The sequence below is a fragment of the Rhipicephalus microplus genome, chromosome X (assembly GCF_043290135.1).
Source record: "Rhipicephalus microplus isolate Deutch F79 chromosome X, USDA_Rmic, whole genome shotgun sequence".
Lineage (NCBI taxonomy): Eukaryota > Metazoa > Arthropoda > Arachnida > Ixodida > Ixodidae > Rhipicephalus > Rhipicephalus microplus.
In genome coordinates this window covers 60913433-61931290 of record NC_134710.1, presented here as the reverse complement: position 1 = coordinate 61931290, position 1017858 = coordinate 60913433, and the positions used below count along the sequence as shown (strand labels likewise).

The window sequence follows — 1017858 nt, the reverse complement described above, 5'->3', positions numbered from 1 at the left end:
GCTAAACGCGACCCTTTCAACAACGTTATCGTTTTCGAGCAGCCCGCACTAATGTGCAAATCTCTCTCTTTGCTCATAGTTTATCTATTAAAAGAACGCTTCAACTGAATTTTTCTCATATTTTTTTCCTACGCGTGCGATTCCGCACTGTGCAGTTTGATCCTATATATGCATATTATATAAGGCTGAGCCAGCATGTCATGCGGCCCATTTGTAGCAGGTGCATCCAATTCGTTTCTTATTCAGAAATTGATGCAGGGCTGTGAAATAATGCGGAAATTTCTATGTAGTAAAGATCAAGTAACAAAAAGTGCCGCCGTGCTTGTCGGTGTTATATATACTACGGAATTTGAGTCGCGCGGAAGACAGACGAAAATTAAAGAATACATTTTTTCCTTCTCGTCCTTCGTGGCTGCTGCAATATTAAACGCTCGACCACGTATTCAAAGCTACTCGCTCTCCGCGTGACAAATTCAACAGAGGTATCGCAAAAAAAAAAAAAGAAAGCGCTTGATGTTGCGTTGTCTTCGCGTCCTATTACATATATGCTACGCGGTGTTGCATTGACGAGAGTTCAAAGACAATTCAAATCGCAAGGAACCAGCTGCCACGGCTAATAAGTAAGTGTGCATGGCGTAAAGGAGTATTTCTGGAAATTAATTTGCGCTTAGAAAGCCTTGTTAGCAAGATGTTTTGATGTACTTCGAGCTCTCTACGAGGCCGTTGGAAATTAATTTTCCTACAAATCTACAGGCGCGTAAAGGTGTTAACTGAAAGTGGATGCACACGAGGGTCTCCTTATAAAGCTCTGTCCTTTAAGACAGTCGGTGTAAAAAATTTTAGAGCTGTCAAAATGACTGACGTAGACTAAGACACACATAAAAATCGCTGTTAGCCAGCGCGCTATCGAGAATCGGCTTAATAGAACGTACGAGCAACACGCAAATAATATGGCACTCTTTCTGATATCGCTCCCCGTGGGAAAAAAATTTAAGAGGGGCGGGTCGATTGTAGAACTGACGAATATCGCAAAACTAGCGCAGTCTTTGGTTATCTGAACTCAATTATACTGCCGAAGCAGTTGTGACTTTCTATCTCCTAGTTGTTGATGCCTTCCAGCCCGCTTCCCAGCGCGCTCCTTGGCACTCCCAAAGGAAACGAACGCATTCGCTTCTGCGCTCTTCCTTTTCCGGGTTTTGCCATTTAAGCGCCGGATAAAGCTTGCATTTGGCAACGTGCATGATTATCGCTGTATAGGCTGCTGAGTTAATTGCTTGATACAGAAATGTTAGACTTCGTACAAAAAGGAAAACCCCGACTGTGAAACGGTTATATAGTTTTTATTTGGCGTTCAGTTTGTACAAACGGCCATCTGTTTACTTTTACTCGAGAAAGGAGAGCCTTTGCAAACAGAGTACCATGCCCTTCCTTTCCCAATTGGAAAAAAAGACAAGCTTTACTCTTGCGCACGTCGTATCTAGACAACGGATCACTAACACAAACAAAATATTTCTACAAAAGGGTTTTTTTTTTTACATCCCAGAGTAGGCGCAAACTATGGCAAGCAAAGAACTGCGTTTGTTGGGGCTGATTTTTTACTACACGTGGGTATCACCCTCGAGTGTTACGAGTGCATCTTTTTTACCTTTACAATATTAGAATTCCTTTCAATCACATCACACAATTTTTAGCCCTGAAATCTCCCCCTCTTCGTTTCAATGGCATTTCCAGGTATTCTTCTAGATCATCACTTTATCTGTATAGTTACTTGCAGCCCGTTCTAGAGGTAACGACTTCTTTAATATATATGACTCATAACTGGTATATTTTGAATGCCTTTTTTCTGTCTTGTTTTTGCAATTAATAATGCCAAAGTTCCTGACCATACTTGTATCCATGAAAAGGTTGTTATCCTTCCAGAAAGCAAGGAGGATTGAAGGATACACTATTACAACGTTTTCTGTAAACACATTTGATTAATTATGTAATAAATAAATTAATTAAGCAGTGCCGAAGAACAGCTCAATCCTTTATTTAAAGTACGTTTTTACCACCCGAAGAACGGGAAAAGGGGACGAAATGCAAAGGCCGAGCAAACAGTGGTACAGGCTGTAGACAAAAAAGAGCAATCGGTGACAGAAATCAGACATAGCAATTACAAGGTCTAAAACGGCCAAAATCACGAGGCAAGATATTTAAGTGTGTTCATATACGTATAGGAAGTCAGTCAATATTCTAAACTCAACCTCCAGCTCGGTCACTTTGATGATATCAATTTGAATAGATTTTTTGGGGGGGCTTGTTTATATGTATAGAACGTGTATTGATGCGCGCAAAACATAGACATTGAAGGAACACAATGACACACACTGAGTTTCTTATGTGTGTCACTGTGTGTCTGAGGACCAGAAAACCGCATAAGCAACTCACTATATGTGCATGACAACTTGACGTAAAGACCACACATTGAGCATTCAACAGGGCATGTCGCTGGAGCCAATGTTTGGACAGGTAAACTTGTCGTTGTCAAAGTAGCAACTTTTAGCAATACACAGAGCAACATGGCGAAACAGTGAAGACGACGTGCTACTATATCAGCAGGCGATCGAATATAGAGCAAAAAATCGGAAGGCTCTGCAAGAAGTTAGAAACGGTGAATGCGGAGAGTGTGCACAACGTTCTTCGCAAGTTTAAATTGACAATTCCTGACGCAGCAACGCGCGCGAAGATAACGAGGTGCAGTGAAGCTGACCGAAGTAAGTGCTTCGTGCTGCCGACGTAGTTAGTAAGTGGGTGACTACGATGCACAATACGGGAGCCGACCCGTAGGCTGGATATTCAATTCCTTCGACATCCTTGAGCAAGCTCCCTATAGTTAGTCTTGGGAGGGAGCAGTGCCATGATAGGGAAGGATTAAAATAAGCACAGCATTCGTTATCTCTGTTGCTAAATTTTTCAGCAAGCTTGCCGTACTGCTGCTCATAAAACCTTCGCGACAATGGCGAGCACATATGATTTTCTATGCCTTGAACGCCGCCACCTGAAATATGTCGGCCATTTCGCTTCTCATAGATACATTAGGAATGCCTTTCTTCGCACTAACACTCCTGTTGTTTTGATGCCGGTAAATTGACGGCACTTTTATCCTAACCACTTTTTTCGCATTAATAGTTAACAAATCGGGATTAAGGATATCATAGTTGAAATCGAAAAGAAGAAATGGACATGAGCCGGGCATGTAGTGCGCCGGCAGAATAACTGCTGACCATTAAAAGAAACTGACCGGATTCCCTGGGAAGAAAATTCACAGAGAAGAAACGGGATTCCCAGAGCAGAAAAGGGAGACAGAAAATTAGGTGGGCAGATAGATAAGGAAGTTTGTTGGTATAAAGCAGCAGCAGCATGCACAGGACCGAGTTGACTGGCGGAACATGCGAGAGGCCTTTGTCCTGCAGTAGACGTAATCAGGATGATGATGATGATGATGATGATGAAGAAGAAGAAGAAGAAGATGGTGATGATGATGTTCTCTGAAGAATCTCTCCATTATTTTTACGTCGTACATACATTCCAAAATGAGGCGCTAGATTTTTCACTTCTGCGATCTTCGATTGAAACGTTCTATGCTCAGACATAAGGCCAATGTCGATATTCTCTCAAAGAAGCTCGTGCATGGCATGATATTTACGACCTTCGTACTTCCCCTACACGAAAGTGGCCATGTGTAACGGCAGCAAATACGAATCGTGCACGTTTCATTTGCTGACTACTAAGATGAAGCCCCAGATTATATATAGTTTGGTTTCGTATGGGACGAGAGGCGTGCATATACAATATATTCATATGGTCGATAGTCTCGTCTTTTGTGACGTGCCCGTTCCATCGTTTTGCAAGGAGGTTCAATAGCGGCGAAAAATTGTTCTCTCTTTAGCACTGCTTCGTTGGACATGCTAATGAAGCAGTCAATCAAAAAGAATACAAAATACAAAAAAGGAAAAACGTTTGCAGACAACCTAGCTTGTAATAGCGCGGCACATATGAAAAGAAAAAGAAAGGTAGGCGCTAGTTTTAAGTGCCTGCTTTTCCAAATGTCCTGTCATCTTTCCCCGTTTTCTTTTCATATCAAGGTGCCGCGCTATTACAAGCTAAGTTCATGGATAACCAACTCGCCCAAGCCACAGCAATTTTCAACAGTTCTTAGACAAATCAACCCATTTCGACAGTCACACTCGAACACCCTTTTGTATTTTCCCATGTAATGCGGTCGCTCATGACATCGTCGACAACCCTTGCGGTCATCTTTGCAAGCAGATTATTTTACTAACGCCTTACGCCGAGTCGTTGCTGTGGAGGACATGAGAAGTACCCTTGGATGCTGGTATTATCATCAGTCACAACAGTAACAGAAAGATATGACATAACTTATATCCTTCTGCTAGTGGTATTCAGCCTGGATACCCGCATAAAATATAGGGTAGATCTTTTTAATCGGAAAGCTTGTCGGAGTGTCCTCCTTTCGACTGCACAACCGAATATAATGGAATATATTGCTTTCTGAAACTCGAAGTTCGGAAATACTTTTACACTTCATGTTTAAAAGACACGGTAATATAGTAGTTAGGTGTATACGTAATTCAATTTTAAATGTATGGAGTTCATCTCCATTGTAACAAGAAAGAAACTGTGTATTCGACAAATGCGTAGTTTTATATTACCACAAGACCGAATATGCATGCCTAATGGTTCAAGTTTGGCATATCAGTAGTACTGGAAATGCATATGAGATCGAACCTCCGATTAGCTTTTATGAAAAAGAGATTTAATTCCTAAAGAGTTCTTTCACATAGATCCAAATTTGTGCCTGATTGATGGGTGGCACTGCCAATCCCGGTCATGTGCTGATCAGTCTTTTCTTTTCCTTTTATTCCACCAGACTTTACTACGCCACATCGTCAGTCATTGCCATTCGGCATCAAAAGGCATTCACGAATGACACAGACCAGTTCAACGTGGCCAGAGAGCACTAACGAGGATATTAAGCGGCTCTAATTAGGAACTCAACCTTTTGTAAATAAATGAAACAGGCACTGAAACCAAAAGAAGGTCACCCTACGAATCATAATTTATTATTCGTGTGAAACCACGGGCTAAATTCTGGCAGCAGTTGCTGCATTTTGATGTGCACGGCTCGTGCGGTTGAACCTTAACGAAACTCAGTTGGTGAAAGCTATTTCGTAGCTCCCAACTACAGTGAGGCTAATGAACATATCATGGGCTCGTGACATAAAGCACCGTTAGTTATCTTTCGCTGACAAAGCCATCCCCAACACACGCTGCTGCTGTCCTTAGCGGAAATACGGTCCAAATTGTTAATATTGAGCGGGAAATTCCAACCTATCACCAGGAGTCAACGGCAGCATGTGGAAGGAACAACGACCAGTACACCAGTGACATCTGTCGGTTGTATCCGAAGGCACCAATGGCGTTGGCGCGAAAGCCAGCTGAGCGCACCGTCTGTTCGGACAAAAGGCTATCTCCTTGCCGAGCAGCATAAGAACAATAGCTAACGCTTCTTTCATTCATTTTAAAAACAAATTTACCATGCTTCTGCGACCTCGCACACTTGAAAAAATGCACAGAAATTTTGGGCAGAATAGTGAGAAAAAGGGAGAGAAAACGATCAGGAATAAGATAGTGAACATGATTTGCAAAAAGCGTGTCTGGAAACGAGCCAAAAGGAGCCAATGATGGTGGGACGCGGTCAGGGCAAGAAACGATGCACTCGGAGTACACTAAATGATTTGTAAAGCACATAATTGCAAGTACAGTTCGTATTAGTACGTTATTTACGGTGTCTTGTCGTGAGACGGCAATAACTCTTAACCTAACAAGTCCCAACTCATTTCCCATACCATAATAGTTACCCATGTACTTCCTAATCATCTTTAATGAATCACATAAACGGCCATATTCCTATACAGCGGCATCACCAAGCCGTATCGGCCCAACAGCACGATCCGCGTAAGGCGAACAAGCGCGGGCCGATTGCCCACAAAAACCCGCTCCCACTCATGTATGAGACGCACACAGCCTGCAAACCCGCCTACAAGAAGGTTTAGAAGCAAATTTCGCAGGACAAATTCCTCAGGTTATGCCAGGGACTTTAGTGCATCTTTATTAGTCTAAACAATGTCTCTCCGAAGTAACAGAAAAATGGCAATTTTGTTGAGTGACACTTTTGCTTTTTTGCATGTGCCTGTAGCTCAGTTTGTTGGTGGAATTGAAAAAAAGTTTCATAATTAACTTCTATGTCGTTGAATTAAAAATTATATGGCAATAACCCTCTTAAAAAACAAAGCCTTGTTGAGTATTTCAGGGCACTTTCGGTACCTTAGCAGCCATCATTTTTGCAGAAGTCTGTTGCAGTAGTTATCAGCAATGGATGTTTCGGGGACTCCTTGTAGACGGGTGGAAGTGATTGGGGCCTTTCGCAGTGAGATGAAAGGGGGAGAGGGCCCTCACAAATTAACACAAAATGCAGCGTGGAATACACATATCTGCCATTTGTTTCACCGTGGCAAAGAATGCTCACAAAAAGTGTCATGCCAACTCGATTTCAACAGCTCTTACTTACATTGTGTGGTATGCAGCCAGACTAGCTCTTACTAGCTGTGCTTGCTTTTCACTTATGCAAGCTTGGAAAAAGCGTATGTTGAAAAAAATGTGGAAAAAAAAACTCCGCAGTCATTTCACGAAGAAGGGAAAGCATAAGTCAGCCCCGCTGCAGTGCAAATACTTTATGCAGAAAAGCATACCAAAAATTACAAGGGGCCGCCATCGCTGAACATAGCAATACTTCGAAAAATAAGTTTTCTTGTTGTCTTTTTGTTTTCGTTTGAGAATGGTTTTCGCGGACCCACACTTGAGAACGACTGCTGTATAGAGTATTGCGTGCTTTGCTCCCGATGACGCCTAGCATTAACTAAGCTTTCCAGAGATCCCTGCAAAGTATTGTGAGGTGGCACATGCACAACTTCTCTTGTTTTCGGGTTATCACTCGGATAATGCAGAACCTCTGAAGAGGAGGTACTTGCATGAGCGCCGAAACACTTCTGCTGTTTGGCGAGCATGGCATTCATTTTTCATAAAGTTTGCAATTCCCTAATTATCAAAATGGCCAGTGTTGGCTTGACGCTTTGATATAGAGAGGGCTTTGCTCTATCAAGTGCACTATTCTCAGTATTTTGCAGCGGCTGAAGCATGATGTAAACTTTTTAGACAAACGGATTTGATTCACAACGTCTTGGCGGCTGTCTACCTCGATGAAACAGTGACTAAGGTACTCGGCTGCTGACCCGAAGGCTGCTTATTCGGTACAGGCCGTGATGATGATGATGACGACGATGATGACGATGACGATGATGATGCTGATGATGATATATGGGGTTTAACGTCCCAAAACCACCACAAGATTATGAAAGACGCCACAGTGGAGGACTCCGGAAATTTCGTCCACCTGGGGTTCTTCAACGTGCACCCAAATCTGAGCACACGGGCCAACAACATTTCCGCCTCCATTTACGGCGGCCATCCGCATTCATCCGCCTCCATTTACTGCGGCCATCCGCCTGAATTTGCGCCTCTATCTACGGCCGCTCGTTCTCCAGACGACAACAAGCGGCCGTAGTCCTCAGGAGCGGTGAACGCTGATGACTCAGTGCGGGATGGATAACGGTCCGTGCGTCCATCCATGCATCCGTCCGTCTGTACGTGCGTCCATCCATCTGTACGTCCACGCGTCCGTCCACCTGTCCATCCTTCTTCTAGTCTGTCTGTCAGTCCGTCCGTGCGTCCATCTAGTGAACACTCTAAGTACTGCCATCTCGCATCTCGTTTCCCCATTGCACATACCAGTTCCGTGCATCCATCCATCCGTCCATCGAAAATGCAGTCGCCGCAGCCGGAATTCGATCCTGCGACCTGTGGGTAAGCAGCCGAGTACCTTAGCCAATAGACCACCGCGGCGGGGTGATCCCGGCCGTGGCGGTCGCATTTTGACGCAGGCGAAATGGCTTAGACCAGTGTACTGTGCGATTTCAGTGCACGTTATGTATGCATAAAACTAAAGCAGTGTGCAAAAGTCTCGAAACAAAAGAGCACTTTGCGATAGGTGAAGAGACGCTGGAAGTTGTAAAGGAATATGTCTACTTAGGGCAGGTAGTAACCGCGGAGCCTAACTATGTGAGTGAAGTAACTAAAAGAATAAAAATGGGGTGGATCACATTCGGCAAGCAGTCTCAAATCATGATTGGTAATTTACCGCTAACCCTCAAGAGGAAGGTATATAACAGCTGCATCTTGCCGGTACTTACCTATGCAGCAGAAGCCTGGAGGCTTACAAAGAGGGTTCAGCTTAAATTGAGGACCACGCTGCGAGCGATGGAAAGGAAAATGATAGGTGTAAACTTGAGAGACAAGACGACAGCAGAGTGGGCCAGGAAAGAAACCTGAATTAAGGATGTGATATAGCTGAAGTCAAGAAGAAATGGGCATGGGCTGGGTACGTAGGCTGGAGAACTGCTGGTCATTAAGTATTCCCAGGCACGGCAGACGAGTGAGGGGAAATAGAAAGTTTGTTGTGCCAATGAGATTTTAAAAAGCACAGCATATACACGGAGTGAATGATGATGAGTAGGGTGAAGCATCCGTCAGCCCGTTTGTGCTTCCATTCGTCCGTCCGTTCTTTCTTGCTTCCGTCCGTCCGCGCGACCATCCGCGCGTCCATCCGTCCATGCGTCCGTCTGTTCGTACGTCCATCCATTCGTACGTCCATGTGTCCGTCCACATGTCCATCCTTCTCCTAGTCTGTCTGTCAGTCTGTCCGTGCGTCCATCTTATGAACACTCCAAGTACTGCCATCTCGCATCTCGCTTCCCCATGGCACATACCAGCTCCGCGCATCCGTCCATCCGTCCATCCGCCTGCTAGTCTGTCTGTCTGTCCGTCCATCCATGCGTCCATCCGTGCGTCCATCTAGAGAACACTCCAAGTACCGCCATCTCCCATCTCGCATCCCGGTGGCTACGTACGACAACCACGGAGGATGGAGAGACCCAGGCCCTAAGGAGCTTCACCCCTAAACGTTCGCAGGTATAACATGGCAGCAGAAAGCACAAGACCGGGTCGATGTGGATCATGGGAGAGGCCTTTGCCCTGCAGTGAGCGTAGTCAGGCAATGATGAAAGAATACCAGATAGTCCATATTTCCAGGGCGCTCTACTATACTGCGTCTCTCAGAGCGAAAGCTTCGACCTGTGAATCCCACAGCGAACAAAGTTTGGCTACGGACATGCCTTGTGAGAGCACCTGACTTGTGAAGCCGAAATTTACAACGGGCTACCAGGTTCTATTAGCCGTGATGCTGAGAGCCGTATATGGAACAGCAACAGACTGCGCGAGGAGCAAGTCGGGAGGGGGCGCAACGTGGTATGCGCCATCTGGCACAGATGGGGAACGTAGCATGTTGACATATGCACCAGTCTTCGGGGCTAGAATAATAAAGTCGCTGTGAGTCATCGGAACGAAGATTGGCATGAGGGGTCACTGCGTTGGGGTCAAGGCGGAGCACACCGGTGGAACAATCAATGAGCGTGGAGTTGGTGGCGAGAAAATTCAGTGCAAGGATGAGGTTGGGAGGGCATGTGGCAAGAACAGTAAACCGGACCACCACTTAATGACCTGCAACAGGAACTTGTGCAGTACACATCCTTACGACAGGCACTATACCTCCGTCAACGACTTTTAGCACACTGGTCAAGGGTGGCCTAAGGATATTCTTCGTGCAGCGAAAAAATCTGCACTCATAACAGACGTGAGCACCCGTGTCGATTAAACTTCGGACAGCAGTGCCGTCAACATAAACTTCAACGGTGTTCCAGAGTAGACGCAAGGGAAAAGAGAATTTTTACCTAAGACCAACCATGCAGCTTCACCTCTATGCAGCAGCTGCGAATCCTAGTTTTTCGAGAACATGCAGCGGTTAATGGGCGGTTAATGGCGGCCACATTTGGTGGAAAGAGACGGATGGTTCGGAGTTGGTGGGAACGAGAACGAGCGGCAGTAGTCCTCCGGAGCGGTGAAGGCTGATGACTCAGTGCGGGACGGATAACGGTGCTGCATTTGGTGGAAGGAGCCATTGTAAGTGGAATACGGGATAAAAGGCGAAGAGGGCGACTGACTGCGATAGTAGCGAGCAATGTGGCCTGCCCGACCACATCGGAAGCAGATCGACTAATCATTTGGTTTACGTCATTCGAATGGGTTTCTGGAACGAGGGGGGTATTGACGGTGGCTTGTTGGTTTTATAGAGGCTACGGATGCATCATTATTGTTCATGACACAAACGGTGGAACGCAGACCCATATTAGCAAAATCCTGGAGGACGATGGCCTGGACAAGCACACAGTGGGCACCGGTGTCTCGGTAAACGTTCGTTGGTTGGCAGCCGGGCTCACGGTCACAAATTCGTGTCGGACGTCAGACGATGCGTGTCACATATTCAGATGTGGATGACTGACGAGGAGTTTTTTCGCAAGACGACGTGGAAGAGGTGTTGGGAAGACGATAGAACTGCTGTGGAATGCGCCGACTCATCGCTTGCTCGAGGTGGCGACACTCCTTAATTATAACGTCGACGGTGGTTAAGCTGGAAAAGACGAGCAGGTTGACGCATGATCATCGATACTTTTAAAAATGTGCGAGATCTTGTGATCCCCGGACATGTTTTGATATTACGTCTGGCACCAGGCTATAGCACGTCTCGCATATATGTGAAGCTTTGATTGACGGCTGAGTGCGTATGGCCAACTGTTTCCGGACAGCAAGCTGATTTCCATATGGGTTGCCAAAAATTTCAAGGATCTTCTTTGTGAACATGTACCAGGTCATAACCTCGCGTTCGTGCGTCTCAAACACGACTCGAGGAGTTTGGTCAAGGTAGATTATGACGTTTTCCAACATGATGGTTGGGTCCCAGCCATATTGCGTGCTTACGCACTCGTACATGCTGTACTACTTATCCGTATCGATGTTGCTCCAATCCAGAAATGGTACCGGGATCATGGGTTGCGTTATGGCAACGTCCAGAGTGGTTGTTGGGGATGTTGCTGACATAGTTGGCGAAGGCGCATCTTCACATATAGCCATGGTAGTAGATTGCAAGAGGCGTCCACTGCGGAGATTCGTCATCAAAGAAAGGTACCCCGCTCCTCTACCAAAAGTGTTACGTGACGATAACACTGTCAGTCACAAGCCATAGTTTAGCACAGTCAACTTCAACTTCCTACTAAGTGCTTTTTAGGATGTGTTCCACTATATACTGATAGTGTGAGTGAAAAAACGCAACAATATTGTGGTTTTGGGACGTTCAGCCTAGATAATAATAATAATAATAATAATAATAATAATAATAATAATAATAATAATAATAATAATAATAATAATAATAATAATAATAATAATAATAAATGTATTATTATTATAATATTACTATTATTATGAAAATGAGGCATTTTAGAGCGGCACTTTTTTATACAACAGGAAAGCGGTCACGACAAGTGGTAATGGCGGAACCAGCCCGTGTACCCAGCCAACCAGTCGTCGTCTTCTTCACAGACTGAGTGATGCCCCCTGCCTATCTGAGTAGCACTCATCTTCTTAACTACATTTTCCTCCACTCCGGAAAAGAGCCATCCTGGCGACTCCTGGGCAGGAGACAATAGAGGGATCGTAATACGGTTTTAGGCAGTCTATGTGGACGGTCTCACGTCCATGGCGTTGTTGATCATGGGGCTGCTCAAGCGGCTCCACGATGTAATTGACGGGTGAAGTTTGTTTAGCCACACGGTAAGGAGACCTGGGCTGATTGAAGGAATGCGAAGCCAGAAAAGGTCATCCGATGCATAAGAAGCCGGAAGCGTTGGGCTATCGCGGTGGTGTTTCTGGCGTTGCTGTTCAGCACTTGTGAGGGAGCGGGCAAGGGACGACACTCTTCCACGTATTTAGCAGCTTGTGACATCGTCGTCGACTCTGCAACATCCAGGCGGTTAGGAAGGATGGTGTCTAGCGTGCAAGAGGGTTCGCAACCACAAAGGAGGAAGTATGGAAAGAAACCAGTGGTTGTCTGGACAGCAGTATTATGCCCGTATGTTACAAACGAGAGAACACGATTTATCATTGGAATAAACTACCAAGTGATGTAACTATGCGTGATCACGACACGTTTGTCCACAGATTAATGGATATGTGGATTTTAGAACCATAACATTTTGTGGCTTTCTTTCGTTTAGTGTAGTGCCAATATTACATCAGTTATCGCGCACATCGTTTCATGCCATATTGAGTGCTACGTTACTATGTCTTCTTTGGTGCAAAGTTTGTTCCTGCATTTACCTTTTTATTATTTTTTTCGTGTTCTGTGTAAATATTTCTGTTTTGCACATGACCCTGCTGTATTGTAACTACCCCCCACCCCGCCTATGTAATGCCCAAATGGGCCTTACGGTATATGAATAAAAACACTGTCCCAGTTGGAGTGATCGGTTGCGACGTACATTGACAGCATATCTCGTAACGTACGGTTAAATCGTTCTGTAATGCCATTAGTTTGAGGATGATACGCGATGGTGGTGCGATAAATGACTTGGCATTCCTTGAGAAGCAATTCGACGGCGTCCGACAAAAACACACGCTCTCGGTCACCCAGGAGTTCACGTGGTGCACCGTGACGTAAAATGATCTGATGCAATATGAAACAACCGACGTCACTCGCTGACGCAGAAGAGAGTGGTGACGTTTCTGCGTAGCGCGTAAGGGAATCGAGAGCGACGATTACCTTGCGATTTACAGCTGGTGTAATCGGAAGAGGTCCATACAGATCAATACCAACAAGGTCAAACGGTCGGGCAGGACAAAGTATGGGCTGTAGTGGAGCTGGAGAACTGTGAGTGGGATTCTTTCGGCGCTGGCAAGCGAGACAGGAACGTACATAGCGACGAACGAAGTGATACATTCCACACCAGTAGTAGCGGTGGGACAGGCGGGTGTAGGTGTTTAACATTCCAGCATGGGCGCATTGTGGGTCGGCATGAAAGGAGGCGCATATGTCTGAGTGGAGACGTCTGGGAATGACTAGGAGCCATTGGCGTTCTTTGGAGAGATAATTCCGTCTGTATAGCAAACCGTATCTGATAACAAAGTGCTGTATTTGACGGCGCGTACCACTAGGGATATTTTGCGAGAGAGTTCGACTCAACAAGTTGATAAGTGAAGCGATCCAAGTATCTTTTCGTTGCTCCTGTAGCATGTCGCTGATACTAAGTGCAGATATGTCGGGGGCAGGCGAAGACGGCGACTTGTCACTACATCGTAGAGGTAATCCGGACAAAGCGTCTGCGTCGGAATGTTTTCGCCCAGATCGGTAAACGACGTGAATGTCGTACTCTTGTAGCCGAAGCGCCCAACGGGTGAGCCGGCCGGTGGGATCTTTTAACGAGGAGAGTCAACATAATGCATGATGATCTGTAACCACGCTGAATGGGCGCCCGTAAAGATAGGGTCGAAACTTGCCTATGGCCCAAATGATGGCTAGACACTCTTTTTCGGTGAATGAATAGTTGGCTTCTGCTTTTGTGAGTGCACGGCTGGCGTACGTCACAGGAAAGCGGAACTAGGGCGGATGAGAACGGGGGTATCAAATCCGGGTTTACGCTGGGCGAGCACAGCACCGAGACCAACTCCGCTAGCATCCGTGTATATTTTCGTCGGGGCAAGATGATCAAAATGTCGCAGTATAAGAGGTGACGTAAGAAGGTGGCGGAGTGGGGCGAATATGTCGTCACAAGCAGACGACCAACTAGAAAGGTCGCTGTTGCCGGCAAGAAGGTCAGTCAAGGGCGACTATGATGGAGGCGAAGTTGCGAATAAAACGACGAAAATATGAACATAAACCGGGGAAGCTGCGAAGTTTTTTAAGGTGTTCGGCTTAGGAAATTCGGCAACGGCACGGAGTTTTGTTGGATCCGGAAGAATGCCATCTCTAGATACAACATGGCTCAAAATTAGGAGTTTTCGAGCGCCAAAGCAGCACTTCTTCAAGTTGAGCTGTAGACCAGCGGAGGTGAGGCAAGTAAGCACTGTCTCGAGGCACTGAAGATGCGTTAAAAATATCGCGACATCGTCTAAATAACACAGATATGTCTGCCATTTCAGGCCACGGAGGATGTTGTCGATCATGCGCTAGAAAGTGGTAGGCGCATTTCAGAGCCCGAATGGCATGACGTTTTATTCGCATAAGCCATCGGGGGTAACGAAAGCCGTCTTGGGGCGAGCAGCCTCAGCCATGGGAACCTGCCAATAACCTGAGCGCAGATGCAGGGACGAGAACTTGGCAGTGACAACGGAACTGTGAACGTCGTAATAAGCAATCTGCTTTCTGTACAGGCTGACGCACGTTTTTCACCGGTGATACCCAACCCTGGAAGGAAAAGTACCGTGGTCCCTGGCTGCATAGTTACGCTGCTGCGTGCTTCATTTGTGCGCCTGCGTGCTGCCGTGTCCTGCGCGGTGCAGCTTCGTCCACGTCATCAAATTCACCCTACAAGAAGAGCGCTCAGGTCGCCGGCTGCATCACTTGGCAGTGACAACGGAACTGTGAACGTCGTAATAAGCAATCTGCTTTCTGTACAGGCTGACGCACGTTTTTCACCGGTGATACCCAACCCTGGAAGGAAAAGTACCGTGGTCCCTGGCTGCATAGTTACGCTGCTGCGTGCTTCATTTGTGCGCCTGCGTGCTGCCGTGTCCTGCGCGGTGCAGCTTCGTCCACGTCATCAAATTCACCCTACAAGAAGAGCGCTCAGGTCGCCGGCTGCATCACTTGGCAGTGACAACGGAACTGTGAACGTCGTAATAAGCAATCTGCTTTCTGTACAGGTCAGTGACCAAGTATACTGAGCTGCTTATAGCTTTTTTGTGTGTTCCGTCGTCACTGCCAAATTGTTTTGAATTATCTGTGGTGCTTTCTTGCTTCTTTCGTAAATCATTAAGATTTGTTATGGCTAAATTGAAGGAGGAAATGAAGACTGAATGTTTGAAGTTAAAGGAGGAGGTGCAGCAGGAACTTAAGATGTTCCGTGACTCTGTGGTAAGGGATTTCAGGAATGAAATTCGAGACATGAAAACAGAACAAAGGAACATGACTAAAAGCATTGACTACGCTCACGACAGTATTGAGGAGTTGAAGAAAAAATTAGAAGAAGCTGTCGCTGAAAGTGCTCGCCTTAAAAGTGATAATGCTTCTCTACGCCTAGAAAACGCGTCCTTGAAAACCTCTGTATTTGAATTGGAGCATCGATTGACCGGCTGTGAACAGTACTCTAGGAATGTCAATATAGAAATACAAGGCGTTGTGAAAAGGGAGACTGAATCGGTCAGTGACTTACTTTGTACGCTAGGCACGATTATCGGAGAGCCGCTTAGCAAGGATGACATAGAGGCGTGTCACCGTGTGCCGAGTAGAACGGAAAACAAGAGCAACATCGTTGTTCAATTTAAGTCCCGCGTCAAACGGGACAGGGTGCTAAAGAAGGCAAAAAAAGCGCGCCTTACAAATGCTGATTTGGGCATTGGCAACTCAACTTCCTTTTCACCGCCTGTGTATGTGAATGAACATCTCTGCCCGACGTTGAAAAAACTGCTCGCGACCGCTGTAAAAAAGAAGTACGAAATGAAATGGAAATCTGTATGGTCTTACAACGGGAAGATATACGCTAAACAGACTGACGAAACACCTGCTGTACACATACCCAGCGAGCGTGATATCGACAGGATTTTTGGAGGGCAAAATAGTTCTGTGTCTGCATAATGTCAGTTGATGTGCTTGCTTGAAACTTTGAAATAGCATTTATTCGCTATGGATTACCTAGAGCTTGCTTTTCCTCGCGATATCTGCTTACACAATCAAACAGGCAACTCAGTTCTGCATATTAACACGAGGTCACTTAACCATAAAAGGGACGACGTTGCACTCTTTTTAGAGCAATTCCAATTAAAATTTGACCTCATTATGATGACTGAAACTTGGGGTACAAATGATGAACCAACTTTTACTCTGGATGGCTACAATACATTCTATCTTAATCGGACGCATAAGCGAGGGGGAGGGGTTGCTTTGCTTGTTACGACAAAAAAGAGTTGCCACATCGTCCCTGAATTCAGTAAGATAACAGATGAATATGAAATACTTACAGTCCAGTTTAAAGATGAGCTTATCTCGGTAATCTACCGACCGCCAAATGGAAGCATGGCAAGTTTCATGCAATTTTACGAGAACTTCTTGGAGTATGCTTGTTGTAATAATTTCCTCCTTATTTCTGCAGGAGATTTTAATATTAACCTACTGGAGGAAAACTGTGTCACCCGCGAGCTAAATAACCTTTTGCTCTCGAGTGGTTTTAAAAATCTAATTAATACGCCAACACGAATTACATGCTCCACTTCATCAGCACTGGATCTTGTCATTACCAATATTGACACAGTAATTTATAGCGCAGGCACAATAACATCTGATATTAGTGACCACTGTCCCGTGTTTATGAGCTATTTTTGCAAACCTCTTGATAAAGGGACGCGGCGGGTGCTGCCTACCATACAGCATATCACATCTCGAAGTCTTGAAGCTTTTACGCTCGATATATCCAAACAAAACTGGTCATCTGTATTTAAGGAGAAAAATGCCGATAACGCATATGATGCATTCATCCAAACTTTTCGACGCATTTACGCAAAACATTTTCCATTCAAAACATTAAAATCTGCAAGAAAGGCTAGGAAACCCTGGGTCACTCGCGAGCATTTGAGTATGATAAAGCGTAAAAACATCTGCTATCACACTTTTCTACGTACGCGCTCTGCTGAAACTTTGAAAGAATTTAAAAAGCTTCGCAATAGATTAAACGCTGAACTTCAACGTGCCAAGAAAGCCTACTATCAGCGTATCTTTGTACATGCCAATCGGCAACGTTCAAGTGCTACGTGGAAGCTAATTAATACCATACTCGGTCGTGATAATAAAAATGCTTTGCCTGAGTCTATAACCTTCGGGGGTAAAGATTTTAGAGGTGCAGCACTCGCAGATCATTTTAATAACTACTTCATAAATGCAGTAGCGTTGTGCAATGATAACGCGGATTTTGTCGCCGGATGCAGTAACGTGAGCCAAAGTATCTTTCTTGACCCAACAAACGAAAGTGAAGTATGCGAAATCTTCAAGCATCTAAATAGTACTAAATCTCTTGATGCCGATGACCTGCAGATCACACCAATAAAACACGTTTTATATTTACTTAGTAGTGTACTAACCTATATATATAACTTAGTTCTTGAACATGGTGTTTTTCCAGAAGCCATGAAGAAAGCTCGTGTATCAGTCATTTTTAAGGGTGGTGACCGCAGCAGTGAAAGTAACTACAGGCCTATATCGGTCCTTCCTGTTTTCTCTAAATGTTTAGAAAAAATTATTCATGTCCGCATAACGAATTTTTTTAATAAACACAATGTGTTAACAGATGCGCAGTTTGGCTTTATAAGCGGCAAGTCCACTGAAACTGCATTGTTGACATTAAAGGAAGCTATACTTCATAACTTTGAACAAAATAAATTCACACTCAGCATATTTCTAGATTTCAGTAAGGCATTTGACTCGCTTCATCATAATATATTGTTAGACAAATTAGAATCAAATGGCATTCGGGGTGTTGCCAAATCTTTAATTCGATCATATCTTAGCAATAGGTGCCAAAGTGTTTACATTAATGAAAATAGCTCGTCATTCTTGCCCCTCATTCGTGGTGTGCCGCAAGGCAGTATACTTGGTCCGCTGATGTTCAATGTTTACATTAATGACATTGTTCAACTGGACACAACAGTTAAATACGTCATATATGCGGACGATTCAACAATAATCCTTGATGGCGTTAACTTAGATGACATTGTAAGCAAAGCAAATGATATACTTTCAAGAATTTCGTCATGGTCCAGAATGAACCAGCTTAAAATTAATCCAAATAAAACCAAAGCCATTGTTTTTCGTGCCAAAAATAAAGTACTCGCTACCCATCAACCTTTAGTTCTTGAATCAGTGCCGATTGATATTGTTGATAGCTACAAAATACTCGGAGTTTATTTTTTCTTCCAATCTAGGCTGGGATACACATGTAAATTTTGTTTGTAAAAAGCTTTCTTCGGTAACAGGAGTGATGTCTCGTTGCCGGAACATTTTGCCGCTCAAAGTGAAACTTCAGATATATTATGCGCTATTTAATTCACATCTAATGTATTGCAGCCTTGTATGGGCCACGACAAGCAAAGCAAACATCAATAAAGTCATTACTTTGCAAAAAAAAATAGTCCGCCAGATTGGAAATATTGAACCGTTCGGAACGACGCGTGGAGCTTTCCAAGAATTTAATATAATACGAGCTGACAACCTTTACACATTTCGCTTATTGCACACACTTTATTTCTCGAATAAGGAGTTCTCCAACTTCATTAGATTACTGTCATGCCTACAGCGTCGTGTCATTACGTTTCCTACAAGAAATACAGATATTTGGTTCGTACCGCGTTTCCGCACTACATATAGACACCAAGCCTTGGCCTACAACGTTCCCACAACACTTAACACGCACGAAAGTACAATCTCCTGCAACAAAAAACAACTACACTCACATTTCTGCTCTCTGGCTCCATAGGAACATTCCTAGTCCAGTCCAGTGTAAATAAATTGTATCATGTTATATCTCGTTATCTTGCGTTGTATTAGCGATATGAATGTATGTGTTTTCACATAAATGTATATATGTTTCTTTTTAGGTTGATAAGTGTCAATGTATACGATTTGTCTGTGCATGGTGTATTTTGCTTATTGAAAACCCTTTTTTACACATTTTATAACAGGTATTGTAAAATAATCAGTTAAAAAATCATTTTTGAATTGTGTATTGTTCATATTTTTTTTTTATTGTACTTGCATGTTATGTACTTGTAATCATTTCCGCACTACTGCCATGTGTATATTCAGGTCACCAGGGCCTTTGTCAAGCCGTTTCTCACGGCTTTTAGCCTTGGCGACCTTCCAGTTTGGTCTGGTAAATAAATAAAGAAATTGAAAAAAAAAAAAATTGAACTCCGCGCCTTGTAAGGAGTCAAGGGCATCGTCTATGCGAGGTAGCGGGCAAACATCTTTGCGTGTGATCTTATTCAACCGGCGGTAGTCGACGCAGAATCTTATTGAGCCATCCTTTTTCTTGACTAGAATAACTGGGGAGGCCCAGGGGCTGTTAGAGGGCTCAATAACACCGCGCTTCAACATGTCGTTAACTTGTTCCGCGATTATACGATGCTCAGATGCCGATACCCGATACGGACGCTGACGTAAAGGAGCGTGAAGGCCAGTGTCGATTTAATGAGATACTGTGGAAGCACGGCCCAAAGTCAGTTGCTGGTGATCAAAGCTGGCGTGGAAGCGCTCGATGAGGGCGATGATGTTGACGCGCTGCTGGGCCGTAAGGTTGGTGTCAATGCAGCACGAAATTGCGCCGGTGAATGATGGGGAAGAGGGCGACGTGCAGCAATCAACAGCGCCAATAGGTAGCGTTGTCGAGTGGTCAGGATCTGCACGTGCACTCGAGGGATCAAGAGAGAGAGAAATAAATAAAAGGAAGAGACAGGGAGGTTAACCTAGACGAACTGGTTTGCTACCCTGTATTGGGGTGGGGAAAAGGGTCGGAAAGAGGATAAAAATAGAGAGATAAAAATAAATTAGAAAAAAAAACACATGCGCACACATTCAGGGAGTTCCGATCACAGTCGTTTGGACAGGCCGGTTGAACGCAAGAAGCGCAGGAGCGCCTTCACAGGCTTCTTCAGCGACATAAAGTCCTATCGGCAGCGCAGGACTCTTTCTTCCAAAAGAGGCTGGTTGTCCAGTTCATTTAGTGCATTGCAGAGTGACTGTCTCTGCGAGCAGTATTGTGGGCATTCACACAGAATATGCCAAGTTGTTTCATCACTGCCACAATGGTCGCATGCAGCAGTGTCAGGGGCGAATATGCGGAACGCGTACGCGTTGGTAAATGCGACGCCCAACCATAATCTGCACAGCATAGTAGCGTCCCGTCGGCGTAATTCCGGAGGAATTCGAAGACTAAGAGTTGGGTCCAAAGTACCTAACCATGCATGGATGAAATGTGACTCGTTCTATTGTGACGAGGTGCGCTTGCGAGCAAGCATGCGGAGTTTCTTCGCAGCGTCTGTTCTGGAGAGTGGAATTGATATTTCATCGCTTTCAGTATGGGCAGAACGGGCAGCTCGATCGGCCCGTTCATTGCCAATTATTCCACAATAACTTGGGAGCCATTGAAAGGCTATTTCATGTCCTTCCTCAATGAGTTGGTGAGTCTTTTCTGCAATCTCGAATACCAGCTGTTCGTACGGGCCGTGGCGTAAAGGTGATAGAAGGGATTGCAGTGCCGCCTTTGAGTCACTGAAAAAATTCCATTTTTGTGGCTGTTGGTCGTTAATGCATTGCAATGCGGCACGAAGAGCTGTGAGCTCTGCTCCCGTTGATGTCGTAAGGTGGGAGGTCTTGAATTTTCTTGTCGTGTCTTTTATCGGTATAACAAATGATGCCGTCGAACTCTTCTGTAAAACAGAGCCGTAGGTGTATACGTGTATACAGCCTTGATACGTCTCGTATAACAAGAGCAGAGCAAGCTGTTTAAGAGCAGGTGACGACATATCTGCTTTTTTCTGAATGCCAGGTATAGTTAGCCTCATGTTAGCCTGAGTCAGGCACCAGGGAGGAGTCGAAGGCCTGGCGGCGGGTGTCAAGCATGTTGGCAAAGAATCGCGATATGTGGTGACCGTTTGCCAAAATGACGATCGTGGTCTGTCTGCTGGTAAAGAGGCTAGGTGGTGGCAGGGTGTCCGAGCAATATGCCTTATATGTGTCCTGAGTGCCTCAACGTCGATATGTGTCGTGATGAGGTGCTCACCAGCGATAGCTATAGTAGCCATTGTCGACGCACCACGAGGCAAGCCGAGGCAAATCCGGAGTGCCTGGGACTGAACACTCTGTAGCGTTCGAAGGCTTGTTTTGCTTGCATTGGTCAATGCCGCTAAACTGTACCGCAGAAAACCGAGAAAAAGTACTCTGTACAGCTGTAGCATTGCACTGGGAGACATTCCCCAAGTCTTCCCTGCAGAAAGCTTCACTATATTACAGATGTCCATTAACCGTTTCTTCATCTACGAAACGTGATCGCTCCAGGAGAGATTCCTGTCAATAATGACGCCCAAAAACTTGTGCGATCGAACGTATGGTACAGTTTGACCATTGATGCTTATAGTGTACTTATCCATAGGCTTTCGTGTAAAAGCTACGAGGGCGCATTTCTCGGAAGAAATTTCTAAGCCTCGATTTCGTAGGCAGCGTAATGTTTCAGTGGCAGCTTTTTGAATTCTCCCTCGTAACTGCAGGCGTGCTACAGCCGATGCCCCAACGCAGATATCATCTGCGTACATTGATAGCCTGACCGTGCTTGGCGATGCTCAGTGAGAGCAATTAACCTAAGATTGAACAGCACAGGGCTGAGTACGCCACCCTAGGGGACGCCACGGTGGCGGTAATGTGGAGAGGATGGACCGTCTTCAGTGCTGACAAAGAAGAATCGCATTGACAAATAACTACGTATCCAGCGATACATCCGGCCACCTACTCCTATATCTTCGAGAGCAGTGAGAACAGCTTCATGCGTAACGTTGTCATACGCCCCTTTAACGTCTAGGAACAAAGATGCGCAGAGACGCTTACGGCCTTTCTCGTGTTGGACGTAAGTGACCAGGTCGACTACGTTGTCAATCGATGTTCGACCACGCCAAAAACCTGCCATGGCATCTGGGTAGATGTTGTTACACTCTAAGAACCACTCCAGGCGTCCCAGGATCATCCTCTTCATAACTTTGCCTACACAACTAGCCAATGCGGTCGGACGATAAGATGAGAGCTCCAACGGTGACTTGCCTGGTTTCAGAAGTGGAACTAGGCGACTTGTCTTCCAGCTTGTCGGGAGCGTTCCATCTTGCCAGGATTTGTTGTACAACTCCAAAAGGAGGATTCTCGCGCGTTCACCCAGATGACACAAGGCCCTATAAGAAATTCTATCGGGCCCTGGTGCCGACGTGCGTCCACACAAAGCTAGTGCTGCTCTGAGCTCCCCGATTGAAAAAGGCATATCCATGCGGGAATCCAGTGTTTGTGGAGAGTTAGTCGAGGGCAATAGGCTATTGGGCACTGCGAATGGCCCAGATACTCTGGCACAGAAGTCGTCTGCCACGTCAATGCCGCGTCTCTGCTCAGAAAGTGCGAGAGCCCTGAATGGTGACCACTGAGTGGGTTTTGTGTGGAGACCTCGTACCGCATTCCACAATTGGGATAAAGGTTTTCGTGGGTCAAGTGACTTACAAAAAACAGTCCAACGTTGTGACTCGGGTTTAATTATCCGGCGCTGAATCTTCTTTTGTATACGTCGAGCAATCCGTAAGTCTTCTATTGCCTCCATGCGTCGGTATGTTCGTTCAGCACGCCGTCGCATTGCTCGAAGTCGTTCTAGCTCAATGTCAAATTTTGTTACATTGGGAGAGCTGGTGAGGGTACACGTAGTATCGTGTATTGTGCTTTTAATTATCTCCTCTATGTCGAGGGATATCTTTGCATCACATTTCTCTTCCATTCGAGACTGGAATTTCAACCAGTCCACTCTCTGAACACTATCGCGTACCTTAGCATGGGACAATCCTGCGATTTTGACGTAAGTGGGAATGTGGTCACTTCCATGCGTTTCTATGTTTGGAAACCACTCAGCATGCCTGCGTAGGCCTCGTGAGACAAAGGCCAGGTCAAGGCAGCTGCTATACCTTGAACCACGTAGGAACGTTGGACTGTCATCATTTAGCAAGAAAAGTTGGTTGTCGGGGGCGAAGGACACCAACTTTCTCCCTTTAACATTGGTCTTCGAACTTCCCCAGATTGTATGACGGGCGTTGAAGTTGCCAATTATAATGCATGGGTGAGAAGTTGCTTACAGGATACCTTGTAGTCTTGTATGGTCGAAACGGCTTGACGGAGAGAGGTAGGCACCCACAACTGTGATGGTAGGTCTCCTTTTCACTGTTATACTTATATATTGATTGTCGTCATGGCGTGACACCGGATGATGGATGTAGGTGAGGTCGCGGCGAATAAACATCAGAACTTTGCTATTGTCCGCAGTTGTAGACGACATGAATGACTCATAACCAGAAAGTCTGATTTCTTTCTGTAAATTTGGCTCGCAGATGACAATGATGGGGAACTTATTGGCGTACACGAACCCAAGGAAATCGGCGATGCGTGACCTCAGTCCCCGGACATTCCATTGATTAATCGCTGCCTTTCGGACCTCTTCTCTGAAAGACAGTGGCTGGTGAGCCATTATTTACTCAAGCGCTGCGAGTACTGGACTCAAAGCGTCCAGTAATTGCGATGCACTTCTTGCTGACGGTGTGTGCATGTTTCTTAACAACAAGCGAATGGCGTTAATTAAGGGTCGCAAAAGAGCTATCACTTGCTGATCTGTGTTCCGCAAGTCCTCCATTGCAGCAGCTTGCTCTGAAGAAGACGGCTTCTGCTGCGGCTCTTCTGAGCGTTGAGTACGCGTAAGTGGAGGCCACTCTTCTGTAGAGACTTGCCTGCCCCTTTGCTCTTTTCCAACGTCTGTGTTTGCCGTGCTGGAAACTGCAGCTGTCGATCTTTCCTGATGCGTCGACTTATTACCTGAAGTTGGCGCTCTCCGACGTGAAGACCTTCGACGGCGACGTCGTCTTTGCCGGATTTTCTCGGCAGATTCTTTGTGGGTTGAGCTGTCTCGTACCATTTGCTTCAGAATAGAAAATTCTTTATGTGCGGACATTCTTTCGAAGAAGCCTTGAGAGCACCCTGACAGTTAACACACTTCCGTGTGGTAGCGCTACAGTTGTCTTCCGCGTGTGGTTCGGCGCACCGGGGGCACGCTTTGGAGTTCTTTACATGGCCGATCTTCTGACAATTGAAGCATTGCACGGGTTTAGGAATAAACGGTCGAACTTGTTGACGAAATTGGCCAACCTTCACGTATGCGGGAAGACAGTCACCTTTGAACGTTACTCTCACACATCGTGTGTTACCAAGCCGTCCAACACTGACAATGACGTTGTCTTGACTCGCTGGTTTTATAAGTATTGGAAGGCCTGCGTTTGGGATTTCTGTGTAAATGTCGTAAATGACTCCTAATGTGGTCACACCATCGGCTGGTATGATGGACCTAACTGCAATGTTTCCCAGTTGTGTTACTTGTTGCAGTGTGCTCAGCGCACTCGGGTGCACCACATCGACAGCCAGGATGTTTCTTCTTGTATTAAGCCGTACTTCTTTAATCTCCTTCGGCAAAGTGTTCTCGAAGTAGAGCGAAAGCGCTTGCCTGTTCGAAGCACGCAGGCTTTCGGTAGCGTTCTTTGGCACGAACAGGATGGAATGGGGCCATCGCTGGGGCGCCGTTTTCACGGTGGCTGTACTTGACACCGGCGATGGATTGATGATCCGTCGCTTGGCCTTGTGGTGCAGGACAGGTTGAAAGCCATCGTCTGAGGACTCGTCGCAAGATGCGGAGTACAGCTCAGTGTCATCGCCCTCACTGGATGTGTTTCCTCGCTTCCTCGAGGTAGTGGCCGCGGTCGAACCGGAGTCGGACGTCACCTCGCGAGGTTATACATCTATTACCGCAACGTACGGGGCAAATACCCCACAACTGCAGCGAAAAGTCCAGAAAAGCACTGAGGCGAGCGAGGTGTGTTCTACAAAGAATCACTTCGTCTTTCTCCTCCTCGAGGGATCAATGTGATCGGCAAAGCCCAGGCACTCTCAGCACGTAACTTGCAAGGCGAGGGAAACGGATTTGAAACATAAATTGCACTTGATTCATCGTGAGTGTTCAGAACGGCAAAAGGGATCAGGAAGCACTTGCAGCGAACAGCGGTTTCAGAAGGCGTAAAAATACCAGTTGAGTCACTAGATACGTCACAGGAAAGCGGAACTAGGGCGGATGAGAACGGGGGTATCGAAGTGTCGGTGGCAACGAAAAATTTTGCTGGTGAAAGGGCCGAGTCAAGTGAAGCAGCATCGCATAACGGCACGAACTCCACTTCGGCGCGAGCACAGTCGATGACGGCATGATGAGTGCAGAGAAAGTCCCAGCCTATTATAATATCATGGGAACACTGTGGGACCAGTACAAACTCGACGACATAAATATCGTTAGCAATATCGACACGTGCTGTGCATGCAGCAAAAGGGCGAATTCGTTGCTCGCTCGCAGTGCTCAAAATGAAGTCGTGAAGAGGCATTGTCACTTTTTGTAGTCGACAGCAAAGCTTTTCAGTCATTACAGACATTGCGGTGCTAGTATCGACCAATGTGAAAACAGGTATACCTTCAATGGACACAGCAACGACTATGGCGAAAAACAAGATCTTGTGGAGTTCGATAAATCCGCAGTTCTTGCCCCCGGAACGGTGGCTCCTAGTTTTCCTCAGGGACAGGGTGAGGTCGACCCAGCATAGGGGAAAGGGAACGGCGTTGAGGGGAAGACGACCGGTGTCTGTTGAAGTTTCGGCGAGGTGAAAATGTGTCCATGGTGGCAGGCTCGGCAGATAAATAGGCTCAGGTCATGGTGGGAAACCATAATTGTTCGGCCGGACGTCGTCACGCAGAAAAAACTCACGCCGTCGACAAAATCGCGCCACGTGACCCGCAATTCCACAGGCGAAGCATATGGGGCGGTTGTCTTGAGTGCGCCAAGGGTTCTGAAAGCGTGGTGGTGGTGGTCGGGAGAAAGTATGGGTAGCCTGGTACATAGGCTCAGTCGGTACGACAAAGGGGCACGTGGACGTAGGCGTTCGCGACAAAGAAGCGTGGGCATTCGCGACAGGCGGTCGTCGGGTTCCATTCAGTGCTTCGACATAGGTCAGTGGAGCCGCCACAAGTGGTGCGTGAGCTGTTGGTAGCGCCTCGGACACTTGCTCCTGAACTATTCGCTGTATTGATGGAGCTAAAGTAGATGGGGCACCTTCGGAGGTATAATGCATGAGGGACAACTGCCGTGCGATCTTCTCTCGTACCAATTGCTTGATCTCGAGAAGCAAAGTTGTGTGGTCTATAGCAGTGCCAGCCGACGTTAACGCGGAGATTGTTGCACATGGCGCGCTGGCACGACGAGTGGTGTGAAGCTGTTTCCAGAGCTCGTCACAGCTCTGACAAAGTTGGATCACTTCCGCTACTGTTTGCGGGCTCTTGGCGGCAAGCATCTGAACTGCGTCTTCAGTCACGCCTTTCAAGATGTGTTTGATCTCGGCTTCTGTCATGGCCGAGTTGACACGCCAGCAAAGGTCAACCACATCTTCGCTATAACTGGTGCATATCTCACCATTCTGCTGAGCCCTAGTACGTAAGCACTGTTCGGTCCGTAGTTTGCGAAGCGCTGGACAGCAAAACAATTCCGCAAACGCCGTTCGGAAGGCCGACCAGGTGGGGAGGTCTTTCTCATTATTACGGTACCACATACTGGCGACGTCGGTCAAATAAAATTGGACGACAGTAAGCTTGTGCGCATCGTCCCACTTGTTGTGCTTGCTCACCCGGTCGTATTCGTCGAGCCAGTCTTCCACGTCCTTGTCATCGGTTCCACTGAAGGTAGGCGGATCGCGTTACCGAAAGGAGCCGAGACAGACAGGAGCTGCAGTAGTTGGAGCATAGGCGGCCGCCTGCTGATCGTCGTCCGTGGACATCGTAGCAACTGGAGGCCACGTACTGTTCCGTAATTCCAGGATCATGTGTTACCCAGCCCCTCCACCAATTAAAATGAGGCGTTTTAGAGCGGCACTCTTTTATAAAAGAGGATAGCGGTCACGACAAGTCAAGTGGTAATGTCGGAACCAGCCTCTGTACCCAACCACCAGACGTCGTCTTCTTCACAGACTGAGTGATAATTCCTACCTATCTGAGTAGCACTCATCTTCTTCACATTATTATTATTATTATTATTATTATTATTATTATTATTGTAGTGGAGCATACGCACCTACGCGTATGCACTTTCGGAAGATAACGAAAAGCCCCGTGCTCTGATTGCGCGAGAGCCTGTGCCACCTTTGCCAGACTTGCCGTACGGCCATTTTTTTGTTGCAACCTCGTTGCGACTTCTCTGCTCGAATAAACATCATCACATTTAGTGGAGGCTGCTGAGATCCCCAAGCAGACCTGGAACTCCGCTCTCGCAAGTTGGCCGAGAGACCACCATGAAACATGACTGACGCAGTCACCAACCAGGCCATCCCAGCCCAGCCAGCACCATCGGCTGCCCCGTCTACCTGCCCCGGCGCTACCCGCCAACGGGACCCACCAATCTTCAGCGGCAGTGGTGAGCAAGATGTCGAAGACTGGCTCTCCTTGTACGAATGCGTAATTGCCAGCAACAAGTGGGACGACGACTCTAAGCTCGCCTACGTTATCTTTTACTTGGCAGATGTAGCTAAGCTTTTGTATACCAACCGCGAAACCGCCATCGCCAACTGGTCCTCCTTTAAGACACTCGTGACTGAAGCGTTCGGCCGACCAGAGGTCCGCAAGCTCCGCGCTGACCAGCGTCTACGCTACCGAGCCCAGCAGCCTGGCGAGACGTTTACTAGTTACATTGAGGATGGGCTCGACCTCTGCAGGCGTGTTAACCCATCTATTCCTGAAGAAGAGAAAATTCGGCAGATTCTCAAGGGTATTGAGGATGGCGCCTTCCAGATGTTACTAGCAAAAAGCCCGACCACGGTGGCAATCCTCGTAAGCCTGTGCCAGAGCTTCGATGAATTGCGCCATCAGCGTTCCATCGCCCGACAGAGTGTTCCACCACCAGATTCGATCTCGGCCGTCGCACTCGCAAATGCCGACGTTCGCCAAGAAAGTTTGTCCAACCAGATCAAAGACTTCATCAGAGAGGAAGTCGCCCGACAGCTCTCCCTGCTGCCGCATAGCGACGCGCCCACCGCAAGCCTGCCTTCGGCACTTCAGCAGGCCATATGCACTGAAATTTCCGATGTCCTCCCTGCAGTGCTGGTGCCTTACCCACGCACATCAGTAGCACCTGATCTCTCAACTGTCAACTGCGCACCACCTGCACCACCTACACCTCTCAGCTATGCAGCTGTGGTCGCTCGGCCCACACCGCTCCAGTCTCCTCGGCTCCACCTCATCCGGCCTTGCCTCTGGTTTACAGACCCCCACCTCGCTTTTTCCGTCGACCTAATGAGTGGCGCACCCATGACAACCGTCCCATCTGCTTCGCGTGTGGCATCGCTGGCCATGTTGCACACTTCTGCCGCCACCGTCCCACACCTGCGTACGCCTCCTTTGGAACTCCTACTTACGCGTCGCAGCAGGCCACCACGTCTGCATATGAACAGAGGCACTCCGACTCGGATCGTCGCCCATCAACTGCTCGTTTTCCATCCCCCCGTTGCCGATCACCATCGCCTGTGCATCGTCGACCACCTCTTGAGGAGGGAAACTAATCAGTGCAGTTCCGGAGGCAAGAACTGCAACTTCTGCGCAATCATCAAGGCCTCCGTTTTCGCCGCAAAATGTTGTTGATGTCGACGTTGAGGGAGTCGCCACACTAGCGTTAATTGATACTGGGGCCGCCGTTTCTGTGGTGAACGCAAAATTTTGTCGCAAACTGAAGAAAGTGACCACATCTCTCTGTGGCATGGTGCTGTCCCCGGCTAGCGCGCAACGCATTTATCCCTCGGCTGTGTGTACGGCGCGCGTCATCATCCCAGACGTTTTGTACATCGTCCAATTTTTCGTTCGACCATCTTGCTCACATGACATCATCCTGTGTTGGGATTTCTTATCAGGTCATGAAGCTTTCATCGATTGTTCCCGTGCGGAAGTGTCCCTAGTGCCAATATGTGAATTTCCATCGCCCAACCGTTCTCCTCTGCTCTGCAAACTCATCGCTGACGACGACATCACCTTGCCTCCGGAAGCTTCAGTCCCTATTAGCCTTTCATGTGTAGCGCAACCTGACGCCACGGTGGTGTTCACGCCATCTCCGGTTTTTAGTGAACGCAAGGGTATCGTTCTCCTATTTGCCGTTCTTACAATTGCGTCTGGTTTAACCGTAATGCTAGTTACCAACCACTGCTACTACCCCATTGGCTTACTCCGAGGTGAAACCTTGGGACATGTACAACCTGTCGACCATATCGATAATATTATTCTTCCCGACGAAACCCCATGTCACATTGCCACAATCACTCATGCGTCTGAGCCATCAAGTTCGTTAGCCTTTGACAAGGCTATTGACGCAGACCTTCCCTCCTCGCATCGCCGCCAACTTGTTGCTCTCCTTAACAAGTTTCGCTCTTCTTTCGACTTACAAGAACCTGCTTTGGGCCACACCATGACTGTCACTCATACTATTGACACCGGCTCACATTCACCTCTGCGACAGCGTCCTCACCGCGTTTCCACCGAAGAGCGCCGCGTCATTACGGAGCAAGTAGATGACATGCTTAAACGTGGAGTCATACAGCCTTCTCAAAGCGTTTGGTCATCACCTGTGGTTCTGGTAAAGAAAAAAGATGGCACCGTTCAATTTTGCGTGGACTATCGCCGCTTCAACAAGATTACGAAGAAAGATGTCTACCCGCTACCACGAATAGACGATGCTCTTGACTGTTTACAAGGCACCGAGTACTTTACATCCTTGGATCTGCGTTCTGGGTATTGGCAGGTGCCAATGGCTGAATGTGATCGCCCTAAAACAGCCTTTGTAACGCCGGATGGCCTACATGAGTTGATAGTCATGCCATTTGGGCTCTACAACGCACCTGCGACATTTTACCGCAAGATCGATACCATCTTGCGTGCCCACAACTGGAAATCTTGCTTGTGTTACCTGGATGACATCGTAGTCTTCTCAGCTGATTTCCCAACACATCTTCGTCGTCTCCACGAGATTCTGACGTGTGTAACTTCTGAAGGCCTACAACTTAACACCAAGAAGTTCCACTTCGCAGCATGAAAGCTAACCATCTTGGGACATGTCATCACAAGAGACGGTGTTCTTTCGGGTCCCGATAAGCTTCGAGCTGTCACTGACTTCCCAAAGCCCACATCACTGAAAGCCCTAAGAAATTTCGTCAGCCTCTGCTCCTACTCTCGTCGCTTCGTGCGCAACTTCGCGTCCATCATCGCACCTCTGACGAGTCTGCTTTCCAACAGCAAAGGTATGTCTGCATGGTCACCTGCATGTGACGACGCATTTCGCCAGCTGCGCCGCCTGCTGACCTCACCACCTATTCTTCGCCACTACGACCACACTGCTGCCACAGAAATTCACACCGATGCAAGTGGCGTCGGTCTTGGGGCAGTTTTGGCACAGCGGAAAGGCACCCAAACCGAATACGTAGTCGCTTATGCAAGTCACGCTCTCAAGAAGGCTGTATTGAATTACTCCGTGACAGAGAAGGAGTGTTTGGCCATAATCTGGGCGCTGCCGAAGTTTCGCCCGTACCTTTACGGCCGTCCTTTCGACGTGGTCACAGACCATCACACTCTATGTAGGCTGTCTACCTTGAAAGACCCGTCCGGACGCCTGGGGCGTTGGGCACTTCGATTGCAGGAATACGACATCCGTGTCGTATATCGTTCCGGTCGCAAGCATGCGGACGCCGATGCATTTTCCCGATCGCCATTAACACCAAATGTCGTTTCTCTGTCACACCTTTTTACCACCTTGTCACCACTCGACACAACTGACATGCTTTCGGAGCAGCGTAAAACCCATACCTTGCCTTGTTAGTCGACTACCTTACCGATCCGTCTGCTGTCCCTTCTACGAGAGCGCTACGCCGGCAAGCAGCCCACTTTTCCTTACGAGACAACATTCTGTACCGCCGCAACTACATGCCTGGTGGTCGGAAGTGGCTCCTCGCTGTCACAACTCATATGCGCTCAGACATCTGCATGAATTTCCATGCAGATCCCCAAAGTGCTCACGCAGGTGTCCTGGAAACCCACGAAAGGCTGCGCCAACGATAATATTGGCGAGGAATGTATCGCTTTGTGCAGAAATACGTTCAGTCTTGCGCCACTTATCAACAAAACAAGACACCTCCTCGGCACCTTACTGGCATGTTACAGCCGAGCCCCTGCCCGGCTCGCCCCATTCGACCGCGTGGGTATTGACCTCTATGGCCCCCTCCTATATAGTGGCTCTGGAAACCGGTGGATTATTGTCGGCGTCGATCATCTGACACGCTACGCTGAGACTGCAGCTCTACCGGCAGCGACCGCCCACGAAGTTGCACTCTTCATTCTCCGCAGCTTCATTCTACGCCATGGTGCTCCGCGGGAATTACTCAGTGATAGGGGTCGAGTGTTTCTGTCGGAGGTCATCCAAGCTATCCTCGCTGAATGCAACATCATCCACCGGAAATCTACCGCATACCATCCACAAACAAATGGTCTCACTGAGCGCTTCAACCGAACACTTGGCGACATGCTAACGATGTACACCTCCTCCGACCACACTAACTGGGACGCTGTATTACCTTTTGTTGCATTCGCTTATAACACGGCGACGCAAGCGACTACCGGTTTTTCCCCGTTCTTTCTGTTGTACGGCCGCGAACCTTCCCACCCTCTCGACACTATACTCCCGTACCGCCCTAATGCACCTGAGTGCTCCCCGCTTTCGGAAGTCGCCAGATACGCTGAAGACTACCGTCAGTTGGCTCGGTCTCTGACAAGTGAGGCTCAAGGTCTACAAAAAACTCGACATGACGACGGTCACCACATGGCTCCTACATTTCGTGCTGGCTCTCTTGTGTGGCTTTGGGTGCCCCCGCACGTTCCTGGCCTGTCTTCTAAACTTCTGGCCCGGTACTATGGTCCGTACCGTGTCATTGACGCAACCTCCCCGGTGAATTACATCATCGAGCCACTAACACAATCACCAGATTTGCGCCGTCGAGAACGCGAGACCGTCCCTGAGTTGCCAGGATGGCTACTCTTCACCCCGGGGGTATTGTAGTGGAGCATACGCACCAACGCGTATGCGCCTTCGGAAGAGAACAAAAAGCCCCGTGCTCTGCTTGCGCGAGAGCCTGTGCCACCTTTGCCAGACTTGCCATACGGCCATTTTTTTGTTGAAACCTCGTTGCGACTTCTCTGCTCGAATAAACATCATGACAATATTATTAATAATATTATTATTATTCATTATCTTGATAGCTCTGACATTATTTTTTAAGAACAGACAGAATCTAACAATGTTCTGAGTTCTGAATGTTCTGAATCTAACAATGTTCTGAGGAGACAAAAAGGTAGAAGCTCGTGTACTGTGCGATAACAGTGCACGTTAAAGAACACCAGGTGGTCAGAACTTCTGGAGCCCTCCACTCTCTCATAATCATATCCTGGTTTTAGGGCGTGAAACGTCAGATACTATGACCATGTAGTCATTCAGGAATCGTTCCTATGCAAACGTCTCCCGCAAGCTAACAAAAATGCAAACTCCTTACAAAAAAGATGATTATCAAAGTACAAGCAGAAAACTTACTGAATCCTGGCATTCTTTATCAGTTAGCTTCTCGATACGTTCCGTTGAAACGTTTTGGTCCCTTTTTAAAACAGAAATGATAATGCTTGTGAAAACAGTACATTCCCACAGTTTGCGTAAAGGAGCGTGCATCATCATCCTGGTTTAACTGCAAAAAGGCTGAAGAATATAGAATATAGGCATTTCAAGCAAGCGAGAACTTATGATGACTCGCGTGCATGGTAAAAATATCACATACGGCTAAGGTATACGACGCTATACCCTAGCTGAGAGCGAGTGCTATTTTTTCAATTTCATACTGCCGCAATCATTGCTAACTAACCTGAAACAACTTTGTAAAATTATCAATCTTGAATAGAATAAATTGTCTGTGCATCTCGAAGACGACACTGGTCAAGCCGTTCCCATATCTCAGTAGTAGATCTATGGCAAACCGGATGAGCGTCTGGTTGGCCTCCCTGCCTATCATCGCGCCCCCTCCTTCTCCTCCGATTCTGACAATCAATGCTTTCGAACCACAATGTGGTGTTGAGCATAATTGGGTGATTCGAGAGCGGAAATAGGCGTAGGTAATCATGAACATTTTTGATAAAAATAGAAGAAACCATTGAAGTTAGCGTGCACGCCACCGGGACGCAACTTCTGTGCCACCTGTGGTTAGGAGTAGCTTTCACGAAGGTGTATTCTCTTCACATAGGAATGGCAGATAGCTCCAGATGTGACTCGTACGATTGTGACAAGACAACAAAACATCTACTGTGTTCTTCTGATTGTTTTGCGAGCGGACACAACCTGCTCAGTGACGCGAAGCGCAGAACAAACTGGACGATATGCCTTTTTTTGAAGAGAAGATCCTCAGTTCGTGGCTCTACACGTCGCAGCCAAGCAAAGCGACACGGGCAATGCTGGGTTTCTTAAAATTGGCTGGATTAAACGGCCGCTTGTAAGCGCACAATGAACCATTACACATGGACCCTAACGGTGCTTCCTTGTCGGAATAATTGATTCACTAAAGCTACCTTCATCTGGTGGACCCTATGCTCAATGTTGTCTCATCTTTTCAACAGTCATTGCCATGCAGCACCCTGCCTCGAGCTTGAAAGTTAGGTGAGATTGTTACAGTTCTTAAGAAGGCCTCTCGAGCTACCTCCCGACATCACTAACTAATGAATACTCTAAAATAATGAAAAATGTCATTTGTATACATGCCCTCAACTTTCGCAATCCCGTAAACATTTTGGATCCAAGTCAAAAAGGGTTTCATTTTTTTTATTCCTGCGAAAACTTTTTCTATTTCTCCACGATATTCATGTTAGCCATAATCGAAACCACCATGATCTTCACCATGATCAAAACATACTTGTAGACACCCTTCTAGTCGAATAAAAAAAAGGCTTTCGACACAGTATCGCATAAGCGTTTGCTATTAAAACATTCGCCGGTTAACCTGCATCCGCCTGACTTGATTTGAATTAAGGAGTTATTATGGAATTGTAAAACTGTGCATGCAGATAACACTTCATCAGCTTCATCTCCTGTTTCATTCGGCGGGCCACACCAAGCACTGCACTGGGTTCACTCCTTTTCCCTATTTAAGTCGATGACCTGCCCCAGTATAACACTTCTTTAAAATTATACTTGTTCGCTGACGACTGCGTCATTTAACGCCCGATCGTCGACGTAAGCGATGACAGAGCACACCATAACTATTTATATTAAAGATATACCAATATTGCGGTGACTGACTAATGCTGGTAAATGGTAACTATACCCTTGCTTTCATTGAATACACGTCGTGACTATACCCGCTGTTCAAATACACCCTTAACGACAGCATCATCTCCTCAAACCTAGAGCTAAGTACATAGGCATTACTCTCTGTAACGACCTGGCATGGGCAATGCGCATAGCCCCTAATAATAACGATGCTAACCCTACTTTAGGCTACCTCATGCGAAATCTAACGTAACCATTTACTGCTGTAAAAGTACTGGCTTACAAAAAAAAACGAATCCAATAGAGTTTGTCTAATTGTTCTCTTGTGGATTCTTTTGAACGCGCGTTTTAAACGATCTAATCGAATCAACACAAGACCGAGCTGTTTATTTATTTATTCGGATAACTCTACCTTAATAACCTAACTGATCTAAAGGAAAACGCAGGCCTGCTGAATGTTCTGATGCGCCACAAAATTACAACACTTTACCGTAACTTTTTCACGTTTTCTATATGTGTTTTCCCATCAGTCCAGGTCATGGTATCCCTCAAAGTGCCATCCATGAGCAAGCCGTATACTCTCGCGCCCGCACCACCCCGCATTTACAATACTTTTTGTGAAGACTGCCATCGATTGGGGTAATCTTCACTCAGACGTCTTCTTTCAAGTCGACCATGTCACTTCATAAACGCCATTAAGTCATACTTTGTAAAAAAAACTGACTTGTTTCTCCCACACCCCATGTAAAACACTCTCCACAAGGTCTTTGAGGTATTTTCAATAAATAAATAAGTATGGATGACAAGAAGACCACGCCGATGCAGAAGAAAGCATCTATAGTTTCCATTGTAAGTTCCTCACCACGTGGCTTTGTTCACAAGGACTTTAGCGCCTAGTCGCATTTGAGGTAACATTTTTTTCGCAATTTACTTCATTCTTATTGCCTGTTGTTTACCCGGGAAGTAAACCGCATCACTGATCAGCCAAGCATACCCTTTGATTAACTATCCGATTGTACACAACCTTAACGTCCTTGTCGCGAACTGAGTTCCACCCGAGATGGCATATCTTATGAGTTTATTGCGACACATTGTGCTAGGTGCTTTAACTCAGGGGCGTATAGCTAGAAATTTTGTTGGAGGGAGGGGCAGTTACACCATACTTCAAGTATGACTGTGCTTGTGCTTTCGTTTGTAAACACACACACACACACACACACACACACACACACACACACACACACACACACACACACACACACACACACACACACACACACACACACACAGACACAGACACAGACACAGACACAGACACAGACACACACACACACACACACACGCACACACACACGCACACGCACACACCAACTGACCGACCGACCGACCTTTCTTCCTTCCCAATTCCCCCCTCGACGCTTCTTGGCTATCCGCCAGGCCTTCCAATAACTGTCGAATTCTTCGGCGATGACAAGCCTGTTTATTTTTGAATGGAACTCTGAAGGGTTATCCGGGCGCTTCTTTGCGCGCGTTCGTGTATATATTATCAGTTGCGGTACGACGAGCAAATCCAGGAAGACGTGGAAGGTATATGCTTTCTGCGGCTTCCAACAATTGTTCGTCATCCCTCAGGTTATAACATGGCCGGTAATACACCGAAAGCAGAGAACATGTGCTTTGCGTTATGATATGAAAAGGAAAAGCGCAGCGCCCTTGGGAGCCACACCTGCCTTTCACAAGCAAGCGCCCCGCTGGTTTGTTCCGGCTCAGAGGTGAGCAGCTGGACGACGTCCGTTCGACCAGCGACACGTCGTATATAGCTCGGGTCTGTGTCAACAGAAGCTCGCACCGTACCTTGTATAATGTCAACAACAAACCCAGACACTCCCGAGTTAACTAAGATTGGACGTTCGTGTACGTAGGTCACACGTGGCAACAGGATATGAGATTACGCCGGATCGACATGTCAGTTTGATCCAGCGTGCCGAATGTTTAACAATGGAATGAAGTGTACTATACCGACTCAAGTTCTTGCAGCTTCGGACAGCCGGAAACCTTTTCTGTGCATGGTGCAAAATTTTATTGTGCTCATGTTGACGAAAAAATTTTGAATGTGTATACAGCTTGGCCGTGTTTGGTCGCAGGAAAAAGCATAGGCGCAGAGAGAACTTGGAACAGCAAGTAACTATTTAAAACTGCCTAAACAACTGCGCAAATAAATTCGTAATTATCATCAAAAACGGCCTTACGCTTGAGTCATCTTCGACTTACCCTTTCATTACACTCGAAAAGCACAAATGCTTTCACAAGGCAGCTGCTGAATTACTTTACATAAGTCTCATTTTGGCGACTCCTTCTTGTTGTAAAATGTTTCCACGAGTTTTCTTGTCTTCTGATCATAGTGTAATTAAATGGGTGAATTGCGCTCATTTGTAAACAATAAGAACACTATAAATTTGGGTGTATATTAAACGAGTGTGTTGTGAAGCACAGGAACACTTTTGTTCCCTGTGCATTGGTGTATATCGCGTATCTACATTTGGTATGTTTAAATATTCTGTATACTCCAAGAAATGGTAACTTGGGAGTCGACAGTTGTCTTCCGTTACTGCCTTCACCCCGTCTGTTTGTGCGATGTATCTATCCGATTGGACATAGAAATTGCTCCTACTTGTGAACCATTCCGATTGCAAAAATGTTACGGTAGTCTGACAGCGCTGGTTCAGACTCCCAGCGGTATACTCGCGTACACATACGGCAATACCCGAGAAGACACATCGATGCAGTGAATGCATGTTGCTCATACAAGAATCGAGGAATCGAAAGAAAATGCGGCTAATCACACGTACTTTGGGAATCGATGTTGTGCGAAGCGTGCTTATAGAAGGTGATTATTTTGTACTTTTTTATTCAGCGAGACAGCACGAAGTGGCGTTAATAATATTGATACGCAACAGCCGGCACAGCCTGTCCGGAAGAAAGAGAAAGACGACGTTGGTGGCTGATTGTTCATGAACTGTCGCCATCTTGTTCGCCGAGCACAGTGCATCGTATTTAATTTATTAAATAAGTTACCCGTAACATTATTGGTGGAGGTGGACGACTCCCGTACCTCGATGGAGACGCGCAGCGGTCGCAACACCGGGGACTCTTCGGCTACCCAAGCCACTTCTGACCACCAGTTGTCCTCAACATTTGATTTTGGTTCCCCTATGCCGACCACATCCTCTGATTCTGCCGCACCTCTGACGAGACCTCGGTACGCCCGCTCACCATCCCCTGCTCGCTGTCAATCTCGTTCGCCCCCACAACGCCGTCCTGCCTCTCCGACCTATTCGCAGCGCCCCCGACCGGAAAACTAGGCAGTGCAGCTTCTGGAGGTGAAGCTGCATTGACGACGACCTCTGCAAGAAATCCTCGTGTAAGATTACCGACCACCCGGAATCTGTTGAACGTTACTTTAGACAATGTACCTGTGCGCGCGTTGATCGATACCGGCGTGCATGTGTCCATAATGAGTGCTGCTCTTCGTCGCCGCCTAAAGAAAGTTGTCACACCCGCCTTGAACCGAGCCGTTCGAGTCGCCGACGGGGGAACTGCCGCGATTATTGGCATGTGCTCTGCCCGTGTGACTATCGCCGATAGAAGCACTGCTGCTCTTTTCACCGTTATAGAAAATTGTCCTCATGAAGTAATTCTAGGCATGGATTTTCTAATCGCTCACTCGGCCCTTATAGATTGTTCAGCCGGCTGTCTTGACCTTGAAATGCCTCTACTTTCTGATCTGACCCACCCACCCCAAGGTCGCCTTTGCTGCATTGATTTCGCACGCCTTCCGCCTAATTGTGTCACACATATCGACCTCTTCTCTACACCACCTGTACCTGACGGCGATTACATGGTGGCACCAATTCATGCCGTGATGCTTACGCATGGCGTCGCTGTTCCGCACATCATTTTGACAATCGTTGAAAACCGCACATGCCTTCCTATTGTCAATTTTGCCCTCACTGCCCAAATTCTTCCACAAGGTATCTCCGTGGCCGAAATTACTGCTCTACAAGACCATACGGTTGAACCCTTCAGAGTGGATGATTGCTGCACCTCAGACAATGAACCAACTCTAACACGTTCATCGGGCGTCGACGTTGATCACATGGTACCATCAGACCTCGCTCCTGATCAAGCGGAAGCCCTTCGTCACGTCCTGGAGTCCTATAGTGACATTTTCGACTTCGCCAGCACGGCTTTAAGCCGAACGAGTGTTGTTACTCATCGCATCAATACCGGTGACGCGAGTCCCATTCACCGACGTCCATACCGTGTTTCCGCGTCCGAGCGCACAGTCATACAACAGGAAGTCGAAAAGATGCTTGCAAAAGACATAATCGAACCCTCTTGTAGCCCCTGGGCTTCTCCTGTCGTCCTGATCAGAAAGAAGGATGGAACATGGCGCTTTTGTGTAGATTATAGGCATCTCAACAAAATTACGAAGAAATATGTTTATCCGTTGCCTAGAATCGACGATGCCTTAGACTGCCTTTACGGTGCTACGTATTTTTCCACTATCGACCTTCGATCTGGCTATTGGCAGATCGCTGTGGATGAGATGGACCGTGAGAAGACCGCATTCGTCACCCCTGACGGGCTTTATGACTTCAAAGTTATGCCCTTTGGTCTCTGTAATGCACCGGCCACATTCGAAAGAGTGATGGACTCGTTGCTCCAAGGGTTTAAATGGTCAACCTGCTTATGTTATTTAGACGACGTTATCGGTTTATCGCCCACATTCGACTCCCATCTCAAGCGTTTATGGGCGATTCTTGAAGTTTTTCGTCGAGCCGGACTTCAACTAAACTCGTCGAAATGCCACTTTGCTCGTCGTCAAATAACCGTACTTGGCCACATCGTCGATGCCGCAGGAGTCCGCCCGGATCCCGAGAAAATTCGCGCCGTCACGGACTTTCCTGTTCCGAAGTCAACAAAGGACGTTCGCAGTTTTGTGGGCTTGTGCTCCTACTTTCGACGGTTTGTTAATGACTTCGCAATCATTGCACGCCCACTCACAAACCTCCTGAAGAAGGACACCCCGTTTTTTTGGGGCGCTGATCAAGCCTCATCTTTTTCCCAGCTCACGACGCTCCTTACAACACCGCCGATTTTAGCCCATTTCGATCCATCAGCTCCAACCGAGGTTCGCACTGACGCTAGTGGGCATGGCATCGGGGCAATGCTAATGCAACATCAACGCGGACATGACCGTGTTATAGCATATGCAAGCCGCCTGCTATCTACAGCCGAGCGCAACTATTCAATCATGGAACGTGAGTGTCTCGCTCTCGTGTGGGCAGTCGCCAAGTTTCGCCCATACTTATACGGGCGTCCATTCCGGGTAGTCACCGACCATCACGCGCTCTGCTGGCTGGCCTCACTCAAGGATCCCACAGGACGCCTCGCTCGTTGGTCCCTACGATTACAAGAATACACGTTCACCGTAACGTACAAAACAGGGCGGTCACACCAAGATGCTGATTGCTTATCACGCTACCCCGTGGAAGAGGCTGCCCATACTGACACCTTTCCAGACCTTCTGTCTGTGACGCAGCTACTCAACCTTGGGCACGAACAACGCCTGGATGCTTCCCTGCGAACCATCATTGGCAAACTTGAGTCAAGGCCTCGCGACGCATCTCTACAAATGTTCCTGGTAAAAGACGGCATCCTGTATCGCCGTAACCTCGATCCATATGGCCATGACTTGCTCCCCGTCATACCAGCACATCTTCGTGCGACTGTTCTCAACCAACTTCATGACGCCCCTTTGGCGGGCCACTTGGGCGTCTCTCGCACATACGACCGTGTACGTCGTCGTTTCTTTTGGCCTGGTCTTGCCCGCTCTGTTCGACGCTACGTCGCCGCTTGTGAACCCTGCCAGCGCCGCAAAAAGCCATCTTCCCTACCAGCTGGATTCCTTCAGCCGATCGACATTCCCATTGAACCTTTTTTTCGAGTTGGCCTCGACCTGCTTGGCCCATTCCCGATCTCCAGCTCAGGCAACAAATGGATCGCTGTCGCCACTGACTATGCGACACGGTACGCTATCACACGAGCACTTCCGACGAGTTGCGCAACCGATGTGGCGGACTTTCTGGTATATGATATTATTTTAGCACACGGAGCTCCACGCCAACTTCTCACTGACCGGGGCCGCACCTTCCTATCAGCTGTCGTTGATGAAATCCTGCGCTCTTGCTCTGCCAAGCACAAGTTTGCTACTTCGTACCATCCGCAAACGAACGGTCTTACGGAGCGCCTCAACCGCACCATAACCGACATGCTTTCTAAATACGTAGCGGCCGACCACCAGGACTGGGACGTTCATTTGCCATTTGTGACGTTCGCATATAATTCGTCACGTCACGACACTGCCGGCTATTCACCATTCTATCTTCTATACGGCCGAGAACCCGCCCTACCATTTGACACCTTGCTGCCCTCGGTCACGGAGTATGCCGGCGAAGCCATCGCGCGACTGACCACGCACGCCAACTCGCCCGCAGCCGCCTGCAGGCTTCACAGGAGCACCAAAGACAGCTCTACGATTCCCATCATCGAAACGTGCACTTTTCACCGGGTTCCCTTGTCCTCCTCTGGTCCCCCACTTGGCGTGTAGGGCTTTCTGAAAAATTGCTGTCACGCTACACTGGACCATACCGCGTCGTTCGCCAGGTGACTGACGTTACATACGAGATCCTTCAAGCTGATTTAACGTCATCATCGTCACCTTCGAGTGACATCGTGCACATAGCTCGACTCAAGCCCTATCACCCTCCTTCTACCGCATCCGAGTTGCTCAAGCACCGAGACGGTGCTTCTACCGCCGGGGGGTTATGATACGCAACAGCCGGCACAGCCTGCCTGGAAGAAAGAAAAAGACGACGTTGGTGGCTGATTGTTCATGAACTGTCGCCATCTTGTTCGCCGAGCACCGTGCATCGTATTTAATTTATTAAATAAGCTACCCGTAACATTATGTACAAGTGCACACTATGACATACGTTAAACAGCCGCATATGCTTTATACAACTACTTGTTAACAGTTGCGTAACGATGCCAGCAGAATTATGGATATTAGCAACACCAGAAGCGATGAAGCGATATAAGTGTTGGTGCTCACGACGATGAAGCTCTCGACACTGCTACATAATTTAGCTTCAGCGGATGACACCTAACTACAGTTGACGTTAACCCAACGTGACGGCTGTATTGTAGTATAAATAAATAAATAAATAAATATATATATATATATATATATATATATATATATATATTATCTTTTCACCCACTTATCTTTCTTCTCATTTACATTACAATTGGCCTAATAACTTCCCATATACCTTCCTTGGCATTAAAGTCTGTTAGATCTCATTAATATTCTGTAAAAACACAAAAAAACGAACCCTTAGGTATACACTTGTTTCCCTTATATATATATATATATATATATATATATATATATATATATATATATATATATATATATATATATATATATATATATATATATTTATATATATATATATATGAAATTAGGAGGCCTTAAAGCTTTGCCTTTAAGAGCTGGACGCGATAGCAATATCCTGTTCCTAGTGTAGTGCGTACCTCAAACACTTAGTGCATAAAATCTTTTCGAACTTTCAAGATGTTTCATTTATTTCGACGTGCTGCAACTGCAGAAACTCAAGTGAGCATCGCATGACATCAAGTTGGAGGCAAGCACTCCGACGTGCGTTCTGCGAAGCCTAAATGCGTTAAACTTGGGCATGCACATTATGCCCAAGCGATGAAGGGCACACACGAGAAATCTATGCAATCAATGGTACGACGCTTCCTTTATCCCGCACGAATGTCCCTGGTGATTTTCGCTTTGCAGTTGCATTCTCCATCGATTTCTCACTTGGAGTGCATTGAACTGTTTTATTACGCATGCTTGAAGGCTGTGTTGACGGTTCTCTTCCGTTTGTTTAGACTGGAAGTGGGGATACATGCGTGTCCACTTTCTCAATGTGCAACGAAAGGCAAAACCAATGCCTCCGATGTAACTCCGGTAATCGCGGAGACCAACGGCAGAAAAAAAAACAAAAAAAAACAAAACAAAAAGAAACCTTTTGTCGTCGCGATCACTTTGCGATTTACCTCTATGACGCACGCGTTCGCATTTTCTAGTTGAAGCCCGTACTTAGAGCCTTAAAAGCCCTACATGCGTAAAGCTGTGTGGTGGCGACAACTTCAGATAATCGGTGGTCGCGGCGTGCGCGATGTTTATCGCGGGCGTCACGTGTCTACTGTTGCACGTCCCGTACCGGGGTCAGGGGTCTGTTAAGCCTCACAATCAAACTTACCACGGTTGTCTATCAAGGCTACTCAAAATAATAACAGAATACCTACATTATCACACTTTCTCATGTGACTGCACTATAAAAACTGCCGAGGGTATCGCAGGAGTAAAACGGCCAAGTCACTCTTCAAAGTGTTCTTCTACTCTCGCAAAACATCACATCGAGTGAAATTCAATTCCACTCTGTATGAAACGAGAGAGTGAAAGAGCTTTCTGCTCTTTCTTTTTTCGAGAGACTGAAATGTCCATGTACTCTTCAAGCACGAGAGAGTAAAACGTGGTTGTACTCTTGCTCTTCATTACTTTTAAATGCGTCGACACACCGCGAATGATTAGCGCTACCTAATAGCCACAGATATATGCAGTAAAACGTACTGTATTTATCTGTTGAGAAGATAGAGCCGATTAACAAAAGAACAGCGTTTCGAGCGCGTGCCAGAGAATTTCGGCGCACTGGAAGGCACTTGAAGCTTTTGATATCCACGTTTTTAGCTTTAGATATGTGTAGTGGAATAAGCGAATACTATCTCATTCAATATGTCATGATCAAAACTCAACGCAAACGGCCATGACATTCTCCTTATAATAATATTTATGTTTTTCGCTACGACCATCGCACATGGGCGATGGTGCCGTAAGCCTAACGTACGCTATGGCTGCAGTGAAGTATGGTGGCTTTAGTCGTAAAAGGTGAACAAGAATGACCGAAAATATATCGAAGGGGGTAAGATAAAAGCTAAATTGTTTAGTGTACACTACAGAAGTGCGACGTTTCGTACGCAGAGTTGACTAACCACTTAGCCAGTCAGTGAAAATGACGTTCATATAATCGCGGTTGCGCTAATCTTCCTTTTTCTACTGTGAAAAACGTGTCGGGCAGATGTTCTGATCTCACGAAGCACAAAACAAACACAGTGAACACGTTAGCTACAGTCCGGCTGGTTTTGAGAAGCTCGGAGACACTCAAATTTATGCGCTTGAACAAGAAAATTCAAACTTGTCACCAAAAGTACTTATGACTTAAAAGAAAATAAACAACCATTCACCGTCTGTCAGTGTGGTGTAGTGGTTAACGTGGTGGGCTAGCAAACTAAACTACGTCTAGAAGTTGAAGGTTCGAATCGCAGTGTTGTTTTTCTAACATTTTTTGTCGTATAGTGTTCGTATTTAGTTATCCTTACAATCTGCGCGCGCGGAGATCCGTGAAAAACAATTAAAAAGCACAATTTCGGCTTAAGTTCTGCTATTTTTTTTATTAGGTGCACATGTTGCTCTTTTCGGTGAGGTTATGCTACTCTACTTCGGGCACCGTTATATTACTCGGTTGAGGTGGAGTTTTCACCCGTTCGGGGAAATCACTGAACTCTGCCTCAACAAGAAATGATTTATTCTGGAAAAGAGAGTGAAATATGGGACAAGAAAGTACTCTCACAAAAAGAGTGCCCAGCCCTCCCTTAGTTTTTATAGTGCGGCTTTAGAGAACACGAGTGATTCGCTTACTGAACACAATCGCAACAGCCCGTATCTACCACTCTCGCCGTTCTGCTTCGCGAAAGCTGCGGAAATTGGCAAAACTGAAGTCATTTACGTCCATGGCAATTCACAACGCAGCAGTACTGCGGACTGGGGTCTTTTTTTTTTTTCGTTGTGTGTTCCGCAGAGCTGTTGCGTCTGCTCTTGCTTTCGCCGTCATTGAGGCGAGTGAACAAGCAAGCACTTCACGGTGGTTCGGTGACGCGTCCGACTAGCGAAGAGAGATGCATAGCTTTTTGTCTGAGTGTTCAATTTGCAAATACACCTAATATTTAGCTCAATCTTTTCGTACGCTGTAGTTGCACCTGGTTGCGCAGCAAACTGTGCATGGGAGTCGGGCTTTGCACTACTAGAAACTGCGTCAATAGATGACGCTGCTTGTCCGCAAAACTCCAGAGTCTGACGTTTACACGTGGCCTCAAGGGAATAGGCGCAGTAGCGTGTGAGCCTTTTCTAGGGGGTGACCAGTGTCACAAACGAGTGCTCGAGAAAGAGCACGCCGCCGAATGCTAGCGACGGCGACAACACCAGGCACCAGATTGTCTTGGCAGAAACCGGCGAATTGAAGAAAACGGGTATCAAAAAGACGCCGCCCGTGCGCATTCTCTCAACATCGAAGGCGCCGTCACCAGCCGACCAGCCTCCTCGCATCCATCGCCAAGCAACCTCATGAATCACCGAGAAGGAAAGCGCGAGTCATTCCTTAGTTGCGCCACGTGTCGCGGATTGTTCTCGAAAAGGCTCGTCCTTTCCTTGGCTTTGGCTGTGCAACGCTTCGACGAAGCTTGACGAACCTAGAGTGAACGTATTTAAGCGAACAGCGGTTGGCGGTGAGTAGGAGATGAAGGAAGTCTGTGCCATTGTGCGTAGGGTATACGGGATGAGAGTTTTCCGCCATCGGGTGAAGGCTTATGTCTTCAGTGGCAAAGCAGGGTATGAGAGGTTTTCCACCTGCGGGTGAATGCCTGTGCTGCAAGCAGAAGAAAGGTGTGTGTGTTTACCGCAAACGGGCGAAGACGCGTTCTACTGTCGCAGCACGTGAGTGGCTGATGTGTTACCGGCCAAGAGCTCTTGGTATCGGAGTCCGGACATTTGACGGCGCGATTTTTCCTAGAACAGAAACTTCAGGGGCAGCGCAACAACAGCAGCACTGAACTTTGAGTGAGTGGTTCCTGGAAGAAAATCATTCAAACTTTGTTTCAAGAACTTCGGACTGAATAAGTTTCAGGAACTTTTTAGTTTAAGTGTCTTGGTTAGTGCATAACATTGCGTTGTAGTGCGTGTTGTTGTTTGTGCCCGTTGTTTCGAGTATATTTTGCTGTGTTGTGTACTTATCGTTAGAGTACCTTGAGAGTGGAGACGTTTTGTATTGGATTATTGCCAACAGTGCATATTTGTGTATTGCCCCGCCGTGGTGGTCTAGTGGCTAAGGTACTCAGCTGCTGACCCGCTGGTCCCGGGATCAAATCCCGGCTGCGGCGGTTGCATTTTTGATGAAGGCGGAAATGTTGTAGGCCTGTGTGCTCAGATTTGGTGCACTTTAAAGAACCACGGGTGGCCAGAATTTCCGGAGCCCTCCACTACGGCGTCTCTCATAATCAAATGGTGATTTTGGGATGTTAAACCCCACACATCATCATATTTGTGTATTGTTTGATCCACCGTATCTGAGAACATATTTGTGTTTGTTATAAACTCTCGGCTCTGACTCGTTCTGTGGACCACAGCCGGCATTCGCTGGTATGCCAAATAGGACCACATCTATATTGTCCGTGCTTTTGTTGTGCAGTTAGGGGGGCTGATACGTCGGCCCTAGGAATTAGCCCGGCGATAACCTACATAATTAACGGGACTAGTGACAACCAGCTTTAAACCATGATGTCATCATGATAATCACATTTTCCTAGGCCTGATGACAATGCGCGCTTGTACCACGCATTATTACTGCAATCTTTTATGTTGTATTGTGAACCATGTATACAAGACGCTTGTGTTTTTCAAGCATGAAAGTTACTTTTACTGCATTTGCAAGCAGAGCAAGTTATTTTCCCTTTATTCGCAAGCAGACGCGGGGATGTGTGGTAGAAAATCCGCTTGCAACGCAAATGACCCGGGTTCAATTCCTACTCCAAACCAGGTTTTTATCATTTATTTCACTTGCATCATTCTTTATTTTTCAGTCATGCATAAGATGATAATTGGGTCACAGCCAACGACGCTCATGCCAACACTGACGACGACGCCGGAATTCCTGCGAAACAAGCTTTTTAACGCTATAGCGTTAAAATTGAATAGCCAGCATTCTAACCAGAATTGACGTTTCATGAACATTAGGGTTTATTAAAAAAAGTACATAGTTCCGAGACCTGGCGTGGATCTGTGGCAAAATACATGATTAACACGCAGAATGCTGGGGTTTGATTCCTCCTGGGAACCTGACATTTATTATTTGCATTTTGCGGGTCAACGCTGTGAGTGCCAGCTTTTTCTTAACGCTCACGCGTTAAGATTTCCCACGTGTGTTTTCGCCGTTCTAGGTGTATATGTGTCCAGTGGCTCCAGAACAGCGAGAGGGAAGTGGGGGCTGTCGCCCTCACAGGTTACAAACCAAAGAAGCATGTCCCCCCCCCACACACTGAAAGCTGCTACGACCACTACCCTCCTTTTTTTCTAGCCTTAGCAAAAACTGATATGTAGCAACGCCCCTATTATATATATATAGCTGCCCACAAACGTAGCCACCACATTTCAGGCATACTTCCGGAGCCCCTGTATGTGTCCATCACCAGTGGCCCCTACCCGCATACCAGTGGCACATACCCGCACGCGGGTATGTGCTACTGTCTGGGATGGGAGAAAGTGTTTGATGACTTATGCGGCAGAATTGTGACTTATCCATGTCATAAGCAGCGGTTCGTACTCGTCAAACCATCTCACCCTCGCATACTAATTTTGCTTTACACCAAGTTAAGGGGGTGATCGCGAGAGAGCACCCAGACGTAGGTGGATAGATAGATAGATAGATAGATAGATAGATAGATAGATAGATGGATAGATAGATAGATAGATAGATAGATAGATAGATAGATAGATAGATAGATAGATAGATAGATAGATAGATAGATAGATAGATAGATAGATAGATAGATAGAAATGTGCTTGCAGTACGCGAAGAAATGCTTCGCATTTTAAATAGGCGCAGAATAACGAATAGCAACCGCAGCGTGCTTTAACACCGCACTCGCTCCGTTGAGTGCCTTCACTGCTTTGCGCTGACCGGTGGCTGTGCTTCGTTGCAACAATGTGCGTGCGTCCGATTCGCTTGGCAGAGGTGAAGCTATGCCTCCTGCCAGTGCGGTGCATGTCTCACCAGGCTCATTCGGTGGTCATTAACACAAATAAGGCCAAGCAGCTCAGCGGTCATTTGTTTCGACGATCGATGACACTGCGGGTGACAATGCTTGGAATGGTAGATAGGCAACCCTGGGGCAGACCTCGTTGGCTCGAATGAGTGGCTCGCTGATTAACCTGACACCGACGACCGTAGCTCCGTAATCGCCAGTCCTGTCAACTAAGGTTAAGCAGTGCGTGTGCGAAATGCCGCGTTAATGGTGTGCTGGTGCATTGCTCGTTTGAACAGTCCACTAGTGCACATCATTAATTTCACGAGCTTTCCCCAAACTTACTATTATCTTCCAGAAGCCGGTGTCCTTGCTAATTAAACAATGGACAATAATTACGTTCGAACGACTCGGGTTGCTTATATAGAGGTGGCCAGCCTAACTCTACATATCATCAGCATCATCATCAGCCTGACTACGTCCACTGCAGGACAAAGGCCTCTCCTATGTTCCGCCAGTTAACCCGGTCCTGTACTTGCTGCTGCCAATTTATACACGCAAACTTCTTAATCTCATCTGCCCACCTAACCTTCTGTCTCCCCCTAACCCGCTTCCCTTCTCTGGGAATCCAGTCAGTTACCCTTAATGACCAGCGGTTATCCTGTCTACGCGCTACATGCCCTGCCCATGTTCATTTCTTCTTCTTGATTTCAGCTATGATATCCTCAACCCCTGTTTGTTCCCTAACCCACTCTGCTCTCTTCTTGTCTCTTAAAGTTACACCTACCATTTTTCTTTCCATTGCTCGCTGCGTCGTCCTCAATTTAAGCTGAACCCTCTTTGTAAGTCTCCAGGTTTCTGCTCCGTAGCTAAGTAGCGGCAAGATACAGCTGTTATATACCTTCCTCTTGAGGGATAGTGGCAATCTACCTGTTATAATTTGAGAGTGCTTGCCGAATGTGCTCCACCCCATTCTTATTCTTCTAGTTACTTCAATCTCGTGGTTAGGCTCTGCGGTTATTTCCTGCCCTAAGTAGACATAGTCTTTTACAACTTCAAGTGCACTATTACCTATCTCGAAGCGCTGCTCCTTGCCGAGGTTGTTGTACATTACTTTCGTTTTCTGCAGATTAATTTTAAGACCCACCTTTCTGCTCTCCTTGTCTAACTCCGTAATCATGAGTTGCAATTCGTCCCCCGAGTTACTCCGCAATGCAATGTCATCGGCGAAGCGCAGGTTACTAAGGTATTCTCCATTGACTCTTATCCCTAACTGTTCCCATTCTAGGCTTCTGAAAACCTCCTGTAAGCACGCGGTAAATAGCATTGGGGAAATTGTGTCCCCCTGCCTTACACCCTTCTTGATTGGTATTCTGTTGCTTTCTTTATGAAGCACTAAGGTAGCAGTTGATCCCCTGTAGATTTCTTTCAGAATGTTTATATATACCTCATCTACGCCCTGATTCCGCAGTGTTTGCATGGCGGATGATATTTCTACTGAATCAAACGCCTTCTCGTAATCTATGAAGGCTATGTATAGAGGTTGGTTATACTCTGAGCATTTCTCTATTACCTGATTGATAGTATGAATGTGGTCAATTGTTGAGTAGCCTGTTCAAAATTCTGCTTGTTCCTTTGGTTGATAGAATTCTAATGTTTTCTTTACTCTGTTAGCAATTACCTTTGTAAATAGCTTGTATACTACAGAGAGCAAGCTGATCGGCCTTTAATTCTTCAAGTCCTTGTCATCTCCTTTCTTATGTATTAAGATGATATTAGCGTTCTTCCAAGACTCTGGTACTCTTCCCGTCAGGAGACACCTCGTAAACAGGGTGGCTAGTTTTTCTAACACAATCTGTTCTCCATCTTTTAGCAGATCTGATGTTACCTGATCCTCACCAGCAGCTTTGCCCCTTTGCATGCTCTCCAAAGCTTTTCTGACTTCTTCTATCATTACTGGTGGGGTGTAATCTTGGTTACTGCTAGTTCTTATAGTATTAAGGTCGTGGTTGTCTCGGCTACTGTACAGATCTCTGTAAAACTCCTCCGCTATTTCAACTATCCTATCCATATTGGTAGTTATTTTGCTTCTTTGTCCCTTAGTGCATACATCCGACTTTTGCCTATCCCATGTTTCCTCTTCAATGCTTTGACACTTCCTCCGTTTTTCAAAGAGCGTGTTCAATTCTCTCCATGTTATACCTTCTTACATCGCATACCTTACGTCTATTAATCAACTTCGAAAGCTCTGCCAGTTCTATTTTGTCTGTTGTACTTGACACTTTCATGATTTGACGCTTCTTAATAAGGTTCTTCGTTTCCTGGGAAAGCTTGCTGGTGTCCTGTCTAACTACCCTGCCTCCAACTTCCACTGCACACTCCGTAATTATACTCGCCAGATTATCATTCATTGTATCTACGCTAAGGTTGGTTTCCTCACTAAGAGCCGAGTACCTGTTCTGCAGCGACACTCTGAATTCCTGTACTTTCCCTCTCAGTGCTAGCTGATTGATTGGCCTCTTGCGTATCAGTTTCTGTCGTTCCTTCTTCAAGTCTAGGCGAATTCGAGACCATACCATTCTATGGTCACTGCATCGTACCTTGCCAATCACTTCCACATCCTGCACGATTCCAGGATGTGCACTCATTATAAAGTCTATTTCGTTCTTATTTTCGCCATTAGGGCTCCTCCATGTCCACTTGCGGTTTTCTCGTTTTCGGTAGAAGGTATTCAAAATCCGTAAATTATTGCGTTCTGCGAATTCTACTAGCAGCTCTCCTCTGGCGTTTCTAGTACCGATGCCATAATCTCCTACTGCCTGGTCTCCAGCCTGCTTCTTCCCTACCTTTGCATTAAAGTCGCCCATCACTATAGTATACAGTGTTTTTATCTTACTCATTGCCGATTCCACGTCTTCATAGAAGCTTTCAACTGAAGCGTCATCATGGCTGGATGTAGGCGCGTAAGCCTGTACTACCTTCATTTTGTATCTTTTATTCAGTTTAATTACAATACCTACCACCCTTTCATTAATGCTATAGTATTCCTCTATGTTGCCAGCTATGTTTCTGTGAATTAGGAACCCCACTTCCAATTCTCTTCTGTCTGCCAAGCCCCTGTAGCAAAGGACGTGCCTATTCTGTAGCACCGTATAGGCCTCATCTGTCCTCATAACCTCACTGAGCCCCATTATATCCCATTTAACACCCTCTAGCTTCTCGAATAGTACAGCTAGACTTCCCTCACTAGATAAGGTTCTAGCGTTAAACGTTGCCAAGTTCAGGTTCCAATGGCGGCCTGTCCGGATCCTGTGATTCTTAGCACCCTCTGCTGCGTTGCAGATCTGACCGCCGCCGTGGTCAGTTGCTTGCAGCTGCTGGGGACTGAGGGCCGTGAGTTATTTGACGTAAGCATGTGGGAGGTAGTGGCCAGATACTGCACCAGGGTGGCCAATCCTTCTCTGGTGAGGGAGTGCGTTCTCGGCGGTGTTTTGCCGGTGAGGCCGCACCCCAGGCCTTTTAATGCAGTTCCATCAACACGCGGATTTTTTTTTTGCGGCGATGGCGCAAAAGCTGCGGCGATGGCGTAGTGGTTAGAGCATGCGCTTCGCATGCAAGAGGTCCGTGGTTCAAATCCCGGTACCGCGCAGTTCCCTTCTCTTCACCCTATCGCAACTCCTTGGCCTTCTCTCGCAAATCTGTCCTCCTCTCCGGATAATGACTTCTTCGCCCGTCTCCACCGCCCCGCGATGCCAGCCACGCCGCTTCGAATTCAAAAGTTTCTTTTTCGGACTAGAAATCGGCCCAGAGCGGTACTACGCGTTCTGGCATGTGTGTCGCATGCGCGCGTCTTTCTCACTCTTGGTGTGCGCGCATGTGGTCAGGATGGCGGGCGGGAGGCCTTGCTTGCTTTTTCCTGCCGCTGAACAAAACGCCGAAAGTGGGACCGGTTGAATTAGGTGCCGCGTTGCCGAGCGCTTGACCACCTGGCAGTCAACTTGCCGCTTCGGACGTCCCGGTATTCAGCTGTGGAGATGGAGACTACTGTATTTACTCGATTCTACCGCTCCCTTGATTGTAACGCGCACCCGGTTTCCACGACGAAAAAAAAAGTAAGACATCGATTGCAATGCGCACCCATTTTTCTCGTTGGCCCCCACGATCACACCAGTCGGGAAAACGACTCCTTTAGTCGTTTCCCGACTGGTGTCGGGAAATGACTAAAGGCTAGAGGAACGTCTTCCGTTCTACATATACACGCTTTCATATATGTGGAAGCTGGGTTCCAGCAGCTGAGAGGACGCCGGCTGACTGTAAAGAGTCTTATGAGCACGTTGAGGTGCGGTAGGCAAACCATACATGCCGAGCGTAGCTTCTAATTCTTATGCTATATATATGTTGTCAGAAAAGTGATGCGTCAAGGCACCATAGAGAAACAAAATACTGGAGAAGAAAAGACAGGCAGGTTAATTAGTTGAGGACAGCTGGTTTGCAGCCCTGCACATGGGAACAGCGTAATAGAGACGGAAAAATGGAGAGTAGAGAGATAAGCAGCATGAAACTAGTGCTCCATCATATTGAATAAAGCATCAGATGAACACTCGCCTGTAAACTTTTAACAGCAAAGCTGTTATAGCGAGGCATAAGGTGTTGTGACCCAGTAGAGGCAGCACACGCTCTCATCGTCCTCTTCTGCTTTCGCAATGCACAACCGTGGCTGTGCTGCAGTACGGATGAATTGATTCCGGATGTACAACGAATCCGCTTGCTGAAGGTCAATGCCCCTTACAGATGTGAGGCATGGCCTGTAGTTGGCCGGAATATAAACGTGAATTATCTCCACTTTAATGTACAAAATCTGCAACTACGAGAAAGCCACATCTACTATACACAAGTTCAAATAAGCATGTATATTAGAAGAGAAAGCACATGCAACGTCTACCTGTTTTCACCAAATGGGTGCAAATGTGTGGAAGTAAGAAGGAATGGCTTCTTACGGTAACAAAATGCGCCAAAGTTGGAGTGGTTCTTACAGCCAAAGCTGTATAAAGCTAAGAGAAACGAAAAAAAAATTGCAGCATATCCATGAAGTGAATGTTGATGGGTGGGGTGAAGCGTCGGTCAGTCGGTCCACGCTTTCATCCATCTGTTAGTTCTTGCTTCCGTCCATGCGTCCATCCATCTATCCGTCCGAGCATTCGCTCATGCGTCCATTCATGTGCTCGTCTGCGCATTCGTCCGCGCATCCGTCCCTGCGTTTGTGCCTGCGTCCGTGCGTTAAACCACGCATTCATCCGTGCGTCAAGCAGACAGACAGACAGACGGCACACGGACGCGGCCAGCGGATGATTGGCGGTTTGCCGATGAAACCCTCTTAAGCTTCGCCCCACTCAACATCATTCACTCCGTGGATATGCTGTGAGGTGGTTACTTCATGCATGGATACATACAGATGATAACCGACCCACGCCTTAGAGAGCTTTGCCCCTAAAACTGTTCAGCAGCAGTTTCACGAGTTATTTTCATTGGTTGTACTACTAGTTACGTCGTTCTCTGCGTTCTCTACGTGATTAGGTTGCTGCTCCGGGACGGCCTAGCACGCTTGAGCCTTGCTTCAATTCCCCTACTTCTTCCCTCTTTATGCCGGATGGACAATAAAGTTGTTTCACTCACTCATTCTGCGTCATACCCAAGCAGGCGCGCCATTGGCAGTGTTGTGAGTGACGTCGTTCATCACGTCGCAGCTAGGGAGCCGAGCACGATACTCGTCAGAAGATGTTTTTTTTTTCCAACGACATTGTTGGTCGTCATTTAGGCGAAAAGTTGCGTCATACACCTAGAATGTACTTAAAAGCCCTCACATGGCAGCAGTAACAATAACATGGCAGCAGTAACAGGGGAAGGGGGGGGGGGGACTAGCACTATCAGCAAGCTGGTGCAGTGAGTGCGTGGCGACTCTCAGAAAATAAGGGGGTGTACGCTCGATCGCGTGCCCTTATCTTGCAGTGGGGAGAATCGTACGTCTTCGCTAGCCTTTGAGTTTCGTCGGAACGATTCTGTTGTAGTTACCGGATTCACAAAGGTCAGTGCAATCGTTGCACAGCCTCCGTTTGCGAAATGGGCGCGCTTTTCAGACACAGTGAAGTAACAACTGAGATGCTTATTCGCATTAATCTGTACCTGTCAGTACGTTTCGTGCGTCCTTTGCGCGTGAGAAACGCGGGGCACGTTTCTATCTGCTTGCTGTTTTGCACATGACCTTCTAATTTGTTGCTATCGCGTTCATTGCTTCGCCTCTGCGGCAATGCTGTGACTTTTTTTTTTCGAGATGCCTATTGGGACAACTTCTTGAGTTTTGATGTCACGTTTGAAGTACTTTGGATGGCCAGATCAAGATGACACTTTAGTCACATATTTCTTAACATAGGAAGAGAGCAATTTGCTTCAAAGCATGATATCATTTATATAATGGTTATAAAACAGCACTTATTATGGACTGAGCATTTAAAACTTTTCACATTGCATGTTTTCTTGTTCATTTCAAAGTATTATACACAATTTTGAGTGGTATTTGCATTTTACAGTTAATGTGGAGAAATATGAGTTTAATAACTTCTAATTATAGGTTTTAAGTGACAGAAAAACTCTTTCCACAAAGAGAAATATTTTACACATTGTCATGGTACAAAACTAAGACTATACACTCCAAGGCAAAATCACCCGAAAAAGTAGTAGCAGAGCCCAATAGGCGCACGCGATGAATGGGTAGACCATTGAGGAGCAACCACAGAGGGAAGCGTGCCGCGCGAAACCACTCCAAACACGCTCCAAAGGAATGAACCGCCCGGGGATTGCAGGCAGCGCGAAAAGCGTTGCCAAGGTGACCAGCCCTCATTCTCCTTCTCTGCTGGCTCAGTCTTTCCCCATATTTTGCCGTCGATGGTTCACGTTGCGTCGCACTCGGAATGCTCGACCACGGCCGCCTGGATTCGACAATCTAAGAATTACGACGGGGTGCTTGTGTGTACGCTTGGATGAGCGTGGGCTGCTGCTTTTGCGTTTCGCTACACCCAAAAAGTCTGGAGCAAGTCTCAACACGTCACCACGCCGCGCTGTATATCTCTGGCTTCAAGATAGTCACGACCAACGCACGACAGCAACAGTTGAGAAGGCCAATATGGCGTCCGAGAAGACAACAGGCCTATCGGATACGTTACTTCAGTCCGACTCGGAGCAGAAATCAGGGCTGGATTCTAAGGCAAGTAGGTTATTATTCTTTATTCTACTCTACTTGTCGCGTGTGTGATACGGATCGCGCTTGCCGGCAACGGGCTTGGTCGTGTTGTATATCGCACGCACGAAATGCGTCGCGAAGGTCAGCTTCGGCGTCTGCAGTTCACCTGTGCTTTGCGACCGCCAGGAAATTGGCCGCCATTGCCGTCGGCCTCCCATACGCTCGCTCATCGAGTGCTCGCCTGTTTTCGCCGCCGCGATGAGCTCCGGGCTGACAATATTGGGCTGAGACCTCATCGCTGTGTTGGGAATCGTCGGAAACACGTTGAGGGTTCTCGTAAAGAGCTTGGTTGTAGTATGTCGCGCGCTGTAAGTGCACCAGCACGAGCTGACGGGGCTTTCGCTAGTGTCGGAACTCACTGAAAATTGGTCGCCATTACAGTTGGCTTTCCCGTCAGTCGGTCGCAAGCAGCTCGGCGCCATCCGTTGGCCGCGGCGGCGGACACGCGTTAGCGCGCTGCACTCGCTTGAGTTTGTGAAAAAGGGCCGCATTGCCGTCGATTTCTTCGACGCTAGCTCCAAACCAGCTGGGCGCTGTTCGTGGCGGCGGGCAAGCGTACGCTCGCTCTACTGTTTGAAGTTCGCTGGCGGCAGACACTCCGCGTGCAGCGCCGTGCTTGGTCTCGCATTCGCTTGCTCGAGCTGAACGACGTCGCTCGCTTAGGACTCGCCGACTTGTTAGCGGCATGGTGGTTCGCGGAGTTGTGGCTGCGGCCGCCGCTCCTAAGCTGCTGCGCTATGGGGATCGAAATGAGTCTTTGACGATGTGTGGCATCACGGTGAATTTATTTTATTAGCATGTCATATCTCACGTATGTTTTCATTTCACCTTGCACGTATTTCTCATATGCATTTGCATTCATCCTCTGTCACGTGTGACTCACTATCTTACAAACTTATTGTGCAGCCGTGGGCACACACCGTGGTGAAGATGTGTGCGCTGGCGTCGGCGATGCCTGTCATCCATCTCTTTCGTCAGAGCAGCTTCAGAAGGACTGTGCGATATGTGAAGGTAAAGTTATTTGTATGTCATATTTTAACGCTTGTTTTTATATTAACGTACACGTACTTGTCATATGCGTGCATCTTCATCTTCTGTCTCATGTGCCTAACTACTTTTACTATATTATTGTACGTGCAGCCGTGGGAACACAACAGGCAGAAGGCTGCGTGCGCTGGCGTCTCCAATGCATGTCATCTATCGCTTCTGTCGGAGGAGCTCCACAAGAAGTGAACAAGAACAAAAGTATTGTTGTTTTCAATGCTGAAATTTAGTGTTCAATTTTTTTTCTGACCTGCAGGCTGCTGGAGACGAGCGTACCTCGTTCCGCTGCAAAGGCAGATCGCCGAACTTCCTTCGCGAAATGCTCCATTTACTTTAGTTTTGGTAGGGGTCGCCGTGTGACACGGACCGCATCTTCCTTACCGTAAAGACAAGGGTGATAAACTGTGTTCGCGGGTGCCCAGGTCACAGGTTTATAACACATAGCACCCTCCTCCAGGTACCAATTTTAATCACACAGCGGGTTACCTTTGGTTCATGGGCATTGTGAGCAGCTAGCAGTAAGCGAAAAAAAAAAGAGGTGGTGGGCCACGCTATGTGCAGGACAAACAACCGACGGTCAGTTAGATCAACGTAATACATACCGAAGGTTGAGAAGAGACAGGGAAACAGAGTTATTAGCGTAAGGCTGCTTGGCTACTGGATTCTTTAGGTGAAGCCACTCTTCCAAGGCCCCACAGCATATTTCAGCTCGCAAAGCATGACCAAGTTTAGTCCTGTGAGTTGTGCCCCCCACCCCCACTTGATGAGTCTCTTGTCAGTTAGCGGTGAGAGGACATCTATCGGACGCTGCTTTCGCTGATATTGTGTGTTCGAATGTCGGGGCGGATTAGCGCCACGGACATTTGAGCTTTGTTCTTTGGCAATATCTTTGGGAAGTCTGTTGTGGGAAGGTGTTTGGGGTGAGCTAGGGCTTTAGATCACCTTTAACACAGCTGAAGGCGGCAGCAAGTCAGGTGTAATGACGAAATCGCAAAGTTCGTTAAAATAAAAAAAATCAGCTTGCACAAGAGGAGGTAACTCAGAGATCATTGGGAAAAAACTTCGTCCTCATCACAATCATCACAATACAAAATACAAACCTAAAGGAGGAGCACGAAAACAAAAAAGTGCAGGACTCAAGCGCTAATGACGAGCACCTTCTTGTGTTTCCGCGTTCTTTTTTTTTCGCTGATTGTAATGAGTATGTTCCAACTATCACGATTCGCTTCAAAGCGTCCTCCACCAGAGACATAAAATAGGATGAGGACGATGATGTGGCGGCGAGCAAGTGTTGTTCGTACTAATCCGGTACCTGTAGCGTCGCTATACTCTCCCGTGCCGACAGTAAAAGGGACTTAACATTCAACCTGGGCGAACAGCACTCCCTCATAGATTCTGTTATATTATTAGGTCTCGCTACAGCTCTTCACATGTGTATGCTCATTGGTTAAAGGAAATAACGAGAGTTAAAGACCGCACTTCTTCGCATTGCCAGTGAAGCATTAATATCCTGCTTCGTGCCTAATACATGCTTATTTGTAAATGATCGTGTAAAATATTCTACCACCACCATTTCAATCACTCGTATGCAAATAAAAAATCACCTTTTAATATAATCTTTCTTTGTATCTTTTCTTTTGGCTATGCTTGTCTGGTAGAGGAGAACGGTGTGGAACGCACAACGAGTATATAGAGGGACAAGAACACACACTTTCTTGTGTAAAGCGCCGTTTCGCACTATGCACCGGCTTCTGCTTCGCCAGAAAGGCCAACGGTGTCCGTAGTATTTACAGAGTTCTCCAATAACACATAACAACACGTAATAAAACAGGAACAACACGCACAAGACAACACGAGGTTCGCGCCACCACTGAATGCTCCACTTCTGCTCCTTGAGAAATCGTTCCTGCGACTGCTCAAACCCTGTTTCTTGCAGCGAGCGGGCACTTAACTGCCAGTGGCACTTGACTCACGCGGGAACACACTAAAATGACTCGTCTAGTAGATTATTCGCGCCGTGCACTTTTCGGAGAATACCGGCGCCCGCTAGAGGTGTACAGAGTACGCCCGGTCACACGCTACAGGAGTGCTTTGCGAGGCCGGCGCCAGCTCGGAAGCCACGCTCTTTATTCCGTTTCGCCGTGGATCTGTGTTAAGCGGCTTCCACGTCGGCGTCAACTCGGACATCACCGGTGCTGGCGCATGATGCTGTGACACCGACGGCGACACCTCTTGTACGGTGAGCACGATTTCGGCGCTCCGCGTGTCACCACCGCCGCTTTTGACCGGCGACGGAGACGCGAATGCAGAGGGCTTCGCCTTGCTGTCGGCAGCTAGCGCCACCGGTGCTGCAGGCGTAGATGCTATTGGTGCTGTCGGCGCGGTGCCTGCTTGCGGAGCTGCGGCGTCCTTTTTCTTCTGGGATGCCTTTTTTTTCGTTGCGGCCTTCAGCTTTTCTTCGGTAACGCAACACGCGTAGATGAACACGAAGACACCAATAACAATAAAAACGACAATAATGGCGATGACAAAAGCCGTCTCGCTGTCGACACCTTTTCGACCTGCAAAGAGCGGTGAAGAAAGCGTTAGTAAATCATGTGTAAAATGCGCGCACTTTCTACAATGCCCGATCGTCTCACCCCATTCCGCAACTATAGGTGTTCCATTTACACGACAACATATGCAATGCATGAAACTCATAAGTCTGTAATGCGTACAGTATACAGGAAACAGAGTAACACATATAACTTACGCTTGTTACTTTCCGTAAAATGAACTTCAAGCGTTAACCTCTTCGTTATAGTATTGAAGTAATTAAGCTCTGATTCGGAACATGTGACAGGGCCTTGTCAATGAAGCCTCGGCTGAAACTTTTCATTTGCGCGGAGTTTGATGCAAAGCAGGGGCGTAGGGGGGATGAGCCCAAACCCCTTCAATTTTTTCTTAAAGTTTTGCTCGCGTATATGTACACGCACACAAACACAGGCACGAATATAAATAATGTATAATTACCCCCCCCCCCCGCCGCCCACAAAAATTCTGGCTACGCCCCTGAAGTCAAAGGGCCTTTTGGAAGCCAAGGTCGCAACCCTGCCCACACGTAGACAGGTGCGAGGCCGGGGGGGGGGGGGCGTTATAATCTTTATTCCGAAATTTTTCGATTTGGCACGTGTATATGTGCACACGCATATATAAAATACAACTCTAAATTTTATATACATAACTATCCTAAATACTTAACTGGAGGGTGGCTGAACCCCTGCCACCCTTTTCCCCAAAACAATTTCTGGCTTCGCTCCTGCATCCCTGTGCTAGCCTACGCCGTCATGAAAACACCTCCCAGCACTGTTTTTTAAAGAGCGAAGCTCTTAAAGGAGCACTGACATCAAATTTCAAAATCGAGATGTGCCCTTCATTCGATCACTTGGTGTGCATAGGTCTTCTTGGCCAAATTTGAACGGCATCCGTCGCGTGGAAGTTATTTTAATTCGATATGAAACTCCATAGAAAAGCTAAGGAGAAAAAACGAAAAATAGACTGCCCTGCGACATCGACACTAGTGTTACGTGTTCAGTGTGATACATTCCACAAATACCATCCTGAGTGACGATGCCCTAGTAGCGATGACGTGTACAATACGAGTGTTCTTATCATGGCGCCGACTGGCGTCGAAGTGCAGAAACGCACTCGCTCGTCCACGGCCGGGCTAAGGCCGGGCTAGCACTCGCAGGTGCAGTATAGCCCGGCCGTGGTTCGTCGCGTCTGATCTTCATCGCACCGGTTTGAATGATTTCGTGAAATCATCAAGATAAAAACCACCTTCAATAGAATGGCAAAAGAAAAGAGTATGATTAAACTTGTGCTTGTCGGTCAGCATGTCGGGGAATTATTGTGAGTTGCAGATGAGTTGCAGTCGTCTAGTTCGAAGCACGTAAAAAGTGCATTGAGGGTGTCTTTTCATATCACGTATGTGTTACACATCAACACGACCACAAGCTATCAAAACTGGTAGAGCGTGTTGTCACATATCATCGCTAACAAGTAACATGCAGGTATCATTGAATTTTAGTTCATCTGTCGACTTTGCGTTCACGTAAAAGTGGTAATACCGTGTTAACCGTGAGAGGCTGGATAGGTGGGGCCATGTGGAGGCGCAAAAAAGAACCTGACAAGAAGGAAACGTTTTCTATTGCTCCGCTGATGCTCATTCACGGTAGCTATATTGCATTGACCCCTCTCTGCTTTGCACGCCAAACACACCAATATAGCTGAGACACACGAGCGAACATGCCTGAAGCGTGCATCCTCGAGCACCTCTGCAGTGCTGCTTGGAACGGCGTCCCTTTCGGAATCACTGTACTAGAAAATGTCGATCGAAGCAAAAACAATTCGCGACGTCGCGAATCGCGGGGATTCCAAGCTCCAGACTATCGTATTGAACCCGAGTCGACACTTTGTACGGCGACGACAGCAATGCAGGTGACAAGGCATGACTGAATGTGTCCACCTAGCAGACGAAATGTTTGCGGAGTAACTGAGCCTGACGTCACTCGTTTTGTGGAAAAGTGGTCAGCTGTGGCGCGATCTGGAGGGGACTGCGAGGTAGCGCCACTGCTGGTGCTCCCAGTGCTAAACGTGGCGGTATTGCCAGCCGTTTTTGAATAGTGCTAGATCCCAGTAATATAAATCAATAAAAGTGATAGTTATTCATTTCTTAGCTGCGTTTTAGGTCGCGAATTGCTGCTACGGGGTCTATAGCTACTCGCTGACGCAAACATCTTGGCATGAGTAAATTTGATGTCAGTGCTCCTTTAAGGCCCGCACTCCGCCGTCGCCGTCGAAATCTCTATCACCGGGCAAGCGCGTCGAGCAATTAAAAGTTCAAAAGAACAAGTGCGCGCTCCCGGCGAGCGCAGGCGCCGCACACTCACCAGCCACCAAGCACAGCAGCAAACGGTCTCCCCACCCTACCGCTTTCATGAAAGCCAGCAGCAAGATCAGCCGTGTGGTCGTTGGGATCCCATTTCTAAGAAGCTTCTCTCATCAGTTGGCTTCGTACACGGAATAGGAGCTAGCTTTCTATCTATTTTCTGCAAGTAGGGTAGGAGGCTAGAGGATATTACTTTAGGTCGACCTCCCTGCTCCAGACATTGTGTGAGTTTCTTTCATCTTTTTTTATTCTTTTTTCCTCTCAGACTTTTCATGCGGTATATTCAGGAACATTTTTTCATAGTTATTGTCCGGGTTGTTCTTGGGCCGGACGATAAGCGACTCTCCCTGCTTTCGGCGCACGTTGCAGAACATCCTGGTGTTAGACGCCCGCACCTCAAGCGTTTCCCGCAGCTACTTTACTCACCTGAGAACATTCAAACCATCAGTATCACGCCAATGCTTATTATTTTTCGCTGAACTTTGCCGCATATAAGATTGTCATTTCTCAAATTTATGTTATTTCATTGGCTGCTGCTGAGCACTTGCTAATTTCGAACCCTGGATTTGAACCCGGCAGGAGTCACGTCTGAAAACTTTTAAACCTTCTTGACAACCATGTTCCAGTGAGTTTGTCCTGTGAGCAGTAAGGCTGTGAATGATGTCATGGCCACCGCGGTTTAGTTCCAAGATAAAGACATAACTCTACCTTATAAGTTTAACGTCCTCTGCCACTGAAAACCTTTCCGCACACAACATTTAACAGTTTTAATATAAGTGATATGTGAGGCTGGGTACGGTGAACTTGGATGAAAACTGGAGCCTTTTGCATGTTATTTTGCATCTTATGTAAGAAGCAAAACGTTGCATCTTATTTCGGTATTCTCGTTTGATCACGTTCGAACCACGGGATATCTATAGCGCTTGGTTTCTCAGATCAACAAGCTTAGTATGCGGCATGCTGCGCCAAAACGGCGATATATGTGATGTAAAATTGAGTGAACTATTGACATAACGCGCTTTCGCGCTCCAGATTCTTCCACTTCCACTAAGAAGGCAAATTGTTGTCCATCCTGAATGATATACTTTCCGAAAGGGAACGGCTTGGAAAAGAGCCCATGGCAGCTGTCATCAAGTCGGACCCAAGTAACTGGTTGCTTTCCAAGAGCTGTTTCCTTCGCACCTTTACTTCCGGGAGGAAAGGTAGGTAGGAGAGGACGCTGCAGCTAACTTGGTTCCTCCTTAACTATGCAGATTATGAGGGTGGCGATTTGGGCTTGTTGGTATGGTAGCATGATAATATATAGTAGCGCAGTCAAAGAACATGGACAAGAGAAGGCACATTAAAGACAACACAGCACTGTGTTGTCTTGAATGTGTCTTTTCTTGTCCGCGTCCTTTGACTGCGCTATCATATATTATCATGGTAAATGCAGAACCCTACACGCCCATATACAGCCAATATGGATATGAAGCTTAGGTGCCGCACGCGAAAAACAATGCCGAAGTAGCAGGCTTGTTTCCCACCGACAGCCGGTTGTTTTTCCTCTACTCTCATTTCCTATTATTTCACAGTAATTACATATTATAAATGCGAATATTAGAGTACGGGGCGTTATTAAACGCGCCCCACGTTAGATTCCTCTTCTTTCGCTGAAGCGAAGTAATGAACGCACGACCTCCTCTTAGGATCGATCGCAGCTATTATTGTTGCTCCAAGCATGCAGTGCACGTCAACACTGGTCGAACGAGGAACGTCTCGAGGATGTAAGCAACGTTTCCACAACGGTATTTGCCTTGGTCAAGGTGAGGGCAAATCACCCTATCGAAACGCTGATTCGAGCTTGAGACACCCCTGTGCTTGATCACTGTTGATCCTTCATTTATAATAGGTCTTCCTTTCAATCAATGTCTCATTGAGATTTGATCAGACATATGTGCTTCGTTTTGATATCCTCGGCGTGTCAGCACGTGCAGCTTTACTCCAGTTGTAACGTCCGCAGACACTACAGTCTTTCCCGCGTTTTGAGCACTCATTAAAAGCTCGTCAAACACATTGCTTGTATGTCTATTAAACCTCGCTTCCGTCTACTTTTATTACGATAGCAATTATACGAATAGTCTCAGTTGGTTTTTGCCGTTGCCACCACCACTGCCACCGTCATTCACGTATATGTATATGTATGTATATATATACGCGGAAGCATGCGCTAGCTTGCTCTTTCTGCGGAGCGAACATCGCCTTTCCTGTCGGGCTCGGCGGCGCGTGCGCTTATCTCGCCAGTGAACAAGGGGGGGGGGGGGGTGCTTAAGTTTTAACCGAATGCACGCGATTTTCTAGTGACAGCGACAAGCGGCAGTGACAAACTTGCTGAATCGCGCCGTCGCGTCATGACGGCTGCAACGGCATGTCGGAGACAAAGTGTAATTGTTGCTTGACTGAAAACTATTGCGTGTGTACTCACAAACCGCAAATAAAAATTTAAAAGTTAGTCAATGACAACATGCCAAATTTATTAGTGTCTGGTGTGACATAAAAAAGCCACAAAAGCTTTTCACAACCTTCTTTTTTCGCAATCTTTCGTTTACCCACGGCAGGCTACCCAGAAGCGTACGCTACAACGGCTATGACGCACTTCGAACGACGATTTCGCATTGTAGCAAACGACCAAATCGCCGCTGGCTACAATGTGTCGAGACATCAAAACAAATCTCCGATAAAGAGATTTAAAATGAAACACGACCGCTCTCTCACTCTCCGCGTGAGATTAGAATGTAAAAAAAGGTAGTTGATACCTTGCATTTCATGGAGTACGCGCGGATAACAAGCACCGAGAGCAAATCGCAACTGAAGCGGATACTAGGGGCACAGCCATGTTGCCGGAAATCTCCACGCTGGCTTTCGGGCGACAAGCGATCTTTTTTTAGTTTTCCAGAAACGCGCGACGCGACGAAGGTTGGGCCTCCACGTCAACAGATCTTGTCGATCGTCGCTGTCTTTTGACGCTGTCGCGACGCTTGCATGCGGTTAAGCTCTCATGGTTGCCGTGCTATCGCGGCAAGGATCAGCGCGCGCCTTGTGCCGCCCCCCCCCCCCCCCTCCAGCAGGCGGGAGCTTCTACGGGCTGCGATCTCAACACGAAAAAAAAAAAAAACGGTGCCAAAAGTCTACCTGGAGCGGCCGTGTTCTCTCACACCAGCGTTTTATAGAGTTACGTGAGATGGGATCTAAATGAGTTGACTGCCAGCCTCCTTTGGTGTATCAACGCTGTCACTAGGTACGAGCCTTGTTGTGGTCATCTACTTTCGCCGCGCCGCAAAAAACTTGGTTACTTAGTGGGCGCATGCTTACTACAATTAATATTGCTTCTAAATATGCTAGCCTTTATTCGCAAAACATTGGAATATGTTGCTATCGCATTTATTGCTTCCCCCTTTTGGCGAAACTGTGACTTTTTTGTTAGTCATAAAATTAGTAACGCTGATTGCTGTTTCGGGTAGATTACAATGCATGTGCAGCCTTCGTGTATGTGCGATGCGCTCAAATGATGCGTGAAGTGACTCGGTGAAAACCATACATCGTATACAAACGCAACATTCGAGACTTGATTTCATGATTAGCTTTATCATCCCATGTCGGCCGCTCTACAGTGTCGAAAAACCAACATAATATACTTTAAGAAGCATTTAGGTTAGTTTTGCTCGCAGAGGCGGTTGCATACTTGAGCCATCCCAATCAGCGGCGGCATGTTGTTCTAAACATGCAATGCAATGCTGGTGTGCACCCTCCACGAACAAACAAATAAACTTTTCGATGACAACCGTGCCAGATTTAGTTTGTGTGCAGTCGGTGTCCAAAGTTTAGAGGCCAATGTAGTTTTGAGAAAACTTGGAATCACTCAGAAATTTCTGTATTCGTTAGAACTTTACAATGGGCTGGAAATCTAAATTTTTTTTTATATGGTGTTTAACGTCCCAAAACCACTATATGATTATGAGAGATGCCGTAGTGGAGGGCTCCGGAAATTTAGACCACCTGGGGTTCTTTAACGTGCACCCAAATCTGAGCACACGGGCCTACAACATTTCCGCCTCCATCGGAAATGCAGCCGCCGCAGCCGGGATTCGAACCCGCGCCCTGCGGCTCAGCAGCCGAGTACCTTAGCCACTAGACCACCGCGGCGGGGCGAAATATAAATTCGAGGCTGCCTATACAGAAGCAGCACGGTTCACACGGTCCTTAAACTTCTGATGCCGGCTGTATACATCAATCTTCATGCGCAGCTAAGTCACCTTGACTATACAGTTAAAGCTCGTTAATTCAGTACTCAGCAATTCGGAATATTGGACGTGTTCTCTGGTCGCGGCGAGTACTGCATGGTAAATTGCGACCCCGAGCAAAACCCAACATTTTGACTTTGCTTGCCTCTGTACTCAATACAAAGGTAATTTTTTGTTTATGTTTTCCAGTGATAAGTGCTGGTCCTTAACCAAATTTTCATGTGTAAAAGTTGATGATTTCTCACAGCGTTTGCACGGCGAAAATTGCATGGCTTGTGTCAGTGTGTTCGTGACCCGTCAAAAAGGGCAAAATTTTGCTCGGACAAGTTTTCGGATCTGCGCATGAAGCTAGTCATGCGTCTGTACAGCAACATGAATATTTATTTCGTTTGTTTACTTTACGAGGTACAGAACACTAAAAGTTTAGTTTGTTTGGGGCCCGGGGACAAAGCGGATCTTTCTTTTATTCTGGCATGTGAGAGGAGGAAATGCGCGAACAAGGGGCATCCAATAGTCTTAAAATGTGCCCTATTAAACTTACACTCATTATATATTATACCTCCTTGTTTTGGAGGGTTCGCACATACAAAATAATATATTATAAAGTTTTCTGGAAGGAAAACGACTGGAAAAAGCACTGATTGAATTTCAAGACATGACTCCCTTCATTCACACTGCATCGAGGTTTTCGTGTTTACAAGTATGCTCTCAAGGGACGCATAAAAATTGCGGAATCTCCAAGTCAAGTCATTCACATACACGTCTTGAGATCGAGTTTTAACTACGTCCTTCCAGTGGCCTAATTGAAAAAAACAAGCGCTAGGAAATTTGAATTTAGCACTGTTTCAAATTCAATGCATCACGAAGGCCTGCGGAAGAAGCCATGAACCACCCGAACAGTTCAGAACAAAAGTAGCACAACGAAGTGAAAAATATACGTCAGAACATATCTAGCCTCCAATTGTTGGATAATGCAGTAAGGTGCAGCTGTTTCACAAAAGACAACATTAGCACACAGAAAGCCTGGCGGTGTTTGAGCAGCAAGGAGTTTCGGAGCAACACAACACCACGTTCTGTCTAGATTCAGTACGTGGAGTCCAAAGACTGCAGGATCCTTGAGACTGCGTAATAGCTCACAGAGTGAATTTCGAGTCTTTCTATATACTGCAAAAACTTAAGGAATTGTTTTTTTTTTCACACTGTCTCCTTATGCCCCACGCAGAGTCTCGTTTAGCCGCGCAAGTTGGGGCAAAATGAGACATCTGGAGCATATTTTTATTTATGTTTAAAATAATGTTTCGAACACTGACAACGTAGCATTCTTTATGTAGCACATACCTTGCACCCAAATAAAAGTTTCTGCATTGGTGTTTAATGTTAATGAGTGAAATAAAATAAATATTCACTATTTTAAAATTTCTGTCGCATTTATTCCACCCTACCCTATATGCATTCTTTGAAGGCATCAAACTATTTTCGATTCTTTAATTCGGTCACATTTTGCCTCAATCCAGTTCATTCGGACGATTCTCGGAGCGCGCGAAGCAACGCAAATGTCCGACGCAAATGGTCGAAGACGGCATTCGCGCACAGCCAGAGCGTAGCCAGGGGGTGGCACACTGCGCATGTGCCTTATAATTTTTTTTTTGCCATGGCATGGAGAGCAAAAAATGGCTATTTTAAAGGGCCTCTCACAATTAAAATACTGCCCGCCCCCGGAAAAAAAATTCTGGTTACGTGCCTGCGTACAACCGAAACAACCGCGGGTGGTGCATAATGAGGATCACACCATGCTTAGTTATTAAACATGGGGGTTATTAAACATGGGGGGGGGGGGGTTCTAGAACAGCGCTGACGTCATTTATTTATTATTTATTTATTATACCCTCAAGGCCATGGGCATTGAAGAGGGGAGTGGGAGTAACAAAATGTACAAAACAGAAAAAACAGAGCATGTGTTTAAATAGAAAAAACATAGATTATCCTGATTATACAATATTAGCTAATGCTTGATGAAACAGGTGATTAACGCGTATGGAAACAACTACGGCGGGAAGGTGGTTCCACTCTCGGGATGTTTTTGGAATGAAAGACTCAGCAAAATATTTAGTGTTAGATGAAACAACTCCAACTTTATGATTATGGTCAATTCGACATGATATGTACTGAGGTTGTGAAAGCAGTTCAGCATGGAGAGAAGCATGGTAATAAACCTTATGAAATAAAGTTAGGCGAAAAATGCGACGTCGTGATGCTAAAGATGGGAGGTCAATACTACTTTTCATTGCCGTTACACTTGCCGTTCTATTGTAATTTGATAGAATGAAACGGGCTGAATTATTCTGAACAAGTTCAAGTGCGGTGAGTAAGTTGTCGTGGCAAGGATCCCATACTGGTGTTGCGTACTCTAGTTTTGATCTGATTAGTGTTTTGTATAGAAGAAGTTTTAAAGAAGACGGGGCTGAAAAAAAGTTTCGACGTAAATAACCTAGCATGCGGTTTGCCTTGTTAATAATGTATCCGATGTGTTTCGTACAAGTTAAATTGTTGGTAATATGAACACCTAAGTACTTGTAAGAGGAAACGATTTCAAGTGGTGTATTGTTCAGGTAATATATAGGCATACAACTAGTAGTTCTCGATACACGCATTACTTTACATTTAGTGACATTAAGTTCCATTAACCATTCTTTGCACCAGTTGCTTACACTAGTTAGATCTGATTGGAGAGAGTAGGAGTCGTTGTCAGCATTTATTTCCCGAAAAATTACGCAGTCGTCGGCAAACAAATGAACATTAGAGGATATAAGAGAAGGCAGATCGTTAATGTAAATAAGAAACAAAAGAGGTCCAAGAACAGATCCCTGGGGGACACCAGAGGAAACCTGGCTGAGTGAAGAGTTATCATTATTAGCTGAAACAAATTGCGAGCGATATTTAAGGAAACATACAATCCACTTCATTATGGTGTTATCAAGTTGGAGTTTGCTTAGTTTGAGTAGTAGCAGCTTGTGGCATACCTTGTCAAAGGCTTTGGAAAAGTCTAAATACAGTCAGCTTTTGATGATTGGTCTAAAATGCGATGTAGCTTGTGAGTAAAAGATATTAAATGTGTTTCGCATGAGAGCGATTTGCGAAAACCGTGCTGTGCAGATGTAAAAAACGAATTTGATTCAAGGAAATTGACTAGATGTGAGAATATGATATGTTCCAGTAATTTACAGCAGGTACTAGTTAAAGATATAGGGCGGTAATTTGCAGGGGATGTTTTTTGGCCAGATTTGAAGAGTGGAACCACCTTACCTATTTTCCATTGTATGGGTAGCGTAGATGTGTCAAGTGATTGCTGGAATATTTTTGTTAAAATAATAGAACTAAATGAACTTGTATTCTTCAAAAACTTCGAGTCTATTAAATCGTAACCTGGTGAAGAATGAACGAAGTCGCAAAAGAAGAAAATTACTATTCTTGTGCTGCTCGTGTATATGTAAAAAATACTGAGTTTTTGTAATCGCGAAAATACTAAACGTGCTTAAAGGAATATATATTTATTTATTGTCGCCTTGGGGGCTTTCGATAATTCGGCATTCGGTTAATTCGGACAGTTTTCTTAATACCATGAATAAGGAATTAACGAGTCTTTGCTATACCGTGTGTGCGTATGCGTGTGTTTGTGTTTGTGTGTGTGTTTGTCATACAGAGCTCTCAGGTATAGTTAAAGGGTGGTAGCACTGGATTCGGCCCCTATAATTTTGGCGTAATTGCCATTACCGTGTTAAAAACATGTGATTAAGCACATGTAACAAAATCTAACACGTCTATCGCACTTTCAAAACCGTAAATCAAGTGCCTTTCTGTGCTATATGCGGGTCAAATTAATTACGCTCATTTCAATCTTGCTTCAGTAGTATTTTTGTTGTTTGGCTCAATATTGGCACAATAAATGCGCTTTGTGAACTTCTCATAAATGCTGAAATCTTAGTTAAATGCTCACTTTGCCTTTAAGATTACGCGGTGAATAGCCATTCACTTGCTATTCTATAATTGACGACACCGACAAGCCATGGCAAGCGAATAAAATTTTCAAACTGCAGGTGGCATTAATGAACAGGCTTTCATTACACTGATGATCTATCTAAATTTTGCCTAATATTTTGAAGCCTGAATATGGTCACACGAAATTAACACTGATGATGAAATATACCACAAAGTGACGCGGTACTGTATCTAAGAAACCTTGCGTCTGCTACAAAAATAACATTGCCATGAAATACTGTGAGTGTGACTTTTGCACAACTTAATGTCGTTGCACTAGAATGTGGTAGCTAATAGATATGAATCGTGAAAATATGCCATTCAGTTATTACTAATTTCACCTGTTAAAGTAACTATATGCACACAAGGAGAAAACTGGGGATGGGAAACGTTTCTTCTCTGTAGGAAGAAAACTCCCGCACAGATGCCGGAAGTTCACAGGGTCTGTTCCCAAAGTTCCCGGGATTTTCCTTTTATAGCTTGTTTGTTCAATATCGCCTTACAATCTTTCAAAACATTTGAAAGTACTCTCCTCCGGTTTGATGCACCGTTGCAGACTCCTCAACCAATAATTAAATGCGCTTTGGAAGCTATCAAGGTAGCATCTTTCAAAATGAGTACGTCGCAGATGCTTTCACAGTCTCCAGCACCCTGTGCCGAATCCCCTTCAGTGTTCGTTTGATTAATGGAAGCAAAAATAAGTCCAGTGGTGTCAGATCGAGGCTGCACAGTGGCCACGTGGCCACACCCATTTTGGCCAGCAACCAGCAGAAAACTAGTGTGGTGTGTCTTTTCCTTCATCTGACTGGTGAGCACGTTTCACGACATTTTCACGCAGACTTCTCTTATTTGAAGATCTTCCGTCAAAACACCATGAACGGTTTTCTTGGGTATTCAACTCTCTTCTTGGATCATCCGAACACTTTACCGCCGGTCCTTGTCCAAAATTTGACCCACTTTTTGCGCCGAGTTGTCCATTTAGGATTTACATTGTCATCCCGAGCGGTCGTCGCCGTCGACAGACTTCTGACCTTTGCGAAACTTTCGTGCCACATATATGTTTCACATTGTTTTATCGCGCCATCACAGCAAGATTTCTGAATCATTTCAAGCACCCCCGTCTCGTTTTTAGTAAATTTCACGCAAAATTTGATTGTATAAAGTGGTTTGAAAAACCGGTCTATTTTTTTTCTCAACGAGGCTGTAGTTGTATACCACTGCAACAACTTGTCTCAGCAACTGTTCACAGGCAATCGAAAGTGGCAACCGAAAACATACGTTTTGAAGCCTCGTATATCCTCCACATATCCACTCGAAGCGCCGCCCCACCTGGTGGCGTTGTTGACTACCGAAAAATTTTCGGGAAGTTCTAGTAGAGACCCTGTGCATACACTGCTCACCAGTAAATGAGTTTCCAGAACTTTCCTGAAATGCTCACTCAAAGCCAAATATGTTAGCCAAATATGTGAGGTGCCCAAGCAGCCAAATTCGAGATAGCCCAGCTCTCAAGTTTTCCTTCGTGTTAAGAAAAGTCACAGCTTTGCCGCAAAGGCTAAGCAATGAATGCATAGCGAAATATTAGAACGTCACGCGAAAAATGGCAAGCAGATCAAAACGTTCCCCGCGTTTCTCACGCACAAATGACGCACGAAACGTACTCACCAGTACAGATGAACGCGAATAAGTGTTTCAGTGCTTACTTCGCTGTGTCTGAAAAGCGTGGCCTTTTCGCAAACGGAGACTGTGCAGCGAGTGTGGTAATCTTTGTGTGCCTGGTAACTACAACAGTATCATTCTGGTGAAAGCCCAAGGCGTACGATTCTTCTTACCGCGACATAAGCGCGCGCACGCGTAATCGTCTGCCCCCCCCCCCCCCCCTTTTTCACCCTCCGCGGTGGAAAATACGCGTGGGAGATGAACGCATGAGCGCAATGCACATTTGTCTAGTCTACGACCCAGTCATTGTTTCGATTAGCGCAGTGCTTTGTGCATGAGTACAAAGTAATTGTCCCGAACACAAGAGCAGCATAGCTTTTTCAAAGATGCATCAACTGATGGCGTGCATAGCCTCATATTTGTAAGATTTATTGACGTGTGTTTTAACTGTAAATTCTAACATTGAAAAAAGAAACTAATAAAACTAATGACTGAAAACGTGGTCACAATGGGCCAAGCAATCCTGCCACAAAAGCACTGTTAGTGTTTTTGGGAATACTCGACCTAAACAAAGTTTACGAATGACCCTTGAGTGTATATGAGCGTGTTTGGGGCTGCACGTACTATTGGTGTGTATATGTGATAGTTGCATAAATCGCAGTGAACACCCGACACATAAAGTATCAAACTAGGCGATAAACCAGGCTAACCCCTCCGGGAATTCCTTTGATTATTATTATCTCTCTCTGTCATTTCTTTTTTTTTTTTGGGGGGGGGCTGCAAGAGCCTGTGGCATAGCATTAACAACGGAGCAATATCAGAGGCTGAAGCAAATATTTAGAAGGCGACTATTTATCACCTCCAAGTCACCCTTTTATTTCTGCCCCTACTCCCAAGGCCACGAGGCACTTTTATGCCCTGTATGTGATGACCGCTTTGTTTGCTTGAAAACGTGCACGTGCTGCGAGAAGCGAGCAGGCAGCGTTTACCTTGCATACGGCGCGTAAATTAGCCCTCCTATAGTCAGTGCGCCGGTATACGTCCAAACTCATCGCCCCGCCACACCGTTCGTTAGCGCATTTCACGAGGAGAGCGCTTTCGGCGGCAGCACACGCTCTCCCGGCGGATGTTTTCTGCCAGCTGAGAGTCGAGGTGTGCGACGGCGCCTGGGTGCCGGACGTACTACATCTCGCTCTCGGAGCCAGCAAGGTGTGTCGCCTGCGCGGGATCCCCGGGCCACCAAAGCGATCACGTCACTCTTACGTGCGCACACAAAGCGCTGCGGTAATTGTGGCGCGAATTTCGAAGCTTCACCCCAACGCCTTCGCCGCGAGCGCGCGCACAACGAGAAAGCATGCATATAGCGAAGCGGTAGAATCTTGACTAGTGGGCCTTAGCAGCCTCTGTTAAACCGAGAGGATCAGAACATCTATAGGCTGACGAGGCTCAGTATCGCGATTCATAGAACGCAGCTTGTGAAGATTGAGGATGAAAGTTTCATTCTCGATCTTTTCCATTCTGCGTTTTCCAGACTACATGCTGGTGCAATATAGAGGCCATGAAGCATTATGAACACATTAGCCCGGCGGGTAGTTTCTAGTGGACAACTGATTAATCACTACCCTAGATAACTTAGCAGTGAAGCATTACAGTGATGCTTATGCCTTGAGCAATAAATGCCAGGAGAGGGAGCATGAGTACGTGTGAGAGGGTCCAAGAAACACCGAGACGTTGTTCCAAGATCTCCTTACACATTCATGCTTCTACGCTGTCACCTAGGCATTTTATATTATGAAGTACTATACATGAATTATGCCTCTCATGTTATTATTGAATAGCGAGCATGGGAATGACATGTTCTTGAGCACATGCAGCAACTGTTGCATTGCGAATATTCCCACTTTGAGAGTGATGCTGAGAGCATATGTTACACACCTTGCTACGACAGAATAATCAATTGTGCAGCAGTTGAAACGTACAATGAAGTTGACGTTTCAAGGATTGATTATGTTCAGCTCAAGGCTGGCTAAACGGTGCCACAACGTCACCTCTCCCGGTTTCGCCCTTTCTCTGCTCCCCCTTACCCTTTGTCCTTGTCATTGCTGCACCTACATCCTTATCGTACTACTTATGGACACTACTAATACTGTATTATTATGCAATAGAACATGCACTTTGTAAAGATTGCGCGTTTCGGGCAAAAGCTAACGGAGTCTTTTGCCAAGGTTATTCACAATGATGAGCTTGGAAGGTTTTGCTCAATCAACGCAAAAATAGCCATTCAGGCAAGGAAGTGTTGGACTTGATGCCACTTCAACGAATAGGCTAAAACATGCTCTACTGCACTTGAGAAGGCACTCTGAAGAAAAATGACAAAATTATTCTTATGTAATCCAATGCAAAGATGCAATGTGTCCTACAGTTGGAACCAAGCACATACTTGCACCAATACCATAAGGTCGCATTAACTTTCACCGGAGTGGTATTTTTATATGCACTGCACTGAGCGCTCCATTGCGCGGTGCAATCAAGGCTTCTTGCAGTGCACGCTCTGCAGCAGCCGAAGGTGCCTCACCTGGGTGCATGGTGACTGAGTCCTGCGCCGGAGCGGCCACTCGGAGACCAGGCGTGCGGCACGGCGCGCATGCTGCGTGTGCGACCGCGCCAAGCAGGGCTGCACTGCGTCCACGGTGTGACGCGTGCACTAGCCTAGGCGTGACGTCAGCGGATACGGGGGCGGCGACGATCCATGCCTGGTTTGCTTTCGGCAGCTCTGTTGTCAAAATTCCCGCACGCAGCGTGATGGCTTCCTCAGTCCTTCACCCGCTTTCGCTTCCGGCTCGTCCGACGCGGCGCCGCTGATGCGCCGCGCGCACCTCCCTGGCGGCGGACAGACGACGCCGAGTAATGTGACGCTTGCCATTGAACGGGCCCATTTCGAAGTTCGCAGCCACGCAGTCAGTGATGGCGCGCAGCCGCGTCTAATGACAGCCCTGGGCCAGACGGTTCGGGGAAACCTCGGGCACTGACGTGGCCGGCCATGGCCCCGCTCGGGGACAGCCGGCGCCGCCGCGGGACCCTCCGTGCCCCAGCGTCATTATCGGAGCACATTCCACGCATTCTCGGCCGCAATCGGCACGGAAGGGTGCATCGACAGCTTGGCTGGTTTAGGCAACCCCCTAGTCAACCTCCGCGCCGGACCGCAGGGGACCACTGTCCGGTCACGCCCCGAAGGTCACCGAGACCCTTTCGAGAGCGCATCACTCAACCCATAGCAGAAATGTTCAGAAACAACAATGGTTTCGACAATGGTGCATGGCACCCGGTAGTAGGCACTCCTGCAAAAGTTAATGCAATCTGACCGTTATTCCAACGACCAGGTAGCTCTCAAGAATGTTGCTCGTGTATACATTGATGGCTTCTTCGATAGGCGCATAATATACTTTTGAAACTTTGAAGCTGGTGTGAATATTACATATTTTTAATTGGCTCCTACGAGTACAAATAAATTTAGGCCCCATTATATTGGGTGCTCTCCATAGAATCAGATAAGGATTGTACAAAATACTTCGTTTAAAATGAAGTTTTACCGATAGGACGCAATGCATTCGTGCAACCAGGCGGTTTTTCGCCAATGCGCTATCTATCTATCTATCTATCTATCTATCTATCTATCTATCTATCTATCTATCTATCTATCTATCTATCTATCTATCTATCTATCTATCTATCTATCTATCTATCTATCTATCTATCTATCTATCTATCTATCTATCTATCTATCTATCTATCTGTCTGTCTGTCTGTCTGTCTGTCTGTCTGTCTGTCTGTCTGTCTGTCTGTCTGTCTGTCTATCTATCTATCTATCTATCTATCTATCTATCTATCTATCTATCTATCTATCTATCTATCTATCTATCTATCTATCTATCTATCTATCTATCTATCTATCTATCTATCTATCTATCTATCTATCTATCTATCTATCTATCTATCTATCTATCTATCTATCTATCTTAATATACTGGAATGTACTTGTTGCATTTCTCCTTAACAGCGTCCTTTATTAAAGCCTCACAGATTGACCATACAATCAAACACTGTCTACGTTAATGCATTCATATGTATAACTGATGCTATTTAACAATAGGCCACTACTCATATGAACAAGACGTGCAATAATTTTGTGGTGAATAATTATGCAGGAAAACTGTTTATGAAAGTTATCGCCAATGCTGCATGACTACACGTGAAAAAAAACGTCGAAATTGCGCAAGTCACAAAGCAATCACATTGAAAACAAAATCATGCTCAACACAATTATTCTTTTACGTGCTTACCGAAGTGTGCACCCACTTGAGTTGTGTTTTTTTTTCTTATGTATCATGCCCCCTTTTCTACAACAGCCTCAGATGTGAAGCTAGCAGTATCTTCAAATATAGTACTCTTTGTTCTAGAACTTCGCTGAACACCCCTGATTAGGCAAGCTAAACTGAAAATATTCACGAAATTTCAGTTCACTTACAAAGTGATGTCAAATTGACGCATCTGAGACCGATAAAAGTAACATCGGTGCTTCTCTCTGCAGTGCGAAGCGTTGCAGCTAGGTATTAATATACACAGAAGAGAAAAAAAAAGACTAAAATGCCCATGACCGGCAGCGTAGCGATTAGTGTAATTGCAGTCGCAGCTCCTTTCAACAATTTCGGTAAAATAGGCAAAACGAAAAGAAAGCGGAGATGGTGCAAGGTTGTCTCCGTAACTGCCGTAGATGTCCTCGGGTGCAGTGACATCTTCAGCACCCCTGCGTGAATCCACGCCCTTCTTCACCCTTCTACTTAATACCAGTAATCATGCGCTTCCATTGCCATCACTCTTCTGTACTTCCTCGTGGGAGTCTTTTAAGGTACCGTTAACCACAGGCATTGCCGACTCGGGGGGATTTGTAATGTTCTAACCACGTTCATTATCAAGCCGAGCTTATAGCCTTGTGGGGGGGACGAAATGGTTATCTCGGTCTGCTAGCTCATTTATCAAAATGTCTTTCGTATACAACAAGGCCAAGGTAGTTTCCCGGAATCTGCCCGTCAATGGCCATTTTGCCAGCAGTGTATTCTCGCGCTCACCGCAGCAGTCCACATTGTCCAGAAGCCTGGAGAGGGCAGACGCCCAAAGTGGTTATTCGCCTTCGCGGGGAAGGCCCCAATAATGATGTCCCGGCGTCCTGGTGAGGTGTTTGAGAACGACAAAACGCTAATAATATGAGTAAGAAAAACGAAAACAAACAACACAAAAACAAAAGCACTGAATAAACAGCAATGATAACACCTAGAAGAAAACGAAACAGTAGGTTTTTTCTTCTAGGTTTTTTCTTTGTTGTTTTCTTCTAGGCTTTTTCATTGCTGTTTTTCAGTGCTGTTGTTTTTGTGTTGTTTGTTTTTGTTTTTCTTAGTCATGTTTTGCTCTTTGTGTTATATGGTTTTTATCACATGGTTACTGTCTCCTCTATATATTTTCGTGCTCTGCTAATAATAACCACACATTGGCGCGCGTTTTGATAAAAGGTAGCTGAAGCTACATATTTCCGAAAGCTCAGGCCTGACTGATGCTGTTAGAAGAAAAAGTGTGAATAAAGGAGCATTCCACATTCGAAGGACTGCATTGACTCCATAATTACACAGTGGGGGAAGCGTAGAATTGCACCTTTGAATATCGGTGGTTGATAGAAGAAAAATAAAGGGAACCTTTTAAGCCAAACAAACTTAAGCTAACGTTACGCGCAAGTCAGAAAAGTGAGACGGCATATAAAAACTCACAACGTCATCATCGGCTTCTACGTGCGTACACTGACGTGGTAACTGGACATGTGCAATGGTATTGGTGGTAACTTTGTGGGGTATACGCATGATTTCTTGAGCAAACATTCCTTGAGAGCCTTTTGTTCTCAAAGTTTAAAGCCGCAGAAAAAAAGTCCAGCATTGAAAATTATCAAAACGCATTTCTTTCTTCACGCATATTTTTCTGCTTTATGGCTTTCAATATTTGTCCTAAGTTTCATTTTTTCTAACAAATGCTCGCACTCAGTTTTAAAATAATTTTTATGCTTTTTTTGTGTTTTACTCTCTGCTTTGCTAGCTGTATGCGTAGTTAAAGCCCAGTTTACTAGTTCTGCAGAAAGCAAGTTTTTTTTCTTCTTTAATAGACTTCAACCCTTATTTCAACTCTTGGTGCTGATGTGCAATCCTGCATATGCTTCAACCTATCAGATGTGTGAATGCTAAGCTAGCTACGACGTCTTTATACGAGGGTAGTAAAAAAGAACGCATACTTTTTAGAAGCTTCAGCGCTCATGTTATGATAAAGAGCGACAACTCCCATATATCAGGAAGGTACCTGAAGAATGCATTGTAATAAGGAAAGTGAGCTCCTCTGACCGCCCAAATTTTGTGTACTACATGATGTGCTGTCTCCCAAACATTTGCGATCTGGTCAAATTTTCATAATTTCTTCTACATAAGAAAATGACTTTTGTTTTCTGCGTATAAAAACGAGCTCTGCCGGAGTCATCAAAGTCACAATATTGTGCATAGACAAGTACAAAAAAAAAAAGGTATGTCGAGTGCGTTATTTTTCACAGTTGTGGTATACCAGGGCTGCGCTAAGATACTGAAAAAAAGTGTATTCCGAACTACATGCACCGGTGCCCTAAAATACTTATACTGAGATACATTTGCTTTTGACGTAACAGGATATTCACGAAAGACTTTTTCAAAATAAGAAGAAAGGTATTCCAGAACAGATACAGAAATAGAGATACAAGGATAGAAATACTGGAACACATTTTGATTTCGGGAATCTTGATGCTTCGCGAACAGTTAATTAGGAGCAGGATAATATATTGAATAACGTTTCAACGCATTGAAGTTTTCAAATTGAACGTATCGCTAAAATTATGAAGGAACGCCGTTGAATTAAGAAAAGTAAATCTTAATGCTAGACGCAAGATCTGCTGAAGTGGTTCTTGCGTTAACTTAAGCAGCCACACCTTCTTAAAGAGGCTCTCATTTAGAAAACCTCGATTTATTCTCGATAGGAGATTCGCGAAATGACTTTCCTCCCGAAGAAAATTAGGGGTGCGGCACCTAGCTTTGGAGACAGCTCTCACGGGAGGAGCATGAGAGTACTGCGTCCACGATTCTGAGGCCATGTCAATGGCACACGGGACCATTCAGTGCATGTGGGCAACTATTCGCCACCCCCACAAAGTTGATGACTTGTGTCCTGTCATTGTTTGGCTTAACAAAAAAAAATTATTTCTTCTTATTTGAAAACTCATCAGCGCATTTCCTGCAAAAAAAAAAGCTAACGAGGATACCCGTGTCCACCACAGTATCGCGATACAGTTGCCACATAGCAAAAGATTACACTACTGCTATGCAGAGAAAATTTTCGAATGTATCTCGATACATACATACAGATGCTCAAAAGTATCACTCATATCGAGATTCTTATGTAACATGATAGTGTCTAGCCCCGCGGTATACTCCACGCACGGGCTTTGACTGCTTGTCTTTTAGATGTGTTGCTGCCAATATATTATTATTATTATTATTATTATTATTATTATTATAAATACAACGCAAATGGAAATGCTTCAACGTGAGTTTCGTAGTCATGAGGCAACGTAAGGGTATCGCTTTTCACCTGCTGATGGCAAATCAACACTCGTGGCTGTAACGCGTGGCATATGGAGAGACTGAGCTCTAAACAAAACAATCGTGTTCATGGGAAAGCAATCGCAATGACATAATCGTCATCGGGGCAATAACGAGGCTGTCTTTGCATGTAAAAGTACAACGAGTTTACAAAACGGGATAGAACTCTAATCTTCTCTAGAAAAGTAAAACGTATACCTAGAACGCTGAAGCAAAAGTAAATAAAAACTATGGACCATCTCCCCGAAGAGAACCCTGATGGGACGCGAAGCAGGAGCGGTGCGCACGGCGTAGACCCAGTTGAAGCGGGCGTCGACGCTGCTGCTGGAAGAACAGCTTGAAGCAAAACTCGGTGTAGCGTTTACTCGAGTAAACGTTTGTTTGAAACGCAAAGACACGGAAGGCGAAACGCGTTAAAGACGCTTGCGCTCGGCTTCCTTGCCACGCGTCTCATCGGTGTCACCCGAGCGCCGTCTGTATTCTCAAACGCAATCGGTATTCTTGACTCACACCTCGTCGGCGTCGCTGGTCTTCCATTGCCGACGCTTGCCTTCAGCTTCCCTGTCTCGCACCTCGTCGGTGTTGACGTCGCCATTCGCGAAAAAAATCTGCTTCGCTAACCCTCGAAACGCCGGAAACAGCCGGGAAGGGTGCGCGTACCCTAGCGGGAAGCATGCCGCGATGGCATCCCACCCGTTGGGGCGATCACGCGGCAAGCAGCGGCACGCTGTCCACATTGTCGGCGCCGTGAGATTCTCGAGGGGCGCCGAGCACGCGCATTTGCCGGCTCGCGGCTTCTTCTGGCCGACAGATGGAGAGAAGTGGCACGGGTGAGATGATGCACACGTGAGGAGTGCGCTTGGGCGTTGCGAGTGGCGGAGAGGGTGAAGCGAGAGAGAGTTGACACGTTGGGTCCGCATGGCAGGCGAGGGAGAAAGATTTCTGCGCACCCTGATAGGAGGACGTGAACTACTTGGGACCGCTCCAACACCTACGGCGAGGGCAGTGGTGCGAATGGAGGGATAGCGTTACACATGCTACTCAAAGAGCTGCGTTGCATCTAAAAAGCTGAACAAAATAAAGAGTGAGTTCCCCAGGGGGAACGATGTGGTCAAGTTCCGGGTAAGGGCTCAACGGCTCAACGACACAGAGTGAGGGCACTCGATCATGGGTAACCCGGTAGTTTAGCTTCCAGCCGCGGTCAGCAACGCAGCTAACAGCCAGGGTTGTTGACCTTGAACGCGCATGGCTCCTGCCATGCTGATTACGAATGCTGGCTGAGGCTCGCTGCGGTAGACGCCGGGCTCGCCTGATGGGAACGTCCGGGTGAGGTTTCAACCACGCCAGGCCCGAGGTGGTCGGCTGGCTTGTTTGGTCCCAAGCGCATCGATGGCCGGTGTGGCCCGAAGATCCGCAATCTGACAGGTCTCTGCTCCCGCTCTCTGGTTCTCCAATCGCCAGCCACGATGATGATGATGATGACGCCTTAAATATGACTGGTATCCGCTCAGTGGGATCGGCCAAAAACTAATGAGTTCCGTTTTAATAATTGAATATTTATGAGAAAAATAAAGTACATAAAATGAAAAGAGAGAAATAAATGTTGTATTCTCGTTCAGACCCGACAGAATATTCATTACATTGACTATAACTGAACGTGCTTTAAAATAATGCACACTAATAATCATAGTAAAAAAGATATCTCTTTCAAAGATAAATCACAGTAAAAACATAACGTCTGCCTATCTTATTCTCTTTCTCCTCTGGTGTCGTACCACCATGTCTCACACCCCCGCAAGCCCTGATTCCACGGCCTCGTCTTCTTCGATTGTCTCGATTGCGCGCATTCCAAATATGTTATCGAAACGTCGCTTTTCAATTCACACTTTCAGCGCGATCATTTATCACAATGGTCGATCTGGTGCGGCCTCAAGGTATCCCTCCACAACTTCCTCTCTGCACTAAACTTTGAATTATCACCTTTATCGTGGCGATGACGATTATCTTCGTCATCGTAATCATCATCATCGCCACCACCATCATCATGATGTCCCCTACAGAGCAAAATCCTACGATGACTTCACTTCTGCCTTCATCAGATGGAATCTTTACACGCCTACGAATTTTATGATATGCTCACTCCATATTATCACATACGAAGCTTTTCTAAACTTCGCTCCAGTTCTGCTCATTGCCCCGCCGCGGTGGTCTAGTGGCTGAAGTACTCGGCTGCTGAACCGCAGGTCGCGGAATAGAATGCCGGTTGCAGCGGCTGCATTTTCCGTGTAGGCGGGAATGCTGTAGGCCCTTGTGTTAAGATTTGGGTGCACGTTAAAGAATCTCAGCTGGTCAAAATTTCCGGAGCCCTCCACTACGGCGTCTCTCATAATCATATGGTGGTTTTCGGACAATACACTTCAAGGTGTATTGCAAGTAGTAAACAAGCATTGTGTGTGCGTTCTTCTTGCTGTACCTCCTTGTGGATGTTAGGCCGAGCAGAAAAACCTTCAGCATGATGTATCCAATTATGTATATTCATGATGTATCCAATGAACCCGATTAATTGGCAACGCCGGTTCTTTCCGTTAATGGCTGTATTTATGACGTGTAGAGAAAAATTGCAGTTTGTCTATTCGCACAACGTTTGATGTTCTAGAAGCGGTGCGGTGCGCATTGAGTGCCATTCGTTCTCTCTCTCTCTCTTCCTAATCTAGCCAGGCTATACCCGTTTATATATATATATATATATATATATATATATATATATATATATATATATATATATATATATATATATATATATATATATATATATAAGGGAAAGAAGTGTATACCTAAGGGCTCGTTTTTCCGTGTTTTTAACACAATAATAATGAGATATAACAGACAGTAATGCCAAGGAATGTACAGGGGAAGTTATTAACATTAATGGAATGTAAATAAGAAGAAAGAAAAGTGGATGAAAAAATTACCAACTGTAAGCAGGAATCGAACCTACGACCTTCGAATATATATATATATATATATATATATATGGTGTCCCACGTAATTTTAGCCGAAGTTTCAAAATATGCCAGAACACATAATTACGACGTGACCAAATGAATGTTACTCACAGTTGCCTGGAGTTAAACGTTAAACTATTTTTCGTGTTCTCTGATATTGTTTAAATAAATTTGTTGAATTAACTTACTTTTCAAGAAACAAAGATAGATAAGAAATTCAATAAGAAAGTTGTAGATCAGTTCGCAAAACCTCCGATTAGACAGTTTTGAACTTTATATCTGTTAGGTATTAGTGTTTTTCTGCTAATATCAAATACCCGTGAAAAACAAGAAATACCACGTGACAAACCGCTCACGCGTCTGTGCAAACGATGATTCTAGTGCACCCTAACGTTCCGCGTACAAACGACATGCTTCTCTCGCAACGGCTCATGACAGCGATAAGCAGTCACGGTGGTTATCATTTCTATGGCCGATAGCAAAACGTGTTCATCATAAAGCCACCACCATTGTTGTGGCCCTCCAAAGGCAGCACAATGGGGCAAAGGCTATGGTCGTTCGTACTCGGAACGTTAAAGAGCACTAGAATCATTGCGCGCACTGGTGCACGAGCGGGTTTTGTCACGTGGCATTTTTTGTATTTCGCGGGCATTTGTAATTAGTAGAAAAACGCTACTATTTAACAGATATAAAGTTCATAGCTGTCTAATCGGACGTTTTGCGAAACTGTCTACAAATTTTTCATTGAATTTTTTATCTATCTTCGTTTCCTAAAAAGTTAGTTATTAAGCATATCTAATTAAACAATATTTGAGTACACGAAAATTAGCCTTACTAACTTGAGGCAACGGTGAGCAACAAGCATTTGGTAGAGTCGTGATTACATGTTTGTTCGGGCATATTTTTAAACTCTGGCTAAATTTACGAAGGACACCCTGCATATATATTGCACTGGAACCGAAGGCTGATATATATATATATATATATATATATATATATATATATATATATATATTTATATATATATATATATATATATATACTCTTCAATTTTTTTGAAACTTGATTTCATCTCAGCAAGAAGAAAGGGGCCTTCGGAAAAAAGCTGCCTCACTACACCTTGACTAAGCCCAGCTCCCTTGTGTTACAGTTTAACTGAATGCAGCACTTACTCTAGGTACATGGCATGCTAACAAAAGCCAAGACACTTTGCACAAGTAGAAATACAATAGCATAGATGCGCATAAAGTCAGCTGACTCTCTTTTTTCATAAATTCAGCAAATCTACGCCACGATATCAACGCGATATGCAGAAAATAATCTTGAAACGAATATGTGTGTCAAAAACCAGCGCCCAACAAAGCGCGCGCCTTCCAATTCTAGCAGCGGCAACAATCTCGGGCACCCTTCGGACCCGACAGACCCCGGCGCAACGAAGAAACACACAATAAAGGAACACTAAAGCCAAATAACAGTTTACATCAGAGTGAAGGTTTAATGTATGACAACATCTAAAACGACAATATTATCAACAACAGTGTCATACTTACTAAGAAATTAAGGTAAATGCACAAGAACTCAAGCGCCGCAGTAGGACATTTTCAAAATGACCCCGATGACATCAGACGGACCGCCTAGAGTTAATCACTAGTAGTCGATCTAATTGCATCGAAAGAAAACCTTCCGTGCATCAAGAGACGGAATAAAATGCTGCTTGTTTGTTTCTGTTTGATTCATAAAAAAAAACTGGACGTTACTAAGGGGAATGGCGCGAGTGGTTAAAATATTCCATTTTTGCATGGTTACACAAAACAGGTGGTGCCATCTCGCAGGCCGCAGTTGAAGCAGAAGCGTCTGCAACCTCGAAGCCAATGGCAGGAAATTGATCATGGCCGTTGTTGCTGCTGTGGCTCCCGCTGCTTTCGGTCTGATGCTACTAGCGCAGTAAAGCCGGGAAACATTGTGCATGGCAACAGTGATGTTAGTCGGTCCGGTCGGTCCGCTTTTCGAGGTGGGTAATTTAAAGTGTGCTAACCTAATGCGGAGCACTAAAACGTGATTTTATTTTAACATAGGCCGTTCCTTGGTACAAAAGTAACACTACAAGGTTTCTGGACCGCCATTTCAACAATCAAGTTTCACTTAATAGTTTACTAGTGTCCCTTTAAAAAAACCGCGCGCTCCTTCCGTCCTTTCATAGGCGCCGCCGCTACACCGACCAACCTATCGCATTCTCACCGAGCGATCTCTGGAAAAATCTCGAAGAAAAGGGGCGTGGTGATACAGAGTAGCGTAACGTAACGTACCAAAGAGGTCACGCCCTTTCCACAGCCTTGACTGTGCGGCGCGCCGACGAAATGTTTCGACGTTTCGGGAACCCATCGGCTAGTGCATGCAAACCAATGTTGATATAAACCAGCAGCGAAAGGAGTTGCAGGAGGATATGAAGAGGTTTTCTACCTGTGGGTGAAAACTTTTGTTACAAACAACAGAAAAGTGTGTGCTTACCGCCCGTATAGTTGAAGACGTGATCTGCAGTCACAGAGCGTGAGTGGCCGACGTGTTACCGGCGAAGAAGTTTTGTTATTGAAGTGCGGACATTGGACGACTTGATGTTTCTTCGAAGAGAAACTTCGGGAACAGAGGAACGACAACCGACGCTGGACATGAAAAGAGTGTTTCCTTGAAAAGAAGCATTCAAGATTTGTTCCTAAAACTTTAAACTGAATTAGTTTGACGGACATTTTAATCTATAAGTGTCTTGGTTAGTTAATGCATGAGATTGCATTGTAGTGCATGTTGTTTGTGTCCGTTGTTTTGTGTATCTTGTGATTAGTGACGTATTGTATTGGATTATTGCCGAGTGTGCATGTGGCCCCGACGCGGTGGTCTAGTGGCTAAGGTACTCGGCTGCTGACCCGCAGGTCGCGGGATCGAATCCCAGCTACGGTGGCTGCATTTCTGATGGAGGCGGAAATGTTGCAGGCCCGTGTGCTCGTATTTGGGTGCACTTTAAAGAACCCCAGGTGGTCAAAATTTCCGGAGCCCTCCACTGCGGCGTCTCTCATAAACATATGGTGGTTTTGGGACGTTAAACCTCAGATATCAATCAATCAATTCAGTGTGCATGTGTGTGTGTTATTCGTTCTGCCGTACTTAAGAATACAATTTTGTTTTGTTATCGACTCTCGGCTCTGCCTCGTTCTTTGGACCACAGGTGACGTTTGCTGGCGCACTAAAAGGGACCAATTCTAAATTTTCCGTGTTTGCGTGGAGCGTTTTGGGGGGCCGAGACGTCTGCCCTTGGAATCAGCCTGGCAATTGCCTCCATAATTACGGAGTTAGTGACGTATATTCTGACGTCCATGACAGGATCTTTTAGGTGCACAGTGTGTCCAAAGTAGGCAGAATGAAACTCGAGTCGTTCGTAGTGCTACCACAACCAGTTTTTGTGCATAGTGTGTCCAAAGAAGGGTCAAAAAGCCTCGAGTCGTTGGTAGTGCTTCCGTAACAAATTTTTGTGTTGAACGTTGTTCTCGCTAACGAGTGTGCAGGAAGTTTTGATAGCCAGAGTGAGACGGAAATTTCGTGCACGCAGTAAGGTTTTATTTGAGGGGCACCATAGATCTGAAGAAGTTAGTCAAAATCGATTTGAATTTGGGTCTCTTTGGTGCCGAACTACGTACGGGGTACAGTGTACCAGAAGGGGGCAGTGGGCTCACTGTCCTGTGTCTGCGCTGCGCTGCCATCACCCTCCCCGCGTCGACAGATTGGGCGCCCACTAGAGGTGCTGCCACCAGTTTATCATGAGTAGTAAGTGATTCCTAAATGAAAAAGATAAAATTGAGCCCCGTAACTGTCTCTCAGGGAGAGGACACCTCCACAGTAGCTCACGAGAGACCGGAGAAGGAGGGTATCAGAGGATAGGATTAAAAGGTATAGAAATAAAGAGAGAGGGAAGGAGAGAGTGAGGCGCAGAGACAGCGACATCCAGAAGTAAGGTGAAGATAGGAAAGACGGACACGGTCACAGCAGTCCGAGGACGGGCCACCACTGGGCAAGAGCCCTTGTAACAGCATTTCTTGCTGTGTTAAGCGCGTTCGCGCGTCCTCGGGGTTTCGACGGTTAAACTGCAGCTTGGGGGTATTAAACACGGGGTTGAAGGGGGGAGAGGGCCTCTACAATGAGGCAAGAGATAAATATGTGCATTCACATAGAGAAGGGGTCAGGGGTCTTGAATTAATTATTTTTTAAACTGGTCCAAGTAGTTGCAGTATATATTCGTGTGCGCCCAGCTGCAGTACATCCCCATCATCATCATCCGCAGCCTGACTACGTCCACTGCAAGACAAAGGCCTCAACCATTTTCCGCCAGTTAACTCGGTCTTGTGCTTGCTGCTGCCAATTTATACCCGCAAGCTTCTTAATCTCACCTGCCCACCTAACCTTCTGTCTCCCCCTAAACCGCTTGCCTTCTCTGGAAATCCAGTTAGTTACCCTTAATGACCAGCGGTTATTCTGTCTACGCGCTACATGCCCGGCCCATGTCCATTTCCTCTTCTTCATTTCATCCATGATATCCTTAACCCACGTTTGTCCCCTAATCCACTCTGGCCTCTTCTTGTCTCTCAAGGTTGCACCTACCATTTTTTTCCATTGTTTGCTGCGTCGTCCTCAATTTAAACTGAACCCTCTTTGTAAGTCTCCAGCTTTCTGCTCCGCAGCTAAGTACCGGCAAGATACAGCTGTTATATACCTTCCTCTTGAGGGATAGTGGCAATCTACCTGTCATAATTTGAGAGTGCTTGCCAAATGTGCTCCAACCCATTTTTATTCTTCTAGTTACTTCAATCTCGTGGTTCGTCTCCATGGTTATTACCTGCCCTAAGTAGACACAGTCTTTTACAGCTTCAAGTGGACTATTACCTATCTCGAAGCGCTGCTCTCTTCCGAGGTTGTTGTACAATACTTTCGTTTTCTGCAGATTAAATTTAAGGCCCACCTTAATTCTCTCCTTGTCTAACTTCGTAATCCGGAGTTGCAATTCGTGTCCTGAGTTACTCAGCAATGCAATGTCATCGGCGAAGCGCAGGTTAATAAAGTACTCTCCATTAACTCTTATCCCTAACTGTTCCCAATCTAGGCCTCTGAAAACCTCCTGTAAGCACGTGGTAAATAGCCTTGGGAAGATTGAGTCCCCCGGCCTTACACCCTTCTGGATTGGTATTCTGTTGCTTTCTTTACGGAGCACTATAGCAGCAGTTGATTCCCTGCAGATTTGTTAGAGGGTGTTTATATATACTTCATCTACGCCCTGATTCCGCAGTGTCTGCATGACGGCTGATATTTCTACTGAATCAAACGCCTTGTCGTAATCTATGAAGGCTATGTATAGTGGTTGGTTATATTCTGAGCATTTCTCTATTACCTGATTGATAGTATGAATGTGGTCGATTGTTGAGTAACCCGTTCGAAATCCTGCTTGTTCCTTTGGTTGATTTAATTCTAATGCTTTCTTTACAATGTTAGCAATTACCTTTGTAAATAGCTTGTATACTACAGAGAGCAAGCTGATCGGCCTGTAATTCTTCAAGCTCTTGTCATCTCCTTTCTTATGTACTAGGATGATGTTAGCATTCTTCCAAGACTCTGGTACTCTTCCCGTCATGAGACACCTCGTAAACAGGATGGCTAGTTTTTCTAACACAATCTGTCCTCTATCTTTCAGCAGATCTGATGTTACCTGATCCTCACCAGCAGCTTTGCCTGATTGCATGCTCTCCAAAGCTTTTCTGACTTGAAGGTTGGTTGGTTTCCTCACTAAGAGCCGAGTACCTGTTCTGAAGCGAGATTCAGAATTCCCGTACTTTCCCTCTCAGTGCTAGCTCATCGATTGGCTTCTTGCGTATCAGTTTCTGTCGTTCCTTCTTCAAGTCTAGGCGAATTCGAGACCGTGCCATTCTATGGTCAATGCATCGTACCTTGCCAACCACTTCCACATTCTGCACGATGCCTGGGTGTCCACTCTTTATAAAGTCTATGTCGTTCTTATTTTCGCCATTAGGGCTCCTCCATGTCCACTTGCGGTTTCCTCGTTTTTGGTAGATGGAATACAAAGTCCGTAAATTATTGCGTTCTGCGAAATCTACTCGTAGCTTTCCTCTGGCGTTTCTAGTACCAACGCCATAATCTCCTACTGCCTGGTCTCCAGCCTGCTTCTTCCCTACCTTCGCATTAAAGTCTCGCATCAGTATACTATACTGTGTTTTTCCCTTACTCATTGCCGATTACCCGTCTTCATAGAAGCTTTCAGCTTAAGCGTGATAATGGCTGGATGTAGGCGCGTAAGTCTGTACCACTTTCATCTTCTATTTCTTATTCAGTTTAATTACAATACCTACCACCCTTTCACTAATGCTATACTGTTCCTCTATGTTGCCAGCTATGTTTCTGTGAATTTGGAATCCCACTCTCAGTTCTCTTCTGTCAGCCAAGCCCTGATAGCAAAGAACGTGCTCATTCTTTAGCACCGTATAGGCCTCATCTGTCCTCCTAACCTCAGTGAGCCCTATTATATCCCATTTACCACCCTCTTGTTCCTCGAATAGTACAGCTAGACTTCCCTCACTAGATAAGGCTCTAGCGTTAAACGTTGCCAAATTCAGGTTCCAATGGCGGCCTTCCGGATCCAGAGATTTTCAGCACCCTCTGCTGCGTTGCAGGTCTGACCGCCGCCGTGACCGGTGAGATGCTTCGCAGCTGCTGGGCACTGCGGGCCGCGAGGTAATTGACGTATGCATGTGGGAGGTAGTGGCCAGATACTGCAGCAGGGTGGCAAATCCTTCTCTGGCGAGGAAGTGCTTTACCGGCGGTGGTTGCCGGTGACCCGCACCCCAGGCCCCTTACTGCAGTTTCATCACCACGCGGATTTTTTAAAATCCGGTTGGGAGCTGTGCGGCACCGGGGTTCGAGCCACGGACCTTTTGCATGCGAGGCGGATGCTCTAACCACTACGCCTTCGCCGCCAGCCCCGCCGTTTGTTCTCTACCAGATCTCTAAATAAAGCTGACCGATCCCTTGATACAAATCTTAGTGGTACACTTAATTACAAAATACTCTCCTAAAATAGGCACGCATCAAACAATATACAATGAGTGGCTTCTAATTAATGTGCATTTTATCGCTAATTAGCACCACCTGCACTAAGTGAGGTGCCAAAGAATAAAAATGTTACTGGCCTGCGCAGGGATTGAATGTACGACCTTCGCGATTTAGCACGACGCTCTAACCGACTGAGCTAGCAGGCCGAAGTAGCGAGTGCGGCTTCTAAAACTGGCCATACGCCTTCGGTACACATTCGGTCATCATCAATAAATTGGTCTTTAGATTGTCTAGCTACACACCCGACACCAGGTGACGGCCAGTAAAACACATTAAAATACTGACCTGTGCAGGGATCGAACCTACGACCTTCGCGTTGTTAGCACGATGCTTTATACTGAGCTAGCAGGCCGCAGTAGTGAGCGCGGCTTTTAACACTGGGCATACGCCTTCGGTACACATTCGGTCATCATCATTAAATTGGTCTTTAAATTGTCTAGATACACACCCGACACCAGGTGACGGCCAGTAAAACACATTAAAATACTGACCTGTGCAGGGATCGAACCTACGACCTTCGCGTTGTTAGCACGATGCTTTAATACTGAGCTAGCAGGCCGCAGTAGTGAGCGCGGCTTTTAACACTGGGCATACGCCTTCGGTACACATTCGGTCATCATCAATAAATTGGTCTTTAGATTGTCTAGCTACACACCCGACACCAGGTGACGGCCAGTAAAACACATTAAAATACTGACCTGTGCAGGGATCGAACCTACGACCTTCGCGTTGTTAGCACGATGCTCTAATACTGAGCTAGCAGGCCGCAGTAGTGAGCGCGGCTTTTAACATGGGCATACGCCTTCGGTACACATTCGGTCATCAATAATAAATTGGTTTTTAAAATTGCCTAGCTAATCACCCGACACCAGGTGACGGCCAGTAGAACACAATAAAAAGTACTGGCCTGCGCAGGGATCGAACCTATGACCTTCACGTTATTAACACGACGCTCTAACCGACTGAGCTAGCAGGCCGAAGTAGCGAGTGCGGCTTCTAACACTGGACATACGCCTTCGGTACACATTCGGTCATCATCAATAAATTGGTCTTTAAATTGTCTAGCTACACACCTGACACCAGGTGACGGCCTGTGGAACACAATAAAAAGTACTGGCCTGCGCAGGGATCGAACCTACGACCTTCGCGTTATTAGCACGACGCTCTAACCGACTGAGCTAGCAGGCCGGAGTAGCGAGTGCGGCTTCTAACACTCGGCATACGCCTTCGGTACACATTCGGTCATCATCAATAAATTGGTCTTTAAATTGTCTAGATACACAACCGACACCAGGTGACGGCCAGTAGAACAAAATAAAAAATACTGGCCTGCGCAGGGATCGAACCTAAGACCTTCGCGTTATTAGCACGACGCTCTAACCGACTGAGCTAGCAGGCCGCAGTAGCGAGTGCGGCTTCTAACACTGGGCATACGCCTTCGGTACACATTCGGTCATCATCAATAAATTGGTCTCTAAATTGTCTAGCTGCACAACCGACACCAGGTGACGGCCAGTAGAACACAATAAAAAGTACTGGCCTGCGCAGGGACCTAACCTACGACCTTCGCGTTATTAGCACGACGCTCTAACCGACTGAGCTAGCAGGCCGCAGTAGCGAGTGCGGCTTCTAACACTGGGCATACGCCTTCGGTACACATTCGGTCATCAATAAATTGGTCTTTAAATTGTCTAGCTACACACCTGACACCAGGTGACGGCCAGTAGAACAAAATAAAAAGTACTGGCCTGCCCAGGAATCGAACTTACGACCTTCACGTTATTAGCACGACGCTCTAACCGACTGAGCTAGCAGGCCGAATTAGCGAGTGCGGCTTCTAACACTGGGCATACGCCTTCGGAACACATTCGGTCATCACCAATAAATTGGTTTTTAATTTTCTAGCTACACACCTGACACCAGGTGACGGCCAGTAGAACACAATAAAAAGTACTGGCCTGCGCAGGAATCGAACCTACGACCTTCGCGTTATTAGCACGACGCTCTAACCGACTGAGCTAGCAGGCCGGAGTAGCGAGTGCGGCTTCTAACACTGGGCATACACCTTCGGTACACATTCGGTCATCATCATTAAATTGGTCTTTAAATTGTCTAGATACACACCAGACACCAGGTGACGGCCAGTAGAACACAATAAAAAATACTGGCCTGCGCAGGGATCGAACCTAAGACCTTCGCGTTATTAGCACGACGCTCTAACCGACTAAGCTAGCAGGCCGCAGTAGCGAGTGCGGCTTCTAACACTGGGCATACGCCTTCGGTACACATTCGGTCATCATCAATAAATTGGTCTTTAAATTGTCTAGCTGCACACCCGACACCAGGTGATGGCCAGTAGAACACAATAAAAAATACTGGCCTGCGCAGGGATCGAACATACGACCTTCGCGTTATTTGCACGACGCTTCAACTGACTGAGCTAGCAGGCCGCAGTAGCGAGCGCGGCTTCTAACACTGGGCATACACCTCGGTACACATTCGGTCATCATCAATAAATTGGTCTTTAAGTTGTCTAGCTACACACCTGACACCAGGTGACGGCCTGTAGAACACAATAAAAAGTACTGGCCTGCGCAGGGATCGAACCTACGACCTTCGCGTTATTAGCACGACGCTCTAACCGACTGAGCTAGCAGGCCGGAGTTACCAGTGCGGCTTCTAACACTGGGCATACGCCTTCGGTACACATTCGGTCGTCATCAATAAATTGGTCTTTAAAAATTCTAGCTGCACAGCCGAAACCAGGTGACGGCCATTAGAACACAATAAATGTAGTGGCCTGCGCAGGCATCGAACCTACGACCTTCGCATTATTAGCACGACGCTCTATCCGACTGAGCTAGCAGGCCGGATTAGAGAGTGCGGCTTCTAACACTGGGCATACACCTTCGGTACACATGCGGTCATCATCATTAAATTGGTCTTTAAATTGTCTGGCTACACACCTGACACCACGTGACGGCCAGTAGAACACAATAAAAAGTACTGGCCTGCGCAGGGATCAAACCTACGACATTCGCGTTATTACCACGACGCTCTAACCAACTGAGCTAGCAGGCCGCAGTAGCGAGTGCGGCTTCTAACACTGGGCATACGCCTTCGGTACATATTCGGTCATCATCAATAAATTGGTCTTTAAATTGTCTAGCTGAACACCCGACACCAGGTGACGGCCAGTAGAACACAATAAAAAGTACTGGCCTGCGCAGGGATCGAACCTACGACCTTCGCATTATTAGCACGACGCTCTAACCGACTGAGCAAGCAGGCCGCAGTAGCGAGTGCGGCTTCTAACACTGGGCATACGCCTTCGGTACACATTCGGGCATCATCAATAAATTGGTCTTTAAAAATTCTAGCTACACACGCGTTACCAGGTGACGGCCAGTAGAACACAATAAAAAGTACTGGCCTGCGCAGGGATCGAACCTACGACCTTCGCGTTGTTAGCACGATGCTCTAACCGACTGAGCTAGCAGGCCGGAGTAGCGAGTGCGGCTTCTAACACTGGGCATACGCCTCGGTACACATTCGGTCATCATCAATAAATTGGTCTTTAAATTGTCTAGATACACACCCGACACCAGGTGACGGCCAGTAGAACACAATAAAAACACTGGCCTGCGCAGGGATCGAACCTACGACCTTCGCGTTCTTAGCACGACGCTGTAACCGACTGAGCTAGCAGGCCGGAGTAGCGAGTGCAGCTTCTAACACTGGGCATACGCCTCGGTACACATTCGGTCATCATCAATAAATTGGTCTTTAAATTGTCTGGCTACACACCTGACACCACGTGACGGCCAGTAGAACACAATAAAAAGTACTGGCCTGCGCAGGGATCAAACCTACGACCTTCGCGTTATTAGCACGACGCTCTAACCGACTGAGCTAGCAGGCCGCAGTAGCGAGTGCGGCTTCTAACACTGGGCATACGCCTTCGGTACATATTCAGGCATCATCAATAAATTGGTCTTTAAATTGTCTAGCTGAACACCCGACACCAGGTGACGGCCAGTAGAACACAATAAAAAATACTGGCCTGCGCAGGGATCGAACCTACGACCTTCGCGTTATTTGCACGATGCTTCAACTGACTGAGCTAGCAGGCCGCAGTAGCGAGCGCGGCTTCTAACACTGGGCATACGCCTCGGTACACATTCGGTTATCATCAATAAATTGGTCTTGAAATTGTCTAGCTGAACACCCGACACCAGGTGACGGCCAGTAGAACACAATAAAAAATACAGACCTGCGCAGGGATTGAACCTACGATCTTCGCGTTATTAGCATGACGCTCCAACTGACTGAGCTAGCAGGCCGGAGTAGCGAGTGCAGCTTCTAACACTGGGCATACACCTTCGGTACACATTCGGTCATCATCATTAAATTGGTCTTTAAATTGTCTAGATACACACCCGACACCAGATGACGGCCAGTAGAACACAATAAAAATACTTTTCTGTGCAGGGATCGAACCTAAGACCTTCGCGTTATTAGCACGACGCTCTAACCGACTGAGCTAGCAGGCCGCAGTAGCGAGTGCGGCTTCTAACACTGGGCATACGCCTTCGGTACATATTCGGTCATCATCAATAAATTGGTCTTTAAATTGTCTAGCTGAACACCCGACACCAGGCGACGGCCAGTAGAACACAATAAAATATACTGGCCTGCACAGGGATCGAACCTACGACCTTCGCGTTATTTGCACGACGCTTCAACTGACTGAGCTAGCAGGCCGCAGTAGCGAGCGCGGCTTCTAACACTGGGCATACGCCTCGGTACACATTCGGTTATCATCAATAAATTGGTCTTGAAATTGTCTAGCTGAACACCCGACAACAGGTGACGGCCAGTAGAACACAATAAAAACACTGGCCTGCGCAGGGATCGAACCTACGACCTTCGCGTTATTTGCACGACGCTTCATCTGACTGAGCTAGCAGGCCGCAGTAGCGAGCGCGGCTTCTAACACTGGGCATACGCCTCGGTACACATTCGGTCATCATCAATAAATTGGTCTTTAAATTGTCTAGCTACACACCTGACACCAGGTGACGGCCAGTAGAACAAAATAAGAAGTACTGGCCTGCGCAGGGATCGAACTTACGACCTTCACGTTATTAGCACGACGCTCTAACCGACTGAGCTAGCAGGCCGAATTAGCGCGTGCGGCTTCTAACACTGGGCATACGCCTTCGGTACTCATTCGGTCATCATCAATAAATTGGTCTTTAAATTGTCTAGCTACACACCCGACACCAGGTGACGGCCAGTAGAACACAATAAAAAATACTGGCCTGCGCAGGGATCGAACCTACGCCCTTCGCGTTATTAGCACGACGCTCTAACCGACTGAGCTAGCAGGCCGGAGTAGCGAGTGCAGCTTCTAACACTGGGCATACACCTTCCGTACACATTCGGTCATCATCATTAAATTGGTCTTTAAATTGTCTAGATACACACCCGACACCAGATGACGGCCAGTAGAACACAATAAAAATACTTTTCTGTGCAGGGATCGAACCTAAGACCTTCGCGTTATTAGCACGACGCTCTAACCGACTGAGCTAGCAGGCCGCAGTAGCGAGTGCGGCTTCTAACACTGGGCATACGCCTTCGGTACATATTCGGTCATCATCAATAAATTGGTCTTTAAATTGTCTAGCTGAACACCCGACACCAGGTGACGGCCAGTAGAACACAATAAAAAATACTGGCCTGCGCAGGGATCGAACCTACGACCTTCGCGTTATTTGCTCGAGCTTCAACTGACTGAGCTAGCAGGCCGCAGTAGCGAGCGCGGCTTCTAACACTTGGCATACGCCTCGGTACACATTCGGTTATCATCAATAAATTGGTCTTGAAATTGTCTAGCTGAACACCCGACACCAGGTGACGGCCAGTAGAACACAATAAAAAGTACTGGCCTGCGCAGGGACCTAACCTACGACCTTCGCGTTATTAGCACGACGCTCTAACCGACTGAGCTAGCAGGCCGCAGTAGCGAGTGCGGCTTCTAACACTGGGCATACGCCTTCGGTACACATTCGGTCATCAATAAATTGGTCTTTAAATTGTCTAGCTACACACCTGACACCAGGTGACGGCCAGTAGAACAAAATAAAAAGTACTGGCCTGCCCAGGAATCGAACTTACGACCTTCACGTTATTAGCACGACGCTCTAACCGACTGAGCTAGCAGGCCGAATTAGCGAGTGCGGCTTCTAACACTGGGCATACGCCTTCGGAACACATTCGGTCATCACCAATAAATTGGTTTTTAAATTGTCTGGCTACACACCTGACACCACGTGACGGCCAGTAGAACACAATAAAAAGTACTGGCCTGCGCAGGGATCAAACCTACGACATTCGCGTTATTACCACGACGCTCTAACCAACTGAGCTAGCAGGCCGCAGTAGCGAGTGCGGCTTCTAACACTGGGCATACGCCTTCGGTACATATTCGGTCATCATCAATAAATTGGTCTTTAAATTGTCTAGCTGAACACCCGACACCAGGTGACGGCCAGTAGAACACAATAAAAAATACTGGCCTGCGCAGGGATCGAACCTAAGACCTTCGCGTTATTAGCACGACGCTCTAACCGACTAAGCTAGCAGGCCGCAGTAGCGAGTGCGGCTTCTAACACTGGGCATACGCCTTCGGTACACATTCGGTCATCATCAATAAATTGGTCTTTAAATTGTCTAGCTGCACACCCGACACCAGGTGATGGCCAGTAGAACACAATAAAAAATACTGGCCTGCGCAGGGATCGAACCTACGACCTTCGCGTTATTTGCACGACGCTTCAACTGACTGAGCTAGCAGGCCGCAGTAGCGAGCGCGGCTTCTAACACTGGGCATACACCTCGGTACACATTCGGTCATCATCAATAAATTGGTCTTTAAGTTGTCTAGCTACACACCTGACACCAGGTGACGGCCTGTAGAACACAATAAAAAGTACTGGCCTGCGCAGGGATCGAACCTACGACCTTCGCGTTATTAGCACGACGCTCTAACCGACTGAGCTAGCAGGCCGGAGTTACCAGTGCGGCTTCTAACACTGGGCATACGCCTTCGGTACACATTCGGTCGTCATCAATAAATTGGTCTTTAAAAATTCTAGCTGCACAGCCGAAACCAGGTGACGGCCATTAGAACACAATAAATGTAGTGGCCTGCGCAGGCATCGAACCTACGACCTTCGCATTATTAGCACGACGCTCTATCCGACTGAGCTAGCAGGCCGGATTAGAGAGTGCGGCTTCTAACACTGGGCATACACCTTCGGTACACATGCGGTCATCATCATTAAATTGGTCTTTAAATTGTCTGGCTACACACCTGACACCACGTGACGGCCAGTAGAACACAATAAAAAGTACTGGCCTGCGCAGGGATCAAACCTACGACATTCGCGTTATTACCACGACGCTCTAACCAACTGAGCTAGCAGGCCGCAGTAGCGAGTGCGGCTTCTAACACTGGGCATACGCCTTCGGTACATATTCGGTCATCATCAATAAATTGGTCTTTAAATTGTCTAGCTGAACACCCGACACCAGGTGACGGCCAGTAGAACACAATAAAAAGTACTGGCCTGCGCAGGGATCGAACCTACGACCTTCGCATTATTAGCACGACGCTCTAACCGACTGAGCAAGCAGGCCGCAGTAGCGAGTGCGGCTTCTAACACTGGGCATACGCCTTCGGTACACATTCGGGCATCATCAATAAATTGGTCTTTAAAAATTCTAGCTACACACGCGTTACCAGGTGACGGCCAGTAGAACACAATAAAAAGTACTGGCCTGCGCAGGGATCGAACCTACGACCTTCGCGTTGTTAGCACGATGCTCTAACCGACTGAGCTAGCAGGCCGGAGTAGCGAGTGCGGCTTCTAACACTGGGCATACGCCTCGGTACACATTCGGTCATCATCAATAAATTGGTCTTTAAATTGTCTAGATACACACCCGACACCAGGTGACGGCCAGTAGAACACAATAAAAACACTGGCCTGCGCAGGGATCGAACCTACGACCTTCGCGTTCTTAGCACGACGCTGTAACCGACTGAGCTAGCAGGCCGGAGTAGCGAGTGCAGCTTCTAACACTGGGCATACGCCTCGGTACACATTCGGTCATCATCAATAAATTGGTCTTTAAATTGTCTGGCTACACACCTGACACCACGTGACGGCCAGTAGAACACAATAAAAAGTACTGGCCTGCGCAGGGATCAAACCTACGACCTTCGCGTTATTAGCACGACGCTCTAACCGACTGAGCTAGCAGGCCGCAGTAGCGAGTGCGGCTTCTAACACTGGGCATACGCCTTCGGTACATATTCAGGCATCATCAATAAATTGGTCTTTAAATTGTCTAGCTGAACACCCGACACCAGGTGACGGCCAGTAGAACACAATAAAAAATACTGGCCTGCGCAGGGATCGAACCTACGACCTTCGCGTTATTTGCACGATGCTTCAACTGACTGAGCTAGCAGGCCGCAGTAGCGAGCGCGGCTTCTAACACTGGGCATACGCCTCGGTACACATTCGGTTATCATCAATAAATTGGTCTTGAAATTGTCTAGCTGAACACCCGACACCAGGTGACGGCCAGTAGAACACAATAAAAAATACAGACCTGCGCAGGGATTGAACCTACGATCTTCGCGTTATTAGCATGACGCTCCAACTGACTGAGCTAGCAGGCCGGAGTAGCGAGTGCAGCTTCTAACACTGGGCATACACCTTCGGTACACATTCGGTCATCATCATTAAATTGGTCTTTAAATTGTCTAGATACACACCCGACACCAGATGACGGCCAGTAGAACACAATAAAAATACTTTTCTGTGCAGGGATCGAACCTAAGACCTTCGCGTTATTAGCACGACGCTCTAACCGACTGAGCTAGCAGGCCGCAGTAGCGAGTGCGGCTTCTAACACTGGGCATACGCCTTCGGTACATATTCGGTCATCATCAATAAATTGGTCTTTAAATTGTCTAGCTGAACACCCGACACCAGGCGACGGCCAGTAGAACACAATAAAATATACTGGCCTGCACAGGGATCGAACCTACGACCTTCGCGTTATTTGCACGACGCTTCAACTGACTGAGCTAGCAGGCCGCAGTAGCGAGCGCGGCTTCTAACACTGGGCATACGCCTCGGTACACATTCGGTTATCATCAATAAATTGGTCTTGAAATTGTCTAGCTGAACACCCGACAACAGGTGACGGCCAGTAGAACACAATAAAAACACTGGCCTGCGCAGGGATCGAACCTACGACCTTCGCGTTATTTGCACGACGCTTCATCTGACTGAGCTAGCAGGCCGCAGTAGCGAGCGCGGCTTCTAACACTGGGCATACGCCTCGGTACACATTCGGTCATCATCAATAAATTGGTCTTTAAATTGTCTAGCTACACACCTGACACCAGGTGACGGCCAGTAGAACAAAATAAGAAGTACTGGCCTGCGCAGGGATCGAACTTACGACCTTCACGTTATTAGCACGACGCTCTAACCGACTGAGCTAGCAGGCCGAATTAGCGCGTGCGGCTTCTAACACTGGGCATACGCCTTCGGTACTCATTCGGTCATCATCAATAAATTGGTCTTTAAATTGTCTAGCTACACACCCGACACCAGGTGACGGCCAGTAGAACACAATAAAAAATACTGGCCTGCGCAGGGATCGAACCTACGCCCTTCGCGTTATTAGCACGACGCTCTAACCGACTGAGCTAGCAGGCCGGAGTAGCGAGTGCAGCTTCTAACACTGGGCATACACCTTCCGTACACATTCGGTCATCATCATTAAATTGGTCTTTAAATTGTCTAGATACACACCCGACACCAGATGACGGCCAGTAGAACACAATAAAAATACTTTTCTGTGCAGGGATCGAACCTAAGACCTTCGCGTTATTAGCACGACGCTCTAACCGACTGAGCTAGCAGGCCGCAGTAGCGAGTGCGGCTTCTAACACTGGGCATACGCCTTCGGTACATATTCGGTCATCATCAATAAATTGGTCTTTAAATTGTCTAGCTGAACACCCGACACCAGGTGACGGCCAGTAGAACACAATAAAAAATACTGGCCTGCGCAGGGATCGAACCTACGACCTTCGCGTTATTTGCTCGAGCTTCAACTGACTGAGCTAGCAGGCCGCAGTAGCGAGCGCGGCTTCTAACACTTGGCATACGCCTCGGTACACATTCGGTTATCATCAATAAATTGGTCTTGAAATTGTCTAGCTGAACACCCGACACCAGGTGACGGCCAGTAGAACACAATAAAAAATACAGACCTGCGCAGGGATTGAACCTACGACATTCGCGTTATTAGCACGACGCTCCAACTGACTGAGCTAGCAGGCCGCAGTAGCGAGTGCAGCTTCTAACACTGGGCGTACGCCTCGGTACACATTCGGTCATCATCAATAAATTGGTCTTTAAATTGTCTAGCTACACTCCTGACACCAGGTGACGGCTAGTAGAACACAATAAAAAGTACTGGCCTGCGCAGGGATCGAACCTACGACCTTCGCTTTATTTGCACGACGCTCCAACTTACTGAGCTAGCAGGCTGCAGTAGCGAGCGCGGCTTCTAACACTGGGCATACGCCTTCGGTACACATTCGGTCATCATCATTAAATTGGTCTTTAAATTGTCTAGATACACACCCGACACCAGGTGACGGCCAGTAGAACACAATAAAAAATACTGCCCTGCACAGGGATCGAACCTACGACCTTCGCTTTATTTGCACGACGCTCCAACTTACTGAGCTAGCAGGCTGCAGTAGCGAGCGCGGCTTCTAACACTGGGCATACGCCTTCGGTACACATTCGGTCATCATCAATAAATTGGTCTTTAAATTGTCTAGATACACACCCGACACCAGGTGACGGCCAGTAGAACACAATAAAAAATACTGCCCTGCACAGGGATCGAACCTACGACCTTCGCTTTATTTGCTCGACGCTCCAACTTACTGAGCTAGCAGGCCGCAGTAGCGAGTGCGGCTTCTAACACTGGGCGTACGCCTCGGTACACATTCGGTCATCATAACTAAATTGGTGTTTAAATTGTCTAGCTACACACCTGACACCAGGTGACGGCTAGTAGAACACAATAAAAAGTACTGGCCTGCGCAGGGATCGAACCTACGACCTTCGCGTTATTAGCACGACGCTCTAACCGACTGAGCTAGCAGGCCGGAGTAGCGAGTGCAGCTTCTAACACTGGGCATACACCTTCGGTACACATTCGGTCATCATCATTAAATTGGTCTTTAAATTGTCTAGATACACACCCGACACCAGATGACGGCCAGTAGAACACAATAAAAATACTTTTCTGTGCAGGGATCGAACCTAAGACCTTCGCGTTATTAGCACGACGCTCTAACCGACTGAGCTAGCAGGCCGCAGTAGCGAGTGCGGCTTCTAACACTGGGCATACGCCTTCGGTACATATTCGGTCATCATCAATAAATTGGTCTTTAAATTGTCTAGCTGAACACCCGACACCAGGTGACGGCCAGTAGAACACAATAAAAATACTGGCCTGCGCAGAGATCGAACCTACGACCTTCGCGTTATTTGCTCGAGCTTCAACTGACTGAGCTAGCAGGCCGCAGTAGCGAGCGCGGCTTCTAACACTTGGCATACGCCTCGGTACACATTCGGTTATCATCAATAAATTGGTCTTGAAATTGTCTAGCTGAACACCCGACACCAGGTGACGGCCAGTAGAACACAATAAAAAATACAGACCTGCGCAGGGATTGAACCTACGACATTCGCGTTATTAGCACGACGCTCCAACTGACTGAGCTAGCAGGCCGCAGTAGCGAGTGCAGCTTCTAACACTGGGCGTACGCCTCGGTACACATTCGGTCATCATCAATAAATTGGTCTTTAAATTGTCTAGCTACACTCCTGACACCAGGTGACGGCCAGTAGAACAAAATAAAAAGTACTGGCCTGCCCAGGAATCGAACTTACGACCTTCACGTTATTAGCACGACGCTCTAACCGACTGAGCTAGCAGGCCGAATTAGCGAGTGCGGCTTCTAACACTGGGCATACGCCTTCGGAACACATTCGGTCATCACCAATAAATTGGTTTTTAATTTTCTAGCTACACACCTGACACCAGGTGACGGCCAGTAGAACACAATAAAAAGTACTGGCCTGCGCAGGAATCGAACCTACGACCTTCGCGTTATTAGCACGACGCTCTAACCGACTGAGCTAGCAGGCCGGAGTAGCGAGTGCGGCTTCTAACACTGGGCATACACCTTCGGTACACATTCGGTCATCATCATTAAATTGGTCTTTAAATTGTCTAGATACACACCAGACACCAGGTGACGGCCAGTAGAACACAATAAAAAATACAGACCTGCGCAGGGATTGAACCTACGACATTCGCGTTATTAGCACGACGCTCCAACTGACTGAGCTAGCAGGCCGCAGTAGCGAGTGCAGCTTCTAACACTGGGCGTACGCCTCGGTACACATTCGGTCATCATCAATAAATTGGTCTTTAAATTGTCTAGCTACACTCCTGACACCAGGTGACGGCTAGTAGAACACAATAAAAAGTACTGGCCTGCGCAGGGATCGAACCTACGACCTTCGCTTTATTTGCACGACGCTCCAACTTACTGAGCTAGCAGGCTGCAGTAGCGAGCGCGGCTTCTAACACTGGGCATACGCCTTCGGTACACATTCGGTCATCATCATTAAATTGGTCTTTAAATTGTCTAGATACACACCCGACACCAGGTGACGGCCAGTAGAACACAATAAAAAATACTGCCCTGCACAGGGATCGAACCTACGACCTTCGCTTTATTTGCACGACGCTCCAACTTACTGAGCTAGCAGGCTGCAGTAGCGAGCGCGGCTTCTAACACTGGGCATACGCCTTCGGTACACATTCGGTCATCATCAATAAATTGGTCTTTAAATTGTCTAGATACACACCCGACACCAGGTGACGGCCAGTAGAACACAATAAAAAATACTGCCCTGCACAGGGATCGAACCTACGACCTTCGCTTTATTTGCACGACGCTCCAACTTACTGAGCTAGCAGGCCGCAGTAGCGAGTGCGGCTTCTAACACTGGGCGTACGCCTCGGTACACATTCGGTCATCATAACTAAATTGGTCTTTAAATTGTCTAGCTACACACCTGACACCAGGTGACGGCTAGTAGAACACAATAAAAAGTACTGGCCTGCGCAGGGATCGAACCTACGACCTTCGCGTTATTAGCACGACGCTCTAACCGACTGAGCTAGCAGGCCGGAGTAGCGAGTGCAGCTTCTAACACTGGGCATACACCTTCGGTACACATTCGGTCATCATCATTAAATTGGTCTTTAAATTGTCTAGATACACACCCGACACCAGATGACGGCCAGTAGAACACAATAAAAATACTTTTCTGTGCAGGGATCGAACCTAAGACCTTCGCGTTATTAGCACGACGCTCTAACCGACTGAGCTAGCAGGCCGCAGTAGCGAGTGCGGCTTCTAACACTGGGCATACGCCTTCGGTACATATTCGGTCATCATCAATAAATTGGTCTTTAAATTGTCTAGCTGAACACCCGACACCAGGTGACGGCCAGTAGAACACAATAAAAATACTGGCCTGCGCAGAGATCGAACCTACGACCTTCGCGTTATTTGCTCGAGCTTCAACTGACTGAGCTAGCAGGCCGCAGTAGCGAGCGCGGCTTCTAACACTTGGCATACGCCTCGGTACACATTCGGTTATCATCAATAAATTGGTCTTGAAATTGTCTAGCTGAACACCCGACACCAGGTGACGGCCAGTAGAACACAATAAAAAATACAGACCTGCGCAGGGATTGAACCTACGACATTCGCGTTATTAGCACGACGCTCCAACTGACTGAGCTAGCAGGCCGCAGTAGCGAGTGCAGCTTCTAACACTGGGCGTACGCCTCGGTACACATTCGGTCATCATCAATAAATTGGTCTTTAAATTGTCTAGCTACACTCCTGACACCAGGTGACGGCTAGTAGAACACAATAAAAAGTGCTGGCCTGCGCAGGGATCGAACCTACGACCTTCGCTTTATTTGCACGACGCTCCAACTTACTGAGCTAGCAGGCTGCAGTAGCGAGCGCGGCTTCTAACACTGGGCATACGCCTTCGGTACACATTCGGTCATCATCATTAAATTGGTCTTTAAATTGTCTAGATACACACCCGACACCAGGTGACGGCCAGTAGAACACAATAAAAAATACTGCCCTGCACAGGGATCGAACCTACGACCTTCGCTTTATTTGCACGACGCTCCAACTTACTGAGCTAGCAGGCTGCAGTAGCGAGCGCGGCTTCTAACACTGGGCATACGCCTTCGGTACACATTCGGTCATCATCAATAAATTGGTCTTTAAATTGTCTAGATACACACCCGACACCAGGTGACGGCCAGTAGAACACAATAAAAAATACTGCCCTGCACAGGGATCGAACCTACGACCTTCGCTTTATTTGCACGACGCTCCAACTTACTGAGCTAGCAGGCCGCAGTAGCGAGTGCGGCTTCTAACACTGGGCGTACGCCTCGGTACACATTCGGTCATCATAACTAAATTGGTCTTTAAATTGTCTAGCTACACACCTGACACCAGGTGACGGCTAGTAGAACACAATAAAAAGTACTGGCCTGCGCAGGGATCGAACCTACGACCTTCGCGTTATTAGCACGACGCTCTTACCGACTGAGCTAGCAGGCCGAATTAGCGAGTGCGGCTTCTAACACTTGGCATACGCCTTCGGTACACTTTCGGTCATCATCAATAAATTGGTCGTTAAATTGTCTAGCTGAACACCCGACACGAGGTGACGGCCAGTAGAACAAAATAAGAAGTACTGGCCTGCGCAGGGATCGAACTTACGACCTTCACGTTATTAGCACGACGCTCTAACCGACTGAGCTAGCAGTCCGAATTAGCGCGTGCGGCTTCTAACACTGGGCATACGCCTTCGGTGCACATTCGGTCATCATCAATAAATTGGTCTTTAAATTGTCTAGCTACACACCCGACACCAGGTGATGGCCAGTAGAACACAATAAAAAATACTGGCCTGCGCAGGGATCGAACCTACGACCTTCGCGTTATTAGCACGACGCTCTAACCGACTGAGCTAGCAGGCCGGAGTAGCGAGTGCAGCTTCTAACACTGGGCATACACCTTCGGTACACATTCGGTCATCATCATTAAATTGGTCTTTAAATTGTCTAGATACACAACCGACACCAGATGACGGCCAGTAGAACACAATAAAAATACTTTTCTGTGCAGGGATCGAACCTAAGACCTTCGCGTTATTAGCACGACGCTCTAACCGACTGAGCTAGCAGGCCGCAGTAGCGAGTGCGGCTTCTAACACTGGGCATACGCCTTCGGTACATATTCGGTGATCATCAATAAATTGGTCTTTAAATTTTCTAGCTGAACACCCGACACCAGGTGACGGCCAGTAGAACACAATAAAAAATACTGGCCTGCACAGGGATCGAACCTACCACCTTCGCGTTATTTGCACGACGCTTCAACTGACTGAGCTAGCAGGCCGCAGTAGCGAGCGCGGCTTCTAACACTGGGCATACGCCTCGGTACACATTCGGTTATCATCAATAAATTGGTCTTGAAATTGTCTAGCTGAACACCCGACAACAGGTGACGGCCAGTAGAACACAATAAAAAATACTGGCCTGCGCAGGGATCGAACCTACGACCTTCGCGTTATTAGCACGACGCTCCAACTGACTGAGCTAGCAGGCCGCAGTAGCGAGTGCGGCTTCTAACACTTGGCATACGCCTTCGGTACACATTCGGTCATCATCAATAAATTGGTCTTTAAATTGTCTAGCTACACACCTGACACCAGGTGACGGCCAGTAGAACACAATAAAAAGTACTGGCCTGCGCAGGGATCGAACCTACGACCTTAGCGTTATTAGCACGACGCTCTAACTGACTGAGCTAGCAGGCCGGAGTAGCGAGTGCGGCTTCTAACACTGGGCATACACCTTCGGTACACATTCGGTCATCATTATTAAATTGGTCTTTAAATTGTATAGATACACACCCGACACCAGGTGACGGCCAGTAGAACACAATAAAAATACTGGCCGGCGCAGGGATCGAACCTACGACCTTCGCTTTATTTGCACGACGCTCCAACTTACTGAGCTAGCAGGCTGCAGTAGCGAGCGCGGCTTCTAACACTGGGCATACGCCTCGGTACACATTCGGTCATCATCAATAAATTGGTCTTTAAATTGTCTAGCTGAACACCCGACACCAGGTGACGGCCAGTAGAACACAATAAAAAGTACTGGCCTGCGCAGGGATCGAACCTTCGACCTTCGCGTTATTAGCACGACGCTCTAACCGACTGAGCTAGCCGGCCGGAGTAGCGAGTGCGGCTTCTTACACTGGGCATACGCCTTCGGTAGACATTCGGTCATCATCATTAAATTGGTCTTTAAATTGTCTAGATACACACCCGACACCAGGTGACGGCCAGTAGAACACAATAAAAACCACTGGCCTGCGCAGGGATCGAACCTACGACCTTCGCGTTATTAGCACGACGCTCTAACCGACTGAGCTAGCAGGCCGAATTAGCGAGTACGGCTTCTAACACTCGGCATACGCCTTCGGTACACATTCGGTCATCATCAATAAATTGGTCTTTAAGTTGTCTAGCTACACACGCGACACCAGGTGACGGCCAGTAGAACACAATAAAAAGTACTGGCCTGCGCAGGGATTTAACCTACGACCTTCGCGTTATTAGCACGACGCGCTAACCGACTGAGCTAGCACGCCGGAGTAGAGAGTGCGGCTTCTAACACTGGGCATACGCCTTCGGTACACATTCGGTCATCATCATTAAATTGGTCTTTAAATTGTCTAGATACACACCCGACACCAGGTGACGGCCAGTAGAACACAATAAAAAATACTGGCCTGCGCAGGGATCGAACCTACGACCTTCGCGTTATTAGCACGACGCTCTCACCGACTGAGCTAGCAGGCCGTAGTAGCGAGTGCAGCTTCTAACACTGGGCATACACCTTCGGTACACATTCGGTCATCATCATTAAATTGGTCTTTAAATTGTCTAGATACACACCCGACACCAAGTGACGGCCAGTAGAACACAATAAAAAATACTGGCCTGCGCAGGGATCGAACCTACGACCTTCGCGTTATTAGCACGACGCTCTAACCGACTGAGCTAGCCGGCCGGAGTAGCGAGTGCGGCTACTAACACTGGGCATACACCTTCGGTACACATTCGGTCATCATCATTAAATTGGTCTTTAAATTGTCTAGATACACACCCGACACCAGATGACGGCCAGTAGAACACAATAAAAAATACTTGCCTTTGCAGGGATCGAACCTAAGACCTTCGCGTAATTAGCACGACGCTCTAACCGACTGAGCTAGCAGGCCGTAGTAGCGAGTGCAGCTTCTAACACTGGGCGTACGCCTCGGTACACATTCGGTCATCATCAATAAATTGGTCTTTAAATTGTCTAGCTACACACCTGACACCAGGTGACGGCCAGTAGAACACAATAAAAAATACTTGCCTTTGCAGGGATCGAACCTAAGACCTTCGCGTAATTAGCACGACGCTCTAACCGACTGAGCTAGCAGGCCGTAGTAGCGAGTGCAGCTTCTAACACTGGGCGTACGCCTCGGTACACATTCGGTCATCATCAATAAATTGGTCTTTAAATTGTCTAGCTACACACCTGACACCAGGTGACGGCCAGTAGAACACAATAAAAAATACTGGCCTGCGCAGGGATCGAACCTACGACCTTCGCGTTATTAGCACAACGCTCTAACCGACTGAGCTAGCAGGCCGCAGTAGCGAGTGCGGCTTCTAACACTGGGCATACGCCTTCGGTACACATTCGGTCATCATCAATAAATTGGTCTTTAAATTGTCTAGCTACGCACGCGTTACCAGGTGACGGCCAGTAGAACACAATAAAAAGTACTGGCCTGCGCAGGGATCGAACCTATGACCTTCGCGTTATTAGCACGATGCTCTAACCGACTGAGCTAGCACGCCGGATTAGAGAGTGTGGCTTCTAACACTGGGCATACACCTTCGGTACACATTCGGTCATCATCATTAAATTGGTCTTTAAATTGTCTAGATACACACCCGACACCAGGTGACGGCCAGTAGAACACAATAAAAAATACTGGCCTGCGCAGGGATCGAACCTACGACCTTCGCGTTATTTGCACGACGCTCTAACCGACTGAGCTAGCAGGCCGTAGTAGCGAGTGCAGCTTCTAACACTGGGCATACACCTTCGGTACACATTCGGTCATCATCATTAAATTGGTCTTTAAATTGTCTAGATACACACCCGACACCAAGTGACGGCCAGTAGAACACAATAAAAAATACTGGCCTGCGCTGGGATCGAACCTACGACCTTCGCGTTATTAGCACGACGCTCTAACCGACTGAGCTAGCCGGCCGGAGTAGCGAGTGCGGCTACTAACACTGGGCATACACCTTCGGTACACATTCGGTCATCATCATTAAATTGGTCTTTAAATTGTCTAGATACACACCCGACACCAGATGACGGCCAGTAGAACACAATAAAAAATACTTGCCTTTGCAGGGATCGAACCTAAGACCTTCGCGTAATTAGCACGATGCTCTAACCGACTGAGCTAGCAGGCCGTAGTAGCGAGTGCAGCTTCTAACACTGGGCGTACGCCTCGGTACACATTCGGTCATCATCAATAAATTGGTCTTTAAATTGTCTAGCTACACACCTGACACCAGGTGACGGCCAGTAGAACACAATAAGAAATACTGGCCTGCGCAGGGAACGAACCTACGACCTTCGCGTTATTAGCACGACGCTCTAACCGACTGAGCTAGCAGGCCGGAGCAGCGAGTGCGGCTTCTAACACTGGGCATACGCCTTCGGTACTCATTCGGTCATCATCAATAAATTGGTCTTTAAATTGTCTAGCTACACACCCGACACCAGGTGACGGCCAGTAGAACACAATAAAAAATACTGGCCTGCGCAGGGATCGAACCTACGCCCTTCGCGTTATTAGCACGACGCTCTAACCGACTGAGCTAGCAGGCCGCAGTAGCGAGTGCGGCTTCTAACACTGGGCATACGCCTTCGGTACATATTCAGTCATCATCAATAAATTGGTCTTTAAATTGTCTAGCTGAACACCCGACACCAGGTGACGGCCAGTAGAACACAATAAAAAATACTGGCCTGCGCAGGGATCGAACCTACGACCTTCGCGTTATTTGCACGAGCTTCAACTGACTGAGCTAGCAGGCCGCAGTAGCGAGCGCGGCTTCTAACACTTGGCATACGCCTCGGTACACATTCGGTTATCATCAATAAATTGGTCTTGAAATTGTCTAGCTGAACACCCGACACCAGGTGACGGCCAGTAGAACACAATAAAAAATACAGACCTGCGCAGGGATTGAACCTACGACATTCGCGTTATTAGCACGACGCTCCAACTGACTGAGCTAGCAGGCCGCAGTAGCGAGTGCAGCTTCTAACACTGGGCGTACGCCTCGGTACACATTCGGTCATCATCAATAAATTGGTCTTTAAATTGTCTAGCTACACTCCTGACACCAGGTGACGGCTAGTAGAACACAATAAAAAGTACTGGCCTGCGCAGGGATCGAACCTACGACCTTCGCTTTATTTGCACGACGCTCCAACTTACTGAGCTAGCAGGCTGCAGTAGCGAGCGCGGCTTCTAACACTGGGCATACGCCTTCGGTACACATTCGGTCATCATCATTAAATTGGTCTTTAAATTGTCTAGATACACACCCGACACCAGGTGACGGCCAGTAGAACACAATAAAAAATACTGCCCTGCAAAGGGATCGAACCTACGACCTTCGCTTTATTTGCACGACGCTCCAACTTACTGAGCTAGCAGGCTGCAGTAGCGAGCGCGGCTTCTAACACTGGGCATACGCCTTCGGTACACATTCGGTCTTCATCAATAAATTGGTCTTTAAATTGTCTAGATACACACCCGACACCAGGTGACGGCCAGTAGAACACAATAAAAAATACTGCCCTGCACCGGGATCGAACCTACGACCTTCGCTTTATTTGCACGACGCTCCAACTTACTGAGCTAGCAGGCCGCAGTAGCGAGTGCGGCTTCTAACACTGGGCGTACGCCTCGGTACACATTCGGTCATCATAAATAAATTGGTCTTTAAATTGTCTAGCTACACACCTGACACCAGGTGACGGCTAGTAGAACGCAATAAAAAGTACTGGCCTGCGCAGGGATCGAACCTACGACCTTCGCGTTATTAGGACGACGCTCTTACCGACTGAGCTAGCAGGCCGGAGTAGCGAGTGCAGCTTCTAACACTGGGCATACACCTTCGGTACACATTCGGTCCTCATCATTAAATTGGTCTTTAAATTGTCTAGATACACAACCGACACCAGATGACGGCCAGTAGAACACAATAAAAATACTTTTCTGTGCAGGGATCGAACCTAAGACCTTCGCGTTATTAGCACGACGCTCTAACCGACTGAGCTAGCAGGCCGCAGTAGCGAGTGCGGCTTCTAACACTGGGCATACGCCTTCGGTACATATTCGGTCATCATCAATAAATTGGTCTTTAAATTGTCTAGCTGAACACCCGACACCAGGTGACGGCCAGTAGAACACAATAAAAAATACTGGCCTGCACAGGGATCGAACCTACCACCTTCGCGTTATTTGTACGACGCTTCAACTGACTGAGCTAGCAGGCCGCAGTAGCGAGCGCGGCTTCTAACACTGGGCATACGCCTCGGTACACATTCGGTTATCATCAATAAATTGGTCTTGAAATTGTCTAGCTGAACACCCGACAACAGGTGACGGCCAGTAGAACACAATAAAAAATACTGGCCTGCGCAGGGATCGAACCTACGACCTTCGCGTTATTAGCACGACGCTCCAACTGACTGAGCTAGCAGGCCGCAGTAGCGAGTGCGGCTTCTAACACTTGGCATACGCCTTCGGTACACATTCGGTCATCATCAATAAATTGGTCTTTAAATTGTCTAGCTACACACCTGACACCAGGTGACGGCCAGTAGAACACAATAAAAAGTACTGGCCTGCGCAGGGATCGAACCTACGACCTTAGCGTTATTAGCACGACGCTCTAACTGACTGAGCTAGCAGGCCGGAGTAGCGAGTGCGGCTTCTAACACTGGGCATACACCTTCGGTACACATTCGGTCATCATTATTAAATTGGTCTTTAAATTGTATAGATACACACCCGACACCAGGTGACGGCCAGTAGAACACAATAAAAATACTGGCCGGCGCAGGGATCGAACCTACGACCTTCGCTTTATTTGCACGACGCTCCAACTTACTGAGCTAGCAGGCTGCAGTAGCGAGCGCGGCTTCTAACACTGGGCATACGCCTCGGTACACATTCGGTCATCATCAATAAATTGGTCTTTAAATTGTCTAGCTGAACACCCGACACCAGGTGACGGCCAGTAGAACACAATAAAAAGTACTGGCCTGCGCAGGGATCGAACCTTCGACCTTCGCGTTATTAGCACGACGCTCTAACCGACTGAGCTAGCCGGCCGGAGTAGCGAGTGCGGCTTCTAACACTGGGCATACGCCTTCGGTACACATTCGGTCATCATCATTAAATTGGTCTTTAAATTGTCTAGATACACACCCGACACCAGGTGACGGCCAGTAGAACACAATAAAAACCACTGGCCTGCGCAGGGATCGAACCTACGACCTTCGCGTTATTAGCACGACGCTCTAACCGACTGAGCTAGCAGGCCGAATTAGCGAGTACGGCTTCTAACACTCGGCATACGCCTTCGGTACACATTCGGTCATCATCAATAAATTGGTCTTTAAGTTGTCTAGCTACACACGCGACACCAGGTGACGGCCAGTAGAACACAATAAAAAGTACTGGCCTGCGCAGGGATTTAACCTACGACCTTCGCGTTATTAGCACGACGCGCTAACCGACTGAGCTAGCACGCCGGAGTAGAGAGTGCGGCTTCTAACACTGGGCATACGCCTTCGGTACACATTCGGTCATCATCATTAAATTGGTCTTTAAATTGTCTAGATACACACCCGACACCAGGTGACGGCCAGTAGAACACAATAAAAAATACTGGCCTGCGCAGGGATCGAACCTACGACCTTCGCGTTATTAGCACGACGCTCTCACCGACTGAGCTAGCAGGCCGTAGTAGCGAGTGCAGCTTCTAACACTGGGCGTACGCCTCGGTACACATTCGGTCATCATTAATAAATTGGTCTTTAAATTGTCTAGCTACACACCTGACACCAGGTGACGGCCAGTAGAACACAATAAAAAATACTTGCCTTTGCAGGGATCGAACCTAAGACCTTCGCGTAATTAGCACGACGCTCTAACCGACTGAGCTAGCAGGCCGTAGTAGCGAGTGCAGCTTCTAACACTGGGCGTACGCCTCGGTACACATTCGGTCATCATCAATAAATTGGTCTTTAAATTGTCTAGCTACACACCTGACACCAGGTGACGGCCAGTAGAACACAATAAAAAATACTGGCCTGCGCAGGGATCGAACCTACGACCTTCGCGTTATTAGCACAACGCTCTACCCGACTGAGCTAGCAGGCCGCAGTAGCGAGTGCGGCTTCTAACACTGGGCATACGCCTTCGGTACACATTCGGTCATCAATAAATTGGTCTTTAAATTGTCTAGCTACGCACGCGTTACCAGGTGACGGCCAGTAGAACACAATAAAAAGTACTGGCCTGCGCAGGGATCGAACCTACGACCTTCGCGTTATTAGCACGATGCTCTAACCGACTGAGCTATCACGCCGGATTAGAGAGTGCGGCTTCTAACACTGGGCATACACCTTCGGTACACATTCGGTCATCATCATTAAATTGGTCTTTAAATTGTATAGATACACACCCGACACCAGGTGACGGCCAGTAGAACACAATAAAAATACTGGCCGGCGCAGGGATCGAACCTACGACCTTCGCTTTATTTGCACGACGCTCCAACTTACTGAGCTAGCAGGCTGCAGTAGCGAGCGCGGCTTCTAACACTGGGCATACGCCTCGGTACACATTCTGTCATCATCAATAAATTGGTCTTTAAATTGTCTAGCTGAACACCCGACACCAGGTGACGGCCAGTAGAACACAATAAAAAGTACTGGCCTGCGCAGGGATCGAACCTTCAACCTTCGCGTTATTAGCACGACGCTCTAACCGACTGAGCTAGCCGGCCGGAGTAGCGAGTGCGGCTTCTTACACTGGGCATACGCCTTCGGTACACATTCGGTCATCATCATTAAATTGGTCTTTAAATTGTCTAGATACACACCCGACACCAGGTGACGGCCAGTAGAACACAATAAAAACCACTGGCCTGCGCAGGGATCGAACCTACGACCTTCGCGTTATTAGCACGACGCTCTAACCGACTGAGCTAGCAGGCCGAATTAGCGAGTACGGCTTCTAACACTCGGCATACGCCTTCGGTACACATTCGGTCATCATCAATAAATTGGTCTTTAAGTTGTCTAGCTACACACGCGACACCAGGTGACGGCCAGTAGAACACAATAAAAAGTACTGGCCTGCGCAGGGATTTAACCTACGACCTTCGCGTTATTAGCACGACGCGCTAACCGACTGAGCTAGCACGCCGGAGTAGAGAGTGCGGCTTCTAACACTGGGCATACGCCTTCGGTACACATTCGGTCATCATCATTAAATTGGTCTTTAAATTGTCTAGATACACACCCGACACCAGGTGACGGCCAGTAGAACACAATAAAAAATACTGGCCTGCGCAGGGATCGAACCTACGACCTTCGCGTTATTAGCACGACGCTCTCACCGACTGAGCTAGCAGGCCGTTTTTTTTTTTTTTTTTCTTTATTGCCGGCTTCGCACAAAAGAAATACAATTTACGATCACATTTAAACAAGTTTAAAAAACACCAGCCTGGCTGTGACTGGTTTCATTTAAAACTGCTTCATTGTAGCCAACACATTCAACAACGACACCCATTCGGGTCTTTCTTCTCTGGAAGATAACACGTCTCTTATGTATACAATACTTTCCGTGAAGTATTCATGCGCACATCGGGCATCTTTATCTACGTGTCTTACTGCCATTCTAGTTCGCCACACGCTGTGAAGCACAAGCAACATAAACATATCATAAGGCACACCATCCTCATTTTCTACAGCCAAGAATCTAATACCGTGTGGTGTGATAGGCAAGTCCTTTTTCAAAGTACGCTGCAGAATGTCCCACAGAAAAACAGCATCCCAGCAATCAAGAAAAATGTGGTTGACAGTCTCGGGTTTCTTACAGATAAGGCAGTCCATCGACCACGGAACAAAGAAACCCTTTTCTTGTAACCATGGTTTTACGGGCAATGTTCCGCTGTGCAGCTGAAAAAAAAATGTCTTTGCACTTGCGCGTACGGTCATCATTTTCACTCTCTTCAATACGTCACGTTCAGCACCAACCTGGTATACTGATCTGTAGATAGGCTGAGGCAGCATTACGTCACGTAAATCTCTGTAAAGACGTTTTCTCTTTACAACAGATAAATATTCCATTGAAAATCTCACTCTCAGTATTTCATATGCCATTATAACTTCTCTTAAATATCCGCGTAGGTTACATTTCACAGACATACTTGATACCACATAATCAGGAATCTTATTAGAAAGTACAATTTGTAGAAATGTTCTCACAAACGGGTTACATTGGTCGCGTAAAAAAATATATCTAGACACAATTTGCTTGAGGAAGAGGTGAGCCAATCCTAAACCGCCATTTCTTAGTGAATGAAATAAGTTTGTTCGACTCGTACGCTCCCAAACCGACCCCCAAACAAACACAGCTAAGACTCGATGCAATTTCTGCACATTTGCTCTCGACATAAATAGGAACTGCAGAACATACCATACTTTGCAAACAATAAACCAATTGCATGCAGTCGCTCTAGAAAACATAGAAAGTTCCCTACCACCCCAGTTTCTTGTCTTCTCACGAGTGCTCTCACATATCTCTTTCCAGTAATCATCCGTGTTTTTGTAATGCTGGAGGGGTACTCCGAGATACTTCGTCGGTACAAGTGACCAGTTCATATTTGCAAAGTTTTGTGGGGTGGTCTCCCAAGAACCATGCCACAAGCCTAGGCATTTGTCCCAGTTTACTGCACTGCCTGTCATCTTGCAAAAAAAGGCCACATGACGTATCACTTCACTGACACTTTCCTTATCGCTACAAAACACGGCGATATCGTCGGCATATGTTAGCATTTTAACTTCACTGTTCATTAGCTGGTACCCTTTTATTGTTTCATTGCTAATAATCTTCATGCAGAAAGGTTCCATATATATTGCAAATAATAAAGCCGAAATGGGATCACCTTGCCGCACACCGTTTGTCACTTGAAAGCTTTCAGTAAGTCGCCCATTAATTACAATACTCGTAAAGCACTCTCTATAGGCCATTTTTACCCCGTCCAAAATGACAGACCCTACATTAACATATTCTAATATCAAAAAAAGGATATCATGATTTACACGGTCAAAGGCTTTTTCCAGATCTAATTGCAACATTGCAACCTTGCTACCAAACACATCGCAACTCTCCAGCACGCTTCTCGCTACATGAACATTTGTATTTATTGTGCGTCCTTTTATACCACAAGTCTGGTGTGGTCCAACTAGTATTTTCATCATCCTTTGCAACCTGCCTGCAAGAACCTTCATAAACACTTTATAGTCTGTGTTGGCTAAACTGATTGGTCGGTACGACTTGACGGACAATAATTTTTTGGGGTCGTCAGTTTTCGGTATGAGTATTACGTGCGTCTTTTTAAATGAGCCGGGCAGAACCTTTAATCTTATAGCCTCCGTGAAGACACGATGTAAGGCAACAGAAATAACACCTTTAAAAGTCTTGTACAATGCGGCACCAAATCCATCAGGTCCCGGTGCTTTGCCAGCCGCTAGGTCATCAATAGCCTTTTCTATTTCGGACACTTCAATCGCTATCTCCAGCTGCTCTCTCTCGTTATCAGAGAGCTTTGGTATCAAATGCAGAAACTGAGCCTCAAACCCTTCCTCTGCCTTCACTTTTCGGCCAAGTATGCCTCGGAAATATTCGACAAATACTTGCTCAATTGCTGTCTCTTCACGTACAATACCGCTATCAGTTGCAATCGCTTTGATTTCATTTCGCTTGGCGTATCTTTTTTCATCCCCAAGTGCACGCTTTGTTGGTGTTTCGCCGAGAGATAATTTTTCTGCACGTGCCCTTATCACCGCCCCTCTATATTTTTCAATGTCAATTGCCTCCAATTGGTTTTTAATCTGCCTTATTTCCTTTTGTGTACTTTCCTGGCATTTTACTTTCTAGACTCAATGCGAAGTCTAACTGACATTGCAAATCTTTTTCTTTTTCCTTTTTGGCTCTATGTAACACACCGGATCTTTCTATGGCTTTCATCTTTGTTACCTCCTTAAAACGCTCCCAGGCTTCAATCACGTTCGCTTGAGGCTCAGCTAACATTTTGTTAATGGAATCCTGCACAGCTTCAACGAACAATTCATCTTTTAATAATAAGTCGTTTAATTTCCACACATCCCAGTTAAAGCGTGTCTTCTTCTGTTTATACCCTATAGTGAACATTACTAAACTGTGGTCACTGAAAGACACACTTTTTACTTCATAATTCGAACATACTCGCATTAACTCTACTGACACATAGGCTCTGTCTAGCCTCGCATGGCTTTCGTTCTGAAAGTGTGTGAAGTGCTCTTCTGCAGAGAGCACATCACCAACATCTTCGAGATGACAATCTTGTACAATAGTGCAGAGTAGCGTTGCACTTTGGTCTTTTATGGCTGCTTTTTTTGCTCTGTCCTGAGGGTTGCAAACACAATTAAAGTCGCCGAGCATAATGACAATCCTGCCACAGCTAAGAAAAGTCTGTAAATTCTCAAACAATAATTTACGTTCAACTTCTTTGTTCGGTGCGTAAACACAGACAACTCGCCATTTTTTATTATTATATGTAAAATCGCAAACTATGAATCTCCCAGTACTAGACACAGTTACAGTCTCCTCAACTATACCAATAGAATTTTTAAGGAACAGTGCACAACCCGCCGACATTCCAACGGCATGAGACACACACACATCGTACCGGGCTCTAAAAGGGGACACCATTCGGTCAGTCTGATCTTGCCCTTCAACTTTTGTTTCCTGAATGGCAATAACATCGAGATCACGTTCAAGCATCAAACGACTTAATTGATACTGCCTTCGTCGAGCGGCAAGTCCCCTGACATTGAGAGTCGCAACTCTCAATTCTGCTTCGACGCTCGTAGCCATTAGGACGTGAATGGCCGTCCCGGCCACATGGTTCTCACCTCTGATACTCCTTTATCACCATCAGGTCCAAGGTTCGATATGGTCTGATAGGTCCCCTCTCTTTTGATCACAAAAGTAGAGCGCCGCGCACGTTTCACGCAGCACATTATGCACACTTCACCACTGCGCTCCATTTGTTGGTGCTTCCGCCGGGTCAATACTTGTGTCACTTAATCCCGACCCCCACCTTACGGGGGCTTTTGATCTGAAGGGGGCCCCGCTGAAGGCCCCTTCTGTTGATGATCTGTCAGTCGCTGATGCAACGTCTGCTGATTCGGCACTGGTTGCTGCTGCGGCGGTTGTGTCTGTTGCACCTGGGTTGGTGGGAGGTTCTCGGCTATTCGACGTTCGCTGAGGATGTTAGGTGCCGGTCTACGGCGCACGTTCATCGCCTTGGCCGGTGGTTCCTCCACTTCTTTCGTTGTAGCTGCCTTCTGGCCTTCCGCCTCTTCCCTGGGCCTTTTACATGTATTTGACGTGTCCATGTTTTCCGACATTTCTTCCTGTGCTGCAAGCGCCGTTATATCTTGTGTGTTCCTCGTGGATTGCACGTCTTTTGTAGAACCCTTGTCTTTGTTAAACGTCGTCTCAGCACCTGTGGGGCGTGGCGTAAGGGGCGTCAACTTGGGTTTCGGTTCCTCCCGACGCGCCCCTATCAGCTCTTCTGCTTCAGCCTCGTCCATGTGATGCTCGGAAAGTTCTTCGCCTCCCGCGGGCCCTGCTACACTTGCATATGTTCTCATACAGCCGCTCTCATTATGCCCAAAACGCCGACACACTGTACAACGTGGGGCTCGGCAATCCCTCCTAATATGACCTGTTCCGCGGCAACGCAGGCATAGCGGTGCTCTTCCCGCGACGACAACTAGCGTGAGGTCTCCGGCAATCCGCAACTGATGTGGGAGGTCATCCACCGTGAGGCCAGCTTTGAGCCTGATGCTCACCACTCGCGTCGAAGAGCCTTTGTCGGTGCATCCATACACGCGCCAGCGCTCTCGCACTATTTCGTTCACCTTGCCATAAGGAGCCAACGCTGCCCTCACCTCGTCGTCAGGAACGTTAAACAATAGCCAGTGTATCTTCAGCTTCGTATCCTGGTGGTTAGGGTCGATAGTGATACAGCGCTGGTTCTTCACCACAATGTCCCCAGCAGCGAGTATTCTCTTCTTGCCCTCCTCGTCCTTGAAAGTGATGGCCCAAACATGATTCATTTGGTACGCCCCCAAGGCAGCAACCTCGGGAAGCAAAGCCAAACGAATAAGAGCGTCCCTGAAATCCTCAACGCGATACGGCCGCGCCTTGATATCAGCGTGCAAAAAGACAGTATGCAGCGTTGAATCATTTGATGGCAGTCGGGGCAAAATAATCTGATAATCCTGTGACGATTCGTCCATGTTCCTGGTACCACGACCGAGCTGGGCCGTTGATGCCGCTCCGATATCGCCGGAGCTCATGCCGCCACGTCCGTACACTACGGTGGCCGGAAGTGGAATCCGAGCTAGCAGGCCGTAGTAGCGAGTGCAGCTTCTAACACTGGGCATACACCTTCGGTACACATTCGGTCATCATCATTAAATTGGTCTTTAAATTGTCTAGATACACACCCGACACCAAGTGACGGCCAGTAGAACACAATAAAAAATACTGGCCTGCGCAGGGATCGAACCTACGACCTTCGCGTTATTAGCACGACGCTCTAACCGACTGAGCTAGCCGGCCGGAGTAGCGAGTGCGGCTACTAACACTGGGCATACACCTTCGGTACACATTCGGTCATCATCATTAAATTGGTCTTTAAATTGTCTAGATACACACCCGACACCAGATGACGGCCAGTAGAACACAATAAAAAATACTTGCCTTTGCAGGGATCGAACCTAAGACCTTCGCGTAATTAGCACGACGCTCTAACCGACTGAGCTAGCAGGCCGTAGTAGCGAGTGCAGCTTCTAACACTGGGCATACACCTTCGGTACACATTCGGTCATCATCATTAAATTGGTCTTTAAATTGTATAGATACACACCCGACACCAGGTGACGGCCAGTAGAACACAATAAAAATACTGGCCGGCGCAGGGATCGAACCTACGACCTTCGCTTTATTTGCACGACGCTCCAACTTACTGAGCTAGCAGGCTGCAGTAGCGAGCGCGGCTTCTAACACTGGGCATACGCCTCGGTACACATTCTGTCATCATCAATAAATTGGTCTTTAAATTGTCTAGCTGAACACCCGACACCAGGTGACGGCCAGTAGAACACAATAAAAAGTACTGGCCTGCGCAGGGATCGAACCTTCAACCTTCGCGTTATTAGCACGACGCTCTAACCGACTGAGCTAGCCGGCCGGAGTAGCGAGTGCGGCTTCTTACACTGGGCATACGCCTTCGGTACACATTCGGTCATCATCATTAAATTGGTCTTTAAATTGTCTAGATACACACCCGACACCAGGTGACGGCCAGTAGAACACAATAAAAACCACTGGCCTGCGCAGGGATCGAACCTACGACCTTCGCGTTATTAGCACGACGCTCTAACCGACTGAGCTAGCAGGCCGAATTAGCGAGTACGGCTTCTAACACTCGGCATACGCCTTCGGTACACATTCGGTCATCATCAATAAATTGGTCTTTAAGTTGTCTAGCTACACACGCGACACCAGGTGACGGCCAGTAGAACACAATAAAAAGTACTGGCCTGCGCAGGGATTTAACCTACGACCTTCGCGTTATTAGCACGACGCGCTAACCGACTGAGCTAGCACGCCGGAGTAGAGAGTGCGGCTTCTAACACTGGGCATACGCCTTCGGTACACATTCGGTCATCATCATTAAATTGGTCTTTAAATTGTCTAGATACACACCCGACACCAGGTGACGGCCAGTAGAACACAATAAAAAATACTGGCCTGCGCAGGGATCGAACCTACGACCTTCGCGTTATTAGCACGACGCTCTCACCGACTGAGCTAGCAGGCCGTTTTTTTTTTTTTTTTTCTTTATTGCCGGCTTCGCACAAAAGAAATACAATTTACGATCACATTTAAACAAGTTTAAAAAACACCAGCCTGGCTGTGACTGGTTTCATTTAAAACTGCTTCATTGTAGCCAACACATTCAACAACGACACCCATTCGGGTCTTTCTTCTCTGGAAGATAACACGTCTCTTATGTATACAATACTTTCCGTGAAGTATTCATGCGCACATCGGGCATCTTTATCTACGTGTCTTACTGCCATTCTAGTTCGCCACACGCTGTGAAGCACAAGCAACATAAACATATCATAAGGCACACCATCCTCATTTTCTACAGCCAAGAATCTAATACCGTGTGGTGTGATAGGCAAGTCCTTTTTCAAAGTACGCTGCAGAATGTCCCACAGAAAAACAGCATCCCAGCAATCAAGAAAAATGTGGTTGACAGTCTCGGGTTTCTTACAGATAAGGCAGTCCATCGACCACGGAACAAAGAAACCCTTTTCTTGTAACCATGGTTTTACGGGCAATGTTCCGCTGTGCAGCTGAAAAAAAAATGTCTTTGCACTTGCGCGTACGGTCATCATTTTCACTCTCTTCAATACGTCACGTTCAGCACCAACCTGGTATACTGATCTGTAGATAGGCTGAGGCAGCATTACGTCACGTAAATCTCTGTAAAGACGTTTTCTCTTTACAACAGATAAATATTCCATTGAAAATCTCACTCTCAGTATTTCATATGCCATTATAACTTCTCTTAAATATCCGCGTAGGTTACATTTCACAGACATACTTGATACCACATAATCAGGAATCTTATTAGAAAGTACAATTTGTAGAAATGTTCTCACAAACGGGTTACATTGGTCGCGTAAAAAAATATATCTAGACACAATTTGCTTGAGGAAGAGGTGAGCCAATCCTAAACCGCCATTTCTTAGTGAATGAAATAAGTTTGTTCGACTCGTACGCTCCCAAACCGACCCCCAAACAAACACAGCTAAGACTCGATGCAATTTCTGCACATTTGCTCTCGACATAAATAGGAACTGCAGAACATACCATACTTTGCAAACAATAAACCAATTGCATGCAGTCGCTCTAGAAAACATAGAAAGTTCCCTACCACCCCAGTTTCTTGTCTTCTCACGAGTGCTCTCACATATCTCTTTCCAGTAATCATCCGTGTTTTTGTAATGCTGGAGGGGTACTCCGAGATACTTCGTCGGTACAAGTGACCAGTTCATATTTGCAAAGTTTTGTGGGGTGGTCTCCCAAGAACCATGCCACAAGCCTAGGCATTTGTCCCAGTTTACTGCACTGCCTGTCATCTTGCAAAAAAAGGCCACATGACGTATCACTTCACTGACACTTTCCTTATCGCTACAAAACACGGCGATATCGTCGGCATATGTTAGCATTTTAACTTCACTGTTCATTAGCTGGTACCCTTTTATTGTTTCATTGCTAATAATCTTCATGCAGAAAGGTTCCATATATATTGCAAATAATAAAGCCGAAATGGGATCACCTTGCCGCACACCGTTTGTCACTTGAAAGCTTTCAGTAAGTCGCCCATTAATTACAATACTCGTAAAGCACTCTCTATAGGCCATTTTTACCCCGTCCAAAATGACAGACCCTACATTAACATATTCTAATATCAAAAAAAGGATATCATGATTTACACGGTCAAAGGCTTTTTCCAGATCTAATTGCAACATTGCAACCTTGCTACCAAACACATCGCAACTCTCCAGCACGCTTCTCGCTACATGAACATTTGTATTTATTGTGCGTCCTTTTATACCACAAGTCTGGTGTGGTCCAACTAGTATTTTCATCATCCTTTGCAACCTGCCTGCAAGAACCTTCATAAACACTTTATAGTCTGTGTTGGCTAAACTGATTGGTCGGTACGACTTGACGGACAATAATTTTTTGGGGTCGTCAGTTTTCGGTATGAGTATTACGTGCGTCTTTTTAAATGAGCCGGGCAGAACCTTTAATCTTATAGCCTCCGTGAAGACACGATGTAAGGCAACAGAAATAACACCTTTAAAAGTCTTGTACAATGCGGCACCAAATCCATCAGGTCCCGGTGCTTTGCCAGCCGCTAGGTCATCAATAGCCTTTTCTATTTCGGACACTTCAATCGCTATCTCCAGCTGCTCTCTCTCGTTATCAGAGAGCTTTGGTATCAAATGCAGAAACTGAGCCTCAAACCCTTCCTCTGCCTTCACTTTTCGGCCAAGTATGCCTCGGAAATATTCGACAAATACTTGCTCAATTGCTGTCTCTTCACGTACAATACCGCTATCAGTTGCAATCGCTTTGATTTCATTTCGCTTGGCGTATCTTTTTTCATCCCCAAGTGCACGCTTTGTTGGTGTTTCGCCGAGAGATAATTTTTCTGCACGTGCCCTTATCACCGCCCCTCTATATTTTTCAATGTCAATTGCCTCCAATTGGTTTTTAATCTGCCTTATTTCCTTTTGTGTACTTTCCTGGCATTTTACTTTCTAGACTCAATGCGAAGTCTAACTGACATTGCAAATCTTTTTCTTTTTCCTTTTTGGCTCTATGTAACACACCGGATCTTTCTATGGCTTTCATCTTTGTTACCTCCTTAAAACGCTCCCAGGCTTCAATCACGTTCGCTTGAGGCTCAGCTAACATTTTGTTAATGGAATCCTGCACAGCTTCAACGAACAATTCATCTTTTAATAATAAGTCGTTTAATTTCCACACATCCCAGTTAAAGCGTGTCTTCTTCTGTTTATACCCTATAGTGAACATTACTAAACTGTGGTCACTGAAAGACACACTTTTTACTTCATAATTCGAACATACTCGCATTAACTCTACTGACACATAGGCTCTGTCTAGCCTCGCATGGCTTTCGTTCTGAAAGTGTGTGAAGTGCTCTTCTGCAGAGAGCACATCACCAACATCTTCGAGATGACAATCTTGTACAATAGTGCAGAGTAGCGTTGCACTTTGGTCTTTTATGGCTGCTTTTTTTGCTCTGTCCTGAGGGTTGCAAACACAATTAAAGTCGCCGAGCATAATGACAATCCTGCCACAGCTAAGAAAAGTCTGTAAATTCTCAAACAATAATTTACGTTCAACTTCTTTGTTCGGTGCGTAAACACAGACAACTCGCCATTTTTTATTATTATATGTAAAATCGCAAACTATGAATCTCCCAGTACTAGACACAGTTACAGTCTCCTCAACTATACCAATAGAATTTTTAAGGAACAGTGCACAACCCGCCGACATTCCAACGGCATGAGACACACACACATCGTACCGGGCTCTAAAAGGGGACACCATTCGGTCAGTCTGATCTTGCCCTTCAACTTTTGTTTCCTGAATGGCAATAACATCGAGATCACGTTCAAGCATCAAACGACTTAATTGATACTGCCTTCGTCGAGCGGCAAGTCCCCTGACATTGAGAGTCGCAACTCTCAATTCTGCTTCGACGCTCGTAGCCATTAGGACGTGAATGGCCGTCCCGGCCACATGGTTCTCACCTCTGATACTCCTTTATCACCATCAGGTCCAAGGTTCGATATGGTCTGATAGGTCCCCTCTCTTTTGATCACAAAAGTAGAGCGCCGCGCACGTTTCACGCAGCACATTATGCACACTTCACCACTGCGCTCCATTTGTTGGTGCTTCCGCCGGGTCAATACTTGTGTCACTTAATCCCGACCCCCACCTTACGGGGGCTTTTGATCTGAAGGGGGCCCCGCTGAAGGCCCCTTCTGTTGATGATCTGTCAGTCGCTGATGCAACGTCTGCTGATTCGGCACTGGTTGCTGCTGCGGCGGTTGTGTCTGTTGCACCTGGGTTGGTGGGAGGTTCTCGGCTATTCGACGTTCGCTGAGGATGTTAGGTGCCGGTCTACGGCGCACGTTCATCGCCTTGGCCGGTGGTTCCTCCACTTCTTTCGTTGTAGCTGCCTTCTGGCCTTCCGCCTCTTCCCTGGGCCTTTTACATGTATTTGACGTGTCCATGTTTTCCGACATTTCTTCCTGTGCTGCAAGCGCCGTTATATCTTGTGTGTTCCTCGTGGATTGCACGTCTTTTGTAGAACCCTTGTCTTTGTTAAACGTCGTCTCAGCACCTGTGGGGCGTGGCGTAAGGGGCGTCAACTTGGGTTTCGGTTCCTCCCGACGCGCCCCTATCAGCTCTTCTGCTTCAGCCTCGTCCATGTGATGCTCGGAAAGTTCTTCGCCTCCCGCGGGCCCTGCTACACTTGCATATGTTCTCATACAGCCGCTCTCATTATGCCCAAAACGCCGACACACTGTACAACGTGGGGCTCGGCAATCCCTCCTAATATGACCTGTTCCGCGGCAACGCAGGCATAGCGGTGCTCTTCCCGCGACGACAACTAGCGTGAGGTCTCCGGCAATCCGCAACTGATGTGGGAGGTCATCCACCGTGAGGCCAGCTTTGAGCCTGATGCTCACCACTCGCGTCGAAGAGCCTTTGTCGGTGCATCCATACACGCGCCAGCGCTCTCGCACTATTTCGTTCACCTTGCCATAAGGAGCCAACGCTGCCCTCACCTCGTCGTCAGGAACGTTAAACAATAGCCAGTGTATCTTCAGCTTCGTATCCTGGTGGTTAGGGTCGATAGTGATACAGCGCTGGTTCTTCACCACAATGTCCCCAGCAGCGAGTATTCTCTTCTTGCCCTCCTCGTCCTTGAAAGTGATGGCCCAAACATGATTCATTTGGTACGCCCCCAAGGCAGCAACCTCGGGAAGCAAAGCCAAACGAATAAGAGCGTCCCTGAAATCCTCAACGCGATACGGCCGCGCCTTGATATCAGCGTGCAAAAAGACAGTATGCAGCGTTGAATCATTTGATGGCAGTCGGGGCAAAATAATCTGATAATCCTGTGACGATTCGTCCATGTTCCTGGTACCACGACCGAGCTGGGCCGTTGATGCCGCTCCGATATCGCCGGAGCTCATGCCGCCACGTCCGTACACTACGGTGGCCGGAAGTGGAATCCGAGCTAGCAGGCCGTAGTAGCGAGTGCAGCTTCTAACACTGGGCATACACCTTCGGTACACATTCGGTCATCATCATTAAATTGGTCTTTAAATTGTCTAGATACACACCCGACACCAAGTGACGGCCAGTAGAACACAATAAAAAATACTGGCCTGCGCAGGGATCGAACCTACGACCTTCGCGTTATTAGCACGACGCTCTAACCGACTGAGCTAGCCGGCCGGAGTAGCGAGTGCGGCTACTAACACTGGGCATACACCTTCGGTACACATTCGGTCATCATCATTAAATTGGTCTTTAAATTGTCTAGATACACACCCGACACCAGATGACGGCCAGTAGAACACAATAAAAAATACTTGCCTTTGCAGGGATCGAACCTAAGACCTTCGCGTAATTAGCACGACGCTCTAACCGACTGAGCTAGCAGGCCGTAGTAGCGAGTGCAGCTTCTAACACTGGGCGTACGCCTCGGTACACATTCGGTCATCATCAATAAATTGGTCTTTAAATTGTCTAGCTACACACCTGACACCAGGTGACGGCCAGTAGAACACAATAAAAAATACTTGCCTTTGCAGGGATCGAACCTAAGACCTTCGCGTAATTAGCACGACGCTCTAACCGACTGAGCTAGCAGGCCGTAGTAGCGAGTGCAGCTTCTAACACTGGGCGTACGCCTCGGTACACATTCGGTCATCATCAATAAATTGGTCTTTAAATTGTCTAGCTACACACCTGACACCAGGTGACGGCCAGTAGAACACAATAAAAAATACTGGCCTGCGCTGGGATCGAACCTACGACCTTCGCGTTATTAGCACGACGCTCTAACCGACTGAGCTAGCCGGCCGGAGTAGCGAGTGCGGCTACTAACACTGGGCATACACCTTCGGTACACATTCGGTCATCATCATTAAATTGGTCTTTAAATTGTCTAGATACACACCCGACACCAGATGACGGCCAGTAGAACACAATAAAAAATACTTGCCTTTGCAGGGATCGAACCTAAGACCTTCGCGTAATTAGCACGACGCTCTAACCGACTGAGCTAGCAGGCCGTAGTAGCGAGTGCAGCTTCTAACACTGGGCGTACGCCTTGGTACACATTCGGTCATCATCAATAAATTGGTCTTTAAATTGTCTAGCTACACACCTGACACCAGGTGACGGCCAGTAGAACACAATAAGAAATACTGGCCTGCGCAGGGAACGAACCTACGACCTTCGCGTTATTAGCACGACGCTCTAACCGACTGAGCTAGCAGGCCGGAGTAGCGAGTGCAGCTTCTAACACTGGGCATACACCTTCGGTACACATTCGGTCATCATCATTAAATTGGTCTTTAAATTGTCTAGATACACACCCGACACCAGATGACGGCCAGTAGAACACAATAAAAAATACTTTTCTGTGCAGGGATCGAACCTAAGACCTTCGCGTTATTAGCACGACGCTCTAACCGACTGAGCTAGCAGGCCGCAGTAGCGAGCGCGGCTTCTAACACTGGGCATACGCCTCGGTACACATTCGGTTATCATCAATAAATTGGTCTTGAAATTGTCTAGCTGAACACCCGACAACAGGTGACGGCCAGTAGAACACAATAAAAAATACTGGCCTGCGCAGGGAACGAACCTACGACCTTCGCTTTATTTGCACGACGCTCCAACTTACTGAGCTAGCAGGCTACAGTAGCGAGCGCGGCTTCTAACACTGGGCATACGCCTCGGTACACATTCGGTCATCATCAATAAATTGGTCTTTAAATTGTCTAGCTACGCACGCGTTACCAGGTGACGGCCAGTAGAACACAATAAAAAGTACTGGCCTGCGCAGGGATCAAACCTACGACCTTCGCGTTATTAGCACGATGCTCTAACCGACTGAGCTAGCAGGCCGTAGTAGCGAGTGCAGCTTCTAACACTGGGCATACGCCTTCGGTACACATTCGGTCATCATCAATAAATTGGTCTTTAAATTGTCTAGCTACGCACGCGTTACCAGGTGACGGCCAGTAGAACACAATAAAAAGTACTGGCCTGCGCAGGGATCGAACCTACGACCTTCGCGTTATTAGCACGATGCTCTAACCGACTGAGCTAGCAGGCCGTAGTAGCGAGTGCAGCTTTTAACACTGGGCATACACCTTCGGTACACATTCGGTCATCATCATTAAATTGGTCTTTAAATTGTCTAGATACACACCCGACACCAAGTGACGGCCAGTAGAAGACAATAAAAAATACTGGCCTGCGCAGGGATCGAACCTACGACCTTCGCGTTATTAGCACGACGCTCTAACCGACTGAGCTAGCAGGCCGTAGTAGCGAGTGCAGCTTCTAACACTGGGCATACACCTTCGGTACACATTCGGTCATCATCATTAAATTGGTCTTTAAATTGTCTAGATACACACCCGACACCAGGTGACGGCCAGTAGAACACAATAAAAAGCACTGGCCTGCGCAGGGATCGAACCTACGACCTTCGCGTTATTAGCACGACGCTCTAACCGACTGAGCTAGAAGGCCGAATTAGCGAGTACGGCTTCTAACACTCGGAATACGCCTTCGGTACACATTCGGTCATCATCAATAAATTGGTCTTTAAGTTGTCTAGCTACACACGCGACACCAGGTGACGGCCAGTAGAACACAATAAAAAGTACTGGCCTGCGCAGGGATTTAACCTACGACCTTCGCGTTATTAGCACGACGCGCTAACCGACTGAGCTAGCACGCCGGAGTAGAGAGTGCGGCTTCTAACACTGGGCATACGCCTTCGGTACACATTCGGTCATCATCATTAAATTGGTCTTTAAATTGTCTAGATACACACCCGACACCAGGTGACGGCCAGTAGAACACAATAAAAAATACTGGCCTGCGTAGGGATCGAACCTACGACCTTCGCGTTATTAGCACGACGCTCTAACCGACTGAGCTAGCAGGCCGTAGTAGCGAGTGCAGCTTCTAACACTGGGCATACACCTTCGGTACACATTCGGTCATCATCATTAAATTGGTCTTTAAATTGTCTAGATACACACCCGACACCAAGTGACGGCCAGTAGAACACAATAAAAAATACTGGCCTGCGCAGGGATCGAACCTACGACCTTCGCGTTATTAGCACGACGCTCTAACCGACTGAGCTAGCCGGCCGGAATAGCGAGTGCGGCTACTAACACTGGGCATACACCTTCGGTACACATTCGGTCATCATCATTAAATTGGTCTTTAAATTGTCTAGATACACACCCGACACCAGATGACGGCCAGTAGAACACAATAAAAAATACTTGCCTTTGCAGGGATCGAACCTAAGACCTTCGCGTAATTAGCACGACGCTCTAACCGACTGAGCTAGCAGGCCGTAGTAGCGAGTGCAGCTTCTAACACTGGGCGTACGCCTCGGTACACATTCGGTCATCATCAATAAATTGGTCTTTAAATTGTCTAGCTACACACCTGACACCAGGTGACGGCCAGTAGAACACAATAAAAAATACTTGCCTTTGCAGGGAACCAACCCCAAGACCTTCGCGTAATTAGCACGACGCTCTAACCGACTGAGCTAGCAGGCCGTAGTAGCGAGTGCAGCTTCTAACACTGGGCGTACGCCTCGGTACACATTCGGTCATCATCAATAAATTGGTCTTTAAATTGTCTAGCTACACACCTGACACCAGGTGACGGCCAGTAGAACACAATAAAAAATACTGGCCTGCGCAGGGATCGAACCTACGACCTTCGCGTTATTAGCACAACGCTCTAACCGACTGAGCTAGCAGGCCGCAGTAGCGAGTGCGGCTTCTAACACTGGGCATACGCCTTCGGTACACATTCGGTCATCATCAATAAATTGGTCTTTAAATTGTCTAGCTACGCACGCGTTACCAGGTGACGGCCAGTAGAACACAATAAAAAATACTTTTCTGTGCAGGGATCGAACCTAAGACCTTCGCGTTATTAGCACGACGCTCTAACCGACTGAGCTAGCAGGCCGCAGTAGCGAGCGCGGCTTCTAACACTGGGCATACGCCTTCGGTACACATTCGGTCATCATCAATAAATTGGTCTTTGAATTGTCTAGCTACACATGACACCAGGTGACGGCCAGTAGAACACAATAAAAAGTACTGGCCTGCGCAGGGATCGAACCTACAACCTTCGCGTTATTAGCACGATGCTCTAACCGACTGAGCTAGCAGGCCGTAGTAGCGAGTGCAGCTTCTAACACTGGGCATACGCCTTCGGTACACATTCGGTCATCATCAATAAATTGGTCTTTAAATTGTCTAGATACACACCCGACACCAGGTGACGGCCAGTAGAACACAATAAAAAGCACTGGCCTGCGTAGGGATCGAACCTACGACCTTCGCGTTATTAGCACGACGCTCTAACCGACTGAGCTAGAAGGCCGAATTAGCGAGTACGGCTTCTAACACTCGGAATACGCCTTCGGTACACATTCGGTCATCATCAATAAATTGGTCTTTAAGTTGTCTAGCTACACACCCGACACCAAGTGACGGCCAGTAGAACACAATAAAAAATACTGGCCTGCGCAGGGATCGAACCTACGACCTTCGCGTTATTAGCACGACGCTCTAACCGACTGAGCTAGCCGGCCGGAGTAGCGAGTGCGGCTACTAACACTGGGCATACACCTTCGGTACACATTCGGTCATCATCATTAAATTGGTCTTTAAATTGTCTAGATACACACCCGACACCAGATGACGGCCAGTAGAACACAATAAAAAATACTTTTCTGTGCAGGGATCGAACCTAAGACCTTTGCGTTATTAGCACGACGCTCTAACCGACTGAGCTAGCAGGCCGCAGTAGCGAGCGCGGCTTCTAACACTGGGCATACGCCTCGGTACACATTCGGTTATCATCAATAAATTGGTCTTGAAATTGTCTAGCTGAACACCCGACAACAGGTGACGGCCAGTAGAACACAATAAAAAATACTGGCCTGCGCAGGGAACGAACCTACGACCTTCGCTTTATTTGCACGACGCTCCAACTTACTGAGCTAGCAGGCTACAGTAGCGAGCGCGGCTTCTAACACTGGGCATACGCCTCGGTACACATTCGGTCATCATCAATAAATTGGTCTTTAAATTGTCTAGCTACGCACGCGTTACCAGGTGACGGCCAGTAGAACACAATAAAAAGTACTGGCCTGCGCAGGGATCAAACCTACGACCTTCGCGTTATTAGCACGATGCTCTAACCGACTGAGCTAGCAGGCCGTAGTAGCGAGTGCAGCTTCTAACACTGGGCATACGCCTTCGGTACACATTCGGTCATCATCAATAAATTGGTCTTTAAATTGTCTAGCTACGCACGCGTTACCAGGTGACGGCCAGTAGAACACAATAAAAAGTACTGGCCTGCGCAGGGATCGAACCTACGACCTTCGCGTTATTAGCACGATGCTCTAACCGACTGAGCTAGCAGGCCGTAGTAGCGAGTGCAGCTTTTAACACTGGGCATACACCTTCGGTACACATTCGGTCATCATCATTAAATTGGTCTTTAAATTGTCTAGATACACACCCGACACCAAGTGACGGCCAGTAGAAGACAATAAAAAATACTGGCCTGCGCAGGGATCGAACCTACGACCTTCGCGTTATTAGCACGACGCTCTAACCGACTGAGCTAGCAGGCCGTAGTAGCGAGTGCAGCTTCTAACACTGGGCATACACCTTCGGTACACATTCGGTCATCATCATTAAATTGGTCTTTAAATTGTCTAGATACACACCCGACACCAGGTGACGGCCAGTAGAACACAATAAAAAGCACTGGCCTGCGCAGGGATCGAACCTACGACCTTCGCGTTATTAGCACGACGCTCTAACCGACTGAGCTAGAAGGCCGAATTAGCGAGTACGGCTTCTAACACTCGGAATACGCCTTCGGTACACATTCGGTCATCATCAATAAATTGGTCTTTAAGTTGTCTAGCTACACACGCGACACCAGGTGACGGCCAGTAGAACACAATAAAAAGTACTGGCCTGCGCAGGGATTTAACCTACGACCTTCGCGTTATTAGCACGACGCGCTAACCGACTGAGCTAGCACGCCGGAGTAGAGAGTGCGGCTTCTAACACTGGGCATACGCCTTCGGTACACATTCGGTCATCATCATTAAATTGGTCTTTAAATTGTCTAGATACACACCCGACACCAGGTGACGGCCAGTAGAACACAATAAAAAATACTGGCCTGCGTAGGGATCGAACCTACGACCTTCGCGTTATTAGCACGACGCTCTAACCGACTGAGCTAGCAGGGCGTAGTAGCGAGTGCAGCTTCTAACACTGGGCATACACCTTCGGTACACATTCGGTCATCATCATTAAATTGGTCTTTAAATTGTCTAGATACACACCCGACACCAAGTGACGGCCAGTAGAACACAATAAAAAATACTGGCCTGCGCAGGGATCGAACCTACGACCTTCGCGTTATTAGCACGACGCTCTAACCGACCGAGCTAGCCGGCCGGAGTAGCGAGTGCGGCTACTAACACTGGGCATACACCTTCGGTACACATTCGGTCATCATCATTAAATTGGTCTTTAAATTGTCTAGATACACACCCGACACCAGATGACGGCCAGTAGAACACAATAAAAAATACTTGCCTTTGCAGGGATCGAACCTAAGACCTTCGCGTAATTAGCACGACGCTCTAACCGACTGAGCTAGCAGGCCGTAGTAGCGAGTGCAGCTTCTAACACTGGGCGTACGCCTCGGTACACATTCGGTCATCATCAATAAATTGGTCTTTAAATTGTCTAGCTACACACCTGACACCAGGTGACGGCCAGTAGAACACAATAAAAAATACTTGCCTTTGCAGGGAACCAACCCCAAGACCTTCGCGTAATTAGCACGACGCTCTAACCGACTGAGCTAGCAGGCCGTAGTAGCGAGTGCAGCTTCTAACACTGGGCGTACGCCTCGGTACACATTCGGTCATCATCAATAAATTGGTCTTTAAATTGTCTAGCTACACACCTGACACCAGGTGACGGCCAGTAGAACACAATAAAAAATACTGGCCTGCGCAGGGATCGAACCTACGACCTTCGCGTTATTAGCACAACGCTCTAACCGACTGAGCTAGCAGGCCGCAGTAGCGAGTGCGGCTTCTAACACTGGGCATACGCCTTCGGTACACATTCGGTCATCATCAATAAATTGGTCTTTAAATTGTCTAGCAACGCACGCGTTACCAGGTGACGGCCAGTAGAACACAATAAAAAATACTTTTCTGTGCAGGGATCGAACCTAAGACCTTCGCGTTATTAGCACGACGCTCTAACCGACTGAGCTAGCAGGCCGCAGTAGCGAGCGCGGCTTCTAACACTGGGCATACGCCTTCGGTACACATTCGGTCATCATCAATAAATTGGTCTTTGAATTGTCTAGCTACACATGACACCAGGTGACGGCCAGTAGAACACAATAAAAAGTACTGGCCTGCGCAGGGATCGAACCTACAACCTTCGCGTTATTAGCACGATGCTCTAACCGACTGAGCTAGCAGGCCGTAGTAGCGAGTGCAGCTTCTAACACTGGGCATACGCCTTCGGTACACATTCGGTCATCATCAATAAATTGGTCTTTAAATTGTCTAGATACACACCCGACACCAGGTGACGGCCAGTAGAACACAATAAAAAGCACTGGCCTGCGCAGGGATCGAACCTACGACCTTCGCGTTATTAGCACGACGCTCTAACCGACTGAGCTAGAAGGCCGAATTAGCGAGTACGGCTTCTAACACTCGGAATACGCCTTCGGTACACATTCGGTCATCATCAATAAATTGGTCTTTAAGTTGTCTAGCTACACACCCGACACCAAGTGACGGCCAGTAGAACACAATAAAAAATACTGGCCTGCGCAGGGATCGAACCTACGACCTTCGCGTTATTAGCACGACGCTCTAACCGACTGAGCTAGCCGGCCGGAGTAGCGAGTGCGGCTACTAACACTGGGCATACACCTTCGGTACACATTCGGTCATCATCATTAAATTGGTCTTTAAATTGTCTAGATACACACCCGACACCAGATGACGGCCAGTAGAACACAATAAAAAGTACTTTTCTGTGCAGGGATCGAACCTAAGACCTTTGCGTTATTAGCACGACGCTCTAACCGACTGAGCTAGCAGGCCGCAGTAGCGAGCGCGGCTTCTAACACTGGGCATACGCCTTCGGTACACATTCGGTCATCATCAATAAATTGGTCTTTAAATTGTCTAGCTACGCACGCGTTACCAGGTGACAGCCAGTAGAACACAATAAAAAGTACTGGCCTGCACAGGGATTGAACCTACGACCTTCGCGTTATTAGCACGATGCTCTAACCGACTGAGCTAGCACGCCGGATTAGAGAGTGCGGCTTCTAACACTGGGCATACACCTTCGGTACACATTCGGTCATCATCATTAAATTGGTCTTTAAATTGTCTAGATACACACCCGACACCAGATGACGGCCAGTAGAACACAATAAAAAATACTTGCCTTTGCAGGGATCGAACCTAAGACCTTCGCGTAATTAGCACGACGCTCTAACCGACTGAGCTAGCAGGCCGTAGTAGCGAGTGCAGCTTCTAACACTGGGCGTACGCCTCGGTACACATTCGTGCATCATCAATAAATTGGTCTTTAAATTGTCTAGCTACACACCTGACACCAGGTGACGGCCAGTAGAACACAATAAGAAATACTGGCCTGCGCAGGGAACGAACCTACGACCTTCGCGTTATTAGCACGACGCTCTAACCGACTGAGCTAGCAGGCCGGAGTAGCGAGTGCAGCTTCTAACACTGGGCATACACCTTCGGTACACATTCGGTCATCATCAATAAATTGGTCTTTAAAAGATCTAGCTACGCACGCGTTACCAGGTGACGGCCAGTAGAACACAATAAAAAGTACTGGCCTGCGCAGGGATCGAACCTACGACCTTCCCGTTATTAGCACGATGCTCTAACCGACTGAGCTAGCAGGCCGGAGTAGCGAGTGCAGCTTCTAACACTGGGCATACACCTTCGGTACACATTCGGTCATCATCATTAAATTGGTCTTTAAATTGTCTAGATACACACCCGACACCAGATGACGGCCAGTAGAACACAATAAAAAATACTTTTCTGTGCAGGGATCGAACCTAAGACCTTCGCGTTATTAGCACGACGCTCTAACCGACTGAGCTAGCAGGCCGCAGTAGCGAGCGCGGCTTCTAACACTGGGCATACGCCTTCGGTACACATTCGGTCATCATCAATAAATTGGTCTTTGAATTGTCTAGCTACACATGACACCAGGTGACGGCCAGTAGAACACAATAAAAAGTACTGGCCTGCGCAGGGATCGAACCTACAACCTTCGCGTTATTAGCACGATGCTCTAACCGACTGAGCTAGCAGGCCGTAGTAGCGAGTGCAGCTTCTAACACTGGGCATACGCCTTCGGTACACATTCGGTCATCATCAATAAATTGGTCTTTAAATTGTCTAGCTACGCACGCGTTACCAGGTGACGGCCAGTAGAACACAATAAAAAGTACTGGCCTGCGCAGGGATCGAACCTACGACCTTCGCGTTATTAGCACGATGCTCTAACCGACTGAGCTAGCAGGCCGTAGTAGCGAGTGCAGCTTCTAACACTGGGCATACACCTTCGGTACACATTCGGTCATCATCATTAAATTGGTCTTTAAATTGTCTAGATACACACCCGACACCAAGTGACGGCCAGTAGAAGACAATAAAAAATACTGGCCTGCGCAGGGATCGAACCTACGACCTTCGCGTTATTAGCACGACGCTCCAACTGACTGAGCTAGCAGGCCGCAGTAGCGAGTGCGGCTTCTAACACTGGGCGTACGCCTCGGTACACATTCGGTCATCATCAATAAATTGGTCTTTAAATTGTCTAGCTACGCACGCGTTACCAGGTGACGGCCAGTAGAACACAATAAAAAGTACTGGCCTGCGCAGGGATCGAACCTACGACCTTCGCGTTATTAGCACGATGCTCTAACCGACTGAGCTAGCAGGCCGTAGTAGCGAGTGCAGCTTCTAACACTGGGCATACACCTTCGGTACACATTCGGTCATCATCATTAAATTGGTCTTTAAATTGTCTAGATACACACCCGACACCAAGTGACGGCCAGTAGAAGACAATAAAAAATACTGGCCTGCGCAGGGATCGAACCTACGACCTTCGCGTTATTAGCACGACGCTCCAACTGACTGAGCTAGCAGGCCGCAGTAGCGAGTGCGGCTTCTAACACTGGGCGTACGCCTCGGTACACATTCGGTCATCATCAATAAATTGCTCTTTAAATTGGCTAGCTACACATGACACCAGGTGACGGCCAGTAGAACACAATAAAAAGTACTGGCCTGCGCAGGGATCGAACCTACAACCTTCGCGTAATTAGCACGACGCTCTAAGCGACTGAGCTAGCAGGCCGGAGTAGCGAGTGCGGCTTCGAACACTGGGAATACACCTTCGGTACACATTCGGTCATCATCATTAAATTGGTCTTTAAATTGTCTAGATACACACCCGACACCAGGTGACGGCCAGTAGAACACAATAAAAATACTGGCCTGCGCAGGGATCGAACCTACGACCTTCGCTTTATTTGCACGACGCTCCAACTTACTGAGCTAGCAGGCTGCAGTAGCGAGCCCGGCTTCTAACACTGGGCATACGCCTCGGTACACATTCGGTCATCATCAATAAATTGGTCTTTAAATTGTCTAGCTGAACACCCGACACCAGGTGACGGCCAGTAGAACACAATAAAAAGTACTGGCCTGCGCAAGGATCGAACCTACGACCTTCGCGTTATTAGCACAACGCTCTAACCGACTGAGCTAGCAGGCCGCAGTAGCGAGTGCGGTTTCTAACACTGGGCATACGCCTTCGGTACACATTCGGTCATCATCAATAAATTGGTCTTTAAAAGATCTAGCTACGCACGCGTTACCAGGTGACGGCCAGTAGAACACAATAAAAAGTACTGGCCTGCGCAGGGATCGAACCTACGACCTTCCCGTTATTAGCACGATGCTCTAACCGACTGAGCTAGCACGCCGGAGTAGAGAGTGCGGCTTCTAACACGGGGCATACGCCTTCGGTACACATTCGGTCATCATCTATAAATTGGTCTATAAATTGTCTAGATACACACCCGACACCAGGTGACGGCCAGTAGAACACAATAAAAAATACTGGCCTGCGCAGAGATCGAACCTACGACCTTCGCGTTATTAGCACGACGCTCTAACCGACTGAGCTAGCAGGCCGTAGTAGCGAGTGCTGCTACTAACACTGGGCATACACCTTCGGTACACATTCGGTCATCATCATTAAATTGGTCTTTAAATTGTCTAGATACACACCCGACACCAGATGACGGCCAGTAGAACACAATAAAAAATACTTGCCTTTGCAGGGATCGAACCTAAGACCTTCGCGTAATTAGCACGACGCTCTAACCGACTGAGCTAGCAGGCCGTAGTAGCGAGTGCAGCTTCTAACACTGGGCGTACGCCTCGGTACACATTCGGTCATCATATAAATTGGTCTTTAAATTGTCTAGCTACACACCTGACACCAGGTGACGGCCAGTAGAACACAATAAAAAATACTTTTCTGTGCAGGGATCGAACCTAAGACCTTCGCGTTATTAGCACGACGCTCTAACCGACTGAGCTAGCAGGCCGCAGTAGCGAGCGCGGCTTCTAACACTGGGCATACGCCTCGGTACACATTCGGTTATCATCAATAAATTGGTCTTGAAATTGTCTAGCTGAACACCCGACAACAGGTGACGGCCAGTGGAACACAATAAAAAATACTGGCCTGCGCAGGGATCGAACCTACGACCTTCGCTTTATTTGCACGACGCTCCAATTACTGAGCTAGCAGGCTACAGTAGCGAGCGCGGCTTCTAACACTGGGCATACGCCTCGGTACACATTCCGTCATCATCAATAAATTGGTCTTTAAATTGTCTAGCTGAACACCCGACACCAGGTGACGGCCAGTAGAACACAATAAAAAGTACTGGCCTGCGCAAGGATCGAACCTACGACCTTCGCGTTATTAGCACAACGCTCTAACCGACTGAGCTAGCAGGCCGCAGTAGCGAGTGCAGCTTCTAACACTGGGCATACGCCTTCGGTACACATTCGGTCATCATCAATAAATTGGTCTTTAAATTGTCTAGCTACGCACGCGTTACCAGGTGACGGCCAGTAGAACACAATAAAAAGTACTGGCCTGCGCAGGGATCGAACCTACGACCTTCGCGTTATTAGCACGATGCTCTAACCGACTGAGCTAGCACGCCGGATTAGAGAGTGCGGCTTCTAACACTGGGCATACACCTTCGGTACACATTCAGTCATCATCATTAAATTGGTCTTTAAATTGTCTAGATACACACCCGACACCAGGTGACGGCCAGTAGAACACAATAAAAAATACTGGCCTGCGCAGGGATCGAACCTACGACCTTCGCGTTATTAGCACGACGCTCTAACCGACTGAGCTAGCAGGCCGTAGTAGCGAGTGCAGCTTCTAACACTGGGCATACACCTTCGGTACACATTCGGTCATCATCAATAAATTGGTCTTTAAATTGTCTAGATACACACCCGACACCAGGTGACGGCCAGTAGAACACAATAAAAAATACTGGCCTGCGCATGGATCGAACCTACGACCTTCGCGTTATTAGCACGACGCTCTAACCGACTGAGCTAGCCGGCCGGAGTAGCGAGTGCGGCTTCTAACACTGGGCATACACCTTCGGTACACATTCGGTCATCATCATTAAATTGGTCTTTAAATTGTCTAGATACACACCCGACACCAGATGACGGCCAGTAGAACACAATAAAAAATACTTGCCTTTGCAGGGATCGAACCTAAGACCTTCGCGTAATTAGCACGACGCTCTAACCGACTGAGCTAGCAGGCCGAATTAGCGAGTGCGGCTTCTAACACTTGGCATACGCCTTCGGTACACATTCGGTCATCAATAAATTGGTCTTTAAATTGTCTAGCTACACACCTGACACCAGGTGACGGCCAGTAGAACACAATAAAAAGTACTGGCCTGCGCAGGGATCGAACCTACGACCTTCGCGTTATTAGCACGACGCTCCAACCGACTGAGCTAGCAGGCCGCAGTAGCGAGTGCGGCTTCTAACACTGGGCGTACGCCTCGGTACACATTCAGTCATCATCATTAAATTGGTCTTGAAATTGTCTAGATACACACCCGACACCAAGTGACGGCCAGTAGAAGACAATAAAAAATACTGGCCTGCGCAGGGATCGAACCTACGACCTTCGCGTTATTAGCACGACGCTCCAACTGACTGAGCTAGCAGGCCGCAGTAGCGAGTGCGGCTTCTAACACTGGGCGTACGCCTCGGTACACTTTCGGTCATCATCAATAAATTGCTCTTTAAATTGGCTAGCTACACACCTGACACAGGTGACGGCCAGTAGAACACAATAAAAAGTACTGGCCTGCGCAGGGATCGAACCTACGACCTTCGTGTTATTAGCACGACGCTCTTACCGACTGAGCTAGCAGGCCGAATTAGCGAGGGCGGCTTCTAACACTTGGCATACGCCTTCGGTACACATTCGGTCATCATCAATAAATTGGTCTTTGAATTGTCTAGCTACACATGACACCTGGTGACGGCCAGTAGAACACAATAAAAAGTACTGGCCTGCGCAGGGATCGAACCTACGACCTTCGCGTTATTAGCACGACGCTCTAACCGACTGAGCTAGCAGGCCGGAGTAGCAAGTGCGGCTTCGAACACTGGGCATACACCTTCGGTACACATTCGGTCATCATCATTAAATTGGTCTTTAAATTGTCTAGATACACACCCGACACCAGGTGACGGCCAGTAGAATACAATAAAAATACTGGCCTGCGCAGGGATCGAACCTACGACCTTCGCTTTATTTGCACGACGCTCCAACTTACTGAGCTAGCAGGCTGCAGTAGCGAGCGCGGCTTCTAACACTGGGCATACGCCTCGGTACACATTCGGTCATCATCAATAAATTGGTCTTTAAATTGTCTAGCTGAACACCCGACACCAGGTGATGGCCAGTAGAACACAATAAAAAGTACTGGCCTGCGCAAGGATCGAACCTACGACCTTCGCGTTATTAGCACAACGCTCTAACCGACTGAGCTAGCAGGCCGCAGTAGCGAGTGCGGCTTCTAACACTGGGCATACGCCTTCGGTACACATTCGGTCATCATCAATAAATTGGTCTTTAAAAGATCTAGCTACGCACGCGTTACCAGGTGACGGCCAGTAGAACACAATAAAAAGTACTGGCCTGCGCAGGGATCGAACCTACGACCTTCCCGTTATTAGCACGATGCTCTAACCGACTGAGCTAGCACGCCGGAGTAGAGAGTGCGGCTTCTAACACTGGGCATACGCCTTCGGTACACATTCGGTCATCATCATTAAATTGGTCTTTAAATTGTCTAGATACACACCCGACACCAGGTGACGGCCAGTAGAACACAATAAAAAATACTGGCCTGCGCAGGGATCGAACCTACGACCTTCGCGTTATTAGCACGACGCTCTAACCGACTGAGCTAGCAGGCCGTAGTAGCGAGTGCAGCTTCTAACACTGGGCATACACCTTCGGTACACATTCGGTCATCATCATTAAATTGGTCTTTAAATTGTCTAGATACACACCCAACACCAAGTGACGGCCAGTAGAACACAATAAAAAATACTGGCCTGCGCAGGGATCGAACCTACGACCTTCGCGTTATTAGCACGACGCTCTAACCGACTGAGCTAGCCGGCCGGAGTAGCGAGTGCGGCTACTAACACTGGGCATACACCTTCGGTACACATTCGGTCATCATCATTAAATTGGTCTTTAAATTGTCTAGATACACACCCGACACCAGATGACGGCCAGTAGAACACAATAAAAAATACTTGCCTTTGCAGAGATCGAACCTAAGACCTTCGCGTAATTAGCACGACGCTCTAACCGACTGAGCTAGCAGGCCGTAGTAGCGAGTGCAGCTTCTAACACTGGGCGTACGCCTCGGTACACATTCGGTCATCATCAATAAATTGGTCTTTAAATTGTCTAGCTACACACCTGACACCAGGTGACGGCCAGTAGAACACAATAAAAAATACTGGCCTGCGCAGGGAACGAACCTACGACCTTCGCGTTATTAGCACGACGCTCTAACCGACTGAGCTAGCAGGCCGAAGTAGCGAGTGCAGCTTCTAACACTGGGCATACACCTTCGGTACACATTCGGTCATCATCATTAAATTGGTCTTTAAATTGTCTAGATACACACCCGACACCAGATGACGGCCAGTAGAACACAATAAAAAATACTTTTCTGTGCAGGGATCGAACCTAAGACCTTCGCGTTATTAGCACGACGCTCTAACCGACTGAGCTAGCACGCCGCAGTAGCGAGCGCGGCTTCTAACACTGGGCATACGCCTCGGTACACATTCGGTTATCATCATTAAATTGGTCTTGAAATTGTCTAGCTGAACACCCGACAACAGGTGACGGCCAGTAGAACACAATAAAAAATACTGGCCTGCGCAGGGATCGAACCTACGACCTTCGCTTTGTTTGCACGACGCTCCAACTTACTGAGCTAGCAGGCTACAGTAGCGAGCGCGGCTTCTAACACTGGGCATACGCCTCGGTACACATTCGGTCATCATCAATAAATTGGTCTTTAAATTGTCTAGCTGAACACCCGACACCAGGTGACGGCCAGTAGAACACAATAAAAAGTACTGGCCTGCGCAAGGATCGAACCTACGACCTTCGCGTTATTAGCACAACGCTCTAACCGACTGAGCTAGCAGGCCGCAGTAGCGAGTGCGGCTTCTAACACTGGGCATACGCCTTCGGTACACATTCGGTCATCATCAATAAATTGGTCTTGAAATTGTCTAGCTGAACAACCGACACCAGGTGACGGCCAGTAGAACACAATAAAAAATACTGGCCTGCGCAGGAATCGAACCTACGCCCTTCGCGTTATTAGCACGACGCTCCAACTGACTGAGCTAGCAGGCCGCAGTAGCGAGTGCGGCTTCTAACACTGGGCGTACGCCTCGGTACACATTCGGTCATCATCAATAAATTGGTCTTTAAATTGTGTAGCTACACACCTGACACCAGGTGACGGCCAGCAGAACGCAATAAAAAGTACTGGCCTGCGCAGGGATCGAACCTACGACCTTCGCGTTATTAGCACAACGCTCTAACCAACTGAGCTAGCAGGCCGAATTAGCGAGTGCGACTTCTAACACTGGGCATATGCCTTCGGTACACATTCGGTCATCATCAATATATTGGTCTTTAAATTGTCTAGCTACACACCTGACACCAGGTGACGGCCAGTAGAACACAATAAAAAGTACTGGCCTGCGCAGGGATCGAACCTACGACCTTCGCGTTATTAGCACGACGCTCTAACCGACTGACCTAGCAGGCTGCAGTAGCGAGCGCGGCTTCTAACACTGGGCATACGCCTCGGTACACATTCGGTCATCATCAATAAATTGGTCTTTAAATTGTCTAGCTGAACACCCGACACCAGGTGACGGCCAGTAGAACACAATAAAAAGTGCTGGCCTGCGCAAGGATCGAACCTACGACCTTCGCGTTATTAGCACAACGCTCTAACCGACTGAGCTAGCAGGCCGCAGTAGCGAGTGCGGTTTCTAACACTGGGCATACGCCTTCGGTACACATTCGGTCATCATCAATAAATTGGTCTTTAAAAGATCTAGCTACGCACGCGTTACCAGGTGACGGCCAGTAGAACACAATAAAAAGTACTGGCCTGCGCAGGGATCGAACCTACGACCTTCGCTTTATTTGCACGACGCTCCAACTTACTGAGCTAGCAGGCTGCAGTAGCGAGCGCGGCTTCTAACACTGGGCATACGCCTCGGTACACATTCGGTCATCATCAATAAATTGGTCTTTAAATTGTCTAGCTGAACACCCGACACCAGGTGACGGCCAGTAGAACACAATAAAAAGTACTGGCCTGCGCAAGGATCGAACCTACGACCTTCGCGTTATTAGCACAACGCTCTAACCGAATGAGCTAGCAGGCCGCAGTAGCGAGTGCGGTTTCTAACACTGGGCATACGCCTTCGGTACACATTCGGTCATCATCAATAAATTGGTCTTTAAAAGATCTAGCTACGCACGCGTTACCAGGTGACGGCCAGTAGAACACAATAAAAAGTACTGGCCTGCGCAGGGATCGAACCTACGACCTTCCCGTTATTAGCACGATGCTCTAACCGACTGAGCTAGCAGGCCGGAGTAGCGAGTGCAGCTTCTAACCCTGGGCATACACCTTCGGTACACATTCGGTCATCATCATTAAATTGGTCTTTAAATTGTCTAGATACACACCCGACACCAGATGACGGCCAGTAGAACACAATAAAAAATACTTTTCTGTGCAGGGATCGAACCTAAGACCTTCGCGTTATTAGCACGACGCTCTAACCGACTGAGCTAGCAGGCCGCAGTAGCGAGCGCGGCTTCTAACACTGGGCATACGCCTTCGGTACACATTCGGTCATCATCAATAAATTGGTCTTTAAAAGATCTAGCTACGCACGCGTTACCAGGTGACGGCCAGTAGAACACAATAAAAAGTACTGGCCTGCGCAGGGATCGAACCTACGACCTTCGCTTTATTTGCACGACGCTCCAACTTACTGAGCTAGCAGGCTGCAGTAGCGAGCGCGGCTTCTAACACTGGGCATACGCCTCGGTACACATTCGGTCATCATCAATAAATTGGTCTTTAAATTGTCTAGCTGAACACCCGACACCAGGTGACGGCCAGTAGAACACAATAAAAAGTACTGGCCTGCGCAAGGATCGAACCTACGACCTTCGCGTTATTAGCACAACGCTCTAACCGACTGAGCTAGCAGGCCGCAGTAGCGAGTGCGGTTTCTAACACTGGGCATACGCCTTCGGTACACATTCGGTCATCATCAATAAATTGGTCTTTAAAAGATCTAGCTACGCACGCGTTACCAGGTGACGGCCAGTAGAACACAATAAAAAGTACTGGCCTGCGCAGGGATCGAACCTACGACCTTCCCGTTATTAGCACGATGCTCTAACCGACTGAGCTAGCAGGCCGGAGTAGCGAGTGCAGCTTCTAACACTGGGCATACACCTTCGGTACACATTCGGTCATCATCATTAAATTGGTCTTTAAATTGTCTAGATACACACCCGACACCAGATGACGGCCAGCAGAACACAATAAAAAATACTTTTCTGTGCAGGGATCGAACCTAAGACCTTCGCGTTATTAGCACGACGCTCTAACCGACTGAGCTAGCAGGCCGCAGTAGCGAGCGCGGCTTCTAACACTGGGCATACGCCTTCGGTACACATTCGGTCATCATCAATAAATTGGTCTTTGAATTGTCTAGCTACACATGACACCAGGTGACGGCCAGTAGAACGCAATAAAAAGTACTGGCCTGCGCAGGGATCGAACCTACAACCTTCGCGTTATTAGCACGATGCTCTAACCGACTGAGCTAGCAGGCCGTATTAGCGAGTGCAGCGTCTAACACTGGGCATACGCCTTCGGTACACATTCGGTCATCATCAATAAATTGGTCTTTAAATTGTGTAGCTACACACCTGACACCAGGTGACGGCCAGCAGAACGCAATAAAAAGTACTGGCCTGCGCAGGGATCGAACCTACGACCTTCGCGTTATTAGCACAACGCTCTAACCGACTGAGCTAGCAGGCCGAATTAGCGAGTGCGACTTCTAACACTGGGCATATGCCTTCGGTACACATTCGGTCATCATCAATATATTGGTCTTTAAATTGTCTAGCTACACACCTGACACCAGGTGACGGCCAGTAGAACACAATAAAAAATACTGGCCTTTGCAGGGATCGAACCTAAGACCTTCGCGTAATTAGCACGACGCTCTAACCGACTGAGCTAGCAGGCCGAATTAGCCAGTGCGGCTTCTAACACTTGGCATACGCCTTCGGTACACATTCGGTCATCAATAAATTGGTCTTTAAATTGTCTAGCTACACACCTGACACCAGGTGACGGCCAGTAGAACACAATAAAAAGTACTGGCCTGCGCAGGGATCGAACCTACGACCTTCGCGTTATTAGCACGACGCTCCAACCGACTGAGCTAGCAGGCCGCAGTAGCGAGTGCGGCTTCTAACACTGGGCGTACGCCTCGGTACACATTCGGTCATCATCATTAAATTGGTCTTTAAATTGTCTAGATACACACCCAACACCAAGTGACGGCCAGTAGAACACAATAAAAAATACTGGCCTGCGCAGGGATCGAACCTACGACCTTCGCGTTATTAGCACGACGCTCTAACCGACTGAGCTAGCCGGCCGGAGTAGCGAGTGCGGCTACTAACACTGGGCATACACCTTCGGTACACATTCGGTCATCATCATTAAATTGGTCTTTAAATTGTCTAGATACACACCCGACACCAGATGACGGCCAGTAGAACACAATAAAAAATACTTGCCTTTGCAGAGATCGAACCTAAGACCTTCGCGTAATTAGCACGACGCTCTAACCGACTGAGCTAGCAGGCCGTAGTAGCGAGTGCAGCTTCTAACACTGGGCGTACGCCTCGGTACACATTCGGTCATCATCAATAAATTGGTCTTTAAATTGTCTAGCTACACACCTGACACCAGGTGACGGCCAGTAGAACACAATAAAAAATACTGGCCTGCGCAGGGAACGAACCTACGACCTTCGCGTTATTAGCACGACGCTCTAACCGACTGAGCTAGCAGGCCGAAGTAGCGAGTGCAGCTTCTAACACTGGGCATACACCTTCGGTACACATTCGGTCATCATCATTAAATTGGTCTTTAAATTGTCTAGATACACACCCGACACCAGATGACGGCCAGTAGAACACAATAAAAAATACTTTTCTGTGCAGGGATCGAACCTAAGACCTTCGCGTTATTAGCACGACGCTCTAACCGACTGAGCTAGCACGCCGCAGTAGCGAGCGCGGCTTCTAACACTGGGCATACGCCTCGGTACACATTCGGTTATCATCATTAAATTGGTCTTGAAATTGTCTAGCTGAACACCCGACAACAGGTGACGGCCAGTAGAACACAATAAAAAATACTGGCCTGCGCAGGGATCGAACCTACGACCTTCGCTTTGTTTGCACGACGCTCCAACTTACTGAGCTAGCAGGCTACAGTAGCGAGCGCGGCTTCTAACACTGGGCATACGCCTCGGTACACATTCGGTCATCATCAATAAATTGGTCTTTAAATTGTCTAGCTGAACACCCGACACCAGGTGACGGCCAGTAGAACACAATAAAAAGTACTGGCCTGCGCAAGGATCGAACCTACGACCTTCGCGTTATTAGCACAACGCTCTAACCGACTGAGCTAGCAGGCCGCAGTAGCGAGTGCGGCTTCTAACACTGGGCATACGCCTTCGGTACACATTCGGTCATCATCAATAAATTGGTCTTGAAATTGTCTAGCTGAACAACCGACACCAAGTGACGGCCAGTAGAACACAATAAAAAATACTGGCCTGCGCAGGAATCGAACCTACGCCCTTCGCGTTATTAGCACGACGCTCCAACTGACTGAGCTAGCAGGCCGCAGTAGCGAGTGCGGCTTCTAACACTGGGCGTACGCCTCGGTACACATTCGGTCATCATCAATAAATTGGTCTTTAAATTGTGTAGCTACACACCTGACACCAGGTGACGGCCAGTAGAACGCAATAAAAAGTACTGGCCTGCGCAGGGATCGAACCTACGACCTTCGCGTTATTAGCACAACGCTCTAACCAACTGAGCTAGCAGGCCGAATTAGCGAGTGCGACTTCTAACACTGGGCATATGCCTTCGGTACACATTCGGTCATCATCAATATATTGGTCTTTAAATTGTCTAGCTACACACCTGACACCAGGTGACGGCCAGTAGAACACAATAAAAAGTACTGGCCTGCGCAGGGATCGAACCTACGACCTTCGCGTTATTAGCACGACGCTCTAACCGACTGACCTAGCAGGCTGCAGTAGCGAGCGCGGCTTCTAACACTGGGCATACGCCTCGGTACACATTCGGTCATCATCAATAAATTGGTCTTTAAATTGTCTAGCTGAACACCCGACACCAGGTGACGGCCAGTAGAACACAATAAAAAGTGCTGGCCTGCGCAAGGATCGAACCTACGACCTTCGCGTTATTAGCACAACGCTCTAACCGACTGAGCTAGCAGGCCGCAGTAGCGAGTGCGGTTTCTAACACTGGGCATACGCCTTCGGTACACATTCGGTCATCATCAATAAATTGGTCTTTAAAAGATCTAGCTACGCACGCGTTACCAGGTGACGGCCAGTAGAACACAATAAAAAGTACTGGCCTGCGCAGGGATCGAACCTACGACCTTCGCTTTATTTGCACGACGCTCCAACTTACTGAGCTAGCAGGCTGCAGTAGCGAGCGCGGCTTCTAACACTGGGCATACGCCTCGGTACACATTCGGTCATCATCAATAAATTGGTCTTTAAATTGTCTAGCTGAACACCCGACACCAGGTGACGGCCAGTAGAACACAATAAAAAGTACTGGCCTGCGCAAGGATCGAACCTACGACCTTCGCGTTATTAGCACAACGCTCTAACCGACTGAGCTAGCAGGCCGCAGTAGCGAGTGCGGTTTCTAACACTGGGCATACGCCTTCGGTACACATTCGGTCATCATCAATAAATTGGTCTTTAAAAGATCTAGCTACGCACGCGTTACCAGGTGACGGCCAGTAGAACACAATAAAAAGTACTGGCCTGCGCAGGGATCGAACCTACGACCTTCCCGTTATTAGCACGATGCTCTAACCGACTGAGCTAGCAGGCCGGAGTAGCGAGTGCAGCTTCTAACACTGGGCATACACCTTCGGTACACATTCGGTCATCATCATTAAATTGGTCTTTAAATTGTCTAGATACACACCCGACACCAGATGACGGCCAGCAGAACACAATAAAAAATACTTTTCTGTGCAGGGATCGAACCTAAGACCTTCGCGTTATTAGCACGACGCTCTAACCGACTGAGCTAGCAGGCCGCAGTAGCGAGCGCGGCTTCTAACACTGGGCATACGCCTTCGGTACACATTCGGTCATCATCAATAAATTGGTCTTTGAATTGTCTAGCTACACATGACACCAGGTGACGGCCAGTAGAACACAATAAAAAGTACTGGCCTGCGCAGGGATCGAACCTACAACCTTCGCGTTATTAGCACGATGCTCTAACCGACTGAGCTAGCAGGCCGTATTAGCGAGTGCAGCGTCTAACACTGGGCATACGCCTTCGGTACACATTCGGTCATCATCAATAAATTGGTCTTTAAATTGTGTAGCTACACACCTGACACCAGGTGACGGCCAGCAGAACGCAATAAAAAGTACTGGCCTGCGCAGGGATCGAACCTACGACCTTCGCGTTATTAGCACAACGCTCTAACCGACTGAGCTAGCAGGCCGAATTAGCGAGTGCGACTTCTAACACTGGGCATATGCCTTCGGTACACATTCGGTCATCATCAATATATTGGTCTTTAAATTGTCTAGCTACACACCTGACACCAGGTGACGGCCAGTAGAACACAATAAAAAATACTGGCCTTTGCAGGGATCGAACCTAAGACCTTCGCGTAATTAGCACGACGCTCTAACCGACTGAGCTAGCAGGCCGAATTAGCCAGTGCGGCTTCTAACACTTGGCATACGCCTTCGGTACACATTCGGTCATCAATAAATTGGTCTTTAAATTGTCTAGCTACACACCTGACACCAGGTGACGGCCAGTAGAACACAATAAAAAGTACTGGCCTGCGCAGGGATCGAACCTACGACCTTCGCGTTATTAGCACGACGCTCCAACCGACTGAGCTAGCAGGCCGCAGTAGCGAGTGCGGCTTCTAACACTGGGCGTACGCCTCGGTACACATTCGGTCATCATCATTAAATTGGTCTTGAAATTGTCTAGATACACACCCGACACCAAGTGACGGCCAGTAGAAGACAATAAAAAATACTGGCCTGCGCAGGGATCGAACCTACGACCTTCGCGTTATTAGCACGACGCTCCAACTGACTGAGCTAGCAGGCCGCAGTAGCGAGTGCGGCTTCTAACACTGGGCGTACGCCTCGGTACACTTTCGGTCATCATCAATAAATTGCTCTTTAAATTGGCTAGCTACACACCTGACACAGGTGACGGCCAGTAGAACACAATAAAAAGTACTGGCCTGCGCAGGGATCGAACCTACGACCTTCGTGTTATTAGCACGACGCTCTTACCGACTGAGCTAGCAGGCCGAATTAGCGAGGGCGGCTTCTAACACTTGGCATACGCCTTCGGTACACATTCGGTCATCATCAATAAATTGGTCTTTGAATTGTCTAGCTACACATGACACCTGGTGACGGCCAGTAGAACACAATAAAAAGTACTGGCCTGCGCAGGGATCGAACCTACGACCTTCGCGTTATTAGCACGACGCTCTAACCGACTGAGCTAGCAGGCCGTAGTAGCGAGTGCAGCTTCTAACACTGGGCATACACCTTCGGTACACATTCGGTCATCATCATTAAATTGGTCTTTAAATTGTCTAGATACACACCCGACACCAGATGACGGCCAGTAGAACACAATAAAAAAATACTTTTCTGTGCAGGGATCGAACCTAAGACCTTCGCGTTATTAGCACGACGCTCTAACCGACTGAGCTAGCACGCCGCAGTAGCGAGCGCGGCTTCTAACACTGGGCATACGCCTCGGTACACATTCGGTTATCATCAATAAATTGGTCTTGAAATTGTCTAGCTGAACACCCGACAACAGGTGACGGCCAGTAGAACACAATAAAAAATACTGGCCTGCGCAGGGATCGAACCTACGACCTTCGCTTTGTTTGCACGACGCTCCAACTTACTGAGCTAGCAGGCTACAGTAGCGAGCGCGGCTTCTAACACTGGGCATACGCCTCGGTACACATTCGGTCATCATCAATAAATTGGTCTTTAAATTGTCTAGCTGAACACCCGACACCAGGTGACGGCCAGTAGAACACAATAAAAAGTACTGGCCTGCGCAAGGATCGAACCTACGACCTTCGCGTTATTAGCACAACGCTCTAACCGACTGAGCTAGCAGGCCGCAGTAGCGAGTGCGGCTTCTAACACTGGGCATACGCCTTCGGTACACATTCGGTCATCATCAATAAATTGGTCTTGAAATTGTCTAGCTGAACAACCGACACCAGGTGACGGCCAGTAGAACACAATAAAAAATACTGGCCTGCGCAGGAATCGAACCTACGCCCTTCGCGTTATTAGCACGACGCTCCAACTGACTGAGCTAGCAGGCCGCAGTAGCGAGTGCGGCTTCTAACACTGGGCGTACGCCTCGGTACACATTCGGTCATCATCAATAAATTGGTCTTTAAATTGTGTAGCTACACACCTGACACCAGGTGACGGCCAGCAGAACGCAATAAAAAGTACTGGCCTGCGCAGGGATCGAACCTACGACCTTCGCGTTATTAGCACAACGCTCTAACCAACTGAGCTAGCAGGCCGAATTAGCGAGTGCGACTTCTAACACTGGGCATATGCCTTCGGTACACATTCGGTCATCATCAATATATTGGTCTTTAAATTGTCTAGCTACACACCTGACACCAGGTGACGGCCAGTAGAACACAATAAAAAGTACTGGCCTGCGCAGGGATCGAACCTACGACCTTCGCGTTATTAGCACGACGCTCTAACCGACTGACCTAGCAGGCCGTAGTAGCGAGTGCAGCTTCTCACACTGGGCATACACCTTCGGTACACATTCGGTCATCATCATTAAATTGGTCTTTAAATTGTCTAGATACACACCCGACACCAGGTGACGGCCAGTAAAACACAATAAAAAATATTGGCCTGCGCAGGGATCGAACCTACGACCTTCGCGTTATTAGCACGACGCTCTAACTGACTGAGCTAGCCGGCCAGAGTAGCGAGTGCGGCTTCTAACACTGGGCATACACCTTCGGTACACATTCGGTCATCATCATTAAATTGGTCTTTAAATTGTCTAGATACACACCCGACACCAGATGACGGCCAGTAGAACACAATAAAAAATACTTGCCTTTGCAGGGATCGAACCTACGACCTTCGCGTTATTAGCACGACGCTGTAACTGACTGAGCTAGCCGGCCGGAGTAGCGAGTGCAGCTTCTAACACTGGGCATACACCTTCGGTACACATTCGGTCATCATCATTAAATTGGTCTTTAAATTGTCTAGATACACACCCGACACCAGGTGACGGCCAGTAGAACATAATAAAAAATACTGGCCTGCGCAGGGATCGAACCTACGACCTTCGCGTTATTAGCACGACGCTCTAACTGACTGAGCTAGCCGGCCGGAGTAGCGAGTGCGGCTTCTAACATTGGGCATACACCTTCGGTACACATTCGGTCATCATCATTAAATTGGTCTTTAAATTGTCTAGATACACACCCGACACCAGATGACGGCCAGTAGAACACAATAAAAAATACTTGCCTTTGCAGGGATCGAACCTAAGACCTTCGCGTAATTAGCACGACGCTCTAACCGACTGAGCTAGCAGGCCGCAGTAGCGAGTGCGGCTTCTAACACTGGGCATACGCTTTCGGTACACATTCGGTCATCATCAATAAATTGGTCTTAAATTGTCTAGCTGAACACCCGACACCAGGTGACGGCCAGTAGAACACAATAAAAAATACTGGCCTGCGCAGGGATCGAACCTACGACCTTCGCGTTATTTGCACGATGCTTCAACTGACTGAGCTAGCAGGCCGCAGTAGCGAGCGCGGCTTGTAACACTGGGCATACGCCTCGGTACACATTCGGTTATCATCAATAAATTGGTCTTGAAATTGTCTAGCTGAACAACCGACACCAGGTGACGGCGAGTAAAACACAATAAAAAATACTGGCCTGCGCAGGAATCTAACCTACGACCTTCGCGTTATTAGCACGACGCTCCAACTGACTGAGCTAGCAGGCCGCAGTAGCGAGTGCGGCTTCTAACACTGGGCGTACGCCTCGGTACACATTCGGTCATCATTAATAAATTGGTCTTTAAATTGTGTAGCTACACACCTGACACCAGGTGACGGCCAGCAGAACACAATAAAAAGTACTGGCCTGCGCAGGGATCGAACCTACGACCTTCGCGTTATTAGCACGACGCTTTAACCAACTGAGCTAGCAGGCTGAATTAGCGAGTGCGGCTTCTAACACTGGGCATACGCCTTCGGTACACATTCGGTCATCATCAATATATTGGTCTTTAAATTGTCTAGCTACACACCTGACACCAGGTGACGGCCAGTAGAACACAATAAAAAGTACTGGCCTGCGCAGGGATCGAACCTACGACCTTCGCGTTATGAGCACGACGCTCTAACCGACTGAGCTAGCAGGCCGGAGTAGAGAGTGCGGCTTCTAACACTGGGCATACGCCTTCGGTACACATTCGGTCATCATCATTAAATTGGTCTTTAAATTGTCTAGATACACACCCGACACCAGGTGACGGCCAGTAGAACACAATAAAAAATACTGGCCTGCGCAGGGATCGAACCTACGACCTTCGCGTTATTAGCACGACGCTCTAACCGACTGAGCTAGCAGGCCGTAGTAGCGAGTGCAGCTTCTAACACTGGGCATACACCTTCGGTACACATTCGGTCATCATCATTAAATTGGTCTTTAAATTGTCTAGATACACACCCAACACCAAGTGACGGCCAGTAGAACACAATAAAAAATACTGGCCTGTGCAGGGATCGAACCTACGACCTTCGCGTTATTAGCACGACGCTCTAACCGACTGAGCTAGCCGGCCGGAGTAGCGAGTGCGGCTACTAACACTGGGCATACACCTTCGGTACACATTCGGTCATCATCATTAAATTGGTCTTTAAATTGTCTAGATACACACCCGACACCAGATGACGGCCAGTAGAACACAATAAAAAGTACTGGCCAGCGCAGGGATCGAACCTACGACCTTCGCGTTATTAGCACGACGCTCCAACTGACTGAGCTAGCAGGCCGCAGTAGCGAGTGCGGCTTCTAACACTGGGCGTACACCTCGGTACACATTCGGTCATCATCAATAAATTGGTCTTTAAATTGTGTAGCTACACACCTTACACCAGGTGACGGCCAGCAGAACACAATAAAAAGTACTGGCCTGCGCAGGGATCGAACCTACGACCTTCGCGTTATTAGCACGACGCTCAAACGAACTGAGCTAGCAGGCCGAATTAGCGAGTGCGGCTTCTAACACTGGGCATACGCCTTCGGTACACATTCGGTCATCATCAATATATTGGTCTTTAAATTGTCTAGCTACACACCTGACACCAGGTGACGACCAGTAGAACACAATAAAAAGTACTGGCGTGCGCAGGGATCGAACCTACGACCTTCGCGTTATTAGCACGACGCTCTAACCGACTGAGCTAGCAGGCCGCTGTAGCGAGCGCGGCTTCTAACACTGGGCATACGCCTCGGTACACATTCGGTTATCATCAATAAATTGGTCTTGAAATTGTCTAGCTGAACACCCGACAACTGGTGACGGCCAGTAGAACACAATAAGAAATACTGGCCTGCGCAGGGATCGAACCTACGACCTTCGCGTTATTAGCACGACGCTCCAACTGACTGAGCTAGCCGGCCGCAGTAGCGAGTGCGGCTTCTAACACTGGGCGTAGGCCTCGGTACACATTCGGTCATCATCAATAAATTGGTCTTTAAATTGTCTAGCTACACACCTGACACCAGGTGACGGCCAGTAGAACACAATAAAAAACACTGGCCTGCGCAGGGATCGAACCTACGACCTTCGCGTTATTAGCACGACGCTCTAACCGACTGAGCTAGCAGGCCGAATTAGCGAGTGCGGCTTCTAACACTTGGCATACGCCTTCGGTACACATTCGGTCATCATCAATAAATTGGTCTTTAAATTGTCTAGCTACACACCTTACACCAGGTGACGGCCAGTAGAACACAATAAAAAGTACTGGCCTGCGCAGGGATCGAACCTACGACCTTCGCGTTATTAGCACGACGCTCTAACCGACTGAGCTAGCAGGCCGGAGTAGCGAGCGCAGCTTCTAACACTGGGCATACGCCTCGGTACACATTCGGTCATCATCGATAAATTGGTCTTTAAATTGTCTAGCTACACACCTGACACCAGGTGACGGCCAGTAGAACACAATAAAAAGTACTGGCCTGCGCAGGGATCGAACCTACGACCTTCGCGTTATTAGCACGACGCTCCAACTGACTGAGCTAGCCGGCCGCAGTAGCGAGTGCGGCTTCTAACACTGGGCGTACGCCTCGGTACACATTCGGTCATCATCGATAAATTGGTCTTTAAATTGTCTAGCTACACACCTGACACCAGGTGACGGCCAGTAGAACACAATAAAAAGTACTGGCCTGCGCAGGGATCGAACCTACGACCTTCGCGTTATTAGCACGACGCTCTAACCGACTGAGCTAGCAGGCCGGAGTAGTGAGCGCAGCTTCTAACACTGGGCATACGCCTCGGTACACATTCGGTCATCATCGATAAATTGGTCTTTAAATTGTCTAGCTACACACCTTACACCAGGTGACGGCCAGTAGAACACAATAAAAAGTACTGGCCTGCGCAGGGATCGAACCTACGACCTTCGCGTTATTAGCACGACGCTCTAACCGACTGAGCTAGCAGGCCGAAGTAGCGAGCGCAGCTTCTAACACTGGGCATACGCCTCGGTACACATTCGGTTATCATCAATAAATTGGTCTTGAAATTGTCTAGCTGAACACCCGACAACAGGTGGCGGCCAGTAGAACACAATAAAAAATACTGGCCTGCGCAGGGATCGAACCTACGACCTTCGCGTTATTAGCACGACGCTCCAACTGACTGAGCTAGCCGGCCGCAGTAGCGAGTGCGGCTTCTAACACTGGGCGTACGCCTCAGTACACATTCGGTCATCATCGATAAATTGGTCTTTAAATTGTCTAGCTACACACCTGACACCAGGTGACGGCCAGTAGAACACAATAAAAAGTACTGGCCTGCGCAGGGATCGAACCTACGACCTTCGCGTTATTAGCATGACGCTCAAACCGACTGAGCTAGCAGGCCGAATTAGCGAGTGCGGCTTCTAACACTTGGCATACGCCTTCGGTACACATTCGGTCATCATCAATAAATTGGTCTTTAAATTGTCTAGCTACACACCTGACACCAGGTGACGGCCAGTAGAACACAATAAAAATACTGGCCTGCGCAGGGATCGAACCTACGACCTTCGCTTTATTTGCACGATGCTCCAACTTACTGAGCTAGCAGGCTGCAGTAGCGAGCGCGGCTTCTAACACTGGGCATACACCTTCAGTACACATTCGGTCATCATCATTAAATTGGTCTTTAAACTGTCTAGATACACACCCGACACCAGGTGACGGCCAGTAGAACACAATAAAAAGTACTGGCCTGCGCAGGGATCGAACCTACGACCTTCGCGTTATTAGCACGACGCTCTAACCGACTGACCTAGCAGGCCGTAGTAGCGAGTGCAGCTTCTCACACTGGGCATACACCTTCGGTACACATTCGGTCATCATCATTAAATTGGTCTTTAAATTGTCTAGATACACACCCGACACCAGGTGACGGCCAGTAGAACACAATAAAAAATACTGGCCTGCGCAGGGATCGAACCTACGACCTTCGCGTTATTAGCACGACGCTCTAACCGACTGAGCTAGCCGGCCGGAGTAGCGAGTGCGGCTTCTAACACTGGGCATACATCTTCGGTACACATTCGGTCATCATCATTAAATTGGTCTTTAAATTGTCTAGATACACACCCGACACCAGATGACGGCCAGTAGAACACAATAAAAAATACTTGCCTTTGCAGGGATCGAACCTAAGACCTTCGCGAATTAGCACGACGCTCTAACCGACTGAGCTAGCAGGCCGTAGTAGCGAGTGCAGCTTCTAACACTGGGCATACACCTTCGGTACACATTCGGTCATCATCATTAAATTGGTCTTTAAATTGTCTAGATACACACCCGACACCAGGTGACGGCCAGTAGAACACAATAAAAAATACTGGCCTGCGCAGGGATCGAACCTACGACCTTCGCGTTATTAGCACGACGCTCTAACTGACTGAGCTAGCCGGCCGGAGTAGCGAGTGCGGCTTCTAACACTGGGCATACACCTTCGGTACACATTCGGTCATCATCATTAAATTGGTCTTTAAATTGTCTAGATACACACCCGACACCAGATGACGGCCAGTAGAACACAATAAAAAATACTTGCCTTTGCAGGGATCGAACCTAAGACCTTCGCGTAATTAGCACGACGCTCTAACCGACTGAGCTAGCAGGCCGCAGTAGTGAGTGCGGCTTCTAACACTGGGCATACGCTTTCGGTACACATTCGGTCATCATCAATAAATTGGTCTTAAATTGTCTAGCTGAACACCCGACACCAGGTGACGGCCAGTAGAACACAATAAAAAATACTGGCCTGCGCAGGGATCGAACCTACGACCTTCGCGTTATTTGCACGATGCTTCAACTGACTGAGCTAGCAGGCCGCAGTAGCGAGCGCTGCTTGTAACACTGGGCATACGCCTCGGTACACATTCGGTTATCATCAATAAATTGGTCTTGAAATTGTCTAGCTGAACAACCGACACCAGGTGACGGCCAGTAGACCACAATAAAAAATACTGGCCTGCGCAGGGATCGAACCTACGACCTTCGCGTTATTAGCACGACGCTGCAACTGACTGAGCTAGCAGGCCGCAGTAGCGAGTGCGGCTTCTAACACTGGGCGTACGCCTCGGTACGCATTCGGTCATCATCAATAAATTGGTCTTTAAATTGTGTAGCTACACACCTGACACCAGGTGATGGCCAGTAGAACACAATAAAAAGTACTGGCCTGCGCAGGGATCGAACCTACGACCTTCGCGTTATTAGCACGATGCTCTAACCGACTGAGCTAGCAGGCCGGAGTAGCGAGTGCGGCTTGTAACACTGGGCATACACCTTCGGTACACATTCGGTCATCATTATTATATTGGTCTTTAAATTGTCCAGATACACACCCGACACCAGGTGACGGCCAGTAGAACACAATAAAAAATACTGGCCTGCGCAGGGATCGAACCTAAGACCTTCGCGTTATTTGCACGATGCTTCAACTGACTTAGCTAGCAGGCCGCAGTAGCGAGCGCGGCTAGTAACACTGGGCATACGCCTCGGTACACATTCGGTTATCATCAATAAATTGGTCTTGAAATTGTCTAGCTGAACAACCGACACCAGGTGACGGCCAGTAGACCACAATAAAAAATACTGGCCTGCGCAGGGATCGAACCTACGACCTTCGCGTTATTAGCACGACGCTGCAACTGACTGAGCTAGCAGGCCGCAGTAGCGAGTGCGGCTTCTAACACTGGGCGTACGCCTCGGTACGCATTCGGTCATCATCAATAAATTGGTCTTTAAATTGTGTAGCTACACACCTGACACCAGGTGACGGCCAGCAGAACGCAATACAAAGTACTGGCCTGCGCAGGGATCGAACCTACGACCTTCGCGTTATTAGCACGACGCTCTAACCAACTGAGCTAGCAGGCCGAATTAGCGAGTGCGGCTTCTAACACTGGGCATATGCCTTCGGTACACATTCGGTCATCATCAATATATTGGTCTTTAAATTGTCTAGCTACACACCTGACACCAGGTGACGGCCAGTAGAACACAATAAAAAGTACTGGCCTGCGCAGGGATCGAACCTACGACCTTCGCGTTATTAGCACGACGCTCTAACCGACTGACCTAGCAGGCCGTAGTAGCGAGTGCAGCTTCTCACACTGGGCATACACCTTCGGTACACATTCGGTCATCATCATTAAATTGGTCTTTAAATTGTCTAGATACACACCCGACACCAGATGACGGCCAGTAGAACACAATAAAAAATACTTGCCTTTGCAGGGATCGAACCTAAGAACTTCGCGTAATTAGCACGACGCTCTAACCGACTGAGCTAGCAGGCCGTAGTAGCGAGTGCAGCTTCTAACACTGGGCATACACCTTCGGTACACATTCGGTCATCATCATTAAATTGGTCTTTAAATTGTCTAGATACACACCCGACACCAGGTGACGGCCAGTAGAACACAATAAAAAATACTTGCCTTTGCAGGGATCGAACCTAAGACCTTCACGTAATTAGCACGACGCTCTAACCGACTGAGCTAGCAGGCCGCTGTAGCGAGTGCGGCTTCTAACACTGGGCATACGCTTTCGGTACACATTTGGTCATCATCAATAAATAGGTCTTAAATTGTCTAGCTGAACACCCGACACCAGGTGACGGCCAGTAGAACACAATAAAAAATACTGGCCTGCGCAGGGATCGAACCTACGACCTTCGCGTTATTTGCACGATGCTTCAACTGACTGAGCTAGCAGGCCGCAGTAGCGAGCGCGGCTTGTAACACTGGGCATACGCCTCGGTACACATTCGGTTATCATCAATAAATTGGTCTTGAAATTGTCTAGCTGAACAACCGACACCAGGTGACGGCCAGTAGAACACAATAAAAAATACTGGCCTGCGCAGGAATCGAACCTACGACCTTCGCGTTATTAGCACGACGCTCCAACTGACTGAGCTAGCAGGCCGCAGTAGCGAGTGCGGCTTCTAACACTGGGCGTACGCCTCGGTACACATTCGGTCATCATTAATAAATTGGTCTTTAAATTGTGTAGCTACACACCTGACACCAGGTGACGGCCAGCAGAACACAATAAAAAGTACTGGCCTGCGCAGGGATCGAACCTATGACCTTCGCGTTATTAGCACGACGCTCTAACCAACTGAGCTAGCAGGCCGAATTAGCGAGTGCGGCTTCTAACACTGGGCATACGCCTTCGGTACACATTCGGTCATCATCAATATATTGGTCTTTAAATTGTCTAGCTACACACCTGACACCAGGTGACGGCCAGTAGAACACAATAAAAAGTACTGGCCTGCGTAGGGATCGAACCTACGACCTTCGCGTTATTAGCACGACGCTCTAACCGACTGAGCTAGCAGGCCGGAGTAGCGAGTGCGGCTTGTAACACTGGGCATACACCTTCGGTACACATTCGGTCATCATCATTAAATTGGTCTTTAAATTGTCTAGATACACACCCGACACCAGATGACGGCCAGTAGAACACAATAAAAAATACTTGCCTTTGCAGGGATCGAACCTAAGACCTTCGCGTAATTAGCACGACGCTCTAACCGACTGAGCTAGCAGGCCGCAGTAGCGAGTGCGGCTTCTAACACTGGGCATACGCTTTCGGTACACATTCGGTCATCATCAATAAATTGGTCTTAAATTGTCTAGCTGAACACCCGACACCAGGTGACGGCCAGTAGAACACAATAAAAAATACTGGCCTGCGCAGGGATCGAACCTACGACCTTCGCGTTATTTGCACGATGCTTCAACTGACTGAGCTAGCAGGCCGCAGTAGCGAGCGCGGCTTGTAACACTGGGCATACGCCTCGGTACACATTCGGTTATCATCAATAAATTGGTCTTGAAATTGTCTAGCTGAACAACCGACACCAGGTGACGGCCAGTAGAACACAATAAAAAGTACTGGCCTGCGCAGGGATCTAACCTACGACCTTCGCGTTATTAGCACGACGCTCTAACCGACTGAGCTAGAAGGCCGGAGTAGCGAGTGCGGCTTCTAACACTGGGCATACGCCTCGGTACACATTCGGTCATCATCAATAAATTGGTATTTAAATTGTCTAGCGACACACCTGACACCACGTGACGGCCAGTAGAACACAATAAAAAGTACTGGCCTGCGCAGGGATCGAACCTACGACCTTCGCGTTATTAGCACGACGCTCTAAACGACTGAGCTAGCAGGCCGAATTAGCAAGTGCGGCTTCTAACACTGGGCATACGCCTTCGGTACACATTCGGTCATCATCAATAAATTGGTCTTTAAATTGTCTAGATACACAAGCGTTACCAGGTGACGGCCAGTAGAACACAATAAAAATTACTGGCCTGCGCAGGGATTCAACCTACGACCTTCGCGTTATTAGCACGACGCTCTAACCGACTGAGCTAGCAGGCCGGAGTAGCGAGTGCGGCTTCTAACACTGGGCATACACCTTCGGTACACATTCGGTCATCATAATAAATTGGTCTTTAAATTGTCTAGCTACACACCCGACACCAGGTGACGGCCAATAGAACACATTAACAAATTCTGGCCTGCGCGGGGATCGAACCTACGACCTTCGAGTTATTAGCACGACGCTCTAACCGACTGAGCTAGCAGGCCGGAGTTGCCAGGGCGGCTTCTAACACTGGGCATACGCCTTCGGTACACATTCGGTCATCATCAATAAATTGGTCTTTAAAAATTCTAGCTGCACACCCGACACCAGGTGACGGCCAGTAGAACACAATAAATGTACTGGCCTGCGCAGGCATCGAACCTACGACCTTCGTATTATTAGCACGACGCTCTAACCGACTGAGCTAGCAGGTCGGAGTAACGAGTGCGGCTGCTAACACTGGGCATACGCCTAGGGTACACATTCGGTCATCATCAATAAATTGGCCTTTAAATTGTCTAGCTGAACACCCGGCACCAGGTGACGGCCAGTAGAACACAATAAAAAATACTGGCCTGCACAGGGATCGAACCTACGACCTTCGCGTTATTAGCACGACGCTCTAACCGACTGAGCTAGCAGGCCGGAGTAGCGAGTGCGGCTTGTAACACTGGGCATACACCTTCGGTACACATTCGGTCATCATCATTATATTGGTCTTTAAATTGTCCAGATACACACCCGACACCAGATGACGGCCAGTAGAACACAATAAAAAGTACTGGCCTGCGCAGGGTTCGAACCTACGACCTTCGCGTTATTAGCACGACGCTCTAACCGACTGAGCTAGCAGGCCGCAGTAGCGAGTGCGGCTTCTAACACTGGGCATACGCCTTCGGTACACATTGGGTCATCATCAATAAATTGGTCTTTAAATTGTCTAGCTACACACCCGACACCAGGTGAGGGCCAGTAGAACACAATAAAAAGTACTGTCCTGCGCAGAGATCGAACCTACGACCTTCGCGTTATTAGCACGACGCTCTAACCGACTCAGCTAGCAGGCCGGAGTAGCGAGTGCAGCTTCTAACACTGGGCATACACCTTCGGTACACATTCGGTCATCATCAATAAATTGGTCTTTAAATTGTCTAGATACACACCCGACACCAGATGACGGCCAGTAGAACACAATAAAAAATACTTGCCTTTGCAGGGATCGAACCTAAGACCTTCGCGTAATTAGCACGACGCTCTAACCGACTGAGCTAGCAGGCCGCAGTAGTGAGTGCGGCTTCTAACACTGGGCATACGCTTTCGGTACACATTCGGTCATCATCAATAAATTGGTCTTAAATTGTCTAGCTGAACACCCGACACCAAGTGACGGCCAGTAGAACACAATAAAAAATACTGGCCTGCGCAGGGATCGAACCTACGACCTTCGCGTTATTTGCACGATGCTTCAACTGACTGAGCTAGCAGGCCGCAGTAGCGAGCGCGGCTTGTAACACTGGGCATACGCCTCGGTACACATTCGGTTATCATCAATAAATTGGTCTTGAAATTGTCTAGCTGAACAACCGACACCAGGTGACGGCCAGTAGAACACAATAAAAAATACTGGCCTGCGCAGGGATCGAACCTACGACCTTCGCGTTATTAGCACGACGCTCCAACTGACTGAGCTAGCAGGCCGCAGTAGCGAGTGCGTCTTCTAACACTGGGCGTACGCCTCGGTACACATTCGGTCATCATCAATAAATTGGTCTTTAAATTGTGTAGCTACACACCTGACACCAGGTGACGGCCAGCAGAACACAATAAAAAGTACTGGCCTGCGCAGGGATCGAACCTACGACCTTCGCGTTATTAGCACGACGCTCTAACCAACTGAGCTAGCAGGCCGGAGTAGCGAGTGCGGCTTGTAACACTGGGAATACACCTTCGGTACACATTCGGTCATCATCATTATATTGGTCTTTAAATTATATTCGGTCATCATCATTATGTCATTCGGTCATCATCATTATATTGGTCTTCAACTTACCGCACATAGATTGGTGCTCGATGTCATCAGGGGGCACTGATACAAAGAACTCTGAAATCCTTCTAGATACTTTATTAGCTTACAACCTTACACAGACAGTACTATATCCAACACGGGTGACTAGCACTGCTTCCTCCATTCTAGATTTAATTTTGTGTTCAGCCAGCTTTACTGATCATACCACAGAAATTCACGAGGGAGTCTCGGACCACAAGCTCGTATATTTTTCCTGCAAGCTTCCAAACCGAATCAAGTTAAACAACGCTAAATTTGTAAAAGTAAAAGACTACAACGCAGCAGATAACCCATACATTGCCCACCATTTAGAAGAAGCATTACTGACATTTCACGATGACGATGTTAACGTCGTATGGGCAAAGTTTAAGTCATGCTGCAATTATTGCATCAATAAGTTTATTCCAGATAAAATGAAAAAAATCAACAAAGCCAATCCTTGGATAACCAGAGATATTATACATTTAAAACGTAAACTAAAACGGTACCGAAAAAGGAAGAACAAGGATGCCGCCCTCCTTTTTAAGCTAAGTTCTAAGTTGAAATCTAAACTACGAGAAGCTAAAGAGCACTTCTATTCAACCACCCTTGGGCGCTTTGCTACTGAATCCCCTCACAAATTCTGGCAATTTTTATCAAACAAGGACTCAAGAAGCGTAGATCAAATAGCTGTTGGTGCTCGCATTGTTACAGATAAAAAAGAAATTGCTGATACGTTCAATTCCTATTTCCAGAGCGTATTCTCAAGGCCAGCCACGCAGGGTAACACGCCTTACGTCAACGATAGCAACCAATATATCCATATTACTGTCGAAGGTGTTACTGAGCTGCTCTTACGATTAGATCCTAAAAAATCCGCAGGACCTGATAACATTCCCACCGCATTTCTCAAAAGATATGCAGAGCTCCTAGCTAGATTCTTGGTACAGTTGTATTCTAAGTCTCTTGAAACTTCTTGCCTCCCACTTGAATGGTTGGTTGCCCGAGTGAAACCAATTTTTAAAAAAGGCTCTGTCACCGATTATTGTAATTACCGACCCATATCTCTCACTTGCACAGTTTGTAAAGTTCTCGAACACGTAATTGCTAAACACCTAAATGATTTTCTTGACAACAATAATCTTCTTACTAACGTACAGCACGGTTTTCGAAGAGGTTTTTCAACTGCAACTCAATTAGTAGTTACCGTTCATGAGATGGCACAGGTACTTGACGAGGGCGGACAGATTGACGCAGTTCTAATAGACTTCTCAAAAGCGTTCGATAGAGTTCCACACTCGAAACTAATAACAAAAATGAAAAACTTAGGCATTCCATCACAAGTCGTCAATTGGGTCATTTCATACCTAACTGGCCGCAAACAGTATGTTGAAATTGACGGTGCCTGTTCTCGTTTTCTTGATGTTTTTTCTGGCGTCCCACAGGGTTCGGTCTTGGCACCGGTTCTATTTAACATTTATATTAATGATCTTGGCCAAATTGTGAAGCCCCCTCTACGCCTTAAGCTGTTTGCAGACGATTGCATCATCTTTAGCCACATAGTGTCTGTCACTGACCAGCACGTTCTTAACCGTGCTTTGCATGCAATAACGGAATGGTGCAATAAATGGGATATGATTATAAATCTCGACAAGACAGTTTGGCATTTTTTCATCATATTCAAGTTTATTCAACAACGATGTCAGTTTACAGCAAAGTGCGTACAGGATTGGTAATACACACAAGGAGCCCCAAAGTTGGAAACTGTCAGGGGGGCTCCCATACATGATGTTAACGGGAGAAGAAACAAAATATACAACATTCAGTTGTTACGGTATCTTCAGTAAGAAAAAAAAGCACAGTGCGAAAAAACGAAAGTAGAAAATACATATATGTTTAGCAAGGCAAAAAAGAAAACTCTGAAGAACAAACAAGCGCAAGTTATAATACAAAACGTAAGGACAATATAACATGTAGCAATTGTTATCGCTACATTAAAAAGCAGTTGCTAAGATGAAGACAACTGTTGCAAAAAATATTTCTTTACTTGGTTTTTGAATGCATGTTCTGTGGTTGATGATTTTATTACGTAAGGAAGGGAATTCCACAGCTTGATTCCCGTAAATGTGGTAGTGAACTTGCCGTAGTTTGTGCGAACTTTAGGCAGAAGGCGGTTATCAAGCTCAGAAAACCTAGTAATATTATTATTTACAAGGCCTTCCAAGACAATGCCATCTATATGCACATTACCGCGAAAAAGCCTATACATCACAACTGATAACTTCAGCTGAAAGAGGTGATAAAGAGGATGTATATTTAAATTCTGATAAAGTGGCGTTGCATTGGTTAAGAAATGGCTGAAAGTCATGAGTCGAAGTGCTTGATTCTGTAGGCGTTGTAGTTGGTTGAGGTGGGTCAAATATGTGTTACCCCAGGCTGATATGCAATAAGATAAATGGCTGTGAATATGTGCGTGATAAAGGGAGTGGATTATGTGTGGCTGAAAATATGAACGAGTTTTGATTATGGCGCGTATTCCAAAGGTTATCTTGCGAATGAGTGATTGCGCATGAAGATTGAATTTCATATGCCGGTCAAGAACTACACCGAGAAACGTTGTACTGTCGGACATGGGAATTAAATTATCGTCCAGACGCACAGATATAGATTTTGAAAGTACAGTCGGGAAGGAATGAAAAACTATAAAAACGGTTTTTGATGGATTAATTCTTAACATGTTCATTCGACACCAGGAACTTATATTATGTAGATCCACGTTAATGTTTCGTTGTAGCTCATCGACATTGTTAGCATAAGTAAAAATGGTCGTGTCATCTGCATATAAGATACAATCTGTAGCGGTCAAAACATTAGGTAGATCATTAATAAATAGCAAAAAGAGCAGCGGGCCAAGGATCGAGCCCTGAGGAACACCTTGATTTACTTTCTTAGCTGCTGAAACTTTACCGTCAATCTGAACAACTTGAGTGCGATTGCAGAGATAACTAGATATAAATTGAAGTGCAGGGCCAGTTATGCCATACGATTCAAGTTTATGTATAAGAATTTTGTGATTAATTGTGTCAAAAGCTTTCGTTAAATCTATGAATACGCCACCAACTACGAAGCCTTGGTCGATTGCCCCTTTTATTTTATCGGTGAGGGTTAGAAGCGCAAGCTCAGTGGAATAACCAGGCCGAAAGCCGTACTGTTTAGATGTCAACAGATTAAACTTTGTCAGGTAGGATATTAATCTTGTATGCATAAGACGCTCGATTATTTTGCTGAAAAATGGAAGAATACAAATGGGCCTATAATTACTCAGAAGTTCGCGATCACCTTTTTTGTGAACAGGTGTTATTCTACCAACTTTTAGGGAATCGGGAAATATGCCTGCTTTAAACATCTTGTTAACAAAATCTGCAATGACAGGAGATAGCTCACTAGAGACTAACTTGATGTGGGATGGATGAACAGAGTCAAGACCAGGTCCCGTGGACCTGAGCGAAGTTATAACACGAAGAACTTCCTCTGCACTCGTTGGTCGCAAGAAGAAAGAATAAGGCTGGCGAGGTAATGTTGGTAATGGGGGATTTCTCAGAGATTCACAGGTACTGCTAAAATACTCACTGAACGCATTGGCGATATCAGTTGGATGGCTGTATGTTTCTGCTTCAGTTCTAATTTTCGTTATCTGCTCACGACATTTATTATTTAAGAATTCGTTTATGACCTGCCAGTTGCGCCTCGTATCATTGCCATTATCCAAAATTTTTTTCTGAAAGTATTCTCGTTTTGCACATTTAAGTGCGGCTGCAAGCGTGTTGGAATATTTCTTGAAACGAATTTTAAGTTCAGAGTTAAATGGCTCACAAGACACTCTTTTGTGAAGTTGGTTTTTCTTCAAGATACAACGAAGTAGCGCCCTTGTAACCCAAGGTTTTCTGGGATTACTGAAATGACGAGCTGTGATGTGTACCGTCGTGCATTCGTTAATGCATTGTGTAACTGTAGTCAAAAATAGCTGATAAGCCTTTTCAGCGCAGGATTCACTTATTACGATGGTCCAGTCAATTGATTGTACCATAGATACGAATTTTTGAGAATTAAAAGATATCCTCTCTTTGTTTTCCTTACACTTGTAATTTTCTGTGCCCAAAGTCAGGAATATAGGGTAATGATCCGTTATGCTGTGCTCAATGACTCCTTCTGTATTGTCTGTAGCAAAATTGGTTAATATGTGGTCAATTAACGTACTAGATCCTGCTATGTCACATCTGGTGGGAGTGGTTATTAAAGATTCAAAACCGTAGCCATGTAAACACCCGAGATAATCAGAACATGACTGATTAGTAGGGTCGATAATGTTGACGTTGATGTCTCCGCAGATGATGATATTTTTGTTTTCGTTCGTAATAGTGTGCAACAACTTATCGAACTGTAAACAGAACTCAGACTGTGAAGATGCTGGCGAACGATAAATGCACCCTAATACTGTGTTCCGGCCATCGACTGAGAAAACACTCTTGTCAAATTCTATCCATACAGATTCACAGAACATATTACAAAACGCAAGGTCATTGCGGCGTTTGTATGACAATGACGATTTAATAAAAACGGCGGATCCACCGCCCCGTGGTGTAGCACGATAGCAGTACTCTGCATTGTATCCTGGTAGCGCATACAAGTTTCTGTCGTCCGGCGACAACCACGTCTCAGACAAACAAATAAATGAGAAATTGTGATTAATTAAAGAAAGAAATGCAATGAGACTGTTGTGGTTTTTACGTAGGCTGCGAATATTCAAATGTATCAGTGATAGTTTTGGGTTTTTATCACTGAAATGTTTTTTCAGAGCTTGACAAGAAAACATTGTTGCGTAGGTTTAAAATACGAAGCAGTAAATAGCAATACTGGTAGGCTAGGCCAACACAGCAAGGTCACCCGCACTAGAGATACGGTAGACGCGGCTGTCGTCCGTCTTTCTGGCCTTAATCATGCAGTGATCAGTCCAGAGATGTTTCCAGCCTTTAGCTTTTTTCAGTTCAAGTGCCTGTGCGAACAGCCGTTTCCTTTCTTGTGTGAGATGATCATTTGCATATAAGGGCTTCTGATTGTTTTGGGAAAACCCAAGGGCCGCAGTCGTCAAGCGGGCCTTGCGTACTTTTTTCAAGAACTCAGTCTTTTTTTCTCGGGAGCAGAAGCGCGCGATAATGTTCGTATCTTTTTTGGCTGGCACACGATGCACAGTATCAAGATCCTCAGGTGCAATCTTGCACCCTACAGCATCACCCATGGACTGAACAACTGCCAGACAGCTTTCACCTTTTGTTGCAGGGACGCCTTTTATTTCTACATTATTTAGTCGGGAGTACTGTTCAAGTTCAGAAACCCTTCGTGTCAGTTGCTTATTTTCATCTTTCAAAGCCTTGTTTTCAGTAGCGAGGTCGGAATTCTGCTTCTTAACACTCTCGACAAGCTCGTTGAACATACTAAGGCTGTCACGCATCGCCGCGACCTCAGTGCGTAAACACTCAATTTCTTTTGCCAACTCAGCGTTCGTCGGCATTCTGTACAACAGCACACGATTGGGCAGCAGCGGCAAGGGTATTCACGGAACAAAAGAAGTATGGTTGGGTGGAGAAATAAGACCAACCTGTGACGAAAGTAGCAGTAGATTAGCGACTTGTTTGCGACCGCAACCGCTGCTGCCAATTGTGACTCGGCGCCAGCGATGCTTGCTTATATGCGGGAACTTGGCCGGTAGAGGGCAGACGCAGCACACCATGTGCATCTCCAATAAGAATAAATCTCACTTCATGTATAGTCTTGGCAATTATCAGATTAAACAAGTGGAGGAACATAAGTACCTGGGGTTAACCTTGACGTCCAGACTTAACTGGTCAACACATATAAATAACATATGTTCCCCCGCGAGAAAAAAGTTAGGATTTCTGAAGCATAAATTAGGTGATGCCCCCTCATCGCATAGACTCATTGCATATAAATCCATTGTAAGACCCACCCTAGAATACGGAAGCATTGTATGGGATCCCCATACTATCACTAATAAAGAAAACCTTGAAAAAAATCAGAGATTGGCAGCTCGCTTTATTTATAAACGTTTTAGACGTCGCGACTCCACTTCAGCTATGTTGGAGCTCGCACACCTAGAGCCATTGGCCAACAGACGTAAAAATGCCCGCCTAAACTTTCTACACCAGCTATATTTTAATAAATTGGGAATCCAGTCGCAAGATTACATAGCTTATAACCCTAGTCGAGCGTCTCGTCACAAACATAGCCGAAGTATTACACCGTTCTTTGCCCGTACAGACCAATACAAATATTCATTTTTTCCCAGAACTGTTTCCGATTGGAATGTTTTGCCAGAGTGTTCACCCTTGCTGTCATCCAATGTATAATGATTGTATACTTACCTGTTGATTATGTACCCTCACATTCATGTGTCGATCTTGCATCCATACGCATGTCTGCTGGATATGTACATCCCTCTCCTGCTTGGACCTTTCAAGGTTCGCAGTATTGTCCAAATAAACAAAATAAAATAAATAAATAAAATTGTCTAGATACACACCCGACACCAGGTGACGGCCAGTAGAACACAATAAAAAATACTGGCCTGCGCAGGGATCGAACCTAAGACCTTCGCGTTATTAGCACGACGGTCTAACCGACTGAGCTAGCAGGCCGCAGTAGCGAGTGCGGCTTCTAACACTGGGCATACGCCTTCGGTACACATTCGGTCATCATCAATAAATTGGTCTTTAAATTGTCTAGCTGCACACCCGACACCAGGTGACGGCCAGTAGAACACAATAAAAAGTACTGGTCTGCGCAGGGATCTAACCTACGACATTCGCGTTATTAGCACGACGCTCTAACCGACTGAGCTAGCAGGCCGGAGTAGCGAGTGCGGCTTCTAACACTGGGCATACACCTTCGGTACACATTCGGTCATCATCATTAAATTGGTCTTTAAATTGTCTAGATACACACCCGACACCAGGCGACGGCCAGTAGAACACAATAAAAAATACTGGCCTGCGCGGGGATCGAACCTACGACCTTCGCGTTATTAGCACGACGCTCTAACCGACTGAGCTAGCAGGCCGGAGTTGCCAGGGCGACTTCTAACACTGGGCATACGCCTTCGATACACATTCGGTCATCATCAATAAATTGGTCTTTAAAAATTCTAGCTGCACACCCGACACCAGGTGACGGCCAGTAGAACACAATAAAAAGTACTGGCCTGCGCGGGGATCGAACCTACGACCTTCGCGTTATTAGCACGACGCTCTAACCGACTGAGCTAGCAGGCCGGAGTTGCCAGAGCGGCTTCTAACACTGGGCATACGCCTTCGGTAAAGATTCGGTCATCATTAATAAATTGGTCTTTAAAAATTCTCGCTGCACACCCGACACCAGGTGACGGCCAGTAGAACACAATAAAAAGTACTGGCCTGCGCAGGGATCGAACCTACGACCTTCGCGTTATTTGCACGACGCTCTAACCGACTGAGCTAGCAGGCCGCAGTAGCGAGTGCGGCTTCTAACACTGGGCATACGCCTTCCGTACACATTCGGTCATCATCAATAAATTGGTCTTTAAATTGTCTTGCTACACACCCGACACCAGGTGACGGCCAGTAGAACACAACGAAAAGTACTGTCCTGCGCAGGGATCGAACCTACGACCTTGGCGTTAATAGCACGACGCTCTAACCGACTGAGCTATCAGGCCGGAGTAGCGAGTGTGGCTTCTAACACTGGGCTTACGCCTTCGGTACACATTCGGTCATCATCAATATATTGGTCTTTAAATTGTCTAGCTACACACCGGACACCACGTGACGGCCAGTAGAACACAATAAAAAGTACTGTCCTGCGCAGGAATCGAACCTACTACCTTCGCGTTATTAGCACGACGCTCTAACCGACTGAGCTAACAGGCCGGAGTAGCGAGTGCGGCTTCTAACACTGGGCATACGCTTTCGGTACACATTCGGTCATCATCAATAAATTGGTCTTAAATTGTCTAGCTGAACACCCGACACCAGGTGACGGCCAGTAGAACACAATAAAAAATACTGGCCTGCGCAGGGATCGAACCTACGACCTTCGCGTTATTTGCACGATGCTTCAACTGACTGAGCTAGCAGGCCGCAGTAGCGAGCGCGGCTTGTAACACTGGGCATACGCCTCGGTACACATTCGGTTATCAATAAATTGGTCTTGAAATTGTCTAGCTGAACAACCGACACCAAGTGACGGCCAGTAGAACACAATAAAAATACTGGCCTGCGCAGGGATCGAACCTACGACCTTCGCGTTATTTGCACGATGCTTCAACTGACTGAGCTAGCAGGCCGCAGTAGCGAGCGCGGCTTGTAACACTGGGCATACGCCTCGGTACACATTCGGTTATCATCAATAAATTGGTCTTGAAATCGTCTAGCTGAACAACCGACACCAGGTGACGGCCAGTAGAACACAATAAAAAATACTGGCCTGCGCAGGGATCGAACCTACGACGCTCTAACCGACTGAGCTAGCAGGCCGCAGTAGCGAGTGCGGCTTCTAACACTGGGCATACGCTTTCGGTACACATTCGGTCATCATCAATAAATTGGTCTTAAATTGTCTAGCTGAACACCTGACACCAGGTGACGGCCAGTAGAACACAATAAAAAATACTGGCCTGCGCAGGGATCGAACCTACGACCTTCGCGTTATTAGCACGACGCTCCAACTGACTGTGCTAGCAGGCCGCAGTAGCGACTGCGGCTTCTAACACTGGGCGTACGCCTCGGTACACATTCGGTCATCATCAATAAATTGGTCTTTAAATTGTGTAGCTACACACCTGACACCAGGTGACGGCCAGCAGAACACAATAAAAAGTAGTGGCCTGCGCAGGGATCGAACCTACGACCTTCGCGTTATTAGCACGACGCTCTAACCAACTGAGCTAGCAGGCCGAATTAGCGAGTGCGGCTTCTAACACTGGGCATACGCCTTCGGTACACATTCGGTCATCATCAATATATTGGTCTTTAAATTGTCTAGCTACACACCTGACACCAGGTGACGGCCAGTAGAACACAATAAAAAGTACTGGCCTGCGCAGGGATCGAACCTACGACCTTCGCGTTATTAGTACGACGCTCTAACCGACTGAGCTAACAGGCCGGAGTAGCGAGTGCGGCTTCTAACACTGGGCATACGCTTTCCGTACACATTCGGTCATCATCAATAAATTGGTCTTAAATTGTCTAGCTGAACACCCGACACCAGATGACGGCCAGTAGAACACAATAAAAAATACTTGCCTTTGCAGGGATCGAACCTAAGACGTTCGCGTAATTAGCACGACGCTCTAACCGACTGAGCTAGCAGGCCGCAGTAGCGAGTGCGGCTTCTAACACTGGGCATACCCTTTCGGTACACATTCGGTCATCATCAATAAATTGGTCTTAAATTGTCTAGCTGAACACCTGACACCAGGTGACGGCCAGTAGAACACAATAAAAAATACTGGCCTGCGCAGGGATCGAACCTACGACCTTCGCGTTATTTGCACGATGCTTCAACTGACTGAGCTAGCAGGCCGCAGTAGTGAGCGCGGCTTCTAACACTGGGCATACGCCTTCGGTACACATTCGGTCATCATCAATATATTGGTCTTTAAATTGTCCAGCTACACACCTGACACCAGGTGACGGCCAGTAGAACACAATAAAAAGTACTGGCCTGCGCAGGGATCGAACCTACGACCTTCGCGTTATTAGCACGACGCTCTAACCGACTCAGCTAGCAGGCCGGAGTAGCGAGTGCAGCTTCTAACACTGGGCATACACCTTCGGTACACATTCGGTCATCATCAATAAATTGGTCTTTAAATTGTCTAGCTGAACACCCGACACCAGGTGACGGCCAGTAGAACACAATAAAAAATACTGGCCTGCGTAGGGATCGAACCTACGACCTTCGCGTTATTAGCACGACGCTCTAACCGACTGAGCTAGCCAGCCGCAGTAGCGAGTGCGGCTTCTAACACTGGGCATACGCCTTCGGTACACATTGGGTCATCACCAATAAATTGGTCTTTAAATTGTCTAGCTACACACCCGACACCAGGTGAGGGCCAGTAGAACACAATAAAAAGTACTGTCCTGCGCAGAGATCGAACCTACGACCTTCGCGTTATTAGCACGACGCTCTAACCGACTGAGCTAGCAGGCCGAATGAGCGAGTGCGGCTTCTAACACTGGGCATACGCCTTCGGTACACATTCGGTCATCATCAATAAATTGGTCTTTAAATTGTCTAGCTACACACGCGTTACCAGGTGGCGGCCAGTAGAACACAATAAAAATTACTGGCCTGCGCAGGGATTTAACCTACGACCTTCGGGTTATTAGCACGACGCTCTAACCGACTGAGCTAGAAGGCCGGAGTAGCGAGTGCGGCTTCTAACACTGGGCATACGCCTTCGATACACATTCGGTCATCATCAATAAATTGGTCTTTAAAAATTCTAGCTGCACACCCGACACCAGGTGACGGCCAGTAGAACACAATAAAAAGTACTGGCCTGCGCGGGGATCGAACCTACGACCTTCGCGTTATTAGCACGACGCTCTAACCGACTGAGCTAGCAGGCCGGAGTTGCCAGAGCGGCTTCTAACAATGGGCATACGCCTTCGGTACACATTCGGTCATCATCAATAAATTGGTCTTTAAAAATTCTCGCTGCACACCCGACACCAGGTGACGGCCAGTAGAACACAATAAATGTACTGGCCTGCGCAGACATCGAACCTAAGACTTTCGCGTTATTAGCACGACGCTCTAAGTGACTGAGCTAGCAGGCTTTTTTTTTTTTTTTTTTTTTTTATTGCCTGGCATGGACATTGTACAGGGCAATCATTGCACACACATATATTACAATACAAAGAAAAAGAAAAAAAAAAAACAAGCATTGCCATCAGTCCCATTTGTACTGATGTTGTCCTCTTAAAAATACTTAAGGTTTGCCAGGGGTTCAAACCTTGACAACCATTCTGGCTCGATATCCTCTATTTTGCTACACTCAATGAATGCAGACATGCTTTGCCTGAAATAAATTACTGCTGGTTTTGCGTCCGGGTCGAAATGGTATCCGGCCATTCGTGCACGCCATATACAGTGGAGACCGGTCAACATCACTACATCGAATGGGACCCCATCATCATTTGTTACTGCGAGGTACCTTATTCCGTGTGGGTCTAGTGGAAAATCCTTCTTTATTGTCCTCTGTAATATGTCCCAAAAATGTACCCCTTCCCAACAATGCAAAAAAACATGGTCTATTGTTTCTGGTTTCTTACATATCAAGCAGTGTGACCCCCATAGTGTAAAAAAACCCCGTTCCTCTGTGAAAGTCTTTACTGATAGTGTTCCTGTGTGTAACTTGAAGAAAAAAGTTTTCACCCCTGTAGGTACCTGCATGTTTCTCACCCGCTTCAGTACGTTTTGTCCCGGTCTTCCACTGTATATGGCCCTGTACAATGGTACTGGCAAAACCATAGCACATACATCTCTGTACAATTCTTTTCTTCTAACACATGCTAGATAATCTATCGAAAAGCGTACAGATAAAAAACGTACACTGTCTACCACTTCCTTGAGATACCCACGCAACGTCACGGGCCGGCTATCCGTAGTAACAACAAAATCTGGTAAGGCACTGCCTAACCTGAGCTGGCATACCGTACGTAAAAACGGATCCCTGACGTCACGGAAAAACAAAAATCTATTTACTACTTGTCTCACAAATAGGTGCGCCAAACCAAGACCTCCGTCCTTCACGCGCCTGAACAAGTTGGTCCATCTGCACCTTTCCCATTTCGAGCCCCATATAAAAACTGCGAACACTCTGTGCAGCCTTTGCACGTTGATCCTTGAACAATGTAACACCTGCATCACATACCACAGTTTAGCGATAAAAAACATGTTGCACACAGTAGCCCTAGCGAAAACAGACAGGTTCATGCCTTTCCACCTGTCTGCTTTTTCCTTCGTCTCTTTTGTTTGACGCGACCAATACTCCTCGCTGCCGTTATAACATTCCAGGGGAACACCGAGGTACCTTGTCGGTGTTTCCGTCCAGTGCACATTCGCAAAAAGGTCCGGCTTTGAAGGCCACCTTCCGTGCCAAAGCCCAAGAGATTTCGCCCAGTTTACGCGGCTTCCTGTGACGCTACAAAAATGTTTCACAACACTTATCGTTTCCTCTACACTTTCTTTGTTCGTACAACACACCGCAATGTCGTCTGCATATGCCAGCAGCTTAACTTCCACTGCCGCCAAGCTGAAGCCACGAATTTTTTCATTTTCATTTATCGCTAAGCACATCGCTTCGATGTAAATACAAAACAAAAGTGGACTGAGGGGGCAGCCCTGACGCACAGAACGCATTAGGTGAATGGGGGCCCCCAAAGACTTGTTAACAATTAAACGTGTTGTGCAGTTCTGGTACGCCAAGGCCACTCCCTCCTTGATGATGGAACCGACATTAATATGATCTAAGATGACAAACAAAATATCATGCGCAACACAATCAAAAGCTTTCTCCAGGTCTATCTGGAGCACAGCAACGCCAAGTGAATCTTCGTCACAACACTCTAGCACACACCGCATCTTGTGAATGTTTGAGCTAATGGTTCTGCCTTTGATTCCACAAGTTTGGTGCTCTCCAACAATTTCTTTAATGACACCTTGAAGTCGCGCTGCCAGAACCTTCATAAAAATCTTGTAGTCGACATTGGTCAGCGATATGGGCCTATACGATGTCACCAGTTTAAGTTTTTCCCCTTCGTCCGTTTTAGGAATTAATATCGTATGCGCTTTGCTGAAGGAGGGCGGCAGAGTTTTCCGTTCGTACGCCTCATTGAACAGCTCAGCTAACCCCGGGGACAGTTCTATTCTAAACGTCTTATACCATGCTGCGGTTAGGCCATCGGGTCCCGGTGACTTTCCGGGGTTCAGATGACCAATCGCGCGTTCCACTTCACCTTCCGTTATTCTGCCTTCTAAAAGCTTTTTTGTGTCGTCACTAAGCCGCGGCAAGCGCTTGAGAAACTCTTCTTTAAAACCATGTACATTCGCTTTTCGAATTGCAAAAAGTGACTGATAATACGCAACAAAGGCCCGTTCGATGCTTTCATTGTCGCTCGCGAGAGTCCCGTTGCAATAGACCTTATCGATGTGGTTTCGGCGTCCTTGCGCTTTTTCGAGACCAAGCGCCCTTTTTGTGGGCGTCTCACCCGCGGCAAGATCATTTGCGCGCGCGCGAACCCAGGCGCCTCGATAACGCTCTCTGTCATGCAGTTCTAATTTTTCCTTGACACTGCGCACCTCGTCTTTGCAAGTCCCAGGCTCCCGACTTTCTAGGGCTATCAGCTGCTGCAGTGTTTTCTTAAGACTTCTTTCTTTTATTTGCGCTTCGAATTTTAGCGTGCTCGATCTGTCAAGCGCTTTCATTTTCACCTTCTGCTTTAAACACTCCCATTTCTCTGCTACTGTTTCCGTTTTTTCCATAAGCACTTCATTAATGGTCTCGTGCACTGCTTCTAAAAATGGTTCATCTTTTAGTAACAATGCGTTCAGTTTCCATAAATCCCAGTTGAAAACCTTACGCTGTTTCTTCATGCCTATGCGACACACAACCAAACAGTGATCTGAAAACGACACTGGCTCAACCGAAAAATCAAGAGCTAGCAGGCCGCAGTAGCGAGTGCGGCTTCTAACACTGGGCATACGCCTGGGTACACATTCGGTCATCATCAATAAATTGGTCTTTAAATTGTCTAGCTGAACACCCGACACCAGATGACGGCCAGTAGAACACAATAAAAAGTACTGGCCTGCGCAGGGATCGAACCTACGACCTTCGCGTTATTAACACGACGCTCTAACCGACTGAGCTAGCAGGCCGCAGTAGCGAGTGTGGCTTCTAACACTGGGCATGCGCCTTCGGTACACATTGGGTCATCATCAATAAATTGGTCTTTAAATTGTCTAGCTACACACCCGACACCAGGTGAGGGCCAGTAGAACACAATAAAAAGTACTGTCCTGCGCAGGGATCGAACCTACTACCTTCGCGTTATTAGCACGACGCTATAACCGACTGAGCTAACAGGCCGGAGTAGCGAGCGCGGCTTCTAACACTGGGCATACATCTTTGGTACACATTCGGTCATCATCAATAAATTGGTCTTTAAATTGTCTAGCTACACACCCGAGACCAGGTGACGGCCAGTAGAACACAACAAAAAGTACTGTCCTGCGCAGGGATCGAACCTACGACCTTGGCGTTAATAGCACGACGCTCTAACCGACTGAGCTATCAGGCCGGAGTAGCGAGTGCGGCTTCTAACACTGGGCTTACGCCTTCGGTACACATTCGGTCATCATCAATATATTGGTCTTTAAATAATCTAGCTACACACCCGACACCACGTGACGGCCAGTAGAACACAATAAAAAGTACTGTCCTGCGCAGGAATCGAACCTACTACCTTCGCGTTATTAGCACGACGCTCTAACCGACTGAGCTAACAGGCCGGAGTAGCGAGCGCGGCTTCTAACACTGGGCATACATCTTCGGTACACATTCGGTCATCATCAATAAATTGGTCTTTGAATTGTCTAGCTACACACCCGACACCACGTGACGGCCAGTAGAACACAATAAAAAGTACTGTCCTGCGCAGAGATCGAACCTACGACCTTCGCGTTATTAGCACGACGCTCTAACTGACTGAGCTATCAGGCCGGAGTAGCGAGTGCGGCTTCTAACACTGGGCTTACGCCTTCGGTACACATTCGGTCATCATCAATAAATTGGTCCTTAAATTGTCTAGCTACACACCCGACACCAGGTGACGGCCAGTAAAACATAATAAAAAATACTGGCCTGCGCAGGGATCGAACCTACGACCTTCGCGTTATTAGCACGACGCTCTAACCGACTGAGTTATCAGGCCGGAGTAGCGAGTGAAGCTTCTGACACTGGGCTTACGCCTTCGGTACACATTCGATCATCATCATAAATTGGTCTTTAAATTGTCTAGCTACACACCCGACACCAGGTGACGGCCAGTAGAACACAATAAAAAAATACTGGCCTGCGCAGGGATCGAACCTACGACCTTCGCGTTATTAGCACGAACGCTCTAACCTACTGAGCTAGCTGGCCGGAGTAGCAAGTCCGGCTTCTAACACTGGGCATACGCCTTCGGTACACATTCGGTCATCATCAAAAAAATGGTCTTTAAATTGTCTAGCTACACACCCGACACCAGGTGACGGCCAGTAGAACATAATAAAAAAAATACTGGATTGCGCAGGGATCGAACCTACGACCTTCGCGTTATTAGCACGATGCTCAAACCGACTGAGCTAGCATGCCGGAGTAGCGAGTGTGGCTTCTAACATTGAGCATACGCCTTCGCTACACATTCGGTCATCATGAATAAATAGGTCTTTAAATTTACTAGCTATACACCCGACACCAGGTGACGGCCAGAAGAACACAATAAAAAATACTGGCCTGCGCAGGGATCGAACCTATGACCTTCGCGTTATTTGCACGATGCTTCAACTGACTGAGCTAGCAGGCCGCAGTAGCGAGCGCGGCTTGTAACACTGGGCATACGCCTCGGTACACATTCGGTTATCATCAATAAATTGGTCTTGAAATCGTCTAGCTGAACAACCGACACCAGGTGACGGCCAGTAGAACACAATAAAAAATACTGGCCTGCGCAGGGATCGAACCTACGACGCTCTAACCGACTGAGCTAGCAGGCCGCAGTAGCGAGTGCGGCTTCTAACACTGGGCATACGCTTTCGGTACACATTCGGTCATCATCAATAAATTGGTCTTAAATTGTCTAGCTGAACACCTGACACCAGGTGACGGCCAGTAGAACACAATAAAAAATACTGGCCTGCGCAGGGATCGAACCTACGACCTTCGCGTTATTAGCATGACGCTCCAACTGACTGTGCTAGCAGGCCGCAGTAGCGACTGCGGCTTCTAACACTGGGCGTACGCCTCGGTACACATTCGGTCATCATCAATAAATTGGTCTTTAAATTGTGTAGCTACACACCTGACACCAGGTGACGGCCAGCAGAACACAATAAAAAGTAGTGGCCTGCGCAGGGATCGAACCTACGACCTTCGCGTTATTAGCACGACGCTCTAACCAACTGAGCTAGCAGGCCGAATTAGCGAGTGCGGCTTCTAACACTGGGCATACGCCTTCGGTACACATTCGGTCATCATCAATATATTGGTCTTTAAATTGTCTAGCTACACACCTGACACCAGGTGACGGCCAGTAGAACACAATAAAAAGTACTGGCCTGCGCAGGGATCGAACCTACGACCTTCGCGTTATTAGTACGACGCTCTAACCGACTGAGCTAACAGGCCGGAGTAGCGAGTGCGGCTTCTAACACTGGGCATACGCTTTCCGTACACATTCGGTCATCATCAATAAATTGGTCTTAAATTGTCTAGCTGAACACCCGACACCAGATGACGGCCAGTAGAACACAATAAAAAATACTTGCCTTTGCAGGGATCGAACCTAAGACGTTCGCGTAATTAGCACGACGCTCTAACCGACTGAGCTAGCAGGCCGCAGTAGCGAGTGCGGCTTCTAACACTGGGCATACCCTTTCGGTACACATTCGGTCATCATCAATAAATTGGTCTTAAATTGTCTAGCTGAACACCTGACACCAGGTGACGGCCAGTAGAACACAATAAAAAATACTGGCCTGCGCAGGGATCGAACCTACGACCTTCGCGTTATTTGCACGATGCTTCAACTGACTGAGCTAGCAGGCCGCAGTAGTGAGCGCGGCTTCTAACACTGGGCATACGCCTTCGGTACACATTCGGTCATCATCAATATATTGGTCTTTAAATTGTGCAGCTACACACCTGACACCAGGTGACGGCCAGTAGAACACAATAAAAAGTACTGGCCTGCGCAGGGATCGAACCTACGACCTTCGCGTTATTAGCACGACGCTCTAACCGACTCAGCTAGCAGGCCGGAGTAGCGAGTGCAGCTTCTAACACTGGGCATACACCTTCGGTACACATTCGGTCATCATCAATAAATTGGTCTTTAAATTGTCTAGCTGAACACCCGACACCAGGTGACGGCCAGTAGAACACAATAAAAAATACTGGCCTGCGTAGGGATCGAACCTACGACCTTCGCGTTATTAGCACGACGCTCTAACCGACTGAGCTAGCCAGCCGCAGTAGCGAGTGCGGCTTCTAACACTGGGCATACGCCTTCGGTACACATTGGGTCATCACCAATAAATTGGTCTTTAAATTGTCTAGCTACACACCCGACACCAGGTGAGGGCCAGTAGAACACAATAAAAAGTACTGTCCTGCGCAGAGATCGAACCTACGACCTTCGCGTTATTAGCACGACGCTCTAACCGACTGAGCTAGCAGGCCGAATGAGCGAGTGCGGCTTCTAACACTGGGCATACGCCTTCGGTACACATTCGGTCATCATCAATAAATTGGTCTTTAAATTGTCTAGCTACACACGCGTTACCAGGTGGCGGCCAGTAGAACACAATAAAAATTACTGGCCTGCGCAGGGATTTAACCTACGACCTTCGGGTTATTAGCACGACGCTCTAACCGACTGAGCTAGAAGGCCGGAGTAGCGAGTGCGGCTTCTAACACTGGGCATACGCCTTCGATACACATTCGGTCATCATCAATAAATTGGTCTTTAAAAATTCTAGCTGCACACCCGACACCAGGTGACGGCCAGTAGAACACAATAAAAAGTACTGGCCTGCGCGGGGATCGAACCTACGACCTTCGCGTTATTAGCACGACGCTCTAACCGACTGAGCTAGCAGGCCGGAGTTGCCAGAGCGGCTTCTATCAATGGGCATACGCCTTCGGTACACATTCGGTCATCATCAATAAATTGGTCTTTAAAAATTCTCGCTGCACACCCGACACCAGGTGACGGCCAGTAGAACACAATAAATGTACTGGCCTGCGCAGACATCGAACCTAAGACTTTCGCGTTATTAGCACGACGCTCTAAGTGACTGAGCTAGCAGGCCGCAGTAGCGAGTGCGGCTTCTAACACTGGGCATACGCCTGGGTACACATTCGGTCATCATCAATAAATTGGTCTTTAAATTGTCTAGCTGAACACCCGACACCAGATGACGGCCAGTAGAACACAATAAAAAGTACTGGCCTGCGCAGGGATCGAACCTACGACCTTCGCGTTATTAACACGACGCTCTAACCGACTGAGCTAGCAGGCCGCAGTAGCGAGTGTGGCTTCTAACACTGGGCATGCGCCTTCGGTACACATTGGGTCATCATCAATAAATTGGTCTTTAAATTGTCTAGCTACACACCCGACACCAGGTGAGGGCCAGTAGAACACAATAAAAAGTACTGTCCTGCGCAGGGATCGAACCTACTACCTTCGCGTTATTAGCACGACGCTATAACCGACTGAGCTAACAGGCCGGAGTAGCGAGCGCGGCTTCTAACACTGGGCATACATCTTTGGTACACATTCGGTCATCATCAATAAATTGGTCTTTAAATTGTCTAGCTACACACCCGAGACCAGGTGACGGCCAGTAGAACACAACAAAAAGTACTGTCCTGCGCAGGGATCGAACCTACGACCTTGGCGTTAATAGCACGACGCTCTAACCGACTGAGCTATCAGGCCGGAGTAGCGAGTGCGGCTTCTAACACTGGGCTTACGCCTTCGGTACACATTCGGTCATCATCAATATATTGGTCTTTAAATAATCTAGCTACACACCCGACACCACGTGACGGCCAGTAGAACACAATAAAAAGTACTGTCCTGCGCAGGAATCGAACCTACTACCTTCGCGTTATTAGCACGACGCTCTAACCGACTGAGCTAACAGGCCGGAGTAGCGAGCGCGGCTTCTAACACTGGGCATACATCTTCGGTACACATTCGGTCATCATCAATAAATTGGTCTTTGAATTGTCTAGCTACACACCCGACACCAGGTGAGGGCCAGTAGAACACAATAAAGAGTACTGTCCTGCGCAGAGATCGAACCTACGACCTTCGCGTTATTAGCACGACGCTCTAACTGACTGAGCTATCAGGCCGGAGTAGCGAGTGCGGCTTCTAACACTGGGCTTACGCCTTCGGTACACATTCGGTCATCATCAATAAATTGGTCCTTAAATTGTCTAGCTACACACCCGACACCAGGTGACGGCCAGTAAAACATAATAAAAAATACTGGCCTGCGCAGGGATCGAACCTACGACCTTCGCGTTATTAGCACGACGCTCTAACCGACTGAGTTATCAGGCCGGAGTAGCGAGTGAAGCTTCTGACACTGGGCTTACGCCTTCGGTACACATTCGATCATCATCATAAATTGGTCTTTAAATTGTCTAGCTACACACCCGACACCAGGTGACGGCCAGTAGAACACAATAAAAAAATACTGGCCTGCGCAGGGATCGAAAATAAGACATTCGCGTTATTAGCACGACGCTCTAACCGACTGAACTAGCAGGCCGCAGTGGCGCGTGCGGCTTCTAACACTGGGCATACGCCTTCCGAACACATTCGGTCATCATCAATAAATTGGTCTTTAAATTGTCTAGCTACACACCCGACACCAGGTGACGGCCAGTAGAACACAATAAAAAGTACTGGCCTGCACAGGGATCGAACCTACGACCTTCGCGTTATTAGCACGACGCTCTGACCGACTGAGCTAGCAGGCCGGAGTAGCGACTGCGGCTTCTAACACTGGGCATACACCTTCGGTACACATCCGGTCATCATCAATAAATTGGTCTTTAAATTGTTTAGCTACACACACGACACCAGGTGACGGCCAGTAGAACACAATAAAAAGTACTGTCCTGCGCAAGGATCGAACCTACTACCTTCGCGTTATTAGCACGACGCTCTAACCGACTGAGCTAACAGGCCGGAGTAGCGAGCGCGGCTTCTAACACTGGGCATACACCTTCGGTACACATTCGGTCATCATCAATAAATTGGTCTTTAAATTGTCTAGATACACACCCGACACCAGGTGACGGCCAGTAGAACACAATAAAAAATACTGGCCTGCGCAGGGATCGAACCTAAGACCTTCGCGTTATTAGCACAACGCTCTAACCGACTGAGCTAGCAGGCCGCAGTAGCGAGTGCGGCTTCTAACACTGGGCATACGCCTTCGGTACACATTCGGTCATCATCAATAAATTGGTCTTTAAAATGTCTAGCTGCACACCCGACACCAGGTGACGGCCAGTAGAACACAATAAAAAGTACTGGCCTGCGCAGGGATCTAACCTACGACCTTCGCGTTATTAGCACGACGCTCTAACCGACTGAGCTAGAAGGCCGGAGTAGCGAGTGCGGCTTCTAACACTGGGCATACGCCTCGGTACACATTCGGTCATCATCAATAAATTGATCTTTAAATTGTCTAGCGACACACCTGACACCACGTGACGGCCAGTAGAACACAATAAAAAGTACTGGCCTGCGGGGGGATCGAACCTACGACCTTCGCGTTATTAGCACGACGCTCTAACCGACTGAGCTAGCAGGCCGGAGTTGCCAGTGCGGCTTCTAACACTGGGCATACGCCTTCGGTACACATTCGGTCATCATCAATAAATTGGTCTTTAAAAATTCTCGCTACACACCCGACACCAGGTGACGGCCAGTAGAACACAATAAATGTACTGGCCTGCGCAGGCATCGAACCTAAGACTTTCGCGTTATTAGCACGATGCTCTAACCGACTGAGCTAGCAGGCCGCAGTAGCGAGTGCGGCTTCTAACACTGGGCATACGCCTTCCGTACACTATCGGTCATCATCAATAAATTGGTCTTTATATTGTCTAGCTGAACACCCGACACCAGGTGACGGCCAGTAGAACACAATAAAAAATACTGGCCTGCGCAGGGATCAAACCTACGACCTTCGCGTTATTTGCACGACGCGACAACTTACTGAGCTAGCAGGCTGCAGTAGCGAGCGAGGCTTCTAACACTGGGCATACGCCTGGGTACACATTGGGTCATCATCAATAAATTGGTCTTTAAATTGTCTAGCTGAACACCCGACACCAGGTGACGGCCAGTAGAACACAATAAAAAGTACTGGCCTGCGCAGGGATCGAACCTACGAGCTTCGCGTTATTAGCACGACGCTCCAACTGACGGAGCTAGCAGGCCGCAGTAGCGACTGCGGCTTCTAACACTGGGCGTACGCCTCGGTACACATTCGGTCATCATCAATAAATTGGTCTTTAAATTGTGTAGCTACACACCTGACACCAGGTGACGGCCAGCAGAACACAATAAAAAGTAGTGGCCTGCGCAGGGATCGAACCTACGACCTTCGCGTTATTAGCACGACGCTCTAACCAACTGAGCTAGCAGGCCGAATTAGCGAGTGCGGCTTCTAACACTGGGCATACGCCTTCGGTACACATTCGGTCATCATCAATATATTGGTCTTTAAATTGTCTAGCTACACACCTGACACCAGGTGACGGCCAGTAGAACACAATAAAAAGTGCTGGCCTGCGCAGGGATCGAACCTACGACCTTCGCGTTATTAGTACGACGCTCTAACCGACTGAGCTAACAGGCCGGAGTAGCGAGTGCGGCTTCTAACACTGGGCATACGCTTTCCGTACACATTCGGTCATCATCAATAAATTGGTCTTAAATTGTCTAGCTGAACACCCCACACCAGATGACGGCCAGTAGAACACAATAAAAAATACTTGCCTTTGCAGGGATCGAACCTAAGACGTTCGCGTAATTAGCACGACGCTCTAACCGACTGAGCTAGCAGGCCGCAGTAGCGAGTGCGGCTTCTAACACTGGGCATACGCTTTCGGTACACATTCGGTCATCATCAATAAATTGGTCTTAAATTGTCTAGCTGAACACCTGACACCAGGTGACGGCCAGTAGAACACAATAAAAAATACTGGCCTGCGCAGGGATCGAACCTACGACCTTCGCGTTATTTGCACGATGCTTCAACTGACTGAGCTAGCAGGCCGCAGTAGCGAGTGCGGCTTCTAACACTGGGCATACGCCTTCGGTACACATTGGGTCATCACCAATAAATTGGTCTTTAAATTGTCTAGCTACACACCCGACACCAGGTGAGGGCCAGTAGAACACAATAAAAAGTACTGTCCTGCGCAGAGATCGAACCTACGACCTTCGCGTTATTAGCACGACGCTCTAACCGACTGAGCTAGCAGGCCGAATGAGCGAGTGCGGCTTCTAACACTGGGCATACGCCTTCGGTACACATTCGGTCATCATCAATAAATTGGTCTTTAAATTGTCTAGCTACACACGCGTTACCAGGTGACGGCCAGTAGAACACAAAAAAAATTACTGGCCTGCGCAGGGATTTAACCTACGACCTTCGGGTTATTAGCACGACGCTCTAACCGACTGAGCTAGAAGGCCGGAGTAGCGAGTGCGGCTTCTAACACTGGGCATACGCCTTCGATACACATTCGGTCATCATCAATAAATTGGTCTTTAAAAATTCTAGCTGCACACCTGACACCAGGTGACGGCCAGTAGAACACAATAAAAAGTACTGGCCTGCGCGGGGATTGAACCTACGACCTTCGCGTTATTAGCACGACGCTCTAACCGACTGAGCTAGCAGGCCGGAGTTGCCAGAGCGGCTTCTAACAATGGGCATACGCCTTCGGTACACATTCGGTCATCATCAATAAATTGGTCTTTAAAAATTCTCGCTGCACACCCGACACCAGGTGACGGCCAGTAGAACACAATAAATGTACTGGCCTGCGCAGACATCGAACCTACGACCTTCGCGTTATTAGCACGACGCTCTAACGGACTGAGCTAGCAGGCCGCAGTAGCGAGTGTGGCTTCTAACACTGGGCATGCGCCTTCGGTACACATTGGGTCATCATCAATAAATTGGTCTTTAAATTGTCTAGCTACACACCCGACACCAGGTGAGGGCCAGTAGAACACAATAAAAAGTACTGTCCTGCGCAGGGATCGAACCTACTACCTTCGCGTTATTAGCACGACGCTATAACCGACTGAGCTAACAGGCCGGAGTAGCGAGCGCGGCTTCTAACACTGGGCATACATCTTCGGTACACATTCGGTCATCATCAATAAATTGGTCTTTAAATTGTCTAGCTACACACCCGAGACCAGGTGACGGCCAGTAGAACACAACAAAAAGTACTGTCCTGCGCAGGGATCGAACCTACGACCTTGGCGTTAATAGCACGACGCTCTAACCGACTGAGCTATCAGGCCGGAGTAGCGAGTGCGGCTTCTAACACTGGGCTTACGCCTTCGGTACACATTCGGTCATCATCAATATATTGGTCTTTAAATAATCTAGCTACACACCCGACACCACGTGACGGCCAGTAGAACACAATAAAAAGTACTGTCCTGCGCAGGAATCGAACCTACTACCTTCGCGTTATTAGCACGACGCTCTAACCGACTGAGCTAACAGGCCGGAGTAGCGAGCGCGGCTTCTAACACTGGGCATACATCTTTGGTACACATTCGGTCATCATCAATAAATTGGTCTTTAAATTGTCTAGCTACACACCCGACACCAGGTGAGGGCCAGTAGAACACAATAAAAAGTACTGTCCTGCGCAGGGATCGAACCTACTACCTTCGCGTTATTAGCACGACGCTATAACCGACTGAGCTAACAGGCCGGAGTAGCGAGCGCGGCTTCTAACACTGGGCATACATCTTTGGTACACATTCGGTCATCATCAATAAATTGGTCTTTAAATTGTCTAGCTACACACCCGAGACCAGGTGACGGCCAGTAGAACACAACAAAAAGTACTGTCCTGCGCAGGGATCGAACCTACGACCTTGGCGTTAATAGCACGACGCTCTAACCGACTGAGCTATCAGGCCGGAGTAGCGAGTGCGGCTTCTAACACTGGGCTTACGCCTTCGGTACACATTCGGTCATCATCAATATATTGGTCTTTAAATAATCTAGCTACACACCCGACACCACGTGACGGCCAGTAGAACACAATAAAAAGTACTGTCCTGCGCAGGAATCGAACCTACTACCTTCGCGTTATTAGCACGACGCTCTAACCGACTGAGCTAACAGGCCGGAGTAGCGAGCGCGGCTTCTAACACTGGGCATACATCTTCGGTACACATTCGGTCATCATCAATAAATTGGTCTTTGAATTGTCTAGCTACACACCCGACACCAGGTGAGGGCCAGTAGAACACAATAAAGAGTACTGTCCTGCGCAGAGATCGAACCTACGACCTTCGCGTTATTAGCACGACGCTCTAACTGACTGAGCTATCAGGCCGGAGTAGCGAGTGCGGCTTCTAACACTGGGCTTACGCCTTCGGTACACATTCGGTCATCATCAATAAATTGGTCCTTAAATTGTCTAGCTACACACCCGACACCAGGTGACGGCCAGTAAAACATAATAAAAAATACTGGCCTGCGCAGGGATCGAACCTACGACCTTCGCGTTATTAGCACGACGCTCTAACCGACTGAGTTATCAGGCCGGAGTAGCGAGTGAAGCTTCTGACACTGGGCTTACGCCTTCGGTACACATTCGATCATCATCATAAATTGGTCTTTAAATTGTCTAGCTACACACCCGACACCAGGTGACGGCCAGTAGAACACAATAAAAAAATACTGGCCTGCGCAGGGATCGAAAATAAGACATTCGCGTTATTAGCACGACGCTCTAACCGACTGAACTAGCAGGCCGCAGTGGCGCGTGCGGCTTCTAACACTGGGCATACGCCTTCCGAACACATTCGGTCATCATCAATAAATTGGTCTTTAAATTGTCTAGCTACACACCCGACACCAGGTGACGGCCAGTAGAACACAATAAAAAGTACTGGCCTGCACAGGGATCGAACCTACGACCTTCGCGTTATTAGCACGACGCTCTGACCGACTGAGCTAGCAGGCCGGAGTAGCGACTGCGGCTTCTAACACTGGGCATACACCTTCGGTACACATCCGGTCATCATCAATAAATTGGTCTTTAAATTGTTTAGCTACACACACGACACCAGGTGACGGCCAGTAGAACACAATAAAAAGTACTGTCCTGCGCAAGGATCGAACCTACTACCTTCGCGTTATTAGCACGACGCTCTAACCGACTGAGCTAACAGGCCGGAGTAGCGAGCGCGGCTTCTAACACTGGGCATACACCTTCGGTACACATTCGGTCATCATCAATAAATTGGTCTTTAAATTGTCTAGATACACACCCGACACCAGGTGACGGCCAGTAGAACACAATAAAAAATACTGGCCTGCGCAGGGATCGAACCTAAGACCTTCGCGTTATTAGCACAACGCTCTAACCGACTGAGCTAGCAGGCCGCAGTAGCGAGTGCGGCTTCTAACACTGGGCATACGCCTTCGGTACACATTCGGTCATCATCAATAAATTGGTCTTTAAAATGTCTAGCTGCACACCCGACACCAGGTGACGGCCAGTAGAACACAATAAAAAGTACTGGCCTGCGCAGGGATCTAACCTACGACCTTCGCGTTATTAGCACGACGCTCTAACCGACTGAGCTAGAAGGCCGGAGTAGCGAGTGCGGCTTCTAACACTGGGCATACGCCTCGGTACACATTCGGTCATCATCAATAAATTGATCTTTAAATTGTCTAGCGACACACCTGACACCACGTGACGGCCAGTAGAACACAATAAAAAGTACTGGCCTGCGGGGGGATCGAACCTACGACCTTCGCGTTATTAGCACGACGCTCTAACCGACTGAGCTAGCAGGCCGGAGTTGCCAGTGCGGCTTCTAACACTGGGCATACGCCTTCGGTACACATTCGGTCATCATCAATAAATTGGTCTTTAAAAATTCTCGCTACACACCCGACACCAGGTGACGGCCAGTAGAACACAATAAATGTACTGGCCTGCGCAGGCATCGAACCTAAGACTTTCGCGTTATTAGCACGATGCTCTAACCGACTGAGCTAGCAGGCCGCAGTAGCGAGTGCGGCTTCTAACACTGGGCATACGCCTTCCGTACACTATCGGTCATCATCAATAAATTGGTCTTTATATTGTCTAGCTGAACACCCGACACCAGGTGACGGCCAGTAGAACACAATAAAAAATACTGGCCTGCGCAGGGATCAAACCTACGACCTTCGCGTTATTTGCACGACGCGACAACTTACTGAGCTAGCAGGCTGCAGTAGCGAGCGAGGCTTCTAACACTGGGCATACGCCTGGGTACACATTGGGTCATCATCAATAAATTGGTCTTTAAATTGTCTAGCTGAACACCCGACACCAGGTGACGGCCAGTAGAACACAATAAAAAGTACTGGCCTGCGCAGGGATCGAACCTACGAGCTTCGCGTTATTAGCACGACGCTCCAACTGACTGAGCTAGCAGGCCGCAGTAGCGACTGCGGCTTCTAACACTGGGCGTACGCCTCGGTACACATTCGGTCATCATCAATAAATTGGTCTTTAAATTGTGTAGCTACACACCTGACACCAGGTGACGGCCAGCAGAACACAATAAAAAGTAGTGGCCTGCGCAGGGATCGAACCTACGACCTTCGCGTTATTAGCACGACGCTCTAACCAACTGAGCTAGCAGGCCGAATTAGCGAGTGCGGCTTCTAACACTGGGCATACGCCTTCGGTACACATTCGGTCATCATCAATATATTGGTCTTTAAATTGTCTAGCTACACACCTGACACCAGGTGACGGCCAGTAGAACACAATAAAAAGTGCTGGCCTGCGCAGGGATCGAACCTACGACCTTCGCGTTATTAGTACGACGCTCTAACCGACTGAGCTAACAGGCCGGAGTAGCGAGTGCGGCTTCTAACACTGGGCATACGCTTTCCGTACACATTCGGTCATCATCAATAAATTGGTCTTAAATTGTCTAGCTGAACACCCCACACCAGATGACGGCCAGTAGAACACAATAAAAAATACTTGCCTTTGCAGGGATCGAACCTAAGACGTTCGCGTAATTAGCACGACGCTCTAACCGACTGAGCTAGCAGGCCGCAGTAGCGAGTGCGGCTTCTAACACTGGGCATACGCTTTCGGTACACATTCGGTCATCATCAATAAATTGGTCTTAAATTGTCTAGCTGAACACCTGACACCAGGTGACGGCCAGTAGAACACAATAAAAAATACTGGCCTGCGCAGGGATCGAACCTACGACCTTCGCGTTATTTGCACGATGCTTCAACTGACTGAGCTAGCAGGCCGCAGTAGCGAGTGCGGCTTCTAACACTGGGCATACGCCTTCGGTACACATTGGGTCATCACCAATAAATTGGTCTTTAAATTGTCTAGCTACACACCCGACACCAGGTGAGGGCCAGTAGAACACAATAAAAAGTACTGTCCTGCGCAGAGATCGAACCTACGACCTTCGCGTTATTAGCACGACGCTCTAACCGACTGAGCTAGCAGGCCGAATGAGCGAGTGCGGCTTCTAACACTGGGCATACGCCTTCGGTACACATTCGGTCATCATCAATAAATTGGTCTTTAAATTGTCTAGCTACACACGCGTTACCAGGTGACGGCCAGTAGAACACAAAAAAAATTACTGGCCTGCGCAGGGATTTAACCTACGACCTTCGGGTTATTAGCACGACGCTCTAACCGACTGAGCTAGAAGGCCGGAGTAGCGAGTGCGGCTTCTAACACTGGGCATACGCCTTCGATACACATTCGGTCATCATCAATAAATTGGTCTTTAAAAATTCTAGCTGCACACCTGACACCAGGTGACGGCCAGTAGAACACAATAAAAAGTACTGGCCTGCGCGGGGATCGAACCTACGACCTTCGCGTTATTAGCACGACGCTCTAACCGACTGAGCTAGCAGGCCGGAGTTGCCAGAGCGGCTTCTAACAATGGGCATACGCCTTCGGTACACATTCGGTCATCATCAATAAATTGGTCTTTAAATTGTCTAGCTACACACCCGACACCAGGTGAGGGCCAGTAGAACACAATAAAAAGTACTGTCCTGCGCAGGGATCGAACCTACTACCTTCGCGTTATTAGCACGACGCTATAACCGACTGAGCTAACAGGCCGGAGTAGCGAGCGCGGCTTCTAACACTGGGCATACATCTTCGGTACACATTCGGTCATCATCAATAAATTGGTCTTTAAATTGTCTAGCTACACACCCGAGACCAGGTGACGGCCAGTAGAACACAACAAAAAGTACTGTCCTGCGCAGGGATCGAACCTACGACCTTGGCGTTAATAGCACGACGCTCTAACCGACTGAGCTATCAGGCCGGAGTAGCGAGTGCGGCTTCTAACACTGGGCTTACGCCTTCGGTACACATTCGGTCATCATCAATATATTGGTCTTTAAATAATCTAGCTACACACCCGACACCACGTGACGGCCAGTAGAACACAATAAAAAGTACTGTCCTGCGCAGGAATCGAACCTACTACCTTCGCGTTATTAGCACGACGCTCTAACCGACTGAGCTAACAGGCCGGAGTAGCGAGCGCGGCTTCTAACACTGGGCATACATCTTCGGTACACATTCGGTCATCATCAATAAATTGGTCTTTGAATTGTCTAGCTACACACCCGACACCAGGTGAGGGCCAGTAGAACACAATAAAAAGTACTGTCCTGCGCAAAGATCGAACCTACGACCTTCGCGTTATTAGCACGAAGCTCTAACTGACTGAGCTATCAGGCCGGAGTAGCGAGTGCGGCTTCTAACACTGGGCTTACGCCTTCGGTACACATTCGGTCATCATCAATAAATTGGTCCTTAAATTGTCTAGCTACACACCCGACACCAGGTGACGGCCAGTAAAACATAATAAAAAATACTGGCCTGCGCAGGGATCGAACCTACGACCTTCGCGTTATTAGCACGACGCTCTAACCGACTGAGTTATCAGGCCGGAGTAGCGAGTGAAGCTTCTGACACTGGGCTTACGCCTTCGGTACACATTCGATCATCATCATAAATTGGTCTTTAAATTGTCTAGCTACACACCCGACACCAGGTGACGGCCAGTAGAACACAATAAAAAAATACTGGCCTGCGCAGGGATCGAACCTAAGACATTCGCGTTATTAGCACGACGCTCTAACCGACTGAGCTAGCAGGCCGCAGTGGCGCGTGCGGCTTCTAACACTGGGCATACGCCTTCCGAACACATTCGGTCATCATCAATAAATTGGTCTTTAAATTGTCTAGCTACACACCCGACACCAGGTGACGGCCAGTAGAACACAATAAAAAGTACTGGCCTGCACAGGGATCGAACCTACGACCTTCGCGTTATTAGCACGACGCTCTGACCGACTGAGCTAGCAGGCCGGAGTAGCGACTGCGGCTTCTAACACTGGGCATACACCTTCGGTACACATCCGGTCATCATCAATAAATTGGTCTTTAAATTGTTTAGCTACACACACGACACCAGGTGACGGCCAGTAGAACACAATAAAAAGTACTGTCCTGCGCAAGGATCGAACCTACTACCTTCGCGTTATTAGCACGACGCTCTAACCGACTGAGCTAACAGGCCGGAGTAGCGAGCGCGGCTTCTAACACTGGGCATACACCTTCGGTACACATTCGGTGATCATCATTAAATTGGTCTTTAAATTGTCTAGATACACACCCGACACCAGGTGACGGCCAGTAGAACACAATAAAGATTACTGGCCTGCGCAGGGATCGAACCTAAGACCTTCGCGTTATTAGCACGACGCTCTAACCGACTGAGCTAGCAGGCCGCAGTAGCGAGTGCGGCTTCTAACACTGGGCATACGCCTTCGGTACACATTAGGTCATCATCAATAAATTGGTCTTTAAAATGTCTAGCTGCACACCCGACACCAGGTGACGTCCAGTAGAACACAATAAAAAGTACTGGCCTGCGCAGGGATCTAACCTACGACCTTCGCGTTATTAGCACGACGCTCTAACCGACTGAGCTAGAAGGCCGGAGTAGCGAGTGCGGCTTCTAACACTGGGCATACGCCTCGGTACACGTTCGGTCATCATCAATAAATTGGTCTTTAAATTGTCTAGCGAAACACCTGACACCATGTGACGGCCAGTAGAACACAATAAAAAGTACTGGCCTGCGGGGGGATCGAACCTACGACTTTCGCGTTATTAGCACGACGCTCTATCCGACTGAGCTAGCAGGCCGGAGTTGCCAGTGCGGCTTCTAACACTGGGCATACGCCTTCGGTACACATTCGGTCATCATCAATAAATTGGTCTTTAAAAATTCTCGCTACACACCCGACACCAGGTGACGGCCAGTAGAACACAATAAATGTACTGGCCTGCGCAGGCATCGAACCTAAGACTTTCACGTTATTAGCACGATGCTCTAACCGACTGAGCTAGCAGGCCGCAGTAGCGAGTGCGGCTTCTAACACTGGGCATACGCCTTCCGTACACATTCGGTCATCATCAATAAATTGGTCTTTAAATTGTCTAGCTACACACCCGACACCAGGTGACGGCCAGTAGAACACAATAAAAAGTACTGTCCTGCGCAGGGATCGAACCTACTACCTTCGCGTTATTAGCACGACGCTATAACCGACTGAGCTAACAGGCCGGAGTAGCGAGCGCGGCTTCTAACACTGGGCATACATCTTCGGTACACATTCGGTCATCATCAATAAATTGGTCTTTAAATTGTCTAGATACACACCCGACACCAGGTGACGGCCAGTAGAACACAATAAAAAATACTGGCCTGCGCAGGGGTCGAACCTAAGACCTTCGCGTTATTAGCACAACGCTCTAACCGACTGAGCTAGCAGGCCGCAGTAGCGAGTGCGGCTTCTAACACTGGGCATACGCCTTCGGTACACATTCGGTCATCATCAATAAATTGGTCTTTAAAATGTCTAGCTGCACACCCGACACCAGGTGACGGCCAGTAGAACACAATAAAAAGTACTGGCCTGCGCAGGGATCTAACCTACGACCTTCGCGTTATTAGCACGACGCTCTAACCGACTGAGCTAGAAGGCCGGAGTAGCGAGTGCGGCTTCTAACACTGGGCATACGCCTCGGTACACATTCGGTCATCATCAATAAATTGGTCTTTAAATTGTCTAGCGACACACCTGACACCACGTGACGGCCAGTAGAACACAATAAAAAGTACTGGCCTGCGGGGGGATCGAACCTACGACCTTCGCGTTATTAGCACGACGCTCTAACCGACTGAGCTATCAGGCCGGAGTAGCGAGTGCGGCTTCTAACACTGGGCATACGCCTCGGTACACATTCGGTCATCATCAATATATTGGTCTTTAAATTGTCTAGCTACACACCCGACACCACGTGACGGCCAGTAGAACACAATAAAAAGTACTGTCCTGCGCAGGAATCGAACCTACTACCTTCGCGTTATTAGCACGACGCTCTAACCGACTGAGCTAACAGGCCGGAGTAGCGAGCGCGGCTTCTAACACTGGGCATACATCTTCGGTACACATTCGGTCATCATCAATAAATTGGTCTTTGAATTGTCTAGCTACACATCAGACACCAGGTGAGGGCCAGTAGAACACAATAAAAAGTACTGTACTGCGCAGAGATCGAACCTACGACCTTCGCGTTATTAGCACGACGCTCTAACCGACTGAGCTATCAGGCCGGAGTAGCGAGTGCGGCTTCTAACACTGGGCTTACGCCTTCGGTACACATTCGGTCATCATCAATAAATTGGTCCTTAAATTGTCTAGCTACACACCCGACACCAGGTGACGGCCAGTAGAACATAATAAAAAATACTGGCCTGCGCAGGGATCGAACCTACGACCTTCGCGTTATTAGCACGACGCTCTAACCGACTAAGTTATCAGGCCGGAGTAGCGAGTGAAGCTTCTAACACTGGGCTTACGCCTTCGGTACACATTCGATCATCATCATAAATTGGTCTTTAAATTGTCTGGCTACACACCCGACACCAGGTGACGGCCAGTAGAACACAATAAAAAAATACTGGCTTACGCAGGGATCGAACCTAAGACCTTCGCGTTATTAGCACGACGCTCTAACCGACTGAGCTAGCAGGCCGCAGTGGCGAGTGCGGCTTCTAACACTGGGCATACGCCTTCCGAACACATTCGGTCATCATCAATAAATTGGTCTTTAAATTGTCTAGCTACACACCCGACACCAGGTGACGGCCAGTAGAACACAATAAAAAGTACTGCCCTGCACAGGGATCGAACCTAAGACGTTCGCGTAATTAGCACGACGCTCTAACCGACTGAGCTAGCAGGCCGCAGTAGCGAGTGCGGCTTCTAACACTGGGCATACGCTTTCGGTACACATTCGGTCATCATCAATAAATTGGTCTTAAATTGTCTAGCTGAACACCTGACACCAGGTGACGGCCAGTAGAACACAATAAAAAATACTGGCCTGCGCAGGGATCGAACCTACGACCTTCGCGTTATTTGCACGATGCTTCAACTGACTGAGCTAGCAGGCCGCAGTAGCGAGTGCGGCTTCTAACACTGGGCATACGCCTTCGGTACACATTGGGTCATCACCAATAAATTGGTCTTTAAATTGTCTAGCTACACACCCGACACCAGGTGAGGGCCAGTAGAACACAATAAAAAGTACTGTCCTGCGCAGAGATCGAACCTACGACCTTCGCGTTATTAGCACGACGCTCTAACCGACTGAGCTAGCAGGCCGAATGAGCGAGTGCGGCTTCTAACACTGGGCATACGCCTTCGGTACACATTCGGTCATCATCAATAAATTGGTCTTTAAATTGTCTAGCTACACACGCGTTACCAGGTGACGGCCAGTAGAACACAAAAAAAATTACTGGCCTGCGCAGGGATTTAACCTACGACCTTCGGGTTATTAGCACGACGCTCTAACCGACTGAGCTAGAAGGCCGGAGTAGCGAGTGCGGCTTCTAACACTGGGCATACGCCTTCGATACACATTCGGTCATCATCAATAAATTGGTCTTTAAAAATTCTAGCTGCACACCCGACACCAGGTGACGGCCAGTAGAACACAATAAAAAGTACTGGCCTGCGCGGGGATCGAACCTACGACCTTCGCGTTATTAGCACGACGCTCTAACCGACTGAGCTAGCAGGCCGGAGTTGCCAGAGCGGCTTCTAACAATGGGCATACGCCTTCGGTACACATTCGGTCATCATCAATAAATTGGTCTTTAAAAATTCTCGCTGCACACCCGACACCAGGTGACGGCCAGTAGAACACAATAAATGTACTGGCCTGCGCAGACATCGAACCTAAGACTTTCGCGTTATTAGCACGACGCTCTAAGTGACTGAGCTAGCAGGCCGCAGTAGCGAGTGCGGCTTCTAACACTGGGCATACGCCTGGGTACACATTCGGTCATCATCAATAAATTGGTCTTTAAATTGTCTAGCTGAACACCCGACACCAGATGACGGCCAGTAGAACACAATAAAAAGTACTGGCCTGCGCAGGGATCGAACCTACGACCTTCGCGTTATTAGCACGACGCTCTAACCGACTGAGCTAGCAGGCCGCAGTAGCGAGTGTGGCTTCTAACACTGGGCATGCGCCTTCGGTACACATTGGGTCATCATCAATAAATTGGTCTTTAAATTGTCTAGCTACACACCCGACACCAGGTGAGGGCCAGTAGAACACAATAAAAAGTACTGTCCTGCGCAGGGATCGAACCTACTACCTTCGCGTTATTAGCACGACGCTATAACCGACTGAGCTAACAGGCCGGAGTAGCGAGCGCGGCTTCTAACACTGGGCATACATCTTCGGTACACATTCGGTCATCATCAATAAATTGGTCTTTAAATTGTCTAGCTACACACCCGAGACCAGGTGACGGCCAGTAGAACACAACAAAAAGTACTGTCCTGCGCAGGGATCGAACCTACGACCTTGGCGTTAATAGCACGACGCTCTAACCGACTGAGCTATCAGGCCGGAGTAGCGAGTGCGGCTTCTAACACTGGGCTTACGCCTTCGGTACACATTCGGTCATCATCAATATATTGGTCTTTAAATAATCTAGCTACACACCCGACACCACGTGACGGCCAGTAGAACACAATAAAAAGTACTGTCCTGCGCAGGAATCGAACCTACTACCTTCGCGTTATTAGCACGACGCTCTAACCGACTGAGCTAACAGGCCGGAGTAGCGAGCGCGGCTTCTAACACTGGGCATACATCTTCGGTACACATTCGGTCATCATCAATAAATTGGTCTTTGAATTGTCTAGCTACACACCCGACACCAGGTGAGGGCCAGTAGAACACAATAAAAAGTACTGTCCTGCGCAGAGATCGAACCTACGACCTTCGCGTTATTAGCACGACGCTCTAACTGACTGAGCTATCAGGCCGGAGTAGCGAGTGCGGCTTCTAACACTGGGCTTACGCCTTCGGTACACATTCGGTCATCATCAATAAATTGGTCCTTAAATTGTCTAGCTACACACCCGACACCAGGTGACGGCCAGTAAAACATAATAAAAAATACTGGCCTGCGCAGGGATCGAACCTACGACCTTCGCGTTATTAGCACGACGCTCTAACCGACTGAGTTATCAGGCCGGAGTAGCGAGTGAAGCTTCTGACACTGGGCTTACGCCTTCGGTACACATTCGATCATCATCATAAATTGGTCTTTAAATTGTCTAGCTACACACCCGACACCAGGTGACGGCCAGTAGAACACAATAAAAAAATACTGGCCTGCGCAGGGATCGAACCTAAGACATTCGCGTTATTAGCACGACGCTCTAACCGACTGAGCTAGCAGGCCGCAGTGGCGCGTGCGGCTTCTAACACTGGGCATACGCCTTCCGAACACATTCGGTCATCATCAATAAATTGGTCTTTAAATTGTCTAGCTACACACCCGACACCAGGTGACGGCCAGTAGAACACAATAAAAAGTACTGGCCTGCACAGGGATCGAACCTACGACCTTCGCGTTATTAGCACGACGCTCTGACCGACTGAGCTAGCAGGCCGGAGTAGCGACTGCGGCTTCTAACACTGGGCATACACCTTCGGTACACATCCGGTCATCATCAATAAATTGGTCTTTAAATTGTTTAGCTACACACACGACACCAGGTGACGGCCAGTAGAACACAATAAAAAGTACTGTCCTGCGCAAGGATCGAACCTACTACCTTCGCGTTATTAGCACGACGCTCTAACCGACTGAGCTAACAGGCCGGAGTAGCGAGCGCGGCTTCTAACACTGGGCATACACCTTCGGTACACATTCGGTCATCATCATTAAATTGGTCTTTAAGTTGTCTAGATACACACCCGACACCAGGTGACGGCCAGTAGAACACAATAAAGATTACTGGCCTGCGCAGGGATCGAACCTAAGACCTTCGCGTTATTAGCACGACGCTCTAACCGACTGAGCTAGCAGGCCGCAGTAGCGAGTGCGGCTTCTAACACTGGGCATACGCCTTCGGTACACATTCGGTCATCATCAATAAATTGGTCTTTAAAATGTCTAGCTGCACACCCGACACCAGGTGACGTCCAGTAGAACACAATAAAAAGTACTGGCCTGCTCAGGGATCTAACCTACGACCTTCGCGTTATTAGCACGACGCTCTAACCGACTGAGCTAGAAGGCCGGAGTAGCGAGTGCGGCTTCTAACACTGGGCATACGCCTCGGTACACGTTCGGTCATCATCAATAAATTGGTCTTTAAATTGTCTAGCGAAACACCTGACACCATGTGACGGCCAGTAGAACACAATAAAAAGTACTGGCCTGCGGGGGGATCGAACCTACGACTTTCGCGTTATTAGCACGACGCTCTAACCGACTGAGCTAGCAGGCCGGAGTTGCCAGTGCGGCTTCTAACACTGGGCATACGCCTTCGGTACACATTCGGTCATCATCAATAAATTGGTCTTTAAAAATTCTCGCTACACACCCGACACCAGGTGACGGCCAGTAGAACACAATAAATGTACTGGCCTGCGCAGGCATCGAACCTAAGACTTTCACGTTATTAGCACGATGCTCTAACCGACTGAGCTAGCAGGCCGCAGTAGCGAGTGCGGCTTCTAACACTGGGCATACGCCTTCCGTACACATTCGGTCATCATCAATAAATTGGTCTTTAAATTGTCTAGCTACACACCCGACACCAGGTGACGGCCAGTAGAACACAATAAAAAGTACTGTCCTGCGCAGGGATCGAACCTACTACCTTCGCGTTATTAGCACGACGCTATAACCGACTGAGCTAACAGGCCGGAGTAGCGAGCGCGGCTTCTAACACTGGGCATACATCTTCGGTACACATTCGGTCATCATCAATAAATTGGTCTTTAAATTGTCTAGATACACACCCGACACCAGGTGACGGCCAGTAGAACACAATAAAAAGTACTGGCCTGCGCAGGGATCGAACCTAAGACCTTCGCGTTATTAGCACAACGCTCTAACCGACTGAGCTAGCAGGCCGCAGTAGCGAGTGCGGCTTCTAACACTGGCCATACGCCTTCGGTACACATTCGGTCATCATCAATAAATTGGTCTTTAAAATGTCTAGCTGCACACCCGACACCAGGTGACGGCCAGTAGAACACAATAAAAAGTACTGGCCTGCGCAGGGATCTAACCTACGACCTTCGCGTTATTAGCACGACGCTCTAACCGACTGAGCTAGAAGGCCGGAGTAGCGAGTGCGGCTTCTAACACTGGGCATACGCCTCGGTACACATTCGGTCATCATCAATAAATTGGTCTTTAAATTGTCTAGCGACACACCTGACACCACGTGACGGCCAGTAGAACACAATAAAAAGTACTGGCCTGCGGGGGGATCGAACCTACGACCTTTGCGTTATTAGCACGACGCTCTAACCGACTGAGCTATCAGGCCGGAGTAGCGAGTGCGGCTTCTAACACTGGGCATACGCCTCGCTACACATTCGGTCATCATCAATATATTGGTCTTTAAATTGTCTAGCTACACACCCGACACCACGTGACGGCCAGTAGAACACAATAAAAAGTACTGTCCTGCGCAGGAATCGAACCTACTACCTTCGCGTTATTAGCACGACGCTCTAACCGACTGAGCTAACAGGCCGGAGTAGCGAGCGCGGCTTCTAACACTGGGCATACATCTTCGGTACACATTCGGTCATCATCAATAAATTGGTCTTTGAATTGTCTAGCTACACACCAGACACCAGGTGAGGGCCAGTAGAACACAATAAAAAGTACTGTACTGCGCAGAGATCGAACCTACGACCTTCGCGTTATTAGCACGACGCTCTAACCGACTGAGCTATCAGGCCGGAGTAGCGAGTGCGGCTTCTAACACTGGGCTTACGCCTTCGGTACACATTCGGTCATCATCAATAAATTGGTCCTTAAATTGTCTAGCTACACACCCGACACCAGGTGACGGCCAGTAGAACATAATAAAAAATACTGGCCTGCGCAGGGATCGAACCTACGACCTTCGCGTTATTAGCACGACGCTCTAACCGACTAAGTTATCAGGCCGGAGTAGCGAGTGAAGCTTCTAACACTGGGCTTACGCCTTCGGTACACATTCGATCATCATCATAAATTGGTCTTTAAATTGTCTGGCTACACACCCGACACCAGGTGACGGCCAGTAGAACACAATAAAAAAATACTGGCTTACGCAGGGATCGAACCTAAGACCTTCGCGTTATTAGCACGACGCTCTAACCGACTGAGCTAGCAGGCCGCAGTGGCGAGTGCGGCTTCTAACACTGGGCATACGCCTTCCGAACACATTCGGTCATCATCAATAAATTGGTCTTTAAATTGTCTAGCTACACACCCGACACCAGGTGACGGCCAGTAGAACACAATAAAAAGTACTGCCCTGCACAGGGATCGAACCTACGACCTTCGCGTTATTAGCACGACGCTCTGACCGACTGAGCTAGCAGGCCGGAGTAGCGACTGCGGCTTCTAACACTGGGCATACACCTTCGGTACACATCCGGTCATCATCAATAAATTGGTCTTTAAATTGTCTAGCTACACACACGACACCAGGTGACGGCCAGTAGAACACAATAAAAAGTACTGTCCAACTGCAAGGATCGAACCTACTACCTTCGCGTTATTAGCACGACGCTCTAACCGACTGAGCTAACAGGCCGGAGTAGCGAGCGCGGCTTCTAACACTGGGCATATACCTTCGGTACACATTCGGTCATCATCATTAAATTGGTCTTTAAATTGTCTAGATACACACCCGACACCAGGTGACGGCCAGTAGAACACAATAAAAAATACTGGCCTGCGCAGGGATCGAACCTAAGACCTTCGCGTTATTAGCACGACGCTCTAACCGACTGAGCTAGCAGGCCGAAGTAGCGAGTGCGGCTTCTAACACTGGGCATACGCCTTCGGTACACATTCGGTCATCATCAATAAATTGGTCTTTAAGATGTCTAGCTGCACACCCGACACCAGGTGACGGCCAGTAGAACACAATAAAAAGTACTGGCCTGCGCAGGGATCTAACCTACGACCTTCGCGTTATTAGCACGACGCTCTAACCGACTGAGCTAGAAGGCCGGAGTAGCGAGTGCGGCTTCTAACACTGGGCATACGCCTCGGTACACGTTCGGTCATCATCAATAAATTGGTCTTTAAATTGTCTAGCGACACACCTGACACCACGTGACGGCCAGTAGAACACAATAAAAAGTACTGGCCTGCGGGGGGATCGAACCTACGACCTTCGCGTTATTAGCACCACGCTCTAACCGACTGAGCTAGCAGGCCGGAGTTCCCAGTGCGGCTTCTAACACTGGGCATACGCCTTCGGTACACATTCGGTCATCATCAATAAATTGGTCTTTAAAAATTCTCGCTACACACCCCACACCAGGTGACGGACAGTAGAACACAATAAATGTACTGGCCTGCGCAGGCATCGAACCTAAGACTTTCGCGTTATTAGCACGATGCTCTAACCGACTGAGCTAGCAGGCCGCAGTAGCGAGTGCGGCTTCTAACACTGGGCTTACGCCTTCCGTACACATTCGGTCATCATCAATAAATTGGTCTTTAAATTGTCTAGCTACACACCCGACACCAGGTGACGGCCAGTAGAACACAATAAAAAGTACTGTCCTGCGCAGGGATCGAACCTACTACCTTCGCGTTATTAGCACGACGCTATAACCGACTGAGCTAACAGGCCGGAGTAGCGAGCGCGGCTTCTAACACTGGGCATACATCTTCGGTACACATTCGGTCATCATCAATAAATTGGTCTTTAAATTGTCTAGATACACACCCGACACCAGGTGACGGCCAGTAGAACACAATAAAAAATACTGGCCTGCGCAGGGATCGAACCTAAGACCTTCGCGTTATTAGCACGACGCTCTAACCGACTGAGCTAGCAGGCCGCAGTAGCGAGTGCGGCTTCTAACACTGGGCATACGCCTTCGGTACACATTCGGTCATCATCAATAAATTGGTCTTTAAAATGGCTAGCTGCACACCCGACACCAGGTGACGGCCAGTAGAACACAATAAAAAGTACTGGCCTGCGCAGGGATCTAACCTACGACCTTCGCGTTATTAGCACGACGCTCTAACCGACTGAGCTAGAAGGCCGGAGTAGCGAGTGCGGCTTCTAACACTGGGCATACGCCTCGGTACACATTCGGTCATCATCAATAAATTGGTCTTTAAATTGTCTAGCGACACACCTGACACCACGTGACGGCCAGTAGAACACAACAAAAAGTACTGGCCTGCGGGGGGATCGAACCTACGACCTTCGCGTTATTAGCACGACGCTCTACCCGACTGAGCTAGCAGGCCGGAGTTGCCAGTGCGGCTTCTAACACTGGGCATACGCCTTCGGTACACATTCGGTCATCATCAATAAATTGGTCTTTGAAAATTCTCGCTACACACCCGACACCAGGTGACGGCCAGTAGAACACAATAAATGTACTGGCCTGCGCAGGCATCGAACCTAAGACTTTCGTGTTATTAGCACGATGCTCTAACCGACTGAGCTAGCAGGCCGCAGTAGCGAGTGCGGCTTCTAACACTGGGCATACGCCTTCCGTACACATTCGGTCATCATCAATAAATTGGTCTTTAAATTGTCTAGCTACACACCCGACACCAGGTGACGGCCAGTAGAACACAATAAAAAGTACTGTCCTGCGCAGGGATCGAACCTACTACCTTCGCGTTATTAGCACGACGCTCTAACCGACTGAGCTAGCAGGCCGCAGTAGCGAGTGCGGCTTCTAACACTGGGCATACGCCTTCCGTACACATTCGGTCATCATCAATAAATTGGTCTTTTAATTGTCTTGCTACACACCCGACACCAGGTGACGGCCAGTAGAACACAATAAAAAAATACTGGCCTGCGCAGGGATCGAACCTAAGACCTTCGCGTTATTAGCACGACGCTCTAACCGACTGAGCTAGCAGGCCGCAGTGGCGAGTGCGGCTTCTAACACTGGGCATACGCCTTCCGAACACATTCGGTCATCATCAATAAATTGGTCTTTAAATTGTCTAGCTACACACACGACACCAGGTGACGGCCAGTAGAACACAATAAAAAGTACTGTCCTGCGCAAGGATCGAACCCACTACCTTCGCGTTATTAGCACGACGCTCTAACCGACTGAGCTAACAGGCCGGAGTAGCGAGCGCGGCTTCTAACACTGGGCATACACCTTCGGTACACATTCGGTCATCATCATTAAATTGGTCTTTAAATTGTCTAGATACACACCCGACACCAGGTGATGGCCAGTAGAACACAATAAAAAATACTGGCCTGCGCAGGGATCGAACCTAAGACCTTCGCGTTATTAGCACGATGCTCTAACCGACTGAGCTAGCAGGCCGCAGTAGCGAGTTCGGCTTCTAACACTGGGAATACGCCTTCCGTACACATTCGGTCATCATCAATAAATTGGTCTTTAAATTGTCTAGCTGAACACCCGACACCAGGTGACGGCCAGTAGAACACAATAAAAAATACTGACCTGCGCAGGGATCAAACCTACGACCTTCGCGTTATTTGCACGACGCTGCAACTTACTGAGCTAGCAGGCTGCAGTAGCGAGCGAGGCTTCTAACACTGGGCATACGCCTGGGTACACATTAGGTCATCATCAATAAATTGGTCTTTAAATTGCCTAGCGACACACCTGACACCACGTGACGGCCAGTAGAACACAATAAAAAGTACTGGCCTGCGCGGGGATTGAACCTACGACCTTCGCGTTATTAGCACGACGCTCTAACCGACTGAGCTAGCAGGCCGGAGTTGCCAGAGCGGCTTCTAACAATGGGCATACGCCTTCGGTACACATTCGGTCATCATCAATAAATTGGTCTTTAAAAATTCTCGCTGCACACCCGACACCAGGTGACGGCCAGTAGAACACAAAAAATGTACTGGCCTGCGCAGGCATCGAACCTAAGACTTTCGCGTTATTAGCACGACGCTCTAACTGACTGAGCTAGCAGGCCGCAGTAGCGAGTGCGGCTTCTAACACTGGGCATACGCCTTCCGTACACATTCGGTCATCATCAATAAATTGGTCTTTAAATTGTCTAGCTACACACCCGACACCAGGTGACGGCCAGTAGAACACAATAAAAAGTACTGTCCTGCGCAGGGATCGAACCTACTACCTTCGCGTTATTAGCACGACGCTCTAACCGACAGAGCTAGCAGGCTGCAGTAGCGAGTGCGGCTTCTAACACTGGGCATACGCCTTCCGTACACATTCGGTCATCATCAATAAATTGGTCTTTTAATTGTCTTGCTACACACCCGACACCAGGTGACGGCCAGTAGAACACAATAAAAAGTACTGTCCAGCGCAGGGATCGAACCTACTACCTTCGCGTTATTAGCACGACGCTATAACCGACTGAGCTAACAGGCCGGAGTAGCGAGCGCGGCTTCTAACACTGGGCATACATCTTCGGTACACATTCGGTCATCATCAATAAATTGGTCTTTAAATTGTCTAGCTACACACCCGACACCACGTGACGGCCAGTAGAACACAATAAAAAGTACTGTCCTGCGCAGGAATCGAACCTACTACCTTCGCGTTATTAGCACGACGCTCTAACCGACTGAGCTAACAGGCCGGAGTAGCGAGCGCGGCTTCTAACACTGGGCATACATCTTCGGTACACATTCGGTCATCATCAATAAATTGGTCTTTAAAAATTCTCGCTGCACACCCGACACCAGGTGACGGCCAGTAGAACACAAAAAATGTACTGGCCTGCGCAGGCATCGAACCTAAGACTTTCGCGTTATTAGCACGACGCTCTAACTGACTGAGCTAGCAGGCCGCAGTACCGAGTGCGGCTTCTAACACTGGGCATACGCCTTCCGTACACATTCGGTCATCATCAATAAATTGGTCTTTAAATTGTCTAGCTACACACCCGACACCAGGTGACGGCCAGTAGAACACATGAAAAAGTACTGTCCTGCGCAGGGATCGAACCTACTACCTTCGCGTTATTAGCACGACGCTCTAACCGACTGAGCTAGCAGGCCGCAGTAGCGAGTGCGGCTTCTAACACTGGGCATACGCCTTCCGTACACATTCGGTCATCATCAATAAATTGGTCTTTTAATTGTCTTGCTACACACCCGACACCAGGTGACGGCCAGTAGAACACAATAAAAAGTACTGTCCAGCGCAGGGATCGAACCTACTACCTTCGCGTTATTAGCACGACGCTATAACCGACTGAGCTAACAGGCCGGAGTAGCGAGCGCGGCTTCTAACACTGGGCATACATCTTCGGTACACATTCGGTCATCCTCTATAAATTGGTCTTTAAATTGTTTAGCTACACACCCGAGACCAGGTGACGGCCAGTAGAACACAACAAAAAGTACTGTTCTGCGCAGGGATCGAACCTACGACCTTGGCGTTAATAGCACGACGCTCTAACCGACTGAGCTATCAGGCCGGAGTAGCGAGTGCGGCTTCTAACACTGGGCTTACGCCTTCGGTACACATTCGGTCATCATCAATATATTGGTCTTTAAATTGTCTAGCTACACACCCGACACCACGTGACGGCCAGTAGAACACAATAAAAAGTACTGTCCTGCGCAGGAATCGAACCTACTACCTTCGCGTTATTAGCACGACGCTCTAACCGACTGAGCTAACAGGCCGGAGTAGCGAGCGCGGCTTCTAACACTGGGCATACATCTTCGGTACACATTCGGTCATCATCAATAAATTGGTCTTTAAATTGTCTAGCTACACACGCGTTACCAGGTGACGGCCAGTAGAAAACATTAAAAATTACTGGCCTGCGCAGGGATTTAACCTACGACCTTCGGGTTATTAGCACGACGCTCTAACCGACTGAGCTAGAAGGCCGGAGTAGCGAGTGCGGCTTCTAACACTGGGCATACGCCTCGGTACACATTAGGTCATGATCAATAAATTGGTCTTTAAATTGTCTAGCGACACACCTGACACCACGTGACGGCCAGTAGAACACAATAAAAAGTACTGGCCTGCGCGGGGATCGAACCTACTACCTTCGCGTTATTAGCACGACGCTATAACCGACTGAGCTAACAGGCCGGAGTAGCGAGCGCGGCTTCTAACACTGGGCATACATCTTCGGTACACATTCGGTCATCATCAATAAATTGGTCTTTAAATTGTCTAGATACACACCCGACACCAGGTGACGGCCAGTAGAACATAATAAAAAATACTGGCCTGCGCAGGGATCGAACCTAAGACCTTCGCGTTATTAGCACGACGCTCTAACCGACTGAGCTAGCAGGCCGCAGTAGCGAGTGCGGCTTCTAACACTGGGCATACGCCTTCGGTACACATTCGGTCATCATCAATAAATTGGTCTTTAAAATGGCTAGCTGCACACCCGACACCAGGTGACGGCCAGTAGAACACAATAAAAAGTACTGGCCTGCGCAGGGATCTAACCTACGACCTTCGCGTTATTAGCACGACGCTCTAACCGACTGAGCTAGAAGGCCGGAGTAGCGAGTGCGGCTTCTAACACTGGGCATACGCCTCGGTACACATTCGGTCATCATCAATAAATTGGTCTTTAAATTGTCTAGCGACACACCTGACACCACGTGACGGCCAGTAGAACACAACAAAAAGTACTGGCCTGCGGGGGGATCGAACCTACGACCTTCGCGTTATTAGCACGACGCTCTAACCGACTGAGCTAGCAGGCCGGAGTTGCCAGTGCGGCTTCTAACACTGGGCATACGCCTTCGGTACACATTCGGTGATCATCAATAAATTGGTCTTTGAAAATTCTCGCTACACACCCGACACCAGGTGACGGCCAGTAGAACACAATAAATGTACTGGCCTGCGCAGGCATCGAACCTAAGACTTTCGTGTTATTAGCACGATGCTCTAACCGACTGAGCTAGCAGGCCGCAGTAGCGAGTGCGGCTTCTAACACTGGGCATACGCCTTCCGTACACATTCGGTCATCATCAATAAATTGATCTTTAAATTGTCTAGCTGAACACCCGACACCAGGTGACGGCCAGTAGAACACAATAAAAAATACTGGCCTGCGCAGGGATCAAACCTACGACCTCCGCGTTATTTGCACGACGCTGCAACTTACTGAGCTAGCAGGCTGCAGTAGCGAGCGAGGCTTCTAACACTGGGCATACGCCTGGGTACACATTAGGTCATCATCAATAAATTGGTCTTTAAATTGTCTAGCGACACACCTGACACCACGTGACGGCCAGTAGAACACAATAAAAAGTACTGGCCTGCGCGGGGATCGAACCTACGACCTTCGCGTTATTAGCACGACGCTCTAACCGACTGAGCTAGCAGGCCGGAGTTGCCAGAGCAGCTTCTAACAATGGGCATACGCCTTCGGTACACATTCGGTCATCATCAATAAATTGGTCTTTAAAAATTCTCGCTGCACACCCGACACCAGGTGACGGCCAGTAGAACACAAAAAATGTACTGGCCTGCGCAGGCATCGAACCTAAGACTTTCGCGTTATTAGCACGACGCTCTAACTGACTGAGCTAGCAGGCCGCAGTAGCGAGTGCGGCTTCTAACACTGGGCATACATCTTCAGTACACATTCGGTCATCATCAATAAATTGGTCTTTAAATTGTCTAGCTACACACCCGAGACCAGGTGACGGCCAGTAGAACACAACAAAAAGTACTGTCCTGCGCAGGGATCGAACCTACGACCTTGGCGTTAATAGCACGACGCTCTAACCGACTGAGCTATCAGGGCGGAGTAGCGAGTGCGGCTTCTAACACTGGGCTTACGCCTTCGGTACACATTCGGTCATCATCAATATATTGGTCTTTAAATTGTCTAGCTACACACCCGACACCACGTGACGGCCAGTAGAACACAATAAAAAGTACTGTCCTGCGCAGGAATCGAACCTACTACCTTCGCGTTATTAGCACGACGCTCTAACCGACTGAGCTAACAGGCCGGAGTAGCGAGCGCGGCTTCTAACACTGGGCATACATCTTCGGTACACATTCGGTCATCATCAATAAATTGGTCTTTAAAAATTCTCGCTGCACACCCGACACCAGGTGACGGCCAGTAGAACACAAAAAATGTACTGGCCTGCGCAGGCATCGAACCTAAGACTTTCGCGTTATTAGCACGACGCTCTAACTGACTGAGCTAGCAGGCCGCAGTAGCGAGTGCGGCTTCTAACACTGGGCATACGCCTTCCGTACACATTCGGTCATCATCAATAAATTGGTCTTTAAATTGTCTAGCTACACACCCGACACCAGGTGACGGCCAGTAGAACACAATAAAAAGTACTGTCCTGCGCAGGGATCGAACCTACTACCTTCGCGTTATTAGCACGACGCTCTAACCGACTGAGCTAGCAGGCCGCAGTAGCGAGTGCGGCTTCTAACACTGGGCATACGCCTTCCGTACACATTCGGTCATCATCAATAAATTGGTCTTTTAATTGTCTTGCTACACACCCGACACCAGGTGACGGCCAGTAGAACACAATAAAAAAATACTGGCCTGCGCAGGGATCGAACCTAAGACCTTCGCGTTATTAGCACGACGCTCTAACCGACTGAGCTAGCAGGCCGCAGTGGCGAGTGCGGCTTCTAACACTGGGCATACGCCTTCCGAACACATTCGGTCATCATCAATAAATTGGTCTTTAAATTGTCTAGCTACACACACGACACCAGGTGACGGCCAGTAGAACACAATAAAAAGTACTGTCCTGCGCAAGGATCGAACCCACTACCTTCGCGTTATTAGCACGACGCTCTAACTGACTGAGCTAACAGGCCGGAGTAGCGAGCGCGGCTTCTAACACTGGGCATACACCTTCGGTACACATTCGGTCATCATCATTAAATTGGTCTTTAAATTGTCTAGATACACACCCGACACCAGGTGATGGCCAGTAGAACACAATAAAAAATACTGGCCTGCGCAGGGATCGAACCTAAGACCTTCGCGTTATTAGCACGATGCTCTAACCGACTGAGCTAGCAGGCCGCAGTAGCGAGTTCGGCTTCTAACACTGGGAATACGCCTTCCGTACACATTCGGTCATCATCAATAAATTGGTCTTTAAATTGTCTAGCTGAACACCCGACACCAGGTGACGGCCAGTAGAACACAATAAAAAATACTGGCCTGCGCAGGGATCAAACCTACGACCTTCGCGTTATTTGCACGACGCTGCAACTTACTGAGCTAGCAGGCTGCAGTAGCGAGCGAGGCTTCTAACACTGGGCATACGCCTGGGTACACATTAGGTCATCATCAATAAATTGGTCTTTAAATTGTCTAGCGACACACCTGACACCACGTGACGGCCAGTAGAACACAATAAAAAGTACTGGCCTGCGCGGGGATTGAACCTACGACCTTCGCGTTATTAGCACGACGCTCTAACCGACTGAGCTAGCAGGCCGGAGTTGCCAGAGCGGCTTCTAACAATGGGCATACGCCTTCGGTACACATTCGGTCATCATCAATAAATTGGTCTTTAAAAATTCTCGCTGCACACCCGACACCAGGTGACGGCCAGTAGAACACAAAAAATGTACTGGCCTGCGCAGGCATCGAACCTAAGACTTTCGCGTTATTAGCACGACGCTCTAACTGACTGAGCTAGCAGGCCGCAGTAGCGAGTGCGGCTTCTAACACTGGGCATACGCCTTCCGTACACATTCGGTCATCATCAATAAATTGGTCTTTAAATTGTCTAGCTACACACCCGACACCAGGTGACGGCCAGTAGAACACAATAAAAAGTACTGTCCTGCGCAGGGATCGAACCTACTACCTTCGCGTTATTAGCACGACGCTCTAACCGACAGAGCTAGCAGGCTGCAGTAGCGAGTGCGGCTTCTAACACTGGGCATACGCCTTCCGTACACATTCGGTCATCATCAATAAATTGGTCTTTTAATTGTCTTGCTACACACCCGACACCAGGTGACGGCCAGTAGAACACAATAAAAAGTACTGTCCAGCGCAGGGATCGAACCTACTACCTTCGCGTTATTAGCACGACGCTATAACCGACTGAGCTAACAGGCCGGAGTAGCGAGCGCGGCTTCTAACACTGGGCATACATCTTCGGTACACATTCGGTCATCATCAATAAATTGGTCTTTAAATTGTCTAGCTACACACCCGAGACCAGGTGACGGCCAGTAGAACACAACAAAAAGTACTGTCCTGCGCAGGGATCGAACCTACGACCTTGGCGTTAATAGCACGACGCTCTAACCGACTGAGCTATCAGGCCGGAGTAGCGAGTGCGGCTTCTAACACTGGGCTTACGCCTTCGGTACACATTCGGTCATCATCAATATATTGGTCTTTAAATTGTCTAGCTACACACCCGACACCACGTGACGGCCAGTAGAACACAATAAAAAGTACTGTCCTGCGCAGGAATCGAACCTACTACCTTCGCGTTATTAGCACGACGCTCTAACCGACTGAGCTAACAGGCCGGAGTAGCGAGCGCGGCTTCTAACACTGGGCATACATCTTCGGTACACATTCGGTCATCATCAATAAATTGGTCTTTAAAAATTCTCGCTGCACACCCGACACCAGGTGACGGCCAGTAGAACACAAAAAATGTACTGGCCTGCGCAGGCATCGAACCTAAGACTTTCGCGTTATTAGCACGACGCTCTAACTGACTGAGCTAGCAGGCCGCAGTACCGAGTGCGGCTTCTAACACTGGGCATACGCCTTCCGTACACATTCGGTCATCATCAATAAATTGGTCTTTAAATTGTCTAGCTACACACCCGACACCAGGTGACGGCCAGTAGAACACATTAAAAAGTACTGTCCTGCGCAGGGATCGAACCTACTACCTTCGCGTTATTAGCACGACGCTCTAACCGACTGAGCTAGCAGGCCGCAGTAGCGAGTGCGGCTTCTAACACTGGGCATACGCCTTCCGTACACATTCGGTCATCATCAATAAATTGGTCTTTTAATTGTCTTGCTACACACCCGACACCAGGTGACGGCCAGTAGAACACAATAAAAAGTACTGTCCAGCGCAGGGATCGAACCTACTACCTTCGCGTTATTAGCACGACGCTATAACCGACTGAGCTAACAGGCCGGAGTAGCGAGCGCGGCTTCTAACACTGGGCATACATCTTCGGTACACATTCGGTCATCCTCTATAAATTGGTCTTTAAATTGTTTAGCTACACACCCGAGACCAGGTGACGGCCAGTAGAACACAACAAAAAGTACTGTTCTGCGCAGGGATCGAACCTACGACCTTGGCGTTAATAGCACGACGCTCTAACCGACTGAGCTATCAGGCCGGAGTAGCGAGTGCGGCTTCTAACACTGGGCTTACGCCTTCGGTACACATTCGGTCATCATCAATATATTGGTCTTTAAATTGTCTAGCTACACACCCGACACCACGTGACGGCCAGTAGAACACAATAAAAAGTACTGTCCTGCGCAGGAATCGAACCTACTACCTTCGCGTTATTAGCACGACGCTCTAACCGACTGAGCTAACAGGCCGGAGTAGCGAGCGCGGCTTCTAACACTGGGCATACATCTTCGGTACACATTCGGTCATCATCAATAAATTGGTCTTTAAATTGTCTAGCTACACACGCGTTACCAGGTGACGGCCAGTAGAAAACATTAAAAATTACTGGCCTGCGCAGGGATTTAACCTACGACCTTCGGGTTATTAGCACGACGCTCTAACCGACTGAGCTAGAAGGCCGGAGTAGCGAGTGCGGCTTCTAACACTGGGCATACGCCTCGGTACACATTAGGTCATGATCAATAAATTGGTCTTTAAATTGTCTAGCGACACACCTGACACCACGTGACGGCCAGTAGAACACAATAAAAAGTACTGGCCTGCGCGGGGATCGAACCTACGACCTTCGCGTTATTAGCACGACGCTCTAACCGACTGAGCTAGCAGGCCGGAGTTGCCAGAGCGGCTTCTAACAATGGGCATACGCCTTCGGTACACATTCGGTCATCATCAATAAATTGGTCTTTAAAAATTCTCGCTGCACACCCGACACCAGGTGACGGCCAGTAGAACAGAAAAAATGTACTGGCCTGCGCAGGCATCGAACCTAAGACTTTCGCGTTATTAGCACGACGCTCTAACTGACTGAGCTAGCAGGCCGCAGTAGCGAGTGCGTCTTCTAACACTGGGCATACGCCTTCCGTACACATTCGGTCATCATCAATAAATTGGTCTCTAAATTGTCTAGCTACACACCCGACACCAGGTGACGGCCAGTAGAACACAATAAAAAGTACTGTCCTGCGCAGGGATCGAACCTACTACCTTCGCGTTATTAGCACGACGCTCTAACCGACTGAGCTAGCAGGCCGCAGTAGCGAGTGCGGCTTCTAACACTGGGCATACGCCTTCCGTACACATTCGGTCATCATCAATAAATTGGTCTTTTAATTGTCTTGCTACACACCCGACACCAGGTGACGGCCAGTAGAACACAATAAAAAGTACTGTCCAGCGCAGGGATCGAACCTACTACCTTCGCGTTATTAGCACGACGCTATAACCGACTGAGCTAACAGGCCGGAGTAGCGAGCGCGGCTTCTAACACTGGGCATACATCTTCGGTACACATTCGGTCATCATCAATAAATTGGTCTTTAAATTGTCTAGCTACACACGCGTTACCAGGTGACGGCCAGTAGAACACAATAAAAATTACTGGCCTGCGCAGGGATTTAACCTACGACCTTCGGGTTATTAGCACGACGCTCTAACCGACTGAGCTAGAAGGCCGGAGTAGCGAGTGCGGCTTCTAACACTGGGCATACGCCTCGGTACACATTAGGTCATCATCAATAAATTGGTCTTTAAATTGTCTAGCGACACACCTGACACCACGTGACGGCCAGTAGAACACAATAAAAAGTACTGGCCTGCGCGGGGATCGAACCTACGACCTTCGCGTTATTAGCACGACGCTCTAACCGACTGAGCTAGCAGGCCGGAGTTGCCAGAGCGGCTTCTAACAATGGGCATACGCCTTCGGTACACATTCGGTCATCATCAATAAATTGGTCTTTAAAAATTCTCGCTGCACACCCGACACCAGGTGACGGCCAGTAGAACACAAAAAATGTACTGGCCTGCGCAGGCATCGAACCTAAGACTTTCGCGTTATTAGCACGACGCTCTAACTGACTGAGCTAGCAGGCCGCAGTAGCGAGTGCGGCTTCTAACACTGGGCATACGCCTTCCGTACACATTCGGTCATCATCAATAAATTGGTCTTTAAATTGTCTAGCTACACACCCGACACCAGGTGACGGCCAGTAGAACACAATAAAAAGTACTGTCCTGCGCAGGGATCGAACCTACAACCTTCGCGTTATTAGCACGACGCTCTAACCGACTGAGCTAGCAGGCCGCAGTAGCGAGTGCGGCTTCTAACACTGGGCATACGCCTTCCGTACACATTCGGTCATCATCAATAAATTGATCTTTTAATTGTCTTGCTACACACCCGACACCAGGTGACGGCCAGTAGAACACAATAAAAAGTACTGTCCAGCGCAGGGATCAAACCTACTACCTTCGCGTTATTAGCACGACGCTATAACCGACTGAGCTAACAGGCCGGAGTAGCGAGCGCGGCTTCTAACACTGGGCATACATCTTCGGTACACATTCGGTCATCATCAATAAATTGGTCTTTAAATTGTCTAGATACACACCCGAGACCAGGTGACGGCCAGTAGAACACAACAAAAAGTACTGTCCTGCGCAGGGATCGAACCTACGACCTTGGCGTTAATAGCACGACGCTCTAACCGACTGAGCTATCAGGCCAGAGTAGCGAGTGCGGCTTCTAACACTGGGCTTACGCCTTCGGTACACATTCGGTCATCATCAATATATTGGTCTTTAAATTGTCTAGCTACACACCCGACACCACGTGACGGCCAGTAGAACACAATAAAAAACACTGTCCTGCGCAGGAATCGAACCTACTACCTTCGCGTTATTAGCACGACGCTCTAATCGACTGAGCTAACAGGCCGGAGTAGCGAGCGCGGCTTCTAACACTGGGCATACATCTTCGGTACACATTCGGTCATCATCAATAAATTGGTCTTTGAATTGTCTAGCTACACACCCGACACCAGGTGAGGGCCAGTAGAACACAATAAAAAGTACTGTACAGCGCAGAGATCGAACGTACGACCTTCGCGTTATTAGCACGACGCTCTAACCGACTGAGCTATCAGGCCGGAGTAGCGAGTGCGGCTTCTAACACTGGGCTTACGCCTTCGGTACAAATTCCGTCATCATCAATAAATTGGTCCTTAAATTGTCTAGCTACACACCCGACACCAGGTGACGGCCAGTAGAACATAATAAAAAATACTGGCCTGCGCAGGGATCGAACCTACGACCTTCGCGTTATTAGCACGACGCTCTAACCGACTGAGTTATCAGGCCGGAGTAGCGAGTGAAGCTTCTAACACTGGGCTTACGCCTTCGGTACACATTCGATCATCATCATAAATTGGTCTTTAAATGGTCTAGCTACACACGCGTTACCAGGTGACGGCCAGTAGAACACAATAAAAATTACTGGCCTGCGCAGGGATTTAACCTACGACCTTCGGGTTATTAGCACGACGCTCTAACCGACAGAGCTAGAAGGCCGGAGTAGCGAGTGCGGCTTCTAACAATGGGCATACGCCTTCGGTACACATTCGGTCATCATCAATAAATTGGTCTTTAAAAATTCTCGCTACACACCCGACACCAGGTGACGGCCAGTAGAACACAATAAATGTACTGGCCTGCGCAGGCATCGAACCTAAGACTTTCGCGTTATTAGCACGATGCTCTAACCGACTGAGCTAGCAGGCCGCAGTAGCGAGTGCGGCTTCTAACACTGGGCATACGCCTTCCGTACACATTCGGTCATCATCAATAAATTGGTCTTTAAATTGTCTAGCTGAACACCCGACACCAGGTGACGGCCAGTAGGACACAATAAAAAATACTGGCCTGCGCAGGGATCAAACCTACGACCTTCGCGTTATTTGCACGACGCTGCAACTTACTGAGCTAGCAGGCTGCAGTAGCGAGCGAGGCTTCTAACACTGGGCATACGCCTGGGTACACATTGGGTCATCATCAATAAATTGGTCTTTAAATTGTCTAGCTGAACACCCGACACCAGGTGACGGCCAGTAGAACACAAAAGATGTACTGGCCTGCGCAGGCATCGAACCTAAGACTTTCGCGTTATTAGCACGTCGCTCTAACTGACTGAGCTAGCAGGCCGCAGTAGCGAGTGCGGCTTCTAACACTGGGCATACGCCTTCCGTACACATTCGGTCATCATCAATAAATTGGTCTTTAAATTGTCTAGCTACACACCCGACACCAGGTGACGGCCAGTAGAACACAATAAAAAGTACTGTCCAGCGCAGGGATCGAACCTACTACCTTCGCGTTATTAGCACGACGCTATAACCGACTGAGCTAACAGGCCGGAGTAGCGAGCGCGGCTTCTAACACTGGGCTTACGCCTTCGGTACACATTCGGTCATCATCAATATATTGGTCTTTAAATTGTCTAGCTACACACCCAACACCGCGTGACGGCCAGTAGAACACAATAAAAAGTACTGTCCTGCGCAGGAATCGAACCTACTACCTTCGCGTTATTAGCACGACGCTCTAACCGACTGAGCTAACAGGCCGGAGTAGCGAGCGCGGCTTCTAACACTGGGCATACATCTTCGGTACACATTCGGTCATCATCAATAAATTGGTCTTTAAATTGTCTAGCTACGCACCCGACACCAGGTGACGGCCAGTAGAACACAATAAAAAATACTGGCCTGCGCAGGGACCGAACCTAAGACCTTCGCGTTATTAGCACGACGCTCTAACCGACTGAGCTAGCAGGCCGCAGTAGCGAGTGCGGCTTCTAACACTGGGCATACGCCTCGGTACACATTAGGTCATCATCAATAAATTGGTCTTTAAATTGTCTAGCGACACACCTGACACCACGTGACGGCCAGTAGAACACAATAAAAAGTACTCGCCTGCGCGGGGATCGAACCTACGACCTTCGCGTTATCAGCACGACGCTCTAACCGACTGAGCTAGCAGGCCGGAGTTGCCAGAGCGGCTTCTAACAATGGGCATACGCCTTCGGTACACATTCGGTCATCATCAATAAATTGGTCTTTAAAAATTCTCGCTGCACACCCGACACCAGGTGACGGCCAGTAGAACACAAAAGATGTACTGGCCTGCGCAGGCATCGAACCTAAGACTTTCGCGTTATTAGCACGACGCTCTAACTGACTGAGCTAGCAGGCCGCAGTAGCGAGTGCGGCTTCTAACACTGGGCATACGCCTTCCGTACACATTCGGTCATCATCAATAAATTGGTCTTTAAATTGTCTAGCTACACACCCGACACCAGGTGACGGCCAGTAGAACACAATAAAAAGTACTGTCCAGCGCAGGGATCGAACCTACTACCTTCGCGTTATTAGCACGACGCTATAACCGACTGAGCTAAGAGGCCGGAGTAGCGAGCGCGGCTTCTAACACTGGGCATACATCTTCGGTACACATTCGGTCATCATCAATAAATTGGTCTTTAAATTGTCTAGCTACACACCCGAGACCAGGTGACGGCCAGTAGAACACAACAAAAAGTACTGTCCAACGCAGGGATCGAACCTACGACCTTGGCGTTAATAGCACGACGCTCTAACCGACTGCGCTATCAGGCCGGAGTAGCGCGTGCGGCTTCTAACACTGGGCTTACGCCTTCGGTACACATTCGGTCATCATCAATATATTGGTCTTTAAATTGTCTAGCTACACACCCGACACCACGTGACGGCCAGTCGAACACAATAAAAAGTACTGTCCTGCGCAGGAATCGAACCTACTACCTTCGCGTTATTAGCACGACGCTATAACCGACTGAGCTAACAGGCCGGAGTAGCGAGCGCGGCTTCTAACACTGGGCATACATCTTCGGTACACATTCGGTCATCATCAATAAATTGGTCTTTGAATTGTCTAGCTACACACCCGACACCAGGTGAGGGCCAGTAGAACACAATAAAAAGTACTGTACTGCGCAGAGATCGAACCTACGACCTTCGCGTTATTAGCACGACGCTCTAACCGACTGAGCTATCAGGCCGGAGTAGCGAGTGCGGCTTCTAACATTGGGCTTACGCCTTCGGTACAAATTCCGTCATCATCAATAAATTGGTCCTTAAATTGTCTAGCTACACACCCGACACCAGGTGACGGCCAGTAGAACATAATAAAAAATACTGGCCTGCGCAGGGATCGAACCTACGACCTTCGCGTTATTAGCACGACGCTCTAACCGACTGAGTTATCAGGCCGGAGTAGCGAGTGAAGCTTCTAACACTGGGCTTACGCCTTCGGTACACATTCGATCATCATCATAAATTGGTCTTTAAATGGTCTAGCTACACACGCGTTACCAGGTGACGGCCAGTAGAACACAATAAAAATTACTGGCCTGCGCAGGGATTTAACCTACGACCTTCGGGTTATTAGCACGACGCTCTAACCGACAGAGCTAGAAGGCCGGAGTAGCGAGTGCGGCTTCTAACAATGGGCATACGCCTTCGGTACACATTCGGTCATCATCAATAAATTGGTCTTTAAAAATTCTCGCTACACACCCGACACCAGGTGACGGCCAGTAGAACACAATAAATGTACTGGCCTGCGCAGGCATCGAACCTAAGACTTTCGCGTTATTAGCACGATGCTCTAACCGACTGAGCTAGCAGGCCGCAGTAGCGAGTGCGGCTTCTAACACTGGGCATACGCCTTCCGTACACATTCGGTCATCATCAATGAATTGGTCTTTAAATTGTCTAGCTGAACACCCGACACCAGGTGACGGCCAGTAGGACACAATAAAAAATACTGGCCTGCGCAGGGATCAAACCTACGACCTTCGCGTTATTTGCACGACGCTGCAACTTACTGAGCTAGCAGGCTGCAGTAGCGAGCGAGGCTTCTAACACTGGGCATACGCCTGGGTACACATTGGGTCATCATCAATAAATTGGTCTTTAAATTGTCTAGCTGAACACCCGACACCAGGTGACGGCCAGTAGAACACAAAAGATGTACTGGCCTGCGCAGGCATCGAACCTAAGACTTTCGCGTTATTAGCACGACGCTCTAACTGACTGAGCTAGCAGGCCGCAGTAGCGAGTGCGGCTTCTAACACTGGGCATACGCCTTCCGTACACATTCGGTCATCATCAATAAATTGGTCTTTAAATTGTCTAGCTACACACCCGACACCAGGTGACGGCCAGTAGAACACAATAAAAAGTACTGTCCAGCGCAGGGATCGAACCTACTACCTTCGCGTTATTAGCACGATGCTATAACCGACTGAGCTAACAGGCCGGAGTAGCGAGCGCGGCTTCTAACACTGGGCTTACGCCTTCGGTACACATTCGGTCATCATCAATATATTGGTCTTTAAATTGTCTAGCTACACACCCAACACCGCGTGACGGCCAGTAGAACACAATAAAAAGTACTGTCCTGCGCAGGAATCGAACCTACTACCTTCGCGTTATTAGCACGACGCTCTAACCGACTGAGCTAACAGGCCGGAGTAGCGAGCGCGGCTTCTAACACTGGGCATACATCTTCGGTACACATTCGGTCATCATCAATAAATTGGTCTTTAAATTGTCTAGCTACGCACCCGACACCAGGTGACGGCCAGTAGAACACAATAAAAAATACTGGCCTGCGCAGGGACCGAACCTAAGACCTTCGCGTTATTAGCACGACGCTCTAACCGACTGAGCTAGCAGGCCGCAGTAGCGAGTGCGGCTTCTAACACTGGGCATACGCCTCGGTACACATTAGGTCATCATCAATGAATTGGTCTTTAAATTGTCTAGCGACACACCTGACACCACGTGACGGCCAGTAGAACACAATAAAAAGTACTCGCCTGCGCGGGGATCGAACCTACGACCTTCGCGTTATTAGCACGACGCTCTAACCGACTGAGCTAGCAGGCCGGAGTTGCCAGAGCGGCTTCTAACAATGGGCATACGCCTTCGGTACACATTCGGTCATCATCAATAAATTGGTCTTTAAAAATTCTCGCTGCACACCCGACACCAGGTGACGGCCAGTAGAACACAAAAGATGTACTGGCCTGCGCAGGCATCGAACCTAAGACTTTCGCGTTATTAGCACGACGCTCTAACTGACTGAGCTAGCAGGCCGCAGTAGCGAGTGCGGCTTCTAACACTGGGCATACGCCTTCCGTACACATTCGGTCATCATCAATAAATTGGTCTTTAAATTGTCTAGCTACACACCCGACACCAGGTGACGGCCAGTAGAACACAATAAAAAGTACTGTCCAGCGCAGGGATCGAACCTACTACCTTCGCGTTATTAGCACGACGCTATAACCGACTGAGCTAAGAGGCCGGAGTAGCGAGCGCGGCTTCTAACACTGGGCATACATCTTCGGTACACATTCGGTCATCATCAATAAATTGGTCTTTAAATTGTCTAGCTACACACCCGAGACCAGGTGACGGCCAGTAGAACACAACAAAAAGTACTGTCCTGCGCAGGGATCGAACCTACGACCTTGGCGTTAATAGCACGACGCTCTAACCGACTGCGCTATCAGGCCGGAGTAGCGAGTGCGGCTTCTAACACTGGGCTTACGCCTTCGGTACACATTCGGTCATCATCAATATATTGGTCTTTAAATTGTCTAGCTACACACCCGACACCACGTGACGGCCAGTCGAACACAATAAAAAGTACTGTCCTGCGCAGGAATCGAACCTACTACCTTCGCGTTATTAGCACGACGCTATAACCGACTGAGCTAACAGGCCGGAGTAGCGAGCGCGGCTTCTAACACTGGGCATACATCTTCGGTACACATTCGGTCATCATCAATAAATTGGTCTTTGAATTGTCTAGCTACACACCCGACACCAGGTGAGGGCCAGTAGAACACAATAAAAAGTACTGTACTGCGCAGAGATCGAACCTACGACCTTCGCGTTATTAGCACGACGCTCTAACCGACTGAGCTATCAGGCCGGAGTAGCGAGTGCGGCTTCTAACACTGGGCTTACGCCTTCGGTACACATTCGGTCATCATCAATAAATTGGTCCTTAAATTGTCTAGCTACACACCCGACACCAGGTGACGGCCAGTAGAACATAATAAAAAATACTGGCCTGCGCAGGGATCGAACCTACGACCTTCGCGTTATTAGCACGACGCTCTAACCGACTGAGTTATCAGGCCGGAATAGCGAGTGAAGCTTCTAACACTGGGCTTACGCCTTCGGTACACATTCGATCATCATCATAAATTGGTCTTTAAATTGTCTGGCTACACACCCGACACCAGGTGACGGCCAGTAGAACACAATAAAAATACTGGCCTGCGCAGGGATCGAACCTAAGACCTTCGCGTTATTAGCACGACGCTCTAACCGACTGAGCTAGCAGGCCGCAGTGGCGAGTGCGGCTTCTAACACTGGGCATACGCCTTCCGAACACATTCGGTCATCATCAATAAATTGGTCTTCAAATTGTCTAGCTACACACCCGACACCAGGTGACGGCCAGTAGAACACAATAAAAAGTACTGCCCTGCACAGGGATCGAACCTACGACCTTCGCGTTATTAGCACGACGCTCTGACCGACTGAGCTAGCAGGCCGGAGTAGCGACTGCGGCTTCTAACACTGGGCATACACCTTCGGTACACATCCGGTCATCATCAATAAATTGGTCTTTAAATTGTCTAGCTACACACACGACACCAGGTGACGGCCAGTAGAACACAATAAAAAGTACTGTCCTGCGCAAGGATCGAACCTACTACCTTCGCGTTATTAGCACGACGCTCTAACCGACTGAGCTAACAGGCCGGAGTAGCGAGCGCGGCTTCTAACACTGGGCATACACTTTCGGTACACATTCGGTCATCATCATTAAATTGGTCTTTAAATTGTCTAGATACACACCCGACACCAGGTGACGGCCAGTAGAACACAATAAAAAATACTCGCCTGCGCAGGGATTGAACCTAAGACCTTCGCGTCATTAGCACGACGCTCTAACCGACTGAGCTAGCAGGCCGCAGTAGCGAGTGCGGCTTCTAACACTGGGCATACGCCTTCGGTACACATTCGGTCATCATCAATAAAATGGTCTTTAAAATGTCTAGCTGCACACCCGACACCAGGTGACGGCCAGTAGAACACAATAAAAAGTACTGGCCTGCGCAGGGATCTAACCTACGACCTTCGCGTTATTAGCACGACGCTCTAACCGACTGAGCTAGAAGGCCGGAGTAGCGAGTGCGGCTTCTAACACTGGGCATACGCCTCGGTACACGTTCGGTCATCATCAATAAATTGGTCTTTAAATTGTCTAGCGACACACCTGACACCACGTGACGGCCAGTAGAACACAATAAAAAGTACTGGCCTGCGGGGGGATTGAACCTACGACCTTCGCGTTATTAGCACGACGCTCTAACCGACTGAGCTAGCAGGCCGGAGTTGCCAGTGCGGCTTCTAACACTGGGCATACGCCTTCGGTACACATTCGGTCTTCATCAATAAATTGGTCTTTAAAAATTCTCGCTACACACCCGACACCAGGTGACGGCCAGTAGAACACAATAAATGTACTGGCCTGCGCAGGCATCGAACCTAAGACTTTCGCGTTATTAGCACGATGCTCTAACCGACTGAGCTAGCAGGCCGCAGTAGCGAGTGCGGCTTCTAACACTGGGCTTACGCCTTCCGTACACATTCGGTCATCATCAATAAATTGGTCTTTAAATTGTCTAGCTACACACCCGACACCAGGTGACGGCCAGTAGAACACAATAAAAAGTACTGTCCTGCGCAGGGATCGAACCTACTACCTTCGCGTTATTAGCACGACGCTATAACCGACTGAGCTAACAGGCCGGAGTAGCGAGCGCGGCTTCTAACACTGGGCATACATCTTCGGTACACATTCGGTCATCATCAATAAATTGGTCTTTAAATTGTCTAGATACACACCCGACACCAGGTGACGGCCAGTAGAACACAATAAAAAATACTGGCCTGCACAGGGATCGAACCTAAGACCTTCGCGTTATTAGCACGACGCTCTAACCGACTGAGCTAGCAGGCCGCAGTAGCGAGTGCGGCTTCTAACACTGGGCATACGCCTTCGGTACACATTCGGTCATCATCAATAAATTGGTCTTTAAAATGTCTAGCTGCACACCCGACACCAGGTGACGGCCAGTAGAACACAATAAAAAGTACTGGCCTGCTCAGGGATCTAACCTACGACCTTCGCGTTATTAGCACGACGCTCTAACCGACTGAGCTAGTAGGCCGGAGTAGCGAGTGCGGCTTCTAACACTGGGCATACGCCTCGGTACACATTCGGTCATCATCAATAAATTGGTCTTTAAATTGTCTAGCGACACACCTGACAACACGTGACGGCCAGTAGAACACAATAAAAAGTACTGGCCTGCAGGGGGATCGAACCTACGACCTTCGCGTTATTAGCACGACGCTCTAACCGACTGAGCTAGCAGGCCGGAGTTGCCAGTGCGGCTTCTAACACTGGGCATACGCCTTCGGTACACATTCGGTCATCATCAATAAATTGGTCTTTAAAAATTCTCGCTACACACCCGACACCAGGTGACGGAAAGTAGAACACAATAAATGTACTGGCCTGCGCAGGCATCGAACCTAAGACTTTCGCGTTATTAGCACGATGCTCTAACCGACTGAGCTAGCAGGCCGCAGTAGCGAGTGCGGCTTCTAACACTGGGCATACGCCTTCCGTACACATTCGGTCATCATCAATAAATTGGTCTTTAAATTGTCTAGCTACACACCCGACACCAGGTGACGGCCAGTAGAACACAATAAAAAGTACTGTCCTGCGCAGGGATCGAACCTACTACCTTCGCGTTATTAGCACGACGGTATAACCGACTGAGCTAACAGGCCGGAGTAGCGAGCGCGGCTTCTAACACTGGGCATACATCTTCGGTACACATTCGGTCATCATCAATAAATTGATCTTTAAATTATCTAGCTACACACCCGACACCAGGTGACGGCCAGTAGAACACAATTAAAAGTACTGTCCTGCGCAGGGATCGAACCTACGACCTTGGCGTTATTAGCACGACGCTCTAACCGACTGAGCTATCAGGCAGGAGTAGCGAGTGTGGCTTCTAACACTGGGCTTACGCCTTCGGTACACATTCGGTCACCATCAATAAATTGGTCTTTAAATTGTCTATCTACACACCTGACACCAGGTGACGGCCAGTAGAACACAATAAAAAGTACTGTCCTGCGCAGGGATCGAACCTACGACCTTGGCGTTAATAGCACGACGCTCTAACCGACTGAGCTATCAGGCCGGAGTAGCGAGTGCGGCTTCTAACACTGGGCTTACGCCTTCGGTACACATTCGGTCATCATCAATATATTGGTCTTTAAATTGTCTAGCTACACACCCGACACCGCGTGACGGCCAGTGGAACACAATAAAAAGTACTGTCCTGCGCAGGAATCGAACCCACTACCTTCGCGTTATTAGCACGACGCTCTAACCGACTGAGCTATCAGGCCGGAGTAGCGAGTGCAGCTTCTAACACTGGGCATACATCTTCGGTACACATTCGGTCATCATCAATAAATTGGTCTTTAAATTGTCTAGCTACACACCCGACACCAGGTGACGGCCAGTAGAACACAATAAAAAGTACTGTCCTGCGCAGAGATCGAACCTACGACCTTCGCGTTATTAGCACGACGCTCTAACCGACTGAGCTATCAGGCCGGAGTAGCGAGTGCGGCTTCTAACACTGGGGTTACGCCTTCGGTACACATTCGGTCATCATCAATAGATTGGTCCTTAAATTGTCTAGCTTCACACCCGACACCAGGTGACGGCCAGTAGAACATAATAAAAAATACTGGCCTGCGCAGGGATCGAACCTACGACCTTCGCGTTGTTAGCACGACGCTCTAACCGACTGAGTTATCAGGCCGGAGTAGCGAGTGCAGCTTCTAACACTGGGCTTAAGCCTTCGGTACACATTCGATCATCATCATAAATTGGTCTTTAAATTGTCTAGCTACACACCCGACACCAGGTGACGGCCAGTAGAACACAATAAAAAATACTGGCCTGCGCAGGGATCGAACCTAATACCTTCGCGTTATTAGCACGACGCTCTAACCGACTGAGCTAGCAGGCCGCAGTAGCGAATGTGGCTTCTAACACTGGGCATACGCCTTCCGAACACATTCAGTCATCATCAATAAATTGGTCTTTAAATTGTCTAGCTACACACCCGACACCAGGTGACGGCCAGTAGAACACAATAAAAAGTACTGGCCTGCGCAGGGATCGAACCTACGACCTTCGCGTTATTAGCACGACGCTCTGACCGACTGAGCTAGCAGGCCGGAGTAGCGACTGCGGCTTCTAACACTGGGCATACACCTTCGGTACACATTCGGTCATCATCAATAAATTGGTCTTTAAATTGTCTAGCTACACACGCGTTACCAGGTGACGGCCAGTAGAAAACATTAAAAATTACTGGCCTGCGCAGGGATTTAACCTACGACCTTCGGGTTATTAGCACGACGCTCTAACCGACTGAGCTAGAAGGCCGGAGTAGCGAGTGCGGCTTCTAACACTGGGCATACGCCTCGGTACACATTAGGTCATGATCAATAAATTGGTCTTTAAATTGTCTAGCGACACACCTGACACCACGTGACGGCCAGTAGAACACAATAAAAAGTACTGGCCTGCGCGGGGATCGAACCTACTACCTTCGCGTTATTAGCACGACGCTATAACCGACTGAGCTAACAGGCCGGAGTAGCGAGCGCGGCTTCTAACACTGGGCATACATCTTCGGTACACATTCGGTCATCATCAATAAATTGGTCTTTAAATTGTCTAGATACACACCCGACACCAGGTGACGGCCAGTAGAACACAATAAAAAATACTGGCCTGCGCAGGGATCGAACCTAAGACCTTCGCGTTATTAGCACGACGCTCTAACCGACTGAGCTAGCAGGCCGCAGTAGCGAGTGCGGCTTCTAACACTGGGCATACGCCTTCGGTACACATTCGGTCATCATCAATAAATTGGTCTTTAAAATGGCTAGCTGCACACCCGACACCAGGTGACGGCCAGTAGAACACAATAAAAAGTACTGGCCTGCGCAGGGATCTAACCTACGACCTTCGCGTTATTAGCACGACGCTCTAACCGACTGAGCTAGAAGGCCGGAGTAGCGAGTGCGGCTTCTAACACTGGGCATACGCCTCGGTACACATTCGGTCATCATCAATAAATTGGTCTTTAAATTGTCTAGCGACACACCTGACACCACGTGACGGCCAGTAGAACACAACAAAAAGTACTGGCCTGCGGGGGGATCGAACCTACGACCTTCGCGTTATTAGCACGACGCTCTAACCGACTGAGCTAGCAGGCCGGAGTTGCCAGTGCGGCTTCTAACACTGGGCATACGCCTTCGGTACACATTCGGTGATCATCAATAAATTGGTCTTTGAAAATTCTCGCTACACACCCGACACCAGGTGACGGCCAGTAGAACACAATAAATGTACTGGCCTGCGCAGGCATCGAACCTAAGACTTTCGTGTTATTAGCACGATGCTCTAACCGACTGAGCTAGCAGGCCGCAGTAGCGAGTGCGGCTTCTAACACTGGGCATACGCCTTCCGTACACATTCGGTCATCATCAATAAATTGATCTTTAAATTGTCTAGCTGAACACCCGACACCAGGTGACGGCCAGTAGAACACAATAAAAAGTACTGGCCTGCGCAGGGATCGAACCTAAGACCTTCGCGTTATTAGCACAACGCTCTAACCGACTGAGCTAGCAGGCCGCAGTAGCGAGTGCGGCTTCTAACACTGGGCATACGCCTTCGGTACACATTCGGTCATCATCAATAAATTGGTCTTTAAAATGTCTAGCTGCACACCCGACACCAGGTGACGGCCAGTAGAACACAATAAAAAGTACTGGCCTGCGCAGGGATCTAACCTACGACCTTCGCGTTATTAGCACGACGCTCTAACCGACTGAGCTAGAAGGCCGGAGTAGCGAGTGCGGCTTCTAACACTGGGCATACGCCTCGGTACACATTCGGTCATCATCAATAAATTGGTCTTTAAATTGTCTAGCGACACACCTGACACCACGTGACGGCCAGTAGAACACAATAAAAAGTACTGGCCTGCGGGGGGATCGAACCTACGACCTTTGCGTTATTAGCACGACGCTCTAACCGACTGAGCTATCAGGCCGGAGTAGCGAGTGCGGCTTCTAACACTGGGCATACGCCTCGCTACACATTCGGTCATCATCAATATATTGGTCTTTAAATTGTCTAGCTACACACCCGACACCACGTGACGGCCAGTAGAACACAATAAAAAGTACTGTCCTGCGCAGGAATCGAACCTACTACCTTCGCGTTATTAGCACGACGCTCTAACCGACTGAGCTAACAGGCCGGAGTAGCGAGTGCGGCTTCTAACACTGGGCTTACGCCTTCGGTACACATTCGGTCATCATCAATATATTGGTCTTTAAATTGTCTAGCTACACACCCGACACCACGTGACGGCCAGTAGAACACAATAAAAAGTACTGTCCTGCGCAGGAATCGAACCTACTACCTTCGCGTTATTAGCACGACGCTCTAACCGACTGAGCTAACAGGCCGGAGTAGCGAGCGCGGCTTCTAACACTGGGCATACATCTTCGGTACACATTCGGTCATCATCAATAAATTGGTCTTTAAAAATTCTCGCTGCACACCCGACACCAGGTGACGGCCAGTAGAACACAAAAAATGTACTGGCCTGCGCAGGCATCGAACCTAAGACTTTCGCGTTATTAGCACGACGCTCTAACTGACTGAGCTAGCAGGCCGCAGTAGCGAGTGCGGCTTCTAACACTGGGCATACGCCTTCCGTACACATTCGGTCATCATCAATAAATTGGTCTTTAAATTGTCTAGCTACACACCCGACACCAGGTGACGGCCAGTAGAACACAATAAAAAAATGCTGGCCTGCGCAGGGATCGAACCTAAGACCTTCGCGTTATTAGCACGACGCTCTAACCGACTGAGCTAGCAGGCCGCAGTGGCGAGTGCGGCTTCTAACACTGGGCATACGCCTTCCGAACACATTCGGTCATCATCAATAAATTGGTCTTTAAATTGTCTAGCTACACACACGACACCAGGTGACGGCCAGTAGAACACAATAAAAAGTACTGTCCTGCGCAAGGATCGAACCCACTACCTTCGCGTTATTAGCACGACGCTCTAACTGACTGAGCTAACAGGCCGGAGTAGCGAGCGCGGCTTCTAACACTGGGCATACACCTTCCGTACACATTCGGTCATCATCAATAAATTGGTCTTTAAATTGTCTAGCTACACACCCGACACCAGGTGACGGCCAGTAGAACACAATAAAAAGTACTGTCCTGCGCAGGGATCGAACCTACTACCTTCGCGTTATTAGCACGACGGTATAACCGACTGAGCTAACAGGCCGGAGTAGCGAGCGCGGCTTCTAACACTGGGCATACATCTTCGGTACACATTCGGTCATCATCAATAAATTGATCTTTAAATTATCTAGCTACACACCCGACACCAGGTGACGGCCAGTAGAACACAATTAAAAGTACTGTCCTGCGCAGGGATCGAACCTACGACCTTGGCGTTATTAGCACGACGCTCTAACCGACTGAGCTATCAGGCAGGAGTAGCGAGTGTGGCTTCTAACACTGGGCTTACGCCTTCGGTACACATTCGGTCACCATCAATAAATTGGTCTTTAAATTGTCTAGCTACACACCCGACACCAGGTGACGGCCAGTAGAACACAATAAAAAGTACTGTCCTGCGCAGGGATCGAACCTACTACCTTCGCGTTATTAGCACGACGGTATAACCGACTGAGCTAACAGGCCGGAGTAGCGAGCGCGGCTTCTAACACTGGGCATACATCTTCGGTACACATTCGGTCATCATCAATAAATTGATCTTTAAATTATCTAGCTACACACCCGACACCAGGTGACGGCCAGTAGAACACAATTAAAAGTACTGTCCTGCGCAGGGATCGAACCTACGACCTTGGCGTTATTAGCACGACGCTCTAACCGACTGAGCTATCAGGCAGGAGTAGCGAGTGTGGCTTCTAACACTGGGCTTACGCCTTCGGTACACATTCGGTCACCATCAATAAATTGGTCTTTAAATTGTCTATCTACACACCTGACACCAGGTGACGGCCAGTAGAACACAATAAAAAGTACTGTCCTGCGCAGGGATCGAACCTACGACCTTGGCGGTAATAGCACGACGCTCTAACCGACTGAGCTATCAGGCCGGAGTAGCGAGTGCGGCTTCTAACACTGGGCTTACGCCTTCGGTACACATTCGGTCATCATCAATATATTGGTCTTTAAATTGTCTAGCTACACACCCGACACCGCGTGACGGCCAGTAGAACACAATAAAAAGTACTGTCCTGCGCAGGAATCGAACCCACTACCTTCGCGTTATTAGCACGACGCTCTAACCGACTGAGCTATCAGGCCGGAGTAGCGAGTGCAGCTTCTAACACTGGGCATACATCTTCGGTACACATTCGGTCATCATCAATAAATTGGTCTTTAAATTGTCTAGCTACACACCCGACACCAGGTGACGGCCAGTAGAACACAATAAAAAGTACTGTCCTGCGCAGAGATCGAACCTACGACCTTCGCGTTATTAGCACGACGCTCTAACCGACTGAGCTATCAGGCCGGAGTAGCGAGTGCGGCTTCTAACACTGGGGTTACGCCTTCGGTACACATTCGGTCATCATCAATAGATTGGTCCTTAAATTGTCTAGCTTCACACCCGACACCAGGTGACGGCCAGTAGAACATAATAAAAAATACTGGCCTGCGCAGGGATCGAACCTACGACCTTCGCGTTGTTAGCACGACGCTCTAACCGACTGAGTTATCAGGCCGGAGTAGCGAGTGCAGCTTCTAACACTGGGCTTAAGCCTTCGGTACACATTCGATCATCATCATAAATTGGTCTTTAAATTGTCTAGCTACACACCCGACACCAGGTGACGGCCAGTAGAACACAATAAAAAATACTGGCCTGCGCAGGGATCGAACCTAATACCTTCGCGTTATTAGCACGACGCTCTAACCGACTGAGCTAGCAGGCCGCAGTAGCGAATGTGGCTTCTAACACTGGGCATACGCCTTCCGAACACATTCAGTCATCATCAATAAATTGGTCTTTAAATTGTCTAGCTACACACCCGACACCAGGTGACGGCCAGTAGAACACAATAAAAAGTACTGGCCTGCGCAGGGATCGAACCTACGACCTTCGCGTTATTAGCACGACGCTCTGACCGACTGAGCTAGCAGGCCGGAGTAGCGACTGCGGCTTCTAACACTGGGCATACACCTTCGGTACACATTCGGTCATCATCAATAAATTGGTCTTTAAATTGTCTAGCTACACACGCGTTACCAGGTGACGGCCAGTAGAAAACATTAAAAATTACTGGCCTGCGCAGGGATTTAACCTACGACCTTCGGGTTATTAGCACGACGCTCTAACCGACTGAGCTAGAAGGCCGGAGTAGCGAGTGCGGCTTCTAACACTGGGCATACGCCTCGGTACACATTAGGTCATGATCAATAAATTGGTCTTTAAATTGTCTAGCGACACACCTGACACCACGTGACGGCCAGTAGAACACAATAAAAAGTACTGGCCTGCGCGGGGATCGAACCTACTACCTTCGCGTTATTAGCACGACGCTATAACCGACTGAGCTAACAGGCCGGAGTAGCGAGCGCGGCTTCTAACACTGGGCATACATCTTCGGTACACATTCGGTCATCATCAATAAATTGGTCTTTAAATTGTCTAGATACACACCCGACACCAGGTGACGGCCAGTAGAACACAATAAAAAATACTGGCCTGCGCAGGGATCGAACCTAAGACCTTCGCGTTATTAGCACGACGCTCTAACCGACTGAGCTAGCAGGCCGCAGTAGCGAGTGCGGCTTCTAACACTGGGCATACGCCTTCGGTACACATTCGGTCATCATCAATAAATTGGTCTTTAAAATGGCTAGCTGCACACCCGACACCAGGTGACGGCCAGTAGAACACAATAAAAAGTACTGGCCTGCGCAGGGATCTAACCTACGACCTTCGCGTTATTAGCACGACGCTCTAACCGACTGAGCTAGAAGGCCGGAGTAGCGAGTGCGGCTTCTAACACTGGGCATACGCCTCGGTACACATTCGGTCATCATCAATAAATTGGTCTTTAAATTGTCTAGCGACACACCTGACACCACGTGACGGCCAGTAGAACACAACAAAAAGTACTGGCCTGCGGGGGGATCGAACCTACGACCTTCGCGTTATTAGCACGACGCTCTAACCGACTGAGCTAGCAGGCCGGAGTTGCCAGTGCGGCTTCTAACACTGGGCATACGCCTTCGGTACACATTCGGTGATCATCAATAAATTGGTCTTTGAAAATTCTCGCTACACACCCGACACCAGGTGACGGCCAGTAGAACACAATAAATGTACTGGCCTGCGCAGGCATCGAACCTAAGACTTTCGTGTTATTAGCACGATGCTCTAACCGACTGAGCTAGCAGGCCGCAGTAGCGAGTGCGGCTTCTAACACTGGGCATACGCCTTCCGTACACATTCGGTCATCATCAATAAATTGATCTTTAAATTGTCTAGCTGAACACCCGACACCAGGTGACGGCCAGTAGAACACAATAAAAAATACTGGCCTGCGCAGGGATCAAACCTACGACCTCCGCGTTATTTGCACGACGCTGCAACTTACTGAGCTAGCAGGCTGCAGTAGCGAGCGAGGCTTCTAACACTGGGCATACGCCTGGGTACACATTAGGTCATCATCAATAAATTGGTCTTTAAATTGTCTAGCGACACACCTGACACCACGTGACGGCCAGTAGAACACAATAAAAAGTACTGGCCTGCGCGGGGATCGAACCTACGACCTTCGCGTTATTAGCACGACGCTCTAACCGACTGAGCTAGCAGGCCGGAGTTGCCAGAGCAGCTTCTAACAATGGGCATACGCCTTCGGTACACATTCGGTCATCATCAATAAATTGGTCTTTAAAAATTCTCGCTGCACACCCGACACCAGGTGACGGCCAGTAGAACACAAAAAATGTACTGGCCTGCGCAGGCATCGAACCTAAGACTTTCGCGTTATTAGCACGACGCTCTAACTGACTGAGCTAGCAGGCCGCAGTAGCGAGTGCGGCTTCTAACACTGGGCATACATCTTCAGTACACATTCGGTCATCATCAATAAATTGGTCTTTAAATTGTCTAGCTACACACCCGAGACCAGGTGACGGCCAGTAGAACACAACAAAAAGTACTGTCCTGCGCAGGGATCGAACCTACGACCTTGGCGTTAATAGCACGACGCTCTAACCGACTGAGCTATCAGGGCGGAGTAGCGAGTGCGGCTTCTAACACTGGGCTTACGCCTTCGGTACACATTCGGTCATCATCAATATATTGGTCTTTAAATTGTCTAGCTACACACCCGACACCACGTGACGGCCAGTAGAACACAATAAAAAGTACTGTCCTGCGCAGGAATCGAACCTACTACCTTCGCGTTATTAGCACGACGCTCTAACCGACTGAGCTAACAGGCCGGAGTAGCGAGCGCGGCTTCTAACACTGGGCATACATCTTCGGTACACATTCGGTCATCATCAATAAATTGGTCTTTAAAAATTCTCGCTGCACACCCGACACCAGGTGACGGCCAGTAGAACACAAAAAATGTACTGGCCTGCGCAGGCATCGAACCTAAGACTTTCGCGTTATTAGCACGACGCTCTAACTGACTGAGCTAGCAGGCCGCAGTAGCGAGTGCGGCTTCTAACACTGGGCATACGCCTTCCGTACACATTCGGTCATCATCAATAAATTGGTCTTTAAATTGTCTAGCTACACACCCGACACCAGGTGACGGCCAGTAGAACACAATAAAAAGTACTGTCCTGCGCAGGGATCGAACCTACTACCTTCGCGTTATTAGCACGACGCTCTAACCGACTGAGCTAGCAGGCCGCAGTAGCGAGTGCGGCTTCTAACACTGGGCATACGCCTTCCGTACACATTCGGTCATCATCAATAAATTGGTCTTTTAATTGTCTTGCTACACACCCGACACCAGGTGACGGCCAGTAGAACACAATAAAAAAATACTGGCCTGCGCAGGGATCGAACCTAAGACCTTCGCGTTATTAGCACGACGCTCTAACCGACTGAGCTAGCAGGCCGCAGTGGCGAGTGCGGCTTCTAACACTGGGCATACGCCTTCCGAACACATTCGGTCATCATCAATAAATTGGTCTTTAAATTGTCTAGCTACACACACGACACCAGGTGACGGCCAGTAGAACACAATAAAAAGTACTGTCCTGCGCAAGGATCGAACCCACTACCTTCGCGTTATTAGCACGACGCTCTAACTGACTGAGCTAACAGGCCGGAGTAGCGAGCGCGGCTTCTAACACTGGGCATACACCTTCGGTACACATTCGGTCATCATCATTAAATTGGTCTTTAAATTGTCTAGATACACACCCGACACCAGGTGATGGCCAGTAGAACACAATAAAAAATACTGGCCTGCGCAGGGATCGAACCTAAGACCTTCGCGTTATTAGCACGATGCTCTAACCGACTGAGCTAGCAGGCCGCAGTAGCGAGTTCGGCTTCTAACACTGGGAATACGCCTTCCGTACACATTCGGTCATCATCAATAAATTGGTCTTTAAATTGTCTAGCTGAACACCCGACACCAGGTGACGGCCAGTAGAACACAATAAAAAATACTGGCCTGCGCAGGGATCAAACCTACGACCTTCGCGTTATTTGCACGACGCTGCAACTTACTGAGCTAGCAGGCTGCAGTAGCGAGCGAGGCTTCTAACACTGGGCATACGCCTGGGTACACATTAGGTCATCATCAATAAATTGGTCTTTAAATTGTCTAGCGACACACCTGACACCACGTGACGGCCAGTAGAACACAATAAAAAGTACTGGCCTGCGCGGGGATTGAACCTACGACCTTCGCGTTATTAGCACGACGCTCTAACCGACTGAGCTAGCAGGCCGGAGTTGCCAGAGCGGCTTCTAACAATGGGCATACGCCTTCGGTACACATTCGGTCATCATCAATAAATTGGTCTTTAAAAATTCTCGCTGCACACCCGACACCAGGTGACGGCCAGTAGAACACAAAAAATGTACTGGCCTGCGCAGGCATCGAACCTAAGACTTTCGCGTTATTAGCACGACGCTCTAACTGACTGAGCTAGCAGGCCGCAGTAGCGAGTGCGGCTTCTAACACTGGGCATACGCCTTCCGTACACATTCGGTCATCATCAATAAATTGGTCTTTAAATTGTCTAGCTACACACCCGACACCAGGTGACGGCCAGTAGAACACAATAAAAAGTACTGTCCTGCGCAGGGATCGAACCTACTACCTTCGCGTTATTAGCACGACGCTCTAACCGACAGAGCTAGCAGGCTGCAGTAGCGAGTGCGGCTTCTAACACTGGGCATACGCCTTCCGTACACATTCGGTCATCATCAATAAATTGGTCTTTTAATTGTCTTGCTACACACCCGACACCAGGTGACGGCCAGTAGAACACAATAAAAAGTACTGTCCAGCGCAGGGATCGAACCTACTACCTTCGCGTTATTAGCACGACGCTATAACCGACTGAGCTAACAGGCCGGAGTAGCGAGCGCGGCTTCTAACACTGGGCATACATCTTCGGTACACATTCGGTCATCATCAATAAATTGGTCTTTAAATTGTCTAGCTACACACCCGAGACCAGGTGACGGCCAGTAGAACACAACAAAAAGTACTGTCCTGCGCAGGGATCGAACCTACGACCTTGGCGTTAATAGCACGACGCTCTAACCGACTGAGCTATCAGGCCGGAGTAGCGAGTGCGGCTTCTAACACTGGGCTTACGCCTTCGGTACACATTCGGTCATCATCAATATATTGGTCTTTAAATTGTCTAGCTACACACCCGACACCACGTGACGGCCAGTAGAACACAATAAAAAGTACTGTCCTGCGCAGGAATCGAACCTACTACCTTCGCGTTATTAGCACGACGCTCTAACCGACTGAGCTAACAGGCCGGAGTAGCGAGCGCGGCTTCTAACACTGGGCATACATCTTCGGTACACATTCGGTCATCATCAATAAATTGGTCTTTAAAAATTCTCGCTGCACACCCGACACCAGGTGACGGCCAGTAGAACACAAAAAATGTACTGGCCTGCGCAGGCATCGAACCTAAGACTTTCGCGTTATTAGCACGACGCTCTAACTGACTGAGCTAGCAGGCCGCAGTACCGAGTGCGGCTTCTAACACTGGGCATACGCCTTCCGTACACATTCGGTCATCATCAATAAATTGGTCTTTAAATTGTCTAGCTACACACCCGACACCAGGTGACGGCCAGTAGAACACATTAAAAAGTACTGTCCTGCGCAGGGATCGAACCTACTACCATCGCGTTATTAGCACGACGCTCTAACCGACTGAGCTAGCAGGCCGCAGTAGCGAGTGCGGCTTCTAACACTGGGCATACGCCTTCCGTACACATTCGGTCATCATCAATAAATTGGTCTTTTAATTGTCTTGCTACACACCCGACACCAGGTGACGGCCAGTAGAACACAATAAAAAGTACTGTCCAGCGCAGGGATCGAACCTACTACCTTCGCGTTATTAGCACGACGCTATAACCGACTGAGCTAACAGGCCGGAGTAGCGAGCGCGGCTTCTAACACTGGGCATACATCTTCGGTACACATTCGGTCATCCTCTATAAATTGGTCTTTAAATTGTTTAGCTACACACCCGAGACCAGGTGACGGCCAGTAGAACACAACAAAAAGTACTGTTCTGCGCAGGGATCGAACCTACGACCTTGGCGTTAATAGCACGACGCTCTAACCGACTGAGCTATCAGGCCGGAGTAGCGAGTGCGGCTTCTAACACTGGGCTTACGCCTTCGGTACACATTCGGTCATCATCAATATATTGGTCTTTAAATTGTCTAGCTACACACCCGACACCACGTGACGGCCAGTAGAACACAATAAAAAGTACTGTCCTGCGCAGGAATCGAACCTACTACCTTCGCGTTATTAGCACGACGCTCTAACCGACTGAGCTAACAGGCCGGAGTAGCGAGCGCGGCTTCTAACACTGGGCATACATCTTCGGTACACATTCGGTCATCATCAATAAATTGGTCTTTAAATTGTCTAGCTACACACGCGTTACCAGGTGACGGCCAGTAGAAAACATTAAAAATTACTGGCCTGCGCAGGGATTTAACCTACGACCTTCGGGTTATTAGCACGACGCTCTAACCGACTGAGCTAGAAGGCCGGAGTAGCGAGTGCGGCTTCTAACACTGGGCATACGCCTCGGTACACATTAGGTCATGATCAATAAATTGGTCTTTAAATTGTCTAGCGACACACCTGACACCACGTGACGGCCAGTAGAACACAATAAAAAGTACTGGCCTGCGCGGGGATCGAACCTACGACCTTCGCGTTATTAGCACGACGCTCTAACCGACTGAGCTAGCAGGCCGGAGTTGCCAGAGCGGCTTCTAACAATGGGCATACGCCTTCGGTACACATTCGGTCATCATCAATAAATTGGTCTTTAAAAATTCTCGCTGCACACCCGACACCAGGTGACGGCCAGTAGAACAGAAAAAATGTACTGGCCTGCGCAGGCATCGAACCTAAGACTTTCGCGTTATTAGCACGACGCTCTAACTGACTGAGCTAGCAGGCCGCAGTAGCGAGTGCGTCTTCTAACACTGGGCATACGCCTTCCGTACACATTCGGTCATCATCAATAAATTGGTCTCTAAATTGTCTAGCTACACACCCGACACCAGGTGACGGCCAGTAGAACACAATAAAAAGTACTGTCCTGCGCAGGGATCGAACCTACTACCTTCGCGTTATTAGCACGACGCTCTAACCGACTGAGCTAGCAGGCCGCAGTAGCGAGTGCGGCTTCTAACACTGGGCATACGCCTTCCGTACACATTCGGTCATCATCAATAAATTGGTCTTTTAATTGTCTTGCTACACACCCGACACCAGGTGACGGCCAGTAGAACACAATAAAAAGTACTGTCCAGCGCAGGGATCGAACCTACTACCTTCGCGTTATTAGCACGACGCTATAACCGACTGAGCTAACAGGCCGGAGTAGCGAGCGCGGCTTCTAACACTGGGCATACATCTTCGGTACACATTCGGTCATCATCAATAAATTGGTCTTTAAATTGTCTAGCTACACACGCGTTACCAGGTGACGGCCAGTAGAACACAATAAAAATTACTGGCCTGCGCAGGGATTTAACCTACGACCTTCGGGTTATTAGCACGACGCTCTAACCGACTGAGCTAGAAGGCCGGAGTAGCGAGTGCGGCTTCTAACACTGGGCATACGCCTCGGTACACATTAGGTCATCATCAATAAATTGGTCTTTAAATTGTCTAGCGACACACCTGACACCACGTGACGGCCAGTAGAACACAATAAAAAGTACTGGCCTGCGCGGGGATCGAACCTACGACCTTCGCGTTATTAGCACGACGCTCTAACCGACTGAGCTAGCAGGCCGGAGTTGCCAGAGCGGCTTCTAACAATGGGCATACGCCTTCGGTACACATTCGGTCATCATCAATAAATTGGTCTTTAAAAATTCTCGCTGCACACCCGACACCAGGTGACGGCCAGTAGAACACAAAAAATGTACTGGCCTGCGCAGGCATCGAACCTAAGACTTTCGCGTTATTAGCACGACGCTCTAACTGACTGAGCTAGCAGGCCGCAGTAGCGAGTGCGGCTTCTAACACTGGGCATACGCCTTCCGTACACATTCGGTCATCATCAATAAATTGGTCTTTAAATTGTCTAGCTACACACCCGACACCAGGTGACGGCCAGTAGAACACAATAAAAAGTACTGTCCTGCGCAGGGATCGAACCTACAACCTTCGCGTTATTAGCACGACGCTCTAACCGACTGAGCTAGCAGGCCGCAGTAGCGAGTGCGGCTTCTAACACTGGGCATACGCCTTCCGTACACATTCGGTCATCATCAATAAATTGATCTTTTAATTGTCTTGCTACACACCCGACACCAGGTGACGGCCAGTAGAACACAATAAAAAGTACTGTCCAGCGCAGGGATCAAACCTACTACCTTCGCGTTATTAGCACGACGCTATAACCGACTGAGCTAACAGGCCGGAGTAGCGAGCGCGGCTTCTAACACTGGGCATACATCTTCGGTACACATTCGGTCATCATCAATAAATTGGTCTTTAAATTGTCTAGATACACACCCGAGACCAGGTGACGGCCAGTAGAACACAACAAAAAGTACTGTCCTGCGCAGGGATCGAACCTACGACCTTGGCGTTAATAGCACGACGCTCTAACCGACTGAGCTATCAGGCCAGAGTAGCGAGTGCGGCTTCTAACACTGGGCTTACGCCTTCGGTACACATTCGGTCATCATCAATATATTGGTCTTTAAATTGTCTAGCTACACACCCGACACCACGTGACGGCCAGTAGAACACAATAAAAAACACTGTCCTGCGCAGGAATCGAACCTACTACCTTCGCGTTATTAGCACGACGCTCTAATCGACTGAGCTAACAGGCCGGAGTAGCGAGCGCGGCTTCTAACACTGGGCATACATCTTCGGTACACATTCGGTCATCATCAATAAATTGGTCTTTGAATTGTCTAGCTACACACCCGACACCAGGTGAGGGCCAGTAGAACACAATAAAAAGTACTGTACAGCGCAGAGATCGAACGTACGACCTTCGCGTTATTAGCACGACGCTCTAACCGACTGAGCTATCAGGCCGGAGTAGCGAGTGCGGCTTCTAACACTGGGCTTACGCCTTCGGTACAAATTCCGTCATCATCAATAAATTGGTCCTTAAATTGTCTAGCTACACACCCGACACCAGGTGACGGCCAGTAGAACATAATAAAAAATACTGGCCTGCGCAGGGATCGAACCTACGACCTTCGCGTTATTAGCACGACGCTCTAACCGACTGAGTTATCAGGCCGGAGTAGCGAGTGAAGCTTCTAACACTGGGCTTACGCCTTCGGTACACATTCGATCATCATCATAAATTGGTCTTTAAATGGTCTAGCTACACACGCGTTACCAGGTGACGGCCAGTAGAACACAATAAAAATTACTGGCCTGCGCAGGGATTTAACCTACGACCTTCGGGTTATTAGCACGACGCTCTAACCGACAGAGCTAGAAGGCCGGAGTAGCGAGTGCGGCTTCTAACAATGGGCATACGCCTTCGGTACACATTCGGTCATCATCAATAAATTGGTCTTTAAAAATTCTCGCTACACACCCGACACCAGGTGACGGCCAGTAGAACACAATAAATGTACTGGCCTGCGCAGGCATCGAACCTAAGACTTTCGCGTTATTAGCACGATGCTCTAACCGACTGAGCTAGCAGGCCGCAGTAGCGAGTGCGGCTTCTAACACTGGGCATACGCCTTCCGTACACATTCGGTCATCATCAATAAATTGGTCTTTAAATTGTCTAGCTGAACACCCGACACCAGGTGACGGCCAGTAGGACACAATAAAAAATACTGGCCTGCGCAGGGATCAAACCTACGACCTTCGCGTTATTTGCACGACGCTGCAACTTACTGAGCTAGCAGGCTGCAGTAGCGAGCGAGGCTTCTAACACTGGGCATACGCCTGGGTACACATTGGGTCATCATCAATAAATTGGTCTTTAAATTGTCTAGCTGAACACCCGACACCAGGTGACGGCCAGTAGAACACAAAAGATGTACTGGCCTGCGCAGGCATCGAACCTAAGACTTTCGCGTTATTAGCACGTCGCTCTAACTGACTGAGCTAGCAGGCCGCAGTAGCGAGTGCGGCTTCTAACACTGGGCATACGCCTTCCGTACACATTCGGTCATCATCAATAAATTGGTCTTTAAATTGTCTAGCTACACACCCGACACCAGGTGACGGCCAGTAGAACACAATAAAAAGTACTGTCCAGCGCAGGGATCGAACCTACTACCTTCGCGTTATTAGCACGACGCTATAACCGACTGAGCTAACAGGCCGGAGTAGCGAGCGCGGCTTCTAACACTGGGCTTACGCCTTCGGTACACATTCGGTCATCATCAATATATTGGTCTTTAAATTGTCTAGCTACACACCCAACACCGCGTGACGGCCAGTAGAACACAATAAAAAGTACTGTCCTGCGCAGGAATCGAACCTACTACCTTCGCGTTATTAGCACGACGCTCTAACCGACTGAGCTAACAGGCCGGAGTAGCGAGCGCGGCTTCTAACACTGGGCATACATCTTCGGTACACATTCGGTCATCATCAATAAATTGGTCTTTAAATTGTCTAGCTACGCACCCGACACCAGGTGACGGCCAGTAGAACACAATAAAAAATACTGGCCTGCGCAGGGACCGAACCTAAGACCTTCGCGTTATTAGCACGACGCTCTAACCGACTGAGCTAGCAGGCCGCAGTAGCGAGTGCGGCTTCTAACACTGGGCATACGCCTCGGTACACATTAGGTCATCATCAATAAATTGGTCTTTAAATTGTCTAGCGACACACCTGACACCACGTGACGGCCAGTAGAACACAATAAAAAGTACTCGCCTGCGCGGGGATCGAACCTACGACCTTCGCGTTATTAGCACGACGCTCTAACCGACTGAGCTAGCAGGCCGGAGTTGCCAGAGCGGCTTCTAACAATGGGCATACGCCTTCGGTACACATTCGGTCATCATCAATAAATTGGTCTTTAAAAATTCTCGCTGCACACCCGACACCAGGTGACGGCCAGTAGAACACAAAAGATGTACTGGCCTGCGCAGGCATCGAACCTAAGACTTTCGCGTTATTAGCACGACGCTCTAACTGACTGAGCTAGCAGGCCGCAGTAGCGAGTGCGGCTTCTAACACTGGGCATACGCCTTCCGTACACATTCGGTCATCATCAATAAATTGGTCTTTAAATTGTCTAGCTACACACCCGACACCAGGTGACGGCCAGTAGAACACAATAAAAAGTACTGTCCAGCGCAGGGATCGAACCTACTACCTTCGCGTTATTAGCACGACGCTATAACCGACTGAGCTAAGAGGCCGGAGTAGCGAGCGCGGCTTCTAACACTGGGCATACATCTTCGGTACACATTCGGTCATCATCAATAAATTGGTCTTTAAATTGTCTAGCTACACACCCGAGACCAGGTGACGGCCAGTAGAACACAACAAAAAGTACTGTCCAACGCAGGGATCGAACCTACGACCTTGGCGTTAATAGCACGACGCTCTAACCGACTGCGCTATCAGGCCGGAGTAGCGAGTGCGGCTTCTAACACTGGGCTTACGCCTTCGGTACACATTCGGTCATCATCAATATATTGGTGTTTAAATTGTCTAGCTACACACCCGACACCACGTGACGGCCAGTCGAACACAATAAAAAGTACTGTCCTGCGCAGGAATCGAACCTACTACCTTCGCGTTATTAGCACGACGCTATAACCGACTGAGCTAACAGGCCGGAGTAGCGAGCGCGGCTTCTAACACTGGGCATACATCTTCGGTACACATTCGGTCATCATCAATAAATTGGTCTTTGAATTGTCTAGCTACACACCCGACACCAGGTGAGGGCCAGTAGAACACAATAAAAAGTACTGTACTGCGCAGAGATCGAACCTACGACCTTCGCGTTATTAGCACGACGCTCTAACCGACTGAGCTATCAGGCCGGAGTAGCGAGTGCGGCTTCTAACACTGGGCTTACGCCTTCGGTACAAATTCCGTCATCATCAATAAATTGGTCCTTAAATTGTCTAGCTACACACCCGACACCAGGTGACGGCCAGTAGAACATAATAAAAAATACTGGCCTGCGCAGGGATCGAACCTACGACCTTCGCGTTATTAGCACGACGCTCTAACCGACTGAGTTATCAGGCCGGAGTAGCGAGTGAAGCTTCTAACACTGGGCTTACGCCTTCGGTACACATTCGATCATCATCATAAATTGGTCTTTAAATGGTCTAGCTACACACGCGTTACCAGGTGACGGCCAGTAGAACACAATAAAAATTACTGGCCTGCGCAGGGATTTAACCTACGACCTTCGGGTTATTAGCACGACGCTCTAACCGACAGAGCTAGAAGGCCGGAGTAGCGAGTGCGGCTTCTAACAATGGGCATACGCCTTCGGTACACATTCGGTCATCATCAATAAATTGGTCTTTAAAAATTCTCGCTACACACCCGACACCAGGTGACGGCCAGTAGAACACAATAAATGTACTGGCCTGCGCAGGCATCGAACCTAAGACTTTCGCGTTATTAGCACGATGCTCTAACCGACTGAGCTAGCAGGCCGCAGTAGCGAGTGCGGCTTCTAACACTGGGCATACGCCTTCCGTACACATTCGGTCATCATCAATAAATTGGTCTTTAAATTGTCTAGCTGAACACCCGACACCAGGTGACGGCCAGTAGGACACAATAAAAAATACTGGCCTGCGCAGGGATCAAACCTACGACCTTCGCGTTATTTGCACGACGCTGCAACTTACTGAGCTAGCAGGCTGCAGTAGCGAGCGAGGCTTCTAACACTGGGCATACGCCTGGGTACACATTGGGTCATCATCAATAAATTGGTCTTTAAATTGTCTAGCTGAACACCCGACACCAGGTGACGGCCAGTAGAACACAAAAGATGTACTGGCCTGCGCAGGCATCGAACCTAAGACTTTCGCGTTATTAGCACGACGCTCTAACTGACTGAGCTAGCAGGCCGCAGTAGCGAGTGCGGCTTCTAACACTGGGCATACGCCTTCCGTACACATTCGGTCATCATCAATAAATTGGTCTTTAAATTGTCTAGCTACACACCCGACACCAGGTGACGGCCAGTAGAACACAATAAAAAGTACTGTCCAGCGCAGGGATCGAACCTACTACCTTCGCGTTATTAGCACGATGCTATAACCGACTGAGCTAACAGGCCGGAGTAGCGAGCGCGGCTTCTAACACTGGGCTTACGCCTTCGGTACACATTCGGTCATCATCAATATATTGGTCTTTAAATTGTCTAGCTACACACCCAACACCGCGTGACGGCCAGTAGAACACAATAAAAAGTACTGTCCTGCGCAGGAATCGAACCTACTACCTTCGCGTTATTAGCACGACGCTCTAACCGACTGAGCTAACAGGCCGGAGTAGCGAGCGCGGCTTCTAACACTGGGCATACATCTTCGGTACACATTCGGTCATCATCAATAAATTGGTCTTTAAATTGTCTAGCTACGCACCCGACACCAGGTGACGGCCAGTAGAACACAATAAAAAATACTGGCCTGCGCAGGGACCGAACCTAAGACCTTCGCGTTATTAGCACGACGCTCTAACCGACTGAGCTAGCAGGCCGCAGTAGCGAGTGCGGCTTCTAACACTGGGCATACGCCTCGGTACACATTAGGTCATCATCAATGAATTGGTCTTTAAATTGTCTAGCGACACACCTGACACCACGTGACGGCCAGTAGAACACAATAAAAAGTTCTCGCCTGCGCGGGGATCGAACCTACGACCTTCGCGTTATTAGCACGACGCTCTAACCGACTGAGCTAGCAGGCCGGAGTTGCCAGAGCGGCTTCTAACAATGGGCATACGCCTTCGGTACACATTCGGTCATCATCAATAAATTGGTCTTTAAAAATTCTCGCTGCACACCCGACACCAGGTGACGGCCAGTAGAACACAAAAGATGTACTGGCCTGCGCAGGCATCGAACCTAAGACTTTCGCGTTATTAGCACGACGCTCTAACTGACTGAGCTAGCAGGCCGCAGTAGCGAGTGCGGCTTCTAACACTGGGCATACGCCTTCCGTACACATTCGGTCATCATCAATAAATTGGTCTTTAAATTGTCTAGCTACACACCCGACACCAGGTGACGGCCAGTAGAACACAATAAAAAGTACTGTCCAGCGCAGGGATCGAACCTACTACCTTCGCGTTATTAGCACGACGCTATAACCGACTGAGCTAAGAGGCCGGAGTAGCGAGCGCGGCTTCTAACACTGGGCATACATCTTCGGTACACATTCGGTCATCATCAATAAATTGGTCTTTAAATTGTCTAGCTACACACCCGAGACCAGGTGACGGCCAGTAGAACACAACAAAAAGTACTGTCCTGCGCAGGGATCGAACCTACGACCTTGGCGTTAATAGCACGACGCTCTAACCGACTGCGCTATCAGGCCGGAGTAGCGAGTGCGGCTTCTAACACTGGGCTTACGCCTTCGGTACACATTCGGTCATCATCAATATATTGGTCTTTAAATTGTCTAGCTACACACCCGACACCACGTGACGGCCAGTCGAACACAATAAAAAGTACTGTCCTGCGCAGGAATCGAACCTACTACCTTCGCGTTATTAGCACGACGCTATAACCGACTGAGCTAACAGGCCGGAGTAGCGAGCGCGGCTTCTAACACTGGGCATACATCTTCGGTACACATTCGGTCATCATCAATAAATTGGTCTTTGAATTGTCTAGCTACACACCCGACACCAGGTGAGGGCCAGTAGAACACAATAAAAAGTACTGTACTGCGCAGAGATCGAACCTACGACCTTCGCGTTATTAGCACGACGCTCTAACCGACTGAGCTATCAGGCCGGAGTAGCGAGTGCGGCTTCTAACACTGGGCTTACGCCTTCGGTACACATTCGGTCATCATCAATAAATTGGTCCTTAAATTGTCTAGCTACACACCCGACACCAGGTGACGGCCAGTAGAACATAATAAAAAATACTGGCCTGCGCAGGGATCGAACCTACGACCTTCGCGTTATTAGCACGACGCTCTAACCGACTGAGTTATCAGGCCGGAATAGCGAGTGAAGCTTCTAACACTGGGCTTACGCCTTCGGTACACATTCGATCATCATCATAAATTGGTCTTTAAATTGTCTGGCTACACACCCGACACCAGGTGACGGCCAGTAGAACACAATAAAAATACTGGCCTGCGCAGGGATCGAACCTAAGACCTTCGCGTTATTAGCACGACGCTCTAACCGACTGAGCTAGCAGGCCGCAGTGGCGAGTGCGGCTTCTAACACTGGGCATACGCCTTCCGAACACATTCGGTCATCATCAATAAATTGGTCTTCAAATTGTCTAGCTACACACCCGACACCAGGTGACGGCCAGTAGAACACAATAAAAAGTACTGCCCTGCACAGGGATCGAACCTACGACCTTCGCGTTATTAGCACGACGCTCTGACCGACTGAGCTAGCAGGCCGGAGTAGCGACTGCGGCTTCTAACACTGGGCATACACCTTCGGTACACATCCGGTCATCATCAATAAATTGGTCTTTAAATTGTCTAGCTACACACACGACACCAGGTGACGGCCAGTAGAACACAATAAAAAGTACTGTCCTGCGCAAGGATCGAACCTACTACCTTCGCGTTATTAGCACGACGCTCTAACCGACTGAGCTAACAGGCCGGAGTAGCGAGCGCGGCTTCTAACACTGGGCATACACTTTCGGTACACATTCGGTCATCATCATTAAATTGGTCTTTAAATTGTCTAGATACACACCCGACACCAGGTGACGGCCAGTAGAACACAATAAAAAATACTCGCCTGCGCAGGGATTGAACCTAAGACCTTCGCGTCATTAGCACGACGCTCTAACCGACTGAGCTAGCAGGCCGCAGTAGCGAGTGCGGCTTCTAACACTGGGCATACGCCTTCGGTACACATTCGGTCATCATCAATAAAATGGTCTTTAAAATGTCTAGCTGCACACCCGACACCAGGTGACGGCCAGTAGAACACAATAAAAAGTACTGGCCTGCGCAGGGATCTAACCTACGACCTTCGCGTTATTAGCACGACGCTCTAACCGACTGAGCTAGAAGGCCGGAGTAGCGAGTGCGGCTTCTAACACTGGGCATACGCCTCGGTACACGTTCGGTCATCATCAATAAATTGGTCTTTAAATTGTCTAGCGACACACCTGACACCACGTGACGGCCAGTAGAACACAATAAAAAGTACTGGCCTGCGGGGGGATTGAACCTACGACCTTCGCGTTATTAGCACGACGCTCTAACCGACTGAGCTAGCAGGCCGGAGTTGCCAGTGCGGCTTCTAACACTGGGCATACGCCTTCGGTACACATTCGGTCTTCATCAATAAATTGGTCTTTAAAAATTCTCGCTACACACCCGACACCAGGTGACGGCCAGTAGAACACAATAAATGTACTGGCCTGCGCAGGCATCGAACCTAAGACTTTCGCGTTATTAGCACGATGCTCTAACCGACTGAGCTAGCAGGCCGCAGTAGCGAGTGCGGCTTCTAACACTGGGCTTACGCCTTCCGTACACATTCGGTCATCATCAATAAATTGGTCTTTAAATTGTCTAGCTACACACCCGACACCAGGTGACGGCCAGTAGAACACAATAAAAAGTACTGTCCTGCGCAGGGATCGAACCTACTACCTTCGCGTTATTAGCACGACGCTATAACCGACTGAGCTAACAGGCCGGAGTAGCGAGCGCGGCTTCTAACACTGGGCATACATCTTCGGTACACATTCGGTCATCATCAATAAATTGGTCTTTAAATTGTCTAGATACACACCCGACACCAGGTGACGGCCAGTAGAACACAATAAAAAATACTGGCCTGCACAGGGATCGAACCTAAGACCTTCGCGTTATTAGCACGACGCTCTAACCGACTGAGCTAGCAGGCCGCAGTAGCGAGTGCGGCTTCTAACACTGGGCATACGCCTTCGGTACACATTCGGTCATCATCAATAAATTGGTCTTTAAAATGTCTAGCTGCACACCCGACACCAGGTGACGGCCAGTAGAACACAATAAAAAGTACTGGCCTGCTCAGGGATCTAACCTACGACCTTCGCGTTATTAGCACGACGCTCTAACCGACTGAGCTAGTAGGCCGGAGTAGCGAGTGCGGCTTCTAACACTGGGCATACGCCTCGGTACACATTCGGTCATCATCAATAAATTGGTCTTTAAATTGTCTAGCGACACACCTGACAACACGTGACGGCCAGTAGAACACAATAAAAAGTACTGGCCTGCAGGGGGATCGAACCTACGACCTTCGCGTTATTAGCACGACGCTCTAACCGACTGAGCTAGCAGGCCGGAGTTGCCAGTGCGGCTTCTAACACTGGGCATACGCCTTCGGTACACATTCGGTCATCATCAATAAATTGGTCTTTAAAAATTCTCGCTACACACCCGACACCAGGTGACGGAAAGTAGAACACAATAAATGTACTGGCCTGCGCAGGCATCGAACCTAAGACTTTCGCGTTATTAGCACGATGCTCTAACCGACTGAGCTAGCAGGCCGCAGTAGCGAGTGCGGCTTCTAACACTGGGCATACGCCTTCCGTACACATTCGGTCATCATCAATAAATTGGTCTTTAAATTGTCTAGCTACACACCCGACACCAGGTGACGGCCAGTAGAACACAATAAAAAGTACTGTCCTGCGCAGGGATCGAACCTACTACCTTCGCGTTATTAGCACGACGGTATAACCGACTGAGCTAACAGGCCGGAGTAGCGAGCGCGGCTTCTAACACTGGGCATACATCTTCGGTACACATTCGGTCATCATCAATAAATTGATCTTTAAATTATCTAGCTACACACCCGACACCAGGTGACGGCCAGTAGAACACAATTAAAAGTACTGTCCTGCGCAGGGATCGAACCTACGACCTTGGCGTTATTAGCACGACGCTCTAACCGACTGAGCTATCAGGCAGGAGTAGCGAGTGTGGCTTCTAACACTGGGCTTACGCCTTCGGTACACATTCGGTCACCATCAATAAATTGGTCTTTAAATTGTCTATCTACACACCTGACACCAGGTGACGGCCAGTAGAACACAATAAAAAGTACTGTCCTGCGCAGGGATCGAACCTACGACCTTGGCGTTAATAGCACGACGCTCTAACCGACTGAGCTATCAGGCCGGAGTAGCGAGTGCGGCTTCTAACACTGGGCTTACGCCTTCGGTACACATTCGGTCATCATCAATATATTGGTCTTTAAATTGTCTAGCTACACACCCGACACCGCGTGACGGCCAGTAGAACACAATAAAAAGTACTGTCCTGCGCAGGAATCGAACCCACTACCTTCGCGTTATTAGCACGACGCTCTAACCGACTGAGCTATCAGGCCGGAGTAGCGAGTGCAGCTTCTAACACTGGGCATACATCTTCGGTACACATTCGGTCATCATCAATAAATTGGTCTTTAAATTGTCTAGCTACACACCCGACACCAGGTGACGGCCAGTAGAACACAATAAAAAGTACTGTCCTGCGCAGAGATCGAACCTACGACCTTCGCGTTATTAGCACGACGCTCTAACCGACTGAGCTATCAGGCTGGAGTAGCGAGTGCGGCTTCTAACACTGGGGTTACGCCTTCGGTACACATTCGGTCATCATCAATAGATTGGTCCTTAAATTGTCTAGCTTCACACCCGACACCAGGTGACGGCCAGTAGAACATAATAAAAAATACTGGCCTGCGCAGGGATCGAACCTACGACCTTCGCGTTGTTAGCACGACGCTCTAACCGACTGAGTTATCAGGCCGGAGTAGCGAGTGCAGCTTCTAACACTGGGCTTAAGCCTTCGGTACACATTCGATCATCATCATAAATTGGTCTTTAAATTGTCTAGCTACACACCCGACACCAGGTGACGGCCAGTAGAACACAATAAAAAATACTGGCCTGCGCAGGGATCGAACCTAATACCTTCGCGTTATTAGCACGACGCTCTAACCGACTGAGCTAGCAGGCCGCAGTAGCGAATGTGGCTTCTAACACTGGGCATACGCCTTCCGAACACATTCAGTCATCATCAATAAATTGGTCTTTAAATTGTCTAGCTACACACCCGACACCAGGTGACGGCCAGTAGAACACAATAAAAAGTACTGGCCTGCGCAGGGATCGAACCTACGACCTTCGCGTTATTAGCACGACGCTCTGACCGACTGAGCTAGCAGGCCGGAGTAGCGACTGCGGCTTCTAACACTGGGCATACACCTTCGGTACACATCCGGTCATCATCAATAAATTGGTCTTTAATTTGTCTAGCTACCCACACGACACCAGGTGACGGCCAGTAGAACACAATAAAAAGTACTGTCCTGCGCAAGGATCGAACCTACTACCTTCGCGTTACTAGCACGACGCTCTAACCGACTGAGCTAAAAGGCCGGAGTAGCGTGCGCGGCTTCTAACACTGGGCATACACCTTCGGTACACATTCGGTCATCATCAATAAATTGGTCTTTAAATTGTCTAGATACACACCCGACACCAAGTGACGGCCAGTAGAACACAATAAAAAATACTGGCCTGCGCAGGGATCGAACCTAAGACCTTCGCGTTATTAGCACGACGCTCTAACCGACTGAGCTAGCAGGCCGCAGTAGCGAGTGCGGCTTCTAACACTGGGCTTACGCCTTCGGTACACATTCGGTCATCATCAATAAATTGGTCCTTAAATTGTCTAGCTACACACCCGACACCAGGTGACGGCCAGTAGAACACAAAAGATGTACTGGCCTGCGCAGGCATCGAACCTAAGACTTTCGCGTTATTAGCACGACGCTCTAACTGACTGAGCTAGCAGGCCGCAGTAGCGAGTGCGGCTTCTAACACTGGGCATACGCCTTCCGTACACATTCGGTCATCATCAATAAATTGGTCTTTAAATTGTCTAGCTACACACCCGACACCAGGTGACGGCCAGTAGAACACAATAAAAAGTACTGTCCAGCGCAGGGATCGAACCTACTACCTTCGCGTTATTAGCACGACGCTATAACCGACTGAGCTAACAGGCCGGAGTAGCGAGCGCGGCTTCTAACACTGGGCATACATCTTCGGTACACATTCGGTCATCATCAATAAATTGGTCTTTAAATTGTCTAGCTACACATCCGAGACCAGGTGACGGCCAGTAGAACACAACAAAAAGTACTGTCCTGCGCAGGGATCGAACCTACGACCTTGGCGTTAATAGCACGACGCTCTAACCGACTGCGCTATCAGGCCGGAGTAGCGAGTGCGGCTTCTAACACTGGGCTTACGCCTTCGGTACACATTCGGTCATCATCAATATATTGGTCTTTAAATTGTCTAGCTACACACCCGACACCACGTGACGGCCAGTCGAACACAATAAAAAGTACTGTCCTGCGCAGGAATCGAACCTACTACCTTCGCGTTATTAGCACGACGCTATAACCGACTGAGCTAACAGGCCGGAGTAGCGAGCGCGGCTTCTAACACTGGGCATACATCTTCGGTACACATTCGGTCATCATCAATAAATTGGTCTTTGAATTGTCTAGCTACACACCCGACACCAGGTGAGGGCCAGTAGAACACAATAAAAAGTACTGTACTGCGCAGAGATCGAACCTACGACTTTCGCGTTATTAGCACGACGCTCTAACCGACTGAGCTAGCAGGCCGCAGTGGCGAGTGCGGCTTCTAACACTGGGCATACGCCTTCCGAACACATTCGGTCATCATCAATAAATTGGTCTTCAAATTGTCTAGCTACACACCCGACACCAGGTGACGGCCAGTAGAACACAATAAAAAGTACTGCCCTGCACAGGGATCGAACCTACGACCTTCGCGTTATTAGCACGACGCTCTAACCGACTGAGCTAGCAGGCCGCAGTGGCGAGTGCGGCTTCTAACACAGGGCTTACGCCTTCGGTACACATTCGGTCACCATCAATAAATTGGTCTTTAAATTGTCTATCTACACACCTGACACCAGGTGACGGCCAGTAGAACACAATAAAAAGTACTGTCCTGCGCAGGGATCGAACCTACGACCTTGGCGTTAATAGCACGACGCTCTAACCGACTGAGCTATCAGGCCGGATTAGCGAGAGCGGCTTCTAACACTGGGCTTACGCCTTCGGTACACATTCGGTCATCATCAATAAATTGGTCCTTAAATTGTCTAGCTACACACCCGACACCAGGTGACGGCCAGTAGAACATAATAAAAAATACTGGCCTGCGCAGGGATCGAACCTACGACCTTCGCGTTATTAGCACGACGCTCTAACCGACTGAGTTATCAGGCCGGAATAGCGAGTGAAGCTTCTAACACTGGGCTTACGCCTTCGGTACACATTCGATCATCATCATAAATTGGACTTTAAATTGTCTGGCTACACACCCGACACCAGGTGACGGCCAGTAGAACACAATAAAAATACTGGCCTGGGCAGGGATCGAACCTAAGACCTTCGCGTTATTAGCACGACGCTCTAACTGACTGAGCTAGCAGGCCGCAGTGGCGAGTGCGGCTTCTAACACTGGGCATACGCCTTCCGAACACATTCGGTCATCATCAATAAATTGGTCTTCAAATTGTCTAGCTACACACCCGACACCAGGTGACGGCCAGTAGAACACAATAAAAAGTACTGCCCTGCACAGGGATCGAACCTACGACCTTCGCGTTATTAGCACGACGCTCTGACCGACTGAGCTAGCAGGCCGGAGTAGCGACTGCGGCTTCTAACACTGGGCATACACCTTCGGTACACATCCGGTCATCATCAATAAATTGGTCTTTAAATTGTCTAGCTACACACACGACACCAGGTGACGGCCAGTAGAACACAATAAAAAGTACTGTCCTGCGCAAGGATCGAACCTACTACCTTCGCGTTATTAGCACGACGCTCTAACCGACTGAGCTAACAGGCCGGAGTAGCGAGCGCGGCTTCTAACACTGGGCATACACTTTCGGTACACATTCGGTCATCATCATTAAATTGGTCTTTAAATTGTCTAGATACACACCCGACACCAGGTGACGGCCAGTAGAACACAATAAAAAATACTCGCCTGCGCAGGGATCGAACCTAAGCCCTTCGCGTCATTAGCACGACGCTCTAACCGACTGAGCTAGCAGGCCGCTGTAGCGAGTGCGGCTTCTAACACTGGGCATACGCCTTCGGTACACATTCGGTCATCATCAATAAATTGGTCTTTAAAATGTCTAGCTGCACACCCGACACCAGGTGACGGCCAGTAGAACACAATAAAAAGTACTGGCCTGCGCAGGGATCTAACCTACGACCTTCGCGTTATTAGCACGACGCTCTAACCGACTGAGCTAGAAGGCCGGAGTAGCGAGTGCGGCTTCTAACACTGGGCATACGCCTCGGTACACGTTCGGTCATCATCAATAAATTGGTCTTTAAATTGTCTAGCGACACACCTGACACCACGTGACGGCCAGTAGAACACAATAAAAAGTACTGGCCTGCGGGGGGATCGAACCTACGACCTTCGCGTTATTAGCACGACGCTCTAACCGACTGAGCTAGCAGGCCGGAGTTGCCAGTGCGGCTTCTAACACTGGGCATACGCCTTCGGTAAACATTCGGTCATTATCAATAAATTGGTCTTTAAAAATTCTCGCTACACACCCGACACCAGGTGACGGCCAGTAGAACACAATAAATGTACTGGCCTGCGCAGGCATCGAACCTAAGACTTTCGCGTTATTAGCACGATGCTCTAACCGACTGAGCTAGCAGGCCGCAGTAGCGAGTGCGGCTTCTAACACTGGGCTTACGCCTTCCGTACACATTCGGTCATCATCAATAAATTGGTCTTTAAATTGTCTAGCTACACACCCGACACCAGGTGACGGCCAGTAGAACACAATAAAAAGTACTGTCCTGCGCAGGGATCGAACCTACTGCCTTCGCGTTATTAGCACGACGCTATAACCGACTGAGCTAACAGGCCGGAGTAGCGAGCGCGGCTTCTAACACTGGGCATACATCTTCGGTACACATTCGGTCATCATCAATAAATTGGTCTTTAAATTGTCTAGATACACACCCGACACCAGGTGACGGCCAGTAGAACACAATAAAAAATACTGGCCTGCACAGGGATCGAACCTAAGACCTTCGCGTTATTCGCACGACGCTCTAACCGACTGAGCTAGCAGGCCGCAGTAGCGAGTGCGGCTTCTAACACTGGGCATACGCCTTCGGTACACATTCGGTCATCATCAATAAATTGGTCTTTAAAATGTCTAGCTGCACACCCGACACCAGGTGACGGCCAGTAGAACACAATAAAAAGTACTGGCCTGCGCAGGGATCTAACCTACGACCTTCGCGTTATTAGCACGACGCTCTAACCGACTGAGCTAGTAGGCCGGAGTAGCGAGTGCGGCTTCTAACACTGGGCATACGCCTCGGTACACATTCGGTCATCATCAATAAATTGGTCTTTAAATTGTCTAGCGACACACCTGACACCACGTGACGGCCAGTAGAACACAATAAAAAGTACTGGCCTGCGGGGGGATCGAACCTACGACCTTCGCGTTATTAGCACGACACTCTAACCGGCTGAGCTAGCAGGCCGGAGTTGCCAGTGCGGCTTCTAACACTGGGCATACGCCTTCGGTACACATTCGGTCATCATCAATAAATTGGTCTTTAAAAATTCTCGCTACACACCCGACACCAGGTGACGGAAAGTAGAACACAATAAATGTACTGGCCTGCGCAGGCATCGAACCTAAGACTTTCGCGTTATTAGCACGATGCTCTAACCGACTGAGCTAGCAGGCCGCAGAAGCGAGTGCGGCTTCTAACACTGGGCATACGCCTTCCGTACACATTCGGTCATCATCAATAAATTGGTCTTTAAATTGTCTAGCTACACACCCGACACCAGGTGACGGCCAGTAGAACACAATAAAAAGTACTGTCCTGCGCAGGGATCGAACCTACTACCTTCGCGTTATTAGCACGACGGTATAACCGACTGAGCTAACAGGCCGGAGTAGCGAGCGCGGCTTCTAACACTGGGCATACATCTTCGGTACACATTCGGTCATCATCAATAAATTGATCTTTACATTATCTAGCTACACACCCGACACCAGGTGACGGCCAGTAGAACACAATAAAAAGTTCTGTCCTGCGCAGGGATCGAACCTACGACCTTGGCGTTATTAGCACGACGCTCTAACCGACTGAGCTATCAGGCCAGAGTAGCGAGTGTGGCTTCTAACACTGGGCTTACGCCTTCGGTACACATTCGGTCACCATCAATAAATTGGTCTTTAAATTGTCTATCTACACACCTGACACCAGGTGACGGCCAGTAGAACACAATAAAAAGTACTGTCCTGCGCAGGGATCGAACCTACGACCTTGGCGTTAATAGCACGACGCTCTAACCGACTGAGCTATCAGGCCGGAGTAGCGAGTGCGGCTTCTAACACTGGGCTTACGCCTTCGGTACACATTCGGTCATCATCAATATATTGGTCTTTAAATTGTCTAGCTACACACCCGACACCGCGTGACGGCCAGTAGAACACAATAAAAAGTACTGTCCTGCGCAGGAATCGAACCCACTACCTTCGCGTTATTAGCACGACGCTCTAACCGACTGAGCTATCAGGCCGGAGTAGCGAGTGCAGCTTCTAACACTGGGCATACATCTTCGGTACACATTCGGTCATCATCAATAAATTGGTCTTTAAATTGTCTAGCTACACACCCGACACCAGGTGACGGCCAGTAGAACACAATAAAAAGTACTGTCCTGCGCAGAGATCGAACCTACGACCTTCGCGTTATTAGCACGACGCTCTAACCGACTGAGCTATCAGGCCGGAGTAGCGAGTGCGGCTTCTAACACTGGGCTTACGCCTTCGGTACACATTCGGTCATCATCAATAGATTGGTCCTTAAATTGTCTAGCTTCACACCCGACACCAGGTGACGGCCAGTAGAACATAATAAAAAATACTGGCCTGCGCAGGGATCGAACCTACGACCTTCGCGTTATTAGCACGACGCTCTAACCGACTGAGTTATCAGGCCGGAGTAGCGAGTGCAGCTTCTAACACTGGGCTTACGCCTTCGGTACACATTCGATCATCATCATAAATTGGTCTTTAAATTGTCTAGCTACACACCCGACACCAGGTGACGGCCAGTAGAACACAATAAAAAATACTGGCCTGCGCAGGGATCGAACCTAATACCTTCGCGTTATTAGCACGACGCTCTAACCGACTGAGCTAGCAGGCCGCAGTAGCGAGTGCGGCTTCTAACACTGGGCATACGCCTTCCGAACACATTCAGTCATCATCAATAAATTGGTCTTTAAATTGTCTAGCTACACACCCGACACCAGGTGACGGCCAGTAGCACACAATAAAAAGTACTGGCCTGCGCAGGGATCGAACCTACGACCTTCGCGTTATTAGCACGACGCTCTGACCGACTGAGCTAGCAGGCCGGAGTAGCGACTGCGGCTTCTAACACTGGGCATACACCTTCGGTACACATCCGGTCATCATCAATAAATTGGTCTTTAATTTGTCTAGCTACCCACACGACACCAGGTGACGGCCAGTAGAACACAATAAAAAGTACTGTCCTGCGCAAGGATCGAACCTACTACCTTCGCGTTACTAGCACGACGCTCTAACCGACTGAGCTAAAAGGCCGGAGTAGCGTGCGCGGCTTCTAACACTGGGCATACACCTTCGGTACACATTCGGTCATCATCAATAAATTGGTCTTTAAATTGTCTAGATACACACCCGACACCAAGTGACGGCCAGTAGAACACAATAAAAAATACTGGCCTGCGCAGGGATCGAACCTAAGACCTTCGCGTTATTAGCACGACGCTCTAACCGACTGAGCTAGCAGGCCGCAGTAGCGAGTGCGGCTTCTAACACTGGGCATACGCCTTCGGTACACATTCGGTCATCATCAATAAATTGGTCTTTAAAATGTCTAGCTGCACACCCGACACCAGGTGACGGCCAGTAGAACACAATAAAAAGTACTGGCCTGCGCAGGGATCTAACCTAGGACCTTCGCGTTATTAGCACGACGCTCTAACCGACTGAGCTAGAAGGCTGGAGTAGCGAGTGCTGCTTCTAACACTGGGCATACGCCTCGGTACACATTCGGTCATCATCAATAAATTGGTCTTTAAATTGTCTAGCTACACACGAGACACCAGGTAACGGCCAGTAGAACACAATGAAAAGTACTGGCCTGCGGGGGGATCGAACCTACGACCTTCGCGTTATTAGCACGACGCTCTAACCTTTTGAGCTAGCAGGCCGGAGTTGCCAGTGCGGCTTCTAACACTGGGCATACGCCTTCGGTACACATTCGGTCATCATCAATAAATTGGTCTTTAAAAGTTCTCGCTACACACCCGACACCAGGTGACGGCCAGTAGAACACAATAAATGTACTGGCCTGCGCAGGCATCGAACCTAAGACTTTCGCGTTATTAGCACGATGCTCTAACCGACTGAGCTAGCAGGCCGCAGTAGCGAGTGCAGCTTCTAACACTGGGCATACGCCTTCCGTACACATTCGGTCATCATCAATAAATTGGTCTTTAAATTGTCTGGCTACACACCCGACACCAGGTGACGGCCAGTAGAACACAATAAAAAGTACTGTCCTGCGCAGGAATCGAACCTACTACCTTCGCGTTATTAGCACGACGCTATAACCGACTGAGCTAACAGGCCGGAGTAGCGAGCGCGGCTTCTAACACTGGGCATACATCTTCGGTACACATTCGGTCATCATCAATAAATTGATCTTTAAATTGTCTAGCTACACACCCGACACCAGGTGACGGCCAGTAGAACACAATAAAAAGTACTGTCCTGCGCAGGGATCGAACCTACGACCTTCGCGTTATTAGCACGACGCTCTAACCGACTGAGCTATCAGGCCGGAGTAGCGAGTGCGGCTTCTAACACTGGGGTTACGCCTTCGGTACACATTCGGTCATCATCAATAGATTGGTCCTTAAATTGTCTAGCTTCACACCCGACACCAGGTGACGGCCAGTAGAACATAATAAAAAATACTGGCCTGCGCAGGGATCGAACCTACGACCTTCGCGTTGTTAGCACGACGCTCTAACCGACTGAGTTATCAGGCCGGAGTAGCGAGTGCAGCTTCTAACACTGGGCTTACGCCTTCGGTACACATTCGATCATCATCATAAATTGGTCTTTAAATTGTCTAGCTACACACCCGACACCAGGTGACGGCCAGTAGAACACAATAAAAAATACTGGCCTGCGCAGGGATCGAACCTAATACCTTCGCGTTATTAGCACGACGCTCTAACCGACTGAGCTAGCAGGCCGCAGTAGCGAATGCGGCTTCTAACACTGGGCATACGCCTTCCGAACACATTCAGTCATCATCAATAAATTGGTCTTTAAATTGTCTAGCTACACACCCGACACCAGGTGACGGCCAGTAGAACACAATAAAAAGTACTGGCCTGCGCAGGGATCGAACCTACGACCTTCGCGTTATTAGCACGACGCTCTGACCGACTGAGCTAGCAGGCCGGAGTAGCGACTGCGGCTTCTAACACTGGGCATACACCTTCGGTACACATCCGGTCATCATCAATAAATTGGTCTTTAATTTGTCTAGCTACCCACACGACACCAGGTGACGGCCAGTAGAACACAATAAAAAGTACTGTCCTGCGCAAGGATCGAACCTACTACCTTCGCGTTACTAGCACGACGCTCTAACCGACTGAGCTAAAAGGCCGAAGTAGCGTGCGCGGCTTCTAACACTGGGCATACACCTTCGGTACACATTCGGTCATCATCAATAAATTGGTCTTTAAATTGTCTAGATACACACCCGACACCAAGTGACGGCCAGTAGAACACAATAAAAAATACTGGCCTGCGCAGGGATCGAACCTAAGACCTTCGCGTTATTAGCACGACGCTCTAACCGACTGAGCTAGCAGGCCGCAGTAGCGAGTGCGGCTTCTAACACTGGGCTTACGCCTTCGGTACACATTCGGTCATCATCAATAAATTGGTCCTTAAATTGTCTAGCTACACACCCGACACCAGGTGACGGCCAGTAGAACACAAAAGATGTACTGGCCTGCGCAGGCATCGAACCTAAGACTTTCGCGTTATTAGCACAACGCTCTAACTGACTGAGCTAGCAGGCCGCAGTAGCGAGTGCGGCTTCTAACACTGGGCATACGCCTTCCGTACACATTCGGTCATCATCAATAAATTGGTCTTTAAATTGTCTAGCTACACACCCGACACCAGGTGACGGCCAGTAGAACACAATAAAAAGTACTGTCCAGCGCAGGGATCGAACCTACTACCTTCGCGTTATTAGCACGACGCTATAACCGACTGAGCTAACAGGCCGGAGTAGCGAGCGCGGCTTCTAACACTGGGCATACATCTTCGGTACACATTCGGTCATCATCAATAAATTGGTCTTTAAATTGTCTAGCTACACATCCGAGACCAGGTGACGGCCAGTAGAACACAACAAAAAGTACTGTCCTGCGCAGGGATCGAACCTACGACCTTGGCGTTAATAGCACGACGCTCTAACCGACTGCGCTATCAGGCCGGAGTAGCGAGTGCGGCTTCTAACACTGGGCATACGCCTTCCGAACACATTCGGTCATCATCAATAAATTGGTCTTCAAATTGTCTAGCTACACACCCGACACCAGGTGACGGCCAGTAGAACACAATAAAAAGTACTGCCCTGCACAGGGATCGAACCTACGACCTTCGCGTTATTAGCACGACGCTCTAACCGACTGAGCTAGCAGGCCGCAGTGGCGAGTGCGGCTTCTAACACTGGGCTTACGCCTTCGGTACACATTCGGTCACCATCAATAAATTGGTCTTTAAATTGTCTATCTACACACCTGACACCAGGTGACGGCCAGTAGAACACAATAAAAAGTACTGTCCTGCGCAGGGATCGAACCTACGACCTTGGCGTTAATAGCACGACGCTCTAACCGACTGAGCTATCAGGCCGGATTAGCGAGAGCGGCTTCTAACACTGGGCTTACGCCTTCGGTACACATTCGGTCATCATCAATAAATTGGTCCTTAAATTGTCTAGCTACACACCCGACACCAGGTGACGGCCAGTAGAACATAATAAAAAATACTGGCCTGCGCAGGGATCGAACCTACGACCTTCGCGTTATTAGCACGACGCTCTAACCGACTGAGTTATCAGGCCGGAATAGCGAGTGAAGCTTCTAACACTGGGCTTACGCCTTCGGTACACATTCGATCATCATCATAAATTGGACTTTAAATTGTCTGGCTACACACCCGACACCAGGTGACGGCCAGTAGCACACAATAAAAAGTACTGGCCTGCGCAGGGATCGAACCTACGACCTTCGCGTTATTAGCACGACGCTCTGACCGACTGAGCTAGCAGGCCGGAGTAGCGACTGCGGCTTCTAACACTGGGCATACACCTTCGGTACACATCCGGTCATCATCAATAAATTGGTCTTTAATTTGTCTAGCTACCCACACGACACCAGGTGACGGCCAGTAGAACACAATAAAAAGTACTGTCCTGCGCAAGGATCGAACCTACTACCTTCGCGTTACTAGCACGACGCTCTAACCGACTGAGCTAAAAGGCCGGAGTAGCGTGCGCGGCTTCTAACACTGGGCATACACCTTCGGTACACATTCGGTCATCATCAATAAATTGGTCTTTAAATTGTCTAGATACACACCCGACACCAAGTGACGGCCAGTAGAACACAATAAAAAATACTGGCCTGCGCAGGGATCGAACCTAAGACCTTCGCGTTATTAGCACGACGCTCTAACCGACTGAGCTAGCAGGCCGCAGTAGCGAGTGCGGCTTCTAACACTGGGCATACGCCTTCGGTACACATTCGGTCATCATCAATAAATTGGTCTTTAAAATGTCTAGCTGCACACCCGACACCAGGTGACGGCCAGTAGAACACAATAAAAAGTACTGGCCTGCGCAGGGATCTAACCTAGGACCTTCGCGTTATTAGCACGACGCTCTAACCGACTGAGCTAGAAGGCTGGAGTAGCGAGTGCTGCTTCTAACACTGGGCATACGCCTCGGTACACATTCGGTCATCATCAATAAATTGGTCTTTAAATTGTCTAGCTACACACGAGACACCAGGTAACGGCCAGTAGAACACAATGAAAAGTACTGGCCTGCGGGGGGATCGAACCTACGACCTTCGCGTTATTAGCACGACGCTCTAACCTTTTGAGCTAGCAGGCCGGAGTTGCCAGTGCGGCTTCTAACACTGGGCATACGCCTTCGGTACACATTCGGTCATCATCAATAAATTGGTCTTTAAAAGTTCTCGCTACACACCCGACACCAGGTGACGGCCAGTAGAACACAATAAATGTACTGGCCTGCGCAGGCATCGAACCTAAGACTTTCGCGTTATTAGCACGATGCTCTAACCGACTGAGCTAGCAGGCCGCAGTAGCGAGTGCAGCTTCTTACACTGGGCATACGCCTTCCGTACACATTCGGTCATCATCAATAAATTGGTCTTTAAATTGTCTGGCTACACACCCGACACCAGGTGACGGCCAGTAGAACACAATAAAAAGTACTGTCCTGCGCAGGAATCGAACCTACTACCTTCGCGTTATTAGCACGACGCTATAACCGACTGAGCTAACAGGCCGGAGTAGCGAGCGCGGCTTCTAACACTGGGCATACATCTTCGGTACACATTCGGTCATCATCAATAAATTGATCTTTAAATTGTCTAGCTACACACCCGACACCAGGTGACGGCCAGTAGAACACAATAAAAAGTACTGTCCTGCGCAGGGATCGAACCTACGACCTTGGCGTTATTAGCACGACGCTCTAACCGACTGAGCAATCAGGCCAGAGTAGCGAGTGTGGCTTCTAACACTGGGCTTACGCCTTCGGTACACATTCGGTCATCATCAATATATTTGTCTTTAAATATTCTAGCTACACACCCGACACCACGTGACGGCCAGTAGAACACAATAAAAAGGACTGTCCTGCGCAGGAATCGAACCTACCACCTTCGCGTTATTAGCACGACGCTCTAACCGACTGAGCTAACAGGCCGGAGTAGCGAGCGCGGCTTCTAACACTGGGCATACATCTTCGGTAACTTTCGGTCATCATCAATAAATTGGTCTTTAAATTGTCTAGATACACACCCGACACCAAGTGACGGCCAGTAGAACACAATAAAAAGTACTGTCCTGCGCAGAGATCGAACCTACGACCTTCGCGTTATTAGCACGACGCTCTAACCGACTGAGCTATCAGGCCGGAGTAGCGAGTGCAGCTTCTAACACTGGGCTTACGCCTTCGGTACACATTCGATCATCATCATAAATTGGTCTTTAAATTGTCTAGCTACACACCCGACACCAGGTGACGGCCAGTAGAACACAATAAAAAATACTGGCCTGCGCAGGGATCGAACCTAATACCTTCGCGTTATTAGCACGACGCTCTAACCGACTGCGCTATCAGGCCGGAGTAGCGAGTGCGGCTTCTAACACTGGGCTTACGCCTTCGGTACACATTCGGTCATCATCAATATATTGGTCTTTAAATTGTCTAGCTACACACCCGACACCACGTGACGGCCAGTCGAACACAATAAAAAGTACTGTCCTGAGCAGGAATCGAACCTACTACCTTCGCGTTATTAGCACGACGCTATAACCGACTGAGCTAACAGGCCGGAGTAGCGAGCGCGGCTTCTAACACTGGGCATACATCTTCGGTACACATTCGGTCATCATCAATAAATTGGTCTTTGAATTGTCTAGCTACACACCCGACACCAGGTGAGGGCCAGTAGAACACAATAAAAAGTACTGTACTGCGCAGAGATCGAACCTACGACTTTCGCGTTATTAGCACGACGCTCTAACCGACTGAGCTAGCAGGCCGCAGTGGCGAGTGCGGCTTCTAACACTGGGCATACGCCTTCCGAACACATTCGGTCATCATCAATAAATTGGTCTTCAAATTGTCTAGCTACACACCCGACACCAGGTGACGGCCAGAACACAATAAAAAGTACTGCCCTGCACAGGGATCGAACCTACGACCTTCGCGTTATTAGCACGACGCTCTAACCGACTGAGCTAGCAGGCCGCAGTGGCGAGTGCGGCTTCTAACACTGGGCTTACGCCTTCGGTACACATTCGGTCACCATCAATAAATTGGTCTTTAAATTGTCTATCTACACACCTGACACCAGGTGACGGCCAGTAGAACACAATAAAAAGTACTGTCCTGCGCAGGGATCGAACCTACGACCTTGGCGTTAATAGCACGACGCTCTAACCGACTGAGCTATCAGGCCGGATTAGCGAGAGCGGCTTCTAACACTGGGCTTACGCCTTCGGTACACATTCGGTCATCATCAATAAATTGGTCCTTAAATTGTCTAGCTACACACCCGACACCAGGTGACGGCCAGTAGAACATAATAAAAAATACTGGCCTGCGCAGGGATCGAACCTACGACCTTCGCGTTATTAGCACGACGCTCTAACCGACTGAGTTATCAGGCCGGAATAGCGAGTGAAGCTTCTAACACTGGGCTTACGCCTTCGGTACACATTCGATCATCATCATAAATTGGACTTTAAATTGTCTGGCTACACACCCGACACCAGGTGACGGCCAGTAGAACACAATAAAAATACTGGCCTGGGCAGGGATCGAACCTAAGACCTTCGCGTTCTTAGCACGACGCTCTAACCGACTGAGCTAGCAGGCCGCAGTGGCGAGTGCGGCTTCTAACACTGGGCATACGCCTTCCGAACACATTCGGTCATCATCAATAAATTGGTCTTCAAATTGTCTAGCTACACACCCGACACCAGGTGACGGCCAGTAGAACACAATAAAAAGTACTGCCCTGCACAGGGATCGAACCTACGACCTTCGCGTTATTAGCACGACGCTCTGACCGACTGAGCTAGCAGGCCGGAGTAGCGACTGCGGCTTCTAACACTGGGCATACACCTTCGGTACACATCCGGTCATCATCAATAAATTGGTCTTTAAATTGTCTAGCTACACACACGACACCAGGTGACGGCCAGTAGAACACAATAAAAAGTACTGTCCTGCGCAAGGATCGAACCTACTACCTTCGCGTTATTAGCACGACGCTCTAACCGACTGAGCTAACAGGCCGGAGTAGCGAGCGCGGCTTCTAACACTGGGCATACACTTTCGGTACACATTCGGTCATCATCATTAAATTGGTCTTTAAATTGTCTAGATACACACCCGACACCAGGTGACGGCCAGTAGAACACAATAAAAAATACTCGCCTGCGCAGGGATCGAACCTAAGCCCTTCGCGTCATTAGCACGACGCTCTAACCGACTGAGCTAGCAGGCCGCTGTAGCGAGTGCGGCTTCTAACACTGGGCATACGCCTTCGGTACACATTCGGTCATCATCAATAAATTGGTCTTTAAAATGTCTAGCTGCACACCCGACACCAGGTGACGGCCAGTAGAACACAATAAAAAGTACTGGCCTGCGCAGGGATCTAACCTACGACCTTCGCGTTATTAGCACGACGCTCTAACCGACTGAGCTAGAAGGCCGGAGTAGCGAGTGCGGCTTCTAACACTGGGCATACGCCTCGGTACACGTTCGGTCATCATCAATAAATTGGTCTTTAAATTGTCTAGCGACACACCTGACACCACGTGACGGCCAGTAGAACACAATAAAAAGTACTGGCCTGCGGGGGGATCGAACCTACGACCTTCGCGTTATTAGCACGACGCTCTAACCGACTGAGCTAGCAGGCCGGAGTTGCCAGTGCGGCTTCTAACACTGGGCATACGCCTTCGGTAAACATTCGGTCATTATCAATAAATTGGTCTTTAAAAATTCTCGCTACACACCCGACACCAGGTGACGGCCAGTAGAACACAATAAATGTACTGGCCTGCGCAGGCATCGAACCTAAGACTTTCGCGTTATTAGCACGATGCTCTAACCGACTGAGCTAGCAGGCCGCAGTAGCGAGTGCGGCTTCTAACACTGGGCTTACGCCTTCCGTACACATTCGGTCATCATCAATAAATTGGTCTTTAAATTGTCTAGCTACACACCCGACACCAGGTGACGGCCAGTAGAACACAATAAAAAGTACTGTCCTGCGCAGGGATCGAACCTACTACCTTCGCGTTATTAGCACGACGCTATAACCGACTGAGCTAACAGGCCGGAGTAGCGAGCGCGGCTTCTAACACTGGGCATACATCTTCGGTACACATTCGGTCATCATCAATAAATTGGTCTTTGAATTGTCTAGCTACACACCCGACACCAGGTGAGGGCCAGTAGAACACAATAAAAAGTACTGTACTGCGCAGAGATCGAACCTACGACCTTGGCGTTATTAGCACGACGCTCTAACCGACTGAGCAATCAGGCCAGAGTAGCGAGTGTGGCTTCTAACACTGGGCTTACGCCTTCGGTACACATTCGGTCATCATCAATATATTTGTCTTTAAATATTCTAGCTACACACCCGACACCACGTGACGGCCAGTAGAACACAATAAAAAGGACTGTCCTGCGCAGGAATCGAACCTACTACCTTCGCGTTATTAGCACGACGCTCTAACCGACTGAGCTAACAGGCCGGAGTAGCGAGCGCGGCTTCTAACACTGGGCATACATCTTCGGTAACTTTCGGTCATCATCAATAAATTGGTCTTTAAATTGTCTAGATACACACCCGACACCAAGTGACGGCCAGTAGAACACAATAAAAAGTACTGTCCTGCGCAGAGATCGAACCTACGACCTTCGCGTTATTAGCACGACGCTCTAACCGACTGAGCTATCAGGCCGGAGTAGCGAGTGCGGCTTCTAACACTGGGGTTACGCCTTCGGTACACATTCGGTCATCATCAATAGATTGGTCCTTAAATTGTCTAGCTTCACACCCGACACCAGGTGACGGCCAGTAGAACATAATAAAAAATACTGGCCTGCGCAGGGATCGAACCTACGACCTTCGCGTTGTTAGCACGACGCTCTAACCGACTGAGTTATCAGGCCGGAGTAGCGAGTGCAGCTTCTAACACTGGGCTTACGCCTTCGGTACACATTCGATCATCATCATAAATTGGTCTTTAAATTGTCTAGCTACACACCCGACACCAGGTGACGGCCAGTAGAACACAATAAAAAATACTGGCCTGCGCAGGGATCGAACCTAATACCTTCGCGTTATTAGCACGACGCTCTAACCGACTGAGCTAGCAGGCCGCAGTAGCGAATGCGGCTTCTAACACTGGGCATACGCCTTCCGAACACATTCAGTCATCATCAATAAATTGGTCTTTAAATTGTCTAGCTACACACCCGACACCAGGTGACGGCCAGTAGAACACAATAAAAAGTACTGGCCTGCGCAGGGATCGAACCTACGACCTTCGCGTTATTAGCACGACGCTCTGACCGACTGAGCTAGCAGGCCGGAGTAGCGACTGCGGCTTCTAACACTGGGCATACACCTTCGGTACACATCCGGTCATCATCAATAAATTGGTCTTTAATTTGTCTAGCTACCCACACGACACCAGGTGACGGCCAGTAGAACACAATAAAAAGTACTGTCCTGCGCAAGGATCGAACCTACTACCTTCGCGTTACTAGCACGACGCTCTAACCGACTGAGCTAAAAGGCCGGAGTAGCGTGCGCGGCTTCTAACACTGGGCATACACCTTCGGTACACATTCGGTCATCATCAATAAATTGGTCTTTAAATTGTCTAGATACACACCCGACACCAAGTGACGGCCAGTAGAACACAATAAAAAATACTGGCCTGCGCAGGGATCGAACCTAAGACCTTCGCGTTATTAGCACGACGCTCTAACCGACTGAGCTAGCAGGCCGCAGTAGCGAGTGCGGCTTCTAACACTGGGCTTACGCCTTCGGTACACATTCGGTCATCATCAATAAATTGGTCCTTAAATTGTCTAGCTACACACCCGACACCAGGTGACGGCCAGTAGAACACAAAAGATGTACTGGCCTGCGCAGGCATCGAACCTAAGACTTTCGCGTTATTAGCACGACGCTCTAACTGACTGAGCTAGCAGGCCGCAGTAGCGAGTGCGGCTTCTAACACTGGGCATACGCCTTCCGTACACATTCGGTCATCATCAATAAATTGGTCTTTAAATTGTCTAGCTACACACCCGACACCAGGTGACGGCCAGTAGAACACAATAAAAAGTACTGTCCAGCGCAGGGATCGAACCTACTACCTTCGCGTTATTAGCACGACGCTATAACCGACTGAGCTAACAGGCCGGAGTAGCGAGCGCGGCTTCTAACACTGGGCATACATCTTCGGTACACATTCGGTCATCATCAATAAATTGGTCTTTAAATTGTCTAGCTACACATCCGAGACCAGGTGACGGCCAGTAGAACACAACAAAAAGTACTGTCCTGCGCAGGGATCGAACCTACGACCTTGGCGTTAATAGCACGACGCTCTAACCGACTGCGCTATCAGGCCGGAGTAGCGAGTGCGGCTTCTAACACTGGGCTTACGCCTTCGGTACACATTCGGTCATCATCAATATATTGGTCTTTAAATTGTCTAGCTACACACCCGACACCACGTGACGGCCAGTCGAACACAATAAAAAGTACTGTCCTGCGCAGGAATCGAACCTACTACCTTCGCGTTATTAGCACGACGCTATAACCGACTGAGCTAACAGGCCGGAGTAGCGAGCGCGGCTTCTAACACTGGGCATACATCTTCGGTACACATTCGGTCATCATCAATAAATTGGTCTTTGAATTGTCTAGCTACACACCCGACACCAGGTGAGGGCCAGTAGAACACAATAAAAAGTACTGTACTGCGCAGAGATCGAACCTACGACTTTCGCGTTATTAGCACGACGCTCTAACCGACTGAGCTAGCAGGCCGCAGTGGCGAGTGCGGCTTCTAACACTGGGCATACGCCTTCCGAACACATTCGGTCATCATCAATAAATTGGTCTTCAAATTGTCTAGCTACACACCCGACACCAGGTGACGGCCAGTAGAACACAATAAAAAGTACTGCCCTGCACAGGGATCGAACCTACGACCTTCGCGTTATTAGCACGACGCTCTAACCGACTGAGCTAGCAGGCCGCAGTGGCGAGTGCGGCTTCTAACACTGGGCTTACGCCTTCGGTACACATTCGGTCACCATCAATAAATTGGTCTTTAAATTGTCTATCTACACACCTGACACCAGGTGACGGCCAGTAGAACACAATAAAAAGTACTGTCCTGCGCAGGGATCGAACCTACGACCTTGGCGTTAATAGCACGACGCTCTAACCGACTGAGCTATCAGGCCGGATTAGCGAGAGCGGCTTCTAACACTGGGCTTACGCCTTCGGTACACATTCGGTCATCATCAATAAATTGGTCCTTAAATTGTCTAGCTACACACCCGACACCAGGTGACGGCCAGTAGAACATAATAAAAAATACTGGCCTGCGCAGGGATCGAACCTACGACCTTCGCGTTATTAGCACGACGCTCTAACCGACTGAGTTATCAGGCCGGAATAGCGAGTGAAGCTTCTAACACTGGGCTTACGCCTTCGGTACACATTCGATCATCATCATAAATTGGACTTTAAATTGTCTGGCTACACACCCGACACCAGGTGACGGCCAGTAGCACACAATAAAAAGTACTGGCCTGCGCAGGGATCGAACCTACGACCTTCGCGTTATTAGCACGACGCTCTGACCGACTGAGCTAGCAGGCCGGAGTAGCGACTGCGGCTTCTAACACTGGGCATACACCTTCGGTACACATCCGGTCATCATCAATAAATTGGTCTTTAATTTGTCTAGCTACCCACACGACACCAGGTGACGGCCAGTAGAACACAATAAAAAGTACTGTCCTGCGCAAGGATCGAACCTACTACCTTCGCGTTACTAGCACGACGCTCTAACCGACTGAGCTAAAAGGCCGGAGTAGCGTGCGCGGCTTCTAACACTGGGCATACACCTTCGGTACACATTCGGTCATCATCAATAAATTGGTCTTTAAATTGTCTAGATACACACCCGACACCAAGTGACGGCCAGTAGAACACAATAAAAAATACTGGCCTGCGCAGGGATCGAACCTAAGACCTTCGCGTTATTAGCACGACGCTCTAACCGACTGAGCTAGCAGGCCGCAGTAGCGAGTGCGGCTTCTAACACTGGGCATACGCCTTCGGTACACATTCGGTCATCATCAATAAATTGGTCTTTAAAATGTCTAGCTGCACACCCGACACCAGGTGACGGCCAGTAGAACACAATAAAAAGTACTGGCCTGCGCAGGGATCTAACCTAGGACCTTCGCGTTATTAGCACGACGCTCTAACCGACTGAGCTAGAAGGCTGGAGTAGCGAGTGCTGCTTCTAACACTGGGCATACGCCTCGGTACACATTCGGTCATCATCAATAAATTGGTCTTTAAATTGTCTAGCTACACACGAGACACCAGGTAACGGCCAGTAGAACACAATGAAAAGTACTGGCCTGCGGGGGGATCGAACCTACGACCTTCGCGTTATTAGCACGACGCTCTAACCTTTTGAGCTAGCAGGCCGGAGTTGCCAGTGCGGCTTCTAACACTGGGCATACGCCTTCGGTACACATTCGGTCATCATCAATAAATTGGTCTTTAAAAGTTCTCGCTACACACCCGACACCAGGTGACGGCCAGTAGAACACAATAAATGTACTGGCCTGCGCAGGCATCGAACCTAAGACTTTCGCGTTATTAGCACGATGCTCTAACCGACTGAGCTAGCAGGCCGCAGTAGCGAGTGCAGCTTCTAACACTGGGCATACGCCTTCCGTACACATTCGGTCATCATCAATAAATTGGTCTTTAAATTGTCTGGCTACACACCCGACACCAGGTGACGGCCAGTAGAACACAATAAAAAGTACTGTCCTGCGCAGGAATCGAACCTACTACCTTCGCGTTATTAGCACGACGCTATAACCGACTGAGCTAACAGGCCGGAGTAGCGAGCGCGGCTTCTAACACTGGGCATACATCTTCGGTACACATTCGGTCATCATCAATAAATTGATCTTTAAATTGTCTAGCTACACACCCGACACCAGGTGACGGCCAGTAGAACACAATAAAAAGTACTGTCCTGCGCAGGGATCGAACCTACGACCTTGGCGTTATTAGCACGACGCTCTAACCGACTGAGCAATCAGGCCAGAGTAGCGAGTGTGGCTTCTAACACTGGGCTTACGCCTTCGGTACACATTCGGTCATCATCAATATATTTGTCTTTAAATATTCTAGCTACACACCCGACACCACGTGACGGCCAGTAGAACACAATAAAAAGGACTGTCCTGCGCAGGAATCGAACCTACCACCTTCGCGTTATTAGCACGACGCTCTAACCGACTGAGCTAACAGGCCGGAGTAGCGAGCGCGGCTTCTAACACTGGGCATACATCTTCGGTAACTTTCGGTCATCATCAATAAATTGGTCTTTAAATTGTCTAGATACACACCCGACACCAAGTGACGGCCAGTAGAACACAATAAAAAGTACTGTCCTGCGCAGAGATCGAACCTACGACCTTCGCGTTATTAGCACGACGCTCTAACCGACTGAGCTATCAGGCCGGAGTAGCGAGTGCGGCTTCTAACACTGGGGTTACGCCTTCGGTACACATTCGGTCATCATCAATAGATTGGTCCTTAAATTGTCTAGCTTCACACCCGACACCAGGTGACGGCCAGTAGAACATAATAAAAAATACTGGCCTGCGCAGGGATCGAACCTACGACCTTCGCGTTGTTAGCACGACGCTCTAACCGACTGAGTTATCAGGCCGGAGTAGCGAGTGCAGCTTCTAACACTGGGCTTACGCCTTCGGTACACATTCGATCATCATCATAAATTGGTCTTTAAATTGTCTAGCTACACACCCGACACCAGGTGACGGCCAGTAGAACACAATAAAAAATACTGGCCTGCGCAGGGATCGAACCTAATACCTTCGCGTTATTAGCACGACGCTCTAACCGACTGAGCTAGCAGGCCGCAGTAGCGAATGCGGCTTCTAACACTGGGCATACGCCTTCCGAACACATTCAGTCATCATCAATAAATTGGTCTTTAAATTGTCTAGCTACACACCCGACACCAGGTGATGGCCAGTAGAACACAATAAAAAGTACTGGCCTGCGCAGGGATCGAACCTACGACCTTCGCGTTATTAGCACGACGCTCTGACCGACTGAGCTAGCAGGCCGGAGTAGCGACTGCGGCTTCTAACACTGGGCATACACCTTCGGTACACATCCGGTCATCATCAATAAATTGGTCTTTAATTTGTCTAGCTACCCACACGACACCAGGTGACGGCCAGTAGAACACAATAAAAAGTACTGTCCTGCGCAAGGATCGAACCTACTACCTTCGCGTTACTAGCACGACGCTCTAACCGACTGAGCTAAAAGGCCGGAGTAGCGTGCGCGGCTTCTAACACTGGGCATACACCTTCGGTACACATTCGGTCATCATCAATAAATTGGTCTTTAAATTGTCTAGATACACACCCGACACCAAGTGACGGCCAGTAGAACACAATAAAAAATACTGGCCTGCGCAGGGATCGAACCTAAGACCTTCGCGTTATTAGCACGACGCTCTAACCGACTGAGCTAGCAGGCCGCAGTAGCGAGTGCGGCTTCTAACACTGGGCTTACGCCTTCGGTACACATTCGGTCATCATCAATAAATTGGTCCTTAAATTGTCTAGCTACACACCCGACACCAGGTGACGGCCAGTAGAACACAAAAGATGTACTGGCCTGCGCAGGCATCGAACCTAAGACTTTCGCGTTATTAGCACGACGCTCTAACTGACTGAGCTAGCAGGCCGCAGTAGCGAGTGCGGCTTCTAACACTGGGCATACGCCTTCCGTACACATTCGGTCATCATCAATAAATTGGTCTTTAAATTGTCTAGCTACACACCCGACACCAGGTGACGGCCAGTAGAACACAATAAAAAGTACTGTCCAGCGCAGGGATCGAACCTACTACCTTCGCGTTATTAGCACGACGCTATAACCGACTGAGCTAACAGGCCGGAGTAGCGAGCGCGGCTTCTAACACTGGGCATACATCTTCGGTACACATTCGGTCATCATCAATAAATTGGTCTTTAAATTGTCTAGCTACACATCCGAGACCAGGTGACGGCCAGTAGAACACAACAAAAAGTACTGTCCTGCGCAGGGATCGAACCTACGACCTTGGCGTTAATAGCACGACGCTCTAACCGACTGCGCTATCAGGCCGGAGTAGCGAGTGCGGCTTCTAACACTGGGCTTACGCCTTCGGTACACATTCGGTCATCATCAATATATTGGTCTTTAAATTGTCTAGCTACACACCCGACACCACGTGACGGCCAGTCGAACACAATAAAAAGTACTGTCCTGAGCAGGAATCGAACCTACTACCTTCGCGTTATTAGCACGACGCTATAACCGACTGAGCTAACAGGCCGGAGTAGCGAGCGCGGCTTCTAACACTGGGCATACATCTTCGGTACACATTCGGTCATCATCAATAAATTGGTCTTTGAATTGTCTGGCTACACACCCGACACCAGGTGAGGGCCAGTAGAACACAATAAAAAGTACTGTACTGCGCAGAGATCGAACCTACGACTTTCGCGTTATTAGCACGACGCTCTAACCGACTGAGCTAGCAGGCCGCAGTGGCGAGTGCGGCTTCTAACACTGGGCATACGCCTTCCGAACACATTCGGTCATCATCAATAAATTGGTCTTCAAATTGTCTAGCTACACACCCGACACCAGGTGACGGCCAGTAGAACACAATAAAAAGTACTGCCCTGCACAGGGATCGAACCTACGACCTTCGCGTTATTAGCACGACGCTCTAACCGACTGAGCTAGCAGGCCGCAGTGGCGAGTGCGGCTTCTAACACTGGGCTTACGCCTTCGGTACACATTCGGTCACCATCAATAAATTGGTCTTTAAATTGTCTATCTACACACCTGACACCAGGTGACGGCCAGTAGAACACAATAAAAAGTACTGTCCTGCGCAGGGATCGAACCTACGACCTTGGCGTTAATAGCACGACGCTCTAACCGACTGAGCTATCAGGCCGGATTAGCGAGAGCGGCTTCTAACACTGGGCTTACGCCTTCGGTACACATTCGGTCATCATCAATAAATTGGTCCTTAAATTGTCTAGCTACACACCCGACACCAGGTGACGGCCAGTAGAACATAATAAAAAATACTGGCCTGCGCAGGGATCGAACCTACGACCTTCGCGTTATTAGCACGACGCTCTAACCGACTGAGTTATCAGGCCGGAATAGCTAGTGAAGCTTCTAACACTGGGCTTACGCCTTCGGTACACATTCGATCATCATCATAAATTGGACTTTAAATTGTCTGGTTACACACCCGACACCAGGTGACGGCCAGTAGAACACAATAAAAATACTGGCCTGGGCAGGGATCGAACCTAAGACCTTCGCGTTATTAGCACGACGCTCTAACCGACTGAGCTAGCAGGCCGCAGTGGCGAGTGCGGCTTCTAACACTGGGCATACGCCTTCCGAACACATTCGGTCATCATCAATAAATTGGTCTTCAAATTGTCTAGCTACACACCCGACACCAGGTGACGGCCAGTAGAACACAATAAAAAGTACTGCCCTGCACAGGGATCGAACCTACGACCTTCGCGTTATTAGCACGACGCTCTGACCGACTGAGCTAGCAGGCCGGAGTAGCGACTGCGGCTTCTAACACTGGGCATACACCTTCGGTACACATCCGGTCATCATCAATAAATTGGTCTTTAAATTGTCTAGCTACACACACGACACCAGGTGACGGCCAGTAGAACACAATAAAAAGTACTGTCCTGCGCAAGGATCGAACCTACTACCTTCGCGTTATTAGCACGACGCTCTAACCGACTGAGCTAACAGGCCGGAGTAGCGAGCGCGGCTTCTAACACTGGGCATACACTTTCGGTACACATTCGGTCATCATCATTAAATTGGTCTTTAAATTGTCTAGCTGCACACCCGACACCAGGTGACGGCCAGTAGAACACAATAAAAAGTACTGGCCTGCGCAGGGATCTAACCTACGACCTTCGCGTTATTAGCACGACGCTCTAACCGACTGAGCTAGAAGGCCGGAGTAGCGAGTGCGGCTTCTAACACTGGGCATACGCCTCGGTACACGTTCGGTCATCATCAATAAATTGGTCTTTAAATTGTCTAGCGACACACCTGACACCACGTGACGGCCAGTAGAACACAATAAAAAGTACTGGCCTGCGGGGGGATCGAACCTACGACCTTCGCGTTATTAGCACGACGCTCTAACCGACTGAGCTAGCAGGCCGGAGTTGCCAGTGCGGCTTCTAACACTGGGCATACGCCTTCGGTAAACATTCGGTCATTATCAATAAATTGGTCTTTAAAAATTCTCGCTACACACCCGACACCAGGTGACGGCCAGTAGAACACAATAAATGTACTGGCCTGCGCAGGCATCGAACCTAAGACTTTCGCGTTATTAGCACGATGCTCTAACCGACTGAGCTAGCAGGCCGCAGTAGCGAGTGCGGCTTCTAACACTGGGCTTACGCCTTCCGTACACATTCGGTCATCATCAATAAATTGGTCTTTAAATTGTCTAGCTACACACCCGACACCAGGTGACGGCCAGTAGAACACAATAAAAAGTACTGTCCTGCGCAGGGATCGAACCTACTACCTTCGCGTTATTAGCACGACGCTATAACCGACTGAGCTAACAGGCCGGAGTAGCGAGCGCGGCTTCTAACACTGGGCATACATCTTCGGTACACATTCGGTCATCATCAATAAATTGGTCTTTAAATTGTCTAGATACACACCCGACACCAGGTGACGGCCAGTAGAACACAATAAAAAATACTGGCCTGCACAGGGATCGAACCTAAGACCTTCGCGTTATTCGCACGACGCTCTAACCGACTGAGCTAGCAGGCCGCAGTAGCGAGTGCGGCTTCTAACACTGGGCATACGCCTTCGGTACACATTCGGTCATCATCAATAAATTGGTCTTTAAAATGTCTAGCTGCACACCCGACACCAGGTGACGGCCAGTAGAACACAATAAAAAGTACTGTCCTGCGCAAGGATCGAACCTACTACCTTCGCGTTATTAGCACGACGCTCTAACCGACTGAGCTAACAGGCCGGAGTAGCGAGCGCGGCTTCTAACACTGGGCATACACTTTCGGTACACATTCGGTCATCATCATTAAATTGGTCTTTAAATTGTCTAGATACACACCCGACACCAGGTGACGGCCAGTAGAACACAATAAAAAATACTCGCCTGCGCAGGGATCGAACCTAAGCCCTTCGCGTCATTAGCACGACGCTCTAACCGACTGAGCTAGCAGGCCGCTGTAGCGAGTGCGGCTTCTAACACTGGGCATACGCCTTCGGTACACATTCGGTCATCATCAATAAATTGGTCTTTAAAATGTCTAGCTGCACACCCGACACCAGGTGACGGCCAGTAGAACACAATAAAAAGTACTGGCCTGCGCAGGGATCTAACCTACGACCTTCGCGTTATTAGCACGACGCTCTAACCGACTGAGCTAGAAGGCCGGAGTAGCGAGTGCGGCTTCTAACACTGGGCATACGCCTCGGTACACGTTCGGTCATCATCAATAAATTGGTCTTTAAATTGTCTAGCGACACACCTGACACCACGTGACGGCCAGTAGAACACAATAAAAAGTACTGGCCTGCGGGGGGATCGAACCTACGACCTTCGCGTTATTAGCACGACGCTCTAACCGACTGAGCTAGCAGGCCGGAGTTGCCAGTGCGGCTTCTAACACTGGGCATACGCCTTCGGTAAACATTCGGTCATTATCAATAAATTGGTCTTTAAAAATTCTCGCTACACACCCGACACCAGGTGACGGCCAGTAGAACACAATAAATGTACTGGCCTGCGCAGGCATCGAACCTAAGACTTTCGCGTTATTAGCACGATGCTCTAACCGACTGAGCTAGCAGGCCGCAGTAGCGAGTGCGGCTTCTAACACTGGGCTTACGCCTTCCGTACACATTCGGTCATCATCAATAAATTGGTCTTTAAATTGTCTAGCTACACACCCGACACCAGGTGACGGCCAGTAGAACACAATAAAAAGTACTGTCCTGCGCAGGGATCGAACCTACTACCTTCGCGTTATTAGCACGACGCTATAACCGACTGAGCTAACAGGCCGGAGTAGCGAGCGCGGCTTCTAACACTGGGCATACATCTTCGGTACACATTCGGTCATCATCAATAAATTGGTCTTTGAATTGTCTAGCTACACACCCGACACCAGGTGAGGGCCAGTAGAACACAATAAAAAGTACTGTACTGCGCAGAGATCGAACCTACGACCTTGGCGTTATTAGCACGACGCTCTAACCGACTGAGCAATCAGGCCAGAGTAGCGAGTGTGGCTTCTAACACTGGGCTTACGCCTTCGGTACACATTCGGTCATCATCAATATATTTGTCTTTAAATATTCTAGCTACACACCCGACACCACGTGACGGCCAGTAGAACACAATAAAAAGGACTGTCCTGCGCAGGAATCGAACCTACTACCTTCGCGTTATTAGCACGACGCTCTAACCGACTGAGCTAACAGGCCGGAGTAGCGAGCGCGGCTTCTAACACTGGGCATACATCTTCGGTAACTTTCGGTCATCATCAATAAATTGGTCTTTAAATTGTCTAGATACACACCCGACACCAAGTGACGGCCAGTAGAACACAATAAAAAGTACTGTCCTGCGCAGAGATCGAACCTACGACCTTCGCGTTATTAGCACGACGCTCTAACCGACTGAGCTATCAGGCCGGAGTAGCGAGTGCGGCTTCTAACACTGGGGTTACGCCTTCGGTACACATTCGGTCATCATCAATAGATTGGTCCTTAAATTGTCTAGCTTCACACCCGACACCAGGTGACGGCCAGTAGAACATAATAAAAAATACTGGCCTGCGCAGGGATCGAACCTACGACCTTCGCGTTGTTAGCACGACGCTCTAACCGACTGAGTTATCAGGCCGGAGTAGCGAGTGCAGCTTCTAACACTGGGCTTACGCCTTCGGTACACATTCGATCATCATCATAAATTGGTCTTTAAATTGTCTAGCTACACACCCGACACCAGGTGACGGCCAGTAGAACACAATAAAAAATACTGGCCTGCGCAGGGATCGAACCTAATACCTTCGCGTTATTAGCACGACGCTCTAACCGACTGAGCTAGCAGGCCGCAGTAGCGAATGCGGCTTCTAACACTGGGCATACGCCTTCCGAACACATTCAGTCATCATCAATAAATTGGTCTTTAAATTGTCTAGCTACACACCCGACACCAGGTGACGGCCAGTAGAACACAATAAAAAGTACTGGCCTGCGCAGGGATCGAACCTACGACCTTCGCGTTATTAGCACGACGCTCTGACCGACTGAGCTAGCAGGCCGGAGTAGCGACTGCGGCTTCTAACACTAGGCATACACCTTCGGTACACATCCGGTCATCATCAATAAATTGGTCTTTAATTTGTCTAGCTACCCACACGACACCAGGTGACGGCCAGTAGAACACAATAAAAAGTACTGTCCTGCGCAAGGATCGAACCTACTACCTTCGCGTTACTAGCACGACGCTCTAACCGACTGAGCTAAAAGGCCGGAGTAGCGTGCGCGGCTTCTAACACTGGGCATACACCTTCGGTACACATTCGGTCATCATCAATAAATTGGTCTTTAAATTGTCTAGATACACACCCGACACCAAGTGACGGCCAGTAGAACACAATAAAAAATACTGGCCTGCGCAGGAATCGAACCTAAGACCTTCGCGTTATTAGCACGACGCTCTAACCGACTGAGCTAGCAGGCCGCAGTAGCGAGTGCGGCTTCTAACACTGGGCTTACGCCTTCGGTACACATTCGGTCATCATCAATAAATTGGTCCTTAAATTGTCTAGCTACACACCCGACACCAGGTGACGGCCAGTAGAACACAAAAGATGTACTGGCCTGCGCAGGCATCGAACCTAAGACTTTCGCGTTATTAGCACGACGCTCTAACTGACTGAGCTAGCAGGCCGCAGTAGCGAGTGCGGCTTCTAACACTGGGCATACGCCTTCCGTACACATTCGGTCATCATCAAAAAATTGGTCTTTAAATTGTCTAGCTACACACCCGACACCAGGTGACGGCCAGTAGAACACAATAAAAAGTACTGTCCAGCGCAGGGATCGAACCTACTACCTTCGCGTTATTAGCACGACGCTATAACCGACTGAGCTAACAGGCCGGAGTAGCGAGCGCGGCTTCTAACACTGGGCATACATCTTCGGTACACATTCGGTCATCATCAATAAATTGGTCTTTAAATTGTCTAGCTACACATCCGAGACCAGGTGACGGCCAGTAGAACACAACAAAAAGTACTGTCCTGCGCAGGGATCGAACCTACGACCTTGGCGTTAATAGCACGACGCTCTAACCGACTGCGCTATCAGGCCGGAGTAGCGAGTGCGGCTTCTAACACTGGGCTTACGCCTTCGGTACACATTCGGTCATCATCAATATATTGGTCTTTAAATTGTCTAGCTACACACCCGACACCACGTGACGGCCAGTCGAACACAATAAAAAGTACTGTCCTGCGCAGGAATCGAACCTACTACCTTCGCGTTATTAGCACGACGCTATAACCGACTGAGCTAACAGGCCGGAGTAGCGAGCGCGGCTTCTAACACTGGGCATACATCTTCGGTACACATTCGGTCATCATCAATAAATTGGTCTTTGAATTGTCTAGCTACACACCCGACACCAGGTGAGGGCCAGTAGAACACAATAAAAAGTACTGTACTGCGCAGAGATCGAACCTACGACTTTCGCGTTATTAGCACGACGCTCTAACCGACTGAGCTAGCAGGCCGCAGTGGCGAGTGCGGCTTCTAACACTGGGCATACGCCTTCCGAACACATTCGGTCATCATCAATAAATTGGTCTTCAAATTGTCTAGCTACACACCCGACACCAGGTGACGGCCAGTAGAACACAATAAAAAGTACTGCCCTGCACAGGGATCGAACCTACGACCTTCGCGTTATTAGCACGACGCTCTAACCGACTGAGCTAGCAGGCCGCAGTGGCGAGTGCGGCTTCTAACACTGGGCTTACGCCTTCGGTACACATTCGGTCACCATCAATAAATTGGTCTTTAAATTGTCTATCTACACACCTGACACCAGGTGACGGCCAGTAGAACACAATAAAAAGTACTGTCCTGCGCAGGGATCGAACCTACGACCTTGGCGTTAATAGCACGACGCTCTAACCGACTGAGCTATCAGGCCGGATTAGCGAGAGCGGCTTCTAACACTGGGCTTACGCCTTCGGTACACATTCGGTCATCATCAATAAATTGGTCCTTAAATTGTCTAGCTACACACCCGACACCAGGTGACGGCCAGTAGAACATAATAAAAAATACTGGCCTGCGCAGGGATCGAACCTACGACCTTCGCGTTATTAGCACGACGCTCTAACCGACTGAGTTATCAGGCCGGAATAGCGAGTGAAGCTTCTAACACTGGGCTTACGCCTTCGGTACACATTCGATCATCATCATAAATTGGACTTTAAATTGTCTGGCTACACACCCGACACCAGGTGACGGCCAGTAGCACACAATAAAAAGTACTGGCCTGCGCAGGGATCGAACCTACGACCTTCGCGTTATTAGCACGACGCTCTGACCGACTGAGCTAGCAGGCCGGAGTAGCGACTGCGGCTTCTAACACTGGGCATACACCTTCGGTACACATCCGGTCATCATCAATAAATTGGTCTTTAATTTGTCTAGCTACCCACACGACACCAGGTGACGGCCAGTAGAACACAATAAAAAGTACTGTCCTGCGCAAGGATCGAACCTACTACCTTCGCGTTACTAGCACGACGCTCTAACCGACTGAGCTAAAAGGCCGGAGTAGCGTGCGCGGCTTCTAACACTGGGCATACACCTTCGGTACACATTCGGTCATCATCAATAAATTGGTCTTTAAATTGTCTAGATACACACCCGACACCAAGTGACGGCCAGTAGAACACAATAAAAAATACTGGCCTGCGCAGGGATCGAACCTAAGACCTTCGCGTTATTAGCACGACGCTCTAACCGACTGAGCTAGCAGGCCGCAGTAGCGAGTGCGGCTTCTAACACTGGGCATACGCCTTCGGTACACATTCGGTCATCATCAATAAATTGGTCTTTAAAATGTCTAGCTGCACACCCGACACCAGGTGACGGCCAGTAGAACACAATAAAAAGTACTGGCCTGCGCAGGGATCTAACCTAGGACCTTCGCGTTATTAGCACGACGCTCTAACCGACTGAGCTAGAAGGCTGGAGTAGCGAGTGCTGCTTCTAACACTGGGCATACGCCTCGGTACACATTCGGTCATCATCAATAAATTGGTCTTTAAATTGTCTAGCTACACACGAGACACCAGGTAACGGCCAGTAGAACACAATGAAAAGTACTGGCCTGCGGGGGGATCGAACCTACGACCTTCGCGTTATTAGCACGACGCTCTAACCTTTTGAGCTAGCAGGCCGGAGTTGCCAGTGCGGCTTCTAACACTGGGCATACGCCTTCGGTACACATTCGGTCATCATCAATAAATTGGTCTTTAAAAGTTCTCGCTACACACCCGACACCAGGTGACGGCCAGTAGAACACAATAAATGTACTGGCCTGCGCAGGCATCGAACCTAAGACTTTCGCGTTATTAGCACGATGCTCTAACCGACTGAGCTAGCAGGCCGCAGTAGCGAGTGCAGCTTCTAACACTGGGCATACGCCTTCCGTACACATTCGGTCATCATCAATAAATTGGTCTTTAAATTGTCTGGCTACACACCCGACACCAGGTGACGGCCAGTAGAACACAATAAAAAGTACTGTCCTGCGCAGGAATCGAACCTACTACCTTCGCGTTATTAGCACGACGCTATAACCGACTGAGCTAACAGGCCGGAGTAGCGAGCGCGGCTTCTAACACTGGGCATACATCTTCGGTACACATTCGGTCATCATCAATAAATTGATCTTTAAATTGTCTAGCTACACACCCGACACCAGGTGACGGCCAGTAGAACACAATAAAAAGTACTGTCCTGCGCAGGGATCGAACCTACGACCTTGGCGTTATTAGCACGACGCTCTAACCGACTGAGCAATCAGGCCAGAGTAGCGAGTGTGGCTTCTAACACTGGGCTTACGCCTTCGGTACACATTCGGTCATCATCAATATATTTGTCTTTAAATATTCTAGCTACACACCCGACACCACGTGACGGCCAGTAGAACACAATAAAAAGGACTGTCCTGCGCAGGAATCGAACCTACCACCTTCGCGTTATTAGCACGACGCTCTAACCGACTGAGCTAACAGGCCGGAGTAGCGAGCGCGGCTTCTAACACTGGGCATACATCTTCGGTAACTTTCGGTCATCATCAATAAATTGGTCTTTAAATTGTCTAGATACACACCCGACACCAAGTGACGGCCAGTAGAACACAATAAAAAGTACTGGCCTGCGCAGGGATCGAACCTACGACCTTCGCGTTGTTAGCACGACGCTCTAACCGACTGAGTTATCAGGCCGGAGTAGCGAGTGCAGCTTCTAACACTGGGCTTACGCCTTCGGTACACATTCGATCATCATCATAAATTGGTCTTTAAATTGTCTAGCTACACACCCGACACCAGGTGACGGCCAGTAGAACACAATAAAAAATACTGGCCTGCGCAGGGATCGAACCTAATACCTTCGCGTTATTAGCACGACGCTCTAACCGACTGAGCTAGCAGGCCGCAGTAGCGAATGTGGCTTCTAACACTGGGCATACGCCTTCCGAACACATTCAGTCATCATCAATAAATTGGTCTTTAAATTGTCTAGCTACACACCCGACACCAGGTGACGGCCAGTAGAACACAATAAAAAGTACTGGCCTGCGCAGGGATCGAACCTACGACCTTCGCGTTATTAGCACGACGCTCTGACCGACTGAGCTAGCAGGCCGGAGTAGCGACTGCGGCTTCTAACACTGGGCATACACCTTCGGTACACATCCGGTCATCATCAATAAATTGGTCTTTAATTTGTCTAGCTACCCACACGACACCAGGTGACGGCCAGTAGAACACAATAAAAAGTACTGTCCTGCGCAAGGATCGAACCTACTACCTTCGCGTTACTAGCACGACGCTCTAACCGACTGAGCTAAAAGGCCGGAGTAGCGTGCGCGGCTTCTAACACTGGGCATACACCTTCGGTACACATTCGGTCATCATCAATAAATTGGTCTTTAAATTGTCTAGATACACACCCGACACCAAGTGACGGCCAGTAGAACACAATAAAAAATACTGGCCTGCGCAGGGATCGAACCTAAGACCTTCGCGTTATTAGCACGACGCTCTAACCGACTGAGCTAGCAGGCCGCAGTAGCGAGTGCGGCTTCTAACACTGGGCTTACGCCTTCGGTACACATTCGGTCATCATCAATAAATTGGTCCTTAAATTGTCTAGCTACACACCCGACACCAGGTGACGGCCAGTAGAACACAAAAGATGTACTGGCCTGCGCAGGCATCGAACCTAAGACTTTCGCGTTATTAGCACGACGCTCTAACTGACTGAGCTAGCAGGCCGCAGTAGCGAGTGCGGCTTCTAACACTGGGCATACGCCTTCCGTACACATTCGGTCATCATCAATAAATTGGTCTTTAAATTGTCTAGCTACACACCCGACACCAGGTGACGGCCAGTAGAACACAATAAAAAGTACTGTCCAGCGCAGGGATCGAACCTACTACCTTCGCGTTATTAGCACGACGCTATAACCGACTGAGCTAACAGGCCGGAGTAGCGAGCGCGGCTTCTAACACTGGGCATACATCTTCGGTACACATTCGGTCATCATCAATAAATTGGTCTTTAAATTGTCTAGCTACACATCCGAGACCAGGTGACGGCCAGTAGAACACAACAAAAAGTACTGTCCTGCGCAGGGATCGAACCTACGACCTTGGCGTTAATAGCACGACGCTCTAACCGACTGCGCTATCAGGCCGGAGTAGCGAGTGCGGCTTCTAACACTGGGCTTACGCCTTCGGTACACATTCGGTCATCATCAATATATTGGTCTTTAAATTGTCTAGCTACACACCCGACACCACGTGACGGCCAGTCGAACACAATAAAAAGTACTGTCCTGAGCAGGAATCGAACCTACTACCTTCGCGTTATTAGCACGACGCTATAACCGACTGAGCTAACAGGCCGGAGTAGCGAGCGCGGCTTCTAACACTGGGCATACATCTTCGGTACACATTCGGTCATCATCAATAAATTGGTCTTTGAATTGTCTAGCTACACACCCGACACCAGGTGAGGGCCAGTAGAACACAATAAAAAGTACTGTACTGCGCAGAGATCGAACCTACGACTTTCGCGTTATTAGCACGACGCTCTAACCGACTGAGCTAGCAGGCCGCAGTGGCGAGTGCGGCTTCTAACACTGGGCATACGCCTTCCGAACACATTCGGTCATCATCAATAAATTGGTCTTCAAATTGTCTAGCTACACACCCGACACCAGGTGACGGCCAGTAGAACACAATAAAAAGTACTGCCCTGCACAGGGATCGAACCTACGACCTTCGCGTTATTAGCACGACGCTCTAACCGACTGAGCTAGCAGGCCGCAGTGGCGAGTGCGGCTTCTAACACTGGGCTTACGCCTTCGGTACACATTCGGTCACCATCAATAAATTGGTCTTTAAATTGTCTATCTACACACCTGACACCAGGTGACGGCCAGTAGAACACAATAAAAAGTACTGTCCTGCGCAGGGATCGAACCTACGACCTTGGCGTTAATAGCACGACGCTCTAACCGACTGAGCTATCAGGCCGGATTAGCGAGAGCGGCTTCTAACACTGGGCTTACGCCTTCGGTACACATTCGGTCATCATCAATAAATTGGTCCTTAAATTGTCTAGCTACACACCCGACACCAGGTGACGGCCAGTAGAACATAATAAAAAATACTGGCCTGCGCAGGGATCGAACCTACGACCTTCGCGTTATTAGCACGACGCTCTAACCGACTGAGTTATCAGGCCGGAATAGCGAGTGAAGCTTCTAACACTGGGCTTACGCCTTCGGTACACATTCGATCATCATCATAAATTGGACTTTAAATTGTCTGGCTACACACCCGACACCAGGTGACGGCCAGTAGAACACAATAAAAATACTGGCCTGGGCAGGGATCGAACCTAAGACCTTCGCGTTATTAGCACGACGCTCTAACCGACTGAGCTAGCAGGCCGCAGTGGCGAGTGCGGCTTCTAACACTGGGCATACGCCTTCCGAACACATTCGGTCATCATCAATAAATTGGTCTTCAAATTGTCTAGCTACACACCCGACACCAGGTGACGGCCAGTAGAACACAATAAAAAGTACTGCCCTGCACAGGGATCGAACCTACGACCTTCGCGTTATTAGCACGACGCTCTAACCGACTGAGCTAGCAGGCCGCAGTGGCGAGTGCGGCTTCTAACACTGGGCTTACGCCTTCGGTACACATTCGGTCACCATCAATAAATTGGTCTTTAAATTGTCTATCTACACACCTGACACCAGGTGACGGCCAGTAGAACACAATAAAAAGTACTGTCCTGCGCAGGGATCGAACCTACGACCTTGGCGTTAATAGCACGACGCTCTAACCGACTGAGCTATCAGGCCGGATTAGCGAGAGCGGCTTCTAACACTGGGCTTACGCCTTCGGTACACATTCGGTCATCATCAATAAATTGGTCCTTAAATTGTCTAGCTACACACCCGACACCAGGTGACGGCCAGTAGAACATAATAAAAAATACTGGCCTGCGCAGGGATCGAACCTACGACCTTCGCGTTATTAGCACGACGCTCTAACCGACTGAGTTATCAGGCCGGAATAGCGAGTGAAGCTTCTAACACTGGGCTTACGCCTTCGGTACACATTCGATCATCATCATAAATTGGACTTTAAATTGTCTGGCTACACACCCGACACCAGGTGACGGCCAGTAGAACACAATAAAAATACTGGCCTGGGCAGGGATCGAACCTAAGACCTTCGCGTTATTAGCACGACGCTCTAACCGACTGAGCTAGCAGGCCGCAGTGGCGAGTGCGGCTTCTAACACTGGGCATACGCCTTCCGAACACATTCGGTCATCATCAATAAATTGGTCTTCAAATTGTCTAGCTACACACCCGACACCAGGTGACGGCCAGTAGAACACAATAAAAAGTACTGCCCTGCACAGGGATCGAACCTACGACCTTCGCGTTATTAGCACGACGCTCTGACCGACTGAGCTAGCAGGCCGGAGTAGCGACTGCGGCTTCTAACACTGGGCATACACCTTCGGTACACATCCGGTCATCATCAATAAATTGGTCTTTAAATTGTCTAGCTACACACACGACACCAGGTGACGGCCAGTAGAACACAATAAAAAGTACTGTCCTGCGCAAGGATCGAACCTACTACCTTCGCGTTATTAGCACGACGCTCTAACCGACTGAGCTAACAGGCCGGAGTAGCGAGCGTGGCTTCTACCACTGGGCATACACTTTCGGTACACATTCGGTCATCATCAATAAATTGGTCTTTAAATTGTCTAGATACACACCCGACACCAGGTGACGGCCAGTAGAACACAATAAAAAATACTGGCCTGCACAGGGATCGAACCTAAGACCTTCGCGTTATTCGCACGACGCTCTAACCGACTGAGCTAGCAGGCCGCAGTAGCGAGTGCGGCTTCTAACACTGGGCATACGCCTTCGGTACACATTCGGTCATCATCAATAAATTGGTCTTTAAAATGTCTAGCTGCACACCCGACACCAGGTGACGGCCAGTAGAACACAATAAAAAGTACTGGCCTGCGCAGGGATCTAACCTACGACCTTCGCGTTATTAGCACGACGCTCTAACCGACTGAGCTAGTAGGCCGGAGTAGCGAGTGCAGCTTCTAACACTGGGCATACGCCTCGGTACACATTCGGTCATCATCAATAAATTGGTCTTTAAATTGTCTAGCGACACACCTGACACCACGTGACGGCCAGTAGAACACAATAAAAAGTACTGGCCTGCGGGGGGATCGAACCTACGACCTTCGCGTTATTAGCACGACACTCTAACCGACTGAGCTAGCAGGCCGGAGTTGCCAGTGCGGCTTCTAACACTGGGCATACGCCTTCGGTACACATTCGGTCATCATCAATAAATTGGTCTTTAAAAATTCTCGCTACACACCCGACACCAGGTGACGGAAAGTAGAACACAATAAATGTACTGGCCTGCGCAGGCATCGAACCTAAGACTTTCGCGTTATTAGCACGATGCTCTAACCGACTGAGCTAGCAGGCCGCAGTAGCGAGTGCGGCTTCTAACACTGGGCATACGCCTTCCGTACACATTCGGTCATCATCAATAAATTGGTCTTTAAATTGTCTAGCTACACACCCGACACCAGGTGACGGCCAGTAGAACACAATAAAAAGTACTGTTCTGCGCAGGGATCGAACCTACTACCTTCGCGTTATTAGCACGACGGTATAACCGACTGAGCTAACAGGCCGGAGTAGCGAGCGCGGCTTCTAACACTGGGCATACATCTTCGGTACACATTCGGTCATCATCAATAAATTGATCTTTACATTATCTAGCTACACACCCGACACCAGGTGACGGCCAGTAGAACACAATAAAAAGTTCTGTCCTGCGCAGGGATCGAACCTACGACCTTGGCGTTATTAGCACGACGCTCTAACCGACTGAGCTATCAGGCCAGAGTAGCGAGTGTGGCTTCTAACACTGGGCTTACGCCTTCGGTACACATTCGGTCACCATCAATAAATTGGTCTTTAAATTGTCTATCTACACACCTGACACCAGGTGACGGCCAGTAGAACACAATAAAAAGTACTGTCCTGCGCAGGGATCGAACCTACGACCTTGGCGTTAATAGCACGACGCTCTAACCGACTGAGCTATCAGGCCGGAGTAGCGAGTGCGGCTTCTAACACTGGGCTTACGCCTTCGGTACACATTCGGTCATCATCAATATATTGGTCTTTAAATTGTCTAGCTACACACCCGACACCGCGTGACGGCCAGTAGAACACAATAAAAAGTACTGTCCTGCGCAGGAATCGAACCCACTACCTTCGCGTTATTAGCACGACGCTCTAACCGACTGAGCTATCAGGCCGGAGTAGCGAGTGCAGCTTCTAACACTGGGCATACATCTTCGGTACACATTCGGTCATCATCAATAAATTGGTCTTTAAATTGTCTAGCTACACACCCGACACCAGGTGACGGCCAGTAGAACACAATAAAAAGTACTGTCCTGCGCAGAGATCGAACCTACGACCTTCGCGATATTAGCACGACGCTCTAACCGACTGAGCTATCAGGCCGGAGTAGCGAGTGCGGCTTCTAACACTGGGCTTACGCCTTCGGTACACATTCGGTCATCATCAATAGATTGGTCCTTAAATTGTCTAGCTTCACACCCGACACCAGGTGACGGCCAGTAGAACATAATAAAAAATACTGGCCTGCGCAGGGATCGAACCTACGACCTTCGCGTTATTAGCACGACGCTCTAACCTTTTGAGCTAGCAGGCCGGAGTTGCCAGTGCGGCTTCTAACACTGGGCATACGCCTTCGGTACACATTCGGTCATCATCAATAAATTGGTCTTTAAAAGTTCTCGCTACACACCCGACACCAGGTGACGGCCAGTAGAACACAATAAATGTACTGGCCTGCGCAGGCATCGAACCTAAGACTTTCGCGTTATTAGCACGATGCTCTAACCGACTGAGCAAGCAGGCCGCAGTAGCGAGTGCAGCTTCTAACACTGGGCATACGCCTTCCGTACACATTCGGTCATCATCAATAAATTGGTCTTTAAATTGTCTGGCTACACACCCGACACCAGGTGACGGCCAGTAGAACACAATAAAAAGTACTGTCCTGCGCAGGAATCGAACCTACTACCTTCGCGTTATTAGCACGACGCTATAACCGACTGAGCTAACAGGCCGGAGTAGCGAGCGCGGCTTCTAACACTGGGCATACATCTTCGGTACACATTCGGTCATCATCAATAAATTGATCTTTAAATTGTCTAGCTACACACCCGACACCAGGTGACGGCCAGTAGAACACAATAAAAAGTACTGTCCTGCGCAGGGATCGAACCTACGACCTTGGCGTTATTAGCACGACGCTCTAACCGACTGAGCAATCAGGCCAGAGTAGCGAGTGTGGCTTCTAACACTGGGCTTACGCCTTCGGTACACATTCGGTCATCATCAATATATTTGTCTTTAAATATTCTAGCTACACACCCGACACCACGTGACGGCCAGTAGAACACAATAAAAAGGACTGTCCTGCGCAGGAATCGAAACTACTACCTTCGCGTTATTAGCACGACGCTCTAACCGACTGAGCTAACAGGCCGGAGTAGCGAGCGCGGCTTCTAACACTGGGCATACATCTTCGGTAACTTTCGGTCATCATCAATAAATTGGTCTTTAAATTGTCTAGATACACACCCGACACCAAGTGACGGAAAGTAAAACACAATAAAAAATACTGGCCTGCGCAGGAATCGAACCTAAGACCTTCGCGTTATTAGCACGACGCTCTAACCGACTGAGCTAGCAGGCCGCAGTAGCGAGTGCGGCTTCTAACACTGGGCATACGCCTTCGGTACACATTCGGTCAATTTCAATAAATTGGTCTTTAAAATGTCTAGCTGCACACCCGACACCAGGTGACGGCCAGTAGAACACAATAAAAAGTACTGGCCTGCGCAGGGATCTAACCTACGACCTTCGCGTTATTAGCACGACGCTCTAACCGACTGAGCTAGAAGGCTGGAGTAGCGAGTGCTGCTTCTAACACTGGGCATACGCCTCGGTACACATTCGGTCATCATCAATAAATTGGTCTTTAAATTGTCTAGCTACACACGAGACACCAGGTAACGGCCAGTAGAACACAATGAAAAGTACTGGCCTGCGGGGGGATCGAACCTACGACCTTCGCGTTATTAGCACGACGCTCTAACCTTTTGAGCTAGCAGGCCGGAGTTGCCAGTGCGGCTTCTAACACTGGGCATACGCCTTCGGTACACATTCGGTCATCATCAATAAATTGGTCTTTAAAAGTTCTCGCTACACACCCGACACCAGGTGACGGCCAGTAGAACACAATAAATGTACTGGCCTGCGCAGGCATCGAACCTAAGACTTTCGCGTTATTAGCACGATGCTCTAACCGACTGAGCTAGCAGGCCGCAGTAGCGAGTGCAGCTTCTAACACTGGGCATACGCCTTCCGTACACATTCGGTCATCATCAATAAATTGGTCTTTAAATTGTCTAGCTACACACCCGACACCAGGTGACGGCCAGTAGAAAACAATAAAAAGTACTGTCCTGCGCAGGAATCGAACCTACTACCTTCGCGTTATTAGCACGACGCTATAACCGACTGAGCTAACAGGCCGGAGTAGCGAGCGCGGCTTCTAACACTGGGCATACATCTTCGGTACACATTCGGTCATCATCAATAAATTGATCTTTAAATTGTCTAGCTACACACCCGACACCAGGTGACGGCCAGTAGAACACAATAAAAAGTACTGTCCTGCGCAGGGATCGAACCTACGACCTTGGCGTTATTAGCACGACGCTCTAACCGACTGAGCAATCAGGCCAGAGTAGCGAGTGTGGCTTCTAACACTGGGATTACGCCTTCGGTACACATTCGGTCATCATCAATATATTGGTCTTAAATATTCTAGCTACACACCCGACACCACGTGACGGCCAGTAGAACACAATAAAAAGGACTGTCCTGCGCAGGAATCGAACCTACTACCTTCGCGTTATTAGCACGACGCTCTAACCGACTGAGCTAACAGGCCGGAGTAGCGAGCGCGGCTTCTAACACTGGGCATACATCTTCGGTAACTTTCGGTCATCATCAATAAATTGGTCTTTAAATTGTCTAGCTACACACCCGACACCAGGTGACGGCCAGTAGAACACAATAAAAAAGTACTGTCCTGCGCAGAGATCGAACCTACGACCTTCGCCTTATTAGCACGACGCTCTAACCGACTGAGCTAACAGGCCGGAGTAGCGAGCGCGGCTTCTAACACTGGGCATACATCTTCGGTACACATTCGGTCATCATCAATAAATTGATCTTTAAATTGTCTAGCTACACACCCGACAGCTGGTGACGGCCAGTAGAACACAATAAAAATACTGGCCTGCGCAGCGATTGAACCTACGACCTTCGCGTTATTAGCACGAACGCTCTAACCTACTGAGCTAGCTGGCCGGAGTAGCAAGTCCGGCTTCTAACACTGGGCATACGCCTTCGGTACACATTCGGTCATCATCAAAAAAAATGGTCTTTAAATTGTCTAGCTACACACCCGACACCAGGTGACGGCCAGTAGAACATAATAAAAAAAATACTGGATTGCGCAGGGATCGAACCTACGACCTTCGCGTTATCAGCACGATGCTCAAACCGACTGAGCTAGCATGCCGGAGTAGCGAGTGTGGCTTCTAACATTGAGCATACGCCTTCGCTACACATTCGGTCATCATGAATAAATAGGTCTTTAAATTTGCTAGCTATACACCCGACACCAGGTGACGGCCAGAAGAACACAATAAAAAATACTGGCCTGCGCAGGGATCGAACCTACGACCTTCGCGTTATTAGCACGATGCTCTAACCCACTGAGCTAGCAGGCCGGAGTAGCGAGTGCGGCTTCTAACACTGGGAATACATCTTCGGTACACATTGGGTCATCATCAATAAATTGGTCTTTAAATTGTCTAGCTACACAGCCGACACCAGGTGACGGCCAGTAGAACACAACAAAAAGTACTGGCCTGCGCAGCGATCGAACCTACGACCTTCGCGTTATCAGGACGAACGCTCTAACTGACTGAGCTAGCTGGCCAGAGTAGCAACTCCGGCTTCTAACACTGGCCATACGCCTTCGGTACACATTCGGTCATCATCAATAAATTGGTCTTTAAATTGTCTAGCTACACACGCGACACCAGGTGACGGCCAGTAGAACACAATAAAAAGTACTGGCCTTCGCAGCGAACGAACCTACGACCTTCGCGTTATTAGCACGACGCTCTAACCGACTGAGCTAGCTGGCCGGAGTAGCAAGTCCGGCTTCTAACACTGGGCATACCAGCCTTCGGTACACATTCGGTCATCATCATAAATTGGTCTTTAAATTGTCTAGCTACACACCCGACACCTGGTGACGGCCAGTAGAACACAATAAAAATACTGGCTTGCGCAGGGATCGAACCTACGACCCTCGCGTTATTAGCACGACGCTCTAACCGACTGAGCTAGCAGTCCGGAGTAGCGAGTGTGGCTTCTAACACTGGGCATACGCCTTTGGTGCATATTCGGTCATCATCAATAAATTGGTCTTTAAATTTACTAGCTACACACGCGACACCTGGTGACGGCCAGTAGAACACAATAAAAAGTACTGGCCTTCGCAGTGATCGAACCTATGACCTTCGCGTTATTAGCACGACGCTCTAACCGACTGAGCTAGCTGGCCGGAGTAGCAGGTCCGGCTTCTAACACTGGGCTTACCAGCCTTCGGTACAAATTAGGTCATCATCATAAATTGGTCTTTAAATTGTCTAGCTACACACCCGAAACCTGGTGACGGCCAGTAGAACACAATAAAAAATACTGGCTTGCGCAGGGATCGAACCTACGACCTTCGCGTTATTAGCACGACGCTCTAACCGACTGAGCTAGCAGGCCGGAGTAGCGAGTGTGGCTTCTAACACTGGGCATACGCCTTCGGTGCATATTCGGTCATCATCAATAAATTGGTCTTTAAATTTACTAGCAATACACCCGACACCAGAAGACGGCCAGTAGAACACAACAAAAAGTACTGGCCTGCGCAGCAATCGAACCTACGACCTTCGCGTTATTAGCACGACGCTCTATCCGACTGAGCTAGCTGGCCGGAGTAGCAAGTCTGGCTTCTAACACTGGGCATACGCCTTCGGTACACATTCTGTCATCTTCAATAAATTGGTCTTTAAATTGTCTAGCTACACACGCAACACCAGGTGACGGCCAGTAGAACACAATAAAAAACACTGGCCTTCGCAGTGATCGAACCTATGACCTTCGCGTTATTAGCACGACGCTCTAACCGACTGAGCTAGCTGGCCGGAGTAGCAAGTCTGGCTTCTAACACTGGGAATACATCTTCGGTACACATTCGGTTGTCATCAATAAATCGGTCTTTAAATTGTCTAGCTACACACCCGACACCAAGTGACGGCCAGTAGAACACAATAAAAAGTACTGGCCTGCGGGGGGATCGAACCTACGACCTTCGCGTTATTAGCACGACACTCTAACCGACTGAGCTAGCAGGCCGGAGTTGCCAGTGCGGCTTCTAACACTGGGCATACGCCTTCGGTACACATTCGGTCATCATCAATAAATTGGTCTTTAAAAATTCTCGCTACACACCCGACACCAGGTGACGGAAAGTAGAACACAATAAATGTACTGGCCTGCGCAGGCATCGAACCTAAGACTTTCGCGTTATTAGCACGATGCTCTAACCGACTGAGCTAGCAGGCCGCAGTAGCGAGTGCGGCTTCTAACACTGGGCATACGCCTTCCGTACACATTCGGTCATCATCAATAAATTGGTCTTTAAATTGTCTAGCTACACACCCGACACCAGGTGACGGCCAGTAGAACACAATAAAAAGTACTGTCCTGCGCAGGGATCGAACCTACTACCTTCGCGTTATTAGCACGACGGTATAACCGACTGAGCTAGCAGGCCGCAGTAGCGAGTGCAGCTTCTAACACTGGGCATACGCCTTCCGTACACATTCGGTCATCATCAATAAATTGGTCTTTAAATTGTCTGGCTACACACCCGACACCAGGTGACGGCCAGTAGAACACAATAAAAAGTACTGTCCTGCGCAGGATTCGAACCTACTACCTTCGCGTTATTAGCACGACGCTATAACCGACTGAGCTAACAGGCCGGAGTAGCGAGCGCGGCTTCTAACACTGGGCATACATCTTCGGTACACATTCGGTCATCATCAATAAATTGATCTTTAAATTGTCTAGCTACACACCCGACACCAGGTGACGGCCAGTAGAACACAATAAAAAGTACTGTCCTGCGCAGGGATCGAACCTACGACCTTGGCGTTATTAGCACGACGCTCTAACCGACTGAGCAATCAGGCCAGAGTAGCGAGTGTGGCTTCTAACACTGGGCTTACGCCTTCGGTACACATTCGGTCATCATCAATATATTTGTCTTTAAATATTCTAGCTACACACCCGACTCCACGTGACGGCCAGTAGAACACAATAAAAAGGACTGTCCTGCGCAGGAATCGAACCTACTACCTTCGCGTTATTAGCACGACGCTCTAACCGACTGAGCTAACAGGCCGGAGTAGCGAGCGCGGCTTCTAACACTGGGCATACATCTTCGGTAACTTTCGGTCATCATCAATAAATTGGTCTTTAAATTGTCTAGATACACACCCGACACCAAGTGACGGCCAGTAAAACACAATAAAAAATACTGGCCTGCGCAGGAATCGAACCTAAGACCTTCGCGTTATTAGCACGACGCTCTAACCGACTGAGCTAGCTGGCCGCAGTAGCGAGTGCGGCTTCTAACACTGGGCATACGCCTTCGGTACACATTCGGTCATTATCAATAAATTGGTCTTTAAAATGTCTAGCTGCACACCCGACACCAGGTGACGGCCAGTAGAACACAATAAAAAGTACTGGCCTGCGCAGGGATCTAACCTACGACCTTCGCGTTATTAGCACGACGCTCTAACCGACTGAGCTAGAAGGCTGGAGTAGCGAGTGCTGCTTCTAACACTGGGCATACGCCTCGGTACACATTCGGTCATCATCAATAAATTGGTCTTTAAATTGTCTAGCTACACACGAGACACCAGGTAACGGCCAGTAGAACACAATGAAAAGTACTGGCCTGCGGGGGGATCGAACCTACGACCTTCGCGTTATTAGCACGACGCTCTAACCTTTTGAGTTAGCAGGCCGGAGTTGCCAGTGCGGCTTCTAACACTGGGCATACGCCTTCGGTACACATTCGGTCATCATCAATAAATTGGTCTTTAAAAGTTCTCGCTACACACCCGACACCAGGTGACGGCCAGTAGAACACAATAAATGTACTGGCCTGCGCAGGCATCGAACCTAAGACTTTCGCGTTATTAGCACGATGCTCTAACCGACTGAGCTAGCAGGCCGCAGTAGCGAGTGCAGCTTCTAACACTGGGCATACGCCTTCCGTACACATTCGGTCATCATCAATAAATTGGTCTTTAAATTGTCTAGCTACACACCCGACACCAGGTGACGGCCAGTAGAAAACAATAAAAAGTACTGTCCTGCGCAGGAATCGAACCTACTACCTTCGCGTTATTAGCACGACGCTATAACCGACTGAGCTAACAGGCCGGAGTAGCGAGCGCGGCTTCTAACACTGGGCATACATCTTCGGTACACATTCGGTCATCATCAATAAATTGATCTTTAAATTGTCTAGCTACACACCCGACACCAGGTGACGGCCAGTAGAACACAATAAAAAGTACTGTCCTGCGCAGGGATCGAACCTACGACCTTGGCGTTATTAGCACGACGCTCTAACCGACTGAGCAATCAGGCCAGAGTAGCGAGTGTGGCTTCTAACACTGGGATTACGCCTTCGGTACACATTCGGTCATCATCAATATATTGGTCTTAAATATTCTAGCTACACACCCGACACCACGTGACGGCCAGTAGAACACAATAAAAAGGACTGTCCTGCGCAGGAATCGAACCTACTACCTTCGCGTTATTAGCACGACGCTCTAACCGACTGAGCTAACAGGCCGGAGTAGCGAGCGCGGCTTCTAACACTGGGCATAAATCTTCGGTAACTTTCGGTCATCATCAATAAATTGGTCTTTAAATTGTCTAGCTACACACCCGACACCAGGTGACGGCCAGTAGAACACAATAAAAAAGTACTGTCCTGCGCAGAGATCGAACCTACGACCTTCGCCTTATTAGCACGACGCTCTAACCGACTGAGCTAACAGGCCGGAGTAGCGAGCGCGGCTTCTAACACTGGGCATACATCTTCGGTACACATTCGGTCATCATCAATAAATTGATCTTTAAATTGTCTAGCTACACACCCGACAGCTGGTGACGGCCAGTAGAACACAATAAAAATACTGGCCTGCGCAGCGATTGAACCTACGACCTTCGCGTTATTAGCACGAACGCTCTAACCTACTGAGCTAGCTGGCCGGAGTAGCAAGTCCGGCTTCTAACACTGGGCATACGCCTTCGGTACACATTCGGTCATCATCAAAAAAATGGTCTTTAAATTGTCTAGCTACACACCCGACACCAGGTGACGGCCAGTAGAACATAATAAAAAAAATACTGGATTGCGCAGGGATCGAACCTACGACCTTCGCGTTATTAGCACGATGCTCAAACCGACTGAGCTAGCATGCCGGAGTAGCGAGTGTGGCTTCTAACATTGAGCATACGCCTTCGCTACACATTCGGTCATCATGAATAAATAGGTCTTTAAATTTACTAGCTATACACCCGACACCAGGTGACGGCCAGAAGAACACAATAAAAAATACTGGCCTGCGCAGGGATCGAACCTACGACCTTCGCGTTATTAGCACGATGCTCTAACCCACTGAGCTAGCAGGCCGGAGTAGCGAGTGCGGCTTCTAACACTGGGAATACATCTTCGGTACACATTGGGTCATCATCAATAAATTGGTCTTTAAATTGTCTAGCTACACAGCCGACACCAGGTGACGGCCAGTAGAACACAACAAAAAGTACTGGCCTGCGCAGTGATCGAACCTACGACCTTCGCGTTATCAGCACGAACGCTCTAACTGACTGAGCTAGCTGGCCAGAGTAGCAACTCCGGCTTCTAACACTGGCCATACGCCTTCGGTACACATTCGGTCATCATCAATAAATTGGTCTTTAAATTGTCTAGCTACACACGCGACACCAGGTGACGGCCAGTAGAACACAATAAAAAGTACTGGCCTTCGCAGCGAACGAACCTACGACCTTCGCGTTATTAGCACGACGCTCTAACCGAATGAGCTAGCTGGCCGGAGTAGCAAGTCCGGCTTCTAACACTGGGCATACCAGCCTTCGGTACACATTCGGTCATCATCATAAATTGGTCTTTAAATTGTCTAGCTACACACCCGACACCTGGTGACGGCCAGTAGAACACAATAAAAATACTGGCTTGCGCAGGGATCGAACCTACGACCCTCGCGTTATTAGCACGACGCTCTAACCGACTGAGCTAGCAGTCCGGAGTAGCGAGTGTGGCTTCTAACACTGGGCATACGCCTTTGGTGCATATTCGGTCATCATCAATAAATTGGTCTTTAAATTTACTAGCTACACACGCGACACCTGGTGACGGCCAGTAGAACACAATAAAAAGTACTGGCCTTCGCAGTGATCGAACCTACGACCTTCGCGTTATTAGCACGACGCTCTAACCGACTGAGCTAGCTGGCCGGAGTAGCAGGTCCGGCTTCTAACACTGGGCTTACCAGCCTTCGGTACAAATTAGGTCATCATCATAAATTGGTCTTTAAATTGTCTAGCTACACACCCGAAACCTGGTGACGGCCAGTAGAACACAATAAAAAATACTGGCTTGCGCAGGGATCGAACCTACGACCTTCGCGTTATTAGCACGACGCTCTAACCGACTGAGCTAGCAGGCCGGAGTAGCGAGTGTGGCTTCTAACACTGGGCATACGCCTTCAGTGCATATTCGGTCATCATCAATAAATTGGTCTTTAAATTTACTAGCAATACACCCGACACCAGAAGACGGCCAGTAGAACACAACAAAAAGTACTGGCCTGCGCAGCAATCGAACCTACGACCTTCGCGTTATTAGCACGACGCTCTATCCGACTGAGCTAGCTGGCCGGAGTAGCAAGTCTGGCTTCTAACACTGGGCATACGCCTTCGGTACACATTCTGTCATCTTCAATAAATTGGTCTTTAAATTGTCTAGCTACACACGCGACACCAGGTGACGGCCAGTAGAACACAATAAAAAACACTGGCCTTCGCAGTGATCGAACCTATGACCTTCGCGTTATTAGCACGACGCTCTAACCGACTGAGCTAGCTGGCCGGAGTAGCAAGTCTGGCTTCTAACACTGGGAATACATCTTCGGTACACATTCGGTTGTCATCAATAAATCGGTCTTTAAATTGTCTAGCTACACACCCGACACCAAGTGACGGCCAGTAGAACATAATAAAAAAATAATGGCCTGCGCAGGGATCGAACCTACGACCTTCGCGTTATTAGCACGACGCTCTAACCGACTGAGCTAGCAGGCCGGAGTAGCGAGTGCGGCTTCTGACACTGGGAATACATCTTCGGTACACATTCGGTTGTCATCAATAAATCGGTCTTTAAATTGTCTAGCTACACACCCGACACCAGATGACGGCTAGTAAAACACAACAAAAAGTACTGGCCTGCGCAGGGATCGCACCTACGACCTTCGCGTTATTAGCACGACGCTCTAACCGACTGAGCTAGCAGGCCAGAGTAGCGAGTGCGGCTTCTAACACTGGCCATACGCCTTTGATGCATATTCGGTCATCATCAATAAATTGGTCTTTAAATTTACTAGCTACACACGCGACACCTGGTGACGGCCAGTAGAACACAATAAAAAGTACTGGCCTTCGCAGTGATCGAACCTACGACCTTCGCGTTATTAGCACGATGCTCTAACCGACTGAGCTAGCTGGCCGGAGTAGCAGGTCCGGCTTCTAACACTGGGCTTACCAGCCTTCGGTACAAATTAGGTCATCATCATAAATTGGTGTTTAAATTGTCTAGCTACACACCCGACACCTGGTGACGGCCAGTAGAACACAATAAAAAAATACTGGCTTGCGCACGGATCGAACCTACGACCTTCGCGTTATTAGCACGACGCTCTAACCGACTGAGCTAGCAGGCCAGAGTAGCGAGTGCGGCTTCTAACACTGGCCATACGCCTTCCGTACACATATTGTCACCATCAATAAATTGGTATTTAAATTGTCTAGCTACACACGCGACACCAGGTGACGGCCAGTAGAACACAACAAAAAGTACTGGCCTGCTCAGCGATCGAACCTACGACCTTCGCGTTATTAGCACGACGCTCTAACCGACTGAGCTAGCAGGCCGCAGTAGCGAGTGCGGCTTCTAACACTGGGCATACGCCTTCGGTACACATTCGGTCATCATCAATAAATTGGTCTTTAAAATGTCTAGCTGCACACCCGACACCAGGTGACGGCCAGTAGAACACAATAAAAAGTACTGGCCTGCGCAGGGATCTAACCTACTACCTTCGCGTTATTAGCACGACGCTATAACCGACTGAGCTAACAGGCCGGAGTAGCGAGCGCGGCTTCTAACACTGGGCATACATCTTCGGTACACATTCGGTCATCATCAATAAATTGATCTTTAAATTGTCTAGCTACACACCCGACACCAGGTGACGGCCAGTAGAACACAATAAAAAGTACTGTCCTGCGCAGGGATCGAACCTACGACCTTGGCGTTATTAGCACGACGCTCTAACCGACTGAGCAATCAGGCCAGAGTAGCGAGTGTGGCTTCTAACACTGGGATCACGCCTTCGGTACACATTCGGTCATCATCAATATATTGGTCTTTAAATATTCTAGCTACACACCCGACACCACGTGACGGCCAGTAGAACACAATAAAAAGGACTGTCCTGCGCAGGAATCGAACCTACTACCTTCGCGTTATTAGCACGACGCTCTAACCGACTGAGCTAACCGGCCGGAGTAGCGAGCGCGGCTTCTAACACTGGGCATACATCTTCGGTAACTTTCGGTCATCATCAATAAATTGGTCTTTAAATTGTCTAGCTACACACCCGACACCAGGTGACGGCCAGTAGAACACAATAAAAAGTACTGTCCTGCGCAGAGATCGAACCTACGACCTTCGCCTTATTAGCACGACGCTCTAACCGACTGAGCTATCAGGCCGGAGTAGCGAGTGCGGCTTCTAACGCTTGGCTTACGCCTTCGGTACACACTCGGTCATCATCAATAAATTGGTCTTTAAATTGTCTAGCTACACACCCGACAGCTGGTGACGGCCAGTAGAACACAATAAAAATACTGGCCTGCGCAGCGATTGAACCTACGACCTTCGCGTTATTAGCACGAACGCTCTAACCTACTGAGCTAGCTGGCCGGAGTAGCAAGTCCGGCTTCTAACACTGGGCATACGCCTTGGGTACACATTCGGTCATCATCAATAAATTGGTCTTTAAATTGTCTAGCTACACACCCGACACCATCTGACGGGCAGTAGAACACAACAAAAGCACTGGTCTGCGCAGCGATCGAACCTACGACCTTCGCGTTATAAGCACGGACGCTCTAACCGACTGAGCTAGCTGGCCGGAGTAGAAAGTCCGGCTTCTAACACTGGGCATACGCCTTCGGTACACATTCGGTCATCATCAATAAATTGGTCTTTAAATTGTCTAGCTACACACCCGACACCAGGTGACGGCCAGTAGAACATAATAAAAAAAATACTGGATTGCGCAGGGATCGAACCTACGACCTTCGCGTTATTAGCACGATGCTCAAACCGACTGAGCTAGCATGCCGGAGTAGCGAGTGTGGCTTCTAACATTGAGCATACGCCTTCGGTACACATTCGGTCATCATGAATAAATAGGTCTTCAAATTTACTAGCTATACACCCGACACCAGGTGACGGCCAGTAGAACACAATAAAAAATACTGGCCTGCGCAGGGATCGAACCTACGACCTTCGCGTTATTAGCACGACGCTCTAACCGACTGAGCTAGCAGGCCGGAGTAGCGAGTGCGGCTTCTAACACTGGGAATACATCTTCGGTACACATTCGGTCATCATCAATAAATTGGTCTTTAAATTGTCTAGCTACACACCCGACACCTGGTGGCGGCCAGTAGAACACAATAAAAAATACTGGCTTGCGCAGGGATCGAACCTACGACCTTCGCGTTATTAGAACGACGCTCTAACCGACTGAGCTAGCAGGCCGGAGTAGCGAGTGTGGCTTCTAACACTGGGAATACATCTTCGGTACACATTCGGTTGTCATCAATAAATCGGTCTTTAAATTGTCTAGCTACACACCCGACACCAGGTGACGGCCAGTAGAACATAATAAAAAAATAATGGCCTGCGCAGAGATCGAACCTACGACCTTCGCGTTATTAGCACGACGCTCTAACCGACTGAGCTAGCAGGCCGGAGTAGCGAGTGCGGCTTCTGACACTGGGAATACATCTTCGGTACACATTCGGTTGTCATCAATAAATCGGTCTTTAAATTGTCTAGCTACACACCCGACACCAGATGACGGCTAGTAAAACACAACAAAAAGTACTGGCCTGCGCAGCGATCGAACCTACGACCTTCGCGTTATTAGCACGAACGCTCTAACCGACTGAGCTAGCTGGCCGGAGTAGGAAGTCCGGCTTCTAACACTGGGCCTATGCCTTTGGTGCATATTCGGTCATCATCAATAAATTGGTCTTTAAATTTACTAGCTACACACGCGACACCTGGTGACGGCCAGTAGAACACAATAAAAAGTACTGGCCTTCGCATGATCGAACCTACGACCTTCGCGTTATTAGCACGACGCTCTAACCGACTGAGCTAGCTGGCCGGAGTAGCAGGTCCGGCTTCTAACACTGGGCTTACCAGCCTTCGGTACAAATTAGGTCATCATCATAAATTGGTCTTTAAATTGTCTAGCTACACACCCGAAACCTGGTGACGGCCAGTAGAACACAATAAAAAATACTGGCTTGCGCAGGGATCGAACCTACGACCTTCGCGTTATCAGCACGAGCGCTCTAACTGACTGAGCTAGCTGGCCGGAGTAGCAAGTCCGGCTTCTAACACTGGCCATACGCCTTCGGTACACATTCGGTCATCATCAATAAATTGGTCTTTGAATTGTCTAGCTACACACGCGACACCAGGTGACGGCCAGTAGAACACAATAAAAAGTACTGGCCTTCGCAGTGAACGAACCTACGACCTTCGCGTTATTAGCACGACGCTCTAACCGACTGAGCTAGCTGGCCGGAGTAGCAAGTCCGGCTTCTAACACTGGGCATACCAGCCTTCGGTACACATTCGGTCATCATCATAAATTGGTCTTTAAATTGTCTAGCTACACACCCGACACCTGGTGACGGCCAGTAGAACACAATAAAAATACTGGCTTGCGCAGGGATCGAACCTACGACCCTCGCGTTATTAGCACGACGCTCTAACCGACTGAGCTAGCAGTCCGGAGTAGCGAGTGTGGCTTCTAACACTGGGCATACGCCTTTGGTGCATATTCGGTCATCATCAATAAATTGGTCTTTAAATTTACTAGCAATACACCCGACACCAGAAGACGGCCAGTAGAACACAACAAAAAGTACTGGCCTGCGCAGCAATCGAACCTACGACCTTCGCGTTATTAGCACGACGCTCTATCCGACTGAGCTAGCTGGCCGGAGTACAAGTCTGGCTTCTAACACTGGGCATACGCCTTCGGTACACATTCTGTCATCTTCAATAAATTGGTCTTTAAATTGTCTATACACACGCGACACCAGGTGACGGCCAGTAGAACACAATAAAAAGTACTGGCCTTCGCAGTGATCGAACCTATGACCTTCGCGTTATTAGCACGACGCTCTAACCGACTGAGCTAGCTGGCCGGAGTAGCAAGTCTGGCTTCTAACACTGGGAATACATCTTCGGTACACATTCGGTTGTCATCAATAAATCGGTCTTTAAATTGTCTAGCTACACACCCGACACCAGGTGACGGCCAGTAGTCATCATCAATAAATTGGTCTTTAAATTGTCTAGATACACACCCGACACCAAGTGACGGCCAGTAAAACACAATAAAAAATACTGGCCTGCGCAGGAATCGAACCTAAGACCTTCGCGTTATTAGCACGACGCTCTAACCGACTGAGCTAGCTGGCCGCAGTAGCGAGTGCGGCTTCTAACACTGGGCATACGCCTTCGGTACACATTCGGTCATTATCAATAAATTGGTCTTTAAAATGTCTAGCTGCACACCCGACACCAGGTGACGGCCAGTAGAACACAATAAAAAGTACTGGCCTGCGCAGGGATCTAACCTACGACCTTCGCGTTATTAGCACGACGCTCTAACCGACTGAGCTAGAAGGCTGGAGTAGCGAGTGCTGCTTCTAACACTGGGCATACGCCTCGGTACACATTCGGTCATCATCAATAAATTGGTCTTTAAATTGTCTAGCTACACACGAGACACCAGGTAACGGCCAGTAGAACACAATGAAAAGTACTGGCCTGCGGGGGGATCGAACCTACGACCTTCGCGTTATTAGCACGACGCTCTAACCTTTTGAGTTAGCAGGCCGGAGTTGCCAGTGCGGCTTCTAACACTGGGCATACGCCTTCGGTACACATTCGGTCATCATCAATAAATTGGTCTTTAAAAGTTCTCGCTACACACCCGACACCAGGTGACGGAGTAGAACACAATAAATGTACTGGCCTGCGCAGGCATCGAACCTAAGACTTTCGCGTTATTAGCACGATGCTCTAACCGACTGAGCTAGCAGGCCGCAGTAGCGAGTGCAGCTTCTAACACTGGGCATACGCCTTCCGTACACATTCGGTCATCATCAATAAATTGGTCTTTAAATTGTCTAGCTACACACCCGACACCAGGTGACGGCCAGTAGAAAACAATAAAAAGTACTGTCCTGCGCAGGAATCGAACCTACTACCTTCGCGTTATTAGCACGACGCTATAACCGACTGAGCTAACAGGCCGGAGTAGCGAGCGCGGCTTCTAACACTGGGCATACATCTTCGGTACACATTCGGTCATCATCAATAAATTGATCTTTAAATTGTCTAGCTACACACCCGACACCAGGTGACGGCCAGTAGAACACAATAAAAAGTACTGTCCTGCGCAGGGATCGAACCTACGACCTTGGCGTTATTAGCACGACGCTCTAACCGACTGAGCAATCAGGCCAGAGTAGCGAGTGTGGCTTCTAACACTGGGATTACGCCTTCGGTACACATTCGGTCATCATCAATATATTGGTCTTAAATATTCTAGCTACACACCCGACACCACGTGACGGCCAGTAGAACACAATAAAAAGGACTGTCCTGCGCAGGAATCGAACCTACTACCTTCGCGTTATTAGCACGACGCTCTAACCGACTGAGCTAACAGGCCGGAGTAGCGAGCGCGGCTTCTAACACTGGGCATAAATCTTCGGTAACTTTCGGTCATCATCAATAAATTGGTCTTTAAATTGTCTAGCTACACACCCGACACCAGGTGACGGCCAGTAGAACACAATAAAAAAGTACTGTCCTGCGCAGAGATCGAACCTACGACCTTCGCCTTATTAGCACGACGCTCTAACCGACTGAGCTAACAGGCCGGAGTAGCGAGCGCGGCTTCTAACACTGGGCATACATCTTCGGTACACATTCGGTCATCATCAATAAATTGATCTTTAAATTGTCTAGCTACACACCCGACAGCTGGTGACGGCCAGTAGAACACAATAAAAATACTGGCCTGCGCAGCGATTGAACCTACGACCTTCGCGTTATTAGCACGAACGCTCTAACCTACTGAGCTAGCTGGCCGGAGTAGCAAGTCCGGCTTCTAACACTGGGCATACGCCTTCGGTACACATTCGGTCATCATCAAAAAAATGGTCTTTAAATTGTCTAGCTACACACCCGACACCAGGTGACGGCCAGTAGAACATAATAAAAAAAATACTGGATTGCGCAGGGATCGAACCTACGACCTTCGCGTTATTAGCACGATGCTCAAACCGACTGAGCTAGCATGCCGGAGTAGCGAGTGTGGCTTCTAACATTGAGCATACGCCTTCGCTACACATTCGGTCATCATGAATAAATAGGTCTTTAAATTTACTAGCTATACACCCGACACCAGGTGACGGCCAGAAGAACACAATAAAAAATACTGGCCTGCGCAGGGATCGAACCTACGACCTTCGCGTTATTAGCACGATGCTCTAACCCACTGAGCTAGCAGGCCGGAGTAGCGAGTGCGGCTTCTAACACTGGGAATACATCTTCGGTACACATTGGGTCATCATCAATAAATTGGTCTTTAAATTGTCTAGCTACACAGCCGACACCAGGTGACGGCCAGTAGAACACAACAAAAAGTACTGGCCTGCGCAGTGATCGAACCTACGACCTTCGCGTTATCAGCACGAACGCTCTAACTGACTGAGCTAGCTGGCCAGAGTAGCAACTCCGGCTTCTAACACTGGCCATACGCCTTCGGTACACATTCGGTCATCATCAATAAATTGGTCTTTAAATTGTCTAGCTACACACGCGACACCAGGTGACGGCCAGTAGAACACAATAAAAAGTACTGGCCTTCGCAGCGAACGAACCTACGACCTTCGCGTTATTAGCACGACGCTCTAACCGACTGAGCTAGCTGGCCGGAGTAGCAAGTCCGGCTTCTAACACTGGGCATACCAGCCTTCGGTACACATTCGGTCATCATCATAAATTGGTCTTTAAATTGTCTAGCTACACACCCGACACCTGGTGACGGCCAGTAGAACACAATAAAAATACTGGCTTGCGCAGGGATCGAACCTACGACCCTCGCGTTATTAGCACGACGCTCTAACCGACTGAGCTAGCAGTCCGGAGTAGCGAGTGTGGCTTCTAACACTGGGCATACGCCTTTGGTGCATATTCGGTCATCATCAATAAATTGGTCTTTAAATTTACTAGCTACACACGCGACACCTGGTGACGGCCAGTAGAACACAATAAAAAGTACTGGCCTTCGCAGTGATCGAACCTACGACCTTCGCGTTATTAGCACGACGCTCTAACCGACTGAGCTAGCTGGCCGGAGTAGCAGGTCCGGCTTCTAACACTGGGCTTACCAGCCTTCGGTACAAATTAGGTCATCATCATAAATTGGTCTTTAAATTGTCTAGCTACACACCCGAAACCTGGTGACGGCCAGTAGAACACAATAAAAAATACTGGCTTGCGCAGGGATCGAACCTACGACCTTCGCGTTATTAGCACGACGCTCTAACCGACTGAGCTAGCAGGCCGGAGTAGCGAGTGTGGCTTCTAACACTGGGCATACGCCTTCAGTGCATATTCGGTCATCATCAATAAATTGGTCTTTAAATTTACTAGCAATACACCCGACACCAGAAGACGGCCAGTAGAACACAACAAAAAGTACTGGCCTGCGCAGCAATCGAACCTACGACCTTCGCGTTATTAGCACGACGCTCTATCCGACTGAGCTAGCTGGCCGGAGTAGCAAGTCTGGCTTCTAACACTGGGCATACGCCTTCGGTACACATTCTGTCATCTTCAATAAATTGGTCTTTAAATTGTCTAGCTACACACGCGACACCAGGTGACGGCCAGTAGAACACAATAAAAAACACTGGCCTTCGCAGTGATCGAACCTATGACCTTCGCGTTATTAGCACGACGCTCTAACCGACTGAGCTAGCTGGCCGGAGTAGCAAGTCTGGCTTCTAACACTGGGAATACATCTTCGGTACACATTCGGTTGTCATCAATAAATCGGTCTTTAAATTGTCTAGCTACACACCCGACACCAAGTGACGGCCAGTAGAACATAATAAAAAAATAATGGCCTGCGCAGGGATCGAACCTACGACCTTCGCGTTATTAGCACGACGCTCTAACCGACTGAGCTAGCAGGCCGGAGTAGCGAGTGCGGCTTCTGACACTGGGAATACATCTTCGGTACACATTCGGTTGTCATCAATAAATCGGTCTTTAAATTGTCTAGCTACACACCCGACACCAGATGACGGCTAGTAAAACACAACAAAAAGTACTGGCCTGCGCAGCGATCGAACCTACGACCTTCGCGTTATTAGCACGAACGCTCTAACCGACTGAGCTAGCTGGCCGGAGTAGGAAGTCCGGCTTCTAACACTGGGCCTACGCCTTCGGTACACATTCGGTCATCATCAATAAATTGGTCTTTAAATTGTCTAGCTACACATCCGACACCAGGTGACGGCCAGTAGAACATAATAAAAAAATACTGGCCTGCACAGGGATCGAACCTACGACATTCGCGTCATTAGCACGAGGCTCTAACCGACTGAGCTAGCAGGCCGGAGTAGCGAGTGCGGCTTTTAATCTGGGCATTCGCCTTCGGTACAGATTCGGTCATCATCATAAATTGGTCTTTAAATTGTGTAGCTACACACCCGACACCAGGTGACGGCCAGTAGAACACATTAAAAAAATACTAGCCTGCGCAGGGATCGCACCTACGACCTTCGCGTTAATAGCACGAACGCTCTAACCGACCGAGCTAGCTGGCCGGAGTAGGAAGTCCGGCTTCTAACACTGGGCATACGCCTTCGGTACACATTCGGTCATCATCAATAAATTGGTCTTTAAATTGTCTAGCTACACACCCGACACCAGGTGACGGCCAGTAGAACATAATAAAAAAAATACTGGCCTGCGCAGGGATCGAACCTACGACCTTCGCGTTATTAGCACGACGCTCTAACCGACTGAGCTAGCAGGCCAGAGTAGCGAGTGCGGCTTCTAACACTGGCCATACGCCTTCCGTACACATATTGTCACCATCAATAAATTGGTATTTAAATTGTCTAGCTACACACGCGACACCAGGTGACGGCCAGTAGAACACAACAAAAAGTATTGGCCTGCGCAGCGATAGAACCTACGACCTTCGCGTTATCAGCACGAACGCTCTACCCGACTGAGCTAGCTGGCCGGAGTAGCAAGATCGGCTTCTAACACTGGCCATACGCCTTCGGTACACATTCGGTCATCATCAATAAATTGGTCTTTAATTTGTCTAGCTACACACCCGACACCAGGTGACGGCCAGTAGAACACAATAAAAATACTGGCCTGCGCAGGGATCGCACCTACGACCTTCGCGTTATTAGCACGACGCTCTAACCGACTGAGCTAGCAGGCCAGAGTAGCGAGTGCGGCTTCTAACACTGGCCATACGCCTTTGATGCATATTCGGTCATCATCAATAAATTGGTCTTTAAATTTACTAGCTACACACGCGACACCTGGTGACGGCCAGTAGAACACAATAAAAAGTACTGGCCTTCGCAGTGATCGAACCTACGACCTTCGCGTTATTAGCACGATGCTCTAACCGACTGAGCTAGCTGGCCGGAGTAGCAGGTCCGGCTTCTAACACTGGGCTTACCAGCCTTCGGTACAAATTAGGTCATCATCATAAATTGGTGTTTAAATTGTCTAGCTACACACCCGACACCTGGTGACGGCCAGTAGAACACAATAAAAAAATACTGGCTTGCGCACGGATCGAACCTACGACCTTCGCGTTATTAGCACGACGCTCTAACCGACTGAGCTAGCAGGCCAGAGTAGCGAGTGCGGCTTCTAACACTGGCCATACGCCTTCCGTACACATATTGTCACCATCAATAAATTGGTATTTAAATTGTCTAGCTACACACGCGACACCAGGTGACGGCCAGTAGAACACAACAAAAAGTACTGGCCTGCTCAGCGATCGAACCTACGACCTTCGCGTTATTAGCACGACGCTCTAACCGACTGAGCTAGCAGGCCGCAGTAGCGAGTGCGGCTTCTAACACTGGGCATACGCCTTCGGTACACATTCGGTCATCATCAATAAATTGGTCTTTAAAATGTCTAGCTGCACACCCGACACCAGGTGACGGCCAGTAGAACACAATAAAAAGTACTGGCCTGCGCAGGGATCTAACCTACTACCTTCGCGTTATTAGCACGACGCTATAACCGACTGAGCTAACAGGCCGGAGTAGCGAGCGCGGCTTCTAACACTGGGCATACATCTTCGGTACACATTCGGTCATCATCAATAAATTGATCTTTAAATTGTCTAGCTACACACCCGACACCAGGTGACGGCCAGTAGAACACAATAAAAAGTACTGTCCTGCGCAGGGATCGAACCTACGACCTTGGCGTTATTAGCACGACGCTCTAACCGACTGAGCAATCAGGCCAGAGTAGCGAGTGTGGCTTCTAACACTGGGATTACGCCTTCGGTACACATTCGGTCATCATCAATATATTGGTCTTTAAATATTCTAGCTACACACCCGACACCACGTGACGGCCAGTAGAACACAATAAAAAGGACTGTCCTGCGCAGGAATCGAACCTACTACCTTCGCGTTATTAGCACGACGCTCTAACCGACTGAGCTAACCGGCCGGAGTAGCGAGCGCGGCTTCTAACACTGGGCATACATCTTCGGTAACTTTCGGTCATCATCAATAAATTGGTCTTTAAATTGTCTAGCTACACACCCGACACCAGGTGACGGCCAGTAGAACACAATAAAAAGTACTGTCCTGCGCAGAGATCGAACCTACGACCTTCGCCTTATTAGCACGACGCTCTAACCGACTGAGCTATCAGGCCGGAGTAGCGAGTGCGGCTTCTAACGCTTGGCTTACGCCTTCGGTACACACTCGGTCATCATCAATAAATTGGTCTTTAAATTGTCTAGCTACACACCCGACAGCTGGTGACGGCCAGTAGAACACAATAAAAATACTGGCCTGCGCAGCGATTGAACCTACGACCTTCGCGTTATTAGCACGAACGCTCTAACCTACTGAGCTAGCTGGCCGGAGTAGCAAGTCCGGCTTCTAACACTGGGCATACGCCTTGGGTACACATTCGGTCATCATCAATAAATTGGTCTTTAAATTGTCTAGCTACACACCCGACACCATCTGACGGGCAGTAGAACACAACAAAAGCACTGGTCTGCGCAGCGATCGAACCTACGACCTTCGCGTTATAAGCACGGACGCTCTAACCGACTGAGCTAGCTGGCCGGAGTAGAAAGTCCGGCTTCTAACACTGGGCATACGCCTTCGGTACACATTCGGTCATCATCAATAAATTGGTCTTTAAATTGTCTAGCTACACACCCGACACCAGGTGACGGCCAGTAGAACATAATAAAAAAAATACTGGATTGCGCAGGGATCGAACCTACGACCTTCGCGTTATTAGCACGATGCTCAAACCGACTGAGCTAGCATGCCGGAGTAGCGAGTGTGGCTTCTAACATTGAGCATACGCCTTCGGTACACATTCGGTCATCATGAATAAATAGGTCTTCAAATTTACTAGCTATACACCCGACACCAGGTGACGGCCAGTAGAACACAATAAAAAATACTGGCCTGCGCAGGGATCGAACCTACGACCTTCGCGTTATTAGCACGACGCTCTAACCGACTGAGCTAGCAGGCCGGAGTAGCGAGTGCGGCTTCTAACACTGGGAATACATCTTCGGTACACATTCGGTCATCATCAATAAATTGGTCTTTAAATTGTCTAGCTACACACCCGACACCTGGTGGCGGCCAGTAGAACACAATAAAAAATACTGGCTTGCGCAGGGATCGAACCTACGACCTTCGCGTTATTAGAACGACGCTCTAACCGACTGAGCTAGCAGGCCGGAGTAGCGAGTGTGGCTTCTAACACTGGGAATACATCTTCGGTACACATTCGGTTGTCATCAATAAATCGGTCTTTAAATTGTCTAGCTACACACCCGACACCAGGTGACGGCCAGTAGAACATAATAAAAAAATAATGGCCTGCGCAGAGATCGAACCTACGACCTTCGCGTTATTAGCACGACGCTCTAACCGACTGAGCTAGCAGGCCGGAGTAGCGAGTGCGGCTTCTGACACTGGGAATACATCTTCGGTACACATTCGGTTGTCATCAATAAATCGGTCTTTAAATTGTCTAGCTACACACCCGACACCAGATGACGGCTAGTAAAACACAACAAAAAGTACTGGCCTGCGCAGCGATCGAACCTACGACCTTCGCGTTATTAGCACGAACGCTCTAACCGACTGAGCTAGCTGGCCGGAGTAGGAAGTCCGGCTTCTAACACTGGGCCTATGCCTTTGGTGCATATTCGGTCATCATCAATAAATTGGTCTTTAAATTTACTAGCTACACACGCGACACCTGGTGACGGCCAGTAGAACACAATAAAAAGTACTGGCCTTCGCATGATCGAACCTACGACCTTCGCGTTATTAGCACGACGCTCTAACCGACTGAGCTAGCTGGCCGGAGTAGCAGGTCCGGCTTCTAACACTGGGCTTACCAGCCTTCGGTACAAATTAGGTCATCATCATAAATTGGTCTTTAAATTGTCTAGCTACACACCCGAAACCTGGTGACGGCCAGTAGAACACAATAAAAAATACTGGCTTGCGCAGGGATCGAACCTACGACCTTCGCGTTATCAGCACGAGCGCTCTAACTGACTGAGCTAGCTGGCCGGAGTAGCAAGTCCGGCTTCTAACACTGGCCATACGCCTTCGGTACACATTCGGTCATCATCAATAAATTGGTCTTTGAATTGTCTAGCTACACACGCGACACCAGGTGACGGCCAGTAGAACACAATAAAAAGTACTGGCCTTCGCAGTGAACGAACCTACGACCTTCGCGTTATTAGCACGACGCTCTAACCGACTGAGCTAGCTGGCCGGAGTAGCAAGTCCGGCTTCTAACACTGGGCATACCAGCCTTCGGTACACATTCGGTCATCATCATAAATTGGTCTTTAAATTGTCTAGCTACACACCCGACACCTGGTGACGGCCAGTAGAACACAATAAAAATACTGGCTTGCGCAGGGATCGAACCTACGACCCTCGCGTTATTAGCACGACGCTCTAACCGACTGAGCTAGCAGTCCGGAGTAGCGAGTGTGGCTTCTAACACTGGGCATACGCCTTTGGTGCATATTCGGTCATCATCAATAAATTGGTCTTTAAATTTACTAGCAATACACCCGACACCAGAAGACGGCCAGTAGAACACAACAAAAAGTACTGGCCTGCGCAGCAATCGAACCTACGACCTTCGCGTTATTAGCACGACGCTCTATCCGACTGAGCTAGCTGGCCGGAGTACAAGTCTGGCTTCTAACACTGGGCATACGCCTTCGGTACACATTCTGTCATCTTCAATAAATTGGTCTTTAAATTGTCTATACACACGCGACACCAGGTGACGGCCAGTAGAACACAATAAAAAGTACTGGCCTTCGCAGTGATCGAACCTATGACCCTCGCGTTATTAGCACGACGCTCTAACCGACTGAGCTAGCTGGCCGGAGTAGCAAGTCTGGCTTCTAACACTGGGAATACATCTTCGGTACACATTCGGTTGTCATCAATAAATCGGTCTTTAAATTGTCTAGCTACACACCCGACACCAGGTGACGGCCAGTAGAACATAATAAAAAAATAATGGCCTGCGCAGAGATCGAACCTACGACCTTCGCGTTATTAGCACGACGCTCTAACCGACTGAGCTAGCAGGCCGGAGTAGCGAGTGCGGCTTCTGACACTGGGAATACATCTTCGGTACACATTCGGTTGTCATCAATAAATCGGTCTTTAAATTGTCTAGCTACACACCCGACACCAGATGACGGCTAGTAAAACACAACAAAAAGTACTGGCCTGCGCAGCGATCGAACCTACGACCTTCGCGTTATTAGCACGAACGCTCTAACCGACTGAGCTAGCTGGCCGGAGTAGGAAGTCCGGCTTCTAACACTGGGCCTACGCCTTCGGTACACATTCGGTCATCATCAATAAATTGGTCTTTAAAATGTCTAGCTGCACACCCGACACCAGGTGACGGCCAGTAGAACACAATAAAAAGTACTGGCCTGCGCAGGGATCTAACCTACTACCTTCGCGTTATTAGCACGACGCTATAACCGACTGAGCTAACAGGCCGGAGTAGCGAGCGCGGCTTCTAACACTGGGCATACATCTTCGGTACACATTCGGTCATCATCAATAAATTGATCTTTAAATTGTCTAGCTACACACCCGACACCAGGTGACGGCCAGTAGAACACAATAAAAAGTACTGTCCTGCGCAGGGATCGAACCTACGACCTTGGCGTTATTAGCACGACGCTCTAACCGACTGAGCAATCAGGCCAGAGTAGCGAGTGTGGCTTCTAACACTGGGATTACGCCTTCGGTACACATTCGGTCATCATCAATATATTGGTCTTTAAATATTCTAGCTACACACCCGACACCACGTGACGGCCAGTAGAACACAATAAAAAGGACTGTCCTGCGCAGGAATCGAACCTACTACCTTCGCGTTATTAGCACGACGCTCTAACCGACTGAGCTAACCGGCCGGAGTAGCGAGCGCGGCTTCTAACACTGGGCATACATCTTCGGTAACTTTCGGTCATCATCAATAAATTGGTCTTTAAATTGTCTAGCTACACACCCGACACCAGGTGACGGCCAGTAGAACACAATAAAAAGTACTGTCCTGCGCAGAGATCGAACCTACGACCTTCGCCTTATTAGCACGACGCTCTAACCGACTGAGCTATCAGGCCGGAGTAGCGAGTGCGGCTTCTAACGCTTGGCTTACGCCTTCGGTACACACTCGGTCATCATCAATAAATTGGTCTTTAAATTGTCTAGCTACACACCCGACAGCTGGTGACGGCCAGTAGAACACAATAAAAATACTGGCCTGCGCAGCGATTGAACCTACGACCTTCGCGTTATTAGCACGAACGCTCTAACCTACTGAGCTAGCTGGCCGGAGTAGCAAGTCCGGCTTCTAACACTGGGCATACGCCTTGGGTACACATTCGGTCATCATCAATAAATTGGTCTTTAAATTGTCTAGCTACACACCCGACACCATCTGACGGGCAGTAGAACACAACAAAAGCACTGGTCTGCGCAGCGATCGAACCTACGACCTTCGCGTTATAAGCACGGACGCTCTAACCGACTGAGCTAGCTGGCCGGAGTAGAAAGTCCGGCTTCTAACACTGGGCATACGCCTTCGGTACACATTCGGTCATCATCAATAAATTGGTCTTTAAATTGTCTAGCTACACACCCGACACCAGGTGACGGCCAGTAGAACATAATAAAAAAAATACTGGATTGCGCAGGGATCGAACCTACGACCTTCGCGTTATTAGCACGATGCTCAAACCGACTGAGCTAGCATGCCGGAGTAGCGAGTGTGGCTTCTAACATTGAGCATACGCCTTCGGTACACATTCGGTCATCATGAATAAATAGGTCTTCAAATTTACTAGCTATACACCCGACACCAGGTGACGGCCAGTAGAACACAATAAAAAATACTGGCCTGCGCAGGGATCGAACCTACGACCTTCGCGTTATTAGCACGACGCTCTAACCGACTGAGCTAGCAGGCCGGAGTAGCGAGTGCGGCTTCTAACACTGGGAATACATCTTCGGTACACATTCGGTCATCATCAATAAATTGGTCTTTAAATTGTCTAGCTACACACCCGACACCTGGTGGCGGCCAGTAGAACACAATAAAAAATACTGGCTTGCGCAGGGATCGAACCTACGACCTTCGCGTTATTAGAACGACGCTCTAACCGACTGAGCTAGCAGGCCGGAGTAGCGAGTGTGGCTTCTAACACTGGGAATACATCTTCGGTACACATTCGGTTGTCATCAATAAATCGGTCTTTAAATTGTCTAGCTACACACCCGACACCAGGTGACGGCCAGTAGAACATAATAAAAAAATAATGGCCTGCGCAGAGATCGAACCTACGACCTTCGCGTTATTAGCACGACGCTCTAACCGACTGAGCTAGCAGGCCGGAGTAGCGAGTGCGGCTTCTGACACTGGGAATACATCTTCGGTACACATTCGGTTGTCATCAATAAATCGGTCTTTAAATTGTCTAGCTACACACCCGACACCAGATGACGGCTAGTAAAACACAACAAAAAGTACTGGCCTGCGCAGCGATCGAACCTACGACCTTCGCGTTATTAGCACGAACGCTCTAACCGACTGAGCTAGCTGGCCGGAGTAGGAAGTCCGGCTTCTAACACTGGGCCTATGCCTTTGGTGCATATTCGGTCATCATCAATAAATTGGTCTTTAAATTTACTAGCTACACACGCGACACCTGGTGACGGCCAGTAGAACACAATAAAAAGTACTGGCCTTCGCATAATCGAACCTACGACCTTCGCGTTATTAGCACGACGCTCTAACCGACTGAGCTAGCTGGCCGGAGTAGCAGGTCCGGCTTCTAACACTGGGCTTACCAGCCTTCGGTACAAATTAGGTCATCATCATAAATTGGTCTTTAAATTGTCTAGCTACACACCCGAAACCTGGTGACGGCCAGTAGAACACAATAAAAAATACTGGCTTGCGCAGGGATCGAACCTACGACCTTCGCGTTATCAGCACGAGCGCTCTAACTGACTGAGCTAGCTGGCCGGAGTAGCAAGTCCGGCTTCTAACACTGGCCATACGCCTTCGGTACACATTCGGTCATCATCAATAAATTGGTCTTTGAATTGTCTAGCTACACACGCGACACCAGGTGACGGCCAGTAGAACACAATAAAAAGTACTGGCCTTCGCAGTGAACGAACCTACGACCTTCGCGTTATTAGCACGACGCTCTAACCGACTGAGCTAGCTGGCCGGAGTAGCAAGTCCGGCTTCTAACACTGGGCATACCAGCCTTCGGTACACATTCGGTCATCATCATAAATTGGTCTTTAAATTGTCTAGCTACACACCCGACACCTGGTGACGGCCAGTAGAACACAATAAAAATACTGGCTTGCGCAGGGATCGAACCTACGACCCTCGCGTTATTAGCACGACGCTCTAACCGACTGAGCTAGCAGTCCGGAGTAGCGAGTGTGGCTTCTAACACTGGGCATACGCCTTTGGTGCATATTCGGTCATCATCAATAAATTGGTCTTTAAATTTACTAGCAATACACCCGACACCAGAAGACGGCCAGTAGAACACAACAAAAAGTACTGGCCTGCGCAGCAATCGAACCTACGACCTTCGCGTTATTAGCACGACGCTCTATCCGACTGAGCTAGCTGGCCGGAGTACAAGTCAGGCTTCTAACACTGGGCATACGCCTTCGGTACACATTCTGTCATCTTCAATAAATTGGTCTTTAAATTGTCTATACACACGCGACACCAGGTGACGGCCAGTAGAACACAATAAAAAGTACTGGCCTTCGCAGTGATCGAACCTATGACCCTCGCGTTATTAGCACGACGCTCTAACCGACTGAGCTAGCTGGCCGGAGTAGCAAGTCTGGCTTCTAACACTGGGAATACATCTTCGGTACACATTCGGTTGTCATCAATAAATCGGTCTTTAAATTGTCTAGCTACACACCCGACACCAGGTGACGGCCAGTAGAACATAATAAAAAAATAATGGCCTGCGCAGAGATCGAACCTACGACCTTCGCGTTATTAGCACGACGCTCTAACCGACTGAGCTAGCAGGCCGGAGTAGCGAGTGCGGCTTCTGACACTGGGAATACATCTTCGGTACACATTCGGTTGTCATCAATAAATCGGTCTTTAAATTGTCTAGCTACACACCCGACACCAGATGACGGCTAGTAAAACACAACAAAATGTACTGGCCTGCGCAGCGATCGAACCTACGACCTTCGCGTTATTAGCACGAACGCTCTAACCGACTGAGCTAGCTGGCCGGAGTAGGAAGTCCGGCTTCTAACACTGGGCCTACGCCTTCGGTACACATTCGGTCATCATCAATAAATTGGTCTTTAAATTGTCTAGCTACACATCCGACACCAGGTGACGGCCAGTAGAACATAATAAAAAATACTGGCCTGCACAGGGATCGAACCTACGACATTCGCGTCATTAGCACGACGCTCTAACCGACTGAGCTAGCAGGCCGGAGTAGCGAGTGCGGCTTCTAAATCTGGGCATTCGCCTTCGGTACAGATTCGGTCATCATCATAAATTGGTCTTTAAATTGTGTAGCTACACACCCGACACCAGGTGACGGCCAGTAGAACACAATAAAAAAATACTGGCCTGCGCAGGGATCGCACCTACGACCTTCGCGTTAATAGCACGAACGCTCTAACCGACCGAGCTAGCTGGCCGGAGTAGGAAGTCCGGCTTCTAACACTGGGCATACGCCTTCGGTACACATTCGGTCATCATCAATAAATTGGTCTTTAAATTGTCTAGCTACACACCCGACACCAGGTGACGGCCAGTAGAACATAATAAAAAAAATACTGGCCTGCGCAGGGATCGAACCTACGACCTTCGCGTTATTAGCACGACGCTCTAACCGACTGAGCTAGCAGGCCAGAGTAGCGAGTGCGGCTTCTAACACTGGCCATACGCCTTCCGTACAGATATTGTCACCATCAATAAATTGGTATTTAAATTGTCTAGCTACACACGCGACACCAGGTGACGGCCAGTAGAACACAACAAAAAGTACTGGCCTGCGCAGCGATCGAACCTACGACCTTCGCGTTATCAGCACGAACGCTCTACCCGACTGAGCTAGCTGGCCGGAGTAGCAAGATCGGCTTCTAACACTGGCCATACGCCTTCGGTACACATTCGGTCATCATCAATAAATTGGTCTTTAAATTGTCTAGCTACACACCCGACACCAGGTGACGGCCAGTAGAACACAATAAAAATACTGGCCTGCGCAGGGATCGCACCTACGACCTTCGCGTTATTAGCACGACGCTCTAACCGACTGAGCTAGCAGGCCAGAGTAGCGAGTGCGGCTTCTAACACTGGCCATACGCCTTCCGTACACATATTGTCACCATCAATAAATTGGTATTTAAATTGTCTAGCTACACACGCGACACTAGGTGACGGCCAGTAGAACACAACAAAAAGTACTGGCCTGCGCAGCGATCGAACCTACGACCTTCGCGTTATCAGCACGAACGCTCTACCCGACTGAGCTAGCTGGCCTGAGTAGCAAGATCGACTTCTAACACTGGCCATACGCCTTCGGTACACATTCGGTCATCATCAATAAATTGGTCTTTAAATTGTCTAGCTACACACCCGACACCAGGTGACGGCCAGTAGAACACAATAAAAATACTGTCCTGCGCAGGGATCGAACCTACGACCTTCGCGTTATTAGCACGACGCTCTAACCGACTGAGCTAGCAGTCCGGAGTAGCGAGTGTGGCTTCTAACACTGGGAATACATCTTCGGTACACATTCGGTTGTCATCAATAAATCGGTCTTTAAATTGTCTAGCTACACACCCGACACCAGGTGACGGCCAGTAGAACATAATAAAAAAATAATGGCCTGCGCAGGGATCGAACCTACGACCTTCGCGTTATTAGCACGACGCTCTAACCGACTGAGCTAGCAGGCCGGAGTAGCGAGTGCGGCTTCTGACACTGGGAATACATCTTCGGTACACATTCGGTTGTCATCAATCAATCGGTCTTTAAATTGTCTAGCAACACACCCGACACCAGATGACGGCTAGTAAAACACAACAAAAAGTACTGGCCTGCGCAGCGATCGAACCTATGACCTTCGCGTTATTAGCATGAACGCTCTAACCGACTGAGCTAGCTGGCCGGAGTAGGAAGTCCGGCTTCTAACACAGGGCCTACGCCTTCGGTACACATTCGGTCATCATCAATAAATTGGTCTTTAAATTGTCTAGGTGCACATCCGACACCAGGTGACGGCCAGTAGAACATAATAAAAAAATACTGGCCTGCGCAGGGATCGAACCTACGACATTCGCGTTATTAGCGCGACGCTCTAACCGACTGAGCTAGCAGGCCGGAGTAGCGAGTGCGGCTTCTAAATCTGGGCATTCGCCTTCGGTACAGATTCGGTCATCATCATAAATTGGTCTTTAAATTGTCTAGCTACACACCCGACACCAGGTGACGGCCAGTAGAACACAATAAAAAAATACTAGCCTGCGCAGGGATCGCACCTACGACCTTCGCGTTAATAGCACGAATGCTCTAACCGACTGAGCTAGCTGGCCGGAGTAGCGAGTGCGGCTTCTAAATCTGGGCATTCGCCTTCGGTACAGATTCGGTCATCATCATAAATTGGTCTTTAAATTGTCTAGCTACACACCCGACACCAGGTGACGGCCAGTAGAACACAATAAAAAAATACTAGCCTGCGCAGGGATCGCACCTACGACCTTCGCGTTATTAGCACGAACGCTCTAACCGACTGAGCTAGCTGGCCGGATTAGGAAGTCCGGCTTCTAACACTGGCCATACGCCTTCGGTACACATTCGGTCATCATCAATAAATTGGTCTTTAAATTGTCTAGCTACACACCCAACACCAGGTGACGGCCAGTAGAACACAATAAAAATCCTGGCCTGCGCAGGGATCGCACCTACGACCTTCGCGTTATTAGCACGACGCTCTAACCGACTGAGCTAGCAGGCCAGAGTAGCGAGTGCGGCTTCTAACACTGGCCATACGCCTTCCGTACACATATTGTCACCATCAATAAATTGGTATTTAAATTGTCTAGCTACACACGCGACACCAGGTGACGGCCAGTAGAACACAACAAAAAGTACTGGCCTGCGCAGCGATCGAACCTACGACCTTCGCGTTATCAGCACGAACGCTCTACCCGACTGAGCTAGCTGGCCGGAGTAGCAAGATCGGCTTCTAACACTGGCCATACGCCTTCGGTACACATTCGGTCATCATCAATAAATTGTTCTTTAAATTGTCTAGCTACACACCCGACACCAGGTGACGGCCAGTAGAACACAATAAAAATACTGGCCTGCGCAGGGATCGCACCTACGACCTTCGCGTTATCAGCACGAACGCTCTAACCGACTGAGCTAGCTGGCCGGAGTAGGAAGTCCGGCTTCTAACACTGGGCATACGCCTTCGGTACACATTCAGTCATCATCATAAATTGGTCTTTAAATTGTCTAGCTACACACCCGACACCAGGTGACGGCCAGTAGAACACAATAAAAAATACTGGCCTGCGCAGGGATCGAACCTACGACATTCGCGTTATTAGCACGACGCTCTAACCGACTGAGCTAGCAGGCCGGAGTAGCGCGTGCGGCTTCTAAATCTGGGCATTCGCCTTCGGTACAGATTCGGTCATCATCATAAATTGGTCTTTAAATTGTCTAGCTACACACCCGACACAAGGTGACGGCCAGTAGAACACAATAAAAAAATACTAGCCTGCGCAGGGATCGCACCTACGACCTTCGCGTTATTAGCACGAACGCTCTAACCGACTGAGCTAGCTGGCCGGATTAGGAAGTCCGGCTTCTAACACTGGGCATACTCCTTCGGTACACATTCGGTCATCATCAATAAATTGGTCTTTAAATTGTCTAGCTACACACCCGACAGTAGGTGACGGCCAGTAGAACATAATAAAAAAAATACTGGCCTGCGCAGGGATCGAACCTACGACCTTCGCGTTATTAGCACGACGCTCTAACCGACTGAGCTAGCAGGCCCCAGTAGTGAGCGTGGCTTCTAACACTGGGCATACGCCTTCCGTACACATTCTGTTATCATCAATAAATTGGTCTTTAAATTGTCTAGCTACACATCCGACACCAGGTGACGGCCAGTAGAACATAATAAAAAAAATACTGCCCTGCGCAGTGATCGAACCTACGACCTTCGCGTTATTAGCGCGACGCTCTAACCGACTGAGCTAGCTGGCCGGAGTAGCAAGACCGGCTTCTAACACTAGGCTTACCAGCCTTCGGTACACATTCGGTCATCATCATAAATTGGTCTTTAAATTGTCTAGCTACACACCCGACACCTGGTGACGGCCAGTAGAACACAATAGAAAATACTGGCTTGCACAGGGATCGAACCTACGACCTTCGCGTTATTAGGACGACGCTCTAACCGACTGAGCTAGCAGGTCGGAGTAGGGAGTGTGGCTTCTAACACTGGGCATACGCCTTCGGTGCATATTCGGTCATCATCAATAAATTGGTCTTTATATTTACTAGCAATACACCCCACACCAGAAGACGGCCAGTAGACCACAACAAAAAGTACTGGCCTGCGCAGCGATCGAACCTACGACCTTCGCGTTATTAGCACGAACACTCTATCCGACTGAGCTAGCTGGCCGGAGTAGCAAGTCTGGCTTCTAACACTGGGCATACGCCTTCGGTACACATTCGGTCATCATTAATAAATTGGTCTTTAAATTGTCTATCTACACACCCGACACCAGGTGACGGCCAGTGAAACACAATAAAGAATACTGGCCTGCGCAGGGATCAAACCTACGACCTTCGCGTTATTAGCACGACGCTCTAACCGACTGAGCTAGCAGGCCGGAGTAGCGAGTGCGGCTTCTAACACTGGGAATACATCTTCGGTACACATTCAGTCATCATCATAAATTGGTCTTTAAATTGTCTAGCTACACACCCGACACCAGGTGACAGCCAGTAGAACACAATAAAAAATACTGGCCTGCGCAGGGATCGCACCTACGACCTTCGCGTTATTAGCACGACGCTCTAACCGACTGAGCTAGCAGGCTGGAGTAGCCAGTGTGGCTTCTAACACTGGCCATACGCCTTCCGTACACATATTGTCACCATCAATAAATTGGTATTTAAATTGTCTAGCTACACACGCGACACCAGGTGACGGCCAGTAGAACACAACAAAAAGTACTGGCCTGCGCAGCGATCGAACCTACGACCTTCGCGTTATCAGCACGAACGCTCTACCCGACTGAGCTAGCTGGCCGGAGTAGCAAGATCGGCTTCTAACAGTGGCCATACGCCTTCGGTACACATTCGGTCATCATCAATAAATTGGTCTTTAAATTGTCTAGCTACACACCCGACACCAGGTGACGGCCAGTAGAACACAATAAAAATACTGGCCTGCGCAGCGATCGAACCTACAACCTTCGCGTTATTAGCACAACGCTCTAACCGACTGAGCTAGCAGGCCGGAGTAGCGAGTGCGGTTTCTAACACTGGCCATACGCCTTCGGTACACATTGGGTCATCATCAATAAATTGGTCTTTAAATTGTCTAGCTACACAGCCGACACCAGGTGACGGCCAGTAGAACACAACAAAAAGTACTGGCCTGCGCAGCGATCGAACCTACGACATTCGCGTTATCAGCACGAACGCTCTGACTGAGCTAGCTGGCCGGAGTAGCAAGTCCGGCTTCTAACAGTGGCCATACGCCTTCGGTACACATTCGGTCATCATCAATAAATTGGTCTTTAAATTGTCTAGCTACACACGCGACACCAGGTGACGGCCAGTAGAACACAATAAAAAGTACTGGCCTTCGCAGTGATCGAACCTACGACCTTCGCGTTATTAGCACGACGCTCTAACCGACTGAGCTAGCAGGCCGCAGTAGTGAGCGTGGCTTCTAACACTGGGCATACGCCTTCCGTACACATTCTGTCATCATCAATAAATTGGTCTTTAAATTGTCTAGCTACACATCCGACACCAGGTGACGGCCAGTAGAACATAATAAAAAAATACTGCCCTGCGCAGTGATCGAACCTACGACCTTCGCGTTATTAGCACGACGCTCTAACCGACTGAGCTAGCTGGCCGGAGTAGCAAGACCGGCTTCTAACACTGGGCTTACCAGCCTTCGGTACACATTCGGTCATCATCATAAATTGGTCTTTAAATTGTCTAGCTACACACCCGACACCTGGTGACGGCCAGTAGAACACAATAAAAAATACTGGCTTGCGCAGGGATCGAACCTACGACCTTCGCGTTATTAGGACGACGCTCTAACCGACTGAGCTAGCAGGCCAGAGTAGGGAGTGTGGCTTCTAACACTGGGCATACGCCTTCGGTGCATATTCGGTCATCATCAATAAATTGGTCTTTAAATTTACTAGCAATACACCTGACACCAGAAGACGGCCAGTAGACCACAACAAAAAGTACTGGCCTGCGCAGCGATCGAACCTACGACCTTCGCGTTATTAGCACGAACGCTCTATCCGACTGAGCTAGCTGGCCGGAGTAGCAAGTCTGGCTTCTAACACTGGGCATACGCCTTCGGTACACATTCGGTCATCATTAATAAATTGGTCTTTAAATTGTCTATCTACACACCCGACACCAGGTGACGGCCAGTGAAACACAATAAAAAATACTGGCCTGCGCAGGGATCGAACCTACGACCTTCGCGTTATTAGCACGACGCTCTAACCGACTGAGCTAGCAGGCCGGAGTAGCGAGTGCGGCTTCTAACACTGGGAATACATCTTCGGTACACATTCGGTCATCATCAATAAATTGGTCTTTAAATTGTCTAGCTACACAGCTGACACCAGGTGAAGGCAAGTAGAACACAATAAAAAATACTGGCCAGCGCAGGGATCGCACCTACGACCTTCGCGTTATTAGCACGAACGCTCTAACCGACTGAGCTAGCTGGCCGGAGTAGGAAGTCCGGCTTCTAACACTGGGCATACGCCTTCGGTACACATTCGGTTATCATCAATAAATTGGTCTTTAAATTGTCTAGCTACACACCCGACACCAGGTGATGGCCAGTAGAACATAATAAAAAAAATACTGGCCTGCGCAGGGATCGAACTTACGACCTTCGCGTTATTAGCACGACGCTCGGCTTCTAACACTGGGCATATGCCTTCGGTACACATTCGGTCATCATCATAAATTGGTCTTTAAATTGTCTAGCTACACACCCGACACCAGGTGACGGCCAGTAGAACACAATAAAAAATACTGGCCTGCGCAGGGATCGAACCTACGACCTTCGCGTTATTAGCACGATGCTCAAACCGACTGAGCTAGCATGCCGGAGTAGCGAGTGTGGCTTCTAACATTGAGCATACGCCTTCGGTACACATTTGGTCATCATGAATAAATAGGTCTTTAAATTTACTAGCTATACACCCGACACCAGGTGACGGCCAGTAGAACACAATAAAAAATACTGGCCTGCGCAGGGATTGAACCTACGACCTTCGCGTTATTAGCACGACGCTCTAACCGACTGAGCTAGCAGGCCGGAGTAGCGAGTGCGGCTTCTAACACTGGGAATACATCTTCGGTACACATTCGGTCATCATCAATAAATTGGTCTTTAAATTGTCTAGCTACACAGCCGACACCAGGTGACGGCCAGTAGAACACAACAAAAAGTACTGGCCTGCGCAGCGATCAAACCTACGACCTTCGCGTTATCAGCACGAACGCTCTAACTGACTGAGCTAGCTGGCCGGAGTAGCAAGTCCGGCTTCTAACTCTGGCCATACGCCTTCGCTACACATTCGGTCATCATCAATAAATTGGTCTTTAAATTGTCTAGCTACACACCCGACCTCAGGTGACGGCCAGTAGAACACAATAAAAAATACTTGCCTGCGCAGGGATCGAACCTACGACCTTCGCGTTATTAGCACGACGCTCTTACCGACTGAGCTAGCAGGCCGGAGTAGCGAGTGCGGCTTCTAACACTGGGAATACATCTTCGGTACACATTGGGTCATCATCAATAAATTGGTCTTTAAATTGTCTAGCTACACAGCCGACACCAGGTGACGGCCAGTAGAACACAACAAAAAGTACTGGCCTGCGCAGCGATCGAACCTACGACCTTCGCGTTATCAGGACGAATGCTCTAACTGACTGAGCTAGCTGGCCGGAGTAGCAAGTCCGGCTTCTAACACTGGCCATATGCCTTCGGTACACATTCGGTCATCATCAATAAATTGGTCTTTAAATTGTATAGCTACACACGCGACACCAGGTGACGGCCAGTAGAACACAATAAAAAGTACTGGCCTTCGCAGTGATTGAACCTACGACCTTCGCGTTATTAGCACGACGCTCTAACCGACTGAGCTAGCTGGCCGGAGTAGCAAGTCCGGCTTCTAACACTGGGCATACCAGCCTTCGGTACACATTCGGTCATCATCATAAATTGGTCTTTAAATTGTCTAGCTACACACCCGACCCCTGGTGACGGCCAGTAGAACACAATAAAAAATACTGGCTTGCGCAGGGATCGAACCTACGACCTTCGCGTTATTAGCACGACGCTCTAACCGACTGAGCTAGCAGTCCAGAGTAGCGAGTGCGGCTTCTAACACTGGGCATACGCCTTTGGTGCATATTCGGTCATCATCAATAAATTGGTCTTTAAATTTACTAGCTACACACCCGACACCTGGTGACGGCCAGTAGAACACAATAAAAAGTACTGGCCTTCGCAGTGATCGAACCTACGACCTTCGCGTTATTAGCACGACGCTCTAACCGACTGAGCTAGCTGGCCGGAGTAGCAGGTCCGGCTTCTAACACTGGGCTTACCAGCCTTAGGTACAAATTAGGTCATCATCATAAATTGGTATTTAAATTGTCTAGCTACACACCCGACACCTGGTGACGGCCAGTAGAACACAATAAAAAATACTGGCTTGCGCAGGGATTGAACCTACGACCTTCGCGTTATTAGCACGACGCTCTAACCGACTGAGCTAGCAGGCCGGAGTAGCGAGTGTGGCTTCTAACACTGGGCATACGCCTTCGGTGCATATTCGGTCATCATCAATAAATTGGTCTTTAAATTTACTGGCAATACACCCGACACCAGAAGACGGCCAGTAGAACACAACAAAAAGTACTGGCCTGCGCAGCAATCGAACCTACGACCTTCGCGTTATTAGCACGACGCTCTATCCGACTGAGCTAGCTGGCCGGAGTAGCAAGTCTGGCTTCTAACACTGGGCATACGCCTTCGGTACACATTCTGTCATCTTCAATAAATTGGTCTTTAAATTGTCTAGCTACACACGCGACACCAGGTGACGGCCAGTAGAACACAATAAAAAGTACTGGCCTTCGCAGTGATCGAACCTACGACCTTCGCGTTATTATCACGACGCTCTAACCGACTAAGCTAGCTGGCCGGAATAGCAAGTCCGGCTTCTAACACTGGGCATACCAGCCTTCGGTACACATTCGGTCATCATCATAAATTGGTCTTTAAATTGTCTAGCTACACACCCGACACCAGGTGACAACCAGTAGAACACAATAAAAAAATACTGGCTTGCGCAGGGATCGCACCTACGACCTTCGCGTTATTAGCACGAACGCTCTAACCGACTGAGCTAGCTGGCCGGAGTAGGAAGTCCGGCTTCTAACACTGGGTATACGCCTTCGGTACACATTCGGTCATCATCAATAAATTGGTCTTTAAATTGTCTAGCTACACACCCGACAGTAGGTGACGGCCAGTAGAACATAATAAAAAAAATACTGGCCTGCGCAGGGATCGAACCTACGACCTTCGCGTTATTAGCACGACGCTCTAACCGACTGAGCTAGCAGGCCGCAGTAGTGAGCATGGCTTCTAACACTGGGCATACGCCTTCCGTACACATTCTGTCATCATCAATAAATTGGTCTTTAAATTGTCTAGCTACACATCCGACACCAGGTGACGGCCAGTAGAACATAATAAAAAAATACTGCCCTGCGCAGTGATCGAACCTACGACCTTCGCGTTATTAGCACGACGCTCTAACCGACTGAGCTAGCTGGCCGGAGTAGCAAGACCGGCTTCTAACACTGGGCTTACCAGCCTTCGGTACACATTCGGTCATCATCATAAATTGGTCTTTAAATTGTCTAGCTACACACCCGACACCTGGTGACGGCCAGTAGAACACAATAAAAAATACCGGCTTGCGCAGGGATCGAACCTACGACCTTCGCGTTATTAGGACGACGCTCTAACCGACTGAGCTAGCAGGCCAGAGTAGGGAGTGTGGCTTCTAACACTGGGCATACGCCTTCGGTGCATATTCGGTCATCATCAATAAATTGGTCTTTAAATTTACTAGCAATACACCCGACACCAGAAGACGGCCAGTAGACCACAACAAAAAGTACTGGCCTGCGCAGCGATCGAACCTACGACCTTCGCGTTATTAGCACGAACGCTCTATCCGACTGAGCTAGCTGGCCGGAGTAGCGAGTGCGGCTTCTAACACTGGGAATACATCTTCGGTACACATTCGGTCATCATCAATAAATTGGTCTTTAAATTGTCTAGCTACACAGCTGACACCAGGTGAAGGCAAGTAGAACACAATAAAAAATACTGGCCTGCGCAGGGATCGCACCTACGACCTTCGCGTTATTAGCACGAACGCTCTAACCGACTGAGCTAGCTGGCCGGAGTAGGAAGTCCGGCTTCTAACACTGGGCATACGCCTTCGGTACACATTCGGTTATCATCAATAAATTGGTCTTTAAATTGTCTAGCTACACACCCGACACCAGGTGATGGCCAGTAGAACATAATAAAAAAAATACTGACCTGCGCAGGGATCGAACTTACGACCTTCGCGTTATTAGCACGACGCTCGGCTTCTAACACTGGGCATATGCCTTCGGTACACATTCGGTCATCATCATAAATTGGTCTTTAAATTGTTTAGCTACACACCCGACACCAGGTGACGGCCAGTAGAACACAATAAAAAATACTGGCCTGCGCAGGGATCGAACCTACGACCTTCGCGTTATTAGCACGATGCTCAAACCGACTGAGCTAGCATGCCGGAGTAGCGAGTGTGGCTTCTAACATTGAGCATACGCCTTCGGTACACATTCGGTCATCATGAATAAATAGGTCTTTAAATTTACTAGCTATACACCCGACACCAGGTGACGGCCAGTAGAACACAATAAAAAATACTGGCCTGCGCAGGGATTGAACCTACGACCTTCGCGTTATTAGCACGACGCTCTAACCGACTGAGCTAGCAGGCCGGAGTAGCGAGTGCGGCTTCTAACACTGGGAATACATCTTCGGTACACATTCGGTCATCATCAATAAATTGGTCTTTAAATTGTCTAGCTACACAGCCGACACCAGGTGACGGCCAGTAGAACACAACAAAAAGTACTGGCCTGCGCAGCGATCAAACCTACGACCTTCGCGTTATCAGCACGAACGCTCTAACTGACTGAGCTAGCTGGCCGGAGTAGCAAGTCCGGCTTCTAACTCTGGCCATACGCCTTCGCTACACATTAGGTCATCATCAATAAATTGGTCTTTAAATTGTCTAGCCACACACTCGACACCAGGTGACGGCCAGTAGAACACAATAAAAAATACTGGCCTGCGCAGGGATCGAACCTACGACCTTCGCGTTATTAGCACGACGCTCTTACCGACTGAGCTAGCAGGCCGGAGTAGCGAGTGCGGCTTCTAACACTGGGAATACATCTTCGGTACACATTGGGTCATCATCAATAAATTGGTCTTTAAATTGTCTAGCTACACAGCCGACACCAGGTGACGGCCAGTAGAACACAACAAAAAGTACTGGCCTGCGCAGCGATCGAACCTACGACCTTCGCGTTATCAGGACGAACGCTCTAACTGACTGAGCTAGCTGGCCGGAGTAGCAAGTCCGGCTTCTAACACTGGCCATATGCCTTCGGTACACATTCGGTCATCATCAATAAATTGGTCTTTAAATTGTCTAGCTACACACGCGACACCAGGTTACGGCCAGTAGAACACAATAAAAAGTACTGGCCTTCGCAGTGATTGAACCTACGACCTTCGCGTTATTAGCACGACGCTCTAACCGACTGAGCTAGCTGGCCGGAGTAGCAAGTGCGGCTTCTAACACTGGGCATACCAGCCTTCGGTACACATTCGGTCATCATCATAAATTGGTCTTTAAATTGTCTAGCTACACACCCGACACCTGGTGACGGCCAGTAGAACACAATAAAAAATACTGGCTTGCGCAGGGATCGAACCTACGACCTTCGCGTTATTAGCACGACGCTCTATCCGACTGAGCTAGCAGTCCGGAGTAGCGAGTGTGGCTTCTAACACTGGGCATACGCCTTTGGTGCATATTCGGTCATCATCAATAAATTGGTCTTTGAATTTACTAGCTACACACCCGACACCTGGTGACGGCCAGTAGAACACAATAAAAAGTACTGGCCTTCGCAGTGATCGAACCTACGACCTTCGCGTTATTAGCACGACGCTCTAACCGACTGAGCTAGCTGGCCGGAGTAGCAGGTCCGGCTTCTAACACTGGGCTTACCAGCCTTCGGTACAAATTAGGTCATCATCATAAATTGGTCTTTAAATTGTCTAGCTACACACCCGACACCTGGTGACGGCCAGTAGAACACAATAAAAAATACTGGCTTGCGCAGGGATTGAACCTACGACCTTCGCGTTATTAGCACGACGCTCTAACCGACTGAGCTAGCAGGCCGGAGTAGCGAGTGTGGCTTCTAACACTGGGCATACGCCTTCGGTGCATATTCGGTCATCATCAATAAATTGGTCTTTAAATTTACTAGCAATACACCCGACACCAGAAGACGGCCAGTAGAACACAACAAAAAGTACTGGCCTGCGCAGCAATCGAACCTACGACCTTCGCGTTATTAGCACGACGCTCTATCCGACTGAGCTAGCTGGCCGGAGTAGCAAGTCTGGCTTCTAACACTGGGCATACGCCTTCGGTACACATTCTGTCATCTTCAATAAATTGGTCTTTAAATTGTCTAGCTACACACCCGACACCAGGTGATGGCCAGTAGAACATAATAAAAAAAATACTGGCCTGCGCAGGGATCGAACTTACGACCTTCGCGTTATTAGCACGACGCTCGGCTTCTAACACTGGGCATATGCCTTCGGTACACATTCGGTCATCATCATAAATTGGTCTTTAAATTGTTTAGCTACACACCCGACACCAGGTGACGGCCAGTAGAACACAATAAAAAATACTGGCCTGCGCAGGGATCGAACCTACGACCTTCGCGTTATTAGCACGATGATCAAACCGACTGAGCTAGCATGCCGGAGTAGCGAGTGTGGCTTCTAACATTGAGCATACGCCTTCGGTACACATTCGGTCATCATGAATAAATAGGTCTTTAAATTTACTAGCTATACACCCGACACCAGGTGACGGCCAGTAGAACACAATAAAAAATACTGGCCTGCGCAGGGATTGAACCTACGACCTTCACGTTATTAGCACGACGCTCTAACCGACTGAGCTAGCAGGCCGGAGTAGCGAGTGCGGCTTCTAACACTGGGAATACATCTTCGGTACACATTCGGTCATCATCAATAAATTGGTCTTTAAATTGTCTAGCTACACAGCCGACACCAGGTGACGGCCAGTAGAACACAACAAAAAGTACTGGCCTGCGCAGCGATCAAACCTACGACCTTCGCGTTATCAGCACGAACGCTCTAACTGACTGAGCTAGCTGGCCGGAGTAGCAAGTCCGGCTTCTAACTCTGGCCATACGCCTTCGCTACACATTAGGTCATCATCAATAAATTGGTCTTTAAATTGTCTAGCCACACACCCGACACCAGGTGACGGCCAGTAGAACACAATAAAAAATACTGGCCTGCGCAGGGATCGAACCTACGACCTTCGCGTTATTAGCACGACGCTCTTACCGACTGAGCTAGCAGGCCGGAGTAGCGAGTGCGGCTTCTAACACTGGGAATACATCTTCGGTACACATTGGCTCATCATCAATAAATTGGTCTTTAAATTGTCTAGCTACACAGCCGACACCAGGTGACGGCCAGTAGAACACAACAAAAAGTACTGGCCTGCGCAGCGATCGAACCTACGACCTTCGCGTTATCAGGACGAACGCTCTAACTGACTGAGCTAGCTGGCCGGAGTAGCAAGTCCGCCTTCTAACACTGGCCATATGCCTTCGGTACACATTCGGTCATCATCAATAAATTGGTCTTTAAATTGTCTAGCTACACACGCGACACCAGGTGACGGCCAGTAGAACACAATAAAAAGTACTGGCCTTCGCAGTGATTGAACCTACGACCTTCGCGTTATTAGCACGACGCTCTAACCGACTGAGCTAGCTGGCCGGAGTAGCAAGTCCGGCTTCTAACACTGGGCATACCAGCCTTCGGTACACATTCGGTCATCATCATAAATTGGTCTTTAAATTGTCTAGCTACACACCCGACACCTGGTGACGGCCAGTAGAACACAATAAAAAATACTGGCTTGCGCAGGGATCGAACCTACGACCTTCGCGTTATTAGCACGACGCTCTAACCGACTGAGCTAGCAGTCCGGAGTAGCGAGTGTGGCTTCTAACACTGGGCATACGCCTTTGGTGCATATTCGGTCATCATCAATAAATTGGTCTTTAAATTTACTAGCTACACACCCGACACCTGGTGACGGCCAGTAGAACACAATAAAAAGTACTGGCCTTCGCAGTGATCGAACCTACGACCTTCGCGTTATTAGCATGACGCTCTAACCGACGGAGCTAGCTGGCCGGAGTAGCAGGTCTGGCTTCTAACACTGGGCTTACCAGCCTTCGGTACAAATTAGGTCATCATCATAAATTGGTCTTTAAATTGTCTAGCTACACACCCGACACCTGGTGACGGCCAGTAGAACACAATAAAAAATACTGGCTTGCGCAGGGATTGAACCAACGACCTTCGCGTTATTAGCACGACGCTCTAACCGACTGAGCTAGCAGGCCGGAGTAGCGAGTGTGGCTTCTAACACTGGGCATACGCCTTCGGTGCATATTCGGTCATCATCAATAAATTGGTCTTTAAATTTACTAGCAATACACCCGACACCAGAAGACGGCCAGTAGAACACAACAAAAAGTACTGGCCTGCGCAGCAATCGAACCTACGACCTTCGCGTTATTAGCACGACGCTCTATCCGACTGAGCTAGCTGGCCGGAGTAGCAAGTCTGGCTTCTAACACTGGGCATACGCCTTCGGTACACATTCTGTCATCTTCAATAAATTGGTCTTTAAATTGTCTAGCTACACACGCGACACCAGGTGACGGCCAGTAGAACACAATAAAAAGTACTGGCCTTCGCAGTGATCGAACCTATGACCTTCGCGTTATTAGCACGACGCTCTAACCGACTGAGCTAGCTGGCCGGAGTAGCAAGTCCGGCTTCTAACACTGGGAATACATCTTCGGTACACATTCGGTTGTCATCAATAAATCGGTCTTTAAATTGTCTAGCTACACACCCGACACCAGATGACGGCTAGTAAAACACAACAAAAAGTACTGGCCTGCGCAGCGATCGAACCTACGACCTTCGCGTTATTAGCACGAACGCTCTAACCGACTGAGCTAGCTGGCCGGAGTAGGAAGTCCGGCTTCTAACACTGGGCCTACGCCTTCGGTACACATTCGGTCATCATCAATAAATTGGTCTTTAAATTGTCTAGCTACACATCCGACACCAGGTGACGGCCAGTAGAACATAATAAAAAAATACTGGCCTGCGCAGGGATCGAACCTACGACATTCGCGTTATTAGCACGACGCTCTAACCGACTGAGCTAGCAGGCCGGAGTAGCGAGTGCGGCTTCTAAATCTGGGCATTCGCCATCGGTACAGATTCGGTCATCATCATAAATTGGTCTTTAAATTGTCTAGCTACACACCCGACACCAGGTGACGGCCAGTAGAACATAATAAAAAAAATACTGGCCTGCGCAGGGATCGAACCTACGACCTTCGCGTTATTAGCACGACGCTCTAACCGACTGAGCTAGCAGGCCAGAGTAGCGAGTGCGGCTTCTAACACTGGGCATACGCCTTCGGTACACATTCGGTCATCATCATAAATTGGTCTTTAAATTGTCTAGCTACATACCCGACACCAGGTGACGGCCAGTAGAACACAATAAAAAATACTGGCCTGCGCAGGGATCGCCCCTACGACCTTCGCGTTATTAGCACGACGCTCTACCCGACTGAGCTAGCAGGCCGGAGTAGCGAGTGTGGCTTCTAACACTGGCCATACGCCTTCCGTACACATATTGTCACCATCAATAAATTGGTATTTAAATTGTCTAGCTACACACGCGACACCAGGTGACGGCCAGTAGAACACAACAAAAAGTACTGGCCTGCGCAGCGATCGAACCTACGACCTTCGTGTTATCAGCACGAACGCTCTACCCGACTGAGCTAGCTGGCCGGAGTAGCAAGATCGGCTTCTAACACTGGCCATACGCCTTCGGTACAGATTCGGTCATCATCAATAAATTGGTCTTTAAATTGTCTAGCTACACATCCCACAGCTGGTGACGGCCAGTAGAACACAATAAAGATACTGGCCTGCGCAGCGATTGAACCTACGACCTTCGCGTTATTAGCACGAACGCTCTAACCGACTGAGCTAGCTGGCCGGAGTAGCAAGTCCGGCTTCTAACACTGGGCATACGCCTTCGGTACACATTCGGTCATCATCAATAAATTGGTCTTTAAATTGTCTAGCTACACACCCGACACCAGCTGACGGGCAGTAGAACACAACAAAAAGTACTGGCCTGCGCAGCGATCGAACCTACGACCTTCGCGTTATTAGCACGAACGCTCTAACCGACTGAGCTAGCTGGCCGGAGTAGCAAGTCCGGCTTCTAACACTGGGCATACGCCTTCGGTACACATTCGGTCATTATCAATAAATTGGTCTTTAAATTGTCTAGCTACACACCCGACACCAGGTGACGGCCAGTGGAACACAATAAAAAAAATACTTGCCTGTGCAGGGATCGAACCTACGACCTTCGCGTTATTAGCACGACGCTCTAACCGACTGAGCTAGCAGGCCTTTTTTTTCCTTTATTGCCTGTTTTCGGCTCACGTAAACAATACACATATTAACTGATAATTACACAACACAATCCAAAACATTGTAAAAACCGTGGCTCAAACGATATGGCCACGCATTTGTTAAAATGTTTTTATCGTCGATAGTAATTCGACGCGCGGCAACCATTCTGGGGGGATTTCCTGCAACTTTGGTTCATCCACAAAATTTCTTATATACTCTTTGAAGTACTGGGTGGGTGCTCGTGCATCTACATCAAAGTGAATGGCTGCCATCCTGGATTTCCAAATGCTATGAAGAGCCATAAGCATTATCATATCATATGGGGTACCATCGTCACTTTGTATTTGCAAATAGCGGATGCCATATGCATCAATGGGGAAGTCTTTTTTGATCGTGCGCTGGAGCACGTCCCAAAGAAAGATAGCATCCCAGCAGTCAATGAATACATGCTCAATTGTCTCCTCCTTACTGCATATTATGCAAAGCGTGCCCCAAGGAACGTAGAACCCCTTTGCAGCCATCCAGGTTTTGACGGTCAGCGTACCGGTATGTAATTTAAAAAAAAATTCTTAGCACCTGGCGATATTTTCATCGCCTTGACGCGCTTTAGTACAGTGTGGCCATGGCATACATTGTAAAGGGACCGATACAAAGGCACTGGTAAAAACACATCACATAGACCTTGTACAACTTTTTTCGTCCGACTTGACTCAAGTATTCAAGTGAAAACCGCACTGACAGAAACCTACAAGAAAGTACAACTTCGCGGAGAAAGCCATAAACACCACCAGGTACGCTGCAGGTTGATACAACCATGTTAGGCAAGTGTTGCCCCAGGCGAAGTTGAAAGACAGTGCGAAGGAATGGGTTGTCGACGTGTCTAAAGAAACAAAATCGATTGACTACCTGTCTTAAAAACAAATGCGACAAGCCGAGTCCTCCATTTCGCACTCGAAGAAATAAATTGGTCCGACTCGATCTTTCCCAAGACGATTCCCACACAAAGACCGCGAACACACGGTGAAATTTTTGGATGTTTACCCTTGAACAATGTAAGACTTGTAAGATATACCAAATTTTACTCACTAAGAATATGTTGCAAATTGTGGCTTTAGAAAACATAGACCAATTCCAGCCATTCCACTTGTTCACTCTTTCCCGCAGGTTATCCACTTGGCTCCTCCAGTACGAGTCGCTGTCTTTGTAGCATTCGAGGGGGGCACCCAAGTATTTCACCGGTGTCGTAACAAACCTTATGCTGGCAAAACTGTCTGGGGTTTCTGCCCAGTCACCGTGCCAAAAGCCAAGGCATTTTCCCCAGTTTACAGCGCTGCCACTTGCAGCACAGAAGTTAGTAACGCATTTGACAGCATCTGCTATGCTGTCAGAGTCCGCGCAAAAAATGGCAATATCGTCCGCATAAGCCAACAGTCGGACTTCAAACTCGTGCAGCTTAAACCCACGGACACAGTCATTCTCTATGACACTTAAACAAAAGGACTCTATGTACAAACAAAACAATAGTGGTGAGAGAGGACAACCCTGACGGACCGAACGCTTGACAGGGATGCGCTTCCCCACCACCTTGTTAACGATTAGCCGCGTTGAGCAGTCTCGGTACGCCATGACAACCCCCTCTTTGATTATTTTCCCTAAATTCACATAATCTAGGATGCACAGCAGAATTTCATGAGGCACCCTGTCAAAAGCCTTCTCGAGGTCGATTTGCAGCATTGCGACTCGCGCACCTATAGCGTCGCAACATTCGAGGATGCTCCGGGCTGCGTGTATATTCGTGAGGATAGTTCGACCTTTAATGCCGCACGTCTGATGCGGCCCCACGAGCTCCGTAATGACTGTTTGCAACCTTTTAGCTAGGATTTTCATGAATATCTTGTAATCTCCATTAGTGAGGCAGATTGGGCGGTAAGAATTTACTTTGCGCAGTGCAACGGGGTCTTCCGAATTTGGTACAAGAACAGTGTGAGATGATGAAAAGGACGGGGGTAATATTTTCAGCTCGAATGCCTCATTATAAACGTCGGCTAAGACTGGTGTTATTTCAAACTTGAAACACTTATAAAAGGCAGAAGTCAGACCATCAGGGCCAGGCGATGTCCCGGGATGCATACTTTCAATAGCACTGTTACCTTCCTCTTCCGAAATGGGTTCCTCCAATAATTCTCTTGCATTGTTGTCAAGCTTTCGCATCAGCGGTAAAAAATCTTTTTTAAAACGATCGACATCAACTGAGCTGGCGGCGAATAAACCATTGAAGTGCTCAAAGAAAGCACGCTCGATAACATCTGCGACATCGCTGACTTCACCCTCGTGTTCAATTTCTGTTATCTGATTACGACGCGCATGCCACTTTTCTGAGCCCAACGCCCTTTTTGACGGTGCTTCTGCCGTTATCAGTCGCTCGGCTCTTGCCCGAACCATAGCACCGCGGTATCTTTCGACATCGAACCGCTCAATTTTACTTTTCAACGCGCGAATATCTTCAAGAAACATGCCGGGCATTCTACATTCTTCGAAGAGCAATTTTTCCAGGTTTCTGCGCATGAGCTTTTCTTCTGCTCCCTTTTCTCTGCTTATAGCGCTCGAGCGTTCCAAAGCCTTCAATTTAACGACCTGCTTGAAGTTCTCCCATTTTTCTCTAAACGTCTTTTTACTGCGAACTTTCATTTTTTCAACTTCCATCATTACTTCCTCCATAAATTTTTCATCACTCAGCAGATTCGAATTCAATTTCCATAGTTGCCACTCGAAGGCCCTTTTCGTTTCTTTCGTGCTAGCTACTACAAAGCTAACCAAGCAGTGGTCACTAAATGAAACGGCGTTAACACGGTATGCCTTGCAAAGCGGTACCAATTCAACACTCACGTACGCCCTATCTAGTCGGGCATGGCTGGCTGCCTGAAAGTGGGTGTACTGCATAGTCCGGCCACCACCGAGACATTCAGCCACATCCTCCAAACCATGTTCTCTTACTATATCGCTTAAGACAGCCGTACTTGCATCCCTGTAATGTCGTTCCCTAGTTTTGTCTTTGGCTGAAAGGACGCAGTTGAAATCGCCAATAATGATTAGGAGCCTATTACAATTGGTATACTGCTTTAGTTGTTCGAAAAATATGCGTCTTTCGTCAGTGACAGTCGGTGCGTACAAGCATATTACGCGCCATTCCAATCCCGAAAACAAAAGATCGCAAACAATGAGCCGACCAGACGGACATGACGTTGAGGCTTCTACTTTAGCACCCAGACTCTGTCTGACGAACAAAACGCAACCGGAAGAAGTCCCTATGGCATGGCTAACTATAACAGAATACCGCGGCAAGAATTGGCGCACCATGCCCCCAGTTTCATCGTCGCCATGGACTTTAGTCTCTTGGACTGCCAGTATGTCAAGGTCGAGGTCGCGTACTAGCCGATAAAGTTGACATTGTTTTCTCCGTGAGGCCAGGCCACGCACATTTAGAGTGGCCACACGGATTGAATTTTCTATTTGCACCATTGTAAGGCTACGAAAAACCCAGGGGCATGGCGCTTACCTTACAACTGCAATTCCTTCCTGAACGCCTTGTCCCAGTACAGTCCTTAAGTTGGCGAAGGCGGCGTTTCCGCCGTCTTGTGCTCCGACGAAATGTTTGGCCGTGGCCGGATGGTAAGCCGCCGAGCGGGCGTCGTTTTGGCGGGTGGTTCGTCCGGCGAGGCAGCAGTGGTGCCCTTGTCTTTTTTCCCTTCGTCACGGGGACGCTTCCCCGTCACAGCGCCACTGTCGCTTTCAATCCCAGTCATTGGTTCAGCCTCGGAGGGGGTCTCGTCTGCTGAGCCAAGACACGTGTCGCCGGTGCTGCTTGCATCCACCTTTTCACTACTTTCGCCTACGCCTTGGTATGGAAGCCCGGCGTCGGGCTTACCTGGTGCTTCACACACGCCCTCTTCTTGACGGCATGACGACCCATCTTCCACAGCAGAGTTCGGGTTAACTCCTGCTGTTTCTTCCGAGTCTGCTTCGTCCATGAGGTGCTCCAGTGCATCACTTTCCTGCGCTGGTCCGGTCACACTGGCATATGTCTTCGCGCAGTCCGCGTCATCGTGGCCGAAGCGGCGACAACGACTGCAGCGGGGTACTCGGCAGTCGCGACGTATTTGACCGGTACTCTTGCACCGTAGGCACAACGGTGCACGGCCTGGAACGACAACGAGAGTCAGCTCTCCGGCAATCTTGAGCTGGTGCGGAATGTCATCCACCTTGATGTCGGAGTGCAGCTTTAGTCCCACAGACCGCGTCGTTGAGCCCTTTTCTGTGATGCCCGGTGCTCGCCACTTCTCCCGTTTCACTTCGAACACTTTCCCATAGGGAGTCAAGGCAACACGCACGTCTTCGACGGTCACGCCGTGCAGCAACCAGTGAAGCTTCAAGCGAACCTCGCGGTTATTTGGGTCAATGAGCAAACATGGGCGATCCTTTACCTTCACATCGATGGCGGAGAGCAACTTCCGAGCAGCCTCAGCACTCGTCAGTGTCACAGCCCATACGTGGTTCACTTGATACGCCCCCAACGCCAGAACGTCGTCGAGCGCACCAAGCTTGGCCAAAGTGTCCCTGTATTCTTCGACGCGGTAAGGCCGGGCTCTCGGATCACCATGCATGAAAAAGGTATTCGCAGCGATGCGTCCGGAAGGCAGATTGGGCAGAATCACCTGATAATCGTCGGCGCTAGGCGCAAAAACCCTGTTACCGCAGCCCGGTCGGGCCGCTGATACCGCTCCATCGGAGCCGAACATTCCGCGACCGTATCGCTCGAAAGCCGGAAGTGGAATGACTGAGCTAGCAGGCCGCAGTAGTGAGCGTGGCTTCTAACTCTGGGCATACGCCTTCCGTACACATTCTGTCATCATCAATAAATTGGTCTTTAAATTGTCTAGCTACACACGCGACACCAGGTGATGGCCAGTAGAACACAATAAAAAGTACTGGCCTTCGCAGTGATCGAACCTACGACCTTCGCGTTATTAGCATGACGCTCTAACCGACTGAGCTAGCTGGCCGGAGTAGCAAGTCCGGCTTCTAACACTGGGCATACCAGCCTTCGATACACATTCGGTCATCATCATAAATTGGTCTTTAAATTGTCTAGCTACACACCCGACAACTGGTGACGGCCAGTAGAACACAATAAAAAATACTGGCTTGCGCAGGGATCGAACCTACGACCTTCGCGTTATTAGCACGACGCTCTAACTGACTGAGCTAGCTGGCCGGAGTAGCAAGTCCGGCTTCTAACACTGGGCATACCAGCATTCGGTACACATTCGGTCATCATCATAAAATTGTCTTTAAATTGTCTAGCTACACACCCGACACCTGGTGACGGCCAGTAGAACACAATAAAAAATACTGGCTTGCGCAGGGATCCAACCTACGACCTTCGCGTTATTAAAACGACGCTCTAACCGACTGAGCTAGCAGGCCGGAGTAGCGAGTGTGGCTTCTAACACTGGGCATACGCCTTCGGTGCATATTCGCTGATGATCAATAAATTGGTCTTTAAATTTACTAGCAATACACCCGACACCAGAAGACGGCCAGTAGAACACAACAAAAAGTACTGGCCTGCGCAGCGATCGAACCTACGACCTTCGCGTTATTAGCACGAGCGCTCTATCCGACTGAGCTAGCTGGCCGGAGTAGCAAGTCTGGCTTCTAACACTGGGCATACGCCTTCGGTACACATTCGGTCATCATTAATAAATTGGTCTTTAAATTGTCTAGCTACACTCCCGACACCAGGTGACGGCCAGTAGAACACAACAAAAAGTACTGGCCTGCGCAGCGATCGAACCTACGACCTTCGCGTTATTAGCACGAGCGCTCTATCCGACTGAGCTAGCTGGCCGGAGTAGCAAGTCTGGCTTCTAACACTGGGCATACGCCTTCGGTACACATTCGGTCATCATTAATAAATTGGTCTTTAAATTGTCTAGCTACACACCCGACACCAGGTGACGGCCAGTAGAACACAATAAAAAATACTGGCCTGCGCAGGGATCGAACCTACGACCTTCGCGTTATTAGCACGACGCTCTAACCGACTGAGCTAGCAGGCCGGAGTAGCGAGTGCGGCTTCTAACACTGGGAATACATTTTCGGTACACATTCGGTCATCATCAATAAATTGGTCTTTAAATTGTCTAGCTACACACCCGACAGCTGGTGACGGCCAGTAGAACACAATAAAAATTCTGGCCTGCGCAGCGATTGAACCTATGACCTTCGCGTTATTAGCACGAACGCTCTAACCGACTGAGCTAGCTGGCCGGAGTAGCAAGTCCGGCTTCTAACACTGGGCATACGCCTTGGGTACACATTCGGTCATCATACATAAATTGGTCTTTATAATGTCTAGCTACACACCCGACACCAGCTGACGGGCAGTAGAACACAACAAAAAGTACTGGCCTGCGCAGCGATCGAACCTACGACCTTCGCGTTATTAGCACGAACGCTCTAACCGACTGAGCTAGCTGGCCGGAGTAGCAAGTCCGGCTTCTAACACTGGGCATACGCCTTCGGTACACATTCGGTCATCATCAATAAATTGGTCTTTAAATTGTCTAGCTACACACCCGACACCAGGTGACGGCCAGTAGAACATAATACAAAAATACTGGATTGCGCAGGAATCGAACCTACGACCTTTGCGTTATTAGCACGATGCTCAAACCGACTGAGCTAGCATGCCGGAGTAGCGAGTGTGGCTTCTAATATTGAGCATACGCCTTCGGTACACATTCGGTCATCATGAATAAATTGGTCTTTAAATTTACTAGCTATACACCCCACACCAGGTGACGAGCAGTAGAACACAACAAAAAATACTGGCCTGCACAGGGATCAAACCTACGACCTTCGCATTATTAGCACGACGCTCTAACCGACTGAGCTAGCAGGCCGGAGTAGCGAGTGCGGCTTCTAACACTGGCCATACGCCTTCGGTACACATTCGGTCATCATCAATGAATTGGTCTTTAAATTGTCTAGCTACACACCCGACACCAGGTGACGGCCAGTAGAACACAATAAAAAGTACTGGCCTTCGCAGCGGTCGAACTTACGACCTTCGCGTTATCAGCACGGACGCTCTAACCGACTGAGCTAGCTTGCCGGAGTAGCAAGTTCGGCTTCTAACACTGGCCTTCGGTACAGATTCGGTCATCATCAATAAATTGGTCTTTAAATTGTCTAGCTACACACCCGACAGCTGGTGACGGCCAGTAGAACACAATAAAGATACTGGCCTGCGCAGCGATTGAACCTACGACATTCGCGTTATTAGCACGAACGCTCTAACCGACTCAGCTAGCTGGCCGGAGTAGCAAGTCCGGCTTCTAACACTGGGCATACGCCTTGGGTACACATTCGGTCATCATCAATAAATTGGTCTTTAAATTGTCTAGCTACACACCCGACACCAGGTGACGGCCAGTAGAACATAATAAAAAAACTACTGGATTGCGCAGTGATCGAACCTACGACCTTCGCGTTATTAGCACGACGCTCTAAACGACTGAGCTAGCTGGCCGGAGTAGCAAGTCCGGCTTCTAACACTGGGCATACGCCTTGGGTACACATTCGGTCATCATCAATAAATTGGCCTTTAAATTGTCTAGCTACACACCCGACACCAGGTGACGGCCAGTAGAACACAATAAAAAATACTGGCTTGCGCAGGGATCCAACCTACGACCTTCGCGTTATTAGAACGACGCTCTAACCGACTGAGCTAGCAGGCCGGAGTAGCGAGTGTGGCTTCTAACACTGGGCATACGCCTTCGGTGCATATTCGGTGATGATCAATAAATTGGTCTTTAAATTTACTAGCAATACACCCGACACCAGAAGACGGCCAGTAGAACACAACAAAAAGTACTGGCCTGCGCAGGGATCGAACCAACGACCTTCGCGTTATTAGCACGACGCTCTAACCGACTGAGCTAGCAGGCCGGAGTAGCGAGTGCGGCTTCTAACACTGGGCATACCAGCCTTCGGTACACATTCGGTCATCATCATAAATTGGTCTTTAAATTGTCTAGCTACACACCCGACACCTGGTGACGGCCAGTAGAACACAATAAAAAATACTGGCTTGCGCAGGGATCGAACCTACGACCTTCGCGTTTAGAACGACGCTCTAACCGACTGTGCTAGCAGGCCGGAGTAGCGAGTGTGGCTTCTAACACTGGGCATACGCCATCGGTGCATATTCGGTCATCATCAATAAATTGGTCTTTGAATTTACTAGCAATACACCGGACACCAGAAGACGGCCAGTAGAACACAACAAAAAGTACTGGCCTGCGCAGCGATCAAACCTACGACCTTCACGTTATTAGCACGAACGCTCTATCCGACTGAGCTAGCTGGCCGGAGTAGCAAGTCTGGCTTCTAACACTGGGAATACATCTTCGGTACACATTCGTTCATCATCAATAAATTGGTCTTTAAAATGCCTAGCTACACAGCCGACACCAGGTGACGGCCAGTAGAACACAACAAAAAGTACTGGCCTGCGCAGCGATCGAACCTACGACCTTCGCGTTATGAGCAAGAACGCTCTAACTGACTGAGCTAGCTGGCCGGAGTAGCAAGTCCGGCTTCTAACACTGGCCATACGCCTTCGGTACACATTCGGTCATCATCAATAAATTGGTCTTTAAATTGTCTAGCTACACACCCGACAGCTGGTGACGGCCAGTAGAACACAATAAAAATACTGGCCTGCGCAGCGATTGAACCTATGACCTTCGCGTTATTAGCACGAACGCTCTAACCGACTGAGCTAGCTGGCCGGAGTAGCAAGTCCGGCTTCTAACACTGGGCATACGCCTTGGGTACACATTCGGTCATCATACATAAATTGGTCTTTAAATTGTCTAGCTACATACCCGACATCAGCTTACGGGCAGTAGAACACAACAAAAAGTACTGGCCTGCGCAGCGATCGAACCTACGACCTTCGCGTTATTAGCACGAACGCTCTAACCGACTGAGCTAGCTGGCCGGAGTAGCAAGTCCGGCTTCTAACACTGGGCATACGCCTTCGGTACACATTCGGTCATCATCAATAAATTGGTCTTTAAATTGTCTAGCTACACACCCGACACCAGGTGACGGCCAGTAGAACATAATAAAAAAATACTGGATTGCGCAGGGATCGAACCTACGACCTTCGCGTTATTAGCACGATGCTCAAACCGACTGAGCTAGCATGCCGGAGTAGCGAGTGTGGCTTCTAACATTGAGCATACGCCTTCGGTACACATTCGGTCATCATGAATAAATTGGTCTTTAAATTTACTAGCTATACACCCGACACCAGGTGACGGCCAGTAGAACACAACAAAAAGTACTGGCCTGCGCAGCGATCGAACCTACGACCTTCGCGTTATTAGCACGAACGCTCTAACCGACTGAGCTAGCAGGCCGGAGTAGCGAGTGCGGCTTCTAACACTGGCCATACGCCCTCGGTACACATTCGGTCATCATCAATAAATTGGTCTTTAAATTGTCTAGCTACACACCCGACACCAGGTGACGGCCAGTAGAACACAATAAAAAATACTGGCTTGCGCAGGGATCGAACCTACGACCTTCGCGTTTAGAACGACGCTCTAACCGACTGTGCTAGCAGGCCGGAGTAGCGAGTGTGGCTTCTAACACTGGCCATACGCCTTCGGTACAGATTCGGTCATCATCAATAAATTGGTCTTTAAATTGTCTAGCTACACACCCGACACCTGGTGACGGCCAGTAGAACACAACAAAAAGTACTGGCCTGCGCAGCGATCAAACCTACGACCTTCACGTTATTAGCACGAACGCTCTATCCGACTGAGCTAGCTGGCCGGAGTAGCAAGTCTGGCTTCTAACACTGGGAATACATCTTCGGTACACATTCGTTCATCATCAATCAATTGGTCTTTAAAATGCCTAGCTACACAGCCGACACCAGGTGACGGCCAGTAGAACACAACAAAAAGTACTGGCCTGCGCAGCGATCGAACCTACGACCTTCGCGTTATGAGCAAGAACGCTATAACTGACTGAGCTAGCTGGCCGGAGTAGCAAGTCCGGCTTCTAACACTGGCCATACGCCTTCGGTACACATTCGGTCATCATCAATAAATTGGTCTTTAAATTGTCTAGCTACACACCCGACAGCTGGTGACGGCCAGTAGAACACAATAAAAATACTGGCCTGCGCAGCGATTGAACCTATGACCTTCGCGTTATTAGCACGAACGCTCTAACCGACTGAGCTAGCTGGCCGGAGTAGCAAGTCCGGCTTCTAACACTGGGCATACGCCTTGGGTACACATTCGGTCATCATACATAAATTGGTCTTTAAATTGTCTAGCTACACACCCGACACCAGCTGACGGGCAGTAGAACACAACAAAAAGTACTGGCCTGCGCAGCGATCGAACCTACGACCTTCGCGTTATTAGCACGAACGCTCTAACCGACTGAGCTAGCTGGCCGGAGTAGCAAGTCCGGCTTCTAACACTGGGCATACGCCTTCGGTACACATTCGGTCATCATCAATAAATTGGTCTTTAAATTGTCTAGCTACACACCCGACACCAGGTGACGGCCAGTAGAACATAATAAAAAAATACTGGATTGCGCAGGGATCGAACCTACGACCTTCGCGTTATTAGCACGATGCTCAAACCGACTGAGCTAGCATGCCGGAGTAGCGAGTGTGGCTTCTAACATTGAGCATACGCCTTCGGTACACATTCGGTCATCATGAATAAATTGGTCTTTAAATTTACTAGCTATACACCCGACACCAGCTGACGGGCAGTAGAACACAACAAAAAGTACTGGCCTGCGCAGCGATCGAACCTACGACCTTCGCGTTATTAGCACGAACGCTCTAACCGACTGAGCTAGCTGGCCGGAGTAGCGAGTGCGGCTTCTAACACTGGCCATACGCCCTCGGTACACATTCGGTCATCATCAATAAATTGGTCTTTAAATTGTCTAGCTACACACCCGACACCAGGTGACGGCCAGTAGAACACAATAAAAAGTACTGGCCTTCGCAGTGGTCGAACTTACGACCTTCGCGTTATCAGCACGGACGCTCTAACCGACTGAGCTAGCTTGCTGGAGTAGCAAGTTCGGCTTCTAACACTGGCCATACGCCTTCGGTACAGATTCGGTCATCATCAATAAATTGGTCTTTAAATTGTCTAGCTACACACCCGACACCTGGTGACGGCCAGTAGAACACAATAAAGATACTGGCCTGCGCAGCGATTGAACCTACGACATTCGCGTTATTAACACGAACGCTCTAACCGACTCAGCTAGCTGGCCGGAGTAGCAAGTCCGGCTTCTAACACTGGGCATACGCCTTGGGTACACAATCCGTCATCATCAATAAATTGGTCTTTAAATTGTCTAGCTACACACCCGACAACAGGTGACGGCCAGTAGAACATAATAAAAAAACTACTGGATTGCGCAGTGATCGAACCTACGACCTTCGCGTTATTAGCACGACGCTCTAACCGACTGAGCTAGCAGGCCGGAGTAGCGAGTGTGGCTTCTAACACTGGGCATACGCCTTCGGTGCATATTCGGTGATGATCAATAAATTGGTCTTTAAATTTACTAGCAATACACCCGACACCAGAAGACGGCCAGTAGAACACAACAAAAAGTACTGGCCTGCGCAGCGATCGAACCTACGACCTTCGCGTTATTAGCACGAGCACTCTATCCGACTGAGCTAGCTGGCCGGAGTAGCAAGTCTGGCTTCTAACACTGGGCATACGCCTTCGGTACACATTCGGTCATCATTAATAAATTGGTCTTTAAATTGTCTAGCTACACACCCGACACCAGGTGACGGCCAGTAGAACACAATAAAAAATACTGGCCTGCGCAGGGATCGAACCTACGACCTTCGCGTTATTAGCACGACGCTCTAACCGACTGATCTAGCATGCCGGAGTAGCGAGTACGGCTTCTAACACTGGGAATACATCTTCGGTACACATTCGGTCATCATCAATAAATTGGTCTTTAAATTGTCTAGCTACACAGCCGACACCAGGTGACGGCCAGTAGAACACAACAAAAAGTACTGGCCTGCGCAGCGATCGAACCTACGACCTTCGCGTTATCAGCACGAACGCTCTAACTGACTTAGCTAGCTGGCCGGAGTAGGAAGTCCGGCTTCTAACACTGGGAGTACAACTTCGGTACACATTCGTTTGTCATCAATAAATCGGTCTTTCAATTGTCTGGCTACACACCCGACACCAGGTGACGGCCAGTAGAACACAATAAAAAATACTGGCCTGCGCAGGGATCGAACCAACGACCTTCGCGTTATTAGCACGACGCTCTAACCGACTGAGCTAGCAGGCCGGAGTAGCGAGTGCGGCTTCTAACACTGGGAATACATCTTCGGTACACATTCGGTTGTCATCAATAAATCGGCCTTTAAATTGTCTAGCTACACACCCGACACCAGGTGACGGCCAGTAGAACATAATAAAAAAAATACTGGCCTGCGCAGGGATCGAACCTACGACCTTCGCGTTATTAGCACGACGCTCTAACCGACTGAGCTAGCAGGCCGGAGTAGCGAGTGCGGCTTCCGACACTGGGCATACGCCTTCGGTACACATTCGGTCATCATCATAAAATGGTCTTTAAATTGTGTAGCTACACACCTGACACCAGGTGACGGCCAGTAGAACACAATAAAAAAATACTGGCCTGCGCAGGGATCGCACCTACGACCTTCGCGTTATTAGCACGAATGCTCTAACCGACTGAGCTAGCTGGCTGGAGTAGGAAGTCCGGCTTCTAACACTGGGCATACGCCTTCGGTACACATTCGGTCATCATCAATAAATTGGTCTCTAAATTGTCTAGCTACACACCCGACAGCTGGTGACGGCCAGTAGAACACAATAAAAAGTACTGGCCTTCGCAGTGGTCGAACTTACGACCTTCGCGTTATCAGCACGGACGCTCTAACCGACTGAGCTAGCTTGCCGGAGTAGCAAGTTCGGCTTCTAACACTGGCCATACGCCTTCGGTACAGATTCGGTCATCATCAATAAATTGGTCTTTAAATTGTCTAGCTACACACCCGACAGCTGGTGACGGCCAGTAGAACACAATAAAGATACTGGCCTGCGCAGCGATTGAACCTACGACATTCGCGTTATTAGCACGAACGCTCTAACCGACTCAGCCAGCTGGCCGGAGTAGCAAGTCCGGCTTCTAACACTGGGCATACGCCTTGGGTACACATTCGGTCATCATCAATAAATTGGTCTTTGAATTGTCTAGCTACACACCCGACACCAGGTGACGGCCAGTAGAACATAATAAAAAAACTACTGGATTGCGCAGTGATCGAACCTACGACCTTCGCGTTATTAGCACGACGCTCTAACCGACTGAGCTAGCTGGCCGGAGTAGCAAGTCCGGCTTCTAACAATGGGCATACCAGCCTTCGGTACACATTCGGTCATCATCATAAATTTGTCTCTAAATTGTCTAGCTACACACCCGACACCTGGTGACGGCCAGTAGAACACAATAAAAAATACTGGCTTGCGCAGGGATCGAACCTACGACCTTCGCGTTATTAGAACGACGCTCTAACCGACTGAGCTAGCAGGCCGGAGTAGCGAGTGTGGCTTCTAACACTGGGCATACGCCTTCAGTGCATATTCGGTGATGATCAATAAATTGGTCTCTAAATTTACTAGCTACACACCTGACACCAGGTGACGGCCAGTAGAACACAATAAAAAAATACTGGCCTGCGCAGAGATCGCACCTACGACCTTCGCGTTATTAGCACGAATGCTCTAACCGACTGAGCTAGCTGGCTGGAGTAGGAAGTCCGGCTTCTCACACTGGGCATACGCCTTCGGTACACATTCGGTTATCATCAATAAATTGGTCTCTAAATTGTCTAGCTACACACCCGACAGCTGGTGACGGCCAGTAGAACACAATAAAAATACTGGCCTGCGCAGCGATTGAACCTACGACCTTCGCGTTATTAGCACGAACGCTCTAACCGACTGAGCTAGCTGGCCGGAGTAGTAAGCGTGGCTTCTAACACTGGGAGTACATCTTCGGTACACATTCGGTTGTCATCAATAAATCGATCTTTAAATTGTCTAGCTACACACCCGACACCAGGTGACGGCCAGTAGAACACAATAAAAAATTCTGGCCTGCGCAGGGATCGAACCAACGACCTTCGCGTTATTAGCACGACGCTCTAACCGACTGAGCTAGCAGGCCGGAGTAGCGAGTGCGGCTTCTAACACTGGGAATACATCTTCGGTACACATTCGGTTGTCATCAATAAATCGGTCTTTAAATTGTCTAGCTACACACCCGACACCAGGTGACGGCCAGTAGAACACAACAAAAAGTACTGGCCTGCGCAGCGATCGAACCTACGACCTTCGCGTTATTAGCACGAACGCTCTAACCGACTGAGCTAGCTGGCCGAAGTAGCGAGTGCGGCTTCTAACACTGGGAATACATCTTCGGTACACATTCGGTTGTCATCAATAAATCGGTCTTTAAATTGTCTAGCTACACACCCGACACCAAGTGACGGCCAGTAGAACACAATAAAAAATACTGGCCTGCGCAGGGTTCGAACCAACGACCTTCGCGTTATTAGCACGACGCTCTAACCGACTGAGCTAGCAGGCCGGAGTAGCGAGTGCGGCTTCTAACACTGGGAATACATCTTCGGTACACATTCGGTTGTCATCAATAAATCGGTCTTTAAATTGTCTAGCTACATACCCGACACCAGGTGACGGCCAGTAGAACACAACAAAAAGTACTGGCCTGCGCAGCGATCGAACCTACGACCTTCGCGTTATTAGCACGAACGCTCTAACCGACTGAGCTAGCTGGCCGGAGTAGCAAGTCCGGCTTCTAACACTGGGCATACCAGCCTTCGGTACACATTCGGTCATCATCATAAAATTGTCTTTAAATTGTCTAGCTACACACCCGACACCTGGTGCGGCCAGTAGAACACAATAAAAAATACTGGCTTGCGCAGGGATCGAACCTACGACTTTCGCGTTATTAGAACGACGCTCTAACCGACTGAGCTAGCAGGCCGGAGTAGCGAGTGTGGCGTCTAACACTGGGCATACGCCTTCGGTGCATATTCGGTGATGATCAATAAATTGGTCTTTATATTTACTAGCAATAATCCCGACACCAGAAGACGGCCAGTAGAACACAACAAAAAGTACTGGCCTGCGCAGCGATCGAACCTACGACCTTCGCGTTATTAGCACGAGCGCTCTATCCGACTGAGCTAGCTGGCCGGAGTAGCAAGTCTGGCTTCTAACACTGGGCATACGCCTTCGGTACACATTTGGTCATCATTAATAAATTGGTCTTTAAATTGTCTAGCTACACACCCGACACCAGGTGACGGCCAGTAAAACACAATAAAAATACTGGCCTGCGCAGGGATCGAACCTACGACCTTCGCGTTATTAGCACGACGCTCTAATCGACTGAGCTAGCAGGCCGGTGTAGCGAGTGCGGCTTCTAACACTGGGAATACATCTTCGGTACACATTCGGTCATCATCAATAAATTGGTCTTTAAATTGTCTAGCTACACAGCCGACACCAGGTGACGGCCAGTAGAACACAACAAAAAGTACTGGCCTGCGCAGCGATCGAACCTACGACCTTCGCGTTATCAGAACGAACGCTCTAACTGACTTAGCTAGCTGGCCGGAGTAGGAAGTCCGGCTTCTAACACTGGGAGTACAACTTCGGTACACATTCGGTTGTCATGAATAAATCGGTCTTTCAATTGTCTAGCAACACACCCGACACCAGGTGACGGCCAGTAGAACACAATAAAAAATACTGGCCTGCGCAGGGATCGTACCAACGACCTTCGCGTTATTAGCACGACGCTCTAACCGACTGAGCTAGCAGGCCGGAGTAGCGAGTGCGGCTTCTAACACTGGGAATACATCTTCGGTACACATTCGGTTGTCATCAATAAATCGGTCTTTAAATTGTCTAGCTACACACCCGACACCAGGTGACGGCCAGTAGAACACAACAAAAAGTACTGGCCTGCGCAGCGATCGAACCTACAACCTTCGCGTTATTAGCACGAACGCTCTAACCGACTGAGCTAGCTGGCCGGAGTAGGAAGTCCGGCTTCTAACACTGGGCATACGCCTTCGGTACCCATTCGGTCATCATCAATAAATTGGTCTTTAAATTGTCTAGCTACACACCCGACACCAGGTGACGGCCAGTAGAACATAATAAAAAAAGTACTGGCCTGCGCAGGGATCGAACCTACGACCTTCGCGTTATTAGCACGACGCTCTAACCGACTGAGCTAGCAGGCCGGAGTAGCGAGTGCGGCTTCTAACACTGGGCGTACGCCTTCGGTACACATTCGGTCATCATCATAAATTGGTCTTTAAATTATGTAGCTACACACCTAACACCAGGTGACGGCCAGTAGAACACAATAAAAAAATACTGGCCTGCGCAGGGATCGCACCTACGACCTTCGCGTTATTAGCACGAATGCTCTAACCGACTGAGCAAGCTGGCTGGAGTAGGAAGTCCGGCTTCTAACACTTGGCATACGCCTTCGGTACACATTCGGTCATCATCAATAAATTGGTCTTTAAATTGTCTAGCTACACACCCGACAGCTGGTGACGGCCAGTAGAACACAATAAAAATACTGGCCTGCGCAGCGATTGAACCTATGACCTTCGCGTTATTAGCACGAACGCTCTAACCGACTGAGCTAGCTGGCCGGAGTAGCAAGTCCGGCTTCTAACACTGGGCATACGCCTTGGGTACACATTCGGTCATCATACATAAATTGGTCTTTAAATTGTCTAGCTACACACCCGACACCAGCTGACGGGCAGTAGAACACAACAAAAAGTACTGGCCTGCGCAGCGATCGAACCTACGACCTTCGCGTTATTAGCACGAACGCTCTAACCGACTGAGCTAGCTGGCCGGAGTAGCAAGTCCGGCTTCTAACACTGGGCATACGCCTTCGGTACACATTCGGTCATCATCAATAAATTGGTCTTTAAATTGTCTAGCTACACACCCGACACCAGGTGACGGCCAGTAGAACATAATAAAAAAATACTGGATTGCGCAGGGATCGAACCTACGACCTTCGCGTTATTAGCACGATGCTCAAACCGACTGAGCTAGCATGCCGGAGTAGCGAGTGTGGCTTCTAACATTGAGCATACGCCTTCGGTACACATTCGGTCATCATGAATAAATTGGTCTTTAAATTTACTAGCTATACACCCGACACCAGCTGACGGGCAGTAGAACACAACAAAAAGTACTGGCCTGCACAGCGATCGAACCTACGACCTTCGCGTTATTAGCACGAACGCTCTAACCGACTGAGCTAGCAGGCCGGAGTAGCGAGTGCGGCTTCTAACACTGGCCATACGCCTTCGGTACACATTAGGTCATCATCAATAAATTGGTCTTTAAATTGTCTAGCTACACACCCGACACCAGGTGACGGCCAGTAGAACACAATAAAGAGTACTGGCCTTCGCAGTGGTCGAACTTACGACCTTCGCGTTATCAGCACGGACGCTCTAACCGACTGAGCTAGCTTTCCGGAGTAGCAAGTTCGGCTTCTAACACTGGCCATACGCCTTCGGTACAGATTCGGTCATCATCAATAAATTGGTCTTTAAATTGTCTAGCTACACACCCGACACCTGGTGACGGCCAGTAGAACACAATAAAGATACTGGCCTGCGCAGCGATTGAACCCACGACATTCGCGTTATTAGCACGAACGCTCTAACCGACTCAGCTAGCTGGCCGGAGTAGCAAGTCCGGCTTCTAACACTGGGCATACGCCTTGGGTACACATTCGGTTATCATCAATAAATTGGTCTTTAAATTGTCTAGCTACACACCCGACAACAGGTGACGGCCAGTAGAACATAATAAAAAAACTACTGGATTGCGCAGTGATCGAACCTACGACCTTCGCGTTATTAGCACGACGCTCTAACCGACTGAGCTAGCTGGCCGGAGAAGCAAGTCCGGCTTCTAACACTGGGCATACCAGCCTTCGGTACACATTCGGTCATCATCATAAATTTGATTTTAAATTGTCTAGCTACACACCCGACAACTGGTGACGGCCAGTAGAACACAATAAAAAATACTGGCTTGCACAGGGATCGAACCTACGACCTTCGCGTTATTCGAACGATGCTCTAACCGACTGAGCTAGCAGGCCGGAGTAGCGAGTGTGGCTTCTAACACTGGGCATACGCCTTCGGTGCATATTCGGTGATGATCAATAAATTGGTCTTTAAATTTACTAGCAATACACCCGACACCAGAAGACGGCCAGTAGAACACAACAAAAAGTACTGGCCTGCGCAGCGATCGAACCTACGACCTTCGCGTTATTAGCACGAGCAATCTATCCGACTGAGCTAGCTGGCCGGAGTAGCAAGTCTGGCTTCTAACACTGGGCATACGCCTTCGGTACACATTCGGTCATCATTAATAAATTGGTCTTTAAATTGTCTAGCTACACACCCGACACCAGGTGACGGCCAGTAGAACACAATAAAAAATACTGGCCTGCGCAGGGATCGAACCTACGACCTTCGCGTTATTAGCACGACGCTCTAACCGACTGAGCTAGCAGGTCGGAGTAGCGAGTGCGGCTTCTAACACTGGGAATACATCTTCGGTACACATTCGGTCATCATCAATAAATTGGTCTTTAAATTGTCTAGCTACACAGCCGACACCAGGTGACGGCCAGTAGAACACAACAAAAAGTACTGGCCTGCGCAGCGATCGAACCTACGACCTTCGCGTTATCAGCACGAACGCTCTAACTGACTTAGCTAGCTGGCCGGAGTAGGAAGTCCGGCTTCTAACACTGGGAGTACAACTTCGGTACACATTCGGTTGTCATCAATAAATCGGTCTTTCAATTGTCTAGCTACACACCCGACACCAGGTGACGGCCAGTAGAACACAATAAAAAATACTGGCCTGCGCAGGGATCGAACCTACGACCTTCGCGTTATTAGCACGACGCTCTAACCGACTGAGCTAGCAGGCTGGAGTAGCGAGTGCGGCTTCCAACACTGGGCATACGCCTTCGGTACACATTCGGTAATCATCATAAATTGGTCTTTAAATTGTGTAGCTACACACCTGACACCAGGTGACGGCCAGTAGAACACAATAAAAAAATACTGGCCTGCGCAGGGATCGCACCTACGACCTTCGCGTTATTAGCACGAATGCTCTAACCGACTGAGCTAGCTGGCTGGAGTAGGAAGTCCGGCTTCTAACACTGGGCATACGCCTTCGGTACACATTCGGTCATCATCAATAAATTGGTCTCTAAATTGTCTAGCTACACACCCGACAGCTGGTGACGGCCAGTAGAACACAATAAAAAGTACTGGCCTTCGCAGTGGTCGAACTTACGACCTTCGCGTTATCAGCACGGACGCTCTAACCGACTGAGCTAGCTTGCCGGAGTAGCAAGTTCGGCTTCTAACACTGGCCATACGCCTTCGGTACAGATTCGGTCATCATCAATAAATTGGTCTTTAAATTGTCTAGCTACACACCCGACAGCTGGTGACGGCCAGTAGAACACAATAAAGATACTGGCCTGCGCAGCGATTGAACCTACGACATTCGCGTTATTAGCACGAACGCTCTAACCGACTCAGCCAGCTGGCCGGAGTAGCAAGTCCGGCTTCTAACACTGGGCATACGCCTTGGGTACACATTCGGTCATCATCAATAAATTGGTCTTTAAATTGTCTAGCTACACACCCGACACCAGGTGACGGCCAGTAGAACATAATAAAAAAACTACTGGATTGCGCAGTGATCGAACCTACGACCTTCGCGTTATTAGCACGACGCTCTAACCGACTGAGCTAGCTGGCCGGAGTAGCAAGTCCGGCTTCTAACACTGGGCATACCAGCCTTCGGTACACATTCGGTCATCATCATAAATTTGTCTTTAAATTGTCTAGCTACACACCCAACACCTGGTGACGGCCAGTAGAACACAATAAAAAATACTGGCTTGCGCAGGGATCGAACCTACGACCTTCGCGTTATTAGAACGACGCTCTAACCGACTGAGCTAGCAGGCCGGAGTAGCGAGTGTGGCTTCTAACACTGGGCATACGCCTTCAGTGCATATTCGGTGATGATCAATAAATTGGTCTTTAAATTTACTAGCTACACACCTGACACCAGGTGACGGCCAGTAGAACACAATAAAAAAATACTGGCCTGCGCAGAGATCGCACCTACGACCTTCGCGTTATTAGCACGAATGCTCTAACCGACTGAGCTAGCTGGCTGGAGTAGGAAGTCCGGCTTCTAACACTGGGCATACGCCTTCGGTACACATTCGGTCATCATCAATAAATTGGTCTCTAAATTGTCTAGCTACACACCCGACAGCTGGTGACGGCCAGTAGAACACAATAAAAATACTGGCCTGCGCAGCGATTGAACCTACGACCTTCGCGTTATTAGCACGAACGCTCTAACCGACTGAGCTAGCTGGCCGGAGTAGTAAGCGTGGCTTCTAACACTGGGAGTACATCTTCGGTACACATTCGGTTGTCATCAATAAATCGATCTTTAAATTGTCTAGCTACACACCCGACACCAGGTGACGGCCAGTAGAACACAATAAAAAATACTGGCCTGCGCAGGGATCGAACCAACGACCTTCGCGTTATTAGCACGACGCTCTAACCGACTGAGCTAGCAGGCCGGAGTAGCGAGTGCGGCTTCTAACACTGGGAATACATCTTCGGTACACATTCGGTTGTCATAAATAAATCGGTCTTTAAATTGTCTAGCTACACACCCGACACCAGGTGACGGCCAGTAGAACACAACAAAAAGTACGGGCCTGCGCAGCGATCGAACCTACGACCTTCGCGTTATTAGCACCAACGCTCTAACCGACTGAGCTAGCTGGCCGAAGTAGCGAGTGCGGCTTCTAACACTGGGAATACATCTTCGGTACACATTCGGTTGTCATCAATAAATCGGTCTTTAAATTGTCTAGCTACACACCCGACACCAAGTGACGGCCAGTAGAACACAATAAAAAATACTGGCTTGCGCAGGGATCGAACCTACGACTTTCGCGTTATTAGAACGACGCTCTAACCGACTGAGCTAGCAGGCCGGAGTAGCGAGTGTGGCTTCTAACACTGGGCATACGCCTTCGGTGCATATTCGGTGATGATCAATAAATTGGTCTTTAAATTTACTAGCAATAATCCCGACACCAGAAGACGGCCAGTAGAACACAACAAAAAGTACTGGCCTGCGCAGCGATCGAACCTACGACCTTCGCGTTATTAGCACGAGCGCTCTATCCGACTGAGCTAGCTGGCCGGAGTAGCAAGTCTGGCTTCTAACACTGGGCATACGCCTTCGGTACACATTTGGTCATCATTAATAAATTGGTCTTTAAATTGTCTAGCTACACACCCGACACCAGGTGACGGCCAGTAGAACACAATAAAAAATACTGGCCTGCGCAGGGATCGAACCTACGACCTTCGCGTTATTAGCACGACGCTCTAACCGACTGAGCTAGCAGGCCGGAGTAGCGAGTGCGGCTTCTAACACTGGGAATACATCTTCGGTACACATTCGGTCATCATCAATAAATTGGTCTTTCAATTGTCTAGCAACACACCCGACACCAGGTGACGGCCAGTAGAACACAATAAAAAATACTGGCCTGCGCAGGGATCGAACCAACGACCTTCGCGTTATTAGCACGACGCTCTAACCGACTGAGCTAGCAGGCCGGAGTAGCGAGTGCGGCTTCTAACACTGGGAATACATCTTCGGTACACATTCGGTTGTCATCAATAAATCGGTCTTTAAATTGTCTAGCTACACACCCGACACCAGGTGACGGCCAGTAGAACACAACAAAAAGTACTGGCCTGCGCAGCGATCGAACCTACGACCTTCGCGTTATTAGCACGAACGCTCTAACCGACTGAGCTAGCTGGCCGGAGTAGGAAGTCCGGCTTCTAACACTGGGCATACGCCTTCGGTACCCATTCGGTCATCATCATAAATTGGTCTTTAAATTGTGTAGCTACACACCTGACACCAGGTGACGGCCAGTAGAACACAATAAAAAAATACTGGCCTGCGCAGGGATCGCACCTACGACCTTCGCGTTATTAGCACGAATGCTCTAACCGACTGAGCAAGCTGGCTGGAGTAGGAAGTCCGGCTTCTAACACTTGGCATACGCCTTCGGTACACATTCGGTCATCATCAATAAATTGGTCTTTAAATTGTCTAGCTACACACCCGACAGCTGGTGACGGCCAGTAGAACACAATAAAAATACTGGCCTGCGCAGCGATTGAACCTACGACCTTCGCGTTATTAGCACGAACGCTCTAACCGACTGAGCTAGCTGGCCGGAGTAGTGAGCGTGGCTTCTAACACTGGGAGTACTTCTTCGGTACACATTCGGTTGTCATCAATAAATCGGTCTTTAAATTGTCTAGCTACACACCCGACACCAGGTGACGGCCAGTAGAACACAATAAAAAATACTGGCCTGCGCAGGGATCGAACCAACGACCTTCGCGTTTAGAACGACGCTCTAACCGACTGTGCTAGCAGGCCGGAGTAGCGAGTGTGGCTTCTAACACTGGGCATACGCCATTGGTGCATATTCGGTCATCATCAATAAATTGGTCTTTGAATTTACTAGCTACACACCCGACAGCTGGTGACGGCCAGTAGAACACAATAAAAATACTGGCCTGCGCAGCGATTGAACCTTTGACCTTCGCGTTATTAGCACGAACGCTCTAACCGACTGAGCTAGCAGGCCGGAGTAGCGAGTGCGGCTTCTAACACTGGGAATACATCTTCGGTACACATTCGGTTGTCATCAATAAATCGGTCTTTAAATTGTCTAGCTACACACCCGACACCAGGTGACGGCCAGTAGAACACAATAAAAAGTACTGGCCTTCGCAGTGGTCGAACTTACGACCTTCGCGTTATCAGCACGGACGCTCTAACCGACTGAGCTAGCTTGCCGGAGTAGCAAGTTCGGCTTCTAACACTGGCCATACGCCTTCGGTACAGATTCGGTCATCATCAATAAAGTGGTCTTTAAATTGTCTAGCTACACACCCGACAGCTGGTGACGGCCAGTAGAACACAATAAAGATACTGGCCTGCGCAGCGATTGAACCTACGACATTCGCGTTATTAGCACGAACGCTCTAACCGACTCAGCTAGCTGGCCGGAGTAGCAAGTCCGGCTTCTAACACTGGGCATACGCCTTGGGTACACATTCGGTCATCATCAATAAATCGGTCTTTAAATTGTCTAGCTACACACCCGACACCAGGTGACGGCCAGTAGAACATAATAAAAAAACTACTGGATTGCGCAGTGATCGAACCTACGACCTTCGCGTTATTAGCACGACGCTCTAACCGACTGAGCTAGCTGGCCGGAGTAGCAAGTCCGGCTTCTAACACTGGACATACCAGCCTTCGGTACACATTCGGTCATCATCATAAATTTGTCTTTAAATTGTCTAGCTACACACCCGACACCTGGTGACGGCCAGTAGAACACAATAAAAAATACTGGCTTGCGCAGTGATCGAACCTACGACCTTCGCGTTATTAGCACGATGCTCTAACCGACTGAACTAGCTGGCCGGAGTAGCAAGTCCGGCTTCTAACACTGGGCATACCAGCCTTCGGTACACATTCGGTGATGATCAATAAATTGGTCTTTATATTTACTAGCAACACACCCGACCCAGGTGACGGCCAGTAGAACACAATAAAAAAATACTGGCCTGCGCAGGGATCGAACCAACGACCTTCGCGTTATTAGCACGACGCTCTAACCGACTAAGCTAGCTGGCTGGAGTAGGAAGTCCGGCTTCTAACACTGGGCATACGCCTTCGGTACCCATTCGGTCATCATCAATAAATTGGTCTTTAAATTGTCTAGCTACACACCCGACACCAGGTGACGGCCAGTAGAACATAATAAAAAGTACTGGCCTGCGCAGGGATCGAACCTACGACCTTCGCGTTATTAGCACGACGCTCTAACCGACTGAGCTAGCAGGCCGGAGTAGCGAGTGCGGCTTCCAACACTGGGCGTACGCCTTCGGTACACATTCGGTCATCATCATAAATTGGTCTTTAAATTGTGTAGCTACACACCTGACACCAGGTGACGGCCAGTAGAACACAATAAAAAAATACTGGCCTGCGCAGGGATCGCACCTACGACCTTCGCGTTATTAGCACGAATGCTCTAACCGACTGAGCAAGCTGGCTGAAGTAGGAAGTCCAGCTTCTAACACTTGGCATACGCCTTCGGTACACATTCGGTCATCATCAATAAATTGGTCTTTAAATTGTCTAGCTACACACCCGACAGCTGGTGACGGCCAGTAGAACACAATAAAAATACTGGCCTGCGCAGCGATTGAACCTACGACCTTCGCGTTATTAGCACGAACGCTCTAACCGACTGAGCTAGCTGGCCGGAGTAGTGAGCGTGGCTTCTAACACTGGGAGTACATCTTCGGTACACATTCGGTTGTCATCAATAAATCGGTCTTTAAATTGTCTAGCTACACACCCGACATCAGGTGACGGCCAGTTGAACACAATAAAAAATACTGGCCTGCGCAGGGATCGAACCAACGACCTTCGCGTTTAGAACGACGATCTAACCGACTGTGCTAGCAGGCCGGAGTAGCGAGTGTGGCTTCTAACACTGGGCATACGCCATTGGTGCATATTCGGTCATCATCAATAAATTGGTCTTTGAATTTACTAGCTACACACCCGACAGCTGGTGACGGCCAGTAGAACACAATAAAAATACTGGCCTGCGCAGCGATTGAACCTTTGACCTTCGCGTTATTAGCACGAACGCTCTAACCGACTGAGCTAGCTGGCCGGAGTAGCAAGTCCGGCTTCTAACACTGGGCATACGCCTTGGGTACACATTCGGTCATCATACATAAATTGGTCTTTAAATTGTCTAGCTACACACCCGACACCAGCTGACGGGCAGTAGAACACAACAAAAAGTACTGGCCTGCGCAGCGATCGAACCTACGACCTTCGCGTTATTAGCACGAACGCTCTAACCGACTGAGCTAGCAGGCCGGAGTAGCGAGTGCGGCTTCTGACACTGGCCATACGCCTTCGGTACACATTCGGTCATCATCAATAAATTGGTCTTTAAATTGTCTAGCTACACACCCGACACCAGGTGACGGCCAGTAGAACACAATAAAAAGTACTGGCCTTCGCAGTGGTCGAACTTACGACCTTCGCGTTATCAGCACGGACGCTCTAACCGACTGAGCTAGCTTGCCGGAGTAGCAAGTTCGGCTTCTAACACTGGCCATACGCCTTCGGTACAGATTCGGTCATCATCAATAAAGTGGTCTTTAAATTGTCTAGCTACACACCCGACAGCTGGTGACGGCCAGTAGAACACAATAAAGATACTGGCCTGCGCAGCGATTGAACCTACGACATTCGCGTTATTAGCACGAACGCTCTAACCGACTCAGCTAGCTGGCCGGAGTAGCAAGTCCGGCTTCTAACACTGGGCATACGCCTTGGGTACACATTCGGTCATCATCAATAAATTGGTCTTTAAATTGTCTAGCTACACACCCGACACCAGGTGACGGCCAGTAGAACATAATAAAAAAACTTAGGATTGCGCAGTGATCGAACCTACGACCTTCGCGTTATTAGCACGACGCTCTAACCGACTGAGCCAGCTGGCCGGAGTAGCAAGTCCGGCTTCTAACACTGGACATACCAGCCTTCGGTACACATTCGGTCATCATCATAAATTTGTCTTTAAATTGTCTAGCTACACACCCGACACCTGGTGACGGCCAGTAGAACAAAATAAAAAATACTGGCTTGCGCAGTGATCGAACCTACGACCTTCGCGTTATTAGCACGACGCTCTAACCGACTGAGCTAGCTGGCCGGAGTAGCAAGTCCGGCTTCTAACACTGGGCATACCAGCCTTCGGTACACATTCGGTCATCATCATAAATTTGTCTTTAAATTGTCTAGCTACACACCCGACACCTGCTGACGGCCAGTAGAACACAATAAAAAATACTGGCTTGCGCAGGGATCGAACCTACGACCTTCGCGTTATTAGAACGACGCTCTAACCGACTGAGCTAGCAGGCCGGAGTAGCGAGTGTGGCTTCTAACACTGGGCATACGCCTTCAGTGCATATTCGGTGATGATCAATAAATTGGTCTTTAAATTTACTAGCTACACACCTGACACCAGGTGACGGCCAGTAGAACACAATAAAAAAATACTGGCCTGCGCAGGGATCGCACCTACGACCTTCGCGTTATTAGCACGAATGCTCTAACCGACTGAGCTAGCTGGCTGGAGTAGGAAGTCCGGCTTCTAACACTGGGCATACGCCTTCGGTACACATTCGGTCATCATCAATAAATTGGTCTCTAAATTGTCTAGCTACACACCCGACAGCTGGTGACGGCCAGTAGAACACAATAAAAATATTGGCCTGCGCAGCGATTGAACCTACGACCTTCGCGTTATTAGCACGAACGCTCTAACCGACTGAGCTAGCAGGCCGGAGTAGCGAGTGCGGCTTCTAACACTGGGAATACATCTTCGGTACACATTCGGTTGTCATCAATAAATCGGTCTTTAAATTGTCTAGCTACACACCCGACACCAGGTGACGGCCAGTAGAACACAACAAAAAGTACTGGCCTGCGCAGCGATCGAACCTACGACCTTCGCGTTATTAGCACGAACGCTCTAACCGACTGAGCTAGCTGGCCGAAGTAGCGAGTGCGGCTTCTAACACTGGGAATACATCTTCGGTACACATTCGGTCATCATCAATAAATCGGTCTTTAAATTATCTAGCTACACACCCGACACCAGGTGACGGCCAGTAGAACACAACAAAAAGTACTGGCCTGCGCAGCGATCGAACCTACGACCTTCGCGTTATTAGCACGAACGCTCTAACCGACTGAGCTAGCTGGCCGAAGTAGCGAGTGCGGCTTCTAACACTGGGAATACATCTTCGGTACACATTCGGTCATCATCAATAAATTGGTCTCTAAATTGTCTAGCTACACACCCGACAGCTGGTGACGGCCAGTAGAACACAATAAAAATACTGGCCTGCGCAGGGATCGAACCTACGACCTTCGCGTTATTCGAACGACGCTCTAACCGACTGAGCTAGCAGGCCGGAGTAGCGAGTGTGGTTTCTAACACTGGGCATACGCCTTCGGTGCATATTCGGTGATGATCAATAAATTGGTCTTTATATTTACTAGCAATACACCCGACACCAGAAGACGGCCAGTAGAACACAACAAAAAGTACTGGCCTGCGCAGCGATCGAACCTACGACCTTCGCGTTATTAGCACGAACGCTCTAACCGACTGAGCTAGCTGGCCGGAGTAGTAAGCGTGGCTTCTAACACTGGGAGTACATCTTCGGTACACATTCGGTTGTCATCAATAAATCGATCTTTAAATTGTCTAGCTACACACCCGACAGCTGGTGACTGCCAGTAGAACACAATAAATACACTGGCCTCCGCAGGGATCGAACCTACGACCTTCGCGTTATTCGAACGACGCTCTAACCGACTTAGCTAGCAGGCCGGAGTAGCGAGTGTGGCTTCTAACACTGGGCATACGCCTTCGGTGCATATTCGGTGATGATCAATAAATTGGTCTTTAAATTTACTAGCAATACACCCGACACCAGAAGACGGCCAGTAGAACACAACAAAAAGTACTGGCCTGCGCAGCGATCGAACCTACGACCTTCGCGTTATTAGCACGAGCGCTCTACCCGACTGAGCTAGCTGGCCGGAGTAGCAAGTCTGGCTTCTAACACTGGGCATACGCCTTCGGTACACATTCGGTCATTAATAAATTGGTCTTTAAATTGTCTAGCTACACACCCGACACCAGGTGACGGCCAGTAGAACAAAATAAAAAATACTGGCCTGCGCAGGGATCGAACCTACGACCTTCGCGTTATTAGCACGACGCTCTAACCGACTGAGCTAGCAGGCCGGAGTAGCGAGTGCGGCTTCTAACACTGGGAATACATCTTCGGTACACATTCGGTCATCATCAATAAATTGGTCTTTAAATTGTCTAGCTACACAGCCGACACCAGGTGACGGCCAGTAGAACACAACAAAAAGTACTGGCCTGCACAGCGATCGAACCTACGACCTTCGCGTTATCAGCACGAACGCTCTAACTGACTTAGCTAGCTGGCCGGAGTAGGAAGTCCGGCTTCTAACACTGGGAATACATCTTCGGTACACATTCGGTTGTCATCAATAAATCGATCTTTAAATTGTCTAGCTACACACCCGACACCAGGTGACGGCCAGTAGAACACAATAAAAAATACTGGCTTGCGCAGGGATCGAACCTACGACCTTCGCGTTATTAGAACGACGCTCTAACCGACTGAGCTAGCAGGCCGGAGTAGCGAGTGTGGCTTCTAACACTGGGCATACGCCTTCAGTGCATATTCGGTGATGATCAATAAATTGGTCTTTAAATTTACTAGCTACACACCTGACACCAGGTGACGGCCAGTAGAACACAATAAAAAAATACTGGCCTGCGCAGGGATCGCACCTACGACCTTCGCGTTATTAGCACGAATGCTCTAACCGACTGAGCTAGCTGGCCGGAGTAGCAAGTCTGGCTTCTAACACTGGGCATACGCCTTCGGTACACATTCGGTCATTAATAAATTGGTCTTTAAATTGTCTAGCTACACACCCGACACCAGGTGACGGCCAGTAGAACACAATAAAAAATACTGGCTAGCGCAGGGATCGAACCTACGACCTTCGCGTATTAGAACGACGCTCTAACCGACTGAGCTAGCAGGCCGGAGTAGCGAGTGTGGCTTCTAACACTGGGCATACGCCTTCAGTGCATATTCGGTGATGATCAATAAATTGGTCTTTAAATTTACTAGCTACACACCTGACACCAGGTGACGGCCAGTAGAACACAATAAAAAAATACTGGCCTGCGCAGGGATCGCACCTACGACCTTCGCGTTATTAGCACGAATGCTCTAACCGACTGAGCTAGCTGGCTGGAGTAGGAAGTCCGGCTTCTAACACTGGGCATACGCCTTCGGTACACATTCGGTCATCATCAATAAATTGGTCTCCAAATTGTCTAGCTACACACCCGACAGCTGGTGACGGCCAGTAGAACACAATAAATATACTGGCCTGCGCAGGGATCGAACCTACGACCTTCGCGTTATTCGAACGACGCTCTAACCGACTGAGCTAGCAGGCCGGAGTAGCGAGTGTGGCTTCTAACACTGGGCATACGCCTTCGGTGCATATTCGGTGATGATCAATAAATTGGTCTTTAAATTTACTAGCAATACACCCGACACCAGAAGACGGCCAGTAGAACACAACAAAAAGTACTGGCCTGCGCAGCGATCGAACCTACGACCTTCGCGTTATTAGCACGAGCGCTCTACCCGACTGAGCTAGCTGGCCGGAGTAGCAAGTCTGGCTTCTAACACTGGGCATACGCCTTCGGTACACATTCGGTCATTAATAAATTGGTCTTTAAATTGTCTAGCTACACACCCGACACCAGGTGACGGCCAGTAGAACAAAATAAAAAATACTGGCCTGCGCAGGGATCGAACCTACGACCTTCGCGTTATTAGCACGACGCTCTAACCGACTGAGCTAGCAGGCCGGAGTAGCGAGTGCGGCTTCTAACACTGGGAATACATCTTCGGTACACATTCGGTCATCATCAATAAATTGGTCTTTAAATTGTCTAGCTACACAGCCGACACCAGGTGACGGCCAGTAGAACACAACAAAAAGTACTGGCCTGCACAGCGATCGAACCTACGACCTTCGCGTTATCAGCACGAACGCTCTAACTGACTTAGCTAGCTGGCCGGAGTAGGAAGTCCGGCTTCTAACACTGGGAGTACAACTTCGGTACACATTCGGTTGTCATCAATAAATCGGTCTTTCAATTGTCTAGCTACACACCCGACACCAGGTGACGGCCAGTAGAACACAATAAAAAATACTGGCCTGCGCAGGGATCGAACCAACGACCTTCGCGTTGTTGGCACGACGCTCTAACCGACTGAGCTAGCAGGCCGGAGTAGCGAGTGCGGCTTCTAACACTGGGAATACATCTTCGGTACACATTCGGTTGTCATCGATAAATCGGTCTTTAAAATGTCTAGCTACACACCCGACACCAGGTGACGGCCAGTAGAACACAACAAAAAGTACTGGCCTGCGCAGTGGTCGAACTTACGACCTTCGCGTTATCAGCACGGACGCTCTAACCGACTGAGCTAGCTTGCCGGAGTAGCAAGTTCGCCTTCTAACACTGGCCATACGCCTTCGGTACAGATTCGGTCATCATCAATAAATTGGTCTTTAAATTGTCTAGCTACACACCCGACAGCTGGTGACGGCCAGTAGAACACAATAAAGATACTGGCCTGCGCAGCGATTGAACCTACGACATTCGCGTTATTAGCACGAACGCTCTAACCGACTCAGCCAGCTGGCCGGAGTAGCAAGTCCGGCTTCTAACACTGGGCATACGCCTTGGGTACACATTCGGTCATCATCAATAAATTGGTCTTTAAATTGTCTAGCTACACACCCGACACCAGGTGACGGCCAGTAGAACATAATAAAAAAACTACTGGATTGCGCAGTGATCGAACCTACGACCTTCGCGTTATTAGCACGACGCTCTAACCGACTGAGCTAGCTGGCCGGAGTGGCAAGTCCGGCTTCTAACACTGGGCATACCAGCCTTCGGTACACATTCGGTCATCAACATAAATTTGTCTTTAAATTGTCTAGCTACACACCCGACACCTGGTGACGGCCAGTAGAACACAATAAAAAATACTGGCTTGCGCAGGGATCGAACCTACGACCTTCGCGTTATTAGAACGACGCTCTAACCGACTGAGCTAGCAGGCCGGAGTAGCGAGTGTGGCTTCTAACACTGGGCATACGCCTTCAGTGCATATTCGGTGATGATCAATAAATTGGTCTTTAAATTTACTAGCTACACACCTGACACCAGGTAACGGCCAGTAGAACACAATAAAAAAATACTGGCCTGCGCAGGGATCGCACCTACGACCTTCGCGTTATTAGCACGAATGCTCTAACCGACTGAGCTAGCTCGCTGGAGTAGGAAGTCCGGCTTCTAACACTGGGCATACGCCTTCGGTACACATTCGGTCATCATCAATAAATTGGTCTCTAAATTGTCTAGCTACACACCCGACAGCTGGTGACGGCCAGTAGAACACAATAAAAATACTGGCCTGCGCAGCGATTGAACCTACGACCTTCGCGTTATTAGCACGAACGCTCTAACCGACTGAGCTAGCTGGCCGGAGTAGTAAGCGTGGCTTCTAACACTGGGAGTACATCTTCGGTACACATTCGGTTGTCATCAATAAATCGATCTTTAAATTGTCTAGCTACACACCCGACACCAGGTGATGGCCAGTAGAACACAATAAAAAATACTGGCCTGCGCAGGGATCGAACTAACGACCTTCGCGTTATTAGCACGACGCTCTAACCGCCTGAGCTAGCAGGCCGGAGTAGCGAGTGCGGCTTCTAACACTGGGAATACATCTTCGGTACACATTCGGTTGTCATCAATAAATCGGTCTTTAAATTGTCTAGCTACACACCCGATACCAGGTGACGGCCAGTAGAACACAACAAAAAGTACTGGCCTGCGCAGCGATCGAACCTACGACCTTCGCGTTATTAGCACGAACGCTCTAACCGACTGAGCTAGCTGGCCGAAGTAGCGAGTGCGGCTTCTAACACTGGGAATACATCTTCGGTACACATTCGGTTGTCATCAATAAATCGGTCTTTAAATTGTCTAGCTACACACCCGACACCAAGTGACGGCCAGTAGAACACAATAAAAAATACTGGCCTGCGCAGGGTTCGAACCAACGACCTTCGCGTTATTAGCACGACGCTCGAACCGACTGAGCTAGCAGGCCGGAGTAGCGAGTGCGGCTTCTAACACTGGGAATACATCTTCGGTACACATTCGGTTGTCATCAATAAATCGGTCTTTAAATTGTCTAGCTACATACCCGACACCAGGTGACGGCCAGTAGAACACAACAAAAAGTACTGGCCTGCGCAGCGATCGAACCTACGACCTTCGCGTTATTAGCACGAACGCTCTAACCGACTGAGCTAGCTGGCCGGAGTAGCAAGTCCGGCTTCTAACACTGGGCATACCAGCCTTCGGTACACATTCGGTCATCATCATAAAATTGTCTTTAAATTGTCTAGCTACACACCCGACACCTGGTGACGGCCAGTAGAACACAATAAAAAAATACTGGCTTGCGCAGGGATCGAACCTACGACTTTCGCGTTATTAGAACGACGCTCTATCCGACTGAGCTAGCAGGCCGGAGTAGCGAGTGTGGCTTCTAACACTGAGCATACGCCTTCGGTGCATATTCGGTGATGATCAATAAATTGGTCTTTAAATTTACTAGCAATACACCCGACACCTGAAGACGGCCAGTAGAACACAACAAAAAGTACTGGCCTGCGCAGCGATCGAACCTACGACCTTCGCGTTATTAGCACGAGCGCTCTATCCGACTGAGCTAGCTGGCCGGAGTAGCAAGTCTGGCTTCTAACACTGGGCATACGCCTTCGGTACACATTTGGTCATCATTAATAAATTGGTCTTTAAATTGTCTAGCTACACACCCGACACCAGGTGACGGCCAGTAGAACACAATAAAAAATACTGGCCTGCGCAGGGATCGAACCTACGACCTTCGCGTTATTAGCACGACGCTCTAACCGACTGAGCTAGCAGGCCGGAGTAGCGAGTGCGGCTTCTAACACTGGGAATACATCTTCGGTACACATTCGGTCATCATCAATAAATTGATCTTTAAATTGTCTAGCTACACAGCCGACACCAGGTGACGGCCAGTAGAACACAACAAAAAGTACTGGCCTGCGCAGCGATCGAACCTACGACCTTCGCGTTATCAGCACGAACGCTCTAACTGACTTAGCTAGCTGGCCGGAGTAGGAAGTCCGGCTTCTAACACTGGGAGTACAACTTCGGTACACATTCGGTTGTCATCAATAAATCGGTCTTTCAATTGTCTAGCAACACACCCGACACCAGGTGACGGCCAGTAGAACACAATAAAAAATACTGGCCTGCGCAGGGATCGAACCAACGACCTTCGCGTTATTGGCACGACGCTCTAACCGACTGAGCTAGCAGGCCGGAGTAGCGAGTGCGGCTTCTAACACTGGGAATACATCTTCGGTACACATTCGGTTGTCATCAATAAATCGGTCTTTAAGTTGTCTAGCTACACACCCGACACCAGGTGACGGCCAGTAGAACACAACAAAAAGTACTGGCCTGCGCAGCGATCGAACCTACGACCTTCGCGTTATTAGCACGAACGCTCTAACCGACTGAGCTAGCTGGCCGGAGTAGGAAGTCCGGCTTCTAACACTGGGCATACGCCTTCGGTACCCATTCGGTCATCATCAATAAATTGGTCTTTAAATTGTCTAGCTACACACCCGACACCAGGTGACGGCCAGTAGAACATAATAAAAAAAATACTTGCCTGTGCAGGGATCGAACCTACGACCTTCGCGTTATTAGCACGACGCTCTAACCGACTGAGCTAGCAGGCCGGAGTAGCGAGCGCGGCTTCTAACACTGGGCATACGCCTTCGGTGCATATTCGGTGATGATCAATAAATTGGTCTTTAAATTTACTAGCAATACACCCGACACCAGAAGACGGCCAGTAGAACACAACAAAAAGTACTGGCCTGCGCAGCGATCGAACCTACGACCTTCGCGTTATTAGCACGAGCGCTCTATCCGACTGAGCTAGCTGGCCGGAGTAGCAAGTCTGGCTTCTAACACTTGGCATACGCTTTCGGTACACATTCGGTCATCATCAATAAATTGGTCTTTAAATTGTCTAGCTACACACCCGACAGCTGGTGACGGCCAGTAGAACACAATAAAAATACTGGCCTGCGCAGCGATTGAACCTACGACCTTCGCGTTATTAGCACGAACGCTCTAACCGACTGAGCTAGCTGGCCGGAGTAGTGAGCGTGGCTTCTAACACTGGGAGTACATCTTCGGTACACATTCGGTTGTCATCAATAAATCGGTCTTTAAATTGTCTAGCTACACACCCGACACCAGGTGACGGCCAGTAGAACACAATAAAAAATACTGGCCTTCGCAGGGATCGAACCAACGACCTTCGCGTTTAGAACGACGCTCTAACCGACTGTGCTAGCAGGCCGGAGTAGCGAGTGTGGCTTCTAACACTGGGCATACGCCATCGGTGCATATTCGGTCATCATCAATAAATTGGTCTTTGAATTTACTAGCTACACACCCGACAGCTGGTGACGGCCAGTAGAACACAATAAAAATACTGGCCTGCGCAGCGATTGAACCTATGACCTTCGCGTTATTAGCACGAACGCTCTAACCGACTGAGCTAGCTGGCCGGAGTAGCAAGTCCGGCTTCTAACACTGGGCATACGCCTTGGGTACACATTCGGTCATCATACATAAATTGGTCTTTAAATTGTCTAGCTACACACCCGACACCAGCTGACGGGCAGTAGAACACAACAAAAAGTACTGGCCTGCGCAGCGATCGAACCTACGACCTTCGCGTTATTAGCACGAACGCTCTAACCGACTGAGCTAGCAGGCCGGAGTAGCGAGTGCGGCTTCTAACACTGGCCATACGCCTTCGGTACATATTCGGTCATCATCAATAAATTGGTCTTTAAATTGTCTAGCTACACACCCGACACCAGGTGACGGCCAGGAGAACACAATAAAAAGTACTGGCCTTCGCAGTGGTCGAACTTACGACCTTCACGTTATCAGCACGGACGCTCTAACCGACTGAGCTAGCTTGCCGGAGTAGCAAGTTCGGCTTCTAACACTGGCCATACACCTTCGGTACAGATTCGGTCATCATCAATAAAGTGGTCTTTAAATTGTCTAGCTACACACCCGACAGCTGGTGACGGCCAGTAGAACACAATAAAGATACTGGCCTGCGCAGCGATTGAACCTACGACATTCGCGTTATTAGCACGAACGCTCACACCGACTCAGCTAGCTGGCCGGAGTAGCAAGTCCGGCTTCTAACACTGGGCATACGCCTTGGGTACACATTCGGTCATCATCAATAAATTGGTCTTTAAATTGTCTAGCTACACACCCGACACCAGGTGACGGCCAGTAGAACATAATAAAAAAACTACTGGATTGCGCAGTGATCGAACCTACGACCTTCGCGTTATTAGCACGACGCTCTAACCGACTGAGCTAGCTGGCCGGAGTAGCAAGTCCGGCTTCTAACACTGGACATACCAGCCTTCGGTACACATTCGGTCATCATCATAAATTTGTCTTTAAATTGTCTAGCTACACACCCGACACCTGGTGACGGCCAGTAGAACACAATAAAAAATACTGGCTTGCGCAGGGATCGAACCTACGACCTTCGCGTTATTCGAACGACGCTCTAACCGACTGAGCTAGCAGGCCGGAGTAGCGAGTGTGGCTTCTAACACTGGGCATACGCCTTCGGTGCATATTCGGTGATGATCAATAAATTGGTCTTTAAATTTACTAGCAATACACCCGACACCAGAAGACGGCCAGTAGAAAACAACAAAAAGTACTGGCCTGCGCAGCGATCGAACCTACGACCTTCGCGTTATTAGCACGAGCGCTCTACCCGACTGAGCTAGCTGGCCGGAGTAGCAAGTCTGGCTTCTAACACTGGGCATACGCCTTCGGTACACATTCGGTCATTAATAAATTGGTCTTTAAATTGTCTAGCTACACACCCGACACCAGGTGACGGCCAGTAGAACACAATAAAAAATACTGGCTTGCGCAGGGATCGAACCTACGACCTTCGCGTTATTCGAACGACGCTCTAACCGACTGAGCTAGCAGGCCGGAGTAGCGAGTGTGGCTTCTAACACTGGGCATACGCCTTCGGTGCATATTCGGTGATGATCAATAAATTGGTCTTTAAATTTACTAGCAATACACCCGACACCAGAAGACGGCCAGTAGAAAACAACAAAAAGTACTGGCCTGCGCAGCGATCGAACCTACGACCTTCGCGTTATTAGCACGACGCTCTAACCGACTGAGCTAGCAGGCCGGAGTAGCGAGTGCGGCTTCTAACACTGGGAATACATCTTCGGTACACATTCGGTCATCATCAATAAATTGGTCTTTAAATTGTCTAGCTACACAGCCGACACCAGGTGACGGCCAGTAGAACACAACAAAAAGTACTGGCCTGCGCAGCGATCGAACCTACGACCTTCGCGTTATCAGCACGAACGCTCTAACTGACTTAGCTAGCTGGCCGGAGTAGGAAGTCCGGCTTCTAACACTGGGCATACGCCTTGGGTACACATTCGGTTGTCATCAATAAATCGGTCTTTCAATTGTCTAGCTACACTCCCGACACCAGGTGACGGCCAGTAGAACACAATAAAAAATACTGGCCTGCGCATGGATCGAACCAACGACCTTCGCGTTGTTAGCACGACGCTCTAACCGACTGAGCTAGCAGGCCGGAGTAGCGAGTGCGGCTTCTAACACTGGGCATACGCCTTCGGTACACATTCGGTTGTCATCGATAAATCGGTCTTTAAAATGTCTAGCTACACACCCGACACCAGGTGACGGCCAGTAGAACACAACAAAAAGTACTGGCCTGCGCAGTGGTCGAACTTACGACCTTCGCGTTATCAGCACGGACGCTCTAACCGACTGAGCTAGCTTGCCGGAGTAGCAAGTTCGGCTTCTAACACTGGCCATACGCCTTCGGTACACATTCGGTCATCATCAATAAATTGGTCTCTAAATTGTCTAGCTACACACCCGACAGCTGGTGACGGCCAGTAGAACACAATAAAAAGTACTGGCCTTCGCAGTGGTCGAACTTACGACCTTCGCGTTATTAGCACGAATGCTCTAACCGACTGAGCTAGCTGGCTGGAGTAGGAAGTCCGGCTTCTAACACTGGGCATACGCCTTCGGTACACATTCGGTCATCATCAATAAATTGGTCTCTAAATTGTCTAGCTACACACCCGACAGCTGGTGACGGCCAGTAGAACACAATAAAGATACTGGCCTGCGCAGCGATTGAACCTACGACATTCGCGTTATTAGCACGAACGCTCTAACCGACTCAGCTAGCTGGCCGGAGTAGCAAGTCCGGCGTCTAACACTGGGCATACGCCTTGGGTACACATTCGGTCATCATCATTAAATTGGTCTCTAAATTGTCTAGCTACACACCCGACACCAGGTGACGGCCAGTAGAACATAATAAAAAAACTACTTGATTGCGCAGTGATCGAACCTACGACCTTCGCGTTATTACCACGACGCTCTAACCGACTGAGCTAGCTGGCCGGAGTAGCAAGTCCGGCTTCTAACACTGGGCATACCAGCCTTCGGTACACATTCGGTCATCATCATAAATTTGTCTTTAAATTGTCTAGCTACACACCCGACACCTGGTGACGGCCAGTAGAACACAATAAAAAATACTGGCTTGCGCAGGGATCGTACCTACGAACTTCGCGTTATTAGAACGACGCTCTAACCGACTGAGCTAGCAGGCCGGAGTAGCGAGTGTGGCTTCTAACACTGGGCATACGCCTTCGGTGCATATTCGGTGATGATCAATAAATTGGTCTTTCAATTTACTAGCAATACACCCGACACCAGAAGACGGCCAGTAGAACACAACAAAAAGTACTGGCCTGCGCAGCGATCGAACCTACGACCTTCGCGTTATTAGCACGAGCGCTCTATCCGACTGAGCTAGCTGGCCGGAGTAGCAAGTCTGGCTTCTAACACTGGGCATACGCTTTCGGTACACATTCGGTCATCATTAATAAATTGGTCTTTAAATTGTCTAGCGACACACCCGACACCAGGTGACGGCCAGTAGAACACAATAAAAAATACTGGCCTGCGCAGGGATCGAACCTACGACCTTCGCGTTATTAGCACGACGCTCTAACCGACTGAGCTAGCAGGCCGGAGTAGCGAGTGCGGCTTCTAACACTGGGAATACATCTTCGGTACACATTCGGTCATCATCAATAAATTGGTCTTTAAATTGTCTAGCTACACAGCCGACACCAGGTGACGGCCAGTAGAACACAACAAAAAGTACTGGCCTGCGCAGCGATCGAACCTACAACCTTCGCGTTATTAGCACGAACGCTCTAACCGACTGAGCTAGCTGGCCGGAGTAGGAAGTCCGGCTTCTAACACTGGGCATACGCCTTCGGTACACATTCGGTCATCATCAATAAATTGGTCTTTAAATTGTCTAGCTACACACCCGACACCAGGCGACGGCCAGTAGAACATAATAAAAAAAATACTGGCCTGCGCAGGGATCGAACCTACGACCTTCGCGTTATTAGCACGACGCTCTAACCGACTGAGCTAGCAGGCCGGAGTAGCGAGTGCGGCTTCCAACACTGGGCATACGCCTTCGGTACACATTCGGTCATCATCATAAATTGGTCTTTGAATTGTGTAGCTACACACCTGACACCAGGTGACGGCCAGTAGAACACAATAAAAAAATACTGGCCTGCGCAGGGATCGCACCTACGACCTTCGCGTTATTAGCACGAATGCTCTAACCGACTGAGCTAGCTGGCTGGAGTAGGAAGTCCGGCTTCTAACACTGGGCATACGCCTTCGGTACACATTCGGTCATCATCAATAAATTGGTCTTTAAATTGTTAGCTACACACCCGACACCTGGTGACGGCCAGTGGAACACAATAAAAAATACTGGCTTGCGCAGGGATCGAACCTACGACCTTCGCGTTATTAGAACGACGCTCTAACCGACTGAGCTAGCAGGCCGGAGTAGCGAGTATGGCTTCTAACACTGGGCATAGGCCTTCGGTGCATATTCGGTCATCATCAAAAAATTGATCTTTAAATTTACTAGCAATACACCCGACACCACAAGACGGCCAGTAGAACACAACAAAAAGTACTGGCCTGCGCAGCGATCGAACCTACGACCTTCGCGTTATTAGCACGAGCGCTCTATCCGACTGAGCTAGCTGGCCGGAGTAGCAAGTCCGGCTTCTAACACTGGGCATACGCCTTCGGTACACATTCGGTCATCATTAATAAATTGGTCTTTAAATTGTCTAGCTACACACCCGACACCAGGTGACGGCCAGTAGAACACAATAAAGATACTGGCCTGCGCAGCGATTGAACCTACGACATTCGCGTTATTAGCACGAACGCTCTAACCGACTCAGCTAGCTGGCCGGAGTAGCAAGTCCGGCTTCTAACACTGGGCATACGCCTTGGGTACACATTCGGTCATCATCAATAAATTGGTCTTTAAATTGTCTAGCTACACACCCGACACCAGGTGACGGCCAGTAGAACATAATAAAAAAACTACTGGATTGCGCAGTGATCGAACCTACGACCTTCGCGTTATTAGCACGACGCTCTAACCGACTGAGCTAGCTGGCCGGAGTAGCAAGTCCGGCTTCTAACACTGGCCATACGCCTTCGGTACACATTCGGTCATCATCAATAAATTGGTCTTTAAATTGTCTAGCTACACACCCGACAGCTGGTGACGGCAAGTAGAACACAATAAAAATACTGGCCTGCGCAGCGATTGAACCTATGACCTTCGCGTTATTAGCACGAACGCTCTAACCGACTGAGCTAGCTGGCCGGAGTGGCAAGTCTGGCTTCTAACACTGGGCATACGCCTTGGGTACACATTCGGTCATCATACATAAATTGGTCTTTAAATTGTCTAGCTACACACCCGACACCAGCTGACGGGCAGTAGAACACAACAAAAAGTACTGGCCTGCGCAGCGATCGAACCTACGACCTTCGCGTTATTAGCACGAACGCTCTAAGCGACTGAGCTAGCTGGCCGGAGTAGCAAGTCCGGCTTCTAACACTGGGCATACGCCTTCGGTACACATTCGGTCATCATCAATAAATTGGTCTTTAAATTGTCTAGCTACACACCCGACACCAGGTGACGGCCAGTAGAACATAATAAAAAAATACTGGATTGCGCAGGGATCGAACCTACGACCTTCGCGTTATTAGCACGATGCTCAAACCGACTGAGCTAGCATGCCGGAGTAGCGAGTGTGGCTTCTAACATTGAGCATACGCCTTCGGTACACATTCGGTCATCATGAATAAATTGGTCTTTAAATTTACTAGCTATACACCCGACACCAGCTGACGGGCAGTAGAACACAATAAAAAGTACTGGCCTTCGCAGTGGTCGAACTTACGACCTTCGCGTTATCAGCACGGACGCTCTAACCGACTGAGCTAGCTTGCGGGAGTAGCAAGTTCGGCTTCTAACACTGGCCATACGCCTTCGGTACAGATTCGGTCATCATCAATAAAGTGGTCTTTAAATTGTCTAGCTACACACCCGACAGCTGGTGACGGCCAGTAGAACACAATAAAGATACTGGCCTGCGCAGCGATTGAACCTACGACATTCGCGTTATTAGCACGAACGCTCTAACCGACTCAGCTAGCTGGCCGGAGTAGCAAGTCCGGCTTCTCACACTGGGCATACGCCTTGGGTACACATTCGGTCATCATCAATAAATTGGTCTTTAAATTGTCTAGCTACACACCCGACACCAGGTGACGGCCAGTAGAACATAATAAAAAAACTACTGGATTGCGCAGTGATCGAACCTACGACCTTCGCGTTATTAGCACGACGCTCTAACCGACTGAGCTAGCTGGCCGGAGTAGCAAGTCCGGCTTCTAACACTGGACATACCAGCCTTCGGTACACATTCGGTCATCATCATAAATTTGTCTTTAAATTGTCTAGCTACACACCCGACACCTGGTGACGGCCAGTAGAACACAATAAAAAATACTGGCTTGCGCAGGGATCGAACCTACGACCTTCGCGTTATTCGAACGACGCTCTAACCGACTGAGCTAGCAGGCCGGAGTAGCAAGTGTGGCTTCTAACACTGGGCATACGCCTTCGGTGCATATTCGGTGATGATCAATAAATTGGTCTTTAAATTTACTAGCAATACACCCGACACCAGAAGACGGCCAGTAGAACACAACAAAAAGTACTGGCCTGCGCAGCGATCGAACCTACGACCTTCGCGTTATTAGCACGAGCGCTCTACCCGACTGAGCTAGCTGGCCGGAGTAGCAAGTCTGGCTTCTAACACTGGGCATACGCCTTCGGTACACATTCGTTCATTAATAAATTGGTCTTTAAATTGTCTAGCTACACAGCCGACACCAGGTGACGGCCAGTAGAACACAACAAAAAGTACTGGCCTGCGCAGCGATCGAACATACGACCTTCGCGTTATCAGCACGAACGCTCTAACTGACTTAGCTAGCTGGCCGGAGTAGGAAGTCCGGCTTCTAACACTGGGAGTACAACTTCGGTACACATTCGGTTGTCATCAATAAATCGGTCTTTCAATTGTCTAGCTACACACCCGACACCAGGTGACGGCCAGTAGAACACAATAAAAAATACTGGCCTGCGCAGAGATCGAACCAACGACCTTCGCGTTGTTAGCACGACGCTCTAACCGACTGAGCTAGCAGGCCGGAGTAGCGAGTGCGGCTTCTAACACTGGGAATACATCTTCGGTACACATTCGGTTGTCATCAATAAATCGGTCTTTAAAATGTCTAGCTACACACCCGACACCAGGTGACGGCCAGTAGAACACAACAAAAAGTACTGGCCTGCGCAGTGGTCGAACTTACGACCTTCGCGTTATCAGCACGGACGCTCTAACCGACTGAGCTAACTTGCCGGAGTAGCAAGTTCGGCTTCTAACACTGGCCATACGCCTTCGGTACACATTCGGTCATCATCAATAAATTGGTCTCTAAATTGTCTAGCTACACACCCGACAGCTGGTGACGGCCAGTAGAACACAATAAAAAGTACTGGCCTTCGCAGTGGTCGAACTTACGACCTTCGCGTTATTAGCACGAATGCTCTAACCGACTGAGCTAGCTGGCCGGAGTAGCAAGTCCGGGTTCTAACACTGGGCATACGCTTTCGGTACACATTCGGTCATCATTAATAAATTGGTCTTTAAATTGTCTAGCTACACACCCGACCCCAGGTGACGGCCAGTAGAACACAATAAAAAATACTGGCCTGCGCAGGGATCGAACCTACGACCTTCGCGTTATTAGCACGACGCTCTAACCGACTGAGCTAGCAGGCCGGAGTAGCGAGTGCGGCTTCCAACACTGGGCATACGCCTTCGGTACACATTCGGTCATCATCAATAAATTGGTCTCTAAATTGTCTAGCTACACACCCGACAGCTGGTGACGGCCAGTAGAACACAATAAAGATACTGGCCTGCGCAGCGATTGAATCTACGACATTCGCGTTATTAGCACGAACGCTTTAACGACTCAGCTAGCTGGCCGGAGTAGCAAGTCCGGCGTCTAACACTGGGCATACGCCTTGGGTACACATTCGGTCATCATCAATAAATTGGTCTCTAAATTGTCTAGCTACACACCCGACAGCTGGTGACGGCCAGTAGAACACAATAAAGATACTGGCCTGCGCAGGGATCGAACCTACGACCTTCGCGTTATTAGCACGACGCTCTAACCGACTGAGCTAGCAGGCCGGAGTAGGAAGTCCGGCTTCTAACACTGGGCATACGCCTTCGGTACACATTCGGTCATCATCAATAAATTGGTCTCTAAATTGTCTAGCTACACACCCGACAGCTGGTGACGGCCAGTAGAACACAATAAAGATACTGGCCTGCGCAGCGATTGAATCTACGACATTCGCGTTATTAGCACGAACGCTTTAACGACTCAGCTAGCTGGCCGGAGTAGCAAGTCCGGCGTCTAACACTGGGCATACGCCTTGGGTACACATTCGGTCATCATCAATAAATTGGTCTCTAAATTGTCTAGCTACACACCCGACACCAGGTGACGGCCAGTAGAACATAATAAAAAAACTACTTGATTGCGCAGTGATCGAACCTACGACCTTCGCGTTATTAGCACGACGCTCTAACCGACTGAGCTAGCTGGCCGGAGTAGCAAGTCCGGGTTCTAACACTGGGCATACGCTTTCGGTACACATTCGGTCATCATTAATAAATTGGTCTTTAAATTGTCTAGCTACACACCCGACCCCAGGTGACGGCCAGTAGAACACAATAAAAAATACTGGCCTGCGCAGGGATCGAACCTACGACCTTCGCGTTATTAGCACGACGCTCTAACCGACTGAGCTAGCAGGCCGGAGTAGCGAGTGCGGCTTCCAACACTGGGCATACGCCTTCGGTACACATTCGGTCATCATCATAAATTGGTCTTTGAATTGTGTAGCTACACACCTGACACCAGGTGACGGCCAGTAGAACACAATAAAAAATACTGGCATGCGCAGGGATCGCACCTACGACCTTCGCGTTATTAGCACGAATGCTCTAACCGACTGAGCTAGCTGGCTGGAGTAGGAAGTCCGGCTTCTAACACTGGGCATACGCCTTCGGTACACATTCGGTCATCATCAATAAATTGGTCTTTAAATTGGCTAGCTACACACCCGACAGCTGGTGACGGCCAGCAAAACACAATAAAAATACTGGCCTGCGCAGCGATTGAACCTACGACCTTCGCGTTATTAGCACGAACGCTCTAACCGACTGAGCTAGCTGGCCGGAGTAGTGAGCGTGGCTTCTAACACTGGGCATACGCCTTCCGTACACATTCTGTCATCATCAATAAATTGGTCTTTAAATTGTCCAGCTACACACGCGACACCAGGTGACGGCCAGTAGAACACAATAAAAAGTACTGGCCTTCGCAGTGATCGAACCTACGACCTTCGCGTTATTAGCACGACGCTCTAACCGACTGAGTTAGCTGGCCGGAGTAGCAAGTCCGGCTTCTAACACTGGGCATACCAGCCTTCGGTACACATTTGGTCATCATCATAAATTGGTCTTTAAATTGTCTAGCTACACACCCGACACCTGGTGACGGCCAGTGGAACACAATAAAAAATACTGGCTTGCGCAGGGATCGAACCTACGACCTTCGCGTTATTAGAACGACGCTCTAACCGACTGAGCTAGCAGGACGGAGTAGCGAGTATGGCTTCTAACACTGGGCATACGCCTTCGGTGCATATTCGGTCATCATCAAAAAATTGATCTTTAAATTTACTAGCAATACACCCGACACCACAAGACGGCCAGTAGAACACAACAAAAAGTACTGGCCTGCGCAGCGATCGAACCTACGACCTTCGCGTTATTAGCACGAGCGCTCTATCCGACTGAGCTAGCTGGCCGGAGTAGCAAGTCCGGCTTCTAACACTGGGCATACGCCTTCGGTACACATTCGGTCATCATTAATAAATTGGTCTTTAAATTGTCTAGCTACACACCCGACACCAGGTGACGGCCAGTAGAACACAATAAAGATACTGGCCTGCGCAGCGATTTAACCTACGACATTCGCGTTATTAGCACGAACGCTCTAACCGACTCAGCTAGCTGGCCGGAGTCGCAAGTCCGGCTTCTAACACTGGGCATACGCCTTGGGTACACATTCGGTCATCATCAATAAATTGGTCTTTAAATTGTCTAGCTACACACCCGACACCAGGTGACGGCCAGTAGAACATAATAAAAAAACTACTGGATTGCGCAGTGATCGAACCTACGACCTTCGCGTTATTAGCACGACGCTCTAACCGACTGAGCTAGCTGGCCGGTGTAGCAAGTCCGGCTTCTAACACTGGGCATACCAGCCTTCGGTACACATTCGGTCATCATCAATAAATTGGTCTTTAAATTGTCTAGCTACACACCCGACAGCTGGTGACGGCCAGTAGAACACAATAAAAATACTGGCCTGCGCAGCTATTGAACCTATGACCTTCGCGTTATTAGCACGAACGCTCTAACCGACTGAGCTAGCTGGCCGGAGTGGCAAGTCCGGCTTCTAACACTGGGCATACGCCTTGGGTACACATTCGGTCATCATACATAAATTGGTCTTTAAATTGTCTAGCTACACACCCGACACCAGCTGACGGGCAGTAGAACACAACAAAAAGTACTGGCCTGCGCAGCGATCGAACCTACGACCTTCGCGTTATTAGCACGAACGCTCTAAGCGACTGAGCTAGCTGGCCGGAGTAGCAAGTCCGGCTTCTAACACTGGGCATACGCCTTCGGTACACATTCGGTCATCATCAATAAATTGGTCTTTAAATTGTCTAGCTACACACCCGACACCAGGTGACGGCGAGTAGAACATAATAAAAAAATACTGGATTGCGCAGGGATCGAACCTACGACCTTCGCGTTATTAGCACGATGCTCAAACCGACTGAGCTAGCATGCCGGAGTAGCGAGTGTGGCTTCTAACATTGAGCATACGCCTTCGGTACACATTCGGTCATCATGAATAAATTGGTCTTTAAATTTACTAGCTATACACCCGACAACAGCTGACGGGCAGTAGAACACAACAAAAAGTACTGGCCTGCGCAGCGATCGAACCTACGACCTTCGCGTTATTAGCACGAACGCTCTAACCGACTGAGCTAGCAGGCCGGAGTAGCGAGTGCGGCTTCTAACACTGGCCATACGCCTTCGGTACACATTCGGTCATCATCAATAAATTGGTCTTTAAATTGTCTAGCTACACACCCGACACCAGGTGACGGCCAGTAGAACACAATAAAAAGTACTGGCCTTCGCAGTGGTCGAACTTACGACCTTCGCGTTATCAGCACGGACGCTCTAACCGACTGAGCTAGCTTGCGGGAGTAGCAAGTTCGGCTTCTAACACTGGCCATACGCCTTGGGTACACATTTGGTCATCATCAATAAATTGGTCTTTAAATTGTCTAGCTACACACCCGACACCAGGTGACGGCCAGTAGAACATAATAAAAAAACTACTGGATTGCGCAGTGATCGAACCTACGACCTTCGCGTTATTAGCACGACGCTCTAACCGACTGAGCTAGCTGGCCGGAGTAGCAAGTCCGGCTTCTAACACTGGACATACCAGCCTTCGGTACACATTCGGTCATCATCATAAATTTGTCTTTAAATTGTCTAGCTACACACCCGACACCTGGTGACGGCCAGTAGAACACAATAAAAAATACTGGCTTGCGCAGGGATCGAACCTACGACCTTCGCGTTATTCGAACGACGCTCTAACCGACTGAGCTAGCAGGCCGGAGTAGCGAGTGTGGCTTCTAACACTGGGCATACGCCTTCGGTGCATATTCGGTGATGATCAATAAATTGGTCTTTAAATTTACTAGCAATACTCCCGACACCAGAAGACGGCCAGTAGAACACAACAAAAAGTACTGGCCTGCGCAGCGATCGAACCTACGACCTTCGCGTTATTAGCACGAGCGCTCTACCCGACTGAGCTAGCTGGCCGGAGTAGCAAGTCTGGCTTCTAACACTGGGCATACGCCTTCGGTACACATTCGGTCATTAATAAATTGGTCTTTAAATTGTCTAGCTACACAGCCGACACCAGGTGACGGCCAGTAGAACACAACAAAAAGTACTGGCCTGCGCAGCGATCGAACCTACGACCTTCGCGTTATCAGCACGAACGCTCTAACTGACTTAGCTAGCTGGCCGGAGTAGGAAGTCCGGCTTCTAACACTGGGAGTACAACTTCGGTACACATTCGGTTGTCATCAATAAATCGGTCTTTCAATTGTCTAGCTACACACCCGACACCAGGTGACGGCCAGTAGAACACAATAAAAAATACTGGCCTGCGCAGAGATCGAACCAACGACCTTCGCGTTGTTAGCACGACGCTCTAACCGACTGAGCTAGCAGGCCGGAGTAGCGAGTGCGGCTTCTAGCACTGGGAATACATCTTCGGTACACATTCGGTTGTCATCAATAAATCGGTCTTTAAAATGTCTAGCTACACACCCGACACCAGGTGACGGCCAGTAGAACACAACAAAAAGTACTGGCCTGCGCAGTGGTCGAACTTACGACCTTCGCGTTATCAGCACGGACGCTCTAACCGACTGAGCTAGCTTGCCGGAGTAGCAAGTTCGGCTTCTAACACTGGCCATACGCCTTCGGTACACATTCGGTTATCATCAATAAATTGGTCTCTAAATTGTCTAGCTACACACCCGACAGCTGGTGACGGCCAGTAGAACACAATAAAAAGTACTGGCCTTCGCAGTGGTCGAATTTACGACCTTCGCGTTATTAGCACGAATGCTCTAACCGACTGAGCTAGCTGGCTGGAGTAGGAAGTCCGGCTTCTAACACTGGGCATACGCATTCGGTACACATTCGGTCATCATCAATAAATTGGTCTCTAAATTGTCTAGCTACACACCCGACAGCGGGTGACGGCCAGTAGAACACAATAAAGATACTGGCCTGCGCAGCGATTGAACCTACGACATTCGCGTTATTAGCACGAACGCTCTAACCGACTCAGCTAGCTGGCCGGAGTAGCAAGTCCGGCTTCTAACACTGGGCATACGCCTTGGGTACACATTCGGTCATCATCAATAAATTGGTCTTTAAATTGTCTAGCTGCACACCCGACACCAGGTGACGGCCAGTAGAACATAATAAAAAAACTACTTGATTGCGCAGTGATCGAACCTACGACCTTCGCGTTATTAGCACGACGCTCTAACCGACTGAGCTAGCTGGCCGGAGTAGCAAGTCCGGCTTCTAACACTGGGCATACCAGCCTTCGGTACACATTCGGTCATCATCATAAATTTGTCTTTAAAATGTCTAGCTACACACCCGACACCTGGTGACGGCCAGTAGAACACAATAAAAAATACTGGCTTGCGCAGGGATCGTACCTACGACCTTCGCGTTATTAGAACGACGCTCTAACCGACTGAGCTAGCAGGCCGGAGTAGCGAGTGTGGCTTCTAACACTGGGCATACGCCTTCGGTGCATATTCGGTGATGATCAATAAATTGGTCTTTAAATTTACTAGCAATACACCCGACACCAGGCGACGGCCAGTAGAACATAATAAAAAAATATACTGGCCTGCGCAGGGATCGAACCTACGACCTTCGCGTTATTAGCACGACGCTCTAACCGACTGAGCTAGCAGGCCGGAGTCGCAAGTCCGGCTTCTAACACTGGCCATACGCCTTCAGTACACATTCGGTCATCATCAATAAATTGGTCTTTAAATTGTTTAGCTACACACCCGACAGCTGGTGACGGCCAGTAGAACACAATAAAAATACTGGCCTGCGCAGCGATTGAACCTACGACCTTCGCGTTATTAGCACGAACGCTCTAACCGACTGAGCTAGCTGGCCGGAGTAGCAAGTGCGGCTTCTAACACTGGGCATACGCCTTGGGTACACATTCGGTCATCATCAATAAATTGGTCTTTAAATTGTCTAGCTACACACCCGACACCAGCTGACGGGCAGTAGAACACAACAAAAAGTACTGGCCTGCGCAGCGATCGAACCTACGACCTTCGCGTTATTAACACGAACGCGCTAACCGACTGAGCTAGCTGGCCGGAGTAGCAAGTCCGGCTTCTAACACTGGGCATACGCCTTCGGTACACAATCGGTCATCATCAATAAATTGGTCATTCAATTGTCTAGCTACACACCCGACACCAGGTGACGGCCAGTAGAACATAATAAAAAAATACTGGATTGCGCAGGGATCGAACCTACGACCTCCGCGTTATTAGCACGATGCTCAAACCGACTGAGCTAGCATGCCGGAGTAGCGAGTGTGGCTTCTAACATTGAGCATACGCCTTCGGTACACATTCGGTCATCATGAATAAATAGGTCTTTAAACTTACTAGCTATACACCCGACACCAGGTGACGGCCAGTAGAACACAATAAAAAATACTGGCCTGCGCAGGGATCGAACCTACGACCTTCGCGTTATTAGCACGACGCTCTAACCGACTGAGCTAGCAGGCCGGAGCAGCAAGTCCGGCTTCTAACACTGGGAATACATATTCGGTACACATTCGGTTGTCATCAATAAATCGGTCTTTAAATTGTCTAGCTACACACCCGACACCACAAGACGGCCAGTAGAACACAACAAAAAGTACTGGCCTGCGCAGCGATCGAACCTACGACCTTCGCGTTATTAGCACGAACGCTCTAACCGACTGAGCTAGCTGGCCGGAGTAGGAAGTCCGGCTTCTAACACTGGGCATACGCCTTCGGTACACATTCGGTCATCATCAATAAATTGGTCTTTAAATTGTCTAGCTGCACACCCGACACCAGGTGACGGCCAGTAGAACATAATAAAAAAATACTGGCCTGCGCAGGGATCGAACCTACGACCTTCGCGTTATTAGCACGACGCTCTAACCGACTGAGCTAGCAGGCCGGAGTAGCGAGTGCGGCTTCCAACACTGGGCATACGCCTTCGGTACACATTCGGTCATCGTCATAAATTGGTCTTTAAATTGTCTAGCTACACACCCGACACCAGGTGACGGCCAGTAGAACACAATAAAAAAATACTGGCCTGCGCAGGGATCGCACCTACGACCTTCGCGTTATTAGCACGAATGCTCTAACCGACTGAGCTAGCAGGCTGGAGTAGGAAGTCCGGCTTCTAACACTTGGCATACGCCTTCGGTACACATTCGGTCATCATCAATAAATTGGTCTTTAAATTGTCTAGCTACACACCCGACACCAGGTGACGGTCAGTAGAACATAATAAAAAAATACTGGCCTGCGCAGATTCGAACCTACGACCTTCGCATTATTCGCACGATGCTCTAACCGACTGAGCTAGCAGGCCGGAGTAGCGAGTTCGGCTTCTAACACTGGGAATACATCTTCGGTACACATTCGGTCATCATCAATAAAGTGGTATATAAATTGTCTAGCTACACACGCGACACCAGGTGACGGCCAGTAGAACACAACAAAAAGTACTGGCCTGCGCAGCGATCGAACCTACGACCTTCGCGTTATTAGCACGAACGCTCTAACCGACTGAGCTAGCTGGCCGGAGTAGTAAGCGTGGCTTCTAACACTGGGAGTACATCTTCGGTACACATTCGGTTGAAATCAATAAATCGATCTTTAAATTGTCTAGCTACACACCCGACACCAGGTGACGGCCAGTAGAACACAATAAAAAATACTGGCCTGCGCAGGGATCGAACCAACGACCTTCACGTTATTAGCACGACGCTCTAACCGACTGAGCTAGCAGGCCGGAGTAGCGAGTGCGGCTTCTAACACTGGGAATACATCTTCGGTACACATTCGGTTGTCATCAATAAATCGGTCTTTAAATTGTCTAGCTACACACCCGACACCAGGTGACGGCCAGTAGAACACAACAAAAAGTACTGGCCTGCGCAGCGATCGAACCTACGACCTTCGCGTTATTAGCACGAACGCTCTAACCGACTGAGCTAGCTGGCCGAAGTAGCGAGTGCGGCTTCTAACACTGGGAATACATCTTCGGTACACATTCGGTTGTCATCAATAAATCGGTCTTTAAATTGTCTAGCTACACACCCGACACCAAGTGACGGCCAGTAGAACACAATAAAAAATACTGGCCTGCGCAGGGTTCGAACGAACGACCTTCGCGTTATTAGCACGACGCTCTAACCGACTGAGCTAGCTGGCCGGAGTAGGAAGTCCGGCTTCTAACACTGGGCATACACCTTCGGTACACATTCGGTCATCATCAATAAATTGGTCTTTAAATTATCTAGCTACACACCCGACACCAGGTGACGGCCAGTAGAACATAATAAAAAAAAATACTGGCCTGCGCAGGGATCGAACCTATGACCTTCGCGTTATTAGCACGACGCTCTAACCGACTGAGCTAGCAGGCCGAAGTAGCGAGTGCGGTTTCCAACACTGGGCATACGCCTTCGGTACTCATTCGGTCATCATCATAAATTGGTCTTTAAATTCTCTAGCTACACACCCGACACCAGGTGACGGCCAGTAGAACACAATAAAAAAATACTGGCCTGCGCAGGGATCGCACCTACGACCTTCGCGTTATTAGCACGAATGCTCTAACCGACTGAGCTAGCTGGCTGGAGTAGGAAGTCCGGCTTCTAACACTGGGCATACGCCTTCGGTGCATATTCGGTCATCATCAAAAAAGTGGTATTTAAATTGTCTAGCTACACACGCGACACCAGGTGACGGCGAGTAGAACACAACAAAAAGTACTGGCCTGCGCAGCGATCGAACCTACGACCTTCGCGTTATTAGAACGACGCTCTAACCGACTGAGCTAGCAGGCCGGAGTAGCGAATGTGGCTTCTAACACTGGGCATACGCCTTCGGTGCATATTCGGTCATCATCAATAAATTGGTCTTTAAATTTACTAGCAATACAGCGGACACCAGAAGACGGCCAGTAGAACACAACAAAAAGTACTGGCCTGCGCAGCGATCGAACCTATGACCTTCGCGTTATTAGCACGAACGCTCTATCCGACTGAGCTAGCTGGCTGGAGTAGCAAGTCTGGCTTCTAACACTGGGAATACATCTTCGGTACACATTCGGTCATCATCAATAAATTGGTCTTTAAATTGTCTAGCTACACAGCCGACACCAGGTGACGGCCAGTAGAACACAACAAAAAGTACTGGCCTACGCAGCGATCGAACCTACGACCTTCGCGTTATCAGCAAGAACGCTCTAACTGACTGAGCTAGCTGGCCGGAGTCGCAAGTCCGGCTTCTAACACTGGCCATACGCCTTCAGTACACATTCGGTCATCATCAATAAATTGGTCTTTAAATTGTTTAGCTACACACCCGACAGCTGGTGACGGCCAGTAGAACACAATAAAAATACTGGCCTGCGCAGCGATTGAACCTACGACCTTCGCGTTATTAGCACGAACGCTCTAACCGACTGAGCTAGCTGGCCAGAGTAGCAAGTGCGGCTTCTAACACTGGGCATACGCCTTGGGTACACATTCGGTCATCATCAATAAATTGGTCTTTAAATTGTCTAGCTACACACCCGACACCAGCTGACGGGCAGTAGAACACAACAAAAAGTACTGGCCTGCGCAGCGATCGAACCTACGACCTTCGCGTTATTAACACGAACGCGCTAACCGACTGAGCTAGCTGGCCGGAGTAGCAAGTCCGGCTTCTAACACTGGGCATACGCCTTCGGTACACATTCGGTCATCATCAATAAATTGGTCATTCAATTGTCTAGCTACACACCCGACACCAGGTGACGGCCAGTAGAACATAATAAAAAAATACTGGATTGCGCAGGGATTGAACCTACGACCTTCGCGTTATTAGCACGATGCTCAAACCGACTGAGCTAGCATGCCGGAGTAGCGAGTGTGGCTTCTAACATTGAGCATACGCCTTCGGTACACATTCGGTCATCATGAATAAATAGGTCTTTAAACTTACTAGCTATACACCCGACACCAGGTGACGGCCAGTAGAACACAATAAAAAATACTGGCCTGCGCAGGGATCGAACCTACGACCTTCGCGTTATTAGCACGACGCTCTAACCGACTGAGCTAGCAGGCCGGAGCAGCAAGTCCGGCTTCTAACACTGGCCATACGCCTTCGGTACACATTCGGTCATCATCAATAAATTGGTCTTTAAATTGTCTAGCTACACACCCGACACCAGGTGACGGCCAGTAGAACACAATAAAAAATACTGGCCCGCGCAGGGATCGAACCTACGACCTTCGCGTTATTAGCACGAACGCTCTAACCGACTGAGCTAGCTGGCCGGAGTAGCGAGTGCGGCTTCTAACATGGGAATACATCTTCGGTACACATTCGGTTGTCATCAATAAATCGGTCTTTAAATTGTCTAGCTACACACCCGACACCAGGTGACGGCAAGTAGAACACAATAAAAAATACTGGCCTGCGCAGGGATCGAACCAACGACCTTCGCGTTATTAGCACGACGCTCTAACCGACTGAGCTAGCAGGCCGGAGTAGCGAGTGCGGCTTCTAACATGGGAATACATCTTCGGTACACATTCGGTTGTCATCAATAAATCGGTCTTTAAATTGTCTAGCTACACACCCGACACCAGGTGACGGCCAGTAGAACACAACAAAAAGTACTGGCCTGCGCAGCGATCGAACCTACGACCTTCGCGTTATTAGCACGAACGCTCTAACCGACTGAGCTAGCTGGCCGGAGTAGGAAGTCCGGCTTCTAACACTGGGCATACGCCTTCGGTACACATTCGGTCATCATCAATAAATTGGTATTTAAATTGTCTAGCTACACACGCGACACCAGGTGACGGCCAGTAGAACACAACAAAAAGTACTGGCCTGTGCAGCGATCTAACCTACGACCTTCGCGTTATTAGCACGACGCTCTAACCGACTGAGCTAGCAGGCCGGAGTAGCGAGTGCGGCTTCTAACACTGGGAATACATCTTCGGTACACATTCGGTCATCATCAATAAAGTGGTATTTAAATTGTCTAGCTACACACCCGACACCAGGTGAGGGCCAGTAGAACATAATAAAAAAATACTGGCCTGCGCAGGGATCGAACCTATGACCTTCGCGTTATTAGCACGACGCTCTAACCGACTGAGCTAGCAGGCCGGAGTAGCGAGTGCGGCTTCTAACACTGGGAATACATCTTCGGTACACATTCGGTCATCATCAATAAAGTGGTATTTAAATTGTCTAGCTACACACGCGACACCAGGTGACGGCCAGTAGAACACAACAAAAAGTACTGGCCTGTGCAGCGATCTAACCTACGACCTTCGCGTTATTAGCACGAACGCTCTAACCGACTGAGCTAGCTGGCCGGAGTAGTAAGCGTGGCTTTTAACACTGGGAGTACATCTTCGGTACACATTCGGTTGTCATCAATAAATCGATCTTTAAATTGTCTAGCTACACACCCGACACCAGGTGACGGCCAGTAGAACACAATAAAAAATACTGGCCTGCGCAGGGATCGAACCAACGACCTTCGCGTTATTAGCACGACGCTCTAACCGACTGAGCTAGCAGGCCGGAGTAGCGAGTGCGGCTTCTAACACTGGGAATACATCTTCGGTACACATTCGGTTGTCATCAATAAATCGGTCTTTAAATTGTCTAGCTACACACCCGACACCAGGTGACGGCCAGTAGAACACAACAAAAAGTACTGGCCTGCGCAGCGATCGAACCTACGACCTTCGCGTTATTAGCACGAACGCTCTAACCGACTGAGCTAGCTGGCCGAAGTAGCGAGTGCGGCTTCTAACACTGGGAATACATCTTCGGTACACATTCGGTTGTCATCAATAAATCGGTCTTTAAATTGTCTAGCTACACACCCGACACCAAGTGACGGCCAGTAGAACACAATAAAAAATACTGGCCTGCGCAGGGTTCGAACCAACGACCTTCGCGTTATTAGCACGACGCTCTAACCGACTGAGCTAGCAGGCCGGAGTAGCGAGTGCGGCTTCTAACACTGGGAATACATATTCGGTACACATTCGGTTGTCATCAATAAATCGGTCTTTAAATTGTCTAGCTACACACCCGACACCAGGTGACGGCCAGTAGAACACAACAAAAAGTACTGGCCTGCGCAGCGATCGAACCTACGACCTTCGCGTTATTAGCACGAACGCTCTAACCGACTGAGCTAGCTGGCCGGAGTAGGAAGTCCGGCTTCTAACACTGGGCATACGCCTTCGGTACACATTCGGTCATCATCAATAAATTGGTCTTTAAATTGTCTAGCTACACACCCGACACCAGGTGACGGCCAGTAGAACATAATAAAAAAATACTGGCCTGCGCAGGGATCGAACCTACGACCTTCGCGTTATTAGCACGACGCTCTAACCGACTGAGCTAGCAGGCCGGAGTAGCGAGTGCGGCTTCCAACACTGGGCATACGCCTTCGGTACACATTCGGTCATCGTCATAAATTGGTCTTTAAATTGTCTAGCTACACACCCGACACCAGGTGACGGCCAGTAGAACACAATAAAAAAATACTGGCCTGCGCAGGGATCGCACCTACGACCTTCGCGTTATTAGCACGAATGCTCTAACCGACTGAGCTAGCAGGCTGGAGTAGGAAGTCCGGCTTCTAACACTTGGCATACGCCTTCGGTACACATTCGGTCATCATCAATAAATTGGTCTTTAAATTGTCTAGCTACACACCCGACACCAGGTGACGGTCAGTAGAACATAATAAAAAAATACTGGCCTGCGCAGATTCGAACCTACGACCTTCGCATTATTCGCACGATGCTCTAACCGACTGAGCTAGCAGGCCGGAGTAGCGAGTTCGGCTTCTAACACTGGGAATACATCTTCGGTACACATTCGGTCATCATCAATAAAGTGGTATATAAATTGTCTAGCTACACACGCGACACCAGGTGACGGCCAGTAGAACACAACAAAAAGTACTGGCCTGCGCAGCGATCGAACCTACGACCTTCGCGTTATTAGCACGAACGCTCTAACCGACTGAGCTAGCTGGCCGGAGTAGTAAGCGTGGCTTCTAACACTGGGAGTACATCTTCGGTACACATTCGGTTGAAATCAATAAATCGATCTTTAAATTGTCTAGCTACACACCCGACACCAGGTGACGGCCAGTAGAACACAATAAAAAATACTGGCCTGCGCAGGGATCGAACCAACGACCTTCACGTTATTAGCACGAACGCTCTAACCGACTGAGCTAGCTGGCCGAAGTAGCGAGTGCGGCTTCTAACACTGGGAATACATCTTCGGTACACATTCGGTTGTCATCAATAAATCGGTCTTTAAATTGTCTAGCTACACACCCGACACCAAGTGACGGCCAGTAGAACACAATAAAAAATACTGGCCTGCGCAGGGTTCGAACGAACGACCTTCGCGTTATTAGCACGACGCTCTAACCGACTGAGCTAGCTGGCCGGAGTAGGAAGTCCGGCTTCTAACACTGGGCATACACCTTCGGTACACATTCGGTCATCATCAATAAATTGGTCTTTAAATTATCTAGCTACACACCCGACACCAGGTGACGGCCAGTAGAACATAATAAAAAAAAATACTGGCCTGCGCAGGGATCGAACCTATGACCTTCGCGTTATTAGCACGACGCTCTAACCGACTGAGCTAGCAGGCCGAAGTAGCGAGTGCGGCTTCCAACACTGGGCATACGCCTTGGGTACACATTCGGTCATCATCAATAAATTGGTCTTTAAATTGTCTAGCTACACACCCGACACCAGCTGACGGGCAGTAGAACACAACAAAAAGTACTGGCCTGCGCAGCGATCGAACCTACGACCTTCGCGTTATTAACACGAACGCGCTAACCGACTGAGCTAGCTGGCCGGAGTAGCAAGTCCGGCTTCTAACACTGGGCATACGCCTTCGGTACACATTCGGTCATCATCAATAAATTGGTCATTCAATTGTCTAGCTACACACCCGACACCAGGTGACGGCCAGTAGAACATAATAAAAAAATACTGGATTGCGCAGGGATTGAACCTACGACCTTCGCGTTATTAGCACGATGCTCAAACCGACTGAGCTAGCATGCCGGAGTAGCGAGTGTGGCTTCTAACATTGAGCATACGCCTTCGGTACACATTCGGTCATCATGAATAAATAGGTCTTTAAACTTACTAGCTATACACCCGACACCAGGTGACGGCCAGTAGAACACAATAAAAAATACTGGCCTGCGCAGGGATCGAACCTACGACCTTCGCGTTATTAGCACGACGCTCTAACCGACTGAGCTAGCAGGCCGGAGCAGCAAGTCCGGCTTCTAACACTGGCCACACGCCTTCGGTACACATTCGGTCATCATCAATAAATTGGTCTTTAAATTGTCTAGCTACACACCCGACACCAGGTGACGGCCAGTAGAACACAATAAAAAATACTGGCCCGCGCAGGGATCGAACCTACGACCTTCGCGTTATTAGCACGAACGCTCTAACCGACTGAGCTAGCTGGCCGGAGTAGCGAGTGCGGCTTCTAACATGGGAATACATCTTCGGTACACATTCGGTTGTCATCAATAAATCGGTCTTTAAATTGTCTAGCTACACACCCGACACCAGGTGACGGCAAGTAGAACACAATAAAAAATACTGGCCTGCGCAGGGATCGAACCAACGACCTTCGCGTTATTAGCACGACGCTCTAACCGACTGAGCTAGCAGGCCGGAGTAGCGAGTGCGGCTTCTAACATGGGAATACATCTTCGGTACACATTCGGTTGTCATCAATAAATCGGTCTTTAAATTGTCTAGCTACACACCCGACACCAGGTGACGGCCAGTAGAACACAACAAAAAGTACTGGCCTGCGCAGCGATCGAACCTACGACCTTCGCGTTATTAGCACGAACGCTCTAACCGACTGAGCTAGCTGGCCGGAGTAGGAAGTCCGGCTTCTAACACTGGGCATACGCCTTCGGTACACATTCGGTCATCATCAATAAATTGGTCTTTAAATTGTCTAGCTACACACCCGACACCAGGTGAGGGCCAGTAGAACATAATAAAAAAATACTGGCCTGCGCAGGGATCGAACCTATGACCTTCGCGTTATTAGCACGACGCTCTAACCGACTGAGCTAGCAGGCCGGAGTAGCGAGTGCGGCTTCTAACACTGGGAATACATCTTCGGTACACATTCGGTCATCATCAATAAAGTGGTATTTAAATTGTCTAGCTACACACGCGACACCAGGTGACGGCCAGTAGAACACAACAAAAAGTACTGGCCTGTGCAGCGATCTAACCTACGACCTTCGCGTTATTAGCACGAACGCTCTAACCGACTGAGCTAGCTGGCCGGAGTAGTAAGCGTGGCTTTTAACACTGGGAGTACATCTTCGGTACACATTCGGTTGTCATCAATAAATCGATCTTTAAATTGTCTAGCTACACACCCGACACCAGGTGACGGCCAGTAGAACACAATAAAAAATACTGGCCTGCGCAGGGATCGAACCAACGACCTTCGCGTTATTAGCACGACGCTCTAACCGACTGAGCTAGCAGGCCGGAGTAGCGAGTGCGGCTTCTAACACTGGGAATACATCTTCGGTACACATTCGGTTGTCATCAATAAATCGGTCTTTAAATTGTCTAGCTACACACCCGACACCAGGTGACGGCCAGTAGAACACAACAAAAAGTACTGGCCTGCGCAGCGATCGAACCTACGACCTTCGCGTTATTAGCACGAACGCTCTAACCGACTGAGCTAGCTGGCCGAAGTAGCGAGTGCGGCTTCTAACACTGGGAATACATCTTCGGTACACATTCGGTTGTCATCAATAAATCGGTCTTTAAATTGTCTAGCTACACACCCGACACCAAGTGACGGCCAGTAGAACACAATAAAAAATACTGGCCTGCGCAGGGTTCGAACCAACGACCTTCGCGTTATTAGCACGACGCTCTAACCGACTGAGCTAGCAGGCCGGAGTAGCGAGTGCGGCTTCTAACACTGGGAATACATATTCGGTACACATTCGGTTGTCATCAATAAATCGGTCTTTAAATTGTCTAGCTACACACCCGACACCAGGTGACGGCCAGTAGAACACAACAAAAAGTACTGGCCTGCGCAGCGATCGAACCTACGACCTTCGCGTTATTAGCACGAACGCTCTAACCGACTGAGCTAGCTGGCCGGAGTAGGAAGTCCGGCTTCTAACACTGGGCATACGCCTTCGGTACACATTCGGTCATCATCAATAAATTGGTCTTTAAATTGTCTAGCTACACACCCGACACCAGGTGACGGCCAGTAGAACATAATAAAAAAATACTGGCCTGCGCAGGGATCGAACCTACGACCTTCGCGTTATTAGCACGACGCTCTAACCGACTGAGCTAGCAGGCCGGAGTAGCGAGTGCGGCTTCCAACACTGGGCATACGCCTTCGGTACACATTCGGTCATCGTCATAAATTGGTCTTTAAATTGTCTAGCTACACACCCGACACCAGGTGACGGCCAGTAGAACACAATAAAAAAATACTGGCCTGCGCAGGGATCGCACCTACGACCTTCGCGTTATTAGCACGAATGCTCTAACCGACTGAGCTAGCAGGCTGGAGTAGGAAGTCCGGCTTCTAACACTTGGCATACGCCTTCGGTACACATTCGGTCATCATCAATAAATTGGTCTTTAAATTGTCTAGCTACACACCCGACACCAGGTGACGGTCAGTAGAACATAATAAAAAAATACTGGCCTGCGCAGATTCGAACCTACGACCTTCGCATTATTCGCACGATGCTCTAACCGACTGAGCTAGCAGGCCGGAGTAGCGAGTTCGGCTTCTAACACTGGGAATACATCTTCGGTACACATTCGGTCATCATCAATAAAGTGGTATATAAATTGTCTAGCTACACACGCGACACCAGGTGACGGCCAGTAGAACACAACAAAAAGTACTGGCCTGCGCAGCGATCGAACCTACGACCTTCGCGTTATTAGCACGAACGCTCTAACCGACTGAGCTAGCTGGCCGGAGTAGTAAGCGTGGCTTCTAACACTGGGAGTACATCTTCGGTACACATTCGGTTGAAATCAATAAATCGATCTTTAAATTGTCTAGCTACACACCCGACACCAGGTGACGGCCAGTAGAACACAATAAAAAATACTGGCCTGCGCAGGGATCGAACCAACGACCTTCACGTTATTAGCACGAACGCTCTAACCGACTGAGCTAGCTGGCCGAAGTAGCGAGTGCGGCTTCTAACACTGGGAATACATCTTCGGTACACATTCGGTTGTCATCAATAAATCGGTCTTTAAATTGTCTAGCTACACACCCGACACCAAGTGACGGCCAGTAGAACACAATAAAAAATACTGGCCTGCGCAGGGTTCGAACGAACGACCTTCGCGTTATTAGCACGACGCTCTAACCGACTGAGCTAGCTGGCCGGAGTAGGAAGTCCGGCTTCTAACACTGGGCATACACCTTCGGTACACATTCGGTCATCATCAATAAATTGGTCTTTAAATTATCTAGCTACACACCCGACACCAGGTGACGGCCAGTAGAACATAATAAAAAAAAAATACTGGCCTGCGCAGGGATCGAACCTATGACCTTCGCGTTATTAGCACGACGCTCTAACCGACTGAGCTAGCAGGCCGAAGTAGCGAGTGCGGCTTCCAACACTGGGCATACGCCTTCGGTACACATTCGGTCATCATCATAAATTGGTCTTTAAATTCTCTAGCTACACACCCGACACCAGGTGACGGCCAGTAGAACACAATAAAAAAATACTGGCCTGCGCAGGGATCGCACCTACGACCTTCGCGTTATTAGCACGAATGCTCTAACCGACTGAGCTAGCTGGCTGGAGTAGGAAGTCCGGCTTCTAACACTGGGCATACGCCTTCGGTGCATATTCGGTCATCATCAAAAAAGTGGTATTTAAATTGTCTAGCTACACACGCGACACCAGGTGACGGCGAGTAGAACACAACAAAAAGTACTGGCCTGCGCAGCGATCGAACCTACGACCTTCGCGTTATTAGAACGACGCTCTAACCAACTGAGCTAGCAGGCCGGAGTAGCGAATGTGGCTTCTAACACTGGGCATACGCCTTCGGTGCATATTCGGTCATCATCAATAAATTGGTCTTTAAATTGTCTAGCTACACACCCGACACCAGGTGACGGTCAGTAGAACATAATAAAAAAATACTGGCCTGCGCAGATTCGAACCTACGACCTTCGCATTATTCGCACGATGCTCTAACCGACTGAGCTAGCAGGCCGGAGTAGCGAGTTCGGCTTCTAACACTGGGAATACATCTTCGGTACACATTCGGTCATCATCAATAAAGTGGTATATAAATTGTCTAGCTACACACGCGACACCAGGTGACGGCCAGTAGAACACAACAAAAAGTACTGGCCTGCGCAGCGATCGAACCTACGACCTTCGCGTTATTAGCACGAACGCTCTAACCGACTGAGCTAGCTGGCCGGAGTAGTAAGCGTGGCTTCTAACACTGGGAGTACATCTTCGGTACACATTCGGTTGAAATCAATAAATCGATCTTTAAATTGTCTAGCTACACACCCGACACCAGGTGACGGCCAGTAGAACACAATAAAAAATACTGGCCTGCGCAGGGATCGAACCAACGACCTTCACGTTATTAGCACGACGCTCTAACCGACTGAGCTAGCAGGCCGGAGTAGCGAGTGCGGCTTCTAACACTGGGAATACATCTTCGGTACACATTCGGTTGTCATCAATAAATCGGTCTTTAAATTGTCTAGCTACACACCCGACACCAGGTGACGGCCAGTAGAACACAACAAAAAGTACTGGCCTGCGCAGCGATCGAACCTACGACCTTCGCGTTATTAGCACGAACGCTCTAACCGACTGAGCTAGCTGGCCGAAGTAGCGAGTGCGGCTTCTAACACTGGGAATACATCTTCGGTACACATTCGGTTGTCATCAATAAATCGGTCTTTAAATTGTCTAGCTACACACCCGACACCAAGTGACGGCCAGTAGAACACAATAAAAAATACTGGCCTGCGCAGGGTTCGAACGAACGACCTTCGCGTTATTAGCACGACGCTCTAACCGACTGAGCTAGCTGGCCGGAGTAGGAAGTCCGGCTTCTAACACTGGGCATACAACTTCGGTACACATTCGGTCATCATCAATAAATTGGTCTTTAAATTATCTAGCTACACACCCGACACCAGGTGACGGCCAGTAGAACATAATAAAAAAAAAATACTGGCCTGCGCAGGGATCGAACCTATGACCTTCGCGTTATTAGCACGACGCTCTAACCGACTGAGCTCGCAGGCCGAAGTAGCGAGTGCGGCTTCCAACACTGGGCATACGCCTTCGGTACACATTCGGTCATCATCATAAATTGGTCTTTAAATTCTCTAGCTACACACCCGACACCAGGTGACGGCCAGTAGAACACAATAAAAAAATACTGGCCTGCGCAGGGATCGCACCTACGACCTTCGCGTTATTAGCACGAATGCTCTAACCGACTGAGCTAGCTGGCTGGAGTAGGAAGTCCGGCTTCTAACACTGGGCATACGCCTTCGGTGCATATTCGGTCATCATCAAAAAAGTGGTATTTAAATTGTCTAGCTACACACGCGACACCAGGTGACGGCGAGTAGAACACAACAAAAAGTACTGGCCTGCGCAGCGATCGAACCTACGACCTTCACGTTATTAGAACGACGCTCTAACCGACTGAGCTAGCAGGCCGGAGTAGCGAATGTGGCTTCTAACACTGGGCATACGCCTTCGGTGCATATTCGGTCATCATCAATAAATTGGTCTTTAAATTTACTAGCAATACAGCGGACACCAGAAGACGGCCAGTAGAACACAACAAAAAGTACTGGCCTGCGCAGCGATCGAACCTATGACCTTCGCGTTATTAGCACGAACGCTCTATCCGACTGAGCTAGCTGGCTGGAGTAGCAAGTCTGGCTTCTAACACTGGGAATACATCTTCGGTACACATTCGGTCATCATCAATAAATTGGTCTTTAAATTGTCTAGCTACACAGCCGACACCAGGTGACGGCCAATAGAACACAACAAAAAGTACTGGCCTACGCAGCGATCGAACCTACGACCTTCGCGTTATCAGCAAGAACGCTCTAACTGACTGAGCTAGCTGGCCGGAGTCGCAAGTCCGGCTTCTAACACTGGCCATACGCCTTCAGTACACATTCGGTCATCATCAATAAATTGGTCTTTAAATTGTTTAGCTACACACCCGACAGCTGGTGACGGCCAGTAGAACACAATAAAAATACTGGCCTGCGCAGCGATTGAACCTACGACCTTCGCGTTATTAGCACGAACGCTCTAACCGACTGAGCTAGCTGGCCGGAGTAGCAAGTGCGGCTTCTAACACTGGGCATACGCCTTGGGTACACATTCGGTCATCATCAATAAATTGGTCTTTAAATTGTCTAGCTACACACCCGACACCAGCTGACGGGCAGTAGAACACAACAAAAAGTACTGGCCTGCGCAGCGATCGAACCTACGACCTTCGCGTTATTAACACGAACGCGCTAACCGACTGAGCTAGCTGGCCGGAGTAGCAAGTCCGGCTTCTAACACTGGGCATACGCCTTCGGTACACAATCGGTCATCATCAATAAATTGGTCATTCAATTGTCTAGCTACACACCCGACACCAGGTGACGGCCAGTAGAACATAATAAAAAAATACTGGATTGCGCAGGGATCGAACCTACGACCTTCGCGTTATTAGCACGATGCTCAAACCGACTGAGCTAGCATGCCGGAGTAGCGAGTGTGGCTTCTAACATTGAGCATACGCCTTCGGTACACATTCGGTCATCATGAATAAATAGGTCTTTAAACTTACTAGCTATACACCCGACACCAGGTGACGGCCAGTAGAACACAATAAAAAATACTGGCCTGCGCAGGGATCGAACCTACGACCTTCGCGTTATTAGCACGACGCTCTAACCGACTGAGCTAGCAGGCCGGAGCAGCAAGTCCGGCTTCTAACACTGGCCATACGCCTTCGGTGCATATTCGGTCATCATCAAAAAATTGATCTTTAAATTTACTAGCAATACACCCGACACCACAAGACGGCCAGTAGAACACAACAAAAAGTACTGGCCTGCGCAGCGATCGAACCTACGACCTTCGCGTTATTAGCACGAGCGCTCTATCCGACTGAGCTAGCTGGCCGGAGTAGCAAGTCCGGCTTCTAACACTGGGCATACGCCTTCGGTACACATTCGGTCATCATTAATAAATTGGTCTTTAAATTGTCTAGCTACACACCCGACAACAGGTGACGGCCAGTAGAACACAATAAAAAATACTGGCCTGCGCAGGGATCGAACCTGCGACCTTCGCGTTATCAGCACGAACGCTCTAACTGACTTAGCTAGCTGGCCGGAGTAGGAAGTCCGGCTTCTAACACTGGGAGTACATCTTCGGTACACATTCGGTTGTCATCAATAAATCGGTCTTTAAATTGTCTATCTACACACCCGACACCAGGTGACAGCCAGTAGAACACAATAAAAAATACTGGCCTGCGCATGGATCGAACCAACGACCTTCGCGTTATTAGCACGACGCTCGAACCGACTGAGCTAGCAGGCCGGAGTAGCGAGTGCGGCTTCTAACACTGGGAATACATCTTCGGTACACATTCGGTTGTCATCAATAAATCGGTCTTTAAATTGTCTAGCTACACACCCGACACCAGGTGACGGCCAGTAGAACACAACAAAAAGTACTGGCCTGCGCAGCGATCGAACCTACGACCTTCGCGTTATTAGCACGAACGCTCTAACCGACTGAGCTAGCTGGCCGGAGTAGCGAGTGCGGCTTCTAACACTGGGAATACATCTTCGGTACACATTCGGTTGTCATCAATAAATCGGTCTTTAAATTGTCTAGCTACACACCCGACACCAGGTGACGGCAAGTAGAACACAATAAAAAATACTGGCCTGCGCAGGGATCGAACCAACGACCTTCGCGTTATTAGCACGACGCTCTAACCGACTGAGCTAGCAGGCCGGAGTAGCGAGTGCGGCTTCTAACATTGAGCATACGCCTTCGGTACACATTCGGTTGTCATGAATAAATAGGTCTTTAAACTTACTAGCTATACACCCGACACCAGGTGACGGCCAGTAGAACACAATAAGAAATACTGGCCTGCGCAGGGATCGAACCTACGACCTTCGCGTTATTAGCACGACGCTCTAACCGACTGAGCTAGCAGGCCGGAGCAGCAAGTCCGGCTTCTAACACTGGGCATACGCCTTCGGTACACATTCGGTCATCATCAATAAATTGGTCTTTAAATTGTCTAGCTACACACCCGACACCAGGTGACGGCCAGTAGAACATAATAAAAAAATACTGGCCTGTGCAGGGATCGAACCTACGACCTTCGCGTTATTAGCACGACGCTCTAACCGACTGAGCTAGCAGGCCGGAGTAGCGAGTGCGGCTTCCAACACTGGGCATACGCCTTCGGTACACATTCGGTCATCGTCATAAATTGGTCTTTAAATTGTCTAGCTACACACCCGACACCAGGTGACGGCCAGTAGAACACAATAAAAAAATACTGGCCTGCGCAGGGATCGCACCTACGACCTTCGCGTTATTAGCACGAATGCTCTAACCGACTGAGCTAGCAGGCTGGAGTAGGAAGTCCGGCTTCTAACACTTGGCATACGCCTTCGGTACACATTCGGTCATCATCAATAAATTGGTCTTTAAATTGTCTAGCTACACACCAGACACCAGGTGACGGTCAGTAGAACATAATAAAAAAATACTGGCCTGCGCAGATTCGAACCTACGACCTTCGCATTATTCGCACGATGCTCTAACCGACTGAGCTAGCAGGCCGGAGTAGCGAGTTCGGCTTCTAACACTGGGAATACATCTTCGGTACACATTCGGTCATCATCAATAAAGTGGTATATAAATTGTCTAGCTACACACGCGACACCAGGTGACGGCCAGTAGAACACAACAAAAAGTACTGGCCTGCGCAGCGATCGAACCTACGACCTTCGCGTTATTAGCACGAACGCTCTAACCGACTGAGCTAGCTGGCCGGAGTAGTAAGCGTGGCTTCTAACACTGGGAGTACATCTTCGGTACACATTCGGTTGAAATCAATAAATCGATCTTTAAATTGTCTAGCTACACACCCGACACCAGGTGACGGCCAGTAGAACACAATAAAAAATACTGGCCTGCGCAGGGATCGAACCAACGACCTTCACGTTATTAGCACGATGCTCTAACCGACTGAGCTAGCAGGCCGGAGTAGCGAGTGCGGCTTCTAACACTGGGAATACATCTTCGGTACACATTCGGTTGTCATCAATAAATCGGTCTTTAAATTGTCTAGCTACACACCCGACACCAGGTGACGGCCAGTAGAACACAACAAAAAGTACTGGCCTGCGCAGCGATCGAACCTACGACCTTCGCGTTATTAGCACGAACGCTCTAACCGACTGAGCTAGCTGGCCGAAGTAGCGAGTGCGGCTTCTAACACTGGGAATACATCTTCGGTACACATTCGGTTGTCATCAATAAATCGGTCTTTAAATTGTCTAGCTACACACCCGACACCAAGTGACGGCCAGTAGAACACAATAAAAAATACTGGCCTGCGCAGGGTTCGAACGAACGACCTTCGCGTTATTAGCACGACGCTCTAACCGACTGAGCTAGCTGGCCGCAGTAGGAAGTCCGGCTTCTAACACTGGGCATACACCTTCGGTACACATTCGGTCATCATCAATAAATTGGTCTTTAAAGTATCTAGCTACACACCCGACACCAGGTGACGGCCAGTAGAACATAATAAAAAAAAAATACTGGCCTGCGCAGGGATCGAACCTATGACCTTCGCGTTATTAGCACGACGCTCTAACCGACTGAGCTAGCAGGCCGAAGTAGCGAGTGCGGCTTCCAACACTGGGCATACGCCTTCGGTACACATTCGGTCATCATCATAAATTGGTCTTTAAATTCTCTAGCTACACACCCGACACCAGGTGACGGCCAGTAGAACACAATAAAAAAATACTGGCCTGCGCAGGGATCGCACCTACGACCTTCGCGTTATTAGCACGAATGCTCTAACCGACTGAGCTAGCTGGCTGGAGTAGGAAGTCCGGCTTCTAACACTGGGCATACGCCTTCGGTGCATATTCGGTCATCATCAAAAAAGTGGTATTTAAATTGTCTAGCTACACACGCGACACCAGGTGACGGCGAGTAGAACACAACAAAAAGTACTGGCCTGCGCAGCGATCGAACCTACGACCTTCGCGTTATTAGAACGACGCTCTAACCGACTGAGCTAGCAGGCCGGAGTAGCGAATGTGGCTTCTAACACTGGGCATACGCCTTCGGTGCATATTCGGTCATCATCAATAAATTGGTCTTTAAATTTACTAGCAATACAGCGGACACCAGAAGACGGCCAGTAGAACACAACAAAAAGTACTGGCCTGCGCAGCGATCGAACCTATGACCTTCGCGTTATTAGCACAAACGCTCTATCCGACTGAGCTAGCTGGCTGGAGTAGCAAGTCTGGCTTCTAACACTGGGAATACATCTTCGGTACACATTCGGTCATCATCAATAAATTGGTCTTTAAATTGTCTAGCTACACAGCCGACACCAGGTGACGGCCAGTAGAACACAACAAAAAGTACTGGCCTACGCAGCGATCGAACCTACGACCTTCGCGTTATCAGCAAGAACGCTCTAACTGACTGAGCTAGCTGGCCGGAGTCGCAAGTCCGGCTTCTAACACTGGCCATACGCCTTCAGTACACATTCGGTCATCATCAATAAATTGGTCTTTAAATTGTTTAGCTACACACCCGACAGCTGGTGACGGCCAGTAGAACACAATAAAAATACTGGCCTGCGCAGCGATTGAACCTACGACCTTCGCGTTATTAGCACGAACGCTCTAACCGACTGAGCTAGCTGGCCGGAGTAGCAAGTGCGGCTTCTAACACTGGGCATACGCCTTGGGTACACATTCGGTCATCATCAATAAATTGGTCTTTGAATTGTCTAGCTACACACCCGACACCAGCTGACGGGCAGTAGAACACAACAAAAAGTACTGGCCTGCGCAGCGATCGAACCTACGACCTTCGCGTTATTAACACGAACGCGCTAACCGACTGAGCTAGCTGGCCGGAGTAGCAAGTCCGGCTTCTAACACTGGGCATACGCCTTCGGTACACAATCGGTCATCATCAATAAATTGGTCATTCAATTGTCTAGCTACACACCCGACACCAGGTGACGGCCAGTAGAACATAATAAAAAAATACTGGATTGCGCAGGGATCGAACCTACGACCTTCGCGTTATTAGCACGATGCTCAAACCGACTGAGCTAGCATGCCGGAGTAGCGAGTGTGGCTTCTAACATTGAGCATACGCCTTCGGTACACATTCGGTCATCATGAATAAATAGGTCTTTAAACTTACTAGCTATACACCCGACACCAGGTGACGGCCAGTAGAACACAATAAAAAATACTGGCCTGCGCAGGGATCGAACCTACGACCTTCGCGTTATTAGCACGACGCTCTAACCGACTGAGCTAGCAGGCCGGAGCAGCAAGTCCGGCTTCTAACACTGGCCATACGCCTTCGGTACACATTCGGTCATCATCAATAAATTGGTCTTTAAATTGTCTAGCTACACACCCGACACCAGGTGACGGCCAGTAGAACACAATAAAAAATACTGGCCCGCGCAGGAATCGAACCTACGACCTTCGCGTTATTAGCACGACGCTCTAACCGACTGAGCTAGCAGGCCGGAGTAGCGAGTACGGCTTCTAACACTGGGCATACGCCTTCCGTACACATTCTGTCATCATCAATAAATTGGTCTTTAAATTGTCTAGCTACACACCCGACACCTGGTGGCGGCCAGTAGAACACAATAAAAAATACTGCCTTGCGCAGGGATCGAACCTACGACCTTCGCGTTATTAGAACGACGCTCTAACCGACTGAGCTAGCAGGCCGGAGTAGCGAGTGTGGCTTCTAACACTGGGCATACGCCTTCGGTGCATATTCGGTCATCATCAATAAATTGGTCTTTAAATTTACTAGCAATACACCCGACACCACAAGACGGCCAGTAGAACACAACAAAAAGTACAGGCCTGCGCAGCGATCGAACCTACGACCTTCGCGTTATTAGCACGAGCGCTCTATCCGACTGAGCTAGCTGGCCGGAGTAGCAAGTCTGGCTTCTAACACTGGGCATACGCCTTCGGTACACATTCGGTCATCATTAATAAATTGGTCTTTAAATTGTCTAGCTACACACCCGACACCAGGTGACGGCCAGTAGAACACAATAAAAAATACTGGCCCGCGCAGGGATCGAACCTACGACCTTCGCGTTATTAGCACGACGCTCTAACCGACTGAGCTAGCAGGCCGGAGTAGCGAGTACGGCTTCTAACACTGGGCATACGCCTTCCGTACACATTCTGTCATCATCAATAAATTGGTCTTTAAATTGTCTAGCTACACACCCGACACCTGGTGGCGGCCAGTAGAACACAATAAAAAATACTGCCTTGCGCAGGGATCGAACCTACGACCTTCGCGTTATTAGAACGACGCTCTAACCGACTGAGCTAGCAGGCCGGAGTAGCGAGTGTGGCTTCTAACACTGGGCATACGCCTTCGGTGCATATTCGGTCATCATCAATAAATTGGTCTTTAAATTTACTAGCAATACACCCGACACCACAAGACGGCCAGTAGAACACAACAAAAAGTACAGGCCTGCGCAGCGATCGAACCTACGACCTTCGCGTTATTAGCACGAGCGCTCTATCCGACTGAGCTAGCTGGCCGGAGTAGCAAGTCTGGCTTCTAACACTGGGCATACGCCTTCGGTACACATTCGGTCATCATCAATAAATTGGTCTTTAAATTGTCTAGCTACACACCCGACACCTGGTGGCGGCCAGTAGAACACAATAAAAAATACTGCCTTGCGCAGGGATCGAACCTACGACCTTCGCGTTAATAGCACGACGCTCTAACCGACTGAGCTAGCAGGCCGGAGTAGCGAGCGCGGCTTCTAACACTGGGAATACATCTTCGGTACACATTCGGTCATCATCAATAAATTGGTCTTTAATTTGTCTAGCTACACAGCCGACACCAGGTGACGGCCAGTAGAACACAACAAAAAGTACTGGCCTGCGCAGCTATCGAACCTACGACCTTCGCGTTATCAGCACGAACGCTCTAACTGACTTAGCTAGCTGGCCGGAGTAGGAAGTCCGGCTTCTAACACTGGGAGTACATCTTCGGTACACATTCGGTTGTCATCAATAAATCGGTCTTTAAATTGTCTAGCTACACACCCGACACCAAGTGACGGCCAGTAGAACACAATAAAAAATACTGGCCTGCGCTGGGATCGAACCTATGACCTTCGCGTTATTAGCACGACGCTCTAACCGACTGAGCTAGCTGGCCGGAGTAGGAAGTCCGGCTTCTAACACTGGGCATACGCCTTCGGTACACATTCGGTCATCATCAATAAATTGGTCTTTAAATTATCTAGCTACACACCCGACACCAGGTGACGGCCAGTAGAACATAATAAAAAAAATACTGGCCTGCGCAGGGATCGAACCTATGGCCTTCGCGTTATTAACACGAACGCGCTAACCGACTGAGCTAGCTGGCCGGAGTAGCAAGTCCGGCTTCTAACACTGGGCATACGCCTTCGGTACACATTCGGTCATCATCAATAAATTGGTCATTAAATTGTCTAGCTACACACCCGACACCAGGTGACGGCCAGTAGAACATAATAAAAAAATACTGGATTGCGCAGGGATCGAACCTACGACCTTCGCGTTATTAGCACGATGCTCAAACCGACTGAGCTAGCATGCCGGAGTAGCGAGTGTGGCTTCTAACATTGAGCATACGCCTTCGGTACACATTCGGTCATCATGAATAAATAGGTCTTTAAACTTACTAGCTATACACCCGACACCAGGTGACGGCCAGTAGAACACAATAAAAAATACTGGCCTGCGCAGGGATCGAACCTACGACCTTCGCGTTATTAGCACGACGCTCTAACCGACTGAGCTAGCAGGCCGGAGCAGCAAGTCCGGCTTCTAACACTGGCCATACGCCTTCGGTACACATTCGCTCATCATCAATAAATTGGTCTTTAAATTGTCTAGCTACACACCCGACACCAGGTGACGGCCAGTAGAACACAATAAAAAATACTGGCCCGCGCAGGGATCCAACCTACGACCTTCGCGTTATTAGCACGACGCTCTAACCGACTGAGCTAGCAGGCCGGAGTAGCGAGTGCGGCTTCTAACACTGGGCATACGCCTTCCGTACACATTCTGTCATCATCAATAAATTGGTCTTTAAATTGTCTAGCTACACACCCGACACCTGGTGGCGGCCAGTAGAACACAATAAAAAATACTGGCTTGCGCAGGGATCGAACCTACAACCTTCGCGTTATTAGAACGACGCTCTAACCGACTGAGCAAGCTGGACGGAGTAGCAAGTCCGGCTTCTAACACTGGGCATACGCCTTGGGTACACATTCGGTCATCATCAATAAATTGGTCTTTAAATTGTCTAGTTACACACCCGACACCAGCTGACGGGCAGTAGAACACAACAAAAAGTACTGGCCGGCGCAGCGATCGAACCTACGACCTTCGCGTTATTAGCACGAACGCTCTAACCGACTGAGCTAGCTGGCCGGAGTAGCATGTCCGGCTTCTAACACTGGGCATACGCCTTGGGTACACATTGGGTCATCATCAATAAATTGGTCTTTAAATTGTCTAGCTACACACCCGACAGCTGGTGACGGCCAGTAGAACACAACAAAAAGTACTGGCCTGCGCAGCGATCGAACCTACGACCTTCGCGTTATCAGCACGAACGCTCTAACCGACTGAGCTAGCTGGCCGGAGTAGCAAGTTCGGCTTCTGACACTGGGCATACGCCTTCGGTACAGATTCGGTCATCATCAATAAATTGGTCATTAAATTGTCTAGCTACACACCCGACAGCTGGTGACGGCCAGTAGAACACAATAAAGATACTGGCCTGCGCAGCGATTGAAGCTACGACCTTCGCGTTATTAGCACGAACGCTCTAACCGACTGAGCAAGCTGGCCGGAGTAGCAAGTCCGGCTTCTAACACTGGGCATACGCCTTGGGTACACATTCGGTCATCATCAATAAATTGGTCTTTAAATTGTCTAGTTACACACCCGACACCAGCTGACGGGCAGTAGAACACAACAAAAAGTACTGGCCGGCGCCGCGATCGAACCTACGACCTTCGCGTTATTAGCACGAACGCTCTAACCGACTGAGCTAGCTGGCCGGAGTAGCAAGTCCGGCTTCTAACACTGGGCATACGCCTTCGGTACACATTCGGTCATCATCAATAAATTGGTCTTTAAATTGTCTAGCTACACACCCGACACCAGGTGACGGCCAGTAGAACATAATAAAAAAACTACTGGATTGCGCAGTGATCGAACCTATGACCTTCGCGTTATTAGCACGAACGCTCTATCCGACTGAGCTAGCTGGCCGGAGTAGCAAGTCTGGCTTCTAACACTGGGAATACATCTTCGGTACACATTCGGTTGTCATCAATAAATCGGTCTTTAAATTGTCTAGCTACACACCCGACACCAGGTGACGGCCAGTAGAACACAACAAAAAGTACTGGCCTGCGCAGCGATCGAACCTACGACCTTCGCGTTATTAGCACGAACGCTCTAACCGACTGAGCTAGCAGGCCGGAGTAGCGAGTGCGGCGTCTAACACTGGGCATACGCCTTCGGTACACATTCGGTCATCATCATAAATTGGTCTTTAAATTGTCTAGCTACACACCCGACACCAGGTGACGGCCAGTAGAACACAATAAAAAAAATACTGGCCTGCGCAGGGATCGCACCTACGACCTTCGCGTTATTAGCACGAATGCTCTAACCGACTGAGCTAGCTGGCCGGAGTAGGAAGTCCGGCTTCTAACACTGGGCATACGCCTTCGGTACACATTCGGTCATCATCAATAAATTGGTCTTTAAATTGTCTAGCTACACACCCGACACCAGGTGACGGTCAGTAGAACATAATAAAAAAATACTGGCCTGCGCAAGGATCGAACCTACGACCTTCGCGTTATTAGCACGATGCTCTAACCGACTGAGCTAGCACGCCGGAGTAGCGAGTCCGGCTTCTAACACTGGGAATACATCTTCGGTACACATTCGGTCATCATCAATAAAGTGGTATTTAAATTATCTAGCTACACACCCGACACCAGGTGACGGCCAGTAGAACATAATAAAAAAAAATACTGGCCTGCGCAGGGATCGAACCTATGACCTTCGCGTTATTAGCACGACGCTCTAACCGACTGAGCTAGCAGGCCGAAGTAGCGAGTGCGGCTTCCAACACTGGGCATACGCCTTCGGTACACATTCGGTCATCATCATAAATTGGTCTTTAAATTCTCTAGCTACACACCCGACACCAGGTGACGGCCAGTAGAACACAATAAAAAAATACTGGCCTGCGCAGGGATCGCACCTACGACCTTCGCGTTATTAGCACGAATGCTCTAACCGACTGAGCTAGCTGGCTGGAGTAGGAAGTCCGGCTTCTAACACTGGGCATACGCCTTCGGTGCATATTCGGTCATCATCAAAAAAGTGGTATTTAAATTGTCTAGCTACACACGCGACACCAGGTGACGGCGAGTAGAACACAACAAAAAGTACTGGCCTGCGCAGCGATCGAACCTACGACCTTCGCGTTATTAGAACGACGCTCTAACCGACTGAGCTAGCAGGCCGGAGTAGCGAATGTGGCTTCTAACACTGGGCATACGCCTTCGGTGCATATTCGGTCATCATCAATAAATTGGTCTTTAAATTTACTAGCAATACAGCGGACACCAGAAGACGGCCAGTAGAACACAACAAAAAGTACTGGCCTGCGCAGCGATCGAACCTATGACCTTCGCGTTATTAGCACAAACGCTCTATCCGACTGAGCTAGCTGGCTGGAGTAGCAAGTCTGGCTTCTAACACTGGGAATACATCTTCGGTACACATTCGGTCATCATCAATAAATTGGTCTTTAAATTGTCTAGCTACACAGCCGACACCAGGTGACGGCCAGTAGAACACAACAAAAAGTACTGGCCTACGCAGCGATCGAACCTACGACCTTCGCGTTATCAGCAAGAACGCTCTAACTGACTGAGCTAGCTGGCCGGAGTCGCAAGTCCGGCTTCTAACACTGGCCATACGCCTTCAGTACACATTCGGTCATCATCAATAAATTGGTCTTTAAATTGTTTAGCTACACACCCGACAGCTGGTGACGGCCAGTAGAACACAATAAAAATACTGGCCTGCGCAGCGATTGAACCTACGACCTTCGCGTTATTAGCACGAACGCTCTAACCGACTGAGCTAGCTGGCCGGAGTAGCAAGTGCGGCTTCTAACACTGGGCATACGCCTTGGGTACACATTCGGTCATCATCAATAAATTGGTCTTTGAATTGTCTAGCTACACACCCGACACAAGCTGACGGGCAGTAGAACACAACAAAAAGTACTGGCCTGCGCAGCGATCGAACCTACGACCTTCGCGTTATTAACACGAACGCGCTAACCGACTGAGCTAGCTGGCCGGAGTAGCAAGTCCGGCTTCTAACACTGGGCATACGCCTTCGGTACACAATCGGTCATCATCAATAAATTGGTCATTCAATTGTCTAGCTACACACCCGACACCAGGTGACGGCCAGTAGAACATAATAAAAAAATACTGGATTGCGCAGGGATCGAACCTACGACCTTCGCGTTATTAGCACGATGCTCAAACCGACTGAGCTAGCATGCCGGAGTAGCAAGTGTGGCTTCTAACATTGAGCATACGCCTTCGGTACACATTCGGTCATCATGAATAAATAGGTCTTTAAACTTACTAGCTATACACCCGACACCAGGTGACGGCCAGTAGAACACAATAAAAAATACTGGCCTGCGCAGGGATCGAACCTACGACCTTCGCGTTATTAGCACGACGCTCTAACCGACTGAGCTAGCAGGCCGGAGCAGCAAGTCCGGCTTCTAACACTGGCCATACGCCTTCGGTACACATTCGGTCATCATCAATAAATTGGTCTTTAAATATTCTAGCTACACACCCGACACCAGGTGACGGCCAGTAGAACACAATAAAAAATACTGGCCCGCGCAGGGATCGAACCTACGACCTTCGCGTTATTAGCACGACGCTCTAACCGACTGAGCTAGCAGGCCGGAGTAGCGAGTACGGCTTCTAACACTGGGCATACGCCTTCCGTACACATTCTGTCATCATCAATAAATTGGTCTTTAAATTGTCTAGCTACACACCCGACACCTGGTGGCGGCCAGTAGAACACAATAAAAAATACTGCCTTGCGCAGGGATCGAACCTACGACCTTCGCGTTATTAGAACGACGCTCTAACCGACTGAGCTAGCAGGCCGGAGTAGCGAGTGTGGCTTCTAACACTGGGCATACGCCTTCGGTGCATATTCGGTCATCATCAATAAATTGGTCTTTAAATTTACTAGCAATACACCCGACACCACAAGACGGCCAGTAGAACACAACAAAAAGTACAGGCCTGCGCAGCGATCGAACCTACGACCTTCGCGTTATTAGCACGAGCGCTCTATCCGACTGAGCTAGCTGGCCGGAGTAGCAAGTCTGGCTTCTAACACTGGGCATACGCCTTCGGTACACATTCGGTCATCATTAATAAATTGGTCTTTAAATTGTCTAGCTACACACCCGACACCAGGTGACGGCCAGTAGAACACAATAAAAAATACTGGCCCGCGCAGGGATCGAACCTACGACCTTCGCGTTATTAGCACGACGCTCTAACCGACTGAGCTAGCAGGCCGGAGTAGCGAGTACGGCTTCTAACACTGGGCATACGCCTTCCGTACACATTCTGTCATCATCAATAAATTGGTCTTTAAATTGTCTAGCTACACACCCGACACCTGGTGGCGGCCAGTAGAACACAATAAAAAATACTGCCTTGCGCAGGGATCGAACCTACGACCTTCGCGTTATTAGAACGACGCTCTAACCGACTGAGCTAGCAGGCCGGAGTAGCGAGTGTGGCTTCTAACACTGGGCATACGCCTTCGGTGCATATTCGGTCATCATCAATAAATTGGTCTTTAAATTTACTAGCAATACACCCGACACCACAAGACGGCCAGTAGAACACAACAAAAAGTACAGGCCTGCGCAGCGATCGAACCTACGACCTTCGCGTTATTAGCACGAGCGCTCTATCCGACTGAGCTAGCTGGCCGGAGTAGCAAGTCTGGCTTCTAACACTGGGCATACGCCTTCGGTACACATTCGGTCATCATCAATAAATTGGTCTTTAAATTGTCTAGCTACACACCCGACACCTGGTGGCGGCCAGTAGAACACAATAAAAAATACTGCCTTGCGCAGGGATCGAACCTACGACCTTCGCGTTAATAGCACGACGCTCTAACCGACTGAGCTAGCAGGCCGGAGTAGCGAGCGCGGCTTCTAACACTGGGAATACATCTTCGGTACACATTCGGTCATCATCAATAAATTGGTCTTTAATTTGTCTAGCTACACAGCCGACACCAGGTGACGGCCAGTAGAACACAACAAAAAGTACTGGCCTGCGCAGCTATCGAACCTACGACCTTCGCGTTATCAGCACGAACGCTCTAACTGACTTAGCTAGCTGGCCGGAGTAGGAAGTCCGGCTTCTAACACTGGGAGTACATCTTCGGTACACATTCGGTTGTCATCAATAAATCGGTCTTTAAATTGTCTAGCTACACACCCGACACCAAGTGACGGCCAGTAGAACACAATAAAAAATACTGGCCTGCGCTGGGATCGAACCTATGACCTTCGCGTTATTAGCACGACGCTCTAACCGACTGAGCTAGCTGGCCGGAGTAGGAAGTCCGGCTTCTAACACTGGGCATACGCCTTCGGTACACATTCGGTCATCATCAATAAATTGGTCTTTAAATTATCTAGCTACACACCCGACACCAGGTGACGGCCAGTAGAACATAATAAAAAAAATACTGGCCTGCGCAGGGATCGAACCTATGGCCTTCGCGTTATTAACACGAACGCGCTAACCGACTGAGCTAGCTGGCCGGAGTAGCAAGTCCGGCTTCTAACACTGGGCATACGCCTTCGGTACACATTCGGTCATCATCAATAAATTGGTCATTAAATTGTCTAGCTACACACCCGACACCAGGTGACGGCCAGTAGAACATAATAAAAAAATACTGGATTGCGCAGGGATCGAACCTACGACCTTCGCGTTATTAGCACGATGCTCAAACCGACTGAGCTAGCATGCCGGAGTAGCGAGTGTGGCTTCTAACATTGAGCATACGCCTTCGGTACACATTCGGTCATCATGAATAAATAGGTCTTTAAACTTACTAGCTATACACCCGACACCAGGTGACGGCCAGTAGAACACAATAAAAAATACTGGCCTGCGCAGGGATCGAACCTACGACCTTCGCGTTATTAGCACGACGCTCTAACCGACTGAGCTAGCAGGCCGGAGCAGCAAGTCCGGCTTCTAACACTGGCCATACGCCTTCGGTACACATTCGCTCATCATCAATAAATTGGTCTTTAAATTGTCTAGCTACACACCCGACACCAGGTGACGGCCAGTAGAACACAATAAAAAATACTGGCCCGCGCAGGGATCGAACCTACGACCTTCGCGTTATTAGCACGACGCTCTAACCGACTGAGCTAGCAGGCCGGAGTAGCGAGAGCGGCTTCTAACACTGGGCATACGCCTTCCGTACACATTCTGTCATCATCAATAAATTGGTCTTTAAATTGTCTAGCTACACACCCGACACCTGGTGGCGGCCAGTAGAACACAACAAAAAATACTGGCTTGCGCAGGGATCGAACCTACAACCTTCTCGTTATTAGAACGACGCTCTAACCGACTGAGCAAGCTGGCCGGAGTAGCAAGTCCGGCTTCTAACACTGGGCATACGCCTTGGGTACACATTCGGTCATCATCAATAAATTGGTCTTTAAATTGTCTAGTTACACACCCGACAACAGCTGACGGGCAGTAGAACACAACAAAAAGTACTGGCCGGCGCAGCGATCGAACCTACGACCTTCGCGTTATTAGCACGAACGCTCTAACCGACTGAGCTAGCTGGCCGGAGTAGCATGTCCGGCTTCTAACACTGGGCATACGCCTTGGGTACACATTGGGTCATCATCAATAAATTGGTCTTTAAATTGTCTAGCTACACACCCGACAGCTGGTGACGGCCAGTAGAACACAACAAAAAGTACTGGCCTGCGCAGCGATCGAACCTACGACCTTCGCGTTATCAGCACGAACGCTCTAACCGACTGAGCTAGCTGGCCGGAGTAGCAAGTTCGGCTTCTGACACTGGGCATACGCCTTCGGTACAGATTCGGTCATCATCAATAAATTGGTCATTAAATTGTCTAGCTACACACCCGACAGCTGGTGACGGCCAGTAGAACACAATAAAGATACTGGCCTGCGCAGCGATTGAAGCTACGACCTTCGCGTTATTAGCACGAACGCTCTAACCGACTGAGCAAGCTGGCCGGAGTAGCAAGTCCGGCTTCTAACACTGGGCATACGCCTTGGGTACACATTCGGTCATCATCAATAAATTGGTCTTTAAATTGTCTAGTTACACACCCGACACCAGCTGACGGGCAGTAGAACACAACAAAAAGTACTGGCCGGCGCAGCGATCGAACCTACGACCTTCGCGTTATTAGCACGAACGCTCTAACCGACTGAGCTAGCTGGCCGGAGTAGCAAGTCCGGCTTCTAACACTGGGCATACGCCTTCGGTACACATTCGGTCATCATCAATAAATTGGTCTTTAAATTGTCTAGCTACACACCCGACACCAGGTGACGGCCAGTAGAACATAATAAAAAAACTACTGGATTGCGCAGTGATCGAACCTACGACCTTCGCGTTATTAGCACGACGCTCTAACCGACTGAGCTAGCTGGCCGGAGTAGCAAGTCCGGCTTCTAACACTGGGCATACCAGCCTTCGGTACACATTTGGTCATCATCATAAATTTGTCTTTAAATTGTCTAGCTACACACCCGACACCTGGTGACGGCCAGTAGAACACAATAAAAAATACTGGCTTGCGCAGGGATCGAACCTACGACCTTCGCGTTATTAGAACGACGCTCTAACCGACTGAGCTAGCAGGCCGGAGTAGCGAGTGTGGCTTCTAACACTGGGCATACGCCTTCGGTGCATATTCGGTGATCATTAATAAATTGGTCTTTAAGTTTAGTAGCAATACACCGGACACCAAAAGACGGCCAGTAGAACACAACAAAAAGTACTGGCCTGCGCAGCGATCGAACCTATGACCTTCGCGTTATTAGCACGAACGCTCTATCCGACTGAGCTAGCTGGCCGGAGTAGCAAGTCTGGCTTCTAACACTGGGAATACATCTTCGGTACACATTCGGTTGTCATCAATAAATCGGTCTTTAAATTGTCTAGCTACACACCCGACACCAGGTGACGGCCAGTAGAACACAACAAAAAGTACTGGCCTGCGCAGCGATCGAACCTACGACCTTCGCGTTATTAGCACGAACGCTCTAACCGACTGAGCTAGCAGGCCGGAGTAGCGAGTGCGGCGTCTAACACTGGGCATACGCCTTCGGTACACATTCGGTCATCATCATAAATTGGTCTTTAAATTGTCTAGCTACACACCCGACACCAGGTGACGGCCAGTAGAACACAATAAAAAAAATACTGGCCTGCGCAGGGATCGCACCTACGACCTTCGCGTTATTAGCACGAATGCTCTAACCGACTGAGCTAGCTGGCCGGAGTAGGAAGTCCGGCTTCTAACACTGGGCATACGCCTTCGGTACACATTCGGTCATCATCAATAAATTGGTCTTTAAATTGTCTAGCTACACACCCGACACCAGGTGACGGTCAGTAGAACATAATAAAAAAATACTGGCCTGCGCAAGGATCGAACCTACGACCTTCGCGTTATTAGCACGATGCTCTAACCGACTGAGCTAGCACGCCGGAGTAGCGAGTCCGGCTTCTAACACTGGGAATACATCTTCGGTACACATTCGGTCATCATCAATAAAGTGGTATTTAAATTGTCTAGCTACACACGCGACACCAGGTAACGGCCAGTAGAACACAATAAAAAGTACTGGCCTGCGCAGCGATCAAACCTACGACCTTCGCGTTATTAGCACGACGTTCTACCCGACTGAGCTAGCAGGCCGCAGTAGCAAGAGTGGCTTCTGACACTGGCCATACGCCTTCCGTACACATATTGTCACCATCAATAAATTGGTATTTAAATTGTCTAGCTACACACGCGACACCAGGTGACGGCCAGTAGAACACAACAAAAAGTACTGGCCTGCGCAGCGATCGAACCTACGACCTTCGCGTTATCAGCACGAACGCTTTAACCGACTGAGCTAGCTGGCCGGAGTAGCAAGTCCGGCTTCTAACACTGGCCATAGGCCTTCGCTACACATTCGGTCATCATCAATAAATTGGTCTTTAAATTGTCTAGCTACACACCCGACACCAGGTGACGGCCAGTAGAACACAATAAAAAAATATTTGCCTGTCCAGGGATCGAACCTACGACCTTCGCGTTATTAGAACGACGCCCTAACCGACTGAGCTAGCAGGCCGGAGTAGCGAGTGCGGCTTCTAACACTGGGAATACATCTTCGGTACACATTCGGTCATCATCAATAAATTGGTCTTTAAATTGTCTAGCTACACAGCCGACACCAGGTGACGGCCAGTAGAACACAACAAAAAGTACTGGCCTGCGCAGCTATCGAACCTACGACCTTCGCGTTATCAGCACGAACGCTCTAACTGACTTAGCTAGCTGGCCGGAGTAGGAAGTCCGGCTTCTAACACTGGGAGTACATCTTCGGTACACATTCGGTTGTCATCAATAAATCGGTCTTTAAATTGTCTAGCTACACACCCGACACCAGGTGACGGCCAGTAGAACACAAAAAAAATACTGGCCTGCGCAGGGATCAAACCAACAACCTTCGCGTTATTAGCACGACGCTCTAACCGACTGAGCTAGCAGGCCGGAGTAGCGAGTGCGGCTTCTAACACTGGGAATACATCTTCGGTACACATTCGGTCATCATCAATAAAGTGGTATTTAAATTGTCTAGCTACACACGCGACACCAGGTAACGGCCAGTAGAACACAATAAAAAGTACTGGCCTGCGCAGCGATCAAACCTACGACCTTCGCGTTATTAGCACGACGCTCTACCCGACTGAGCTAGCAGGCCGCAGTAGCAAGAGTGGCTTCTGACACAGGCCATACGCCTTCCGTACACATATTGTCACCATCAATAAATTGGTATTTAAATTGTCTAGCTACACACGCGACACCAGGTGACGGCCAGTAGAACACAACAAAAAGTACTGGCCTGCGCAGCGATCGAACCTACGACCTTCGCGTTATCAGCACGAACGCTTTAACCGACTGAGCTAGCTGGCCGGAGTAGCAAGTCCGGCTTCTAACACTGGCCATAGGCCTTCGCTACACATTCGGTCATCATCAATAAATTGGTCTTTAAATTGTCTAGCTACACACCCGACACCAGGTGACGGCCAGAAAAACACAATAAAAAAAATACTTGCCTGTGCAGGGATCGAACCTACGACCTTCGCGTTATTAGAACGACGCTCTAACCGACTGAGCTAGCAGGCCGGAGTAGCGAGTGTGGCTTCTAACACTGGGCATACGCCTTCGGTACACATTCGGTCATCATCATAAATTGGTCTTTAAATTGTCTAGCTACACACCCGACACCAGGTGACGGCCAGTAGAACACAATAAAAAAATACTGGCCTGCGCAGGGATCGCACCTACGACCTTCGCGTTATTAGCACGAACGCTCTAACCGACTGAGCTAGCTGGCCGGAGTAGGAAGTCCGGCTTCTAACACTGGGCATACGCCTTCGGTACACATTCGGTCATCATCAAGAAATTGGTCTTTAAATTGTCTAGCTACACACCGGCACCAGGTGACGGCCAGTAGAACATAATAAAAAAAATACTGGCCTGCGCAGGGATCGAACCTACGACCTTCGCGTTATTAGCACGACGCTCTAACCGACTGAGCTAGCAGGCCGGAGTAGCGAGTGCGGCGTCTAACACTGGGCATACGCCTTCGGTACACATTCGGTCATCATCATAAATTGGTCTTTAAATTGTCTAGCTACACACCCGACACCAGGTGACGGCCAGTAGAACACAATAAAAAAAATACTGGCCTGCGCAGGGATCGCACCTACGACCTTCGCGTTATTAGCACGAATGCTCTAACCGACTGAGCTAGCTGGCCGGAGTAGGAAGTCCGGCTTCTAACACTGGGCATACGCCTTCGGTACACATTCGGTCATCATCAATAAATTGGTCTTTAAATTGTCTAGCTACACACCCGACACCAGGTGACGGTCAGTAGAACATAATAAAAAAATACTGGCCTGCGCAAGGATCGAACCTACGACCTTCGCGTTATTAGCACGATGCTCTAACCGACTGAGCTAGCACGCCGGAGTAGCGAGTCCGGCTTCTAACACTGGGAATACATCTTCGGTACACATTCGGTCATCATCAATAAAGTGGTATTTAAATTGTCTAGCTACACACGCGACACCAGGTAACGGCCAGTAGAACACAATAAAAAGTACTGGCCTGCGCAGCGATCAAACCTACGACCTTCGCGTTATTAGCACGGCGCTCTACCCGACTGAGCTAGCAGGCCGCAGTAGCAAGAGTGGCTTCTGACACAGGCCATACGCCTTCCGTACACATATTGTCACCATCAATAAATTGGTATTTAAATTGTCTAGCTACACACGCGACACCAGGTGACGGCCAGTAGAACACAACAAAAAGTACTGGCCTGCGCAGCGATCGAACCTACGACCTTCGCGTTATCAGCACGAACGCTTTAACCGACTGAGCTAGCTGGCCGGAGTAGCAAGTCCGGCTTCTAACACTGGCCATAGGCATTCGCTACACATTCGGTCATCATCAATAAATTGGTCTTTAAATTGTCTAGCTACACACCCGACACCAGGTGACGGCCAGTAGAACACAATAAAAAAAATACTTGCCTGTGCAGGGATCGAACCTACGACCTTCGCGTTATTAGAACGACGCTCTAACCGACTGAGCTAGCAGGCCGGAGTAGCGAGTGTGGCTTCTAACACTGGGCATACGCCTTCGGTGCATATTCGGTCATCATCAATAAATTGGTCTTTAAATTGTCTAGCTACACACCCGACACCAGGTGACGGCCAGTAGAACATAATAAAAAAAATACTGGCCTGCGCAGGGATCGAACCTACGACCTTCGCGTTATTAGCACGACGCTCTAACCGACTGAGCTAGCAGGCCAGAGTAGCGAGTGCGGTTTCTAACACTGGGCATACGCCTTCGGTACACATTCGGTCATCATCATAAATTGGTCTTTAAATTGTCTAGCTACACACCCGACACCAGGTGACGGCCAGTAGAACACAATAAAAAAATACTGGCCTGCGCAGGGATCGCACCTACGACCTTCGCGTTATTAGCACGATGCTCTAACCGACTGAGCTAGCAGGCCGGAGTAGCGAATGCGGCTTCTAACACTGGGAATACATCTTCGGTACACATTCGGTCATCATCAATAAAGTGGTATTTAAATTGTCTAGCTACACACCCGACAGCTGGTGACGGCCAGTAGAACACAATAAAGATACTGGCCTGCGCAGCGATTGAACCTACGACCTTCGCGTTATTAGCACGAACGCTCTAACCGACTGAGCAAGCTGGCCGGAGTAGCAAGTCCGGCTTCTAACACTGGGCATACGCCTTGGGTACAAATTCGGTCATCATCAATAAATTGGTCTTTAAATTGTCTAGTTACACACCCGACACCAGCTGACGGGCAGTAGAACACAACAAAAAGTACTGGCCGGCGCAGCGATCGAACCTACGACCTTCGCGTTATTAGCACGAACGCTCTAACCGACTGAGCTAGCTGGCCGGAGTAGCAAGTCCGGCTTCTAACACTGGCCATACGCCTTCCGTACACATATTGTCACCATCAATAAATTGGTATTTAAATTGTCTAGCTACACACGCGACACGAGATGACGGCCAGTAGAACACAACAAAAAGTACTGGCCTGCGCAGCGATCGAACCTACGACCTTCGCGTTATCATCACGAACGCTCTAACCGACTGAGCTAGCTGGCCGGAGTAGCAAGTTCGGCTTCTAACACTGGCCATACGCCTTCGGTACAGATTCGGTCATCATCGATAAATTGGTCTTTAAATTGTCTAGCTACACACCCGACAGCTGGTGACGGCCAGTAGAACACAATAAAGATACTGGCCTGCGCAGCGATTGAACCTACGACCTTCGCGTTATTAGCACGAACGCTCTAACCGACTGAGCTAGCTGGCCGGAGTAGCATGTCCGGCTTCTAACACTGGGCATACGCCTTGGGTACACATTCGGTCATCATCAATAATTTGGTCTTTAAATTGTCTAGCTACACACCCGACAGCTGGTGACGGCCAGTAGAACACAACAAAAAGTACTGGCCTGCGCAGCGATCGAACCTACGACCTTCGCGTTATCAGCACGAACGCTCTAACCGACTGAGCTAGCTGGCCGGAGTAGCAAGTTCGGCTTCTGACACTGGGCATACGCCTTCGGTACAGATTCGGTCATCATCAATAAATTGGTCTTTAAATTGTCTAGCTACACACCCGACAGCTGGTGACGGCCAGTAGAACACAATAAAGATACTGGCCTGCGCAGCGATTGAACCTACGACCTTCGCGTTATTAGCACGAACGCTCTAACCGACTGAGCAAGCTGGCCGGAGTAGCAAGTCCGGCTTCGAACACTGGGCATACGCCTTGGGTACACATTCGGTCATCATCAATAAATTGGTCTTAAATTGTCTAGTTACATACCCGACACCAGCTGACGGGCAGTAGAACACAACAAAAAGTACTGGCCGGCGCAGCGATCGAACCTACGACCTTCGCGTTATTAGCACGAACGCTCTAACCGACTGAGCTAGCTGGCCGGAGTAGCAAGTCCGGCTTCTAACACTGGGCATACGCCTTCGGTACACATTCGGTCATCATCAATAAATTGGTCTTTAAATTGTCTAGCTACACACCCGACACCAGGTGACGGCCAGTAGAACATAATAAAAAAACTACTGGATTGCGCAGTGATCGAACCTACGACCTTCGCGTTATTAGCACGACGCTCTAACCGACTGAGCTAGCTGGCCGGAGTAGCAAGTCCGGCTTCTAACACTGGGCATACGCCTTCGGTACACATTCGGTCATCATCAAGAAATTGGTCTTTAAATTGTCTAGCTACACACCCGGCACCAGGTGACGGCCAGTAGAACATAATAAAAAAAATACTGGCCTGCGCAGGGATCGAACCTACGACCTTCGCGTTATTAGCACGACGCTCTAACCGACTGAGCTAGCAGGCCGGAGTAGCGAGTGCGGCGTCTAACACTGGGCATACGCCTTCGGTACACATTCGGTCATCATCATAAATTGGTCTTTAAATTGTCTAGCTACACACCCGACACCAGGTGACGGCCAGTAGAACACAATAAAAAAAATACTGGCCTGCGCAGGGATCGCACCTACGACCTTCGCGTTATTAGCACGAATGCTCTAACCGACTGAGCTAGCTGGCCGGAGTAGGAAGTCCGGCTTCTAACACTGGGCATACGCCTTCGGTACACATTCGGTCATCATCAATAAATTGGTCTTTAAATTGTCTAGCTACACACCCGACACCAGGTGACGGTCAGTAGAACATAATAAAAAAATACTGGCCTGCGCAAGGATCGAACCTACGACCTTCGCGTTATTAGCACGATGCTCTAACCGACTGAGCTAGCACGCCGGAGTAGCGAGTCCGGCTTCTAACACTGGGAATACATCTTCGGTACACATTCGGTCATCATCAATAAAGTGGTATTTAAATTGTCTAGCTACACACGCGACACCAGGTAACGGCCAGTAGAACACAATAAAAAGTACTGGCCTGCGCAGCGATCAAACCTACGACCTTCGCGTTATTAGCACGACGCTCTACCCGACTGAGCTAGCAGGCCGCAGTAGCAAGAGTGGCTTCTGACACAGGCCATACGCCTTCCGTACACATATTGTCACCATCAATAAATTGGTATTTAAATTGTCTAGCTACACACGCGACACCAGGTGACGGCCAGTAGAACACAACAAAAAGTACTGGCCTGCGCAGCGATCGAACCTACGACCTTCGCGTTATCAGCACGAACGCTTTAACCGACTGAGCTAGCTGGCCGGAGTAGCAAGTCCGGCTTCTAACACTGGCCATAGGCCTTCGCTACACATTCGGTCATCATCAATAAATTGGTCTTTAAATTGTCTAGCTACACACCCGACACCAGGTGACGGCCAGTAGAACACAATAAAAAAAATACTTGCCTGTGCAGGGATCGAACCTACGACCTTCGCGTTATTAGAACGACGCTCTAACCGACTGAGCTAGCAGGCCGGAGTAGCGAGTGTGGCTTCTAACACTGGGCATACGCCTTCGGTGCATATTCGGTCATCATCAATAAATTGGTCTTTAAATTGTCTAGCTACACACCCGACACCAGGTGACGGCCAGTAGAACATAATAAAAAAAATACTGGCCTGCGCAGGGATCGAACCTACGACCTTCGCGTTATTAGCACGACGCTCTAACCGACTGAGCTAGCTGGCCGGAGTAGCAAGTCCGGCTTCTAACACTGGCCATACGCCTTCCGTACACATATTGTCACCATCAATAAATTGGTATTTAAATTGTCTAGCTACACACGCGACACGAGATGACGGCCAGTAGAACACAACAAAAAGTACTGGCCTGCGCAGCGATCGAACCTACGACCTTCGCGTTATCATCACGAACGCTCTAACCGACTGAGCTAGCTGGCCGGAGTAGCAAGTTCGGCTTCTAACACTGGCCATACGCCTTCGGTACAGATTCGGTCATCATCGATAAATTGGTCTTTAAATTGTCTAGCTACACACCCGACAGCTGGTGACGGCCAGTAGAACACAATAAAGATACTGGCCTGCGCAGCGATTGAACCTACGACCTTCGCGTTATTAGCACGAACGCTCTAACCGACTGAGCTAGCTGGCCGGAGTAGCATGTCCGGCTTCTAACACTGGGCATACGCCTTGGGTACACATTCGGTCATCATCAATAATTTGGTCTTTAAATTGTCTAGCTACACACCCGACAGCTGGTGACGGCCAGTAGAACACAACAAAAAGTACTGGCCTGCGCAGCGATCGAACCTACGACCTTCGCGTTATCAGCACGAACGCTCTAACCGACTGAGCTAGCTGGCCGGAGTAGCAAGTTCGGCTTCTGACACTGGGCATACGCCTTCGGTACAGATTCGGTCATCATCAATAAATTGGTCTTTAAATTGTCTAGCTACACACCCGACAGCTGGTGACGGCCAGTAGAACACAATAAAGATACTGGCCTGCGCAGCGATTGAACCTACGACCTTCGCGTTATTAGCACGAACGCTCTAACCGACTGAGCAAGCTGGCCGGAGTAGCAAGTCCGGCTTCGAACACTGGGCATACGCCTTGGGTACACATTCGGTCATCATCAATAAATTGGTCTTAAATTGTCTAGTTACATACCCGACACCAGCTGACGGGCAGTAGAACACAACAAAAAGTACTGGCCGGCGCAGCGATCGAACCTACGACCTTCGCGTTATTAGCACGAACGCTCTAACCGACTGAGCTAGCTGGCCGGAGTAGCAAGTCCGGCTTCTAACACTGGGCATACGCCTTCGGTACACATTCGGTCATCATCAATAAATTGGTCTTTAAATTGTCTAGCTACACACCCGACACCAGGTGACGGCCAGTAGAACATAATAAAAAAACTACTGGATTGCGCAGTGATCGAACCTACGACCTTCGCGTTATTAGCACGACGCTCTAACCGACTGAGCTAGCTGGCCGGAGGAGCAAGTCCGGCTTCTAACACTGGGCATACCAGCCTTCGGTACACATTCGGTCATCATCATAAATTTGTCTTTAAATTGTCTAGCTACACACCCGACACCTGGTGACGGCCAGTAGAACACAATAAAAAATACTGGCTTGCGCAGGGATCGAACCTACGACCTTCGCGTTATTAGAACGACGCTCTAACCGACTGAGCTAGCAGGCCGGAGTAGCGAGTGTGGCTTCTAACACTGGGCATACGCCTTCGGTGCATATTCGGTGATCATTAATAAATTGGTCTTTAAGTTTACTAGCAATACACCGGACACCAAAAGACGGCCAGTAGAACACAACAAAAAGTACTGGCCTGCGCAGCGATCGAACCTATGACCTTCGCGTTATTAGCACGAACGCTCTATCCGACTGAGCTAGCTGGCAGGAGTAGCAAGTCTGGCTTCTAACACTGGGAATACATCTTTAGTACACATTCGGCCATCATCAATAAATTGGTCTTTAAATTGTCTAGCTACACACCCGACACCAGGTGACGGCCAGTAGAACACAATAAAAAAAATACTTGCCTGTGCAGGGATCAAACCTACGACCTTCGCGTTATTAGCACGACGCTCTAACCGACTGAGCTAGCAGGCCGCAGTAGTGAGCGTGGCTTCTAACACTGGGCATACGCCTTCCGTACACATTCTGTCATCATCAATAAATTGGTCTTTAAATTGTCTAGCTACACACGCGACACCAGGTGACGGCCAGTAGAACACAATAAAAAGTACTGGCCTTCGCGGTGATAGAACCTACGACCTTCGCGTGATTAGCACGACGCTCTAACCGACTGAGCTAGCTGGCCGGAGTAGCAAGTCCGGCTTCTAACACTGGGCATACCAGCCTTCGGTACACAGTCGGTCATCATCATAAATTGGTCTTTAAATTGTCTAGCTAGACACCCGACACCTGGTGATGGCCAGTAGAACACAATAAAAAATACTGGCTTGCGCAGGGATCGCACCTACGACCTTCGCGTTATTAGCACGACGCTCTAACCGACTGAGTTAGCAGGCCGGAGTAGCGAATGCGGCTTCTAACACTGGGAGTACATCTTCGGTACGCATTCGGTCATCCTCAATAAAGTGGTATTTAAATTGTCTAGCTACACACGCGACACCAGGTAACGGCCAGTAGAACACAATAAAAAGTACTGGCCTGCGCAGGGATCGAACCTACGACCTTCGCGTAATTAGCGCGACGCTCTAACCGACTGAGCTAGCAGGTTTTTTTTTTCTTTATTGCCTGTTTTCGGCTCACGTAAACAATACACATAATAACTGATAATTACACAACACAATCCAAAACATTGTAAAAACCGTGGCACAAACAATGTGGCCACGCATCTGTTAAAATGTTTTTATCGTCGATAGTAATTCGACGCGCGGCAACCATTCTGGGGGGGATTCCTGCAACTTTTGTTCATCCACAAAATTTCTTATATACTCTTTGAAGTACTGGGTGGGTGCTCGTGCATCTACATCAAAGTGCATGGCTGCCATCCTGGATTTCCAAATGCTATGAAGAGCCATAAGCATTATCATATCATATGGGGTACCATCGTCACTTTGTGTTTGCAAATAGCGGATGCTATATGCATCAATGGGGAAATCTTTTTTGATCGTGCGCTGGAGCATGTCCCAAAGAAAAACAGCATCCCAGCAGTCAATGAATACATGCTCAATTGTCTCCTCCTTTCTGCATATTATGCAATGCTTGCCCCAAGGAACGTAAAACCCCTTTGCAGCCATCCAGGTTTTGACGGTCAGCGTACCGGTATGTAATTTAAAAAAGAAATTCTTAGCACCTGGCGATATTTTCATCGCCTTGACGCGCTTTAGTACAGTGTGGCCATGGCATACATTGTAAAGGGACCGATACAAAGGCACTGGTAAAAACACATCACATAGGTCCTTGTACAACTTTCTTCGTCGGACTTGACTCAAGTATTCAAGTGAAAACCGCACTGACAGAAACCTACAAGAAAGTACAACTTCGCGGAGAAAGCCATAAACACCACTAGGTGTTTATGGCTGCAGGTTGATACAACCATGTTACGGTTGTATCAACGCTGCAGGTTGATACAACCATGTTAGGCAAGTGTTGCCCCAGGCGAAGTTGACAGACAGTGCGAAGGAATGGGTTGTCGACGTCTCTAAAGAAACAAAATAGATTGACTACCTGTCTTAAAAACAAATGCGACAAGCCGAGTCCTCCATTTCGCACTCGAAGAAAGAAATTGGTCCGACTCGATCTTTCCCAAGGCGATTCCCACACAAAGACAGCGAACACACGGTGAAATTTTCGGATGTTTACCCTTGAACAATGTAAGACTTGTAAGATATACCAAATTTTACTCACTAAAAATATGTTGCAAATTGTGGCTTTAGAAAACATAGACCAATTCCAGCCATTCCACTTGTTCACTCTTTCCCGCAGGTTATCAACTTGGCTCCTCCAGTACGAGTCGCTGTCTTTGTAGCATTCGAGGGGGGCACCCAAGTATTTCACCGGTGTCGTAACAAACCTTATGCTGGCAAAACTGTCTGGGGTTTCTGCCCAGTCACCGTGCCAAAAGCCAAGGCATTTTCCCCAGTTTACAGCGCTGCCACTTGCAGCACACAAGTTAGTAACGCATTTGACAGCATTTGCTATGCTGTCAGAGTCCGCGCAAAAAATGGCAATATCGTCCGCATAAGCCAACAGTCGGACTTCAACCTCGTGCAGCTTAAACCCACGGACACAGTCATTCTCTATGACACTCAAACAAAAGGACTCTATGTACAAACAAAACAATAACGGTCAGAGAGGACAACCCTGACGGACCGAACGCTTGACTGGGAGGCGGTTCCCCACCACCTTGTTAACGATTAGCCGCGTTGAGCAGTCTCGGTACGCCATGACAACCCCCTCTTTATTTTCCCTAAATTAACATAATCTAGGATGCACAGCAGAATTTCATGAGGCACCCTGTCAAAAGCCTTCTCGAGGTCGATTTGCAGCATTGCGACTCGCGCACCAATAGCGTCGCAACATTCGAGGATGCTCCGGGCTGCGTGTATATTCGTGAGGATAGTTCGACCTTTAATGCCGCACGTCTGATGCGGCCCCACGAGCTCCGTAATGACTGTTTGCAACCTTTTAGCTAGGATTTTCATGAATATCTTGTAATCTCCATTAGTGAGGCAGATTGGGCGGTAAGAATTTACTTTGCGCAGTGAAACGGGGTCTTCCGATTTTGGTATAAGAACAGTGTGAGATGATGAAAAGGACGGGGGTAATATTTTCAACTCGAATGCCTCATTATAAACGTCAGCAAAGACTGGTGTTATTTCAAACTTGAAACACTTATAAAAGGCGGAAGTCAGACCATTAGGGCCAGGCGATTTCCCGGGATGCATACTTTCAATAGCACTGTTAACTTCCTCTTCCGAAATGGGTTCCTCCAATAATTCTTTTGCATTATTGTCAAGCTTTGGCATCAGCGGTAAAAAATCTTTTTTAAAACGATCGACATCAACTGAGCTGGCGGCGAATAAACCATTGAAGTGCTCAAAGAAAGCACGCTCGATAACATCTGGGACATCGCTGACCTCACCCTCGTGTTCAATTTCTGTTATCTGATTACGACGCGCATGCCACTTTTCTGAGCCCAACGCCCTTTTTGACGGTGCTTCTGCCGTTATCAGTCGCTCGGCTCTTGCCCGAACCATAGCACCGCGGTATCTTTCGACATCGAACCGCTCAATTTTACTTTTCAACGCGCGAATATCTTCAAGAAACATGCCGGGCAATCTACATTCTTCGAGGAGCAATTTTTCCAGGTTTCTGCGCATGAGCTTTTCTTCTGCTCCTTTTTCTCTGCTTATAGCGCTCGAGCGTTCCAAAGCCTTCAATTTAACGACCTGCTTGAAGTTCTCCCATTTTTCTCTAAACGTCTTTTTACTGCGAACTTTCATTTTTGCAACTTCCGTCATTACTTCCTCCATAAATTTTTCATCACTCAGCAGATTCGAATTCAATTTCCATAGTTGCCACTCGAAGGCCCTTTTCGTTTCTTTCGTGCTAGCTACTACAAAGCTAGCCAAGCAGTGGTCACTAAATGAAACGGCGTTAACACGGTATGCCTTGTAAAGCGGTACCAATTCTACACTCACGTACGCCCTATCTAGTCGGGCATGGCTGGCTGCCTGAAAGTGGGTGTACTGCATAGTCCGGCCACCACCGAGACATTCAGCCACATCCTCCAAACCATGTTCTCTTACTATATCGCTTAAGACAGCCGTACTTGCATCCCTGTAATGTCGTTCCCTAGTTTTGTCTTTGGCTGAAAGGACGCAGTTGAAATCGCCAATAATGATTAGGAGCCTATTACATTTGGTATACTGCTTTAGTTGTTCGAAAAATATGCGTAATTCGTCAGTGACAGTCGGTGCGTACAAGCATATTACGCGCCATTCCAAACCCGAAAACAAAAGATCGCAAACAATGAGCCGACCAGACGGACATGACGTTGAGGCTTCTACTTTAGCACCCAGACTCTGTCTGACGAACAAAACGCAACCGGAAGAAGTCCCTATGGCATGGCTAACTATAACAGAATACTGCGGCAAGAATTGGCGCATCATGCCCCCAGTTTCATCGTCACCATGGACTTTAGTCTCTTGGACTGCCAGTATGTCAAGGTCGAGGTCACTTACTAGCCGATAAAGTTGACATTGTTTTCTCCGTGAGGCCAGGCCACGCACATTTAAAGTGGCCACACGGATTGAATTTTCTATTTGCACCATTGTAAGGCTACGAAAAACCCAGGGGCATGGCGCTTACCTTACAACTGCAATTCCTTCCTGAACGCCTTGTCCCAGTACAGTCCTTAAGTTGGCGAAGGCAGCGTTTCCGCCGTCTTGCGCTCCGACGAAATGCTTGGCCGTGGCCGGATGGTAGGCCGCCGAGCGGGAGTCGTCTTGGCGGGTGGTTCGTCCGGCGAGGCAGCAGTGGTGCCCTTGTCTTTTTTCCCTTCGTCACGGGGACGCTTCCCCGTCACAGTGCCACTGTCGCTTTCAATCCCAGTCATCGGTTCAGCCTCGGAGGGGGTCTCGTCTGCTGAGCCAAGACACGTGTCGCCGGTGCTTCTTGCATCCACCTTTTCACTACTTTCGCCTACGCCTTCATATGGAAGCCCGGCGTCGGGCTTACCTGGTGCTTCACACACGCCCTCTTCTTGACGGCATGACGACCCATCTTCCACAGCACAGCTCGGGTTAACTCCTGCTGTTTCTTCCGAGTCTGCTTCGTCCATGACGTGCTCCAGTGCATCACTTTCCTGCGCTGGTCCAGTCACACTGGCATATGTCTTCGCGCAGTCGGCGTCTTCGTGGCCGAAGCGGCGAGAACGACTGCAGCGGGGTACTCGGCAGTCGCGACGTATGTGACCGGTACTCTTGCACCGTAGGCACAACGGTGCACGGCCTGGAACGACAACGAGAGTCAGCTCTCCGGCAATCTTGAGCTGGTGCGGAATGTCATCCACCTTGACGTCGGAGTGCAGCTTTAGTCCCACAGACCGCGTCGTTGAGCCCTTTTCTGTGATGCCCGGTGCTCGCCACTTCTCCCGTTTCACTTCGAACACTTTCCCATAGGGAGTCAAGGCAACACGCACGTCTTCGTCGGTCACGCCGTGCAGCAACCAGTGAAGCTTCAAGCGAACCTCGCGGTTATTTGGGTCAATGAGCAAACATGGGCGCTCCTTTACCTTCACATCGATGGCGGAGAGTAACTTCCGAGCAGCCTCAGCACTCGTCAGTGTCACAGCCCATACGGGGTTCATTTGATACGCCCCCAACGCCAAAACGTCGTCGAGCGCACCAAGCTTGGCCAAAGTGTCCCGGTAATCTTCGACGCGGTAAGGCCGGGCTCTCGGATCACCATGCATGAAAACGGTATTCGCAGCGATGCGTCCGGAAGGCAGATTGGGCAAAATCACCTGATAATCGTCGGCGCTAGGCGCAAAAATCTTGTCACCGCGGCCCGGTCGGGCCGCTGATACCGCTCCGTCGGAGCCGAACATTCCGCGACCGTATCGCTCAAAAGCCGGAAGTGGAATGACTGAGCTAGCATGCCGGAGTAGCGAGTGTGGCTTCTAACATTGAGCATACGCCTTCGGTACACATTTGGTCATCATGAATAAATTGGTCTTTAAATTTACTAGCTATACACCCGACACCAGGTGACGGCCAGTAGAACACAATAAAAAAATACTGGCCTTCGCAGTGATCGAACCTACGACCTTCGCGTTATTAGCAAGACGCTCTAACCGACTGAGCTAGCTGGCCGGAGTAGCAAGTCCGGCTTCTAACACTGGGCATACCAGCCTTCGGTACACATTCGGTCATCATCATAAATTGGTCTTTAAAATGTCTAGCTACACACCCGACACCTTGTGACGGCCAGAAGAACACAATAAAAAATACTGGCTTGCGCAGGGATTGAACCTACGAACTTCGCGTTATTAGAACGAATGCTCTAATCGACTGAGCTAGCTGGCCGCAGTAGCAAGTCCGGCTTCAAAACACTGGGCATACGCCTTCGGTACACATTCGGTCATCATCAATAAATTGGTCTTTAAATTGTCTAGCTACACACCCGACACCAGGTGATGGCCAATGGAACACAATAAAAAATACTGGCTTGCGCAGGGATCGAACCTACCACTTTCGCGTTATTAGAACGACGCTCTAACTGACTGAGCTAGCAGGCCGGAGTAGCTAGTGTGGCTCCTAACACTGGGCATACGCCTTCGGTGCATATTCGGTCATCATCAATAAATTGGTCTTTAAATTGTCTAGCTACACACCCGACACCAGGTGACCGCCAGTAGAACACAACAAAAAGTACTGGCCTGCACAGCGATCGAACCTACGACCTTCGCGTTATCAGCACGAACGCTCTTACCGACTGAGCTAGCTGGCCGTAGTAGCAAGTCCGGCTTCTAACACTGGCCATACGCCTTCGGTACAGATTCGGTCATCATCAATGAATTGGTCTTTAAATTGTCTAGCTACACACCCGACAGCTGGTGATGGCCAGTAGAACACAATAAAAATACTGGCCTGCGCAGCGATTGAACCTACGACCTTCGCGTTAATAGCACGAACGCTCTAACCGACTGAGCTAGCTGGCCGGAGTAGCAAGTCCGGCTTCTAACACTGGGCATACGCCTTGGGTACACATTCGGTCATCATCAATAAATTGGTCTTTAAATTGTCTAGCTACACACCCGACACTAGCTGACGGGCAATAGAACACAACAAAAAGTACTGGCCAGCGCAGCGATCCAACCTACGACCTTCGCGTTATTAGCACGAACGCTCTAACCGACTGAGCTAGCTGGCCGGAGTAGCAAGTCCGGCTTCTAACACTGGGCATACGCCTTCGGTACACATTCGGTCATCATCAATAAATTGGTCTTTAAATTGTCTAGCTACACACCCGACACCAGGTGATGGCCAGTAGAACATAATAAAAAATACTGGATTGCGCAGGGATCGAACCTTCGACCTTCGCGTTATTAGCACGACGCTCAAACCGACTGAGCTAGCTGGCCGGAGTAGCAAGTCCGGCTTCTAACACTGGGCATACGCCTTCGGTACACATTCGGTCATCATCATAAATTGGTCTTTAAATTGTCTAGCTACACACCCGACACCAGGTGACGGCCAGTAGAACACAATAAAAAATACTGGCCTGCGCAGGGATGGAACCTAAGACCTTCGCGTTATTAGCACGACGCTCTAACCGACAGAGCTAGCAGGCCGCAGTAGCGAGTGCGGCTTCTAACACTGGGCATACACATTCGGTCATCATCAATGAATTAGTCTTTAAATTGTCTAGCTAAACACCCGACACCAGGTGATGGCCAGTAGAACACAATAAAAAATACAGGCCTGCGCAGGGATCGAACCTAAGACCTTCGCGTTATTTGCACGATGCTCTAACCGACTGAGCTAGCAGGCCGGAGTAGCGAGTAGGGCTTCTAACACTGGGAATACATCTTCGGTACACATTCGGTCATCATCAATAACTTGGTCTTTAAATTGTCTAGCTACACAGCCGACACCAGGTGACGGCCAGTAGAACACAACAAAAAGTACTGGCCTGCGCAGCGATCGAACCTACGACCTTCGCGTTATCAGCACGAACGCTCTAACTGACTGAGCTAGCTGGCCGGAGTAGCAAGTCCGGCTTCTAACACTGGCCATAGGCCTTCGGTACACATTCGGTCATCATCAATAAATTGGTCTTTAAATTGTCTAGCTACACACCCGACACCAGGTGACGGCCATTTGAATACAATAAAAAAAATTCTTGCCTGTGCAGGGATCGAACCTACGACCTTCGCGTTATTAGCACGACGCTCCAACCGACTGAGCAAGCAGGCCGCAGTAGTGAGTGTGGCTTCTGACACTGGGCATACGCCTTCCGTACACATTCTGTCATCATCAATAAATTGGTCTTTAAATTGTCTAGCTACACACGCGACACGAGGTGACTGCCAGTAGAACACAATAAAAAGTACTGGCCTTCGCAGTGATCGAACCTACGACCTTCGCGTTATAAGCACGACGCTCTAACCGACTGAGCTAGCTGGCCGGAGTAGCAAGTCCGGCTTCTAACACTGGGCATACCAGCCTTCAGTACACATTCGGTCATCATCATAAATTGGTCTTTAAATTGTCTAGCTACACACCCGACACCTTGTGACGGCCAGTAGAACACAATAACAAATACTGGCTTGCGCAGGGATAGAACCTACGAACTTCGCGTTATTAGAACGACGCTCTAACCGACTGAGCTAGCAGGCCGGAGTAGCGAGTGTGGATTCTAACACTAGGCATACGCCTTCGGTGCATATTCGGTCATCATCAATAAATTGGTCTTTAAATTTACTAGCAATACACCCGACACCAGAAGACGGCCAGTAGAACACAACAAAAAGTACTGGCCTGCGCAGCGATCGAACCTACGACCTTCGCGTTATTAGCACGAACGCTCCATCCGACTGAGATAGCTGGCCGGAGTAGCAAGTCTGGCTTCTAACACTGTTCATACGCCTTCGGTACACATTCAGTCATCATTAATAAATTGGTCTTTAAATTGTCTAGCTACACACCCGACACCAGGTGAGGGCCAGTAGAACACAATAAAAAATACTGGCCTGCGCAGGGATCGAACCTACGATCTTTGCGTTATTAGCACGACGCTCTAACCGACTGAGCTAGCAGGCTTTTTTTTGTTTCTTTATTGCCTGTTTTTGGCTCACGTAAACAATACACATATTACCTGATACACAACACAATCCAAAACATTGTAAAAACCGTGGCTCAAAGATGTGGCCACGCATCTGTTAAAATGTTTTTATCGTCGATAGTAATTCGACGCGCGGCAACCATTCTGAGGGGAATTCCTCCAACTTTTGTTCATCCACAAAATTTTTTATATACTCTTTGAAGTACTGGGTGGGTGCTCGTGCATCTACATCAAAGTGCATGGCTGCCATCCTGGATTTCCAAATGCTATGAAGAGCCATAAGCATTATCATATCATATGGGGTACCATCGTCAATTTGTATTTGCAAATAGCGGATGCCATATGCATCAATGGGGAAATCTTTTTTGATCGTGCGCTGGAGCACGTCCCAAAGAAAAACAGCATCCCAGCAGTCAATGAATACATGCTCAATTGTCTCCTCCTTTCTGCATATTATGCAATGCGTGCCCCAAGGAACGTAAAACCCCTTTGCAGCCATCCAGGTTTTGACGGTCAGCGTACCGGTATGTAATTTAAAAAAGAAATTCTTAGCACCTGGCGATATTTTCATCGCCTTGACGCGCTTTAGTACAGTGTGGCCATGGCATACATTGTAAAGGGACCGATACAAAGGCACTGGTAAAAACACATCACATAGGTCCTTGTACAACTTTCTTCGTCGGACTTGACTCAAGCATTCAAGTGAAAACAGCACTGACAGAAACCTACAAGAAAGTACAACTTCGCGGAGAAAGCCATAAACACCACCAGGTACGCTGCAGGTTGATACAACCATGTTAGGCAAGTGTTGCCCCAGGCGAAGTTGACAGACAGTGCGAAGGAATGGGTTGTCGACGTCTCTAAAGACACAAAATAGACTGACTACCTGTCTTAAAAACAAATGCGACAAGCCGAGTCCTCCATTTCGCACTCGAAGAAATAAATTGGTCTGACTCGATCTTTCCCAAGACGATTCCCACACAAAGACCGCGAACACACGGTGAAATTTTTGGATGTTTACCCTTGAACAATGTAAGACTTGTAAGATATACCAAATTTTACTCACTAAGAATATGTTGCAAATTGTGGCTTTAGAAAACATAGACCAATTCCAGCCATTCCACTTGTTCACTCTTTCCCGCAGGTTATCAACTTGGCTCCTCCAGTACGAGTCGCTGTCTTTGTAGCATTCGAGGGGGGCACCCAAGTATTTCACCGGTGTCGTAACAAACCTTATGCTGGCAAAACTGTCTGGGGTTTCTGCCCAGTCACCGTGCCAAAAGCCAAGGCATTTTCCCCAGTTTACAGCGCTGCCACTTGCAGCACACAAGTTAGTAACGCATTTCACAGCATTTGCTATGCTGTCAGAGTCCGCGCAAAAAATGGCAATATCGTCCGCATAAGCCAACAGTCAGACTTCAACCTCGTGCAGCTTAAACCCACGGACACAGTCATTCTCTATGACACTCAAACAAAAAGACTCTATGTACAAACAAAACAATAACGGTGAGAGAGGACAACCCTGACGGACCGAACGCTTGACTGGGATGCGCTTCCCCACCACCTTGTTAATGATTAGCCGCGTTGAGCAGTCTCGGTACGCCATGACAACCCCCTCTTTGATTATTTTCCCTAAATTCACATAATCTAGGATGCACAGCAGAATTTCATGAGGCACCCTGTCAAAAGCCTTCTCGAGGTCGATTTGCAGCATTGCGACTCGCGCACCAATAGCGTCGCAACATTCGAGGATGCTCCGGGCTGCGTGTATATTCGTGAGGATAGTTCGACCTTTAATGCCGCACGTCTGATGCGGCCCCACGAGCTCCGTAATGACTGTTTGCAACCTTTTAGCTAGGATTTTCATGAATATCTTGTAATCTCCATTAGTGAGGCAGATTGGGCGGTAAGAATTTACTTTGCGCAGTGCAACGGGGTCTTCCGATTTTGGTATAAAAACAGTGTGAGATGATGAAAAGGACGGGGGTAATATTTTCAACTCGAATGCCTCATTATAAACGTCAGCAAAGACTGGTGTTATTTCAAACTTGAAACACTTATAAAAGGCGGAAGTCAGACCATCAGGGCCAGGCGATTTCCCGGGATGCATACTTTCAATAGCACTGTTAACTTCCTCTTCCAAAATGGGTTCCTCCAATAATTCTGACTGAGCTAGCAGGCCGGAGTAGCAAGTCCGGCTTCTAACACTGGGCATACCAGCCTTCAGTACACTTTCGGTCATCATCATAAATTGGTCTTTAAATTGTCTAGCTACACACCCGACACCTGGTGACGGCCAGTAGAACACAATAAAACATACTGACCTGCGCAGCGATCGAACCTACCACCTTCGCGTTATTAGCACGAACGCTCTAACCGACTGAGCTAGCAGGCCGGAGTAGCTAGTGTGGCTTCTAACACTGGGCATACGCCTTCGGTGCATATTCGGTCATCATCAATAAATTGGTCTTTAAATTTACTAGCAATACACCCGACACCAGAAGACGGCCAGTAGAACACAACAAAAAGTACTGGCCTGCGCAGCGATCGAACCTATGACCTTCGTGTTATTAGCAAGAACGCTCTAACCGACTGAGCTAGCAGGCCGGAGTAGCGAGTGCGGCTTCTAACTCTGGGAATACATCTTCGGTACACATTCGGTTGTCATCAATAAATTGGTCTTTAAATTATCTAGCTACACACCCGACACCAGGTGAGGGCCAGTAGAACACAATAAAAAATACTGGCCTGCGCAGGGATCGAACTTACGACCTTCGCGCTATTAGCACGACGCTCTAACCGACTGAGCTAGCAGGCCGGAGTAGCGAGTGCGGCTTCTAACACTGGGAATACATCTTCGGTACACATTCGGTTGTCATCAATAAATTGGTCTTTAAATTTTCTAGCTACACACCCAACACCAGGTGACGGCCAGTAGAACACAACAGAAAGTACTGGCCTGCGCAGCGATCGAACCTACGACCTTCGCGGCATTAGCACGAACGCTCTAACCGACTGAGCTAACAGGCCGGAGTAGCGAGCGCGGCTTCTAACACTGGGCATACATATTCGGAACACATTCGGTCATCATCAATACATTGGTCTTTAAATTGTCTAGCTACACACCCGACACCAGGTGACGGCCAGTACAGCACAATAAAAAATACTGGCCTGCGCAGGGATCGAACCTACGACTTTCGCGTTATTAGCACGACGCTCTAACCGACAGAGCTAGCAGGCCGCAGTAGCGAGTGCGGCTTCTAACACTGGGCATACACATTCGGTCATCATCAATGAATTGGTCTTTAAATTGTCTAGCTACACACCCGACACCAGGTGACGGCCAGTAGAACACAACAAAAAGTACTGGCCTGCGCAGCGATCGAACCTACGACCTTCGCGTTATTAGCAAGAACGCTCTAACCGACTGAGCTAGCAGGCCGGAGTAGCGAGTGCGGCTTCTAACACTGGGAATACATCTTCGGTACACATTCGGTTGTCATCAATAAATTGGTCTTTAAATTGTCTAGCTACACACCCGACACCAGGTGAGGGCCAGTAGAACACAATAAAAAATACTGGCCTGCGCAGGGATCAAACCTACGACCTTCGCGTTATTAGCACGACGCTCTAACCGACTGAGTTAGCAGGCCGGAGTAGCGAGTGCGGCTTCTAACACTGGGAATACATCTTCGGTACACATTCGGTTGTCATCAATAAATTGGTCTTTAAATTTTCTAGCTACACACCCAACACCAGGTGACGGCCAGTAGAACACAACAGAGAGTACTGGCCTGCGCAGCGATCGAACCTACGACCTTCGCGGCATTAGCACGAACGCTCTAACCGACTGAGCTAACAGGCCGGAGTAGCGAGCGCGGCTTCTAACACTGGGCATACATCTTCGGAACACATTCGGTCATCATCAATACATTGGTCTTTAAATTGTCTAGCTACACACCCGACACCAGGTGACGGCCAGTACAGCACAATAAAAAATACTGGCCTGCGCAGGGATCGAACCTACGACTTTCGCGTTATTAGCACGACGCTCTAACCGACTGAGCTAGCATGCCGGAGTAGCGACTGCGGCTTCTAACACTGGGCATACGCCTTCGGTACACATTCGGTCACCATCATAAATTGGTCTTTAAATTGTCTAGCTCCACACCCGACACCTGGTGACGGCCAGTAGATCACAATAAAAAATACTGGCTTGCGCAGGGATCGAACCTTCGACTTTCGCGTTATTAGAACGACGCTCTAACTGACTGAGCTAGCAGGCCGGAGTAGCTAGTGTGGCTTCTAACACTGGGCATACGCCTTCGGTGCATATTCGGTCATCATCAATAAATTGGCCTTTAAATTTACTAGCAATACACCCGACACCAGAAGACGGCCAGTAGAACACAACAAAAAGTACTGGCCTGCGCAGCGATCGAACCTACGACCTTCGCGTTATTAGCACGAACGCTCTAACCGACAGAGCTAGCAGGCCGCAGTAGCGAGTGCAGCTTCTAACACTGGGCATACACATTCGGTCATCATCAATGAATTGGCCTTTAAATTGTCTAGCTACACACCCGACACCAGGTGACGGCCAGTAGACCACAACAAAAAGTACTGGCCTGCGCAGCGATCGAACCTACGACCTTCGCGTTATTAGCAAGAACGCTCTAACTGACTGAGCTAGCAGGCCGGAGTAGCGAGTGCGGCTTCTAACACTGGGAATACATCTTCGGTACACATTCGGTTGTCATCAATAAATTGGTCTTTAAATTGTCTAGCTACACACCCGACACCAGGTGAGGGCCAGTAGAACACAATAAAAAATACTGGCCTGCGCAGGGATCGAACCTACGACCTTCGCGTTATTAGCACGACGCTCTAACCGACTGAGCTAGCAGCCCGAAGTAGCTAGTGCGGCTTCTAACACTGGGAATACATCTTCGGTACACATTCGGTTCTCATCAATAAATTGGTTTTTAAATTGTCTAGCTACACACCCAACACCAAGTGACGGCCAGTAGAACACAACAGAAAGTACTGGTCTGCGCAGCGATCGAACCTACGACTTTCGCGGCATTAGCACGAACGCTCTAACCGACTGAGCTAATAGGCCGGAGTAGCGAGCGCGGCTTCTAACACTGGGCATACGCCTTCGGTACACATTCGGTCATCATCAATAAATTGGTCTTTAAATTGTCTAGCTACACATCCAACACCAGGTGACGGCCAGTAAAAATAATAAAAAAATACTGGCTTGCGCAGGGATCGAACCTACGACCTTCGCGTTATTAGCACGACGCTCTAACCGACTGAGCTAGCAGGCCGGAGTAGCGAGTGTGGCTTCTAAAATTGCGCATACGCCTTCGGTACACCTTCGGTCATCATGAATAAATTGGTCTTTCAATTTACTAGCTATACACCCGACACCAGAAGACGGCCAGTAGAACACAAGAAAAAGTACTGGCCTGCGCAGCGATCGAACCTACGACCTTCGCGCTATTAGCACGAACGCTCTATCCGACTGAGCTAGCTGGCCAGAGTAGCAAGTCTGGCTTCTAACATTGGGCATACGCCTTCGGTACACATTTGGTCATCATTAATAAATTGGTCTTTAAATTGTCTAGCTACACACCCGACTCCAGGTGACGGCCAGTAGAACACAATAAAAAATACTGGCCTGCGCAGGGATCGAACCTACGACCTTCGCGTTATTAGGACGACGCTCTAACCGACTGAGCTAGCAGGCCGGAGTAGCGAGTGCGGCTTCTAACACTGGGCATACGCCTTCGGTGCATATTCGGTCATCATCAATAAATTGGCCTTTAAATTTACTAGCTATACACCCGACACCAGAAGACGGCCAGTAGAACACAAGAAAAAGTACTGGCCTGCGCAGCGATCGAACCTACGACCTTCGCGCTATTAGCACGAACGCTCTATCCGACTGAGCTAGCTGGCCAGAGTAGCAAGTCTGGCTTCTAACATTGGGCATACGCCTTCGGTACACATTTGGTCATCATTAATAAATTGGTCTTTAAATTGTCTAGCTACACACCCGACTCCAGGTGACGGCCAGTAGAACACAATAAAAAATACTGGCCTGCGCAGGGATCGAACCTACGACCTTCGCGTTATTAGCACGACGCTCTAACCGACTGAGCTAGCAGGCCGGAGTAGCGACTGCGGCTTCTAACACTGGGCATACGCCTTCGGTACACATTCGGTCATCATCATAAATTGGTCTTTAAATTGTCTAGCTACACACCCGACACCAGGTGACGGCCAGTAGAACACAATAAAAAATTCTGGCCTGCGCAGGGATGGAACCTAAGACCTTCGCGTTATTAGCACGACGCTCTAACCGACAGAGCTAGCAGGCCGCAGTAGCCAGTGCGGCTTCTAACACTGGGCATACACATTCGGTCATCATCAATGAATTGGTCTTTAAATTGTCTAGCTACACACCCGACACCAGGTGACGGCTAGTAGAACACAACAAAAAGTACTGGCCTGCGCAGCGATCGAACCTACGACCTTCGCGTTATTAGCATGAACGCTCTATCCGACTGAGCTAGCTGGCCGGAGTAGCAAGTCCGGCTTCTAACACTGGGCATACGCCTCGGTACACATTCGGTCATCATCAATAAATTGGTCTTTAAATTGTCTAGCTACACACCCAACACCAGGTGACGGCCAGTAGAAAATAATAAGAAAATACTGGCTTGCGCAGGGATCGAACCTACGACCTTCGTGTTATTAGCACGACGCTCGAACCGACTGAGCTAGCTGGCCGGAGTAGCAAGTCCGGCTTCTAACACTGGGCATACCAGCCTTCGGTACACATTCGGTCATCATCATAAATTGGTCTTTAAATTGTCTAGCTACACACCCGACACCTGGTGACGGCCAGTAGAACACAATAAAACATACTGACCTGCGCAGCGATCAAACCTGCGACCTTCGCGTTATTAGCACGAACGCTCTAACCGACTGAGCTGGCCGGAGTAGCAAGTCCGGCTTCTAACACTGGGCATACCAGCCTTCGGTACACATTCGGCCATCATCATAAATTGGTCTTTAAATTGTCTAGCTACACACCCGACACCTGGTGACGGCCAGTAGAACACAATAAAAAATACTGGCTTGTGCAGGGATCGAACCTACGACTTTCGCGTTATTAGAACGACGCTCTAACTGACTGAGCTAGCAGGCCGGAGTAGCTAGTGTGGCTTCTAACACTGGGCATACGCCTTCGGTGCATATTCGGTCATCATCAATAAATTGGTCTTTAAATTTACTAGCAATACACCCGACACCAGAAGACGGCCAGTAGAACACAACAAAAAATACTGGCCTGCGCAGCGATCTAACCTACGACCTTCGCGTTATTAGCACGAACGCTCAGTCCGACTGAGATAGCTGGCCGGTGTAGCAAGTCTGGCTTCTAACACTGTTCATACGCCTTCGGTACACATTCTGTCATCATTAATAAATTGGTCTTTAAATTGTCTAGCTACACACCCGACACCAGGTGAGGGCCAGTAGAACACAATAAAAAATACTGGCCTGCGCAGGGATCGAACCTACGACCTTCGCGTTATTAGCACGACGCTCTAACCGACTGAGCTAGCAGGCCGGAGTAGCGAGTGCGGCTTCTAACACTAGGAATACATCTTCGGTACACATTCGGTTGTCATCAATAAATTGGTCTTTAAATTGTCTAGCTACACACCCGACACCAGGTGACGGCCAGTAGAACACAACAAAAAGTACTGGCCTGCGCAGCGATCGAACCTACGACCTTCGCGGCATTAGCACGAACGCTCTAACCGACTGAGCTAACAGGCCGGAGTAGCGAGCGCGGCTTCTAACACTGGGCATTCATCTTCGGAACATATTCGGTCATCATCAATACATTGGTCTTTAAATTGTCTAGCTACACACCCGACACCAGGTGACGGCCAGAACAGCACATTAAAAAATACTGGCCTGCGCAGGGATCGAACCTACGACCTTCGCGTTATTAGCACGACGCTCTAACCGACTGAGCTAGCAGACCGGAGTAGCGACTGCGGCTTCTAACACTGGGCATACGCCTTCGGTACACATTCGGTCATCATCATAAATTGGTCTTACAATCGTCTAGCTACACACCCGACACCAGGTGACGGCCGCTAGAACACAATAAAAAATACTGGCCTGCGCAGGGATGGAACCCAAGACCTTCGCGTTATTAGCACGACGCTCTAACCGACAGAGCTAGCAGGCCGCAGTAGCGAGTGCGGCTTCTAACACTGGGCTTACACATTCGGTCATCATCAATGAATTTGTCTTTAAATTGTCTAGCTACACACCCGACACCAGGTGACGGCCATTAGAACACAACAAAAAGTACTGGCCTGCGCAGCGATCGAACATACGACCTTCGCGTTATTAGCATGAACGCTCTATCCGACTGAGCTAGCTGGCCGGAGTAGCAAGTCCGGCTTCTAACACTGGGCATACGCCTTCGGTACACATTCGGTCATCATCAATAAATTGGTCTTTAAATTGTCTCGCTACACACCCAACACCAGGTGACGGCCAGTAGAAAATAATAAAAAAATACTGGCTTGCGCAGGGATCGAACCTACGACCTTCGCGTTATTAGCACGACGCTCTAACCGACTGAGCTAGCAGGCCGGAGTAGCGAGTGTGGCTTCTAAAATTGAGCATACGCCTTCGGTACACATTCGGTCATCATGAATAAATTGGTCTTTCAATTTACTAGCTATACACCCGACACCAGAAGACGGCCAGTAGAACACAACAAAAAGTACTGGCCTGCGCAGCGATCGAACCTACGACCTTCACGCTATTAGCACGAACGCTCTATCCGACTGAGCTAGCTGGCCAGAGTAGCAAGTCCGGCTTCTAACATTGGGCATACGCCTTCGGTACACATTTGGTCATCATTAATAAATTGGTCTTTAAATTGTCTAGCTACACACCCGACTCCAGGTGACGGCCAGTAGAACACAATAAAAAATACTGGCCTGCGCAGGGATCGAAGCTACGACCTTCGCGTTATTAGCACGGCGCTCTAACCGACTGAGCTAGCAGGCCGGAGTAGCGAGTGCAGCTTCTGACACTGGGAATACATCTTCGGTACACATTCGGTCATCATCAATAAATTGGCTTTAAATTGTCTAGCTACACACCCGACACCAGGTGACGGCCAGTAGAACAAAACAAAAAGTACTGGCCTGCGCAGCGATCGAACCTACGACCTTCGCGTTATCAGCACGAACGCTCTAACCGACTGAGCTAGCTGGCCGGAGTAGCAAGTCCAGCTTCTAACACTGGCCATACGCCTTCGGTGCACATTCAGTCATCATCAATAAATTGGTCTTTAAATTGTCTAGCTACACACCCGACACCAGGTGACGGCCAGTAGAACACAATAAAAAAAAACTTGCCTGTGCAGGGATCGAACCTACGACCTTCGCGTTATTAGCACGGCGCTCTAACCGACTGAGCTAGCAGGCCGCTTTTTTTTCTTTATTGCCTGTTTTCGGCTCACGTAAACAATACACATATTAACTGATACACAACACAATCCAAAACATTGTAAAAACCGTGGCTCAAACGATGTGGCCACGCATCTGTTAAAATATTTTTATCGTCGATAGTAATTCGACGCGCGGCAACCATTCTGGGGGGAATTCCTCCAACTTTTGTTCATCCACAAAATTTCTTATATACTCTTTGAAGTACTGGGTGGGTGCTCGTGCATCTACATCAAAGTGCATGGCTGCCATCTTGGATTTCCAGATGCTATGAAGAGCCATAAGCATTATCATATCATATGGGGTACCATCGTCACTTTGTATTTGCAAATAGCGGATGCCATATGCATCGATGGGGAAATCTTTTTTGATCGTGCGCTGGAGCACGTCCCAAAGAAAAACAGCATCCCCGCAGTCAATGAATACACGCTCAATTGTCTCCTCCTTTCTGCATATTATGCAATGCGTGCCCCAAGGAACGTAAAACCCCTTTGCAGCCATCCAGGTTTTGACGGTCAGCGTACCGGTATGTAATTTAAAAAAGAAATTCTTAGCACCTGGCGATATTTTCATCGCCTTGACGCGCTTTAGTACAGTGTGGCCATGGCATACATTGTAAAGGGACCGATACAAAGGCACTGGCAAAGACATATCACGTAGGTCCTTATACAACTTTCTTCGTCGGACTTGACTCAAGTATTCAAGTGAAAACCGCACTGACAGAAACCTACAAGAAAGTACAACTTCGCGGTGAAAGCCATAAACACCACCAGGTACGCTGCAGGTTGATACAACCATGTTAGTCAAGTGTTGCCCCAGGCGAAGTTGACAGACAGTGCGAAGGAATGGGTTGTCGACGTCTCTAAAGAAACAAAATCGATTGACTACCTGTCTTGAAAACAAATGCGACAAGCCGAGTCCTCCATTTCGCACTCGAAGAAATAAATTGGTCCGACTCGATCTTTCCCAAGACGATTCCCACACAAAGACAGCGAACACACGGTGAAATTTTTGGATGTTTACCCTTGAACAATGTAAGACTTGTAAGATATACCAAATTTTACTCACTAAGAATATGTTGCAAATTGTGGCTTTAGAAAACATAGACCAATTCCAGCCATTCCACTTGTTCACTCTTTCCCGCAGGTTATCCACTTGGCTCCTCCAGTACGAGTCGCTGTCTTTGTAGCATTCGAGGGGGGCACCCAAGTATTTCACCGGTGTCGTAACAAACCTTATGCTGGCAAAACTGTCTGGGGTTTCTGCCCAGTCACCGTGCCAAAAGCCAAGGCATTTTCCCCAGTTTACAGCGCTGCCACTTGCAACACAGAAGTTAGTAACGCATTTGACAGCATCTGCTATGCTGTCAGAGTCCGCGCAAAAAATGGCAATATCGTCCGCATAAGCCAACAGTCGGACTTCAACCTCGTGCAGCTTAAACCCACGAACACAGTCATTCTTTATGACACTCAAACAAAAGGACTCTATGTACAAACAAAACAATAGTGGTGAGAGAGGACAACCCTGACGGACCGAACGCTTGACTGGGATGCGCTTCCCCACCACCTTGTTAACGATTAGCCGCGTTGAGCAGTCTCGGTACGCCATGACAACCCCCTCTTTGATTATTTTCCCTAAATTCACATATTCTAGGATGCACAGCAGAATTTCATGAGGCACCCTGTCAAAAGCCTTCTCGAGGTCGATTTGCAGCATTGCGACTCGCGCACCAATAGCGTCGCAACATTCGAGGATGCTCCGGGCTGCGTGTATATTCGTGAGGATAGTTCGACCTTAAATGCCGCACGTCTGATGCGGCCCCACGAGCTCCGTAATGACTGTTTGCAACCTTTTAGCTAGGATTTTCATGAATATTTTGTAATCTCCATTAGTGAGGCAGATTGGGCGGTAAGAATTTACTTTGCGCAGTGAAACGGGGTCTTCCGATTTTGGTATAAGAACAGTGTGAGATGATGAAAAGGACGGGGGTAATATTTTCAGCTCGAATGCCTCATTATAAACGTCGGCTAAGACTGGTGTTATTTCAAACTTGAAACACTTATAAAAGGCGGAAGTCAGGCCATCTGGGCCAGGCGATTTCCCGGGATGCATACTTTCAATAGCACTGTTAACTTCCTCTTCCGAAATGGGTTCCTCCAATAATTCTTTTGCATTATTGTCAAGCTTCGGCATCAACGGTAAAAAATCTTTTTTAAAACGATCGACATCAACTGAGCTGGCGGCGAATAAACCATTGAAGTGCTCAAAGAAAGCACGCTCGATAACATCTGCGACATCGCTGACCTCACCCTCGTGTTCAATTTCTGTTATCTGATTACGACGCGCATGCCACTTTTCTGAGCCCAACGCCTTTTTTGACGGTGCTTCTGCCGTTATCAGTCGCTCAGCTCTTGCCCGAACCATAGCACCGCGGTATCTTTCGACATCGAACCGCTCAATTTTACTTTTCAACGCGCGAATATCTTCAAGAAACATGCCGGGCAATCTACATTCTTCGAGGAGCAATTTTTCCAGGTTTCTGCGCATGAGCTTTTCTTCTGCTCCTTTTTCTCTGCTTATAGCGCTCGAGCGTTCCAAAGCCTTCAATTTAACGACCTGCTTGAAGTTCTCCCATTTTTCTCTAAACGTCTTTTTACTGCGAACTTTCATTTTTTCAACTTCCATCATTACTTCCTCCATAAATTTTTCATCACTCAGCAGATTCGAATTCAATTTCCATAGTTGCCACTCGAAGGCCCTTTTCGTTTCTTTCGTGCTAGCTACTACAAAGCTAACCAAGCAGTGGTCACTAAATGAAACGGCGTTAACACGGTATGCCTTGCAAATCGGTACCAATTCTACACTCACGTACGCCCTATCTAGTCGGGCATGGCTGGCTGCCTGAAAGTGGGTGTACTGCATAGTCCGGCCACCACCGAGACATTCAGCCACATCCTCCAAACCATGTTCTCTTACCATATCGCTTAAGACAGCCGTACTTGCATCCCTGTAAGGTCGTTCGCTAGTTTTGTCTTTGGCTGAAAGGACGCAGTTGAAATCGCCAATAATGATTAGGAGCCTATTACATTTGGTATACTGCTTCAGTTGTTCGAAAAATATGCGTCTTTCGTCAGTGACAGCCGGTGCGTACAAGCATATTACGCGCCATTCCAATCCCGAAAACAAAAGATCACAAACAATGAGCCGACCAGACGGACATGACGTTGACGCTTCTACTTTAGCACCCAGACTCTGTCTGACGAACAAAACGCAACCAGAAGAAGTCCCTATGGCATGGCTAACTACAACAGAATACCGCGGCAAGAATTGGCGCACCATGCCCCCAGTTTCATCGTCACCATGGACTTTAGTCTCTTGGACTGCCAGTATGTCAAGGTCGAGGTCACTTACTAGCCGATAAAGTTGACATTGTTTTCTCCGTGAGGCCAGGCCACGCACATTTAAAGTGGCCACACGGATTGAATTTTCTATTTGCACCATTGTAAGGCTACGAAAAACCCAGGGGCATGGCGCTTACCTTACAACTGCAATTCCTTCCTGAACGCCTTGTCCCAGTACAGTCCTTAAGTTGGCGAAGGCGGCGTTTCCGCCGTCTTGCGCTCCGACGAAATGTTTGGCCGTGGCCGGATGGTAGGCCGCCGAGCGGGAGTCGTCTTGGCGGGTGGTTCATCCGGCGAGGCAGCAGTGGTGCCCTTGTCTTTTTTCCCTTCGTCACGGGGACGCTTCCCCGTCACAGTGCCACTGTCGCTTTCAATCCCAGTCATCGGTTCAGCCTCGGAGGGGGTCTCGTCTGCTGAGCCAAGACACGTGTCGCCGGTGCTGCTTGCATCCACCTTTTCACTACTTTCGCCTACGCCTTCATATGGAAGCCCGGCGTCGGGCTTACCTGGTGCTTCACACACGCCCTCTTCTTGACGGCATGACGACCCATCTTCCACAGCACAGCTCGGGTTAACTCCTGCTGTTTCTTCCGAGTCTGCTTCGTCCATGAGGTGCTCCAGTGCATCACTTTCCTGCGCTGGTCCAGTCACACTGGCATATGTCTTCGCGCAGTCGGCGTCTTCGTGGCCGAAGCGGCGACAACGACTGCAGCGGGGTACTCGGCAGTCGCGACGTATGTGACCGGTACTCTTGCACCGTAGGCACAATGGTGCACGGCCTGGAACGACGAGAGTCAGCTCTCCGGCAATCTTGAGCTGGTGCGGAATGTCATCCACCTTGACGTCGGAGTGCAGCTTTAGTCCCACAGACCGCGTCGTTGAGCCCTTTTCTGTGATGCCCGGAGCTCGCCACTTCTCCCGTTTCACTTCGAACACTTTCCCATAGGGAGTCAAGGCAACACGCACGTCTTCGTCGGTCACGCCGTGCAGCAACCAGTGAAGCTTCAAGCGAACCTCGCGGTTATTTGGGTCAATGAGCAAACATGGGCGATCCTTTACCTTCACATCGACGGCGGAGAGCAACTTCCGAGCAGCCTCAGCACTCGTCAGTGTCACAGCCCATACGTGGTTCATTTGATACGCCCCCAACGCCAAAACGTCGTCGAGCGCACCAAGCTTGGCCAAAGTGTCCCAGTAATCTTCGACGCGGTAAGGCCGGGCTCTCGGATCACCATGCATGAAAACGGTATTCGCAGCGATGCGTCCGGAAGGCAGATTGGGCAAAATCACCTGATAATCGTTGGCGCTAGGCGCAAAAACCCTGTAACCGCGGCCCGGTCGGGCCGCTGATACCGCTCCGTCGGAGCCGAACATTCCGCGACCGTATCGCTCGAAAGCCGGAAGTGGAATGACTGAGCTAGCATGCCGGAGTAGCGAGTGTGGCTTCTAACACTGGGCATACGCCTTCCGTACACATTTGGTCATCATCAATAAATTGGTCTTTAAATTGTCTAGCTACACACGCGACACCAGGTGACGGCCAGTAGAACACAATAAAAAGTACTGGCCTACGCAGTGATCGAACCTACGACCTTCGCGTTATTAGCACGACGCTCTAACCGACTGAGCTAGCTGGCCGCAGTAGAAAGTCTGGCTTCTAACACCGGACATACGCCTTCGGTACACATTCGGTGATCATTAATAAATTGTCTTTAAATTGTCTAGCTACACACCCGACACCAGATGACGGCCAGAAGAACATAATAAAAAAAATACTGGGCTGCGCAGGGATCGAACCTACGACCTTCGCGTTATTAGCACGGCGCTCTAACCGACTGAGCTAGCAGGCCGGAGTAGCGAGTGCAGCTTCTGACCCTGGGAATACATCTTCGGTACACATTCGGTCATCATCAATAAATTGGCTTTAAATTGTCTAGCTACACACGCGACACCAGGTGACGGCCAGTAGAACAAAACAAAAAGTACTGGCCTGCGCAGCGATCGAACCTACGACCTTCGCGTTATCAGCACGAACGCTCTAACCGACTGAGCTAGCTGGCCGGAGTAGCAAGTCCGGCTTCAAACACTGGCCATACGCCTTCGGTACAGATTCGGTCATCATTATTAAATTGGTCTTTAAATAGTCTAGCTACACACCCGACTCCAGGTGACGGCCAGTAGAACACAATAAAAAATACTGGCCTGCGCTGGGATCGAAGCTACGACCTTCGCGTTATTAGCACGGCGCTCTAACCGACTGAGCTAGCAGGCCGGAGTAGCGAGTGCAGCTTCTAACACTGGGAATACATCTTCGGTACACATTCGGTCATCATCAATAAATTGGCTTTAAATTGTCTAGCTACACACCCGACACCAGGTGACGGCCAGTAGAACAAAACAAAAAGTACTGGCCTGCGCAGCGATCGAACCTACGACCTTCGCGTTATCAGCACGAACGCTCTAAACGACTGAGCTAGCTGGCCGGAGAAGCAAGTCCAGCTTCTAACACTGGCCATACGCCTTCGGTACACAATCTGTCATCATCAATAAATTGGTCTTTAAATTGTCTAGCTACACACCCGACTCCAGGTGACGGCCAGTAGAACACAATAAAAAATACTGGCCTGCGCAGGGATCGAACCTACGACCTTCGCGTTATTAGCACGGCGCTCTAACCGACTCAGCTAGCAGGCCGGAGTAGCGAGTGCAGCTTCTGACCCTGGGAATACATCTTCGGTACACATTCGGTCATCATCAATAAATTGGCTTTAAACTGTCTAGCTACACACCCGACACCAGGTGACGGCCAGTAGAACAAAACAAAAAGTACTGGCCTGCGCAGCGATCGAACCTACGACCTTCGCGTTATCAGCAAGAACGCTCTAACCGACTGAGCTAGCTGGCCGGAGTAGCAAGTCCAGCTTCTAACACTGGCCATACGACTTCGGTGCACATTCGGTCATCATCAATAAATTGGTCTTTAAATTGTCTAGCTACACACCCGACACCAGGTGACGGCCAGTAGAACACAATAAAAAAAACTTGCCTGTGCAGGAATCGAACCTACGACCTTCGCGTTATTAGCACGACGCTCTAACCGACTGAGCTAGCAGGCCGCAGTAGCGAACGTGGCTTCTAACACTGGGCATACGCCTTCCGTACACAATCTGTCATCATCAATAAATTGGTCTTTAAATTGTCTAGCTACACACGCGACACCAGGTGACGGCCAGTAGAACACAATAAAAAGTACTGGCCTGCGCAGTGATCGAACCTACGACCTTCGCGTTCTTAGCACGACGCTCTAACCGACTGAGCTAGCTGGCCGGAGTAGCAAGTCCGGCTTCTAACACTGGGCATACCAGCCTTCGGTACACATTCGGTCATCATCATAAATTGGTCTTTAAATTGTCTAGCTACACACCCGACACCTGGTGACGGCCAGTAGAACACAATAAAACATAGTGACCTGCGCAGCGATCGAACCTACGACCTTCGCGTGATTAGCACGAACGCTCTAACCGACTGAGCTAGCTGGCCGCAATAGAAAGTCTGGCTTCTAACACTGGACATACGCCTTCGGTACACACTCGGTGATCACTAATAAATTGGTCTTTAAATTGTCTAGCTACACACCCGAGACCAGGTGACGGCCAGTAGAACATAATAAAAAAAATACTGACCTGCGCAGGGATCGAACCTACGACCTTCGCGTTATTAGCACGAACGCTCTAACCGACTGAGCTAGCTGGCCCGAGTAGGAAGTCCGGCTTCTAACACTGGGCATACGCCTTCGGTACACATTCGGTCATCATCAATAAATTGGTCTTTAAATTGTCTAGCTACACAGCCGACACCAGGTGACGGCCAGTAGAATTCAACAAAAAGTACTGGCCTGCACAGCGATCGAACCTACGACCTTCGCGTTATCAGCACGAACGCTCTAACTGACTGAGCTAGCTGGCCGGAGTAGCAAGTCCGGCTTCTCACACTGGCCATACGCCTTCGGTACACATTCGGTCATCATCAATAAATTGGTCTTTAAATTGTCTAGCTACACACCCAACACCAGGTGACGGCCAGTAGAACACAATAAAAAAATACTTGCCTGTGCAGGGATCGAACCTACGACCTTCGCGTTATTAGCACGACGCTCTACCCGACTGAGCTAGCAGGCCGGAGTAGCGAGTGCTGCTTCTAACACTGGGCATACGCCTTCGGTACACTTTCGGTCATCATCATAAATTGGTCTTTAAATTCTCTAGGTACACACCCGACACCATGTGACGGCCAGTAGAACGCAATAAAAAAATACTGGCCTGCGCAGGGATCGCAACTACGACCTTCGCGTTATTAGCACGACGCTCTAACCGACTGAGCTAGCAGGCCGGAGTAGCGAATGTGGCTTCTAACACTGGGAACACATCTTCGGTACACATTCGGTCATCATCAATAAATTGGTCTTTAAATTGTCTAGCTACACACCCGACACCAGGCGACGGCCAGTAGAACGCAACAAAAAGTACTGGCCTGCGCAGCGATCGAACCTACGACCTTCGCGCTATTAGCACGAACGCTCTATCCGACAGAGCTAGCTGGCCGGAGTAGCAAGTCCGGCTTCTAACACTGTGCATACGCCTTCGGTACACATTCGGTCATCATGAATAAATTGGTCTTTCAATTTACTAGCTATACACCCGACACCAGAAGACGGCCAGTAGAACACAACAAAAAGTACTGGCCTGCGCAGCGATCAAACCTACGACATTCGCGCTATTAGCACGAACGCTCTATCTGACTGAGCTAGCTGGCCGGAGTAGCAAGTCCGGCTTCTAACACTGGACATACGCCTTCGGTACACATTCGGTCATCATTAATAAACTGGTCTTTAAATTGTCTAGCTACACACGCGACACCAGGTGACGGCCAGTAGAACACAATAAAAAGTACTGGCCTGCGCAGTGATCGAACCTACGACCTTCGCGTTATTAGCACGACGCTCTAACCGACTGAGCTAGCTGGCCGCAGTAGAAAGTCTGGCTTCTAACACTGGGCATACGCCTTCGGTACACAATCGGTCATCATCAATAAATTGGTCTTTAAATTGTCTAGCTGCACACCCGACACCAGGTGACGGCCAGTAGAACACAAAAAAACTACTGGCCTGCGCAGGGATCGAACCTACGACCTTCGCGTTATTAGCACGACGCTCTAACCGACAGAGCTAGCAGGCCGCAGTAGCAAGTGTGGCTTCTAACACTGGCCATACCCCTTCCGTACACATATTGTCACCATCAATAAATTGGTATTTATATTGTCTAGCTACACACGCGACACCAGGTGACGGCCAGTAGAACAAAACAAAAAGTACTGGCCTGCGCAGCGATCGAACCTACGACCTTCGCGTTATCAGCACGAACGCTCTAACCGACTGAGCTAGCTGGCCGGAGTAGCAAGTCCGGCTTCTAACACTGGCCATACGCCTTCGATACAGATTCGGTCATCATTAATAAATTGGTCTTTAAATTGTCTAGCTACACACCCGACTCCAGGTGACGGCCAGTAGAACACAATAAAAAATACTGGCCTGCGCAGGGATCGAAGCTACGACCTTCGCGTTATTAGCACGGCGCTCTAACCGACTGAGCTAGCAGGCCGGAGTAGCGAGTGCAGCTTCTAACACTGGGAATACATCTTCGGTACACATTCGGTCATCATCAATAAATTGGCTTTAAATTGTCTAGCTACACACCCGACACCAGGTGACGGCCAGTAGAACAAAACAAAAAGTACTGGCCTGCGCAGCGATCGAACCTACGACCTTCGCGTTATCAGCACGAACGCTCTAAACGACTGAGCTAGCTGGCCGGAGCAGCAAGTCTGGCTTCTAACACTGGCCATACGCCTTCGGTACACAATCTGTCATCATCAATAAATTGGTCTTTAAATTGTCTAGCTACACACCCGACTCCAGGTGACGGCCGGTAGAACACAATAAAAAATACTGGCCTGCGCAGGGATCGAACCTACGACCTTCGCGTTATTAGCACGACGCTCTAACCGACTGAGCTAGCAGGCCGCAGTAGCGAGCGTGGCTTCTAACACTGGGCATACGCCTTCCGTACACAATCTGTCATCATCAATAAATTGGTCTTTCAATTGTCTAGCTACACACGCGACACCAGGTGACGGCCAGTAGAACACAATAAAACATAGTGACCTGCGCAGCGATCGAACCTACGACCTTCGCGTTATTAGCACGAACGCTCTAACCGACTGAGCTAGCTGGCCGCAGTAGAAAGTCTGGCTTCTAACACTGGACATACGCCTTCGGTACACATTCGGTGATCATTAATAAATTGGTCTTTAAATTGTCTAGCTACACACCCGACACCAGGTGACGGCAAGTAGAACATAATAAAAAAAATACTGACCTGCGCAGGGATTGAACCTACGACCTTCGCGTTATTAGCACGAACGCTCTAACCGACTGAGCTAGCTGGCCCGAGTAGGAAGTCCGGCTTCTAACACTGGGGATACGCCTCCGGTACAGATTCGGTCATCATCAATAAATTGGTTTTTAAATTGTCTAGCTACACACCCGACAGCTGGTGACGGCAAGTAGAACACAATAAAAATACTGGCCTGCGCAGGGATCGAACCTACGACCTTCGCATAATTAGCACGACGCTCTAACCGACAGAGCTAGCAGGCCGCAGTAGCAAGTGTGGCTTCTAACACTGGCCATACCCCTTCCGTACACATATTGTCACCATCCATAAATTGGTATTTAAATTGTCTAGCTACACACGCGACACCAGGTGATGGCCAGTAGAACACAACAAAAAGTACTGGCCTGCGCAGCGATCGAACCTACGACCTTCGCGTTATCAGCACGAACGCTCTAACCGACTGAGCTAGCTGGCCGGAGTAGCAAGTCCGGCTTCTAACACTGGCCATACGCCTTCGGTACAGATTCGGTCATCATCAATAAATTGGTTTTTAAATTGTCTAGCTACACACCCGACAGCTGGTGACGGCCAGTAGAACACAATAAAAATACTGGCCTGCGCAGCGATTGAAATACGACCTTCGCGTTATTAGCACGACGCTCTAACCGACAGAGCTAGCAGGCTGCAGTAGCAAGTGTGGCTTCTAACACTGGCCATACCCCTTCCGTACACATATTGTCACCATCAATAAATTGGTATTTAAATTGTCTAGCTACACACGCGACACCAGGTGACGGCCAGTAGAACACAACTAAAAGTACTGGCCTGCGCAGCGATCGAAGCCACGATCTTCGCGTTATCAGCACGAACGCTCTAACCGACTGAGCTAGCTGGCCGGAGTAGCAAGTCCGGCTTCTAACACTGGGCATACGCCTTCGGTACACATTCGGTCATCATCAATAAATTGGTCTTTAAATTGTCTAGCTACACACGCGACACCAGGTGACGGCCAGTAGAACGCAATAAAAAGTACTGGCCTTAGCAGTGATCGAACCTACGACCTTCGCGTTATTAGCACGACGCTCTAACCGACTGAGCTAGCTGGCCGGAGTAGCAAGTCCGGCTTCTAACACTGGGCTTACCAGCCTTCGGTACACATTCGGTCATCATCATAAATTGGTCTTTAAATTGTCTAGCTACACACCCGACACCTGGTGACGGCCAGTAGAACACAATAAAAAATACTGGCTTGCGCAGGGATCGAACCTACGACCTTCGCGTTATTAGAACGACGCTCAACCGACTGAGCGAGCAGGCCGGAGTAGCAAGTGTGGCTTCTAACACTGGGCATACGCCTTCGGTGCATATTCGGTCATCATCAATAAATTGGTCTTTAAATTTACTAGCAATACACCCGACACCAGAAGACGGCCAGTAGAACACAACAAAAAGTACTGGCCTGCGCAGCGATCGAATCTACGACCTTCGCGTTATTAGCACGAACGCTCTATCCGACTGAGCTAGCTGGCCGGAGTAGCAAGTCTGGCTTCTAACACTGGCTATACATCTTCGGTACACATTCGGTCATCATCAATAAATTGGTCTTTAAATTGTCTAGCTACACAGCCGACACCAGGTGACGGCCAGTAGAATTCAACAAAAAGTACTGGCCTGCACAGCGATCGAACCTACGACCTTCGCGTTATCAGCACGAACGCTCTAACTGACTGAGCTAGCTGGCCGGAGTAGCAAGTCCGGCTTCTCACACTGGCCATACGCCTTCGGTACACATTCGGTCATCATCAATAAATTGGTCTTTAAATTGTCTAGCTACACAGCCAACACCAGGTGACGGCCAGTAGAACACAATAAAAAAATACTTGCCTGTGCAAGGATCGAACCTACGACCTTCGCGTTATTAGCACGACGCTCTAACCGACTGAGCTAGCAGGCCGGAGTAGCGAGTGCTGCTTCTAACACTGGGCATACGCCTTCGGTACACTTTCGGTCATCATCATAAATTGGTCTTTAAATTGTCTAGGTACACACCCGACACCATGTGACGGCCAGTAGAACGCAATAAAAAAATACTGGCCTGCGCAGGGATCGCAACTACGACCTTCGCGTTATTAGCACGACGCTCTAACCGACTGAGCTAGCAGGCCGGAGTAGCGAATGTGGCTTCTAACACTGGGAACACATCTTCGGTACACATTTGGTCATCATCAATAAATTGGTCTTTAAATTGTCTAGCTACACACCCGACACCAGGCGACGGCCAGTAGAACGCAACAAAAAGTACTGGCCTGCGCAGCGATCGAACCTACGACCTTCGCGCTATTAGCACGAACGCTCTATCCGACTGAGCTAGCTGGCCGGAGTAGCAAGTCCGGCTTCTAACACTGGGCATACGCCTTCGGTACACATTCGGTCATCATGAATAAATTGGTCTTTCAATTTACTAGCTATACACCCGACACCAGAAGACGGCCAGTAGAACACAACAAAAAGTACTGGCCTGCGCAGCGATCAAACCTACGACATTCGCGCTATTAGCACGAACGCTCTATCTGACTGAGCTAGCTGGCCGGAGTAGCAAGTCCGGCTTCTAACACTGGACATACGCCTTCGGTACACATTCGGTCATCATTAATAAACTGGTCTTTAAATTGTCTAGCTACACACGCGACACCAGGTGACGGCCAGTAGAACACAATAAAAAGTACTGGCCTGCGCAGTGATCGAACCTACGACCTTCGCGTTATTAGCACGACGCTCTAACCGACTGAGCTAGCTGGCCGCAGTAGAAAGTCTGGCTTCTAACACTGGGCATACGCCTTCGGTACACAATCGGTCATCATCAATAAATTGGTCTTTAAATTGTCTAGCTGCACACCCGACACCAGGTGACGGCCAGTAGAACACAAAAAAACTACTGGCCTGCGCAGAGATCGAACCTACGACCTTCGCGTTATTAGCACGACGCTCTAACCGACAGAGCTAGCAGGCCGCAGTAGCAAGTGTGGCTTCTAACACTGGCCATACCCCTTCCGTACACATATTGTCACCATCAATAAATTGGTATTTATATTGTCTAGCTACACACGCGACACCAGGTGACGGCCAGTAGAACAAAACAAAAAGTACTGGCCTGCGCAGCGATCGAACCTACGACCTTCGCGTTATCAGCACGAACGCTCTAACCGACTGAGCTAGCTGGCCGGAGTAGCAAGTCCGGCTTCTAACACTGGCCATACGCCTTCGGTACAGATTCGGTCATCATTAATAAATTGGTCTTTAAATTGTCTAGCTACACACCCGACTCCAGGTGACGGCCAGTAGAACACAATAAAAAATACTGGCCTGCGCAGGGATCGAAGCTACGACCTTCGCGTTATTAGCACGGCGCTCTAACCGACTGAGCTAGCAGGCCGGAGTAGCGAGTGCAGCTTCTAACACTGGGAATACATCTTCGGTACACATTCGGTCATCATCAATAAATTGGCTTTAAATTGTCTAGCTACACACCCGACACCAGGTGACGGCCAGTAGAACAAAACAAAAAGTACTGGCCTGCGCAGCGATCGAACCTACGACCTTCGCGTTATCAGCACGAACGCTCTAAACGACTGAGCTAGCTGGCCGGAGCAGCAAGTCCAGCTTCTAAACACTGGCCATACGCCTTCGGTACACAATCTGTCATCATCAATAAATTGGTCTTTAAATTGTCTAGCTACACACCCGACTCCAGGTGACGGCCGGTAGAACACAATAAAAAATACTGGCCTGCGCACGGATCGAACCTACGACCTTCGCGTTATTAGCACGACGCTCTAACCGACTGAGCTAGCAGGCCGCAGTAGCGAGCGTGGCTTCTAACACTGGGCATACGCCTTCCGTACACAATCTGTCATCATCAATAAATTGGTCTTTCAATTGTCTAGCTACACACGCGACACCAGGTGACGGCCAGTAGAACACAATAAAACATAGTGACCTGCGCAGCGATCGGACCTACGACCTTCGCGTTATTAGCACGAACGCTCTAACCGACTGAGCTAGCTGGCCGCAGTAGAAAGTCTGGCTTCTAACACTGGACATACGCCTTCGGTACACATTCGGTGATCATTAATAAATTGGTCTTTAAATTGTCTAGCTACACACCCGACACCAGGTGACGGCAAGTAGAACATAATAAAAAAAATACTGACCTGCGCAGGGATTGAACCTACGACCTTCGCGTTATTAGCACGAACGCTCTAACCGACTGAGCTAGCTGGCCCGAGTAGGAAGTCCGGCTTCTAACACTGGGGATACGCCTCCGGTACAGATTCGGTCATCATCAATAAATTGGTTTTTAAATTGTCTAGCTACACACCCGACAGCTGGTGACGGCAAGTAGAACACAATAAAAATACTGGCCTGCGCAGGGATCGAACCTACGACCTTCGCATAATTAGCACGACGCTCTAACCGACAGAGCTAGCAGGCCGCAGTAGCAAGTGTGGCTTCTAACACTGGCCATACCCCTTCCGTACACATATTGTCACCATCCATAAATTGGTATTTAAATTGTCTAGCTACACACGCGACACCAGGTGATGGCCAGTAGAACACAACAAAAAGTACTGGCCTGCGCAGCGATCGAACCTACGACCTTCGCGTTATCAGCACGAACGCTCTAACCGACTGAGCTAGCTGGCCGGAGTAGCAAGTCCGGCTTCTAACACTGGCCATACGCCTTCGGTACAGATTCGGTCATCATCAATAAATTGGTTTTTAAATTGTCTAGCTACACACCCGACAGCTGGTGACGGCCAGTAGAACACAATAAAAATACTGGCCTGCGCAGCGATTGAAATACGACCTTCGCGTTATTAGCACGACGCTCTAACCGACAGAGCTAGCAGGCTGCAGTAGCAAGTGTGGCTTCTAACACTGGCCATACCCCTTCCGTACACATATTGTCACCATCAATAAATTGGTATTTAAATTGTCTAGCTACACACGCGACACCAGGTGACGGCCAGTAGAATTCAACAAAAAGTACTGGCCTGCACAGCGATCGAACCTACGACCTTCGCGTTATCAGCACGAACGCTCTAACTGACTGAGCTAGCTGGCCGGAGTAGCAAGTCCGGCTTCTCACACTGGCCATACGCCTTCGGTACACATTCGGTCATCATCAATAAATTGGTCTTTAAATTGTCTAGCTACACAGCCAACACCAGGTGACGGCCAGTAGAACACAATAAAAAAATACTTGCCTGTGCAAGGATCGAACCTACGACCTTCGCGTTATTAGCACGACGCTCTAACCGACTGAGCTAGCAGGCCGGAGTAGCGAGTGCTGCTTCTAACACTGGGCATACGCCTTCGGTACACTTTCGGTCATCATCATAAATTGGTCTTTAAATTGTCTAGGTACACACCCGACACCATGTGACGGCCAGTAGAACGCAATAAAAAAATACTGGCCTGCGCAGGGATCGCAACTACGACCTTCGCGTTATTAGCACGACGCTCTAACCGACTGAGCTAGCAGGCCGGAGTAGCGAATGTGGCTTCTAACACTGGGAACACATCTTCGGTACACATTCGGTCATCATCAATAAATTGGTCTTTAAATTGTCTAGCTACACACCCGACACCAGGTGACGGCCAGTAGAACGCAACAAAAAGTACTGGCCTGCGCAGCGATCGAACCTACGACCTGCGCGCTATTAGCACGAACGCTCTATCCGACTGAGCTAGCTGGCCGGAGTAGCAATCCGGCTTCTAACAATGGGCATACGCCTGCGGTACACATTCGGTCATCAAGAATAAATTGGTCTTTCAATTTACTAGCTATACACCCGACACCAGAAGACGGCCAGTAGAACACAACAAAAAGTACTGGCCTGCGCAGCGATCGAACCTACGACCTTCGCGCTATTAGCACGAACGCTCTATCCGACTGAGCTAGCTGGCCGGAGTAGCAAGTCCGGCTTCTAACACTGGGCATACGCCTTCGGTACACATTCGGTCATCATTAATAAACTGGTCTTTAAATTGTCTAGCTACACACCTGACACCAGGTGACGGCCAGTAGAACACAATAAAAAAATACTGGCCTGCGCAGGGATCGAACCTACGATCTTCGCGTTATTAGCACGAACGCTCTATCCGCCTAAGCTAGCAGGCAGCAGTAGCGAGTGCAGCTTCTAACACTGGGCATACGCCTTCCGTACACATATTGTCACCATCAATAAATTGGTATTTAAATTGTCTAGCTACACACGCGACACTAGGTGACGGCCAGTAGAACACAACAAAAAGTACTGGCCTGCGCAGCGATCGAACCTACGACCTTCACGTTATCAGCACGAACGCTCTAACCAACTGAGCTAGCTGGCCGGAGTAGCAAGTCCGGCTTCTAACACTGGCCATACGCCTTCGGTACAGATTCGGTCATCATCAATAAATTGGTCTTTAAATTGTCTAGCTACACACCCGACAGCTGGTGACGGCCAGAAGAACACAATAAAAATACTGGCCTGCGCAGCGATTGAACCACCGACCTTCGCGTTGTTAGCACGAACGCTCTAACCGACTGAGCTAGCTGGCCGGAGTAGCGATTGCGGCTTCTAACACTGGGAATACATCTTCGGTACACATTCGGTCATCATCAATAAATTGGTCTTTATATTGTCTAGCTACACACCCGACACCAGGTGACGGCCAGTAGAACACAACAAAAAATACTGGCCTGCGCAGGGATCGCACCTACGACCTTCGCGTTATTAGCACGATGCTCTAACCGACTGAGCTAGCAGGCCGGAGTAGCGAATGCAGCTTCTAACACTGGGAATACATCTTCGGTACACATTCGGTCATCATCAATAAATTGGTCTTTAAATTGTCTAGCTACACACCCGACAGCTGGTGACGGCCAATAGAACACAATAAAAATACTGGCCTGCGCAGCGATTGAACCTACGACCTTCGCGTTATTAGCACGAACGCTCTAACCGACTGAGCTAGCAGGCCGCAGTAGCGAGTGCGGCTTCTAACACTGGGCATACGCCTTCCGTACACATATTGTCACCATCAATAAATTTGTATTTAAATTGTCTAGCTACACACGCGACACCAGGTGACGGCCAGTAGAACACAACAAAAAGTACTGGCCTGCGCAGCGATCGAACCTACGACCTTCGCGTTATCAGCACGAATGCTCTAACCGACTGAGCTAGCTGGCCGGAGTAGCAAGTCCGGCTTCTAACACTGGCCATACGCCTTCGGTACAGATTCGGTCATCATCAATAAATTGGTCTTTAAATTGTCTAGCTACACACCCGACAGCTGGTGACGGCCAGTAGAACACAATAAAAATACTGGCCTGCGCAGCGATTGAACCTACGACCTTCGCGTTATTAGCACGAACGCTCTAACCGACTGAGCTAGTTGGCCGGAGTAGCAAAAGTCCGGCTTCCAACACTGGGCATACGCCTTGGGTACACATTCGGTCATCATCAATAAATTGGTTTTTAAATTGTCTAGCTACACACCCGACACCAGGTGACGGCCAGTAGAACATAATAAAAAAAAATACTGGATTGCGCAGGGATCGAACATACGACCTTCGCGTTATTAGCACGACGCTCTAACTGACTGAGCTAGCAGGCCGGAGTAGCGAGTGTGGCTTCTAACACTGGGCATACGCCTTGGGTGCATATTCGGTCATCATCAATAAATTGGTCTTTAAATTTACTAGCAATACACCCGACACCAGAAGACGGCCAGTAACACACAACAAAAAGTACTGGCCTGCGCAGCGATCGAACCTACGACCTTCGCGTTATTAGCACGAACGCTCTGTCCGACTGAGCTAGCAGGCCGCATTAGCAAGTGTGGCTTCTAACACTGGGCATACGCCTTCGGTACACATTCGGTCATCATCAATAAATTGGTCTTTAAATTGTCTAACAACACACCCGACACCAGGTTACGGCCAGTAGAACATAATAAAAAAATACTGGCCTGCGCGGGGATCGAACCTACGACCTTCGCGTTATTAGCACGAACGCTTTATCCGACTAAGCTAGCAGGCCGGAGTAGCAAGTGCGGCTTCTAACACAGGGCATACGCCTTCGGTACACATTCGGTCACCATCAATAAAGTGGTATCTAAAATTGTCCAGCTACACACGCGACACCAGGTGACGGCCAGTAGAACACAACAAAAAGTACTGGCCTGCGCAGCGATCGAACCTACGACCTTCGCGTTATTAGCACGAACGCTCTGTCCGACTGAGCTAGCAGGCCGATTAGCAAGTGTGGCTTCTAACACTGGGCATACGCCTTCGGTACACATTCGGTCATCATCAATAAATTGGTCTTTAAATTGTCTAACAACACACCCGACACCAGGTTACGGCCAGTAGAACATAATAAAAAAATACTGGCCTGCGCAGGGATCGAACCTACGACCTTCGCGTTATTAGCACGAACGCTTTATCCGACTAAGCTAGCAGGCCGGAGTAGCAAGTGCGGCTTCTAACACAGGGCATACGCCTTCGGTACACATTCGGTCATCATCAATAAAGTGGTATCTAAAATTGTCCAGCTACACACGCGACACCAGGTAACGGCCAGTAGAACACAATAAAAAGTACTGGCCTGCGCAGGGATCGAACCTACGACCTTCGCGTTATTAGCACGACGCTCTAACCGACTGAGCTAGCAGGCCGCAGTAGTAAGTGTGGCTTCTAACACTGGCCATACGCCTTCAGTACACATATTGTCACCATCAATAAATTGGTATTTAAATTGTCTAGCTACACACGCGACACCAGGTGATGGCCAGTAGAAAACAACAAATAGTACTGTCCTGCGCAGCGATCGAACCTACGACCTTCGCGTTATCAGCACGAACGCTCTAACCGACTGAGCTAGCTGGCCGGAGTATCAAGTCCGGCTTCTAACACTGGCCATACGCCTTCGGTACAGATTCGGTCATCATCAATAAATTGGCCTTTAAATTGTCTAGCTACACACCAGACAGCTGGGGACGGCCAGTAGAACACAATAAAAATACTGGACTGCGCAGCGATTGAACCTACGACCTTCGCGTTATTAGCACGAACGCTCTAACCGACTGAGCTAGCTGGCTGGAGTAGCAAGTCCAGCTTCTAACACTGGGCATACGCCTTGGGTACACATTCGGTCATCATCAATAAATTGGTCTTTAAATTGTCTAGCTACACACCCGACACCAGGTGACGGCCAGTAGAACACAATAAAAAGTACTGGCATGCGCATGGATTGAACCCACGACCTTCGCGTTATTAGCACGACGGTCTAACCGACTGAGCTAGCAGGCCGGAGTAGCTAGTGCGGCTTCTAACACTGGGCATACGCCTTCGGTACACATTCGGTCATCATCAATAAATTGGTCTTTAAATTGTGTAGCTACACACCCGACACCAGGTGACGGCCAGTAGAACATAATAAAAAAATACTGGATTGCGCAGGGATCGAACCTACGACCTTTGCGTTCTAAGCACGATGCTCTAACCGACTGAGCTAGCAGGCCGGAGTAGTGAGTGTGGCTTCTAACATTTAGCATACGCCTTCGGTACAGATTCGGTCATCATCAATAAATTGGTCTTTAAATTGTCTAGCTAAACACCCGACAGCTGGTGACGGCCAGAAGAACACAATAAAAATACTGGCCTGCGCAGCGATTGAACCACCGACCTTCACGTTATTAGCACGAACACTCTAACCGACTGAGCTAGCTGGCCGGAGTAGCGATTGCGGCTTCTAACACTGGGAATACATCTTCGGTACACATTCGGTTGTCATCAATAAATATGTCTTTAAATTGTCTAGCTACACGCCCGACACCAGGTGACGGCCAGTAGAACACAACAAAAAGTACTGGCCTGCGCAGCGATCGAACCTACGACCTTCGCGTTATTAGCACGAACGCTCTAACCGACTGAGCTAGCTGGCCGCAGTAGGAAGTCCGGCTTCTAACACTGGGCATACGCCTTCGGTACACATTCGGTCATCATCAATTAATTGGTCTTTATATTGTCTAGCTACACACCCGACACCAGGTGACGGCCAATAGAACATAATAAAAAAATACTGGCCTGCGCAGGGATCGAACCTACGACCTTCGCGTTATTAGCACGATGCTCTAACCGACTGAGCTAGCAGGCCGGAGTAGCGATTGCGGCTTCTAACACTGGGAATACATCTTCGGTACACATTCGGTTGTCATCAATAAATTGGTCTTTAAATTGTCTAGCTACACAGCCCACACCAGGTGACGGCCAGATGAACACAATAAAAATACTGGCCTGCGCAGGGATCGAACCTACGACCTTCGCGTTATTAGCACGATGCTCTAACCGACTGAGCTAGCAGGCCGGAGTAGCGATTGCGGCTTCTAACACTGGGAATACTTCTTCGGTACACATTCGGTTGTCATCAATAAATTGGTCTTTAAATTGTCTAGCTACACGCCCGACACCAGGTGCCGGCCAGTAGAACACATCAAAAAGTACTGGTCTGCGCAGGGATCGAACCTACGACCTTCGCGTTATTAGCACGACGCTCTAACCGACTGAGCTAGCAGGCCGGAGTAGCGAGTGCGGCTTCTAACACTGGGCATACGCCTTCGGTACACATTCGGTCATCATCATAAATTGGTCTTTAAATTGTCTACCTACACACCCGACACCAGGTGACGGCCAGTAGAACACAGCAAAAAATACTGGCCTGCGCAGGGATCGCACCTACGACCTTCGCGTTATTAGCACGATGCTCTAACCGACTGAGCTAGCAGGCCGCATTAGCAAGTGTGGCTTCTAACACTGGGCATACGCCTTGGGTGTATATTCGGTCATCATCAATAAATTGGTCTTTAAATTTACTAGCAATACACCCGACACCAGGTGACGGCCAGTAGAACACAAAAAAAGTACTGGCCTGCGCAGCGATCGAACCTACGACCTTCGCGTTATTGGCACGAACGCTCTATCCGACTAAGCTAGCAGGCCGCAGTAGCGAGTGCGGCTTCTAACACTGGGCATACGCCTTCCAGACACATATTGTCACCATCAATAAATTTGTATTTAAATTGTCTAGCTACACACGCGACACCAGGTGACGGCCAGTAGAACACAACAAAAAGTACTGGCCTGCGCAGCGATCGAACCTACGACCTTCGCGTTATTAGCACGAACGCTCTAACCGACTGAGCTAGCTGGCCGGAGTAGGAAGTCCGAATTCTAACACTGGGCATATGCCTTCGGTACACATTCGGTCATCATCATAAATTGGTCTTTAAATTGTCTAGCTACACACCCGTCACCAGGTGACGGCCAGTAGAACACAATAAAAAAATACTCGCCTGCGCAGGGATCGCACCTACGACCTTCGCGTTATTAGCACGACGCTCTAACCGACTGAGCTAGCAGGCCGGAGTAGCGAATGTAGCTTCTAACACTGGGAATACATCTTCGGTACACATTCGGTCATCATCAATAAATTGGTCTTTAAATTGTCTAGCTACACACTCGACACCAGGTGACGGCCAGTAGAACACAACAAAAAGTACTGGCCTGCGCAGCGATCGAACCTACGACCTTCGCGTTATTAGCACGAACGCTTTATTCGACTAAGCTAGCAGGCCGGAGTAGCAAGTGCGGCTTCTAACACAGGGCATACGCCTTCGGTACACATTCGGTCATCATCAGTAAAGTGGTATCTAAAATGGTCCAGCTACACACGCGACACCAGGTGACGGCCAGTAGAACACAACAAAAAGTACTGGCCTGCGCAGCGATCGAACCTACGACCTTCGAGTTATTAGCACGAACGCTCTGTCCGACTGAGCTTGCAGGCCGCATTAGAAAGTGTGGCTTCTAACACTGGGCATACGCCTTCGGTACACATTCGGTCATCATCAATTAATTGGTCTTTAAATTGTCTAACAACACACCCGACACCAGGTTACGGCCAGTAGAACATAATAAAAAAATACTGGCCTGCGCAGGGATCGAACCTACGACCTTCGCGTTATTAGCACGAACGTTTTATCCGACTAAGCTAGCAGGCCGGAGTAGCAAGTGCGGCTTCTAACACAGGGCATACGCCTTCGGTACACATTCGGTCATCATCAATAAAGTGGTATCTAAAATTGTCCAGCTACACACGCGACACCAGGTAACGGCCAGTAGAACACAATAAAAAGTACTGGCCTGCTCAGGGATCGAACCTACGACCTTCGCGTTATTAGCACGACGCTCTAACCGACTGAGCTAGCAGGCCGCAGTAGTAAGTGCGGCTTCTAACACTGGCCATACGCCTTCAGTACACATATTGTCACCATCAATAAATTGGTATTTAAATTGTCTAGCTACACACGCGACACCAGGTGATGGCCAGTAGAAAACAACAAATAGTACTGTCCTGCGCAGCGATCAAACCTACGACCTTCGCGTTATCAGCACGAACGCTCTAACCGACTGAGCTAGCGGGCCGGAGTATAAAGTCCGGCTTCTAACACTGGCCATACGCCTTCGGTACAGATTCGGTCATCATCAATAAATTGGTCTTTAAATTGTCTAGCTACACACCAGACAGCTGGTGACGGCCAGTAGAACACAATAAAAATACTGAACTGCGCAGCGATTGAACCTACGACCTTCGCGTTATTAGCACGAACGCTCTAACCGACTGAGCTAGCTGGCCGGAGTAGCAAGTCCGGCTTCTAACACTGGGCATACGCCTTGGGTACACATTCGGTCATCATCAATAAATTGGTCTTTAAATTGTCTAGCTACACACCCGACACCAGGTGACGGCCAGTAGAACACAATAAAAAGTACTGGCATGCGCATGGATTGAACCCACGACCTTCGCGTTATTAGCACGACGGTCTAACCGACTGAGCTAGCAGGCCGGAGTAGCTAGTGCGGCTTCTAACACTGGGCATACGCCTTCGGTACACATTCGGTCATCATCAATAAATTGGTCTTTAAATTGTGTAGCTACACACCCGACACCAGGTGACGGCCAGTAGAACATAATAAAAAAATACTGGATTGCGCAGGGATCGAACCTACGACCTTCGCGTTATTAGCACGATGCTCAAACCGACTGAGCTAGCAGGCCGGAGTAGTGAGTGTGGCTTCTAACATTTAGCATACGCCTTCGGTACACACTCGGTCATCATGAATAAATTGGTCTTTAAATTTACTAGCTATACACCCGACACCAGGTGACGGCCAGTAGAACACAACAAAAAGTACTGGCCTGCGCAGCGATCGAACCTACGACCTTCGCGTTATTAGCACGAACGCTCTATCCGACTGAGCTAGATGGCCAGAGTAGCAAGTCCGGCTTCTAACACTGGGCATACGCCTTCGGTACACATTCGGTCATCATCAATAAATTGGTCTTTAAATTGTCTGGCTACACACCCGACACCAGGCGACGGCCAGTAGAACATAATAAAAAAATACTGGCCTGCGCAGGGATCGAACCTACAACCTTCGCGTTATTAGCACGAACGCTCTATCCGACTAAGCTAGCAGGCCGGAGCAGCGAGTGCGGCTTCTAACACTGGGCATACGCCTTCGGTACACATTCGGTCATCATCAATAAAGTGGTATTTAAATTGTCTAGCTACACACGCGACACCAGGTAATGGTCAGTAGAACACAATAAAAAGTACTGGCCTGCGCAGGGATCGAACCTACGACATTCGTGTGATTAGCACGACGCTCTAACAGACTGAGCTAGCAGGCCTGAGTAGCGAGGGCGGCTTCTAACACTGGGCATACGCCTTCGGTACGCATTCGGTCATCATCAATAAATTGGTCTTTAAATTCTCTAGCTACACACCCGACACCAAGTGACGGCCAGTAGAACACAATAAAAAGTTCTGGCCTGCGCAGGGATCGAACCTACGACCTTCGCGTTATTAGCACGACGCTCTAACCGACTGAGCTAGCAGGCCGCAGTAGCGAGTGCGGCTTCTAACACTGGGCATACGCCTTCGGTACACATTAGGGCATCATCAATACATTGGCCTTTAAATTGTCTAGCTGTACAACCGACACCAGGTGACGGCCAGTAGAACGCAATAAAAAGTACTGGCCTTCGCAGGGATTGAACCTACGACCTTCGCGTGATTATCACGACGCTCTAACCAACTGAGCTAACAGGCCGGAGTAGCGAGTGCGGCTTCTAACACTGAGCATACGCCTTCCGTACACATTCGGTCATCATCAATAAATTGGTCTTTAAATTGTCTAGCTACACACCCGACACCAGGTGGCGGCCAGTAGAACACAATAAAAAGTACTGGCCGGCGTATGGATCGAACCCACGACCTCCGCGTTATTAGCACGACGCTCTAACCGACTGAGCTAGCAGGCCGGAGTAGCGAGTGCGGCTTTTAACACTGGGCATACGCCTTCGGTACACATTCGGTCATCATCAATAAATTGGTCTTTAAATTGTGCAGCTGAAAACCCGACACCAAGTGACGGCCAGTAGAACACAATAAAAAGTACTGGCCTGCGCTGGCATCGAACCTACGACCTTCGCCTTATTATCACGACGCTCTAACCGACTGAGCTAGCAGGCTGCAGTAGCGAGAGCGGCTTCTAACACTGGGCATACGTCTTCGGTACACATTCGGTCATCATCAAAAAATTGGTCTTTAAATTGTCTAGCTACACCCCGACACCAAGTGACGGCCAGTAGAACACAATAAAAAGTACTGCCCTGCGCAGGGATTGAACCTACGACTTTCGCGTTATTAGCACGACGCTCTAACCGACTGAGCTAGCAGGCAGCAGAAGCGAGTGCGGCTTCTAACACTGGGCATACGCCTTCCGTACACATTCGGTCATCATAAATAAATTGGTCTTTAAATTGTCTAGCTACACACCCGACACCAGGTGACGGCCAGTAGAACACAATAAAAAGTACTGGCCTGCGCATGGATAAAACCCACGACCTTCGCGTTATTAGCACGACGGTCTAACCAACTGAGCTAGCAGGCCGGAGTAGCTAGTGCGGCTTCTAACACTGGGCATACGCCTTCGGTACACATTCGGTCATCATCAATAAATTGGTCTTTAAATTGTCTAGCTACACACCCGACACCAAGTTACGGCCAGTAGAACACAATAAAAAGTACTGGCCTGCGCAGGGATCGAACCTACGACCTTCGCGTTATTAGCACGACGCTCTAACCGACTGAGCTAGCAGGCGGCAGTAGCGAGTGCGGCTTCTAACACTGGGCATACGCCTTCAGTACACATTCGTTCATCATCAATAAATTGGTCTTTAAATTGTCTATCTACACACCCGACACCAGGTGACGGCCATTAGAACACAATAAAAAATACTGGCTTGCGCAGGGATCGAACCTACGAACTTCGCGTTAGTAGCACGACGCTCTAACCGACTGAGCTAGCAGGCCGGAGTAGCGAGTGCAGCTCCTAACACTGGGCATACGCCTTCGGTACACAATAGGTCATCATCAAAAGATTGGTCTTTAAATTGTCTAGCTACACACCCGACACCAGGTGACGGCCAGTAGAACACAAGAAAAATTACTGGCCTGCGCAGGGATCGAACCTACGAACCTCGCGTTATTAGCACGACCTTTTAACCGACTGAGCTAGCAGGCCGCAGTAGCGAGTGCGGCTTCTAACACTGAGCCTTCGGTACACATTCGGTCAACATCAATAAATTGGTCTTTAAATTGTCTAGCTTCACACCCGACACCAGGTGACGGCCAGTAGAACACAATAAAAAGTACTGGCCTGCGCACGGATTGAACCTACGACCTTCGCGTTATTAGCACGACGCTCTAACCGACTGAGCTAGCCGGCCGGAGTAGCTAGTGCGGCTTCTAACACTGGGCATACGCCTTCGGTACACATTCGGTGATCATTAATAAATTGGTCTTTAAATTGTCTAGCTACACACCCGACACCAGGTGACGGCCAGTAGAACACAACAAAAATACTGGCCTGCGCAGGGATCGAACTTTCGACCTTCGCGTTATTAGCACGACGCTCTAACTGACTGAGCAAGCAGGCCGGAGTAGCGAGTGCGGCTTCTAACACTGGGCATACGCCTTCGGTACACATTCGGTCATCATCAATAAATAGGTCTTTAAATTGTCTAGCTAAACACCCGACACCAAGTGACGGCCAGTAGAACACAATAAAAAGTACTGGCCTGCGCAGGCATCGAACCTACTACCTTCGCGTTATTATCACGACACTCTAACCGACTGAGCTAGCAAGCCGCAGAAGCGAGAGCGGCTTCTAACATGGGCATACGTCTTCGGTACACATTCGGTCATCATCAAAAAATTTGTCTTTAAATTGTCTAGCTACACACCCGACACCAAGTGACGGCCAGTAGAACAAAATAAAAAGGACTGGCCTGCGCAGGGATCGAACCCACGACTTTCGCGTTATTAGCACGACGCTCTGACTGACTGAGCTAGCAGGCCGAAGTAGCTAGTGCAGCTTCTAACACTGGGCATACGCCTTCGGTACACATTCGGTCATCATCAATAAATTGGTCTTTAAATTGTCTAGCTACACACCCGACACCAGGTGACGGCCAGTATAACACAATAAAAAGTACTGGCCTGCGCATGGATTGAACCCACGACCTTCGCGTTATTAGCACGACGCTCTAACCGACTGAGCTAGCCGGCCGGAGTAGCTAGTGCGGCTTCTATCACTGGGCATACGCCTTCGGTACACATTCGGTCATCATCAATAAATTGGTCTTTAAATTGTCTAGCTACACACCCGACACCAAGTGACGGCCAGTAGAACACAATTGGCCTGCGCAGTGATGGAACCTACGACCTTCGCGTTATTAGCACGACGCTCTAACCGACTGAGCTAGCAGGCCGCAGTAGCGAGTGCGGCTTCTAACACTGGGCATACACCTTCGGTACACATTCGGTCATCATCAATAAAAAAAGCAGCACATGTTCACGCTATTCATTCGTTTGAAGGATCTTTTGCGGTATCACAAGTACCACTTTGCTGCAGTTGTGAATGCTGATTTTTTTGAAACCTTGGCATCTGTGTCTATCCGAGAATCGCAGCTGACTCGAAAACGGCCTGCCGCGGCATCTGGACAGGAAGGACACGCTTTTTCGGGCCTCTGGTGGTCACGCACACAAAGCATGCCGCGTACGTGGAGATAAATTTTCGGGGCAGTGTTTGACAGCAAAAAGCTTGATCCATCCAGGAATTACCACAACGTTGGCGAAGGGTCTCCCCTGACTGAGAGGGAAAGGCAGCGGCCGCACTAAATAGAACTCGAACGGCTCTCTTCGCAGCAACGGATATAAACTCCCGTCCAGACTAGAGCTGAAAGCGACGAAGGGTAAGACAATAGCTTCCGCTTAAATCCAAGCAAACAGCTCGTTGCATTTAAAGAGAAGGAGGACAACCTCAATGCGTACCTTCACGGCGTGGCGGTTTGGGCTAGTTGGTATAACATGACGTTTGTTATAGAGCCAAAACAGAACGACGACAAATGGACAAATAGCGTTCGTCTTCTTGTCCCTTTGTCGTCATTCTGTTCTCGCGCTATAACAATCGTCATATCTTCCCAGATTTGAGACGATCCCTAGGAGCCAGAATGGGCCGGAACATCAATGGGCAACTGCCTTGAGTACCTGCTTGAGTGGCGAAGTGCTCATTGTGTACGGTAAGCTGACGCCAACCAATGCAGCTAACTATGCAAAAGTGTAGCCTGCTTTACTGAAATGCTTCCGATTCATTGTGGAAGACTTTCGAGACAGATTTCTGACTGTTAACCCAGCTGATGGTGAGACGCCTGCACGGTACGCTGCCCGGCTGAACCAATGTTTTAACAGATGGATCGAGCGTTCTGGAACAGCACAGGTGTACGCTGTGCTTCGAGAGCTCCTTATCAGAGGGCAGTTTCTCACCAGTTGCCACCCTAGTTGGTTGCTGTGCATGAAAGAGAGGAGAGCTACGTCAATTTAAGACATGCTTGAATTGGCCGATCATTTCTTGTAAGCACAAGGTGGCCCGAATCTCTCCAAAGTCAGGAAAGAAAGTTTAGAAGACTCAAGAGAAACCGGCGCCTGAAGAAAAGAAGCATACATCCGAGAGTGTTACGTGATGCTTTCTGTATAACTGAGTGGATCATGGCGCTAACAGTTGTTGAACCAACTTTACGTGTCCCTGTGTGACGACATGTTTTAAATATGATCAGACGGGGCACAAGGCAGACGCATGTCGTAACGAAGAGAATAAAACTGACCAAGTAGCCTGTGTACATGCGCCACCAAAGGGCGAAGAAGACATCTGCGACGGATTTGTGGAGCTGGAAAACGGGAAGAAACTTCCTTTTGTGGGTGCTGTCATGATAACGAGCCAGACAGGTGTAACGGCTGGAATGCCAACGCTGCCTGGGAAAATTGCTGGAAGACGGATCACGGTATTATTAACACCAGAAGCACCACAAATATCGTGCGGAGGAGTTGGGTACATGACAGCGAGCTAACAGGCAAAACGAGGCCGGTTTGCGAATTGACAGTATGATTCGGATGCTTCCTGAAGCTGAGATCGAGGTTGAGATCCCTTACTTCTGCGGGAAAGCAAGTGCCCTGTGCATGTCGATCCCCCTGTACGACCTCATCATCGGGAACATCGACAGAGCTCGAGGGCAGAACGATCCAGAACGCTTGGGGGAAGACCTTCGTCAACGCAGGAACCGCGGGATACATTGAGAACAATCGTGCGACGGATTTCACCCGAGCTCAAGATGAAGCCTAGCTGCAAAGAAAGGACCGTGTGGTCATGTTGTTCGACGGGAAAACATGCCGTGCAGGTGAGACTGCAGCAGAACAACCACCGTCAACAAAGAGATCAATGCTGATGAAGTCGATCAGTCCGGCTCAATGCTACGTCGTGTACAATCTGGCGAAGAACCAGCAACGACCCTTGAAACGTGATGACACCTTAGCATAGTCGAAAGTATCAACGATGGCAGAGACGCCGCCGTTCGACATGGCTTTGCAGAAGAGAAAGAAGAAAAATAAGAAGAGATGGAGCGAGCACCGAAAAAAAGGGCGCAAGCGCGACATGAAGCACGCAGGATAGGTGTTGAGGTTGAACAGTAATGTTTTTAGCAGTGTGTAACTTCAATGTGTAGTGTTATTGTTACCCAGGGTCATGTTTGACGAGTGAGCCTAAGTGTATATTGTGGTGACGTAATCTGATCAATATAATTGTGCAATTAATTGTTGTATAAAGACCCTTGTACGTTCGTATTGTTTGAAACGTGTGATGGATTGTTGTACTCATGTACCGCTGGTTATATTTCATGTGCTGTGAAATTGAATTGCCATGTAAAAAAATATCGAGTGTTTTATTGTGAATAATATGCGCCACGAGCGATGGACTGAGTTAGGGACTCTGTATATGGGAATTTTGTAATGTAGCTCTTTATTCGCCCTCATTCGTGTGGTTTTAAATATTATGAGGTAATATTCTTAAAGTGGAGGGACGTGTCACAAACGAGCGCCCAACAAAGTGCGCGCCCAGAAATAATAGTAGAGGTGACAGTACCGGGTGCCGTTCGGGCTAGACAGAAGCCGCCGCAACACAGAAAAAAAAACATTACACGAAGCCGCACACGTGCCTTCTCTTCCCCTTGAAGGCACCACCGCTACCCCGACCAACCTCTTCACATCTATTGCTCAGCGGCATCTGGAAAAATCTCGAACGAAAGGGGTGTGGTGGTGCAGAGTTGTGTCGCGTTACGAGAGAGGTCCCACCCTTTCCACAGCCTTGACTGTGCGGCGTGCCGACATAACGTATCAAAGTTACGGGAACCTTTCAGCTAGTGCATATAAACTAGCAGCAGAGGGAATAACAGGATGTACTAAAGAGGTTTTCTACCTGCGGGTGAAAGCTTGTGTTACAAGCAAGATAAAAGTGCGTGCTTACCACCCGTGGGCGAAGACATGATCTGCAGTCGCAGCGCGTGAGTGGCCGACGTGTTACCGGTGAAAAAGTCTTCTTATTTAAGTGCGGACATTTGACGACTTCAGATTTCCTGGAGGAGAAACTTCGGGAGCAGCGGAACGACAACCGGCTCTGGACTTAAACAGAGTGTTTCCTTGGAGAGAAGCGTTCAAGCTTTGTTCCGAGAACTATGGACTGAATTCGTATTATGAACATTTTAGTAAATAAGTGTATTTGTTTGTTAACGCACCAGATTGCAATGTGACGCGTGTTGATCCCTGTGTTCGTTGTTTCCAGTGTATCTTAACGCGTTGCATAGCGCGTTGTTTTGAGTATCTTATGATTCGTGACGTATTGTATTCGGTTATTGCCGAGTGTGCATGTTTGTGTGTTGTTCGGTCAGCCGTACTTGAGAATACGATTTTGTTTGTCCAAAAAACGAAGCTCTGTCTCAATTTTCGGACCACAGCCATTGCTCGCTGGCGCACTCTAAGGGACCAATTCTAATTTGTCCGTGCTTTCAAGGTGCGTTTCGGGGGCCCGACGCGTCTGCCTTTTGAATAATCCCGGTGATTGCGTCCCTAATTAAAGAAGTAGTGATAATGTGGCATTAAATATTCGGAACCAAATAAGAGAAATTACATTGATTGATATTTGGGGTTTAACGTCCCAAAACCACCATATGATTATGAGACGCCGTATAGTGGAGAGCTGCGGAAATTTTGACCAGCTGGTGTTCTTTAACATGCACCCAAATCTCAGCACACGGACCTACAGCATTAAGAGAAATTTCGTTATATATATCTATCTATCTATCGATATTTATATATATATATATATATATATATATATATATATATATATATATATATATATATATATATATATATATATATATATATATATATTGTGGTAAAGCCTTTGAACAGTGGGTCGTCCTCTTCAGCTTCTTCTAGTGGGTCGCCCTTTTCATAAGAAGAAGAGCAGCTCGCGCAGAGAGTCGATCCCCGCATTGACTGTCGCTGTCGTGAATCATCGCTGAGTGTCCGCCAATAAACCGCTTAACAATTTGGTGGAGAGTGCTGAGAGTGCTGTGCCCTTCAAACACCTTCGGTCCGCATTCGATGCCCTTCGAGCTTCGATCCCGTACCGTGCCTCCAACCATGCACCAAGACGCCGCCCAGCAAACGCTTCCTCCTACGCCGACTCCATGTCCCGGTGTCCCCCGCATTCGCGACCCTCCTGTCTTCACCGGAGCGGATGGCACCGACGTCGAGGACTGGCTGGCCATGTACGAACGCGTGAGCGTCCCCAACCAGTGGGACGAGGCAGGTAAACTCGGCAACCTGTTTTTCTATCTCGCGGTTGTGGCCGGCATGTGGTACAACAACCACGCATCTGATTTCCCGACATAGTCCGCTTTTAAAACCGCTGTCGTCGACGTGTTTGGCCACCCGGCCGTTCGTAAGCTGCAAGCTGAACAGCGTTTACCTGAATGAGCCCAGCAGACCGGCGAGTCCTTCACAAGTTATATCGAGGACATCCTTGACTTGTGCAAGAAAGTCGACCTGAACATGTCAGAGGCTGACAAAATCACGCATGTTCTAAAAGACATCGTCGACGATGCCTTCACCATGCTCCTGGCAAAGAACCCCCGCACTGTGGCAGAAGTCATCATGTTATGCCAAAGTTACGACGAGCTGCGGCGGCAGCGCTTGATGACCCGTCGACCGCCACCACGTGATGCTGATCTCTCGGCCTTGTCAGCAGTTCCTGACCACGTAACCTTGCTCACCGAAATCAAGTCGTTCGTGCGTGAGGGATTTGCCCGCCAGGTCTCTCTACTGGCTTTTGCTTCCCCACAACATGCTCAACAGCCATCAAGTACACTTCTACCTCCGCTTCGCTGAGCCATTCAGCAGGAAATCGTGGAGGTCGTCCCTGAATACCACCAGCCGCCTCCTGCATCTGTGCCACTCAGCTACGCCCAAGTTGTTGCCAGGCCGCTCCCACCGATTTCTGCAACTGTTCCCCTAAATTACACCGAAACCGTCGCGAGGCCCCAGGCCTTCGGAGAAACTGTCTTGCCTACATACGCCGGCGTCACCCACGTGCCCCGAGTGCCGCCTACCTTGCACTCATACCAGCAGCCGGCTCGCCAATCGCGTTCTGCGACATGGATGCGACCCGCAAACCAATGGCGCACTGCTGACAATCGCCCCATCTGCTTTGCTTGTGGTTGCGTCGGTCATGTAGCACGCTATTGCAATCGTGTGCAGCAACCGCAGGTCGCCTCCAACTTTCCCAGCCAGTCCAGCCGCTCTTATAATACCAACCGCCGCCTATGTCACCGTCGTCCCGCCCCGTTCCGTCTACCCGCCGTTCACCATCTCCACGACGTCGCTCACTGTCGCCAATGCGGCCACGTCCACTCGAGGGCGACCAGGAAAACTAGTCGTCGCAGTCCACGAGGCAAGGGCTGCGACGCTGTCGAACTGCGGAAGCCCTCAGGAAAGCCCGTCGAACGTGATATACGTGCTTGTGGATGGCATTCGTGCATCTGCCCTTGTAGATACTGGAGCCGCTGTATCCGTGATGGACGGAAAACTTAGTCGATTACTGCGCAAAGTTACCACGCCGCTTTGTGGGCTCTCCCTCCGTACAGCCAGCGCCCAAAGTATTCACCCTACGGCGATGTGCACAGCCCGCCTTATGATTCAGGACGTGATGTATGCGGTCGAATTCATCATAATTTCTTCATGCTCTCACGACGTCATCCTTAGATGGAATTTTCTCGCCCACGCCCACCACGACGCCGTCATTCATTGCGCACCAGCAGAAATAGAACTCACGCCATTCTCTTCTTTGACGCCGGCCGACAGTCCATTCGCTGCAAGCAAGTTACTCGTCAGAGACGACACTCAAATGCCTGCAAACTCGTCCGTTGCGGTGTCGCTCTACTGCGCAAGCCTTTCTGACACCGCTGCACTCCTCTCGCCATCTCATAGTGTTTTCATAAGAAAAAGCTTGCTGGTTCCTTTCGCGACTGTGCAACTCACTCATGGCAGCACCACTATTTTTGTTGTGAACTCATCTCCGTACAGCGTTACGTTGGTGCGAGGGGAATGTCTCGGCAGCGTGGAACCCATCGAAGACGCGCAAGTTATGGATCAACCCGATGACATGCACTGCTCAAGTTCCTGTACGCTTGGTGCTGTTTCGACATCTGCTTCATCATCCGATGATATATTCGGTCTCTGCTTACCCGACGACCTTACGCAGGGCCAGCGTTCCCAGCTTTTGGGCCTGTTGAAAGAATTCCGCTGTTCTTTCGATGTCGCTCAACCTTCTCTCGGCCGCACATCTACCGTTACGCATCGCATCGACACAGGCGCACAGCCACCGCTGCGGCAACGTCCATATCGCGTATCTCCCACAGAACGCCGTGTAATCAACGAGCAAGTTGACGACATGCTTCGCCGCGATGTTATTCGCCCCTCTAGCAGCCCCTGGGCATCTCCTGTTGTTCTCGTTACGAAGAAAGACGGTTATGTGTGGTTCTGTGTGGACTACCGACGCCTTAACAAGATCACTCGTAAGGACGTGTATCCACTACCGCGGGTGGATGACGCGATTAACAGCCTGCAAGGAGCAGAATTCTTTTCATCCCTCGATTTGCGCTCAGGGTACTGCCAAGTACCTATGGCTGAGGACGCTCGACCGAAGACCGCTTTTGTCACCGCCGACGGTTTGTACGAGTTTAACGTTATGCCGTTTGGGCTGTGCAATGCGCCCGCCACCTTTGAGCGCATGATGGATACAGTTCTGGGTGACCTGAAATGGCACACGTGCCTGTGCTACCTCGATGACGTCGTCGTTTTCGCTCCTGACTTCTCGACGCATCTTCAACGCCTTCGGCATGTTATAACGCGTCTGAGCAACGCCAGTCTGCAACTGAACATAAAGAAGGGCCAATTTGTAGCTCGGCAGCTGACAATACTCGGCTACGTCGTGTCCAAGGACGGAATTCTCCCTGATCCAGCCAAGCTTCGAGCCGTGACCGAGTTCCCCAAGCCGACATCCGTCAAGTAACGGCGCAGTTTCGTAGGACTGTGTTCCTACATTCGGCGCTTCATTCGAAACTTCGCGACTATCATATCGCCGCTGACGAAGCTTCTCGGAAGTAACGGGCCTCTCCATTCGTGGTCATCACAGTGCGACGACGCTTTCAGAACACTTCGTCGTTTGTTGACGTCGCCTCCCATACTCCGCCACTACGACCCTACGGCCCCTACAGAGGTACACACGGATGCCAGTGGTGTCGGCCTCGGCGCTGTCCTTGCGCAGCGCAAACCAGGGTTCCCGGAATATTTCGTGGCGTACGCGAGCCGTACGCTTACTAAAGCCAAGACTAATTACACAGTCACCGAGAAAGAATGTTTGGCAATCGTCTGGGCCCTTGCAAAGTTCCGACCTTATTTGTATGGTCGCCCATTTGATGTCGTCACCGACCACCACGCACTATGCTGGTTGTCGTCATTGAAAGATCCCTCAGGCCGTCTCGCCCGGTAGGCACTTCGCCTGCAAGACTATGACATCCGCGTGCTGTACCGCAATGGAAGGCAACATGCTGACGCCGACGCCCTGTCGCGCTCTCCCTTGCCTGACGACAATGCCAACAACTCAGTGTCTCACCTTGCCATTTCTTCGATTAGCATTCATGCCATTGCTACTGAACAGCGCAAGGATCAATGGATTGTCTCACTGATAGACTTGCTGACTGATCCATCCACTCCATCCACTCGCGCGTTGCATCGTCAAGCCCACCATTTCGCCGTTCGCGACGACCTCCTCCACCGACGCAATTACAACGGTGACGGCCGCCAGTGGCTACTAGTCATACCTCGCAGTCTGCGCTCTGACATATGCGAATTCTTTCATTCTGATCCGCAATGTGCGCACTCCAGGGTATCGAAGACTTACCACCGCATTTGCCAACGGTACTTTTGGCGCGGCATGTACCGCTACGTGCAGAAATTCGTTCGCTCCTGCATAGAATGTCAGCGACGCAAAACTTCAACGCAACTGTCGCCGGTAAGTCTGCAACCTCTACCTTGCCCTGCCAGGCCGTTTGGGCGCGTTGGCATCGATTTGTATGCGCCACTTCCACTAACATCGGCTGGTAACCGCTGGGCCATTGTTGCTGTGGACCACCTCACGCGATACGCCGAAACGGCCACTCTTCCAGCGGCTACAGCGAGCGATGTCGCCTCCTTTCTGCTCCAACGATTCATTCTGCGACACGGTCCACCCCAGGAACTGCTCAGTGACCGAGGCCGTGTCTTCTTGTCTGAAGTCGTTGAAGCCATTCTCAAAGAGTGCAACGTTGTTCACCGCAAAACTGCTGCTTACCACCCGCAGACGAATGGCCTCACCGAACGCTTCAACCGTACGCTCGGCGACATGCTCTCCAAGTACGTCGCCGCCGATCACACAAATTGGGATTCCAATCTACCCTTCGTCACCTACGCATATAATACCACCCCTCAGAGCACTAGTGGCTTTTCACCTTTCTTTTTATTATATGGAAGGCACCCGTCACACACCATCGACACGATACTTCCGTACAGGCCAGATCCGTCTGAGTGGGCACCTATTTCTGCTACAGCCAAGCTTGCTGAAGAGTGTCGAGAGCTTGCAAAGACCTTTACTGCGCATGATCAAGAGCGGCAAAAAAGAATTCGCGCTGGCGCCAGCACTACTGCGCCCACGTTCCTCCCTGGAGCGCTCGTCTGGCTCTCGATCCCTACTACTGCAACTGGCCTATCTTCAAGACTATTACCCAAATACGAAGGCCCCTACCGTGTCGTCAAATGCACTTCCCCTGTCAACTACTTGATTGAACCCATCGAACCATCTTCGGACATGCGTCGTCGAGGACGCGACATTGTTAACGTGGAGCGCCTCAAGGCCCACCATGACCCGCTCATTGTAACCAGCTGTTAGGTCGCCAGGCGGCTCCCTTTTCGTACCCGGGGTAGTTGTGGTAAAGCCTTTGAACAGTGGGTCGTCCTCTTCAGCGCCTTCTAGTGGGTCGCCCTTTTCATAAGAAGAGCAGCTCGCGCAGAGAGTCGATCCCCGCATTGACTGTCGCTGTCGTGAATCATCGCTGAGTGTCCGCCAATAAACCGCTTAACAATATATATACTGTAATGACGAAGACCGAAACTGGCACTTTGGCACAGACGCGCATGCTAGGAGAGCGAGGAAGAAGAGGCAGAATAAGAACAGCTGGCCCAGGATCGGGTGTCGCCTCTTTTCTCTTCATTACAATGGCACAGTTCGACAAGTGAATCATCTGCGGGAAGCCACCGGTAAGTGTCTTCGTGGTTCATCGGCATCGTGGGCTTCTCCATCGAGGAACGCCGTTCACGCTTCCTTGACAATGGGGTCCCACCCGCCACTTCAGTTACCCTTCAGACCACCAGTGGACGGTGTCCAGGCCTACCCTGGGGTTGTAGGGCATGACCTTATTGACACCCTGCCGCCATTTCACGGCAGGGATCCGCACCGGCTCCTGTCCTTTGGGAATGCCGCTCACGCTTCCCATGGCCTACATTCCCGTTGCCGCACTCTTTCAACATTCGAGCTGCTATGGAACGCCGTCCAGGCTTCTCTGCTCGTCATTCTCACCGGCGTGAGTGCTGCAACCGCTACTTATTCGAAGACCATGATCACCGACTCTTCGGGCTTCACACATGACAGCGGCGCGAACCTGCGGCGTACCATCGCGCTACTCCGCGTCAAGACTAACGAACTGACAGCGTCCATCTGCGAGCGAGCTCCTACAAAGTTGCCAGAATTGCGTGCCACTAACGCCGTGTTGAATGTAGCTGCCTCGCACGACCTTGAAGCAAGCCCATTGGAGCAACGCAGGCAGCTTTGGGGCACCCTCCTGCAGCTCTCAGACCAGCTCGACGGCGTTGCCTCAGTGATATCCGCATTCTCACGTGCCGCCCCACCATCACCGTTCACCTACGAACTGCCGTAATTGAACGGGTTCCGAAACGAAGCCGACAGCTGGGTGGCAACCGTCAACGTGCTAGCAATGCGCGCAGCCTGGACAGAGAATAAGAAATGGTATGTGGCCATAGACCGTCTTCTGGAAGATGCAGTGGCGTGGCACCAGTATGAAGGTTGGAAGCAGCAGTCATGGGCTATGTGGAGCTTCAAGCTCATGGCTGCTTTCGGTCCGATTCCCTGTGCCACCTGCCCATGCAACTCGACCTTCTCTCAGGACGGAACTCAGGAAAAGCCCGACCTAGAGTACGCAATTCGAGCCCCTACCATCCTGTCATCTCTCGGTGACCAAGATGTAGGGAACATTAACGATCGTGTAACTCGGCCTTGCACAAGCATTTCTGCTGTCGTATTTAGAGCTCCTGAGGAGCACCGACCCGACTGTGCAGCTGTGTCCGGCGGGTCCCTGATGGCAATCTTTGCGCAACGCTCCGGAAGAGGCCCCAACGCAAGTCGTCCGGCCGACTTAGAGGCACCGGCCCCCATCCTACTGGACGTTCTACCACCTAATGAGACAGGTCTTTCCGCTGAGTCTAATAACATCCCATCTGACCAGACGGAAGAGGATATGAGTGCGACGCATGCACCACCTGAATCGGTAGAGTCTCCGATTTTCTGAACGGCTTCCGTCGAGGATCTCCTGCCAGTACGCAGCGCGGCTTCAAGAATCACCGACTTTATAGCGTCCGGAAGCCCCATAGCGACAACGCTGCGCAAGTTACGGACTACGCAAGTCATGGCGCAGGAGCCACGCCACAGGTCAGCACGAAGACTTCACCCCAAGTTAGTGCAGATGTCTAATCGCACCGAAAAACATCCCTCGATCCGCCGAAAATTGCGCAGACGGCTGCGTAAGATGCGACTTGTTTCGTTGCCGGATCCACCATTTCCTGCCCTGTTTTCTAAAATGTGGTGGCACAAAGGTAAGCGTTCTGTGATCAACCTGCGACCATGTCGATTCAGTCGGGGCCGCCCGCCAGAACCATCCCTAAGAAAACCAGGCCACCACAGGAAACTTCTACCACGAGAATGCCGGCTCGGTCCACCAAGGGAAAATCAAAGGCGAACTGCTTTCTCTGAAAAGTCATAGCGTGGCCGAGGCTGCAGACTGCCACGCGACAGTCACTGTCGTCCCGCGGAGTCATCATCAACAAAGGGACCAACCAGGATCCAGTCCCCACCACGACATGGCGAACGGCCCAGGCGACATAGCCAGTGTCGGCCACCGGAGCCAATTTCAACAAACTTCCAGCGTTGTCGGGGCCGACCACGACGATGCAGCCGACTCCCCCACCTGAAGCAATGTCAACTGCTGCAGCTAGCCTCACCCACATGAAGATTGTCGTGTGGCCCATCGACAATGCTTGCAGTGATGGCTGAGTGTGATGACGAAGATAAAACTGGCACTCTGGCACAGACGCGCATGCTAGGAGAGCGAGGAAGAAGAGGCAGAATAAGAATGTATTGTATCAAGAAGCGTGATTGCCAACACTCCTCTGTCGATTCCGCATTCTAACGGTTCAAACTTCTATAATGTTCTACAGTTTACCGGCGCGAATATCAGAGTACGCATCTATCAGTGGCCCTGACTCTTTCTTTCTTGCACATTGGCCTCGATTTCATACCCCTCAGATAATTTTTGTTAAAAAGAAACTGGATTGCATAAATGTAGACATTAGCACAGTAATTGAAACTAATTCCTCAACCCTCAACATTAGATTAGAGTACGATGAAATCTTCCCCCCACAAGCTAAGTTTCAATCTCTTAGAGTTTTGACCACTACATTAAACGATTACTTGGTACATGCAGAAACAAAACATGTAATAGCTACAGATGCTTCTGTCAACAATGAAAAGGCAGGCGTAGGAATTGCGTCTGATTTTCTCGGCTGGTATTTTTCAGTAAGGCTTCCAGATTTCCCTCCTATATTTGAAGTCGAGCTAGTAGCTATTATTTTAGCTCTTCGTAAAATTCCCACGACTGAGACCAGTTCAATCATCCTAACAGACTCACTTTCGGTGTGTGCAGCTCTGACAACCTCCGAACAATCTCGTGCCCTAGCAGCATTCCACGCATTAGCGCCGCCGCATTTAAAACTCCTCAAATTAGTGTGGGTCCCAGGTCACTGCGGATTACAATTAAATAAATTGACAGATGCTTTGGCACGAGCATCACTCGATGGACCAGTAACTTCAGTACTTCTCGAGTTAGAATACTTATCAGGGGTTAGATATAAGAAGAAATTGTTCTAAATTTTGATGCCTCTGTTTTGGGAAGTCACCACAGAGATGCATTCGATGCGGTGTGTAATTTTATTCAAGACTCTAAACGTTTTTCAACATAAAGCCCACGTTAACAGGTACTCAAAAAAACCGCGTCGAAAAGTAATTTTTCAAATCTGGATAAATCCGTGACATACAAAATTAATTGGGTTTGGCAAAACCAGCTGTCTGGACGGCTCCCAAAATCAAAATATAGCTATTAGTGTCTGTTTTCTTATTGATTCTTTTTTCTCACTATCTAAATCTTTGGTTTCTTTCTTTTTTTAACATACTGTCTTCACTATACAACTCCCCGCCCCATTTTTTTTTCGTTGTAAGCAATAATGTTGGTATCGTCCATATGAGACTATATGTTCTCTTGGCCAATCCCCCAGAGTGGGTATGAGCCATGGATTATAGGCTACAAGCAAACAAGCAAACAAACAAATAAACAGCTGGCCCAGGATCCGATCAGGTGTTGTCTCTTTTCTCTTCGTTACAATATATATATATATATATATATATATATATATATATATATATATATATATATATATATATATATATATTGAGTGCCTAAATGACGCAAATAATGAAAATGCTAATTGTGGTTCCGGTATTTTTTTGCCAATCGAGCGTCATTATTCTTTTTTTCGAGCATAATGGCGATGGAAGTGATAATTGTTATCATAAATACGTTTTACCTATTTGAAGAAAAGCGTCTATGCATCTTCATTCTAATTTCGAGCTCCATTATCATTATTTCGTTGTATTCAGTTTTTTATTCACTCTCCTTTTTAGGTACATAGCCTGCGTTTTGCTTACTACTGTTGATACTACTATTACGACTAATACTGCTACTAATACTACAGTGAATACTGCTACTACGATGATGACCACGCCACCACATGGTAGACTAAACCTACTTTATTAGTAGGTAACCTTGTAATTGTCCAATTTCATATTCTCTAGTTGTCTGGATATTATTTTCATTCATCAAAATTTGCAATTTCTTTTTATGCATCACATTAACCAAGGTTTAATTGCCAATCTCCCATTGTGGGTACGAGCCACTGCATATAGGTACAAGCAAGCCTGCTTCACTCGATAAGTTCTGATGGTGCAGAATTGATAGTTTTTACCGAATCCTGCTGATGACTTTAGTTACGGTCAAAACCACACATCAACACGACCACACTTATTGTTGTTCGTATGTTTTACCACGAGGTGTTCGTGAATTACCGAGTCATGACTTCTTCTCTGCATTTGATATGTTATGCCTGATTCGCACTCCCGCAATAGCGCCAAGGGTGTTGCAGTGTGTAAAAATAAACACATTCAAATAAAAGTAAAAGCTGTCATACAGATCTACTACTAGAACTTGCTGGAGCTGCGGGGTAGCTGTGCAACGAGCGGCTCCCGCTTCCGAGCCACGTCGCGGTAACCTTTGTTAAGAGCGGCCAGGCCGCCGATCGGCCGAGGTGCCTTGGTGTAGTGGCACGTGTCGGAAGCTGGCCGGGCTTTTGCTGTCACTGTTGTGGTTCGTTCCCCACGACAGCTGCCTGTGCACGAACTTTACGCACAGAGCATAGAGCGCCAAAAAGAGGAAGCGAGGTTGCAGAGCCATGGAAAAATATTTTTAACTTTAAAGTAGTTCTTAGAAAACTTCAGCGACTTTAAGCATATCTATCTATCTATCTATCTATCTATCTATCTATCTATCTATCTATCTATCTATCTATCTATATATCTATCTATCTATTCGCCTATGTCTAAGTGCTCTCGTGCTCGTCTTGTTATCTTGGTGTATATACAGATTGGCATAGAAGAACACGAAAGTGTAGGTAGCATGACTGACAGGTCACGACATGAATAACGTGTTGCTTGCCGCGTGCGTCATGAAACCCTTTCACGCACTCACGCGAGCCTGAACTCCTTATTGGATAAAAATTTGAGACTTTCCTGTGAGCGGCCAGTGTAAGCAACATCACTATTAACACCACCTGTGCTGCGACGTTGTACACTCCGATGAGGGAGCTCTCCTGTGCTCTCCTTTAAATCTCCTTGTACACCGATTGATTGATTGATTGATTGATTGATTGATTGATTGATTGATTGATTGATTGATTGATTGACATGTGGGGCTTAACGTCCAAACACCACCATATGATTATGAGAGACGCCTTAGTGGAGGGCTCCAAAAATTTCGACCACCTGGGGTTCTTTAGCGTGCACCCAAATATGAGCACAAAGGCCTGCAGCCTCGTACACCGAGTCGGGATGCTTGGCGCAATGTGTGCAACTGTTTCCACTAATGTATTCTGGTCAGGAACTGTGCATGCGACGAATAGTATAGACATTTCATTGTTTACAAACACAGCTTCTTGATGACATCCAGTTTTGTCAACCGATGTGCCAAAATAGCATCGGTGGGCAAGAAGAGCTTTAGTAAATAGCCCACTGATTTTCTACACTTTCTTTCCGATATTTAGCAAAATATATTCAAATAAATGTTCTTTTGAGCTGCAGAAAATTATACCAGATTCCGTTGAACTTTTCGCACGTTCCTTTTATCAGAAAACAGAGACATTTTTTACATTTAAAAGAAACTTGAAAACGCGGTTACAATTTTGATGTTAGGAGCTGGTAACTGAGGTGACCAAGAATTTTCCTGGGTACAACTCCTGTGACCTTAAAACCATCTATACACATCGCGAAAACAGCAAGTTGTAGTTGTGCCTTGGATTCATATCTTGCGTGTCGCTACTGATTGTGAACTGATGGTTGCGTTTCATTACTTATTGTGGTTTGATGATTCGGTAAACTCTGCTCTCTATCAAGCTTTTCTTAATTAATGTAGTCATGCAACTATGGCGCACCTGGCTGTTAATGGTTACGGTGCACTGCCTAGTGACCCACAATACACTACTAAAATATACTCCATGCCTTCACTGTACAATACTCGGAATAGAATGGGCCTTTGTGGTGGGAGCTCTTTCTGGTCCATGTTTTATGCGAAGAAAATGTTGTCTTTTTATGAAAATGGGTTTAAAATGTAGTAGACTCGTATTCGTAGTACAATGACCCACAGCCAACTTTTGATTTTAAAGATGACAGGGTGTTTACCCGCACGTATAGTAATAAATCCCATTATCATCCTCATCACTGATGCTTGACTACGACCACTGCAGGGCAAATACCCCTCCCATAATAAGCCAGTCAACCTGGTCTTGTGCTTTCTGCTGCCACGTTATACCTGCGAACTTTTTACTGTCATCGGTCCACCTCACTTTCTGTCTCCACTTCATGCGTTTGCCTTTTCTGGAAATCAAGTCAGTAACTTTTAATGGCCAGCGGTTATCCTGCCTACGTGCTATGTGCCCGGCCCATGTCCATTTCTTCTTCTTGATTTCAACTACGATATCGTTAGCCCCAGCTTGTTCCCTGAGCCACTCCACTCTCGTTCTCTCGTAAGGATACACCTATCATTTCCCATTCTATTGTTCACTGCATAGTCCTCAATTCAAACTGAACCCACTTGGTAAGGCTCCAGGTTTTTGCTCCGAAGGTAACGGTACCGGCAAGATGCAGCCGTTATAGAGCTTTCTCTTGAGGGTCAGTGGGAAAATGTCATTTATTATTTGAGAATGCTGGCCGAATGTGATCCACCCCATTCTTACTCTTCTTGTTATTTCCCTCTCATAGTTCTGCTATGCGGTTACTACCTCTCCTAAATAGACATATTACTTAACACCAGCGTCTCTCCACCTATATCAAAGGTCTGCTTACTGCCGAGACTGTTGCACATTACTTCAGGTTTGTGCATATTAATTTTCAGACCTGCTTTTCTACCATCTCAGGTTACTGTTTCTGGTCATATAACACCAGGTTATAGTGATGGGATTAATTCGAAACGCCAAGGAGCGTCTCCCTTGACTTCATTAAGGATCAGTTAGAATTAGTTGCGTGATTATTTTATTTTTACACTGTACAAACTTCTTTTAAACATACGCGTGCTCATGAAATATTGGTTTTTCTCTACACGTGTATTGCATACAAATCTTAATTCAAACATCAGATCTGCTCGTTCTCGTATATGCAATAACATCTTTCTTTTCTGAAAAGTAAAATTTAACAACAAAAGTCAGAAGCTTCTTGCTGCCAACCTCGCCGACTAATTTCTGTAGTTAAACGAAACCATATCTTTTCTCGACAATATAATGTAGGGGAAAAAAGGCAGTGTTTCATGTAGACCAGACCTAAGCCAATAAGTATCACACAAATGTTGTTTCATGAGGTTTATTTGTCTCATGAAGAAAAAAAAACATGGCGGGGAAAACACGCTATTGGCTGAATACCGACAGGTACAAACAGTACAAGTTCATCACCCGATGGCTTTGACGTACTAATGGCTTTCTAACTACTTGTAACACCAAGCAGAATTTTTTTTATTGATGCAGTTGTACATGCATGGTCAACACGCGGATTATGAGCAAGCGATAGAAGGGCTTCGCCTGCAAATAAATCAGTACATGACAACTTGGTGTGGCACCAAAAACATTAGCTCTATTTTTCCTCCATGTCGACAGGTTTGCGAAGGTTCGGCCCCTGACTAAGACGGCCATTATACGTTACATTGCAGGGAGGTCCCGCAATACTTCTGCAGCAAGATGGCCTTCGTATGCATAGTGCATATTTCTACAAGGACACACGCTTTTGCCGAGGCTTCTCTGCCAAATAATGTACAGCACGTGAAACAAAAGAACATTCATTCACAGACAACACTAATCGCTCCTCAAGTCGCCAAAAAGATCACGCATAACACCATCTGTCAAACTACGCATGATGTTCTTCTTTATTTTCCAACCGCTCCCCGGGGTCGGGAGCTGAGAAGCAGAACACAAAATTTCCCACCCAGTCTTTTTTTTTTTTCGTTTTGAAGCACAATTTCAAGGGCCAGCTCGCGAATGCGCAGTGTATTACGCCTGCGCTGTGTGCGTGGGGAATACGTGGTGTGCACAAGATGAAACAATGAAAGGGCAACAATAAAGAAGATGAAAGATTATAGATGCAACAAACTTGTACGAAGCACAAAACGACGCAAATGCTCCGCACAATGACGTCGACGTATAGGTACATCCAGCGAACGCAAGCTTCACCCTGTGTCGCACGGTATTGCTGTGGAGCATACGTTTCTAATTTATGGCGACAAACATACATAAATGCGAATTGCATCTGGTGAAGTGTGTCATTCTCTGCACAGCCATGTTCTGGGCACTGAAGAAAATTGAAGTTATAAATTTGCACCCTGAGTGAAAAAAAAATTGTCTTCGTAACTCTCCAACCCGTGGTACAAAGAGCAGAGTGCGACTTTGCTTCTACTTCCATCTATAGCTAAGCAACTTTTTTGCAATAATATTTGGTTATTACAAATTTATGAATTCAACATAGTCAATTTACTGAAACTCACTTTTTGCATAAATTTTGGTACATCTCTCTTAGGTTTAACATTGATCCTGTGTCCATGTTCGTCATGTGAATGTAGAATTGCCACCTGGCATGTTCTAGTTGGGTGAATATGAAGCACCACTTCAACTATAGATACGTGAGAAGTATTTCTAGGATGACTGAAAGTCTGCAACAGTACGGTGTTAACGTGAGAAAGCAGAAATTAATCACAGTGAGTATTCTATAAGAAAACCACACCTTGTTGCGCAATCAGCCATTTTAACAATCTTGCTGGGACAGGCAGACTTTTTTTTTGTTTCCGCTACAGATTGAACGACAAGATTTATCCCTTTTAAAGACATCGTCATTAGTGTGTAGGAGCGCAGTGATCCTCGACACTGGTGGCAATATCCCCAAACAAGATCATCAGCATTTATATGAGTGCTATTGCAAAGGCGAGGGAATAGCAAACTCAGTGCAGTGGTAGTGGACAAAAGCGCTTAGTTTCGCTACTTTCTGGAATTTCGAGGACGTGCTGTGCTGACGCACGAACACAGCAGTGTCACGGTGTCACGCATGAATACTCGCTCATTCTCACATAGTCTCGCGCTTCTCCGGAATGACCCTGTTACGTTTACCTGAAGTGGTAAAAGTTTACAGTAGAGAAATGGGGCTCATGTCTACGAAACTTCACTTGAGTAAGAACGCTTGCTTGTTCCCAGGATTTCGAGCTCCGCCTCTATAGCAGTAAAGATCAGCATGCTAACTCGGCGACTGCAGCAGCTATGGCAAGGACGGCATTTGCAATAAATGTTTCAGAAATAAGAACCCTGAAACGGCATGTTGTAAAAATTTCTTTCACGCCGTTGTATTACTTTGGGAACATCTACTCTTCACAGCCGGCCGATGCCGTTGGCGACATTGCGAAGCGCCGCTCACACCAGTGAACGAGCATAAAAAGTAATAGCACAGAATTAAGTCGTTACAATATCCAGGCGATTTCTTGATCAGAACCCCTGGGTGAAATTGTTCTTAGCCATTCGTGTAAGAGCAGGAAACAAAAGTTGCAACTGTGCCCCGTGCCAAAGGCAGTGCCCGGGGTAAGGTATATAGCCTTGTCCCGGCTACTCCACAGTGATCACTGGGCGTGTGTTTGTGTCAGTGCTGTCTCCTAAACGACCTGCACGCCGCCAACCTGCTGCTGCTTTCCGTGGCCAGGTTCGGTGAGCACGTCTCCCCAGTAAAATCCTGCGGGTCCCTTTCCGCAGTGTATGAGGTACCGCCAGCGTCCGGCATCCCTGTCGTAGTACCAGTAGACGTTGCTCACGAGGCAAGTAGCGCTGAGCACCACCGTAGACAGCGGAATGCATATCCACAGCGCCACTTCAAAGTGCTTGCTGTACGGATTCTCGAACGAGTAGGAAAACAACACCAATGGCACGATCAGTACCCAGGCAATGAGCACGGGTATGAAGATTAAGATGGTGGCCAGCTCTGTGTTCCGCTGCCGTCGGCGCCGCTCCATCTCCACTTGGGCCGAGCCGGTGGTGCTCTCGTCGGGCGGCGCTTCGGCCGCCACCGTCACGCTGCAAAAGATGGGCGTCAACAACATCACGACACGCACCTGCGCTGAGAACGACTGCCCAAGCGTCTAAAGTAGCACTTGTATGCTCTCTTAAGCGCTTCACGAAAGTACAATACTCGTAGACTGGAAGACCTGGCTTTTCTATACGCACCTTTCCAAACAAGCGTCACGGCGTCACCAGTCAAAGGTACCCGTTAGCTGGGAAATACACCCTGCTTTGTCCTCATTCTTTTTGTAAGCACGGTACAGAATATTTGTGTGCAGTCCGGGTGATTGAACTTGGAGCAGAGAGGCGTAGTACTAAACCCTTATATTAGCGTCCCGGCGTCGGACCCATAATAACGAGGCGCAGAAGGATAAACAAATTGTGTTACACGTTTAGTCATCTTCCATAAATATTTTACTTTAAATGCGATCAGTTCACCGCTAATTTGTAACAGCACGTGTCATATATTTCACGCCCATTGTACAACGTAGCAAGAACACCGTCTCTCAAGACAACGAGACTACATAATCCCTTTGGGTTGTATTGTAGTAACAGCGTGACAACTGCAGAAAGAGATAAAATGGGCAGAAAAAAAGCGTTGACACTCAACTGAATTTATTGAAGGTGCTACGGTCGCTTTTATACAGAGTGCAAGAACAGTGCTCATGGGCGACGACACATGTGTGACTATAAAAAAACATTCTTGACTAGGAAAGGAGAAGCGATTGTGTACTGATGCATTGATCTGTGGCCTTTCTGACAAAAAGTGCTTCTATATATTTCTATTTCGTTATTCGTTCTTGTTTAAAAAAAAGTTGTTTTATGAAAAAGAGGACTGCACTTACATTCTTTGCAGTGTACAGCCATGAGACTACAATAGCCATTTTTAACATTGGAAGCATGCTGTCTTGCATGGTCATTGAAGCATTGCCCTATGTTTATTTTTCCACATGTCAGCGGTATCTCATGCAAAACATTACATTGGCAGTCAGTAAACCTATTCTCGTGACGAATGTTGCATGATTGACTACTCCTGTTGCTGTTTAGTGCACACACTTGAAAGCTTGCAAGGAGCGGAAAACAACAAATTGATATCATATCTGGTCGCTATTTCTTTTATATTGTGAGATACCTCAAGTATGTACCGTATAACATGCAAAGGTCTTTTATTATTCTGTTTTTATTTTGGTCCTGTTTTGTTTTTGTTTTTTTGCAGGGGGAAGCACAACTTCAACCTTGTCATAAAACACATTCGTTCAGTTTTTTCAACAAGCACAAGGTAATCGTTAACTTAACGATACACTCAGCATACAGGTACACATGCAAGGCTCGTAAAAATGCGATGGTTGATAGCAGGTAAAAAGATGACACAAAAATTCCGCCATATCCACGAAGTGATTGATGATGAGTGGGCGAAGCTCCGGAGGTAAACCTGGTAAACCATGAATCCTCTGTACATTTTGCCCACTCGATTTTATTACATCGCTCCCCCTAGCGTACGTCGCCGCACTAAATCGAACGATTGCCTTCAACCAATGACACGCGCCATATGTGACATCATTCCTAGTTTATAAGCTCTCGCGTCTTTCATCAACTACAAGTACCGCTTTCTAGTTTATAACATCTTGCATCTTTTCATCATCAGCTACAAGTACCACCATCTAGTAAACACTACAAGAACTAAACGAGAGGTGGATACATACAGGAGACGGTACCGCCATCTAGTGAACACTGCAAGGACTAAACTAGAGGTGGCTACATACAGGCTACAGGGGACGCACAGCCCACGCCCTAAGGAGCTTCGCCCCTAAAAAGAAGGGCCAATTGACGAACTTATGCATATTCTAGTGTGTTTGATTAAGGATTGTGCATCGTACTGGATGGTAGTCGACTTGAGATAAAATTCTAAAAGCGTAATAAAATATGCAGAGTTCCTGCCTACAGTGTTCTGAAAATACATCTTCTGTTTTTCACAACATTTCCTCTCAGCAAAAATTAGGTCATCACGTAGAACAGAGTAATAAAGGTCCTCAAAGTCGATTGAAAATCTCACCACAGTGCAGCAAAACCCTTGCAGTAGTTAATGGACCAAATCAGAGGAGCTTCTTACGAGGAACGGATTTCGAAAACTCAACTTTTTTCAAACTGTCGTGAAGAAATCTTTCTACATGTTCTGCGATGACGTTCTCTCCGAAACAATTACTCTGAAAGAATGCTCAGACTTGTGTGTCTTGAAGGTGAAAAAGACCTCTAAGTAACGTTTTGAAGATTTGCCTACTTACTTTTTTAGGTTCTCAAGATTCAGGTCCTTTATTAGCTTTAACGCTTCCTTTTTATGCTGTTCGGGGTGAAGTTTAATGAGCTTTAGTGCTTCTGAATCGATGGCTACTTTCGATCTAAATAAAGCTTGCGGAAGAAGCACGAATCTGCCTTCTGTATTGACCTGTAGCATTTTCAAGTTGTTATCTTTTATGTAAGTGGCAATCTTCTTCAGCGACAATCTCGGGAATTTTTTTGAAGTTTTTATTGGCCCAGTCAACTTTTTTTGCCATGATATGGCTTCTTGCTTCGCCACTAGCTTTGTGTCTCGAGCTGCATGCCATAGCCAGTTGCTGATAAGTTTCCAGGGATCCAGAAAGAAAAATGTTTTGTGTCGTCGCGCATAAGCACTGTTCTTGCACTCTCAACAAAAGGGGTCATAGCACCTTCGATAAATTCAGTTTACTGTCAGCGCTCTTTCCTGTCCATTTTGTCTCTTCCCATAGTTATCTTGCTGTTACTACAATACCACCACGATGAACCAACTCGCCAAAATTAAGCTCTTGTTGATCCTTTTGGGGTTTTGATACTGTTGGTTTATTATATGCCGGCTACAGTTAGCAAGCAGTTTTAGAAGAGGGTACCCAAAGGGAGCGTTCGTTGCGTACGCACGCTATTTCTGTCACTTCACAGGGGTACGCAAGAGCACAGGGTAAGACGCATGCGCAGTAGCGAGAAACACTAATTGAAAACGTCGCGTACGATATTCTAAAGCTCTCTAAAATTGCTAAGCGGACCATCAAAGTGTTCATAATGGCATGCTTTTTGTTCGTATCTTACAAAACTGTAGAGGGTTTCATGGGACACAGTTTCATCATGAGACAGAAGAAAAAGGGCTTGCTTATGCGAAGCCAGAGAACTCAAAGACTTAGAATCGGACAAAGAACGATTAGCTATTCCCGCACAATTAACTAGCTGCGCTGGCCTCTTGCTCCTGTACAGTTAAATAACACTCGATAAATACCGCGACAAATCCACCACTAAGCTTCACGCTGTAGAACTGTTCAAATAACAAAGAAAATAGATAATTGTTCTATTTTTGGAATCAAGTCACGTGTTCTGACAAATATGAATCCAATTCCCCATTGAAAGGTAGGAATCACCAGTGAAAAAATGATTTGACCTTTCTGCCGAGGAAAGTGACCACATATGTCATGAACATTTACCCTGCGTTGCGTGGTAAATGCAGGTAAATCGCGCTGCTTAAAATCACACACCAGTGGGGAGCAAGAGCGAATAATCTTCTTATTAAGGATGAAGCTCTTTAGGCCGTGAGTCATTTTCTCTTCCGTATGCAGTATGTAGCCACCTCTAGTTTATGACTTGCTCAATAGAGGGCTTTGGGTGTACATGTCCTTGGAAATAATATAACTAGATGGCGTGAGTGGTTTTCACAGTATATCCACGGAGTGAATGATGATGAGTGAGGTGAAGCGTCCGTCCATGCATCCATCCATCCGTCCGTGTTTCCGTCTGTCCTTCCATGAGTCCGTCCATCTGTCTGTCCGCGCATGCTTCCGTCCGTCTGTCTGTCCATCTGCCCATCCGTGCTACCGTCTGTGAGTCCGTCCGTAAGTCCGCCCATGCGCCCATCCATGCTTTTGTCCGTCCGTCTGTCAATCTGTGCGTTCGTCCGTTCATGCATCCGTTCATGCGGCTGTCCATGAGTCCTTCAGTCCATCCATCCGGACGCACGGATGGATTCACACACGAACGGATGGACACACGGACGAATGGAGAGACGCTTTGGCCCACTCATAATCATTCACTCCGTCGATATGCTGTGATATCTTTTACTCACTACTTGCTTATCTTAGCAACGTTGCTTGTTGAGCTTGTTTTGATTATTTATCTTATTCACAACGACTTGGACAATAGGGGTGTCTCAAACCAGTATCCATCACTCCCAAAGTTCTGAAGTTCGGACAGTCTGAAAGTCTGAAGCTAAGCTGCTGCGAACATGAGCACTGATGTGAATCTATGCTGAGGAAAGGAAAATGAAACAAGTGGTGAGGACCGAACCCACAATTTCCGCGCGTTTCGTGTGGAGGTCATGAATTTCAGAATTGTAGATTGTCGGCCTTCTTGGTTCGCCATTATGATGATATAAACGTAGCACCGAGGCACAGAGAGCGCAACAGGAATTGCAAAGAAGCCCCACTGTGAGGTAATCAGACCCCATTTTTTTCCCAACTCACATATCTGTAGTCTGCGATTTATCACAATGGGTTCTTAAAAAAAGGGCACTTACCTATCAGCACAAAGCTGTTAACGCGATACTGAAGATAAACAGAGGTGTTAACGTAACGTATTCTCCTATGTACTATATTTTAGCGAATTTGTGGTAATTGGCTGATACTAAAAAAAGTCCGAGTTCCATACTCCTAGAGCCGATATTTTAATGAGACGTGACCAACATTTAGGTATATTCATCCCTCTACCCCCTCCTATCCCGACTTTCGGCAACCTTCCCAAGACTTCCCAAATTCACTCACTGGATCTTTCTATAATAAACTACACATCTACCATCAAACGCACAACTATAGGCTCAAGTGGGCGCCGTCCAATCCAACGGTGATGCAGGCGAATTCACTGGGCTTTCGTTTTTGCTTTTTTGTATGCTCATTGTGCCTCCTGTTTCGGTGGGAGTGAGACTTTCGGTATTTGAGATCCGTAAGATATGTAAAAGAGTTCAGATTATACTTTTCATTTAATAAGGGTGTATGCACGTCCATGGATGTTTCATTAGGCGCAATTATGTATTAACTTCTAAGGCAGTGTGATACAAATTGTCAGTGCTGACGAATACCTGGCAGAACTGACATCTCTGCAATCAAAAGCGCTGAATTGCCGTGATGTATAGTCGCCGCAGAAAAACACCGGCACAAGCGACTATTGGCCGAAAAGTTCACTTGTGTTTATCTGTTTTCTATCGAGACCAATGTATTGAGCAGAACCGTCGTCATCCCACACAGCTGCCCAGCCGCTACTCATAATATTATAAAAGGGCTCAGAACAATCCGGTTAACCTTCTTATCTTTTCTATTTCATTTCTCTCTCTCGACCTCTCTACTCATTGAACGTCTTTGTGTGCTGTGCTTTGCGGAAATGTACGGATGACAAAAGGTGAGAGCACATGAGGGGAAAATCTATCACTAGATTTAATTTTGCTCAGAAGTATTTTCCACGTTTCGCGTAAAGTGAAATGTTGCAAGGAAGAGTGAATAACACATTATTTAAGTTTGCGTGCGTGCAGTATTCCCTCATTTCACTCTCATGACTGCGTACGGAACAGCGATTAGGCTGAAGCAGCACATCCGACAACATCGCGCGACAAGTATTTTACTCACGGAGCGGTCACCATGGCTAGCGAACTCTCTGCCACCTGAGGTTCCGGGGTCGGCATGTTGCGGCCGGCTGGAGTCGCGGCGTCGTCTTGCGGCAGACCGTAACTTCGGATCTCCTTGCCGAAGCTCGTGTAGATGCCCGAGTCCGCAGAGTCCGAAGGCACGCGGCGTACCTCGAACACCTCGGAGCCCTTCTTGCGGCCGGCCTTCTTAGGGCCCGAGAGTACCAGGCGGCCCTTGCGGCTCCGGGGCACCCGCAGGAAATCCCTCGGCAGCGACGCGTACGGGGAGCCCCGGCCGATGGCGCAACTGCTGCCGTTCTGCGCGTGAACCAAGGATTCACTGTAATTCAACTGAAATAAGGAAAGCTGCCCCGCAATGATTAGGCGGGCCGCTTCATAAAGTGACGACCGACATCATTTTCTGCTGCGGACACTAGCGAGGAACGGTATGACTGGCAGCCACCGTCACTGCTTCAGATGGCACATATGGAAACAAAGCCCGCAGCGCCTGCAGGGAGGGCCATTGCGTAACCGAACCTCCTCCTCGTACTCACCTCTCTCCGCGGTAGCCGAGCCAAGGCCAGGGAAATGGTCAGACGAGGAAAAAAAGAAAAAAAAAGAATTGCTGCACGTCTGAATTATCATTGGTCACCTCGCTTCCTCAATTTATCGTTTCTTGTCATCTATTTCCTACAAGCGCTTACCAGATCGAAGCCGTCGTGAAAAACAAAAGCGTTTGTTCAAAAAGAAGGCGGGCACGGATTATGTTCACTTTCCTACGGCTTCTAACAGCGGCTGACACTGACTCTAAGACTTGCGAGGTGGACCACGAAAAAATCAGCTGCCGCTGCGGGGTCGCATAGCATGAAGGAGTGGCTGACGTTCGGTGTAACGAAAGTGCTGCTTCTATTATTTTCGTAGTAAGGTAGACAGACAAAAACAAGGAGAAAAAAATCTGTGTATCAGGAAGCCGCCAGCTTGAATGCCGTTGCTAAGGCAAGGTTGTCATTATCTCCATTGCTTTCCTTGTATGCCACAATACTCAAAGGTGCGTATTACAACCGGCAGAGACGTTGCAATATGCGGCAATACAGGAGGCGCAGCGAGCACCGGGAAAATTTGTATACTCCACGAAAGGCGACTGTTTTCGTTCTTTGACCTCTTGAAGGTGGTGAGCTTCATCAGTATACGAAACTACATTAATAACTCAGCCATAACTTCGCGCGTATGGTCAGGCCGTTCGGATAGTGCCGGCCTGTAGCAATACATCAGAAACGTCTGAGAGGAAAGAAAAAGTAGTGCACTAATTCGTACACGGAGCCATCTAAGCACCGACAGGCAGCATGTTCTTTTTTATTTTTTTACTGAAAACCGCGATCGCACAGGAGAAGCGCAGTGGCGCTCACCTCGTCGTCCGAGCAACGGCTGACGTCTGCGGTGACGAGGATTTCGGGTGGTTCGTCGTCGCCTGCGTCTGCCACCCTGGGCACGAAGCCTGTGGAGCGGACCGAGCCGTCCCGGTTCATGCACAGGCGCGTGATCTGGCAGCCGCTGTCGTTGTGTTCGTTGGCCCTGGACTTGAACGAGTAGCGGCCCGCGAAAGCGTCCTTGGAGCGCGCTTCTTTGGCGCTGCCGACGCCGCCCTCAGAACCGTTGTCAAAGCTCGAGAGGCTCGTCGAGTCGCAAGACTCGTAGCAGGACGGCACGGCTGACTTGTCTTCCGCGGCTGCGGCTGCCTTGAGGACGTCCCTCACTGCGCCTAGCTGACCGCACGGAATCACGTCCAGCCACTCGGGCGCGCCGCCGGCCAACGCCGCCAGTGGTCCCTCGGCCGTCCGCTTCTTCTCGCGGCGCGACGGTGGCAGCGACCGGTGACCCACGTCCATCGTCGCCGGTCGTCGCGAACTCGCACGCTCTCCGTGCACGAATTCTGGACACATCAAAAGGAAACCGGAGACGTCAACATAGTTCCGCACAGGCCACCATTGGCCGCCATTGGTGCATCTTTTTTTATTAATGACGCAGATAGGTTATTTCCATTAGTAGAGGTTTCCATTCAATCTAGTAAGGTGACTCATAATGTCGCCTTTCGTCTCCTGCACCACGGCAATCATGGATTGTCAAACAGATAAATAAAACAAAAAACACGAACTATACAAATATACTGCCATTGGAAACATTCCTTAAGTTCATCGAAGGTACGCTTTAAGGGGAAGAGGGGTGTGGGGTGTGCAGTCAGCATATAATAGTGAATAACCTTGACGGAGGCTAGACATCGAGTGCTGTTAAGTCACGCTTTGGTTTCATGTACGTTGGTTCTCAGTGACACATTCTCCACAGTGCTGCGATAAATCCTGTTTCAAGGTGAGCCACCTGCTAACAATAATGCAGTTTCCATCGCTAGGAAGTGCCTGCCTAAATGCTGCACTAAAAACTAGATAAACAACATAGAAGGAAGCGCAACATGCACTCGGCACGACAAAAATAAAAGCGAGATTCTCCTTCTACGCAAGCTTCTAGCCATTTTCTGGCCATCAAAACTGCCCCAGTGCATTACAAATTGCTTCGTAACATGCATCTGCAATTGTTTGCCCAAATGCACATGCTCGCAATGACCGCTAAGGCTCCTTAACGCCAGCGATTAGCACAGATAGTGCGATAATGCTAGTCTCAAATGGTTTCGAATGGCCACTTTGGTCGCAAAGAAACTGCTTTGGCTTGGTCGCTGGTTGCTAAATTTTTGGTCGTGTAACTGCAGATGCAAACTTATGCATCAATTACATACGTAGGAACAGGTCGCCAGCTTAGTTTATGGGGCAGTGGTAACGCGAGCCATATGACAATGCAAGCAGACGGAAATTTTGTGTGGCGGTGGGTATAAATCGCCCCCAGGTGTGAGCATTGGTCACATTGAGGCACTTCTTGGTCGCCAGTCGCGAATGGTCGTGCGACTGGTGCCAGCCGCAGGTGTCAACGAGCATTTACAAAGATCGCTGCAGAGATCACAGCATAACACGCATCGTTGCGTCATGAATAATCGAAATTCTTCATTAAAGTGATTGGGGACCTCACATAAGTATTTTTCATGCACTGGATGTAAGTACTATATAGATTATTCTGATTCTCTTACCCATGTTACGCATGATTTTGTAGTACACGAAGTCACGCCTGCATTACCCCTGGCTTCCGGCATAAACTGGCACTGCCGATTACATGCCGTACTTTGTATATTCGGGAGTGCGCATGTGAAAGACATGTAAACTGACATGGAAGAAAGAACAAACATGAAAACCTAGCGCGAAACTCGACAACCAGATGACAATGCCTAATATGGGCATGCCCTTTAGAAACACAACGTTGCTTTAACGCCTTTATTTTTGTCAGCGTTTGTATACTTACACATATTTGGGGCGAACGGCGCTTCTGTTACTGACAGCTGTCATGATGACAAAGCGACAGACTAAAACATTGAGGGGACGTTTCGTTAAACAGAAGTGACATCGCAGTTAGTGCTGACAAGCAACTTACAGATGACGCATCAGCGCCTGTATTGTGCAGCTCGATCCCTTCAATCCGCCTTCTGCCCTCCTTGCACGTCAGCACTATATATTCTACAATGCTTTGACACGTTCATAGTGCCAACTATGACGCAAGCTGAGGGACTAGGTTTATAAAGAAATTGTACCTCTAAGGTTCATGCTGACCTAATTAGGTAGTTTTTTTGTTATGGAACAGCCACTTTCACTTATTGGTTTATTTGAGTTTATTATTTGTTGGTGCTAATTGAGTTTAAGTAAAAAAAAGTTAACTGAAAATCTACCCCGCGCTATCACATGCCCGAAACAAAGCCAAGAAATTATCTGAACATGCTGAGAGGAGAATAAACGCTTAAAATGCCACAAAAACAGGGGGCAAATCGCAGTTCTGAAGCATCGACTATTCTCTGCACATCGGCCAATCTACCGATTGCCGCTTTCTTATGATCAGTCACTCGGACATTTGGGTTACGACCAACTCACTATTGACTTTACAATTTCATTAGTGTCTTCCTCTCGATATCCCTATCCTAAGCTTGAATAGCAGGAAATGCTTCGCATTCAATAACCGGAGTGTTCTCAAGCGGCTTGTTTTGGAAAGACCCCTAGCCTCCGCTGCCTTGTTTTTTTTTATTACTATACCTTCTTTCCTGTGAGACCCAGAGGCAGGTGATGTACACAGCGCTTGACTGACAAGAGAATCCTATGAACTATCAGCCCCCCCCCCCCCAAAAAAAAAAAAAAAGGCAAGTGCTCCATTGGAAACCTGACACAGAGGTTGACAAGGTCCTTCCAAATATTAGACTCCATTAGCATCACTTGCTACTGCTGTTCAGTTCTGAAGGTTACAGTGTTTTTTATCTTTCTTTTTCCATTTTTCCTTCTCTTTTAACCCACACACTCCTCTCCCTATAAACGGTAGTCAAGTGGTACTACCTCTGGTTAATCTCCCTGCTTTTCTGTGTATTCTCTTCTGTATTCGGGGGGTGAGTGGTCCAATTTTCAGACAATGCATTTACTACCGTGGCATTTTGCACATGTATCTGAAAAAAAAAAAGAATTCGTGGAACATCTACCCAGTCAAGTTTATTAGGAACGTTAAAACTATCACCAACATTTACTATTAGTATTGTGTAATTGGTTGTAGAAAATTTTAACATGTTGCGATTATTATCATGATTATTGCAATCCAGTGTAAAAAGTGATTAGCAATCTTTATGGGCTATTTCTCAAAACCACAAAGTGCCCATTGATGTCAGGGAGCAGAATATCTTGTGATCACCACAACTCATTTTTACCTGCCCTAACCCTATATATTGTCCGCTCCTGCAACTCGGGATTGCCTTGTGTCACCATCGGACATCCATTCTGAAGCATTGGACAAGAAGAAATGATATATATATATATATATATATATATATATATATATATATATATATATATATAGCAATATCATATACGTATAAATCAAGAAGTTTTAGCATGTATATACATATGCATGTCCGACAAGGTAGTACCCATGCTGTGTTACAGAAGTCTAGTATCCAGACAGCAGCTAGCCAGATAGTGGTCCAAATCATAGTAGACAAGTCTATACGTCGATGTGTCACTCGGTATGTGGGAGACAGACACCACAACCTGCGTGAACCTCTCAAAAAATGCCGATAACATTAAAATGGTCTGTTTTCAGAATCATTGATAATTTTTAATAGTTCAACATATTATTAGAGTATTAAGCTGCGTTGAGCCAAAACAATCTGCGACTTCGTTTCTTTCTTCTGAACACGTGGAAGGCATCCGTTGCCGACGTTGAGCAGCACGCGTTCGAAGTAAACAATGATTTGGGGCTTTTAGATTGTACGTATGCGTCTTTACGTTGATGTGTTGCCGAATACCGGTTTTCGTTTACTGTCTTACAGGAACGCATGTTTTTCAACTTTGCATGTTTACGTCTCCGCAAACAATAAATGATGATGCTAACTATATTTAAACTGCATTTACCTTAGATAGAATTCAATGACCACTGCGGTAAATTCACGAGACGTTTTTTTTTTCTTATCGTGTGTAGTGTTCTCGCATGCGCAAAAGGGTACAGAAGTACAAAGTTAGTGCAACGATGTTGTCGATGTGACACTTCGTGCGACCGTAGTCATGAACACGTTGGCTTACGCGTAATGGTTTGAGGTGAAAATGATAAAAAGGTAACTCATTCGTGATAACACCGCTGCAGGGTTTTTACACCAGACGTAGAATGCACAATGTTTCTGTAAAAGCAATTTCGTAATTGCCTGGTTCATTTTGGCCCCACTAAATAGTCGGCTCCTCAAACATTTACGGCTTCGATGTTATAGGCCATTGTTGCTCTGGCAATTGGCTGAAACAATGTAATCGCTATTGGCACTCGTACTTAAGCTTAGTTTTACTCGATGGCTGGAGCCTCCGCAATGCGTATATCGCGAGTTCCAACGAATGAAGGCAGGTTTGTGAAATAGGGTTGCAAAGCCTATTCAGAGGGTATACGTTTTGTAAAGGTTAGCATTCCGTAAAGGCCCGCGCGTGCGCAGATTCTATATGGTATCCGCTAGGAAGTTCAGGTGAAAAAGTATAGTACAAGCTAAAAGCCCCAGTTATATGTGCATAAGTCACCTTCGATGATGCGCTGTCAGCAAAAATTGTAATGAAGTTAATCCGAAGTTTATCTCAAGGTTATCCGAAGAAGCCTTGGATGAAAGAAGTATGAGTCAACTTGATATTCTAAACATTTCGATGCGTACGAATGACTGCCATGTGGTATGAAACACAGTGATGGAATATTTAAACGAATATATGCTGATTTACTTGTTGGCAGGGGATAAAATTCTACATTAAGCGGTGCAGCATTTACGGCTTAATGTACGTACTGATTTCCCTCTAGTGCGGGCATGTGAACGCACGGCGGAAATCGAGGCGGAGAACATGCCAGTTCCACGTGCCTCATCGTCTATGGCATGTACAACAGGCAAGCGCAGTACTGTCGTTGCCTTTGTGCTAGCTTTATTATTGTGTGCCTACAGAGTTCCGAGGCCCCACTAACTCTACGTTTCCGAGAAGCGCTCAAGCGTGTATAGCATACAACAGCACAACGCTGTATTCGCGCTGCCGACACCCTTTGTGGGAGCAAGTGCTCGTGATTGTCGAGTGAGATTCGTTCAAAATGTACCTGTACGTGTGAGAAAGCTTGTTTGTTGATTACGGAACGCTTATTACAATTCACACGGTGGATAAAAGTATAACATTACCTTCTGTTGTTGTCTAAAAGGTTTATGCTCTTATCAAATATTGACCTTGCGGGCACAGTGACACTGTTTGTTATGCCTCGGTTATAGTGGCATCGAGGTTGAATACAAAGTGGCACTACATGTTTGTAGCTTTCGTTCTTGTTTTCTTTTTTTTATTCTTTTTCAAGTGAGCACATGTTGAGGCCGCTGGGATCATAGCACAATTGCGGTAGATTTTTTCTATGAATCCGCTCTTTTACTGTGTAAATTTTAGATGCTTGGTTATTTAGACGAACGCCGGCTACTCTTTTTTGAAAAGGGAAAGTATTAATATTATTATTATTATTATTATTAGAAATTGAAATAAAAGTAATGCACGAAAGTTAACAAAAGCAACAAAGTAAGGCAGGTATTGAGATGGCGTGTATGCGCTAATAAAGCCCGTAACAGAAGCCACACAAAACAGATTTGCACTTTAGCTCCTGTCACCTGAATTCAAGAACGACAGCTCGCCATATGAAGGTGCCGTAAAATTTTATATATTATAAACAACATGCATAAAGCGACAAGTAAGGTCACAGACATATGCTTCATTTTAAGCACACAAAAGGTGGTTTCATTTGCACCGTGGATAACTAGCTGTAGAAGTTTTCAAGAAATAATTCTTGGACTGTTAGTTCATGACTATTACCTTGCGACGAAAGAAAGCACCCACGTTTTTTGTTGTTGGTCTCTGAAAGTTTGCGACCCCTGATTTGTACAGGGTACAATGAAAAGGGGCATCCAGAAAACAGTCGGTTTGCCATTATTAATTATTTAGTATTCGGAATCATGTTTGTGCACTTTGCGTTATAATCGGTCTAGAAATTCCCGCTTGGTACATCCCTCGAATAAGGCTGGATATTATGCGAGAAGAGCCTGTGATATGTACAGTGGTATACGATACGGAATATTGTATAATGAAGGAACGAAGAAAACAGAAAGGCAGAAGGCAGGTAAGTTAACTATACACGAGTCCAGTTTCGTACGTTGCGGTGGAGGAAGAGAAAAGGATAATAGAAAGATGGGAGAGAGGAAGGTGGGAAAGAAGGAAATCAGAAGCAAATGAAGCTGCGCGAATGTAGATTCCGCGTATATATTTGTTGGTGAACCTCTCTTTGCAATAATACTCAGAATTGTTGGCGTGTGCTGCATATATATCGCCCAATTGAACACGCCTTTAAAAAGGAAATAAAGTAAAATACAAATTACGTGCCAATTTGGGGGGGGGGGGGTCATAACTGCGGTCACCTGCACATTAGCACGACTTTTGAAGGCCAGCTACTTCTTGGAGATGATGGCCCTATGGCCCGTACTCACAGACGAACCTTGGCTTTACCTCACGTTTTTCTCACGCTTCTGTACTCTCGACACGCGTTATAAGGGCACAAAATTGGTAACAGTGTAAGCGATAACAACAATATTGGTTCATAAATACTGGCCTACTCTGTTCATCTAGAGAAATGAAGCTTTAAAAACGAGAAGGAAAACTCGAGGTTAGCATCCGGGTTCATGAATACGGGCCTGTGTGTGGTATTGAGTAAATAGAGGCGGTACAGTAAAGCACATGAGCGCTCGCCGCGGTTTTCGTTAGGCCAAAAACACTGTAAATGAATAGACCAGCCAGCCTCGCCGCTAACATTGTCATTATTCTTTCGCCGCCAATGGAAATAAATCGTAATAATTGTAAATGCACGTTGCAAAATTTTAAAATGGCTCGCAATGAGGATTACGATAAATTGCAGAAGTTACCGAACGTGTCCGCCGTTGAAATTCGCTGCGCGTCTCTCATCCTATATGCACGTTGGCGATGCTGCACGTGTCCACAAGTTCGACCACATCGCGTCTTACTATTCAAGATCTTTTAACGCCATATAAAGCTGGTACTAGTAATGGAAATTAGTTCTGCGAAAAGCCGCAAGATCGTGTAAGGGTTTAGAAAGGAAAAAAAAAGTGGACAAGTACCCGTTCGTAGCACGTAAACACAGGGAAATCCGCACAAATATTTTTACATAGAAATGCTTCTGCTACAAGTGGGTTGTTTCAAATATTCCTTTCAAAGGCTGGCACTAGTTATGCAATGTTTGCCATAGCAGCTGAAAGACGTGGTTTGCGTCACCTGTTCGTCGCTAATACCTGCAGTATGACTCTCGTCATAATGCGTCTTTTTCTCTCTCTTTAGGTATGGGTAGGATGGTCGGTGAGCCACGATATTGGTCAAGCAGCACGCATAAAAGACGTACACGCAAAGATTATGAAAGTGCATGCAGACGCTTTGTTAGTCAAGCTCTCGCCATCGTATGTGTGTGTTTTTTTTGGCTGTGTGCGTGAACGTGTCTCTTTTTTTAAATATGCCGCTTCATCACTGTCGCATCCTATAACTTTTTCAATGAAGATGTGAAATGGAAATGTAGGCTGCGTTAGGGCCGCCTATTGCAGCTCATCTCCGAAACTAATCTACGATACACTCCTTTTCGATGTGGCCCCGAAAGCAGCAATATGGATAGCTGCGCTCATTTCCTAACTTGGCAAGCTTTCAAGCTATACTGCCAGCCGCAAAACAACAACGTAAATATAACCAAGACAAAACTAACGAAGTGAAACCACCATTTTTGGGGGGGAAGGGGGGGGGGGCTCTCGTTTTTTTTTTTGGGGGGGGGGGGGGGGGGCATCAACTGCTACGCACAGGCTGAATCAGGTTATTCAGCGTAAGTTCGAATCCGATAGAGGCCACTGACGAGGATCGAAAAGCAAGATAAGCCGAATATCATTCATTATATGTAATACTGGTTGCGTTTTATAGAGAGCTCCGTAGTTTGTGCTCAACGCGGGAACAGGCAACCAAGCGAGACACAGAAACTACGCGTGAGTGATTTGCACACCCATTCATCGGGTTCGACATTTGTCATAACATGAGGTCGTATATCACAGCTGCTCACGAATCAACTCTGGTAAGTCGTGATAGCTGTCTTATTCTCGAATAATAACCGCCTTTTGACAATTATATGCTTCCTGGGAGAGGAAGACGAAGTGATTCTTTGTAGAACACATCTCGCTCGTCTCAGTGCTTTTCTGGACTTTTCGCTGCAGTTTTGGGGTGTATTGCCCCGTAGGTTGCGGTAATGGATGTACAACCTCACGAGGTGATGTCCGACTCCGGTTCGACCGCAGCCGCTACCTCGAGGAAGCGAGGAAACACATCCAATGAGAGCGATAACACTGAGCTGTACTCCGCCTCTTGCGACGAGTCCTCAGACGACGGCTTTCAACCTGTCCTGCACCGCAAGGCCAAGTGACCAATCTTCAATCCATCGCCGGTGTCAAGTACATCCACCGTGAAAACGGCACCCCAGCGATGGCCCCATTTCATCCTGTTTGTGCCAAAGAACGCTACCGAAAGTCTGCGTGTTCTGAACAGGCAAGCGCTTTCGCTCTATTTTGAGAACACTGTGCCGAACGAGATTAAAGACCTACGGCTTAATACAAGAAGAAACATCCTGGCTGTCGATGTGCAGCACCCGAGTGCGCTGAGCACGCTGCAACAAGTAACACAACTGGGAAACATTGCAGTTAGGTCCATCATACCAGCTGATGGTGCGACCACATCAGGAGTCATTTACCACATTAACATGGAAATCCCAAACGCAGACCTTCCAATACTTATAAAACCAGCGAGTCAAGACAACGTCATTGTCAGCGTTGGACGGCTTGGTAACACACGCTGTGTGAGAGTAGCGTTCAAAGGTGACCGTCTTCCCGCATTCGTGAAGGTTGGCCCCTTTCGTCAACAAGTTTGACCGTTCATTCCTAAACCCGTGCAATGCTTCAATTGTGAGAAGATCGGCCATGTAAAGGGTGTTTGCAGGAGCTCCGCAGCGCGCCCCAGGTGCGCCGAACCACACGCGGAAGACAACTGTAGCGCTACCACACTGAAGTGTCCTAACTGTCAGGGTGCTCACAAGGCTTCTTTGAAAGAATGTCCGCACATAAAGAAATAATTTTCTATTCTGAAGCAAATGGTACGAGACAGCTCAACCCACAAAGAAGCTGCCGAGAAAATCCGGCGCAGACGACGTCGCCGTCGAAGGTCTTCACGTCGGAGAGCGCCAACTTCAGGCGATAAGTCGACGCATCAGGAAAGGTCGCCAGCTGCAGTTTACAGCACGGCAAACACAGACGTTGGAAAAGAGCAAAGGGGCAGACCTGTCTCTACAGAAGAGTGGCCTCCACTTACGCGTACACAACGCTCAGAAGAGCCGCAGCAGAAGCTGTCTTCTTCAGAGCAAGCTGCTGCAATGGAGGACTTGCGGAACACAGATCAGCAAGTGATAGCTCTTTTGCGACCCTTAATTAACGCCATCCGCTTGTTGTTAAGCAACTTGCACACACCGTCAGCAAGAAGTGCATTGCAATTACTGGACGCTTTAAGTCTAGTACTCGCAGCGCTTGAGTAAATAATGGCTCACCAGCCACTGTCTTTCAGAGAAGAGGTCAGAAAGGCAGCTATTATTCAATGAAATGCCCGGGCACTGAGGTCACGCATCGCCGATTTCCGTCGGTTCGTGTACACCAATAAGTTCCCCATCATTGTCATCTGCGAGCCAAATTTGCAGAAAGAAATCAGACTTTCTGGTTATGAGTCATACATGTCGTCTACAACTGCGGACAATAGCAAAGTTCTGATGTTTATTTGCCGCGACCTCACCTACATTCATCATCCGGTGTCACCCCACGACGACAATCAATATATAAGTATAACAGTGAAAAGGAGACACCATCACGGTTGTGGGTGCCTACTTCTCTCCGTCAAGCCGTTTCGACCATACAAGACTACAAGTATCCTGTCAGCAACTTCTCACCCATGCATTATAATTGGTGACTTCAACGCCCATCATACAATCCGGGGAAGTTCGAAGACCAATGTTAAAGGGAGAAAGTCGGTGTCCTTCGCCTCCGACAACCAACTTTTCTTGATAAATGATGGCAGTCCAATGTTCCTACGTGGTTCAAAGTATAGCAGCTGCCTTGACCTGGCTTTTGTCTCACGAGGCCTCGTCAGGCATGCTGAGTGGTTTCCAGACATAGAAACGCATGGAAGTGACCACATTCCCACTTACGTCAAAATCGAAGGATTGTCCCATGCTAAGATACGCGATAGTGTTCAGAGAGTGGACTGGATGAAATTCCAGTCTCGCTTGGAAGAGCAATGTGAAACAAACGTATCTCTCGACATAGAGGGGATAATTAAAAGCACAATACACGATACTACGTGTACCCTCACCTGCTCTCCCAAAGTAACGAAATTTGACATCGAGCTAGAACGACTTCGAGCAATCCGACGGCGTGCTGAACGAAGATACCGACGCACGGAGGCAATAGAAGACTTACGGATTGCTCGACGTATACAAAAGAGGATTCAGTGCCGGGTAAATAAACTCGAGTCACAACGTTGGACTGCTTTTTTTGAGTCACTCAACCCACGCAAACCTTTATCTCAATTGTGGAAGACGGTACGAGGTCTCCGCACAAAACCCACTCAGTGGTCACCATTCAGGGCTCTCGCACTTTCTGAACAGAGACGCGGCATTGACGTGGCAGAAGACTTCTGTGTCAGAGTATCTGGGCCACTCGCAGTGCCCAATAGCCTATTGCTCTCGGCTAACTGTCCACAAACACTGGATTCCCGCATGGATATGCCTTTTTCCGTCGTGGAGCTCAGAGCAGCACTAGCTTTGTGTGGACGCACGTCAGCACCAGGGCCCGATAGAATTTCTTATAGGGCCTTGTGTCCTCTGGGTGAACGCGCGAGAATCCTCCTTTTGGAGTTGTACAACAAATCCTGGCAAGATGGAACGGTCCCGACAAGCTGGAAGACAAGTCGCCTAGTTCCACTTCTGAAGCCAGGCAAGTCACCGTTGGACCTCTCGTCTTATCGTCCGATCGCATTGGCCAGTTGTGTAGGCAAAGTTATGGAGAGGATGATCCTGGGACACCTAGAGTGGTTCTTGGAGTGTAACAACATCTACCCAGATGCCATGGCAGGATTTTGACGTGGTCGAGCATCGATTGACAACGTAGTCGACCTGGTCACTTATGTCCAACACGAGAAAGGCCGTAAGCGTCTCTGCGCATCTTTGTTCCTAGACGTCAAAGGGGCGTATGACAACGTTGCACATGAAGCTGTTCTTACCACTCTCGAAGATATAGGAGTAGGTGATCGGATGTATCGCTGGATACGTAGTTATTTGTCAATGCGATCCTGCTTTGTGAGCACTGAAGACGGTCCAACCTCTCCACATTACAGCCACCGTGGCGTCCCCCAGGGTGGCGTACTCAGCCCTGTGCTGTTCAATCTTACGTTAATTGCTCTCACTGAGCCTCTGCCAAGCACGGTCAGGCTATCAATGTACGCAGATGATATCTGCGTTTGGGCATCGGCTGTAACACGCCTGCAGTTACGAGGGAGAATTCAAAAAGCTGCCACTGAAACATTACGCTACCTCCGAAATCGAGGCTTGGAAATTTCTTCCGAGAAATGCGCCCTCGTAGCTTTTACACGAAACCTATGGATAAGTACACTATAAGCATCAATGGTCAAACTGTACCATACGTTCGATCACACAAGCTTTTGGGCGTCATAATTGACAGAAACATATCATGGAGCGATCACGTTTCGTGCATGAAGAAACGGTTAATGGACATCTGTAATATACTGAAGCTCTTTGCAGGGAAGACTTGGGGAATGTCTCCCAGTGCAATGCTACAGCTGTACAGAGTACTTTTTCTCGGTTTGCTGCGATACAGTTTACCGGCATTGACCAATGCAAGCAAAACAAGCCTTCGAACGCTACAGAGTGTTCAGTCCCAGGCACTCCGGATTTGCCTCGGCTTGCCTCGTAGTGCGTCAACAATGGCTACTATTGCTATCGCCAGTGACCACCTCATCACGACACATATCGACGTTGAGGCACTCAGGACACATATAAGGCATATTGCTCGGACACCCTGCCACCACCTAGCTTCTTTACCAGCAGACAGACCACGTTCGTCATTTTGCCAAACGGTCCCCACATACCGCGATTCTTTGCCAACATGCTTCACACCCGCTGCCAGGCCTTCGACTCCTCCCTGGTGCCTGACTCAGGCTAATATCAGGCTAACTATACCTGGCATCAAAAGAAAAAAACAGATATGTCGTCACCTGCTCTTAGACAGCTTGCTCTGCTCTTGTTATACGAAACGTGTCAAGGCTGTATACACGTATACACCGACGGCTCTGTTTTACAGAAGAGTTCAACAGCATCATTTGTTATACCGATAAAAGACACGACGAAAAAAATCAAGACCTCCCACCTTACGACATCAACGGGAGCAGAGCTCACAGCTCTTCGTGCCGCATTGCAATTCATTAACGATCAACAGCCACAAAAATGGACAATTTTCAGTGACTCAAAGGCGGCACTGCAATCCCTTCTATCACCTTTACGCCACGGCCCGTACGAACAGCTGGTATTTGAGACTGCAGAAAAGACTCACCAACTCATAGAGTAAGGACATGAAATAGCCTTTCAATGGCTCCCAACTCATTGTGGAATAATTGGCAATGAACGGGCCGATTGAGCTGCCCGTTCTGCCCATACTGAAAGCGATGACATATCAATTCCGCTTTCCAGAACTGACGCTGCACGGAAACTCCGCATGCTTGCTCGCAAGCGCACCACGTCACAATGGAATGAGTCACATTTCATTCTTGCACGGTTAGGTACTTTAGACCCAACCCTCAGTCTTCGAATTCCTCCGGAATTACGCCGACGAGACGCTACTATGCTGTGCAGATTATGGTTGGGCGTCGCATTTACCAATGCGTACGCGTTCCGCATAGGAATGGCTGACACTGCTGCATGTGACCATTGTGGCAGTGATGAAACAACTTGGCACATTCTGTGTGAATGCCCACAATACTGCTCGCAGAGACAGTCACTCTGCAATGCACCAGATGAACTGGACAACCAGCCTCTTTCGCGAGAAAGACTCCTGCGCTGCCGACATGACTTTATATCGCAGAAGAAGGCTGTGAAGGCGCTCCTGCGCTTCTTGCGTTAAACCGGCCTGTCCAAACGACTGTGTTAGGAACTCCCTGAATGTGTGCGCATGTGTGTTTTTTTTCTAATTTATTTTATATCTCTCTATATCTATCCTCTTTCCGACCCTTTTCCCCACCCCCGTACAGGGTAGCAAACCAGTTCGTCTAGGTTAACCTCCCTGTCTCTTCCTTTTAATTATTTATCTTTCTCTCTATATGCTTCCTACTGCAGGAAGTGAAATTTTACAAAATGTGTTCCCAAATGAATACATAGTCCGTGCGATAGGTTATATTGCATTGGTGCTGGCTGAAAAAAAAAATTTGAATGGTTTTTAATGTCACGACCACCTGATTGTATTCGCACAAGTCGTTTAAGGAGAGATGAGCGGTGTAATAAAGGTAAACATCTATAGTCCGAGAAAACATTATGTTACACAACAGACGTTGAACGAAAAAAGGTGATTTTTTTTTCGAAAGACTAGTTTCCTTGTTCGAAACAACTAACGCAACTTAAGAATTTCAATAGACAACTGGACCAAATAAAGCATAGGGGACATTTATTGCGCCCTTTAGTGGTAGTGTAGTAATTATGGCACCTAAAAAAGAGAATTGAAGTCATGGAAAAAGCAGCCCCGCCGTGGTGGTCTAGTGACTACGGTACTCGGCTGCTGACCCACAGGTCACGGGATCGAATCCCGGCTGCGGCGGCTGCATTTCCGATGGAGGCGGAAATGTTGTAGGCCCGTGTGCTCAGATTTAGGTGCACGTTAAAGAACCCCAGCTGGTATAAATTTCTGGAGCCCTCCACTACGGCGTCTCTCATAATAATATGATGGTTTTGGGACGTTGAACCTCACATATCTATCAATCAATTATTGAAAAAGCACCGTTTTCATTGGTGGTATTCGAAGGTTGTGTGTTCTGATCCCACGGAGGTTAAGGACGGTTTTTCATTCACTTTAAATGATTTCAGTTTACGCCGTAATTACTACACAATAATTCAACGACCACAATGAATGTCCCCTATATTTTAATTACCAAAGTTGTTTGTTGTAATCGTTTGGTGGTGGCCAACGACCGACTTTGCTTCGTAGGAATTTCGTAACTTAGGAGAGATAAAAAGAAGCATATGTAAGAGTTTCACGTACACCAAATAATTTTGTATCAAAAAAGAAACATGTTGACTGAGCCTGCTAAAACCCTGGCAGTATGGTGACCAGAGGTCATAGCCTAAGCCAACTACAACACTGCTTCTCCCCACCATTGTACACTTACAAAAGAGCACATCGAAATGCGACATAGCTGGGCGTGTATTCTCGCACCGCCTCAACCATCGAGCCACGTGGCGCGTCTGTTCACGATCGGTCGAAGCGTCGCGCCGTGCTCGAGAACGCAAGGTTGCTCCCAACCATTCAGCTGTCAGGCATGAGAGACGAAAGCTGTCCTCCCAAAAGGATATCCTCCGCGTGACGGTCGACAGGACCTTGGAATAGCTTGCTCCCTTCAGCTCATTTTGTGCTTTTTTTCAAGCGCACCTCATAACCACTGTTGGAGTAACGTTGACACCCTTCACATCAGCTTCGTACAAAGAAACCGCAAACACGACTTCCCGACTAGAACTGCTTATTAAAAAACACACAGAAAAAAGTGCATGCAGTCGACAACTTCACATCGTTGTTGTGAAAATAACAACAAAAACAGACTAAAGGCGGGACGACTTTCGTCTGCGCATTTCACGGATAACCTCCCTCATTCGGCGGTATGTATGTATGTATGTATGTATGTATGTATGTATGTATGTATGTATGTATGTATGTATGTATGTATGTATGTATGTATGTATGTATGTATGTATGTATGTATGCATGCATGCATGCATGTATGTATGTATGCATGTATGTATGTATGTATGTATGTATGTATGTATGTATGTATGTATGTATGTATGTATGTATGTATGTATGTATCAGAGAAGAGGATGTTCAGCTCAGAATAGTGCCTTTCGGAGCCTAGACATACGATGGGCGATGGTAAATAGCTAACGTTACGTAGTCCGTCTTGATGCGAGCATCGCTTTTAACCACCACTTTCATTTTCAGGCCGTTAAAGGAACATTTGCGAGTTCATGAAACATCGCAATGGCTCACCACTATCGGTCATCGAACGTGAAAAGAAGTGGTGCACAAATTGAACTCTGTACCATACAAATGAACGCGAAATGCTATGGAGGCGACATGCTAGACGCCCCTTGACTTGTATCTACGTGCACGTTAAAGAAAACTAGATCGCCGAAATTTTCGGAGCCCTCTACTACGACGGCTCTCATATCATTATTGTTTTTGGAACGTAAAACTGAAATAAATAATAATAATAATAATAATAATAATAATAATAATAATAATAATAATAATAATAATAATAATAACAGACGTGTTCATTAGGGTAAGTATTATTATATGGCATAGTAAGCTAGTAATAAGCACTCTTAATGCATCTTGGATTTCCTCGCATGCATAGCTAATGCCATATTGTTGGTTTCGTTCACACAGAACCATTCTTCTTCTTAGAGACAAAACTTGCGTCACATTAGCTGGGAAAGCAAGCTCACCGAATCATTTCTAAGACGTACAAATACGCTAATATGAAATACAACCTTCAATTTTTTTTTATTAGGGACTGTCTATATCAAGATAAATTGTTATTCTACACTTTTCCTCGCGTCATTAATAAGGATGCGTCCGGAGACGTTGCTTAAGAGAGTCCGAATAAAATGTAACCATTCGAGCTAACATACTCATTACGTACGAGATGAACTGCAAAAAATGCAAGAAAAAAACAAGAAAAAATAGCCTTGATACGTGAACATGCACTCCATTCTGGATTGCCAATCTCAGATTCCCCCTTTTTCATAACATAGAGCTGTGTATGAAAACACGACTACATCGCACAGCATGTCTGGAGCGTCAAGAGTTCCAGACACGCAGAAGTGACCAACCTTCAACGGCAGCTGGCGCAATAGCCAACAAACAGGTGCGCGCCCTTCCTTGATTAATCGAAACCACCCATCCTACAACGCACTCCGCCAGTCTTTCAAGTTACACAGCTATTCACTCCTTAATGTGGCGCAACTTCGGACTGCTTGCGATCTCCGTACTCTTTTGCAAAGAGTGAATAACAAGTCTAGTTTAAAAAATCCTTACCTCCTGTTAAGTATAAGAAATAGTTTCTTTACCACGCACTGAAGCGATGGCGAAAGCTAATCCAGTCACGCTGCACAAAAGAAATATCAGAGAGGCGAGAGTATAGTAGGCTACTTGGGAAACAATGTGCACACTTAGTTCTCAGCAAGCTCTGTTTGTGGAATAGGAAGAAGGAAAGACAGGAATGTCAAGCAGACATGTGTCCGGTTTGCTACCATACGCTGTGGGCAGGCGATTAAGTGATGAAAAGAGAGAAAGACTGAAACAATTGGTCAGTGCACTAAAACTGCACGTGAAGTTATACAAAACGGCTGCATTTCATGCTCGACCAGAACAAAAAGGGTTCGTAGTTCACCAGTTTGATGGTATTATATGCAATACCTCAGGCGTCATTACCTCCCACTGTAAAAATGGCTAAAGCGCTGCCAAGATCATTACTAAATCACCGTAGCGTCCAGTGAAGTTGCAGTGTGGCCCAATTCGAAATAATCGTTCGGCTAACTAGGAGCAAGGTGGGGAAACAGACACAGGAAGCAAAGAAGATGTGCACGTACAGCACGCGTGCTTGTGCTGTGTGCCTCTTCTTTGCTTCGTGCGTGCCCCCCCCCCCCCGCGCGCTCTCAGTTCGCTGAACGATAAGGAATTACCAACTAGCCCACTTTTCTATCCTGTCAGTTCGCATATTACGCTGAATGACGAAACCCGTCAAGAATACGACGGAGATGAGAGAAGTGACGCACACAACTACTGGTCGTTATATGTGCCATCGATCTCCAAAGTCCATCGTCTTCTTGATTGGTTTATTTTTTGAGAGCATTATAGACTTGTCATGGTGCCTACGGAAGGGCTGCAGGAACTGGACTTAAATCATAGAGTAGCTGTTACGCGAACGGAGGCTACGTTGATATAAGTTTCCCGGTGAGTACGAGAAGCCTGTCTAACCGTAATTTAAGCACTATCATCAAGCTTTGCCCTCTTCAGCTTGCCATTCCTACGTTCAATGCTGAATGTTTCCGGTGTTCACTGTGAATCAGCAAGTGGCTGCGACTTCCGCTGAGCGTTTCATAATGAGAGGCCATGTAACACAACTTGATGGTAAACTCAACTTCTGGGCATGTTCCGCTCAGTGAGGCTCAAAATTGCCTCAAGTCAAAGGCGTAGGCAGGATTTTAGAACAGGGGCCAAGTGGTTAGCAATGAAAAATATACTCCTTCGTTAGCGAAGCTGTGTGCACTGTACACCTTCCTTGTGGATAGAGTTCTCTGCATCCTGGTGTAAAGCGAAGTAGACCACGTCTACCCTTCATAACCTTGTACGTGTGAACCGTCTAACTTCTTATATATATATATATATATATATATATATATATATATATATATATATATATATATATATATATATATATATATATATATATATATATATATATATATATATATATATATATATATTCAAGGGGCTTTTGTATGCTGTAACAATACACAGATTGTTGCCTATAAAATATCATTACGAACCTCCTATAAGTGCGTATAAGTGGGTTCAATGTCAGAACAGATAAGAAGATCAAAGTTCTAGTAACGGTACTGAGCAAGGGGGCCTCCTATCAGATTATGTGGTGGGTTTTCGGAAAGGCATGTATACCCAGGACGTATCACTCGTGCTCTGAGAGGGTGCCTTATCGGGTACTCATGTAAGGAACCGACTAACTCTAGACATTCAGAAGTTTTTCGACAAGGTCGTGCGCCGGGCAGAATTAGAAGAGCTTTGAGATATCGGATGGGGAGAATGCATTTGTATCTGCGCTGCAGATTTCCCTAACCGGGTGCACTACGCGCATGCGAGTGGGCACAGCGCGTCCCATGCAATACAATCTCCCAGATGCTATCACACCTCGCAGGAGAACATCCTCTCACCACTTCTCTTCAATATTGCAATCAAAGGAATGGTCCTAAACCTATATTAGGAAGATCCCGAGCTTCGCATGGTAATTTATGCAGTTGTTATTAGCTGCTGCTGAGCATCTGCGGGCTCGTGCAGAAATATGCAAGACGTACTGCAAATGGCTGTCCTGAATTGGCAACCACACGAAAAAAAAGGCGTGACAACTTCTCCAGAGTAATTCGCGTATATACACGTACGTAAGACCGGGGCACTCCTGTCCCGCCAGAGCCCCAAGGTCACAATTCATTTTGGCCAGCAAGGTGATCAAACGAGTTGCTCAGCTCCGAATTCGGAGTACACATGGCAAGGAACTACTATAGCACGGTTATGGGTATTACGCGCCTACTGGGCTGCATCGTTCGAGACAGAATAGGGATGCGCCAGACTGGCACCCCTTGCGGCTAGCAGCCGCCCTTGAAGTCAGCTTCTCCTCTATCAAGCCGCCTGCACAATGGACACCAAAATGTCTTCTTCGATTGTGTCGCGTTCCGCATGCGTTGGTGTTATTTGTACCCTCCTGACCGTGCTGCGTCATCTGTGTTTCTGAAGGGGGTGAGTCAGGTAAAGTGTTAATGCGCAACTGTATCGTCATTCATGTCACGTCCTTTTCTTTCCTTTCCCTGTTCTTACCCTTCACTATGCTGTATAGACTGGAGCAAGGCCGACCTCTGCTACCTTTGTTTTGGACGTCAGCTCTTACAGCCTCCCTCTCTCTATATGCCTGTTTGTTTAGCAGCCTACCTCCATAATGGCATTTGCTTTCATGTAGCTGCTGTCGTTGCGGCTTTGTCGATGAGCCATGTCTGTCCGCTTTCTGTGATTTTCCGGTTGACCGATTTCTGATGACTTTCCGCAAAGGCTTGGTTTACTCCATCGCGGACAAAAACAGGCATTTTGTTCATTTGTTCGATGGTAGCCAAGGTCTTGCCACAAGGAAAGCGTTTAGTTCCCGTTTAGACACACATGTTAAGTGAAAATGAACGTATGGCTATGGTAATAGTTACTTCGAATAACTGTTAAAAAATACAGGTGCAAACATGCGCGTAAAGTAACCTACGAGTATATATAGGCTGTATTTACGCATCTTCCAACGCAAAATCAGGGTTACGAATTGCTGCTTGATCACCAAAGGCACGAAGGCCGCGTAAGGAACCACAGCTGTGGACACTAACGTTGCCGAGTATTGAACGCTGCGATGTACTTCCCGTAGGCAAACGCCTGTGGGCAGTCAACAGTTGAATGGCCATTACTACGTGCACATGCTCGAGGTAATGGATGTACGATAAACGATCAGTACCAGGCGTATGAGGACGAATGCGTGTCCGGCACAAAAAGAAGAAGCGACTTGAAAAGGAGCATAGTCTGCGCTTTAAACGATGAATACTGGAGTGAATTTAGATGTCATATTGAACATGAGGTGCGTATTCCTTGCCGAATGCTCAGCAGAAGGGAATTATTTCCGGGGTACTCATTGACATGTTAGACACCACCATGAGAATTGAACAGGCAGTTAGGCCAGGGAAAGCAAATAAATGACGATAATTGTGATCTTAAACTGTAGTGTACTAATTGTCACGTGGTTTGAAACTAACTGAAGAGCCGTGAATGAAAAATCCCTTTTTCTATCGGTGGGATTCGAGCCCTCAATCTTCGGTTTACGCTCCTGATACTTTACCAATTGAGATACGGTCAAAAGCCTTTCTGACTGCCAATCTGCAGATTCTGAATGAGGGTTTGTCCCGTCCTGTCGAGTCGGCGCAGGCTCTCATTCGTGAGCCCAAGATGCAGTTGAGTCATACAAAGCTGCTGTCTGAGTAACTCTGTCGACACGCGCCATGGCTGCTTCCACAAGTCAAGATGATGCGAGTATATGTAATCAGTGAAACATACGCATTCATTGCGTGCTTTGAGAAAGAATCATCCCATAAATAAGTGATTTCTCTTGAATTCACAGCAAAAAAGAAAAGGAAAAGCGAGTTTGTATACACGGAGACTTCAATTGCTTTCGGCGTATGTATACGCGTGGGTGCTTCTGGATAGTACAGCGAAGGTCTGCCGCGTGCTTCGCGACCTTGTTGGCTTTCCAGCCACTTCGTGCGTTTCCAGTTGCATCGCTTTTTGTATCGGCAGCCCCGCCAAGGTGGTCTAATGGCTAAGGTACTCGGCTGCTGACGCGCACGGGTCGCGGGATCGAATCCCGGCTGTGGCGGCTGTATTTTCGATGCAGGCGAAAATGCTATAGGCCCATGTGCTCACATTTGGGTGCACGTTTATGAACCCCAGGTGGTAGAAATTTCCGGAGCCCTCCACTACGACGTCTCTCATAATTATATGGTGCTTTTGGGACGTTAGACTACACGTATCCTTTCTATCGGTAATTTTGCTCGCCAATAATAATAGTTACGACAGTTGCGGCTGAAAAAATTGATAAATATCTGTCCATTTACACATTCCGCATGCATCGAGGAAAACCTGCGGAGCAAGTATTGAACACGCTAAAAAAAGAGCACTAGCTGTAATTGTTTATTTTAACTATCGACATTTAGTGCATCTTAACTATCTATAATCTACGTATAATAAAACATGCAGAATATGCCAACTCCCAGTACACTATGGTGGTTATGAACATTTACCTATTTAGTAATGCGTAAGAAAGCTGTTTCTTTATTGATTCTTGTCCTGTTGAATTACAAGCACACAAATATGTCCGAATCACCAGCACACACCAATGATACCAATGTCAACTAAGACAATGAGTTACCCAAGCATATAGTCGCCAGCTGTTCAACAGCTGTTCTACAGGCTATCATGAAACTGGGTCACATTCAAGACCAGTTACAAATCAAAAATGAGACGTCCGAACTTTATTTACTGCAAAAAAAAAACAAGCACGCAGCTACATCTGATCATTTGTTACGCCAATTATTGTTCAGAAATTGACAATTTCTAAGCGCTGACTGTAGTTCACAATGTAAAAAGTCGAGGAGGACAAGAGTCTCCTGAATTTTCTGCTTGTACGTTTTCGCGACACCACGCCTCTGTGCACAATTCAGCCGCACTGTGATCCGATACGCAAGCAGAAAGTTTTTAAGCTGCGCCGCACATTTACAGAGCAGTCGACCATCAAAACGCGGGAACCAGAAGTCTTTCCGATTTCCCCCCTCACAATCAACATCGTTTATTTCTATCTGTCCATCTCATTCTCCTTTTGGTGACCACTGTGGTCTCGCGAGCTTTAATACATTCATTGGCTTGCACACAACCGAGAGCCTTCGACATAATGAGCTTTCACGACAAGCCGTGTCCCAGCCAAGTGAGCGAGTCTGTTGCGCAGATGACTCTCATTTAGGCACGTGCCCATTCTCGGCTGTCCCGAAATGAAGGTGAATCAGCGACCGGCGTAACGACGACCGCGATCGTTCCTGGCGTCGCTCAAGTAGCTTGTTGCGTGGTGCGCCACGTCTTCCTCTTTCCTCGTACCCCGAGTTGGCGTAACTTTTCTTTATTTCTACCATCGGCACGCTGCAGTGCGGAAGCCTTCTGCGCAGGATGCCACTTTCCCCAACAGTGCAGCATCGGCGTTTTGTCGCGCACGATCGGTGTCCGAGAGAAGGAAGAAAGACGCTCTGTACATTTTGCCCGAACGGTGCCGGCGTGCGTGACCCGTGAGGCACACGCGCTTTGTGTTCCGCCGGAGCCCTGGAGCTCCGTTTCGCGTCCTCAACAGAACGGCGTGTTCTCACGGTGCAGCAGAGAGGGGAAATAAAAAATGCCGAAAGGGAAAGCGGGCCAGCTGGCGACCGAAAATAGCCATGTCGCTACCGGCGTGGCGCATCGTGGCATGGCGACGACAGGAAATTGGGAGGAAACGCGCGGCTTCGGTGGTCTGGCCCTGCTGCGTGGGCAGTTTACATGGCGCTGCCCCTGCTCTACCACCACTTTCGGGGTCGAATAACAGTGACGAGGAAACAAAAGGCAATGGGGGGAAGGGGCGGACCACTAGCGCGCACGTGTGAGTGCGTGCTCGCGGGCGCAGCCGAACAGGAAAGGAACGCTTTTATGACCCAGATCACCAGAGGCCCGCTGGAAGCCCACCAACCGGCCGCGTCTCGCTTTCCGCCGGCTCCTGAATCCGCAAGGAGGACACTGGGGCTTCGGCCCTGCCGGCGCGACTGCCCCGCCGCCGCAGCGCGGGGTCGTGAATCAGGGCCGCTGGCGTGTTGCTGCTCTACGGACTCTCCTCGCCGACGTCGTCGGGGTGCTTCCTCGCGATGCCGCCACGTCGAGGCCTCTAGACGGTACGGAGACGAGTGCCAAAGCGCTCCACCTGCAGACGCGCCTTCATCAGAGGGTCGGTAACGAGATGAGCGTAAATGTAGGCGGCGAAGCGCTTAACTGGTCTTGAAACGGTGGTCACAAGCTCGTGAATCGTTGTAAATCATGTGTCACGAGCGGTGGTGGGCGTGGACGCCGCACCACACCACAATTCTTCGTGCGGGATACTTGCTCTTTCTGCAATACAGGGAACATAGGCGTACAATAGCATTTGTGAAAAGCAGTTTCTCTTATCGAAGAACCTGTACTATACAACTTTTTAGCATTTTCGTAGAACGTCCTTACACGACGTGTGACGGTTGCAGCGTGGCCTCTTCCCCTTGCGAGAGTTCACGGTCCACCATACCTTTGGATCTGTGAATGTGAATGTGAAATGTAGTAGACACTGGGAAATTTTTCCGGGAATTGTTCATACAGTAAGTTTACTCTGAGTAAAAAAAGTCTGACATATATATATATATATATATATATATATATATACGGAGGATCTACTATATATATATATATATACGTATATATATATATATAGTATATATATATATATATATATATATATATATATATATATATATATATATATATATATATATATATATATATATATATATATATATATATATATACGGAGGATCTACTAGACTATATGCAACGCTACGGCCACTCAACCACCGTGCCTGCCTATATATATATATATATATATATATATATATATATATATATATATATATATATATATATATATATATATATATATATATATATATATATATATATATATATATATATATATATATATATATAAAGTCTGGCGTATATGTTCCCTTCCACTAGTCATTCCGCAGCAGTATACCCACCACTGTGGCTCAGTGGTTATGAAGTTCAGCTGCTAATCGAAATGTCGAGAATTCCTGTTCTTGCGGTCGCTGCTTTCCCGTCGGGTTTAAATGCAAAAAAGAAACAAAAAAATCTTGCAGCAGAAGCATCTTCGAGCGGTTCCGGATCGTTCATCCAGGTCACCTCCAGATCGGCCGGCGGAGCCCGGCGCTTGCGGGTGGGCGCTTAGGCGGAGAGCGCGTGGTGCTTTAAAGACATTGCCGACGACGGCAACGTCGAGAGTGTGTCGGTGCTTCCGCTGGGTTTCCCTGGATCGTGTGTTACCCGCGCGCCGTCTCCATTCTCGAACGTGATCGGCGTGCTTGACTCGCACCTCGTAGGTGTCATTGGTCTTCCACTGCCGATGCTTTCGTTACGCTCCCCTGGCTCGCGCCTCGTCGGTGTTGCGGACGCGACGTCACAATTCGCGAACGCGATCAAACCTAGTAACCCTCGCAACGCCGTGACGGCCGGGTTAGACAAAATCGGTTCGATGCATGTTTCAGCGGGCGAAGGAGCTTCGCTTTCCGGTGTCTCTCCATCACACATAAACGAGCCGAAAGAGTGTTCACTCGATCTGAGCTCAAACCTTGTGAGCGGTGAAGAGGGGCAAGCGACAGAGAGCTGACACACGGCGAGCACGCGGCAGGCGAGGGAGAGAATTACGTCACCATGCACGCACTGCGAGTGAACATGTGACCTACTTTGCACCACCCCAACAGCTGCGGCGAGGGGGGGAGCGTGGTGCAGAGCGTTGGTACGGAGGCACGGATGGACAGCGTTGCACATGCTAGTCAAAGAACTGCTTCGCGTCTAAAAAAAGACCTCCTGTGTTAAGACCACAGGAATGCACCAGAGGTTTCTAGTTGATGAAAATAAATCTGCACCCTCGTATGCAATCTCATTCTACACGTGTCGTCCTTTATATTATGCTATTAATTTGTTATTTTAGGACGTCGAACCACACAATTGGCCTTTTTTAACGGCTGTATGATAGCACGCCTACAATGTTCTGGTTACCACGGTGACCGTCGCTGGCAGGCGCTTAGCTATCAATTGTGTTCTTAATTGTACTGTGTAATTTATCACGTTACATGCTCCCCCATTACTTTCATACATGTAGTGCTGTATGCTACATTATGCGCGCGCAGGGTAAACATATAGGACAGCCACAAGGAAAACCAAACACTTATACCGAGGTCAATTCGACCAGTTAGAACCAACGCATTGCATGGCGTGACTTCACAAATGTGCCTGTGTGGTGCATATCACGATTTCCTCAATTTCTGTGTCCATAAAGCAGGTAAAATGAAGGAGGAACGAAAGCGACGTCTAGCTACCACTTACCAATAATGCAATTACTTGTATAATTATATATAGCGTTTGCGACGTCTTTGATGATACAGTGAACGATATTCGCGAATGATTCATTGTTTAGCGATAAAACCTTCCAGTGCTTCACCCCACTCATCATCATTCACTCCGTGGACATCCTGTGACTTTTTTCGTAATTAATGATAATATTGAAGCTATGTCGGATATGCTTACTTTTATCGTCAAACATAGTGGAACAAATGCAAATGATTTCTACATAGAACAAGAACTTCTGTGGTTAGAGTTGCAAAGTTACGAAGTTGCTTTCAAACAACGTTTGCGGGCCATCTCATATCTTAGGTCCATTAAACAAAGAAAATCTTATTTAGGTCATTATTTCCTGCAACGACATCTCAATTAATCTGCACAGCCTCCCTAAACAAAGTAGAAACAACTTCATGGCACCAGCTCTAAGTAAACTCGTGTGCACTGTTCTCTTCAGGCTTCTTGCAGCTATCATTTCGTCAGTATACAAAATCAAAATGAACAACAAAAACCTACCGTGATACCTTACTAGGCTGAAATGTTAAGCTACTTAGCACGATGTCACGGGTTCGATTGCTGGCCACAGCGACAGTGACTCGAATTCACGATAACACCCGCAATAAATGCAATAAAACCCATGTGATTAGTCAGTGATGGGTATCGCCAGAAGGATCTTGTGTCAGGTTTTGGTGCAGAAAAAAAATTGTAGCATTTGCCCTCTGTTTGTAGCAGGTTTCAAAAACTAAAAGGCAGGTTAGATAGCGTTTTACTGGTCTTATTCTACAATAAAATGAAGTATTCGATTCATTCGTTGCAGGAGTTCACAGGAGGCGTAACTAATGCAAGTTTTCATCAAAGCATGGCAAACTTATGAAGAATGAGAGAAAAATTACACATATATAGGAAACACACATATGTACAATACATGAATGTTACTAGTGCGAAGCAGCCCCAATGCTTCTTCCATTTTTCTTAGCATTCGATCGAGGCATACACTCAGCCATATTTTGCCGAGATTAAGCAAACATTGCTTGCCTTCTCTCAACAACAGGGAAAATCTTAAACTTTATGTCCCGCTAGATCAACCATTCGTTAGTTTTGATAATCCATTCTGCTTCAGTGACCTCTTCTTTGGCTTGATCCTTGGTAACTTCTACATTAGGTGATCTTTGTTCTGCCACTATACGCATAAGCTGTGATGGTGGCTTTTTAGCTGCAAAGCACTTCGCAAACTGCCTTCATGGCCCTTCAACTGCCTTCATGATATCTGAATTAAATTAAAATGAGCACCAGTCTCTGTCGGACCTTTTTGAATATGACATTGTGTGACGCGTGTCATTTACACTTGACTAAGAAAACTTTGCCCTGTCGTGCAGGACTCTTGAATGTTCGCTAAATACATGCTCAACATTGCCGTAGCCATGTGGAAGCGATAGAAGGGGCCTGACTAGCTTGCACAATAGCAGATATTTTGGCCCACCCTGGCCACCTTTCATAACGAAAACTTGATGCCAGTATTTGTCCACCGCTGCTGACCCGCAGGTCACGGGATCGAATTCGACTGCTGCGGCTGCATTTACAATAGAGGCAGAAATGCGGTAGGCCCATGTGCTCAGATTTGGGTGCACGTTAAAAAAACCCAGGTGGTCGAAATTTTCTGTGCCCTCCATCACGGCGTCTCTAATATTTATATGGTGGTTTCGTTATACACCATCAATTAATCAGTATTTGTCTAGTGGCATGTTAGTAACTTGCATGTAACATGTTCAAGATGTTTTTTGCCGCACAGATCGACCACCGCAGAAATTGTTTGAATCCGTCATGCACGAGTGCAGTTGCAGGAATTTTTCGCATGCTCCAATAACTGCCTCTCTCCTCTCGTCCCGACGAGCGGGCTGGAAGCAAAGCAGATGGGGATATCACGGGAGGAAAGAAGTTGCGTCACACGTGCGTCATGACCTCGGGCACTTTTTTTTTTTGTCTGAATACGCGGCTTCCTTTCGGTGTGGTTGTGCGTGGCTATCAACGTAACTATGCAGCTCACGATGCTTAAATCACGCAACTGTTGTCAATTCAATTATATAGATATGTCATTTGGGTATATGACACCATTTGTATAATGAAGACGGAATCGACTTGTGGCTGTTTTTGGGAATGACATGTGAATACCAGGGCACTCGCTGCATAATATTTAGCTCGCGTGTTCTCAGGAGTTTCGACTGCCCATCGGCAGCATTTTCTGACCATGATGAAAAAGAGTTGCAGAGCCCCTATAAAAATTTTTTACATCTTACAGATAGCGGAAAGCCTCAACATGACTTCTGCCTTTTCATCTATCTACTAGGGTGTTATGGCGTCGCATTCAATTGAACAGTTTTTCACGCACGCTTGATGTCATCAGGCTTTCACGCAGGAATTGCATGTAATTACTTATATTTAATCAGTTACGTTTTTGTTATATGAGTGTATGGGTAATTGATTAGATTTGTAATACGGTAACACTCATTGTAATTGAATATTTTTTTCGGCAACCGATTACACTTGACCAGTTCAATTATTGACGAGAGGAACTGCAAGAAGAGATGCTCCTGATGTTCACTCCTTGTGACCACGTTAGTCACCACATTAGTGACCACATGAGCTCCTGATGTGCAAGAAAAACAAATTTTACACAAAATTTCTTGTTTCAATGCTCTTAAAGGGGTACTGACCCAAATTTTTGTGGACGAGATAGCCACCGGGGTCGATTCTCGTGAACATTCGTATATCCAATCTGCAAAATATCAACTGCGAATATGGCTTGAAAGGTATTTAAACTAGTTTTGAGGTTTCCATCAGCCCTCGATCATTGACACTCTCAAAGGGGAGCCTTTGGGTAACCCTACTTCTCTCCTGTCACCAAGCTGCAGTCAATAAAAGAAGTGATAATATCATAGCTATCATTTTTCGTTGGCCGCGTTTTTTTCCAGCAGTCAATATTTCTCGGCAACTGGTTGCAAGTGCGCGGTCGTGGCATACTCTTTGAAACTATTGTATTTGACGACAATGCAGTCCCGTTTTCTATTCGAAAGTAATTCTTGATGAGGATCATGCGAAAGTGTGGCACAGTTCTGTGTGCTGACGTGGTCAAGAGCTGAACATGCGAGGTGGTGATAGCTGCACACGGCGACTTCTTGTTTTTGGAGCTCTCCCAAACCGAAACTGAAACTTGTCGCTAATGAGGGGCTTGTAAATAATTGCCTGTCACATGCTGCAGCAAACAATGTGTAGCGTTATGACTAACAGTGTGCCAACAACACATTGTAACAGAAAAATGCGAGGTCAAAATTGCTGGGTCTGTACCCCTTCAAGCGCTGGCGTTTGTTAGCCATCACCTGCTGTTTCATCGCCTTATACTTGCGAGAAATTTCGCGAAAAAAGTGAAACGCGAGTCTATAAGACCGAAATATAAAATGACATCATCACGAGATTGTGAAGAGGCCAGTAGCGTAGTGAGGAAGAAACCTCATGGCGTCCGGTATCACATTCTCGTATTTCCCGCGATTATTGTGCCTTGCCCCCTTCTCTAGAACGCCGTTGCTGGGCGGCATCGGCACGGCGTCCTCCTTCCTCTTCCTCCGGGTGTACTTCAGCGTATTGGTGTAGTTTCTTTGGTGCTACACCTCCACATTCTTCAGATATATTCCGCTTTTACAAGCGTTGATGTTGAGCCTAGTGGACAAAATACTCGGCTTCGAAGCGTGGTGTGTCACGTTCCAAATCTAACACGGCCAGTGTTTTAAATGCGGAGCATTTTTATGGGCGACGCATATCTATCTATCTATCTATCTATCTATCTATCTATCTATCTATCTATCTATCTATCTATCTGTCTATCTATCTATCTATCTATCTATCTAGCTGCCTACGACTTTTAGCTCTCCCGGCCGTTTAGATAATGGTATCGATACCGAAATTGGTATGGCATAACATGATTGTATGACAAGCGTAAGTGCCTAGTCATAACATAAAAATCCTGACGTGTGTGACTGTCATGATTAAAATGTCATTGTCTTAGTGCTCTTGTGGTGGTTTCGTTCACATTACATATTGCAAAACTGGTATGGTATGACATGACTGCATGATGAACATAAGTGACAGGCCCTAACGTGGAAATCAGCAGATGCATGTCATGTAAGTAATGACTACACGCCACACTCATGATGCGCTCGCGGTCGTTTCACTAGCTTAACATGAAGTAAACTTGGTATTACGTGACGTGAATAGACGGCGATGGTATAAGACTTGTGCGAAGACAATAATCATTACATATGCATGTCATATAAGAACATGACTACATGCTGCGCTCATGTTGCACTCGCGACCGTTTCGCTAGCTTCCCATATACCAAGGTTGGTATTACGAGTCGTGAATGGATGGTGAAGGTATATGACTGGTCCTAACATGATAATCAAGACATGCGTGCCTTATAAAACATGACTACATGACACGTTCATGATGCGCTCGCGAGCGTTTCGCTAGCTTAACAGATACCGAAATTCGGTATTACGCGACGCCAATGGACGACGACGGTATTTGGTTGAAACATGATGATCACGACAAGCGTTGCATGTAAAACACGCCTACATGGCACGCTAATGATGCGCTCATGGTCACTTCGCTAGCTCACATAAACCAAATTTGGTATTACGTGACGTGAATGGATGAGGAGGGTATAAGACTTGTGCAAACATGATAGTCATGACATTTGTGTGATGTAAAAACATGACTACATAACACGCTCATGATGCGCTCGGGGCCGTTTCGCTAGTTTCACATATACGAAATTTTATATTACGTGACGTGAATAGACGACGAAGGTAAACGACACGTCCAAACATTATAATGAGGACACGCGTGTCATGTAAAACATGAGCGCATGTTTAGTTCATAGCGCGGTCGAGGCCATTTCGCCAGCTTCACATATACCAAATTTGCTTTACGTTACGTGAATGGACGACGAACACAAATGCCAGGCGCAAACATGGTAATAATGACATGAAAGCCATGTACGGAATAATTTACATGCCCACCCCTGCTGCTTCTGGTATTGCAAACGTTAGCGGTGCCGTCGTTACGCGACCATGATGAACATACTTGCATCTTATCTAGACACAGGGGTGCGCATGGCATTTCTACTTGTGTTTACCGTGTACTACATCCGTCCACCTTTTAAGCTTGAGCTGATTTGAAAGTGAGATGAGAGCCTTCCTCATTCATGCTTCGCACATCATCAATTTCCACAATACGTGGCATCTGCTCATGTTTTTTTTTTTTTACTTTGAGCCTTACTTTGTTCTGTCCAGTGAAAATAAACGTGAACAAGCGGTCCAGGACAAGTTCGTGCAAAGAAAACGCACAAGCAAAAAAAGGAGATTGTGAACTGGACTCTATTCAAGGCTTTCCAGGGAAACAAGGAGGCATCTGGGCCACTTTTGAGTTACCTGTGGATCTGGAGAAACCGGAACTAGCGTGGTATTGGCAGTTTGAGCTGAAAGCTAAAACCCAAACCGGTTGTAGCTGCACCATGCGAGGAGAAGCAAAGCTTGTTTGAGGAGAAGCGAAGTCCCGGAAATTCGCAGTTAAGCCGTAACTTCTAGCAAATGACAAGAGATTGAATCTGCGTTTGAAGGAAAGAAAAAGGCACTATCTTCTGCAGCCTTTGTGGGAGCATGCCTCACCGCCTCGATGATGAGGGATTAGTCGACCACCCTCTGTCTATGGCGTCGGCTAAATAGAGTGGCAGGTTTGATGATAAGCTGTCAGGCCACTACATTGTCCTACCCGAAAGCAGTCTGGCAAGTTTTCACGTGCACCGGGAGCCGGTTTTTCGAACGTCACGCTACTGCCGGAAGAGTTCTTGGAAACCAAGGTCATCTAAGATCACTGGACGTGCGCAAAATCTTGGTGACGTGGGCAAAGCGTTGGTGCAGTGTGTTTGTGACCATACTTGGACGTCGTGTAGACTGTGCTCTCTCCACGTTTATTGTGTGGTGTCTTTCCCCGCCTTCGTAGGTAGAGCACCTAGACCATAGAGCACCGTATTGGCTGAAGCCGTGGACAATGCGCCCGGGCTTGGCAACGTGGCGATATATAAGCAGAAAACCTTTTGCATATTTTCAGCTCTCTTGTTCAGTTCTAGACTTCTTGAGTTATACTTTATCGCTTCATCACCTCCTTTCGAATTCTCAGTTACTAACCTTGAAAATAAATTGTTGTCGTTCTTACCAACACCATCTAGTCTGTAGTCTAGGTGGTGTTGTTCTTACGAGCACCTAATCTGACTTGTTGGACGATGGTTCCTACGACGGGGGCCCGCTACCAAGCTGAGACCTGCAGGACCCGGAGTCGCAAGAACTGGATGTCAGCGGAGGGATGGCGTCAACCCAGGTAGCAACGACTGATGGAAGCAGTCAAAGGCTACGAGCTCATTGTCTTCGAGAGGCAATTGGACGACTACGGTTGGATGCTCCGAGCTCACTGACCTGAGAGGCAGCCGAACGGCACTTCTGGGATGACACGAGGTCATCGACTGTGAGAGGCAACCGGAAGGCAGTGCTGAGATTCGTCCGGGGTTCAAACGGGTGGTCGTCTATTTTGCCTTTCTTAACCCTTCCAGCTCCTTGAAGGTTTCCGCAGGAATAATTTGGATTATGATCGCATTTATGCTTTACATAGCCGTTTTGTTTTACTGTCACTTCATTTTACGATCCTCCTTTGCTCAACAACCGCAGTTTCAAATTAATTTCATGTTAAAGACTCTGATAAGTTGAAAAGCACCTTGAAATCTAGAACCTCGAAGTCTGGTGTTTACTTTTCATGGTGCAGCACCTAAGTAAGGCTACTTTTTTTTTTGTGGTTGTTTATGGGAGGCGTGCCGCGCTGATGCCAAATACATCCCAGATTAAAGTGATGTAAACTTCAACCTCTCCACACCAAGCCATTTAAAACAGAACAGAATTGCAGACCATAAACATGACATTTATATTTTGTCTTGTGTGTTCTTGTCTATGTATATGCCATCCTTAGACAGCTTTCCCACAATTTCCGCAACAGCATCGGCCCTTCTCAGTACCAGTCGAAAGCGATTGTGCAAAATACTTATTCCTTACATGAAGTCAGGTGTCTGTGTAACTACGCGGAAATAACCAAGTCATATTTTAATGCCATTGTTCCGAAATAATAATAAAGCACCATGATGTCCTTTCATTAAAATTAAAAAAAATTGTTTTGAAGTTTGAATAACGTCAGATGACAATAAGCATCTGCATGTCAATCGGAAAACAATATCATGTATCTTAGTATTGGCGTAAAAAGGGCCCTGCAACACTTTTTGGGCATGGTCAGAAAGCGCTGTCAATCGGTAGTTGAGGCTTCTGAAAACAGGCGAGCCGCCTGGGCTTCACAATTCATTCTCCAAGTGTGGAAGCTTGGGCTAGTTGGTATGACACGAGGGTAGTTATAGCGCGAGAACAGAACGACGACAAAGAGACAAGAAGGATGAACGTGTCCTTCTTGTCTATTCGTCGTTCTGTTCTCGCGCTATAACTATCCTCATGTCATTCTCCAAGTCAGCTAAAAATTACTTTCGCTTCTCTCGACAAATGACAATGCAAGCTCAAAAGTCCCTCGTCACAGCCATTTGAGCCATTGGTTGATTTGAGCATGATGCCCTCAATTGTTACTCAGGTCGCTGCAGCAGGCCACAACTTGTACACGCGTGCGTGGGTGATTGCACTAAAAAGCCACGTATTTGAAGAAACAAAAAGTGAAAAAGCGCTCAAGATCAAGAGGCGCGTGTGACATTTTTCATCATCCACACCATTCCTGCCTGCTTAGCTTCCAACGCTTTCTACAGGTCGAGAGAAGAGAGAATGCAGTTGCAGCTGTGACATACGTTTGTAATCCCGCTCGTACAATACGACGTCTGCAAATTTTTTTCGACAGTGTATTTGTAAGGAAAATAGCTCCTTTAGCGAGTCAATTTGGTGGCTTCTTAGAAAAGTGTTGCCGTGATCTTTTAAGTCAAAGAAAAACGAATTTTTCCTAACGATCATGAGTGGACGATTGAGTTATTTGTGTGCTTACAGGCCATGTTTCCAGCTTATTATCGGGTTAATGAAAAATACTTGTTTTCTCGTATTTGTAACGTTGCAGTCGGTCATAAAAACAGGCTTTAATAGTGGTTGCGGCCATGAGTTTTTTTTTTTTTTTAGAATCTCGAGATAAGATTTTGGCAGAGGGGAGGGCGATAATTGCTTGAGGTTTTCAGCGCGTGCATGAATAGCTCATATGAAGATCGATTTTCGAAATCCTACCACATCCTTATTTCGGCTTGTGGGAAGCGTTTCGCCTTTTTTCTGCGGGCGCTCGTTCGTGTCTACAGCGAGAAGCGCATGGTCGGTCCAACTTAACTTGTTCCAGTCCGTATCCCACCTCTTTTTTTTTCTTTTGCTATGTTCTTCTGACGCTTGCTGGTAACCAGGATAACTTGTTTAAATCACGTATTTAAAGGGACCCTGAAACACTTTTTCAAGTTACCATGGAATGATTTCACTGCAAGAGCTTATTGCTTCATGAATTCAGCACCGCAAAAATTTTAAGAATTCATCCAGTGCAAGTGGAGTTGCAAAAGTTTGTCGCTTGCTGTATTTGCATTCTCTCGTTCCGTCAAAAGCACTGAAAACTAGGCAGGAAGGGATGGCAGGGCCATAGAAAACGTCACGCACGCCTCGTGACCTTGAGCCTTTTTTCTTCTTTTGCTTCGAATGCGCGTCCTGCTCAGTGTGATCGCATGCGCACGCGTGGACAAGTAGCGGCCTCCCGCGGCGATCTCTGGACCGAGCGAGCGCACCATGTTCAAATCAGCCAATGGCTAATAGATGGGCTTGCTACGTGTGATTTTGGGTAGTATTGTGTGATATGTTGAGAGAAGAGAAAGCAATTTTTAGCTGACTTTGATAATTTATTGTGAATTGCAGGCCGCGTGCTACGCTATAATATTTAGCTCGCGTGTTGTCGGGAGCCTCTACTACCGATCGGCCCCGTTTCCTTCCAATGCTCAAAAAGTTGTCAGGGCTGCTCGTTTCACTGAAACATATATCCCAGCGTTTCGTGTCACCCTGCTGTTGTGATAACCAATAAGTGTTCACATCATGTTTGTTTGAGATTGCGCCTCCGCCAAACACATTCGATAAATTTTAACGGCTAGCCATACATAAGAGTTACGCGTGAAGCTTTTACCTAGGCGGTTCTCGCTAGAGACTATGGTATACTACTTGCTGCAGTAATGCGTGGAAGTTGCTGTTTCTGTTCAAAGGTAAAGCGTGGATTTTGGACAAAGAAGCTTTTCAGACCCATCTCGTAATGCATCTAGAGAATGAGGAAGCGTGCCTTGCATTTACGCCAGCTGGCTCGCGTTCAAGCATTATGATATAGCCTCGCTTATCTGTACACATTTTTTCTCTCTTCCTGTCAAGTGGTATAGGTTTAATATGTATATATGACGCAGAACGTCATATACGACGGTTATTTTTTCCTCTCTAAGAACGTAAACAATTATTCGAGAAATTGCGTCTGCGTACACTTCTTAGTAGGCTAAGGCAGTTGCTGCGAACTCGAAGAAGTACAAATGCTTGCGCTTTCCCAGAACGAAGAGCCATCGTGGTACCATGGTCGGGGGAGGGGGTGGATGACTTCGAAACAAAAAGCGGGAAAGATCCGACATCGCCTGTACCCAAAAGACAAAGAAGCTTGTACCTATGTTATCAAGCAACATAACTGAATTGAATAAGACACGTTTCAACAAATTACAAGTGTGATTGGGCTGAGAGAGAGAAAAAAATATCTTATTTACCCCACCTTATCTGGCCTCTAAATAACTTATGAAAGTCGCAAAAACGAGTGCGTTATTCTCTCTTGGCAGTTCCCGTCTTTGCTGCACAATTCGTGACGCCATCAGTTTGCTTACGTGACGTCAGGATAAACCGGCGGTTATGGCGTGAGAACAGAACGACGACAAAGGGACAAGAAGGAGACGAGCGCTCGTCTCCTTCCTGTCCCTTCGTCGTCGTTCTGTTCTCGCACTATATACACCGTCATGTCATACCAACTAGCCCAAACCGCCACACGACAGAATAAACCCTCGATTGGTTTATATACAAGAAAGAAATATCTGTTGTGAATTGTCTCCTACCCCGCTTTATCATGCAGTCGCATGCCATGTCTCGCATGACTATCGTGCGAGATAAACCGATTTCGCTTCATCTTCTGCATTTGTGACTAGAGTGACTATATCTCCGCTTGAGTATACTCAAGCGAAGATAGCGACGAGTAGTCGAAAAACGCGCAATCCTGAGTGGCTTACTTAGTGGTGACAACCAGCGTGTTCTATGAAGAAATAGGTGGTGATAGCGCTTATAGGAAAAGTATCGGATGCAAAAAGGACACTACTGTGTCATGTTTGAACTCGGTGTGGTATAGGGGCCCTTTAAGGGAAAGGAACGGCGATAAGAAGGTGAGGGATGTTATACGCGGCAGGTCCCCACTACCTCAGCCCACCCCAGGATAGCCTCCTGAAGTGCGGAGTTGACGCTGCACGTTGCAGCCTCCTACAGCTACATGAATATCAATGAAGACTTACGCTAAGCCTGGCACCCATTCACAGATTGAGAGCGCGTCATGCACGAGCGAAAAACACGTGAAAGCGCCACGGGCGCGGACGGTACGGCAACGTGGGATCGCGCGTGCGCCGCATCACTTTTCCGCGCTCTAAAGGCCGGCACGAGAATTAATCAAGTTGAAAATAGCAGCCGAAGTGTAGCTTCAGGGGGCGCCCGTGCTTATTAGAAAGGAAAATGAACGCGCTGCTCTCGGATGAGGATACGACCCGGCAGTCTTCACTGGCAGGAAGACCACTCGTAATAAGGAACTACCGGCGTCTGAGAGGGGAGTTCGCTGAACCTCCTGTGGCGAGCGGACATTCGCGAGAGTACACGTTCGCTGCCCGAACGGCCGGTAAACAACCGGCGCACCGCTTTTCAATGGCAGCAGAACAAACAAACGGGCGAGATCGGAGAATGCAGGAAAGCTGGCGGAGGCTGACCCACTACTGGCGCCACGCGAACACAGGAGACGTATCTCTTCCACACAAACAGGTTTCTTGTTTCTTTGATGCGTGGAAAAGAGTCCATGGGCGCTATAACCCTATATGGGGAGCCTTGGACGACTGCAATTCTTCCTACGCGTAAACAAAAGCCATCCGTACGCACAGGTGTACAGTGCACAATTCATGTTTAGGAGTAATTATGTAGCGCTACATATAGATGTGCTATAAGTACAGAGGCAGGGATTTTTCTCGCTGCTTCTACACTGAAAAAGTAACACTTTATATACCGAATTAGAAGAGACCCTAATGCGAAGGGCGACCTGGTTCCCGTAAGAAAGATAAAGTTAGCTGGGAAAGTTTCATTGGTAAAATAGAGGGAAAAATAATTATCCTGCATTTTATGCAAAATCGTAGGCATATTCTTGACCACGTATTGTTGGATTACAATTGCATTCACAAAACATTCTTGGGTTATGATTGTTTGTAAAGGTGAAGATCATGAAAAAAGAGCCAGGAAATGCTGGTCTGCGATAGCTGTAATAAAAGCAGATTAGTCTAAACAAGTCTGGTGGCAACATTTGGTATACTCCCGTTTCAAATTATAATTTTTAAAATATTATAGTCGACGATGGTATCAATAATCATCGATCATGACTGAGTGTAGGTGTATACATGCTGATGGCGGCCATACAATGCGCTAGTCGCTACCTCATTTGAATTCTCATCGAATTCACTTTATCCTTAGAACGATACCTGCTGTAAGATTTTTCTTCTTTTTTTTACTCAACACATATTGATGATGGTTTGAGAGTTTTGTTCAAATACTTTGCTACCAACTAGTCAGTTTCCCGGGTAGACAGCGCCTGAAAGAAAAGTCACAGTAATCTCGTCACTAATGAAACTAACCCCCATATTCAGAAACGCTGCTTGACTTGAACCTGACTTGCCACCGACTTTATCGCAGCACAACTGCGTTTCGAACGCGGTTCCTTTAGACGGTGCCTAGGCAGTACAAACGCACAAACGCGTTTCAAACGCACTGCATTGAAGGCGGTTTCAAGTCAAGATCAAGTCAAGAAGCGTTTCTGAATACGGGGGTTAGTACGCCAATAAACTTGTCATTGCAAACATTAATGCACACGTTTCTTTCTTTTTTTCGAATAGTAATCGTCAGGAAGGTAAATGACTGTCTAAGGTGATCATATAGAGCATAAAAAGAGCTGGTGCGAAATTATTCATTCAATTGACCTGATCAAAGCGGCTGTCTGCCGATCCTGTATGTGACTTGAATTGCTGTGGCTTGAAATAAAGCTTCAGAGTCATCCCGCGAGCTCTTTTGATTCAGTAGTTGATCTCAGAAGGAAGATGTGTTATAAAATATACTGAATGAATGATTCGGCACTAGTTTATCCGGTTTTCACGATCACTTCGAAATATAGAAACTTAGAACTACCTTAATGGGGCGATTCCTTCTAACTGAATGCGCATAACGAAGCACCACGAAATGCGCAATTGGAAGGTAATTTCTGTAATTATTGATCAAGCGAGTTTTTTTGCATTTCCTGCAAATTATGTCCGCCTGGGAAAGTTATTCATATCTGGCAATGCAGTGACTAGATTAAAAATTTGAGTTTTATTTTTATTGTGCTCTTAACGTAAGGAAATTCTATATACAACACCATGTAGAAAGGCTGTCATGCGAATTTCAAGATGATGACGGAATTCTCCCTATAGCGGGAATAGCTAATTGTTTTTGCCAAGTTTTCTTCACTTAGTTTTCGCTTACTTTGTTCTCGCGTTGCCGGGAAAAAAGAGCGCATTACAGAGGCTTTGCGAAATTGGTGACATCAATGAGTTGCTGTTTAAATGCGCCCTATGCTTAACGACACTGATCTCAGAGTGGTGCATGAAGGGCCACCTGTTGTCACGCGTATTGCCAATGGGACAAGAACATATAAACCTGGACTACCGTCTCACTCAAAGAAAAAAAGAAAAGAGTTGTCTCACTTATTATTTCTTTTTTTTTTTGGGAGGGGGGGGGGGTGCCTGATTTGCGAATTGCTATCTACGTGACTTCCGCGAACTTTTTTGGAGATAATTATACGTGGGAGAGTCATGGAACACAAGAACGTGTTAACAAGGGAGTGATGCGTGGCATATATGCAGTCACCGAAATGAGTGACACAAAGTAACACAGCCTTTTTTTTCTTGTTTCTTTTTGTCCTATAGAGTGTGGTTAGAAGGCGCTTTATACTCTCCGCTCTCGCGTCGTCCCACTCCGAAGACAAAGCCCTCACAGGCAGACGATGTAGCGTCCCAAAAAGCTGTCATCGCTCACCTGAGGAGCAGGTGCTCTGACGTCGTTGGGAAACCACTTCAAGCGTGCGTGGAAATAAAGAGTGGCGCGGACGTGTCACAGGGCCGCGAACGACCAACGCCTGCGGCGAATGCGACCGGCTGCTGCACGATGCGGTCGCTGACATGCACCCAATGACACGAGTTACACGACTGATAGATGTTACGGTCGGGCACAGCACCACGGCGAACCAGAGAGAAAGGAGGCGAGACCAAAATGAAAATTCATGAAAAAGAAACAAAAAAAACGATCACAAAGCGATAGGTACGCAGTAAGTGGCAGCAACAGGGACAAGGTCGTCGATAATTCTTCACGATGGTATACCTTGCACGCTTGTGGCGCTTGGGCAATCGGTTCATTATTTAGTGAAACGGCGGCAGAGGCGGCTCTTTTGGCTGCCGCCACTCGCCGCCCCGAGCACAACTCGATCTGGTAACCCGTCCTTGGTCGGGGATTCGACGGATGCGGGCGCGCGTATTCCACAAACACTGTATGTCTATCCAAGTGAATAACGCTTGAACCCCTCATCACCCCGCCACGGCAGTCTAGTAGCTAGGGTACTCGACTGCTGAACCGCAGGTCACGGGATCGAATCGCGGCTGCGGCGGCTGCATTTCCGATGGGGGCGGAAATGTTGTAGGCCTCTGTGCTCCGATTTCAGCGCACGTTAAAGAACCCCAGGTGGTCGAAATTTCCACTAATCAATGAACCTTTCATCCTTGCTTCCCCTTGTTCCTCCTTATGTTTAGTTATCCGCTAAAAATTACCGCCGACATACGGGAGTGCGGGAGCTTCTAAAGCTCTACCGGCGTATACCTGGACTCCGAGATGATATAAGTAATGCGGACAGTGTATGTGGAGAAAAGGGGGAGAGATGGAACGACATGTATCTTTTTTTTTCTTCTTCTGGGCTTTTGCCAGAGAGCCTTCATTAACGTAAGCGAATCTTTTTGATTCCTTTTCCTCTGCCTTCTCATACCAGGATGGAAGTGCAGAAATGCGGCTCTTGCGGCTACATAACGCCAAGTATTACGCTGTCGCGAAGAGGAACCTTTCACACCGAGTGAATCCGTCACCGGTGCATGTATATGTATGCGACACATGAGTCGGCGGCTCCCCTCTTCCAAACTAGTGCCCCAAGCACCCATGTGCACGCTTGCTTGGCTTGAGCTGAGTGACCTCTCGAACAAGAACACTTATTTTTTACGTGCACATGTACGCAAGATGCGGTGACGAAAAAAAAATAATAATATAGCGAAGGTTTCCGTTTCGCTATTTTTATTCCATGGCTTTTAGTTCATATTATGACGTTAATATCGTGTTATCCTTGGTCTGTATTGCAAAAATCGTTTTTTCGTTACACTAAGTCGAACCTGCTATGTCCTCTTGCTTAAAACACGTAATTCTGACGTTCGTACCACACGGACTTAATATTTCGCTTATTCAGTGTTTTAGCAATGAAAGCTGTTTCCTGAAGGCGAAACATTTTTTTTTTCTTTCTAGTTCTGAAGAGACGAGGACGCTGAGAACGGGTTGCGTGTGCATTCAATAAGGATGTATATGGGTGTCCGGCGTGCCAGGTTCAGCCGCTAACAAGGTTGCGTGATGAATTAAGTGATGAGTGTCGATGCCTATACGTCGTCTAATCCTGGTTCCCGAGGAAAAAAAAAATTCCACCAAGTCGCATGCAATATCCAGAATTATTTACAAAATATTGAAAGCCAGTGTGCTTTATGTAAGGGCCTAGTCACAGAAAGAAGCCTGCAAATATTATTCGCCTCATGAGACGCAATTCGCTCTTTTACATGCAGCGAAGTCGTTTTCAAGCGGCGTTTTTCTGATTTCGCAGTAACGTTTGAACGGCTCAAGCGTGAATACTATGAAACAGACAGCAAACTCTCGGTTCATTGCAACCATGTGTAAACTATCATTTGAACGTCATATGCATAAAACCAGATGAGGAACATGTTGAGTGCTTCCTCTTTATTTTCTTTTTGTTTTTTGCTAAACCTAATGGTATGTGAAGCCAATAGATTAGGAATCAAAGTTAACATAGGGGAAGTTATTTGTAGGTTTAATTTAGAGTGCGTGAAGGACATTCTACAAACCGATTAAGAGTTATAAAACACAACTTGATTCATGCGGGTGCCGTATCTATCCACGCCGGATTACGCTTGCGTTGCACTACGAGTTGTAAGGAGTGAGTGCTCCCTCGTCCACTCGCTCAAGGGCATTCACGTTCGTGAGCAGGAGTTAGTCCTGTCCTTCAGCAGGTTCCCGCCAGTGCTTGGATTTAGCCTCGGAGGTATAAACAACATGGCAGCAGATGTGGAAGTTAATGTTTTGCCCAAGGACGTCATAGCGCGTAATTAATAATAATAATAATAATATTAATAATAAAAATATTAATAATAATAATAATAATAATAATAATAATAATAATAATAATAATAATAATAATAATAATAATAATAATAATAATAATAATAGGCAAAAAGAACACGCCCGCTGATAGACTCAAATCGTTTTCCGAGAAACCAGGGATAGTGGTTGATAAGTTCAACTACTTCTTTACGTGGTTTTCCAAGAATGCGCATGCACATAAACACACGTGCACGCTTAAACAGTCTGTTCCTGCTTCTGCTTATTTGCCCACGCTCTCAAAGGAAGATCTCAGGAGAATAATTTTCAGTTTTCGTGCAAATAAGCAGCCAGGAATTGATGGGGTAGCTTTGGCCACGCTTCGACGGAAATTTGATGCATTATCTGGTATACTTCTTTTCATGTTAAATGGATTTTTAACCAGTGCATCGATTTCCGAGGAATAAAAAATGCAATAGTTAAGCCATTGTTTAAAACAGGGAAAAGTATTATATAGAACGTTAAAGACCAATTTCTACCTTGCCTATACTCTCCCAGATACTAGAAAAAATTTTTCTTCGATGTATGACGTCCTTCTTACAGAAGTTCTCGCTGCAACACCCTGGCAATCGCAGTACTGTAACATTATTAGAAGAGTTTAGTGATGAAATATATTCAGCTTTAGACAAGAACCTGTGAAGTTGTGTTCTATTTTTAGACTTCGCAAAAGCGTTTGAAACAGTGAACCATACCATTTTGTTAGAAAAGCTATTTCGTTTGGGCTTTAGGAGGACTTTTTATGATATGCTCTATAATTACTTACAAGACAGGTCACAGGTCGTTGTGGAATGTAGGGAGCTAATTAGCAATAGAAAATATATTACTGCTGCTATGTCACAAGGATCGGTGTTGACACCATTGCTATTTAATTTATTTATGAATGAATTCCCCTTGGGAATTCGTAAAGCCAATGTATTCAGTATGCAAATGATACGGTGCTATTAACACGTCACATACGTTATGAAGGGGCGATTAATGCTCTTCAGAGTGAAATTCATAATGTTATAATAAGGTTTGAAAAAAAACTCCATAATTGTACACGGAAAGAAAACAAAACTTATCTGTTTTCGAAGCCCTCTAAAAACACAAAAAATGAATATATCAATTTTTCTTCACACCGAACATTGCAATCCATGCAAATGTTCTGCAGTGGAAAATGTCGAAACATTCAGATACCTAGGCGTAATTTTTCATAGTGGTATGTCATGGCAACATCACATGGCAAGTATTTGTTCCAAACTGAGAAGTGTGGCATGTCTGCTTCTCGATATACAAAGCTTGGTGCCCCTACCAGTGAAAAAAAAATGATAGTTCATTCGTTAGCATATGATAGTTCATTCGTTAGCATTCGTGCAGTGAGATATGGGATAACAGCTTTTGCATTTTGCATACAACGCTGGAAAACACGCATTCGTAGTTCTCTTCAAAATATTTTAAAAAGTGTAGCTTACGGTAGTAAGATAGATGCCAGTACTATTTTTCGGGATTTGGGCTTTTGTGTATTCCAGGATTTGTTTATTAAACAGTTGTTCTAAGACACAATTGGTGTGGTGACATTAAAGTGCCATATGTAACACGTCGACCCCTGAGAGAACAAAAACGTTTTATAGTACCTCGGTTCTCTACCAGATATGGAGAATCATGTAGAAGTGTATATATTCCAAAAATTGTCAATGTACAACCTCACGATTTTTTTCAGCGAATTCAAAAAGGCAATTAAAAAAATTACTTGCTGAGCTGTAAAATCACATCATCTATTTTTATGCCACGTATGCTCTGTGTCCCTCCTTTGTTCCTCTTTTTTATTTACTGCCTGTAAAAAAGTAATGGAGTTAATCGTTTGTCTGTTCATTGGTAAGGAAACAACAATAGTTTTGTTACCTTGTATCCACATCGCTGTAACCGGCTCTGCCGGGCCTAGTCACACAAGTCCTGGGGACTCAGACAGCCCCGTTTCTTTGTATTTCTTATGGATGTGTACACTAAAGTATTATTATTATTATTATTATTATTATTATTGCAAACTATTATCTGTCATGTCGCTGTTATTCCAATATTAGAACACTGTTTGTCATTGGTCCCCTTTGATTAGCCTTAACTAAAGAAATTGTATTAAGCTTCAGCGCCTCATATTTGGGATGCTGCCACAGAGATTTCTTTTGATGCCATGTGTTTTTCATTCAGACTACCAAACGAGTACCATTAGAGTATTGCCTTAGGATATTTTCGTTAATCAAATGTGGTAAAACATAACTAGTTTATTCAAATTTGTTCTGATCAGGTTTTTACAGTAGTCTGATATATGGGGTTAAGAGCATATTCGTTGTAATTTTAATTTATTGTAATACGCATCATTACCATTTTATTTTTTATATCTTCTAACATTTTGATTGACCTGTCAAATTTTAAACTACTCACACTACTGCAGTGCAAAGTAAGCGTCTGAAGACTACAAGCAGCAGTCCCAGATGCAGACCAAGACCTCCTCAGTGAAGTGTGGGAGGCTGCGATCTCCCAGCCGGACCTGGTCGAGCAGCGTCAACTCGTCGCTCGAGCCCGGCGAGCTATCCAAGCCATAGGTTTCCTAGAATAAGGGACCCTCCCACCTTCACTCACAAGCTTCATTCAATAAATGTTTTTCTCTTTTTCTTACTCTGGGACAATTCTCCTGAGTGGGTACGTGCCACTGTTTTTGAAGGACAAACAAACAGATAGCCAAATAAACAAAGAAGTTCTCGTGCATGTGACTTTGTTTTGGCTGTGCTGTGCTGACCGCTCTCGGGACTTGGACCTTTTGAAGACGTCTTGTAAACGTCCTCTTCGTTTAGTACATGACATTTTGTTGGTATGGGTGCTGGGTATCATCAACTATGCAACAAAATTCCCCCCGGCAGTAGCTGGAACGTCTGCTAGAACCCGCAGATTACGCCAGTGCAACATGCTAGCCGGATAATTCAGGGTCTGGCCCCCGAGTTTGTATCTCACTCTACAACTACAAAGTCGAAAGGTATAGAGGATGCTGCCACCTCTGCTGTCACAGCTACAGCTTCACCCGCTTATTATACAATGCAAAAACGACGCATGCCGAGTACCTTCCGTGGGGACCTTTTTGAAGATGTGGAAGACTGGCTGGCTGAGTTCCAGCATGCACGTAGCAGATATCAACGGGTGGTACGAAGTAGTGAAGCTCAAGAACGTGCACTTCAGCCCTCTGTATAGTACTCGTAAATGATTACAGAACCGCAAGGGCTTCCTAACGTCACGACGCGAGTTCTGTCACAGACTCTTGGGCAAGTACTCAAGCCCTGATCGTCGAGAGAGAGCGGATTGGTCCCTCCAGTCCCGTATTCAGATGATCAATAAAAGTGTTACCGTGCACGTGTAGCTGATTCAAACATGCCGGAAGCCAAGATGCTGCGTCACTTGATGCCAGGCGTGAAGGAGGTCTAATTCGTATTCCTCACTGTTGCGCAGTTCCCCACTGATGTCGTTGCCATGGAGAAAGTGCTGTAGCAGAGGATCCAGTATGATCAGCAAGTGAATGCTACTTCCACCATCAGGCTAGGATCATTCCCGACGAAAGACGAAGCGCTTCGTGAGCTTTTACGTTCGGACGTTCGCTACGAGCTGCGACAACTGCATCAGGCGCAGCAGCGACTGACTATATACTAACTGTATAGCCAGCATCATACGTGAGCCCGCCGCGGTGATCTAGTGGCTAAGGTACTCGGCTGCTGACCCGCAGGTCGCGGGATCAAATGCCGGCTGCGGCGGCTGCGTTTCCGATGGAGACGGAAATGTTGTAGGCCCGTGTGATCAGATTTGGGTGCACGTTAAAGAACCCAGGTGGTCGAAATTTCCGGAGCCCTCTACTACGGCGTCTCTCATAATCATATGGTGGTTTGGGACGTTAAACACCAAAAATCAATCAAAGCATCATACGTGACGAAGTCCAGCAGGCGCTCGGCAGACCGCGGACATCGTCGCGATACACCTTTTCAGCTTGCTGCACCACTTCATCATCATCATCATTATCATCATCAGCCTGATTACGTCCACTGCAGGACAGAGGCCTCTCCCATGTTCCGCCAGTTAACCCGGTCCTGTGCTTGCTGCTGCCAATTTATACCCGCGAACTTCTTAATCTCATCTGCCCACGTAACCATCTGTCTCCTTCTAACCCGCTTCCCTTCTCTGGGAATCCAGTTAGTTACCCTTAATGACCAGCGGTTATCCTGTCTACGCACTACATGCCCGGCCCATGTCCATTTCCTCTTTATTTCTACTATGATATCCTTAACCCCCGTTTGTCCCCTAATCCACTCTGCTCTCTTGTTGTCTCTTAAGGTTACACCTACCATTTTTATTTCCATTGCTCGCTATGCCGTCCTCAATTTAAGCTGAACCCTCTTTGTAAGTCTCCAGGTTTCTGCTCCGTAGCTAAGTACCGGCAAGATACAGCTGTTATATACCTTCCTCTTGAGGGATACTGGCAATCTACCTGTCATAATTTGAGAGTGCTTGCCAAATGTGCTCCACCCCATTCTTATTCTTCTAGTTACTTCAATCTCGTGGTTCGGCTCCGCAGTTATTACGTGCCCTAATTCATCATCATCATCATCGTCATCATCATCACCATCCTGACTACGTCCACTGCAGGACAAAGGCCTCTCCCATGTTCCGCCAGTTAACCTGGTCCTGTGCTTGCTGCTGCCAATTTATACCTGCAAACTTCTTAATATCATCTGCCCACCTAACCTTCTGTCTCCCTTAAACACGCTTGCCTTTTCTGGGAATCCAGTCAGTTACCCTTAAAGACCAGCGGTTATGCTGTCTACGCGCTACATGCCCGGCCCATGTCCATTTCCTCTTCTTGATTTCAGCTATGATATCCCTAACCCCGGTTTGTTCCCTAACTACTCTGCTCTATTCTTGTCTCTTAAGGTTACACCTGTCATTTTTCTTTCCATCGCTCGCTGCGTCGTCCTCAACTTAAGCTGAACCCTCTTTGTAAGTCTCCAGGTTTCTGCTCCGTAGCTAAGTACCGGCAAGATACAGTTGTTATATCCCTTCTTCTTAAGGGATAGTGGCAATCTACCTGTCATAATTTGAGAGTGCTTGCGAAATGTGCTCCACTCCATTCTTATTCTTCTAGTTACTTCAATCTCGTGGTTTGCCTCCGTGGTTATTACCTGCCCTAAGTAGACTATGTCTTTTACAACTTGAAGTGCACTATTACCTATCTCGAAGCGCTGCTTTTTTCCGAGGTTGTTGTACATTACTTTCTTTTCTGCAGATTAATTTTATGACCCACCTTTCTGCTCTCCTTGTCTAACTCCGTAATCATGAGTTGCAATTCGTCCCCTGAGTTACTCAGCAATGCAATGTCATCGGTGAAGCACAGCTTACTAAGGTACTCTTCATTAACGCTTATCCCTAACTGTTCCCATTCTAGGCTTCTGAAAACCTCCTGTGAGTACGCGGTAAATAGCATTGGGGAGATTGTGTCCCCCTGCCTTACACCCTTCTTGATTGGTATTCTGTTGCTTTCTTTATGAAGCACTATGGTAGTAGTTGATCCCCTGTAGATTTCTTCCAGAATGTTTATATATACTTCATCTACGCCCTGATTCCGCAGTGTTTGCATGACGGATGATATTTCTACTGAATCAAACGCCTTCTCGTAATCTATGAAGGCTATGTATAGAGGTTGGTTATACTCTGAGCATTTCTCTATTACCTGATTGATAGTATGAATGTGGTCGATTGTTGAGTAGCCTGTTCGAAATCCTGCTTGTTCCTTTGGTTGATTGAATTCTAATGTTTTCTTTACTCTGTTAGCAATTACCTTTGTAAATAGCTTGTATACTACAGAGAGCAAGCTAATCGGCCTGTAATTCTTCAAGTCCTTGTCATCTCCTTTCTTATGTATTAAGATGATGTTAGCGTTCTTCCAAGACTCTGGTACTCTTCCCGTCAGGAGACACCTCGTAAATAGGGTGGATAGTTTTCCTAACACAATCTGTCCTCCATCTTTCAGCAGATTTGATGTTACCTGATCCTCACCAGCAGCTTTGCTTCTTTGCATGCTCTCCAAAGCTTTTCTGACTTCTTCCATCATTACTGGTGGGGTGTCATCTGGGTTACTGCTAGTTTTTATAGTATTAAAGTCGTGGTTGTCCCGGCTACTCCGGGAAAAAATTACTTCATTTCAAATAAAAAAAAAACGCATAACGGGACTTTCGTCGTCTGGGCTTCGTTGTTTCACGGCGCCATATGGCTTTGACCACCATAATAGGAGACTCTTATACTCATCGAAGTATCCGCTGAAAGCGCTTTGAAAAATGGATTTAGTACGTATTGGAGCCGGGCCTGTCTGGGCCATTCTTATACCTTTGACTCGATCAACACAAGTCGAATTCGCGAAAAAAAAAAACATTGTGCAACAGCTGCCAAGTTCTTTTGAAGTCAGACAGGAAGCTGCCAAGGTGGTTTCGTGTTACGATGCTCGACTGCTTACTCGAAGGTGGCGGGTCGCGGCGGCCATATTTCTATGGAGGCCAAATGCTCGTGGCCCGCGTTCTTAGATATATGCGTGCATTAAAGAACACTAGATAGTGCAAATTTCTGAAGCCCTCCACTATACGGAGTCAGTCATAATAATAGCGTGGTTATTGGGCAAAAGTTCAATAATAATAATAATAATAATAATAATAATAATAATAATAATAATAATAATAATAATAATAATAATAATAATGATAACAATAATAATAATCATTATTATTATTATTATTATTATTATTTATATTATTATTATTATTGAGTAGGCCTAAGCTCGTGCCTCTAAGGGCTGGTAAACAATCGAGTAGGTAGCAACTCAAGCATTTTCAGGTTGTGCATTCAAGAACTTAGTGAGATAATCCCTGACGCGCTCAGGTTTTAGCACGTACACTGCGAATTCGTGCTTTGTTTACGGCTTCCATCATTCCGCGTTACTTGCTCTCTTGTTTGCTTGGTGAATGCCACGTGAGAGGGCATGTTCTACGCGAGCGACAATGTCATGCCAGCTAAAGAGAGTGGACCATAAAAAAAACAGAGAGACTATCTGTTCAGCCTGTCCTCGTCTTTCACTGTCACTATGTGAGAAGGGTGAAGGCTGTCGTGGTGCCCGTCGCACGTCAAGGTCGAGACTCAATGTTAAAAACTCCGTAGTATAGAAAGATAGAAATAAAGACACCTTTCAAAAACATGGTGGCGTGTTTGTTGTCGCAGTGATGAGATATGAAGGTCCGCTGCAATACTTCCTAAGGGCAGACCAAGAGAGAAGAACCATGCGGATCACTTCTGACATGCACTTTCAGTACTGCAAACATGCTATGGCCAACGCTTTGGCAAGGAACCTTGTCTTCCTCAGAGCAGAAAAGCTGGAAGACGAGTCCTCCCTGGTCAAAACGTTGGCTATAGCAGCATTCCTCGTTAGACGACTTCTCGGTCCCTTCATGTGTCTCCAACATCCACGAATTTCTTTCGATTTCCTAACAGCAAACAAACGTGGAGAGTTATCTTCATAACGAGAGAAAAGTGAGGTAGGAGGGGGGGATATTATAGAAAACATGGTTCACAGTTTTCAAAACTGCATAAGAATGCAAGCTTGAGCTACCTGGAACGCGTTCATCTTACAGCGCACACGAGACGACGACGAAGAGAAACACAAGACACACACACACATTATATATATATATATATATATATATATATATATATATATATATATATATATATATATATATATATATATATATATATATATATATATATATATATATATATATATATATATATATATATATATATTTGAGATCTAACAGGCAGTAATGCCAAGGAATGTACAGGGGAAGTTATTAGAACCAATGGAATGTAAATAAGAAGAAAGAAAAGTGGATAAAAAAATAACCAGCCATGAACAGGAATTAATCAGCTGCCAGGATCAGGACAATAATCAGCTGATCAGGACAATTAATCATCTGCCCGCTCATGATAGGTTCACGTGCTACGTGACGCCAAACATGCGCATAAGAGTGTTTTCACACTCGTCGTGTGGCTTATAGATGGCGCTGACTGTCACTCCTACTTCTAAATTCACATATAAATCCAAAAAAGTGGATGGAGGGAAGGCCGCTGTGGTAGCTGAGTGGTTAGAGCGTCGAACGTGTTATTCGAAGGTCGTAGGTTCGATTCCTGCTCACGGCTGGTTATTTTTTCATCCACTTTTTTTTCTTCTTATTTACATTCCATTGGTTCTAATAACTTCCCCTGTACATTCCTTGGCATTACTGTCTGTTAGATCTCAATAATATTGTGTTAAAACACGAAAAACGAGCCCTTAGGTATACACCTCTTTCCCTTACTTCATTGAACGAGGGTCTCGTACAGGCAGACTTGGTGTGTTTAGGTTGTATAAGAGGCACAATTAATCAGCTGCCCGCTCATAAGTTCACGTGCTACGTGACGCCAGACATGCGCATAAGAGTGTTTTCACACTCGTCGTTTGGCTTATAGATGGCGCTGACTGTCACTCCTACTTCTAAATTCACATATAAATCCAAAAAAGTGGATGGAGGGAAGGCCGCTGTGGTAGCTCAGTGGTTAGAACATCGAACACGTTATTCGAAGGTCGTAGGTTCGATTCCGGGTCACGGCTGGTTATTTTTTCATCCACTTTTCTTTCTTCTTATTTACATTCCATTAGTTCCAATAACTTCCCCTGTACATTCCTTGGCATTACTGTCTGTTAGATCTCATTAATATTGTGTTAAAACACGAAAAACGAGCCCTTAAGTATACACTTCTTTCACTTATATATATATATATATATATATATATATATATATATATATATATATATATATATATATATATATATATATATATATATATATATATACGGTTGAAAAAGAGATCGACAAACGTGCGAAAACACAAGTTTTACTAACGTTTCGGCAGGTGGGCCTGCCTTCGTCGCGGACTGAATTCACTCCGACGAAGGCAGGCCCACCTGCCGGTTATTAAAACTTGTGTTTTCGCACGTTGGTCGACCTCTTTTTCTACCGCATTTTCCACCGGATCCATTGAACTTCACGCCACCATATATATAATTAAATATATATATATATATATATATATATATATATATATATATATATATATATATATATATATATATATATATATATATATATATATATATATATATATATATATATATATATATATATATATGTGTGTGTGTGTGTGTGTGTGTGTGTGTGTGTGTTTACTTAAGGACGTGTATACTTAAGGGCTCGGTTTTCTGTGTTTTGACACAACAATAATGAGATCTAACAGGCATTAATGTCACGGAAAGTATAGGGGAAGTTATTAGACTGAATTGGAATGTAAATGTTAAGAAAGAAAAGTTAACGTGTCCGTAGTATATATATATATATATATATATATATATATATATATATATATATATATATATATATATATAGTCCTGAAGAATTTTAGTTTCGAGTCAGTCCCTGCTTGTGTTTATTTTTTTTATTCTTTGTCCTTGTCTCGTAGGTGCTGTATACACCAAGGTGATTTCTTAAACTATTCAATTGACATTTCAAAAGAAAAGAAATTCCCACCTAATTGAGATGTTGGACATACTATTAGTGAAGGCAACCAGTCATAGGCAAAATAGAGCACGCAAAAATTACAACCTCCTCACTTCGGTTCTGTGAATGTGGCCCAAAAAAATAAAATTTACGAGACTTCTCGTTCCCAAGCGTTATTTAGCATTTTCAAGTGTTAGTGAAGGCAACCGGTCATATACCAAATAGAGCACGTGCAAATTACAATCTTTTAACCTTGGTTTGTGAATTTGGCCAATAGAATACGAAATTCAAGAGGCTTCTCCTTTTTAAGCGTTATTTTGCATTGTCAACCGACCTATAGGACGAAATGCTCTTTTAGGAACATTTATAGTGCATAGGAATGTGTACCGATTCAGGGAGAGCAGAGATATGCGAGATTCAGGCGATCGCACTCCACTTTATTGAGCCTGTAACTCTTGGGGTGCAAGGACACGCAAGCTGGCGTTAACACGTTACGAGGCACCGTGTTAGCAAGCACATTCGCTCACAACAAACATTGCGAGGCAAGCTGCGTATCCTTCATAACAAGCTCGATGCCTACGAAAGACTTACGTGACTTCCTTAGCTTCCGAGTTCCAATCCCACATTCCGGCAACAACCTTGTTATTGCGCTAACGTAAGCATTCACCTCGCATGGAAAGGCAGCAGAGACCGAAGACGTGGAGCTGCGGCATTCAAGCTGTTCTTCAAGTACACTCTGACTTACGACCAGCAACATTCATAAGGCTCGCGACTAACAAAAAATAAGAAGAAAGAGAGAAAGGAGAAAGCGAACGTGCTGAAATCCGCTACGAAGGTTCGTGAGCGAAAGCCCCTGAATGTGTGCCTTCGCTAAGCTCAAGGCAGCGCTTCATGCGGTAAGAAGCAGCAATTGCTGAACTACAGGCTCATGTCGTCGCAAAAAAGATTCAATTCCACAAGAACACATACTTTTGGCACGGCCACAAAGCACTAGAGTTTTAGACTCGTCGCAAACCCAGTATATTTATTGATGATGCATCCATTGAGCCTTTCTCGGGAATGGCTGAACCAGCTGTTGGAGCCTCGTGAATTGCTCGCCATGCGGGTATTCATAAGCCTCAGTTTGGCTGCAACGGTAAAGCAATAAACGAGATTGCAGCGAATTGGATGTTATACGAAGTGAAGCTAGCAAGTACAGCAACTTTCATGATCCTGAGAGCCTGTTTTATTTCCATCGCTTTAATAGAGTACCGGGTCTAAAACGCTGTATAGACTTAGGCGTGGATGTGTTCGTAATTGGCACTGAACTACCGCTTCATATCGAGTGATATAGGATTGCAGTGGTGGTAATTTTCGTGACAGCGGGTAGTGTTGCAGGATTCGCGTGCATGTTGATGGTTTTGTCTCAGGATGAAATTATTCATCACGGACCTCTCGTGGCATCCGGTATGTGGGCACTCGGAGGCAGACGTGTGTCTTCTGTTTGCTGAGTAAAACACATAGAATGGACTCTACGCGACAATTGAGTATGGTGGCATCTGATTCACTTCCTTTGGAGGCTGTCGCTTGTGTTCTGTGTAGAAAGTAAAGGTTGGTCGGATTTTTTTTTTATTTTTTGAAGTTTGATAGTGGTTTCTCGCCTCCCACCAAGACACTATACTTCAGGTTAAAATGGGTGCAGAATGACTCTAAGGCTAAAAATGTGGTATGAAACTGTGTTAATAAAACAAGAACAAAGCCAATCTCCCTTTCTTTGTATTAGTAAACAATGTTACACTGATTTTTGACGTTCACTATTGAGGAGTCTGGCTCGCGTAACAAAGTTGGCATGAAAATCTATGTCTATACACAATGCTGAATGGTCCTCTACAACCTCCCTGCTTAAGAAGGTCATTGATGTATTTCAGTTGTAAAAAGATGTGCATAGGCTCGAGATTGTACAGAGGCGGGAATTTCGCTTCATATTTAACAAGTATAAAAGAACAGATTGGCCATTATCTCTAATGCTTGCAAATAAAATTCTAACCTTAAAGCAGCGCAGAAAAATATTAAGACTGAAATTTTTATTTTTGCTTTATCACAACACACTTAATATGAATGCGCGTGCGTACCCTTAGCCAATTTCGTCACGCACGTTGAGAAATCGACATGCGCATGATCTACTTTCTCATCAAACCCACACTAATCTTTTCAAGTACTTTTTTTTTTCACGAACCATTTCAAATTGAAGTTCACTACCAAAAAATATTCTTTCTTTAGAATCTGCAAGCGCATGCGAAAGTGCGCAACTTACCTATCTAGGAATGCAGTAAAAACTGAGTGTTCATGTGACTTTTCATTTTTTCTTATTGCTTTTTATTTTGTGTTTCGTAATTTTTTACTGTTTTTAATTAGTGTTACTTTATTAGTGGCAAATATCGTATAACCATACCCGACTTAATTCGGGGAGAGCTTTTGTTGCTGTTGTTTTTTCCCCTACAGCTGCCAGCTGTTATGTGTTTTTCACTCTATTATGGGAGAAATTAAAAGCAGAAGAGTGAGGATGTTCTTTTTTAAATCCTATATGTGTGTTGCTCTCCTGTAAACTTTATTATTTTGTTCTCTAGTTAGGTTAAGCAGTTTTATTTGTAACATTTCTACATATGCCAATAGATTCTTCTGTGAGCTTGTGTACCCTTCGGCTACACTGGTGCTTGTTAAATGACATATGTATAATTTCCCACCTGCATGGTCCTTTGTGAGTGCAGTATACTGTAAATAAATAAAAATAAAATAACGCGTTTTGAAAGTCTACCTTGCGATTAATGAAATGTCAGCGTGCTCCCATTTTCGCATGGGTGGTATTGTTATATTTAGAGCAATTTCTTTGCATGCCATGACCCGATTTATTAGTATGTGGGGTTTAACGTCACAAAACCATCATATGAGAGATGCCATAGTGGAGGGATTCGGTAATTTCGACCACCTGGGGTTCTTTAACGTGAACCCAAATTTGAGCACACGGGCCTACAACATTTGCACCTCCATCGGAAATGCAGCCGCCGCCGCCGGGATTCGATACCGCGGCCTGCGGGTCAGGAGCTGAGTACTTTAGCCACTAGGCCACCGCGGTGGGGCTAGAGTACAAGCTGATTGCGTGAGTGCTGAGCATGGCGATGAAGCTGTGCTCCGGCTGTAACTCTCGCTCGAGCCTTCTCTGGGAGGGGAACCCGCGCGTGCTATCGATGACAGGCGACGGTTCGCAGTGAAAGGAGCCTGCGTCGCTTTCCCAGCTGCAGCAGCAGCCCTGACCGGAATAGGCGGAAGGCCGCGGCTCTCGGTGCGAGCGGATCGAAGGCAAACACACTCGGCACTCACGGTCACTCAACCGAGGGGGCCCCTAGCGCGGCCTTGGGAATATAACGTCAGCGTGTGAGGGCCGTTCACCCCCCCACCGAGAGACGCGCGCGGCTGACCCCAGGCCTCGCAGCTGGCTAGATGGGAGGCTTCACTGGCCAAGCGATTTTCATTGCTACGACCAGAGCTCGTAAACAACTTAGGGTGGCATGCAGGCTCACTTTTTTTATCTTTTCTTGCCTGCCCACTGATGATGCCAGCCTAGCATCCGCATAATTGACCCGGGCCATTGACGTCATTGCGCGCAAAAGGGGAAAAGAGCGGCTAGGGCAAAATATATCTTTCTGATCAGCGTTGCCTCACCCATTTCATGAAACGTTCGTTGTAAAGCAAGTGGATTCTTTCCCAGGAATTTGCTTGAGATGGTTTTTACTTTCGAGGCCCACAGAAAAGTATATATAGTACAACAATAAGAGCCAGTTCACCAGCATGAGTTTCGTACGAGGTGGGCTACGGATTTGTGTGAAGGCGTGAGAGTGACGCGTTGCAGCACCGATGGTCATAGGGAATGTGTGGACCAGCCACAATCGACAGAGGCATCTCGCCAATGTTGAGATCTGCTTACATAGCAGTAAGTCATGTATAACCCCTAAAGTTTAACACGGCATACTCCGATTTTAACCCTTCAGGCAAATTATTCTGTTTTGTTCGAGTGAAAGAAGTGTGCAGTTGAAGGGTGAAAAAACTGTCACGTCTACGCTATATAAAAAAGAAGACAGCGCATGATCAGTGTTGTGTCTTCTATATAGCGGAAGATTCGCTATTAGTATATGCCTATATTCACCAAAAATCATGATTTTATTTTTTACATTATGATCCACGCGTGGGAACTTTTTTTTTGCATAGATAATCTTCATTGAAACACACCAGTTTCACACTGTTCTACATAAATGATTAGATTTTGTTGTCATAACTACAACGCCGTGGTCATACAATTTGATGGAGTCTCGTTTCGCTGACACAGCTGGAAGATTAGGATGTGTAACTGCAAAATATGATAATTGAAGTGATGGGAGAAGCTTTCTCGGCGATAGTTACAGAAAATAGTACATTCGCGAAGGTGCCAAATGAGCGTCAATGTATGAGCAGGCAAGACCGGGATCATCACCCCTTAAACTGAACGCCCCCCCCCCCCCAATTGTTCATCTTGCGTGCAACAACGCAAGCACACACACATACACACACGTACGTACAGGCAGGCGCTGCACAACAAAGACATGTGAGAACAACGACGCGTCCTGTAAAAGCGTAGCTTAGGTTATTTTTTATCGTGTTTGGCGCAAAAGTTACATGCTTTAGCAAAATTTCATTGCATTCACTCGCTGTTAGCTTTGTTCTGGAAGAGAAGCCTCAAGTGAAAGAACAACCCCATCTGAAGCATTCTCGCAAATGAAATAAAATTAAAATAAACTTTTTTCTATCATAGCATGCAGCTGGAGGTCAGTAGAAAACTATTTACAGCAAAATATAAAAAAAGGGAAGAATGGTTACACTATAACATTGTTTTGTTGCCGTAAGCTCTCAAGAGAGTTAGAAATTTCTGCTTGCTGTTAGAAATGCAGTGTGTTGATGGGCACTTGGGCAACTTGTTCGCCAACTGGATCACTTAATAAAAATACATCCTCTCCACTGTGAATAAACTTTAAAATAAATTGTTTTATACATTGCATAATATTGCGGTTCTCTGTTAGTAGATGTCCTAGCTACCACCCAATGTTTTAAAGGAACACAAAAGATAAACATTATCATTTTATACAGATAAATTTTTATTTTAGAAGTTTGTTTTCCTTAATTTTGTTATCAAAAGGCAATTGTTAGAAAAATAAATAAAAGGTCAAAGCTTCATGTTTGAAAATTTCAGAATTTGAAATATCTGTAGCGTAACAAGTTTTTGATTTATTTTATTTTTATATTTTTGTAGATTATATAAACACAGGTTACATCCGTTTTTTAAGTTATTATATCAAGACTTTGCGCCCCTATGAACACAATGCAAAATATTTTTTTTTTTTTTAGTGATGAACGATTACGTAGGCCCCATCATACGCCGTCAAAATGTGTGACGTCACGGCAAGCGGTTGGCGGATTTTTACGGTGACGTCGCCACCATAAATTCTTGACGCGCGTTTGCTCGCTTTCATATTGGGAGATTGTTCGTAGAATATTTATAGCATAAAAATTCTTTGTCTCTTCAGTGCCGTCTTAATGTTCTGCACACTGCGCAAATATTCACAATATCAAAAAATTCTAGCTTCTAAAACCACTGCTCAGCTGAATCCACAAGTGTTCAACACTGAATTGTGCCAACGTAAGCGCGGGAACAAGGCGAACAACAACGCTGTCGTACATGACCCTGACGCTGAGGTGAAGCCTCGCAGCCAGCGTGCAAGTGCGGACGAGCGAACCATTTTTGAGAATGAACCTAAATGTCCTTGACGCACATGCATCAAAACGAGGACTTCTGTTTCTTGGAAGTAACTTTATGAAGATGAGATAGCGATCTCGCCGCAGTGCCTTAGCGCAATGGAGCAGTGCGCTGTTACCGGTGCTTACGTTAACACTATGACGCGCTTTCCCAGCCTGACCAGCCAGAAGATCAAGCGCACCGATGGCGTTTCCTATTGAAAATCATTGAAACACGAGAATTTTTCTCTTTCGTGGTTCAGTCAGCCTGCATGCAGAACGAGCTCATCCCTCTCAGTGACTTTCGCGAGCGAAAGCACACCACTGTGTCGTGGAGGCATTCTTCTTATATTGTTGCCGCTTCAATTTGACTGCATATGCAGGTCACGCACTAAGTGGAGACACAGCACTTTTGCTTGAAAACCAGAACTTACTCGCAATAGCACCACGGTGCACGGCAAATTATCCGATGATATCTTGGTATTCACGTCCTAGGGCCAATAAAGCTTCAGTATAAGACTTTTCTATCCATCCATACAATTTTTTGACAACAACAGATGGCAGTTGTGGAAGAAAGTAAGGTATGTGAAATAAGAGGTATAGCCTTCTTAAAAGCAACTGCACTATATGCTGTGATATAACTTCTCAATTTGAAAGGACTGTATAAATCACCTCCATATCTCACCATCGTCGTTCATTACTTCTTTTTCTCCCCTTTACTCTCCACCAGTGTAGAGTCGCAAGAATAAAGCATGCTATCGCTCCGGTCCACCTCTTCGCCCTTCTGTAAATAAACCCCCCTCTCTCCTTCTAGGTATGTCATTACCAACAAATTGTCGAAATAAAAAAAAAACGTAAGGTGAAAGCCTACGAAGGTACTTTGCGTAGTTGCGCAGGAAAGTATGTTAGGTCCCTCACTTTTTAACATATACTATTAATCATGAGTGCGCATATATTGTATTACAATATTAATTGTATAGCCCCGCCACGGTGGTCTAGTGGCTAAGGTACTCGGCTGCTGACCCGCAGGTCGCGGGATCAAATCGCGGCAGTGGGGGCTGCATTTCCGATGGAGGCGTAAATGTTGTAGGGCAGGGTGCTCAGATTTTGACTCACGTTAAGGAACCTCAGGTGGTCAAAATTTCTCGAGCCCTCCACTACGGCGTCTCTCATAATCATGTGGTGGTTTTGGGACGTTAAACCCAACTTATTCATCCAATATTCATTATATATGTTGATGAAGCCGGTAATAGCATGAAGCTGGTAATAGCATATATAACCGTACCGACTTCTGTAGTGGCAAATTACGAATATTAGCAGTATGGTGGTTATTTAACCACATGAAAAGTAATGAGGCGATAGTTTTTAGACCAAAGCCCACAGAAATCCCTCCACATGCAGATATAATGTTTAGGAGATCGCATACTTCAACTTGTTGGTCTATCAAAGAGTCTGGACGTGTTTTTTTTTTTTTTTGTAAGTACGCCGTGGCATAGCCATGTCAATCTTGCGATCGAAAGAATTGTTCACATAAAAAAACAGCAGACCACCTCACAAACTTTCTGACCACACAGGTGAAATTACTTATTTATAACTAATTGTCTTACTCACTTGACGTACCGTGAGGTAATATTAAGGTTTTCAACCGGATAATATTCATATAAAGCAATTAGGGTTCATTCTGTATGCCGATATCATTTTTGAAACAGCAACTGCTGATTCACTTATCAGTGTTCGTATCATTACGAATCGCTAGTTGTACCACCGTAGAAAGCGCTGCATCATGCTAATTACCATAGATTAAGCATGCGATTTACGATTGAAATAAAAGAGAACCTAGTGTATCAGACGTTTTTTTTTTTTGAAAAATAAAACTTGGCCATGACAAAATAGGAGACGAACAAACTGTAGGCCACCTTAAGGTTCCATTACTCCTACCGGTTGGCCAACGCCTGACTCACTTGGGTAGACATTGCATTAACGTTTGGCCGTACGCTTCAATACTTCACAGAGACAATAAGCGACATATCCAGAAATATTTTCTGGGGTGGAGGGTGGTTCACTCATGCGCTGTTTGTATGCATTTTCGTGAGTTTGTATGTGTGCGTGTATAAATGCACGTGCACAGTCGAACGTTTTGGACCGAGGGGAGGGGCTGAAGTTCCTGTACGTCTTCCTTGGCTACTTCAGTGCAGAGACCCATTATAGGACTGCTTCTGTACCTTTCTCTGCTTAATGGAGTCAACTGATAAGTGAAAGACTGTTCTGCAGTCGCCATATGTCTAGTTTAGGATGCAAACAAACAATAATACCGTGTGCTTTTTCAATGAACTCATTAAATATTGTTTTGTAAACTACCTTAACACTTAATTTGCCTTTACTTTTCTTTAACTTTTCCTCTGACACCTTATGCGTCCTATACAACTTTTAACTTGAACCATCACCTTCTTTATAGGAAGAGAGAGAGAAAAGACTTTATTGGACACAATGGGCTGGCAATTTGGTTTTGGTGGCTTTAGGTGGCGGCTCGTAGTCCCTGGACACGGGCGGCATCCTCAGCCTGCCGGACGGCCCAGAGTTTATACATTTGTTTTTTTATCTTTAGTGGTGTTTCACAGAATTCAAGTCACGACAACGTTCAATTACTGCAATGTGCTGGGGGCGCATCATGTTATGCTCTCTGAGAAACACAATATCGCTATATGCTAACACCACAATAAGGATGGTACCAACCGTGCATTCGAACTAGCAAATCGAACCTTGACCATTAGCCCTGTCTTCTTAATCATTATGATTCCATCAACATAGATTTGTTTTCCAACGCGTCAATAAATAGCGCTTAAAATTTGTAAACGCGAGAGGCTTTTCCAATACCACAAACTTTCGCACGGTTTTAAAAGCGGTGCATTTATTAGTGAACTTCGGCGACTTTCACCGTATCTATCTATCTATCTATCTATCTATTTATCTATCTATCTATCTATCTATCTATTTATCTATCTATCTATCTATCTATCTATCTATCCGCCTACGATATTAAGCTTTTCTGGCAATTTCGATAATGGTATTTATACCAATATAATGGTATTTAAAACATGACTGTATGACTAGCATAAGTGACTAGCCATATAAAAATCATGATTTGTATGTCATGAATTTCATGATTAACATGTCATGGTCTTGCTGTTTTTGCGGTGCTTTCGTTCACATGACATATTGCAAAACTAGTATAGTGTGACACCGCATGGCGAACGTAAGTGATAAGTCTTAACGTGGAAATCATGACATGGATGTCATGTAAGTTATGACTACACAACACGATCATGGTGCGCTCGCGGTCGTTTCGCTAGCTTTACAAGCACCAAATTTGGTATTACATGACGTGAATGAATGACGAAGGTATATGACTGGTGAAAAAATGACAATTATGTCATGCGTGTCATGTAAGAACATGACTACATACCACGCTCATATGATGCGCGCGCGATCGTTTCGCAAGCTTGATGATCTACCAAATTCGGTATTACGTGACGCGAATCGACGCCGAAGGTAAATGACTCGTTCAAACATAATCATCACATGCATGTCATGTAAGAACATGACTATATGACACGCTCTTGATGAGCTCGCAGCCGTTTCGCTAGCTTTACATATACCAAATTCAGTATATACTGCTTGGCACCAACGGACGACGAAGGTAAATGACACATCCCCACATGATAATGATGATATGCGTGTGTTGTTGCATGCTCCGCTCATAGCGTGCTCACGGCTGTTTCACTAGTTTCACGTATACCAAATTTGGTATACGTGACAAGAATAGACGACGAAGGTAAATGACACGTCCATACATGATTATCATGACATCAGTGTCGTGTAAAACATCACTATACATGCTACGCTTATAGCGTGCTGACGGCCGTTTCGCTAGCTTCACAAATACGAAATTCGGTATTACGTGACGTAAATGCACGACGAACACAGACACCACGCGCAAACATGATAACCATGACATGAAAGACATGTATGGCATATGCCTACCACTGCTGGGGCTGCTTTTGCAAACGTTAGTGATGCCGTCGTTACGCCTCTGTAAACAACATACTTGCATCTTTACGTGAGCGCGTAACATTTCTGCTTGTGTTCACTGTGTTCTACACATCCGTCCTCCTCGTAACGTTGTGCTGATTTTAAAGTGACACATCAGCCTTCCTCATTCGTGCTGCTTCACAAATCATCGATTCCCACTGTACGTGGGATCTGCCAATCTTTATATTTGATAGCTTCTTATATGTATACTTTAACGGTGGTATCCCTAATTGCAGGCTTATTTTGGTGTTATTTGTTTCGTCATTGATTTGTATATTTTTATCTAATTTATAATTATGTCTGTGCTGCTGTGAACTTATATAAAGGGGCAGCGGCCTCGTGAAGCTGCCGATCGACAGCTTTTATTCGCCGGTTTTCAGTCTGTTCGTGAGATAGACGAAATGAATTGAGTTGATTGGTTGATTGATCAATTGACTTGACATGCTTTCCATTTGTGTCTATAGCTCTCATGCAGTGAAGCATTAACTACGCCAGGTAACATTGCAGGGGCAAGATATGTGCAGTTATTCGTAGTATAACGTGTATTTAGTTACATAATTTTAGCGCGGTGAGATCCGCTAATGCCGCTCGCTTCAGTAAGTTTCCTTGTAGCGCACGTAAACAACAGGAAGAAATGAGGACACATGCAGACAGACAGAGCACTCTGTCTTTCTGCATGTGCCCTCATTTTTTCCCGTTGTCTACGTGCGCTACAAAGAAACTTACTGAAGATGAGCTACCAACAAGCCCGCATCGCATCTCTTAAGCCGCTAGCTGCCTCAAAGGGCCAGGTGCGCCTACGTCACGGCAGCTGTCCCCGAGCACCTGGCATTCTTCAATGAGCCATTTAATTCTTTATTCGGGTCCTAGGGTACTACAGGCGCATAGTTCCGGGCCGCGTCCGCGTTGGGTCTCTCTTGTTCGCGGGCCCATTGCATAGCCCTTAGTTGCTCCTGGAGATCGCAGCACGTCATGATGGTTAATAAAAAAGCCATGTCCTGTTGGGATAGCTTATCAAAAAAAAAAAACGCCCTAGCTATCATGAAAATTGGCATTCTTCGCGAACGCGATGAACAGGCAGCAGATAATAAAATTTCGTCACGTATTCGCTGCGAACGCCGTGAAGCAGCGCGGGGATTAAAGCGCGAAGAATACATTCACCTCAGTCAGAAGTAAATTTATATCTAACGCATAATCACGGACCTTACCCGTTACGCATAACGTTGCGAGCTCACGTAGTCGCATTTGGGCCATCACCAGCTCTTCGCACTCTTACATTCACGTTTTGTGCAAAGCCTCGCGTGACGAGGTGCACCCGAGTTATCGAGTCCCATTCGCCACTTCCGTATGATTGCTATCTTCTTTCGTTTACTTTTTACAGCGCAAGCACCAAGCGACATTCAGTTCATCGTGGAGCACCCCAGATTCCTCAGCGCGTGGGGTTCATACTGTTCCTAAGTACCCCGAAGAAAAATAAAACGACCAAACAAAGAGACGTTAAGGATTGTATATGATAGATACGAAATACATATGACCGTGAATTAACTACAAAAAAGAACCAATTACCCACCTGCATAACTAATTAACGTCATTTGGTTGGTGATAGGCAGAAAACTATACGCAAACGAATAGATTAGTTGCCCTAAGTGAACATAGGAAAGTGAAGTTGATTGATTGATTGATTGATATGTGGGGTTTACCGTCCCAAAACCACCAAATGATTATGAGAGACGCCATAGTGGAGGACTCCGGAAATTTCGACCACCTGGGGTTCTTTAACGTGCACCCGAATCTGAGCACACGGGCCTACAACATTTCTGCCTCCATCAGAAATGCAGCCGCCGCAGCTAGGATTCGAACCCGCGACCTGCGGGTCAGCAGCCGAGTACCTTACCCACTAGACCACCACGGCGGGGCGAAACTGAAGTTCGGTTATACGTTCTCCATAAGAGTAAAGCTACGTAACACGTTGAATACTTAGACACGTTAACTAAAGGTCTAATTAGACGGTAGAGATCTCATAGGTGGGTTCCAAATACGGTGCTCACACTGTGTTTTTAAACAAAGTTAGTACGACATTGTTTTGGGGGTGGCACATTTCCGACAAAGGCTCAGTAGTTGTATCATGGTTGACTCAAAGTGTACACCTTAGTAAAGAGTGATGAAAACGCTACCGTCACTCACGAACAAAAGTGAAGTGAAATGAACTTTATTTGGTCCTGAAGAACTAGTCAGACACCCCCATAAGAGGGGTCCGCGGCAGTTGCTAGCATCGTCAACGCCGGGACTGGAAGAACGTGGCCCTCCAACCGTTCGCAGGACTCCTGGACTGCCGTGGTAGTGGTTACAATGAAGAGGAAAAAGGCACCTAATTTCTGTCTGCCTTCAGGCGACACGGCGCAGTGCCTTATAGGGGTGGGGGGAAGGAGGGATAAAAAGAATAGAAGGAAAGTAGAAGCAGAAGAAGACAGCCAACGAGAGGAAAAAGAAGGAGATAGAAAAGTGGGGGGGGATCCGGTCGAAGCAGTCCAAGGGCGGGGTGCCACAATGCGAGAGCTACACGGCATCAGGAGACCGCGGAGGGCGAACCAGTCGGCGGGAGCTACGCTGAAGTCGGAGATCGCGAGGGCACAACCGTCCAGCTTGAAATCCTGCGAGCGAATCCTGGACTGCCGTGTATTGGACTGAGAGCTCAGAGCTTTTAAGAGCCCTCTCCCAGTCTTCTTCTGTGCTGAACATTGCGCCATGTAACGCCGGGCACTGCCAGAGCATGTGGTGGTGAGTGGTTGTAAAGAAAGAGGAAAAAGGCACCTAATTTCTGTCTGCCTCAAGGGCGATACGGCGCAGTGCCTGCCAGAGCATGTGAGCGAGTGTGCAGTTGTGTGTCCCTCGCCTTCCCCTCTCTCCGCGCCGCTGGCGGCACACGTGCGCTCCCGCTTCTTGGTGAGGTCAGCATCGGGTCCTTTTACTTGCGCGTCCCACAGCGCTCGCCTCGCGCCCTCCTCACACTCCTCCGTGCACTGAACACTACCTTGAACTCGAATACATTATATAACTAGAAGAACTTTGAAATCATTACAGTTATTTGGCCATTCGAGACACTATTCTTAACATTAAGATCGCCTAATACTTCTTTATTGCTTCACGAGTGGTAATCTTAATGTTGCCGCAGTATGACCATAGAATTTATGGGGTCAAATAACAAAGCTTTTCGGTTCCCTATGTTTCGCCTTTCACCTTAAGTTCCCAGTAATACAGTTTATTACGAAAGGTGCCAAATTTGGAATGACATTGTACAGCGACACCTAAGCTAGGTCACTTAAATTAGACCTAAGTGAGACCTAAGTTAGGTTCGGTCAGTGTACCGACCGAACCGTGAAAGCCAGAACATTCTTGCGCTAGGAAGCAACCGCTGATTTGTTTCTTGTTATTTATGGGCATGGTATTTGTCACAAAGTTTGTCCCAAAATACTACCAACTAATGAATGTTCCTTGTATGATCTAGAACACGTGCTATGGCAGCTGCCCACGTTACGCTGTGGCAAAGTCATCACACCATTCAAGTGGGAGGCTGCTATCACCAGCTGCGCAATCGAACAACAGTTACGAGTAGTCCAACGAGCCCGTGATGCAGTGACTTGGTCTTTCTGTTCCAACGTGGGAGTAGACCGAAACGTGTTTAGGCGCGTTACGAGGGACCACCATAAAGTTTATTCATTCGCGTTCTTTGACAAACTGCTGCCTGCTGACGAGCTAAGTGGTGCAGTTGAAGTGTGATGTTTGTAAACACTGCTAGTCGAAGAAATAGCACTCGAACACTGGCATGCTTTACACGAGATGAGCACGTGCATTCGATAGGACAGCACTTCCACGTGCTCTCCGATGTTGGAACTCTGTGCCAGAAAGCATCGCATGTCTAGAAAACGTTAATACATTCCCAGACGCATTGACTAGTAATCTTTCCAAAGAAGCGCAATTAAATGTGCCATTATAGCTTTATGCCCTCTGTGTCATGATATATATATATATATATATATATATATATATATATATATATATATATATATATATATATATATATATATATATATATATATATATATATATATATATATATATATATATATATATTTGCTTTCCTATTCATTTTTTAAAAACACCGTGCTGTGTCTTTTTTTGTTTTTTTGTTTTTTGCTTTACATGTGAATCAACTATTTGTATAAAATTTGAGGTTTGTTTGACTACATTACTTTGTAAATAATGCCTCCCTTTGTTATTTCCCTGTTATTTGTTTTGTCTTTGGTAGTGTTGTGATTTCTTTTTTCACCAGTACTGCCGTAATTAGTTTCCATTGCACTACTCTTGATCATTTGGTTCGTGAACGCTGTTTACATATTTGTATTTTGTGAGCGATACTGAAATTGCACCTTTCGCATGTCCCCCTTACACTATGCCTCAGCAGAGGCCTGTAAGGTAAATAAATATCATAAATGGTGGTCGTTTTTGCGATGTTAGTAGCCTTGAATGTTCACCCCGTTCAGTTAGCACACCAACGGTGAGTTCACCCCGCTTTGTATTCGAGGGATCGACAGAAACCCGTCTGGTCAGTAAAGTTAGTGGCGGGAAAATCAAGCACCGACCACTTGTTCGAAACACCGGCACCACCACGATTTATATCAAAGTCTATCGGGGATTCCGGACGAGAGCATAACCACTTCCCGTCAGACCTTGAATTTCTGCACCTGACACGTATGTCTGTCCGTATTTATTTTCTCGGCGTAAAAAATGCATTTTTCATTGATGCGTGGCATTAGTCTGGTACCACAACAAGAATCAAAGGAAAATTTCTTGGGCTCGCTATAGTCTGCTATCGGTTAAACCAAACCTATCGGTTAAACCAAATCTAGCGCGTAAAATTAACGCACACTCAAGGTAAAGCCCGCTCGTCATCGGCTGTAGTGTTTTTTTTTCTTGAGTGCATGTATAAATATTTCGTCTTAAATCTAACTATAGCAATAAAGTCGAAGCGCTTCCTGAGGTGCAATCTCATTTGAGACAAGGGATCAACTGGGAAAGGGTACGTCTTTGAGCGTGTAGTGGAACCAGGGGCGGGTTTTCCGGCAAATTTTCGTAAAGAGCAGCTCGGCTTGTGCGATCGGGGTAGACGAAATCGAAGGAAGCGGGAATGAAAGTGAGGACTTTGGCGAAATGGTACGACGCCATCGCTTACGAGGAGATATATCAGCGTCGCACGCGTGAGGTTTACAGCGGCGGCGGCGACAGTGATTCACGTCATTGTCTCCGCGGCTCATTTACATGCTTGTTGCCAGGCCTTAACGACGGGCTTGTTATGCAGAGCAGGTGCCTGCTCGTCGACGCGCCTGGATGAATGCGATGCGCGACAACATACTTTACGTGAGGGGGAGTGAGGGGGAGATCGAGTATCTGGCGAAACAATAGTTACTCGCTCCGTATTTACAGGTTGTTGCGCTTGTTCTCCTGCGTGGCTCAGATCTTTCCGTGCATGTCCGGAGTCGGAAATAATAAAGAACTCCGCACCAGCGGTGACAACCTTGAATGTATAGTTTTCTTCTTTTTTTCCCCCCTCGAGTACAGAACCGCGTGCGCGTGCGTCGTTGGGAGGAGCAGTCGGCAGAGCTTTCGTGCGCCGTTGCCACAGGGGGCGCGGCGCATGCGAGGCACGGGTGAGGTCTTCCCCATGACGGCGTCGCATGCGCCCTTGGCTCCGCGTCGTGCCCGCGGCGTCATTAAGACCACCGCGCTGATTAGCCTTTGTGGCACAAGGTCGCGTGCCTCTCTGAGAATGCCACTAGGCTCACCGGCAGGAAGACGAATCAAGCATTTACTCTTTGTTATGTCTATTTTTTTTCCTTTATTGTTACTTTTAATGTTTTTTTTATTGTAGTCTTGCTTTTTGTGTAGAAAGTGAAACTGCCGTAAAGAGACGCAGAAATGTGCCTTAGCAGCTACTGCACAAAAAGCTCGCTTCGTCGGAACGGAGGAGAGAGAGAGCAGCCTGCCAGCGCCAGTCGGAGGCAAACGCCAACACTCGCCGTAAAACCGCGTATACATGCATTTATACATCTACGGGGAGACATTATAATGCTACCGTGAAGAGAAAAGAAAGCGCCGGCAAGCGTACAATGAGTGGAGGAAGGGGTCATGGTAAGTCATCGTGGAAATTTCTAAGAACTTCATTTATTCGTCTCTTTTTTATTATGCATGCACCTTAATGAGACATTACCATCGTAAGTGACGAAAACAGCTCCTCTTATCTTTGCTGTGCTATAGATATTACGCAAATGGCATGCAGAATTTCCTCTACTCGCTAATAACGTTTCATGACTATTGTTTTCTCTCAAACACCCCAATTAGGCCATTCTCTGCGACGAAGCGGAGAAGCGTGATTGCATATATACAGCTCCCATGGCGTTGTAGCGAAGGAGGCACATCCTTTAACACTGGTTTTTTTTCCTACATGGCACCGAATAAAAAAACATGACACCTAGTTTAAAGTAATGAGACGCGTCATTATGTAAGTTTATAAGGATTACACGAGATGCAGTCAATGTTGCACGTCACACCACGCTTGTTAGGCCACCGCCGTAACGCAATTCTTTTGGCAAGAGGGCTGCGCTTTGCAGTGCATCCTGCGTATTGTGAGTTCAACACATGTACCCACCCCTGAAGTGCATCCTGCTGAGTCTGGCTTCTGATATCTAAAGCAGATAAGAAAAATAAAATAAGAATGGTCGCGACTGTTGTGTCGCTCACGATGGGTGGTTTGTTGCATTTCGCTATGCTTTAGCAACATTATTATATAAGGCCAAAACACTAAATGACTTGTTCAACACGATAAGTGTCCGTCGGCGTCAACATGAGTGATGCGATGTCGTCCCTTGTGACGTCTTCATGGCGCCACATGTCACCAGAATCAGTGACATTATTGTGACGTCACTATGATATGACAAGCGGCACCGCTATTGCGTCACCTTGGATCAACCTTTGCCTCGTCCCGGAGACAGAGCGAAGCCGCGTTTGGTGAAAAGGGAGGAGGAGGTATAAATGCAATCAATTGAGAATAAAATAAAAATAGCTTTCAAATGAATAACCAAACGTGTTACTTTCTTCCGCTATTTCGGGAAACTCGGCTTGTTCGAAGATGCAGGAAAACCTGTTCCGGAACGTCGGGCGCATACGTGCCGCGACACGCGTCGCACACACTGCGGGGCCGCTACTCGCTTAGTGCAATGAAGGCTTGCAAGGAGCATAAGCCTCCGGTGGCTGCATCACGGCGTCGCTTTTGCCCTGCGTGCCACTCGCTCACCGAAAAGCAGACAGAAGATGATGGCCGTGTTACCGAGCCCAGCCAAGTAGTGAGCACTTCCCCTCCACCGCTTCGGTGACCTGTCAGGTGAACGGCCACGTCGTGAAACCGGGACGAGAAAACGAAAACGCCGGTGCCAGTTGGTCATTCCCTTCGCCGGCGCGCCGACTCCTCTTTGTCACCCTTCATGCCGGGGTCGGCCGTGCCGCTGGGCTCGTAACGGGGAAGGAGGTGCACTCACGGCCAGCAGGCCGAGCTTATGTATCCGCGCGGGCAGCACTTTGCGGCTGCGAAGGAAGCGATTCGCCATTCTGGCCACGGACCTGCTCTTCCGAGTCCTTCCCCCATAAAAGGGAGCATGCAAACAAAAATAAAATAAAAACTAAGTGGCGAAGAACGCCACTCATGGCTTTTCTTAAGCATTCGCCAAATTAGCACGAGCCAGTAATTTTAGTTCACGAGAGTGACTGTCAGAAGTTAAGAAGTATGCTGTCGTTTTATTAGTGACTGCGTTAGAACCACGGTGGTTCAAAAATAGGTTTGTCATCCGGGGCTACCAAGGGCAGAGTCATGCCACTAAACAGACTTATACGCTTTATATGCTTTCTGTCTCTATCTCGCTCTCTACTATACGTGCGACGTTCGCACGTAGAGTAGAGAGCGTTTTAGAGTAGAGAGCGAGACAGAAATGTCATGGCCGTTCTTGATTAAATATTTATCCTGTATTTTGTCGTAGCTTTCGTATTGTGAGCTGAGAGAGAAATGAGAGTGTCCTACATATATCGAGCCATGCCGTCCGATCCCGAGCTGCGCCTTTTACCCCTATGATGTTCTGGGGGTGGGCTACAGCATACAGCGGTCAGGGGCCGGCCGTTAACCAAAGTTATACGTGGTTGTAGTAGCATTCTGTTCGTAAATGCATTTTGCCTTTATGCAGCAGCCATCGCCTGAAGCATATAAAGCATAAATATTGTCTAGAATTTGCAGCCGCGACCAAGTCTAAGGTAACAACTAGTCTTATGAATACAGGCTCCAGCATATCTATTCTGCACCAATGACTTGCTTTTGCGTACGGGCTATATTCATTCAGCTCATGTAAATTGACATTGTGCACTGAAACAAAACTATGCATTTAATTGCAAATTTTTTAGCGTATACGTATAAGCCATATAATGAGCTTTGAATCATATAGTGGCATTGCATGGTTAGCAGTGGTATAAAGAAGGTAACAAGCAATATTGGCCAGAATTGGGTATACGATGCGTGTTTTCGCATTTTATTCTCAAAGATGTAGTTTGTAACCTTATTAAAATGTTTTCTTATAGTAGGGCACCGCAACCCGTAAGTTTGAGGTAGCTTTCGCACTAGAAAACGTCAACGTGTGAGTCGTCTTTTTTTTTCTTTAATGAACCTTTCGCACTACTTTCTCTCTTTCTTCTCTTCACAACAACGGAAAAGATGAAAAATGATAGCTCGAAAGGAAGGGCGAAATCGCAGTGCTACACCACATTAAACAATAAAATCGCAGCAGTTCGGAGAACGCTGCTGACGTCTCGTGTGACGTTACACACAAGCAGCCTGCTTCTCGATTCAATTGCCAATGCGAAAGTACCTCCGCCTTATCACTTCCGTCTTTTCCTCTTTGCCTACACCCATCGGAATGAGCAGGCTCGCTCGCTCTGGCTTCTATCCCTTAACGTTGCAACGCAAAGAATAGTCACCGTTATAAATTCCAGTTATTAAATACATCCAACCAACTCTGATTTATATGTGGGGTTTAACGTCCCAAAACCACCATATGATTATGAGAGGCGCCGTAGTGGAGGGCTCCGGAAATTTCGACCCCCTGGAGTTATTTAACCTGCACCCAAATCTGAGCACACGGGCCTAAACATTTCCGCCTCCATCGGAAATGCAGCCGCCACAGCCGGGATTCGAACCCGCGACCTGCGAGTCAGCAGCCGAGTACCTTAACCACTAGACCACCGCGGCGGGGCATCCAACCAACTCTACCACTATTCATGACGCAATTCCGGAACTGTACATATTTCAGCATCGTGCACAGCGTAATTTCAATCACTGTAGTAAATAAAGCAAGCGAAAACGCCCACAGTGCACGTGCGTGTAAAACCTGCGGACATGGTGAAAAATCAAATTTTTCCTTTGAAGTCACTAGACATGCAGGGTATTTTTTTTTTTTTCTGAGGAAAAGTGCGATAGTCTACCGTGCTGTTCTTGGAGCGCGAATTACTTGCAGCTGCCACGCGATTCGAACGAAGCTACGAAAATTTGAACTAGAATAAAGTTTCGTTTGTCAATTCTGTCTATATCATTCAGTGCTGGATTAAAACGGTAATGAGGGTGCGTCACATCGTTCATGTTTTGTTATATCTGCACCTTTAAGGAATTAAAGTGCCACAGTCACTAGATACCAGCATAACGTGACTTCGCATATATATATATATATATATATATATATATATATATATATATATATATATATATATATATATATATATATATATATATATATAAAGTAAGGGAAAAAAGTGTATACCTAAGGGCTCGTTTTTCCGTGTTTTAACACAATATTAATGAGATATAACAGACAGTAATGCGAAGGAATGTACAGGGGAAGTTATTAAAACCAATGGAATGTAAATAAGAAGAAAGAAAAGTGGATGAAAAAATTACCAACTGTGAGCAGGAATCGAACCTACGACCTTCGAATTACGCGTTCGATGCTGTAACCACTGAGCTATCACAGCGGCCCTCCCTCCATCCACTTTTTTGGGTTTATCTGTGAATTTAGAAGTAGGAGCGACAGTCAGCGCCATCTATAAGTCAAACAACGAGTGTGAAAACACTCTTATGCGCATGTTTGGCGTCACGTAGCACGTGAACTTATTATGAGCGGGCAGCGGATTAATTGTCCCTCTTATACAACCTAAACACACCAAGTCTGCCAGTACGAGACCCTCGTTCAATGAAATAAGGGAAAGAAGTGTATACCTAAGGGCTCGTTTTTTCGTGTTTTAACACAATATTAATAAGCTATAACAGACAGTAATGCGAAGGAATGTACAGGGGAAGTTATTAAAACCAATGGAATGTAAATAAGAAGAAAGAAAAGTGGATGAAAAAATTACCAACTGTGAGCAGGAATCGAACCTACGACCTTCGAATTACGCCCTTTGAATATATATATATATATATATATATATATATATATATATATATATATATATATATATATATATATATATATATATATATATATATATATATATATCATATATATGTAGCAATGAGCACAGATATTTTACGGTGAACACACACACAAGTAGATTTTGGTGTTTCAAAGTCAGCTTGGTTTTCAATAGTGTTCTTGAGGAAACGTAAAGAGCAGAGACTAAAATTTTGCCACACTCACAAAAAAAAAACAGTAGTTTCGTTTTCTGTTTTTTTTTTCCTAAAGAGATGTTCTCCACGTAAAATTCTGGTACTGTCTCTAATAAAAAAGTATTTACCTTACAGGTCACAGTACACAATTATCAATACCACTAAATCTGAAACCCACCCTATAAAGTATGGCATACCTCAGGGGTCAACTCTTGGACCGGTTTTGTTTTTAGTTTATATAAATGACATTGGTACTATAAGAGGATGCAAAAATGTAGTATTATATGCAGATGACACGAACATTGTTTGTTTCAGAATTAAATTGAAAGAAATGTTTATGCAGGTGAACACATGATTAGAAAACCTGAAAGTTTTGTTGGAGGCTAACAAACTTCATTTTAATATAAAGCAAACACCTTTGTTTTATTCAAAGCCAAGAGCATATCAGCAAACCCCACCACCAGAATTTCAGCAAACACTACTCTGACAGACATCAACCATCGCATTTCTGTGGGTAATAATTTACGATAACCTCTCCTCATGGGTACCACGTGTCATAAAGCAATCGTTTTAGCAAATAAACTAGGGCACTTTCTATCACCTCACACGAAACGACAGCTTTATTATGCCCTAATACAGTCACGCCTCACATACTCCTCTCTGGTGTAGTCTACAACCACAGAGATGAACTTAAGTTCACTTTTATCGCTGCAAAAGCGGACAATACGAGCAGTCGGAGATATCTCATATGCTTTGAGTACAACTCCATGCTTTAGCAACTATAACATATTGCCGAAACTTAAACTTAGGTCGTTACTGAAGGTAATGTGCCAATATACTAGTAGTACAGCGCTTTTCGAGAAAATGTATCAAACCAAACTTCCCCTATGAACTACGTAAAAACAAAACTGTCCAATCCCAATCAAGAACAAACTACGGCTTACAAAAATTGACGACCGGACATCTTAAACCCAGGTATAATAAACCTACTGCAAAATAGAATCGCCTCAACTAAAAGAAAAAGTAGAATAGTTGTTACTTTCGGAGTTTTAGGGTGTTATGCTCCCTGTCCTTCCTCATTTGTTACTCATCCTTCCTTCTTACTGCCACAATTGCACAACTCTTTTGTTGCTTTTCGTTTTGCCGTTTATTTTCCTCTCGAAGCTACACAAGTAGCTTTTTTGTCTTATTTCTACTTTTGTACCACAGAAGTGCTATTGTGGTTGTTTAAATTGTGAATGACACAACCACCTGTCGCAACTGCTGTCTTGGTGATGTAACCTAGCCAGGAACCGTTCGGACCTTTTGCTGCGTCTCCCAAAACAATTGTTTGTCTTGAATAAAGTCTGAATGAAATGTCAAAAAAGACATTTCTCATCGCGCTTTTGAGACACTCTCAGTGCAAAATTACTCCATACCAGAAATGTAGGATCATCAATAACCCAAACGAGGTCTCTAACTTGCTTTTAACCTCGGTATCACATAATTTGGTTTCTGACACCATCGACCACAGCACTGATTCTGACAGATTTGTTAGTCTGACTAAACCCACTCGAAGTTATTCACCGTCCGCGCATCCTTTATGAGTGTACGACAAATATTATTCGCAGCACGCAAGCATGGATTGCTGTACGTGCTATCATAGATTTGTGGCGCCACACTAATGACATTCGCTTCTGATATAACCACAAAGATGTCTTGTCACTTTGTTGAATACAAAATTGAATATTTTTTTCATGTTGCGTAAGTCAACACACTTCCACGTGGACAGCAGAGTTACGTGTCCCGCTTAGCAGCGGTAAATATCTCTGGCCTTGCTGGTGTGTAGCCCGTTCAGCGTTAAGTTCTGAACTTATGTGACGGGACCGGGCAAGAAGCTTTAGCACTTGCGTGTGTGTGTGCTTCTTTTTGTCCTTTTCTGTCGTATAAGTTCTGCGCGTAAACCAAGAAATATTATTTTTTCACTAAACATATTATGTTTGAAGAGTGCAAAAGTGTCAAGTCTTAAAACCATCATAGGAATTTGAGAGACGCCGCAGTGGAGGGCTCCAGAAATTTCGGCCATCTAGTGTTTAATAACGTGCAGCGACATCGCACAGAACAGGGGTCTCTATCAAATCGAAATGCAAGCGCCTATCCAGAAACTGAGCACCATAACCACTGCTTTATCCTGGCGAACTAAAATGAGTAATAGAAACAAAGTAGCAAGATGTGAAGTGTAGCCTTGTGAACTTGCTTCTTAATGCGTTTTCGCGAACTGTACGCATACTGTGTACTAAGCTTCCCATCGGGAAGGTTTAGGACTGCATACTGTCATAACGCCAGACCATTAGAACCCCCTCTCCGCTGGTGAACAATGCAGCTCTTCTGTCAGTGAAAGTTCTCCGGCATTATCCACGCATTGAAGAGCGTGCGGCGAAAAGCGTTCTTCCTGCAGAATAGCTCCAGGCCGTTCGAAGGCGGCCCGGCAGGAAAGCCGGAAAAGCGGTTCGCGACAAGCAATCGGCCACCGCCGGGCTGACCGACATTTTCGGTGGAGGGGAGGGCTCACGACGTCAGCGAGAGAGTCGTGTCCTCTCGTGGCCGTGTTCACAGCATTCAGCATTACCATGCCATAAATATCTGCTGCCCGAACCACGACCGGGGACACTCCTCTGCTGCACTCGTACCGCCGGGGAGAAAACAGTCGGCCACTTGGTTTTACGCGGTCGCCTTTTTTCTCTTTTTCTACGCGATTGTCGTTATTATTGTTATTACTTTGGGGCCGTACTTTGGCGTTCCGTTCTGTATTCTCAAGCGAACCCGGAACTCACGCAACTCGTTCACTCGTGACTATGTAAAGCTTTCGTTGGCACGTGTCCCGTCAGTCAGAAGCCGAAGAAAAAAAGGGGCAGAAACAAGAAAAGCAAATAAATAAAATCAAAGAGCGAGATGAAACGAATGACAGAAAGGCGCCAAGCAGATACGAGGTCCCGTCAGTGAATGTCGTAAGACGTGCAGCAATGGTTATGCTGGACCGGTCCGAGGCCGTTTCTGGACATCTTTTCTTGGATGGCGGGCCTCGCACGTCTCTTGAGAGATGAGCCGAGAGAGTGGGAGTGACGAGCTTGCTCGGTTGTCTGTTGATTCAGGCTCTCCTCGTGAGGCGTCTCTGACAATCGCTGTTAGGTGTGACATGTCAACATGTCAGGAAGCGCTGGATCAAAATAACACTTTCAATGATCGCACGCTCGCTTATATATATTGGAAAAAAGTGTTTCGTAACTGTTTGACAGGTCCTTATCCGAAAGCTACAGGTCAACACAAATATGAACACTATACGCGTATGGAAAGCAGTGACACCTGACGCCACTGACCGTGAATTCAGCATTCTCGTGTGACGACATTTGGCAGGGACTATTTGTATAATTCTGGCAACAAAGCAAAGCTATAAGTAGTTACGCTAATTCTCAAATGGCATGCTATAGGGGCCCCGTAAGCAATACAGGTATCACGAAAATAACCGTTCCTTCGTATATCATAACTTGACATGCGCATGCCTCAGATGCCCCTCTCGAACGTAGCCCAAATGCGTTGCCAGTTTCATTTGCGCTATGAACGAGAAAGTGGCTTTTAAACACTGTATATATCACTTTGTACAAAAACATTTCATCCACTGCACATGGGCGTCTTGTAGGTCATCGCAACAGTTATCGTTTTTAGAGGCGAAGCTCCAAAAGGCGTGGGTCTGTCCATCCCTTGTATGTATGTATGTGACCGCATATAGTTCCACCTTTCCCAACGGCCCACTACTTCGTCAATCATCTCACTACGCTCCATCACCGATCCACCACTTCACCGACCATAAATCAAATACTGTTGAGAAGTAGCCAATATTAAATGCAAGATGGTCGTGTACTGGTATCCAGGTGCGCGTTAAAGAATCATAGATTGTTCCACAGTGTCCATTCCTTGTTTGTACGAGACCACCTCACGTTCCATCTTTGCAAACTGCCCACTAATTCGTCCTTGCAAACATCCACTGAGCCCCATCACCGATCCACCGCTTCTCTAACCATAAAGCCGTTATAATGAAGGGGGAATGGAAGCGACGTATGATAGCTACCACTTACGAATAATAAAATTTCTTGTATAAATATGTATCGTGTTCGTCACGTCTTTGATGATGTAGTGGGCGATATTCGCGGATGGTTCAAGGTTTAGCGACGAAACCCTCCAGCGCTTCGCCCCACTCATCATCATTCACTCCGTGGATATGCTGCAATCGTTCTTTTTTTTTTGCAGACACACTGCTGAACAAGACCCAGTTTCAATGCTGAAGAAAGAAAATACAGAACAAGCAGACGACGTCAAGCAAGCACGAGCGCCTGATCCACGCCCTCACTTCATGGATGACAAACGAGGCTATTGCACCGCTGACATCACTACAACAGTAACGTTCGCGTTTACTTGGTAAACTGGCACTATCATGCCGGCCCCGTTGAAGCGGAGCACTTTCTCACCGGGTTCCGCTTTCTCCGGAAGTGAAAGCGAGATATCTTACTAGGCATGTCCCCATTCGAAGTCACTCGTAATGCGCCATACACCATTGGGCGATGCCTCGCGCTTCTTCCTGAAGGGACATGGTCTTAAACACGTCCGTGTGAAAAACTTTGCGTTGCAACGTTAAACAGTGAATCCTGTTGACAAGGAAAGAGAACAACAGAAGACTGTCAGCGAGCGTATCTGTGATCCAGTATCGTTTTGCTGGAATAACTGCATCGGACGAGCTACTCGCGCGCATGAGGAAGTGAGTTTACGCGGTGGCTCTATTCTATATCCGCTAAATACCTTCAAGCCTTAGACACGGGAAGCACCCCCAATGGTTGATCAATGCTACTTAACCACACAGTTTTAAAAAAAGCATACAAATGAAAGTGGAGTGAAAAGCAAAGCGGACGCAATCATCGTCACTGAGACCATGTAGTGCGGAGTAGCGAAAGAGTTGAGGCCATCGGCGCACCTTCTCACCTGTGGTCAGCGCAGGCCGCGTGGTTGACGCATGTCGTTCCGTGGGCCGGCAGAGCCGACGGCGCGCGAGCGCTGATCTCTGACGTCTCGACTATCCTTGGGGGGCAAGCCCAGCGCTACCGTCGGCGTACGCGACGTTGGCTGCCAGCGCAGCGCGAATGTGCCGCCCGCCGAAAGCGACCCGGCGCGAAGAAGGAAGGCCCCTTTCCGGCTACGTCACAAGACCCCCTTTCTCTGTTGCTGCTGATGGCGGGCCGGCTCCTTAAAGAGGCCACTTTTTCCCCGGCTGCCGAAGAAAGCCAGCCCGCACGAACGCCGCCGGAATCCGTGGCCCGCCGGCTGAGTACACTTCATGTGGCCGGTACGCTTTCTCCCCCCTTCTGACGCTGCTGAGCTGGAAAGCGCGCCTTTGAGTCATTCGGAAGGGGCAATACTCCTTCGTCTCCCCAGTGACCATGGCTGGACCTCAAAAGCAGCACCTGCGGACAGTAATCTTTGTCAAGAACGAGAAGAAATGATTGGGCACCCCATTTCTGCTGTTTAAGCGCGGACTAATCGCTTCGTCGAATGCGCTCAAAAACGCCTGTAGTGCGTCTCAGACTGGGGACAAGCTGACCTATTCTGTTCAGTAATAATGAGACGGAACAGGTCTTTTACATTTGCATTCCAGGATCCCTGTTCCGTTCTCGTGCGTGTTCGAGTTCTTGCTTTATTTCGCTCTCTGTGGTATCGAGGAGACTTAGCCGCTAATCTTCTGTAACTGTGCTCGCTACGGTGTCCACAGACGATCACTCAAAATTTAACTAGTTCACCTTGAGCACAGACCGATGCTCCTAGCAACAATACCGGAATGTCTTCATGAAAGGTGGTCGACAATGAAAGTAACGAAGGCATTACAAAGCCTTTATAGACAACCGACTTCCACAAGTTACTTTAGGCTGATAGTGATGCGGTGTAACGCACAAACGTGACGTTGTGTATGCGTGTGTGTGCGCACTCACACACACAGTTTTTTTATTCTTCTTTCTTTCAAGCTCTCTGTCCCTTCCCGCATTGTAGTGAAGCATACCGCTTATTTAGAACTGGTTAGCATCCTGGCCTTCCTTCCCTCTCTCTTTCCTTTTTTTTTTCGCAGCAAGAAGCCGTATTGCACGCGCTCTTGCAGTATTCGGATTATTCACAGTGCCAGCCGGAATAACCTGCGAACCCAAGTGCACATTACGAAGAAAAAACTCTGTGTCATGTTACACTGGCAACGACAGCTACATTTCATAGTGGGTACGCGTGAAAGAATATAACTATGGGCGTTTTACGCACCTTATGAAACTTCGGAACGACCGGTGTCTGCCGCTCAGGGACACTGAATTGTGTATCTTTCTTAGTTGACGCCTAGCAGGGAGGCCACCAAAAGAGCACTGTAGTTGCTAAATAGCGGTAAATGATCTCACCTGACTTCTCGAAAAGTGGACTGAGAAAAACGCTATGGTCGTCTTAGAAAGATCCTGTAAGCACAACAACGCGTGGGGTCCTCCCGTACTCTACCCCACATTGAGGTTACGGGCACACTACTTCTAAAATGGAGTAGAAGTAGATACCAGTTATTAAAGCCGAAGTGGTTCGGCCTCGCACACTGGCACATACAACAAAAAATCAGTGTTGCCGGTAACGTGTTACAAGTAACGCGTTAATTTTTTCCTGTAACCAAGTGACGTTATTATTTCTATTTTGTAATTCTAAGGGGTACCACACTTGCGCTACCCTTTTGGGGTAACGTAAAGTGTCACGTTAGTCGCTACTTTTCGTTATAATTATCCTTGTAGTATTACACAAAAGGCGTTCATCTTTGTCAGAGCTTGTCTGGACGTTATTTCTATGGCGGATTGCTGTCAGCCCGGCACGCATTAACGAAACGACACATCAAGGGGCCTTCTTTTTTTTTTGCGCGAGGGAAATCATAATGCGGAAGAAACTGCGGAATTATTTTAGTGCATTTGCTATAGTTTCGGCTATCTCGCCATTGATATTCGAGTTTTCGTTGATTGTCGATGAAACGAAGCGTAATGCGGTCCTCGGAGCTGTTCTGCTCGGCGTGCGCATATCTGGACTCTTGAGCTCGCGCGCAACGGAGAATGACTTCTTCGAAACTACCCTCCAAAATAATCGCCAATCGAAGATGACCGACTGTCGCGGTAACTTTGGTGCCACATGGCATCACCATGAATGGGCCCAAGGAAAACATTCGGCGCTTTCACTAGCTCTTCCTGAAAGTGAACACTGGAGCACACGTAACACGTCCTCCGAGCTCCTATAGGTGCAAACGTATTCGCTAACAAGCTGGTCAAGCTGTCCGATTATTGCTTGATTGATAGATATGTGGGATTTAACGTCCCGAAACCACTATATGATTATGAGAGACGCCTTATAGTGTGGGACTCCGGAAATCTTGACCACCTGGGGTTATTTAGCGTGCACCCGAATCTGAGCACACGGGGCTACAGCATTTTCGCCTGCGTCTGATTAAAGCTTGCAAACGTGGCTGTCAATTATATGCAATGATTTATGCACATTAGGAAATTATTCCTGGATCACTCTACCACAGTTTTTAAATTTTGTATTCAAAATTATTTTGTTTCTTTCAATTTGTAGCTGCACTTCGTTTCTGCTTATTGAATTCCTGAGTGGCCTCGCCGCGGTGGTCTAGTGGCTAAGGTACTCGGCTGCTGACCCGCAAGACGCGAGTTTGAATGCCAGCTGCGGCGGCTGCATTTCCAATGGAGGCGGAAATGTTGTAGGCCAGTGTGCTCAGATTTGAGTCCGCGTTAAAGAACCCCAGGTGGTTGAAATTTCCGGAGCCCTCCACTACGGCGTCTCTTATAATCATATATGGTGGTTTTGGAACGTTGAACTCCACAGATCAATCAATCAAATCAATCAATCGAACTCCTGAGTGAGCGAGGCTGACCTTGAGCCTTTTCAAATACGCAGTCACAACAAAAGCGGCAATTATTGTGTATATGTGCATATACTTTTTTCAGATTTATGCCATTTAAGCATTCATTTACTGCTACAAAATTTGCGCATTGCTTTTGGTGGCAGAAGCACGCCGTCATGACTATATTGCAAGTTTTTTTTTTTTCAGTGACGTCTTCATTGCGGAGGGTGTTGATGAAATTGATCATCTAGTATTTAATGACCCCTTCCGAAAAAAAGTTAGAAGCCATCCCATGTAACTATACAAGCAACTTTAGGCCACTATAGTACTACAAAAACGAGGCACATTTGAACAAATTATTCTCGCTTTATCAGTATTAGGGGTCATTTTTTTGTTTCTGTGAAAAATGTAGTTTGATATATAAATATGAGTTTTATAAAGTAGCTATTGTAGTTTTTAATATGAAAACTTACGTGCAAACTAAGACGAACCACAAAAAAAACACAAGAAAAAAGCACTGGCGCTAGAGTTTTTTTTTTCCTAAATGTTGTACCTACCAGACCCAACAGAAGTTTTATTGTAGCGATTGTAGGTTTTTGAAGCGAAGACGAACTGGTTAGTGGAACTAACGTCCATTGCTTTTTAAGGGTGACGGTAAAGGTGGCGCGTTAGCTTTTTTCTTAGCAACATTGGGGCGTTAACGTGTCCCCCCCCCCTTTTTTAGCATAATCAGGTTCGTATTTAGTCACTTTTTTCTGGTAAAGACATATAGCACTACAAACGATGAATTCAGGATATCTATAAGCGCTGGTTCACTAACTATATATATATCGGTACTGCATAAACAAAATACTTTCTATTCATAAGTTTGCAAGCTCAATATCTACAATGACCTTTTGACAGCGTGGATGATGATGTATATACAGTATGAATTGTTATGAAAGGGAATGCGTGACCACGCCCTGCGCTATGCGGCGGCTACCAGCATGCAGCTCCATCAGCGGATAGATAAAGAAAACGCGTCCGCTTTTGGCGGCGTCGACGTTGGCGAGAGCAGAGCCGGAGCACAACTTAGCAGCGCTTCTCCAATGGTCATGGCTTATTTCGATTGCTAATAGATGATGCGAAAATCGGTCGTGCTTTCTTTATCTGTTGGTTGATGTTTATCTGTCGGTTTCTTTATCTGTCTGTAGTCAACCGCGACGGAGCGCAGGTCATGCGCTTGCGTGTTCCGTTTCATAGAAGTTTATATGGTACAGTCAGTTTCACACGTAGAAGAAATATCGGAGCGCGTGGCGTCGGGAAGCGGCCAGCGCTGCAGTCGCGCGGCGGCAGCAGTTCGCGCATGCGCATACGCTTGAGGAGTGTGCTATTGAAACGCATCGTCTGCGACGGCGGTGCGCGGGCCACATTGTTGGGCAGCCTGCCGATTTCATTGTTGCTGCGGGAAGTTAGACCGATATTCTGTACTAAACGTTGTGCAACCTTGCAGTCTTCATTGGCGATAATGGGGTTCTAGAAACGGTTTGACACCATACGTTGTTTGCTCTGTCGGAACGCCGCTGTACTCAGTACATTCACGTATTTTTGTTCCTTTTTGTATGAACCGCAATACGCTGTGACTGGGAATATATTATGATGAGCATGCACCAGGCGTGGTATTTATTTCGTGCATAATACAGCGACTGCCGTGCAGCTATGTGGTTTCAAAACAATGAAAAAAACGTGTTCAGGAATTCTGTAGCATAAGGTAACAATCTGAACGTGCCTTTTTTCGGTGGTGTTTCATTATTTGAGGCAGCACTCGCTTGAATTTTTTAATTAAGTGAATTTTTCAACTTCACCTAATACCCTGTCATGTTCTCAATGGCAGCGATGACAGCGCTGATTTTGAACGGCAGTGGGGCGTACCACGGCCACTGGATAAAAAAAAACAACAGCCTGTTGCGTCACCTCGTGTCAATGGGCGAGCACGTCTGGGCAAAGTTGACTGTTTCGGCCACTTTTATTTTTGGGAGGGCGCTGACGCTCCACCTGTCTAGTCAGATGGCACGTCGTGTTTCAATGTGGTTGCGTGGGAATTTTTGCGTGTCCGTGTGCTTTTTTGTGTGCTTTATCATGCTCTTTTTATGTGCGATCACGTGTGGAAAGCAGTTTGCCTCATGCTTCTTGTGGTTGGTATGATTTTCGGGTGCACGCGTGTGTGGCAGATGGTTTTTTAGTGATTGGCGCCGCGAAGATGTGTGCCGCTGAGCAGGTCGAACGCAAAAAAAAAAAAGACGCTACATTGACGCATAACGTAATCTCCGGTAATCTACACTTTCAAGAAGCGTGTCGGGATGCACACTATTCAGTCTTTGGACTGCAACCGGTGTTGTTAATGCACTAAAAAACCAACATTAATGTTTTTATGCTTTCACGGTGTTTTTCGTTAGGCCGATACGTCAGCACTTGGAATCTGGCGGGGGATTACCTGCCTCCCCATGACCAGAATCAGTGACTCTTTCCTTTTTAGGGGAGTCAAACAGACAGCTCTTATGGAAAGTATTCAGGCCTACACTCCACGTATGATTGGCACTCTTATAGGGCAAACTGTTCACACATGTGGTGTAATAGATACTCCTAATACCGATTCAGAATCAAGCCTGTTATGTGCAGCTACAAAACGCGTTATCTACGGCCTACTGTACCGCATAAAAATGCGCGTGAACGTGTTTATATTGGGAGAAGTGGTGGCGCCAGAACGGGCGCGAGGTGAACTAAGCCCGTCGCGCCGCTTCGGCGGCACACAGCAGGCCGCACCTTGTTTTTTATCCAGCGGCCGTGGGTGTACTGTTACACGATGATATATATCGGCCCAGTTCCCGCAGCAACGATGAAACTCTCCTGCTGCCTGACAATGTGCCCAGCGCACGCTGCTTATAGCCGACGACGCGGTTCAACCGTTCAAAATAACCTTCTTGTCTTTGTGTCTCTGTGTCGTCGTTTTGCTCTCGCGCTATAACTATTGTCATGCCATACCAACTAGCCCAAGCTGCCACACGCCCCTCAAGCGTCTGCGCGAACGCGAGCTGCTTCGGGCATGCGACTGCCGTGCTGGCCGCGTCATCTCGGGCGCGCTGGCCACGTTCTACGATATTTTCCCTAAGTGTGAAACAGGCTTTACACACATCCACTAGAACATCTACAACATAACGTGCCAATTAGACAATGGTTATTGCACGAATTAATGGCTCTAGGTAACAGGAATTTGTTTCACCAGATTTATACGTGCATGCGTATCACAAACACGGTAGTGGCCGTAATTAATGGCATTAAAGAGGTTTACGGAAGTAAGCGGTGTGCTCGGAAAATCATCAGCGTCTTTTTGTGCCCCTTACAAGGCGAAGACCTCCCCCAGTGATCTCTAATATACCTTTTATTGCGCGAGATGATTTCATTTCGTGCCTGCAAATTGTTTAATTTTTTTATCACCCCACCTAGCTATAGCGTTCCACAGCTGATGTTGGTGATGATGATGAAAAACATTTGTTTCTGGTACAGGGAGCGTGGGGAGCTGTCTTTACGGGGTCGCCCCGCACAAACACTGGGTGGGCTCCCCCTCACGGGATCCCATTGGCGTTGGCCGCCTCCTGCAGGCACGCTGCTCAAGGCCCGTTGGGCCGCCAGGTCAGCGCAGCTGAGCAGGGCTGCATCTCAGTCCTCATGAGAAGGGTTGGGTAGAGGAGTGAGATTTAGGTTTTTCGTCACACCCACACCATGTGGTAAACGTCCCAAGAATTTTCCTGAAAGTGCTGGCACTTCGCCGTGCACGCAGGTTATACAGTTCCCTTCTAATACACTGTGGCGGGGTTGAAGTGTTTTAGGACTGGCGGGTTCAATAAAGTTTTGGCGTAAAAGGCGAAGGAGAATTTGCTCGTCCGCCTATATGAGGCCCTTACAGGGTTTCGTATAAATGTGATGGCCGGATTGGTAAATGTTTGTGATCTTTTTAAAGGTGTAAACGAGATTGGTTTCTAGGTCCGCCTCGGCACGAGATTAGAATGGTGCCCGGAGAGTGAGCGCGCGGGCTGCATGTGGCGTGGGCTACTTGATTACCATCGAGGCCCATGAGAACTGGAGCCCATACGATCGTTCGGTGCGCGGGTCGCGGGGGCACCAAGGTAGTCGCTGTTCTGCAGAATTTCATAGGCCGAGTACGGAACGTAGCGCTGTTCAGTATAGCGGCAGGTACCCCTTGAATTAGTGGTAATGACCCTCGAGTCCTGATCTGCGGCAGCCATTGCGATGGCGACCTCCTCCGCATGCGTGATCTTAGGTGCACAGAAGGTGAGTCCATTTACTGTGGTGTTTTGGAGAATGACAACAGCCGTGTACCAACCTCGGTGGTGCCTGCCGCAGGCGTCTACGAAGAAAACTCCGAATTTGTTGGTGAGCCATGACCTCTGCTTGTGCGAGGCCCTGGCCTCTGTGACGTTCTCGGGTGATGTTAGCCGGAAGAGGGCGGTACATGCAGGGACTATTCCTAATTTCCGGAATGTGTACGCGCTCTTCCGTACGTATTGTATGATTGATGCGTAGTCGCGAGCAGGGAGGCGGTGAATCGACGACTTCTGGGGCAGGGGGACCATATCGGTTTGTCAAGTGTGCCTCTCGCAGCTCCTTGAAGGTGTTCACCATCTACAGGCCCCGACGGCGCATTGTTCGAGGTGTTCACCGAAAGGTTGAGTGCGCGTTTGCATACAGACATTGCGGAGAATGAGTTCAATTGCATTCTCGACGAGCTGCATTTCCTTGTGAATGTAACCTCTATGTGAGAGGAAACTGAAGAATATACAAAAATAAAGTTGTTGTAACAGCTGTGTAATTTGTAAATTATAAGTTACGTGTCTTTGTAACCTTTCCTAAATTTCACCGCAATTAGAGTGCACCCGCGTGCTCGTTACTTCTTTGTTACAATACGCCAACTCATTATGTGGCTTCACAGCTTGATTATTACGCAGTTTAAAAAGACACCAGTCGCAGTGCTTCATACATAGATACGTCCTCCCCCGTTATTTATAGAACACGAGTTGAACAAAAGAAGCCGTATCATTATTAAACTTATCAAGCCTGTCAGCATTTTCCCGCCTTGGACTCTCTAAGCTCGCACCTCAGTTTTCTTGGCCATCCTTTCTCCTATTTCGTAGGACAGTTTCCTGATCCCGTCACACTGTCGAATACTCTCCAATGCGTTGTGTTGGCCATTTTGTTACGAAGGGATGAGACAACCAGTGGAGGCTGCCATATAGTTCAGTGAGCGTCTAAAATTAAGAATTTCATCGGAACAATAATAAATGAGCTCGCTAAAAACAGAGTAAATTGGACAGAATTCGGAGGGGCTATTGTCCTGCTGTGGACATAGAACAGGTCAGTGATGATGAAGTTGATCATCATCATCACATCAGTATTTCCATCCTTTTCGCACTTTTTCTTTTATTTCAGTAATCTCCACACGTTGCCAACCAGGCAAATGTGGCAAATGTCAGGTTAACCTCCCTGTTTTCTCCCTCAACATAACAGTCCAGTGAATCGATGGCTTCACATGCTGGTGTCAGTGGCAACGAAAGAGCGTATATATATATATATATATATATATATATATATATATATATATATATATATATATATATATATATATATATATATATATATATATATATATATATATATATATATATATATTTGACATTCTCTGCTCACCGTTCATTACTCGCCACGTCACAGTAGATAGTGTATGATAGTGATGGTTCACGTGTCAGGGGCCCTCTTGATATACCATGCCTACTTAACAAAAGCGCCTTTTTGTATCGTGTGTTGCCTGATGAAGGCCGGTCGCCGGCTTAAACGTAGGAAAAATAGAAAGTTTTCGTGTTTCCCGTCCTTCTTTTTTGGTATTTTTCCACTGGATCCAAGGACACCTTCTTTTTCACACACACACACGCATATATATATATATATATATATATATATATATATATATATATATATATATATATATATATATATATATATATATATATATATATATATATATATATATATATATATATATATATATATATATATATATATATATATATATATATATTGTTATGGCGTTTATTAGCGGGCAGACAGCGAGTATACACAATGGCGACAGTAACGGCCAAGCACGGACTCTCAGCGCGAGCGGCGTTCTTGTTGGGTAGCCCCACTAGAAGGTACTCAAGAGTTCGACCCATTTCAGAGTTCGGAGGCTTCACTACAATTACCCCGGGGTCGAAGAGGGAGCCGCCTGGCGACCTAACAGCTTGTTACTATGAGCGGGTCATAATAAGCCTTCAGGCGCTCCACGTTGACGATGTCTCGCCCACGGCGGCGCATGTCCGAAGATTGTTCAACGGGTTCAATCAGATAGTTGACGGGTGAGGTGCGCTTGATGACACGGTATGGGCCTTCGTATTTGGGACGTAGTTTGGAAGAGAGGCCAGCTGCAGAGGTCGGGATCGAGAGCCATACAAGCGCACCAGGAAGGAACGTGGGCTCAGAAGTGGTGGAGCCATCACGAATACCCTTCTGCCGCTCTTGCTCTTGCGTCGTAAAAGTCTTGGCAAGCTCGCGACACTCTTCAGCAAGCCTGGCTGTCTCGGAAATAGGTGTACACTCAGATGGATCCGGCGTGTACGGGAGCATTGTGTCCATGGTGTGCGACGGGTGCCTTCCGTACAGCAAGTAGAAAGGTGAAAAACCAGTCGTGCTCTGAGGGGCGGTGTTGTAGGCGTAGGTGACGAAGGGCAGTATATTATCCCAATTAGTGTGGTTGGCAGCGACGTACATAGAAAGCATGTCGCCGAGGGTGCGGTTAAAGCGTTCGGTGAGGCCATTCGTCTGTGGGTGGTAAGCAGTAGTTTTGCGGTGGACAGAATGGCACTCTGTCAGAATGGCTTCGACGACTTCCGACAAGAAGACACTGCCTCGATCGCTGAGAAGCTCCTGAGGTGGACCGTGGCGCAGTATAAATCGATGCAGTAGGAAGGACGCAACATCACGCGCAGTAGCCGCAGGGATAGCGGCGGTTTCGGCGTATCGCGTTAAATGATCTACGGCGACGATGGCCCAGCGGTTACCAGCCGACGTCAGAGGAAGTGGTCCATACAAATCGATACCTATGCGCCCAAACGGACGCTCAGGGCAAGGTAACCGTTGCAGACTGGCTGGCGACTTGTGTGCTGACGGTTTACGGCGTTGGCAAGCGAGGCAGGAGCGAACGAACTGCTGCACATAGCGGTACATCCCGCGCCAGAAGTAGCGTTGTCGAATACGACGGTAGGTTTTGAATACCCCAGAGTGCGCGCATTGCGGATCAGAATGGAAGGATTCACATATCTCTGACCGCAGACTGCGGGGTATCACGAGTAACCACTGCCGGCCATCGGCGTCGTAATTGCGTCGGTGTAGAAGGCCGTCACGGATGGCGAAATGGCGAGCTTGACGACGCAAGGCACGCGTGGATGGCGTTGCGGATGGATCAGAGAGCAAGTCGATGAGCGGGCCGATCGAATTATCCTTTCGCTGTTCGGTAGCGATGATGTCAACATCAATGGCAGAAACAGCAGCCGAGGATACTGAGCAGAGCACATCACCTTCAGGCAGAGGGGAGCGCGAGAGGGCGTTGGCGTCAGCATGCTGGCGTCCGTTGCGGTACAGCACGCGGATGTCATAGTCTTGTAAGCGAAGAGCCCAACGGGCGAGACGGCCTGAGGGATCCTTCAATGATGAAAGCCAGCATAGTGCATGATGGTCGGTGACGACATCGAATGGGCGACCATACAAATAAGGTCGAAACTTTGTAAGGGCCCAGACGATCGCCAGGCACTCTTTCTCCGTGACGGTGTAGTTTGTCTCGGCTCTCGTGAGCGTACGGCTTGCATATGCTACGACATATTCAGAGAATCCGGGTTTGCGCTGCGCCAGGACAGCGCCAAGGCCTACACCACTGGCGTCTGTGTGCACCTCCGTCGGGGCCGTAGGGTCGTAGTGGCGTAGAATGGGAGGAGACGTCAGCAAATGGCGGAGCTTCGCGAACGCGTCGTCGCACTCAGACGACCACGAATTGAGGGGCCCGTTACTTCCAAGGAGCTTCGTCAGCGGTGATATAATCGTAGCAAAGTTTCGTATGAAGCGTCGGAAGTATGAGCACAGGCCCACGAAACTACGCAGTTCTTTGACGGACGCAGGTTTAGGGAATTCAGCCACGGCCCGAAGCTTGGCTGGGTCAGGAAGAATGCCATCCTTAGACACGACGTACCCTAGGATGGTGAGTTGCCGTGCTGCAAAGCGACACTTCTTCAGATTTAGTTGCAAGCCGGCATTGCTCACACGTGCGAAAACTTCTTTCAGACGTTGGAGATGCGTGGAGAAATCTGGAGCGAACACAACAACGTCATCGAGGTAACACAAGCACGTGTGCCATTTCAAGTTGCGCAGAACAGTGTCCATCATGCGCTCAAAGGTCGCAGGTGCATTACATAGACCAAACGGCATGACGTTGAATTCGTACAAGCCGTCGGGTGTGATGAACGCAGTCTTCGGTCGAGCGTCATCAGCCATGGGTACTTGCCAGTACCCCGAGCGCAGATCGAGAGAAGAAAAAAATTCGGCTCCGTGAAGGCTGTCAATTGCGTCATCGATGCGCGGCAGTGGGTAAACATCCTTGCGAGTGATCTTATTGAGCCGTCTGTAGTCCACACAGAACCGCACAGAACCATCTTTCTTCGCAACAAGAACAACAGGAGACGCCCATGGACTGTCCGAGGGCCGAATAACGTCGCGTCTGAGCATATCATTAACCTGCTCGTTAATTTCCCGACGTTCAGCAGGCGACACGTGGTAGGGACGTTGCCGTAATGGTGAATGGGCACCAGTGTCGACACGATGTGTAACAGCGGACGTGCGACCGAGAGAACTTCGCCCGACATCGAAAGAAGAATGATATTCTCGTAGCAGGTCCAGAAGCTGGGAACGCTGTACCGACGTAAGATTGTCATCAATGTAAGGGCCAAATACATCAGGAGATGATGAATCATAAGTGGAAACAGCGCTGACGGTACAGGAACTGGGACAACGCGAGTCATCAGGTACGTCCAGGACTTGTGCGTTATCCACTGGTTCCACTCTGCCGAGACATTCCCCTCGAACCAAGGTAACAGTGTACGGGGAGGGGTTGGTCACAAAAATAGCGGCGTTGCTCTGGGTGATTTGCACGGTCGCGAAAGGTACTAGCAACCCTTTCCTTCGGCAAGCACGGTCGGATGGCGAAACGAGTGCAATTGTGTCGGAGAGTCCAGCGCAGTAGACAGATACACCCATTGCCGAACTTGGAGGCACTATGGTATCGTCTTTCACGAGAATCTTACTCAGTGTCGAGGGACTGTCTTCCGGCGTCAAATGCGAGAAGGGTGAGAGTTCAATTTCGGCAGCGGCACAATGGATGACGGCGTCGTTGCGGGAGAGAAAATCCCACCCCAGGATGACGTCATGAGAGCATGCAGGAATGATGATGAATTGGCCGACATACAGAACGTCCTGAACGACAACGCGAGCTGTGCACTCTGCTGAAGGATGGATACGATGTGAACCGGCAGTACGAAGGGACAACCCAGAAATTGGCGTCGTCACTTTTCGAAGCAAGCGGCAGAAGTTTTCGTCCATAACGGATACTGCAGCTCCAGTGTCAATAAGAGCAGATGCGTGAACACCGTCCACAAGCACGTCTATGACATTAGATGGGCGGCTCTGAGGGCTTTCACATCGCAATAGCATCGCAGTCCTTGCCTCGGGGACTGCGACGACTAGTTTTCCCGCTCATGATTAGCCGAACTTGGCCTCATGGGGGACAGGGAACGACGTCGTGGAGACGGCGACCTTCGAGGAGATGGACCTGGGCGAGACGGCGGTGGCCTAGACGGTGGTTCGTCGTGATAGGGACGGCTGAGGTGGCCAGCAATAGGGGAAGAAATTGGAGCCGGCTGTACACGATGGCAATAACGGGCTACGTGACCGGCGTAACCACAGGCAAAGCAGATGGGCCGGTTGTCGGGTGTGCGCCATCGGTTCGCTGGGGTAGGTCTTGTCCATGACATAAGAGCCGATGGACGGAACTGTGGCTGGAAAGGCTGCAGGGAGTGCTGGAGCTGAGTCTGCGAGGTCACGTCAACATACGTAGCCGGCATAGCCGCTGTAAAGGATGGAGGTCGTGCGGCAGCTTCGGCGTAAGTCAGTGGGGCGGGCGGTTGAACGACTGGAGGCGGCCTGGCGACCACTTGGGCGTAACTTGGGGGCGCAGGGGCCGGAAGCTGTTGTGGTTGGTACGCCGGCATGACCTCCGCTATTTCCTGCTCAATTGCTCGGCGGATGGGTGGAAGAATGGTAGAGGCCGATTGTTGAGCAGCCGGTGGGTGGGCAAAGGGCAGGAGAGAAAACTGCCGCGCGATTTCCTCACGTATGAAGGACTTGAGGTCTGCCAGCAGTGCCACCTGATCACAGCTCGCCTCCAAGCCTGCAAGCCCTGCATCTCGTGGTGTAGAGCGACGGGTCATCGAACGCTGCCGGCGGAGCTCCTCGTAGCTCTGGCACAGCGTGATGACCTCAGCTACTGTGCCTGGGTTTTTGGCAAGCAGCATCGTGAAGGCATCATCGTCAATGCCCTTCATGACGTTCCGGATCTTGTCTGATTCGGACATGCTGTCGTTGGATTTTTTGCAAAGGTCCAGGACATCTTCTATGTAACTGGTGAATGATTCACCGGCCTGCTGAGCGCGTTCGCGTAAGCGCTGCTCGGCTTGCAGCTTACGGACGGCAGGGCGGCCAAAAACGTTGGTAATAGCGGTCTTGAAATTGGACCAGGTTTCGAAATCGGACGCGTGGTTGTTGTACCACAAGCTTGCAACGACCGCAAGGTAGAACACCAAGTTTGTCAACTTGCCGTCCTCGTCCCATTTGTTGGGGACGCTCACGCGCTCGTAGATAGCGAGCCAGTCCTCCACGTCAGTGCCATCGGCGCCCGTGAAGATTGGTGGATCTCGGATCCTGGGGACACCGGCACAAGGGGGTGGCATGGGAGGAGGCGTTTGCTGCGAGGCGTCGTGGGACATTGTAGATTGCAGGGTACGTGAACGCAGTTCCCAGGGCATCAAAGGGGATCGTAGCACTCTCCACCAATTTGTTATGGCGTTTATTAGCGGGCAGACAGCGAGTATACACAATGGCGACAGTAACGGCCAAGCACGGACTCTCAGCGCGAGCGGCGTTCTTGTTGGGTAGCCCCACTAGAAGGTACTCAAGAGTTCGACCCATTTCAGAGTTCGGAGGCTTCGCTACAATATATATATATATATATATATATATATATATATATATATATATATATATATATATATATATATATATATATATATATATATATATATATATATATATATATATATATATATATATATATATATATATATATATATATATGGGGGGGGGTAAAGAAGGGCTTTCAAGAGAACTGACACTCAGATCTCTTATGAAGACTGGAGAAGGGACAATTCAATACCATTTTCACTCTTTATAGAATTCGCCCCATCTGCTCTGCGTCACAAACTGACTTAGTCGCGCTACCTCAATCCTGCTGTACAGATTAAAAATACGATAGCCTACACTCCTGCATGGTTGTTTAAAGCAGGGGGCACTCCTTCCCCGTTGTTCAGGGATTACAATAAAGCTGGGGACATACCTCAGAACAACGGTTTGTTTAGGCATTCTTGCTCTGAAAAGGAGAGAAGATTTTTTCATAACTGAACTGAAGTAATATACGCTCTGGCGTCTTGGAAACCTAGAACTGCGGCACATTCCGATTTGATTACATATAGTACGCTCCACAACATTCGTCAAAACGTTCGAACAGCATGCACTTCTACGCTTGCTGAACGACTTATGAACAAATCATTGTCTCTCAATCTTGGAAGGCAACTCGTGTGATACTTGTACGGAAGCCTGATAAATCTGCTCTTTCCCTTGAGTGTTTACGTCCTGCAAGTTTGACGAATTATTTCAGCAAAGATATGAATGAAATGGTTGATGATAGACTGCAGTGGTCATGTGAGCACACACATGTATTTCGAAAAAACATGGTAAAATTTCAAAGTAAGCGGTGCACTATGAACGCAATATTAAATACTGTTAGCTGTGTTGAGCGTGACCCAGCTGAAGTAAATAAAACAGTCGCTATATTTTGAATACTAAATGACCTTTTGATACCATCAGCAATATTTATGTTACATAGAGGCCGGATATTTAGGCACTAAAAAGTGTGTCTTAGGTGCAAAAGTTAGGCCGACAAATTACCGTTTTAGACCCTCAAAATCGTAATTATAGGCACAATAATTTTCTAGAAAAATTTAAATATCCTAGAACAACAACGTCCAACTTGTGTCTATGGCAAGAACCAAAAAAAAAGATACTGTTTAAGATAGCAGAAAGGTACTAACGATTGAACATTGGCATCCATTTCCCGCGTGATTTGCAGTATGTGGTCCTTCAGTTTATCGTGTAGCATTGTGCGTCAAGTGTCCACCATTCAATTAACCTTCTCCTGGGTTTCTTTTGTTTCGTTGTGGTTGGGAAGGGCAGTGCATGCAGGAGCTAATAACCAGACCACTGATACTCAAGAAGAGAGGGATTCTAAAGGTCTAATCGCGTAGGACCAATTTCTCCCCTACCGGTGAACACCTTAAAGAGCCCCTCACTGGGTTTGTGCATTTTGAGCTGACAAGCGTAATGGCGCACTGGGCTCTCCGGATCATTCCTGTTAAGATTTGATAAATTACATGTCACGGAAAATGCTCAATTTATAATGAATGCCACTTTCCGTTCTCGTGGGCGTGGCCCCAAGATCTAGGGAATGACGTACAGCAATTGGTGGGCTGACGCCGCATACCGTACGCTCTTCATATGAACTTCGTCGAATGCAGGTTATATCTAGAAAAAAAACAGATGAAAATTGTCCCGCCTCCTGATTACATTCTGCATTTTAAACGGTACCTCATTAAGGGCATTGCACGTGACATTACCTCACTTGGCATGTACAATTTGTGTGGTCTGTTCTGTAGCATGAATGAGGAGTACTTTGGTTTGGGCTAGCTGCTTCATATTGTTTTGAAAGGGAAGCACAAAGGCAAACGGAAAAGAGAGACAGCGCTCTTTCTCTCTATGTCTTTGTTTTCCCGCAGTCCTAGCGCTGCCCTTTCAAAATCGGTATAATGAATGAAAGCTGAAAAAATAATGAAACACGCAAACATATTCTCACTTCTCAATACCAACAACACTAGATTTGCTTACCACAAAAACTTCATCTTACCGAAAGCCCGGACTAACTATGGCAAACAAACCGCTCATTTTAGCTCACTTTCCATATGGAATTAACTTCCATCCATCTTAAAAGTAATGAATCCACACTCGTTTGTAAAAGAATTAAAAAAGCTCTTTGTCAACCAATACAACACGTAGCACTTCATTCTCATAGCCCCTAAAGCATGCTCTCACACATGTATGTATGTGTGTATATATATGTGTGTATATATATATGTGTATACGTATGTGTGTATATATGTATGTGTGTATATATTTATATATTTTTTTCTTTTTTCTCTTTACATCTCGTGTTTACATGGTTTTTTTATATTATGAAATGTGCTTGATCACCCATATCATTATGATTATTGGAATTTTTCCCTTCCTGTCGAAGCTATGTTTTATTTGTTTTTATGTTCATCATGCACAGAAGGTCCCAATTCAGTCTCCGACTACGGGACCTCCTTCTGTATACTGTCTGTAATGACTTTACTTCATAGTAACTATAAAATTTGATTCTGATTCTGATTCAGCTTGTTATTATTTTTATTTTTGTTTTGAATAGCCTCGAGATGCTATTCCCTAATCGGTGCTCATTTCGCGTCCGCCTCGGTGGACCAGTCGCTGTAGGATGCTCCGCTGATGACCCGAATGTCGTCGGTTCGATTGTCGCTGTGGCAGTCCCATCTAGATGAAGGCGAAAAAGTTGATGCCCGTGTAGTGCGCGATGTAAGTGCACGTTAAAGAACACCAGATAGTCAAACTTTGCGGATACCTTCACTATATTGCATCTATCATATTCATACACCGTTGATTGTAAACATGCCGGCACCTGTCTCGGGATTTGCTGTACAAAGTACAACACTTTGGTGACCTTTGCCACCACTGAACCAACAAAAGCATTCCATGACTAGCCCTTCATGCTTTTTCATTCGTTCTACAGCTACCCGCAACTGCCCAGAAACACCTGCTCTTTTTTTTTTCTCCCAACGCAACAACCAGGTTTTCAGGGTGGTTCTTCAGTTTCTTCAGGGCACTGGATAGCTCTCTGTAGAAGGCGGTTGCCACGTCCTCGGCCATCGACGGGACTTTTGTTTTCTTACCCCATCTTTAATTTTTTCTCCTCCTTCCCCTGCAGACGCTGAGACGTGCTTCGATTTGGGGCTGCAGAGATACTGTCTTTTGCACTCATCATGCTCTTCCTCCAATCGCTCGTAGCATGTCAGCTTTGTCTTCGTTGAACCTTATAGTGTTTAGAAATATCAATTTTGCCTTTTTTACTTGAATAATGGTCTCATACCACGCTCTAAAACAAAATTTGGCCTTGAACAGCGCTCATATATGCGCTAATTTGAGATTTGGCTATAAGAGGGAAAAGAAGAGAAAAGTGAGCCCCGTAACTGTCTGCATCAGGGTGCGACACCTCAACAGTAGCTCACAATTGATGGGGTTGAGGAGGGATTAAAAAGATAGAGTCATAGTTATATATATATATATATATATATATATATATATATATATATATATATATATATATATATATAGAGAGAGAGAGAGAGAGAGAGAGAGAGAGAAGTGTATATCTAAGGGATCGTATTTCCGTGTTTTAACACAATATTAATGAGATATAACAGACAGTAATGCCAAGGAATGTACAGGGGAAGTTATTAGAACCAATGGAATTTAAATAAGAAGAAAGAAGAAAGAAAAGTGGATGAAAAAATTACCAGCTGCGAGCAGCAATCGAACCCACGACCTTCGAATAACGCGTTCGATGCTCTAACCACTGAGCTATCACAGCGGCCGTCCCTCCATCAACTTTTTGGGGTTTATATGTGAATTTAGAAGTGGGAGTGACAGTCAGCGCCATCTATAAGCCAAACAACGAGTGTGAAAACACTCTTATTCGCATGTTTGGCGTCACGTAGCACGTGAACTTATTATGAGCGGGCAGCTGATTAATTGTCCCTCTTACACAACCTAAACACACCAAGTCTGCCAGTACGAGACCCTCGTTCAATGAAATAAGGGAGAGAAGTGTATACCTAAGGGCTCGTATTTCCGTGTTTTAACACAATATTAATGAGATATAACAGACAGTAATGCCAAGGAATGTACAGGGGAAGTTATTAGAACCAATGGAATGTAAATAAGAAGAAAGAAGAAAAAAAAGTGGATATAAAATTACCAGCTGTGAGCAGGAATCGAACCCACGACCTTCGAATAACGCGTTCGATGCTCTAACCACTGAGCTATCACAGCTTTTTTTTTCTTTATTACCTGTTTTTCTGTACAGGTGTTCACACAGAAACATGAATGATAAAATACACTTGGACCAATATTTGATCCGAAGTGCTCACATTAAAATTTTTTCAGGTTGCACAATTCCTCTAACATTGTTAGCCAGCTGGGAGGTTCTTCTTCTTGTTTATACACCTCAGTGATATACCGCATATTTGCAATGAAGTTCTCCCGGACAGGACGTATGTTCTGGTCAAGATGTCTGTAAGCCATAGTGGTCTGCCAGATGCTGTGAAGGCTAATTAACATAACCATGTCGTATGGTATGCCGTCGTCCTCATCCACACAGAGAAAACGAATGCCACCACTGAGCTATCACAGCGGCCGTCCCTCTACCACTTTTGGGGGTTTATATGGGAATTTAGAAGTGGAAGTGACAGTCAGCGCCATCTATAAGCCAAACAACGAGTGTGAAAACACTCTTATTCGCATGTTTGGCGTCACGTAGCACGTGAACTTATTATGAGCGGGCAGCTGATTAATTGTCCCTCTTATACAACCTAAACACACCAAGTCTGCCAGTACGAGACCCTCGTTCAATGAAATAAGGGAGAGAAGTGTATACCTAAGGGCTCGTATTTCCGAGCATCGAACGCGTTATTCGAAGGTCGTGGGTTCGATTCCTGCTCACAGCTGCTAATTTTTTCATCCACTTTTCTTTTTTCTTTCTTCTTATTTACATTCCATTGGTTCTAATAACTTCCCCTGTACATTCCTTGGCATTACTGTCTGTTATATCTCATTAATATTGTGTTAAAACACGGAAATACAATATATATATATATATATATATATATATATATATATATATATATATATATATATATATATATAGATATATATATATATATATATATATATATATATATATATATATATATATATATATATATATATATATATATATATATATATATATATATATATATATATATATATATAAATGCGCGCTGGGACAGTGAGTGAGGACATATCGAGGGGATAGGAGAGATGGAGAGATAGGAAAGATGGTATCACGGTCACAGGAGTCTGAGGACGGGGTGCCACTTGCGAGAGCTCTTGTCGGCGTCAGGAGGTGGCGTAGGGCAAGTCCAGTAGGTCAGAGCTACGCTGTCGTCGGAGATCGGCGTCAGGAGATGACGTAGGGCCAGCCCAGTCGGCCAGAGCTACGCTGACGTCGGAGATCGCGAGGGCACAACCGGTCGGCACAGAATCCTGCGAGTGCGAGGCGCTAATTTGGAAAATAAGCATTTATAGGCACTTACAGGCATTTAGGCGCGAACACCAAAAATAGGCATTTATAGGCACTATAAAAACCATAAAAGCCCTTCTTAACCACAAATTCATGCTCATATATCAAAATGGCACGATAGAAACGCAAGGAACAAAGTAGGCATTTCCCTATAATCCGATCTCTATATGTATTATGCCGCCTCTTAGAATTGAGAGTTTCTGGATGAGCTATGCAGTGAATAGATCACTTCTTGAAGCGCAGAACAGCGTTTATTGAAACAAGTAAAAGAAAAAGTGCTAATAATTTTCTTCGTTAAGTATTATCACAAGTTCTATTCTATTTATCTGCGTCTTGGCGGAATGACTCAAGGTTAACACCAGCAACACACTACTCACTATATGCAGACGATGTATGTAGTTGGGCCTCCGGTTCAAGCACTAGACATGTTAGAACAATTTTGCACGAAAGCCCGGACATTGTGTCAAATTCTTCAAGCAAAGAGCAATGAAACTACCTTACGCTAGGACAGCTGTGTTATCTTTTAGCAGAAAACGTCTGAAGGACTTTCAGCTGTATCTTGACGAACACTCTAAATATGCTAAAGCAAGACGAGTTTCTGGATTTACTCTCAATAGGCAACTCTCTTAGATGCCATATAAAAACTCCGGAAGATAAAGTAAACGTGACAATTACTGTTCTACGACGTGTTGCAGGCACAACATACACTTTCAGAAGTAAAGAAAAAAGGGGTATCGAGGCTGTTCATTTAGAAGAGGAACTAACTTGCCACATTCATTGCACCATTTTGATAGTAAGAATCTTGCGATTACTCATCAAAGGTGCAACAGATAGTAAAATAATCAAGTTTTGGCTAGCTTAACCAGCCTTTCGAAGTGCGCACTGGCATTTGATTAGATGTACAATCGATGTGCAAGCATTAAATTCCGCAAACGCACGGGATTGGAACACACCACCACTCAGCCAGCATGCGCGCACACTAGCCACTACACCACACCACGCCACATCACCGCCCGAAAGGAAACATGCTTGTGTAGGTACTGATGGGTCGTTTGCACACGGCTCAAACATTCCTGCAGTTACTCCAGCGCCTTACTCCACAAGGTTGAAAGTACCTTTTCTTGCCGTGCCATGCGCAATCTTTTGCGCGCATTCCGTCTTTAGCAGAAGCGAAGAGGCCTATTCAGGGGTAACTGCGCAGTTCATCCACAAAACTTCTTAGAGTGTAGGGTGGATAAGTGTCGTCACTATACGCCCCACCGTGGTGGAGGGTAACGTACTCGGCTGCTGACCCGCAGGTTGCGGGATCAAATCCCGGCTGCGGCGGCTTCATTTTTGATGGAGGCGAAAATGCTATAGAGGTGTGTGCTCAGATTTGGGTGCACGTTACAGAGCCCCAGGTGGTCGAAATTTCCGGAGCCCTCTACTAGGGCGTCTCTCATAATAATATAAGCTTTTGGAACGTTAAACCCCACATATCAATCAATTATGTTGCCACTACTGACAATGCATAATGCGTTGATAAAGCAAGTGCGCTGACAAAGCCTATTCTTCAGCAGTTATGCATGAACTCTCGTTCATCTGTGGAGCGGCTTCAGCGACTAATGGCCAGAAGCTTCAGGCTATGAGGTGTCCCTCGAGCAACCTTGAGCCCCTTGGTTATTGCAGAAACTCGCAAGGAAAACTGGCAGAATAAGTGCTATAGAAGTGTTTAGGAAAGGAGGATAGGGAATGCTCAAGCAGGAAAAACCCTGCCGCCGTCTTATACATACATAAATTCTCTCACAGAATAAAGAAGCTCCTGAAAAAATTGCTAGAATGCCACGTACAATGGGAATCGATGATATGTGAAGCACGAGTGAGGAGGGTTCAATTGTCACATTAAAACCAGCACAACGTTACGAGGCGGATGTACATAATGCCGTAGATGACTTCCATCTCGTTATTGTCATGTTTGCGCCTGGCATTTGCGCTCTTCGTTCATTCACGTCACGTAATACCAAGTTTGATATATGCGAAGCTAGCAAAATGGCCACCAGCTCACTATGAACGTAATATGTAGTCATCTTTTACGCGTCCCACATCTCATGATTTTCATCTTTGGACGAATAATTTACTTTCTCAATCCACTCACGTCACGTATTGCCAAATTTCGTATTGTGATGCTAGCGAAACGACCGCGAGTGCATCATGAGAATGGCATGTAGTCATGTTCTTACCAGACACGCATGCCATGATTATCATGTTTGCACGATTCACATACCTTCATCATCCATTCACGTTACGTAACAGCAAATTTGGTATATGTGAAGCAAGCGCAATAACCGCGAGCGCTCTACGAGCGTAACATGTAGTCATATTTTACATGACACGCATGTAAGAATTATCAAGTTTGCACCAGTCATATAGCTTCCTCATCCATTCAGGTCACGTAATATCAAATTTGGTGTATGTGAAGCAAGAGGAACGATCGCGAGCGGATCATGATCGTGGCATATAGTCATGTTCCTACATAACACGCATGTCATGATTTCCACGTTTCGGTCTGTCGCTTATGTTCGCTATGCAGTTATGCCTTACCATACCAGCTTAGCAATATGTCATGTGAACGAAACCACCGCAAGAGCAAGACCATCAAACTTAAATTACACATTCATGCCATACATGTCATGATTTTTATGCTGTGACTACTCACATAAACTCGTATTACAGGCTTGTTATGCAATACCAATTTTGGTATAGATACCATTATCGACCTTGCCAGCAGTACTAAAAGCTGTAGGCGGCTAGATAGATAGATAGATAGATAGATAGATAGATAGATAGATAGATAGATAGATAGATAGATAGATAGATAGATAGATAGATAGATAGATAGATAGATAGATAGATAGATAGATAGATAGATAGATAGATAGATAGATAGATAGATAGATAGATAGATACCATCCAACTCACCAAATTTCCCCCACGTTTATTTGTTCACATTTCCAATACATTTAGTCTAACAATGTCTGCTTTAATTTTCTTGGCATTATTGTTTGTTATACATCATTATATTGTGTCAAAGACAGAAAAACGAGCCCTAAAGTATGCACTCCTTTTTTTAACTCATTAACGAGGGTGTCGTACTGGCAGACTTGGGGCCTTTATGCAGTGGCATACAAACTCTTTCGCGAGGGGGGAGGCAAACCTACCTCACTCGTCAGCTGGAATATCTATAAATATATATATATATATATATATATATATATATATATATATATATATATATATATATATATATATATATATATATATATATATATATATATATATATATAATGTAAAAACCCACAAGGAAAAAAAATCCAGCACTGTTGGCCAAATTACCCTATGTTGTACACAGCCCACAGCTTCATAACGCTTTCATTCTTCTGTAAGAAAATAATCAAATGATTACTGTTGTGATTGAAAACTACGCGTTACTTGCTGGTTTCCCCAGCGTGCAGCCAAGAGTGACCACTGTCGAAAGGGCGGGGGGGGGGGGGGCGGCTCAGCCCCAAATTTTTCTCAGTGGGGGCTAGCGCCTCCCTTGCCCTCCTGGCTGGTACACATATGCCTTTAGGTTGTACAGAGGATCTATTGGTCAGCTGCCAGCTCGTGATAAGTTCAAGTGGTTCGTGACGCCAAACATGCTCGTAAAGAGTGTGCCACACTCGCCGCCATATCTACTGTTAGAGCTCACTGACACTCGCACGCTTAAAGGGGCCCTGAAACGCTTTTTCACTTAACCATGGAACTAATTCGCTGGAAGAGGTTATTGCCTCACGCATTCAATACTACAAAAATTTCAGGAATCTATCCTGTGGGAGTGGAGTTACACAGGTTTGTCGCATGCTGCAATTGCATTCTCTCTTCTCTCGTCCCGACGAAAGCGCTGGAACCTCAGCAGGGTGGGATGGCAGGGCCGCAGAAAAACATCACGCAGGCCTGGTGACCTTGAGAACTTTTACTTTTTTCTTTTAATGCGCGGCTTTCTCAGCGTGATCACACACGCACGTGTGGACAAATAGCGGCCTCCCACGGCGATCTCTGTATTTAGCGAGCACGCCATGTTCACATCAGCCAATGACTGATAGATGGGTTTGCTACGTGTGATTTTTGGGTATATGGCTTGATTTGTTCAGAGAAAAGAAATCAATTTTCAGCTGAGTTTTAAAATTTATTATGAATTCCAGGTCGCGAGATGTGCTATAATATTTGACTCACGTGTTGTCGAGAGCGTCTACTACTAATCGGCACCGTTTTCTGACCATGCTCAAAAAGTGTTGCAGGGCCCCTTTATTTCACATATACATACCAAATAAAGTGAGTGCGGGGATAGCCGCCATAGTAGCTCTGTTGGTAAATCATCGAACGCGTTTTTCGAAAGTCGCAGGTTTGGTTCCTGCCCACGGCAAGTTATCTTTCCACCCACTTCTCTCGCTTCACATTTACATTACGATTGATTGATTGACGTGCAGGGTTTAACGTCTCAAAACCATCATGTGATTATGAGAGACACCGTAGTGGAGGGTTTCGGAAGTTTTGACCACTTGAGGTTCGTTAACATGCACCCAAATCTGAGCATACAGGCCTACGACCTTTCTACGTCCATCGGAAATGCAGCCGCCGCAGCCGAGTAGCTTAACCACTAGACCACCGAGGCGGGGCTACATTTCGGTTTGGTCAAATAACTTCCCCTCTACTTTCCTTGGCATTATTGTCTGTTAGATCTCCTTATTCCCTCTCTCTCTCTCTCTCTCTCTCTCTCTCTATATATATATATATATATATATATATATATATATATATATATATATATATATATATATATATATATATATATAGAGAGAGAGAGAGAGAGAGAGAGAGAGAGAGGGAATAATGAGATCTAACATCTTTATTATATAGATCTAATGAGGTCTATATAATATATAACGTAAAGAGGCAGTAACTGATGGTAGAGGCTGATGAAAGTCAGAATGAAAAAAAACATGAGATATGAGCCAGGCCACGTCTACCGCATCTAGCGTCACAGGAGTCGACAGGTTGAAAGACCTGGCCGCCACTCATCAGCCTAACATCCATCTCGAAGCCACCGGCAAGACGCCTCAACTGATTGCGACCACAGAAGTGGTGATCTCAGGCGTATGCAGTTACCGCCAACATCACAGAACCATCTCCTGACCTTCCCATCTACAAGTACACCGGAGTAGTGAACGATGGACCTGTACAGGACTGGTTCGACCTGTTCGAGCTCCACGCTACTGCTGCATCATGGTAGGAGCGGCAGATGGTTACAAACTTCAGCGACTACGTTACTGGTGAGGCATTCAAATTTTACTTTACCCACATAATAAATAACGACGAATCATGGTAAAAGATCAGAGAAGAGGTGATTGCCCGTTTTAACGACTACGCCAAGAACTTTCTCATTACCAACCGTCTGGAGACAATCACATTCGGCCGTCACAGTCCACGATCTTTACTCAAGGAACATAGCTCTGCATGAGGTTTCTCTTCCCGAAAGCCAGTATTTTCAAAGTTGTCGCTCCAGCATACGACACGAGACGTCGCTCACCCTTATGATGCCCTTCATACTTCGTCTGGCATACGTGGTCCCCCCCCCCCCCCCGGTTTTCCATCACGCCGCTCTTCAAGCGCTTCTTACGCTCACCAGTTGCCTCATAAGAACGCCGCGTTCACGATAGATCAGCTGACGCATAAGGAAAATACCCTGTCGAGCCATGCTCCTTCCGCACGGGCTCATGCTTCACCGTCCGGTGCACACACACTTGACAGTCGAAGCAAAACAAAAAGATCAGACGCATCGAACGTCGCACGCTGCCAGGCGCAAGAGCCCCTCGCATTGAACAGTGTTGAAGGAGCTTCTACAGAGCTTTCTGTCCGCTCTAAAGCATTATCTTCATTGCGTAAGCTGCATGACAACAACCCATAGACTACCAGCTGCCGACGAGACACCACATCAAGTATAGTCAAGAAAACCGGCCTGATGTTCAAAAATGGCTCCCACAGCAACATCAGCAATGCCAGCAAAAGCAAGTCCAAGTGTATTATGAAGATTCGATTACAACCAGCCATATCGATGTATTCGAATTCAGTAATCGCAGTCATAGGCAGCCTTGACGCATTCGAGCGCAGAGCAGAAGTTTACAATTCCCGTCACGTGAAGTCAGCCATGTGCTCATGAAAAGACATCCCGGACGTTTTTCTACAAGGCCCAACCTTCCACCTGGTTTACCATCTGCACAAATAGTGCCAACGCTAACCTCTTCCATACAATACACAAATCAAGACATTAATAAAGCACCCAATGTACTTGACTCTTCGTCCTGTTTATGTAACTCACCACCTGGTTTAGCGTCAAGCAGCTCTTCTGGTGCTCGTCACTCTCATCGCACGCTTCAGAATATCGCTACATACGCAACAGGCCACCTGAAATATCAACAAAATGCCTTGTCGAGCCCCTGTCATTCCGAAACAGGTACTTTAGGAACGCTTACCTCATACGGAATCGGAACCACGCCAAACCATGTTTGCAGCGATGTCATCCTCATTACCTGGATCAGCCGAAAGTCGAAACAGTACGGAGGCACCATTGAATGCAGGTCTCGCTGATAAAAATGAAAAGGTATCTACTGCTTTCCTTGACACAAGTCACGCTTGCATGCCACTCATAAATAACGCTGGGAGTACCGACAGCGTCTGCTCATTCAACAACGACGACAACCCGTGATTTTCACAGCGTCATCACCAAACCCAGAAAATACGACGGCGAACGAAAACTTCAACGGATGCACAGTGACAACCTGACAGCATAAAAAATAAGGACTTTGACCAAGGGCAATTTCAAGAAGTAGGACGTTTCTGGATGAAGAAACCTCGCCACAGACGCTCTCTGCGCCTGCGGTTACACAGAAGACAACACCACGGAAAACGCCAAGAAAGACTCGGAAGCACTTCTTGCACACCACCAGCACTCAGGCATCACGCCGTCACAATCTGTCAAGAAAGCGCGCATTCTAGATGCTGTCTCATCCCCAACTCAGAATCCAACGGATGAGACATCATATATATATATATATATATATATATATATATACATATAAATATATATATATACATATATATATATATATATATATATATATATATATATTGTAAGCACATTCCAAGCATTTGATCGTTCTCACTTGCACATACCCATCATCATCGTTCTCACTTGCACATACCCATCATCATCGTCCTCTCTCTTGGTGTGGTTCTGAGCGGAGCCAGACATCGCAGAATAAACGCTTCTGCTCGCCCTGCCTGCTCGCCGTACCTAGTCTGCCTGCGTCTTTCAATATATATATATATATATATATATATATATATATATATATATATATATATATATATGTGTGTGTGTGTGGGTGGGTGTGGGTGGGTGTATGTGCCAGATGGCCTGGTCAGTGAATGAGGTGCCCATGAGGTATTTTACAGAGCGCTCTGTTGTGTGTACGGTTTGGCGTGTATATGCACCTTCTTTCGTAATGTCATCTGCAATTGGTGATGACAAGCCACCTTGCGGAAGAAGCCACGAAGAACCAAAAACTCTTTGCCTGCTTTAAATCGCGGAGGTGCCGGCTTCCGTCAACTACAGGCCTGTGTACCGGCGATGGGGAGTGGAGGGCCTCCTTATGCAGCGGCGAATAAAGAAGTTATCATCATCATCACAATCCTGCGTGAGTGGTATACTTTATTTTCAATTATTTAGTGACAAATTTGCTTAGGCCGTTGGAAACACCCTATGTTAAAGGGATCTGCAACACCTTTTGAGCATGATCAGAAAACACTGCCGATCGGTTGTAGAGGCTCCCGAGAACACGCGGGTCAAAGTTATAGCGCAGCACGCTGCCTTGAATTCACAATAAATTATCAAAGTCAGCTAAAAATTGCTTTTTCTTTACTCGACAAATGACGAAAGATGCTCAAAAATCACAGGTAGGTTAACCATCTATCACCCATTGGCTGACTTCAACATGGCGCGCTCGGTTGTTACAGAGATGGCCGCGAGAAGCCGTCACTTGTCCACGTGTGCGCGCAAGATCGCACTGGAAAAGCCGCGTATTGGGAGAAAAAAAATTGCTCAAGGTCACGAGGCGCGCGTGACGTTTTTTGTTTGTCCCTCCCATCCCGCTGTGCTTAACTTTCAGTGCTTTCGTCGGGACTAGAGAAGGGAGAACGCTATTACCGCGTGTGACAAACCTTTGTAACTACGCTCGTACTGGATAGATTCTTAACATTTTTGCGGCATTGAATTTGTGAGTCAATACGCTTTTTCAGGTAATTAAATTCATAGGTTACTCAGAAAATGTTTTAGGGCCCCTTTAAGGGTATGTGTTTTGATATGTGCAAACACAATTTTTTTAGAGTGTAAAGGTGCTTCATAGACATGGCTAAACCCCCTGGAGGGCGTAAACAGGTTTACTGTGGAGATCCACTAGAGTGTTTAAATCTAGATTCGTAGATGACTACTTGTTTCCTTTTAGAGTCGACGCGGGACGTTTACCAAGAAGATCACAAATATACTGGCTCTTGCAAGGGATAGCCTGAGTCCCAAACAAGGGCTCAAAAAAGCGCTCGCCTCCGAATTTCAACGGCGTCGACAATACTGGGCACCGTTAAGACGCGACAGAATCCAGCGTAAAAGAAGAAGGCGTGCATCAGAGGACTCCTCGGGCACTCCACCTCTACCCCTCAAAAGCGCCATAGCCACGCCCAACAACCTCCTTGGATCCTTCGCCGAGCTATCTCTTGAAAATTCTTGAAAGAAAGGGGCATGGTGATGCAGCGTTGCTTCACGTTACGAAAGAGGTCCCGCCCTTTCCACAGCATTGACTGTGCAGCACGCCGAAGAAACGACTGGAAGCTTCTAGAACCCAGGGCGAGTGCATATAAGCCAGCAGTAAAGGTAGCCGAAGCAAAAAATGAAGAGAAAGTTCTCAGCGCCAGCGTGTGAAAAGGAGGAGATGAAGAGGTTTTACATCTGCGGGTGAAGGCTTGTGTTACACGAACGAGAAAAGTGTGTGCTTACCACCCGCGGGTGAATATCTATACAGTCGCAGCGCGTGAGTAGCCAACCTGTTACCGGCGAAGAAGTTTTGTTATTGGTACGGACGTCTGACGACGCGGAAGTCTGGAAGAGCAACCTCGAGTTCAATGGGTAGACAATCTGCGCTGGACTTTAAGTGAGTGTTTGCTATAATAAAAGCATTCAAGCTTTGTTCCGAGAACTTTGGAGTGAATTTGTTTGACGAACATTTTAGTCTAAGCATGTCTTGGTTAGATAATGCATGAGATTGCACTGTAGCACGTGTTCCTGTTTGCGCCCGTTTTTAAAGTGTATTTTGCTGTTTTTTGTAGCCGCTGTCTGGAGCATCTTGTTATTGGAGACATTTTGTATTGAACTATTTCCAAGAGTGCATGTTGTTCGTTCTGCCATATTTGAGAATATATTTTGTTCTGTTGTCAACTCTCAACTCAGCCTCGTTTTTTGGGCCAGAGCCGGCTTTCGCTAGTGCACTAAAAGGGACCAATCCTAAATTGTCCGTACTTTCGTAGTGTGTTTTGGGGGACCGACACGTCCGCCTTTGGAATAAGCCCGGCGAGTGCCTCCCTAATTAGGGGGACAAAGGGCAGCCTGAAACCCTTGCAGGTCGCCCATGAACTGTCTAATGGAGGAAGCATTCCCTTTCTTGTCGTCAAGTTCATTTTTAAAAAGAACCACGTATGCCGGCTAAATGACTGTACACTCTAAGGCGAAATTGTCCGAAAAAGGAGTAACGGAGCCCAATAGGCGCGCGCAATGAACGGATAGACCGTGGAGACAGAGAGAGAAACAACATTTATTCACGCATCCGGCGTGCGGGAAGTCACCGGCCACGCAGGGCGCGGGTAATCCCTATCGGAATACTATGGCTAATAGTCCTATAGTCCCAGGCCCTAGATCTTGAGGACGTTGTCCTCTGGCTAGGCGTTGGATACTCGGGCTCCTCCGCCCACGTTGTCCGGGGCGTCGGCTCCCTTTCTCCTCTGCTTTGCCAGGGCCTCCTCAAGCCGCTGGATGGCCCTTCGTTGCGTGGTTGAGTCTTCGTAGCGTATCCATGCTCCCACCTCTTCGGAATACGTGGCGTCCTGGCACTGCCCATTCCCATTGTTCACCCCTCTGTTACACCCGCCCCACATAATGTGGTGGAGGGTGGCTAGATCTCGTTCGCACACGCTACACTTTGCGTCCACAAAAATGTCGGGGCATACGTGCCGGGCCAATGCTGGCGTTAGCACGCATTCTGCTTGCAGTTGCCGAAGCTTCACTGCTTCCGCACGTGACAGTTCACGATGCGGGGGCAGAAAGGCTCTCCTGGCCTCTCTGTAGGCCACCAGGATCCCTCCGTAGTCGGTGAGGGGATCGAGGTCTTCTTCTCGTTCTTCATCACTGGTTTCCGGGAGACGAGCTGCCGCGGTCTGGCACGTGATGAGATCACGGGCCGCAGCATCCGCCTCCTCGTTGCGGTTCTCGATGTCGGGATCCAGTTGTCCCACGTGGGCTGGGAACCATTTGAGGGTGATGGTTGGCCCTGTAGCGGCGCTGCGAGCAGCCCGCGAAGCCGCGATGGACCTCACTAGCCACTCCATGCCCCGCCAGAACATTCCTCGGGCAAAATTCTTGATGGCCTGCTTTGAGTCGCTTAGCACCGTGCGCGTGCCCAGCCTACCTGTGGCCAGGGCTATTGCCGCCTCCTCTGCCTGGCCGGCTGTTCGGGCACGCACGGTGCTTGCTGTTAGTAGTTTACGGTAGTAGCGCTGACCACCACTGCTGCGAAGGCGTTGCGTTTTCCCGGATACCTTGCGGCGTCCACGTAGACTGCGCCCTCGTCTCTCTGATGTTGACAGGCCAGCGCCACTGCTCTCGCCGCTCGCCTGCCCGCATCCCTTTCCGGGTCCGTGTTCTTTGGCAGCGGGTAGACAATGACCTTCCTCGCTGCCTCGTCGCTCAGGGGGACTTGTTCTTCTAGCTCCCCGTCCGGTCCTGCTCCCGGGCGTTCTCAAGGAGGTAGTAATCACACCCGATCAAGTAATCCTCTGCCCGCGGCTGTGTTGCTCAGGCGGCTCAGCTCTCTGGGCCTCGCTGATTTATGAGAGCGTGTTGTGTGCTCCCAGAGACAGCAAGGCCGTTTTCTTTGTGCCTGGTAGGAGCCCAAGAGCTCCCGTGTAAGCCTTCCGGATGGCAGCGTCAATCTTGGCTCGTTCCGCGCTGGTCCGGCGGTGAAAGGCCCCCGCATATGCCGCGTGGCTTATAACGAAAGCCTGCAGCAGACGCAGGAGCCCCCTCTCTTTCATGCCCTGGTAGCGGGACGACACTCGCTTGACCAGGCGCGCTGCGACGCCCATCTTGGTTGTGATGTTCTTGACCGCCGTGGCGTTGGTTGGGGTGCCGTCCACGAACACCCCAGGACTCGAAGCCCCGGGACGTGCGGGATCTGCATACCGTCACTGGTGCGCACGATGATGTTCTCGGCCGCCTCTCGACTTGCTTTCTTTTAGGGGCAAAGCTCCTTAGGGCGTGGGCTGTGCGTCCCCTGTAGCCTGTATGTAGCCACCTCTCGTTTAGTTCTTGCAGTGTCCACTAGATGGCGGTACCGTCTCCTGTATGTCGCCTCTTCTCGTTTAGTTCTTGCAGTGTTCACTAGATGGCGGCTCCGTCTCCTGCATGTAGCCACCTCTCGTTTAGTTCTTTCAGTGCTCACTAGATGGCGGGACTTGTAGCTGATGATGAAAAGATGCAAGATGTTATAAACTAGACGGCGGTACTTGTAGTTGATGATGAAAGATGCGAGATGTTATAAAATAGGAATGATGTCACATATGGCACGTGTCATTGGTGGAAGGCAATCGTTCGATTTAGTGCAGCGACGTACGCTAGGGGGAGCATTGTAATAAAATCGAGTAGGCAAAATGTACGGAAGATTCATGGTTTACCAGGTTTTCCTCCAGAGCTTCGCCCACTCATCATCATTCACTTCGTGGATATGGCGGCACTTTTTGTGCCTCCCAGGTGGTGGCAGGATAAGTAGCTGTGATTTTTGTGGTGAGCACCGCAAGCCCGTGCCCGAGAGCGCGGACTCCATGGCGTCCACCGCCGCCTGCAAACCCACCTCGATGTCTCCGTCACTTCAACCCGTGGCCCAGATGGTTACGTCGTTGGCGTAGAGGCAGTGTCGGATTCCCGAGCCCAGCGCCTCCAGACGCCTGGCCACCTCGATCATGACAACTTTAAACAGGAACGGGGAGATGACGGAGCCCTGTGGGGTCCCGACACTGCCCAGCTCTCGTTCTTCGAGCTTCGTTCCTCTCACCTCCAGCCTGGCCGTGCGGCGAGAGAGGAAGGCTCTCATGTAGTTGTACGATATTGCGCCCAGCCCTAGGCGGGACACCTGAGCCAGGACCACCGAGTGCCTAACGTTGTCGAAGGCGCTCTGCAGGTCCAGGCCCAAGATCGCTCGGTTGTCATTCATTGGAGTCCCACCCGGTGGGTCAAGGACTTCTCGTTGGATCAGGAGCATGGCGTCTTGAGTTCCTAACTTGGCCCGGAAGCCAAGCATTGAGTCCGGGTAGCCATTGTGCGCTTCCAGGTAACGGTTCCACCGGGTGTTAAGAACGTGCTTCAGGACCTTGCCCACGCAGGACGTGAGCGAGATGGGACGCAGGCCCTCTATACCGGGTGGCTTGTTTGGTTTTGGCAGCAGGATCGTCTTTGCTGTCTTTCAGGCCTTGGGCAGCTTGCCGTTACGCCAGCGTTCTTTGTAGTAGCGTGTCAGTGATGTGATGGCTGAGTCGCTCAAGTTGCGTGGAGCTTTGTTAGTAACTCTCGGGTCCGGCGGCCGAACGACAGTTCAGGTCCTGTGCCGCCTGCTTCACTTCCCATTCCTCTAGAGCTCAGTCAAGGGGGGGGGGGGGTTCGGCTGGCCGGCGTAGTTTGGGTGGTCTTCGCGACTGGTGATGGGGAGGTAGCGCTCGTTGAGTCGCTTCGACATCTTCTGTTCGCCCAGTTGACGAGCGGTGGTGTGTAGGATTTGGGCCATGCGTGTACGTTGGTATTCGCAGCTCTTGGTTTCATTCATTCATCAGTTGCCTGAGGAGTTTCCAAGTGCCGCTGCGGTGAAGCTGCCCATCAGCCTGGCTGCAGAGTGCAAACCACTGCTGTTAGCAGAGCTGCCTGCTGTGTCGCTCGACCTCTGGGCTGAGTTCTGCGATCTTCTTTCGTAGCTTTCTTTTGTGACGTTCTGCCGCCAACGCTTTTGGAGCGAGCGCCTGGCTTCGAGGAGGTGGGCAGTCTCGGGTCCATGGTTTCTATTTTTTCGGGTGCATCGATCTCTTCGGTGGCCCCTTCTGTTGCGGCCAGCAGCTTCGCTGACCACTTGTTGATATTGTCGACTTCGCCGAGTTCTGTGTTACGGAACTTGCTCCGGTCGACAAGTTTGTGCTTCGATGTTTTGCCGCGGTTCGGGTTTCCATTGAGATGAGCCAGCGGTAATTCAATTTCGATTATGAAGTGATCGCTGCCCAGGTTGATTGCCGTATTCCCCCACTTCGTGGTGCCACCTTCGGGCAGCATCGCAAAGGTGAGGTCCGGATTTGTATCTCGAGAAGCCGATGTTCCGATCCTTGATGGGTGGGCTGGATTGATCAGTAACGTGAACTCGGCTTCGCCGGCGTCTTCGAGAAGGTCCCTTCCATTGGACGTGGTGGTCGTGTAGCCGAGCTCCCGATGTTGGGCGTTGCAATCGCCGCATATTACCGCGGCAGCGTCTCCTCTCTTGGCCAGGTCTTTCTGTGCTTGTTATGTGGTGCTCTTGATCTTATGGAAGAGAGTCTTGAATTTCTGTTTTCCATGTCTTCGATTGCTATAGGTGTTAGTGATGAAGACGGTGGTCGATGTCCTCTTCTTTCTTCCACCCCAAGCTCCTCGTCCTTTCGCACAGCTATCGCTAGCTCGGTGACGCACAGCTCGGTGGTGGTGTCCCTGCTGCCCAGGAACTGTTGCCTTTCTGGATTAACGTGCACACGCCCTGCGCCGCACCCTTCCCGCATGTGCGAGCGGACCGGGGGCAGGCGTGTGTCCGATACCCTGGCAGCGTCGGCGTGTCTTCGGTGTGGGTTTCTTGGACCGCTATCACGCCCGAGCAAGCCGTCGGTTCCAGCAATCTCAAGTACTGTTGTAGGATTGCTTTTCGGCACCGGAACCCGTTGGCGTTCCGGTGCCAGATCTTGATCTTATTGTTGCTGTCCATTATGAGGAGAATCATTTTGTGTTTGGCAATATTGATGCACCGCTTCACCAATTAGCAGCTGCAGCTTCTCGGGGCTCACGGCCCTCTCTAGCGCTTACTCGATTTGGAGCTGAATCGTTTGCGCAAGTTATTGTTGGATGACTTGGGTGCAATTCATGAGGATCCTCTGCTCGAGGCCCTCAAAGCTCTTGCCCCATTTCTTTATAGATCTCGCGTTCCGACCGATCTTCTTACTGAAGCTCCCGTAGCCGAGAGGTTTGGTCCTCTCTCCGTTGTTTGTAGCTGCCACCGAGATGACCGAGGCGCTATCATCTTCTTCCTCGTTGCTTTCGCTTTCTAGTTCCTCTTCGGGTTGTTCTTCCAACCCTCTTGTCACCGCAACCATGGATGCCCTTGTCGGAGTCTTCGCTTTGGCGGTGAATTGGTAGGTCTTAGGGGTTGTAGTGTTCACAAAGGCGTTGCCCGCGATGTTCGTTGGGGTTCCGTTGTCTTCCTTATCGGCGTCTGTCGCCATCTTGTGTTCGTTGGCTTCGTTCCTTGAACCCCCCTCTTGAAGCGTTCTAATGGCGTCTCGTTGTTGGTCGATGACGCCTCGTTGTTGTTTGATGGTGAGCTGCGTGGCCGCCATCGCCATCTGGAGTTCCTCCATCGCCTTCTTCATTTTCTTAACGGTAGCTTTCAACTCCCGCGTCTCTTTCTTGCATTGTTCGCTGCAGCCGCCGCCGCTTGGCATCTTGCCAGGCTCCTTCAGCATTGCAGCTGCTGCTCTGCTCGGGGCCCCGCTCTTTTGCGTCATCGCCGTGCGATTTACGTCAGACTTGTTTGTCAGGCTCAGGTGCGCTTGCACCTGCGGCGCCGGTCTTGGCGGACGCGCTTCTTTCGGTCTTCTGGAGGTGACGTCAGCCCGCTTCTCGTCCTCCGGTTCCGCTCTGCTCCTATCGCGGCTCGCCACGCCGTTCTGTTTGTGACGTGTGCCGTTGGCTCCCAGCTCCGGGAAGTTGAATCTTCTATAAAGCGCAGCCTCCCCGGGCGCTTTCGCGGGCGCCATCTCGGTGGGTGCCACCTTGGCTATAGTTTCGGTGTTCTGTTTTACCCTCTGCCGCTGCTTGATTTGTAGCGGCGTTTTAAATTTGTTCTTGCAGCTGCCCGCGCCTGTGACGTGGGAGCCGCCACAGAACTTGCATCTTGGTTTGCAGTATTCTGCATGGTCTTCTCCTGGGTTGTTTCTACCGCAAGCAAAGCACACCCTAGCGTTCGGAGTCGGGCACACATCTTTCCTGTGCCATATCTGGCCGCATGTAGTGCAGACCTCCCGGTGCTGCCTGTACAACGTACACTTCGTGACAAAGCCGCCATACTTTACGTAGCGTGGTACTTTGTTTCCTTCAAATAGAATTACCACCGACTCAGAATTTCCGTGCCAGTGTGCGGCCATAACGGTGGGGTTATGCTTGTTCACTAGGAACCGAGTGATCTGTTCCTCGGGTTCCTCTCTGCCCACTCCACTTATTACACCCCGTGAGGTGTTGTCTGGGGTGCTCTTATACGTAAACGTTTCATGCGTGCGTTCCTCTACCATGATATAATGGATTGGTCCGTAGCGGAATGATCTCGCTTCGCTAGGAGTGCTGAGCACTATAATGTTCTGGGCGGCGTTCGACGCAAACGAATCGTCCTCCGCTCCTTCGATCTTAATGTTAGTCGCTGTTATGATGGCTGCGCGCAGCGTGGACATTTTGGTGGCACTCACTACGAGTCCCCCGCTAGGTCTAACAACCGCACGGTGCTCGTCTTTCTTGGCGAAAGTAAGCATGCGGGCTGACTTTGCCATATTAGCGTTCACTTTGGCAACGTACTGCACTTTCTGTTCCCACCTACGCTCCTCCTTCAACTTAGCGTTCGAAGCCGAGAGAGACTTTCTCGGCTCACCTGCGGTTTGGGTATCCCGCTGCGATGGGCTTCCCGTTTTTCGCCGTTTCTTCTCGCGTCGAGAGGCCACTACAGTCCAATCCGCGCGCGAGTTCGGCGGGTCACAGTCACTGTTCACCGCGGTAACACACTGCCCAAAGCCCGTGGTGGTCGGGAAACCGTCGCCGATCGTCGACGAGCAGTCCCCGCTGGCGTCGAGTCGTGATCCGGTCGGTTGTTCAGCGGCTTTATTCTCCGCGGTGGTTAGGCCTAGCTGACCATGCCGCCTCTTGCCAGCAGAATCCGCACTTAAATCCGCGGCCAAGGTGTCCATGGCTTAGAATTCTTTGTAGTGTTGGTCGTTCTCGTCGTTCCGAAGCCCGGCGAGCTCTGGGGAAGCCTCCAAGGCCGCCCCGAGTGCCGCACCGACCGAGCACGTGGTCGGAGCGAAGGTAGCCGTCGTTAGGCACAGCGGGGCCTCGCCCGCTTCGCACATTAAATCGCTCTAAAACTCCCAAAACTGGGTGAAATGGCCGAAATTCGGTATTGACGTGGTCCACTCACCGAGTTGATCACTCACGTACCAAAATTAGTCCTGTAGGGGTTGATGGTCCGCCGAAAATTAGCATTTCCTACGGAGCCGATGTGAAGCGTGACCGCTCGCTCCGCGCGCTCGCAGCCCCCCCCCCCCCCCCCCCCGGGTGCTCCACTTGGTCTTCAAACACGCTCCGAAGGGATGAACCACCTGAGAATTGCGGGCAGCGCGAAAAGCGTTGCCAAGGTCACTATCCATCCTCCTCTTGTCCAGGCTCCATCTTTTCCTGTATTTTGCTGGTGACGGTTCGCGTTGCGTCGCGCTCGGAGTGTTCGATCACGGCCGCCTGGTTTCGACGATCTAGGAATTACGACGTAGTGCTTGTGTGTATGCTTGGGTTAGCGTGCACTGCTGCTTTTATGTTTCGCCGCGCCCATAAAGTCTGGAGCAGGTCTCGACACGTCACCATGCCGCGCTGTATATCTCTGGCTTCAAGATAGTCACGACCAACACACAACAGCAACAGTTGGGAAGGCCAACATGGCGGCCGAGAAGACAGCAGGCTTATAGGATACATTAATTCACTCCGACTCAGAGCAGAAATTCACCGCTGGATTCTTTCGCAAGTAGGTGATCATTCTTTATTTTACTCTACTTGTCGCGTGTGCGAGACGGAGCGCTCTTGCCAGCAACGGGCTCGGTCGGGTTGTATATAGCACGCACTAAATGCACCGCGAAGGTCAGCTTGGACGTCTGCAGTTCACCTGTGCTTTGCGACCACCTGGAAATTGGCCGCCATTCTCGTCGGCCTACCATACGCTCGCTCATCGAGTGCTCGCCTGTCTTCGCCGCCGCAATGAGCTCCGGGCTCGCGATATTGGGCTGAGACCTTGTAACTGTGTTAGGAGTCGTCGAAAACACGTTGCGGGTTCTCGTAACGAGCTTGGTTGTAGTATGTGGCGCCATGAAAGTGCATCAGCACGGGCTGGCGGGGCTTTCGCTAGCGTCGGAACTCAGTTAAAATTGGTCGCCATTACAGTTGGCTTTCCCGTCAGTGGGTCGCAAGCAACTCGGCGCCGTCCATTGGCCATGGCGGCGGACTCGCGTTTGCGCGCTACACTCGCTTGAGTTTGTGTAAAAGGGCCGCACATCTGTCGAATTCTTCGGCGCTAGCTCCAAACCAGCTCGGCGCTGTTCGTGGCGGCGGCCAAGCGTACGCTCGCTCTCCTGTTCGAAGTTCGCTGGCGGCTGACACTCCGCGAGCAGCGCCGTGTTGGTGTCGCGTACGCTTGCTTGAGCTGAACGACGTCGCTCGCTTAGGACTCGCCGACTTGTTGGCGGCATGGCGGTTCGCGGAGTTGTGGCTGCGGCCATCGCTCCTAAGCTGTTGCGCTACGGGGATCGAAATGAGTCTTTGATGATGTGTGGCATCACAGTGAACTTATTAGCATGTCATATCTCACGTATGTTTTCATTTCACCTTGCACGTATTTCTCATATGCAACTTGTATTCATCCTCTGTCACGAGTGACTCACTATTTTATATACTTATTGTGCAGCCGTGGGCACACATCGTGCTGAAGACTGTGTGGCGCTGGCGTCTGCGATGCCTGTCATCCATCTCTTTCGTCAGAGCAGCTTCAGGACTGTGCAAAAAGTGAAGGTAAAGTTATTTGTGTGTCATATTTTAACGCTTGTTTTTATGTTAACGTGCACGTACTTGTCATATGCGTGCATCTTCATCTTCTGTCCCGTGTGTCTAACTATTTTTACTACCTTATTGTACGTACAGCCGTGGGAACACAAAAGGCGTGCGCTGGCCTCTGCAATGCCTGTCATCTAAGGCTTCCGTCGGAGGAGCTCTACAAGGAGTGAACAAGATGTGACAACGAGACTTGACTTGTGCACTTCACCATGAATTCACTTAAAAGAATGTAGAAACTTCATGTGTATGTGGAAAATAAAAGATTTCGATGTCTCACTTTTGTCTTTCGTTGTTGCCGTGGCTGCGAAAGCAGTTACACATAGGTGGCTAACTACTTTTTCGCGTGTTCGTTTCTGTGCTATTTATTGCCCACTGCACCGAAAAACAGGCGAAAAAAGTATTAGGCCTGGCGGAAAATTAATAAAAAAACTAAAAAACTATGTTTGATAAAAAGTTCATCCGATTGGAGTATTTGAGTGGATCAACCGTTCGTCCGCTGCGGTGCAACTGTAAGGATTAACGGTTACCCGGTAAGCTGTAAATATGGGGATTAAAAGTTGCCCTGTGAGGTGCAAATGTGAGGACTAAATGTTAGTCCTTTGAGTAGAGTTTTGGAACTAACGGTTACTCACTAACTTGTAAATGTGAGGACTAAATTTTAGTCCTTTGAGCTCGTCTGTGGCGACTAACTGTTAGACCCGGTGCCGTTAGTCCTTAAAGGGATTAATGATTGTGGCAGCTCCATTAGTCCCCAAAAGGACGAACCACACACCCTTTTAACACCCTTTTGCCTTAGGGTGTATAGAGCAAATAAACCTATCCTCACACTCCCTTCAGCCAACTCAAAACTGACAGAAAGAGTCATGGCTAATATGGGCCTAACGCCCTTGACAAGTCTTGCGCACGCCTACTGAGCCAAAGTACCAATATATGAACCTCCCCCATTGCAGAATCCGGTTACCCTAAAGATTTAGCACAAAACGTTTTATGAATGTCAGAATTTTTCAATCTGAAGCATGCCCGGCAATCAAGAAAGTGACAAATAATAAAAAGTCAACTTACTGTATTTTCTACATTCACAAGTTCTCACACAACTTAAAAAACATCACTCACAGTGCAGATGTTCAAGTCGCGTTTTTGGCCCCTCCAAAACACGCAAAAGTGTTTAAAATGTCCAATCTAAATGCTAGTGCAAGTAAAGCACGCATCAGGACAGATGTTACCTTTTTTGCAAAGTGCACCGAAGGTGTTGCCTACCAGAATCTTTCACCTGCAATCGCTTTTATGTCGGAAAAACCAGTAGTTGTATTAACGACTGACGTCGTGGAACACGCGAAGAATGTAAAAAAAAAAAAGATCGGCTTGCAATTCGCTGGAAAAAGTGAGACTGTGCGCCTGAGCTTCATCATCTTATAGCAAGAAGCAGTAAGAATGAAATCGCCCACTTTATTATAGAAGCGCACCATCGCGGATCTAACCAACTAATGTATTAGCACAGGTTCCATCGTCTTATCTAAGGAGGAGGTAGCATATCTGAGTGACACGGCACGTATACGCTGATGTTTTTGTTATTTCGATTAATTTCTACGGCTAGCATGCGCATTGTTGCTGGTAAATCACCACGTGTCGTGATTTGAGTTTGCACCGCTGTCGTACTTCCCGTAGAATTGCTTTGTTGCGAGGCGCAATGTTACCCCGCCGTGGTGGTCTAGTGGTTAATATACTCGGTTGCTGACCTGTAGGTCGTGGGATGGAATCCCGGCTGCAGCGGCTGCATTTTTGATGGAGGCGAAAATGCTGTAGGCCCGTGTGCTCAGATTTGGGTGCACGTTATAGAACCCCAGGTAGTCAAAATTTTCTGAGCCCTCAACCACGGCGTCTCTCATAATTATATGGTGGTTTTGGGACGTTAAACCCCACATATCAATCAATGCGCAATGTTGTCCAAAACGTATCAGAGTCTCTCCACTGTCGTCAATGAGCTGTTCATAGTTCACAATCTGTGAATTATCTTGTTACTTCTTTTGTCTCGTCTTATGCGCAACACTACTCCTCTTAATGAACCAACAAACACAAGTGGAAACGCTTCGAGATTATCCATCATTGCCACTTGCTGGACAAACCCACTCCCCTGCGGCAGTGCTCAAAAGACAACTCAACGCGCTAGCCTCTAATCGAGCAATGGAACAATGTTTTTGCCAATTTGTGCGATTTGCTTTGCAGCAGACTTTGAGGGTGGTGACGTCTTTGTGCGTGGTTCTCAAGCCACAGCAGGTGGTTGGCAAAGATCGCGTTGTCCGCATTGCAGGGAGATTGTTTTTCGGAATGCATGGTCATACTCTGTCGTTCTGCATGCCTTCCTTGTAGAATGAGTTCGCATACGAAAGAATGGCCCTATTCGGTATAATTGCCGGTGTTTCACGTGCAAAAACCTCGATAATAACCATGAGGCACACCGAAGGGCTCGGGATAATATCAACCACTTGGAGTTCTTTAAAATGCTTTGACATCGCACATGACTTGAGCCGTTCGCGTTTTTCAGCCATCGAAGCGTGATCGCTACGGCTGGGATTGAATTCTAGTCTTTCGGGTAATGCATCCTAGCATGCACCACCACCGCTAACCCACCGCGGCTGCGAAGGAATAGTTCTGTTCCATTCATTTTGAACAAAAGCAGAAGTACTTCATATCATATATGCACGACGAAAGTGGAACAGATGCTTACAATAAGCATAAGATAGTACGTCCAGGAGCTTCAAAAGCAAAAAAGAAATACAGTCGTGCTGACTTTGATGTCCGTGTTGAACAAAAAAAAATTGGAGGGATCAAATTTAAACCACCACGCTACAAAAGAACTACCCATAAATGATTAGCTTTTTCGCAGAGTATACAAAACGGGAAGGAATGTTGGGCGTATACAAGAGGGCGCTCTTTTTGCACTGGCAAATTTTGTCCACGTTTGAGACAAAAGTAGGCATGGGGATACCAAGCCGCTCACTTCACTAGCCTCAAGTCTAGTTTTTGTAATAGTCCCTGTCCTTCCTTCCTTCTTTCCTTCCTTCCTTCCTTCCTTCCTTCCTTCCTTCCTTCCTTCCTTCCTTCCTTCCTTCCTTCCTTCCTTCCTTCCTTCGTCATCGTGATATTGTTGTTGGGTTCTTACCATACCTTTGCGCGGGAGAGGCGTGGATTTACGTACTTCGCAATTTAAGTTTATTCACCACTGCCATCGTCCTCATAATTAACTCTTTCTTTCACTCTCAGCCCATACACTGAGTAGAAAATCGCAACTTAGATTCATGACACCCTCTCCACTTTTTTACCGCGACGAATGTGCCTCCCTCCCTTTTACCAAAGGAGCGTGACCCCACTTTTGCGCAATGGTGCACCTACAGAGGGCGCTTAACGGTGGGGGCCAACAAATATTCTCCTGCGATGCACTCTGGTCGCACGGCGTGCGATGCAATCGTAGATAGCGGCGAAAAGATCTCAAATGCGTTGGCTGTGTCGAAATCCGCTTGAAGAGGACGCGCAGCTGATTGCACCCTAAGCGTGTCTCTCTCTTCTCTCTTCAATGAAATAAAGAAATAAACTGAATGCTGTGAACTCGTCATCCCCACTTCCGAGTGTTACTCGAGTCTACGGAAATTGTTCGTAATGGTATAAAGCGTAAAAATTAAGCTTCTCAAACTCCGTAAAAAAAACGCTTCTCGTCAACTTAGGCGACACTCGCGTAGAGTCTTCATGGGGCTCGTGCGGAGACGCCTTTGTTGACCTTTTGCCAACTGTGTTATTACACTTCGTGCGTCTGAAACTGGTCGTCTCGGTCGTGATCGTCCGGTTTCACAGAGATGGCCTCGTCGATTGTTCGGGCGGTATCGCGTCGCCACCTTTCTCCTCGATGCCAACGAGAGGCTGGAGCTCGCGCGTCTATAGTTCATGGATAGTGACCCTACGTGAAAAAAAAAAGAAATACGTGCCTTGACAAAGCACCCTTTTGCAAAAAAAGCAGTGTTACTTGAGCTCGTGGAGTTTTACACAACATGAAAGAGCCACACTAAGCACTAAACATATTTCGTCCTTTAATTTTTTTTATTTACAGAAATACTGCAGGCTACAAGCCCCATGCAGGAGTGAGAATACAAAAACACCAAAACATTGCACAAAAATAACAAGCAATAATACTAACAGAATCTTAAAGAAATAAAGTAATACTGGTGGCGAAAAGGCAATACAAATAAATTCGTGCGAATACAGTAACAGTCAAAGAAATTATCAAGCGATCGACATAGAACAAATTGTTATTTGCACTGAGAAAAGAGACTGTTTACAAAGTAGCCTTTATAGGAAGAGGCAATCGACTATTCTAAGGACAGTAGTTGGTCAGAAGACAGATCATTTCAATCAGCAATCGTTTGCGGAAAGAATTAGACTTTAAATAGATTTGTACTCGTAAAATAATGAGTTAAAAAAGCACATGAGTGCAACGAGTGCGCTGCGATCTCAGTGGAAATAAGTTGGCTTGGTCGAGCCCGAGCTTAGGAATAAGCAAGGCATCGGTGTAGGGTTCATATTATAGAAGCTTATTCAAGCTTAGGCCAGGCCAGCTGTTCTTAAGCAAGTCGTTTAACTTGTGGTGCTGAATTTTTAAACTTATATCGTATAAAGGAAAGTCTGCTCAGGTTATTTGTTAGAGTGACACCTAGGTACATAAGTGATACCTATAGGTACTTATTTTTGCAGACCTCAGTTAAGGGTTTAGAACCAATGCCATATTAAAATTTAAATTGGAGTCTTTTTGTGACATGAAGAAGTACAGCCTTATCAGTGTTATACTCTATGTCCCATTCATCAGGCCATGTAAGGATTTTACTGAAGGCTACATTAAGCGCAAGTTTATCGTCTGTAAAATGAATATCGTTGTATATATACGCAATCATCTGCAAATAAGTCTATCGTTATTATTTCATTAATAACTGATACTATGTTGTATATTTAAAAGAGGGACGAAACTGGCCCCAGGGCACTGGCCTGGAGAACCACTGAAGATACCATAAGAGTGCGTGATGTTTCCTCATGTATTTTGACATATTGTGTGTGGTTGCCAATATAGGTGGAAATTAACGAAACAAGAAAATTGGGGAGGCCAATCATGCACAGTTTTGAATTAATTTATCATGAGGAACGCAGTCAAGGCTTTGCTGTAGTCTAATAAGACCATGTCGACCTGACCTTCCCTGTCAATAACAGATGCTGAAAAAAATGAACAACAGTAGCCAGTTGAGTAATAGTGGAAAATCCTTTTCCAAAGCCATGTTGGTGTGTTGACAGTATGTCATTGTCATCTAAAAATTTAGTTATGCAGGTAGCCACAATATGTTCAACTAGTTTACAACTCGAACAAAAAATAGATATTCGGCGGTGATTTTGAACTCACAACGGATCACTCTTTATCAGTATGGGAACCACGCATGCTGTTCTTCAGTCATGAGCGATGTAACAGGTTTTCAAAGAAGATTGAAATATTGTTACAAGAAATCTAGCGAAGGACTCAGCCGATCAGCGAAGGAACGCGTTAGGTATTCCATCCAGTCTAGGTTATGATTTTACATTCATACATTGTTAAAGGAACGCTATAAAAAACGATTTTTGTCGCAATGGTAAATTTCTTTTGCATGATTCCAAAATAACCACACCTACCGCAAAAAGACACTTCGTAAGCGAGAAAACACGTGGGATGAAAGTGCTGGTGACGACGCTACTTGGAAGTTCCCGCGCCATGAGGTCACCATAACGTCATAGATTTTGACGGCTTCTACCACAAGACTTACGTCGTTTCTATAAATGGTAAATATCAAGTGGATCGTCAACTGAGGGGCACTACAGACTTGACATATCAATTTTGAAAAATTTTTGTTGGTTCAATCGGGCCAAAATACGAAAAATGCCCTTTGAAATTTGTGACGTCACGTGCGGAGATTTCAGCACAAAGTTTACCAGGTAGACTATATTTTCCTGTATTTTCTCCTCTATTATGAAAGCAATGATGGTGAAATTGACGACATTGGAGTTTTGAGAATAAAATGTATCAATCTCAACGCAATCATTGTTTATTGATAATGTTCCTTTAAAGTATTATTGTACGACTGTATACTGGAAAATTTAACAAGAACACTTTTTTTATTCACGGGCAGAGATATCTAAATTTTCTTTTTGTGACATTGCTGAGAAACATAGTTTTTGGTGAGACAGTGCGACAGATTTCAACCGATGTATAGTTTTTATGCCGGGGCTTTGTGTGGCAAAACCATGGCTGCTCAGCAGCATAGGTAATTGTGCGACTGCTGACTATTTTAGGTTTTGACTAATTAAGGTTATTTTTTGTGCACCTAAATTCAACCATTTTCGTCAGCTTGCCCAGGAGCAATCGATAACGTTGCCCTCGGGTAGCCATCGTAATCCCATATCGTCATCCCTGTGGCGCCGACATTCTTTTATTATCCTATGTCGTCATTCTTGAGCTCCCTAACCGTTGAGCATGCAGTTCAGGTACTTTATAGATGGTTGCAGAGTTTACCACAAAGTCAGGGACGTCGGAAGCTGCTGTTTAAGCGGCTGCTGTCCCTGTCAGAGTGTTCAGAGGTACAGAAACTGCTGAGCTTTCTGGAGCTTCCGTGCGTACTTGACAGCCGGTAATAATAATATTATGCGGAGTTTAACGTACCCGAAACCACTATATCAATATGAGAAACGCCGTAGTAAAGGGATCCGGAAATTGCGATCACCTAGGGTTTTTTGACGTGCACCAAAATCTGACCACACGGGCCTACAGCACTTTCGCCTATATCGAACTTGAGAGCCGGCAATAACGGTGGCTTGCATTTTCGCACTTGCTTGCTCGGAGTTTTTTCGGTATATCGCGAATTAGAGACACTCGGCAGTAAACGGTCAGCGCTAGTCTGGTGAGATGCTTTCGCCGACTTGGCTGGAAGGTAAGCTGTATTATTTGGCTTAAAGGTCAGCTGTAATGCATTCTCATCTCCAATATATTACTGCCTACTAATCTGGGGCACTACAAGCAAAGCAACCTTGCGTAAGTTGAAAGTCCTTCAAAAGAAAGCTCTCCGACACACAGGAAACCTTGAATGCAAGGCTTCATCAGACAGCAACATTCTTCTAAAAAAATTAGATAATAAATGTTAACCAGCTATGCAACCTCAGATTTGCTACATACTTTAACAGAGCAATACGGAAAAATAAATCAACTTTTTCACACATATACCTAACTACATGAGAGCAATGTTGTCGAAGATATAGCCGTTTTAACTACCACGTGAACCACTACTATACAGACGACCACTCAACAGATTAGGCACGGACAACACACCGGGTGCGTCTGCCCTATTGTTCGTGTCTTATTGTTGCGCAGTCATCTAAAGCAATAAAGTGAAATGATGAATTCGTTTATATCGATAGACTCTATAGACCAAGAAGCCTATTTTCGTTCATTTGCTAACGTGATTTTTCAAATATAAAAGAAAATCAAGGAAAACGTTTCATTTTTGAATTTCACGCCTCTATCCCCGTGCGTGACGTCAGAAATTTTACAGTAGACTATTGGCAATTCTGGTGACATCGGCTTAATTAAATTTCTTGAAAATTGGTATTTTACGCCTCTGACACCGTCAGAGGATAACGTAAATCTTATTTATTGATTAGGACTTATGAAGGACCTAGTAGGCGGCGTCAAAATCAATGACGTCATTGTGTTTGATGCCGTGACTTCAAGGCGGTGCCACCATCGACCTTTTCTTCTTGCGCGTGTTGTCGGGACAAGTGTGGTGATTTTGGAACCGTGAAATACTAACTTACTAATATTTGCAAAATGATTATTTACCTGCATTGTCATTTAACTTCCGGTAAGCTTGACTAATAACAAGTGAAACAGTGATCCCCTACTTTCATTGACTTCAAAGCTTTCTTTCAACTTCCTTCTCAGCTAATTTACAAGCCTATTCGCAATATCCAATGATCAGCGAATTGGGCGGATAGTCGCACCGCTTTCGAAATCCCTTCTAAATAGGTCCTCCACAAATAGCGCTCTGCGTTCGGCTTAGTCTTAAGAAGGAGGAAAAAGAGAGCGCGCAACATCTACCGGTGGCCATTATGCGTCATTTGGGTGTGCAGAAAAAAAAATACAATGAAAAACGTCACGTTCTTTGGCGACACGTGCACAGCGGTTCAACAGCGCTGATCACGTAACTAAGGACAGCGGAAATCCGGGAAAGCCAGTTTTTGTATATATATATATATATATATATATATATATATATATATATATATATATATATATATATATATATATATATATATATATATATATATATATATATATATATATATATATTCTGTGCATCGATTGTATCGTTGCGGCAATTTTTCGTTGCATGGTAATCTGGTTTTACCTTGCCCCGCCGCGGTGGTCTTGTGGCTAAGGTACTCGGCTGCTCACCCGCATGTCGCAGGGTTAAATCCCGGCTGCGGCGGCTGCATTTTCGGTAGAGGCAAAAACGCTGAGGCCCATGTGCTCAGATTTGGGTGCACGTTAAAGAACCCCAGGTGGTAGAAATTTCCGAAGCCCTCTACTACGGTGTTTCTCATAATTATATGATGCTTTTGGGACGTCAAACCCCATGTATCAATCAATTAATTATTCACCTTACGAGGCTTCCAGCACCCTTCTTACCCTTAAAACATGTTTAGTTGTTCTTAGAGGAGTGTAATGGTGTTATTTGATAATACGTTTTCAGCGCATTTGAAGAAGAAGAAATGAATTTATTTATTAAAAAAAAGATGATATTACATAGCAGAAATAATATACAGAAGGAGGTCTCAAAGCTCTAGGTGGCTAGAGGACCTCCTGTGCTGGTTAAACAAAAAAAATGAATCAATCAGAGCAGTTTGGCAAACAGAAAAGAATAAGTTTCAAAGAATCAATAACACTTGACAGCAAATGAACTAAAACATGGTGTACAACTGCACTGAAGTACATGTGAGATTAAAAGAAAATAATAAAATTAGGTTAATACAAACTACAAACAATGAAGCCCAAGTACTACCTTGTTGTAACAATAAAATTGCCAGGAATAGCACACTGCTATAATAAATATCACGTGTGAAAATTTATATAGGTCAAAAAAAGATAAAAGTGGTATGCCACAATGCGGCAACAATTTCAGACACATTAATATAAGCGAATTTTATATAATTTAACTATCCTAATGATAAGAACAGTTCTAGTTGAACAGTGATTAAACCAGAAGCTTATATAAACGTTATGTAAATACAAAAATATGTGTTTTTTAAAACTACCTAAGCTCGGAGACATTTTCACGTCACTTGGAATGCCGTTCCAGCCGGAAATCGCTTTGAAGATAGAAATGAATCTGCCATAGTTAGTTTCAACTTTCGGTAACAAGAAGTTGTATGATGCAAACTGAGTTGTATTTTGATTAATTATTTGTTTTTTGTTAAAAATTATGTTCGAGTGAAGAGAATCGCATGTAAGAATTTCCACGTTAAAATGCAAAAGTTTTGGATTGGTTAGAATACGATGCTCTTTTAAAAAAGCAGATGCACTACATCGTGGTGACTGAAATGTGATAATGCGAAGAATCGAGTATGTTGCAAATGAGCCAGATGAGTGATATATGTACTACACCAGGACGCAATGCGGTAAGTGAAGTGACTGTGAATGAAGGCATAGTAAAGAGAAAGCAAGGTATTTAGTTGGAAGTATGGACGTGCCCTGATGAGAATCCTGATGCCATAGGCGGCGTTTTGTTTTAGGTGTGAGACATGGGAGGTGTACATTAAGTTTTAATTTAGAATCACTCCCGGAAAACGACAATGACTGGTAGTTTTGATGGAATAATTATTGACCGTTGCAGGCAGAAATTCAACGACCCATTTTTGAGGCGGTGAAATAGCATAAAAGCTGTTTTAGTGTGGTTAATTTTCAACTAATTTTGACGACACAAGCGAATCATGCTTTTAAGATGGCTATTCAGCTTAGAAGTAAGACCATCAATCGAGGTGCAATCAGTCAAGATCGTAGCGTCATCCGCATACAAGTAACGTAGACAGCGTGATAGGCGGGAAATTAGATCATTAATGTGAAAGGTGAAGAGTACTGGGAATCATTTAAAAACAGAAATGCTAACAGCATGTTCTATGTTACGTATGTAACTGTGAAGAAATAAGTGTATGTGTAGAAAAAAAGTAGATGTGTAGAAAGCATTGTTACGCCTTCCATTTCTTACGACTTCATAAGCTATCAGGCGTGGTTGAAGGTGTCAATACGGTTTGAGCCTTCATTTAACATAATCATTTTTTTTTCATTTCATGTGGCTTCTACAAATGGGAAGCTGCGCAAACCTTTCTGTGCAGTTTTTTTTTGTTGTTGTTGTTGATGTCGTCAGAGTGAACCACATTTCAAGCGCAGTTGTGCTGCATGCGTAGTATTATGCTGCTTGCCAGGACGTATATATTTTTATCATGTGATTCTTTAGAAGTGATCGACTTCCTGTAAGTAGCGAAACGTGCATGTGTATAATTATCATTGTATGTGTAATTATCATTGTATGTGTATATTATCAGTATACACGTGCCGTTTGTCAATAATTTATGCTTGGAGGCCAGTCCTTACAGGCATAGACACATACTTGACAGTGCAGAGATCATGGTTTTAGTACTAAAGACGAATATAAAGTAGACTATTCTCGACCGCAAGAGATGTACACAGCAAAAAAATTTACACCCAAAAGGGTGTTAAATGGGTGCTTTCACGAAAAAGCACTTTTTGCAACACCCTTTAACACCCATAAATGGTCGATTGAAAAAAAAGCACCCCTTTGTTTGGGTGCTTGCCTCGATAGCACCCTAAAATAGGCTCTAAGGGTGCTTTTGTGCCTGAGAAGGGTGTAGGTGACGATTTATCAGATGGAATATGCAGCATAAGGAAAACACATAATTATAATATTTGGGATTTTACGTCTCAAAAACCTCGATATGATTATGAGGGTTGTCGTAGTGGAAAGCTCCAGAGATTTTGACCATTTGGTGTTCTTTAATGAGCGCTGATAACGCACAGTGCACAGGCTTCTGCCTTTTCGCCTCCGCCTTCATTCGACTGCCACGGCTGGCATCAAACCCGCGACCTTCGGATTGGCGGCCGAGCAGCGTAGCTACTGCACGAATATGTGGACCTTGCGTTAAATGAAGGCCTAATTGACTTAGAATGTGTGAAGGTGCTCTCTAAATGCAGCAGAATGCCAGCAGAAGCAAATCGCATTTCATCTATAATGGCAAATAACTGCAATCCATGTTACGAAAGCTTTCCTTAGCATTGGTTATAAGCTACATGTTTGCTATGGATTATATACACACACATAATGTTCGCCCGAGTATGGGTGTGTGTGCGTGAGCCTGCGCATGTGTTCGTGTGTAAGCGCAATTGTGTGTACACCCGTGCTTGTGTGCGTGCGCGTGTATGTGCCTGGGCACATTTGTACGCCCATGCATGCGTACGTTTACGGTAGCGTGTGTGTGTGGTCGTATGTGTGTATACGTGTATGTGTGTGCGCTTGTGTATAAGTATGCGTGTGTATCAGCCCATGCGCCCTCAAATTTCGTGTGTGTGTGTGTGTGCGGGGGGGGGCACTGCTTTTTAGTGTTAAAGGTCCCACACCTGTTAAGACTGGCAGTCTATACGGGAGGTGGCTTAAGGAATGGCGGTGTTCAACGCACTGTACACGGACTATTCAGTACATGGGAAACAGCTGCACATTCTCATACCTCATCGTTGCTTACGAACTTGCTGTGGTAGCTGATTAGGTCCACTGAGGCGCTTCTACGCTCAAAAACGTGGGTTATGACCAATTCACCCGGAAACCTGCCACTGCACTTATGCACAACCATCGTTTATATTAACAACGTTTAACAAGAACGTGCCCTGCCTTTGCTACAGGTACTTAGCTAGCTTATTGGCAACCATATCGAATTATGTGCTGATCATGTGGTCAGCAAAAAGTTTGTTATAACAACTTCGACACGTTTCGTGGTGCGTGACAAGCCTTCAAAACATCCGCGACTGTGGATTAATTTGTTTCAGCTTCGACTACGTATTCAGTGTTTGCGGCACCATACGCGGAATTGTCAGACACAGACAATGCGAAAAGAAATTCCTCTGAAAAAAGGTGTAGCGATGCTCTCCCGCTAATGCCACCGAGGACGAAATAATTATTATCTCTGGCCATTCTATGGTGCACATTGTTTTCCGCAAGTTTTGCTTCACTATTTTTTGCCTACTGCAATCGCATTCCGCAAAATACTCAAAGAACCCGAGGCTGGTAAATAACCTGCGTCGCTGTGCGGCTGGCTGGAAGGAGAGTTGCCATTTACAAGGAGTCATTCTTGAAGCGCAATTCGATTGCCTTCGGCGTCGAACCGCCGTCCGCCGTATGCGCCATAGCGTTTGCCTTTCAGCGCCGTCTTGGCGGGTTTTCCGCTCCCTCCCCCCCCCCGCTCACCCCAGCCAGCGTTGCCCCCACAACGGCGGCGTAGATAAGCGAATAGTTGCGTCACCGAACACCTGCGTCGACAGCTGCGGCGCCGCCGCCAGTGCCTTCTCCTTCTCTCTCTCAACGTTGCTCTCTCTGTCTCATACATCTTTCGAATGCGTTGCGTTGGTCTGGGGTCTTGGTCGCTGTGTGAGTTCTAGCGAACAGGCGCATCTTCAATGGTGGTCACGCACGACAACGTGTTCAAAGTAACGCTCCGATTAAGGAATATTCATGGAGCGGCGGACACGGACAACGTGGGCCTGTTAACGGTGAGTGTACTGTTTTCGTAGGTAGTAGAACAGCGCTAGCTGGGCGCCTGCAGCAGCTCTGCCGAAGTAGGCTGCCAGCCATTTACAACAGCATGCGTTCGCGGGCCTGTTGCAGATGCCCGATTAAACGTGTGACTTAACAAGTTCACACTGCTATGCGTGTTGTTGTGTAAGTGCCTGCATCACTCATACAGTGAGTAATGTGATCACCCAACAAGGGCGCGATTAGTTGCTAATCGCACAATGTCTCTACACTGCTCCAGGTGATTGATATTGTTTCAAGATGCGCTTTAGGCTACATCGTAATAACATTTCTATTAATACTCAAATGTGCAACGTGCTTCTGTAGGTGTAAGCGTAAAAAAAGGAATAAAAAGAAAAAAATATGTACAGAGGTGCACTGTACGAAATGGGTTTTTTTTGCTTAAAGACGGTATAGTTTGAGGTGCTGATATGCCGCGATGCTCCCAGCACGTACACGTCGGTCTTTTAAAATATTTAGGACACGTGTCACCAGCAACAGGGAAAGATCTAGTAGACTTCCAAAGGCGCGTTGTTGTGGCCATCGCCGTGCGTTGTTTTCCCTCGTTTCTGTTTGCTGTTTTCGTGCTTTGCTTTCATCTGCGATAACGTTCGGCGTTATAACAGAATCGAGAGATTGATTGATTGATTTGTGGGGTGTAACGTCCCAAAACCACTATTTTATTATGAGAGACGCCGTAGTGGAGGGCTACGGAAATTTGGACCACCTGGGGTTTTTTAACGTGCACCCAAATCTGAGTACACGGGCCTACAACATTTCCGCCTCTATCGGAAATGCCAGAATCGAGAGAGTATACGTGACTGTGGGAGCTATGTGCGGTAGCTCTAGCATAAGCCATGGCTGCTGCCACGTAGACAGCGTCCGCGCGCGTTGGTGTCGTTCGAGCGCTCCTACTTGCTTGATTGTGTTTAACTGAGTATTTAGGCACGGGTTACGTTTGTTAATCCCGTGGTCAATATTCACTAATAGCGTGCTCCTGATTGCCATCAGAGTATGGGCTTGGTTGTCGAAATATGCCAGACGCTTTTTCTGAAAGCAAGCTTTGAAGAATTTTTTTAAAGTATACTTTCATACGTGCTAGGCAGTGCCTATTGCGGGCCCACAACCCTTTAAAAACTGGACGAGCTTTCACATCTTTTATCAAATTACAATGAATTAAGATGATTGAATTATAGATGACGAATTTATGTGTTAGATTAGGTGCACAAAATATATGTTCGCAGCCCTACGTCTAGAAAGCAGGCAAATAGGAAGCACAGCGTCAAATTTGGATCAGATGCCATGGACGGAGCTTCTTGTGAGGGTAGAAAGAACGAGAAAATTATTCATTTTTGAGGCCCTTATAGAGGCAGTCATATTTTCACTGATTGCTGAATTGTCACAATTTCTCAAATTGTTAGAGGTGTGATTAAAGTCAGTAAATCTTTTACTTTTTTTGCAGACCTCTTCGCTAGTGCCACGCCCAAGATTATTTGTTCTCATGTAAAAGAGAAAGCAGAGATGCCTTCACTGTTTGTACATGAAGAGGTAAGTTTCTTGTGCGCTTTGATTGATGCTACATGTTTTGAACGTTGTACTTTAAGAACTGTTTTTCACACTGGCTCACTACCTTATAAGGAATTCGATTCTTAGGTGAGTTCAGGCTTTCGTAAGTGCCATTTTTTAACTGTAGTCCTACACTTCAGCTCAATTCGGGAATTTGCTGTATGCTGGAAAACTATCTTATCTTTATCATACGAAATTATTGAAATATATGGCTTGCATGCTTCGAGTTCAGGGTAATGCCAATTACACGCCATTTCAAAGGATACACACTACACATTCTTCATATATGGTGCTGCCAGAACAGCAGAAACATCATTTTATAAGAAGTCATATTTGCGCTTATTACAGGACAAGAGGGTGCCGCTGACGTCCTGCGTAGTATACCCCGGCCCCAACTTAGAGCAAGCCTAGTTCCTGAACCTCCACGTGGATGACCGAAAAATCTTCCGTGTCAGTAATGACGAAGCAGGAGTGACAGCACTGATGAGTTGATTTTTTTAACATTGTCTACGGCCGCAAGGCCTTTAACAACCACCGTAATAGAGCAGCTTTTTCTCGGCGTGAGTTTGGAGTTTATCAAAGAAGTTGTTCAGGCAGTACAACGCTGAAAATTTTAGTGTCACAATGACTGAACAACTTTTTCTAGTGGGGTCATGGTAGATGAACAAATATTGTTATTTGCGTAAGTTAGTTTGCTTAAATATAGCTGGACCATTCCATGCCAAACGTCCCAGCCACTTTGGCGGCCATCTGAATTGTATTTGAAAAAAAATGTGCTGACTTACTGCGTTGAAAACAGTGAGCTGCTAGAATATTCCAGCGAGAAAAAAGTTTTGTTCATGTTGCTGGCTTATAACTTCCTGGCATAATGCCGTCTATGTGCTGTTTGTGGAAAATTTTGTTTTAAAACTACCGATTATTTTTCTAAAGCAAATTCGGTCTACCTGTTAAGTAAATGTGCTTCTGTAAGGTATTTGAAGCTCAATATATTAGTGCAATTTTTTTGCCACATTTGCTTCCAAGAATAAAGCCAAATTGTGTTATGTTTGCATTTTTTATTGCAATATTGCACTTTGTATGAATATCTGAGCAGTGAATACTTACTCCACAGAAAGTATATTTTTAGGAAAAAATATCTTTAGACCTCTCAAGCTGCTGAAGTATACGAGAAAATATCACGAATTTCACAAAATTGTGATTTTTGTCCGTATTGAGATGCAATTTGCTCCATGTTGTGATACAATGAAAACTTATCATTATACCTAAAGTGTAAGAAAATGAAATGTTTGCATTTTTTATTGCAATATTGCACTTTGTATGAATATCTGAGCAGTGAATACTTACTCCACAGAAAGTATATTTTTAGGAAAAAATATCTTTAGACCTCTCAAGCTGCTGAAGTATACGAGAAAATATCACGAATTTCACAAAATTGTGATTTTTGTCCGTATTGAGATGCAATTTGCTCCATGTTGTGATACAATGAAAACTTATCATTATACCTAAAGTGTAAGAAAATGAAATTTTTTCTATAATAAAAATCTTATCGCAAAAAGGACAGGAAAGAGCGCTGTCTACTGAATTTTATTGAAGGTGCTACGAGCGTTTTTGTACTGAGCACGAGAACAGATTGATTGATTTGTGAGGTTTAATGTCGCAAAACCACCATATGATTATGAGATACGCCGTAGTAGAGGGCTCCGGAAATTTCGACCAACTGGGGTTCTTTAACGTGCATCCAAATCTGAGTACACGGGTCTACACTATTTCCGCCTCCATCGGAAATACAGCCGCCACAGCCGGGATTTGATCCCGCGACCTGCGGGTCAGCAGCCGAGTACCTTAGCCACTTGACCACCGTGGTGGGGCAAGCACAAGAACATGGCTCATATGCAACAACACATGTGGGACCATGACAAAATAATTTTAACCGAGAAAAGAATACTCTTTTTCGGAAAAGATAAGTGAAGGTGTACTGATGCATTGATTCTTAGCCTTTCTGATAAAAAGTTCTAAAATCTCTCATTTTTTCTGCTTACTTTTTTTTCAGAAACCATGTTTTATGAAACCTAGGACTGCCCTTACATTCTTTACGATGTCTGGCCATGAGACTACTATAGCCCTTCTTAACATTTAAAGCAGTCTGTCTTGCTCGATCATTGAAGCATTGCCCAGTTTGTCCTATGTTTACTTTTTCACATGTTGGCGGTATGTCATACACATTAGATTGGCATTCAGTAAACCTATTCTAGTGACAAATGGTGCAAGATTGACTATTCCTGTTGCTGTAGGTACATGCACCTTTGAAAGCTCCCAAGGGGTGGAAAACAACAATGTCATATCTGCTGTTTCTTTTCCTAAAATTGTGAGACATCTTATGTAAGTAGTACTGTGTAGCATGCAAAGGTCATTGGTCATTCTGTTTTTCTTTTGGTCCTGTTTCCTTTAACTTTACTTTCTGCAGGAGGGTTTCGCAAACGAGTGCTATGATGCTATTGGGGTATTGGCTGGTGCTATCAGCCCAGGAGTGCTAAGAATGTTCTGCCTTTTGATAGTGGGCATTCAAAATTCGTAAAAACAGGAATTGATACCACATGTATTCAGGCCACACTTCAGAAGTCATGTTAGCACAAGGATGAGGTCAGGCTTCAAAACCAGATTAAAAGACTAAAAGATGCTGGATATCCCAACAGAATCATCACACCTGTTTGCGAAATCCTCCTGCTGAAAGTAAAGTTAAAGAAGACAGGACCAACAAAAAAACAATGACCAAAACCTTTGCATGTTATAGCACATCACGTGTCTCACAATTAAAAAAATAGCCAGCAGATATGATGTTAACCTCTTGCCTCTCCTTGCAAGCTTTCAAAAGTGTGTGTACTAAACAGCAACAAAAATAGTCAATCTTGCACCATTCGTCACGAGAATAGGTTTACTTAATGCCAATTTAACGTTTGTAGAAGTATTTTTTATCAGGTAAACCAATGATCAGTGCATCACTACACGTTCACTTATCCTTTCTGAGAGGGAGTATTCTTTTCTCAGTTCAGATTATTTTGTGGTGGTCACACGTGTCGTCACGCATGAGCACGGTTCTTATATTCCGTATAAAAGCGCTGGTAGCACATTCAATAAATTCAGTTGAAAGACCGTGCTCTTTCTTGTCCTTTCTGTCTCTTTCTAGAGTTGTTGTGCTGTGACTAGCACACAACCACGATGAACCAACTCGCTCAAATTAAACTCTTGTTACATAACACGTATACCGAGTTTCGTACAGAAAGAAGGAGCGGTGCTTTTAAAATGAAATTTTTCACATACAACACCTAGACGGCATTCCAGGAAGTTCAGAAGGCAGCCACGTGACAAAATATTTTTCCTCTCCTAAATAATACAGAAGTTCACTATTTTCAATGCAGCACGAGTTTTTCGAATACATTTGCGATGATTGCCAAAATGGCTGGGACATTATGCATAAAATTACCCAGCTGTGTCATTAGCCGTATTATGCATTACCTCTTTTGTTTTTTTGTGTGTCCTGACTCATTTTTGTGTTCGTTTTTAGCTTATTCTGTTTCTAATCATTGTATTGGTTTTTTAAGTATTCGCTAAAGTTATATGTGCAAAAACCCATAATGTTTGCATGTACATCATTTCTCATAACCAATTGTTATACACCCAGGAATACAAAACTTAAACCACTGTGATTGTATACATTTGAAAACACTATCCGTATATATTTTTGTGTGCATCACTTCTTGGGAACGATTGTGTACATGAAGGCGTATATAGTGAAATCATGGTGATTGTATATATTTGAAAGAGTTATAAGTATATATTTGCCTATATTTCATTCCTATTAACCGATTGTATACATGAAGAAGTATTTAACTGGAAACCACTCGGATTGTAGATACTTGAAAGAATTATAGGGATATATTAGCGTGTATTTTATTTGTAGTCTCTATGTAGTCGAAGCAGTATACTAAACTGAAACCAGCGTAATTGTATGTTTCAAAGAATTGTCAATAAAGTGAAACTGAAAGAATATAATACACATTTGAGGTGTTGCGTGTGTAGTGTACGTATACGTCAACATGTTACACATCTGGTGAAAAAGTTCTGTGGCAGAAGAAAAGTTTATAAGTTTTATTTGCCTATTAAATTAATTCAATACGCAAGGGCAGCAAGGCTTCATTTTCTGTAACGCGAATTATGCGTATACTGTGAAGTATATATAGATCAAGCAGAAGTTCATACACGATTGTACGTGTTTATATTTTTGCCCACACGCAATGAATGGAGCTCGACAGGTGGCGCACCATTGATAAGCAGGACCACTTTCTTCAAGTAGTGTGTAATCAGTGCATGCTGATATCTATTAGTGCAGTCTAAAAGAATACTGGCACCCCTGCCATGGGCACTCAACACCCTTGTGCACCCTTGTCGCATCCTCCTCAGAGGGTGCTAAAAAAGTGATGGACATCGAAGGCACCCTTCCTTAAGGGTGTTTTTGTAACACCCTACAGTTTTTTTACATGTACATCCTATTCTAAGGGTGCATGGAAAAGCACCCTTTTTGGAAGGTGCTGAATTAACCCCTTAGGGTGTCGTCCATGGGACAAGCTCATTTACACCCTTCAGGGTGTAAAAATTTTTACTGTGTATAGTATATCGTGATTAGCTCGAGCAAACTAGGTGTCTAAAGGACAGCAACAGTATTCACCGTGATTGTTCTGCGAACCACGCAGCACGAGTTCGATGTATTTATTGGTAGACCGAGAACACACACACTATAGCGTATATGAATGTCCATGTATATTTCAGGTGATTCTGGAAAGATTTTAAGTTATATAAAAATAATTTTTCCGACGAAAGAGTGCGCAATTTCTGCTAGATCACGCAAGGCCAAAGCACTGTGAAAGCTGGTCGATCTCATAATTGTCTAGATATCATGGTTGAACGTGGCTGCTTCAAGGGCGTTATAACGTCGTAGTAGTTGAATCAGCGCCGCTAGCATTCGGCTTCCCGAATGACTGGATCCGTGCGCTCCATCCGTTTATGCACGGTATCCCGTTCTCGTACACGAATGGCGCCTATTCTGGATCAATACATTGTCGACGCCTCTTGTTCTCGCCTCGCCGCGAAGGTCTAGTGGCTAAGGCACTCGGCTGCTGACCCGCAGGGCGCGGGTTCAAATCCCGGCTGCGGCGGCTGCATTTCCGATGGAGGCGGAAACGCTGTAGGCCCGTGTGCTCAGATTTGGGTGCAGGTTAAAGAACCCCAGGTGGTCTAAATTTCCGGAGCCCTCCACTACGGCGTCTCTCATAACTATATAGTGCTTTTGGGACGTTAAACCCCAAATATTAATCAAATCAGTCTCTTGTTTTTGAGAGCTCTGGCTGAGTATTCGAAATCAGATTGTCCAACATTATGTCGAAAACATATCGATGTGCCTTTTGCCTGGCAGCCGCCCGCTTCGCAAACGTTTTGGAACTTCATGTTGAGCCGCATGTGTGCCGGGGTAGCAGCTGCACGCCCACTACGCTGGTGCACTAGTGCCAAGTCTAACATCACAACCAGCCAACTGTGGTGACGTCATATCAAGCTGTGTGTGCGCCGGGCAAGCAGCCATGCAGCAACCATGCCCGAGCTAAGTAAAAACAAAAAAAATCGCGCCGTGTCAGGACAGTTGCTGCCATGGATCACCATAAGAAGGCACGTACTCCCGATGAGGAGGCTACGTTTCGCAAAGCGAGACTCGATGCTGTGTGGGAGAGACAACGGCCACGACAAGCCGATACCGAATACAGTGTATAGCCAGAGCCCTCGAAGACAAGAAGCGTGCCTCAGGTGGTGAAAATTTAACCCGAAATACCCTGCTTGGTTCACAGTAATATAGCTGTCTTGTCACTTCAAGAGACCAGCAATTTTAACTCGACAGCGTTGAAGAGTTCGTTTCTCAGAAATTCTGGTGTCGGTGGCGTCGCCGAATTTTGCTGTGAGCGCAAAAGCAGCGTTGGCCATGAGCGAAAATTTATGGTAGATGGACATATAGTGGGCACAAAGAGGCCGGAGGTCGTTTCCACTTCGGCATTTCTGGAGGTCTCACGAGCGCGTGCGTGCATTCGAATAATGATATGGCGTTGCGCTCTTAAAAGGGAAGCTTAAGTATGACCCAATTTTTATTATAACTTATTGGAATGGAACCTGACGGTGGCCCCGATATTGCGATATATATTCACCACCAACGTTTCGGTAAAAATGCGTTGTTACTCATTTAACAAAACGCCATTTTGTGAACAAAAGTGCTAATTGTTTTGATTGAAATGAGGGGTTTAACGTCCCAGAACCACCATATGATTATGAGAGACACCATACGGGAGGACTCCGGAAATTTCGACCAAGTTGAGTTCTTTAACGTGCACCCAAATATGAGCACACGGGCCTACAGCATTTTCGCCTTCATTGAAAATATAGGCGCCGCAGCCGGGATTAAATCCCGTGACCTGCGGGTCAGCAGCGAAGTACCTTAGCCTCTAGACCACCGCGGCGTGGCGCCATAGTGGAACGCTCCGGAAATTTCGACCACCTGGGGTTTTTTACCATGCGCCCAAACCTGAACTCACGGGCCTACAGCATTTTCGCCTCCATCGAAAATGCAGCCGTCGCAGCCAGGATTCGATCCCGCGACCTGCGGGTCAGCAGCCGAGTACCTTAGCCACTAGACCACCGCGGCGGGGCAACTGAGGTGCTCAACCAACTATACAACGCAATGTATTCTTCAGCTGACTGACTGACTGACTGACCGACCGACCGACCGACCGACCGACCGACCGACCGACCGACCGACGGACTGACTGACTGACTGACTGACTGACTGACTTTACAGTTGCAAATAGTGCTTCCTGTAAAGTGAATAATAAATGCTACTTACGAAATTTCAGTTATTCCACTTGGAATTTCCGGGACTTAGCCTTCATAGACAAGCTTATAGCTGCCATTTGACACCTCAGTTGTGAATAAATTCTGAAAGTCTTAGTACGTGTGCTTGGTATACTCGCGTAGCTTGTAAATGGAATTAGGTTCACTGTTCGAGTCAAATCCTCCCAGCTTACAATCGAAAATCTATCGCTGTCTAATATCACACCACACGATGTTTCCTACATCTAGCCCTTTACTTCCTATAGGGTCGCGAATTTGTGACCTACTCGAAAATTTCAGCAAGCAAATCACGAAATGTGTGACACCTTTAATGCCGGCTGTCAAGTATACTCTCGGGGAACGTAGATTTTAGCATGAAAAAATATAGCGCCCTCTCGTCTCAATCATTTTATGCTAGAACCAATTGTTTTGTAGCTGATGGCGAAAAGCAGCAGCTCCCACTTTTTTTTTCTTTCCCGCTTGGGTAGCGTAAGTTTTATTTTCAAATATTTTGTTTATTTCATGTGTACGCAATCAAGAGGTGGCACATGACATGTTACGTTAGTCTGAAATACGTTTTTTTTTTTTTGTCGCAAGGTTCTCGCTTCTGTGGAATATGGAGAATTCGTGATATACGTAAAAGTATGCCATTGAAGTTGCAATTCAGGTAATTTAACAGTAGAATCATTTAAAGGTTGTTATTTAAAGCTGGAAGATGAAAACAATATTTTTAGTTCGATAATTCAGGCAATAAAGGGATAAAATAATAGTGAATTAGTGCGAGAGCCTGATTGTATGAAGTTGTCCAGGCTAAGTGGATGAAGCGGTGGTGTAAAGAATGGTGGGTGCGAACCTCGACAACAGTGCAAAAGCTTTGCAACTGCATATCTACACCGCGAGGCTCCACTAGAAATCTTGTAATCGGTGCTTAGCAACCTTGGAAAAAGTAAGAAAAAAAAGGGGGGGTGAATGCAGGAAAGTGCTTTCTTTTTGCTCGGAAATCTGCAGCGAGCGTGCGCCGCCCAGTCCGGTCACAATCCACGGAAGCCGCTGCGGCGAGCCGCTACACGAGACGATGGGCGGCACGCCGTTCCGCCTCGTCGAATGCTGTCCGGGAACTCTCGCTTTCTCCCGCCGCTAGTCGCTATCGGTGGCACCTCTCCTCCCCTTGCATCGCCCGTGCCGCAGGACGGGCAGTGCCGTGTGCTCCTGGGCCTCCTACCTTGTACGGGGCCCCCTCACAGGAACAGAAGATGAAGTCGTCCGGTGGAGAAAAATGTGCGACTGTTTTTCGCTACAGAATCCTATCCGTTTGTTTATTTCTTCCCTCGTCGAGCTCATGATTAAAAAAGCTTGTCAAAACAGTGTTTTACAACGAAGATTTCCAACTCTACACTCTGCCGTCGTCCTCGTCGAAGTGCTCCTTGTCGTCATTGTATTGTAGTAAGCATACCATAGGTCACGTGGCCAGATGGGGTAAAGGAATAAATAAATGAAATGACGATATGCCTACTGATGACGATGGTCATGGTGTACGCGATGTCGCTGGCCAATAAATCACGTATACATTCGCGCACTAACAAATGGGCTGTCCGGTGATTTTCGTGGTCACGGTGGAACTGCGTGGAATTCTTCATGTTTATTAGGGTCAAAGCTCCTTATGGCGTGGGTCTGTCGCTCTTCCATATGTATGCATGTATGTATGTATGTATGTATGTATGTATGTATGTATGTATGTATGTATGTATGTATGTATGTATGTATGTATGTATGTATGTATGTATGTATGTATGTATGTATGTATGTATGTATGTATGTATGTATGTATGTATGTATTGCAGCGTGCATAGCTGCGTTTAGCGGCGAGATAGCGACGACAACGAAGAACGCGTATTCGCTCGAGAGAGGGAATTAACTTTAATAAAGGTCCTGAAGGGGACTGGGCAACCCTTACGGGGGCCAGCCCGGTGGCTCCGCCCATGTGGGGACTGGGAGTCGGAGCTCGCCAGCCACCTTTTGGGCCTTCTGAACGGCCTGGTGCCGGGGCTCCTGAGGTGGTTGAACCAGTCGTCCTCGGTGGCAGGGGACCCGAAGCTAGCGTTTAGCACGGGACACTGCCCCAGCATGTGACTTAAATCGCACCTTGAATTTTGGCATTTGGGGCATTCTGGCCTTATTTATACCTGGTAGGTATTTGCTGCAGATATAGGGGCTGGGGTAACTGTGCGTTTGCAGCAGTCGAAGCGTTAGTTGTTGTGCTTTAATTAGTGCTGAGTGAGGTGAGGGTAATTCCTTTCTAACTAACTTATAGTGCGAGCAAATTTCATGATATGATAGGAGTGGCTCGCGGTCCGTGTTGGTGTCCCCGGCCAGTGAGCCGGACCGCGACCCCCCGCAGCACGTAAGATCACGCGCGAGGTTGTGGGCCAGCTCATTACCGTTGGGGACCCCTGGTTGAACGTTGATCCCTTCAAGACCAGGGAACCAGTGGATATGCTTGTCTACAGTTATCTGAACAGATGCTAGAACTCTTAATGCCGCCTGGCAAAGTGTACCGCGGCGGTATGCCAGTGCAGCGGGTTTAGAGTCGGTAAATATTGTGTCGCGCTGAGGGAGTGCTAGAGCAAGGGCAATGGCCACTTGTTCAGCCTCGCTGGCTTTCTGTGTTTTTACGGTAAGAGCATTAGGAGCTTTTCCGTCTGGGGCGACACCCACAGCTGCAAAGTAGGGTTTGTCCACGTATTTAGCGGCGTCTACGAAAACCACGTCGGTTGCGTGTAGGTTGGCCGCTTTTAGTAAGGATTGAGCTCGTGCCCTTCTTCGAGCCTGATTGTGCACCGGGTGCATGTTCCTGGGGAAGGGTAGCACCGTAATTTTAGCGTGAAGGTGTTGTGGTAACGGTTCTGGTTCGTTGACTTGAGTTGGGATAGGAATACTTATGTGTGAGAGGAGTTCCTGACCCGCAGCTGTCGAAGACAGGCGCATGAGTTGGGACATTCTTTGTGCTTCGATGATTTCTTGGAACGTGTTATGTACCCCAAGGGATAGCAGGCGCTGCGTGCTTGTGGACATGGGTAGACCAAGTACTGGTTTTGGATTTGCTCGAGAGGCACAGCGCAGCAGAGTGAAGACGACAATCTTAGCGGCCTTCTCTGAGAGCGTCTCAACAAGTCCCACTGTCCGTGTTTTTAAATAAACCCCCTGTAATTTATAACCCGTGACACTGGTGGAGGAGCTGGGTACTACCACCTCATGATCAGCACCCCTGTGAGAAGCCCCGAGTCCAGCCCTACGAGACAGCCATGCGTGGAGACGCCTGTGCACCGCTCAAGCCGTTGCCTTCAAGGTCTTGAACCAGAATTTGGCCTTTTAAAGGGAGCAACACTTCCGACAACCACCCCTACTCATGAAATGGCAAGGAGTCCTGCACAGGTGACGGTTCAGAATATGCGCATTCCTGAACCATTTCATGGCCGGCCGAACGAAGATGCGCAAGACTGGCTTGAGCAGTTCGAACGGGTAGCTAAATCGAACTACTGGAGTCTCGATAGAAAGCTCTTCCATGTATACTTCGCCCTTGAAGACGGTGCGAAGACGTGGTTTATAAACCGGGAGGCAACATTGACGACATGGGAGGAGTTTTGTCGTCGGTTTCTTGACACCTTCGGTAACGCGGACCGACACGAAAATGCACAACGCCTTCTTAAAGGACGCACCCAACAGCTGCATGAAAGCGTCGCCATGTTTGCTGAGGATATGGTGCGCCTGTGCCACCGCACCGACCCCAACATGCCCGACGCTCGAGAACTAAGCCATCTCATGAGGTGCGTCAAAGAGCAGCTATTTGTTAGTCTTGTGCGCAATCCGCCGACAACAGTGGACGAGTTCACCAGGGAGGCCACCGCAATAGAGCGTGCGCTGCAGCAACGGTACCGACAGTCTGATCGCACGGCCACCGGCGCAGCTGCAGGTGCCACCGCACTTACCGAAAACTACGAGTTTTCTCTACGCCACCTGATTAGACAGATCGTGCGTGAGGAGATCGCGAAGGAGAACGCAAAATACACATTGCAGTCACAGGTGCCCCCGCAGCAGGAGTCCACGGTAGCCTCCGTCGCTGAAGTCGTTCGCCATGAACTTCGACAAGCGTTTACCTCTGCTCAGCCATATTCCGCTCCACCGCACCGTCCAAACTCGTGTACCTACGCAGACGCTGTGCATCGTCCATTGGCTCCAGAAGTATCATACCAGCCGAACGGATATAGCTATGCAGACGCTGTTCGTCGACCCACGCCCATGCCAGCGCCGCAGTACCTCGAACCGTATCCTGTGGCAGCCTGGGCTCAGCAGGATTCTGTCAGGCGACCCTATATGCGGAAGACCGACATATGGCGCACTGCGGATCGCCGACCACTCTGCTACAACTGTGGAGAGCCAGGGCACATTTACCATTTTTGCCCACATCACCGAGCTGAATACCGCGGTAGTGCACCTACAGCTCCGCGCCGACAGTTCGACGAAAGTCGTGCCCCCATCGACGATGACCAGGCTGGCAGGCGGAAAGGCTCTTCTACCTTCCGGACGCGCTCACCATCCCCGGCTCGCTTTGGTTCACCAAGCCGCCGTAGTTTTGCTGAAGCCGTCAGAGGTCGGCCTCCCAGCCCACGGCAGGGAAACTGAAAGCAGCGACCTCTGGGAGGAAGGTTGCAAGCCGTCGAATTGCCGAAAATCCCCCACTGCTGCCGAAACACGTAAGAGACGACGATGAAGACTTCGCCGAGAAAACTGTGACTGCCGACCTCGCTGTGACAATTGACAGCGTTGAAGTGACGGCCTTAGTCGATACGGGTGCAGACTTCTCCATAATGAGTGAACTATTGGCAGACGAACTCAAGAAAGTCAGGATGGAATGGACGGGCCCTTCTATCTGAAATGCCGGAGGCCAGATAATGACTCCCACGGGAAAATGTACAGCAAGACTCACTATTGAGAATGTGGCTTTTGTAGCCGCATTTCTGATCCTACCGGAGTGCTGCAAACCTATGATACTGCGAATGGACTTCTTAAGAGAGTACGGTACTGTGGTCAACATGCGCGATGGTGTGATCACATTCGCCGCTGACAAGTCTGTGACCAATGATCCAGACCAAGAACCCAGGGTGTTACGTGTGGTCGACGACGACGTCTGCGTGCCACCACTGTCATGTAGTCTTGTTTCCGTCTGTTGCGCCGTGCACTGTAATGAAGACGCCATAGCCGAACGCATCACTGCCCGTCTTTTTCACAAAGACATCGCTATCGCTCGCGGTATCGTCAGCTTAGTGGATGAGTGCGCAGAGGTGCTTCTGACCAACTTCACGAATGAGCGCCGGCACATCGGTAAAGGCACGGCTGTGGCGTACCTCGACGAGCTCGACTACTCTCACGACTGTCTTCTAATGCAAAGGGCAGCTACAGCTCAATCACCTCCACATGCACCACCAGTTGATATCGGTCCGAGTCTAACACCGACTGAAAGATGCCGTCTTATGGAGCTGCTCGACCAGTTCAAGGACTGCTTCTCATCGACATCACGAGTGGGTCGAACGCCTCTGACCAAGCATCGCATAATTACGGAAGACACAGCAAGACCGATCCAACAGAACCCATATCGCGTCGCTCAGAAAGAACGTGAGGCAATCCAGCAGCAAGTCAAGAAGATGCTAGAGAATGTTGTAATCCAACCATCAAAGAGTCCTTGGGCATCGCCAGTGGTACTCGTGAAAAAGAAAGATGGCAGCTTGCGTTTCTGCATCGATTATCGTAAGCTGAACCATGTTACAGAAAAAGACGTTTATCTATTACCACGGATCGATGACTCTTTGGACAGGCTACGCCATGCGCGCTACTTCTCGTCAATGCAACTTAAAAGTGGATACTGGCAAATATAAGTAGATGAGCGCGACCGAGAAAAGGCCGCCTTCGTGACGCCAGACGGGCTTTATGAATTCAAAGTCCTCCCTTTCGGTCTATGTTCAGCCCCAGCCACGTTTCAGAGACTAATGAATACTATTCTGTCCGGCCTGAAATGGAAAACATGCCTTGTGTACCTCGACGACGTGATCGTTTTTTCGGCCACGTTTGAAGAGCATCTAAAGCGGCTACTGTCAGTCCTTCAAGCCATACGGTCCGCTGGACTCACACTCAAACCGGAAAAATGCCACTTCGGCATCGAAGAACTCCAGTTCCTGGGACACGTGATCAGTCGCGAAGGTGTGAAGCCTGACCCAGATAAAACAGCAGCCGTCGCAAAGTTCGCAAAGCCTGTTGATAAGAAAGTGGTCAGGCGTTTTCTGGGTCTCTGCGCCTACTACCGGCGATTTATAGCAGGCTTTGCACACATCGCCTCTCCACTCACACGCTTTACAAGGGAAGACATTGCATTTGTATGGGATGAAGAGCAAGAAGCTTCGTTCAACGAGCTGCGACAGCGTCTACAAACTCCACCTGTCCTCGCTCACTTCGACGAAAATGCACCCACAGCCATCCATACAGACGCCAGCAATGTGGGCCTAGGTGCTGTTCTTGTCCAATGCCAAGATGGTGTGGAGGGAGTGGTTGCCTACGCTAGCAGAACGTTGACACGCGCCGAGTCCCACTACTCAACAACGGAGGAGTGTCTGGCCGTCGTTTGGGCAGGTGCGAAGTTCCGCCCGTACTTATATGGCCGCGCTTTCCAAGTCATAAACGACCATCACTCTCTTTGTTGGTTGACCAACATGAAAGACCCATCTGGACGTTTAGCACGATAGAGCTTACGGCTCCAAGAGTACGACATGGCCGTAGTTTACAAGTCTGGAAGGCAACACATAGACCCCGACTGTTTGTCAAGGTCACCGATTGAATCACCAGCTATAGAGGATGATAATTTCCCAGGTTTTTTAGGAGTGTTTGATGCAGCTATCATTTCTCGGCAACAACAAGATGATCGGGAGCTCAACTCGCTTATAGAATTCTTGAACGGACGAGCCGCCAATGCACCAAGAGTATTTTTGAAGATCTTATCGTCCTTCTATTTACGGGACGGAATTCTGTACAAAAAGAACTTTTCATCAACAGGTAGAAGCTATCTGCTGGTGCTGTAGTCCCTGGAGCTCTCCGCAGCGAAATTTTACAAGCCTGCCATGACGAAGCCACTGCAGGCCACCTCGGTTTCACAAGAACACTGACACGCATCAAAGAAAAATATTACTGGCCAAGAATCGCAGCAGAGGTTAAACATTACGTCCGAACATGCATTGACTGTCAGCGGTGCAAGGTACCACCTGTCAAACTCGCTGGGCTATTACATCCTGTGCCCGTGCCAGAAACCCCGTTTTCTCAAATCGGAATGGATCTGTTGGGCCCATTCCCAACATCGGACAGCGGCAACAAATGGGTTATAGTGGCGACGGACTACCTCACCCGATACGCGGAGACCAAGGCAATCGCGAGTGGCACTGCAGCTGAAGCGGCCCAGTTCTCCATTGAGAACATTGTTCTGAGACACGGTGCTCCAGCTGTCGTCATAATAGGCAAAGGTACCACGTTTACAGCCGAGCTTTTGCGCACTGTGCTTACGCTCAGTGGCACAGCGCATAAGGAGACGACAGCTTACCACCCACAAACGAATGGGCTTACAGAAAGACTTAACAAGACAATCGCTGACATGCTTTGCATGTTCGTCGACGTAGAACACAAGAATTGGGACCGAATATTGCCGTACATCACATTCGCGTATAATACGGCGCGCAAGGAAACAACAAAAATGACGCCGTTCGCACTAATTCATGGCAGAGAAGTTACGACAATGCTTGACGCCATGCTGCCTTACTATTGCAATGATTCAGAGACAGACGCCGCAGACTTCACTGAGCGCGCCGAGCAAGCAAGGCAGCTTGCCCGCGTCAGAATAATAAACCAGCAGCAACTTGACGCCCAACGGTACAACCTTAGCCATCGATTCGTCATTTATTAACCGGAGATAGAGTCGGGGTTTGGTTTCCTGTACGACGACGAGGCCTCTCAGAGAAACTTCTACGCCGATACTTCGGACCCTATACAAGGTTTTGCGCCGTCTTAGCGACGTGACGTACGAAGTCGTGCCCGACGCCTCCTCCTGTTCGAAACGTCGCCAGCATCTGCCTGAGACAGCGCACGTGGTCCGCATGAAACTTTACCACTCTCAGTGATGTAAACACTCGCTGGCCGCATCTCTACCTGTTGAGCGTCGGGACGACGCTCACTCTGGCGGGAGGGTAATGCCGCGTGCACAGCTGCATTCAGCGGCGAGATAGCGACGACAACGAAGAACGTGGATTTGCTCGAGAGGCGCAGTGCAGCAGAGTGAAGAAGACGGCAATCTTAGCGGCCTTCTCTGAGAGCGTCTCTACAAGTCCCACTGTCCGTGTTTTTAAATAAACCCCCTGTAATTTATAACCCACGACAATATGTATGTATGTATGTATGTATGTATGTATGTATGTATGTATGTATGTATGTATGTATGTATGTATGTATGTATGTATGTGTGTGTGTGTGTGTGTGTGTGTGTGTGTGTGTGTGTGTGTGTGTGTGTGTGTGTGTGTGTGTGTGTGTGTGTGTGTGTGTGTGTGTGTGTGTGTGTGTGTGTGTGTGTGTATAGCCACCAATGGCACATATACCCGCTCTAGAGCGGGTATGTGCCACAGGGGTTGGGAGATGGGAGATGGCGGTACTTGGAGTATTCACTAGATGGACGCACGGACGTACGGACAGACAGACTAGCAGATGGACGGACGCGTGGATGTACGCGTGGGCATACGGATGGAGGGACGCACGAACGGACGGGCAGATGAATGGGCGGACTCACGGAAGGACGCACAGAAAGACGGACTGGCGCATGGATTGACGCAAGGATGGTCGCGCGGACGGACCAAAGCAAGAACGAACAATTGGACGGAAGTACGCACGGGTTGATTGACGCTTTGCCCCACTCATCATCATTCACTCCATGGATATACTGGGATTTTTTTTTACTTTCGAACTCACCATTTATTTGTACGCGTTGGACGAACCAGCGCTGCAGTTTGCACGGTTCGGGCAGCGCCACCCTGACAGTCAAAGCGCGCACAACCCAACCGCTCCGGCCTCCCCACTAGAGCGGTGAATGGTAGAAGTGATGTGGGGCGAGAGGCGATGTTATGGTGAAACATAGCAAAAAGAGCCTGCAGGTACTGTTGCGTATTGAAACGTTACAATATTCAGAAATGAGGGAGGAGGTATTCTTCTACGTTTTACCTTCTAAATCAAATAATAAAAACGGCGTGATGTTCCAAGCATCCAGGTAGTCTGTCGAGCATGTTCGTCTCTTGTCAAACAGCCTGAGGCTAGTTTCTAATCTGTATAGGACGTGTCTGGTATATCTATTCAATTGTCAAGACGGACACAAAGAAGAGCAGGGGCAAACAGCAGAGTTTGAGCATTGCTTTGAGGGAAATAAAACGAACATATTATGCATCAACATATTTGCACAGCGCAAGACTACCAGTAGTTACGACGTAACTACAGGAGAAACAAGTACAAAAGAGCACTGACTTCAGCTGAAATTTCGTTAGCGAAAACGCTGGAAATATATACTCGTGACAGAACATCACCGCGCCATCGCGCAACCTATTGCATCACAGCAAGATAATCATCATCTCATTACAAGGTTACAATGCCACAGCTCAGCACAAGTTCACATTCTATTGTGTCAAAGCCAGAAACTCGATTACTTTTTTAGTCAGAGCAAGCGAAGGCATGCTGATACATTGATCACCCAGCATTTGCACTTCATTGGCCTCCATAATCTCTAGTGTTAGCTGGTGATGGTGTTTGGCTACAACAGCGCACTTTTCAAATTCCGCCCTGCAACCACAATTCCTACAAATGATGCCCAAATGACCTTGCACAGCAGAGTATACATTGTAATGATGCTCCTTTAAACGCTCATTCACGCACCGGCCCATTTGCCCAACATATATCTTGCCGCATGACAACGGGAACAAATAAGCCACGGCTATCACACATGTTACAAATAGCCTTTTATGTTTAATTGTGCAGCAGCTCCTTCGTGCGGACTGCGCATTCACCCGTTTGCAGAGCACTGAAAGCTTTTCTGGGGCAGAGAATACCACCTTCAAATCTACCTTATCAGCTATCATTTTCAAACTGTGAGAAATCTTATGTAAATAGGTAATCACAGACGCGCGTTTTGATCTACTAGCCAGGCAGTTTACTGGTGCTTCTCGTCCCTGTTTAATTGCCCGAAGCAACTTTTCCGCCACCGAGGCCAGCACATGATCGGGGAAACCAGCGCTGATCAGACGGGAAGCCTGCTCAACGAAGCTGCTGATTGACGAGTGGCCGCAAGACCTTTGGAGGGCATTTGTTAAACAATGATTAGCAATCCCTCTCTTTACGAGCTTTTATTGAGCCGACAATTACGGAAGAAGAGGTTTGCTTCCTCTGGGCTCATATTTCCAGTAAAGGTGATCACTTGTGATGTTTATTCTCAAATCTAAAAACCTTAACGAAGCTACCTGCGCAAACTCAGCGTGCGTCAGAATAAGAGGTGACATTCACTCATCGAAAAGACGTAATACGTTTGAAACGGCAGCTTCGAAGCCACAATCATCGCAGTATAAAAGCACTAGAAAATCGTCAACAAAACAACACACCTTTACGACAGGCGTTCTGTCGAGGTGGCTAGCCAAGAGTCGGTCATGGTGAGCGAGAAAAATGTCACTTAAAACAGGTGCTATGCTTCAACCGATGCACACTCCTCTTTTTTGAATTAAAGTGCCTTCGTTCCATGATAAAAACGTTGTCTTTAAGTAAAAGCCAACGAGCTCAAGAAAGCTACTGACTGTTATGCCCGCAGCATTCTGGAATACAACTGAACCGAAATTGTCAGTGCTGTCCTCAACGCACCGTAGTAGCGTGTCATGTTGTAAAAAGTAGGAAAGATCAATAATGTCAACGGAGCAGGCACTTGAGCCACTTTTGGTACGTGAAAAAATTGAAATGATGTCATTAGAATCTTTCACCAGAAAAGGGTCGTCAATGGTCAGCAAGTTTAGATTATCTTGTAAAAACAAGACCACTTCCTTCTGCCACGTCCCTTTTACCGAAACAATGACTCGAAGCGGCCAGTCTACTTTGTGAGTCTTGACTGTAAAGAATAAATCTAGACTAAGCTTCTTGCTTTTGTCAATGGATCTTGCAAGCTTACTTATCTTCAGTGCGTGGCACAACTTCTTTGCTTTCGTTTTTACTTTTGTCAGCGTTAAGTCGCTTCGGCCATCAAACGCGGAACTTATAGTATTGCTGGCCTTTGAGCGGAGCACTTTATTCGGCAACACAGCGAAACCCCCCTCCTTGTCCACGGTCAACAAGGCTAGCGAATTCCCTTTGAAAAACGTGACAACATGGTGAAAAGGCAGGTTATGGCGGTCTTGCAAGGGAAAGTAGCCAAATGGGCTCCCGAGGCCGAATCTGATAGATGTGTAACTGAAGGCATTCAGGTTCTTTCGCGGTCTCCACTAGACCTCCACCGTTCTGTGTCAGCGGAGACCTCCACCGTTCTGTATCAGTTATCGCCCTTTCATGAGACTCGATGGCCACGCCTAAACGCCATGAGGTAACGTTGGATGACTGTTTCTTGAAAGGTGACGCTTGCCACAGTGCAAGCTCGACAGGCTGGCGCAAAGGCTACAGCAGCCGAAGAAACGGTTCCAAGTTGTAGTTCTGAACTGCCCGAATACGACTCGTATGCCGAAAAAACTCCTGAAAACTGATCAGAGCATGATGCATGCACTGAAACTGTGATTCCCGACAATGACATTTGGTTTAACGTGTTTAACGGGCGAAAACGCCAGGAGTTGCAAGACGACGAGAATAGACGATGTTTGCTAATGACGCCATAGAAACCTAGCGCTAACTACACGTTTCACTCAGTTAGTAAGCGATAACTGAAGTTCCAACCTCTTTGCTTAGAAATGTTTGCCTGGCTCGCGTATTCCGAGTATCAGGTGGGAGCTCCCTGCAAAGCATAAGTGCTTTCTGAAAAAACAAAAAAACATTCAGGCAAGGAGACTCACCAAGCTTGTGTCTTGGTCCTCTTTCCGTTCACGCGTTGGAAGAACTCGCTCGAAAATTTCAGAAGCGACAACAAGTGGGACTACTACAAGACCACTGCTATATAAGCGTGTTAATCTTTGGGTTAATTGAAAAAGATAATCAACATTATTTTGGTATGACCTGTGTCTCTTTTCTTCGTGAGACGTTGCTTGCACTGATTTTATTTCTTTTCTTCTAAGACTATGGTTAATATATATATATATATATATATATATATATATATATATATATATATATATATATATATATATATATATATATATATATATATATATATATATATATATATATATATATATATATATATATATATATATATATATATATATATATATATATATATATAGATGAAATAGATGATCAGAGTTTCTTCCGGCTACCGTAACAAAAGTTATAAACTTCGAGAATAGTGCAGTATAGGAAACAAAACAATACAATATTTATTTAATCCTAACAGTTTCGGCTGGTGGACCAGCCTTCTTCGGAGGATGTAAGTGAAAACTCATTTACATCCTCCGAAGAAGGCTGGTCCACCAGCCGAAACTGTTAGGATTAAATAAATATAGTATTGTTTTGTTTCCTATACTGCACTATTCTCGAAGTTTATAACTATATATATATATATATATATATATATATATATATATATATATATATATATGTGTGTGTACTCAATTTGTCGTATATTCTTTCAGCATTATCTTTTTTATTTCAGCGCTGTTTGCCACACTGCTGAACAATAAAACTTCAGCTCACTACAGCTGCCCACACTGCATTTCTCGTTACGCTGCTTTAGGTTTTGTGACCACCAGGTCGCGGGATTAAATCCCGGCTTCGCGGCTGCATTTCGTATGAAGGCGAAAACATTGTATGCCGGTCAGCTCAGATTTAGGTGCACATTGAAGAACTTCAGGCAGTCGAAATTTTCTGACCCCTCTACTGCGGCGTCTCTCAAAATCATATGGTGGTTTTTGGACTCTAAACCACCATATCAATCAATCAAGCAAGCAAGCAGCTTTATGACCTCCACGTTTTATTTATCAGCTTAAGTTACAGTCAGTAGGCCTTTCTAAGGTTATGATTGAACTGCACGTTTGCCTGTGTTGCACTTTCGTCATGAGACACTTCGGAGTGCCTTATGCCGTTAGAAGATTGTAAAAATATGAGCACTCTGTCGCAAAATTACCCTAAAAAGGAGTAACGGAGCCCAATAGGCGCACGCGATGGATGGATAAACCGTTGAGGAGTAACCACTGAGGGACGCGTGACGCGTGCAAAACACTTATACCTGTGTCGCACGGACAATTTAAGTCGCAATCAGTGTCGATACGGATTAACCATGACCCAGATTAGGTGCTGCTACACGGTCACTTTGAATCACGATCAGGCTATTCGGGATGAAGACTATCGCAATCCGAGCATCGCAATCTGCCTGAGAGATTGTGATATTTGGCTGTCGTCTGCACCCCCTAGCCGAGTAAAAAGCACAATAAACAATAAAATCAAGCATAGTTCAATAAAAATGCTTTAAAACAGGTTGATGTTCATAAAAAAGGCAAATTCCAGACTGCTTATATTGGAACAAGATCGGAAGTATTGCATATTTTAGGATTCTCATCGACCGCATGTAGTTACGGCAGAAGCAGAGGACCGTTGCCTTAAGCGCTTATAGTTCAACTTTCGCCCCGTCCGAGCTATTGGAGCCCCTCGAAGCAAACTGATTATGAGTGTTGCAGGCCTTTTGACTACGTCGCAACGTACGCGCACTTCTTGGTCGAATTAAGAGACCTTTACAGCCACTGGGCGTTGGCAGGAGCGACTGGAATGGACTTGAGGTGCCAGAAGTGAAACACTGGCGCGTACAACGAGATTCCCGCTTCGCTGCGACTACACGGCTACGAGCGTAGGGGTCATCAGAAATGAAAGCGAAGGCTAAAAATCTCACACAGCAATGCAGGTAAGAGATGGAAAAAATTTATCGAATGATAGATTCATGAAATTACTGTTGTACTGGCATGCAAAGTTTTTGACGTTCGAGCGGTTAATGCATGAATAACATTGCTGGTAAAGGGCTCTATAGATATACCGTACGCCAAGTTTTGTCAGTGGCATGTTTTACGGCTCGCAAATGCCACGTGAGGCATTCAATCTGACTTAAGCTCGAACCGGATTAGCTTGAGCAGTGTAGCAGCAGTCATAAAGCTGATCGCGATCAAGGAAACTCATCCGGATCACCATGATCGCGATTAAAAGTGCCCGTGTGACACCGGTACTAGTCTACGAAGAGATGAACCGCGCAGCAGAGGTGGGCCGTGCGCACATTGTTGTCAAGGGCACAGGTCATCCTCCTCTCTCCAGTCTTCCCCCTTATTTTGCTGGTGACGGTTGGCTTTGCGTCGCGATCGGAGAGCTTGGCGACGCCGCGACGCTTTGTGCGTACGTTCGGATAAGCTTAATTGCGCTGCTGTTTTTACGTTTAGCCGTACCCATGAAGTCTAGAGAAGGCGGAAAAGGTTTCGACACGTTCCCACGCCGCGCTGTATATCTCTGGGTCAGTCAGTATGGTCACGACCAATTCACGACACCACCTGTTGGGATGAAGGCAAACATGGTGGCCGAGAAGACAGCAGGTCTATGGGATACCTTATTTCAGTCTGACCCTGGGCAGAATTCAGCGCTGGATTCTTTCACAAGTAGGAGCTCATTCTATATTCTGCCGTACTTCCCTGGTCTGTGATACGGGTCGCACTTGCTGGCAACGGGCTTGGTCGTTTTGTATATCACAAACACAAAATGCACCGCGATTGTCGGCTTCGGCGTTGTAGTTCGCTTATGCTTTTGGCCACCCGAAAATTGGCATTACCCTCGGCCACCCGGGCGCTTGTTTCCCTATCCTATCCCAGAAGATGTATGGGAAAAATGCAGCGCCGCTATTGGCCTAAGGCAATCACGTTATCTAAACGTACTTCCGGTCTTTTTTGTTTGTTTTTGTGTTTTGAATGCAAGATGGCGGCGAGCATAAACATTAGCGTTGCGCTAGTTTTGCAATACGCTGGTGAAGCTTGTTGAAGCTATACGCCGAAGAAATTACGCCGAAACGTGTGGGCTTTTCGCTGACAGTGTCGCTGAAACGAAATGTGTTCTTATGCAGCTGATGTGCTCCAATTTTTATTTATTACGCGTTTGTTTGGGCTACCAGCCAGCACAGAAGACGCGCCACTTGAACTATTCGGATGTCAGCTGTTTTAAGGTAAGTGGGTTGTATCACCTGTGTATTTTACTCTGTGGCCTTCTGAGCTCCATGCGTAAACTAAGACGAGAAGAAGTTGTTTCTATGTTGGTTGTTTTGTGACGGTGTGATATTTCTCCCTAAGCCGCGCGTTCACTCAAGGCTCCTTTGCCATCTTATCTTTTTATATCGCGCGACGCACAACCAGCGTGCGCGCTGTTAACACGCACAGTGCTAACAAAACTCGTGTAGTAGAGTAGAGCAGTTGGAGTTTAGGCGTTCCCCAGATCCAACTCCAGATTTAAGAAGGACACTGAAATGCGCATAGCGTGGGCCTTGCCACATTAAAACGTAGGTAGCGCAGTTGTCCCTCCCAGCCTGATGGGTAATCTAACGTTCAAAATGTTTTGGGCTGTTTTGAAAAATAAATTGAAATATGAAGCAGGAAACGGTACATGTCACCTATTGCCTATCTCTGTCATGTTGAATAAACCTTCAGTGCAAGTACTAGTGTCCACTGTTGTCTATGCAACCTGAATACTAAAAAATTGTATTGTGAAACAAAAAGCATGGCTACTGTCTTCATAAACGTAGTTGTACAGTACAGACACACGTGGTATTTGCAGACACAGTTATTGAAAATATTGTACGCATTTCTTACTGCCACTGAACATCTTACTGAACATCTTCTATCTTACTGATAGAAATATAGACAAATTAACTGCAAAAAATTGCTTTGCAAAAAAAGAACAAGCAAAGCATTTGTGAAATAATACACAGTATGAAAACAAATAGAAGAAGACAGACGTGTTCACTCGTTAAAAAATAAACTGCTTTATATTTCATGCACTTTTGAAAACGAAATAATTTGTGAGTCACTGCATATGTCTCTGCCCTTTTGTTAATTGATATGTGGAGTTTAACGTCCCAAATCTATCATATGAGTATGAGAGATCCCGTAGTGGAAGACTCCGGAAATTTCGATCTGAGAAATTACTGTATACAGAATCTTAGTGCTGCATGTGACAGCCGCACTCAGCACTGCACACGACAAAGTTATTATTGAATTACATAGCTAGTTAATCAAGAGCAAGCAAAGAATGCAATTACGCAGCTGCTTGATCATAAACAAGGTAAAAAGATATGAGCAGAGAAATCACAGCAAGCAGTGTGAGATTGCATGTCAAAAATTGACATATACAGATTTATGAAATTTATGTAGTGGCATGCATGATTTATGTAGTGGCATGCAAAGTTTTTGACGTTCGAGCGGTTAATGCATAATAACATTGCTGGTAAAGGGCTCTCAGATATACCGTTCGCCATGTTTTGTCAGTGGCATGTTTTACGGTGACCAAATGCCACGTGGGGCATTTAATCTGACCGTATGTTATCCTATCCTCATTGTTTCTGATCTGCTCCTAGCTCTGTTTCTTATCTACTTCGACTATTTACGTCAACTATCGTAACTCAGAATTTCGTTGTGCTGGTGACTAAAATTACAAAAAGGGTAAGCAGGATCTGCAGTACAATATATTTTTCCTTTAATTGTTTGTCCTTAAAAATGAAATTATGAGCTGGCACATGTCCACCATGGGCTCATCTTTAATGGTAGGATTTATTGCGCACTTAGTGATGCAATCAATCCTAAGCAATTTGGCATGCAATATGCAGCAGCTAAAACCTTCTTTTTGAGCAGCAAATCAGCCTTTTTTGGCACTTCACTGTCACACATTTTCAAACACACATTTCAAGTCTCTAAGTGTGATTAGTTTACCATGTTTAACAAAATAAATATATCCACGCACACGTCTATATGATGCCACAAAAACTGAAGTTAACCCACAGCTTCTCGGTTTCTTTCTGACAGCCCCAGATTTCTGTATATTCTTGGCATCAGGCTTCTTGGCATTTCCTTGTGATACTTATTTCATTTGCTAATCAGTACAACTTTCCCTGACGATTCACGAGGCATAAATTTTCCACGCATATTAAGTTTACTATCAGAAAGAACTAGCCATGTGATGACGTCTGGGCTTTCAATGCAACCTAGTAATATGATTTACATGGAGAAGTACGTGCCGTTGCATTTATGGGAAGACTCATTAGGCTTTTGGTTCTTTTTCACTTAATGAAGAATCAGTATATTATAAATTCCAGTATTATGCAACATGATATTCGCTAGAATGAAAGGCTAGGCTTTGAATTTTATTTAGACAGTTTTTTTAACTTGCACTAATGCCAAAGAACCAGGACCGATATACAAGAATAGTATGTACTGTGCTACAGCAGAAAAATCCTCTTGTCACTGTAGTGGCTGGTATTGTTTATATATGTGGTTCATATAGTATGATCAATAAAACTTCAGTGACCCGCATAAATTGAAAAAAGTCGGATGAAATAGAAATCTAAAATTTTCTAAAGCTACTGAACTTGTGCGACATGTTCCAATTACATATGCGTACTTCTTTCTGTAGTTATTGCAATGACTCCTCACGTAACAGAATGGCGTTTCATAAAAATTTCTAATTGTGCACTTGTTTTTATCACTTCTTTTTTCAGTCTCCTGCCCCAACATGCAGCTTGAAAACGATGAACCTGCACCAACTAGCAAACGTCTCTGCACCGCTCCAGCACCTTCAGTAGCACTGCCAGGCACACTATACTTAATTCTGTGCTCTTCTATGCTCAGGTTGCTGCAAAATATGATTGCTTGGTGTATTGCATAATTTTCTTATTGTAAATTATGAAAAATGATGAAGAAAACCTAAAGCCTAATAATAGCAATTTTTCGTGGAAGATCTTAAATACTCCCCAGAAATTAACACTTTACACAAAATCTGATTTTCAAATTGGAATGTAGTGTGTCCAAACACGCTTGTCTCTCATCCGGAATACACTTGCGTCACCTAAAAACTGTAAAGGAAAGGGTGAAAAGTGTGCCACACTAGTGAATACAGTTGAAGAACGAGTTGCAAAATTAAACAGTAAGATGGTGGGAGACTCAAAGAAACATCCAAGTGATGCTCCACATTTAAGGTTTTAAAAAGTTATGACTTTATAACTTTTTATTTATACTTTAATTTATAATGTAGACTTTACATTTTAAAGAATGCACCCCAATCGAAGAGCGTATCCAGATGACATGAATTGAAATTGACATAAGCTCCTCGTGGGCCATAAAAAAGTGTTAAATACATGTATTGTGCATGATTGCAGGGACAGCAGCCAGCTTTAATTTTGTCAAGTCTTATCAGATTCTTCTCGTCATCCAGCAAGCCTCTTAAAACCTACTGCTGTCTTGGTCATGAGGAAACTGTCAATTTAAACTCGTGCATGAAGGTCACAGCGTACAATGTCAAGAACGGCCCCAACGCCTAACTTGGTTTCAGAAAATGACTAATTTCACCTAATATTATGTTCTTTTGCTTAAAACTATGCTGTAATCACTTCCAAGTAAGCGATTTCTTTCACAATAATCTTACAATCGTATCACACAGCTGTTCTTCATTGTTGGGGCCATATGATTTCTGTACAAAAAAAAAACACTTTGCACGGTAAGATATCAGCTCACAATAGCTGATTTTAGTGGCAATATTGTCTGCAGCTGTCATCCTTACTAAAAAAGGAAGCTCAGTGTGTGAGAAATTCAAACTGGAACCAAGATGGTGATCATTCATCCTGCCATAAAGTCGTGAAAGTATTTGAATATTCTTCGCAAAAACACCCTTTGCTGCAGACATCATGTTAGGTGATGAATCACATTAATTGCTTGTAAAAAGAGTAGATTTGTACAAGACACCACTCCATGTGAACTGCTTAACGCGTGGATGGTCGGAAGCTTCCCACTCGTTATGAAGTCCTGAAGCATTATTCGCCATTCTCATCATCATCGGCCACAGCATCAACAAAGTGCACAACCTATGTAAACACCTTACAGATGCACATTGTGTGCTTTGTTATTATGCAACATGATGGCTATTGGTGTAGTGTGTGCCTAGCTAGTGTACCTGCAGAGGCACCCCATGAGAGTTTACTGAAGGCTCTTTGGAAGGCAACTCCTCCAGCTTATCCTGTGATTGTGCTACGTCATATACGCACATTTTTATGGTATTTTTTCAGCCACATTTTGGCAATTTGTCAGTTCAACAAAATGTACCGATAGAAAGAGACCTCTTAAGGGCTTATATGTTGTTTATGTTACCGTAACTCCCTGCCTGCTGTTATCTCTAGGCTCATTACGTGGGTGGTTCAAATCTGCTGCTTTCTGTTGAACCAAAGTGAAGGTTCCTATGCCATGTGTGACTGTAGTGTACTAGTTAACTATGAAAATATTGCACACTCAAAGTGAACATATATTATTAAAAATAAGGTATGGTTTTACAGCCCAAATTTACAGTTTGGTAAAGGGATGAGCAGTCTGGTAATAATGATTAACACTAGTATAACACCTGTTGTAGGCCTAGCCTCGCGAAAGTTTTAAAACTGCAAGTTATGATGTGTGCCACTTTGTATGGAGGCGCTTACTAGTTAATAAAAATAATTCAGAAGAAGACATAATCCCTTCGAATCGGTAGGTGTGAAAGCTTCTGCCAGCAACGAGATGAAAAAAGAATTGCTTATGTGTAAGGATGCTCAAAGAAGAATACCTTACAAAGTTTTTGGTGCTGTGAAAGCTTAGAAAGACCGTACAGTGTGCTGTTTTCTTTGAATTGCTTTTGCCTTGCTCCTATTTTTATTTTCAGAAGAGAGCCAGGAAACTCGACTGGAAATTCCATTTAGCATTAGAATGGAGAACATCCTGTGATATCACACCAAGCTCCAACCCTCACCACCGAAGTGTCTCTTCTGACACTGTTTCCCCTATTGCAATAAGGTATAATGTCACACCTAACAGTTGTTGTTAAAATGGAATAAATGTATTTTTCATATACTTACAGAAAATAAACTTGTTCAAAATCTTGTTTGTTTTGGGACGTATTTATATTGATTTGCTCAACACCCACCATTATTCACAGCAAGGATACTACCAGATGAATTGGTCCCACCCATAAAAATGTCTCATGTATTTAGCAACCACTACAGTAATAAAACCATGGGGTTTACAAAAAGACGAAGTACACGACTCTGCACGTGAAGATACGCTAGCTGACCTTAGAGTTGCCGAAAGTGTAAGTTTTTTCTTTTGAGACAAATGACAACTATTCACAATATCTATTGACACGTAGGAGAACTTAGAAACACAATTTCTTCGGTAAATTTATGGATGTATGTACATATATAACTATAAATGAGACTTATCAAATAATTGTTTCTTTATTAAAATGCACTTAGCTTAATGCTCAACATTTTTACCTGGTGAGGGCTCCCAAAAAAGGTAGGAAGTGTGGGTTTCCTTGCAGTTTATCTACAAACGTTTCATACGAAACGCTTTCATGTTCCTTATCTCTTAAGAAAAAAAACGAGCAGCAATTTAGCACTGAGGTAATTGATATATGACCAAGTGCTTGAACTGAAAACGTGTAGGTTTGAATCTTTACCACTGGTTTATAGTTATCACAAGCGAAAAGTTATATTATACGACATGCAAACACGGACACATGACATATGCGCAGGCAAGTTTGCATGTCTGCTTTCTTCTCTGCTGCTGTGCATATTTTCACTTGTTGGTTCGCATTTGTGGCACCCTTATTTTTTTTAGTTGTCCATGCTGGCGTTCCCTGTCTCTTAACAGGAGTACGATCAAACTCGGCTCTAACTCAGTAGTGCTAATTCCGACTTGTTTCTCCTGAAATAATATTGTTGAATTCATTACAGGTAACATAATTACATAAATCTGGAAGCATTCTTAATGCATACTGATTGTTCATTATACCATGAAAATTATAAAGCATCTTGTTATCTGTGTAAGATACAAATACCCTTTAAAAAGGGTGATATGAGTAATGCATATTTCGACCCTCCCCCTTCATATCGTCACAGCTAAATGGGCGTGAGCCATCAACTGTAGCGTGAAATCACTTGAAAGTGGAAAAGGAAGAGAACATTGCTTCCTGGTCTGGGGGCGAGCAAAACATTGATTCGTGGCTGTCTCTGTTATTTTGCTCGTGGCACTGGTGGATGTGCTGGGTAAATGCACCTAAGCTACAGATTTTCAGCTGACACAGCAAGCTACTTGGAGACAGTTACAGCTCCCACGGCAAGAAGCAGTCACCGCCTGCGAGGACTATCTCCCGAATACGGTCCTCTCTCTCAAGACGAGATGGCAACCTCGACTACCAACCAGGTGAGTCAAACTAACGATGCCTATTCTTTTCTCCCGTATGTTTTTCATGCGTCACAAGCACCAAGCTCATTTCATGGAGACATTTATGAGGATGTTGATGACTGGCTTGACCACTTCGATGGAGTTGCCAACATTAACAAATGGGATGAAGCTCGCAAGCTGCGGAGAATTTACTTTGCGTTGGAAGACTCTGCCGAAACGTGGCATGAGAATCGCGAGGGTTCCTTTGCGACGTGGCAAGAGTTCAGCCGACAGTTTCACGATGCGTACTGCTGCGCCGAAAAGAAAAAAGAGCGGAGCAGGCCATCGCATCTCGGAACCAAAGACCTAACGAGAAAGTTGATGTTTCTCGAGGACATGCTTCGATTCTTTAAGCGTGCCGACCCTGCAATGTCTGAGGAAAAGAAGGTGTGGCATTTACTGCGTAGGGTAAAAGAGAAGCTCTTCGCTGGACTAGTGCGCAATCCACCGACGACTGTGGCTGAGTTCATAAATGAGGCAACCGCAATGCAGCGTACTTTCCAGCATCGGTCGTCAAAGTATGAACGCCACGACGTCACCACTGCTGCATGCTCTATCAGGGCTGACAGCGAGAGGCATGCCCACGCAGAGTTTATAAGAAGCGTCGCGCGAGATGGGCTGCGCCGACTCCAAGCAGCGGGACCCCTATTACCCGTAAATGCTCTCACAGGCTTAATCCGAAATGAGATCTGACAGGTGGTCACCCCACTCGCGCCAACAAGGCCTGAGGCCCCTGTGCTAACTTATACGGCGGCTCTGTGATCTCCTGCATCACATGATCCTGATCCCACTATGTGGACAATGGATCAGGCTAGCCATCGATTCCAGGGCACCTCTTAGAATCCGCCACCCGCCTCAAGGTTTCCGAGTGCACCCACTTATCATCCGTCTGGATCACGACAGAACGCCCCAAATGCCAGCGTGTGGCGTACGTCAGATAGCAATCCACTCTGCTACCATTGTCGTGAAGCGGGTCATGTCTACCGCAATCGCCAGTACCGCCAACTTTGTCTCCATGGCTTCCCCCCTGATGCTCGGTGCCCGCGTTACGTGAGCGTCCCCGCGGCATCAAAGCGTATCTTACGGGCCAGCAAGCTGCTCTCCTTGGTCAACGCCCCCTATCACGATCACCATCACCTCGCCGCCCAACGTCACCTAGCATTCTCTCGTCATCTTGTGCTCCTTTCAGAGGCCGGTCACCGAGTCCCCACAGGTGAAACTAGAAACCGCGGCTCCTGTGGGTGAAGCCGCGTCCAAACGAACTGTCAAAAAACCTCCCTCGGGGCAAAGACCCGACGAAGACCGTTCTGATTTTTCAGTCGTTTTCGAAAGTCATAAGACTGTTACCACCGACATCACCATACATGTCCATAATCACGTCGTCACTGCCCTCGTCGGCACCGGAGCCGATTACTCGGTTATGAGCAGCGCTCTGGCATCCCAACTGAGGAAGGTAACTACCCCTTGGCAAGGACCTCCATTGCGCACGGCAGGGGGCCACCTCGTCACGCCGACTGGAATGTGCATAGCCCGTGTTCGAGTCCGTGCTTCGACGTTCACGGGGTCTTTCCTTGTATTACCTGTGTCAACTCATTCTGGGACTGGACTTTCTTCACGAACACGCGCAATCATTGACCTACGAAACTTTCAGGTGTCGTTCAAGGACCCGTTTCCTCCTGAACCTGAAAACACCCACTTATCGAATGCCGCCCTACGTGTATCCTCCGAATCTGTTACTCTGCCTCCCTGCAGCAGCCTCTTTATCAGCGCTGAATGTGACCAAGTCATCCCCGATTCTCTAATTACGGAAGGAAATTTGTCCTTTCTTTTCGCACAACAAATATGCGCTGCCCGAGGTATTGTTTTGCCCATGAGGAAGCAGGCTTGCCTATAAGTCACGAATTGCAGTGAGGAGTATCGCCATCTTACCAAGCACACTGCGATCGCATACCTTGAGGATATTGCTGACGTCCCTGGTCCCTCATTACTATCTGCCCTTTCATCGTGTAACCGTTCTATCATGACATTCGCAAGCACTCTCAACGTGAACCCGGGTCTACCGTCCGCACAACGGGAACGTCTTTTGAAGCTACTCGACTCATTTCGAGACTGCTTCGCTGCGACTTCGAAAGTGAACCAAACAGCGCTTGCTAAGCATGGTATCATCACCGAGCCTATCGAGAGACCCATTCGACAGCACGCCTACAGAGTCTCGCTAAAAGAACAACACGATATACGCCAACAGGTCCAGCAGATTCTCAAGGACGATGTCATCCAGCCATCGACCAGTCCCTGGGCGTCCCCTGTTTTGTTAGTAAAGAAAAAAGATGGTAGCTTGCAATTTTACGTCGACTACCGAAAGTAAAATAAGATCACGAAGAAAGACGTGTATCCTTTACCACGAATAGATGACTCGCTGGACCACATTCACAACGCTTGTTACTTTTCTTCCATTAATCTAGGAAGCGGCTATTGGCGAATTTCTGTTTATGAGCGTGACCGCGAAAAGACCACCTTTGTTATTCCTGACGAACTCTACGAGTTCAACCTCCTTCTCTTCGGCTTATGCTCGGTGCCAGCTACTTTTCAAAGAATGATGGACACGGTTATTTATGGGCTGAAGTGCCAATCGTGTCTTGTCTACCTTGACGATGTGGTCGTCTTCTCGGACACATTTGAGCAGCACGTCAAGCGCTGACAGACAGTTGTTCAGGCGATTCGATCAGCAGGACTTTCTCGCAAACCTGAGAAATGCCACTTTGGTTTCGAGGAACTGAAGTTTCTTGGTCACGTGGTCAGCCACGCCGGTATACACTCAGACCCTGAGAAAACGAAAGCCGTTGCCGCATTCCGTGTCCCAACGAACTAGCGCAATCTCCGCCAATTTCTGGGACTGTGCGCATATTACAGACGCTTCGTCAAAGGCTTTTCTAAAATCGCTGAACCGCTAAATGAACTTACGAAAGACGGCGTACCGTTTGTTTGGGGTCATGATCAGCATCACGCCTTTGACACGCTACGAAACCATCTCCAAGCCCCACCTGTACTCGGTCACTTTGACGATAACGCTGCCACAGAGCTACAGACGGATGCCAGCAACGTCAGACTTGGAGCTGTATTGGTTCAATGGCGAAATGGCGTAGAGCGCGTGATTGTCTATGCAGGGTCGAACACTATCATCCCCAGAGAAAAACTACTCTGCTACAGGAAAAGAATGCTTGGCCACTGTTTAGGCTATAACAAAGTTTCAGCCTTACTTGTGCGGTCGACCATTCAGGGTGGTAAGCGACCACCATTCTTTATGCTGGCTCGCCAACATCAAAGATTCTTCCGGTTGTCTAGCACGGTGGAGCCTTCGGCTGCAAGAATTTGACGTTACAGTCATTCACAAGTCAGGACGCAAACACACCGATGCTGACTGTCCCTAACGTGCGCCAATTGGAAGTACGAACTCGGACGCTGAAGAGGATGATACATTCCTTTTCTCTGTATAAGCAACCGACTTAGCTCAACAACAACGCGACTACATGGAGCTAAGCCCGCTCATTGACTACCTCGAACGCTGAAAAAGCCGTCTTCCTCGAAACTTCGCACGTTCGCTGGCATCGTTCTGCATCAGTGATGGAGTCCTCTATAAGAAAAATTCCGACCATACCCAGGCTACATACCAATTGGTTGCGCCGACCTCGCTTCGTGAAGATATTTTGCATGCTTGTCACGACGAACCCTCATCCAGACACCTTCGCTACACGCGCACCTGGAAAAGAATTCGCCGCTCCTACTACTGGCCACGCCTCGCAAACACAGTCAAGCAGTACGTCCGCACATGCCGCGACTGCCAACGCCGTAAAACTCCACCTGTCCGACCAGCAGGGCTACTACAGGCTATCACCACGCCGAAAACACCATTCCATCAAATTGGCATTGACTTGCTCGGATCTTTTCCCACGTCTTCGTTTGGAGCTCGGTGGATTGTGGATGCCACCGAATATTTAACGCGTTACAGCGAAACAAAGGCTCTGCCCCGAGCTACCACAACCGAAATCGCCCAGTTTTTCGTCACCAGCATCGTACTTCATCACGGAGTGCCAGCTGTGATAATTACTGATCGTGGGACAGCTTTCACTGCAGAGATACTCCAAGAAGTGCAGAGACTAAGCGGTAGAGAACATCGGAAAACCACGGGTTCTCACCCCCAAGCAAACGGACTCACTGAACACTTGAAGACCATTGCAGATATGCTGTCAATGTGCGTGGCCGTTGATCACAAAAAGTGGGACGATATGCTCCCTTTCGTAACTTTTGCTTACAATACACCAGTCCAAGAGAGTACACGCGTCATCCCATTTCGCTTAGTTCATGGTCGAGAGGTCACTACAATGCTCGGCGCAATGCTCCTTCCCAACAACCTGGGCATGTTCAACGCGGACGCTGCCTTGTTTGCTCAATGCGCCGAGGAGGCCCGTCAACTCACCCGACGCCGTATTCAGGCTCGCCAAACTGCCCACGCATGCCACTACAACCTTACACACCGAGACGTTACCTCGTAACCAGGCGATGAAGTTTTGGTGTGGACCCGATCCGACAGCGTGGTCACTCTGAAAAGTTGCTGTGGCGCTACTTCGGCCAGTACAAAGTTTCACGCCGACTCTGATACGTTACATACAAAGTTCTCCTTGAGGGCACCTCAAGACGTTCCCGTCAGTTTCCACAAAATGATGTGGTGCATGTGTCAAGGCTCAAGCAATATTTCTCGCGACGTCAATCGAACGTGGACTGACTTACCATGCAATGACTATTTTTGTCATTGTTTCTTTTTGATGTGTCTTGTGTCCTAAATCCCTTCTTTATTGAGTATTTTTGTGACACCAGCCCATTTTTTTGCCTTACGACGCAGTTGTTTGATTCCATAGTAGCATCTTCGCTTTCTAATTTTTTAACACTCACCACCAGCATAGAGACGACGCTTTTCGAGGAAAGGGAATAATGTCACAGGTAATTGTGTATGAGCCATCAACTGTAGCGTGAAATCACTTGGAAGTGGAGGAAGAAGAAAACATTATTTCCTGGTCTGGGGGCGAGCAAGACGTCGACTCATGGCTGTCTCTGTTATTTCGTTCGTGGTAATATACATATTGCCACGAACGTACACTAATTAGTGCCACTGGTTGAGTAGACAGGTTAGTGCCAAGTATTGCCAAATGTATCATAATTTACTTAATGGAGAGTTTACCTGACCTATCCATCATCCTGGTTCATTTTGTTCAAGATTTGTCAACATTTTTTCGAGAAAAATTACTATAGCATTCATGTAACTCATAACCTCCTTTGAAAACAGCTGGTCATTTTATAATAACAGATGGCAATAGCTTACTGAAGCAACTTGAATGATCTTTTGGTCTGCATCAAGAAGCTGTTATACATTAAACAGCACATCTTTATTGAAGTATTGAGGTTTTAGTAAACAATATTGTACTAGCAATCTACTTAGTAGTGTAATAAGCTAGCCTGATGAAAAACTAGAAACAGTATGCAGTTGAATAGGAAATCTAATATGAAGGAAAATAGCACAAGCCTTACATGTCAAAGAGGCTCCAGGTGGTGTTGGTTTCTAGTTAAGGAATGTATGTTCTTTCATTGGTTTCTAGTTAAAAATTATGTCCTGTTGGGCAAGTAATAGTTACACCTGAATAAACCATGTACTTTTATGTTAGACGAGTGTAAAATGAAAAACAAGCGCATTTTGAGGAGGGCATAGGATTGTGTATTATTATATAGTTATTGGTGAACCTTGCACAATGCAATAATTAACCAGAGCATGTGCTCAAATACAATAACATGTCATTCTTTCAGCACTGTGAGTCCACGTGGTATGTGCATCATTCATTTGTGTCATTCCTGGAGGTTGGGGGGGGGCAGTTGTGCAGAGGTGCACATTTAGATATTTCTTACAGCAACATGTTCCCCCCATTGTGTATCAGATTTGACATTGCAGGACTTTTTCAAATGTGGGTATGTTCTCCAGGCACATCATTTCGCGAATTGGCGTCTGCATTTGTTCCCCAAGCACTCAGGCTTTTTTTCGTTTTTCTCCCTACGTTTCTAAGCTTATTAAATGTCCTTCATTTCACAATATGCCCTGTTTTTGTTTCGCAATGTGAATGTGAAGAAAGAGAATGGGACACAAAAGATAACTTGGCTTGGGTAGGGACCAAATTTGCAACCTTCGAATAGCACGTCCGATACTCTACCAACTGAGCTACCGCGAGGGGCCACCTTCCCGTCACCTAATGGGGTATATGTGAAATAGATGTGGAAGTGTGGTCAATAACCATAAGGGTGAGTGTGGAACGATTTTTGTGTCTGTTTGGCGTCACATAGTGTGTCAGGTTATTATGAGTTGGCAGCTGACGAAAAATTTCTGTATACTACCTGAAGGTACCAAGTCTGTCAGAACGAGACCCTCGCTATGATTGAAGAAAACAAGTACAATTAAGGGCTTGTTTTTTTTTGTTCAACACTATAAAATTGAGATCTAACAAACTATCACGCCATTTGGCATGATTGCCCATTACATTTCAATGATATTGGGTCTAACAAAAAATAGCCTTTAAATGTACTTTTTTGTTTGGCATGATTGTCTGTTCGTTATAATAATTATTGTGTCTAACAAAAAAGAAGCCCTTTAATGTAATTCTATATTTTTTTTGTTTCCACACTACGGTCCTTATAGGCACTCCATTGATGTTACTACTTGATTTTGAAAGCCTCATTCACTGTGACTGATGCATAGCACGCGGACATGTATGGAGTTCTATAGCATGCTCAAGTCATAGTACCAATTAACATTAAAATACATCACCTCAAAAGCTGGGAGATAAGTGTTCAGTGCCTTTTGCAAAATGAGGTACACTTGCCAGAAAGAGCATAGAAGTTTATAATGACGCTATTCCCGTAACATATTTTTTTTTACATTTCTATAGCATCAAGTTTAATTGCAATAGCATCGAGCTGAGTTGTGATGAACGAAAACATTTTCACAAATTGCCTCCCATCTTATTTTTTTTTCACCGTGGTTGAATAAGATTGCGATCATAAGCGAGCAAAATCAAGTTCTAGGGTTTCATGCCCCATGGCAAACACACGATCTTAGGATAAATATCACTCCAAAGGGGCATGCACACGCTTCCGAATTTACCTTTAGGAAAATTAAATGGCGCTAAAAACGAGACACGAGAACAAAGTGGACAGGACGATCGCAGATCCACTTTGTTCTCGTGTCTCGTTTTCAGCGCAGTTTAATTTTTCTAAATACATTACCCACTAGCCCCCACATACGCTTCCCGAATTTACGTTGTGCACCATTTCGTCCATCCCAACGCAATCCGCGCATACACCACGGCGTCCATCGTAAAAGGGTCCACTGTTACGCTTGGCCCGGCGATTCGTCTGGGCAGACGCTATTGTGCGTAGGCCATTCTGCTCAACCCCATCGGCGCCCAGTCTGCAAGACGCTGTCCTTTACATGTTCCAGGTAGCAGTTGGGTCTCGACGAAAGCTTCGAGAGACAAGCCTTTTGCTGAACGGGCTCGAACAGCGTGGGATGGCGCCACTGTGGCTGGTCTCATTAAGTGAACTTCTCGACCCGGCTATTATCATCTACGCAAAACCATCGCAAAGCATCGTCAGTGCGGAAACGTGGGAAGACGTCGAAGAAGCCGTTCTCAGGGATCGATCGTTTGTACTGCCATGTTCGAGAGAGTTCTGAAGCCTGAAGCTGAAAGCAGCCATGGACCACTGCTGACGTTCGTGTCAGTAGCTATCTCCCTGGAGGAGGACAACTTTCCTTCTCTAGACTCTACCTCCTCGCCCTGCGGTGCCTTCAAGGAAGGGGCCGGGTGCATCATTATGTGGCGCGCTCGTGCTACCATTGGACCTTTTTGCCCAGCCGAGTGGTGGATCTGCACCCTTTCTGGTGGATGGACCAGTGAGACTGCGTCACCGGATTTGTGGCAAGAGTGATCACCGCCTTCTTCGGACCTCCGTGTAAGAAGACAGCGGGCTATGAAAGCCGAAGGCATTTTGTAAATATCAGCTGCATCATGAACTCATCATGCTCAATCATGAACTGACTTTCTGTTGTACATAATGCGGGATCTTCTGAATCCCTGTACAGTTCTCACCTTTCATCTATCATGTAAATAAACCTTCGTTCTATCTCTCTTACGAACGCGTCTCCTCACTGGCGAAGATTGGCTATGTGGATGACGGCCGCGAGCCGGCTACCCCAAAGAAATCCGCCGTACATGCCATCGACCTCGAGCCCTTTACAACTGGTGGCAGCGGTGCGATGCCATCCTCAGCCTCCGATCTTTAACAGCGCGCATACATTGCCAGCCACCGCGAAAACATTTGGCAGCAAAAAGCCTGAACATTCCGGAGTCTGTTATGTCTGCGGAGTACGGACGGCTCAGTGTGTAGGGAGCGGGGCTTCGTACATTCGGAGCTTTAAACACATGATCTCATGCCAAAAGGGCATACACTACTAATGGTAAACAGCACTGCGTCCATCGTAAAAGGATCTGCACAGTCGCGCGTAACACATGTCAGCGAAAACCCCAAATTTCTACGGAGTACGGCTTCAACCAGCTTCGCCAACCCCTCGGCAGGCGCCGCCATCTTGCAAGAAAAGAAATAAAAATATACAAAAAACGGATACTTCTTCATCTCACGTGACCACCTTCAGCCAATAGCGCCGCCGTATTTTCCAAATACGTCTATTGGAATATAATACGGAAACACGCCATCCAGGCGCTCACTCATTAAGTGCTCGCCTGTCTTCGCCTCCGTGATGAGGTCCGGACTGACGATATTGGGCGGAGACCTCGTCGCTGTTTTGCGAGTCGTCCAAAACATTTTGTGGTTGCTCGAAACCAGCTTCGTTGTAGTATGTGGCACGCTGTATGTGCACAGGCTTGGGCTGGCGGGGCTTTCGCTAGCATCAGAACCGAGTCAGTGAAAATTCGTCGCTATTACAGTTGGCATCCCCGTGAATCGGTCGCAAGCAGCTCGGCACTGGCCGTTGGCGGCGGGCTCACGTTTTCTCGCTGCACTCGTTCAAGTTTTTGGGAAAGGGCCGCATTACCCTCGCTTTTTAGGTGCTCGTTCCAAACCAGCTCGGCGTTGTTCGTGGCGGCGGCCCGGCGTAGGGTCGCTCTTCTGTTCAAGATGCGCTGGCGGCAGACGCTCCGCGTGCCATTGTGTGTGGTCTCGCGTTCGCTTGCTCGAGCTGAATGTCGGCGCTCGCTTAGGCCACGTTCACACTTGGGAGGTGAAGAGAAAATGGAAACGCCACAGCAGCCAGAAAACCGCGACCACGCACGTCAATGTTGTTCCCATTCGTTCTGTCCCATCTCGCCGCCGCTGCCGTCGCTACCTTGACAAATAATTCGATTTTGCCGGCTTTCTGAAAACTAAAGTTCGTATTATAGTTTTTGACACGAAGTAGTGAAAAGAAAGAGCTCGCACCTTTTCAAACGTTGTTTCGGGAGGGACGCCAGCAGAAACGACAAAAGCGAACGCAGCGGCAGCGGCGGCGTGGTTTCAAACGGCTGAACACAAAAGCGAGACATGTTGCGGCATGCTGACTCGCTGCTGCTGCACCTCTACTTCCATAGTTCTCGGCGGTAGTAATGCAAGTCAGGCCCTTGATGAACGCGTTTTTGTTGATGCCATCAAGCTTTGTCGTGCTGCAAGAGTAGTTTGCAATTTTAGCCAATTCGAACCACCGCCGACGCTTGTGTCGCCATGTTGAATCTCGGGCCGGCTGGTTAGGTCACGTGGTTTGATCTAGCACAGCCAAGGCTGTGAAGCGGAAACCAGCTCCGGTTTCGCGTGGCGGGAAAATCAGTCTCGGAGCGATTCTTGCGCGCCAGCCACATGGCGTGGTTTCCCGGCCGCTCGGGCGGCGAAACGAGCCAGGTTCGGGAGAGTTTCGCCGGTTTCACTCTCATCGATGCCAAGTGTGACCGCGCCATTAGAACTCGCCGCCTCGCTGGCGGCACGGTGGCTCGTGGCGCCACAGAGTTATGACTGCGGCTACCACACTTAAGCTGTTGCGCTTGGGGGATCGAATTTTGTCTTTGACGATGTGTGACAGCACGGTGAAATTACTGGCATGTTCTACTTTACTCGTATGTTTTTATCTCACCCTGCACGTATTTGTCTTATCAATTCATAATTATCCTCTGTCACGTGTGAATAGCTATTTTTACATTCTTATTGTGCAGCCATGAGCACACACCGTGAAGAAGGCTGTGTGCGCTGGCGTCTCCAATGCCTGTCATCTATCGCTTTCGTCAAAGCAGCTTCAAAAGGACTGTAAGAGATGTGAAGGTAAAGTTATTTGCATGTCATATTTTACACGTGTGTTTTTACATCAACTTGCACGTACTTGTCATATGCGTGCATCACTATCTTTTTTCACGTGTGACTCGCTATTTTTACAAGCTTGCCCAGCCGTGGGCACACGACATGCAGAAGGTAGTGTGCGCTGGCGTCTGTAATGCCGGTCATCTATCACTTCTGTCGAAAAAGCTTCACAAGGACTGTGCAAGATGTGACAACGAGGCTGGACTTGGACGTTTCACCACGAATTCTCCTAAAGAATGAAGAAACTTCATGTGTATAGAGAAAAATAAACTATTTGAATGTCTTACTTTTGTCTTTCCTTCTTGCAGTGACTGCGAAAGTAGTGACTCACAGGTGGCTAAATAGTTTTTTGGCGTGTTTTTTTTGTGCCTTTGTTTTTCATTGCGCAGAAAAACAGGTGAAAAAATTGGCCCCATATCTGTATGTAATCTGCAAATGTCGTCAAAAGACGATAATCTTGCGTGTGGAGAGAGGGAACAAAACATTTATTTGATGTTCTGCGCAAGAAAATTGGTGAATGGTATTCCGGAGGCTCTGCAGTAGAGTGCCTTGAGCGGGAAGTGGAGGCTCACGAGCGCATCAAGTCATGTCACACGTGAGCCATGAGCGCCATCTGGCAGTTTCTTTTAGAAAACAAAGCGCGTGGCCGTGCGCGCCCGTCTCAGAGGTGATAAGGTGTAGAACGCGAGGCGACGGGTAGGTGCCACCACCATCTCGTCTTAGCAAAGCGTTGAAAATACTTCCCGTTCCGTGCAAGCGTTGCATGGTAAGCGCAGCGTGATAAGCGCTATGGTGCTTAAAATTACTTATGAATGCGTTTTATAGTAAAAGATGCATATGCATAATATATACCTGTTGTTATGGTGGCCCAGGCATGCGCAATAATGGCTTTTTGATTGACAATTGCACAAGCATTAACGCTCAACCTTGAGCAACATTGGTGGTCGCTGCGGATGGGGTAGGCCGTTTCAAGTACCCGATGCCGGTAAGAGTGAAAAAACAGACAAATGTACAGACAGACAGACAGACAGACAGACAGACAGACAGACAGACAGACAGACAGACAGACAGACAGACAGACAGACCAAAATTTTTGCGTCGAAGGTCCCCAAGAAAGACTGTCGTCTTTAAAAGTGTTAGGCCTGGCGGCAAGTCGGACAGAAAAATAACATTTGAATTGAGGATGAAAAGTTCATCCGATTGGAGTATTTGAGTGGACTAACCGTTCGTCCGGCGAGGTGCAACTGTGAAGACAAACGGTTGCCCGGTAAAGTGTAATGCTGAAGACTAACGGTTGCCCGATAAGGTGTAAATGTGTGGACTAAATGTTAGTCCTTCTAGGTGATATGTGGGAGTAACGGTTACCCGCTATGGTGGAAATGTGAGGACTAAATGTTAGTCCCTTGAGCAGGTCTGTGGGGATTTACTGTCAGACCCGGTGCCATCAGTCCCTAAAGGTATTATTAGTTGTGGCAGCCCCATTAGTGCCCAAAAAGATGAACCACACACCTTTTTATTACCCTTTTGCCTTAGAGTGTATCAATATAGTGTACACTCGCATACAAGGGAGGTTCGGTGGATGGCCCACTTATTGTGACACGCGCGTGCGCATGCGTTTGTGTGTGGGCGTGCGTGTGTTTCTTTGGATGTTAGCATAACGTGCGAAGGTTAAATGGAAATGTTATTCTCTTGCTTGAGTATATTTTAGCCCACGTACGAAGAGTCACACTGTAATATGCTTGAACGTCGCCTATCAGACCTTGGAACGATGTCTGGCTTTTGCCATTAAAATGAACCTCTGTCGAGTTGAAATTATCCTAGTGATCGACTGCGGCGAGATCTGTTCCGTTGGGTACATTTATGGCCACCGCTGCAGCATTAAACGCGTCTCCAAGCTAACTAAAATGGTCGCGGCCGAGATTCCTGCCCAAAATCTCACAGAGTGTCAAAGCCTCGACAACCACCTTGACCTGTTTTCTCGTGTGCAGACATTATTACTGTAAAGGCGCCCAGGAATGATATTGTGATAGTAGCTCCGATTCGTTTCTAAATCACGTCAGCACGAAATGACAAACAAAAAAGGTGACTAAGAAGCGGGAGGGGGGGAGGGAGGTTCACGCGAAATATTTGCGGAGAATGCCGCGAACAACCGCTCCCCTCCTTGGCTACGCCGCTGAAGACTTGTGCCTCTTAGGAAGCTCACATGACCAAACAAAAGAGAAAAAGACATTTGGACGCGGTTTGCCTGCATTTGATTTCGTGTTTGTTTCGCTGCACTTGCTAAGATGCACGAGTTCTTAACCCACAAACTAGCCTAAATGTCCGCATTGCCTGGCAACTTCCAGATATTTTCAAACTGGTACTTTAGTCGAGAGACTCGAGACACAGAATACAGTTTATTCCACACATCACTAGTAACGAATACACCGAGGACAAACTATGGCATCCAAACCATGGAGTATGAAACTACATATTTCTGCAACACATATCCTACCGTTGTAGAAATGCTCAAAAAATGTAAAAATATTGGATAACCTAAACAAGTAATAATGAATTTTTTTCTAGGTCCAGACGCGGATATGTTGTAGAAATTTGTTTACAGACGTACCATACAAATGACGTGACTGCATCACAATATTACAAAATACTTTTGCTACTAGTATACCTGATCACTTATCTTGTGATTTATAGTTCTTCTTGCATTTTTACATATTTTTACTGTGATTGCATTATTACCTTATGTTCCCAAATGTAATTTTTTACTCTAACTAGTGATTAAAGGCTTGTATAACATTGGTTTTGTCCCTGTTATTTATGTTACAAAAATGATTTAATATTTTTAGATCCGTTGCTTTTGCTGCCCCAGCGTGGTGAGGCCTAGTCAGGAGGTTTAAGTCCTCTTTTTGATTTTGTTGGAAAAAAAAAGAAATAAACGTGTGCAGACTAGTACTGCAAGAAAGAAGAAGATGAAGAAGTTGAAAACGAGAAACGGCGCTTGTTCTGGTTTCTTCGCCGATCGGTAGTTTTCTTTTACATCGTTGTGCCGAAACCCCTCGTGCGGACACGTCACCTCCATCGCACGACTCGAGGGGACCTTCTACTTGACCGCGTCGTTTTGCGGGCAACGAGGACTGCAGCGAATCATTCCTGATCGGTGTAGACCGGACTAGACTCCAACACTGGATTCGATGGATCACCTCAAGACCAAGCGCTCCGCTCGACGAGCCCAGAACACCAAGCTCCTGCAAGAAGCAAGATCACTGCTAAGTGACCCTACCGCGGACAAGCCCAAACTCACAGGTATTTATGACCGTTTGTCAGCGAGCAACAACAAGCTCTCGAAGATCAATGATGCACTTGAGGAGCACGTAGCGGACGAGGAGCTCGAAGCTGAGTATGTCGCGGCAGCAGAGTATAACGGCAAAGCTATAAGCATGCTCGCTGAGATTCGCTGCAAGATAGACGGTTTGTGACATGTAGACAGTACAGCAGTGGCTGCTCCTCAGAACGCAAACACATCACACTCGGATAACGCTCTCGCCTTCAAGAGAGCGTCACGGGACCTCAGGAACATCTGGAGTGTCTTGAAGAGCTCTCCATTCGCATCCTTTCTGCTTAACTACCGCATAGACTGGAAGTTTATTGTGCCAGGTGCACCTTGGTGGGGCGGTTGGTGGGAGAGGCTTGTTCGGACTGTCAAGTCATCATTGCGCAAGGTGATGGAAAAAAGCAAGCTCAGCAGCGAACAAGCTGAAACGATGCTACTAGAGGCAGAAGTGGTTGTTAATTTAAGACCGCTGACCGACACGTATACGGACGCCAAAGAGCCCTCTCCGATATGTCCAGTGCATTTTCTTGTTGGAAGTTCATTGTTAGCGCCTCCGGATCAGAGCAACAATGACTACGATGCCATCAGTGCTCAAGCTGGCCGAAGAGACATCAGCAAAAAGTTGAGATACCGACAGAAGATGATGAATCATATGTGGATGCGATGGAAAAAAGAGTATTTATTAGAACTACGGGCACTTCACCTATACCCAGCTCATCCCAGCAACTGCCTCCGAGTAAATGACGTGGTGATAATCGAAGAGTCTGGTATTTCCAGAGAAGTTTGGCCCCTTGGGCGTATCACAGACGTTTACCCTGGACAAGATAAAATAATATGAGCTTGTCGAGTGAAAGCTCAAAACGGGAAGATTTTCAGAAAACCAGTACAGAAATCGCACAAACTGGAATTGAGCGACGCTACTGGGGGGCGGGAGTATGTTGGAAAAGAAAAGGAATAAACGTGTGCAGACTAGTACTGCAAGAAAGAAGAAGAAGAAATTGAAAACGAGAAACGGCGTTCGGTCTGGTTTCTTCGCCGATCGGTAGTTTTCCGTTACAGCCTTACCTCGCGGGTGAACGCTGCATTTGTGTATGCCCAAAATAAAAAAGGGAAGGCAAATAAAGCCACGTATGTGAGAAAATGATTGCGACGTGTATATACATGGACGATGGAGGGAGAGGACGTGCCTAACCGGCGCGCTGCGGAAAAAGTGTGAAGCAAATGACAATGATGCCGGTCCACATCTACAGGGCACAATGACGGCTTTGCTATGGTTACGTGCTGTGCAGTGTAGTCTGTCTAGCACACAGCGGCGGCGCCATGGTGCAACACCTCCTATATAAAAAAATCTTTCACAAGGTCTGCGCCAAGAATTATGACATCCCCACACGGAAATGACATGAACAGTTTGTTGGACATTCTTGTCAAGGAGTGCGCAATGCATTGGAGGCAGAGAGTTGTTGGTTATTCTGTTAACATTAAATGTCGGGTCAATGTCGCGTTGAGCAGTATGGGTGGTCTGAAGATCAAGGCCCCAGGCAACAGTTTTCACCGAGTCCTCGCCACGCATCCAAAAGTATTATCTTTTTTATCATAATCTCAGTTTGAAATTAACTTTGGGTGAAAGAAACGTGCTCTGGTGGACCTGTTTTGACACCGCATACTCAAACGCCCGCCTTGGTGGACCAATGGTTACGCTGCTTGGCGGCTGCTAAACTGAAGGTTGCGGATTCCTTCCCGGCCACGGTGATTGCATTGGATAGAGGTGAGATGGTGGAAGCCCGGGTACTGGGCATTGTCGGTGCACGTTAGAAAACACGAGAGGGTCCCAGGTTCTCAAGCCCTCCCCTATGGCGTCTCTCATAATAATATTGTTCTGGGACGTAACAACCCACATATGCACCGCATACTCGAATAATAGCAGCTGTGACATAACCAGATACTTGTAATCTGGCTAATATTAAAGGAACAAGAATGTAGCCAAGAAATAGTCAAATCGCCAAGGCTTCTTTTTTTTTTGCAGTCTCCATCTTTAAAAGGTGACAAATCTGGCAGGCAAGAGAGCCCTAAATCTGGCAACTTTGCGGGTGTCCCCACTATACAGAACGCATTTGCGACTTCATTCGTTCAGCCGCAAAGGACGAAAAATGTGAGTGGTGTGGCGCTAGTAAGCACCTGTTCGATGACATCAGCTCAGTGCTCGCGCGAATGTTCCGGCCATGGTGTAGCGTATAGTAGTCAGTTCCTGTATTTATTGCGCGTAAATGCAAAATAACATAGAAAATAACGGCGTGCGACATTGTGAAGCTTCAGCGCACACCAACTCTAACGCAAAACCAACTAGCCCGTACTTCCGCATTATTGAGAAGCGCATTTAAATGGACGCCTCAGTATACATAGCTTCACATGAGCGGTTAAACATAAGCCTTTGGCTGGATACTTTACAATAAACATCTGCCTGTACTAAGTTGCTTACTTAGCCCTCCAAATTTGCATAAACATTCACATAAATGCTGCCAGTTCGTAACAAAATGGGGGCGTTCTCACTCCAATGCCATCTAAACGACCGAAAAGGGGCAGACGAGCAGGTTGTACGAGCTCCGCAATTGGTGAGCCGTTCAACGAGAGTTGGTAGATGCGCTCCCTTAGAAGGCCGCACTCTCAGTAGTAGAGTAGGTGGTGCTCTGAACTATCGTTAAACATCACTAAAATGAGAAAGCACTATTCAATGTTGCATTTATGGTAATGCTCTCTAGGAGGGCAGTGAATGCTGTCGGCGTTGCTGATATTTTATTTATGCAGTAAACAAGTATAACATAGCAATAATGCATTTGAGCAACTCCCTGTGCTGCAAGCAACAAAAAAATATCGAATCATTCTAGCGTTTCGCGAGCCGCAAGCATAGCATTTTCTGTAGATCAATAATGGCATAATTCATTATCGTGATATGATTATGAGACACGCAAAAGCGAGGGCTCCTGGCTGAACTGAAGCTCTTTCACCGATCCACCTGTCATGTTAGTTTGTTCGACTTTATATTGTTTACTAAAACACGTTTAGCATTTGCCTATAGATCATTACCGTTTACTACTCAGTCTTCGAAATATAAATAATTCTGAGACATTGCGGTCTCGGTTGCTTTCTTCACCAGCTTCTGCTTAGAAGGGATAGGACGAAATTATTGAAGCAGTAACTTCAATAATCTATATGTTTACGGCAAGAGGTACGCCAATTTGAAGTGCAAATGACTGTTTTTTGGATTTCAAACAAAAAAAAATATTCATTGAAGACTATTTTTTTAGGACTTTACCTAGAGATTGTAGTACATATTTTTTTCTCACTGAGGCTCATTAGCCTGAACGGCTCTAAATTGAAAACGTTCTACTTGAATGTCCTGTATGGCCTTCCTTTGTTTACGTGTTTTGAAAAGTCTTCAAATAATTTATGCAAGTTTATTTCAACAAAATCATTCGTACTTTGTGCTCCGAAGGCTCTCGGGACTGCGACAGCGATCCTAAAGAGTTTCATTGCTTTTTATTTCTGATTGGTATGGATTTTGCTCAAGTGGTTCAACAGTGTTGATTCGATGGCCTTGCATGCACATACGTGGTCGCACTTCAAACAAGCAAAAGAACTTCGAACAAGATTATCACAACAATGAAAACTGCAGGTTAGAGATAACAAAATGCAGTAAATCTGTGTCTATGTGCAGTCGATGCGTAGACTGCAATGTTCACGAATGATTTTTGGTTTCATTAACTCTTAGTTAGCCTACAAAACATACGCACATGAAAAATGTGAAGAGAAGGGAAGAATGTACACACGAAGATTACGTCGTTGGCTGAACCATCCACTTGGGAAGGAAGACAAGGTACCAAAAATGACCGAAAAGCACGGAGCAGGCTATGGGTGAATCTGCTCTAAGTAAATATATACGTTCGTTCGTAAAACTTGTTCGCATTTATTTTAGTACAACAGATGCGTCATGAGGACAGCAGGATGAAAAGTACATTAAATTGATTAATGCAATCGATAAAATGCAAAGCGTAAGAGAAAGACTTCGCTGCCTGTCTGACTTTTAAAGCTTATCTATTCCTCAATCATGCCACATAAATACCCTATGGTGCAAGTCAGTGGACGAGGATGACACTGAGTGGCTGAAATTTCAACACGGCAGTAGTAACTAATGCCCTCTGAAAATGTAGCATTTAATTCGGTCATCACTCTCTGTTGTAATCACTCAACGTAACATATGGCACTGGGCTGATTTTCATGAGGCCACGTCTTCGTTCCATGAACTTTTCTCTTCTTCTCTGACATTACCATATATATTTCACCAAGTTTCTTTACGCAAATCCTGCCGGGGACACCCCTGTTCTCATACCATTGCTGTTGTAGAATTTCTTCAATGCATCATGAGATTCATCGCATTCGAGAGGCCGAAGCTCCAGCGGCAAAATTGATTATTTCCAAAGCTTGGAAGGGAACTCTAGTGACTTTACCGAATGCGAATGCAGATGCCCCTTTTCTCTGGTCTTGATGTCCTGGTAGCATCTGCTGCGTACTGGTTTCCTGGCTACCGAGCGTGGTCTTTTGAAGGCAACGCAGTACTTCGATCCTTCTTTTCTGAGTGTGTGTGTCTCTCTGACTTGAAGTTCTTCCCGCTCTTTCTTCAGTCGATCCAAAGCGGCAAGTAAGGAGGTCGTGCTCTGGTCAAGTTGAAATATCTGCGACTGAATGGCGTCCTCCTGCTGGTAATGGAGGGCTAGACTGTTCACTACGTTTTAAATCGGGGTGGTTGCAAGTGTGGTGTTTACGGATGTCATCGCAGGAGGGTGAGAGGCTTGCATCCTGCCAGTTCAGGATACGTGGCCTCTGACGAAGGAGCTTGTGCGTTTTGAGTTGAAAGTCCCGCCATGTTCTCTATGCTATAGGGTTCCTAATGCTGGTTGTAGGATATAGAGCTTTCGGTAACAAAAGCGATGATCCGTCGTTGCAGACTGCATCATACGACAGACTATCAGTGATGGATGCAGCAGTGCAGGCAGAAGTCAGTGTGGTCGGTCCCGTACTTCGAAACGCCGGATTGGTAGGATTAGACGTAACTACCAATGCTGCGGTTTTTGCGCTTTTGGTGCTGGACAACCCGCAATATTGCCCATGCTCTGATGCATGATATTGTCCAGAGAAAGTGGAGTCCTCTGTGAAGAAAGATGGACACCATCGCTGTGTCACTCAATACGACTCCGGAAACCCCATAAGTGCCCAAGCAGAAGCACAACAGTTCACTCCAACTGTTGTAAAGGGTTGTACTGAGGCTAGCTGTATTGGCTGCACTGAAACACTAAGCGCTGTATTGTTAGCTTGTGCTTTCTTCTCAGTTTCGTTGAAGGTGGTGGTAGTGTGATGAAGGCGCCATTAGAGGAAGTTAAATCGCAGGAAGAATAGCCGTACTTGCCTGAGGTTGTGCATCCTGAGCCAGTGGTTCCGACTTGACACATGTCAGAGTTGACGGTTGCACCTGAAGTGACTGGGCCACTTCCGCTATGGAGTACGTCCTCTCATCCGAGATGTTCTTCGCACATTGAGCCAGCGGCTGTCCTTTAATGATGTTAGGTGGTCTATACGTCGGATTCTGGTGACCATCAAGACTGGTTGTAGCTTGGCCTGTAGCATCAACTTATTCAAGAGATTTTGCGTCTTTGTAGACTAAGAAAAATTTGTAAACATTTTCATGACTTGTGGTGAACAGGAGCGCTTGGCATTAGAAACAGGACGTACCGAATTTGTCGGCGAGCCCTTCCATTTTCTCTTTCACAGCTCACCTTAGTCGTCACCTTCTTATCCACCTCAGGAAGGCCAACGTCGGTGGTTTTCGAATAAACTTCGTCGTCGTTGCCTTCTCAGCAAATATGCTCACACGGAGCTTTCTAGTGATTTCAGATAATAAACAACAATTTTTTATAAACAATTAGCACAGCAAAAGGCAAATCAAAATAAAAATGACTATAATATAATGTGCATCTATAGGCGATAAAGGTAATACAAACAATTGACAGAAGTGTAGTGGCGGCTAGCGCAATTATTTTGACATTTGAAATGTTCTTTACAACCTTGGTTACTGGTATCGCCAGTGACATCCAAACTGGCAGCAAGTTTTATTATAAATCTGAAATTTTCAAAACCACTCAATTCTTGGCCAATCCCCCCCCCCTCATAGTGGGTATGCACCACGATCAATAGGTGAGCAAGAACAAGAACGATTTCGCGAATGCGCCCCATGGACTGTAAAGCTGGCTGGTTTTTTGTTAATTCAAGCAGACCAAACTGTCGCCACGTATGTCTGATTTGTGCTGCATCTCCTTGTCACAAACGAGCGCTCAGAAGGGAAGTGCCGCGGAGTTCCAGCAACAGTGATGGTGCCAGGCACCAGAGGGACGCCTCGTGGTCGGCGTTAGAGAAGAAAAAAGAAGCATCCAAAGACTCTCTGGTCGCTCCGTCTCTCCCCCTCAGCAGCGTAGTTTCGCCGAGCAACCTCCTCACATCGGCCGCCGAGTAATCCCTGGAAGGATCTCAAAGCAAAAGGGCGGGGTGATGCAGAGTTGCGTCACGTGTCACAGACGGCTCTCGAAACGCCTCGCCCTTTCCCCAGCTTTGGATGTGCATCGCGTCAACGAAACGATTACAATTTTGTGGAATCTAGTGCGAAAGTTATTTAAGAGAGCAGTGGAGAAGGGAAATTAGGAGAAGAAGAAAGTTTTGCGCAAATGTGCGTAGGGTCATTCCGCCGTGTCGGCAAAGGCTTTTGTCGTCAGTGACAAAGCAGGTGATAAAGAGACCTTCCACCTGAGGGGTGACAACGTGCGCTACAAGCAGAAGAGTGTGTCTACCGCCAGCGAGCGAAGACGCGCAGGAGAAGCTGCGCGTGGGAAGCCGACGTGTTACCTGCGAAGAAGTTGGGTCTTTGGAGAGCGGTCAAATGAAGACGCGAGGTTTTCTGGAAGAGAAACTTCGGGGGCAGCGGATCGAGAACACCGCTGGACTTCGAGTGAGCAATTCTTGAAAGAGTATTATTCAGGCTTTGTTTCAAGGGCTTTGGACTGAATAAGTTTTCGAACTCTTTAGTCTTTAAGTGTCTTGGTTGTTCGATACACGTGTTTGCATTATTGCGCGTATTGTTGTTTGTGTCCATTGTTTCGAGTGTAGCTGATTAGATTGTGTAGTACGTTGTTTTATTGGTGACATATCGTATTCGACTATTGTCGAGTGTGCATATTTGCGTATCATTTGATCTGCTCGACTATTGTCGAGTGTGCACATTTGCGTATCGTTCGATCTGCCATATTAAGAATATAATTTTGTTTTGTTTATAAACTCTCGGCTTTGACTCGTTCTTTGGGCCACAGCCGGCGTCCGCTGGTGCGCCAGATAAGACGACTAAGTTTTCCGCACTTTCGTGGTGCAGTTCGGGGGGTCCGATGCTTCGGCCCTTGGAATTAACCCGGTGATCGCCTCCCTAATTAACGGGACATGGGACAATTATTGTGGCGTCTGCAACAAGGACCTTTTTTGGTGCAGAGTGGGTCCAAACTAGTGAGAAAGAGCCCCGAGTCGTTGATAGTGCTAGCGGAACGATTTTTGTGTTGCTTAGTGTTCTAGTTAACGAGTTTGCAGAGCGGGTCTCGATAGACTGCTTTAGGCAGATTTTTTGTGCACGCGGCGAGGTTTTATTTGCGAGACATCATGGATCTCGAGAAGTTAGCAGCTCTTGGTGAGAAGATTGGTCTTTCTAGCGCCGAACTACGGAAGTGGGTCAGCCAGAAGGAAAAAGAAGAAAAGAGAGAGGGCAAAGAAGAAATGCCAGCTGAGCTGGAAAAAGAAAGTTGGCGGTTGAAAGAGCCAAAGGGGAAAAAGCAGCTGAATTGGAGAAAGAGATGTTGGCCGCCGAGAGGTTGAAAGAAAAAAATTGGCCCCGTATCTGCATGAAATCTGCAAATGTCGTCGAAAGACGATAGTCTTGCGTGTGTAGAGTGAACAAAACATTTATTTGATGTTCTGCGCAAGAAAATCGGCGAATATTGTTTCGGAGGCACTGCGTTAGAGTGCCTCGAGCGTGCAGCGGAGGCTAACGAGCGCAGCAAGTGACGTCACACATGAGACATGAGCGCCATCTGGCAGTTTTTTTGGAAAACAAATCGCGTGGCCCTGAGACGGGCATGCGCGCCCGTCTCAGAGGTGAGAAGGTGTAGAACGCAAGGCGACCGTGGTAGGGGCCACCACCGTGTCTTCTTTGCAAAGCGATGGAAACACTCACCTTTCCGTGCAAGCGCAGCGTGATAAGGGCTACGGTCCTTAGAATTACTTATGTATGCTTTTTCTAGTAAAATACGAACATGTAGAATATATGTGTGTTGTTATGGTGTCTCAGATATGCGCAATACGGTTGCTTTTTAATTGACAATCACACACGTATGAACGCTGATCCTTGAGCAACATTGGTGGGCGCTACGGATGGGGTCGGCCGTTCAAGGTGTCGGCTGGGGCTGTTCAGAGTACCCAGTTCGTATTAACGGTGGACAAACAGACAAATGTACAGACAGACCAAAGTTTTTGCGTCGAAGCTCCCCAAGAAAGACTATCATCTTTAAAAGAGAGCAGCAATTGAAGTTGGAACTGGAGAGAGAAAGGCTGGCAGCTGAGAGGGCGAAACAAGAAGGAAAAGCGTACATAGCTGAAAGGGAACCACAGCGGCAGCACGAGATGGAACTCGAGCGGCTCCTTTAGCAACAGCGAAGTGAAACTCCCGTAAAGGCTAGAGTCGAAAGCAGTGAGCGGGAAGACCATGGCTTCCGCTTGAACCCAAGCAAGCGGCTCGTAGCGTTTAATGAAAGGAAGGATGAACTTGAGGCGTACCTTCACACATTTGAGGCGATTGGAAGGAGCGAGAATTGGCGGGAACATCAATGGGCAACTGCTTTGCGTACCTGCTTGAGTGGCGAAGCACGCGTGTGTACGGTAGGCTAACGCTGACTGATGCAGCCAACTATGCAAAGGTGAAAGCTGCTTTACTGAAGCAATTTAGATTTACTGTCGAAAGTTTCCGGGACAGATTTCGGACAAAAAAACCAGCTGATGGTGAGACAACTACGCAGTACACCACCTGACTTGGCCATTATTTTGACAGATCGATCGAACTTTCAGGGACAGCACAGGAGTACAATGAGCTTAGAGAGCTCCTTATTAGAGATAAATTTCTTACCAGTTGCCACCCAAGCCTCTCGCTGTACTTGAAAGAGATGAGAGCTATCACTTGAAGACATGCTTGAATTGGCTGATCAATTCTTGGAAGCGCTAGGTGGCACAAATTAGGCCATGGTCAAGAAGGAGTGTCCTGAAGATTTGAAGAAATCGGCGTCCGAAGGAAAAAACTGTGCACCGGAGAGTGTTCCGCGAGTGTTGTGTCTGTTGTTTCGACTGTTGCTGAATGTATTAATCAGCTACACATTTAACTGGACCTGTGACAATCCTACATTGGCAGATACACTCTTGTGAGTTCAGTTGGGAAACAGGCTGTAATATTGTCTGTTTGAAAGAGGCTAATCACTAAAACTTTCTCGTTGTAGGCTTAAGTAAGAAAAAATACGCACACGTGCCGTTACTTGTGAAACTAGATGGCTTAAGAAAGAATGGATGTAGGGGAAATGACATACTCTCGGCTGCAAAACTTTGCAGGGTCTCCAGCGCGTGGCAGAGTGACGCAAAACAGAATTGTTGTGCCATCTGACGAATCACGACGCTTTTTGTAGGGGCTTCTTGTGTTATGATTATTTACTTGTTAGTCTCGTAGCACCTGACAACTCTGTCTGCCGGATGGCCCTGCGGAGCTGTTAGAGTCGAGCTCTATAGCAGGTCTCATGTTCACAGCATAGCGAATAAGGGTGAAGGGAAGGGTACAGATTAAATCATAGCATATCATGTATAGAATAATGAGCGAAAACTCTAAAAGCCAAAAAAACTACAAAAAACGAAGAAGAGAGAAAGAGCGTCACCCGCAACGGATTTATGCGCAGATGAGAGAGAGAAAGAAATAAACGTTTATTTCGAAACAATGTTCCGAGCGATGCCCGGTATCACCCTAAGGTCTAAGGATTCCCTAGTCCAGGGACTCTCTGGCTTCGACTACCTTTTTTTTTCCTAGCGACGAGTTGTTGCCGGTCATCCAGGTCCTCGAGGACGACCTTGGCCTCCCACGTTTTCATTACGTGGACGTCGTTCGTTCTTGGTGCTTGGTTCCACTCCAGTTGCATATCGTGGTTTGCATGGCACTGGAATTCCAGGAGGAAGTGTGCCAGGGTGCGCGGTACGCGCCTTTGCAATTTCTCCCAACTCCAGCCGGTGACTGCAGCGCCACAGTGAGTCATGGAGTGAACTATTAAGAGCGCCCGAACACTATAGTCATGGAGCGCCCGAACGCTCCTTATTCCTGAGACGGAGTGGTGCTTTTCGGGTGGACGTGATCATACCGAGGCAAATGATGAACATGCCAGCACTGGACAGTATCGTAGACACATGTATCTTGGATATTGTATCTTGTACACTCTCAGGTGCCGGATAACAAGTGGCATATAGGCGGTGCGCTCCTGCGTACTAACTAAAATCCTATCTATAGGGAGCCCAACAATAAAAAATACCCGTCACAGCCACGCGGCGCAGAAGTAACGGCTACAGCAGGTAAGAGCAGGCGCAAGAAGAAAAGAAAGTAAAAAATGGGAAAGCCACCGTCTCTGTCGTGCCAGCCTGGCGCCAGGAGCTGGCATCAACTTATGCAGAACCGTTCAGCGACAACAAGCGCGAGCGTAAAAAAAAATTAAAAAAACGCCCCCCCCCTCCCCCTGCCACCACTTCACCAGCTCGGCGCCCGTTCGCACGCTTCTCCAAGGGCCTACTATTAGTTTTCTCTTTTTTTTCGCTTTTTAATTGTGACAGGGCCATGACACTAACCCCTAGCCGCCTAAGAGTGCCGTGTGCCACAATGCGCGAAAAGTAGATGGTCTCCTTTAAATTTCTTCTTTCTCGACTGAGTTTCGCTCTCACTACAATGCGTTCAGCGATGAGCGCTAATCTGATGCCGCACTCCTGCGTGGTACTTCATTGTGAAATATGAAGCCCGTGGTGTTTTAGCATCTCGTCGCTTTCACACATCAGTGATTTGAAGAACCTTGTAGATGCGCTCTCTTAAGGGTCTTCGTAGTTTTCTGTATCTCTCGTCCCTTCTTTTCTTCTTCCTGTCTTTTCGCCACCTTTGAAACTTCCCCCAGTGCAGGGCAGCAAACCTGACATGCATCTAGTTAACCTCCCTGCATTTCCCTGCGTCTCTCTCTCTCTCTTTTTGTGGAGGTAAGTTTGAACTATATGCGATAAGGTGCTAACTACTGCTAGTACCGATGCTATATATAATGGTACAAACGTTTACCTATCAGACGATATGTTGGCATACCATCTCCATTTGGACATGCTGTTTTTGTACAAATAACCCTTCAGGGCAAAATATCATTGCTAGCATAAAATGCTTACTCAGTGTCCTCTTCTATCCCGTACATTACTGAGGGTTCTAAACTGTGTTTTTTAGGAGGGGGGGGGGGGGTAAGTGCAACAAAATAGGTGCTCTGTTTTATACTTTAGTTTTACTATCCGATTTATTTCTACTACTGCTTATACAATTATACTGACATGAGTTTACTCTTCGCCAAGAATATTAGGGAAACATATATGTCGTTATGTGGGCATGCATGGAGTATAAAGCACCAAACATTCTGCTTACTGCTTGGTAAAATGGTGAAATGGAGTGCACATTATCATAACCGAAATAATTAGAAACCATCTTAAATATCCTAGGAACATAACTTGAGAAAGATTTTATTACACCAAATAATTCCTTTTTTCAATGACTGTCCCAACGAGTGATTTCTGATGATTTGGCATACTCACTTATTTTCTTGTTGTGTAAGTGAACAAGTAACTTGACACTTCCCGCTTAATTCCAGTGGGACAATGAGGCTTGAAGTGCCACCAGTAGCGTGTATTTATACTTATTAACAATGAACGCTTGGTATGGAATGGCTGTTTCATTGTTACTTATAAATGTTTCCCTTTCCTAGGCCTCCCCATTATTTTTTTACTGTTAAATTGCCAGGTAATCGGAACTATAAGCGCCAATAGCGTGCAATGTTGTCCTGCGACGACCTCGTCGACTATACCGTCAGGTGCTTTTATTTTTTAAATGCGAAACATTTCTTAGCGAACTTGGGCGACTTTGAGCGTATCTATCTATCTATCTAGACGCCTACGACTTTTAGCTCTCCTGGCCGTTTAGATAATGGTATCAATACCAAACTTGGTACGGCATAACATGGCTGTATGAGGAACATATTTGACCAGTCATAACATAAAAATCATGATATATATCTCATGAATGTCATGATCTACATTTCATGGTCCTGCAGCTCTTGCGGTGCTTTCGCTCACATGGTATGTTGCAAAACTTGTATGGTATGACATGATTGCATGCCGAACACGAGCGACCGACCCTAACATGAAAATCATGACATGCGTGTCATGAAACAACATGACTACATGCCACACTCATGATGCGCTCGCGGCCATTTCGCTAGCGTCACATACACCAAATTTGGTATTGCGGTATGTGAATGAATGACGAAGGTATGTGACTGGTGCAAACACGATAATCATGAGATGCGAATTATGTAATATGACCACATGCCACGCTTGTGATGCGCTGGCGACCGTTTCGCTAGCTTCACTTATACCAAATTTGGTATTACGAGACGTGAATGGATGATGAAGGTATGATACTGGTGCAAACATGATAAACATGAGATGCGTGTCATGTAAGAACATGACTACATGCTATGCTCATGATGCGCTCACGGCCATTTCGCTAGCTTCACATGTACCAAACTCGGTATTACGCGATGCGAATGGACGATATCGCTAAATGACACATCGAAACATGATAATATGACATGCGTGCCATGTTACAACATGACTACATGCGACACTCATGATGCTCTCGCGGCCGTTTTGCTAGCTTCACATATACCAAATTTTGTATTGCGTGACGTCAATTGACGACGAAGGTATGTGACTAGGGTAAACATGACAATCATGAGATGCGTGTTCTGTGCGATCATGACTACATACCAAAATCAAGGCGCCAATATATTTTGACGTCATGTGGTGCACGTGCTCGCGAGTGTTGCATTTTGACGTCATGCGGTGCACGTGCTCGCCAGGCGCCGGTCTTGCCATATACTCGCAAGCAAGCGCCACGCTGCGTTGCTTTGACGCATGCGCGTTTCAGCGCGTCCGGCGTTGCTACGTCACGAAAAAAGGGAGACGCAGTGTTGTCTGGGTAACGCATCAATGTGAGCATGTCGCATTTCCAGCCGGTTTCCGTCGGGCCGCACTGATGGACGCTGGTCGTGCCTGGCCTTAGCTCGCGTTTTGCTAACGTAGCGTCGCTGCGCCCAGCGTGCACGCGCGTCAACGCTACATCGGAGTATATTGGGCTCTTCATGATGCGCCCCCGGCCGTTTTGGTAACTCCACATATAGCAAATTTGGTGTTACGTGACGTCAATAAATGACGAAATTATATGACTGGTGCAAACATGATAATGCTGACAAGCGTGTCATTTAAAAAAATGACAACATATCACGCTCATAGCATGCTCGCGGCCATTTCGCCAGCTCCACATACACTAAATTTGGTATCATGTGACGTGAATAGATGACGGAGGTAAACGACGCATCCAAACAAGATAATCATGACACGTAAGTCATGTACGGCATAATTTACCTCCACCTCGTAACATTGTGTTGATTTTCAACCTCCCTCAATCGTGCTTCGCATATCATCGATTCCTACTGAACGTGGGATCTGCCAATTTTCTTAACACAGAAAGCTGTTATCACCATCATGTTTCGTAATCTTCAAACTGTCTCTGATTGTTCTGATAAAAGGACACTAAAGTAAAACATTGGATTAGTTTAAATTAAAACTACACTCTCAGAACGCTAATGACACGACTTCCAGTGTCATAAGTTCATTGTTAGCGGGGAAAGTCTGGGTGGAACTTTAATTTTTAAATCTAGCGCCTAAATCTCTGCGCGCGATGTAACTAATTTCAATATGTACTTTACAGCGAAAGTTGTTATGAGATCACAAAGGGTGGTCATTTTTGCGCCGCAATTGTCCACCGCTGCTGGTGTCCGTAACCACTATCACGCGAAGTTAGAAAAAACTAAGAAAAAAAATCCAAAGGAAAGAATGGAATTCCAACCCTGGCCACCTGCATGCTATCCCAGTGCTCTACCACTGAACCACATCGGTTCTTGAGATGTGAACTGACCCTAGGCAGGATTTCCTTTCAGGAGAGAAATAGCGGTATTATGAGTAATAAGGCGTTTTAGAACAAGAAAGGGACAAACAGTTGTCACACAATACGAAATGCGTAACGAACGGGTAGTCGAATGCTCCAACCCATTAATAATGCTTGATGATGATGATGATGAAGATGATGATGATGCCTCCATATTGGCTTTTGCCCACTCAGAGGGATTCACCAAAATTGGTGATGTGGAATTTTAGGTCTTTCAAAAGATACATATTCATAGCGAAGTGAGGATAGAGCAAACGTAAAAACAGAAAGTGTGCAATAATTCCTTTTTGTCATTCCGACCAGACACAATAGTCTATATCATGAATGTAAATTACAGCAATTTCGAAGACGTTTAAAATTGATGTTTTGAATTTGCCTAATAATACTATATCAACAGATATACAAATAGGAATTTAGAGGCGCATTCGTTTTGTTTCATGAACATAACTACAAACGGCATCAAAGGCGTTCCTGTGGCTGTAGCCCTGAACGGAAGCACCAAAGGTGAGTATACTGTCAATGGTGAAGGGCAGCCCAAGATTAGAGAATGGGGTGACAAGGAGACGTTTTTTTAACAATTTCTAACGGCTACATGGAAAAAAAATCCTCTATTGATTCCGTATCTGAACAAAAGCTGTATGGGGGAGATATAACCAGACCAGCCCTGTGTGAACAGAAATTTAAAGGGGGCACATGACATTGTAATCTAGTTAGCATGACCTCCAGTTGGCTAGAGTGACACCAGTCGGTTTTCTATTGATATTTTAAATGTCTAAATTCAGTCCGGGATATTGCTGGTGCTTTGGCATTAGCACTGAGTGAAAATTTTTGATATCTTATTGCCATTATACTGGCCACCACCGGAAGGACAGAAAGTATTGGCCCATTTAATGCCACTCGAGCTAACGAGTGTGCCATTTAATTTAACTCTAAGCCGCAATGTCGAGGTACCCATGATTGTTTTTAGAGTTTCAGTTGTGGAAGAACCAGCGTAAGGACTCTCATTAAGGCATCTGATTTAGATGATGATGTAAGGGACGTACATATGGACAGGAAGTCTGTAATTATTATAGCAGTACGGGTGTTCAAAGTTAGTTTACGTAGTGCTAAAACAATTGCCCTGAGTTCCCCTTCAAAAATAGGTGTGAAGTCTGGTAGTTTTTGCAAATGACCAGTCAAGTGAAAGAGAGTAAATACCTTCTCCTGTCTTTTCGTCTATCACGGAAGCATCAGTGGATACTACATTATTTGTTTCCACTTGTGCAAGATAATCTTGCAAGAGGATATTTAAGACTCTGTATGATTGAAATTTAGGCTTATAGGAGAAAATCTCACCATATTCTATGGTAAGGTTTTGATTTGGCCCATTTGCGGCTGGTACATCTCAAATTTTCATGTTTATTCTGTCTAGTTGCTTCTGAATCTTCAGGCATAATTCTTCATCGTAGTCAGCCCCAGTGTCTAAAATTCGCACAAAGTTTTTTTGCAAATGTGTAGCTGATATCGCGTTTGTCCAAATAATGACAAAGGATGGAATACTGAATGCCTTCTTACTACAGAAAAATTATGAAGATTTATGCTATAGTGGGTACGCTGCAAGTGTGCTTGTATCGGTTGCCCAGAGAGTCTTTAAAACAGGCGTTGAAAGGCCACTTTCATGCTTTCGCTGTGGCTATATATATGCGCTGCACGTTCCTAGCAGGCCTGGTGTTTTTTTTTTCATATTTCCGCAACATTGGTTCCATGAGGATTTCCGATACTTCGTATGCTAGATCTATGATACTCAATGATGACAATGTATTTCATTTTTATTCATTAGAAGTGACGTAAGGCCCAGCAGACACCGTGAAAATCTATGACGTCATGGTATTAGAGGCAGAAATCTCGAGGTGCTGCCTCCACACGTATTTCCATATCGCGTGTTTTCTCGCTTACCAAGCACTGTATATAGCGGTAATAGTGGTGCTTTGGGGATTTTCAAATTGTATATACCTAACTAGTACTAGGATTTTACTTTGCTTTACTAGTACTAGGATTGTGAAATTGAACTTAACTTCACGCAAAAGAATTGTTTATCTATTTAGTGTCCCTTTAGGATTACGCACAAATCTTGCCTTTGAGGCCGCATTCTTATGGTGGCAAAATGCTTAAGGTGCATGTGGTGCCTGAAGTTAACAATGTGCGTAAAAAAAAAACACGCGTGGACGAATTTTCTGAGCCCTCTACTACTGCGTCCTTCATAATCGTGCCATGCTCTTAGGATCTAAAGCTCTAACAGTTATTGTGAAGATTACGTGCAGTACGCGCGTACTCTATATATAGAGTTTTTTTAACGAGCACCATCGATAACACTGGATGCTGTGATCACTCATGTATAAAGACGCGATCTGCCAATGATTAGCGAAGACCAATGCCACGAATTGGCGTTTTCAAGGCATACGGCGTGCTTCGCTTCTACTTTGATTTAATTAGTTTGCAGGGCACAAATAGCCGAACAAAGAGCGTCATCTTTACAGAGTGACTGCCGCTTTTTTTTTCAGATTATTCACCTTTTGAAAATATAATATAGGTCGCAGGCGTTTCTGGGATGGACATGTTCTCTCGTAAGAAAATTTATTGGCCGTTATTGAGTATACAGATAACAGACACTTCACGCTAGCAGATAAGAACAATATGAAAAGTAATTGAAGTTTTATGTGCACTCCGTAGGCCTATACACAATGCCCCACAAAAATAAATGGCGCTATACCAGCGTTGTTGCTGCTGTACACCAGTGATTCGGTGTTTTATAAAGGGTATTTTGTGGACAAGATAAAACTGCGTACCGATATTTTGCGCCATCGTGTGAAGGCTTTTTGTTGAAGCTCGTTTGGTTAGATGACAACCCGCAAGCTGGTTGGCAAGCTCAGCTGTGACTCTCATAAATTACGGAAATGAGAAGATAGAGTTGTTGTTAGCTAAGTGTATAAAGAGCTGTCCTGTTAAGAAGCTGAGCCCAACCCTTATAAGTTATTGGGAAATAAACTAATTTACTTTGTCGAAGAAAGACAAATGTTTTAGGTACGAACTAACAATTCATTAAACTGAAATTGGCCGCATTCAGGAAATCGTCGCACACTCTATATCCATAGGCATTCGCTATACATTTTTGGGGTCTATAACAAGAAGTTTACACATGTTTCGAAGTATCTTCAGAGACAATTGGCAAGTACCATCAGACACTGTGGTGGTATTTTCCGTTTCTCTGATAATTTTTGTCCGAGTATCTTGTATCGTATCGCGATACAATTTCGAAGTATTTTCACCCTGCCCTAGGACATGCCGAGAGTGTAAAGCCTAATGGCATTAAAACTCTGACTACTTTGAAGAATGATGCCCATAGTCGTTGGTCAGGCACGCAGATGAGATTGCTCAATTCATGAAATGTGGCAAATAAGGGCTGTTATGATTTTGGTTTAGATGTGTATTGTAATCCAGGGGTCTTCGAGCCAGTATAACTGTTCCAGCTGTTGACGCGCTCCGCAGAAGGCCGAGGCAAATGTGTAGTACCTGTGCTGCCCTGTACACCCTGAAGTGCTTAGAGATTAGATTTGAAATTTTTGGAGAGCATTACGAAAAAAGAGGCCTGCAGTGGTTCCTTATACGCCTATTTTTGGTGATGTAGAGTTTTCAAAAGGTTAGAAGCTAGCAGTGTTGACGGTGGGCTCGGCGCCTGACAAGCTTGCGAAGTTGTGCCTCGCCAACCTTGTAAGGGAAAGCCATGCTCTGTGTAGAAAGGTTTTCGAAACAACACTGGAGGCTTTTATATTCAATCTGCTCAGTAATGTGCCTATTTCAATGCCAGTAAAGGCTAAAATGGTGCATGACGGTTGGTAGTTCAGCAAGGGGGCACGTAAGACTATGTAAGGTATTTACTGATATGCCTTCTACACCTCAACCTTTATGAACTTACCAGGTGTGAAGAAGCGCATATTTCATTTGTGGTTATTTACATTTAAGAGGACGCAATCTATATGCGAATGTTTAAATCTTTACATTACTTTATAATTTTTTTTATGTGAACCGACTGAATGCTTGGGAAATATTCACAATTAAAGTGAGGCCATGATTTTATGTTTTGAAGCTGGCGGAAATTGAAATATGAGTTCATTTGATTTCAATCATTGCTTGTTTTATGCGCTGCTTGGCAGAAAACGTAACTTCATCCAATCGCCATGCAAAATGAATTCATGTGCGCTCTTTCCACGCCAGTCATAGGCTACGTTTCATCGTTTGTCGGTGCCAAGGAGAACATCACTTTCAACTGTCAACAGTGAGTGAATGCCACAATGGGTAACCTACAACGCGCCATCCTTCTCAGCATGACATTTTCACGGCATCGCTCGCTAACGCATTGATTAAAGGTGATGCTCCTAGTATGCATTACGCCTAAATAGTGCGTGTGACAACATCAACACTCTGGGTGTTATAATTTGCAATCTTCGCACTTTCATTTATCATAGAGCAATAATAACATCCAGGGTTTGACTTACCATCGAGCCAGAATATCATGGTATATTCATAGAATTTGGCTCTCTTGCGCTAACTGTAGAAGGAGTTAAACTCCAGTCGAGAATGTTTAGCCAAATCGCACTCGAAAGCGATAAAGCTGCATATTTTGCTTGCGATCACGACTCGAAACTCGGAGTGATCACGACTCAAAACTCGCGCGCGCGCGCGCGCGCGCGTGTGTGTGTGTGTGTGTGTGTGTGTGTGTGTGTGTGTGTGTGTGTGTGTGTGTGTGTGTGTGTGTGTGTGTGTGTGTGTGTGTGTATGTGTGTGTGTGTGTGTGTGTGTGTGTGCCCACGATGTTCAAATGCGAGCAGTTATAGTCACATCCGGACCTTACAGAGGCCCTGCAACACTTTTCCAAGTGATTGTGTAATGGCCTTTTGCCCACCAATCACGCGAACCAACTGCCACATTATTTTTTTAGAGTCCGTCATGGACGAGTGCAGTTACAGGGACTTGTTGCACGCTTAAGTCGCTTTCTCTGTCCTTTCGTTCTAGCGAGGGCGCTGAAATCTACACAGGGAGAGGAATGACTAGGAGGCACGGTGTAAGATACAAACAATTTAGTTTGGGAGACTTCGCGGCTTTCTTATGGGACGTGACCGACCAGATAAACTAACAGAGACGCGCGTCCTTCCAACTGTTGCCGGCAGCGCATCTAAAGACAAGTAACCGCAACATAAAAATAAAAAAAGGTTCAACATACCATTGCTATAGCAATCGGCGAGGACAGTGGAAACGCCGATGTTCGGAGAACATTCGTCACTCGCAAAAAACAAGCCATTCGGCCGCAACAGTTGCTATCGTGCCTTTGGCGCGTTTCATGCAGGGGCATTTCATCATTTCCGTTTGCAAAATGAACTTGTGATGTGGTGAGCAGCCATGAAGGCGATCGGGGGAAAGGAGACGTTCACACAGTGAGTGAACATGGGAAGAAAGTGCTTCGTTAGTGGTTGCCGGTCAGTTTATACTCTACGTACGACGAAAGAGTAATATTACTCAATGTTCCTTCTCATCCCGAACGCCTGAAAGCATGGACTCAAGCGGTTCCCAGGAAAGACCGTAAGCTCTCTACGAAAGATACAATAAGCAGAAAGAACTTCTCAGATGAGATTATTCTGAAGAAAATATATTTCGGAGAGCTAGCTGGAACGCCAAACGTTAACTTTGTAACGCACGCCAACAAATTGGTCAGGGTATCTAAGTGGTTGCTTATTTTTTTTTTTACGACCAATCACGCGGTCTTGCTCAAGTTCTGCTTTGCTGGTCATCAAAAGCATGTGCGTTCCACCACGCTGTTCGCCCGCTCCCCAGATCCAGCTTGCCAATTCGAGTGCACCACGTACCATCAGCGAACACAAAAAAACAAGCGCATTTAAATGAAAAGTCGCTTCATACAAAATTTTGGAAAAGATGTCAATCATGTTAGTGTCTGTTACGCCCCAAGCAGTATAATATTCACAGGACGTGCGGGAACCATCTTAAAATACCGGCATGCATTTCATAGATGAGCATGGAGACCGCGCCTGCTGCGCGTCTCAAACGCCTGTCATGCTTGGTGAGAAGAGTGATCAATTTTCACTCCTTGGCAGAAACAACCCTCCTGTGTAATTGAATTCAACTCTCCTGTAAAAAACCGGTTGTTATAGCAACGCCTCTTGTTGTTTTCTACTTACGTCTACTCGCCGCTGGCAGCGCTGCCAGCAGTGGTCCGACAGATGCACGTCACAGAACACCTATACACTACCATTTAGAGAAGGGAAACTGTACCTTTGACAGTGCAACGAAAATAAGGGTAGTGGTGGCGTTGGGAACTAACTTATCCGACCTAAAGACGGCGCTGGTAGCACTACCATCATCATTGCGCTAGGGCAACATGGCAGCTGCTTTGGTAGCGGGTGCGGGGGTCGCGGTGCGCGCCCGCAAGTTTATGGGTGTTTATTCGCTGCTATTGCGGGATGGTATTCGCGCACACGGCACCCTAAGGTTGCTATGAATATTTATTTTCGATATACCGCCAAGTTACCGAGAGGCCTCAACTGGCAAAAAACACGCCAAACAAGTAAGCTTACACTGTTTATTGACAATCGTGAATGCAGCAGTATACATGTAAACAAGGAACACTGTCTCTCACACTGTTGAACAATACATGCAAAAAAACAGTGATAGCCATCTGTTCCATATTACCCGCTGAAATTGTGCAACTTTGTCTCTTGGCTTGTTCAGTCAGACAACGATATTTACACTGGACACCCCTTGCACAGTACTTGGAATTGGCTTTTTCACAACATATGCTCTCAAAAAGTGCAGTGTCAGTACGATTAGCCTGAGCCGCAATATGATATTCGACAACGCATCGGCGAGAAGCACATCGCATTGAATAAAAAGAAATAATCCCACGCTGTTGTGCTAGGTATTCCTGCATTCTACTGGATATTGTGTTTAGAATCTGTGTTTTTATTTGCGCGTCCGATCTTTTTACGACTAACTAGATCAACTTTCAGTTGTGGTAAGCAAGCGCATCCTGGGAAAACACTATTTACAGGATCATGTTGAAAAAAAAAACTTGGTTTACGTTTCAAAAGAGGTGAAAGGGTTGCAGTGACAGGTGCTTTAATTGAGTAACAGTTGGCGAATAATGAAAGCCTGAGTCAAAAAAAATTCAGCAAGGCAACATTCTTGTCAAAATTGTCACGGATGACAAGTTAAGAGAATTAGCTACCCCCTTGCTCGCCTACTTTAGATCAGCTGACACACGAGATACAGCATGCCTGTTGGTGCTCCCAAAAGCACTCATTCGTAAAAAATAAATTATGCACCAGTGGATAGCACTCGCAATTCACTTCACATGTCATACACGCATACAATAGGGACATATGGAGCACTAGTAACACTAGACAGCTGAGAAGTGCTGATGGTCATGTAGCAATGTTAGAAAAATAGGCAGTGAATAGGTATTTCAGTCAAATCTGCATAATGAAATTTTCTACGATGTTTATTCATAAATTAAAGAATATTTCCTAATCTTTAAGTATTTGCACGTCAGACTGAAGAGTTATGTGCGCAGCACATTCTGCTACTTTTCAGCGAAAGTACTGAAGTGATTGTTCTGGTTCAGTAGGCACCTGCTTGACGGGGAACGCAGACACCAATGTTGGTGAATATTGTGGCTCCCGCCTGATGTGGGGTGCACTCTGTGTTTACATTTTTGCATGCAAAAGAATCACTAGCTTTTCCAATTTACGACGAGTTGTGCACAGTTCATAAACCAACTGTGGGGAGTGAAACAAGTGTCAGAACACAGTGTTGAGACTTTCAAAATGGCTGCACAAATGCGTGCGAAAAAGAGTGGAGCACCACGCCAAGCATCCAGACCAACGAAAGTGTTCAAGTGGACAGGATATTGCAATAGATTGAGGACTAAGAGTTACTGGTCTGTAAGACAAAGTTCCCCTTGTTGGCCACGCTACAGTTTGCACAATTGTAGACGATTTGCCCAGACATCACAAAGCTAGGTTCTAAAGATGCTTACCGACCAATTCAAATACTAAAGGACATCAAGTGGATGAGCATTTTTGGACTGCTATTGATAAAACAGGGATGGTTTGTTTTCGCACACTATTGCACAGGTGACAACGCTTCATAGTGTATGCGACTGCAGAAACAACACAGTGGTGTCACTACTCCTTTTCCCAAAAACCGAAATAAATTCAAGCAGTTAGCTTACTCCAATTAGAAAATGGCGGCTACCATTTTCCAAGTCAAAAAGAATTTTTTAGGGTTTAATTTCATAAAATGTAAGCCACACGTACAGCTGACATATACTGTGAAACACTCACCCCAGTAACAAGTACATTAAACATTGATGACGTCTCTAATTCTCATCCGGAATCGGCCTCCTACATAACAACGTGCATCCTTGCACGACAATCAGAACCAATGGGAAGATCAAATATTTTGGTAGGGAACACCAATTGCTCGCCCTGCTGTACTGTGCCAGCACCGTGTAATTATTTCCTCTTCTTTCACTCGAAACAGTGGCTCGGGGTACGATTTGAAGACGGTGAGAAATTTAAGATCACCGTTCACAACAGGTTCAATTACCAAGCAGCGATCTTTTATTCAGATTGACTACTACTGTGACGGTACGAGAGGCACTAAAAAGTTAGCAGTGATTCTGTAGAAAAGTGCAGCAGGTTTTTTGCTAAACTAAGCCCGCCAGTAAAAATTTTGCCAATGAATATTTACTTGCTTTGAATCAAATGTACTTTACATTTTGAATTACCTTCATGGTTTTTATGCTTTGCATTGACAGATGAATAATTGAGTTTCTTTTGCGTCAATCGTGCACAGTCATCAAAGACACTGCTCAAACTATGAGCAACGGCAAAAGCTGAATTCACATTTTTATTCTTCACTGCTTCCTAACAGTCTGCCTCACTCTTAACACGGGGATCATACAAAAATAGTTCTTTTGGCTACATATTTCACAGCAACATCAAGGAAATAGCTGTTAGTAGACATTCGAATTATCAACATGTATTAACAGTGGCCAACTTTGATTATACCTACTGAGTCCCCTCAGACATTGTTCTGTTAAAAATAAGCATACCTTTAAAAAAGCCTTGTCATATGCGTCAGGTATTTTACATAGAACAAATAATATTACAGCAAAAAAGTCGTTATTTGAACTCGGTTAAGTAAAAGCGCACAGCCCTGTCTATTTCTATTGGGGGAAATCTCTCGACAATTTGAACACATTGGCATCCACAACAGCTAATTCAAACTGGGAGCCCCTTGTTTTCGTTGTTGCTCGCACAAGTATGTCCAGAGGGATCACAACATTTTGCCAAAACAAACCCAACTAAATTACCTAGAGAAGGAAAACTGAACATCAGCATTTCTCAGCAGATGAGATTTCGGATGCTGAACAGCAGCCCTTGGACAAGCAAGGAATGATGGTCATGGAGGCACAGTGGAATAAATGCAAGCGAATGGAAATTACTGATTACTTCTCATTTTTATTGTATTAACTTTGTGATGTAAACAAGCATGTTTTGAAGCACAAATATTGACATACGTTTAAACACTAAGGCTCACTGCTTGCGTGCATGTCGGTGCTTGTAATCAGCTTGATTACACCCACTGCAGGACAAATGTCTTTCCCATGATCAGGCAATCAACTTGGCCCTGTGCTTTTTGCTGCCACGTTATACGTACAAACTTTTTAATATCATTGCCCGCCTAACCTTCTGTCTTCACTTCATGCATTTTTCTTCTCTTTGAATCCAGTCAGTTACCCTTAATGACCAGCGGTTATTCTGCCTGCATACTACGTGGCCAGCCTTTGTCCATTTCTTCTTCTTGATTTAAACTATGATATCCTTAACACCGATTTGTTCCCTGACCCACTCTGCTCTCTTTTTGTGTCTTAAGGTTACACCTATCGATTTCCTTTTCATTTTTCGCTGCGTCGTTCGCAATTTAGGCTGAACCTTTTTTGTAAGCCTCTAGGTTTCTGCTCCGTACGGACTGGACGCAGTTGTTATATTCTCTCTAGCTGCTATAACCCTCTAGATCTTGAGGGTTAGTGACAGATTATCATTCATGATTTGAGAATGCATGTCGAATGTGATCTACCCATTAATATTCTCCCTTATTTTTCCAGGTATTTACTCTCATGGTTCGGCTCCCGATTGCTACCTCTGCAGGACATGTCTTGCTTAATGAAAGCATAAGTTCTTGCACAGTTTTTTTAGTACTTTGACAGTGTCACTCCCGACATGCACGCAGTATCAGTAACTGTTTCAACACTACTATAGTTGTACCTACCACTGCCTTGCAACAGTCTTTACATTCACAGCAATCTATACACAATGTGAAAAAGAAGTGCTGCTAAATATGCACTACTACAAGCCCATTTGTTACCTAGTTATATGTAGTTCTATATGAAAAGTTTCACACGTAGAGTGAAGTGCAGTGTATGCACCCCATGACATGCACTGTCCAAGAATTTGGAAGCCTGCACATTTCCTGTAAACTGAGATTCTCACAAAGCAAGAAACAACAATCTGTGCACCCAATTTTGTACAGCTTGTACATGCCGTACGCTATCATTGCTTTTCAGTATAAGGCTTCCATTTGTCCACCAGGCATATTGGTGGCGCATGTGGTGGTCAATATGGAAACTGTAGAGCTTGTTACGAATGGATGTGGGTAGCTTGGAAATCAATGGTCTCTCTATAGTCCAGTTTTTTTAGAAGAAAAAAAACAGGCTCATGAGCAGGATAAGAGATAAATTATTGAACAAATTATGTTCAATAAATAAAGTGTCTTCAACGATACCTTCGAATATTTTGGTTCATGAACTTTGTTTCAGTGATGACACATTCTACGCTGACTTGAGGTAGGTTCAGAGTGATGAGACATCCAAGCGTACACTGATATGAGCAGTTCCTTGGAGGCTGCTGTTGGGTTGTTAGAAAAAAAAAGTCCTGGCTACTCTGGTAGAAGCGTGAACGGATTTGCGATGCATGACTAAGAAGAATGCATATAGGAACACTGCATACAAGAAAGGTAGCGTGGACATTGCTGTTTTTTGTGAATTTGTCTTGTGAATGGCATTATAATGAATTTGTTTTAGTAACGTTCTTCAGAGGGCAAACCTAGGTAATTCCCCAACTGGATGGACTATATGGCTCATGAAAATGTAATAAGCTTCATTGCAAACTTACGAAAAATGTACAAATGCGTATATGTACTAAAGGTTCACTTGGCTCTACTATGTATTGGATTTGTGGGCATATATGGCAGCAGACTCATTTTGAGCAGAAACAGGTGGAACTTATGCTGTGATCTAAGCTACAAATTTTAGCAGTAAAGATATTTTCAGCAAATGTGACAACGAAGTGAACAATCTCAAACATTCACAAAGTGTGCATCTCATTAACTGTACAAGTTGAAAATCCTTATGAAATGACAAACACTGTAGCGCATGAAAAATGAAAGGGCCATGTTCAGATGCGAAGCAGCGCATTTTCATTCACCGGCGAACACGCCCACATTGTGCAAGATTGTTCCGTCTTTGTAGGCACTCTCCGAGCGATTTGCCGGTGTTTAATTTTCACTCTGGAGGCTGCGCAGCCGGACGTCGGTGAAGCACAGCAGCTGACATGGTTCACAGCCTCTAGACACGTTCGCTTCGTCGTAGCAACCCGTAGAGTCTGACACACAAGCTCGCATTGATATATCCAAGCTGAATTAAAACGGAGCTTCGCAATGCTGATCGACAAAAAGTACCGCGGCAAACTGCGGACAATTTGAAAAAATTAACCGACAGAAACATAATCGATGCCAATGGGCTGCTGCTTTTTTAGCGTCAGGATAATCTAAATACTTGAACTAAAACAATCACCCACTCTTGTTATATTGGTAAAAAAAACAAAAATATTTTTTTTTCTATTTTTATGAAAAACGACGTAGTAACTACTCTTCTAACATTTTTTTTATTTTGTTATACATCCTGAAATACAAATTTCAACCGTATTCAGTGCCCCTAACAGGAAAAATGCCCACTAACTTATCCGACACGGACCGACCGCTAAAAGAGGAGATAGTAGTTTCACTATACGCGCTAATGACGAAACTCACCGCGAAACTCACCGCGGTTGAAACTCACTACGGCCATCGCGAGAACTTGAAAGTTTCCGGGGCCTGCGCACGTCGAATATAGAGTTTTATTTAGCTGGGCGGGTTTACGAGCGAGCAGGTGAGCAGAGAGAGCAGCGGAGCGCGGCCGTGTCTTACACCGTGCTAGAAAGCAAGAAGATGCCTGATTTCGTCAGCGGGCATCGTGACCTTGAACCTTTTTTTTTTTCAGATGCGTGACTTACAATTAGTGTGACGCGAGCGCGTGCGGGGGCACGTGGCGGCATTACACGGCGGCCGCGGTAATTTTCCAGCTCACGATGCTGAAATCAGCCCATGGCCACGTACTTTGGGTTTAAAAAGCTGTATTTTAGGTTTACGGTGTCATTTCTGAAAAAAAAAAAGGGGAACGGTTCCTGACTGGAATCTGAGAAATAATTTTAAATTGTGGGCGGCTTGCTGCGCTATAATGTTTGTTTCATATGTTCTCAGGAGCCTAGACTACCACTCGTCAGCGTTATCTGACTAGACTGAAAAAAGTGTTGCAGGGCCCTTTTAAACAAGAATTGGCACGATTGCAGTTTGTTGGATATTCTATATCTAATGTCAAGGAGTGCACAGTGCGTTGGAGGCAGAGAGTTGTTGGTTATTCTGTTAACATTAGATGTCGGGTCAATGTCGCGTTCAGCAATATAGGTGGTCCGAAGATCAAGGCCCCAGGCAAAAGCTTTCACCGAGTCCTCGCCACGCATCTAAAAGTATTTCTTTTGTGAGTACCTTAGTTATCACTGCGTGTAGTAGTAAATGTCGAGGAACGCAAAGAGTTGTGGAAATAGGTGCCCGAAAACTGTTGTCATTATTTTCAAAGTTCGAAATTCAAGTAGGCGACGCCAAGAAACAGTCCTTTTTTTTTGCATTTTGCTCTCGCTGACATCACAGGCCGTTTCTAATCACCACGGGCGTCTTATAAGTAATAAATTTATAACGAAAGACTCGCCTCGTGGTAGCTAGATTTACCGCATACGCTCCTTACATGTTATCTAAAGGTAGCATTTACAGTGCCTCCAGTGGTGGCGATTGTGCAGCGCCCCTGGCGTCGTTCTGGAATTGATTTTAAGGTTTCATACTTATAAACAAGATTTTTTCTTACAAATAAAGTAAAAGTAGTGCTTTAATGGCTTTCGGCGTAGTCTAACTGGGACCATATCAGTATCAGATGCGACTTAGGGTGGCAAACCCACGAACACGCCCGGCCAATGTCGTCACTCCCACGTCAATTCAGATGTCAAAAATAGTCACTGTGTGCCACTCTATAACCAAATTTATGCAGTTTATTTCTTGATCGAAAGTTATCAAAGCGCCATTTTTCACGTCGTCACTTGCGCAATGACATCGGTGCATTCTACACTTTCAGAAGAACCAATGAAAGCGACACGCTTACTTTTTGCCGCAGGACAGACAACGGCCCAGAACATGGAAGGAGATCACTCCACTGATGTTTGGCCATCGCATTCACTAAAATCAACCCTGTTTTTTTTTTCTTTTAAAAGGTGTATTTATATTCATATTTCATCAAAATGTGGGAAAAGTGGCTTATGGCACTTCTGGCGGCAAAAACAGGAATGGTCAGTTGTACCCGGTCCCGTGACCACTGATTGGTGCGCGCCGCCAAAGATGTTTTTGTTAGTATTGAACATTGTTCGTTTCATTATATTAAAAGATATTATGACTCAGTATTGCACATACAGGCTTGCGTTAGTGGTATGCATTAAAGTCGTTCTGCCTTTACTTGACGTCACGTAATGATCCCATCCCATGGATGCTCTTCAGCGCGTCCATGACACACGCGCAGGCAACTAAGCGTATGTCCAAAAAAAAAACTAAAACCTCCTCATATCTATTTTGTTCTTCCTAAATAATTACTTAATGGCCTCTATGTAGCAAAGAGTAGGATGGAAAACAAACTTGCCAGTGGGTATATATTGATACGTGTATGAAACTGTCACCCCGACACAGCTGAATTGGCACCCAAATGAAGAAGACGACAAAGTGGTTGTAGTGGGTTGGACTCTCGAGCTTCTCCCGTTGGCCTGCATGACTGTGCGCTCTTTAAGCCGTTAGCAAGACCAGCTCTCGGTGAATAAATCTTCCCCGTAACATCTTTTGGTGGAAGGTGCTGGGTACTTCACATAACCCGGCTCTGGAACTCCGCAGTGGACGCCAGTTTCTCCAGCCGCGATGCCTGAAACTGGCACTCAGGCCTCGCCATCCGCGCCGGCTCCATCACCTGTGATTCCCCCCCATCTTCTCGACCCTGGCACGTTTTCCGGAACGGACAGCACGGACGTCGAAGAATGGCTCGCATTATTCGAGCGCGTCAGCAAGCACTACAGGTGGGACGAAACGCTTATGCTGGCAAATATTCTGTTCTACCTAAGGGGTACGGCACGCGCCTGGTATGAGACGCATGAAGAAGAATTAACCAGCTGGGACACATGCAAGCAAAAGCTTCGCGATTTGTTCAGTCGGTCAGTTGCTCGTCAGATGGCAGCCAGGCAGGACCTCGCGTCGCGTGTTCAATCATCGACGGAGTCGTACGTCACGTACATCCAAGACGTACTGGCACTGTGCCGGAAGACGGACAAAAACATGTCCGAGGCGGACAAGATCAGCAACGTGTTGAAAGGCATTGCTGATGATGCTTTCAACATACTAATGTGCAAAAACTGCACAACTGTCGACTCCATCATATCCGAATGCCGACGATTTGAACAAGCAAAAAGCAGGCGAATCACCCACCACATCGCGAGACTACCAAACACTGCTGCGACTTCGTCTTGCGAGGATTCTGCAGCACCCCGTTCACTTGCGCCTCCTGCCAATATCGCAAGGATTGTTCGCCAGGAGCTGGAAGCCATGGCACCCGCTTCCTATCAGCCCCCTGCGCAAGACCACTGGGCAACAGTCTCGCTCATTCAAGCCGTCGTACGCCAGGAGTTTGCTAACCTGGGCGTCCAGGTTCCCCAGCCGCAGCCCATGAGCACTCCTGTCCCCAACGCTGACCACCACTCTGCCCCACTTGTCGCTGCGGCAGCTTCGACTCCTCGGTTTCCACCACGCTACCGAAATCCATCTGAGTGGCGTACGCACGATGATCGACCCATCTGTTTTTCTTGCTCTCGAGTTGGGCACATCTCCCGCCATTGTCGCAACAGGGGGTATTTCCGGCCAAGCTTCCGTAATGTCGACCGCCGTCAGGACCGTGGACACTATTCAGTCAGGACCGTGGATGACCATATTCAGGACTCTTCAGCTCGCCGTTCATCTCCACGCTCCGAACCGTCGTACGCTGACGTCGTCGCCCAAAGAAACTGGTCAAGCCGCTCGCCGTCACCTCAGGGTCGGCCGTCACGCTCCCCTCAACGCCGCCGCTCTCCGTCACCGGCTTATTCTGGCCATTCCCCGGGAAACTGACGAGTGCAGCTCCTGGAGGTGGCGCTGCGTTGACGACTCGGAACGAAAACCCTCAACCGGCTACAATTTCAAGACGCAATTTACTTCGGGTGTTCGTTGATGGCCACGCCGTTACTGCTCTAATTGACACTGGTGCCCAAGTATCTGTTATGAGTTCTACACTTCTATCTCGCCTGAAAAAAAGTTCTCACACCAGCTATGTTCTCTACTGTTCGAGTTGCTAACGGAAGTCGAACATCGGTACTTGGTATGTGCACTGCCCGCGTTACTGTTGCTGGCCACCACACTTCCGTTCTCTTCGCAGTCCTCGATGCTTGCCCACACGACGTCATCCTTGGAATCGACTTCTTAACCACCCACTCCGCCCTCATCGATTGTTCTACCGGTATCTTATGGCTCGAATTGCCTTTGCGCTCCGATTTCACTCCTCCAAGTCGCACTCGGCTACGATCCGTGGAGTCTCTACGGCTACCGCCCCAGGCTGCTATGTACGTTCCTCTGTCGCCCTTCCCGTCCGTTCCTGATGGAGACTATCTGGTAGCTCCCCTCATTGATTTGACCCTTACGCACCACATCGCACTACCACATACTATAGTGGTTGTTGCTAACAACACGGTGCTACTTCCAGTTCTTCACTTTAGCCGATCTTTCCACCCTTGATGAATGTTCGATTTGTTCTTTTACACCTGACACTAAGACCATGGCGAAACCTGTCATCACGTCGCAAAATAAGACGTTCCTCGACAAAATGATATCCAGCGACCTCTTACCTTCCCGAATTGCGGCGCTCCGGGGTGTTCTGTTTTCTTACCTGGATATCTTTGACGTCGACGACAGTCCCCTGGGCCGCACAAGTGCCGTAACCCACCGCATCGACACCGGCGACGCCAGTCCACTCCACAAACGCCCTTATCGCGTGTCACATGCTGAGCGCCAAGTTATACAGACGGAGGTCGAGAAAATGTTGAGTAAAGACGTCATTGAGCCTTCATCGAGTCCTTGGGTCTCCCCTGTGGTCTTAGTTAAAAAGAAGGACAACACCTGGCGCTTTTGCGTCGACTATCGCCACCTGAATCGGATCACCAAGAAGGACGTTTATCCTTTACCCCGAATCGATGATGCGCTCGACTGCCTCCACGGCGCCAACTATTTCTCGACCCTTGACCTTCGATCCGGATACTGGCAAATTTCGGTCGACGACCGCGACCGCGAGAAGACAGCATTCATCACACCCGATGGCCTTTACCAATTCAAGGTCATGCCTTTTGGGTTGTGCAATGCCCCGGCTACGTTTGAACGTATGATGGACTCTCTTCTTCGCGGTTTCAAATGGTCGACCTGCCTTTGCTATCTGGATGATGTAATAGTTTTCTCGCCCTCCTTCGAAAGCCACCTGTCTCATCTCTCGGCAATTCTTGACGTTTTTCGTTGCGCTGGTCTCCAACTGAATTCCTCGAAATGTTCATTTGGACGTCGGCAGATTAAACTACTCGGCCACCTTGTTGACGCCACTGGTGTTCAACCCGACCCTTGACAAAGTCCGTGCAGTCCGAGAATTCCCGGTTCCGCGTTCCACACAAGAAGTTCGCAGTTTTATTGGGCTCTGCTCATACTTCCGCCGCTTTGTCTTCAACCTCGCGGATATTGCTAGGCCCCTCACGGATCTCCTCAAAAAGAATGTGGCCTTCTCTTGGGGAAGGGACCAAGAACATTCCTTCGCGTCGCTAATTACCGCCCTCACCTCACCACCTGTGTTGGCTCATTTTGATCCAACGGCTCGAACAGAGCTTCGCACCGATGCAAGCGGCCATGGCATTGGTGCTATACTCGCTCAGATACAGAATGGCACCAACCGTGTGATAGCCTACGCTAGCCGCCTTTTGTCGCAAGCGGAACAAAATTATTCTATAACTGAGCGGGAATGCTTAGCCCTCGTTTGGGCTATCGCGAAATTCCGTCCGTACTTATACGGACGTCCGTTCGCAGTCATCACGGACCATTATGCGCTTTGCTGGCTGTCGACGCTTAAGGACCCTACAGGAAGACTCGGCCGATGGGCTCATCGATTACAGGAGTACACGTTCTCGGTTGTTTACAAATCTGGAAAGCTGCACAGCGATGCTGACTGCTTATCTCGGCACCCCGTTGATCCACCTAGCTCCACTGATTTGGAATCCGATGCCTGCGTTTTAGCCATCACTGACTTTTTGAACGTGGCTGACGAACAGCGCCGAGATCCATCGTTGCTCACCATCATTGACCGCCTTCAGTCGCGTTATGCCGACCCTTCTCTTAGCAGATACCTGCTTCAAGACAACATTTTGTACCGCCGCAACTTACACCCCGACGGCGCGGAACTTTTACTCGTCGTACCGCATCACCTGCGAAAGGATGTTCTGCGACAATTCCACGACGCTCCTACTTCTGGACATCTAGGAGTCTCCAGAACTTACGAGCGCATTCGACGACGAGTATTCTGGAAGGGTCTGTACCGCTCTGTTCGCCGTTACGTCACATCTTGTGACCTCTGCCAGCGCCGAAAGAAGCCTACGACTCCCCCTGCCGGTCTTCTTCAACCTATTGAAGTTCCAGCCGAGCCATTTTATCGAGTGGGGTTGGACTTGCTAGGTCCCTTTCCTACTTCTACAACTGGAAATAAATGGATTGCAGTGGCCACAGACTATGCCACTCGGTATGCAATCACTCGAGCGCTACCAACCAGCTGCGCAACCGACGTTGCCGACTTCCTGCTGTACGACATTATTCTCCAGCATGGCGCTCCGACTCACCTGCTCACAGACCGTGGTCGCTACTTTCTATCTCGTGTGGTTGATGACCTACTCCGATCTTGTGCTACCCGTCACAACTTCACCACATCTTACCACCCTCAGACTAACGGCCTTACGGAGCGCCTAAACCGCACATTGACGGACATGCTTTCCATGTACGTATCTACCGACCACACTGATTGGGACATAGCTCTTCCGTTCGTAACCTTCACCTATAACTCGTCGCGTCATGAAACAGCGGGCTACTCCCCTTTTTATCTACTCTTAGGACGTCATCCCTTACTGCCCTTCGACACACTGCTTTCATCAGACCACCCATCCTCCACTTCGTACGCTCAGGATGCGATCACCCGGGCCCTCACGGCACGCGCGGTAGCGCGCGCTCGGTTATCGTCGTCGCAGACAGCACAGAAGTCCCTTTACGACCGTCGACATAGAGATGCCGTTTTTTCTGCGGGATCTCTTGTTCTCTTGTGGCTCCCATCTCGACGTGTTGGCCTCTGCGAGAAACTACTATCGCGATACGCCGGGCCCTACCGAGTCATTCGTCAGGTCACACCTGTGACCTACGAGATTTCCGCTACCACAAACTCATCAGCTGCTGCACCCAGAACGGAAGTAGTCCACGTTTCTCGTCTCAAGCCCTACAACGCCGACTCGCTCATTTAACAGGCACCGAGACGGTGCCTTACGGGCCGGAGTGATGATACGTGTCTGAAACTGTCACCCCGACACAGCTGAATTGGCACCCAAATGAAGAAGACGACAACGTGGTTGTAGTGGGTTGGACTCTCGAGCTTCTCCCGTTGACCTGCATGACTGTGCGCTCTTTAAGCCGTTAGCAAGACCAGCTCTCGGTGAATAAATCTTCCCCGTAACAATATTACTCCAACATGGTCACACAAAGAGAAAGAAAGGAAGAAGGTTCGCAATGAATTACACAAATATAAATGAATAACAGAAAATTTTCAGCTGTTACGGCACAGCCTAGACTTGAACTGTGAATATGATTAAAATACGGCATGGCGGCAACGCCATGATACGGACTTCAAACCCGATCATGTTTTTCGTACAGGTTCTGCTTGGATTGCTGTTTGTCCCAGCGTGGCTATCACCGATGAACAACGCCCCTTCATCGCCAGCTATGTTCTCGGTAACCGATCAAGAAAAGCCGATGCCCGTGGTCTTTCATCGGCTAAACATCGTTCCCGGAGGAGCACAGATGACGTCATCGGATCCACCAGGGGCGTTAACGGATGCATTCGTCAACGGGACTATAAAACGGCTCTTCACCGCGGCACCTGACAGTGGGCATGGCGGCAACGCCATGATACGGACTTCAAACCCGATCATGTTTTTCGTACAGGTTCTGCTTGGATTGCTGTTTGTCCCAGCGTGGCTATCACCGATGAACAACGCCCCTTCATCGCCAGCTATGTTCTCGGTAACCGATCAAGAAAAGCCGATGCCCGTGGTCTTTCATCGGCTAAACATCGTTCCCGGAGGAGCACAGATGACGTCATCGGATCCACCAGGGGCGTTAACGGATGCATTCGTCAACGGGACTATAAAACGGCTCTTCACCGCGGCACCTGACAGTGGGCATGGCGGCAACGCCATGATACGGACTTCAAACCCGATCATGTTTTTCGTACAGGTGAGCAAACGATACGGAAAGTGTCACCGTAGCAATAACGTTTGCTTATTCTTGCTGCCATGCCCATGGTCAATGTGCGAAATGCTTACTAACGTGACTGATTCTCTTCGCTACCTGTTGTTACTTAGTGGCGACGTAGAAACTAATCCAGGGCCTACAGAGGGCGATTGGTCAAAGCAACTAAAGGCAATCGCAGACGACATAAAGGAAATCAAGAAAGAAAAATCCGTCACAAATCAGAAACTAACTGCAATCGATAAGAAACTTGAAAAAATTAGTGGACTGGAAAAGCAGGTTTCTGATTGCGTAAAGCGAATAGTGGAACTAGAAAATAACATCAAAGGCATGAATAGGAAAATCGAAGAACTAGAGAACAGAAGTCGGAGGTCCAACCTGATTGTGTACGGAGTTGAGGAACAACAAAACGAGTCCTTTCAAGAGCTTCATAACCTCGTATCAAAGGAAATATTTGAAGATATACTAGACGTAAAGAGTGCAGGCATTGAACGTATCCACCGACTTGGTAGAACTAGAGAAGGCGATCCGAAAAACAGGCCAATAATTCTCAAGTTGCTCGATTATCGCGACAAAGTTAAAATACTCTAGTCCTGTTCCAAACTGAAAGGGAGCGGTTACTCAATAAGCGAGGATTACTCGTTTGGCGTGCGTGAAACTAGAAGAAAACTGTGGAAAATCACGAAAGAAAACCGCGATAGAGGGGAAAGGGTAAGGCTTATTTTTGACAAAGTTCAGATAAACGGTCGTCTTTTTACTTGGGACGAAGACAGTAAAAATATCGCACAAGTAAATAAAAAAAAAACGAAGAGCAACTACCAACGGCGCAGTCTTCTCGACGACAACGCCCATAACCCTTCTAAATGTAAACGCGCGAAGTCTTGTGAACAAGGCAGAACAATTTGAAGCTGTTTTATTGGCCAAAAAACCTGATATTGTTACTGTGAGTGAAACGTGGCTACATTCAAATATATATGACCATGAAATTGTGCCACCGAGCTACACAATTGTCCGCAAAGATAGGGACACTAGAGGCGGAGGAGTAGCAATTGTTTTACGGCAGGGAATCGCTTACACGGTCATGCCAGAGGTGAACAGTGTCGAAGCGGTTTGGTGTAAGCTTCTCCTGAAAGACGGCTACGTGTATGTTGGCGCCGTTTATAGGCCCCCGAACGCCGATGCGTCGTACCTAAACCCCCTTCTGGATTATATGAATTTACATATGCTCGGTGGCAGGATTATCATGGCAGGTGACTTCAACCTACCTGATGTAAATTGGTCCTCATTAAGTCCAGGTCCCCTGTCGAATAATATAGTCATCGACTTCTTATTTGCTTTTAACCTAACTCAGCTTGTTGTTGAAAATACACGAACACAAGGACAGTCGCACTCAGTGTTAGACCTTGTATTTGCAAGTGATCACTTTTCCACCGACAGTGCAAGTGTTGAAACAATTAATGGCATATCGGATCATAAAATAGTTTTGTGTACTTTGCCTTTAGCAACTCCAATACGGCAATCTGGCCCAGTGCAATATGTGCCCTCCTTCAATAAAGCTAATGATGCGGCGATAATGAGTTACCTGTCGCACGAGTATCCCGAGTTTTCTGAGCTATGTGCAGATAACACGAGCATAGATGAAGTGTGGGCACAGTTTAAGCATCATATCATGCATTGTATTTCTAACTTTATTCCCAAACGAAAACTGGTTACAAGAAAGCACAACCCATGGGTTACCCGCGACATAATTCACCTTAAGCGCAAAATCAAGCGTGTAAGGAAGGCAAAAAAAACGCTAGGAAGTGCTAGCTCACAAATAGCAACGCTGACATCGACCTTAAAAGGAAAGATACGAGACGCAAAACGGCATTTTTATGGACACACCCTACAAAAGTTTATTAAAAGCGCACCCGATAAATTCTGGCGCTACATAAGCGTAAAACGGTCGACATTATCGGTGTTTCCAGCTGAAGAGGGCAAGAAAAAGGCGAATAATTTCAATTCTTACTTTCACTCTGTTTTTAGCACTGATAACCTCCGAAAGATTACACCGGGTTCCCGTCACGATGACCAAGGCAGATCACTTCCGTCGTTAAATATGACAGTACCTGGCATTCTTTCACTGCTATTAGACCTTGATGAAAAGAAAAGTAGTGGCCCAGACGAAATACCAAACACCTTCCTTAAACGCTATGCTGAACCCATTAGCAAGTACCTCCATCTCATATTTACAAAGTCAATTAGCGATTGCCGTCTTCCGGCGGAGTGGAAAATCGCGAAAGTTGTGCCAGTGCACAAATCTGGTGATACTTCTATCCCAACGAACTACCGGCCAATTTCTTTAACTTGCACTAGTTGCAAAATTCTCGAGCACATTATCTTAAAGTTATTAACCAAGCATGTAGAAGAAAACAACCTCATCTCTCTTTCTCAGCATGGGTTCAGAAGTGGGCTATCTACTGTCACTCAACTTGCAGAGGCTATACATGACTTCGGGCTGGCAATAAATGAACAATCACAAATCGATGTAATTTTTTTAGATTTCTCTAAGGCCTTCGACCGCGTGTCCCACTCTAAACTCATCACTAAACTCATAGACAAACTAGGCAATGGTCCAATAGTTGAATGGATTAGTGATTACCTTTCAGACCGCTACCAGTTTGTGCACTATAATGGACAAAATTCTGACACTGTTAAAGTTCTTTCGGGCGTTCCGCAGGGATCCGTTCTCGCTCCGCTCTTGTTCCTGTTATTCATAGATGACATTGTTGAATCAGTAAACGTTAAAATTAGACTGTTTGCAGATGACTGCATGATTTACAGTGAAATCAAACACATTGACGATCAGGTTGCCCTTAACGATTCCCTAAACAACGTAGCCCAGTGGTGCCATGATTGGCAGATGGTTATTAATTCCGAAAAAACGGTCGTGATGAACATAAGCAGAAAGAAAAACAAACTATTATTTCCATACTCACTTAATGGTGTCACCCTTCGCACAGCAACTCAGTATAAATATTTAGGGCTTCTAATATCATCTGACCTCAAATGGACTGCGCATATACATCAGGTGACGAAAAAGGCAATAAACAAGTTGATTTTTCTAAAACGGACCCTACGCTACGCTACCACAGATACCAAGCGCTTATCTTACATTTCCTTTATAAGACCTATGCTAGAATATGCGAATATAGTGTGGTTTCCTTCAACAAATACTGACATAGCTTTGCTCGAGAGCGTACAGCGCAAGGCGGTAAGATTTATCTTTAACCGCTATAGGCGAACGGATTCCCCTTCCGAGCTTCTGCTCCGAGCAGAGCCACCTACGCTCCGCGATAGAGCAAAAATACATCGGTTGAAGTTCTTTTATCAACTGTTGCACGGCCACTTTAAAACTAATGCCTCCGTCTTCACTACTATAAAAGAAAAAGGGAAAGTGCGCCAAAAACACGACCTCATCTTCAAAGAATATTTCTGCAGTAACAATACCTTCAGGTTTTCATTTTTCCCTCGCGTAATAAGAGAATGGAATGCGCTTGATCCAGATACTGTAGCACAGCCAACACTTCAAAAATTTTTAGAAAGCGTTGAAAAACTCATGTCTGTGCTCCCAAGTTCCAGGTGTTAACCTAATTGCGTTCGGGAGAAAGCATCCACACTCTAACATTTTATTTTATTTTCTTCATCATTTGGTTCAAGGCAACTATGCCTGTATGATGTATACATTACTTATTATCATGATCGCGCGTTTCTTATGTACTCTTCTTGTATTGCCACTATATTGCCTTGCTTGTATAATGTTTGTATCCTTTCCACTCCTGTAATAACCCTCAAGGAGGGTTGACAGTATTTTGTAAATAAATAAATAAATAAATAAAATAAATATAGGTCGTCACGACCCATTAAAGGTCTGCAATTGAAATGACGCAAATCACGAAGCGAACCATTTCTAACGGGCCAATAAAAGTAACCAGAGGTGATTATAGCAGGCAAATTTTTTTTTCTGCACGAGTAATGGTACCCGTTTAGTGCTACAACCGCGCACTACTACATCGTTGAACTCGCACCAAACGTTTTTTTTTTTTTTCGTTTTGGTCGCGTGGTCTTGCTGGTGTCTACGGTCACGCCCGCCGGTCGATTTAAGGTTGGTGCACACCGGCGACCAGCAGTGGTCGCGCGACCATTTGCGACTGGTCGCAAACAGCCGTGAAGGTCGCAAAGCGACTGTTTTCGCTAGACGCTTTTCGACCGATGCTTCAGTCGCGCCACTGCAGTCGCAAAGCTGCTGGAACCAATCAGTGATGCCCAGTTTTTTTTTTTTTTTCATAGCATGCCTCCTGGCGCCAGATACAAACGAGTGCATTCCTCGGGGGTCTGTGGCACCATGGCCACCACGGAGTACTTTGCTTGGAGATGGCGGGGCGCAGCAGCTTGAGCAAAGTGTCGAATTTTTGTGGTGGCATTCACAAAAAGCTAGATACCGTCAAAATAAAGAGAAAATCGGTCGTGCACTTGTTTCCCCCATATTCAGAATCGTTTTTTTTTTCTTTAACGTGACTTATCGCCGCCTTCAATGCAGCGCGTTTGGAATGCGTTTGCGCTGCATGCCTTAGCACCGACTAAAGACATCGTATTCGAGACGCGTGTGTGATGCATTGTAGGCTTTGACAAGTCAAATTAAATTTAAGGACTGTTTCTGAACGCGTACTACTCTCGGAATTATTCCTCGTCGTCTCAGCGCAGCTCGGGAGGTAGGTGGCTTGCATGGCCGGCTCGCGAGCGAAGGGACAATCACACCCACCACTGCATAGCTTTTTTTTTAGAAGCTTCTGTGCTGCCAGCGCTGACATTATGGCATAGCGCGTCAGCGCCATGACAATTTCGTGTTCTTCGCTTGAATAGACTTCCTTGACGCTGTGCGAGAACGGACGAAAACAATAAATGTGGCGCGCTCGGTTCACTCCGCTCACTTAGCTAACGGCGATCAGCTGATTGGCACCGGTTTCCAAAACTTTTGCTGATAACGATATCCGGATGTGCCTCTCCGGGCTTTCAACTTCCAGTCGCTAACATGCAACCTCGGCCGGTGTGAACATCTGTCGCTTCTTGGTCGCCAGTCGCAAATGGTCGCGCGCCTGCTGCTAGTCGCCGGTGTGCACCTGCCTTTAGTGAGAGCCCCGATAAAGAACCTAAGTAAGGATGCGCACTTTTTATTTATTTTTTTGTTCATTTTTTAAACCACAATTTATAAGACGAGCTAGGTTGGTGACCTCCGCTCTACGACAACGTGAGTTGGCCCTTGTCGTCGAGATCTGAACGATGTTTTTTTTTGTATTCCTTTGAGCACGATCGCATGCACTGTGAAAGCTCAATTATGTGCAGCAATAATATTTTCAAACGAGGTAGCTGCTTTGATGTTTTCCTTGACTGATTGAAACTTGTTCTTTTCTTTATCAAAATTACTATTGCTTTCGTCGTCATTGATGCTCATTTTACGTACCCGTACTGTGTATTCTACGTTCGTCACCTGTTACCAGTGTCCGGAATTTCAGCTTGGCTGGCTGCAATACACTACTGGAAATTCTGGAAGCAGAGAGGACGGCTGACACGGAGTACGATTGAAATGCCGCAGTCTTGGCGCACTCCGCAGCCGACCCTTGAGTGTCGTGTTGTGTGGGGTACGTTTGTGTCATTTCGATTATTGGATGCAGTGAGTACATGCTTTTCTCTCGTAACTACCTCACTGATGTTCCTTACGATGATAACGGCACTTATGACGTGTTTCACATATAGCGCACTTTCATATAACGTAGATTCATGCTTCAGCACTAATTGGACGTCTCGTGGGTATCGGAACGGTCAGTGATTGGGACAGCTGGTGTGTTTTCATCTTGAACAAATGCTATAACGCGACAAGGAGCGCCGTACTCTGCCTTTCTTTTCTCGTCCTCGTTCTTGTCGCACTAGCATTCGTTCAAGATGGTTGCATGTTTGGCTGTTTAGTGATCACCTTTCGGTACCGCTCCTTAGCGCCTTAATTCCTTGTGTGGTTGCCTCATTCGCTATGAACAGAGAGAAATATGAAGAGAGTGCGGAGAGAGTGATTGCTGAAGCCAGTTTTAGAGAAAAGGAGTGCTTTATTTACTCATAAAATTCCAAAAGGCTGCGCTTTATTACGCGGGTGGAGCAGACAGAGCTCAAGTACGATGTGTATGGTGCTTGAATATTGACTAATCATATTAGTGAATGTCATCACGTTATAATTACTCTTATAAAATACGCTTACCTGGAACGGGACAGTTTAAGCGTTTGGTTACATTATACTATGATTGACTCTTTATAGAGTTAACGTATTCTTAATGTGGACACAAAACAGCACACCCTCGCATTGTCTGGATTGTATTGATGTTCCATTCCTCTTCTACTGTTCTGAATACACAACACAATTTATATTAAACTTCGTGCTTTATGCCAATACTGCTTAGTGTGAACAAAGCCTCTTCAGTTTGTAACTTTTCCAGCGGTAATGAAATGCTCTTTTTTCGTGAAATACCTTTATTGCCTGAGTCAGCAATGCCATATACTCGTGACATTTCATTAGGACACAGACTTCACTCCTGAAGTGATAGACCGCTGGTTGTAAGGTCACACTGGCATGACCAAACATCCTATGTTGCGAAAAGCAGCATTACATAAAAAGACAATAACTGAGTGAGTGAGTGAGTGAGTGAGTGAGTGAGTGAGTGAGTGAGTGAGTGAGTGAGTGAGTGAGTGAGACTTATACTTAATTCGTGCGCCCGCTGTTCACGGTTTACTCAGCAAGAATAATGAAGACTGAATACACACTCTCGAAAAAGCCCAGCGGCTTGTGATAGAACGCTACAGAATGTTGTAGTCGAGCGCCACCAGCGAATGTTACGTGCAAGGACACTTCTTTCTAGTTCGCAATCCAGGCGTTTCAACTGGCGGAAGACGCGCTTCTTCAATGCTGATCCGATACAATGGCAACGAAACTCTATCTGTCATTGTGCGTTCGAGCTACGTGAAACCAAAATCCGTACAGGTCCGAAGCAGACACGCCGTCGGGGTTTTTCGGGGTCTTTTCAATGGTTTTTTTTTCCAAACTTAGGGCGTGAAAAAAAAAGTCATTCCTGCCTGCCATTCGGCTTCCTGCGCCCTTTCTTACTTCTTCATAAATGATCAACGGAGTGAAAAGCGGCTCGCGCTAGCTGCAATATTCAACCATTAAAGAGACTACATTGCTCACTATGCACCACTTCTGTTTCACGATCAGCCCCACTTGAACGAAAATGGAAATATAATATTATACGTGCTTTAGGTAAGCGTCGAAGACTCAAAATAAAGTAAAAGCCAATACTGATATCGAACCAGAAATATTGAGCAAACGTAAGAATGAAACTAATTAGTACAAGTGTAGTTGTTGAGGCTTACTATTTTCTGTAATATGAATGAACGAACCAACAAAATATCAGTAAACATCCTTCGCTGCTTCTGGGTTCACTCAAGTATACCCTACCAACAACTGCAATGGCAATTCGACAATCCCAATATCTCCTCTCTAGTTTTAACAACTTGTATGACCCCGCGCATGGCTTGGGTTGAACGAGTCCCACAAGTAGTGCAGCCGAAAAAGGCACAGACCATTGGAAACTGTATTTCAATAGGCATTCCAGGATAGTTCCAAACGACTAATGTTACGTGCGCAGACGTTCCTTTCCTTGCTGCGCGGATGAGGCATCCACCGAGTACCAAAATGAGGCGATCGATTGAGAAGGCAATTATTGCACACGGGGCTCAATTGCGCTATTACGGCCTGCTCACGAGCCTACTTTCTCTTCCTTCTTCTCTTTTCTCTTTTATTTTTGAGTGAAGCTTTTCACCCGCACCCCGCATTCGAATCTCCCTGAGCCGGACAAGCTCTCCGAGCAAAACTTGCAGCTGAAGCGCTAGCACGGTGGCCGACGGCTTACTCAGTCGCTCAACGCAGCTGACGCTCTCCCCACCCGCTCCACGTTACCGCCTTCATTAAAGCCACCAGTGACATTAGATGCGTTGTCGTTTGCGTCCAGCTTCGCCTTCATCGGTTGTATTCGTGCACGGAACAACTGCTAGCTTTTTATTGCACGCACCAATCCCCGACTTCCTGCACACTCAAGTGAAGCAGCCTTGAACAACTGAGCAACTATACACAGAATACTCGCAGTGCTCTTCAGCGCAGCCCATTTCAGCGTTGCGTACGCTAAATTTCATTCCCCTCTCCGCCCCGACAATTTCTGTTCTACGAGCTCCACTCCTGCCGCTATCTACGCAAGTTTTCACATTCCGAACACGTTCCGTCTGGCTCAAGATGCCGGTTTGACGGCCATTCCACCATCGTTAACAAAGTTATGGCTGAATTGAGTGATTTTGCATTTCAGTATTGCCTTCATCGAAAATATACAGTACGCCTCAGTAATCTGCACCAATATGACCTAATCGCGCCATTGATAGACCCTGTCGCTGTCAATAGAAACGTCAGCTTTCAGCGAGCACTTCTATTTCGCAAAGTCTGTTCAATGTAATATTTTCATATGAAACCTTATTTTTATGCAAGTTATCGGTTTCATGATTTCCAGATTGATGCAACACTTTAATCGAGAAAGTACCTTTCTACCTCACGTACAAAAATTTTTAGGAGGTGAACACTCTTCTGCTGTGTGAGAGTTAGTTCGTTCGCTTTTGTTCAACCTGCAAAACAAATAACTCACGGAGACCACTCTAAACGTGCATTCTAAACACATTAACCTCTCTTTATCACGTAACTGCTACAAACACTTGAAAATTGACTACTGCCTTTTAAGAAGCAAGACCATGATTTTAGGTTCATGGTAGTTAAATGCTAACGCCAAAAACAATAGTGTTATAGTGAGCCAGTTAAGCGCTTGCTTGACTTTTGGTTTTTCCCCTCCAACGTGCTGTTTTAAGCACGAACCATCCGCGGGACAACTGAGAGTATGCAAATCAGCCATTTTATAAGGAATTACATCGTTTTGCGGTAAAAAAAATTGAGTTATGCATGCACAGAATACACTGAAAATTACTGCTTGGTTAAGCGCCCGGACGATACACTCAAGTAATTGACGCTGTTTCCTATTGAGATATTTCTGTTCAGATTGGGTAAAGGAAGCGTAGAGCCCAAAATGGTGCACCTACAAAGGCCTCAGCTCAGCAAGTGTACATGGGTACGTGTGCGGACACACAAACTTAAAAACGTGACCCAAGAAATGCAAAGGCGTGCCATAAAGAGAAAATAAATATTGCGAGTTTCTCCTTGTGGGTTCATTTCGAAACTGTGGTTTCGCACATTTTAGGTGCTCCATACACAGGACCTTGTGGGATGCATGCGGATTGGTCTGGACAGGAAATATCGTCGTGGTCTCGTACGTGGGAAACCCGTGACAACCCGAAGCTGCCCGAAGATCACTAAATCGAACGCTGGGACAGCTAGCGTAAACGTAAACAAACTCTGCTGTCGTGGCAGCAAACGAAACAATACACCGCGCGTGCACGTTGCTTTTTTTTCTGCATTGTCCACTTGGAAATACTAGCTAATCTCGCCAAAAAGCTGAAATGATATCCTCAAGCGTACGCATTTGTGGTACGAATTCGTACGCTCGCACGATCACTCGCTGCGAACGAAACGGCCAGCTGGCTCACGCCTCCTCGAGAACGATGCAAGGTGAGCTGCCGCGACACTGAAGGCTTAACAAGCTCACGTATTTTCAGTTGTGTATCAGCCATTGCACAACACAACGCGAAATCACATGAAAGTGATCGTGTCCCCAGAAGAGCTCGAGGATATATACCTGCTCGGCCATCACGTGGTATGCATCGCAAGCACGCGTTGACCAACTTACGTTTTTGTCTAAAGTTAGAACATGCTTTTGTATCAGTACCACGAGTGCGCGTCGTACATAAAATAAACTTATGCATGACACGTTTCCGACTCGTTTTGAACTTGCCTGGGCCTTGTTACGCCTGAGAGTCCAGACTGAACGTCATTGCCTCTGCAAAGGCAATCTGTGTCAAGGCCCGCGAGTGAGCCCGCCTGACGTCATCATCTCAACGACGTCACCTAACACGACGCGCCGGTGTGTCTTACGCAACGCACAGCGAACTCCCTCAATCCACGGGCCCGATATCAGCCCGATTATGCAAACGGCTCCATCCAGTCTGGCGAGTCTTGCTCAAGGCGTGGCAATATCACTCGTCTTTGGGTGCAACCCAGCGCAGCAGCTCCGGATTTGATTATCATAACGCAACCCCGCGGTGGGCCCCAAGAAGCCGACCTATGCGTCAGAGAGAAGGCATCTCGGCTCTTGGAGTCCATAAGCTGTCAGCCCCAGTTCCGAACATGTAACGTCTCTATTTCTATGCTGTACATAAAACTTGCCTTAACTCACGGTCGTCTTGTCAGCTCGTCTATCGGCTCTGCGCAGAAGCATGCAGAGCTGAGAAACACACGCTACCAAACGGATGGTCACCATGGTGACCCGTGACCTCGGCACACTACGCAATAGTGTCCGTGGCGGTGCGAGTCTTAACAGTGGATGGCAGCTGCGGGATCGGCCGGTGTCAACGACATCGATGCGGTGAGTGCCTGACGTTTTCCCCTCAGTTCACCAGACTACTCTAGCACAAGTTATAGTAGTTTAGAAAAGGGCTGTGGGAAGCATTAGTGAGTGAGCTTTGATCGTTTCAAGCCAAGTCGGAGCAAACTGAAACCAAAGGGTATGTGGAGGGTGTAAATATGGCAGTGTTAAAAATATTTTGCGCGTCTAGCTAGTCGACTTATAGTTGGTACGGCAAGTATATTCTTAACAGGGGCAAACAGCAAGAGGTTAGTGTGAACAATAGAGAACCTTGAAGCGAAGGAACTCATCGAAATTTGTGAGAAACTTGGCCTAATTTCGGGCCGTGCGAAACGAAAGCAAGCGATCATTGAGATCATGAAGGATGCAGGAGTGACGGCTGATGAAGTCGATGAGGCCTGGGCGGATATCAAAGCACGCTGCGAGGAGGCCCAAAGGCAAGAAGTTGGCAAACGTCAAGAAGCTGAAAGGCGCGAACGCCACGAAGAGGCCGAGAGACAGGAGTGGCTCGAGTGGAAACGAATAGAATCGGCAATCCTACAGTGTTCGCAGGCGCCTAGCGTAGCTTCTGTGACAGATCAGGTCAGTGGTTATAGAATTCGGGACCAACTGCCAGCGTTCGTAGTGGGCAAGGACATGGCGAAGTATCTACTCAAGTTTGAACACGCCTGTGAGCGAAATGCTTTGGAGCGGTCTCTTTGGGCGCAGAACCTGTTAGCTCTTCTACCCGGCGAAGTGTCCGACGTGATAACGTGCTTGTCGAGAGAAGCGTTTGAGAGTTAAGACGAGGTTAAGGAAGTGCTCTTGAGACGTTATAAGTTGTCACTCGAGGCTTTCTGGTAAAGGTTCCGGTACGCAAAAAAAAGGGCAATGAGTCATTCGTTGACTTCGCATTTCGTCTTACAGCCCATTTAATTGAATGGCTCAAGGGCGAAGGTGTTTATGACGATCGCGATAAAGTGGTAGAATGATTGCATTGGAGCAATTCCACCGCTGCATCGAGGATGAAGTCAAGCTTTGGCTGCTGGACAAACTTGGCGAAGTGCAGCTTAACAAGGCAGCAGAGTTAGCTCACGAGTATTATACTCGCCTAAAGTGGCATAACAGAGCAGTGCGCGTTGAAAAGGATGAATGGGAAGAGTGCTTTTCAAAGAAACCTGATCAACAGAAACCCATTCCACACCGTAATTTTAAAAAGGAACCGTCTCTTACGAAGCGCACTGTAGGGGAAGAGCAAACGGAAGCGTAGAAATCGAGTGAGGTTCCTAAACAACGCACTGATACCATACAGGCATTTGAATTACGGAAGCCGCCAATCTGCTACAACTGCAAAAAGGGGCACATTGCGGTAAACTGTAAACAAAAGTTTGCTTACGCAACAATCCGAGAATCGGAAAAGATAATGCGGTTGTTAGAGCCGCATCTCGAAGAAATTAGTGTGAATGTGAAAACGTGTCGAGCACTTCAAGACTCAGCGGCAACCATGGACGTTGTCCATCTTTCGTTGGTGTCACCCATTCATTTTTCGAGATCTGTCGTGCTGCAGCACTGGCATATCCCTCAGTTCTGGCCTGTATTTCCTCTATGGCTTCTTGTCGGAAACAGTGCCTATGCCCTATAATTTCAAGATTTTGTATTTTTCGAGCATTAGCTGAGCGATTGGGACTATCTGCACAGTGTTGTTTGTTGCAGAGACAACATTTCTCTACTTTACCTTTGCAGTCATTCGCTTTGTGGTTGTCACCACACACCCGGCATCTGAGAGCTGACCTGATTCCTTTAATAGTGTGACTGTATTGCTAGCACTTCGAACACTGGAGTGCTCGCGGTGATAGCGGTTCCACTCTGTATATTAGTGGCCACGCCTTAATTTCGCTTGGGAGATTCGCTCCAGCAAAGGTGACAATTACCAACTCAGTCGGTATCTTCTGCTTCTCTACTATTCGTGAACACCTATAAACGGAGATTGCACCAGTCAGGGCAAACAACTCTAATACCTCAGATGGGGTCAAGTTAACATCGACGCCGCGAACAATACCTTTCACACATGCCAGATGCGGGGGAATGAGGATGCTCACCGAATTGGTCGCAAAAATTGAGCATTTTAGTAGGTTTTGGACACAGAGCTGATCAGATGAAAAACATAGAATACCACCTCTGCCGAACTGGCGGACCTCTGTGATGTTGTGGAAGTGAGTAGCAGCTCTAAGCTCCGCTTAGACCAGTTTCGGATTCTTATCCGAACAAAGCCATCATTGCTTGGGACGAGGGCCACAGGAACTGCGGGGATGCCGTTGCGCTGAAACTGATCCACTGGTATCTCCTGTGGTGGAAGAAAAGCAGACCAGAGGGAAGTCCCTGGTCTAGGTGAAGAAAACGGCATCCAAGTGCTCTTTCTAGCGCTAAAAGCACTTACTTAAACTGTAAAAGCACTATAACACCTAACAAAGACAATACAACCTCAGCAACTACGCAAACTTAGGCCAAAACCCTAGAGCAAGCGCGGGCAGCTACTTGCACGTCGCCTGCTTCTTCTGCTTCACCGAGCGGAGACCTTTCTTCATCCTCTTCGTCAGGCACACACACGCGTCATCCCACCAAATGTCAACATGCATGTAGTAATATTGAAGCAACTGGACATTGTTGAAGGTCCAATTGCTGCTCAGTTCCAGGTAGGCCTTCTTACATACCTAAATGATATTAATTGCATTTCATTTCCAGCTGAGTAAAATTTGTCGAGTGTTTCATCATCAAATTTCAGTATAGAAACTGGCTAAGTAGAAGCCTTTTTACCAGATGGTTAAATGGAAATTCTACCATTTTGTTCCAATTGGATTTCACTAATGTATCAATTCGTTTCAAAAAAAATAGTTTAAATAAATGTTTGTCATTACTCCTGAAATAAAATATCTTTGTACTATATATCTTTGTACAGGGGATGTCATTTATTTCATCTGTGCACTTTACAGCCAGCCACGAAAATTGCCATTTTATTCTTGGCACCTGCATAACTTACTAGGCTGATGTTTCTGCCATGTTGAGCCAGGTTATGTTTAGTCAAATTAATGTGGTACCTGTGGAGCAATTTTTCAATTTACATTTGTCCCCAGGAAGTCTTCATCAATGCTAAGTTCATCTGATACAACAGCATGGTATTTAATAGAGAAGTATTTCATGGTCTGTAGACGCGTCTCCAATGAGAACAACTGGTCCGACAAATATTGCAGAGCTACTCATGTGTCCAATTGCATAGATTGGCCTGACCAGTCAACCTAATTGGTCAAACCATCCGAACATGTTTGTGCTACCGGTTGTTTAAGTGTCTTAGGCATAGTGACACCATAGAGAAATGAAATCTGAATTGAGCTGTATGCTTGTTCCAATGGATAAACTGGGCTCACCTGCTAGTTTAATTCTGGCACCCACTGGTTATATTGACTAGCTCCATTCACACTAACAGATGACCCATTGAAGTCACATGAATTTTCCAGTGAGTGACCCAAAACGCAATTGGAAATTTCAAAGTTTTATGAGCAAATGTTTTTTTATTGGCATACGTACTTATATAACATGTAAAAAACTACAGTCATAAGGTCTTATTCTCTGCTTGCACACTGAATGCAATGTAAAATTAGCACTATTGAATGTTCCTGAATAGTTTCATTTAGTAGAAACATCAATCTTCTCTATAGCAGCCCCATTTTGAAACATTTCAATAGTATTGTCAAGTAAATGTGTGTACAACTATTTTGTATAGTTTCTGTCATCACTGCAAATTAAATCAAGATTTTTTATTTAATTATCATATGGGAGTGCCCTTTGGTACGCGGCACCGATACAGCATCGTCTAGAAAGTGGGACTCCATTCTCCGGAGTCCGGACATAGCATCACAACTTTGGTCTGTCCAGAGGGCCTACGATGCGGCGCTAGGTCTCGCCCTTACTGTCCCATAGTGCGAGCGGCCCACCGTGTCCTAGGGCGCACGCCGTAGGACTTTCACAATAAAGTTTTCCCAAACCAAACCAAACCAAAATTTATCATAAGCTGTGAACGTAATAAAAAAGGAGGCATCACACAGCTTTTCTTGCTGCATTTTGAATGGTATACAATTAACTTATTTGGAAAGATTAGTATTAATTTTTTTATGAAAATCTGTGTGCCTCAGTGAGACACCGAATCACAATCTGAAAACCCACAATGTGTTATATCATTATGAAAATTATTGTATAACATGCTGGACTAGCGGGAATGAAAATTCTCTCTTTCTCATGCTATGATTTACATTCCTTCACACATAAGAAAGCTTTGTTCCAAAATAGTTAATACTTATTAAATTATAAAAATAGACCCTTAATAAAGCAGACCCAAAGCCGTATTCTTACAAGCTACATTATGTGTAATTGTGTTGGCGAGTTTAATTGTTTCAATTCAATAAAAAACATTGGAACCCACTGCAAAATGGCAATTTGAGCTTGCCTCAATGTGTGTGACCCTTTATATAGCAGGTTTTGAGTGGATGTTCTGAAATGTCCAGTTGGAGTGCTAGCACACGGGCTACTCCAGTTCATTTTCAAAATTGAAGTCAGTTCATCCAACTGGCCCTGTGATTTATTAGCAACAACCGAAATTGAATGATCAATAGGAACTTTGTACTGACTGGTAAAGCCCAACAAGAATTGAAAGTTCTGAACAGCGACTTTCAATTTGGCCACCCTGTTGGAATATCGAATAGCCCAGTTGATTGTGCAATTTCATTTAGTTCAACCCGCACTACAACATTCTTCTTTTGAATGGAATGTTTGAACATCATTACAAGTCCAAATGGTATTCAGCATTGGAATCCGACATTTTTATATGAGGGTCCACTTAGTGCTTTCTTGGACAGTTTCTGCCAGTTGAGAGATGTGTATAAAGGGTCAGGTTGATTAAACAATTATTTGAAACTTGCATGACAAATATCAAAATTACGTGTGAATTGAGCATCCCTCCACACCACACGATTCTAATGGCAATTTCAACCACTTGGTCTTCATTGATACGCTGCGGACGCCACAGAAACTAGTAATGCTGCAAAGCAAAAAACATAGTTCAAAGAAATAAGTTTACAATTACACCATGACTCTTAAAAGAAGATATATGTAGTAAGGTTCATGAGGAGCAGTTATTTCATCTTAGCATTATGAAGTCTGCTACACAAATTACCCATTGGCTGTTGAGACCTGCCTCAACCTGGAATTGATGGTATGGTGACCCAGATAAAGTGAGGTCACATGGACGTGACGTTCAAGGAGCAATTTTTTTTACATATTTTTTCACAGATAACGTCCTTGATATTAAGTTCATGCAATCCAACAGCATGGCTTATAATGTCTTGATAGTTAAATATTTCGAAGCTTGTGTTCGGTATAATGACATTAACAAGTCATGTTTGCTCTTAATTGATAGCTGATGTTATTTTCAAAGGGAATAGATATATTGGCCTGACCACTTGACCTAAATGGTCTAACCATTTGGATTTAGATTGCTACTAAGTGGACAGCACCCACAACTTGTAGGCGGGGATTCTAATACGGGGCCCCATTGTAGGCAGCTGCTTCGCGATATGCATCTCACGATGCTCAAATCAGTCAATGGCCATGGACTTCGGGTATATGGCGTGGCCATTTGGATATATGGCATCATTTGTAGAAGGAAAATGAAATGATTTCTACCTGACTAGGCGATGTCATTTGTTACAATTTTTTTCTCACGCATTCTCAGAAGCCTCAACTACTGGTCGGCAGTGTTTTTATGCTGAAAAAATGTTCCAGGGCCAAAAACACAGAGATTACAAGCTTGACTACATATGCAAGCCTGAGTCTACCTCAGTTTTTGTGGTTAATGTTATGGGTATGAAACGTAATGATTTGCGAATACGTCTAAAGTCTCTAAGAAGACACTTTTGAAGTCTGCAATAGGATGACAATCGGCTTAATTGGTGCCTGAAAAATTATTTTTGCACACACGACTCGTCTTTCTGATAATTGAAATACTACTTCAGTTATTCCATAACAACTGCAATGTGCGGGCACAACCACCACAACAGGGGGAGGAGGGAGGGCAATCCCGCCCTCCGAAATTTCGAATTTTATATTCATATTTATGCGAAACGCATACACGAGCATACACTGAGTACGGTCTCACCCCCCCCCCCCAAACCACCGCAAAACTGTTCTAGTCCGCCACAAAAATTTGGAGCTGCACACCTACCCACCCTTCAAGCACACTTTTCAGGACTAAGTTGTTTTCAGCGTCGAGGTCTTCCGGGGACTTCACACTCACCATTCAGCAGTTTATACTTTTGAACATGTGGTAATTAATAAAACCACACACGTCATTTACATGCGACGGGCTATACAGACGGAAATTCTTCGTGCCACTCAGTCTGTGCCATGGAGGTCCATGGTCTGCGCACGCTCAAAAAGCAACACAAGATTGTTTTATGAGAGGCATTCCAGCCACTTCGAATGCAATCCAGCCACTTCAGTGACCAACGTATTGGGCTGAAGCACATTTTGTTTAGGATTAGCAAAGGAAACAAAAAATTTAACTGTATCGCAAACAAAACACGAAACTAACGATTCCCGTCACATAGATACATTGATCACCATTATGAAAGTAAATCTGAAACAATAAAGCCTACATGAAAGTGGTTTTAATAATAATACACCCAATACAATGCTTTCGACAATTAATACTGTCTACTTATTAACATTCAAAAACAGGCAACTCGCGTCCCGCACGACTTGGCCGTTGCTGGACACTGGCCTGGGAGGTCGGGAGCGTGCCGAGAAGGCTCCCACCCATGGACGGCTTGAACCTCTGCCCACGGTGCATGCCCGTGTCCACTACATAAGTCACATCTTTGATGATGATGGACTTCTCGGCAATGTTGGTAGAGGATCACTTGGTGCACATCTGAAAAGGCAGGACGAGGCAGGAGTGAGGACGCCTGGTAAAAAATGTGGCTACAGTTTGATTGTAGTCACAATTGATATCATTCAAACCTCCTTATAAAAAAAGTTGGATCTTACCGAAATAAAGTTATTATATCCAAAAAATCATTATATAGCTATATGCCCAACACTATATTGAGTATATCTGCATTTACTTCACTATAACCAGTATTTTGTTTTATCCAGATTCGTTATATCGTTGTTTGAATGTAGTAATGCCGAATATTTGCTGTCGCAATCGACAAAACACGGCCCCAGCAATCAGCTACCTGGCTCGCGGCAATGCTAGAAGCAAATATCCTGTGCCAAATCATGCGCAATTGCGAACAGAATTCTTGGGCAGCTTTTGGCGTAGTTCAAAATCCTCCGCCTAATGCAGCTTTACTAGCGCGGAATCTGAGCGAGTGCACAACACACAGGCAACCCAGCGATTCCCTTGGCAATTATGCACATGCAGAGACGGTGGCGCCCTCTATTATGCGGCACAGGTCTCAGCCAAATGTCCTATAAACATTATTCACGATGCTTCCTGGTTATTTCCATAGGCTACATAATTTTAAACCTAGATAGTTTATTGTGCACTGGTCTTAAAGGGTCAGACACTACAGAGGAACAATCGACTTCCTCTAGATTTACAAAGTGCACTCTGATAACTCTAATGCCACATATTTCCCTATCATAAGTTTCTTATTGGCAGAATATCAAGGGTGAAGTTTCATTTTGAAATTTCGTGCCAAGATCTTTGCACATGTAATAAATTTCAATATCTATTTTCAGTATTTAGGTGGCTTTAGCTCGAAGTTTTCTGAAACTTCATACACTTAGTCAATGGCACCCACAGATTACAATGTACTTCATTTTTATCGACAAAAAGCTGCATAGTACCGAGTATATGCGTTAGAAATTTCCTACATCACAGTGTTTGGTGTGAGAATCTAAGGTGGGGTCGCCAACTAAGTTTTCTTTTCACGCGTTTTCTCACTTACTAAGCATCAAGACACAGTAAGAGTACTAATATGCGAAGAATCACTTTGCTCTTTAGTATCCCTTTAAGCAATGTTAGCCTTGTGTTAGACTTGTGTTGACGACTGCACGGCCAAGCAACGTAAGACAGTGGATGGACAACAAACAGGGCCCTTTTAGTCCTACGCACTTAGGACAAATAATTCTAGTTTTCATACCTAAAGAGGTTATCTATTCTATCCTAGCAGCATTTCACACGACACAAACTGAAACATGATATGTTGAAAATTGCAACAGAACAGAGTCCGTTTGACAAAACAGCTGTATGTTCGCATTTCAGAGGTGTGCGACAAAAACTGAATTTTGAACCCGACGGCCATAAGAATAAAAAACAAGCAAGTAAATTACTTTTCCATATATATTTCGCTTTTTATGCTACCTTTTAAAAGGACTGTCTGCCGCTCGGAAAAATTTTTCTGATTCTGGCACCGATGAAAAGATGATCACATTGGCGGCAACAAGCATGCTTTTGTGGCAGAAAAAAGATATCATAATTTTAACATGATGTTGAAAGTCGATAAAAACTGACCACTAGCGTCACCCAACACCGAATGTGGTCAATCTTGACAATCTATTGGTAGGACAAGAAATTGTCGCACGTAGAATCATTTTGCTTAAAAACAAACACGTTAAACTAGAATTTGTATTTTATGTACTTGAGGCAGCTTTGTATTGCGCCAGAGACCAATTATCGCTTTTTTTTTTTTCTCACGTGTTTAAACTGGCGGCGTGTTCGATCGCCTGCATGCCTGCCTGCAAACGGCAGAGAAACGCTACCACGACGTCCACGGGAGCTCACAAGAACAAAAAATTGTGCACATGCCTAAAATGACCATAACCAAACTTGCTGAAGCCTGCCAAAACCGCACACTGCTTCAGTTCTTGATTTTCACCTGCACCCACCAGTGTTTTCGGCATTCATCCCACCAATACAAGAAGACATGAGGCGGACAGAAAAATTCTGTTTTATACTTTTTCCGCAGAATTTTTCGTCTGCTTTGTCTAAAGTTCTGTACGAGTGTTTTGCACAAGTGTAACAAAGTGGTATGATGTTTTTATTTCGTAATTCATTATGAGTATGCATATTGCCACGTTCCCTTTCCCTAGTTTTGTTATCGTTCCAAAGCACTACACAATTCTCAGCGCCAACCACGCTTGCAGTTTTCGAGAAGCTTCCGGACTGTAGTAGATCATTTTGATTATATCACGTCTACTCTGCAAACTGTACAGATTATTCTGGAACCTACGCCACCGCCAGCGATAACGCTAGAACATTAGACGGCAAGAGTATAAATGCTGATGAGCTTCGCTGCTTGTCACTAGTCGATCGACGGCCGACGCTCCGTTCGCCGCTATCAGTCTAAGACTGCTACTGTAATCGGACTTTCCGTTTATCGGGCACAGGTAAATAAACAGTTGAATTCCAACACAAAGTCTCCTGTCTTCGGCCACGTCACGACCCCGTGACAATATATACGTTTTTTTTTTTTTTTATACACGCTCCGTGCTCGCTGCTCCCTGCTGCCGCTGCTTTTGGTTTCCGCCAGTTCGCCCATGCACTCATTAGTGCAGATGTACAGGTGGCACTACGCATTATGATACGCACCGAGAGAGGAAGAAGCATGTGCGAAAGCAGTAAGAGGAGCGAAGGAGAAGAGCAAAGGAATGAGTTATACTACCGCGTACGCGTTGCATGATGTGTCCCATGAGAAAGCGTGGAGTGGCAACGGAGTCGGCGCTCCTTTATTATCTTACTCCGTGAGTTAATTCAAACAAAATTCAATTTTTTGGTTAGCCCTCTATTTTTTCAATGTATTTAAAAGCCTGTTAATTCAAACTCTATCATTTCGTTAATTCAAACTTTTTACATTTCCATAACAGAAATTGTCTGCTGCTTTCAACTACTGGTTAAAAATTAGCGGGCGTATATAATCTTGGCAGTATAAAAATGAAAAATAGGCACCTCAAGCCTTCAAGAAAATGGCTTTACTAGTAACATGTGTTTGAGGCAAAGCACACAAACGCATGGTAAACCGTGGTGCTTCTTAACTGGTATAGAGAGCTTTGTGCTGAGGGCATACACCTGTAGCAAAGAAGCAGTTTCTTTAAAAGGTATGATCATCAGTAAATAGTCGATAAAATTGTGGACCTCACACATCTGCTTTCAGTTCATTGCGTGTAGTTAGGCTTTAAAATACTTGAAAAATCTTTGGATGTGATAAAATCAATGCCTAATCATAATTTGTAGTGTCACCACACCAAGCGCCATCTATCTGAAAACTTTTGATAATTCAAACTTCTTGATTCAGAGGTCCCTTCAAGTTTGAATAAATGAGAGTCGACTGTACTTCGTTCTTACTGACCGGAAACTAAGTAGAACCAAGTAGATGCCTTCAAAATTTCTTATGTCACGGTGTTTGGTGTGGAAATCTCAAAGTGGCGTCGCCACCCCCATTTCCTTTTCACGCATTTTCTCACAAAGCGTCGTGTCATGGTAGGACTGTGTTTCTGGGATGTAAAATTGTACTTTACTAATACGGGAAAAATCCATTTGCTCTTAGTATTCATTGAAACGTGGCGCGAGAAAAGAATGTCTGTGCATGTAACACTCACCATTTACAACTATTCTAGACCGATTACTGCAAGTAGAGCTGCAAAGAGCCAACCACACCCTAGCTCTTTTTTTCCGAATCTTCGAAGCACGCACTACGTGTCCAGAAGGCAACGCACACACTTGAACACTGTTGACGCTGTTGCTGATGATAATTACTTACACTCAAACCTCATTATAACTAAGTTGCATCTTACTCAAAAATAGGTTCGTTATATCCAAAAATACATTATAAAGTTATATTCGTAAAACGATATTTAGCGCAAGACCAGTCTTCATTTACTTTGTTATGTTATATCCGGGTTCGTTATATCGGTGTTTCAGAGCATCTCTAAGTGCCTTAACTCTTTCATGCACAGAACTTTATTATTGGAGGGAAACAATATTTTATTGAAAATATAGATTAGCCTTCGTCCAAAAATGACTTTTATAACACGGCAAAAAAAATTGGCACATTGGTCTAAAAGAAATGAGGTGGTCACCTGAGGTGACCACCGTGGAGCAAGTGTCTACAGCGTCTATAGATTAGCCTTCGTCCAAAAATGACTTTTATAACACGGCAAAAAAAATGGCACTATGGTCTAAAAGAAATGAGGTGGTCACCTGAGGTGACCACCGTGCAGCAAGTGTCTACAGTCACTTTCGGTGGAACGCTGCAAAACAGTCCTTGTTTCCCCTCAGGCACAATGGGACGTTGCACGTCTCGCACATCCATGTCGTTCTCGAAGGCTGCGATTTCGTGCTGCACATACCACACCTGCGCTTCGTGCATCTCTTTGGCTGATGCTTGCTGTGTGTTAGACGTATGGCCGTATCCACATGTGGCTTAGACTTTTTAATCTGCACTGTGTTGTTTGCGCTTGATAATGTGCCCCTCTTACAAACCTGGGCTTCCGCTGTGAGAGATGTCGTCACACTTCTCCGGAAATCTTTTATGGTAAAGTGCTCCACTCCTTCAAGTTCACAGTGTATCAAAAAAGCATTCACAACGCAGCAATCCAGTAGGTGGAAAAAGATTCTGTGCCACCACTTCCGTGATTTTCTGTCTATTTCATATTGCCCTTTGCGCCGATCAAATTTGTCTACAAAATTCATATTATGGTTGTAGTCTTGCAAAGCCGCAAGACAGGACACTTTGCTCAATGTCCCATCCTTGTTTTTCCTGTCCACTTCAACTTCATTGGAAGGGTCATGAAAATTTGTTAGCAAATAAACAGTCCTCTTGTCCTTCCATTTTAGACAGCAAAGGCCGTCGTCGCTGACACTCCAGTCTGTGTCGCCTCTTTTCATCTATTTGTCAGCCTGCAAGCATGGCAAGTTCTTTCTACTGGAATTCACTGTCCCACATGCGTAAATGCCATCGTGCAGAAGGTCTTTCAGGAGGTGGTAGCTCGTAAAGTAATTATCGAAAAAAACACGATGCTGCTGGCCCACAAGGTCATGACATAACTTCCTCACAACTTGTGCACCTAGCTCCTTCTGAACACCGTTCTCAGATTTACCAGTGTAAATATCAAATTTTAGATTATAGCCACTGCTGGCACAAAGCATCCACACCTTGTAGCCACGCTTCACAGGCTTCTTTGGCATATACTGCTTCAGCGAGCTCCTTCCCTTGAACTTTATCATAGATTCATCGATGGCGAGCAGCTCGGTGGGCAAGTAATTTTCCGCAAATGTTTTCGATAGTTCAGTGAGGAGTGGACGGACTTTGTACAACTTGTCAAAGTTGGGGTGATCCCTCGCTGGCTGCAAGATATTATCATTCAGATGCAGGTGTGATAAAAGCCAGCCGAATCTGTTGACAGGCATAACTTTCGAAATGAAAGGATCATGCAAGTCAGGCGCAGTAGACCAGTAATCCCGGTAACTTGGACTTTTTTTGATCCCCATCAGGAGATTGAGCCCCAAGAAGGAACGCATTTCTTCCAATGTGGTGGGTGTGTATGGCTTGCCCTGCTGCTGAGCGTAAAGATTTGTTTGAAATGCCAGCAACTCCATCAAGGACGGCGTCCAGAATAAGCTGAAGATGTCATAAGGACTTGTTTTCTCTACGTTTTGGATAGAAAGTGGCACCCCACTACATAATAGAAAGTCCAGCGGTGGCAACATTTTATAGGAAGGACTCCACACAGGTACCTTCGCAGTCATGACAGGAACGTCATCTTGTTCGCTCTCTGTATCGGAAGACTCGCACACTGCAGAGATGGCTTTTCTTGCCTCAAGTCTCTGTTTGCTCGTTTTGACAGCTTTATCATTTACTTCATACTCAGGGTCACTGTCACTGAAGTCGTCACCTCCTGCGAAACTGTCCGAATCCGATGGTATTTCGACAGTCTTCCGCTGAAACACCAAGAACAAATCATATATTGCCGGCCGTCCAGACCCTTCATGCATGGTGGTTACCCTAGGGGACCACAAACTTCAGCAACAAAGCGCTCTCGAATAAATGAGCGCAGCACTTCAATTCTACTTTCCGTAGTATAGGCAACTTCTACAACACTCTATCCTGTTATATTAATTCACTACAAAAAGGACTTACCTTTCTTTCCATAAAAAACTCTCGAGTCCATCGCGTATCGCGTGCTCGAGTCGAGACCAGCCGGAAGAAAACAAAAATAACACGTGACATCCGCCGCCGAGGAAAGTAGCGCCATCTCTGTTGTAATATCAAAAGCTTCAACCGGCACACTGTTTGAACGTTGATATGCGGGACCCGCGTACTTCAAGAGAAAAAAATGAAGAAAAGGTGGTTACATGGGGTGACCACCATGCCGGAAAGAGTTAAAATAGATAGACAGACACAAAATGATTGCTTTGAAGTCATTGCGCAATCAACATGTTTTCAAACCTTGTGCAATATTAGTCTTCTGCCACGCATTATTATATGCACTAAAACAACTCCCGACACTCTGCAACATTCGTATTATAAGGTTGTTGTTTTTTTGTCCCTCCGAAACAGTTTTAAGCCCAAGCATGGCTCTGTGGTGGAACACATGCTAGCCAAGCAGAAGACCTGGGTTTGATTCCCCATAGGGCAAAGTCCTTTGTCTATTGGTATCTATCTCTATTTTTCGTTCACAACCAACGAAGCCGAAACCAAAATTTCTACAGACAATATCTTTAAAACTTTAACAGTTAACCTGGAAATACAGCACAAATGTATGTGCGAAAATATGCCATACATGTGTATTAGTAACACTGGATCTATGAAGGTCTATTTTTCATTTACTTAGTTTAAATAGATCATTCTGCATATCCACATTCGTTACATTTAGGTCCGAGCAATAACACACAGCGCAACACAACTTTGTCAATATTTTGCACTGCCTTGTTAAAACATCGTGGATTTTTATGCCACCTAATCAAATCTTCTTAAACCAGAAAGTTTCCTAAATCAGGTTCACTCATATGCACCAGATCATGCCAGCATTATACGTCAAATGACATTTATTTGTGCAAGCATCCTGTAATACTAATTGGCAAAAAGTGTTATGGACCTTTGGTTTTTCAAGCCACCTTTGAATAAAAAAAAAAACCCTCAGACTCTCGGATTACATGCTCCTGCTGAGAACTGTCCTAGGATGACATTCCAAGATACGCTTCTTCTAGGCGTCTACACTTTAACCTCGGTGTAAGTATTGGTTATAACGAAATTTTCAAAAAATTCCTTGCGATATATACATTTATAACGAATTTTTTTATATAACATACTTATTTTCCTGTAAGGCGCAACTATGTTAAAAAAGGTTTGAGTGTATGTCACTTCTCTGTCATCTCATTATGAAATGCTCTCATTAACGGGTTTAACTATATTGAATGACTTCAAATAATGTTCCATAAACTTAAAACAGTTCTTTGTAGGTCAAGGTTCAAAGAGTTAATTAAAGAGATCAACATCCCTTTACGGGGTGACAATGCTCGTAAAAATATTTTTTTTTTTTATTTCTTGATTTATTTAGGTGAAACTTTGTGAGTTTATGTATATCTGTGTGCTGATTTCAAATATGCAATTATTTTTACAATAAGTAGTTTTCAAACTGTAAATTAATTCATGCACTTTTTGGGGAGCAATTTTTTTTTCTTAAAGCGAAAGAGTTGCAGAGTACATCGGCATATCACAATAATCTGGAATCAGAACTGTGTCCAGTGCAACAAAAGGTAATGTTTTAAAGCCACCCCAAAAGACAGACAAAATATCCTGAATTTTAAAAAACTATACATTACATTAGAAAAATTATTGCATAGACTAAAACCTCAATACAACAATTCGCCTACAACAAATTATGGGTAATAATGAAGTAGGTGACCAATAGCTTTGCCATTGATACAGTTACATGAATAATTATTTAAAACGAATTTTCTGATATAACAAAGTATTTTTGTGGCAGATGTTACTTTGTTAAAATGAGGTCAGAGGCTATATGAAAACAGCACACCAAATGTAGATAAACTATAAGTTTCCACAAAATTAATCAAGAAAATAAAAAAATATTTTAAGGATCATGTCCCCTTAACAAGCTTTTAATAGGAGCAAAGTACAAGCTTACTGACCTTGTCTCTTCGCTCAGTAGCTACCCACTTCACCACGGATACAGCGGCGAATCTCCTCGGCTGGGTGATCACAATGTGGCAGCGGGAGCCCATTCCCTCGCGCACCCAATGCTCGAAGATGAACTGGGGCACTTGCGTGGTCTTGCCTGACCCCGTTTCGCCGCAGATCACAACCACTCGCTTGCGACTGACGGCACTCAGTATTTCTTTCCTGCAGTGTGAGAATGCGTGACCAGTGTTTTTTGTGTGCCGATCATCGGGAATTCACGACATACCGAAAAATTTCAAGCAAGCAAGTCACAAAATGCCTCATCATCATCATCATCGGCCTGTCTACGCCAATTGCAGGGCAAATGCTTCTCCCATAATCCCCCAATCAACACGATCTTCGGTTTTCCGTTGCCACGTTATACTTGCGAACTTGTTAATTTCATTGGCCCTCTTAACTTTCTGTCTCCCCTTCGTGCGTTTGTTTTCTCTGGGAATTCAGGCAGTTAGCCTTAATAGCAGCGGTTATCCTGCCTACGTGGTATACACACCCGGCACAGGTCCACCTCTTCTTCTTATATTAAACTATTATATCCTTAACCTCGGTTTGTTGCCTGACCCACTCTGCTCTCTTCTTGTCTCTATTACACTTATCATTTTCCTTTCCATCGTTCGCTGCGTCTTTCTCAATTTAGGCTGAGCCCTCTTCGTAAGCCTCCAGATTTTTGCTTCGAAAGTAATGGTACCGGCAAGATGCAATTGTTATATAAGTTCTTGTTGAGGGTTAGTGGCAGATTATCATTCATGATTTGAGAATGCTTGCCGAATGTGATGCACCCCATCTTTATTCGTCTAGTTATTTAACTCTCATGCTTAGGCTCCCTGTACTAAGTAGACATATTTCTTTACAACTTCCAGCATCTCTCCACCTATCGCAAAGTGCTATTTTCTGCCGAGACTGTTGCATATTAGTACTTTAATTTAGTGCATATTAATTTTCACACCTACTCTTCTGCTTTCCGTGTCCAGTGAGCTGTAATTCGTCCCCTGAGCTACTCATAGAAGCGATGTCACCAGCAAATGACAGGTTACTAAAATACTTTCCATAAACGAAATGCGTGCCACTTTTAATGCCGGCTGTCAAGTACTCACGGGGAACGTAGCTTTCAGCATGAGAAATCTCGCACCGTCTTATAAAAGGTATTTTATACCAGAACCAACTCATTCATAGCTGATGGCTGAGAGTGCGAAGCACGTGCAACAGCTCTCACTTCTCTGTTTGTTCTTGCCTGGGTAACGCAAGTTTCACCGTCAACAAATTTGTTTATTTGGTGTGCACGCATCGAAGATGTGCCACACGACATGTTACCTAGTTTTAGAGTACGCTTTTTGATACAAGGTCCTTGCTTCTGTGGAAAGTGGAGAAGTTGCACAATACCTTAAAGTATGCATTGAAGTTGTTTTGTACATAATTTAATGTCAGAATATAATAAACGTTGCTATTTAGAGCTAAAAAATAAACTTTTTTTGTTCAAACGTTTCATAATTAAGACAATAAAGGGGGGCTGACAAATGTTCACGGCTGAGATAAATCCTGTGATATCGATTCCCGTGAATATGCGTAGATCATCTGCAAAATATCAACAGCGCACATAGCTAGGAAGGTACTTTAAATCAATTTTGAAGTGTGCTTGCGCCATTAACTCCATCGCGCTATTGAAACCATCAGGGTGTGATGCGATGGTGATGCGACTGGTGCGCGTAATTGTGAATGATTGAAAAGTGCGCGAAATTAAAGGATGACCGAGTGCACGTGCTGGGTCGCCTGAACAACGACGACGCCGAGGACCGGTACACGTGAGAGCGTGGAGCGCAAGCATCCAAGACCATAAAGCAAACAAGGGCCAATGGCTGATCACCACGGAGTTTTGAAAGGCCAATCGGGACGAGACAAGTGTGCCCCAGAGGAAGCCAATCCTGAAGGGCAAAAGAGCTAGTAGTTCGAGGTGAACGAGGCAAGAGGAAGGTCACAGCTGGGAGCTGAAGACAGGCAGTCGGGTGGCAGACCTGAGCCTTCTGGACTTCACCCGGTCTGGACCTCCGGACAACGCCTTCCAAGGACGGCGAGCTGCCTCAACGGTCGAGACCAAGGCCTGCAGATTCCGGTGCGGGTGCAGCAACGGCAGTTCGGGTCACGGGCCTGAGCCTTGCAACCAGCCACCTCATCGGGCGAATCTGGGCCGCCACAGGCATCACCGAGCGAGTCCCGTTCCATCGTCGCCGCCAGCGAGCATCGGTACACGCCGTCGCCACCATTACAGCAGCAACGTTTTGGTGAGATCGAACTTGCTCTCTTCCCTGCACCGCCGAATCACCGCGTCAGAACTGCATCATGTAGCTGTGACTTTCCGTCGGCAGTTTCGGGACTTTAGATGTTTGTTTTCCTTCTAAATCCCGCTTTTAGCCAGCTACTCATTTCTTGTAGTTTGTGTTTGAGTTTTGCTTCAGTTCTGCAGTAAATGTTTAGGTGTTGTTTGTTAAGCAAACGGCTTTGTCCTTATTAGAAAAACTCTCCGGGGCTCAACCAGGAGGAACAAATCAGCAACAAGAACCCGCATCACAAACTGGCGTCCGCAGCGACAGGACAAAGCCGTTGGTTTGACACCTTCATTTATTGACGCGGTTGACATCATGTCGAATATGCGAGAGCTAATGGCCTTGGCGGATCGCATGGGAATTGATGGGGCGGATTTTAAAGCATGGTACGAGGAGAAGGAGGCACGAGCACGAGAGGAACGGGCTGCGGAACGAGAAGCTCGAAAGGAACAGTTGGAACGGGAGACGCAGGCCAAGAAGGAGCAGCTTGAGCTCGAGACGCGCGAAAAAGAAAAACAGCTCGAACTGGAGACACGCGCAAAGAAGGAGCAGCTGGAATTAGAGAACCAAAACCTGCAACTGCGTCTTAGACTTGCCGAAGCTGAGAATAGCCGTGTAGAGACAAGAACTGTTGACTCAGCACCAGGCTCAGCACAAGAAAGGAGTGTTTCATGCAGCGTGAATCCTCATAAGTTGATACCGGGATTTAATGAAAGCCGGGACGACTTGGACGCCTATTTAAAAAGGTTCGAGAGAGTCGCCATCGGTCAAGAATGGCCTAGGGACAAATGGGCCACAGCTTTAAGTTTATGTTTGAGCGGAGAAGCCTTAAAGGTGTTTGGAAGACTTTCGCCGGAGGATTCACTCGATTATGATAAAGCCAAGTTGGCGTTGCTCCAGCGTTTCCGTTTTACGGCCGAAGGGTATCGGGAAAAGTTCCGACAAAGCAAGCCACAGGACGGCGAAACAGGCAAGCAGTACGCAACTAGGCTACTGAGTTTTTTCGATCGTTGGGTCGAAATGTCGAGGACCGGAAAAGAATATTCGGCTCTTCGTAACTTGATAGTTACAGAACAGTTCTTAAGAAACTGTCATCACCGTTTGGCACTTTTCCTGCGAGAAAAGAACTTCAACAAGCTAGAGGACATGGCCGAGGCCTCAGATAACTTTTTAGAAGCTCAGAGGCAAGTCAACCTGTTAGTTTTCCGAGAAAAAGTGGAATCTAAAAGCAATACGGAAAAAAGTGGTAGTTACTCGGAGAGAGGAGCAGTACGTTGTTTTGTATGTGGCAAAATGGGTCACAGGGCATCGGAGTGCCGATCAAGGCCAAAACAACCTTTCTGTGGATATTGTCAGAAGGCGGGGCATGATTCCAAAACTTGCTCAAAGAAGAACGGTTCAGCCAACAAGACGTCATGTCTTTTGTCGCCAGAGGAGCACTCAACGGAAGTGAAGCTTTCACCGGACAAAGAAGAGGACATGGCGGGCGCCGTGAATACTCACCCGAAGTTTGCCACACACAAAATGCCCGTGTTACAGGGCCGAATCTTTGGCCGAACCGTCTCAGTGTTGCGGGATACGGGTAGCAATACACTGGTGGTGCGTCGTTCTCTGGTACCCGATGAAGCCCTCATAGGTACTACCGCTACGCTATTCTTAGCCGATGGCAGTAGCATCATCGTTCCTGAGGCGGAGGTGGAAATTCATTCACCTTATTTTTCTGGTACATCTATTGTCAAATGCATGACAAACCCACTCTACGACCTTATCGTCGGAAATGTACCAGGTTCACGTGAAGTCCATGACCCCGATACCAAGTGGGAGGAAAGGATTCCGGTAAAAACCTACCCCAACTATATAGCGAGTGGAAAAGGAGCAGATAGAGAGGATGGTACCCTGAAGTCTTCAGTGGTTGGTATCAAAATCCGAGAGCAACGGTCAATCTCCTCTGAAATCGATGTACCCACCTTGAAGACGACCCGAAAGGATCTTAGTGCCGCTCAAAAACAGGACAAGACCCTAGATTCTTGCAGGAGTAAAGTAGGTCAAGGGCTACAGGGAGGATCAAAGTCCTATTCGTTCGAGATAGAAAAGGGGCTGCTATACCGCTATTATCACCTACCATCTGGTAAGGTGATTCAACAAGTAGTAGTGCCCCAAAGATTGCGCAGCCAAGTGCTTACTTTGGCGCATGAAACCCTGATGTCGGGGCATCAAGGAATAAAAAGAACGATTGATCGTGTTCTACAATCATTTTACTGGCCAGGAGTTCAAGAGGCAGTGAGGAGATACGTGCGCTCTTGTGACGCATGCCAACGAACCTACCCCAAGAGCAGAGTTGGTAAGGCACCACTAGGTCGAATGCCTTTGATAGACACCCCATTCGAAAGAGTGGCAGTGGACATTATCGGGCCTTTAAAGCCAATATCACACATGGGTAATCGATATATACTAACACTAGTGGACTTCGCTACTAGATACCCAGATGCAATAGCCCTGCCATCCATCGATTCAGCCACAGTAGCCGAGGCACTGGTAGAGATGTTTTCTCGAATCGGGTTCCCGCGTGAGGTACTTTGTGATCAGGCATCATGCTTTACATCGGAGCTAATGAGAGAGGTCAATGACTTGTTGGCGATCAAGCATCTCAGCTCCACACCCTATCATCCCATGTGTAATGGCTTAGTGGAGAGATTTAATGGCACACTAAAGCAAATGTTGCGTAAATTGTGCCAAGAGGAGCCCAAGACATGGGACCGACTATTAGCCCCACTCCTGTTTGCGTACCGGGAAGTCCCGCAAGCCAGCTTGGGATTTTCGCCTTTTGAGCTGATCTACGGTAGAAATGTTCGAGGACCTCTCAGTCTACTTAAAGAATTATGGACCGGAGACAATCAAAGCGAGGAAGTGAAGACAACATATGGGTATGTCCTGGATCTCAGAGATCGCCTAGAAAAAACATTGCAGTTGGCACAAGAAAACCTGTCACGAGCTAAAACAACGCAGAAGAAATACTATGACCGGGGAAGTCGGATGCGTCGGCTAAAGGTTGGAGACCGCGCCCTCGTACTACTTCCCACGACGGAAAACAAGCTTATGATGCATTGGAAAGGACCTTTCAGGGTCACAGGAAAGAAGGGTGACTCTGACTACTGGCTGGATATGGGACATACTACCAAGCTGTTCCATATAAACATGTTAAAACGCTACGAAGAGCGTCCTCCAGAAATATCACCCCAGTCCGCATCTTTCATTGTAGTGGAAGAGGAAGAGACAGACACGCCAGTGCCTACCTTTAAAGCTACTGAGGGCTTTGGTACTGAAGCTATCAAGCTTGGTCCTAACCTCAGGAATAGACAAAGGGAAGAAATTGACGAGCTCCTAGCCACCCATAAAGACGTCTTTTCCGAAGTCCCCGGCAAGACAAACTTGTTAGAGTGTCGTCTTAAACTGACAACGTCCGAGCCTATCAACACTCCACAATATCCGTTACCATTCGCAATGAAAGAGGTAGTTGAGAAAGAAGTCGGAGAAATGCTGCGACTCGGAGTGATTGAAAGGTCCGACTCACCTTACAACTCACCATTGGTGCTGGTGAAGAAGCCCGATAAGAGTTACCGTACTTGCATCGACTTCCGTCGCATCAATGATGTGTTGGTCTCCGACGCAGAACCAATTCCGAGAACGGATGTATTGTTTACAGAGATCGGCACCAGAAAATTCTTCTCCAAGTTTGACCTTACGAAAGGATACTGGCAGGTGCCCTTGGACAAAGAATCCCGGCTAAAAACGGCATTCTCCACCCAATCGGGACACTACCATTTCCTCTATATGCCATTCGGTATCAAAACAGCGTCCGCAGTGTTTACCCGGCTAATGAGACGTCTCCTTCAGGGCATCCCGAACGTCGTTCATTATATCGATGATGTTCTCGTCGCTACGACAACCTGGGAGGAACACATGCAGACTCTGAGTGAACTGATGAATAGGATTCGAGAAGCAGGACTCAAAATTAAGCCCCAGAAATCGGAGATTGGAATGACGTCGATTGTGTTCCTGGGTCATCGACTGGGAGATGGAACAATTCAGCCGGTAGAGGACACGATCATAAAAATCGCCAAAGCCCCATTACCCACTACGAAGAAACAACTACGTTCGTTTCTTGGCTTGGCAGGATATTATCGTGATCTAATCCCTCACTACGCTGAGAAGGCACTGCCTCTGACAGAGATGACAAAGAAAAGGGAGAGTAACAAGATCAATTGGAATATTGAAGGGCAGACAGCTTTCGAAACACTAAAGCAAGCTCTGGCGTCTGGACCTATTTTAAAGGCTCCGGATCTCAAACGTGGATTTGTACTCCGCAGTGACGCCTCCGATTCTTGCATCGGTGCAGTCCTTATGCAAGAGCACGACGGTGTTTTATACCCGGTAAAATACGCCAGTCGTCAGCTACTGCCTCGAGAACAGAACTACTCAACAATCGAGCGGGAGTGTCTCGCGTTGGTGTGGGCAGTGGAAAAGTTCCACATATTTTTATATGGGACATATTTCACGGTTCAAACAGATCACCAACCGTTGCAGTACTTATCTCGAGCAAAACACCTCAACAGCAGAGTTCTGCGGTGGAGTTTAGTACTGCAAGAGTACAACTTTCACGTAGAACATATAAAGGGATCCGAGAATGTTGGAGCCGACTACATGAGTAGGTTGCAGTGAATATGTTCTGTGTGTTATTATTACAAGGTTATGCTTGTGTGGTGGACTGTTACTGGAGTTAATGACTGTATTTGTACTGTTCTTAGTTGCTGCCAAAAACTTTTCTTATTGTTGTTGGTTGAATGTTACGTTCTGTGGACTCGGTGTTTCGACGTGAGACATGTCAACGAAGAAGCAGTGTGGTGCCATCGGTGTGTTGTGATAGCTTGTGTGGTGCGCATCGAACGACAGTTTTTCAACGGGAAAAACTTCTTCGAAAGGGGGCCATTGTGATGCGATGGTGATGCGACTGGTGCGCGTAATTGTGAATGATTGAAAAGTGCGCGAAATTAAAGGATGACCGAGTGCACGTGCTGGGTCGCCTGAACAACGACGACGCCGAGGACCGGTACACGTGAGAGCGTGGAGCGCAAGCATCCAAGACCATAAAGCAAACAAGGGCCAATGGCTGATCACCACGGAGTTTTGAAAGGCCAATCGGGACGAGACAAGTGTGCCCCAGAGGAAGCCAATCCTGAAGGGCAAAAGAGCTAGTAGTTCGAGGTGAACGAGGCAAGAGGAAGGTCACAGCTGGGAGCTGAAGACAGGCAGTCGGGTGGCAGACCTGAGCCTTCTGGACTTCACCCGGTCTGGACCTCCGGACAACGCCTTCCAAGGACGGCGAGCTGCCTCAACGGTCGAGACCAAGGCCTGCAGATTCCGGTGCGGGTGCAGCAACGGCAGTTCGGGTCACGGGCCTGAGCCTTGCAACCAGCCACCTCATCGGGCGAATCTGGGCCGCCACAGGCATCACCGAGCGAGTCCCGTTCCATCGTCGCCGCCAGCGAGCATCGGTACACGCCGTCGCCACCATTACAGCAGCAACGTTTTGGTGAGATCGAACTTGCTCTCTTCCCTGCACCGCCGAATCACCGCGTCAGAACTGCATCATGTAGCTGTGACTTTCCGTCGGCAGTTTCGGGACTTTAGATGTTTGTTTTCCTTCTAAATCCCGCTTTTAGCCAGCTACTCATTTCTTGTAGTTTGTGTTTGAGTTTTGCTTCAGTTCTGCAGTAAATGTTTAGGTGTTGTTTGTTAAGCAAACGGCTTTGTCCTTATTAGAAAAACTCTCCGGGGCTCAACCAGGAGGAACAAATCAGCAACAAGAACCCGCATCACACAGGGGACCCTTAGGGGGTGCCTGCTTCTCTCCCGTGACCACGCTGCAGCAAGGTATGACGTCAGAGCCGTCATTTTTCTTTGCTCGCGTTTGCTCCAGCAGCCTTCTACTTTGCAGCTGCTCGATAGTCCGTGGCCGCGGAGCACGAGTTGGTCCATTTCCTGTTCGAGATTGCTGTTGCAATTCCTGTTCGAAAAAACTTCATGCGAACCGCTTGGAGCGTTCCACCCGCTTGGAGCGTTCCACATGCTGCTGGTGACGCTGGCGACATTGTGTGTTTAGTTGTTTTGTTGCCTGTGTACATGCCCGTGTACGAAAGTTCTTGTGCTTCCTTGCCTCGTGAGCGAACATTCTGTGTTCTTCAGCCATGAGTGACACAGTGACGACCACAACCACACGCATGGACGAAATATTTTTCAATGGCGCCGGCCGGCCCGACTTGCAAGGCACGGTGTGTAGGGCATCGGTGTCGAGAGTAAGTGAACTCTGGTGGGCGGAAATATATATAAACAAACACGCGTTGTGAATGAGTACTACAACAAATGAACGTTGAATATTGCAAAAATGTATTATTCTTTTCACTGTGGCCCTTTAGTGCTCGAAATTTTTCTCTGGCTTCTAGACTGCTGGGGATGAGAGTACCTCGTTTTGCTGTGAAGGGAGATCGTTGAACGTCCTTTACGAAATGCTCCGTTTACTTTCATTTGCATAAGGATGGCCGTGTGACACGGACCACATCTTCGTTGTCGTAAGGACGAGGGAGCTAAATGGTCTTCGCGGGTGTCTGTGTGACAGGGGTATTAGCCTGACACAATTTGACGTATCCTGTGCAATACACTCTCTATAAGCAGCAATGCATAAGCAAGACAGCTGGAATTTGCACTTGCCCGGCATAGTTCCACCATAAGCGATGCGACTGCAAATATCCGTGCACACTTGTAGTCTCCACAAAAAAGCCAGACTTAGCTCCATCATTGCTGATGAACCACGCAAGCACTACCACAACTACGGTGTACTAGAAGAGTACACTGTACTACAACACTGCAATATGGCTAGAGAAACAGATAGGCTTAGATAGTTTGTAGGCTAGAGAGCAAATAGTTGCCAGGTGCACAAAAAAATACACTTGGTTATGGCTGAACGAGCTTAGATTGATGAAATTCAAGGACTTACGGACCTCAAACAAATTTAAGCAATTTCAAAGCCTTGAAAATGCTATATCGAAATTCAAGGGTTTTTCAAGGACCGTTACGAACCCTGGTCATTGGTCTTTTATTTACTGAGGTTTTTTTCCGTTCAAAACTGCTTACCGGACACCGGTAGCGGCGGCAGCCTAGAACTACAGCACCACACGCGACTCTTGCTCGTGTCTCATAACCACTTTCACTGTAAAATCTAAAGAAGCCACGGCCAATCTGGCCTTGACTGCAGGTCTTCGGGAAGTTCGAACAGTAAGATTCTAATTTTAATCAAATGAAATAGAAAACTATTAGTAAAATGCTTGCAGTTCTGAATATTCTCCCATCCCTAATTTTCCTAATAAATTCCTAATATTGTCCTAATAAATGCCAACTTTCCAAACTTTCAAACTTGTTTTCCTCATTTTCATTTTTTTACTATTTCACAATTTCTGGGCAGCCTTTTAGACACTTATACGTATTGTATAATAACGAAACTTGGCACGCATATTTTTCAACACATGCAGAATGTAAATATCTACATTAAATTGCAATGCCTACCAGAATTAGTTGTGAAAATATTAGGTTATTGTTTTAAGGGAGATTGGAAATAATTAGTCATTCAATACAATTTTTCTTCCTTGGTTGCAATATTTCTGTGACATATCTGGATAATAATTTGCACTTTACAATCTACTAAGAGTCAAATAAGATCAGAGACAATGCTTTTACTAAAAGTTAAGTACATGAAAGAGTACCCGCAAAACATGTAACTTTTTGCGATTGTGCATTGAATAACTCAATAACTATAGCAGGTACACAAAAATGATTGCATATTTGATATCTCCATGAAAAACTATATAACAAAATTTTCAAGTGTCTATATTTAGAAATTAAAAAAAGTTTATTCAAGAGTGTCTCCCCTTAATGCACTTTTGCCAACTCTTCCTCACGTGGATGACTGCCGTTTCAGCGGCAGCAGCTATTTCGAGTCCGACCTCGCCTTCATTTTAAGAAGCGGCACAGCAGGTCTGTTTAATGCCTCCTCTAAAAAGATGCCTGTGACATCAAACGCTTTCTCATGGTGACGGGACGTTCCTCGTGGTTCAGTGCTTTTTCCGCAAGGAGCACTTAGCGCCTACACTAGTGAAGTCCCTATGGATGGAAACTTACCAGGATGAGCATAATCCATAAAGGAAAGGGGGCAAAGCTGACATAAACAACTACCGTCCTATAACATTGACATCAGTGGTTTACAGGCTGATGATGCAGATTACAAAGAAAAGACTGCAGGCATGGATTAAGAATGAGGGCGTACTGGGGGAACTGCCGAATGGGTTTCGGAAACAAAGGAGATTGGAAGACAATCTGTTCTCACTGACTCAGTGCATCAAAATAGCAGAAAAGGAACACAAGCCCCTGTGACTAGCCTTTTCGGATATGAAGGGAACGTACGATAGCGTGGTTCAAGAGGACTTGTGCGGAATACTGGACACACTAGCTGTGGAAGATGGAGTCACTAATATTTTAAAGGATACTACCTATAAAAGTAACAAGGTTGTTAGAAAACGGGAAATACAGGATTTCGAGCCCACAGAGATAAAATGGGGGATAAGGCAGCGGTGTTATCTGTCACCCTTCTTATTCATGATGTAGCTACAAGGATTGGAGGCCAAATTAGAGTGGAGTGTACTTGGCTTCAGCCTCTCTTTCGTGAAACAAGGAAAACTGATTGAACAGGCACTACTAGCATTGATGTACGCAGATTATATACAGTCGAACCTAACTACAACGAACGCCGCTTAAACGAAATTTTTGTTACAACAAAAAATTCACGATTCCACGTCAGCAGTCCATAGGAGTCAACGCATTATTGTCACCACAACGAACACTTTTTCTTCGATCGTCCCGCTTCAACAAAATTCTACAATGCGACTCCAGGCTCAGATACTTATTTCTATGCAGTAAACTCAATCTTTCAAATTTTAATTTTCACAGCCTGAAAATCTGCCAACAAAGTTTAAAACACGCGTTGGCACCACCAAAAACCACCGTTGTTCGGCAAGCAAGGGCGCCGCCATTGCTCAATAGCGATAGCAATGAGACTTCCCTGCTTTTGCCACTGGCTTGCTTTTGAGCCGCAGACAATCCGAAGTTTAAGCTCAGTCACTCAGTTCATGGTTTCCTTGACGCGGCTGCTGGGTGCAACCGCGGAGTGATGCCTTTTCCGCTTCCGATGCTTATCATTATGTTCGTGCTTGGCTAGTGTGGTAACTAATCAGAGCGGCTGTTCATCCGCATTATCAACAGAATCAGCTAGCCGCGAGCGATGGGTGATAAGAATCGCATAGAATATTGCAAAAGTCGCCACTCCACGGTACCCTGCCTCCATCGTGGCATTGTCGGATACTTTTGACGGCGAACAGCTGCTGGTGTTAATGTGTCAATGCAACTGTTTGGTTCGTTAACGAAGGCAATCTTAGGCGTTTCAGCATGCTTTTCACCATGGCCTCGCTATGCATGGGTGAGAGTCACGTCGTGACGCTGCTGGGAAAGAATAGGAGGCAGCAGACATTTTTTTTTAATTTTGAGAATAAACATTCTTTGGTTTTGCTAGATCAGATCAGCTATATTTTTTTTAATTTCGCTACAACAAAATTTTCGCTTCAACGAAATTTCTTTCGCGCCCTGTCTGTTTTGTTGTAGCGGGGTTCGACTGTAATGCTAATGCCCGATAACACGAAAAATTTGCAGAGAGATAGACAACTGCGGTAATGAGGCAGATGGGTTAGATTCGAGATTCAGTAAGGAAAAATCAGCAGTCATGATAATGAATGTAGTGAGCTTAGGATACAGGAAGCCCCGCTAAAGATAATGAATAAATACAAACATCTGGGCGTGTGAATAAGCAATAGGACCGAATACCTAAGAGAACACAAAATATACATAACGACTAAAGGTAACAGGAGTGCAGTGGTGATGAAAAACAGGACAGCGTTGAACTACAATAGGTATGATGTGAGAGCAATTTGGAAAAGGGTCATGGTTTCTGGTCTGACTATCGGCAATGCGGTCTCTCACATGAGATCAAAGACTCAAGCAAGATTACAAATTAAGCAACGTGGAATAGGCAGGCTTGCTTTAGGAGCTCACGGATATACACCAAATACACCACAAGGATATACACCACAAGGTCATATTGTCACAAAGGCACAGGGACGCCGGCACAAAAGCAGGGCGTTTACTTTCCTGATCGAAGGCCAGAAAGTACGAGGCCAGAACACGCGCCCACAGAAGCACTTCGTTATCCTCCTCAAAGGCTGACCACTATAGCTGCCAGCCTACCTTGCGTTAACTCCCCCCTTTCAAGAGCGACTGTCCCTGTCGATTGACTAAAATGCTAGAGATGGCCATGAAAAAAGATGGTCACGTCAACGAAAAAAAAAATCATAAGCCCGCGCTATTGTGGATAATAAAAAAAAGTTCAAAGTGTTCATAACTCGCGGGCGTGGTACGGTTTCATCCATTCATCCATACTACATGGACTGCTTCTGGACGTGGACGTTTCCGGTTTAAACTGGTATCCGAGCTTTGAGGAACTACCTCGTAATTCACGTCACTGGGGCAGCGCACAACATTGTAAGGCCCAAAGTAGTGTCGCAATAGCTTCTACGAAAGCCTGCGATATCTAACTGGTGTCCACACGCATACATAGTCACCTGGTTGGTAGTAGACGTTCCTACGGCCTTGGTTGTAACGGCGGGTGCCCCGCCGCGGTGGTCTAGTGGCTAAGGTACTCGGCTACTGACCCGCAGGTCGCGGGTTCGAATCCCGGCTGCGGCGGCTGCATTTCCGATGGAGGCGGAAATGTTGTAGGCCCGTGTGCTCAGATTTGGGTGCACGTTAAAGAACCCCAGGTGGTCGAAATTTCCGAAGCCCTCCACTACGGCGTCTCTCATAATCATATGGTGGTTTTGGGACGTTAAACACCACATATCAATAATTGGTTGTAACGGCGAGCGTCGATATCTTGCTGCGTGTGAATGTGGTTCCGTGCAAGCTGGCGGGCTTCCTCGGCTTTCTCAACGAAGTCATCAACGCTGTCATTTCCGCTGGTGTCCCGGTCTATGAGGAGCATAGCGTCTAACGGTGTTGTGACGCGACGGCCATAAACAAGCTTTGAATTGTGTTAGCTCTGTGGTCTCTTGCACAGCGGTATTATAAGCAAAATATGGTCAATATGCGTCAATATGGGATGGACATCATTCGAGGGCCAGGAAGCTTGCAGGAAGATAAAATTTGAGCGATTGTGAAAAATGGGGGAGGAGCGTTGGACTAGAAACGCTTTCAGCAATTTGTACATGAAGAATGTCGATACAAAATGGACGCAGCAAACCAGAAAATTGATGACTTAGAAAATAGCAGGGGCCAAATAAAAAAACTATCACTTAAGAAGAAGGCGAAGGAACTGGAGATTGACATATGGAGAATAGGCATCATTAAAAAGTCGGCACTGGGGATCTATAAACTTTTAAGCAGGAAATTTCCAGAGAACAGATCTATGATAATTCTCGGGGTAGTTCTCTACTAGGCCAGGACGGGAGTACAGTAAAATCTCGATACTATCACGGCTGATACGAAATTCGGGGTGATACGAATTTTTGTGATCCCGGCCGAGGCCCATCAATATACAGTGTGCTAGAGTACAGTTGTTAGATTTTTTAGCCCAGTCATTTAATACGAATAAACGCCACCCCATCAACGGCTGCAGAAGCAAGCAGCGTGCACGCACGCGCTATAATGCATGTAGGGCTGCCAATTTGGCACGTTGTCAGCACCGCCTGCTAGCAGCGGGCGACAGGCTTCAATATCCGCGCGACATCGGACGCCGGAGTGCGCCAGTGTGCCTTTTGCTTTCCCTTGAAAGCTCCAGATGGCACTGGCCGCGGTGGGCACACAAATCCAATCCGATTTCCGTTTTGCTTGGTGATACGTGTTAGTTCTGGTGCGGAAACAGTGGCTACTGTAATGCGGGGGCTGTCGACACTGCCGTGCCTAGTCGAGCACACGTATGTGCTTTGTTGTGCCTTTTTGCGGAGTCGCAGCACGCTATGTCTCGCAAGCGGAAAGCTCTCTCCTTTAAGGGGGGACACGCGTTTAAAAGGCCAAAAATCGCGAAAAAATCGACTTTTTGAAGTTCACACATTTCCATAATCTGCAACTAGTTTTGCACTCATCTGAGATGTCTCTAGCTTCTCGCGACATTATTTCTGGCACAAAATCAATTTACAACACCCCTGTGTGATTAATCTAGGCACAAATAGACGCTAAAGTCGCGCTTTTTCCACGCCAAACCGTTGCCCTTACACACGAGCTATTGTAGTCATCTTGGTCTCATTTGAAAGGGTCGTTCTTCATCTTCAATTTCCGATTACTAGTGGCTCGCCTTGCTCATTGGTTTTTCAGCAAAAACGCGACATCGAGAAGCACCACCACGTGATTATATTGGCTACTTCAGGCACGTGGCAAAACCTAGGCACCCGATTGGCCAAGTGGCGTTTCCGGCGTCTGCTTCTTCGTCGTGACGCGCACGGACATGCGCCATTTTGTCATGGTGCTGTCGACTGCCTGCCGCAGTAAAGAAGTTCGTCGCCGCACTAACTTGTGAAGCGGGTGTGGCGGTCGTTCTTTCGCTGTGAACTTCAGAAATAGCCACGCTATCACTCAGGACAGGAAGGATAGCAAACTCACGGCGCTCAACGGCCCTCGCCGATTCACTGGTGTAGGCCTAACTCACGTACAAGCCCGTCGGTTGTCGACAACATCGCTGAAAGCTGCAGTGTTTTGAAGCCTCAACAGTTACAGGACGGCAAGTAAAAAAGCAGAAGTGAAACTACGAGAGATAGCAATCTTTGCAACAATGGAACAGAAGCGCAGTCTTATCACTAAACGCGCCGATGCCGCGGGTTCCCCCCGTCTGACGTGAACTGCGTGACGGGTCGTCAGAGTGGAGTTTACCGCGCGTCGGCAAACAACAGAAAGTCACTCCGCTTACAGTAAACATCCTCGCCACCCGCGCAATGAAGGCTACTAGCAACAGGTAGAGTGCTTGTAACGACGCGTCCGCAACGATGAACATACTGCACCGCGGCCTCCACTCGAAAATGAAACTAACACTTCGCTGCTTTTGGAGCCTTGAAATTGATGAGCGAGTGCACGAGTTCAGTCTGCGACATCAACAACTCAATCTGGACAAGCTGGAAAACCGCTTTATTATACGACGGATTGCAGATTACGCGCACACATTCGTCGCACATGGGCATCACCGAACTGATTGATAAGCGGCCTAGTCGGCAGACGAGCACACAGCGACCGCATCAGCTCGCAAGTGTGCCTCTGCGGAAAACATGCAGCGGGCATTGAAAAAACGCCATTTAGGTGACACAAATTAGAAGGACCACATGCCTGGTACCAACCGAAAAAGCTGAATTTGCAAACCATTGTAAATAAACAGCTTTTCCGTGATACTGTCTGCCCAAAATAGACTTGTGTTTTTGCATGATTTCACAGGATTCAATGTTTGCTGCAGTTGCAAATTTGTCTAAAATATATCTCTGCCTCTAGAGCAGCTAGGACTAATTTTTGTTGTGACATGTAGCTGTATCTTTAGTTTACACAATGATAGGTTGGAATTTTCTATCGAGATCTTCAAAAAAAAACGTTTTTTTGCCAGAAATTGGAGCATAAAGTGGGTGTGTCTGTAACACTAAAATGAAAGGTGCGACAAACCTTGCTAAAATTATCAATTCAAAAAGCACTCCTGCCGTTGTGTAGCTTATGTTCATTAGTACACACGCATGTGCCAATAGTAGCTTATCATGACAAATTTCTTGTGTCGTTATACCGGCAAACAATAGGTGAATAATTTTAGAATATCTCAAAAACTAATTGGTTTAGAGGAACTGTAATTACATTTTTGATATCAGCATCAAAAACTCATTCACACTGTGAATTTTCTTTATAAACATTGAAAAAATATCTGGCATTTCGTCTCAAGTACAGTGTCCCCCTTAAGGAGAAACTGGACATCTTTAGAAAGGTCGATTAGGATCCCCCGAAAAAAACGCACGGAGTTGGCTAGGGAGCTAGGCCTCGCTAGGTCGACTTTGAGCACAATTGTTGCACAGCGGGACACAATAATGAAAAATGCGCTTTAATTCAGTGTCAACCCGAAGCAAGCAAAGACAGCCCAACATGTGAAGCTTGAAGAAGCTTTTTTAATCTGGTTCAAGGAGGGTACTATAGCCGTTGTGAACGTTGACGGCAAAGCTTTGCATGAGAAAGCGGACGAGATCACACTTGCTCTGCACATCGACGGATTCCAGGCCCCAGGTGGGTCGCTGCACTGTTTCAAGACGAGACACGATCTCGTGTTCAAACGCGTCTGCAGGGAAGCTAAGAAGGCTGACGAGACCGTTGTTAAAAACTGGGTGCTGCTTGTTCGTCTTCATGAAAAAAGAACCGCTGGGACGTTAGTATGGAGACGCGAGTGCTTAAAAAATTCAATTTTCGCATGGTTACACGGGACAATTGGTGATATTTAACAAGGTGCAGTTGAAACAAAAGTGTCTGCAATCTCGAAGCCAATGGCGGGAAATTGATCAATGCCCGTTGTTGCTGCTGTGGCTCCCGCTGTTTTCAGTCTACTGCTTCTAGCGCAGCCAGGCAACGCTGTGCACGGCAACAGTGACGTGAGCCGGTCCGGTCGGTCCGCTTCTAGAGGTGGGTAGTTTGAAGGGTGCTAACCCGATGTGAACCACTAAAACGCGATTTTATTTCAAAATAGGCGCTTCCTTGGCACAAAAGTAACACTACGAGGTTTCTGGTCCGCCATTTCATCAATCAACGACAACGTAATAGTTTCCTTTAGTGTAGCTTTAAGCGCGAGAGCCATTTACCATGCGTCTATCGCGCAAACAAAAAGCGTGGACGACGGTGGCCCTGTTAAAAGAATTTCTGTCTCTTCTTGAAAAAGGAATGGCCTGCAAGAATCGAAGATTGTTGTGATCATGACCTACTCTACTCCTGAACTGCCCAGACAGCCCGTCTCCACCACCCATGTTTATGTCTACTTTCTGCCATTAGGGCCATAATCTACGAGTGGTGTGGCAGTAGTTACTGACGTCATTTTCAGCATTTGTGGTCATATTTCAGCTAATAGAGCACAGATATTGTGTAATAACTATGCACAAATGAAAAATTATTCGGAAATAAACATAATAAGAGTCATTCAGAAACCGTTGGCAATTAAACGGCGACACCACATAGGTTGTTCTACACTATGCGAGTCTACGGGTTCCCATGTTTCTGAACCAGTGTGCAATAAATAAATTACCGCACTGAAAAGCTTGCTTTCCCAGCCATCTAAGTGAAGAAATAGTCATATATATGCAGGCAGTTCATCACAGAATGCAGGCATTCTTACTCCAGCGCTGTCCAAACAGTCGTAGAGTAGCAGACGAATAGGTTATTGGTAGCGCCATCAATGGTGAGCGATTGAACGAGAGTAGGGACACGCCCTCCCATAGGAACCCCGCCATCTGGGCAGGTCAGGAGTACAGTAGTTTGTGGTTCTGAATCCTGACCATTGCGCCACCCACCCGAAGCAAATGACGCTACAAAACGTCTAGCTGTTTTGTTTTTTGCCAGCAAACAAGACGATGCACTTGAAACTGCCTGATGCTGGGATTATAAAAAACGTCCAGCACCACTTCAAGAGCGTTCTTGTGCGCCGCCTCCTTGCCGAAATCGACAAAAAAGACAAAGGTGGCCGGCGAATAAGCCTTTTCAACCCCGTTCATTTTATCGCAACGGCTTGGGATAGAGTAACGCCGACCACCTTTGTGAGCTGCTTTGGCAAATGCGGCTTCTTAAGGATTCCCGAAGAGGTGCCAGAGGTCCTTTCAGAGTCGGAGGAGACCATTGAGGGTTGGGAATGCCTTGATGGCGGGTGTTCGGATGACCTTTGTACGGCGGATGACAATCTTACCACTTGTGGTGCGCCCACGGTGGAAGATATTGTCAACGAGGCCACGTTTGAGGTTACCGATTCCAGCGACGATAGCGAGAAAATAGACGAGGGCAACGATGAAGGACCACCACCGGAGGCTGAAACTCTGCACGCACTCGACGTCGTGAGGCGTGCTATGGTTGCTGAAGAAATCAGTGACGACACGTGCACGTGTTTTTACGGATTCCAGGGAAGTCTCCTTAGAAGCAGAAAGACATCAGAGATTTTTTTCTCCAAAAAATAAATTTCTCTCTAGTGCCGAAAATGAGTGCCTCCGACTCAGTATTAGCTTGGGTAGTTTTGCATGGGTTCTGATGATTTGAATTTCAGCTATTACGAATATTTTGTGACTCCGTGAGATTTGTATCGTCGAGATTCTATGGTATTGCGAACCAAGACTTATTGGGTTAAATACGAAGGAGTAGACACGGTATTCAGTGCATGTGTAGAGGAGGAGGAAACTGCTGAACACTTGATAATGTTCTGCACAGGGCTTCACCCTATAGTTCAGGATGATAGCGCAGAGTTTTTCAAAGCACTAGGGTTTAGGGAAAGGGATGGAAAAATAGACTTTAAGGGGGTAGAATTCACTAGAAGGAGGTTATTTGATTGGTGGCTTCAATCAAGGCAGAAGTGAAAATTAAATTCTTCACTGCAAGTTTAAGTCCTTAACTTTACTATTTAGAGGGGGACAAAAAGATAAATCTAGTTTTTGTTCACTAAGAATCACAGCTAGGTGGCATTTGCCACAGCCTGATCTAAAGGGTACAGCCATATCAATCCATCCATCCATCCATCCAAGTACTTCCACTAGATTCAAAAGTGACGCCATCACTGAGGCATGACTTTGTTGCCACTTTGTTGCCACAATCCTTTTATCTCAGAAGCAGCAAGGTTTAAAGCGGCCACCGTAAGGAGCGCTCACAGCGGACACTGGTTGGGGCAATGGAGGAAGAGAGAACAGGAGAGGGTCGGGAACCAGCTCTTCGGCTCAAGTCACAGGCATCTTTCTAGAGGAGGCGTTTGTCTGTCGCATCCAGCACTTGCGCGAGCCAATGCCTCCTTGCGTTGCGCGGGCGTTGGTACAGGTTCGCCAAGATTAAGTTTCAGGGTGTCAACACATTCGTCACAGTCGTCATGTGGGGATTTTGCGTCGTTTTACGCACAATCCCCACATGTCGCAACTAGTTGGTTGTCACCGCGTCATTATCAGCACCGATGTACGTGCAGAAAGTGTCGCAGCCAGGCACAACGCTGGCGTCAAAGAGAGTGTCCCTTGACGTCAGAGCCGGTTCATCCTCGGCACACTCACTGGCAACATCACCAAAATCTTTCGACATTTTTTTTTTTGACGCCGGACTCAACGGCTTTCAACATTGTGACTTCTGCTCAATTACTATATTTTCACGCTTACATTTGCCACTGCCATTGTCCATCTCGTGTCTAGCGGCGGAAACTGAGTCACAACTTTCATGACCTATTGGCGGTGCAACTATACATTGAACATGGCTGTCGTTCATATGATAGCCTCACAAGAAATGATACCGGAAAGTACACTTTTCACAAAGACTCAATTTTTTGCGCTTCAATGGCCCTTGGATTTGTTTATGAGCAAGTAGGGGAGCGCTAACATAATATATTAACTAAATAAATGCCGGGTAACATATTGAGAAGATAAATATGTGCAAAATTGTATTATGTCGAGCAGACGAACTAGGCACGAGAACTGCTAACTTCAAAGTTGCTGTACTCGTGCAGAAAATGTGTGCTCCATGCATTCACGAGCCTTGGTTATTTGCCTGCTAAATAGAACCTTCTTAATCCCTGATGGCTTTTGGGGCACTAATTTGAACGGGATGCCTAATTTTTCTCCCAGAGCATCGAGGCTTGCAGTGCAATCAGTCGGCTTTTTCTCTTTCTGTCTACTTTCCTTTTAACTTAGGAAAATCGAAGGGTTACGGCAATATCAAGACCTATCACAACGTTGAAAAACGACCACAAACGCGAGAAAACAAGCAGCAGCGTCTATTGTTCGAAGCAGGTTCGAAGTTTCAATCATCTCAACACAGCTTCTAGCCTTCACCGCTCAGCGGCGTCACAGTACCTGAAAGTTGCGAATAGAGGTGGTGTAGCTCTTCCACAGAAAACGAAAAGAAAAATAGCCTCAATCTTCGCTGTCCCAGCGCAGAGCTGAAGAGAAAAGGAAGGAGGCCACATGCACGGGCGGGTCAACGAGTTTTACAGGAGACGGCAGGCCAGTACATGCACATGCTCGCATGAGTTGCTGCGGGGGCGAGTCGATTAGTCCCCAAGGAAAGGGGAGGCAGGGAGACTCGCACCCACGCGCGTGTTGGCAGGCAACTCTCGGGGAGCGCAAGATGCTATAAGATATTGAATTGATGCATACTAAAATGATCAGCAAATGCTCAGTGTGAACAAAGAATGGTTCGTATATCCATTGTGAAGAATCTTTCATTTTGTTAAAACAATGTCTTAAATACATGGGCGTCTATGGGAACTTCAAGGGAAATTACAATCGCTTCGTTATATTTGTTAGCTTGCTATATCCCACTTTTTCATAAAGAGGTTCTACTGTAATATGAAAAAAAAACCGCTCTTCCCTTCAGTGCCCCTTCAATTGATGTGAAGTTTCTCTACAGCAGGACTTTCAGGGTATCTAATAATATACATGCTAAACATTGGACAGACATACACGCATGGTTACTTTGTTACCTCTAAATAGTTTTGTAAAGCCAATACTTCTCGGCCTTTGACAAGAGCGCACGATCCCGGCGAACAAGGCACTCGTCTATTCACCTGAGCAGTCGGTCAGTCATGATCTCGCGCACCTCTTCGTTTCCCTCCCCTCTCGCTGTGTTCAGGGACTTGTGAACGAAGGCAGCCTCTCCTTCATGGGCATCGTTGCGAAGGCGTGGTGCACCGGCCACGACAGCCTGCAAAGAAATGCATTTAAACCTTAATATAACGGAACCGGATATACCAAGATATCGGTTATAACAAAGTAGAAGAAGAATCTTGCATTTACTATCGTGTTAAAAACACACTTTTACAGAACAAATTTTTGGATTTAACAGACTTATTTTTCTGTAATATGCAACTTCGTTATAATGAGGGTAATTGTAAACAAAAACAAGGGAAGCTTTGCACTGCTCCGCAAGGCTTAGCAAATGTCATCCACCCATTTATGTATGACACTACAAAAGAAATCCACACATATTTCTAGGGAACGAAGGTTTCCCGTTGAGGAAAAAGCCCATCGCAATCTGGGATTCGAACCCGGGATCAAGGCCTTTCCACTGTGGCCGCTCGGCTATCCCAGCCAAACAGGACGCTTCAACATTGCAGAGAGGGCCAACAGCCTGAAGTTTGCGAGACCCTGAATATGGCAATTTTTAATTAGAGTTGAGCTCATTAAACAGCGCATTTGTGAGGACATGAAGCACAACTCAGAGAGAGAACTTAAAAGCCTGAGCATTAGCGTGCAAGTAGTTTCACATTTGTGTATAGCAAGTTACCGGAATTTCTTCTATGCAAATACATTCTTCTTGTATTTTTGTCATTGAAAATTTTAATGAGAAGCAATTAATCGTGAAGATGAGCGTGGGAACAGCCTCACGGGACGCACTGTCAGAGTGAACAATTGAATACTGCAAACTACACATTTTAAAGGTATCCAAGAAAGAGCTTGTATGGTCGCACTGGCCATTACACTTATTCAGTAGGGATAATCGTGAGATATCTATAACTCGACCACCAACTTCTTGCGTGCATTACTGTACTTGTGCACAGCTAAATTTATTCAACGCCTTTTGCGAATATAAATCATTCATTACCTGCAAAGCTACAAGTACGATTATTATTATTGCAAAAAAAACATGAACTTTTGTGATAAACCATTACGGTTAAGGCAGATGCAGTACCCCACAGCGCACACTCGACGCGAAAGCGCACTCTTGCGAAAAGAAACTCAAGCAACCAAGAAGATGGCCCAAATACACAGTTTTCCTTTTAAAATGTAGCACGTTAACGAATTCCTACTTGCCGAACGAAGCACATGCAGGCACTGACCATCTTAACAGAGTCCTTTGTATTTGATGTTATTGCATCGACTGACGATTCTCTGGGCCACAGAACTGCCACTTCTGCTGTCCATAACTGCTGGTCATCTGCGAAAAGGAAATCACATTTCAGAGACCAATTTTATCATGAGCATGTGCGAAAGTCCCACGCACGCCTCAGTCGAACGGCTGGCGAAAGCCGTCGAATAGCACCTTAAAAATGCCCATAATACCAATAAAATCGTTCAATAAATTGACATCTGAGTGCTGCTGCCAAAGCTTTCCATCGCGAATTTCCAAAGCTTACTCAAGACGACCTTGCAAACCGAAAGACAGTGGCCAGATCCACAATGCTTCGTCATCAGGGGATCCAACCATACTGAAAATTCCACCTGTATCATAAGATATTATTAAATACACTTGATACAGGGATCACAGCCCATATAGGAGGTATAGAGATTGCGGCCCATATAAGGGATATAGGGCTTATGGGGTATATGGGCCATACAGGAGTTAGAGGGTTTCTGCGTAATATAGGTGATAGGGGTCCCATGAATTCTCCAGTTCCTGCTCAAAATCATAACGTAGTGCAAAAAAAGAGAGAGAGAGAACGGTCACACAGAACCACACACCATATAATTTTAAGCAAGCATAAACTAGCCCAAAAACAAGTCCTGCAGAACATCATCGGTTCCTATGGGCAAGCAGTAAGGGTCATAAGTAATGTTTGCCTAAGCATGATAATAAGGCAATGCCAGTTTATAAAGTGTAAAAAAGACGAATATGCCGCAATGGGCAATTTAATGGTGCTCCGAAAGTGCAGTAGACTAAATGAGTGGAACGAAGTGTCGCATGTAGCGTAGTGTCGGGACATTGGAGAAAAACAAGACAAATATTTTTGCATCGTCAAATTTATTTATATGATTAAACATTTTGCAAGGAAGTGTTTTTATCTTTCTCAGCCGGCTAGGTGCGCGCATATCTGCTGGCTGATTCACAAATTTTGCAAAACCATCTGCACAGTCATGGGCAAATACATGCAGCACTTACTCAATATTTTACTTATTTGTTTACCTGTAAGTTGAAATAAAGCAAAATACCATAAAGAGTACTGACACAAAACGTTGTGGCTCATATAGCCTGTGACATCTTTTCCTTGAACGTGCATATATCTACAAAATTTCATGAACAATTATAGCTTACACGGCCAAGTGTATGAATATCGAAGTTTGCATGCCTGATCCAGTGCTATATGTTGCACCTCGCATCATTGAATCACTGAACGTGGCCTGAAGCTGAGTCCCAACATCCAGACGCCACGATTGTGGCAGAGTTCAGAGTTGGCACAGCTACATTATTGACATCATAGTCGTTGTTGCTCTTTGGCCACGCTTGTGCTAGCAGGCTACTATTCAGTGACTGCTGTGTCTATGCCTGATGTAAACATGTGGAACGTTAGGATGCCTCAAGAAAATCTTTACACCCAAACGACAACAATTAAGTTGATGACAACGACATTGTGCTGCATATGCAGCATCGAAAGAATGACCACACGATGCAGGCAGCACGGAAGTGCATCAGTGTTCTGTGTGTAAGGAGGAAGAAGAACAATATGTCATAGTGGGCCATCTTTTAAGCCAGAAGTGCCGAGCGCGAGCTGTTTGCCCCAGCGCTTTTTTTTTCTTGAGTCGGTCGTCACCGCCTGCCTTCACTATTGATAGACCAGCTGTGCAAGTGCTACTTACAACAGGAAACCCCGTTTTATGTGTACCATTTTGCACGCTAGCTGGCATTTGTTGCACCATGTGGCTCATGTTCTCGGAGCTGTGCCAAAATAAAACTAGTTTGTAATAAACAGACAGCAATTGTCCATCTGTCCCATGCTGCCGCAAGCAATTCACCACATTGTGACTAATAGGCTGTCAACAATGTTAATAATGCAAGACAAAACTTTGTGTCAGTACCTCTTTAAGCAATAATCACTAGCCACAACCTGCGAATTTCTCACTGTCAGATCCCTGTTCAGGGGCACCTATCTGTCCTCTTGATGCGAAAATACTCCAACGTGAGGCTACTATGAGGCTCTTATTCTGAAGCTCAAGGACACTCCACAGGAGCTTTTTGGCCTCCTTGCATCACGACCGCAGCCAAGCATTCTTCTTTTGCCTCTCAGATGAACCTGCATTGTAAAAATGTCTCTGTGATCCTTTTTTGTGTGTGGGAGGGCAATTTACTAGCCTAACTACTACGAATAATAAAGTTTCAATAGTGGAAATTGATCCAAGAGGTTTCACAATATTGAATTCAAACAGGTAAATAGAAGGTCTCACAGAAGAACATGCGTGCAGCTCTAGGCACGTGCATGAGTTCTGATCAGGGGCCTTAGCACAGCATTTATAATGGCACGTCATTTCTACCGAGAACAAAAAATGGGGTAAAAATGTGAAGTAAAGAATAAGTAGGGGTAGACAAATATTTATATTTTTGAATATCTTTCGAATAATGTTTGCCATTCAATTCAATTCGTATTGCAAATTTTGCTATTTGAACTATTCTAGCTTACCAAAGACAATAAATACGGTCAATGTCTGGCTAAAAGGAACCCTCCAAAATTTTAATATGTTTCACCTCATCACAGTCGTATTGCGAGAAACCTGCCTTTCTGGATCTGCTACGGTCGCAAATGTACTGGCTCTAGAAAAGGCAGATTCTAACAAGATAATAGATGTGGCAGAGGCAAGGGCTTAGCTATAGTGGTTTTCGACCTGAAATTCGATCAGCTCTTTGGCTGCATGAAATCAAGTATATAAACACAATTAAATTGCTGCATTGCGTTATTTTTAATAAGGCAACTACGAAACGCTACCCTACCAACACTTCATCAATTTTGCCAAAAGGAAAACTTTCATTTCATAAGAATAAACTTCGCAAGCCTCTCCAACTTTTTTTCTAGAATTTCACACGAAGTATTCGAAAAGAATTCCAGAAGTATTTAAGAAGTTCTAGAAAAATGTTCAATTCACACTCACACGTTTATATTCGTATTCGCTTTGGCACCCAAACTATTACAATAGGTTTCAAGAGAATAGGTGGGAAAACCAGAAATAGCTAAGCATTTGATCACACACTCGTGCCACAGAGAATTCTTCTTCTTGTTCTTCACGCACTTTGATGATGTTGAAGCAGGCAAAACCATATAAAGCATAGCCAATTAAGGGCACATTTGCACCAGAGAGGAGACCTTTTCCTCTTGTTGTTCGAGTGCCTCGACGATAACATTAAATGTCCAGCAATTTAGTGGCCTGGGTCATCTTCTGTCATCACTTAAATCGCTTTCAAATTGTTTTTATAAAGTGTAGCAGATGGCAGATGTACAGGAATTAGACATGCTAAAATGGACATTTCTTTCAACAATATCAGTAAAATGTACACAGCACTCTCCATGAAGCAACTGAAGTGGCCTCGCAACACTTTTCGAGCACCGTCAGAAAATGCTGCCTAGGGTAGTCATGGCACTTGAGAGCATGTGAGACAGACATTATAGGGATGCACGCAGCCTGTTATTCATAATTTATTATCAGTCACCTGAAAAACACTGTTTTCCCTCAAAAAATGAGACTCCAAATCCAACTAACTGTGCTTCAAGTGCAATGTCTACAACCGCAACGGGAGGCTGCCACATGCCCATACAACTGTTCGTGATTACACTGAGAAGCCCCATGTTTGAAGAAAAAAAAAAGGGGGGGAATGAAAGTGCTCAAGGTAAGGACGCACATTAATAAATAGGCATAGCTTCTTGCCCCCTATTCCTCCCCTCCTGCGTAGCTTTCAGTGTGCTCACTCGAACAAAAGATGAAAGAAAGCACGTAAAGCATGTGACAAATTTCTGTAGGTCCGCTAGTACTTCGCAGATTTCAAAAATTTTTCCAACAGTCGATTTGGGATGAATTAAGTTTCTCTAATGAAGACATTTGATGATTACTTGGAAAGGCTTTTCAGGGCTTCTTCATTACAAGGCAATGTAAACATGTACCTGTAACATGAAGGTAGGCACACTTCAACCTGATATGGTTTGGTTATGGCACAACGTAGCCATCACAATTCCAGCTTCCAGCTTCAGATTTAGTCGACCTGTTCCAAAACTTTATCTACTGTACAAATCACACCTTTGAATCAGTAAATTATCCAAAAATGAAAAAAATGTGATTATTATGTGAGCGAATAGAAAACATGCATACAAAAAAGATAAGTGCAAGCAGCAGCAGTGTAAATGGCATACTCAGGCCGTATGAGGAGTGTCGTGGAACTGGTAGTGAAGAGTACTAATGCATCAACAGCAGACAAATTTTTGCAAATTTAGCAGACAGCTGCTACCTTTGAACATAAGGGCGCAGTTACGAGTGCTGGCGCGTGCTATTTGGATAAATCACTACACAGCTTGTTTACGTGGTGTGCTCTCAGCACTTTCTATTCGTTGAGACTACTGACAGCACAAAAACCCCTTCACTCTCAGCAGCACACACATTGACTTTAACCAGTGTTTCGTTTTGTGAGACTGAATCTGAAGAGTTAGCTGCTAATCTTTGTATAGCATTCCCATTTACTCTTATTTAATTCATTGCATTGTGCTTGTAACAACACTCTGAGCTCAGACTTTATCTTTGGACGCCAACCGACATTTGCTGGTATGCTAAAACAGGGGTGCAACAGCCAAAATACCATTTGGAGCAGTTTTTTTAGCAGCTAAATGTGATTTTCGAAGCACTAAATTCCAAGTTCGGAGCTGGTTATGGAAAAAAACATGCATTTTTATCATGACGTAGCAAATTTGGAGCAGTATAAAAAAGAAGGTTTACATTTAGAGAAAGAAACATGTATAGACAATTCAACATAACCTAAATAGCGTAGTATGATCATACTATTTACTACTATTCCAATGAAGGTAGTATTTTGAACCACCTTGCTAAAGAACCAATGATAAAGTCCATATTATCATTTACTGCACCTGGTAAATCATTTGTCAAACTCTGAGAATTTCAATACAAATCTGCCGAGATCGTGACCTTGAAATTTGGGAGATTCGTAAACCCAAGAAGTAGGGGTGGCAAAAAAAAAAAACTGGTGCACAATTTACTTTGTTTCTGTAGAGAAGCATAAATATCTCACACTGCTTTAAATGATTGCCAGTAGCTTATTTATAGGTTTGTGATTATACTGGTACTCAGAATTGGACGGTGTACAAGCGCATGAGTAACTGAGCAAAATGTGAAGTGTCCCAGTATCGCGAACAGCCCCTTGTAAATCTCAACACGCTTTTTCGCGGGGCACTGGTCTAGTGCGTCAAAAGTGACTCAAGCAGCTTTAGAATCAAAGTCAACAAATGTTCTAACCGCTCCCCTACCCCCCCCCCTCCCTCCCTTTTTTCACCGTGGGGCTATGCGCCACTTCGGCTACCTTGCAAGGCGCGTTTGACCAGATAAAGTAAAAACGGCGCGCGCCCGTTGCCCCGGCAACGGTACCAGATATCTATCGCCAGGACCGTGGCAAGGACGACGCAGATTCAAGACAAAAATGTTTTATGTGCCACGGCTAAGGTAATCAACGCTGGTGTTCGCAGCAAGTCGAGATTGTTCGAGCCTTATTAAGCCATAGCTGCGTTTTCTGGCAAGAAAACTTACATTTTCCGGGAAGCGTTGGTGGCTATATCAACACATTTTCGTTTTGAAGTTCCGTCGTCCCGCCGATACGTATCTGTTGCGGTCAGCAGACCGATGGGCATGCAGTGTTGTTACTTTACCTGGTCGATCACGTCTCGCGAGCATAGGGTGGGTGGCTAGATTATTTTAAGTATATTCTAGGCACTGTAGTTCGGGTCTGCGCGCTTTGACTAATGGCGCAAAGCTGCAGGTGGCCAACATGGCCTGCATTGCTCACCGAAATTAGAACACCTGAAAAAAAATTGAGGCTGGCTGGGGATTTTGGCCCAGCGTGGTGCGATTTCAACAAATTCACGGGCTGGGTGCAGCAATCGGGAATTGTATCAAATTGGCGCAATTGGCGCAGCTGTTACACCCCTGCTAAAAGGACCTGATATTAAACTGTTCAAGCTTCAGCAATGCATTTTGGAGGCTGTTAAGTCAGCCATTTGAGTCTACCCGGTTACTGCCTCCTATTAGGGGTTATGACAATAACTTTCCTGGACCATGCATCTACTTTGCCATTATTGAATAAGACAGGTCTGTAAATGTATGTAAACTCTACCTTATTTCAGAGCACTGTGTCACTTAGAGAAGACTGGGCAAGTCCCAAACTTCCACGTATTTTTTACCCTATTGCAATCTTTTTTGAGCATGTATTAATGATAGCGACCAGATGTTTATACTAATTTGTTAAGAGTCTTGTGTTGTATTGCCCGAACTAAAGTATAGTTTATTTTACAAAAAATTGCATTTTTTACTCCTGTGCATGATTTTAGCCAAATATTGCAATCTTTTCTTCAGATCAAAAGAAAGTTATTCTAAAGCATCAAGTTCAGTTCAGTACACCACCATGTGTTGCTTGAGTATGTGCACAAACAATCAGCATGACATCTTTTGTCATTTTGAAATTATCATACTGATATAACAAAAAAATGCCATTTTGAGAAGATGGAGTTCAATTTATGCAATGGAAATTGCACATTTTTTTCTGTGCCGACCTATATTTTTGTACTGTGCCAATTTATCTATTTCACTGTGTCTGACTTCGGTAACAGCTTAAACATTACTAGTTGGACGGCTTTTTCTTTTCCCTAAAAAATGCCAAACTTCATGCTTTTTGTGAATTTACAAAGAAAAGAAGCTACAAATATACCATCTGTAAAAGGGCCATTTGCATTCAGGTCGCTTTTTTTGGTTGATTAAAAAAAGATATGCAAGATGAGGAGCAATACTGTAATATCTCAAGCATGCGCCCCCATTTAAGCAAGTGCCATCCTCTCTCATTTAAGATATTTAAAACATGCGCCAACGACTGAGCAAGCACCTCCCCCACCCCGCCTTTCTGCCATTTCTGCAGCTCCCTTCACTTTCTTTATTCAGAAGCACAATGAGGCTGCAGAATCATAGTGAATGCATGCATATTTATTAAAGTGTTTCAGTTTCGTTGGAAACACATGTGGCTTTACCACCACCACCTTGAGTTTTGAAGCAAGACGAAGAAAGAACCCCACCCTTCCCCCTTCCAAATCTTGTCATTTTCACCATAGTGGGAGCAGTTGCTCAGGACTGCATGGTACATAAAAATTGTGGAAAAAGAGTCTGCTCTCATATCTAGTAAACAATGAAAAAGTACTTTTTTCTAATTTTTGTTGCTCTGCTTCCTTCATGCCCAAAATTATTAACATAACCCTTGCAAATATTATTTAATTCTGCACACCATTTTGCAACGGAATATGCTGCCTGCTGATATTGAGAACTGCTTTTCTGTCAAATACATGAACAGAATTCAGAACTTATATGAACACCTTGTTTACTGTACAATGTGCATATTTCTTGCTCTTACTTGCTCTGTACATAAGTTCAATTTTTTCACGCATAGTTCCACACATAGTTCAAACAACTATGCGTGGAACGTCGCTCTCTTTTCAATTGGGCGCCTCCTGCCAGCACGCAATCTCCGAGGCCATGCCTCCTTCCTTGTGTTGCGACCGGCCGCCTCGTGAGACCGTTCGCCTCTGTACCGCTCAGTCACGTGACACACGGCTCCCCGGAAGCAACTGTGAGAGCATTGCTGTGTCACACGGCCGCTGGATGAAAAAGCGCACGCTCTCTCATCCAGCGGCCGTGGCTATGCTAGACTTCTTCTAGTACACTCTACCGCGGCTGTGTTCTTGGGGCGGCCCTGGAGACGCTCGCCTTCGTTCCGAAAGAGGAGGGTAAAATCAGAAGGTAGGGAAGCGCGTTTGCGGCTCTCGTTCAAGGCATAATTTTTGGGGGGAGGCGTTTGACATATAAAGGAGAGGCCATGACGTCATATCCGTGAAGCCGCCGCATCGCAAACACCTGCACTACCTTCCTAGCGGAAAAGCAGATACACAATTCGCGATTTTCGGCGAGCAGCCACCGCGGCGGCCTTGGAAGCAGCGCTGGCGGTACGGTGTTCTAGAAACTGTACCGGCGGAGTGGAAGCTGGTAGATATTTGCCGGCAGCGAGTCTATTCACGAGTACTACTTTTTTGGCGTTTTTTTTTTTAGGAAAGCTGCGCAATGCCCAGCTGTATGGTATACTCAGTGCGAATCGCGTGCACCACCGGATGGACCTGGTGGCACTTTTCACGTATGTTCGCTTCACTATTGATAAATATTGCATGGTATTTGCATCTGGATCTCTCAGCTGTACGCTTCGTTGGTTCTTGCTCATTGTGTCAACTGAGAACACACGCGAACTTTCGTTTTTAGTATTGTAGGCATCGTGTCACGTTTTTTGAAGTTGTGTCGTTCATACGGAAGGACAATAAACTTTTCTAGTTGTCGCACTAAATGTGTAAGTATTGTACGGTGTGCGCTCGCTGCATGTTATTTGTGTGCGCACTGGAATTAAACACTTTACATGCACGATCGCGTATACAATACAATGGTGCCTTCTTACCGACGTGAAGTACCTCAAGCACTAGGATGGCATTCCACGGAGTAGCTACGAAGCAAGTTCTCAAAATTGTGCTTTGCCACACTGACACTACATACGAGCAAAGAACTGCTAATCGGCCCGTACATCGGCAAATCTGGCAAAAAAAAAAAGGTCTTACAGCGAGCAGAACACGTAAGTCACTGCAATACGATGATGTAGGGGCTGAATGATTTTGGTTACGACACGTACCGGTGCTATCTGCTGTTGCACAAAAACACTCCACGAAGTACTTCAGCACGCCGCGCTCGTGCCTGCCACACACAAACAGTCTCGGAAATGTGTGCTCGCAACATTTTACTCCACGCAAACCATACAATCTGCGTTGTCCCGCCGCGGTGATCTAGTGGCTAAGGTACTCGGCTGCTGACCCGCAGGTCGCGGGTTCGAATCCCCGCTGCGGCAGCTGCATTTCCGATGTAGGCGAAAATGTTGTAGGCCCGTGTGCTCAGATTTGGGTGCACGTTAAAGAACCCCAGGTGGTAGAAATTTCCGAAGCCCTCCACTACGGCGTCTCTCATAATCACATGGTCGTCTTGAGACGTCAAACCCCACATACCAATCAAATCAATACAATACGCGTTAAGTTTACGCCGGGGCTGTAAGTCCCCGCAGAAGCGAACCAGCGCTGAGAGCACGCCGCGGAGCGTCTGCTGTTTTGTTTGCACCATACTGGTTTGTTTTCCCCATGAATTTGACGTCACTTACGCCACACTCCTCGCAATGCATTGGGATAGGATAGTGCCTCTCCTCAGTTTTTCCTTCCTCCATGCCCGGGACCATGGAGGAATGCCCGAGACCATGGAGGAAGGGAAAATAGAGGAGAGGCTATGACGTCATATTCGTGCAGCCGTCGCATGAGGATGATGATGATATGAAGCTGATTCCTCTGTATCGGGCAGGCCAGATTAAGCGGCCCTAGCCAAAGAAAAAAAACTTAAAATTGGCCCCTAATATGCATGTTACACTGTAAATGTCATTGAAAGACGATAGTCTTGCGTTTGGAGAGAGTTAACAAAATGTTTATTTGATTTGCGCAAAAAAATTGGTGAATGGTATTTCGGAGACGCTGCGTTAGTGCCTCGAGCGTGCAGTGGAGGTGAACGAGCGCTTCGTGGATGGATGGATGGATGGATGGATGGATGGATGGATGGATGGATGGATGGATGGATGGATGGATGGATGGATGGATGGATGGATGGATGGATGGATTGATTGATGTGGCTGTACCCTTTATATCGGGTGGCGGATAACGCCACCTAGCCGTAATACTTAGTGAACCAACAACTAGATTTATCTTTTCTTTTCCTTTAAATAGTGAAGTATAGGACTGGTATTTTTCAGCGAATGGTTTAATTTCCACTCCTGCATTGACTTTAGCCACAAATTAGATGAACTCCTTCCAGTCAATTCTACCCACTTAAATACTATTTTGCCCTCCCTCTCTCTAAACCCCAGTGCTTTGAAAAACTCTGCGCCATCATCCTTAACTATAGGGTGAAGCCCTTTACACAACATTATCAAGTGTTCGGCAGTTTTTTCCTCCTCTCCGCATGTACTGCATACCGTGTCTACCCCTTCGTATTTGGCCCGATATGTCTTGGTTCGCAATACTCCTGTACTAGCCTCAAACAGTAGAGAACTACCCCGAGTATTATCATAGATCCTTTCCTTAGCAATTTCCTGCTTAAAAGTTTGATAGATCTCTAGTGCGGACTTCTTAATCATGCCGATTCTCCACATGTCTCCGTTTCCTTCACCTTCTTCTTAACCGATAGCTCTTTTTTGTTTGGCCCCCTGCTATTTCTAAGTGTTTACCCGTCAATATTCTGGTTCAATTCCTCCATTTTGTATCGACATTCTTCATGTACAAGTAGCTGAAAATCTTCCTAGCCCAATGCTCCACTCCCGCTTCTCTCAATCGCTTCTCAAATTTTATCTTGCTGCTAGCTTCCCTGCCCTCAAATGATGTGCATCCCATATCACCTTGTACTCCCTGATTCGGTGTACTCCGGTGAGCTCCTAAAGCAAGCCTACCTATTCCACGTTGCTTAATTTCTAATCTTGCTTGAACTTCTAATCTCATGCACAAGACCGAATTGCCGAACGTCAGACCGGGAACCATGACCCCTTTCCATATTCCTCTCACAACATCATACCTATTGTAATTCCAATGCCCTATTTGTCATCACTGCTGCATTCCTGGTACCTTTAGTCGTTACGTATATTTCGTGTTGTCTTAGGTACTCGGTCCCATTGCTTATCCATACGCCCAGATATTTGTATTTACCTGTTATCTCTAGCATGACCTCCTGTATCCTAAGCTCACTACCTTCATTATCATTAAAAATCATCACTGCCAATTTTCCCTTAATGAATATGAAATCTAACCTATCTCCCTCATTACCGCAGATGTCCACCAATCTCTGCAAATCTTCCTTGTTGTCGGCCATTAGCACTAGAGGGGCAGTGTGAGAACACAGCTCCCTCTGACGAGTGTGCGGTGCCTATGCAGTGGGTTGTCAATCTGCAGAAACGCTCAATTTTCAAGGAAGGATACAATTTTCGATTCAACTTTTGTAAACTTGTATGCAGTGGGTCAATTGACCGACTCGTGGGATTTAATGTCCCAAGTATGCAGTGGTTTGCGAATTTGCAGCAACGCTCAATTTTCTAGAAAGGCTACATTTAGCACTTCAACTTTCTTAAACCTGTATACAAGCATCTTTTATAATCATGTGGAGGTTTATCGTGGAGGTTTAGGAATGTTATAACCCACATATCTATGAATCAATCAATCAACCATTTAACCAACCAACATTGTAATCAGAGGGCGGCGAACCTGCAGCAACTCTTAATTATCTGAAAACGCTACAAGTTTTAATCGACATAACATAAACTTCTGTGAAGTAGACAGCGAATCTGCAGCGAAACTCAATTTTCTAGGAAGGCTACAAAGTCTGTGAGTTTAGCCAACTGTTCTTCACTCGGCGTTGAATCTTCATGTCTGACCACTGAAAGGGAAAGAGAGGTAAAAAAATAGCAGTTAGAAATCATAATTATGAGTACTCTCCAGTTTGTAGATACACAGTCATACGTTAGGGCTACTAAATGGAAAACATGTGGCCTATACAAACACAATGCTAATGGTATCACCAGTCCAGCATGCCTTTACACTTGTACTTTCATTACTCGCAACTTGACCATTCATTATTAAAGTACTGTCATTTCGCTATGCACTTTCACTGCGGCTGCTATAATAAAGTCAATTGTAAGAATTTACATGAGAAAACCACAAAATGGACGTGAGGCATGCCTTTGATTTAACCATCTGAGGTCCTCTAATATGGCGGATGCTGCACTCAACATCATAAATGGCATGTAATGCTGTCCACAGCCACAGCCAAAATGTAGTCACTTATGTAAAATATTAGGTACATGCAACGAAAATCTGCATATGATGAGCTTTGAACTTTTACATTCATAAACCCGGATATTTGGTACATGGAAGGCACTGTTTAGACACATTATTTGCTGCACAGTGAAGTAACATCTCTTAACGCAAGCAGTAGAGCTCCGATTTCATGTTTCTCACTCAAATTTTTCTGCATATCATGCTTCTTGTATCTGGTGTCAAAAAACCATGAGCAAAGCATTAAAATACACATGTGCATCAGAATACTATTCTTACAATGTTTTTCCCTTATAAGTTGCAAACTGCTGATATGCTGGACATGCTGAGGTACAGGCAGAGGGGGGGGGGGGGCACAAGTTCCCAGGTCACTAATTCATGTATTTCTAATGCAAATTAATTGTCAATCTCAGTGATGTCCAGTCCTGCTAATGTGGATGTACACAATTAAGGTCATCCACATGCTCAAAAAGGGTCTGTTTCTGACAGAGATGAAAAAAGAAAAAAGCTGACTTCCATGAAAAACTTTCTAAAGCCTAGAATGATGAGAAAATACTTCTAAGGAAGCTCCGTGCATTTGTTTTTATAATATAGAAACACTTTGTAGTAAATTTTTATTGACTGTGATTCATCTTTTCCTACCTACAGTGTTTTATTTCTTCACGGTCAGTGAAAAACGTGTCAGTGGGGCTCTACATAATCCAATGTCACTCCCAATATTAAAAAAGGAGGCAGTGAGCATGCTCGTTAATAATTGATTGATAAGTGGGGTTTAACATCCGAAAACCACCACATGATTATGAGAGATGGCCTAGTGGAGGGCTCTCTAAATTTCCACCACCTGGGGTTCTTTAACGTGCACCCATATCAGAGTACACGGGCCTACAACATTTCCGCCTCCATCGAAAATGCAGCCACCGCAGCCGGGATTCGATCACGCGACCTGCGGGTCAGCAGCCAAGTACTTCAGCCACTAGACCGGGGCATGCTTGTTATGAAGTCCCTTCTATTTTTGTCCATGCATCTTTCACATTGTTAATTTGCCAGGATGGTCCTTCTTTTGATAAAGATTAAAGTTTGGCAAATGGCTCTTTTTTTTAAATTTCTCTTGAGTAGTGAAACTAGCAAGCTCAATTATGAAGAAAAACAACAACAAAAGAACAGAGATGGAGAGAGAAAAGGAAGCTCTAAGATATGCTTTTTCATGTACAGTAACATAAATGCTTACGAGTGCCATTTGTAGCATCAATGGACCATCCCAATGAACTCGCAACTGCGGAAAGAAGGCAAAAAAAATATATAAGTGCAACAATGAACTTTTATGAACGTACTAACCTTTCTTACCATCAGCTAATTCAAGCTTGGGAATGCCCAGAAAGCAAGAGGCATCATCAAGGGAAATAGAGGAATATGCCTTGGCTACCAGAATCAGGGCTCGCCGTCTTGTATGCTCTGCAATGTAATTTACAGACTGCGCATATCAACTACTAGCTAAAGAAAAAAAAGGCTGAAAATATTCAACACAGGTTTACTTTAAAGGAGTACTGACACGATTTTGAGGTGTGGCACGACGGACGTTTTTCGTTTCCTTGCAATGTAGTGTTAACGTTCTCCCCACACCGGAACCGGGAAACACGAATAAAACATTTTAATCTAATTTTGAAGTTTTCATTTCCCACTTCCTGCAAGGCAGCTCTATCGTCCGGCACAGAAAATTGTTAAGTCATGTAAATGCGTGCGCGTTGGGGTAACGCCAAAAATGAAATGGCAGAAAACGCAACCGGCGCACCTTCTCGACTGCCTGTCCAGCGGTGCGTCGCCGACCGGTGTCGTTCATAGTTGTGCTCTAACGCTGTCCATTTTGCTGCGACGCTTCGTGGTCACATCGACTTTGATAGAGCGCTGAGACACATTTGTTGTATGCGAAAGGATGCAAGAGTGATTTCACTCGCACTATTTTTACGATCAGTGTTTTTACAATCGCCGCATCCCTGTTTCACGATGCCACCCACTTCTTATGCCGTCAAAGGCTGTGATTCCAAGACCAGGGGCGACGTTAGTAAGCAGAGGTTCCCGAACAACCCAGCGGTGAAACAAGTGGGGGTAGATTTTGTGCGTCGGGATTGCAGCTGCGACTGGACGCCAGCCAAGCGATGCCGGATTAGTTGGCGGCATTTCAGCCCCGACTACTACCGAATCAGGACCATCGGTACCTTCTTGAGTTCAGCATCGCGCTGCCAACAAGTGATATTTGGAGCCAGAAGCTGTGCTCATGCTCTACGCTGCTTTTGCAAAACATCGCGATGCAACTCAAGCATCAGAGCCCCCCCCCCCCCCCCGCAAGAGTCTCTTTCCAGCAGACGATAGAGCTGCATTGGTATGTCATGATTTTCTGCGAATGTCTCAGTCCCGGCGCTACGAAGCCTGACTTGATACGTCGCTGTGAAGTCACTCCTTCGAAATTGAAACCGAAAGTGGGTTTAGAAAGAGTGACATTAAAAATATAGTCAATGCGTTTCCAGGCACCAGAATACTCTTTCCTGGGTCCTCGATACCGGTGCTTTTACTTAGAGCAGAAATCCGAAAATTTTCAAAGTTCGTGGCAGTACTCTTTCAAGAAACAAAGAATAGACATGAAATGCTTGTGCTGAAAAGCTCTTATGAGCCTGTATGTATAAAGTTGTACCTCTTTAAAGAAACATGCACTGGGCAGCAATTGTTGTTGCTTAAATGAGGTGTCTCTTATAAGCAGGGTACACCATATACATATTTTTTATGAACCCTTATTTCAGTGCAGGCACGTTGGTGTTTTTTGTACCGACTTATCTTTTATAAGAGGGTTTAACTGTGCAGGCTGCTTTTTTTTACAATACAAATGCTTTAAATAAGGATACCAAGAGAGTCGGGGTCTTGTTATCGTCACTGACAAACTCGAGAAGGAAATTCTTTGCCACTCCTAAAGTTACATCCAGATGCCTATTGAACTAACGGTTTATTAAATATTTTATAAATATAACTACTTGAAGGTGGCTGCTTAGTGAAAAAGCTGTAGGGTGTCTTGATATATAGGACACTCATATTTTAGAAAAAGAAATTCCACACAATTCGATATACTGATTAATCAAATTTCAATGCTGATATTGAGATCAAATGCACTGAATGTAACTCAGAGTCATTCAATCATATGAGTTGTGAAACTCCCCCCAGGCACCATGTATACGAATCCGGACTCATCATTGCCACCCCCCCCCCCCCCCCCTTCGGTCTGGAGTGAGAAGATTGTCGCGCCACCTGCTGACCGTTCGTCCACTATTAAACACGTTATTTTTCTGCTCCCAGGTGACATCAACGTACACTAACTCCTGAAAAATTGAGCCAACTGCGCGTCTAGATTTCAAAATGCAGTTTCGCAACTCGTATAACTGACTGACTCAAGGTGTTACTTAAGTTGGCTTTCAGGATATAAAATATGAGTGACATAGAGGCTATACTTATAGACAAGAGAGACCATTGTCAAGTGAAACAAGCATTAAAACTGTAATAATTTTTACTTTTATGATTTCTTTCACTTCAAGTAATGTAATGACCATACTGCAGTGCACCGGAGGCGCTTCAAGCTCACATTCTCAATACCAGTCATGCATGAAGATTTCTGGTGATGTAATGTGCTAATATTTCACATCTACAAGCCGAATCCCTTGTCATATTTTCAGTCACGAATGACTGGCAGACGAAATTTCCGATGTTAGCCTGACTTTGAATATTAATGACTCATTATTATTAATAATAATAATAAATATTTAATATTAATTTCTGGGCTCTTACGTGCCAAAACCACAATATGATATATGAGGCATGCCATTGAGAAGGGTTCTGGAAATCTTTACATTCAGCAGGTCTGAAGAAGATTAATAATAATTGAGTCAGTTCCACTGCCAATTATTAAAAGAGGGAGTGAAACTGCTGTAGGCACATGTGCCCTTACCAGAATTAACTTTGCAGGATTCTTCACAATTTAGGGATTCTAACGAATGGGCATGATGCAGAAACCATGGGGTGGTGACTGTGCTTACAAAGTTGAATATGGCTTAGTAGAGTTTAAATGGTAAAAGTTTTAAACATAACAAGACGAGCTTTTCGTGCGAAGGTGGCTGTATATCTACTGGCTTCAAGAGGCCCACACTAAAGCCTCATGTCCTATGCACTGATTGTAACGTCACTGATTATGACATGAAGCTTCTTTCAATTATCAAAAATAAGCCCTGAGGCAGTGCTCGTCACGTAAATGCTATTCTTTGGCTACAGTACATGCAGAAACATAGAGAAAGAATGCTGCTTGCAGGAGCTTGCCAATGCTCACTGGCAGTGAGGCTCATCTCCTAATGGCATTGTTACTGGGCAGTTCATTCGATAATGAACCACTCTGAAGAGCTCTTTTGCTTCAATGCCTTACAGGATTTAATGCATAACCAAAGTATACAATCAGGCCTCAGGGTAAGATAGGCAGCCCAAAACTTCATGAGACCTTATAATTTTGAAAATTTGAAAAGATATCATAATTACTTAGAAAACTTACTTAGAAAAGGGCCCCGCGACAAAGAAGCGAAAGCTGCCAGATAGGAGTAGGGTATTTTCCAGAATGTCATCGGCGAAAAAGAATAAACTATCTCCGAGCCCTGAGCTCTAAGACAGTGAAATAAGTCCCGACATGCCGTCAACTAGTGGCGACATTTTGCTTCAAGACATAGAAGACGTTTGTTTGCCTGCTGCGTGCTGGTGGAAAGTTGTTGGGAATGGCGAGGCAAGCCTTCTTGTGGTGTTTCTAGTGCTAAAAAAAGCGCCATTTGTGCAGAAATGTGTTGTCGTCACAGAACACATGACAGTCACCATTAGCAGCCGTCACCATCACTTGGCCAAGTCGCCGGGCAATGCAGATACCATTACCCAATTGGCCGAACTTCTGGGGGACATAGAAAAGCTGAAAGTGTGTTCATGTTGTTCCAGTGCGTCAGCAGGCAGAATCGTGAGTAATGACTATGAAGGGCTCACCGATACCCCAAAGTGCGGTCTCTGCTCGAAGCTTTGGCTGAAGCTGTGTTATAAGTTTCATTAGAGGAACGCAAGAAGAAGCAGAGGAAGGACACGCTCAAGATAATGGCCGCACGCGTAGCTTTTCGACTGTCTGAATTGCTAAAGGATGTGAGTGACATGAAAAAAAAAAGCTGTTTACATAACCAGACAAAACCCACGAGATTGTGCCATATAGTTGTAATTTATTTTCCAGCACGAAAAACACAGCCACAAGAGACGATGCAAGACATTGTAATTGGGTTTTTCGCGTGTAAAAATCTATTGCGAACGTACACCAACTAGCAACTAGCCGAACGACTCGTGTATGTTATGCTATATATATCAAGCATTGTTTATTGTGGGCTGTTCAGAAAGCCATAATTATACTATTTATGCCATACACAGCTTAATAATATGCAGTATTAAGTTTCTGTGGCAGCACAAAAAATCTCGAAAATATACTGTTGGCAAAGCTCTTTCAGAACGGCCGCCACGGCGTCTTGCCACGACGACTACGCGTTTTCGTCTGCTAGCAGAAGCTTGTTGCGCCACCAGTGACACCAAACCGGAAGCTGTCCCGGCGCCGTGTGCCGAGTGGTCTGACGAGGGGAGTTTTGCAACTTACCTAGTCTAGAAACGTTGCGCAGGGAGGCGCTTTCGAAAAAATGAATATGCAACAAAAATAACGTAGTAATGTTTTAAAAAGACGTCAACGTAATTTTAATTTACCGTACGTAAGTGACGCCGTTATAGATGGCAGGCGTTTTGCGCTCAATCAACGGGCAACCCCTTCAATAAAAGGCATAGCCTCCGAAATTAGTAAACGCCAAAATTGCCAATCTTAAAGGCCGAGTACAAAAACCCTTGCCCCCATAGAGTTTCCCACAATAGTTAATTTTGAGAAACTCTATGCTTACCCCTACGTAGGCAGCACCGTCATAGATGGCGTGCTTTTCGCGCTCATCCAGCAGGCAAAAAAAAATCCAAGGAGGATATAAAAACCTGCTGGAGTGGAAGCCGCCTATGCTTACCCATGGGAGGGGGTGAAGCCGCGCCGAGCCGCCGGCGGCCATCTTGGCAGAGGCAAGAAACAGCCGAATACAGCTGCGCTCGCGCTTATCTAAGCAGCAGGTGCAGTTTCTCGCGTCTTCAAAGCAATAAAAACAGTTGTGTCAGGTTGTAAGCATTTATTCTTTGCTTTTTGGCGGCGAAATGGCCTACGAAAACGCTTTGAGAAACTCGAAAATGGCAGAAAAAACACAATCACACAAACATTAAAAATATATGCGAACAGTATAGCCGAAACGAGCAGTGCGAGGAGACTCACTGATGTTTGAAAATGATCATTCTTGAAAGAACTGGCCTGACCCTGTCCTTGATGATCTCGCGGTTTCTTTCTTTTGTCATGTGGTGGATGCGGATTTTCACATACAGCTCCACAACTTTTTTGCACAAGCTGTAGATATGATTGTCGAGGGGATCAAGGTCAAGAATGTGCTGCTCTAGCTTCTGAAACCATTTTTCCTCTACAGACAGTCGTAGCACTTCCAAAACGAGGTGCTTTGACTGGGAGTTAACTGCTTGAAGTGTTCCACACTCAATCTGTAGCCGTCGCAGCCCCTTTTCAACGGCTTCACACAAGCCAATGACATCCTTGGACGGGGACACAAGCCCACCTCTGTTTTTCTGCTCAACTAGGGGAACTAGCTCATCTCAGTACAGGGCTGCAATGCACTCTTCGCATGTTGTTGTCTTGCACACTTGGCGTACAACAAAGCCTGCGATATAAGGCACCACCGCAACAACTACGGCAGAAAGGTTTTCAGGATGCGTTTAGTCGTGGTCATCGTGAGGCTCCAAGATCGAGGACCTGCGCATGTCTGTGAGCACGCTTGTTGCGTCTACCTGGGCGACAACAGTAGTGGCATTCAGGATGGAAACCATGTCTTTGGTGCAGTTTCTCGAGCTAGAAGACGTCACTTCTGTTTGCACCAGCAAGCGCTTGTATGCTGCCATGAACTGAGCAGCGGTTGGGTTGTTGTTGTTATACCCACCTCGGCCACGAACAGATCCGAAGAAGTTCTCAGCATGATCCTGGCTCAGTTTGTGCGTCAACAAGTACTTCAGCTTACCCTGGCCAACAAGCTCGTCGAACATTTTTTCAGTGCTCGCCATGCAGATCAAGAAGCCCACAAAACCAGTTTTTTTCAAGCCTTCTAAAACTGGCCGCCCAGCCGGATCTCTCAATCCCTTTATATACGCTTGGGTGTAGGCAAAGAATGGCTTCCAGCAGGCTTCATTCTGCTTCCGCAGAGGAGCCTTGTACGACCTTGCAAAAGGGTTCCTAGAATTAAAAAGGTCGAACAGGTGATCGAAGACCCTCACGAACTTCGATGTTGCACTGGCGCCCCGGAACTGGGGTAGCTTCAGCACATTTTCACAGAAGTCCAAGGCGTCAGCCACAGAGGAACTCAATGCTTGCGCAGCATATCGCACCTTCATCTTTTGTTTTTCCCATTGCACGTGGACTTTCGTGAGTTTGTTGCCCAGCCACAGCCCTTCAGAACGCTGCAATGCCTCCAATGCCACTATGTAGGCCCACTTTATGTGCTTTCCTTCAGCATCAACAATGTAGCTTAAGTTCGCCAAGGAATTGCGAATAAGCTTAATCATGTGGCAGGCGTCTAGGATAATGTAAACATTTTTAGCATCGTCAGCTGGGTTCACAAAGCTTGAAGAAATTTGCTCACAGTCAACACGAAGTTTAGCACCTAAACACCTGGCCATAGTGAAATTCGACGAGGCTCCGTCAAATGTGAGAGAGACTACTTCAGCCTTCACCGACGCAAGCTTCTCAATGCACTGTTTGGCCAGCTCGGCCCTCTCTGCTCCTGTGAGTGAATCTATTAAGAAGTATCAAACTGGCATCTTAAATCTGACGTTGATTCCAACGATCATGAAGACACACGCATTTGCAGCTTCAGGAAGACCGTCATCGTCAAGCCCAGTTCCGAAGTCAACATACCCTACTACCTTATCTCCAACTAGCTCTACGTGTTTCCTGATGGCCATGTCGTCTACAATGAGAGCGCAGTAGAAGGGTTCATCACGTGCTTCCGCAAACTTCTCAAGGAAAGCAAATGCTTCGGCTGTGAAGCCAGGAGCTCCTTGAATCGACTTGTACCAGCCCCTTAGTGTTCGCTGGGATGGGAGGGCTTCGTTGAATTTGGATCGTACATACTCGTACGCGGCTGGACTCTAAAAATGCAAAGTCAGTGCAAATGCTCGCAGCTCAGGTGGGTACTTGCCCTTCTGCTCATTGCCCACCCTGCAAAGTAGTTGCTGAATGTCATCCGAGAAAACAGATGAAAACACATGTGAGCCTTCTTCTGACAAGAGTTTTTGCTCTCTGATTTCTTTGATGATTTCTTGGGCGGTTTCATTTCTCTTGACCAGCCTTCGTTTAGTTTGTTGCAGTGTTTTGACCTTCTTCTTCAACTGGGTTATCTCTTCTTGTGAGGAAAGGACCTTGTCTTTGTAGAACAGTTTGGTTGGCGAGTCTTCAGGAAAATTTTCAGCTCCAGGCAGGTCGCACAACCCAGAACACTCAGGACCAGGCGGGGCCGGGAAATCTCGAGACTTGGGGTCGGGACGCTTCTGTTTGACCTGGGTTTGAAAGCATACGTTTTCTCAGACGAGCTAAAAAGGCAGCAAGTGCAAAAACTAAATGAAACCTCACACGTATAATGTGGGTACAACTAAGCTACACATTTTCTTTGAAGAAATAATAAATGTATTAAGTAACAAGCTTTTTCATAATCGTGCACGAGACATTGTATGCCAGCAAAAAGGACATGCACCCGCTCTGGCATAACTTTCCATTCGCCGGATGTGCCTTTAAGTATTGAATTGTAACCACTGTCAGTATGCTGTGGATGTCAATAATGTTTTTGTAGTAAACATTGCTGTATGCCCATTCCTGCTTAAGACCTGGTAAACAGGTCAGCAGTAATAAATAAATAAATATGTATCTTGATCACCAGTTAAGGCGAAGGTGAAGCAGTTACCATTACCGGTAACTTCACCTTCGCCGGCGGCGTCCGGTAATGCGGTAAACGGTAACGCAAACACGGTAACGATATGCTAAAACTACAGCTACTCCTCCACAGTACCACCAATTCTCGGCACGCAATCAATGCCACGTATACCCGCAACAACATGTCGTGGAACAAGTATTATGTAGCGGCCGTAACGCCACAAGCGTTATGCACGCTAAGCATTACGCTTCTAGTCCAACGATGGCAGTAATACTCACAGGTTTCTGCAGATGAGGCGGAAAAGCTGGAAACGACGTGGGCACACCTCCCACCCGCAGTCGCGTCGTTTGTCCAGTGCGGTCAAAGCACTCAGGACTGAAATGTACAGAGCACAGGCGGCCTCCATCCTTAGCGCGCCACCCTTCACGGCGAACTGCCCGCTCCCAAAGACTCCGAACTTCTGCATTCTTTGGAAACCTGTCAAGAAATATACGACAATCAACTGCGGCACACGTACACACAATGCCATTTTGCTGCTCTTTCATGAGCGGGCCTGCAAGCAACTACAATGCGGCTGAAATGACCGCGAGTAGAACACGCTAAATTTCATGTACTTACAGGTGAAATGTGAGGCCAGAACCTTTCTTCAGCCTGTTTGTGCATCCGTAGGCAACGCAGGAGGTAACCATTATCCAAGAGCAAGACTTGCACTCATTGAAAACTTTGAAGAGAACAGCGTGCACCAGCAACGAAGCGTGGAGGCGACACACCGGCAGCGCGCTTTCTGCCTCCGGCAAGATGGCTGCCGCTGGCGTCACCTGACGGGTGTCGCTTCCACTACAGCAAGTTTTTATATCCTCCTTGAAAAAATCTAGGAAGCTATGTCTAAGGTCTCGGTTTCTCCACACACGTGACCACGACGTTATTTTCTGTCCACACCGGAACTAGCTCTTTTTTGGCTGACCTTTGTGCCTTTGGCCAATGCCTCCTCTAGAAGATGCCTGCAGCATGAAAAGAAAAACGGCTGCCACACCCTTTCCCTTCTTTATTTTATAATGTTCTCGGTCGCTAGCGTCACTTGTGGCGGACGGTGCAACAACGCAACACTTTGCATAGCCTCCGAATTAGCAGCGTTCCGTTTCAGGTCTCGACCAACTCTCGACTGACGCGCCCCTATGGGCCGCAGATGAAAAACGCATAGCTTGTACCGCCCGCTACCGTGATTATAGTATGACGATAGTTATAGCGCGAGAACAAAACGACGACACAGAAAAGAGAAGGAAGAGACGTCGTTTTGTTCTCGCGCTATAACTATCGTCAAGCCATACCAACTAGCCCAAGCTGCCACATTTCTAAGTGATTATGGATGGATGGATGGATGGATGGATGGATGTGGCTGTACCCTTTAGATCGGGCGGCGGCTAACGCCACCTAGCCGTAATACTTAGTGAACTAACCATTACATTTATCTTTTTTTTTTCCTTTAAATAATGAAGTTGAGGATTCGTACTTCGCAGTGAAGGATTTAATTTTCACTCGTGCCTTGACTTTAGCCACCAATCAGATAACCTCCTTCTAGTTAAGTCTACCCGCTTGAAGTCTATTTTGCCCTCGCTGTCCCTAAATCCCAGTGCTTTGAAAAACTCTGCGCCATCATCCTGAACTATAGGGTGAAGCCCTTTACAGAACATTATCAAGTGTTCGGCAGTTTCTTCTTCCTCTCCACACGCACTGCATACTGTGTCTACCCCTTCGTATTTGGCCCGATATGTCTTGGTTCGCAGTACTCCCGTCCTGGCCTCAAACAGTAGAGAACTACCCCGAGTATTATCGTAGATCCTTTCCTTGGCAATTTCCTGCTTAAAAGTTCGATAGATCTCTAGTGCGGACTTCTCAATCATTCCCATTCTCCACATGTCAGTCTCCGTTTCCTTCACTTTCTTCTTAACCGATAGTTCTTTTTGGTTTGGCCACCTGCTGTTTTCTAAGTATTTACCAGTCAACTTCCTGGTTCGCTTCCTCCATTTTGTATCGACATTCTTCATGTACAAGTAGCTGAAAACCTTCCTAGCCCAACGCTCTTCCCCCATTTCTCTCAATCGCTTCTCAAATTTTATCTTGCTGCTAGCTTCCCTGCCCTCAAATAATGTCCATCCCATATCACCTTGTACTCCCTGATTTGGTGTATTCCCGTGAGCTCCTAAAGCAAGCCTACCTATTCCACGTTGCTTAATTTCTAATCTTGCTTGAACTTGTGATCTCATGCACAAGACCGCATTGCCGAACGTCAGCCCAGGAACCATGACCCCTTTCCATATTCCTCTCACAACATCATACCTATTGTAATTCCACAGTGCCCTATTTTTCATGACTGCTGCATTCCTGTTACCTTTAGTCGTCACGTATATTTCGTGTTCCCTCAGATACTCGGTCTCATTGCTTATCCATACGCCCAGATATTTGTATTTATCTGTTATCTCTAGCGTGACCTCCTGTATTCTAAGCTCACTACTTTCGTTGTCATTGAGAATCATGACTGCTGATTTTTCCTTACTGAATCTAAAATCTAACCTATCTCCCTCATTACCGCAGATGTCCATCAATCTCTGCAAATCTTCCTTGTTGTTGGCCTTTAGCACTATATCATCTGTGTACATTAATGCTGGTAGTGCCTGATCAATAAGTTTTCCTTGTTTGACTAAAGAGAGGTTGAAGCCCAGTCCACTTCCCTCTAATTTTGCCTCTAATCCTTGTAGGTACATCATGAATAATAAGGGTGACAGGGGGCACCCCTGCCTAAGCCCCGTTTTACCTCTGCAGGCTTGGATACCTGTTTTTCCCACTTTATAACTACCTTGTTACCTTTATAGATACCCTTTAAAAGATTAGTGACTACATGTTCCACGCCTAGTGTGTCCAGTATTCCCCACAATTACTCTTGAACCACGCTATCGTACGCTCCCTTGATAACCAAAAATGCTAGCCACAGGGGCCTGTGTTCCTTTTCTGCTATTTCGATGCACTGCGTCAGTGAGAACAGATTGTCTTCCAACCTCCTGTGTTTCCGAAACCCATTCTGCAGTTCCCCCAGCACCCCCTCATCCTCTATCCACGCCTGCAGTCTTTCCTTTATAATCTGCATCGCCAGCCTGTAGACCACTGATGTCACTGTTATAGGACGGTAGTTGTTTATGTCAGCTTTGTCCCCCTTTCCTTTATAGATCATGCTCATCCTGCTAAGTTTCCATTCATCGGGAACTTCACCATCGATTATTATTGTGCTCACTGCCTCTCTCAAAGCCTGCTTAGACTTCGGACCTGATGTCTTTATCAGCCTCATTGGAATGCCATCTGGGCCTGTTGATGTACTACTAGGAACCCTTTTCTCAGCCCTTTCCCACTCTTGTTGTGAAAATGGAGCCATTGCACCACTTGATTCGACTTTGTCTATTGTGGTGCATAAAGTACTTCTTTGTTGAAATTTTTCTGTCACCCTTGTTCTTATATATTCAATAGCTTCGTCCCCTTCTAGCCTAGCACCTTGGGCTGTAGTTATAAAACTCTGCTCTAGGCTCGTCTCATTTCTTAGGGAGTTTAGATGGTTCCGAAATTTCGCAGCTGCCTTTCTATCTTTTTTATGTATTTCTGCCAGCCACTGAGCTCCCTTCCTTCTAATCTTTTCATTGATCAGAAGGGATGCATCCCTTCTACAGCTTAGAAAGGTTGCCCATTTTCTTTCAGCATCATCTGTCGGTTCACCCCGCTGCTTAGCATGTCTGTGTTCCCTAGAGGCTTCCTGACGTTTTGCTATGGCTCTCTTAACTTCCTCATCCCACCAACTTTTGGGTTTGTGTCTTCTTTTCCGGGGTGACTTGCCACGCGTCTTAGCAAGCTCTAGCTCAAAGAGTCTAATTAGATTCGTGTATGTCCACGCTGTCTTATTATCCTCCGTGATTACTTTCTCAATTTGTTTAGTGGCTATTTCAATTTGCCTTTCTGGATAAAAATTTTCCTGTAGTTGCTCATCTTGTCTCCTTCCCACTTTCACTGCTCTTCCAAAACTTAGCTTGATACGTTGTGATCGCTACCCAGACTTCTGGAGCCACCTTCATCTATGTGCATTCCCCTGAGCTTATCATACATCCTATGTGACATCAGTGCATAATCTATCGTCGACTGAAGTCTTCCTACCTCCCATGTTATTTGCCCTTCACACTTCTCGGTACTGTTGCAATTGATCAAATTAAGCCTTTCACACATATCCATGATCATTTTGCCTGTCGGATCGGTATACCCATCTATATCTTCTATGTGCGCATTCATGTCTCCTAGTTTAATTATCTCGCACTCTCTTCCTAACTTATTATAGTGTAACTTATTATAGTGTCGGTCGCGAGCGCCACCGCGCGGTGCTTGCTCAAAACTGAAGGCAGGCCAACTCCGCTGGGAGCGCGAGCCATTCCCCAGGCATTGTTTCGAGGAGGCGTTGATACAGCCAATATGTGACGCAGCTGAAGACTTTTTGGGCTCGTTGTTCGCTCTTGAGCAGCACGTACTTGTTTCACTGGTAGGTGTTCTGTGCTTGTTTCAACAAGTCAGCGATGGACTCTCCGATCTCCGAGCGGACGCCTCCGTCGAAGAAAGTGAGATTTGCCTCTACACCAAGGACTCCAAGACTACCTAGAACCGGGGGCAAGGTTCCATTTGGCGTTGCATAAGTCTGTTGCCAGACTTTGGGGTGGTTGTTGCCAGACTGCCGCTAAATTTGGCAAAAAATTTTTTTTGTAGTTGTGGCTTTTTCGTAAGAGTTTGGTGCTATCCGCGGAAGCGTAGCATCCCCCGTCGTAGCACGCGGTCGACGCGACACGATCAGCTGAGAGAGAAAAAAAAGAAAAGTAAAGGGGAAGGGGGGCAGCGCATCCCCTCCTGCGACTCTAATCAGTTTTCCCCGTATTCCCTAATACTGAGACGCGATATCTTAATCGCACAGCTGCGCACACAGAAAGAGAACGCGCCTCGACTTCTGTAATGGGAGGTTTATTCCGTTAATTAAAACGGCCTCTTAATTGCGCAGCAGCGCCGCGCTCGACTTCTGCTAGGCTCGGTTCCTTCCGTTGAATAAAACGGAATTGAAACGGCCTCTTAATTGCACGGCAGCACCGCGCTCGACTTCTGCTAGGCTCGGTTCCTTCCGTTAATTAAAACGGAATCGAAACGGCCTCTTAATTGCACAGCAGCACCCCGCCGACTTCTGCTAGGCTCCGCCCCGAAGAAGTGCACCGCGGATAGCACCAAACTCTTGCGGAGAAGCCACAACTACAAAAAAAATTTTCTGCCATATTTAGCGGCAGTCTGGCAACAACCACCCTTCCAGTCTGGCAACCACTTATGCAACGCCAAATAGAACCTTGCCGAACCGGGCCGGTAAGAAGTCCTGAAACAAAATTTTTGCGTCCCTCGGAAAATTCACAGCTCAGTCGTACTTGACGCAGGACGTTCCAGACTCTGTGTATCGAGAGCTGTTGGCGAGGCCGCCAAACAACCCTGATGGGCCGATGCGCGACATCTGCGCCTTCATCGAAGTGCGCGTGGGCACCGAGAATGTTTCGTCGACATTTGAAAGCGTGATGACGCGGCTGGGTGCCACGGTGCGCCGCCATCTGGGCCCCAGCGTCACTCACGTCGTATTCCGCGAGGGCCGCGTCTCCACACTCAAGCGGGCACTACAGCTAGCCATCCCCCTGGTGGGGCCGCTCTGGGTGCAAGAGTGAGTCCAACACAACGGTGCTTTCTAGGCGAGTTGGAACAAGCCGGTCATAATGGCGTTTAGCGCGAACACTAACGAAAGGACGGAACGCATTCCTTTAAAATTTGTTGGAAAGCATCACACACGTTGCCCACACACGTATTCGCCTTTTCATAAACGCCTCCCTGGGCACTGCCATAGCCCTCCTTGGTCTGTGCAAATTGACGCGTCCCCTCGAAAATGCACCGACGACGCTGCGCCCTTAGCCTTTGTACTCCCACGCACAGCCCATCATGGCGGTGTTTTTTTCCTTCCTGTGAAAAGGTGTATATATATAGACAAAAAAAAATCGCAGCATGTCCATGAAGTGAATGATAAGTGGAACGAAGCACTGGAGGGTTTTATCGCTAAACTGTGAACCATCCGCAAATATCGCCCACTACATCATCAAGACGTGACAAACACTATATATATTTATACAAGAAATTTTATTATTGGTAGGTGGTAGCTGTACGTCGCTTCTGTTCCCCTTTTATTATAATGGCTTTATGATCGGTAAAATAATGGATCAGTGATGGGGCGTAGCGAAATGTTTGCGAGGATGAACTATAGGCGGTCGCGTAGAAACAAGGGATCGACACAGTGAGAAAATCTATGGTTCTTTAATACAAGCACATGCCCATGTTGCATTTCATATTGGCTGCTTCTCAACAGTATTGGCTTTATGGTCGTTGAAGTGGTGGATTGGTGATGGGGTGTAGTGGGATGTTTGCAAGGTGGCTAGATACACCAACGGAGGAAGGACAGACCCACACCCCAAGGAGCTCAGCCCATAAAAAAAAATGGGAGTGAACAGAAAAAAGTAGATAAAAGCAAAATGTGCACGCCTAGAAAAGAATGGGACGTCAGCGTCGTGCCATGGTACCGCACTCGTGCCATCGCTGCGCCTTTCCGACCAAACACTTAAGTTTCTGACGTGACGAAGGCATGGGGGCGGTACCGCGGCATGACGTCGCATTCTTTTCTAGGCGTGCACATTTTGCTTTTATCTACTTTTTTCTGTTCACTCCCGTTTTTTTGTCTGTATATATGCATGTTTGTGATGCTTTCGAATAAATTTTAGTTTAGAGAATGTGCTGTGTCTTCTCGTTTGTCTAGTGTTTGCACTAAACACCTTCCCAGTGTCTCTTGCGTACTCACTGAAATGACTGGCAGGCAGAAGTGATCTTCTTCTCAGTCAATGTCCTGCTATGCCACCCTCGGAGAGCTTTCTGCACCACACATGGTTTTGCGCAGCCACTTTTCTCCAAGTGACAAAGTCATGTGATGTCACAAGTTTCGCTGATCTGTGACGGCGTTATCACGTGATGATTTTTTGCATCACTGGTCATCACTGACGAGAAACGCCGAAGCGGGACACCAGTAAATTTTCCCATTTGATGAGGCATGTTAGGCCTTGAAAACATTTTGGAAGAACTCTTGTCTCACAAAGGTCATGAAGTAGGCTTAGCATTCAGGTCCACCCATGGAACAGCCTTTCTGATTTCCACTACAGAAGAACATGTTACTGCAGAAGTTTCTGGCAAACAGATATTTTGTTGCGCTGGAGCATAACCATGGAAGAAGTCCTGCCATCCTGTTTCTTCTTTTTGTGATTGTGCTTCAGTACTACAGTATGTCTGTTATCATATCCGCTTGTTGACCTCTGCACTTAAGGGTCCTTGTGGAGCTCTCACATTAATAGCCGAAGAATTTCGGTTCAAAGCTAGCACGTTGAACTGATGTCTGAAGTCGTTGTACAAATGAAATTCAAATTTTGTGTAGCCAGCTCAGACAGCTTTTATTTCAGTATTTGTGGTGCTCTTACCAAACTACGATTTCAATCGCTGCTTTCTATTTTCGGCATTTTTAGAAAGGGAGATTGTGAAAATGGTCAGTGTTTCTTTGTAAGCCTCACGCAGACTGCTATATGGTTTCTCGTTTCGCCTTTTTAGCCCGTTCTGCCCATTGAAGTGTGAGGGCTGCTCTGATAAGTTAATGGTGTGCAGGTAAGCAGTGCGACATTGTAATGAAATGTGTGTCTTGCAGATGCCTTGCCAACAACAGGTTAGCATCCCCAGAGAGGTTCCCGCCTTATGTGTCTGCTGCCCATGACTGTCCCATTCTCAGCCGCAAGATTAGGGTAAGCGGCCAACACATCCATCGAAATACTTTTGTAATGGCACAGTTTCTAGCAGGGGACTCTTTATTTAAAAATGTGTTGTTATATCACCTTTGTCTTCCTGTAAATTTCAGCTGTGTAAAAGCAGAATGAATGGCAGTTGCAAAAAATGGGTTACCACATATGGCAGTGTGCACTTCACGGCATCAGTTGGGTGAAGCTATTGATATCAAGCAAAAGTAATGTACAACCACCTCAAAAAAGAGCAGCGCTTTGAGATAGGTAATAATCCACTTCAAGTTGTAAAAGACTGTCTGCTTAGGGCAGGTAATAACCGCAAAACCGAACCACGAGATTGAAGTAACTGCAAGAATAAGAATGGGGTGGAGCACATTTGGCAAGCACTCTCAAATCATGACAGGTAGATTGCCACTATCCCTCAAGAGGAAGATATATAAAAGCTGTATCTTGCCGGTACTTAGCTACGGAGCAGAGACCTGGAAACTTACAAAGAGGGTTCAGCTTAAATTGAGAACGACGCAGCGAGCAATGAAAAAATAAATGGTAGGTGTAACCTTAAGTGACAAGAAGAGAGCAGAGTGGATTAGGGAACAAACGAAGGTTAAGGATATCGTAGTTGAAATCAAGAAGAGGAAATTGACATGGGCCAGGCATGTAGCGCGTATACAGGATAACCACTGGTCATTAAGGGTAACTAACTGGATTCCTAGAGAAGGCAAGCGGGTTAGGGGGAGACAGAAGGTTAGGCGGGCAGATGAGATTAAAAAGTTTGCGGGTATAAATTGGCAGCAGCAAGCACAGGACCGAGTTAACTGGCGGAACATGGGAGAGGAACATGTCTTGCAGTGGGCGTAGTCAGGCTGATGATGATGATGATTCATATCCCTTGAACACACTGTTGAACACCAATAGTTGAACCCTGCCTGTAATGCTCAATGAGGATGCTTGCCCAGACACAAAGATGACTGGTCATCAACAGATCCTGCTGTCTGCGGGCAGGGCATAACTTTTAAAAAGGGTCTTGAAACACTGTTTCAGTAATAGCCCCATGACCTTTGTTATGGAACTCATTGCCTCATTACCTAAAAAATTGTTGACTATCTCAAGTACACAGTTACAGGGATATGCCACACATTTCAAGTTATTTTTTTCATCTTTCATTCTGGTGAGTGTGCTGAAATCTATTTGTCGAGGGATGACATGGTCGTGAAAATACGTCGGCGCAAAACATAAAAATGCATTTGCTCACTTCTGGTGTCGTGCAAGTGTATGCTACTGTCCAATTTTTGCACTCTATAATGAAGCGTAGTGCTGGCATGAGTCAAGGAGCGCATGAATCCAAATGCCACTCATCATTTGTGTTGGCCATCAGACGATACACTGGAACCTTGTTATAATAACTACACATCTGTCACGAAAATACTTTATTACATCTGAAAATTTGTTATAATTGTTTGCTCGTATTACTGTATCTATGGTAAAGCTAGTGGTCACTTATTTCTTTATAACTGATAATTCGTTATATCAAGGTTTGAGTTTAGTACCAGTCTTCTAAATGACAAAATAGAGAGGGCGCTAAGAACAGTGGCAACTTTGCACTTCAGTTGTATGTGCTGCTCATGACTACAAAATTTGGCTTGGCAGTTCATGGCTGCATTTTCTGGCAAGCTAGAGAGTGGTTCGGGACCCCTTTGATTATATGGATGTGGATACATACGTAATGCTAGTGGTTACAAGTGATGTGTACATGGTTTCCTCTGTAGAAGCCTCGATCTTGGCGAACCAAGCCTGACTCTCCGTCGCCAGTTAGGCGGAGGAAAAGGCCCTGGTTGCTGGACCTGAGGTCTGAAGTGCTGCTCACCGAAGAAGTGCTATCGCCAAATGAACATTTACAGGACATTGTCACAAAAGGTATGGATCAGTGAACTTTATTCAATTCCTCTCAATGGACATGTGTGCAAACGAGCGTTGGTTAGCCATTTTCCCTCTAGCTGTAAATGTTGCAGCTGGTAACTTGAGATATGCTGACTAGCTAATGTCCGTTAAAGTTGCATACTCGGCAAGGCTTTATTGCCAAGCAAGTGCAGCTGACATAGCTACTTGCACAGATTTGCATAGGTAGACACAAGTGCATTGAGAATGGCTGAGTGACCACGACATAACAATGCAAAGAAGAACGAGTTAAGTGGCTGCAATGAAACTGAAGACAAGTTGTGACATGAAGAGAGTACAATGCAATGTTTTATTACTAGCATGTAGCCAGGGTCTTTAAACCCCGAGTGCTAATTAAAGGACCACCAAATGAATAGTGTGTATCACATTTATAAGTTGCGCTTTTGCAGCAAGTGTGGATCAAATGTTTTCGCCAGGTGGGCAGTCTAAAATGGCGATTGTGATCACTGTGCCATGTTCTTCTGGTTGCCTGCTCCACTGGTTGTGAATCCCCTCTAGATCTGCATGTTTTGATATAATAACTGGGAGTTTTAATGTCACAAAACCATATGATTGTCTGAGGCTCCACGAGGAGGGCTCTGAAAATTTTGGCTGCCAGGCGTTGTTTATAGGGCACCTAAATCTGAGCATGTGGGCCTCGAGTGCTTTCATTCATATCGGAAATGTGGCAGCCCACGTCGTACAGTTAGCGGGATCGATCCTGCAACTTGTGGGTCAATAGTTGAGCATCATAATCACTACCGAGGTGGGTTAATCTGCATGTTTTACAGTTTTGAGGAGCTAGTTTATTTAGCAGTAAGATGATAATATAGGCCTGTGTGCTCAGATTTGGGTGCACGTTAAATAACCCCAGGTGGTCAAAATTTCCGGTGCATTCCACAACGGAATATCTCATAATCATATGGTGGTTTTGGGACGTTACACCCCACATATCATAAAAATTTTAATACGAGTTCAGGACTGAGTGACATGTATTTTGATAGCACTTGCATAAAGTGTGCATTATTGACAGGATTTATAAAGAAAGTAGCGTCCGAACCTAGAAAGTGCTTGGACAGATGGGTTCACTCAGAAGACACTTTTTGATCATGCGAGTATTGAGGCTTCCTTGTGAAGAAGGGGTCGATCCCAGTTGTGACAGTCACACTTCCATGGAGGCGAAAGGCCAGAGGCTCGTGTACAGTGCAATGTCACTGCACGTTGAAGAATGCTAGATGGTCAGAATTTGCAGAGTCCTGCACTACGGTGTCTCCTCTCATAATCAAATCTAGGTTATGGGACGTAAAACTCCAAATTTCATTACTAGTTTCCTTCTGCAATTCAACTTTTGGTAATATGTAACGGGGAGTAATTAATAAGTGAACGCCGGGTGGGCTAACACTGCACACAGTATGCAAGGATGCAGGACAAGAGGGCAGTTCAGACACAGCCCCACAACATCATCGTCATCTTCATTCCGTCTGCGTCGTTTCTGCACCCGTGACTGGGGTACCTTTCTATACCCGTGACAATATGGTCCTCGTTTCCTCCAGTGACAACAAATAATTTTCTTTATTATAAGTGCAATACATGGTACAGGCATCTTGCAAGATCAGTGTCCCTAAAAGGGGCTAGGCTTAGACGGGTGTAGTTGGTGACTTCTTGAGGGGCAGTTTATTTTAGCATTGATTTTTTTCTAACTTTTGAGAGAGTGTTACACCTCGCTGTGCAGTTTTCAATAAAGGCGCTCAGTTTATGCGTAGCTGAGCTTGCTACGAGCGGCAAAGGGCTTACCTACTGACCCCCCTCCCCCCATTTTTTTTACTTGACTACTGCTGCTTCACTTGTTAATCACCTTCTTTCTAAATTTGAAATTTGCTAAGTGTCAGAGGTATTGAAGCTTTGTAGTAGGCAAGTTGCAAGACATTGTTTATATCCTAGTATGCTATACTAGTACTAGGTGCATCTTCTGTGGCATATTCTGATCTTGTAAGGAAAACTTTGCAACTGTCCTCTTGCAGTGGAGAAGCACGTTTTGGACCTCCCACGGAAGTGCTTGTTGTCAGGAGCGTCTTCCGGCTTGCCACTGGCTAATCCTGGTGGCCTGATAGACACACAGGAGCTGCCCACCTCACTGACGGAGTTGGCTCAAGTGGAGCAGCAGAGCCCGCTGCCAGAGCTCCCTTCGAAAAAAGACTGTCGTATTAGCCGGCGGAGTTTGGAGGACTTCAGTACAAATGTGGTGAGTTCACTTGTGCTGACACGCTCGTACCACTGCAGACACTATGACTGATGGGCATTGCTTGAAAAGTTATTCATTGAATATTTTGTGCCAATAAAGCTTACAAACAATGAAGTCACCAAAGGCATAGTGAACATAATTTGTAGTCGACGACCGATAATTCAGACTCCACAAGAAACGTACATAAGTTCGAATCATCGAATATCTAAAAAAACGAATGCGCCGGAAAAGATACGTTTATCGACGCTTCAGTGACCCTGTGGCCGGAAAAAGCTGTCAATGCCTTGCTGCACACACTTCCGCTTGCAAGCGACCAAGTCCCTCTGTATTTCTGTCAGTGTAGTATGCTCGCTGTAGGACCACAGGTAGGACGATGAAATGATTGCGAGGACTAGAGACAGTTTTGCATGCAACGGCTCCGAAGCACACGGTGCGTCGTCATCAGCATTCAGAATCGCTGTTTGGCAATTGCAAAACCTGCTCAGTTATGTCGTCGTCGTTCAATTCGACACACGACGACACAGCATGGTCAACACTTGAGAAGTCTTCAAACATAATTGCGTCAGGAATCTGCACACCGCAGTCTTGCAGGCCGTCTATGACGTCCGCACTTGAGCCTGTTACGCTGCGCAGCAGGTCGGGCTCTTCAATTTTGCAGGGGTTCTTAAACTCTCGAAATGTTGAACTCTCAGGCAACTTCGACTTGCGGGCAACCGCTGAGCACTTGTAGAATGATGGCAGTTTTCCTTGCCATGGTTAGCGTTGTGTACGTCTGTCCAGCACCTATATTTTCAATGCCCGGGCGAATGCTCTCTTCAGGCCGTCGAGAGCATGCTCCACCTTCGCTCGCCACTGCCGCACAGTGATGCTGCGCAAGTACACTATGGGATTCTGGCGCTGGATGGCCATGCATTTTAGGAAATTTGCGAATTCGTGTTTTTATGCGATTTAATTTGCATTAGTGCTTCTTGGCGGCTTTAATGGATACAGGAGGGGATCAAAAGTAGAACGAACATAACGACGCACTGTTTTTACCAGACTCTGTCAGGCGGTGCTACCGGTTCGATATATGTGTTTGACTTTTATAGCATTCGCATTTTTGCGCATATATGTGTTTGACTTTTATAGCATTCGCATTTAGCTCTTTGAAGCTATTGCAACCTCATCATTTGCATGCCTCAGAATATAATACTACTGTGTACCACTTTGCATATCTGACGGAAATCAATCAGATTATCCTTTTCTATTTGTCATTAGTGTCAAAGAAAGAAAAACGAACTCGCAGTTTTCTTTACGGTTTCACCTGAGACGACTGAAAGGCAAGAACTACAGTGTAGCCCATTTATAACGAGCCCACTTACAGCAAAATAGCAGTTATAACCAAGTCATCTTGATTTTTCGTTCCAATTTCCACATGTCACTGCCTTTTTTTTTCTCCACTTAAAGGCGCCCAATCCTCCTCGAAAGCCTCACGCAGCAGTTGCAACGAAGTCAAAGCCGCGGGGACGTAAGAAGAAACAAGAGATGGTGCCTGCAGTTCGCACAGAGGTACGACGGAGAAGCGCTGGAGCTGAAGCTACACCGCGCTTCAATAAGACGGCGGTACGGCAAGTAAAGAACGGTGAAACACCGACCCCGTCCCGCAAGGTACCGACTCAAGTACAATCGACATACGACCTTCACCGGCGCTCGTTGAAAAACGTGAGAAATCTGGAAGTGGCAGTGACTGGCTCAGTTGCTGAAGCAGCCATTGTGCAAGTAGCTGGGAAACGAAGTAAGTCTAACGATGACCCCCCGGTAGACGGAGTAAAGCAAGCCAAGTTAACACTGCAACCCCCGTACAACACTGCAGTGCAACATTGCAGCCCCGGCAGCCCCCGGCTGCCATTATGACCGCCATTATGAAACGCCATTATGACCGGCTTGTTCCAACTCGCCTAGAAAGCACCGTTTTGTTGGACTCACTCTTCGACCCAGAGCCGCACCACCAGGGGGATAAACATCTGTAGTGCCCGCTTGCGTGTGGAGACACGGCCCTCGCGGAATACGACGCGAGTGACGCTGGGGCCCAGATGGCGGCGCACCGTGGCACCCAGCCGCGTCATCACGCTTTCAAATGTCGACGAAACATCCTCGGTGCCCACGCGCACTTCGATTGAAGGCGCAGATGTTGCGCATCGGCCCATCAGGGTTGTTTGGCGGCCTCGCCAACAGCTCTCGATACATGGAGTCTAAACGTCCTGCGTCAAGTACAACGACTGAGCTATGAATTTTCCGAGGGACGCGAAAATTTTGTTTCAGGACGTCTTACCGGCCCGGTTCTCGGTAGTCTTGGAGTCCTTGGTGTAGAGGCAAATCTCACTTTCTTCGACGGAGGCGTCCGCTCGGAGATCGGAGAGTCCATCGCTGACTTGTTGAAATAAGCACAGAACACCTACCAGTGAAACAAGTACGTGCTGCTCGCAAGCGAACAACGAGCCCAAAAAGTCTTCAGCTGCGTCACTTATTAACTGTATCAACGCCTCCTCTAAACAATGCCTGGGGAATGGCTCGCGCTCCCAGCGGAGTTGACCTGCCTTCAGTTTTGAGCAAGCGCCGCGCGGTGGCGCTCGCGACCGACACTATAATCACTTAGAAGTGTGGCAGCTTGGGCTAGTTGGTATGGCATGACGATAGTTATAGCGCGAGAACAAAACGACGTCTCTTCCTTCTTGTCACTGTGTCGTCGTTTTGTTCTCGCGCTATAACTATAGTCATACTATAATCACGGTAGCGGGCGGTACAAGCTGTGCGTTTTTCATCTGCGGCCCACAGGGGCGCGTCAGTCGAGAGTTGGTCGAGACCTGAAACTGTACGCTGCTAATTCGGAGGCTATGCAAAGTGTTGCGTTGTTGCACCGTCCGCCACAAGTGACGCTAGCGACCGAGAACATTATAAAATAAAGAAGGGAAAGGGTGTGGCAGCCGTTTTTCTTTTCATGCGGCAGGCATCTTCTAGAGGAGGCGTTGGCCAAAGGCACAAAGGTCAGCCAAAAAAGCGCTAGTTCCGGTGTGGACAGAAAATAACGTCGTGGTCACGTGTGTGGAGAAACCGAGACCTTAGACATAGCTTCCTAGATTTTTTTTTGCCTGCTGGATGAGCGCGAAAAGCACGTCATCTATGGTGGTGCTGCCTACGTAGGGGTAAGCATAGAGTTTCTCAAAATTAACTATTGTGGGAAACGCTAAGGGGGCAAGGGTCTTTGTACTCGGCCTTTAAGATTGGCAATTTTGGCGTTTATTAATTTCGGAGGCTATGCCTTTTATTGAAGGGGTTGCCCGTTGATTGAGCGCAAAACGCTTGTAATCTATAACGGCGTCACTTACGTACGGTAAATTAAAATTACGTTTACGTCTTTTTAAAACATTACTACGTTATTTTTGTTGCAAATTCACTTTTTCGAAAGCACCTCCCTGGGCAACGTTTCTAGACTAGGTAAGTTGCAAAACTCCCCGCGTCAGACCACTCGGCACACGGCGCCGGGACAGCTTCCGGTTTGGTGGCACTGGTGGCGCAACAAGCTTCCGCTAGCAGACGAAAACGCGTAGTCGTCATGGCAAGACGCCGTGGTGGCCGTTCTGAAAGAGCTTTGCCAACAGTATATTATCGAGATTTGTTGTGCTGCCACAGAAACTTATACTGCGTAATATTTAGCTGTGCATGGCAAAAATAGTATAATTATGGCTTTCTGAACAGCCCACAATAAACAATGCTTGATATATATAGCATAACATACAAGAGTCTTTCGGCTAGTTGCTAGTTGGTGTACGTTCGCAATAGATTTTTACTCGCGAAAAACCTAATTACAATGTCTTGCATCGTCTCTTGTGGCTGTGTTTTTCGTGCTTGAAAATAAATTACAACTATATGGCACAATCTCATGGCTTTTGTCTGGTTATGTAAACAGCTTTTTTTTTTTTTCATGTCACTCACATCCTTTAGCAATTTAGACAGTCGAAAAGCTACGCGTGCGGCCATTATCTTGAGCATGTCTTTCCTCTGCTTCTTCTTGCGTTCCTCTAATGAAACCTGTTAACACAGCTTCAGCCAAAGCTTCGAGCAGAGACAGCACTTTGGGGTATTGGTGAGCCCTTCGTAGTCATTATTCACTAGTCTGCCTGCTGACGCACTGGGACAACATGAACACACTTTCAGCTTTTGTATGTCCCCCAGAAGTTCGGCCAATTGGGTGATGGTATCTGCATTGCCCGGCGACTTGGCCAAGTGATGGTGACGGCTGCTAATGGTGACTGTCATGTGTTCTGTGACGACAACACATTTCTCCACAAATGGCGCTTTTTTTAGCACTACAAACACCACAAGACGGCTTGCCTCGCCATTACCAACAACTCTTCACCAGCATGCAGCAGGCAAACAAACGTTTTCTATGTCTTGAAGCAAAATGACGCCACTAGTTGACGGCATGTGGGGCTTATTTCACTGTCTTAGAACTCAGTGCTCGGAGATAGTTTATTCTTTTTTACCGATGATATTCTGGAAAATACCCCACTCCTATCGGGCAGCTTTCGCTTCTTTGCCGCGGGCCCCGCAACAAAGGTAAGCGGGCAAATTCGTAAATATCCCTGGAACGCATCCTTCGACGAGGTCCCACTTTCCTTCGGCGATTTGTACCTTCTTACCATTGATGGCGTGAGTGAAAGTCTTCAGGATGTTCTTCTCATGAAAGTGCATATCACACACACGTGAGGTGCTAGGCAGTTTCTTATTAACACGAGGAATAGCGTGGTCCCATACCTCTCGCTGCTCAGGTACACGTGGGTACAAAAGAAGTGTTGTGTCTCTCATTTCCTGTAGCTACTCTACAGCCAGGAACGCAACATCTGGGCATGATGAAAACACGCAACACATACAAAGCAGAAGAGGGCACGCTTAAGCACAAAACTGTTCTCGCAGGAAGAAGCCTCCACAGATATCGACGCACTGCAACATGCACAGGCGATGGAGGTTACGGGAATGACACGAGCGAGCATGCAGTGAGTGAATCCGGATGCGACAGCAGCGCCACAATTGTTGCTGGCAGCGGCGGCACCGCGCAACACCACTCAGTTTTGAAACTTACCTAGTTCTAGAAACGTTGTCCCTGGGCGCTGCCATATTCCTCCTCACGCTGCGCAAATAGGCGTGACCCCTCAAAAATGCTCTGACAAGGCTGCGCCCTTAGCCTTTATACTTTAGAGTTACTGTATATGCTACCTTCTTAAATATAGAAAGAAAAAAAAGCAACGCTATAAGCGCGAGCACTGCTCCTACATGGGTGATGAGTGGCTTTCCCGCAAGACTTTTGAACCAAAGATGGCGTACCTTGCGCAACTATGCTACCTAAAGGTAGCATATGCAGTAACTCTACTGTACTTCGGCGCGCAGCCTATCATGGCGGTGTTTTTTTTTTCCTTCCTGTCAAAAGATGTACAAGCTCCAAAAACGTAAAAACCTATTTGAGCCATCCCTACCTAAGTAGCGCTGTCACCATAGTTCCGACGACGGCCACTTCCCAAATGACCATCGATAATTCGGCAGGCAAGAAAAATCTAGGAGGCTATGCCTTGGAGGCAGGAAAAATCAACGCCTCCTAGACAAACTATGCCTGGAACGTCGCTCTCTTTTCAATTGGGCGCCTCCTGCCAGCACGCAATCTCCGAGGCCATGCCTCCTTCCTTGTGTTGCGACCGGCCGCCTCGCGAGACCGTTCGCCTCTGTACCGCTCAGTCACGTGACACCACGGCTCCCCGGAAGCAACTGTGAGAGCATTGCTGTGTCACACGGCCGCTGGATGAAAAAGCGCACGCTCTCTCATCCAGCGGCCGTGGCTATGCTAGACTTCTTCTAGTACACTCTACCGCGGCTGTGTTCGTGGGGCGGCCCTGGAGACGCTCGCCTGCGTTCCGAAAGAGGAGGGTAAAATCAGAAGGTAGGGAAGCGCGTTTGCGGCTCTCGTTCAAGGCATAATTTTTTGGGGGAGGCGTTTGACATATAAAGGAGAGGCCATGACGTCATATCCGTGAAGCCGCCGCATCGCAAACACCTGCACTACCTTCCTAGCGGAAAAGCAGATACACAATTCGCGATTTTCGGCGAGCAGCCACCGCGACGGCCTTGGAAGCAGCGCTGGCGGTACAGTGTTCTAGAAACTGTACCGGCGGAGTGGAAGCTGGTAGATATTTGCCGGCAGCGAGTCTATTCACGAGTACAGCCTTTTTGGCGTTTTTTTTTTAGGAAAGCTGCGCAATGCCCAGCTGTATGGTATACTCAGTGCGAATCGCGTGCACCACCGGATGGACCTGGTGGCATTTTTCACGTATGTTCGCTTCACTATTGATAAATATTGCATGGTATTTGCATCTGGATCTCTCAGCTGTACGCTTCGTTGGTTCTTGCTCATTGTGTCAACTGAGAACACACGCGAACTTTCGTTTTTAGTATTGTAGGCATCGTGTCACGTTTTTTGAAGTTGTGTCGTTCATACGGAAGGACAATAAACTTTTCTAGTTGTCGGACTAAATGTGTAAGTATTGTACGGTGTGCGCTCGCTGCATGTTAGTTGTGTGCGCACTGGAATTACACACTTTACATGCACGATCGCGTATACAATACAATGGTGCCTTCTTACCGACGTGAAGTACCTCAAGCACTAGGATGGCATTCCACGGAGTAGCTACGAAGCAAGTTCTCAAAATTGTGCTTTGCCACACTGACACTACATACGAGCAAAGAACTGCTAATCGGCCCGTACATTGGCAAATCTGGCAAAAATAAAAAGGCTTTACAGCGAGCAGAACACGTAAGTCACTGCAATACGATGATGTAGGGGCTGAATGATTTTGGTTACGACACGTACCGGTGCTATCTGCTGTTGCACAAAAACACTCCACGAAGTACTTCAGCACGCCGCGCTCGTGCCTGCCACACACAAACAGTCTCGGAAATGTGTGCTCGCAACATTTTACTCCACGCAAACCATACAATCTGCGTTGTCCCGCCGCGGTGATCTAGTGGCTAAGGTACTCGGCTGCTGACCCGCAGGTCGCGGGTTCGAATCCCCGCTGCGGCAGCTGCATTTCCGATGTAGGCGAAAATGTTGTAGGCCCGTGTGCTCAGATTTGGGTGCACGTTAAAGAACCCCAGGTGGTAGAAATTTCCGAAGCCCTCCACTACGGCGTCTCTAATAATCATATGGTAGTTTTGGGACGTCAAACCCCACATATCAATCAAATCAATACAATACGCGTTAAGTTTACGCCGGGGCTATAAGTCCGCGCTGAAGCGAACCAGCTCTGAGAGCACGCCGCGGAGCGTCTGCTGTTTTGTTTGCACCATACTGGTTTGTTTTCCACATACATTTGACGTCACTTCCGCCACACTTTTCGCAATGCACTGGGATAGGATAGTGCCTCTCCTCAGTTTTTCCTTCCTCCATGCCCGCGACCATGGAGGAATGCCCGAGACCATGGAGGAAGGGAAAATAGAGGAGAGGCCATGACGTCATATTCGTGCAGCCGTCGCATGAGGATGATGATGATTTGAAGCTGATTCCTCTGTATCGGGCAGGCCAGATTAATCGGCCCTAGCCAGAGGAAAAAAAACTTAAAATTGGCCCCTAATATGCACGTTACACTGTAAATGTCGGTGAAAGACGATAGCCTTGCGTTTGGAGAGAGTTAACAAAATGTTTATTTGATGTTCTGCGCAAGAAAAATGGTGAATGGTATTTTGGAGGTGCTGCGTTAGCGCCTCAAGCGTGTAGTGGAGGTGAACGAGCGCATCGTGGATGGATGGATGGATTGATGTGGCTGTACCCTTTATATCGGGTGGCGGATAACGCCACCTAGCCGTAATACTTAGTGAACCAACAACTAGATTTATCTTTTTTTTTTCCCTTTAAATAGTGAAGTATAGGACTGGTATTTTTCAGCGAATGGTTTAATTTCCACTCCTGCATTGACTTTAGCCACCAATCAGATAACCTCCTTCCAGTTAATTCTACCCGCCTAAATACTATTTTGCCCTCCCTCTCTCTAAACCTCAGTGCTTTGAAAAACTCAGCGCCATCATCCTGAACTATAGGGTGAAGCCCTTTACACAACATTATCAAGTGTTCGGCAGTTTCTTCTTCCTCTCCACACGCACTGCATACTGTGTCTACCCCTTCGTATTTGGCCCGATATGTCTTGGTTCGCAGTACTCCCGTCCTGGCCTCAAACAGTAGAGAACTAGTAAGACTAAGTTGGGCCAGTTGGTTAGGATCCATCGTGAACTTACAGCGCAACACCAGAAAAAATACAGGACAGGGAAGGAGTAGAACAGAAAGAAAAGACGGCGCTGTCGCCACCATTCAGACTTGAGAATTTTGCAGATCCTTCGCGAATGTCCATCCGAAGGCTTCAGCCAACCACACAACACCTGCATCTCGGCCAGGCAAATTCCTTGTCTGAAGTGCCATGAAGCAACTCTGGCTTTGCATACGCACACGGCAATCATAGCTGCCAGGCAAGCCGGGTCATCAAGGTTCGAGTTAACACATAGAAAACAGCCCTGTATTTTATCTGGTGTTGCGCTGTAAGTAAGTTCACGCAGTAGAGAACTACCCTGAGTATTATCATGGATCCTTTCCTTAGCAATTTCCTGCTTAAAAGTTCGATAGACCTCTAGTGCGGACTTCTTAATCATGCCGATTCTCCACATGTCTCCGTTTCCTTCACCTTCTTCTTAACCGATAGCTCTTTTTTGTTTGGCCCCCTGCTATTTCTAAGTGTTTACCCGTCAATATTCTGGTTCAATTCCTCCATTTTGTATCGACATTCTTCATGTACAAGTAGCTGAAAACCTTCCTAGCCCAATGCTCCTCTCCCGCTTCTCTCAATCGCTTCTCAAATTTTATTTTGCTGCTAGCTTCCCTGCCCTCAAATGATGTGCATCCCATATCACCTTGTACTCCCTGATTCGGTGTATTCCCGTGAGCTCCTAAAGCAAGCCTACCTTTTCGCGTTGCTTAATTTCTAATCTTGCTTAAACTTCTAATCTCATGCACAAGACCGCATTGACGAACGTCACACCAGGAACCATGACCCCTTTCCATATTCCTCTCACAACATCATACCTATTGTAATTCCAATGCCCTATTTGTCATCACTGCTGCATTCCTGTTACCTTTAGTCGTTACGTATATTTCGTGTTGTCTTAGGTACTGTCTTAGGTATTTCGTGTTGTCTTAGGTAGGTGTTGTCTTAGGTGTTGTCTTAGGTCGATTGACCGACACGTGGGATTTAACGTCTCAAGTATGCAGTGGGTTGCGAATTTGCAGCAACGCTTAATTTTCTAGGAAGGCTACAGTTAGCACTTCAACTTTTTTAAACCTGTATACAAGCATCTCTTATAATCATGTGGAGGTTTAGCGTGGAGGTTTAGAAATGTTATAACCCACATATCTATGAATCAATCAATCAACCATTTAACCAACCAATATTGTAATCACAGGGCGGCGAACCTGCAGCAACTCTTAATTATCTGAAAACGCTACAAGTTTTAATCGACATAACATAAACTTCTGTGAAGTAGACAGCGAATCTGCAGCAAAACTCAATTTTCTAGGAAGGCTACAAAGTCTGTGAGTTTAGCCAACTGTTCTTCACTCGGCGTTGAATCGTCATGTCTGACCACTGAAAGGGAAAGAGAGGTAAAAAAATAGCAGTTAGAAATCATAATTATGAGTACACTCCAGTTTGTAGATACACAGTCATACGTTAGAGCTACTAAAGAGAAAACAAGTGGCCTATACAAACACAATACTAATGGTATCACCAGTCCAGCATGTATTTTCAGTTGTACTTGCATTACATGCAGCTTGACCATTCATTATTAAAGTACTGTCATTTCGCTATGCACTTTCATTGCGGCTGCTATAATAAAGTCAATTATAAGAATTTACATGAGAAAACCACAAAATGGACATGAGGCATGCCTTTGATTTAACCATCTGAGGTCCTCTAATATGGCGGATGCTGTACTCAACATCATAAATGGCATGTAATGCCGTCCACAGCCACAGCCACAGCCAAAATGTAGTCACTTATGTAAAATATTAGGTACATGCAATGCAAATCTGCATATGATGAGCTTTGAACTTTTCCATTCAAAAACCCGGATATTTGGTACATGGAAGGCACTGTTTAGACACATTATTTGCTGCACAGTGAAGCAACATCTCTTTACGGAAGCAGTAGAGCCCCGATTTCATGTTTCTCACTCAAATTTTTCTGCATATCATGCTTCTTGTATCTGCTGTCAAAAAACCTTGAGCAAAGCATTAAAAGACACCTGCGCATCAGAATACTATTCTAACAATGTTTTTGCCTTATAAGTTGCAAACTGCTGATATGTTGGACATGCTGAGGTACAGGCAGTAGGGGGGTCATAAGTTCCCAGGTCACTAAGTCATGTATTTCTAATGCAAACTAATTGCCAATCTCAGTGATGTCCAGTCCTGGTAATGTGGATTGACACAAGGCCATCCACATGCCAAAAGGGGTCTGTTTCTGACAGAGATGAAAAAAAAAAAAGCTGACTTCCATGAAAAACTTTCTAAAGCCTAGAATGATGAGAAAATACTTCTAAGGAAGCTCCGTGCATTTGTTTTATATTTAGAAACACTTTTTAGTAAATTGTTATTGACTGTGAGTCATCTTTTCCTACCTATAGTGTTTTATTTCTTCAAGGTCAGTGAAAAACGTGTCAGTGGGGCTCTACATAATCCAATGTCACTCCCAATATTAAAAAAGGGGGCAGTGAGCATGCTCATTATTAATTGATTGATAAATGGGGTTTAACGTCCCAAAACCACCACATGATTATGAGAGATGGCCTAGTGGAGGGCTCTCTAAATTTCCACCACCTGGGGTTCTTTAACGTGCACCCAAATTTGAGTAAACGGGCCTACATTATTTCCGCCTCCATCGAAAATGCAGCCACCGCAGCCGGGATTCGATCCCGCAACCTGCGGGTCAGCAGCCAAGTTCTTTAGCCACTAGACTGGGGCATGCTTGTTATGAAGTCCCTTCTATTCTTGTCCATGCATCTTTCACATTGTTAATTTGCCAGGATGGTCATTCTTTTGATAAAGATTAAAGTTTGGCAAATGGCTCTTTTTTTTAAATTTCTCTTGAGTAGTGAAACTAGCAAGCTCAAATATGAAGAAAAACAACAACAAAAGAACAGAGATGGAGAGAAAAAAGGAAGCTCTAAGATATGCTTTTTCATGTACAGTCCACCATAAATGCTTACCAGTGTATGTTGGCAAAACCATGCCATTTGTAGCATCAATGGACCATCCCAATGAACTCACAACTGCAGAAAGAAGGCAAAAAAAATATATAAGTGCAACAATGAACTTTGATGAACGTACTGACCCTTCTTACCATCAGCTAATTCAAGCTTGGGAATGCCCAGAAAGCAGGAGGCATCATCAAGGGAAATAGAGGAATATGCCTTGGCTACCAGAATCAGGGCTCGCCGTCTTGTACGCTCTGCAATGTAATTTACAGACTGTTCATATCAACAACTAGCTAAAGAAAAAAAAGCTGACAATATTCAACACAGGTTTACTTTAAAGGAGTACTGACACGATTTTGAGGTGCGGTAAAACGGACGTTTTTCGTTTCCTTGCAATGTAGTGTTAACGTTCTCCCCACACCGGAACCGGGAAACACGAATAAAACATTTTAAATCTAATTTTGAAGTTTTCATCTCCAGCTTCCTGCAAGGCAGCTCTACCGTCAGGCACAGAAAATTGTTAAGTCATGTAAATTCATGCGCGTTGGGGTAACGCCAAAAATGAAATGGCAGAAAACGCAACCGGCGCACCTTCTCGACTGCCTGTCCAGCGGTGCGTCGCCGACCGGCGTCAGTCATAGTTGTGCTCTACGCTGTCCCTTTTTCTGCGACGCTTCATGGTCACATCGACAGTGATAGAGCGCTGAGACACATTTGTTGTATGCGAAAGGATGCAAGAGTGATTTCACTCGCACTGTTTTTACGATCGCCGCATCCCTGTTTCACGATGCCACCCACTCCTCGTGCCGTCAAAGGCTGCGATTCCAAGACCAGGGGCGACAATAGTAAGCAAAGTTTCCCGAACAACCCAGCGGTGAGACAAGTGTGGGTAGATTTTGTGCGTCGTGATCGCAGCTGCGACTGGACGCCAGCCAAGCGAAACCGGATTTGTTGGCTGCATTTCAGCCCCGACTACTACTGAATCAAGAACCATCGGTACCTTCTTGAGTCCAGCATCGCGCTGCCAACAAGTGATATTTGGAGCCAGAAGCTGTGCTCATGCTTTACGCTGCTTTAGCACAACATCGCGATGCAAATCAAGCATCAGAGCCCCCCCCCCCCCCCGCAAGAGTCTCTTTCCAGCAGACGATAGAGCTGCATTGGTATGTCATGATTTTCTGCGAATGTCTCAGTCCCCCCTATCGGAAAAATTGCCATGGTGGATACTGGAAAACATGGTGGAATTAGTGGAAATAATAGTGGGCATGATGGGAATTATGATGGCTATGGTGGGACGTAGTGGAAAATATGGTGGTTATGCTGGGACATACTGGGTGGTATGGTGTACAGATGATGGGAATAGGCATGAAATGCTTGTGCTGAAAAGCTCTTATGAGCCTGTATGTATAAAGTTGTACCTCTTTAAAGAAACATGCACTGGGCAGCAATTGTTGTTGCTTAAATGAGGAGTCTCTTATAAGCAGGGTACCCCATTTACATTTTTTATGAACCCTTGTTTCAGTGCAGGCACGCTGGGGTCTTTTGTATCGATTTGTCTTTTACTACTACTTGAACGTGGCTGCTTAGTGGGAAAGTTGTAGGGTGTCTTGATATATGGGACGCTCATATTTTAGAAAAAAAAATCCTACACAATTTGATATACTGATTAATCAAATTTCAATGCTGATATTGTGACGTGACGGTGCGAGACCTAGGTTTATCGTATAGCGTCCACAGAGAATCGGCAGCCGAACAAGATGGCTGAGTTGCCTCTCGCGCAAGCGTCTAATGCACAGGTGTCTTCGTCCTCTTCGCAAAGTACTATGCAAGCTCTTATCGATGGCGTACCGTAACATCACTCCCCCGCGGTGGAAGCGCCGTCACGGCGCTTGGTACGGCGGCGACGAACTACCAGGGTTATACGGTTTGAGTCTGGAAACGTGGACAACATCCGTCTGGAGAGAGGGGGACGAAGAGGCATTGTTTGGGGTGTGATCTCGTAGTTCACGTCACTGAGTTGTCGTAACACTTTGTAGGGGCCATGGTAGTGTGGTAGTAGCTTCTCTGATAAGCCTACTTGGCGGTTTCGTGTCCTGAGAAGTACCAGAGACACCAGCGGTAAGTGCACACTTTGGTGGCGACTGTCACAATGGTCTTTTTGGTGCTCTTGCGACAAGTGTAGTCGATCATGGGCAAGCTGACGGGCTGCATGGGCTCTAGAAACGACAATGCTGGCGTACTCAGTAGACAAGGGGGCAGCCGAAGGAAGGAGTGGTCAAATGGTAGTGCAGGATGTCGGCCAAATAGTAAATAAAACGACGAATAACTAGCTGTGTCGTGCCGTGAACAGTTGTACTCAAAGGGGAGTGCTTTGTCCCAGTCACTGTGATCTGGTGAAACGCACATTGACAGCATCTGCGTCAGCGTTCGGTTCAGACGCTCGGTCAATCCGTTTGTCTGTGGATGATAAGCGGTGGTTCTACTGAAAATGAGAAAACCGCAAGTGGACATAGAGGAGCCCTAATGGCGAAAATAAGAACGAAATAGACTTTATAATGAGCGCACACCCAGGCATCGTGCAGGATGTGGAAGTGGTTGGCAAGGCACGATGCAGTGACCATAGAATGATCCAGTCTCAAATTCGCCTAGACTTGAAGAAGGAACGACAGAAACTGATACGCAAGAAGCCAATCAATGAGCTAGCACTGAGAGGTAAGTACAGGAATTCAGTCTCGCTTCAGAACACGTACTCGGCTCTTAGTGAGGAAACCAACCTTAGCGTAGATACAATGAATGATAATCTGACGAGTATCATTATGGAGTGTGCAGTGGTAGTTGGAGGCAGGGTAGTTAGACAGGACACTGGCAAGCTTTCCCAGGAAACGAAGAATCTCATTCAGAAGCATCAAATCATGCAAGCCTCAAGTACAACAGACAAAATAGAACTGACAGAGCTTTTGAAGTTGATTGAGAGGCGTAAGGTATGCAATGTAAGACGGTATAAGATGGCGAGAATCGAACACGCTATGAAAAACGGAGGAAGCGTCAAAGCAGTGAAGAGGAAACTTGGAATAGGCAAAAATCGTATGTATGCACTAAGGGACAAACAAGGCAAAATAACTACCAATATGGATAGGATAGTTAAAATAGCGGAGGAGTTTTACAAAGATCTGTACAGTAGCTGGGCCAACCACGATCTTAATACTACAAGAACTAGCAGTAACCCAGCTGACACCCCACCAGTAATGATAGAAGTCAGAAAAGCTTTGGAGAGCTTGCAAAGAGGCAAAGGTGCTGGTGAGGATCAGGTAACATCAGATCTGCTGAAAGATGGAGGACAGATTGTGTTAAAAAAACTAGCCACCTTGTTTACGAGGTGTCTCCTGACGGGAAGAGTACCAGAGTCTTGGAAGAACGCTAACATCATCTTAATACATAAGAAAGGAGATGACAAGGACTTGAAGAATTACAGGCCGATCAGCTTGCTCTCGTAGTATACAAGCTATTTACAAAGGTAATTGCTAACAGAGTAAAGAAAACATTAGAATTCAATCAACCAAAGCAACAAGCAGGATTTTGAACAGGCTACTCAACAATTGACCACATTCATACTATCAATGAGGTAATAGAGAAATGCTCAGAATGTAACCAAATACTATACACACCCTTCATAAATTACGAGAAGGCGTTTGATTCAGTAGAACTATCAGCTGTCACGCAGATACTGTGGAATCAGGGCGTCGATGAAGTATATATGAACATCCTGCAAGGAATCTACAGGGGATCAACTGCTACCATATTGCTTCATAAAGAAAGCAACAGAATACCAATCAAGAAGGGTGTAAGGCAGGGGAATACAATCTCCTCAATGCTATTTACCGCGTACAGGGGATCAACTGCTACCATATTGCTTCATAAAGAAAGCAACAGAATACCAATCAAGAAGGGTGTAAGGCAGGGGAATACAATCTCCCCAATGCTATTTACCGCGTGCTTACAGGAGGTTTCCAGAGGTCAAGAATGGGAAGAGTTAGGGATAAGAGTTAATGGAGAGTACCTTAGTAACCTGCACGTCGTCGACGACATTGCATTGCTAAGTAACTCAGGGGACGAATTGCAACTCATGATTATGGAATTAGACAAGGAGAGCAGAAAGGTGGGTCTTAAAATTAATCTGCAGAAAACGAAAGTAATGTACAACAACCTCTGAAAAGAGCAGTGCTTCGAGATAGGTAATAGTGCACTTCAAGTTGTAAAAGACTATGTCTATTTAGGGCAGGTAACAACCGCGGAACCGAACCACGAGAATGAAGTAACTAGAAGAATAAGAATGGGGTGGAGCACATTTGGCAAGCACTCTCAAATTGTGACAGGTAGTTTGCCACTATCCATCAAGAGGAAGGTATATAACATTTGTATCTTGCCGGTACTCAGCTACGGAACAGAAACCTGAAAGCAGGATTTTGAACAGGCTACTCAACAATCGACCACATTCATACTATCAATGAGGTAATAGAGAAATGCTCAGAGTATAACCAAATACTATACATACCCTTCATAAATTACAAGAAGGCATTTGATTCAGTAGAACTATCAGATGTCACGCAGACACTCCGGAATCAGGGCGTCTATGAAGTATATATGAACATCCTGCAAGGAATCTACAGGGGATCAACTGCTATCATATTGCTTCATAAAAAAAGCAACAGAATACCAATCAAGAAGGGTGTAAGGCAGGGGAATACAATCTCCCCAATGCTATTTACCGCGTGCTTACAGGAGGTTTTCAGAGGCCAAGAATGGGAAGAGTTAGGGATAAGAGTTAATGGAGAGTACCTTAGTAACCTGCACGTCGCCGACGACATTGCATTGCTGAGTAACTCAAGGGACGAATTGCAACTCATGATTACGGAATTAGACAAAAAGAGCAGAAAGGTGGGTCTTAAAATTAATCTGCAGAAAACGAAAGTAATGTACAACAACCTCTGAAAAGAGCAGTGCTTCGAGATAGGTAATAGTGCACTTCATGTTGTAAAAGACTGTCTATTTAGGGCAGGTAACAACCGCGCAGCCGAACCACGAGAATGAAGTAACTAGAAAAATAAGAATGGGGTGGAGAACATTTGGCAAGCACTCTCAAATTGTGACAGGTAGTTTGCCACTATCCATCAAGAGGAAGGTATATAACATTTGTATCTTGCCGGTACTCAGCTACGGAACAGAAACCTGGAGACTTACAAAGAGGGTTCAGCTTAAATTGAGGACGACGTAGCGAGCAATGTAAAGAAAAATGGTAGGTGTAACCTGAAGAGACAAGAAGAGAGCAGAGTGGATTAGGGAACAAACGGGGGTTAAGGATATCATAGTTGAAATCAAGAAGAGGCAATGGACATGGGCCGGGCATATAGCGCATACACAGGATAACCGCTGGTCACTAGCGGTAACTAACTGGCTTTCCAGAGAAGGCAAGCGGGTTAGGGGAAGACAGAAGGTTAGGTGGGCAGATGAGATTAAGAAGTTTGCGGGTATAAATTGGCAGCAGCAAGCACAGGATCTGGTTAATTGGGGGAACATGGGAGAGGCCTTTGTCCTGCAGTGGACGTAGTCAGGCTGATGATAATGATGATGATGATAAGCAGTGGTAAGCTTGTGCTCAGTGGAGCAGCCGCAGAGAATGTCATCCACAACACGTGAAAAAAAGCACCTCCCTCGATCAGTAAGCAGCTGTCGCGGAGTGCCGTGATGAAGAATGACTTCATACAAAAGAAAGTCAGCGACGTCATTGGAACAGCTTATCGGCAGTGCTTGAGTGATGGCAAAGCGTGTGGCGTAATCTGTTGGGACTGCTACCCATTTATTCATTCCCGGAGATGGACGTAGGAAACGGGCCCAACAAGTCAAGGCAAACCCGGAAGAATGGTTCCCTCGGTATGTCGATGGGCTGTAGGAGGCCGCATGGTAGCACAGAGGGGCGCTTGCGACGTTGACAGCGGTCGCAAGCAGTGACGTAGCGAACCATAGAACGATACAGTCTGGGCCAGAAAAAGTGACGCACACGATTGTAGGTACGAGAGACTCCTAGGTGACTGGCGGTAGGTACGTTGTGGAGTTGCTCAAGAACGCTGGAACACAGGTGATGGGAAAGCACGAGTAGTAATTCCGGGCCATCAATTGATTTGTGGGGTTTAACGTCCCAAAACCACCATTTGATTATGAGAGACGCCGTAGTGGAGGGCTCCGGAAATTTTGACCAGCTGGGGTTCTTTAACGTGCACCCAAATCTGAGTACACGGGCCTACAACATTTCCGCCTCCATCGGAAATGCAGCCGCCGCAGCCGGGAATCGAACCCGCGACCTGCGGGTCAGCAGCCGAGTACCTTAGCCACTAGACCACCGCGACGGGGCGAATTCCGGGCCATCGGCGTTGAAGCTGCGACAGTACAGAATGTTATCGTGCAGTTCGAACAGGCGAATGGAAGAATCTGTTGGAGCAGAGGTCAGGCGCTCGATGATGGAGAGCAACGATGGGTCACGTCGTTGTTCGGTAGAGATATCACCGAAAGCGTGGATAGAGAGCACACGGGGGTCTGATTCAAAGTCTGTCACGTCTGGCGTTTCAACCGGATGACGTAACAAACAGTCTGCGTCTGTGTGCAGGCTTCCCGACTTGTAGTGGACCATGAACGAGTATTCTTGCAGACGCAGTGCCCAGCGACAGATATGTCCAGTTGTGTCCTCTAGCGATGAGAGCCAACAGAGAGTGTGATGGTCAGTAACAACAGAAAAAGTTCGGCCATACAGGTAAGGCCTCAATTTTGTCATGGCCCACACTAAATCTAGGCATTCACGTGAATGCTCAGTGATGGAGAACTTCCGTTCGGCAGGTGAAAAAGATGACTGGCGTAAGAAACCACACGGTCCTTCCCGTGCTGTCGTTGGCCGAGGATCTCTACAATTCCACGGCCACAAGCATCAGTTCGAAGCTCTGTAGGTGATGCAGGGTCGAAATGGACCAGTATTGGTGGCGTGGTCAGCAGATGGATAAGAGCCGAAAAAGCGTCCGCGTGCTCTACGCCCCATGCGAAGAGAACGTAATTCTTTAAGAGATCAGTAAACGGTAGAGCGATGTCAGCGAAGTTGTGGACAAATCGACGAAAATAGAAACATATCCCTACAAAACTTTGGTCGTCCTTGGTTGAACGTGGTTATGGAAATTCTTGTACTGCACGCACTTTGTCGGGATCCGGCTGAACACCAGCGGCACTGACAAGGTGGCCAAGAATGGTGATTTGGCAACGTTCGAAATGACATTTTGCAGAATTGATCCGGAAAGCAGCTCTTTGAAAAACATCCAGAACAGCCGACAGACGTGTGATATGGCTGTAAAAGGTAGGTGAAAAGACGATGACATTGTCTAAGTAACATAAGCTGATGGACCACTTATATCTTCGGAGAAGGGAGTCCATCATGTGCTCGAACGTTGCCGGCGCATTACATAGTCCGAACGACATAACCTTGAACTAGTAGAGGCCGTCGGGCGTAACTAAAGCGTTTTTTTCACGATCCATGGGGTCGACGGAAATTTGCCAATAGCCCGACCGAAGGTCGATAGACGAGAAGTGATGGCGTCATCAATCCGAGGCAAAGGGTAGACATCTTTATGAGTGACTCTGTTCAAATGGCGATAGTCTACGCAAAAGCGCTAGCTGCCATCCTTCTCAACGAGCACGACTGGGGAGGCCCAGGGGCTGGATGATGGTTCTACGACGTCTTTAGTAATCACTTTGTCCACTTCATTCTGATTTACTCGGCGTTCCTTGTGAGATACGCAATATGGACGCCGCTATATAGGACTGGCATCACCAGTGTTGATCCCGTGAGTCATGGCAGTTGTTTGGCCGAGAGGGCAATGGTCGAAGTCGAAAATGTCTCTATATGATGTTAGCAGAAGACGGAGGCCAGCAGCTTGTGCTGGGGTGAGATCGGGGGAAATCATCTTGTTAATGTCATCGGCAGGCAGAGTGTAATTGCGGCCAAGACAGGCAGATGAAGCATCGGTGTCCAAACCAGTAACGTTGCAGCTGTGAACCGGAGATAGGGTGGCCAAAGATATGTCTTGCGAAATAACTTGAGTCAGTCAAGAGACTGACGTTGAGTAGGGGTATAACCACTGTATTATCAGCAACGGAGACAACAGTGTGAGCAAGGGCAACGTCTCGGGCCATCAGTACGTCAACTATAGGAGTGACGAGGTAGTCACCATTGGGCACACCACGTGAGCACGACAAAGTGATGTATGTAGTAGCTTGCGGAGGCAAGCAAACGTGTGACGAGAGCATAAGTGTAGAGAATGGTCAGCTGGAAAAACGGCAAGCTGAGGCAGCTCAAGCTGAAGAGCACCAGTGGCACAATCAATGAGCGCAGAATGACGTGACAGGAAGTCCAAGCCAAGTATTAGGTCATAAGGACACATTTCAATGACGGCAAACTGAACTAATGTAGGATGACCGACAATGGACACATGGGCTGTGCACATCTCTTGAACGGCAAGGGTCCTCCCATCAGCGACTCGGAGTGTGCGGGAAGCGGCAGGCGTGAGCGTCGGCGAAGGTTCGCGCTTATTACAGAAATGAGTGCTCCATTATCGATAAGGGCAGAAATAGTCACAACATCAACGTCAACGTCTAACAAACTCTGTCTCCTCGGAAGAGTCAAGAGAGGATTTGTGGAGGAAGTCGATAAAGCAGTGTCACCTCTGGCCGCTGCACTGTCTAGTTTTCTGGCTAAGTAGGAGCGGGATTGAATAGGGACGACGGCCTGCGAGTCTGCGGTGAGCGAGACGACTGGCGACGTCCTGGAGGCGAACGCGACTGACGACCATGCGGTGATGGAGATCGGCTGTTCAACCTTCTGTAGTTCTTGGCGAAAAAGGCTGCGCCGCAGATGCAAAGCGGGTGCTGTCCTGCCGGTAGTAAGGTTCAGACAACGTCCGAGCTGGCGAGGACCAGTGGTAATTGCAGTACCGAACGACATTGATCGATACAGGGGCAATGAAAGCAAATTGGTCGATTGTCGGCGGTTCTCCACACAGCAGTGTCACGAGATTGAGCCGTAAACTGCCGCTCGTGATAGGACGAGGGTGGACGCTATGGAGCTCGCTGCGGGCTGGGCAAAGCGCACACCGAGGGGATACCTATGCTGGCGAGTTCTTGGCAGACGATGGCTTGAAACATGTTAGCAGCGAGTGGGGTCGTGTCACTTGCAGCAGTGTGAGCCGGAACAGGGGTAATGGCTTCAAGTTTGCACCGTACAATTCGGGTCACCTGATCCGATGAAACTGGAGGTGGTGGCTGTGTTCTTGCACGGTCTTCGCAAGACGAAGTGGCAGCCGTATTCGGAAGGCGGGCAAACACGCTGTAAATCCGCCGGCTCTTCGCTAGCTCAAAGCGCTAGCATTCCTTTATAATGGCGTTCACTGTAGAATAATTTTTGCGGATGAAGAGATTGAATGCGTCATTCGCAATCCTGTTAAGAATATGTCCAATCTTGTCAGCCTCCAGCATCTTGGCATTGGTTTTGCGACACAATGCTAACACATCTTCTATATACGAGACATACGACTCCGTCAAGGTCCGTGCCCGAGACGCGAGCATTTTGTTCGCAGCCATTTTTCTTCCAATAGGCTTCCCAAACTGGTCACACCTTTTCTCCCTGCACATTGCCCAACTCCCGAGTTCTCCTTCATGGTTCTCATACCACGATTTGGCGGTTCCCTTAAGATAGAACAACAGGTTCACCAGCATAAGAGTCGGGCCACATCAGTATCGAGTACTCACACGTTCGTACTCTGCCAGCCTATCTTCAACGTCCACTTCATCTGGATCGCCGAAACCGCAAAACGTGCCAGGATCCCGCGGGAGTTCGAGCACGATGGTTGTGTTCGCAGGAGGAGATGTAGTCGCCGCATCATCTCCAGCCGCAGGAACACAGAATCTGCAATCATGAAGGGTCATTCTACAATCATTGCAGAATGACCCTTCAAACGACGGCCGCTGCGAAGTTTCGTTGTGAGGCGTTTACCCAGCACCTCCACCAAATATGACAAGGCAAGACCTAGGTTTATCGTATCGCGCCCACAGAGAATTGGCAGCCGAACAAGATGGCTGAGTTGCCTCTCGCGCAAGCGTTCAACGCACAGGCATCTTCGTCCTCTTCGCAAAGTGCTACGCTTGATCCTGTCGATGGTGCACCATAACAATATTGAAACCAAATGCACTGAATGTAACTCAGAGTTATTCAATCATATAAGTTGTGAAACTCCTCCCAGGCGCTATGTATACAAATCTGGACACGTCATTGCCCTCCCCCCTCCGTCGGGAGTGAGCAGATTGTCGCGCCACCTGCTGACCGTTCGTCCACTATTAGACACGTTATTTGTTGCTGCTCCCAGGTGACACAAACGTCAACTAACTTCTGAAAAATTTGGCCAACTGTGCGTCTAGGTTTTAAAATGCAGTTTCACAACTCATATAATTGAATAACTCAGGGTCTAACTTGAGATGGCTTTCAGGAGACAAAATATGTGCGACCTAAAGGCTATACTTAGACAAGAGAGGCCAATGTCCAGTAAAACAAGCAATAAAACTGCATTTCTTTTACTATTATTTCAAGTAATGTATTGACCGTACTGCGGTGCACCGGAGGCGCTTCAGGCTCACATTCTCATTACTAGTCATGCATGAAGATTTCTGGTGATTTAATGTGCTAATATTTCACATCTACAAGCCAAATCCCTTGTGAATTTTTCAGTCATGAATGACTGGCAGACGAAGTTTCCGGTAATAGCCTGAGTTTGGGTAATAATGTCTCATTAACAATAATAATAATAAATAATAACAATATATTATTATTATTATTATTATTATTAATTTCTGGGTTTTTACGTGTCAAAACCACATTATGACATATTGCCGCATTGAATATGCAGCACAAAGAAAACAACAAAGTACACGCGCAGCAGGAGAAAGAAGAAGAGGTTCTCTTCCGATCAGTTTGCCAGTGTTCTGGTACAATTAAAGTGAGTTTACTGTATTTAACTGCTGCTGTTTCTGCATTGTGACGCTGCTGAAGGCGCTGGGTACATGTTCGGGACGCTTGACAACAGCCCCGCATCTAGTCCAGAAAGACTTCCGCGCATCGACAGCCCCGTTCACCGCAGCAGCCGCCGCCTGTTAGGCCTCAGTCCGGAGTTCGGTCCATTGCCGGAAAGCGTGACCATGCCAGAAAGCATGACAGCACCTGGAAGCACTGGCCCCAACATGTCCAGCCCAAGCACGACACAGGTAACTGTTTTGAACCCTCGACTTCCGGTTGACTTCCACGGAAACGCATATGAGGACGCACATGACTGGCTCGAGGAATTCGAGCACACAGCGAATGTTAACGGGTGGAACACCACACAGAAATTGGGCTACGTTTCTTTTCCGCTCCAAGACAGAGCCCGAACATGGTTCACGAATCGCGTGTGGTCGTCTTGGGGCGAGTTCCGGCAGAAGTTCCTCGACACGTTCGCGAGCACCGGAAGACTAGAAATCGCACAGCGTCTCCTCGAGTCACAGATTCAGAAACCAAATGAATCCGTTATGATGTTTGTTGAGGACATGACGCGGCTATTTCGTCGAGCAGATCCTAATATGCTGGAAGCCAAAAAGGTTAGCCACCTCATGCGAGGCGTTAAGGAGCAGCTCTTCGCTGGTCTCGTACGAAACCCGCCTACAAGTGTAGATGAATTCTCCAAGGAGGCGACATCCATCGAACGCGCACTGCATTTACGTTATCGCCAGTATGACCGCCCAACCCACAGTGCACCGATCAGTGTGGCAGCCACGACCACAGCAACAACACCCGACGAAACTTCTTTGCGCCAACTAATACGAGAAATCGTACAAGAAGAGGTCAAGAAGCTCGTCGCCAAACCGAACGACTGCACGATCGCCTCAGTAACGGAAATTGTACGCCAGGAGATCAGGCAAGCGCTCTCGCTTCCTGAGCCGAACACGATCACTCCCAGGGCAAGCTATGCAGACATAGTTTGCCGACAGCCAGCGAACGTGCTGACACCGCATCAGTACCACCAGCAACATCCGCCGACAGCGCCTTGGTACTACAGAGAAACTTCGACGCCGAGGCGGCCACCACTTCCCAAAACTGACATCTGGCGTACCCCTGACCATAGGCCATTGTGGGGAAGCAGGCCACATCGTTCGGTATTGCCCGTCGCGTCGCAGGGTACCAAGGGTTTCCTTCCACTGTTCCTCGGCGCCATTTCAACGAAACACCTGACGTCGACACGAGTATCATGACCCCGCGGGATGTTCCTCCTGGGTTTCGGTCGCGCTCACCCTCTCCTGGGCACTATTCTCCATCCTCTGGACGGAGCACCACTGACATGCCAAGAGGGAGATTTCCTAGTCCACGCCGGGGAAACTAAAAGCAGCGACCTCAGGGGGGGAAGGTTGCGAATCGTCGAAGTGCGGAAAATCCCCCAACACTGCCGAGCGAAGAGAGACACATTTTCAATGAATTGACGAAAGATGGGGTTGTTACTGCCGAAGTTGCAATTACAATTGACGGACATGACGTCATGGCATTGGTCGACACTGGCGCGGACTTCTCAATAATGAGTGAGAGTCTGGCAGACACGCTCAGGAAAGTTAGAATGGAATGGACAGGACCGCAAATTAGGGGAGCTGGAGGGCAGCTACTCACACCTACCGGAAAGTGCACCGCAGGAATGAAGATGGGGGATGCATCCTTCGTCGCAACTTTCGTTATTCTTTCTGAGTGTTGCAAACAGGCAAGCTTGGGCATGGATTTCTTGCGTGAATATGGTGCCATCATCAATATACCGGACGGTGTACTGACCTTTTCAGCAGATCAAAGTGCAGCGCTACACCGAAAATCCCTGCCAGTCATTGACGATGTGACCGTACCTCCGTTATCGTGCCGCCTTGTTTCAGTCACGTGTAGCGAGATGAATACTGGAGAAGGAATCGCTGAACAAGTATTGACGCTTCTACTCTCTCGCGGTGTTGCAATTGCCAGAAGTATCGTCAACGTTGTGTGTGGTGAAGCGGAGGTTTTGTTGACGAACTTTACCAATGAGCGATGACACATCACACAAGGCACTACAGTTGCCTACTTCGACGAGATCACCGAAATCCGCGAGTGCTGTGTAGTACAACAGGACGAGCCACAAGCCACGCCAGCCCCACCACCTATTGACGTAAGCACGGATTTGTCACCAATGCAGAGACAGCGTCTAGTAGATCTTCTTCATCAATTCAAAGACTGTTTTTCATCGACCTCGAGGGTCAGTCAAACGCCACTGACAAAGCACCGGATAATAACGGAGGAGACGGCAAGGCCAATACGACAGAACCAATACCGCATAGCACCGAAAGAGCGCGAAGCGATCCAGGAACAAGTGAAAAAAATGCTCGATGACGACGTCATCCAGCTGTCAAGAAGTCCTTGGGCATCGCCGGTAGTGCTGGTTAAAAAGAAAGATGGAAGCTTGCGATTTTGTGTCGACTACCGCAAGCTGAACCGTGTGACAAAAAAAGACGTATACCCATTACCGCGCATCGATGATTCACTCGACAGGCTGAGGTATGCACGCTACTTTTCGTCAATGGACCTCAAAAGTGGGTATTGGCAAATTGAGGTCGACGAGCGAGATAGAGAAAAAACGGCTTTTGTAACGCCTGACGGGCTTTACGAATTTAAAGTTTTGCCATTCGGATTGTGCTCAGCCCCCCCGCAACATTTCAGAGACTGATGGATACCGTTCTGTCAGGCCTTAAGTGGCAGTCATGTCTGGTCTATCTGGACGACGTCATTGTTTTTTCAAAAACATTTGAGGAACACCTGAGCAGGCTGCTATCGGTATTCAGGGCAATAAGGTCTGCTGGCCCGACACTGAAACCCGAGAAGTGTCATTTTGGTTTCAAGGAGCTCCAATTTTTAGGCCATGTGGTGAGCCATGAAGGTGTTCGACCTGATCCCGATAAGACTGCGGCCGTCAGAAAATTTCCGGTGCCAAAACACAAGAAAGCAGTCAGGCGTTTCCTTGGCCTATGTGCATACTACCGAAGGTTTATTGCCAATTTATCCCACATAGCCTCACCGTTAACACGACTCACAAGAGAAGACGTTTCGTTCTCATGGGGCGACGATCAACAAGTGGCATTTGACGATCTCCGACAACGCCTGCAGACTCCGCCTGTGCTTGCTCACTTTGATGAGGATGCTCCTACCATGGTCCACACAGATGCCAGCAACGTGGGTTTAGGCGCTGTACTCGTCCAGTGGCAAGACTCAGCCGAGCGTGTGATCGCATATGCTAGTAGGACGCTTTCCCGCGCCGAGTCCAACTACTCCACAACGAAAAAAGAGTGTCTTGCTGTCGTATGGGGGGTTATGAAGTTTCGTCTGTACCTCTATGGCCGTTCCTTCCACGTAGTAAACGACAATCATTCTCTCTGCTGGCTGATACACTTGAAAGACCCGTATGGTCGGCTCGCACGGTGGAGCTTACGCCTTCAAGAGTTTGATATGACGGTCGTGTATAAGTCTGGACGGCAACACGCCGACGCCAACTGCTTATCAAGGTCACCGATAAAGCGCGACGATGACACAGAAGATCACAGCATGGCGTTTGTAGGAGTCGTCGACACTACTACGATTTCGTGCAAGCAGAAAGAAGACAGTGAGTTGCTTCCCCTTATTGAATTTTTGAATGGCCGGACAACAACCGTCGCTAGAAGATTTGCAAGGAGCCTGCCGTCATTCTGCTTACGTAGTGGTGTTCTCTATAAGAAGAACTTTTCTCCCAGAGGAAGCACACACCTACTTGTCGTTCGGACGTCACTCCGTGAGGAGATACTTTGTACTTGCCACGATGAGCCAACGTCTGGTCATCTCGGATACACACGCACATTGGCCAGAATCCATCAGAAATACTACTGGCCAAGACTTCCAGCTATTGTGAAGCATTACGTGCGCACGTGCCTCGATTGCCAACGACGAAAATCGCCACCATTAAAACCAGCTGGACTATTACAACCAATTCAAGTGTCCACGATACCTTTTGCCCAAATTGGAATGGATCTCCCCGGACCATATCAGACTTCCCATGCTGGCAACAAGTGGGTAATAGTCGCCACTGATTATCTTACGCGCTACGCGGAAACAAAGGCTTTGTCAAGTGGCACCGCCGTTGAAACCGCAGGATTCTTCGTAGAACATATCGTCCTGAGGCACGGTGCTCCGACAATCATAACGGATCGAGGTGCCGCTTTCACGGCCGCGCTCCTTACGACAGTGCTTGAGCTCAGTGGAACAGCCCATCGGAAAACCACTTCCTATTATCCACAAACCGACGGCTTATCAGAACGGCTCAACAAGACTATTGCCAACATGTTGAGTATGTACGTTGATGCGGATCACAAGAACTGGGACTACATTCTACCGTACATCACGTTCGCCTATAATACAGCGCAGCAAGAAACTACACAAAGAACGCCGTTCAGTCTCCTTCATGGCCGTGAAGTGACGACGATGCTTGACGCCATGTTACTGCACGACTGCAATGACATCGATCTGGACGCTGCATCTTTTACTCAACGAGCACAAGCGAGGCAGCTTGCACGCGTCCGAATCACCCAGCAGCAAAATTACGACGCCCAACGTTATAATCTATGACACCGACATGTCGTCTATCGGCCCGGCGACAAAGTCTGGGTATGGAGTCCTATCCGCCGCCAGGGACTGTCTGAAAAATTGCTAAAGAAGCATTTTGGCCCCTACACAGTTTTACAACGCCTGAGCGACGTTAATTACGTGGTCGTTCCTGACAGCCCCTCGACAACTCGCCAGCAAAAAACAGAATTCGTGCACGTTGTGCGAATGAAGCCCTATTTTTCGGACTGATTTACATCATACATCTACTACACCGTCTTTTGTAGAACAGCATCGGGACGCTGCTCTCTGGAGGGGGGAAAATGCCGCATTGAATATGCAGCACCAAGAGAACAACGAAGTACACACGCAGCGGGAGAAAGAGGTTCTCTTCCGATCAGTTTTCCAGTGTTCTGGTACAATTAAAGTGAGTTTACTGTATTTAACTGCTGCTGTTTCTGCATTGTGACAATATGAGGCATGCCATTGAGAAGGGCTTCGGAAATCTTTACATTCAGCAGGTCTGAAGAAGACCATTATTGATTGAGCCAGTTCCACTGCCAATTCTGAAAAGACAGAGTGCAACTGCTGTAGGCACATGTGCCCTTACCAGAATTAAATTGGCAGGATTCTTCACGAGGTTTAGGGATTCTAACGAATGAGCATGGTGCAGAAACCATGGGGTGGTGACTGTGCTTACAAAGTTGAATATGGCTTAGTAGAGTATAAATGGTTGAAGTTTCAAACATAACACAGTGAAGAAAGCGACACTTTGCTTTTTGGAGCAGATTCTGGAGCAAAAAGATGGTGCTTTGGAGCAGCTTTCACTGTCTTCGGTTCCGAAAAGAATGCTATAGCTAAGGGTTGCTATTCGTGTGTTAAGAGGAAATGCGTGTTCATAACGACTTCTAAAGTCTTACATCACTTGAGCATCTTATAAATATTTATATTTATTATTATACATGCTGTATGCTAGTATGCAGCTAGTACAGATATGTTAGAAAATATATATACATACAGTGCAGTCCACTTATAACGATACCACATATAACGATATATCGGTTATAACGATGGGTCGACTTAACAGTCTCATTTTATGCATTGGGGCTATGGGGAAAAAAACCATATATAACGATATGTTATCCACCGCATATCGGATACAACGATGAAAAGTTTGCCGTGGACGGCATGTTTCATTCAGAATAATCGTAACATTTAGATTGATAAGTTCCTCTGAAACGAACTATGCCGAGACAAGACGAAAAGTTAGCGTAGGCGAGTACGTATCTGCCGCCACTGCAGCACAGCGCCGGCAGCGCGTCCCGGCCGTTCAAAAAGCCGAGGAGAGCATCGCGAGTTGGCGCAACGCGCTACAGATGGCGCCAGCTGTGTCACGTTTTGCGCCTCACCGCGCGTCGACCGCGGAAAGGCTGAGAGAATTTTAAAAAAAAATGCAAAAAGCAAAGTGACGCGCTCCGCGGCTCCCCGCCTTCTACAACGGCAAGCTACTCGTAGATTGCCGAATGAACGCGGGAAAGAGAGAGAAAATAAAAAAAGCGAAAAGCAAAGCGGCGCGGCGGCATCGGGGCGGGGCCTCGTTGGCATTCCGGCTGTGTACCTCTGGCTGTGCTTTCTTCCTCCCACTGCTCCCACCCCGCCGTCGGTCAGTCTCTCTTCCTCAGCGAACCCGTGATGCGTTCTTCGGAGTAATAAATAAAGTCTTGTTTTTGACATCCTACTATCTACAATATTTATTAATTGGTGAAAATAGCGAAATGAAGCCTGGAGCTACAAAAGGTACGTCCGGCGACGATTTTTTGGCGGCAGTCCAGATATAACGATCACCGGTTATAACGATCATATTTTTAGGTTTTCTCGATATCGTTATAAGTGGACTGCACTGTATATATCCAAACATACATAGGCAAATATGGAATATAATAGAAAATGCAGTTCAACTTGTGAACATGTAAGCAAAATACATACTAGAAAAGTGAGGTACAGTATGTGAAGGTGAAATACAAAAAAAATATGACAGTAACTACAACCTAGCACTAGTGCAAAAACATTGGCAACAGTCCTATAACACTGATGATTACGAAGATGCGATAGAGCAGTTTTTGGTGCATAAGTATTTTTTAAGAATATGATAGACCTTTGTGTGATCTTGTTCTGATGCAAGATCATCTGGCAAATCATTCCACAAACGAATAGCTCGTGGAAGAGCCGACTGGTTGAAAGCTTTAGTATGTTAGTATTACCGTACATACGTGATAAGCTAAAGGTGTTATGTAGTCTGCTCGAAGTTCGATGTGCTAGATTAAGGTGAACAGATGGCATCATGCTGGTGTGAATGAGTTTGTGAAATAGTGATAAAAGTGAGATGTCGCGGAGAATTTTCAGTGGCTCGAGTGCAAGGCTATGTTTAATCTGTGTTACGCTGGACGGGTAGCTGTGATTGCTGTGATTACGCGCTATGAATCGCCTAGCTCTGTTCTGTATACATTCTAACTTATCTATGAGTTATTGTTGATATGGTGACCAAGTGGAGGATGCGAACTCCAGTTGAGGACGGATTAGGGCAAGATAAGCCAGTTTGCGCACATCGGAGGGAGCACTGTAGATTTCGGCGCAGAAAACCTAATGATCTTGATGTGTTGGCACAGATAGAAGTGATATGTGTGGACCACGAAAGTGTAGAATTTAAGTTTATGCCTAGGTGTTTGTAATTATCAGTGCGCTCTACAACGCTATTATCAATTATGTATTGGCTATTAAAGTTATGTTTGCGACTAAAGGTGATTAGTTTGCATTTAGAAACATTAAGTTTCTAAATGCAAACTAAAAGTTAATATGGAAACTGTCTATATTATTATTCATATCAATGTTGTAAATTCATATTAATGGCAAAATATGTCCGATTTTACATACCCAGCTCTTTACGAACGAAATTATAACAATAAAGAAAAAAAGACAAAATGTTTCAGGACAGTGCACAAAAAGGCAGGGTAAAAAATGTGCTTGTAAAGTACTGAAATTACCTCCAAGTTCCTGCATGATAGGTTTGACATGGTCAGGCCATTCTTGGGATAAAACATTGTAGACTGCAGGAAAATCTTTGAACCATAAACCTTGGCCAACTTTCCAGATGTTTCCCAGCTCTGTGTGAGACTTAAACAGAAAATAAAAGTCAACAGGAGAAAGCATTCACTACTTTTAGCGTGAAACACTATAAACAGTCTCTAAGGTAACAATACTATATTAAAAACCTTATAAAGGGCTAATCTATTTGAAAAATACCTCTTGATTAAGGCACTTATCTCTGAACCAAGCATCGGACATTCCCAGTTGGGAGGTAATTTCCGATTGGAGGGCTAAGAAAATTAGGCTTCTCAGTTTAGGACTGCCAATCTTCTACAATTAGGGCTTTGCATGGACAGTGTGTCATACAATCAGTGAAATTATTCTCAAAGAGAACTAATCTAGAAGACGGCCCTAGTTTACATTGGTAATGTTTGCTAATCCAATAATGGAAGCCAATCTTGAAGGTGATGCCATTACGCGCAGCAAGTGCCAGAAGTGGCTGCAAGAGCTGTAATACACCACAGATGTCATGCTTTGTTTTGGCAAGTGTGTCTTGGCAGTCAGGCTTGGGTAGTTTATGAGGTTTTCTCTGGTTGTGTAAGCAATCATACAAGTGAAAGAATTGCAGGCACAATTCAAAGGTGGCAGCCTTTCTGTGCCATTGAATGCCACAGTTTACAAAGAAAGACATCCAATGTGGTTTAAGACTGAAAGTTCAGGCCCACGAGTCTGCTCAAAACCAGGCAGCAATGGCAAAAATGACAGGTGGTGACAAAGTAACCACTTCCAATTGAAATGTTCACAGATACACTGAGAGCTCAGTCTTGTGTGTACAACCATAATGGCTCATTTACTATATGGTTGTATTGATTGACTTAGAACAGTGGGATCCCAACGTCATGGCCAGCTTAATGAATGTGACTAGCACCTAGCAAATGTTTTCGAAAATATGATGCATTGCCACACCTCAGCTCTTGGTTTGGGCATTTCAAAAGAGTGACCGCTCATTGCCAGCTTACTTTAACATTTTTCTTTAAGGTGCCCCGAAACAAAGCCTTCAGAAGTGGCTCAGACCTAATCTGCTTTATAACTTACCTATCAGTTAATTCAAAGTGGTAATGACAGGCCATAAAATAGCACTGTTGCGAAAGATGACATATTGGCCCTTCCAATCACCTGCTTTGCTTTCTTAGAAGTGTGAAAGTCGCCCTCTTTATCTGTTCCATGCTCTGAAAGAACTGTGCTTTTCATAGACAGCCATAGTGTGTGTAAATCTCAGTGACACACCTGTCAGGAGACTTATAACAGGTTTATGGTTATCATTATTCCCTTTTTGAAAGCACTAAATGAACAAAAACAATGCGGACGCTGCATCATTCTTTGCAGTCCTAGTTAGTTTAGTGCACTAAAAAGTGAACATGAATTAACAAAATGCCGAAGCGTATGTGCTTTCAAGGTGTATATTACATGTTTTTTTTTCTGATGTCTGAAGCCTTGTTGTACTAGACATTTATTTTGAGATTTTAAATACAACATCAAAGCATGTTAAATAGGAGATCTTTTTTTTTTTGGCACCTTTCGTTTTAAAACTTTTTTGCTTTGACAGAGAAGCTTTAAATAATCGATGGTGATGACATTTGGTTTTTCATGGCACAAGGGCCAGGCTTAGTCAAAAAGCACTATAACAGATGATGGAAAGTTAACAATAATCAATAATTTATGATAGACAATGAATGTGAACTATGACTATGTTATGTGGCTATATACGGGCCTAAAATACTGTGCACTAAAGGTGCATAAAACATAAGTATAAAAAATCATGAAGGTGACATGAAATGTGCGAACGACAATGATTGGCAACACTCGTGGTAATTGATATATCTTGAAAATATGGCATTAGCACGATTACCTCATCAATGCCTTTCAACACAACGGCTGAGAGGCAGGTGCTTTCTTAAAGCAGCAGTGACAGAAGATTTCGAAGGCAAAATGATAAGCGAGATAGTTTTATGTGGAGATATAAATAACATCTACAAAATATCAAGAATAAAGATCGCCTAGAACGTATTCAAAATTAATTTTAAAGTGAATTTGAGCGAGACGCGCAGCTCTTTGCAACACTGACATCACCGTGGTGGCAATGTAAACAAAGCCACACCACGAGTTTCTACTGGCTGGCTGCTTGCGGTACCTGCGATTTATACCTCCATGCCTGTGACTCCTCGTGTGCTGAATGTACTGGCTGTCAGGGCGGCGTCCGCTCTCCAGCACAGTGCCCATGTCACAGTTTTGCATCTTCACGTGGCTAGCTGTGTCTACCTTTCCATCGAAACTGCTCCTGCCTAGCACGGTGCTTTTTGAAACTGAACAGCAACTGGGCACCCTAAAAATGTTCCTAAATAAGTAAATCATGCACTCATGCAAACGAGGTTTCCAGCCATGATAAGTGGGTAATAAGATACCTATTGCATCAAAAAACGGGGTGGGGCAAAATTTTTGTGTCAGTGCTCCTTTAACATAGCCACCGCAAGCAGGAGTTTAGAGATTGTGCAATAGATCACTTTGTAATATGGAGTGAATACTATGCACACCTCTTAAAAACGTAAATAATGACTCATGTTTAAAATGTGCATCTACACAGATTAACATAAAAAAATGCAGTAAAAATTGCTTTTGACAGGATAATGAAAAGTGTCTTTTGATGATGACATATAATTCATCGCATTGAATGAAGATAAGAAGCACGGCAGGTGCTTCACATCTCTCACACCTGGATCATCACCAGACAAAACGTTATCATGCATGTGTCGTACTTGTAGTCTCGTAAATGTTTTTGTGTACAACAAGGGTGGCCAATTTTCAAGACTGCTTGATAACATCTAGTTTATTTTGTTTTTGCCTATCCTATAAGTACTGCCAATAACCCCTGAGCTTTCAATTTAAGAAGGGTGTCAGGTCAAGTGCAAGGACAGTTATGAATGTATTGGCAGCAGCTTTGTTGTGGGTGAGTGCAGCTAGTTGGTCTGCCGACATGCTTCTGCTGATCTCACAGTGCTCTGGCACTCAGCACACTAAAACATATTTGAGTAAGTCGTGCATAACAGTGAGTAAAGCAAGACAAGGGCAAGATTTTTGTGTTTTCTCAAAGTTTTCAAAGCTTTTAAGGTGCTCAGAGAATCGATAAAATAGTCCAGCCAGCCTTGGCAAAAAAAGAGTGTCACGTGGTTTGAGGCACAAAAAGCCAGGAGATCTTTCACTGTGCCAACTTGTTCGCTCGGTTAAAGCTATAGACAATATTCAACACAGTACTAACAGGTGCCCAAAAGATGCACTCTACAACTGTCATTGCGTTGTTCACACTCGATGTGTGCAATCACAATATGTCACTCACACTAGAAATCTGTAATGCTGTCACCTCTATGTTGATCTAATGGCAGAAAACATGAAAAAACAACAAAGAGCTAAAGGAATAATACAAAGACTTCAAATCTGTTACATATTATAGCGATGCTGACGCCGACAGGTTAAAAAAACAAGCGTCTTTATTAGGGCGAACTTGTGCCCACGATTCTAATAACTATGGTCGTCAAGTTCGAGTAGCCGAGTGGCACAGATCTGACTAACTTCCTCTTCCTCGTTGTTGAACGTCCGAACGCGTGGCGCATGCCAGCCGAGCCGGGTCTTGCTGGTGCTGGTGACGATGATTGTGGCGGGCTACTTGAATGTGGCGAACCTGTCGCAGCATTGCCCCCCTCCTCAGACGCATCGTCCCGATGCTTAAGACAGTGAAAAGATACACGCGCACTCTCACTTGTTTTTCGACGATCTGTCATGATAGGGCTTCATGCGGACTACGTGGACCACTTCCGTGGGATTGCGGCGTCTTGAACTCACGTGTCCAGCGGACCTAACTTCATAAGTGACGTTGCTGATACGGTTGAGTACTTCATAAGGGCCGAAGTATCGGCAAAGAAGCTTTTCAGAGAGTCCGCGGCGGTGCACTGGTATCCATATCCACACTTTGTCACCGGGATGATAAAGTGTGTCACTGCGTCGCTTGTTGTAGCGACTAGAATCGACGTGCTGTTGGTGGCGTATTCGGTATCTTGCCATTTGCCGTGCTTCTTCGGCTCTTTGCAAGAAGTCATCTAAGTCAGGTGGATAGCTGCTTTCGTCCTGTAGTGGTAACATGGCATCCAGCGGGGTGGTCACTCTTCGGCCAAATACTAGTTCGAAAGGGGCAACGTGGGTTGTTTCTTGAACGGCTGTATTATATGCGAATGTTACGTAGGGTAATATTTCGTCCCACTGTTTATGTTCAACATCAACATACATTGATAGCATGTCGGTCAGAGTTCTGTTGAGGCGTTCGGTTAAGCCATTTGACTGAGGGTGATACGCCGTTGTTCTTCTGTGATCGGTATTTGTCATGCGCATCAGGCATTGCATTAGGTCTGCAGTAAATGCGGTGCCCCGATCCGTAATAACGACGATTGGCGCACCATGTCTGAGCACTATGTTGTTCACAAAGAACTTGGCGACTTCGGCAGCTGTCGCACTGTATAGAGAGTCAGTTTCAGCATAACGGGTGAGATAGTCTGTGGCTACGACTATCCATTTCTTGCCTGCACGCGATGTCGGCAAAGGTCCTAGGAAGTCCATGCCGACTTGTTGGAATGGGGCATCTGGAGGGTCTATTGGCTGGAGAAGGCCGGCTGGTTTTACGGGTGGAGTTTTGCGCCGTTGACATTGACGACAAGTTTTCACGTAGCGCTGCACTGATGCGAGCAACTTAGGCCAATAGTATTTCAGGCGAATCCTGGCGAATGTTCGGCTCACACCCATGTGTCCAGATGTTGGCTCGTCGTGGCATGCGTGCAGAATTTCCTCTCGCATGGCTGTGGGCACGACTAGTAAAAACGTTTCACCATTAGGTTCGAAGTTCCTCCTGTAAAGGACACTTCCTCGAAGGCAGAACGCGGAGAGCCCTCTGGAGAATATGCGAGGGACTTGAACGTCGAGACCCTGCAGGTGTTGTATAAGTGCCAGCAAATCCGGGTCATCTCGTTGTAGTTGAGCGATTTTGGATGTGTCGACAACGCCTAGAAACGGGAAGTCGTCCTCTTCAGGTACACTTGGATCGACGGGAGAGCGTGACAGGCAGTCGGCATCGCTGCGTTTCCTTCCCGATTTGTACACGACCGTAATATCATACTCCTGCAGCCTAAGGCTCCATCTTGCTAGTCGACCTGACGGGTCCTTGAGATTTGCCAGCCAGCATAGAGCATGGTGGTCACTGACAGCTCTGAACGGTCTACCATAAAGGTAGGGTCGAAACTTGTTTATGGCCCAGATGACTGCGAGGCACTCTTTTTCAGTTGCAGAGTAGTTTGCCTCAGCTTTTGATAGTTTGCGGCTGGCATAGGCTAACACTTTCTCTTGACCATTTTGCCACTGGACAAGGATGGCGCCGAGGCCGACATTGCTGGCATCGGTATGGACTTCTGTGTCGGCTGTCTCATCAAAATGGGCAAGTATTGGTGAACCCTGTAGTCGTTTCCTTAATTCGTCAAAAGCTTTCTGTTGTTCGCTTTCCCACGTGAAGGGCACGTCGTCTTTTGTCAGTTTTGTAAGAGGTTCCGCAATCTTTGAGAAGTTTTCCACAAATCGTCTATAATAGGCACATAAACCCAAAAATCGACGCACTGACTTTTTGTCTCTGGGTGTAGGGAACCTCTGAACAGCGGCTGTCTTTTCGGGATCGGGACGAACACCCTCGGAACTAATGACATGTCCAAGGAATCGCAGCTCTTCGAAGCCGAAGTGGCATTTTTCGGGTTTGATCGTCAATTTCGCTGACCGGATGGCTTCCAATACTGTGCGTAGTCGCTCTAGATGTTTGTCGAACGTTGCAGAGAATACCACCACGTCATCCAAATACACTAGGCATGACTGCCATTTCAATCCGGCGAGGACAGTGTCCATCATTCGCTGGAACGTCGCTGGTGCGGAACAGAGGCCGAATGGAAGCGCTTTGAATTCGTAGAGGCCATCTGGTGTTACGAATGCCGTTTTTTCACGGTCCCGCTCGTCGACCTCTATTTGCCAATATCCGCTTTTCAGATCTAAGGAGGAGAAAAACTTTGCGGATCGCAACCGATCTAGTGTATCGTCGATACGTGGCAAGGGGTAGACATCTCGTTTAGTTACACTGTTCAGTTTTCTGTAGTCGACGCAGAATCTAAGTGTGTTGTCTTTCTTCTTAACGAGCACTATGGGAGACGCCCATGGACTATTCGAAGGCTGGATGACATCATCAGAAAGCATCTCCTCCACTTGCATCTTGATAATTTCCCGTTCTTTCTGTGACACCCGATATGGATGCTGGCATATAGGCCTCGTGTCGTCTTGCGTTATAATTCTGTGTTTCGTGATGGACGTGCACTGGACCTTCGAGGTACTTGAAAAGCAATCAGAGAATTCTTTTACCAAGGCGTAAATCTGTTTCTTCTGACTGTCCGGAAGGCTCTGATTGACGGTCACGGATGAGTCGATGTTGCAGGCCACTGGTCGAGTGGTTGATGTCGTTAAGCTGCATAGTTCGGTCGCCATACAGAAGTCGTGTAAATAGGCGATAGCCGTGCCTTGAGCGATGTGTTGAAGCTCATTGGAGAAATTTGTGAGTAGGACATCTGCACGGCCATTCGTCAAGTGAACAAGACCCCTAGCTACGCAGACACCTTTGTTCAAAAACAGTCCCACATTTGTATCCGCTATGCCTTCGCGGTTGTATAATGCATCATTTTCTACGAGCACCATTATACTGCAGCGTGGCGGCACAGTTACGTCATCATGAACAACGCGTAGAGCAGTTAGGCGTCGTTCCTCAGATTCCTCCACAGGTATAGCTCGTTCAGTCGAAAACGACACGCTGGACCTACGCAGGTTAATTACGGCGCCATTAGCTCGCAAAAAATCCATTCCTATAATGAGTTCTCTTGAACATTCTGGCAGCACAATGAAATCGGCCACGTAAATAAAGCCCCGTATTTCAAGTCTTGCAGTGCATCTGCCAAGGGGCGTAATAATGTGACCGCCTGCCGTGCGTATCTGCGATCCACTCCACTGTGTCACAACTTTGTTTAGCTTTTTCACCATCTTGTGACTTATCACTGAATAATCAGCACCGGTGTCGACTAAGGCATTCAGCTCCCATCCTTCCATTCTCAACCGCAAATCTGAAGTAACGTTTTCGTTGCTGCACCCATCTACCGGAAATACACCGTCATCACCCTCAAACCAAATTGGAGGATCTTTGTAACTGACGTTATCAGCGGCCTCACCTCCACAGGTCGCTTGCTTCAGTTTTCCGGGTGTGGACTTGGAGAGCGATGACCAGGCAGCCTTGAAGGTGTACGTGGGCTGGATGACCGGTAGCGCATAGGCGATGGTGACCGTGACCGGTGTTGGCGTAGAGTTGGCGAGTTCTGGCGCGTCGACAAGTACTCCTCAATCTCCGCTGGTCGTTCGCCGTTTCGGGGGCACGGTGCATATGACGGGAAGCCTCTTAATCCAGCCTGTCGGTAAGGACAGAATCTGTACAGATGACCCGCTTCCCCACAATGAAAACACAGAGGCCTGCGCTCGTGATCACGCCAGACGTCACTTTTCCTTGGCCTACGCTCCACATAGTGATGTGTGCTACGTGCTCCTGGGGGCAGATAGGTAGCTGTCGGTTCCCGTGGACGAGGTGCGCTGCGTGCCGCAGGTGGGAGAGGAGTCGTTGCCATCGCAACTGCTGCATTGCTGTGTACCGTGGGTTGTCTGACAACCTCAGAGTATGTTCGGATAGGTCGAACCGACTGCAGCTCACGCTCTGGCTCTCGTATCACCTGCCTCAGTTCGTCACGAACAACGTCCGTAACAGATAGTGCAGTTGAAGTCTGGGGCATATGCAGTCTGCTCAGTTCTTCTCTGATAACTGATCTAATTAGCTCTCGCAGGGCTTCAACGTCGTTTCGCACGCCTCCGGGAAATACCTGTGCAGATGCGCAGTTAAGATTCCGGTTGTACTGCCGAGCCCGCTGTTCCAGTGTTCTTTCGATGGCCGTCGCTTCCGAGTAAAACTCAGCAACCGTGCTCGGAGGGTTGCGGACGAGAACGGCGAACAGCTCTTGCTTCACTCCGCGCATTAGATGGCGCACCTTCTTATCCTCAGCCATGTTGTAATCCGCACGCTTGAACAGGCGGACCATGTCCTCAATGTACATAGCAGCACTCTCGTTTGTTAGCTGGTTTCTCGATTGAAGAGCTGCCTCCGCCTTTTCTTTCCTGTCTATGTTCGCGAACGTAGCCACCGCTTGTCGTCGAAATACCTCCCAGGTAGACAACGAGGTTTCATGGTTCTCAAACCATGTCTTCGCGAAGTCTTCCAGGGCGAAGTATACGCGACGGAGCTTCTCTCTTTCGTCCCATCCATTCAAGCTCGCTACTCTCTCGAACAGGTCCAACCAATCTTCAACATCCTCGTACGAGTCGCCGTGGAAAACTGGCGGCTGGTGCGGTTGGCTAATGAACACTTGTGCCGGTGTTACCTGGCCAGTCATAGTGGTGGCATCCATCGTTTGAATTCCCCTTGGTATGAAGTGAAGAGGACCGAACTCAGGTGAGTCACCTCGAAGACGGCGACTTGCCCTCTGGTGTACAGGAGTCACTTCCACGGGGTTGATACGCTGGTCGTCGGGGCTACGCTGTCTTGAGCTCGTGGGGCTTCGATTCATAACCCAGCACTTCCACCAGAAATGTAGCGATGCTGACGCCGACAGGTTAAAAAAACAAGCGTCTTTATTAGGGCGAACTTGTGCCCACGATTCTAAAAACTATGGTCGTCAAGTTCGAGTAGCCGAGTGGCACAGATCTGACTAACTTCCTCTTCCTCGTTGTTGAACGTCCGAACGCGTGGCGCATGCCAGCCGAGCCGGGTCTTGCTGGTGCTGGTGACGATGATTGTGGCGGGCTACTTGAATGTGGCGAACCTGTCGCAGCAATATAATGGGAGAGCTCTCTTACAAAAATCCTTGTGACCAATGACTACTGTTAACAAGGTCTTTCACTTCTCAAGGTGTGTAATCTGTCTGGTAGTAAATAGTATCACCTCAGAATACTTGAACAAAATTCTTTGATTTGCCTTGACAAAGTATACTAGGCAGCCAACTGCTGCGCCTGCCATGCCTTGATGACCTTCTTCTACTTTTTAACATTACTTTTTCACTTACATATTTCTGCCTTCATTATGATGCAGAGATTTAGTGCTGATATTGCAAGAATGTCTACTGTATGACCAGAAGCACATACTACCATCAAAATGATAGTTTATAATGTTGCATCACCGTAATGTTGATTGAATTGTGGTATTTAAGGTCCCAAAACCACCGTATGGTTATGAGAGACGCTGTAGTGCAGGGCTCCAGAAATTTCGACCACCTGGGGTTTTTTTAACGTGCACCCAATCTGAACACACGGGCCTACAACATTTCCTGCCTTCATCAGAAATTCAGCCGCCGCAGCCAGAATTAGACTCCGCGACCTGCGGGTCCACAGCTGAGAACCTCAGCCACTAGACCACCGCGGCGGGGCTATCACCATAATGTTGCCTGCCCAATAATAATGAAAAACTCAACAAGAACTCTTGATCCCACCTTTACGAACAAAATGAGTCTCCTATCTTTGTTTTTTAACTTAAGTATGCCATGAGATATCAATTTTCTTACCTCTTGTATTGGCTGTTTAATTTGTGTCCCCAATTTCCTTTTTGTTTCCCTCACTTTTTTTTCTTGCTGCAGTATAGTACCACTGATCATGCATTTTCTGTTTTTTTCCCCCCTCTTTGTGTAGCAAATGTGCACTATTACAACAGCCTAGCTGTTCACAGCCAGTTAAGAAAAAAGTGAGCCAATTATGACAGCTCTGCTTAGCACAAAAACAATGATGGGCTAGTTGGGTAGAGCCTCACGTACACTATAGTGCGAAGGGCTCATACATGCCTGTCTGCCCTGTTTGAATTGCACGTGTTTAACTACACAGAGTACATGAATCTACGAAGCAGTACTGGTATGCTTTACTTTGGACGATAAACAGGTAGCTGCAACATGTGCACACGGGACCTTCCCTGGCTGAATCTCCAAAATTAAATACATAAAATTTTTTTTAGAGAACATACATTTTTGATAAAAATTCTGTGACACTGAAGCCTCTCATATTCACAAACCAACTCTACAATGAAGAGGGAACACTTTGCCACACTTAAAAGTACAATAAAAATACTAACAATTTTTAAAAATTAACAGCTCGAGGACCAATGTTTATATGGAAGAGTTGCAAGAAGTGAGAATTTACGGTATGTCCATTTTTTTATATATATAGAAAGAAAATGCATGTCATTTGCAAAAACAATCGTCAAAATCGAAGGCCTGGGTCTAGGCTAAACTGAAAGAGTGCACTGGGTGCACAGGAAATCCGTTAGCCCTATTACATCAGTCGAGAAGCTTGTGTAGCAGTTTCTGAAAAAAAAAAGAAATAAAAAAGAGGAAAAAATTTTTAAAAAGCCACGTCACAGCAGAAAATTGCAAGAAAAAAATGCATTATCTCAAATACCCAAATGGACCACTTATTTTTTGCGTTTTGTGTGTACTAATGCTTACCCCCGCTTCTTTAGCACTATACTAGAAAAACTGCGTCAGCTTTTTCTTTCATGGTACAGCTTAAAATTAGGCAGGAGCCACTGAAGCGCTACTTCACGCAGACAAGCGAACAAGTTTGTTGCACTTATTCAAGTTTACCAAAGAAACAGATAAGCACTACACACCAAATACAAGGAATAAGCGCTCCATTTGAGTATTTGAGACAACTTGGCATTTTTTTTTTAGACCATAATCTGCTATTAAGAGCCCTTTTTCAAAAATTACCCCCTGAGCTTCTGCAAACAGTGTGCTCAGTTTCTGTATCTGCTCAATCAGGGGCCGTGAATTACAGTGATCACATACCCAAATTACATGCAATTTCTTGCAATTTTCAAACAACGGGCATGCTGTGAATTATTGCACCCTACAACTATTCTGCATAAACAATGGCCCTAAAGTGAATCAAAAAGTCGAGTACATTTTGGGAATTGCTCACATGAATTCAAGTTCAGGTGCAGCAAAGTTTTTTCACCTTCATGTGGAGTTCGATAGCGAAAACAACAGGTGTCCAACTGTCACAGCATTTATATTAAAAACCTGTATTGTCTAGAAAAAAAAAAACCACCCTGTATGCGGTGACGATATGCAAATGCTTTATACACACTGTGACAAAGGCATCTTGTTGATCACAGTAATTCGAAGGTATTCGTGCCTGCACGTTTTTTAACCAGTGAGTGCTTAAGGTAGACCTACCAATACTTCATTAAACAATACAATCATATTCAGTTACTTCAGTGTATTCGTGCCTGCATGTTTTTTAACCAGTGAGTGCTTAAGGTAGACCTACCAATACTTCATTAAACAATACAATCATATTCAGTTACTTCAGTGCCATCCCACTGTCGTGCACACTTATCGCTTGTTGGAAGCTTTCTATGATGAGCCATAAAAATTTCAATTTTTTAGGCTCCATTTAAGAAGCACAACAATGAGCACAATATATAAATAATTCTATATAATGACAGAAGCTAGCATTTCAGGTGAAGAAGAGCACGATGTTCTTGTATAGTGTTCCTTGTAGTGTGTTATTATGTATAATACATCACCAGAATGAAAAGCATTCTGGTGGCGTATTTGCACTTTGTATCATAATATTACAATTTGTATCGCATTCATGAGTATTGTTCATGAATGAATACACAATTTTTTAGTTTGCTGTAAGCGTGTTTGTGCCATTGCTCCATTTGCATAATACTCTTTTAATTTTTTTCTTCATTTCTCCGGCTATAAATACACTATTCGCAGTGCCCATGGCCTATAGGTGGCGCACCGTGCAATCCAAGATGGCTACAAAGAGATGATCAACCCTTGAACTCGCATAAAAAAAGATAGGACGCACAGACGTACTCCCCGGGCCGCTTTCACCGGATGAACTATTGATCGTCAAATGAATGTATATAGAACCAAAGTACTTTCCCAACCAATAGGAACTGCTGAATGTTTGCTACCTCATTTCTTGCCGTAGTGCAAAGGGTGGTGGTGTCAGCTGATCGACCGTGTATCAACGATGTTTTACGAAATCCTGTGCATGGTACAGAAAACTGCGCGAACTAAATTCACGCAAGAACTGAATGGCGCTCCGAGATTATTAGTGCTGAGCCTGTCTGGCAGATTTGCTGCACTAGTACACCACTAGAGAGTAGCGCGCCGTTGCGGCTCCACAAGACTGAATGTTTTAATGTAGCGATGGTTTGTGAACATTTTACGCTGTTGTCATTACTTGCGCTGTAAGAATCATGCAGCTGCCTCTTCAACGAAATACAACCATTTAACTTTCCTTTAAGTAGCACTTTTGTTACAGGCATGATCAAACTAACAGTGCGCAATTCCCAGAACTCGGATGTTGCAGGTTCCATCAGTGCGATCTAAACAAAGATATCGACATAAATATGCTTTTTGCAACGTCAAAATTGCGAAAATTTGTCGAACCACAACGTCGTTCGGGCGACACCTGTGAAGTGCAGGAGACGTTAGCGTGGACTGTAGTTGTAGCTGCATGTTTCATTGCTCTAAACATTTCGCTTCACTGGTCGACCTCGAGCGTGTTGGTGGCATGCGGCGCTTTGTAATATCTACTGCAATTGGGATACATTGAATGCACAAGAAAAAGTATGCTTTTATTTTGAGCTCGCTGAAGGATATAAATACAACCATAGTCAAGATGGACGGGAAGTGCAACTCGCTGCTCGTGAGCTAGCAGCTGATTGTTCGTCGCTGTCATTCTCAGCGCGTTGACAACAATCTACGTCCAGTGAAAAATCCTCGACGTCAAGACAGTTTCTTTGGACATCACTGCTGAATATATTCTGAGGAATTCTTTCCGCCGACCGACTTCGATAGCACCAACAACATGTCATTGCACAATCCCAACACGGCGTCACTCACCACGTTAATCAGAGGGGGGGAGGGAACATTTCGCTTCGATACAAAGCATGAAAGAAATTGCTGGCAGTGTGCTGCCATCTATCAACGAAACTACAAAACACGCGGTGCAGCATAGGCTAAGGTTTGGAAGCGCAAATTGTGAGCCTGTGCTACTTTCTACTTGCAATGAATATCATGGGATTCATACACTACAAAAGCACTAACGAATGCTATATGCACATAAAACAAGAGTTTCAATTGCAAAGGTTAGACAAAAACATTTCACTATCCAACGTGGCTGCAGGAAATCTCCAGAGGCTGTTATGCGTACTCTGCGGGCTATAAGCGAAAGCGCGAGTTGAGACGTATTTTCACGATAACATTTCCTCTCGCAAGGACGAATCAGATTTGTTGTGACACGAACACGCAACATACGAAGTTGTTTGTGTTCGTTTCTTGCTAACGCATTAACACCAAGACTAGCACAGCCGAACAAGGGAGCGTCTGCCTACTGATCATCCTTGAGAGGACGCTCCAAATTTCCGCTAGACGGCGCGACAGTCTATGAACATTGCGAATATTTATTGAAAGCTTGTATTCCCAAACTGCAGTCATGTATGCATGTGGGCCCTCAGGCATTCTCCATTGGTTTTAACCGCCTTTTTCCTGACGGACCCCAACTTGTTGAAAAAAAAAAAACATGTTGAAAATAAATAAAAAATTAAATAAAATAAATGGATTCACAGTTTATTCAAAGCTCTATAGACTATGTGAGCTGGCCATCTCACTTAATGGAACACCAACTTAAAGGGGCCCTGCAACACTTTTTGAGCATGGTTAGAAAACACTGTCGATCGGTAGTAGAGTCTCGCGACAACACGCAAGCCAAATAATAAGGCGCAGCCATCGCCATGGGAGGCTGCGACTTGTCCACGCATGCACGCGCGATCACACTGAAAAAGTCGCGCATTCAAAGAAAAAAATAAAAAGTGCTCAATGTCACGAGGCACCCGTGAAATTTTTCTTTGCCCCTGCCATACTTCCCTGCTTAGCTTCCAGAGCTAAGCAGGGAAGTATGCAGGGAACACGAGCAGCTGAACCATGAAGAGATGCACATTACTAAAGGCGCGGCGGGGAACACTGGTTCAGCGAACGCGTGACGAATGCGCAGTTTTCCGGCGTACCCAAACCATTTGCCACTTGATGACACTGCCCCACCTGCTGATATGGTGCGAGTATAACTCAACCCTCCTCCTTTTACGATCGGTATTTGTTACGAGCGGCGACTAGACTTACCTTGTAAGGAAAACAATGAAACCTGGAGATATATAACATACCCGTTTTACCCGTTTCATTATGCTTAATTGCGCCACATTCGGCAAACATTTGAACTCATATGAAACAACTTGATTTTTCATTTAATAGATGGAGCTACCACCAAAAAACGCCTGTGAGGTTTGTCATTCATTGAAATATTTAGTTTAAAGCACTGAGTGGTCAAGTAAGTGAGCACAAATAGATACAAGACACAATATGCATCTACTAATGTGCAATGCTCGTTGATAGTTAGCGTCTTAAAAAGAAAAAAAAAAGGGAGTTTCTACAGAACTGGCCAGCAGAAAAATTAGCTATATTCAATGCTGTCTTGTAAGTTCTCTAATAAAGATAAAAGAATTTTCTCTTCATAGAATCACAGAAAGGGGCCTGCTGATTTATTATATAGAAGTTCAGAGTATCAGCTTGTATAGTTTTGTCGCTTTATCAGTAATGCAAAGTACAGCCATAAACTGCCCCATTGACACAATAATAATTCATCAAGTTTTCGTCAGAGCACTAAGCACCTTTGTATGGAAAATAAGTCTAATGTAATCTATATAGTCCCTAAATATTATGGTTCTGCTATCTAAAGAAAAAAAGATAGTCCTACACAACACTTCATTATTTTGTCCATTTTCATTGGATCGTAAATTAATTATTAATTAGTTTATATCCAATATCTCTTCATATAAACCTTGAATGGCAGTTCTTCTAAAGGCACAGTGAATTCTGCTTTGTTATATTGAATACTTTTGCTGTATTTGCAGTACAACGGAGGCTTGAAATGTGAAAATGCTTTTGTTGCTCATACTATTTTCATTGCTACTAGGTAACGCTTCCAACCAGGCATTAAAATCAGACGTCATTGAAAAGGGGGAATAGTAAGCTTTCTAAAGTAGCCCACAGTGAGCACATTGCATCCGCAAACAATGCGTGAGAGGTGGAGTGCTTGCGGCCGACGTGGGACCATCACCTTAAAGGACTACACTATGTGTGCAGTAGCAGAATAACTGCATAAATACCAAAAGCTTTTGGTAAATGGCTAACTTTGCAGCGATTTCTTGACTAACTGTGGAAGAGGTGTTGTAGTTCCAATACACAGTAAGCCCTAGCTGCAAAAGAAACGGGCCAGTATTATCGGCCCATACATGTCCCTCTATAACATCAAGGTGAAATGAGACCATGAGACCTGTGCAAATGTTTAGCAACACGAAAGTACTCATCAATCCTACTACTCACGAAAAATAGTACTGTGTTGATTACTGCCAAGTCCAGAGTCTGAACTTGGCAGTGCTATCAAGGAATTGTGCCATACAGCAGTGTGAATGGCCCGTGCACTTTACACAGCATCTGATGGCACTGTACTACCTAAGCCAAGACCCATCGCAGGAGTGCCATGGTAGTGTTTCTGTGTGCACCAGTGCTCACAAAATGCAAGTTGTGCCATTGTTGAAGCAACAAATTGAGTAAAAAATGTTTTACAACGCATCTAAACACATACCTGCTTGATTTCTTGAGGAATCCTCTTCCAGAGGAACTTGGCATTCGGCCTAAGTAGCATAAAGCAGGTGTAATAGCGCTAAGTACACAGCACTTATAAATGTGGAGATTGTACCTACAGATCATTTTGTAGGAGGTAGATGGCTAGCAGCTGACCGTAAGCCTGTGGACTGGCAATGCCATTGGTCGCCTGGGAGACAAAATCATCAAGAGAAAGGGATGTTACATTCACTCGAACCAATTCACTTATTCAATGGAACCTGCCCTCGCTTTAGCGCATAAAAATGAAGTCGACCGAAAAATCGCGACTGCGCCATACGCCGGTAACACAACTAACTAGCCCGCATAACCACCTTAAATACGACTGCGACTGCTTGCCTCATAAAAACGGACACAAGAGATGGGTTGACATCATCGCCACACAGTAAACTTTATAGATGAAGGAAACATGACTTTTGACATTCCTCGCTGCTTCACAATGCTAATACATTGCATGCTAGATGCTTTAGGAAGACACGCAAGGGCAAAATACGGCGTAAAGAAGCGCCGTAAAAATAACGCGAATTCCCCGCAGAATTAATTTCCAGTTGAGTTACTTTGGCACGTTAATCTCGGTATCATTGTCTGTTCTCGTCAGTATTGTGTCTAACAAAGGAAACGGGTAAGGTACTCTTTGGCGCACGAGGGCACAGAACACCTACCGACAGTTTAGAGTTGCATAAGATAGTTGCCAGATTTAGGGATCAGTCTGGGGCTCTTCAATTTTTCAGGCCTCTAAGCTAGGACGATAGTTATAGCGTAAAAACAGGACGACAAAGAGACAAGTCGCCGTTCTGTTCTTGCGCTATAACTCTCCTTGTTGTCGTTCTGTTCTCGCGCTATAACTATCGTCATGTCATACCACCTAGCCCTAACTGCCACACTTCTCTGAGCTAGCCAAAGGTGAGTCGGCTAGTTCCGGTCCGGACAGGAAATAACGACTTGGTCACTTGCGTGGGGAACCCGAGACGAAGAAAAAATACAGAGGCCATAACGTCAAATTCGTGAGGCCATGGCGTCACAAACACCTGCACTACCTCCTAGCGGGAAAGCAAATGAGCACTTCACGATTTTCGGCGAGCAGCTGCCGCAGCAGCCTTGGAAGCGGCGCCGACGGAGTGGTACACAGAGGAAGAAAAGTTCCTTCCTTCATGGAGTGGTAGGTGTTCTCTGCCGGCAGCGAATCAATGGACCTTTCCAGAAATCACAGCGTCGCGCGATCCACAGTGTCCGCTGGTGGATCGGCGCTGGGGCATTATGGGAGAGCGGAGCGCCGATGGTCAGAGCAGACGACGCTTTCCCGCTGTTGCCTGCTTCCATCGCGCGCTGTGAGTGGTTTTGGCTGGTGTAAGGAGCTGCCATTGTGAAGAAACGCTTGTTCTGATCGCTCTTTCATTCACGCATACTAGACTACGTTGTTCGTCGCAAATAACCATATTCATCACTGAACAACCCGATATAAATAAGGAAAGCGGCGGGCACACTTGCTCGGTTCTGGAATGTGATAATACGTGGAAGTCACTGGGCGTTTCATTCATTGCTTACCCGCCAAGGTGGTCTAGTGGATAAGAAACTCGGCTGCTAGCCCGCAGGTCACGGGGTTGCATCCCGGCCGGAGCGGCAGCATTTTCGATGGCGGCCAAAATGTTTTAGGCCCGTGTGCTTAAATTTCTGGAGCCTTTCACTACGGCGTCTCTCATAATCGCATGGCGGTTTTGGGACGTTAAACCCCAACATTTATGTTATTCATTCACTGCTTGGTGCTATTTCATGGCTTCGATGTTTGTGCTGCTACAGCCAAGTTGTACCTTTCTTATCTGTGCCGTCTTTGTGATTACGGGACTGAGATTTTACACTTGCCGCTTAACCTGTAATTAAATACGCAAATTTATTAAGGCGAGAGGCTTAAATACCTAATTATTAATTCACAGGGTCCCCTAATTATGCACCTAAGACGATTTGATGGAGAAGACCATCTTCTGTTTTTTTTTTTCTCAGTTGATGTACTGATCCTACCCCGTCAGTCTATGGCTGTCAGCAGGGTTTTGCCTTGAGTGCGAAAGCGTGTTGCGTCGCGGCTGGGGGAGAGCACTGGTGCAGCTTGGGCATGGGCCGGTGTGGCTTGAAGGGGGCCAGTGCCCCTTTTGGACCCCTCCCCCCGGCCGACGCCCCAGCCTGCCACCATTCACACCACCCTTTCAAAACTTGCTGTACCTATCGAGGTTTGCACTGCCTCCAAAATCGGAGGCACTGCAAAACTGATTTTGCATGGCCACCATGATCAGACCACTTTGCACCAAGCTCGGATGTCGTGCAATGACGTGACCACGTGAAGTCACGTGATGTTTTGATGAGGTCAAAATTTTGGCGATGTCTGAAGTCATATATAGATTGTCATCACGCGTTTTTTTTTTCGGTCACTCGACGCCGTCGACGCGGGACGCAAATGGTCGAGTATCACGTTTGATGAGGCATCTAAGGTTTTCCCCTAAAAAGAAAAATTGACCGTCAGTGGCTTTGGCCTCCCGCGGAGTCGACGTCAACAGGAGTGGTGCAAAAATCACCGCGTGATGGCGTCAGCACATGATGTCATCGTGACATAACGGATCACTAGAATGTGTAAGGACATCATGACTGTCCCATGATCGCGTCATGAGACGTCATTGTCGCTTTGCACTTCTTTGTTATGTGATCGGCCCACCAATCCCGGAGGAGACTGAGCAGAACCAGGTGAGGTGCTGAAAGTTTGGAATGCCTCCAGTCATAAATCAGTGCAAAGCCACTTCAGGTGCAGAAAACATTTGTGGGGGAGGACAAATAAATTGACTGAACAAAGAGAAACAGACGGCTGTCACCTTCAGGTTGCCTTGGCTGAATGCATAACCATGCGTGTTTTTTTTTTTTGCATGGTTAGTGTTTATTTTGCTGTTTAATGCATGGTTATGTTTACTCGCATCTGATTTTTATTAACCATAAACCTACAGGCCTCACCTATTTTTGCTTCACGCATCTCTCTCTCTCTCTCTTTTTCCGTGCCAAGGCAAAGAGCGCTAGCTGTTTCATGATTATCGATACAAAAGCTACACTCGCTGCAGTTCCTTTCACATTGTCCATTTATGTAGGCGGTGCTATGGCCGTCTGTGATGGTTAACGGACGTTCGTCACTATGTTTGTTGATAGCGGACGAGAAATCATTAACATGAACTTTTTATTTCATGGCATGAGTGGAACGGCTGACGACACACGGATACGCTACCGTGTGCAGCGCCGTTTAGTCAGACGTCGCGGCCAGCAGTCAGGGTCGCAACTGCTGAGGTTCAGGGTCAGGCCCCGGCTCACGAGGACCACACCCGGTAGGCCTCGTCCACGAACCTGCTCCCGGCCACTGCACCCAGACAGGAGCCGTTCGGCAGGTCTCGGCCTTGGACCTTGAACAGAAACACCGGCGGACTCGACCCCGAACGAACACACCGGAGCTCGACCTAGCCGACACGTACGGGTCCCACGTCCGGCTCAGGAACGCTCCCAGGAACTCGTCCTCTCGAGCGGCGCACTGCTTCGTCTGCCTTCGTGGCCTCCACCCTCGAGCTCTCTTTTCCGCACGTTCCTTCTTGGCCAGGGCACCGCCAAGTACCCTCGGGTGCACCCTGCAGCTCATGAGCTCGTGGCCCACGTCTGAGTCTGGCGCGTCGCTCGGCACCGCTAGGCGATCCTAGATACAGCCAGCAACTTCCATGGCACCTGGATCCTCGGCCACCCTGGACCTCGCCCGGTTCCGTGCTCCTCTGTGCGCACTCCCACGTCTCACCCGGCAGAACATCTCGCTCGTCCCTTGCCGAAGTGCGGCGCTCTGGTGACACCGGCACTTGGTGGCATGGGTGCGACTACTGAGCAGTCAACCCGCATCGGAGACGCGATGCTCCATGCGGGGAATGGCCAGCCCGTCCAGCGAAGAGCGTGCGCCGAGGCGCGATGCTCGACGCAACCATGACCATTAGCCAGGCTACGTTCATCACTGTGTTGAACGGCTGACCGCGGAGACGCCTCGCCGAGATCCGCGATGCCCTTGGCAAGGAAGAGAACAGCAGGCCAGGCCGCGCTCCGAGATGTAGTACTCGTGCCGGCAATGCCGCCCCAGCTGGTAGTTGGACGACAGTAGCGTGGACAGCCGCGTTCCCTGGCCGGAACCTGCATCGCCTGCGTCCGACGCTTCGGCCCGCTGTCTCCCGTCTCTCATCAAGCCAGGTCCTGAATGACTCGAGTTCTTCCTTTTCGTCGTCTTCATCATCCATTGGGTGTTCCTCTTCAGAATCTTCCTCATCGCTCAATCCAGGTTGGACAGCCACACTATCTTCACCTCTATGCACTTTGCTTTCCGATGTATGACGCTCTGGTGATACCGGCGCTTGATGGCATGGGTGCGACTACGGAGTGGTCAACCCGCATCGGAGACGCGATGCTCCATGCGGGGAATGGCCAGCCCATCCAGCGAAGAGCGTGCGCCGAGACGTGATGCTCGACGCAACCGTGACCATTAGCCAGGCCACGTTCATCGCTGTGTCGAACGGCTGACCGTGGAGACGCCTCGCCGAGATCCGCGATGCCCTTGGCAAGGAAGAGAACAGCAGGCCAGGCCGCGCCCCGAGATGCAGTACTCGTGCCGGCAATGCCGCCCCAGCTGGTGGTTGGACGGTAGCAGCGTGGACGGCCGCGTTCCCTGGCCGGGACCTCGATCGCCTGCGCCCGACGCTTCGGCCCGCTGTCTCCCGTCTGCCGCTGCTTCGGCTCGTCCCCAGCCACAAAGCCCACTGCCATGTGATGGTCGCCCGTGGCCCAATCGTGGCACGCCACCTCTATGGGCCACCACAGGTCATCAGCTGATTCGCTGACACTCACGCGCACATTACACGCGCCTTTTCCCGCACTTCCGTCGTTGTCGTTTTCTTCACTCATCACACCGTCTATACCTTTCCCACGCTGATTGAGGCTTTCACCATTGCTTTCAAAGTCATTCTGACCATCAACAGCCTTCCACAGCAACGTTTTCTTGCTTAAGCCATCTGTGCCCAGATAGTGAATGCTTATTAGCACCTTAAGAATGTTCATGCTGCGTAATTTTTCCTTCTGAATACGCCTGAGGCGAGTTCTTCAGATTTTTGTCCTTGGCCCTTTTGGCAAAGATGACAGGCAGCTTGGACAGGCAGATCTATACAAACGACAAATTACTAAATTAACCTAATCATAAACTATAATGAAAAGAGATCATAGGAGCTAAAACAGTAAAATAGAATAATGTGTGAATTATGCACACTGACACTCATTTCGTTGTATATTCCTTCCATTTGATAACTAGTCATGAATGACCTTATGCGCAGTCCCCCAGGTCCAAAATTCTCAAGTTAATTTTCAACTCACAGTCGTGGAAACAGAAACTATGCAGAGACAGCTGGTTTTACGCTGTTTGAAAGTAAATACTGCATGCGAAGCTTCCGCTCTATGGACAAGCTGTTAGCTGGTTTTTACTACTCTCAGCATCCCAAATGCAAACTTTCTCACATGCAGCATTTGAAACATGTAATTAGTCTTCAAATATACACCGCATAGTGGGGTTCGAACTCATTTAAAAGGGTGGAATTTCCACATTACGATTCCCAAAGTGCATGGTCTTGCATTGAGTATTGCGCGGAAGCATATCACGAGTGACAGTTCCCGACATAAAGTACTAATAATGAAGCTGTACGGTCATACTGACAATAAAACAAATGACGAAAGCTTCCGCTACGCGGAAATACGATGAATGAAGCACAGGGGACTCCCTGCGAAAGCAGAGAAAACTTTCCAATTCAATGGGCCTTTTCATGGGTAAGCGAGTTATTTCCCAAGTGATTAATAAGTCCAGGATACTAGTGTTTCCTGACTGCATGTTGCTATGGGTGGTGCCTATTCTGTGAGTGAAAATGGAAGCAGGAGGTTATGAGGTGCGACATTCCCGCAACGATGCGTTCGTACGCCCGCGCACCGTAGAAAACGGGTGATCCAACGCTTCCGCGAGCAGACGACACTCCGCCGCCGCTACGGATTCCCATAATGCTTTGCAGCCGTCGTAGAAGGACGCCCGTCAATTTGTGGAAAGAGTAGGTCGTGATCACATCCTCCTTAATTGTCAAATTTTCTCCCTTTTTCATTTTTCCCCTCAGCTGGGAGTTTTTATACTTTTTTTATTGCCAAGCCGCCACACACGCGGCGAGCCGTTATAAAGAGAACGGAACCACATCATCATAAAAGGTCCATTAATGAGTATTGCTTCTTTTGCGTGTTTTTTTTTATAGGAAAATTATGCGATGCCCAGCTGTAGTGTATACTAGGTGCGAATCGCGTGCACCGCCGGATGTACCCACTGATCTCAATAAGGAGAGCTGGATGGTGCATCGAGCGCGCGCAGTTGAAGCTACCGGAAGCTGCCGTCTGTGTCCCGGAAGCCACCGCTATGAACAATCACCTGATGCCGGAGCTAGGGCTTTTTTCTCTATTTTTTAAATGAAAGCACCGTCTCCAGAAAGCAGATTTTCCAGTGACCATTTTCAGAGTCATGCGTTGAGCGCCCGGTTTCAAAAACTAATCTTCAAAATGATGCCATCCCAACGCTGTTCCTTTCCAGGATCTCTTACAAATGACAAACCTTTGCTACCATTGCACTCGTTGCTCTTTTTTTTTTTTTTGTTAAAAAACCTATGACAATTTTTTTTCTGTTACCTGATTGATTGATATGTGGGGTTTAACGCCCAAAACCACCATATGATTATGAGAGCCGCCATAGTGGAGGGCTCCGGAAATTTCGACCACCTGGGGTTCTTTAACGTGCACCCAAATCTGAGTACACAGGCCTACAAAATTTCCGCCTCCATCGGAAATGCTGCTGCCGCAGCCGGGATTCGAACCCGCGACCTGCGGGTCAGCAGCCGAATACCTTAGCCACTAGACCACTGCGGCGGGGCTGTTTTCTGTTACCTCACTGATGAGTAATTGTAAGGTAGTACGATACAGTACTCCGTCGTATTCGGACAGCGTCGCTACAACTAGGTCGCTACGGTGTGTCATTTTTAGTGTAGCGTTAGCGTTCCAATTGATGCCTAATCGCATGGTTTATTGTATGCAATAGTTCTATACTACACCATTCCGTCATATTCGGACAGCGCCGCTACAGTGTGATTTTTCTTGTAGCGTTGGATGACCACATAATGTTATAATCAAACACAAAAAATGCCATCACAACAACAATTTCGAACAGATAATATTTTATTTATGCGCCTAAAACGGCCAGAAATCGCCAGCTTACGGGACAGCAAAGGGACCTTCCGGTGTCTTCACCTGCGCCTGCGTGGGAGAGAGGAAATGCGTCGTCCAACCTTTTTAAAGGAGGTCAGTGGTTGTACCTGGTGGCACTTTTTACGTATGTTCGCTTCACTGTTGATCAATAATGCATGGTATTTGCATGCGGAGCTCTCAGCTGTATGCTTCGTTGGTTCTTACTCATTGTGTCAACTGAGAATACACGCCATCTTTTGTTCAGTGTTGCAGGCCTCGTGTCGCGTTCTTTGAAGTTGATTGATACGTGGGGTTTAACGTCCCAAAACCACTATATGATTATGAGAGATGCCGTAGTGGAGGGCTCCGGAAATTTCGACCACCTGGGGTTCATTAAGGTGCACCCAAATCTGAGCACACGGGCCTACAACATTTTCGTCTCCACCGGAAATGCAGTCGCCGCAGCCGGGATTCGAACCCGCGACCTGCGGCGTTTTTAGAAATTGAGTCGTTCCTACTGAAGGACAATAAACTTTTATAGTTATCGGACTAAATGTGTATGTATTGTACGGCGTGCGCTCGCTGCGTGTTAGTTGAGTGTGCACTGGAACAGCATACTTTACGAGCACGATCGCGTATACAATACATTGGTGCCTTCTTACTGACGTGAAGTACGTCAAGTACTACTAGGCTGGCATTGCACGGAATAGCTACGAAGGAAGCTCTCAAAATCGTGCATTGCCACACCGACACTATAGACGAGAAAAGAACTGCTAATCGGCCCGTAGATCGAGAAATCTGACCAAAGAAAAAAAAAGGCCTTACAGCGAGCAGAACGCGTTAGTCACTGCCGGGTTAGTCCGAATACGATAATGCAGGGGCTGAATTATTATGATTACGACACGTACCGGTGCTTTCTGTGCTGTTGCACAAAAACACTCTACGAAGTACTTCAGCACGCCGTGCTCGAGCCTGCAACGCACGAACAGTCTCGGAAAGGTAAGCTCGCAACTTTACTGCATGCAAATCATACAATACGCGTCAAGTTTACGCCGGGGCTTTAAGTCTGCGCAGAAGCGAATCAGTGCTGAGAGCACGCCGCGGAGCGTCTGTTGTTTTGTTTGCCCCATAAATTTGACACCACTTCCGCCACACTTCTCGCAATGCATTGGGATAAGATAGGGCCCTCTCCTCAGGTTTTTGTTCCTCCACGCCCGAGACAACCCAAAGCTGCCCGAAGATCGCAAAATCGAACGCTGGGACAGCCAGCGTAAACGTAAACAAACTACCGTCGTGGCAGCAAACAAAACGATGCGCTGCGTGCACGTTGCTTTTTTTTCTGCATTGTCCGCTTGGAAATACGTAGCTAAGCTCGCTAAAAAAGCTGAAATAATGCCCTCGAGCGTATGCATTTGGGGTACGACTTCGTACGCTCGCACTATCACTCGCCGCGTCCGCGAAGGAAACAGACAGCTGGCGCGACGCTGACAGCTCAACAAGCTCACGTCTCTTTAGTACATGTATCAGTCACTGCACAACATGACGCGAAAGTGATCATGTCCCCAAAATAGCTCGAGGATATATACCTACTCAGTTATCGGGTCATATGCGTCGCAAACACGCGTTGACCAACTTACGTTAGACATGCGTACGTATCGGTACCACGAGTGCGCGTTGTATATAAAATGAAGTTAGACACGTTTTCAACTAGTTTTGGAACTTGCCTGGGCGTGTTTTCTAGTCCTAAGTGGTACTTTACAAATGTCATGTATATCAGCTTTGATTTGACCCAAGGTCATAGTACATACTGGATGGCATTATTACTACAACAGGTTAAACAAGACAAAGACAACGATGAAATGTGTAATGAATTCTGAATTCGAATTTCTGCATTCAGTCTTTTTTTTTTTCCCTCGCGTCGTATCGTATAATCTCATACAACATTTGCTGGCCTACAGATCGAAGTGGGTTAGCACGCCGTTCGCAACCAGCGAGCGTCACCAACAGTCGCGATCTAGGGCCTTCAATCACGATCGAAGATCAATGGCGTAGTCAGAACAGAGGTTCTGAGAGGTTCACGCAAGGAAACATACGACGGAGCGAGCTAGTTCGACCACAATCATCTTCGCTAAGAGCACAGAAAGCAGGTACGGTTCCGCAAAGAACTACCAAGATCTTCACTACTACGGAAAAAAAAAAAGCTCCAAAGTTGTCTCTATGCGTGCATACGAACGTGTAGTACATAACTTTTGAGGCATGTGCACGACGCAGTCAGCAGGCAATAGTTCACCGCGTTGTTCACAGGAGGAAGCTTCACGAGAAACAACAAAAACGATCAACAGTAGCTTCAAACACTCGCCGCCACTCGTAATCGCCTCATCTCGCAAGGCAGAACAGGCTTCTGAAGATAACACCATGCGTAATGACAAGTGAAGGCGCAGTCCTCAAGCGCCCACATTGCAATCCATCGAGCCCTCACAAAGACGGCACCGAGCGTGTATCGTACCTTTTCAGCGTCTGCTAGCCCGAAACCTGCCCAAAACCTTCCAGAGAGCTTCCACGACCCGAGAAAAACGAACGCCAACCAGAATGTAATTTAGAAGTGCGGCAGTTTAGACTAGTTGTTATGACATGAGAACAACAACAACAAAAAAATACAAGACTGAAGAGGGCCGCAAGTGGGGGGGGGGGATGGAGCAGCCTAAGGAAAACGATCGTGGGAAATCTAAGAGCCCCAGTGTTGCCAGACTGCCACCAAGTTTGGCAGAGAAATTCGCCCCTGTAGTTGTGTTTTTCTCCACAAGGGCTGTGTCGTCCACGGTGCATTTTGCGAGAGAGTGCGCGACGTTCGCCGTTTCAATTACCGGAATCAACGGCGCGTTGCAGAAGTTGTGGCGCGATGTCTTGATGTGCGTGCGCGCAGCTGTGCAATTAAGAGGTCGGTCTCGAACGTGCCTCTGAATCAGGGAATCAACGGCAGGTTCTGTTTGACGTTGCATAAGTTGTTGCCAAACATAGAAAGCTAGTGTAGCTAGACTGCCGCCAAATTTAGCAAAAAAATTTGCCCCTGTAGTTGTGGCTTCTTCGTGAGGGTTTGCTGTCGTCCGCGGTGCATTTTGCGAGTGCATGAACGACTCTGGCCGTTTTAATCAATGGAATAAACCGTGCCTTGCAGACGTTGGGACGCGTTCTCTTGCTGTGTGCGCTGCTGTGCAATTAAGAGATCGTGTCTTAGAATAAGGGAATCAACGACATGTCGTTCGCCGTGCATTTCGTGAATGCGATGAACTTGTCTGCGTGTGTGTGTGCGACGTAATTAACGTAATGAAGCGCGCCTTACAGAAGTCGAGGCGCATTCTCTTGTGTGCGTAGCTGTGCAATTAGATCGCGTCTCAGTATTGGGGACGACGGGGCGCGCTGCGCTCTCCCCCCCCCCCACCCTTTTTTTTTTCACAGCTGATCGTCTCTACTGAGACGCGACCTCTCAATTGCACAGCTGCGCACACAGAAAGAGAACGCGCTTCAACTTCTGTAACGCGCGGTTCATAGCGTTAATTACGTCGCGCACACACTCGCGCACTCACAAAATGCACCTCGGTCGACACCAAACCCTCACAGAGAAGCAACAACTACACGAGCGAATTTCTCCGCTAAATTTGATATCAGTGTGACAACAACCACCCCAAAAAGTCTGGCAACGGACTTATGCAACGCCAAACAGAACCAAGCCGAATCACCGACGCGTCGTCCGCCGCGAATTTCGCGAGTGCGTGTCTAACGTTGTTCACGAGTACGTGGGCGATGTTGGTAGTTTTAATTAACGGAATGAACGACGCGTTGCAGAAATTATAGAACATTATTTTGCTGTGTGCGCGACTGTGCAATTAAGAGGTCGGTCTCGATCGTGTCTCAGACTCGGGGAATCAAAGCGCGCAACGACGAGTATGAGTAAACGCCCATCGGGAACTGAATTCCAAGCCGAGAGACAATAACATTTATTAATTGAAGTTTCGGCCGTTTGCGCTTATTGTAGGTGGGGCCCCACAAAAAGCACGGCGGCTCGCCAGACAGGGTCCCATTTACATGTACGCGCCAGTCGCACTTAGTTCGCTTGAATTTACACTTCTCTTGGCACGTTAAGAAACTTAAGAGCGTCTTAAGTTACAGTTCGACAGCGACCTAACACACATTACTTCGTTTGCGTTCAGCTTGTAGCGGGGAGCGATTCAAAGTCAGGCCCACGACACGCAAGCCGCCGTCGTTCACACCCACACGAAGGCGCGGAGCGCAGGACGCTTAGTTTTCGGTTGATGTGCTTACCTCCAGCTCTTGCTGTTCTAGGTCGGCAGCCAGCTTGGAATATTCTTGCATTCTGGCATCACCGCTACCATCAACGACAACTGACATTACGAATTTTTAACAATATAAGGCTCCAAAGCGTCACGGACTGCATCCACGGCCACTGCTAACGTTTACAGCGCCCCTCAGCACGTTTCAGGAGAGAACCAGAGAACACCAAAGAACACTCTCAGCCTGTCGGCAGCTTTCGCTGGCGTGGCGTCACACCAGACAACGCCTCCTAGATTTCTTGTGCCTGCCGGGTAAGCGCGAAACACCGGTGATTTATGGCAGCGCTGCCTACGTAGGGGTAAGAATTTTTGTCTCGGCCTTTGAGATCGGCAATTTTGGAGTTTGCTACTAATTTTAGAGGATTTCTTGTATCATAAAAGTTGCTTGCTGAATGACGCCGTAACTTACGTAGGGTTAATTATAATTACGTTTACACCTTTTCAAAACTTTTTATCGTTAATTTGGTTGCATACAGGCCTCAAAAACGTAAAGACTTATTTGAAGACAACCCTACTTGAGTAACGCCATCACCGTAGTTCCAACGACCGCCGTTTCCCAAGTGACCGCCGGCAGTCCGGCAGGCACAGGTAATCTAGGAGGCGTTGCACCAGATAACCACACCACAGATGCACGGAACACCTATGTCACACTTTTAATGCTGCAAGCCGCTGTAAGTACAGTAGCAGCACTATCGCACATGGCTTTTCTAAAAATTACGTCATAGTTATTGAAGGCTGCCTGGCTCGTCCAGAATCTAAGCACATGTCTTGTTTTTGTGCTTGTTCTATTATCTATGGTTTTCAAACCTAATTACCAAATTTCAACCGAAACAAATAACTGCCATTGTGGCCATTGCACGGTTGTTAGCCGTTGCCCAACCGCTGCGACGGCTGTGAGCCATCTGTATCAGGTTGCTGTGGCGATAGTGCGTGCGCTAACTGTTTTTCGTGTATATAATGACATCGCATACCACTTCGTAGTTTCAACTAGCGTCTGATTGTGTCTCTGAAATGAATGCACTGGTCAATTACTCCAAAGCAATACAGATGACCATTCTGTCGTTCCATGGAGCCTGAATGAAACGGTGCCAATGGTTAGCGCACATCCTCCTTTGATTTTCTTTGTTTTAAGGTAAGACGTCTCATTGTTCTTGGTGCATACGAAGTTTTCACCTAATAAGTTATATGTGACTGTTTTGCTTGTGATCGTTTAACTTTGGCGCATGATTTTGAAACGCTTTGCTAGCGGCGTATGCTGAAATTTCCTTTTTCTAAAGCCGCGCCTATAGTACCGGCAACCGGCACATTATCCCGGGAAACAAGTTACCGGCAGTTTTCTTTTATTGGCTGCCCATAACCACGTGGTTTATCTGCCGGCACATTTCTGGTGAGCCTGTCTTGCCGGCTTGCTGTATTTTTAGCTTTAAGCCGCCATTTAGTTATTTTTGCTCTCCGACATTTCTCAATTGATCACTATTGTCAAGGATAGTCAAGGACCTGAGCTTAACCTAACGTAACGTAACCTAACACGCCCTACAGACATTGTCCTGGCAGTATGCAGCTAGCTCGCAGACGAGCATCTTTGAGGTGGACATCACGCATAGGTCGCAGTATTCCTCTAGCCTGGGCAGCTCCTCGCCGTTCGGCAGCACCAGATCAGCCTCGGCACACTCCCCAGAGTACGTCACTTAAAACCCTCCTATAGGAAAGCACTGCCGGCATTCGGTCGGTCTATATACTCTACCGGCTGCCGGCAATATAGACACTATCTTTTTTTAAACCTTGTGGTGTAGGAACGATCAGATTAGCGCACGCAGGTTATGTTAGGTTGCTAAACATTGCATAATAGAAATTAAGCCGCAAGCTATTAGTAAACGTCTATTGAAATTAACCAAAATGACGCCTATATGGGGGCAATAGTTTTTATGGGAAGATTTCAGCTTCAACCAACAATGGTACCGTGTAATGATCAGAGCGTTAAGATTTCACTCATTTCTAGGTCGGTGTTGACTTCAATTCCTTCATGAGCTGATATTTTTTTGGCTGCCTTTACTGACTTATTATATATGTGGAAACTGCCTTACATTTTCTCTGTGATTTCAAGGGAGCTAATAAAAGTGACTGTTTTTAGTTTTTGTGGTCGTATTGAGGATAATAAGTGACCCTGAAATGGTTTTTGAAATTACAAAGGCAGAGCACATGGAGTGGCTGAGATCTTCTCTGCTGAGTGCCAGCACACTGCCAGCTGTTCTTATTTTAGTCTCTTGCGTGGCGACCCTGCTGTTCTTATTCTCCTGCAGGGCAACTATTTACGAAAGCGTGTAGACAAACAAAAAGTGCTTGAGTGCGATCATCGTTAGGCGTAAACAAGGGCGATCGGGTTGTGTCTTGAGGGGTGAAGTTACAGCCTTGGATGTGTGGATTCTGGCATTGATTGGATAGCAAGAACCCAATGCTTACGGCAGCGTCGAGCTGAAGCGACACCGCTCGCCAGATGCCTTACAAACCTTACACCATCTCGCAGCTCTACAAGTTGCCAATCACTAAATTTGCTGCGTACAACTCTGCTAGGGTAATTCATGGTGTCTGAGAAAAGAAACTTAGAGATGAACACTGTCATGCAGCTTACATCAACACAGAGCATATAGCCGCACAGGCAGATGATGGTTGCTGCAGGTTGATGGTTCATTGACGTAGACTGGACCTTGTCAATTAGAACGGTCATTGGTGCCATGTAAGGAGGATACTGGAAGTTGAAAACTTGTTTGGCTGAGCTGCTGCGACCTGCAGCGATGCGGGTGCTTAAAGGCTTGGAATAAGTTTCACAGATGATGCACAGAGTTCAAATTGGTTCGCAAATGATCCTCGGGACTTTCTTTACTTGCTGAATGTGTGTGTACAAAATTGTTTCAGGCTTTCAAGTCGTTTCAGGCTTTGATCATTAACACTTTAGATGTGCTAGTTGTCTATTTTTTTCACTTAAGAGAGAACTGACACATAGTTTTAAAGGCGAGATAACTTGTGAGATAGATTGCTGAGGACTCGGAAGAAAGCTGTACGCTTTCTGTATTGTCGGCACCACAGCTATTTTTCACCTAGTCTCATCTTTGTAGTCTTCAGCTTAACATTCTCGCTTCTCATTGTCACATTGAATCTTTTTGTTGTCACATTGAAGTTGTTTTTACACTGTCTTTCACTGTCTACGGTTTCTTTTACTCAGGAACTACATTAACTCTGCTAAACCAACATCCACCTGAGATCATCATGAGTTAAACATGACTCCTTTTAATCCCCAAACAAATGTTTATAGTTTTTGTTTTTGTCAGCACTGTTGAAATGTGAAATGCTTTGCACAGCTATACCTCTTGATGAGTTCATTTTTTACGTTAAAGGGGCCCTGCAACACTTTTTGCGCATGGTCAGAAAACGCTGCCTATCGGTAGTATAGACTCCCGACAACACGCGTGCCAAATGTTATAGCACAGTACGCGGCCTGGAATTCACAATGAATTATCAGTCAGCTAAAAATTGCTTTTTCTTCTCTCGACAAATCACGTTATATGCCCAATAATCAGATGTCAACGACCCATCTATGAGCCATCGGCTGATTTGAACATGGTGCGCTCACTCGTTACAGAGATCGCCGCGGCAGGCTGCTACTTGTCCACGCGTGCGAGTGCGATCACACTAAAAAAGCCGCGCAATCGAAGAAAAAAAAATGGAAAAACAAAGTGCTTAAGGTCGCAAAGCGTGTGTGATGTTTCTCTGTGGCCCAGCCATTTCTCCCTGCTTAGCTTCCAGGGTTTTTTTCGAGACGAGAGAAGAGAGCCTTCAATTGCAAAATGTGACAAATCTTTGTATCTCCACTCGCACTGGACGGATTCTTAAAATTTTTGTGGCAATCCCGGCTGTGGCGGCTGCATTTCCGATGAAGGCGGAAATGTTGAAGGCCCGTGTGCTGAGATTGAAGGCCCGTGTGCTCAGATTTGGGTGCACGTTAAAGAACCTCAGGTGGTCGAAATTTCCGGAGCCCTCCACTACGGCATCTCTCATAATCATATGGTGTTTTTGGGACGTTAAACCCCACATATAATAAATAATAATAGTAATAATAAATAAAATTTTTGTGGCGTTGAATTCGTGAGGCAATACGCTCTTCCAGTGAATTCATTCTATGGCTACTTGAAACGGTGTTTCAGGGCCCCTTGAAAGGGACCGTGAAATGAGAAGGAAGCTACCCGATTGTACCATTCTCTGGTTCAATAAGGATTAGACATTCCAATTTTGAAATATTTTGCCACGATATCCACCCTATAATTAATGACGCCCGTATGGAATTCCTGTCTTCCTAGGTGCCTAAACGGCCATGTGGCCCTACCGGCCACCATAGGCACTAACATGTGGCATCAGTGAAATGTCATGGTAAGAGAAGTTATAAACAGAGCGTTACTTTTTTTTTGCTCGAAAATGATAGATTCATAGAAACTTGGGAAAGAAAAAAAGTTTTTGCACTCTGAGGTGTGTATACTGTGCAAGCATAACAAGTTATCTTATTGGTTCCGTTTTCAAATACATCTGGGCTCTGTCACATGTTGCCTTTGCCTTCTCAGCGCACTGTCTCGGTGTTTTTCTTATTGGTTCCATTAGGTTGCGTTTTACTGCCTGTATTGGGTGGCTTAATCCTCGCTAGGCATAGTGCATACGTCATCAGGCAGTTCTGCAAAACTTATCAAAGTTAAAACAACGTTAGTGATGACTTTACGACACCACAATCAAAATGGTGTAGTGCTAGAAGCCTTGGTCAACTATGGCTCAGCAAACATCGCTGTGTCACGATGTTTTGTTGACGACAGAGACTTTTCAGTGCCTGAATTAAAGTGGTGTCAGGTGTACACTTGAGGGGAGCATGAACGGCGAATCAAAATGTTCTTTTATAGCTATTAAATGAAGCAGGATGGGGAAACAAGTTGAGGTATAGTATTGAATGGACAGCCATGATTCTCGATACATATGTAGTTGAAAATCTTGGGAATGTGTTTTATAACCCCTTTAATAACTGGTGATCTTCATGCGCTGTACACTTGTGTTGTACTGTACTTTTTGCGTTTTGCTTCTGCTTCTACAATAGCCCTTCAAGGCTGCAGTATGTAAAAATAAATCAATATATCAGCAAATATTGTAGCCTAAAAAATACTTAAAATCAATTTCAAAGTGTTGCACCACTGCACATTAAACAGGCCTTTGGTTTGTATGTAAAGAACCAACCACTACCTAAACAATTAGTTTGTGTCGGCTACTGTGATCCTTGCGAGCGATCTCTCTTAGCTGACCTTTTCAACGGATAGAGGGGGCAGACCTGCAAGAGAGTACAAAACCTGACATCCTTGCCTCTACAGTACATATTTGCGACATCCCAAATGAGATTATAACAGCATTCAGGATGCTTTCGCTGAGAAGAGCTGTCCGCATGGGGCTTATGAGAACACAGTTTTGTGTGCATACATAGCCTGCTATGTTTACACAAAAGCCATTCTGGGTCCCTCACTCTGCGCTCTTTGAAAGGGAAAATGTGACCAGGTGCTAAAAACCACCTCCAAAAAATTAGCCATCGCGTGTTTGGGCCCTTAATGTTTCCAGCTGTGATAAGGGGCTTGTTAGATACTCATTGTAATAAAAAAAAGTAAAATTTAAATTTTTCTCAGTATTCTTTGAAGATGTGCTATTCTGTATGTAACAGGCAATGTCAACGAAAATTGAGGATGAAGACCTGGATGCTGGTGAGCAGTCAGGAGAGGAAGAAGATGAAGAGGGCGGGTTGTCCAAACGTCGTGGTGCTGGCCGGAGCGTTACATTGAGTATGCTGATGTCTCAAGGCATCCTTCAGCATGGAGAAAACGTTCTGTCAATTGACTATCTTGTAAGTGAAACTTCAGCATGTAGTGACATTAAGCTCTGTTTTGTCTGCCATCATAGCATCACTTAGCTCTTTTCTTTCTGTGGGGAAAATAAGTGTTTTTGATAAGTTACATTACATACTTTTTGCTGAAAGAACTACTGCACTTGATATTTTATGTAATACAGCAAAGGAAAGCAGAACAGATAAACTTTTCACCCAAGTAAGTTTCTTTAAGGAGGTGGTATATTATGTAATATAAGTTACCAGATTTGGGATTGTGAGACAAAATTTGTTTTCAAAGTTCGTAAAGATACACTTCTATCTACTAATAAAAAAATATAATGGTAATTATGAGATGTGCAAAATGTACTGCCATTTAAGAGGCACCATCTCTGGAAAAATTCAATTGGTTACATTGAACAGGACTTTCCCGACAAAAATCTCACAGTAAGCACTGCAATTAGACATTCCATGTGGCAAAGAAATTTCTCAATATAAAGCATAGTGTGATTTTACATGTTTTGTAGTGAACCTTTGTTTTCTGTGTGGTTTTTCTGGTAGCATTTGCATATCTTGCTTTTTCTATACCTTTTCATTCTGACAGAATGGTGCTGAAATGCAAATCGATACGGCCAGAGGCAAAGTGAAGCTTTGATGTTCTGGGCTCGTTCACATTGTTGTTGCTTTCGAGTCAAAGTCTCACCAAAAAGCAGCTTCTTCAGTCTCGCTGCTGCTCTTTAAATCTATAAACTAAGCCACAAACAACAAAATGCTTACATCTGTGGTCTTTCGAAGGCTGAGCACTTGCACCACATTCTGCAGTACCCTTTTTCACTTGCTTGAAATTGATCACTTGACTTCAGAGTGCATTCAGGAATGAAAGCCACACAAGGAAAATAACTACCGTATTTACTCGAATCTAGGTGGACCTCGATTCTGAGCCGACCCCAAAAGTCTGGAGCCCGGAAAAAAAAAAAAAGTTACCTAGAACGTAGGTCGATCGGAATAGCGAAGACAGCGTTCACAAAGAGAAAACAATTATTAAACATGAAGATGAAACAACGCAGTTAGTTCATGATGCAAATAGCTCGAGAAACATACAGCCATTAATGCTGTTGTGCGTGTTTCTTTATCATTTTTTTTTCACGCTGCTTCTACTTATCTTGTATCATAAAGATGGTGTGCTCATTCCGAGTCACTGTCGTTGCTTCACTTGTTGCTGTCTTCAAACAGTGCGCAATGCTTGGGGCTATCAAGCGCATTGGATATGCTGAACTTCTTAAAAGAGTGCACAATCGAAGTTCCTGCGATATCGTCCCACCCTGCAGCCCCTTCAGCGACGCAAATTTTTATGTCCACTCCAAAGTCCTGCTCACTTTTAACGATGGATGATGACTCCATGGCTAGGACAACTTCCCTTTTATAAGCGGCACTATAAAGACACCGCTTGTTCAGCGCCATTGAGGTACACCACACATAGACCACCAGAAGCGCGATTCGAAATGGCAAACTGCTCGCCTCGAAACTTGCCACAAAGATGAAAATGGCGTCTTTGCATATGTACTTAAGCCAGGTATTGGCTCGGCTACTAACAGCTACAATACCGTTTTGGTGGCACTAGTTGTGCACCACTTTTTTCATTTGAACATGGCACGTTTTTCAAAATCCGCGAATCTAAGCCGACCCTGGAGTTTGATGTAAACAAATTTGAAAGAAACTATCGGCCTACATTCGAATAAATGCGGTAAATAAAAAAGAACACTACAGTTCTCGTTAACACAGGTGGTAGAGTGTGTCTGTGAATCATGCGGCATGTCTTGAATATGTCAATTAATGAAAAGGGGCGATTCATACCATTGATAGCGGGCTATCGATACCCTCTTGGTGAGGCATGGAAAAAAAATCAGTACAGTCTACCTGCTATTTTAACTAAGCCGTAGTCTGGCAATAGCAGATGCATTTTGATAGAAGTAAAATGCAAAAGCATGTTCTCACGCACAAAGCCTCCTGACATCCCAGTAACTAAAAAAATTCTGCTCTGGCAGTAAACTTTCACGCGACGTCCAGGCAGGTTCTCTGTACAGGGCCCCCCAAGATGGTGGCAGCCGCGACTTTTTATCTCCTTAGAAAGTGTCAGTGCAGAGGAGGACTCTCAGTCTTTCATTCCCTGCATTCTTTTGTTCTTTTTCTGCTTCTGTTCTCCAACCATGCCGAGGGAGAACACAAAGCACTATTGTGGTGTCGTTCCTTGCCATAGGAGCAAGAGTTCACTCAGCATCTCAACCAGCGTGTACCCTAAGGCGGAGGTGACTAAGATCAATGTAAACCCTATGTTAGCCTGTGCCATCAGCATGTTCCACATCAGCTATCATGTATGGAAGTATGTTTGCCTTGACAAGCTATGCTCACCGTCAGCATTCTTATCATGTTATGTGACATTTATTGTCTACAGGGTTCAAGATTCACTGGTGATTTACTGAAGGACGGAAAGATCAAGTGGCGTGAAACTCAAGAAGTGTACTCTTCACCTAGCTCGTGGGCAGTGCATTGCAAAAAGTTGTTGAATCCAGACAAGAAGTCCGGTTGTGGCTGGTCCACGGTAAGGTCTATGCCTCCCAACACGGAACAGTCTTACTGGTTCCATGTTATAGTGTTCATTAATGTTTTATGGGTATTTGTGTCTGCTGCGATAGTTATGCTGTATTGTTGCAGAACCCATCTTAATCATTAACATGGGTGCAACAGCTGCGCCAATTGATATATTTCCCTATTTTCACGCCGAGCTGAGCCAAAACCATGAAATTAGCTGAAATTGCAACACGATGCACCAAAATGCCTGACCAGCCTCAAAGTTTTATTTGTTGCACTAATTTCAGTGAGAGGTAAAGACCACATTGGCCATCTACAGTTTAGACATCATCAACCAACGCAACTTTAACCTTAAACGATGGTGTGAGATACATCCTATTTAGGTGAGGACACTCGCGAGGTGCAATCAACAAGGTGAAGTAACGCCGAACGACCATCGGTCCACTGACTGCAGTGCATATCTAGTGGTGGGACTATGAGACTCCTGGTCAAAAGTGCATTGCTGTAGCCACCAACACTTCACAGGAAATATGAATTTTCTAGTCCTCAAATGTGACTATGGCATGTTACAGTTAAAGCTAGAAGCATTTGCTACAAGTGAACAAAATTGACATGCTGCAATATGCCGTCCACATTGGATGCAATAGCAAAGGCACATACATTTTTCTGTCTTAAAGTTGCATCATCTCGTCGATAGATACGTATATGGTGCTGTCGCCGTACCAACAGACGCGGGCCGTTGTAACTTCATCAGGTTGAACGCACTTTGCAAATGAGCCAAGAAGTTGTGTCCTAAACCTAAACCATCTTGAGAGAAAAGTGGGGGTGAGGAGGGAAGAAAATAGCAGTTTCAAAATTTCTTGGCCTTGTTCTATCTTGTGCAGAATGCTGCTTAAGCCACCTTTGCCGCACTACACTGGTGCCCTGTGGAGAAGCGTATTAAAGTTAGAAGAAGCTGGTAGCACTAGTCGCGAAACACACACATTTTGTTCCTTAAAGGGACAATAAAGTCAAGTAACGTTTACGTCAAAGTGAAAGCTAAATGTATGGCAACGTCTAAAACGACAATATTTATTATCAACAGCAGTGCCATACTTATCAAGAAATGAAGGATGCACAAGAATACATGCGCCACAGTAGACCATCCTCAAAATGGTCCCGATGACGTCAGACAAACCGCCTACAAATAATCACTAGTAGTCGAACTAGCGGCATGAAATAAAGAACTTTCTGTGCATCAGGAGACTTAATAAAATGCTGCTTGTTCGTTTCTGTTTGATTCGTGGAAAACATAACCGCCGGACGTTACTATGGGGAATGGCACGAGTGGTTTAAAAGTTCAATTTTCTTATGGTTGAACTGGACAGGTCGTGCCATCTATTGGGGCCCAGTTGCACCAATTATGTCTGCCCTCTCTGAGGGAATGGCAAGAAATCGTTGAATTGCTGCTGTTGTTGCTGTGGCTTTCACTGCTGTCATTCTACTACTAGGGTCGGCAGCCGCACAGTAAAGCCTGGCAACTTTGTGCAGGGTAGCAGTGTTGTGAGACGTTCTGTTTGGGCAGGTAAGTTGAAGTGCACCCGTGTGCTCAGATTTGGGTCCACAATTTCCGGAGCCCTCCACTATGGCATCTTTTATAATCATATGGTAGTTTTGGGACGTTAAACCCCACATATCAATCGCGCTACTAAGCTGCACAACTTGGTCCCCACAAACATGAAGTGAAAATTGCCCATATCAAAAAGGCAACAAGTTATATAGCAAGAATAAATGAATCTTGGTACATGTATCGTGCTTATTGGAGCTATAATTAAAGCTTGCAGCAAAGAGCGCGCAAGCCACAAATATTGTGGCACGACCCCTTTAAGGCCTGACTACACATGTGCGTTGAAGCCCATCAGCGCGTAACTTTCCGACATGACATCGTGCCCTTTCCCTATGGAGAGCATGCCAGAAGTTATATAGGCTACGCTCTTTTTTTTATAAATGTGATATCTATATATTGTAAGTGCAATAAAATTGGTCATTTCTGAAAATTTTAGAATAAAAAATTTCAACTTCGCATGCTGCTTTGAGTCCTTGAAAAACTTTCAACTGGTTCTGGAAAGTCCTTGAATATCCTTGAATTTTCGCTTTGGAAACCTGTACGAATTCTGTGATAGGTGCAGTAGGGCATCGAGAACAGGAAAATGATGAGAGAGAAAATGCGATTTTTGGGCCCATTTTCGTCTTTGGGTGCCGCATCCCCCCTTAAGCTCCTATATTTACTAAATATTTGTATTCAGTTTCTTTTTAACAAAATTCTGTATTTTAACATTTGGATTCTTGAGCAGGGTGAGTTTATTTCAATAGAAAGCCATCACTACTCCTGCATTCGATATAATAGTAAAACAGGTTTTTGAATCGCGTGATGTTGTTTCAGTTGGCTGTGTTAGATAAGAACATTGGTGCCTGTCCGTCGGCGCCCTATAATTTCGCCAGGAAAAAAAAAAAATTTTTATGAGTTTCCAGGACCACAAAACCACTTTTGGTTTCCCCTAAAAAAAATTACCTTAAAAAAAATTGACCTTGTATCTGCATGTAATCTGCAAATGTTGTCGAAAGACTGTAGTCTTGCGTGTGGAGAGAGTGAACAAGACATTTATTTGATGTTCTGCGCAAGAAAATCGGTAAATGGTATTCTGTAGGCCCTGCGTTGGAGTGCCTCGAGCGTGCAGCAGAGGCGAACGAACGCATCAAGTCACGTCACACGCGAGACATAAGCGCCATCTGGCAGTTGTCTTAGAAAACAAAGCACGTTGCTCTGAGACGAGTGTGCACAGACATCTCAGAGGTGATAAGGTGTAGAACGCAAGGCGATGGGTAGGTGCCACCACCGTTTCGTTTTAGCAAAGCGTTGAAAACACTCGTCTTTCCGTGCAAGCGTTCTATGGTCAGCGCAACGTGATGAGCGCTACTGTCCTTAAAATTACTTATGTATGCCTTTTCTAGTAAGAGGCTCACATGCAGAATATATACCTGTTGTTATGGTGCCCCAGACATGTGTAATAATTGCTTTTTAGTTGACAATTGCACAAGCATGAATGCTCAACCTTGAGCAACATAGGTGGGCGTTGCGGATGGGGTCGGTCGTTTCAAGTACCCAATGCCGTTAAGAGTGGACAAACAGACAAATGCACAGGCAGACCAAAATTTTTGCGTTGAAGGACCCCAAGAAAGACTGTCGTCTTTACAAATTCACCAGTGTCTCTTGAGCTGTTACCGCTTATTTCGAATTTCGCGAAACTGGGATTTTGATGAGATCCTGCAAAAAAAAAACTGTTGTAGCTGTAGGTCTAAAACGTTTAGGCCACATAATAATAATAGTATTCTTTGAAAAAACATTCTTACTTTGCAGTTTTGATGCTGAGAAAAAAAGAAAAAAAAAATACCAGAGAAGGTTTGGCCTTAATCAATTGCATGCGGTACTCTTCAGTCACTTTTGCTGCGGTACAATGGTGCCACGTGGAAAAGCATACAACGATTGAGAAGGGGCTATCGGTTACCTCTGCAGACAGCTCATTTTGTTTTTTAATTACACATATGTACATGTGTCATATAGTAACTAGTACTTACATGATTGCTGCCATATATAAATATTGCTGAAAATTGCTCACAGCTAACTGTGACGTTGCTGCAGCACAAGTTGGTATGTTACTCCAGTCCACATTTATAAGACTTTCTGATATTTCAAACAAAATACAGGGGTTTCCTTGAGTTTGAAATATCAAGAGCCTGCTGAAGCTCCAAAAGGAAGCTTTCTCATGTTCAACCTGAGAAAAAAAAACAAAGGAATATAGTATTGTCGACTCAAGAAGCACTTTTTGGTGCGGCCTATTTTATGCTTGCGTCATGAACTCGCTGATCTTTCATGTCAGCACCATTTCTTTGTACTCACTTTTAAGCATTGATAAGGTGTCGGTTTCTTCATGAGTGATTTCAACAATAGCTGTGCACCATGTGTAAGCACTCAAGCTGTTTGACAAGATGGCATTGTTTGGCTCTTGATTGTTATGATGGCGATTTTATTGGTTTCACATCCTCTGGGAGGCATTTTTTTTTTTCTTCTTCTTACTATGAGGAGTGTATGGTTCACTGTCCAGGTCATCTCCCTGAATTGAATCTCCCTGATAAGTTTAGTATACTGCTAATTTTGAAGGAGGTGGGGTGGGATGTATGAAACAGCTGCATGGTGTAAATGCAGTCGACAATGTAAACATAAATCGACATGCCCTTCCTTTTTGAGAAAGCCTTGCTTCAAGTGGAGAGCATAAGTCACAGGCAGAAATTTTAGTGCCCCGCTTTAAATACCACTAACCATAGCGCAGGACCATACCACTTTAAATTCCACCGATAGTAAAGTGATCTGTTAAATTATTCCTGTAAAAAATGTCCTCTAGATGGCTACTTTCATCCTCCAAAGTGTAAGCAAAATCTCTGCTGTGGCAAGTTGGAAGATCCTTAAGTAAATCGCTTAGAGTGGGTAGCCCTGTGCACTCTATGTAATAGCTTTTAGATAAGCACCACAAGACAGTGTGAATATTCTTTTAAAGTAACTTTGGTCAAAATGTCAGTATATTCGTTTCGATTCAGGTGTTTAAAAAAGGCCAGAGAATCTCTTTACTTTCTTGTTCATGTTGTCTGAGCTCTGTCTATTTTTTTCTTATTTCCTTTCTAGATCCGATACAAAGGGAAAAAACTGGATTGGTACAAGGCTACCTGGTTCAGGAAGCAGAGGATAAAAAAGGTGTGTTAAGGCTTGTCCAATGTGCTATATTTTTCTAACAGCATGTGTACATGTGCTGAACAGACATTCATATTGCATTTTGTACACGTGGGTAATGTACAATTATGGTGCCATTTACATCCTAATGACTTGCTCAATCTTGTCTTTTTTTGCATTGCCTAGAGAGACAGCCAAGTAGCTAAGGTATTATGCCACTTGGCACAAGGCTTGAGGCGTGGCTGCCATCTTTCATTTTGTCTCTTTTTTTGACATCAACAGTAGATTGCAAAAATGCATGTGTGTTTTCATACACATGCACTTTTGCCACGATAATTTCAAACCCTGAAGTATGCCATCTCTCAGAGCCCAAGTGTTGCCTGGGAGGGGATGTTGGATTTCATCAGCTGTTACATTTGTTGGACTTAGAAGTGTGAAAATTGTAAAATTTTCTAATCAAGTCAAATATGAAGTTCAGAAAAGTAAGGAAGTACAGTTGACTGTCAGTAAATGGAAATCTGCTAAACTTAACTACTGCTTAAGTGGAACTATTACCTCTGTGATGCTTGGTTTCGAGCTTGTATTCTGCACTCATGTTCACCTTTCGGTAAACGGAACTTCTGTTAAATGGAACATATTTTCCCAGTCCCTTCAGGTTACATTTATTGCGGGTTTACTGTACGTGGGAGGGGGTTTTAAATATCGAATGTTTATGAACTACAGTAAAAGCTCGCTAATTTGGATTTCACGGGACCGGAAAAACTGTCCAAATTAACCGAATGCCGAATTAACGAATGAACAGGGAAAACAACATTTAAAATCAAGCTGCAGAAGCATACCTTTATTTGTTGAAGTATTTTGTAATTGTCGTCTGCGTTTTCGCGCAGATTCTGGCTGACATCACAATTTTTCTTAACTGTTCCAAATGGCCAACAGCACGCAAGCTGTCGGGAGTGTTCAGGCAAGAGTCCTCTAATATTAACAGCGCCTCCGAGACTTCCCGTGAGGTGCGATGAGGTCGCGGCTGTATCTCCTCGCATGATTCTTCATCGGAATCGTGGTCTTCATGGGCGCCCGTGACATCATTAATAATCTCTTGATCGGTCAGGAGACCACTCGTGACGACACCATGATCAATCGCGATGTAGTCCTGCAAGGTCACATCTGTGGGAAGGACAGCATCGAAAGTCGGGCAGTCGTCGTCGGTGGACTCGGCTGACACCTCCTCGATGCGATCGTCAGCTACTGCTGCATGCTCGGGCCTCACAAAACTGCTGTGCCGAAAACAGTTGGCGATGACTTGCGGCGGAGTGTTTTTCCACACGTGGGCGATGATGTGCACTGCGCCGAGTAAGTCCACTTGATACAGCTTTCCAGCTTCTGAGCATAGAATCATTTGCTCTAGCAGGTGCTTGCGGTACTTCGACTTCACGTAGTGAATGATACCCTGGTCCATCGGCTGAAGAGCAGACGTAGTGTTGGGCGGCAAAAAAACTACTTTGATGCTCTTCAGTTCGACTGTACAGTTATGGGCACTGCAGTTGTCAACAACCATAATTATCTTGCGGTCCTTCGACGTGAAGTGCCAGTCCAACTGCTGCAGCCAGCCGCCAAAAATGTCCGATGTCATCCATGCCTTCCTGTTTTCTGTGTACTCTACAGGAAGGCTTTTGACGTTCTTAAAACAACGTGGCTTAAGGGCCTTCCCGACAAGTAGTGGCAAGCGCTCCGTGCCAGTCATATTGGCGGCAAGAAGCACAGTTATCCTTTGCTTGCACTTCTTGCCACCAATGCACGCATCCCCTTTGAAAGTCACCGTCTTGTCGGGCAGAGCTCTGAAAAATGGAGCAGTTTCATCTGCATTGAACACGTCACATGGTTCATATGCGGCGATGTGCTCCAGCAGCTTCACGTTTCTCCTCTCGGTGGTCACGCTTTCCTCAACACTGGCCTTTTCGCCGCACACACTCCTGAAGACAAGTTCGTGTCTCTCTCGAAACCTCGTAAACCACCCTTCTGACGCCTGACGCTTTGAACGATTCAATGTTCATCATTGCAGTGTACTTCTCACCTTGCGCCATGATGAGAGGTCCGCTCAAAGGCAGATGCACGTTGCGACAGTCAGTAATCCACCGGAGCAAAGCTTCTTCGAGCTGGGGATGAGCTGCAGTTCGCAACCGCTTTCTAGAGGCATGAAACTTCTCGCTTTCGAAGGCTCGTCGAATCTGTTGTTCATTTTTTATGTACGTTCCCAACGTTCTCCGCCTCACATTGTACTTGGTCATAACCTGCTGTCGCAATTCGCCGTTCTTCAATGCTTCCGAAATTTCCACTTTAGTCGCCAAGTTCTTCGCGTCGTAGTTCTGCCGCTTTTTCGGCGTTGCCATCACTGTAGCGCACGATGGTGGTGGCATGCAAATACGGTCACAATGGAAGAAAAAGAGAACTCCACAAGAAGAGATGGTTCCGACACGACAACACAAGGAAAAATTGGCGTCGGAGGCGCTGAGTGGAGAAGAAAGAAGACGCCGACGTTCGGTGACGCTGTGATCGCCCCCACTAGTTGATGATGATGGCGATGCCACTCAGGTTTCGGTTTCACTCCAGTGGTGCCAGCGCTGCTTTATCACACTTTTGTGTAGCAGCAGCCGTCAGCATTTGTCCGAGTTAAGCGGTGCGGAGCCGAATTCCGACGAAATAACGAAGGTTTAGTCCCATAGATTAACATGCACTTTGGCCGGGACCAATAGCCCCGTCCGAATTTCCGAATTAACGGGTGTCGAATTAACGAGCGTTTACTGTAATATGAATTTTCCGATGCTCTAATGCATATTTTTTTATCGCTAGCACTCGTTTTGCTCTTATTAGGAAGGTGGCAAGATGGGCTTTTAGTTTTCTGGCATCATTTTTTGTCACTGGGAAACGTATTTTGACTGGTATAAAAAAAAAAATTGTGAAAATTCAGCCCTTCTCGTGCTATGCTACTGTTGAACAATGTGGGCTCTAGTTTTAGTCAGAACGATTTTATCTATGGTGGCTACTGATCATCTTGTAATGTATATTTCAATGCTTTTGGTGGTACACTTTGTTTTTTCTTTGTATTTTGTCAAAACATGCAATGCCGGTTTCCTTGCAATATTTCAGGATTGGTTTCTCAGCCAGCTGAACTTATCAGATTTTCATTTTTGTTAAAGCCTGTATATGTGCACATAATGGCACACAATGGTAGGAATACTCTTTGACATTTCAGCTCAAATTAATTTTTTTTCTTATGTGTACACGAATTAGCTAAATCTTATGCAGAAAATATTGAAATTCTGTGTGGTTTAAATATTGTCCTACTAAGAAAGTGGTCTTACCGTTGTGATCCTTACGCTTCCTAGTAGTATCCAGATAGGGGCCTAAAGCAATATTCTCGAAAGTTCTGGTCATTGTTTTATGGCTCTCAGAAACAGTAAGTTTTAAATTACCTTTGGAACTAGTTGGCTTACTACAAAAATGATTGATATTTGGAATTTGTACAGCAAGTTGAACATTTTCCTGCATTTTCATTGAATTCCATAAAGGAGGCCTTAATACCTGGTTTCCCTAAACGTTTAGTGCAGTGCTTAAGGGAAGAGGCGGGTCGAAAAACCGCGATTTTTTACGGAAAAGTCGATTTTGTGTTTTCTTGCGTTTTGTATTCCTCCAAGCCTTCTCTTTAATATATTAAAAAATCAAAGCTGAGAATCGGCTAGAAGTTATCGAAAAATACAATTAAAGCACTTGCGGTGGCTTTAATTTGCTTTAATTGACTGTTGGCATTTTTTGCCAACGGTCAATGTTCGCTGCTGTCAGTCTAGAGCATGTATTGCTTGTAGAGTGACATTTCGTTTTCTGGGCACAGGTTCGCCCAAATAAATAGTTGACTCTTGAAAACTGCGACTGTTGCTTTCATCAACGTCACGACCCCGTGACAATACGAAAGCTGACAGCTAATTCTTTTGGATCCAACATTGGGGAACTCTACAAAACGCTAGTGTAAGAGAATAAGTACGGCCGCCCCAGGGAGAAATGCTCTTATCGCACAATCTCTTTCCGTTGTGAACTGTTTATGAGCAGTGTGCTGATGCTTGCCGAGGTAGCACGCATGCCAGCTATCGCAACCACACCCTCAGCATCAAAGTTCATTGTTTCTACTTGAGCGACCCCTCCCCTTTTCCCCACGTCTTTTCACGCTCGTTCAATATGGGCGGCATGTTTCCTCTCTGCTTGAGCATTCGACGGCGGGTCTTTCACGTGGTGGGAAGCTACCACGTGCACCCTCTGAGCGAGTGAGATTGGCTGCCTCGTGTATTCGCTTCTTGAGCAGCACTGGTCGCCCCAGCTCGTGCGATTATATGCGTGGGAATAAAATAACAATGCGCGGGGAATGTTACCAACTAGTAGTATACGCGGAATATGGCGGCGACGACAACCCATCGAGTATCCGTATAATTCTTATTGTAACAAAAAATTATCTGCTTCATCGCCTAGCAGTAGCGCGGCGGGTGCATTTGAATTTCCTAGTGGTTCTCATGTCGGCTGCGGCGCTTCAATTCCTGGAACATATATTTTTTACACTTACTTTCATAGAGCCTAATTGGGCTTAGTATGAACATAACTTTTATTTTAGGTCATCTCTAGTCTTGAAGTTGCTGTTCATGTTAGACATGGTGTTTTTATCATAATGTGAACATTGAAACATTTTAACATTGCAGTTTTTTATTTGTCTGAGGTCTAGTAGCTATCAAAAGTGATGCTTACCTCTTTTCCTTTAGTTGTGCTTTCAGCTTCGATGTTTTTAGTCTTAATATGTATATATATGTGAGCGTGTGTGTGCGAGGGGGAGGGGGGGGGGTAGGTAAGCCTGGTCACTTCGTTAGCAATTTGTGTTTAATAAAAACCACTGAAGCTTTTTATGTTTACCAGAAAGCAAAAATTTTAATTAACAGTGGTCTGTGACCCTACAAATGTGCTCTATAACTCCCTCTTACTGCTCCAAAACCGTATTATTCCGGCTCCCTGAGCTGCTCCAAAAGACCGAAGCCCGCTTCTTCCCCTGAATGTGGAAAAATAATAAATGCAAAGCTGTTAGTCATAATAGCACATGCTCTGTCCACAGTTCAGTGAAACCCAGATAATGTATCATCACTTCCACTTGACATATTACTGTAAACTTCTAATCGGCAGTACTAATTGAAAAGTATTGGTTTCACTTGTAGGATGACAGAGAAAATAATATTGGGGCCAAGACTTCTACCGGGGAGAAGACAAAGTCAGGGTAAATATTTGTCTGCTTCATTATGCAGCCTCTGAAGTGTAAACTTTAAAGCTTACTAATGTATATCTTGTTCTTTCTTTCATAGGATCGTGATCAAAAAGCCTTGTAAGTTTTATTTTAATATTTTTTGTCAATGTTTATTCATTTTGTATTACGGCTTTCAGTATAACAGCATTTGTGCAGTTACATTTCACAAATGGAGCAACTTGTGTCAAAATACATGGCGGACCTCTCTGTCATAGTAATCAGTGAAATAGAAAATTGAAATGTGTCTTCATAGAGGTTGTTGAGCTTTTATTGTGCATTGTTTTGCCACAAAAAAAGGAGTGGTCACAGAAACAAATGTAATGTCACACGAAGATTGGCATGCTGCTCAAAACTTGCGGCTCATTCCTCAAGCAGAAAGGTTGCATGAAAAGAACATACGCAAGATAAACGCGAACTATCAACTCTCGCAGCTCGGCACTTAAAGCGTGCTGCTCAAACACAATGAAGGGCAGATAAGAGGAGCACACAAGTATAGACAGGACGAGCACGAAGTGACTCGTCCTGTCTATACTTGTGTGCTCCTCTTATCTCGTATTTAACGTCCCAAAGCCGCAGTATGATTATGAGAGACGCCATTGTGGAAGGGTCTGGAAATTTCAACCACCTGCGGTTCTTTAACCTGCCCCTAAATCTAAGTGCAAGGGTGAGAGCGAACTGACAACTGTCAGAGTTACTTCTTTGTGTCTGAGCAGCGCGCTTCTTTCGCGAATATGGCCAATGCACAAGTGAAGTGACTTTTGACATCTCTGGAACTTCAGTGCCAGCACAAGACAAACAAACCTCCCTGATCCCGAGATAAGTGGGCATAAATACACCGAAACCTTTTTATAACGAAGTTGAATCTTGCATGAAAATAGGTTTGTTATATCCCAAAATTTGTTTTAAAGGTATACTTTTAGCACTATATTGCAGGAATATTGTTCATTTACTTTGTTATAACTGTAGTGAAGAGGAATTCCAACTACTGCAGCGACATGGACACTGCGCGAGGCACGAGCTAAGACTGCCTGGTTGCTGCAGCGACGCTGCCCGTACTCCCGGCTAGCTCTTGCTCCTTCTGTACTGACGCTGACACCGCTTTTGACCTTGCATTTACATTGTATTTTGGTGGAGAGTGCTGCGGTCTTCCCTAGTCCTGGAACTGCGTAGCCGAAAGCTGCCGTCCGTCATGCCTGACGACGCTGTCTTCACACCCCCACCGGCTTCGCCACGCAGGAGCTGTCCCGGTGCCCAGCTCTTGCAAGAACCCGACATCTTCAGCGGCGCCGCCAAGAAAGACGTTGAGGATTGGCTGGAATTTTATGAACGAGCCAGCGCTACTAACAAATGGGACGATCCCACAAAGCTTGGCACCGTGATGTTTTATTTAACGGATGTTGCCAAGCTGTAGTACAGAAACCATGAGGTGGATATCCCCACTTGGACGACCTTCAAAACCTGGATCGCAGGTCTTTTTGGACGCCCTGGTGTGCGCAAACTTCATGCAGAACAACGCCTACGAGGCCGGTCCCAACCAACTGGCAAGACATTCACCAGCTACATAGAGGACATCCTCGACCTCTGCCGGCGTGTCGACCCGTCGAGGGCAGAAACTGACAAGGTGCGACATATCATGGAAGGCATTTCCGACGACGCCTTTCAAATGCTACTCTCGAAGAACCCTGTCACTGTCTCTGAGGTCATCGAGTTGTGTCAGAGTTTCGACGAGCTGCGACGACAGCGTCTTATCACGCGACGCCCTAACGTCCCGGAAGACACCCTCTCAAGCCTGACCACTACATCTGACCTTTAGTCGCTCCTATCGCAGATCAAGGAGTTTGTTCGTGCTGAGGTCGCTCGGCAGCTATCGCTGCTATCATCAGCCGGCCAACCACCGTCACCTCTGCCAGCAAACATTCGCCAGGTCATCCAGGAGCAAGTTTGCACGGCTCTGCCATCTACCCGTGACACTTCACCATTTCCAAGAACTGTTGCCTGTGCCGAGGTAAATGCACCTTTAAGCTATGCTGAAGTGGCGGCTCGACGACCTCTTCAGACTTTTACGTCACTACCCACAGCCGTGCCGCTGCGATCCACTCCTCGGTTCGCTCAGCCAAGGTCCGTCCAGAGTAGTGGACAATGGCGTACACTCGACAATCGTCCAATATGCTTTGCCTGTGGGCTACCTGGCCACATAGCGCGATACTGCCGTCGACGCATTCCAGTCTACCGCCAGAGCTACGACCAGACCTTCGAACCTGCCCTTTATGTGCCACCGCGCTTCGTTCACAGGCTCTCAGATCCCCGACCAGACGTCATCGTACGCCGACCACCGCTCTCCTGTTAACCGCCGCTCGCCATCACCTCGACGCCGCTCGCCATCGCCGATGCATCGTCGTTCTTCATGGCCGGAGCGAGAAAACTAATTGCCGCAGTTCCAGAGGCAGGAACTGCGTCGCCAGCGAAAAGACCAAGGCCTCTCACTTCACCAGCAAATGTTCTGGACGTACATGTGGACGGCGTCGCTGCACTCGCTCTTGTCGACACTGGTGCCGTAGTTTCAGTGATAAGTGCTACACTCTGCCGCTTGCTCAAGAAAGTTATGACGCCACTAGCAAGTATATCACTTCGTACAGCCAGCGCAGATCACGTCACACCGGCCGCTGCCTGTACTGCTCGCATTGCGATTGATGGCCTCATTTATGTCGTTGAATTGCTAGTGTTGGATTTCTACTCCCATGACCTCATTTTGGGATGGGATTTTCTCTCCGCTAATAAGGCCGTCATGACTGCTCTTGCACTGATGTGGCATTTGAAGCGTTTGACGACGCTCCATTATATGATGCTCATGAAACCGGGAACAAACTATTTGTTGCTAGAGACGTCATCATACCGCTGCTCTCTTTTGCCCTTACCATGGTGTCTTGCAACTCGCCGCCGAGTCTAGTGCCCTTTTCACGTCATCTGCTCTTTTCGTTCTTCGCAAGTGTTCGCCGCTATCTCATGCCCTTCTAGAACTTCATGACGGCGTCAGCAGACTGCTCATCTCGAACCTCTTGTCATATCCTGTAACACTACTTTGGGGTGAGTGCGTCAGGCGTGTTTACAGTCTGGCCCTTCTGCAATTATCGACATGCCGACTGGTCCTTCCGGCGAACACGAAGTCACCGGAGTGACCTGTGCCTCTTCGCCGCAGACTACTAGGCCGGACGTACTGAGCAGATCCATCGCAGACACGTTAACCGTTTCGCAACGTGCTCAGCTTCTACGGCTGCTGAACAAGTTTCGTTCTTCCTTCGACTGCCAGCATACTCTCCTCGGCCGCACGTCAGCTGTGTATCACCGCATCAACACGGGTACCAATGCACCATTGCGTCAAAGACCCTATCGTGTGTCCGCAGCCGAGCGCCAGGTTATCGATCACCAAGTAGCTGACATGCTCAAGCATGGCGTCATCCAGCCTTCGAATAGTCCCTGGGCATCTCCAGTCGCTCTCGTTAAGAAGAAGGATGGGTCAATTCGCTTCTGTGTTGACTACCGTAGTCTTAACAAAATAACTCAAAAGGACATTTACCCGTTACCGAGAATCGACGATGCCCTTGACTGCCTCCAAGGTGCGGAGTTCTCTTCTATTGACTTACGGAGTGGCTACTGGCAAGTCCCTCTGGCACCTGAAGATGAGCCTAAGACGGCCTTTGTCACACCTGATGGTCTTTACGAATTCTGTGTCATGTCTTTTGTTCTTTGCAACGCACCCGCAACATTCGAGCGGATGATGGACAATCTTTTGCGTGGCCTGAAGTGGAAAACATGCCTGTGCTACTTGGATGACGTGGTTATATTTTCACTGGATTTTCCGACGCATCTCTGCAGGCTAGATAAAGTGCTGCCTAACTGATGCCGGACTTCAGCTCAACCTGAAGAAATGCCGCTTCGGCGCAAGTCAGCTCACCATCCTCGGTCATGTTGTATCTAAAGAGGGTATTCTTCCTGACACCGCCAAGCTTCGGGCAGTTGCAGAGTTCCCTAAACCTGCGTCTCTGAAGGATGTGTGCAGCTTTCTTGGCCTCTGCTCGTATTTCCGCCGCTTTATTCGGAATTTCGCGATGATCACCGCCCCCTTGACTGAACTTCTACGCAGTGACTCGAAAAGTTACGCTTAGTCACCTGCCTGTGACGATGCTTTCGAAAAGTTTTGCCGCCTGTTAACCTCGCCGCCAATCTTGCGTCACTTCGACCCGACTGCTCCGACGGAGGTACACACCATCGACGGAGGTACACAGCACAAATCGGGATTCCAGGAGTACATAGTCACATACGCAAGCCGTGCCCTCACCAAAGCGGAGAACTATTTTGTGACAGAGGAGTGTCTGGCAATGATATGGGCTCTAGGTAAGTTTAGACCGTACCTATATGGTGCCCCTTCGATGTAGTCACCGATCACCATGCGCGTTGTTGGTTATCCACGTTGAAGGACCCCTCCGGCCGTTTAGCTAGCTGGGCTTTGTGGTTGAAAGTTCGACATGCGTGTTGTCTACAGGTCTGGCTGACGTCACACTGATGCCGACGTCCTATCACGCTCACCTGTGTCCTCCGAAAGCTCTGCATGTTTATCTGCCGTGGACGAAATGGTTGCATTCCCAGAAAACTGACATGGCGTCTGAGCAACGCAAGGATGACTGGATCAGCTCACTTCTGCGATTCCTTTCAGATCCGTCGACTTCTCCATCTTCTCGAACGTTGTGCTGTCAAGCGGCTCACTTTGAGGTTTGCAATGGCCTCCTTTATCGCAGGAATTACAAGTCTGTCGGCCGAAAGTGGTTACTGGTCATACCTCGCCATCTTCGTGCTGCATTATGTTCAGCGTTCCATGCTGACCCACAGTGCGCACATGCGGGCATCTTCATAACATACGCTCGGCTTTCCTCCTGGTTTTATTGGCGAGGCATGTACACCTTTTTGCGCAAGTACATTCAGTCATGCCCGCAGTGCCAACGACGGAAAGCTCTGCCTCGTCATACCTCTGTTCCGATCGAGCCAATCCCTTGCCCAGCCAGGCCTTTTGACCGCATTGGGATCGATCTGTACGGGCCTCTTCTATTCACGACTTCCAGAAACTGTTGGATTGTTGTCGCTGTCGACTATTTGACGCGATACGCAGAAACAGCCGCTTTGCCTGCTGCAAGTATCTTCGTATCTTCTTTTCTTCTTTTCTCCTGCGAAACTTTATTCTCCGTCACGGCGCACCGCGTGAACTCCTCAGCGACAGAGGACGTGTATTCCTCTCTGAAGTCGTCAACGCATTCCTTGCCGAATGCCGTATCATTCACTGGACTACCACCGCCTACCATTCGATTGACGGAAAGATTGACGGAATGGATCGACGAAAAGATTCAACCGTACCCTAGGGGACATGATATCAAAGTATGTTGCCTCAGACCACTCCGATTGGGACCTCATTCTGCCTTTTGTGACGTACACATATAACACTGCTCCACAGGCAACTACGGGCTTTTCGCCATTTTTCCTGTTATATGGCCGAGACCCTCCCACCACACTAGATTCCATTCTACCCTACCACCCAGATTCCTCCGAGTCTACGCCTATCTCTGAAGCTGCCCGCCGTGCCGAAGAATGCTGTAAGCTTGCCCAGTCATTTACAACTGTCGACCAATGGAGACAAAAATCTTGACGTGACGATAACCAGCCGTACCCTAACTTTGTTCCGGACACTCTTATTTGGCTTTAGGTTCCCGCTGTGCCTACAGGCCTTTCCTCGAAGTTTGTTTTGAAATACCAGGGACCCTATCGCATTGTCTCGCGGACTTCACCTATTAACTACATTGTCGAACCCGTTACGCCATCCACAGACCAGCACTTTCGCGGTCGTGAAACCGTTCACGTACAGCGATTGAAACCTTATTACAATCCGCTCGTACTCTGTTCACCATGAGTCACCAGGATGGCTCCTTTTTCGACAGGGGACGAAGTGTAGTGAAGAGGAATGCCCACTACTGCAGTGGCATGGACACGTTGGCGCGAGGCAGGAGCTAAGACTGCCTGACCCGGCCAGCTCTTGCTGCTTCTGTACCGACGCTGATACTACTTTTGACCTTGTATCTACATTATATAACCAATATTTTAATATATTCGGGTTCGTTATAGCTAGGCTCGAGTGTAGCAATGTGTGAAGCTATGACCTTTAAAGCGCAACCTTGCGCCTGTCACTCCATTTTGCTGGTCATAACAAAAACATGCTGAAGTTGCCGATCTCTTAAGTACCGCTGACAGTGAATGGTGTAGATACAATCAGACCTCATTATAAAAAGTTGCATCTTACATGAAATTGAGTTTGTTATATCTGAAAAGTTGTTATACAGGTGTATTCCTAACACTATCTATTGCAAAACTTTTTTTGCATTTATTTCGTAATAACCAACATTTCTTTACATCTGGTTTCGTTATGTTGACGTGTGAGCGTAATTAGCTTGCCATTATTACTTCAAAAAACGTACGTTTTTGGGTCATTTTGTGCTGTGCACTGCTGAGCGATGGGTCGTAGGTACGATTCCTGGTTACGGAACTTGTAGCTTTTTTTTGCCATCAGTTAATGTATAGTTTGCAGTGTCGTATTCATGACGGAATGTGGCATTGTTTGTTTCTTGTGAGCTTGAACCTGCAAAGCTGTGCTGCAATTGATGTGTTATGTGGTCCAATGTGAATTCTGGTAAATGCTAATTTTTCTAGTGCCTGACAGTATTTATTGTTTTTCTAGTGGCTTACCAGAATGCACCAGGGCAGCCTACACCGAAGGAGACTCTTATTCTAAGTCATGGAGCTCTTGGGACTCGCAATGTTGATAGGTAGGCTGCTTAAGGACTTTTATATGTCTTCTTTTCTTGAGTTACTTCACAGGTGTATATCTTGGTGCTAATCTAGCTTTCCCTTTTTCAGTGATTTGAACACCCTGGTCATCTCCACACCATTCAGTGTTCTGGACCGGATTCAGCCATTCACATTGACAATATCTACGAATTGTTTACTACTAATTGTTAGTATATTTTATGCTTTTTATTGTGTTAAGGGTTAAACTTAACAGGATTGTGCCTTTCATATTCACATCTATACATTTCTCATTTCTTTCCCGTGCATTTTGCACTGCTTAATGGCTAACATAGTTTGTCTATGGCAGAGCACAACGAGAAGTATTCGGTGCAGCAGTACTTAATATTTGTGGGGTCTATTAGCATATTAGAGATCGCAATAAAAGCTTTTTAATTTGACTTTCAGTATTAAGAAAAATTGAAGAATTTAGACATTTTCTGGTCCTGGCACAGTTCACATCGCCTTAGTCAACATATGAACTGCACGGTAATTATAGAAAAGCCAGCCTGCTCCTTGCCTGTTTGGTCTATCACTGCATGTAACTCTTATGTTGGTCATACTATGTCATTAGAGCTGCGTGGTCATCACACATAATTGCGTTGTTAGCAGCCATGGGGGAAAGGGAGTGGGGTGAAAAGCACATCTTGGCAAAAGACACTTGTCTTGCACCATCAGCCACATTTTGAAGGAAGTCGCAAGATTTCGTAAAGTTTGGGCTTGTGCACTGTTTTCATGCACAATGAGAATAGGATTCACGGATTCATTCAGTAAATAATAAAGTTGTTGGTGTATGTAGTTTACATGTGCTTTTTTTGTATGTGATATATGGTTAATTGAGATATTCTTTCTGATTTTCTAAATTGTGAATTAACAAGGTTTTACTGAATTTCTGTTAGAATTCAAATGTTACATTTGCATGATGTAGTAGTACACTGTGTTTATATACAATAGGCTCAATAATTCAAACTTTCTGCACTGGAAAATGTCAGCCCTAACAATCCCATGTTGACTAAAAGCGTATTCGGTGGGCCACTCCGGTCCTCTGGCTCGGAGCGGAATCGCCAGATGCCAAGGCAGCTCGCAATCAGAGCGCGAGAGGGCCCGCAGGGGCGCCTGCGCAAGTAGGCGTTTGGTGTGTAGCGACACCACGGACCCGAGCTAACGGGGGAGTTTCGACTCCCTCCCACGCATAGCCGTGCGTGGCTTTGCCGTGTCCGGGGAAAAGGGGATCCTGGGGGTTGAGCTGACGCTGGGTGATTGGACCTTTAAGGCCCCCTGGCAGAGGCAACACACCTCTTTGGCCCCTGCTTCACGTAGACGGCACCCCTGGGCTGACCCACCCAGGGGAAATCGGCAGTCGCCTTTTCCTATCTCTCTCTGCCTATATCTTCGTCTTTATCTCTCACTATCTATCTGTCCTGTCTTCTACTCTCTTCTGTTTACTTCCAATTTTCCTGGCGGCAAGGGTTAACCCTGTGCAAATAGCCTACCTTGGTCTAGGCGCATTGGGTTATGGCAGTGTTGTACGGCTGACGTCTGCAAGCTTTCAGCACCTGTAAACTTGCAGCGTCCCCTTGTTGGGCTCCGTGGTGGGTGGCCGCCAACGCTGCTGAACAAACATAAGACCGGCATGCATGGCGCATTCCCTCTACTACCTGATCGTACCGGCCTAAAGCGGGTATGCACCGACGACATAAATCTCTTCAACCAGCCAATAGAAACTTTTCCCCACTTCCACGTCATTCACTGCGAAAAAACCGGAAAGCAAGCCAGGACCGTATCTCCTTTCGTAGTTGCCAGGTGTCTTACGGAAACTCTCGGGGCTGGATACAAAGTAACCAAAATGGCGAGCGGAGACCTTCTTCTAGAAATTCGGGACAAAGCACAATTTGTAAAGCTAAACAGCCTCTCAACGTTTGGTGACGTACCGATCACCGTAACACCACACCGATCCATGAACATCACTTGCGGAGTGGTATCTGATGCAGACTTACTTGAGCTCACCGAGACTGAACTCTTGGAAGGGTGGAAGAGCCAAAATGTAAATAATGTACAGAGAATTATCATCAGAAGAGATAATAAGGAAATACCAACGAAACACTTGATACTCACGTTTGGATCCAGTAAACTACCAGATTCCATTCAAACAGGGTACACAAAGACATCTATCAGGCCGTATATACCAAACCCTCGTCGTTGCTTTCAATGCCAGAAGTATGGCCATGGCTCTAAAACCTGTCGTGGTCGCCAGACTTGTGCACAATGTGGAGTCCTAGGCCACGTGTCTGAGAACTGCAAACAACCGCCACACTGTGTAAACTGTGAAGGAAACCATGCCGCATATTCACGCTCCTGCACATACTGGAAAAAAGAAAAAGAAATAATTACATTGAAGGTGAAGGAGAACATTACGTTTAAGGAAGCACGGCGAAGAGTCGCTCCATTCTATGGACCTACATACGCTGATGCGGCGCGTCAGGGGGCACCGCCGCACCAGCCTTCGCCACTCCTTCGGCCCGCGCATACCGAGCCGGTGGTTGTGGCACCTGCCCCCAAGGCGGCTGTAGCCCAGGCTACACCGCCTACTCCCGAAGAGAGACCGGAGACTCCAGAGTCTTCGGGCCTCAAGGCCTCCCCTCACCAGGCGAGGCCCAAAATCCGAACTAACAGCCCGCACGTGCGGGCATCCAGTGCCTCCGAGGAGGCAATGGATACGTCGGCACCCTTGGTGCCGAAAGAGCGGCGTGGCTCCTTGGAGCGCGCCAAGAAAACAAAAAAGCAAATAACAGGGCCTGGTGACGGCCCTGTTAAGTGAACTCAAACTCCCCGTCTAAACAGCCACTCGCTTTTCGTACACACAGCATTATTTTACATTCACCATGAACACTCAAATTATACAATGGAACGTCAGGGGCCTTCTCAGAAACCTTGACGACATCCAAGAACTCTTACACGAACACTCACCAAAAGTGCTGTGTGTACAAGAAACACACCTTAATTCAAAACACACAAATTTTCTTCGTAAATACGTTATTTTCCGAAAGGACCGTGTTGATGCCATGACATCATCCGGAGGTGTTGCCATCATAGTGAATCAAGGAATTGCATGCACACACATACAACTCCAAACATCCCTTGAGGCAGTGGCTGTTCGAGCAATTCTTTTTGATAAACTGATCACAATCTGCACTATTTACATTCCTCCTAGCTATCAGCTACAAAAACGTGATTTACACTCTCTAATTGATGAACTTCCAGAGCCTTATGTTCTCCTTGGAGACTTTAATGCGCATAGCAGGCTATGGGGTGATTCTCGGTATGACGCGCGAGGTCGACTGATCGAACAGTTCCTTCTATCGTCGAGCGCGTGTCTCCTGAATCGAAAAGAACCAACCTATTATAATCTCGCTAATAACACCTACTCCTCCATAGACCTAAGCATAGCATCTCCATCTCTTGTGGCTCTACTCCAGTGGAATGTCGTCAGTAATCTGTACGGAAGTGACCACTTCCCCGTAGTTTTGAGCACAACTACAGTAACCGAGTGCCCACCACGTGTTCCCAAGTGGCTAATAAACAGAGCCGACTGGGAACAGTTTTATACTATCGCTCGTCTAGGTTGGAATGACATCTCTACTTTGAACATTGATGTTGCTGTGAACTACTTGACAGCGTTTTTGATTGATGCTGCAACAAAATGCATCCCACAAACAAATGGACACCCTGGAAAACGACGTGTGCCATGGTGGAACTCTGAATGCCGAAACGCGCGCAAACAGCAAAACAGAGCTTGGAGGCTGCTTCGGAACTCACCGACAGCCGAAAATCTTGAAACCTTCAAGAAAATGAAGTCTCAAGGCAGGAGAACGCGTCGGCAGGCCAGAAGAGAAAGCTGGCAGAAGTTTTTATCAGGGGTTAATTCATACACACAGGAGGCTAAAGTCTGGAACATGGTCGGTAGGATAGCAGGAAAACAAGTACACACACTTCCCCTCGTAAACACTCAGGGTGATACCTTGGAAGATCAAGCAAACTTCCTCGGCGCACACTTCGAACAGGTATCCAGCTTGTGCCACTATACTGACACTTTCCAAAAATACAGAACAAGAATAGAAAAGCAAAAACTCGAACACAAATCCACTAGATACGAGGCATATAACCAAGCTTTCAGTCTAGCTGAGCTCCAAACATCTCTAAACTCCTGCAGTACTTCTGCCCCAGGTTCTGACCGTGTGATGTATGAAATGTTAAAAAACCTACCAAACGAAACCCGAAAAACCTTACTTTGTTTGTACAATGCTATTTGGTCTTCTGGCACTATTCCTACCTCCTGGAAAGAGGCTATTGTTATTCCCATTTTGAAAGAGGGCAAGGACCCTTCTTTAGCTTCGAGTTATAGGCCTATTGCACTTACAAGCTGCTTGTGCAAAGTCTTCGAAAAAATGATAAACTGCCGACTTGTACATTTTCTTGAAACAAATAATTTGCTCGACCCATTTCAGTGCGGGTTTCGAGAAAGTAGATCCACCACAGACCACCTTGTTCGTATCGAGGCACAGATCAGAGACGCGTTCGTTCATAAACAATATTTTCTCTCTGTGTTCCTCGATATCGAAAAGGCTTATGATACTACATGGCGTTACGGAATTCTAAGAGACCTGTCCCACCTTGGTGTGCGCGGAAGAATGTTTCATATAATCGAAAGTTACCTGTCAAACCGGACATTCCATGTCCGTCTGGGCAGTGTGCTCTCCCAAACATTTGTCCAGGAAACAGGCGTGCCACAAGGTGGTGTGCTTAGTTGCACACTTTTTATTATTAAAATGAATTCTTTGCACTTGTCCATTCCCCGCAATATGTTCTATTGCACATATGTCGACGACGTTCAGCTTGGCTTCAAGTCATGCAACTTGGCCATGTGTGAGCGGCAGGTTCAGCTGGGTTTAAATAAGATCTCCAAATGGGCAGATGAAAACAGATTTCGACTTAACCCACAAAAAAAGCACGTGTGTCTTGTTCTCTCGAAAGAGAGGCATGCACTCGGAACCCGACATTCAACTGAACGGGCAACAACTGTCCGTCAAAGCCGAGCATAAATTCTTAGGCTTAATCTTGGACAACAAGTTGACCTTCGTACCCCACATAAAGTATTTAAAAACAAAATGTTTAAAAGCCATGAATATTATAAAAGTGTTGTCACGTACTACGTGGGGTAGTGACAGGAAATGCCTCATGAACCTGTATAGAAGCCTTATTCGCACCCGCTTAGATTATCGGGCCATTATTTATCAGTCAGCGACTCAAAGTGCTTTGAAGATGCTGGATCCCGTGCACCATTCGGGCATCCGCCTTTCTACGGGTGCTTTTCGCACCAGCCCCGTAGAAAGCCTTTACGTTGAGTCAAATGAGTGGTCGCTTCATCTGCAAAGAACCTACATGTCCTTTGTATATTTCCTTAAGGTGAAAGCAGACAAGAGGCACCCCTCATACTCTACTATTAATGACTTGTCCAGCTCCATTCTTTTTCAAAACAGGCCTTCAATTAGGCAGCCCTTCTTAGTTCGCCTGAAGGGTTTAGCTGAGGACACTGGAGTGTCACTCGAACACAGTTTAATGGCTCCTGTAGCATACCCGCCACCGTGGCAGTGGCAGACTATAGATTGCGATGTGTCTTTTTTAGAAGTTACTAAACATGCGCCTATTGCCCATATTCGAACATACTTCTTGGAACTTCAACACAAATACACACGTCCTGAGTTTTTTACAGATGCCTCTAAGTCTAACTCCTCTGTGTCCTACGCTGCTGTTGGCCCTTCCTTTTCGGATGCTGGCCCTCTACATCCAGGCACAAGTATCTTCACAGCGGAAGCTTACGCGATACTTGTGGCAGCTAAACACATCAAACAATCACAAATACAAAAAGCAGTAATTTATACAGACTCCCTCAGTGTGGTAACGGCTCTGCATAGTCTTAAAAAACAAAAAAACCCTGTCCTCGTTTCACTTTACTCCATTTTATGCACCCTCTACACACTCAACAGACATGTTGTTGTGTGCTGGGTGCCAGGGTACCGTGAGATTCAAGGCAACGTGATGGCGGATCAGCTTGCTGCATCCGCCCACGAAAGCACCGCCATTACACCGACATCAATCCCGGCCCTTGATCTTAAGCCGTCTCTCAAACGAAAACTCAGGGACTACTGGCAGAGCAAGTGGGATACACACACACAAAACAAACTACACGTTATCAAGCCACACCTTGGCCATTGGTCAGCAGTATCAAAATCACGTCTAACAGAGGTAACACTAACAAGACTCAGGATAGGACACATATACACGACACACACACATCTTTTGTCCGGTGGTGATCCACCATTGTGTGATAAATGTGGTGAGGCATTAACAGTTCTTCACGTTTTAATTCAATGTAAACATTTAGACACTCTAAGAAGACAACACTTCCCACTATCCTACCGACAACACATACCTGTACACCCTGCAATGTTCGTCGGTAGGAACCGCTTTTTAGTCACAAATCATTATTAGCGTTTTTAAAGGAAATTCATAATTTTCATATCATATACCCGGGCATACCGTAGCACGACCTCTCTAGAGAGGTTTTTGCTGCGGTGGCTACACAGGAAAGCACTTGCCTCACGGCCCTTGCACGCAAGGGTACTAACGTGTGAGGTACTTGTGCTAATGCCATACATGTCCACCATCGTTTTTCATTATCACCAACTTTTGTCACCTATTCACACCACACACACCTTTCACGGCATGGTCATGATTTTATTACTTGTATGTTTTTACCCGCTTTACTGCGAGGAATTTTATGGCCCTTATACAGCCGCTAATCACAACCATTGTCCACATTCCTGTCTCATGAACTGGCGCTCTTTGGCCATCAAATGGCCCTTGCGCCAAAAAACACCATATATCATCATCAGAGCGCGAGAGGCAGCATACCAACCGAATGCATTGGCAATCTTGGAGCAGCGTGCCTGTACTGCCACCGTGCAGCCAGCATGGGAAGCCGCTGGGTAAACATTTCTGTGCTGTATTGACAAATGATGCGAATCTGTTAAGTGGCCATCTTTGACATATCTGCAAGCAGCGACAGCCTTCTGAGCTCATCGCATAAATCTGACGCTCGTCGTCTTTGTCCGAGCTACTAGCTTCAAGGCATTGGTCAGCGAGCTGCTCTAACAACAGCATTGACGTTTCCTCTGTCTTCACTAACTGCCTCCTTTTTGACATGGTGGATTTATGGCTACCTAGATGTGAACTTGTCACATACACGCTCAAAAATGCCACGAACAACTCACGTGCACAAAGTATTGCGGTTGGCGATGTCCTCTTCCAAGATGCGCACTCACGCTGTCTGCCTGTGTCATGTGATCTGTCCTTCTGGCCAGATTGCGCCACACTCTCACTACGAAGACGGAGGGGTTGGGAGCGCTCCAAGTCGAGATTTGCACACTCGGAAAGAACCAACTGAAGGTAGTTCGAGTGCTCAAATTTGCTAACTTAACGGGCGGCGACTTTTCAGACCACTTGTTAACTCTCAACCAAACACACCATAAAGAAGAAAAAAAGAAACAAAACTCAAACTTCAATATAACGAAACCGGATATAACGAAATATCGGTTATATCGAAGTATGTGAAAAATAGTCCTGCAATAGATATAGTGTGAGGAATAAACAATCATAAGGAATTTTTGGATATAACAAACTTATTTTCGTGTAAGATGCAACTTTGTTGGAATGAGGTTCGAGTGTACTAGACAGTGTGGCCTTGGTCTATCGAGAAAGTAGCACTCAAGTCATTTTTATCTCTGTAATGTTGTCATGTGGAAAAACCTGCTAAGATTGGGAAGGCACTTTGTTCTCTCACCGGACACAGCACATTTTCTCCTTTGATTACACATGTATGCACACACTGTAATGACAAGTACCAGTCTGATAGTGATGCCTAAGAGCTTTACTGGCAATCATTCAGTGCTGTCCTTGACGTTGCAGCAGACCTGAGAAACTACTGCAGAAAATACATACACCATTTTTATTTCGTCAAGTCTTTCTCTTCCTTCCTTTCCCTGCTTTACGAATATTCAGAGTTTTGAGGTTGTCAGGGTGGCAGATGATGTGAATGATTACTGCACAAGTTGGTATGTTGCCTTGAGTCATATGAATGAGAACTTCTAATAATTGATCCAAAATCTTAGAGGTCTCGTCAAGCTTTCACGACCGAAAGCTTACTGTATTCTTTAGTTGAACATGTTTAATATTCTTAGTGTTTTTGTTTGTTTTTTTCTCATAACTTCAGTATTATAAATAATTCTTATGAATGGCTTTTTTTTTTCCTTTCTCTCTCATGACAGGACTTTCATTGCCATTTGACAGAGAGTGAAGTGGTTGGTTACCTTGGTGGAACATGGGACATTGCTGCACACAGTGAGTTATTTTGATTTAGTCGTTCCACCAAAAAAGAAAAATGTAGCAAGAATGTGGCTTTACATGAAGCCTAAACGTGCATGTTACAACATGGTTTACATTTCTGGATCAGTTGTGCACTATTGCTGCTTTGTCTTCATTGTGTCACTTCAAGGGACCCACAACCAGTATTTATGGTACCCATTTTCTTGAGTGCTACGGAAAGCTTACCAGTCAGAGCTTGTAATTGAGGAATGGTAACGGGAAAAACGCCGTAGGGCATTCATAATCACGATTTTTCAATTTGTGGCAATTATGCAGTCTGAAGAAGACGTGCTGCAAGCAGTGGATGCAATCGAGATAGCGATTATATGCCAGTGTAACGCCAGCAGTGATCAAAAGTGAAGCCCTAGGTGCAAACATGTAATATTTTGTTTGTCAAGCCTGCAGACCCATGACCACTGCTTTCTAGCATGCTACATTATTTTACAAGAGTTATAGCACTTTCCCGGGACTTCTTATGCATGTACTTTTGGCTGTGCACAGGTTGTTTTTTTTACTGTAGCAAAGTCGAGCTAAGCCAAGTCGTCGAAAAAGAAATGACACGTTTACATGTGATCAACAAATCACACATTGTAGTTCACGTGCAGCCGTAGTTGAACGGCTTCGATTCATCATCGCTTGACAACTTGAGCGAGTTAGAGGAACGAATATTGGCTCACATGTGAGCGTGAAATTCCGACCCCTATGGAGTAGCACCAGAGCCGCATGCTTTGACAGACGATTGCAGTAGCAATAACTCCGACTGACCACCACCATCGCCATCACTAGCAGCGTGCATGAGTGGTAGCAATTCTCCCTAAAGCAGTAGGTCGATGGCATTTCGCGTGCCGCAGCAATTGCATTCACAAGCTCGCGTGCTTCTTCCAACGTGCCTGGCGCGACGGGAATCTAGCTACTCTGGAAACACCGTGCCCATGCGCAACTGCACCCGTTTCCCTGCAGACGCCACAACAGCAGCACCGATTTTCATGCTCTACTTTTTTTACCTTGTAAGCTGCATAGAAACAAACGAAAATTAACAATAACATACATATTTAAAATTTAAGCTCTTATTCTGGTGTGCTTTAAATACCATAAAAGCCCGCATATAGCTCGTACCCGCATATATTCGGGAGTGTGATTTGAGGATAGCAAACGCAAGAAAAAAAAGTTCTCACCCGAATGTAGCCCGAGTGAAACAGAAAAATACATTTATTGACACACTTCAATCATCGTTGTCGTCGGACGCACTCTCTTCCGAAGCACCCTTGTCAAAAATGTTCTCCCACAGCACATTATCCTCAGTGCCATCAAGCATGTTCGAGATGGAGCTCTTTTTGAGTGCGCGGCAAACGAGCATCTCGAAAATGCAGGCCCAAGCCTCGTCTATTCACGAGCAGAGCATTGCTGACGAGGTCTGTTTCAGCTGTCCGGCAAGGGTCGCTTCTGGTTCTCCGGACCTCATTCACTTCGCATTCTGGCGCTTGACATGGTCCCTAAATGACTTGTTAAGGGGGGACGCGGCCTTTGAAAACCGAAAAATCGCGAAAAAGTCGATTTTTGGCAAACCACATATTCGGGCAGTATGTGTCATAAACTACCTTTTCTGTAAATATCAACGTCTAATTCGTCGCGAAACCATTTGAAATAAAGTTTAGAACATGCCGCGGCGGCCCTCGAGCGGCGCGCGAGCGCTCAAAATACCCCAACTTGGCGTGATCGCAGTTTCTCGACCGCTCGACGGAGCGCCGCCATTTTGGTGTTGTTTTGTTTGTGAATTCTTGCTCTTTCTTTCCCCGCCACCTGCGTCGCCGGCGGCAGCGCAGGAGAAGAGCAAGCCGCTCATGATTGGAGGGCTTGCGAGAGCTTTCAAATTTCCCGCGGCTGTGGCGCGCAGCTAGGATTGGGCGAAGCGCGCGTTCCCAAGGACGCGGGGGAGTCCGCGATTGCCATTGGCTGCTGCGCGCGATGACGTAGCGCTCTTGCGCATAATGCGGCCGATGTGGCCGCTCGTCTGCTGCTCCTCCGTCCGGCGTCTTTGTGTTCCGCTCGCTTCCGTGTATCGTTGCAGCCGTTCGCATACTCTCCACGTTTCAACTGTCTTCGAAACAATTTTCAACCGTCTTTACGAGACGATTTTCAACCGTCTATACGAGACCGTTGTTGTGTTCGCTCACGATGCGCCCAACGAAAAAGAAGACGCTACAATCGTTCGGTGCAAGGAAGCGAGCTATGAAGCTTGTCCGTGCGGCGAGGCTCTCCGCTCGCACGTGCGCCGACGGTGATCACGCCGACGGCACCTGTGGGGCAGCTTCTGCTTCATCTACGCAAGAGAGTGGTCGCATCGACGCGCCTAGCGACGGGACTCCTGCTCGGCCGGTGCAAGAATTTGTCGTTACAAGTGCGCCTGGTGTCTCGTACTCATCGACAGTGGCTTCCGCATCTTCTCTTTCATCGGCCTCGATTGCGATCGCGTCGTCAACTATGCATTTGCGAACAAGTTTCCTGACGTGCGAGAAGAAAGAGGCGGCGGATCAACAACGCGCTGCTGTGCAAAGAGAACTTGGCGCTATGCCAGCGACAGAGCGGAAATTTCAGGCAATGGAGCGCGATCATGAAGCTGCCACCGCTACAAGTGAAGGCGAAAAAAATTGCCCGCAGCTTCCCTCGGGGGAACACTGAGGAGGATGTGGAGCATATAATTGGTTAACGGGGTGTTAAAGTGCGACTTACTTGGGTCGATGGCTAAATTGGTTAACGTGGTTGTGAAATGGGGTGTTAAATTGCGACTTACTTGGGTCGATGGCTAAATTGGTTAACGTGGTTGTAGGAGGGGGTGTTAAATGAGTGAACACGTACACACGTATGCGAAAGGGCGGCGCTGGTCGAAGGGACGTCGATCATTGTGTTTGTGGATTCGTTGGAATTCATTTCACCGCGACCTTGGACGTCGACGCGCCGTACAAACCAACCGACGAGCGGCAACTGAGCGAGCGAGCGCCGACCTTGAGTATATATACAGCTCGACGGCGCATGCACTGTCAGCTGTTGAATGTTCTCGAAGCGCGACGCCACATGCGCGTCCACTGGAGAATCAGGAGAATTGTAGATGTCGAACGCGGTGTGTAGAGGAGGAAGGGTGCACAGATGGTGGAGGAGTGAAGCGCGCGCGGTGTGTAGAGGAGGAAGGGATGCACAGATGGTGGAAGAGTGGGCGACGGCGCGACGGCGCATGCGCGCGCGTCAGCTGTCGAATGTTTGAGAAGCGGTGCGGACGGCGCGGATGGCGCACTACAAGGCGCGAGTATAAGATGCTTCCGCATCTAAAATTTTTCCTTGTGCAAATGGATGCCCTAGACGACCTGCTATCTTGGACCCCGTGCCACCGGTGCACCGTGTTTGGGATGAAGGTACGAGGAGGCACCCAACTTGGACCTGCTACAAAGCTTGAGCTAGTATGCTTGCATTGTGGAGTAGTTTCAAGCTCATGGAGTTCATCTCGTCAGGATGACACAAAGGCCTTTGATGTGAATGTAAGAGCCATTATGGCAACAAAACAAATAGGCAAGGGACAAACAGCTCTCAACGACTTTTGGGCAGCGATGAATGTGTCCCATCGTGGCCTCCATCACAAGACCTTTCAGAAGCACCTGAAGAAATTCAGGGAACCGCAGACACAATGCATAGAAAATTTCTATGCAGAATCTGCTTCTGCTGTAAAAGCCACTTACAAAGAAATGGATCAATATTTCACCAGGGATATAACAGTTTGTTATGATGGAACATGGCACAAGCGTGGGCACACATCCCATATTGGAGTCGGGGCAATTATCGAATACCATACGGGCCTTATCTTGGACGCCGTTGTTCTGTCTAATCAGTGCCTTGGTTGCCAAGTAGGGCCAAAGCCTGGAGACGCAGACTATGCATGCTGGCTGGAGAATCATGTGTGCCAGAAAAACACCGACTCTAAATCAGGGAGAATGGAGGTTGAGGCAGCTATCATCCTCTTTTCACGCTCACTGTCGAAGCACAACCTCCGTTGCACAACGCTCGTGTCTGATGGAGATAGTGCCGCCTTCTCTGCCCTTGTACAAGAAAATGTTTATGGACTGGTCCCCATTTCAAAAGAGGAATGCCTGAACCACGTTCAGAAGAGGATGGGGACTGCACTTCGCAACCTTGTGCAGAAAAGTGACAAGGCTTTGGGAGGGAAGGGCAGGCTGACAAAGGCCCTCATCGACAAGTTGACAGATTATTATGGCTGGGCCCTACGGAACAATTCCGATGATGTGGCTGCAATGCGGCGGGCAGTGATGGCATCGTACCACCATGTGACGTCGACGGATGAGGAGCCGCACCACGACTTGTGCCCAGAGGGTGCAGACTCCTGGTGTCGTCACAATGCCAGCAAGATTACCGGTGTTCCACCTCCGAAGCATTCGTACAAGCTGCCACGCTATGTTGCAGATGCACTTCTACCCATTTATAAGAGGCTCTCACAGGCTTCTCTTCTGCAACGCTGCCTGGGAGCAAAGACGCAGAATGCATCAGAGTCCTTTCACTCTGTGCTGTGGTCCCTCATGCCCAAAGAGCAGCATGCGTCACTGATTGCTGTGGAGACAGCACTGCATGATGCAGTGCTAAGATACAATGCTGGCTGCTACAGGGCCACCCAAGAGCTAGCTTCATCAGTGGGGCTAACACCTGGCCACCTGGCCATTCAACGGGCAGCCGAGAAAGATTCTCAGCGCTTGAAAAAGGCCAAGAAGCGATCCCTAGAGAAGATGGAAAGGCGGCAAAGAAAGAGAGTGCCAAGCGACACCTCCAGTTACGCTGCAGGTTCATTTTAGAACTGCCTATGTGCTCAAAACTTTCAAACGTCGTTTTCTCAAAATGACTTTTTTGGCTAGTGAGGCTGCTTATTCCAGCCATATCTCTGGAACCGCTCATTGGATTTCCATAAGTCTTTTTTTATTATGTACATGAATAAATTTCTGAGGGGGTGACAAGCCCATTTTTTCAATATATTGTGTGTGTTATTTATTATATTTAATCAAAATTTGATTGATAATATTCTAATCACGAACACAAAGTTTGATGGTCTGCTAAAACTTTTCAGCAAGGAAATTCAAAAAAAGGGCTCTGTTACCCCCTGGAGTATCAATCTGGGAATCATCTTAATTTCACAGTTCCAGCACCTTTTGAAAGTTCTCCAGGCCTGGAATAAGAGAACCATGTGCACTACCCTGATATTCTGCTGTAACTTGAAAACCAGTGAACATAACTTGATGAAATTTTGTAGTTCTTCTAATGCTTTTGCTATAAGTCTATCCTGAAAATTTCATTAAGATATCTCAATAAACAAAAAAGTTGGTATCCGATGGTAGCCTCCCCCCTTAAGGCTCACATCAAGCAGCTGCAGCTGTGATGTACGACGAGCTCTGTGCGGGAGTTGTGAAGCAGTCGCTTTACGGAGACGGTCAGGTGACACCGAAAGCCGTCGACCACAAGCATCGAAGGAAGCCCCAGCAGAGCTCGGGGCCGTCGACACCACACAGACTTTATCCGGTCAAGAACTAGCGATTCATCCATCCAACCCTTGTCCCTGCAGTGGACAACGGCATTTTTTGGCAACTTCTCCCCCTTCGGCAGCGTCTTTCGTTTGAACACCATGTAACTAGAGTGGTAGCTTGCGACCGTCTGCAGTGCAGGACAACATTATAGTCACCCGCATTGTTCCGTTCCCAGTCGATCGCACGATAACTTGCCTAGAGCCTTTCTGATGCACCGTCAGTGTCGAGGGCATATCCAAGTAGACCGGTGTTTGATCCCCGTTGCCGATATGGCCCAGCTGAAAGAGTCAGCCTTTCCCAACGCAATTAAATACTTTTCAAACTTCACAAGGTCCTCTTCATAGCTCTGTGCTAGCTTCTGTGAGATCGACGTACGTCGACGTTGGGAGAACTCAGCGTGGTGCATAAAGAGACACCCAATGCTTCCTTGCATTGAAATCCTTGTGCTGAATGCCTGTGTCTCGGGCGATCTCCTTTGCCTTCGCATGTAGCAGCTCGATGTTAACAGCGAAATGTGCAGCTCGCTGCTCTCGCACAGTCTGCTTGTTCTTGTTTCACGTCAAGAAATGCTCTATTTTTCGGTCTGCAGAAACTTTTTCGCTGGCCGCTACAAGCAATGAGGGTGTCCTGCTTCCGCCAACTGTGAATACTCTGCTCGTTGACTCCGAACTGCCGCTCTGCGCTACAGTTGCCAATGGTTTCGGCAGCAGCGATAACTTGCCTTTTAAAAGCAGCTGAGTACTGCCTGCGCGGTGCTGACATGGTGTAAAATCGCAGGAGAAAAATCGTGGCTGTCGTTATGGGCGCCAAGTTGAAGCAAAAGTCACTGACCACTGTTGCACGCGTGTGTCAGTAAGACTAACACCTACTACCGCGGCTAACACTACCTAGCACCTAGCGCAGAGGTGCGAAACACTTGATGATCATGATAGCACTGTGCTATGCCCTAAGCAAAGCTGAATTTCGGCCAAAAATTTTTGGGACCTGCATATAGTACGAGGCCGAAATTTTGTACTCTAAAATCTAGAGAAAAACCCCGGGCTGAACGCGGGTGCTTACGATGATCACAGCAAAGCTATTAGGACTGCATATTTGTGGTTCATGGCTTTTGCTCTAGGAGCGCGACATGCCGGTTTTGGTTACTTTTAAACACGATTTAAAAATATAAATCCTGCTCAGATCACAAAAAGTATGCTGTCACCTGTCATCATAATTAATGCTCTTTTCCCTTCCACCGAAATCAATCACCCTTTCTGGCCAGGGTTAAGTCGCTTTAAAGGCCAACTTCAACTAAATTGTGCTCATCTCAAAAAGGCGATTTATAGGCAGTCTAGCTTGAGATAATGCCACCTGTGAAACTTCAGCTTCCAAATTCCAGTTATTCCTTAAGAAAAACATTCTGCTAACAATGCAATTTTTTTATGCCGGAACCAGAAAAAAATGATGCCATTACTACCAGAACTGACAAAGACAGTAGTCTGGCAGACGTATCGATGCATGCGAATTGTCTGTTCCGCTCTCCAAAGTATGCACTTCGTGGCCATGCTCCAAAGCTTTCTCTTTAGGTGGTAACAGAAAAACTATGTAAACTGGCACCTGGAAGGAAACATGGGTACACGATTACAAAAGTTCGATAAAGGATTTCTTTAAATAACGGCTGCCTGCTTCGTGCCTACGATCTCATCCTGCTCTCTTAAAGAACTTGCTAGCTAACAATTAATGATGCTGCTGATTTATGTTGCAGGTATTCTCAATTAATTAATAGACTGAGGATGATAGTACAACAGCAGTTTTTTATCGTAGTACTGCTGTCGTTGCTGCTTCACAGCACGATGGCAAGTTCTTTTTGTACTACGTGCACCTTTGCTGTGAACGTCTCTCATGGAGAAAAGTCTGACATTAATCTGCACATCGTCACGAAAAAGAACCAGGGGTACCTGCGGGATGCTGACAACCAGCCAAGCCTGTTGAGTTTTGTGCACACTGCCAGTTTCGGTTTTATTCATGCAGAGTGTCCGTTCTTGGCATTCTTAGTGGAACACAACATTCCGCTGAGTGTTGGCAATCACGCTGGGCTATTCCAGAAAATGTTTCTGAAGTGTAAAGGAGTGCTCGTGGGCAAACAAAGACGACGGCAATTGTTGGGGAAAGGCTGCCAAAGCAATGATAAATGCCCTCAGACAGCGAGTGTTTTCAGTCGCTGTGGATCGCTGTAAATATACGGATACACAGCTTTATCCCATACGGGTGACTTACTTTGTCAGAGAGTCTAGTAGAGGGGAAAGCTGCCTTTTTTGCCCTTTGGACAATTCAAGGCGAGGTGACTGGTCAAAAGATTTGGCATCTGATTTTGGACACGATGAGGTCCGGAGAATTGCCAGTCGACAACTTGTTGGCCTTGTCTTAGGACAACACGAATGTTATGATCGGCAAGAAAAAGTGTCAAGGGTGTTGAAGGGACACTAAAGTCAAATAACAATATACGTCAGAGTGAAAGCTCAATGTATGACAACACCTAAAATGACAATATTATCAGCAACAGTGCCGTACTTACTGAGAAATTCAAGTAAATGCACAAGAACACAAGTGCCACAGCAGAACATTTTAAAAACGATCCCGATGACATCAGACGGACTGCCTACAATTAATCACTAGTAATCGGTATAATTGCACTAAATAAATAACTTTACGTGCACCAAGAGATGCAATAAAATGCTGCATGTTCGTTTCTGATTGGTTCATGGAAAAAAGAACCACCGGACGTTACTATGGGAAATGGCGCAAGTGGTTCAAAAATTAAATTTTCGCCTAGTTACACGGGACAGGTGGTGCCATCTAGCGGGGTGCAGTTGAAACAAAAGCGTCTGCAATCTTGGAGCCAATGGAGGAAAATTGATCAATGGCTGTTTTTGCTGCTGTGGCTCTCTCACTGCTTTCGGTATGCTGATACTAGCGCAGTAAAGCTGGGCAACGTTGTGCACGGCAACAGCGACGTGAGACGGTCCGGTCGGTCAGCTTCTTGAGGCGGGTAATTCGAAGCGCGCTAACCCCATGCGGACCACTAAAACGTGATTTTATTTCAAAATATGCCCTTCCTTGGCACAAAAGTAACACTACGAGGTTTCTGGACCGCCATTTCAACAATCAACATCGACTTAATAGTTGACTTTAGTGTCCCTTTGACGAGAGGTTCAGTTAGCCTTGATTTGGGGTTGGTTGCCCGTGGTATCTGATAAACTTGGCCGTGGAAAAAGGAGCATCATGTCTTCCTTCAAAGGTTCATGAAGCTCTGATTGACATTTTTCTTTTTACCTTGAAAAAAGTGTGAAGCAGAGGAATCGACTCCGATTTTCAGCAAATGCATGACGTCGAGGTAAGGAAGATGCTGAAACATTCTCCGACCCATTGACTTTCGTTAGGAAATGGTTTAAATAGACTTCTAGACCAGTGGAAGCCATTTCTCTTTTTTTTTTTTGTGAGATAAAGAAGTACAATAAGCAAGAGCCTGTTTTTGCAGTCGTACCAGATTTCACTGACTTCTCAACAAACTTTAAAGAACTCTGCTCCTACTCCAAAGTCTACTTTAGGCCTCGGAAAAAGTGCTGATGCCGATGTAGTTCCACTAAAAAGAAAAAGTGTTCATCGTGCATTTGAAGCCAAAAATATGAAGCTTCAGACCACAGAATTCAGACAAACCTACCTCGTGACTCGTAAAGAGGACTTGTTTGTTTTCTTGTCATCAGAGCCAAGTAGGGCATGCTGTCTATTCTTGCAAAATGTAGTGCCGGTTTTTGAGAAAACAAACTGCATTCTTCAGGAACGGGCTCCCCATATTCAGGTACTGAGAGGCTTCTTGAACCGCCAACTCGAGGATCTCCTGACAAGATTTCTGCAGCGTAGTGTCCTGAAAGAATGGGATTAATTACTTGAAGTTTGATATGAACTTGCAGAGAACCAAAAAGACGAAGACGTCATTAGCAGCATGACCTGCCGTTTTGTTGAGACACTGAACTCAAGTTAGAGAGAACAGTTCTTTTCTGCTGTACGTCTGTGCTTTAAGGCATCTTTTGATTATATTGGTCACAAGTTTTCATTAGAAGACATCAACCTCAATATGGCTGAGGTTGCCCTAGTGCACTCATTGGAGACTGCTTCATTGAGCAGTGTGCGTCATTTCATCACTGCATTGCATGATTTTCTGCCAAAGCAAAGCTTGAAACCTAGAGAGAAGGCAATTGATGAACTCGAGGTCGAGTTTGCGGTCGACGCTCCCTGGATTTCGTGCCGACCGGTTGTGCGCCCGCGCGCTCCGCGCGCTCGCGACCTTCCGCGTCATCGTAGCGCTGGCCGACTGGGCTCGTCCTACGTCATCTCCTGTCGCCGACGACCTTCGACGACAGCGCAGCTCTGATTTACTGGTCCTGCTCTACGCCATCTACAGACGCCGACACCATCTCTCGCAAGTGTACCCCGTCCTCGGACTCCAGTGACCGTTCTTCCATCTTTCCTGTCTCTCCTATCCCCTCAGTTTGTTGTTGCTTCTTCTTCCTCTTTCCTATACCTTTACTTCTACCCTTTTATCCCTCCTTACCCCCATCCCTTTGTGAGCTCTGTGGCGGTGTCGCTCACTGAAGCAGACAATAACGGGGCTCACTTTTCTCTTCCTTTCTCTCAAGAACCACTTCAGGTCGAGTTTGCGAGCTTGCAAGCATGTAATGTTCCAGCAGACATTTTGAATAAGCCCAGGTGTGATGTGCAATGGGCACATTTGGGAGCTGTTCGAAGTATTGATGGCTCACTGAGGTTCCACAAAATTTCAGTTGTTATGCCGGGCATTCTCTCCATTCCCCACAGTAATGCCTAATGCGAAAGAATATTCAGTACTTAAAAAAAAACAAAAAAAATCTCGCTCATCTGTGGATTAAAAAACCCTAGAGAGCCTGATGATGGTGAAATGGCACCAAAGTATAACCTGCTTTGAACAAATTTACACGGAGGGCTTTCTTAAGTTGGCGAGGTCTGTCTGTAACAGCAAAATCATTACACAAAATAAATTTTTACCCTATTGTGTTGTTGCTGATTGCTCTCTGAACGATTTGACTTATGGCAGCAAAACATGATTATGGTTGTTGCTAAAGGCAAATCCATCACAGCCACAGATTTACAAAAAAGTCTGTCCCCCCCCCCCTCCTTTCCTCCCCGCCTCCTTCTCCGCTAGGGGGTTTTACGAATTTCTCTGTTGCCAGGTTGGCAGGAATGCCATGTTGACCAAAAACGTTCGTGCATTTTAGTAAACACTTGTATGGCTGCACCTAAAACATTTAAATTACGTCAAACAAAGTCTTTAACGAAGCATGATGTGTTTTTCTAAAATATGTTTACGTGCTTAAATTGCTTTGAACCGAACATCACTACGTTTCTGTTGAACTTCGCTGCTTTGACTACTCGCTATGACAAGTGAGTCGAACAGCTTTTAGAGCTTTGATTACTCGTGCCTAGATGGCGCAGCTAATCTCGCACTTTACAGGGCATAATTTCACTGTTTATGTTTTTCGAATAGCATTACGTTATAACTTAGCTTGTGAAATGCACTCACACACATTTTACGCTGCACTAAAGCTGCCTAATATGAATACTTCTTGTTGCTGGCACTTCTCTAAACGCTGGTCGGGGCTTCTCGCAGTTGGGTTCTCAGCATCTCAATATTGAAGGCACTGCTTCAAGGTTCAACATATTTTTCTGTTTCAACAATATTCGGGTACTGAGACACTAGTCGTGTTTATTTCGTCATCTGCGAAGTACACCGTGCAGAGCACCACGCTATTCAATACTTCTCATTCCTTTCTGCTCACTTCGATTACCTGCAAGTTTTGGAGCATTAGATTTTTTGGAAAAGCGTGAAAACTGGTCTTACTTACAACATATGTTTCTGCTGCCTACGGCCCCACATTTCGTACTATACAGAAGAGTTCATTCTTCTCAATCAGCCACGCATAAAGGGACGTCACGCAGAAAAGGAAGGGATGCAGCTGCGGCTGACGTCATTTCCGTTTGTGTCCAATTTGCCCAGGCACACCGCTTGGGTCCCACGTTGTCTGCTAGCTAACAATATGAGCACTGATTATGAGTGAAATATGCGATTGCAAGCTTTTTTTACTGTGATTATCATTGCTTACCCAACATGCACTACTCATTCCAAGCCAATTCTGCCCAAGTCAGATTTCGTTGCAGTCGGCCCTTAAAAGAGGAAGCTGCTTTTTGGGACACAAAATTAAAAAAAAAAATTATGAACTGCTCTTTTCTGATTCTGCTCCTATGCAAAACATTACCAATTTTCATGCATCCTAGATCATTTTAGCCATGAAAGCCTATTATATCATGTCAGCAACCAATGTTTTGTTCATTGCTGTTTTCTTTCTGTTTTGCTTTTTCATAATGTTACACTTTTCTGAGAAGCTTGTCTTGCTTATTGGGAGAGTGCATTAGGGTGTCAAATGTTACTTTGGGTAGTCATAAATCATTAGAAAGGATGAAATAAGAAAAGTACTTTTTCTCAGCCATTCAGATGGGAACTTTGAATCTGCTTTACTTTTGTTCTGAGAAAGCTGGAACGACAGAACTACCCTTGCTGCACTCTTTGATATCTGTAGGATCCTGCTTAATTCAAAGTATTTCTGTTGTCTCGGTATTTTGCGATGTAACTTTGAGCAGACAGGTTGAAATGGCGGTCAGCACCAGTCCGATTAATTTGAAAACTTTGGGTGCAGTCTGCCAATTCCCAATCCAGATTTCAGTGCAAATCCATGGAAGCTGACAGTCCTCGAGAGCCACTAGGCAATGTACTGTAGCGATACTAATGAGTGGTCACTAAAGCACCCCAGCCTCGCTAAATTAAATTTTATATATATACATATATATATATATATATATATATATATATATATACATATATGTAGTAAAAAAAGTGTCTCGTGATCAGCTGAAATGTGTGCCTGTGGAAATTAAGTCGTGCTTCACTTCAACACAGTAGTGACGCGCGGGCAGCATGTCGCATGCTTCTCGGAACATCAGTATGTCATGATTTACCCATTCTTTCTAGGAATGTAAAGAAACTGATAAAGGACAGTCTGTTGGAATGCGCTATGTATGTGAGTCTCCAAGTGCCGGTTGCTTCAGTAATTTGCACACTTGCACTGGTGGTGGAGTTTTTGCCTGCATCGCCTACTTCGAAAACTCGGTTGAAAAGCTTCAATGATCATGTTTTCCAGACAACACACATCGCCAGTTCTGTCACACTGTCCATTTTTAAATTCTTTATTTTACCAGAAAGAGTGGGTGAACGGTCGCATCATGACGTGCTGGCAAAGCGAGGAGCAGGTGACGTGCTGCCCAAGTCTCATTACTGTGTTGCAGTGAAGATGTCTTTTTTACAGGCGCGCATTGCAGTTTAACCACATTTATTAATTAATTTTTTTTTCTCAGCAGCTGCAAGGTCACTGTTTCTCCTCGTTTGCTGCAAAATTCTGACCAGGTATTGCTGAAAAACGTAGCCATTGGATCCGTAAACTAGCCAGCACAGCAAAACAAGCAGCCCTGAATACTTTAAATAATATCAGGTTCCTTACGTCTCAGTTTTTGTATGATCTGTCAATTTGAAAGCCCACTTAATTTGATGATTTCTCACCATTCCATTGATTTTGATTTGCAAATTAACAAGATTTTATTGTACATGAATAGCAATCAGAAAAAAACATGATGGTCACAACTAAAGATATAATATGCTGAAGAAATATGAATAACAATGTGAATAAAAATAACATCCGAAGCATATAACGGTGGTAACGACAGGCTGCATGCGCATTTGCTTGAACTACACAAAATACAAACACTAAATATAAGAAATGAAGCATTGGCCAACACAAACGATGGCAATAACATTAAGTAGATACACGTTCAATGGAATATGTGTTTATTAGTTGTGATAACTGCAGGTTATTCCACTTGGTTCATCCTAATTCAAATATTCAAGCACCTTATATCCAGAAACCTCTCTGCACTGTAACATCAATTACAACTTACATTTATTGTAGTGTGTAACAGGACATTTACTTGGAGTGAATGCTTGTCCATGGGCTTGAATAACAATCTTCAGTGGTTAAAATTTCACCTTCCAATTTCTGCACTTGATTTGATTGGGCTATTGCCCTTTTTTGTATGAATACTGTTTTGTGTGTGTGCCGTGTGTTAAAAATAAGTTGCCACAATTTTGCGTTATATAAAACAGAAAAGCTATTACGGTGTCTTTCATGAAACATAAGGAAATGTTTTTATTTTTGTGTGTATAATGTGAAACTGGCATTCTCTATCATTTATTCAGACCTTTCCATACTCCAAGCCTTCCCATGTCGAGGAAGACTCGGTGACAAGGAGGCTGCTCCTGCCATTGAGGAAGAGGTACAAGTTAGCGCTCATAAGGCATTTCATTGTTTTTGTTTTTTTTTATGGAGTCCGAGCTATTCATAGAATCCTTTCTCATGATTGCGTTATTGTGGCTGTTCTCAGATTCGTGAATCACTGGAGCAGCGCCATCTTACTGTTGTGGGTTGGTACCACAGTCACCCAAAGGCTCCACCGCAGCCAAGTTTACGCGACTGCAATTCCCAGCTGGACTACCAGATTACTATGAAGGGTGAAAGTGACTCTTCATACACACCATGTGTTGGTCTCATATGTTGTAAGTACACCTTGAATATTTGGTGATTGTGGTAGTCGTGGTATTGCAGCAGATAGGTTTAGCCTGCCATGCTCGGCCAGCTATAAGTCTGCCTTGAGGACCTTGTTTGTTCTTAATGGTCTGTTACCAAACATTAGACCTAATTGGAAGCCAATTAACAAGTCTAGAACTCCTCTCTTGATTACCTCCGGGTAGTTAGTAAACATTATAAATAAAAAGCTTGGGTATGGAAAAACATTTATTCTGCTGCAGGGTGCGTACAGGTCCTTGAAATTTTCGAAAACCTTTGAATTAGAAAATTTTCAAGGCCCTTGAAAATCCCTGAGTTTACTGAGCCGTGCACACTCATATTGACATTCCAGCCTCCTAAACACGGTGGATTGGTGTTTCAACCTGTCGAACTCGCCATGGGAAGAGCAGTAATTGGGTGCGGGCACACATAGTTCTGTTTTCCAGAACCGCACGCGAATCAGTCAGTTTTGTGGCGAGGGCAAAACAGTGAATGCGATAGCAATGTTGTTACACAAACAACAGCAAGCAACTTTGTACACGCCTTACTCCGCATAAGCACGAAGTACACATGGAAATAACATACACAAGATAAGCTCTAATGTGCAACTATCACTGCTCGACACTTTCAGCGTCCTGCTTAAGCACAAAGAAGGATGCTTGAAAAGAATGCGCAGGTATGCATAGGATGAGTGTGAAGTAATGACTGTCACAGTTGTTACTTGTGCACAACCGAACGCTCTTAAACTTTTTGTTCTTGAAAACTGATGTGCATGGAGCACGGCCTCTGAGATGTTGGGCCAGCATATTTCTCTCCGCTGTCCAAATTGCCGGGAGACTGCTTAATTTCACAGGTGGGCATGACTGACTCTTCTGCACCAAGCCTCTCATTACTGAGGCCTCATTGAGGCAACCTTTGCGGTTTCGGTGTGGCTTCGGGCTACTAATATTATTTCAGGCTACTGTATGATGGGCCACCGGTTTATGACTGGTCATTGTGCGCAGCAGTAATGTATGTGTTAGAAACCACAAAAAAACATAATGTGCATTCAACATGCTGTGTTCACAGTGGTGATATCGAAATGTTCTCGCAGTTTCACTGCTACATTTATTGAGCGCAATGCGCAGCACCGTACCTATGTAAGGTAACCGCTGAAACGCTCAGTTAAGGCTGCACAGGCATGCTTTCTTCCCCCTATGTCGCCGCTGCATCTGGGTCTGAAGCAGCGAGACAGACTTGCTAAGGCGAAATCTTTTCTCACATTGCTTTCCAGCCTCTGCAGCGCAATGCGTCATGCTTTCCAGATAACTTCCTATATTGTTCCAAACTGGAGGGGGGGGAGGGGGGGGACACGCATTTTAGAACGTGCTTCTTTCGCGTGCAGCTGGTGCAAGGACCCGTAAAATGGCGACCCCGCCCCTGGCACTCCTTGCACATGACGTCAAGTTCATGCCTCCTTTATATTTGTTTATCTTCGTGCAATTAAAATAACATTAAGCTGAATGTGTTGAATATGTTCGGTAAACTTTACAGAGCATACAATGGAGAAATAACCGCTGTTGTAAAAGTACACTTTGTTGAGAGCTTTTTTTTTTAACCGTTTAGGACTTCCAAAGTGATCCAGGCTACTCGTTATATCATTAAGATATACATTTATTTATCTTTATATAAGTTGAATAACGCTACACAGGATGTTCTAAACGTAATTGAGTAAATTTAAGCCTAGCTGAAAAAATCTCGATCGCTTTTGTGTGTTTTAATTGTCTGTTGTGATCTTGAGATGTTATTAAAACTAGATGTTTTTGTTATAATTGAGATATCCATTTATTTATTGTAAGTGCAATAAAATGAGTCATTTTTGACAATTTTATACAGGAAAATCGCACCTTTGCATGCCACTTTGAGTTCTTGAAAAACTTTGACACGTCCTTGAAGGTCCTTAAATATCTTTGAATTTCCACTTTGTAAATTGGTACGAACCTTGTGCTGGCTGTGAAGCAATGTCTATCTTTTCATGTTGAACTGTACACACAACGTGGAAAAAAAGGGGGGCTCTACGTCGCCAATCTTGCCACATAGAGCGTGAAGTGGGAAGCATATTATCCACTCTTGAATAACCAGGCTTGGCTGCAATCAAAGCTTGATTTTTTATGCGATGCAGCAGGATAGCCTTATCATGTAGGAGCTGCTAAGTGTCTGAGCAAGACCATAGCAAGCATGGTTGAGATGTGCTGGCATTTTATGTAGTGCTTGTTCAACCTTGCAATAATGACGATAGTTATAGCGCGAGAACAAAACGACGACACAGAGACAAGAAGGACACGAAAGACACGAGCGCTAACTTCCAACTGAGTTTATTGCGCAGAGCACGAAAATATATAGAGGAGACAGTGACCATGTGATAAAAACCATATGGCACAAAGAGCAGAACATGAGTAAGAAAAACAAAAACAAACAACACAAAAACAAAGGCACTGAAAAACAGTAAATAAAAAAACCTAGAAGAAAACAAAACAGAAAGGTAAAGATACAATAACTAGTTATTGTATCTTTACCAAGGCTGAAAGCTAACTCTTTTGGACCCGACATTGTGACATTCTACAAAATGCTGGTGTAAGAGAATAAGTACAGCCGCTCCAGGGAGAAATGTTCTTATCGCACAATCTCTTCCCGCTGAAAGCCCTGCGTTGATGCTTGCCAAAACGCGCGTGCCAGCTTATCGCAACCAGGCCTTCGAATCAAAGTTCACTGCTACTGCTCGAGCAATGGTCCCCCCTTTTCCTCCGCGTATGTTTTCATGCTTGTTCAAGACGGGCAGCGTGTTTCATCTCTGCTTGAGCATTCGACGGCAGGTCTAACACACGGTGGGATGCTATCGCGTGCGCCCTCATTTAATCTGCTTGAGCAGCGCTCACGACTCCAGCTTGGGCAATTTTTCGCGCGGGTAGAATGTAGGGTGCGTGGGGAATGTTACCAACTTGTAGTTTACGCAGAACATAGCTGCGACGACGAAAACCCGTGAAGTGTACATATAGTTCCTATCGTAATAAAAAAAAAAACCTAATTGCCTAGCAATGGCGCGGCGAGCCCACCTAAATTTCTTCGTGGTATGACCTGCGAATAACGCGTTTGATGCTCTAACCACTAAGCTATCACGGCGGTTATCCCCCCAGCCACTTTATTGGGTTTATATGTGAATTTAAATGGGGAGTGTCAGTCAGCGCCATCTGTAGCCTGTGTGGCGTCACGTAGCACGTGAACTTATTACGAGCGGGCAGCTGACCAATAGTCTCTCATATACAACCTAACGGCACCAAGTCTGCCAGTACAAGACCCTCGTTAATGAATAAAGGAAAGCAGTGTATATCTAAGGGCTCGTTTTTCCGTGTTTTGACACAATATTAATGAGATCTAATATTCCTGTCACACGGCCACCACCAAACTCCGTTGAACACCGTCAACGTAAATCTCCCCTAGGGGGTTCAACGGAGAAGGAGTTGTGGCAGTGTCACACGGCAATGACGAGGTTGTAACAGTTGCCGCGAAGGGGTTCAGCTAGCGCTGTTTGATTTTCCGAAAAGTATTCTAATTTCATCTCTATTGATCTTTTTGAGAATCCTTTTTATGCGGTTTTTTACAAAAAGCACTATTAAGTAAGTATGCGACTAACAAACCATTAAAAGTAATTTCAAATAAAAACACATTTGCTAAATGTAGCGATGCTGCTAGTGACGCTGGCCACATTGTGCTTTTAGTTGTTTTGTTGCCTGTGTACAAGCCCGGTACGAAATTTCTTATGCTTCCTTGCCTCGTGAGCGCACATTTTGTGTTCTTCAGCCATGAGTGACACTGCGGACGACGTGAGGAAGTGGTAGGATATTGCGCTAGTAATGACGTTAATCGGCTGGCGCCGGCCGGCCCGACTCGCGAGGCACGGTGTGTAGGGCATCTGTGTTGAGAGTAAGTGAACTCTGGCGGGCATAAATATATGTAAACAAACACCCATTGTGAATGAGTACTACAACGAAAGAACGTTTAATATTGCCAAAATGTATTATTCTTTCACTGTGGCCACTTAGTGCTCGAAATTTTTTTCTGACCTCTAGACTGCTGGAGACGAGAGTACCTCGTTTCGCTGCGAAGGGAGATCGTTGAACGTCCTTTGCGAAATGTTCCATTTACCCTCGTTTGCGTAAGGGTGGCCGTGTGACACGGACCGCATCTTCGTTGTCGTAAGGACGAGGGAGTTAAACGGTTTTCGCGGGTGCCCGTGTGACAGGGGTATAACAGACAATAATGGCAAGGAGTGTATCGTGGAAATTATTAGAACCAATGTAATGTAAATAAAAAGAAAGAAAAGTGGGTGATAAATAACTGTATATATATATATATATATATATATATATATATATATATATATATATATATATATATATATATATATATATAGACAGTAATGCCAAGGAATATATAGGGGAAGGTATTAGACTAATTGTAATGTAAATTGTGAAGAAAGAAAAGTGGGTGAAAAGATAACTTGCCATCAGCAGGAACCGAACCTGCGACTTCCGAATAATGCGTTCTATGCTCTACCACTGAGCTACCACGGGGGCTATCCCCCAGGCACTCTATTGGGTTTATATGAGAATTTAAACGTGGGAGCGTCAGTCAGCGTTATCTGTAGCCATGGAGGCGAGTGTGGCTCACTCTTTATGAGCTTGTTTGGCGTCACGTAGCATGTGAACTTTATAATCGGTCTAACAGTTACAATTGGTCTAACAACTCCCCATATACATTCCTTGGCATTATTGTCTGTTAGATCTCATTATTATTGTGTCAAAACACAAAAATACGAGCCCTTAAGTATACACTTCTTCTCTTATTCATTAACGAGGGTCTTGTACTGGCAGACTTGGTGCCGTTATGTTGTATACGAGAGACTATTGGTCAGCTTCCAGCTTGTAATAAGTTCATGTGCTACGTGACGCCAAACAGGCTCGTAAAGAGTGTGCCACACTCGTCTCCATGGCTACAGGTGGCACTGACTGACACTCCCATGTTTAAATTCACATATATACCCAATAATGTAGCTAGGGAGATAGCCGTTGTGGTAGCTCAGTGGTAGAGCATCGAATGCGTTATTCGAAGGTCGCAGGTTTGGTTCCTGCTCACCATAAGTTATCTTTTCACCCACTTTTCTTTCTTCACAATTTACATTACAATCGGTCTAATAACTTCCCCTACACATTCCTTGGCATTATTGTCTGTTAGATCTCATTAATATTGTGTCAAAACACGAAAAAACGAGCCCTTAAGTATACACTTTTTTCCCTTACACACACATACACATACATACATACATACATGCACACACACACACACACACACACACACACACACACACACATATATATATATATATATATATATATATATATATATATAATCATTTTGGGGTAAGTCTGGTCATTTGATTAGCATTGAATGCTTAGTAAAAACCACTGAAGTTTTTTTGTGTTTATAAGAAAGGACAGAGAAACCAGAATTGTAAGTAAGAGTTATGTGTGACCTAAGAAATCTGCTTCGGCACTAAATTATGATGCTCCAAAACATGCCTTTTGGTGCTCCAGAGCTGCTCCAAAACCTTATTATTCCCACTCCCAAAGCTGCTCCAAAAGACTAAAGCCCGCTTTCGCCCCTGAGAGTTTTTTAGGGGCTAGGCCTGTCGTCCATCCGTCCATCTTATGTGGTGTGATCAAGGTCATAGTGAAGCGATCAACACAGGCCATTAATAAGGCTACTAATGCTCGAAACTGGGCTAAAATGAGTTAATCATCATCATCATCAGCCTGGCTACGCCCATTGCAGGTCGAAGGCCTTTCCCATGAACCGCCAATCTTGTGCTTTCTGCTGAGTTGACGCTGGTTGACAACCTGGGTTGACGCTATCCCACCGCTGGCACCAGTTGTTGCGACTCTGGGTCCTGCAGGGCTCAGTTTGGTAGCGGGCCCCCGTCCTAGGACACATCGTCGAACAAGTCAGATGAGGCACTTGTAATAACGACAACAATTTACTTACATGGTTAGTAACTGAGGATTCGAAAAGGAGGTGATCAAGTGATCACGAGAAGTCAAGAACTGTACATGAGAACTGTTGAACTGTAGAACTTAAAATATACAAAAGTCTTCCGCTTATATAGCGCCGTGTTGCCAACCCTGGGCGCATCTGCCGCGGCTTCAGCCAATACGGCGCTCCATGGCCTAGGTGCTCCACCCATGAAGGAGGGGAAAAACGCCACACAATGCGTGTGGAGAGGGCACAATCTACACGATGTCCAAATATGGTCACAAATGCACTGCACCAGCGTTTCGCACACGTCACCAAGATTTCACGCACGTCTGATGATCTTAGATGACCTTGGTTTTCAAGACTCTTCTGGCAGTTGGGTGAAGTTCGAAAAACCGGCTCCCGGTACACGTGTCAAACTTGCCTGATTGTTCGGGTAGGACAACGTAGTGGCCTGTCAGCATATCGTCAAAACATGCCACTCCATTCAGCCGATCCTATGGAGAAAGGGTGAAAGAGGAGTGGTTGACTAATCCCTCGTCGTCGAGGCGGGCTCCCGCAGCAGATAGTGCTTCTTTCTTTCCTTCAACCCCACGTTCCATTCCTCGTTGTTGGCTAGAAGCTGCGGCTTAGCTGCGAATTTCCAGGGCTCCGCTTCTCCTCGTAAGGTGCAGCCACAACCAGTTTTGGTTTTAGCTTTCAGCGCAAACTGCAAATACCACGCTGCTTCCGATCTTTCCAGATCCTCGGTGACCTCGAAAATGGCCCAGCTGCTTCCTTGTTTGCCTTTGAAAGCCTTGCATAGAGTCGAGCTCACAATGGCCTTTCTTGGTTTGTGCATTTTCTTTGCGCGAACCGGTCCTGGACCCCTGTTCACGTTTTACTGACAGGAAATCAACCCGTCTTGACTGCACATTTTTGCTTGGAATGCGTCTAAATATTTTCGTCCCGTTCACAAAGGCCGAAAGACTTCAAAGACACACGTTACACCTGCGAACTTTTCAATCTCATTGGCCCACCTAATTTTGTCTCCCCTTCGTGCATTTTTGCCTTTTGTGGTAATCCAGTCCCTAATAACCAGCGGTTACCCTGCCTACGTGCTACGTGCCCATCCCATGACTATTTCTTCTTCTTGATTTCAACTGTTATATGTTTAACCCTGGTTTGTTCCCTGACCCACTCTGCTCTCTTCTTGTCTCTTGAGGTTACACCTATGATTTTTTTCTCCATCGCTCACTTCGTCGTCCTAAATTTAAACTGAATCCTCTTGTAAGGCTCCAGGTTTCTGCTCCATAGGTAAGTACCGGCAAGGTGCAGCTGTTATATACCTTCCTTTTCAGGGTTAGTGGCAGATTACCATTCATGATTTGAGAATGCTTGCCGAATGTGATCCAGTCCATCCTTATCCTTCTAGTTATTTGACTCTCGCGGTTTGGTTCCGCAATCACTACCTGTCCTAAGTAGACATATTCCTTTACAACTTCCAGCATCTCTCTACCTATGGCAAAGTGCTGTTTTCTGCCGAGACTCATTACGGCGTATATGCCGAGACTCATTACGGCGAGACTCATTACGGCGTAGCGCAAAAAAAGACGAGGACAAAAAATGGTAACACCACAAGCACTTACTCACAATTGAAAGCTTTATTGCTTGAACCGAAAATATATATAACATGTAAACTTGAAGCTCGACTAAATCCCGTGCGTGCGCATCGTGGGCAAAGCAATAGGCAAGAAACTAAAATAAGAATACACCTCCTGCACCCCCTCCCAACCGTTCTACCTCCTTTCCTTGAGTAGTATCACCTTTTTTTTCCCAATAAGGCCAAAGATGGATTGCTAACACACATAGAAGCTTTCACGTTAATAATGAGTAAAGTGAAGCAAAACAGAGAGGCGAACAAGTTGGTACTCATCCATTGCAGCACAAATGCAGCGCAAAAAAAGACAAGAAAGGTTCATTTACACCGTAATGAATCAGTACCAATTTGCTCGCTTCTCCGTTTTGCTGCAGAGACTGTTGCACATTACTTTGGCTTTGTGCATATTAATTTTCAGACCAACTCTTCTGCTTTCTGTGTCCACTTTAGTAATCATGAGCGGTAATTCATCTACTGAGTTACTCATCAAAACAATGTCACTAGCGAATCACAGATTACTAAGATACTCTCCATTGACTCTCATCCCTAACCCTTCCCAATCTAGGGACCTCATAACATACTGCAAACACACAGTGAATAGAATTGGAGAGATCATGCCTTTCTGCCTTTCACTTTTTTTTATTAGGATTCTGTCACTTTTTTTATGGAGACCTATGGTGTCTGTTCCACTGTAGATTTCTTCCAGTGTGTTTATATGGGGTTTGACAATGCTTTAATTTCGTAGCGCTGCATTACTGCTGATGTCTCGACAAAGTCAAACGCCTTTTTCTAATCTATGAAAGCTATGTATTGGGGTTGGTTGTGTTCGGCACATTTCTCTTTTACCTGATTAATAGTATAAATACGGTCTATTGTGGAGTAGTCCATACCAAATCCTTCTTGGTCCTTTGGTGTATTGAACTCTAATGTTGCCGTAATTCTCTTAGCTATTATTTTTGTGCAAAATAGTTTATAGAGAACAGACAATCGATATGTGGGGTTTAACGTCCCAAAACCACCATATGATTATGGGAGATGCATAGAGAACAGACAGTAAGCTGATTGGCATGTAATTTTTAAAGTCCTTGATATCTCCTTTCTTATGGATTAAGATGATGTTGGCATTCTTCCAAGATTCTGGTACCCTTCCCATCCAGAGACACTCATCAAGGTGGTTAGTTTTTCTAACACAATTTCTGTGCCATCTTTCAGCAGGTTCGTTGTTACCTTATCCTCACCAGCTGCTTCGCCTCTTTGCATTCCTTCTAGAGCTTTTTTTACTTCCCGGATCGTTACGGGTAGCATGTCGGATGTGGAAAGCCACTTCCAACAAATCTTGTAGCTCTTTGGTAGAATGCCTGCTTGCCACACAGTTGGCCTATTTTCGATCCTCATTCGGATTCTAAAACTTTTTATTTATTTATTTATTTGTTTGTTTGTATCTTTCTTGATTTTTCGGTCACAGACAAGATGATGATTTTTTGCTCACAACTAATGACGCCTACATTGACACCAGAACTTATGCGTAGTAAGCTTTTTAACCTAAAAAATTGAAAAAGGACAAGGAAGTAATAGCAAGAAGAAAGGGAGCAGTGCAACACATGCATGCAGTGCAAACAAAATTTGGAGGCATGAAAATCGACAAGTACTATATATTTTTTTTTTAGGGAGTACTGACAAGATATTTTCAACTTTAATTATTTTGCACAAAATGAAGGTGTAGCACATTAGAACTTTGTTTAAGTGTCAAAGTGCCCTCAAATTAATATAGCAATTTTCTACAGCCAGTGTTGGTTTCAATTAGGGTTGGTACTATAATACTTTATCATGATGTGATGACCAGGATCTAATCCCATGAAAACAGCACATTGTGGCATTTCGCCGCTTTTTTTTTTTTTTTTTTTGGCTCATTTAGTCAGCTGCTGCACTGCTACATTGGCCCTCACAATATAGAGCACCATAAGAGGTGATCAAGCAAGCCTCTTCTCCACTTTAAAGAGGCCCTGCAGGGCACCTTGAGATCTCTTTCACCAAGGGTGTTCATGTTCAATGTTTCTGTATAGTACAAGGGGTGTGCAAATAATAATAATAGTAATAATAATGAAGCTGTGTTTATTCCAGCTCCTTATGTGAAAGATGAGTCCTGTGTGGATGCAAAGTACCTTGCCTATTGGGTGATGCCTCCGCCAGAGGTAAGTCCAAAGTCCATGCACTGTGAAGTGTTGAAGGCACTCTGAAGGCACCTATATAATGATGCTCATAAACCACGTTTGTCATTATAGAGTGTAAATAAGGCTCTTGCCTTTCATTTTTATACATACTGTTTGCTAATATACCTTGATGGCATGTACTTTCTCTCGTGTTCTAGGCCTTGTTAGGCAGCATTTGAAAAACTATGCTATTTTGTCTACACAACTGTTTTTAATGTATTGATGATAGCGCTACAGTTTGGAGAAGTTCACTTACAGGGGTGTAGCATTGATACGGTGGTGTTGAGGATATCTCTCTAAGTCCCAAAGTGTATTACAGCTGTTCTGTATAGACAATAATTTCATATACTGCTCTTCATTATATCGATGCATTGAGATTTAGTGGTACAAAACTTTTTTTCTTTAATGCAGTTATAGACCCCTTTTAATAAAGACCCTGATGTAACAGACGACTGGATGTAAGAGACACCAGTGTGCTTACATTAAAATAAGAGTTATTTAGAAAATGCACGCGTGGTAACCTGCTGACAAGGGATACCTCATATGAAAGACAAGTGCTCCCCAGTGCGTGTCTCTTACAATAGGGCTCAACTGTTTTACTGCTGTTCTGTATTCGCCATTCAAATGAACATGAGAGGGCGCTGCGGAGTTGCAGCATGGTGGATTCATGGATGTCACTGCGTCCGCTGTTGCTAACACAAATATTGAGTTTTCTGCAGTGTGATTGCAGTTCATGCTGCTTTGTAGAAGGGGAGCACGTTGTTGACGCGGAGCATCTTATTTTAGTCGGCACCAGTGGTCCTGCAAGCGCGAGCAGCGTTCTTGAAGTGGTCGCGTTGTGCGTGTAATGCACATGGCGCACCGCGTCTCTGCGAAATTCGTTTACATACTTCGGGCGCCGCAGCGACATGTAGTCACTGAATACAATGGTCATTTAATAGGTTCGAGTTAACAAGTTAACACTAGTGCCTCACCTTGAAAGAAGAAATCTGCTTGGCCATTCGTTTTTTCTTCACGGGCGGCACCATCCTACCGTGCTCCTACTGTATATGAGTGGTGCTTGGACTGTTTGGACCTCAGTTCGCAGCTTTCCTATATTGCCGCTAGGTGCCGCATGAATTGCTGGAATCGTGAATAGACAATAATTCCATATACTGCTCTTTATTTTATCAATACATCTAGTTTTAATGGTACAAGATTTGTTTTTGCTTTAATACAGTTAGACCCTTTTTATTAAAGACTGATGTATCAGACCATTGGATGTAAGAGAGACCAGTGTGCTTACATTAAAATAAGAGTTCTTTAGGAAATGCATGCGTGGTAATCTGTTTATAAAAGATAACTCATATAAAAGACGAGAAGTGCTCCCCAGTGCGTGTCTCTTACAATAGGGCTCAACTGTTTAGACTTGCCCTTGACGCATAGTACAGTGAAATCTCAATACAGCGAATCTCAAGGAACCTCAAAAAGTCATTCGTTATTTCGAAAAGTCGTTGTAGTGAAACTATTAAACATTTGTGCAATAATTGTAAATGCAACCACGTGAGTCACCTACTTGTGCCATGTATACATTCGCGACCACGTTATACCTTAATAAATGAAAGGAAAAAAACACTAAATATTATGCAAACAGTGCACGCTTATTTGAGGAAGAGCACGATCTATCCTGATGTGGGGGGGCAGCTCGACTGCTGAAAGACGAACTCTTTAGCGTGCGCATCCCTCTGATGCTCAGCGAAGAATCGGTGTACAATACCGATTCTTCACGTCGGCTCACGTGCGCTGTTATAATGTCGACTTCGCTCTCATCGCCGTTTCCTTACGGCGACTAATGGTATGGATCTTATTGGTCTTCAGCTCAGCTCACATACATGTTTCGAAGCACTATAAGTAGTGTTCGAGCGTTAGTGAAGCATACACGGGTAATCATTGGTGACTTAATCCTATCGGTCACTTGCATCACATTTTTCATTGTTGTAGCATTCCTTTTGTACTACTTCTGGAGTTCATCCTGAATATTCAATTACCAACCTCAAGGCTAGAAAACAGCCGTCTAACAAGCACGCAGGTAAAGCTGCTCAACGAAAACAAAAGCAACAGGTGAAGCGTGATGGCTAACACAAAAAAGTCACAGCTTTGCCGCAAAAATGAAGCAATGAATGCTATAGCAACGAATTAGAATGTCACGCGACAAATGGCAAGCAGATCGAAAAGTGCCCTGCATTACTCACGCACAAATAATGCACGAAACATACTCACAAGTACAGATGAACGCTAATAACTGTCTCAGTTGTTACTTCGCTGTGTCTAAAAAGTGCACCCTTTTCGCAAACGGAGACTGTGCAGCAAGTGCAGTGACCTGTGTGCACCTGGTAACTACAACAGAATTGTTCTGGTGAAAGCCCAAGGTGTACGATTGTCCCCACCGCAAGTTAAGCGCAAGTTCGCGTAAGCATCTACCTTCCCAACCAATGTTAGAGCTATCCCTGCCTGAAGCCTCCCAAGTGTAAGGAGAAGGGAGAGGTATCAGACACACAGTGGGATAAGAGTGCGTGTATCGTGCCAGAGGAATTTTCGACGGGCTTGCTGTCAATTGAGGAGTTCAGGTGCAAGGAAATAGAACACCAGTGCATAGTACTGGTTCTTCCTTTGTTTACACTACCTTTCTCGGGCCTCATTGTATCGTTCATTTCACTTCCCCATTTGTCAGTTTTCCTTCTTGGTTTATGTTTTTCCTATGGTTTATGTTGTCTTGGTTTAAATTGTGTGTACACCTCACCAAAATATTTTGTTGTTTTATCTCTTTTTATTCGTCTATTAAGCAGTGCATAAAAAGAAAGTTTAAAAGACTCATGCCGACGTTTGTTTATGTAGCACTTTAAAAAGTCAATTGCGAAAACTCTTGAACGCCACCTAATACAAGAAAAACCCAGCTAGACCAAATATTTCTAATGTAAAGAAGTTTATTGTTAAATGGCACTCGGCTACAATGTGCAATAGCGACAGGCTATGCGGAGCCTGGACCCGCCAGCACAAGCAATGTTCACAAAGTAGCGGAGAAGGACAACACACTAGATGGCGCTAGAGAGGATGACTGCGCAAATGTGGACGCAGGCTAGCCAGACGTGCACAGAGAACACCCAAAGACAAAGAGACACCACTTTACATATCCACAGAAACTGGACTACACTACTTGAACACACATATATTATACGCATTGAAGGGCTTATGCCGGGGGCTAAGGTTAAGGTTTGTTCACTCACAACGCGCTGTCTTGGTGGGTCAATCGGTCTGGTCAACCCGGGGAACTCTAGACGTCAAGATGCGGGGCACATCATGCTTCCCCGAGTCAGTACTGGGGTGTTGCCTGAACTAGCGTATGAGTGCCAGGGACTCGTACCAGGAGCCATGATGCAATAGTGTCATGAAGGGCACCACGAACAGTGCTGAGGCAGGAACAGCAGCCAGCCACCAGGAACTTCTCTCCAGACCGAATCCGGAAACAGGTCCAAAATTTCCAAAATTTCTTGGCCTTGTTCTAACCAGTGCAGAATGCTGCTTAAAGGCCAACTCCTGTGATTTTTCGAGGTCAATAGATATCTATGAAATTCGCTGGTATGTTTATTTGCACGTTTCAATCATTCGTCCCCAATTACAGGCAGAAAAGATATGCAGATTTTTTTACAAATGAATTTTATAGACTGCCCCAACTCTCCCAAGTGGCTTCCAACAATTATTGGCAACATTCTACGTGTGTACCAACACTTACGCCAAAGCGACGGAAGTGACGGAATTGAGGCGTCATTACATCGTCTGCTGTTCTGATCACGTGTGTTGCTTAGCCAACGTTTCGTTGGTTCGTGGCGTTAATTTCAGTTCGTTGTTGACTTGCTTGCCATGGGTGGCAAGGGGTGTTGCATTGTGGTTGCACACGATTCCCCGTATAATTACCTGAACATTCAGGGAACACTCGGAGGTGTTGATTACCCTTCGTCTCGATATTAATATATTGTTTTAGCTAGCAGTGCTGGCTCACTTCACGGAAACTGTGTTAATACCGTAGTGGCAGGAGAGGCATGAACATTACGGTAGTGTACTAAGTGAGCACATTACCGCGTGGAAACGCTTTTTATAATATATACGAGGGGCTCTGTGACCGGGCCTAGAGCGTCATGCGAAAGAGGGCACGCACTTGGCCTAAATTATTTTTTCTCGGCCCTGCCAGCGCAATTTTAAACTCGGATATTGCCAGACATATGCACTCTTTTTATAGCAATATTAAGAAGCTTCAGTCAGTCCGCAAAGTTTTCAGCGATAGCATTTTACCAATTATTGCCCCACATAATTGAGCGGCCTAGACAGGTGGTGCCATCTGACAGTGGAATGCAGAACCAGCAATTGCCATTCCTTTTCGGCTATTTTACTTGGCCTCCACAAGCGTCCGAATGGCAGCTGTCATTTTTCGAAAGCTCCAGATTGTGCACATAACACAGTCAGTAACAAACAGGGTGCGGCTGTTGCGGTGGGGTCGCCTTTCCCTTGAGCGCGTCTGCTCTTCTCTTGCTTTGCCCTGCTTCGTCTGCTTTCCCCTGAGCATCCGGAAACTGCCGCTTTCGGTGGCAGTTTTCATACTCTGCGCTGGCGAGACTGGCATGCCTTGCACGGCTTCCGGTTTGCATCGTTTTTACCAACGCTGGCGTCACACAAAGATAGTACTGTGGTTGGGTTTTGATTGGTGTCGCACTTCTTTTCTTAATTTAAATTATTTCTAACTTTGCTATTTTGGTATTTCTGCTATCAGGCTGTGACAGGAGCGTCTGGGGAACATAAGAGCACTACTTCGACATAGTCGAAAAATCGCTGGAATTGGCTTTTAAGGGGACAGACTCTTCTTAAACATTTTTCATTTATTTCTTCCCTGATCTATCAAACTACACAGACTTCTGCAGTTTTTTCTGGTGATTTCAATTATGTAATTACTTTCTGTCACTCATCTTGTTGCTAAGATAATTTAAGTTCACCCCCTATTGTTTGAGGCCACCATAAAAATAAAAGTGCTTAATCAAAAGTGATGTTTAAGATTTGACAACATAGACTAATGACCAGAGATTGAAAGTAAGCAATAGTTTTAGGTTTTTTGCCTTTTTTGGTTATTTTACATCAAAATGAACTATCCATTTTCAAAAGCAGTTAGAAGTGTGTTGCAATTTTAATGAGTCAGTAAAAAAACTTGCACTCTACATTCTGCTCCCATACTTGCATGCTATACACGTACAGGTTTCCATCGCAAAAAGAACTATTGTTGTAACTGCCCTAGCTGCAGAAATATTGAAGCCTCACAATTTAACAGCCGTAAATTTACTTTTTTTCAGAAAAATGGAAAAAACTGATAATACGCAATTTCTTTAAAAAACAGCAATCACGGTGTGCATATTTTGCATTGCTCAATAAGGTGCTCATAAATTGGTAGCAGAGCTCTGAACACAGTTGCTGGCAAATTATAAAGAAGCCTCAAAGTAGGGTCCCCATTTTGTGCAGGTTCAACATTTTTGTAATACCAAGAATCTGGGCAGTCAGACTGACATTACAAGGAAGTTACCACTTTCTGGTGTGTGAATATTTATAGAGATAGAAAAATACTTGCAGAAACCAGATATGTGAACTTTAAAAAAATGAATTTATTTTTTTGGCACTTTTTGGTTCCAAAGACCAGTTCGCCCCCTTAAACCACCTTTGCCGTCGTACTCTGGTGGTCTGCAGAAAAGTGTTTGAAGATTTAGAAGGGGCTGTTATCATTAGTCATGGGACATGGCACAGTTTTTTCAATTACTCATGCCTGTATACACAGCATAATTGTGAGTACTAGCAGGATCGCTGACCCCCAAAAGGGCGTCTGCGTGAGCGGGCGTTTTGTGTGTGGTGACGCCACGAACCAAACGCCATCATGCACCAAAAAGGGATCCTGGCGGTTGAGCCGACGCTGGGTGACTAGATTTTTAAGACACTCAAGCAGAGGCAACACCCCCCTTTGGCCGCGGCTTCACGTAGACTGCACCCTTGGGCTGAGCCACTCAAAGGAAATCTGGAGCCGCCTTTTCCCGTCTCTCTCTCCTCTTATTTTCGTTTTTCTACCTCATTTTTAATCTTTCCTGTCCTCTCCTCTCTTTAAATTACCTGCATTTTTCCTGGCAGCAAGGGTTAACCTTGTGTGGCTACCCTACCTAGGGTAAACCATATTTGGTTATCGCGACCATGGCTTTCGCATTTGTGCACGTCTCGGGGCATCCCCTATTTGAGCTCGGTGGTGTAGAGCTGGCATGGCTGCTGAACAAACCACTTACTTCATGGGTACTTCGAACGCATTCTCACTTCATCGCCCCACAAATGGGAGGGTGCACCGAGTAGGATAGTTTTTGTGGAGCAGTAAAAACAGTTTTTCTAAGTACCACGTATTTCACTCGGAATCAACGGATAAGAAAAAACGTACATGTTGCCATCTATTGGTGTCTAGATGCCTCACGGAAACTATCCCCAGCGGATACAAGGTCACGAAAATGGCACGTGGGGATCTATAGTTGAAGTAATCAATCTCGGTTACACAATACAGAAGCTCGAACACTGTCAAAGGTTTTGTTTCCGACGTTGCCCTCTTGGATCTAACCGAAGAACTCTTGGAAGGGTGGCAGAAGGGAAATGTCATAAACGTTCAATGTATAAAAATCGGGGGCAATGGCCAAGAACTTGCTACAAGACTTATTATACTGACATTTGCCTCGAGTGCACTTCAAGAAAGAATTGCAACAGGATGGATATCTTCTGTTAAGTGTCAGGGCATACATCACGAACCATCTGTGGTGTTGCAAGTGAAGCGATTTGGCCATGATTCCGAGAGTTGCCGTGAACAATCACCTGTGCAAACTGCACCACTACTGGACACTCCACAGATGATTGTAAGACGGACGCTGAGGCCCACTGCGCGAACTGCAATGGTGCTCATACCCGCACATGTACAATGTGGAAAAAGGAAATCTTTACTATCAAAGTAACACAAAACATAACTTTCCGAGAAACCTGACAACAGGTCTCAGGATTTTTTACAAACAATTTTTTGCCGATGTAGTGCAACGGGAGGTAGCACTATAACAGCCTCGGGCGGCTGCCACTCCTCCTCCCCCTCCCTCAAGGTCGCCTCATTGAACAGTTCCTTTTCTTTTTTGGTGCCTGTGTGTTAAATAGGAAAGAGCCAACGCATTATAACCTCGCCTACAAAACTTGCTCGTCCATAGATCTCAGTATCGTATCTCCTTCACTTGTACCATTACTCCAATGGAAAATTATAAATAATTCTTATGGAAGTGACCATTTTCCAGTAGTTTTGAGTACACCAACATTATATGATTGACCCTCACATGTTGCCAAATGGCTCATAAACAAAGCCAACTGGGAACAGTTTCATAACATTGCTCAAAATTTAAGTTGGACTGACATATGTGGGTTAAGCATAGCTGAAGCTGTACAGTACTTTACAGTTTTTTTGACTGATGCTGCAACCAAGTGCATCCCGCAAACATCTGGGCTGCCCGACAAGTGACGTAACCTATGGTGGAACACTGAGTGTCGTCATGCACGAAAAGAGCAAAAGAAAGCATGGAGGTTCATTCATGACTGACTGTCGGCCAAGAACCTTGAAAGATTTAATAAAAATAAGTCGTAAGGCAGGAGAACGCGCCGGCAAGCCAGATGGGAAAGCTGGCAGAAGTTTTTATCAGGCATAAATTTCTATACACAGGAGGCTAAAGTCTGGAACATGGTTAGTAGGGTAGCAGGAAGACAGGTACACTCACTTCCTCTCAGAAATACACAAGGTGACAGCTTGGAAGATCAGCCGAAGTTCCTCGGCGCACACTACGAACAGGTGTCTTGCTCATCACATTATACTGAAGCTTTCGAAAGATATAACACAATAGAAAATCAGAAACTAAAACAGAAGCGTACAAAATACGAGGCATACAACCAATCTTTACACTTAGCTGAGCTAGAAACATCACTTAACTCCTAAAGTAATTCTGCCCCAGGTTTCGACTGTCGTGTCTGAAATGTTGAAAAGCCTGCCACTCTAAAGGCAAAAACTTCAATTTCCCTGTGAAGTGCTCTCTGACTTTCTGGCACTATCCTTACTTCCTGGAAAGAGGCTATGGTTTTTCCTAGTATTTTGAAACAGGGCAAGGAGCCTGCCTCAGTTTCGAGTTATAGGCCCATTGTATCTACAAGCTGCCTGTGTAAACTTTTTGAAGAGATGGTAAACTGCCAAACTTGTACATTTCCTTGAAACTAACAATTTGCTCGACCAGTGTGGGTTTTGAGAGGGTATATCCACCACCGACCATCTGGTCACATGTCCGGGATTTCGGACATACACATGTCCGGAATTCTTTGAAGATGCCTCAAAGACCCACACTTCAGTGTCCTACGCAGCGGTCGGTCCATCCTTTACAGATGCTGGCACTATGCATCCTAACACCAGCATCTTCACAGCAGAAGTTTACGCGATACTTGCTGCCGTAAAACATATAAAACAACTAAATCTGGGAAGTGCAGTGAAATACACAGACTCCTTGAGCATGGTAAAAGCCCTGAAAAGTCTGAAAAGGCACAAAAATTCCATCCTAGTCTCGCTCTATTCATTCCTGTGCATGGTCTACACATTCAAGAAACATGTCGTTGGGTACTAGATGCCAGGGAACCGCAAGGTACAGTGTAGACTACTTATAACATAACTGCTTATAGTACAGAACCGGTTACAATGTGGTATTTTTTTACTCCCGTTCACCCGCCCGTAGAAACCCATGTATATGCTTAACGCTTATTGTGTAGACCCCCAAAATGAGAGACCGGTTATAATGCTTTTGCCAGAAAATACTTGTGACAATCGCAGTAGCAAGTGCGCATCTGAAAGGAGGCACACTGGGTGTGCCACTGGGGAGCGAGCAACGAGATCGTTATGGTAGAGGAGGGCGTATTCTGTGTATTAGCTTGGCTTCGGCAGCACGCGGCTTTACATGGCATGTGCGATCCCATTCTTATCAACTGCCCTTATCAACTGCCCTGTGGGAAGAAGCGTTTTCGTTATCGTGCTTGCTACAGATATTGTGTCTGCTGCCTCTTTGTAAATTTACAACCTTTTAGGGCTTTATGATGCGAGCTTTCACCTTTGCTGCCAGTGCAGCGTCTTACGTAAGCTTGGCAGGTTTTCGTTGTTGTTGATGTCCCGGTCGCGAGCGCGAACTTCGTATCATGCATGCTCTTTTTGGTTCAATGCTTGAGTGCGGTTTTCTCAGCGTTGGATTTTCATGTCTTAGACAAATGACAAACTTGCCACAATGACATGCTGAACGGCAGGCTAGGCTTAATCGGCTTTGGTTGTGTTTCAGTACTGGTTGTAAGCAATCTAAGATGTAGTTTAGTACGGAATCAACGAAGCTCATTGTGGTAGCTGCACTTGATGGGAAAAGATTCGTGTCAATAATGAAAACACGGGAGGCACGTGCAGCGCTCGAATGATGGTTTGCGATTCGATTGCGATTCGATTGCGACGTCTTGAAATCGGGTGTGCGCCCGTGAAATCAAACGATTGACGTCTTTCAGAGCGTGAAATTCTGGACGCGATTCAACATTTTGTGCAATGTGCATAATGGGGGCAGTCTGGGGAGCAGTCGACGAATTTCCTCAATAATACTTTCTCTTGTTAAACCACCCCCCTTTCGTGTTCATTTCATTGGCAACAACCGTGTTTTTGGGACGTTAATTTTTTACAGCGAAAGCTGTTATGAGATCAAAACACGGGTCATGCGTGGCACTGTGTTGTCCTCCACCGCCGCTGCTGTCCGTAACCAGTATTGAAAGAAAAAAAAACACCAATGACACAATCGGAATTGAACCAGGGTTTGCTGCGTGCCAGCCCAATATTCTACCAATGAGTTACGCCAGTGCTTGGAACTCGTTTCTAAACTGGCCTTAATATTAATTGGCGTTAATATGAGTAATAAAGCGCTTTAGAACATCAATGGAACAGCCAGGCATCACACAATGTGAATTGCGTAACAAGTGGGGCGTCCAGTGCTCCAACCCATTAGAAAACTTGTTCTTGATCAACTGTGGCATATACCCACTTCTGGCATAATTCATCATCAGCCACTGCATAAAACATACCTGCCAAGTCTCCTGGATAGGCCGGGAGACTCCCGGATTTCGACAGTTTCTTCCGTTTGTACGGTCGTTATGAAAATCTCCCGGAAATCGACATTTGTGTGCGTGATATGGCCGCATTTACAAGAAAAGCAGCTCAATCTGCTCCAGGCTTTTTGAACCTACCCCGTTTTATTATGAGTTTAAGAGGCGTTTATCTAAACGTACAGTAGAATCTCTGTGGTATGAAACCGCGGCAGATAAGAATTCAGGAAATTCCCCAGCCACATTCCACTATGTCCATTGGGCCTAAATTCGAATGTTCCGAACACATTTCCTAATCGTGGCGGGCAACACCAACTTTAGTACTGAAACCGCCGAATGAAGGCTGAGAAAAGCGTACTCGAAGCTCCGGAAGTACGCGTGCAAGAGTGGAAGCTTGGGCTAGTTGGTGCGTAGTCATATTTGCAAGATGTTTCAGCGCGCGAACAAAGGAAAAAGGACAGGGTAGACAGAAAGAGCGCGGGCTTCCAACTAACTTTATTTCACAGAGTGGCAAGACTATATACTGCTAAAAAAAGATAACATAGCATGAAGGTAAAATGCAAGCCTAATCTACACATCAGTAACAAAACACGTGTGACGGGTCCTCTATTGCCTCAAATCCCAGCCGGGTAATCACGTTCAGCCTGTGATGAAGTAATCGATGATGTTTTTACACATTTATCTCCTAGCCAGTGTATTTTTTCGGCTTCGATAATTTCTCTGGTAAGCTGGTCCCTGTGCCTTGCCAATATTGAGCACTGATCAAAGAGAGGGGTGCACCCACAATCTCGGCAATGAATGCCAAGATGCCCTTGTACCACATTGTGCACATTGTTTCGGTGTTCTCGTAGGCGGTCATTTATGCACCTACCGGTTCGCCCGACATAGATGCACCCACACGTCGGTGGAATCAAGTATACGACTCCCACTGTGCATGGGACGTAGTGTGTCTTGTGCGTGACAGAGATTGAAATAGAATTTGCACAAGGTGCATTGACCCGTTTGCAAAGCCTCTGCAATTTTTTCGGTGCAGAAAAAAACCACAAGAACGTTGGTGTCTCGAGCAATCTTTTTTAGCCTGTGTGAGATGTCGTGCACGTAAGGCAGTACGACAGGCCGGCTCTTTTTGACACTGTTTCGCTTATCCGGTGGCGAAGGCAAAAAACCAGCCTAGACTGTCCATGTAATTGCCATCGCAATAAAACGGGGCCAGAAAAGTTTTGGCCTTCCTGTAAAAACATCTAGTAGTGAGCAAAGCTTTGACCCGCGCTTTTGCGGCAGCCAGCTGCGTCGTCCCGTCCAATCACGTGTGCCCCTAGAAGACATAAGCGAGTTCTTTTGACGGAAATAGATTCTGCGAATTGTGTTGATCCTTTGAGACTCTCACCTTAGTGGGAAACCCTATCCTCGTGTGTTTGGCCACTCCAAGCCACTATAAGGACGCAAGGCTGATATTAGCGCTTGCGATTGAGACCCCCACCCCCTCTTGTCTTTTGCAATGTTTTTGTTTGTTTGTTTGTTTGTTGGGCCTTGTTTGTTTTTTTGTGCCAAAAAAATAGGGGCAAATAATTCAGCACAGACTCTCCCTGTTGTGGAAATCTCCCTGATTCAGAATCCTCAAACTTGGCAAGCATGATAAAAAAATTGTACGAAATTCCTAACAAGTGCGTAGTGGACACCACGCATCTCCAAAGAATGAAGAAGGAAAGTATAGTGAATGCTGTTCTGCTACACAAAAATTATGACAGGGTTCGTACAGGTCCTTGAAATCCTTGAAAACCCTTGAAAGTCCAGGAATTTTTTGCCATTTTTTAAAATTCTTGAATTTCTTGGCAGTACAGTCTCATATCGACATCACGACCTCCTAAATGTGGTACATCGGTGTGTGAACCTGTCAAACTTTCCAATTCTAAAGCAGTAATGCGGCATGCGAGCCTGTTATCCCATTTTGCAAAGGTGCATCTGAAAAAAAATGTTTGTCTCTGGTGAGGGTGAAGCGGTGAATGTGATAGCAAGAAATTAGAATGTCACACGAAAAAGGGCAAGCAACCCCATACATGGCACACGCTGCTAATGAACGACTGTCATAGCTCGACACTGGAAGCGTGCTGCTTAAACAAACCAAAAACGATGCTAGAAAAGAACACACGTGTCCACAGGATGAGTGTAAATTAACCACTGTCTCAGTTGTTACTTCTTAGTTGTTGAGCCATGTGCTGTGAGTGTCAACTGTGCACAAGCTGACATTCTTGATAAAATAGTGCCATCGAATTTTAAGGCTTAGCAAGCACCGTATGTGTCTAAGAATATATTTTAAGTCACTTCTCAAACGTACCTAAGTGTTCATTCTCCTAATCGAGACCTTTCGCGAGTGCGTTCAACACTGACTTAGCTCTACAAGAAGGGCAACAAAAGTTTTAGTGATGTCACACCAGATCTGTAGTCTGCTGAGTGTCCTCCAGGCTTCCGCCACGTACATACCGGCAAAGCATCACGGCTGCTGCAAGTAGCGGCGAGTTCGTTTTGCAGGTGCTTGTGTGGCACATGTGTGCGAGAGCTGACAATACTCAGCATGACGCTTGCAAAGCTTTGTGATCACGTGACTAAGTCTGCTACACTGCTAACCTGCACAACTTGGTCCCCACAAACATGAATTGAAAATTGTCCATATCAAAAAGGCAACAAATTATATAGCAAGAATAAGTGAATCTTGGTGCTTGTATCGTGCTTCTTGGAGCTATAATTAAAGCTAGCAGCAAAGAGCGTGCAAGCCACAAATACTGTGGCACGACCCCTTTATGGCCCGACAACACATGTGCGTAGAAGCCCATCAGCACGTAACTTTCCGACATGACATCGTGCCCTCTCCCTATGGAGAGGGTGCGATAAGTTATAAAGGCTATGCTCTTTTTTTATAAATGTGATATAGATATATTGTAAGTGCAATAAAAATGGTCATTTTTGAAAATTTTAGAGTGAGAAACGTCAATTTCACATGCCGCTTTGAGTCCTTGAAAAACTTACAATAGGTCTTGGAGTATCCTTGAATTTTTTTAAAAACCTGTATGAACTCTGCATGATTATTCGTGGTGTAGTGCGTACCCAGCAGTGTGCTTGTATCAGTTACCCAAAGAGTGTTTAGAAAAGGCTTTGAAATGCTGCTCTTCTGTGACTATGCTGTGCGTTCTGGCAAGCCTGGCGTTTGTTTGTTTGTTTGTTTTAACATTCAGAAATTTAAAAAAAAGGTTGTAGGCCCCATGCATTGGATGCTTCAATTCTCGGACACGCAAGGCTGCTTGCTCGAGTTTTGCGCAGTTGCGGCTCTTGATAAAGGCTGTTTAGGTTATAGTGCGTATATTCGCAACTTATGTTATAAGCGGTCTATACTGTACAAAGAAACTTGTTGAGGGACCAGCTAGCTGCATCCGCCAACAAACCGCTCCAAATAGATCAATAGCTGTCCCTGCACTTGATTTCCTACCTTTTCTTAGACAAAGACTTAGAGCTTATTGGCAGAGCACATGGGATAGACAAACGCAAAATTAACTCGTTATTAATCCGCAACTTGGATCATTGGCCGCCAGTATCGATATCACGCCACATAGAAGTTTCACTAACAAGGCTAAAAGATAGGACACACATACACGACACATTCATACCTTTTGTCCGGCTGTGATCCACCTGTTGCAAATAAAGGAGAAAGAAGGGGAGGTGGGCACAAGCACGAGCCTGGGCACTGGCTCGCTCAGTTGATCCCTTGACCTTCAACGTAGCCAGACGATCGGGTCCAGGTCCCCTTCTTCGTTTCTCACACTTCGTTCTGGTGCCGAAACCCAGGAACGAACCAAAGACAACAGAATTAAACAGACAAGTACAGGTGCAACCACCTTTCCGATGCACAAAGATTGTCGGAAGAAGTAGGCAAAAAAAAATTCACAGCATATCCACGGAGTGAATGGCGATGAGTGGGGCGAAGCGTCCGTCAGTCCGTCCATGCTTCCGTCTAACCGTTTGTCTGTCCATCCGTGAGTCTGTCTGTCCGTGTGTCCATCTGTCCGTACACCCGCGCGTCCATTCACAGTGGCTACGTACTACTACATACATACAAAGGATAGACAGACCCACACACTAAGGAGCTTCGCCACTAAAATAAGCTCAACAAAAGTTAGAAGCGTGTTTTTTTTTTATTATTATTATTATTATTATAGAAGTGGGTTGGGAGTGGGTAAGTCGCCATTCCACTGCGCTTTCCAATGCTGAAATGCAATTTACTTCGTGCTCTCTTTGATATTTTTACATCTGTATGGGACATTGTGATGGTTCCCGTTTTTTGGTACATATTACAGTGGATCTACATTCAATAAATTCAAATGTAAGATGATGCACCTGTGCGTGCCTGTTCCTTTTTGTTTCCTTGTTTGTTGCACTAATGATGGTGGTTTCCTTGTGTAAACACCAACTGACCCAACAGTTGTCTATATTAACATTTAGTAAAGACGCTTCCACGAAAGTTTCGTCGTCTCTTTCTCGCCTATATATATATATATATATATAGAGAGAGAGAGAGAGAGAGAGAGGCATAGTCTTGGAAAATTAGTATATATACAGCAGTCAAGCTTAAATTACCCTGTGATATCAGGTCTGCATTCTGTCAGAATTAGCGTGCTCGGTAGCCACCTCGTTTCCAGTTGTTTCACCGTCGATTATTCTTTCGGCAGTCCACAATATTTATTTTCACAAATATCTAAATATTCGCGAGTACGTGCGTCTCAAAAGCGAAAAATTGCCTTTGACGGCGCTCAGGTGAATGGAGATGTATGTGCGAGCAATAAAATTGGTGCAGGATCAAGGAAAGGACATGAAGCTGTCTTGTCTCAATTACCATCAAAAAAACAGAGCGGAAGCTCTATTTTTGTGTGGGAGGTGTGGTGAAGCACAAACAGTGCTTAACATTTTAATACAGTGCAAAAAACTGGACACGCTAAGAAGGCAATGCTTTTCACTACCCTACTGAAAACAGATACCACTTCATCTTGCGATGTTTGTTGGTAGGGAACCCCTTTTCATACATAAATCATTGTTGGATTTTTTAAGACACGTACGTAATTGTCATGTCATATATCCAGGCATTCTGTTACACAACCTCTCCAGAGAGGTCGCCTCTATGGTGGATACATTGTACAAAGCACCTGCTCGCGGCCCTTGTACACAAGGGCGTTGAGACGCACATGTGCTGAATGCCATATATTTCCACCATACTTTTATTATCGCAACCTTTTGCCATTCATTCTGACTGCACACATTTCAGGTCACTGTCATGATTTAATACTTCCTTGTTTTTACCCACGTAAGTGCGAGAAATTTTAAGGCCCCTATACAGCCATGTACCGTATCATTGTCCACATCTTTTATCTACTGAAATGATGCTTTTTGGTCATCAAATGGCCCTTGCGCTATAAAAGCACCACAATTATCATCAGTACGAGGTCTGTTAGAAAAGTATCCGATCTTTGGTGGAAGAAAAAAACTGGCATAATTATACCATTGGAAACCTAACCCCCCTCAAAGTAGTCCCCTTGAGACTCCAAACAGTTCTCCCAGTGCTGCTATTTTTGGAAGCATTCAAGAAGGCCTCTTTCTGAATGGAGCTCAGCTGTTGTTACAGCCATAATGTCCTCCCTTGTCTGAAATTGCTCTTCTTTCAATGTTTTCTTGAGTTTGGGAAACAGCCAGAAGTCACAGGTGGCCACATTAGGAGAGTAAGGAGCCTGTTTAACTGCCGGAGGATTGTCGTGATGGATGTGCCAGTTTCGTATTGACCACAACTCGGGTCTCTTGCGCCGCACAGCATCACATAGGCGACAGAGGACATCCCTGTAGTACTTGATTGTTTGACCCTGTGGTGCGTACTCGTGGTGTACTACATTGTGGGAGTCAAAAAACGCACTCAGCATCACTTTGACGTTGCTGCGCCCTTGGCAGGACTTCTTTGGTCTTGGACTGTGACGACTAAGGTTTGGTTTTCGGGTCGTACCCATACACCCAAGGCTCATCATGAGTGATGATGGTGTTCATGATGTCAATGTCACTGCTTGTGAAATCCAGCATGTCCAATGAGACTTTAACAAGAAGTTGCTTTTGCTCTATCGAGAGCAGTTTTGGCACCAATTTCTTCGCTACTTTCTTTATGGCCAAATCTTTGGTAATAATGGAATGTGCAGAGAAAGTGCTAATGTCCACCTCTTCTGCAATTTCCCGGATAGTTGCACGACGGTCCCACATCACCACAGCGTTCACTTCAGCAATCACCCGGTCATTGTGGCACGTTGATAGCCGACTGGAGCGTGGCTTGCTCTCCACCGATGTGCAGCAGTCCTTAAACTGGTTGGACCCACCCCTTAATCTGTGTGCAGCTCGTAGCATCATCATCGAAAGCCCTCTTGATCTTCCCAATGGTTTCCACTTGGCTGTTGCCCAGTTTCGGGCAGTGTTTTATGCAGTAGCTCAGCACCAGTCGCTCCGTCATTTTCCTTGCAATGAAAAAACCAACGAGAGCACTGCTCACTACCTCACTCAAACGTTGCATCTCAGTGACTTACGCTATTAGCAGGGGGGAAAAAATTCATGCATGCGCACTAAGGTTCAAGATTGGCTGATGCAAGCGTGCTTGTTTCAAATTCATCAGCTGCTTGCAAAAAAAATAAAATAAAAAATAAGGTCGAACGTTTTACTAACAGACCTCGTATGGTCGCTGACCTCTAAAAAAGTTGCTGGCAATCATTTGGAGCACTTATAGCATTTGTGCAGCCCTAAAAAAATAAAACAGAACTGTGCGCCAGTTTTTTTGTTTTTGCTACTGCTAAGGTCTCCGGCTCGGCAAATCCACATTTTAATCCTCAGAGTCTGGTAAAGGATTTCACTGGCATGGCAAATGCTAATGTAGACTTTATCATTGTTTGCTGAGTGCGGTGGTTTTAAATGTAAGCTTCCCTCTCTTTTTTTTTTTCTGATACCGCTCCAAATTTGGTTTTGGTGATAAAAAAAAAAAAACAGGCTTTTTTTTTTAGATATTCGTGCTCTAAAAGTAACATTTTGCTTCTCCAAAAATTGCTCCAAATTCTATTTCAGCTGTTGCACCCCTGTATATAGGCATTTTCTTCAGCTAGCATTTTGTCTTGGACACTGGAGCTAATTCACTCTGAAAAGCCTCCTCGAGTTATTGACAATTACCAAGTTTTTTGGGGGAAGTATTTAAATATTGAAGTATAGTCACTGAGTTTTGTCACTTTTGCTTACAGCACAGACCAAATGAATATGGAAGGCCAATGCAGATGATGTACAATGTTGCACAGGATTCATTCCTCACTCAGGATCTTCTAATGGAAATGGTAAGTAGCATTGCTGCATCTCACTAAAAAACCAATGATTTACTCCTTCATTCACAGTTACATTGTGCTAGTAAAGCCTGGGCCATGGCTCAAAAGGGAGGAAGCACTGTTTCGGTCAACTAGTACTCTACACTGACTTATGCCTTCTGTACCATAGCTTTGGGCTGTTACTGTGAAAGATTACCTTTTGAGCAGTGGTGCAGCCCCAATCCACAGGGAGAGAATAGAGTCATCCTTGCACTTGCTTATGGAATAAAATGTCAATTTAGGAAGTTATACATGTACTTTAACCTATTTACATCGTCTTCAGCAACTACATCCCGTTAGCTCAAGAAATCATGCATTTCATTTGGATTACTTGAAGTTTTGATGTGGTGCTTAATTCCGTGCACAGTGCAGATTGAATATCTTTGGTGATCTAGAGTTTTTCAAGCCAAAAAGCTGTTCTTTTGGGTTCTAAACTTCATCAGGCATATATTCAGAAAAATCTCTGTGACATGGATCTGGGGGATCACAAGAAATAACAAAAAAATAATGCTACAAAAGAAAACCAGTATGCGCTTTTATTTACTGCAGGGCTGCAGCTGTGTCATAGACAGCTGTGAATGATTGCCAGTAAAGTTTTTAGACACCAGTGGTCATGATGGTGCTCGTGAATTAGGCACATGTGTGTAAATGTGATGATCCTATGACAGGTGGTAGCCGCTTCTTTATATTAGTGCACTTTTTTATATGACACCACTAAACTGCAGTAAGAGTAACTTAAGCATGCCGCATGCAATAGACCAAGGCACGGAAAATATTAGAACGGCTGTCATTTGTGTGTTCTCCCCCCTTTCTTTGTGGTGGAGTGGGGTCTGCTTTTTGCAAAATTTTCGGCTGTACCCGTACAATTTGGAGCATTGTTAAAAATGATTGTTTTGTAAAAGAACAGTCAACGTCACCTACAGTTAAAGCTTGTGAATTCAAACTTGCTTAATTTGAACTTAATTAATTTGAATAACAGCCCTGGTTCCGGCACAGTGCTATGTATATCTGCGGGGGAAAACTCCCGGTAATTTGATTGTGTCGATATCGACAATGGTCGCTTCAAATTGGAAGCCTCTGGTTTTCATCACTCCTCACTGCAGCCCAAATTGTCTAGTTGTACAAAACAACTAAACAGCAGCATTTCTCAGCAGATGAGAATTCATACACTGCCCTAGCTCTTAAGCATGCTGCAAACAATGGAGTCATGACAGAAGAAATGCAAGCAAATGCGAATTATTGGTTATCTTTAATTTTGAATGCATTAACTGTGCCATCTAAATAACGTGTTTTGGAGCAAGAATAGCATCATGTATTTTAAAAATTAAGACTCACTGCTTACATGAATGGTTGTCAGTGCTTGTTTCTTTCATATCCCTGACTAATTGTGTTTGCTGTTAGAGCTATAATAAATTTATTTATTTAGCCACCTGCCATAAACATGTAGTAGTGCCTAATTTGTGATGTGTCCAGAGGTGGCTTCTTATGGTTCTGCCGGTGCATTGTGGCATGATGACCGTTCATTCCAGTATTTTTCTGTTAATTGGAACTCTGCTTAATTCAAACAATTTTATAGTACCCTTCGAGTTTCAATTAACAAGCTTTTATCGTATCAGCACAGGCATATTTACTGTATAAGCATACAGACTTAGGTGCATCGGGGCCTCCAAGATTTGCACGCAGCATTTCGGAGATTATAACACACTGGTGATGTGTGATGCTGACAACCAGCAAAACTGGCAGCGAGGCGCCCATGCCAATGGTGCCTGCACTCACTCTTGATGGCAGTAACTTTCATGGCCATGTGGGTGGCACCTGCTCGCATGTGAGGTGTAGTGTGCATTCGTATCCGTATCAAATGTTGCAGGGCAAAAATTGGTTTTTTAACAACCATGCTCTAGCAAATCGCAGGCTATTGGGCCTTGATCAGGATCACAGAAAAATTTGTATCGCCCTGAAATTTATACAAGCCTGATCATATAACTAAGATTCTACAGTAATGTGTTGTTTTTTGAAAGAGCTTCTAACACAAGACAAAAGATACGTGTCTGGTGCCGGTGTCACATAGTGCACTACTAATCGCAGTCAATTACGATCGGTATGAAATTTATCAACAATGATTTATCATGCTCTTTGCGTGAGGAAGTCAATAACAGTAAAAAAAAACTTAACCCAGATGCCGCCTGATCGCGATCGAAAATGGACATGTGACACCGGTATAATGGTTGAGGCTAGGCCTCTCAGTATGTAGTATTGGAAATTCATGGGAGTGCCAACCTATGATTAACTTGCTCAAAAAGTAAATAAAATGCCTAAACAGTTATCTCCAAGACAGACTCATGTATGGGGCCGATTGACAGGTGGCACTGCCATTCATGAACATGCGCAGATAAGTTTTGTCTCTGCCTTCTTTTCCACCACAATGCAACCATTGAATTGGTCGTTGGAATTTGTATTGTATGGTCCTATTTTCTTGTGTTTACATGTCTGGTTGAGGCTCCTTACTGTCATTCATGAGAGAATGCTGTCTGCAAGAAAATTGAGATTTTTGTGAATTAACTAGGGGGGGGGGGGGGGGCTCATCATTGGCTGTTTTTACCAGAAATGCTCAAATGAAGTGAGCTCAGTTGTGGTGCAAAAGAGGTTAAACTGCAAACCAAGGCTTTTCAGGGGCAACTTATCTATACTGGTGCTGCCACTTTACTATACTGGTGCTGCCAGTTTATAGACATATCCTAATCCTAACCTGTACTCGATCAGTGGAGAAGGATAGAATAAGCTGTTAATAAGAGCGATAAGCAGAATGTGTGAGATTTAGGACAAATATGTATTCCACACTGACATCTAGGTATTTATTGTTTTGCAAGAACTTAAAAATGCAGTTCACTGGCTCCAGTCATTCAAACCTGGAGGTGTTCTATGTGGATTCGGGGAAGGGGGGGGGGGGGGGGGGGTGAATCATGTCCCTCTAAATCTCTTAATGAATATTCTAAGATATTCACAGTATTGGTCCTTGGGGAAGGGTGAAAGTAAAATCACTCTAATCATTTGTGAGAATACCAGTGATTCTACAGTTTTTATATGCTGTAGACTGAAGCATATTAAACTATTCATCTGTTTCCACAGCGCCTGCTGTCGGAGTACTATCGTGGATCACCAGACGCTCTCAACTTTTGCAAGGACTTTGAGCCACATAACATTAGCTACTGGGAAAAACTGAAACGCTCGCTGACATCCAAGCTTCCACGTGATCTGCAGGTCACGAGTGGCGACACGCAAGGGCAAGCTGTTGATCACTTCTGGGAATTTGTGAAGGGCCTCATCATGCCGGTGTAGTGGCGCTGTGTGCTTATGAAGCAGTCTCTGGACAACCTGAGCCGCTGGTTTCAGTGCGGTGTTGCCTTGTAAAGTCTGTGACTTTGCCAGAAATTTACAACATTTTAAGCAAGTACGCACACATAGCATCTTGCAGTGGAGCTCTGTAGTATCATTGGGCAGGTAGAGGTATTTTATCATTTAACTGAAGAGTTTCACCATGTGGCCAGTTTAACAGCAGTGCATCACTTTGAGCATCATCGATTGAAGCTAGTGTCGCAACTGTCTGGTGTGATATGTCATGCCATACAACTCACTCTAGCTCTTTTTTGCCAAACTATAAGCACCAATCTGCCATTTAGTGCAAATATATTCTCTGGAAGCCTTTATACTAGTTTTAATTATACCTGTCAAGTATTTTAACTGCCTCTTTGTAGATAATTTTGAAAATAGGCAAAATCATTAGTATATGCATGCTTTTAGTGTAATCATTATTATATGTATGTAGGCCTTCATTTTTTTTCCCTTGTCTTTTTGCCGGGTGTAAAACCTAGTGCTTTTATACATTTTGTAGACAATGTTTATCGTGCCAGTTCCACTCTACTTGAAGCGAAGGGCATACTTTACTGTTTTAGCCCATTATTTCAGTGTTCTTTATTTACTCGTTTCAAGCTTCGTTTTAAATGTTCGCAGATTGTTTCTTGTAGTTTTAGAAATGTTTTATGACCACGGCAGGTTTTTACAAGTACTGCAAATCCTTGTTTTCTTGTATATATTTCATCTGTGCCAGAATTGCGTATTTTTCTGTGCTGTGTTAAGATGTCATAGCTCAACACAACTGCATCAGGTCTTGAAAGTGCTTACGTCTTCTCACAGCTCAAACATATTTTCTGATAAATATTTTAAAGTTTGTTCGCTGTTGCAAATCATGTGAAATGATCTTTCACAAGTCATCAAATCATTTCGAATGTGTGTGCAAATGGGAGTGTGTGATTTGTGTCATCTTCTAGCGATGTGTGCTGTGTTTGCTAGTATGTGTAATGTAAAGGTTGGGCGTTTCATGGTGCGGAAAAGAAATGACAATACCGTATTTAGTTGTGCAGTGAACAGGCATTTTTTTTCCTGGAAAAAAAAAGGATAGGGTGCTTTGCTCGGTGCGTTCATTGATGGGGCCCTGAAACACTTTTTTGAGTAACTACGGAACTAATTCACTGGAAAAGCGTATTGGTTCTCAAATTCAATGGTGCAAAAATTTTAAGAATCCGTCCAGTACAAGCGGAGTTACAAAGCTTTGTCACACGCTGCAATCGCATTCTCTCGTCCTGACGAAAGTGCTGGAAACTAAGCAGGGAAGAATGGGGGGGGCAAAGAAAAAACGTCATGTTCGCGTCGTGACCTTGAGTACTTCTTTTCCTCAAATACGTGGCTTTTTCAGTGTGATCGCATGCGCACGCGTGGGCGAGTGAAGGCGCCTCGCGGCGATCTCTGTAATAACCGAGCGCACCATGTTCAAATTAGCCAATGGCTGACGTATAGGGGATCTACGAGTGATTTTTGGGCGTCTTACGTCATTTGTCAAGGTAAGAGAAAGCAGTTTATAGCTGACTTTGATAATTTATTGGGAATTCCAGGCTGCATGCTGCACTCTAACATTTGGCTCGTGTGTTCTCAGGAGCGTCTACTACCGATCGGCAGCGTTTTCTGACCATGCTCAAAAAGTGTTGCAGGGCACCTTTAATATTACAAAAACTTTTTGGGATGAGCAACAAATACAAGAATGCAAAAAAGTGCCAGCTTCACCTGAGCAAGAGCGAGACAATGAATGTGGTAGCAAAAGACTGAAATATTATACAGAATAGGTATAGCAGCTCACTCCTTTACAAAACACATCTGCTGCTGTAAGTGAAGTTACCTTCGGGCTGTCTATGGCTCCAGCACTAACTTTGCGATGAGAGCACAACATGCGCGTCTTCTCTAAATTATACGCAATCGTCCCCCCCACGCTTTCTTCAAATGCCCGGTCGCCCTCTTCGTCACGCCTGCAGCTGTCTGTGAAGCTCACAACAACCTGTCTGAGTCGTCAAAGTCTACGGGAGCAGCAGCCGTGAGCCTGCGGATTACAGAAGGAAGAGGATGACGACGATCGCAGGTGCGCTCGGTGACACACGGCAGCCGCTGGCAGCGGGCAGTTGCGGCCGAGGCTTAGAGCAATAAAAAAGGTTCCTGGTGTAGCTCCACGTTTTCCCTGCAGGATTCCGGGCTGAGCAGCCTTGAACCCCTACATTTGGCGCTCAATGGGAAGAACCCTGCCCCTGGGTCACAGAAATTTCGGTACCTGTCAGTTTGCGACCATGGCCCTGATGACGCCACTGACCGTGCCCGCCTTTTCCGGTCAAGACGCAAGGGAATCGGTCGTTGACGTCATTGAAAATCTTTTCGTGTACTCGACCGGTAGTGGCTTCTCAGAGTCCGGTGTGCTCCGGCGGGTCCTCCCAGTTGCCCTGCCTGGTGCCGCAAAACGATGGCGACGTATTCAACCACCCTTTCAGTCCTGGAACCATTTCGTCACGGCATTGCGGGAAGAGTTTCTGCCCCTCGCCTACGACTACCGGATGTGGCGTGAGCTCGACCCCCGAACGCAACATCCAGAGGAGGGTCTGCGCGATTGTGTTCGGGCCATGCAGGAGCTCCTCCGTCAAGCGGACCTCACTGCTTCTCAGACCGTTAAAAGATTCGCACGTTATGCGGCACTGCCACCCCCATTTCCAGCCACACCTGTTGGATCGCTCTTTTTTATCCCTGAAAGAGTTTGCTCGCTTTGCTCGGCAAATTGCCGACCCATCTACTCTGCCCGTACCCACTTTCGCAGAGGAGGGAGGTGAGCTCCATGGAGGCGTGGAAGAGGCCCATTGGTGTCGACAGAGTTCATGGGATGTCGCCGACATTGGAGCAGGCGCTGGCGTAATGTGGGACATTGACATGACATGAGACGGCCCTGCAGAGCGAGTGAGGGCAGTGATTATGAATGCGGTCACAAAGTCCCGCAATGACGAAGCAGCAGACGTGAAAAGAAGGAAGAAGACGAGGAATAAGAGAAAGAAACCGAGAGTAACGGAATGCAGGGGCGCAGGAATAACACCAGATGAATCGGAGTCTTGTGCAGAGGTGGTTCGTGCTTGTGACCTTGAGAGGGACAAGGCTTCCCTTAAAGCCGAAGTGGATCGTCTGGAGCATACAACCCACATCAGACAGTGGGAACGCAAGTTGGGAAGCTTGGCTGATGCACGTGATGGTCTCGAGCACGAGCATGACGTCTACAAGTCCAAGGCAACCATCATGATTGCCGAGAAGAACCACCACATTTCTGAACTGAAGGACAAGGTTCGTACACTGGAGAAAAGGTTGGCTGAGGACTCGCTGGAGCACAGTCGCATGAACAGGCTGCTTGAAAATTCCCAAAAACGTCTCAAGGATCATTAGGAGCAGTGTGCCAGGTTTGAGAGCCAGTTGCTGAGAGGAACACTGAACTGTCAAACATGCGACGCAAACACGAAGAGGAGCTCCAACGGCAGCACGTACTTCAAGACTCACAGGTAGATGAGCTACTTAAGCAGGCATCTGATTTCCGTGCGCAGCTTGCCCATGCCCAGGAGGAGTATGACTGAGAGGCAAGTCAGGTGCAAGCACTAACTGTGAAACTGAGTAAGAAGGTAGTTGAGTGCAGTGAGAACGAGAAGTGCATCCAAGGGCTCGAGGCCGGCCAGAGGACTTTGTTGGCAAAGGTCTCCGAACTATAAAAGCAGCTCAGTGTTCTGTTGCACACACACGAGAAGAAGGGGATTAAACAAAACAGCATGAAGGAAGAGCTTGCTGAGCTGAAGCACGTGCTTGTCTCGGCCGATGGAGAACAAGCGACTGATGAAGGAGCTTGAGACGAGAAAGATGCAAGTGGGAAACTCGGAACAATCCACATTGGGAGAATATTTGACGCAGCTGCAGGAATCCATGGAGAGGACGAGAGAGAAGTTGGAGCAGTTAGAGGAATCTGCGGAAAACACAAGCAACTGCATCAGCGTGTGTGGCCTAGCATGTAACGTGGCTGTCCTCGAGGACCAAAGCTTCATCGAGAGAGAATGCAAAATGCGGTCCGGTATCCAAAACAGCGAGGATTCAGAAGTGAGCATCGGAGGCGTATGCAGTCTGAGCTTCGTCAGGGATGTCACGACCCCATGGCTGTTGGGGTAACCAGCGTTCGAAGACTGCCACATGGAGGAGTGGCCGCCACCGATACACCAACGGTCCGGACAGTTACGACAACGACCACAACATACGATGAGCACAACAGATTACAGCTCGCCAGCACCGGTGCTGCACCAGGAGTATTGACGTTGCATCCTGCTCTCCCCGACAACTGTGGTCGTCAACCTGAGTTATTCCAGTGCGCCTCCATCTTGGGGCGGCGGCGGGGTTGACTCCTCTGCACGGATTGACTGTCCCGGCATGTGGTCTTGTGTGCCATGTGCGATCCGTCGCGGGCAGGGTTAGCAGCTAGCGCATCACCTCCCTCTTTCGACTTTTGCCGAAGGGGAATGACAGAGCAAAGTGCCAATGAGCCATCAATATTTGTTGAAGAACCTTTACAGGTACGTTTGAGACACCCAACTTCTATTCTTAAGAATGAAGGTTGTCACATATTTGATGTTTTTTTTCCCCGATGTTTGTGTGCATGCCTAAAATGAAAGTATTTTCATACCCTGCACGATTTCATTATAACAAGGTTCAGCTGTATAACGCCCACTACAGCACTGCAGTGCATGTGCAATGTAGCCCACACAGTTATACATTGTACAGTACATATTGACGCGTGTGTACTGGTGGACAAAAACGACGATAAGGGGATTTGGCGGACACCAGATAGTGGAGCTCTGGCTGAAAGAAGAAAAAGAAGGTGATCTTGCTGTTCAGCTGCTGAGAATCGCTGTGTCAACGTTTTTCGGCCTTTTGTTTGCGCTGTACTCCCACTGGGAGCCGTTCATCTAGCTCGGACGCATTGCCACCCATTGCAACTCCCGTTCACCAGTTCAGTCGGCAGCAGATAGGCCTCACGCCATAGTTCACTCCTTCCACGGAACCTCGCAGGTGCGGATTACTTCTCTAAATGGCCAACGCCAGTCCGCAACCGACGCCCCAAGGTCCCCCGCCGACACAGCCTTCACAGGTAACCATCTTTCAACCGCTGGTTCCCGATCACATTGGTAGCAGCGCCCATGAAGATGTTGACGACTAGCTTGAACACTATGAGTGTTTTGCCAAGATTACCCTGTGGCCTGAACAAGAAAAGCTCTCACGCGTCTATTTTTACCTTGACGGCGGTGCGAAAATTTGGTATGAGAACAGAGAAGCCAGTCTGTTCACTTGGGGCGACTTCCGAAAACAGCTTGTCGACACGTTCGCCAATGTGGATCGACGCGACCGTGCGCAGCAGCTGTTGGAGCTACGGGTTCAAAACCCCAATGAAACCGTTGCTATGTTCGCTGAAGATATGACTCGTCTTTTTCGTCGAGCTCTCTGTGTCGTCGTTTTGTTCTCGCGCTATAACTATCGTCGTTTTGTTCTCGCACTATAACTATCGTCATGCCATACCAACTAGCCCAAGCTGCCACACTTCTGAGCGAAGATAGGAAGTTGAGCTACCTCATGCGCGGCGTTAAAGAGCAACGTTTCGCCGAGCTACTGCGCCACCCTCCAAGTAACGTAGTTGACTTTATCAAGGAGGCCACGGCTATTGAGCGCGCCCTCCATCCCAGCTCCCAGCGAGACCTCATTAGCGAGATAGTTCACGGAGAACTACAAAAGTTCCGGACTACGGTTGCTCAAACCCCCGTTGCGTCCGTCGCTGAACTGGTACGCGACAAAATCCGCTACGCATTTTCTACCACTGGTCCTGATGACGAGCACCGTCCCATGAGCTATGCTGATGCTCTCCGACGTTCACCATCTGGTATATCGCCGCCACACCGACCAGTGCCAACGGCCCCTTGAGTGCAGTGAGAAGGAGAAGTGCATCCAAGGGCTCGAGGCCGACCAGAGGACTTTGTTGGCAAAATCTCCGAACTCTAAAAGCAGCTCAGTGTTCTGTTGCACACACACGAGAAGAAGGGGATTAAACAAAACAGCATGAAGAAAGAGCTTGCAGAGCTGAAGCAGGTGCTTGTCTCGGCCGATGGAGAACAAGCGACTGATGAAGGAGCTTCAGACGAGAAAGATGCAAGTGGGAAACTCGGAACAATACAGACTGGGAGAAGATTTGACGCAGCTGTAGGAATCCATGGAGAGGACGAGAGAGAAGTTGGAGCAGTTAGAGGAATCTGCGGAAAACACAAGCAACTGCATCAGCGTGTCTGGCCTGGCATGTAACGTGGCTGTCCTCGAGGACCAAAGCTTCATCGAGAGAGAATGCAAAATGCGGTCCGGTATCCGAAACAGCGAGGATTCAGAAGTGAGCATCGGAGGCGTATGCAGTCTGAGCTTCGTCAGGGATGTCACGACCCCATGGCTGTTGGGGTAACCAGCGTTCGAAGACTGCCACGTGGAGAAGTGGCCGCCACCGATACACCAACGGTCCGGACAGTTACGACAACGACCACAACATACGATGAGCACAACAGATTACAGCTCGCCAGCACCGGTGCTGCACCAGGAGTATTGGCGTTGCATCCTGCTCTCCCCGACGACTGTGGTCGTCAACCTGAGTTATTCCAGTGCGCCTCCATCTTGGGGCGGCGGCGGGGTTGACTCCTCTGCACGGATTGACTGTCCCGGCATGTGGTCTTGTGTGCCATGTGCGATCCGTCGCGGGCAGGGTTAGCAGCTAGCGCATCACCTCCCTCTTTCGACTTTTGCCGAAGGGGAATGACAGAGAAAAGTGCCAATGAGCCATCAATATTTGTTGAAGAACCTTTACAGGTACGTTTGAGACACCCAACTTCTATTCTTTAGTATGAAGGTTGTCACATATTTGATGTTTTTTTCCCCCGATGTTTTTATGGATGCCTAAAATGAAAGTATTTTCATACCCGGCATGATTTCATTATAACAAGGTTCAGCTGTATAACGCCCACTACAGCACTGCAGTGCATGTGCAATGTATCCCACACAGTTATACATTGTACAGTACATATTGACGCGTGTGTTCTGGTGGACAAAAACGACGACAAGGGGATTTGGCGGACACCACATAGTGGAGCTCTGGCTGAAAGAAAAAAAAGAAGGTGATCTTGCTGTTCGGCTGCTGAGAATCGCTGTGACAACGTTTTTCGGCCTTTTGTTTGCGCTGTACTCCCACTGGGAGCCGTTCATCTAGCTCGGACGCATTGCCACCCATTGCAACTCCCGTTCACCAGTGCAGTCGGCAGCAGATAGGCCTCACGCCATAGTTCACTCCTTCCACGGAACCTCGCAGGTGCGGATTACCTCTCTAAATGGCCAACGCCAGTCCGCAACCGACGCCCCAAGGTCCCCTGCCGACACAGCCTTCACAGGTAACCATCTTTCAACCGCTGGTTCCCGATCACATTAGCAGCAGCGCCCATGAAGATGTTGACGACTAGCTTGAACACTATGAGTGTGTTGCCAAGATTACCCTGTGGCCTGAAGAAGAAAAGCTCTCACGCGCCTATTTCTACCTTGACGGCGGTGCGAAAATTTGGTATGAGAACAGAGAAGCCAGTCTGTTCACTTGCGGCGACTTCCGAAAAGAGCTTGTCGACACGTTCGCCAATGTCGATCGACGCGACCGTGCGCAGCAGCTGTTGGAGCTACGGGTTCAAAAACCCAATGAAACCGTTGCTATGTTCGCTGAAGATATGACTCGTCTTTTTCGGCGAGCTCTCTGTGTCGTCGTTTTGTTCTCGCGCTATAACTACCGTCGTTTTGTTCTTGCGCTATAACTATCGTCGTTTTGTTCTCGCGCTATAACTATCGTCATGCCATATCAACTAGTCCAAGCTGCCACACTTGTGAGTGAAGATAGGAAGTTGAGCTACCTCATGCGCGGCGTTAAAGAGCAACGTTTCGCCGAGCTACTGTGCCACCCTCCAAGTAACGTAGTTGACTTTATCAAGGAGGCCACGGCTATTGAGCGCGCCCTCCATCCCAGCTCCCAGCGAGACCTCATTAGGGAGATAGTTCACGGAGAACTACAAAAGTTCCGGACTACGGTTGCTCAAACCCCCGTTGCGTCCGTCGCTGAACTGGTACACGACAAAATCCGCCACGCATTTTCTACCACTGGTCCTGATGACGAGCACCGTCCCATGAGCTATGCTGACGCTCTCCGACGTTCACCATCTGGTATATCGCCGCCATACCGACCAGTGCCAACGGCCCCTCGAGTGCAGTGAGAACGAGAAGTGCATCCAAGGGCTCGAGGCCGGCCAGAGGACTTTGTTGCCAAATGTCTCCAAACTATAAAAGCAGCTCAGTGTTCTGTTGCACACACACGTGAAGAAGGGGAATAAACATAACAGCATGAAGGAAGAGCTTGCAGAGCTGAAGCAGGTGCTTGTCTCGGCCGATGGAGAACAAGCGACTGATGAAGGAGCTTGAGACAAGAAAGATGCAAGTGGGAAACTCGGAACAATCCAGACTGGGAGAAGATTTGACGCAGCTCCAGGAATCCATGGAGAGGACGAGAGAGAAGTTGGAGCAGTTAGAGGAATCTGCGAAAAACACAAGCAACTGCATCAGCGTGTCTGGCCTGGCATGTAACGTGGCTGTCCTCGAGGACCAAAGCTTCATCGAGAGAGAATGCAAAATGCGGTCCGGTATCCAAAACAGCGAGGATTCAGAAGTGAGCATCGGAGGCGTATGCAGTCTGAGCTTCGTCAGACCCGGAGCTGACCGCCAAAAGCAGACCCGGAGCCGACCGCCAAGCCAACCGACGTACCACCAGCCGTCCAGAGCAGCACCATGGACATCGTCGCAAGAAGGGAGGCTCAGACATCCACCGCTCCGAAAAACAGACGCATGGCGCACAATCGATCGACGTCCACTATGCTTTAACTGCGGAGGTGCAGGTCATATTGCCCATTATTGCTGACACCGCAGTGATTCGTTCCACCCTCTTTGAACATGGTCTGACGATCGATGTGCGAACGAAGAAGACATACCACGCCGGGAAGACACCTCTTTCCAATGAGCCCGTTCTCACTTTTACGACTACCGTACTTCTGGCGAGGAGGCAATACCTACCCACCAGCCAGGTTTGGGACATCAATCCCGCTGTCCTTCTCCCGCTCATTCACCTTTGTCACACCGACGTACCTCCGCGGACCTTAACGCAAGAAGGTCACCCAGCCCGCGCCGGGGAAACAGGGCGGCGACCTTTGGAGGTAAGGTTGCAGGCCATGAAGATGACAATGACAAGCCCCCATTACACGATGCTGTAAAGCCGACAAGACGTGAGAGTGACGACATTGTGACCGCCGACCTTAGTGTTTTTCTTGACGGCCAGAAAGTAAGAGCCTTAGTGGACACCAGTGCCGACTTTTCTATTATTAGTCAGGACCTCGCCATCCGCTTCAAGAAAGTGAAGAAGTCGTGGACAGGCCCTCAAATAAGGATGACAGGTGGTCAGTTATTGATGCCCTCTGGAAGATGCACAGCGAGAATTGACATAGGAGGTTGGTTCTTCTTTCGATGCGTCGTTCTCGCCGCATGCTGCAAGGATCTAATTATTGGTATGGACTTCTTACGAGAGTACGGCGCCGGCATCAATTTTGCAGGCAGTTTGATTACGTTTTGCAACAGTTCGGGTGCACCTGATTGTCCACAGGCGCTACCAAACCAATTGCGTCTTACTGATGACGATGTGGTTCTCCCTCCATGGTCATGCATGCTTGTTTCTGTGGCAGCGGCTGTCCAGTTTGACGGCGAAGGAGTTGCAGACCGAATAAGCTCGCTCCTCCTCACACGCGGCATTTCCGTCACAAGAGGCATCGTCAGTATCGCCGCTGGACGCACGGACTTGCTTCTGACAAATTTTAGTGGTGAGCGCCGGCACCTTCCAAAAGGCATGGCCGTCGCTTACTTTAACGATATCACAGACGCAGAAGGCTGCTTGGCAGTAGTCGATGAGGCGCCAAAACTTGATTCAACACCAGTTCTCGACGTTAGCACTACTTTGCCTAAGAATGAGCGAAAGAGGCTTCTTGAGCTACTGGCCGAATTCAAAGACTGCTTTTCGACAACATCAAGAGTTGGCCGCACGTCTCTAACCAAGCATCGGATAATTACCGAAGACATGGCTTTTTATCTGCCTTTTGTTCGCGCTGTACCGCGACAATATAGCATGTACTGATGGTTTGCCCATTGTGCTCTACATGTTTAAAGGGGCCCTGTAACACTTTCTGAGCATAGCCAGAAAGCACTGCCGATCGGTAGTAAAGGCTTCCGACAACACGCAAGCCAAATATTATAGCACAGCACGCGCTATAATATTAGAAAGCCTAGAAAGCCCATCTATCAGCCATTGGCTGATTTGAACATGGCGCGCTCGGTCGTGACAGAGATTGCCGTGGGAAGCCACGACTTGCCACGGCAATCTTGTTTTATGTGCAGAGTACAGCTCCATAATCCTAAGTGTGATGTGTTTTTTCAATTTGATAATAGCAGTTTCATTCTGTTCATGTAAACATGTCAATATAATGTAGACTTGTTCGAAGCTACAGGAAAGCAGCACTCAGTGTTCAGCAATATTCTCTTGTATTGCGCATTATTGTGTTTTTTTCACGTGTTTTTAGCATTTATGAAATAATTACAATTTTTCGTAGCAGTTTTACATGAATACATCAGAAACCACTTGTCATTTTACATTTTATACGACATAGACAAAGGCTGCTTTATTTAATAAGCATGAGTTTATACTCAATATGCGTAATTGGTCTGGTTTCGTGACCAAACTCTTTATGTGAATTGTGATATACAAAGCACCACAACGCTTCGTTTGCCTGTTCAAGAGTAATGAAGAGCACGCATGGCAATATCTTAATGTAGTAGTAGCGATGCTGTTGAAGATCCCGTTCCTTACACTTCATGACCTACTGTTGAATCACACTTCTTTGAAACTTTGGCCTGATAGTGAAGATGCTACTTATATTATACTACAGGAAAACTCTGCGCTCAGCTGCACAGAAAAATCAAATCACTGCTGTCACGTGAATCACGTTGCAATCAACATGGTAAGCAAATCGTGTTAAAGACAATTAGGAATGTGTGAGAAAGTTTGTATTGATATTGACGCGTGTCTACATGTGGACGATAACGATGATGGGGCATTTAGTGGGCACGAGGTAGTGGGCCTCTAGCTTCTCTCGAGGCTGAAGAAGACGATCTTGTGACTGAGCTGTTCAGGACATGCTGCCTTTCGTCGTCCCAAGGTGTATCTGTGTTTTATTCGCATTGTACCGCGACACTGGTGGAGGCGCTGGGCCGCAACCCTGTCTGATGCTCCACACGCCCGCTGGGAGCCGCTCATCGAGTCCAAACGCACTGTCACCTGTAGAAACACCGGTGCATCGCTCCAGTCGACGGTTGCGAGGCCTCGCGCCAGAGCTGACTCACTCGCCGGAACCTGCTAGGCACCGCACAGCTCAACCAATGGCCAACGCAAGCTCGCAACAGGTGCCCCAAGGCAGCTTTCCGACGCACCCATCTCAGGTGACCCTCTTTCAACCCCTCGTTCCCGATCGCTTTAGTGGCGGTGCCCATGAAGACGTTCACGACTGGCTTGACCACTATGAGCGTGTTGCCAAGGTAAATCATTGGTCGGAACAGGAAAAGCTTTGGCGCGCCTATTTCTACCTTGACGACGGTGCTCGTACTTGGTATGAGAATAGAGAAGGCAATCTGTCAGCTTGGCCCGACTTTCGAGAGAAGTTCGTCGATACCTTCGCCAATATCGATAGAAGGGACCGCGCGCAGCAGTTATTGGAGCTACGGGTTCAAAAACCCAACGAAACCGTTGCAATGTTTGCCGAGGACATGACTCGTCTCTTTCAACGAGCTAACCCGCACATGACGGAAGATAAAAAGTTGAGTTACCTCATGCGCGGTGTCAAGGAGCAGCTTTTTGCCGGGCTACTGCGCAACCCTCCGACTACCGTGGTTGACTTCATTAAGGAGGCTACGGCTATCGAGCGGGCCCTTCATCAACGCTGCAGGCAATATGACCGCATGTTCTGCAATGTCCCAATCAATGCTACCGCCATGACGTCTGAGAGTCAGAGCTGCTTGCGAGACTTGATTAGGGAGATAGTTCGCGAGGAACTGCAGAAGTTGCGGAATCCTGTTGCTGAAAATCCCATCGCATCGATCGCTGAAGTCGTACGCGATGAAATCCACCAAGCGTTGTCTACGGCTAGTCCTGATGCTCAGCAGCGTCCTATGAGCTACGCTGCCGCTCTCCGACGTCCACCACCCGCTATGCCGACGCTGTACCACCAGGTGCCGATGGCCCCTTCGTATCCACCACAAGAGCAGACACTGCATCAAACACCTACGCTACAGCCACACAACCAGCCATCAACAGCCACCCCATGGGCATCGACGCGTCCACCGACCCGGAAAACAGATGCATGGCGCACCGTGGACAGGCGTCCACTATGCTTTCACTGCGGAGGTGCAGGACATATTGCCCGTCATTGCTGGCATCGAGGTGATTCATTCCGTCCTCAACGACCTTGGTTTGACGGTCGACGTGCCAACGACGAATACACTCCGCGCCGTGACGACACCTCTTTCTATGGAGCCCGTTATCACTTTGAGGACGGCTCTACCACTGCAGAAAAGGCAATGCCTGCTCAGCCTCCTGGTCCGAGACGTCAGTCCCGCTCTCCGTCCCCCGCGCGTTCGCCTTTGTCGCACCACCGCACCTATGCAAACCTTAATACAAGAAGGTCACCTAGCCCGCGCCGGGGAAACTGAGAGCGGCGACCTCCGGGGGCAAGGTTGCAGGCCATAAAGATAACGACAAGAAGCCTCCACAGCACGACGCCATACAGCCGATAAGCCGTGAAAGCGATGAAATTGTGACTGCTGACCTTAGTGTTCTTCTCGACGGCCAGAAAGTGACAGCTTTAGTCGACACTGGTGCCGACTTCTCCATTATCAGTCAGGACCTCGCCGACAGCCTCAGAAAAGTGAAGACGCTGTGGACGGGCCCTCATATAAGAACAGCAGGAGGCCAGTTATTGATGCCCTCGGGAAGATGTACCGCAAGAATTGACATCAGAGGTTCTCCTTTCACGGCGTCGTTCGTCGTTATTGCCGCATGCTGCAGAGACGTAATTCTCGGCATGGACTTTTTACGGGAATATGGTGCCGTCATCAACATACCAGAGAGCTTGATTACGTTTTGCAACAGTTCGGGCTTACCCGATTCCCCAGAGGCGCGACCAAACCAACTGCGTCTTACTGATGACGATGTGGTTCTCCCTCCGAGGTCATGCACGCTTGTTTCTGTGGCCGCCGCTGCTCAGTTTGACGCCGAAGGAGTTGCGGACCGAATAAGCTCGCTGCTCTTCACCCACGGTATTTCTGTCGCACGAGGTATCGTCAGAGTTGCTGCTGGACGCACGGACTTGCTGCTGACCAATTTTAGTGCTGAGCGCCGGCATCTTCCTAAAGGCACGGCTGTCGCTTACTTCGACGATGTCATCGATGCCGAAGGCTGCTTGGCGGTAGTCGACGAGTCGCTAAATCTTGATTCAGCGCCTGTTCTGGACGTTAGCATTACTTTGCCAAAAGACGATCGACGCAGACTCCTTGAGTTACTGGCCAAATTTCAAGACTGCTTTTCGACAACATCAAGAGTTGGCCGCACGCCTCTAACCAGGCATCGAATAATTACCGAGGAAACGGCGAGACCTATTCACCAGAACCCTTATCGCGTGGCTCCAAAAGAACGTGAAGCGATACAACAGCAGGTAGACAGAATGCTTGAAGATGACGTCATTCAGCCTTCACAGAGCCCCTGGGCGTCGCCTGTAGTCCTCGTTAAGAAAAAGGACGGCAGCCTGCGTTCTGTGTGGATTACCGGAAGCTAAATCAGGTGACCAAGAAAGACGTATATCCACTACCGCGTATAGACGACTCTCTCGACAGACTTCGACATGCTCGATACTTCTCTTCAATGGACTTGCGGAGTGGATATTGGCAAATCAAGGTGGACCCGAGAGACCGCGAGAAGACCGCTTTTGTGGCACCAGATGGGTTATATGAATTTAAGGTCTTGCCATTCGGTTTGTGCTCAGCCCCTGCTACCTTTCAAAGACTCATGGATACCGTGCTTTCTGGGTTGAAGTGGAAAACATGCTTAGTATATCTGGACGACGTCATAGTGTTTTCCGCGACGTTTGACGAGCACCTTGAAAGACTTGAGGTGGTCTTACGAGCCATACAGTCCGCGGGCCTGACGTTGAAGCCTGAGAAGTGCCACTTTTGCTACGAAGAGCTGCGATTTCTTGGTCATGTCGTCAGTCATGCTGGTATTTGTCCCGATCCTGAAAAAATCGCAGCCGTAGAACAGTTCCCTATGCCGACCGATAAAAAGGCTGTCAGACGCTTTCTCGGCCTCTGCGCGTATTATCGACGATTTATCGCGGACTTCGCACGCATAGCATCACCACTAACTCGCCTAACAAGAGAAGACGTCACCTTTGAGTGGAATAACGAAGAGGAAGCTGCTTTTAACGATCTTCGCCAGCGACTACAAACACCCCCAGTCCTTGCCCACTTCGACGAGAGAGCCCCTACGGTGCTTCACACCGATGCTAGCAATGTCGGTCTGGGAGCTGTGCTTGTGCAGCAGCAAAATGGCGCAGAAAGGGTAATCGCTTACGCAAGCAGAACGTTAACACGTGCTGAGGCTAATTACTCCACGACTGAGAAGGAGTGTCTCGCCGTGGTATGGGCGGTTACAAAATTTCGTCCGTATTTATATGGCCGCCCCTTCAAAGTAATTAGCGACCACCACTCACTGTGTTGGTTAACTAATCTTAAAGACCCTACCGGCCGATTAGCGCGTTGGAGTCTCAGGCTGCAGGAATTCGACATGACAGTCGTACATAAGTCAGGGAAGCGACATATGGACGCCGACTGTTTGTCCCGTTCACCCATTGAGTCGGCAACCCTACCCAAGGAGGAGGAAACATCATTTCTCGGTGTCCTCGACACGACCACCATTGCGCAGCAACAACGAGACGACGCTGAGTTGCTTGGCTTAATTACCTACTTGGAAGGCAGATCTCGGAAGGCGCCAAGAGTTTTCGCAAGAGCGTTGTCATCATTTTGTTTACGTGGCGGAGTACTCTATAAAAGAAATTTTTCGTCGACGGGATCTGCCTATCTGCTCGTCATCCCAACAGCCCTTCGCACCGAAGTACTGAAAGCATGCCACAACGAGGTTACCTCTGGCCACTTGGGTTACACAAGAACGTTGGCCAGGGTACAGCAAAGGTATTACTGGCCAAGACTAACCACAGCCGTGAAGCACCACGTCCGTACCTGTCTCGACTGCCAGCGACGCAAGTCACCGCCAACTAAAACAGCTGGCCTCCTGCAACCTGTACAGGTCCCAATGACTCCATTCCACCAGATCGGCATGGACATTTTGGGCCCACTCCCTACTTCTACTGCAGGCAACCGATGAGTTATCGTCGCGACGGATTATTTGACCCGTTATGCCGAGACAAAGGCTATCCAGAGAGGTACAGCAGCGGAGGTGGCAAGATTTTTTATCGAGAATATTGTACTGAGGCATGGTGCACCAACCGTCGTAATCACAGACAGAGGAACCGCATTTACAGCAGCTCTTTTGGACCATGTTTTGATGCTGAGTGGAGTAACGCATCGTAAAACCACCGCATACCACCCACAAACAAACGGGCTGACAGAGCGTCTAAGCAAAACCATTGAAGACATGCTTTCGATGTACGTTGACGTCGAACACAAAAACTGGGATACAATCTTGCCTTACATAACGTTTGAATACAACACGGCCAAGCAAGAAACGACCCGCATGACACCTTTCAGCCTCGTTCATGGACGGGAAGTACGAACCATGTTTGATGCAATGTTACCGCACGAAGGCGACGACATCGTTCCGGACGCCGACATGTTTACGGAACGCGCAGAAGAAGCTAGGCAACTTGCACGTTTACGGATCAGCCAGCAGCAAGACTACGATGCAGGCCGCTACAATGCTCACCGCAGAACAGTCGTCTACCAAACTGGCGACAAAGTATGCGTTTGGACGCCCATACGAAAACGAGGACTTTCCGAAAAACTTTTAAGAAGATACTTTGGACCGTACCTAGTTGTGCGACGACTGAGCGATGTCACTTACGAAGTTGTTCCCGACTGTTCGTATAGTACAGGGCGTCGCCAGCACCATCCTGAACTCGTTCACGTAGTCCGCATGAAACCCTACGTCAGCGAGTGATTGCATGATACTTTAATTTTTTAAAAAAACTGCATTACAGACTGCGCATCGGGGCGATGCTCTTTGGTGGAGAGGCAAATGACGCGTGTCGACATGTGGACGATAACGATGATGGGGCATTTAGTGGGCACGAGGTAGTGGGCCTCTAGCTTCTCTCGAGGCTGAAGAAGACGATCTTGTGACTGAGCTGTTTAGGACACGCTGCCTTTCGTCGTCCCAAGGTGTATCTGTGTTTTATTCGCGTTGTACCGCGACAATATAGTATTCGGTACTGTGAAGGGCATTCGATGAAAAATTGTCTAATGAACTGAATGGGTATGTTGATTTTTTCGCTGAAATTGAAGGCATTTCTATTAATTGGGAATTTCTGCAACAATGTAAAGATAAACCACTTCTAATAGAAAAACCCAGTAAAAGTTGTTTTTCATTGTATAATAATTCATGACAACTCATAGAGGTTGGAAATTAGGGGCTAAAATAAGGCCTGAACAAGAGAAAAAAAGCTTGAAGGGCAGTATGTATGCGATGCAGCTTGCCAAGTTGACCTTCATGTGAACACGACATTATCTTTCTTGGCGTTCATTGACTAGTATCGCCAAGCATTTGGTATTCATGTGCCATGCGTGGTGTTGTTAATGCAGTATGCCCAAATTGTGTACACACAAGCATGATGTCAATTTGTAAACATCACTGTAGCACTGACTTCTGAAATGTAAAGATCTCAAATGCCATGTTGAGTCAGTGAAGTTGTGAACACTGAAGGGAAGCATTTGAAGATTATATGTTGTTTAGAAAGCTGATACTAAATTTTAAGTTTGAATGTTTACAAATTCTTGCAGGCAGTGCTTTCTTGCAAGAGCAGTGTGTCACAAAAGTTATGCTGTATTAATGCATCAGCTCTTTGACACATTTTGCATCAATAGTTAAGGGACATCGTCATCTTCAGGGAGACAGATATTATCCATGATACCGCTGTGTTGTGCATTCCATAACATTCTTTCCAGTTATGAGATAGAGTGTCACATGCTCACTTTTTACATCTGACTGTCTCTGTGTTTTTTTATACATGGTACTCTAGAAGTGTGGCCAACGGGAAGTTTAATCATTGTTGTCTAGCTAGTTTTCATGCAAAATTAGCTTAACTGGAACGAATTTTTGAAAATCATCCTTCTGGTGGCTTTTTAATGATGGCATTCTGTTCGACTTTAGGGCACAGCATCAATTCCCAGCAGTGGGGTAGAATTGATGCTGCGCCATAAAGCACAAAATGACACTCAACCACGTCTGCCTGTTAGACCCCGCTTCAGATAAAGGTGCCACCCCAACCCCGAAAAATATTTCGCCTACCCCCCTGATTCTCTGTGATGTCAGTTGCATTTAAGGGGGGGCATAATGCTAAAATGCCCATGTATGTTTCAGATTTAGTTGCACGTTAACAAACTTAGGGTAGTCAAAATTATTCATCAGCACAATGCACCTGATAATGATATTGTGGTTTTTACATGGAATAACACAGGAAAAAAAAATTCTTGGCTGTCATATATTTTATGTCAATATTGGTGTGTTTAGTCGAAAGCAGCAGTATGTTATGTCATGCCAGCTATGGTGGAAATCCAGCACGTGTGTTTGAAGTGTTGCATGTGACAAAGTAAGGCTACTGCAGTTCGAAACATACAGAAGTTATGGTCTGTCATACTGGCTGAAGAAATACAGTTCCAATGGATAAAGCACAAGTGGAGGTCGGAGTATTAAAATGGTGACATGCAGTGCTAGTGTTCATGAGCGCACAGGTGGCTAGAGTGTCAAGCTCATTCCATTTTCATAACACAAGTTCGTTGTGGTGTAGCGGTTATGGTGCTCGGCTGCCGACCCAAAGGTCATGGGTTTGATCCCAGCTGCAGCACTCGCATTTCGATGGTGAAATGCTAGAGCCTATGTGCTCTGCGATGTCAGTGCACATTAAAGTTCATCAGATGATCAAAATTTTCAGAGCCCTCCACTACAGTGTCTCTCATAATCGTACCGAGGTTTCGGGACATAAAACACCTGATAATATTCATGACACGCGGGTTTCCAGCAGAAAGCAACTCATCTAAAGCCTGCCGGTTACATGACATGTAATCTTCTCCTTTGCAGCAAAATCATGTGTTACCACGACTGTGCATATGGTATTTTTTTTTTTATCTTATGTTAGCATCGCGAGCAGCTTTTTTTTTTCCCCAATTTCGCACTAGGTAAAAAGAAGACTTGGTGGAAGTCCGGCATGCCCGCAAGTGCAAAAAGTCTCACATCTGCTCAAAAAAGTGTTGTGAAACCAGGCAACTTTCCACTTAAGAGGGTGCTATCAGCTATTTTCACACACTCTTGTGTTACATGTATAATTTCTTTTTTCTGACTGTACAATACTTGACTGTTGCTTTTTGAAACTGAAGGTTGACGAACACCTTGCTTTTGCTATTACAGGCCACATGTGCACGCTTTGAAAGGTCTGTATAAGAAAATTGCAGTCCTGCATTGTGTAAGTTTTGGACGCCCATGGAAAGCAAGAGGGGGGAAATGATTTAGTCATCGGCAAAAAAATATATATATATGGCATTGCTGATCCTTGCTTGGTTGCGAATCCAGTTTTCTGGCTTCACATATGTTCCTGTCTTGAAAGCCTAGCACCTTGCATGTCTACGGCAGTATAATGTACGTTTCAGCATGTGACATGCGTATCAATTGTTCAAGCAGGGCCTGATGCAAGTATAAAAACACAGGAAACGTCGGATTGGCCACTCTCTTTTGCTTTTTTTTTTATCCAGGTGCACCTTAAATTGGGACCTGTAGATATCTGCAAAAATAGACTTGTCCGTGATGAAGCCCCCCCTCCCCGCCCACACACACACACACGCACAAAACTCGAAAGCGTTTCTCGGCAACGTTCAGTGCAAGAGGGACTTGAGGGCCCCCCACAAGAGAATGGGAAGTTCTGAGAGGAGAAGGAAAGTGCTCAGGAATAGTTGTGCCGACGTTCATGTCAGGGGTGGTGGTGGTAGAAAACATTTTTATTTTCAGAAAATTAACCAGATTAACCAGATTGTTGCCTAAATGGAGGTGGCCGCTGCCCTAACGCGCTTAGCGTAACCCGAAATTTTTACCTGGAAGAGGTGTGTGGTTGTAGCACTCTGACCCCCCCCCCCCCCCCACACACACACACTTTACGGGTCCTTCAGTGGGCCCTGCAACGCAACTCGGCAATGCCACTTTTTCAGCACCCCTTCGTTACAGAACTTAGCCAAAAGAAATACTCTTGTGTTGTCATTTTGCAAGAATATGCTGAGGGGTCTTCCGAATGAACGAAAAAGCAGAATTTTTAAGGCCTTGTTTTTTTTTTATATAACCTTAATAAAAAGCAATAGATAATAAAGTCAAGGAAGGTGTAGGCGTTGTTAATTGTACTGATTTCTGTGTAGTGCAATAATAAATACGTGAAGAAAGTAAAGTCATATGTGCTGTTCTCTACTCACACTAGTGCACATAAATACACAATCAAGTGCACGAGCGCTGCTGTAGCTGCCCGCAGCAAGTTGCCTTTTCGTCCACTTTATTGGCTTTCATATCAAAACTACTGCAATACAGTTATAAACACAACTAACGACCCTGAGACCTTCCTTGGCCTCATAATATCTTGTGGTTTTTATGAAAAATCCACAACTTCTTTTTTTTATGAAAAGGTTGTCCCATGCCCTTTCAATTCATTTACACAATTAACAATATTCACACATTCATAAGCTTAAATAGCTTTTTCAGGCAATGAATTTTGTTTTAACTTTGGAAAACTACTTACGCTCACATAGAAAGAAAGACGTGCAAATTTCGTTTTTCTTTGTTAGATGCGACTTGGAGCCAAATCCGTATATTTTGTGATCAATTCTTGGGCGGGGAAAAGAAGAGCTTCCAATAGTATTTAGATATCTTTTAGACTGACTATGTACATATAATGTCCTGCTTATTTAAGCGTTACCAGCTCGAGAACGTCACCAATACACTGCTGATTCAGCGGTGGAGCGATAAGACGAAGCTTGCATTAACGATTTTGCATGCAGTGTTCCACTTTTAATGGACGGTTTGGTAATTGTTAGCATAGGTCGGCAAACTAGCTCATGGGTCGACTCGCACAGACGCAGCGATGCGACGTCTGAGTAAGCATGGGCGATTAATATTTCGGTAAGTGCGAGTCCAAGTGAGTCCGGTTGAATATTATTATGTGCAGTCCAAAGCGCAAGGTATATTTGTGGTGTAATTCTTAGTGAGCTCCTCTTTATTATTTCTTGCCAACTTAGGCCCGTATTCACAAACCAACCTCAACCTTACCTCAAGTTTTTTTCATTGGTTTTAAGCCGTTATTGCGCTTGCTAAACAAAGTAGGCTAGTATATATGAACCAACCTCGTTGCTATATTTTACCCTGTTACCATTTCTGTGCCCTTATAACGCACATAGAGAGTACAGAAACTGAGGAAAAGTGAGGAAAGGCCAAGGTTGGTTTGTGAACACAAGCCTGAGTCTTCACCAGAACTTACCTGAATTCATTTTTGTACTTGCGTCTACTCATGAGTATTCCAACGCAGTATCGTTCTCACACCATTTCAATATTTCTTAATGAGAGGTGTCAATTACATAGGAGTGTGCTTGGCCTCCCCGCCGCAAACTCTTTGGAGGATTACTGATAAATATATTTTATGCTGTCAACTCTTTGAAGAAAAATGCCCTTACTGGCTAGCAATTATTCATAACTCGTGTTCGAAGGTACATTAAAAATAGGCGCCACCGATTACGTAAGATATTGATGTTAAAGAGCATTCACACTATATGGTTGAAGCAGCTGATTCTGGGTCAACGGACTGATGCACGAGTCGACTCACTCGGACTCAGATGGAGCTGTGAATCGTGGTGAGTAATATTTCGGTGAGTGTGAGCCCGAGTGCGTCTCGTTGAAAAATATTTTCCCTAGTATGCTTCCAAGTGAGCTTCGCTAAAAAAAATTATTTTTTTTTTGCGAGTCTTAATGAGCCATAAGCGGGAAATATATTTCACGAGCGAGTCTGAGTGAGCTCCACAATTTTTCGCCGACCTATCCGTTGTAGTGCCACGGTCCCTACTTATATGTAGCGACAGTGGTTGTGCCATTTGTACAAGGCCATCTACAAGTAGTGCGACGGCAGGGCCGTGTTCCAGTTAATCTAGATGCCGCCACTAAGGATGGACATTTGTGCTCTCGTGACGAAATTCTAAATGAGTGCTTTGTTTCTGCTCGCCTCTGTGAAACCTGGGTGACTTTAAAAACACTGATCTTCAACCCATGCGACGATTACACAAGGACAACAACCCAACGCAAGTTTTGTGTCTGCTTCTTTGAAAATGAACTTACGTACGTGACTCTTGTTCAGACAAGTGTGTCCACACACATGACCGGTACACACCAGTGAATGAATGGCAATATGCAATAATTTCTATAGCTAGTGATCATCTTTCGCATAAGCCCACAATGACGCATGGCGGCTAACAACGCAAGACAAAAGAAGAGAGACGCAAGCAAAGAAACAGCCGCCATACGCACGCAGTACAATACCATAAATCCTTATCCCTAGAATGTATAATATTCGCCTCCGGCAATGCAAGCACATTTCTCTGTACGCTACAATTGGTTCACCATATCCAGTCAGCGGTGAGAATGCGCCGTGAAAGCTGTAAATCCCTGATAACGCCGAGCGCAAACCAACCGACCAAGCCACACCCAGAATAGGTACAGAATTGCCGTTTCTTCTCGGTTGGGTGTGTTTGCGCGTTGCGTCTCGGTGTTTTTTCGCTGCCTGGTTCAACATTTACTGTTGCCACGTGCTGCCTAATTCGTTGAATGTGTCAACACTACGTGAATGAAATTTGACTGACCTCTGCTTACACGTTTGACGATCGTGCTGATCAGGTTATATCCATATATTCTCGACAGGTTGTCCCCATCTAAGCAGATTATAAACAGACGGGCTACCGCCGCTTCTCAACGTGGGAGGAGCCCACTGTGCGCTATTCGCATCTCTCAGGACTAATAAAGTTTGACTGCCCAACCAACCGGCAGAAATCCAACTAGGGCGGGGCGTTAAATTGCGCCATGTCGCATCTTAATAGCTAGGGTTTCCACCTTTTTCAAAAGAATAAAAAAAAATTCGGCAGATCCTAAACGTAGCTTGGGAATCGATGTTATGCGAAGCATGTGCATGAAAGGTGACTGTTTTGTAATTTTTTCATTCAATGAAACGTTACGAAGTGGTGCTAAATATATGTACAAATGCACTCAAAGACATACGTTGAACAGCCGCGTATGTTTCAAGTAACCAGTTCTTTACACTTGCCTAACAATGGCAACATCAACATAGATAATAATGACACACGGTAAGCTGATATGAAGCGCTGGTGTTCGCGAGAATGGACACTGCTACATAAATCAACATCAGCGAATGGCGCCTAACTACAATTGACGTTAACCCGACGTGACGGCTGTATGATATGAGTATATATGTAATGTTTTTATATATATATATAAAATTGGATAGCCAGTTCTGCCACCACAATTGGCGTTTTACAAACATTAAGGCCCATTTTAAAAGTAGCTTGGAGACGTGCTCTGTGACAGAATGATTGCCACGCGGAACGCTGGGGTTCTATTACTGCTGGGACCCAGACATTTATTCTTTGCATTCGTTGGGTCAATGCTGCCGATGACCGTTTTTTTTAACGCTCACGCTTTAAAATTATCCATGTCTGTTCACGCCGTGCCTGGTTAGCTATAAACTGTCAATCACCTGTGGCACATACCTGCATACCAGTGGCACATAAGCGCCCCCGGGTATGTGCCTCTGTCTGGAAGAAGGTGTTTGACGACGTACGCGACAGGATTATTGGGTGATGACGAGAGCACCCAGACGTAGGTGGATAGATAGATCAAAGAAAAGCTTCGCACTTCGAGTCCTCCGAGAAGGGGAGGGAGGTCTGCCATTATACCCCCAGATTTCTTAATCTCATGCACCTGCCCACCTAACTTTCTGCCTCCCCCTTTGCGCCCTTCGATTGAGGACGAGGCAGCGAGCAATGAAAATGAGTGGATGTGGGAAGAAATGGGCGTTGAGAACATCATAGTTGAAATCAAGAAGACATGGGCAGGGCACGTGGCGCGTATACGCAGAAAAACCGCAGGTCATTGAGGGTATAACTGATCGAATTACAAGATAATATTGGAGGTTAAGGTAATCGTAGGCGTGTGTGGTTTCCTGCAGGGGGGCGCACCCCTATGAATAGCCACGATGATGTTAAGTGTCTGCCATGCAGAGCCAGGTGTGCGAATACTGAATTTTCGAACCGAATACGAGTACGATTGGAGTTCTATTCGTATAGTTTTGTCAGGCAACAATTTTCAATATAGCTCCAGTAAAATTGCACAAAATTTTATTTGGAACAAATATTGTCCGCCTCGCTGAATTCATGGTTACAGTGCTCGGCTGCTGACCCGAACATCGCTGGTTCGATCCCGGCTGTAGTGGTCGAATTTCGGTGGAGGCGAAAATGCTAGCAGCACGCTGTTGTTATGCCTGCGAGTCCACAGCGAACGTCCGTGCCTCTGAAAAAGACAATCTGTGTCAAGGCCAGCCCGCCTGACGCGAACAACTCAACGGCGTAAATACGCGCGGCGCCTTTCTGGCGCGCACGTGCAGTGAGTCAGCGCAACCGCGAGCCCGTCGAGTAAACAACCGGCATCTTCCTGTCTGGCGGCTGACGCAATGCGTGGCGACGTCACTCTCCTTGGGTGCAGCCACCTGCAGCGCAGCCTCTCCAGATTCGATGAGAAAGAAGGACGCGGCCCAGCGGCGACCTCATTGGAGGATTCTGACCTAGCGACCAGCGGCGCTTCTGGTTGGACATTTGGGTTGGACCCGGGTCATATAAAAGAAGCCCTGCGGCGCGTCGAGAGGAGACCCCTTTGACAGCGGACCCATTTGAGAGCAGACCTATGTGTTAGAGAGGAGAGCTCGGCTCTTCGAGTCTCTGTCGGCCCCAGTGCCGAATTTGTAACGCCTCTGTATATATGCTGTACACAAACCTTGTTTAATTCACCCTCGTCTCGTCCGCTCGTCTATCAGCTCTGCGCAGAAGCAGTCGCGAGCTGAGAAATCTACACTACCAAACGGCTGGTGACCTTCCCGGTGGAATTCGAAGCAGTGGCGCCTTCGGGACCGTGTTGGCGTCGCCGTCTTTCGAAACAGTGGTTGCAGTGGTGAAATTTCGAGGCGCCCTTCGTAACGTCGTCGGAGGTGCGCGTCGCAACAGTGGTTGGCAGCTGCGGGATCGGCCGGCGTCAGCGACATCGATGCGGTGAGTGCCTGATGTTTTCCCCTCAGTTCACCAGACTACTCTAGCTCAGGTTATAGTAGTTTAGAGAAGGGCTGTGTGAAGCATTAGAGTGAGCTTTGATCGTTTCAAGCAAAGTCGAAGTGCTTCGAAACCAAAGTTAATGCGGAGGGGGTAAACACGGGAGTGTGAAAAATTGCTTGCACGTCTTGCTAGTTGACTTATAGTGGGTACGGCAAGTAAATTGTTAACAGGGGCAAACAGCAAGAGGCTAGTGTGAACGATGGAGAACCTTAAAGTGAAGGAACTCATTGAAATTTGTGAGGAACTCGGCATTACTTTGGGCCGTGCGAAACGAAAGCAAGCGATCCTTGAGATCATGAAGGATGAGGGAGTGTCGGCTGAGGAAGTCGATGAGGCCTGGGTGGATATCAAAGCACGCCGCGAAGAAGCTGAAAGGCGAGAAGTTCGCGAACGTGAAGAAGCTGAAAGGCGAGAACGCCGTGAGGAGGCCAAGAGACAGGAGCGCCTTGAGTTGAAACGAATAGAATTGGCAATCCTACAGTGTTCGCAGGTGCCTACTGTAGCTTCTCCGTCAGTTCAGGTCAGCGGTTATAGAATTCGGGACCAACTGCCACCGTTCGTAGTAGGCGAGGACATGGCGAAGTATCTCGTCAAGTTCGAACACGTCTGTGAGCGAAACGCTTTGGAGCGGTCTCTTTGGGCGCAGAACCTGTTAGCTCTTCTTCCCGGCGAAGTGTCCGACGCGATAACTTGCTTGTCGAGGGAAGCGTTTGAGAGCTATGACGAGGTTAAGGAAGTGCTCTTGAGACGTTATAAGTTGTCACCCGAGGCTTTCAGGCAAAGGTTCCGGTATCCTAAAAAAGGGAATGAGTCACACGTTGACTTCGCGTTTCGTCTTAAAGCCGATTTAATTGAATGGCTCAAGGGCGAAGGTGTTTATGACGACCGCGATAAAGTGGTGGAATGCGTTGCATTGGAGCAATTCTACCGCTGCATCGAGGAGGGTGTCAAACTTTGGCTGCAGGACAAACTTGGTGAAGTACAGCTAAACAAGGCAGCAGAGTTAGCTCAGGAGTATTATACTCGCCGAAAGTTGCATAGCAGGGCAGTGCGCGTTGAAAAGGATGGAAGGAAAGAGGGCTTTTCAAGGAAACCTGATCAACGGAAACCCGCTCCGCACCGTAATTTCAAGAAGGACCCGTCTCTTACGAAGGACACTGTAGGGGAAGGGCAAACGGAAGCGGAGAAATCGAGTGAGGTTTCTAAACAACGCACTGATACCACACGGGTGTTTGAATCACGGGAGCCGCTAATCTGCTACAACTGCAAAAAGGAAGGGCACATCGCGATAAACTGTAACCAAAAGTTTGCTTTTGCAACAATCCGAGAATCGGAAAAGAACATGCCGCTGTTGGAGCCGTATATCCAAGAAATTAGTCTGAATGGGAAAAAGTGTCGAGTACTTCGTGACTCAGCGGCAACCATGGACGTTGTCCATCCTTCATTGGTGTCTCCGTATGATTTTACAGGAGAACGCGCGAGGATCAGGCAAGTCGCCGAGGAGCAGAGTGCTTGCTTACCAATCGCTACGGTTGTCATTGAAGGCCCGTTCGGTAAGCTTCGCACCGAAGCGGCTGTGTCTGCCGCGCTTCCCGATCGCTTTCCTTATCTTTTCTCCAACAACTCAGAGCAGCTTCTCAAAGAGCAGGGTAAATCGTTCTTCCCCAACTTAGCGTACATGGCCCTCACGCGATCGCAAGCGCGGAAGCTTTCGCAGGAGCTTGATCTTGTTCAATGTGGTGAACTCTCAAGTGACCTTGTCGGCGGGTCGACGGAACCTCAGAGAGGAAATTTTCCGCGTGAGTCATGTGAGCAGTCACGCGAGCGGCCCGTCGCCGAAGCGACCGGCGCGGTTTCCGTAGAAAGGGGAGACGACATGGCGCCATTGAATCAGAGCGAGAGGGCTGCAGTGCTCTCGCCTGTAGCGGAAAGTTGGAGTGAGCTGTCGAGGGTTGATCGAGAAACGCCCATTCGAGAGCAGCGTGCGGACCTCTCAATTAAAGCGCTAGTGGAAAGCCACGTGAAAGTTGCACGAGTGTTGTCGAAGGAGTACTACGACGAATCGGCGAAGAAACGTGCTTTTGAAGTGGGAAGTCAGGTAGTGCTGCTGCGGCCGTTCAAAAGGAACAAGCTTGAGATTCATTGGGAAGGGCCCGCCAAAGTAATATCTAAGCTTTCCGATACGAATTATGAAGTGAAATTAGGAAGGCGGCAGAACAAAATTTACCACAGTAACTGGAAAACAGTCGTAAATCAGCTCTTGAATGCTTCAGAGGAAGAGGGAGCAGAAATTTGGAGTTCTAGTGATGTAATCAAAAGGGGATCGGAGGTGATCTTGGAGCAGTTGAACCTAGAACCTAGGTTAAGTGAAGTCCAGAAGAAGGACCTGAGAAAGATTGTTTTGGTGTTTGAAGACGTGTTTTCGGACTGTCACTGAAACACGACGGTGATCGAACACGATACCGAGCTAACTTGCGAGGAGCCAATCCCTAGCAAGCCGTATCGTTGTTCTCCTGTGGAACGTCGCAAGTATGAGCAGCTGTTGGTACCGCATAGGTATCGTCGCCTAAAAGTGACCGATTACTGAGATGGAGCGTGATACTCCGACAGCGCAACTTTGACGTTCGCTAAAGAAAAAGAAAAGCTAAACGCTAATGCAGGTGCATTGAGCAGTGCGTTCTAGCTAGTACCTTCTTAACCTTTCGGTTTCTCGCTGGCGATTCGGGGCAAAATTTTTACCTCAACACGACCTGGGCTGAGCGCTCTCGTCCAGAGTGAGCTCAAGGAGCCAACTTTATGTTCTATTCTAATTCGTTACGTTGTTGTACGTGTAAAAAAATTCAGTTCTCATTTTAAGAGTTGTGTCCCACATGTGCCTCTTGATGTAGAGGGAACGAAATTCCGATAGACACGTAGCTAGGTATATGTTGTACTATACTTTGTCTGGTGTTCTGTCGGGTGAGCGAGGGCACTTGCTTGTGTCGTGTGTTGCCTGTTGTCGAACCGTTCTTGGCAAGTTGCAGAACCATCGACAAGTGCTGAAACCAAAGATTGTCAGAAGAGACGAGCGAAGCTGGTCGACAAGTTGTGGCGACAAGCCAGTGGAGCTTGGATCCGTCCTCAAGAATGGGATGTGTTCCCGGAGCAGAGTCTGGAGCTGCATTCTCCCCATGGCCCTGGGGGCGAACCTGGAGGGACCTGGCGAACGAGCGCACCGGACATCCGAGCCCCGTGGAAGCAGCTCGTCTTTCCGGCTCATTGTCTGGCGGCGGGGGTGCTGTTATGCCTGCGAGTCCACAGCGAACGTCCGTGCCTCTGAAAAAGGCAATCTGTGTCAAGGCCAGCCCGCCTGACGCGAACAACTCAACGGCGTAAACACGCGCGGCGCCTTTCTGGCGCGCACGTGCAGTGAGTCAGCGCAACCGCGAGCCCGTCGAGTAAACAACCGGCGTCTTCCTGTCTGGCGGCTGACGCAATGCGCGGCGACGTCACTCGTCCTTGGGTGCAGCCACCTGCAGCGCAGCCTCTCCAGATTCGATGAGAAAGAAGGACGCGGCCCAGCGGCGACCCCATTGGAGGATTCTGACCTCGCGACCAGCGGCGCTTCTGGTTGGACATTTGGGTTGGACCCGGGGCATATAAAAGAAGCCCGGCGGCGCGTCGAGAGGAGACCCCTTTGACAGCGGACCCATTTGAGAGCAGACCCATGTGTTAGAGAGGAGAGCTCGGCTCTTCGAGTCTCTGTCGGCCCCAGTGCCGAATTCGTAACGCCTCTGTATATATGCTGTACATAAACCTTGTTTAACTCACCGTCGTATCGTCCGCTCGTCTATCAGCTCTGCGCAGAAGCAGTCGCGAGCTGAGAAATCTACGCTACCAAACGGCTGGTGACCTTCCCGGTGGAATTCGAAGCAGTGGCGCCTTCGGGACCGTGTTGGCGTCGCCGCCTTTCGAAACAGTGGCTGCAGCGGTGAAATTTCGAGGCGCCCTTCGTAACGTCGTCGGAGGTGCGCGTCGCAACAACGCCTACTCTGTCACGTTCGCGCACGAACGCCGCATAGGTTAATTTACTGGAGCCCTTCCCCACGGCAGCCCTCATAATCATATCCTGGTTTGGGGACGTAAAACCGTGGATATTATATTATTGAAGCAAAAATATTCGCAACTTTAACAAAGGAACATTAAGAGTACACTAATGGACGAAAACTATGGAAACAGAGGTAAGTGAGCTTGCCTAATGCGGCGACTCCTGCGAGAAAACAGTCAGTGCGGTGCACCTCATACGCAGAGTGGCCAACAAAAGAAATGGGATCAAGGAAGACAACGTCATCAGGTTGATGCATGCGTTTGTTCTAAGTCACTTCACATACGAGGCAGCAATGCACAACTGGTCAAGAGCAGAGTCCGAGACACTGAATGTGCTCCTCAGGAAAGTTATCAAGAAGGTCCTGGGCCTACCCATACATACCAGCACCGAGCGTCTGCTTGAGCTTGGCATACACAACACGCTCGAAGAAATAGCAGAAGCCCAAGAGAGAGCACAGTTTGCAAGATTATCTACTACAAGGTCGGGGAGAATGATCCTGCAGGAGCTGGGCCAACACCCAATAGCAATCAGACGCAATCACAATGATATCCCTGACAACATCAGGGAGACTATCACGGTATCTCCTGTACCGAGAAACATGCATCCAGAACACAACGTCGGAAGAAGAGTAGCGAGGGCCAGGACTGTACTTCGTCAAGTCTCAAACGAGGAACGAGGGGTCGTATTTGTTGACGCGGCTTCCTACGCCAATGGGAAAGCGTTTGTGGCAGTGGTAGTCGATGGGGCTGGCCATGTCGTCAACTCAGCGACGGTCAGGACGAAAGACCCAATCATTGCGGAACAAGTGGCCATCGCCTTAGCACTCAAGATGGATAACATTGAAGTCGTCTACAGTGATTCCATGGCAGCACTACGGGCGTTCGCCAAAGGGACGGTCTGTGAACAAACGCTGAAAATACTGCAAGGCAAGAACATAACACATCATCTTCTGAGTTGGTTCCCAGCTCACCTTGGACAAATCAACGATTCCCCTCCCAATCTCAACGAAGCAGCACACGAGGCGGCGCGAGAACTCTCCAACCGCGCCTCCCCGGGGATGCGTTCTACCGGTGAAGGGGATAACCGGGAAATTCTTACAACATATAACGAGCTCACTAAACATTTCTACCTATCTAGAAGGATTTTCCCTCCACCTCACAAAAATCTAACCCGGCCCCAAGCACTTACATTGAGGCTTTTGCAAACGCGGATGTACCCTACTTTGAAAATGTTACACATCATGTACCCTGACCTATACCCAAGTAATCTTTGCCCACATTGTGGGGAAATAGCTTCATTAGAACACATGCTCTGGCAGTGCACCGAATTCGCTCATTTATCGCACATAACCTCTGCCAGATGGGAGGCGGCAATCCGCAGCTCGTCCTTGGCAGATCAGCTCTGGGCTGTCCACCAAGCCCGCGAGGCGGCTGAGGAGCTTGGCATCTCAGTCCCCACGTGGGAGCTGCCCGCAACACAGTGATCTGTGTTTTGGAGGACCAAATAAAAGTTTATCCAATCCAATCCAGAGCCTGCGAGTTTCTAATGGAAGGCTGAAATGCACAAGTTACCACCATGTTCAAGGTGCTCGCCGCCATCTGCGTGGAAGGTGCACGCTGGGCAAAGTTCGCCGGAACTGTGCCCGTTCTCGTGGAAAGAAGCGCTTCCGAACGAGGACCATGCCTGTGGCATAACAGGGGGTGATTGTTCGTTGCGTTGTGCCGTGAAATGCACACGATTACTCGTGTATTTGAAAGTCATCAAACACTCTCATTTACCGATTACCCTTCGTCGCGTTGGAATGTTGCACGCAAAACAACAGTTTAGTAAAATGCCTTGCTTCTAGGTGCCTACATATAGAAGACACACATGGACCGCTTTGACGCACGTACGGAGCTACATAAATGTGTTGGTGAAAAGAATTTGTTCCGTGGTGTGTATTGCATGTTTTAAAACTCCGGAATATGTTGCATTTTGTTTCTGTACTATCACAAGATACGAAGTCATAAATTATTGTACTTTTTGTAATTACTCAGTGCCTATCGCCCCACCTCTTTGAATTTTTCGCCATTAGGCAAGTGCAGCGCCGCGTTGGCTCATATCAGTCAACATGGATTATCCGGCGCAGCTAGCCAGGATGTTAATCCTAGCGCGTGCTTGTGTTGCGTATGTTCTCACACCTCAATGACGGTTAATTTCCATTACTTTTTTTCTTCTCTACTTTATCTATTATTCCCCCTTCCCTCCCCCCACGTGCAGGGTAGCCAACGGAGCTTAGCTTGGTTAAATTCCCCGTCTATCCCCTTCGTTTTTTTTTCTCTCTCCCTCTCTCTTGCAAGGTTGACCTGCGCAGCGTCTCCGTGAGTGCAAACTCTGTATCGTTTAAAGACGGGGAAGCTGTGTGTGCAGGCGAGAGGCAAACTTCTGAACAAGGTGAGGCACGCTTGCGCCCAATACGAAGAGTAATTGAGTACTGCTGTCTCGTAATCGTTACTTCGCTTTTGTTCGAATAATGCTCTGTGAAAACTGTACTAAACAGATACCTTTCAGTAGAAATAATGCTTAAACAAGAGAAGTGCCGTTGACAAGAAATGGACAGTTTGCAATAATCTGCAGGTTGACTTTCCTGTAAGGCTTGTTTTCCAACCAAAAAAACCCTCGTTCACAGACTGCTTTTCTCGCTCATTGTGCAGCGAAGGCACGCGAGTACAACAAAATGTCACCTCTCTGAATTCCAGCGATGGCACGCGAGTACAGCACAATGAGCGAGAAAATCAGTCTGTGAACGAAGGTTTTTGGTTAGAAAACACACCTTACAGAAAAGCCACCTTGCAGATTATTGTAAAGTGCCCATTGTGAATAAATTTAATTATTTCTGTGTGAGGGAAATTTCGGTTCAAAAGGGAAATTTCACTTTTCTGGGAATTAAATCTGATATTTATGGTTTGTAATAATATCGGGGGTTTAACGTTCCAAAACCACCATATGATTATGAGAGACGCCGTAGTGGAGAGCTCCGGAAATTTCTACCACCTGGGGTTCTTTAACGTGCGCTGACGTCGCACAGAAAACGGGCCACTTAGCCTCCATCGAAACGCGACCACCGTGGCCGGTATTGAACTCGCGACCTTCGGGTCAACAGCCGAGCTCACACCACCCGGTGGATGGTGCACTCACGGTTTGGCAGCCCTGACGTACCTGAATAAAAACAGAACACTGCAGAGCTAATTGGATGTAATTGTGGAATAAAAATACACGTGGTTGCGATGACGCTTAATAAAAGTAAGGTTATTGACCTCAGGGCCGTACCCAGGATTTTTTTTTTTTTTTGAAGAGGGGGGGGGGGGCTATGAGGCTAACATTTGCAAATGGAGGTTGCTGTGTTGGCGTGTAAGTATTTTAGTATCGCCCGGAAAGTAAAAGCATGAAACAATTACCCGCGGGAGGGGGAGCGGCTAAACCCCCGCTCTACCAGTTACGGCCCTGATTCCTCTTACTGGCTGCACTGAAAGGCAGTGACCGCACTTACTTCGTCCATAGAAAGCTCTTCTTTGCGCCAGAATCCAGCAGGCCAGTGACATGATAGAAACCACTGATCATTGAACGGTACACCGTGCATATTCCACGCTAGTAAAACTTTCCAGAAGCCAAATCATTGTAATATTACAGCAAAAAGAAATGACCCCCCATCCCCGAAAGGAACCGTGAGGGAATGCGAATGCACTGCGTAGCGTCCATGCCGGCGTTTAGCACGTGAGAACCCAGCGTTAAAGGAATAATGTTAGCTCTTTTTTGCAGCCAACATGCAGCCAATGGCGTCGTTTGCCGCACATTGCGTTTTTCTGTCGCGAGAAACGCGGTATGCGTTTCGAGCCCTAGTAGCTAGTGTGCAGTTTAATAAAAAATACAATGAAGTGAACAAAACAAACAGCGTTCTCGGCTCGGCGTTGGCGTTTTATAGCGACATCTCGAGCACACATTTCCGGATGTTCTTGAGACGCGCCTAGCCAGCGAACGGTCGATAGTGTGGCGCGAGTAGACGGGAAAGTGGGGCACAAGGAGGAGAGATAGTGAACAGCGAGATAAGGTGCGGCGAAGCACTGTACTTACCCTCTCCTACACTAGCTGCCGACACCGAAGCGTAACATGGTGGGCGCTCCGGTTACTAGGGACGCGTGCGCCCGCAGCTGTTGCTATGAGAGGGCGGTGAACGGATCCCGACGGACGCTTGACATAGCACGACTAAGAAATGCATTCGCATTTAAAAAAAAGGCGCTGATGGTCGGTCTTAGGTGCAGACCGGTAACCGGTTCGATATATATATATAATTCGAAGGTCGTAGGTTCAATTCCTGCTCACAGCTGGTAATTTTTTCATCCACTTTTCTTTCTTCTTATTTACATTCCATTGGTTCTAATAACTTCCCCTGTACATTCCTTGGCATTACTGTCTGTTATATCTCATTAATATTGTGTTAAAACATGGAAATACGAGCCCTTAGGTATACACTTCTCTCCCTTATTATATATATATATATATATATATATATATATATATATATATATATATATATATATATATATATATATATATATATATATATATATATATAAACCGGCCGGGCCGGAATAAAACCGGACTAATAGCATGAACAGCCCTATTACAGTGACAATAAACAACAGATAATCAAGCCAAGGAAAGCGTACGAGATTTTATTTGTAGTAATGATGGCATAAACTTGAAAAATATGAAAGTGGACGAAAGGACAACTTGGCGCTGGCTAGGGCCGAACCTGCAACCTTCGAATAACGCACCCGATGCTCTACTAATAATTGAACGACGGCGGCAGTCATCTTTCCGTACACAGTGCATCTAGGCCACGATGTCTCCCATTTATCGCTGCATAAATAAAAGTCACAGCTTTGCCGCAAAGGCGAAGCAATGAACGTGATAGCCACAAATTGGAAGGACACGGGCGAAATGACCAGCAGATCGAAACGTGCCCCGCGTTTCTCACGCACAAATGAGGCCCGAAACGTACTCTCAGGTAGAGATAAACGCGAATAAGCGTCTCAGTTGTCACTTCGCTGTGTCTGAAAAGCGCATTCTTTTCGCAAACGTAGACTGTGCAATGATTGCAGTGACCTTTGTGCGCCCGGTAACTAAAACAGAATCGTTCCGGTAAAATCCGAACGCCAGCCAAGACGTACGATCGTCGGTACCGCGAGATAAGGGCCCGCGAGCTCGCGTCGACCACCTGCTCTTTGCAGGGCAAAGTGTGCGTGGGAGATGAGAGCGCATCGACGCAGCACCGGGACAATGTTGCCACGCGTGCTCATTGCGTCATCTTGCTGGTAAAGCTGAAAACATGATAGCCCCCCCCCCCCGAGATACTCGTCAGCAGCGGTATGTGGTAGATATAGATAGCTTGCCATTTGAATGCATCTGAGCGTGCTTGTCGGTGGATCAGTGGTTAATGTCTCGCACTCCCGATTCAGGGAGTCCAAGTTCGATTTCGCGCGCCGGTGTCTTTTTTTCTGCAATTTTTCTTGCTTGGATTTTAATATATGTAGATACATATAAATATACGGGGAATGATGGCGACGCCGGCGTAAAAATCTAGCCGAGAGTGCCCATATAATTGCTATCGCAAGAGCTGGATAGGCCATATTCTTGCCGTTCCGCTGGGGCCAGTGGCCGCGACGCTCGCGGCGTCATGTGGCGTGATGTCAGAGCAGGAGCCAGTGAAAGTGCGTTGCAGCCGCGTCGGCCGTGTTTCCAGACTCGCTCACTGGATTTCGTGCTGAACGGTTGTGCCCCCGCGATCTCCGACGGCAGCGCAGCTCTGGCCGACTGGGCTCGCCCTACGCCATCTCCTGACGCCAACAAGAGCTCTCGCCGAGTGGTGCCCCGTCCTCTGACTCCTGCGACTGTGTTCATCTTTCCTATCTTCTCCTTACTTCCGTATATCGCTGCCCCTGCGCCATGCTCTCTCTTTCCCCCTCTCTCTATCTCTATACCTTTTAATCCTATCCTTCTAATCCCTCCTTACCCCCCCCCCCCTTCGTGAGCTACTGTTGAGATGTCCTCCCCCGAGAGTAAGTTACGGGCTCACTTTTCATTTAAGAATTTCTCCCCCCCAATTGAAAATCATCGTTGTGTGTGTATGTGTGTGTGTGTGTGTGTATGTATGTGTGTGCGTGCGTGTGCGTGTGCGTGTGCGTGTGTGTGTGTGTGTGTGTGTGTGTGTGTGTGTGTGTGTGTGTGTGTGTGTGTGTTAGCGTTCCGTCGCGCTGTTTTAACTGAGGAGGAGCCAGCGTTGCCAGCAATTTCCTATGGCAGTCTGCAAAGCTGGTTTGGATGCTCAACTGAATCTGTCCTGTAAGATTAACTGTACCTCTCGGTATGCACACCCATGCATAACCGAGCTACAGTGTACTAGAAGAACACTTCCAGTACACTCTAAACGAGCTAAGGCTCAGCAAATTTTTGAAAAGAGCGTTTTAACAACGTCTTCAGAAGCACCTTATTCACAATGTCTGTTTAGTGTTTCGTAAGATGCAAACACGTCTAATACGCCGTTATAGTAAATTCAAGAACTTTTGTTCAAGTTTTGTGTTTCGTGGTGAAAATACCTGAAGCATCTATAGCAGGGGTCTCAACTCACCTTAGGCAGCAGACCGCAGTCATGCAATTTAGTCTCGCAAAGGCCGGGGCAGGGAAGAAGATATATGTGTAGGAGTGAAGGTTACAAAGTGTGGTTACAAGTTGTCAGTGATAAAAAGTTTCCCATATGTAATACAAGGATCATTTCTGAATGAGATGTGGTACTGCAGGGCTCTAACATATCGAAATGTGGACGCCGATTCTCAGATATAGTTTTGCCGAAAAGTTATGTTTCAACTGATGGTGACCACATGAGGTGTCTCATGAAAGGCATGCTTGAATATCGCGTTCGATGCTCTAACCACTGAGCTATCACAGCGGCCTTGAAAGGCATGCTTCAGACCAGTCGTACCTCGCAACATACTTATTAGGTTAATAGAAAAAAATTTTTCGTGAGGACAATCATAGGCGGGATCCCTGATGTATAGCGTCATTTAAAGGTGCACGACTTGTTGGCTTGACTGCGGAGACAAGCTGATTTAGTGCAATAGGCATACGAGGACACTTGCGAGTGCACCCCAGCCAGGCAAATATTATATCACAGTAGAAATAACATATAAAATGAAAAAAAAAACAGGCTCTTGCTGCAAATTTTGTAGAAAGACACCCCGCACAAAGTCACAATCTGGTTTTTCCCATGTTGTAAAGTTGCGGCTTTCCTGCATACCACGAACATCATATACCTGTTACATGAGCCATCAAATTTGCAAGCTAACTTATTTTGCGGGATGCTACCTAAAGAGTAATCACTTAATAATATATAAGATATTCTACCCTAACCGCTTTCAATGAAAATCGAATTATTTACGGTAATAATTTTAGAAATGCTTTTTTGAATTATCGCATTAGCACATTCAAGGAATTTTTGAGCGATTATGTCCGTGTTATTTATATTAGAATCATTATTGATTAAGTAACATCTTTAATATCATAGCATATGTCGTGATTTATCTGTCATAAAATGAAGCACACGAAAAATTACCAGATTTTTGATGGCAAGGGAAGAGTTAGCGGTCGTTCCATCAACACCTCCTAAAATTTTTAGGAGGTGTTGGTTCCATGCGCTAGCCGCTCTTATGCAACAGACATGGCCCTCGTTCGGGAGCGCTTCTTCTCACTAGATCGAGCGCTGTTCCGGCAAACTGTCCTCCCCCCCCTCCCGCAGTGCCACCTTCCACACAGAAGGCGGCACCTTGCAGTTCCGGGAAAACGTCGCCTCCTCCGCCGAGCCACCTTGCAGTTCCGGGTATGGCTGCGTCTCCTCCCCCGAGCCCTGGGAACTGGTCTGAGAGAAGGGACCAAAGATGTTATTTAAGGCCGTGCCGGACTCATGTTTGAGGGATTTTGCCCCAGCCGACGTTGTCGTGATGGCCGGCTTTGTACGAACTATAACCTGCTATAGTAAACGTCCCTACCTGTTGCTGTTTTCAAAACGATCGCCTCCCTATTCCGCCTCTGGACGCAGGCTTCAGCAAAGTAGGTTCGACTGCTCACCGCTCTCGGCTATCGCTACCATCGCAACGAACCGGAAATCCTAACATCGCACAGCCACAAAGCACGTGCCGGCACACCTGCTGCACCCAAGCGGAGGGTGAAAGAGCGTCGCCAATTGGCTTACCATTTGTCCCCCGCTTGCGTGCTGCAGCGGTCCGTGCATATGCATTGCGGCTGTGCGTGTAGCGCGTGGAACGGCCCTAAGACGTATACGCGAAATTCAGTACAAGGCGTGCCCTTAAGAAATCGCGCATGTTATTTAGCTGCATTGGAATAAACAGTCTGTTGAAATAAAGAAAGTCAACAAAAGGCCGCCAGAATAATTAAGACTTTTGTAAGGCACACCACCTTGCAGATGTGTCATTATCGATGTGTTGTGCGTTTTCTCACGTCCATGGCGCTTAACTAAATTATAATATTAAAAGTAAAACGTTAACTATCTCGTACGACCTTGCCTTTTGTGCCTATATATGTAACATGCTCAGTACCACTTAGTGCAGAAAAACGGCCCATTTGTCGTGGATGATAAATTTAATGGTTTGAGCGATTTCGGGCTAGAATTGAATAGACATTTTCAAGGGTGTGTGGTCACTGGCATAACTACGGGACTAATGAGATAACTGCTCCGCAATTGTGAGCAAATGTTGTTTTTCACCACTATACCACCGTACTTATACAAAACTCGGCCGCTTCACGTCTCGCAGGCTGGAGATAAAAATCGGGAAAAAAAATGACGACCTTGCCATTTCCACATGCAGTCGCCAATTTTCGCAATCACACGCAAATAGTTGAGAAGGGACCACATTGTGCGCGTCTGCACATAACAACTGAACGTTTAGCCATCAATACTTCCTGTATCGCGGGCTCATTCTGATGAGGCCCAGCATATAGGAACGATGAGTCGCCCGTATGTTGGAAACAGCCAAATACAAGCTTGTAACGCTTTTTGTTGCGCAAGTAAGGACCAGTCGATCTATAGCGTGACGCATATCAAAAACAAGGCACGTGAAATGGAAAATACGTGATCGGACTTCGAGTACTATTCGGTGCTCATACGCTTCCTGCCTGGAAACCATCGTTTGAAGGTCGGGTCGCGACTTTTCGTATACTCGATGCTTTCGCTGACAAGTTCACATTTTTCATCGAGAAAACTGAACTTTATGTAAACAGCACACGCTGCAGCACAAACTTACTCGCCGCTTATCCGACGAGGATAAGCGGCGAGTAAGGAAGCGACGAGGAAGGAATATATATATATATATATATATATATATATATATATATATATATATATATATATATATATATATATATATATATATATATATATATATATATATATATATATATATATATATATATTTCATTTCATTTTATTTCCTTAAAGACCCCTTGCGGGGCACAACATAAGGGGTGGGTACATAAAAATTGAGCAGAAAACAATCGTTTGTCCTAAAGTGAAAGATGATTAGTGATACTGGTTGTGAAGGTAGAAGTACAAGTAATGGCAGGAATGTCGCCTGAAAGGCCATTCCAGGCAACTGCCGTGCGAGGAAAAAATGATGTTGAAAAAGTAACGGTGCGTGCACGTGGGCGTCCGACTTGAAGTGGATGATTAGTTCGTTGAGAGATGTACGCTGGGGGAACAAAATAAGGTGGCATGCGTATCGAGCTGTGAAAAAAACTTATGAAATAACGAAAGACTGGCGATACGGCGGCGGAGGGAAAGGAGGGGCAGTTGAAGTTCTGCCTTTAGTGAAGATACGCTGACGTCATGGGAGTAAGAATTATTGATAAACCTAGCGGCACGGTTTTGAATACACTCAAGGGCGTCTTCAAGATAGGCCTGATGCGGGCTCCAGATTGGGGAAGCATATTCAAGTTTAGTTCTAACAAGGCTTTTGTAAGCTAATAATTTTACATTTCTAGGTGCGTTACGTAGATGACGTCGCAAGAATCCCAATGTTTTGTTTGCCGATGATATGACTTTCGTGATATGCAAACCCCATGAAAGATCGTTGCAGAGTGTGACCCCCAGATATTTAAAAGAATTAACAGTTTCAACTGGAATATTACTGATGGAATATGGAAAAACAAGTGGAGAACGGCGGCGGGTGAAGGATAAGGCTTTGCATTTGTGAGGGTTAAGTTCCATTAGCCAATCATCGCACCATTGTTTTACATTGTTAAGATCACTCTGTAGAGCTAATTGATCAGAAGCGTTACAAACAGTGTGGTAAATAATACAATCGTCGGCAAACATTCGGATTTTACAGGATACATGAGTTGGAAGATCGTTAATAAATATCAGGAATAAAATCGGGCCCAGAACCGACCCCTGCGGGACACCAGATGTTACCGGAAGTGAAGTAGAGGTAGCATTGTTAACAAAGACAGCTTGAGTGCGGTTACTTAAAAATTCACGGATCCACTTTAGGACGTCGGGGTGTAGGTTTAAGCTGGAAAGTTTCAACAGAAGGCGTTTATGTGGTACTTTATCGAATGCCTTCGCAAAGTCCAGGAATATGGCATCAGTCTGTACGTTAGAATCCAAGTTAATATGCAAGTCGTGCGAAAACATAGCCAGTTGAGTCTCGCACGACAAACCTTTACGAAAGCCATGCTGCGCGGAATTGAAAAAGTTATTTGAGTCTAGGAAGTCCATAATCCGGGTGTAGATGACATGTTCGATGATTTTGCATGGAATGCTAGTTAATGAAATTGGTCGGTAATTGAGGGGTGACTCTCTAATACCTGATTTGAATACTGGGGTGATATTTCCGTGTTTCCAATCACTAGGAAGCTCACCCGTGGAAAGAAACTGCGAGTAAAGTAGACACAAAAATTTTGCACAGATCTGTTGAGTGTTCTTTAGAAATTTCGAATTTATGTTGTCGATACCTGATGATGAAGATAATTTAAATTTATCAATGATTGCCAAAACTCCAGGTTCAACAAGAAGGATTGGCGGCATGGAAGTACTGACTACGGTAGGCTGTGGTGGGGGTAGAACGTCAGTTTCTTTGCTAAAAACCGATGAGAAAGCTCTATTAAACAGGTCGGCACATTCCGAGTCAGTGGCCACGTCACCTGCTTCATTAGTGAGAGTGATAGTGCACGAGTGGTTGGGATTTATGACCTGCCAAAATTTCCTAGGGTTACTAGCAAGCAATTTCGGTAAATGAGAGTGAAAAAAAGAATGCTTAGCGTTTCGTATTGCCGTGAGGTAAGCTTTTTCAGCAGCATAATATTTTAACCATGCGTTTTCGATATTCTGCTGCTTGGCGGAACGAAAAAGGCGTTTTTTCTTATTTTCTAATTTTTTGAGCGTTTTAGTAAAGCATGGTTTTTGGGAACAGGCACGGAAACTGAGCTTAGGGATGAATTTTTCGACCAGTGTATCACATTTATCCTTAAATAACTTCCAGTTATCATGCACCGTGCGATAAAGAAAATTATCTTTGAATATTGGAAGAAAACAGTTTAATTCATCATTTATAGCAGTGTAGTTTCCTTTATCATATAGTCGTATGGTTTTTTTGGTGGTTCGTTGTTTTGGAGGAGTGATTAAAATGTCGGCGTGAATTACTTTATGGTCGCTTATTTCTGACAAGTAGGAAATAGATGTTACACTATCAGGAATACTGGTTAGTATTAGGTCTAATATGTTTTCACAGTCTTGGGTTACGCGGGTTGGTTTGGTGACAACTTGAGCTAGGTTGAAATTTAGACATACATTAACAAATTCACTCGCCTCACTCTGTAGCCCTCCGTTAACAGTTAGATTAGGCCAGTCAATATTCGGGAAATTAATGTCGCCAAACAAGATAATATGGGCATTAGGGTACTTTGTTGAAAGTTCAATTAGCATGGAATTAAGCTTGCCGGGAAAGTCAGGATTCCTATGTGGGGGCCTGTAGCACACGCCAATTAAAACTGATTGCGGTACAGCTTGGTGTTTTATCCATATTATTTCCAAGTCTGATGAAATATTCACCAAAGTTGCGGGTAGGCCCTGGCTAACAGCAATGAGCACCCCTCCTCCCATTCTGCCGTCCCGGTCCTTACGGAAGATCTGAAAATTAGGTAAGTCAGCTAGAACTTCCTGATCGCTTACGTCACTATTAAGCCATGTTTCCGTTAATAAAAGCAAGCTGCTACTGGATGATGAAACAAGATTAGAGACGATTTCGCGTTTCGAAATGAAACTGCAAATGTTGGTGAAGATTACGGAAAGAGACATGGTAGTTTGCTGCGTTGGTTGGGGATTAGTTGATGATAACGGACGACGCAGTGATTGCTAGGTTACTTCCTTCACTGCCTGGGAAGATTCATCAAAGACGTAGCGTTTAGAACCTATGAGCAAAGTTTTGAAGCTTAATTTAAATGCTGTAGATTTTGATCTGGCAAACGTGACAAGGTGTCTTCGTGCATGTCGGACGGCAGGGGAAAAGTCCTCACCAACGCTGTAGTTAGTGTCTTTAAATTTCTTGCCTTCCGACAAGATCGACTGTTTGACCTTAAACGAACTAAATTTTACAATTACAGGACGGACGCGGTCAGGCGAATGGCGACCAAGGCGGTGTGCGCGTTCCACTTGTGAAGGCTGTATTTCTAGTTCAAGGTTTTCAGTGATACACCGAATGACTGTTGCCTCTGAATCGGCAAAGGATTCTTTGGTATTAGGATCAGGAATACCATAAAATATCAGGTTATTTCGGCGGGAACGGTTTTCGCTAACGTCTGCACGGGATTGAAAGTTATGATAATGCCGGGTGATATTAGTGGTTAAGGTTTTTGTGTCATCTAGCTCTCTGCGCATGCTTGAAAGTTGACAGTAATGCGTTTCCAGATTAGTCAGACGCTTGCATACATCATTCAATGCTGCGTCAGTTGATCGCAGATGATCTTTAACAGTTTGAAGTTCCGCGATCAATTTGGTTTGTGCTACAGAAAGATTTTTCAGCTCGGTGAGTACAGCATGTATGGTATCTGGAGGCCCCGGGTTAATTTCAATATCCCCTCCCAAAAGCAGTAATGAGCGCAGCACTTGAAAACATTCGACAATAATAGCAACACAGCACTGCGGGCCCGGCAGCTGTACTAGAGAATAATTACTTGACTGCGCTTATATATATATATATATATATATATATATATATATATATATATATATATATATATATATATATATATATATATATATATATATATATATATATATATATATATATATATTGTAGTGACAAATACGGGCTCTAAGAATGACGAAGAAGACGTTTGTTGTGGCTGAGGCTCGTGCTGCTGCAGCTGCTGCTGAAACCGCTCGTTGCTGTCTCGGTGCTGTTAGGCCCAATAAACGGTTGCTCTACCCCGGCGTGCGTCTAGCAGTATTCTTACATTTGGTGGAGGTGCTGGTTGTCTCAAACTGGAACTCCGTTCCCGGACTCCACCTCAGCCCCTCGCCTCGTCAATGCCTGACAACATGACCCAGCCCCCTGCAGTGATAATCCCATCTGTCACCTGTTCCGGAATGCCACGACAGCGAGATCCAGTTATTTTCAACGCGACCGACGACCAAGACGCCGAAGACTGGCTGTCGCAGTATGAAGCGGTAAGCGCCCACAATAAGTGGGATGACAAAGACAAGCTCGCTTACCTCAATTTCTATCTCGCGGGTGTGGCAGAACTGTGGTTCAACAACCACAAAGCGGAAATACCCTCTTGGCCTACCTTAAAGACGCGCTTCGCAGAAGTCTTTGGCCGACCCGCTGTTCGCAAGCTACGCGCCGAACAGCGCCTGCGCTGCCGCGCAAAGCGCTCAGGCGAGACCTTTACCTCGTATATTGAGGATGTTTTGGACCTCTGCCGTCGTACCGATTCATAAATGTCTGACACTGACAAAATACGGCACATCATGAAAGGTATCGAGGACGACGCCTTTCACGTGCTCGTTGCGAAAAATCCGCAAACCGTCGCCCAGCTTATTCAGCACTGTCAGAGTTTCGACGAGCTGCGGAGAGAACGGATTTCTACTCCACGTCCAAACCTCGACACGATCTCTACATCTGGGTTAACCATTGGCGCCGTTTCCTCCGAACAAACCACGTTAATGCAGCAAATCCAGCAGTTTGTGCGAGAAGAAGTTTCGCGCCAATTGTGTCTTGTGCTGTACGTCCCGACCAGTGAGCACATGCTTACCCCAACGCTCCGCAAGGCAATCGAAGAGCAAGTTTCTGACGCCCTGTCTCCCACATACAATCCTCCGCCTATCTCCGCCTATCTCCGCCTATCTCCGCCCCTCTCACTTATGCTGAGGCCGCCAGACGATCGCCGCCGTCGCTACCAACCGTCACGAATCTTGCTAGACAGCCCCGTCCCCTCAACGCAGCAAGTCCTCCTACCCGTCGCCACACACCTCCTGTTCGCCACCCCACACCACCATCAACAAACCCTTGGCGCACTCCAGGCAATAGGCCAATTTGCTATTTCTGCCAGCTTCCTGGTCATGTAGCACGCTGCCGTCGTCGGGATTACAACCCAACTGCTGGTGAAGCGACTTACGACTCCTACCGTCCAGAGCCACCACAGCCGTCTTCGTTCCACCCCACGTCGTATCAGTCTACGCCACGTCGCCGCGGCTTCGACAGGAATTGGTCGCCCTCACCACGGCACCGCTCTATTTCTCCGATGCTTCCTCGATCACCACCCGCCCAAACGAAAAACTGACCATCGCAGTTCCCGAGGCAAGAGCTGCGCATATATCGAAACCTTCAAGGCCTCCGTTTTTACCTGCTAATGAAATAACTGTGCATATTGATGGTGTACCTGCGAAAGCGCTCGTTGATACTGGTGCTGCCGTGTCTGTGTTAAGTGGTGAACTGAGCTGCAAGTTGAAGAAGCTTACGCTGCCGCTTTTCGATGTCTCTCTCCGCACGGCCACTGCGCATCACATCCAACCTTCTGCGACGTGCACAGCTCGACTTGTCATCCAAAATATTTTGTATGTAGTCCAATTCGTTGTGTTTTCCCCATGTTCACACGATATCATCTTAGGATGGGCCTTCCTCCGCGCTCATCATGCCGTCGTTCACTGTGCGCGTGCCGAACTAGAGTTGTCGACGATGTGTGAACTGCCCCTGTGTGAAGCGCAGACGTCTGAAGGACCTTCTTTCAAGCCGCTATCTTCTCGAGTCACCGTAGCCGCGGACACTCACATCCCTCCTCTATCCTGTGTTCATGTGCCACTCTTCTGCGACGACGCACCCTCTGTCACCGCCCTCTTTATCCCCTCCGACACATTCGGCTCTCGCAAAAGCTTCCTTCTCCCGTTCGCAGTTGTCACCGTAGAAAACTTACGTGGCTCCTCTGACACCACCCCCACTTCATCTCCGGAGGTTTTTCCCCCATCTATTGACCCTAAACTTCCCGTTGCTCAGCGCACCCAACTCCTGGCTTTACTCGATCGCTTCAAGATGTCATTTGACCATAGCCAACATTCTTCGGGTCGCACGTCTGCCATCGTTCACAAAATCGACAGCGGTAGCCATGCACCTTTGCGCCAGCGCCCATATCGAGTTTCTCACGCTGAATGCCGTGCCATTGATGATCAGGTGAACGATATGCTTCGACGTGGTGTGATAAAACTTTCAAACAGCCTTGGGCCTCTCTGTTTGTACTGGTGAAAAAAAAGGACGGCGGCGTCAGATTTTGCGTTGATTACAGGCGTCTTAACAAGATCACCAGAAAAGATGTTTATCCGCTGCCCAGAATCGATGACGCCCTCGATTGCCTGCAAGAAGCAGAGTTCTTCTTTAGATCTTCGATCCGGCTACTGGCAGGTCCCTATGAATGAAGCCGACCGCTCCAAGACTGCGTTTGTAACGCCTGACGGATTGTAAGAGTTTAACGTCATGCCATTCGGCCTCTGTAATGCGCCTGCCTTCTTCGAGCGTTTCATGGACAACATCCTTAGAGGCTTTAAATGGAACACATGCCTGTGCTATTTGGATGACGTCGTCTTTTTTTCGAAGGACTTCAACTCCCACCTCAGCCGTCTAGCAAGCGTCCTGACTTGTCTTTCGAACGCTGGACTGCAGCTGAATTTGAAGAAATGCCACTTCGTTGCCCGCCAGCTTACCATCTTAGGGCATGTTGTTAGCAAGCATGGTGTCCGTCCTGATCCAGCCAATATTCGCGCTGTCGCCGACTTTCCCAGGCCGGCTACACTAAAAGAACTCCGCAGCTTCAACGGGCTCTGCTCATATTTTCGCCGTTTTGTGGGCAATTTCGCCACCATAATCGCACCCCTGACGCAGCTACTTGCCGACAACCAAGACCTCTTGGCGTGGTCCCGAGCATGCGACGAAGCATTCGCGTCTTTACGCCATCTTCTGACATCACCACCACTTTGATCACTTTGACATCACTATGCCACTTTGATCCAGACGCTCCAACCGAAATCCATACGGACGCTAGTGGAGTTGGCCTCGGCGCTACTCTTGCTCAGCGTAAATCTGGCTTCGATGAGTATATGTTGTGTCCTACGCTATAGTCGCACCCTCACTAAAGCGGAAAAGAACTATTCAGTCACCGAGAAAGAATACCTTGCCATTGTTTGGGCAATCACAAAATTCCGACCTTACGTATAAGGCAGCCCATTTGACGTCATGACTGATCACTACGCATTGTGTTGGTTGTCGTCATTAAAAGACCCATCTGGTCGCCTAGCTCGCTGGGCACTGCGTCTCCAAGATTACGATATTCGTGTAATTTATCGGTCAGGCCGCACGCATTTGGACGCCGACGCTCTTTCTCGCTCGCCACTTCCCCACGATTATGTTGCAGCGTCTGTTTCCAGCTGCGAATGTTCTTCACTTGAACAGGCCGACATGTCCATGAGCAACGCCAGGATCCATGGATAGCGTCTCTCTTAGAGTACCTGTCTCAGACGTCTCCACGTACCGACAACCGTTTACTTCGACGAAGTGCTTGCCATTTTACCATCTGGGACGGTCTTCTGTACCGGCGAAACTACCTATCTGATGGCCGCAAATGGTTGCTGGTAATACCTCACCACCTGCGTTCTGACGTCTGTGCCTCCTTCCACGCGGATCCGCAATGCACCCACGCAGGTGTAGTGAAAACGTATGTTCGCCTACGAATTCGATATTACTGGCGCGGAATGTACCGCCTTGTTAGGCAGTACGTCCGTTCATGTTCCTTGTGCCAACGCCGGAAGAGCTCCCCTCGCACATCTACAGGGCAACTCCAGCCCCTGCCTTGTCCTTCTCGGCCTTTCAGCCGCATGAGAATCGACTTGTACGGTCCCCTACCATACACACCAAATGGAAACCGCTGGGTCATCGTAACCGTGGACCACCTTACGCGCTACGCCGAAACTTCGGCGCTTCCCGAGGCAACTGCTCGTGAAGTCAGCCTGTTCATTCTGCACAACCTCGTCCTTCGGCATGGTGGACCCCGCGAGCTTCTCAGTGACCGTGAGCGTTCCTTCTTGTCGTAATCTGTAGGAGCCCTCCTACGCGAATGCAACGTCGTGCACCGAACAACGACCGCATACCACCCCAAGCCAACGGGATGACCGAGCGATTTAATCGCACGCTGGGTGACATGTTCTCCATGTATGTTTCTGATGACCATACGAACTGGGACCGCATACTGCTATTCGTTACTTACCCTTACAATAGCGCAATTCAATCGACAACTGGATTCTCCCCATTCTTCCTTCTTTGTGGTCGGGAACCTTCATCGTTCTTGGACACTATCCTTCTGTACCGCCCAGACTCTTCAGAATCGACAACTTTGGCCGAAGCCGCCACATATGCCGAAGAATGTCGGCAGCTAGCACGTTCGCTAACTACGCACAATCAGGCTCGCCAGAAGCACTCGCATGACCGACGCTCATCCCCTTCGCCATACGCGCCTGGGGCAATCGTGTGGCTCCGCGTGCCATCGTCTGCCCCAGGCTTTGCTGGTACGGACCTGCGCCAGATCTGGCGCAGGTCCGTACCAGATCCTGCGCCAGACTTCACCAGTCAACTACATAGTTGAACCTAATCAGCCACCTACAGATCAACGGCGCCGCGGGCGCGAGACTGTGCACGTCGAGCGTCTAAAACGTCACTACGACCCACCAGTCCTGTCTGTGCCATAGGTCGCCAGGATGGCTTCTTTCGCACCGGGGAGTCAATGTAATGACAAATACGGGCTCTAAGAACGACGAAGCGACGAAGAGGTTTGTTGTGGCGTAGGCTCGTGCTGCTGCAGCTGCTGCTGAAACCACTGGTTGCTGTCTCGGTGCTGTTAGGCCCAATAAACGGTTGCTCTACCCCGGCGTGCGTCTTACAGTATTCTTACAATATATATATATATATATATATATATATATATATATATATATATATATATATATATATATATATATATATATATATATATATATATATATATATATATATATATATATATATATATCATGAAGTGGAAGACCGGCAAAACGAAACCTTCTTTATTTTTCCTACGTTTCAGCCGGGGACCGTCCTTAATCAGGGAAAACACGTTACAAAAATGTGCTTGTCTTAAGTAGGCATGGTATATCAAGGGCCCCTGACACGTGAACTATCACTATCATGCACTATCTACTCTGACGTGGTGAGTAATGAACAGCAGAGAATGTCAAAGCAATGTCAAAGAAAGATTATGAGAATACATGAACGGTGTTTACATCAAGTATAGATCACATGAATATCACTTTGAAAAGTACAGTAATATCTACGAACAAAACTATCGAACCCATACAGCGAATCACACAGAGAAAAAAGACAAAAAAGTATAGCAGAAAACGTTCAAACCGAACAAGATGCGTAACTAAGAATTTCACGGGGCACAAACAGAATTGATGACACAAAGTAAAGAAATTCATTGCACCGAAAAGGTGTAAAAATCTGCGTGTACAGTGATTATGAACAAGCAGTGATGAAACTAGAACTTAGTTCTGCGCCGAAAGAAACCTGCCTGGATCTTCATTTATATCGGATAAGATTGCGTTGAACTTGTGTATCAGAAATGACTCGCGCAGTTCCCTATCATAGTGCGAAGGGAAACCTGATTCCAGTGTAGTAGCTCTTAGTTTATTGAATGAGTGACCAGGAATGTTAACGTGCTTAGACAAAGGTAGATTGGGTAGGCTTGTGGCACGTGATTTAAGGTTATTAAAGCGTAGTCTAAAAGGTGTTTCAGTATGTCCGATGTATTGGAGTTTGCACAAAGAGCATTCAAGCATGTAAACAATGTTGCTTGTGTCGCAGTCAAAATCCCCTTTAATTTGTAGATGAAAGTTTGATGCTGTACTTTTAACCAAAGTGGTCGTCGTCATATGGTTACAAACTTTGCAACGGGGTTTGTTGCATGAATGACAACCAGAAAAAGTAGTGGCGGTAATCCTTGAGGAGGTTAGTATGTCGCGTAAGTTCTTCGATCTGCGATATACCACACGTGGGGGATCAGGAAAGATTTTTTTAAAGTGATCACTCTGTATTAATATGTTCTGATGCTTCTGAAGAATGCTGTTGATGTTTGGTGCTGATGCGGCGTGTGTATAAACCAGGCTCGTGCTTGAGGGTGCGGCCTGCTTCTTCCGAATAAAAAGTTCCTTACGGTCAATGTCCTCAGCCCGTTTAATAGCATCGTTAATAACTTGTGGTGGATATTTTTGTTTCTGTAGGGCCTCCCGAAGTTTGGTGCAGTTGTCTGTAAAATCTTAATTGTTCGAACATATTTTCTTGAAACGCAGTGCTTGACCATATGGGATTGCCGTTTTGCAGTGCTTCGGATGTGAACTATTGAAATGTAGGTATGACTGCCTATCCGTAGGCTTTCTAAACAGTTTAGTCGTCACTTTGTTAGCACGTATAGTAACCGTGACGTCAAGACAATTTATTGCTGTGCTTGAGTATGATTCCGAAAAAGAGAAGGTGGGATGAGCCTTGTTGAAGTCTGCAATGAACGACAGAAGTTCTGTCTCTCCGTGCTGCCAGATCAGAAGGACGTCGTCAATATAACGCTTATAATAAAACGGTTTGAGACTGCATGCGTCTAAGAATTTATCTTCGAGTTGGCCCATAAAGATATTTGCATAGCTTGGTCCAATTTTCGTACCCATAGAAGTGCCACTAACCTGAACATAATGCACACATTCAAATTCAAAATTGTTCGATGTCAGGATTAGTTCTAGTAACCGCGCTAGTGTGTTGCTGTCCACTGTTTTGTTGGAAACTTTTTCTTCATAAGCCTCAAATATTGCTTGAATGCCATCAATATGAGGGATGTTCGTATAGAGTGACTCTGAGCGAGGCTATGCCTAGTGTCACAAGCAATGAACCAAGTGGCACGTCAAGGTCAATGATGTCGAGCAAGAAATGGTTTGTATCTTTCAGGTATGAATTGAAAGTGGGTGGGATACCCTTAATGAGATTATCAGCGAATCTAGACACTGGTTCAGTGACGGTGCCAATATCGGAAATAATAGGGCGGCCAGGATTATTTACTTTGTGTATTTTTGGCAGGATATAAAATCGCCCCGGGATGGGGCTAAGGGTGATTAAGGAGCGTATAGCTCTCTCGTTGATTTTGTCTTCCTTGACAAGGTCTTTTATGGTATTGGAAACCATTTCCTTGAACTACTCTGTCGGATCGTCATCAAGGCGCTTGTAGAAATGTAGAAAAAATCAGCTGTCTTTGAATCTCAGTAGTATAATCAGACTTATTCAATATTACTACAGCGCCACCTTTATCAGCTGGTTTGATAATTATGTTTTCGCGATCTTGCAGCTTATGGAGGGCCTTACATTTTGGAAGTTGTTGGTTTCAACGAAAGTCGAAGCCCCTTAGGTACCGTCGAAGCAGTTCACACTTGGTCCACGCGTCCACACTTGGTACCTATGTAACTTGATCGGGGTTTAAACTTCTGTCCTGCCACTGGTGGCTTTAAGGATTTACAGCTGGCAAAGGATTTAAATAATTTTGCACGAAACCTACGCTTAAGAGAATTCATGAACGGCCATCTTCTTCGCACATGCCATCCCGCGAGCACTGGACGCCTCCAACACAACGTGACAAGCTTCTTGATCTCTACATCTCAGCAGTGCAAGGCGGCATTCTGGAAGCGTATAAGAAACCCACGTCCTTCAAACATAATCTGTCCATTTCTGATAAAAAAGCCCTCCATGGGTCGCCGTGATATCTCAGTTATAGAGCATCAAACGCGTTATTCGAAGGTCGTAGGTTCGATTCTTGCTCACGGCAAGTGATTTTTTTTCACCCACTTTTCTTTCTTCTTATTTACATTACATTGGTTCTAATAACTTCCCCTATCCCCTATACGTTGCTTAGCATTATTGTCTGTTAGATCTCATTATGTCAAAACACGGAAAAACGAGCCCTTAAGTATACACTTCCTTCTTTTCCTATATATATATATATATATATATATATATATATATATATATATATATATATATATATATATATATATATATATATATATATATATATATATATATATATATATATATATATATATATATATATATATATATATATATATATATATATATATATATATGCAAGAAAGAGACGACGAAACTTTCGTGGAAGCGTCCTTACTTAACGTTTTCAGCTGGTGGACCAGCCTTCGTCAGAGCCTCTGACGAAGGCTGGTCCACCAGCTGAAAACGTTAAGTAAGGACGCTTCCACGAAAGTTTCGTCGTCTCTTTCTTTCTCTTTCTTGCATACAATACGTCGGGTCCAGCGTGAATGACGTTCAACAAATCTGGTGTACATATATATATATATATATATATATATATATATATATATATATATATATATATATATATATATATATATATATATATATATATATATATATATATATATATATATATATATATATATATATATCCTGACTTACTTCTGGCGCCCTAAATATGTGGTAAAGCAAAAAGTGTTCTCTAGTGTGATACACTAGCTACCTTACAAATTAAAGTATAATGAACTCCATTCGTCATTTCTGGATGTGCTTTGTTTTCTCGTGTGTTTTTGTGAAGCTCTTGTCAGCGCACTTTTTGACCCATATATGACATGCCGAATAATCGCCAACTCGCCGAACTACATATGGACTTTGCTTATTATTTGTTTTTGCATACTGCCAGTCCCAATGGAGACTATCGCAGGAGGGCAAACAAAATACACAAGAAATGCATATACAACCAAATACACAATAGATACACTTGTACTTACATGCGAAAATTGCTGAGCTTTGTTTGCCAACATGTCCGTGACTTGTCTCCAGGTTGAAGGAATATGGACTGCATAGCACGGGCTTGCTCTGGAATCGAACTCATTAACGCGCATCTTTTCACTTCCACATTAAAGAGGCAACGTATGAAGTCTCAAGTTTGTTTTCGCAGTCACTGTGCTCAGTCATGTTTTCTCTGTTGGTAACTGGCGACGACTGCCACTACACAGAAGCGTGTCAATGTAACGAAATCTCGCCAGTTCTGACACCTACCGAAGGAAATCGCGTCGACGAGTGGATATCCTCCGGGGAGCTGTTTCGGAGGCCTACCGAATTTTTTTTCTAAGTGTCACCAATAGCCGGCCTATAGCAGCTGCCATGGTAACGACCCCACGGTTCGCGCGTTGGCAGTGATTAGCTAATTACTAGAACGTGTTCCTCGATCAGGTCTTTTGCCTCAGGCACTGCATACAAGCGTTAGCGCGGCTTTTTTTTTTTAATTTTTAAGGTTGGTATAAGGTGTGAAACCAAGTGACTGCAGTATACCTTGCGTATAATGCACGGAATCGTCCTGAAGGTCATTCGAGTTTCGACGCAATAAAGAAACGTCACTATTAGGTTAATTCTGGTGCATCAATAAAGAAGGAGGAAGTTTATAAGGGTTTTCTGTATATTCTCGACATTATAGTTCGTATGAATTCACGAAATTGATAGATTAAAGGCACCCAGTGGCGCAGCAGATTACGTGTAGGTGTTCATAACCCGAGGTTATAAGCAGAGCACTGTACGGGCCCGGGCTGGGCTCGGGCCCATGAACTTCGGGCTCGGGTAGGGGCCGGGTCTCAAGTACATGGTGTTTCAAGAAATGTGGCCAATATTATTTAAAAATTGCAAAAAGAAGGCATCTGCAGCGTTCCCTTTACTCTGACAGAAGGCATCTTCAGATGTGTACAAACATTAATTACGGTAGTAATTAAGAGTAATTATTTGTTACTCATTTTAAAACAATTACCTTTTCATCGAGGGTATTTTTGAAGTGAACTGTAGATGCTCTCTTTGGTGTGTCGGTTTCGGTTTCTCCTGTTAAATTAGCCAGATATAATCGCTCCGCGGTGATTGCCCGTGGCCGCCTTTCCAAAATTTCAAGGTGGCAACACACTATTCATAGGAAGAACTTGAATTCACCCACAACTGCATGAACTATATGCATTGGTAATCAAATGAGACCACAGTGATTTTTTCAATCGACGTGTGCAAGCAAAGCTTTCATTTTTGTTACATCTAAATCATAACGCCAGGCGATGAAACTAAGCACCCTGCAGTTATAAGCATATGCAGGTAACTTCGTTTTTATAAGAATCACTGAGTGTTGAACAGAAACAATTTTGTGCTTGTGTTTCTTCGTTCTCGATTAGCTAAAATGAATTTTTGCATGGAAAAATAAATTCTTTGTAAAGTTAGTTTCAACATGTTGATAATAGTATGAATGAATTTGGTATACTAATAAAGCAAAAATGTATTTTATGCAAAATCTTGATGGTTGCTGAGCTGTACATGTGTTGTTCATGCCATGAATATATTTACAAAATATTAATAAATACAGGAAACCACTCAGTTGGAGGCTATGTATCGGCCATTTATATCACAACTACCGCTCTGTTAATACTAAGCGTGTTGACGATCTCAGCTTCATAGGTGAACGTTGTAACACTGAACCACCTAGCGAGTGCAAAACTTTCAAAATCTGTAAGCAAAAAGTAGGGCCGGCATCATATGCAAGCCTGAGTGCAAGCGATATGAAATCATTTTATTATTCCTGACAACTTGACATCACGCTTAATGATATAGCTGCGACACTGAACAGTTATCGTGCTGTGTTTTCTTTTTTTTTTTACGTGACTCATTTCGTTACGTTCTTTTCGCTCGCGTTGTATACATTTCCAATCACGCTGGGAACACCTCAATAAGCGGTGCTCTTGCCTGGAGTCTGTAGCATAATGTTCACCCTACTACCTTTTTTTCACCATATTAACGCGTGCGAGATGTCATGAGCCGAATACAAGGCGATGTTAGGCGCCTGACCATAAGCGACATCCCATGGTTCTCTAAACAGGGTCGAAACATACAAACAACAACAATAAAATCTGTCAAGATTAAATATTTTCTGTGAGAGCACGGCACAGGCCAATTTTTCCGAACCGCGCCCGGCCCGGAAACATCATTCTCCGGCCCGTCTGAGCCCGGCCCGGTGATTTTAAATACGGCCCGTATCCATCCCGGGCCCGAAAGGTTTGGGCCCGGCCCGACCAGTGATGCCTTGAACATAAATGAGGCACTGTCTACTTGTCGGTTAGTGTTAAGGTACCTGCCTACCACAAGATACATTCTAGTGAGTGTTTTGGAACTTCTTTCAGTGTCACGGCTTCCAGTGGTATTCTCTGCATACGTTCGGTTAATTACTCTCGTAATAATTTTGCAAAATATTTGCAGGGTAATATAAAATATAACTTCAGTCATAGCTGCCTCTCTCGTGTACGCAGTGCGAACCATATAATCTTATTTTTTAAATTTGCATTTAAAAGGGTGGCTACAAAATATATAGTACCCCCCCCCCCCCGAAGTGAAAAAAAAAGACAGACATTTATAGTTTGAGTCTACATAAATTGCATGCGAGCTGGAACTGCTGAGTAAAAGTAATACGTCTCTGCAAACGTCATTTATTACGCCACGCAGGAGATAAAAATGAAAGACATGTTGTAGCTGCTTTTAGGAGGAATACACTCTGGGCAGCGTTACATAACTTAAAGCTGTCGTGTCGACTCCTCGGCTGTCTCCAACGTACACTGTTTGCGCGCTCAAAACAAGGTTATTTGCCCCATCCTTCTTCCCCAAGTCGCCACCACCGCTGTTCCATGGATCTGTCAAAGCGAGTCACAGCCATTAGCAAGCGAGCTGCCGTCCTCGTTGTTCCCCGAAGATGCCTATCTCGTCGTCTTCTTGTGACGGCCTTCGATCTTTAAATGTGTTATGTCACTGTGGGAAAATCTCTATGGAGCCTTTATCGGTGCTCAGCACAGTGATGTTCAGCGCACTACGTTCTTTGAGCGCTCGGCCGCTCGAAGAACGTAGTTCGCGCTGGTGTGTTCTCTTCCCGTGTGATCCGCGGTCCTCGGCTGCCCCCACACGCTAGTTTTCACGCGCACAACCAAATATGGCGCACGGGACGATGCTATCGTCCTTGGAATTGTATACAGAATCTTCTGGATGAGGCAAAAGTGCGCGTGGGATGTCCATTATAATTGACATACCAACGATGGATAACACGCTAGCTCGCAATCATGTTTTTTTTCCCGAAGCACATAATAGTTTGACTGAAGCCTCTTTCACATGGTGCTCATGCTAGCTTAAATATAAAACGGGAACACGGACAATTCGTAGTGACCTCGTGTTAGCTAGCCGCCATGTTGTATATAGGGTTATAGCACGATGGCAAATTGCATCAGTGAAATCAAGCGCAAACGCCCATTTTCAATTATTGTACCAAAGTTTTTTTTCTTCTTCAAATATACAATGCAGATTTAAAAAATAAAATGTTTATAAAAGTGGTGTGTTAGGCGTCTTTGCAGAAAAGTTGCGGGGCAAGGTGGAGGTGCTTTCCCGCTAACAAAATGAGTTTTAGTAGGCTATAAATGACAAAAAAGCTTGGTTAATATTTTTTTTCCTTATTAGAACATGGCTAATAGTTTATGCGTCATACTTGAAGGTGTTAATATTTCAAAACAGCTACATCATAAATAAAAAAGAAACAGTAGAGCCACCTTATTCAAAATATCCACGAACAAATTTCAAATCTAAATGCATGCACGCAACATACAAGCAACTCAGTGAGAGAACATGAAGGGCCGCTCTGGAAGATCAGTCAGAGTTCGCCGCATCTTCGCTTCGTGCAAGAAGAAGACGGGATGAACTTGTTAAGTGGTATGAGAACGGGGCATATAAGGCTGCTTCTGGAAGCCTTCACAGCTTGGTGGAAGCAGACACTCGAGAGGAATATAGTGCTTAGTTTAGCTACTTTATTTATTAATTCTATACCGATCACACAGGTGATCATAGCAGGCAGGGCATGCATATAAAACAGAAAACAAGCACTATCTCAGTAAAGTAAAAAGTTGGGCGAGTTGGTGCTGGTTCATGATGATACGGGGCGCGAAAAAAACGACACACAACAGAGAAGAAGTACACGAGACGAGCGCGTCGTCCCGTGTACTTCTTCTCTGTTGTGTGTCGTTTTTTTCGCGCCCCGTATCATCATGAAGCACTATCTCGCCCCGCCACGGTGGTCTAGTGGCTAAGGTACTCGGCTGCTGACCCGCAGGTCGCGGGATCAAATCCCGGCTGTGGCGGCTGCATTTCCGATGGAGGCGGAAATGTTGCAGGCCCGTGTACTCAGATTTGGGTGCACGTTAAAGAACCCCAGGTGGTCAAAATTTCCGGAGCCTTCGACTACGGCGTCTCTCATAATCAAATAGTGGTTTTGGGACGTTAAACCCCACAAATCAAATCAAGCACTATCTGATCACTCGTAAAATGCAAAATAAGTAATCAATACATTAAAAGAGTACTAGGAATAGGCACGGTATGACTATAAATCACGACAAAACTACTAATTACAAAAGTTATTATCATCAGGTTATTGAGAAACAGAATCTGGATACTTTAACACTGCTTCCAAAATGAGGCTTGCCGCAAGGAACACTCGCTAAGCTATGTAATAAACACAAAATTAAAAGGTAGTTAACCACGCAGCCTGGAAGTTTCCGATTTACATACTAGCAATTTCGATTACAAATGGAAGAGTGCTTGCCATATGCTTCGATTAGAGACTTCATAGTTCGAAGTTGTTACAGGCGTGTACCTGTTATCCTTTCTTTAACTTTTCTTTTTCGCGCATCTGGGTGGATCTGCATTTATCAAAGTCTAGAGGGAGAAAATTATGCAGGTAAGATCTGTTGCAAACGATACTTCTGCAAAGAAGCCGCTGGTTAAACAAATGCACTATAGCTGTTGAGAGACGTGATGCTAAATAATATTTCTTTTTATTATTATTATAAGGTCTTACGTTTTAGAGCCACATTATGAAATATGAGGCACGCAGCAGTGGGGCAGTCCAGGTTATTTTGACCGCCTGGGATTCTCTAACACGAATCTAAATTTATGCACACCGATGTTTTCGCGTTTTAAGCCCATCGAAAAACGGTTCCCGTAGCCGAAAGTGGGGCTTACTTCCTCGATCTTATCATCGCGCCTTCTTGCAACGATGGGTCGAAACTTGCAGTTATTTCGTGAAATAGCTGGCCATCTAGTAATCTTTACAAATTTAGTGCTTTGAGTTAAAACAGTTCAATGCTTAGGCATTTTGAGCATACATGAATTTGTTTACCATATTGTAGCATCTCATTCCTCGAACGCAACAACGCATATGCGTATCTCAGTGCTCACTGTTCCCTGTTTTAATGATCTTAGTATTGCGGTGCTTCAGGCAACTCAAAGCAGTTTACCCATTGAAAGCACTTATTAAAAGGTGTTACCAAACAAAATCACCACAATATTATAAATGGATTGGTAAGGAGAATGAATGCCACAGTTCATTCGATATGCGAAAGTGATTTTTCTTAAATATTCTTGTCCCAGGCTGTTCGACGATTTCATTTTTTTAACAGCCCTAGTCCATTGCAATATAAAAAAACAGTGATTCAACTCGGCAAAAGGTTTGGAAAGCTTTTCTGAACAAGAGCATATATCATACAAAAGATGCCTTGAAACGCGTCACGTCCCGGTGACGTGTAAACTCGGAGGTTACGGCAAGGAATTCTTAAAAGGAAATAATTTCCGCAGTAAAAAACAAAATTTTAAAGCCGCATAAGAGAGTTGTGCTTCATGTTGTACACTCTATAAGATTGATTGCGAAAACCGACAGCACACTTGGTAAACGCATCATGTTGTACATCTTGCAAGACAGAATGAGCCGCAGTGTGAGACACAAGCATTAGATACAAGTTGACAATCGTAGCTGGTTGCATGGTTCCTTCCCAACGGCTCCTACCCTTAAGCTTCCTGCACATTACGTGGTATTGCACTGTCTGCAGTATCGGCCCACCAAGCGACGACGTCATGACGTCACAACAAGCCGTCACCAATGTCCCAAGTTGATGCGCGCCGCTCGTTCCTTTTCCACAAGCCATTTCCTCGGAGGTCCCGGGGGTTTTTGTTCCACTTTTTTTGTTCTTTTGAAACTTTTGCTCGAGGTCACCGCTCAAGGAGTCGCTTGAGGATTTTGCCTAAGTAATTTATTGTTGCATGCATGCTCTCTGGTGCCTCCTCGTACCCTAAGGATCACTTGAATGGTAGCCACATATGCGTGTCGTAACGCGGTAATAATTGGTGATGTTGGAGCTCGTGGCACGAATCATAACAGCACTCGTCAGAATTGCTAGCCGCTGAGCGGTACGTTAGCACCCACATTGCCGCACGCCTCTACCTTTCCGCCTACACACGCGCACCCTACGAAGTGTGGCACGTTCTTCTTAGCCACGCACATTTCTTATTGCTCATTACTCGAGTAATTGATGCCGCAATTCGTGAGAGCAGGACGTGAAAGCACCGGATATTCCGCTGTATTTTTCACGTGCCTGAGCATGTGGTCATTACCGAAATGTGTTCCACGCTGGCAGCGTTTCTTTTTTCTTGCTTGTAGAGAGTGTTTTTGGAATGACACATCCTTCAGGTACATCTCCGCACCATTCGCAGCTTGCATCTTGATTCAGTGCCACACGCGACGAGCGCATGCAGGCTATGCACCGGCAGCAGCACAGGGTCAAACAGGGTTAAGGCACGCAGTGCAGTTGCTCTCCCTTCTCTTTTTTTCTTTCTCTCTCTTCTTGTGAGCTGACTGTGAGACGACATAATTTCATTAGAGCGTGGATATTGAGCCAGTAATTGCATTAAGAGCTCCTCGCCTCGCTCTGCACCGCAGAGCAGAAGCGCTCGGCGCTGACTGCCGCTGCTGCTGCTGCAGGCCCATGGAACTCCATCGCTCGCCAGCCATCGCTCGAGCTGCGGGGCCCTTCTGCGCCTTGTCACCCTGTCTGTGTGCCACCATGTTTCTCTTTATTCACCCTCTCGTTGCTTGTGCATTTTCCTTCCAGCCTTGGACCATCTGTGTGAAATCTTGAGGCCCTTTCTCGTCCCGTTGCAGTGTGGATCCTCACGAAGGCTGGAAACTTGGCTAAAGAAGAACGTCCATAGCGAATGTGAAGGTTAAAACTGGGAAGATAAAAAGAAAGCGAGGGCAGGGGGGGGGGGGGGGGGGGTCCGACTCTACAGCCTATAGCTGCATCACTTAGCAATGCGTGTGTGTTGCGGCTCGTATTTGCTTCAATATTAACCGTAGCTGCTAGCCGTGGGTGGAAGCTTTGACGCTAATGGGACCACGCGCAACGCCGCCGACAAATGAGCGTCGAGTCGACTGAGCTCCGTGCGGGTGTCTGGCCACAAGCCTCTCACACCGCCATTCGTTAACGCGGAACTGCTGCCGTGGCACGCGCCCTCTGAATACTGGATGGCTGACCCATTGCCTACAACACGGAGCGACATATGTAAGGCTTGAGAGAGACAGTAATGGCACCGCGCTTATTTCTCCCTTTTTCCCCTTTCAAAGTCACTCACGGCGCCACGAGGGGTCATTAAACTAGAACGCCAGCAGCAGGAATAGGAGAAGATAAATGTGTCCTCAAGAAACGCACGCCTAAGAATAATTTGAAGCGCGCTGGTGACTAAGGTGGTGGCAAGTGCAGTCATCTGAAATGGTGAGACATCTGAGTGCGAGAGTTATCTTAGTGAAAGCATGGGCGGTGACATATTGAGGTTGATGTAACGAGAACCATACATGAGAAACAAAAAATCTATAGTTCAGTGACCGTCAACAGTATACTGCGAAAGCGTTTGGACAAGGACATATCCTGTGAACTACTTCGTTGATATGCACGGGACAAGCCAAAAGTTTCCTTGCCACGCTGCAGCATAAGACTGCATGGCCAGTACCCCCTAAACTTTTCACCCCCACCTGTGGGCTTATACATTACAAAGGATTCATTCCCCCTTGCGTCATTTCAGTAATCCCATCAATTTAGTGCCAATAGCAGCTGAAGGACTAGAGTAAATTAAGGAACGCACCTACGAAATTAATTTTAACACGAAAGTGTTTTGTGCCAGGGTCCACCGTGGCTCCGCTGACGTACTGTCGTCACGGAAGGGACGTTGAAACGTATATACTAAGAGATTGCTAAGAGAAAAAAAAAACCGAAGCCAAGTATTTGTCACGCGGAACCGCTTGAAAACTTATTTAGGTCCTTTTATTTTTGCCCATAACAAATTGGTCTAACCGTTATGGGAATGGCCACCCAAAACCAAAATACACTATAAAGTCACAAATGCCGTAATTGTGACATTACCAAAGGGCCTGCTGCATGCGCCGTAACTGGGTACATCAACAAAGCGAAAAACAGCACAAAACACGGGACAGTGCGTCGTCCGTCTTTATCACTGACCCGTTTTTTGTGCTCTTTTTCGCTTCGTTTATCATGCACCAACCGGCCCAAATAAGCACTTGGTCACATCAAATCAAGTGAACTAGTTTTTGTAGGGTGATGTATGGTGCTGACTGATACTCCCAGGGATTAGGCGTCCATAAGTAACATGCAGTGAGGACGAGCAAAAGGCCTCCGTCATAGTTCAATCGGTAACGCATCGGATCTATATTTCTGAGTTTGGGGGTACAGATACCGCCAACGGTATAGGTGAACTTGCGTCCACTTTAATTTCTTTCCATTTAAGACAAAACCATTCAACTGCAATTAAAGAAGCAATGTATCATATTTTGTGTTTAAATATTTTCCTGTTGTTTTCATCAAATCTGTCAAACAACAAGGTGTTGCATTTATTGTGCCAAATAACAAGCTTCTGAACGCGTGACACGTGCTACGCATGTACTATCGAAGAGCTGCTTCGAAGCCCGGTCAGGGATAACATACACGGACGCAAGGTTCAAGAATTCACGCGACTTACTCATGTCGCCTGATGTCCGCAAAGCACGCGCCATCGCAAATCACTCGCTGTCTCCTTTCGTTTGATATTCATGTCGGCATAGTTGAGAATAACTCATGGAGGTGTGCGAAGTTGCACATAGTCACGTGGCTCGCTTTTCGACGATGTCTGACGTTCGCCAAGCACGTACTACCGAAGAGATGCTTCGAAATTCGCTCATTTGATATCCACGTGGAATGGTTGGGGACAACCCATGGACTGGTGCAAGATGCACGAAGTCACGTGACCTGACATCCGCGAAGCACATATGCCATGGCAAAGCACTCGCGATCTCTTTTAGTTTGATACTAACGTCAGCATAGTTCTAAATTACTCATGGGGGTTGAGAAAGTTACATATAGTAACATGGCCCGCCTTACGTCGATGTCTGATGTTCGCGACGCACGTACTAACGAAGAGGTGCTTCGTTTCCCATTCGTTTGATATTCATGTCGAAATAATTGGGGACTACCCATGGATAGACTGTTGCAAGATGCACGAAGTCACGTGACTTACTCACGTGACCTGATCACCGCGAAACATGTGTCATCGCAAGGTACTCGCGATCTACTTTCGTTTACGCATGTCATCTTAGTGGGGAATTACTCAAGTAGGTGGAGGAAGTCGCACATAAAATTTAATAGTAGCATTTCTATAGTACTCCATATCGCCCACCTTCTATAAACTAATCTAAAACCTAATTCGCCTTTAATCCACCCTAACCTTACCTGTCTTTAGTACTCCACACTTTATTATTCGTCAAGCCACTCTGACTCCAAATAAGATTGATGTAGTGCTCTGTATAGCATTGCCCTCTTTGGGAGGATGTTGAACCACGAGCTCCGGGGGTGTGGCTTCACCACGTGCCCGTTACGAGACATCACGGTAACTTAAAAACAAACGAACAAGTTTCGTTTCTGCGCATATTATTTATGGACAGCCCTCTAAATTATGTGTTACCTGAAACTTCTTGAAACTCGGCCGATATATTGAGATATAGTGTTTTCAAAACGCCTCCCGTTCAGTTAAACGGGTGTGCTGCAGTGAAGCTTCAAAAAATTCTGAAGGGGAAAAGTCCAAGATTTCTGGGTATGCTTGTGCGAAACATACGCACAAAAATAGATTCTGCCCAAATTATGAAACAAAAAGAAGAACTTGGTCGGCAAGCTTTTAATGCCCGCGCCTTGTCTGGCGTAGAGATGTACGCACTTCAGTAAAACTTGCGTTGGGTCTAGTTGGTACATATAGCAATATATATATATATATATATATATATATATATATATATATATATATATATATATATATATATATATATATATATATATATATATATATATATATATATATATAACTTCTTTGGCGCAAACAATACGAAAAAAAAGGGGGGTGAGGGAAAAACAAATTTACGCCACCCTAACAACTGTTGGGTAGGCGTCAATCTGTTTCTTTCCTCGCCTTTTTTCAGTGGCATACAGACTGTTTCGAGAGTGGGGGGGGGGGGGGGGGCAAACTTTCCCGTGATTTTTCATACAGATATGAATGTCATGCATGTAATAGTATTGCACATGATGCTTTATATGCATCAGCTCACAACTTTCCGCATGAGTACAATTATGTGGATGGCAGCCTTCTCAGCAGTACATATTTTTGTATCATTCAATGAATTTTTTTAATGACTAAAAGCAGCTCACAGAGAATTGACTTCTTTTAAGGGCCGAGCTCCTTATGACCAGGCTTGTGCGTCCCCCGTTGTCGTAGTGCGTAAGCTCGAGCTCTCTTTGAGCAGCTGGGTGTTCCTGGGATTGTAAAAGTTTTTAGGTACGTCGACGACTTCTTGGTGCTTTTAGATAGGTCAGTTTTTGATACTCCGGCGGGTAGTTCTCATGTACAAGGTCTGGACTGCAGCAACTCGGTCGTCACGCAAATTCTTGCATCTTTTAATCAGTGTTTTACGCCACTCAGTTTTACCACGGAATTTCGCGAACAATTCAGCATTAGGTTTTTAGATCTGAAATTGCATTCCAAAGATGATCACTTGTGTTGGATGTACAAACCAAGAGCGAACAAGCCGCCCTTAAAGTACTCATCTGCGCATTCGAAGCTAATTAAAAGGAACATTGTGCTTTCTGTTTTGTCAAATGCCGTTAATAAATCGTGCGATTACTTGGTGGATGAAAGCCTCTAGAAACCAGTAGCACGTTTGGAAGCAGCGGGCTACCCTAGGCATGTCATTGTCTCCGTCGCTGAAGGCCTGCATCGAAGGAAGAAGTCTGTCTCCTGTCTCAGTGAAGAGCAGAGAGCGGCAATTGAGAGAACCACCAAAAAAAAAAAAAAAACGACTCAAAGAAAAGGTAGCTGTTATCCCGTACCTTCACAAATTGTCGCACAATTTAAAGACGGTCGGACGGTGGACTGAAGTAAAGGTTGTGTTTTGAGCACCTAACAAGCTTTTAGGCTTGTGTAAGTTGAGCTGTCCGACAAGGAAGCGGAAACCTGTTCGCTGATTGATTGATTTATATGGGGGGTTTAACGTCCCAAAACCACCATATGATTATGAGAGACGCCGCAGTGGAGGGCTCCGGATATTTCGACCACCTGGGGTTCTTTAGCGTGCACCCAAATCTGAGCACACGGGCCTACAACATTTCCGCCTCCATCGGAAATGCAGCCGCCGAAGCCGGGATTTGAACCCGCGACCTGCGGGTCAGCAGCCGAGTACCTTAGCCACTAGACCACCGCGGCGGGGCAACATGTTCGCTCCATCAGACACAAATATACCTACGTTTTCTGTACAAGAGACGTATAGTGTACAGAATCCCTCTTTCATGTGACAGGTGTTACATAGGCCAGACCAGCAGATGCCTCAACGTTCGCCTGAATGAGCCTACCAAGAAGAACGGGAACACTGCAATTGACGGACACCTTGCCGCCCGTTGTAAGAAGCGTGACGCAAAGCCACAGTGTGTTCCACTGTTCAGTCAGACAGTTGTTCTGTACCGGCACCGGAAAAAAAACGACTAGAGAAATCTTAGAGGCGGCAGTGATAGCGAGGGCAGGTAATAGGCGTGTTTGTATCCTGTCTATACTATTATCTGTTAAAGAGCATGAACTTTTGAAGTATAGATACGTGTCCTTTTTCGTCATTCTGGTATCTTTCCTTTTCGTCTTTCTTCCTTTCTCTTTTTTTTTTTTTTTTTTGCGGTGGAAGCGTACAGTCGAGTGCATAATTTTAGAGACCACGGGAGCGCGTGCCGAGGCGCGTCGCTGCGCCTCCTGGCGGCTGCACGGCCCTGTCCGGGAGCGCGTACTGCGCACGCTCGTCCCATATCACCCGGCAGCCTGCCCTTTCGCTCGTTTCAACGGCGCGCATCTCGAAACGATGCGGACGGCGCAAGGTGCCACTTCTGCAGTCGCTGTGCAAGCACCGGTACTCCCGAGCGATAATATAGCGGCGGATATGCCTCTAATGTAACAGCATGGCTCGAGCGCGCCATGCAATACGTTTTCTTCCTTGATGCAGCGCGGAAAACATGCACTTTCTCAGCTTTTCTCAAACGGAGTTGCGTGATATGCTCATCTTGCAGTGATGAATTTTGTGCTCTGTCTCGGAGACGTTATGCCAGCTCTATATCTTGGTGCATCCAATTAATGGGTTGACTTCAATCGGGGTTTATGGTTCGAGTAGTAGAAGACGACACGTGAATATCTGAAATTCATATCCTAGAAACTCTTGGGTCGAGGCTCGACTCCTACCAATAATAAGTTCGGGCTCTCGACGTGACAGAACCACGATATAGAGAAAGAAAGAAATTTTATTATATAGATATGACATATCTCCACCAAAGTAACGTCTTGGGAATGTTTGCTCATTCGGGGTTCTTTAACGTCCACTCAATATACTAGTTTCAAATATCTCTCCTCTATCGAAATACGGCATGCGCGACTAGACTTGAAAGATGCGTCTTTCGGGTCAGCAGTCGAGCATCGAAACCCCTGCACCACCGCAGTGGCCTTAATAAAGGATTTATCCTTAATAAACCGAGTTTGTTTTCACCTTTCTTCCCCGGCTCTTTTCTGCAGACGTTTGGTGGTTTCATGCATGTTCATCGACACATGATATTTGGACTGAATATTACTACGTGCGTTAGTTCGGCGAATGAGAGCGCAAAAGGCAACACTGCTGGCTGAGCTTATTGATTGCCTAACTCGACATTCAAAATGTGATCACGCCACGGATCGCCTAGGAGTAACGTGCACTATGTGCAGCACGCCGAAACCCGCAAGTGATGTGCTGTGGTCACATTAGCGCTCGGCTTTTTTCCGTTGTCTTCACAGCGACTACAGAAGTGACACCTTGCACCGTCCGCATCGTTTCGAGATGCGCGCCGTTGAAACGAGTGAAAGGGCAGGCTGCCGGGTGATATGGGACGAGCGTGCGCAGTACGCGCTCCCGGACAGAGCCGTGCAGCCGCCAGAAGGCGCAGCGACGCGCCTCGGCACGTGCTCCCGTGGTCTCTAAAATTATGCACTCGACTGTACCTGTGTTGGCAAGGGAACGCAGATGAACGCCACCTCCTTTTCGGTTGCCTTACAGATAGCAGCAAGTTTGTCCGTATACCAGGCCGGTGGGCTTCTGCTGAAGATTGCCCATGCGAGTGCGTCATGCCGCTTGGGTTACGAAGGCGAAAAACTGGCGAAGATACATAGTTCAAAAACTATTTCTCAAACTTAAAAAAATAATACCTCTAGTAACTTAACCTATTTTTACCTAATACATGGGGTTTTCAAATTAGATATTGTGCATAGGTTTTGGTCCAACTACCAAGGCAAGCTTTTTACGCTGAATGCATTGTTTTTTTTCCAAAAAAGGGGAAATTCGCACTTTTTTTTCAGATGATCTGCTACAACTTCCGCGCCTCAATTATTTTTAATTTGTAGCATGTCAAACAGCCCCCAGCACATAGTTTATTTGTTTCCTTTGAGCTTGCCACATTCACCCCTCCCCCCCCCCCCCCAAAAAAAACACAGAATTTGGCAATTTTATTCAGTGTTGTTCAAGCAAAAAGCCCTCGAAGACTTTATATACATAAGTAATTCATATTTTTTTACAGCAGATCACATCACTACCTTGCCGCGAACACTATTTTATCGAGGGAGTTTGAGACACCTTTTGAAAGATGTTTCACTTTCAAGCGCGAAACCGTCATATGCTTAGTGCTGACATTGTCCACGTGTTTTATGAAGAAATAATTGGCGAGAAACAGGGTCGTATCCAGAAATGTTTTTCGGGGGGGGGGGGGGGGGGGGTTGCCCCAACTCGACAGGGGGGGGGCAATCAGCCTTTCTCTGGGGCCTGACTACCGGCGGTAGTTTGAGCAGATTCTGTGCATGTATATCAGTCATGAGACTCCCCTTACCCCCCCCCCCCCCGCCCCCACCCCGCCCGCCCCCACTTTTCTCATGCGTATGCTTGAGAGGAGAGTAAGTAAAAGTGAAGTAATCGCAGTAAAATGCAGTAAACCACAGGTACATTGACCATTTGGGGCAACGGCCTCTCGTCGCACCATTGAAAGGACTAGTCTTCGAAAGCGCATCATTGCGATGACCCGCCCGATGGGGGAAGACGTCGTTAATCGTGAACCTCTGTTAGGCGTAGATGGCGTAGTCCTCGTCAGAGGGAAGTGCGTTTCACAAGTCCAGGACGGCTCCGCTTACAACGAGGAATGAGAGATATACGCAGCATGTGTTGTAGATTTATAATTGCATTTCGGTTTTGCTCACTTTGCTGAGCGAATATTTTTTTTCCTGACGATGTTTGTGACTTCATGCCTATGGGAATGACTTTTATGTCAAGCACCTTTATATGCCAAGCATCCCTGGCCACGTGGTTCTGGCTCCGTGATATTCTTAATCAACATTTTTTTTTTACTTTACGGCGTACAACTGAGCATGCTTGTGATACGCAATAAGTATGCTTTTTGTGAGTTATGCTGCACATTGGCAGCCCCGCCGCGGTGGTCTAGTGCATGGCTAAGGTACTGGGCTGCTGACCCGCAGGGCGCGGGTTCGAATCCCGGCTGCGGCGGCTGCATTTCCGATGGAGGCGGAAATGTTGTAGGCCCGTGTGCTCAGATTTGGGTGCACGTTAAAGAACCCCAGGTGGTCTAAATTTCCGGAGCCCTCCACTACGGCGTCTCTCATAATCATATAGTGGTTTTGGGACGTTGAACCCCACATATCTATCTATCTATGCTGCACGCTGGCAACACAATTTCACACGCGTTATTTTTCCGGCAGACGTTCTCGCAACCTTGGTTGACATTACAGTTGCATTGTGACTTTTGTTAGCAATGAAGTACTGTAATCTTAGAGGTTTCATCGTGCAACCTGCGAGTGCAAGGTAATGATTGTTGAGAAATGTTTACTTGGTCTCAATCAAATATGCACATGGGATCAGACTATATCTACTGTGGTGACGAAGATCGGCATCCAGTTTGTGGCGTGCGGGCAGCTGGCTAGCGAAGTGAAGCAAGCCGAATAAACACAATAAGAACAGCTGACCTGTAGCAAAGGTGCTGTCTCTTTCTGTGAATCACTACAATGACGCAGTCTTCGGAAACGAAGATTTGAAGCTACCCCCGCCTGTGCTCGTGTGTTCAGTGAGCGTTCCGGACCCGCCAATGAAGCAAAGCCGTCCACGCCTTCTCGGTCATGGCGCCGACCTTTCTGCCCACACACCAGGCACAGATCGGGGATGGCGTGCAGGTCTCCTCAACGGTTCAATTTTTCTTTGTCGGCACCCTGATCCCGGTTCACGCCAAGGCATCACCTGGGAACGCTGTTCGCCCATGTGCGTGCACCCATCAACTGGACTCACACGGACGCCGTCCACACGTCCCTGGTTATGAATTCTGGCACCGTGAGTTTCGGAGACGCTGTTTATTCCGCAGATGCTGTCACACCGGTCCCGTTTATTAGGGAGGCAATCGCCGGGCTAATTCCAAGGGCCGAAATATTGGCCCCCCGAACCGCACCACGAAAGCGTGGACAATTAGAAGTGGTCCTTTTTGGCGCGCCAGCGGACGCCGGTTGTGGCCCAAAGAACAAGTCAGAGCCGAGAGTTGATAAACAAAACAAATATTATATTCTCACAAATGGCAGATCGAAAACAATACACAAGAATGCACACTCCACAATAGTTACATACAATACGTCACCAATCAAACAACGTACTACACAGTACGATCAGCCACACTTCAAACAACGGACACAGACAACGATACGCTCTACAATGCAGTCGCATGCATTGAACAACCAAGACACTTAAAGACTAAAGAGATATAAAACCTATTCAGTCCAAAGTCCTTGGAACAAAAGTCTGAATGATACTCTTCCGAGAATCACTCACTCAAAGTCCAGGGTTGTTGTCGTTCCGCAGCCCTCGAAGTTTCTCTTCCAGGAAACCTCCCGTCTTCAATTGGCCACTCTTCAAACTTCAACTTCTTCGCCGGAACACGTCGGCTTCACACCCGCAGCTGTTGCCACGGGTCTTCGCTCGATAGCGGTAAACACACGCTCTTGCCTGTAGCCCGAGCATTCACCCCTCAGGTGGAAATCCTCTTCATCTCCGGCTTCGTCCCTACGGACCAAAACCTTCGCCGACTACACGGCGGAATCCCTACGCGCTCTGGCGTTAACTTCCGTCTCCTCCTAATCTCTCATCTCGGCTGCTCGGTTAAATACCTTGCGCGCGACATTCCAGACGCTTCTCGTCATTTCGTCGGCGCGATACGCAGCGAAGGCTGGGAAGAGGGCGAGACGGTTGGAAAACCCTCCCCGGCCGATGAGTCAACTCGGTCTGACCACGCCCCTTTCGTTCTGGAAAAATCGAGTGCTTGCTCGGCCGCCGTTGTGGGGTGAGGAGGTTCGTCGATGAAGCCACGCTTCTGCGGGGAGAGCGCGCGCCCGGGGAGCCTTGGCAGTTTGTTTTCTTTTTCTTTCCTTTTTTTCTTTTGACTTCGCGGCGTTTCTCCCGCCCGTTATCGCAAGAATTTGGTGGCGCGCCCATTTTTAGCGCTCGTTTTGTGACACTGCCCCCCACTTTAAGAATATTATCTCATAATATTCAAAACCACACAAACGAGCGCGAACAGTCACTACACACTCTCACAGACTGTAACATAGTCCGTCGCTCATGACACGTCACATTCACAATAGATCACTTAATACAATTGTACATTGTAATTCAATTACACAACACGTGAAAACACAACCACAAGCACATGAGTACAACACTCCACCACACATTCCCAATAATACAAATGTACAAAGTTCTCTCACTACCACAATGGTACAATACTATACTTCACATCACAGCACAACACTTCGACACTTGTGACACGGGATACCACAACATTAACACAACATATGGCACTCAACACTGCCAAACACATTCTGCTTTGACCTCAGCACTTATCCTGTGTACTTTGAGCGGCGCTTGCGCCCTTTCTTGCGGTGCTCGCTCGATCTCTTCTTGTGTTTCCACGTTCGGCGAGCCCGTTCCAACGACGATATCTGAGGCGTCGTCTCAGCCATCGTTGTCTCTTCCGACACCGTTAACGCGTCATTACATTCGACGGGTCCTGTCTGTTTATTTACCCGCTTGATCATGCCTCTACATTTTGCTCGGCTGGCCAACTCCGTCTCCTTTACACTGTCAGTCGGTTGAGGTCGTGCCGACGTAAGTCCGGTTGCTCGGCCCGTGAACTTATTCGACCCGATCGTCTTCTCCTTCGCTGTCTCTTGCGCCGCAGCTTCACCTTGGGCTCTAGTGAGATCCGTCACGGGCTGTTCCTCCACTGTATCTCGCGGTCGCTGTGTTGGCGAGGGTTCTATCTTCGGGTCTTCTCCCAAACATTCTGGATCACTTGGCCCTCGCGCCCCGTCGATGTTTCCGATGACAAGGTCATACAAGGGGGTCGTCATGCATAACGCAGTAACCTTCCCGCTGAAGTACGGGGTTTCCACCTCAATCTCTGCTTCGGGAAGCATCCGAGCTGTACGGTCAATTAGGCAAACCGGTTTCATTTTGCCTGTTAACTCACTTTCCCGTACCAGATTTCTCCGCACGATAACAGTGGAACTGCCGGTATCTCTTAACACCGTAATCTTTTTGTCCGCAACTTTTCCAGGCAGCGTTGGCATTCCTTTCGTAACACCGGTTGGCTGTTTTGACATTACAGCACCCACAATAGGAATTTTCTCCCCATTTTTCAATTCTACGAATCCGTCGGTGACGGCATTATTATCGGATTTCGGTGCTGCTTGCACACAAGATACCTGGTGGGTTTGACTCGCTCCGTTTCGACATGCATCTGCTTTGTGCCCAGTCTGACCACACTTAAAACATTTTACAACCGTAGGGCTCGTAAAGATCGTTCGACAGTTTTTCGCGCGATGACCCACTCGGTTACACAGAAAACATCGCTGAATGCTCTCTGGTGCACGCTTCTTTTCTTCGGGAGCCAATTTCTTCGAGTCATCGGGACAATCCTTCTTGACTTTGGCCAAATTAGTTCCACCTTGCGCTTCCAAGAATTGATCAGCCAATTCAAGCATTCCTTCAAGTGACTCAGCCTTCCTCTCTTTCAAGTACAGCGACAGGCTTGGGTGGCAACTAGTAAGAAACTGTTCTCTAATCAGAAGCTCTCTAAGCTCATCGTACCCCTGTGCTGTCCCTGAAAGTTCAATCCATCTGTCGAAATAATGGCAAAGTCGGGCGGCATACTGCGTAGCTGTCTCACCGTCAGCTGGCTTTCCTGTCCGAAATCTGTCCCGGAATCCTTCCACAGTGAATCTAAATCGCTTCAACAAAGCAGCTTTCACCTTTGCGTAGTTGGCTGCATCGGTCGGCGTCAGCCTACCGTACACACTGAGCGCTTCACCACTCAAGCAAGTACTCAAAGCAGTTGCCCATTGCTGTTCCGGCCAATTCTGGCTCCTCGCAATCGTCTCAAATCTGTGGAGGTACGCGTCTAGGTCGTCCTTCCTTTCATCAAACGCTACGAGCAGCTTGCTTGGGTTCAAGCGGAAGCCGTGATCTTCCCGTTCGCTGCTTTCAACTCTAGCTTGGACGGGAGTTTCACTTCGCTGTTGCAAACGCAGCTGCTCGAGTTCCATCTCGTGCTGCCGCTGCCGCTCCCTTTCCTCTCTTTCTTCTTTCAGCTGTCGCTCCTTTGCCTCTCTTTCTTCCTTCAGCTGTCGCTCCCTCGCTTCTCTTTCTTCTCTCGCCCTTTCGGCTGCTAACCTCTCTCTCTCCAACTCAGCTGCTTTTTCTTCCTTGGCCCTCTCTGCTGCCAACCTTTCTCTCTCCACCGCCTCTTTCTCCTTCTGGCTTACCCATTTCCGTAGTTCGGCGCCGGAAAGACCCATCTTCTCACCAAGCGCAACTAACTTTTCGAGATCCATTGTGTCTCGCAACTCGCAAATAAAACCTTGCCGTGTGCAAAAAGTATCTGCCTAAATCAGTCTATCGGAACACTCCCCTGCACTCGTTAACGAGAACACTGAACAACACACAAAATCGTTCCGATAGCACTATCAACAACTCGAGGCTCTTTCTCACTACTTTGGACACACTGTGCACCAAAAGGTCCTGTCGCGGACGCCAGATTAATTGTCACACCGGTCCCGTTTATTAGGGAGGCAATCGCCGGGCTAATTCCAAGGGCCGAAATATTGGCCCCCCGAACTGCACCACGAAAGCGTGGACAATTAGAAGTGGTCCTTTTTGGCGCGCCAGCGGACGCCGGTTGTGGCCCAAAGAACAAGTCAGAGCCGAGAGTTGATAAACAAAACAAATATTATATTCTCACAAATGGCAGATCGAAAACAATACACAAGAATGCACACTCCACAATAGTTACATACAATACGTCACCAATCAAACAACGTACTACACAGTACGATCAGCCACACTTCAAACAACGGACACAGACAACGATACGCTCTACAATGCAGTCGCATGCATTGAACAACCAAGACACTTAAAGACTAAAGAGATATAAAACCTATTCAGTCCAAAGTCCTTGGAACAAAAGTCTGAATGATACTCTTCCGAGAATCACTCACTCAAAGTCCAGCGTTGTTGTCGTTCCGCAGCCCTCGAAGTTTCTCTTCCAGGAAACCTCCCGTCTTCAATTGGCCACTCTTCAAACTTCAACTTCTTCGCCGGAACACGTCGGCTTCACACCCGCAGCTGTTGCCACGGGTCTTCGCTCGATAGCGGTAAACACACGCTCTTGCCTGTAGCCCGAGCATTCACCCCTCAGGTGGAAATCCTCTTCATCTCCGGCTTCGTCCCTACGGACCAAAACCTTCGCCGACTACACGGCGGAATCCCTACGCGCTCTGGCGTTAACTTCCGTCTCCTCCTAATCTCTCATCTCGGCTGCTCGGTTAAATACCTTGCGCGCGACATTCCAGACGCTTCTCGTCATTTCGTCGGCGCGATACGCAGCGAAGGCTGGGAAGAGGGCGAGACGGTTGGAAAACCCTCCCCGGCCGATGAGTCAACTCGGTCTGACCACGCCCCTTTCGTTCTGGAAAAATCGAGTGCTTGCTCGGCCGCCGTTGTGGGGTGAGGAGGTTCGTCGATGAAGCCACGCTTCTGCGGGGAGAGCGCGCGCCCGGGGAGCCTTGGCCGTTTGTTTTCTTTTTCTTTCCTTTTTTTTCTTTTGACTTCGCGGCGTTTCTCCCGCCCGTTATCGCAAGAATTTGGTGGCGCGCCCATTTTTAGCGCTCGTTTTGTGACAGATGCCAACACCGCCTCTCGATGCGTACCACCCGAAAGCGCCGCCAAGCTTTCGCGCACCATCGCGCGACTCTGCCTCGAAGTGAGCGTCTTAACAGCGTCGAGTTCTGTGCTGTTCCCTGTAACCTTGCCAGAACTACACGTGATCTACGAGTCCTTGGCCACAGCCGCCTCACAAGATCAAATAGAAAGCTCACCCTAGACCGCCGAAAGCACTAGTACACCCTCACCGAGCTTTCCCACCAACTCGGCTGGCTCGCCTCGTTATTTTCCGGAGCACTGGCTGCCTTCGAGCTAGCAGAGTTTTGCGGCTTCAAGGACGCCGCTGACGAATCGGTGGCAACCGTCAAGGCTCTCGGAGATCGCGAAGCCTGGACCACCCAAAAGAAGCGGTGCATGACCATAAACCGCCTCCGGAATGTTACCATGGCGTGGATATGAAGGCGAGCGGCAACAGTCCTAGGCGGACTGGAGCGCCAAGCTCATAGTTGCTTTTGGACGGAATCACCACCAACTCTACACGACCGCCCAGTCCTGAATGACCGCTACCAAGTATGGACCGCCAGGAGGAGAACCACCTAGAGGCTGAAACTTTACTTTGCAGCTTACCAGAAGCCAGTTCCGCAACCTACCCTCGTACCACTGTTCTTCAACTACCAGGCTCACCAGATCCAGTCTCGGCATCCACGTCGGTATCTCACACGTTAACATCCTGGAAAAATGGATAGACCACCCCCTATTTACAGCGGCCACCAACTTCGACTTCCCGGCGGGCGAACACTACGGAGGCGCCGGCCGGCTCTGCACTGTGACAACGTGCGTTTCATCACAACAAATAGCGAACGAAGGTCAGCCAGTCACTATAGATTTCACCTTCATAGGAAAGCCACATCATCCGAAATCGTGGCAGTCATTGGTCGAGTGTGTGCACGTTCCCCACGTGCTAAGCGCCGTTGCCAAGAAAGAAGCTGAGGTACCTACCCTAGCCGGGCTCGCTATTCCATTAGAGACCCGCCAGTGCAAGTCATGTCTCCAGCTGATGGCGGGGTTTCTGGCTGCGCGCGGAACCATAAGCAACACCAGCTCGAGCAGAAGCCTGACAATGACAATGCTGAAAGAGCATGAGTTACCACACGAGCCACTGCCTGAACTCGGCCCTGAGTGCTTGCAGATGCCTACCAGCACACCCCGGTGCCCATCGATGCACCGCAAGCACCGTAGACGTCTCCGCTTAGTGCAGCAGGTTGCGGTGAAGCATGGACGATTTACTTCACTACCAACACAACTTCGAAAAGAGCAGCAAATCGACAACGTGCTACTGAGGCGGCCATTTTGCAAGAGCTTGTATCTCCTGTTGGCGCCATGTTTTTCAAGTCGCCCCGGTGGACGAGGTCTACGCCATTCATCTAGACACAGCCAGTTTCGACCGCCCGAATGTATGGCAGTTGAGCTGGACAAGCTGTGGCGTCTACAACACCGACATCAGTGGCACAGCGACTGCGGCCCTCCTCAGACAATTTCAGCAGCTCGCAGTGCGAAGACGTGGTTGAGTATAGTGACGAAGATCGACATCGAGTTTCTGGCGCGTGGGCAGCTAGCTAGCGAAGGGAAGAAAGACGAAGAAGCAATATAAGAACAGCTGGTCTGCAGCAAATGCGCAGTCTTTTTCTCTGAATTCGTACACTCCTCACATAGAAATTGCTTGTTCACTGCGTATATGTGCTAGAAAACTGAAATACGCGCTAAAACTCGTAATGTTTCGGGTTTTTCTTTTTGTAGATTACGTTGCTCTGCTCCTGGAAACAATAGCATTGCGGCAAGGTATCTCCCATTGTTTACAAGCGTGCATGCAACCGTCATTTCCCTTTATGTCAACAGATTCAGAACTGTACAGAATATTTCACCACGCAGTGTAGATATGCCCCGTACACTTTGTTATAACTAGTACGTGCCGTTGTGTTTGCAGCAATTACGCCGGCTCAAACTGGAGCAGCCCCGTACTGCACAAAATCTCTAGCGATCAGTTCTCTAGTCATGAAGGAAGGAACTCCGGCCTTCTTCAGAGCATAGTGCACCATAATCAATTTCTCAGAACGCATGAACTCCATCGAGAACTGCCAGCGAATGCAACACCAGTTTACTTACGCTGTACTGTGCACCATCCGTGTTTGTCGGTTGTATGTTTCGGGCATTCTGATGCCAGTCACTGCAACTTCACTGCTAGCATCATCTGTTTCGCGTTCATTCAAGTTTGTGGTGTGGCATCACAGCGCAACAGAAACTACCAGCCCTCTGCATGTAGGGGCGCAATCACCGCGAGACGTTTTGCGTGCAGAGTAAGATAATGGGCAAGCGTGCCCTTATCGGCACCTGAAGCCAAACGGTTGAAATGTGTACCCGCGAATCTTTCCGCCAGGGGAGAAATGAGCGCTAGTGTTAAAGGCGGAACTTTACCAGCCGATATGTATCGTCGGTAAAGTTCTCGTTTCTCGCATTCGGTGTCACTGCCCGAACTCTGCTGAGCGCGTTGCTTCCTATAGCAATGTGAAATCACCCCCTTGAAATACGCTGCCTGCATGATTTGGTGGGTGGTTCGTGTTCTGTGTCAATCAGCGCTCTTATGTAAGACTCGATAGCGACGCCGATACATCGTAAAGTAACGCTTGATAAATATTTCTCGAAACATGACGCTTGTCCCAGTGCACACACGCAAATTGCCGAAAAAACTACAGCAGCCGAAGAAACTGTAGTTATGCAATGCCTGAATACGATTCATGTGTGACCCTAAATACGACCCTGAAAACCAATCGGAGTATAATGCTTGCACGGAAGCCACGATTCATGACGAAATTGATCTTTACGTGTTCAACGCGCCAAGACGTGAGGAGTTGCAGGACGACGAGACTAGACAATGTTTGCTATTGACGTCATTGAAACCAGGCGCTAACTACTCGCTTCCCTCAGTTAGTAAGCGCTAACTGAAGTTCCAACCTCTCCGGCAAGAAATTTTTTCCCGGCTGGTGTATACCAAATATCAGGAGGGAGCTATCTGCAAGACATGCGCGCTTTTTGGAAAATAAAGTTTAGGCAAAGGTACTGACCAAGTTTTCGGTGCCTTGGTCGCGCGTTGGAAAAACGCGCTCAAAAATTTCAGAAGCCACAACGATGTGACTACCATGCACAAGACCGCTGCTCTATACGCGTGTCCATCTTCGTGTCAATTGAAAAAGATAATCAATACTATTCCGGTATGTCATGTGTCTCTTTGCTGCGGGAAACGTTGCTTGCACTGAGTTTCTTCATTTTTTCTAAAAAAATATTGCTAATATGTATATTGTTCTTTTTTTAACATGATAACATGTCCACCCATATTTCTTCATTCTTTGCATTTGTTATGCGTTATGTCGCTAGTTGCAGAAGTCGTTTGGTGTGCCCTTTTAGTCATATCGATGTAAAACGACGAACAGATCAAGCGAACACACACACACTTACTCGCGTGCACGCGCGCGCGCGCGCGCGCGCGCGCGTGTGTGTGTGGAAAGGAGTGATACTTAAGGGCTCGTTTTTCCGTGTTTTCACACAATATTAATAAGATCTAACAAACAATAATGCCAAGGAATGTATAGGGGAAGTCATTAGACCAAATGGCAATGTAAATGTGAAGAAAGGAAAGTGGGTGAAAAGATAACTTGCCACAAGGAGGAACCGAACCTGCGACCTTCGAATAAAGCGTTCCATGCTCTACCACTGAGCTACCACGGCGGCTATCTCTCTAGCCACTTTATTGGGTTTTATATGTGAATTTAAACGTGGGAGTGTCAGTCAGCGCCACCTGTAGCCATGACGGCAAGTGTGGCACACTCTTTATGCGCCTGTTTGGCGTCACGTAGCACGTGAACTTATTACGAGCTGGCAGCTGACCAATAGTCCCTCGTATACAACCTAATAGCACCAAGTCTGCCAGCACGAGACCCTCGTTAATGAATAAGAGAAAGAAGTGTATACTTAAGGGCTCGTTTTTCCGTATATATATATATATATATATATATATATATATATATATATATATATATATATATATATATATATATATATATATATATATATATATATATATATATATATATAAGGGAAAGAGGTTTTGACTTGGACACAATAATAATGAGATCTAACAGACAATAATGCCAAGGATTGTATAGGAGAAGCTATTAGAACAATTGTAATGTAAATAAGAAGAAAGAAAAGTGGGTGAAAAAATAACCAGCCGTGAGTAGGAATCGAACCTATGACCTTCGAATAACGCGTTTGATGCTCTGTTCGATGCGAATAATGCGTTTGATGCGAATAACGCGTTCGAGTTAAGTAACACCTGGCATTTCTAACTAAGTAACATCTGGCTAAGTAACATCTGGCATTTCGTCTCCATTCAAATGCGGCAGCCGGGATTTGATCTCGTGACCTTCGAGTTGGCAGTTGAGCACCATAACTACTATAGACCAATCTGCAAGATAGCTTGAGATCAAAATCTGTGTAATTTTTAATAAAGGTAGTCGCGAGTTTAGTGCCATCCTGTCGTTTTTAAAGACGGAAGTCTTTCTCATGGATCTTCGACAGCAAAAATTTGTGTGTGTGTGTGTGTGTGTGTGTGTGTGTGTGTGTGTGTGTGTGTGTGTGTGTGTGTGTGTGTGTGTGTGTGTGTGTGTGTGTGTGTGTGTGTGTGTGTGTGTGTGTGTGTGTGTGTGTGTGTGTGTGTGTGTGTGTGTGTGTGTGTGTCCGCTCGCCCGACCGCCCGCCCTTAACGATATCTCAAACGGCCGAGCCCATCCGCAGCGCCCACCAGTATTGCTCAAGATTCAGCGTTCATACTTGTGCGATTGTCAATTAAAAAACAATCATTGCGCATATCTGAAGTACCATAACAACACGTCGATGTTTTGTATGTGTGCCTTTATACTATAGAGAAGGCACACACAAGTAATTCTAAGGACCGTAGCGTTAAACACGCAGCGCTGACAGTACAACGTGGTGCTTAAAAAGGCAAGTGTTACCAACGCTTCGTTGAAACGACACGGTGGTGGCACCTACCCGTCGCTTTGGGTTGTACACCTTATCGCCTCCGAGAATGGCACGCATCTTTTTCCACAGGCGCGCATGCCTTCCTTCGTTTTCGAAGATAACTGGCAGATGGCGCTCGCGTCTAACGTGCCTCGATGCGCTCGTTCGCCTCCGCTGCACGCTCAAGGCACTCTAACCCCCGAATGCAGAGATGTTACTTGGCTCGCGACTTCAACTTAACTTGAGCAAGTCGGCGCGAAGCAAGCAGCGAACTTCAAAACGCCCAAGTCAGCCTTCGCGTTTCATAGATGCTCAGGCTGTCTTGCTTGGTCAAGTCAAGAACGAGCTTCAAAGCGGAAACACGCTGCTCGCCTGCTAACGAGGGTAATAATGAAGTTGTTCGCGTAGGGCACGCATTACACCAAAAAAGATCATACGTTTTAAAATAACTATAAAAACGAAGAGCCACAAGCATATTCTTGCCATTTTACGGCTAACGAGCGGCACGTGGTGCCTGCCACCAAAGCGATGCGCAATGTTGCTTCTGTAAAGCGTTCGTTGCCCGCTGGTTTTAGTGGCCACCCAAATGCGGTGCGTTTCTCCACGGTTGCTTGTTTGGAGGCGAAACAAGCATCGCGTTGGGTTCTTTCGTCACTTTTTTTCTCAATCGAACGCCATGGCATGTATTTGTGCTGACCTGGCTCACGAGGTGACGCGATTTTCACGGTATTTGCCTTTCTGTTCACCTGTGTGCATGCCTGTAATGGGCTAGGTCGCAGTTATTATGAAAAAAAAAAACAAGTTCTGGGAACAAATGTGATTTGTATCCTTTTGTTGAGCTTGGTAAACAAGAGAAAAAGCGGGGGTCAGGACATTGCCCTCAGCAGAATTCTGTCTCGCGGGGTGCGGCAATGTGTCGCTGCATGATGGTGACGCGGATAAAAAAACCCGTGATAGGGGCACCTCTTTTTTATGTGTGTGTAATTTTACGTAGCGTTGTGCTACAAGCGATGCCTTTCTGAGCGAGAAACAGCGCCCTAGACGGGACGAAAGGATAGACGAGGCACACGGACACAGCACCGAGTCAATTTTTTTTTTGTTTTACCGAAAGAGACGGAAAATGTCGTCGTGTTATAGAAAAACAGAAATATCCTTTGCGGTTACGGAACACTTCGGCGTTGTCGACACCGGGGCTATTAATACGCCCGTGTGTGTAGTCGACACAACCTGTAACGCAAGAGATCTCAGCCACTTCATAACAGTCCGTCGGCTGCGGAAAGCGCACTAGCATCGCGTACAGGTGCTTTGCGATGAGTAGCGTAACTTTTCCGACTGCACGGCACACTGTCGACTACGGAATGCGGACGAAATTTCCGGTGACTGGTTGGAATGTACCTGCGCTGTAAAACCTGAGAGCCATCAGTAGCTGTAACACTGGATGCACGGGCTGTCTTCGGTTGTCCCCACTTTCACGGAGCGGCAACATAACGAGCAGCTGCCCCACGGCGTTCTTCATGAATCTGTACCTAGCGTGGAATTGTCGCTCGTCGTACAACTCCATCGGATTTCCTTGGTCACGTAAAGCGGTTCCAAGAATCTTCGGCAGGCAGTGCGCCTAAAAAGTGCTACGCTTATGGCGAGGCAAGCAAACTCAAAAGCGGCCACCTTCCACGCGACGTCCGTTCGAGAGGTGGCCATGTTGGAATAACGCGTGAAGTAGCTTTCAAGCTAGCCCCGCAGCTGACTTGAAACTTGTTCTGACTTCGACCGAGCCAAGTCGTCTTCAAGTCATCCGCAAGTTCGAGAACGATTTATGGCGACCGGCAAGACTGTCTTGAGTCAAGAACGAGTCAAGTACGAGTCAAGTAACATCTCTGCATTCGGGGGTAACGCAGCGCCTCCAGAATACGTTTCACCAATTTTCTTGCGCAGAACATCAAATAATTGTTTTGTTCACACCCTCCAGACGCAAGACCGTCGTCTTTCGGCGACATTTGCAATGTACCATGCCGATCCGGGGCCAATTTTTTAAAAGACGATAGTCTTTCTTGGGGACCTTCGACGCAAACTTTTGGTCTGTGTGTCTGTCTATATATTTGTCTGTTTGTCCGCCCTTAACGGTACCTTAAACGGCACCAAAGTGGCCAAACGATACTTCAAACAGCTGACCCCATCCGCAGCTCAAGATTGGCGTTCAAGATTTGCTCAAGATTTTGCGATCATACTTGTGTGATTAGGGAGTTTTAGAATACCGTTTACAAGCGCTGTGGGCGTTGCGGGCGCCATATGAGTTTTAGAATAGCGTTTGACCTGCTGCAAACCGCAACGCACGATCGCAGCGACACCGTAGCCTCGAAACCAGTGCTTGCGGGCCACATGTGGACCACCATCACCGCACGCGATTTCGGATTTTTTGCGTGCAGTCCGCGAACGCGAACGCCGGCTCGCGTTCCGACGCATGCGCAGTGACAGCGACCGCACCACAAGGGCTCGCGGTTCGCTATTCTAAATCTCCTTATTGTCAAGTAAAAAGCAATTATTGCGCATATCTGAGACACCATAACAACACGTCAATATTCTGTATGTGTGTCACTTACTAGAAAGAGCATACATATGTAATTATAAAGACCATAGCGTTTATCACGTTGCATTGACCAGGCAACGCTTGCACGAAAAGGCAAGTGTTTCCAACGCTTTGCTAAGACGACATGGTGGTGGCACCTACTCGACGCCTTGCGTTCTACACCTTATCACCTCCGAAACGGGCACGCAGGGCGCGCGCACTTCGTTTTCAAGATAACAGGTAGATAGCGCTCATGTCTCACGTGTGACTTGAATCGATGCGCTCAATCGCCTCCGCTGCACGCTCGAGGCACTCTAACGCAGCGCCTCCAGAATACCATGCACCGATTTTCTTGCGCAGAACATCAAATAAACGTTTTGTTCACTCTCTCCAGACGCAAGACTGACATTTGCAGCGTAACATGCAGATACGGGTCCAATTTCTTTTCTTTCCTTTTGTCATCATGGTTGTGTTCAACGCTCAGCTACCAAAAAAAAAAAGTTCCGTATTCTTTTTTATTATTACTCCGAATCCCTTAATTACGATAAGTGGAATGCGAATTTGAAAGTGCGGCCGAACACAAATTTTAGTAGAGTCCCCAATAAGGGATGATAAGAAATAAATGATGCCGAGTTTAATGAGAACTTGAAGATCTTAGTCTGGCTCAAAGCGCATGCCGCTTTAGTTGGTAGGTCAGAATTTGATACTTGATGTGATAAACAAAATATAAGAAGTGCCACTGTAAGTTCAAATTTGATGAGATCCGGTAATTCAGATGCATTGCTCAATGTACAACAGGCATTGCGGCGTTCCTGTTTCTTCATTAGGAGACCTTGGAACACTTTGGCGGAGACAGTGATCATGGGCGAATCGAGTCACTTCACTTAAAAGACGCCCCGCCGCGGTGGTCTAGTGGCTAAGGTACACGGCTGCTGACTCGCAAGTCGCGGGTTCGAATCCCGGCTGCGGCGGCTGCATTTCCGATAGAGGCGGAAATGTTGTAGGCCCGTGTGCTCAGATTTGGGTGCACGTTAAAGAACCCCAGGTGGTCGAAATTTCCGGAGCCCTCCACTACGGCGTTTCTCATAATCATAGAATGGTTTTGGGACATTAAATCCCACATACCAATCAATCGTCATCACCTATAAGACGCGATAGCTTGAATCTCGGAAGAAAATGAAATTTACCAATACTTCCGTAATATCTTCTAGTAATGGAGCTATTAAACCCTAAAGTGCAGCAGAGCATTTTGTTCGCTTTTCACTATATTTCATCTCTGATTAAAATGTATATTGTCACGTGCGTCCTGCGAGAAAGACGAAGGCGACAGTGCATACGCTCATCTGCACACTTTTATGCAGAAAGCAACGAGAAAGACGAGGAACTCTCTGGCGCGCGGTAAGTAAAATGACCAACCCGCTGCTGCTTTCTCAGCTTCTTCAAATACGACCTATGTCTTCACGCCGCGACAATATTGAAGACAACCCAAATAGTCACTTTGTGGATGGCTTGACAACACTTAAGGTGCACAGTGGCGTTTCAGTGACGACCAACCAGCTTTGAACCACTATTTGAATTGAACAACAAAATAGGCAGAAGCCTTCACGAGATGGCTTTGGTTGTCAGTGCAACTAGCAACTAACAATTAAGCAATGCAGGGACATATTGTATTGCCACCAATGAAAAGCGTCACTGATGTACAACAGGGACACGGTGCCTGTGGACACGTTTGTGCGGTCTATTGCCATGACGGCGAAGCCCCAGTTTCGAATTAACAATGGACTTACCTGTAGTTTATTAGCTTGATACACCTATGTGATGCATCTGCTCAGCTACACACCACCTGTTTCATATATGCTTGATAACTCATCTGGCAGGTTCCAGCCAAGCCCTTTCGAGCGTAATAACGCCGAACGATGACTGCAGTCAACCGGAAGTGGCGTCTCTCTGTGGCAGCTTTTCTCAAATAAATAACGTTTCAGCCATGCGAGAGCAACCAACTAAAGTTGTTAGGGCCAGAAGAAGAAACACACAGAGACACAGCTGCGATGTCGTGAGTTTATTTCTCTTTTATAAAAAGCTTTCTAAGCGTCCAGTCTCACCTCGTTTGGATTATATAAATGCTCTAAGCGTCCTAGGACTGCCTGCAAGGTTCTGTTGCCCCGTGCCCGTCCTCATTTTTTTTTCTTTTTTATCCTTAACCTGGCAAAGAGTTTGGTCCGCGAAAAATCTACCACATCCCAGATGTTTTGCTTGCGCCGTGCAGGCCAACGAACGCCCTTTGCTCTCTCCTCGTCTTCCTTCGTCCACACAGCAGTGTTGGCGTAGACACAACCGCGCACGCACAATCACTGGTGAGTTGAAGCAGCTCGAAAGCGACGATGCGGAGAAAACAATGGCAATGTATCAATGACACGCGATAAACAAACAGCAGCCGCTAGTGACACAATGCACGCGCAATGTACTCGAGAGGAACAGAGAACACTCTTTAAAATGGTAAACAAGCAAAATGATAGTTGGAATTGCGTCGTAAAACGTACAAAAAAAAAAACAACATGACCATTACACGCAGGAAACACTGCTTCACACTCTTTGTATCCAACACGCGACTCTCAAAACATGGCACTTTTTGAAGTATGCAACGGGATGGGTGGGGTGAATGAAACCTCTCTCAAATCGCTCTTCCTCCTCTCTCATGTAAGGCTTTTTCACGAAAGCCGGTCCATTTCGAGCTTTGAACTCGCGACCCACAAATACCCTGCGCTGAGGCAGCTTTAGGAAATAGCGGTGTAAGATCGGTTTAAGTAGGATTTGGGCAGAAGCAAAACAGCCTTTTTTATAGTTTTTTTGTCGGTTTTTCTGCAGCTTTTTTGGTTCCAAATACAGCTGGACGAATTTACATATATATATCTTTCTCTCTGTACACACACAAAAAAGCATATTTTGTGACGGGACTAGAGCAGTATGATTATGCGGCGGTGCACTGCGGTTAATAGTCTGCATGTCAGTCTTGTCGTATTTGGGTTATGAATGATGCACAGTTCTTTTTCTTTTCCTTTCAATGAATCGAAAGACTAGCACGAAAAACGTTTTCATTATAATGCCATTTGGTTTTGGTCATATAGAGCTGTAAGCCGCGGGCCGTTCGACTCGCTGGCCCAGTCACGCTTATATAGAAGTAGTATGCTTCGTGCTTGTTCAAATAGACAAGTCATTCAATATGTCACCTCCTGTTATCTCTCGATCATGAACTGATTACCTATGATGCGCACTTATATGCAAAATTTATCCCGAAAGTAATTTTTCTAGAGGCATTTTGCCTAATCCCGGTCAAAACTAGTGATTCTTGAAAGAAAAAAAGAGAAATACGCGAGGTACTGGCGAAATAGTTTGCACTTTTCAGAAAACCAGGAAAATTGACGTCTTCTAAAGAACACGCGTTACCGTTCTATACACAACGGTCAAATTTCCTGAATATTGATTTCGTTACTTTCATAGACATTTTGCACTTACGGGCAGTACCGATTTATCAAAGTATACAGAAGACAAAAAAACACAGATTAACAATCGCGAAAGCAATAGTCTCTACATATACAAGCTCTGTTTCATGCACAACGTACGCGACATAAAAACTGCATTTCAACAACAAGACGACTCAAGAAACTGGATATGCAGGTCACATAAAACTGGGAAGGGACGGTGCTGACAGGCGGAAAGGGACGATATTCAAAATATATGTGATACTCAAAAACACGAGAGAAAAGAGAGAGAAAAAAAAACAAGTAATCAAAAAAGTAAGTTTCTCATATACACGGTATTTTCAACCGCTCGATATGCGACACAGTGCTCGATCGCATCTGCGGTGGGAAACGGCTCGCTTTTCAGAGCCGTCAAATTCATTAAGTGTTAAAAAAAGAAAAAAAACATTAGAAAGAAACCTTAGTAAGCTGTGAACATCATACACGCATGCGCACGTGAACACGTATAGAATAGAAACAAGGCGATAATGAGACACAGAAAATGTACACAGTAACGTGGCTTGGCTGCCGATCGTTGCGTCCTCACCGGCTGCACTAGCTGCAGCGCGATGCCGAACGAGAGGCGCTTCGGCTGGCACGAACGGCTTCGCAAGCCATCACACTTCGGCAGGCAGTGTTAGCGCCCTTGAACAAACGAAATGTAAAAAAGAAGTTCATTGAAAACCACTGGAAGCTTCACACGGCCTCCGCGTAGACTCGTACTTTTTTTGTTCTTTTTTTTCATTTAGTTTGGTCTTAAGTGACATCTTTCCGTTGAAAAAAAAAATCGTTTGTGGATGCACCATGATTTGCTCACACGATTCATTTACTGGACAGCATAACGTAAGCAATAACAGAAGAAGAAGAGAAAGACAGTCAAATGTAGTAGTAACCAGTCTGACAGTAACTGGAGCGAAATGTAACGGCGCTTCAGAAGGCAAGATTACTTCATACAGTAACAAACAACAAATACTCATATGAAATGGGGGGGATATAGAATGCATGTTCGTATGTGTTTGTATTTATGTGAGAGGAGGTAAAGGGGGCTGGGAAGAGTTTAGCGAGGGGAACGAACACCACTATGTAATGCATGCACACGCACATCCACAAGCGAGACGGTTCGAGTCAAAGTCTTTCAGAAACGCGAAGCAGCAATGTCCACACGCATCCGCATCGCCGGCGCCGGGGAATCGTGGGGGCCGCCGACTCCTCGAACGTGTCCGGCATTGTCCGGCAATGTTCGTCCACGCGCAGTCACTGAGCGCCGTGGCAATGTCCTTTTTATTCCAAGTGGGCGGTAGGGGTTCGGGAAAAGAAGGGGGAGGGAGGACACACTCCAATCCCGCGCGAAGCTCCTGCATTCCCCGCGCACTCTCTCCAGAACGAAAGCAACCTCCCCGATCACCTCTGGCCGTCGCGCTCCCCGTTCCTTTACTACAAGATCCTGGCAGAGTCCGCCGCCCGCCCGAGGAAAGCTCGGAGGACAAGCGAGCGTGGCGCTAGTCTTTGGTGTAGCCGTCAGATGCGGCAAGGAATACGCGTTGCGTTTTGGCAATACGACAGCACCACTGCTTCGAAACCGTGCGTATATATGTATATATTTATTTATTTTTTTGGGTAGGAATCGAGTGATAGAGAACCCACGCTCTTTAGTTGCTCTCGTTTTTGAGTAAGAAAGCCTGCACACTCCAGAGGAGATGAGACGCGCGCGCTGACAAGGGCTCCGGAAGCCTTCCAGGCGCTCCGAGGTGGGACGTCGTATGACGCGGTGGGGCGCACGCTGTACCTCCGATTGACCGAAAAAAACAAAAGAAAGCGACACGGACCGAAGTCGTCTGTGGCGTGGATCGAGAGCGCGCTTCGTTAGTGTTAGAACTCGATGAGGAAATAAATAAACGATGAGTGGTACTGCAGAAACAGAGAAATGCAAATGACCCCGACCTTTCCTAGTCCCTCCTGTGTTCACCGGAAAAATAGTATTCGCAGCAGCACGTCGTTTTTAGTATTTTATGCAAAATGTCGTAAGAATTAAAACTGAAGCTCTCATATATAAGAAAAAAAATGCCTGTTTGAAGAGTACAGCTTGAAAAAGACGTTAACTAAGCATTCGCGAAACGCCCGAACCACTGTGCACAAATGCTCATTAAGGTTTCAACAGGCAGCTGCTGCTGCGAGGGGAGGGCAAGCGCATGTGAGGCCGTCTTATCTGAAAGATCGCTGTAACTTTTTTTGTTTGTTTTTCTCTCGCTTAACTTTGTAGATGACTTGCATATTGAACCGGAAGCGTGTCGTAACGCGTACGCTTCGTGCACCGCAACTTGGCCGGAATAACGCCGCACATTCGCAACACGAGCCTAAGGGAGAGGTTATCAAGAATGGAATCGCAGGAGCAACTCCAACTGTTCGCGCGCAGATAATTTTTTATTTTTTTTTATTTTTTTAGCGTTTAGTCCTCAGAGTGGCTCGATTACCGCGCGGTCAAAATGATTCGAAGGACACGCTCGTGCCATGCTGATCAGAGATGACGAGACATAGGGCGGCTGACAATTGGGGGGGGGGGGGGAGCAGGGGAGGGGGTGTTCCGGCGAGGAGGCGTGCGGCGGGCCCGGGTCGTGCTCGCTGCTGGCGCCACTCCTTCACTGGTGGCGCTTCATGTGCAGGGCCAGGTGGTCCGAACGCGAGAAGCACCGGTCGCAATGGTTGCACTTGAACGGCTTGGAGCCCGTGTGCTTCCGGTAGTGCCGCGTCAGCTCATCCGAGCGGGCAAAGCGCCACTCGCAGCCTTCCCACGAACACTTGTACGGCTTCTCGCCTGCAACGAAATAGAGCACGGGTTTCAGAGAGCGCCTCACACGGGGGAGGCTTCACCGTGAGGCGCAGCGCACGCACGGTTGGCTCCTCTAAGATTGCCCACGCGAAGCAAGGAAGCGACACATGGTCGTGGATTTGGGCAAGAAAATTATCCGAGGTCAAGAGTATGGGACTAATATGCGCGTATGCACACAGGCGTCGGGACACCCAGCACAGGTAACAATGATCACTCAGCGTAAAAAAATTCAGGACCGCGAGACAAAAATGAATATTTCCGTTTTTTTTTTAAAGGGAGCCTTGAATTTAGATTCCCAACGCGTTCCAAAACGCGCCAAAAATAGGCACTGTGCAGTTCGACCGGATGCGGACATGCATATATTGGTGGGAATTCAAGGTTTTCTCAACCTAGTGATCTCAAAAGTTCTGACGCCGACTGTTCGTCATCTTTCTCTTTGCTGTGGCTGTAAGCCACGTAAAAACAGCAACAACAAAAACTTCGCGACGTTGTGTTTGAAAAGTGTTGCTCTGGAAATATCGACCTGCGACTTCCAGCAAAGCAAAATTTTGCGCTGCCAGCCGCTCAGGATCATGTCATCAGAGCAGAAACATCTCGTGTGGCATTTTCGATGGAGGCGAAAATGCTGTAGGCCCGCGTGCCCAAATTTGGGTGCACGTTAAAGAACACCATGGTGGTCGAAATATCCGGAGCTCTCCACTACGGCGTCTCTCATAATCATATGGTGGTTTTGGGACGTTAAACCCCACATATCAATCAGATCAACGACTCGTATGACGTCATACCACCACTGCGCAATTGAAATGAAAGGCAAGGTGCTGCTTGGCGTTGCGCAAGTGGTCAGAGTTTTACCCCTGTCACTTGGGGCCGGTAACAAGCGCAGGTCCACTTGGCATCTCCACTGGTACAATCATTGTCCACCACGACGCGCCACTCCATGCACCATAGATGTCATGCGTGACGTTCCTGCTAAGGTCACGTGACCGAGAGTTGATGTGCAGATAGACTCTACTGTCACGTATGCACAGAAAGAAAGGGAAAAAAGAGAACACGTTCTTGCAACTGAAGGAAAGAAAATAAGAAAAAAGTGGCAGTCAGTGCTGATGCCAGAGATATTAGCTTAGACGGCTAACCAATTGCAAAGCGTACACATGAACAGCCCCCGATCACCTTTTCTACCTGTCGATCGGCCTCCTACAACGACCGAGTTCTATAAAGACCTTCAAATTTATTTTCCTCCAAGCACACGAACGGACTCATTGGAGGTGCCCGGTCACGCAAGCAAAAATTACTGCTTCTGTACCGCAGCCAGTTAGAGCTCTAGGCGAGCTGGGCAGATGGACACAAAGCTCCATGCGTCCCTCTTCACTCTATTGCGTCGTATTAAGCATTTTTTTCGCGCTGCTCGCTTAAATACAAACTCGTTCAGCGAACCTGTTGAGACCTAATTCGTCGAAAATCATACTTTACCTATACCGCAATTCCTCGCTTTCGTACTGAAACGCAAGCAACGGGTGTACTGCACGGCAACTATACGTATGTATAAATGGATGGAAGCGTAATTTTATGTGGCCTATCTCTCACTTCCCCCTCGTTCAATTTGCCGATGTGTTTTTTTTTTCGTTTTATACTTTCATATCATCGACAAAGCTTGAAAGATCCCCAGATATAACAGTAGTATGCGTCGCGCAGCACAACAGTACATTTTACGTAGCATAAACATTTCCACAGTACGTATATATAGATTAAAATTTTACACAAACCCTAGAAAAAAAAAGATATGCTAGGGCAGCTGCTCTTTGTTTACACTGAACAAAAAAATGATCATATTGTCCAATCAGGTATATTACAAAGGTGTGACCAAAACACTTCTTGTTTGCAGAGAAGAAAAAGCGGGCCATTTCACTTCTATCGCATCGGTGGATTGATCTCAGCAACAATCGATTTCCATTTCGATTCGCTCTAGAATCACACAGCGCGTTTCGTGGGGCTTCTTCCTCACTGCCGTTTCCAAAAGAAGCATCGCAATTTCCTCTGGAAGCTTAATGAGCTCCATTTAATACTCAACAACACAACAAGTTCACCGTAATGGGTCTATATATAGGAACAACCACGACCATGAAGAAAGAAAGCTTCTGCAACGTGCGGAAGTTTAGCGCACGTGACTGTGGTTGACGACAACAAAATGTCGCAGACAAAATAAAAAAAAAAGCAGTCGGTTGTTGGATTAAGCGTCTGAAAGTAATGTATCGCGGATAGCTGACGGCCATTGCGAACTTGTTTGATCAAGCTGTATGGAGATCAGTCATTTCTCGAGGTGGTTGTCCTTTAGGATAGATTTTGAAAGGCTGCTCCTTTGGCCGGGGATGAGCGTCCATTTACGATGGAGCAAAACTTGTGTGAACTACACTCATAAGGACCTAACCCTCCCAACCCTGCTGCAGCCTTCTCTGTGCCTTTTTCGTCTCTGTCACGCATGAATGTTCCTGTGGTTGCTTTTAAAATCTCACAGTCTACAAATCTCTGCGCATCGTCTAGATTACATAACTGTCAAGAGAATTACTTTCCAGTTATTTATGTTCAACACCTGGCTTCTTGATTAACGTACAGAATCATTATATACAATCTATACTTTGCATTTTTGTCTTTATCATCTGGTCTGCAAATACCTATAGCCATGCATGCAGCTTCGAAAAGTACAGCACTTCCCTCAGCGTCCCCAGCGCTTCCCTTAGTCTAATCACCATAATTTACTCGAGAAGCTTTCCTTAGCTATAGTTTGCATATGCCGAGGTAGTATATATACGAGCCTATGAGCGTCACTTCGCATACGTTACTGCCGGAAATGCACGACGGCAAGAGTCTCGGGAATGCCACGCCTGCGAAGCGGCTCACACAAAACGCGACGCGCTTGAGTGTATACGCTAACCACCTAAACCAGGCAGGCTCCGAAGAATGTGTTCGCTGGTTAATGCAATTAAACCAGGAAGTGCCGGTCAGCCTTGGAAAGAAGAATGGACCGTCGTGGCTCGGTGCTTGCCCATGGGCAAAGAAAAGCGAGAGATAACAAACTCGCGAGGAGAATTGCCAAGCAGACCTTGCACGCTCGCCAATGGGAAAGTGGAGGGCCATCCGAGCTGGATGCGCCTGATTTCGTGTTGACAATGCTATCGGCTTGCACTAAAAGACGGCTCCGAGCAGTGCGCCAGAAAGAGCAGCGACGTGCGGGCTGCTAATTAAAAAGGCCCATCGGCCAAACAAGGCGCTGCTGGGCACAATGGCCTCATCGTCGCCGCACGGCTCCGATTGACTGGCAGCGTAGATTTCTAATTGGAGCGGCGGCCCATGAACCAAGGCGGCAGAAAATTAGCGCCCATCTTGGCGTCCCCAGCGGCCAGAAATGGGGCAGCCCTCGAAGAGGCAAATTCTTGGCCGTCAGCAGCGAGCGCGCGCGTGCCCCGCGCAGTCCGTCGCCCAGTGCAGCTCCTTAATTGCTCGGTGCGTGCCCAAAGATCCTCGAAGACAATTTGCCGCCCGTCTTCTACTCGCCAGCAGCCTTCCTCCCCCCCTTTTTTTTCCAGTGACGCGTCACGTCCTTTCTTTTAATTCTCCGGAAATACTCCTCGCGAGGAACTCCCCTTCAAAGACGCGCGCCCGCGTCGACTGTTTTTCGCGCTCTCTTAACCCCTCTGCGCCTTCGAGTCGTTTGAGAACAATTATTATCTTTCTTTTTCTAGTTCTAGTCTCTTTGTTCAGAACCCCCTTCAAGGCAGCCTGCGCGTTCTCTTTTACTTTTCGTTTCGTTCGTTCATTCTCATGGTCCTCCTGCAAGAGCTCCTAGTATTCAATGCAGTCTGGACGAAGCGGAAATCTCATTTCGGAAAAAAAAATGAAATGAACAAGGGACAACCAGGCAAAATTATTCACGTTGTTCGGGGTGCCTCGACAAGGAAATTCACGGGATGGTTTCGGTCGCCCAATATAATAAACATTGCAATGAGGGTCGACGAATTCGACGTGAGCTCAGATGGAAGATTAGAAAATTACTGCGCGCTCCAGAACGTCAGCAAATAATAGGGCAGCTTGAGAAGTCATCTGCACATTATAGAGCAAGGATATTTTTCTGACAATACTAAAGCACGAATGCTTCAATCGCTCAGAAATACAGCTAGAGAAATTTAATTACTAATAGGGTAACGGCATTATTAAGTGCGTACTCCACAGAGCTCCATATTAAATCGATAACAGCCAAATACCTGTTGACGGAATACATCACACGACCAGAAGGTCGGCCAGATTGAAATACGTGCTATCGAAACAATCATCAAAGCTCAGCTATTATGCGGCGTGGGCACTTACGTTCACTTGTAGATTGGGGGTAGAAAACGTAAGCAGGCTTGCTGGCACTATTCGGAGCGCGTTTTTGTCAACGTCGTTGACAAACGACTCACCCGTGTGTGTCCGCTGGTGCGCCTTGAGATGTGACGACTTGGTGTAGACCTTCTTACAGCCGTTGAACTGGCAGCGGTGGATGCGGCGCTTGCTCGAGTCCACGTCGAAGCGGCGGCCTCCGCGAGCCGCGTGGTGGAAGTGTGCCTGCTTGGCGGCGGCGAGCAGAGGCGCGGCGGCTGTGTTGCCACTCGGCTCAGCGGCGTGGCGTCCACTGCGACCCGCACGGGGTCTGACGGCCTCGGGAGAAGAGGGCGGCGTGAGGGCGGCACGCTGCACCAGGCTGAATGGCGGCTGGGCCTTGGCCGAGCCGTCGCTTTCCCAGGAGAGCGCACTCGAGGCTGAGCTCTCGCTCGCATTGTCCATAGCGCCAGCGCCGAAGTCCAGGTCGTCCGAGAGGCGGTCCCCCTCGGCCTCGCTCGAGTCGCCCAGGTCGCTGCTGCCGATGCCAGAGTCAGCGAGGAGCAACTTGCCGTCAGAGGGGCTGCTGCACTCCTCCCACAGACGCGCCGCTTCATCTGTGGACGAAGGCAGCTCGCGGCCAGAGCAGCGCTTGGACGTGGCGCCCCGGGGCTCGTCCTTTAGGTATCGGTCCATCTCCCAGATGGTCTGCATATAAAATGGGACAAACATGAAGGCTGCGCGCAAGTACGGATGCTTTTACCATCCTTCACGAAAACACGGCCCAATTAAAACGAGTCTGTCCTTAGTAAAACAATGTCAAATGCAGTAATAATGTACAAGAAAACAAACGCAGTGACCTTGCAGTAAAGCAAGAATTAGCAGATCAACAGCCCACACATTTTCATGCATAGTGTACAGGCGCCATTTGCTCAGGAGGCTGTTTGCCGTACCTGGCGTTGACTAGGGAACTCACTAATCGTGTTTAGCAGATCTCGCTGGCCAGTGATGCTGTCCTGCTTGAGGTGAGCCTCAGCAGGTGCTAATATTGAATTTCATTACATGTTTCTCCACTTCGCGTGACACACATCGCTTGCTGAGACGGCCGTCTTCACTGCAAGCAAAAAACAGTGCTATTATACATGCACCGCTTCTCAAGCTTCTGGAATTACAGCACGATCTCCATATAGATGAGGCAAACATATATACGTTCCCGCATGGTGCTTCCGGGTAACAATTGTGGGTGTTCTGAAACATTTCTTTCCGGGCGGAATGTTTCAGAATACTGACCTGCATGTATTTATAGTACAAATAGATGTATAATAGTATAAATAAAAATCTATAGTATAAATTCTACTAATACAAAAGTTTGTTATAACTATGGGACCAATGGCTGCCACAGTTGGAGTAAGAAACCAAGTAGTAGAATCCGATTAGGATCTCGACGTCGTCAAGGCGTTGTTGCCCTTACTAGGGCAAGCCCCAGCCTTTTGGAATCGTTGGTTGCAACGGCGTTTGCAGTATGATCACTGATAACTTCAAGCTATCGTATTTCTTTTAGCTTCTGTCTCATGAGGAGTTCCACATTAGTTCACACTGAACGGAAACGAACATCAGTGACAGGGAGTCTGGTACAGACGGATCATGAGACGAAGTAAGCTGGTTATATAATTTACAGCCACACATGCCCATTACGCAGTGAAAAAGTTAACCATTCACTACAGAACGATAAGAGCTAACACTGCGTTCTGAACAGGCAAACTACCGTTTGACGTTTTTTTTTTTTTGATCTCGGAATTGAATGTGAAACAGTCATGAAGACCGTCAAGGGCGAGAAAGTCAACCGAGGGGGGAATCAACGGCGCTGAGTTCAGCTGAACATGCAGTGTACAACACGCTGCACATGAGTAATATTATACGCCACCAAAGGAAGACGCTTTATGTATACATGGACGAAGCAATAGAAGACGTTCCGAAATGCCAGACTCAGGTTCATACTCCGATGAACGACATTGACTTGTAAATACACGGAAGGCAGTGCTGCTTGCGACCATTGCGGCAGCGATATGAAACGAGGGGGCACGATCTCTGTCACTTCCCTCGTTACAGCGTGCAAAGACAGCCGCTAGCTGCTGCGTTAGCCCGCCTTGACGACATACCCTTGCCAGAACAGTCAGTGCTCGAAAGCCGACATGATCTGCCTTCGCACAGAAAGTCAGTGAAGGCCTTATTGAGCTTTTTGCGTGGTAGAGTAGCCTATATTGAATAGGCTATGGCACCCCCGCTCTTTCTTTTTTTTTTCGCGCGCCTATTTTGCTTTTCGATTTCTTTCCCATCTTTCTTCCCCTTTCCCTTAATGCAGGGTAGCGAACCCTGCATTAAGGAAATTTTCGGTTAACCTGCCCGCATTTTTCTCTTTTTATTTTATCGCTCTCTCTCTCTTGCCTTGTAAATCTTGCAAACCACTGATAGCAGAGTCGCGACCACGTACGAGCAGCCATGGTGATGGCTATATAGCTACGCATGACCATATTACCACAGCACCTTTATTTGCGGCCGAGAGTCACTATCGAATTTCCCACTGATCGATTAGCAATCACGGTCTTGAAGCAAACCATTCCGAACTGTCGCTGGCCGACGTCCTCGCTTTCCTTGATCGACACCTTTCCCCACGATCTGTAATTATGCGCCCAACAAAATTCTAACCTTGTCTTGAGCAAGTTTGACGAGCGCATACTTCACGAGGATACTTCGAAGCCATTTATTTGGTGGGTTAAAAGTTGCCTTCTTCATTTTGAGTCTAACAATGGTGAGTTTTGGAATTAATGCAATTTCTGTGACACATACCTGTTTACTATGATGATAGCTTGCTTACAGGCCACACATGTTATAAATACTCCTGTCCCTTGAGCTATGGCTAGCGCCTAAGCACAGCTTACATTGTTGGAATATTTTTTAACAGAGGAGAACTTGCCCGCGACAATAAAAACGTCTCTCGGACATATTGATGAGGTGAAGTGTACATAAAAAGGACTCATTCGCTTGCAGTTGTCTTATGTTCACAACGGATTAATTGTATGTGCTTTCCAACGACGCCCGGCCAGCAATATGTCATGGGTGGGTGGGCGCAAAACTTTATTATGCATGCGTAGTTTCCGCAATAAACGAAGAACTGTTAACCTATGTTAATTAGCAAGTCTTGAGGATTCGTTCTGGCGCTACGGTCACAAAAAGATGTACTAATTGCTTAAGCGGCGAAATCAGCTGCAAACCTGTCTCACGAGGCACTAAACGCCAGTATTTACGAAGCAGTTCAGATAGTTGTTATTCTAAGCATGCGCAGTCGTCCCTCGCTGGCAGTAACGAACGTTTATAACATTAGCAAAAGCAACCGTCTAGTGACAAGCTTTTTTTTTTTTTCAAGGAAACGTTGGGCATAAATAAGGTAGCTTTGTCTGTGCTGTGCGCTTTAAGCCTCTTCGAGGAAAGAAAGAGAACATATGAGGCAGATGAAGAGCTGCCTTAATAAGCCTCACAACTGCCATTGCCTGCATTTCTGAATGCAATTAGCAGAAATCGCTCAGGATTCTAGTACCAATAATGATTATATTACATCACTATCTCATTCTTAAGCCATAAAAAAACCTCAACTGCTATGCAATCGCTGAAGCACTGAAGTGAGCACTTATAGATGTGCTGCAGGAGTTTCACGTCAAAAGAGAGAAACAAACATATTCGAAAAGTGCCCTAGTTTTTGTTGGCAGACCTCTGCACCAACACACAATGCGAATGCACAGGGCGTCTCACCTCTATGTAAGCCGATGACCACGCAAAGCGCAGAAAGTCGCCTAAACTACACACCGGTAGCCATGACGACGATGAGGCGGGAGTACAATGAGCGTCGCGAGTAGCTCGGTCGTTTTCTTCGGAACAATCACCGCAATCAATGGCAGCAGGCACAGAGGCACAGCTAATCGATCCCAGGTGGCGCCGCTCTGGGTGCCTGACGTCACTTATGTCGATGTTCGCCACTTACTTTCGACAGGCAATTGGCGTATCAGCAGAGTCATATAATATTAGACGAGGTGAACGAAAAAGAGTCAACATCGAATCAAAAAGCAACGTCGCTCTATGAACGCTTGGCCGCCACAAATCGTTTACCACTGTGGTATCTTTTCTGAGACATCTTGTTCAAAACTCGTTAAACCGAAAGGGTCGATGGGTATCATATACGAACTTGGCAAGGAAAAAGCAAATCATGCTGCTCTTTTCGCGCTACACACGATGTATTTGATGTACGTAATGCCGTACTATACATATGGCGATCACAACAATCTGAGTTAAGGCTTCGTTTTGCCTAAATTTAGCGCGATGTGACTCCCCCGTTATTTGGGGCAACCGACACATCCTTACACAGGCTTTTTTTGTGTGTGTGCGTGATACCTCCCTTGAAAATAATCCTACGCCAGCGGAAATCGACCACGAGGCCTCTTGATCAACGACAGTGAACGCCTGCCCAGCCACTCCGGCGAATTATGGAAAAAAAAAAATCAAGTAGCTTGCGTCTCCTATGCGCAAAGCTTTCCTTTCCGTGCCTGACCAATTGACTTATGGACAAGGCGCGTATTTTCCCCTGACTGGGTGACACATACATGTGTCATCCACTCGGAAGATATATATAGCCTCCGATGTTATAAAACGGGAAGCTACGTCGTTACACATTACGCTTATTGGAAGAGATGTACGCCATGCGTGATAAGTGAAAGCAGCAAAGCGAATCTATATGACGTAACATTTTATCTCAATAGCATGCAGCCATTTTGGCTGGCTGTGATAAACAGCCTGCGCTAACATGCATGTGTAGCGTCAGTGTTCACTGGAATTTTCTCGAACGGTTTCTCGGAGTTCTCTCTCTCTCTCTCCGTGCGTGCGTGCAAATACGCGTGCTCTGATTATCATAGCCGACAAGGTTCCGTTCTCCTCAACAGGGAGCTATATTTATGGCGGCTGAAATCTAGCTCTTAGCCGCATATAACGCAATCAGTTTTGCCCATGAAAACGCGGGCATAACAAAACGCTCATTAAGGCTTAGTATAGCACGTGCAGTACGTGCACATCGGAGGACATCGCCACAAGGACAAATTGCTGAATCGACCACCGTCGGTTGAAACGTCGCCGACCGCAAAGGGCACAGCGGGCAAATACGCCGTCAGCGAGCGAGACTGAGTCGTCGACCTGCACGCGCTGTCGTCGACACCGTCCGGAGCGAGTTATGCGGTACTATAATCAACTTTACTGCTGAGACAACTCGGCGGACGATGTGCGCTTACGCCTTTCCACGCGTTTTTTGTGGTGCCACGATGTTTGGGGCAATAAAGACAGCCGCCACCGCACTCGCTCCCTGCCCTCACAGGCGCCTTTCCGCCTTCCAAGAGTGTGCAAACGCCATACGAAAGCGCTCACCACATCAAAGTTCTTTTCCCACTACATTTCGATAAGTACCTTTTAACACATAATCCACGATAACCCTAATCACATGAAAGCAATTCGGCAAGGGTCGCAGCGGCGATCGGTTGGACGTCTTTCGATCGCATACACACGAGAGCTGCTCACTCTTAAAGGCACGGAGGCCATTGATAAAAAAAAAAAAAATGGTCCGCATGAACCGGCACGACCACGAGTGGCACTGGATAACTCTCTCAGGGTTATGCATATCTATTTGTAAATAATTAAGAAAGTAGACCGAGGAAATGCTGCCAAGCACAAATGTTAATGAGTCGCACCCGTGATGCGAGAGCCGGGGGTTCGGTTCCCACCGCTGAAAAGTTGCTTTTCCGTGCACTTTAACTTTCCTTTATCCCATCATTATGCTACACTTCAATTAAAACCTACAAATAACGTACACTACGCTTTCATTACTTGTCGGCTTCATACGATCACAATTAACAAAAAAAAAAAAGCTCGATCGATTGCACCTTCTCGTTCGATTCCGACAGATACATTTATGGCGTAACAATATATATTCCTTTAATTTCAAAAGCAAGAAGTTTCTTCGCCATCCATACAGATACTCCTTGCGGTGATAAGTACATAAGCTAAAGTGAATTCTGATAATGACACAAGTTGAATCGAACGGCCACAATGCTGCTGTACTTATACCAACCTCCAAAGGGAAATGTTAACAAAAAAAATGGCTGCTTCGGTAAGCTATTGCAAAAGAGCTCCAAGTTCGGCTATTTGGTTGACGTTCATTCTTAAATTGTTTAACTGTGCTAATACAAGCAGAGACACGAACAAACTGAAATACTGCCAGGGTACTGCGCACGCGCTGTCTTTACCTTTGTCTGCTTCATTGTTTGTGTTAGCGCATTTAAACCATTCAAGAATCGATAAACTGCCCTATTTCCTTCGGCACTAAGCTCCTCAAGACGCTTTACTTCTCAAGAAACGCATATAGCCGCTGTATTCCGAAAAGTTCCGCCACTAGACCATCTTCCTCAACCAAAGAGAGTGTCAGGTCAATGCGCTTATGACGCGCAGTTGATGGCGACCTCAGAACAACATTTAAATATGGACGCACAGGTGCTTTCAGGCTCAACATGAAGGGGCGTTTAAGAATTCGAGGGTTAATGACGTCATAAACTCTCAAAAAGGGCAGTGTATGTGACAAAGACGAAGCACGAAGGCGAAAATTCAGTCTTTTGCATTATATTCCGCAGATTCGTCAAGTTTCCGAGCAGTCACAGTAACTTTATCACATTGCTTGGACGCCCCGATTGCCTGCTACAGTCGACGTTCTCCCTACAAGCGGACACCGCCGAGACCATGGACCAACGAACGCGCCCGCAAGTCCGTTCGACATTGCCATGCGATGCGCGCATGACGACTGGAGTATCGAACGGGATCAGTGGAGCATACATTTAGTAGCGTAAAGAGCCCCATCAAAGTAGGCAATATATTCACGCTACCACCAATGTCATCCATTCCCCTAATGAAACAGCAAAGCACGGGCGATTTAGTTCTTATTCCTCGGGATGCAGGGTCTGTAGCGATCGAAGAGACACACCAAGAATAGCCTGCCCTGGAGACTTATCCGAAACGCACTCGAGATACAAGAACCAATCCTTTCCAAGCACTCGAAACGTTGCACAGTGTAGACAGCCTCGCACGACATTTGCCGCGGAATCGATCGCGTCGCGCATAAGCATATCTTTACGACCTCTCGGCGTCACGGTTCCAGCGGGTTCATGCAAACGCTAACAGGGACCATCAAGTGCACCCATCAATTGGGCAACAAGAAGGCGGGCGCCAAATGGCCGCCCAGACGACAGCCAGTCGAGTGCGGTGGGAAACAAGGGATCAACCCTAGCCGAGACCTGAGGAATTACGGGGCTCAACTGTAACGACGTAAACGGGGCATTTGGGACCCGTAATGCCGCCCCTTTCCGATGCCCTCTTCGTCCCGAGAATTAGCCCCGGAGAATCGCCTCGGCGGCGCCTCTCGGTGAGTGCGTGCCTGTTGCCATGGCAATACTCGGCAAGTTAGGCCGCTTCAGTCGCGCATGCAGAGTAGCGCCCATAAACGAACGGGTGCCGAGCTGTTGCTGTCCGTCGTTGGGAAACGTGGAAACCATAATAGCGAGCTCTGGTCGACGCCAAACTATACAACACCGCAAAACTTTCAGGATAGAGCGGAGCGGAGCAGGTATATGTCGTCAAGATCATTTTCACGCTGGCGTCCAAAGCTCTCGCCGAAAGTTCGGAAGAGTAGCGTGAAGACGAATTCAAGGATATATCCTGTTTTGTATTTTTCTCACTTCTTTGAAAACCGGAAAGCGAGGATTTAATGAAAGTTCACGAATGCTATACGGCTAAAGGCAAAAAATAACATAGTTGTCGATGTGCCGTAAATGCTTTCCTTATGAAAACAAACCAGAATCTGAAAGAAAAAAAACGATGATTTTTGCAAGCAAATATTATACGCTCACGCCCGTTGTTTCAGAAACAGCCAGAAATGATGTCGCCAAATAATGTGACTTTTAAGTGCCTCAAAAATTGCCTTTCAAGAGGAAAAAAAAGGGCATAATAGAAGAGAACGGAATAGAAAACAGGAGTACGTCGAGTTTCTATGCTGTATATGTGCCAGAAAATCTAAAAAGAGGCGCACTGTAAGAAAGACGCATGCACAAGCTGCACCTTCTCAGCCTCTCAAGCGCACATAAAAGAATAAAAAGCAACATAGAGAGAAAACAAAGGCTATTTCGTAACGAGACCGCGAGTTTCTTAATTAATAAAACCTCATTACACAGCTAGAATCTGCTTTGGGCAACAACGCCGTAGACAAGCGTACACAGGTTTAAAGGACATTCCTTAAGTTGTCATGCCAGCTTTGCATTTTTTTCTTGCAACAACTTTTTTTCTCCTTCGGGCAAACAGATGTGAGCTCAGAGTGCACTGATTAGGCGAGTAGAACAAAACTGGGCGCTATGAAAACAAAGAACTGAAGTACAGCGACCTCACAAAATGCCGGGCCAAACTAAAATTAGTCGACCAAAGTTGTCGGCACACTGGAGGAATCTACGTGCTTCAAATGGGATGCAGCTCTCTTTTCACGGCAGCACAACGTTCCACCGCTTCGAAGAGGAAAACTAATTACAAGTTTCTCAACAGAAGCTATAGGCTGAGCGACAGAGAGAAAGAAGGAAGGAAGAGATTGAAGACAGAAAAACCGGGAGCTGCGCCGCGAAGCAAATGAGAGGACTGGATGTGCCTGGAGAGAAAAACAGAAAAAACGGGCCTCGATTTCTTCTAATCCCTAGGGAAGTAGCTTGTGACCGCAAATATGCCGCCCGCGCGCATCGCCCTGACAGGCTTAGTGGCGGAGCAGTCGTTCTCCCGGTGCGGGGAAGAGGGCGTCAGTGGCAGGAATTATTTTTCAGCCGGCAATTGCCGTGTGCGGGCGGCCCTTGAAAACGGTGCACGATTTTCTCGCCTATATACGAGCGAACGCAGGGACACCGCGGTGTCCCGGAGGAAATGCCGTCCGGAGCCGTTAGGCGGCGGTTTTTGCAGAGCTGCAAACGAGCATTAAGCACTTCAGCCTCGTCTCGGGACCGAGCTTCGGACGGGGCACGAAGAGCTAATGGTGCGAACCGCCTGCCCGCCTATACCGGCACGCTTTTAACCGCCGCGCGTCACCCTTCCCTTTTTCATACTCCGCTCGCATCACCGGTCATTAATTGGAGATGACGCAGCGAAAATTATTTTTCAGGTACGGCAATCACGCCACGGACGCAATTAAAACGGGCTCTAACTGCCCTTCAGCGCCATTACGAGAGAAGGGATCGTTTTTCTCTCCTCCCGCACCCCCCTCATTTTGTTTCTGCTTTTATGTCTCATCGTCGGGCTGCACTTGCAAGCGCGTGGGACAGGCGCGACGTCGGAAAATCATCGCGATTGGACCGTGCCTCACGGTCACGTGACAGTCCGAACGACCCCAGACGTGTCTCGCTGAAGGCGTTATGATGCGTCAGGGTTAATGATGCGCGTGTAATCAGCAGAAATGCGCTAAGACAGACTGGACCCGGCGACCACTGGAGCGCGGACGGGCGCGTGTACAGACCCAGGTATTTAAATGCACCGGCGTACACACGAAGTGCGCCCAGTGCACCACATTGCGTCGCGCAGAACTTTCCTGCTGCTCTTGTCGCACTGTTCCGGTCCGTGTGGATCGGGGCTAATAAAAGCGACCTGTTCATAAGTGCCCGAGCGCAAGAAGGCGACGGCTGTGCCTGATGACCACACGTTGAACTCTGCACAACGCTATCCGAGCTTGCGAAAGGCGGGGATCACATTTGCACGCGCACGCACTAGTCTGCCCTTTCGCTTTTGCAACAAACGCCCATATAGCCGAGAGAAAGAGGACATTTGTGGCACAAACCCCGGGTGTTGCGATCTCGCAATTGCCCACGCGAAGAGAGAGAGATAGATAGATAGAAAATGACATAAAGAGGCTTTAGGGGAAAAACCGATGTCAGGGCTGGAAGGCAGATGCTGTCAATGTCTCTGTATCTACAACAATTTGAAGTAGCGTGCTGCTGCACTCATTAACGGTTGCACCGCAAGTACACGGCGCTGGACGCTTACATTCGTGTAGAGCAATATAACGCACGAAGTTTATACTTTGTACGTCATATTGTTAGTGCTATCTCAATAGCTGGGCATCATAATGTGATACCAGGAAAGATTAGCTAAATGCAGCTAACACCAGCAGCTTTTTCCCAAGTAGTCTTCATTCCGTTCACGCTTTGAATTCGTGGCTTCACCCCTGAATTAAGGGAGATAACAAAAAATCCGCACACAGAGAAACCTCGCTCTATGTTGTCGTTTTCTTGTCGCTCCGTAGTGATGATAGAAGCTTTCTTTCAGAGAAAGCATCTGTGTGTGAGCTAATCAACTATACGCAAAAATGACGCGGTATAGTGAAAAAGAAAAAGAATGAAAGTAGAAG

The 1017858-nt window shown here is 46.9% G+C and overlaps 10 protein-coding genes and 1172 non-coding genes across 1204 annotated transcripts in view; 2 read left to right on the top strand and 1180 right to left on the bottom strand.

Annotated features, from left to right (window-relative positions):
* Positions 1–57720: 57720 nt before the first annotated feature.
* Positions 57721–74350, bottom strand: LOC119176100 (uncharacterized). The gene is made up of 2 exons (XM_037427233.2): positions 73610–74350; positions 57721–58694 (listed from the first exon to the last, which is right to left on the bottom strand). The coding sequence occupies exons 1-2, from the start codon at positions 73617–73619 to the stop codon at positions 58180–58182; spliced, it is 525 nt and encodes a 174-aa protein (XP_037283130.2). The 5' UTR covers positions 73620–74350; the 3' UTR covers positions 57721–58179.
* Positions 74351–89402: 15052 nt separating this feature from the next.
* Positions 89403–89474, bottom strand: TRNAV-AAC (transfer RNA valine (anticodon AAC)). Its single transcript has one exon. It is a non-coding gene; the product is annotated as a tRNA-Val (tRNA).
* Positions 89475–89609: 135 nt separating this feature from the next.
* Positions 89610–89681, bottom strand: TRNAV-AAC (transfer RNA valine (anticodon AAC)). Its single transcript has one exon. It is a non-coding gene; the product is annotated as a tRNA-Val (tRNA).
* A 137-nt stretch (positions 89682–89818) lies between these two features.
* Positions 89819–89892, bottom strand: TRNAI-AAU (transfer RNA isoleucine (anticodon AAU)). Its single transcript has one exon. It is a non-coding gene; the product is annotated as a tRNA-Ile (tRNA).
* Positions 89893–90029: 137 nt separating this feature from the next.
* On the bottom strand, positions 90030–90103 carry TRNAI-AAU (transfer RNA isoleucine (anticodon AAU)). Its single transcript has one exon. It is a non-coding gene; the product is annotated as a tRNA-Ile (tRNA).
* Positions 90104–90240: 137 nt separating this feature from the next.
* TRNAI-AAU (transfer RNA isoleucine (anticodon AAU)) lies at positions 90241–90314 on the bottom strand. Its single transcript has one exon. It is a non-coding gene; the product is annotated as a tRNA-Ile (tRNA).
* A 137-nt stretch (positions 90315–90451) lies between these two features.
* Positions 90452–90525, bottom strand: TRNAI-AAU (transfer RNA isoleucine (anticodon AAU)). Its single transcript has one exon. It is a non-coding gene; the product is annotated as a tRNA-Ile (tRNA).
* Positions 90526–90659: 134 nt separating this feature from the next.
* Positions 90660–90733, bottom strand: TRNAI-AAU (transfer RNA isoleucine (anticodon AAU)). Its single transcript has one exon. It is a non-coding gene; the product is annotated as a tRNA-Ile (tRNA).
* A 136-nt stretch (positions 90734–90869) lies between these two features.
* On the bottom strand, positions 90870–90943 carry TRNAI-AAU (transfer RNA isoleucine (anticodon AAU)). The gene has a single exon. It is a non-coding gene; the product is annotated as a tRNA-Ile (tRNA).
* A 137-nt stretch (positions 90944–91080) lies between these two features.
* TRNAI-AAU (transfer RNA isoleucine (anticodon AAU)) lies at positions 91081–91154 on the bottom strand. Its single transcript has one exon. It is a non-coding gene; the product is annotated as a tRNA-Ile (tRNA).
* Positions 91155–91501: 347 nt separating this feature from the next.
* Positions 91502–91575, bottom strand: TRNAI-AAU (transfer RNA isoleucine (anticodon AAU)). The gene has a single exon. It is a non-coding gene; the product is annotated as a tRNA-Ile (tRNA).
* Positions 91576–91711: 136 nt separating this feature from the next.
* On the bottom strand, positions 91712–91785 carry TRNAI-AAU (transfer RNA isoleucine (anticodon AAU)). The gene has a single exon. It is a non-coding gene; the product is annotated as a tRNA-Ile (tRNA).
* Positions 91786–91922: 137 nt separating this feature from the next.
* TRNAI-AAU (transfer RNA isoleucine (anticodon AAU)) lies at positions 91923–91996 on the bottom strand. The gene has a single exon. It is a non-coding gene; the product is annotated as a tRNA-Ile (tRNA).
* A 137-nt stretch (positions 91997–92133) lies between these two features.
* Positions 92134–92207, bottom strand: TRNAI-AAU (transfer RNA isoleucine (anticodon AAU)). The gene has a single exon. It is a non-coding gene; the product is annotated as a tRNA-Ile (tRNA).
* Positions 92208–92344: 137 nt separating this feature from the next.
* TRNAV-AAC (transfer RNA valine (anticodon AAC)) lies at positions 92345–92418 on the bottom strand. The gene has a single exon. It is a non-coding gene; the product is annotated as a tRNA-Val (tRNA).
* A 135-nt stretch (positions 92419–92553) lies between these two features.
* TRNAL-AAG (transfer RNA leucine (anticodon AAG)) lies at positions 92554–92627 on the bottom strand. Its single transcript has one exon. It is a non-coding gene; the product is annotated as a tRNA-Leu (tRNA).
* A 136-nt stretch (positions 92628–92763) lies between these two features.
* On the bottom strand, positions 92764–92837 carry TRNAI-AAU (transfer RNA isoleucine (anticodon AAU)). Its single transcript has one exon. It is a non-coding gene; the product is annotated as a tRNA-Ile (tRNA).
* Positions 92838–92974: 137 nt separating this feature from the next.
* TRNAI-AAU (transfer RNA isoleucine (anticodon AAU)) lies at positions 92975–93048 on the bottom strand. Its single transcript has one exon. It is a non-coding gene; the product is annotated as a tRNA-Ile (tRNA).
* A 976-nt stretch (positions 93049–94024) lies between these two features.
* TRNAI-AAU (transfer RNA isoleucine (anticodon AAU)) lies at positions 94025–94098 on the bottom strand. Its single transcript has one exon. It is a non-coding gene; the product is annotated as a tRNA-Ile (tRNA).
* A 137-nt stretch (positions 94099–94235) lies between these two features.
* TRNAI-AAU (transfer RNA isoleucine (anticodon AAU)) lies at positions 94236–94309 on the bottom strand. The gene has a single exon. It is a non-coding gene; the product is annotated as a tRNA-Ile (tRNA).
* A 556-nt stretch (positions 94310–94865) lies between these two features.
* Positions 94866–94939, bottom strand: TRNAI-AAU (transfer RNA isoleucine (anticodon AAU)). The gene has a single exon. It is a non-coding gene; the product is annotated as a tRNA-Ile (tRNA).
* Positions 94940–95073: 134 nt separating this feature from the next.
* TRNAI-AAU (transfer RNA isoleucine (anticodon AAU)) lies at positions 95074–95147 on the bottom strand. The gene has a single exon. It is a non-coding gene; the product is annotated as a tRNA-Ile (tRNA).
* Positions 95148–95284: 137 nt separating this feature from the next.
* On the bottom strand, positions 95285–95358 carry TRNAI-AAU (transfer RNA isoleucine (anticodon AAU)). Its single transcript has one exon. It is a non-coding gene; the product is annotated as a tRNA-Ile (tRNA).
* Positions 95359–95495: 137 nt separating this feature from the next.
* Positions 95496–95569, bottom strand: TRNAI-AAU (transfer RNA isoleucine (anticodon AAU)). Its single transcript has one exon. It is a non-coding gene; the product is annotated as a tRNA-Ile (tRNA).
* Positions 95570–95706: 137 nt separating this feature from the next.
* Positions 95707–95780, bottom strand: TRNAI-AAU (transfer RNA isoleucine (anticodon AAU)). Its single transcript has one exon. It is a non-coding gene; the product is annotated as a tRNA-Ile (tRNA).
* Positions 95781–95916: 136 nt separating this feature from the next.
* TRNAI-AAU (transfer RNA isoleucine (anticodon AAU)) lies at positions 95917–95990 on the bottom strand. The gene has a single exon. It is a non-coding gene; the product is annotated as a tRNA-Ile (tRNA).
* A 136-nt stretch (positions 95991–96126) lies between these two features.
* On the bottom strand, positions 96127–96200 carry TRNAI-AAU (transfer RNA isoleucine (anticodon AAU)). Its single transcript has one exon. It is a non-coding gene; the product is annotated as a tRNA-Ile (tRNA).
* A 137-nt stretch (positions 96201–96337) lies between these two features.
* TRNAI-AAU (transfer RNA isoleucine (anticodon AAU)) lies at positions 96338–96411 on the bottom strand. Its single transcript has one exon. It is a non-coding gene; the product is annotated as a tRNA-Ile (tRNA).
* Positions 96412–96548: 137 nt separating this feature from the next.
* TRNAI-AAU (transfer RNA isoleucine (anticodon AAU)) lies at positions 96549–96622 on the bottom strand. The gene has a single exon. It is a non-coding gene; the product is annotated as a tRNA-Ile (tRNA).
* Positions 96623–96759: 137 nt separating this feature from the next.
* On the bottom strand, positions 96760–96833 carry TRNAV-AAC (transfer RNA valine (anticodon AAC)). Its single transcript has one exon. It is a non-coding gene; the product is annotated as a tRNA-Val (tRNA).
* Positions 96834–96968: 135 nt separating this feature from the next.
* Positions 96969–97042, bottom strand: TRNAL-AAG (transfer RNA isoleucine (anticodon AAU)). The gene has a single exon. It is a non-coding gene; the product is annotated as a tRNA-Leu (tRNA).
* A 136-nt stretch (positions 97043–97178) lies between these two features.
* Positions 97179–97252, bottom strand: TRNAI-AAU (transfer RNA isoleucine (anticodon AAU)). The gene has a single exon. It is a non-coding gene; the product is annotated as a tRNA-Ile (tRNA).
* A 137-nt stretch (positions 97253–97389) lies between these two features.
* On the bottom strand, positions 97390–97463 carry TRNAI-AAU (transfer RNA isoleucine (anticodon AAU)). The gene has a single exon. It is a non-coding gene; the product is annotated as a tRNA-Ile (tRNA).
* A 976-nt stretch (positions 97464–98439) lies between these two features.
* TRNAI-AAU (transfer RNA isoleucine (anticodon AAU)) lies at positions 98440–98513 on the bottom strand. Its single transcript has one exon. It is a non-coding gene; the product is annotated as a tRNA-Ile (tRNA).
* A 137-nt stretch (positions 98514–98650) lies between these two features.
* On the bottom strand, positions 98651–98724 carry TRNAI-AAU (transfer RNA isoleucine (anticodon AAU)). The gene has a single exon. It is a non-coding gene; the product is annotated as a tRNA-Ile (tRNA).
* Positions 98725–99280: 556 nt separating this feature from the next.
* Positions 99281–99354, bottom strand: TRNAI-AAU (transfer RNA isoleucine (anticodon AAU)). Its single transcript has one exon. It is a non-coding gene; the product is annotated as a tRNA-Ile (tRNA).
* A 768-nt stretch (positions 99355–100122) lies between these two features.
* Positions 100123–100196, bottom strand: TRNAI-AAU (transfer RNA isoleucine (anticodon AAU)). The gene has a single exon. It is a non-coding gene; the product is annotated as a tRNA-Ile (tRNA).
* A 555-nt stretch (positions 100197–100751) lies between these two features.
* Positions 100752–100825, bottom strand: TRNAI-AAU (transfer RNA isoleucine (anticodon AAU)). Its single transcript has one exon. It is a non-coding gene; the product is annotated as a tRNA-Ile (tRNA).
* Positions 100826–100961: 136 nt separating this feature from the next.
* On the bottom strand, positions 100962–101035 carry TRNAI-AAU (transfer RNA isoleucine (anticodon AAU)). The gene has a single exon. It is a non-coding gene; the product is annotated as a tRNA-Ile (tRNA).
* Positions 101036–101171: 136 nt separating this feature from the next.
* Positions 101172–101245, bottom strand: TRNAI-AAU (transfer RNA isoleucine (anticodon AAU)). The gene has a single exon. It is a non-coding gene; the product is annotated as a tRNA-Ile (tRNA).
* Positions 101246–101382: 137 nt separating this feature from the next.
* Positions 101383–101456, bottom strand: TRNAI-AAU (transfer RNA isoleucine (anticodon AAU)). Its single transcript has one exon. It is a non-coding gene; the product is annotated as a tRNA-Ile (tRNA).
* Positions 101457–102224: 768 nt separating this feature from the next.
* TRNAI-AAU (transfer RNA isoleucine (anticodon AAU)) lies at positions 102225–102298 on the bottom strand. The gene has a single exon. It is a non-coding gene; the product is annotated as a tRNA-Ile (tRNA).
* Positions 102299–102853: 555 nt separating this feature from the next.
* TRNAI-AAU (transfer RNA isoleucine (anticodon AAU)) lies at positions 102854–102927 on the bottom strand. The gene has a single exon. It is a non-coding gene; the product is annotated as a tRNA-Ile (tRNA).
* Positions 102928–103695: 768 nt separating this feature from the next.
* On the bottom strand, positions 103696–103769 carry TRNAI-AAU (transfer RNA isoleucine (anticodon AAU)). The gene has a single exon. It is a non-coding gene; the product is annotated as a tRNA-Ile (tRNA).
* Positions 103770–103906: 137 nt separating this feature from the next.
* TRNAI-AAU (transfer RNA isoleucine (anticodon AAU)) lies at positions 103907–103980 on the bottom strand. Its single transcript has one exon. It is a non-coding gene; the product is annotated as a tRNA-Ile (tRNA).
* Positions 103981–104117: 137 nt separating this feature from the next.
* On the bottom strand, positions 104118–104191 carry TRNAI-AAU (transfer RNA isoleucine (anticodon AAU)). Its single transcript has one exon. It is a non-coding gene; the product is annotated as a tRNA-Ile (tRNA).
* Positions 104192–104748: 557 nt separating this feature from the next.
* TRNAI-AAU (transfer RNA isoleucine (anticodon AAU)) lies at positions 104749–104822 on the bottom strand. Its single transcript has one exon. It is a non-coding gene; the product is annotated as a tRNA-Ile (tRNA).
* A 137-nt stretch (positions 104823–104959) lies between these two features.
* On the bottom strand, positions 104960–105033 carry TRNAI-AAU (transfer RNA isoleucine (anticodon AAU)). Its single transcript has one exon. It is a non-coding gene; the product is annotated as a tRNA-Ile (tRNA).
* Positions 105034–105379: 346 nt separating this feature from the next.
* TRNAI-AAU (transfer RNA isoleucine (anticodon AAU)) lies at positions 105380–105453 on the bottom strand. The gene has a single exon. It is a non-coding gene; the product is annotated as a tRNA-Ile (tRNA).
* Positions 105454–105590: 137 nt separating this feature from the next.
* On the bottom strand, positions 105591–105664 carry TRNAI-AAU (transfer RNA isoleucine (anticodon AAU)). Its single transcript has one exon. It is a non-coding gene; the product is annotated as a tRNA-Ile (tRNA).
* Positions 105665–105801: 137 nt separating this feature from the next.
* On the bottom strand, positions 105802–105875 carry TRNAI-AAU (transfer RNA isoleucine (anticodon AAU)). The gene has a single exon. It is a non-coding gene; the product is annotated as a tRNA-Ile (tRNA).
* Positions 105876–106012: 137 nt separating this feature from the next.
* TRNAI-AAU (transfer RNA isoleucine (anticodon AAU)) lies at positions 106013–106086 on the bottom strand. Its single transcript has one exon. It is a non-coding gene; the product is annotated as a tRNA-Ile (tRNA).
* Positions 106087–106223: 137 nt separating this feature from the next.
* On the bottom strand, positions 106224–106297 carry TRNAI-AAU (transfer RNA isoleucine (anticodon AAU)). Its single transcript has one exon. It is a non-coding gene; the product is annotated as a tRNA-Ile (tRNA).
* A 557-nt stretch (positions 106298–106854) lies between these two features.
* Positions 106855–106928, bottom strand: TRNAI-AAU (transfer RNA isoleucine (anticodon AAU)). Its single transcript has one exon. It is a non-coding gene; the product is annotated as a tRNA-Ile (tRNA).
* Positions 106929–107065: 137 nt separating this feature from the next.
* TRNAI-AAU (transfer RNA isoleucine (anticodon AAU)) lies at positions 107066–107139 on the bottom strand. Its single transcript has one exon. It is a non-coding gene; the product is annotated as a tRNA-Ile (tRNA).
* Positions 107140–107276: 137 nt separating this feature from the next.
* On the bottom strand, positions 107277–107350 carry TRNAI-AAU (transfer RNA isoleucine (anticodon AAU)). Its single transcript has one exon. It is a non-coding gene; the product is annotated as a tRNA-Ile (tRNA).
* A 137-nt stretch (positions 107351–107487) lies between these two features.
* TRNAI-AAU (transfer RNA isoleucine (anticodon AAU)) lies at positions 107488–107561 on the bottom strand. The gene has a single exon. It is a non-coding gene; the product is annotated as a tRNA-Ile (tRNA).
* A 347-nt stretch (positions 107562–107908) lies between these two features.
* On the bottom strand, positions 107909–107982 carry TRNAI-AAU (transfer RNA isoleucine (anticodon AAU)). The gene has a single exon. It is a non-coding gene; the product is annotated as a tRNA-Ile (tRNA).
* Positions 107983–108119: 137 nt separating this feature from the next.
* TRNAI-AAU (transfer RNA isoleucine (anticodon AAU)) lies at positions 108120–108193 on the bottom strand. Its single transcript has one exon. It is a non-coding gene; the product is annotated as a tRNA-Ile (tRNA).
* Positions 108194–108539: 346 nt separating this feature from the next.
* TRNAI-AAU (transfer RNA isoleucine (anticodon AAU)) lies at positions 108540–108613 on the bottom strand. Its single transcript has one exon. It is a non-coding gene; the product is annotated as a tRNA-Ile (tRNA).
* A 768-nt stretch (positions 108614–109381) lies between these two features.
* Positions 109382–109455, bottom strand: TRNAI-AAU (transfer RNA isoleucine (anticodon AAU)). The gene has a single exon. It is a non-coding gene; the product is annotated as a tRNA-Ile (tRNA).
* A 557-nt stretch (positions 109456–110012) lies between these two features.
* On the bottom strand, positions 110013–110086 carry TRNAI-AAU (transfer RNA isoleucine (anticodon AAU)). The gene has a single exon. It is a non-coding gene; the product is annotated as a tRNA-Ile (tRNA).
* Positions 110087–110223: 137 nt separating this feature from the next.
* On the bottom strand, positions 110224–110297 carry TRNAI-AAU (transfer RNA isoleucine (anticodon AAU)). Its single transcript has one exon. It is a non-coding gene; the product is annotated as a tRNA-Ile (tRNA).
* A 346-nt stretch (positions 110298–110643) lies between these two features.
* TRNAI-AAU (transfer RNA isoleucine (anticodon AAU)) lies at positions 110644–110717 on the bottom strand. The gene has a single exon. It is a non-coding gene; the product is annotated as a tRNA-Ile (tRNA).
* A 137-nt stretch (positions 110718–110854) lies between these two features.
* On the bottom strand, positions 110855–110928 carry TRNAI-AAU (transfer RNA isoleucine (anticodon AAU)). Its single transcript has one exon. It is a non-coding gene; the product is annotated as a tRNA-Ile (tRNA).
* Positions 110929–111065: 137 nt separating this feature from the next.
* On the bottom strand, positions 111066–111139 carry TRNAI-AAU (transfer RNA isoleucine (anticodon AAU)). The gene has a single exon. It is a non-coding gene; the product is annotated as a tRNA-Ile (tRNA).
* A 137-nt stretch (positions 111140–111276) lies between these two features.
* TRNAI-AAU (transfer RNA isoleucine (anticodon AAU)) lies at positions 111277–111350 on the bottom strand. The gene has a single exon. It is a non-coding gene; the product is annotated as a tRNA-Ile (tRNA).
* Positions 111351–111696: 346 nt separating this feature from the next.
* On the bottom strand, positions 111697–111770 carry TRNAI-AAU (transfer RNA isoleucine (anticodon AAU)). The gene has a single exon. It is a non-coding gene; the product is annotated as a tRNA-Ile (tRNA).
* A 134-nt stretch (positions 111771–111904) lies between these two features.
* On the bottom strand, positions 111905–111978 carry TRNAI-AAU (transfer RNA isoleucine (anticodon AAU)). Its single transcript has one exon. It is a non-coding gene; the product is annotated as a tRNA-Ile (tRNA).
* A 346-nt stretch (positions 111979–112324) lies between these two features.
* TRNAI-AAU (transfer RNA isoleucine (anticodon AAU)) lies at positions 112325–112398 on the bottom strand. The gene has a single exon. It is a non-coding gene; the product is annotated as a tRNA-Ile (tRNA).
* Positions 112399–112535: 137 nt separating this feature from the next.
* On the bottom strand, positions 112536–112609 carry TRNAI-AAU (transfer RNA isoleucine (anticodon AAU)). Its single transcript has one exon. It is a non-coding gene; the product is annotated as a tRNA-Ile (tRNA).
* Positions 112610–112746: 137 nt separating this feature from the next.
* On the bottom strand, positions 112747–112820 carry TRNAI-AAU (transfer RNA isoleucine (anticodon AAU)). The gene has a single exon. It is a non-coding gene; the product is annotated as a tRNA-Ile (tRNA).
* Positions 112821–112957: 137 nt separating this feature from the next.
* Positions 112958–113031, bottom strand: TRNAI-AAU (transfer RNA isoleucine (anticodon AAU)). Its single transcript has one exon. It is a non-coding gene; the product is annotated as a tRNA-Ile (tRNA).
* A 2705-nt stretch (positions 113032–115736) lies between these two features.
* Positions 115737–118037, bottom strand: LOC142776861 (uncharacterized). The gene has a single exon (XM_075881203.1). The coding sequence runs from the start codon at positions 118028–118030 to the stop codon at positions 116765–116767; it is 1266 nt and encodes a 421-aa protein (XP_075737318.1). The 5' UTR covers positions 118031–118037; the 3' UTR covers positions 115737–116764.
* A 184-nt stretch (positions 118038–118221) lies between these two features.
* Positions 118222–118295, bottom strand: TRNAI-AAU (transfer RNA isoleucine (anticodon AAU)). The gene has a single exon. It is a non-coding gene; the product is annotated as a tRNA-Ile (tRNA).
* A 557-nt stretch (positions 118296–118852) lies between these two features.
* On the bottom strand, positions 118853–118926 carry TRNAI-AAU (transfer RNA isoleucine (anticodon AAU)). Its single transcript has one exon. It is a non-coding gene; the product is annotated as a tRNA-Ile (tRNA).
* Positions 118927–119063: 137 nt separating this feature from the next.
* Positions 119064–119137, bottom strand: TRNAI-AAU (transfer RNA isoleucine (anticodon AAU)). Its single transcript has one exon. It is a non-coding gene; the product is annotated as a tRNA-Ile (tRNA).
* Positions 119138–119274: 137 nt separating this feature from the next.
* TRNAI-AAU (transfer RNA isoleucine (anticodon AAU)) lies at positions 119275–119348 on the bottom strand. Its single transcript has one exon. It is a non-coding gene; the product is annotated as a tRNA-Ile (tRNA).
* A 137-nt stretch (positions 119349–119485) lies between these two features.
* TRNAI-AAU (transfer RNA isoleucine (anticodon AAU)) lies at positions 119486–119559 on the bottom strand. The gene has a single exon. It is a non-coding gene; the product is annotated as a tRNA-Ile (tRNA).
* Positions 119560–122264: 2705 nt separating this feature from the next.
* Positions 122265–124565, bottom strand: LOC142776860 (uncharacterized). Its single transcript, XM_075881202.1, has one exon. It carries the CDS (start codon positions 124556–124558, stop codon positions 123293–123295), a length of 1266 nt encoding a protein of 421 aa, XP_075737317.1. The 5' UTR covers positions 124559–124565; the 3' UTR covers positions 122265–123292.
* A 184-nt stretch (positions 124566–124749) lies between these two features.
* Positions 124750–124823, bottom strand: TRNAI-AAU (transfer RNA isoleucine (anticodon AAU)). Its single transcript has one exon. It is a non-coding gene; the product is annotated as a tRNA-Ile (tRNA).
* A 557-nt stretch (positions 124824–125380) lies between these two features.
* On the bottom strand, positions 125381–125454 carry TRNAI-AAU (transfer RNA isoleucine (anticodon AAU)). Its single transcript has one exon. It is a non-coding gene; the product is annotated as a tRNA-Ile (tRNA).
* A 347-nt stretch (positions 125455–125801) lies between these two features.
* Positions 125802–125875, bottom strand: TRNAI-AAU (transfer RNA isoleucine (anticodon AAU)). The gene has a single exon. It is a non-coding gene; the product is annotated as a tRNA-Ile (tRNA).
* A 557-nt stretch (positions 125876–126432) lies between these two features.
* Positions 126433–126506, bottom strand: TRNAI-AAU (transfer RNA isoleucine (anticodon AAU)). Its single transcript has one exon. It is a non-coding gene; the product is annotated as a tRNA-Ile (tRNA).
* Positions 126507–126643: 137 nt separating this feature from the next.
* On the bottom strand, positions 126644–126717 carry TRNAI-AAU (transfer RNA isoleucine (anticodon AAU)). The gene has a single exon. It is a non-coding gene; the product is annotated as a tRNA-Ile (tRNA).
* Positions 126718–126854: 137 nt separating this feature from the next.
* TRNAI-AAU (transfer RNA isoleucine (anticodon AAU)) lies at positions 126855–126928 on the bottom strand. Its single transcript has one exon. It is a non-coding gene; the product is annotated as a tRNA-Ile (tRNA).
* A 137-nt stretch (positions 126929–127065) lies between these two features.
* Positions 127066–127139, bottom strand: TRNAI-AAU (transfer RNA isoleucine (anticodon AAU)). Its single transcript has one exon. It is a non-coding gene; the product is annotated as a tRNA-Ile (tRNA).
* Positions 127140–127276: 137 nt separating this feature from the next.
* TRNAI-AAU (transfer RNA isoleucine (anticodon AAU)) lies at positions 127277–127350 on the bottom strand. The gene has a single exon. It is a non-coding gene; the product is annotated as a tRNA-Ile (tRNA).
* A 137-nt stretch (positions 127351–127487) lies between these two features.
* Positions 127488–127561, bottom strand: TRNAI-AAU (transfer RNA isoleucine (anticodon AAU)). Its single transcript has one exon. It is a non-coding gene; the product is annotated as a tRNA-Ile (tRNA).
* Positions 127562–127698: 137 nt separating this feature from the next.
* On the bottom strand, positions 127699–127772 carry TRNAI-AAU (transfer RNA isoleucine (anticodon AAU)). The gene has a single exon. It is a non-coding gene; the product is annotated as a tRNA-Ile (tRNA).
* A 558-nt stretch (positions 127773–128330) lies between these two features.
* TRNAI-AAU (transfer RNA isoleucine (anticodon AAU)) lies at positions 128331–128404 on the bottom strand. Its single transcript has one exon. It is a non-coding gene; the product is annotated as a tRNA-Ile (tRNA).
* Positions 128405–128750: 346 nt separating this feature from the next.
* TRNAI-AAU (transfer RNA isoleucine (anticodon AAU)) lies at positions 128751–128824 on the bottom strand. The gene has a single exon. It is a non-coding gene; the product is annotated as a tRNA-Ile (tRNA).
* A 137-nt stretch (positions 128825–128961) lies between these two features.
* TRNAI-AAU (transfer RNA isoleucine (anticodon AAU)) lies at positions 128962–129035 on the bottom strand. The gene has a single exon. It is a non-coding gene; the product is annotated as a tRNA-Ile (tRNA).
* A 137-nt stretch (positions 129036–129172) lies between these two features.
* Positions 129173–129246, bottom strand: TRNAI-AAU (transfer RNA isoleucine (anticodon AAU)). Its single transcript has one exon. It is a non-coding gene; the product is annotated as a tRNA-Ile (tRNA).
* A 557-nt stretch (positions 129247–129803) lies between these two features.
* On the bottom strand, positions 129804–129877 carry TRNAI-AAU (transfer RNA isoleucine (anticodon AAU)). Its single transcript has one exon. It is a non-coding gene; the product is annotated as a tRNA-Ile (tRNA).
* A 137-nt stretch (positions 129878–130014) lies between these two features.
* Positions 130015–130088, bottom strand: TRNAI-AAU (transfer RNA isoleucine (anticodon AAU)). Its single transcript has one exon. It is a non-coding gene; the product is annotated as a tRNA-Ile (tRNA).
* Positions 130089–130225: 137 nt separating this feature from the next.
* On the bottom strand, positions 130226–130299 carry TRNAI-AAU (transfer RNA isoleucine (anticodon AAU)). Its single transcript has one exon. It is a non-coding gene; the product is annotated as a tRNA-Ile (tRNA).
* A 137-nt stretch (positions 130300–130436) lies between these two features.
* On the bottom strand, positions 130437–130510 carry TRNAI-AAU (transfer RNA isoleucine (anticodon AAU)). Its single transcript has one exon. It is a non-coding gene; the product is annotated as a tRNA-Ile (tRNA).
* A 137-nt stretch (positions 130511–130647) lies between these two features.
* Positions 130648–130721, bottom strand: TRNAI-AAU (transfer RNA isoleucine (anticodon AAU)). The gene has a single exon. It is a non-coding gene; the product is annotated as a tRNA-Ile (tRNA).
* A 137-nt stretch (positions 130722–130858) lies between these two features.
* On the bottom strand, positions 130859–130932 carry TRNAI-AAU (transfer RNA isoleucine (anticodon AAU)). Its single transcript has one exon. It is a non-coding gene; the product is annotated as a tRNA-Ile (tRNA).
* Positions 130933–131069: 137 nt separating this feature from the next.
* Positions 131070–131143, bottom strand: TRNAI-AAU (transfer RNA isoleucine (anticodon AAU)). The gene has a single exon. It is a non-coding gene; the product is annotated as a tRNA-Ile (tRNA).
* Positions 131144–131701: 558 nt separating this feature from the next.
* Positions 131702–131775, bottom strand: TRNAI-AAU (transfer RNA isoleucine (anticodon AAU)). Its single transcript has one exon. It is a non-coding gene; the product is annotated as a tRNA-Ile (tRNA).
* A 346-nt stretch (positions 131776–132121) lies between these two features.
* Positions 132122–132195, bottom strand: TRNAI-AAU (transfer RNA isoleucine (anticodon AAU)). Its single transcript has one exon. It is a non-coding gene; the product is annotated as a tRNA-Ile (tRNA).
* Positions 132196–132332: 137 nt separating this feature from the next.
* TRNAI-AAU (transfer RNA isoleucine (anticodon AAU)) lies at positions 132333–132406 on the bottom strand. The gene has a single exon. It is a non-coding gene; the product is annotated as a tRNA-Ile (tRNA).
* Positions 132407–132543: 137 nt separating this feature from the next.
* TRNAI-AAU (transfer RNA isoleucine (anticodon AAU)) lies at positions 132544–132617 on the bottom strand. Its single transcript has one exon. It is a non-coding gene; the product is annotated as a tRNA-Ile (tRNA).
* Positions 132618–132965: 348 nt separating this feature from the next.
* TRNAI-AAU (transfer RNA isoleucine (anticodon AAU)) lies at positions 132966–133039 on the bottom strand. The gene has a single exon. It is a non-coding gene; the product is annotated as a tRNA-Ile (tRNA).
* Positions 133040–133386: 347 nt separating this feature from the next.
* TRNAI-AAU (transfer RNA isoleucine (anticodon AAU)) lies at positions 133387–133460 on the bottom strand. Its single transcript has one exon. It is a non-coding gene; the product is annotated as a tRNA-Ile (tRNA).
* Positions 133461–133597: 137 nt separating this feature from the next.
* On the bottom strand, positions 133598–133671 carry TRNAI-AAU (transfer RNA isoleucine (anticodon AAU)). Its single transcript has one exon. It is a non-coding gene; the product is annotated as a tRNA-Ile (tRNA).
* A 346-nt stretch (positions 133672–134017) lies between these two features.
* TRNAI-AAU (transfer RNA isoleucine (anticodon AAU)) lies at positions 134018–134091 on the bottom strand. The gene has a single exon. It is a non-coding gene; the product is annotated as a tRNA-Ile (tRNA).
* Positions 134092–134228: 137 nt separating this feature from the next.
* Positions 134229–134302, bottom strand: TRNAI-AAU (transfer RNA isoleucine (anticodon AAU)). The gene has a single exon. It is a non-coding gene; the product is annotated as a tRNA-Ile (tRNA).
* A 137-nt stretch (positions 134303–134439) lies between these two features.
* TRNAI-AAU (transfer RNA isoleucine (anticodon AAU)) lies at positions 134440–134513 on the bottom strand. Its single transcript has one exon. It is a non-coding gene; the product is annotated as a tRNA-Ile (tRNA).
* A 136-nt stretch (positions 134514–134649) lies between these two features.
* TRNAI-AAU (transfer RNA isoleucine (anticodon AAU)) lies at positions 134650–134723 on the bottom strand. The gene has a single exon. It is a non-coding gene; the product is annotated as a tRNA-Ile (tRNA).
* Positions 134724–134860: 137 nt separating this feature from the next.
* TRNAI-AAU (transfer RNA isoleucine (anticodon AAU)) lies at positions 134861–134934 on the bottom strand. Its single transcript has one exon. It is a non-coding gene; the product is annotated as a tRNA-Ile (tRNA).
* A 134-nt stretch (positions 134935–135068) lies between these two features.
* On the bottom strand, positions 135069–135142 carry TRNAI-AAU (transfer RNA isoleucine (anticodon AAU)). Its single transcript has one exon. It is a non-coding gene; the product is annotated as a tRNA-Ile (tRNA).
* Positions 135143–135488: 346 nt separating this feature from the next.
* Positions 135489–135562, bottom strand: TRNAI-AAU (transfer RNA isoleucine (anticodon AAU)). Its single transcript has one exon. It is a non-coding gene; the product is annotated as a tRNA-Ile (tRNA).
* Positions 135563–135699: 137 nt separating this feature from the next.
* TRNAI-AAU (transfer RNA isoleucine (anticodon AAU)) lies at positions 135700–135773 on the bottom strand. The gene has a single exon. It is a non-coding gene; the product is annotated as a tRNA-Ile (tRNA).
* A 137-nt stretch (positions 135774–135910) lies between these two features.
* TRNAI-AAU (transfer RNA isoleucine (anticodon AAU)) lies at positions 135911–135984 on the bottom strand. The gene has a single exon. It is a non-coding gene; the product is annotated as a tRNA-Ile (tRNA).
* A 764-nt stretch (positions 135985–136748) lies between these two features.
* Positions 136749–136822, bottom strand: TRNAI-AAU (transfer RNA isoleucine (anticodon AAU)). Its single transcript has one exon. It is a non-coding gene; the product is annotated as a tRNA-Ile (tRNA).
* A 137-nt stretch (positions 136823–136959) lies between these two features.
* TRNAI-AAU (transfer RNA isoleucine (anticodon AAU)) lies at positions 136960–137033 on the bottom strand. Its single transcript has one exon. It is a non-coding gene; the product is annotated as a tRNA-Ile (tRNA).
* Positions 137034–137170: 137 nt separating this feature from the next.
* Positions 137171–137244, bottom strand: TRNAI-AAU (transfer RNA isoleucine (anticodon AAU)). The gene has a single exon. It is a non-coding gene; the product is annotated as a tRNA-Ile (tRNA).
* A 137-nt stretch (positions 137245–137381) lies between these two features.
* On the bottom strand, positions 137382–137455 carry TRNAI-AAU (transfer RNA isoleucine (anticodon AAU)). The gene has a single exon. It is a non-coding gene; the product is annotated as a tRNA-Ile (tRNA).
* Positions 137456–137800: 345 nt separating this feature from the next.
* On the bottom strand, positions 137801–137874 carry TRNAI-AAU (transfer RNA isoleucine (anticodon AAU)). Its single transcript has one exon. It is a non-coding gene; the product is annotated as a tRNA-Ile (tRNA).
* A 136-nt stretch (positions 137875–138010) lies between these two features.
* Positions 138011–138084, bottom strand: TRNAI-AAU (transfer RNA isoleucine (anticodon AAU)). Its single transcript has one exon. It is a non-coding gene; the product is annotated as a tRNA-Ile (tRNA).
* A 135-nt stretch (positions 138085–138219) lies between these two features.
* On the bottom strand, positions 138220–138293 carry TRNAI-AAU (transfer RNA isoleucine (anticodon AAU)). The gene has a single exon. It is a non-coding gene; the product is annotated as a tRNA-Ile (tRNA).
* Positions 138294–138428: 135 nt separating this feature from the next.
* Positions 138429–138502, bottom strand: TRNAI-AAU (transfer RNA isoleucine (anticodon AAU)). The gene has a single exon. It is a non-coding gene; the product is annotated as a tRNA-Ile (tRNA).
* Positions 138503–138848: 346 nt separating this feature from the next.
* Positions 138849–138922, bottom strand: TRNAI-AAU (transfer RNA isoleucine (anticodon AAU)). The gene has a single exon. It is a non-coding gene; the product is annotated as a tRNA-Ile (tRNA).
* Positions 138923–139059: 137 nt separating this feature from the next.
* On the bottom strand, positions 139060–139133 carry TRNAI-AAU (transfer RNA isoleucine (anticodon AAU)). The gene has a single exon. It is a non-coding gene; the product is annotated as a tRNA-Ile (tRNA).
* Positions 139134–139270: 137 nt separating this feature from the next.
* TRNAI-AAU (transfer RNA isoleucine (anticodon AAU)) lies at positions 139271–139344 on the bottom strand. The gene has a single exon. It is a non-coding gene; the product is annotated as a tRNA-Ile (tRNA).
* Positions 139345–139481: 137 nt separating this feature from the next.
* On the bottom strand, positions 139482–139555 carry TRNAI-AAU (transfer RNA isoleucine (anticodon AAU)). The gene has a single exon. It is a non-coding gene; the product is annotated as a tRNA-Ile (tRNA).
* Positions 139556–139902: 347 nt separating this feature from the next.
* On the bottom strand, positions 139903–139976 carry TRNAI-AAU (transfer RNA isoleucine (anticodon AAU)). Its single transcript has one exon. It is a non-coding gene; the product is annotated as a tRNA-Ile (tRNA).
* Positions 139977–140533: 557 nt separating this feature from the next.
* TRNAI-AAU (transfer RNA isoleucine (anticodon AAU)) lies at positions 140534–140607 on the bottom strand. The gene has a single exon. It is a non-coding gene; the product is annotated as a tRNA-Ile (tRNA).
* A 137-nt stretch (positions 140608–140744) lies between these two features.
* TRNAI-AAU (transfer RNA isoleucine (anticodon AAU)) lies at positions 140745–140818 on the bottom strand. Its single transcript has one exon. It is a non-coding gene; the product is annotated as a tRNA-Ile (tRNA).
* Positions 140819–140954: 136 nt separating this feature from the next.
* Positions 140955–141028, bottom strand: TRNAI-AAU (transfer RNA isoleucine (anticodon AAU)). Its single transcript has one exon. It is a non-coding gene; the product is annotated as a tRNA-Ile (tRNA).
* Positions 141029–141165: 137 nt separating this feature from the next.
* TRNAI-AAU (transfer RNA isoleucine (anticodon AAU)) lies at positions 141166–141239 on the bottom strand. Its single transcript has one exon. It is a non-coding gene; the product is annotated as a tRNA-Ile (tRNA).
* A 136-nt stretch (positions 141240–141375) lies between these two features.
* Positions 141376–141449, bottom strand: TRNAI-AAU (transfer RNA isoleucine (anticodon AAU)). Its single transcript has one exon. It is a non-coding gene; the product is annotated as a tRNA-Ile (tRNA).
* A 347-nt stretch (positions 141450–141796) lies between these two features.
* On the bottom strand, positions 141797–141870 carry TRNAI-AAU (transfer RNA isoleucine (anticodon AAU)). Its single transcript has one exon. It is a non-coding gene; the product is annotated as a tRNA-Ile (tRNA).
* Positions 141871–142007: 137 nt separating this feature from the next.
* TRNAI-AAU (transfer RNA isoleucine (anticodon AAU)) lies at positions 142008–142081 on the bottom strand. Its single transcript has one exon. It is a non-coding gene; the product is annotated as a tRNA-Ile (tRNA).
* Positions 142082–142639: 558 nt separating this feature from the next.
* On the bottom strand, positions 142640–142713 carry TRNAI-AAU (transfer RNA isoleucine (anticodon AAU)). Its single transcript has one exon. It is a non-coding gene; the product is annotated as a tRNA-Ile (tRNA).
* A 137-nt stretch (positions 142714–142850) lies between these two features.
* Positions 142851–142924, bottom strand: TRNAI-AAU (transfer RNA isoleucine (anticodon AAU)). The gene has a single exon. It is a non-coding gene; the product is annotated as a tRNA-Ile (tRNA).
* Positions 142925–143270: 346 nt separating this feature from the next.
* Positions 143271–143344, bottom strand: TRNAI-AAU (transfer RNA isoleucine (anticodon AAU)). Its single transcript has one exon. It is a non-coding gene; the product is annotated as a tRNA-Ile (tRNA).
* Positions 143345–143481: 137 nt separating this feature from the next.
* On the bottom strand, positions 143482–143555 carry TRNAI-AAU (transfer RNA isoleucine (anticodon AAU)). The gene has a single exon. It is a non-coding gene; the product is annotated as a tRNA-Ile (tRNA).
* Positions 143556–143900: 345 nt separating this feature from the next.
* TRNAI-AAU (transfer RNA isoleucine (anticodon AAU)) lies at positions 143901–143974 on the bottom strand. The gene has a single exon. It is a non-coding gene; the product is annotated as a tRNA-Ile (tRNA).
* Positions 143975–144110: 136 nt separating this feature from the next.
* TRNAI-AAU (transfer RNA isoleucine (anticodon AAU)) lies at positions 144111–144184 on the bottom strand. Its single transcript has one exon. It is a non-coding gene; the product is annotated as a tRNA-Ile (tRNA).
* Positions 144185–144531: 347 nt separating this feature from the next.
* TRNAI-AAU (transfer RNA isoleucine (anticodon AAU)) lies at positions 144532–144605 on the bottom strand. The gene has a single exon. It is a non-coding gene; the product is annotated as a tRNA-Ile (tRNA).
* A 557-nt stretch (positions 144606–145162) lies between these two features.
* TRNAI-AAU (transfer RNA isoleucine (anticodon AAU)) lies at positions 145163–145236 on the bottom strand. Its single transcript has one exon. It is a non-coding gene; the product is annotated as a tRNA-Ile (tRNA).
* A 137-nt stretch (positions 145237–145373) lies between these two features.
* TRNAI-AAU (transfer RNA isoleucine (anticodon AAU)) lies at positions 145374–145447 on the bottom strand. Its single transcript has one exon. It is a non-coding gene; the product is annotated as a tRNA-Ile (tRNA).
* A 136-nt stretch (positions 145448–145583) lies between these two features.
* On the bottom strand, positions 145584–145657 carry TRNAI-AAU (transfer RNA isoleucine (anticodon AAU)). Its single transcript has one exon. It is a non-coding gene; the product is annotated as a tRNA-Ile (tRNA).
* A 137-nt stretch (positions 145658–145794) lies between these two features.
* On the bottom strand, positions 145795–145868 carry TRNAI-AAU (transfer RNA isoleucine (anticodon AAU)). The gene has a single exon. It is a non-coding gene; the product is annotated as a tRNA-Ile (tRNA).
* A 136-nt stretch (positions 145869–146004) lies between these two features.
* On the bottom strand, positions 146005–146078 carry TRNAI-AAU (transfer RNA isoleucine (anticodon AAU)). The gene has a single exon. It is a non-coding gene; the product is annotated as a tRNA-Ile (tRNA).
* A 347-nt stretch (positions 146079–146425) lies between these two features.
* TRNAI-AAU (transfer RNA isoleucine (anticodon AAU)) lies at positions 146426–146499 on the bottom strand. The gene has a single exon. It is a non-coding gene; the product is annotated as a tRNA-Ile (tRNA).
* Positions 146500–146636: 137 nt separating this feature from the next.
* On the bottom strand, positions 146637–146710 carry TRNAI-AAU (transfer RNA isoleucine (anticodon AAU)). The gene has a single exon. It is a non-coding gene; the product is annotated as a tRNA-Ile (tRNA).
* Positions 146711–147056: 346 nt separating this feature from the next.
* TRNAI-AAU (transfer RNA isoleucine (anticodon AAU)) lies at positions 147057–147130 on the bottom strand. The gene has a single exon. It is a non-coding gene; the product is annotated as a tRNA-Ile (tRNA).
* Positions 147131–147267: 137 nt separating this feature from the next.
* Positions 147268–147341, bottom strand: TRNAI-AAU (transfer RNA isoleucine (anticodon AAU)). Its single transcript has one exon. It is a non-coding gene; the product is annotated as a tRNA-Ile (tRNA).
* Positions 147342–147686: 345 nt separating this feature from the next.
* TRNAI-AAU (transfer RNA isoleucine (anticodon AAU)) lies at positions 147687–147760 on the bottom strand. Its single transcript has one exon. It is a non-coding gene; the product is annotated as a tRNA-Ile (tRNA).
* Positions 147761–147896: 136 nt separating this feature from the next.
* Positions 147897–147970, bottom strand: TRNAI-AAU (transfer RNA isoleucine (anticodon AAU)). Its single transcript has one exon. It is a non-coding gene; the product is annotated as a tRNA-Ile (tRNA).
* A 135-nt stretch (positions 147971–148105) lies between these two features.
* On the bottom strand, positions 148106–148179 carry TRNAI-AAU (transfer RNA isoleucine (anticodon AAU)). The gene has a single exon. It is a non-coding gene; the product is annotated as a tRNA-Ile (tRNA).
* A 135-nt stretch (positions 148180–148314) lies between these two features.
* Positions 148315–148388, bottom strand: TRNAI-AAU (transfer RNA isoleucine (anticodon AAU)). Its single transcript has one exon. It is a non-coding gene; the product is annotated as a tRNA-Ile (tRNA).
* A 558-nt stretch (positions 148389–148946) lies between these two features.
* On the bottom strand, positions 148947–149020 carry TRNAI-AAU (transfer RNA isoleucine (anticodon AAU)). Its single transcript has one exon. It is a non-coding gene; the product is annotated as a tRNA-Ile (tRNA).
* A 137-nt stretch (positions 149021–149157) lies between these two features.
* TRNAI-AAU (transfer RNA isoleucine (anticodon AAU)) lies at positions 149158–149231 on the bottom strand. The gene has a single exon. It is a non-coding gene; the product is annotated as a tRNA-Ile (tRNA).
* A 136-nt stretch (positions 149232–149367) lies between these two features.
* On the bottom strand, positions 149368–149441 carry TRNAI-AAU (transfer RNA isoleucine (anticodon AAU)). The gene has a single exon. It is a non-coding gene; the product is annotated as a tRNA-Ile (tRNA).
* A 137-nt stretch (positions 149442–149578) lies between these two features.
* Positions 149579–149652, bottom strand: TRNAI-AAU (transfer RNA isoleucine (anticodon AAU)). Its single transcript has one exon. It is a non-coding gene; the product is annotated as a tRNA-Ile (tRNA).
* Positions 149653–149789: 137 nt separating this feature from the next.
* TRNAI-AAU (transfer RNA isoleucine (anticodon AAU)) lies at positions 149790–149863 on the bottom strand. The gene has a single exon. It is a non-coding gene; the product is annotated as a tRNA-Ile (tRNA).
* Positions 149864–150211: 348 nt separating this feature from the next.
* Positions 150212–150285, bottom strand: TRNAI-AAU (transfer RNA isoleucine (anticodon AAU)). The gene has a single exon. It is a non-coding gene; the product is annotated as a tRNA-Ile (tRNA).
* Positions 150286–150632: 347 nt separating this feature from the next.
* On the bottom strand, positions 150633–150706 carry TRNAI-AAU (transfer RNA isoleucine (anticodon AAU)). The gene has a single exon. It is a non-coding gene; the product is annotated as a tRNA-Ile (tRNA).
* A 136-nt stretch (positions 150707–150842) lies between these two features.
* TRNAI-AAU (transfer RNA isoleucine (anticodon AAU)) lies at positions 150843–150916 on the bottom strand. Its single transcript has one exon. It is a non-coding gene; the product is annotated as a tRNA-Ile (tRNA).
* Positions 150917–151052: 136 nt separating this feature from the next.
* TRNAI-AAU (transfer RNA isoleucine (anticodon AAU)) lies at positions 151053–151126 on the bottom strand. Its single transcript has one exon. It is a non-coding gene; the product is annotated as a tRNA-Ile (tRNA).
* A 137-nt stretch (positions 151127–151263) lies between these two features.
* TRNAM-CAU (transfer RNA methionine (anticodon CAU)) lies at positions 151264–151337 on the bottom strand. The gene has a single exon. It is a non-coding gene; the product is annotated as a tRNA-Met (tRNA).
* Positions 151338–151474: 137 nt separating this feature from the next.
* On the bottom strand, positions 151475–151548 carry TRNAI-AAU (transfer RNA isoleucine (anticodon AAU)). The gene has a single exon. It is a non-coding gene; the product is annotated as a tRNA-Ile (tRNA).
* Positions 151549–151685: 137 nt separating this feature from the next.
* Positions 151686–151759, bottom strand: TRNAI-AAU (transfer RNA isoleucine (anticodon AAU)). Its single transcript has one exon. It is a non-coding gene; the product is annotated as a tRNA-Ile (tRNA).
* Positions 151760–151896: 137 nt separating this feature from the next.
* TRNAI-AAU (transfer RNA isoleucine (anticodon AAU)) lies at positions 151897–151970 on the bottom strand. The gene has a single exon. It is a non-coding gene; the product is annotated as a tRNA-Ile (tRNA).
* Positions 151971–152106: 136 nt separating this feature from the next.
* On the bottom strand, positions 152107–152180 carry TRNAI-AAU (transfer RNA isoleucine (anticodon AAU)). Its single transcript has one exon. It is a non-coding gene; the product is annotated as a tRNA-Ile (tRNA).
* Positions 152181–152317: 137 nt separating this feature from the next.
* On the bottom strand, positions 152318–152391 carry TRNAI-AAU (transfer RNA isoleucine (anticodon AAU)). The gene has a single exon. It is a non-coding gene; the product is annotated as a tRNA-Ile (tRNA).
* A 136-nt stretch (positions 152392–152527) lies between these two features.
* TRNAI-AAU (transfer RNA isoleucine (anticodon AAU)) lies at positions 152528–152601 on the bottom strand. The gene has a single exon. It is a non-coding gene; the product is annotated as a tRNA-Ile (tRNA).
* A 136-nt stretch (positions 152602–152737) lies between these two features.
* TRNAI-AAU (transfer RNA isoleucine (anticodon AAU)) lies at positions 152738–152811 on the bottom strand. The gene has a single exon. It is a non-coding gene; the product is annotated as a tRNA-Ile (tRNA).
* A 137-nt stretch (positions 152812–152948) lies between these two features.
* On the bottom strand, positions 152949–153022 carry TRNAI-AAU (transfer RNA isoleucine (anticodon AAU)). The gene has a single exon. It is a non-coding gene; the product is annotated as a tRNA-Ile (tRNA).
* Positions 153023–153158: 136 nt separating this feature from the next.
* TRNAI-AAU (transfer RNA isoleucine (anticodon AAU)) lies at positions 153159–153232 on the bottom strand. The gene has a single exon. It is a non-coding gene; the product is annotated as a tRNA-Ile (tRNA).
* A 136-nt stretch (positions 153233–153368) lies between these two features.
* Positions 153369–153442, bottom strand: TRNAI-AAU (transfer RNA isoleucine (anticodon AAU)). Its single transcript has one exon. It is a non-coding gene; the product is annotated as a tRNA-Ile (tRNA).
* A 136-nt stretch (positions 153443–153578) lies between these two features.
* TRNAI-AAU (transfer RNA isoleucine (anticodon AAU)) lies at positions 153579–153652 on the bottom strand. The gene has a single exon. It is a non-coding gene; the product is annotated as a tRNA-Ile (tRNA).
* A 136-nt stretch (positions 153653–153788) lies between these two features.
* TRNAI-AAU (transfer RNA isoleucine (anticodon AAU)) lies at positions 153789–153862 on the bottom strand. The gene has a single exon. It is a non-coding gene; the product is annotated as a tRNA-Ile (tRNA).
* Positions 153863–153998: 136 nt separating this feature from the next.
* On the bottom strand, positions 153999–154072 carry TRNAI-AAU (transfer RNA isoleucine (anticodon AAU)). Its single transcript has one exon. It is a non-coding gene; the product is annotated as a tRNA-Ile (tRNA).
* A 347-nt stretch (positions 154073–154419) lies between these two features.
* Positions 154420–154493, bottom strand: TRNAI-AAU (transfer RNA isoleucine (anticodon AAU)). Its single transcript has one exon. It is a non-coding gene; the product is annotated as a tRNA-Ile (tRNA).
* Positions 154494–154630: 137 nt separating this feature from the next.
* TRNAI-AAU (transfer RNA isoleucine (anticodon AAU)) lies at positions 154631–154704 on the bottom strand. Its single transcript has one exon. It is a non-coding gene; the product is annotated as a tRNA-Ile (tRNA).
* Positions 154705–155051: 347 nt separating this feature from the next.
* Positions 155052–155125, bottom strand: TRNAI-AAU (transfer RNA isoleucine (anticodon AAU)). The gene has a single exon. It is a non-coding gene; the product is annotated as a tRNA-Ile (tRNA).
* Positions 155126–155472: 347 nt separating this feature from the next.
* Positions 155473–155546, bottom strand: TRNAI-AAU (transfer RNA isoleucine (anticodon AAU)). The gene has a single exon. It is a non-coding gene; the product is annotated as a tRNA-Ile (tRNA).
* Positions 155547–155682: 136 nt separating this feature from the next.
* TRNAI-AAU (transfer RNA isoleucine (anticodon AAU)) lies at positions 155683–155756 on the bottom strand. Its single transcript has one exon. It is a non-coding gene; the product is annotated as a tRNA-Ile (tRNA).
* A 136-nt stretch (positions 155757–155892) lies between these two features.
* On the bottom strand, positions 155893–155966 carry TRNAI-AAU (transfer RNA isoleucine (anticodon AAU)). The gene has a single exon. It is a non-coding gene; the product is annotated as a tRNA-Ile (tRNA).
* A 347-nt stretch (positions 155967–156313) lies between these two features.
* TRNAI-AAU (transfer RNA isoleucine (anticodon AAU)) lies at positions 156314–156387 on the bottom strand. The gene has a single exon. It is a non-coding gene; the product is annotated as a tRNA-Ile (tRNA).
* Positions 156388–156523: 136 nt separating this feature from the next.
* TRNAI-AAU (transfer RNA isoleucine (anticodon AAU)) lies at positions 156524–156597 on the bottom strand. The gene has a single exon. It is a non-coding gene; the product is annotated as a tRNA-Ile (tRNA).
* Positions 156598–156734: 137 nt separating this feature from the next.
* TRNAI-AAU (transfer RNA isoleucine (anticodon AAU)) lies at positions 156735–156808 on the bottom strand. Its single transcript has one exon. It is a non-coding gene; the product is annotated as a tRNA-Ile (tRNA).
* A 558-nt stretch (positions 156809–157366) lies between these two features.
* On the bottom strand, positions 157367–157440 carry TRNAI-AAU (transfer RNA isoleucine (anticodon AAU)). Its single transcript has one exon. It is a non-coding gene; the product is annotated as a tRNA-Ile (tRNA).
* Positions 157441–157576: 136 nt separating this feature from the next.
* TRNAI-AAU (transfer RNA isoleucine (anticodon AAU)) lies at positions 157577–157650 on the bottom strand. Its single transcript has one exon. It is a non-coding gene; the product is annotated as a tRNA-Ile (tRNA).
* A 136-nt stretch (positions 157651–157786) lies between these two features.
* TRNAI-AAU (transfer RNA isoleucine (anticodon AAU)) lies at positions 157787–157860 on the bottom strand. Its single transcript has one exon. It is a non-coding gene; the product is annotated as a tRNA-Ile (tRNA).
* Positions 157861–157997: 137 nt separating this feature from the next.
* On the bottom strand, positions 157998–158071 carry TRNAI-AAU (transfer RNA isoleucine (anticodon AAU)). Its single transcript has one exon. It is a non-coding gene; the product is annotated as a tRNA-Ile (tRNA).
* Positions 158072–158418: 347 nt separating this feature from the next.
* On the bottom strand, positions 158419–158492 carry TRNAI-AAU (transfer RNA isoleucine (anticodon AAU)). The gene has a single exon. It is a non-coding gene; the product is annotated as a tRNA-Ile (tRNA).
* A 136-nt stretch (positions 158493–158628) lies between these two features.
* Positions 158629–158702, bottom strand: TRNAI-AAU (transfer RNA isoleucine (anticodon AAU)). The gene has a single exon. It is a non-coding gene; the product is annotated as a tRNA-Ile (tRNA).
* A 136-nt stretch (positions 158703–158838) lies between these two features.
* TRNAI-AAU (transfer RNA isoleucine (anticodon AAU)) lies at positions 158839–158912 on the bottom strand. The gene has a single exon. It is a non-coding gene; the product is annotated as a tRNA-Ile (tRNA).
* Positions 158913–159049: 137 nt separating this feature from the next.
* TRNAI-AAU (transfer RNA isoleucine (anticodon AAU)) lies at positions 159050–159123 on the bottom strand. Its single transcript has one exon. It is a non-coding gene; the product is annotated as a tRNA-Ile (tRNA).
* A 136-nt stretch (positions 159124–159259) lies between these two features.
* Positions 159260–159333, bottom strand: TRNAI-AAU (transfer RNA isoleucine (anticodon AAU)). Its single transcript has one exon. It is a non-coding gene; the product is annotated as a tRNA-Ile (tRNA).
* A 136-nt stretch (positions 159334–159469) lies between these two features.
* Positions 159470–159543, bottom strand: TRNAI-AAU (transfer RNA isoleucine (anticodon AAU)). The gene has a single exon. It is a non-coding gene; the product is annotated as a tRNA-Ile (tRNA).
* Positions 159544–159680: 137 nt separating this feature from the next.
* On the bottom strand, positions 159681–159754 carry TRNAI-AAU (transfer RNA isoleucine (anticodon AAU)). The gene has a single exon. It is a non-coding gene; the product is annotated as a tRNA-Ile (tRNA).
* A 137-nt stretch (positions 159755–159891) lies between these two features.
* Positions 159892–159965, bottom strand: TRNAI-AAU (transfer RNA isoleucine (anticodon AAU)). Its single transcript has one exon. It is a non-coding gene; the product is annotated as a tRNA-Ile (tRNA).
* Positions 159966–160102: 137 nt separating this feature from the next.
* TRNAI-AAU (transfer RNA isoleucine (anticodon AAU)) lies at positions 160103–160176 on the bottom strand. Its single transcript has one exon. It is a non-coding gene; the product is annotated as a tRNA-Ile (tRNA).
* A 347-nt stretch (positions 160177–160523) lies between these two features.
* TRNAI-AAU (transfer RNA isoleucine (anticodon AAU)) lies at positions 160524–160597 on the bottom strand. Its single transcript has one exon. It is a non-coding gene; the product is annotated as a tRNA-Ile (tRNA).
* Positions 160598–160733: 136 nt separating this feature from the next.
* Positions 160734–160807, bottom strand: TRNAI-AAU (transfer RNA isoleucine (anticodon AAU)). Its single transcript has one exon. It is a non-coding gene; the product is annotated as a tRNA-Ile (tRNA).
* A 136-nt stretch (positions 160808–160943) lies between these two features.
* On the bottom strand, positions 160944–161017 carry TRNAI-AAU (transfer RNA isoleucine (anticodon AAU)). The gene has a single exon. It is a non-coding gene; the product is annotated as a tRNA-Ile (tRNA).
* Positions 161018–167792: 6775 nt separating this feature from the next.
* TRNAI-AAU (transfer RNA isoleucine (anticodon AAU)) lies at positions 167793–167866 on the bottom strand. The gene has a single exon. It is a non-coding gene; the product is annotated as a tRNA-Ile (tRNA).
* A 137-nt stretch (positions 167867–168003) lies between these two features.
* TRNAI-AAU (transfer RNA isoleucine (anticodon AAU)) lies at positions 168004–168077 on the bottom strand. Its single transcript has one exon. It is a non-coding gene; the product is annotated as a tRNA-Ile (tRNA).
* Positions 168078–168214: 137 nt separating this feature from the next.
* Positions 168215–168288, bottom strand: TRNAI-AAU (transfer RNA isoleucine (anticodon AAU)). The gene has a single exon. It is a non-coding gene; the product is annotated as a tRNA-Ile (tRNA).
* Positions 168289–168425: 137 nt separating this feature from the next.
* Positions 168426–168499, bottom strand: TRNAI-AAU (transfer RNA isoleucine (anticodon AAU)). The gene has a single exon. It is a non-coding gene; the product is annotated as a tRNA-Ile (tRNA).
* A 137-nt stretch (positions 168500–168636) lies between these two features.
* Positions 168637–168710, bottom strand: TRNAI-AAU (transfer RNA isoleucine (anticodon AAU)). The gene has a single exon. It is a non-coding gene; the product is annotated as a tRNA-Ile (tRNA).
* A 137-nt stretch (positions 168711–168847) lies between these two features.
* TRNAN-AUU (transfer RNA asparagine (anticodon AUU)) lies at positions 168848–168921 on the bottom strand. The gene has a single exon. It is a non-coding gene; the product is annotated as a tRNA-Asn (tRNA).
* Positions 168922–169058: 137 nt separating this feature from the next.
* On the bottom strand, positions 169059–169132 carry TRNAI-AAU (transfer RNA isoleucine (anticodon AAU)). Its single transcript has one exon. It is a non-coding gene; the product is annotated as a tRNA-Ile (tRNA).
* A 136-nt stretch (positions 169133–169268) lies between these two features.
* On the bottom strand, positions 169269–169342 carry TRNAI-AAU (transfer RNA isoleucine (anticodon AAU)). The gene has a single exon. It is a non-coding gene; the product is annotated as a tRNA-Ile (tRNA).
* A 132-nt stretch (positions 169343–169474) lies between these two features.
* Positions 169475–169548, bottom strand: TRNAI-AAU (transfer RNA isoleucine (anticodon AAU)). The gene has a single exon. It is a non-coding gene; the product is annotated as a tRNA-Ile (tRNA).
* A 326-nt stretch (positions 169549–169874) lies between these two features.
* Positions 169875–169948, bottom strand: TRNAI-AAU (transfer RNA isoleucine (anticodon AAU)). Its single transcript has one exon. It is a non-coding gene; the product is annotated as a tRNA-Ile (tRNA).
* Positions 169949–170084: 136 nt separating this feature from the next.
* TRNAI-AAU (transfer RNA isoleucine (anticodon AAU)) lies at positions 170085–170158 on the bottom strand. The gene has a single exon. It is a non-coding gene; the product is annotated as a tRNA-Ile (tRNA).
* Positions 170159–170295: 137 nt separating this feature from the next.
* TRNAI-AAU (transfer RNA isoleucine (anticodon AAU)) lies at positions 170296–170369 on the bottom strand. Its single transcript has one exon. It is a non-coding gene; the product is annotated as a tRNA-Ile (tRNA).
* Positions 170370–170715: 346 nt separating this feature from the next.
* On the bottom strand, positions 170716–170789 carry TRNAI-AAU (transfer RNA isoleucine (anticodon AAU)). The gene has a single exon. It is a non-coding gene; the product is annotated as a tRNA-Ile (tRNA).
* A 137-nt stretch (positions 170790–170926) lies between these two features.
* On the bottom strand, positions 170927–171000 carry TRNAI-AAU (transfer RNA isoleucine (anticodon AAU)). The gene has a single exon. It is a non-coding gene; the product is annotated as a tRNA-Ile (tRNA).
* Positions 171001–171137: 137 nt separating this feature from the next.
* Positions 171138–171211, bottom strand: TRNAI-AAU (transfer RNA isoleucine (anticodon AAU)). The gene has a single exon. It is a non-coding gene; the product is annotated as a tRNA-Ile (tRNA).
* A 137-nt stretch (positions 171212–171348) lies between these two features.
* Positions 171349–171422, bottom strand: TRNAI-AAU (transfer RNA isoleucine (anticodon AAU)). Its single transcript has one exon. It is a non-coding gene; the product is annotated as a tRNA-Ile (tRNA).
* A 137-nt stretch (positions 171423–171559) lies between these two features.
* TRNAI-AAU (transfer RNA isoleucine (anticodon AAU)) lies at positions 171560–171633 on the bottom strand. The gene has a single exon. It is a non-coding gene; the product is annotated as a tRNA-Ile (tRNA).
* Positions 171634–171770: 137 nt separating this feature from the next.
* On the bottom strand, positions 171771–171844 carry TRNAI-AAU (transfer RNA isoleucine (anticodon AAU)). The gene has a single exon. It is a non-coding gene; the product is annotated as a tRNA-Ile (tRNA).
* Positions 171845–175083: 3239 nt separating this feature from the next.
* TRNAI-AAU (transfer RNA isoleucine (anticodon AAU)) lies at positions 175084–175157 on the bottom strand. Its single transcript has one exon. It is a non-coding gene; the product is annotated as a tRNA-Ile (tRNA).
* A 137-nt stretch (positions 175158–175294) lies between these two features.
* Positions 175295–175368, bottom strand: TRNAI-AAU (transfer RNA isoleucine (anticodon AAU)). The gene has a single exon. It is a non-coding gene; the product is annotated as a tRNA-Ile (tRNA).
* Positions 175369–175505: 137 nt separating this feature from the next.
* Positions 175506–175579, bottom strand: TRNAN-AUU (transfer RNA asparagine (anticodon AUU)). The gene has a single exon. It is a non-coding gene; the product is annotated as a tRNA-Asn (tRNA).
* A 137-nt stretch (positions 175580–175716) lies between these two features.
* Positions 175717–175790, bottom strand: TRNAI-AAU (transfer RNA isoleucine (anticodon AAU)). The gene has a single exon. It is a non-coding gene; the product is annotated as a tRNA-Ile (tRNA).
* A 137-nt stretch (positions 175791–175927) lies between these two features.
* TRNAI-AAU (transfer RNA isoleucine (anticodon AAU)) lies at positions 175928–176001 on the bottom strand. Its single transcript has one exon. It is a non-coding gene; the product is annotated as a tRNA-Ile (tRNA).
* A 137-nt stretch (positions 176002–176138) lies between these two features.
* Positions 176139–176212, bottom strand: TRNAI-AAU (transfer RNA isoleucine (anticodon AAU)). The gene has a single exon. It is a non-coding gene; the product is annotated as a tRNA-Ile (tRNA).
* A 137-nt stretch (positions 176213–176349) lies between these two features.
* TRNAI-AAU (transfer RNA isoleucine (anticodon AAU)) lies at positions 176350–176424 on the bottom strand. Its single transcript has one exon. It is a non-coding gene; the product is annotated as a tRNA-Ile (tRNA).
* Positions 176425–176563: 139 nt separating this feature from the next.
* Positions 176564–176637, bottom strand: TRNAI-AAU (transfer RNA isoleucine (anticodon AAU)). Its single transcript has one exon. It is a non-coding gene; the product is annotated as a tRNA-Ile (tRNA).
* Positions 176638–177384: 747 nt separating this feature from the next.
* Positions 177385–177458, bottom strand: TRNAI-AAU (transfer RNA isoleucine (anticodon AAU)). The gene has a single exon. It is a non-coding gene; the product is annotated as a tRNA-Ile (tRNA).
* A 137-nt stretch (positions 177459–177595) lies between these two features.
* TRNAI-AAU (transfer RNA isoleucine (anticodon AAU)) lies at positions 177596–177669 on the bottom strand. Its single transcript has one exon. It is a non-coding gene; the product is annotated as a tRNA-Ile (tRNA).
* A 346-nt stretch (positions 177670–178015) lies between these two features.
* Positions 178016–178089, bottom strand: TRNAI-AAU (transfer RNA isoleucine (anticodon AAU)). Its single transcript has one exon. It is a non-coding gene; the product is annotated as a tRNA-Ile (tRNA).
* A 137-nt stretch (positions 178090–178226) lies between these two features.
* On the bottom strand, positions 178227–178300 carry TRNAI-AAU (transfer RNA isoleucine (anticodon AAU)). The gene has a single exon. It is a non-coding gene; the product is annotated as a tRNA-Ile (tRNA).
* A 137-nt stretch (positions 178301–178437) lies between these two features.
* On the bottom strand, positions 178438–178511 carry TRNAI-AAU (transfer RNA isoleucine (anticodon AAU)). The gene has a single exon. It is a non-coding gene; the product is annotated as a tRNA-Ile (tRNA).
* A 137-nt stretch (positions 178512–178648) lies between these two features.
* TRNAI-AAU (transfer RNA isoleucine (anticodon AAU)) lies at positions 178649–178722 on the bottom strand. The gene has a single exon. It is a non-coding gene; the product is annotated as a tRNA-Ile (tRNA).
* A 137-nt stretch (positions 178723–178859) lies between these two features.
* On the bottom strand, positions 178860–178933 carry TRNAI-AAU (transfer RNA isoleucine (anticodon AAU)). Its single transcript has one exon. It is a non-coding gene; the product is annotated as a tRNA-Ile (tRNA).
* A 137-nt stretch (positions 178934–179070) lies between these two features.
* On the bottom strand, positions 179071–179144 carry TRNAI-AAU (transfer RNA isoleucine (anticodon AAU)). Its single transcript has one exon. It is a non-coding gene; the product is annotated as a tRNA-Ile (tRNA).
* Positions 179145–179490: 346 nt separating this feature from the next.
* TRNAI-AAU (transfer RNA isoleucine (anticodon AAU)) lies at positions 179491–179564 on the bottom strand. The gene has a single exon. It is a non-coding gene; the product is annotated as a tRNA-Ile (tRNA).
* A 137-nt stretch (positions 179565–179701) lies between these two features.
* Positions 179702–179775, bottom strand: TRNAI-AAU (transfer RNA isoleucine (anticodon AAU)). The gene has a single exon. It is a non-coding gene; the product is annotated as a tRNA-Ile (tRNA).
* Positions 179776–179912: 137 nt separating this feature from the next.
* On the bottom strand, positions 179913–179986 carry TRNAN-AUU (transfer RNA asparagine (anticodon AUU)). The gene has a single exon. It is a non-coding gene; the product is annotated as a tRNA-Asn (tRNA).
* A 137-nt stretch (positions 179987–180123) lies between these two features.
* TRNAI-AAU (transfer RNA isoleucine (anticodon AAU)) lies at positions 180124–180197 on the bottom strand. The gene has a single exon. It is a non-coding gene; the product is annotated as a tRNA-Ile (tRNA).
* Positions 180198–180334: 137 nt separating this feature from the next.
* On the bottom strand, positions 180335–180408 carry TRNAI-AAU (transfer RNA isoleucine (anticodon AAU)). The gene has a single exon. It is a non-coding gene; the product is annotated as a tRNA-Ile (tRNA).
* Positions 180409–180545: 137 nt separating this feature from the next.
* Positions 180546–180619, bottom strand: TRNAI-AAU (transfer RNA isoleucine (anticodon AAU)). The gene has a single exon. It is a non-coding gene; the product is annotated as a tRNA-Ile (tRNA).
* A 348-nt stretch (positions 180620–180967) lies between these two features.
* Positions 180968–181041, bottom strand: TRNAI-AAU (transfer RNA isoleucine (anticodon AAU)). The gene has a single exon. It is a non-coding gene; the product is annotated as a tRNA-Ile (tRNA).
* Positions 181042–181178: 137 nt separating this feature from the next.
* On the bottom strand, positions 181179–181252 carry TRNAI-AAU (transfer RNA isoleucine (anticodon AAU)). Its single transcript has one exon. It is a non-coding gene; the product is annotated as a tRNA-Ile (tRNA).
* A 137-nt stretch (positions 181253–181389) lies between these two features.
* Positions 181390–181463, bottom strand: TRNAI-AAU (transfer RNA isoleucine (anticodon AAU)). The gene has a single exon. It is a non-coding gene; the product is annotated as a tRNA-Ile (tRNA).
* A 137-nt stretch (positions 181464–181600) lies between these two features.
* On the bottom strand, positions 181601–181674 carry TRNAI-AAU (transfer RNA isoleucine (anticodon AAU)). The gene has a single exon. It is a non-coding gene; the product is annotated as a tRNA-Ile (tRNA).
* Positions 181675–181810: 136 nt separating this feature from the next.
* On the bottom strand, positions 181811–181884 carry TRNAI-AAU (transfer RNA isoleucine (anticodon AAU)). The gene has a single exon. It is a non-coding gene; the product is annotated as a tRNA-Ile (tRNA).
* A 136-nt stretch (positions 181885–182020) lies between these two features.
* TRNAI-AAU (transfer RNA isoleucine (anticodon AAU)) lies at positions 182021–182094 on the bottom strand. Its single transcript has one exon. It is a non-coding gene; the product is annotated as a tRNA-Ile (tRNA).
* Positions 182095–182651: 557 nt separating this feature from the next.
* Positions 182652–182725, bottom strand: TRNAI-AAU (transfer RNA isoleucine (anticodon AAU)). Its single transcript has one exon. It is a non-coding gene; the product is annotated as a tRNA-Ile (tRNA).
* Positions 182726–182862: 137 nt separating this feature from the next.
* Positions 182863–182936, bottom strand: TRNAI-AAU (transfer RNA isoleucine (anticodon AAU)). Its single transcript has one exon. It is a non-coding gene; the product is annotated as a tRNA-Ile (tRNA).
* Positions 182937–183282: 346 nt separating this feature from the next.
* Positions 183283–183356, bottom strand: TRNAI-AAU (transfer RNA isoleucine (anticodon AAU)). The gene has a single exon. It is a non-coding gene; the product is annotated as a tRNA-Ile (tRNA).
* A 137-nt stretch (positions 183357–183493) lies between these two features.
* On the bottom strand, positions 183494–183567 carry TRNAI-AAU (transfer RNA isoleucine (anticodon AAU)). The gene has a single exon. It is a non-coding gene; the product is annotated as a tRNA-Ile (tRNA).
* A 137-nt stretch (positions 183568–183704) lies between these two features.
* On the bottom strand, positions 183705–183778 carry TRNAI-AAU (transfer RNA isoleucine (anticodon AAU)). The gene has a single exon. It is a non-coding gene; the product is annotated as a tRNA-Ile (tRNA).
* Positions 183779–183915: 137 nt separating this feature from the next.
* Positions 183916–183989, bottom strand: TRNAI-AAU (transfer RNA isoleucine (anticodon AAU)). Its single transcript has one exon. It is a non-coding gene; the product is annotated as a tRNA-Ile (tRNA).
* Positions 183990–184125: 136 nt separating this feature from the next.
* Positions 184126–184199, bottom strand: TRNAI-AAU (transfer RNA isoleucine (anticodon AAU)). The gene has a single exon. It is a non-coding gene; the product is annotated as a tRNA-Ile (tRNA).
* Positions 184200–184336: 137 nt separating this feature from the next.
* Positions 184337–184410, bottom strand: TRNAI-AAU (transfer RNA isoleucine (anticodon AAU)). Its single transcript has one exon. It is a non-coding gene; the product is annotated as a tRNA-Ile (tRNA).
* A 137-nt stretch (positions 184411–184547) lies between these two features.
* Positions 184548–184621, bottom strand: TRNAN-AUU (transfer RNA asparagine (anticodon AUU)). The gene has a single exon. It is a non-coding gene; the product is annotated as a tRNA-Asn (tRNA).
* Positions 184622–184758: 137 nt separating this feature from the next.
* Positions 184759–184832, bottom strand: TRNAI-AAU (transfer RNA isoleucine (anticodon AAU)). The gene has a single exon. It is a non-coding gene; the product is annotated as a tRNA-Ile (tRNA).
* A 137-nt stretch (positions 184833–184969) lies between these two features.
* Positions 184970–185043, bottom strand: TRNAI-AAU (transfer RNA isoleucine (anticodon AAU)). The gene has a single exon. It is a non-coding gene; the product is annotated as a tRNA-Ile (tRNA).
* A 137-nt stretch (positions 185044–185180) lies between these two features.
* Positions 185181–185254, bottom strand: TRNAN-AUU (transfer RNA asparagine (anticodon AUU)). The gene has a single exon. It is a non-coding gene; the product is annotated as a tRNA-Asn (tRNA).
* Positions 185255–185391: 137 nt separating this feature from the next.
* TRNAI-AAU (transfer RNA isoleucine (anticodon AAU)) lies at positions 185392–185465 on the bottom strand. Its single transcript has one exon. It is a non-coding gene; the product is annotated as a tRNA-Ile (tRNA).
* Positions 185466–185602: 137 nt separating this feature from the next.
* TRNAI-AAU (transfer RNA isoleucine (anticodon AAU)) lies at positions 185603–185676 on the bottom strand. Its single transcript has one exon. It is a non-coding gene; the product is annotated as a tRNA-Ile (tRNA).
* Positions 185677–185813: 137 nt separating this feature from the next.
* TRNAI-AAU (transfer RNA isoleucine (anticodon AAU)) lies at positions 185814–185887 on the bottom strand. The gene has a single exon. It is a non-coding gene; the product is annotated as a tRNA-Ile (tRNA).
* A 348-nt stretch (positions 185888–186235) lies between these two features.
* On the bottom strand, positions 186236–186309 carry TRNAI-AAU (transfer RNA isoleucine (anticodon AAU)). Its single transcript has one exon. It is a non-coding gene; the product is annotated as a tRNA-Ile (tRNA).
* Positions 186310–186446: 137 nt separating this feature from the next.
* TRNAI-AAU (transfer RNA isoleucine (anticodon AAU)) lies at positions 186447–186520 on the bottom strand. Its single transcript has one exon. It is a non-coding gene; the product is annotated as a tRNA-Ile (tRNA).
* A 137-nt stretch (positions 186521–186657) lies between these two features.
* Positions 186658–186731, bottom strand: TRNAI-AAU (transfer RNA isoleucine (anticodon AAU)). The gene has a single exon. It is a non-coding gene; the product is annotated as a tRNA-Ile (tRNA).
* A 137-nt stretch (positions 186732–186868) lies between these two features.
* On the bottom strand, positions 186869–186942 carry TRNAI-AAU (transfer RNA isoleucine (anticodon AAU)). Its single transcript has one exon. It is a non-coding gene; the product is annotated as a tRNA-Ile (tRNA).
* A 136-nt stretch (positions 186943–187078) lies between these two features.
* Positions 187079–187152, bottom strand: TRNAI-AAU (transfer RNA isoleucine (anticodon AAU)). Its single transcript has one exon. It is a non-coding gene; the product is annotated as a tRNA-Ile (tRNA).
* Positions 187153–187288: 136 nt separating this feature from the next.
* Positions 187289–187362, bottom strand: TRNAI-AAU (transfer RNA isoleucine (anticodon AAU)). Its single transcript has one exon. It is a non-coding gene; the product is annotated as a tRNA-Ile (tRNA).
* A 347-nt stretch (positions 187363–187709) lies between these two features.
* Positions 187710–187783, bottom strand: TRNAI-AAU (transfer RNA isoleucine (anticodon AAU)). The gene has a single exon. It is a non-coding gene; the product is annotated as a tRNA-Ile (tRNA).
* A 136-nt stretch (positions 187784–187919) lies between these two features.
* TRNAI-AAU (transfer RNA isoleucine (anticodon AAU)) lies at positions 187920–187993 on the bottom strand. Its single transcript has one exon. It is a non-coding gene; the product is annotated as a tRNA-Ile (tRNA).
* Positions 187994–188130: 137 nt separating this feature from the next.
* On the bottom strand, positions 188131–188204 carry TRNAI-AAU (transfer RNA isoleucine (anticodon AAU)). The gene has a single exon. It is a non-coding gene; the product is annotated as a tRNA-Ile (tRNA).
* A 346-nt stretch (positions 188205–188550) lies between these two features.
* Positions 188551–188624, bottom strand: TRNAI-AAU (transfer RNA isoleucine (anticodon AAU)). Its single transcript has one exon. It is a non-coding gene; the product is annotated as a tRNA-Ile (tRNA).
* A 137-nt stretch (positions 188625–188761) lies between these two features.
* On the bottom strand, positions 188762–188835 carry TRNAI-AAU (transfer RNA isoleucine (anticodon AAU)). Its single transcript has one exon. It is a non-coding gene; the product is annotated as a tRNA-Ile (tRNA).
* A 137-nt stretch (positions 188836–188972) lies between these two features.
* TRNAI-AAU (transfer RNA isoleucine (anticodon AAU)) lies at positions 188973–189046 on the bottom strand. Its single transcript has one exon. It is a non-coding gene; the product is annotated as a tRNA-Ile (tRNA).
* A 137-nt stretch (positions 189047–189183) lies between these two features.
* Positions 189184–189257, bottom strand: TRNAI-AAU (transfer RNA isoleucine (anticodon AAU)). Its single transcript has one exon. It is a non-coding gene; the product is annotated as a tRNA-Ile (tRNA).
* Positions 189258–189394: 137 nt separating this feature from the next.
* Positions 189395–189468, bottom strand: TRNAI-AAU (transfer RNA isoleucine (anticodon AAU)). The gene has a single exon. It is a non-coding gene; the product is annotated as a tRNA-Ile (tRNA).
* A 137-nt stretch (positions 189469–189605) lies between these two features.
* Positions 189606–189679, bottom strand: TRNAN-AUU (transfer RNA asparagine (anticodon AUU)). The gene has a single exon. It is a non-coding gene; the product is annotated as a tRNA-Asn (tRNA).
* A 137-nt stretch (positions 189680–189816) lies between these two features.
* Positions 189817–189890, bottom strand: TRNAI-AAU (transfer RNA isoleucine (anticodon AAU)). The gene has a single exon. It is a non-coding gene; the product is annotated as a tRNA-Ile (tRNA).
* A 348-nt stretch (positions 189891–190238) lies between these two features.
* Positions 190239–190312, bottom strand: TRNAI-AAU (transfer RNA isoleucine (anticodon AAU)). Its single transcript has one exon. It is a non-coding gene; the product is annotated as a tRNA-Ile (tRNA).
* A 137-nt stretch (positions 190313–190449) lies between these two features.
* On the bottom strand, positions 190450–190523 carry TRNAI-AAU (transfer RNA isoleucine (anticodon AAU)). The gene has a single exon. It is a non-coding gene; the product is annotated as a tRNA-Ile (tRNA).
* Positions 190524–190660: 137 nt separating this feature from the next.
* On the bottom strand, positions 190661–190734 carry TRNAI-AAU (transfer RNA isoleucine (anticodon AAU)). Its single transcript has one exon. It is a non-coding gene; the product is annotated as a tRNA-Ile (tRNA).
* A 137-nt stretch (positions 190735–190871) lies between these two features.
* On the bottom strand, positions 190872–190945 carry TRNAI-AAU (transfer RNA isoleucine (anticodon AAU)). The gene has a single exon. It is a non-coding gene; the product is annotated as a tRNA-Ile (tRNA).
* A 137-nt stretch (positions 190946–191082) lies between these two features.
* On the bottom strand, positions 191083–191156 carry TRNAI-AAU (transfer RNA isoleucine (anticodon AAU)). The gene has a single exon. It is a non-coding gene; the product is annotated as a tRNA-Ile (tRNA).
* A 137-nt stretch (positions 191157–191293) lies between these two features.
* TRNAI-AAU (transfer RNA isoleucine (anticodon AAU)) lies at positions 191294–191367 on the bottom strand. Its single transcript has one exon. It is a non-coding gene; the product is annotated as a tRNA-Ile (tRNA).
* A 136-nt stretch (positions 191368–191503) lies between these two features.
* TRNAI-AAU (transfer RNA isoleucine (anticodon AAU)) lies at positions 191504–191577 on the bottom strand. The gene has a single exon. It is a non-coding gene; the product is annotated as a tRNA-Ile (tRNA).
* A 136-nt stretch (positions 191578–191713) lies between these two features.
* TRNAI-AAU (transfer RNA isoleucine (anticodon AAU)) lies at positions 191714–191787 on the bottom strand. Its single transcript has one exon. It is a non-coding gene; the product is annotated as a tRNA-Ile (tRNA).
* Positions 191788–191924: 137 nt separating this feature from the next.
* Positions 191925–191998, bottom strand: TRNAI-AAU (transfer RNA isoleucine (anticodon AAU)). Its single transcript has one exon. It is a non-coding gene; the product is annotated as a tRNA-Ile (tRNA).
* Positions 191999–192135: 137 nt separating this feature from the next.
* TRNAI-AAU (transfer RNA isoleucine (anticodon AAU)) lies at positions 192136–192209 on the bottom strand. Its single transcript has one exon. It is a non-coding gene; the product is annotated as a tRNA-Ile (tRNA).
* Positions 192210–192346: 137 nt separating this feature from the next.
* Positions 192347–192420, bottom strand: TRNAI-AAU (transfer RNA isoleucine (anticodon AAU)). Its single transcript has one exon. It is a non-coding gene; the product is annotated as a tRNA-Ile (tRNA).
* A 136-nt stretch (positions 192421–192556) lies between these two features.
* Positions 192557–192630, bottom strand: TRNAI-AAU (transfer RNA isoleucine (anticodon AAU)). Its single transcript has one exon. It is a non-coding gene; the product is annotated as a tRNA-Ile (tRNA).
* Positions 192631–192766: 136 nt separating this feature from the next.
* TRNAI-AAU (transfer RNA isoleucine (anticodon AAU)) lies at positions 192767–192840 on the bottom strand. The gene has a single exon. It is a non-coding gene; the product is annotated as a tRNA-Ile (tRNA).
* A 137-nt stretch (positions 192841–192977) lies between these two features.
* TRNAI-AAU (transfer RNA isoleucine (anticodon AAU)) lies at positions 192978–193050 on the bottom strand. Its single transcript has one exon. It is a non-coding gene; the product is annotated as a tRNA-Ile (tRNA).
* Positions 193051–193188: 138 nt separating this feature from the next.
* Positions 193189–193262, bottom strand: TRNAI-AAU (transfer RNA isoleucine (anticodon AAU)). Its single transcript has one exon. It is a non-coding gene; the product is annotated as a tRNA-Ile (tRNA).
* Positions 193263–193399: 137 nt separating this feature from the next.
* Positions 193400–193473, bottom strand: TRNAI-AAU (transfer RNA isoleucine (anticodon AAU)). The gene has a single exon. It is a non-coding gene; the product is annotated as a tRNA-Ile (tRNA).
* A 137-nt stretch (positions 193474–193610) lies between these two features.
* Positions 193611–193684, bottom strand: TRNAI-AAU (transfer RNA isoleucine (anticodon AAU)). The gene has a single exon. It is a non-coding gene; the product is annotated as a tRNA-Ile (tRNA).
* A 136-nt stretch (positions 193685–193820) lies between these two features.
* On the bottom strand, positions 193821–193894 carry TRNAI-AAU (transfer RNA isoleucine (anticodon AAU)). The gene has a single exon. It is a non-coding gene; the product is annotated as a tRNA-Ile (tRNA).
* A 137-nt stretch (positions 193895–194031) lies between these two features.
* On the bottom strand, positions 194032–194105 carry TRNAI-AAU (transfer RNA isoleucine (anticodon AAU)). The gene has a single exon. It is a non-coding gene; the product is annotated as a tRNA-Ile (tRNA).
* A 137-nt stretch (positions 194106–194242) lies between these two features.
* Positions 194243–194316, bottom strand: TRNAI-AAU (transfer RNA isoleucine (anticodon AAU)). Its single transcript has one exon. It is a non-coding gene; the product is annotated as a tRNA-Ile (tRNA).
* A 137-nt stretch (positions 194317–194453) lies between these two features.
* Positions 194454–194527, bottom strand: TRNAI-AAU (transfer RNA isoleucine (anticodon AAU)). The gene has a single exon. It is a non-coding gene; the product is annotated as a tRNA-Ile (tRNA).
* Positions 194528–194873: 346 nt separating this feature from the next.
* TRNAI-AAU (transfer RNA isoleucine (anticodon AAU)) lies at positions 194874–194947 on the bottom strand. Its single transcript has one exon. It is a non-coding gene; the product is annotated as a tRNA-Ile (tRNA).
* A 137-nt stretch (positions 194948–195084) lies between these two features.
* Positions 195085–195158, bottom strand: TRNAI-AAU (transfer RNA isoleucine (anticodon AAU)). The gene has a single exon. It is a non-coding gene; the product is annotated as a tRNA-Ile (tRNA).
* A 137-nt stretch (positions 195159–195295) lies between these two features.
* TRNAN-AUU (transfer RNA asparagine (anticodon AUU)) lies at positions 195296–195369 on the bottom strand. The gene has a single exon. It is a non-coding gene; the product is annotated as a tRNA-Asn (tRNA).
* A 137-nt stretch (positions 195370–195506) lies between these two features.
* On the bottom strand, positions 195507–195580 carry TRNAI-AAU (transfer RNA isoleucine (anticodon AAU)). Its single transcript has one exon. It is a non-coding gene; the product is annotated as a tRNA-Ile (tRNA).
* Positions 195581–195717: 137 nt separating this feature from the next.
* TRNAI-AAU (transfer RNA isoleucine (anticodon AAU)) lies at positions 195718–195791 on the bottom strand. Its single transcript has one exon. It is a non-coding gene; the product is annotated as a tRNA-Ile (tRNA).
* A 137-nt stretch (positions 195792–195928) lies between these two features.
* Positions 195929–196002, bottom strand: TRNAI-AAU (transfer RNA isoleucine (anticodon AAU)). Its single transcript has one exon. It is a non-coding gene; the product is annotated as a tRNA-Ile (tRNA).
* A 137-nt stretch (positions 196003–196139) lies between these two features.
* On the bottom strand, positions 196140–196213 carry TRNAI-AAU (transfer RNA isoleucine (anticodon AAU)). Its single transcript has one exon. It is a non-coding gene; the product is annotated as a tRNA-Ile (tRNA).
* Positions 196214–196350: 137 nt separating this feature from the next.
* On the bottom strand, positions 196351–196424 carry TRNAI-AAU (transfer RNA isoleucine (anticodon AAU)). The gene has a single exon. It is a non-coding gene; the product is annotated as a tRNA-Ile (tRNA).
* A 137-nt stretch (positions 196425–196561) lies between these two features.
* Positions 196562–196635, bottom strand: TRNAI-AAU (transfer RNA isoleucine (anticodon AAU)). Its single transcript has one exon. It is a non-coding gene; the product is annotated as a tRNA-Ile (tRNA).
* A 137-nt stretch (positions 196636–196772) lies between these two features.
* Positions 196773–196846, bottom strand: TRNAI-AAU (transfer RNA isoleucine (anticodon AAU)). Its single transcript has one exon. It is a non-coding gene; the product is annotated as a tRNA-Ile (tRNA).
* A 137-nt stretch (positions 196847–196983) lies between these two features.
* TRNAI-AAU (transfer RNA isoleucine (anticodon AAU)) lies at positions 196984–197057 on the bottom strand. The gene has a single exon. It is a non-coding gene; the product is annotated as a tRNA-Ile (tRNA).
* Positions 197058–197193: 136 nt separating this feature from the next.
* On the bottom strand, positions 197194–197267 carry TRNAI-AAU (transfer RNA isoleucine (anticodon AAU)). Its single transcript has one exon. It is a non-coding gene; the product is annotated as a tRNA-Ile (tRNA).
* A 136-nt stretch (positions 197268–197403) lies between these two features.
* On the bottom strand, positions 197404–197477 carry TRNAI-AAU (transfer RNA isoleucine (anticodon AAU)). The gene has a single exon. It is a non-coding gene; the product is annotated as a tRNA-Ile (tRNA).
* Positions 197478–197614: 137 nt separating this feature from the next.
* Positions 197615–197688, bottom strand: TRNAI-AAU (transfer RNA isoleucine (anticodon AAU)). Its single transcript has one exon. It is a non-coding gene; the product is annotated as a tRNA-Ile (tRNA).
* Positions 197689–197825: 137 nt separating this feature from the next.
* TRNAI-AAU (transfer RNA isoleucine (anticodon AAU)) lies at positions 197826–197899 on the bottom strand. Its single transcript has one exon. It is a non-coding gene; the product is annotated as a tRNA-Ile (tRNA).
* Positions 197900–198036: 137 nt separating this feature from the next.
* TRNAI-AAU (transfer RNA isoleucine (anticodon AAU)) lies at positions 198037–198110 on the bottom strand. Its single transcript has one exon. It is a non-coding gene; the product is annotated as a tRNA-Ile (tRNA).
* Positions 198111–198246: 136 nt separating this feature from the next.
* Positions 198247–198320, bottom strand: TRNAI-AAU (transfer RNA isoleucine (anticodon AAU)). The gene has a single exon. It is a non-coding gene; the product is annotated as a tRNA-Ile (tRNA).
* A 136-nt stretch (positions 198321–198456) lies between these two features.
* Positions 198457–198530, bottom strand: TRNAI-AAU (transfer RNA isoleucine (anticodon AAU)). The gene has a single exon. It is a non-coding gene; the product is annotated as a tRNA-Ile (tRNA).
* Positions 198531–198667: 137 nt separating this feature from the next.
* TRNAI-AAU (transfer RNA isoleucine (anticodon AAU)) lies at positions 198668–198740 on the bottom strand. Its single transcript has one exon. It is a non-coding gene; the product is annotated as a tRNA-Ile (tRNA).
* Positions 198741–198878: 138 nt separating this feature from the next.
* TRNAI-AAU (transfer RNA isoleucine (anticodon AAU)) lies at positions 198879–198952 on the bottom strand. The gene has a single exon. It is a non-coding gene; the product is annotated as a tRNA-Ile (tRNA).
* Positions 198953–199089: 137 nt separating this feature from the next.
* TRNAI-AAU (transfer RNA isoleucine (anticodon AAU)) lies at positions 199090–199163 on the bottom strand. Its single transcript has one exon. It is a non-coding gene; the product is annotated as a tRNA-Ile (tRNA).
* A 137-nt stretch (positions 199164–199300) lies between these two features.
* Positions 199301–199374, bottom strand: TRNAI-AAU (transfer RNA isoleucine (anticodon AAU)). The gene has a single exon. It is a non-coding gene; the product is annotated as a tRNA-Ile (tRNA).
* Positions 199375–199723: 349 nt separating this feature from the next.
* Positions 199724–199797, bottom strand: TRNAI-AAU (transfer RNA isoleucine (anticodon AAU)). Its single transcript has one exon. It is a non-coding gene; the product is annotated as a tRNA-Ile (tRNA).
* Positions 199798–199934: 137 nt separating this feature from the next.
* On the bottom strand, positions 199935–200008 carry TRNAI-AAU (transfer RNA isoleucine (anticodon AAU)). The gene has a single exon. It is a non-coding gene; the product is annotated as a tRNA-Ile (tRNA).
* A 136-nt stretch (positions 200009–200144) lies between these two features.
* Positions 200145–200218, bottom strand: TRNAI-AAU (transfer RNA isoleucine (anticodon AAU)). Its single transcript has one exon. It is a non-coding gene; the product is annotated as a tRNA-Ile (tRNA).
* A 136-nt stretch (positions 200219–200354) lies between these two features.
* On the bottom strand, positions 200355–200428 carry TRNAI-AAU (transfer RNA isoleucine (anticodon AAU)). The gene has a single exon. It is a non-coding gene; the product is annotated as a tRNA-Ile (tRNA).
* A 137-nt stretch (positions 200429–200565) lies between these two features.
* TRNAI-AAU (transfer RNA isoleucine (anticodon AAU)) lies at positions 200566–200639 on the bottom strand. Its single transcript has one exon. It is a non-coding gene; the product is annotated as a tRNA-Ile (tRNA).
* Positions 200640–200776: 137 nt separating this feature from the next.
* TRNAI-AAU (transfer RNA isoleucine (anticodon AAU)) lies at positions 200777–200850 on the bottom strand. The gene has a single exon. It is a non-coding gene; the product is annotated as a tRNA-Ile (tRNA).
* Positions 200851–200987: 137 nt separating this feature from the next.
* On the bottom strand, positions 200988–201061 carry TRNAI-AAU (transfer RNA isoleucine (anticodon AAU)). Its single transcript has one exon. It is a non-coding gene; the product is annotated as a tRNA-Ile (tRNA).
* A 136-nt stretch (positions 201062–201197) lies between these two features.
* On the bottom strand, positions 201198–201271 carry TRNAI-AAU (transfer RNA isoleucine (anticodon AAU)). The gene has a single exon. It is a non-coding gene; the product is annotated as a tRNA-Ile (tRNA).
* A 136-nt stretch (positions 201272–201407) lies between these two features.
* On the bottom strand, positions 201408–201481 carry TRNAI-AAU (transfer RNA isoleucine (anticodon AAU)). Its single transcript has one exon. It is a non-coding gene; the product is annotated as a tRNA-Ile (tRNA).
* Positions 201482–201618: 137 nt separating this feature from the next.
* TRNAI-AAU (transfer RNA isoleucine (anticodon AAU)) lies at positions 201619–201692 on the bottom strand. The gene has a single exon. It is a non-coding gene; the product is annotated as a tRNA-Ile (tRNA).
* Positions 201693–201830: 138 nt separating this feature from the next.
* Positions 201831–201904, bottom strand: TRNAI-AAU (transfer RNA isoleucine (anticodon AAU)). The gene has a single exon. It is a non-coding gene; the product is annotated as a tRNA-Ile (tRNA).
* A 348-nt stretch (positions 201905–202252) lies between these two features.
* On the bottom strand, positions 202253–202326 carry TRNAI-AAU (transfer RNA isoleucine (anticodon AAU)). The gene has a single exon. It is a non-coding gene; the product is annotated as a tRNA-Ile (tRNA).
* Positions 202327–202673: 347 nt separating this feature from the next.
* On the bottom strand, positions 202674–202747 carry TRNAI-AAU (transfer RNA isoleucine (anticodon AAU)). Its single transcript has one exon. It is a non-coding gene; the product is annotated as a tRNA-Ile (tRNA).
* A 136-nt stretch (positions 202748–202883) lies between these two features.
* Positions 202884–202957, bottom strand: TRNAI-AAU (transfer RNA isoleucine (anticodon AAU)). The gene has a single exon. It is a non-coding gene; the product is annotated as a tRNA-Ile (tRNA).
* A 137-nt stretch (positions 202958–203094) lies between these two features.
* TRNAI-AAU (transfer RNA isoleucine (anticodon AAU)) lies at positions 203095–203168 on the bottom strand. Its single transcript has one exon. It is a non-coding gene; the product is annotated as a tRNA-Ile (tRNA).
* Positions 203169–203516: 348 nt separating this feature from the next.
* On the bottom strand, positions 203517–203590 carry TRNAI-AAU (transfer RNA isoleucine (anticodon AAU)). Its single transcript has one exon. It is a non-coding gene; the product is annotated as a tRNA-Ile (tRNA).
* A 136-nt stretch (positions 203591–203726) lies between these two features.
* TRNAI-AAU (transfer RNA isoleucine (anticodon AAU)) lies at positions 203727–203800 on the bottom strand. The gene has a single exon. It is a non-coding gene; the product is annotated as a tRNA-Ile (tRNA).
* A 137-nt stretch (positions 203801–203937) lies between these two features.
* On the bottom strand, positions 203938–204011 carry TRNAI-AAU (transfer RNA isoleucine (anticodon AAU)). Its single transcript has one exon. It is a non-coding gene; the product is annotated as a tRNA-Ile (tRNA).
* A 348-nt stretch (positions 204012–204359) lies between these two features.
* TRNAN-AUU (transfer RNA asparagine (anticodon AUU)) lies at positions 204360–204432 on the bottom strand. Its single transcript has one exon. It is a non-coding gene; the product is annotated as a tRNA-Asn (tRNA).
* Positions 204433–204570: 138 nt separating this feature from the next.
* Positions 204571–204644, bottom strand: TRNAI-AAU (transfer RNA isoleucine (anticodon AAU)). The gene has a single exon. It is a non-coding gene; the product is annotated as a tRNA-Ile (tRNA).
* A 137-nt stretch (positions 204645–204781) lies between these two features.
* TRNAI-AAU (transfer RNA isoleucine (anticodon AAU)) lies at positions 204782–204855 on the bottom strand. The gene has a single exon. It is a non-coding gene; the product is annotated as a tRNA-Ile (tRNA).
* A 136-nt stretch (positions 204856–204991) lies between these two features.
* Positions 204992–205065, bottom strand: TRNAI-AAU (transfer RNA isoleucine (anticodon AAU)). The gene has a single exon. It is a non-coding gene; the product is annotated as a tRNA-Ile (tRNA).
* A 137-nt stretch (positions 205066–205202) lies between these two features.
* Positions 205203–205276, bottom strand: TRNAI-AAU (transfer RNA isoleucine (anticodon AAU)). Its single transcript has one exon. It is a non-coding gene; the product is annotated as a tRNA-Ile (tRNA).
* A 137-nt stretch (positions 205277–205413) lies between these two features.
* TRNAI-AAU (transfer RNA isoleucine (anticodon AAU)) lies at positions 205414–205487 on the bottom strand. Its single transcript has one exon. It is a non-coding gene; the product is annotated as a tRNA-Ile (tRNA).
* Positions 205488–205623: 136 nt separating this feature from the next.
* TRNAI-AAU (transfer RNA isoleucine (anticodon AAU)) lies at positions 205624–205697 on the bottom strand. Its single transcript has one exon. It is a non-coding gene; the product is annotated as a tRNA-Ile (tRNA).
* A 136-nt stretch (positions 205698–205833) lies between these two features.
* Positions 205834–205907, bottom strand: TRNAI-AAU (transfer RNA isoleucine (anticodon AAU)). The gene has a single exon. It is a non-coding gene; the product is annotated as a tRNA-Ile (tRNA).
* Positions 205908–206254: 347 nt separating this feature from the next.
* Positions 206255–206328, bottom strand: TRNAI-AAU (transfer RNA isoleucine (anticodon AAU)). The gene has a single exon. It is a non-coding gene; the product is annotated as a tRNA-Ile (tRNA).
* Positions 206329–206464: 136 nt separating this feature from the next.
* Positions 206465–206538, bottom strand: TRNAI-AAU (transfer RNA isoleucine (anticodon AAU)). Its single transcript has one exon. It is a non-coding gene; the product is annotated as a tRNA-Ile (tRNA).
* A 137-nt stretch (positions 206539–206675) lies between these two features.
* TRNAN-AUU (transfer RNA asparagine (anticodon AUU)) lies at positions 206676–206749 on the bottom strand. Its single transcript has one exon. It is a non-coding gene; the product is annotated as a tRNA-Asn (tRNA).
* Positions 206750–206886: 137 nt separating this feature from the next.
* Positions 206887–206960, bottom strand: TRNAI-AAU (transfer RNA isoleucine (anticodon AAU)). The gene has a single exon. It is a non-coding gene; the product is annotated as a tRNA-Ile (tRNA).
* A 136-nt stretch (positions 206961–207096) lies between these two features.
* Positions 207097–207170, bottom strand: TRNAI-AAU (transfer RNA isoleucine (anticodon AAU)). Its single transcript has one exon. It is a non-coding gene; the product is annotated as a tRNA-Ile (tRNA).
* Positions 207171–207307: 137 nt separating this feature from the next.
* On the bottom strand, positions 207308–207381 carry TRNAI-AAU (transfer RNA isoleucine (anticodon AAU)). The gene has a single exon. It is a non-coding gene; the product is annotated as a tRNA-Ile (tRNA).
* Positions 207382–207519: 138 nt separating this feature from the next.
* TRNAI-AAU (transfer RNA isoleucine (anticodon AAU)) lies at positions 207520–207593 on the bottom strand. The gene has a single exon. It is a non-coding gene; the product is annotated as a tRNA-Ile (tRNA).
* A 348-nt stretch (positions 207594–207941) lies between these two features.
* TRNAI-AAU (transfer RNA isoleucine (anticodon AAU)) lies at positions 207942–208015 on the bottom strand. Its single transcript has one exon. It is a non-coding gene; the product is annotated as a tRNA-Ile (tRNA).
* A 347-nt stretch (positions 208016–208362) lies between these two features.
* Positions 208363–208436, bottom strand: TRNAI-AAU (transfer RNA isoleucine (anticodon AAU)). Its single transcript has one exon. It is a non-coding gene; the product is annotated as a tRNA-Ile (tRNA).
* A 136-nt stretch (positions 208437–208572) lies between these two features.
* Positions 208573–208646, bottom strand: TRNAI-AAU (transfer RNA isoleucine (anticodon AAU)). Its single transcript has one exon. It is a non-coding gene; the product is annotated as a tRNA-Ile (tRNA).
* Positions 208647–208783: 137 nt separating this feature from the next.
* On the bottom strand, positions 208784–208857 carry TRNAI-AAU (transfer RNA isoleucine (anticodon AAU)). The gene has a single exon. It is a non-coding gene; the product is annotated as a tRNA-Ile (tRNA).
* A 348-nt stretch (positions 208858–209205) lies between these two features.
* TRNAN-AUU (transfer RNA asparagine (anticodon AUU)) lies at positions 209206–209279 on the bottom strand. The gene has a single exon. It is a non-coding gene; the product is annotated as a tRNA-Asn (tRNA).
* A 137-nt stretch (positions 209280–209416) lies between these two features.
* TRNAI-AAU (transfer RNA isoleucine (anticodon AAU)) lies at positions 209417–209490 on the bottom strand. The gene has a single exon. It is a non-coding gene; the product is annotated as a tRNA-Ile (tRNA).
* A 136-nt stretch (positions 209491–209626) lies between these two features.
* On the bottom strand, positions 209627–209700 carry TRNAI-AAU (transfer RNA isoleucine (anticodon AAU)). The gene has a single exon. It is a non-coding gene; the product is annotated as a tRNA-Ile (tRNA).
* A 137-nt stretch (positions 209701–209837) lies between these two features.
* TRNAI-AAU (transfer RNA isoleucine (anticodon AAU)) lies at positions 209838–209911 on the bottom strand. Its single transcript has one exon. It is a non-coding gene; the product is annotated as a tRNA-Ile (tRNA).
* Positions 209912–210259: 348 nt separating this feature from the next.
* Positions 210260–210332, bottom strand: TRNAN-AUU (transfer RNA asparagine (anticodon AUU)). Its single transcript has one exon. It is a non-coding gene; the product is annotated as a tRNA-Asn (tRNA).
* A 138-nt stretch (positions 210333–210470) lies between these two features.
* TRNAI-AAU (transfer RNA isoleucine (anticodon AAU)) lies at positions 210471–210544 on the bottom strand. The gene has a single exon. It is a non-coding gene; the product is annotated as a tRNA-Ile (tRNA).
* A 137-nt stretch (positions 210545–210681) lies between these two features.
* Positions 210682–210755, bottom strand: TRNAI-AAU (transfer RNA isoleucine (anticodon AAU)). Its single transcript has one exon. It is a non-coding gene; the product is annotated as a tRNA-Ile (tRNA).
* Positions 210756–210891: 136 nt separating this feature from the next.
* TRNAI-AAU (transfer RNA isoleucine (anticodon AAU)) lies at positions 210892–210965 on the bottom strand. Its single transcript has one exon. It is a non-coding gene; the product is annotated as a tRNA-Ile (tRNA).
* Positions 210966–211101: 136 nt separating this feature from the next.
* Positions 211102–211175, bottom strand: TRNAI-AAU (transfer RNA isoleucine (anticodon AAU)). Its single transcript has one exon. It is a non-coding gene; the product is annotated as a tRNA-Ile (tRNA).
* Positions 211176–211312: 137 nt separating this feature from the next.
* On the bottom strand, positions 211313–211386 carry TRNAI-AAU (transfer RNA isoleucine (anticodon AAU)). The gene has a single exon. It is a non-coding gene; the product is annotated as a tRNA-Ile (tRNA).
* Positions 211387–211734: 348 nt separating this feature from the next.
* On the bottom strand, positions 211735–211808 carry TRNAI-AAU (transfer RNA isoleucine (anticodon AAU)). The gene has a single exon. It is a non-coding gene; the product is annotated as a tRNA-Ile (tRNA).
* A 136-nt stretch (positions 211809–211944) lies between these two features.
* TRNAI-AAU (transfer RNA isoleucine (anticodon AAU)) lies at positions 211945–212018 on the bottom strand. Its single transcript has one exon. It is a non-coding gene; the product is annotated as a tRNA-Ile (tRNA).
* Positions 212019–212154: 136 nt separating this feature from the next.
* TRNAI-AAU (transfer RNA isoleucine (anticodon AAU)) lies at positions 212155–212228 on the bottom strand. The gene has a single exon. It is a non-coding gene; the product is annotated as a tRNA-Ile (tRNA).
* Positions 212229–212365: 137 nt separating this feature from the next.
* Positions 212366–212439, bottom strand: TRNAI-AAU (transfer RNA isoleucine (anticodon AAU)). Its single transcript has one exon. It is a non-coding gene; the product is annotated as a tRNA-Ile (tRNA).
* A 348-nt stretch (positions 212440–212787) lies between these two features.
* TRNAN-AUU (transfer RNA asparagine (anticodon AUU)) lies at positions 212788–212861 on the bottom strand. The gene has a single exon. It is a non-coding gene; the product is annotated as a tRNA-Asn (tRNA).
* A 137-nt stretch (positions 212862–212998) lies between these two features.
* TRNAI-AAU (transfer RNA isoleucine (anticodon AAU)) lies at positions 212999–213072 on the bottom strand. The gene has a single exon. It is a non-coding gene; the product is annotated as a tRNA-Ile (tRNA).
* Positions 213073–213420: 348 nt separating this feature from the next.
* Positions 213421–213494, bottom strand: TRNAI-AAU (transfer RNA isoleucine (anticodon AAU)). Its single transcript has one exon. It is a non-coding gene; the product is annotated as a tRNA-Ile (tRNA).
* Positions 213495–213840: 346 nt separating this feature from the next.
* Positions 213841–213914, bottom strand: TRNAI-AAU (transfer RNA isoleucine (anticodon AAU)). The gene has a single exon. It is a non-coding gene; the product is annotated as a tRNA-Ile (tRNA).
* A 768-nt stretch (positions 213915–214682) lies between these two features.
* On the bottom strand, positions 214683–214756 carry TRNAI-AAU (transfer RNA isoleucine (anticodon AAU)). The gene has a single exon. It is a non-coding gene; the product is annotated as a tRNA-Ile (tRNA).
* Positions 214757–214893: 137 nt separating this feature from the next.
* Positions 214894–214967, bottom strand: TRNAI-AAU (transfer RNA isoleucine (anticodon AAU)). The gene has a single exon. It is a non-coding gene; the product is annotated as a tRNA-Ile (tRNA).
* A 136-nt stretch (positions 214968–215103) lies between these two features.
* TRNAI-GAU (transfer RNA isoleucine (anticodon GAU)) lies at positions 215104–215177 on the bottom strand. The gene has a single exon. It is a non-coding gene; the product is annotated as a tRNA-Ile (tRNA).
* A 136-nt stretch (positions 215178–215313) lies between these two features.
* Positions 215314–215387, bottom strand: TRNAI-AAU (transfer RNA isoleucine (anticodon AAU)). The gene has a single exon. It is a non-coding gene; the product is annotated as a tRNA-Ile (tRNA).
* Positions 215388–215946: 559 nt separating this feature from the next.
* TRNAI-AAU (transfer RNA isoleucine (anticodon AAU)) lies at positions 215947–216020 on the bottom strand. The gene has a single exon. It is a non-coding gene; the product is annotated as a tRNA-Ile (tRNA).
* A 137-nt stretch (positions 216021–216157) lies between these two features.
* On the bottom strand, positions 216158–216230 carry TRNAI-AAU (transfer RNA isoleucine (anticodon AAU)). The gene has a single exon. It is a non-coding gene; the product is annotated as a tRNA-Ile (tRNA).
* Positions 216231–216368: 138 nt separating this feature from the next.
* TRNAI-AAU (transfer RNA isoleucine (anticodon AAU)) lies at positions 216369–216442 on the bottom strand. The gene has a single exon. It is a non-coding gene; the product is annotated as a tRNA-Ile (tRNA).
* A 346-nt stretch (positions 216443–216788) lies between these two features.
* TRNAI-AAU (transfer RNA isoleucine (anticodon AAU)) lies at positions 216789–216862 on the bottom strand. The gene has a single exon. It is a non-coding gene; the product is annotated as a tRNA-Ile (tRNA).
* A 346-nt stretch (positions 216863–217208) lies between these two features.
* Positions 217209–217282, bottom strand: TRNAI-AAU (transfer RNA isoleucine (anticodon AAU)). Its single transcript has one exon. It is a non-coding gene; the product is annotated as a tRNA-Ile (tRNA).
* A 348-nt stretch (positions 217283–217630) lies between these two features.
* On the bottom strand, positions 217631–217704 carry TRNAI-AAU (transfer RNA isoleucine (anticodon AAU)). The gene has a single exon. It is a non-coding gene; the product is annotated as a tRNA-Ile (tRNA).
* A 137-nt stretch (positions 217705–217841) lies between these two features.
* Positions 217842–217915, bottom strand: TRNAI-AAU (transfer RNA isoleucine (anticodon AAU)). Its single transcript has one exon. It is a non-coding gene; the product is annotated as a tRNA-Ile (tRNA).
* Positions 217916–218051: 136 nt separating this feature from the next.
* On the bottom strand, positions 218052–218125 carry TRNAI-AAU (transfer RNA isoleucine (anticodon AAU)). The gene has a single exon. It is a non-coding gene; the product is annotated as a tRNA-Ile (tRNA).
* Positions 218126–218261: 136 nt separating this feature from the next.
* On the bottom strand, positions 218262–218335 carry TRNAI-AAU (transfer RNA isoleucine (anticodon AAU)). The gene has a single exon. It is a non-coding gene; the product is annotated as a tRNA-Ile (tRNA).
* Positions 218336–218894: 559 nt separating this feature from the next.
* On the bottom strand, positions 218895–218968 carry TRNAI-AAU (transfer RNA isoleucine (anticodon AAU)). Its single transcript has one exon. It is a non-coding gene; the product is annotated as a tRNA-Ile (tRNA).
* Positions 218969–219105: 137 nt separating this feature from the next.
* TRNAI-AAU (transfer RNA isoleucine (anticodon AAU)) lies at positions 219106–219178 on the bottom strand. The gene has a single exon. It is a non-coding gene; the product is annotated as a tRNA-Ile (tRNA).
* Positions 219179–219316: 138 nt separating this feature from the next.
* On the bottom strand, positions 219317–219390 carry TRNAI-AAU (transfer RNA isoleucine (anticodon AAU)). The gene has a single exon. It is a non-coding gene; the product is annotated as a tRNA-Ile (tRNA).
* A 135-nt stretch (positions 219391–219525) lies between these two features.
* TRNAI-AAU (transfer RNA isoleucine (anticodon AAU)) lies at positions 219526–219599 on the bottom strand. The gene has a single exon. It is a non-coding gene; the product is annotated as a tRNA-Ile (tRNA).
* A 137-nt stretch (positions 219600–219736) lies between these two features.
* Positions 219737–219810, bottom strand: TRNAI-AAU (transfer RNA isoleucine (anticodon AAU)). The gene has a single exon. It is a non-coding gene; the product is annotated as a tRNA-Ile (tRNA).
* Positions 219811–219947: 137 nt separating this feature from the next.
* TRNAI-AAU (transfer RNA isoleucine (anticodon AAU)) lies at positions 219948–220021 on the bottom strand. The gene has a single exon. It is a non-coding gene; the product is annotated as a tRNA-Ile (tRNA).
* A 137-nt stretch (positions 220022–220158) lies between these two features.
* Positions 220159–220232, bottom strand: TRNAI-AAU (transfer RNA isoleucine (anticodon AAU)). The gene has a single exon. It is a non-coding gene; the product is annotated as a tRNA-Ile (tRNA).
* A 137-nt stretch (positions 220233–220369) lies between these two features.
* TRNAI-AAU (transfer RNA isoleucine (anticodon AAU)) lies at positions 220370–220443 on the bottom strand. The gene has a single exon. It is a non-coding gene; the product is annotated as a tRNA-Ile (tRNA).
* Positions 220444–220579: 136 nt separating this feature from the next.
* Positions 220580–220653, bottom strand: TRNAI-AAU (transfer RNA isoleucine (anticodon AAU)). The gene has a single exon. It is a non-coding gene; the product is annotated as a tRNA-Ile (tRNA).
* A 136-nt stretch (positions 220654–220789) lies between these two features.
* TRNAI-AAU (transfer RNA isoleucine (anticodon AAU)) lies at positions 220790–220863 on the bottom strand. Its single transcript has one exon. It is a non-coding gene; the product is annotated as a tRNA-Ile (tRNA).
* Positions 220864–221000: 137 nt separating this feature from the next.
* On the bottom strand, positions 221001–221074 carry TRNAI-AAU (transfer RNA isoleucine (anticodon AAU)). Its single transcript has one exon. It is a non-coding gene; the product is annotated as a tRNA-Ile (tRNA).
* Positions 221075–221211: 137 nt separating this feature from the next.
* Positions 221212–221285, bottom strand: TRNAI-AAU (transfer RNA isoleucine (anticodon AAU)). Its single transcript has one exon. It is a non-coding gene; the product is annotated as a tRNA-Ile (tRNA).
* Positions 221286–221422: 137 nt separating this feature from the next.
* Positions 221423–221496, bottom strand: TRNAI-AAU (transfer RNA isoleucine (anticodon AAU)). Its single transcript has one exon. It is a non-coding gene; the product is annotated as a tRNA-Ile (tRNA).
* A 136-nt stretch (positions 221497–221632) lies between these two features.
* Positions 221633–221706, bottom strand: TRNAI-AAU (transfer RNA isoleucine (anticodon AAU)). The gene has a single exon. It is a non-coding gene; the product is annotated as a tRNA-Ile (tRNA).
* A 136-nt stretch (positions 221707–221842) lies between these two features.
* Positions 221843–221916, bottom strand: TRNAI-AAU (transfer RNA isoleucine (anticodon AAU)). Its single transcript has one exon. It is a non-coding gene; the product is annotated as a tRNA-Ile (tRNA).
* Positions 221917–222263: 347 nt separating this feature from the next.
* Positions 222264–222338, bottom strand: TRNAI-AAU (transfer RNA isoleucine (anticodon AAU)). The gene has a single exon. It is a non-coding gene; the product is annotated as a tRNA-Ile (tRNA).
* Positions 222339–222475: 137 nt separating this feature from the next.
* Positions 222476–222549, bottom strand: TRNAN-AUU (transfer RNA asparagine (anticodon AUU)). Its single transcript has one exon. It is a non-coding gene; the product is annotated as a tRNA-Asn (tRNA).
* A 137-nt stretch (positions 222550–222686) lies between these two features.
* TRNAI-AAU (transfer RNA isoleucine (anticodon AAU)) lies at positions 222687–222760 on the bottom strand. Its single transcript has one exon. It is a non-coding gene; the product is annotated as a tRNA-Ile (tRNA).
* A 137-nt stretch (positions 222761–222897) lies between these two features.
* TRNAI-AAU (transfer RNA isoleucine (anticodon AAU)) lies at positions 222898–222971 on the bottom strand. The gene has a single exon. It is a non-coding gene; the product is annotated as a tRNA-Ile (tRNA).
* Positions 222972–223108: 137 nt separating this feature from the next.
* On the bottom strand, positions 223109–223182 carry TRNAV-AAC (transfer RNA valine (anticodon AAC)). Its single transcript has one exon. It is a non-coding gene; the product is annotated as a tRNA-Val (tRNA).
* A 136-nt stretch (positions 223183–223318) lies between these two features.
* On the bottom strand, positions 223319–223392 carry TRNAI-AAU (transfer RNA isoleucine (anticodon AAU)). Its single transcript has one exon. It is a non-coding gene; the product is annotated as a tRNA-Ile (tRNA).
* Positions 223393–223529: 137 nt separating this feature from the next.
* On the bottom strand, positions 223530–223603 carry TRNAI-AAU (transfer RNA isoleucine (anticodon AAU)). Its single transcript has one exon. It is a non-coding gene; the product is annotated as a tRNA-Ile (tRNA).
* A 137-nt stretch (positions 223604–223740) lies between these two features.
* Positions 223741–223814, bottom strand: TRNAI-AAU (transfer RNA isoleucine (anticodon AAU)). Its single transcript has one exon. It is a non-coding gene; the product is annotated as a tRNA-Ile (tRNA).
* Positions 223815–223950: 136 nt separating this feature from the next.
* Positions 223951–224024, bottom strand: TRNAI-AAU (transfer RNA isoleucine (anticodon AAU)). The gene has a single exon. It is a non-coding gene; the product is annotated as a tRNA-Ile (tRNA).
* Positions 224025–224161: 137 nt separating this feature from the next.
* On the bottom strand, positions 224162–224235 carry TRNAI-AAU (transfer RNA isoleucine (anticodon AAU)). The gene has a single exon. It is a non-coding gene; the product is annotated as a tRNA-Ile (tRNA).
* A 137-nt stretch (positions 224236–224372) lies between these two features.
* On the bottom strand, positions 224373–224446 carry TRNAI-AAU (transfer RNA isoleucine (anticodon AAU)). The gene has a single exon. It is a non-coding gene; the product is annotated as a tRNA-Ile (tRNA).
* A 136-nt stretch (positions 224447–224582) lies between these two features.
* Positions 224583–224656, bottom strand: TRNAI-AAU (transfer RNA isoleucine (anticodon AAU)). The gene has a single exon. It is a non-coding gene; the product is annotated as a tRNA-Ile (tRNA).
* Positions 224657–224792: 136 nt separating this feature from the next.
* TRNAI-AAU (transfer RNA isoleucine (anticodon AAU)) lies at positions 224793–224866 on the bottom strand. The gene has a single exon. It is a non-coding gene; the product is annotated as a tRNA-Ile (tRNA).
* Positions 224867–225003: 137 nt separating this feature from the next.
* On the bottom strand, positions 225004–225077 carry TRNAI-AAU (transfer RNA isoleucine (anticodon AAU)). Its single transcript has one exon. It is a non-coding gene; the product is annotated as a tRNA-Ile (tRNA).
* Positions 225078–225214: 137 nt separating this feature from the next.
* Positions 225215–225288, bottom strand: TRNAI-AAU (transfer RNA isoleucine (anticodon AAU)). Its single transcript has one exon. It is a non-coding gene; the product is annotated as a tRNA-Ile (tRNA).
* A 136-nt stretch (positions 225289–225424) lies between these two features.
* On the bottom strand, positions 225425–225498 carry TRNAI-AAU (transfer RNA isoleucine (anticodon AAU)). Its single transcript has one exon. It is a non-coding gene; the product is annotated as a tRNA-Ile (tRNA).
* Positions 225499–225634: 136 nt separating this feature from the next.
* TRNAI-AAU (transfer RNA isoleucine (anticodon AAU)) lies at positions 225635–225708 on the bottom strand. The gene has a single exon. It is a non-coding gene; the product is annotated as a tRNA-Ile (tRNA).
* Positions 225709–225845: 137 nt separating this feature from the next.
* On the bottom strand, positions 225846–225919 carry TRNAI-AAU (transfer RNA isoleucine (anticodon AAU)). Its single transcript has one exon. It is a non-coding gene; the product is annotated as a tRNA-Ile (tRNA).
* Positions 225920–226055: 136 nt separating this feature from the next.
* On the bottom strand, positions 226056–226129 carry TRNAI-AAU (transfer RNA isoleucine (anticodon AAU)). Its single transcript has one exon. It is a non-coding gene; the product is annotated as a tRNA-Ile (tRNA).
* A 138-nt stretch (positions 226130–226267) lies between these two features.
* Positions 226268–226341, bottom strand: TRNAI-AAU (transfer RNA isoleucine (anticodon AAU)). Its single transcript has one exon. It is a non-coding gene; the product is annotated as a tRNA-Ile (tRNA).
* A 558-nt stretch (positions 226342–226899) lies between these two features.
* TRNAI-AAU (transfer RNA isoleucine (anticodon AAU)) lies at positions 226900–226974 on the bottom strand. The gene has a single exon. It is a non-coding gene; the product is annotated as a tRNA-Ile (tRNA).
* Positions 226975–227321: 347 nt separating this feature from the next.
* Positions 227322–227396, bottom strand: TRNAI-AAU (transfer RNA isoleucine (anticodon AAU)). The gene has a single exon. It is a non-coding gene; the product is annotated as a tRNA-Ile (tRNA).
* Positions 227397–227533: 137 nt separating this feature from the next.
* On the bottom strand, positions 227534–227607 carry TRNAN-AUU (transfer RNA asparagine (anticodon AUU)). Its single transcript has one exon. It is a non-coding gene; the product is annotated as a tRNA-Asn (tRNA).
* Positions 227608–227744: 137 nt separating this feature from the next.
* TRNAI-AAU (transfer RNA isoleucine (anticodon AAU)) lies at positions 227745–227818 on the bottom strand. The gene has a single exon. It is a non-coding gene; the product is annotated as a tRNA-Ile (tRNA).
* A 137-nt stretch (positions 227819–227955) lies between these two features.
* TRNAI-AAU (transfer RNA isoleucine (anticodon AAU)) lies at positions 227956–228029 on the bottom strand. Its single transcript has one exon. It is a non-coding gene; the product is annotated as a tRNA-Ile (tRNA).
* A 137-nt stretch (positions 228030–228166) lies between these two features.
* On the bottom strand, positions 228167–228240 carry TRNAV-AAC (transfer RNA valine (anticodon AAC)). The gene has a single exon. It is a non-coding gene; the product is annotated as a tRNA-Val (tRNA).
* A 136-nt stretch (positions 228241–228376) lies between these two features.
* Positions 228377–228450, bottom strand: TRNAI-AAU (transfer RNA isoleucine (anticodon AAU)). The gene has a single exon. It is a non-coding gene; the product is annotated as a tRNA-Ile (tRNA).
* Positions 228451–228587: 137 nt separating this feature from the next.
* On the bottom strand, positions 228588–228661 carry TRNAI-AAU (transfer RNA isoleucine (anticodon AAU)). Its single transcript has one exon. It is a non-coding gene; the product is annotated as a tRNA-Ile (tRNA).
* A 137-nt stretch (positions 228662–228798) lies between these two features.
* Positions 228799–228872, bottom strand: TRNAI-AAU (transfer RNA isoleucine (anticodon AAU)). The gene has a single exon. It is a non-coding gene; the product is annotated as a tRNA-Ile (tRNA).
* Positions 228873–229008: 136 nt separating this feature from the next.
* On the bottom strand, positions 229009–229082 carry TRNAI-AAU (transfer RNA isoleucine (anticodon AAU)). The gene has a single exon. It is a non-coding gene; the product is annotated as a tRNA-Ile (tRNA).
* A 137-nt stretch (positions 229083–229219) lies between these two features.
* Positions 229220–229293, bottom strand: TRNAI-AAU (transfer RNA isoleucine (anticodon AAU)). The gene has a single exon. It is a non-coding gene; the product is annotated as a tRNA-Ile (tRNA).
* A 137-nt stretch (positions 229294–229430) lies between these two features.
* On the bottom strand, positions 229431–229504 carry TRNAI-AAU (transfer RNA isoleucine (anticodon AAU)). Its single transcript has one exon. It is a non-coding gene; the product is annotated as a tRNA-Ile (tRNA).
* A 136-nt stretch (positions 229505–229640) lies between these two features.
* On the bottom strand, positions 229641–229714 carry TRNAI-AAU (transfer RNA isoleucine (anticodon AAU)). The gene has a single exon. It is a non-coding gene; the product is annotated as a tRNA-Ile (tRNA).
* Positions 229715–229850: 136 nt separating this feature from the next.
* TRNAI-AAU (transfer RNA isoleucine (anticodon AAU)) lies at positions 229851–229924 on the bottom strand. Its single transcript has one exon. It is a non-coding gene; the product is annotated as a tRNA-Ile (tRNA).
* A 347-nt stretch (positions 229925–230271) lies between these two features.
* Positions 230272–230345, bottom strand: TRNAI-AAU (transfer RNA isoleucine (anticodon AAU)). The gene has a single exon. It is a non-coding gene; the product is annotated as a tRNA-Ile (tRNA).
* A 136-nt stretch (positions 230346–230481) lies between these two features.
* On the bottom strand, positions 230482–230555 carry TRNAI-AAU (transfer RNA isoleucine (anticodon AAU)). Its single transcript has one exon. It is a non-coding gene; the product is annotated as a tRNA-Ile (tRNA).
* A 137-nt stretch (positions 230556–230692) lies between these two features.
* TRNAN-AUU (transfer RNA asparagine (anticodon AUU)) lies at positions 230693–230766 on the bottom strand. The gene has a single exon. It is a non-coding gene; the product is annotated as a tRNA-Asn (tRNA).
* A 137-nt stretch (positions 230767–230903) lies between these two features.
* Positions 230904–230977, bottom strand: TRNAI-AAU (transfer RNA isoleucine (anticodon AAU)). Its single transcript has one exon. It is a non-coding gene; the product is annotated as a tRNA-Ile (tRNA).
* A 136-nt stretch (positions 230978–231113) lies between these two features.
* TRNAI-AAU (transfer RNA isoleucine (anticodon AAU)) lies at positions 231114–231187 on the bottom strand. The gene has a single exon. It is a non-coding gene; the product is annotated as a tRNA-Ile (tRNA).
* A 137-nt stretch (positions 231188–231324) lies between these two features.
* Positions 231325–231398, bottom strand: TRNAI-AAU (transfer RNA isoleucine (anticodon AAU)). Its single transcript has one exon. It is a non-coding gene; the product is annotated as a tRNA-Ile (tRNA).
* A 138-nt stretch (positions 231399–231536) lies between these two features.
* TRNAI-AAU (transfer RNA isoleucine (anticodon AAU)) lies at positions 231537–231610 on the bottom strand. The gene has a single exon. It is a non-coding gene; the product is annotated as a tRNA-Ile (tRNA).
* A 348-nt stretch (positions 231611–231958) lies between these two features.
* TRNAI-AAU (transfer RNA isoleucine (anticodon AAU)) lies at positions 231959–232032 on the bottom strand. Its single transcript has one exon. It is a non-coding gene; the product is annotated as a tRNA-Ile (tRNA).
* A 347-nt stretch (positions 232033–232379) lies between these two features.
* On the bottom strand, positions 232380–232453 carry TRNAI-AAU (transfer RNA isoleucine (anticodon AAU)). The gene has a single exon. It is a non-coding gene; the product is annotated as a tRNA-Ile (tRNA).
* A 136-nt stretch (positions 232454–232589) lies between these two features.
* TRNAI-AAU (transfer RNA isoleucine (anticodon AAU)) lies at positions 232590–232663 on the bottom strand. Its single transcript has one exon. It is a non-coding gene; the product is annotated as a tRNA-Ile (tRNA).
* Positions 232664–232800: 137 nt separating this feature from the next.
* TRNAI-AAU (transfer RNA isoleucine (anticodon AAU)) lies at positions 232801–232874 on the bottom strand. Its single transcript has one exon. It is a non-coding gene; the product is annotated as a tRNA-Ile (tRNA).
* Positions 232875–233222: 348 nt separating this feature from the next.
* On the bottom strand, positions 233223–233296 carry TRNAN-AUU (transfer RNA asparagine (anticodon AUU)). The gene has a single exon. It is a non-coding gene; the product is annotated as a tRNA-Asn (tRNA).
* A 137-nt stretch (positions 233297–233433) lies between these two features.
* TRNAI-AAU (transfer RNA isoleucine (anticodon AAU)) lies at positions 233434–233507 on the bottom strand. The gene has a single exon. It is a non-coding gene; the product is annotated as a tRNA-Ile (tRNA).
* Positions 233508–233643: 136 nt separating this feature from the next.
* Positions 233644–233717, bottom strand: TRNAI-AAU (transfer RNA isoleucine (anticodon AAU)). The gene has a single exon. It is a non-coding gene; the product is annotated as a tRNA-Ile (tRNA).
* A 137-nt stretch (positions 233718–233854) lies between these two features.
* On the bottom strand, positions 233855–233928 carry TRNAI-AAU (transfer RNA isoleucine (anticodon AAU)). Its single transcript has one exon. It is a non-coding gene; the product is annotated as a tRNA-Ile (tRNA).
* A 348-nt stretch (positions 233929–234276) lies between these two features.
* Positions 234277–234349, bottom strand: TRNAN-AUU (transfer RNA asparagine (anticodon AUU)). Its single transcript has one exon. It is a non-coding gene; the product is annotated as a tRNA-Asn (tRNA).
* A 138-nt stretch (positions 234350–234487) lies between these two features.
* TRNAI-AAU (transfer RNA isoleucine (anticodon AAU)) lies at positions 234488–234561 on the bottom strand. The gene has a single exon. It is a non-coding gene; the product is annotated as a tRNA-Ile (tRNA).
* A 137-nt stretch (positions 234562–234698) lies between these two features.
* On the bottom strand, positions 234699–234772 carry TRNAI-AAU (transfer RNA isoleucine (anticodon AAU)). The gene has a single exon. It is a non-coding gene; the product is annotated as a tRNA-Ile (tRNA).
* Positions 234773–234908: 136 nt separating this feature from the next.
* Positions 234909–234982, bottom strand: TRNAI-AAU (transfer RNA isoleucine (anticodon AAU)). Its single transcript has one exon. It is a non-coding gene; the product is annotated as a tRNA-Ile (tRNA).
* A 136-nt stretch (positions 234983–235118) lies between these two features.
* Positions 235119–235192, bottom strand: TRNAI-AAU (transfer RNA isoleucine (anticodon AAU)). Its single transcript has one exon. It is a non-coding gene; the product is annotated as a tRNA-Ile (tRNA).
* Positions 235193–235329: 137 nt separating this feature from the next.
* TRNAI-AAU (transfer RNA isoleucine (anticodon AAU)) lies at positions 235330–235403 on the bottom strand. The gene has a single exon. It is a non-coding gene; the product is annotated as a tRNA-Ile (tRNA).
* A 348-nt stretch (positions 235404–235751) lies between these two features.
* On the bottom strand, positions 235752–235825 carry TRNAI-AAU (transfer RNA isoleucine (anticodon AAU)). The gene has a single exon. It is a non-coding gene; the product is annotated as a tRNA-Ile (tRNA).
* A 136-nt stretch (positions 235826–235961) lies between these two features.
* TRNAI-AAU (transfer RNA isoleucine (anticodon AAU)) lies at positions 235962–236035 on the bottom strand. Its single transcript has one exon. It is a non-coding gene; the product is annotated as a tRNA-Ile (tRNA).
* A 136-nt stretch (positions 236036–236171) lies between these two features.
* Positions 236172–236245, bottom strand: TRNAI-AAU (transfer RNA isoleucine (anticodon AAU)). Its single transcript has one exon. It is a non-coding gene; the product is annotated as a tRNA-Ile (tRNA).
* A 137-nt stretch (positions 236246–236382) lies between these two features.
* TRNAI-AAU (transfer RNA isoleucine (anticodon AAU)) lies at positions 236383–236456 on the bottom strand. Its single transcript has one exon. It is a non-coding gene; the product is annotated as a tRNA-Ile (tRNA).
* Positions 236457–236804: 348 nt separating this feature from the next.
* TRNAN-AUU (transfer RNA asparagine (anticodon AUU)) lies at positions 236805–236878 on the bottom strand. The gene has a single exon. It is a non-coding gene; the product is annotated as a tRNA-Asn (tRNA).
* Positions 236879–237015: 137 nt separating this feature from the next.
* Positions 237016–237089, bottom strand: TRNAI-AAU (transfer RNA isoleucine (anticodon AAU)). The gene has a single exon. It is a non-coding gene; the product is annotated as a tRNA-Ile (tRNA).
* A 348-nt stretch (positions 237090–237437) lies between these two features.
* Positions 237438–237511, bottom strand: TRNAI-AAU (transfer RNA isoleucine (anticodon AAU)). The gene has a single exon. It is a non-coding gene; the product is annotated as a tRNA-Ile (tRNA).
* Positions 237512–237857: 346 nt separating this feature from the next.
* On the bottom strand, positions 237858–237931 carry TRNAI-AAU (transfer RNA isoleucine (anticodon AAU)). Its single transcript has one exon. It is a non-coding gene; the product is annotated as a tRNA-Ile (tRNA).
* A 768-nt stretch (positions 237932–238699) lies between these two features.
* TRNAI-AAU (transfer RNA isoleucine (anticodon AAU)) lies at positions 238700–238773 on the bottom strand. Its single transcript has one exon. It is a non-coding gene; the product is annotated as a tRNA-Ile (tRNA).
* A 137-nt stretch (positions 238774–238910) lies between these two features.
* Positions 238911–238984, bottom strand: TRNAI-AAU (transfer RNA isoleucine (anticodon AAU)). The gene has a single exon. It is a non-coding gene; the product is annotated as a tRNA-Ile (tRNA).
* Positions 238985–239120: 136 nt separating this feature from the next.
* TRNAI-AAU (transfer RNA isoleucine (anticodon AAU)) lies at positions 239121–239194 on the bottom strand. The gene has a single exon. It is a non-coding gene; the product is annotated as a tRNA-Ile (tRNA).
* A 136-nt stretch (positions 239195–239330) lies between these two features.
* On the bottom strand, positions 239331–239404 carry TRNAI-AAU (transfer RNA isoleucine (anticodon AAU)). The gene has a single exon. It is a non-coding gene; the product is annotated as a tRNA-Ile (tRNA).
* Positions 239405–239963: 559 nt separating this feature from the next.
* TRNAI-AAU (transfer RNA isoleucine (anticodon AAU)) lies at positions 239964–240037 on the bottom strand. The gene has a single exon. It is a non-coding gene; the product is annotated as a tRNA-Ile (tRNA).
* Positions 240038–240174: 137 nt separating this feature from the next.
* Positions 240175–240247, bottom strand: TRNAI-AAU (transfer RNA isoleucine (anticodon AAU)). Its single transcript has one exon. It is a non-coding gene; the product is annotated as a tRNA-Ile (tRNA).
* A 138-nt stretch (positions 240248–240385) lies between these two features.
* TRNAI-AAU (transfer RNA isoleucine (anticodon AAU)) lies at positions 240386–240459 on the bottom strand. Its single transcript has one exon. It is a non-coding gene; the product is annotated as a tRNA-Ile (tRNA).
* Positions 240460–240805: 346 nt separating this feature from the next.
* On the bottom strand, positions 240806–240879 carry TRNAI-AAU (transfer RNA isoleucine (anticodon AAU)). The gene has a single exon. It is a non-coding gene; the product is annotated as a tRNA-Ile (tRNA).
* A 346-nt stretch (positions 240880–241225) lies between these two features.
* Positions 241226–241299, bottom strand: TRNAI-AAU (transfer RNA isoleucine (anticodon AAU)). The gene has a single exon. It is a non-coding gene; the product is annotated as a tRNA-Ile (tRNA).
* A 348-nt stretch (positions 241300–241647) lies between these two features.
* TRNAI-AAU (transfer RNA isoleucine (anticodon AAU)) lies at positions 241648–241721 on the bottom strand. Its single transcript has one exon. It is a non-coding gene; the product is annotated as a tRNA-Ile (tRNA).
* Positions 241722–241858: 137 nt separating this feature from the next.
* Positions 241859–241932, bottom strand: TRNAI-AAU (transfer RNA isoleucine (anticodon AAU)). Its single transcript has one exon. It is a non-coding gene; the product is annotated as a tRNA-Ile (tRNA).
* A 136-nt stretch (positions 241933–242068) lies between these two features.
* On the bottom strand, positions 242069–242142 carry TRNAI-AAU (transfer RNA isoleucine (anticodon AAU)). The gene has a single exon. It is a non-coding gene; the product is annotated as a tRNA-Ile (tRNA).
* A 136-nt stretch (positions 242143–242278) lies between these two features.
* TRNAI-AAU (transfer RNA isoleucine (anticodon AAU)) lies at positions 242279–242352 on the bottom strand. The gene has a single exon. It is a non-coding gene; the product is annotated as a tRNA-Ile (tRNA).
* A 559-nt stretch (positions 242353–242911) lies between these two features.
* TRNAI-AAU (transfer RNA isoleucine (anticodon AAU)) lies at positions 242912–242985 on the bottom strand. The gene has a single exon. It is a non-coding gene; the product is annotated as a tRNA-Ile (tRNA).
* Positions 242986–243122: 137 nt separating this feature from the next.
* Positions 243123–243195, bottom strand: TRNAI-AAU (transfer RNA isoleucine (anticodon AAU)). The gene has a single exon. It is a non-coding gene; the product is annotated as a tRNA-Ile (tRNA).
* Positions 243196–243333: 138 nt separating this feature from the next.
* Positions 243334–243407, bottom strand: TRNAI-AAU (transfer RNA isoleucine (anticodon AAU)). Its single transcript has one exon. It is a non-coding gene; the product is annotated as a tRNA-Ile (tRNA).
* A 135-nt stretch (positions 243408–243542) lies between these two features.
* On the bottom strand, positions 243543–243616 carry TRNAI-AAU (transfer RNA isoleucine (anticodon AAU)). Its single transcript has one exon. It is a non-coding gene; the product is annotated as a tRNA-Ile (tRNA).
* A 137-nt stretch (positions 243617–243753) lies between these two features.
* TRNAI-AAU (transfer RNA isoleucine (anticodon AAU)) lies at positions 243754–243827 on the bottom strand. The gene has a single exon. It is a non-coding gene; the product is annotated as a tRNA-Ile (tRNA).
* A 137-nt stretch (positions 243828–243964) lies between these two features.
* TRNAI-AAU (transfer RNA isoleucine (anticodon AAU)) lies at positions 243965–244038 on the bottom strand. Its single transcript has one exon. It is a non-coding gene; the product is annotated as a tRNA-Ile (tRNA).
* Positions 244039–244175: 137 nt separating this feature from the next.
* TRNAI-AAU (transfer RNA isoleucine (anticodon AAU)) lies at positions 244176–244249 on the bottom strand. The gene has a single exon. It is a non-coding gene; the product is annotated as a tRNA-Ile (tRNA).
* Positions 244250–244386: 137 nt separating this feature from the next.
* On the bottom strand, positions 244387–244460 carry TRNAI-AAU (transfer RNA isoleucine (anticodon AAU)). Its single transcript has one exon. It is a non-coding gene; the product is annotated as a tRNA-Ile (tRNA).
* Positions 244461–244596: 136 nt separating this feature from the next.
* TRNAI-AAU (transfer RNA isoleucine (anticodon AAU)) lies at positions 244597–244670 on the bottom strand. Its single transcript has one exon. It is a non-coding gene; the product is annotated as a tRNA-Ile (tRNA).
* Positions 244671–244806: 136 nt separating this feature from the next.
* TRNAI-AAU (transfer RNA isoleucine (anticodon AAU)) lies at positions 244807–244880 on the bottom strand. Its single transcript has one exon. It is a non-coding gene; the product is annotated as a tRNA-Ile (tRNA).
* Positions 244881–245017: 137 nt separating this feature from the next.
* TRNAI-AAU (transfer RNA isoleucine (anticodon AAU)) lies at positions 245018–245091 on the bottom strand. The gene has a single exon. It is a non-coding gene; the product is annotated as a tRNA-Ile (tRNA).
* A 137-nt stretch (positions 245092–245228) lies between these two features.
* TRNAI-AAU (transfer RNA isoleucine (anticodon AAU)) lies at positions 245229–245302 on the bottom strand. Its single transcript has one exon. It is a non-coding gene; the product is annotated as a tRNA-Ile (tRNA).
* A 137-nt stretch (positions 245303–245439) lies between these two features.
* On the bottom strand, positions 245440–245513 carry TRNAI-AAU (transfer RNA isoleucine (anticodon AAU)). The gene has a single exon. It is a non-coding gene; the product is annotated as a tRNA-Ile (tRNA).
* A 136-nt stretch (positions 245514–245649) lies between these two features.
* On the bottom strand, positions 245650–245723 carry TRNAI-AAU (transfer RNA isoleucine (anticodon AAU)). Its single transcript has one exon. It is a non-coding gene; the product is annotated as a tRNA-Ile (tRNA).
* Positions 245724–245859: 136 nt separating this feature from the next.
* TRNAI-AAU (transfer RNA isoleucine (anticodon AAU)) lies at positions 245860–245933 on the bottom strand. Its single transcript has one exon. It is a non-coding gene; the product is annotated as a tRNA-Ile (tRNA).
* A 347-nt stretch (positions 245934–246280) lies between these two features.
* On the bottom strand, positions 246281–246355 carry TRNAI-AAU (transfer RNA isoleucine (anticodon AAU)). Its single transcript has one exon. It is a non-coding gene; the product is annotated as a tRNA-Ile (tRNA).
* Positions 246356–246492: 137 nt separating this feature from the next.
* On the bottom strand, positions 246493–246566 carry TRNAN-AUU (transfer RNA asparagine (anticodon AUU)). The gene has a single exon. It is a non-coding gene; the product is annotated as a tRNA-Asn (tRNA).
* A 137-nt stretch (positions 246567–246703) lies between these two features.
* On the bottom strand, positions 246704–246777 carry TRNAI-AAU (transfer RNA isoleucine (anticodon AAU)). The gene has a single exon. It is a non-coding gene; the product is annotated as a tRNA-Ile (tRNA).
* A 137-nt stretch (positions 246778–246914) lies between these two features.
* Positions 246915–246988, bottom strand: TRNAI-AAU (transfer RNA isoleucine (anticodon AAU)). Its single transcript has one exon. It is a non-coding gene; the product is annotated as a tRNA-Ile (tRNA).
* A 137-nt stretch (positions 246989–247125) lies between these two features.
* Positions 247126–247199, bottom strand: TRNAV-AAC (transfer RNA valine (anticodon AAC)). Its single transcript has one exon. It is a non-coding gene; the product is annotated as a tRNA-Val (tRNA).
* A 136-nt stretch (positions 247200–247335) lies between these two features.
* TRNAI-AAU (transfer RNA isoleucine (anticodon AAU)) lies at positions 247336–247409 on the bottom strand. The gene has a single exon. It is a non-coding gene; the product is annotated as a tRNA-Ile (tRNA).
* A 137-nt stretch (positions 247410–247546) lies between these two features.
* TRNAI-AAU (transfer RNA isoleucine (anticodon AAU)) lies at positions 247547–247620 on the bottom strand. The gene has a single exon. It is a non-coding gene; the product is annotated as a tRNA-Ile (tRNA).
* Positions 247621–247968: 348 nt separating this feature from the next.
* Positions 247969–248042, bottom strand: TRNAI-AAU (transfer RNA isoleucine (anticodon AAU)). The gene has a single exon. It is a non-coding gene; the product is annotated as a tRNA-Ile (tRNA).
* A 136-nt stretch (positions 248043–248178) lies between these two features.
* Positions 248179–248252, bottom strand: TRNAI-AAU (transfer RNA isoleucine (anticodon AAU)). The gene has a single exon. It is a non-coding gene; the product is annotated as a tRNA-Ile (tRNA).
* A 559-nt stretch (positions 248253–248811) lies between these two features.
* On the bottom strand, positions 248812–248885 carry TRNAI-AAU (transfer RNA isoleucine (anticodon AAU)). Its single transcript has one exon. It is a non-coding gene; the product is annotated as a tRNA-Ile (tRNA).
* Positions 248886–249022: 137 nt separating this feature from the next.
* TRNAI-AAU (transfer RNA isoleucine (anticodon AAU)) lies at positions 249023–249095 on the bottom strand. Its single transcript has one exon. It is a non-coding gene; the product is annotated as a tRNA-Ile (tRNA).
* A 138-nt stretch (positions 249096–249233) lies between these two features.
* Positions 249234–249307, bottom strand: TRNAI-AAU (transfer RNA isoleucine (anticodon AAU)). The gene has a single exon. It is a non-coding gene; the product is annotated as a tRNA-Ile (tRNA).
* Positions 249308–249444: 137 nt separating this feature from the next.
* Positions 249445–249518, bottom strand: TRNAN-AUU (transfer RNA asparagine (anticodon AUU)). The gene has a single exon. It is a non-coding gene; the product is annotated as a tRNA-Asn (tRNA).
* A 137-nt stretch (positions 249519–249655) lies between these two features.
* TRNAI-AAU (transfer RNA isoleucine (anticodon AAU)) lies at positions 249656–249729 on the bottom strand. Its single transcript has one exon. It is a non-coding gene; the product is annotated as a tRNA-Ile (tRNA).
* A 135-nt stretch (positions 249730–249864) lies between these two features.
* On the bottom strand, positions 249865–249938 carry TRNAI-AAU (transfer RNA isoleucine (anticodon AAU)). The gene has a single exon. It is a non-coding gene; the product is annotated as a tRNA-Ile (tRNA).
* A 137-nt stretch (positions 249939–250075) lies between these two features.
* On the bottom strand, positions 250076–250149 carry TRNAI-AAU (transfer RNA isoleucine (anticodon AAU)). Its single transcript has one exon. It is a non-coding gene; the product is annotated as a tRNA-Ile (tRNA).
* A 137-nt stretch (positions 250150–250286) lies between these two features.
* TRNAI-AAU (transfer RNA isoleucine (anticodon AAU)) lies at positions 250287–250360 on the bottom strand. Its single transcript has one exon. It is a non-coding gene; the product is annotated as a tRNA-Ile (tRNA).
* Positions 250361–250497: 137 nt separating this feature from the next.
* On the bottom strand, positions 250498–250571 carry TRNAI-AAU (transfer RNA isoleucine (anticodon AAU)). The gene has a single exon. It is a non-coding gene; the product is annotated as a tRNA-Ile (tRNA).
* Positions 250572–250708: 137 nt separating this feature from the next.
* On the bottom strand, positions 250709–250782 carry TRNAI-AAU (transfer RNA isoleucine (anticodon AAU)). Its single transcript has one exon. It is a non-coding gene; the product is annotated as a tRNA-Ile (tRNA).
* Positions 250783–250918: 136 nt separating this feature from the next.
* TRNAI-AAU (transfer RNA isoleucine (anticodon AAU)) lies at positions 250919–250992 on the bottom strand. The gene has a single exon. It is a non-coding gene; the product is annotated as a tRNA-Ile (tRNA).
* Positions 250993–251128: 136 nt separating this feature from the next.
* On the bottom strand, positions 251129–251202 carry TRNAI-AAU (transfer RNA isoleucine (anticodon AAU)). Its single transcript has one exon. It is a non-coding gene; the product is annotated as a tRNA-Ile (tRNA).
* Positions 251203–251339: 137 nt separating this feature from the next.
* Positions 251340–251413, bottom strand: TRNAI-AAU (transfer RNA isoleucine (anticodon AAU)). Its single transcript has one exon. It is a non-coding gene; the product is annotated as a tRNA-Ile (tRNA).
* Positions 251414–251550: 137 nt separating this feature from the next.
* On the bottom strand, positions 251551–251624 carry TRNAI-AAU (transfer RNA isoleucine (anticodon AAU)). The gene has a single exon. It is a non-coding gene; the product is annotated as a tRNA-Ile (tRNA).
* A 137-nt stretch (positions 251625–251761) lies between these two features.
* Positions 251762–251835, bottom strand: TRNAI-AAU (transfer RNA isoleucine (anticodon AAU)). The gene has a single exon. It is a non-coding gene; the product is annotated as a tRNA-Ile (tRNA).
* A 136-nt stretch (positions 251836–251971) lies between these two features.
* Positions 251972–252045, bottom strand: TRNAI-AAU (transfer RNA isoleucine (anticodon AAU)). The gene has a single exon. It is a non-coding gene; the product is annotated as a tRNA-Ile (tRNA).
* A 136-nt stretch (positions 252046–252181) lies between these two features.
* Positions 252182–252255, bottom strand: TRNAI-AAU (transfer RNA isoleucine (anticodon AAU)). Its single transcript has one exon. It is a non-coding gene; the product is annotated as a tRNA-Ile (tRNA).
* Positions 252256–252603: 348 nt separating this feature from the next.
* On the bottom strand, positions 252604–252677 carry TRNAI-AAU (transfer RNA isoleucine (anticodon AAU)). The gene has a single exon. It is a non-coding gene; the product is annotated as a tRNA-Ile (tRNA).
* Positions 252678–252814: 137 nt separating this feature from the next.
* On the bottom strand, positions 252815–252888 carry TRNAN-AUU (transfer RNA asparagine (anticodon AUU)). The gene has a single exon. It is a non-coding gene; the product is annotated as a tRNA-Asn (tRNA).
* Positions 252889–253025: 137 nt separating this feature from the next.
* On the bottom strand, positions 253026–253099 carry TRNAI-AAU (transfer RNA isoleucine (anticodon AAU)). The gene has a single exon. It is a non-coding gene; the product is annotated as a tRNA-Ile (tRNA).
* Positions 253100–253236: 137 nt separating this feature from the next.
* Positions 253237–253310, bottom strand: TRNAI-AAU (transfer RNA isoleucine (anticodon AAU)). Its single transcript has one exon. It is a non-coding gene; the product is annotated as a tRNA-Ile (tRNA).
* Positions 253311–253447: 137 nt separating this feature from the next.
* Positions 253448–253521, bottom strand: TRNAI-AAU (transfer RNA isoleucine (anticodon AAU)). Its single transcript has one exon. It is a non-coding gene; the product is annotated as a tRNA-Ile (tRNA).
* Positions 253522–253657: 136 nt separating this feature from the next.
* On the bottom strand, positions 253658–253731 carry TRNAI-AAU (transfer RNA isoleucine (anticodon AAU)). Its single transcript has one exon. It is a non-coding gene; the product is annotated as a tRNA-Ile (tRNA).
* A 137-nt stretch (positions 253732–253868) lies between these two features.
* Positions 253869–253942, bottom strand: TRNAI-AAU (transfer RNA isoleucine (anticodon AAU)). The gene has a single exon. It is a non-coding gene; the product is annotated as a tRNA-Ile (tRNA).
* Positions 253943–254290: 348 nt separating this feature from the next.
* Positions 254291–254364, bottom strand: TRNAI-AAU (transfer RNA isoleucine (anticodon AAU)). Its single transcript has one exon. It is a non-coding gene; the product is annotated as a tRNA-Ile (tRNA).
* A 137-nt stretch (positions 254365–254501) lies between these two features.
* TRNAI-AAU (transfer RNA isoleucine (anticodon AAU)) lies at positions 254502–254575 on the bottom strand. Its single transcript has one exon. It is a non-coding gene; the product is annotated as a tRNA-Ile (tRNA).
* A 136-nt stretch (positions 254576–254711) lies between these two features.
* On the bottom strand, positions 254712–254785 carry TRNAI-AAU (transfer RNA isoleucine (anticodon AAU)). Its single transcript has one exon. It is a non-coding gene; the product is annotated as a tRNA-Ile (tRNA).
* Positions 254786–254921: 136 nt separating this feature from the next.
* On the bottom strand, positions 254922–254995 carry TRNAI-AAU (transfer RNA isoleucine (anticodon AAU)). The gene has a single exon. It is a non-coding gene; the product is annotated as a tRNA-Ile (tRNA).
* Positions 254996–255132: 137 nt separating this feature from the next.
* TRNAI-AAU (transfer RNA isoleucine (anticodon AAU)) lies at positions 255133–255206 on the bottom strand. The gene has a single exon. It is a non-coding gene; the product is annotated as a tRNA-Ile (tRNA).
* Positions 255207–255343: 137 nt separating this feature from the next.
* TRNAI-AAU (transfer RNA isoleucine (anticodon AAU)) lies at positions 255344–255417 on the bottom strand. The gene has a single exon. It is a non-coding gene; the product is annotated as a tRNA-Ile (tRNA).
* Positions 255418–255554: 137 nt separating this feature from the next.
* On the bottom strand, positions 255555–255628 carry TRNAV-AAC (transfer RNA valine (anticodon AAC)). The gene has a single exon. It is a non-coding gene; the product is annotated as a tRNA-Val (tRNA).
* A 136-nt stretch (positions 255629–255764) lies between these two features.
* Positions 255765–255838, bottom strand: TRNAI-AAU (transfer RNA isoleucine (anticodon AAU)). Its single transcript has one exon. It is a non-coding gene; the product is annotated as a tRNA-Ile (tRNA).
* Positions 255839–255975: 137 nt separating this feature from the next.
* On the bottom strand, positions 255976–256049 carry TRNAI-AAU (transfer RNA isoleucine (anticodon AAU)). Its single transcript has one exon. It is a non-coding gene; the product is annotated as a tRNA-Ile (tRNA).
* A 348-nt stretch (positions 256050–256397) lies between these two features.
* Positions 256398–256471, bottom strand: TRNAI-AAU (transfer RNA isoleucine (anticodon AAU)). Its single transcript has one exon. It is a non-coding gene; the product is annotated as a tRNA-Ile (tRNA).
* Positions 256472–257240: 769 nt separating this feature from the next.
* Positions 257241–257314, bottom strand: TRNAI-AAU (transfer RNA isoleucine (anticodon AAU)). The gene has a single exon. It is a non-coding gene; the product is annotated as a tRNA-Ile (tRNA).
* Positions 257315–257451: 137 nt separating this feature from the next.
* TRNAN-AUU (transfer RNA asparagine (anticodon AUU)) lies at positions 257452–257525 on the bottom strand. Its single transcript has one exon. It is a non-coding gene; the product is annotated as a tRNA-Asn (tRNA).
* Positions 257526–257662: 137 nt separating this feature from the next.
* Positions 257663–257736, bottom strand: TRNAI-AAU (transfer RNA isoleucine (anticodon AAU)). Its single transcript has one exon. It is a non-coding gene; the product is annotated as a tRNA-Ile (tRNA).
* Positions 257737–257872: 136 nt separating this feature from the next.
* TRNAI-AAU (transfer RNA isoleucine (anticodon AAU)) lies at positions 257873–257946 on the bottom strand. Its single transcript has one exon. It is a non-coding gene; the product is annotated as a tRNA-Ile (tRNA).
* Positions 257947–258294: 348 nt separating this feature from the next.
* On the bottom strand, positions 258295–258368 carry TRNAI-AAU (transfer RNA isoleucine (anticodon AAU)). The gene has a single exon. It is a non-coding gene; the product is annotated as a tRNA-Ile (tRNA).
* A 137-nt stretch (positions 258369–258505) lies between these two features.
* TRNAI-AAU (transfer RNA isoleucine (anticodon AAU)) lies at positions 258506–258579 on the bottom strand. Its single transcript has one exon. It is a non-coding gene; the product is annotated as a tRNA-Ile (tRNA).
* A 136-nt stretch (positions 258580–258715) lies between these two features.
* Positions 258716–258789, bottom strand: TRNAI-AAU (transfer RNA isoleucine (anticodon AAU)). Its single transcript has one exon. It is a non-coding gene; the product is annotated as a tRNA-Ile (tRNA).
* Positions 258790–258925: 136 nt separating this feature from the next.
* On the bottom strand, positions 258926–258999 carry TRNAI-AAU (transfer RNA isoleucine (anticodon AAU)). Its single transcript has one exon. It is a non-coding gene; the product is annotated as a tRNA-Ile (tRNA).
* A 137-nt stretch (positions 259000–259136) lies between these two features.
* Positions 259137–259210, bottom strand: TRNAI-AAU (transfer RNA isoleucine (anticodon AAU)). The gene has a single exon. It is a non-coding gene; the product is annotated as a tRNA-Ile (tRNA).
* Positions 259211–259347: 137 nt separating this feature from the next.
* TRNAI-AAU (transfer RNA isoleucine (anticodon AAU)) lies at positions 259348–259421 on the bottom strand. Its single transcript has one exon. It is a non-coding gene; the product is annotated as a tRNA-Ile (tRNA).
* Positions 259422–259558: 137 nt separating this feature from the next.
* Positions 259559–259632, bottom strand: TRNAI-AAU (transfer RNA isoleucine (anticodon AAU)). Its single transcript has one exon. It is a non-coding gene; the product is annotated as a tRNA-Ile (tRNA).
* A 136-nt stretch (positions 259633–259768) lies between these two features.
* Positions 259769–259842, bottom strand: TRNAI-AAU (transfer RNA isoleucine (anticodon AAU)). The gene has a single exon. It is a non-coding gene; the product is annotated as a tRNA-Ile (tRNA).
* A 347-nt stretch (positions 259843–260189) lies between these two features.
* TRNAI-AAU (transfer RNA isoleucine (anticodon AAU)) lies at positions 260190–260263 on the bottom strand. The gene has a single exon. It is a non-coding gene; the product is annotated as a tRNA-Ile (tRNA).
* Positions 260264–260400: 137 nt separating this feature from the next.
* TRNAI-AAU (transfer RNA isoleucine (anticodon AAU)) lies at positions 260401–260473 on the bottom strand. The gene has a single exon. It is a non-coding gene; the product is annotated as a tRNA-Ile (tRNA).
* A 135-nt stretch (positions 260474–260608) lies between these two features.
* On the bottom strand, positions 260609–260682 carry TRNAI-AAU (transfer RNA isoleucine (anticodon AAU)). The gene has a single exon. It is a non-coding gene; the product is annotated as a tRNA-Ile (tRNA).
* A 137-nt stretch (positions 260683–260819) lies between these two features.
* TRNAN-AUU (transfer RNA asparagine (anticodon AUU)) lies at positions 260820–260893 on the bottom strand. Its single transcript has one exon. It is a non-coding gene; the product is annotated as a tRNA-Asn (tRNA).
* Positions 260894–261030: 137 nt separating this feature from the next.
* On the bottom strand, positions 261031–261104 carry TRNAI-AAU (transfer RNA isoleucine (anticodon AAU)). Its single transcript has one exon. It is a non-coding gene; the product is annotated as a tRNA-Ile (tRNA).
* Positions 261105–261239: 135 nt separating this feature from the next.
* On the bottom strand, positions 261240–261313 carry TRNAL-AAG (transfer RNA leucine (anticodon AAG)). Its single transcript has one exon. It is a non-coding gene; the product is annotated as a tRNA-Leu (tRNA).
* Positions 261314–261450: 137 nt separating this feature from the next.
* Positions 261451–261524, bottom strand: TRNAI-AAU (transfer RNA isoleucine (anticodon AAU)). Its single transcript has one exon. It is a non-coding gene; the product is annotated as a tRNA-Ile (tRNA).
* Positions 261525–261661: 137 nt separating this feature from the next.
* On the bottom strand, positions 261662–261735 carry TRNAI-AAU (transfer RNA isoleucine (anticodon AAU)). The gene has a single exon. It is a non-coding gene; the product is annotated as a tRNA-Ile (tRNA).
* Positions 261736–261872: 137 nt separating this feature from the next.
* TRNAI-AAU (transfer RNA isoleucine (anticodon AAU)) lies at positions 261873–261946 on the bottom strand. The gene has a single exon. It is a non-coding gene; the product is annotated as a tRNA-Ile (tRNA).
* Positions 261947–262083: 137 nt separating this feature from the next.
* TRNAI-AAU (transfer RNA isoleucine (anticodon AAU)) lies at positions 262084–262157 on the bottom strand. The gene has a single exon. It is a non-coding gene; the product is annotated as a tRNA-Ile (tRNA).
* A 136-nt stretch (positions 262158–262293) lies between these two features.
* On the bottom strand, positions 262294–262367 carry TRNAI-AAU (transfer RNA isoleucine (anticodon AAU)). The gene has a single exon. It is a non-coding gene; the product is annotated as a tRNA-Ile (tRNA).
* Positions 262368–262503: 136 nt separating this feature from the next.
* Positions 262504–262577, bottom strand: TRNAI-AAU (transfer RNA isoleucine (anticodon AAU)). The gene has a single exon. It is a non-coding gene; the product is annotated as a tRNA-Ile (tRNA).
* Positions 262578–262714: 137 nt separating this feature from the next.
* Positions 262715–262788, bottom strand: TRNAI-AAU (transfer RNA isoleucine (anticodon AAU)). Its single transcript has one exon. It is a non-coding gene; the product is annotated as a tRNA-Ile (tRNA).
* Positions 262789–263136: 348 nt separating this feature from the next.
* TRNAI-AAU (transfer RNA isoleucine (anticodon AAU)) lies at positions 263137–263210 on the bottom strand. Its single transcript has one exon. It is a non-coding gene; the product is annotated as a tRNA-Ile (tRNA).
* A 136-nt stretch (positions 263211–263346) lies between these two features.
* On the bottom strand, positions 263347–263420 carry TRNAI-AAU (transfer RNA isoleucine (anticodon AAU)). The gene has a single exon. It is a non-coding gene; the product is annotated as a tRNA-Ile (tRNA).
* A 137-nt stretch (positions 263421–263557) lies between these two features.
* Positions 263558–263631, bottom strand: TRNAV-AAC (transfer RNA valine (anticodon AAC)). The gene has a single exon. It is a non-coding gene; the product is annotated as a tRNA-Val (tRNA).
* A 136-nt stretch (positions 263632–263767) lies between these two features.
* TRNAI-AAU (transfer RNA isoleucine (anticodon AAU)) lies at positions 263768–263841 on the bottom strand. The gene has a single exon. It is a non-coding gene; the product is annotated as a tRNA-Ile (tRNA).
* A 137-nt stretch (positions 263842–263978) lies between these two features.
* TRNAI-AAU (transfer RNA isoleucine (anticodon AAU)) lies at positions 263979–264052 on the bottom strand. The gene has a single exon. It is a non-coding gene; the product is annotated as a tRNA-Ile (tRNA).
* Positions 264053–264400: 348 nt separating this feature from the next.
* Positions 264401–264474, bottom strand: TRNAI-AAU (transfer RNA isoleucine (anticodon AAU)). The gene has a single exon. It is a non-coding gene; the product is annotated as a tRNA-Ile (tRNA).
* A 136-nt stretch (positions 264475–264610) lies between these two features.
* On the bottom strand, positions 264611–264684 carry TRNAI-AAU (transfer RNA isoleucine (anticodon AAU)). The gene has a single exon. It is a non-coding gene; the product is annotated as a tRNA-Ile (tRNA).
* A 559-nt stretch (positions 264685–265243) lies between these two features.
* TRNAI-AAU (transfer RNA isoleucine (anticodon AAU)) lies at positions 265244–265317 on the bottom strand. Its single transcript has one exon. It is a non-coding gene; the product is annotated as a tRNA-Ile (tRNA).
* Positions 265318–265454: 137 nt separating this feature from the next.
* On the bottom strand, positions 265455–265527 carry TRNAI-AAU (transfer RNA isoleucine (anticodon AAU)). Its single transcript has one exon. It is a non-coding gene; the product is annotated as a tRNA-Ile (tRNA).
* A 138-nt stretch (positions 265528–265665) lies between these two features.
* TRNAI-AAU (transfer RNA isoleucine (anticodon AAU)) lies at positions 265666–265739 on the bottom strand. Its single transcript has one exon. It is a non-coding gene; the product is annotated as a tRNA-Ile (tRNA).
* A 137-nt stretch (positions 265740–265876) lies between these two features.
* TRNAN-AUU (transfer RNA asparagine (anticodon AUU)) lies at positions 265877–265950 on the bottom strand. Its single transcript has one exon. It is a non-coding gene; the product is annotated as a tRNA-Asn (tRNA).
* A 137-nt stretch (positions 265951–266087) lies between these two features.
* On the bottom strand, positions 266088–266161 carry TRNAI-AAU (transfer RNA isoleucine (anticodon AAU)). The gene has a single exon. It is a non-coding gene; the product is annotated as a tRNA-Ile (tRNA).
* A 136-nt stretch (positions 266162–266297) lies between these two features.
* Positions 266298–266371, bottom strand: TRNAI-AAU (transfer RNA isoleucine (anticodon AAU)). The gene has a single exon. It is a non-coding gene; the product is annotated as a tRNA-Ile (tRNA).
* A 348-nt stretch (positions 266372–266719) lies between these two features.
* TRNAI-AAU (transfer RNA isoleucine (anticodon AAU)) lies at positions 266720–266793 on the bottom strand. The gene has a single exon. It is a non-coding gene; the product is annotated as a tRNA-Ile (tRNA).
* Positions 266794–266930: 137 nt separating this feature from the next.
* Positions 266931–267004, bottom strand: TRNAI-AAU (transfer RNA isoleucine (anticodon AAU)). Its single transcript has one exon. It is a non-coding gene; the product is annotated as a tRNA-Ile (tRNA).
* Positions 267005–267140: 136 nt separating this feature from the next.
* Positions 267141–267214, bottom strand: TRNAI-AAU (transfer RNA isoleucine (anticodon AAU)). The gene has a single exon. It is a non-coding gene; the product is annotated as a tRNA-Ile (tRNA).
* Positions 267215–267350: 136 nt separating this feature from the next.
* Positions 267351–267424, bottom strand: TRNAI-AAU (transfer RNA isoleucine (anticodon AAU)). The gene has a single exon. It is a non-coding gene; the product is annotated as a tRNA-Ile (tRNA).
* A 137-nt stretch (positions 267425–267561) lies between these two features.
* Positions 267562–267635, bottom strand: TRNAI-AAU (transfer RNA isoleucine (anticodon AAU)). Its single transcript has one exon. It is a non-coding gene; the product is annotated as a tRNA-Ile (tRNA).
* Positions 267636–267772: 137 nt separating this feature from the next.
* Positions 267773–267846, bottom strand: TRNAI-AAU (transfer RNA isoleucine (anticodon AAU)). Its single transcript has one exon. It is a non-coding gene; the product is annotated as a tRNA-Ile (tRNA).
* A 137-nt stretch (positions 267847–267983) lies between these two features.
* TRNAI-AAU (transfer RNA isoleucine (anticodon AAU)) lies at positions 267984–268057 on the bottom strand. Its single transcript has one exon. It is a non-coding gene; the product is annotated as a tRNA-Ile (tRNA).
* A 136-nt stretch (positions 268058–268193) lies between these two features.
* TRNAI-AAU (transfer RNA isoleucine (anticodon AAU)) lies at positions 268194–268267 on the bottom strand. The gene has a single exon. It is a non-coding gene; the product is annotated as a tRNA-Ile (tRNA).
* Positions 268268–268404: 137 nt separating this feature from the next.
* TRNAV-AAC (transfer RNA valine (anticodon AAC)) lies at positions 268405–268478 on the bottom strand. The gene has a single exon. It is a non-coding gene; the product is annotated as a tRNA-Val (tRNA).
* Positions 268479–268614: 136 nt separating this feature from the next.
* Positions 268615–268688, bottom strand: TRNAI-AAU (transfer RNA isoleucine (anticodon AAU)). Its single transcript has one exon. It is a non-coding gene; the product is annotated as a tRNA-Ile (tRNA).
* A 137-nt stretch (positions 268689–268825) lies between these two features.
* TRNAI-AAU (transfer RNA isoleucine (anticodon AAU)) lies at positions 268826–268899 on the bottom strand. Its single transcript has one exon. It is a non-coding gene; the product is annotated as a tRNA-Ile (tRNA).
* A 348-nt stretch (positions 268900–269247) lies between these two features.
* TRNAI-AAU (transfer RNA isoleucine (anticodon AAU)) lies at positions 269248–269321 on the bottom strand. The gene has a single exon. It is a non-coding gene; the product is annotated as a tRNA-Ile (tRNA).
* A 136-nt stretch (positions 269322–269457) lies between these two features.
* TRNAI-AAU (transfer RNA isoleucine (anticodon AAU)) lies at positions 269458–269531 on the bottom strand. The gene has a single exon. It is a non-coding gene; the product is annotated as a tRNA-Ile (tRNA).
* Positions 269532–270090: 559 nt separating this feature from the next.
* Positions 270091–270164, bottom strand: TRNAI-AAU (transfer RNA isoleucine (anticodon AAU)). The gene has a single exon. It is a non-coding gene; the product is annotated as a tRNA-Ile (tRNA).
* Positions 270165–270301: 137 nt separating this feature from the next.
* On the bottom strand, positions 270302–270374 carry TRNAI-AAU (transfer RNA isoleucine (anticodon AAU)). The gene has a single exon. It is a non-coding gene; the product is annotated as a tRNA-Ile (tRNA).
* Positions 270375–270512: 138 nt separating this feature from the next.
* TRNAI-AAU (transfer RNA isoleucine (anticodon AAU)) lies at positions 270513–270586 on the bottom strand. Its single transcript has one exon. It is a non-coding gene; the product is annotated as a tRNA-Ile (tRNA).
* A 137-nt stretch (positions 270587–270723) lies between these two features.
* Positions 270724–270797, bottom strand: TRNAN-AUU (transfer RNA asparagine (anticodon AUU)). The gene has a single exon. It is a non-coding gene; the product is annotated as a tRNA-Asn (tRNA).
* Positions 270798–270934: 137 nt separating this feature from the next.
* On the bottom strand, positions 270935–271008 carry TRNAI-AAU (transfer RNA isoleucine (anticodon AAU)). The gene has a single exon. It is a non-coding gene; the product is annotated as a tRNA-Ile (tRNA).
* Positions 271009–271143: 135 nt separating this feature from the next.
* Positions 271144–271217, bottom strand: TRNAI-AAU (transfer RNA isoleucine (anticodon AAU)). Its single transcript has one exon. It is a non-coding gene; the product is annotated as a tRNA-Ile (tRNA).
* A 137-nt stretch (positions 271218–271354) lies between these two features.
* On the bottom strand, positions 271355–271428 carry TRNAI-AAU (transfer RNA isoleucine (anticodon AAU)). Its single transcript has one exon. It is a non-coding gene; the product is annotated as a tRNA-Ile (tRNA).
* Positions 271429–271565: 137 nt separating this feature from the next.
* TRNAI-AAU (transfer RNA isoleucine (anticodon AAU)) lies at positions 271566–271639 on the bottom strand. Its single transcript has one exon. It is a non-coding gene; the product is annotated as a tRNA-Ile (tRNA).
* A 137-nt stretch (positions 271640–271776) lies between these two features.
* TRNAI-AAU (transfer RNA isoleucine (anticodon AAU)) lies at positions 271777–271850 on the bottom strand. Its single transcript has one exon. It is a non-coding gene; the product is annotated as a tRNA-Ile (tRNA).
* Positions 271851–271986: 136 nt separating this feature from the next.
* Positions 271987–272060, bottom strand: TRNAI-AAU (transfer RNA isoleucine (anticodon AAU)). Its single transcript has one exon. It is a non-coding gene; the product is annotated as a tRNA-Ile (tRNA).
* Positions 272061–272196: 136 nt separating this feature from the next.
* Positions 272197–272270, bottom strand: TRNAI-AAU (transfer RNA isoleucine (anticodon AAU)). The gene has a single exon. It is a non-coding gene; the product is annotated as a tRNA-Ile (tRNA).
* A 137-nt stretch (positions 272271–272407) lies between these two features.
* Positions 272408–272481, bottom strand: TRNAI-AAU (transfer RNA isoleucine (anticodon AAU)). Its single transcript has one exon. It is a non-coding gene; the product is annotated as a tRNA-Ile (tRNA).
* Positions 272482–272618: 137 nt separating this feature from the next.
* Positions 272619–272692, bottom strand: TRNAI-AAU (transfer RNA isoleucine (anticodon AAU)). The gene has a single exon. It is a non-coding gene; the product is annotated as a tRNA-Ile (tRNA).
* Positions 272693–272829: 137 nt separating this feature from the next.
* Positions 272830–272903, bottom strand: TRNAI-AAU (transfer RNA isoleucine (anticodon AAU)). Its single transcript has one exon. It is a non-coding gene; the product is annotated as a tRNA-Ile (tRNA).
* A 137-nt stretch (positions 272904–273040) lies between these two features.
* TRNAI-AAU (transfer RNA isoleucine (anticodon AAU)) lies at positions 273041–273114 on the bottom strand. The gene has a single exon. It is a non-coding gene; the product is annotated as a tRNA-Ile (tRNA).
* A 137-nt stretch (positions 273115–273251) lies between these two features.
* Positions 273252–273325, bottom strand: TRNAI-AAU (transfer RNA isoleucine (anticodon AAU)). The gene has a single exon. It is a non-coding gene; the product is annotated as a tRNA-Ile (tRNA).
* Positions 273326–273461: 136 nt separating this feature from the next.
* TRNAI-AAU (transfer RNA isoleucine (anticodon AAU)) lies at positions 273462–273535 on the bottom strand. The gene has a single exon. It is a non-coding gene; the product is annotated as a tRNA-Ile (tRNA).
* A 136-nt stretch (positions 273536–273671) lies between these two features.
* On the bottom strand, positions 273672–273745 carry TRNAI-AAU (transfer RNA isoleucine (anticodon AAU)). Its single transcript has one exon. It is a non-coding gene; the product is annotated as a tRNA-Ile (tRNA).
* A 137-nt stretch (positions 273746–273882) lies between these two features.
* Positions 273883–273956, bottom strand: TRNAI-AAU (transfer RNA isoleucine (anticodon AAU)). The gene has a single exon. It is a non-coding gene; the product is annotated as a tRNA-Ile (tRNA).
* Positions 273957–274304: 348 nt separating this feature from the next.
* Positions 274305–274378, bottom strand: TRNAI-AAU (transfer RNA isoleucine (anticodon AAU)). The gene has a single exon. It is a non-coding gene; the product is annotated as a tRNA-Ile (tRNA).
* A 136-nt stretch (positions 274379–274514) lies between these two features.
* On the bottom strand, positions 274515–274588 carry TRNAI-AAU (transfer RNA isoleucine (anticodon AAU)). Its single transcript has one exon. It is a non-coding gene; the product is annotated as a tRNA-Ile (tRNA).
* A 137-nt stretch (positions 274589–274725) lies between these two features.
* On the bottom strand, positions 274726–274799 carry TRNAV-AAC (transfer RNA valine (anticodon AAC)). The gene has a single exon. It is a non-coding gene; the product is annotated as a tRNA-Val (tRNA).
* Positions 274800–274935: 136 nt separating this feature from the next.
* TRNAI-AAU (transfer RNA isoleucine (anticodon AAU)) lies at positions 274936–275009 on the bottom strand. Its single transcript has one exon. It is a non-coding gene; the product is annotated as a tRNA-Ile (tRNA).
* Positions 275010–275146: 137 nt separating this feature from the next.
* On the bottom strand, positions 275147–275220 carry TRNAI-AAU (transfer RNA isoleucine (anticodon AAU)). Its single transcript has one exon. It is a non-coding gene; the product is annotated as a tRNA-Ile (tRNA).
* Positions 275221–275568: 348 nt separating this feature from the next.
* Positions 275569–275642, bottom strand: TRNAI-AAU (transfer RNA isoleucine (anticodon AAU)). The gene has a single exon. It is a non-coding gene; the product is annotated as a tRNA-Ile (tRNA).
* Positions 275643–275778: 136 nt separating this feature from the next.
* On the bottom strand, positions 275779–275852 carry TRNAI-AAU (transfer RNA isoleucine (anticodon AAU)). Its single transcript has one exon. It is a non-coding gene; the product is annotated as a tRNA-Ile (tRNA).
* A 559-nt stretch (positions 275853–276411) lies between these two features.
* Positions 276412–276485, bottom strand: TRNAI-AAU (transfer RNA isoleucine (anticodon AAU)). Its single transcript has one exon. It is a non-coding gene; the product is annotated as a tRNA-Ile (tRNA).
* A 137-nt stretch (positions 276486–276622) lies between these two features.
* On the bottom strand, positions 276623–276695 carry TRNAI-AAU (transfer RNA isoleucine (anticodon AAU)). Its single transcript has one exon. It is a non-coding gene; the product is annotated as a tRNA-Ile (tRNA).
* A 138-nt stretch (positions 276696–276833) lies between these two features.
* TRNAI-AAU (transfer RNA isoleucine (anticodon AAU)) lies at positions 276834–276907 on the bottom strand. The gene has a single exon. It is a non-coding gene; the product is annotated as a tRNA-Ile (tRNA).
* Positions 276908–277044: 137 nt separating this feature from the next.
* On the bottom strand, positions 277045–277118 carry TRNAN-AUU (transfer RNA asparagine (anticodon AUU)). Its single transcript has one exon. It is a non-coding gene; the product is annotated as a tRNA-Asn (tRNA).
* A 137-nt stretch (positions 277119–277255) lies between these two features.
* Positions 277256–277329, bottom strand: TRNAI-AAU (transfer RNA isoleucine (anticodon AAU)). Its single transcript has one exon. It is a non-coding gene; the product is annotated as a tRNA-Ile (tRNA).
* A 136-nt stretch (positions 277330–277465) lies between these two features.
* On the bottom strand, positions 277466–277539 carry TRNAI-AAU (transfer RNA isoleucine (anticodon AAU)). Its single transcript has one exon. It is a non-coding gene; the product is annotated as a tRNA-Ile (tRNA).
* A 348-nt stretch (positions 277540–277887) lies between these two features.
* Positions 277888–277961, bottom strand: TRNAI-AAU (transfer RNA isoleucine (anticodon AAU)). Its single transcript has one exon. It is a non-coding gene; the product is annotated as a tRNA-Ile (tRNA).
* A 137-nt stretch (positions 277962–278098) lies between these two features.
* TRNAI-AAU (transfer RNA isoleucine (anticodon AAU)) lies at positions 278099–278172 on the bottom strand. The gene has a single exon. It is a non-coding gene; the product is annotated as a tRNA-Ile (tRNA).
* Positions 278173–278308: 136 nt separating this feature from the next.
* Positions 278309–278382, bottom strand: TRNAI-AAU (transfer RNA isoleucine (anticodon AAU)). The gene has a single exon. It is a non-coding gene; the product is annotated as a tRNA-Ile (tRNA).
* A 136-nt stretch (positions 278383–278518) lies between these two features.
* Positions 278519–278592, bottom strand: TRNAI-AAU (transfer RNA isoleucine (anticodon AAU)). The gene has a single exon. It is a non-coding gene; the product is annotated as a tRNA-Ile (tRNA).
* Positions 278593–278729: 137 nt separating this feature from the next.
* TRNAI-AAU (transfer RNA isoleucine (anticodon AAU)) lies at positions 278730–278803 on the bottom strand. The gene has a single exon. It is a non-coding gene; the product is annotated as a tRNA-Ile (tRNA).
* A 137-nt stretch (positions 278804–278940) lies between these two features.
* On the bottom strand, positions 278941–279014 carry TRNAI-AAU (transfer RNA isoleucine (anticodon AAU)). The gene has a single exon. It is a non-coding gene; the product is annotated as a tRNA-Ile (tRNA).
* A 137-nt stretch (positions 279015–279151) lies between these two features.
* Positions 279152–279225, bottom strand: TRNAI-AAU (transfer RNA isoleucine (anticodon AAU)). Its single transcript has one exon. It is a non-coding gene; the product is annotated as a tRNA-Ile (tRNA).
* A 136-nt stretch (positions 279226–279361) lies between these two features.
* On the bottom strand, positions 279362–279435 carry TRNAV-AAC (transfer RNA valine (anticodon AAC)). The gene has a single exon. It is a non-coding gene; the product is annotated as a tRNA-Val (tRNA).
* A 136-nt stretch (positions 279436–279571) lies between these two features.
* TRNAI-AAU (transfer RNA isoleucine (anticodon AAU)) lies at positions 279572–279645 on the bottom strand. Its single transcript has one exon. It is a non-coding gene; the product is annotated as a tRNA-Ile (tRNA).
* Positions 279646–279782: 137 nt separating this feature from the next.
* Positions 279783–279856, bottom strand: TRNAI-AAU (transfer RNA isoleucine (anticodon AAU)). The gene has a single exon. It is a non-coding gene; the product is annotated as a tRNA-Ile (tRNA).
* Positions 279857–280204: 348 nt separating this feature from the next.
* TRNAI-AAU (transfer RNA isoleucine (anticodon AAU)) lies at positions 280205–280278 on the bottom strand. The gene has a single exon. It is a non-coding gene; the product is annotated as a tRNA-Ile (tRNA).
* A 136-nt stretch (positions 280279–280414) lies between these two features.
* On the bottom strand, positions 280415–280488 carry TRNAI-AAU (transfer RNA isoleucine (anticodon AAU)). Its single transcript has one exon. It is a non-coding gene; the product is annotated as a tRNA-Ile (tRNA).
* Positions 280489–281047: 559 nt separating this feature from the next.
* Positions 281048–281121, bottom strand: TRNAI-AAU (transfer RNA isoleucine (anticodon AAU)). The gene has a single exon. It is a non-coding gene; the product is annotated as a tRNA-Ile (tRNA).
* A 137-nt stretch (positions 281122–281258) lies between these two features.
* On the bottom strand, positions 281259–281331 carry TRNAI-AAU (transfer RNA isoleucine (anticodon AAU)). The gene has a single exon. It is a non-coding gene; the product is annotated as a tRNA-Ile (tRNA).
* Positions 281332–281469: 138 nt separating this feature from the next.
* On the bottom strand, positions 281470–281543 carry TRNAI-AAU (transfer RNA isoleucine (anticodon AAU)). Its single transcript has one exon. It is a non-coding gene; the product is annotated as a tRNA-Ile (tRNA).
* Positions 281544–281680: 137 nt separating this feature from the next.
* TRNAN-AUU (transfer RNA asparagine (anticodon AUU)) lies at positions 281681–281754 on the bottom strand. The gene has a single exon. It is a non-coding gene; the product is annotated as a tRNA-Asn (tRNA).
* A 137-nt stretch (positions 281755–281891) lies between these two features.
* Positions 281892–281965, bottom strand: TRNAI-AAU (transfer RNA isoleucine (anticodon AAU)). The gene has a single exon. It is a non-coding gene; the product is annotated as a tRNA-Ile (tRNA).
* A 135-nt stretch (positions 281966–282100) lies between these two features.
* TRNAI-AAU (transfer RNA isoleucine (anticodon AAU)) lies at positions 282101–282174 on the bottom strand. Its single transcript has one exon. It is a non-coding gene; the product is annotated as a tRNA-Ile (tRNA).
* Positions 282175–282311: 137 nt separating this feature from the next.
* Positions 282312–282385, bottom strand: TRNAI-AAU (transfer RNA isoleucine (anticodon AAU)). Its single transcript has one exon. It is a non-coding gene; the product is annotated as a tRNA-Ile (tRNA).
* A 137-nt stretch (positions 282386–282522) lies between these two features.
* On the bottom strand, positions 282523–282596 carry TRNAN-AUU (transfer RNA asparagine (anticodon AUU)). The gene has a single exon. It is a non-coding gene; the product is annotated as a tRNA-Asn (tRNA).
* A 137-nt stretch (positions 282597–282733) lies between these two features.
* On the bottom strand, positions 282734–282807 carry TRNAI-AAU (transfer RNA isoleucine (anticodon AAU)). The gene has a single exon. It is a non-coding gene; the product is annotated as a tRNA-Ile (tRNA).
* Positions 282808–282942: 135 nt separating this feature from the next.
* On the bottom strand, positions 282943–283016 carry TRNAI-AAU (transfer RNA isoleucine (anticodon AAU)). The gene has a single exon. It is a non-coding gene; the product is annotated as a tRNA-Ile (tRNA).
* Positions 283017–283153: 137 nt separating this feature from the next.
* On the bottom strand, positions 283154–283227 carry TRNAI-AAU (transfer RNA isoleucine (anticodon AAU)). The gene has a single exon. It is a non-coding gene; the product is annotated as a tRNA-Ile (tRNA).
* Positions 283228–283364: 137 nt separating this feature from the next.
* TRNAI-AAU (transfer RNA isoleucine (anticodon AAU)) lies at positions 283365–283438 on the bottom strand. The gene has a single exon. It is a non-coding gene; the product is annotated as a tRNA-Ile (tRNA).
* A 137-nt stretch (positions 283439–283575) lies between these two features.
* TRNAI-AAU (transfer RNA isoleucine (anticodon AAU)) lies at positions 283576–283649 on the bottom strand. Its single transcript has one exon. It is a non-coding gene; the product is annotated as a tRNA-Ile (tRNA).
* A 137-nt stretch (positions 283650–283786) lies between these two features.
* On the bottom strand, positions 283787–283860 carry TRNAI-AAU (transfer RNA isoleucine (anticodon AAU)). The gene has a single exon. It is a non-coding gene; the product is annotated as a tRNA-Ile (tRNA).
* A 136-nt stretch (positions 283861–283996) lies between these two features.
* On the bottom strand, positions 283997–284070 carry TRNAI-AAU (transfer RNA isoleucine (anticodon AAU)). The gene has a single exon. It is a non-coding gene; the product is annotated as a tRNA-Ile (tRNA).
* A 136-nt stretch (positions 284071–284206) lies between these two features.
* TRNAI-AAU (transfer RNA isoleucine (anticodon AAU)) lies at positions 284207–284280 on the bottom strand. The gene has a single exon. It is a non-coding gene; the product is annotated as a tRNA-Ile (tRNA).
* A 348-nt stretch (positions 284281–284628) lies between these two features.
* TRNAI-AAU (transfer RNA isoleucine (anticodon AAU)) lies at positions 284629–284702 on the bottom strand. The gene has a single exon. It is a non-coding gene; the product is annotated as a tRNA-Ile (tRNA).
* A 137-nt stretch (positions 284703–284839) lies between these two features.
* On the bottom strand, positions 284840–284913 carry TRNAN-AUU (transfer RNA asparagine (anticodon AUU)). Its single transcript has one exon. It is a non-coding gene; the product is annotated as a tRNA-Asn (tRNA).
* A 137-nt stretch (positions 284914–285050) lies between these two features.
* Positions 285051–285124, bottom strand: TRNAI-AAU (transfer RNA isoleucine (anticodon AAU)). Its single transcript has one exon. It is a non-coding gene; the product is annotated as a tRNA-Ile (tRNA).
* A 137-nt stretch (positions 285125–285261) lies between these two features.
* TRNAI-AAU (transfer RNA isoleucine (anticodon AAU)) lies at positions 285262–285335 on the bottom strand. The gene has a single exon. It is a non-coding gene; the product is annotated as a tRNA-Ile (tRNA).
* Positions 285336–285472: 137 nt separating this feature from the next.
* On the bottom strand, positions 285473–285546 carry TRNAI-AAU (transfer RNA isoleucine (anticodon AAU)). The gene has a single exon. It is a non-coding gene; the product is annotated as a tRNA-Ile (tRNA).
* A 136-nt stretch (positions 285547–285682) lies between these two features.
* TRNAI-AAU (transfer RNA isoleucine (anticodon AAU)) lies at positions 285683–285756 on the bottom strand. Its single transcript has one exon. It is a non-coding gene; the product is annotated as a tRNA-Ile (tRNA).
* Positions 285757–285893: 137 nt separating this feature from the next.
* Positions 285894–285967, bottom strand: TRNAI-AAU (transfer RNA isoleucine (anticodon AAU)). Its single transcript has one exon. It is a non-coding gene; the product is annotated as a tRNA-Ile (tRNA).
* Positions 285968–286104: 137 nt separating this feature from the next.
* On the bottom strand, positions 286105–286178 carry TRNAI-AAU (transfer RNA isoleucine (anticodon AAU)). The gene has a single exon. It is a non-coding gene; the product is annotated as a tRNA-Ile (tRNA).
* A 137-nt stretch (positions 286179–286315) lies between these two features.
* Positions 286316–286389, bottom strand: TRNAI-AAU (transfer RNA isoleucine (anticodon AAU)). The gene has a single exon. It is a non-coding gene; the product is annotated as a tRNA-Ile (tRNA).
* Positions 286390–286525: 136 nt separating this feature from the next.
* Positions 286526–286599, bottom strand: TRNAI-AAU (transfer RNA isoleucine (anticodon AAU)). Its single transcript has one exon. It is a non-coding gene; the product is annotated as a tRNA-Ile (tRNA).
* A 137-nt stretch (positions 286600–286736) lies between these two features.
* On the bottom strand, positions 286737–286810 carry TRNAI-AAU (transfer RNA isoleucine (anticodon AAU)). Its single transcript has one exon. It is a non-coding gene; the product is annotated as a tRNA-Ile (tRNA).
* A 136-nt stretch (positions 286811–286946) lies between these two features.
* Positions 286947–287020, bottom strand: TRNAI-AAU (transfer RNA isoleucine (anticodon AAU)). The gene has a single exon. It is a non-coding gene; the product is annotated as a tRNA-Ile (tRNA).
* Positions 287021–287156: 136 nt separating this feature from the next.
* On the bottom strand, positions 287157–287230 carry TRNAI-AAU (transfer RNA isoleucine (anticodon AAU)). Its single transcript has one exon. It is a non-coding gene; the product is annotated as a tRNA-Ile (tRNA).
* Positions 287231–287367: 137 nt separating this feature from the next.
* TRNAI-AAU (transfer RNA isoleucine (anticodon AAU)) lies at positions 287368–287441 on the bottom strand. The gene has a single exon. It is a non-coding gene; the product is annotated as a tRNA-Ile (tRNA).
* A 137-nt stretch (positions 287442–287578) lies between these two features.
* On the bottom strand, positions 287579–287652 carry TRNAI-AAU (transfer RNA isoleucine (anticodon AAU)). Its single transcript has one exon. It is a non-coding gene; the product is annotated as a tRNA-Ile (tRNA).
* Positions 287653–287788: 136 nt separating this feature from the next.
* On the bottom strand, positions 287789–287862 carry TRNAI-AAU (transfer RNA isoleucine (anticodon AAU)). The gene has a single exon. It is a non-coding gene; the product is annotated as a tRNA-Ile (tRNA).
* A 347-nt stretch (positions 287863–288209) lies between these two features.
* Positions 288210–288284, bottom strand: TRNAI-AAU (transfer RNA isoleucine (anticodon AAU)). Its single transcript has one exon. It is a non-coding gene; the product is annotated as a tRNA-Ile (tRNA).
* A 140-nt stretch (positions 288285–288424) lies between these two features.
* On the bottom strand, positions 288425–288498 carry TRNAI-GAU (transfer RNA isoleucine (anticodon GAU)). The gene has a single exon. It is a non-coding gene; the product is annotated as a tRNA-Ile (tRNA).
* Positions 288499–288635: 137 nt separating this feature from the next.
* Positions 288636–288709, bottom strand: TRNAI-AAU (transfer RNA isoleucine (anticodon AAU)). Its single transcript has one exon. It is a non-coding gene; the product is annotated as a tRNA-Ile (tRNA).
* Positions 288710–289269: 560 nt separating this feature from the next.
* Positions 289270–289343, bottom strand: TRNAI-AAU (transfer RNA isoleucine (anticodon AAU)). Its single transcript has one exon. It is a non-coding gene; the product is annotated as a tRNA-Ile (tRNA).
* Positions 289344–289692: 349 nt separating this feature from the next.
* TRNAI-AAU (transfer RNA isoleucine (anticodon AAU)) lies at positions 289693–289766 on the bottom strand. The gene has a single exon. It is a non-coding gene; the product is annotated as a tRNA-Ile (tRNA).
* Positions 289767–289903: 137 nt separating this feature from the next.
* TRNAI-AAU (transfer RNA isoleucine (anticodon AAU)) lies at positions 289904–289977 on the bottom strand. The gene has a single exon. It is a non-coding gene; the product is annotated as a tRNA-Ile (tRNA).
* A 348-nt stretch (positions 289978–290325) lies between these two features.
* Positions 290326–290399, bottom strand: TRNAI-AAU (transfer RNA isoleucine (anticodon AAU)). The gene has a single exon. It is a non-coding gene; the product is annotated as a tRNA-Ile (tRNA).
* Positions 290400–290535: 136 nt separating this feature from the next.
* Positions 290536–290609, bottom strand: TRNAI-AAU (transfer RNA isoleucine (anticodon AAU)). Its single transcript has one exon. It is a non-coding gene; the product is annotated as a tRNA-Ile (tRNA).
* Positions 290610–290746: 137 nt separating this feature from the next.
* Positions 290747–290820, bottom strand: TRNAI-AAU (transfer RNA isoleucine (anticodon AAU)). The gene has a single exon. It is a non-coding gene; the product is annotated as a tRNA-Ile (tRNA).
* Positions 290821–290957: 137 nt separating this feature from the next.
* TRNAI-AAU (transfer RNA isoleucine (anticodon AAU)) lies at positions 290958–291031 on the bottom strand. Its single transcript has one exon. It is a non-coding gene; the product is annotated as a tRNA-Ile (tRNA).
* A 137-nt stretch (positions 291032–291168) lies between these two features.
* Positions 291169–291242, bottom strand: TRNAI-AAU (transfer RNA isoleucine (anticodon AAU)). Its single transcript has one exon. It is a non-coding gene; the product is annotated as a tRNA-Ile (tRNA).
* Positions 291243–291379: 137 nt separating this feature from the next.
* On the bottom strand, positions 291380–291453 carry TRNAI-AAU (transfer RNA isoleucine (anticodon AAU)). The gene has a single exon. It is a non-coding gene; the product is annotated as a tRNA-Ile (tRNA).
* A 136-nt stretch (positions 291454–291589) lies between these two features.
* TRNAI-AAU (transfer RNA isoleucine (anticodon AAU)) lies at positions 291590–291663 on the bottom strand. Its single transcript has one exon. It is a non-coding gene; the product is annotated as a tRNA-Ile (tRNA).
* Positions 291664–291800: 137 nt separating this feature from the next.
* TRNAI-AAU (transfer RNA isoleucine (anticodon AAU)) lies at positions 291801–291874 on the bottom strand. The gene has a single exon. It is a non-coding gene; the product is annotated as a tRNA-Ile (tRNA).
* A 346-nt stretch (positions 291875–292220) lies between these two features.
* Positions 292221–292294, bottom strand: TRNAI-AAU (transfer RNA isoleucine (anticodon AAU)). The gene has a single exon. It is a non-coding gene; the product is annotated as a tRNA-Ile (tRNA).
* A 137-nt stretch (positions 292295–292431) lies between these two features.
* TRNAI-AAU (transfer RNA isoleucine (anticodon AAU)) lies at positions 292432–292505 on the bottom strand. Its single transcript has one exon. It is a non-coding gene; the product is annotated as a tRNA-Ile (tRNA).
* A 137-nt stretch (positions 292506–292642) lies between these two features.
* TRNAI-AAU (transfer RNA isoleucine (anticodon AAU)) lies at positions 292643–292716 on the bottom strand. The gene has a single exon. It is a non-coding gene; the product is annotated as a tRNA-Ile (tRNA).
* Positions 292717–292852: 136 nt separating this feature from the next.
* TRNAI-AAU (transfer RNA isoleucine (anticodon AAU)) lies at positions 292853–292926 on the bottom strand. Its single transcript has one exon. It is a non-coding gene; the product is annotated as a tRNA-Ile (tRNA).
* A 347-nt stretch (positions 292927–293273) lies between these two features.
* TRNAI-AAU (transfer RNA isoleucine (anticodon AAU)) lies at positions 293274–293348 on the bottom strand. Its single transcript has one exon. It is a non-coding gene; the product is annotated as a tRNA-Ile (tRNA).
* A 139-nt stretch (positions 293349–293487) lies between these two features.
* TRNAI-AAU (transfer RNA isoleucine (anticodon AAU)) lies at positions 293488–293561 on the bottom strand. Its single transcript has one exon. It is a non-coding gene; the product is annotated as a tRNA-Ile (tRNA).
* Positions 293562–293698: 137 nt separating this feature from the next.
* TRNAI-AAU (transfer RNA isoleucine (anticodon AAU)) lies at positions 293699–293772 on the bottom strand. The gene has a single exon. It is a non-coding gene; the product is annotated as a tRNA-Ile (tRNA).
* Positions 293773–294332: 560 nt separating this feature from the next.
* Positions 294333–294406, bottom strand: TRNAI-AAU (transfer RNA isoleucine (anticodon AAU)). The gene has a single exon. It is a non-coding gene; the product is annotated as a tRNA-Ile (tRNA).
* A 137-nt stretch (positions 294407–294543) lies between these two features.
* On the bottom strand, positions 294544–294617 carry TRNAI-AAU (transfer RNA isoleucine (anticodon AAU)). Its single transcript has one exon. It is a non-coding gene; the product is annotated as a tRNA-Ile (tRNA).
* A 138-nt stretch (positions 294618–294755) lies between these two features.
* Positions 294756–294829, bottom strand: TRNAI-AAU (transfer RNA isoleucine (anticodon AAU)). The gene has a single exon. It is a non-coding gene; the product is annotated as a tRNA-Ile (tRNA).
* A 137-nt stretch (positions 294830–294966) lies between these two features.
* On the bottom strand, positions 294967–295040 carry TRNAI-AAU (transfer RNA isoleucine (anticodon AAU)). Its single transcript has one exon. It is a non-coding gene; the product is annotated as a tRNA-Ile (tRNA).
* Positions 295041–295389: 349 nt separating this feature from the next.
* On the bottom strand, positions 295390–295463 carry TRNAI-AAU (transfer RNA isoleucine (anticodon AAU)). Its single transcript has one exon. It is a non-coding gene; the product is annotated as a tRNA-Ile (tRNA).
* A 137-nt stretch (positions 295464–295600) lies between these two features.
* TRNAI-AAU (transfer RNA isoleucine (anticodon AAU)) lies at positions 295601–295674 on the bottom strand. The gene has a single exon. It is a non-coding gene; the product is annotated as a tRNA-Ile (tRNA).
* A 137-nt stretch (positions 295675–295811) lies between these two features.
* TRNAI-AAU (transfer RNA isoleucine (anticodon AAU)) lies at positions 295812–295885 on the bottom strand. Its single transcript has one exon. It is a non-coding gene; the product is annotated as a tRNA-Ile (tRNA).
* A 139-nt stretch (positions 295886–296024) lies between these two features.
* Positions 296025–296098, bottom strand: TRNAI-AAU (transfer RNA isoleucine (anticodon AAU)). The gene has a single exon. It is a non-coding gene; the product is annotated as a tRNA-Ile (tRNA).
* A 137-nt stretch (positions 296099–296235) lies between these two features.
* TRNAI-AAU (transfer RNA isoleucine (anticodon AAU)) lies at positions 296236–296309 on the bottom strand. Its single transcript has one exon. It is a non-coding gene; the product is annotated as a tRNA-Ile (tRNA).
* A 137-nt stretch (positions 296310–296446) lies between these two features.
* On the bottom strand, positions 296447–296520 carry TRNAI-AAU (transfer RNA isoleucine (anticodon AAU)). The gene has a single exon. It is a non-coding gene; the product is annotated as a tRNA-Ile (tRNA).
* A 137-nt stretch (positions 296521–296657) lies between these two features.
* Positions 296658–296731, bottom strand: TRNAI-AAU (transfer RNA isoleucine (anticodon AAU)). The gene has a single exon. It is a non-coding gene; the product is annotated as a tRNA-Ile (tRNA).
* Positions 296732–296868: 137 nt separating this feature from the next.
* On the bottom strand, positions 296869–296942 carry TRNAI-AAU (transfer RNA isoleucine (anticodon AAU)). The gene has a single exon. It is a non-coding gene; the product is annotated as a tRNA-Ile (tRNA).
* Positions 296943–297288: 346 nt separating this feature from the next.
* TRNAI-AAU (transfer RNA isoleucine (anticodon AAU)) lies at positions 297289–297363 on the bottom strand. Its single transcript has one exon. It is a non-coding gene; the product is annotated as a tRNA-Ile (tRNA).
* Positions 297364–297713: 350 nt separating this feature from the next.
* TRNAI-AAU (transfer RNA isoleucine (anticodon AAU)) lies at positions 297714–297787 on the bottom strand. The gene has a single exon. It is a non-coding gene; the product is annotated as a tRNA-Ile (tRNA).
* Positions 297788–297924: 137 nt separating this feature from the next.
* Positions 297925–297998, bottom strand: TRNAI-AAU (transfer RNA isoleucine (anticodon AAU)). Its single transcript has one exon. It is a non-coding gene; the product is annotated as a tRNA-Ile (tRNA).
* A 137-nt stretch (positions 297999–298135) lies between these two features.
* TRNAI-AAU (transfer RNA isoleucine (anticodon AAU)) lies at positions 298136–298209 on the bottom strand. The gene has a single exon. It is a non-coding gene; the product is annotated as a tRNA-Ile (tRNA).
* Positions 298210–298347: 138 nt separating this feature from the next.
* Positions 298348–298421, bottom strand: TRNAI-AAU (transfer RNA isoleucine (anticodon AAU)). Its single transcript has one exon. It is a non-coding gene; the product is annotated as a tRNA-Ile (tRNA).
* Positions 298422–298558: 137 nt separating this feature from the next.
* Positions 298559–298633, bottom strand: TRNAI-AAU (transfer RNA isoleucine (anticodon AAU)). The gene has a single exon. It is a non-coding gene; the product is annotated as a tRNA-Ile (tRNA).
* A 348-nt stretch (positions 298634–298981) lies between these two features.
* TRNAI-GAU (transfer RNA isoleucine (anticodon GAU)) lies at positions 298982–299056 on the bottom strand. The gene has a single exon. It is a non-coding gene; the product is annotated as a tRNA-Ile (tRNA).
* Positions 299057–299404: 348 nt separating this feature from the next.
* On the bottom strand, positions 299405–299478 carry TRNAI-AAU (transfer RNA isoleucine (anticodon AAU)). The gene has a single exon. It is a non-coding gene; the product is annotated as a tRNA-Ile (tRNA).
* A 137-nt stretch (positions 299479–299615) lies between these two features.
* On the bottom strand, positions 299616–299689 carry TRNAI-AAU (transfer RNA isoleucine (anticodon AAU)). Its single transcript has one exon. It is a non-coding gene; the product is annotated as a tRNA-Ile (tRNA).
* A 411-nt stretch (positions 299690–300100) lies between these two features.
* Positions 300101–300174, bottom strand: TRNAI-AAU (transfer RNA isoleucine (anticodon AAU)). Its single transcript has one exon. It is a non-coding gene; the product is annotated as a tRNA-Ile (tRNA).
* A 137-nt stretch (positions 300175–300311) lies between these two features.
* Positions 300312–300385, bottom strand: TRNAI-AAU (transfer RNA isoleucine (anticodon AAU)). Its single transcript has one exon. It is a non-coding gene; the product is annotated as a tRNA-Ile (tRNA).
* Positions 300386–300729: 344 nt separating this feature from the next.
* TRNAI-AAU (transfer RNA isoleucine (anticodon AAU)) lies at positions 300730–300803 on the bottom strand. Its single transcript has one exon. It is a non-coding gene; the product is annotated as a tRNA-Ile (tRNA).
* Positions 300804–300940: 137 nt separating this feature from the next.
* Positions 300941–301014, bottom strand: TRNAI-AAU (transfer RNA isoleucine (anticodon AAU)). Its single transcript has one exon. It is a non-coding gene; the product is annotated as a tRNA-Ile (tRNA).
* A 137-nt stretch (positions 301015–301151) lies between these two features.
* TRNAI-AAU (transfer RNA isoleucine (anticodon AAU)) lies at positions 301152–301225 on the bottom strand. The gene has a single exon. It is a non-coding gene; the product is annotated as a tRNA-Ile (tRNA).
* Positions 301226–301361: 136 nt separating this feature from the next.
* On the bottom strand, positions 301362–301435 carry TRNAI-AAU (transfer RNA isoleucine (anticodon AAU)). The gene has a single exon. It is a non-coding gene; the product is annotated as a tRNA-Ile (tRNA).
* Positions 301436–301782: 347 nt separating this feature from the next.
* On the bottom strand, positions 301783–301857 carry TRNAI-AAU (transfer RNA isoleucine (anticodon AAU)). The gene has a single exon. It is a non-coding gene; the product is annotated as a tRNA-Ile (tRNA).
* Positions 301858–301996: 139 nt separating this feature from the next.
* On the bottom strand, positions 301997–302070 carry TRNAI-AAU (transfer RNA isoleucine (anticodon AAU)). The gene has a single exon. It is a non-coding gene; the product is annotated as a tRNA-Ile (tRNA).
* Positions 302071–302207: 137 nt separating this feature from the next.
* On the bottom strand, positions 302208–302281 carry TRNAI-AAU (transfer RNA isoleucine (anticodon AAU)). Its single transcript has one exon. It is a non-coding gene; the product is annotated as a tRNA-Ile (tRNA).
* Positions 302282–302841: 560 nt separating this feature from the next.
* Positions 302842–302915, bottom strand: TRNAI-AAU (transfer RNA isoleucine (anticodon AAU)). Its single transcript has one exon. It is a non-coding gene; the product is annotated as a tRNA-Ile (tRNA).
* Positions 302916–303052: 137 nt separating this feature from the next.
* Positions 303053–303126, bottom strand: TRNAI-AAU (transfer RNA isoleucine (anticodon AAU)). The gene has a single exon. It is a non-coding gene; the product is annotated as a tRNA-Ile (tRNA).
* A 138-nt stretch (positions 303127–303264) lies between these two features.
* Positions 303265–303338, bottom strand: TRNAI-AAU (transfer RNA isoleucine (anticodon AAU)). The gene has a single exon. It is a non-coding gene; the product is annotated as a tRNA-Ile (tRNA).
* Positions 303339–303475: 137 nt separating this feature from the next.
* On the bottom strand, positions 303476–303549 carry TRNAI-AAU (transfer RNA isoleucine (anticodon AAU)). The gene has a single exon. It is a non-coding gene; the product is annotated as a tRNA-Ile (tRNA).
* Positions 303550–303898: 349 nt separating this feature from the next.
* On the bottom strand, positions 303899–303972 carry TRNAI-AAU (transfer RNA isoleucine (anticodon AAU)). Its single transcript has one exon. It is a non-coding gene; the product is annotated as a tRNA-Ile (tRNA).
* Positions 303973–304109: 137 nt separating this feature from the next.
* On the bottom strand, positions 304110–304184 carry TRNAI-AAU (transfer RNA isoleucine (anticodon AAU)). The gene has a single exon. It is a non-coding gene; the product is annotated as a tRNA-Ile (tRNA).
* Positions 304185–304322: 138 nt separating this feature from the next.
* On the bottom strand, positions 304323–304396 carry TRNAI-AAU (transfer RNA isoleucine (anticodon AAU)). The gene has a single exon. It is a non-coding gene; the product is annotated as a tRNA-Ile (tRNA).
* A 350-nt stretch (positions 304397–304746) lies between these two features.
* Positions 304747–304820, bottom strand: TRNAI-AAU (transfer RNA isoleucine (anticodon AAU)). Its single transcript has one exon. It is a non-coding gene; the product is annotated as a tRNA-Ile (tRNA).
* A 348-nt stretch (positions 304821–305168) lies between these two features.
* TRNAI-AAU (transfer RNA isoleucine (anticodon AAU)) lies at positions 305169–305242 on the bottom strand. The gene has a single exon. It is a non-coding gene; the product is annotated as a tRNA-Ile (tRNA).
* Positions 305243–305379: 137 nt separating this feature from the next.
* Positions 305380–305453, bottom strand: TRNAI-AAU (transfer RNA isoleucine (anticodon AAU)). Its single transcript has one exon. It is a non-coding gene; the product is annotated as a tRNA-Ile (tRNA).
* Positions 305454–305592: 139 nt separating this feature from the next.
* Positions 305593–305666, bottom strand: TRNAI-AAU (transfer RNA isoleucine (anticodon AAU)). Its single transcript has one exon. It is a non-coding gene; the product is annotated as a tRNA-Ile (tRNA).
* Positions 305667–305803: 137 nt separating this feature from the next.
* On the bottom strand, positions 305804–305877 carry TRNAI-AAU (transfer RNA isoleucine (anticodon AAU)). Its single transcript has one exon. It is a non-coding gene; the product is annotated as a tRNA-Ile (tRNA).
* Positions 305878–306014: 137 nt separating this feature from the next.
* TRNAI-AAU (transfer RNA isoleucine (anticodon AAU)) lies at positions 306015–306088 on the bottom strand. The gene has a single exon. It is a non-coding gene; the product is annotated as a tRNA-Ile (tRNA).
* A 137-nt stretch (positions 306089–306225) lies between these two features.
* TRNAI-AAU (transfer RNA isoleucine (anticodon AAU)) lies at positions 306226–306299 on the bottom strand. The gene has a single exon. It is a non-coding gene; the product is annotated as a tRNA-Ile (tRNA).
* A 137-nt stretch (positions 306300–306436) lies between these two features.
* Positions 306437–306510, bottom strand: TRNAI-AAU (transfer RNA isoleucine (anticodon AAU)). Its single transcript has one exon. It is a non-coding gene; the product is annotated as a tRNA-Ile (tRNA).
* A 346-nt stretch (positions 306511–306856) lies between these two features.
* Positions 306857–306931, bottom strand: TRNAI-AAU (transfer RNA isoleucine (anticodon AAU)). Its single transcript has one exon. It is a non-coding gene; the product is annotated as a tRNA-Ile (tRNA).
* Positions 306932–307281: 350 nt separating this feature from the next.
* Positions 307282–307355, bottom strand: TRNAI-AAU (transfer RNA isoleucine (anticodon AAU)). The gene has a single exon. It is a non-coding gene; the product is annotated as a tRNA-Ile (tRNA).
* Positions 307356–307492: 137 nt separating this feature from the next.
* On the bottom strand, positions 307493–307566 carry TRNAI-AAU (transfer RNA isoleucine (anticodon AAU)). Its single transcript has one exon. It is a non-coding gene; the product is annotated as a tRNA-Ile (tRNA).
* A 137-nt stretch (positions 307567–307703) lies between these two features.
* TRNAI-AAU (transfer RNA isoleucine (anticodon AAU)) lies at positions 307704–307777 on the bottom strand. Its single transcript has one exon. It is a non-coding gene; the product is annotated as a tRNA-Ile (tRNA).
* A 138-nt stretch (positions 307778–307915) lies between these two features.
* TRNAI-AAU (transfer RNA isoleucine (anticodon AAU)) lies at positions 307916–307989 on the bottom strand. The gene has a single exon. It is a non-coding gene; the product is annotated as a tRNA-Ile (tRNA).
* A 137-nt stretch (positions 307990–308126) lies between these two features.
* TRNAI-AAU (transfer RNA isoleucine (anticodon AAU)) lies at positions 308127–308201 on the bottom strand. The gene has a single exon. It is a non-coding gene; the product is annotated as a tRNA-Ile (tRNA).
* A 348-nt stretch (positions 308202–308549) lies between these two features.
* TRNAI-GAU (transfer RNA isoleucine (anticodon GAU)) lies at positions 308550–308624 on the bottom strand. The gene has a single exon. It is a non-coding gene; the product is annotated as a tRNA-Ile (tRNA).
* Positions 308625–308972: 348 nt separating this feature from the next.
* TRNAI-AAU (transfer RNA isoleucine (anticodon AAU)) lies at positions 308973–309046 on the bottom strand. Its single transcript has one exon. It is a non-coding gene; the product is annotated as a tRNA-Ile (tRNA).
* A 137-nt stretch (positions 309047–309183) lies between these two features.
* On the bottom strand, positions 309184–309257 carry TRNAI-AAU (transfer RNA isoleucine (anticodon AAU)). Its single transcript has one exon. It is a non-coding gene; the product is annotated as a tRNA-Ile (tRNA).
* A 346-nt stretch (positions 309258–309603) lies between these two features.
* Positions 309604–309677, bottom strand: TRNAI-AAU (transfer RNA isoleucine (anticodon AAU)). The gene has a single exon. It is a non-coding gene; the product is annotated as a tRNA-Ile (tRNA).
* Positions 309678–309814: 137 nt separating this feature from the next.
* Positions 309815–309889, bottom strand: TRNAI-AAU (transfer RNA isoleucine (anticodon AAU)). The gene has a single exon. It is a non-coding gene; the product is annotated as a tRNA-Ile (tRNA).
* A 137-nt stretch (positions 309890–310026) lies between these two features.
* Positions 310027–310100, bottom strand: TRNAI-AAU (transfer RNA isoleucine (anticodon AAU)). Its single transcript has one exon. It is a non-coding gene; the product is annotated as a tRNA-Ile (tRNA).
* Positions 310101–310237: 137 nt separating this feature from the next.
* Positions 310238–310311, bottom strand: TRNAI-AAU (transfer RNA isoleucine (anticodon AAU)). The gene has a single exon. It is a non-coding gene; the product is annotated as a tRNA-Ile (tRNA).
* Positions 310312–310448: 137 nt separating this feature from the next.
* TRNAI-AAU (transfer RNA isoleucine (anticodon AAU)) lies at positions 310449–310522 on the bottom strand. The gene has a single exon. It is a non-coding gene; the product is annotated as a tRNA-Ile (tRNA).
* Positions 310523–310868: 346 nt separating this feature from the next.
* Positions 310869–310943, bottom strand: TRNAI-AAU (transfer RNA isoleucine (anticodon AAU)). Its single transcript has one exon. It is a non-coding gene; the product is annotated as a tRNA-Ile (tRNA).
* A 350-nt stretch (positions 310944–311293) lies between these two features.
* TRNAI-AAU (transfer RNA isoleucine (anticodon AAU)) lies at positions 311294–311367 on the bottom strand. The gene has a single exon. It is a non-coding gene; the product is annotated as a tRNA-Ile (tRNA).
* A 137-nt stretch (positions 311368–311504) lies between these two features.
* Positions 311505–311578, bottom strand: TRNAI-AAU (transfer RNA isoleucine (anticodon AAU)). Its single transcript has one exon. It is a non-coding gene; the product is annotated as a tRNA-Ile (tRNA).
* A 137-nt stretch (positions 311579–311715) lies between these two features.
* TRNAI-AAU (transfer RNA isoleucine (anticodon AAU)) lies at positions 311716–311789 on the bottom strand. Its single transcript has one exon. It is a non-coding gene; the product is annotated as a tRNA-Ile (tRNA).
* Positions 311790–311927: 138 nt separating this feature from the next.
* TRNAI-AAU (transfer RNA isoleucine (anticodon AAU)) lies at positions 311928–312001 on the bottom strand. The gene has a single exon. It is a non-coding gene; the product is annotated as a tRNA-Ile (tRNA).
* Positions 312002–312138: 137 nt separating this feature from the next.
* On the bottom strand, positions 312139–312213 carry TRNAI-AAU (transfer RNA isoleucine (anticodon AAU)). Its single transcript has one exon. It is a non-coding gene; the product is annotated as a tRNA-Ile (tRNA).
* Positions 312214–312561: 348 nt separating this feature from the next.
* Positions 312562–312636, bottom strand: TRNAI-GAU (transfer RNA isoleucine (anticodon GAU)). The gene has a single exon. It is a non-coding gene; the product is annotated as a tRNA-Ile (tRNA).
* Positions 312637–312984: 348 nt separating this feature from the next.
* Positions 312985–313058, bottom strand: TRNAI-AAU (transfer RNA isoleucine (anticodon AAU)). The gene has a single exon. It is a non-coding gene; the product is annotated as a tRNA-Ile (tRNA).
* A 137-nt stretch (positions 313059–313195) lies between these two features.
* TRNAI-AAU (transfer RNA isoleucine (anticodon AAU)) lies at positions 313196–313269 on the bottom strand. The gene has a single exon. It is a non-coding gene; the product is annotated as a tRNA-Ile (tRNA).
* Positions 313270–313615: 346 nt separating this feature from the next.
* TRNAI-AAU (transfer RNA isoleucine (anticodon AAU)) lies at positions 313616–313689 on the bottom strand. Its single transcript has one exon. It is a non-coding gene; the product is annotated as a tRNA-Ile (tRNA).
* Positions 313690–313826: 137 nt separating this feature from the next.
* Positions 313827–313901, bottom strand: TRNAI-AAU (transfer RNA isoleucine (anticodon AAU)). The gene has a single exon. It is a non-coding gene; the product is annotated as a tRNA-Ile (tRNA).
* Positions 313902–314038: 137 nt separating this feature from the next.
* TRNAI-AAU (transfer RNA isoleucine (anticodon AAU)) lies at positions 314039–314112 on the bottom strand. The gene has a single exon. It is a non-coding gene; the product is annotated as a tRNA-Ile (tRNA).
* A 351-nt stretch (positions 314113–314463) lies between these two features.
* TRNAI-AAU (transfer RNA isoleucine (anticodon AAU)) lies at positions 314464–314537 on the bottom strand. Its single transcript has one exon. It is a non-coding gene; the product is annotated as a tRNA-Ile (tRNA).
* Positions 314538–314674: 137 nt separating this feature from the next.
* TRNAI-GAU (transfer RNA isoleucine (anticodon GAU)) lies at positions 314675–314749 on the bottom strand. The gene has a single exon. It is a non-coding gene; the product is annotated as a tRNA-Ile (tRNA).
* Positions 314750–314885: 136 nt separating this feature from the next.
* Positions 314886–314959, bottom strand: TRNAI-AAU (transfer RNA isoleucine (anticodon AAU)). Its single transcript has one exon. It is a non-coding gene; the product is annotated as a tRNA-Ile (tRNA).
* Positions 314960–315096: 137 nt separating this feature from the next.
* On the bottom strand, positions 315097–315171 carry TRNAI-GAU (transfer RNA isoleucine (anticodon GAU)). The gene has a single exon. It is a non-coding gene; the product is annotated as a tRNA-Ile (tRNA).
* A 136-nt stretch (positions 315172–315307) lies between these two features.
* Positions 315308–315380, bottom strand: TRNAI-AAU (transfer RNA isoleucine (anticodon AAU)). Its single transcript has one exon. It is a non-coding gene; the product is annotated as a tRNA-Ile (tRNA).
* A 139-nt stretch (positions 315381–315519) lies between these two features.
* TRNAI-AAU (transfer RNA isoleucine (anticodon AAU)) lies at positions 315520–315593 on the bottom strand. The gene has a single exon. It is a non-coding gene; the product is annotated as a tRNA-Ile (tRNA).
* A 350-nt stretch (positions 315594–315943) lies between these two features.
* TRNAI-AAU (transfer RNA isoleucine (anticodon AAU)) lies at positions 315944–316017 on the bottom strand. Its single transcript has one exon. It is a non-coding gene; the product is annotated as a tRNA-Ile (tRNA).
* Positions 316018–316366: 349 nt separating this feature from the next.
* TRNAI-AAU (transfer RNA isoleucine (anticodon AAU)) lies at positions 316367–316441 on the bottom strand. Its single transcript has one exon. It is a non-coding gene; the product is annotated as a tRNA-Ile (tRNA).
* A 136-nt stretch (positions 316442–316577) lies between these two features.
* TRNAI-AAU (transfer RNA isoleucine (anticodon AAU)) lies at positions 316578–316651 on the bottom strand. Its single transcript has one exon. It is a non-coding gene; the product is annotated as a tRNA-Ile (tRNA).
* A 137-nt stretch (positions 316652–316788) lies between these two features.
* Positions 316789–316863, bottom strand: TRNAI-GAU (transfer RNA isoleucine (anticodon GAU)). The gene has a single exon. It is a non-coding gene; the product is annotated as a tRNA-Ile (tRNA).
* A 136-nt stretch (positions 316864–316999) lies between these two features.
* TRNAI-GAU (transfer RNA isoleucine (anticodon GAU)) lies at positions 317000–317074 on the bottom strand. Its single transcript has one exon. It is a non-coding gene; the product is annotated as a tRNA-Ile (tRNA).
* Positions 317075–317210: 136 nt separating this feature from the next.
* Positions 317211–317284, bottom strand: TRNAI-AAU (transfer RNA isoleucine (anticodon AAU)). The gene has a single exon. It is a non-coding gene; the product is annotated as a tRNA-Ile (tRNA).
* Positions 317285–317421: 137 nt separating this feature from the next.
* Positions 317422–317496, bottom strand: TRNAI-AAU (transfer RNA isoleucine (anticodon AAU)). Its single transcript has one exon. It is a non-coding gene; the product is annotated as a tRNA-Ile (tRNA).
* A 139-nt stretch (positions 317497–317635) lies between these two features.
* On the bottom strand, positions 317636–317709 carry TRNAI-AAU (transfer RNA isoleucine (anticodon AAU)). The gene has a single exon. It is a non-coding gene; the product is annotated as a tRNA-Ile (tRNA).
* Positions 317710–317848: 139 nt separating this feature from the next.
* Positions 317849–317922, bottom strand: TRNAI-AAU (transfer RNA isoleucine (anticodon AAU)). The gene has a single exon. It is a non-coding gene; the product is annotated as a tRNA-Ile (tRNA).
* A 138-nt stretch (positions 317923–318060) lies between these two features.
* TRNAI-AAU (transfer RNA isoleucine (anticodon AAU)) lies at positions 318061–318134 on the bottom strand. The gene has a single exon. It is a non-coding gene; the product is annotated as a tRNA-Ile (tRNA).
* Positions 318135–318483: 349 nt separating this feature from the next.
* Positions 318484–318557, bottom strand: TRNAI-AAU (transfer RNA isoleucine (anticodon AAU)). Its single transcript has one exon. It is a non-coding gene; the product is annotated as a tRNA-Ile (tRNA).
* Positions 318558–318693: 136 nt separating this feature from the next.
* TRNAI-AAU (transfer RNA isoleucine (anticodon AAU)) lies at positions 318694–318767 on the bottom strand. Its single transcript has one exon. It is a non-coding gene; the product is annotated as a tRNA-Ile (tRNA).
* Positions 318768–318904: 137 nt separating this feature from the next.
* Positions 318905–318979, bottom strand: TRNAI-GAU (transfer RNA isoleucine (anticodon GAU)). The gene has a single exon. It is a non-coding gene; the product is annotated as a tRNA-Ile (tRNA).
* Positions 318980–319115: 136 nt separating this feature from the next.
* On the bottom strand, positions 319116–319189 carry TRNAI-AAU (transfer RNA isoleucine (anticodon AAU)). The gene has a single exon. It is a non-coding gene; the product is annotated as a tRNA-Ile (tRNA).
* A 345-nt stretch (positions 319190–319534) lies between these two features.
* On the bottom strand, positions 319535–319608 carry TRNAI-AAU (transfer RNA isoleucine (anticodon AAU)). The gene has a single exon. It is a non-coding gene; the product is annotated as a tRNA-Ile (tRNA).
* Positions 319609–319746: 138 nt separating this feature from the next.
* Positions 319747–319820, bottom strand: TRNAI-AAU (transfer RNA isoleucine (anticodon AAU)). Its single transcript has one exon. It is a non-coding gene; the product is annotated as a tRNA-Ile (tRNA).
* A 138-nt stretch (positions 319821–319958) lies between these two features.
* TRNAI-AAU (transfer RNA isoleucine (anticodon AAU)) lies at positions 319959–320032 on the bottom strand. Its single transcript has one exon. It is a non-coding gene; the product is annotated as a tRNA-Ile (tRNA).
* Positions 320033–320169: 137 nt separating this feature from the next.
* Positions 320170–320244, bottom strand: TRNAI-AAU (transfer RNA isoleucine (anticodon AAU)). Its single transcript has one exon. It is a non-coding gene; the product is annotated as a tRNA-Ile (tRNA).
* Positions 320245–320381: 137 nt separating this feature from the next.
* On the bottom strand, positions 320382–320455 carry TRNAI-AAU (transfer RNA isoleucine (anticodon AAU)). The gene has a single exon. It is a non-coding gene; the product is annotated as a tRNA-Ile (tRNA).
* A 137-nt stretch (positions 320456–320592) lies between these two features.
* Positions 320593–320667, bottom strand: TRNAI-AAU (transfer RNA isoleucine (anticodon AAU)). Its single transcript has one exon. It is a non-coding gene; the product is annotated as a tRNA-Ile (tRNA).
* Positions 320668–320980: 313 nt separating this feature from the next.
* Positions 320981–321054, bottom strand: TRNAI-AAU (transfer RNA isoleucine (anticodon AAU)). Its single transcript has one exon. It is a non-coding gene; the product is annotated as a tRNA-Ile (tRNA).
* Positions 321055–321191: 137 nt separating this feature from the next.
* On the bottom strand, positions 321192–321265 carry TRNAI-AAU (transfer RNA isoleucine (anticodon AAU)). Its single transcript has one exon. It is a non-coding gene; the product is annotated as a tRNA-Ile (tRNA).
* A 349-nt stretch (positions 321266–321614) lies between these two features.
* Positions 321615–321688, bottom strand: TRNAI-AAU (transfer RNA isoleucine (anticodon AAU)). Its single transcript has one exon. It is a non-coding gene; the product is annotated as a tRNA-Ile (tRNA).
* Positions 321689–322037: 349 nt separating this feature from the next.
* On the bottom strand, positions 322038–322111 carry TRNAI-AAU (transfer RNA isoleucine (anticodon AAU)). Its single transcript has one exon. It is a non-coding gene; the product is annotated as a tRNA-Ile (tRNA).
* Positions 322112–322249: 138 nt separating this feature from the next.
* TRNAI-AAU (transfer RNA isoleucine (anticodon AAU)) lies at positions 322250–322323 on the bottom strand. The gene has a single exon. It is a non-coding gene; the product is annotated as a tRNA-Ile (tRNA).
* Positions 322324–322460: 137 nt separating this feature from the next.
* Positions 322461–322534, bottom strand: TRNAI-AAU (transfer RNA isoleucine (anticodon AAU)). Its single transcript has one exon. It is a non-coding gene; the product is annotated as a tRNA-Ile (tRNA).
* Positions 322535–322672: 138 nt separating this feature from the next.
* On the bottom strand, positions 322673–322746 carry TRNAI-AAU (transfer RNA isoleucine (anticodon AAU)). The gene has a single exon. It is a non-coding gene; the product is annotated as a tRNA-Ile (tRNA).
* Positions 322747–322883: 137 nt separating this feature from the next.
* Positions 322884–322957, bottom strand: TRNAI-AAU (transfer RNA isoleucine (anticodon AAU)). The gene has a single exon. It is a non-coding gene; the product is annotated as a tRNA-Ile (tRNA).
* A 350-nt stretch (positions 322958–323307) lies between these two features.
* TRNAI-AAU (transfer RNA isoleucine (anticodon AAU)) lies at positions 323308–323382 on the bottom strand. Its single transcript has one exon. It is a non-coding gene; the product is annotated as a tRNA-Ile (tRNA).
* Positions 323383–323521: 139 nt separating this feature from the next.
* Positions 323522–323595, bottom strand: TRNAI-AAU (transfer RNA isoleucine (anticodon AAU)). The gene has a single exon. It is a non-coding gene; the product is annotated as a tRNA-Ile (tRNA).
* A 138-nt stretch (positions 323596–323733) lies between these two features.
* Positions 323734–323807, bottom strand: TRNAI-AAU (transfer RNA isoleucine (anticodon AAU)). The gene has a single exon. It is a non-coding gene; the product is annotated as a tRNA-Ile (tRNA).
* A 138-nt stretch (positions 323808–323945) lies between these two features.
* TRNAI-AAU (transfer RNA isoleucine (anticodon AAU)) lies at positions 323946–324019 on the bottom strand. Its single transcript has one exon. It is a non-coding gene; the product is annotated as a tRNA-Ile (tRNA).
* Positions 324020–324156: 137 nt separating this feature from the next.
* Positions 324157–324231, bottom strand: TRNAI-AAU (transfer RNA isoleucine (anticodon AAU)). Its single transcript has one exon. It is a non-coding gene; the product is annotated as a tRNA-Ile (tRNA).
* Positions 324232–324368: 137 nt separating this feature from the next.
* On the bottom strand, positions 324369–324443 carry TRNAI-AAU (transfer RNA isoleucine (anticodon AAU)). The gene has a single exon. It is a non-coding gene; the product is annotated as a tRNA-Ile (tRNA).
* A 313-nt stretch (positions 324444–324756) lies between these two features.
* On the bottom strand, positions 324757–324830 carry TRNAI-AAU (transfer RNA isoleucine (anticodon AAU)). The gene has a single exon. It is a non-coding gene; the product is annotated as a tRNA-Ile (tRNA).
* Positions 324831–324967: 137 nt separating this feature from the next.
* TRNAI-AAU (transfer RNA isoleucine (anticodon AAU)) lies at positions 324968–325041 on the bottom strand. The gene has a single exon. It is a non-coding gene; the product is annotated as a tRNA-Ile (tRNA).
* Positions 325042–325390: 349 nt separating this feature from the next.
* TRNAI-AAU (transfer RNA isoleucine (anticodon AAU)) lies at positions 325391–325464 on the bottom strand. The gene has a single exon. It is a non-coding gene; the product is annotated as a tRNA-Ile (tRNA).
* Positions 325465–325813: 349 nt separating this feature from the next.
* Positions 325814–325887, bottom strand: TRNAI-AAU (transfer RNA isoleucine (anticodon AAU)). The gene has a single exon. It is a non-coding gene; the product is annotated as a tRNA-Ile (tRNA).
* Positions 325888–326025: 138 nt separating this feature from the next.
* TRNAI-AAU (transfer RNA isoleucine (anticodon AAU)) lies at positions 326026–326099 on the bottom strand. Its single transcript has one exon. It is a non-coding gene; the product is annotated as a tRNA-Ile (tRNA).
* Positions 326100–326236: 137 nt separating this feature from the next.
* Positions 326237–326310, bottom strand: TRNAI-AAU (transfer RNA isoleucine (anticodon AAU)). The gene has a single exon. It is a non-coding gene; the product is annotated as a tRNA-Ile (tRNA).
* A 138-nt stretch (positions 326311–326448) lies between these two features.
* TRNAI-AAU (transfer RNA isoleucine (anticodon AAU)) lies at positions 326449–326522 on the bottom strand. Its single transcript has one exon. It is a non-coding gene; the product is annotated as a tRNA-Ile (tRNA).
* Positions 326523–326659: 137 nt separating this feature from the next.
* Positions 326660–326733, bottom strand: TRNAI-AAU (transfer RNA isoleucine (anticodon AAU)). The gene has a single exon. It is a non-coding gene; the product is annotated as a tRNA-Ile (tRNA).
* Positions 326734–327046: 313 nt separating this feature from the next.
* On the bottom strand, positions 327047–327120 carry TRNAI-AAU (transfer RNA isoleucine (anticodon AAU)). The gene has a single exon. It is a non-coding gene; the product is annotated as a tRNA-Ile (tRNA).
* A 137-nt stretch (positions 327121–327257) lies between these two features.
* TRNAI-AAU (transfer RNA isoleucine (anticodon AAU)) lies at positions 327258–327331 on the bottom strand. The gene has a single exon. It is a non-coding gene; the product is annotated as a tRNA-Ile (tRNA).
* A 349-nt stretch (positions 327332–327680) lies between these two features.
* TRNAI-AAU (transfer RNA isoleucine (anticodon AAU)) lies at positions 327681–327754 on the bottom strand. Its single transcript has one exon. It is a non-coding gene; the product is annotated as a tRNA-Ile (tRNA).
* Positions 327755–328103: 349 nt separating this feature from the next.
* Positions 328104–328177, bottom strand: TRNAI-AAU (transfer RNA isoleucine (anticodon AAU)). The gene has a single exon. It is a non-coding gene; the product is annotated as a tRNA-Ile (tRNA).
* A 138-nt stretch (positions 328178–328315) lies between these two features.
* TRNAI-AAU (transfer RNA isoleucine (anticodon AAU)) lies at positions 328316–328389 on the bottom strand. Its single transcript has one exon. It is a non-coding gene; the product is annotated as a tRNA-Ile (tRNA).
* Positions 328390–328738: 349 nt separating this feature from the next.
* TRNAI-AAU (transfer RNA isoleucine (anticodon AAU)) lies at positions 328739–328812 on the bottom strand. The gene has a single exon. It is a non-coding gene; the product is annotated as a tRNA-Ile (tRNA).
* A 137-nt stretch (positions 328813–328949) lies between these two features.
* TRNAI-AAU (transfer RNA isoleucine (anticodon AAU)) lies at positions 328950–329023 on the bottom strand. The gene has a single exon. It is a non-coding gene; the product is annotated as a tRNA-Ile (tRNA).
* Positions 329024–329371: 348 nt separating this feature from the next.
* On the bottom strand, positions 329372–329446 carry TRNAI-AAU (transfer RNA isoleucine (anticodon AAU)). Its single transcript has one exon. It is a non-coding gene; the product is annotated as a tRNA-Ile (tRNA).
* A 138-nt stretch (positions 329447–329584) lies between these two features.
* Positions 329585–329658, bottom strand: TRNAI-AAU (transfer RNA isoleucine (anticodon AAU)). Its single transcript has one exon. It is a non-coding gene; the product is annotated as a tRNA-Ile (tRNA).
* Positions 329659–329796: 138 nt separating this feature from the next.
* TRNAI-AAU (transfer RNA isoleucine (anticodon AAU)) lies at positions 329797–329870 on the bottom strand. Its single transcript has one exon. It is a non-coding gene; the product is annotated as a tRNA-Ile (tRNA).
* A 136-nt stretch (positions 329871–330006) lies between these two features.
* On the bottom strand, positions 330007–330080 carry TRNAI-AAU (transfer RNA isoleucine (anticodon AAU)). Its single transcript has one exon. It is a non-coding gene; the product is annotated as a tRNA-Ile (tRNA).
* A 348-nt stretch (positions 330081–330428) lies between these two features.
* Positions 330429–330503, bottom strand: TRNAI-AAU (transfer RNA isoleucine (anticodon AAU)). The gene has a single exon. It is a non-coding gene; the product is annotated as a tRNA-Ile (tRNA).
* Positions 330504–330640: 137 nt separating this feature from the next.
* TRNAI-AAU (transfer RNA isoleucine (anticodon AAU)) lies at positions 330641–330715 on the bottom strand. The gene has a single exon. It is a non-coding gene; the product is annotated as a tRNA-Ile (tRNA).
* A 139-nt stretch (positions 330716–330854) lies between these two features.
* On the bottom strand, positions 330855–330928 carry TRNAI-AAU (transfer RNA isoleucine (anticodon AAU)). Its single transcript has one exon. It is a non-coding gene; the product is annotated as a tRNA-Ile (tRNA).
* A 5201-nt stretch (positions 330929–336129) lies between these two features.
* TRNAI-AAU (transfer RNA isoleucine (anticodon AAU)) lies at positions 336130–336203 on the bottom strand. Its single transcript has one exon. It is a non-coding gene; the product is annotated as a tRNA-Ile (tRNA).
* A 138-nt stretch (positions 336204–336341) lies between these two features.
* Positions 336342–336415, bottom strand: TRNAI-AAU (transfer RNA isoleucine (anticodon AAU)). The gene has a single exon. It is a non-coding gene; the product is annotated as a tRNA-Ile (tRNA).
* A 137-nt stretch (positions 336416–336552) lies between these two features.
* TRNAI-AAU (transfer RNA isoleucine (anticodon AAU)) lies at positions 336553–336627 on the bottom strand. Its single transcript has one exon. It is a non-coding gene; the product is annotated as a tRNA-Ile (tRNA).
* A 137-nt stretch (positions 336628–336764) lies between these two features.
* On the bottom strand, positions 336765–336839 carry TRNAI-AAU (transfer RNA isoleucine (anticodon AAU)). Its single transcript has one exon. It is a non-coding gene; the product is annotated as a tRNA-Ile (tRNA).
* Positions 336840–336976: 137 nt separating this feature from the next.
* Positions 336977–337050, bottom strand: TRNAI-AAU (transfer RNA isoleucine (anticodon AAU)). The gene has a single exon. It is a non-coding gene; the product is annotated as a tRNA-Ile (tRNA).
* A 348-nt stretch (positions 337051–337398) lies between these two features.
* Positions 337399–337473, bottom strand: TRNAI-AAU (transfer RNA isoleucine (anticodon AAU)). The gene has a single exon. It is a non-coding gene; the product is annotated as a tRNA-Ile (tRNA).
* Positions 337474–337611: 138 nt separating this feature from the next.
* TRNAI-AAU (transfer RNA isoleucine (anticodon AAU)) lies at positions 337612–337685 on the bottom strand. The gene has a single exon. It is a non-coding gene; the product is annotated as a tRNA-Ile (tRNA).
* Positions 337686–337822: 137 nt separating this feature from the next.
* TRNAI-AAU (transfer RNA isoleucine (anticodon AAU)) lies at positions 337823–337896 on the bottom strand. The gene has a single exon. It is a non-coding gene; the product is annotated as a tRNA-Ile (tRNA).
* A 766-nt stretch (positions 337897–338662) lies between these two features.
* Positions 338663–338736, bottom strand: TRNAI-AAU (transfer RNA isoleucine (anticodon AAU)). Its single transcript has one exon. It is a non-coding gene; the product is annotated as a tRNA-Ile (tRNA).
* A 137-nt stretch (positions 338737–338873) lies between these two features.
* TRNAI-AAU (transfer RNA isoleucine (anticodon AAU)) lies at positions 338874–338947 on the bottom strand. Its single transcript has one exon. It is a non-coding gene; the product is annotated as a tRNA-Ile (tRNA).
* A 982-nt stretch (positions 338948–339929) lies between these two features.
* On the bottom strand, positions 339930–340004 carry TRNAI-AAU (transfer RNA isoleucine (anticodon AAU)). The gene has a single exon. It is a non-coding gene; the product is annotated as a tRNA-Ile (tRNA).
* Positions 340005–340142: 138 nt separating this feature from the next.
* Positions 340143–340216, bottom strand: TRNAI-AAU (transfer RNA isoleucine (anticodon AAU)). The gene has a single exon. It is a non-coding gene; the product is annotated as a tRNA-Ile (tRNA).
* Positions 340217–340353: 137 nt separating this feature from the next.
* TRNAI-AAU (transfer RNA isoleucine (anticodon AAU)) lies at positions 340354–340428 on the bottom strand. The gene has a single exon. It is a non-coding gene; the product is annotated as a tRNA-Ile (tRNA).
* Positions 340429–341409: 981 nt separating this feature from the next.
* TRNAI-AAU (transfer RNA isoleucine (anticodon AAU)) lies at positions 341410–341484 on the bottom strand. The gene has a single exon. It is a non-coding gene; the product is annotated as a tRNA-Ile (tRNA).
* Positions 341485–341622: 138 nt separating this feature from the next.
* TRNAI-AAU (transfer RNA isoleucine (anticodon AAU)) lies at positions 341623–341696 on the bottom strand. The gene has a single exon. It is a non-coding gene; the product is annotated as a tRNA-Ile (tRNA).
* A 137-nt stretch (positions 341697–341833) lies between these two features.
* On the bottom strand, positions 341834–341908 carry TRNAI-AAU (transfer RNA isoleucine (anticodon AAU)). Its single transcript has one exon. It is a non-coding gene; the product is annotated as a tRNA-Ile (tRNA).
* Positions 341909–342470: 562 nt separating this feature from the next.
* On the bottom strand, positions 342471–342544 carry TRNAI-AAU (transfer RNA isoleucine (anticodon AAU)). Its single transcript has one exon. It is a non-coding gene; the product is annotated as a tRNA-Ile (tRNA).
* Positions 342545–342893: 349 nt separating this feature from the next.
* On the bottom strand, positions 342894–342967 carry TRNAI-AAU (transfer RNA isoleucine (anticodon AAU)). Its single transcript has one exon. It is a non-coding gene; the product is annotated as a tRNA-Ile (tRNA).
* A 349-nt stretch (positions 342968–343316) lies between these two features.
* TRNAI-AAU (transfer RNA isoleucine (anticodon AAU)) lies at positions 343317–343390 on the bottom strand. Its single transcript has one exon. It is a non-coding gene; the product is annotated as a tRNA-Ile (tRNA).
* A 139-nt stretch (positions 343391–343529) lies between these two features.
* On the bottom strand, positions 343530–343603 carry TRNAI-AAU (transfer RNA isoleucine (anticodon AAU)). Its single transcript has one exon. It is a non-coding gene; the product is annotated as a tRNA-Ile (tRNA).
* A 986-nt stretch (positions 343604–344589) lies between these two features.
* TRNAI-AAU (transfer RNA isoleucine (anticodon AAU)) lies at positions 344590–344663 on the bottom strand. Its single transcript has one exon. It is a non-coding gene; the product is annotated as a tRNA-Ile (tRNA).
* A 349-nt stretch (positions 344664–345012) lies between these two features.
* Positions 345013–345087, bottom strand: TRNAI-AAU (transfer RNA isoleucine (anticodon AAU)). Its single transcript has one exon. It is a non-coding gene; the product is annotated as a tRNA-Ile (tRNA).
* Positions 345088–345224: 137 nt separating this feature from the next.
* Positions 345225–345298, bottom strand: TRNAI-AAU (transfer RNA isoleucine (anticodon AAU)). Its single transcript has one exon. It is a non-coding gene; the product is annotated as a tRNA-Ile (tRNA).
* Positions 345299–345435: 137 nt separating this feature from the next.
* Positions 345436–345510, bottom strand: TRNAI-AAU (transfer RNA isoleucine (anticodon AAU)). Its single transcript has one exon. It is a non-coding gene; the product is annotated as a tRNA-Ile (tRNA).
* A 137-nt stretch (positions 345511–345647) lies between these two features.
* TRNAI-AAU (transfer RNA isoleucine (anticodon AAU)) lies at positions 345648–345721 on the bottom strand. Its single transcript has one exon. It is a non-coding gene; the product is annotated as a tRNA-Ile (tRNA).
* Positions 345722–345858: 137 nt separating this feature from the next.
* Positions 345859–345933, bottom strand: TRNAI-AAU (transfer RNA isoleucine (anticodon AAU)). Its single transcript has one exon. It is a non-coding gene; the product is annotated as a tRNA-Ile (tRNA).
* Positions 345934–346070: 137 nt separating this feature from the next.
* TRNAI-AAU (transfer RNA isoleucine (anticodon AAU)) lies at positions 346071–346144 on the bottom strand. The gene has a single exon. It is a non-coding gene; the product is annotated as a tRNA-Ile (tRNA).
* A 137-nt stretch (positions 346145–346281) lies between these two features.
* TRNAI-AAU (transfer RNA isoleucine (anticodon AAU)) lies at positions 346282–346356 on the bottom strand. The gene has a single exon. It is a non-coding gene; the product is annotated as a tRNA-Ile (tRNA).
* A 136-nt stretch (positions 346357–346492) lies between these two features.
* Positions 346493–346566, bottom strand: TRNAI-AAU (transfer RNA isoleucine (anticodon AAU)). Its single transcript has one exon. It is a non-coding gene; the product is annotated as a tRNA-Ile (tRNA).
* A 349-nt stretch (positions 346567–346915) lies between these two features.
* On the bottom strand, positions 346916–346989 carry TRNAI-AAU (transfer RNA isoleucine (anticodon AAU)). The gene has a single exon. It is a non-coding gene; the product is annotated as a tRNA-Ile (tRNA).
* Positions 346990–347126: 137 nt separating this feature from the next.
* On the bottom strand, positions 347127–347201 carry TRNAI-AAU (transfer RNA isoleucine (anticodon AAU)). Its single transcript has one exon. It is a non-coding gene; the product is annotated as a tRNA-Ile (tRNA).
* Positions 347202–347340: 139 nt separating this feature from the next.
* On the bottom strand, positions 347341–347414 carry TRNAI-AAU (transfer RNA isoleucine (anticodon AAU)). Its single transcript has one exon. It is a non-coding gene; the product is annotated as a tRNA-Ile (tRNA).
* Positions 347415–347974: 560 nt separating this feature from the next.
* Positions 347975–348049, bottom strand: TRNAI-AAU (transfer RNA isoleucine (anticodon AAU)). Its single transcript has one exon. It is a non-coding gene; the product is annotated as a tRNA-Ile (tRNA).
* Positions 348050–348187: 138 nt separating this feature from the next.
* On the bottom strand, positions 348188–348261 carry TRNAI-AAU (transfer RNA isoleucine (anticodon AAU)). Its single transcript has one exon. It is a non-coding gene; the product is annotated as a tRNA-Ile (tRNA).
* Positions 348262–348398: 137 nt separating this feature from the next.
* TRNAI-AAU (transfer RNA isoleucine (anticodon AAU)) lies at positions 348399–348473 on the bottom strand. Its single transcript has one exon. It is a non-coding gene; the product is annotated as a tRNA-Ile (tRNA).
* Positions 348474–349670: 1197 nt separating this feature from the next.
* TRNAI-AAU (transfer RNA isoleucine (anticodon AAU)) lies at positions 349671–349744 on the bottom strand. The gene has a single exon. It is a non-coding gene; the product is annotated as a tRNA-Ile (tRNA).
* Positions 349745–350093: 349 nt separating this feature from the next.
* Positions 350094–350167, bottom strand: TRNAI-AAU (transfer RNA isoleucine (anticodon AAU)). The gene has a single exon. It is a non-coding gene; the product is annotated as a tRNA-Ile (tRNA).
* Positions 350168–351153: 986 nt separating this feature from the next.
* On the bottom strand, positions 351154–351227 carry TRNAI-AAU (transfer RNA isoleucine (anticodon AAU)). Its single transcript has one exon. It is a non-coding gene; the product is annotated as a tRNA-Ile (tRNA).
* Positions 351228–351576: 349 nt separating this feature from the next.
* On the bottom strand, positions 351577–351651 carry TRNAI-AAU (transfer RNA isoleucine (anticodon AAU)). Its single transcript has one exon. It is a non-coding gene; the product is annotated as a tRNA-Ile (tRNA).
* Positions 351652–351788: 137 nt separating this feature from the next.
* On the bottom strand, positions 351789–351862 carry TRNAI-AAU (transfer RNA isoleucine (anticodon AAU)). The gene has a single exon. It is a non-coding gene; the product is annotated as a tRNA-Ile (tRNA).
* Positions 351863–352211: 349 nt separating this feature from the next.
* On the bottom strand, positions 352212–352285 carry TRNAI-AAU (transfer RNA isoleucine (anticodon AAU)). The gene has a single exon. It is a non-coding gene; the product is annotated as a tRNA-Ile (tRNA).
* Positions 352286–352422: 137 nt separating this feature from the next.
* On the bottom strand, positions 352423–352497 carry TRNAI-AAU (transfer RNA isoleucine (anticodon AAU)). The gene has a single exon. It is a non-coding gene; the product is annotated as a tRNA-Ile (tRNA).
* Positions 352498–352634: 137 nt separating this feature from the next.
* TRNAI-AAU (transfer RNA isoleucine (anticodon AAU)) lies at positions 352635–352708 on the bottom strand. Its single transcript has one exon. It is a non-coding gene; the product is annotated as a tRNA-Ile (tRNA).
* A 137-nt stretch (positions 352709–352845) lies between these two features.
* On the bottom strand, positions 352846–352919 carry TRNAI-AAU (transfer RNA isoleucine (anticodon AAU)). The gene has a single exon. It is a non-coding gene; the product is annotated as a tRNA-Ile (tRNA).
* A 137-nt stretch (positions 352920–353056) lies between these two features.
* TRNAI-AAU (transfer RNA isoleucine (anticodon AAU)) lies at positions 353057–353131 on the bottom strand. Its single transcript has one exon. It is a non-coding gene; the product is annotated as a tRNA-Ile (tRNA).
* Positions 353132–353479: 348 nt separating this feature from the next.
* On the bottom strand, positions 353480–353554 carry TRNAI-AAU (transfer RNA isoleucine (anticodon AAU)). The gene has a single exon. It is a non-coding gene; the product is annotated as a tRNA-Ile (tRNA).
* A 345-nt stretch (positions 353555–353899) lies between these two features.
* On the bottom strand, positions 353900–353974 carry TRNAI-AAU (transfer RNA isoleucine (anticodon AAU)). Its single transcript has one exon. It is a non-coding gene; the product is annotated as a tRNA-Ile (tRNA).
* A 774-nt stretch (positions 353975–354748) lies between these two features.
* On the bottom strand, positions 354749–354822 carry TRNAI-AAU (transfer RNA isoleucine (anticodon AAU)). The gene has a single exon. It is a non-coding gene; the product is annotated as a tRNA-Ile (tRNA).
* Positions 354823–354961: 139 nt separating this feature from the next.
* Positions 354962–355035, bottom strand: TRNAI-AAU (transfer RNA isoleucine (anticodon AAU)). Its single transcript has one exon. It is a non-coding gene; the product is annotated as a tRNA-Ile (tRNA).
* A 137-nt stretch (positions 355036–355172) lies between these two features.
* TRNAI-AAU (transfer RNA isoleucine (anticodon AAU)) lies at positions 355173–355246 on the bottom strand. Its single transcript has one exon. It is a non-coding gene; the product is annotated as a tRNA-Ile (tRNA).
* A 348-nt stretch (positions 355247–355594) lies between these two features.
* On the bottom strand, positions 355595–355669 carry TRNAI-AAU (transfer RNA isoleucine (anticodon AAU)). The gene has a single exon. It is a non-coding gene; the product is annotated as a tRNA-Ile (tRNA).
* Positions 355670–356226: 557 nt separating this feature from the next.
* TRNAI-AAU (transfer RNA isoleucine (anticodon AAU)) lies at positions 356227–356301 on the bottom strand. Its single transcript has one exon. It is a non-coding gene; the product is annotated as a tRNA-Ile (tRNA).
* A 773-nt stretch (positions 356302–357074) lies between these two features.
* TRNAI-AAU (transfer RNA isoleucine (anticodon AAU)) lies at positions 357075–357148 on the bottom strand. Its single transcript has one exon. It is a non-coding gene; the product is annotated as a tRNA-Ile (tRNA).
* Positions 357149–357286: 138 nt separating this feature from the next.
* On the bottom strand, positions 357287–357360 carry TRNAI-AAU (transfer RNA isoleucine (anticodon AAU)). The gene has a single exon. It is a non-coding gene; the product is annotated as a tRNA-Ile (tRNA).
* Positions 357361–357709: 349 nt separating this feature from the next.
* On the bottom strand, positions 357710–357784 carry TRNAI-AAU (transfer RNA isoleucine (anticodon AAU)). The gene has a single exon. It is a non-coding gene; the product is annotated as a tRNA-Ile (tRNA).
* Positions 357785–357921: 137 nt separating this feature from the next.
* TRNAI-AAU (transfer RNA isoleucine (anticodon AAU)) lies at positions 357922–357996 on the bottom strand. Its single transcript has one exon. It is a non-coding gene; the product is annotated as a tRNA-Ile (tRNA).
* A 137-nt stretch (positions 357997–358133) lies between these two features.
* On the bottom strand, positions 358134–358208 carry TRNAI-AAU (transfer RNA isoleucine (anticodon AAU)). Its single transcript has one exon. It is a non-coding gene; the product is annotated as a tRNA-Ile (tRNA).
* A 347-nt stretch (positions 358209–358555) lies between these two features.
* On the bottom strand, positions 358556–358630 carry TRNAI-AAU (transfer RNA isoleucine (anticodon AAU)). The gene has a single exon. It is a non-coding gene; the product is annotated as a tRNA-Ile (tRNA).
* A 347-nt stretch (positions 358631–358977) lies between these two features.
* Positions 358978–359052, bottom strand: TRNAI-AAU (transfer RNA isoleucine (anticodon AAU)). The gene has a single exon. It is a non-coding gene; the product is annotated as a tRNA-Ile (tRNA).
* A 134-nt stretch (positions 359053–359186) lies between these two features.
* TRNAI-AAU (transfer RNA isoleucine (anticodon AAU)) lies at positions 359187–359260 on the bottom strand. The gene has a single exon. It is a non-coding gene; the product is annotated as a tRNA-Ile (tRNA).
* Positions 359261–359609: 349 nt separating this feature from the next.
* Positions 359610–359683, bottom strand: TRNAI-AAU (transfer RNA isoleucine (anticodon AAU)). Its single transcript has one exon. It is a non-coding gene; the product is annotated as a tRNA-Ile (tRNA).
* Positions 359684–359821: 138 nt separating this feature from the next.
* Positions 359822–359896, bottom strand: TRNAI-AAU (transfer RNA isoleucine (anticodon AAU)). The gene has a single exon. It is a non-coding gene; the product is annotated as a tRNA-Ile (tRNA).
* A 767-nt stretch (positions 359897–360663) lies between these two features.
* On the bottom strand, positions 360664–360738 carry TRNAI-AAU (transfer RNA isoleucine (anticodon AAU)). Its single transcript has one exon. It is a non-coding gene; the product is annotated as a tRNA-Ile (tRNA).
* A 134-nt stretch (positions 360739–360872) lies between these two features.
* On the bottom strand, positions 360873–360946 carry TRNAI-AAU (transfer RNA isoleucine (anticodon AAU)). The gene has a single exon. It is a non-coding gene; the product is annotated as a tRNA-Ile (tRNA).
* A 349-nt stretch (positions 360947–361295) lies between these two features.
* TRNAV-AAC (transfer RNA valine (anticodon AAC)) lies at positions 361296–361369 on the bottom strand. Its single transcript has one exon. It is a non-coding gene; the product is annotated as a tRNA-Val (tRNA).
* Positions 361370–362143: 774 nt separating this feature from the next.
* Positions 362144–362217, bottom strand: TRNAI-AAU (transfer RNA isoleucine (anticodon AAU)). Its single transcript has one exon. It is a non-coding gene; the product is annotated as a tRNA-Ile (tRNA).
* A 349-nt stretch (positions 362218–362566) lies between these two features.
* On the bottom strand, positions 362567–362641 carry TRNAI-AAU (transfer RNA isoleucine (anticodon AAU)). Its single transcript has one exon. It is a non-coding gene; the product is annotated as a tRNA-Ile (tRNA).
* Positions 362642–362778: 137 nt separating this feature from the next.
* TRNAI-AAU (transfer RNA isoleucine (anticodon AAU)) lies at positions 362779–362852 on the bottom strand. Its single transcript has one exon. It is a non-coding gene; the product is annotated as a tRNA-Ile (tRNA).
* Positions 362853–362989: 137 nt separating this feature from the next.
* TRNAI-AAU (transfer RNA isoleucine (anticodon AAU)) lies at positions 362990–363064 on the bottom strand. The gene has a single exon. It is a non-coding gene; the product is annotated as a tRNA-Ile (tRNA).
* Positions 363065–363201: 137 nt separating this feature from the next.
* TRNAI-AAU (transfer RNA isoleucine (anticodon AAU)) lies at positions 363202–363275 on the bottom strand. The gene has a single exon. It is a non-coding gene; the product is annotated as a tRNA-Ile (tRNA).
* Positions 363276–363412: 137 nt separating this feature from the next.
* On the bottom strand, positions 363413–363487 carry TRNAI-AAU (transfer RNA isoleucine (anticodon AAU)). Its single transcript has one exon. It is a non-coding gene; the product is annotated as a tRNA-Ile (tRNA).
* A 139-nt stretch (positions 363488–363626) lies between these two features.
* On the bottom strand, positions 363627–363700 carry TRNAI-AAU (transfer RNA isoleucine (anticodon AAU)). The gene has a single exon. It is a non-coding gene; the product is annotated as a tRNA-Ile (tRNA).
* Positions 363701–363837: 137 nt separating this feature from the next.
* On the bottom strand, positions 363838–363912 carry TRNAI-AAU (transfer RNA isoleucine (anticodon AAU)). The gene has a single exon. It is a non-coding gene; the product is annotated as a tRNA-Ile (tRNA).
* A 137-nt stretch (positions 363913–364049) lies between these two features.
* On the bottom strand, positions 364050–364123 carry TRNAI-AAU (transfer RNA isoleucine (anticodon AAU)). The gene has a single exon. It is a non-coding gene; the product is annotated as a tRNA-Ile (tRNA).
* A 349-nt stretch (positions 364124–364472) lies between these two features.
* On the bottom strand, positions 364473–364546 carry TRNAI-AAU (transfer RNA isoleucine (anticodon AAU)). The gene has a single exon. It is a non-coding gene; the product is annotated as a tRNA-Ile (tRNA).
* A 137-nt stretch (positions 364547–364683) lies between these two features.
* Positions 364684–364758, bottom strand: TRNAI-AAU (transfer RNA isoleucine (anticodon AAU)). The gene has a single exon. It is a non-coding gene; the product is annotated as a tRNA-Ile (tRNA).
* A 139-nt stretch (positions 364759–364897) lies between these two features.
* TRNAI-AAU (transfer RNA isoleucine (anticodon AAU)) lies at positions 364898–364971 on the bottom strand. Its single transcript has one exon. It is a non-coding gene; the product is annotated as a tRNA-Ile (tRNA).
* Positions 364972–365108: 137 nt separating this feature from the next.
* TRNAI-AAU (transfer RNA isoleucine (anticodon AAU)) lies at positions 365109–365183 on the bottom strand. Its single transcript has one exon. It is a non-coding gene; the product is annotated as a tRNA-Ile (tRNA).
* A 136-nt stretch (positions 365184–365319) lies between these two features.
* On the bottom strand, positions 365320–365394 carry TRNAI-AAU (transfer RNA isoleucine (anticodon AAU)). The gene has a single exon. It is a non-coding gene; the product is annotated as a tRNA-Ile (tRNA).
* A 557-nt stretch (positions 365395–365951) lies between these two features.
* TRNAI-AAU (transfer RNA isoleucine (anticodon AAU)) lies at positions 365952–366026 on the bottom strand. Its single transcript has one exon. It is a non-coding gene; the product is annotated as a tRNA-Ile (tRNA).
* Positions 366027–367011: 985 nt separating this feature from the next.
* Positions 367012–367086, bottom strand: TRNAI-AAU (transfer RNA isoleucine (anticodon AAU)). Its single transcript has one exon. It is a non-coding gene; the product is annotated as a tRNA-Ile (tRNA).
* Positions 367087–367431: 345 nt separating this feature from the next.
* TRNAI-AAU (transfer RNA isoleucine (anticodon AAU)) lies at positions 367432–367505 on the bottom strand. Its single transcript has one exon. It is a non-coding gene; the product is annotated as a tRNA-Ile (tRNA).
* A 349-nt stretch (positions 367506–367854) lies between these two features.
* On the bottom strand, positions 367855–367928 carry TRNAV-AAC (transfer RNA valine (anticodon AAC)). Its single transcript has one exon. It is a non-coding gene; the product is annotated as a tRNA-Val (tRNA).
* A 1197-nt stretch (positions 367929–369125) lies between these two features.
* Positions 369126–369200, bottom strand: TRNAI-AAU (transfer RNA isoleucine (anticodon AAU)). Its single transcript has one exon. It is a non-coding gene; the product is annotated as a tRNA-Ile (tRNA).
* Positions 369201–369337: 137 nt separating this feature from the next.
* On the bottom strand, positions 369338–369411 carry TRNAI-AAU (transfer RNA isoleucine (anticodon AAU)). The gene has a single exon. It is a non-coding gene; the product is annotated as a tRNA-Ile (tRNA).
* A 137-nt stretch (positions 369412–369548) lies between these two features.
* Positions 369549–369623, bottom strand: TRNAI-AAU (transfer RNA isoleucine (anticodon AAU)). The gene has a single exon. It is a non-coding gene; the product is annotated as a tRNA-Ile (tRNA).
* Positions 369624–369762: 139 nt separating this feature from the next.
* On the bottom strand, positions 369763–369836 carry TRNAI-AAU (transfer RNA isoleucine (anticodon AAU)). The gene has a single exon. It is a non-coding gene; the product is annotated as a tRNA-Ile (tRNA).
* Positions 369837–370184: 348 nt separating this feature from the next.
* Positions 370185–370258, bottom strand: TRNAI-AAU (transfer RNA isoleucine (anticodon AAU)). Its single transcript has one exon. It is a non-coding gene; the product is annotated as a tRNA-Ile (tRNA).
* A 137-nt stretch (positions 370259–370395) lies between these two features.
* TRNAI-AAU (transfer RNA isoleucine (anticodon AAU)) lies at positions 370396–370470 on the bottom strand. The gene has a single exon. It is a non-coding gene; the product is annotated as a tRNA-Ile (tRNA).
* Positions 370471–371455: 985 nt separating this feature from the next.
* On the bottom strand, positions 371456–371529 carry TRNAI-AAU (transfer RNA isoleucine (anticodon AAU)). Its single transcript has one exon. It is a non-coding gene; the product is annotated as a tRNA-Ile (tRNA).
* Positions 371530–372514: 985 nt separating this feature from the next.
* TRNAI-AAU (transfer RNA isoleucine (anticodon AAU)) lies at positions 372515–372589 on the bottom strand. Its single transcript has one exon. It is a non-coding gene; the product is annotated as a tRNA-Ile (tRNA).
* A 346-nt stretch (positions 372590–372935) lies between these two features.
* TRNAV-AAC (transfer RNA valine (anticodon AAC)) lies at positions 372936–373009 on the bottom strand. The gene has a single exon. It is a non-coding gene; the product is annotated as a tRNA-Val (tRNA).
* A 561-nt stretch (positions 373010–373570) lies between these two features.
* Positions 373571–373644, bottom strand: TRNAI-AAU (transfer RNA isoleucine (anticodon AAU)). The gene has a single exon. It is a non-coding gene; the product is annotated as a tRNA-Ile (tRNA).
* Positions 373645–373990: 346 nt separating this feature from the next.
* Positions 373991–374064, bottom strand: TRNAI-AAU (transfer RNA isoleucine (anticodon AAU)). The gene has a single exon. It is a non-coding gene; the product is annotated as a tRNA-Ile (tRNA).
* A 560-nt stretch (positions 374065–374624) lies between these two features.
* Positions 374625–374698, bottom strand: TRNAI-AAU (transfer RNA isoleucine (anticodon AAU)). The gene has a single exon. It is a non-coding gene; the product is annotated as a tRNA-Ile (tRNA).
* Positions 374699–375045: 347 nt separating this feature from the next.
* On the bottom strand, positions 375046–375120 carry TRNAI-AAU (transfer RNA isoleucine (anticodon AAU)). The gene has a single exon. It is a non-coding gene; the product is annotated as a tRNA-Ile (tRNA).
* Positions 375121–375469: 349 nt separating this feature from the next.
* Positions 375470–375543, bottom strand: TRNAI-AAU (transfer RNA isoleucine (anticodon AAU)). Its single transcript has one exon. It is a non-coding gene; the product is annotated as a tRNA-Ile (tRNA).
* A 137-nt stretch (positions 375544–375680) lies between these two features.
* On the bottom strand, positions 375681–375755 carry TRNAI-AAU (transfer RNA isoleucine (anticodon AAU)). The gene has a single exon. It is a non-coding gene; the product is annotated as a tRNA-Ile (tRNA).
* Positions 375756–376742: 987 nt separating this feature from the next.
* Positions 376743–376816, bottom strand: TRNAI-AAU (transfer RNA isoleucine (anticodon AAU)). The gene has a single exon. It is a non-coding gene; the product is annotated as a tRNA-Ile (tRNA).
* Positions 376817–376953: 137 nt separating this feature from the next.
* TRNAI-AAU (transfer RNA isoleucine (anticodon AAU)) lies at positions 376954–377028 on the bottom strand. The gene has a single exon. It is a non-coding gene; the product is annotated as a tRNA-Ile (tRNA).
* A 774-nt stretch (positions 377029–377802) lies between these two features.
* TRNAI-AAU (transfer RNA isoleucine (anticodon AAU)) lies at positions 377803–377877 on the bottom strand. Its single transcript has one exon. It is a non-coding gene; the product is annotated as a tRNA-Ile (tRNA).
* A 346-nt stretch (positions 377878–378223) lies between these two features.
* TRNAV-AAC (transfer RNA valine (anticodon AAC)) lies at positions 378224–378297 on the bottom strand. The gene has a single exon. It is a non-coding gene; the product is annotated as a tRNA-Val (tRNA).
* A 986-nt stretch (positions 378298–379283) lies between these two features.
* Positions 379284–379357, bottom strand: TRNAI-AAU (transfer RNA isoleucine (anticodon AAU)). Its single transcript has one exon. It is a non-coding gene; the product is annotated as a tRNA-Ile (tRNA).
* Positions 379358–379497: 140 nt separating this feature from the next.
* On the bottom strand, positions 379498–379571 carry TRNAI-AAU (transfer RNA isoleucine (anticodon AAU)). The gene has a single exon. It is a non-coding gene; the product is annotated as a tRNA-Ile (tRNA).
* A 136-nt stretch (positions 379572–379707) lies between these two features.
* On the bottom strand, positions 379708–379782 carry TRNAI-AAU (transfer RNA isoleucine (anticodon AAU)). Its single transcript has one exon. It is a non-coding gene; the product is annotated as a tRNA-Ile (tRNA).
* Positions 379783–380132: 350 nt separating this feature from the next.
* Positions 380133–380206, bottom strand: TRNAI-AAU (transfer RNA isoleucine (anticodon AAU)). The gene has a single exon. It is a non-coding gene; the product is annotated as a tRNA-Ile (tRNA).
* Positions 380207–380343: 137 nt separating this feature from the next.
* Positions 380344–380417, bottom strand: TRNAI-AAU (transfer RNA isoleucine (anticodon AAU)). Its single transcript has one exon. It is a non-coding gene; the product is annotated as a tRNA-Ile (tRNA).
* A 137-nt stretch (positions 380418–380554) lies between these two features.
* TRNAI-AAU (transfer RNA isoleucine (anticodon AAU)) lies at positions 380555–380629 on the bottom strand. The gene has a single exon. It is a non-coding gene; the product is annotated as a tRNA-Ile (tRNA).
* Positions 380630–380767: 138 nt separating this feature from the next.
* On the bottom strand, positions 380768–380841 carry TRNAI-AAU (transfer RNA isoleucine (anticodon AAU)). Its single transcript has one exon. It is a non-coding gene; the product is annotated as a tRNA-Ile (tRNA).
* A 137-nt stretch (positions 380842–380978) lies between these two features.
* TRNAI-AAU (transfer RNA isoleucine (anticodon AAU)) lies at positions 380979–381053 on the bottom strand. The gene has a single exon. It is a non-coding gene; the product is annotated as a tRNA-Ile (tRNA).
* A 138-nt stretch (positions 381054–381191) lies between these two features.
* Positions 381192–381264, bottom strand: TRNAI-AAU (transfer RNA isoleucine (anticodon AAU)). The gene has a single exon. It is a non-coding gene; the product is annotated as a tRNA-Ile (tRNA).
* A 137-nt stretch (positions 381265–381401) lies between these two features.
* TRNAI-AAU (transfer RNA isoleucine (anticodon AAU)) lies at positions 381402–381476 on the bottom strand. Its single transcript has one exon. It is a non-coding gene; the product is annotated as a tRNA-Ile (tRNA).
* Positions 381477–381613: 137 nt separating this feature from the next.
* TRNAI-AAU (transfer RNA isoleucine (anticodon AAU)) lies at positions 381614–381687 on the bottom strand. The gene has a single exon. It is a non-coding gene; the product is annotated as a tRNA-Ile (tRNA).
* Positions 381688–381824: 137 nt separating this feature from the next.
* TRNAI-AAU (transfer RNA isoleucine (anticodon AAU)) lies at positions 381825–381899 on the bottom strand. Its single transcript has one exon. It is a non-coding gene; the product is annotated as a tRNA-Ile (tRNA).
* Positions 381900–382036: 137 nt separating this feature from the next.
* TRNAI-AAU (transfer RNA isoleucine (anticodon AAU)) lies at positions 382037–382110 on the bottom strand. The gene has a single exon. It is a non-coding gene; the product is annotated as a tRNA-Ile (tRNA).
* A 140-nt stretch (positions 382111–382250) lies between these two features.
* Positions 382251–382324, bottom strand: TRNAI-AAU (transfer RNA isoleucine (anticodon AAU)). The gene has a single exon. It is a non-coding gene; the product is annotated as a tRNA-Ile (tRNA).
* A 349-nt stretch (positions 382325–382673) lies between these two features.
* On the bottom strand, positions 382674–382747 carry TRNAI-AAU (transfer RNA isoleucine (anticodon AAU)). Its single transcript has one exon. It is a non-coding gene; the product is annotated as a tRNA-Ile (tRNA).
* Positions 382748–383307: 560 nt separating this feature from the next.
* On the bottom strand, positions 383308–383382 carry TRNAI-AAU (transfer RNA isoleucine (anticodon AAU)). The gene has a single exon. It is a non-coding gene; the product is annotated as a tRNA-Ile (tRNA).
* Positions 383383–383732: 350 nt separating this feature from the next.
* Positions 383733–383806, bottom strand: TRNAI-AAU (transfer RNA isoleucine (anticodon AAU)). Its single transcript has one exon. It is a non-coding gene; the product is annotated as a tRNA-Ile (tRNA).
* A 137-nt stretch (positions 383807–383943) lies between these two features.
* TRNAI-AAU (transfer RNA isoleucine (anticodon AAU)) lies at positions 383944–384017 on the bottom strand. Its single transcript has one exon. It is a non-coding gene; the product is annotated as a tRNA-Ile (tRNA).
* Positions 384018–384154: 137 nt separating this feature from the next.
* Positions 384155–384229, bottom strand: TRNAI-AAU (transfer RNA isoleucine (anticodon AAU)). The gene has a single exon. It is a non-coding gene; the product is annotated as a tRNA-Ile (tRNA).
* A 136-nt stretch (positions 384230–384365) lies between these two features.
* On the bottom strand, positions 384366–384439 carry TRNAI-AAU (transfer RNA isoleucine (anticodon AAU)). Its single transcript has one exon. It is a non-coding gene; the product is annotated as a tRNA-Ile (tRNA).
* Positions 384440–384575: 136 nt separating this feature from the next.
* On the bottom strand, positions 384576–384650 carry TRNAI-AAU (transfer RNA isoleucine (anticodon AAU)). Its single transcript has one exon. It is a non-coding gene; the product is annotated as a tRNA-Ile (tRNA).
* Positions 384651–384787: 137 nt separating this feature from the next.
* TRNAI-AAU (transfer RNA isoleucine (anticodon AAU)) lies at positions 384788–384861 on the bottom strand. Its single transcript has one exon. It is a non-coding gene; the product is annotated as a tRNA-Ile (tRNA).
* Positions 384862–384999: 138 nt separating this feature from the next.
* TRNAI-AAU (transfer RNA isoleucine (anticodon AAU)) lies at positions 385000–385073 on the bottom strand. Its single transcript has one exon. It is a non-coding gene; the product is annotated as a tRNA-Ile (tRNA).
* Positions 385074–385422: 349 nt separating this feature from the next.
* On the bottom strand, positions 385423–385496 carry TRNAI-AAU (transfer RNA isoleucine (anticodon AAU)). Its single transcript has one exon. It is a non-coding gene; the product is annotated as a tRNA-Ile (tRNA).
* Positions 385497–385633: 137 nt separating this feature from the next.
* TRNAI-AAU (transfer RNA isoleucine (anticodon AAU)) lies at positions 385634–385708 on the bottom strand. Its single transcript has one exon. It is a non-coding gene; the product is annotated as a tRNA-Ile (tRNA).
* A 137-nt stretch (positions 385709–385845) lies between these two features.
* Positions 385846–385919, bottom strand: TRNAI-AAU (transfer RNA isoleucine (anticodon AAU)). The gene has a single exon. It is a non-coding gene; the product is annotated as a tRNA-Ile (tRNA).
* Positions 385920–386056: 137 nt separating this feature from the next.
* On the bottom strand, positions 386057–386131 carry TRNAI-AAU (transfer RNA isoleucine (anticodon AAU)). The gene has a single exon. It is a non-coding gene; the product is annotated as a tRNA-Ile (tRNA).
* Positions 386132–386269: 138 nt separating this feature from the next.
* Positions 386270–386343, bottom strand: TRNAI-AAU (transfer RNA isoleucine (anticodon AAU)). The gene has a single exon. It is a non-coding gene; the product is annotated as a tRNA-Ile (tRNA).
* Positions 386344–386480: 137 nt separating this feature from the next.
* TRNAI-AAU (transfer RNA isoleucine (anticodon AAU)) lies at positions 386481–386555 on the bottom strand. The gene has a single exon. It is a non-coding gene; the product is annotated as a tRNA-Ile (tRNA).
* A 138-nt stretch (positions 386556–386693) lies between these two features.
* TRNAI-AAU (transfer RNA isoleucine (anticodon AAU)) lies at positions 386694–386766 on the bottom strand. The gene has a single exon. It is a non-coding gene; the product is annotated as a tRNA-Ile (tRNA).
* A 137-nt stretch (positions 386767–386903) lies between these two features.
* Positions 386904–386978, bottom strand: TRNAI-AAU (transfer RNA isoleucine (anticodon AAU)). The gene has a single exon. It is a non-coding gene; the product is annotated as a tRNA-Ile (tRNA).
* A 137-nt stretch (positions 386979–387115) lies between these two features.
* TRNAI-AAU (transfer RNA isoleucine (anticodon AAU)) lies at positions 387116–387190 on the bottom strand. Its single transcript has one exon. It is a non-coding gene; the product is annotated as a tRNA-Ile (tRNA).
* Positions 387191–387327: 137 nt separating this feature from the next.
* On the bottom strand, positions 387328–387401 carry TRNAI-AAU (transfer RNA isoleucine (anticodon AAU)). Its single transcript has one exon. It is a non-coding gene; the product is annotated as a tRNA-Ile (tRNA).
* Positions 387402–387541: 140 nt separating this feature from the next.
* On the bottom strand, positions 387542–387615 carry TRNAI-AAU (transfer RNA isoleucine (anticodon AAU)). Its single transcript has one exon. It is a non-coding gene; the product is annotated as a tRNA-Ile (tRNA).
* Positions 387616–387965: 350 nt separating this feature from the next.
* On the bottom strand, positions 387966–388039 carry TRNAI-AAU (transfer RNA isoleucine (anticodon AAU)). The gene has a single exon. It is a non-coding gene; the product is annotated as a tRNA-Ile (tRNA).
* Positions 388040–388176: 137 nt separating this feature from the next.
* On the bottom strand, positions 388177–388250 carry TRNAI-AAU (transfer RNA isoleucine (anticodon AAU)). Its single transcript has one exon. It is a non-coding gene; the product is annotated as a tRNA-Ile (tRNA).
* Positions 388251–388387: 137 nt separating this feature from the next.
* Positions 388388–388462, bottom strand: TRNAI-AAU (transfer RNA isoleucine (anticodon AAU)). Its single transcript has one exon. It is a non-coding gene; the product is annotated as a tRNA-Ile (tRNA).
* A 136-nt stretch (positions 388463–388598) lies between these two features.
* TRNAI-AAU (transfer RNA isoleucine (anticodon AAU)) lies at positions 388599–388672 on the bottom strand. The gene has a single exon. It is a non-coding gene; the product is annotated as a tRNA-Ile (tRNA).
* Positions 388673–388808: 136 nt separating this feature from the next.
* On the bottom strand, positions 388809–388883 carry TRNAI-AAU (transfer RNA isoleucine (anticodon AAU)). Its single transcript has one exon. It is a non-coding gene; the product is annotated as a tRNA-Ile (tRNA).
* A 138-nt stretch (positions 388884–389021) lies between these two features.
* TRNAI-AAU (transfer RNA isoleucine (anticodon AAU)) lies at positions 389022–389095 on the bottom strand. The gene has a single exon. It is a non-coding gene; the product is annotated as a tRNA-Ile (tRNA).
* Positions 389096–389444: 349 nt separating this feature from the next.
* On the bottom strand, positions 389445–389518 carry TRNAI-AAU (transfer RNA isoleucine (anticodon AAU)). The gene has a single exon. It is a non-coding gene; the product is annotated as a tRNA-Ile (tRNA).
* A 137-nt stretch (positions 389519–389655) lies between these two features.
* On the bottom strand, positions 389656–389730 carry TRNAI-AAU (transfer RNA isoleucine (anticodon AAU)). The gene has a single exon. It is a non-coding gene; the product is annotated as a tRNA-Ile (tRNA).
* Positions 389731–389867: 137 nt separating this feature from the next.
* TRNAI-AAU (transfer RNA isoleucine (anticodon AAU)) lies at positions 389868–389941 on the bottom strand. The gene has a single exon. It is a non-coding gene; the product is annotated as a tRNA-Ile (tRNA).
* Positions 389942–390078: 137 nt separating this feature from the next.
* On the bottom strand, positions 390079–390153 carry TRNAI-AAU (transfer RNA isoleucine (anticodon AAU)). The gene has a single exon. It is a non-coding gene; the product is annotated as a tRNA-Ile (tRNA).
* A 138-nt stretch (positions 390154–390291) lies between these two features.
* TRNAI-AAU (transfer RNA isoleucine (anticodon AAU)) lies at positions 390292–390365 on the bottom strand. Its single transcript has one exon. It is a non-coding gene; the product is annotated as a tRNA-Ile (tRNA).
* Positions 390366–390502: 137 nt separating this feature from the next.
* Positions 390503–390577, bottom strand: TRNAI-AAU (transfer RNA isoleucine (anticodon AAU)). Its single transcript has one exon. It is a non-coding gene; the product is annotated as a tRNA-Ile (tRNA).
* A 138-nt stretch (positions 390578–390715) lies between these two features.
* TRNAI-AAU (transfer RNA isoleucine (anticodon AAU)) lies at positions 390716–390788 on the bottom strand. The gene has a single exon. It is a non-coding gene; the product is annotated as a tRNA-Ile (tRNA).
* A 137-nt stretch (positions 390789–390925) lies between these two features.
* TRNAI-AAU (transfer RNA isoleucine (anticodon AAU)) lies at positions 390926–391000 on the bottom strand. Its single transcript has one exon. It is a non-coding gene; the product is annotated as a tRNA-Ile (tRNA).
* Positions 391001–391137: 137 nt separating this feature from the next.
* On the bottom strand, positions 391138–391212 carry TRNAI-AAU (transfer RNA isoleucine (anticodon AAU)). The gene has a single exon. It is a non-coding gene; the product is annotated as a tRNA-Ile (tRNA).
* A 137-nt stretch (positions 391213–391349) lies between these two features.
* TRNAI-AAU (transfer RNA isoleucine (anticodon AAU)) lies at positions 391350–391423 on the bottom strand. The gene has a single exon. It is a non-coding gene; the product is annotated as a tRNA-Ile (tRNA).
* A 141-nt stretch (positions 391424–391564) lies between these two features.
* TRNAI-AAU (transfer RNA isoleucine (anticodon AAU)) lies at positions 391565–391638 on the bottom strand. Its single transcript has one exon. It is a non-coding gene; the product is annotated as a tRNA-Ile (tRNA).
* Positions 391639–391987: 349 nt separating this feature from the next.
* TRNAI-AAU (transfer RNA isoleucine (anticodon AAU)) lies at positions 391988–392061 on the bottom strand. The gene has a single exon. It is a non-coding gene; the product is annotated as a tRNA-Ile (tRNA).
* Positions 392062–392199: 138 nt separating this feature from the next.
* TRNAI-AAU (transfer RNA isoleucine (anticodon AAU)) lies at positions 392200–392272 on the bottom strand. The gene has a single exon. It is a non-coding gene; the product is annotated as a tRNA-Ile (tRNA).
* A 137-nt stretch (positions 392273–392409) lies between these two features.
* Positions 392410–392484, bottom strand: TRNAI-AAU (transfer RNA isoleucine (anticodon AAU)). The gene has a single exon. It is a non-coding gene; the product is annotated as a tRNA-Ile (tRNA).
* Positions 392485–392621: 137 nt separating this feature from the next.
* On the bottom strand, positions 392622–392695 carry TRNAI-AAU (transfer RNA isoleucine (anticodon AAU)). Its single transcript has one exon. It is a non-coding gene; the product is annotated as a tRNA-Ile (tRNA).
* A 137-nt stretch (positions 392696–392832) lies between these two features.
* Positions 392833–392907, bottom strand: TRNAI-AAU (transfer RNA isoleucine (anticodon AAU)). The gene has a single exon. It is a non-coding gene; the product is annotated as a tRNA-Ile (tRNA).
* A 137-nt stretch (positions 392908–393044) lies between these two features.
* TRNAI-AAU (transfer RNA isoleucine (anticodon AAU)) lies at positions 393045–393118 on the bottom strand. The gene has a single exon. It is a non-coding gene; the product is annotated as a tRNA-Ile (tRNA).
* Positions 393119–393259: 141 nt separating this feature from the next.
* On the bottom strand, positions 393260–393333 carry TRNAI-AAU (transfer RNA isoleucine (anticodon AAU)). The gene has a single exon. It is a non-coding gene; the product is annotated as a tRNA-Ile (tRNA).
* A 349-nt stretch (positions 393334–393682) lies between these two features.
* Positions 393683–393756, bottom strand: TRNAI-AAU (transfer RNA isoleucine (anticodon AAU)). The gene has a single exon. It is a non-coding gene; the product is annotated as a tRNA-Ile (tRNA).
* Positions 393757–394316: 560 nt separating this feature from the next.
* On the bottom strand, positions 394317–394391 carry TRNAI-AAU (transfer RNA isoleucine (anticodon AAU)). Its single transcript has one exon. It is a non-coding gene; the product is annotated as a tRNA-Ile (tRNA).
* Positions 394392–394741: 350 nt separating this feature from the next.
* On the bottom strand, positions 394742–394815 carry TRNAI-AAU (transfer RNA isoleucine (anticodon AAU)). The gene has a single exon. It is a non-coding gene; the product is annotated as a tRNA-Ile (tRNA).
* A 137-nt stretch (positions 394816–394952) lies between these two features.
* TRNAI-AAU (transfer RNA isoleucine (anticodon AAU)) lies at positions 394953–395026 on the bottom strand. The gene has a single exon. It is a non-coding gene; the product is annotated as a tRNA-Ile (tRNA).
* Positions 395027–395163: 137 nt separating this feature from the next.
* Positions 395164–395238, bottom strand: TRNAI-AAU (transfer RNA isoleucine (anticodon AAU)). The gene has a single exon. It is a non-coding gene; the product is annotated as a tRNA-Ile (tRNA).
* A 349-nt stretch (positions 395239–395587) lies between these two features.
* TRNAI-AAU (transfer RNA isoleucine (anticodon AAU)) lies at positions 395588–395661 on the bottom strand. The gene has a single exon. It is a non-coding gene; the product is annotated as a tRNA-Ile (tRNA).
* A 137-nt stretch (positions 395662–395798) lies between these two features.
* TRNAI-AAU (transfer RNA isoleucine (anticodon AAU)) lies at positions 395799–395873 on the bottom strand. Its single transcript has one exon. It is a non-coding gene; the product is annotated as a tRNA-Ile (tRNA).
* Positions 395874–396010: 137 nt separating this feature from the next.
* TRNAI-AAU (transfer RNA isoleucine (anticodon AAU)) lies at positions 396011–396084 on the bottom strand. Its single transcript has one exon. It is a non-coding gene; the product is annotated as a tRNA-Ile (tRNA).
* Positions 396085–396221: 137 nt separating this feature from the next.
* TRNAI-AAU (transfer RNA isoleucine (anticodon AAU)) lies at positions 396222–396295 on the bottom strand. Its single transcript has one exon. It is a non-coding gene; the product is annotated as a tRNA-Ile (tRNA).
* Positions 396296–396433: 138 nt separating this feature from the next.
* Positions 396434–396507, bottom strand: TRNAI-AAU (transfer RNA isoleucine (anticodon AAU)). The gene has a single exon. It is a non-coding gene; the product is annotated as a tRNA-Ile (tRNA).
* Positions 396508–396644: 137 nt separating this feature from the next.
* Positions 396645–396719, bottom strand: TRNAI-AAU (transfer RNA isoleucine (anticodon AAU)). Its single transcript has one exon. It is a non-coding gene; the product is annotated as a tRNA-Ile (tRNA).
* Positions 396720–396857: 138 nt separating this feature from the next.
* TRNAI-AAU (transfer RNA isoleucine (anticodon AAU)) lies at positions 396858–396930 on the bottom strand. The gene has a single exon. It is a non-coding gene; the product is annotated as a tRNA-Ile (tRNA).
* A 137-nt stretch (positions 396931–397067) lies between these two features.
* Positions 397068–397142, bottom strand: TRNAI-AAU (transfer RNA isoleucine (anticodon AAU)). The gene has a single exon. It is a non-coding gene; the product is annotated as a tRNA-Ile (tRNA).
* A 137-nt stretch (positions 397143–397279) lies between these two features.
* On the bottom strand, positions 397280–397353 carry TRNAI-AAU (transfer RNA isoleucine (anticodon AAU)). Its single transcript has one exon. It is a non-coding gene; the product is annotated as a tRNA-Ile (tRNA).
* A 137-nt stretch (positions 397354–397490) lies between these two features.
* Positions 397491–397565, bottom strand: TRNAI-AAU (transfer RNA isoleucine (anticodon AAU)). Its single transcript has one exon. It is a non-coding gene; the product is annotated as a tRNA-Ile (tRNA).
* A 137-nt stretch (positions 397566–397702) lies between these two features.
* TRNAI-AAU (transfer RNA isoleucine (anticodon AAU)) lies at positions 397703–397776 on the bottom strand. The gene has a single exon. It is a non-coding gene; the product is annotated as a tRNA-Ile (tRNA).
* Positions 397777–397917: 141 nt separating this feature from the next.
* On the bottom strand, positions 397918–397991 carry TRNAI-AAU (transfer RNA isoleucine (anticodon AAU)). Its single transcript has one exon. It is a non-coding gene; the product is annotated as a tRNA-Ile (tRNA).
* Positions 397992–398340: 349 nt separating this feature from the next.
* On the bottom strand, positions 398341–398414 carry TRNAI-AAU (transfer RNA isoleucine (anticodon AAU)). Its single transcript has one exon. It is a non-coding gene; the product is annotated as a tRNA-Ile (tRNA).
* Positions 398415–398974: 560 nt separating this feature from the next.
* TRNAI-AAU (transfer RNA isoleucine (anticodon AAU)) lies at positions 398975–399049 on the bottom strand. Its single transcript has one exon. It is a non-coding gene; the product is annotated as a tRNA-Ile (tRNA).
* A 350-nt stretch (positions 399050–399399) lies between these two features.
* TRNAI-AAU (transfer RNA isoleucine (anticodon AAU)) lies at positions 399400–399473 on the bottom strand. Its single transcript has one exon. It is a non-coding gene; the product is annotated as a tRNA-Ile (tRNA).
* Positions 399474–399610: 137 nt separating this feature from the next.
* TRNAI-AAU (transfer RNA isoleucine (anticodon AAU)) lies at positions 399611–399684 on the bottom strand. Its single transcript has one exon. It is a non-coding gene; the product is annotated as a tRNA-Ile (tRNA).
* Positions 399685–399821: 137 nt separating this feature from the next.
* Positions 399822–399895, bottom strand: TRNAI-AAU (transfer RNA isoleucine (anticodon AAU)). The gene has a single exon. It is a non-coding gene; the product is annotated as a tRNA-Ile (tRNA).
* A 137-nt stretch (positions 399896–400032) lies between these two features.
* Positions 400033–400106, bottom strand: TRNAI-AAU (transfer RNA isoleucine (anticodon AAU)). The gene has a single exon. It is a non-coding gene; the product is annotated as a tRNA-Ile (tRNA).
* Positions 400107–400455: 349 nt separating this feature from the next.
* TRNAI-AAU (transfer RNA isoleucine (anticodon AAU)) lies at positions 400456–400529 on the bottom strand. Its single transcript has one exon. It is a non-coding gene; the product is annotated as a tRNA-Ile (tRNA).
* Positions 400530–400666: 137 nt separating this feature from the next.
* Positions 400667–400740, bottom strand: TRNAI-AAU (transfer RNA isoleucine (anticodon AAU)). Its single transcript has one exon. It is a non-coding gene; the product is annotated as a tRNA-Ile (tRNA).
* Positions 400741–401089: 349 nt separating this feature from the next.
* Positions 401090–401163, bottom strand: TRNAN-AUU (transfer RNA asparagine (anticodon AUU)). The gene has a single exon. It is a non-coding gene; the product is annotated as a tRNA-Asn (tRNA).
* A 349-nt stretch (positions 401164–401512) lies between these two features.
* TRNAI-AAU (transfer RNA isoleucine (anticodon AAU)) lies at positions 401513–401586 on the bottom strand. Its single transcript has one exon. It is a non-coding gene; the product is annotated as a tRNA-Ile (tRNA).
* Positions 401587–401938: 352 nt separating this feature from the next.
* Positions 401939–402012, bottom strand: TRNAI-AAU (transfer RNA isoleucine (anticodon AAU)). The gene has a single exon. It is a non-coding gene; the product is annotated as a tRNA-Ile (tRNA).
* A 137-nt stretch (positions 402013–402149) lies between these two features.
* On the bottom strand, positions 402150–402223 carry TRNAI-AAU (transfer RNA isoleucine (anticodon AAU)). Its single transcript has one exon. It is a non-coding gene; the product is annotated as a tRNA-Ile (tRNA).
* A 137-nt stretch (positions 402224–402360) lies between these two features.
* On the bottom strand, positions 402361–402434 carry TRNAI-AAU (transfer RNA isoleucine (anticodon AAU)). The gene has a single exon. It is a non-coding gene; the product is annotated as a tRNA-Ile (tRNA).
* A 348-nt stretch (positions 402435–402782) lies between these two features.
* On the bottom strand, positions 402783–402857 carry TRNAI-AAU (transfer RNA isoleucine (anticodon AAU)). The gene has a single exon. It is a non-coding gene; the product is annotated as a tRNA-Ile (tRNA).
* Positions 402858–402994: 137 nt separating this feature from the next.
* On the bottom strand, positions 402995–403069 carry TRNAI-GAU (transfer RNA isoleucine (anticodon GAU)). Its single transcript has one exon. It is a non-coding gene; the product is annotated as a tRNA-Ile (tRNA).
* A 348-nt stretch (positions 403070–403417) lies between these two features.
* Positions 403418–403492, bottom strand: TRNAI-AAU (transfer RNA isoleucine (anticodon AAU)). The gene has a single exon. It is a non-coding gene; the product is annotated as a tRNA-Ile (tRNA).
* Positions 403493–403843: 351 nt separating this feature from the next.
* On the bottom strand, positions 403844–403918 carry TRNAI-AAU (transfer RNA isoleucine (anticodon AAU)). The gene has a single exon. It is a non-coding gene; the product is annotated as a tRNA-Ile (tRNA).
* Positions 403919–404056: 138 nt separating this feature from the next.
* Positions 404057–404131, bottom strand: TRNAI-AAU (transfer RNA isoleucine (anticodon AAU)). Its single transcript has one exon. It is a non-coding gene; the product is annotated as a tRNA-Ile (tRNA).
* A 138-nt stretch (positions 404132–404269) lies between these two features.
* On the bottom strand, positions 404270–404343 carry TRNAI-AAU (transfer RNA isoleucine (anticodon AAU)). The gene has a single exon. It is a non-coding gene; the product is annotated as a tRNA-Ile (tRNA).
* Positions 404344–404483: 140 nt separating this feature from the next.
* Positions 404484–404557, bottom strand: TRNAI-AAU (transfer RNA isoleucine (anticodon AAU)). Its single transcript has one exon. It is a non-coding gene; the product is annotated as a tRNA-Ile (tRNA).
* Positions 404558–404906: 349 nt separating this feature from the next.
* Positions 404907–404980, bottom strand: TRNAI-AAU (transfer RNA isoleucine (anticodon AAU)). Its single transcript has one exon. It is a non-coding gene; the product is annotated as a tRNA-Ile (tRNA).
* A 560-nt stretch (positions 404981–405540) lies between these two features.
* TRNAI-AAU (transfer RNA isoleucine (anticodon AAU)) lies at positions 405541–405615 on the bottom strand. The gene has a single exon. It is a non-coding gene; the product is annotated as a tRNA-Ile (tRNA).
* Positions 405616–405965: 350 nt separating this feature from the next.
* Positions 405966–406039, bottom strand: TRNAI-AAU (transfer RNA isoleucine (anticodon AAU)). Its single transcript has one exon. It is a non-coding gene; the product is annotated as a tRNA-Ile (tRNA).
* A 137-nt stretch (positions 406040–406176) lies between these two features.
* TRNAI-AAU (transfer RNA isoleucine (anticodon AAU)) lies at positions 406177–406250 on the bottom strand. Its single transcript has one exon. It is a non-coding gene; the product is annotated as a tRNA-Ile (tRNA).
* A 137-nt stretch (positions 406251–406387) lies between these two features.
* Positions 406388–406461, bottom strand: TRNAI-AAU (transfer RNA isoleucine (anticodon AAU)). The gene has a single exon. It is a non-coding gene; the product is annotated as a tRNA-Ile (tRNA).
* Positions 406462–406598: 137 nt separating this feature from the next.
* TRNAI-AAU (transfer RNA isoleucine (anticodon AAU)) lies at positions 406599–406672 on the bottom strand. The gene has a single exon. It is a non-coding gene; the product is annotated as a tRNA-Ile (tRNA).
* Positions 406673–407021: 349 nt separating this feature from the next.
* TRNAI-AAU (transfer RNA isoleucine (anticodon AAU)) lies at positions 407022–407095 on the bottom strand. Its single transcript has one exon. It is a non-coding gene; the product is annotated as a tRNA-Ile (tRNA).
* Positions 407096–407232: 137 nt separating this feature from the next.
* Positions 407233–407306, bottom strand: TRNAI-AAU (transfer RNA isoleucine (anticodon AAU)). Its single transcript has one exon. It is a non-coding gene; the product is annotated as a tRNA-Ile (tRNA).
* A 349-nt stretch (positions 407307–407655) lies between these two features.
* Positions 407656–407729, bottom strand: TRNAN-AUU (transfer RNA asparagine (anticodon AUU)). The gene has a single exon. It is a non-coding gene; the product is annotated as a tRNA-Asn (tRNA).
* A 349-nt stretch (positions 407730–408078) lies between these two features.
* TRNAI-AAU (transfer RNA isoleucine (anticodon AAU)) lies at positions 408079–408152 on the bottom strand. Its single transcript has one exon. It is a non-coding gene; the product is annotated as a tRNA-Ile (tRNA).
* Positions 408153–408504: 352 nt separating this feature from the next.
* TRNAI-AAU (transfer RNA isoleucine (anticodon AAU)) lies at positions 408505–408578 on the bottom strand. Its single transcript has one exon. It is a non-coding gene; the product is annotated as a tRNA-Ile (tRNA).
* A 137-nt stretch (positions 408579–408715) lies between these two features.
* TRNAI-AAU (transfer RNA isoleucine (anticodon AAU)) lies at positions 408716–408789 on the bottom strand. The gene has a single exon. It is a non-coding gene; the product is annotated as a tRNA-Ile (tRNA).
* Positions 408790–408926: 137 nt separating this feature from the next.
* Positions 408927–409000, bottom strand: TRNAI-AAU (transfer RNA isoleucine (anticodon AAU)). The gene has a single exon. It is a non-coding gene; the product is annotated as a tRNA-Ile (tRNA).
* Positions 409001–409348: 348 nt separating this feature from the next.
* TRNAI-AAU (transfer RNA isoleucine (anticodon AAU)) lies at positions 409349–409423 on the bottom strand. Its single transcript has one exon. It is a non-coding gene; the product is annotated as a tRNA-Ile (tRNA).
* Positions 409424–409560: 137 nt separating this feature from the next.
* Positions 409561–409635, bottom strand: TRNAI-GAU (transfer RNA isoleucine (anticodon GAU)). Its single transcript has one exon. It is a non-coding gene; the product is annotated as a tRNA-Ile (tRNA).
* Positions 409636–409983: 348 nt separating this feature from the next.
* On the bottom strand, positions 409984–410058 carry TRNAI-AAU (transfer RNA isoleucine (anticodon AAU)). Its single transcript has one exon. It is a non-coding gene; the product is annotated as a tRNA-Ile (tRNA).
* A 351-nt stretch (positions 410059–410409) lies between these two features.
* TRNAI-AAU (transfer RNA isoleucine (anticodon AAU)) lies at positions 410410–410483 on the bottom strand. Its single transcript has one exon. It is a non-coding gene; the product is annotated as a tRNA-Ile (tRNA).
* A 349-nt stretch (positions 410484–410832) lies between these two features.
* On the bottom strand, positions 410833–410907 carry TRNAI-AAU (transfer RNA isoleucine (anticodon AAU)). The gene has a single exon. It is a non-coding gene; the product is annotated as a tRNA-Ile (tRNA).
* Positions 410908–411045: 138 nt separating this feature from the next.
* On the bottom strand, positions 411046–411120 carry TRNAI-AAU (transfer RNA isoleucine (anticodon AAU)). Its single transcript has one exon. It is a non-coding gene; the product is annotated as a tRNA-Ile (tRNA).
* A 138-nt stretch (positions 411121–411258) lies between these two features.
* Positions 411259–411332, bottom strand: TRNAI-AAU (transfer RNA isoleucine (anticodon AAU)). The gene has a single exon. It is a non-coding gene; the product is annotated as a tRNA-Ile (tRNA).
* Positions 411333–411469: 137 nt separating this feature from the next.
* Positions 411470–411543, bottom strand: TRNAI-AAU (transfer RNA isoleucine (anticodon AAU)). The gene has a single exon. It is a non-coding gene; the product is annotated as a tRNA-Ile (tRNA).
* A 137-nt stretch (positions 411544–411680) lies between these two features.
* Positions 411681–411755, bottom strand: TRNAI-GAU (transfer RNA isoleucine (anticodon GAU)). The gene has a single exon. It is a non-coding gene; the product is annotated as a tRNA-Ile (tRNA).
* A 560-nt stretch (positions 411756–412315) lies between these two features.
* Positions 412316–412389, bottom strand: TRNAI-AAU (transfer RNA isoleucine (anticodon AAU)). The gene has a single exon. It is a non-coding gene; the product is annotated as a tRNA-Ile (tRNA).
* A 137-nt stretch (positions 412390–412526) lies between these two features.
* Positions 412527–412600, bottom strand: TRNAI-AAU (transfer RNA isoleucine (anticodon AAU)). The gene has a single exon. It is a non-coding gene; the product is annotated as a tRNA-Ile (tRNA).
* Positions 412601–412737: 137 nt separating this feature from the next.
* On the bottom strand, positions 412738–412812 carry TRNAI-GAU (transfer RNA isoleucine (anticodon GAU)). Its single transcript has one exon. It is a non-coding gene; the product is annotated as a tRNA-Ile (tRNA).
* A 139-nt stretch (positions 412813–412951) lies between these two features.
* Positions 412952–413025, bottom strand: TRNAI-AAU (transfer RNA isoleucine (anticodon AAU)). The gene has a single exon. It is a non-coding gene; the product is annotated as a tRNA-Ile (tRNA).
* A 137-nt stretch (positions 413026–413162) lies between these two features.
* Positions 413163–413237, bottom strand: TRNAI-AAU (transfer RNA isoleucine (anticodon AAU)). Its single transcript has one exon. It is a non-coding gene; the product is annotated as a tRNA-Ile (tRNA).
* A 138-nt stretch (positions 413238–413375) lies between these two features.
* Positions 413376–413449, bottom strand: TRNAI-AAU (transfer RNA isoleucine (anticodon AAU)). The gene has a single exon. It is a non-coding gene; the product is annotated as a tRNA-Ile (tRNA).
* Positions 413450–413587: 138 nt separating this feature from the next.
* On the bottom strand, positions 413588–413662 carry TRNAI-AAU (transfer RNA isoleucine (anticodon AAU)). Its single transcript has one exon. It is a non-coding gene; the product is annotated as a tRNA-Ile (tRNA).
* A 138-nt stretch (positions 413663–413800) lies between these two features.
* On the bottom strand, positions 413801–413874 carry TRNAI-AAU (transfer RNA isoleucine (anticodon AAU)). Its single transcript has one exon. It is a non-coding gene; the product is annotated as a tRNA-Ile (tRNA).
* A 137-nt stretch (positions 413875–414011) lies between these two features.
* Positions 414012–414085, bottom strand: TRNAI-AAU (transfer RNA isoleucine (anticodon AAU)). Its single transcript has one exon. It is a non-coding gene; the product is annotated as a tRNA-Ile (tRNA).
* A 137-nt stretch (positions 414086–414222) lies between these two features.
* On the bottom strand, positions 414223–414297 carry TRNAI-GAU (transfer RNA isoleucine (anticodon GAU)). Its single transcript has one exon. It is a non-coding gene; the product is annotated as a tRNA-Ile (tRNA).
* Positions 414298–414436: 139 nt separating this feature from the next.
* TRNAI-AAU (transfer RNA isoleucine (anticodon AAU)) lies at positions 414437–414510 on the bottom strand. The gene has a single exon. It is a non-coding gene; the product is annotated as a tRNA-Ile (tRNA).
* A 139-nt stretch (positions 414511–414649) lies between these two features.
* Positions 414650–414723, bottom strand: TRNAI-AAU (transfer RNA isoleucine (anticodon AAU)). Its single transcript has one exon. It is a non-coding gene; the product is annotated as a tRNA-Ile (tRNA).
* Positions 414724–414860: 137 nt separating this feature from the next.
* On the bottom strand, positions 414861–414934 carry TRNAI-AAU (transfer RNA isoleucine (anticodon AAU)). The gene has a single exon. It is a non-coding gene; the product is annotated as a tRNA-Ile (tRNA).
* A 348-nt stretch (positions 414935–415282) lies between these two features.
* TRNAI-AAU (transfer RNA isoleucine (anticodon AAU)) lies at positions 415283–415357 on the bottom strand. The gene has a single exon. It is a non-coding gene; the product is annotated as a tRNA-Ile (tRNA).
* A 348-nt stretch (positions 415358–415705) lies between these two features.
* TRNAI-AAU (transfer RNA isoleucine (anticodon AAU)) lies at positions 415706–415780 on the bottom strand. The gene has a single exon. It is a non-coding gene; the product is annotated as a tRNA-Ile (tRNA).
* A 137-nt stretch (positions 415781–415917) lies between these two features.
* On the bottom strand, positions 415918–415992 carry TRNAI-GAU (transfer RNA isoleucine (anticodon GAU)). The gene has a single exon. It is a non-coding gene; the product is annotated as a tRNA-Ile (tRNA).
* A 347-nt stretch (positions 415993–416339) lies between these two features.
* TRNAI-AAU (transfer RNA isoleucine (anticodon AAU)) lies at positions 416340–416414 on the bottom strand. The gene has a single exon. It is a non-coding gene; the product is annotated as a tRNA-Ile (tRNA).
* A 352-nt stretch (positions 416415–416766) lies between these two features.
* TRNAI-AAU (transfer RNA isoleucine (anticodon AAU)) lies at positions 416767–416840 on the bottom strand. The gene has a single exon. It is a non-coding gene; the product is annotated as a tRNA-Ile (tRNA).
* Positions 416841–416978: 138 nt separating this feature from the next.
* On the bottom strand, positions 416979–417053 carry TRNAI-AAU (transfer RNA isoleucine (anticodon AAU)). Its single transcript has one exon. It is a non-coding gene; the product is annotated as a tRNA-Ile (tRNA).
* A 138-nt stretch (positions 417054–417191) lies between these two features.
* On the bottom strand, positions 417192–417265 carry TRNAI-AAU (transfer RNA isoleucine (anticodon AAU)). Its single transcript has one exon. It is a non-coding gene; the product is annotated as a tRNA-Ile (tRNA).
* Positions 417266–417402: 137 nt separating this feature from the next.
* On the bottom strand, positions 417403–417476 carry TRNAI-AAU (transfer RNA isoleucine (anticodon AAU)). The gene has a single exon. It is a non-coding gene; the product is annotated as a tRNA-Ile (tRNA).
* Positions 417477–417613: 137 nt separating this feature from the next.
* On the bottom strand, positions 417614–417688 carry TRNAI-GAU (transfer RNA isoleucine (anticodon GAU)). Its single transcript has one exon. It is a non-coding gene; the product is annotated as a tRNA-Ile (tRNA).
* Positions 417689–417827: 139 nt separating this feature from the next.
* On the bottom strand, positions 417828–417901 carry TRNAI-AAU (transfer RNA isoleucine (anticodon AAU)). The gene has a single exon. It is a non-coding gene; the product is annotated as a tRNA-Ile (tRNA).
* A 139-nt stretch (positions 417902–418040) lies between these two features.
* TRNAI-AAU (transfer RNA isoleucine (anticodon AAU)) lies at positions 418041–418114 on the bottom strand. The gene has a single exon. It is a non-coding gene; the product is annotated as a tRNA-Ile (tRNA).
* Positions 418115–418462: 348 nt separating this feature from the next.
* TRNAI-AAU (transfer RNA isoleucine (anticodon AAU)) lies at positions 418463–418537 on the bottom strand. The gene has a single exon. It is a non-coding gene; the product is annotated as a tRNA-Ile (tRNA).
* A 137-nt stretch (positions 418538–418674) lies between these two features.
* Positions 418675–418749, bottom strand: TRNAI-GAU (transfer RNA isoleucine (anticodon GAU)). Its single transcript has one exon. It is a non-coding gene; the product is annotated as a tRNA-Ile (tRNA).
* A 347-nt stretch (positions 418750–419096) lies between these two features.
* Positions 419097–419171, bottom strand: TRNAI-AAU (transfer RNA isoleucine (anticodon AAU)). Its single transcript has one exon. It is a non-coding gene; the product is annotated as a tRNA-Ile (tRNA).
* A 351-nt stretch (positions 419172–419522) lies between these two features.
* On the bottom strand, positions 419523–419596 carry TRNAI-AAU (transfer RNA isoleucine (anticodon AAU)). Its single transcript has one exon. It is a non-coding gene; the product is annotated as a tRNA-Ile (tRNA).
* A 351-nt stretch (positions 419597–419947) lies between these two features.
* TRNAI-AAU (transfer RNA isoleucine (anticodon AAU)) lies at positions 419948–420021 on the bottom strand. The gene has a single exon. It is a non-coding gene; the product is annotated as a tRNA-Ile (tRNA).
* Positions 420022–420370: 349 nt separating this feature from the next.
* Positions 420371–420444, bottom strand: TRNAI-AAU (transfer RNA isoleucine (anticodon AAU)). Its single transcript has one exon. It is a non-coding gene; the product is annotated as a tRNA-Ile (tRNA).
* A 137-nt stretch (positions 420445–420581) lies between these two features.
* TRNAI-AAU (transfer RNA isoleucine (anticodon AAU)) lies at positions 420582–420655 on the bottom strand. The gene has a single exon. It is a non-coding gene; the product is annotated as a tRNA-Ile (tRNA).
* Positions 420656–426321: 5666 nt separating this feature from the next.
* On the bottom strand, positions 426322–426396 carry TRNAI-GAU (transfer RNA isoleucine (anticodon GAU)). The gene has a single exon. It is a non-coding gene; the product is annotated as a tRNA-Ile (tRNA).
* A 136-nt stretch (positions 426397–426532) lies between these two features.
* TRNAN-AUU (transfer RNA asparagine (anticodon AUU)) lies at positions 426533–426607 on the bottom strand. Its single transcript has one exon. It is a non-coding gene; the product is annotated as a tRNA-Asn (tRNA).
* A 137-nt stretch (positions 426608–426744) lies between these two features.
* Positions 426745–426819, bottom strand: TRNAI-AAU (transfer RNA isoleucine (anticodon AAU)). Its single transcript has one exon. It is a non-coding gene; the product is annotated as a tRNA-Ile (tRNA).
* A 137-nt stretch (positions 426820–426956) lies between these two features.
* On the bottom strand, positions 426957–427030 carry TRNAI-AAU (transfer RNA isoleucine (anticodon AAU)). Its single transcript has one exon. It is a non-coding gene; the product is annotated as a tRNA-Ile (tRNA).
* A 136-nt stretch (positions 427031–427166) lies between these two features.
* On the bottom strand, positions 427167–427240 carry TRNAI-AAU (transfer RNA isoleucine (anticodon AAU)). Its single transcript has one exon. It is a non-coding gene; the product is annotated as a tRNA-Ile (tRNA).
* Positions 427241–427366: 126 nt separating this feature from the next.
* TRNAI-AAU (transfer RNA isoleucine (anticodon AAU)) lies at positions 427367–427440 on the bottom strand. Its single transcript has one exon. It is a non-coding gene; the product is annotated as a tRNA-Ile (tRNA).
* A 351-nt stretch (positions 427441–427791) lies between these two features.
* Positions 427792–427865, bottom strand: TRNAI-AAU (transfer RNA isoleucine (anticodon AAU)). The gene has a single exon. It is a non-coding gene; the product is annotated as a tRNA-Ile (tRNA).
* A 137-nt stretch (positions 427866–428002) lies between these two features.
* TRNAI-UAU (transfer RNA isoleucine (anticodon UAU)) lies at positions 428003–428076 on the bottom strand. The gene has a single exon. It is a non-coding gene; the product is annotated as a tRNA-Ile (tRNA).
* A 138-nt stretch (positions 428077–428214) lies between these two features.
* Positions 428215–428288, bottom strand: TRNAI-AAU (transfer RNA isoleucine (anticodon AAU)). The gene has a single exon. It is a non-coding gene; the product is annotated as a tRNA-Ile (tRNA).
* A 349-nt stretch (positions 428289–428637) lies between these two features.
* TRNAI-AAU (transfer RNA isoleucine (anticodon AAU)) lies at positions 428638–428711 on the bottom strand. The gene has a single exon. It is a non-coding gene; the product is annotated as a tRNA-Ile (tRNA).
* Positions 428712–431053: 2342 nt separating this feature from the next.
* On the bottom strand, positions 431054–431128 carry TRNAI-AAU (transfer RNA isoleucine (anticodon AAU)). Its single transcript has one exon. It is a non-coding gene; the product is annotated as a tRNA-Ile (tRNA).
* A 349-nt stretch (positions 431129–431477) lies between these two features.
* TRNAI-AAU (transfer RNA isoleucine (anticodon AAU)) lies at positions 431478–431551 on the bottom strand. Its single transcript has one exon. It is a non-coding gene; the product is annotated as a tRNA-Ile (tRNA).
* A 137-nt stretch (positions 431552–431688) lies between these two features.
* On the bottom strand, positions 431689–431763 carry TRNAI-AAU (transfer RNA isoleucine (anticodon AAU)). Its single transcript has one exon. It is a non-coding gene; the product is annotated as a tRNA-Ile (tRNA).
* Positions 431764–431900: 137 nt separating this feature from the next.
* TRNAI-AAU (transfer RNA isoleucine (anticodon AAU)) lies at positions 431901–431974 on the bottom strand. Its single transcript has one exon. It is a non-coding gene; the product is annotated as a tRNA-Ile (tRNA).
* A 126-nt stretch (positions 431975–432100) lies between these two features.
* Positions 432101–432175, bottom strand: TRNAI-AAU (transfer RNA isoleucine (anticodon AAU)). The gene has a single exon. It is a non-coding gene; the product is annotated as a tRNA-Ile (tRNA).
* Positions 432176–432312: 137 nt separating this feature from the next.
* On the bottom strand, positions 432313–432386 carry TRNAI-AAU (transfer RNA isoleucine (anticodon AAU)). The gene has a single exon. It is a non-coding gene; the product is annotated as a tRNA-Ile (tRNA).
* A 137-nt stretch (positions 432387–432523) lies between these two features.
* TRNAI-AAU (transfer RNA isoleucine (anticodon AAU)) lies at positions 432524–432598 on the bottom strand. Its single transcript has one exon. It is a non-coding gene; the product is annotated as a tRNA-Ile (tRNA).
* A 137-nt stretch (positions 432599–432735) lies between these two features.
* TRNAI-AAU (transfer RNA isoleucine (anticodon AAU)) lies at positions 432736–432809 on the bottom strand. The gene has a single exon. It is a non-coding gene; the product is annotated as a tRNA-Ile (tRNA).
* A 347-nt stretch (positions 432810–433156) lies between these two features.
* Positions 433157–433231, bottom strand: TRNAI-AAU (transfer RNA isoleucine (anticodon AAU)). Its single transcript has one exon. It is a non-coding gene; the product is annotated as a tRNA-Ile (tRNA).
* Positions 433232–433569: 338 nt separating this feature from the next.
* Positions 433570–433643, bottom strand: TRNAI-AAU (transfer RNA isoleucine (anticodon AAU)). The gene has a single exon. It is a non-coding gene; the product is annotated as a tRNA-Ile (tRNA).
* Positions 433644–433992: 349 nt separating this feature from the next.
* Positions 433993–434066, bottom strand: TRNAI-AAU (transfer RNA isoleucine (anticodon AAU)). The gene has a single exon. It is a non-coding gene; the product is annotated as a tRNA-Ile (tRNA).
* Positions 434067–434415: 349 nt separating this feature from the next.
* Positions 434416–434489, bottom strand: TRNAI-AAU (transfer RNA isoleucine (anticodon AAU)). Its single transcript has one exon. It is a non-coding gene; the product is annotated as a tRNA-Ile (tRNA).
* A 349-nt stretch (positions 434490–434838) lies between these two features.
* TRNAI-AAU (transfer RNA isoleucine (anticodon AAU)) lies at positions 434839–434912 on the bottom strand. The gene has a single exon. It is a non-coding gene; the product is annotated as a tRNA-Ile (tRNA).
* Positions 434913–435048: 136 nt separating this feature from the next.
* TRNAI-AAU (transfer RNA isoleucine (anticodon AAU)) lies at positions 435049–435122 on the bottom strand. Its single transcript has one exon. It is a non-coding gene; the product is annotated as a tRNA-Ile (tRNA).
* A 338-nt stretch (positions 435123–435460) lies between these two features.
* On the bottom strand, positions 435461–435534 carry TRNAI-AAU (transfer RNA isoleucine (anticodon AAU)). The gene has a single exon. It is a non-coding gene; the product is annotated as a tRNA-Ile (tRNA).
* A 770-nt stretch (positions 435535–436304) lies between these two features.
* TRNAI-AAU (transfer RNA isoleucine (anticodon AAU)) lies at positions 436305–436378 on the bottom strand. Its single transcript has one exon. It is a non-coding gene; the product is annotated as a tRNA-Ile (tRNA).
* A 137-nt stretch (positions 436379–436515) lies between these two features.
* On the bottom strand, positions 436516–436590 carry TRNAI-AAU (transfer RNA isoleucine (anticodon AAU)). The gene has a single exon. It is a non-coding gene; the product is annotated as a tRNA-Ile (tRNA).
* A 137-nt stretch (positions 436591–436727) lies between these two features.
* TRNAI-AAU (transfer RNA isoleucine (anticodon AAU)) lies at positions 436728–436801 on the bottom strand. Its single transcript has one exon. It is a non-coding gene; the product is annotated as a tRNA-Ile (tRNA).
* A 549-nt stretch (positions 436802–437350) lies between these two features.
* On the bottom strand, positions 437351–437424 carry TRNAI-AAU (transfer RNA isoleucine (anticodon AAU)). Its single transcript has one exon. It is a non-coding gene; the product is annotated as a tRNA-Ile (tRNA).
* Positions 437425–437773: 349 nt separating this feature from the next.
* On the bottom strand, positions 437774–437847 carry TRNAI-AAU (transfer RNA isoleucine (anticodon AAU)). The gene has a single exon. It is a non-coding gene; the product is annotated as a tRNA-Ile (tRNA).
* Positions 437848–437983: 136 nt separating this feature from the next.
* TRNAI-GAU (transfer RNA isoleucine (anticodon GAU)) lies at positions 437984–438058 on the bottom strand. Its single transcript has one exon. It is a non-coding gene; the product is annotated as a tRNA-Ile (tRNA).
* A 138-nt stretch (positions 438059–438196) lies between these two features.
* Positions 438197–438270, bottom strand: TRNAI-AAU (transfer RNA isoleucine (anticodon AAU)). Its single transcript has one exon. It is a non-coding gene; the product is annotated as a tRNA-Ile (tRNA).
* Positions 438271–443255: 4985 nt separating this feature from the next.
* TRNAI-AAU (transfer RNA isoleucine (anticodon AAU)) lies at positions 443256–443329 on the bottom strand. Its single transcript has one exon. It is a non-coding gene; the product is annotated as a tRNA-Ile (tRNA).
* A 138-nt stretch (positions 443330–443467) lies between these two features.
* Positions 443468–443541, bottom strand: TRNAI-AAU (transfer RNA isoleucine (anticodon AAU)). The gene has a single exon. It is a non-coding gene; the product is annotated as a tRNA-Ile (tRNA).
* Positions 443542–443677: 136 nt separating this feature from the next.
* Positions 443678–443752, bottom strand: TRNAI-GAU (transfer RNA isoleucine (anticodon GAU)). Its single transcript has one exon. It is a non-coding gene; the product is annotated as a tRNA-Ile (tRNA).
* A 137-nt stretch (positions 443753–443889) lies between these two features.
* On the bottom strand, positions 443890–443963 carry TRNAI-AAU (transfer RNA isoleucine (anticodon AAU)). The gene has a single exon. It is a non-coding gene; the product is annotated as a tRNA-Ile (tRNA).
* A 348-nt stretch (positions 443964–444311) lies between these two features.
* TRNAI-AAU (transfer RNA isoleucine (anticodon AAU)) lies at positions 444312–444385 on the bottom strand. The gene has a single exon. It is a non-coding gene; the product is annotated as a tRNA-Ile (tRNA).
* A 348-nt stretch (positions 444386–444733) lies between these two features.
* TRNAI-AAU (transfer RNA isoleucine (anticodon AAU)) lies at positions 444734–444807 on the bottom strand. The gene has a single exon. It is a non-coding gene; the product is annotated as a tRNA-Ile (tRNA).
* Positions 444808–444944: 137 nt separating this feature from the next.
* On the bottom strand, positions 444945–445018 carry TRNAL-AAG (transfer RNA leucine (anticodon AAG)). Its single transcript has one exon. It is a non-coding gene; the product is annotated as a tRNA-Leu (tRNA).
* Positions 445019–445370: 352 nt separating this feature from the next.
* TRNAI-AAU (transfer RNA isoleucine (anticodon AAU)) lies at positions 445371–445445 on the bottom strand. Its single transcript has one exon. It is a non-coding gene; the product is annotated as a tRNA-Ile (tRNA).
* A 350-nt stretch (positions 445446–445795) lies between these two features.
* TRNAI-AAU (transfer RNA isoleucine (anticodon AAU)) lies at positions 445796–445869 on the bottom strand. Its single transcript has one exon. It is a non-coding gene; the product is annotated as a tRNA-Ile (tRNA).
* A 137-nt stretch (positions 445870–446006) lies between these two features.
* On the bottom strand, positions 446007–446080 carry TRNAI-AAU (transfer RNA isoleucine (anticodon AAU)). Its single transcript has one exon. It is a non-coding gene; the product is annotated as a tRNA-Ile (tRNA).
* Positions 446081–446641: 561 nt separating this feature from the next.
* TRNAI-AAU (transfer RNA isoleucine (anticodon AAU)) lies at positions 446642–446715 on the bottom strand. Its single transcript has one exon. It is a non-coding gene; the product is annotated as a tRNA-Ile (tRNA).
* A 136-nt stretch (positions 446716–446851) lies between these two features.
* On the bottom strand, positions 446852–446925 carry TRNAI-AAU (transfer RNA isoleucine (anticodon AAU)). Its single transcript has one exon. It is a non-coding gene; the product is annotated as a tRNA-Ile (tRNA).
* Positions 446926–447062: 137 nt separating this feature from the next.
* On the bottom strand, positions 447063–447137 carry TRNAI-GAU (transfer RNA isoleucine (anticodon GAU)). The gene has a single exon. It is a non-coding gene; the product is annotated as a tRNA-Ile (tRNA).
* Positions 447138–447274: 137 nt separating this feature from the next.
* Positions 447275–447348, bottom strand: TRNAI-AAU (transfer RNA isoleucine (anticodon AAU)). The gene has a single exon. It is a non-coding gene; the product is annotated as a tRNA-Ile (tRNA).
* Positions 447349–447696: 348 nt separating this feature from the next.
* On the bottom strand, positions 447697–447770 carry TRNAI-AAU (transfer RNA isoleucine (anticodon AAU)). Its single transcript has one exon. It is a non-coding gene; the product is annotated as a tRNA-Ile (tRNA).
* Positions 447771–447907: 137 nt separating this feature from the next.
* On the bottom strand, positions 447908–447982 carry TRNAI-AAU (transfer RNA isoleucine (anticodon AAU)). Its single transcript has one exon. It is a non-coding gene; the product is annotated as a tRNA-Ile (tRNA).
* A 139-nt stretch (positions 447983–448121) lies between these two features.
* TRNAI-AAU (transfer RNA isoleucine (anticodon AAU)) lies at positions 448122–448196 on the bottom strand. The gene has a single exon. It is a non-coding gene; the product is annotated as a tRNA-Ile (tRNA).
* Positions 448197–448332: 136 nt separating this feature from the next.
* On the bottom strand, positions 448333–448406 carry TRNAI-AAU (transfer RNA isoleucine (anticodon AAU)). Its single transcript has one exon. It is a non-coding gene; the product is annotated as a tRNA-Ile (tRNA).
* A 137-nt stretch (positions 448407–448543) lies between these two features.
* On the bottom strand, positions 448544–448618 carry TRNAI-GAU (transfer RNA isoleucine (anticodon GAU)). Its single transcript has one exon. It is a non-coding gene; the product is annotated as a tRNA-Ile (tRNA).
* A 770-nt stretch (positions 448619–449388) lies between these two features.
* On the bottom strand, positions 449389–449461 carry TRNAI-AAU (transfer RNA isoleucine (anticodon AAU)). The gene has a single exon. It is a non-coding gene; the product is annotated as a tRNA-Ile (tRNA).
* A 562-nt stretch (positions 449462–450023) lies between these two features.
* TRNAI-AAU (transfer RNA isoleucine (anticodon AAU)) lies at positions 450024–450097 on the bottom strand. The gene has a single exon. It is a non-coding gene; the product is annotated as a tRNA-Ile (tRNA).
* Positions 450098–450234: 137 nt separating this feature from the next.
* On the bottom strand, positions 450235–450308 carry TRNAI-AAU (transfer RNA isoleucine (anticodon AAU)). Its single transcript has one exon. It is a non-coding gene; the product is annotated as a tRNA-Ile (tRNA).
* Positions 450309–450869: 561 nt separating this feature from the next.
* On the bottom strand, positions 450870–450943 carry TRNAI-AAU (transfer RNA isoleucine (anticodon AAU)). Its single transcript has one exon. It is a non-coding gene; the product is annotated as a tRNA-Ile (tRNA).
* A 136-nt stretch (positions 450944–451079) lies between these two features.
* TRNAI-AAU (transfer RNA isoleucine (anticodon AAU)) lies at positions 451080–451153 on the bottom strand. The gene has a single exon. It is a non-coding gene; the product is annotated as a tRNA-Ile (tRNA).
* Positions 451154–451290: 137 nt separating this feature from the next.
* TRNAI-GAU (transfer RNA isoleucine (anticodon GAU)) lies at positions 451291–451365 on the bottom strand. Its single transcript has one exon. It is a non-coding gene; the product is annotated as a tRNA-Ile (tRNA).
* Positions 451366–451502: 137 nt separating this feature from the next.
* On the bottom strand, positions 451503–451576 carry TRNAI-AAU (transfer RNA isoleucine (anticodon AAU)). Its single transcript has one exon. It is a non-coding gene; the product is annotated as a tRNA-Ile (tRNA).
* A 349-nt stretch (positions 451577–451925) lies between these two features.
* TRNAI-AAU (transfer RNA isoleucine (anticodon AAU)) lies at positions 451926–451999 on the bottom strand. Its single transcript has one exon. It is a non-coding gene; the product is annotated as a tRNA-Ile (tRNA).
* A 351-nt stretch (positions 452000–452350) lies between these two features.
* TRNAI-AAU (transfer RNA isoleucine (anticodon AAU)) lies at positions 452351–452425 on the bottom strand. Its single transcript has one exon. It is a non-coding gene; the product is annotated as a tRNA-Ile (tRNA).
* A 136-nt stretch (positions 452426–452561) lies between these two features.
* TRNAI-AAU (transfer RNA isoleucine (anticodon AAU)) lies at positions 452562–452635 on the bottom strand. Its single transcript has one exon. It is a non-coding gene; the product is annotated as a tRNA-Ile (tRNA).
* Positions 452636–452772: 137 nt separating this feature from the next.
* TRNAI-GAU (transfer RNA isoleucine (anticodon GAU)) lies at positions 452773–452847 on the bottom strand. The gene has a single exon. It is a non-coding gene; the product is annotated as a tRNA-Ile (tRNA).
* Positions 452848–453406: 559 nt separating this feature from the next.
* On the bottom strand, positions 453407–453480 carry TRNAI-AAU (transfer RNA isoleucine (anticodon AAU)). Its single transcript has one exon. It is a non-coding gene; the product is annotated as a tRNA-Ile (tRNA).
* Positions 453481–453617: 137 nt separating this feature from the next.
* Positions 453618–453691, bottom strand: TRNAI-AAU (transfer RNA isoleucine (anticodon AAU)). The gene has a single exon. It is a non-coding gene; the product is annotated as a tRNA-Ile (tRNA).
* Positions 453692–454464: 773 nt separating this feature from the next.
* TRNAI-GAU (transfer RNA isoleucine (anticodon GAU)) lies at positions 454465–454539 on the bottom strand. The gene has a single exon. It is a non-coding gene; the product is annotated as a tRNA-Ile (tRNA).
* A 348-nt stretch (positions 454540–454887) lies between these two features.
* Positions 454888–454961, bottom strand: TRNAI-AAU (transfer RNA isoleucine (anticodon AAU)). The gene has a single exon. It is a non-coding gene; the product is annotated as a tRNA-Ile (tRNA).
* A 136-nt stretch (positions 454962–455097) lies between these two features.
* TRNAI-AAU (transfer RNA isoleucine (anticodon AAU)) lies at positions 455098–455172 on the bottom strand. Its single transcript has one exon. It is a non-coding gene; the product is annotated as a tRNA-Ile (tRNA).
* A 137-nt stretch (positions 455173–455309) lies between these two features.
* TRNAI-GAU (transfer RNA isoleucine (anticodon GAU)) lies at positions 455310–455384 on the bottom strand. The gene has a single exon. It is a non-coding gene; the product is annotated as a tRNA-Ile (tRNA).
* A 564-nt stretch (positions 455385–455948) lies between these two features.
* TRNAI-AAU (transfer RNA isoleucine (anticodon AAU)) lies at positions 455949–456023 on the bottom strand. Its single transcript has one exon. It is a non-coding gene; the product is annotated as a tRNA-Ile (tRNA).
* Positions 456024–456161: 138 nt separating this feature from the next.
* TRNAI-AAU (transfer RNA isoleucine (anticodon AAU)) lies at positions 456162–456236 on the bottom strand. Its single transcript has one exon. It is a non-coding gene; the product is annotated as a tRNA-Ile (tRNA).
* Positions 456237–456374: 138 nt separating this feature from the next.
* Positions 456375–456449, bottom strand: TRNAI-AAU (transfer RNA isoleucine (anticodon AAU)). Its single transcript has one exon. It is a non-coding gene; the product is annotated as a tRNA-Ile (tRNA).
* A 137-nt stretch (positions 456450–456586) lies between these two features.
* Positions 456587–456661, bottom strand: TRNAI-AAU (transfer RNA isoleucine (anticodon AAU)). The gene has a single exon. It is a non-coding gene; the product is annotated as a tRNA-Ile (tRNA).
* Positions 456662–456799: 138 nt separating this feature from the next.
* Positions 456800–456873, bottom strand: TRNAI-AAU (transfer RNA isoleucine (anticodon AAU)). The gene has a single exon. It is a non-coding gene; the product is annotated as a tRNA-Ile (tRNA).
* Positions 456874–457433: 560 nt separating this feature from the next.
* Positions 457434–457507, bottom strand: TRNAI-AAU (transfer RNA isoleucine (anticodon AAU)). The gene has a single exon. It is a non-coding gene; the product is annotated as a tRNA-Ile (tRNA).
* A 138-nt stretch (positions 457508–457645) lies between these two features.
* Positions 457646–457719, bottom strand: TRNAL-UAG (transfer RNA isoleucine (anticodon AAU)). The gene has a single exon. It is a non-coding gene; the product is annotated as a tRNA-Leu (tRNA).
* Positions 457720–458067: 348 nt separating this feature from the next.
* Positions 458068–458142, bottom strand: TRNAI-AAU (transfer RNA isoleucine (anticodon AAU)). The gene has a single exon. It is a non-coding gene; the product is annotated as a tRNA-Ile (tRNA).
* Positions 458143–458280: 138 nt separating this feature from the next.
* TRNAI-AAU (transfer RNA isoleucine (anticodon AAU)) lies at positions 458281–458354 on the bottom strand. Its single transcript has one exon. It is a non-coding gene; the product is annotated as a tRNA-Ile (tRNA).
* Positions 458355–458490: 136 nt separating this feature from the next.
* TRNAI-AAU (transfer RNA isoleucine (anticodon AAU)) lies at positions 458491–458564 on the bottom strand. Its single transcript has one exon. It is a non-coding gene; the product is annotated as a tRNA-Ile (tRNA).
* A 137-nt stretch (positions 458565–458701) lies between these two features.
* Positions 458702–458775, bottom strand: TRNAI-AAU (transfer RNA isoleucine (anticodon AAU)). The gene has a single exon. It is a non-coding gene; the product is annotated as a tRNA-Ile (tRNA).
* Positions 458776–458911: 136 nt separating this feature from the next.
* On the bottom strand, positions 458912–458985 carry TRNAI-AAU (transfer RNA isoleucine (anticodon AAU)). The gene has a single exon. It is a non-coding gene; the product is annotated as a tRNA-Ile (tRNA).
* A 136-nt stretch (positions 458986–459121) lies between these two features.
* Positions 459122–459196, bottom strand: TRNAI-AAU (transfer RNA isoleucine (anticodon AAU)). The gene has a single exon. It is a non-coding gene; the product is annotated as a tRNA-Ile (tRNA).
* Positions 459197–459333: 137 nt separating this feature from the next.
* On the bottom strand, positions 459334–459408 carry TRNAI-AAU (transfer RNA isoleucine (anticodon AAU)). Its single transcript has one exon. It is a non-coding gene; the product is annotated as a tRNA-Ile (tRNA).
* Positions 459409–459545: 137 nt separating this feature from the next.
* On the bottom strand, positions 459546–459619 carry TRNAI-AAU (transfer RNA isoleucine (anticodon AAU)). Its single transcript has one exon. It is a non-coding gene; the product is annotated as a tRNA-Ile (tRNA).
* A 563-nt stretch (positions 459620–460182) lies between these two features.
* On the bottom strand, positions 460183–460257 carry TRNAI-AAU (transfer RNA isoleucine (anticodon AAU)). The gene has a single exon. It is a non-coding gene; the product is annotated as a tRNA-Ile (tRNA).
* Positions 460258–460395: 138 nt separating this feature from the next.
* Positions 460396–460469, bottom strand: TRNAI-AAU (transfer RNA isoleucine (anticodon AAU)). The gene has a single exon. It is a non-coding gene; the product is annotated as a tRNA-Ile (tRNA).
* A 560-nt stretch (positions 460470–461029) lies between these two features.
* TRNAI-AAU (transfer RNA isoleucine (anticodon AAU)) lies at positions 461030–461103 on the bottom strand. The gene has a single exon. It is a non-coding gene; the product is annotated as a tRNA-Ile (tRNA).
* Positions 461104–461241: 138 nt separating this feature from the next.
* Positions 461242–461315, bottom strand: TRNAI-AAU (transfer RNA isoleucine (anticodon AAU)). Its single transcript has one exon. It is a non-coding gene; the product is annotated as a tRNA-Ile (tRNA).
* A 350-nt stretch (positions 461316–461665) lies between these two features.
* Positions 461666–461740, bottom strand: TRNAI-AAU (transfer RNA isoleucine (anticodon AAU)). The gene has a single exon. It is a non-coding gene; the product is annotated as a tRNA-Ile (tRNA).
* Positions 461741–461877: 137 nt separating this feature from the next.
* TRNAI-AAU (transfer RNA isoleucine (anticodon AAU)) lies at positions 461878–461951 on the bottom strand. Its single transcript has one exon. It is a non-coding gene; the product is annotated as a tRNA-Ile (tRNA).
* Positions 461952–462088: 137 nt separating this feature from the next.
* On the bottom strand, positions 462089–462162 carry TRNAI-AAU (transfer RNA isoleucine (anticodon AAU)). Its single transcript has one exon. It is a non-coding gene; the product is annotated as a tRNA-Ile (tRNA).
* A 137-nt stretch (positions 462163–462299) lies between these two features.
* TRNAI-AAU (transfer RNA isoleucine (anticodon AAU)) lies at positions 462300–462373 on the bottom strand. The gene has a single exon. It is a non-coding gene; the product is annotated as a tRNA-Ile (tRNA).
* Positions 462374–462510: 137 nt separating this feature from the next.
* Positions 462511–462584, bottom strand: TRNAI-AAU (transfer RNA isoleucine (anticodon AAU)). Its single transcript has one exon. It is a non-coding gene; the product is annotated as a tRNA-Ile (tRNA).
* A 346-nt stretch (positions 462585–462930) lies between these two features.
* On the bottom strand, positions 462931–463005 carry TRNAI-AAU (transfer RNA isoleucine (anticodon AAU)). Its single transcript has one exon. It is a non-coding gene; the product is annotated as a tRNA-Ile (tRNA).
* Positions 463006–463353: 348 nt separating this feature from the next.
* On the bottom strand, positions 463354–463427 carry TRNAI-AAU (transfer RNA isoleucine (anticodon AAU)). The gene has a single exon. It is a non-coding gene; the product is annotated as a tRNA-Ile (tRNA).
* Positions 463428–463564: 137 nt separating this feature from the next.
* Positions 463565–463638, bottom strand: TRNAS-ACU (transfer RNA isoleucine (anticodon AAU)). Its single transcript has one exon. It is a non-coding gene; the product is annotated as a tRNA-Ser (tRNA).
* A 137-nt stretch (positions 463639–463775) lies between these two features.
* On the bottom strand, positions 463776–463849 carry TRNAI-AAU (transfer RNA isoleucine (anticodon AAU)). The gene has a single exon. It is a non-coding gene; the product is annotated as a tRNA-Ile (tRNA).
* A 131-nt stretch (positions 463850–463980) lies between these two features.
* On the bottom strand, positions 463981–464054 carry TRNAI-AAU (transfer RNA isoleucine (anticodon AAU)). The gene has a single exon. It is a non-coding gene; the product is annotated as a tRNA-Ile (tRNA).
* A 136-nt stretch (positions 464055–464190) lies between these two features.
* TRNAI-AAU (transfer RNA isoleucine (anticodon AAU)) lies at positions 464191–464264 on the bottom strand. Its single transcript has one exon. It is a non-coding gene; the product is annotated as a tRNA-Ile (tRNA).
* A 137-nt stretch (positions 464265–464401) lies between these two features.
* Positions 464402–464475, bottom strand: TRNAI-AAU (transfer RNA isoleucine (anticodon AAU)). The gene has a single exon. It is a non-coding gene; the product is annotated as a tRNA-Ile (tRNA).
* Positions 464476–464611: 136 nt separating this feature from the next.
* Positions 464612–464685, bottom strand: TRNAI-AAU (transfer RNA isoleucine (anticodon AAU)). Its single transcript has one exon. It is a non-coding gene; the product is annotated as a tRNA-Ile (tRNA).
* Positions 464686–464822: 137 nt separating this feature from the next.
* Positions 464823–464896, bottom strand: TRNAI-AAU (transfer RNA isoleucine (anticodon AAU)). Its single transcript has one exon. It is a non-coding gene; the product is annotated as a tRNA-Ile (tRNA).
* A 128-nt stretch (positions 464897–465024) lies between these two features.
* TRNAI-AAU (transfer RNA isoleucine (anticodon AAU)) lies at positions 465025–465098 on the bottom strand. The gene has a single exon. It is a non-coding gene; the product is annotated as a tRNA-Ile (tRNA).
* A 16726-nt stretch (positions 465099–481824) lies between these two features.
* LOC119176099 (uncharacterized) lies at positions 481825–568340 on the bottom strand. Of its 7 annotated transcripts, none has more exons than XM_075876932.1 (5): positions 568062–568340; positions 514905–514973; positions 491635–492158; positions 490230–490546; positions 481825–484575 (listed from the first exon to the last, which is right to left on the bottom strand). In XM_075876932.1, the coding sequence occupies exons 3-5, from the start codon at positions 492112–492114 to the stop codon at positions 484161–484163; spliced, it is 1212 nt and encodes a 403-aa protein (XP_075733047.1). In that variant the 5' UTR covers positions 492115–492158; positions 514905–514973; positions 568062–568340; the 3' UTR covers positions 481825–484160. The 7 variants fall into 7 exon arrangements, with proteins under 7 accessions (XP_075733047.1, XP_075733046.1, XP_037283129.2 ...); XM_075876931.1 differs by having other exon boundaries at positions 568070–568340; XM_037427232.2 differs by lacking the exon at positions 514905–514973.
* Positions 568341–715295: 146955 nt separating this feature from the next.
* Positions 715296–748185, bottom strand: LOC119187919 (ATP-dependent DNA/RNA helicase DHX36-like). Its single transcript, XM_075876351.1, has 5 exons — positions 748143–748185; positions 746382–746479; positions 745110–745246; positions 723803–724013; positions 715296–715576 (listed from the first exon to the last, which is right to left on the bottom strand). The coding sequence occupies exons 1-5, from the start codon at positions 748183–748185 to the stop codon at positions 715562–715564; spliced, it is 504 nt and encodes a 167-aa protein (XP_075732466.1). The 3' UTR covers positions 715296–715561.
* Positions 748186–757893: 9708 nt separating this feature from the next.
* Positions 757894–838088, bottom strand: LOC119176097 (COP9 signalosome complex subunit 8). Of its 12 annotated transcripts, none has more exons than XM_075876917.1 (9): positions 837389–838066; positions 825840–825914; positions 825726–825774; positions 809762–809891; positions 791116–791232; positions 790991–791053; positions 759783–759899; positions 759676–759720; positions 757894–758049 (listed from the first exon to the last, which is right to left on the bottom strand). In XM_075876917.1, the coding sequence occupies exons 2-9, from the start codon at positions 825848–825850 to the stop codon at positions 757970–757972; spliced, it is 612 nt and encodes a 203-aa protein (XP_075733032.1). In that variant the 5' UTR covers positions 825851–825914; positions 837389–838066; the 3' UTR covers positions 757894–757969. The 12 variants fall into 12 exon arrangements, 9 of the variants coding, with proteins under 9 accessions (XP_075733032.1, XP_075733028.1, XP_075733030.1 ...); XM_075876913.1 differs by having other exon boundaries at positions 825844–825914; positions 837389–838057; XM_075876915.1 differs by having other exon boundaries at positions 759792–759899; positions 825844–825914; positions 837389–838057.
* On the bottom strand, positions 766776–768816 carry LOC142775487 (THAP domain-containing protein 1-like). Its single transcript, XM_075876907.1, has 3 exons — positions 768173–768816; positions 767833–768031; positions 766776–767183 (listed from the first exon to the last, which is right to left on the bottom strand). Exons 1-3 carry the CDS (start codon positions 768241–768243, stop codon positions 766776–766778), a joined length of 678 nt encoding a protein of 225 aa, XP_075733022.1. The 5' UTR covers positions 768244–768816.
* Positions 838089–838237: 149 nt separating the features above from the next.
* On the top strand, positions 838238–936533 carry LOC119176096 (MPN domain-containing protein). 4 transcript variants are annotated; one of them, XM_075876910.1, is made up of 16 exons: positions 838238–838549; positions 841770–841839; positions 843155–843334; positions 845766–845912; positions 850620–850688; positions 855908–855966; positions 856052–856071; positions 862769–862856; positions 862948–863044; positions 871260–871332; positions 885307–885383; positions 885492–885663; positions 895500–895570; positions 913117–913206; positions 916360–916514; positions 935513–936533. In XM_075876910.1, exons 2-16 carry the CDS (start codon positions 841837–841839, stop codon positions 935607–935609), a joined length of 1398 nt encoding a protein of 465 aa, XP_075733025.1. In that variant the 5' UTR covers positions 838238–838549; positions 841770–841836; the 3' UTR covers positions 935610–936533. The 4 variants fall into 4 exon arrangements, with proteins under 4 accessions (XP_075733025.1, XP_075733026.1, XP_037283124.1 ...); XM_075876911.1 differs by lacking the exon at positions 841770–841839; XM_037427227.2 differs by lacking the exon at positions 935513–936533 and having other exon boundaries at positions 916360–917824.
* On the top strand, positions 874769–885298 carry LOC142775488 (uncharacterized). The gene is made up of 2 exons (XM_075876909.1): positions 874769–881178; positions 881617–885298. Exon 1 carries the CDS (start codon positions 874899–874901, stop codon positions 876204–876206), a length of 1308 nt encoding a protein of 435 aa, XP_075733024.1. The 5' UTR covers positions 874769–874898; the 3' UTR covers positions 876207–881178; positions 881617–885298.
* A 62164-nt stretch (positions 936534–998697) lies between the features above and the next one.
* The window catches only part of LOC119176095 (Krueppel-like factor 6), a 357912-nt gene continuing 338751 nt past the window's right edge, over positions 998698–1017858 (bottom strand). For all 3 annotated transcript variants that reach the window (XM_075876904.1, XM_037427225.2, XM_075876905.1), the window contains 2 exons: positions 1007450–1008056; positions 998698–1002983 (listed from right to left, as the gene is read on the bottom strand). In XM_075876904.1, coding sequence (XP_075733019.1) covers positions 1002808–1002983; positions 1007450–1008056 — 783 coding nt within the window. In that variant the 3' untranslated portion in view covers positions 998698–1002807. The remainder of the gene's footprint in view (positions 1002984–1007449; positions 1008057–1017858) is intronic.

Bases quoted from the DNA above. Each gene is read 5' to 3' on its own strand.
- LOC142776861 (XM_075881203.1), bottom strand. From the start codon at position 118,030: ATGAGCTCCGGCGATATCGGAGCGGCATCAACGGCCCAGCTCGGTCGT.
- LOC142776860 (XM_075881202.1), bottom strand. From the start codon at position 124,558: ATGAGCTCCGGCGATATCGGAGCGGCATCAACGGCCCAGCTCGGTCGT.
- LOC119176099 (XM_075876927.1), bottom strand. From the start codon at position 559,805: ATGACCAACTGGCACCGGCGTTTTCGTTTTCTCGTCCCGGTTTCACGA. The intron at 492,159-559,657 runs GTGAGCGAGTGG...TGATGTGTCCAG, and splicing joins CATCTTCTGTCTGCTTTTCG to AATTCGTGCACGGAGAGCGT. The intron at 490,547-491,634 runs GTGAGCGCCACT...GTTCACGCGCAG, and splicing joins GCCGTTGCTCGGACGACGAG to AACGGCAGCAGTTGCGCCAT.
- LOC119187919 (XM_075876351.1), bottom strand. From the start codon at position 748,185: ATGAGCCACATGGTGCAACAAATGCCAGCTAGCGTGCAAAATG. The intron at 746,480-748,142 runs GTACACATAAAA...TCCTTTTCGCAG, and splicing joins GCCAGCTAGCGTGCAAAATG to ATGACCAGCAGTTATGGACA. The intron at 745,247-746,381 runs GTCAGTGCCTGC...ATTTCTTTGCAG, and splicing joins CAAAGGACTCTGTTAAGATG to GCTGTCGTGGCCGGTGCACC.
- LOC142775487 (XM_075876907.1), bottom strand. From the start codon at position 768,243: ATGGTTACCTCCTGCGTTGCCTACGGATGCACAAACAGGCTGAAGAAA. The intron at 768,032-768,172 runs GTAAGTACATGA...ATTTCTTGACAG, and splicing joins TCTGGCCTCACATTTCACCT to GTTTCCAAAGAATGCAGAAG. The intron at 767,184-767,832 runs GTGAGTATTACT...TTTCAAACCCAG, and splicing joins CGCCTCATCTGCAGAAACCT to GTCAAACAGAAGCGTCCCGA.
- LOC119176097 (XM_075876913.1), bottom strand. From the start codon at position 837,475: ATGTCAGTTGTCGTTGATGGTAGCGGTGATGCCAGAATGCAAGAATAT. The intron at 825,915-837,388 runs GTAAGCACATCA...TTTGTCTCCCAG, and splicing joins TAGAACAGCAAGAGCTGGAG to GCGACCAATGGCATTGCCAG. The intron at 758,050-759,675 runs GTAAGCATTTAT...TTTCCCTTTCAG, and splicing joins TGATGCTACAAATGGCACTC to TGGTCAGACATGAAGATTCA.
- LOC119176096 (XM_075876910.1), top strand. The intron at 850,689-855,907 runs GTGTGTTAAGGC...TTTCACTTGTAG, and splicing joins GGAAGCAGAGGATAAAAAAG to GATGACAGAGAAAATAATAT. The intron at 885,384-885,491 runs GTACAAGTTAGC...GGCTGTTCTCAG, and splicing joins CTCCTGCCATTGAGGAAGAG to ATTCGTGAATCACTGGAGCA.
- LOC142775488 (XM_075876909.1), top strand. From the start codon at position 874,899: ATGGCAACAAAACAAATAGGCAAGGGACAAACAGCTCTCAACGACTTT.